At 45.8% G+C, this 1,153,433-nt stretch overlaps 2 protein-coding genes and 1 long non-coding RNA gene across 11 annotated transcripts; 1 reads left to right on the top strand and 2 right to left on the bottom strand.

Moving 5' to 3' along the window:
• The first annotated feature begins 245,210 nt into the window (after nt 1-245,210).
• EIF2AK2 (eukaryotic translation initiation factor 2 alpha kinase 2) lies at nt 245,211-825,241 on the top strand. Of its 4 annotated transcripts, XR_013596181.1 has the most exons (17): nt 245,228-245,280; nt 257,068-257,205; nt 301,287-301,425; nt 341,791-341,939; nt 457,966-458,095; nt 469,064-469,206; nt 533,403-533,532; nt 563,533-563,588; nt 604,026-604,103; nt 621,507-621,629; nt 634,598-634,723; nt 653,423-653,615; nt 752,573-752,704; nt 754,720-754,821; nt 816,725-816,787; nt 816,883-818,594; nt 818,657-820,742. XR_013596181.1 is itself a non-coding variant. In XM_078648546.1 (16 exons), the coding sequence occupies exons 2-16, from the start codon at nt 257,084-257,086 to the stop codon at nt 816,991-816,993; spliced, it is 1,797 nt and encodes a 598-aa protein (XP_078504672.1). In that variant the 5' UTR covers nt 245,211-245,280; nt 257,068-257,083; the 3' UTR covers nt 816,994-825,241. The 4 variants fall into 4 exon arrangements, 3 of the variants coding, with proteins under 3 accessions (XP_078504672.1, XP_078504673.1, XP_078504674.1); XM_078648546.1 differs by having other exon boundaries at nt 245,211-245,280; nt 816,883-825,241; XM_078648547.1 differs by having other exon boundaries at nt 245,265-245,328; nt 816,883-825,241.
• LOC144761589 (uncharacterized) lies at nt 588,688-590,553 on the bottom strand. The gene is made up of 3 exons (XR_013595799.1): nt 590,491-590,553; nt 590,213-590,392; nt 588,688-588,910 (listed from the first exon to the last, which is right to left on the bottom strand). It is a non-coding gene; the product is annotated as an uncharacterized LOC144761589 (long non-coding RNA).
• Nucleotides 825,242-854,841: 29,600 nt separating the features above from the next.
• CEP43 (centrosomal protein 43) lies at nt 854,842-1,148,700 on the bottom strand. 6 transcript variants are annotated; one of them, XM_078648540.1, is made up of 18 exons: nt 1,148,499-1,148,700; nt 1,143,760-1,143,918; nt 1,088,334-1,088,387; nt 1,085,972-1,086,026; nt 1,059,997-1,060,085; nt 1,054,036-1,054,170; nt 1,044,860-1,044,886; nt 1,042,640-1,042,696; nt 1,042,242-1,042,312; nt 960,845-960,906; nt 942,955-943,016; nt 935,172-935,273; nt 891,771-891,985; nt 872,973-873,085; nt 870,775-870,843; nt 867,746-867,785; nt 858,603-858,699; nt 854,842-855,354 (listed from the first exon to the last, which is right to left on the bottom strand). In XM_078648540.1, exons 2-18 carry the CDS (start codon nt 1,143,841-1,143,843, stop codon nt 855,280-855,282), a joined length of 1,407 nt encoding a protein of 468 aa, XP_078504666.1. In that variant the 5' UTR covers nt 1,143,844-1,143,918; nt 1,148,499-1,148,700; the 3' UTR covers nt 854,842-855,279. The 6 variants fall into 6 exon arrangements, with proteins under 6 accessions (XP_078504666.1, XP_078504665.1, XP_078504667.1 ...); XM_078648539.1 differs by having other exon boundaries at nt 1,148,491-1,148,696; XM_078648541.1 differs by lacking the exon at nt 1,044,860-1,044,886 and having other exon boundaries at nt 1,148,491-1,148,698.
• Between the last annotated feature and the right edge of the window lie 4,733 nt (nt 1,148,701-1,153,433).

The following is a 1,153,433-nucleotide window of genomic DNA, read 5'->3' as shown; positions in this document are numbered from 1 at the left end:
AGTTATTCATCCAGTTATGGATTCCTATGAGGCAGTTGGTCAGATTTTCTGGATGGTCAATCAACTGGGACAAAGAGACGACTAGTTGGGTGTCGTCAGCGTAACTCACCATTTTAATGTTAAATGGTGTTACCACGTCCTCGAGGGGGGCCATATAGACATTAAAAAGCGTCGGGCTCAGGGAGGAGCCCTGGGGGACGCCGCTAGTGAGTGGGAGGGTGGATGAGTGATGATTATCGTCCCACACTTGGAAAGTGCGCCCTGTAAGAAAGGATTCGATCCATTTGATTGCTGTCCCGGTAAGTCCTGCATCCGCCAGTCTATGCAGAAGGACACGGTGGTTGACCGTGTCAAAGGCTGCACTTAGATCCAGGAGGATCACTGCCACTGATCCTCCTGAATCCAGTAAGCCCCTTGCCTCCTCGATGACTGCGAGGAGTGCAGTATCCGTTCCATGGCCCGGGCGAAATCCGGTTTGGGATTGTCGAAGCAAGTTGTTGGTTTCAAGGAACTGGGATAATTGGATGTTTACCAGTTTCTCAGTGACTTTGCTGATGCCAGGGAGTAGAGATATTGGTCTGTAGTTAGACAGGTCCGATGGATCTAGCTGAGGTTTTTTTAAGAGTGCTTTAACCACAGCACTCTTCCAGCTATCGGGGACAGTTCCGTGGGCGAACGAGCAGTTGATGAGATCCGTAATAGTAGGTACGATTACTGAGGCAACGGTCTTGAGGAACCTAATTGGTGCTGGGTCCAGGGGTGACCCACTTTTCATTTTTGTTAGGGTTCGCTCAACCTCTAGGGGGGTGACTGGTCGGAATGTCGGAAGCGTGGGGCGTCGGTTACTTTCAGTCTGGTCGGGGAGTGTACGGCTTTCCGTGAGGCTGGGGGAACTGGGGGGTGGGAGGGAGGCCAGGATGCGGGTGATTTTATCGTTGAAGAAGTTCGCTAGCTCGTTACTTCTGTCAACTTTAGGAGTATTGGAGGGGGAAGTGATGGGGACCTTGATCAGCTCCTTAACGATTAAAAAGGATTCTCGGGCTGAGTTAGATGCTTCTTGTATCCGCGTATCATAATATGAGGCTTTGGCTGATTTAATGGCCTCTTTGTAGAGTTTGACCGTAGACTGGTAGGCTTCTTTGTTGGCATGTTGCCAGTTTTTTCTCCAGAGCTGTTTTTTGCAGTTTTTGCGATGTATTCTGAGATCCGCGGAATACCATGGTGCTGAGCCAGGTTTACCGTTTTTGTCTTCCCTGTTTCTGAGTGGGAGTACTAAGTCTAGGGAGGAGGTGATCCAGTCCCTGAATCTTCTGTCTGCCGTGGACGGGTCTTCTGCGTGAGCAGGGATGTTTTTTTCAAGGGTCTTAGCCCATTCTTCCGTGGGGAGTCTGGACCAGGTCCTGTCCTTACTATAGGTGGGGGGTATTCGGTTTTTCCTGAAGGTTCTAGGTAGTTGGAAGGGGACAAGGAAGTGGTCTGTCCAAGGGAGGGGAAGGGCCTCCTTCGCTAGCATCGAGGGAGAGCTGGTAAACACGGGGTCCAATAGATGGCCCTTGATGTGGGTGGCTCCGGAGTTTAATAGGCGGATGTCAAAAGCCGCTAGATCTTGGATCAGATCATTGGCTACCGAGTCTGCCAGGTCTTCTAGATGGATGTTCAGGTCCCCAACTATCATAAAGTTTGATAGGGAGTGGGCCTGGGTTGTGACTAAGTCTAGAAGAGAGCAGGCGAAGGGGCCTGGGGGGCCAGGGGGGCGGTAAACAAGAAGTCCTGTTAGAGAAGTGGTTGGGTTGAGTTTAACGGTAAAATGCAGACTTTCTGCGTCGGTAATCTGTGCGTCGTGGATTTTGCAGTGGAGGTGTTCTTGATGGATGATAGCTATACCGCCACCTCTGCCTAGAGGGCGGGGTAGGGATTGAATACAGTAGCCCCGTGGTGTTGCTAGTACCATGTCTGATTGCGATTGTGGGCCGAGCCACGTTTCCGTGAGGAAGAGTATATCAATTTCATGATCTTCTATGATGTGGGTAATCTGTGTCGCATGTTTCGGAAGTGAACGACAGTTAAGAGAGGCAAGGTTAAGGGTGGCGGGATTGATAGGTTTAGTGGGGAGCGTGAGCTGGTCTAGCTTGCATAGGGAGGGCGGCACATTTGTAGTATTTGTAGAGGGCGTGGCCTCGCAGTGGGCGTGGCTACACCTTTGCCGCGCTGGCGGTGAGGGCGTTTTTCGAGTCAATCTGGGGGGTCTAGCTGGCGCTTAGAGGCAGCGCTTCACGCAGGTGAGCTCGAAGTCGTTTTTGTGAATAAAATCAGCAAGTGACAATTTTTAAAAACAGTGCGTGGGTAAATTAGCAAAACCTCCGGCTTTCCGCCTCAGAGGGAGTTCAGGTCAATGAAAATCGTTGCGCTTTCCAGCGTTTTATACTCGGTTCCTTGGTGGGCGTGGCCTCGCAGTGGGCGTGGCTACACCTTTGCCGCGCTGGCGGTGAGGGCGTTTTTCGAGTCAATCTGGGGGGTCTAGCTGGCGCTTAGAGGCAGCGCTTCACGCAGGTGAGCTCGAAGTAGTTTTTGTGAATAAAATCAGCAAGTGACAATTTTTAAAAACAGTGCGTGGGTAAATTAGCAAAACCTCCGGCTTTCCGCCTCAGAGGGAGTTCAGGTCAATGAAAATCGTTGCGCTTTCCAGCGTTTTATACTCGGTTCCTTGGTGGGCGTGGCCTCGCAGTGGGCGTGGCTACACCTTTGCCGCGCTGGCGGTGAGGGCTTTTTTCGAGTCAATCTGGGGGGTCTAGCTGGCGCTTAGAGGCAGCGCTTCACGCAGGTGAGCTCGAAGTAGTTTTTGTGAATAAAATCAGCAAGTGACAATTTTTAAAAACAGTGCGTGGGTAAATTAGCAAAACATCCGGCTTTCCGCCTCAGAGGGAGTTCAGGTCAATGAAAATCGTTGCGCTTTCCAGCGTTTTATACTCGGTTCCTTGGTGGGCGTGGCCTCGCAGTGGGCGTGGCTACACCTTTGCCGCGCTGGCGGTGAGGGCGTTTTTCGAGTCAATCTGGGGGGTCTAGCTGGCGCTTAGAGGCAGCGCTTCACGCAGGTGAGCTCGAAGTAGTTTTTGTGAATAAAATCAGCAAGTGACAATTTTTAAAAACAGTGCGTGGGTAAATTAGCAAAACCTCCGGCTTTCCGCCTCAGAGGGAGTTCAGGTCAATGAAAATCGTTGCGCTTTCCAGCGTTTTATACTCGGTTCCTTGGTGGGCGTGGCCTCGCAGTGGGCGTGGCTACACCTTTGCCGCGCTGGCGGTGAGGGCGTTTTTCGAGTCAATCTGGGGGGTCTAGCTGGCGCTTAGAGGCAGCGCTTCACGCAGGTGAGCTCGAAGTAGTTTTTGTGAATAAAATCAGCAAGTGACAATTTTTAAAAACAGTGCGTGGGTAAATTAGCAAAACCTCCGGCTTTCCGCCTCAGAGGGAGTTCAGGTCAATGAAAATCGTTGCGCTTTCCAGCGTTTTATACTCGGTTCCTTGGTGGGCGTGGCCTCGCAGTGGGCGTGGCTACACCTTTGCCGCGCTGGCGGTGAGGGCGTTTTTCGAGTCAATCTGGGGGGTCTAGCTGGCGCTTAGAGGCAGCGCTTCACGCAGGTGAGCTCGAAGTAGTTTTTGTGAATAAAATCAGCAAGTGACAATTTTTAAAAACAGTGCGTGGGTAAATTAGCAAAACCACCTATTTCCAGGAAGCTTCTCATCCAGGGACTAGTGCTGTCCCGCCTGGACTACAGCAACCTGGTCTATCTGGGAGCCCCCGAGTCCACCATCACGAAACTCCAGCGGACACAGAACGCGGCAGCACGCATGCTCACTAACATTCCTTCCAGAACGTCCGCCAAGCCAGCCCTCAAAGCCCTGCACTGGCTCCCTGTGCGCCAAAGGGTGCATTTCAAAGCAATGTGTATAACACACAAGCTTTACAACGGATCTGGTCCAGCGATTCTTAGTAAAATGATTACTCCTTACACAGCAACCAGATCCCTACGATCTCAGAATGAGAACCTAGTCAGCACCCCCAGATTCAAAAGAACCCGTACAGGAGGTCGACAATTCTCCGTTCAAGCGGCTAAGGGCTGGAACGCACTCCCTCGCTCCCTCAGACTATAACCCAACCACCTGGCTTTTCGTAAAAAACTAAAGACCCATCTGTTCCCTAAATAATTCCCTTCTGTCGCTTTCCCCCCCCTCTCTTCCCCTCTACAGGATTTTAAGTCACATAGCGCGGGGATGCCCTTGGGTCACCAGGCGCTTTAGAAATCGCTAAACAAAAAAAAACAAAAAAAAAACAACCAAAGTTACTGCTTGCTCCCAGACTTCCGTATCCCTACAGATAGTATGTGGGCACGTTTTAGTGACTCTAGAGCCCATCATAAGGAGATGCTGCAATTGGATGCCATCATTCTAACTGCCTAGTAAGTCTGTCTCAACCACGCGCTCCCCCATGCACCACTGAGCAGTGTATTGCAGTAGACCAGCAATATTGTATAACCGTAGGTCTGGCAGTCCCAGACCGCCCACGTGGATATCCAATTTTCTTATATCCAGTTTGGCTTTGCTCCATTTTCTAGCCCAGACCAGGGAGGTCAGGAGACTGTTTAGTGTAACGAATGTTGACATCTGAATTTTGCAAAAGGAATTCTGGAGCACGTAGAGGCAGTGAGGCACCATTTTCGATCCAGCTACTCTCCCCATAACCAACATTGGTAGCTTGTTCCTGAACGCTATTGATGCCCGTAGTCCATCTAGGACTTTCCCCATGTTCAGATCATACTGGTCCTCCGGATGGTGGGTAATCTGCAGTCCAAGATATTGGAAGAGATCACACTTCCAGTCCATACCGACCACAGGAAGACCTTGCACTGTACACCGTGCCAGTGCAGCAAGCAGGAACAGTCTGGTTTTCTGGCAGTTAATACGGAGTCAACATCACCCGAGCTACCGGGATCACCTCCTCCAGCTCTCGCAGATAGAGAAGAGCATTGTCAGTATACAGAGAGACCATGTGGATACAACCGTCCACCTCTATACCCCACAGTGCCATATCCCTTCGCAATCTTATTGCCAAAGGCTTCATGGCCAGGGCGAAAAGTAACGGGGACAATGGACAATGTACCCCTGCCAATTTCAATAGTGTCCGACACATATCTCCCAGTCTGCACCCTAGCCATCAGCTCATGGTACAGCAGCTTGACCCATGCTATATACTCGCTTCCAAACCCCATTCTCCGCAGCACTTCGCAGAGGTAATCCCACTGAAGGGTATCGGAAGCTTTTTCAATATCTAGTGCGACTACTGCCACCCTGATATCTGTTTACACTACCGAGTGGAGAACATGTGATAATCTACGCAAGTTCATATGTGTCCCCCTCCCGGGCATGAACCCACATTGGTCCTCATGCACCAAGTAGTTCACCACTCTTCACAGTCAAAGAGCCAGAACCTTGACCAATAGCTCAGCGCCCACCCCCAACATTGATAAAGGCCTTTATGCTGAGGGGTCTTCGGGGTCTCTGACGGGCTTGGGGAGCATAACAATTTGTGCCTCACGCATAGAGCGGTGTAGGACTCCGGCTTGTTTAGCCTCCCGCAACACCTCCAGTAGGTGTGGAAGAATCACATCGGCATACGCCTGATAAAATTCATTTGTAAGATCATCAGGGCCATGCGCTTTACTTCAGTCGATTCCACTCAAGGTGACCCGAAGGTCCTCAAGTTGCAACACCGCCTCCAACTCCTCCTGTTGGTCATCTGAGAGCCACGGTAGCGGAAACCCCAAAGAAAGTCACACCTGTCGGTAGCATCTAGGCCTGTTCTCCCGCGGTATGTGTCCACCAGGGGACTAGATAAAACCTCATTTACACCGATCTGTGTGTTCACAGAGCCTCCCACGGGGCGATGTAATGTAAGAATCAGTGGGGGGGCGCTCACGCTTTAATAACCACGCGAGCATTATACCGGACCTATCCCTTTCCTTATGCCATAGCTGCCGATATTCCCTGCGGGTCAAACAATCCAATCTATCCCAAGTCTCACCCACTGCTAGCTGCGCTTTCAAGAGGGCATCTCAAGGCTGCCCCCCCCCGTGCACCTCTCATGTTGTAATCAGGCCAGCGCATCTTCCGCTCTTCTTAGCTCCACCTCTAATCGCTTTCTTGTGCCCCCACTCTGGACAGGCAGTCCCCTCCAGTGACCACTTTGAACGCGTCCCACTCATTACTCCCAGAACTGTTGGTAGACCAGTTCTCATTAAAGTAATCTGTTACAGTTTTCCCAAGTTTATCTTTGAATATCCGGTCCTTTAACACCTGGGCCTGCAGCCTCCACACTGGGACACTCTGCCTAACTCCTACAGGCCCCCACTCCAGCACTACTGGGGCATGATCCGATAGAAAAAATCCACTGGTTACTGTTCTTTTCTTTAACACCCGCCGTATGAAAAGTATTCTAATGTTGTTAACTATAGCTTTAAGAGATATCACATATAGCATGTTTAAGTTGAAGTGGAATGCTGAACACTAAGGTCCAGATTTACAAACAGTTCTTGCAATTGTGATGGTGTCTGTCTGACATTGCATGAGTGTTTCTGAAACTGTTTATGTGTATGTAACTGTGACAAAGCCTCTGACCGCATTACTAATTAATGTCTTGCATTTATGTTCTTCCTTCCATCATATTGTAAAGCACTCTGATATCCTTCGGGATCTTGTTCGCGCTATATAAAACATTATAAATAAATAAATAAATAAATCGAGTCTACTATAAACCTCACGGGCCAGGGAATAACATGTATATTGTCTCTCCGTGAGGTGCGTCTCACACCATATATCTACACACTGAAGCCTGTCCATCCGTCCTTTCAGGGCTTCTGTCATGTTCGGCTTAGTATGATGTCAAACAAAAGGAGAGGCAGGGAGAGTAGAGTGACACTCTTATTCCCCGGTAATAGCCAATAAACAAAAAAAGAGTGTCCAATGGTTGTTTTCGACCACAAAAAGGAGCAAGTAAAAGGCTTCACTTAAGACGTTAAAGAAAGCCCTCACTCAGCACCTAGTGATAACATGCTTCATCATCGGGCCCCACCAAAGAGACCGAGTGTCTCTTTGGTGTGCTGCAACGCCAGATTTACTGCGGAGCGGGTTGGTGAGTTCAGGCAGTGTTGTGCAAAGAAAAGAAACTAGTGAGTGGTGGATGGTTAAAAAATAGTCCGTAGTGTATCAAAATTGACTTTATTTTAATGATCACTAAGGACAGGATTATAAAAACCTATGTGTTGGAAATGTGTCCACAATTAGTTGAGTGGTAGTTTCCTAAATATCAGTCGACATGTTTCAGCCACGAAACGGTGTGATTTTACCTGGCATTCATCAGGACTCTGAGTGTGCTAAACCCTGGTGGAATGGACGCGCCAAGGCCCACCCTTACCTAGGGACGTGAAAGTGAATATTGATAAAAAGGTAATTGGCACACCGCCCTCGACGCTCGGCACCCGCTGTGTACCGAAGGAGTCCGGTCGAGAGTAGATGCAGGTACACAGCGGGTGCCGAGCGTCGAGGGCGGTGTGCCAATTACGTTCCCACCCCCTCCTGTGACCCATGGTGTGAATCCTTAACACCACGAAAGTGCAGAAATCCTTAAGCTGGAAGCGTCCTAAACCAGGAGTAATTAGGAAGACAATCTTTTCTTCCTAATTTTTTTGCACTTTACACCTTTTTATCAATTTTCACTTTCACGTCCCTAGGTAAGGGTGGGCTTTAGCGCGAAACATGTTGACTGATATTTAGGAAAATACCACTCAACTAATTGTGGACAAATTTCCAACACATAAGTTTTTATAATCCTGTACTTAGTGATCATTAAAATAAAGTCAATTTTGATACACTACGGACTGTTTTTTAACCATCCACCACTCACTAGTTTCTTTTCTTTGCACAACACTGCCTGAACTCACCAACCCGCTCCGCAGTAAATCTGGCGTTGCAGCACACCAAAGAGACACTCGGTCTCTTTGGTGGGGCCCGATGATGAAGCATGTCATCACTAGGTGGTGAGTGAGGGCTTTCTTTAACGTCTTAAGTGAAGCCGTTTACTTGCTCCTTTTTGTGGTCGAAAACAACCATTGGACACTCTTTTTTTGTTTATCGGCCTAGTATGATAACAGGGCGGATTTCTGTCTAGTGTCCCGTCTAGCATGCAATTAAAGTCACCCACCCAGATCATGGGGATCCCCATGAATGGTAGTAGCCGATCCTCTAGCTCACCAAAAAAGTAAGCATCATCTAAATTAGGAGCATAAGCATTCACCAAACACAGCTCCACACCGTCCATATCCCCATGCACTATTGCATATCTTCCCATGGCATCCGCTTCATAACTACGAAGCTTAAACAATACCTGAGGTGCCAGCCAGATAGCTACCCCCTGGAAAAAGTGGATGCAAACAGTTGTCCCCTCCATTTCCTATGAAGTTTCTGTATTTCCGTGTCCAACAGATGAGTCTCCTGAAGCATAGCCACTTGTGTACCCTGCCGGGGTAGATATGTTTGTAACCTTAATGCTTTATGTACGAGTTCAGCCCTCTCACATTCCACGTAACGATTCTATAGGATCCCATAGCTATAGCTAATACCCAGCTGTGTAAGCCACCTGCCTGCCACCGCTGCCGCTGCCAAACACCCTCCCCCTTAAAACCACAACAAATACCCACCCCCTGGTCAGACACTGTTTTAAACTATAGTGCATCCCCTTGCAGCCCCCGAACACACCAACCCACCCCAACCATGCAACCCTGTACCCCTAGCACAATCCCCCGTAATACAAAAATGAATAACATCAATAGCATAAATGCACACACACTCGACTCAGACACCAAAACACATGTACCACCATACCCATCATCCATAAACATATCAATCATCTCTACTATCAAGCGAAGAAGACCGCGCCCCGCCTGGACCACTAGGGTCTGTCAGCCGGGTCGCCCGAGCTCAGTCAACAATCACTCCCACACATACCACTGTCACTCAGAACCAAACCTCTCACACACACTTCCCCAATCACACAATAGTTCCTCTTGAATATAGAGAAGCGAGAATGAGCAAAAGGAGATCAAAAGAACAATGAAAAAACAGAGATAGAAGAGAAGCAAATGAGAGGAAGAAGCAAAAGATAGGAAAGGGCAGAAGACGAGCCCCACCTGCACCACGAATTTGTACCATCCAGCCACCCCACACCAGGATAAGGAGAGTGATCCCCTCCTGTGATAGGAGGAGAGAAACGCAAGGGGAAAGAAGGGTCCCCCAAGAGTCATCTCCACACACTCTCAAGAAGGTGAGAATACAGATTTATGTCCTAACGATACCTACATCTGGGGTCCTTCACTCGTAGTGATGTCCATAGTAAGAACGTTCATGCAGGACCTGTTTGTTGCGGGGTACCCGCAACAACCTTGCCCATACTTGAGTCCGAACCTGTAGCCATCACAACTTCCACCAATGCTCTGGCTGCATCTCGTTCAGCCCGCTGAGACACCAAATCTATCCAGGGGATTTCCTGCCTTTCTCTCCCTCATTCGGCCCACTGCACCACCACTCTCTGCATTGATCTGGAGCTGTTTCAGATTTTTCCCATATGACCTTCAGGACGCAACAAGGATCTTGCCACCACTCACCCACCCCCAGCACCCTTCCCTCTCTATGCACCTCCAGCCAATCCAAAGACTCCTCCGGCGTTGTAAAAAATGTGCACGTTAATTATGGAGGACTTTCAATTTTGCTGGATAGAGAAGCATATACTGGAGGTTCATGGCTCACAATTTCTGCTTTACCCCAAGAAAGGATGCCCTCTGCTATTGAACCATGCGGGTGTAATCCGGGAAGATGCGTATCTTCTGATTCTCAAACGTAGGATCCCCCTCTCGATATGCTGCCCTAAAGGTACAGTCTCTATCCCTGTAGTTTAAGATCCGAGCGATGAGGGTCCTGGGTGGGGTCCCTGGTGGCGGGGGTGGGGGATGGGCAGCGAGCGCCCAATGCGCAGGTTTAATAATGAAGATGGAGGAACGATCAGTAGTGGGTAGGGCCTCCTTAATCCACTTTTCAAGGAAGAGTTCCGGCTCCTTCCCTTCAGCTTTCTCTGAAAACCTACGAAACGTAGATTACATCTGCAGGACCTTCCTTCTGCATCCTCCGCTCGGCGCTCCAAGGACAGCATTTTTGTGACACCTCGGCAAAAGACACCATCAGGGCAGAGAACTTGTCTCGCAACTCACTGACCGTCTGCTTCGTGGCCAATGAGCGTTCTGCAACAGTGCGGAGATCTGCCCTCAACAGCCCCACATCCTGGGAGACTGCAGCTATCTTCACCTGCACTCTTGCGCTAGAGGATTCAATTGCAGCCAGTGGGCTCAGGCAGCCCTGCATCTCCACCTGTCGATGTCCCCGGAACCACAGTAGTCTTTAGGGGCACACTCGGAGCCGTAAACTGGTCCATCTTCGTTTGCTGAGCGGCTCTCAGCAGGCAATCGTTACCCATCGCTGGGCACCTCGCCCGGTGTGTTCACCGACCTGCAACCCCCTCACCTCTCATCAGCACACTATTTGTAGCCCGTGCCTCTTGCCGAGCACTCAGCAGATCAACTCTGAACTGTTCAGGGTGTGAGTGCATGCACCCAGCACCCACCTGTGGGTCTCAGCGAACACAGGCGTCAGGTGCCCCAATGTAGGTCGTAGCTTAAAGTCCATAAATGACTGCACCCGCAACACCCATACCCTCTGCCAGCTCTCTCCTGCACCACATACTGGGCCAGCAATCCAGCCCCCTCTCGTGGCAGAGCAAGCAATATTGAATGTGTCCGCCGCTGTTTACCTCCCCACAGGGAACCACCTTCCGCTGAGATAATGGCCAAATTATGCAACTCTTCAGGCCCAAGGGAGGTCCTCTTGCCTGGGCATTGAAGCGATTCCGTGTGTAAAACGGGGGAGGGGCAGGGCCAGGCAGCAGCCACACCCGCCTGTGGCACTAACAACCCCAAATGGGCCCCGAATATCCTCCAATGCACTGAGAGTGAGTTAGGAGCAGGCCTGCCTCGATCCTTGTGCCACAATCACAGCCACCTCGACTGCACCTCTGCGTGCCCTAGGCAATGGGAGCCTGATCAGAACGACCATCAGCCCACCGGCCTCAATCGTCTCACGTGTGGGCCACTCCAGGGATCGGGAAGGGCAAGGCCAGCCAACCAGGCCAAACAGACACCAGGAACCCCCGCGACCCCACCGAGGCACGCCGCTCCCAGGGCAAAGCCCCACTCCAGGGTAATAGGCAGCCGGGGCCAGCCGACACCACAGCAGTACAGCACCCCTGCCCTGAGTCTGCACTATTCTCTCTGTTGTGTGACTGGGTTCCTACAGCGATCACCATGTCTAGATGTGGAAAGCAAGGAGGAAAGGCCTGTGCTAAGGCCAAGACACGCTCTTCCGGAGCCGGGCTCCAGTTCCCTGTGGGTCGTGTGCACAGGCTGCTCCGGAAGGTATGCTACGCTGAGAGAGTCAGTGCCAGTGCCCCAGTTTATCTGGCTGCAGTCCTGGAGTACCTGACCGCTGAGATCCTGGAGCTGCCTGGTAACCCGGCCTGGGACAACAAGGAGACCTGCATCATCCCCAGACACCTCCAGCTGGCCATCCGCAACGACGAGGAGCTGAACAAGCTGCTGAGTAAGACCACTGACTCATTGTCAGTGAAATTGCTCTCCCACCCTCACAGCTCCACCATTAAGTGAGGCCTGCCCCGAGCCCTTCCACTCTCGAGTGGTGGTGTTTCAAGGCCCTCTTCCACCCGCAGGTTTACCTGTGCCTCATCCCTGGTAGTCCAGTGGACCTCTGTCTCCTTTCTCTCGCTCCACTTTCCTCTCTGTTTACACTCCTTTTCACCCGCTTTTTCTCTTTTCTCTTTTCTCTGCACTTTTCTGCTTCCTGCACTTTTCTACTGTTCTGCCCATTTCCACTCCCTTTCCTTTATTCCTCCTTTTCCTTTATTCTCTCCTTTCGCTCGCTCCACTCTCCTCTCTGTTTTCACTCATTTTCACCCTCTTTTTCTCTTTTCTCTGCCCTTTTCTGCTGTTCTGCTAGTTTCCACTCGCTTTTCGTCTATTCCTCCTTTCCCGCCCGTTATTTTCCCCACCGCAGCCCCTCCCCCCAGCACGACCGGCCCAATCCAGCTCCCCTCCACTCTCCCATCTCCCAGCTGTCCAGCCCTCCCCAACCCCTACTTAATGGCGGCAGCTGCGGCAAGGAGGTGCGCAGTGGGCACGCCACTGGCACTCCAAAGGCAAGCCCATCTGTGCCCGTCTGCAACCCGACTGCGACCAGTGTCAGGAATCCTGGCAACCCACCCCGCCAACGATACGACCCAGCGGCACTCCAGGCACTCAACCCAGGCCGCAACAACTGCAAGCTAGTGTCACCAGTCGACACCCATGGACCCTTCAGCTGTCACCGCTGCCTGCACACATACAGTTCTGCCAAGAACATGGACCAAGCAAAATCTGGGACCTCCTCGACAGCACCACACGGGATGTAGCGTTCCTCCCTGAAACATGGACCAATACCGGCTCTGGACCAGACATCGCAATCGCCATTCCCCAAGGATACAAGACCTCCAGGAAAGACCGCCGACCCGCTCTGGAGGAGGAATCGCCATTGTCCACAAATCCATCCTTCACCTGAGCACACTCCCCGAAGAGCCCACAGACCTGATGGAACACCTTCACTTTAAAATATTGGCCAGCCCCATCACCACCCTCAGAGGAACCCTCATCTACCACCTCCCTGGGCCCCACGGACCTTTCGCCAACTCCATCACAGAAATCATCTCCCCGCAGGCCATGCATCCACCAACTACACCCTGCTGGGAGACCTCGACAACCAACTGGACCCCAACACCACATCCCTGCTGGACAACCTCCACAACATTGGACTCCGCCAGATCGTGACCGAACCCACGCACTCAGCAGGACACACCCTCGAACCCCTCTTCACAATAGGAAACTCCATCACCTTCAGTCACACCACCAAACTCCCATGGACTGACCATCGATGCGTCCACTTCACCTTCAGAACACCACCATCCACGGACACCAGCACCTGCTCCTACGAAGAAATTGGACCAGAATCACCAACGACCAGCTCACCTCCTCACTCAGCAAATCCACTCCAACCATCGCAGAATACGACCACAACAATGCCGCCCGAACCCTGCACAGATGGATCTCCGACAGCGCCAACACCATAGCCCCCCTCAACAAAAACAACAACACCCTCGCAAGAAAGCCAGATGGTTTACCACAGAACTTCGCGAGTCCAGACACACTTGGCGCCGCCACGAAAAGGCCTGGAGGAACACCAAATCCACAGAAGGCCACAACAAATTCAGAGTCGCCACCAACGCCCACCACCAACTCATCAGAAAAACGAGAAAAAAGCGATTGAAGACAGAATCTCCACATACGCACACAACAGCAAAGAACTCTTCAACATCATCAAGGAGTTCGCCCATCCCACCAGCGAGTCAACTGACATCCCTCCCTCACAAGACCTTGTGACAAACTCAGCACCTTTTTGCACCACAAAATCAAGAGCATCTGCGACAACTTCGACGAAGACAACCAACACACTGAACCCTCACCAACCACCCCCGACACTCTGAAGCCAGCGATTGACAACTGGACAGCCCTCACCACCGAAGACACACTGAAGACAATGAAGTCAATCCACTCTGGGGCCCCATCGACCCCTGCCCCCGGCACATCTTCTACAGAGCCGCCGACACCATCACACCCATGCTCCGCCACACTCAACCACTCCCTGGTGACTTCCTTTTTCCCCGATGACTAGAAACACGGTCAACCCCCTCCTGAAGAAATCCTCAGCGGACCCTACCGACCTTAAAAACTGTAGCCCATCTCCCTGCTGACGTTCATTGATAAAGCCGTCAACAGCCAACTCGCCACATTCATCGAAGAGCACAACATCCTTGACTCCTCCCAATCCGGCTTCAGAAAAAAACACAGTATGGAAACTGCCCTCATTGCAGCAACAGATGACATCCGCACCCTACTGGACAAAGGAGAAACAGTAGCCCTCATCCTCCTCGACCTCTCAGCGGTGTTGACACAATCTCTCACCGCACCTAATACGCAGACTTCACGATGCAGGGAACCAGGACAAGGTCCTCCACTGGATCCGCTCCTTCATCTCTGGCAGAACGCAGCAGATCAGACTCCCCCCTCTTCTCTCGGACCCTATATCAACAAACTGCGGAGTCCCCCAGGGGTCCTCCCTCAGCCCTACACTCTTCAACGTTCACATGGCGCCACTCGCCCCCATCGTCAGAACCTACAAACTCAACATTGTATCATACGCAAACGACACCCAACTCATCCTCTCCCTGTACAACGAACTCAACACCGCCAGACACAACTTTCGAGAAGGCATGGAAGCCGTCGCCAAATGGATGAAAAACAGCTGCCTACAACGAAACACCAACAAAACAGAAGTAGTCATCATGAGCCCGAACCCTGATGCCTGGAATGACACCTGGTGGCCCCGCCCTCCAAGCCCACCACCCCCACGAACCACGCACGCAACCTGGGAATCATCCTGGACTCCGAGCTCAAAATGGACTGCCAGGTTAACTCTGTCTCCTCCTCCTGCTTCCACACCCTCCGCCTCCCACGTAAGACCTTCAAATGGATCCCCCTCAAACACAGAAAGACCGTCACTCACGCCCTGGTCACCAGCAAACTCGACTAAGGCGACGCACTCTAAGCTGGAATAAACAAAAACCTCACCGCAAGCTGCAGAACATCCAGAACTCAGCCGCAAAACTGGTCCTCAACCTGCCAAGACACTGCCACATCTCTCAGCACCTGTGCACACTCCACTGAATCCCGATTAAGGCTAGAGTCACCTATAAGATGCTTACCCACGCACACAAGGTCCTCCACAAAACTGGTTCAGGAGGACCTGAACAGTCGACTCAAATTCCACGCACCTAAAAGGACCCTACGATCAGCCCAGCTCTCTTACGTCGTGATCCCCCACACCAGAAAAAAGAGATCGGGAGGCTGACCCTTCTCCTTCCTGGCGTCCAGAGCCTGGAATGCCCTTCCCCTCCACCTCAGACAGACCAAACCTCTCCCCATCTTCGCAAGAAACCCAAAACCTGGGTCTTCGACAGACCCCCTCCTTGATGGACTGGAACCAGCACCCACCCCAGCGCCTTTAGATCCTTACGGGTGAGTGATCGCACTTAACAAAGCCATGATTGATTGAATGAAGGCGTGGGACTTCTTGATCATGCCGCAATCTTCTAGTGCGATAGGGAGCGCGGACGTCACGCTCCACTCCAAAATGCACTGCAGTTATAGGATACTTGATCCAAACTCATATTAATCCATTTGTCCATCTTAAATGTTAATCCGTGCTTTAATCAAAAAATGTTTTGTCTAGTTTTTCACTTTTTCTTGCGCTCATTATCCACATATGCAACCAATTGCGTTTTTTGGAAACTTTACGTATCAACATGCGCCAATCCAGGCTTCTTTGTAAATACGAATCCGACACAACAAGTAGTTCCAAGCAGCTGCTTTATTCATAACCCAATGCATTTCGGGCAATTTTTTGCCCTTCATCTGGGGTAGCTGAAAATTACAAAGAAGTCCATTAATATTAATAACCTCCCCTCAATTTGAATTAATACATGTAGCATGGCTCGACTACAACAACTTGTTTACAAATGCATTGTATTATTTAAGTTACCAAGTTCACAACCTTCGCTGACTTAGGTTACTTATTTTGCGTAAAGAAACACAATTAAAACCAGGATGAATTTAAATGCCAATGTAACATGCTAAGCTCTGTTATTTGGTTGTATATTCATGCTTGCACAAAATATAATACCAGGTATTTCACGAAGAGTATTAAACTCTCACTACTTTTTAATGTTAACATATTTATATGCTCAATAAATGCCAAATGCTTTCTTCATCATAACGCACTTAATATTTATCTACCCCACTCTTATCAATGCGCCGAGCGTACCTGCTCTCGTGTTCTTATCCTCCCGAGGCAGGAATGAATCCAAGCTTCAAAAACGAGCTCTCCCACTGGCAACTTAGCCGTTAGCTTAATGAATGCTCCACCCTACACGTGCTACCAATAAAAAGTGTGTTTAACACACCCTATGCTTCTTATGAACTACTAATCCCAACATGCATTACTACCTCTCAGTTACAGTATATGTATTCAAGTCATAAGTCCATCTTCTGAACTCCATGTGTTAGTCCTTTCAAGCGACCTCTTTATTCCACACTGCCAGGAACTTGCTGTCAATTTGTATGTGGCTTTTGCTCGCGGTCAGTTCTTTAGAAATTTCTGCATTTTAATCCTCGGGTGCAAAACCAACATATGGCGATATATTTATAAACAATGAATGAAGTGGTATGCACACCATGTTTTTTTCTTTCTATTCAATTGCATCGAAAGAAAAAAACATGGTGTGCATACCACTTCATTCATTGCAATCTTCTAGTGGCCACTCCTCAGGCCTACCTCAGTCTTCAAAGCGCCTCACTGGGCGACCACCCCTCCGGGGTCAAAGGCAGCCCGGGGCCAGCCGACACTGCAACAGTTCAGCGCCCCCGCCTCGAGTCTGAAGGCGGGGGGGCTGCTCGACCAGGCCTCAATCTTCACACCGTTTCTACCTCGGGCTTCAAAGCGTCTCACGGGGCGCCGGCCTCCAGTCTCAGGGCCGCCGAGGCTCAGTGGGTAGGAGACTTCTGTTGCTCCCGCCGGGAGAGCCGTACCCCGTGGGTTACTCGTCCACACCGAGATCAGGCACCAGCTGGATCAGCTCACATGGCTCCCGTAACCCGCAAAGCAGGTCACGGCTGCACTCGCCGCGTCTATCCAGCCTCCGCGGATATCTGCAGTGAGGACGGTCCACCACGATCCAGACCGGGAACCCAGTGTCCGTATTCCCCTCCACAGCCAAAAGGTGCACTTGTTTGGCACATGGCTCTGGACTGGCAGGATCTCTTCAGGCAATTAGTGTGGGCGGGTGCGGAGCTCCTGTAGGCAGTGTCCTCTCCCGTCGCCATCTAGGCCATGCCCCCAAACACTTTTTTATCTTAAAACATCAACTCATTTTGCAGAAGTCTAACTTATTCTGTGTAGAATACATTTTTTAAATAATGACTTGCATATATCCAGTGCTTTCTGCTTCAGGCTGGAACCTTGTAGCACTGTAAATACACAAGTCACTATTACTCACATGTGCAGTTGTCACAATACCCTACTGCAAGTTCATAACATAAACAATGTATTTCTATCTGTTTAGCTTAATCAGTATTTATTTTTCATTTAAGGTTTCTCCATTATTTTACATGCAATTACCTGAAAGTGAAAAACAAAACACTTGGCTAAAAGGAACAAAAGTTTCTTGTTTTTCCTCTTTCAGTTACCTGCATATAAAATAATACATAAACCTTAAACGAAAAATAATTGAAAGTTGGGCTACTCAGATGGAAATACTTTCTTTAGCATCATGAGAATGTATATTTTTTTAACCATTTCTAAGACTGCATGTAAATGAAGACAGCCTGGCGCTTCCAGGCACTCTTCCTTTACAAGTACTTTAAAAGTACTCTCGTCATATCAAGGACAATGATCTTCTTGACAATCTTCAGTCCGGCTTTATCCAAAACTGCAGCACTGAAACTGCCCTGCTGCAAGTGATCGATGACGCGCTGCGAATACTAGACTCGGGGGGGGTCTTGTCTTCTAATTCTCCTTGACCTGTCGGCAGCCTTTGACACTGTCAATCACAACACTCTCCTCAACACTCTTCAACAGAGAATGGGCATGGAGGGCACTGTGCTTAAATGGTTTGCTTCTTTCCTTTCTGATAGATCCCAAATGATCAAAATAGCGGACAGTCTTTCATCTCCTCTGGCGGTGGGTCAAGGTGTTCCCCAAGGCTCTATTCTTGTACCCACATTGTTCAATCTCTATTTGGAACCTCTGGGAAATCTCCTAAGTAAATCTGGGGTCAACTATCCTCTCTACGCAGACGACACTCAAATCTACCTCAAGGTTGTCTCCACTCACGATCTCTCCGTCCTAAGCTTTACCCTCGACTCCATTCAAAATTGGATGTCAACACATCAACTGATTCTGAATCCCTCCAAAACTGAATTCCTCCTCCTCTCCTCCTCTCTTTTTCCTCCCCCGATTCAATCTTGGATGGACCAGATGAATCTGCTGAACAACAAACCCATCATTGTCGACAGCGCAAAATCCCTCTGTGTCATACTCGACACAAAACTCAATCTACTCTCCCACATTAATTCAATTGCAAAGTCTGCCTGATACCAACTGCACCTTCTATGGGGGATTCGTCGCTTCTTCCCGGAGCATGACATTAAAACCCTGGCCCAATCGCTGGTCCTCTCCAGACTGGACTACTGCAATTCTCTTCTGACTGGCCTCCCCAAGTCCCACCTATCCCCCCTTAAGTCTGTTCTCCATTCAGAAGCTCGTTTCATTTATGGGGCCAAAAGAAGCGACCACATCACTCCCATGTTATCCACCCTCCGCTGGCTTCCCATCGAGGCTAGAGCTATCTACAAGACTGCCTGCATCACCCACAAAGCCTTGCACTCCTCCTCTCCGCGCTACCTGGCGAATAAACTGAAACTCTCTGGAGGCTCTAGACCATCACGAAATGCGGAAAATCTACTGCTGGAGCCTCCCATTTTCAAGAAGGAAAGATCGATGGCCCAATCCTTTTCAGGCAGCGCAGTGAGAATCTGGAACTCACTTCCGCCTCAGCTCCGGACCACCACCTCCTCCCAGGCCTTCAAAACTGACCTCAAAGTTCTCCTCCTTCAAAGACACTTCCAAATGTAATCCATGCCCTCTCTATTATCTGATGGAAGCCCTTTAATAATTGAAAAATCTACTTTGCATGACTAAGGAAGTGTCTTCCCAGTGTGTTCTTGTGGTTTGAGAGTCTGCCATTTATTGCAGTATTATCCTTCTACCTGTGTTTGGGACTCATGTATAACATGCACCCGTCACTTTCTCTTGTAACACACTGTCTTCTACCTCTTAAATTTGTTTGTTTTCGATACCTGCACAAGTGCCACCAGTGCCTACGTAACGTTTGTTCTTGTGCTTGAGTGTCCTCCATATATTACAGTATTATACCTCTATGTTTATTTTGTACGCTTTTGTAACCTGCACACGTCACTTTTTCCTCCTGTAATGCACCGTTTGCTACCTCTTGTATTTTGTTGGCTCACGATTGTCACTTTTGTAATGCACCGTTTGCTACCTCTTGTATTTTGTTGGCTCACGATTGTCATTTTTGTGTCATTAAATGTAACGTTTGCTTTTGTATTTTGCTCACTTGTAATGTTCTCATGTATCAGTTCTGTTCCTATTGTGAAGCGCTCTGACACCTTCGGGTAAAGTCCGCGCTATATAAAAACGCATAAATAAATAAATAAATACTTGTTGAGCCGTTTGCGCCTACCTGGGAATGCAGCCACGGCTCCCAAGGGGGGGGGCACAGTTTGAAGATCTCTGCTTTAATGTTTGTCATAATTCCCTTTTTATCAACTGCTGTAACAGCTCTTCTTCTGACGATTACTTGGTACAGCGTGTCATGGCTTTGAGGCTTCCCTTGCTACCAAATATTTGCCGTTCTTGGCCCTGTGGCCATGCCTGAGCTGCAAGTGCCATGTTCACCCTGCACTAACCATTTCTTACCCCTTTGTTTGCCCTCAAGTGCCCCTGATGCGAGGTATCCCAAGTACCTTGTTCAGGCAATTATCCTTCCACTTCCTCGTGTAAAGATATTTATTGTTAAAGCTTTGTGACACCCTATACCCTTGTCTCACTATGGCTGTGACATCTGCGTTATCCGTATTGGGTGGGTGTGAACAGTTTTTGGGGTGACAATGTTGGAGACCGCTTGTCCCAGTCCCCTTTAGGCCTTCCTCTTGGCTACGCCCATCCTCTGATTGGGGCATTAAAAAAACAACTTGTTCAGTCACTTGCTGACCTCCAAGTTTTGGCGTGTTTTCGCCGCGCTGATGCGGATGTGCCCTTTGTTCGCCGCCCATGGGGGCAAGGGTGGTTAGCCACCATCCATCCATGGTTGGCTGCGCCAGAACATGTTGTTAAAAAAGGATGTGTGCTTCAGACGTTATAAGGGTAGCAGTCTGTACAAAGTCATATAGGGTCTTAAAACTGTGGCTGTGGTGTATGCTTTGCAAAAAAAAGTTATATCAGAATGTTATTTACTCAAACTACCTGCACAGCTTGAAGGCACAAGTAAACTCTTGTTTTATATTGCAGTGTTGCAAACCAAGGTTAATTCTATGCACTTGCACTTGCAGATTGGTGCTACCGAGCTGATAAGAATCTTATTTCTACACATTTGTAGGTTTTTTTTGTGACCTAGAAGAGGTCCTTGTGGTTATGCTAATAAGATGATTATCAGCTTATATCAGCAACGATCACATTTAATCTACCTATTATGCATATATAGGTGAATTCTAAACCACTAGTCCCTTACAGTAAATAAAAAGTGCTGACTATTAAATAAAGCTAGCAGCACCCACGGAAATGTTCAGGAAGACAGTGTCACTAGCAAGGGTGTTAAATACAGGTGCAATGAATACAGGAACTTGAATTATAATGAAAACTTGCAAAATAAACAGGTGTAGGTTTTATCGTGAAATATTTATGAGCGCTGAACATGTTTATTGTTAGCACAGCAAAATGTAATGCCACATGAATGAAGAGGAGTGACACATTTGCTAAGAGTGGGATATTTTGTTGATATGTTTCCTGGCATGGACCATTTGGCTGTATTGTGTGCTTTTTGTAGGAATGACCATTTTGTGACTAGTTCAAATTATGAAATTGGTTATATATTGATGCAGTTTGTGATTCGCATTTAGGAAATCACTATTTGCGATTTCCAAATTTGCTATCTCCAAAAGAAATCACACTTAGGAACGCTGAATATGCCTTTCATACGTACCAAAATGCTATTTTGCATTTCCTAATGGCCTGAAAAAGCAAATCGCACCATTAGAAAATGAAAAATGTGTATATACATATGGGCCTCAGTTTTGAAGGCCTTTTATATTGATCTCAACATCATCAGGACTGCACCAACTTATACAAGTCATGAGTTGTTCATACGGGAGTACTGACTCGCCCATCTCAAGTCAGAAACACACAACTACTTTAGGGAAAGCATATGAAGGAACCACCCCCAGCTGTGGAGGCGTCTCACGGGCCCTTCTGCCGTTCCTTCCTTTCTCATCAATTATGGACGCCAAGACCATTGTGCTGTTGAATGGCTGCAGTTTATTCACATCATAAGCTGGTACATAAGTTATCACAATGGCATTGATCATTAGCATGCTCAGCTCTTGCTTATCTTGCATTTCAATGTAGCACACTGTGTTCATAACTGGTTATATAGTGTACATGTCATCTTTATTGCATATGAATAACCCTAACTTGCAGAACCATGCAATGCATAATCTTTAAAGTCATAATGTCCCGTTAATGCAGAGGTCTTCAAACCTTTTTGCTCTGAGCCCTACCCCCCCCCCCCCCCCCCCCCCCACCAAGAGTGGGAGGGGAAGTGGTGAGGTCCAGGACAATGCTTAGAAGACCATTTCAGGGGTATTTTTCTATAGTTTTTAATCCATGCTATATGTGAGATTTATAAAAGTACAAATATATGAAACCAAAACAGAAATTGACCATAATTGGGGTGTTGTGAGCCTTAGTCCCAATGGAACTGCACCTACTGCACTAGAAAGCCCAGCAAAAGAGAAGCCCCAAAAACTCCTCACCATCCTCAAGGCATCTCTCTGAGGAAGCTGCCTCTTTTATTTGTAATCTAAAAAAATATCCCCAGACCCCATATAGCAGCACTTCCTCTGGGCTATCGTTTCAGTAATCTTTATTTCGGCAATTCTGCCATAAAAGATACAATAAAATTAATACAAAAACCCATCATACCAGCAGCCCCCTGAAAACAGTAAAATAAATGTAAATGTATTGCGACTTATATAGCGCACGTATCACCCGAAGGCATCAAGGCGCTTGCTTAGGGAACCCGTCCTGGTATTCCCCTGTGAGATACCCCGACAGGGTATCCACAAGGTGAAAGCCAGGCATCCCGCCGCGAGGGGCCGTAGTGGAGATTAAGCAAGCTATTGCCCAGAGTCGCAGAGTGTGACCCCGTGAGTCAAGTAGGCACCGGAGCAAGAATTGTCGAGTCCGTGGAATTTTTGAGCCCGAGTCCCGCCGAGGCGGGGAATCGAACCCTGGTCCACGGCTGATCTCAGCTTCCGGGTCTGCCACCTTTAACCACTGAGCCACGCTTCTCCACATACAATACAAGATGGATTACATAAAAGAAGCAGTGCATAATCATGCTCATAGTAAATGTAGCAATATACAACCAGTCAATGCGAAATTAAGCTAAAGAATGTTGGCAACATGATAAAAATAGCTCTTGCATACAATTGCATAATTTACAAAACAAATGGGACACAAGCAGGCAAGAAATCAGGGTGTCCTAGCGATTAGGCGTAGTCTCGTGTGCCAGGCTGCCTCTAAAAACTTCGCCATTACACACACAGTTACCTTAGACAAGTCGGTTTTAAGGATTAGAAAAGCCTCGGAGCATCTGCGAAACCCTCGGATTCTTACATAGGGGGACTACCCAGAATCTTCTAGCAGCAGAGTAGGCGGGACAAAAGAAGACTAGATGGAGTTCGTCTTCGAGCCTACAATTGCAGCCCGGGCAATTCTCCGGGTTCGATTGTTTCCATTTGCTGGTAAATGCTCTTAACGGCAGAGTACTATAACGCCATTGGAGGAACAGCTTCCGGGCCAGATTTGGGAAAATATCATCCAAAACTGGCTCGAACTTGTAAGAATCCTTTACCACAAGAAATTTATCTGACAATGAATCTGGGCGAGTACCCTGGATGTGGGATGCCAGATTGCATGCATAGAACGTAGCCACAAGATGTTTGCGGGGCATGCTCTGGCAGGCAATTAAAGGATCGTTCCACAGGGACGGAAGGCCCAACCGATCAAATTCAGTTTTAATGTATTTGAACCACGGGATGTTTTCTGCATCCGGTAGTGCAAGAATTCCCTGGAGTTCCTGCCTATAGTTAGCTAGCTCCGGGGTTGTCCATAGCCTTCTCCAGAATGTTAGAGGTTTCACACCCACCACTTGGTCCAGGGGTTTTAGGCCCAGATCCAGCCTAAGTGGCAGGAGTGGAGTGCTTGTCGGTAGTTTTAATAGCTGCCTAAGAAATTTATTTTCTAGGGTGACTAGATCTTTTTTGCAAGCATATCCCCAAATTTCACTACCATGGAGAATCGCTCCTCTAGCCTGGAGTCTATAGATCTCCAGTGGCGGGGCTAACGGCCTAATGGTTGATAAGTTGGAATTTGCCAGCCTAATGATACCCCCGGATAATTGAGCCAATCTAAGATGTGACTTGGCCTGATGATCACCCCAATCGAATTTATCATTAATAGTCACACCCAAGTATTCAAAAGTGTAGACTCGTTCTAGTTGGTTGGCACCAATGAGTGGATTAGGGCGTGTCTTTTTGGGTGGGTTAAAAATCATATACTTTGTTTTTGAGGCATTTATTTCAAGTCCATGTTCTTGACAAAATGCCTCAAACCCTACCAAAACTCGTTGAATCCCCATAGGGGATTTTGAGAGCAATAAGGTGTCATCCGCGAACATAATCGCGGGCACCCTAGTACCACCCAGCCACGGAGCATCTGTGTTGTCAATGTTATTTAAAAAATTGATTACCCCATTGACAAAGAGGCAAAACAGAGTCGGCGCCAGGACGCAGCCCTGCCTTACCCCTCTGTCAACGGGGAATCTGTTTGAGGCTATCCAAAGATCTCACTACTTTCCTCTTTCTCCTGATAGTTACTCTGAGACCCGAGGGGTCTGAACAATCAGAAGTCTCAGTCTGAACATGACTCTGCTGACCTCCTCCCTGTCACCCACTGGACTCACCTTGAAGGGCATGTGAATGCAAGCAGAGTTTTAAGTGGACGGGATCTATGGGGACCCACATGCCCCATGCGTTTTTTCATTTTACAAAAGCAGCTCCCATACTTCTCATTAAAAAACAACCATCAATGAATAGTTGTGGCCCATGAAGTGCCTCTGTGTTAAAGTGAAGAGAGGGTGGGGTTGAGGTGGGGAGGGTTTATCCTGTGCTATGAAGCTCAGTAATGGACACAGAGCTAAGGACAAATCAGGCATTCTCACCTGGAAACAGCGGTTACAAAGCAGTTGTTACCACGCGTGGCTTTACATCGCAAGTTGTTTGTATGACTTGCGCTAGTTGGCGTGCAACACCAGGAATTGTGTTGGATTTTAAATCCAACACATTCCCTGCTGATGCGCTAACTGGAGTAGGAATAGTAATTTATACTATTCCTAAGTCCAGCGCGCCATCTAGTGCAAGTCGTAGAAACAATTTGCGATGTAAAGCCACGCGTGGTAACAACACGGTCATTGTAACGACCGCATTGTTACCTACCACATGGTAATACCATACGTTGTCACGTCACACATTCATTCTCACCAGGGTGTCTGCTACCTGAAAGAATGTAAATGTGTGCAGTAGACCCAGATCATGGTGACACCCAGATCATGGTCTCTTTGTCGCAATCTGTCGAGACCACAGCCCTAATTTTTAGAAATTGCATGGAAGCAGTGGTAGGTTGGATGGCCTCGAACTTCCTCAAGTTAAACGGGGAAAAGACTGAGATCCTTGTCTTTGGTGGAAACAAGGAGGTTTGGTCAGCCGACTGGTGGCCACAGACACTGGGAACATGCCCCCAGCCTTCTCCCGTCGCCCGTAACCTGGGAGTCATATTTGACACCTCACTTGCTTTCGATAAGCAAGTTAACAGAACGGTCTCTACCTGCTGCGGGGTTCTAAGGGTGTTAAGAAAACTTACCCACTACCTCTCTCCTGACGCCCGGAAACTGGTTTCTGTTGCCCTCCTATCCTCGCGCCTGGACTACTGCAATGCTTTATACCTTGGCATGAGCAACAAACTAATCGATTGCCTGCAAGTCGTCCAGAACGCTGCAGCGAGGTTTGTCGTCAATGCCCCCAGACGCTCTTCAGGAACCTTGATCAGGAAAAATCTTCACTGGCTCCCCGTGTATGCCAGGATAAAATTTAAAATCCTGACCATTACCCACCGGGCTCTTCATGGTGCTGGTGCTGAGGGCATCAGGTCCCTAGTGTCAACCTACGTCCCTGGTTGGGCCTTGCGCTCTGCCAGCCAGAATTTGCTGACCGTCCCTCGAGTTGCTAAAGCGAGATGGGGAGGCAAGGCTTTCTCCTCCCTGGCTCCCAGACTTTGGAACGAGCTCCCCTTGGAACTCAGGGACCAGGAATCTCTTGTCCTCTTTCGAAAGGGCCTTAAAACTCTGCTCTTTACTGAAGCCTACTCCTAGGCTTCTATACCCTATACTTCTATATATGTACCTGGCTATTTTCCATCATTTGCGCCTTGACGCCTTCGGGCAAAGTTGCGCACTACAAATCCCCATTCAATCAATCAATCAATCAGTAGGTTAATAACCAAATCTAAAGGCTGCTTTGAACCCAGTTTAGGCTATAATTGATGGAATCACCTGAGGCTACATGGGGACAATGAGTTATTGTTTTTGATGCTTAATGTCAGTGTGTTATAGAAAGTGTTCTTTTAATAGACAAATGTGTGCACTAGGTATTTACATATTACTAAAATATATCTTTAAAGCACTTACTTTATCTTAAACCATCAAATCATTTTGCAGAAGTCTAGTTTATACAATGTGTAATACATTTTTTAAATAATGACTTGCATATTCACAGTGCTTTCTGCTCCGGGCTAGGACCTTGTAGCACTATAACTACACAAGTCACTATTGCGCTCATCTGCAGTTGTCACATTACCCAAATGAAGTTTCATAACATAAACAATGTATTTCTATTAGAGTGGCTTAAACTGCATTTATTTTTCATTGAAGGCTTCTCCATTATTTTACATGCAATTACCTGAAAGTGAAAAACACAACACTTGAAGAATATTTTGTTCTTTTTTGCCACCACTTGGCTAAAAGGAACAAAATATTTTGTAAGTGTTTTTTTTCCTCTTTCAGTTACGTACATATAAAATAATAACGAAACCTTAAACGAAAAATAATTGAAAGTTGGACTAATCAGATGTGTTAGACCTGGCATCCTTGGCGTGGTTTCCGCTGACTTTCTAATCTCTACCTCCTATGTTTTTGACTCTATGCTGGATTACATTTTTGCTGGTTTAGATGCTTTGGTCACTTTGCCACTGCTGATCAGTGCCAAAGTGCAAGTACTCCTAGTAGGGCCTGTACAGATTTAAGGGACATGCTGCAGTAGTGGATTACTGCCAAATTCGTTTTTCACTGTAGCAAGGCTACCTTGCCCATAGGACAGAATGAGGGGGGGGGGCATGGTTGCCTGCCTATCTTCCCCCAGGAACAAGATAGAAAATCCAAACCTGGTTTCTCTGGATTCAGAAATCCATAATACATCTGTTAGCATGGGTGTTTTTTAAATGTTGTGTCTGAAAATAGCACTTTTAGAAAGTGGCTAATTCCTTGTCCAGTCTGCCTGTGGGCCTGCCTGGGTGTGCGAGTTAGAGGGAGTGTGACAGGGTCTGGGAAAGCTCCAGCAGTGGGATGATAGCTGGCTGCCCCTGAAGGTTAGGGGGAGGAGTTGTGCTGGGCTGTGCCCTGCCTTTACGATACCGGCTCCTCTGTCTGCTGGATGACGGATGTCGCTGCCTCCCTGCTTCAAAGAGAAAGATTCCCCAGGACCGAGAGACTCCTGCCGCCAGAGCCTGGACAAGGGCGACCCGTGCTTAAATCACACAAACCTCAAAGGCATCAAAGACAATTTTCTGTATAAAGGAAAGACCTGTGTACATTAGACTCAGACTACTTCCGACTGAAGAGGAGCGTCCCTGCTGAAGAGGACACCGTAAGAAGACCCCAGGAACAGTGCTGCCATTGCTGTGTGTCTGGAAGCTGACCTGCTGTCTTGTCTTTTCCTGCCTAAGAGGGGCCGTTGGGACTGTGCTGTGTGCTTTGTCCCCCTCCTGCTGAGAAGAACTCTCCAAGGGCTAGAAGAAGAGCTAGCCTCCTGGCCCCAGAGTCCAGGGACAAAGAAACTCTGCCGTGGTCATCGCCTTTCCCCCCCTCCTGGCTGTGTGCAGGGGTATGCCGTGTTGGTGACTTGCATTTGCCGAGAGAGAGGGTGCTGCGGGAGCTCGCGGGCTCATATCCTCTCTCCCCAAGCTCAAACTTCAGAAAGCATCGCCAGAGCCCCGGAGGCCGCCCTCCTGCCACTAATCAGGAGCGCCGTGGGCCCCTGACTCTGCCCGAGAAAACCCAGCACCCCCCGGTGCCCCCAGCACCGAGATCTGCGAGGCACCGGGAGCCGAGAAGAAGAGGAGAGGCTCGCCCAAATCGCCGCGCTGGGATTGGACGGCGGGCTCTGACCTCACCGCTGGGATTCCCTGGAGCCGCGCTGCGGTTGGCTGGCGGCCCGCCGCGTCATCAGAAAGCCGCGCTGCGGTTGGCTGGCGGCCCGCCGCGTCATCCGAGAGCCGCGCTGGGATTGGCCCAGCGCGTCTGGCCCGAGCTGCGTGTCACCTGAAAGCCGGGAGCCGACCTGCCTGCTGTTCCCCCCCAGGTAACGCTCGAGTGTGGGCTTTGGACGAGCGCGTGTCCACCTGGGAGGAGAGGGGTACGAGTAGTGCGTGGATGGCTGGCGCCGGCCGGCACTGAAGGAATCGATCGCCGAGCCCTCCTGGGAAGCCCGTACCAGCATCAGGGTGAAGTGCGGTACCGGGCTAGGAGGAAGTCATTGTTTGGACCATCACCAGGGTATTCGTCACGAGGTACATTTCATGGGGGCATTGTATGCCTACGCACCCCCGTGCCCAGGGTCCCCATGAAGAGCGGGGCAGTCCTTTTCATCCAAAGACTGCTCGGGGTGCATTCTGAGTTGCCCAATCTTTTGCAACAGACTCATTTTACGTCTCAAGAACACTTTCCATAAGAAGAATACTCTTGTTTCAAGAAGCCTATTTTATGGTGGTTTATGTCCGTTTTAAGTCTGCCTAACAATATATAAAAATATTATTTTTTATATCAGACCTGTGTGGTGTCCGTTTGTGGTCTCCATTAAGAATTACTGAAGGTGTTGGTGCAAATACTTTACACATTGCCCTGGAGATAAGCCTGTCTGCTCTGCCAAGCTACCAAGGGGGTGAGCAGGGATTATCTTTTGACGTACATCCACCTTGCCTTGACTAGAGGAGAGGGTCCCTAGTTGGTCAGAGGCCATGGCCCTACCAAGTATGGACCCCCAATTCTAACATTGGTGGTGTAGCGGTGGGATGAGGACGTGTGTTTGCGCCTGACCTACAGTGATTGGTGAGCACCACTAGTTTAGTGCAGACCTACATAACCACATACCGAATCATTGGCTCCTGGTTCTATTTTTGAATCCCCGTGAAGCACCATGTCACCGCCCAGTGAAAAGGCGCCAAGTGAGAAGGAAACCAGTACAAAGGGAGAAGTTGATTTTGACATTGGAGATCTGTATTCCTATCACAAGGATGCTCTCAGGAAGTACTGCAGAGACTTTGGGTGCTCCATTAAAAGCGGCTCTAGAAAGGACGAGCTGCAGGAAGCCTTAAGGGTCTGGTGGGAGGCCAAAGAGGCTGCGGGGACAGGTGAGGAAGAGACGGAGAATCCACAAAGGAATGGCTTTGGATCAAATGATCTACCACCGAACAGATCAACCGCAAAGGCGGGCAGCAACCATTCCAGCAGGGGTCTCTCCCCGGAGGAAATTCAAGAGAACCAGAGAGCGCGGGAACATGAGCTAGAAGTCCTGAGGCCCAAGGCTTAGATGGAAGAAAGGAAGTTACTTCTGGCCCATGAGGTGAGCATGAGAGAACTAGAACTAAAAGCTAAGCAGTGGGAGTCCGGTTCGAATGGTGGCAGCGCACAGCCAGTGCATGGGCATAGGGTATACCTCCCCAAGGATATAGTCCAGAATTTTCAGAGGGGGGAGGATATCCATGCGTGGTTCACAGCCTATGAGATTGCTCTTAAGATGAGTAAGGTGCCTATGGAGGATTGGGGGCGGGCTTGTGGAAACATTTTGAGGCTTCTGGGAGGGATGTCCTCTCACCCTTAGAATTAGCAGGCAAAATTACCTACCCCCATATGAAGGAGGCCCTATGCCTCAGGTATGGGCTTACCCCAGAGCAGTATAGACAGAAGTTTAGGAACTTTAAAAAGTTAGAGTCCAGTACATGGGTGGAGTGTGTGAACCTGTATACGCGTGCATTGGAAGGTTGGATAAAGGGCAGCAAGGCAACTGATTATGAGGGGTTGTTCCATTTAATTAGTTGGGAGCACTTGAGCAGTCTATGTGTTCCAGAGCTGCGCCAGCATCTTTTGGATAGTAAGTTAACTGATCCCAGGGAGCTTGCTAAGGAGGCGGACTGCTGGACCAGCACCAGGGTCCACAAGGGGATCGTGGGTACCACAGCCAAAGTTGGACAGGGTCCCCAGCAGAAGAGTGGGGGGGACACAGGTAACAAGAAGGAGTTCCCTAAAGGGCTCCAAAACAGTTCAGCTGGAAAGGAGTCCCCGGCCCCCCAGTCTCAGGCACCACCACCCCCTAAGGGTGGGCGTACCTTTCAAGGTCCCATTAGGTGTTACCACTGCAATGGGAATGGTCACATTGCCCTTAGGTGCCCCAAGAAGTCCCGAGCACCCCCTGTTGCTCCCAAACCGGGTTTGGTGAGTGTAACCTTGGGGGATGAGTTAGTACCTAGTGGGGAGGAGGAGCTGGCAGTGATGACCCTGGTCTCTTTAGGAGACCAAGAGATGGTCCAGGAAACCTACCTGCCTGAAAACACTAAAAAGTACAGGCAGTGGGTGACTATCAACGGGAGGAGGGTGGAGACTCTCAGAGATACGGGAGCCAGTGTGACATCTGTCAGGTGTCAGTGGGTCTCTGAGGAGCAGGTTATCCCAGATGTATTACACCCGGTAGTGTCAGCTGACAACTCTGTGCGCCGCTGCAAAGTGGCGCAAGTTCCCTTTGAGTGGGGGGGTCTCAGGTCCCTTGAGAGTTGTTGTGAGGCCTTCCATGCCGGTAGACTGTCTGCTAGGCAATGACCTGGAGAGTTCCCCCTGGAGGGAGGTGGAACGCCAGGTGCATCTGGAGATGTTGGGTTGGCCTGAGTGGGCCTGTGCGACCACTCGGTCCATGGCCGCCAGCGAGGGTGGCAAAGCAGACTTGGAGCCTGAAACAGTGGCCCAGGTACCTGCCCAGAGGAGGAAGGGCAGGGGGCGTGGGAAACCAGCCCCGGCCGTTCCCACGGCCCAGGAGGAAGCAGACCCGGAGGGGGATGCCCTGGTACCTACAGGGGAACAGGTAGCCGAACTGGGAGACTTGCCTGAGCTGACCCATTGGCAGCAAGAAGGGGGTCCCTCCAGGGAGGAGTTCTGCAAGGCGCAGAAAGAGTGCCCTTCTCTTATTGGTATGCGGCAACAGGCTGCAGACCAGGCAGCAGGTGGAGAGTCCAAACACCGTCTCATTTACTGGGAAGATGGGTTGTTGTATAGTGAGCCTAAGGTCATTGAGCCCGGTGCAGCCCGTGTGCTGGTGGTGCCCGAGCGCTTCAGGACCTTCTTACTGGGTCTGGCTCATGCCGTGCCTCTCGCAGGACATCTGGGGCAAGACAAGACCTTTCAACGGCTTGTCACCCACTTTTACTGGCCCCAGATGAAGAAGCACGTGGGAACTTTTTGTAGGACTTGTCAGACTTGCCAGGCCAGTGGCAAGAGTGGAGGAAGGTGCAAGGCACCCCTCCAACCCTTTCCCGTGGTTAGCACCCCTTTTGAGCGGGTGGGCATAGACATTGTGGGGCCTCTGGAACCCAAGACAGCCCTAGGCAACAGGTTCATCCTGGTCTTGGTGGACCATGCCACCCGGTACCCGGAAGCTGTCCCTCTCCGGACAATCACAGCCCCTGTGGTGGGCCGTGCATTGATGGGGATCTTCTCCCGTGTGGGATTTCCCAGGGAGGTGGTATCCGACAGGGGGACCAACTTCATCTCTAAGTACATGAAGTCGTTGTGGGAGGAGTGTGGGGTGACTTATAAGTTCACCACTCCTTACCACCCTCAAGGGAATGGTCTGGTGGAGAGATTCAACCGGACCCTCAAAGGCATGATAATGGGCCCTTACGGAGCCCATGAGGCGGAAGTGGGACGTCGTCCTACCCTGCCTGTTGTTTGCCTACAGAGAGGTGCCCCAGAAGTCTTTAGGGTTCAGCCCCTTCGAGCTTCTGTACGGTCACCCTGTGAGAGGACCTCTGAGTCTGGTGAAGGAGGGTTGGGAGAAATCCCATAGTAAGACCCCTCAGGATGTGTTCAGCTATGTGCTGGCCTTCCGCAACCAGACTCAACGCTTCAGGAAACTCGCTCAGGCGAACCTAGAAGCCAGCCAGGAAGAAATGGAAAGATGGTATGACCAGAATGCCACTCTGGTCGAATTTCAACCCGGGCAGAAGGTGTGGGTGATGGCACTAGTGGAGCCTTGTGCGCTCCAAGATAAGTGGACTGGGCCGTATGAGGTGGTGGAGCACAAGAGCGATGTAACCTACCTGGTTAACTTTCAGTCTCCCAGGAACCCTTTGAGGGTCCTGCATGTGAACCGCCTCAAACCACACTTTGAGAGATCGGATGTCACAATGCTCCTTGCTACAGATGATGGGATGGAGGAGGAGAATGATCCTCTTCCTGACCTCCTGGCAGCCAAGGAACAAGATGGGTCAGTGGATGGAGTGGTTCTCTCCCCCACCCTGACCCCAGAACAGCAGAGAGACTGTCGCCATGTGTTGGGTCAGTTTGCATCCCTGTTTTCCCTGACCCCAGGAGTCACCAATTGGTGCATCCATGATGTGGACACTGGAGATAGCCCCCCTGTGAAACAGAAATTTTACAGGGTCGCTGACAAAGTCAGGGTCAGCATCAAGGAAGAGGTTTCCAAGATGTTGGCGCTAGGGGTGATTGAGCCATCCAGCAGCCCGTGGGCTAGTGCGATGGTCTTAGTACCAAAGGCTGCTGCGCCCGGTGCCACCCCGGAACTCAGGTTTTGTGTGGACTACCGCGGGCTCAATGCGGTCACCAAGACTGACGCACACCCCATCCCCCGAGCTGATGAGCTTGTGGATCGGCTGGGGGCTGCCAAGTATCTCGGGTACATTTGATTTGACTTCGGGGTACTGGCAGATTGCCCTAACTGAGGGGGCAAAGGAGAGGTCAGCGTTTTCAACCTCAGAGGGGCACTTCCAGTTCAGAGTCATGCCCTTTGGTTTGAAAAACGCCCCTGCCACCTTCCAGCGACTGGTCAACCGGCTATTGTCCGGAGCAATTCAGCGCCGCATACCTTGATGACATTGCTGTGTTCAGCTCCCTGTGGGAGGAGCACCTGCAACACCTCTGGGAAGTGTTGAAAGCTCTGCAGAATGCAGGCCTCACTATCAAGGCCAGTAAGTGCCAGATAGGGCAGGGATCTGTGGTGTACTTGGGACACCAGGTGGGGAGCGGCCAAGTGGCGCCCCTACAGGCAAAGATTGATACCATTCTGGATTGGGAGCCCCCCAAGACCCAGACAGAGGTGAGAGCCTTCTTGGGACTCACCGGGTATTACAGGAGGTTTGTCAAAGGGTATGGCACCATTGTGGCCCCCTTGACAGGACTGACTTCCAACAAACAGCCCAAAAAGGTGATCTGGACTGATGCCTGTCAGACAGCATTTGAAACCCTGAAAGCTGCCATGTGCACCGCACCCGTGCTCAGGGCACCTGATTTCTCCAAGGAATTTGTAGTGCAGACAGACGCTTCAGAGCATGGGGTGGGAGCCGTGCTCTCCCAACTGAATGATGAGGGCGGGGACCAACCTGTAGTCTTCATTAGTAGGAGGCTACTCCCCCGGGAACAGAAGTGGAGTGCAATTGAAAGGGAAGCTTTTGCCGTGGTCTGGGCACTGAAGAAGCTAAGGCCCTATCTATTTGGGTCTCACTTCCGGGTTCAGACAGACCACAGGCCCCTCAGATGGTTAATGCAGATGAGGGGAGAAAACCCAAAACTGTTGAGGTGGTCAATCTCCCTACAGGGAATGGACTTTACGGTGGAACACCGCCCTGGCATAGAACACGCCAATGCTGACGGTCTGTCTAGATTTTTCCGCCTTAGTGATGAGAACTCCCAAGGGGTTGGGTAGTTCCCCTCACTTTCAGCTGGAGGGGACACGTGTTAGACCTGGCATCCTTGGCGTGGTTTCCCCTGACTTTCTAATCTCTACCTCCTATGTTTTTGACTCTATGCTGGATTACATTTTTGCTGGTTTAGACGCTTTGGTCACTTTGCCACTGCTGATCAGTGCCAAAGTGCAAGTACTCCTAGTAGGGCCTGTACAGATGTAAGGGACATGCTGCAGTAGTGGATTACTGCCAAATTCGTTTTTCACTGTAGCAAGGCTACCTTGCCCATAGGACAGAATGAGGGGGGGGTGGGGGCCCATGGTTGCCTGCCTATCTTCCCCCTGGAACAAGATAGAAAATCCAAACCTGGTTTCTCTGGATTCAGAAATCCATAATACATCTGTTAGCATGGGTGTTTTTAGGTTTCGACTGCAAAAAGCTGCGCAAGCAGCTTTTGCGCAGGAGAAATCTTATGAGAACTGTAGTGTGGCTTTGGGTCGGCCCTCGTCATTCATTGGCTGGCTCCATAAATGGAGCCTAGCCATTGGACGAGGGGCCTGTCCGTCAATGCCGGACCAGATTCGGAGGCGTTCCCGAGATTCTTTGGCTTTTGCCGACGTCACGCGACGTCAGCCGGGAACGCCCCCGAATCTGGTCCGGCATTGCCGGCACCTGATTTTCGAGTATTTTATCCGCTGGCAGGTGCCCACCCTGCCAGGGACCTTGCCGCTGTTGTGGTACCCCGAGCGAGTGCCCACCTCGCTTAATATTTAGATTTAAGGCCGGTGCCCACCCGGCATTGCTCCGTGTATTCACCGCCGCGGCCCCGAGTGAGAGGAGGAAGCAGCGCCCGCCTTCAAGCCCGGGCCGCGCTGGGATTGGCCCAGCCGGTCGAGCCCCCTTCCGCGTCATCGCAGGAGGAGGAGGAGAGAGCCGGAAGGAGGAAGCAGCCTGCATCGACCGTCCCGAGGCTCCCGAGCACAGGAGGAGCCCCGGGGAAAGAGAACGTCCCTCTGCGGCCCCGGAGAGTCCCGAGGAGCGGGAGCTCTCCTCCATCAGCCGCCGGACCCGGTGAGTGCCTGCAAGGGGAGAGGGGCGTCGGGACACATTGTCGGTGTCGGGGAGAGAGCGAGCAGCGAGAAGGCGGCAGGTGAGCAGACACCTAAGCCTGGATGCAGGCAGCAGGCACGAGGCTCTGGCTGATGAGAGGGGCGGAGAGCGGCAGCGGGAAGCCTGTCTCCATGGGACCGTGATCCCCCGGCATAACAAAACACGGTGAGAGGATGGGGCAGCGCCGGGGAGGGTGATTGTGGCTCACCAGTCCCCGCCACCCGCCAGTGAACCCTGGCGCTGTCATGGGTGATGGAACCAGCTGCCGGGGGTCTGAGCTCTGAGCCACGACAGATCCTATCTGGGTCTGCGCCCGAGGCTGCAGGCGCCTCCTAGAGTCTGTGTGCCATCGGGGCAGGTGCAGAACATTGGCGCCTCCTGGCAGTGGATACATGATGGGGGTATTCTCTGGGCACCGTCGGGGGGTAACAGAAGCAGCAAGTAGGACAGATTGACACTCGATGGCATGTGTGCCCATCACAGTCCAGAGGCAGACACCCATTCTTCACTGTGTACAGCCTCTAAATCCACCCCCCCCCATAGCTTCCATGCACCCCTCTGCACACGCCACCCTGCTGCTCCTCAGCACTGCTCACCACCTCACAGTCCTGCGTGCACCATGCTGCATCGCTGCACGCCCCCTCTTCCGCACACCTACCCTGAGCCCCTGTCTTTTGGTGCTACCCAGCACTGCGCAGCTCCATTCGTCAACTGAGACCCCCGCATATCCGCAGAAACCCCCTCAACAAACCCTTCTCTCGTACCTGAGCCTCGCACACGCGCACCCCCCCCCCATCATTTTCTCAACCCACACACTCTCACCCTGACAGGCTCCTCAGCCCTCACATCGCACCCTGCCTGGTCCCTCTTCGTCTGTATCCAAAACCCTGCACCCTCGCGCATGCACGCAGGTGAGGAATGGGTCAGCCTGTCTGTACTGTAATGACACCCAGGAACAAAGCCCTGGCAGGGAGCGGTGGAGGAAGGGGGGCAGGGGTGAATGGAGGTAGGGGGGGGGGGAGTAAAGAAACGCGGCACCTGCTGTTTATTTAAATCAGTCCTGGAGATTATGGTCGGCAAGGCATCACTGCATTGCTGCACTGGGGGCGTGGAGAGGTTTTGAACAACGGCGGTCGCCTGGCATCTTCGAACTTCTTTCTAACGTCATGAATTGTTTAAAGCTAGCTTTTGGTTTCAGGCTGCATTTTTTATTACCCAGCACAATGTCTCTTCTCTGTTTCGCTGTTCACCCGCGCTCCTGCCCCAGATATGTCCCACACGCCTTACACTGCTGCGGGGACCGGGAGCCGCCGTGTGATTAATAACTGTGATGAATTGTGTTTCTCTGGGCGCGCGTGCTCTTCAATGTGTGAGGACGGGAGGGGCTGCGGGTCTCTGGTGGCTCTTATGTCCCCGCTGCTTCTGTGTTATTGTGGGGGATTATGATAGCTGTAATAGGCTGTACTTTTGAAATTGAAAAAATGCGCACATTTCAAGTGAGCAAATCGAGTAATTCTCTGCATTGCTCTGAATGCGCCTCGTCAGTGGTCAGGGCTAGTAAGCGCTATATACATGCAATTACAATACAATACAATACAATGAGAATGATTTTTAAGGCAGTGCAGCGACGCGCATGGGTCGGTTATTTTTCCGTTTTTGAGTTTGTGTATAAGCCGGGTCGGGTTTGTTTTGCTCCTGCCTCTGTCTGCCCCCACACGTTGTCCCTGCTCAGAGCTCAGTCCTCTGCGCGCTCACTCTGCACGCAGAGGGATGGATGGATGGCCAGGAGGAGGTAGGCACGTCCCAGACGGATTATTAGTATTCACGGCTCCCGTCGCGGCAGTCCCGCGAGATCTGCAAGTAGGCCGCGATTTCAGCTTGTGGCTGGAGTGGATGAAAGAGGATGGGTGTTATTATGAGCCATCCCTGCCTCCGCTTCCACAGCAGAACTCGCTCACCCCGAGAGTGAATTAGAAGGAAAGAGAAAAACAAGCATTTACAATGCAACGGTTTCGCCTTTGGAAAAGTTAGAGCGATTGGCAATGTAAAGGACAATGCCATTTATTTATCTGTTTTCAAAACCAACACAAATACAAATGTTGTCATTTACAATGCCAATAGCTCAAACTTTTCCAAAGGCGAAACCGTTGCATTGTAAATGCTTGTTTAAATGTTGTGTCTGAAAATAGCACTTTTAGAAAGTGGCTAATTCCTTGTCCAGTCTGCCTGTGGACCTGCCTGGGTGTGCGAGTTAGAGGGAGTGTGACAGGGTCTGGGAAAGCTCCAGCAGTGGGATGATAGCTGGCTGCCCCTGAAGGTTAGGGGGAGGAGTGGTGCTGGGCTGTGCCCTGCCTTTACGATACCGGCTCCCCTGTCTGCTGGATGACGGATGTCGATGCCTCCCTGCTTCAAAGAGAAAGATTCCCCAGGACCGAGAGACTCCTGCCGCCAAAGCCTGGACAAGGGCGACCCGTGCTTAAATCACACAAACCTCAAAGGCATCAAAGACAATTTTCTGTATAAAGGAAAGACCTGTGTACATTAGACTCAGACTACTTCCGACTGAAGAGGAGCGTCCCTGCTGAAGAGGACACCGTAAGAAGACCCCAGGAACAGTGCTGCCATTGCTGTGTGTCTGGAAACTGACCTGCTGTCTTGTCTTGTCCTGCCTAAGAGGGGCCCTTGGGACTGTGCTGTGTGCTTTGTCCCCCTCCTGCTGAGAAGAACTCTCCAAGGGCTAGAAGTAGAGCTAGCCTCCTGGCCCCAGAGTCCAGGGACAAAGAAACTCTGCCGTGGTCATCGCCTTTCCCCCCCCTCCTGGCTGTGTGCGGGGGAATGCCGTGTTGGTGACTTGCATTCGCCGAGAGAGAGGGTGCTGCGGGAGCTCGCGGGCTCGTATCCTCTCTTCCCAAGCTCAAACTTCAGAAAGCATCACCAGAGCCCCGGAGGCCGCCCTCCTGCCACTAAACAGGAGCGCCGTGGGCCCCTGACTCTGCCCGAGAAAACCCGGGGCCCCCGGCACCGAGATCTGCGAGGCACCGGGAGCCGAGAAGAAGAGGGGAGGCTCGCCCAAATCGCCGCGCTGGGATTGGACGGCGGGCTCTGACCTCACCGCTGGGATTCCCTACAGCCGCGCTGCGGTTGGCTGGCGGCCCGCCGCGTCATCAGAAAGCCGCGCTGCGGTTGGCTGGCGGCCCGCCGCGTCATCCGAGAGCCGCGCTGGGATTGGCCCAAGCGCGTCTGGCCGAGCTGCGTGTCACCAGGAAGCCGGGAGCCGACCTGCCTGCTGTTCCCCCCCAGGTAACGCTCGAGTGTGGGCTTTGGACGAGTGCGTGTCCACCTGGGAGGAAAGGGGTACGAGTAGTGCGTGGATGGCTGGCCCCGGCCAGCACTGAAGGAATTGATCACCGAGCCCTCCTGGGAAGCCCGTACCGGCATCAGGGTGAAGTGCGGTACCGGGCTAAGAGGAAGTCATTGTTTGGACCATCACCAGGGTAATCGTCACGAGGTACATTTCATGGGGGCATTGTATGCCTACGCACCCCCGTGCCCAGGGTCCCCATGAAGAGCGGGGCAGTCCTTTTCATCCGAAGACTGCTCGGGGTGCATTCTGAGTTGCCCAATCTTTTGCAACAGACTCATTTTACGTCTCAAGAACACTTTCCATAAGAAGAATACTCTTGTTTCAAGAAGCCTATTTTATGGTGGTTTATGTCCGTTTTAAGTCTGCCTAACAATATATAAAAATATTATTTTTTATATCAGACCTGTGTGGTGTCCGTTTGTGGTCTCCATTAAGAATTACTGAAGGTGTTGGTGCAAATACTTTACACATTGCCCTGGAGATAAGCCTGTCTGCTCTGCCAAGCTACCAAGGGGGTGAGCAGGGATTATCTTTTGACGTACATCCACCTTGCCTTGACTAGAGGACAGGGTCCCTAGTTGGTCAGAGGCCATGGCCCTACCAAGTATGGACCCCCAATTCTAACAAGATGGAAATACATTCTTTAGCATCATGAGAATGTACTTTTTTTAACCCTTATAAAGACTGCTTGCAAATGAAGACATCCTGGAAACGTGCCTCGTTGTGCTTCCAGGCCCTCTTCATTTACAAGTACTTTGTGAGCCATTTGCACCCCCTGGGAATGCAGCCACAATCCCCCAGGTGGGCGTGCACCACAGTTTGAAGATGTCTGCTTTAATGGTTGACATAATTCACTTTTTATCTCCTTCTGCCGATTACTTGGTAAATGCCTTGGCTGCAAGTGCAATGTCCATCCTGCACTGACCAATGCTTACCCCTTTGTTTGCCCTCAGGTGCCTCTGATGTGAGGTATCTCAAGGACCTTGTTCAGGCAATTCTTCTTCCACATTCCTTGTGTAAAGATATTTATTGTTAAAACATGTGACTCCCTATACCCTTGTCTCACTGTGGCTGTGACACCTGCGTTATCCGTATTGGGTGGGTGGGAACAGTTTTTGGGGCAACAATGTTGAGGACCACTTGTCCCAGTCCCCTTTTGGCCCTGCCCTTCGCCACGCCCCCTCCTCTGATTGGAGCATTTAAAAAACAACTTGTTCGGTCACTTGTGACCCTCCAGTTTTGGCGTGTTTTCGCCGCCCTGTTGCTGCTGTGCCCTTTGTTTGCCGCCCATGGGGGCAAGGGTGGTTAGCCACCATCCCTCCATGGTCTGCTGCTCCAGGACATGTTAAAAATGAATGTGCGCTTCAGAAGTTATAATGGGAGCAGTCTGTACAAAGTCATTTAGGGTCCTAAAACTGTGCTGCGTTTTATGCTTTGCAATAAAAAGTTATATACAAATGTTACTTTTACTCAGACTACCTGCACAGCTTGATGGCACAAGTATAATCTTGTTTTATATTGCAGTGTTGCAAACCAAGGTTAATCCTATGCAGTTGCTCTTTCAGATTGGTGCTACCGAGCTGATAAGAATCTTGGGCCTTATTTATGAAGGCCTTGCGCCGCCGGTGCGTCACTTTTAAAATGGGAAAAAGTAACGCACCGGTAGTGCAAGGCCTTCATAAATACGGCCCCTTATTTCTACAAATATGTAGGTTTTTTTTTTGACCTAGAAGAGGTCCTTGTGGTTATGCTAATAAGATGATTATCCGCTTATATCAGCAACGTTCACATTTAATCTACCTATTATGCATATATAAGTTAATTCTAAACCACTAGTCCCTTACAGTAAATAAAAAGTGCCGACTATTAAATAAAGTTAGCAGCACCCACGGAAATATTCAGGAAGACAGTGTCACTAGCAAGGGTGTTAAATACAGGTGCGGTGAATGCAGGAACTTGAATTATAATGAAAACTTCCAAAATAATTCTAGGTTTTATCGTGAAAAGTTTATGAGCACTGAACATGTTTATCGTTATCACAGCAAAATGTAATGCCGCATGTGTGAAGAGGAGTGACACATTTGCTAAGAGTGGGATATTTTGTTGATATGTTTCCTAGCATGGACCATATGGCTGTATTGTGTTTTTGTAGGAATGTGTTTTTCTGTAAAGATAAATCATGCAATTGGTATAAGTGTGATGGTTGGTGAAAGGCAGTAGTGCACTTTCTAGGGGCTTGTGAGTTTAATGTTATTTACTGTTCTTACTCTTAAGTAATTAGTATAAGTCTCTGCAACGTCTTTGCTCTCTTCCACGCTTTGCTGCAAATCCCACTTCTTGAAAATAACAATTTAGAGTCCCTGTAATGTAAATCAGAGAGTTGATATATCAATTAAGGAGATCTGTGTATATACCGAAGATCGCGGACTCCATTCTTTCCGAGATGTTTCAATCTCAATCTCTGTGTACTCTGAAGGCCACAAATTGTAGGACCAGTAAAATATCTCAGTGATACAGAGTGCATGCTATAGAATAGATCTTAGTAGACTTTTCAGAACCACAACCCCAAAAACTTTGATGACCCACCTAGCTTTAACAGACATGAGGCGGGGCAAATTTTTGAGTTACGCTCTAATAGCAATTTTGTTGTAAATGTCACGACCTTGACAGTGCCCGTTGATATATCTTTAGGAAACTTTGGCCAATAACATTAATCTGCCCATACAAGTGGTAGATGGTGAACTGCTATGAAGCTGGATACTGTTCACACTCGGGTGCTGACTGTTGCATCTGTTCACCAAAATCACATGGCTTCTGAAAAATCTTGTTGTTGGTACCAGTGATTGTAGCGAATTTCCCAAAACCCTTGGAAGCAGAGTACGATGTAAGGCCTCATATCCATTTCTGTGTTAAAACAAGGCCCAGTGGTACATTTTGAAATATATACATATATTATATCATAGTGCTTTGAGTTTGTGAGTAAAGCTGATTTAAACTCGCTACCATGAGTGACCACTGTTTCACGGTCGAAGGTCGTATGTCGACCCATTCTTGAAGCAGAGTGGGATTTAGCAGGGGATGTTTTACAAGTTAGTCGGCACTGGATTCAACACGCCCTCTGGGTCAGGAGTTACGCGGCTGCCATCAAAAGGGGTAATGTGCATGCAATGTACACCACTATCCCCCCTTTCCAGTGAGTTTTACATTGTGGCATTGGGGAGAGAGGAAGCAGTATTCACTACATGTAGGTACACCACCATTGCTAGATCACCAGAAGGTAATTCAATGGCACGTATGAACTTACAGCCCAAAAGCCGACGCGAGTTGGGGCATTAATATGTGCACAAGCGCTAGTTACTGACCTAACGCTAGCAGATGGGACTGCTAAGCGTTATTCAGCGGCTGTATTTGAGACTCAGTGTGTGGTAAAAAAGAAGGGAAACTAACAGGTAGATGCATCAAGCATTTTTGCGAGCGCAAACGGTGCAAATCGCAAAATTCGTCCGTTTGCGCCCGCAAAAATGGCATTTGAGATGCATCAAGGGTTCATGCACTCGCAATTTAAGAATTCGCAAATAATTGCGAGTTCTCAAATTGCGATTGCATTTAAGGAATCGCAATTTGCGATTCCTTAAATGCAATGCATGATCCATTCCAAGATTGCGAATTCGCAATCTGGGGCCGCTATTTATCACGAAGTCTAACTTCGTGGTAAATAGCAAAAACTTAGAAATATGCACTTTAGTGCATTTTTCTATGTTTTATGTTACACACACACATGTCCTTGGGACATGTGTGTGCGCAACACCAGTGAACATTACCATTTCAGGGGTGCAACAGAGTGTCCTTTGGACACCCTGTCACCCTTGAAATTGCTTCCTTATTTGCGTTTCGCTAATTGCGAATCGCAAATAAGGAATGACTCCCCATTCATTCCTATGGGCCTTTAGGAAGGAATGATTGTATATTTAAGAACCTCCAGCCAAAGTACCTCCAGCTCTAATTTCTCTCTCATATATATATGTATATATATATATGAGAGAGAAATTAAAGTGAGAAATAGATAGCTAGATAGCTAGATAGATAGATAGATAGATAGATAGATAGATAGATAGATAGATAGATAGATAGATAGATAGATAGATAGATAGATAGATAGATAGATAGATAGATAACTGAAAAAAACATTACAGTGAAATAGTTAGGTATGGTAATATTATCTTAGTTTTGATTAAAAAAACTTCAAATAATCTTCAAAGGAGAAGGTTGTGCTCTTTGGCTTAAGAATTATCTTTTGTTCTGAAGCTACCTTTTCACTTTTGGAGAACTGCAATGGCTTAAGAAGATGATAATGTGCTGTTGCAAGAAGAGGAAGCAGATTCGAAGAAATCAAAGGAATCCCTTGCATGGGATCTTTTTTTCCATTGCCACCTGGAGGGAAAGAGGTGAATCTAAAACTTTTTCCCGGCAAACTATTCAATAAAGGTATTTTCCATGGGGGTGTGAAACGAAACTAGTTTGCTACCACAGGAATAAGAAAACATCTGCAGACAATTCATTATTCCACCGTGTTGGCACATACAGAAAGAAGACATCCGAAGGAGTAAAAAGAAGTAAAAGGTGGAACATTGGAAGTGGCTGTGAGACCTTCAATGTCTTCTTCTTTTTTTTTAAAGGCATCTGCCAGCAAGTGTGTATGTATTAATGCCTGTAGCTCCCTCATGGAGCATGGCTTAGTTTGATGCCCAGAGCCAGCAGTGTCCGTCCCAGGCTTACAAGTAACGTTAAAGTCACCACCAAGTATAATAGAGTCTACTGGTATGGCAGTGACAAGGGTTGAGATGTTGGCAAAGAAGCCACGAGCATCCACATTAGGAGCGTAAACATTCACAAAGAGCAATCGCTGTGCGCCCATGGATCCTGCCACCAAGAGACAGCGGCCCTCCGGGTCCTCAACCACACTCTGAACAGCAAACAGTAGTGTTTTACGAATCAATATGCAGACTCCCTAGTAATAGGTGCTATACCCTGTGAAGAATCTATTGCAGCCGCAAACCTATTGCTCGAGTTAGGGGGAGCGTCATGGGTCTCCTGCAACAGTGCAACATGTATGTATGCAAGCACTTGTCGACCCTTACGCGGGGTTTAGAGCCCTCTGACATTCCATGTCATGCACCACAATTCAAATCCTCCAGGCCGCACCCTTGCACCTGTCACTCCAGGCATACTCCTATGTGTCTCAATGTAACAATATGCATGTGGTTGGATAGCCAAATGTCAATAGTGTCCATGGCCTGTGTACAAACAAAGAAGGTTAACCAGAACTCCTTCCCACCCACCCCCCACCAAATCGGATACCCACCCACCCTGTACCCTGTGAATCCCAAGACATGTTAATACAACAGAACAGGCAAACCAAAGAAAGAAACCCTGCACAAAGTGCGAGTCGTGGGAGATCTCCCAGGGGGTCAGCAACGCCCCGAGCAAGCAGCGAATCACTATAACAATGCATCATCAATTATAAGTAGCTGCATGCATGCAAAAATATTATAACATGCGTGTCTCTGATGAAAAACAGGTGCAAGCAAGAGGAAAAAGCATTGTAACGGTCAAGTCGTTGGAGGTGGCTGAGTCCCCACCAGATTCAATAGCACCTCAAGGAAGCAGGAAGCACTCAGCCGGTTACCTCATTCCCATAGTACATACTTGAATCAATTTTCCAGGTGAGGTGGGCCTGTCTAATTTATGGTGTTTCTAGTGTTCTCTAGCCTCCACCGGTGTGTCGAAAATAAAGGTGCCGGATATAACATAGCATATCGGATGTTTTCATTTCTCAGTGTTCGCTTGAGATCCTGATATTTTCGGCTGGCCTCCTGCACCATAGGTGTAAAGTCTGGGTAACATGAGAGAGTCATTCCCTAAAACTGCAGAACCCCCATTTCCCAGGCCTTCCTGAGCGCAACACCTCTGTCATGATAATTTAACAGCCACACAATGACAAGACGGGGAGGCGCACCAGGAGCCGCTCTGGGGCCAGGGATCGGTGAGCACACTCCACCGCAAATGTAGATGAGAAACTGTTCCTGCCAAGGAGATCTGCCAAAACCCGTTCCACAAATGCTTCCATGGGCCCAGTATTGGTGGACTCTGCAATGCGCAAATTATTGCGATGCGATCATGCTTCGAGATCCTCCGCCTTCTCTGCCGTAGTTTTTAGAAGGTGTTCCACGAACTCAAGGCGTTTGTTCAGTGCGACGTGCGCGTCCTCGGTGTTGGAGATACGCTTCTCTGTCGCGTCAGGCCTCATGGTGTTCCAGACAACCGTGCATGCCATCCATCCATGCGCCCAGCTCATCAAATCGTGCATCTATGGCCTTACACCCAGCATGCAATTCAGCCAAAATGGCAGCAGTTCCCTCCACCATAGTGCCACCAGCTACTGAATGATCTGCGCGCTCAGGAAGATCCTCCCGTGGCATGTGGTCCCCACCATCCATCCTAGGAGTCTTAGAAGCCTCGAAGGTGAGCTGCCTCTTCTTGGGATCACTCCGAGCCATGTTGTTCTATCAGCGATAATGGCAAGGTAGCCAGCCAGCTATCAAGTCCGAGTAACGCAGTGCAGCATAGAGGACAGGGAAGAAGGAAGGGCACTGCAAGTCTTTTATGCCTGAGAGCGGAGCACTGGGCGCAACTGCATCCCTCACGCTGTCAGAAAGAGAGCACGGCACACCCCAGGCAAAGGTGCTTATCCTAACAATGTTCAGAGGCACAGGGGTTCATATCGGAGCAATGGCTCTCCTACAGTCTCCATACACAGTTGGCGTCGCCTCCAATATGCAATGTGCCTCGACACTCTCAGCCCCCTGCTTTGATCCAGGGTGCTATTTCAATCAGTATAAGGGAAGGAGGGCCCACACATGGCAGCACAGAGCTCACCTCATCACCTGCCATGAAATCTGAAGGGTGCAGAACCTCCTCAGCCACGTTGACGCAGGCCGCAGATCCCTGGCTCAATTGATGTCCGCAGCCACTCCAGTCGACTGCAGCTCCGCCCTTAGGCTCACCCTCGGCCCCTAACGTTGCGGGCCCCCCAGAAGCCCTGTCAGGCCGCAGCCACGAGAAAGCCATTGCGGGTGCTTCGGGGGCTCTTTCACCATGTCTGCAGCCATCTCCGCATGCCCGTCAGCCTCCGCTCCTCACTGCGGTGGTTTAGGGCTGCGCATTACCCACTGGTGTACCGGCATGCAGCTTTTCCAGTGCAGCTGCCTGGAAGCTTCATGGTCAAGCCACCATCTTGGTGCTCAACAAGGCCAATCCCCTCTTCAATGTCTTCTTTTTCATCAGAGCCTCCACCACCACCTGCTGTATCTGTCCCTCCAATATAATCTTCTAATTCTTCTGCTCCCTCAGAACCTCCACCAACACTCATTGCCCCTCCACCAGTACCTGCACCTGGTACTATGGTACCAATACATCTTTTGAGGCAGAATTGAGAAATAATGGAGAAATATAGTAGTACAGCGACATCTACCCCCATTGTTGTGGGGGAGAGAAATATGAGCATCCATCATGAGCTTGTTATGGCTCCCCAGTGCCCTCCCCAACAGCCTTAGTGTTTTTCCCATTTGTTGTACTCCTGATTCCTGTTTAAACTATTGAAATGGTTGGCCATGTTGACCTAGTTGAAAAAAAAGTTCCAGAATTTGTTTTTGTTTTAAAGAAGGAAAAAAAAGTTCTTTTCAGAACTAACCAAATATCTCAAAAGATAAAGAGCTTCTACCAATATTAACCATATTTTTTTCAGGTATCAGACATACTAAATTGCAAATAATATAGAGATAAATGGTAAGTGTAAAGTAAGTTGCCTTATGGTCGCTTCATAGTAGATGGTAAGCTAATAATAGATTACAACAATGATATCTGATTGTATTTAATAAACACACCACAAATGAAATCGATCGTTGTTTTCCTTTTTATGTATTTTCAGACAAAACTGACATCTCTGTTACACAACTATGCCACCATTTTAGCTTATTCAAGCTTCCAGATGATCATTTGGTAGTAGTCATCATGAACGTTTAATTTTTTAAGGACTCTACCATGTTCTTGGCATGTATCAGTTTTTCATTTTAAGTATTCTAGTTTGTTATCATGCTCCACAGGTAGAAAGAGTAGGCAGTGTGAGGTAATTCCTTTGATGTTATGTGCTGCTAAGCCAGTAGGTACCCGTAACTACAAAAAATAAATGAGAGCTCGAAACCTTATACACATAAGCAGTAATTACTTTAATAACAAAGCATTTCCCTGAGCCTGCTTGTCCTCTTACATATTGTAATGTAGGTTCACGAGTAGTCCATCTCATGTTGAAGTCCATCATCTACAGATTCTTTTATGTATTTTTTGATTTCTAGTTGTTCCCTATTCAATTGATTCAATCTAAATTATGGACATCCTTTTTGACTTGGTCCATTGCATTTAGAACCCTTTCCATGGCAACCACAGCTTCAGTATTCATAATTAGTTGTCCAATTTGGTCAGCAGTCCTGGAAGTAGAGGTATTATCAGTAGATGGAGTATTGTGTTGAATGTATGCATTAATATTGCTTTCCTCTTCTATTTCTCAATGGATCATTTATTAATATGTCTGAAATATTCAGGTAATGCAATGTTATTTTTACATATATTAAATGCATCTCCATAGCATTGAAAGGGACCTATAAGTTCTTCTTTGCGTATGGTTTGAATCAGTGGTTCTTAGCCTGTGGTCTGGTGACCCCTGGGGTCCATGGTAGCTAAGAAAATTAAATGATAAAGAGTATATTAATAAAGAAGCAAAATGTAAAATTAAAACATGTAATAGGTTCTGCAAATATAAAGAATTATGAAATTGGAGGCTAAATATTAAGTTGGTATCCTCGGATAGATTTGTGGGAGCAGCGCAAATGCATCAAATAGAATTAGTATGGAGGCCACAATTGAATTTAGAAAAGCTCCAACCTTCCAGTTTTTTTACATATTGTATTGCCTTTTGTATTCATCAGTACATTTGCAATTTCAAAAATACATTTACACAGTTCAGTTCCTCTGTCTCCTTGTCATATTGCATATCTTTTATCTTCTACATAACACCCTCATGACCTTCCTGGGCATAAGATAATTAGTTTTAGAGTCGCTGTTCAATCTATATTTGTATACGCCTTTCCCTGTCTCCCAACCTGTCCTCAACATCCCCCCTCCCTCCCCTGTGCTGCTGTTCCCATGGGTATCATGCTACGTCTTTCTGTGGTGCACCATGATCATGTTTCCTATGCCTCCCTAGCATGGGGGTTCTCTCCGTCGAGCTTGGGGAATCTTTCCATTATGTACTCCTCCCCTCTAGCTTGTGCTCCATTCCCACATCCTGCTCCCGTCTCTCAGGGCTCCCCTGTCTGGATGCTCCCCCTGAGGCAACAGATTCCACTTCTTGATCAGAATTTTTGATTGTCTTGCATTAGTACCTCCCAAGCTAGTGCCCTCTCATTCCTGCCTACAACTCTTCTAACATTCCTGAGCAGTATCCTGCCTTTGCTGCTTGCCCATTTCTCCAGTAAGCCTTCCCATTAAACATAACAGTTTGATTTGTTTATGTTTGTTTATAAATTAAATAAACTATTGAGTAATTTGTGTATTTTTTAAATGAATCTATGCTTCCATATTTTTGGTGCATTGTTTTGCAGTTAAAATCCTCTAAAATGCTTAGCCAGGGTTCCCTCCTTCCAATAATGACTCAGTGGGGGGTCTATGGATTACAATGATGGTTTTGAGGGGGTCTCCGGATTCCAGTAATCCCAGGAACAAGCCCTGTGCTTGCTCCTGGACTGCCCACGCTCTTTCCTGGTGGTGCACTTTGTGCCTTTCCTGACCTGTTACTTCACTTCCCTAACATAGACGCCTCCCTAGTGATCACACTGTTGCATTTTGGGGCTGTTTAAATACAGTGTACCTGATTACCACCTGCTTTGAGTCAGAGGTAATTAGCAACTCTTGAATATCGAATTTGTGGAAATTCGGTATTACCGAATTTTTCTACATCTCTTTTCTCGTTTTTACCGTTTCTTATTTACCGATTCGGTATTTGGGGTTCGGTAACTCCGAATCGGTAAATTAGGTCTCGGTAATAAGGAATCGGTATTTACTGATTCCTTATTAACGATTCCTTTCCTACATTGAGGATTGCTAAATACCGGTCTGTAACGCTAATATCTACAGATTTTCGGTATTACCGACTAGTATTTAGCTACCTACATCTGGCCCCAAGTTGTTGGTATGATGTAGTTTCCCATTAGTCAGCCATCTAATTCTTTGTATATTTGTTTGTCTGCCTCTGTGTTCCTTATCCTTGTATTTGAGTGTATGTGCAGGATGGTTAGGGTTGGCTTTGTTAGGCAAAGTTTACATTTTTGGGCCAGACAGCATGCTAAGAAAGAAGGTGTTGAAAATTAATTTGGTTAGGAAGGCAGTGAACTGACATGGATTGGAAAAAGAGGTTTAAAATGGAGTTAGTTACTCCTCCACTTTACTCTGTTAGGAAATGTTACCATCCATACTTTATGGTGATCCACTGTTTTGGCAATTTTATAGTACACTTAACTGAGTTTAGATTAGAAATTGAGATGAAGGAGACATTTTCCATCTTAATGTCTATGTTTCTGAACACATATTTTGTGTTCTCAAATATTTGTCAGAGACAAAAGTGGAAGTGATCTACTGTAAAGGCTGCCAAATTTGAAAAGACGCAAAGACTTGCGAATAAGGCAGTGTCAGCATTCATTCGCAATCATAAAATGTCTTCTATTTTTCATCTAAATATCAAATGGGGCACTGCAGTACTGTACCTTCCTGATGGTGTAAATTTTTCTACTCATCAAAACTGTATGTTCATTTCAAGCCTAAAAATGCAGCTTGACAAACATATATAAACGTGTTTCTATTTTGTTTTGAAAAGCAAAGGCTCTTTTAAGAGCCACCCTATATTATGTCTAATTTTATTTTGTCACATATGAGTTGTTTTTCGTTTCAATAAGTACCGCAGTACTTTCTAGATAATTTAGAAGTACAACAACACATCATAAACTTTTTAGAAAATATGTAAATCAATTAAAATACTTATTCCTAACTCTACATACTTTGCAAAATTGCATAATTTCTTCCAATACATTACAAAAAGAGTACTAAGTTATATTTCACCTTAAAACACAGAACAAAGACAAAGTGTGGTCTAAACAATATAGCTGCCTTTTTATTTTGCAAGGGCTTTAATGAACCAATAATTTTGTGCTGTGTCATCGTCATGTAATGTGATACGCCGCAAACGTAGTGTTGTATACTGCGGCCAAATGTACCACTATGTTTTTGCCCCTTATTACTTAAAAACAGCTGATAAAATTCAGATCAAAACGTAAAATGACCCTTTCCACGCCATAATCTATATTCCTGCCAACTTTCATGTTTATCCATTCAGCCATTTTGCCACTACATCTCTTTATAAAGTCTATAGAAAATGCATTGGTGAAAAAAGTGTTCTGGACCCCCCCTTTTTTATTTGCACTCCCTTAACTAATCAGCATGAAACTTTGCATCATCAGCCAATTTAGACAAAAGAATAGGTCTGCAAAGTTTTGTGGAGATTCACCAAACAGTGACAAAGATATTAGCAAGCAAACATCTGAGGAATTACTGTCTCTCAGAACCCACAACTAATAACATTTAGAACAAAAAAGTAAAAGGACCCTTTTCACACTACAATCTATATTCCTGCCAACTTTCATGTATATCCATTCAGCCATTTTGCCACTACATCTCTTTATAAAGTCTATAGAAAATGCATTGGTGGAAAAAAGTGTTTTGGAACGCCCCACCCATTTTTAGGTGCACTCCCTTAACTAATCACCATGAAACTTTGCATCATCAGCCAATTTAGACAACAGAATAGGTCTGCAACATTTTGTGGAAATTCATCAAACGGTGACAAAGATATTAGAAATCAAAAATCTGAGCGATTCCTGTCTCTCAGAACCCTAACTATAACTACAGAGTGGCTAAAGCCATTCTCTAATAACATTTTATATACCACAAACACTGCCCAAGAGAAATGGAGCGCTTTACCTGAGCACTACATTACACAACAAAAGGTCAGGTTCATTTTATTTTTAGCACAGGAGACTAATGGGCCCACGCATCAAAATTCGGAAAAAAAAGTCCTTATTAGCGATAAATAAGGAATCGCAAATAAGGATTCGTTTTTCACGATGCATCAACAGATTCGGTATTTTTTACCGATTCGGTAAAAATTGTTAAATAATACCGAAAGCACGATAGCGAGAGCGCAAAATAAAGAATAGGAAATACCGAATTAACAAATACCGAATCGGTATTAGCGATTTCGGTATTAGCGAAATCGCAAAAAACAGGTCACTTTGGAAGCAGGTTGATGACATCACAACCAGGAAGTCATCCAGCCCATGCTTCATTCAGTGCCCTGACGAGCTCAGAGGAGGGGGCAGAGAACAGGAGCTGAGATACTCAACCTCAGCTCTCACAAACTAGCAATCCAAGATGGACAAGGATGCACCCCAAACCTCAGACACGCCCAGAAAGAAGAAGAGAAAGGTCTCTGACAGGGAACTGGAACTTTTGATTGAGGGGGTGAGCAGCAAGCATGACAAGCTGTTTGGACAGCTGTCACTCAAGGTGCCTGAGGCAGAGAAGCCCAGGATTTGGCTGCGCATCAAGGAGTGGGTGAATGTGGTCGGAGTCATGCACCGCAGCATAGACGATCTAAAGAAGAGGTGGTATGACCTCAGAAAAAGGGCGAAGGAGAGAATCGCCGAAAGGGTGAAGGATGCAGCTGCCACAGGAGAGGGGACATCCAGAGTCACTCCCAACACAGCCCTGGAGGACCTTGTCAAGGGTACCATTGTGCCTGAGGCAGTAGTGGGAGTCACCCAACTGGACACTTCCGGCGCAGTGACCGGAGAACAAGGTAAAATGCATGCCTGTGCTGATACGCTGCATGTTGTATACCCATGCCCATCCCCCCAGACCAATCACAGTGTACAGGTAGAAGTGCCTAACACATATACCCTCACAGACGTGTTGCATCATGGGAGTTGTAGTCATATCATCCAAGTGTGCATGTATGATCCCCATTGTGCAAGTAATGAGACCAGCAGCACGGGGCTAATAGTCTCTCCAAATATTTCATTTATGAAGTAGAATGTATGCAAAATGATTAACAGATACAGTTTGAAATAAAAATAACAATGCACTGTTTCACACACAGATGCATCACCCGTGGACTCTGATGACAGCGAACCCCTCATTATATCAGAAACACCGGCAGGGACAGATGGAGAGACTCCGCAGGGACGTCAATCCACACCATCACTACCAACATCAACACCATCACCACCACCACCAAGACGCAGGGCAAATGTCCACTCCCTGCAGGTGATGGAGACGGAACAGAGGCCAGCACCCACAAATGTTTCCGGCCAGTCACATGTCCCTCCGCCAGCTCCAACACCAGCACGTGTCTAAGCGAGACTGCAGCGCAGGCCCCTGGGAAGACTTGCTGAGGGATCTGAAGAGCCTACACACGGCTACGGTGGGGTAGAGTCCCAGATGCTGCATGTTCAGCGCCTGCAGGGGAGACACATGGGAGCAATGAACATGAACATAGCAAAATTGGCTAACAACATGTGCACAATAACAGACATTGTGAGTCAAATGGCCACAGCCGTAGGCAGTGGGGAATAGAGACATCAAACAGTGCCTACAGGAGCTAACACGTGCCGTCCTAGCAGGGCAACACAGCGAGCGCAGGAGGCATCGCCAGAACTTGCTACATTCTAATGCATCTATTCGGGCCATCACCAAGCTCTGCAACAGCACAGCTGTACTGTCACGCAGATCTGTGTCACTGCAGGTCGACCTGGGTCATTACTGTGGTGATGTGGCCAAGGCCTTGGGCCAAGTGACCACTGCATTAGAACATCTGCAGTCTGGGACATTTAGTGCCAGCAATTTGGGAGTGGAGGAGGGGAGTGAAGCTGAATCAAGCATCAGCAGCGTCTCTGTGCCGGAGACCAGTGATAGGAGGAGTAGTTTGCGCAGCTCTACAGCCACCGACACACATCGTGGTGATGTAGAGGAATCAACCGACAGGAGGCTGGGGGAAAGTGGAAGGCGCAAATAACCATGTACTACAGGCTATTTGGCCATGGTGATGTAACCATGGGCCACCTACATTTCGTCAAGATTCTCCCGTGATGCCAACGGATATGTATCGCTCCCAAAGTTTTGAGTCTGCGTCATGTTGACGTATTATTCATATTCACTTGACAAGTGCTCATGTGTATTAAACATTTTGTGCACCAGAAAATATAGTGATGGCTCATTCTTACCTGTCTCTGAAGTGATGTTGTGTGATGTATGTACGCCTCCTTTGACCTTCTGCTGTGTTTTGCACGTGTGCCTGTCGGTGTTGTGGGGGGGGGGTTGCTCAGCACAAACGTTGTCATCTCAGTTCACCTCTATTGGTATCCCCCTTCTTGTGGCAATGTTGAGCAGCATGGCACACACTGCTATATTCCGGCAGCAGGTTACAGGGTTATACTGCAATGCACCTCCCGTCTTGTGTAGGATCCGGAAGCGACTCTTGAGGATACCAAAGGTTCGCTCTACCACATTCCTGGTACTGATATGTGCTGCGTTGTAGCGCTGCTCCTGAGGTGTTGCAGGGTTGAGGTAGGGAGTAAGGAGATATTCACGAAAGGAGTATGCGCTGTCACCTGCAGGGTGGGGAGCAAAGGGTTAGCTTCATGAATACAATTACATATGTGATGATGGAGTTAATGATTAGGCATAATTATGTACCTAGTAGGTGTCCCTCTCCAAATTCACCGTTGAGCAGACGCCTGTGGATGCCACTCTGTCTGAATATGTAGGCGTCGTGTGTGCTGCCGGGAAATTGCGCTACAATGTCCGTAATGATGTGCTTGGCATTGCACACGACCTGCACGTTTATGGAGTGGTAGGACTTCCGGTTACGGAATATGTATTCGTTGGCTGAGGGGGGACGGATGGGGACATGCGTGCAGTCAACGCATCCTTTGACATGGAAATTGTGCCACCTGGTAGAAGTCCAGTTTGTTCCAGTTCAACTGCTGTGGGGTTGTGGGGAAGGTGATGTGGGTATGTATCATTGTCAGCATGGCATCTAGGAATTTGCTGAAGAAGCGTGAAAGTGCGCTTTGCGATACGCCTCCGGCAGCCGCTACAACCCTGGACGTGGGCAGGGATGGCATTGCTCCTACGGGTCTGGTGCTGCAGTAGTGGTTCCAGGTCAGCAATGAGGCGCATGATCATGGCATGATTCAGTCTGTACTTGTCATAGATTAGGTCCTCATTCTGGCCCAGCAATGTGATGCGCACCCTGAATACCCTCCCCTGGATCCTCCTCCTGCACTGGGCTGCTGCATTGATTCTCATCCTTCTAGCAAGCACGTAGAGGGCAGCCATTTTGGATGACATACAGGGTCTCCAGTGGCATATTTGAAGGGTTTCTGATTGTATCCACCTGTAGGATTTTTTTTGATTTTTTTTCCTTTCACCAACTTTACCTCCTGGTTGAGATTCCCCTTATTTTGCTCATGCTAAGTAGCGATTTGGGGGATTTTCAGTATTTGTGATTTTTGATGCATTCCATTGAGAATTTTTTATTGCAATTCGGTATTATTTCCTGGGGCTGATGCTTTTCTCTGTATTAACAAATCACCATATTGCGATTCGGTAATTTAGCGCATGGGTTTATTTGCAATTCTTTATTTTTTTCGGTATTGGGGTTGATGCATTCGGATTTCAGGGTTTGTGTTCGGTAACTGCCTGTTTTACCGATTTGCTATTTTACCGGGGGCAATTTTTGTTGATGCATGTGCCAGTAAGTGATTTGCCTAGAGCTAACACTGTAACTCGAGCCCTGTTCTCTAGATTCAAAGTCGGCATCTCTGTTGATTAGGCCACTGTGAGAAATTGTGTTGTTGGTTGGCTAGGCGGTAAGCCCTGGTCAAGCAACAGCTGCAGGGCTTTCCAGGGTGAACCAAAAAAAGTCACTAAATTCCCAGGGAAGCTTGACAGAAAAAAGCAGTCATGCTTAATTTAGAGGCAATGTGTAAAGTACTTATGCAGCACACAAACAGTTATAAAGTGAAAACGCAATCCAATTTAGAGAAATAGTGTACATTGTAATTAATTATTTGAATCCAAAATGGCAAAAAATCCAATCAATAGATTTTTGTGTGAAATCTAGCACATGAAATATCAAAGCACCAAATGCATACATCTAGATGTGCGAGACCAGGTCAAAGTCAAAAGTTAAAGTTGTCCGCGATGGAGTGCAGTTCGGATACAAGAAGTGGATTGAACCCGGTCAGCACTTACCCTCGTACTTAGAAAAGTTATTGAAGAAAAATGTCTGAGGAGGTAGAAGTTCAGAGGGCAAGGCTGAGTTAGTGTCTGAAAAGGGAATGCCCTCATTGGAAGGCCATGGAGGGAAGCTGCAGTGAAGATTTTTACCTTCGAACTTAGTCATCGCAAAGGAAAATAAAACTCTCCAGTGGGATGAGGCAGAGTGTTTTAGCCTAAGACAGTTCCACAAGGTCAGATACCCCTTTGGCAACGGACCGCAGAAAAGGATTTACTGCTGTGATTTTGATGCTGTCCTATATTTACAAGGGTTGCGTAAATATGGGGCAGTGCCAAAATTAAGAACAGGAAAAAACTTGTCTTAAACAGGCACAAGGAGAATTTTGTTTTATTTATCCTTGTTTTTGCTGTTTCCATGTGTGCTGCATTGTGTAGCACACATAGAAACAGCAAAAGGCCTTTGGTTGTTTATGTGCAGGAAGGTGTACCTTACTGTACATACAATCAATAAAAAAGGACATTTTGCAACTTCTATGTGTGCTGCATTAAACAGCACACATAGAAGTTTCAAAACACCATTTAAGATTGTTTACGTGTAGGAAGTGACACCTTCCTGCACATAAACAACCCATCAACTCAGACACCTTTGCACTATGGTGCAAGGGTGCCTGCATTGGTGCTAGACTGATCAATGAACTGCCTGCACAGGAGTAAACGCAGGGCTGCACCATATTGTTGAGAATATGGTGCAGCCCTGCGTTTCAGAAGTGGCGGAGCATGGCGTTAAGCCAAGGAGGCTAACACCACACTCCACCACCACCACCATGTCTCTAGTAAATATGCTCCTATATCCCTCTATTGCAAAGATCTTCAATCTGTGTGGCGCACCCCCAGGGGGTCACAACACCATCTCAGGCGGGGGCGCGCACTCCACACTAAGATCTTACCTTTGTTGGTCTTTTACTGTCCCGAGGCGTTGCAAGTCTTCAACCATTTCAAATATGATTTTTTTTATTGCTGAGCTCCGGTAACAGAGCGTTGGAGGGGGGATAGAGGGGAAATAGATAGGGCACGACTTGCGCTTTTGTCATGTAAAGAACTAACAGTTAACCTTCCCAGGAGGGAGTTAATTGGTAGAGCTGAAATGCTTCAGCTGCAGTGGGAGGCAGTGTTTCCTCTGCTAAAACCGAAAGCAAACGAACAGACACTCCTGTTCCTTCACGTTAGATTTCATAACAGAGGAGAGTCCTTACCTCCCACTGCAGCTGAAATGACTGCCTGTTCCTTTCTTTCAGTTTTAGCAAAGGAGTCATCCTGCTTCCCACTGCAGCTGAAGCATTTCAGCTCTACGAGTTTAACCCCGTCCTGGGAGCGTTAGCTCTTAGCAGAAATGAGACAAAGTTTCTTTCAAATTTACACAGGCAGGTGCCGCAACACCCACAGGGCTTCAAGTTACCAAAAGATAAATGCCAGCATCCATGTGTTTTTTAAACAGCCTGAAAGTTGCTTGTCTTGACACTACATATGCTTATAAATAAACAAGTATGTATACATTTGTAATGTGACTTTTCTGTCTTTGTTCCATTTTATTATCAGTCATGGACCATTCAGGCTTCCCTAGACCTCAATTAAAAGTGCTACTATTTACATTTGCTGTTCAAAGCATGCACAGACGAGTGCTGACAATACAGCTTTAGGTGACTGTTTATTTTTTTACTGCATGGGACATCAAAATAATGAGCTGGCAACCCTAATCATAAAACTGGAAGTTTGTTGCAAGATCAGCCTATTTATTTCCTCCACCCTGATCCCTTGTTAATGCCATAATAGCAATATTTTACCATATCTTAAACCCTACACTGCCATCAATAACCTGCTGTTATAACACTTCGTGTCTGGGAATGCACCATGCCTTCAGACAACTCGCTCCTCATTCTCGCCCTTCACTTTCATGCTCACCCTGCAGTCACAGCGATCACAATGCACTCACACTGATCACCATGCGCTCACACTGATCACCCACTCACCCTGAAATCACAGTGATCACTCTACACTCACAATGCACTTGTGCTGTTTACCCTGTACCTCACCCTGCAGTCACACGAACACACTACTCACCCTGCACTCATGCAACACTTCACTCACATGTCCCCCTTACTGCTAAATGTGCAAATTCACTCAAATAAGACCATCACTAACCATACATTAATTTGTCCCACTCTGCACTTACATCCGCACCCACATTCATATTGTCATCTCACTCACTCTGCAGTCACTCCTCTTACCCTACTCTCCAACTGTTGCATGGATCACCCTACACTCATATGGGTACTCCTGCCACCCACACAGCACAGAGGTTAAATGTGCCTGCTACAAAGAACGTGTACTTTGCAGATCAAAGAACTGAGTGTGAGTAAACTATGAGTAGCGCTATAAAAGCATTCCAAGAATAAAAAAGGCCCGTTCTGGTGGACGTTTGTTCTCCTATAACGCCCCTAAACTGTGGAACACCCTCCCCCTCGCCTTACGGAGAGAACACAACCTCCTGGCCTTCCGGAGACTATTTAAAACATGGCTCTTCCCCTAAACCCCCCAGCCTCTCTCTTCCTTCCCTTCCCTCTGGACTCCGGTCATGTCAGCGCTGGGACGCCCTAGGGTAGCTACGCGCTCTACAAATCCCAACTCAAACTCAAAAATGAAATGTTTGCCAGAAAAGTGCTATAGAGAGATGGGGTGCATTGTTGGTGAGTGGTAGTGAGGAAATTCATGGAGAAGGAGGAAATGGTATAGGGGGCACCAAAACAGACCATTGCACTGTGTGCGACCAGTGCTAGGGCCAGCCCTGGATGGGAGTATTAGCCACCCCGAAGTTCGGGCCTAGTTGTGCCCCTATACATAAGTATGGGCATGTTGTGCCCCATCAAGGTTTTCGTCCTAAATTACAAAAGGATATATTTACATGCACTGCAATCCAGCCTTTCAGGGGGCTCCTTGATAGAGGCAGCTCTGCTTTTACCCTGATGGCCTGGAATAATTCCTAAACAGATTCTTGTAAATACTGTTTTGTTTCATTTCTTTTTAATAGTGATTCATGTGAGAGAGTCCATTACTATATGAAGAGAATTTTTTTTGTTTCATGCAACAACCATAAAAAAGTTTATTTTAGATCAAAACGGGCCCTCACATATGAGAAATAGGAGGATATCCCAGATATTATTCGCTGTGAAATTAGTGGGCTGCTGCTTTGTTAAAACAGTGAAAACACACATCAATATCTCCAAATATTAGCTGTAAACACTTTTAGAATTTCAACCATAGCGCCTGTGCACCGTTAGTAGCCTGGCTAAAGAGGGTATGGCAGAGCTGAAAGTAAATCATTTAATCTCAAAGCTGTTCTGAACAGGGGCCCTCAAAATAGTATTGGCCCAGGGCACCCAAACTCCTTAACATGTCCCTGCCACCACAAAGTCTGCCAGGCAACATTGCTCTGAAGTAAAATAGGCAACATCATTAATTTATTATCGGTTCTATTTGTTTTAAAACATAAGCCTGATGTGTCCTAAACCCCCACTGCTTCAGGCAAGCAACTTATCATACCACTAAAGAATTCTCAATTAGGTGTTCTTTCAGCGCCCTCTCTGTGGATTTTCACCTTTCTCTTTGAATCCATAACTGGTTGGTGGGCAATTATCTCATTATAATGCTGGCTAAAACATTTGTTAATGGTTTCTAGAGAAGAATTGTTTTTCATGTACCAACTCTGAGCTAGGGAGTGCTCAAAAAATATGATAACACTGTCTCCCTTACAGTCACTGTTTTGGCTGAAAATGTCTGCAGAATATTCAGCTTTGAGAGAAACTGCTATCAAAACTCTCTTGCCTTTCAGCTCGTCCTATTTATGTAAGATTGGGTTCTCAGCACTTGCAGTATTAAAGACTAAGTACCGTTCTAGACTGGATGTGGAGCACAAGCGGTACCTATTTATGCGGTACTTTGCCCCTATGCATAATTATACAGCGGCAAGACAAACCAACAGATCAACCAACGCATTAATCAACATCTCCCCAGGATCAAAAAGAAGGTTGTTACTGTGCCAATGGTGCAACACTTCATGGATAACTCACATAGTGAAAGAGATTTCAAGTGGACAGTATTCTCAGGTCTAGACACAACAAAACATCTGATAGACATTGATACCGCTTTGTTACAAAAAGAAGCTTATCTAATTCTAAAGTTTAATAGCGCAGCAACTGGATTGAATGGGATGACAGAACTTTCAAGAGCATACCTCGAACCACATGCCCCACAATGCACTGTTTCAGTCCTGACAACAATGGGACCTGAGTGACAATGTGATTGGTTAAAATTGACTTTCCCATGTTCCCTAGGGAAAAATACCGGAAGTCTTCTCACTGGGATTGTCCCACATGACAGTGAAGTTGCGGTCCACATCGGATATAGGTTACCGATGTGTTGAGATTCAAAGACAGTAAGTGTGCCTCAGGTCACATTCAAGCATGCTCACAATTTTGTTGGCAATTTTGTTGGCAAGTTTGTGGCTTATGTAACATGTCCCCCATTCGTTTGTAAGGAGACAATCACTGCAGTGATAGATGCCCGCTCCTGAGTGACTTGAGACGGTTTGGAAGGTACATTTTTTACCTTTCCCGTTTATTTGCCCAATGTTTATGTATTGAAACATACTGAAATAGACACAACCATGAATTGGTTGTTCCATTTTAATGTTTTGTAGAAATCTTCACTGGCATTAAACACGAGGCGCCCTGCAGCAATTCCCTTTGAGGGTCATTTTGGTTACTACGTAAATACAAGTTAGAGCAGCAGCTCTGTTCGAAAATCAGGTACACAATATTTAAGTAAGCGTACCTAATGAGAGAGGATACATTTTCTTGATGCAGAGTTTGCATCATTCATTTTTGTTTTTTAGAAATTGCTGACCATTAACATGAAGCCCTGAGAGAGTCAACACGGAGGATTGGAATAAGTTTGTTGTAGTATGTAAGGGAATTGTATTGAATAGTATGCCCCACAGACACAATCTAAGTATCTCCCCGTGTTTGGCACATTTTTGGCCCAAAAAGCAAGATAGCGATAAGATTGCTCTAGTTTCCAATGTTATGACGCAAACAACAAATGTTTTTGTACATAAATGTTTTTGTATATAAGTATTGCATATGTTGTCTATTGTAATATTTCATAAGTATTTTTCATGTTTTGTATGTTAATTTGAAAAATGCTTGTCTCTCCACTTCTCATGCAACTAAATTCTTTTTGGTAAATATAACAAGACTAACTGAAAAAAAAGGAATGGTCTAATAAAAATTCCATTCAAACAGATAAGGCAGTGGTCTGTTTGTTGCTCTAAAGTAATAGGAGCATAAGGCCTAACGGAGTTAGGTCCCCCCCTTTTTGTGTCTTCAACTTTCTAAAAGTGGCATTTTAAAAATTGAAATGAAAAATCCAATGCTACCATTAAAGAGGGTTTAATATTATAATTTCTTAGGTACCAAACAAGTTATATCTACCTTCTCCGAATTTAAAAATACACGTATTAAATTTAATAAGGAATCCCCTATGTTAATCTATTGGAGGGGTAGGCCTACCGTAAGTTTGACTTATATGTAATAAAAGGAGAGTTCAAGGCTTCGCAAGGGGGTTAAATGACAAGTTGACATAGCACTTTAAAACTGCATTCAGGCAGCAGTGGCATACTCGGGACAAGATTTAGGGCCAATAAGTGCTGCTGGCCAACTGGTAGCATTTAATTTACAGGTCCCGGGTATTTGGTATGCCACTATACAAGGGACTTATAAGTAAATGAAATATGCCAATTAGGTATATACCAATCGAATTTTGTTTAGGGGAGTGAACACAAGTATTTTAGCACTGGTTAGCAGTGGTAAAGTAGACAGAGTCCTAAGGCCAATAAAAACAAACTCAGCAAAAAGTGGAAGAAAAAAGGCAAAATGTTTGGGGTGACCCTGCAGAGAGGGCCAGGTTCCACTGCCACATCCATATTTCTCAATTTATGTGTGAAAGCTATGCTAAGTGGGATGATTGTGTATGACTACATATAATGATCACATTCTCTGTTGAAATGGTGTTATGAAGTAGAAAAATACAGCAGCAAAAAATACTTAAAGGTTCACCCAGTTTCTTGCTCAGGAATACTTGCAAGGGTTTGTTTTAAAACTAGATCCAGTGGTGCTGGAACCGTTTTCAGAGTGGGGGTACATACATCAATTTTACATCACTGAAATTATAGAAACTGTGAAAAAACCTAACTTGACACAAAGTGTAGCAAATGTATTCAGCAGGAGATTGGTAAGGTTGTAGTACAGTGCTACGGGTGCTTTTTGGAGCACGCTGTTGCAAATATATTACTAAATCATTGTGTGATACCGTACTGTCATTTACAGACAGTACGCTTTCATTGAAATGGCCACTAAATTTCTACAGACAAACCCTTTTACTGCTAAAACTAGGTAGCACAGCAATGACAATGTCTGAACATTGGGTTTCGGTGAATATTGATCATTTGCTCATCACCAAGTAAAAGTGTTTTGATTTATTTCGATACTATTAAAATATTTATTTCCATCACATTTTACAAACATTTTGCAAAGTTTTACAAAAACAGAATTACAAAAAAAGTGCTTCATTTTTGCTTTCTTTAGGCATTTGCACTTTAAAAACTCGCACTTTAAAAGTCTGTTTATTATTGTGACACGTGCAGATATTATTAGGGAATGTTAACTTTTTTAATTGTCTGAGGCACCGGGTAAAGTTAAAAGGGCATAGTGTGGGTGAGGAATTAGGACATGGAGTGGCGCCATTTTCTGCACAAAGTACTGTAGTGTCAAGGGCAGGGAGGAGGAGTCTTGCCACTCCCATATTTTGATGACTGCAGCCAGTGACAGCCCAGGAGCCAGTTAGGACTTAGCTGGACACTCCAGAATTGTATATATGGCATCGGATTTACAAGGTATAAAGGAGGGACTCAAGCATTTGCACACTTTTCCTCTTGGACGTCAAAGGCCCAATCTCCTTTCTATACTGCAAATGCTGGCTACAATATTTGAATGACAAGGCTTGGAGTGTGGCACACTTGACATTCAATCTGGGTAAATTTAAGGCCACCTTGATTAATCTTACAGAAAGATTATCATATAATTCATTTAAAAACTCTCCCTTTGCAGTAACAGAAAGAAAAGTATACATCAATCCCCAGGGTAAAAGAATAAGCGTGAATTTGCCAGAAGACATAGCCTAACATTTTATCTCTGTCTTTGTAGCACATCAAATGTGACAAGATAAATAAAAAAAGTAAAGGCATATATTTTGTGACCAACCAGAAATCGGCTGGCGACTCACCATTGGGAGAGAGAACCACATGTTGGAAAATGCTGCTATGAAGAACTATAGGCAAATTGTAGTTCATAGACTCCTAAGACTGCTTACTAGGTCAATGTACCTACTGCACAAATGTACATTCATTACATAAACTAGCACTAGACATTCATAACCTGTTAGTAGATAGTAGGTTAGATGCCTTATCGTTATCAGAAACCTGGAAGAGGGAGGACCCCTGCCTCGATTTACAATTAGCACTCCCTGACAAATACACATTTGTTCACGCAGGCAGGATGGGCAAAAGAGGGGGAGGCATAATCATTGTGTACAGGAAACTTTTTAAATGCCATATGTTTCTGATGGATGAGCTTAAGGGGCTGAAGGTCTCCGCTTTAGCAGATCACTTTGCACCAAATGTTCCTTCTCCAGCATTTTAGAATATCACCACACAGGGTTCATAGGAGATTTTATCTCATCACTAGATCAGGCCATTGCCCCTAAACAAATTAGGCACTAGGCAACTTTAACCTGCATTTGGTAAATGTGGGAGATCCATTGTCCGAACGCTGTATGGAGTCACTAGCGACACATAACTTAGGACATCCTGATATGGGCCCTAAGCACAGGCCAGGTCATGCCAGAGACAGAATCATGTCTAATATTCCATTCCAGTGGGAGAGTCCTGACCAGGTGGTATGGTCTGATCATCTCCTAATCCCTTTTTCATGGCCTCTCCTGGTACCTAAGGAAAGCAAAGTAAACCCCCAAGATTTAAGGAAAAAAACATGAAATAAAGTATCAATCCCTGACCTTCAGGGAATCCTGAGCTCATCTAAATTAGGGCTCTCTGGCATAGTCGCACTGGCTAATAGGGCTATTAATAAATGGCTCATGGAGGCAGCTGATACAATGGTTTCCATCATGAATTCTCGAAAGGGCGCTCAGGATCATTCCACATGCTGGTTTTCCCAGGAGCTTGCCTTTGAGAGAACAGCATGTCTTAAACTAGAGAAAGCTTGGCCATGCCACGACAAAGAAGTTGACAAGGAGCGTTTCAAACAGGCCCTCAATTTATACCACAAAATTATAAAGTGAACTTGCAGCGCTTTCTATTCCCAATGCATAAAGGAGGCCAACAATAATGGGAAAGAGATTTTTTACATTGTAACGAATTTTATGGATCCAAAGGCGATGTCCCTGCCTTTTGAGACCAATCAAGACCTCTATACAAGACTTCACAGCTTTTTGGATGAGAAGCACCTCAACCTAGTGAACCTCAACAGATTGGACCCTTGTTAGAAGGTGGCTCTGACACTCTGGGCCACCCAAATGTTTTGCTTTTTGAGCACCGATTTGTTGAGCTCCTACTGTGCGAGAGCCTCAGAAGCTGGGACTCACCCACAGGGAACTCATGATGAAAGAGACTGCGTGTGGATTTTAATGGTGTCCCTCTAGCTTGACTAAGCGACACAAAAGGGGATGATGGACGGAGCGTTTGAACAAATCAAACACGCACCCCCAGTCAACTGATCTGGGTTTAATCCATCACCATTCTTTAGTTCACTCAGCTCATGGGAACAGTCCAGCCCGAACTGCCAAGCCATGCCTTCCCTGGACCGGAAACAAGCTTCCGAGGACCGGTTTCGTGTCGCTTTGTTCGCCCTAAGTGTGGCAGGGTATGCTCAGACGTGAGTCCCTTGTTCGCTTGGCCACTGGATTCAAGATAGCCTGGCTGATGAGGATTATGAATCCGAAACCGGTCCCAGGATGCTTGTTTCCGGTCCAGGGAAGACATGGCTTGGCAGTTCGGGCTGGACTGTTCCCATGAGGCACAGGGTCAGACTAATTTGCATATAGCCATGTCTGAACTGGGGTGGCAGAGTGGGCTAAAGAACGGTGATGGATCAAACCCAGATCTTTTGACTGGGTGTGAGTGTTTGATTGGTTCTGATGCTCCGTCCATCACCACCCCCTTTTGTACCCCTCTAGCTTGACTAGGCCACTGCGCAGCAGATGGAGTAAGGGGCACTGGGCTGGTTACATGCAGACACATGGGTACATTCGTGTGCACATGTGTAGGGGCTGCACAGCGGAGATTCCTGGCGTGCGCTGCCAAGGAGCAGGTGCAGATAGACTGGTGTGGCAGGACTTATGCAGAATTGGGTGGTGACATGGAATAGGAGTTATACACTGGGAAGGAACATGCCAGGGAAAGTCTGTGTATTTTACTGTTTTCACTTCATTATTCTCCTATGGGGATGTGGAGCCCATGGGCTAGTGACACTTTCCTAAGGCCTACAAATTCCAGACACGCACCAAAGTCAACTATAACCTATGTGAGAAGAAGTATTCTGCTGAGTCCAAAGTCCTATTTGTACTGCTTTTGGGTCTTCCAGAAATGTCATATTTCTCTGAGTCAGCCCATAACCAGGGCCTGGCTGGGGGCTGACCCCAGGAGGCTGGATTGATCACCTTTCTTCCAAGAGCAAAGGCCTCCTCTTCACAGAGAAGATGGGTGGAGCTACAGGCTCATCCATCAGCAGCTGTCACTGGGTGCCAGGCACCAGGCTGCACAAGGGAGAAGGCAGTGTGGGGAAGGGGATTTCAGAGACCATGTGGCAGGAGACCCTGGACGACGCCATCTTGAACCAACCCAGAGGCCTGGGCAGGAAGGAGGGAGCAGGAGCAGAGAAGTGATGTGTAGTTGTGTGATAGGGCAAACAGAGACTTCCTGCCAGCCCCCTCCCCAAATTTTAAAAAGTATTTGCACAGGAAGAGAAGCTCTCTCTGGTGTGTGATATGCTGAGGCAGAGGGTGCGAGAGCCTGGCACAATGGGAAGTTGGAAGGATGAACCCCCTAACTGTCCCAGGAGAAGAGACCAGGACCAGTGCGCAGAAGCAGGGGCCTATGCGCAGGGAGAAGGGAGGCGCAGGAGGGGAGCCAGGCGCAAGGCTGGTGCAGGGAGCCGGTGAAGACAGCTCCCTGCTGAATCCCCGAAGGCAAACGAGAGAGCTCCCAGTGGAGGGGGAGCTGCTACAAGGAGCAAGAAGAGGCCAAAAGCAGGAAGATCGGACCCCTAGAGGCTGAGATATGCCCCCTAGAAGGTAGGCGATCTTTGACCTGTGGCCAACTGATGGGCTGCCCCCCATAGAAGTGAAGTTAGGGTGCCCCGACGCGTACCCCTTGAAGGTGCCCCTGCGGGGTGCCAAGAGCCCACCCTGGCCCCGCCAAACATGAAGCCGGTGAGCGCCGTCGCGCTCCCCATGAAGATGTGAGGGAGGGGCCAGGGATCCCGACTTCGGGCCCCGTGTCAGGAGGAGGAGGTGTAGAGCACCGTTGCGCCCCCCGAAGAGGTCTCTAGGGGCCCGGGGCCCCATCCCCATGCCCGAAGCCAAGCCTGTGTGCGCGGGGTGCCAGGAGCCCACCCTAGCCTCCGAGGAAGAGCAGAGGTCGGGGAGTGCCATTTCACCCCTCAAAAAGGATTGCCTGGGGGCCCGGGACCCCATCTCTGGGCCCCTAATCGATGGCGGAGGCTGGGGGGAGTGTGGCTGCAGCGTGACGACTTCCGAGTGAGGGGAGCGCCATTGTGCTCACCTCGCAGATGTCCAGGGGCCCGGGACCCCATCTCCAGGCCCCGTGGAGAAGGAGGAGGCTGGAGGAGTGCAGCTGCACTCCACCGAAGACAGGAGGGCCTTCGGGAGTCGACACTTCTCTGCCCCCTGGAGTGGGCAGACCAGAACTGCTGTGCCGGCTCCCGCAGCAGCACGCGAGGGTGCTGGCCGGGCGGGGAGTCAGGGGGGGCAGCCGGGGTGGGCTCTACGGGCTGCCCTCCAACATGGAGAGCCTGTGGGGGTCCTGGATGGGACCAGGACCCCGTATACCAAAGGAGGGGCCCGGGTAGGACTGGGCCCCAGAAAATCGGCTAGAGCGGCCGGTGGTGGGCTCCCCGAGCCGCAAGGAAGCACCCACCTGGGGGTCCGGGTGGGACCAGGCCCCCCACCGAGGACCTGAGCTCATCCGTGATGTGGAGCGACAGGAAGGAGGGGCAGCGCGGCTCTCCTCGGAGCAGCGGGGGAGCCGCTGCTCTAATATTCACAAGCATCCATAATGACTTGCAGGCCCGGACCGGCCTGCAAGGGAAAACAGCGTTTTCTCGGTTGGTGGTGGCCCCAGGAGGACGGGGTCACCACGAGGTGTGTGCAAGGGTACCGGGGGAGATGCAGGAGAACACAGCCTCCCCCGGCTCGAAGAAAAGGAGTCCCTCCCTAAGTCTCATGGGGACTTGAAAATAATAACCCCTCAAGGGCACAGCCTGCATTTTAACATCTCCTGGGTTGGAACTTTTGTTCTACAGCTGGGGTGTTTTGGGAAGTGGACCAAATGAAGAAGAACTGAGCTGGGGATGTCTGGAGAAGGGCATTCCCTGGAGGTGAAGAGGTGTAATGTAATTGCACCACAAATACATTTAACCAGGGTATTTCATTTAGGGGACTGAAAGTCACATGTGTAATGTGAAGAACCTCTGTATGGTGATGTCGTAAGCAAAGTAGGGTTATGTTGCCAGACATTCCTGCTAGGGTGCCTGGCTGTATATGCTTAATCCTCTGATTTCATTGGTGATGCCCTTAGTGCTATAATTGCAAAGCATTCTAATGTCCAACAAATGTGATGAGTACTGTCCTTATAAAGTGATGCTTAAACATGTATTCTTGCTGCTGCACTTAGGTGAAGAACCCAGACTGTTAGCCCTTAAGACATAGGGGTGTATACTTCATGGTCAGTAGGAAATGCTCAGTCAGGGTTATGTGTCACCAGGGCAGGTGTACCTATTTTAAAGGCTTGTTGAGGTAACTGGGTGGGTCGCCGCTGAGATGATGCGACTGCGCAGGGCCCTCGCTCCAGGTTAGGTTAAACTAACTGCATTTGGGGGCAAAATATTTTGAATACATGGGAGTGGTGGTACTAGACCCCACCTCCCTGCGGGAAAGGGTGGAGATGTTATGCAATGTCACAAAATAATTCCAACAGCTTTTGTATATTTGAAAATTGGTGCATAGTATTGAGTAGTATGTATGTTTAATAAATGTACTCTTACCTTTATAAAGCAAAGTACAGACTGGACAATCAATTATTGAGTGTTACTGCTGCGCACCTGTAATGGCGGTTACTAGCCCACACCACCTCCCTTGAGTAAGCCTCAGACTGCTCTGCAACGCTACCCTCTGAGAGTCAGGCACTACAATTGGGTGTTTGGTTCCCAGTTTAGGACAAATGTAGTCATGTTATTTGTGCAGGCCTCACAGATACTGCCTCGTTTTCCAACAACCCTGATACAATACTTAGCGATATACCAGGGCCAACAGCTAAAACGATTTTGACGCAATTCCAACCACTTATGATAGAAGAACTGAAGGCCCAAATCACAAACTGTAGATCTGGGTCCCTCTATGACCCATTTACCCCACATATTTTAGAAACTAATTGCTGATGCTATTGCCCCTTTTTACCATGGGCAAGTCTCAGTTTCTTTGCAAACTGGGGTAGTACCAGACTCATGGAAGAGGGCGAATGTAATTTCCCTGCTCAAGAAGGACGATGGCAATCCTAAAGTACCAGAGAACTTTAGACCAGTTTTACTATTACTCGCAGCCGTCAGGACTCTTGAAAAGATGGTGAACTGTTAGCACACAGCTTTTCTAGTGAAAGTCAACCTCTTGCACCCTTCTCACTCTGGGTTCAGAGCATGACATAGCACAGAGACAGCACAACTGGAGATCTCTGGTTCCATCAAAGCAGGTCTGGATTCAGGACTCAATGTAGTCTTGGTGCTATTAGACGTGTCTGCAGCGTTTGACACTGTGGATCACGGAATCTTGTTACACAGGTTGGAGTCCTCGGGGGTAACTGAATCAGCTTTGAGCTAGCTGGACTCCTTTTTGGAAAATAGAGATCAGGTAGTATAGATGAAGCCTTTCTCCTACAGAGTAAAAGCTTTAAAATGAGGGGTTCCTCATGGCTCCTCCCTGAACCACACTCTTTTTAATGTTTATAAGAACCCCACTAGCATGTTTTGTTGAGTCTTTCGACATCAAGGTCATATTGTATGCTGATGATACACAGTTATTGCTCACATACAAAGAAGACTCAGTTAGGGTTAAACAAATGTTTTAATTCTGCATGAAGGCTCTACTGGGCTAGCTGAGGACGGACCAGCTACAATGCGACCCGAATATGACACTTTACAGCGCAGGCGTTACAACGCGTGTCATTACAATGCATTTTTTACATCACAAAATCCATTACAATGCATGTTGTTACAACGCATGTCATTACAACGCATTATCCATTACAACACAATTACTATTCTAACTCCGCTGGGGCGTTACTTTGGGGAATGCGTTGTAATGGATTATCCAATGTAATGACATGCGTTGTAATGAATTTCACGGTGTAAAACATTCGTTGTAATGACACGCATGGTAACGTGTGCGTTGTAAATGATGTTTCCCATGAGCAGCATTATGATTATTCTGAGCGGCCTGTTTGGCTGCTCAGGCAATGCCTGGGAGGCTGGGCATGTTCTTCAGTGGGTTGTGCAACACAGCACCATGGAGAACATGGTAAGTGCGCATGAATTTTTGGCCGGCCCAAAAGGGCCGGCCAAACCGTTATGTGCACTTAGAGGACTGCAAAGTGCAAACAACTCCTCACTCTGCTCTGGTGTTACAGAGCACAGCTCAGCCCCAACTCAGAGTGCCGTATAGAAAAATAAAATGATAATAATGTCCTGTTATGATCATATTATTTTTATTTTATGCACTGCTAAAATAGCAGTGGGGAGACGCTCATTTGCCTTAGGGGAGGAGCCGCCACTGCCTGCCAGGGAGGACAGGAGCCTGGCCCAGTAGCAACTCTCCCTCCCGTTGGAAGGGGCAAGAACACTAGGCATTCTGTTTGACACACAACTTTCTTTTAAAGTCCAGATTGCGGCGGTAGTGAATCCCACATTTGGATCCTAAGAATGCTCTAGTGGAGTGGATGTACGTTTTTAAGTACACTTTAGTTCATGATGTTATGAGTGCTGATTTTGCAAAGCGTCCCCACTATTGTTAAAATGTAATTACAGTATAATTACAGTAGATACAGAAACTAAAACACAAGAGTTTTTGCCTAGAAGGACAGAATGTGGAACAAGCGGTTTCATTTACAAACGGGGAAAATCAGGGAAGAGCACCATAGTGAAAATGGTACTTCACTTTGTTGCTGTCATAATCGTATCCAACATTACATTATCCAGTTGGATTTTGCAAAGTGAACCGGATGCTAAATGATAAATAATCCTTGCAAGAGAGTGGGCACACGGATGCTGCGCTGCTAAGGCACATTTTGCTTGCCAGCTACTACACAGATCTCAATGTACCTCACAGGTGACAGTTGTATTTTGCAGCAGGGTCCACAGAGGCATTCATCCTTCAGAAGGCAATACAGTAGGTACCATTATGTTGAGCAATTATAAAGTTCCTGGAGTACCACATATTACGGTGCAGACGGTGACCCACAAAGGAACGCACTGTCCCTGCCAAGCAGTGTACAATGGACACAACAATGTGTGGTTTCCGGAGCTGGACAGGTTGCTGACCTGTGCCGGAACATCCATAACCAGAGCCCAGGCCGGGAGAAAGTCGGAGAAGGGAAGGCCCTGTTCAGCACAAATGCTGCTTGTTTGTTCACTACTCCAAGAAAGGGAGAAGAGAAGCCGGAAACATAGGACAATAAAAAACTATTAAAAAAAATGCACCAGCGTTCACTGCATCAGTGTTTTTTTTTAAGGAAAAATAAACAAGCAATGCTGGGTAGGGAAGGAGAGTAGTGAGGCGTGACGACAGAGGACGCAACAATAAGACAGGAGAAACACCATGATCGACTGGTGTTGATCGATCTCCACGCCATCCACAGGCTGCTTTGCAGCTTTGGCTTCTGCTGTCTTGTGTCCGTTCTCGGTGGTCTGCGGGGTTTGTGCTCCAAATCAGACATGGTGTTTGGGAAGCGGACAGCTAAATATGAAATGTTTAAGTGCTGTAGTCCCTTTTGCCGCAAAGCATACGAAATATCAATTATGGATGAGAAAGAGATATGACAAGACATTCAGTAAAGCTCAACTGAGCCGAAAGTGAGATGGCCCATATGCGAAAAGAAGATTTGGCAAAATAAATGCAAAAGTTAACTATAGTCTATAGTTAACTTTTGCATTTAAAACAATAAAACAGAATCATTTGCCAGGTGCTTTGTTGTTAAAGTAAAAATTACAAATGGTCAATACTTTGTGCTGAATGTGAGGCACTGGGATGTCCACTGCAGATGACTACCTGTGGACCGTGTGAGGCAGATGGTAGTTCCAGGAGGCCTGCGGGGAGTGTTGCAGGGATTCGGCGAAGTCACAGCTCTATGCTTGTGACCACAGAACCTTATTAGGCAGGGACTGAATCATCCTACCACCTGAGTACCCATGAGCCCGGGACCAACTAGCTATAGTGTCTCTCTTGCCTGCCTACTCACTCACAGAGGAACAAGTGATTAGACACCCCAGAACACAACACTCCCGACCCTCTCTGGTACCGCAGTGACAGGACACACCCTTTCGCTCACAGTGAGTAATACATAAATCATAAAGGGAGCTGTCATGGTATAAGACAGGGTAAACTAACCCCCTACCCTTCTACAGAAGCAAAGTGATTACATATCAAAAGATCTCTGGGTGTTAGCAGCGGCCCCGTACATTAGCATGCACAGATGAAAGTGCTACATCTTAGGGGTAGTCGCGATGTAGTCTGTGTAAAATCTCTCTCCAAGAGTGTATTTGCATGTCGGTGCACACCTATATGGCAAAGAGTATGTGTTCCCAAACAACAGCTCCATTTGTGTGTTTTGTCTAGATGCTAGAGCCTGACCAAAACAGAATAACAAGGGGCATTGTTGTTTGACTTTGTCTATGGTGTTCAGACTAAATCCCAGGAAAGAACAGAACGCAAATACAACAGTAGTTTCTGTGTAAAAGTACAGCGTTGTACGAAGCAAAGTACGTGTGCATAGTATTGTGTGCAAAGCAGAGTAAAGACTGCAGCGTGCTCATGCTAATATAGGGAAAAGGACAATGGGCCTGCAAAGGACATATGACAGAAGCATGGTTGTACCACAGAAGAACTGCTTCTGTGTTTGGGCTGGGATGCTGGGGGAGGCCTGATAACGCGATGACAGAAAGAAATTAATTAAAACAGCAGCGGGTGGAAAGCAATTAATAAAAACAGGGACAGGCTTGGCAAACTCGGCGTGGGGAATGTGAGGGAGTGCAAGGAATAGTACGAAAACAATAATTACAAGTGCCAGTACTTTGTCGTGGCAATACATTGGTGAAAGTTAGAGCTATTCACGTTGTAAATGGCAGTATTCTTTCTTTTACACCAGCCCAGGAGGCACTCGGAAGTGTCACTGAAGCATCTTTCACAACACAGGAGTTAAAAAGCAGTATATTTGACTAGCCAAGACTGTCAACAGTTTAAAAGCCTGCGTTTAATTTTGTCAAATGTAAAACAGGCTCCAAGTTGTGTTGCTCTCCCAAGAATTGGGAAAGAAGGCAGACCACTGGGTCAAAATGAGGGTAACAAAAACAGTCACTGAGGGTGACCAAAAGAAAGGGGTTACAAAACCTCCCCAGGGGAAAGGGAGTGAGAACCCCAAAGATAAAAAAGCCTGAGTCTTCAAAAGGGCCCCCAAAACCTGAACAGGGGGGGGGGGGGTGGGTGCCAAAACTCTTCCCAGTCCAGTAATAGATACAAATGGAAGAAATGTGATCCCCTAAAGGCCTGGTGCTTCAACTGTAATAATTGGGACACTTAACAGGAGATGGTGCTTGTCCTAACAAGAAGCCCCCTAGTCCTCCTACAGCTACTACTTGTGTAGTCAGTCTCCAGATGGGATCAACAGTGTGCCCAGAGCAAATCAAGGTTCACACTGAAGCAGTTCTTGTCACTGAGGGTGACGTTGAGTTTGCCACTTTAGCTGTGTGGCCTCCCAATGACAGATACCAAGCACAATTCCACAGGAGCCAACGATGGTCCCAACGCCCCTCCACCTCAACGGCCACCCGAAATTGCTTTCAGGGTCGCTGCTAAAGCGGGGGAAAAGGGGAAGTGGAAAAGAAAGAGAAACAGCCTTCGTGATGCAAACTAGAGTCCGCTCTGGTTTCAGGGCCAATTGATTTGACATGTTCTAGAACTGCATCTGTAAGGGAAGACAAAACTCATGAACATACATTTCCTTCCTGGTTCTAACTCTTATAACCAAAACGCTCTGATAATTACCCTCTGGACCCTGGGCTATTGCTCCTCTCTCGTATTGGTATTAGTTGTTGTGAACTTGCTTTCATTCATCATCTGCAACACATAAGGTCTAATTATAACTACATTTAAACTGTACCTAACTGTTGCATTTGGTTAATACTACACCGCATTTACCTTTCTGTCTGACAACTCAATGTTCATTTACTTTGCAGTCAGTAATTCGGCATATAATGCTCACTTGACATTTCATTTATTTAATTTCATTAGTAAATTCCAATTGTTATCTCTCTTCTTCTTCTAGATTTCACTAACGTTTCTTGCAGTCAAATAAGCTAATGGGTTAAATTGCGCAGTACTTAATGTTTCAAAAATAAACTTCCCCAATATGGCTTACTGCTAGTCATGAACTCTTTAGAGCAGTTGATATAGACGCTGGAAGTTGAGTCACAAAGGGAGAAGCCCAACGCATTACCTCAATTCTTCATGTTTCGGTACGGCAGCAATCTCACTGTCGTCAATTCTCCCTCGTAGCGCATACGTTTTGTCTGAGACATTTGAACTCTAACTCTAACCCTAAACCAAGACGCTACTTACTTCGCTAAAATTTGTTTCCTCACAAAATTTACCATGTGCAGTGGGGAAACGCTCTGTCTTCTACAGAATTTCAGTTGAAGTGCGCAGTTCTTTCTTGGAACATGCGCATTGGCTCTCTCCCAGTCGCGCGTTCAAAAACACTAGACCGCGAACCTGGGTTTGAACGCGTTTCGCCAATGGCGGCCATTTTTCTGTGAGAGTCTTTTAATGTTCTGATACACTGCTTTACAATGAGTTTTGTGACTTAGTGTCTTTTTCTCCATCGTGGGTACCTAGTTATGCTTCTCAAATGTTGGCTCTTTTTCTTAGTCATACCCATTAATCAAGTTACAGCTACTATAGTCTTGACACCCAACCTAGAGAAGTATTTGCAATACCCCTGGATCACTGGAACTAGAATAGAGGCCCTGAGGGATACCGGTGCCAGTGTCACTACGAAGAGAGATACACTGGTTTCCCTAGAGCTATTTCAATGACAACAACCCTGTACCCAGGACGTTTTCTTATCACACAGTTACTTCTATTTACTGCTTTTAAATTTCACTGGGAAAGCACAAAGTCAACATCCAGTGCCACAACCCCTATACATAGAAATGGGTGTGTTATCAGTGTTATGTCCAACTTTCAATTAAAAGTAAGGAATCTCCAGATGAATTCAACGTGACAGTCACACAGAGCAATAAAAATAATAATGATGTCTGCAGCCTTGGAGCAGTACTTTCACCCACACTCAATCTCCTGTGAAAAAATGTGTGAAGAAGAGAATGACACCTCACGGGCGCAACACCCTCGGGGTGGATGGCAGATGTTACCAAATTATAACTCCTTTCTCATCATTGGTAGTCATTCCATTCATAACGGAAAAGAAAGTGTCCAAAGGAAACAAGCATTGGAAATGCAATAGGTCTCGCAGCATTAGAGTTAGTGCTTTTAGAATTGTTTATGGGTTTTTTGTTGTAAATCTTTAGCATTTTTATTTCTTGTAGCCAATGCTAAAGAATTACAAATCAAAAAAGCCATAAACAATTGTAAAAGCTTTAACTAAAAATCCTCTGAGACCTATTGCACTGTGTGAGGGTGAGGTGTTGAGGGTGAGTGAGGGTGAGGGTGAGTGAGGGGTTGAGGGTGAGTGAGGGGTTGAGGGTGAGTGAGAGTGAGTGAGGGTGAGGTGAGTGAGGGTGATTGTGAGTTAGGGTGAGGTGTTGAGGGTGGGTGAGGAATGGTTTCCCTTGACGTAAAGTAAGGATTAACCGCGCTTCTCAAGAAGCCCCTATCTACGCAGAAGACCAACATAGTTTGCGCTCTTGTATATTTTACTTTGTTAGCCTCTGCCTCTTTGCATGTAGATTTGGAAATAAGACAGGTGGTGGACGGTACTGAATGTCTGCTTCACAAGTTAAAAGGACAAGGCAAGATGGTGATGCTGAAAAAAACTGGAGGACGAAGTATCCACTATGGAGGGAAACATTAACTTTTCTCCCCGATCGTGCACTACTAATGATACATAAGAGGACTTCATGAGTGACATTAAAAACAAATCTTGTTCAGTGGAGTGCAGGTTGTTCTAATTTTACATGCAATATTGCTGTGACCAGCGAAACGTGTTGCAATCCTGAAACATCTACAGTGGTGGTTAAACCTGTGTGCGTCTGTGCTAGGGAAAGTTTGGGGGAGGGGGCGAAGGAAGTTGGGAGTGGTGGGTGATGAAAGACAAGCAGAAGTGCGACCTGCCAAGAGGAACGGGTAGGAGAAAGTGTAGAAAATGCAAAGTAAGCACCGTAAGGGTGGGCACATTTCACAGATCGCATGCATGAGTAGCTGCTTTCTGTATTTGACCCTCCTAAATGCAGTTACTTTCGACACGACACGTCTGATGATGCTTTTTATTCTGTATGGAAAAAATAAAAATGTTATTTTCTATACCTGTGGCACCCTTAATCTGAGGCCTGCCAGTCTGTCAAATTCCAAGCTGCGCCTGTGCTAAAGGGGACTTTGCTTAATGGCGTACGTTATCCAGTTTCACAGATCAGCCAGAATGGGGCCTTATTTAGAGGACTCAAACCTCAAAAAGGTAAAAAGCGGGTGCATTTAGGGGACTCAACAGATGTTTTCCTGCAGATCTGCGAAGGTGTGCTGGAAGATGAGGTGTTTTAAATAAACCCAAGAACTTAAAAGTTAAACTTAATAGTTTATGGTCATGGTCTTGAAATGTAACCAAGTATTGATAGGGAGCCAATGCAGTTTCTTTAATGAGGAATGAAGTATGAGGCCCTCGGTGGGTTAAGCTGCCCGAGTTGTTGTGTTCTGTAGTATTTATGCTTTAGTTTGGTTCTAGTGGCTTGCTCGGGATATGAAGGAAAGCTTTGAGAAATGCTTGTGGTACTGGAAACATTCTTAATGGATATAAGCCTATTAGGTGAAACTCAGTCGGAAGCATTTACCTGAATGTTTCAAAATTTTGAGGTTTGTCTAGATGTTCTCGGGAGGTGCGTTAGAAACGCATGATTTCATCTGTTTTCCACTGGAATGGTTGCAATTTCTAGAAGATGGAAAGAAAGCAAAGCAGCGTAGTGGCATGCCTCTCACTCCTGATTTAGGCTGGCATTCATTGCACAGAAGGAAGACGTTATTGTTGTTAGATTAGAGGTTGCAATACATTCATGTCTGCATATAATGACCGTGAAACTCCTCATATCCGGTCACGCGTGAATTGCTCAGAGTTCTAGAGCAAAATGGAACACAAAATAACTTCCTTTTTAATTTCATGGTGCAGCTGCAGGGAATACAAATGCTTTTTTAATCCATATTAGAACAAATGCATTTTAGTATCAGAAAAAGTTAAACTTTGTAAAATCAGGTCCAAACAGTATAAATACGATCGCATAGGGATTAAATATATCCTCAAAATAATGCGACACGGCGGGAAGGGGAGGGGGCGGAGCGGGTCAAATAAACAAACAAGCCGGAGGGAAGAGAGGGGAGGGGGAGGAGAAATGCGACACGGCGGGAAGGGGAGGGGGCGGAGCGGGGAGAGCGAGAGCGGCATGTGGGTGTGAAGGAGCCTAGATGTTCTCGGGAGGTGCGTTAGAAACGCATGATTTAGGCTGGCATTCATTGCACAGAAGGAAGACGTTATTGTTGTTAGATTAGAGGTTGCAATACATTCATGTCTGCATATAATGACCGTGAAACTCCTCCTCCTATATTTTACGCAATAGATATAAATAAACAACTGGTTTTAACATGACAGTTATCACCTATTCATTTAGAAGGATCAACCTACTGTATGTTTACATAATCAAACTCAATATACAAGGCATATCAAGAAAAAAAAAATTGGGATAAACACAGAGGAGGTGGTAACAGAATGGGTGGTGGAGGGAGAGCCACAGAGAGCTAAAGAAGAGAGCGAGGTATAGAGGAGGGTACAGAGATATAGAAAAGAGCTGAGTGAGGAGGTAAACGAGTGTGGGTGAGGGGGGACCCAAGGATAGACGCAAATAAAGGCAAAAATTGAGGAGGGAATGGTACAAAATGTGGAGGAGTGAGAGGGGAAGGTCCAACGGGAGATGAAGGAAGTGGGGGCGGTAAGTGGTCGGGAGGAGTGAGTTAAGAGACAATGGAAACATTATTGAAAGGGGAGGAATGGTAAAAACTGAGGAGAGAAAAAAAGTGAGAGGAGCAAAGAAACAGAGATAACAAAAGACAGGTGCATGTAAAGAAATCAGGAGGGAGCTAAATTGGTTAAGGGGGCAGATGGGAGGAAGAGAAAAGGGGAAGAATGAAAATAAAATGGGAGAGAAAAAATTCGGCTGAATCTACCCCTGAATGCGAGTGTCCAAAAGAGGAGGGAGCCGACGCCTAGACTTGAACCGGTTTCCCAGTTCCAAAGTCGGCAGCTTTTGCCGTTATGCCACATTCTGACTCAAGTAATAGGGCCTGAACACAAACACGAACATTATTGATCAAAATATTCTCTGAAAAGTTGAGTTCTGTTATTTACAGCTCTGCGCTATGTCCGGGTTTAAGAACACGGGAGCTGGAAGACAATTGCCTGTTTCAGACCGACGCCCGTAAGCATCTTCGTTCATGGAGGGGTCGCGAGCTGAGTGGCGGGAGACTAAAGTGCGAGGACGATGACGGCATCTAAAGAGAGGAGGAGCGCCATGTGGGTCGGCGAGGGAGGATGAATGAGCTAAAAATAAAATGCTGTGGGGTTTGAGCGGCACATGACCCGGCCCTGGCATTTCTCCACACACCTGCCCACAGAAGCATTCTGGCCTTTCTAATGTTATTTCTCTGTAATACTGACCAGTTCCTCGCTCGTCAAGTTGCCAGAGCGCAGGGTTCTCAAGCCCTGCCGCCATGTGGCTCTATCCATTTCGGCTCATGAGATGGGGTTGTTAGACCACTCTAACACTATAGTAATTTAAGGCAAACAGACCCTGGAAAATGAAGAATACGAGGCTATTAAAAGAAGCACTGGTAAAGAGAACAGGTCTTGTTTTTATGTGCTAACACATACAGCAGTAGCGCTTTCAAGTGAGGCACACAGCAGGGAGTCCGCAGGAGCGGACAAACGGGGCTGTAGCTGAAGTTTAATTGTAAGGTAGGAGCGGAGGGCTACCACTAAATATCATTAGGCGATAGGCGAGAGATAAATAATGAGGCCGAGCTAAGACGTGATTAACAAAGTCTCAAACTACTGGCGGAAGAAGGCTCGTGGAAGCAATCCGATGGAGGCAAGGGGCAAAAGTAAATAAAAATAAAAAATAGGAAAAGTTGAGTCAGTGCCCTGGCACAGCTCTGCGTCTCCGAGTGTTCATGTGTTTTTGCAGTTTTATATAGCATGAACTCGACGCGATGGTATAGGAGCGCTTTTTACACGAGCACAAGTTGCATTACACAAGAACACATTTTTGTTAGCAACGGAGATTAAGTGATTTGCCCAGAATCACAACAGGATGTTGAGCCGACGCCTAGACTCGAACCCTGTTTCCCAGTTCCAAAGTCGGCAGCTTTTGCCGTTATGCCACATTCTGACTCAAGTAATAGGGCCTGAAGACAAACACGAACATTATTGATCAAAATATTCTCTGAAAAGTTGAGTTCTGTTATTTACAGCTCTGCGCTATGTCCGGGTTTAAGAACACGGGAGCTGGAAGACAATTGCCTGTTTCAGACCGACGCCCGTAAACATCTTCGTTCATAGAGGGGGCGCGAGCTGAGTGGCGGGAGACTGAAGTGCGAGGAGGATGACGGCATCTAAAGAGAGGAGGAGCGCCATGCATGTGGGTCAGCCAGGGAGGATGAATGAGATAACAAGAATGTGGCGTAATGCCCAGAGCTGCAAGCGAAAAGCTAGAAAGCCAGGTACAAGTTAGAATGTCAGCTCACTATACTGTGACTGTGGGAGAATTAGTTAATGTTCCTGCGGCTTTAAGAAGGCAATGTGTTCTTGTACTATGCAACTAGCTCTCATGTAAAAGTGGTGCCGAAGGGTGTGAAGGATGGGGGTGGGCGGGGAGCGTAGGGGTGGCTCGGGGCCGAAGTAATGACAAAGGGTGTGAAGGATGGGGGTGGGCGGGGAGCGTAGGGACGGCTCAGAGGCCTGAGGCAGAGCGCACCATATGGAGAGGGAGGGGGGTGGCAGTGGGAGGGTGATTGATGGGCGGGGCAGTGCTGGGGAAGCCTTTGATGTGGCCTGGCGGCCGTGGAAGCCGGGCCTTTGAAGTGAAGCTAAGCTTCACTTCAAAGGTGTCGGAGGAATGCGGGAGGCTGTGCACGCGCTTTTAAGCTCAATGCGCATGCGCATTGAGCTTAAAAGTCACGGGCACTGCAAGGAATCGCCACGATTCCTTGCAAGTTAGATAAAGAGTCGATGAGCCCCTATAGTCTCGCTTGCTCGATGCGCATGCGCATCGACAGGCGAGACCTAAAAACCAACGCATGTGAAGGATGTGGTGCAAAAAAAAAAGGAATAGAGATATTCACTCCTTGTCGTGACACAGAAAAGATTAAAATCAACAGACACACCACACATACACCTTTATTCTTTCATTTTAGGTGCGATCTGATGAATTAAAAAGGACTGGTAGCTTAGTTCCGCATACCAATACCTACAGCCAACATGTTTCACTGCCTTCGCAACTTCTGGCAGATTCATCAGGGTTTACCATATGGTCACTGCACCAATGTAGGACACCTTAACTCTGGGACTGTGAAATTGAAAACACCTTATCATTAAAAATTCAGTAACCCATAATGAATATCGTCTCCAGTCTCAATCAATTCGTATGCAAAAGTCAACTAAAGGTGATTTATTACCCTCATCTAGCCACGTCTTCTCATACCGGCTTGATGGGGTAGACAACGAAGCAGAACTCTATATATTATTAGAGCGCTTTTCCCGGCGGTCGTTTTCCTTGATCTGTTAATACAATGCCATTTTAATTTATGAACGTAGCGAAATAATGCGTGAAGAAAACGGTTTCTCCACTCCCATAAACCCATGTGGGACCCACTGGAATGTGCATTAGGCATGTAGCGATGTTCACAGTGCCCCTGCTTGGTTACACATACATACTAATGGACCACTCACAATTAAAAATGATGATATACATGTCACTTCTTGAAGTCATAATGCAACTGTTGCACCCTTGGGACGTGAACCGTACCAACTTCGATGGTGGTCGGTTTTCGCAAATGGGTCTATGCCTCACAAACCTACCCATAGCGTGCTGGTCAACAACAGGCCCATTATGCCCTAGAACGCCCATTAAGAACACACAGCGCTCCCCTCCTCACCGTACGGGGGTTCACAGCAGTCAGTCTCTCGTCCCAGGAACAACGGCCACATTCGCGTCTTCCGGTTTTTAATGAAACCCAGCGAGAGCTAATCGCGGGCACGTGATCAAGACGACTCACGTGACCGCTACTCCGACTTCCAACACCATATTGGATTGGGATGCTAGCGTTGACAGTTAACTCTGTCTTCCCCGATTATACTGCCAGCAAGTGGATGACATAGCCGATTTTTGGCCTAAACGTGTGGCCAGTGATACAGTTTCTACACAAATAGTCAGTATTATTCAATTTCAGTAATAAAAACACAGAAACACCCTCTTCCTGGACGTTATAAAGATTTATTTTCCTTTCAGTATTAATCAATATCAATGATGCACACAGGGAAACACCCTCTTCCCAGACATAATGAAAATACAAAAATGAAAATGAAAATACAGGTCCTAGGCAAATGACCAAACGGGTCCCATAGTCCGGTGGTTTCCTTGAATGACCGAGAAAAAATTCTCTCTTCTTCCACACAGCTTGTAGCACATCGCCCAATAATGAGACCTGCACCAACATGCTGCATGGGGGACACTCAATGGGGGATACAGAAAGAGCAAGGCTTAGAAGAATCCTGCATTTTTTTGAGGATACTAATGTTTCCAATATATTGCTCAAGGGCTGAATTAATGGTATTATGTCACTCTATTCCATTCTATAATTTCGTTCAAACCCCATACATCGCTCTTTTCCCTGAAAATCCAACGGGCTTCTTTGGATAACAACACCCCTTCTATGTTGTTGGGATTGCCCTTCATTCTTTCAAGGACAGTCCACGTAAAGCTGTGTCTCTCTTTTGAGCAGTGTTGAACAAGTTTGGTAGTCAGTTTCCCTGCTCTGATGGTACTTAGATGTTCCTGTACTCTAATTTTTATTTTACGTGAAGTTAAACCGATGTATTGGAGTCCACATTCGCACAATAGTCGGTACACCACATTTGTAGTGTTACCGTTGCTAAAGTGTTTTAGATGCCGTTCTTTCCCTGATGCCAAAGTCACACTGTTACATTTCTTTGTAAGCGGGCACACCGAGCATGAACCACACGGATAATGCCCATCAGGGATGGTCGTATTTTCTCTATTGTTCCCTATGGGCTCACGGGTGTGGACCAACTTGTCCTTCAAATTGCTCGCTCTCTTAAAAGCGACCTGGGTGGGGGCATTACAAAATCCTTGCTGGACAAAAGAGGCCAATATTTACGTATTGATTGCCGGATTTTAGTCGTAAGGGGGTCGTACGTCATAACTACGGGTATGCAGTCCTGTTTTTCCGTTACATGTTTTTCCAGGAGAACACTTCGAGGGGTGTTCAGAGCTCTTTTCTTAGCATGTTTAACTACCTTACGTGGATAGTTCTGGTGTTCCAACTTGGTGGACAGTTCCTGGGATTGTTCCACAACGGCCTCGGTGGAGGAACAGTTCTTCCTGTACCGGAGAAACTGACCAACCGGGAGATTATCTCGAAGGGCTCTGGGATGGTAAGAATTGTACAAAAGGAGAGAGTTCCTATCAGTCAATTTTTGATGAACCCGTGTACTAAGGCCATGATCCTTGGCCTCGATGACAAGATCTAGATAGACAGCAGTGTTGTGGCTGTAAGTCCAGGTGAAATTGAGACTCGAGTCCTGCACATTAAGCCAGTTGAGGAACTCGAGGAGAGAATCCTCAGTTCCTGGCCAAATTACGAGCACTTTGTCAATATATCTCTCCCAGAGGCGTAAATTCCTCTGGAAGGGATTGGTGGAAGGGTAGACGACGTGCTCCTCAAATTGGCCCACGTAAATGCAAGCCAGACTGGGGACCATAGTTGCCCCCATGGATGTCCCCGAGGTCTGTAAATACAGCTGATTTTATAGCTGAAATAGTTTCTTGTAAGTGCGAGTTCCACGCACTCCATCACAAAAGTTTGCGATGTGTCATAAAACCACTCTAATTCACCTAGGGCGCGCCCTGCTGCCACCAGTGTCGCGTCCTGGGGAATACAAGTGTACAAAGATTCGATGTCAACAGTGACAAGGAACTCGTTGGCAGGGTCAAAGGACAGACTTTCCACGATGTTAAGTACCTCAGTCGTGTCCTTCAAGAAAGATTTTTGGTTAACAACCGACTCACGCAGGAAAAAATCTGCATACTGTGGGAGCGGTTCAAGGACTGATTGAATTCCAGACACTATAGGCCTGCCAGGCGGAGGCCTGGCAGGCTTGTGTATCTTGGGCAAGATGTAGAAAGCCGGAGTCCTGGGGTTGTTGTTCACCAGGAACTCCGCTTCCTTGGCCAAAATCCATTTCCTTTCCCTAGCTCTTCCAACCATTTCAGGAGGTCTTCAGCAGGGTCACGGCTGAGGGGTCTGTAATTGGTGCGCACACTCAAATGGCGCTGCACCTCTGCGTCGTAATCCATGGTGTTGAGCATGACAACCGCCCCGCCTTTGTCTGCTGACTTAATAGTAAGCAATGAATTCTCTTGAAGTCCCTTAATCGCGTCCCAATCATCTTTGGTCATGTTAGTGAATTTACAGGCACCTTGCGATTTTTCAAATTTCTCAATATCCTCTAAAACCTTTTTTTCAAACACTGCTACATCAGGGCTAACTGATGAGGTAGGGGGACAAAATGTCGATGGACGTTTGAGATTAGTGCCGAAAAACCGGTCATTCTCTAGTTCTTTATTAGCAAAGAATTTCTTCAGTTTTATTTTGCGCACCGTCTCATGAAATTCCACCCTGCATTTGAAGGAATCATGGTTCGGAGTGGGTACAAACCCCAGACCTCTATTGAGAACGTTCTCTTCATTCATTCATGACTTCAAGAAGTGACATGTATATCATCATTTTTAATTGTGAGTGGTCCATTAGTATGTGTGTGTAACCAAGCAGGGGCACTGTGAACATCGCTACATGCCTAATGCACATGCCAGTGGGTCCCACATGGGTTTATGTGAGTGGAGAAACGGATTTCTTTACCCATTATTTCGCTACGTTCATAAATTAAAATGGAGTTGTATTTACAGATCGAGGAAAACGACTGCCGGGAAAAGCGCTCTAATAATATATAGAGGTCTGCTTCGTTGCCTACCCCATCAAGCCGGTATCAGAAGACGTGGCTAGATGAGGGTAATGAATCACCTTTAGTTGACTTTTGCATACTAATTGATTGAGACTGGAGACGATATTCATTATGGGTTACTGAATTTTTAATGATGATGTGTTTTCAATTTGACAGTCCCAGAGTTAAGGTGTCCTACATTGGTGCAGTGACCATATGGTGAGCCCTGACGAATCTGCCAGAAGTTGCGAAGGTAGTGAAACATGTTGGCTGTAGGTATTGGTATGCGGAACTAAGCTACCAGTCCTTTTTAATTCATCAGATCGCACCTAAAATTAAAGAATAAAGGTGTATGTGTGGTGTGTCTGTTGATGTTAATCGTTTCTGTGTCACGACAAGGAGTGAATATCTCTATTCCTTTTTTTTGCACCACATCCTTCACATGAGTTGTTTTTTTTCCTTTGGACACTTTCTTTTCCGTTATGAATGAAATGACTACCAATGATGAGAAAGGAGTTATAATTTGGTAACATCTGCCATCCACCCCGAGGGTGTTGCGCCCGTGAGGTGTCATTCTCTTCTTCACACAGTTTTTCACAGGAGATTGAGTGTGGGTGAATGTACTGGTCCAAGGCTGCAGACATCATTATTATTGTTATTGCTCTGTGTGACTGTCACGTTGAATTCCATCTGGAGATTCCTTACTTTTAGTTGAAAGTTGGACATAACACTGATAACACACCATTTCTATGTGTAGGGGTTGTGGCACTGGATGTTGACTTTGTGCTTTACCAGTATAATTTAAAAGCAGTAAATAGAAGTAACTGTGTGATAAGAAAACGTCCTGGGTACAGGGTTGTTGTTATTGAAACGTGTTGAGTGGGGGGCTACCCTGTCCCTATTTTTTCCCCCTAGGCTCCTGTGTGGATTAGTTCCCTAGAGCTATACCTGATTGGGAAAGCATACCCAGTCACCAACGCTGACAGTGTTACTATTAACCATGCCATGGCTATGGTGACATTGGATTGTGGAGGGGGAGGGGTTACTGGCCTGAAACAGGTAGTGGTCTCTCCAAAGCTTCCAGCTGCCTGTCTGCTTGGTAATGACCTGGAAACCTCAGCATGGGCTGAGGTAGAATTAAAAAACACTGCAGCAATTCTGGACATTCCTGAGTTTGTGTGTGTCAAGACTAGAGCACAGAGCCGAAAGCAGAGTGAAAATGAATTGTTGGAGCCTGAAATAATGTCCCAACTTTCCAAGTGGAAAGGTAAGGAACTGGGAAATCAGCTTCTGAACAGCAAAATAATCAGGGCCCCTTTCCTTAGGGAGAGGACTTGGAAGCCCCAGAGAGAACTGAGCCTATGGTACTTGACCCTTACCAGGTTGAGCTCTTAGGCCCAGGGGGACCCACTAGGGAAAAGCTGTGCCTTGGACAGAAGACCGGTCCAACTCTCTAGAGTCTGAGGGAGCAAGCTGCTGCACGGGAAAAGGGAGACGTCAGTGGTACCCACAGAGTCTATTGGGAAGAGGGACTGGTGCACACTGACGCCAGAGACACCAACCCTGGAGCCACTAGGAGAGTGGTAGTGCCTCAGAAGTACAGGAAGTTCTTACTAACTTTAGCTCATGACATCCCCTAGCTGGACATCTGGGCCAAATCAGAACTTTGGAAAGGCTAGTTAGCCACTTTTACCGGCCCCAGATATCTCAGAAGGTAAAGGAGTTTGTCAACTACTGTGTCAACTGTTAAGCCAGTGGCAAAACAGATGGACACTTGGGGCCCCATTAGGATAGCGGGCGGAAAACCACCCCGCCCGCCATGGATGCGGGAAACAACCGCCCGCCATGGAGGCGGTGCAACCGGCAGACAAATTAGGATCGACCGCCACTAGAGACCGACCGCGGCGGTAGCGGTGAAAATGAAACCGCCCGACGTGTGCGGTGATGACAAAACTCCGACCGCGGCGGTCGGAAAAGCAGCTGGAAATACAACACCGCCCACAGGGAAAGCGGAGACACCGCACAGGAAATTACGATATCCCCGAGGGTGGCGCGGGCGGACCGGCAGGCACCGACCGCCGCGGTCGAAGGCAGGATTGCATGGGAGAAATGACGGACAAGCACCAGCAAAGTCACCGCAGCGGACGAACACGAAATCCATCGCGGTCGATGTCAAAGCACCGCAGCGATGCAAAATACTGCATAAACAAAGTAGCCCAGCCACAAATACATACAACACACACACACAGATACAGAAATGGCAAAGAAATACACAATACTACATAACCACACCCACTACACACCTGACAACCACTATCCAATTGGACACACCCACACAGCTGAGTACAAATCCACACCCTCCACTCACCACAATCCTTTGCATCTTCCCAGAACAGAAGGCCACACACCACATCTGAGAGAGGCAAAATCGCACACAACACCCACCACCACCATCAACACCACCATCACACCATCACAATCAAACCCCCAGCACAGAACACACCTCATCACCACACCCTTGCACCCACACACCCCTGCACCCACAAACACCTCAACACCCCCACACCATGACCTCACAAAAAATGCCCAAATTCACAGAGAGTGAGTTGACAGTCATGGTCAACGAGATTGTGAGAGTAGAACCACAACTATTTGGGAACCTAGTCCAACAGACACCATTAGCCACCAGGACACAAATGTGGGAAAGGATTGTCCAAAGGGTGAATGCAGTTGGGGCCACCCCAAGATCCAAGAAGGAGATCATGAAGCGGTGGCATGATCTCAAGAGGGTTGTCAAGGAGAAGAGGAGCAAGAACTGGACTCTGGCAAACGTGACTGGCAGTGGCCCTCCCGTCCCACTGAAGACATTCACACCATGGGAGGAGAAGGTGCTTGCTATCCTGCTACCTGAGAGTTACACAGGAGTAGCCGGGGGAGCGGAGGCTGGTAAGTACAGACAACCACATTGACTTTTACCTCCTTGCAATACCCAACCACCAATACACTGTCCATCCCTAAACAAGATGTAGCCAGCCATTCTGCTGAGGAGGCCTGTATGGGGCCGGAATGTCAGTACAACAACTCCCACCATAGCCCCTGTCCCACAGCCCAGCATCATGGAGGCCTGCCCCACCCAGGAGCAAGTGTCAGCCATTGCACTGTGTAACAAACAAACTTACAGGTAGGTAGCCATCTGCACTTGGAGGGTGTTTGTGGGGGTGAGGCCTGTACCACTACTCCCAGCATGCCCCCTGTCCCACAGCCCAGCAGCATGGAGGCTACCCCCACCCAGGAGCAAGTGTCAGCCATTGCACAGTTTAACAAACAAACTTACAGGTAGGTAGCCATCTTCACTTGGAGGGTGTTTGTGGGGGTGAGGCCTGTACCACTACTCCCAGCATGCCCCCTGTCCCACAGCCCAGCAGCATGGAGGCTACCCCCACCCAGGAGCAAGTGTCAGCCATTGCACAGTTTAACAAACAAACTTACAGGTAGGTAGCCATCTTCACTTGGAGGGTGTTTGTGGGGGTGAGGCCTGTACCACTACTCCCAGCATGCCCCCTGTCCCACAGCCCAGCAGCATGGAGGCTACCCCCACCCAGGAGCAAGTGTCAGCCATTGCACAGTTTAACAAACAAACTTACAGGTAGGTAGCCATCTTCACTTGGAGGGTGTTTGTGGGGGTGAGGCCTGTACCACTACTCCCAGCATGCCCCCTGTCCCACAGCCCAGCAGCATGGAGGCTACCCCCACCCAGGAGCAAGTGTCAGCCATTGCACAGTTTAACAAACAAACTTACAGGTAGGTAGCCATCTTCACTTGGAGGGTGTTTGTGGGGGTGAGGCCTGTACCACTACTCCCAGCATGCCCCCTGTCCCACAGCCCAGCAGCATGGAGGCTACCCCCACCCAGGAGCAAGTGTCAGCCATTGCACAGTTTAACAAACAAACTTACAGGTAGGTAGCCATCTTCACTTGGAGGGTGTTTGTGGGGGTGAGGCCTGTACCACTACTCCCAGCATGCCCCCTGTCCCACAGCCCAGCAGCATGGAGGCCTCCCCCACCCAGGAGCAAGTGTCAGCCATTGCACTGTGTAACAAACAAACTTACAGGTAGGTAGCCATCTGCACTTGGAGGGTGTTTGTGGGGGTGAGGCCTGTACCACTACTCCCAGCATGCCCCCTGTCCCACAGCCCAGCAGCATGGAGGCTACCCCCACCCAGGAGCAAGTGTCAGCCATTGCACAGTTTAACAAACAAACTTACAGGTAGGTAGCCATCTTCACTTGGAGGGTGTTTGTGGGGGTGAGGCCTGTACCACTACTCCCAGCATGCCCCCTGTCCCACAGCCCAGCAGCATGGAGGCTACCCCCACCCAGGAGCAAGTGTCAGCCATTGCACAGTTTAACAAACAAACTTACAGGTAGGTAGCCATCTTCACTTGGAGGGTGTTTGTGGGGGTGAGGCCTGTACCACTACTCCCAGCATGCCCCCTGTCCCACAGCCCAGCATCATGGAGGCTACCCCCACCCAGGAGCAAGTGTCAGCCATTGCACAGTTTAACAAACAAACTTACAGGTTGGTAGCCATCTGCACTTGGAGGGTGTTTGTGGGTGCGAGGGAGGGAGGGAGGCCTGTCTCACTACTCCCAGCATGCCCCCTTGTCCCACAGCCCAGCAGCATGGAGGCCTCCCCCACCCAGGAGCAAGTGTCAGCCATTATACCCTGCACGCTCACCTTACAGGTATGTAACTACCGTTTATCTTCATGAAGTGTGTGTGTATTAATCTATTTACTATTGTACAAAATGCATAGACAATCAACCTTTAGGACACCATGATCTAACTATCCACTATGTAATGTAACACGATGTTGCCATGATTTGTACAACTGATGACAGCACAATGCACTAGTGTACAGACAGCTGATGATACACAGATGACACAAACACTGACCACTCCCCATCTACTCCACAGGTGATGAAGAACTCACTGCTGGGGACAACACCAACGACCCGCAGAGCCAGTCTCCACCTCCGGCACATGGACTCACAGATGCAGACTCCCAGGACAGTATGGACGATGAGCTCCAGGCCGGCCCATCCGGTGTTCCACACACCCAGAGGTCCCAGGCCCCCATCCTCCCCACCACCACCTCTGCTGCAACGACAACGCAGCAGACCCCTGCTGTCACAGCCTCTGCCTCCACCGCAACCACCACCGCAGCCACTGCCACCAACACCACCACAACCACCAGTACCACCTGCAGCACCCTCCCTGTCCCTAGGGATGACCAGCCCACACCAACAACTGTGGAGGGCAGGGAGCCAGTGCGTGGCGCACCAGTGGCGAGGGAAGAGGTTCGTGGCAGCAGAGCAGGTGGGAGGGCCAGGGCCAACACCAGACCTCGGGCGGAGTGGACACCATCCCTGGACCACTTCACCAGAGTTGTGGATGCCTATCAAGAGGTCCAGGGACAAAGTGGCCGGTCGGACGAATTTTTCAGGGAGCTCATCCTGCTGATGAGGTCCATCAATAACCACATGGGACAGATGGTGGACCTCATGGGCCAGCAAGTGGCGTTGCAGAGGGACAGGCCTGTGTCCCAACCATCACCGCCATCCCCTCCTGTTGTGCAGCAGGATGACAGTCCACCATCCTCCCCTGCGCCAACAGAGAGGGGCGAGTCCTCTGACGCCGCTGGCCATTCAGCAGGCCCCCCACCGCCAAAAAGATCTAGGGGGCGTCCAAAGAAGAGCCTGGGAGTCTCTGGAAGCCAAGCACCTGCCACACGCCAGTCACGGAGCCAGCCTTGAAGACAACCCTCTCCCCAACTGCATTGACTCTTTTGGACTATCTTTCCCCACATTGCCTTGGCAATGGCACCTGTCTGTTGGACTGGGTCACCACATTCATGTGGTGTCTACTCTTGCATCTCAGCGACCATGACTGTCAACTCACTGCTCATTCCCCACCTTCCTGTAAATATTCACGCACAATTCACATGTCCACCCCGTAAATAAAATACCTTACAATCCAGATTTTGTGTAGTGAATTCTTTAGTGCATAATTTACAATGATGATTATGTCCATGATATGTAAACATGATGTACAGTATGCAGGGCAGGAACACGCTGGAGAACCTAGGGAGACACAACAGAACTACAGTCACTGGTCTCATCGTGGCAACACACACAGATCACTGATCCACAAATATCCTAATTATCACAGGTACCCTACACAGTGTCTATCTGAAATGCTGTAATGCCGTCCATAATACATCTCCGGACGTAACGTCCATTCCAACAATCCCATACATAGGTGACAGAACATGTGGCTATTGGGAACATCTGCGCATAACCATTCACAACATAAGCTAAGACACTAGACTATGTAGACGTTGTAACTCGTCACACACCTTCAAGTGAAGTAGCGTTGGATTAGCTGCTGCCGTTGGTCAACTCCTTCCTCCTCTCCACTCTCCTCATCACTGGATTCAGGTCCCTGAGCAGGTTGTGGCCTTGGTTCCTCACCGTCATCCAGGAGCAGGGGGACCCCCTTGTGGATGGCCAGGTTGTGTAGCATACAGCATGCCACAACGATCTTGCACACCTTCCCAGGCGAGTATGCAAGTGCGCCTCCAGTCCTGTCAAGGCACCGGAACCTTGCCTTCAGCAGCCCAAAAGTACGTTCAATTACCCGTCGTGTCCTGCCATGGGCCTCATTGTAGCGGATCTCTGCAGGTGTCTGGGGATTACGGAGTGGGCTCAACAGCCATGGCCTACTGGGATAAGCCGAGTCCCCTGTGGAAAAAAAAATACACATTGCAATGTTGTACGGCCACAGTAAAGGCAGTGACACACAGCACGCGATAGCAGTTGTGTAACTCACCCACAATCCAGGCACGTTCGGGATGCAGATTCTCCATCATCCGTGGCACCATGCTGTTCCTCATGATGAAAGAGTCATGTGCCGAACCGGGATACTTAGCACACACATGTGAAATTGTCATGTCTGCAAGGCACACCACCTGCACATTCATGGAGTGGTAGTGTTTCCGGTTTCGAAAAATGTGCTCCGTCGCCTGCGGTGCCACCAGAGCCACATGGGTGCAATCTATCGCACCGACTACATGTGGGATGTGCCCAAGTGGATAGAAGTCCCCCTTAACGGCAGCCAATTCACGTCCCCGGGGGAAATGGATGTAGCGATTCCGATAGATCATCATGGCCTCGAGTACATCCCTCAACACCATGCTGAACATGGGCTGCGACATTCCCCCAGCGTTAGCCACGGTCTCCTGGAAGGAACCAGTCGCAAAGAAGTGTAGTGCTGCCATTACCTTGTGGGCGGGTGTGAATGCCGTAGGATAGTGACGGCGAGGCTGCAGGTGGGGCTCCAATAGATCACACAAGATCTTCAATGTCGGTCTGTCCAACCGGAATTTCCTGATGATTGCCTCATTCTCCATGTCCTCAAGCACAATCACCTGACGTAGGAGATTTGGCCTCCTCCTAGTTTAGGATTAAAAACAATAGGTCAATGACAAGCATCATGAGATGGCCATAGCACAAAACATCAATAATGTAATGGGTAAAAAACAATGGCCAGAAAGCTGCATGGCACATCTGGTTACATGGCTGCCCAATAGCTACACACAGAGGGCAGGCCTCTCCAGTGACAATACCCAAGTGACAATAATGTGGATACAATGATTAAACGAGTGACATGCGCAGACATGGAGCTACAAGAGCCACAAATCTAATGTGACTTAACATGTCTGTCATACCCATCTGCCGTACCTGCCAGACCTCAATGCATCATGTACATTGTGGAAGCATTCATCAACACAATGATCACAATAGCAGGGACACTTCTGGTTGTGTGCATGATCAGTTCTGAATGCACAAGTCAGGTACGATACAATGCAGTGCCACCAGCCTGGTCAAGGTCTGCACTGACCAACAACACATTAAACCTCACTACATCTATGTAGAGCACCTGACGTCTGACAATTATCAGCACCCATCAAAAGCCTTACTAAAATGGCACAAACACATGCTAAAGTGGCTCAGACTGAACGTGCGTCCTCCTGTGGATGCAATGGCTCTGTGGCATCGTGTGTACAATGATGTGCCCTACACCATGTAGCTGCATGGCACTTATACATTGTCCATGATTGACATACACAGCAATGTGTACGAAAATGCCAGAACCTAGCGCCAGTCCCTGGCGGTGTGACCCCAGCACCACCATCTACCCAGCCAAGGAAGCCATTGGCACATGGACTGGTGTCCATGCCGCTGGCTAGGCTCCGCCGCATCAGTCGCGGTACCTACCGCCGGTCCCCGGCGGTGTGACCCCAGCACCACCATCTACCCAGCCAAGGTACCCATTGGCACATGGACTGGTGTCCATGCCGCTGGCTAGGCTCCGCCGCATCAGTCGCGGTACCTACCGCCGGTCCCCGGCGGTGTGACCCCAGCACCACCATCTACCCAGCCATGGTACCCATTGGCACATGGACTGGTGTCCATGCCGCTGGCTAGGCTCCGCCGCATCAGTCGCGGTACCTACCGCCGGTCCCCGGCGGTGTGACCCCAGCACCACCATCTACCCAGCCATGGTACCCATTGGCACATGGACTGGTGTCCATGCCGCTGGCTAGGCTCCGCCGCATCAGTCGCGGTACCTACCGCCGGTCCCCGGCGGTGTGACCCCAGCACCACCATCTACCCAGCCATGGTACCCATTGGCACATGGACTGGTGTCCATGCCGCTGGCTAGGCTCCGCCGCATCAGTCGCGGTACCTACCGCCGGTCCCCGGCGGTGTGACCCCAGCACCACCATCTACCCAGCCATGGTACCCATTGGCACATGGACTGGTGTCCATGCCGCTGGCTAGGCTCCGCCGCATCAGTCGCGGTACCTACCGCCGGTCCCCGGCGGAGCGTCACCGCCATGGTGCATTGCATACAGCCAATGGCATGGGTGTTCAATGTGGCATGATGCAGATTTGAATAATGCGGAAGCGGCGCGCCGCCGCCGCGGAGCCGGTCATTGGATGCTTTTGAATGATGCACCATCGCGGTAGCGCACCCCGGACACCCGCGGTGCGTCACCGCCATGGTGCATTGCATACAGCCAATGGCATGGGTGTTCAATGTGGCATGATGCAGATTTAAATAATGCGGAAGCGGCACGCCGCCGCCGCGGAGCCGGTCATTGGATGCTTTTGAATGATGCACCATCGCGGTAGCGCACCCCGGACACCCGCGGTGCGTCACCGCCATGGTGCATTGCATACAGCCAATGGCATGGGTGTTCAATGTGGCATGATGCAGATTTGAATAATGCGGAAGCGGCGCGCCGCCGCCGCGGAGCCGGTCATTGGATGCTTTTGAATGATGCACCATCGCGGTAGCGCACCCCGGACACCCGCGGTGCGTCACCGCCATGGTGCATTGCATACAGCCAATGGCATGGGTGTTCAATGTGGCATGATGCAGATTTGAATAATGCGGAAGCGGCGCGCCGCCGCCGCGGAGCCGGTCATTGGATGCTTTTGAATAAGGCTGACCCAGACAACCAATTGTAGCACCTTATCAGCTTCCTAACGACCCCATGGGCCTATAAATCTGTGGGAGTGAGCCACACATTCCCACTGCTCACAGAGCCTGCTGCCTGGGACCCTCTCCTGCTGCTGCCTGGGACCCTCTCCTGCTGCACACAGAGCCTGCTGCCTGGGACCCTCTCCTGCTGCTGCCTGGGACCCTCTCCTGCTGCACACAGAGCCTGCTGCCTGGGACCCTCTCCTGCTGCTGCCTGGGACCCTCTCCTGCTGCTGTCTGGGACCCTCTCCTGCTGCTGCCTGGGACCCTCTCCTGCTGCTGCCTGGGACCCTCTCCTGCTGCTGCCTGGGACCCTCTCCTGCTGCTCACAGAGCCTGCTGCCTGGGACACCTCACAACTCACTTCCGCCACAGGTCTGCCATATCCACAGGGATGTCAAGAACAGATAAGATCCGTGCCAGTCCATTCACGAGTGAGGAGCTGGATGTCCTTGTGAACGAGGTGCTGGCACAGTACCCACGGCTGTTTGGTGGCCCCAATGTCGTGGTAAGTCACCATGTAGGGAGCAGTAGGGCAGGGTGGTGTCAGACGTGTATTCATGATGCAGCTGTATGTTATTTTGGATGTGTGGTGCTGACAAACACTGACAGACAAGATGTTTGCAGGTGGTGGGAGTGTGTGTTTTGCATTATGACTCTGTCCTAGGCCAATACTTGTATGTGTGAGTGGGATGTGCTACTTTTTGGGGCAGACATGACCAACGGTTGTTTGCCTTGTAGCTGGTTGGACAGTGTCCGCTTGTGATGTAATTTCAGGGTGCCCCTGTAGTCATAGTCAGTGTGCCCCACAGAGTAGGTTCAGTGGCTGCCCTTCCAAAGTTTGTCCATCAGCCAACTTACATGCTACAGTTGCTGCACACTGATTAGTGGATATGCCACATCAATGCCCTGTACAATTTATGATTTACACAGTGCTGTCGATGCATTTGTGTTGAATCATCATTCTTCAGTGTGATAATCATGGAGACTACGAAGCTCAATGTGTGCATGCATTCACTAATGTTTATGCCATGCAGAGTGGCCTTGTGAGGGTACCCCCAGTTCTGGAGGGAGGGGGGTCACTGTGCGTCCAGATTCAGTGTCTGGCTGCTGTACTGATAGATGCTGACATATGACAATGTGTAAATGTTCATTAGTCCTTCTTTACTCTCATACCTGCAGCTCAAAGTACACCAACGTAAGGCTGTCTGGAGGGCCATAGCAGCAAAGGTGCGAGCCCTGGGGGTATCAAACAGACGACACACACACTGTCACAAGAGGTGGGACGACATCAGCCGGCTGGCTAAGCAAGTGGCAGAGATGAAGTTGGGGATGGTACCACGCACAGGGCGTGTGGCACGCCGCACCATGACTCCGCTGATGGCACGCATACTGGCAGTGACCTATCCAGACCTGGATGCACGTCTGAAGGGGCTTCAGCAGCAAGACAGCGATGGTGAGTATCCGGGGAGGGAGAGTTTGTCTGGGAGTGGATGCATGTGTAGAGTCCCTGTGTCTGCGGTGACACATGTGATGTGCGTGTGCTGCCATGCTGTGATATGTGATGTGAGTGGCAACTGTGATGTGTGTCTGTATGAGGCATTGGCCCACCATGGCCTTACTCTGCAGCTCCTGGCTGCAGTTTTCAGTCCTTGACATATATTTTGTTGTCCACATGGTCACTCTTCTTTGTGATGGTGGGTGTAGTCCCTATTATGCTGTACAGCTGTGTCCACTTAATGAGTGTTACACCATGTCAGTCTACTTTGCATGCACCTGCATGGTAGTGGCCCACACATCTGACAACAATGTGAACCCACATTGGCACATGGTGATTGTAATGGCCTATTTGACAATGTGGCATGTGTAGACAAAACAGGTGTGTGTATTCCCCTCTGGATCCCTTTAGGGTCTGGAAGTGGTGATGTTAGTTGTGGCTACATCATGTCCGTGGGGCAGGTCCATGTGGGCTAGGGGAACACCATCCATGGGCAGGGTGTAGTGCTGTGTGTCATCGACATTGGTCCACTCCTGCCTGTTTGTCCGCATGACAGGCACAGTTGTGGTGTAACTGGTGTGTAGCAGCACAATGATTTGAGGGTGTGGTGGTTACCATGTAGCTCTAGGCCTCTCATGTGCTGCATTGCTCTGATATCGTGTGACCAGACTATGACACTTATACAACCATGTTTCTGTCACTAATGCAGATTCGGAAGACACCACGGCGGAACATGATCCTGAAAGTGGTGGGGAGACCAGCACGACAGCGGCAGCAGAGCAGGGTGAGACGGAGCAAAGTGACACTGACCACACCAGCGCTACTGAGGGTGACAGGAGTATGCATGAGGAATCTGTGGCTGAGACACAGAGTACCACTTCATCTGATGGCAGGGGGGATGAGTCCCTGTTAGCAGCCACAGGGGATGGGGACTCTGCTGCTGCATCTGACTACCAACGGCCACTGCCCAGCCTCCCATCCACTTCCTCTGGGGCTGGCCGTATCCGTGTCACTAAGAGGGGACGTGTGACATTCACACATGGCACCGCAGCACCTGCACCTGTCCCCCCTGCTGCCCTCAGTGCAGAGTGCGTAGAGCTCCTGCGGCAACTTTGCGTGGGCCAGACCGCCCTGCTGAATGCCTTCAGTGCCCACGATTACAAAATAGGGCAGGTTCTGGCATTCATGGAGGGCATACACTCTGACGTGGGTGGCCTACATCGTACACTCCTGTCATTGTCAGGTACAGTGACGTCAGCCCTCCAACATGCCCCCTTTGCAGCTCAGGTGCCTGTGACGTCCACCCAGTCAGTGGCTACATCAGATGACTGTGAGCACTTGGGACATACATCAAGTAAACGTTACAACACTAGGAGCACAGCTCAGACCCAAAGCAAACAATCCCGTCCACAGACTCCATCCCCAAAGAAGGGCAGGGACCCCCCAATATGCACAGACAAGGTGAAGTCACAGAAGAGCAAGGCCAGAAGAACATTGTGTCAGACATCAGGCTCACATGCTGCTGAGCCATCACCAGATATTGACTCTGCTATGCCCACAGAGGATGTGTGGGATGTCATGACTACACCTGGGGTGAACACAGGGACACACCCACCTACCACATCAACCCCAGAACAAAGTACATCGAGGCAGGTGGAGGGAAGCCCTGTTGTGACCAGCCCAGTCATTGTGGCAAAGAAGGGCAGTGTAGTGGCCATCCCTGGCAAGAAGGGACAGGAGGGCAGTGTAGTGGCCATCCCTGGCAAGAAGGGACAGGAGGGCAGTGTAGTGGCCATCCCTGGCAAGAAGGGACAGGAGGGCAGTGTAGTGGCCATCCCTGGCAAGAAGGGACAGGAGGGCAGTGTAGTGGCCATCCCTGGCAAGAAGGGACAGGAGGGCAGTGTAGTGGCCATCCCTGGGGTAAGTGGGAAGGTGGTCACTGTGGGGGGTACACCTTCCAGAGAGGCTAAAGTGGTCCGGAGGCGTAGCCAGCACAAGCGTACTGCAGGATCAAGCACTTCTCCAGAGGGAGTGGCAGTCTCTGCCCCTGAAGTGGAACAGTTGCGGGGTGTGCAGGTGGTGTCAACGCCACTTCCCATCAACCCCATGACAGGGAAGCAAATTCATATTCCAAAGAAGTGGAAGGGCACCCCTCCAACCTCTCCCACCCACACTGTGTCAAGGGCGTGCATGACTCCACCTCCACGTGCCACGGTGCCACCTGGTCCGCACAGCCCTCCACCTTGCAGGCCCTCTGTTATAGCCACACCACATGTCCCTCTGTCACACCAGTCAAGTCGACCTGCAGTCCCTGACACACAGCCAGGTTCCACTCCACATGACAGCCAGGAGTGAGTTGTCAACACCCTCAGACGCCTGTGCCACACATAGGTGTGCTACAGTACACCATTGTTAGCGATGTGGGTGTGTTCCTGGGCCTGTTGCTCTGATGTGCTGTACCCTGCCAAGGACACTGGGCCTGTTGCTCTGATGTGCTCTCCCCTGCCAAGGACACTGGGCCTGTTGCTCTGATGTGCTCTCCCCTGCCAGGGACTCTGGGCCTGTTGCTCTGATGTGCTCTCCCCTGCCAAGGACTCTGGGCCTGTTGCTCTGATGTGCTCTCCCCTGCCAAGGACTCTGGGCCTGTTGCTCTGATGTGCTCTCCCCTGCCAAGGACTCTGGGCCTGTTGCTCTGATGTACCCTGCCCTGCCAAGGACACTGGGCCTGTTGCTCTGATGTGCTCTCCCCTGCCAAGGACTCTGGGCCTGTTGCTCTGATGTGCTCTCCCCTGCCAAGGACTCTGGGCCTGTTGCTCTGATGTGCTGTACCCTGCCCTGCCAAGGACACTGGGCCTGTTGCTCTGATGTGCTCTCCCCTGCCAGGGACTCTGGGCCTGTTGCTCTGATGTGCTCTCCCCTGCCAAGGACTCTGGGCCTGTTGCTCTGATGTGCTCTCCCCTGCCAAGGACTCTGGGCCTGTTGCTCTGATGTGCTCTCCCCTGCCAAGGACTCTGGGCCTGTTGCTCTGATGTACCCTGCCCTGCCAAGGACACTGGGCCTGTTGCTCTGATGTGCTCTCCCCTGCCAAGGACTCTGGGCCTGTTGCTCTGATGTGCTCTCCCCTGCCAAGGACTCTGGGCCTGTTGCTCTGATGTGCTGTACCCTGCCCTGCCAAGGACACTGGGCCTGTTGCTCTGATGTGCTCTCCCCTGCCAGGGACTCTGGGCCTGTTGCTCTGATGTGCTCTCCCCTGCCAAGGACTCTGGGCCTGTTGCTCTGATGTGCTCTCCCCTGCCAAGGACTCTGGGCCTGTTGCTCTGATGTGCTCTCCCCTGCCAAGGACTCTGGGCCTGTTGCTCTGATGTGCTCTCCCCTGCCAAGGACTCTGGGCCTGTTGCTCTGATGTACCCTGCCCTGCCAAGGACACTGGGCCTGTTGCTCTGATGTACCCTGCCCTGCCAAGGACTCTGGGCCTGTTGCTCTGATGTGCTCTCCCCTGCCAAGGACTCTGGGCCTGTTGCTCTGATGTGCTCTCCCCTGCCAAGGACTCTGGGCCTGTTGCTCTGATGTGCTCTCCCCTGCCAAGGACTCTGGGCCTGTTGCTCTGATGTGCTCTCCCCTGCCAAGGACACTGGGCCTGTTGCTCTGATGTGCTCTCCCCTGCCAAGGACTCTGGGCCTGTTGCTCTGATGTGCTGTACCCTGCCCTGCCAAGGACTTTGCACTTCCCGATTGTGATTCACCAGTGCATAGTCTATGGCATTTGCACATGATTTTGAGAGTTGCTGTTGTCTACTTATGTTGTGTAGCTACATCTGTGCAATATGTGAATAGATACAGTACATTATGGTGTGTTTTCTCTCTCTCCTTACTGATTAAAGTCATTTTCTTGTTTGACTGAGTTCCATGGTCTATTTTGTACATCACCATTGCAAGGTTCTATGTGGCCATATGATTTTTAGACAGGGGGACAGGTTCTTCAGTCCATTGTGGCCCTGCTGATGTTGTACTCTGTGATGGTTATTTGGCAGGCCATGCAGTTTTCGTGTGGGTGAATTGCTATTGCTGCATACACTGTTCACAGGTCACCTTGGGGGACACTGGCAGCACAGGGTGTGCAGCTGTGCTGTGGTGTAGTAGATGTTTATGATGTGATGAGGTGTGTGTTTCCCTTTCTGTGTGCCCTGGCGTGTATGTGTATGGTCGTCTTGTGTTGGCCCTTGGTCCTGGTGGCATGGCTTACATGGCATGTGTGTGGCAGAGGTGTGCAGTGTGAAGGGTGTTAGTTTGTAGTGTATGTATGTGTGCCCCTGTATGGTGTGAGACACACATGTGTCAGGCAGGAGTTGTATGCCTGTTGTATGTTTTGTCTTGCCCTGTGTGGATGTTTGTATACAATTGTGTGGGCTGTGGGGAGTGCACTGGTGTTGTGTGTCCGTTGTCAGGCAATCCTGCTGTGCCTTTGTCCCTGGTTGTGTGTCGCAGTGTGTGTGTATTGTGCTTGTTGTTACAGTGCTTGTTGATGTGCAAGGGGGTGCACGGGATTGGCACCTGGCCTGTGACTACTTCGGGTGGTGTGCAGTGTTGGTCGGGGTGGTGTGTCGCTGTGATGTTTGGAATGTGTCCATGCCTTGGTGTTGCCCTGCCTTCTGCATTGTGCGCATGTGTTGACCGCGGCGGTGACGTGTCCGTGACCGTGACGTTGCTGCAGGTTGGCCGACGTTGTGTGTTCCGGATGCCGTGGGGTGCCTTGTTCTGAGGTGGGTGATGTGTGGGTGCCCATGTGGATGTGTTGTGCCCCCCAGCAGGATGCCAGTGTGGTGCTTGGGACCTGTGTCGGCATGTGTGTTGTGTGGTGTATATGTGTAGTGACGTACCTGCGGCGGCGTCCGCGGCGGCCCATCTGGCGATAGTGTTGCAGCAGGTACATGACCGGATGCATGTGGAGGGCTGGGTCCATGGGGTTCATGTCGGATCTCGGCGTGCGTGCTCCGCTGTAGACTTTCCGCCTGCTAGAGCTGTGCGGTGTCTCCGGTGCGGTGCGTCAGCTTGTTTGGCCCATCCTAATTTGTCGAGCGGGGCGGACGTCATCGACCGCGGCGGAGGGTCTCGATTGGCTGCAGCCGCCGCGGTGGCGGGCGCACCTTGATGGCGGAGCGAGGCGCTCCGCGGCGGACAGGAAATGACCTGTGTTTACATATCCTAATGTGGCGGACGTGATTTCCACTGCTAGCGGGCGGAAAAAGCTGTTTTTCCGCCCCGCCATCGTTTCGGTAGTGCCACCGCCCGACATCCTAATGGACCCCCAAAGGTCCCTTGAATTCCACTACCAGAGGTCGGGTCCCCTTTGAAAGGGTAGGTGTGGAAATAGTGGGTCGACTTGAACCACCGATAGCATCGGGAAACACATTCACTCTGGTGGTAGTGGATCATGCCACCAGGTATCCTAAAGCAATACCCCTTAGGTTAGGACTACTACAGCCCCTGCAGGAGCCAAGGCCCTCATTGGTGTCTCCACCCAGATAGGGTTTCCTAAGGAGGTGGTTTCAGACAGAAGGTCAATCTTCATGTCTGCTTACCTAAAACATATGTGGAAAGAGTGTGGAGTGCAGTACTAGTTTACTACACCCTATCACCCACAAACCAGTAATCTTGTTGAGAGGTTTAATAAGACATTAAAAGACATGATTATGGGGCTCCCTGAAAAGGTCAAGAGGAGATGGGATGTCCTCTAACCTTGCTTGCTTTTCGCCTACATAGAGGTGCCTCAGAAGGGAGTAGGGTTTTCCCCCTTTGAACTTCTGTTTGGCCATCCTGTTCGGGGACCATTCTGTCTTGAAAGAGAGGGTTGGGAGAAGCCTCTCCAGGAACCCAAACAAGACATTGTGGACTATGTACTAGGCCTAACGTCTAGAATGGCAGAGTACATAGAAAAAGCTTCCAAAAATCTTGAGGCCAGGCAGGAGCTCCAGAAGCACTGGTATGACCAAAAGGCTGCACTGGTGGAGTTCCAAAAAGGGCACAAGGTGTGTGTTTTGGAGCCTTTGGCACCAAGGCCTCTCCAGGACAAATTAAGTGGCACTTAGAAAAGAAAATTGAGGTCACCTACTTGGTTGACCTAAGCACAAGCAGGACACCCAAAAGGGTGATCCATGTGAACCGCCTTAAGTTTTTCTATGACAGGGATGACATCACCATGCTGATCATGATTGATGAGGATCCTCTCCCTGACTTCCTCTCTTACACCCCCAAAGATGGGTCAGTGATTGGAGTTGTCTACTTAGACACCCTTTCTGCCCAACAGCAGGCTGATTGCAAGCAAGTCTTGCAACAGTATGCTAAGCTCTTTTGCTTGACCCCTGGTCAGAGAAGCGGGTGTACCCATGATGAGAACACTGGGTACCTGTCACGAACAAAATCTATAGTCTGATCAAGTCAAAGAAATCATCAGAGCTGAAGTCAGCAAGATGCTGGAGCTAGGCGTTATTGAGCCCCTGGGCCAGCCCCGTGGTTCTAGCCCCCAAACCTCATCCACAGGGTGGAAAGAGAGAAATGAGGTTCTGTGTGGACTATAGAGGGCTCAACTCTATCACCAAGACAGATGCTCGCCCTATCCCAAGAGCTGATGAATTGTAGATAAATTGGGTGCAGCCAAATGTCAAAGTACCTTTGACTTAACTGCAGGGTACTGACAGATTGGCATGGCACCAGGAGTAAAAGAAAAGACAGCATTCTCCACACCTGATGGGCATTATTAGTTCACTGTTATGCTTTTGGTTTAAAGAATGCCCCTGCCACGTTCCAAAGGTTGGTGAATGAAGTCCTTGCCGGATTAGAGTCCTTTAGTGCAGCATATCTAGATGATATTGCTCTCTTTAGCTCCACCTGGCAGGATCACCTGATTCACCTGGAGAAGGTTTTAAAAGCCCTGCAAACTGCATGCCGAACTATCAAGGCATCCAAATGCCAGATTGGGCAGGGAACAGTGGTATACTTGTGCCACCTTGTTGGTGGAAGCCAAGTGCAATCCTTACCTCCCACGATTCAGGCCATCCTAGACTGGGTAGCACCAACAACCCTGACCCAAGTCAGGGCATTCCTTGGCTTGACTGGAGGTTTGTGAAGGGATATGGGCCCATTGTGACTCCCCTCACAGAACATACCTCCAAGAAGATGCCCAAAAAGATAAACTGGACAGTTAGCTGTCAAAAGGTTTTTGACACCCTGAAAGAGGCAATGTGCTCAGCAACAATTCTGAAAGCTCCAGACTGTACCAAGTTGTTCACAGTGCAGACTGATGCCTCTGAGCTAGGGATAGGGCAGTCCTATCCCAGACCAATGATGAAGGCCAAGACCAACCTGTTGCTTTTATAAGCAGGAGGATTCTTCCCAGGGAGCAGCGTTGGAGTTCCATTGAGAGGGAGGCCTTTGCTGTGGTTTGGTCCCTGAAGAAGCTGAGACTATACTTGTTTGGTACTCACTTCCTAGTTCAAACTGACCACCGACCTCTCAAATGGCGAATGCAAATGAAAGGTGGAAATGCTAAACTTTTGAGGTGGTCCATCTCCCTAAAGGGAATGGACTTTATAGTGGAACACAGACCTGGGACTGCTCATCCTAATGTAGATGCACTTTTCAGGTTCTTCCACTTAGACAATGAAAACTCACTAGGGAAAAGTTAGTCGCATCCTCTTTTGTTTGGGGGGTGTAAGAAAGTGCCCTCTTTTTGCATTGTTGCCCCCACTTTTTGCCAAACTGCTGATGTACTTTGATTGAGTGTGCCCTGAGTTCCTGCCAAACAGGTACCCAGGGCCTATGTTATTTCACTAAACTGCATTAAAAACAAAACTTAAAAGACACTCTTTGGCCACACGTCACTCCCTTGTAAATGGTGCCCCAGGTACCAAGGGCACTGTGGTCAGGGAAGGCCTCTAAGGGCTGAAGCACTTTTGTGCCACCCTTAGATGTCCTGTAACTTTACACACACATACACACTCTGTCTTTGCAGGCTGCATGTTTTGGTGCAGAACAAAGTAAAGAGTCGGTTTGGCACACATCCCTTTGTGCCATGCCTAAAACCCACTGCCCTGGCATAGGTCAGCCACCCCTCTTGCTGGGTTCACTATACCAGTGGTGAGGGTACAGGTGCATGAGCCATGTACCCCTACAGTGTCTAGGCCAATTTATAGACATTGTAAGTGCAATAATGCCATTAAGAGTATACGGTGCTGGGAGTTTGTAATTACGAACTCCACAGCATCATGATTACTTTACTAAAAACTGGGAAGTTTGATATCAAACTTCTCAGCACATCAAACACACACACTGATTCCTGTGTGGGATTTAATGAAAAATCACAGAGGGCATCTTAGAGATGCTCCCTGAAAGAACAACCTAACACTAGTGTCTTGGCTCAGTGGCTGCTCGACAGCTGCCACCACTAGACATGTTTCTGGACCCCTGGGTTGAGAGCCTGCTGCTCTCTGGGGTCTGAAACGATGCACATCCTGGGATGAGGTGCCACGCCTCCTCCCCCAGTATGGGCAAGGTCCACGAAGGGGAAGCTACAAGGGCTTGCCGCCTTTATAAGCTTGTTCAATGAATTTGCTGCGCACAGGCTGAGTATGTACAAGGATGTTGCAAAATTGTAGTGGGCCTCAGAGGTCTCACTCTCTGAACCTCGGAGTGTAATTCAAAAATCCTCTGTCATGCGTCTCCTAGACATAGAAGACGGCCCTCTGGGCTCAACTTCGATCGCTCTGCGTGCAATTATTTATTCAAACAGAAGTTAAATTTAAAAAAATGATCAGTCTTTGTTCAAGATGTGAGCTTCAAGATTTATTTGCATCATGCATTTAAGCAGTAAATCCAATGGGTTAAGTTTACTCTTCCTTAGTAAACAAAACAATCATTATGAATAGCATTCCCAATGCATTTTGTGCACTCGCGTGCCCTTCTTCAGGGGAAAACCTATAAGAAAATATAACTAAATGAGGGTCCACACCCACGACAAATGGGTTCATAAAATATAAGTAAACAATCAAAGTGTTGCTTCAACCTGAAGCGTAAGTTTAGCATGAAAAGACAAATTCACGAGAATTGTAAATGGAACATTGTGCTAATGTTCAGCATGCGTTGTAAAGCACTATTGTGATTGCGGTGAGGTAACCATAGCGGCGTTTGGAGGTGAGCTGCGGTGTTAAAAAAATCATGCAAGTGATCAATGATTGGTGCATCCCGTGGTTGAGAATATAGGTTCGTGGTGCGGGTGAACCGCACGGTTTGAAAACGATTGCGGTACTTTAGTGAAAGAAGGTAATCCATAGAGTTAAAGAATGACAATAATAAAAGACGCATGGTTAAAAACGATTTCAGTGCATAGGTGTGATGGAAGCGACATGTGTTTTTGAAATGGCTATTTGCGACAAACGCATAGGTGCAGTTTTTACAAAAGCGGTAGTGAGCATGGTAATCACATACTAGGCGCGAGTGATTAAAAGTTTAAACTAAATTTCGTGAGAATATTACGAGCCTTACCTACTATTCGATGTATCATGCGCTGGAGAGTAATTGTTCATGGTCGCGGTATGTGCGTGTGAATAAAGTATCGCAAACGCGTGGCGTGCGTGATCAAAATAAACAATGGACTTAGTATCTTCGGCGCTATGATCCGCGCCATCTTTAAATGGTGCATTTAACATCTAAAAGGCATGAAGCATTGACAATTATGTTTCTGGTTCAAGTGAACAGTCAAAACTCCAAAAATGCTTGTGTTTGGATAATTTGTATATAAAACCCTGGGAGGGCTATCTATTGCGTGTGGTCACCATCTTTATGATCTTGTTAAATGGGAGTAACAAAAGGATTTAATGTCCTCTTCTCAGGACAGCGCCTTCTTTGAATGGTACATACAAACCTGAGTTATAGACAAATGTGTCGGGTTGGAAATTAAACAAACGTGTATAAGTATAAGTGGTGTAAATAATATAAATGTCCACCTCCCGAAGGACTGTCAATAAAATTTCATCTCAAGATCATGATCATGATGGGTTGCATTGGTCGAGTGCAAAAATGTGTATGTTAAATGAAATCTGTGATGTTATGTCATGTGTGTAAATGGGATAGCCCTTAATAGAAATGATGTGCCAACATATGAATTATCGATATCAAATCTATAATCAGTGTGGGTGTATAAATGGCAAAGGAGTTAAATAAAGTGCTGTACAACGTATTGAGGTCATTCAAGTTCACAGGTAGCAAGCCAATTCCAGACGGTCGTTGAGTTCGTTGGGTTTCATTGAATCCAGTAAATAAATCCAATTGTTCTCTCTCTGCAGCAAGGTTCTGTTGTTGTCTCTTCCGGCTGATTTCTCAATGACTTCGAGGATTGTGAATTTCAATTGTGATATGTTATGGTGCCGTTCATTAAAATGCAGTGCTACTGTTGATTTCAAATTGTTTGTTCTGATGTTACTTTTATGTTCGGATATGCGTATCTTTATTTTCCTGATGGTTTTGCCAACGTACACAAGACTGCATGGGCATTTCAAGAGATAAATGACATTGGCTATGTCACATATTGCTGTGACCCTTAATTTTATTGGGGTACCTCGCATGGGATGTGTGATCGTATTGCCTTTGATGATATTGTAAAAAACACAGTTGATGGACAGAATGTAGAACAATGTCATTCATTCACCCCAGTACAAGGATCTGGGCCTAAATCCATCGTTTTTTTGCACTCCACACCACCCTGGGTTAGACACTGGCTATATGCAAATCAGCTCTGACCCTGTGCCTCATGGGAACAGTCCAGTCCGAACTACCAAGCCAAGTCTTTCCCAGACCGGAATCAAGCATCCAAGGACCGGTTTCTGGCTATCAGCCTTCATCAGCCTGGATAGCTTGACTCCAGTGGTGTGGAGAGCCTGGGACTCACGTCTGAGCATACGCAGCCCACTCGGGGTGAAAATTGCAAAAAACACAGTTGATGGACAGAATGTAGAACAATGTCATACATTCACCCCAGTACAAGGATCTGGGCCTAAATCCATCGTTTTTTTGCACTCCACACCACCCTGGGTTAGACACTGGCTATATGCAAATCAGCTCTGACCCTGTGCCTCATGGGAACAGTCCAGTCCGAACTACCAAGCCAAGTCTTTCCCAGACCGGAATCACCCCGAGTGGGCTGGGTATGCTCAGACGTGAGTCCCAGGCTCTCCACACCACTGGAGTCAAGCTATCCAGGCTGATGAAGGCTGATAGCCAGAAACCGGTCCTTGGATGCTTGATTCCGGTCTGGGAAAGACATGGCTTGGTAGTTCGGACTGGACTGTTCCCATGAGGCACAGGGTCAGAGCTGATTTGCATATAGCCAGTGTCTAACCCAGGGTGGTGTGGAGTGCAAAAAAACGATGGATTTAGGCCCAGATCCTTGTACTGGGGTGAATGTATGACATTGTTCTACATTCTGTCCATCAACTGTGTTTTTTGCAATTTTCACCCCGAGTGGGCTGGGTATGCTCAGACGTGAGTCCCAGGCTCTCCACACCACTGGAGTCAAGCTATCCAGGCTGATGAAGGCTGATAGCCAGAAACCGGTCCTTGGATGCTTGATTCCGGTCTGGGAAAGACATGGCTTGGTAGTTCGGACTGGACTGTTCCCATGAGGCACAGGGTCAGAGCTGATTTGCATATAGCCAGTGTCTAACCCAGGGTGGTGTGGAGTGCAAAAATGATGGATTTAGGCCCAGATCCTTGTACTGGGGTGAATGTATGACATTGTTCTACATTCTGTCCATCAACTGTGTTTTTTGCAATTTTCACCCCGAGTGGGCTGGGTATGCTCAGACGTGAGTCCCAGGCTCTCCACACCACTGGAGTCAAGCTATCCAGGCTGATGAAGGCTGATAGCCAGAAACCGGTCCTTGGATGCTTGATTCCGGTCTGGGAAAGACATGGCTTGGTAGTTCGGACTGGACTGTTCCCATGAGGCACAGGGTCAGAGCTGATTTGCATATAGCCAGTGTCTAACCCAGGGTGGTGTGGAGTGCAAAAAAACGATGGATTTAGGCCCAGATCCTTGTACTGGGGTGAATGTATGACATTGTTGTACATTCTGTCCATCAACTGTGTTTTTTGCAATTTTCACCCCGAGTGGGCTGGGTATGCTCAGACGTGAGTCCCAGGCTCTCCACACCACTGGAGTCAAACTATCCAGGCTGATGAAGGCTGATAGCCAGAAACCGGTCCTTGGATGCTTGATTCCGGTCTGGGAAAGACATGGCTTGGTAGTTCGGACTGGACTGTTCCCATGAGGCACAGGGTCAGAGCTGATTTGCATATAGCCAGTGTCTAACCCAGGGTGGTGTGGAGTGCAAAAAAACGATGGATTTAGGCCCAGATCCTTGTACTGGGGTGAATGTATGACATTGTTCTACATTCTGTCCATCAACTGTGTTTTTTGCAATTTTCACCCCGAGTGGGCTGGGTATGCTCAGACGTGAGTCCCAGGCTCTCCACACCACTGGAGTCAAGCTATCCAGGCTGATGAAGGCTGATAGCCAGAAACCGGTCCTTGGATGCTTGATTCCGGTCTGGGAAAGACATGGCTTGGTAGTTCGGACTGGACTGTTCCCATGAGGCACAGGGTCAGAGCTGATTTGCATATAGCCAGTGTTTAACCCAGGGTGGTGTGGAGTGCAAAAAAACGATGGATTTAGGCCCAGATCCTTGTACTGGGGTGAATGTATGACATTGTTCTACATTCTGTCCATCAACTGTGTTTTTTGCAATTTTCACCCCGAGTGGGCTGGGTATGCTCAGACGTGAGTCCCAGGCTCTCCACACCACTGGAGTCAAGCTATCCAGGCTGATGAAGGCTGATAGCCAGAAACCGGTCCTTGGATGCTTGATTCCGGTCTGGGAAAGACATGGCTTGGTAGTTCGGACTGGACTGTTCCCATGAGGCACAGGGTCAGAGCTGATTTGCATATAGCCAGTGTCTAACCCAGGGTGGTGTGGAGTGCAAAAAAACGATGGATTTAGGCCCAGATCCTTGTACTGGGGTGAATGTATGACATTGTTCTACATTCTGTCCATCAACTGTGTTTTTTGCAATTTTCACCCCGAGTGGGCTGGGTATGCTCAGACGTGAGTCCCAGGCTCTCCACACCACTGGAGTCAAGCTATCCAGGCTGATGAAGGCTGATAGCCGGAAACCGGTCCTTGGATGCTTGATTCCGGTCTGGGAAAGACATGGCTTGGTAGTTCGGACTGGACTGTTCCCATGAGGCACAGGGTCAGAGCTGATTTGCATATAGCCAGTGTCTAACCCAGGGTGGTGTGGAGTGCAAAAAAATGATGGATTTAGGCCCAGATCCTTGTACTGGGGTGAATGTATGACATTGTTCTACATTCTGTCCATCAACTGTGTTGTTTGCAATTTTCACCCCGAGTGGGCTGGGTATGCTCAGACGTGAGTCCCAGGCTCTCCACACCACTGGAGTCAAGCTATCCAGGCTGATGAAGGCTGATAGCCAGAAACCGGTCCTTGGATGCTTGATTCCGGTCTGGGAAAGACATGGCTTGGTAGTTCGGACTGGACTGTTCCCATGAGGCACTGGGTCAGAGCTGATTTGCATATAGCCAGTGTCTAACCCAGGGTGGTGTGGAGTGCAAAAAAACGATGGATTTAGGCCCAGATCCTTGTACTGGGGTGAATGTATGACATTGTTCTACATTCTGTCCATCAACTGTGTTTTTTGCAATTTTCACCCCGAGTGGGCTGGGTATGCTCAGACGTGAGTCCCAGGCTCTCCACACCACTGGAGTCAAGCTATCCAGGCTGATGAAGGCTGATAGCCAGAAACCGGTCCTTGGATGCTTGATTCCGGTCTGGGAAAGACATGGCTTGGTAGTTCGGACTGGACTGTTCCCATGAGGCACAGGGTCAGAGCTGATTTGCATATAGCCAGTGTCTAACCCAGGGTGGTGTGGAGTGCAAAAAAACGATGGATTTAGGCCCAGATCCTTGTACTGGGGTGAATGTATGACATTGTTCTACATTCTGTCCATCAACTGTGTTTTTTGCAATTTTGATGATATTGTGGCAATTGCTGCAGTTATGGCAAGGGGTTGTCCCTTTATGAACATCCTTATCAGTGTTTGTGGAAGGCTTTAGAAGTTCCTGAATGTTTTTACTCCTTGTATATCCAAAAATTGGTGTGTTGGTGAAAATTCCTTTGAAATCTGGTTCCCCTGCTAATAAAGTCCAATGTGATCTGATGTTTCGTTTGTATTGTTGGCTCGATGTGGAGCCTTTATACGCTTCCCCAGCCCTTTGCTGCTTCCAGCAACTGGTTCCCACCAGTTCTGACCCCTACTTTGGGTGGGAGAATCAGCGGGAAAGCCAAGTGAAGAAGGGAGGTGTACCCACCTTCACCCACCGAGGGGGATATCAGGTGAAGTACAACTCTCAGTCCCTGTCATCTTGCAGATGGGGGGACCCAGCCAACTAGAGAGAGCATATGCCCCCTCCCACTGGAGGGTGGCATAATAGGGGGTATACCCACCCCAAGGAAGACCCATTGGTTCCAACCTTTACCTACCTGTAATGTCCCTAAATCTAGTATTCTGGGTCACCCCTGAACCTTGCCTCCAGAGACAAGAACTGACCAAGAAGAAAAGAAGGACTGAATAAGCTGTGCTGAAGCTAAGAAGAGGAGGACGCCCAATGATTTGGCCCCAGCCTGTCCCCACCTCGAACATTCTCCAGGAAAATCACAATGTATCCTGCAGTTAGCTGCCTCAAGAACCCAAAGGACCTGCCCTGCCTTCCAAGCCAAAGACGTCGTCTCCCGTGAGCACCAAATTCACTCACCCATAGACTCAAGCCCCAGCCAAAACCACGAGTCTGCACCACTCTGCACCAGATGCCCACGCCCAAGTTTGAGTGGTCCAACACCACAAGGAAGTCTCCCCAACAATTCGGACCTGATGGTGAGCTCTGACATGCCCTGAATTTCCAAGCGAACCCTGCAGCCCCTTTCTGGAGGATTCCCCTACCGGAGCTGGTAAGAAAAACCTGATGCCTAAATATACCCCTGCACCCGATGCCCCGCTGCCTTGGGTGGCCCAATTGACTGTGTCACATTATCCACAGGCATCCCAACTTACCTCTCCAACCGTTAGTCACCTCCAGAAGATCTTCCTCCCTGGGCCTGCAACCAGAGATTCTCCATTGAAAACAACAAGGCACCCAACTCCAAAACAGCACCCTGCACCCAGCTGCCCCTGCGCCGCTGCGGGTTTAATTTCGGTGCTAACTCGGAACCCCAGTTGCCCTGAGCCTAACACCAGGAGCTTTGCTCCCACAACCTTGTGGCCTGCTCGTGAGCAGCCCCCAACCGGATGCCCCCTATCCCCCATTGGATAACATTGGGCCTCAGCACTCTGCAACCCGCCGCCCTAGTGCCGCTGCAGGTGTTTCAAGAGTGCATCCTTGACCCTGAGGGAACCCTGGTTCTAACCCAGAATACCAACTCCCACAAATAACTACTAACCTGTAAACCAATAACTCAATTTCCTTCCATAGAATTGCATTGACTGCTTTTCTTGAAAATTGTTGTGGAGTTGGTTTTGTATGAGAACTTGAACTGCAAATATCTAAAAACTGCTTTACATACCTTTTCTCTAAGAAATGTCCCAGTGTGATATCTAGGCATATCACATGGAGTAGGAAAAGTAATCCATAAAGTAATCTGCAAAGTAATCAAAAGTAATCTAACAGTAATTTCAACTGTATTCAAAGTATTAACAAACCTGTAAAGAAGTAATTTTTATTCAGCTTGCTAGTATTGTTCAACTTGCCTTGAAAAGTACCATTTACACTTACCTGTGCCAGGCTTGCTTCATTTTAGAAAATAAATATAACTAAATAATATTTTTATACAAAGAAATTTGTCTGAGTTCAGTCTTTGAGTGTGACACCATTTTCTGTCCGAGTGTGTACAACATATGCTTAACACGACCCTCTGATAAAACCTCCCTGCTCGCCCCCACACTACCACAAATAGAGAGTAAGATGCTATCTACTTTTTGCCTCTGCCTTCCTTTGGGTTTCCACTGGACTCTGTGCACACTATACCTCATTTTGGTATAGTATATACAGAACCAGCTTTCTACACCAAGTCAGTTGCTCCTTCCACAGTTCTTTCTTTTCCCAGCTCTGCAGTCCTTCTTTTAGGGTGGCAGGATCTGATTTTGTGGTGCCATGGGCTCCCCTAAATACTAGATTTAGAGGTGTTAGGGGAGTGTAGGGTAGTGGCCAATGGGCTACTTACCCCTGGGGTCACTATGCCGCATCTGGGACCACTTCCTGTGGGAAGTGGGCATAACCCTGTCCAAGAGTTCCTACGTTTTCCATCACAAGACAGACTTTTGATTTCATATTCACTCCAGGTAGCCCACCTTAGGGGTGGAACTAGACTGAAGATGAACATGTCTCTCTGGCAATATTTCCCGACAGTCTAGGCGCCATATGGGCCCAGGAAAGGGGGGTTCAGCATCCTCTCCTGTGAGGGAAGTCAGATTGGCATACCAAAGGCAGAGGACTCTTTGAAGCTTCCTGCCTTGGAATACTAATTCGTAGGTCATCCTGTGGGAGGGGGTGTAAACACCCTCTGCCTGAGCAGGCTTTGCTCCTGACCTCCAGACAGGAAAGCCCTCGAACCCAGGGGTCAGAAATTCATCTGTGGTGGCAGACTGGCTAGGACCAGTCAATCAGCACACTAGATAGTTGGTAGGTTTTCAGGGGGTACCTCTAAGGTGCTGTTTGGGTGCATGTATTAATAGATTCTACACTGGAATCAGCGTGGGGTTATTAATACAAGATGTTTGATACCAAACATCTCTAGTATCAGTGAAGCCATCATATAGCTGGGGAACCCTTTTTTGACTAGTGTCCAGCACATGCACTTAAAATGGCTTCCCTGGTCACTTGTACTGGCAGTAATTGAACTGCCCAGCACAAGATCATATCTGTTCATTTGCCTTACAAATATTACTTGCAGTTTTAGGGGCTATGGCACACAGGTGTGTGACATGTTGTGTTTTCACTTTTTAGAGCACCTTGTTACACAGCCTGCAGTGTCAGGCTGTATGAGTTTGGTGCTGGGTCCCTTAGAGTGGCACAAGATATGCTGCAGCTCTTAGGGACCCTCTTTAGTACCTATGTCCTAGGTATCAGAGGTACCACTTATTGGGGACTTTCAGAGGTGCTAAAGGCCTGGGTACTTGGGGGTCTTATGACCAGATGTCTTGTTTTGGGGAAGGAACACTGGCAGTGGAGACCTGTTTAGCAGGAACTCAGTGCACTTCAATCAAAGTCGCATCAAATACCGGGCAAAAAAGTGGGGGGCTTAGTGCAACAAAAGAACAATTTCCTAAACCCAGTCTTCAATTAAATCCCATTCTTGCTCACCAACTGTGTTACACACAGTTTCCAAAAAACTGTAGCCTCAGTTTTTTGCCTGCTCTAGAATGTTTCCCTGAATAAAAGCATACACAACATTTGCACAGACAGTCTAGCTGACTGTATACTTACTGGGCACTACACTTATACCTTTAGTCTAGTTCATCATACTGCTGTGTGATGATGGAAACACACTTAATTGAAATATTCAGGCCATAACAGCCCAATTCAGCACTGACACTTCTATATTTATGTAACTGGACATGTACCACCCTATATATAGCATATTAATTTAGAAGTGGTTATTGAAATGCCTATTACATGTTACTTCCCACCCATGTTTTGTTGCAAAGGGTAGTGTTTGCCATTTTTTCTGACTGTTGGTGCATATGCCCCCGTCTTGGTACTTCTCAACAAAAGCATCTTGCTTACTCCACGTAATTGCCATATTGTTGAACTATTTTGATGTCACCTAACATGATAAAGTGTCTGTGTCTTAAATAGATTAATTTCCACTTGGATGCTTTGGGTATATTCTGACATGTATTAACGTGTTTTAAAAGCCCCATGGTATACAGTACTGACTTTTCAGCCTATAACACATTGCAAGATGGAGCATGTAGGCCCCTACTTCGAATGGGTTCATCAAAACTGCTCTGCAGTCTTACAACACAAAATAAGTCTATAAAACCAGACCTGGGTGAAGACGTTCTTCGTGACATGGTGCCACTAGGACACTAGGTCAGATGTGAAATGATTTCTCATAGGGAGGTTGTCCTCTTTTTTGGATCACTGACATATTATCGACAGACATAATATTGACTACCAAAAATATCGGAGACAAAATATCGAGTTTCTATCTACAAACAGGTAAGTACTAAAATATCGAGGCAAAAATATCGTTTAAAAAAATATAGTTTGTAAAAATATCGAATTACTTAAAAACAATGTTAAATTAAAACAATATTAAAAAGTAATATCTAAAATACACTTAAAAATACTTAAATGACATTAAATTTATTAAATAATTAATTAAAGTTATAAAAAAAATACAATCATATTTATTAAAACATATATATATGGTAATAAAATATAAATAAAAAAAGATGCAATATTATTACCATAGAATAGCGGAAGTGTAAAAATTACTATTCCCACTCCACAGAGTACAACAGTAGGGAAAGCGTTGGATAGCGTAGGGGTAAAAATTACTATTCCCACTCCAAAGAGTGCAACAGTAGGGAAAGCGTTGGATAGCGTGGGGGTAAAAATTACTATTCCCACTCCAATGAGTGCAACAGTAGGGAAAGCGTTGGATAGCGTAGGGGTAAAAATTACTATTCCCACTCCAGAGAGTGCAACAGTAGGGAAAGCATTGGATAGCGTAGGGGTAAAAATTACTATTCCCACTCAATAGAGTGCAACAGTAGGGAAAGCGTTGGATAGCGTAGGGGTAAAAATTACTATTCCCACTCCAGAGAGTGCAACAGTAGGAAAAGCGTTGGATAGCGTAGGGGTAAAAATTACTATTCCCACTCCAGAGAGTAGAACAGTAGGGAAAGCATTGGATAGCGTAGGGGTAAAAATTACTATTCCCACTCCAAAGAGTGCAACAGTAGGGAAAGCGTTGGATAGCGTAGGGGTAAAAATTACTATTCCCACTCCAGAGAGTGCAACAGTAGGGAAAGCGTTGGATAGCGTAGGGGTAAAAATTACTATTCCCACTCCAGAGAGTGCAACAGTAGGGAAAACGTTGGATAGCATAGGGGTAAAAATGACTATTCCCACTCCAGAGAGTGCAACAGTAGGGAAAGCGTTGGATAGCGTAGGGGGAAAAATTACTATTCCCACTCCAGTGAGTGCAACAGTAGGGAAAGTAAATACTTCATATATTATTTTTAAAAAATAGATATATTAATATCTATAAAAAATTAATTAAACGTAATTACCAATTTAATATAATATAATAATTAATCAATTAAAAATGCAAATTAAAATAAAGTATTACAATTAGTTACCTATTAATACAAATTAATTACAAATTAACAATTATTTAATTAGAAATTAAAAATTAATTGATAATTAATTCAAAATAAATACCAATAAATAAATTTACATATTTAATTAATTATAATTAAATTGCTTCTCACCCTATTCCCCTATAAACCACCAACCCGCTACAGAAAATAAATTAGTAAAATTAACATAATTATCAAGTAATCAATTAAATAAAATGAATTGGCAATTAAAATTTAATTAATTACCAAATAAAAATTAATTAACAATTAATTAAAAATAAATACCAATAAATAAGTTTACATATTTAATTAATTATAATTAAATTACTTCCCACCCTATTCCCCTATAAACCCACAACCCGCTACAGAAAATAAATTAGTAAAATTAACATAATTATCAATTAATCAATTAAATAAAATTAATTGGCAATTACAATTTAATTAATTACCAAATAAAAATTAATTAACAATTAATTCAAAATAAATACCAATAAATTAATTTACATATTTAATTAATTATAATTAAATTACTTCCCACCCTATTCCCCTATAATCCCACAACCTGCTACAGAATTAAATTACGCAAAAATTAAATAACATAAAATGCATTAATTAAAATAAATTATAACATGAATACACACTTTTCACACATATAATAACATAACAAACACTATAAAAAAATTCGATATTATTAAAAATTCGATAATTTTAATAACCTATATTATATACTTCGATATTTTGACTTTCTATATTTTTAAAATTCGATATTACATTACTTACCTTAAAAACGATATTTTTGATGACTATATTCTGTCCATTCGATATTTTGTCCATTCTATATTTTGAAGTCGATATTTTGTACATTCGATATTTTCTACTCGATATTTTGTCTGTTTACCCTCTTTTTTACATGTTACCTTCTCTTGCAATGATAGGGCGGTTAAGTACCCAATCATTGCTGTGGAAGTGCATTCATCCATTTTATGAATATGGCTTTCACCTTTTGCAATGGCAGTGTGTCTGTTTTATGAGAGTGAATCTTTTAAAACTGGACCCCAAGCTGTACTTGTTCTGAGGGCAGGTAGTGAGTGAGAGAAGTATGAAAACAGATGCCCATGTGTTACCAGTTTATGAGGGAAGCTTGTACCTGTAATACCATGTCATACTTTTTATGGCAGCTTAAGAAAACTATTTTATGTTATTCTGAGCATTTGTAAGGCACACTGTTTGCTAAAAGCCTCAAGTCACCACTTTATTCATGCACTTTATTTTTTAATACAAAGTACACACTTTTCTAGTAGAATTTAAATGTGAAACAGCAGTTTAAAGGCTAATATTGAAAGATGTGCCCTTAATATAATGCCTGAGAGCCGCATTTCACGTGTTAAAGCTGGTAATTGTTCTTACTGCATCCCGTGAACAGAGTAGAAGAATAAAAGATCGTGTGATTTGTCAACAGTCAATGCGCGCTTGGTTTGACATTCTGGTTTCCTCTGCCCACCACAAAGCTATTTCACACGCTAACAGAGATAATGTGTCATGTCAAAGTTTTATACCACAGTGGTTTGGATTGCAACCCTGTGGTAAAAAGGTGTGTGAGTAATGCACAACAGCCCTAGCAGATTTAACTTTGCCTTGCTCAGATTGAACGCTGGACTAATTCATACAAAGAATCATGCGGCAATTAGTGCAGTTAGCAACTAGGCCTAGTCTGCATGAATAAATCGTTGTTAACTGGTCCAAGTTACAATTATGCAAGCTGTAAAGATGTATTCCCCCGACCACCTGTGCAGCTATGACATCCCTGCCATCCGCCATTAGCCCCTACAGTTCTCCTGCCTTGTTTGCTTTTTGTCAAGAGTTTTGAGGCCACTAACCCTGAAGAGCTGTAAATCTGCTGCTCCTCAGGGACAGACCTTCCACCTGTTTTCCTCCCTGTACCAGTCTCAAGAGAAGTAACCATCCTCGACTTCCAGTGCACATCTATTTCCAGTGACAGCATGAGTGCTTCTGGAGTGCAGCAGATGTACCCACGGATGATGTCTAAAGTCCTCCCTTTTTAAAGTAAGTTCAGTGGCCTGGGCCAATAGAACCCCTTCTGGTTCGTTTGACTTCAAAACTGGAAATGTTTGTGAACAACATGTACAAAGGGTTTCCAATACTATTTGCAAACTTTGGAATATGCGTGCACGAAAGATGATTTGTGATCATTAGCAGTGTTCCTGTAATTAGCATTACCGTTAGGTGATCGAAAACATCTTTATATTTTTACGAACAACTTTTGAAATATGTAAAATGGCCGCTGGTCTCCAAAAAACAGGACAGTCCATTTCCCTCGTCTTCCTTTACTGCTCCTTTCTCCTCTTGACCTGCCTGAGGGTAATACACAAAGCTTCGCATCAGAACCATCTCCTGAAGGATTTTCATGGCAAGTTGTTGTAAACTCTGCATTCAGGTAAAGAGCAAAGGATGCCCTTCCCAGAACCCCTCCAGAACTGTGCCTAAGTCTGGTTGGTTGAATCTTTGAACTGCAAGGAAACATTGAACCTAGCTGTCAGGGGGCTGCTGCCTGGCTTCCTGTTTTTGAGCTTATAAATTGGAGCTGCCGTCCAGCTCCTGGAACCCATTCTTCAACTGCTCTGCATATACCGTGCATCAAAATGTTGAGATGGGTGCTGGCAGTTGTCTCAAAGAACAAGCGGGAAAACGCCAGTGGCGTAGCTAGCTCTTTGGCCCCACATGGCGGTCCCTGCTTTTGCCGTCTCGTGACGTTCTCATTGAAGAGCAGGGGTGCAGGGGTAGAGGGGTGCTGGAGATTGCCACCATGAGCCTGCAGGTAAGAGAGGGGAAGCGGGACACGAGTCAGGGGTACACGCGGGTGGACAGTGTCCACCCACTTTTTCCACAGGGTGAACACCGTCCACCCTGCCATAATTTGGGCCCATCTGAATAATGAGCTGAACTTGTCACGGTGAAATTTCCAAACACCAGGACACTTTCAGCTGCGCCTGCACGTTGTTGTCTGCTTTCCATCTGCAACAAGCAACAAAGTACAGGCGGGGACGGGGCTTTCTTATTTAAGACTCCTTCTGGACCCGTAACAAAGGCTGAATTTGAGGGGTCATCAGGCCTCCTTTTGTTCGAGCATCTTGGCTGGGAGCAGTCAAGAGCCTCACACCTGATGCAAATGAAGCGGAGGAGAAACAAAGGCTCAAACCTTGTTAGCACTTCACACATTCTTAAGAGAGACAGCTTTTCACTTTGTTCATTCCCTGTTTAGGAGATATGTATGTACTGTAAGAATGTCAGATATGTTGGTCTTTCCCAGTATTTACAGGAAGTAAATTGCATTTATGTAGAGCTTACTTGTCCTGAGGAGGCGTTGAAATAATTTAAGTACCACTATTTTTTCTTGTATAGCCCTACTCATTCCAATGCAGAGTGTCAGAGCGCTTTACATCAACATGTGCATATTACATGTACAATAAATTATATGTTTGTGAATGAATGTACAGAATGTGTTACATAAAACTGGAGGATTGCAAGGTGTAGAAGTCACATATCATCTTCCATACCTCACTGTGCTATTATCCTCGTAATACACTCAAACGTACACATGATAGACCTGCTGAACATATATGTGAGGGCTTTAGAGCTGATGTCACTTCTTGTGATGCCGCTTCCTGTAAAGTCGTGGCTTGTGAAGCCACTTTCTATGATGTCAGTTCCTGTGATGCCATGTGTTTTGTAATGCGCTGTGATGACGAGTGCCGTGATGTCATGTGCCATGATGTTGTGCGCTGTGATGTTGCGTGCTGTGATGTCACTTGCATACTGCCTAACTAGGTTAGTCCCCCTACTTCTTTTTTTAGGACTTGCGATCTGGGGGTGCCACAGCCCCCAAAACGTGTGCCTCCTGGAGCAGAGTGCCCCTAACCCACCCCCCCCCCCCCACCCCCCGGACAACCCTGCTGAAGCTCTGATGGTCCGCGCTTCTTCTGTTGCTGACAAAGATTGCGAGAAAGCTCCTTCTACCCCAAGAATGGATGAATGTTGCATTCAGATATTAATGTTATAAGTGCACATAATCTCAGTGGTGACTTTAGTCTGAGTTCTTCCCTGGAATGCCTTGTATTGTTTTTGTTTTCCACTGATCATACCTTCGTGTCCAAAGTGTTTAAGTAACCTCGTGTGCATCAATTTGACTTGTTGGGTGTACAATTCATTGACCCTGTGGGGCAGAGCTCCGTTAACCCTACGTCATTATAAAGGTTAATCCTCGCTCATTTTAAAGTCGCCAATCTGGAGTCACTAGGATCCATGGATCGCATGATATCCACATTTTAGGAACTGGAATGCCCTTCCCCTACACCGGGAGTTACATGAATCTGTCCAAGCGTGCTGAGGGCAGACGTGCTTATCATTCTGTTGCAGAGTCACTGTGTCACTGTTGCATTTTGCATTGTTTGCTACTCTGTTTCTTTATTTCAGCCAGTTTTCTATGGTCATAATCTTTAGGATCGCGACTGCTAAGGTCTGCGAAACTGTAACAAAGTAACCAGGTTTTGGCAGATGATTTTGATGTTCTATTTTACAGTACAGTGTATGCAATCACCATCTAATCGTATATCTACATTGTGTTTTGTGATTCTCTTTTTCTGAAGCTGCCTGGCTTTTGCAAATCAGCCAATGATCATTTGCTCTTCGCCAGCATATAGTGTTTATGTCCAGAGGCACTGGTTGATCAGTGAATTGCCTCTGCATTACCTGTTTATTATATACTTTGATCTTATCTGTTTTGTGCTCTTTGGCCTTCATTTTAACTTCGGTTATGAATATTAAAGTGTTCAAAAACCCACAGCTCTGGTTGGATGTCTATACCCTGTCATAACAATGTTGTAGTCAACCTCAGACCCCTCCTTTGAGGTAAGCCTTGACTGCTCGCCCGCGTTTATCTGTAGATTCAAAGAGACTTTGGGGAGAAAGAGCTTTGCTTTGAGGAGCAAGTACCCAGTGTCCTTTTAGTAAGAGCATTAAGTTCGTTATTGTAGATAGTGCTTCCCAAGACCAGCAAAGAGTGAGGAAAAGCATGAAATTAGAATTATATATTGACTTATTTTTTTTTACAGAGATACAATGGATATTTGCCTGAAAAGAACATACTGGCTTATCTTGAAATGTTCCGAAAAAAGAACACTGTAAATAAAAAATATACCAGCAAAAAAAAACAGAAAGAAAACAGTGAATTCCGCACATTAACACTACCAAAAACATTTACATGTCAGTTCCTTTTTTAGGCACCATACTCCCAGGAGTGGCCCGTGCAGGTAAGAGCAGTGGGACAGGGTGGTGGAGGGGACTCGACGGACGAAAACGAGTAAAATTAGTTATTTAATTTTCCCTCGTCGTCGTCTGTCGAGTCTCTCCCTACCCCATCCCACCACTCTTACCTGTACGGGCCGCTCCAGCATACTCCTCTGTTTTTAACAACACACCACATTTCACCTAGATGTGGGCAGTAAACTCTGCTCCTCTGTTGGAGTTTGTGGAGTTTTGCCCACTCCGCTCTCTGCTTGGAGCAAGGAGTTTCAGAAAAACTCTGCTAACCGTCGCATGGCAGAGTTTTTTCTTGCACGTGAAATGTAGAGAATAATTGCTGGACTTCTGGCAACTTACTTCCTAATTTCACCTTCAAGATTCCTTATGCATTTAACATCACCACATTTGAGACTGCCAAACTCTCAATGAAGCCCTTACTCTTTTAAGGTGAAGCACACTGGAGGAATAATAAACAGTATAATGGTGATGTGCACCATTTCTCTTTAACACTAGACATGCTACATTCACCTACAAGATATATATCCTTTTACAGTTGAAGGTGGCATAGGTATCACCTCTCTTAGTCTACTGAAGTAAAAGTGCAGGTTGAGGCGGTCATGGTTGTCTCCTGCAGACAACACAACAACAACCATTCATTGCTTGTTGCTGTGTTTGTTTTTGTTCTCAGTAATGTGTGCTCTTATGCTTGGAAGGTCGGTTTAGAGGCCTACTCTCTGTATGGAGTCCTTCATGAGAGGAATATAGTGGTTTTCTCATCCAGATCGTGTCATTCACCTGGTGGTGAGAAATGGAATGACTGTCTAGTCTATGTGGTGTGCTCTGCTTCTTGAGGTGATTAATAGAGTAACTGTAATCACCCTTTGGTCTCAGATTAATGCAATCTCATATGTTGAAATGTGCTGATCTTGTACTGAGGATTAGTGAAGTAACTGTTTTGGGATGGGAGTGAGTCACAAAACCCTTTTGAGAACAATTGAGTGGATTCTTATCTACAGATCTGGGATTGTTGCTCTCTGCTGGGCAGGGGGGCTTACGTGGTTGTCACCCTTTGGGGAGACAGGAGATGATGTTTTGTTAAAGGGGGTGAATTCAGCGGGTGCCATCTCTCATTGGCTGCAGTGGTCAATTTCTGTGATGGATTGAGTTATTTTCCAATGCCAGGATTAATCATGTACAGCAAGGACTGAAAAGGTTATCTCCTCTTTTCGTTTTCTATTGTGAATGAATTCAGAGGTTGTCATCTCTCATCGATTCGGTGGTCATCTACTAGAGCAGATGAAAGTATTTTTTAATGTCAGCATGTAGTATTTTTCTAGTTGTTTCCTAACCAAAATGAGCATTATTTAATGTAATATTGTAATGCAATGTTTTCCTATGGAACAGCCAGACTTGCTACAGTGAAAATAGCTTTTGGGGCTTTTTACCTGTACGGACATGTTTTACATTACATGCCTACATGCCTGAATTTTAAATACCATGCACACTACCTTAGGGGCAATAAGGCCTATGTAGCAGTGACTTATACATGTTTAAAATTAAGGTTATGACATGTCAATTGGGTTATTTTGACAAGTTGAGTGTGCAGTTTAAAATCGCAACAGTTGGGCTACAAATGATAGGCCTGCAGCCATGATTGCACTGGACTGGATGAACAAGGGGTGTTTAGTACACTTGTGACATTTGATATAAAGGTCCTAGCTACCCTTAGTACCATATATTAAGGACATTCTGGTAAAGCTCACATAGCCAATCAGATGGCTCTGTTTTGGTAATTTTCAGTACAGTGTGATTCCCACTTGACCAACTGTCCAGATATACCTAACTTTCTAACTAACCTCTTTATGACCAACCCAAGCACCTCTTTAAATGAAAATTACTCTAAAACAGCCGAACGGTTTTACACCAAATCACAAAAATCACACTTCCGGAGTACAGTTCTATTTTTTTGCCAAATTTGATATAAATCCAATCACTCTTTTCTGTATTGGAGATTCTATGAGAATTAACATAGGAAATCAAGGTTTTGGGACCCCCGTTTTTTCTTCGGTCCTGCTTCATGGATCATGCAAATCTTTCCAGAAAGGAGCAATGGTAGGATAAACTGTTTGGAAAGTTTTGTCCCCAAAGTAATTAGCAAAATAATTCCAATCACTTTTTTCTGTAATGGAGAATCTATGAGAATTAACATAGGAAATCAAGGTTTTGGGATCCCCGTTTTTTCTTGGGTACTGCTTCATGGATCATGCAAAACTTTCCAGAAAGGAGCAATGGTAGGATAAACTGTTTGGAAAGTTTTGTCACCAAAGTAATTAGCAAAATAAAAAATGGTCTTCATATGGAAGCCTAATTATAACTTTGCTGTGGCGACTGTCACAGCACAATGACAATGAGCAGACCCAAGATTTCTGGTGCAAAATTGGAGTGCCTTTATTACGCCCAGCATGTCTGCCATAACGCGTTTCGCTTCCCTATGAAACTTGATCACATGACATGTTGCGAGTGATCAGGATGGCCATTTAAAGTGCTAGTACAGAAAAAATGTCCGCTTTCAGTGCAAAAAAGGCATAGACATAAAGGACATACTACAAGCATAAATAGTTGACATGCAGTACAGAGATTCATCATTAAAAAATCAACAGGGCATATAAATATAAAAAGATATTAAAATCCAAGGTTTCTTAAAACAATCACACATTTGATTGAATTTCTAAAAGAAAAACCTCAGAGAATAAATAAATAAATATAGCCCTGTAAACAATGATTTATAAAAAAATTCCAGCACAGTAATCACTATTGTCTTTATAGCTGATGATTGCAAAAGTAAATGCCTTTTAAAACCAATAGAGCCCAAGTAGGCCAATAAAGTGCACTGCCATTTAACTTCATCCTAAATTTTTAAATATGGCCAATCCTTTAAAGATTGTGTATATAAAAAACCTAAAATCCAACAAAATCAACAGGAGAGAAAGGGCGCGAGTAATCACTCCTATACCCCAACCAAGTATATCATAAACAACTAAGGAGTGACTCAGTGAACACATAAATACTCAGTGAAACAGAAAATAAGTGTAAGGGTGCCGGGTTTATCAAAAGGCCCCAATCCGGTTCAGGTAACTGCAAGATTATGCAAAACAATAATCTTATCAACCAGGAGGTTGCAACCCAGTAGACGTGGGGTATTCACACCCAACTGGGAAGGGCAAGTAAACCTCTGTGTTAAAAGGACCCTCACTCACCACTAGTTGGTGACATGCTTCATCATTGGGTCCCCGCTCGGGTGGCCGAATGCCCCCCCAGCGTGCTACAACGCCTGATTTACAGCGGAGCGGGTTGGTGGTGAGTGTAACAGTGGTATAACTCAAAAAAGTGCAAAATATGTGTGTGCAGAATTAAAAAATACGGTTGAAACCCAACCAAAATATTTAATGTGGGCCAACCTGTATTAAGGTTAAAAACGTGAAAGGCGGACACCAATAGGTTCTAAATTATGAGACCTGTGTCCTTAATTGGTATATAAGGTCAACATGTTTCTGCTGCTAAAACGCAGGATCGCACAGCATTCGTCAGGACCACAGAAATAATTGCTCTCCGGTGGTATGTGCGCGCTTAGGCACACCCTCCCGTGAGGCAATGAGTGTGAAAAAACGAAAAAAATATTTACATTAGGTGCAATTACTCACGGATATTGCCCGTGCCGGCTTGCTGTGAGACACAGCAGCCAAGGATACAAACAGCTGTGGGTTTTGCTGTACAGTTTTGTAGCCAAGTTATTGTTTTCTACATATATTTCTACATCAAGGAAGCAAATGGATGTTGCATGGATAGTGGATGTAAACTTTAAATGTAGGCTGTTGTTATTAAGCTCATCCACAAATGCCCTGGCACTACCTTCTGAACCCCTCCAGACGAAGAACAAATCATCTATATATCTTAGATACAGGATTATATTGTGTTTCACAGTTTCTCTATGTTACCCAATGAGGACCTGCTCCTCCCACAGCCCCATGTGCAAACATGCGTAGCTGGGGGAGAAGCAGGCCCCATTCGCAACTCCCCTGATCTGTTGGTATGCTTGGTTATTGAAGAGAAAGAAATTCTGCTCTAGACACATCTGTACCATAGTCTGCTCAGGATGTGCTCAACCGCTTTTAATCCATCACAGTGCCTTATTGATGTATAAAGGGCAGATACATCCAAAGTCATTAAAAACATGTCAGGGCCCCATGTCACACGATCAATTTTGCGTACAAAATCAGAAGTGTCCTGCACGTGACTGTAATCCTTTGACCCAGTCTTGTGAAAAAAAAAGTCAATGTATCTAGATGTATTTTCCATTGAACTATTGATGGCCGAGATAATTGGTCTGCCCGGGGGTTTCCTCTATGTTCTTGTGCACATTTGGTATCAGATAAAAAGTGGAGATGACAGGGTGTTCTTTTCTCAAGAAACGATATTAAACCCCCACTTCTCCAAGCCTGGAGTTTCGAATAGTGATCCATCCATGCAGCTTTTATAGTCTGGATGTTACTCTTCCTATAACAAGATACATCCCCCAATTGTAACTCAGCTTCCTCCAGATACAATTGGCGAGGCCACAGGACAATGTTCCCACCTTTGTCTGCTTGTCTGACTATAATGTTGCCGTCAGATTCCAACTTGCCAATTAGCTGATTGTAGCACCTATGTTTCAGGCACGTTATAGTTAGAAATTGGCATGTAAAAAACCTTAGAAATTCACTGAAAAAACAGGGGCGTTATGGTTAGTTGGACATTTCACTCATACAAAACCAGTGAAATTCCCCCGTTATAGTTAGTTCAGCTAACTATAACTTGCGCGCCCGCAATGCACTGCTGATGATGTCACATATTACATCACTCATGACATGGTCAGTGACATCACTCATGACATCACTGATGACATCTCAAATGACATCACTGATGACATCATCCAGTGAATGTGCTTTTCTGAAAATTAAATATGTTTTATATGTGTACATCTCACGGTCGATGGAAGAATAAATGGGTATATAAGTGTCTAAATGGATGATTTTTTTGTAAAATTGATTGTATAACTGACTGATTAAGTGTATCTTAGTGATTACATGGGTTAGTGAGTAATGTTTAAATATGTAAATATCTGTATCAGTCTCTCACTTCGCGTCACCTCAGGCCCGGTCCCCTCCCTTCACTACTGTGTAAACACGCCCTTTGGCCGTTTTAAGTTGGGAGATTAAGTCCCTTGAATCCTGAGGGTCACTAGGGTCCAACTAGCCCACTAGGTACCTCCAGTAAGCGCCACAGAGCTGCGTTGCAGAGAGGTGTAAAAAGGGGCATGGCTTGGACCACCTCTCTGCAACGCAGCGCAGTGGCACTTACTGGAAGCACCTGGTGGGATAGTTAGCCCCCAGGGGCCCTCAGGATTGAAGGGGAATTATTTCCCCAACTTAAAACGTGCCACAGGGCGTGTTTGCACACATCACCTCAGGCCCGGTCCCCTCCCTTCACCACTGTGTAAACAAGTCCTGTGGCCGGTTTAAGTTGGGAGATTAAGTCCCCCTGAATCCTGAGGGTCCCTAGGGTCAAACTAGCCCACTAGGTACCTCCAGTAAGCACCGTTGTAGAGAGGTGTAAAAAGGGACACGACCTGGACCACTTCTCTACAACGCAGGGCAGTGGTGCTTACTGGAAGCACCTGGTGGGCTAGTTGGCCCACAGGGGCCCTCAGGATTGAAGACAAATTATTTCCCCAACTTAAAATGCACCACAGGGCGTGTTTGCACACGTCACCTCCGGCCCGGTCCCCTCCCTTTACCACTGTGTAAATACGCCCTTTGGCCGTTTTAAGCTGGGAGATTAAGTCCCCTTGAATCCTGAGGGTCCCTAGGGTCTAACTAGCCCACTAGGTGTCTCCAGTAAGTGCCACAGAGCTGCGTTGCAGAGAGGTGTAAAAAGGGGCATGGCTTGGACCACCTCTCTGCAACGCAGCGCAGTGGCACTTACTGGAAGCACCTGGTGGGCTACTTAGCCCCCAGGGGCCCTCAGGATTGAAGGGGAATTATTTCCCCAACTTAAAACGCGCCACAGGGCGTGTTTGCACACGTCACCTCAGGCCCGATCCCCTCCCTTCACCACTGTGTAAACACGCCCTGTGGTCGTTTTAAGTTGGGAGATTAAGTCCCCCTGAATCCTGAGGGTCCCTAGGGTCAAACTAGCCCACTAGGTACCTCCAGTAAGCGCCATTGCAGAGAGGTGTAAAAAGGGACACGACTTGGACCACCTCTCTACAACGCAGCACAGTGGTGCTTACTGGAAGCACCGGGTGGGCTAGTTGGCCCCCAGGGGCTCTCAGGATTGAAGAGGAATTATTTCCCCAACTTAAAACGCGCCACAGGGTGTGTTTGCACACGTCACCTCAGGCCCGGTCCCCTCCCTTCACCACTGTGTAAACACACCCTTTGGCCATTTTAAGTTGGGAGATTAAGTCCCCTTGAATCCTGAGGGTCCCCAGGGTCCAACTAGCCCACTAGGTACCTCCAGTAAGCGCCACAGAGCTGTGTTGCAGAGAGGTGTAAAAAGAGTTGTGGCCTCTGAACACCTCTCTGCAACGCAGCTCCCTCGCGCACAGTGGAGGTACCTGGTGTGCTAGTTGGCCCTCAGGGACCCTCAGTATTGAAGGGGAATTAATTCCCCAACTTACAACTCGCCGGGGGCGTGGTTGCACAATGGTGGAGGGCAACGCAGCCCCCCTCCAAATAAATAAAAAAATAAATAAATGGCCATGCCCAGGGGGATGGGGTCCCCTGGGTCGATTATGGCCTCAGGAGGGGGGCGTGGCCTCTGAACACCTCTCAGCAACACAGCTCCCTGGCGCATATTTGGTTGGCCCCAGGGCCCTCCAGTGTTCAAGGGGAATTAGTTCCCCATCTGCTAACGTGCCTGGAGGCGCGTTTGCAGAGTGCTGCAGGGAGGGGGCGTGGCCTCCGACGTGATGCCGGTCTTTTATTTATTTCATTTTGTTAAGAAGGGGGGCTGTGTGGCCTCCCTTCTTTTCCTATTTTATTGGCACTGGGGACCCTAGGGCCTGACCCCTATTTTATGTATTTATTTATTTTAATTCGAAGGGGGCCATGTGGCCCCCCTCCCGAGGCCGTAATTGATCCCGGGGACCCTATCACCTGGGGCCTGCATTTTTCTTTTTTTCATTTTGTTTTTAGGAGAGGGGGCCACATGGCCTCCCTCCCGGGCCACTTCTAGCGCTGGGGACCCCATCCCCAGGGCTGGCCCTCTCCGTTGGGAACCTTGGAGGGGTCCCCAATCCCCCCACGGTCCCACCGGCTCCCTGCCTCCTGCGGGAGCCGGCATTGCTTTTCCAGATGGGGAGCTGCTAAGATGCAGCTCACCGTGTGCAAAAGCAATCGGCTTTGGTTTTTGGAAGAGAGAGCAGAGTTTGCTATGGCAGGGCGGGAGCCGCAAGGCTCCTTCCCTGCCATAGCAAACAGCAGTGTCCCGGGGTGGGCATCCCGGAACACTTCAGGAGATGGCCCTGGGGGGTGGCTGTCCCCAGGGCCATCGAGGGCTCCAGAAGAGGGGCCGCGCGGCCCCCCTCCCAACATTTGCAAAGCCCCAGGGGGTGGTGGTCCCCCGGGCTTGGGGGTCTATCACGGAACCCCCAATTTTAATAATTAGAGCCCCGGGGAGGTGGCAGTCCCCGAGGCATGTGAGGAGTTCAAGCCCCCCCACACAGGTAGTTAATTTTTTTTTAATCAAGCCCCGGGGATAGCGGTCCTCTGGGCTGTGGGGGGCCATTTGCCCCTGCCAATATTTTATATAAGCCCCGGGGGTGGCGTCCCCGGGGCTTGGGGGGCCTTTGAGCCCCCACCCATTTACTATAGAAGCCCCGGGGGTGGCAGTCCCCAGGGCTGCGGGGGGCCATCAGACCCCCTGCAAATACTTTTGAAAAGCCCGGGGTGGCGGTCCACGGGGCTGGGGGGCCCCTTTGGGCCCCCATTACAATCTAAACATTGCCCCCGGGACTTGTCCCACCCAGGGGCTAATTAATAACGAAGCATGGGAGCCCGTGCTTTGTTGTTTTCATTTTCACTGCCGCATCCACGGATCCTCCGCGCATCCCACTTTTTTTTTTAATGCTTTTTTGGGACCTAGGGGTCCTTGTGGGACTCCCTAAGCAGGCCTAGGGGGTCAGGGTGTTTCTACCTTGCCCCCTTTTCTTTTTCTTCGTGTTTGTTTTACTGATTTCTTGTGCCTCGGTTCTACCGAGGCACAAGATGACTGCCAACACTTCCTGGTTTGGAGCGTTGACAGCCAATTAGCATGAGGCTCGTGAGCGGGAGGGTGCGCTGATCCTGCGTGTCTCTACATAGCGATATTATTTTAATTTTGATTTTCTCAGCAACTACGGAATGGTTTTACACCATTTAACAAAAAGAGTTCTTTCTGAACCAAGGGCTATCTTTCTGCCAAATTTGGTGTAATTCCATTCAGCAGTTCAGGCTGTAGCCGTGTCTAAAGATTCCTATAGAAAATAACATGGAGAAAAAATGTTTTGTGACCCCCTATTTTCTCGGCCCCTGCGTGCTGAATCACACCGAAACTTTCAGGATAGGAGCGGACCAGAGCGCCCCACGAGTTTTGAAAATGTAGCAAAGATTCGTCAATCGGCATCAAAGTTATTGGGAATAGAATGTTGCGATTTTCCTATGGTAACTAGGTCCTAACTATAACTACTTACTGGCGACCGCCAGTAGGTAATATATATACCATATAGTAATTCAGCCCCCCTCCAAAACAATAAAAACAAAAAGGTCATGCCCTCGGGGGGATGGGGTCCCCGGGGCCCAAAAATTAGGAAAGATGGGGGCCACACAGCCCCCCTTCTTAATTTTTTTTGTTTTTTAAACCGGCTTCGCGTGGGAGGCCCCCCCTCCTTGCAGCACTCTGCAAACGCGCCCCCTGGCACATTTGCAGATGGGGAACTAATTTCATTGAATACTGGAGGTCCCTGGGGGCCAACTAGCCCACCAGGAACCTCCAGTTTGCGCCAGGAAGTTGCGATGCAGACAGGTGTTCTAAGGCCACGCCCCTTTTTACACCTCTCTGCAACACAGCTCTGTGGTGCATAATGGAGGTAACTGATGGGCTAGTTGCACCCCAGGGACCCTCAGGATTTGAGGGGAGTTAATCCCCCAACTTAAAACGCGCACGGGGCGTGTTTGCACAGTGGTGAAGGGAGGGGGCGGGGCCTGAGTTGACATGTGTGCAAACACACCCTGTGGCACGGTTTAAGTTTGGAAATTAATTCCTCTTCAATCCTGAGGGTCCCTGGAGGCCAACTAGCCCACCGTTGCAGAGTGTTGTAAAAAGGGGTATGGCCCCTGAACACCTCTCTGCAGCGCAGCTCTCTGGCGCATATTGGAGGTGCCTGGTGGGCTAGTTGGCCCGCAGGGACCCTCAGGATTGAAGAGGAATACATTCCCCAACTTAAAACGCGCCACAGGGTGTGTTTGCACACATGTCACCTCAGGCCCCGCCCCTTTCTTCACCATTGTGCAAAAGCACCCCCTGGTGAGTTGTAACTCGGGGAATTAATTCCTCTTCAAAAGTGAGGGCCCCTGAGGACCAGCTAGCCTACCAGGTACCTCCAGTATGCGACATCGAGCTGTGTTGCAGAGAGGTGTTCAGAGGCCATGCCCCTTTTTACACCTCTCTGCCACGCAGCTCTGTGGTGCTTACTAGAGATACCTAGTGGGCTAGGTTGACCCTAGGGACCCTCAGGATTAAAGGGGACTTAATCTCCCAACTTAAAACGGACACAGGGCGCGTTTACACAGGGGCGAAGGGAGGGCACGGGCCTGAGGTGACATGTGCAAACAGACCCTGTGGCGTGTTTTAAGTTGGGAAAATAATTCCCCTTCAATCCTGAGGGCCCCTGGTAGATAACTAGCCCACCAGGTGCTTCTAGTAAGCGACACTGTGCTGCGTTGCAGAGAAGTGGTCCAGGCCGTACCCCTTTTTACACCTCTCTGCAACGCAGAGTCTGTGGCGCTTACTGGAGGTACCTAGTGGGCTAGTTGGACCCTAGGAACCCTCAAGATTCAAGGGGACTTAATCTCCCGAATTAAAATGGCTACAGGGCGCGTTCATACAGTGGTGAAGGGAGGGGAGGGGGCCTGAGGTGACGTGTGCAAAAACGCCTTGTGGCTCATTTTAAGTTGGGGAAATAATTCCCCTTCAATCCTGAGGGCCCCTGGGGGCCAACTAGACCACCAGGTTCTTCCATAAGGCGCCACTGTGCTGCGTTGCAGAGAGTTGGTCCAGGCCGTGCCTCTATTTACACCTCTCTGCAACGCAGCTCTGTGGCGCTAACTGGAGATACCTGGTGGGCTAGTTGTACCCAAGGGACATTCAGGATTCAAGGGGACTTTATCCACCAAATTAAACGGCCACAGGGCGTGTTTGCGCATGTCAGCTCAGCCCCTCCTCTCTTCACCAGTGTGCAAACGTGCCCTGTGGCGCGTTTTAAGAGGTAGTTTTAATCCCCCTGCCCTATTATGTACTAGGGTCTGACAGAGAAGGGGCATCGTAATCACATGGGTACCCCAATGCATAGTGTTCCCTGGTGTATGTAGGTGTTTTAACTGTATTCTAAGTGTCTTTTAGCAAAGCACTGGCTCTAGGACTGGTTAGTCAGAGTCAGTTACCACCAGTACCCATCTGAAAAAGTTGAGGGTACAGGATGATTTTGCAACAAGGCCTCTTTCTGCTCCTCTGTTTGTTCTTTCTGTACGTCTTCCTTCTTCATGCACTTTTCTTCGTCTTTGAGGACTTCTGTTGCTTCTTTCTACATTTCTTTTTCTTCTTTCTGTGTTTTTTTCTTCTTTCTTCCCATGTCCTACCTCTGTAGGCATAGTTAGAAACTTTCATTTAAAGCACCTTAGAAATTTAACTAAAAAAACATAGGTTTCAGGCACGTTATAGTTAGGAATTAGCATTTAAAAAACCTTAGAAATTCACAGAAAAAACATAGGTTTCAGGGGTGTTATAGTTAGTTGGACATTTCGCTCGTACAAAACCATTTAAATTCCCCCGTTATAGTTAGTTCAGCTAACTATAACTCGGGTGCCCGCAATGCACTGCTGCTGACGTCACATATTACATCACTCATGACATGGTCAGTGACACTACTCATGACATCACTGATGACAGCTCAAATGACATCACTGATGACATCACTCATGACATCATTCAGTGATATATATATAAAACCGCAACAAAAAAAATCACCATACTACATAAATAATTGAGATGAAGTTAAGTAAAGTTAAAGTATTCAGGGCTCGCCAGGTGCAACACCTATGTACATCTATATATGAATTGACTGAAATATTAATAAAATGAACCTTTAGAGAGAAAAATTAAGATGAGTTCACATTGGAAACACTCAGTCCTCGCCCGAGAGCAGCACATGCCCGGTTACTCACCGGTAATATACATTACTCCGAGTCCTGGTCTCCCCGTCCCATTCCTGACAAGTGAGCAGCTAGTCTGCTCTACAGAAACCCCTACCTAGCTGAGCTGTTTGCACTTCCCCCTAGGATGACGTCACCATCACGTGACTATAAAGGGGGAAGTGCACCAAAGAAACATCCTGAGAATACCAAAGAAACCATAATGAAAAACAGACAATCACCCAAAGAAAACCCAAACCAGGGAGGGAGGGAAGGGCTCAGGAATGGGACGGGGAGACCAGGACTCAGAGTAATGTATATTACCGGTGCGTAACCGGGCATTACCTCCTCATCCTGTCTCCCCATCCCATTCCTGACAAGTGAGCCCATACCCAAACACACGGTGATTGCAAGAAAAAAACAGACCAGAAAGTTCGAGAAAAACAGGTCCATTTCGATCAACATAAACAGTACATACTACAAAACATGTACCGCAGACAGGACACTAGCCCCAAAGGCAGCAGAGGCCGCCATCCCCAACTGAAGACGATAATGTGTAACAAAAGTATGGGGAGAAGCCCACGTGGCAGCATTGCAAATGTCCCTCAATGAGGCCCCCCTGAACATGGCCCAGGAGGACGACACGCTCCGAGTCGACCGACCCTGAACAGAAGAAGGCAGAGGACAGTGGGCAGAATCGTAAGCAAAAACCACAGCGCCCCGGACCCAACGAGACAAGGTGGAGAAGAAGGGCGAAGCCCCAGACCCGAGAGGCCATAGGTGACGAACAAGGAATCAACCTTATGGAAATCAGCCGTACGCTCCAAGTAGATGCGGAGAGCCCTCAGCACATCCAACGAATGGAGGAGCACCTCCTCAGGAGAGGCAGGAGCCGGAAAAAACACAGGGAGAACAATATCCTCCTGACAGTGAAAAGAAGACACCACCTTAGGAAGAAAGAACTGACTCGGACGGAGAATGACCTTGTCAGCGCAAAAGTGCAAGAAGGGGGGAGAAGCCATCAGTGCCCCAATCTCACCAACCCTCCGCCCAGAAGTAATGGCCACCAGGAAAATAACCTTAGCAGAAAGGAACTTCAGGGCCACGGACTCCAAAGGCTCGAAAGGAGGACCCGTCAAAGCCCGCAGAATCAAGGGAAGATCCCAAGGAGGCACAGGAGAACAAGAGACAGGACGTTGAAGCAAGAAACTCCCCAGAAGGCGAGCCACCAACGGGGAGACAGAGGAAACAGAGGAACCCCGAAAAGCAAGAATGGCAGCCCATTGCGCCCACAGGGAAGAAACCGCAGGCCCCAAGACAAAACCATCCCGCAAGAAGTCCAACACCCTCACGGCCTAACAGGAGGCAGAAGAGAGACCCCTCCCAAGACACCAAGTGTAGAAACTCTTCCAGTGACGGGCATACGACTTCAAGGTGGAAGGACGCCGGGAGAGCTGGAGACATTGGGCAACCTCCACCGAGCAACCCAGACCCAGCAAACTCAACCTCTCAAGTGCCAAACCCCCAGCCGGAGGCGTCGCAGGGAGGCAAGCTTGAGAAGAGGAGCCTGCAGGGGGGAGGGAGACAGGGGAAACCTCCAATGAGGGCAAACAGAAAAGGTCAGCAGAAGGGGGAACCAAGACTGCCGAGACCACTCCAGAACCACCAGGAGAACCTCCGCCCGATCCAACCGAATCTTCCGGAGGACCCGCGGAATTAAGGCAAATGGAGGGAAGGCAAATAGCAGACCCTCCGACCATGGAATCGAGAAAGCATCGGTGGCCCATGCCAACGGAGAGGGAACGATGCTGCAAAACAGAGGAAGAAGGGCGGAATCCTCCGAGGCAAAAAGATCCAGCCAAGGAAGGCGGAACCTGAGGACAATCAGATCGAACAGATCCGGGGACAGACAGAGGGACACCGAGGAGAGGAACACCCTGCTCAAAGAATCCGCAGGCCCATTCTCCTTCCCCGGAAGATAGACCGCTGTCAGAGACAAGAGAGTCGACTCGGCCCAAAGGCCGATCTTCCAGGACAGGAGAAACAGAGCACTACACATGCCCCCCTGGTGATTCACATAAGAACGAACCACCTGATTGTCGGTCTGCACAGAGACGGCCCGACCCCAAAGGAGAGGAGCGAACCAAAGAAGAGCCATCCAAACCGCCCTCAACTCCTTCTAGTTCGAGGACTGGAGGGATTAGCAACAGTTTTTTTAGTGCAAAAAACAAGGACCCCCTGATTTGGAATATGGAAGTTCCAGAGAACAGGGACAAATACTTTGTATAAACAGAAAATTAAAATAGGACAGCTGGCTGGGAAAACTCATAAAATACAGAAATTCATAAACATTATGTATAATCAAAATAAAATAGAAACAGATCTACTTCGTTTACTCAATATTTAATTTTTTAAAATAAAAAAGAGGAGGGGAAAATAAAAGCATACATATTTGCACAAAAAAGATAACATCACAATAATTAAAATGAAAAAATTAACTGTTTATCAAAAAAAGACAGCTAGGTAAAGGTAGGGAAATGTGAACAAATTGTATTTGTCTCTGGTTTTTAACATACGAATGTTATGCTTTTTGCATCTTTAGGTGATGTATTGATAAAGGAGGGAATGTATATATGTTTTTTCTAATAATTAAAATTAATGTGAAAGAATATTTTGGAATAAAATGAACTGTTTGTAAAATATTTCTTTTTTATACATATGTTACAGTACAAACTTGTGGCTCCTGAAGAAGGCGTTTGTGGAAACGCCGAAACGCGCGTCGAAAAGATTACGTTGTGCCACCCATTGTGATATTGCTGATTTTAATTACTGAAGTAGGGACAACTTTGGTTGTCACCAACTGAGAATATGTGTAACTATATTATTTGAGATAGGAATTTTTAAGAGAAGTGTTTAAGAACTGTGTCCTTTTTTCATTTTAATTATTGTGATGTTATCTTTTTTGTGCAAATATGTATGCTTTTATTTTCCCCTCCTCTTTTTTATTTAAAAAAATTAAATATTGAGTAAACGAAGTAGATCTGTTTCTATTTTATTTTGATTATACATAATGTTTATGAATTTCTGTATTTTATGAATTTTCCCAGCCAGCTGTCCTATTTTAATTTTCTGTTTATACAAGGGATTAGCAACTGTACCACCGACCTTGAGCCTTGGAGGCACCCAGAACGGCACCCCAACCCAAAGCACTGGCATCCGTGGACAACACGACCACAGACGGAGGAGGAAGGAGATCGAATCCCTGGGACAGAGACAGAGGGGACAACCACCACTGGAGATCCGCCCGAATCCCTGGAGTGACAGGGATGAGAGTCTCGTAGTCCAAGGAGGCAGGATCCCAGTGCGACAGGACATGATGTAACAGGGGGTACAGATGCAGCCTGGCCCAAGGAAGGAGATGCAAAGTGGACGCCATCTCCCCCTGACTCCACAACCAGAGTCTGGCAGACACCTGGGACTGGGACAGAAGCCAGGAAAGGTGACGATACAAAGTCAACTGGCGCTCCTGAGAGAAAAACACCATGCCCAGGTCCATGCGGAAGAGAGCCCCCAGGAATTTCAGGGACTGGGAGGGCACCAGGGAGGACTTCCAGTGGTTGATAAGGAACCCAAAGGAACCCATCAGAAGACACACCTGTTCCACATCCGACAGAGCCTGCAAAAAAGAAGGAGAGACAATCAACCAGTCATCCAGAAATGGAAACACCAGCAGCCCCCTGGAATGAAGAATACCCACCAGAGGGGCCAAGAGCTTGGTGAACACCCTGGGCGCCGATGACAGGCCGAAAGGGAGCACCCGGAACTGATAGTGAAGGGCCCCCACAGCAAAACGGAGAAACCGCTGGTCCTCCGGATGGACAGGAATGTGCAGATACGCATCCATCAGATCCAGGGATGCCAGGAAGCCTCCCGGAAGGACCAGAGGCAGGATGGACTGGAGAGTCACCATCTTGAATGGACGATGGAGGAAGAAGCGATTGACCCGCTTTAGATCCAAAACAGGACGAAGATCCGAAGTGTCTTTCTTGGAGACCAGAAAGAGAATTGAATAGCAACCCTGGCCCCTCTCCCGCAGAGGAACCGCCACAATAGCCCTCTTCTCCAACAGGAGCTGCACACCTGCCAACAAAGCATCTCTTCGCAGAGGAAGACGGGGCAGGGGAGTCTGAACAAAACCCGGAGGAGGAGGAGAGGAAAAGTCGATCCGGCAACCTTCCGAAACAGTCTGAACTGCCCAGGCATCCAGAACCGACAACCACTGGGCGCGGAAGGACTGGAGGCGACCACCAACTGGCAAAGGCAGACAGTCATTGAGAAGAGGAGGAAGTGGGGGTGGCAACACCAGCAGCGGCCCGGGGCTTGGCACTTCTGGGGTCCCCCAGCCACGACCCCTGCCACGAAAGGGCTGAGAAGCGCCACGAGCAGGAGGCCCAAAAGCACGACGGTAACCAAACCCACGACCCCGAGAAGGAGGGCGGACCGGAGCCACCAGCTTGCGGTTCTCAGCAGACTGCTTGACCAAACCCTCCAGCTGAGGACCGAAAACCTTGGAACCTTCAAAGGGCAACTTAAGGAGGACTGACTTCTGGGAAGAGTCCGCCTTCCAGGAACGCATCCAAATATGACGACGGGCAGCAATGGAAGCACCCGAAGCAGCCGCCGCCGCCCTCAAATTGTCGAAGGAAAGATCCGACAGGTAACGCACCTGTAACTCCATCAAAGACAAAAGAGGCGTGGCATCCTCGCCGTCGTGCAGCAGAACTGACAGGGACTGGAAATCCTTAAGGAGCTACTGAACCATATAGTTAGAATATGCAGTCGCCCGGACAGAAAAATTAGAAGCAGTATAGGAACGCTTCACCGCCCCTCCAACACGATTATCCACAGCGTCCCCAGGAAGGGCGTCCTCAGAGACGACCAAACCCTGAGAGGAAAGGCCAGCCATCAAATTGTCAACCTTCACAGCCCGAGGGAACTCAGCAGCAAAACCCTCAACAGGGTAACGCCTGGACAGGAAACGAGGAAAAGTAGACTTGTCCACCTCCTTCCATTCGTGAGACAGCACATTGCGCACCGCCCCGTGCAAAGGAAAAGAGTCAGGAGCAGGCTGGACATACTGCGTAAAGAAGTCATCGTCCAAAACAGCATCCGCAGGAGGAGAGAAGCCCAAATTGGACCGCACATGGGTGAACAGTTCAGCGAGCTCAGCACCCTGAACAAAGCGACCACGGACACCCTCATCTTCATCAGGACCAACGTCATCCTCAGGAGCAGCCTGCGGATCCAAAGAAACACGAGGCAACTTGGGAGGAGGCCCAGCCGCGTCCCTAGCCAGGAAAGCAGCAGCCACAGCCTCATTTATAATCAGGCGCAGGGCATCCAGAGGGGCTGCAGAAGAAGAAGCCTTAGAAGCCATGGCAGAAACAAAAGACAGTGAGCACAGCACCCAAGTCCAAAAAACACAAAAAACGGGCACAAACAAGGACAAAAAAACAGCCATGAAGGACCCCATATATAGGCCCGAGGACCCGAGCACCCGAGCACCCGGGGATGTTGGGAAATGTGGGCCGGCATAAAAAGCCCAGCCAGCTGCCAAAATTGCCCCCAAAAGACACAAGAACACAAGCGCGCCCCATCACATACTTCACAAAGTCCCTGCCCGCTAATGCAGGGCGAAGCAGGACCGGAGACCACCCAGGAACGGCCGCTGGAGCAGGCCAACACACCCGGTGAGTGAAAAATGAGCGGAGACGGCCGCTAACGCGAACCGCGTAGAAAAGCAAATGCCACAACACAGAGGCAGTGCGGGGGAAATGACAGCAGTAAACAAAGGCGGCCGCTAAAGCAGGCCGCCGTAGAAACAGCAAAACAGAACAACAGGGTAACTTACCCATATCCAGGTAACCCCGAACAGCACAGCCAGGCAAACCGGAACGTAGATAGCAGAAAAAAAAGAACAGGATGTTTCTTTGGTGCACTTCCCCCTTTATAGTCACGTGATGGTGACGTCATCCTAGGGGGAAGTGCAAACAGCTCAGCTAGGTAGGGGTTTCTGTAGAGCAGACTAGCTGCTCACTTGTCAGGAATGGGACGGGGAGACAGGACGAGGAGGTAATGAGTGATGACGAAGAGTGTGGTTGGGTTGCGGAAGGGTACCGTGCTATATAGCAGTGGCGTTGACACCCTTCCCCACCCTCCCCTGCAGAATGTGATGAGGAGCCCAGACTTTCCAAAAGGTCATAGATATTGGTATTGGGCTCGGTGGGGGCCCCTTACGCCCATAAAAATTCCACCCACTGTAGATCCTTCTCACTACTAACAGCGAGAGCTACTGAAAGTCACGAAAGACTTATAAAGTGTGGTTGAATTAAACGTGCAAAGTTCTGCACAACACTGCCATCAGGTGGCTACCAGAGAAATACATATATTTGCTAATGGGTGTTTGAAATAAACTTGAACACGTTCAGGTTTTTCGTTACGTTTTACTTGTTACTCGTTTCTTTTCTGGTGAAACTTTATGGGATCTTTTTCACCGAAGTACTAACTCAACAAGCAAGATAATGTCTTGAAAAAACATAAGCTTGTTTCACCCTGTACCGGTTAGAAAAGACTCACGAGTGTCACTGAGTTTTTTTGTTGTAGTTTTAGTACGAACTCGACCCGAATTCATGGTAGTTCCCCAAAAATCTAAGCGAACATTAAGGCAGGACCGATTAATACAGTAAAATATTTAGGTATGCAGTAAATGACATCCATAATAGATCTTTTCCAAATACTAAGAATTATCACAAAGACCAGTGTGACGACTATGTGGTACACGCCCAAAGATAAGTCAGGTCTGGCACGAGTAAGTAAGAAAAGCATACAGCACTTACTCGGTACTAGCCGGAAAAAACGCCTTTTTTATTTGTTTCCGAGTGCCGGCCCAAGGGGTGTCTGTGAGTCACAGACATGCACGTCGAGCCGGGTGACTCACTTCACCCCTCCCTACCTTGGAATGTAAAAGAAAAAAAAACTGTACACAGTATAACAGCAATTCAATGTAATAACATGGCTTCTCAACAAACGTAGTGCCTCGGCAGGGCCCGACTTACATCGGAATGGCCAGGATAGCAGCACCCTGGGCGGAAAGAACAATTTGTGTTTGTTTTGGGGCAGGAGGGTCGCTGCCAAGTGACGTCAGTAGGTGTGAGGAAGATGGAAGGAGGGCAGTGGGTTGATGGGTTGCTAAAAATTACGCTGATGTACAAGTGCTGATTACAAAGTCTTTAACTGGCCTGATTGAGACCAAGTGTGATGGACTAGCTGCTGTTTACATAAATTAAGCCAGGTAGCTCCCTGCTGGGAATATTGATGCCCCGTCCCTAGGTCCAGCTCGCCCCTGCCCAAGGTCAGCCCTGCCTCCCAGTCTCTGTCCATCACATCTCCTGAAAGCATGTGTGAACCTGCATCAAACTGGGGAGTGGAGGCAACTTCTCAAGGGCCATCCCAACAACAAGTGGCCTCAAACAAGTGCGTGTGTTGGCACTGATATTATTCAATTTATTTCTCGCAGACCTAGGTTCCCCACACTATCCTCCATCACCTCGCACGCCCCCAAACTAGAGCCAATACAGTGGTCTAACCTTTTGTATGCCGACGACCTGGTGCTACTGAGCAGAGGGTTGGGATGCAGCTCCTGCTGGGAGCGACTGGAGCCTACTCCCTGTCGACCCGGCTTAATATAAACAGCAAATAAACAAAAATTATGACCTTTGCCCTGAGGTCGTTAAAGGGGAGGGCCAGCTGGTGCCCTGATGGGCGCAGGAACGAAGAAACAACATGCTACAAGTACCTCGGCCTCTTTTTTAACAACAACGGCTCATTTAAGTCAGATAAGAAGGGAAACACAAAGAAAGGGATTGCTCTAGCAGCAGGCCTCTTGCCCATATTTAGTCATTTGAACTGACACTCTGACAGCCCCATACTTGAAAAGGCCAGAGCAAAAGTGGTCCCTATCCCTGGCCTATGGCAGCAAGGTCCTTCGAGGCAGAGACACACTGGTCTTGGACACCACAGTAGTCAGCATATATGGCAAATCTTTTAGCTACCCTTAACATACCTCACCAGCCCAGATCAGGCTGGAGTTCGGGCTGACAAACCAGTTCTACACCAGATGTTCAGCCTTTGTCACCCTCTATCTCAAACTCAAAAATTCTGAGGAAAACTCCATCAGCCATCATGTTTGGGAGGAGATTACTGACAAATCACGCTCACCAGCCTGAGAATACCTCGACAAAACGAGCAACCTGCTAGTATTGGCAGAACTATGGACTGCAGCAGTGAGCCACAATCAATTTAAAAGAACAGTCTCAAAATCTGCTAAAATAACTACCTCGCTAGAAGATAGGGCATCCCTAGAAAAAGGCTCTCACCCCTGGGTCATACTGAATAGTTACAAGACCGTGAGACCTCAGCAATACCTGGGCAAAGTTTTAAATCCCAGGATGAAAAGGAATAACCTGAACTACCGCCTGGGAATTTTACTGTCCCAATATCACAACAGGGAGGACAGAAGGAGACACGACCTGCCGGCTTTGTGGCCTCGCTACAGAAAATGTATCCCACACCATCTGCCTCTGCAAGTCTACCCTAGACATACGGCGAAAGTGGCTGTGCCCGCTATGGACACCATTGCGCCGCTACAGGCACGCCATACTGATCTGCCTTAATTCCTCAGATCAGAGATTAATCTCCTGAACTGTAATGTATATTAATGGTGTAGAAAGGGCCCTGAAAAAGGCAGTTGGCACATAATCACCTTTGCACACAAATCAACTCACGCCCTCAGCTACTCGATCCCTAGCCTTACCCCTAAAGAAAACAGACTCTTTTAAAATGTGAGGCAACACCAGCAAACATTACTTACATACTACAACCTGTTTGATCAGGCATGCAAATAGTTTGTCTTGCACTAACACCTTTGACTATCGATTTTTATTTATGGTTTTTGATACTCTTGACTTTTACCTGATATTTATTGCACATTGAAAAGGGAACATGACAGTATCGCTTTTTTCTTTTTTCAACTAGATTCTTGCACATTGTAATGATTTTGATTAATCTAACAATAAACATTGATTTGATTTGCAGCCTCTGGGTCAGTTATGGACTTGGTGTGAGGTTATACATTTGGCTTTGCAGTTGCTCAATGCAGGGACACTGGACTAGCACCACTTGTTTCTACTGTATCTGTGGCTGATTTGTGAGGTCATATCTGTTCCAGGTATGTCCCACTAGTCCCACTCCGTGTCTACTGGGCCTTCACTATAGTGTGATGGTGAGACTGAGGGTCTCATTTATGAGAAGTGACGCATCGCTGTGTGAAAGCAGTGATGCGTCACTTCTCAGTGCGCCCTCCTTGTCTGAGAATGTCTGAGTAGGGTGTTGTACTACATCTAATCCCTCTACTGAAATATGTTTTTTTTTTAATGAGTTGTTTAACAGTCCTTTCCCCTGACTTTAATTTCAAGTTTTCAAAATAATAAATCCTTCCTTAAGTTCAAATACATATTTTTAAAAGGAACTTTTCTTTGAATAGTACAGTTTGCTTTAATCTGTGAATGGCCAAATCTGATCTACACTGAGAAGTGTATGACGCATCATGTTGTAAGGAGTTACAGATACGTCAGTATTTCGGAAGAATCTGTAGGTACAAAAGTGACGCATTGCTGGAGTATGTCACAAAAATTATGCAACTCCAGCAATGTGTCCTTCCACATGGGGCAAGCGCCATGTGAAAGGGCCAGCATCATTCTTACGCCTGCTGTGAAGCTGGCGTAAGATTTTGATGCATTTGCACCCTAGAAGTGGCACAGTGAAATCTTGTAGATTTCACTGCATCACTTCTACAAGGCTTACATATGTGGGAATGCCCACCCTGCAAACATTATACCTGACACAGTTATAATGTAGCGCAGGGAATTACAAAGTGACGCATCTGCTTAGATGCGTCATTTTGTAAATAGGGCGCACCAGGCATGTTTTAAGCCGCCGATGCATCACAAAAAGTGACGCAACGGAAGCGCCAAACTGCCACAAGGCCTCATAAACAAAGCCCTGAGTGTCCGGCAGCACCAGTGTCAATGGGTGGGATCCACCTAAACATGGATGCATTGCATGTAATCACCACTCAGCCTTTCTCTCCGAACAGTGATCATGATCCATTTTACTTATATCACAGTCCAGGGCTCTTTCTCATATGGGTACGAAATTTCCACCCTAGATGTCAGTCTCTCACCAGGACTTGACCAACCTCCTGCAATCATACAGGCAGAGCTCTCATTCCCTTGGCTTGTTCATTGGTGTATCTCCTCTTTTGTTGTAAAGCCTCCGCGTACAGAGACCAAAGTTGCCATTGCAGTGTGGGGTGTTGCAATATACTTTCAAGAAGCGATGCATAGTCCACTCTGAGTCCTCACTTCACTACATTCTTATCTGCAGAGAGTTATTTAAGGTGAACATAAATCACTCCAATTTGCATTCGCTTGAGGCCAATGGCGTGGGATTTTATGGTGGCGCACTTCCAGCTGAACAAGATGGTTTTGAAACTTAGCCCCTTGGAATGGGGGAAACATTGTCTAGGTCTGGACTCTCCATCTCGTTTGTGAGGGGACATGACCAGCATCTTTCTACATCTTCTTCAACCATCTAGTCCATCCCAGCAAACCTAAGGTTTTCTCTTAGTCTGTTTTTTTTGTTTTAGGCACACCCTGGTGCCACTGGTAGGCTGGAGATATGAACCTCTCTTGCATAGCTTCCAGGACCACTATTAGATTGTCTTGCAAGACTGACCCTTCCGGGGTGGTGATCATTTTTAACAAGACCCTCCATAGCTAGGTGAAGGTGTTTTTACAGGAGGTGTCCAAAGGCCTAACATTAGTCAGAAAAGTCTTCCAGGACCCATTGTGCTTTGCGTGCATAGCCTTTTGAAGACATTCATCCTCTGCAGTTCTGGTTGCCAGTTCTTACACTGTACTGGCCCTGGGACAGGCACCATGTATCACAGTTCGAACATATGTCCCTGTTGTGCCTTCGTGCCACGCCCCTCCCCATTTCCACCTCCTAGTTAACTGGGTGGCGGTAGTGGTTGTCTGCAGGGTTGTCAGTTCTGTGCTGGTTAAGAGCAGTGAATTTGTATTGTAATTGCAGCACCCATTATTCAATTCTTGGCAGTGAGTGTTGTGGGATTCCTGGAAATAAGTTAAACAAAGGTTTGTGATTGGTTATTACCTTGAATTCCATCCAGTAGGAAGCTGGCTTTTTATATACTATACAAAACCAAAGGGGATGATGGACGGAGTGTTGAACATTGCAAGCACTCACCTCCAGTCAACTGATCTGGGTTTAATTCATCATCATTCTTTAGCTCACTCCGCCACCCTAGTTCAGACATGGCCATATGCAAATCAGTCTGACCCTGTGCCTCATGGGTACAGTCCAGCCCGAACTGCCAAGCCATGTCTTCCCTGGACTGGAAACAAACCTCCTGGAACTGGTTTCTGACTAATCAGCCGTCATCAGCCAGGCTAGCTGGAATCCAGTGGCAAAGTGAGCAAGGGACCTACGTCTGGGCATACCCTGCCAACTTAGGGCGAACAAAACAAACCAAAGGGGATGATGGACGGAGTGTTGAACATTACAAGCAGTCACCCCCAGTCAACTAATCTGGGTTTAATCCATCATCATTCTTTAGCTCACTCAGCCACCCCAGTTCAGACATGGCCATATGCAAATCAGTCTGACCCTGTGCCTCATGGGAACAGTCCAACCCGAACTGCCAAGCCATGTCTTCCCAGGACCGGAAACAAGCATTCTGAGACCGGTTTCTGACTAATGAGCCATCAACAGCCAGGCTAGCTTGAAGCCAGTGGCAAAGTGAGCCAGGGACCCAAGTCTTTGCATACCCTGCCAACTTAGGGCAAACAATACAAAACCAACGGGGATGATTGACGCAGTGTTGAACATTGCAAGCACTCACCCCCAGTCAACTGATCTGGGTTTAATCCATCATCATTCTTTAGCTCACTCCACCACCCCAGTTCAGACATGGCCATATGCAAATTAGTCTGACCCTGTGCCTCATGGGAACAGTCCAGCCCGAACTGCCAAGCCATGTCTTCCCTGGACCGGAAACAAGCATCCTGGCACTGGTTTCTGGCTTATCAGCCGTCATCAGCCAGGCTAGCTTGAATCCAGAGGCAAAGTGAGGAAGGGTCCCATGTCTTGGCATACCCTTCCCATGAGGCACAGGGTCAGACTGATTGCATATGGCCATATCTGAACTGGGGTGGCGGAGTGAGCTAAAGAATAATGATGGATTAAACCCAGATCAGTTGACTGGGGGTGAGTTCTTACAATGTTCAACACTCCGTCCATCATCCCCGTTGGTTTTGTTTTGTTTTCCCTAAGTTGGCAGGGTATGCAAAGACTTGGGTCCCTGGCTCACTTTGCCACTGGATTCACGCTAGCCTGGCTGATGATGGCTGATTAGCCAGAAACCGGTCCCAGGATGCTTGTTTCCGGTCCAGGGAAGACATGGCTTGGCAGTTCAGGCTGGACTGTTTCCATGAGGCACAGGGTCAGACTGATTTGCATATGGCCATGTCTGAACTGGGGTGGCGGATTGAGCTAAAGAATGATGATGAATTAAACCCAGATCAGTTGACTGGGGGTGAGTGCTTGCAATGTTCACTAATATAAGGACTAAAAACCTCAAGTCATCAGTATCAAACCACTTCATGGAAATGAACCACAACATTTCTCAACTCAAGTTCATGGTGTTAGAAGTGGTTCAAAAACGTGAGGGAAGAGACAACAGCAGACACCTACTCCGTAGAGAGAACTATTGGATTTATAAACTCAATGCCTCTAAACCACATGGACTCAATGATCGCATTGAGTTCTCATGTTACCTATAAAGCGTGTTTATACTAGATGTGATCTTTAACAGCCCGTAACAGGGCCACATTAGTTCTGTATTGCCTCCTGATCGTATTTATGTTAATGTTTACATATTTGCTTTTTGTATATGCTTACGCTTAAGACCAGTCTTTTCACATCTTTTCCACGTATCTCTCACCATCTTTCCGTTTCTTTACTTTTAGCACTATCTCGTTTTCTCAATGTAACCCACCTTCTTAGTTCAGCGCTATCACAGTCCGCTTTTTAGCCCGTTGATTTAGTTCGACCACATGATACACCCACATGACCTAGCCTTTTCGTTAGGACCGATCGGATTTAAACATGGCTGCCATAAAACTCCGCGAAACTCCACCACACAGCAGAGCGGAGTTACCTATACTTTTTTGAAGCCAAATGAAGATCGTGTTACCGCATTCACACTCCATCGTGAGTACATGTTTAAGCTTGTATCATTGTTCGATAGACATTGACTTTATAGCCTTTCTAGTCAATGACCCCACTTCACCCTTTCTATCACCCGCCTTCTCTCATTTCAGACTCAGCGTTTTTAAGCCAGTAATCGCCTACACCAGTAAGTTGCGATCTCATATTTTAGAGCGTTACACCCTCATGCACTGCATGTCTTTTAGCACTATTTATGTTTTCTTTCACTAAACACCGTCACATTTGGGAATTAGCAGTTTTTATATGATTGCACGGTATTGTTTGCTTGTGTATTTTTGTTGCATATACTATGACGTACACCAATAGTAATATTGTATCTATGTCGTTCTTTGTAGATATGCTCCCAGATGAAGGGCGGTTGCCCGAAATGCATTGGAGCTATAAACATTTGTGTATGGATAAATGAATGAACAATTGTATGAAAACGAATACAATTACAAACAGAAAATTGTGAACATGAATGAATAAATATTGAATTTCACAATCATCGACCTAGAGTCAAGAACATTTATTAAGAATCAATTGAGGAATCAATTCCTTTATGAGTGCCCCCAGGGATGCAGTCAATTTCCAATTGAACGCACTTCATGTACTTTAACCATACTCGTCTATCGGGAGGGAGACGACACCTAGGGAGCACCTACCAAACTTAATAGTCTTCATCAACCTTTTGACAAAACAGCAGTGCACTGGTCCATTGACTTGAGAGTGCTTGCAATGTTCGACACTCCGTCCATCATCCCCTTTGGTTTTGCTTTGCTCGCCCTAGGTTGGCAGGGTATGCCCAGGCGTGGGTCCCTTGCTCACTTTGCCACTGGATTCAAGCTACCCTGGCTAATGACAGCTGATTAGCCAGAAACCGGTCCCAGGATGCTTGTTTCCGGTCCTGGGAAGACATGGCTTGGCAGTTCGGGTTGGACTGTTCCCATGAGGCACAGGGTCAGACTGATTTGCATATGGCCATGTCTGAACTGGGGTGGCGGAGTGATCTAAAGAATGATGATGGGTTAAACCCAGATCAGTTGACTGGGGGTGAGTGCTTGCAATGTTCAACACTCCGTCGATTAACCCCTTTGGTTTTGCTTTGTTCGCCCTAAGTTTGCAGGGTATGCCCAGACGTTTGTCCCTTGCTCACTTTGCCACTGGATTCAAGCTAGCCTGGCTGATGATGGCTAATTAGCCAGAAACCGGTCCCAGGATGCTTGTTTCCGGTCCAGGGAAGACATGGCTTGGCAGTTCGACTTGACTGTTCCCATGAGGCACAGGGTCAGACTGATTTGCATATGGCCATGCCTGAACTGGGGTGGCTGAGTGAGCTAAAAAATGATGATGGATTAAACCCATATCAGTTGACTGGTGGTGAGTGCTTGCAATGTTCAACAGTCCGTCCATCATCCCTTTTGGTTTTGCTTTGTTCGCCCTAAGTTGTCAGGGTATGCCCAGTCATGGGTCCCTTGCTCAGTTTGCTACTGAATTCAAGCTAGCCTGGCTGATGACGGCTGGTTAGCCAGAAACCGGTCCCAGGATGCTTGTTTCCGGTCCAGGGAAGACATGGCTTGGAAGTTCGGGCTGGACTTTTCCCATGAGGCACAGGGTCAGACTGATTTGCATATGGCCATGTCTGAACTGGGTGGCAGAGTGAGCTAAAGAATGATGATGGATTAAACCCAGATCAGTTGACTGGGGGTGAGTGCTTGCAATGTTCAACACTTAGTCCGTCATCCCCTTTGGTTTTTCTTTATATACTAAACCAAAATGAGGTATAGTGTGCAAAGAGTCAAGTGGATCCCAAGAGGCCATCATCATCATAAGTCTTTATTTCGATTATCAAATCATAAAAGACAAAAGTATCAAAGAGAGATTAAGAAATTTCTTTTTTGATAAAAACCATCATAACAATCATCATTTTAAAAAGATATTAAACAGTATAATAAAGACTTTATAAATGTAATACCTCATAATACAATTTCCATATTAAAATACAGGCATTACCGAGGCTAAAATAGATAACACTAATGCTCTCTTTTGTGGTAGTTTGGTGAGCAGTTTCAGGTAAGTATTTTTGGCAACAGAAATACTTTTCAATATCAAAGTTGGACCCTTAGTGCAGTTTTCAGACTTTGTAATGCTAACCTAAGGGAGGAAGAAAACATTCAGCATACAGATATGAAACATCAACTTACAAAACCAATATTCAGTAGTTAAGATCAGTATTGGGCAAGGTTCAGTTCAGCACCAACAGTGCACCACCAGCGGCACAGGGACCCTAGATGCAAGATGCCAATACGGTGTCGGGCGCCCAATACAATTTGAAGTGTGGAGAGGTGTGGTGCAGTTGCAAGAGCTGCTAACTCAGGAGCGAGGGCTCATGGTTCGATCCCCGATGCCTGCCTCAGCTCAGCTCAGGATCATGTGACTCTGGGCAGTAGCTTACTTAATTTTCCCAACGGCCCCCAGCGCCTTGAAACCTCAAGGGGCAATATGTTTGTGCTTTACAAATAGGAAATATTATCACTATAATGAAGAATGGGTCAACCACACAGATGCTGCTTGCAGGCAAGTAACAGTGGCTTAGGGGACCAGTGTCCGGGGTTTGAAACAAGCACAGGGCAGGGTCCAAGGCAGCACCAACAATACACCACCAGCGGCACAGGAGTGGCCTGGTGAAAGGTAACCACACAGCATCGGGGACCCAATTTTAAACAACAGAGAAAGGCCAAATCGGAAAAGGGCTACAGGCTCAGGCCAGGAGGCCCGTCGAAGGAAACCAACAGCTGGAGAGGTAAGTTGCAAAGCTTGGGGATGTAGGGACACTTTTGTCCTCTTTACCAACGCCCAGGGCGAATTGGTTCAGGGGTGCTTTTGGTGTTTGAAACGGCTTACTGGAGCAGGTGACGGTTGAGGGTGTCTCCGTGCAGAGGCTGCAGGAGACGTTGAGGAGCCTGGGAAAGGTCAGATCATGGTGGACTCGGGCTCTGGAGCGTTGGGAAACCTCGCTGGGACCGGTGGGTCACTTGGACTTGGGCCAGAGGCTTAGGGTTCGGAGGTGGAATCGAGGGTCAGGTTTCGATGTTCTTCAGGTCACAGAGTCTTTGCTTGAAGATTGTTGCTTTCGAACAGGTCTGGTATTCCCAGGAGATTTTGATCTTTATTGAAGACAGGCAGTCCTCCCAGGTTTTTGGTGGTGGCTGGGCTGCAGAAATAGTCGTCTTTGGCGCAGGATTGTCATGGGCTGCAGACAGGCAGGTGGGGCTGGGGCCAAGTGAGCCATTCTCTGCAGCCTCCCCTGCTGCTACAGCCCTGTGATGTATGGCTCTTCTTATGTCATCAGGTCCGAAGTTCAGGGTCTGGGGATGCCACCTAAATACTAGATTCAGGGTTGTTACAATGGAGTGACAGGTAGGGGTCAATGGGCACGGTACCTGGGGTGTCTACACTCTCTAGTATGCCCACCTCTTGGGGGAGGGAGACACAGCCCTAACCCTGTTTGGATACCTCCCACCACCTTCAAGATGGTGGCAACTGAAAAGTGTATTTCACCTCGACTCCAGCACCTGAGGGGTGGAGTTGGCAAAAAGATGCACACCTCCTATTCTTTCTAATCTTTCCTGCCGGTCTTCCCGCCAAAATGGGGGTGAGGACAGGAGGAGGGGGCCTGCTCCTTCTAACAGGAGAGACTGGGGTCACGTTACAAAGGAGGCAAGCCCTTTGAAGCTCCCAGCCACAAATGGCTCTTTTTGACAGGGAGGAGATGTGAAGTTCTCCAGCCGAGACAGACATTTTTCTCAAGCTTTGAGCGCAAAGGCGCTCACCCCATGAGGTCAGAACACTGTCTGTTGGTAGCAGGCTCGCTTAGGTCAGTCGGTGACCACACTAAGGGTTGGTAGGTTTCAGGGGAACCATGTAAGGTGTCCTCAGTGTGCAATTTGTAATACATCTGATACTGGAATCAGTGGAGGTTTAATATGCTGCGATGTTTGGTACCAAACATCTCCTACTTCAGTGAAGCCATCTAGGAGCTGGGGTACTCGTAATGATGAGCGTCCAGCATATGTACTTACTATGGCTTCCCTGGTCACTTACAATATCCAGTAATTGACAGGGATATTGCAGGGGCATATCTGCTCAACAGATATGCCCTCACAGGAGATATAGTGCACCCTGCCTTAGGGCTAAAGCCTGCTAGAGGGTGGTTATACCTATATCCAATATAGGGCCAGATGTAGGTAATCCAACTTACAGATTCTAAAATACCGAATTTTACCGATTCGGTATTTTAGAATCGGTAAATGCTATGTAGGAAAAAATGAGGTAAGTATTACCGAATCTGTACGATTTTGTATTTACCGAATCGGTATTTACCGATTCGGTAATAGGGGGAACACATTCAAGGGTGGCAGGGTGTCACATTGTCACCCTGTTGCACCCCTGATTCGTGCATGTGTGCACATGTGGCAGACATACATGTCCTAAGGACATGTATGTCTGCCACATGGCACTTTTGGAAAGCACAAATTTGCTTTTTCAAAGGTTTTCGATATTTACCACCAACGGTAAATACCGAATTCTTAACTATGCAATACACTCATTTGAGTGCTCCCTACATTACGGATTCGGTAATTTACCGATTCGGTATTTTAAGGAATCGGTAATTTACCGATTCCTTAAAATACCGATTCGGTAAATTACCGAATCCGTAAATTGGCCACCTACATCTCAAAAGCCTAATACCGGTCGGTAATGGCCGAAATTAGGTAATTTCGGCCGTTACCGACCGGTATTAGGCTACCTACACCTGTCCCATAGTGTCTTGTGGGCATGGCACACAGGGATGTGTGCCATGTCGACTCTTCAGTTCTGTCTGCACCAAGGCACGCAGTCTGCAATGGCAGAGTGCAGGGCTTTGGTGAGGGGGCCCTAGGGTGGCACAATTTGTGCTGATACCCTCGTAGACCCTCTTCAGTGCCAGTGCCCTAGGTAACAGGGGTACCATTTACTAAGAACTTACAAGGGGTATAGAAGTGGTGCCAATTGGGAAACAAAAGGTAAAGTTTAGAGGAAGAACACTGATGCAGGGAATTTGGTAAACAGGGACCCAGTACATTCCAGTCCAAGTTGCATCAAAAGCCAGGCCAAAAGTCTGGGGGGTACTGATACAAAAACCCAGTTTCCTACACATGCCATAGATGTTCAAGTTAATGTGCAGACACCCCCATTTTATCACCAATGCTTCCCTTTCAATTTGGGAGTATCTCAACTCAGTTTCAGATGGGGCTTTGCTTGCAAATTCAATTGGTGCTCAAATTCCTGGTTTTGTCTCTTGTGCCAGGACAACCCAACCTCCAGTCCTATCACACTGGCATTCACTATTAGCTCAGTTGCTTTACAAGGGTTGAAGTACGTCATTGAGATGTAATGGAGGACAGTGTCTAAGTTTCCAGAGTGCCTCCTCGTGTATCTTGGTCCACTCATTTGCATGTTCAGTTTAGCTCTTAGGCGGTCTGTTAAAGGAAAGGTGACAGTAATTGGTCATGTCTACACAGCTTCTTAATTCACTAGCTATGGGGAGGCCCTGAGCATTGCAGATGTCTTCAGATTTGTTGGGGCCAGAGCTTCCTTTCTTAGGAAAAAGAAGTGAATGAAGTCTTTGAAGAAATTACACTTGTCTAGGTGCAGAGAAAAACCCTGGTTGACCTGACTTCTTAGTGTGGCCCCTAACCTCTGATAGTATTTTTCAATTTTATTTTTTGTACATCAGAATATTGTCACTTATTTTTAAAACTCTTTTCAGGCTGGAGACTGCTGAATTGATGGCAATACTTTGCTGGCTGACGGGACCCCAGTCTTTTGAGTCTTATGTACCTTCTCAGTCCCACATAATTAGGGAAAGCTCTAATGTAACCAGATCCAATTGCAGCTGGTGATAACCAGTATTAAGATCCAGCTTCGAAATTCATTGTGCCCCGATGAGGTCAGAAACAATGTAATCTAATGCAGTTTCTTACAGTTCCCGGTTGTTTGGGTTTCGTGGCTACCACTATGGGAGAGTCCCAAGGCATTGGTTCAGACACTTTTTCTATCACATTCTATTTTTCCAGTTTCTCTAACTCCTTTTTCGGCAGTGGTCTAAGGTGAAAAGGAGTCCTCCGGTGCTTCAGTGCAGTGGGCATTACCATTTTATATATGTGAAGTGTGATTATAACATCTTCATAGCTCCCCAGTAATTGAAATAGGTGGGAAAAATCCAACGAGATATCTACCAGCTGACAGTACCTCATTTGTCGTGCCAAATATATTAGATGTAGATATCTCACCATGCTACAGCTGGCCAGAGTGTGCATGTCTTCCAGTGTAGCCTAGAACGTTTGTATGTAAGGAGTGTCTTCTGTATTGTTCTTGGGCTAGGGATACACTTGCTGGAGGCATTGGTTTGTTGCTCCCGATGACATGTTTTTTTGGTTTTGATTGGTTTCAGTGATGGCTGTGGTGTGAATGATTCAAACTGGTCCTAATCCATCACATTAATGAATGCCCTTGATTTAAAACAGGCTTTAATAGGTTGGCTGTCTAAAAGTATCATACACATTGGTGGTGGCTGCCTTTGTCTTCTATGGGAGTTTGTGTATGAAATGAGGAAAACTTCCTCGTCCTCAACTTTGAAGTTACTCCTTGCTTTTGACATTGTTGTAGCCACTGACCACCTATATGATTTCATGAAGCACTCTTTCTCTTGGACACTCTTTTCCCTCTTCCTCCACTGTGGCACACTTTGTCAAAATGATTGAGTTTATTACATTTTGAGCATGCATTCCCTCTAACTGGGCCCATTGTTGGGTGATGAGGATCCAGGATGTAGTTGTTGCAGTGCCTCAAACTTAATTTACCATTGTCAGTATTTCATTTGATTGGTTCCTGCACCAATAGGAACTGTCCAGTCGGAACAGTCAGGCCTGGTTCACTCTGAACTGAAACACAAGCAGGACCAAGGCTCATTTACATATGGCTGGTTCCTTACTGATGTGGCATGATGGGCAAAACATAACAGACTGGAAAACAGCCCTGAGAAATTACCAGTGTCTGAGATTAATTCAATTTGTCCGCCCATCACTTTTTTCTATTCCACTTTTTTAGGGGGCTTTCATAGTAGAAAATATTGAGGGACTATGGGCCTGATTTTGTGTTTGCTGGGCAGGAATTTACTCCATCAGGGTGACAGAGCAAAATGCTTAGTCGCCCTGAGGGAGAATCTACCCACCACATTTTGAGATGTCTGCCAACCCAACAGGCATCTCTTGCATGTACAGGAACTGCCATGACAGTGGTCTGTGTAAATGAATTGAAAGGTGGACACACGGCTACGTCAACATGATAGAGCTGGGAATCAACTTTCAGCTTTTTGTTTTCTCAAAAAGAAAATTTCAAAGTAGGAAAACAATGAACCCCCCCACCCCCCACACCACCACCCCCACCTCACCATGAGAGATTTCTCCCATATGGTGGCAGTGATTTATCAGTTTTTGCTACCTGGTCTTCTTCCAGGTTTTACCTGGCGGTGACAGACAGTGAAAACTGCCCATGTGTTCACTCATCTAAATAGTTCAGGAAAACACATTGACAACCCCCTGATGGCTCTTACCCTGTCGGGCTATCAGAGGTATTTGTAGGTGGCAGAAACGCAGTAGTCTTCATCATCTGCATACTGAAGTTCCATCTGACTCTAAATGAGGCAGGCGGAACTTCGCTTTGTCGGAGAGGGTACTCTGTCGCTGTTGTGAAAGAATACCGCCAGAGTGTAAATCAGGACCTTTGTTACCATTTGTGCCAAGAAGACCAATCACCATAATCCGATTGAGCTGCTGTAACCTCCTACTACTCTCAATAGTCTATGGGCTCGTATTTCAGTGGATTTTATTGTAGACCTTCCCTTTTCTTCACTAAGATATTGGTGGTGATTGACTATTTTTCTAGGTTGACTCACTTGATTCTCTTGCAAAAGCTGCTTCTGCTCCAGAACAACTCTGTGTCACAAGTCAACAAGGTATCATCCACAAACATTCAAGATGTGTTATTGAAAACAACTACATTGAGTTGGTTGGGCACCACCCCCAAACATTGCCAAAAGCTTTTCACATGATCTCTGTATTATAAATATCTGCACTCTTTCGGACTATCGACAGTGACCACAGAAAAGAAGTACTTGCCTCAGGCAAAGGTTCATTACAAGAAATACACAAAGAAACACCATATTCCTTTTTCATCTTATGATGTGGGGAAAAGGGTGTGGTTATCCACATGTGATTTATCCCTCCCAGGGGGTCATCTTAAATTTATGCTCCGCTCACTTTACGGGGCCAATTCCCATTATTCAGAAGGTGAGTGGGGTGACAGTAAAGTTGCATTTTGTTATCTTAAGTTTGGTTCATCCTGTGCTTCATGTATTAATTGTGACAAGTTCAGTAGACAGGCAACCCTTGCCCCTGTACTTGTTGATGGGACTTCTGAGTTTGAGGCAGATGCTATTATTCATTCCCTTTGGCATTGGGGTTTCCTTCAATGCTTGATGGCCTGGGGTGTCTGAACGATCCTAGGTGCCATAGTCTTTTGTGAATGACAATCATCGAGTGTCCTTTTTATTCTTACTGGTTTCCTACTAAATCAGGGATGGAGGGCACCTTTAGAGGGTGTGGGTTATGTCATGAATTAGGCTATGATATAGAGTACAAGGAGACAGGAGTGGGGATTTCGGCTAGACAATGCTATAACTCACCTGTGGGGTTAGGGCTGAGGTGTCAAAGATCGATTCTGGATAGGTGGAATCCATAGGGGAATTGGATGATTGGGAAATAGAGACTGAGCAGTGGGACACGGGAAACATCCTTTACAACGCAACTTTTACCACGCAGTGCTATTACAACGCAGGTTTTACAACGAAAACCATTACAACGCATTGCGCTGGGGGGCCCTCTAGGATAGGGAATAGATTTAATTTACTATCCAACACCTTTCCTAGTGTCCACGGGGACTGGAGTTGGAAGAGTAAATTAAACTATTCACTATCCAGCACTCCAAAGCGCTATGCGTTGTAATGGTATGCGTTGTAAAAACTGCGTTGTAACAGCATGCGTGGTAAAAGCATCCGTTGTAATGTCATACATCCATGGGACACAGCAGCATTTGCAAGTACTTCTAGTATGCTGAGATATTCTTCCAGGTCAAGCAAGGTAGAGCTAGCACAAAATGAAGCACCTGGCCACATGCGTTCTGCTGAGACTCTTTATATTGTTTGTAGTTTTCACCCAGACATCCTTGCTCACATTTGCTTTGTTTTTCACTCAGTTCCCAAAGCATTGATTCATCATTGGTATGTGGTATTAATTTGCCATTTGTGCATGCCCTATTTATCTATCATAGGGACAAAGATACTGGGTATCAAGTATGAACAATCTCTGGGGCAAAGAACGCAACCACTTTCAAATAATGATGCAGTCATCTTGCTTTTGTATTCACAAAGTCAGATATTATATCCTCACAGTCCATATTATTGCCAAGATGCTGTTTAACGTTTACAGGTACTGTTGTGTTAAGCATCGTTTGCCTGCTGTGTTTTGGAAGTAGATTTTCACCCTCTTTAAGCTGGAGAGAAGTTGTTCCTCAGAACAATTTGTGGCATTATTGCATGTTACAAGGTCCATTACTACGTCCAGGTTTGGGTAGATATATTGGAGATCATGTTTTCACAAAAGAATGTTCAGAACACTAGCGGAAATGTTACCAGATATGCCTAGCCATGTTCTTAACATTTGTTCTAAGGTGCTTTTGTGGTTGTATGACACTATATTGAGAAAAACAATACCAACATATACAAGTATTACCAAAACATATTGAAAAACAATGTTGAGACCCTATACTTAAGCAGTTAAGACACAAATATCGATGACAAAAATTGTGTGGAAGAAAATATCTAAGATAGAACAATATCTTAAACAAAAATAAAAAAAATACCAATCTATCGCCTCTATATTAAAACCAGTGCTTAATTTGTAAAAAAAGAAGGGCCAGAGCCCTTGTCAGGAAGCCACTGTAGCTTGCACCCCCTATTGCTCCCACTAGCTCTGCCAATGACAGTACTATCACTATTAGTCATCACACTCATACAAGTGTGACAATTTAGACCTGGTATACCTTGCATATGCCACCCAAGCTATTCTTATAGCTTTGGGTGGGCGGTATTAGTCCTTTTAAATGTGTATTTAATTAATAAACAACAGTTTTTGTGCTCCTCAAAGAAATAGGACTAACAGCGCCACCATGTGGCAGGCTGTCATAGGAGCCGGGTTTGACATTAAAGTGCCTGGGCCATCATGCACCAGAAACCACCGGCTCAAATGATGCACTGATTAAAACTAAAGAAACATAACAGCAATCGCAAAAAAACAAAATATCAAAACACAGACAAATCAACATAATTCAAATCAAAAAAGTGAAAATTCATTCAATATGTATACACATACAAAAGTAATTCATAAGATAAATTAACATACTTTAAATATCTAACCATATAATATAATTAGCGTTTACCACAAAAGGTGCAAACACAAAATGTAACCTAGTCTCCAACTAACCTATCAAATTAAACTTTAAAAAAGTTAACAAAAAGAAACACTTTTCCAATTAAAAAACAGGATAAAAAGGCTGTACGATGTACAACAAAACACGTCCTCAAGAACAATTACAGCAGGATAGCGTTACTTTGCTGAGGTGAACACCTACAAAAGAAGATCTTAACACTTTAATGAACCACTAATTACTACAAACAATGCAAACAAAGTACGTCCGACAATAAATGAAAACTAACAAAAGTAATAAATAACAATAATTATATTAAAATAAGAAATAATTAAAATGCTAAACAGAAAGGAAAAGAAAGACATAGACACCAAATTACTCAAAATACAAAAAAGCCACCAAAAAAGTAAACATTGTAACCAAAATAGGACACTTAAATCAAAATAAAAATAGCACTGTAACATATTTAAGTACAACAAACAAACGTCAAACAACATTTTACATTCAAAAATTAAACTGCCACAACTAGCAAATCTGTGCCTCCCAACAAACTTCAACAAAAGAAAAGTGTGCCAAAGCAACAACAAAAAGGCCTACAAAGAGAAAATCTAAAACTAAAACAAAGTGAAGGCAACATCCAGAACGTAGCTTAAAAAGAGCACCCACAATGTAAAAATGTGAAAATAAACACAATACTGTGTATTTTTTTTAATTAATATATATCTTCTATAGTCTAAAACCCACAGACAAAATGTCAGAAACACCAAAATACATCAAATCCCAATAAAGGAAGCTGTTATTAAATTATAGATGACATTCCCATAGTAAGGAGACTTTCACATTAGAAAACACACTGGAAATTCGCCAAATATTATCCAGGCACTTCCTATGGCAGGCCTACCACTAAAAAGGAAATAGTTGAAAGCATTAGGGAGCATAACCGTCCCACTAATGTTACTGAAATTGTGGTCAGAAGTGTTTTACTGGGCTTGATAGAGGGCTGTACGAACCCACGAGAGAAACAATACTTAAAAATGTTATACCAAATGTTCCTGAACAAGCAACAGGCCAACTCCTTGCATGCCAAGTCTGACATGATTCATTGCCAGAACATGAAGGGCAGCCAAGGAAGCACCAGTAACACCTATAAATATGAAGATATGCACATACACCAAAACTTGCTAACCACAATTAAAAAAGAGACCTAGTTACAATATGATAACCTCAGTAATGATAAAGGAATTATAAATTATGCTACCAATTTACCATTTTTAATACAATGTAATATGTGATTGATAAATGGTACTTATAAGGAGTGGCTTCCGCCATTCATCCAAAGATACACATTATATAGTCAATATCAAAATACAATCATCACGTTACCTAACAAACAAAGTGCAAGTTACAGTGAGCTATTAGTACATGTAAAACAACACACTAAAAACTATAACCCCCAAAAAATCATCATAGATTTTGTACAGGCAATGATTTTGACCAGTCTTGAAATCTACCCACATACTGCTGATTAGGGATGCTTCTATCACTTTAACCAGAGCACACAGAGACACCCACAAAAATCCTCCCTGAAAAAAGAACATGCACCTAGCTTAGAATTTGCACACAAAATAATAAGTGATGAGCTTTATCAAATTTCCCTGTAACAGAAGTCACTAAACATTATGATATGCTAATTGAATCCCCATATTACCAACAACATGAAATTAAACTAGCTTCTTTAATGGATTATGTTAGGGATACTTGGGTTTGTCGCCTATACCAAACAGGCCACAAACCCCAACCCAAGTATGACATTGCATGTGGAATGTCTATACCAGCAAAATGTCCCAAGAAACAACGAGAAATAACGCAGAGGAAGGGTGACAAAATTCCTTCAAAGGAACACTTGGAAAAAGCCACCCTACAATCTACCAGTTTCTCGAAATATTAAAAAAAAGAACAAAGCTACCAGGAGCTAAGAGTGAAACAGTCCCCAACCCAACTCAAATCAAAAATCTTCAAATAAACTAAACAAATGCACAAACACCTAGCATTCAACGTAAGATTTTTTGAAAACTCAGGCCTACTCCATCTATAGTCGGTAGCAAGAACCATACTGTAAAAAAATAACTCAACACCATTTAACCTCCCTAAAACATGATCAATGTTTATTTATTAATATATAACTATTATTAAGCACATTTTAAATATCAATCTGAATAAAAGAAATATTCAAAAGACAAGAATTCAGATGGGTAAATAAAATATACTATAACAAATATTTAAAAATATATAAATATACAACACAAAATCACCAATATTTTTTAAAATAAACAAATAATTTTCTGTCACATATGCAATTATGCTAACACCATAAACATCAAATATATGGACATTAAATAAACAAACAGAACATCAAAAAATTAAGATTGCCCTCCCAATAACATGAATAAATAAAATAGGATACTTATGATTTTGTTGCTGGAGTCCTGGCCAGTGAAATGATGATCCAAAAAACATACAATGCCAAAAAACAATAAAAAAGCCCAAGAAATGGAAACATAAGCCAAAGAAAAGTAGAACATCCACAGTAATTCTGGGAGTCTATTCACAACCCCCAAAATTAGAAAAAAGACATAAACATTCCAGGAAAACCAAAAATTCAAGGAAAAAGTCAAAAACAATATTCCTGGTTAAAAAAGAACCAACTCTTTTCTTGGGGGGGGGGGAATTATAAATGCACAAAGACTGGTGCCAATAAATAAAAACGTGTAAAATAAAATACATATACACCCATCCAAAACATTTAGAACCCACTTAGAAAACAAAACACAGTAAAAAGGCAATACAAAAAATGTTAAACATATGAGACACTTATGAAATACTAATAAACATTATATTTCACATGAAGGCCTACAGCAAATAACTAATGCTGACTACTCTAATAAACAATACATTAAAGCAAAATCCAATAACAATGACTAGCCTGAGGGCCTGATTTAGATTTCAGTGGACGTGTTACTCCGTCACAACGGTGACAGATATCCTGTCTGCCGAAATATAAATCCCATAGGATATTATGGGATTTATATTTTGGCGGATGGATATCCGTCACCATTGTAATGGAGTAACCTGTCTGCCGAAATCTAAATCAGGGCCTGATTATTATGCCAGGGAACCGCCGTTCCCTGGCAGTGGTGCAGCGATCACACCCTCAGTAATAAACCCAGATCAGTTGACTGGGGGTGAGTGTTTCATTTGCTCAAGCGCTCCGTCCATCATCCCCTTTTGTATCGCTTTGTTGTGGCAGGGTATGCTCAGACGTGAGTCCCTTGCTCACTTGGCCACTGGATTCAAGATAGCCTGGCTGATGAGGATTATGAATCCGAAACCTGTCCCGGGATGCTTGTTTCCGGTCCATGGAAGACATGGCTTTGCAGTTCGGGCTGGACTGTTCCCATGATGTACAGTGTCAGACTGATTTGCATATAGCCATGTCTGAAATGGGGTGGCTGAGTGGGCTAAAGAATGGTGATGGATTAAACCCAGATCAGTTGACTGGGGGTGAGTGTTTGATTTGCTCAAGCGCTCCGTCCATCATCCCCTTTTGTATCGCTTTGAAATCTAAATCAGTGCCTGATTATTATGCCAGGGAACCGCCGTTCCCTGGCAGTGGTGCAGCAATCACGCCCTCAGTAATATGCTGGTGGTGCCACTGTAATTACCAAAAAAGGGTTTGGCTGCCACGCAGCAAGGCCACGCCACAATAACAATGAACAAATAGAGCCACCAATACTGCCACTTTCTTTAGTGTTTCAAGATGGGAAAAAAAATTAAACCAGTCCCTCTTAACCACGCTTTCAGTTTGAATTAATCTATTTTATTTTTTCAATTTTCAATTTTTTTTCAGAAATGGAACTCTTTACAAAATCTCAATAATCATCACAAACTATATACATCTCCCTGCGAAAAAATCTCACCCTTTAGTGTTCCGTTTTCAACAGTCTTTTATCAGCACTCTCCCTATCATACTCACATGTAGTGTCACATTCATACTTGTGTTAGATTTGTTGCCACATTCATACATACATCCTTCCTTCATTCACTCCAAACCCACCCTGGGGTGCCTAAACAAAACCTTTTTCAATGCAGATACAAAAAAATTCCCAAAACAAACATAGAATAATACATTTCAAAATAGGCCATCCATGATTCGTAGAATACTACAAATCTTGAAAAGATGATTTGCCTTGATTGGCCTAAAATATCGTGGTCGACGCGTTTCGAATCCCTTTGTTAATGGGATTCTCCTCAGGACCAAGTGTCTCTGAAAAAACATGATAAACAGTAAGCAATTTTGCGGATTCGTGTATTGTTGACCTGCAAAATCCGCGGATCTGCGGATTTGCGGATTTTTTTATTTTTTTTGCGGATTGCGCTCGTGAAAGTCAAGAATGCAAAGGCCTCTATCCAGCATCACAGCTGATTTTCGACGGTAGATTTGGGAAGAAAGCACACCTGCCCAGCCTCGACAATGCTCACGATTGTTTTTGGGCTGATGAATGCGTCACTGAATTTGAGCTTCAACTGTCCATCATAGTGGGTAAATGGCGGGAAGACAGTTCACACTGCAAGTGTGTGGGCGGGGCCAAACGGGCGGGGATTCCATGCGAGCACACATGCCTCTGGTGTGTATAAAAGGTCAGAGACCGATCAGAGCAGCGGATGAAGAGAAAGAAGCTCCTGGTCACAGGAACAGCCAGGGGATTGCGCTCATGAAAGTCAAGGATGCAAAGGCCTCTATCCAGCATCACAGCTGATTTTCGACAGTAGATTTGGGAAGAAAGCACACCTGCCCAGCCTCGACAATGCTCACGATTGTTTTTGGGCTGATGAATGCGTCACTGAATTTGAGCTTCAACTAGGGCACATGCTTTATTGATATCTGTAAGTGCTTCCTCGAGCACGGAGAGAAAATTCCATAGAAATATATATAATGTTCAATGATATATCGAAAAACATCTAATTTGGGGATACTAACATTAGTCATAGTCTGACATCCTCAACCAGATTGCCTTACACCTCAAAGTAAAATAGAAGAATAAAATCAGCAGTCATTACTAAAAACATTGGTAAATGTATGCGGGGCAGAGTCACAGTCACTTCATTATTCGACGTCATATAGTAAAGCTTCTAAATGTGAATACGATTTCCTCCTATTAATGGCAGCTAAAATGAAACAGATTCCATAACATAAACCAACATTATCGAGCTTGCAAATAGAATTAAAGGCACCCTGGTAATGGATACATTTTTCAGGTATAAACAACGGTTTTAAAGATTATTTTCTTACATCCCTATAAAACTTGCAAAAAATAATAAGCACAATGTTGACTGGAAAGAATTACAGTAGCTTGGTCATATAGAAACAGGAAAATCCTTTTTATGTAGAATTTCGTCAGTGCCCACCCCAACTTCTACTTATATTGTACGTAATGAATTGTCTGTCCCTTTTCTAGAAGACAGCATCCAGATAAGTCAGATTACACTTTGGCACAGTATATATAATGCAAAATAGGCACTTCCTGTTGAGGTTTAATTTTTGTGACAGGGCCATCGTGCCAGAATGAACCCTGCCCTTCATATCCTGTAACTATTTTAGGATGGCGCCGGCAAGCTACCAGCGCCATCCTGAAATAGTTACTAAGTTAGCTTCAACAGGAAGCACTAATAGATAAAATAAAGCAGGTGCTCGAGCACCAGCTTTATTTTATCTATTTGTGCTTCCTGTTGAAGCTAACTTAGTAACTATTTTAGGATGGCGCTGGCAGTTTGCCGGCGCCATCCTAAAATAGTTACAACTTCTTCAAGCTTGAAGGCTTGAACCTTTGCCCCCCGGATCCGCCGCTCGCGGATTTGCGGATATTTGGTAAATTCGCGGGAGTTCACGGATCGCGAATTTACCGAAAATCCGCAAAATCCGCGAGCGGAACGGATTTTGTGCTCATGCTTAATAAACAGTTTCTTACTGTGTAAGTAATAGTTTATTAGCATAGTTAATTAAAACCATTGCAATTCATCCTTAAAAACACTAAGATGCACACAATACATTTTTCATCAGTTGAATAAAATTACTTTCACTTAAAATATGTCGTCTAAATTTAAAAATCCTAACAAAAGTTCGTGAAAATTTTATATATGTAGTAAGAGTAAAAATAGTATTCATGTTGTTCTAAATGTCCTCTGTAGGTTAGGCGAGGTAACGAATTCCAGTGTTCTCTTTAATTCCGTCATCCTTAGTGTCAATCTTTATAGGTTGCCAGTAAGGGATTCTGCTTTGATTAGTAACCTCTAAAAACATGACGGAGGGTCAATTTTCTGCATCTTTGTTTCTACCTTCATCAAGTACTTCACCAGACTGCAGTTCAACTGTGGGTCGTTGGGTGCAAAGTAGGCAAGAACTGCCTGTCTTCGCGAGCGTATTCCACGCTGGATAAAATGATGTTTCAACAACTGTTTCCGTTCCACCAACAACTTCTCACAGGAGCACAGCAGATGTTCCATATCTTCCGGCGCCATACCACATAAATGACAGAGGGTACCCCCATTGACCCTCAGCCACTTTGGGAGATGGCGTGTGCAAGGTAACGTGCCCAGTCTGTATTTAAGGAACTTCAGTTTTGTATAACGTGAGTACCCGAGGTCAAGATAACTCTGCTGGCCTTGCTTAGAATAGGAGTGCAGGATAATCCACCCATGTGACCTCTTTGCAACACACGCTTTGTCTTCAATCCATGAGAGGTGTTTTATTGTTTTCTTTACTAATCTTTTAATCATACTATGATTAGTAGGGGTGTTCCACAGCTCCTGTAACCCCAGATTCGCTTTTCAAATATCTGGCGTCTGGCGATGCTGGATTCAGTTCTAATTCTGCCCATAAGTAGCTATTTAGGGTTCCTTTGTTTGCCTTCCGGACTTTATCCCAAGTAATTACGTATGCGTCTTGCCAGAGACTGTTTCTGTCCTCCAAATTCCAGCCTAAGTTGGGCAGGAGAGGTTTGTTTTGGCAAACTGAATATGGTTCTATATGCCGCTGCCACAGTTCTGTCTAGAGTCGCTGCATCCCTTCCTCTCTGTACTTCACTCCCATAAGTGATCGTGGGCAGCAGTTTAGCTCTTATAACTTGTGCCAGGGGCAGAGGAGATGGACGAACAAGTTTGCTATTTAGTTTTTTTAGAGAAATCGATATCGCAATGCCTTTTCCTCTAATGCTTCCTTTCTGAATTGAAAACAGGCAGCTGTTTTCAATTTTGACTCCCAGGTACTTATACACTATTGTGTCTTCGATGCGGTTTTTGTTCCAAAACCAGCCATAGTTCGTTTTCCCTTTTTTGTTAATTGACATAGTTTGTGTCTTCTGCAGATTTATCGTCAGTTGGTTACCATCTGAGTACAACCGAGTTGCATCCACAAGGTTTTGCAGTCCTATTTTTGTTTGACTGATTAACACTATGTCGTCCGCATATAGTAATGATGGTAGTATTTGGCCTTCTAATTTCGGTGCATGGGAATTGCAATTGTTTAGAATCGGGGGTAAATCTCCTAAGAACAAGTTAAAAAGGGTTGGAGCCAAAACGCATCCCTGTTTTAGGCCCTTGTTGGTTGGGATGCGTCTGGACAAAAGAGATCCATCACCCAGCTTCACCTGTATCCATGTGTCACTATGCAGGTTAATCAGTAGGTCGAGCAAGGGCCTCGGGATCCCCCATTTATTCAATTTGGACCACAGGAGATTCCGGTTAATATGGTCGAAGGCTGCCTTATAATCGATAAAGCACAGGTGAATTGGCATTTTGTTGGTTTTGGCTTTATCAATTAACAAGCCCATTGTCAGAATGTTCGTTGTTGTCCCAACAGTTTTGGCAAAGCCTGTTTGATTTGCAGGGATTAAGGAATTTTCTGTAGCCCAGGCCTGCAGTTCTTCCAAGAGGATCCCGGCAAAGTACTTGGCCTCGTTGTCCATGAAGGCAATCAGTCTGTAGCTACTTGGTCATGATTTATCCCCTGATTTGTATATGGGGGAAATAATCGAGCCCTTCCAGGAGGCAGGTAATATGTTAAACTGCATTATTTCCTTGAATAGTGGCTCTAGTGCTCCAGCCCAGTCCCTTTCGCTCCGTTTATAAAGAATGGGCGGAATGCCGTTCGGGCCTGGCGCCCCTTCCCTTCTTCCCTTTTTAATTTGGTGCACGATTATATTTTGTAGGTTTGAGTCTCCTGTATTCGTGATTGTATTGCCACCTTCTTGTGTATAAAGAGTTTCACGTGCTGTTGTTGATTTGTTATCCTCATTTCCTATCCCAAAGTCGGAGGCCCTTAGTTGTGTGAAGTGATCTTTGAGATACATTGCCCATGCTGCTTCACTAATGTTGGAGGATACTCCATCATGTACAGGATTTAGAAAGGAATTGATTGATTTCCAAAATTTTGCCCCATCGTTATTTTTTATGTCAGTATGTAGTTATGCCCATAAGCTGTCCTCCATTTCTTTGTTAGCTTCCCACTTTGTTTTTTTCAAGGAAGCCTTCAGTGTCCTTAAGCGGTCATGTTTCACCGTGTCTCTTGGGGAGTACCTAAGTTGGCGCATTATTTGGTAGATACATTTCGCTGTGTGTTTAATCTTTACTTGGTATTCCTTTGTAAACTGGGTCATATTTTTTCCAGTCCGTCCTGTTCGAAGTTTCGGGGTTGTGGAATAACCTGCCATTTTTGTTGTAAAACACTCCCATTTCTCGACTTCATTTGCTCCGATTCTTCCCTCAAAATGTAGTTTTGCCATATCATGCAAGCTTTCCTCATTAGCTGCAAAAAATGTTACCCTTTTATAATTGACGGTATAAACTGAGTCAATAGGGAGCAGAGACTGCTCAAATTTAGGCATGTAGATGTTCAATGTGATTTCCTGGGGGCAATGATCACTGTCGGTCTTTTCCCCTATTTGGAAAGAGGAGGCGTAGTGAAAGAGAGATAGTGACATAAACGTATAATCCAAGATTTTGCTAAACCTTGATGAATGAAAAGTGCATGCTGGTGGTGTGTCTCCAGAGAGTCTTCCATTTAGTACTCTGATGTTATGGGACTCAAGGTTCTCTAATGCCTGCTTATCTAATTTAGTGTATTTAGTTGTTTCTGAGATTGCTTGATGTGGTATATTCCAGGCTATATTTTGGAGGTGATTCTCGTTGTCTGTTGTGTTCCCCATCAAATTAAGATTAAAATCGCCAGTGAGCACGACGTCCGTAGTCAATGTTTTAATTAAGATTTCCTCTAGGAAGTTAGCTATTTCTTTTATTACCTTGGCTTTCCTTTTTGGATGAACGTAAGCGTTGATTAAGATTAAATTTGCGCAGTAAGAAGATTTAGTATCAGTAAGTTGGGAGTGGGCGGTCCAAGTTCCTTGATCTCGTGGACACATGTCGCCGAAACGTAAGTCACAAGGCCCCCTTGAAGATGACCATATTTTGCAGCTCTCAACGCGCTTGTAAAGAAACGTAGAAAGCCAAGCAGATGCGGAGTTTCTTCTTGCCAGGTCTCTTGAAAGGTCATAATATCAAACGATCTTATATAGCAGACAAATTCTTGATTGTTTATTTTGGAAGCAAGGCCATTGACATTCCATGAGCATATTCTGTAGTTGTTTTGTCCGCTTGGTGTGCGGGGGTTCGTTGTTGGTCATTTTGCTTGATTATTAATTGTTCTGGCGATCCATCTTAGGTCAAGTGGACCTGTTGTTGCGCCATCTAAGGCGTGTTCTGATCTTCTGTAGTTCTTGGTCCGGTGTTCCCTATTGCGCCTCGGAGTACTGACATTCCAGATCTATTACCGCAGTTCTGCGCTCCTACTCTTCCTGAAGGGATTAGAAGATCGGGGTATCTTGGTTTTGTAAAGGGGGCAGTTGAGATTCCCCAGTTCTAAAGGTTTGGCTCTCGGCCAGTATGTACTGTGTAACTGAAGCAGTGGCTCATGTTGCCTTTGTTTTTCCACCTTCGAGCCTAATTCTGCAATAAATTCGATGGAAACTAGGTCCAGAGTAGTCACGCTTGCTAGAGAAGGAATATGAGTTAACAGCCGTAGGATGTTCCCTCTATTCAGTATGTCATGCCTTCCTTTAGAAATGTAGTCAGGGATAAACCGTACAATATTTGCTGTTGTATCTCTATTGTCTTCCGACTTCCTGTTCTTTTTGTATTTGGAGTTTCCTCCATGTCCTAATCCCTGTTCTTGCACTTCTCTCGTTAGTGCTTGGTGTATGGAAGGTTCCACCCTGGTGTTCCCTTCAAGGTGTGAATTCTGTTGTCCTTCTATGTTTGTTATTTGGTTCCCGTCCCTTTGTCCGAGGATGGATGGTTCGGATCCCCCACCACTTGTACGTTCCTTAGTGTCCGTACTTGGAGTTGCCCTTATATGCGTAGATATAGCTGTTTGTCTACTTAGTGCCGGTGTGTTGTCATCAAACTCTTCCATGACTCTCCCCATTGTTTTGGTTAGAGAGTGCAGGGCGCTTTCACTCCCATTCCACTGTTTTCATTAGGATTCCTTGTAGAGTTGATGATTATGCCGACTCACTCACTTTGAGCTGAATATTGTTGTTTTGTTCTTTTTTCCAGGCTTGGTGGAGACGGTCTATTAGTTATTTCTTGGTGAGGATCTTCTCTTCCTTCTGTGTCGTCGGTGTCTTTAGAGATCCTTCCTTCTTCATCGTCAATATTGATGTTGTTAGGTCCACTTTGATTGGACTGGGGCGTTGGCCCAAAGAGGTGGCTGAATCCCGCTCTATCTAGAATTATTTTTTGATTTCTGCCTTCACGTTTGTTTGCCCGCCTGTGAGAAGTTGGCCTGGTATATGATGTCCACAGTTCTGTGGGCACCTTGTATCAGTCCAAACAATCCCTTATGGTGGTGGTTGTAAGTCAACCTTAAAGACAAGCTATCCTAGAGGTAGCATGGACTAAGCAGCCTAAAGGCTTAACTCAAGAGGACATGTGAAGCCAGCTGTTTTACCATATGCAATCCTGTAATATCAAATGAAAGGACACCACACAAGTTATATATTATCAAAATATATGTATTTATTCTTAGAATAATCCCCACTACTCTTTATGAGCAATGAAGCACAAGCGTTTAAATAAAAGCACAGTATAACATACACAAGTTGCACAATTATGGATGAGGCCGGTGGCCACTCAAACCATATATCAAAAAAGTGGTATAACAATCACTAATCGATCGGGGGTAAGGCCTAGGGCCTTGTGAATCACTGGGACTACACTGGACTAACAGCAGTTAGGACGGGAGTAGCCCGTGGGATTCGGGTGCAGTGCAGAAAGCACACGCATGCACCAATGTTAAGTCAATGGTGCGTAAAAGTTATTGAGTTTTAAGAGTCTTCCGACTGGACTAGAAGGACAAAACTTTAGACTTAGACACTAGAGGTGTGAACCACTACAGGAGCACTGGTGTTCAAGAGTTACCTCACCCACAGGAAGCGGGTGCACCGGTGCAAAGATGTGTCGGGTTTCGTCACGAAGATCTAGGGTGCCTGGAGATGAAGATGCTGCAGGCGTCCAGAAGAGAAGTGTCCGGTGCGATCCAAGGGTGGATCGAAGTTGTAGAGTACCTGAAAGCAGAGGGGACAGAGTCTGGGTCACTAGCCAGTGACCAGGAAGGAACCAGGAAGGAACCAGGCAATGTCGGGCGCAATCAGGTCGATGTCGTGTAGCTTCTCTCCGCTGTCACGTGGTCTCTGGGGCACCGAGGATGTCCTGGAGTAAATCACGAGCTGTCCCACAAAGGTTCTCGCTGTCAGCGGTTTTGACTTCAAGATCGGAGTCAACAGGCCTTGGCAAAGGCAACCCACGCAGGATACGAAGATGGCTTAATACTCGGACCAGCAAGGTCTGAGTGGGTGCTCCTTTTCAGGGGAGCGAGGGCCAGTCTGGAGCAACCAGACTAGCAGAGCAAATTCTTAGGTTCGTCGGTTCTGGGGCCACTAGCCAGCAGGCAGGCGACCGGACCAACACGTCGAGCAGGAAAATGCAAAAGGGTCCTACGCAGCACTCGTCGAGTGTGGAGGGGTGAGCTTCGGTGCAAAAGCTGCTCGGGCTGGAGCTTCTCAAACTCCAATGCACAGCTTTGAGGGAGCCTCGGATGCTGCACGGTCAGCGCTTCGTAGTTCCTCCAAGATGGCCGCTCCCACGCTTCAGGTCGCCTCCACGGGTCTCAGCTCTGCATAGACTGTGGATCAGGCTGTTAGAAGGCAGGCACGCTGTGTCTTGTCGATCTCTGTCGCTCGAGTTCCGGCGGGAACTGCAACAAAGCAAACGTCGAGGTGCTGGATGGTGCCTGTTTGCACAGGGTGGTCACTCCTTGACCACAAGGGAGATTCTTCAGTCTTCTACGTCGAGTAGGATGTCGAAGGGTCCAGAGTTTCGTTTCATAAGTTTCAGTCAGGATAATCTGATGTGCATTGGCACTGCTCCCACCTATATTCCAATTCTGGGGGCTGGATTACCTGCTAGGTCCCTCCTATGGGTGGGACCTGGGAAGGGGGTGGTTACACCCCTTTCCCTTTGTCCAGTTTGCCGCCAGGACTGGGGCTGGATGGCCCCAGAACCGGTTTGACTGGAATCTGCCCAGGGACACCTTGTGCGCCCCAGGCAATGTCTAGTTTCTTTCAACCCTCCCTGCTACAATCCACTATCTCCTGTCTGGGGTAGTGTGACACCTCCCTGTGACAGGAAACCCTTTGTCCAGGCATCCTCTGCCAAGTTTCGGTCAGCAGCAGGAGGCCAGACATGTGTCTGTGGCAGCAGCATCCATTTTGTGATGCTGGGGCTCTGGTTAGGATTAACCGCGTTTTCAGTAAAGTAACATGTCTTCTCCCTCTAGAAGGGTGGAATGCTACCCCCGTAGCCAGAACTGGCGAGGGGGTAGTATTCCAAAATGTATGACACCAAACACGACATGTTTTGATAAAGCCAAACCAAAGTTAGCAATAACCGCGAGGATTATAATGCACTTAAGAGTATATGGTATGGCAGTATCACTGGAACAGCTGCACGGAAATGGTTCCGACCTCTGCAGACAGGCTCAGCTCATGCTAGAGCACCATCTCACATACAACCAAGCACTCTGCCTCCAGGATTGTTAAGGCCTGCCATAGGAGTGACATATAGGTACATATGTGTCCAGATATAGGTTTAGATATAGGTATACTATATCTAAGCAAGGGGTGATTACACCACCTTGCCCCAGCTGAGGGATCAGCCAGTTGTGGCGATTTAAGTACCAGCCAGGGGTGGCAAAAGATATGCTGCAGCCCCTGGTAGGCCTTGGATGCACCTATGCCCTGGGTACCTATAGTGCACTGTACAGGGGCTGATAAGGTGTCCAGTACCAAATTGGTTATGTACCTATAGTACATGGAGTCCATTTAAAGAGAGAGCACATAGCCTGGGGCCCTGATTAGCAGGATCCCAGGCCAACTAAGTCGAAAACCAGCTAAACACAAGGCAAAAAATCTGGGGTAACCATAGTCAGGTATCCACCTTCCTACACCGCCTTTGCTTTGCGTTTAAATGGTTGTCAACCCTCTCATTTAGTGGATCTACAGACTGTTTGTCGTTCGCTATTAAGGTCTCATTGGCCACTCTTTTCTGGTTCTTGTGGATCTGATTCTCCGGTACCTATGTGTGGACATTATCAGTGGTTGCGGGGGGTGCTGTAATTTTTATTTTGTCTGTTTTGTTCGTAGTACGGGTTTCTGGAGGGTCCTTATCTATTTCCCCAGGTATTTGTCCATTACACCGGTGACTCTCTTTTTCTTGCGATGGTGGTTTTATTAAAGTGCATAGATCACTCAGCATTGATGGAAGTGTGGCCAGTTTATCGATTATCGGGCCGCATCCACAACCCAGGCCCTTGTTTTGAGCCTGATCATGTTTGTTTTGTAGTAATGTATTTAGTGTTCCCAGTTTCCCATCAATCGCGACCACAAAGACCGCCAGTGTGTCTAAGAGCGTCAATTGAGTGTCCATCTTATCTGACTGGTAGTGGAGTGCTTCTACCAATAGTTGGACTGTTTTTAGCAGGCACTGCCATGCTGTATCCTGGGTAGCGTTTTTTTGTATTTCCTCCTTACTAACAGGATTTGATGTTTCATCTCGAGTTTCAATTGTTTTTCCTCCCCCGTGTGAGTCCTGTTCATGTTCACATATTTTGGCATTTATTTCGAAGTTGAGCCTGCTCCTACTTTTATCATCATTGTAAGCAGCCCTAATATCTTCCCAGTCCTCCATTCCGGGGTCTGTGATGATTTCCGTCCCTTCTGTTTTCCCAGTTAGGTTTAGTCCCTCCATTCCAAGGTATGAGGCCATTTCTGTTTCTTCTAGTTTCCCAGCCAGGTTTGGTTCCAGGATCCTATCTTTGGTTCCTCCCCCCTGTAGATGACTCTAATAGGGAATTTAATGTTGCGTCAGTTAGAATTGGGTTGCTTGTTTTTTCCTGTATTTCCCCATTCCTTTCTTGGTTGGGGTTAGTACACATCAGCAGAGATTTTTCCAGCGACCTTATTTGGCTGTGCGTTTTTAGTGTCATTGCTATTGCACAGTTACCTAATCTGTTTTTGTTTTTACTTGATCCATTAACACTGATCAGATCCAAGCTGATTTCAAGGTTATCCTGTTTTCTTTTTTGTGAGTCGTCAGCCCTTTTGTTAGTTTCATGTTGCCTTTGAATTTGGACGATTTCGACTTCACCTATTTGTGTATTATCTATATTTTCAAAAGTCATCCTTGTTTGGTTGGATTGCGGGGTTGAAGTTGTTTGTAGAGAGCTTTTGACTGCTCTGTTGTTGGCTCTTTTTTGGTCTGGACTTTCCCCTTTGTCAGTTGAAGTCCGCTCTTTTGTGGTCGATGACGATTGTTTTATTTGAAAAGGTTGAAGAGGTGATTGAAGCCCTTGCACCTCTTTTGTGTTTGAAAGTAGGGCGTCCCCCACATTTTTTAAGAAGCTAAATTTCGTAAAGATTTTCGGTTGGTATGAAAACTGCCTCATTATTGATTTATTGCTAGATTCCAGTTTTGATAGTTGCCCACTCATTTCAGATACAGAGGAGTTTCTATCTGCTAGTTTTTCTATTTCAATGAGAGTACTATTTTTCATGTTTGCCTGTCCGGCTTCTTCTGAAGTTTCATCCCTTGCGTCCTCCAACATGTTAGTTTTTCGTTTACGTTTTTTTGACTCTCGTTTAGCTGTTACATTGCCACGAATACGGCCTGACCTCATGGTGCCCTTTTTCTTTAGATCCTGACTTTCTGTCCCCCACAGTCAGTAAGATAACAGCTTGATGGTTTGTGACACAATCAGTTCCAGTTAGTTGGGAGGTTCACCCCTTTTTTGCAATTATTGACTCACTCTTCCCTGCTGATTATCAAGTCCTCCCCCGGATTTTCAGTAACAGTGAAACTCAGAACCCCTTTCCCCGCTCCGCAGCTGGACAGTTGCAGAATATAATACTATTATCTGCTCGGTTCCCTGTAACATGTGCCTTGCAGGGGTGCGACTTTTTTCCCCTCCTCACCACCACACAGTCACAACAACCACTCTCGTCGGCTTACCTCCAAGCCTGTCTGCTCTGCAGAGAGCCCGTCCAACCCGCCACTACGTGGTGGAGATATGGCGGCGATCGGCTTGAGCAGCAGCCGTCAGGAAGCAGATAGCTCTGATAGCGGTGCAGGGAGGTAGAGGTAGACCGTCAAAGGTCGCAGGTCGGAGGTCGCAGGTCGCAACAAGGTTCAAGCTGCTGCGGCCGCGAGGCAATTGAAAAAAACAAATCTGGCCTTGAGACAATCAGAAAACGGCTCTGGCCGCTATTCGCAGTTCACAGTTGAAATTGCCCCTGCCATGGAGCTCCGGCTATAAACAAAGCGAGGAAGAATCAGCTTTGACCGCACGTGGAGTCAACGGAGGCAAAATCTGGCCAAAACAGGGAAGGTGAGGCCGCTCGAGGATCAAGCAACTGGAGGCTGGCTGGCTGGCTGAAGGAGGCTCCTGGAGCAGAGTATAGGGTTCAGTTCTGCTATGCGGGAGTTTCTCCTTCTCCTTCTTGAGTGTTTGAGTAATTACCCCCCCCCCCACAGCACCAAAGTCTGCTTTACTATGCGACCGTTCCTCTTCTTTGGCCCATAAACCTCCCCAACAACACCAGAGACCGATTGCTCACCTCTGTGGGGGTCAAATGGAGCTTGGTTCTGCTGTCTGCCTCTTTTTCTGCCTCTTTTCTGTTGCTCCCCGGCGCTTCCAGCCGCTCACAGCGACTGGTATTTGCTCTGTTGTGTGATCCCTCTGCTGCTCACTGGCTCCCCAGGCTCCGTGTTGGTCTCGTGGCTCCTGCTGCCTCTGGGGGGGTCTTTCCGTGGGTTCTGCCTGCTGTTGATGCCGCTGCCGGGCCACCAGAACACTCCCGCGGCTCCTGCCGCTGCTGGGTCCCCGCCACCACCTGGCTGTTCCCGGGTTACCACGATGCTCCCGCGGCTCCCGCCGCTACCGGGCCGTTCCTGAATTTTGTCCGCCGCTACGGAGGTCTCTTGTGGTTAGGTGCAGCTGCAGACTGTGCCGCTGCTGGGGAGACCTCAAGACCTCAGTGGCCACTGGCGGCCCTGCCCTGCGCTCACGCTCAGCAACCCCCGGGGTGCGGGGAGAGCAGGGAGCAGGGAGCAGGGAACGGGCAAAAACTGGCAAGACACCAGCCAGAATACCACGCGTTAGAACTCCGGCAGAAGCAAAGCAAAGCAAGCCCGGCCGTGAGCTCGGCTGCTGCGGCCTCAAGCGTCCCACTGCTCACTGCTTACTGCTTACTCGCTCACCCTCGGCACTCAGGAAAAAAAATACTGTGAGTCTTTTCTACTTAACACTTCAATTTCTGTCATGGCTGTCATTTCTGTCATGGCCTGCAGCTAGAGGCCTCTTACCTTGTCAAACCCTTATGACAGAACCTCATGGGCTTTTCTCTTATCCTGTCTGTAAACAAAAAAATAAATAAATTGTCACAGTCCCCGTCTTTAATCTATCATAACATGCACTACTGGTCTGTCATTCAATTGTTGCTTACTTGAAAACATGCAGGTGTGAAGCGCCTGAATGTGGGCGACCTTCCCTGTTCTGTATGTTGTTGCCAGTATGCTAGTTTTCTGAAAAGCAAGGTTTAACTCTATCAATATCCGAGTTATAAAATTAAAGGTAGAAGTAGAGAATAGTTGTAGCTTCGTCTTCGTACCTGTTTAAATCTGAATTGTCTTCTGTACGGACTTCTCTCTATGTGAAGTGAACCGGGTCTCTGAAAGTAAAAGGACCAGTTTTAAAAAAAAGTTTGTATTCTGGTGGTACTTTCTTCATTGGATACAAAACCCTCTATAGCGTCTTTGCAGCCATTGGATTAGCTCTAATGGGCAATAACGCTTTTGTGAAGGTTTTATGGCCGACATTTTAAAACAAGCATCTTTATTAGTATGGTTACCGTGCTGTGTGTCAACGGCGGTCCTAAAACAAAGCTCTCTGTATGGGGATGCATGCAGGGGGGCACAGCATGTGCCCATCTGTGTGAATGCACCCCAGTTCCTGCACTGTATGGACGTTACAGTCCAGGCCATGCAGGAATTTTGTTTGCATTCCCATTGCAGTGCCCATTTTCAGAGGCACCGCTGTGAAAGCGTAAAAAAATCCTACAAGACATTGGGGAATATCGAAGTCTGGCAGGCGGAGGGCACATGGGTTTGGTGGCCCACTTCTGCACCATGAAACTCATAATCAGGCACTAAATGATAAAGAAAGACTATAAATTCAAGAAAATAGGAGAAAAAGTTTCAGTCCCCCCTACAGCATGCAGCTCTTCTTCCTGGCAGAATGTCTTCAGTCCAGAAGTGTTCAGATCTTGGGGTGTCAGAGGTCTAATACTTATACACCCTTCTGCCTTTGAAGTAGGCAAAGTGCAAAGTAAAATCTTTGTAGACCCTGCTTTTTCCTGGCCTGGCTCCAGATACACTACAGGGGGCTGAAGACAGCTTTGTGTGAGGACATGGACAGCGATATTTAGGTGTCAGTGACAACTCCTCCTGACAGCTCCTCCCACCACTCTAGCTCAGGAAAGCATATCAGCCTGGTGATTGCCCATCAGGATATGCAAGGCACACCTCAGCTTCCTTTGTGTGACTGTATAGAGTAAATGCACCAAAATCCAACTGTCAGCCAACCCAGACGTGGATTTTACAGCAAGGCAATGACACAGAATGGTTAAGCGAGAAAACGCCCACTTTCTAAAAGTGGCATTTTCAAACACACATTTTAAAAACCAACTTTACTAAAAGATGTATTTTTAAATTGTAAATTCACAGGCCCAAAACTCAAAATTTCTATCAACTGTCAATGGAAAATTACACTTAAAAGGTATTTCAAGGTAATCCCTATGTCACCCGATGGGAGAGATAGTCATTGTGGTAGTGAAAAACAAAATTAGCAGTATTTCACTATTAGGACATGTAAAAACACAACAGCACGTCCCACCTTTCAAATACACTGCTACTTGCCCATGGGGCTGCCGTGGGGCTACGTTGGGGGTGACTTACACATAGTGTAAGGGAAGGCTTGGGTCAGGGCCGGCTTTAGCGCTGGTGGCGCCCGGTACAACAATGTTTGTAGGCGCCCTCCTCCGTGGTGGCGGTGGTGACCACCTCCACCACAGATTAGCTCATCCCCACCTTTTAACAGTGCCTCTCAACTTTCCATAACCACTCTCATTCAAATGCACTTAATTAGTTATACAGCGTCACTCATACCATTGTAGGGTGTCATAGCACTTTGCCTCACACACACATTACACAGAGACAATCAATCATATGTGTTTAAATCAGCAGATAGGAAATGTTACATAAGCCAGAGGACAAAAGGTGTAAGAGTGACATGTCATCGATACTGGTAGGCAATATAGTTTAGGAGTGCTTGGTCTAGAAAAGCACAAACTCAGAATTGAAAACGGAACCCCATAATTGAGGGGTTCTCTTTAATAATAAGAATCTATTTCTATGCTCTAATCTATACTTTGAAGTGTGCATGCAGTTCTTTGATGAGAGTTAATATTTCACTGTTTCATATTATGATTTTAAATTAGAAACTGCAAGTAACAAAAGGATGTCTCTTGGAAAAGCAGTTACCCACTGCCCTATTTACATTATATGTACTTTGTGATCTGTATGAGTCACGTTCATTGCAGGAGGAATATTAACCCTCTGTGCTATTTTATAATCAGTCAAAACCTCAACTGGACAAAACTCCATCTCTCTTTTGGGAGATCATTAATCCTCGGAATTATCTTGACATTTTTACTGTTGCCTGTAAACTGCTGGAGGCAAGGAATGCAGCACAAGGTGCTTTTAAAACCAAAATAAACTTACAATCTCTGCGCCACCTGAAGTAAGCATCCGGTGCGGTGGCACCGGTCGCACTGCCCTAGAGACGGCCCTGGTTGAGGCATGGCAAGTGGGTGCATTTGCCAGTTCGAAATGGCAATTTAAAACTGCACTCACAGACACTGCAATGGCAGGTCTGAGACTTGTTTGCAGGGTTACTTATGTGGGTGGCACAATCAGTGCTGCAGGCCCATTAGTAGCATTTAATTTACAGGCCCTGGTCACACCTGATGCACTTTACGGGGGAATTACTGGTAAATCAAATATGCCAATTATGGATAAACCAATCACCAATACAATTTACACAGGGAGCACTTGCACTTTAGCACTGGTTAGCAGAGGTAAAGTGCCACAAGTCCTAAAAGCAGCAAAAACAAAATACAGCCCACTGTCAAAAACAGGAGGTCAGAAGCAAAAAGTCAGAGGAAATCAGGCCAAAAGATGCCTGGTCTAACAGAGGCATTTTCTGCAGCACATATAGAAAGAGGAAAATAACCAGGACAAATAAAGATATTTTTTGCCTCACCTGGGGAGACGTCGCATTTTGACGCATTGCCAGGTCTACCACTAATGGTGAATCTGGGAATGTGCCAAAATCATTGGGTGGATGCTTGGGAACACCCACACTCCATCAATGGAACACCTCCCTGCATCAGAGTAATACAAGTTAGCGGGTTGCACTGCCTTGCGTTACATTAGATTTATCAAGCCATGGAGGGCCATGCAAGGTGGGCTTGCGTGGTTTGGTAAATCTCACTTAAATAAAAGGTCTTTGCACAAAGAGGTAAACCTGTCTGTGAGTAAGACGTAAAAAGAAGGGACATCTGTGTGTATTTTGCAGAACTCATTGCCTTGGATGGCCTTTCTGGTCAGCTGTTGCATTGGTTCTTGTCCTTCCTGCAGCACAGGACCCAAAGAGTTAAAGCAAACCACTCACTCTCCCAGCCATCCCCAGTCAGCAAGGGGGTTCCCCAAGGGTCCTCCTTATCTCCCATTCTCTTCAATTTGTTCCTGGAACCATTAGCTAATGTTCTAAAATCCTTGGACATTCGCTTCCATATGTATGCAGACAACACCCAACTCTATCTGAAAATCTCCTCCCCGGATGACATCAGTTCACTCAACTCCACCCTACTGACTACACAAAACTGTTTAACTGAGAACCACCTCCTGCTAAACACCTCCAAAACAGAATTCCTCCTAATTTCTTCCCCAAAACATACTCTTAAAATCGACCTCTGGATGTACCAACTTACCGCCTTCAACTGCTCCCCCCACATAATATCGACTCAGCTAAATCTCTAGGAATCACCCTGGACAAGCATCTGAATATGAAGACTCACATTAGCAACATGTGCAAGCGAGCCAACCACCTTCTGAGAACACTTAGAAATCTCAAACCTTTCCTACCTCAAGCAGATTTCAAGCAAGTGGTCCAAGCGCTTGTTTTGCCGAGACTTGACTGTGGCAGTGCTACGCTATGTGGCCTCCCCAAATACACTTTGGCCCCCTTAAAGGCTTCACTGAATGCGGCGGCCATATTGATTATGGGCACCAAGCGAAATGCACACATCTCCCCGGTTTTAAAATCTCTAAACTGGCTGCCATATGAAGCTAGAATTCAACTGAAGATTGCCTGCCTATAGCACAAAGCCATCCACTTCACAACCCCCATCTACCTTGCACAAAAGCTAAAACTATCCAGAGGGGGTACTGTCAAGGAGTGCTAATTCCCTCCTCTTGAAATCACAGATCTTCCGCAAAAAGAGAACATGCCAACGAGCCTTCTCTGGCTCTTCTCCTAAAATTTGGAACTCTCTTTCACCGGAAATTTGGAGGATCTCTTCCAAGGCTGCTTTCAAACTGGAAGCAAAAAGATTCCTCATGAATAAGTTCTTACCTTAACATAAGGGACAATTGTTAGCCCTAATCGCATCGGACATTCTATAGTATCGGTAATTAATCCTGTATATGATTATTGTTTGTTGTGGCTATTATTCCTGTACATGATTATTGTATTTACTCCCCTTATGTCATTATGCTCCATCGTATAGCCAATTCTTCGTTCACCCAGGTGTATAAATGATATGTTAGGTGGTTACTATTTGATTCAATGCCTATTAGATTCCCCATTTGACTCATGTTTTGATTATTGTTTTGGTATTGGTTATTATTCCTGTATATGAGTATTGTATCTACTCCCCTAATGTCATTATGCTCCATCGTCTAGCCCATTCCTCGTTCACCGTTCACTCGTTCACCCAGGTTTATAAATGATCTGTTATGTGTGCACTATTTGAATCAATGGCTATTAGATTCCCCATGTTAGACTCATGTTTTGATTTGTTACCTTCCTTTCCCTCAAATTGTAAAGTGCTCTGATAACCTTCGGGATCAAGTTCGCGCTATATAAAACTTTATAAATAAATAAAATACAAATACATTTTAGTGTTGTGTTAACTTGACCTAATTGTCATCCGGTTATCAGTTGCCTTGTCCAGACAATTATATGGTTGTGTTTATTTGACGTATTTGTTTTTTGGTTACATGCATATCAAAGAAACTGAGAAAAGAACTGTTTTGCATACTTGTATAATTTTCAACTTCATTTTAGCCACGTACCATCAACGTGTTCGACATGGTTCATATTAGGGTGAGTTTTTTTTTATTCCACTAATTTTGGTGTAGAAATAATTAAAGGAATGCTTGTAGACTGAATAAATAACTGCCTCAGGCTGCATCCCTTGTGAATCTGAATAGCAATAATTTGCAGATATGAAAGATGGCACTGATGCGATTAGCACACTCCACTTGCCAACCGGCTGACTTCTTGCTGCGACTGAGGTGCACAACCCTCTCTACAAAGGGATGGGAAAGTCAAATGGATGCCAACAAAGTTTGACATGTCTCCAAAATTGAACAAGCCACCGGTATCTTTGTTTGTCAATGAAAGTCACTGAAAAAGGGGATTCATCAACCAATGCCTGAATATATCATTGTTTTCATTCATCTCAAGTCTAGAAAGTTTACAAACAACCTTAACATCTGCGGATATCACCCCCAAGAAAACAACTACTGCTAAATTCCTAAATTACCTTGTTGATAGAAACGGTTTAAGGCATGGGCAAAGTGGGCTCTGGCCCAGGGCCCAAGCCTTGTATGGGCCCCCCCTGTTAGATTCAGCTCTTTGTCCACTCAGTGCTGCCCTGAGGACCTTGAATGATTCTTAAAGACAGATTGTTTTAAATACCACTTTCTTTTACCTTTTCGATACGTCCGATGTCACGGTGGGCATGTGCGTTGGACATCCAGGGGCCGTCCGATCCGCGCACGCGTCGGATTTGGCCGCACCCCGGCGGAATAACTGCCACCACAAAAAGGTTAAGCTTGCTTGTTGATGCAGCATACCTAAGGTGAAGAGTGTACGCCCTAGGTGTAGTTAAATCTCCTGGATTTTATCTTTATAAACGTAAGAATTAAAAAACGTTAATCTCTTGGGCGTTGTGGACGCGACCTCAATTTGCGAAGTGCTCAAAACTGGGCATTATGGTCGTGGAGGTCACGTGGAAACACCCAGCACAGGAGCAACAGTTGTAGTGTTCTGCTCCAGGGCCCCCTTTAACCTGTCACAACCCACATGTCTCGGAACAGGAGGCTCTTCCCCTATGGCCCAGAGGGGTATGAGGGTCGTGCAAATTATGCAAATGTGTAGTTGGTGTGATTATTCTATTTGAAGGATTGAAATTCAGGAAATAGTTACTTGGATTTCCTGGGAGCACAGAGGGGACAGAAAACAGCCCCATCTCCAAACTCTCAAGGAATTGTGCCTAAAGAAATGTATTGCTGAAAAACTGAGAAAATCAGATTTTCAGTGCCAGCTCTCTTGCTCTGCCAAGTGCCAGTTGGTAACAGTGGGGTGTGATTGATTGACGCTTCAACTAGACACCAGGGATTTTTGTAGAGGGAGCAGTCCATTAGCCAAGGTTTTGTGCTCTCTCACACCACCAATATTTTTTGTCTTTCTACATCCCCGGTTGGCGTTTTAGGATATTTACCCCCAATATGTCCCAGCTGAGACAGAAAGCCCACACAATACCATGGAAATTCTTTTTTCCAAAAAGGGCTAGGAGAAGCCCACCTTGCTTCGGGCTATGGCCCGACCCTAAAAGGGGGCATTAAAATCATTGCGCCTCCATTGGGGCAGATTGGGTGGTCTGCCCCAGTGTGCATTCCGAGGACACAGAAAGCCTGCTGGACACCAGTGATAGATTTCCCCCCAAAAAATCTGGGTGGATGCGGCCCACCTGGGCTAGGGCCATGCTCCCACCCCACAAGGAGCCAATACAGTCTTTCTGCCACCGGGGAGGCAGCTTAAAAATCCCCCCCATCACTGGGGAGCAGAAAGTCAACTAGACACAAGCGATTTTACATTTGGGCAAAACAAAGGGGTGCAGGTGTCCCAACCAGGCATTGGGCCATACCACCAGCACAGAAGGGGCATACCAGTCTTTCTGCCCCCCCCCCCAGTTGCCCCAATTTGCCCCATGGAGGAGTAAGGCAGAAATCCCACTGGATGCCAGGAGTACTTTTTTTATAAAATAAGGTTGTGTGGTCTGGCCTGCCCTGACATCAGGTCCCATCCCTAAAGCCTCAACAGCCTTTCTGCTCACCTGAGGACTAAAGAATTTATGTTCCTATAACAAACAAGAGGACATTTTAATTATTTATATCGACCCACTTGCCATGCTGAATAGCCAAACTATTTGTGGTTGCCCGCCACCCGGAGAACCCTACCAAACCCATACATTTCTGAAAACTAGACACTAAGGTTAGTCCTCAGCGTTCCCACACTTTTCCCGATAAAACCCACGTGTGTGGCTCGGCCTAGCACATGCAAGACAAAGGCCACAAAACGCATCATAGAGATATGGGAAATAGGGATAGCAGCTGGATTTCGGCCCAGGTTCAGCGGCCACCTATGGAAACCTATCGTACTCAGACATTTTGCAAAGTTGCCACCTGAGGGAGTCCATTGCCTTGCATGGCTCCCACAACATTTTCTGACCCACAATGCCCTATAAACATAAAACGTTGCCTAAAATCATGCATTTTCCTTGGTTGGTGGCTGAGTCAGACACAATATCCACAGCTACTCGCCGAGCAAAAAAGCATTGGTTTTGCCTGGAAAAATGTAATCTGTCCATGTGGTCTGTGGGGCCACTCCTACCGTGAGTGCTACACCCACCCACAATCATGGGTCAACATTTTTATTGAAAGAGTATGAGAATGCTGAGCGGTAGGACATTTGTGGATTTCTGCAGGTTCCAGAACTTTACCTCATACAAATGTGAGGAAAATGTCTGTTTTAAGCCAAAGTGGTTTGCAAGGGCTTTCGGGTAAGAAAACATTATGAGACCACACAACTCACACCACCCTGGACACTCCCTGGCGTCTAGTTTTAAAAAATGTCAAAGATTGATGTTTGCAAGGGCTTCAGTGTAAAAAAATAAACTCATAACCACTAAACAGGTTACATCATCCTAGACTTCCACTGGAGCCTAGTTTTCAGAAATATGGGTTTATTAGGTTTCCCAGAATGGCGGATGAGCTAGGGCCCAAATTCCACCCCTATTCACATTGAAAAAAAAAGCCTTGATTTTGCTGGGTGAAACATGATGTCTCTAGGGTGTGTTTTGGGGACTTATGTTTTACAGGATGTAGACAAAGCCACTCAAGTGGGGTAAGATGTTTTTGGGAGAGTTGTGAGAATACAGAATAGTAAAGTATTTGCTATTACCAATTGGATTATCTGCATTTGTGGCTCCCAAATGTAAGTCAGTGTGTAAAAGAGGAGACGTTTTGCAAAATACCCTCTGAATCACGATATTTAGGATAACCACAAATTCATTGGTACAAATACCCACTGTTCCTAAGCTCAATATCTTGTGTAAATTTCATAAATACTGCCCCTTCATACCTTTTGGACCTGACCCTTTTGCAGGGTTAGCCCCAAACTTTTTACCTTCTTCCTCCTATTTTTTCTGGTATGTTTTTATTGTATTGGTTTTAGTACTCTGTGCCCTTTACCACTGCTAATCAGAGCTAAAGTGTATACGGTCTCTGTATAAATTGTATTAGTGATAGGTTTATCCATGATTGGCATATTTGCTTTACTAGTAAATCCCTAGTAAAGTGCACCAGGTGTGCCCAGGGCCTTTAAATCAAATGCTACCAGTGGGCCTGCAGCACTGATTGTGCCAACCACATGAGTAGCCCTTCAATCATGTCTCACTGTGATGGAGCAAGAATTCGCACGTAAAGCGGCTTGCTTGTACTCATGAACCTCGAATAACCATAATGAACTAAATCAACTTGTTTGTCTTACTAACTTCCCTTTTATTCTGATATTTTGGGTATCCGAGTGATGCTTGCCTATGTGTTATTAACCTTAACAAAGCTTGCCTCTAAAAATGGCCGCTGCTTGGCGGGATTTTCTTCTGCGCATGCGTCGGTCACAATCACATGACGTGACCTACTCGCAGTTCTGGTGGGAACTTTTCGCGCTTGCGCACTTGACTTAAGATGGCCGCGGAGGGGCGTGGTTTCAGCGCCGACCGGGATGGCTGCGTGAGCGAGTTGCTCCGCGCCATGTCCCGTCTTTCCTCCTGCTGAACGTCGCCCCGGGTCGCCTGGCGGCTGGAATCGTGGTCCGGAGGGGCCGATGACCTACTGAGGAGCGTTTGACTCCGGTCGGGACCCTGGCTGGTGAGCGCGGGCGGACCTGGTGCTCGGCTCGACCTGGCGAGCACACAAAGCAAAGATGGCGGCGCCGACTGTGTCAGAGCTCCGGGAGCGGAGCGGTGTGGGGCACCGGAGCAGCTGCAGGCTCCTGCGGGGCACTCGTGCGGCGGCAAGCAGAGCGGTGGGCCATAGGAGCGGGCCCCGCGTTGCGGAGGAGGCCGGCGGGGATTTACCGGCGAGTGTGACGCCCCTCCCCCACCCGATCCTAGGACGGCAGGAGAGCGGAGCCTGCAATTGCGCTGTGCCGGCAGAGGCACTGCTGGACTGGGAGGCCGCCCACCCACTGGCTGGCCCGCAGTAGGGGCCGACGGGACACAGAGGTGTGCAGTGAGCTGGTGGGGCACTGGGGGGGCGGCCGCCCAAGGCGCCTGGACATCCCGGGACACGGGCAGACTAGGAGGTGGCCGTCGGCCCGGTCCATGGCGGGGGACCCGCCCGGTGGAAGGCATGGATACGCCGGGCTGACAGCGTGGTGCTGAGCCCCACAGCGCATGGTGCATCACGGGGGCCAGTGTTGCCGGGGGCATTGAGTTCGGCTTGCCCAGGGACTCGTCTGATTCACTGGCCGCCTCTTCAGTGGAATTTGCTCCCCCTAGCCCTGGTGGGCCCTGCGGGCGTTTTATGAGTGACTGTGGGGCAGCGAGGAGTGCACTTCCGGACTGGATATTGTCGGATGATTGTGCATGGGGTACGGCTGGCGCCGCGAGCTCCCGCTTGTCCGGAGGATTGGTGAGCCGCACTAGTTGGGGTGCTCCGCTGGGCGTTTCTGGTGGGCCTAGCCTTTGTCCGAAGGGGCTGCTCGAGTAGCTGAATACCTGCGCACAAGATGGCCACGCAGGGTAATGGCGACGCCGAGCCATCTGGAAGGGGAGGCCGGAGGCCGGAGGACGTGACTGGCGGTTTCCCAACGGAGTCCTCAACACAAGAACAGAGGCTCAACCTCCGCCTTGATGCAATCTTAGCCGCGATCACTGCTACGAAGGATGAGCTGCACCAGGATATTGCGCAGGTGGCGTCCGGGCTCGGCTTGCTGAGGGCGGACCACGCCAAGCTCTCTGACCGGGTGAAATCCAATGAACAAATGCTCCAGGAGCTGAAACCGGCGGTGGTCACGGCGGAGCATAAATTTGATGACGTTGTCCATCGACTGGCGACTTTGGAGCGTCGGGTGGAGGACGCGGAAGGACGCAACCGCCGGAACAACGTGAGGGTGGTGGGGCTTCCGGAGAAAATTGAGAAGGGTGATGCAGTGGCCTACCTGGAGGACTGGTTCCGCACAGTGGTGGCGCCGGAGGGCCTATCCCCCTTCTTCTCCCTGGAAAGAGCGCATAGGGTGCCCGCGAAGCCTCCCCTGGAGGGCCGACCGCCCCGACCGATGGTGGCCAGACTGCTGCACTACAAGGATCGGGATCTGCTGATCCAAAAGGCGAGAGATCGTGGGCCCTTCCAAGTAGACAACAGCAAGGTGACAATATTTCCGGACTATACGCAGGAGGTGCAGCGGAACAGGGCTTCCTTTCTCTTTCCTCTTCAGTGGCCCTGCTGACTACTAGCCGCCACTCGCTCTCTGATAGCCTGCCTAAAGTCACCTACTTACCGTGGGCTGTCCGCTTAACGGCGACCCCCGGCGACTGTGGGCGCCATTTTGGGCTGGGCAGCTGGCCTGGAACATCTGAGCCACTCCCCCCTGATCACATCACTATTTAGGTCCCGCCCTGCCCTCGCTCCTTTGATAGCTATTAGCCCGGTGGCAGCGGGTTAACGCGCATCTGCTGGAGCGCGAGCATTTTATTTTTAACTTCTTGATCACCTTGCTGATTACGAGCATTTTACCATACCTTCACCCACCCCCTGCCCTGCTGATCGCGAGCAGCGGTAATTGTCTCTTTTATTCTCTTCAGTGGCCCTGCTGACTACTAGCCGCCACTCGCTCTCTGATAGCCTGCCTAAAGTCACCTACTTACCGTGGGCTGTCCGCTTAACGGCGACCCCCGGCGACTGTGGGCGCCATTTTGGGTTGGGCAGCTGGCCTGGAACATCTGAGCCACTCCCCCCTGATCACATCACTATTTAGATGGCCCCCTTTCGTCAGCGCAGCGGACGAGCGCAGCGGGCGCGACGTAGGCGCGCCGGAGTCCGCGGCTGGCCGGGGCCCGGGCCTGGTCACCCTGCCCAATCTCCCTTCAGGTACTCCTCGGCAACACTTCACTCTCTCTGGCACCCCCGTTTTCCGCCAACCCCCGCACTGGAACGCATTGGCTCACTTGGCCTACGCAACCCCAACCCGGTTACCCCGCGTCCTGACACTCCCTTCCCTCTGCCTCATCCCTCCCGTCTCACCCCCACCAGGCCGCCCTCCAGGCCTGCTAACACTCCCCTACGCACCCCCGACAATCCCAAACCCGGTACATCTGCGATCCTTCTTAATACCAGGTCTGCGGTGGGGCACCAACTTGAGCTTTTCCATCTGCTCGACTCACGACAGCCCGACCTGCTTTTCCTCACGGAAACATGGTTTAGGGACGATTCGCTTCCCAGCCTGTTGTCCATATTACCTCCCACTTACTCGGCCATTAGGAGGGACCGCCTAGGGGGGAAGACCGGGGGCGGTGTGGCCCTAATCACCCGCACGGACTTCCTCTTTCAAACCCTACCTTCCCCTGTGATTCCGGCTGTGGACTGTTTAGTAGTCCGCTCCATTTCTTTCGGGGTACCCCTTACCTGTGTACTTCTTTACCGCCCGCCTAAGCCCACCCCTGAGTTTTTACCAGCTATTGAGGATCTTTTGGCCACGCTTGTGGTGAATAACTCCGCGATATTACTACTTGGAGATCTGAATTATTGGCCGAATGACCAAGCTGAAGATACTAGATCCAAGGAGTTTACGGCTCTGCTCACCAGCCTAAACTTCCTTCCTCAGCTCCGCACGGCTACCCATGTTAAAGGTCACCAACTTGACCAAATTTGGTCCCTTAACATTCCCATGGATTTTCCAACTATCGCCCCGTGCTCTTGGTCCGACCATTCGCTCATTTCCTTTACGGCCGACCTCGGACGGCCGCCCAAACCCCCTCTGCCCAAAAACATCTGGGCCAGAAAGTGGGACAAGGCGGTCCTCCCCGCAGTTTGCTCTGCCCTTGCGGCAACTAGTCCAGAGCTCACCGACCTCTCCCTCCCCACCCAGCTCTCTGCCGTTAACAACTGGCTGCTTAAGGCGTGTAACTCTACCGTCCCCCTTAAGAGAGTGACCATTAAACGCGCTCACGCGGCTAATCGTTGGTTTACCCCTGCCTTAAGGGATAAAAAGCTTGCCACCCGCAGAGCCGAACGTGCCTGGCGCCGTTCCTATTGCCCCCTGCTTAAAACCTACTTCTGTCAGTCTATGAAAGAGTACAAACATGACATCCTAAAAGCTAAGATGGAGTACTTTTCAGGGAAGATCCTGACAGCAGATAACCAGCCAAAGGAGATCTTTGCCACTGTTCACGAGCTCGCTGCTTCTGACAGGGCGACCCCCAAAATCCCTCCATCTCAAACTCTATGCAATTCCCTCAATTCTTATTTTTTTGAGAAGATTGCCCTTATCAAGGCCAACATCCTCCCTTCACTTTTGGTTCCACCCCCTGCCCTTCCCACCCTTCCCACCCCCTCACTCACCGAGTTTCCTCTCCTCACCCGAGATTCTTTGCTCCCCCTCCTGGCCCGGATTAAATCGGGATCACCCCATGATATAGGCCCTGCATTTGCTCTTAAAGAGCTCTTCTCCAATTGTTACTCTCCTCCTCTTACCCTCATCAACCACTCCCTTAGCATTGGCACTGTCCCCTCCGCCCACAAGTCGGCAGTTGTCATCCCCATTTTGAAAAAGGCAGGGGCGGATCCATCTTTGCCCTCCAACTACCGCCCCATCTCCCTCTTCCCTTACCTTGCGAAGGTCTCAGAGGCTCACGTCACCAGGTCTCTCAGTTCCTTCGTAGAATCCACGGGCGCCCTCTCCACCCGACAGGCGGGCTTCCGCCCGCTGCATTCAACCGAGAAGGTTGTGGTGTCGGTGATGGATCAATTAAGGGAGGGGATTGACACTGGCCGACCACAGGCCCTAGTCCTGTTAGATCTGTCCGCCGCGTTCGACACGGTGGACCATGACATCTTGTTAACCCGTGTCCAAGCGGCAGGCATTGGGGGCACGGCCTTTGCCTGGCTTCGCTCCTTTCTGACCGATAGGGAGCAGGCCGTCCAACTCGCTAATTTCACGGCCCCCTCTCGGAAGGTAACCTGTGGAGTTCCACAAGGCTCCACCCTATCCCCTTTACTATTTAATTTATACATCTCACCCCTCATTTTTTCTTTACAGCAGATGGAGGTCTCGGTGTTCAACTACGCCGATGACCTCCAACTTATTTTCAACCTTTCATCCTCCCCTTCTTCGTCTTCCAACTTCCAGAAGGTCATGCGTTTCATCCAAGGGTGGATGAACTGCAACCACCTCAAATTAAACCCGGACAAGACCGAGCTGGTCTTGACGGGGGGTGGTTGCAGTCCTTGGTCCCCCTCCTTCTGGCCCCCTTCCCTCGGCCCCCCCCCTCCCAGCCCTCAAAGTCAAAACTTTGGGTATCTTCATTAACCCACAGCTTACCCTCCACACTCAGATCAGTTCTGTGGTGTCTGCCTGCTTCTTTTCCCTCCGGACTATACGGAAGGTTTTACTTTTTTTTCTGCTGCCGCACTCAAACTCATTCTCATGGCCATGGTGCTGTCGCGCCTTGACTATGGGAATGTTATTCTCAACGGTGCCCCGGCTTACCTCATCCACCGGCTCCAACTGATTCAAAATCAGGCGGCTCGCCTGATTTTTGGTCTCCCCAGGTCTAATCACACGACCCCCTTGCTTCAGTCTCTCCACTGGCTCCCTGTGAGGGAGAGGGCGCTCTTTAAGCTGGGCTGCATTACCTACCAGGCCAGATCTGGGACCGCCCCCACCTTCTTGTGCGAAGCCATCTCTCCATACCTTCCGTCTAGAGAACTTCGCTCCACTCACCTGGCCCTTCTGTCAGTTCCTCGTTTCAGGAAACAGAAGGCCGGGGGGGCCAGATTTGCTGTGCTGGCTCCATCCTTTTGGAATTCACTTCCACCTGCCCTCAGGATGTCTCCCTCCTATCTGGAGTTTCGCAAGCAATTGAAGACCCTCTTGTTCTCCAGATCTGTTGCAGCTTAGCTCGCTTCCCACTGACCCTCGGCTATCTAGCGCCATGAAACCGGTTTCGGTATAAGAGCGCTTTATAAATATTTTAAAATTCAAAAAATTCAAATTCAAATTCTGTCGGTGAAAAAAGAGCTGAGAGAGGAGGGGATTCAATACTCCTTGCTTTTTCCGGCCAAGCTGCGGATCATCGTTGACGACAAGACTCAATTTTTCCAAACACCCGATGAAGCTTGGTCCTGGCTAGAACTGTATCGAGCAGGTACGGATCGGGCACACAGGCCAACCAGGGATCGAGAACAACCGATCAGGGTCAGGAAGTCGCAGCGCATCCGCTCCCGGAATAGGCGTCAACGGGCCGAGCGAGAGGCGCAAATGATGGCCGATAGATGGAGTGCGTTGGAGGCCACGGCGAGCATAACGGGCTCGCAGCAAGAGGACGCCTCCAGGGGTTCGGCTTCGGAGAGTGAAGGTGTGAAGACTGGCGATGAGGACTCGGAGGTGGGGGGAGCGCAGGGGCCGGAGGTTACTCCACAAACGTCAGATGGTATCTTTAATGGGTGAGGCTTGTGGCAGCTGAACTTTTTGTATGGCCTGGATGCTCCTGACTTCTATTGGACTGCCAGGTATGGGGCTGCATCGGCAGTACGGGGCTATGGGCGCGGGGTGGTTGCTCTGTCGTCCTGGTTCGGGGCTCCATAGTCCCCATCAGACCCTTAAGGTCTTCTGTGGTGTCGACCACAGATTAGTGTGATGTGTGGGGTGTTTGAGGTTTGGAACGGGGTTGAAGCTGGGTTTCTAGGCCCTGTCCTGGGGAGGGGGAGGGTGGGAGTTGCGGGGTATGTTTTGAAGGGGTTGTACAATTGCTGCGATGCGGGTCACATTTATTGGCATGCGCCACTGTTGGGATTGATGCTCTATGGGGACGTTACCTAATTTGAAATGTATCACATGGAATGTCCGGGGTATTCGTACTATGGTTAAGCGCCACAAGGTACATGCCTACTTGGTGAGGCGGGGCGTTCAGATAGCAATGCTTCAAGAAACTCACTTGACACAGCAGGAATGTGGGGCATTACAGAGGAGGTGGCGGGGTCAGGTGTTTGGCACGACTTACTCAGCATTTGCCAGGGGGGTGTTAATATGGATCAGAGCGGGCACGCCATTCCAAGTCACGAGTCAGAAGATAGATCCGGAGGGTCGTTATGTAGTGGTGGAGGGACGGCTGTGTGGAAGGGAAGTAGTGCTGTGTAACATCTATGCCCCCAACGCTGAGCAGGCCCACTTCTTTGAGAGCTTGTCGCGCTCACTGGCGTACTACTTGGCAGGCCCTATCCTCCTGGCGGGGGATTTTAACTCCATTTCGGATGTGCTGTTGGACAGGTCACACCCGCCTTTGGTGGACTCCCCAGTGCGCAGGCTTGCGACCCATAGACGGGACTGGCAGGAGTGTAAAAACCTGAGGCGGGTCGGGGACAATCGATATTTGCCCGGCGGTATTGCCTCTGTGACCCTCTAGTTATTTAATCAATGAAGAGGCAGGCGCTGGAGACTGGAAAGCAGGAAACAAGGTTTTTTTATTCTCTCCGGAGGAGAACACAACGAAACGGACAGAAGGTATCGTTCTGAGGTGCTCTAGATACATTTCTGAGGCCTGGCCTCTTATACCCTGGTTTATGACTTTATTGTAAATTACACATTCATGTTAAAGCTTTGATGTATGGAAAAGACATTCCCGGAAATCCCCTTTGGGCCCGTTCCCACACATATTTACAGTTGAAGTCCCCACCCTAGTCACAACAGGTGATGAGTATCACGCAGCTGGATATTCCGCCGATTCACGGAATGTGGGGGGTTTTGATCGGATCTCATGGGGTGGGGGCTTTGATCAACCCGGGGATCCTTTGATGGGGGAAGCTTTCTATTGTACGGGGAGGGGCAAGGAATGGTATCGGCAGAGCTGGGTGTCGGCCTGGGAACGGGGAAGACAAAACGGGCACACAGGGAAAAAGGGGGTTTGCATCTAAGGGCCGGAGATCATGAAAGGGAAGCAGGGAGGTGTCGCGCTGGGAACAGGATGAGGGCCTGGGGCAGAGCAGCGCCGAAGAGGGGTTTATGACTCAAGGCAGGTGCAAGCAGGGGGTGGTCAGCGTGCAGGCTTAGTGAAGGCGAAGGGCTAATGTCAGGGGCCAGCAGCATGCAAAAGGGTTCGCTCTGATCGGGGCATCTTAAAAAAATGGCGGGCGCGCACGAAAAAAAGTGTGGCATCAGGGGAAGAGGCAAGATGGCGCAGATAATGTTCACCAAAACGTACTAATTTTCAACAGTCCTCCCTTTAACATATTCAAGACATCTTGCTGGTTCATTTTCTACTCGGTTCTATTGTGGTGGGCATGAGAAAGAAACCGGTAGGAACCCTAGAGGAAAAGAGTTGTAAACAATACATTTTAACATTTCTAGTTTTTAGGAGGTGGGCCTATTTGATAAACTTTGATCAATTTGTTTAGCAGGAAAGTCATAGGAATGCAATACAAAAACGATTCTGTAGCGAGAGCAGCAAGCATATTTCATACTGGCAGGTTATTACATATATATCAGGTTCGGATTGGAGCATGATCAATATAATGGCGGCTGGGAGAGAAATGAGGTCGAGCAGAAACGGCGATCGGGGATGTCAAATGTTCGAAGTTTAACAAGTTCTCATCATTCTTTGTTGCCTTTCGTTGGCGCTGTTGAGCACCGGCGGTGGAGCTACAAGTCCAGCTCTGTTCTAAGTTCTGCGTTGCAGGGCACGACCCTTTCCTCGCGTTTCTGGTCGGAAAGGTCCTTTTCGCCCTGTGTCCTTTGAGGTGTTTGTCAGAAAGTTCAGATGGAAGAAGAGCGTACAAAACAGTCCATAGGGTAGGTCAGAGGAAAAGGGGGATGGAGCAAGGCCAAATTAGGAACAAACTAGGGGAACGAGAGACTTCAAATAGGCGGGCGTGTGACCGAATTCAGAGAGCGGGGACTTGTCGACAGACACTGGACATCGAGCAGGGGCATCAGGTCGACCCTTTCTTCTCATGTTGTCGAAAACAGTGCCTCGTCCTGCAGCTCTTTTCTGTCGTGGTCTCGCCTTGGCTAATGTCGCAGGTGTTCCTTAGTCTGTAGTCAGGCCTCGTGCTCCCACATCCGGTCCTTCTCTCCTCCAACAGCAGTACCCTTAAACAAGTTTGAAAAGACAGTCTTTAGAGAATTTGCAGATGAAGATAATCAAAAAGTCTATTTCTCTCCCAGCTCCAGGCAAAGAATGAAAAATGCCCGTTATATTAGTGTTCACAACTGGCATATGAATGACCGGTGACGGGCCTGTTGGATTTACTATGACTTTCCTTTACAATTATTTATTACAGTCACGACAGTTCATCTGATAGTGACCCACCTTCGTGAGACGAACCTGGCAAAGATATGCCGTTCTCTAGAGTTTTACATTTACAAAGGGTACTGTGAGTCGTCAACATAGTACTACACAGGTATTTTGCTGAGAGACGAACATGGCTAAACATTTCCCTTCTATCGATGCATCCTGCCTTTCAACTACTACGGGGTTCATTTCGATGATTTCTTTACCTTAGACTAGTCTGTTAACTTTGTAAAACATCACTCTGGATCCTACGTAACCTTTTACAGCCCGATTACTTAATTAGGAAGGACAGGGGTTTTATGGGGAACAACCAGGGACATAGGAAACTTGTGGTGAGGGCATAAATCGACCCATCTCTCACAACCGGAAATGAGGGGTAGTTTCATAATTCCAGTTTTTTTTTTTGGCGGCTGATACGGGGGGTAACAGGGGTGATCATTTTTCTGGTTTGGGTATTGCGACAATTCGGGGAGGGGAGGGTCGCGTATTCTGAGGTCCTTGTTTTATACCATAGGAGCCGTCGACATGTAGTTCCCTTATTTCGGGCCAGATTAGGGAACCTCTGTCGTCTTACCTGTCCTTTCCCTTACTGCCCAACCTCGGTTCATTGACTTCTAGCGGAAAAGGAGAGGTAATGACGCGGCCTCAGGGTGATTGTATTAAAGACAAGTTTTTGTGCAAATACTGACGGTATTTGAAGCCAATTAGGTGGTGTGCTAGGGGTGGCAATCTGCCAATTTCGGGGCTAATCACTCGGAAGAGTGGGAGTGCAAAAATAGAGGGAGAGAGGGAGAGAGAGAGAGAGAGAGAGAGAGAGAGAGAGAGAGAGAGAGAGAGAGAGAGAGAGAGAGTGCAACGGCAGGCTAAATAGTATACGTGCGACAGAGAGGGTGGCGGTGTATTCAAGAAAGGCTATTTAGTGCATTACACAGTAAAGGGCATTCACGGGTCTGCGTTAGGATCTTGTAATCATGCAGTTTGAGCATTAGACAGGGTAGAGGGGACGTGCCTTTGAGAAAAAGGAAAGAAGAAAGGAGGTACCATTTTGTCGCACTTCTCGCATTCTCGGTCCTTCGACCAGTTGGGTCGACGCCTCAGTCACACACACACATTCCCTCACAGTTTCGCATCATACGTGACATGGGTTCATTCGTCCGGTCTGGTTTAAGGGTGATCACTTTTTATCAGGTTGTGCTAATTTTTCGGGTTTGTTCGATACGCGAGTAGTTTGCAGGCGCGCTTAGACACCACCTTGCGGTGCTAGTCCGCTTCGTGTATTAGACATGGCAAGGCTTCAGATCTTCGCCACACCTTGGCTGTAATCTCTGATGTAACCTGCAGAGGGAGGAAAAAGGGGTGGGGGAGACAGCATTCGCGCATATTCAAACACATGGATTCATAAGACCTTTACTTACCTCTTACTCGTCTTTCCTCCTCGGGGCAGGGTCCCCGGGGATATGGTTTCTGGAGTCGGGGGGGGTAGTGTGTCCATATAGGTCGTGTGCGGGGAAACGTAAAAAGGAAACCAGAGGTGCTTAGTGCGAGGTATCTAGTCAAAGGATGTATCTCACTATCGGGATCCTTAAAACCTCTTTCAACGCTGTGGCGTTCTAAGGTTCTTCGGTTCTTGGGTCAGCTCCGTTCCCTGATACTTCGGAACGTTGTACTTTATCACATTTACATTATTTCATTTCACCCTCCTTTTACATTCCCTCATTTACACCGTTCGTTTTACCCATCCTTGGAAGTCAAGGTCTTCCTCTACGCGAGGGTTCATGAGTCAGTCGCGTACTTTGAAGGCGGAGTGTCGTGTTGTCGATCCGATCCGTCCTCCAGGGCTGGGCAACCATCTTCTTTTAACCTTAAAGAGAGAGCAGAGTAGGGTGCATAGAAAAGAACTTTCCCACCGACCCCACATTTTTAAAATAAAGCATGCAATACCCGTCCATAGTTTCAAAAACTTTATTTTGCAAAAATCATTTCAGCATGAGGATTATGAGGGTGTGGTCGTATTTGGCCGGTCGTGGCAATGGCTAAAGTGCGTACAGTGGGGGGTGTCGTTTGCAGCAATAAAAACATCGGAAAGTTTTACTCATTCATTTGTAAGAGACTAAAACGTCTATTAATTGGCTGGGGGTTCGGGGGCATTTATTTTCATAATTTAGAAGCATAATCATAATAGTGGTAATCAGATTTCCTATATGCATACCGTACGTGAGCGTCGTAAATGAGGTTTACATCAGTTATAAAAATATAATACATTGTACATTTGTAATCAACATTTGTAACGGGGATCCTTTCATACTGTTCGTCGAGAGAGTTCTCCTTGTCTTTTCTAGCCAAGTGTACAAAGGATCATATAAAATCTTAGAACATCAAGTTTATATTAGTGCGAAGGAACACCACGAGGTGTTCGTAAGTTCCGATTGATACCAGCGCCATTTTGGGCGGGGCCGGCTCAGTCCGGAAGCAGCATCAGGGGGAAATGTTTCCCATTACTGGCAGTTTGGACCAGAGTCCTTTTCGGCAGTTCTAGAATTCATGCTAACAGAAGGAGTGGCAATGTCATGTTTGTTTCGTTGGCGATCAAGGCAGCCGTCCCTTACCGGAAGCCTGCAAAGGCCGAAGGTTCCGCCGGGGACCTTTGTAGGATCTTCAAGGCTGCGGAGATGCTGTCGGAGATGGGGGCTCGTGCTCCAAGGGGCAAATGTTCGAGTTATATTGCTGGTCAAAGTTACTCTAGTGGCCGGGGCCCGCCTTCCAGCGGACCCAGACGCCATTTTGAGGCCCTACAGGGGCCACTCTCGTCGAGTTTGCAAGAGTGGGAGAGATCCTTCGGAGTGAACGGAAGAGGTCCCTGTTGTGTGAAAGCGGGACGTTCAGCTGGGGTGCAGCTGTGATGCCCCCACCTCGGGGGGGGGCGAGGGAGACTCGTTCGCATCGTCTCCTTCTCCCGGTGCACTCCATGCCGCTCCTTTTCATCGCCCCGCATGAAGGTCTCTCCACATCCGGCGTTCCCCAAGTCCTGTGCTCAGTGCTGTGGGAGCATGGCCACCTGTGGCGCGCATTCGGCGCGGCACGAGTATCAGTGCAGTCATTGCAGGTTCGGTGTTCCGAAAATATGGTCACCATTGCACGTTCGGTGCTGCGCAAGTACTGGGGTGCCACCATGGTGTGTTCGGTGCTGTGGAAGTATTGGCACCATCGCCTGACTGGGGGTGTTCGGCGTCGGGCCGGGGGCTGGGAGACCTCCTATCGGTGGAGGTGGGAGAGGCTCGTCCGCGTCGCCTCTCCCTCCCAGCCCAACTTGGACAAATTGTTGTGGAGGTACGTGCAGGACATCCCGCCGTCCAGAGCTGCTGCGGCTGTTACGGAAGAGAAAAGGAAAAAAAGGTGCCTCGTTCTCCTCTGGACATGTGGCGGGACTACTTAAGTCTATCCAGGCCCGTTGCGGCTGGCTGAGGAGACATGTGGCGGGACTACCTACAACTGCCCCGGCTGCTGGCTCCTGCCTCTCCTCCGGCTCCCCCATACGTTAAGATTTCCTGACCAAGAGTTGGCGGCCGGGCCCGCCTTATATGGGTTGCCGTTGGTTGGGCGTAGCCGTAACCCTGCCCTACTTTGGAAGGTTCCAGAATGAGGGGGGGGGGGGCGAATGTTCTGTTTGACTTTCATTTTCTACAGTTTACCGTTATTATTCCTTGTTTGTTGTGTTAAATTAAAAGTTCAAGTTCATTAATGGTCTACGGATTTTGTTTTACCATTTCTTTCTTTTCAGGTTGTTTTTATGCTAAGTTTCTGCTAACAGAGGTTGAGTAACACGGAAACACGTGTAGAGGGATGACGCAGATTTGTACATTACATACACAAAAACTCAGACGGGGGGGGACAGTACAAGTACGACATACAAAGACCCAAGACGAATATAAAACAGTTATTGGTCATAATTATCTCTTTCCGTCTGTGAATTTGAAACGAGGCTGGGTTCCCGTCTTGACGTTGCCCGACCTAGGAGAACTTGAGCATGCCGCTGAAATTGTCCTGGCGAAATCTGTGCCATCGGGCATAATCAAACGTGGTGGTTCTGTCTGGTCTGTCTATGTAAGTCGGGTTCTTCTTTGTCTCGCGCTTCTTCTTGTACTGCCGGTCTGTCGTTCCTGTCGGCCCTTTGCCTTTACTCACGCTCAGTAGAGTCGGGCATTGGGCTTTCCAGTGTCCGACATACCTACAAAAAGCGCATTGGGCTGGCCCTAAGTCTGGTCGTCTTTTGCATAGTGTCGGGGGATAAGTTGTGGGTAGCGATGTCCTGGGGTTGTCCTGTCGGTATATTTCTCTATTTGGTTTGTCCTCGTCTTTTCTCTGTCGTTGCATAGCCTCTCTGCGCCACATACCGAGACTGTCGAGCATAATTGGCGTTGTCTTATTATTTCGAAGGGCTATTTCTAACGTTTCTATTTTATCAAGGTCAAAGGATCCTGCCAGTGGCCACTGTTTGTCTTGACTATCTTCGGTATACCTGTGCCACAATTTATTATAGGCTATGGTGACTAATCCATAGTTTATGAACATGTCCTTATTAGGGGTGCCTTCTAGTGGAGCTATATGGTCCACCTCTAATACTCGGTCCGGGCTAAACAGGCTATTAATCAGTGGGGAGAAGACAGACATGACGGCTCGTAACGAGGGACTAAAAAGTCAGCACTGCCTATCTTATCACTAGGTGCAAAGACCGGACAGAATATTTCTATTCAACGTTGTTTGCAGGCAGTGAATACCTCATGGATCAAAAATAATAAAAAAGACCAATAAATAACAATGGGGAGAATGAGTAGGTCCGCAAAGATCTGCGTTACCTACCCTTTTCACTATCTGCAAAAAGGGTGGTCTCTTCCCTGTTTGCAGACAGGGAATCTCCAGGAAACAATAGTTTTGCGAACAACAGTTCAGTTTCAAGTAATTATTGAGTGGGGGAGAAAAAATAAGCACGGCTGCTGCCCTACCTATCCTCCACTGCTTGCAAAGAGAGAGCCCGTTGTTTCTCCGTTTGTAGACAGTGAATCTCCAAATAAATAAAAAGAGCAATACTAGTATTTTTAAACAATCAAGCAATCAAGCAATTATTTCGCAACTTGTCGTGATTACACGACCTTACCCGGACCATGTGGACAGTTTCTTGTCTTCCGAATCCAGCGCCCGATCGTCCTCTTTTTCTCGTATTTCTCACGGCACTCCTGATGGTCCCCAGTCAGGACCGTAGATCACTCGAGAGAGGTCTGTTCGGAACTAGTGAAGTTCGGATGATCGGCTGCCAGACGAGGGTCTATTGGGCAAGAGCTCTCCCGATCGTTGCAGTCGTTCACTCTGTCGTCGGGACCTCTCCCACTGGATCCACAAGTCGCTGATGGGCCCCACGCTTGGGACGCCAATTGTAAAAACCTGAGGCGGGTCGGAGACAATCGATATTTGCCCGGCGGTATTGCCTCTGTGACCCTCTAGTTATTTAATCAATGAAGAGGCAGGCGCTGGAGACTGGAAAGCAGGAAACAAGGTTTTTTTATTCTCTCCGGAGGAGAACACAACGAAACTGACAGAAGGTATCGTTCTGAGGTGCTCTAGATACATTTCTGAGGCCTGGCCTCTTATACCCTGGTTTATGACTTTATTGTAAATTACACATTCATGTTAAAGCTTTGATGTATGGAAAAGACATTCCCGGAAATCCCCTTTGGGCCCGTTCCCACACATATTTACAGTTGAAGTCCCCACCCTAGTCACAACAGGTGATGAGTATCACGCAGCTGGATATTCCGCCGATTCACGGAATGTGGGGGGTTTTGATCGGATCTCATGGGGTGGGGGCTTTGATCAACCCGGGGATCCTTTGATGGGGGAAGCTTTCTATTGTACGGGGAGGGGCAAGGAATGGTATCGGCAGAGCTGGGTGTCGGCCTGGGAACGGGGAAGACAAAACGGGCACACAGGGAAAAAGGGGGTTTGCATCTAAGGGCCGGAGATCATGAAAGGGAAGCAGGGAGGTGTCGCGCTGGGAACAGGATGAGGGCCTGGGGCAGAGCAGCGCCGAAGAGGGGTTTATGACTCAAGGCAGGTGCAAGCAGGGGGTGGTCAGCGTGCAGGCTTAGTGAAGGCGAAGGGCTAATGTCAGGGGCCAGCAGCATGCAAAAGGGTTCGCTCTGATCGGGGCATCTTAAAAAAATGGCGGGCGCGCACGAAAAAAAGTGTGGCATCAGGGGAAGAGGCAAGATGGCGCAGATAATGTTCACCAAAACGTACTAATTTTCAACAGGAGAGGTGGGGCTTGGTGGATGTATGGAGGGCGCAGCACCCCGAAACTCGGGATTACTCCTATTTCTCAGCGCTGCATGATCTGCATGTTCGATTGGATTCGGTGCTGTGTTGTGAGTCTCTGGCGAAGGTGGTGAGGCACACTGAGTACTTGTCTAGAACCATCTCGGACCATAACCCACTGCTGATTTCGGTGCAATGGCAGTTGGCGAGATCGGCGGTCCCCACATGGAGACTTCGCCCGGAGACGCTGGATGACCCAGTGTTCTGCGACACGGTCCGACAAAGCATTGACGACTACTTCGCGATCAATGCTGGGTCGACGGCGACCAGAGCGAATGAATGGGACGCGATGAAAGTGGTGGTGAGGGGGATATGCATGGGCCGGTTTCTGACTGTGAGAGGAACCGTGCTGACTGACCGTGCGAAAGCGGAGGAAGTGCTGAGAGGGGTGGAACAGCAGCGTCCAGAGAAGCCGGAGCTGCAGGACAGCCTGCTGCGTGCTAAGGAGGCGGTGGCGACTGAGACGGAGAGATTGCGGTGCTATGACTATAAGTTGTATGCGGTGAAAGTGCATGAGGAACGTGATAAAGTGGGCACGCTCCTTGCGAAGCTGGCTGATCCGAGCCCTAGGGGTTGTCCGGTTCTGAGTGTGCGACAGGAGGATGGGGTGGTGGTTTGCTCGCAGTCAGCGGTCCTGGAGCGCTTTCAATCCTACTACACGGGTCTGTATACCAGCCACCTCGAAGTGGAAGCCACGGACATTGGCGATTATTTAGATCAGATCCCTTTACCGGTATTGGATGAGGAGGAGGCCCGGGATCTGGGGGGCCCTGTCACCCTGGCCGAAATCAGAGGGGCGATTAGCCATATGGCGCGGAACAAGACCCCTGGGGTGGATGGGTTGCCGATCGAGTTCTACGCCAAATTTATGGAAGTGCTGGCGCCCAGGCTGCAGGCTGTGTATGCGGAGGCGAAACAACTGGGGCGGTTGCCTGACTCTATGACGGAGGCGCTGGTTGTGCCCCTGCTGAAACCGGGCAGGGATGCTTTAGATGTCGCTTCTTTTCGTCCGTTGTCTATGCTGACTGTGGATTATAAGATTTTGAGCCGAATCCTGGCCACCCGGCTCCTGCCACTGATGACCTCTTTGGTGCATAGGGATCAGGCGGGATTCATCCCCTCCAGGAGCACCTCGATGAACATCCGTCGGCTGATTGGGGTCATTGATAGTGCTGCCTTGGCGGATCCAGGCCCGGTAGTGCGGACGGTTGATATTGAAAAGGCGTTTGATAGTTTGGAATGGGATTTTTTAGATGGTGTGCTGTTGAAGTTCGGGGTTGGGGAGGGGTTCCGAGGCTGGACAAGAGTGCTCTATTCATCGGCTAAGGCGCGGGTGCGGCTAGGGACATTGGTCTCCTCGGTTTATCCGGTCTGTAGGGGCACGAGGCAAGGCTGCTCGCTATCCCCTCTGCTCTTTGCTCTAGCGATGGAACCCTTAGCGGCACAGGCGAGAACGGGAGTTGTTTTCGACGGGATTGCGCAGGGACTTGACTCGCATTATATATCGTTATACGCTGACGACTTGTTACTGTACCTGGCGGACGCTGGAAGGGCTCTAGAAGGCGCGGTGGATATGCTGGGCAGGTTTGGGAGGCTTTCATGCCTCAGGGTGAACTGGACTAAGACTTGTGTGTTTCCGCTGCGGAAGACCACGCTCTGCCCGCAGCTCACGAGGCCGGTAGTGTGGGAACCCTCTTGTTTTCTTTACTTAGGGGTGCGCATCTACCATGACACGGCGGACCTCCTTGAGGGGAATGTGGGGCGCTGTATTAGGGCGCTGAGAGGCAGTATGGACTTCTGGGCCTCTCTCCCGCTGTCTGTACTGGGCCGAGTGGCACTGTTGAAAATGGTGGCACTCCCGAGACTTCTCTATTATTTTAGAACGCTGCCGGTGTGGATCCCGCAGGGTGTCTTTTGGGAGCTGAAGACGTTGGTGACTGGCTTTCTCTGGGGCCACGGTCGCAGACGGTGGCATTTACCACCCTGCTGAGACCCAAGTGTGAGGGAGGGATGGCCGTCCCCGACTACGAGTTATACTATCTGGCAGCGCAGCTCCAGGTCCTGACGCAGAACGTGGCCAGAGAATTCAGGGGGCCCGAGGATGGCCGGGGGGTCGGCGTTCAGAGGTATGTCTTGTCGTCTATCGTGATGCAACAGAGACTGGCCAGTAGGGAAGTCACGATGGAGGAATGGACAATCAGATTGTGTTGGAACAGGTACATGAAGAGGGCTGGGAAGCGCCGGCCGTACGCCCCGGAGATTCCGTTGGGAATGCTCACTGCCTTACCGCACGGGGTGATTGGTCCCAATTGTTAGAGTGGGAGGACCTGGGCTTGCAGATGGTAGGCGACCTCTATGTGGATGGGACGCTGGCCCCGTTCCAGACCTTGCAGGAGCAATTCGGCCTGCCGAGTGGTACCTTCTTGCTGCATGCGGCGGTTGTCGCGGCTCTGCAGAAGCACTGGGGGGGCGGATTGGCTGAACCGGAGGTGACGGCGGTGTGCCAATATGTGGTGATGGCTGCGGGCACCGTCAAGGCGGTGACCTGCCTACACAATAGGATGCTAAACGAAGGTCTGGCTCCGTTGGTCGAGTTGAAATCGCGCTGGGAGGCCAGCATCGGTAGGCCAATCCCGGACTCTGTTTGGGGTCAGGTGCTACACAGGGCCTGGAAAGAGACAAGGAATGCAAGATTCCAACAGGTGCATTATTTTGTGCTCCATAGGGCATATTTGACCCCGGAGAGGTTACGTCGTCACTTCCAAGTGCTTGATGCCATGTGCCCGCAATGTTTGGAACCTGAGGCAGATCTTGACCACATGCTGTGGGGTTGCCCGAGGTTGGGGGACTACTGGTCCGAGGTGGGGGACCTCTTGAATGCTGTCACAGATCGGGAGGTGGACTTTGATATGGCCACGTGCCTGCTTCTCTGGTTCCCGCACACCAAAAAGACAAAGGTAACGAGTAAATTCATTGGGTTGGGACTGATACTGGCGCAGCGAGAAATCACTTGGCATTGGAAGTCTAAAGAGGGGCCGTCTGTACGGCGGTGGAGGAATGAATTGGTGAAGTGGTCGAGCTGTGAGAGTGTGTCACGAATGCGTCAGGCGACTAGAACGGGTAATGAAAAGAGCTTGGACCTAGCACGGTCATGGGAGTTGGTGGTGCAGGCATTAAGGGACCACCTAACTGAAGGCGACGACACTGATCAGTTATGAACAGGGATTCCGTGTGACTACTTGTTTGTTACAACTTCCTGATAGTTGTCAACCTAGAGCAGGAGGGGAATGGTGATGCCCGCATTAGCAGCAGTTGAGGGGGAGGGTTCAGAGTAGGAGTTGTAGGAGGGGGTGGTTTGCCGGCCAGCGGCGACCTCCCGGAACCGGATGGCCCAGGAAGGTAGTCGTGTTGATTTCGTGATATGACATTGGAGTGGCCTAGGATTGGATGGAGGGGGTGGGTTGGTTGTTCTGGGATAAAAGCAGAAACGAAGTGCTACACTTGACCTGTGTCCCGAATAGGGCATGCACCGAGGTACCTTCGGTGAACTGACTCATTGACGCGCCGCCCAGCCTCCGGGATGTGGGCTAATCTGCTGTGTATTGTGTTGCTATTGTGCTGTATGATGGGTACCGCTGGTGTATGGGTTGGCTTGTTGGTTGTGTTTATTCCTGATTCTGCAATAAAAATATATAAAAAAAAAAAAAAAATTGACTTAAGATGGCCGCTTTGTGTTCTCACATGCCGAAGTTTGTCTTGCCGCTTTCTGCTTCCTGTTTGTATCGCATTAATAATAATGCTATAGTTAACATAAAGTAAGGGGAGTCATATAGGGATTCCTGGTATACAGTGTAATCATTTATTTTCTATGTCCTAAATTGTTTTCACTTACGTTACATGTATTGAAAATCCGTGAGCATGCGGAATGAAAATACTCCATATTGAACAGCCTTTCTGTGCATGACAGTCTTCTGCCGGTGGCATTGAAACCCTGCCAAGCCAAGGTCCCAGCCAAGATGTGCCTGGGAAGATGCACCTTCGCCTAGCAGAAAAAGCTGAACTGTTTTAAATGTATCATAATTCATAGATGCACTATTGTAACGTTAAGATTTATGTCATGGGAACCCCAAATTCAATAGGCGGTCCCAGAGTATGTTAATTAAGTCTTGTAGAAGTGAAATGTGGTTGGTGTGTTGACCTGGCCTACTTGTGGACCAATCGAAATTGGGGATTCTTACACTTGCAACATTTGGGGGGTGGTACACTGACCCAAAAACAGTATAACTAGCCTGGGTTCAGCTAGAAAAATTGTCCCACCTGTCTGAATAGCTGACCTGTCACTGACCCAACGCACTCAATAGGTGATTGATACAGACTGCTGCGGAGCACTCTGTCCGTAATTTCCAGAGAACCAAGCGGGGTTTTGAACCTTAAGTGCTGGCGGAGCACTTTGCTGGGGAATTCAATAACCCAATCGGGGTTCTGACTGATAGCTGCAGAGAGGGTGGAGCGCAGGCGTTGCTTCCGAACTGCGGGTGCCGGTCTTACCTTGGTGGTCCTGTCCTGATCCTAATCTGATTTCCCTGTCCTGTCCTGGGGTGTCCGTTCTGCACCTGCTGGCCTAGTGGCGACTGTCTTTCCTTGGGGTTTCCTCCCGTCCTTAACTGACCCGTGGCCAGGGTTGGTCTTCACACCATACTAGGTAAATATAGAGCTGAGAAATCTATTCTGCATCTTCTATATTTTTCTTTCTTTGCTTTAATAAAATCATACCCTTGCATATTTGATTTCCATGCTTTTTGCACCACTAAATGAACAGGTCATACATTATCGCTGTTATTCTAGCATGTTCCATTTCTTACCCATCCTTTAAGTACATTCCTGTTTTCAGTCCATGATACATAGTTGGTCCCTTTTCTTTTCCCTCCTTTAGCAAATGATAATAATCTGCATTGGAATATTAGTGTGTGTATGCCACTTCTACCCTGCCTAATAGTCACATGTTATCTTTCGAGTCGCCATAGACTGATAAAATTCTCGTATTATGTCCACCTTTTGAAGGATATATATTCTAGTATGTTCCTTATTTTTACCGTCCTTTAGCTGCTCCATGCCTAGTCTAAACCTGAAAATTCTTACTAGCATGTTCCCTCATAAATGGTTGGTCTCATATACTTCCTTTATGGATACGTGCTCTTTGTAATCTTGGTTATTGATTGCTTACTTACTGTAAACCTTATGCTTTCGGAATCTGATGAAGTTTAGATAAAGGTTTTAAAACTTCCTGTGTCTCTGGTTATTATCTGAGGCAAATATAGACAAAGTACGGTTGGTATCTGCCTTTCTTTTACAGCTAGCTCCCTGATCCATTGTGGTCATAGGTACCCGTAACGGTGGATTGGTAAGTCGGGTACACTGGAAATAAAATAGGAAGGAACAAGGATTGCTGGTAGTAGAGTGCAAGGTCGCCCGATTTATGAATAGAGTAAATTGAATTTTTATGGGCCCGATACGTATATGATAAAATAATAGTCGGGTGACCTGCGCGCTCTATCAACTGCACTGTCTGTGTGAGCAGTTTTAAACTGCCATGTCAACCTAGCAAGTGCAACAGCTTGCCAGACCCAAACCTTCCCTTTTACTACATGTAAGGCACCTCTAAGGTACTCCCAAGCTAGCTCCATGGGTAGGGTGCAATGCAGTAAAAAAGGCAGGACGCATACTGGGGTTTTTTACATATCCTAATAGTGAAATAATGTTAATTTCGGTTTTCGCTATTGCAAGGCCTATCTCTCCCAAAGGTTATCATTGGAGCTGCTTGTAATATCTTACAAGTGTATCCTCCAATTGGCAACAGAGTTTGGGATTTCTGAGCTCACTATTTAAAAATACATGGTTGGTTAAGTTGGTTTTTAAATTGCGTGTTTGATAAAGGCACTTTTAGAAAGTGGCCCTTTTCTTGCTTTACCATTCTGTGTCTCTGTCTGTCTGTAGAATCCATGTCTGGGTTAGGATGACAGTTGGGCTGTTTGTGCATTCAATCTAGATAGTCACACAAAGGGAGCTGGGGTGTGCCTTGCATATCCTGATGGCCCATCACCAGGCTGATGGGCCTTACTGTGATAGAGTGGTAGGAGGAGTTGTCACTGACACCTGAATAGTGCTGTGCCTGTCCTCACACAAAGCCGGTTCCACCCCCCTGTAGGGTGCCTGGAGCCGGGTCATGGAAAGGCAGGTTCTTGTGCACTACAAAGATTTTCCTTTGAAGTTCGCCTAATTCAAAGGCAGAAAGGGGGATAAGTATTTGACCTCTGACACCCCAAAATCAGAACTCTTGTGGAATAAAGGACATTCTGCCAGGAAGAAGTGATTAATGCTGTAGGAGGGACTGGCACTCCTGTTGCTTTCTGGTGCTGGCCTGCTGCTTGCTGCTTCTGTCTTGGGAGTGAAAGGACTGGACTTTGCTTTCTAAATTCTGCTGCCAAGGTTCTCCAAGGGCTTGTGCATGCTTGCCTCCTGTTAAAAAGTCTTAGGGCCATCAAAGATTTCACTTACCAGTGCCGGTGCTCTTCTGCTGAGGGCTCTGAGTTACCAAGTGGTGCCATATCCAGTCTTTGGGCCCTTGGAAGTGAATCTGGTGAGATAATCCATGCATCGACTCTCAGCTGAAGAACCGATGCATCGCCTGCTTCGCGACTGACAGATCACTGCATCGTGAGTATTGAGGGTGAACAGACATAATATCGAAGGAAAAATATAGAATGGACATAATAGCGAGTGAAAAATATAGAATGGACATAATATCGAATGGACAGAATATAGTGGTTAAAAATATCGAATTGAAGGTAAGTATTATCGATTTTTAAAATATAGAAAGTCAAAATATCGAAGTAAGGAATATCGATTTTTAAAATATAGAAAGTCAAAATATCAAAGTAAGTAATATTGATTTTTAAAATATAGAAAGTCAAAATATCGAAGTATATAATATAGGTATTTAAATATATCGAATTTTTAATAATATCTAATTTTTTAAAGTGTTTTTTGTATTTAATTTTTGCGTAATTTAATTCTGTAGCGGGTTGTTGATTTATAGGGGAATAGGGTGGGAAGTAATTTAATTGTAATTAATTAAAAATGTTAATTTATTTATTGGTATTTATTTTGAATTAATTGTTAATTCATTTTTAATTGGTAATTAATTAATGTTTAATTGGTAATTCATTTTTAATTGGTAATGTATTTTTATTAATTAATTAATTAATTGACAATTATGTTTATTTTATTAATTTAATTTCCGTAGTGGGTTGTGGGTTTATAGGGGAATAGGGTGGGAAGTAATTTAATTGTAATTAATTAAGTATGTTTAATTTTTAATTGGTATTAATTTTGAATTAATTGTTAATTATTTTTTAATTGGTAATTTATTAGTTTTTAATTGGTAGATGTTTATTAATTGATTAATTGATAATTATGATAATTTAATTAATTTATTTTTTGTAGCGGGTTGTGGGTTTATAGGGGAATGGGGGGAAGTAATTTAATTGTAATTAAGTAAATCATTTTTATTTATTAATTGGTATTTATTTATAATGTATTAATTAATTGGTAATCAATTTTTATTAATCGGTAATTAATTTTATTGATTAATATTCATTTGTAATTGATTAATTATTATATAATATTAAATTGCTAATTAATTTTAATTTATATTTTCTTGTTATTGAAATTTAATTAATTTTTATTAATATATTAAATCTTTACTTTCCCTACTGTTGCACTCACTGGAGTGGGAATAGTAATTTTTACCCTCCCGCTATCCAATGCTTTCCCTACTGTTGCACTCTCTGGAGTGGGACTTGTAATTTTTACCCCCCCACGCACTATCCAACGCTTTCCCTACTGTTGCATTCACTGGAGTTGGAATAGTAAATGTTACCCCTACGCTATCCAACGCTTTCCCTAATGTTGCACTCTTTGGAGTGGGAATTGTAATTTTTACCCCTACGCTATCCAACGCTTTCCCTACTGTTGCACTCTCTGGAGTGGGAATAGTCATTTTTACCCCTACGCTATCCAACACTTTCCCTACTGTTGCACTCTCTGGAGTGGGAATAGTAATCTTTACCCCTACGCTATCTGACACTTTCCCTACTGTTGCACTCTCTGGAGTGGGAATAGTAATTTTTACCCTCCCGCTATCCAACGCTTTCCCTACCTTTGCACTGTCTGGAGTGGGAATAGTAATTTTTACCCCTACGCTATCCAATGCTTTCCTTACTGTTGCACTCTCTGGAGAGGGAATAGTATTTTTTACCCCTACGCTATCCAACGCTTTCCCTACTGTTGCACTCACTGGAGTGGTAATAGTAAATTTTACCCTTTCCGCTATCCTACGGTAAAAATATTGTACGTGTTTTATTAATATTACGTTTATATATATATATGTATTAACAAATCAATTTGTATGTTTTTTTTAACTTACATTAATTATTTATTAATTTTAAGGTTATTTAAGTATATATGTTTAAGTTAATTATATTTATTATTTCATTAATTTTTAATTAATTTAAAGCATTTAAAAAAAATCGATATTTTGACTAACTATATTTTTTACATCGATATTTTTGATTCGATATTTTTGTACTTACCTGTTTGGAGATAGGAGTTCGATATTTTTGTATTCTATATTTTTACCTCGATATTCATGTAGTTCTATATTTTTGACATCGATATTGCTTCAGTAATCCAGTCTTGAGTACTGTCACCGACGTCCGTGGCACCCCGCTCCGACTCCGACGCCGTGCCTGCTTGGCCGCATTGACACAACGTGTCTGGATTTTCGATGCATCGTCCCTCTAAGCTGTCATTTCATCTATGCTGGGTCACAGTAAGGAACCGAGGCTGCGTATCCGGCGATCGATGCATCACCTCCCCTGCCTTGCAGTAAGGAATCAACACATCACCTCCCCTGGCAGTAAGGAACCGATGCATCAGCCCCCACTTGGAGTAAGGAACCGATGCATCGCTTTGCTTTTCTGGCACCTTACCTCCTCTGCGCCTATTTTGTCTTTGAATTTTGATGCATCTGAGGTATTTTGTTTTAAAAGAAACGCATCTATAGATTTCTATGGACTGAACTTATTTAACCTTTTAAAAGTTATATCTTTACATCTGTAAGTTGTGTTTTTATCATTTTGGTCTAGTTTAATTCAGATATAAATTGGCTATTTTTCTCAACTGGTGTGGTGTCCTTTTGTAGTGTTTTCACTGTATTACTTGGTGTGTATGTAGAAATGCTTTACACATTGCCTCTTAGATAAGCCTGACTGCTCGTGCCAAGCTACCAAGGGGGTGAGCAGGGGTTATCTTAACTGGGTGACTCCGTTACCCTGACTAGAGTGAGGATCCCTTCTTGGACAGGGTGCAAACTACTGCCAACTACAGACCCCATTTCTAACAATACACAATACTCCTGTGTCAATCATTATATTTTACGATATGAATTACTGTACATTTGGTACACAATTAAATAATCGTTGTGAGGTGCAGCTCAGTTGTTGGATCTGGGTGTGGCGTATTTTTGGAGAACATACAAATCATACATACCCCCAGGAGTACAAGTGTCTATCGAACATAATGCTATATTGTATTTGTTAATCAACATTGTGACAAAAAAATCACAGATGTAAACTTTGTGGCACATGTCTCTTTTTTCCTTCGTATTTTCATTACGTTGTTTATTTCAACACTCTGGGCCTGATTACGATATCGGTCGGAGTTGCCTCCAACCGACATCGCTGCGGATTGGGTACCCACCGACCTCAGGTTGGTGGTTCCGACAGCATTATTTGGATGCGACCGCAAACTCCCATTTCTCAATTGGAGCATGTGCGGCGGGCGGACACCCCCCAAAGAACAAGCTCCCATTGAGAAATAGGTGTTTGTGAACATCCCTGCACCGTGTGGCAGGCACCACCTGGTGCAGGGATGTTCAGGGGGCACCTGTACGGATGCCGATGTCCAGGGGGGAAGGAGGCCGTGCTAAGGGCCCCCAATTTCGCTTTCTGACAGCCTTTCCATGTCAGAAATGCCGACATGGAAATGCTGTCGGAAACCAACATCATAATCCCAACAGCGGAAACGCTTTCCTTAAGGGATTATGAGGTCTTTCTGACCTCATGGAGCCTGTTGACTGCTTCCTCCCCTGCACGCATCGTAATGCGTCGGTCAGAACGCAGTAGTACTTGCGGATTGGACAGCAACGGGCAAGCCATCAGTTGCTGTCTGAACCACATCGTAATCGGCCCTCTGTTCTTTGGGCAAACCTTGAGGGATCTAAGCAAATTATGCCTTGCTGAATTCAAAATTATGTCAACTTTGCAGAAATGTATAGCTTTCTGGGATCACCCATGGGTTTAACACCTGTTTCCACCATAAACTGCAAGCAGGTTAAACTACTATAGGAAAATTTAAGTACCCTTCACAAAAATGCAAAAGCCATGGTATTTTTTTAAATACAACTCTACGTGTTCCTGAAAGTTGAAAAGGAAATGTGATCCTAGCATACAAAACCTTTTATTGATGCTATTTTTAGATAAAGCATACGCTTTCTTGTGCAGCACTTTTTTCCCCCAAAAACTCAAATGTAACTATATTTTGGCTATTGTCCAGGTTTCCTCCAGGGTAATCAACAAACCCAGGGTATCTTTAGAATTAGAAAAATCAAAGTGGGGGAGAATGGACCACTTGTAACTGAGTTTCCAGGGTTTAATTTCTTCCGTATTAAAAAACCCTTATACACGCACGTAGTTCGAGGGCGGTAAATCTTGATTCTCCGTCAGTTACAATGCGTTAATGCATCATCATCGGGTCTTTGTTTGTTGTGTCCAGATATAACAATTTGGACTCATCTTTTTTGGATTAAATAAATTTACTTTGAGATGAGCAGGAATTTTTAACACACACCACTAATGAGCACTCATAGACACCATATCTGGACACCATATCTGGACACTACTACTTATCCAGTGGTTACCTCTGGCTAGAGATAAGCATACAACAAACAAATACCCGATGATGATGCATTAACGCATTGTAACTGGCAGAGAATCAAGATATACCGCCCTCGAACTACGTGTGTGTATGAGGGTTTTTTAATACGGAAGAAAATAAACCCTGGAAACGTAGTTGCAAGTGGTCCATTCTCCCCCACTTTCTAATATTGAGCAAGGAAGCTGAATAGACTTCTTATCTTCCTCCTCCCTCCCTGTTGATTTTGAAAAAACCTTTTAGAATTCCCAGGATGTTGGAAAGAAGTATGCAATTTTAGTGTGGATAACTTTTGTGGAAAAACGTTATGATGGGGAGGCATGAGCTATTCCTGATTTGACTATGGCTCTGTCACACTCACTGGTCCATGAAAACGGGCGTGCCTCAATTTGAGCTGTTGATCGTGATACTGTCAGTTTGTTTACGAACACTAAACAAGCACTGGCAAAGCCAACAGTTGTCTTTCAATACATTGTTTGACCTTTAAGCTACTACAGTCCTTTCATATACACTTTACTTTAAACCCTTTAGATTTTCCTAACCTACATCCTTTATTTATATTCTTATCATGACATTTTCAATATAGACTTCTTTCAGTTCAGTTGTCTACTGATTTGTATGGCTAACTTGCTGCCTTTTCATAAACTGCTTAGAACATGATTATGTTCATCTCTTTTCTAACCGTTGTGCACCTTGCAACCATTCTCTACTCTAGTTAATCTGATGCTAAGGTCCTGATTCTGATTGGTGCAAAAAAGGGCGGGGTACTTATCACAACTGGTAAATACCATTACGATAGAGTGAGGTATTAAACGGATTGGATAAATACCTACTATTCTGAGTATTGAACTTGGAAATGAGGCATAGCATGCAGAATCAGTATTTAACGCACTGAATTCTGCAAGTTTTGTCTTTTTACCAGGCTTTCCCCAATAAATACAGGGGGTGGGTAATTTTCACACTACTCAGAATTGCTATCCCTGTGGAAACGTCTATTTGCACAGAGATTGTAATTTAACCCTCAGGTTGTAATTAGGGTTTTAATGAGATTCTTTAATGCCAGAGTTTCAACCTATATTTAGGCACTTTTGTTTCACTCCTGACTTTATAGTCCTTTGATATCCTCTCATTGGCAATTCCACTTATTGTGATTCATTGTTCCAGTCCTGCTTCTTCCACTCTGATTTTGCACTGCCCTGAAACCCATTTTAGGTGGAGTTTGCACTCTATAAGTCAGTATATAAATCTATATATAACCAGCATTATTATATAGTTCTCAAGCTTTAATCATTTGCAGGCATGGGAATTAATTGGCATTTTTTTTCATAAGCCAATTTTTATTGAGTTTGGCAGAAAAAACATAAAGCGTACAGTGCAGATGATGTGTGACAGCCTTAGAGTAAAAATTGCATACATACTTAACATGCAATACTTTGTAACCCACAATACCCTCACCATTTTCTCAAAATCTTTTTGTGTTTGTGGAGGTATCCTCTTGCAGTGTAGATGGGCTTTTCTAGTTATACACACCAGTCTATTGGCCTGCACCATGCCATCACCGCGGACAGGTTCACTGAGTTCCACATCCGTGCTATGTCTCATTTGGCAATCAGTGTCCCCAGGCCCACTAGAAAACGATCACTCCTGCTCCCCCCAGGTTCTCCATTAGGTCAGGGAGACCTTTATGGGAAGATAAGTAAATGGGCAATTGCCACACTCGGAATAAGGGGCAAAAAATAGAGGCCCAATAGCTCCTATTCATGGGATAATTCCAGACCACATGGAAGAAACCACAGTGAGAGCATGCAGGTGATGAGCGCCGGCCCACCCTCCAAAGTCTCAGTGGTGTCAGATACATTGTATGTAGGAAGTTCAATTGGATCAGAGAAGACCTGGAGGAAATTGCCAGTTCTCTTGGTGTCATAAGAGCTTCTCTTCATTCACTGTCCTCTAAAGTGCCTATCCATGATTCCCGTGAGCTCTCGAAGGACGGAATAGGTCCCTTGAAATAATGAATAGAAATCCATAAACACAAGAGATTACGCCCTTTCTTGGCCCCTGAATGGCTGTACTCGGATGCCTCACTAATATATGAGAGGTGGGAAGGCAGGACATGGCGAAGGTGTAAGAACTATTAGACTTGGGACCAATGAAGGGTGAAATCCATCTGCAGGGCTTCAGAGGACCACATATGTTCCCCCTGATACACGCCCCCTAATCTGGAAATGTCTATAAGATCCCATTTCCCAAACCCAACCAAGTCAGCTGCTTGGCCGAACCAGTTATCTCTCCAGAGGGGAATCTAAAGCATAATTCTGCTCCTCCCAGCCAGTTCAACACAACGGCAATCTCCACACCAAGACACCACTCTAGTGAGGTTGGGGGTGGTGCGAGGCATGGGTGTTCCATATAACCAACAAAGGTATCTCAACCCATGGGTGCCAATTTCACCCTGTTGGCTGGATATTCCCAGCCTCTGTTAAGCCAGGCATACAGGATGAGAGGCCTACTAGTATAGTTGTAAGTCTGCCACTGCCAGGACCCCATAAAAGGTTGAATGCACACATTACCTTAAGATAATGCACCTTTCCTGCTCAGTCCAAAGGAAGGAGCGCACCCTGGTCTGTATCCCTGTGAACCACTGTTTGCGAAGCAGGTGTGGGAAAGTTTGTAGAACATATATAAAACATTTGGTAGAACCAGCATGGTGAAGAGAACTACCCTCCCCAGTATGTTGAGTGGCAAGAGGTTCCAGCTCCCTAGAGCTTTCTGCATCTTGCTGACCAGTGACATCAAGCTAAGGGATCAGGAGAGTGTCGGGAGCAGGGAGATAGGTATGCCTAGATAAATGTAGCTGAACCTGTGGACTGGCACTTGGGTCTGTTCTGCTGTCTCCACTGTAGCCCCGCTCAAGGAAACCAGGAGGGATGTGTACCAGTTAACGAGCAGGCTAGAGGCCCGCCGATATTTTTCTAACATGTGGAGCAGTCTTGACCCCGAAGTTTTCAGGTCAGAAACAAAAAGCAAGACATCGTCCGTGTATCAGGCATACAGTCTTTTAGTCCATATTCCCACTGGAACCCCTGAACCGCATCACACCTATATCTCCAACAGCTCCATCGCTAAGGTGAAGAGGTAAGGGGATAACAGGCACCCTTGTCTGATGCCATGCTGTATCGAAAGGCCCGTGAAAGAACCCCATTGACCCAAACTTGTGCCGTAGGACTGGCGTATAATCTCCTTATATAAAACATAAAGTGGGGCCCAAAGCCCAGGCATCACAGTGTGTCCCCCAATAAGTTCCAGTCAAGGGAATCAAAAGCTTTTTCAAAGTCAATGAGGAAGAAATCACAAGGCCCTGTGAGCTGATGTTGGCGTGCCACGAACATGTGTACCTCACAAATGCACATTGGGGCATAAAACCAAATTGGTCTAAAATTGGATGATAGGATGTGTAGTCCTTGGGAGTTCACCCGCCTTGTGTAGAACCACTGTTGTTGCCACGCTAAGTTCTTCTTGGAAATGGCCTCTTGCTATGGCTTCATTGTACAGTGTACAAGTGGTGAAATAATGACCTATGAAATTTCTGGTAGTATTCAACCAGGAATCCGGCGGGATCTGGTGTCTTGCCGTGGTTCATGTCTGAGAGAGACTTGTCTATCTCCTCAAGAGTAATAGGTTGTTACAGGTTGGCCCTGTCCGATGATGGCAGGGTGGGAAGCCGCAAGTATGCTATCAATGGTGTAGAGAAATTTTGTGAGGACCTCACACGTTTAGCATATAAGTCTTTATAATACTTGGCGAACGTGGATGCAATCCCCCTGGGTCTCAGCGGTCCTCCCCCGCTCTAGGTCCATAGTGCCGGGAATCACCCTCTTGACTACACTGTGCGTTGCCAGCCAGTATAGGAGTGTTCTGGATTTGTCTCCCACCCATAAACTTTGCAATGGGATGCATTCCAACAGATCTGTACCTCATCGAGACACATTTGCCTCAGTGATGTCTGGTCAATCTCTACCTCGCTTGACTCAGTTTCTTCTTTCCCCAACCGTTCCTTCATGCGAGCAATATGGACCTCTGACCCCTCTATCTGGTGCTGCTTTCGCTTGTTCCTAGCTTTAAAGTGAGATTGCAAAATAACCTGCATATATGTTTTGCCAGCTACCGTCAGGGTCCCAAGTAACTCCACGGAACAATTGTTCAGTGCGAAGAATGCCTCCAACTTTTATGAGTAAGTCTGTTACCTAGTTATTCATCTGTCGCGATGCATTGAGCCACCAGATGGGGATCTTGTCAGGCCATGTACCCCCAATATGGACCATCACTGGGGAATGGTCCAGATTGGGTAAAGGATGCACATCTCGTGATATAGAGCAGATCAGTGGTGGCCATGAAGAGAAGGTCAATACGAGACCTTATTTTGTGCGCAGCTGATGTGTGGGTAAGCACCAATGAGTCAGGATTGTAGACCTACCAAACATCACAAAGTCCTCTACTATGACACGTGTACCCTGTAGATTGGACACAATGTGGGTGACCACTAAGGGCAAACGCTTGTAGATTAAGCTGGCAACTCCCTGGGAGCCCCTGAAGTATTTAGCATAGTATACCTCTCATAGCCATACCTGGCCTAGATGGGACACCGGATACCGAAGAGATATGTCTCCAGCTGAAGTAAGCCATCTGGTGAATGGCATTTCCCAAATCCCAGAACTGCGCTGTGCTTAACGCAATCATTCATGCCATTGACATTCCATATTATATTAAATGCCATCATGACATGAGGCTCGTAGGGTGTTGAGTGTAGCCCCCTCTCACCAGGGTTTCTCCGGGGTGAATCCCATCTGGTAAACAATCCGCTCCATCTGCACATGGGGATAAAATATGGAGCTATCAGAACTCCCACCTGCGCTGTTGTTTGTGGCCAATGGGGCCCAAACCATCCCAAAATAACCACCATTCTCCCCTCCTGTCATCTCTCTGGAGACGGAGAGTTGTGGCTTTGGGGCCGCTTCTCTCTTACTTCTAGGCCACCTCAGGGATATCGAAAAAAAGAGATTTGGAGTAGTGGATGACCTTGAACCTGGCCGGAAATAGAAGCATATATTTTATGTTCAGTGCTCTCAGTTTTTGCTTGAATGCCTCAAATGATTCATGCTCCCATTAAACTTTCCAAGAATAATCCGGAAGAATGAGGATCTTGGAGGATTGGAATCGTACTATATTCTTCTCCCTGGCCCCATTGAAGATAGTGTCTCCTTCCCTATAGTTTACAATTTTAGCAATCATGGGGTGGGGGTTCGCCTGGAGGAAACTTTGCTGCCCTTTGCTGCCCTCTCAATGATAAAGCAAATTGATAATTGTTCTTCAGGATCCATGACGAGATCCATGGCTCCAGAAATTTCTCTGGAGGTGCCTCCTCTGCGCCATCCACAAAGCAGTGACTGAGTCTTCCAGATCCGAGATCCGCCCATCCGCTCCTGTTACTCTTTCGACAATGTTGCATAAGTCCTGTCTCAGGAGAGCGACATACACCCGACTTCTCCAATTTTAGTTTCCAATGTTGTACGGGATACTTGCATTGCTTGCATGATTTCTGAGGTGTCGTGAATCCCAGGTCTTACTGCATAGGTGCTGTTGTCGTTAATAGATTTGGCAGTGGTGGGTAGGGGAGTTATGAATTTTTCTATTTTTGTTTGTGCCTGGGTCGTGCAGGAGCCCCTGTGCCCCATGATACTTCCCCTTGTCTTCTCTGCGTATATTGTTGGTGGTCCTCAGGGGCTGTAACAGCTCCATGCTGCCAGGTTAGGCAGTATGCCAACTGACAGAGTACACCAGTCACACAGTAGGCGAGATGAGGGCCACCGTCCTGCGTGCACAAGGACTCGTCCGTGGACTTGGCAGCACAAGCAGTTGAGCTCCCCTGTGGGCACAACAGAAACATCACAGTGAAGAGCCACGTCCCCCTTAGTCCGGCACTCCCGTGCCTCATAGGGAAGTTGTCGGCATGATGTAATACGTGCATGGGATCAAGTCCCCAGGATCCACATATGCCAGACAGCCCACGAGTGCCAGGGAAGACCCCCAGTCACGTTAGTCCGGTTCCTCCACCACATTATGGGGTCAGCCAGCACCACATGCCCACCCCAGGACTTTAGGGGCTCACAGTATTCCAGGCCAGGGCAAAACCGCCTGTGGTCTCAGCAGTACATGCAGTCAGGCCCTCTTTGCTGTCTGCCCTGAACCTTCGCGTATAGGGGCACATCTCCCTCAGTCCGGCAACCCACCGACTCAACGGGGGACAGGCAGCATGATGCAGAAAGCGCCTGTGGCATGTGTCCCCAGGATTTACAGACGCTGGGTAGTGCCCTGGTAGCACTGCACCCGTTAGGGTGAGGATGGGCCTAGGGAGTGGCGCTCAGGCACCGTAGATCAGGGGCCCCACCACCTCTTGGGTTAGCCCAGGTCACACGCTCACCTCAGGACCTGCAGGGCTCCCATCAATCCAGGAGGAGCAATTGAACAGTAAATTCCCCTCTGCAACCGGGGATGTATGTACAGGCGACGTTCTCTGCAATGCTGCTGTGCTCTTGCGCCGGTTTGTATGCCCGCATCGGGCAAGAGGAACAAAAACCAGGCTTATTGAGGGTAAAATGCTGCTTTATTTGGACAGGTATGGCGATTCACATTTACAAAATATTAACAAAGCCTCACTAATACAATATCATCTCCTAACACCCCCCACCCTTAAGCCTACCCAACAATAAACAATTCTCAAAACATTCTTCTAACATACCATCCTTATCATCCCCTTTCTTTCATCCACTGCCTTCATCCTGCCTCAGTCATCGCTCCCCTGTGTTCTCTCTGCTCGAACCTACTCTGTAATGACCCCAACCCTTCCTGACTGTCTCTAGCTCCTTATTTCTACGACCAGAAAAATCCTGCCTGGCGTTTTTTCTGTCCCCCCAAAAAAAGCCTAATATAGACCCCATTGCCTAAAACATACCCCCCCCCCCTTTTATTTTGATAGCCCATTGAGGAGGGGGATGTCTGTTGAGGGGAATAAAGGTTAACATATAAAAATCTATTTCTTTTAGATCTGTCACCAAAACAGCTAGCTCCACATTTTGCTTGAGCTAGAGAGCAACAAAAAACAGACTGTCGCCATAACAGTCTCCGTTTAACATCAGGTTTTTATAGCTAATGTAAATGCTAACTTCTGTTTAATGTTAAGTAAATAGAGTTCATTACCTATGAAGGAAAGGTGAACGCCATCTTGCCTAAAAAACTGAAAATCTTCTTTGTTTATATCATTATGTTCCAACCAACTTATACTATTAATGTAGCAAAAATGATGCATAACTTTCCGTCTCGCCCTCTCAACTGCTGTAAAGTTTTCAGCACCCCACCAGATTTTTCGTGGAACTAGAGCTGTCAATAACAATGTTGTCCTGTCCCAAGATATAGCAATAAATTCGAAATATATTTTCATCTCTTTAATTAAACCCAAACCTGATAACTGCACTAAGTAATTTTTTCCTAAATGTAACAGTAAAACATCAGGACATTTCCTGACAGATAACATATCATTCAATCATGGTAATAGTTGCCCCCATTTCATACCCCCCTTTCCCCACCAATCAATTTTTATTTTGTCACAGTGACAACACAAATTTCTCCCAAAATGCCCTTTTTCTGCTTGCTTCACTGCCCATTTTATAAGAGTGTCCAATTATTCAAATGGAAACGTAATCCATTGTAGGACCTTACATGTGACCTGAAAAAGAAACAAGAAATTAACACAAATATAAAAGCTAAAAATCCTCAATGTTCCTAATGTAACGTAAACAACAAGCAGATGGCCATCGACCTAAACTCTTCACTTATTTAATAGAATAACCCAACCTCGATTCTTCAGATGCAGCACCTATCCGGAAAGAATGCGTACCAAAGCAAACAGGATCTTTCCCAATAAAACGCAAACCTTTTCTCATCACTCCCAGCACTTGTGAAGCTATAAGCCGCAAGCCATCTTGGTGCCTACAAACAAAATCAATATTTGCTCCACCTGCAGCTTTGAAGTCTTGCCAATCATTTTCGTTCCCTTGCCTGCTTGAACCGTTTTAGAATGCTCCAAAAGTATTGATTCCGTAGAAGCTTACACATTTTTAACTTTTAGCCGCCATCTTGACCTCTACCTAACAATTCTAAAAGCTTCACAAAATAACCAACATATGCATAACTTAAATAATATTTGCTCAAAAAGCGAAAAACATATTACCTGGAGGCTCTTGATTATGCGAAGTAACATTGTCAAGGACACTGGGTCTCTAATAAACTGACCTCTTTTCTTTTCCTTTGCCCAACCTTGCAATAGACGCCTTCCCATCTCACCTGCCAATGGCTCATAACCCCAGAAAAACTTTCCATAACAACTCAGCCCAACCAATTTCCCAGCAGTTGTAGAGGCTGAAGTGTTACTTTCAATGTTGGCCATATGGAGCATAGTGCATCATCTCTGCGCATCCTTAAACCTTCTAAACTCTGGGACCTATATAATGCACCTGACTCTAAAAATTCTACCCATGCTCTTCTATCGGCTGTCATGGTACTCATTGCTAGTGGTTTTTCAACTAACTGAAGCATTCTCATTCTGCTAGTTTGCATACATCTTGTGAAACATGTGTTTTTCGCAGATCCACTTCGGGCGCCAAACCATAGAATTTCTGCCACTGCGAACAACATAATGCGTCTGTAATTTTGCTATATGCACCTGGGACATGTTTGGCTTTAAAAATAATATTAAACATCAAACAACCTAGCATAAATCTCTGTGAAAGCTTTAGTAGATGTTTATCTTTCACCTTTTGACCATTGACCAAATCCACACCAGTCTTGTTGTCAGATGTTAAAAATGACTGTCTTGTTTGCCAATTTAGGACCCCACAAAGCCAGTGCTACTAAGAGCAAAAAGAATTAAAAAAAGGCTATACTTCATCGTTCACTTATTCACTTTCTTGGACACCGCTCTGCACACCACCAGCCCTCCCACAATAGGCCAAAACCATTAGCTCCTGCTGAGTCTGAAAACATTTGTATCATCCATACAAAATCCAAATCAAGAGACACATTGTCACTCAAGTCAAGTCAATTGAGCTTTATTTCGATTTAGAGTATAAATCATAAAAAGCGAACAATCATATAACAATACATTTCATTTACAATAAATTCAATATGTACAAATAAAAACCGTCATACCAAGTCTTCCACGTACAGAACTCAGTTAAAAAATAATACAGTTATAACATGCTAAGAAAACGAGACTGTACGTGAGAGTTCTCGCTTTTAAGTTTTAAAACTTAATTGATACTTTTAAAAGTTCGCCGAAAGTTCAATAAATGACTCATTATTAAAAAGTGAGAGGTAAATAACAAATGTTTAGCTTAAGAACGCTCTATGTCTGACCGTGCATTTCAGAAAGTTAGCGAGAAAATAAGTAATCCTTTCACCATCCAACTGCTGCAGGAATAAAAAAGCTAGGCGGCATTGTCTGAGTCCAGTCTGTTTTAGTAGTGGAATCAACCACATTTTCCTGAAATCGTGGATAAATTTGCAGAAGAGGATGGTATGCATGGCCGATTGAGGGGAAATGTCGTCACATGGACACAGCGGAAGGTCTTTAGCCCAATTATTTCTTGTAGGGAATGTGACCAATCGGTGGAACAAGTTCAACCTAAACCGTACCAGGAGATACCTCTCATAACCTGAAATGTTTAGTGTAAGGTATGGTTGAATGGAGGTGGTCATTTGTATTTGTAGTGAACGTATTACTGAAGGTTTTGTTATCTCTATTGTTAGTCTCAATTCCTCTAAATGGGATAAACATTTCATTTTTAGTTCCTTTCTTGAGACTTCAGACATTAAAGAGGGATCGTAATAGTACCTTACCCACCCTAGATCTTGCAAAAACTTTTTTATATAGCACAGCCATCTGGAGTTGTGAGCCTTATCCAATGCTAAGCAGTCTGTTAGAATAGACTGGGTAAGAGTTGCTTTCTCGTTCCTCCAGATTCTGTGCCATAATAATATTGGTTCAGCTTTTGCTAAATCAGTAACATGTGGCAGACCCAACTCTATGTGGCACGCCATAGTACCCGTGCTTCTCGGGACCGCCAAAAGGTATCTCAGGAAGGAGTTTTCCACTTTCTGAATCTCGTCTATCGGTGCAAACCCCCACAGGCCGGCACCGTAGAGAGCCACTGATAGACATTTGGCTTGGTAAATCTTTATAAGTTCACAAGGAGGTCTTTTCCCTAGCTTTCTGGAAAAGTTTGCTAGAGCTGCTGTAGTTCTTAGGAAAAGTAATTTTCTAGTTTCTACAGCTGTGTTCCAAGCTAGTTTGTTGTCTATCGCTACGCCCAAATAGGAATAGCTTTGGGTGGTCTCTAATTTTTGCCCGTATAATCGAATGTCCCTCATTTTTCGTTTGTGTCCTGTGCCTGCCCTCATGACAAAACTTTTACTTGTGTTAATTTTCATATCGAGCCCAGCCATAAAAGCTGAGTATCTGTCCACAGTCTTTTGCAATTCCAGGGGGGTACGCGCTAAGATGACAGCGTCATCCGCGTAAAGGAGCGCTGGTATAGACCGGCCATTCACCATAGGAAGGTCTTGGGCTCCCCTATTCATTGCAACCTCCAGACCATTGGTGTAGAGAGTGAAGAGGAGGGGAGCCAAGACACATCCTTGCCTAACTCCCTTTTCCACGGAAAACTCCCTTGTTAGTTCCCCCTGCACCCCATAGCGCACTCTAGCTGTGGCGTTAGAATAGAGTTCCCTTAGAATCTTAAGCAAGTTTTGTGGAATACCCATGTCCCTTAGTAGAATCCAGAGTTTCGAGTGGGAGACGCAGTCGAACGGGGACGAGAGGTCCTCATAGACCATGTACATGTCGCCCCTTTTGACATGAATATATTTATCTATTAATAGGGTCAAATTCAGTGCCTGCTCTATGGTCCCCAGCCCCTGGCGAAAGCCATACTGTAGGTCTGAAATAATCCTGCCATCGTCCACCCACACCTGTAATTGTTCGAGTATTAGTCATCCTGCCACCTTTCCCAACGAATCCAGGAGTGAGATAGGACGATAGCAGGTTACCGACCCCCTATCTCCCTTTTTAAAAATGGGCACTAATATTGATTTTGACCAAGAAGGCAGGAGGCCTACGGAGCATGTTGCATTGAGCACTCTAGTTAAAAGTGGGGTCCAGATGTCCATGTGTGCTTTAAAAAGATCAATTGGCACACCATCCGGACCCGGTGCTTTACCATTTTTACTTGTACGTAGGGCCAATTCAACTTCTTGCATTGAAAAATAAAGATCAATCGGGAACGGATTTCCAGGTCTATCAGTGTGCGTGGTATCCTCAATAGGATGGTCAAGATACTCGGAATCAGTTGGATTGATCGTGAATATCTTTGAAAAATGCTGGACCCACTCCTTTTCGTCTATTACCACGTCTATTTTAGGGTGATCTATATTATTTGCTAGGAAGGGGGACTTAATCACTTGCCAGAAGGCAGCTGAGTTTTTCATAGCACAACTTTCGTGGAGTTGTTCCCAAAGGAGGGACTTTAGCTCTTTTTTCCTATTGTTTAGGGCTAAGTTATATTTATTCCTAAGGGCTCTAATTTCTAGTGGGTTTCTCACCTCTTTCCTTAGAGCATTTTTTAGGGCTTGATATGTGGTTGTACATTTGTGGTTAAACCAACCCTTTTTTTGCTTTGATTTGTGTTTGAGTTCTCACCATAAAGCTTCATTTATAGTTTTAATTATCCTTTCAAAATTAAAGATTATTTCCTCGTCTGTGGTATCAAAGTCAAGGCATTTCAATATATGAGGAAAGGCCCCTGTGACCACTTTTGATGTTATTTCTTGTGGGTCTACTTTCCCCCATTTCGGGGCATAGCCATTTAATCTATTCACTTGTCACTCCATTGAATGCTCTCAAAAACATTAACCAAACATCAATATCTGCCCTCATTGCAGCTGAAATTTGTATCTTACAATGTGGCTAACTGGCTTGAGACATAGCGAAACCTAGACACCTAAAAATGGTTCTTCCAGCTTTCACCACACGACAAGCAAAATTCAAATGTCATAGCATCGAATTAGTTTCAAGCATAACCAAAGAGGCAATTTGGCTTGCTTAAGTAGTTTAACAATTTTTTGTACTTTACCACTTGGCAGTCTTGCTTCCATCTTGACAGTATCTAGCTCAATGCCCAGAAAGATTAAACATGTTTTGATACCCTCAGTTTTAGCAGGAGCCAGAGGTACTCCAAACTCTTGCGCCATAGTCTCACATTGAATAGGTGCCCTTTTACATTCTTGGGTACCAGCTGCACCTATAAAAAAAGAATTGTCTCAGTAATATGTGACATTACCGTGACCTGACCAGAATGAAAAACACCATTGCAAAAATTTACTAAATGCCTCAAAAAGCTTGCATGACGTGGCACATTCCCATAGGAAGTACCTTATCCACATTATACTGATTGTCAAAATGAATACCCAACAATGGAAAATCTAGAGGATGGACTGGAAATAATCTAAATGCTGATTTAATATCACATTTTGCCAATTGCGCTTTTGGGCCTATTTTTCTGCTCAAACCAATAGCTACATCCATTGACACAATTTGCAGTGCAGTATTAATCTTTGCTATGAAATTGTTTACCCACCATCCTTGAGGCCAAAAAAGATGATGAATCATCCACAATTCACCCTCTGCCTTTTTAGGTATTACTCCTAGAGGGGATATCATCAGGTTAGGTAAAGGTCACCAAGCAAAAGGACCAGCCATTCTTCCTTCGGAAACTTCTTTGCTCAATTTTTGTTTAACCAATTGAGGATGTTCTTTTGTTGACTTTAGATTTTCTGCAAACCTACAAACTCTTAGACCTTGGTAACCTGATCTAAAACCTTTTTTAAATCCCCACTCCAGTCAATACGCTTCCTCCCTGTTAGGGTACATTTTCAGCCAAAAACATAACATTTCTATATCAATTGGAGTAGAAGCCCTTGTAACCAGGCTGAAAGGTTCCACCTCTCCCTCTGCCTTTGCTGTTACCTTCCCAATTTGTTTGGTCTCCAAAACACTGCAAAAAGGCATGTTATCCTCTACATTTTGAACATTCATGCTTGTATCTGCATGAGTTCCTAGGACAATATCCCCTAATAAAATTCCAGCATGCACCCGAATCAGGGTTTTGAGCTCTATTCCAAAATCCCACCGAGTGGGTTTGGCAAGAAAAGGCCGGTGAGGTACTGCTAAGCCACTTGCTGTATGCATAGTGGGAGGCGGTCTTTAAGGGTACATCCATTGGACCCATAATTCGTTGTCCACCTCCCCCCAAGGTTTCTTTGGAATCAGAACTAAACGAGCCCGAAATGCTTTGTCATAATGCAACCAATTAAAACCCCCAAACTCCATGTGCGCTTTACGAATATTGTCAATGTATTTGAATTGTTTCACGCCCGTTCTGGAAACCTTTTGCAATAGAAACTAGCAAATATTAAAAAGGCAGACATCCATGTATCAATTGTTGTGGGCACATTTGTTCTTTTCACCAGTTCCCAGGCTTCTTCCCTGGACCCTTCTTTCAATTTTATTTCTCCATGAAGCAATTTGTATGCGTCAATAAATTCACCCCTACCAATTTGTATCTTTAGTTGACTTACTTAAATGTGCCTCCAATGGCATGGAAAGCCCCATATAAGGTAAACGTTTTAAACCTTACCTTTTACTCTTATCTTCCTTTTCATTACCTTTCTTGTCCTTCCCTCCCTCTGACATGGTTATCTCTTCCTTGACTCCCTTTTCTTCACCATCTTTTCGTGTCTTATTCTCTTTACTTTCCTTAATTGTTTCTAAATCTTCTGAAGTGGATTTTGTACCCACATTTTTATCCAATGACATATGTTCCGCCATCCTCATTTTCTTGCAACCTGATTTACCAGCATCCCAATTCTTCCAACCTTGACTCTCTCCTGATCTCAATGTGTTGGATACATCTGGAAAAGTCTGCCTTTTGAGTTCCCCTGCTTGATATCTTTTACCGCCTTTATGTCTGTTCATCAAGTTCCCCATTGGGTCTTTTTTCTGTAAAACATGACTTTTGGAAAAATAATGAGAGACCCCCGCCTCCTCCTCCATACCACAAACCCCTCTTCATATTCATCTAATATCTCCCTTTCTTCCACGTCTTCGAGCTCTTCTGCATAATCTAATGCACCATCCTAATGCACCTCCCCTCTTCCTGCACTCACAACCGGGCACTTTCCATCTTCCACACCTCCATCAAAACATTTCCAATCAATTATTTGGTTAATGCTGCAATTTATTCTTTTCCCTCGATGTCAGGATTGTTGTTGGAAACTCATCCTTCTCTTCGGGCCAGTGACACCAGGACGCCTCTGACCCGGCCGGCAAATTTTTAGTGAAGTAGTGTGGCTCACTGGTTAGAGGCGGCAGACCCGAGAGCAGAGGACGGCCCGGGACCAGGGTTCGATTCCCGGCGCGGCAGGTTTCTGGACCAGGGTCAGCGGACTCGATAATTCTCTCGCCTCGGTGCCCACTCTGATCAGCGTTCACACTCGGCAACTCTGGGCATTAGCTTGCCTCATCTTCACTAACGGCCCCACCAGACTGCCGGGGATGCCTGGTCTCACCCTGGAGATACCCATTAAGGGACCATCTCTCAGGGAAGCCAGGAAGGGTTTCGCAGCGGTTGAAGCGCCTTGGGACCCTACAGGTAAGTAGTGCGCTATATAAATGCCTATACATTTACATTTACATTTACTGTATCTGGTTTTACCATGCAGAATTTTCCCTACGTTGTTCCACAAGTCGCCAAAACTTGCAGACACTGTATTTCTGCTTTCTCCTTTATTTACTATTTCTTGTTTTAATTCTGCCTCACCAGACAGGAACCCAAATCCATTTCCCAACTTGTGATATCTTTATATTCCTTTTGTTGCTAACTGCGTCTTTCTTGATTATTTCTTTATGATTATCTACACCTGTATTATCCCGAGTAACTAATATATTTTGTACATTAGTTCTTTTTATTTGTTCTGAATCTCTTTCTCCCCCTCTCATTACTGCTTTCAAACCAGGTGACTGTAACATATCTACAATGTTTTCACCATGTATACCACATATTACTGGTGTGAACGATCTCTCCATCACCGGTAGCCAAGTAACATTTCCAATATTTTTACATGTAGTTTTGAATATTGGTATATTTAGCTTAGCATAGCCACCCTGCGGTGTAACAACTGACTGTATTTCCCTCGGGGGTGAAAATGAAAAGGTGTGTCCTCCTAATGCTTCCCCTTTAACTAGGGAAGCCTCCTGAGCCTGCCTCTCACTAACCGCGTGTTTGGCTCTGAGAGTAAGTGTACCCGCATGTCCTCTCCCTCACTTCACAGATGAGGCCAGCAGAAGCGTCGACGAGGTAAGCCCAGCTTCTCCTCCTGACGCATTGTCTAATTCTGTGCTTTACCCCAGACCATGTGTTTTAAACATTTTAGGGTAAATCTCTGATAGTGAGCAGGCCAATACGACTGCTTCTACGCCACAAGCAGCTACCCGCTTCTTTCGCTCCATATGCCCAAAGTTTAAGTGTTTGCCGGGCTGGCAATCTCTCAGCCCTGAGGCCTGTTAGGTCATCAGCTCGGCAAAGACCTAACATCAAGGCCCAGTCTCCACCCCCTGATGGCATGGAGGTAAAGTTATCCCTGGGCGTTTTTGATACCAACGAGATATTGCTAAGCTCCCACGCCAATCAGGGAGTGGAGAGCATTGTCACCACACCCTTTCCCAACTCATTACATGGTGTAGGGTGGGAACCCACCACCCTGTGACTAGTTGGAAACAGATATGGCAGCCGGAAAGCCAAGAAATGGCGTCCACACAGATTCGACTTATATTAAGGCTCAAAATCCTGGACGACATTTTAGTACACAGCGTTTGTGTCTGTGTTGAGCCAGCCACATGATATACCGCAGTGCTGGCTGCCAGTCCTAATGGCTGCTTGTGCACAGCACTGCATGTTAGAACTCATGGACATCATGTGTTTTGTGTTCTCCAGCCCAGGTAAGAATAAAATAAAATTGACAGCTGTCGGGCCCTGGCCAAGGTCATTTAATAGTTTTAATTGGGCCATCGTTTAGTCCACATGAACCAACGCCAGGATACATCTTGATCTTGGCAAGGCCTGTACGGGGAAGGTGGGGACGTTCCCCAGGCCTGCCGGGAGCATCAGCATATTGCTTTAGGAGGACTATGAATGTATGGTAGTTAGTAGGTACAGCGTGAGGCGCAGCACCACGCTGTTCAAGGCAGGGCCGCCCTTAACAAACAGTTAACACATTTAAAACATGTCTAAGAATAACCATTGCCATGGATACTTAGCCTTACGTACAGGCAGAGACATTTTGATTTGTTTGCCTATAAAGTTGGAAGAAAGGGTTCACTGTCAACAGCCCTTTTAGTGCTGTCTTCCATCTGCATAGGAATAATTATTTGAAAAGCTGTGTTGTCAGCATTGTGTTGCAACAGTCCTCTTTGTCAGTATTGCAATGTTGTGCTTCTGCTGTAATGGAGGCCAATCATGATGACTTTGCAGCATTCACCTACTGCCTTTCTTCTATGTGTATCTCTAGCCAGTGCTGCCGGTAAATTAGCTCCAAGGCCCCCTCCATGTTTGCCGCTGCCTTCCAGTGCCCCTTATGAATCTCATTGCTTCACCTTCCTGATCCTGGCTATACCGGTGAGTATCATTACAGTCCATGCAGCTAAGTGAATAGCAGGCTGCACTGCACACTTGCTCAAGGTGCACTTTCACTGAGACAATAAAAGTGCATCTTCAAGAGTGCTAACAAGATAACTTACGGTTTCTTCAGACATTATTTACTTTCAGTAATTTTTAGACTTGTTTATAATCTTGTGTGTCATTTACAATAGAAGAACATGGCATATACACACACTGCATATTTCTTCGCAGAGGAGTGTTTAATGTATTCCTCGCTTTTACATTGTATTCAGGTTCTTAGGAGGTAGCATCAAGCCTTTTAAATGCCATATTTGTCTATAATGTATCCCTGCCATCGATTTAGTGAGTCTGAATTTCAAATGAAAATACATTTTAATTTGTTAAAGCAACCGCGTCATTCCTGAAGCTGTGCAGTGGGTAATGAGGGGCACAGGGTGGTGGTTCCGTCTACTGAGATAGGTTTGCAAATATGGGATTGGATACACCTTGAAACGCATCAGGTCACCACATATAAGTAAAATAACATGTTCCATCGTGTGCGCACACTCGAGAGGTGGCTGCTAGATGTGGCTCTTTAGGACACTTTTGTCAAGGGAACAAAAACCTTAGGACTGCTGACTGTCGGAACTCATTGATCAGCTATGGGTGGTGTCTGCGCCTCACTTCAGTTTCTTGTCTGGGCCATGTTCAAGGGGGCCTCCTTGAGGGACATTTGTACTGCTGCCACTTGGGCTGCTCCCCTTATGTTTGTTTCCCATTATCGGCTTCAGTTGGGGATGGCGGCCTCTGCTGCCTTTGGGGCTCATGTCCTATCTGCAGTACATGGTTTGTAATGTGTACTGTTTTCTGTTGATTAAAATGGACCTGTTTTTTCTCGCACTTTTTGGTCTGTTTTTTTCTTACAATCACCGTGTGCTTGGGTATGGGCTCTCTGATAAGGAATGGGACGGGGAGACAGGATGAGGAGGTAATGCCCGGTTACTCACTGGTAATATCCATTACTCCGAGTCCTGGTCTCCCTGTCCCATTCCTGAGCCCTTCCCTCCCTCCCTGTCTTGGGTTTCTTTGGGTGATTGTCTGTTTTCGTTCTGGGTTTTCTTCGGTATTCTCAGGATGTTGAAGTGATGCACTTCCCCCTTTATGGTCGCCTGGGAGTGACGCCATATTGGGGGAGGTGCGAAAAAGCTCAGCTAGGTTGTAGATTTCTGTGGAGCAGACTAGCTGCTCACTGATAAGGAATGGGACGGGGAGACCAGGACTCGGAGTAATGGATATTACCGGTGAGTAACCAGGCATGTTTTTGCGTCTTCCTTTTTTTATCTCCCTGCCTTTCTCTCACATTTATTCCTTCTCAAGTTGCCCTTGGCTCCCTCTTTCTGACTCTGTCTCTCTATCACTTTATTAGCACCCTCTACTATTCCTTTCTGGTCTTCCCGTCCTCTGCCACACAACTCCTTCTCTTCCATCCCTATTTCTTTCAGTCTCCCCATCTCCCTCTCTCTCTCTCTCTCTTACTCGTCTGTCTGTCCCCTCTGACTCAAGTTCTCCTTTTCTCTTCCTCCTTTTCTCCACTTTTCTTCCCTTGAGCTTCCGTTCTCCCCATCTCTTTCCCCTGTCTGTTGCCTTCTCTCCCTCCTAGTGCTCGTTCACTAAGAGTGAATTCAAATACCTTAAAAGTTCCCATCTAATGCATGTGGATCTGGGAAGCATGGCTTGAACTGCAAGAAGTCTGACTTATCAGAAATTTTCCTCCCGGCAACCACTGCCAGACCCTGCCAGGGTCCTCTCCTGTCAGAAAGGGGATGAGAAATTATTGTTAGCACCTATAGGGCCCTCTCCTGCCAGAGATAGAGCAAAGATAGGATAGTGCCAGAGTTGTTTTTGGACAGTGGAGCTGGGGCAGTGTCTGTAGACTTACAGGCAGGCCTGGAAGTATGGAAGGACGGTGGAGCTGGGCAGTGACGGTAGACTTACTGGCAGGTCTGGGAGTATTAAAGGGTGCACTGGCAGTCATCAATGGTTGTTAGTTGCATAAGATAAATATAGAAAAACTATGGCTTAGTTGCATATAGTATTGGAAATGTTTCAGTATCGAAATGTTGAGAATGTGAAAGAACTATAACGAGACTCTTTGAAGTTACAGCATAGGCAGTGAACGGTGGTACTGCTTTATTTTCACAATGAGGACAAAAATGGAGAGCGCCATTGGGAACCGTCTCAGCACGTCTTTTCAGAACTGTCAGTGCTGAGCATCTACAGGCCCCGGACCACTTAAAGCCCTGGGTGTAACAAGGAAACTGGACCAATCACAGTTTTCCCACTGATCAAACTGTGTATTCCTCGGCAATTACTTCACTTCGCTGTGTTATCTTTTCCTTAATTATTTTCTTTTCACCCATGAACACCGGCAGTAGTGGTTGCATTACAGCGCTCAGTTCACCCATTGATTCACAAAGTAACCATTACTTCTTCTCTGACCATGTGTGGTCTTTCCACAGCTTATATTAATTTGCAGCCTGCTGACTGCTTTGGTTTGTACCCTTCTGGGACTCTCTACAGTCACCTGTCTCTTCGGGGCCTCTTCAATAAAACCAAATATTGCATTCTCCCGATTTTTCGACCAGAGTTTCTCACCCGCCTTAGCTTCTTACTATTCAACAGGGGACCTCTGAGCACCTTCAGTCCCCTTCTTTCCTTCTGATGATTACTAGCACAATTGGCATGGGTTGAAAGACCACTGACTACATTTTCATGTAAATTATCAGTCTGTCACACATGAGTAATCTTTCTTTAGAGGACCAAGCACTTTAAAGTAATGTTGAGATGCAGCCAATAGATAACCTTTTGTATAATGCTTGTTTGCATTGTGTATGTGATAACGCATACAGACTACGGACCGCAAATGATTTGTAAACATTAACAAGTATGTTGCACTACTAACTTGAATTCTAGTACCAAATTTTAGATGTTTCCAAGGGAACCATTGCTTTTTTCATGTACATCATTACCAAGATTCCATTTTGGGTCATTTGGGAAGACCTATATTCTCTGCATGTTTTCTCTTTCATCTTTATGTTAGATCTGCCAGCCTTAGAGTGGTCTTCCCCCAATATTTTGTCTTACTCCTACATTTTTGATGAACTCCTTTTTGCTGACCTTAGGACTCTGTGCTCTTTACAGCTGCTAACCAGTGCTAAGTTCCATGTGCCTGCTCCTCTAAACATGGAAAACATTGGCTTACATCGAATTGGTATATTTAATGTACTTGTAAGTTCCTAGTAAAGTGGTACCACATGTACCCAGGACCTGTAGATTAAATGCTACTAGAAGGCCTGCAGCACTTATTGTGCCTCCCACTTACGTGGCCCTTTAAACATGTCTCATGACTGCCACTGCATCCTGTGTGTGCAATTTTAAACTGCCATTTCGACCTGGCAAAGTAAAGATTTTGCCAGGCCTAAACTTTCCTTTTTAGGTCTCGCGCCTAGCGTTGCAGTGCACAGCACGCAAGACCTCTTGAAAGGGTTTTAGAAAGCTAACCACGCGCTTGTGCATGTGGTTTTGCTTTAACCTGCTGTTATTGGCTTTTGCTTGCTTTTTTAAAAATAAATACAGCACGTAATTGGGCAAAGGCGGGACAATGTCCCGCTTTGCTCCGCCCTTTTCCATCCGTGTCTAGAATGCGCATCAGCGCACGTCACAGACGACAGGCTCCCTCGGCGGCGCCCCCTCCTACGTGGTGCACGCGCATCACTGGTTTTGCACGCCTCCGTGCTGCAGTATGTAAACACTTGATGTAAGGTTTATTAGTTAGGGTTTTCAGAGCTTCAGGGTGACACGTGTAAACAGATTTCTGAACAAAAGGTTGTAAGCGAGAGGCGTGCAGCTGCACGAGCTTGGGTTCTGTAGCCGCATGGAGCCAGCGGTGCGGGAGAATACTGCCTCTCACTGTTGCCAATCTTCTTCTGAAGAGGGATGTGCATGTGTCACCGTAGGGAGTGCTTTGCGGCTATTGTCAAATATGGCATCTCAGCGCTATACAATCTCAGAACCCTATCAACACAAGCACAGCGCTATAACACACAAAGCCGCAGCTGCTTTGCATAGGGTGGCCGCGTTACTCCTCACTGCTCCACTCCAGTGTAGCCCCGATGTGGGATTGGTTTTGATGTAGCGCCAGGCCTCCCGGAGTGGGAGCTGCGCAGACAGGTGCCATCCCTTAAGTGATGGAAAGGGAAGTAAGGCTGATTTTAAAAAGCCCCGCTATTGTTAGTTGAACTTGAAGGCTGAGTTAATTGGTGGTAATTGGTAAAGGGGTATTTGCTGTCTGTCTGACTAAAAGCAGCGCTTTGCCTGAGGTTTAAGCTGTGAATGCCACATACGTCGCTTCTCAAGAGGAGCATAGGAAGGTACTATATTTTTATTTATCTCTACTTGAAATTTCATGTCCGGCATTTCGCAAAGACTTTCTGCACACAGAATTAATTTAGAACTATTAACTTGGCTTGTATTTGGAAGCACGCCTTTACTCATTGGGGCATTTACCAATTTACCAATTGTTACCCGATTTAAGGACATGCATTTTATTGACTTTGGAAGGATGAAAGGCTAGGTTTTGGGATTCGAACCTGTGGCCATAAGGTCAGCATACATTCCTCAGTAGTTTATAGACAAAACAGTAGATCTCACGACAGACTAAAAACCCTGAAGGGTCAGTAGGGCTGCTACAGAGTCAGTATTATGTGACAGACTCCATACCAGCCTTTCTTGCCTCTCAGGTTTGTTTAATTCCGTTATAGTTTAATGATAGTAGTCCATGGCATCCTGCATGGCTACTTCCATTGCTGTTCGCTCCTATGCACCCCTTTTCATGCAGAGAGTCCGTCTGCTCGTCCGTTCTATTCTCTTTTCTCCTGCAGACCTTTTAATGGTCACCAAGGTCCTTATAATTTCCGACCGCCACCTCCCCCACCCCCATAACGAGTGGTGGCAGCATTTGCAGAGAGGCCATGGTTTGAATGGGCCTTCAGAGTGCTGAAGTTTATCTCTTTGCGTGTTGCGTGCTCTGTGGACGAGTGTGGCCTGGGGCACTGTGAGTAGTTGGCAATCCTTTCACCAATACCAACAAGCATTTGCAATGCAATAGGTCTCGCATTATTAAAGTTTGAGCTATTGGCATTGCTAAATAATGAAACACCTATAGCTCAAACTTTAATAATGCGAGACCTATTGCATTGCAAATGCTTGTTAATATATATCAGTCACTCCTAAAGAAGGACCTATATGCACCCACAGGGCAGGGTGCCGTGTATTTAAACAGTTAGACATGTATTTTTAACTCTTACATGTCTTGGTAGTAAAACATTCTTACATTCATTTATCACTACTGCAAGGTCTACTTCTCCCATAAGATAACTTGGGGTTACCTTATTTCATTTATTAAGTGATACATTTCAATTGGGAGCAGATGGGAATTTCGAGTTTGGTGTCAATGGAATTATATGTAAAACCCTCTTTAATGGTATAGTGAGATTTTAAGTTAGAAAATCCCACTTTTAGAAATCTGGCATTTTTTTGTCCCAACCATTTGGTGCCTGCAGCCTGTCTATTGGGTCACATAACTTGGTGTAATCGGTAGTTGGTCTTTGTGTATTGCTCCCAGTGAGACAAACGGGGATAGGTGTTGGCAGAATGGGCCATCTCTGACTTGATGAGGGGGAGGAGCTGTCACTTTTCCCACTTGTACATCACAAAGTCTCTGACACTAGCCTTTTGTGACCCCAGGCAAGCTGTGGCCAGGACAGGATACTCCAAACACCTCTGGGAGTGGAAACATCCAGAAACAACTTCTACTTCAAAGTTACTTCAAAGTTAGTACCAGGTATAAATATTGGACCCTCCCACCCAACTCTTCAGTACACAGCTGCACCCGTGCAAGACTCAGAAGAGATGCTGTGCTGCTATGCAAGAAGGACTGCTATCCTGCTGAGTGAAAAGGACTGGACCTGCATCTTGAACTCAGGACCACCAGAGTTACTACAAGGGCTAGTTGCCTGGCCTTTCGATCAGAGCCTCAGGGACAGAAAAGAATCCAACCACCTTAAACCCAGCACCTGGACTCAGCCAATGGTGCCACCTCAAGCCTGGACCCTTTAAAATAGGCCTGAAGATACTATGCTAGCCCAGCTGTGCTCCTGGTTGCTAATTGAGTAGGATTACACCCCCCTCAACCAGTAACCCAATTTCCTAAATTTATATTTTCAATCACCTTTAAATACATATATTCAGTATAGTCGTTGTGCAAATAAACTCATGTATATAGAGGTGTCTGAACCACAACATAAACCGGGACAACCAAGCCCAGGGTTTGGCTTGAATTCAAGAGCCTCTACACAAGCAGAGACATGAAAATCATGTAAACATATGATAACATCTCTTCAAAATTCAAAGAAAGGCTGTTTAAATACCATGTGGGTGCCTTGCATTATATTGCTGCATTAAGTACCATTTATTATCAGTGATAGTTTTTAAACATGAACTTAGAAACATTCATGACCCCACCAACAATGGTAGCCCACCAATCTCCACCGTGGCAACAACGCCATTAATGAACCAAGAAGCAAGTCAGTTGTCCTGTACACTAGGTATGTGCCCTTGGTTTTTATTATAGACAGTGCAACATTATAGTCTATTAAATCAAACCCAAGAAATTTTTCTAAAGCAGATACTCAAACTCATGTAGTTCAAGGTGCCCTCAAAAGTGACAAGAAAAAGGAGGCACTGTGAAATAAAATAATTGCATAGTGTAAGGCACCTGGATTTTTCGCTTTTTCATCATCTGGTTTTTGATCTTTTTACTGTGGGTGAGCCTCACTACTCGTGACTCACCCACGGTACACGGACTGCATATGTTTACTGCCAGTGTCTGCCGTCTAAGATAAGGGAGCTGCGATGCAGAAAGGTTAAGGGACTATTGGCTGGTTACAGGTGAACATGTGTACACATATGTGAGGTTTGCTCGTGTGAGACTCCTGTCATGCACAGCCCCTTAACTGTGCACAGATAGTCTGGCGCAGAGGTGACTGCACGACTGATTATAGATCTGGGGTAGGCCTCATAATGTTAATGTACACTCATAGGGAATGTACGTCTGGTGTACTATCTTGTCTGCAGTAAACTCCATTATACACCAAGGGGATGACTGTTTTAAAGTGCAATATTGCTTCCCTTTGGTCTACAGAGACCAGTGACATATCGAAATGGAGTGGAACCTGTATGCCAAACTCACATCTGAGATTTCCCAGACAATATCTGTACAACTTATGGGTCATCCAGAATTGTCATATTTCGCAGGCTCAGCTCAGGAACAGCGCTCAGGCCTTTTGTCATCTTGCTCTGTCACATTAATTTAATTTCTCGCCAGCAGCAGAAACAATGGCATCCCCACACAAAGGGAGCCATTAACAGAGTTTCACTTAGTTACTGAGGAGGACATCTGTAGCCAACACAGGCAGGGACTCGCCTTTGAAGATTTGGTGGGAAAGGCCCTGGCAGTGATGTCAGCAAGGGGCAGAGCTGTGGCCCCTAGAGGAGATATGACCAGTGACACCTGAGTGACAGCATTTTAAATTGTCCTAGCATGCTGTGCAGGAGGGATGGAATGGGGGAGAGGTTATGTGGCACCCCAGAATGGCCGAGGTGCCTAGCTTCCAGACCTGTCTGCCCTCACTTAAAAGGTCTTCCATAAGGGGCGAGCTCTCTCAGTTGTGTTTTTTTATGCAGACACTGGGACTGGAAGGGGCAGCCATGGACCACTGGAAGGAGGAACCCCCTGACATACATCAGGAGTAGGGATTCTGACAACAGTTGACCCAGGACCAGTGGGGCTCTCCCAAGGAACAGGGACACTGGTCCCTTTACACTCTTAAAGGGATAGTAGGTTGAAGGACTGGACTTCTGCGCCAAGGAGGAGAGAACCCCCAGAGGAGAAAAAGGCTGGTGTAGAAAGCCAGAGGAACCAACTCCCTGGAAAGTTCATCACGTTAGAGATCCGGAGGACTAAGAAAGTTCTTCTGGTGGCTAGGACTTACCACCAGGAGCAAAATGAGCCCAAAAGTGAACAAAAGAGCAAAACGGGGCCCAAGATGTGAGCAGGGGAAGGATTTGATATTTGACCACCCCAACATGATCACAGAGCTCTTGAAGCTCTGCTGCCCAGCTGCTCAAAGCCCCCAGGGTGGGCCAGGACCTGGGGTTGCCACAAGGAGTAATTGCCTTCTTCATACCCTAGGAGGGCGCATGCAGGAACCCCAACCCCTGGGCTAGGTTTCATCCACAGGGGCCCGCGATCTCCAACTCCAGGCCCCCACACCATCAGCAAGCTACAGGGGTGTTATTGTGTCCCTGAGAGGTAAAGGGAAGGGCCTGGGAATCCTAGGGTTGGGCTCCCTGGGCTGCCCCCAACAAGTCAATGCCTGAAAGATGCCTGGGTGGGACCAGGCACCTAAAAGATTTTTTTTAAATAAAAAAGACAAAGATATGGGGAAAGGCGCATGAGGCTTTGTGGCAAGACAAAAGATAGCGGCAGGCCCCCTCATCAAAATTCACCGGCTCCACAAAGGAGCACCCATAATGCCCTGCAGGCCTTTTTGGCAGCCCAGAAAGTGAAATGGGGTGGCCCCAGGGTGGCAGTGGCAAAACCAATGATTGCAAGAGAGCAGGAGGGGCTGCAGGAGGGCAGGAGCTCCCCCAATGGAAAAGCCACAAAGTAGTGACCCTGGGTTGAGAGGGCCAAGAAGAAGAGGACCACACTAAGTTTTGTTGATGTTTGCAAAAACTTCCCAGGCTGGAATAGGTGCTCTGCAGCTAGGAGTACAGTGCGGTTTAGGGGCTGAGTTTATGGCTGCAGGGTATGTGGCCTAAAGGATGTCAAGGAAGATAGACACATGCTGCAAGTTCAAAAACTATTCATGTCAAACTGTAATTCACAATAGTTTAAAATGCTGTATTGAAAAGTGTTTTGCTTGATTGATTGGCAATGCTTTATTCAAAAGTAATATTCACCATGGTTTTAAGCAATGTTTCCTTAGAGGCTGCAGTGTTTCATTACTAATGATGCAAGCACCTGTTTGTAATGCATGATTATTCATAAGTTCAGAGGGATAATGGCTACTGGAGTAGGTGATGGAATGAAGTCTTACCTTAACATGTGATTCCAGCTTTGAAACGTGACAACATTGACCTAATGCAAACCGCCACACCCATAAATGGCTATGTGCTGTATTGTACATGAAGTGGGTGTACTATGGATGTTGGGGTCATGACCTCTTTAGGGTTCAAATGACATTTTTGCAAAAGTTGTTTCACCAGCCTTATGTATATTTGTAAATTACTGCATAGTATTCAGTAGTATGTATGTAATAAATGTCTTTTTACTTTTCTAAAGAAAAAGCCCAGACTGGACAATTATTTTTTATGAGTTATTATTGTGTCCCAGCAAATGGTGATAACTAGCCCACACCACCTTCCTTGAGTAGGCCTTGGACTGTGCTGCTCTGCTACCCTGCGAAAGTCAAGCTATGCAATCAGGTGTTTAGTTCCTAGTGAAGGGTGAATGTGGACCCATTACTTGAGCGTTCTACGAAACTAATGGCCTATTTCCTCAAACTTAGGATCACATCATTGTTCATGCAAGGATGCCTGCATTTATATTAGGTTTTTTGGTTTCACAGTGTGCAATTCAGTCACCAGATGGGTATCCCAATCTCTGTGCAAGAGGTTATAATGAGCCTTGCAGATAAAATCCACAAGGCCAGGCTCCGTTCAGCTCATTTTAGACTTGAGGGTTCCAGAAGATATGGAGCTGAGCCGGTTGAAGACACCTCAATTTAAGTTTAAGGGACCAAGAAAATCTGAAGCTGAACTGGTTCGAGTCTTCAGTGACTCACTCAACTCTACTTGCATATGATTTAATAGAATGTAAAGACTGGAGTGGGACATACAACACTGGGAGAATCTGGCCGAGTCCCTAGCCAGCAGGGACTCTCGCAGATTCTGGAGAATTATTAACCATGGCTGCGCAGATCTCCCATCTGCAATTGAACCAAACATTGCAGCCAATGTTTGGCAAGATCACTACCAGGGGCTTTACGCCCCCGAGGCAGAGGAGCTACAATCACCTGAAGCTAGTATTACCAACACACACAGATCACTCCCCTTCACCTTGAAAGACGTTGAAGTGGCCATAGCGGGCTTGTCATCTGGTAAAGCCCCGGGATTAGATGGGATCCCCGGCGATCTTTTCAGGCAGGAACCTGTGATCTGGGCTCCATATTTCATGCAGTTGTAGAGGGGATGAGGTTACCAGATACTTGGCTGGGAGCAGAGGTGGTACCGATATATAAAAAGGGCTCGCCTCTGCTCCCCGCCAACTATCGTCCGATTAGCCTCATTGACGTCAGTCAAAAGCTATTCGGAAGGCTGATCCTGGATAGACTCCAAAGTTGGATGGAAGAGACTGAGATCCTGAGCCCTCTTCAAGCAGGTTTTAGGAAGGGTGTCTCTACAGTGGACCAAATTCTGAGACTAAATATTCTATTCTGGAAAACTGCATATGTAGAAGGGGGGTCACTGTATGCAGTTTTTGTGGACCTCCGTGCCGCCTTCGACCTGGTCCCTCGGGCCAGGTTGTGGGCGGTATTGGAGGACATGGGCGTCCCTGGAGACATCCTACAGATTCTCGTTAGGCTTCACACTAACAACTACGCCCGGGTAAGGTATGGAAAGGGAGGCAGGCTGACAGATAGGTTCCCTGTCCAACGTGGGGTAAGGCAGGGGTGTGTGTTGGCGCCGACCCTGTTTTGCTTGTTTACAAACGGGGTGATAGAACACCTCCGCAAAATCGCCAACATTGATGCGCCACTATTGAACAGCAGTAGGGTGCCCGCGATCATGTTTGCGGATGACACCCTGCTGCTGTCAAAAACGCCAATGGGGCTCCAAAGGATCCTGGATGGATTTTTGGACTTCTGCAACAAAAGGGGCCTAGAAATAAACCCAACAAAAACAAAATTCATGATCCTAAGCCGCAAACATAAAAACTGTCCAAATCCACGTCTCGGGCATGCACCTCTGGAGAGAGTTAACGAGATTGAGTATTTGGGCGTAACACTTAATCACAACTTTGCCGCACAAAACAAAAGCAACCACTAAACTAATCCAGAGGGCGGGTGCAATTAATAGAATCGCGAAAAAATCCCCCTTTCGCCCATTGGCACCTGCAATACAAATTTACAAGGCCCAAGCACGGGGTGGTATCATTTATGGGGCTGAACTATGGGGCCACACTCCGCTTCACTCCATCCAAGTTGCTGAGAATAACTTTATTAGGCAGCTGACGTGTCTCCCTTTAAGCACCCCACTAATTCCGCTGAGAATGGACTTAGCACTGTGCCCTATTAGCGAAGAAGTGAGTCTCAAACCTTTGACCTATTGGAGGCGCCTCTGGAGTAGCCAAGATTTGAGCCATTACAGAAGCGAATTGCAAGAGCTTCTTAGAACGATATCCGTATCCAAAATTCAATGGCTCAAGTATATAAGAGACATGTGCATGACCCTTGGAGTCCCAGAGCTATGGAATGACCCACAAGCAACATCGTTAAGGCTTCCCAGGAAAGCACTTTCCCAACTTTTTTATGGTTTCATGCTCCAGAGATCTATTACCTCAATTCGGGAGGGCTCCTTAACTGACATATTCATCAAAACAAAAGACATCTACAATTTTGAATATGTCCTTGATGCAATGTCTCCTGTATATGTTAGAAAAATTTATTTACAATGGAGATACGGCTCTCTTCCTTTGAGGTCGCTCACTAAAAATTGGGACGACAAGCAGGCCTCACCCAACTGCCCCGCATGCAACCATAAATTAGAAAACAACGTGCATGTAGTTTTATTTTGCAAAGCCTATCGCAACATTAGGAGCTTCTGGCTCATGCCATATTTAAGGAATTTGGGCTTTCGAACTTATGCCCCAGCTTACAGAGTCCTTAAAACTGATCTTTCATCTCCCACAGTATTTGCAATGGCGAAGTTCCTGACAGCTATGTGGAGAGTACGCGCAAGAATCATAAGAGACTCCACTGTGTCTTGACTAATTCCTCCCTATACGCTTTTAAGAACTTAACTGTAAAAATTGGAAATGATTGTATTTTAAAAGATGCACTTTTAAAAAAAATTGAGATTCACTCCATGGATTTTAAACTGATTAATCCCTTTTTACAGTTTTAAATATTGTAATGTTGTTTATTTGTACATCTTTTATGATCATACAGATCGAAATAAAGATTGTTGATGATGATGAATAGAATGTGATATTGCTTTATCCAGCCCTGCCAAGTGGCACAAATCTTGGGTTATAATTTTTTTTTAAATCGTTTCACCGGAGATGCATCACACAAATCAGCTGAGTTCAGCTTGCATCAAGTGTAGTCTTTAAGATTTTCAAATGTTTCATTTGTCAAAAAGAATGTGTGATGTTCCCTAGCTGCATTCGGCTAATTATCAGGCAGGCTTCTTTAGCTGGTGAATGTCCCTACTTTACAGTAACATGATTTGACAGACTCCTCCAGCTGTGAGTCATTTATGGAAAGTGCAATGCTGTCTGACCTCTGAGAAGCATCTTCCTGCTACAGTACTAACACAATAGTAGTGCTCATTGGAGGGGCAGACCATGCTTAGTATCTCTGGCTGCAATTCGTCGGCGTGCAGAGTAAACATCTATTCAGTTGTGTGCATTCGATTCACAGTCTGCTGTTTTCAAGATAGAACGTAGCAGGTTTGCCTCCGTGATTTGTGCTATTGCAGAGAGCAGCAATTTTCAGCAACATGTTAAATTGCATAGTACTTAGGGGCATATTTAAGGGAAAGTCATGTAGCACAGCACATCACCTTGTTGCATGACAGGGAAAGGGCAGGAACGTGCCATATTTAAAAGAATATGGCACATTCCTGCATTTGTCCCTGTGCTGGTGCTGTTATGTCTGCCTAGCGCCAACATGCAGGGGTGCCTGTGTTGCATGCAGGATTTTTTTGTGCAAGAAGGGGTACCTTCCTGCACAAAACCAATCGTGAGAGGCATATTCCTCTTTCTGTGTGTGCTGCAGAATGCAGCTCACATAAAAAGACAAATTAACAAGAATAAAGATATTGCTCCTCATTACGCCTCCCCGGGGAAAGTGTATCTTTTTGGTGCATTCCCAGGTCTACCACTGTTGGTAAATCTAGGGATGCGTCAAAAACTATGGGCGTTGTGTGGGAACACCCACGCAACGCCTGTGGAACACTTTCCCAGGCCTTGAGTTACTCCAGATTGCGTTACTTCAGATTGATGAAGCCACTCAGACCTTTCCTCGAGTTTCCGGATTACCGTATGTATGAATACATTCAACCTAAAGAGATTGATCTGCCTTGAAAAAGCCCTGGCCTGCTGGCCTTTGGGCGAAACACGTGTTGGCTGTTCCCTAGTTTTTTATACTTTTCTTTGAAATAAAAAGACCACTGCAAACAAAAATGTAATCCTCTGTTGTTTGTATTACGTCCAATACAAGATTGGGGGATTCATTCACCCAATAAATTACAGGAACAAGAAACAAAGCACGGAACCAATCACTAACATTAATACCTTGGAACAGGTGGTATCTGGGTGAAACCACCATTTTGGTTTGTGTCACAATCCAAATTGGGTCCTGACCAATCTTGGTAACACCCACCAGCCAAAACGACTACCCACGGATTACTCCAGGCCCGCCAACCTCCCTCCAACCATCCATTTTATCTTGGAAAAACTGTGATTGAATTGGAAGAACCAACTTTCAATAAATAAACACATTTCCAACACATTGTAATGGACTTTCTTCTTTTTCAATTTGCCCACTACTTGTAAAGTTGTCAGCAAAGCATTGGAGTGGTAATTTACGTGGCTCGTAGTTAGCTTGGCAGCAATCCTGAATCACAAGTCTTCCTCCCGTGAGAGTTTATTATGACACCACAAATGTATTCAGACAACTTTGTTAGAAACTGTAAATCAGTTAGAGACTTTGCATGAACACTTCAATCATGCGCCATGGTTTCACAGTACTTTCCAAACTATTGTATAAAAAATGGCTACTATAATATGTGAAATCTACCTGATTAATTCCTTCATCTACTTACGGTAAAGTGTTTGCCAAGGTGTCACCAGCGGAAGTGAAATGTCACACATCAGCACACTGAAATGAAAGAAATGTCACACATAAGCAAACTGAAAACCTGGCAGCTTTGTTCATCTATAGCATTTACAGAGGTTATGTGGGAGTCACAGCAACTGGCTTGCCTCTGAATTCGCCCTCAGGGAGGTCGATCTGTCAAGGTTTTTAAATAAGACTCAAATTAGGGTAACCAGGCGTCCCGGGTTTCCCCAGAGTCCCAGTTTTCAAAGGACGTTTCCGGTGTCCCGACCCTCTCCTTAATTTTAAATACATTTCCCGTTTTTTGGGACAAAGGTCAAGTCATCCAGAAAGGAGAATTGAAAGGCATGCTCTTAAGTAAATTGTTTCTTTCAGGTAGCGCAGGAGGAGGTAGGCTGCATGCATGCTGCTGCAAATGGGGAGACAGTGTGGATGGAGGGCACAGGAGCTCAGGGTAGAGGTTGTGACATTGCGGGTGCCCGCAGCACATACAGTGGCCCCTGTAAGAGGGCGGCCCTCTTTGTGCCGCATTAGGCACATCCTCATGCACCAGTCGCTGGGACCCCTTCCCATGGGAGTCCCTCCTATTTCCACAGCCCTTGCAGCATCATTTCCGGCGTGCCGTGTGCTGGGGGCAGGTATTAATACTTGCCCCCACCTATTGCCCATTCTCAGGTCAGATCCCGTCTTGAAAATTTCAAGGTGATTTGTCAAGTGGGGGCTGAGAAAAAAGGGGGGGTCCCAAATGCGTTTTCTCAATGTTAATTTCCATAGGACACTTTAGACAAAACTACAGCCTGAACTGCTGAACGGAATTACACCAAATGTGGCAAAAACTGTAGCTTTTGATTCAGAAAGAGTGCTTTTTAAAAAAAACGTATTTTTTAAGTATTCATGTTTAAAACAATTATATATCTGGTGACCGAGGAGGATTCCCGAACCCTCCCAAGCACGAGCTTGATTCTGATTGGCTGCCTACACTTCAAACAAAAAATTGTTTGCAGCCATCTTGTGACTCAGTAGAACCTGTGTTTTTTTTAGGTCTCGCGTGGGTTCTGCGCACATGCGCAGTCGAGCTCGCGAGATTTTATGTTTTAGAGTGTACTTCACTACTGAGTGTTAAGCCCCGCCCCTCTTCTCCATTGGCTGGACCTCTAAACAGTGGCCAGCCATTGGAGAAGAGGTCCTAGTGACGTTCTCCTTTCTCGCTAAGCCCCGTCCTTTTCAGACGGGCCTCCTTGACTTACTGCTGGGGTAAAAGGTTTCTTATCTTCTTTATGAGTCCAGATGGCCCCATAAATACGATAAAGAACCTTTTATGCCAGCAAGAAGTCAGGTGCGGGTGCCACGGCTGCTGTTGTGTGTGCCTGTGTCTGCCCCCAACCCATGGGTGAGACTCAGCTCCGTGTGCGATGGAGACAGGGGAGTGGGGGACTATAGGAGTAATACTGACACGTGGGTTGAATGGGGAACAGTCAGAAAGGTAGTGAATTTGTTTAGCAGCCCCGTTCTCTACATTTCTCATCTCGTCTTGCTTCAGGTTTATGATTTCCTTCTGTTGTCACGCAACGGCATGCAAGCTCAGATTAAATAGCGTCAGTGCCAGAGTTTGACAGAAGGTTTGCATGACACAAAGGGACACTTGCTAATCTGATCCTGGGTACTTAGGTGCTGGCATTTCACTGCTGGAAGAACAGCTGTAGAGTAAAATTAAGATGACATTTGTAAATCGCGCCCACGGCTGATTTTTTATTCTACTGTACTTTCCTTTTATATGTTATTGTCACCTGGGGAGTTAAAAGGCAGAAGTTCATACTGTATTTCATTGGGCGCCGCAGCTTTTGATTTAGAAATTGATTCTAAAGTTAGATAATTTGGGGTGGTAATGAAGAATGGTATTCTGCTCCATAGGGCTCTATGCATGTGCTGGGGTCAGAGTGCAGTGCATGCTGTTTTTGGCCCCAACTGACTGCAGGCTCATTCGGGTTGATCTGTGAACGGACTTGTGCGCCTGTCCCTTCAAATCGACCCGAGCGTACAGATGAGAGTAAAGCTGATGTGTTTTAGATCCGATTCTTTAGATCGCTTCCTGTTGATGATAGGACAGGGGGAGGAGCGAAGGGGGTCATACGGGTTCGCAGCATACCTGTCCGTTTTGAGATTTCTCTCTGGAATTTATGCTGTATTTGGCCCCAACTGACTGCAGGCTCATTCGGTTTGATCTGTGATTGGACTTGTGCGCCTGTCCCTTCGAGTCGACCCGAGCGTACAGATGTGAGTAAAGCTAATGTGTTTTAGATCCGTTTTTTTAGATCGCCTCCTGTTGCTGATAGGACAGGGGGAGGAGGAGGGGGGGCGAAGGGGGTCATACGGGTTTGCAGCATACCTGTACGTTTTGAGATTTCTCCCTGCCAGGCACTACTGGCTGTGACATCACAGAGCAATTCGCTGCTGGCTTTAGTTTTTCTGCCTGGGTGAGGGAAGGAAGGGGGGGCTGCCTATTCCTATTCTGCTGACCATCGTAAAGGGCGAGGTGTTTTACAGCAGATTTGCGTTCCGAATTTAATACTTATAGGAAATGTATGATCCAAATGTAGAAGCATGTATTGACAATCATGACTCTCCTATTTGTTGGATTAAATACAATAACAACAGACTGCAAATACACAATTCAACCCCAGAATAAAAGAGTGCATAGGCTACCTCAGGTGAACAAGGTTTCCTTTTCTTATTAGCGTCTGTCTTCACTGTGGGTGAAGTTGGTCAAATGTTGGTCATGTTATCAGAATTGCAGTGTTGCATTAATCTACAAGCAACTTTGTTTTTTTATTGCTTTGAATATGTACGTACCTTGCTTTTGACTGCACAAATTTGACTTTTGCATCTGCACCCATCCTCTAGGGACTGTGAAAGTCCCCCGGCACGCCCTTCTGGTGACAGAAAATGACTTTGCAAAGTAGAGAAACATGCAAAAGTTGAACATGCCCTTTGCCCAGCCAGACAAGTCCTTAAGATGTTGTCATGTGTTTCCTGCTGCATGATCATTAGAATGCTTGGTGGGGTGTTAGTTCAACGCCTGTGTGTGCTTGGCAGTGTTGCTTGATACAAAAGGTACTGTCATTACGCTGTCATGTTTCCAGATGCCAATAAATACAGTAAGTAGTTCCACGTTTCTGTCCATATTTATCCACGTCGTATGTGACACCATCAATCAATGATGGCCTTTCAGCAAATAGTGCACTGCATTCTACAACGTGTGGTAGGAGCACAGGCATGTATGCCGCAGCATGAAAAGTGTGTAAAAAAGCAAGGGCTGGCTCATCGTGCCTGGCTTGATGAGGTCACTTGGTATCAATTCTACTTGTATCTAAAGAAGAGACTTACCTGGTCTTGAGAATCAGTACACTGCAGTATTTCTGTATTCAGCTCATCCCATGAGTGAGTCAGCAGTGAGGTAGCCGAGTGAAAGCCTTGTCTTATGGTTAGAAAATGGTTCATCCTGCATTGGCAAAGATGGAGCTCTTGTTTATCATTACATTGGAGAACTAAGTGTGCTACTTGTTTATTTCTCTGTAACCACAGCTGGAGACCGAGGCATTGCTGGTATGTGCAGGCAAACACCATCCAACATGGCAATGTGCATGTGAGGGCTTCATGTGGAATAAGATTAAACACACCCTTCAGCAATGAGTTTGAGTGCTACTGTGAGCAAACTACAAGATGACATTTCATTCTGAACCCAGACAACCAAACCATGACCATGCGCAAGCCCCCCAAATGGGTTTCATTTGACAGACACACTCATATTAGTAAAATGTAGCCTTTGCATGAGAGGAGAGGAGGGGCGGAGCCCTGTGAGAAGTGGGGTTTTCTGCTAAGCTGCTCTTGGGATGCCTTTACCTGTTGCAGTTTCTTTCTTTTGCCTTGGTGACAGCTTCCTGTATGCTCTGACAATATTCGGCATGTTTATTCCAAGTTTATTTATACCCCAATGAAGACTACCGCTCCCAGAATGCACTCTGTTCATTAAGCATCATGTATTTTCAGTGACATGGAGTTACCTACAAGCAACATCTATCGGCTTCATAGATTTTCAGATATAGGTCATGACCAATCTATGGTGAAAGGTTCTTCATTCCCTTTTAAGCCGAGAACTCATTTACCAAAAAAAGTGTCCTCCCCCCGCACACCTCTTTGTGACATAATCTGCTAAAATGCTTTAAAATGTTTTCAGTGTGTGACAGGAAGGGCGGGCCTGGGAGTAGTGGGGCTCTTTTTAGGTCTCTGGCGGCCTCGTGACGCAGGGTGTTTACCTCAGCACCCAGTGATGGACTCCAGGGCGCACGTAAGCAAATGAGCTGTCAGCGCCTCCACGGTGCCCCGGATGCTTCTTCACAAGTAATTTTTAAACTACATTGGCTCTTGGAATTACGCTCTGGGGCTCTGTGTATGTGTGTGCCTGTGTGTGTGTGGCTGTGTGTGTGTGTGGCTCTGTGTGTGGCTCTGTGTGTGTGTGGGGCTCTGTGTGTGTGTGTGTGGCTCTGTGTGTGTGTGTGTGGCTGTGTTTGTGTGTGTGGCTCTGTGTGTGTGTGCAAATGCAATAGGTCTCGTATTTGCGAGAGATTAAGCTATTGGCATTGTAAATGACAATGCCATTTATTTATCTGTTTTCAAAACCAACACATGAATAAAAATGTTGTCATTTACAATGCCAATAGTTCAAACTTTTGCAAAGGCGAGACCGTTGCATTGTAAATGCTTGTTTAGTGAATTTTCAAGGTTTTTTAAATGCTAATTTCTAACTATAACGTCCCTGAAACCTGTGTTTTTTTGTGAATTTCAAAGGTTTTTTTAAATGCTAATTACCAACTAAAACATCCCTGAAACCTGTGTTTTTTTCTGTGAATTGCCAAGGTTTCTTACACGCTAATTTCGAACTATAACATCCCTGAAACCTATGTTTTTTTGTGAAAAAAAAATACAAACATATATAACGTGTGTACACGTTTACAAGGCTACACAAAAACGGGAGAGGCCACACATAAACGGAAGGCGAAAGGCTTTGAGTTCTACTTTTGTGTCTGGTCTAGTCCGGTTTTTCCTTCTCAAAAATCTGGTCACTCTAACAGTTAGAGGTCTTCACATTTTTTGATGCCGAGACCCCCTTGTAAAACATTTTTTGGCGTAAGGACCCCCTTCCGACAAAAGATTCTAGAAACTGGTACTCCTCATCATCAACAACTATCGACAACCATAAATTCGCCTGTTAGACCTCATCACATCCATCCATCATTCATCCACCCACACTTCCACACATCCATCCATCCTTCATCCATCCACCCTTTCATCCTTCCATCCATCCTTCATCCATCCATCCTTCTATCCATCCTTTACCTATCCACCCGTCTATCCATCCACCCATCATTCATCCACCCACCTTTTCATACATCCATCCATCATTCATCCATGCAACCTTTTTTCCATCCATCCACCCTTTCATCCTTCCATCCATACATCCATCCTTTCATCCATACATCCATCCTTCATCCACCCTTTCATCCATCCATCCACCCATCATTCATCCCCCAACTTTTCACACAGCCATCCATGCATCCATCATTCATCCATGCAATCTTTTATCCATCCATACATCCACACTTTCATCCTTCCAGCCTTCCATCCATCCTTCATCCATCCACCCTTTCATCCATCCATTCACCCATCATTCATCCACCCACCTTTTTACAAATCCATCCATCATTCATCCATGCAACCTTTTATCCATCCATACATCCATCCCTCATCCATCTACCTTTTCATCCTTCCATCCATCCTCCATCCACCTTTTCAAACATCCATGCATCCTTCATCCATCCATCCACCCTTTCATCTTTACATCCATCCACTCATCATTCATGCACTCACCTTTTCACACATCCATCCTTCCTTCCATCCCTCCATCCACCCACCCTTTCATCCATCCTTCATCCACCCTTTCATCCATCCACCCACCCATCATTCATCCCCCAACCTTTTCACACATTCAGCCATCCTTCATCCATCCACCCTTTCATCTTTACATCCACCCACATTTTCACACATCCATCCATCCTTACATCCATCCATCCTTCATCCTTCCTTCCCTCCATACATCCATCCACCCACCCTTTCATCCTTCCATCCATCCATCCTTCATATCCATCCACCCTTTCATCCATATCCACCCATCATTCATCCACCCACCTTTTCTGTGCTTCTCTCATGGGGCGGGGAGTCAGTACCTCTCTGCCTCTTCTTCCTTCTTCTTCCTCTCTCATGGGAGGGCCTCTCTGTGCCTCCCTGCTGGGGGGTGGGCGGGGCGGAAGACAGGCTGTATAAACATCTCACTGTGAAGAACAGACTCTCAGGCACATTTCACCTGCACAGGCGCCAGGTATGAGGGCTCGTGGGACTTGAACCAATGATTGTAATGTCCTTCTGCTGTTTACTGTGTGTTTGTAAAGCGCTCTGATACCTACGGGTTAAGCTAGCGCTATATAAAACGTTAAAAATAAAAATAAACCCCACATCTAAGTCCATTGAACTCAAAGGGCTACAACCTCCTCCCCCAGCTCCTGTATGTGAGCCCGGCTGAAACAGCTTCAGGGACACACAACAAAAGCACACCCGAGTACTTCACAGGTCTTCAAATGACCTTTACTTGTTAATGAGGCTTTTATGTTTTTCACCCCTCGGTGTGAATCAGGCCTCCGCCGTGAGCACCCTCATTTAGCCCGAGGCCAGGAACTGTACTATGACAGAATCCGCGACCCCCTTCCCAGGATACTCCACGACCCCCCTGGGGGTCGCGCCCCACAGATTGAAGACCTCTGCTTAACTCAAATGGAATGCAATAACTTCCTGCGTGTAAGTGAAAAACGTCCTCGTTAAATGTAGTATACTTGTAAAGCGCACAACGGGGCCTCCCGGCGCTGTATAACTCTGGGGAACCCGTCCTGGCTTTCCCTGTGGGATGGTTCCTTGCTGGGAGTCCCCAAGGTGGAGCCAGGCATCCCCGGAATTGGTGGGGCCGTTGTGGAGATTAGGCAAGCTAATGCCCAGAGTCGCCGAGTGGAACCCCTGATTAGAGTAAGCACCGAAGCGAGAATTATCAAGTCCGCTGACCAAGGCACGACCCTGCCGCGTCGGGAATTGAACCCTGGTCCCGGGCTGACTTCTGCTCTCAGGCCTGCCACCTCTAACCAGTGAGCCACACTACTCCATGTAAGGAATTACATTTTTGGGAAAGTTCGACCAGCCTTCGTCATATTTTTTTATATGACGCTTGCTGCACAGTCTACATGCCAACGATTTTGATAAGTTAGGGTGGTGCACTGGCTCTTCGCTTCCCAAACCAGACCTTTATTATCTGGCTTGCCCGTCTCTCTAGCAGAAAGCAATGATGTGAAAGACTGCAAACGTTTTCTCCGACCAGAGCTGCAGTTCCTTCTGTCCCATTAGTCCCATTAGGAGATATGACACGAGTTGAAGTCCCTGTAGGCGCGCGCGAAAAAGGTAAAACCGTGTTCTTTCTCTTGCGGGACGGTGCTGGAATTTTCTTTCTGACCTAGTGCACTATTTACGGATCTTTAAATAAGAAATCATTTTAAAATTAAAAAAAGCCCCTCGTAATACAACCTTTAGCGCACCAATCACACTAGCCTCGCTTCCCCATTGGCTCCTCTTCCGGTTCAGTTTCAGTTTTGTTTCGTCTTTAGTTTCCTAAGAATCGAAACTAAGGAAGGCGCTGAAGTCGTAAGACGGATAGACCGTAGGTAAGCACTAAGCTGGGTTCTGCCGAGGGTCCTCAGATGGTGTGATAGGTAAATGTTGATGTTGCTCGGCATCTGTGGGTCTGTGTGTTTTCTGGGGTGCTCTTTCCGACCCGTTTGGGGGTTTCCTTGCGTGCAGATCGCGCCCGCGCCGCTAAGCTGACTGCCTGCCTTTCCCTGTGTGTGTTCCATGGTTCAGAGCTCTTCTGTCACAGGCTGTGCTTTGAAATTGACGCGCTGTCATTGAACGTAATACGCAGTGCTTAAGGTTCTGTTGCACTTTTATTCATCTCAGCAGTGTTCATGTGTAATTAATTGTATTCACATTTAAATAGGAACGTTAAGGTACGAAAAAAAGAGGCGTCAAAAAATATTATAAACTGTGAAATATATAGGAAATCATAGCGAAGGTTCCAGGATTTCATTTGGCTTAAGTGTGAAGTTTCCAGGGTTTAAACGTGCTTATGTTTGAGTGACACTTTATTGCGAGTAGAACAGTAATTTCAGATATTGTCCCGTTTTATTTGTGCGACGCAGGGGTCTAGAAATTATCTTGAAACAGTTGCACTGAATTCAAAAGGTATTTTCGTGCAATGCTGCCGTGCAGTGAGGTGAGGCGAGGCGTTGTGGCAGCAGTTCAGTTTATGGAAAGTGGCCTAGACTAAAATACTAGGACTCTCGGTTGTGCATGATCGACCAGTTGCCAGGTAAGCCTTGGGGTTACTACCACTTCCCTAAGCAAGTTTACTCCTTGTCTTCATTTTTTGTTAAATGTGGGGAAAACTATAAAAAAAAGGTTTATTTGAGTGCTTTTCTGTGCTGTCAAGATGGCTGGCAGACAGGGGAGTTAAATACAAAATGGGACAAGGTTTCCAGCTGCAGATGTGATTGTGTTGTAGTATTACAGTGCCAATGTTTCTGTATGACCGCATTTGATATGACTGATGTAGTATATATTTCTTCTATTAGTGCTACAATTCATCTGGCATCCAAGTGCATGTGTTTTGTTATTGGGTAATCAAATACTACATTTGTTTTTACTTCATTTGTTGTAAATATTTGGAGATTAATTTTTCTTTGCTCAATATGACGGGTGAGCTCAAACGACTGCCATGATATAAGGATAAAAAAGCAGGGTGGGTAGGGGGAGGGACACAAAGTATACCAGTATAACAACAAATGTATTTCAGACATAGGTTTACACAATTGCATAATCAAAAAAGGCTACACAAAAAAGCATCAGAACATATTTTCATTAATCACATACAACTGATTTAAAGACGGAGAGCCCTGCTTGGGCCCTATGATCAAAAATAAGGTGATGGATGAAATGCTTTAATTAATCTCATGCATTGATAACTGCTCGGGCCGCATCACAATCCATCGTTTTCCCCCATCATGCCACCTCAGTTTGGACCCAGCCATTTTCAATGCAGTCTTGACCCTCCTCCAGTGGGAAATGTCCAGCCCGAACTACCAGGCCAGGTTATCGCCGAACTGGAATACAAGCAACCCTGGACCAGTTATTCTCTTATTAGGGCTCATCAGCTAGGTATGGCTTGGTTCCAGTGGTACAGTGAGCACGAGAGCCACATCTGGGCATACCCATTCATGCCAGGTACTAGTTTTATCAGGAAAAATCTGGGAACATTACAATGTGGGACTTTTACCATTTGCTATTAGTTCTGGAGTTTGCTGTCACAGAAAAGTGAAAAATATATGTTTATTTATTGTTACTTTGCTATTTGCAGGGCATTCTGGTTAATCAAACGTGCTGAGATTCAGACAAGTGACATCTCTTTGGTTTCCCATAGTTCTCTTCATTTTATAAATGTCTGGGTTCGTTAGGATTCCTTGGGTGCTGACTGACCCTGGGCCCAAATACTTCAGATATCCTATATGGAAGCTACCCCATCAAAACACTCTGTGGTGTCTAGTGTGAGGAACCCTTCCCAAACCCCTTGTACACCTATGTATATCTGGTACTCCCACACTCCGTAAACTAGGCGGAATGCAGATCTCGACTATCTGTGTGAGAAAGACTAAAGGGAATTACGATGTTATGAGAAAAACTATTTCAATAAACATGACGTTTGTCAGATTTTCAGCATTGTCCCAACCAGCCTATCAGGCAGATGGAGGTCAGGCACTCTCCGATACAAATCTTAGGTTGTGAAGATGTGAAAATATATGGTTATGATAAATTTGCATACTGCCCACTGGTGATATCTGCGACAGAAGACAGGATCCTAAGCCAAATGTTTTGTTTTCAGTTTCTTCCCAAATTTCCCAAATGCATTGCACCCAGTTTATTGCCATTGTGCACGCAATGTCATAGAACACCCCAAACCCGTTTATGTCTGGTACACCCACATTGAGACCCTTCAGGAGCAAAGTTGGGTGGCAAGCCTTGTCAGGGATATATGTTCCTGCACATGGGAAGCCGGCCAAATTTACTGTTTTGGGGAAAAACAAATATCATGGTCAACATGATTTCCCAGTATGTCATACCAATGTGCAGATAATAAAAATAGATGATATGATTATGTTACCATGGAGTCCGGGGGGTCACACCAGCAACCAACAAACTTGTGCCCAAAGCCTGCATTTCACTTTTATTTTATTTCCAAATACAATGCACCACGTTTATGACCTGTGGTCACCCATAGCTCTTAGAAAACCCATACATGTCCATTACCCCCATGCTCAGAAGATCCATAGGAACAACGTTTGGGGTCAGCCCTTGGCAGGGATATGTTACTGGGTGAGGGTTACTGTCTGGAATTACCAGGTATTGGGGAAAAAACAAAACATCTAAAAAATCTTTGGGTCAGCCAGCGAAAGAAACTTTGGGATGTGTAAATGTTAACAAATATGTGCTTGTGGTGTGTTTCTATTTAGTCCAGAGGAGATATTTGTGTACAAATGACAGGCGCCCAGGCACGAAACCGGTATTACGCTTTCAGCTGCTTTCCAAATTTCCAGAAAGCACTACTGTCTATGGGCTTCTTGAATCCATAGAAAACCCATACATCTCTGGTGACCCTGACCGGAGATTCAGAGGTACAAAGCTGGGGTGAAACCTTGGCAGGGATATGTTCCTACATGAATGAAACTGGAAGGAATTACCAGATTTTAGAACAAATGCAAACAATTGACACATGTCATGTTCAGAGCAAGGTCCCAGTCATCCGATCAGGGTTAAGGACAGTCTGGTACTTAGTGTAGATGTTAAAAATATATGGTTGTTATATATTTCCATACAGTCCTGTGTTTGTATACCCTACACATGCATTTCACTTTAACTTGCTTTCCAAATTTCTCAAATACTGTCCACCAAACCTATAGCAAAACCATATATGCCTGCCACCCTACACACATAGGAGATTCAGAAGAACACAAATAGAGTGATGGGTCATGCATTAGCTGGGATATATTCCTGCAATAGAAAGAATGGAGGGAAATGCCATGTTTTGGGGGGGGGGAAGTTACAACAAATCTGCTAAACCTCATGTTCGGCATATTTTACTGGGCAGCCAATCAGAGCAAAGAAGGTCTTGCACCTAGGTACAGAAATTGGTTTGTATTTAGCTGTTAAAAGTATATGGTTGTAACATGTTTCTGTAAAGCCAGCATGATACCTTTGACCAAAAAATGAACCCTAACCTGGCTTATTGCTTTACAATTTTGCCACATGCCCTGTGTGCAGTTTTTTCGACTGTGGTCTTTCTGAAACCACAGAAAAGACATACATGTCTAGTAGCCCCATGTTTAAGAGACCCAGAGAAACACAAACTGAGGGTAAGTCTTCACAGGAATATGTTCCTGTACAAAGGATAGTGGAGGGAGCTATATCACAACAAACAGAGGAGAGAGGGTCATAGGGAAACACATTTTAAAGACCGCTACCTGGTTCACATCCCCAACTACAATATAATCAACACAAAGAACACAGGGAGTCTAAACGCCACTTAATCTGGCTTCGCTGTCATTCACTCTAATGAATCAGTGGGTGCCCGAGTCACCTTAGAACAGCCTAAATCAGGGAACACATTAGTGTATGGCAACAAAATGAACAAAAAACTCCAATACATACAGAACTGGTCGACAAGATCCAGGCCACGGAGTAATGGATTACCATCAAACAGACTTGGTGATCAGTCATATCATCTGGCCATCCAACTTGTGAAATGGCAAGTCCCTTGATCATCGAGACCGAATGCCACACAAATCAACCAATGGTGCTGGATCTAGTCCACAACTATCTGTGAACCGCCTTCTGATGGCTAATCATTGATGGCTATGATAGTGATAAACACACAGTGCAACGAAAAAATGTGTAGTGAGTTAAAATAGGATGATGTGTCCTAAGAACTACTACTTTATTCAATGTCAGGGCACATCCCCTAATTAAAAACCAGAACAGTGCAAACAACAGTATGACCAAATATCTGTCGGAAATGGGCCAACATGTTTCTGCCTACCAGGTAATAAATCCCTCGGCTTTAATCAGGGCTTCTGCTCTCAAAAATGTTGCTACTGCCTTAATAGTGATGTAAATTAGATCTGATAGTGCTCAATATCAAATAATATGTGATATAAAAACGGTTGGAAACGGTACAACCTGTACCAACCGTATCACCCTAATCCTCCATGTCAATGGATATGAATAGAAATCTACAAAATAAATGTATGTATATTAGTGTGATAAAATGTTCACAAGTTCCCAGACACAAGTGCTCTCATAATAGCATAACTTTATAATTACATAATTTTTCTCACCCAGTATGACAGGGGACTGGACCTCACCTGGACCATGCTCGGGTATACGAGGCCCCGCTCTATGGATCAAAAGATGCAGACAGACAAAGGGGACATTATCCATCTACTCCCCGAGCAGATTTCAATAATATCTTTAAACCTATCTGTCGATTAAGTCATCCACATCCATTCCTAGATACAGTGAAGGGAACAGCCTCTCTATCTCATAATGTCTGAGCGATATTAAATAAATTGGAGAAGAAACATACCAAATTCCAGTCTTATTTGAACTAGTGAAGTATATTTTGGTAAGGTAAAAATAATTCTTAATGCTCTTGTTACTGTAATATCCAGCGTGCTGGCATCCATACCCTTCGTGCACTCACTCCTGTAGGTGATAGTTGGGATGAGCTTTGCCTGTATCACCTGGTTCAGTGGAGTGAAGCTTGGTCTGATGATTTTGTTCTTGAGATTTATTAGTACTACAACCTTTGGAATACCTCCTCTTTTTAATGCCTCCTTATGAGCTTCAAACATATCTTTGCTGTCTTTTCTGACCCCCAGATATTTTTATTCATTAACTGTTTCTAGCTGTTGTCCTGCCAAATGTCAGTGATTTTTTTTGGAGTGACCTTTTATCGGTTTAACTACATGACTTTGGATTTATATTCAACCCTTTTTCAGGAGAATAACTTTGAGTGGTGTCCAGTAAGCGTTGGAAGCCGACCGGAGTCCGGCTGATGAGCACAAGGTTATCAGTGTATATTCAATCGCTATTGTCCCCCAGGAGGTGCAAGTTCCAATCAGCCACTACATTCCGCTGGCCTGGAATGTATTCTGACATAACTGATATTAGATGTTGCAGGCAGAAATGTCATAAGTCCATGGCTACTCCTACCAACAGCCGGGGATTTCATTCCTCCTCGCTTGTTGATATACTGCACTGCTAAAATGTTGTCCATCCTCAAGAAGGTTCAGCAATTTGTCTTCTGGGATGGGAGCCTTTTGATGGGAAGGAGCCCACCAGAAGCTCCAAACAATTTATATGGAGGTTCAATTCCATCAGGAGCCACTGCCCTCACCCTTGGAGATCAGTCCACACCTTGCGGGCCAGCCTCAATTGCTGGTATCTAATTTTATTACTACCTCCGTCAGACTGTCAAATATGGTCCTGCATTCCATGCCTCCACGTGTTAGAGCAGAAAGACAGTTTGGTCTTCGCATCTGCCGGCAATGCTACCTGATGCTTATGAGACAGACCCTTCCGAAGGTGTTAAATTTTCACTCTTTGGAGGGGCCTGTATTGTAAAGGGCTGCTAAATTTAACCTGAATGTACAACGCCAGGAGTCTCCCAATCCTAGCAAATGACCTCAGAGATATAATCTGGCTGCTCAAAGCTGATTTCAATTCCATCTTGATCACTCTCACCTTCTGAAGTGGCAACCACAGTTTTTTACTCACTGAGTCTACTTGGAAGACCAGGAGTTCGATGCATTGACACAGAGTGAGGACCTATTTCTGGAGGTTTTTCACAAAGCCCAGGTCCTGAAGTAAGTGTACTCTCCAATAGAGGTGAAGGATTACTGTTTGTTGATTGTGTGCCAGGATGATCGATTGTCCAAATAGACAATCAATCATACCCCTCTAGTTCTCGGGGCTTCTACTACCGGTATCATAATCTTGGTGAAGCATCATGAAGCCAATGACAGTCAAGGGTGGAAGGGGCAAAGATTGAGATTGTCAAATATGTGTCCCTCAAGTTTAGATGGAACATCCAATCTTACTTCTGCAGAAGATCCCTTAGGATATAGGTCTTCAAACTGTGGGGCGCTCCCCTCTAGGGGGGGGGGCCGGGGCGCAGTATCCCTTCAGGGGGGGCACGCACTTCAACCCACCACTTCACCTTCGTGAGCCGTGTGCCTCAGCCCGGGCTTCTGCAGCTCCAGCTTCTGGGGGCTTGGCTGAGAGTTTCTGGAGTCACTGGTCAGAGGCCAGAGGCGCAACAGTTGGGGGGGGGGGGGGTAATTCTTCCAGCAATAGGAAGAGTAGACATTCAGGGGCTCTAAGAAGGGGTGAAAAAAAACAAAGCCTCGTTAATGCGAAATGGTCTTTTAAAGACCTGTGAAGTACTTGGGTGCGGCTAAATTCAATTGAACAGATGTAAATTGCAATTTACGACTGCGTTAAATTATTACAGTAACTCGATCCTGGTGTATTTGGAAGCAAGTGCTTCATGGTGAAGTAGGTTGCGGTTGATATTTGTGTAGATGGAATTGTAGTAAGGTCGAAACTTGGTTATCTTATATTTCGGAGTCTATTTTTCGTGAATAATGCTTTTGCAGTTTATGTTTCCGCATGCTACGAAGACCACTCCTCTCTGATTAGGCCATGCAGCAATCTAGGTTCTGGCCCACCTTTGAATCATGACTTTAAATCCCAGTCACAAAGGTAGAGCAGAATTTAATAACACGGAGTAAAACTTTGCTTTTATACTTTTAACAGTATGTCTCAAGATGAGATGCACCATGACTGATAAGGATGGGAGCAGACCAGAATAATTAGCACAGGTAGATGTTGGGTACAGAATTTATTGAAATGGAGACTTTTAAATTATTTGCTTAGCTTGAAAAGATGGCTTTCTGTCAGACCTTGGATCAGTCTTACTATAGGACTCTGTTCTTCACAAAGTGTGTGATAACAGTACATGCATGTGCCTTAGCAGGGTACAGCAAGATCTAAACAGCCTTTGCAAAATTTGTATAAACGCAGCTGTATTTTTATGCAACTTGAGTTATTGAGTGCATATTATCTAATTTCGGTTTTTCCTACGCTTACACTGATCTGGCAATTTACAATGTTAGCATACTTGTTTTGAGCAGAAAATGTCTAGCGAGAAGTGTGTAGCTGCATGTCTGCTGCGTCCGCATGTTCTGTGTTGGTAATGTTCACCATGTGGATTTAAAATCTATATGGAAAATACATTAATCAGGTTTCTCGGATGACTTCTGTACCTAATTACATACCTCCGGGCATATTTATGAAATTAGTGGTGCAGGGCAACGCAGAAAGCCACCTTGCTGCGCTGCCCTGCGTCACTGGGAAAGTGCAGGAATGTGCCGTATTTATCCAGCATGGTGCATTTTTATCCTTTTCTGTGGCGGTGGTGCCAATTTGTCAGCCTAGCGCCAACACAGGTACCCGGCCCTAGCTGCTGTTGGAACTTGCAGGGAGGGCAGAGATTGAAATGGGACCGCCCAGAGGGAAGACTGCCCACTGGAGCTCTCCTCGAGCCATGTGACGTCTAAAACCGGAAGCATGGCAACACCTGGCCGTACTCCACATAATCAATTTTTCAATTGTGTCAGAAAGCATGTTATTTGGAACTTCTTTTTCTGATATCTTGTTTAGGGGCAAGGATGTCAGAGCTGAGCTGATGACTGTAGAGCTGGGAAACCAGGTTCAATGCTTGATGTCTGCTCAACATCCTGTGATTCTTGGCAAATCACTTAATTTCCCTTTGCTTACAAAAAATGAATGTGTGCTTGTGTAATGTAAAAGATGCTCTTGTAAAGCGCACCAATACCTTTGGGTCATGTTTGCACTATATAAAACTGCAAAAAATATATTACAAAATGTTGTGAGCACGCCTGTTTCAAGGAACTGCTCAAGACTGGAAGTGGAGCTCAACCTAAGTATGGCAGAAGCAAGAATCCATCCATACATTGTCTCTATGGGAAAAACATGCACTCCCACACCTGTGTTTTGGGAGTGTTTTTTCTAATCTATCCTAAATTTTGTGTTTTATGTGAAAATAAAGCACCAATGTAATTCTTTGTGCTAATTTTTTTCTCGGAGACTATTCATTTGAACTTTAGAATAAGCACATGACCTACCAAAACCTCAGTTTACTAAACACTCTACCTTTATTTAATATTATTTGCCCTATACAACCTCGGCTCTGCAGGAGGGAAAGGCCATCAATGATTCAGAGTGCCAGCTTCCAGAACTTTTTTGTCAGGTGGTGGTGGCGGTGGGGGGGCTCGGTGTGTAAAAAGGTTTAGATGGGGTGGCTCGGCTGACAAAAGTTTGAAGACCTCTGCCTTAGGAGATGGATACCCTCCATCTTTAAATCTCTGTACAAGATCAATGCATTAAACTCTTTCAAACACAAGACCAATCTGGAGACCCTGTCTTTTTTTTTGCACCAGAAAAATTGTACAGCTAAAACCCCTAAGGTTGGAAATTGTTGGACACATTGCTTCCTTTTACAGACATTCTTGAAGTTTGCAGTTTATGAAGGGTGCTCTTGAACAGTGGCGGCTACCGGTTATAAATATGATGGGGTACGATAGTGCCAAACTCACCATAAAGGACGCACTTCTCCCCTGCATGGTGTTTCTCCCCCATGTCCACGTGCAGGGATGGAAGGACTTTTTTCCTGGTCAGTGAAAAGCGCATCCAAACAATCCTGGAGCTGCTGTATGGTTTCCTTTACTCATAACAAATTACTGTGTTTTAAAAAAAAAACTTTGAAATTCACATTGGAAACCACAGTTAAAAGTTTATTTATGGTTTGCAATTATAACTCCTAAAATTCCTCAGTCATAGTTCGCTCCATAATCGATAATTCACACAGCAGTCCTATAAACTGTAGCTCACACAACATTTACAATACCTATGACCTCACAAAATCTATGCCATTAAAAAAAAAGAAAATACTAACATGTAGCCAAACAAAGAAATCCTACTGTATCTATAATAGTTTCATTGACAATGTTGTTTTAAAAAAAGATTTTGTTCGTATTTAGTGTATATAAATAAAATATTTACTAAAAGAGTACAGTGATTAGCGAGAGCAAAATACCAGAGACGGTCTGCACCTTACAGAGCACCATAATACACAGGATCTATGCATCATACACCAATATTAAAATGTTCCCACATACAGCCCCAAATGTTGGCATGTTTATTCAACCATCTGCTTGCTCTGTAGACTAATTCCACCAACTGGTCGGGGCGTATTTGTCTCTCTGTCAACCATTCCTGAAAGGGCAGGGTGGTGGCAGATCGAAAATTTATAGCGCTATCTCCTTTGGAAGGTAGAAAACAGGTACCCCATATGTATTACTCCTCATCCTCCATGATTTCCAGCAGTGTGAATTTAGGGGGCAATTCCACCCACCAGACTGATGTGGAAGACAGTGTATCTCAACGCTTAATCTAATATCTTTGGATTCTTGGGCACTTGCAGATAGCGTGGAAGAAACCTCCAGTCTGCATTTAAGGCAAGTTGGGGCGCCTGCTCATCTTTCAAAGACCACACAGGTCTGTAATTCACCCTGTGGAAGAGCATGCATTGAATTAAGTATAGAGTAGTAGAGTTGCCCAGTTCACAATAAGCCATCATAGCCTTATGGCATTTGTCCTCTACTAATGGGGCCAAGAACTTTTGCTACAGTAGTTGCAGTTCTGAAACTGTGGTTGCAATAAATACTCCTTTACGATATACCTGATATTTTGAGCTGACTCTGAATTGACCCAGCACAAAATTTAAAGGAGGGTGTACAGCCAAATTTAGTTAGTATGACTCAAGTATGTATTTGGAAATACTTAAATTGATTCATGCAGAACAAACTCATTCACTTAAAGACAGAAAGGACTTCATATGATCATGTCCATGAACATCACCTTAATTATGATATATTTATGAAATCCTACTGTTTGAAGTCAGGAAGTCTGGTCGTATGTGGTAGCCATGTCACACTCCATAGAACAGTCTTCTGAGTCAACCTGTGATCCAAACCCACCCAATTGAGTTCTCTACACCAGGAGTCCAAGAAAACCCTAGCTGCAGGAGGAAGAGTTGAGGGTATATGTCGGAATTCACAACTTTAGTTGGCTCTAAACAGATAGCTGGGTCCTCAGCCGGTCCAAAGAGTCATTGATTGCGATAAACTGCCTAATAATATATTTTTATATCCACCATTGCCAGTGCTGCATCATAAACCAACTGAACACATTTAATGAATGCTACAAGAAGGACAACATGCACTCCTATAAAGGAACAGCAGTATTCATGCACCTTTTAACAAATTTACCGGACACCTGAAAGGGATAATTTCAAAGGGCATCCTGCAGTCAGGGAAAGGAGAACATGTTAAATAGGCCACTTAACCTAGTATAGAGGTTGGAAGGGAGTCGAATTCTACAGACCCTTATCCAGTGACGCTAGCAAAAGCACCACGTTGAGCTCCCAGCACTTATTAGGATTCTTTATGATATAGAATCCTCAGTTATATAAACATTTCTTAAGCTTGCATAATTGGGCATGACAGTTCACTGCCAGGTCCCTGTATGTTTTGGGATTTGTCAAAGTTGGTCATAAGAACCAAGGCATTTCAAAATAAATATTGTTTTTTAATTAGTCTCTGGCCAGTCCATTGCGGGTATCGCACATATGCATATGGTTATCTGCTTAAGGCGAGACATGGTCATCCGTTCTAGGTCATTGATAATGTTTACAGAAATAACATTTGTCATGTCACCCATGAGTTCCTTTAAGTAATTTGGGATGTGATCTTCCTCATTGTGGGTATGGTTATAAATGCTGCATTTGGTTTTTGAGTTATGATCTGCTTGGCTGTTGTGCACTTTAAGGATTGGAAAACTAATCCTAATTGGGAGATTGTAGGATTTTTGGGGGCTTTAAGTGCTAGCCATATCATTGACTGTGGGTTTATGAGTGAAAATCTCTCTCTTTCCCCCTCTCTCTTCCACCCCCCACACACCATATTTGGGTGGTAATAATGAAGCATTCATTTGGCATTGTGTCTCAGCTTATCATTATGTTCTGCTTCTAATTATATTTTGCATACTTTTAAGTAAACCTTGTATCCTTTGGAACAGATTTCTCATTTTTATATGTCAAGTGGTTCTTCGTTACAGCAAGAAATAACAACACACACCATTATTTAAACTGCTAGATACTCATGAGCTTACATATGACAATGATAATATTTCTTTTGTAGATCGTGTGAGGACAATATGGCTAATAATCCTGCTCCGACCCAGAACTACCATGAACAGCTCATTGCAAAGTGTCAGAAGGATAACTTAGAATGGGATTTTGTAGAGGGCACTCCAACTGGACCTGCTCATGACCGAACGTAAGTCTTTTGTAAAAAGTGTCTGCAAAATCACATCATAGGTTTGTTTTACTGTTATACACTAAATCATTTCAACTAGAAATCTCTCTCTCTCTCTCTCTCTCGCTCTCTCTGTATATGTATATGCGTATATATATATATATAAATATATATGTCGTTTGCATCACTCCAAAAAGCAATCAGAGGCAAGAGGGGGTTAACAGCACGGAGACACGTTTATTTGGAACCAAAACAGTGGCGGCGAATGCCTTCTTCAGCGCCTTGCACTGCGTGGAGTTCTGTTGCCTGTCGACCCAATCCTGCTGCTGTAGATGTGCATGCATGCCCTAGATGCTCCTCCCCAAATCATAAAGGAATGTACTTCAGCACACCTGTTGCTCGTTGCACGAATATCCCAACTACAACTCCCAGAGTTCACTATGACTGTGTCTCCAGGTCGGCGGCATGGGGAGCAAAGAAAAGACGTTGGTGCGGGCCTGCTATTGATCCGCAGGTAGGTGTTACAGGGGTCCCCAAGATAGGTTCCAAACGTCCGCGGCCGCCACACTGAGTCCCCTCAGACTGCTGCTACCAAATGTGAATCAGGACCGCAGTACATTAGGGGCCGTCATTACAACAATAAAACCCCTACCGGAGGTAAAATACCTCAGTTCTCCAGCCCTTGTTTTTCACAGATGGTGGTCTCCGGACTTCTCGGTACCCCGAGTCATAAACGCCGTCACCGACGTGGTGCCAGATTGTAGTCCGGGTCACTTGTGCAGCAGGGCCCTCTGTTCTGCGCCCCTGGCTGGCGCACCAATATATGTCCTTTGCATCACTCCAAAAAGCAATCAGAGGCCAGAGGAGGTTAACAGCATGGAGACATGTTTATTTGGAACCAAAACAGTGGCGGCGAATGCATTTCGGCCTTTTCTTCAGCGCCCTGCACTGCGTGGAGTTCTGTTGCCTGTCGACCCAATCCTGCTGCTGTAGATGTGCATGCATGCCCTAGATGCTCCTCCCCAAATCACAAAGGAATGTACTTCAGCACACCTGTTGCTCGTTGCACGAATATCCCAACTACAACTCCCAGAGTTCACTATGACTGTGTCTCCAGGTCGGCGGCATGGGGAGCAAAGAAAACACGTTGGTGCGGGCCTGCTATTAATCCGCAGGTAGGTGGTACAGGGGTCCCCAAGATAGGTTCCACATGTCCGCGGCCGCCACACTAAGTCCCCTCAGACTGCTGCTACCAAATATGAAGCAGGATCGCAGTACATTAGGGGCCGTCAGTACAACAATAAAACCCCTACCGGAAGTAAAATACCTCAGTTCTCCAGCCCTTGTTTTTCACTGATGGTGGTCTCCGGACTTCACGGTACCCCGAGTCATAAACGCCGTCACCGACGTGGTGCCAGATTGTAGTCCTGGTCACTTGTGCAGCAGAGCCCTCTGTTCTGCGCCCCTGGCTGGCGCAGCAATATATGTCGTTTGCATCACTCCAAAAAGCAGTCAGAGGCCAGAGGGGGTTAACAGCACGGAGACACGTTTATTTGGAACCAAAACAGTGGCGGCGAATGCATTTCGACCTTAAGCCTTCTTCAGCGCCCTGCACTGCGTGGAGTTCTGTTGCCTGTCGACCCAATCCGGCTGCTGTAAATATATATATATATATATATATACACACATATGTCCTGCAATCTTCGCTCCTCCACACAGCGAAAGAATTCACAGCACCACAGCACCATAAAGAGCAGATATTCTTTAAAGTATTTATTTAAAACACCATACATAGTGCAATCAAAAACATTTATGGACGGTGTGTATATATATATATATATATATATATATATATATATATAAGTAATCACCTCCTCTCGAAGAAAGGAGCAGGAGCCTCAGTGGGGATTAAAAGCGGCAGCACCTTTATTTCAAACATTGGCGTATGCATTTCGGCCGGTATGGCCTCATCAGCGCCTGCGGTAGTAAATGCGGAAGTCCTGGCGTTCTGCAGCCTGATAATGCACCCTGCCTCACTATGATAGGTGCGATGTCACAGCTCCGGGGCACAAAACTACATTTCTCTCCACCCCCACACACCAGCTACCTGACATTGCCGAGACTGTGCATGCTGGGATTTGGAGTCCGGAAAACTCAAAACGGACTGTCATTCGCTGTGCTGACCGCATGGGGGAGGGAACTCAGTGCCTACAGACATTTAAACACAGGAGGTTTTCATTGGGATATGGTTTGTTAAGGAGGAAGGCGCTGAAGAAGGCGTTTAAGCCGAAATGCATTCGCCAACACCGGGACCTCTGAAATAAACGGCTGCTTGTTCCCCACTCCCCGTGTGGCCTCTCATCTTTTCTTTTGGGAAAGTGTGTAAGTCTTGTATACTGCGCAGCCAGACGCGCAGAAGAGATGGCCTTGCAGCTACAAGTGACTCCGGGATTCACTGGCACCACGCTGCTCGCAGCTTCAAGACAATCGAGGAATCGATAACCCCGGGAGTCCGCCAAGATCAGTAAGGAGGAAACTGACTGAGATAATTCATCTCGACGGGGCAAACTGTCTCGCATTTGACCACCCCAGTTTCATTTCTGACCTGAGAGGAGGGGCGCTGCAGTCAAGCGGGGACACAGGACCGGCACCGCGATGTTCGTCGTCCTTCAACCACCCCGCCCTCCTGCCGGGGCACAAAACTACATTTCTCTCCACCCCCCCCCACACCAGCTACCTGACATTGCCGAGATATATATGTATATATATATATATATATATATATATATATATATCAAAAAGGACAGCAGAAGTTCCCTTTCCCCTATGATTTTCAAGCAACCAATGGGAGTGTAATAGGTAAATTTAAAATCTTTGCTGAGATGTTCACGGTATTTTTGCTGGTAAAGAGAAAGGCGAAAGCTGAAATGCGTTTACTGGCAATAAATCATGAAAATGTAATCCCGTGAGTGTTCCGTGTTTTGTCCTGTTGGATGCCAGAAATACGATATAGTAGTTTTGCCGTCACATAATGGAGGCACCCGCCCTGAGTGCAGGCGAACTTGAAGATAGATGAGCACGAATAAAGGCTAGTACAGGCCTCCTGCTCGAACATTTGAGGTCTATTATTGTACTATGTGGTTCCCCTAAATACAATATGAGATGTATTGTTACATATATTATATGTGATTACTATGCCTAGCGTCTTTCCATTATGGTTACAGATAAGGAAAACACTGCGCCTTGTTTCTAAGGGCAGTGGTGCACTTTATTCACTGTTTTCACTTAAAAAATCGTCAAAGTTAATGGACGCATCATGTGACCAAGGTCTTTAAATGAGTGAAACGCGTTATGGAAGGCACTTGCCTGAGACATTTATGCCGCAATAAATTTGTTGTAAATAGAAGTCCTTGAGCCAGGAGTATACATAGGTTATCTTTATTCAAGTTGAGTTGCAGGTCAAGTTCTTAAGATGTAAATATCAAAACCCCACCAGGAGTGACCTCCCTGTCACTCAGCCTGCCTGGTACCAACTGCCAAGCCCCCAACATTCCACGATGTCACCAAGCATTCTAGCAGTGACATCATGTGAGCCACAGGGAAATCCCATCCAGAGAAAAGAGACATAGATTAAATATAACACATCTCCTTTCTTTAGGGAAATAAGAAAAGGTGAAATTAGAGTAAATAACATCAACATCAGTGTACACATCAACATCAAAGTACACTATACATTCTGAAGATAAATACACTATACATTCTGAAGATAAAGCATTTACATTACATCAGATAATTAGTCCCATCCCCCTTCCTACGGAAACACAACCGAATGCAGACTAATTTATTTATTTATTTATTTATTTTGAAAGTTTTATACAGCGCGAACAAGATCTTTGCAGATATCAGAGCGCTTTACAAGTAAAAATATATAGTAAAAATACAAAGTAAAAATACAAAGTAATAAAGCGTATATACAAAGTAATATATGAGGTAGTTAGGTACAAGGTGCTAGTTACATAGGTAGGTCAAAGGACGTGAGGTAGGTCACAGGTGTGGTAGTGTCGATACACTGTGTATAGACAAACAATTGCGTCAATAGTATATAGTGCAATAACAAGGAGCATATATTTGCTTAAGCGTGTTTAGAATATTTAGAGTTTAAAGGTGGGCAAAGTTGAGGTGGGTGTGTGCAGGATGTATAGTCCCACAGGTGCGACAGTAGAAGGGAAGTAAGGATCGTTGAGGTGGAGAGGGTAAAGTGTGCAAAGTCAACCAGGTGCGTCAACAATATAACAATATACATAATCAACCAGGTGCATCAAACATTATAACAAAATACAAAGAGTGAGCGTATACAATTAAGTGATTCGATAATACGGGTGGTACAATAGGCCAAGGTCGGGCAGGACTTACAGAGCAGATTCATGAGTGATACGGAATAATAGGTCATGTGTATTTTGCCATGAGGATCGCTTTAATTTCTTTCTTAAAGATTGTGTTGGAGGAGATGAGCCTTGTTTCAGGAGGGAGTGAGTTCCAGATCCTGGGTGCCATTCCTGAAAAGGAGCGTTTATAAGTTTTTTCCTTCCGAAATCTTCGAGGTTTCAGCAAAAGATTGTTTGTGCTTCTAGTAGTTCGGGAGCCACCCGAAATTGTCAGCTTTTGAGTGAGGTAGGCGGGTGAACCCCGTGAACCATTACTGGGACACACATAGTCCACAATCATACATGTAACAGGGTACACATCACCCTGTGAACTAAAATTGGAGCACTCTTCGCTCCGTAACAGGGTACACATCACCCTGTGAACTATTACTGGGACAACCATAGCCCATAACCAAACATTTAACAGGGTACATGACCCCGTGAACTATTATTGGGACGCACATAGCCCCACAACCAAACCTTTAACAGAGTACACTTCACCCTGTGAACCAAAATTGGAGCATTTAGCTTCCACACCACACTACAGAAGGGCACTCCCCACCCTATTAACTAAATGGGGGCACACAGCTCCCATTACTTCAGATATCATCACCCCAAAACTTTTGAATATTAAACATCCTCAACTCTACTGAGCAACATGCAACATAAATGAGTGACCTAAAACACCCTGTCAGTCATCTCATGTACCTAAAAACAGTGAGTCAACTTAAAACACGGCTGTTATTATCTTGCAGACCCCCCCCAAAAAATCGAAAATCTCTGGCTAAATAAATCCATGAATAACTCCTGCATGGTGAAATCCCATGCACAGCCGCAAACTGGTGAGGAAACCACCAGCACTCTCACGTCCCACAAGAAACTATGAACAAACATGGGAAAAACATTAAAGCCAAAACAATTTCAAATAGATTAAGTAATGTCATTGCGGCATTTCCAGATTACAAGCTTTCATTCTCATCGACTTTCTTTTAAGCACCGGAGCTCAATGCCTGCTCCCGAGTAATATATCCCCATTATTACGAAGAGCTCACTGCGACAGAGAAATTGCGGATGCACAGTACTTTCTAGTCTGGCGTCCCTTAATAACAAATAACAGTTCCATACTTCCAAACGTATTGCTGCACTGCTCCGTAGAATGATGTAAAACAATAGTATATTTGGCCGAGCGCTATATACCATGACCAAGTGAGGTAGTGCAGCCTAAAATTGCGACACGTATCACACGGCGCACCGGGTGGCTCTCAGTACGTTTGTGCTGAAAAGGCAGACTCAGCAGCTTACAGCCTCGGACTGATCCCAACGTCATAGAGGCTACTGTCAATGGTGTATGAACAGCAATGCACATTGAAAAGTGTTGTATTCTCTCTACTTATATTTTGTAGTATCGCTTTAAGACATACATTCTATATTCTTGATGTCATATTCCACTGTACTTTGTCTAGATTCTTCCTGGTCAGTTAGCTCCCTGGCTTTCTGATGGGAACACCAGTTATTCTCTGTAGAACATAATAAATATCCATTAATTCATTATCTGCCTCTCCACTTCATTTACAACACATGGCGACGATGAGCAGAGGGAGCTGAACAACTACAGAGGGAGAGAGACTCCACTGGTGAGAGAAGAACCACGCAAACTCACTTGGGTAAATTTCCAACTGGAAGAAGCAGTTGCAGTTACCAAGAAGAGAAAATGTCAAGCTGAGAGAAACTGTTCTCAAGAGAAGAAAATTTTAAATCGAAAGACACGAAAAAGATACTTCAAGTGAAGTGAAACAGTGAACAAAGAACGGTAATCCTATGTGACATCCCACCTTATATTTGACTGAAACTAAAAGAACAATAACCAAAGAAAAGAGAGGAAACCCAACCCTTCAAGATAACAATAGAAATTTGCGTCCTTCTCAAACAACTGGTGAGTTTGAGGAACTTTCCGTTTTTGCCTACTTGTACTTCACATTTAAATGGAGTTGTGACTGTATTGCTTTAAAATTGGAAAGACGTAAATCTGTGCGAAAGGAACTGAGATTGTTACCAAGTACAAGGCGAACCACGGCAGTGAGTGTAGGCATCTTTCAAAATTGACCTACAGCTCGAGCGGAAAGACGGAGACATTCAAACAAAGCCTAGCGTCTTTTGAAATTTCGCACGAGCAGGGAAACACGAGCCTACTCACTGTTAGAACTCTCCTGGCGACATCGTCCGAACGGAGCCATCAATATTACTTGTCAGCGTCACGCAGGAAGAAGAAGCGAACGGCAAACATGTGTAGGAAACAACGTCATCATTCCAGGCGGAAGTGATGTAACGACGCTACGTGGTGGCCATTTCGAGTCAGTTCCAAGTTAATAGGCAACCAATTTTACCGGAGCAACGCGTTTTTGGGAATGTACTGCGAGTTCAGTTAAAAAGCAACGTTTCAAACAGAACGGAATGACTGAAGTAGTAAACAGTGCCAAGTTCGGAATGAAGTAACTAGTGCCATTTACAGAAGTAAGCAACTTGTTCGTATTTACCTTGTGAGTAAAACATTGCGTTGTCCACTCGAAATATTCTACCGATGCATAGTGAACAGTGCTTGATGCATTACTTTATAGAAAAGTACCTAATCTGAAGAAGTGTCTGCATTATAGAACAAGTGTTCGCATTAAAGAACATAGACTGCGAGTGTGTAAACAAGAGCAGCGTCCGCCTTATATTAAAGGAAATAGACTGCGAGTGTGTAAACTAGAAGAGGATTATCCTTGTTAAAAAAAAAAAAAAAAAAAAGGGAGAAAGAAAGAAAAAACTATTAAAATGGAGAATCTTAATGTCATTATGCCGCCTATGTTCCTACAAACAACTGGAGATCCACCCATTGAGTGGAATGAATGGATAGACATTTTTGAAAACTACATAGAGGCACTTGATGGGAAGGATTTCAGTGCTACAAGAAAAAAAGCTCTTTTATTAAGTGCACTAGGGAAAGAGGGACAGCGCTCTTTCAAATATTTACCAGTAGGACTAAACCAAGATGGTAGAACAATAACCAACGTTTACACTGAGGCAAAGGCGCGAATGAAAAAACAATATTCAAAGGAAGTAAACATCGTTATGGCAAGACACAAATTCTACACTCAACCACAAAGAGCAGAAGAATCAGTAGATCAATTTGTGACCAGATTACGTGAACTGTCTATTAAATGTAATTTCGGCGAAATAAGAGATGAAATGATAAGGGACCAGTTAATAGTACAATGTAGGAATAAAAAAATGCAGGAAAAATTGTGGGCAGCAAAAAACCCTACCCTGCAAACGGCTATTGACATAGCAAAAGTAGTTGAAGAATCGAATGCATGTATGAAAGAGATGGAAAAAAAGGATAGTGTGAAGGAGAGCGGACAAGGGAATGGTGTTTCTTGTGTTGAACAGGATGAAGTTGCTGCTGTGAATAGGAGAAGTGTAGACTCGGGAGAGAAGGGTCCTAAGAGATTTAACAATGGGTTTTCAAGTAGCGAGAGGAATAGATTCCAGGGAAGAATGTGCAGTAGGTGTGGGAGTACTTTTCATACCTCTGATTACAAGAGATGCTTTGCCCTAGACAAAGTGTGTAGAAAGTGTGGGAGGAAAGGTCATTTCTTTAAAATGTGTAAAGGAGTGAATGGCGAAAAAGTAGCAGTTGTGGAGAAGAGAGAGATAGGGAGAGGTGACGTTGGTGTTGAGGGAGTCAATAAAATACTGTGCTTGGGTGAAGATGGTATGAGTGAAGGAGAACCAGGCAGAAGACAAAGGCCCAAAGCTCAATTTCTTATTGACCAAAAGGAAGTCCAGTTAATGGTTGACCCAGGGTCGTTTTGGACTATCATCCCAAAAGATATGTATATGGAAAATTGGAAAGATGTGCAATTGCTTGCAAGTGATATTAGCCCATGTGGATATCAGGGAGAGAGTATAGAACTGATTGGTTATATGATATGTGAAATATCATTTAAGGACCGTTCTGCAAAAGGGAAAGTTTATGTAGCCAAGTCGGGTCCTGCGATTTTGGGTTGGGGACAACAGTACGACCTCAGCATTGTCATTAACCCTAGGGCTGAACAGCAAGTGATGGTAGTTGATAGCATAACCACCGAGTCAATAGTTGAAGGAATGACTGGTTTGTTTGAGAAGCACATTGGAGAATTGAAAGGTTACGTGCATAAGATCGTACTGCGTGATGATGCTGTACCTATGCAACACAGGGTCAGAAAGGTTCCATTTATTGCACGTGAAGAGGTGAAGAGGATGTTGAATGAAATGTTAGACCAAGGGGTGATAGAACAGATCGAAACGTCACCCTGGATTTCTCCCGTGGTTATCACAACCAAATCCGATGGGAAATTCCGCTTCTGTGTGGACCTACGCACCTTGAACCAAAACATCGTTGTGGACAACTTCCCGTTACCAAATATCAATGAGTTAGTTTTATCACTAAAGGGTGGAAAGTATTTCTCTAAGCTGGATCTCCGCAGCGCTTATCACCAAATTAAATTGCACCAAGACTCTAAGACATTGACAGCTTTTATAACAACTGAGGGAATATATCAATTCACACGTATGCCTTTTGGACTCGCCTCTGCAGCTGGAGTATTTCAACGAATGATGGGGGCTGTATTAAAGGGAGTGAACAATGTAGTATATTTTCAGGACGATGTTTTGATATTTGGGAAGACTGTAGAAGAACACAATTTAATTTTGAAAACTGTTTTGGAAAGGATGGAACAGGCTGGGTTGACTCTAAAGAAAGAGAAATGTAAATTTGCGGTAGAGGAAGTCGAATACCTTGGATATACTCTGTTAATGGGGTTAAACCCAAGAGAGATTTGTTAGAATCCATTAGAAATGCACCAGCTCCGTCTGATAAAGACCAGTTGAGGTATTTTCTTGGTCTCATCGAGTACTAAGCAAAGTTCGTAAGAAATTTTGCAAGAAAAACTGAAAAGATTAAGGTGCTATTGAGGAAAGGATGCAAGTTTGTGTGGGATGTTGAACAAGAAGATTGCTTCCAAAAGATCAAAACAGAAATTTGTGAAGCTAGTATCTTAACACCGTTTGATACCAACCGTAAGTCAGTGCTGACAGTGGATGCAAGTGCTGTGGGGGTTGGTGCAGTGTTAGCTCAAGAGCATGAGTCTGGACTCAAGACTGTGGCTTTTGCGTCAAGAACGCTCACAACGGCGGAGAGGAATTACTCTATAATCGAGCGGGAAGCTCTAGCTGCAGCATGGGGTTGTGAATATTACAGAATGTATCTATGGGGGTTCAAGTTTACGTTATTGACAGATCACAAACCCCTGGTCAAAATTCTGGATGCAAGTGCTGTGGGGGTTGGTGCAGTGTTAGCTCAAGAGCATGAGTCTGGACTCAAGACTGTGGCTTTTGCGTCAAGAACGCTCACAACGGCGGAGAGGAATTACTCTATAATCGAGCGGGAAGCTCTAGCTGCAGCATGGGGTTGTGAATATTACAGAATGTATCTATGGGGGTTCAAGTTTACGTTATTGACAGATCACAAACCCCTGGTCAAAATTCTATCACCTGGTGGGGCTGGCAAGGGATCAGCGAGGTTAGCTAGGCTGGCTGCGAGAATTCAGGAGTATTTGTATACTATTGAGTATATTCCGGGTTGGAGGAACAGCCAAGCTGATGGTCTTTCTAGACTTCCACTACCTTGGGAGACGGTAGACAAGTTGGGGGTGGAATCACTCAATTCAGAAGGGTCTGTAGCTGCTGTGGATGAGGTGGTGGATATGTGTACTGGGGCAGTAAGCAAAAGTTGGTGGAATACTTCCATGGCTAAGGACGAGGTGTTGAGAGAGGTGAAAGACCTAATTGTGAAGGGTCCAAGGAGGGAGAGTTGCTTATCCCCCGCTCTTCGTCCATATCTCAAAGTTTTGGATCATCTGTCAGTCTTAGACAAGGAAGGTCTTATTATTCTGAAGGAGGATAAGTTTATTCCCCCGCAGGAGGTGAGGTTTACTTTGTTCAAGTTAGCTCACGAGGGTCATCTAGGACAGTCTCTCACCAAGAGGAGAGTGAGGGAGAATTTTTGGTGGCCCGGTATGGACTTAGAGGTTTCTCAGTGGGTAGAGAGATGTACAGATTGTGTAGAGAGTGAGAAGAAACTTAAAGTCGGTAGTCAGACCGGATGTGGTACAATAGAAGACCCAGGATGCCCCTGGCACACTATATGTCTTGATTTCCTTGGCCCTTTTCACCAATTGAGTCAAGATATGAGGTTTGGTTTGGTAGTTGTTGATGTTTCTTCGAAGTGGTTAGTAGTTAGGTTTATGAAAGAGATCACTACGAGCAGCACTATTACCATGTTGAGAGACATTTTCAGAGAAGAAGGTTTTCCCACGAGGATTATCGCTGATAATGGGACGCAATTGACTTCTTTAGAGATGGCTAATTTCTTGGAAAAATGTGGTATTGCACATTCAAGGACCTCACTTTACAACCCGCAAGGGAATGGTATAGTTGAGAGGGCGAATCGGATGGTTAAAGGAGCGATCCAAATGGCCATCTCATCCAAGACAGATGTGAGAGAATTGGTTAATGACCTAGTTTGGGCCTATAGAACTACTGAGAATGGTGTAACTAGGAAGATTCCCTTCAGTATAATGAGAGGGCGTTCAGCTGGTACCAAACTCGTCGCTGCATGGATGAAAGAGTATTTGGGTACTGGTATCTTAGTGGAGCGTGAAAAAGAGAATGAACCAGCCAGTAAGAGTAATTTTGCAGTGAATGATTGGGTGAAAGTAAAACCTGGACGAGTTGGTGTTGGGTTGACGAAGTTCAGGGGTCCGTTTAAAGTCAAGTCCGTTCATAAAAGATTTGTGACTTTATTTAATGGAGAAAGTTGGAATTTGAGACGAGTGGCACTGTATAAGAAGGCTAAACGTGAGGTTGATTTGCCTCCGTCTAGCCATAGGTTGGAATCAAACAATGATATTGGTACTAGTAAAGGTCAGAGAGAAAGGAGACCCCCGAGTTATTTACAAGATTTTGTTTGTGAGTGATTATTATTCGTGTAGTGGAAAGCATGAGCTTATTATATAGTTTTTTTTTTTTTTATGCGAAGGGAAGAGGATATGTTGTATTCTCTCTACTTATATTTTGTAGTATCGCTTTAAGACATACATTCTATATTCTTGATGTCATATTCCACTGTACTTTGTCTAGATTCTTCCTGGTCAGTTAGCTCCCTGGCTTTCTGATGGGAACACCAGTTATTCTCTGTAGAACATAATAAATATCCATTAATTCATTATCTGCCTCTCCACTTCATTTACAACAAAAAGCTAACGTGAGTAGCGCGTGCTCACTTTGAATTTTAAAATGTCATACATCCGTTTAGGATTGTTATTCACCAGCTCCTCCGATGTCGCAACATGACCGTCCCAAATGAAATATTACTCCGTAGCGCCAAACTGCCGCTCGGTTGCACTGTGCACAGCTGACTCTCCGTGGCACTAAACAGTACAGCATCGTAAATAAAATGCTTTCATTGTAAAACCGCTGCAGTGCCAAACTGCGGCTGGAACACGCCATCACCTGCTCGCACCGTGTGCTACTCTCTCTCTCTGTAGCGAAGTATAATACAGTAGATCGGTGTCTGCTGGTCTTGCCGGTACACGTAGTTGCTGTTAATTCAACTCACAAGCGTAATCACTTCCTTAGCATCGGCCAGCACTGTCCACTTTAGTCAGCAGAACGACTCTCAACAGGGCAATGGGAAAACAACGATCTTCACTGTACACTGATGACTCGCTGTACTTACTGCTTAAATGGTTAAATTCCTTTGCTTGCAGGCTGTCAATATGGCAAATGACACTGGTGGGGTTAGGCAAGGCGTTTCCGTTCGTGTAAAATGCTTAGTTTCAGAAGTATGTTTTTAATCACAGTCTCTCCTCAATGCTGTGGGTTCTTTTCTGTTGTTCCAGTTACTCTTGTCCCTGTAGGTTCTTTATTTCTTACTCCTTTTCTCGGCATGCTGTAGATTTTTCCCAGGTTGTCCAAACGTCGCCAAAAATGTTGTAAATAGAAGTCCTTGAGCCAGGAGTATAAATAGGTTATCTTTATTCAAGTTGAGTTGTAGGTCAAGTTCTTAAGATGTAAATATGAAAACCCCACCAGGAGTGACCTCCCTGTCACTCAGCCTGCCTGGTACCAACTGCCAGTTGAGACACAGGCCAAGCCCCCAACATTCCACGATGCCACCAAGCATTCTAGCAGTGACATCATGTGAGCCATAGGGAAATCCCATCCAGAGAAAAGAGACATAGATTAAATATAACAAAATTGTCTTTCCTGCTTAGAATCTATCGATTGTGTGGAGGTCGTTTATTATTTGCCTGGAAGCAAGAGGTCCGTGCCTGCAAGCTGCTAGCTGCTGTTCCCGGACGGGGACGGGCAGGAATTATATATGTATATATGTGTATATATGTGTGTATATATATATATATATATATATATATATGTATATGTGTATATATACGTCCTGCAATCTTCGCTCCTCCACACAGCGAAAGAATTCACAGCACCATAAAGAGCGGATATTCTTTAAAGTATTTATTTAAAACACCATACATAGTGCAATCAAAAACATTTATGGACGGTGTATATATATATATATATATATCAAAAAGGACAGCAGAAGTTCCCTTTCCCCTATGATTTTCAAGCAACAAATCGGAGTGTAATAGGTAAATTAAAAATCTTTGCTAAGATGTTCAAGGTATTTTTGCTGGTAATGAGAAAGGCGAAAGCTGAAATGCGTTTACTGGCAATAAATCATGAAAATGTAATCCCGTGAGTGTTCCGTGTTTTGTCCTGTTGGATGCCAGAAATACGATATAGTAGTTTTCCCGTCACATAACGGAGGCACCCGCCCTGAGTGCAGGCGAACTTGAAGATAGTTGAGCACGAATAAAGGCTAGTACAGGCCTCCTGCTCGAACATTCCTATGTTTGTTTCACTGTTTCTCCCTTTTTTCATTTAGAACATTCCACACTTAGTGCTACAAATGGCCATCTGCATTAGCCAGTTGTCAATAGCCTTCTCCTTCATTATAGGCCTTAATAACTGTCATATCCCTCGCACAGTTGAGCAGCTATGTCATTTTTCTTATTACAATTAACTAGATATGTCACAATGCAACTGTAATATAGGAAATTAAAGCCAGGCTTTTATACAGCAATTGCTATCTCCCAGGTATTTATATGTAAAGACTGATAGCTAAATGGTACATGTTTCTTATGCTAAATGTTTTCACATTATTTAGTACATGAAAAATGGTGTTTGCCTTAATTCTGTCTCTACAATGTGATACACTACGGTTTTCCTAATGTTCAGAGTATGGAATGCCCTTCCAACTGCTCTTGTTGGGTTTTGAAATAAGTAAAGTAAATGACTAGTCTGATTAGTGTAGAAGTTACAACGAAGTGAAGGATGGAATGCTTGAATTAATCTCATCAATTGGCGATCGCTTGATGCTGGAATGTAGACTATGGGTTTTAACCCACTATGCCACTCTAGACCGAGACCAGCTAAATTCAAATCAGCCTTGGTCCTGTTCCAATGGGAATAGACCTGCCTTACAAATCCTTTCACCAAACGTTAACTAGCACAGTAGGGTGTTATATTGAAGAGACAAACATATTAAGACTAAACGGTTTTTCATGGCTCCATCCAATCTAAAGGGAAGGGGAGGATTAAAGCAATACCAAGTGTAACTATTATCAGCCAGATTGTAGAAACAATTCAGTTCTGCTACTTTTTAGCGGGTAAGACTCAGAGTAGGAGACACAAAGCTCATTCTTGAAGAAAGTATGCATTTGTATATTTGCCAATAAATGACACATGCACTGAAACTATGTGTTTTTTAATTCATAAAGTCACAAACTATTATTGTGTAGAAGTTCTTGCAGAAAATAGGCCCACAAGTAAGGCATACAGCATTAAAACATTTGCTTGCAACTACCAAAATGTTTACAGCCTCAACCATAAACATGAAAGTACCAGCCACCTGGTGAAGGAGGGTAGTGATAAACAAATATATGTATATGTCCATATAAAACAATTCTTTTCTTATGTACACCGCACAGGACTAATCTAAATATGATGTTCACTTACTGATCTTGAGCATTATTGGCTCACGAACAGTATCATCAGGGGCATAGTGGCTCCAAATATGTTCAACACTAAAAAGTAAAACTTTATTTTATTAAAAGAAAATATCAAACTATTCCGCTGGATATGTATGGCAAGTAAATCTAGAAGAGTGTTATGCTCAAAACTATTGGTTCGAGGCATATGGGCTGCAGATGGTAGATTTATGAATAGATCGCCATCTGGTGTTGGGCTCGGATGATTGCACTTGTTTTTCTCTTGGAGAAGTCTTTTGTAGTCACGAAGTTGGTGACTCCTCCCTTGGGTGATAGTGCGCATGGGCATCGGCTCCATCCTTAGATTGTTTTTTTCCGCCATCGGGTTCGGATGAGGATCGAAGCACTCCGGATCGACTTTGAGAAAAAAGTTATATTTCGGCACGTATTCCCTTTCCAATTCGACGGTATTGTTTATCGAGCGCGAGTTAATTCCCATTTCGACGTGCTTCGACGTCAACACCAAGGATTTTCAACTCTACGTCAACGAGACCGGGAGGCCTATCTCGACATAGTCCAGCCTGGAGTCCATGGAAAGGACTCCATTTAAAAAAATGTCCAACGTGTGGTGCTAAATTCCCACACAAGGACCTACACGAGGTGTGCAACCTCTGTTTATCACCTGACCACGAATCCAGGGACTGTGAAGCCTGTGCGGCTTTCTCCTCCAAGTCGACGATTAGAAACCGTCGAGCCCGAAGACACGAGGTGTCGAGGATGGAGTCAGATGCAATCCCAGAACTGTTCGAGGTCCAACACCCCGAAGAGGAAGAAGATGAGGACGGGTCGGGGTCAGAAGCGGACGAGTCTGATGTCGAAGAAGTCGACGTTCATCAAACAGTGAGTGACGACGTCCCTTTGCCAAAAAACCGACCCCGATTGGTGTCGACCCCGCCTTCGAGCTCGGTCAGACAACCGAAAAAAGTTTCCGACGCCCCGCCTTCGGGCTCGCCAACGAAACCGAAACATTCGGCCTCCCACTATGTCGGATCCGAGAAACGGTCGACATCGACATCGACACCGAAGCTCCATACTAAAGAGAGCTTGCAGTCGAAACATTCCATGTCGAAACTGAAACATGCTTCGACGTCGAAGACTCCCTCGACACCGAAAAAATCGGACTAGAGCAAACTCTCAGTGCCGAAAACACATAACACCGAGACATAGAAGCAAAAGCACCTTTCGGACCCAAAGACTTCGGTACCGATACAGGAGCAACAAACAGATCCAAAACAAAAGACTTTGTTCATTGATCCACAAACTGGCAAGGTGGTGACGAAACTACCTAAAAAGAGGAAGACTCAACCGTTGGAGGAGAAAGCTCCTCCTCCTAACAAGAGAACAATGGGGACAAATACAACTCCTCCCCTTTCTCCACAGCCTATGGACACACCCTCTTCTCCTCTTCCTCATACTCTGCCAGCTATCCCTCGACCTTCTACACCACGCCCATCTACACCTCAAACAGATGTAGAAGGTGACACAGTGGATGGGGACCTTCCTAGGGAGGATAACAATACTATCCCAGAAGACACAGACCCATGGGAAGATTATGACGTAGTGTCAGATAATGATAATGACCCTGACCTGTATCCCTCAAAACCCCCTCCCCCTGATAATTCGGGTTTTGCACAATTAATTAATAGGGCAGCAAAATACCACAAGGTAGATTTACATACGGAACCTCAGATAGAAGATTTCCTTTTAGAAACACTACCTGCTGCACAAAAATCTTCAGGGACCCTACCAACGCTTAAAGGTCTCCTCAATCACACATCAGACATATTTAAAGATCCTGTGAGGGCTAGAGTGTTAAACCCAAGAATTGACAAAAAGTATAAGGCATCCCCAAAAGACCCAGTATTTATTAAGGGGCAAATACCTCTGGACTCGCTAGTAGTCTCAAACGCTCGTAAGAGGGCAAACTCACTAACAGCAGGAGAAGCTCCACCTCCTGACAAGGAGTCCAAGTTAATAGATGCCTCTGGCAAAAGAGTAGCATCCCAAGCAGCAAACAGCTGGCGCATAGCAAATACTCAAGCGCTACTTGCACGTTATGATAGAGCTCATTATGATGAGTTAGAAAAACTCATTACACATCTCCCTAAGGACCATCAAAAAAGGGCAGATCTGCTGATACAAGAAGGGAAGATAATAACCAACACTTCCATTAAGTGCGCCTTAGACGCAGCAGACACTGCGGCAAGATCTCTAAACACCAGTATCATGTTAAGAAGACATGCATGGCTCAGAGTCTCAGGATTCAAACAGGAGGTACAAACTTCTTTATTGAACCAGCCTTTTGATGGGAAAACAATCTTCGGCTCAGGTACAGATGAGGCGTTCAAAAAATGAAAAAGGACACAGAAACGGCTAAGTCAATGGGAGCATTACAACAGCCATCTCAGAGGGTTCCTTTCGTAGGTCCACTTATAGAGGCGGATCAAAGAATACAGGCACAAGCCAGCAATCAACCTCTATTACACCAACATAACCTAGAGGTAATTCCAGAGGCAGTTACAGAGGTAACGACAACAAGGGTAGAGGTCGCAGAAACAACAACAACCGCAACTCTCCTACCCCAAAACAGTGACTTCATACAGCTCACCCCAGACCATGCAACACCGGTCGGGGGACGCCTATAACAGTTCCTACCTGTCTGGGAAAACATCACATCAGACAGGTGGGTGAGACAAATTATCCAACATGGTTATTGCCTAGAACTCACAAATACCCCACCAAACATCCCCCCCCAGACAGCGCCCAATGAGTCAGGATCATCTGACATTATTAAAACAGGAGGTACTATCACTGCTACAAAAGCATGCAATAGAAAAGGTTCCATAACATCAACAGGGAACAGGAGTATACTCTCTATACTTCCTAATTCCCAAAAAAGACAGATCTCTAAGGCCAATACTGGACCTCAGACCTCTCAATGCATACATGAATTCGGAACATTTCCACATGGTCACGCTCCAACAGGTACTTCCTTTACTGAAGAAAGGGGACTTTCTTTCTACACTGGATCTAAAAGACGCCTACTTTCATATCCCAATTCACAAAGCCCACAGAAAATACCTCCGGTTTGTAGTAGAAGGACAACAAGAACAGTTCAAAGTCCTTCCGTTTGGAGTCACAACAGCACCAAGTGTGTTCACAAAATGCCTAGCATTGGTTGCAGCACACCTAAGAAGACAGCAAATACATGTCTTCCCTTACTTGGAAGACTGGCTAATAAAGGCCAAGTCACAAAAGGAATGTCTTCAAAACACACAAAAGACAATTCAACTGCTGCACCAGCTAGGGTTTACGGTGAACTACACAAAGTCCCACCTGCAACCAGACAAGGTTCAACAATATCTAGGGGCTACTATAAATACAGAAAAAGCCAGAGTATACCCCAATCCCGTCAGGATTCAGACAATGCTCACATTAATTCAAAGATTTAAACCGCAACACTCATTAACAGCTCGAGTGTTTATGCAGTTATTAGGGATGATGTCCTCTTGCATACTGTTAATCCCATATGGCAGACTACAAATGCGTCCGTTTCAGGAATGTCTAGCAACACAGTGGAATCCGGCTCAAGGTCAGAATACAGATCTGGTGTTGGTAGACGACCGCACGCATCGCTCTCTGAAGTGGTGGAATACAACAAACATTTCCAAAGGGCGGTCGTTCCTAGAACCAATTCCACAAGTGGTGTTAACAGCGGATGCATTGCTCACCGGATGGGGAGCTCATATGGACAGATACACAGTGCAAGGGAGATGGAGTGTACAGCAAAAACAACTGCACATAAATCATCTAGAACTATTGGCAGTGTTCCTAGCATTAAAAGCTTTTCAAATGCATATTCTCAACAAAGCAGTCCTGGTCAGAACAGACAACATGACAGCAATGTATTATATTCACAAACAGTGGGGGACACACTCTCTCCAACTATCCAGACTAGCACATGAAATTTGGAGATGGGCCATGTGAGAAGTTGGCCTGATATGCAGTTCTCACTATTCTAGTGATCACTATGTATCAGTCCAAACAACCCTTATTGATGATTGGTTGTAAGTCAACCGTATAGACCAGCTATCCTAGTAGCATGGATACGAGCAGTCTAAGGCTAAGACTCTAGAGGGCATGTTAAGCCAGCTGTTTTACCATCACATTACCCCTTGAACACCACGTGAAAGGACACCACACAAGTTGTTATGAAAATAAACAGATATTTATTTATAACAAGACTACCCTGAACTCTTTAGGAGTCAGGGAGCTAAGCACACAACAAAACTCTTACGAAAATACTTTAAGTCGCACAATTTACACAAATGCCCTAGGGGCACGAAAAACCATATACACAGTAAGTGGGATGCGAACTTGCTAGCAGGTAAGTAGTACTTTTCTAGACTCAGGAATCGCTAGGCCTACAATTCTAAACACTGGGATTAGATGCAGGAGGCCTGTGGACGTCGTGTGCAGAGTGGGAACTCTCACGCGTAAGGCGGGAAAAAGTCTATGGAGGCTAGCAGTTGCAAAGTTACTGTTCTCGGGCGAACCCGATTAGGTGGGTCGAAAACGGGGGTGGATCCGAACACTTAGGGTGTTGGACTATGCTGGAGCACCGGAGTACTCAGGTTACCTAGCCCAGGGGCTGCGGCTGCATAGGGTTGAAGTTGCGTCGGAAACCCTCGTTGAAGATCCAGGAGCCTGAAGAAAGAAGTTGCTGGCAGGCGGCCAGTGAAGAAGTTCGTGATGATCCAAGCCTGGATCAGGGAAGAAGAAACCTGTAAGCAGAGGGGACCAAGTTCTGAATCACTAGCCAGTGATTTGAGTGGGCACCAGGATGGCACCGGACGAAGTCACCTCAGCCAGGTGAGTGGGCGCTGCTGGGCTCTGCAGTCTCTCGGACCAGGAGGCGTTGTCGGCGACCAGGATGGAGGTGCGAGCTGTCCCACGAAGGTTCTTGCTGTCGACGTCGCTGGACCCAGGATTGGGCAACAAGTCTTGGCAAATGCTAGGCCCACGCGGTGGACCTAAAATGGCGTCTTGAGTGGACCAGGAGGGTCCAGGGTGCTCCTCTTTTGGAGGGGAGCAAGGGCTAGTCTGGAGCAACCAGACCAGCAGTGTTTGTCGTCGTGGAGCGTCGTGAGGGGGCCACTAGCCAACGGGCAAGCGACCTGGACAACGCGGTTGGCAGCAAAGAGCAGAAGGGCCCCACGCAGATCTCGTGGATGCAGGGGGGCTGAACTTCGGTGCTGGAGCTGCTCAGGGTCGGGGCTTCTCTTACCCCAAAGCACTCGGTCGAGGGTCACTCGGTGGTCGTGCTAGACAAGTGTCGTGCAGTTCTGAAGATGGCCGGTGCCTCGAGGTCTCGTCACACCCACCGATCACAGCTGGGCTGATGATGTAGGTTGAGGTCAGAGGTGCCAGGGAAGCCGGTTCTCGTCGTGCTGGAGCAGTCTTGATCCGAAGGAGAGACTGGCAACAAACCGCGATGCTTGGTAGGTGCCTGCTGCTGCAGGGTGACTACTCCTTAGTCACAAGGGAGAATCTTGGGAAGAAGTCTTGAGTTCCTTTCGTGGAAAGTAGTTTTAGGATTCAAAGATGATCTGATTTGGAAGGGGGCCAGTTCCTACCTTTATCCTGCAAAAAGGGGCTGGCACGCGACTAAGTCCTGCCCTATGGGTGGGACTAGGAGGGGGGTGGTTACACCCCTCTCCTTTGGCGGGCTTTCCCCAGATCAGGGGCTGGAGTGCCCCTGGAACTGGTTCCAGCCGGCCTATGCACAGTGAGCACCGGGGTGCCACTTGCAGTCACCTTCCTCTAAAGCCCTGCCTACCTAGGATACACAAAATCCTGTCTGGGACGGTGCTGGCACCGCCCCTGGCAGGAAACCCTTTGTCCTTGCCTCCTGGGCTGGGAGGACTCCCAGCAGCAGGAGGGCAGACTTGTGTCTCGGTGGCAGCATCCATTTTGTGGAGCTAAGGCTCTGTCTAACTTTAACCGGGGTTACAGGTTACATACATGTCGTGTCCCTCTAGAAGGGTGGAATGCTAACCCCGTCACCAGAATTGGCGAGGGGTTAGTATTCCAATTCGTATGACACCTTACTTGACATGTTTTGATAAAGCGATACCAGAGTTGGCATATAACCGCGAGGATTATAATGCACTTAAGAGTATATGGTATGCGATATCATGGAAACGGCTAAGGGATGGATCCCGAAAGCCGCAGACAGGCTCAGCTCATGCCAGAGCACTATCTCACACGATTCCAAGCACTCTGCCTTCAGGATTGTCAAGGCCTGCCATAGGAGTGACTGATAGGAGATCTGTGTGTCCATTTTAGGGTTAGATATAGGTATACTATATCTAAAGCAAGGGGTGATTACACCACCTTGCCCCAGCTGTCAAGCAGCCAGTTGTGTCAGTTTTGGATGGCCAGCCAGGGGTGGCATAATACATGCTTCAGCCCCTGGTAGGCCCTGGGTACACCTATGCCCTGGGCACCTAAGGTACTCTGTACAGGGACTGATAAGGTGACTCAGCATCCAATTAGATATGTACCTAAGGTACATGGAATCCATTTTACAGAGAGAGCAGTAGGCCTGGGGTCCTGAATAGCAGGGCCCCAGGTCAACTAAGTCAGAAAACCAGCAAAACACCAGGCAAAAAGTTGGGGGCAACCATAGTCAGGGATCTACCTTCCTACAGGCCATTCCTCAAAACATCTATCTGTTAGCCGAACACCTACCAGGAGTTCAAAATCAGATAGCAGACATCTTAAGCAGAGAGTCAGAACAAATACACGAATGGGAACTGCACAACCAAATACTGCAGCCATTCTTCCAAAGATGGGGACAACCGGAGATAGATCTCTTTGCCACCCATCAGAAAGCAAAATGCCAAAGCTTCGCATCCAGGTACCCACACCACCTGTCACAGGGCAATGCATTATGGATAAATTGGTCCAACAAATTTGCATACGCTTTTCCCCCTCTCCCACTAATTCCATTAGTGGTTCGAAAACTGCAACAGCATTCAATGACCATGATACTAGTAGCACCCACGTGGGCACGGCAGCCGTGGTTCACCACGCTCCTACAACTCTCACAGGCGCCACACCAAAAATTAAGAATCTCACCCATGCACCTTACACAGAACCATGGAGAAATAATGCATCCAGATCCCAAACAACTGAACCTAGCGATCTGGCTCCTGAGGTCTTTGAATTTGGATACTTAAATTTACCTCCAAACTGTATGGAAATTATTAAGCAAGCAAGATGTCCCACCACCAGAGCCTGCTATGCAGCAAAGTGGAAAAGGTTTGCTGTATACTGTAACAGTAACAACGTCAACCCTCTGGACGCATCTACACAAAATATTATTTGCTACTTACTACACTTACAGCAATGTAACCTTGCTTACACCTCCATTAGAGTACATCTTGCAGCTATAGCAGCGTACCTGCAAAACAGGCAACATCTATCCCTGTTTAGGGTACCCGCAATTAAGGCTTTCATGGAAGGCCTCAAAAGAGTTATTCCACCAAGACTACCACCTTCCCCAGTCTGGAACCTCAACATAGTACTCACCAGACTAATGGGTCCACTTTTTGAACCTATGCATAGGTGTGAAATACAATTTCTTACATGGAAGGTGGCTTTCCTTATAGCCATTATCTCCCTCAGAAGAGTGAGTGAGTTACAGGCATTAACAATACAAGAAACATTTCTACAATTACACCAGAATAAAGTGGTTCTTAGAACAAACCCAAAGTTCTTGCCTAAAGTAATTTCAGCATTCCACATCAATCAACCAGTAGAACTACCAGTTTTCTTTCCAAAGCCACAAACGGTAGCAGAGAGGGCCCTACATACACTAGATGTCAAAAGGGCAATATTATATTACATAGAAAGAACACAAACTTTCAGGAAAACCAAACAACTATTTGTAGCGTTTTCCCCAACACACAAAGGCAACCCTATCCTGGGCTCCCTATGCGCATGCGCATGATGCGCGATAGGCGCCACCGTACTCTCGGCGCCTGGGGGAACTAGCGTTCAGCCTTCTTATAGACGGACACCACCGGGACACACTACCAGTTGCTCCGCACCCTGACCAGGTGCCGCGAGCATGAGGGGTAGGTGTCTCCGCCGTCCCAGCGTCTGCACAGAGGTAAGCTCTCTCTCTCCCTCTGCCCTCATGACCTGAGGCTCACCTCAAACGCTGGCAGCACTTCAGCCCAGGCGGTTGCGGGGGTGGCCCTCTGCCCCGTCCGGGCTTCCCGTCCATTTGCCACATTGCGGCCGGCGGTTCAGAGGAGGTGGGGAGCGCCCTCCTGTCCCCGGTCCTACTCACGCTCCTGAGGCTGCACTCTGGGGGTTGTTTCTTGCGCGGTGCCCTGCTGCACTTCGGCGCTGTCAAGACTTGCGCTCACGGCTTGTGAGCATACAGTGTGGCATGCTGGGTGTGCGAGCTGTGCCCCGCGCTGGGAGCTCCTTTGAGATGCAGACGCCCCACCCGGACAGAGGCTCCGTTTCCCTGCCTACCCGATGACTGCTCCCGTGGTATTGGGCCTATTAACCCTGGAGGGCCACTGAGTGTTCACCCCTGTGCCCTCCACGTGGCCTTGCTCTGGCTTGAGCCCGGTCCCTCCCCATTCCCCCATTGGGGGAGCCTCTACTACCAGGCACTAGTCCACTACCCTGTATCCTGCTATACATGATTCATTCCTTCCCTTCCATACCCTGTAGGTACACCCACCAGACAGCGCTGGCCTCACGGGAGCATACTGCGAGGCCCCTGTTACTCTCCCTTAGGGTAAGAACCTTCCTTTTCTTCTCCCAGGTATGGGTGCTGCATGGACAGATTCGGCTAGACACTTTAGATGAGTGTTTTCACTGCACTCCGGTTTCTCCAATGAGGGATAATAGTCGCACCATACCCAGACCGATTATGAAGAAAAATTTTCATCCACCCTGTGCTCGGTATGAATGTTTTCCCTGCACACACCCCCCTCACACCCCCTACAGTGTGGAGAGCATTGCCTACAAGTCACCCTACATTATTTCAATGTATAGTCACAATTTCGAGATATGACTTGACTAGCTTTGTTTTAATCCTTTTTTTCCTCCTACCTCTAGGTCGCCTAACTAGAGCAGGACCCTCTGGCCCTCTTTGTACCCGACCCAGTGAGGTTGTATTTGTTTTTTACTTTGTGAATGAGCATTGTATCACGTTTTTTTACGTGTAGTACCCTATTTTGGTCCTGACGAATCGCTGGTTGGCGAGAAACATGTTGACCACACCAGGGGGTTGAGTTAGTTTTCTGTACCCATACACAGTCTCTAGCTCCCCTCTCACCCCTTTTAATCAGGGAATCAGCCACGTCAATAAAACCCATTGTGGACTGTTTACCCTGTTTTAATATACACTCACTCTGCACCGACTACACTTCCTCTCTTTTTCACTCACACACACCATCGGCAAGGAACAAAAGAACTCCGCCAAAAGGGTGCCTTCCGGCACTCCGTCAGACATTGCAGCGCCGGTCTGACGAGGAGCAGTGAGCCGATGATGAAACTGGACATCCTACAGTCAGGTTGTGTTTCACACCTAACGCTCTGGGTGTGTGAGGCTCTCTAGTTCCGACAAAGGAACCTCCCTCGTTCCTTGACTCTGCACGTCTTATTCCCTCTCCACACTGTAATACTCTCTTCCCTGGGGAACTTTGTATCCTTCTGTGTGCTCTAGTCTTGGACATGTACACTGGACCCCATTAAATATCGTCCGATCTCGGTTCCTCTTGTTGTTCAAAATGTTTGCGTGGGTCCACCCCACGGAACCACTCAGGCTACCTCCAGCCACAATTTGCTGTGAGGCCCAACGGGTACCTAGAATTACTGCGTGCATTCTGGTGTACCCCTCTATCCCTTCAAGCCTACCCCACACTCCTCTCGACTTGATTCCCCTGGTTGACCGTCCCATAATGGAGGATGTCCCAGGCATCAGCTTCGATGAGGAAGCTATAGCCGAAGCCTTGAGATTAGCACCCTCGCTCCTTGGAGCTTCAGAGGCAGCCGCTACAGGCGCTTCCAATGATGACTGGACAACACTCACTATCCTGAAAAAGGAATGGCTCAGAATAACCATACACGGAGTAATTATGACTGAGTAACTGAGAGTTAATATCGCCCCTCAGGGTCTCATAGTTAACATCTTCCCCAGACTTTTCCTTGAGGACACCCAGTTCAAGGGGGATTGGTGCCAGGTTTCCTGGAAATGTACAAAAGATCTCCTATTCTTAATTGTCAAGACAGCTGAAAGACTGGCTGATGCTCTGCTGGATAAAATCACAGCAATAGAGACGACAATGAAGGCAGCTGTCAATAAAAATTCTAAGACAGGCTTCACCTCCAAGCTTGTAGAAATCAACCAGGAGATTGCTGATAATCAAGAATATCTCCTAAAACAGAAACTGGCCAAACTTCGAAAAGAACAGGCCAAACTTCAAAAAGATGTGGCTAAGTTTGAAAAAGAAAAAGTGTATCCTTACCTCAAGGAAGGATATTCTAACAAAAAATCCGGGTACTCTTCAGACGAGAACTCTGGTACTGACAGCCGCAGAGGGTCGTCAAGTAGTGACTCGAGTGGAAGCACTACACCCAATAACAACCGCCAGCAACGTCGCCCAAACTGGAACCGAGGCTATCATCAAGGACCCATGTTCCAAGGACCACCCCAAATGCTGCCCCCGTGGCAATACCCTTTCTACCCGCAGGGGCCCCCACAATTCTACCCACTGAACCCCCCTTTTCACGACAGAGGTTGGGGCAGAGGAAAAGGGCGCAAGCGGGGCGGTGTAAGAGGGGTGCAGTGGCAAGACCAGCCATCGACATCTGCCCGATGGAAACCAGGAGTGTAACCAGGGGAAGGAGAGCCTAATAGTTAACCTCTCTAAGAGAGTACTCAATTCTACGGAAATGGGTGTTCGAGGCATGTGGGCTGCTAAATTCATATCTTAGCATCAGATCGCCGCCTAGTGTTGGGCTCGGATGATTGCACATTGTTGTCCTGGAAGAGTCTTCGAAGTATCCTGAGATAGGTGGCTCCTCCCCTGGACTACAGTGCGCATGGGCATCGGCTCCATCCCCAGATTGTTTTTTTCCGCCATTGGGTTCGGATGTGGTCTCGACGTCTTACTGTCGGAACCAAGTAAAACTAACTTTTAGCGGCCAAAAGGCCTCGATTTTCTTGCGTCGGTATTGTCTGCGCACGGTCTCGAGTCTTCCGTCTCTCGGAGCCGGAATAAGCGGAGTTTTCTTCGCTCTCGGAACTTTGAGGCCTTCTCATCGCGACACGACTGCAAGCCTTTTCGGACATGGAGCGGAGCCCGTTTAAATACTGCCCGCTCTGTGGGTCCAAGTACCCACACATCGATCTACACCCCGTGTGTAACAAATGCCTTTCGCCTGACCACGACGACGGAAAGTGCAAGGCCTGTGCACAGTTCCGATCGAAGAAGACTCTCAAGCTTCGGCGCGCGGTGCGCATGGAAGCTAAACAAGCGGCACCGGATCCGGAGAACATCTTCGGCGACCAAGACGAAGAGGACCAGGGTCATCATCTCCAAATCTCCCCACCCGGGACGGAGGTCGAGGCGGATCCGGGAGACGACGACGGAGTCGCGGGTCCAGGCCTTGAATACGTCGACGAGGTAGGAGACGACGATGAGATTTATGGGGCCGCGGCGGATAGCTCAGCGGACGAGCTCTGCCCCGAAGGTTACGAGGATACCGACCGGGACACGGGATCGCCTGTCGGCCTTACCCAAGACCCGTTGCCGCAAGCCACAGCCCCGCCTTCGGGCCCGGCCACGGACTTACTTGCTGGGCAGACTGTTTCGAAACCGAAACCGAAACCATCGGGATCGACAACACCTAAAATGGCCGACCCGAAATCGAAACTGAAAGTTAAGGACTCGAGTGTCCCTAAGATGGCTGCCGTGCCGGTGAAACCGACGGCGCCTGCTACCCCATCGACTCCGTCGACCTCCGGTCCGCAGAAGTCGAGGAAGTCCGTCGATTCCGCTGCTGCGAAATCGAAACCGACGCCAGAGGAGGGGTCCTCCAAGAAAGATGGTCGGCACGGGACAGCGGCTCCGACGCCGTCAAAACCCGCCAAAGTCGGCTCCAAGGAGGCTACGCAGGCACACGGAAAGAAGTCTGTGTCCCGAACGCAGGAATCGGAGGCGGTACAGACGGGATCCGCGCCCAAGACGCACAAGGCCCACAAGGACGTCGGATCCGAGGGGAAAATCAGACCATCCTCGTCGGCGCCGACACAAACTGTGAGTGTGCCGTCCCCCATTGCTGACTCACTGAAGAGGATCAGGGAAAAGGCCTTTGCCCCGTCGGCTCCGATACCATCAACGCAGCCGCGAAAAGACACTCCAGAGAAGCCGTCTGGGAAACTTCTCTTTATTTTGCCGCCAAAGGAGGCGCCCAAGGCATTTTCAACCAAATCGGCACCGAAACAGGTGGTTTCTTCACCGACTGGCCCACTTCCACGTCAGGTGCTCGAATCCGAGTCATCGACGCTGACACAGGCAAACTGACACTCTACAAGAGGAAAATAACTTCGGAGCCAGTGGACCCCTATGTCATTCCACTAAAGAAGAAAAGGGTGCCCCTTGACGCCTCAGGCCTCACGGAACCAATCCAGCCTCCTCCGAGACGGAGCCCTACTCCCTCCCCAGACCACTCTGAGGGTGAGGGGTATGATGAGGACGACCAGTACAATTTCCCAATCAATGAACCTGATGTGCAACCGGATTCATTTGATGACACTGGTGACCAGAACACCCAAGGTGCGGGGCAGGACCCGCAGCCTTTTAATGCACGGGCATCCCCGACTGAGGATTCAGCAGGTTTTCATGCCCTACTCGAAAGGGCGGCAGCCAATCACGATGTGGACATGCATGCCGACCCTGTGGAGGAAGACTTCCTTTTCGACACTTTTTCGGTCTCTGAAAGGACAGTAAAGACACTGCCTATGCTTAAAGGAGTCCTCAAGCATGCTGGGGACATATTTAAGGAGCCTACGAGAGCGAGGGTGGTCAACCCTCGCATTGAAAAAAAGTACAGACCTGCACCTGCGGACCCCGCATACATTCGGGGACAATTGCCATTGGACTCTCTTGTGGTCGCCAATGCCAGGAAACGTGCCAACTCCCAGACTACGGGTGAAGCTCCTCCCCCGGATAAGGAATCCAAAGTGCTAGAGGCAGGGGGCAAAAGAGTAGCTGCACAGGCATCAAACTTCTGGCGCATTGCCAATACACAGGCGCTCTTGGCGCGTTATGATAGGGCGCACTATGACACCCTAGAACAGATCGTACAACACCTGCCTCCACAGTTCCAAGAGGGCACAAAAATGCTTATCGAGGAAGGGAAGCTAATCTCAAACGCAGCCATCAAGTGTGCACTTGATGCTGCGGACACAGCTGCTAGGGCTATCAACACTAGCGTTATGCTGAGACGACAAGCGTGGCTCCGCATCTCAGGGTTTAAACCGGATATTCAGACGACAATTCTTAATCAGCCAGTCAATCCTGATAGTCTGTTTGGTCCGGATGTTGACACCACCCTAGAGAAAATAAAGAAAGACACAGACACTGCTAAGTCTATGGGGGCCCTACAGTCACAGCAGTTTCGTGGCGGCAATTTTCGTCGCTCAGGTGCACGTGGAGTCACCAGAGGACAATTGGGTCAACAATCCCAGTTCACAAAAGGTGGGACACAATCCTCGTTCACTAAACAGAACAAGGGAGGTTACAGGAATAACAGCAACAGAGGTCGCGGCAGAGGAAACAACAGCTCCCGCACCTCTACTCCCAACAAACAGTGACTCTCTGTCACTGCCCCCGACCACCTAACACCTGTCGGGGGGAGACTGCAGCGGTTCCTGCCCGTCTGGAGAAACATCACCACAGACAGGTGGGTGCGACAACTAATCCAGTATGGTTATTGCCTAGAGTTAAAGTCCACTCCACCCAACATCCCGCCAAGGCAACGGCCTATGTCCGCAGAGCACTTGCTCTTATTGCAGCAGGAGGTAGTGGTGATGCTGCAAAAGGGAGCAATCGAGCTCGTGCCGGTGGGGGAGGAAGGCACAGGGGTATATTCCCTGTACTTCCTTATTCCAAAGAAGGACGGTTCTCTCAGGCCCATTCTCGATCTACGTCCCCTCAACCTGTACATACTATCGGAACATTTCCACATGCTTACACTGCAACAGATTCTTCCCTTGCTAAACCAAGGAGACTTCTTAGCAACCTTAGACCTCAAGGATGCTTATTTCCACATTCCACTACACCCGTCACACAGGAAATACCTCAGGTTCACTATTCAAGGCAGGCACTACCAGTTCAAAGTCCTACCCTTCGGAGTCACAACAGCCCCGAGGGTGTTCACAAAGTGTCTGGCGACAGTAGCGGCGCACCTCAGGAGGCAGAACATCCATGTCTACCCCTACCTAGACGACTGGCTCGTGCAAGCCAAGTCAGAGCACCAGTGCGCTGCAGACATGTCGACTACAATTCACCTTCTTTACGATCTGGGTTTCTCCCTGAACTACCCAAAATCGCATCTTCAGCCGGCGCATGTCCGGCAGTTTCTAGGCGCGACGATCAATACCCTGACGGCCATGGCTCAGCCAAACCAGGTCAGGATAGACAGCATGCAGGCTCTGATCCAAAAGTTCAGGCCGCAACACTCGCTTCCAGCGAGAGTGTTCATGCAGTTGATAGGCATGATGGCCTCCTGCATCTTCATAGTCCCTCACGCACGGCTACACATGCGCCCGCTCCAGGAGTGCTTAGCGAATCAGTGGACACAGGCTCGTGGGCAATTGACAGACCTAGTGTTGGTTACCAGTCGGGCATACGACTCTCTGCATTGGTGGACTCCACACAACCTTTGCAAGGGCCGACTGTTCCAAGAGCCTGTGCCGCAGATTATCCTGACAACGGACGCGTCTCTCCAGGGTTGGGGAGCTCATGTGCTCACTTACACAGTGCAGGGACTATGGACGACGCAGCAACAAAAGATGCACATCAACTATCTGGAACTGATGGCAATCTTCATGGCGCTCAAGTCCTTCATTGTACATCTGTGCAACAAAGTCGTGCTAGTCCGGACGGACAACATGACCGCGATGTACTACATTCAAAAGCAGGGAGGCACCCACTCGCCACAGCTGTCTCATCTGGCTCAGAGCATGTGGAAGTGGGCCATTCAGAGGAACATTTTCCTCATGGCAGAACACCTCCCAGGAAAGGACAATCAGATGGCGGATCTGCTCAGCAGATACAGCCATCAAATGCACGAGTGGGAGATACACCCGTCTGTTCTCCACCCGTACTTCCAGCAGTGGGGTCATCCGGAGATAGACCTGTTTGCCACAGCAGAGAACGCAAAATGCCAACTCTTTGCCGCCAGGTTCCCTCACCCACTGTCGCAGGGGAATGCGATATGGATGAACTGGTCAGGCAAATTTGCGTACGCTTTTCCGCCAGCCCCTCTAATACCGCTGGTCGCAAGAAAGCTAAGGCAGCACGAGATGACTCTCATCCTGGTTGCTCCAACGTGGGCGCGCCAAGCTTGGTACACCACGTTCCTCGAACTCTCAGTGGTGCCGCATCAAAGGCTGCGCCTCACGCCCAGTCTTTTGACGCAGAACCATGGAGACATTCAGCATCCAGATCCACAACAGCTCAACCTGGCGATCTGGCTCCTGAAGTCCTAGAGTTTGGATACCTTAACCTACCTCCGGAGTGCATGCACATCATCAAGGAGGCGAGGAAACCAACTACTAGAGCATGCTATGCTGCAAAGTGGAAGCGTTTTGTCATTTACTGTACGGCCAATGACATCGACCCGCTAGATGCATCTATCCCCAACATCATCTGCTATCTGTTGCATCTTTACAAGTGCAATCTAGCGTACACTTCCATTCGGATACATCTATCCGCCATAGCGGCTTATCTCCAGAACAGGCAGCACCTCTCTGTCTTCAGGGTGCCTGCCATTAAAGCCTTCCTTGAAGGTCTGAAACGAGTCATTCCCCCAAGGACACCGCCAGCTCCGGTGTGGAACCTCAATGTCGTTCTCACCAGACTGATGGGACCGCCATTTGAGCCCCTGCACTCGTGTGAACTCCAGTTCCTTACGTGGAAAGTAGCTTTCCTTGTGGCTATTACGTCTCTGAGGCGTGTCAGTGAGCTGCAGGCGCTCACAATCCAAGAGCCATTCATTCAAATCCATTCAAATAGGGTAGTGCTACGCACTAACCCCAAATTCCTTCCGAAGGTGGTGTCACAGTTTCATCTAAACCAAACTATTGACTTACCAGCATTCTTTCAAAACCCGCTAACGGTGGCGGAAAGAATGCTCCATACCTTAGATGTACGGAGGGCGTTGATGTACTACATAGACAGAACACAACCCTTTAGAAAGACAAAACAACTCTTTGTTGCCTTCGCACCCCAACACAAAGGCAACCCAATTTCCAAAGCAGGGATAGCCAGGTGGATTGTTAAGTGCATCCAGATATGTTATCAAAAAGCCAAGCGCACTTTAACAATACCCCCCAGAGCGCACTCCACACGCAAACTGGGGGCATCCATGGCTTTCCTAGGGAACATTCCTTTAGAGGATATTTGCAGAGCAGCCACGTGGGTCACACCACATACCTTCACAAAACACTACTGTGTTGATGTGCATTCCAAGCAGCAAGCAGCTGTAGGACAGGCTGTTCTCAAGACACTTTTTCAGGTTTCTGCAGCTGGCACGGGCAACCGCCGCTGATGGAGGGACTGCTATGTATTCTATGCTAAGATATGAATTTAGCAGCCCACATGCCTCGAACTGAATATGCTACTTACCAGTATGCATCTGTTCTTGGCATGTAGGGCTGCTAACATTCATATCGCCCGCCCTCCTCCCCGGTGCCTGTCGCAGCTGCCGATATACTATTGTATTTATTCATTAGCATGGACATCTTTTACACTTTTCACTCCATCTTCTGCCACAATGGCGAAAAACAATCTGGGGATGGAGCCGATGCCCATGCGCACTGTAGTCCAGGGGAGGAGCCACCTATCTCAGGATACTTCGAAGACTCTTCCAGGACAACAATGTGCAATCATCCGAGCCCAACACTAGGCGGCGATCTGATGCTAAGATATGAATGTTAGCAGCCCTACATGCCAAGGACAGATGCATACTGGTAAGTAGCATATTCAATCCTTGAGAAGGGTCTGGGTTTCGTTCCTACCCCCACCCCAGACAACTTCACGGAAATGTGTGAGATTAAACAGCTTTTCCGCAAAGTATGCCTCAGGGCCTTCTTCCAAGATCAACCAGCAACTGACAAGACTGACACATGGCTACGTAACCCCTCCACGTTCACCCCAACGGATGGGATGGTCACACCCGAGGTACTTACATTTGAGAGGACAGTAATGAGGTCCCTGGAGAATAAACCACAGACCAGTAGTTTTAACAACCTGAGTAGAGCTGAAAGACAGGCAGTCTCAGCTTTGGGCAGCGACACCTCCATTGTCATTAAACAAGCCGACAAAGGGGGAGCCACGGTTATACAAGATGCCATTGACTATGACACAGAGTGTAAGCACCAACTTGCCAACACCACCCACTACAGACCCCTACCGGCAGATCCGACCAGTAGGTTGACCACAGACATCTCTAGTCTGATCATTGAAGGCGAGACCAATGGCTGGATCTCGAAACACGAAGCGGAGTTCCTCCTGACGACGGACCCAGTGGTCCCTTACTTCTACACCTTGCCTAAGATTCACAAGGGTACCAGTCCAGTCCCAGGGAGACCTATTGTCTCTGGCATTGGCTCACTATTGGAGCCACTGTCTAAGTTCTGTGACGTATTCCTCCAGCCCATTGTGAAGAAAATACCCTCCTTTTTGCAGGACACAAGGGATGTCCTACGCCTTATTGACTCAATCGAAGGTAGAGAAGAAGTGGACCTCCTCCTCACGCTTGATGTGGAAGCATTATATACGAATATTCCCCAAGCAGCCACACTAGAAGCAGTGGAATCTGCCTTAATGCAGGAGGATTGGTCCTCACCTACATCAATACCGTTCATCATGGCCTGCGCGAGCATCGCCCTGACAGAAAACTTTTTTCAATACGGGTCACAGATGTGCCATCAGATCAGGGGTACTTCAATGGGTTCAACCTTTGCTCCTAGTATTGCCTGTATCTATATGGCAGCCTTCGAGAACCAATTTATCTACCCAGAATCCAACCCCTTCAGACAACATCTTACATTATGGCGTCGCTACATAGACGACATCCTGATACTATGGAAAGGTGACCGCGATAGCTGCACCCAATTCTGCACATGGATCAACCAACAGAATCCATACCTTAAATTTACAGGCTTCATCTCTGAGACAGCCCTCCCCTTTCTTGACCTCACGATACGGCTGGGCCCAGCCGGTCTGAGCACTACCCTCTTCCGGAAAAGTACGGACAGAAACAGTCTTCTCTTGTTCAATAGCCATCACCCGAGAGCACTGCGCGAGAATCTACCATTTGGCCAATTCCTGAGGGTACGTAGAAACTGCTCTTCTAGGGATGACTATAGGCAAGAAGCTAATACCCTCCAACATAAACTGATGGATAGAGGGTACCCCACTAAACTGATAGGTGACTCCAGCAAGAGAGCACTCAACAACCATAGGGAGGCCCTCCTTGAAGTACACCAGAAAGAGCGTGATGACCTGATTACTTGTGTCACCAGTTTTACCAGAAACTCCAACTTTATTAGAAAAACTGTGAACAAACACTGGGGCATCCTAAACTCAGGAGGCGCCGAGCTACCCAAACCGAGGTTCGCTTTTAAACGACTCCCTGATACATACATGCCCTAAGAAACAATACAGCGGTGGGCAGCAGACATATGGCACCTCCCCCCCGTTGTTGGACACTACCCTTGTGGCGGCTGTGCGGTATGTCCCCAGTCCAGACAATGCAAAGAAATCAAACTCACTGATTCCTTCACGTGGAAACTCGACAGACACACCAACTGTCTCAGTACTAAATGTATCTACCTCTTGATTTGTCCTTGTGACAAATTCTATGTAGGTATGACCATGAGACAGGTGAAGTTCAGAATAACGGAGCACAAAAGCAACATACGGTGCTCCAGGACCCACACGAGATTGTATGAACACTACCAACTTCACAATCATCCTGCAGACAGCATCCAGTGGTTAGTGCTTGAGTCCCAACCAGCCATGTCCAGGCAGGCACTGTTTAGGCTGGAACAGAGATGGGTGCACCGCCTTCAGCTTGACACAGTAGGGCTTAACGATGCAGTCCCCTGGGCCACCGTCTGTAGATGACCTCGTAGCTAGCCCCTGTACCCATTCAGCTTATTCACTACATACACCGGAGCTTTGGCCCCGGCCATTGCATCACAGATGGTCTATGTCCTACCCTTGATGATTCCCTAACGAGTTATCTCTACACGATGTCCCTTCAAGTACCTGACTGACCCGCTTTGTCTCTACCACGAGCACAATATCCCAGTGTCCATCATGGAGTGTACTCTATTCCTGAGATCTGATGACTGGTCAAACCCCCCCCCCCCCCCCTGCCCCCAGCAGTCGCTCGGCCCCGCCTCACGATAGGTTACCTTTATTAAGATCCAACACCCGCATAATATCCAGCTTGAGCAGCAACCCAGCGCCACTCTAACCCCCAGCAGACTGTACATCCGACCTCTGCCAGCACCAGCGACCTCTCCAACATGGCCGCCACGTTTGCCATCATTGCCTATCAACAGCTCCAGATCCTGGGCTCCCTGTGCGCATGCGCATGATGCGCGATAGGCGCCACCGTACTCTCGGCGCCTGGGGGAACTAGCGTTCAGCCTTCTTATAGACGGACACCACCGGGACACACTACCAGTTGCTCCGCACCCTGACCAGGTGCCGCGAGCGTGAGGGGTAGGTGTCTCCGCCGTCCCTGCGTCTGCACAAAGGTAAGCTCTCTCTCTCCCTCTGCCCTCATGACCTGAGGCTCGCCTCAAACGCTGGCAGCACTTCAGCCCAGGCGGTTGCGGGGGTGGCCCTCTGCCCCGTCCGGGCTTCCCGTCCATTTGCCACATTGCGGCCGGCGGTTCAGAGGAGGTGGGGAGCGCCCTCCTGTCCCCGGTCCTACTCACGCTCCTGAGGCTGCACTCTGGGGGTTGTTTCTTGCGCGGTGCCCCGCTGCACTTCGGCGCTGTCAAGACTTGCGCTCACGGCTTGTGAGCATACAGTGTGGCATGCTGGGTGTGCGAGCTGTGCCCCGCGCTGGGAGCTCCTTTGAGATGCAGACGCCCCACCCGGACAGAGGCTCCGTTTCCCTGCCTACCCGATGACTGCTCCCGTGGTATTGGGCCTATTAACCCTGGAGGGCCACTGAGTGTTCACCCCTGTGCCCTCCACGTGGCCTTGCTCTGGCTTGAGCCCGGTCCCTCCCCATTCCCCCATTGGGGGAGCCTCGACTACCAGGCACTAGTCCACTACCCTGTATCCTGCTATACATAATTCATTTCTTCCCTTCCATACCCTGTAGGTACACCCACCAGACAGCGCTGGCCTCACGGGAGCATACTGCGAGGCCCGTGTCACTCTCCCTTAGGGTAAGAACCTTCCTTTTCTTCTCCCAGGTATGGGTGCTGCATGGACAGATTCGGCTAGACACTTTAGATGAGTGTTTTCACTGCACTCCGGTTTCTCCAATGAGGGATAATAGTCGCACCATACCCAGACCGATTTTGAAGAAACATTTTCATCCACCCTGTGCTCGGTATGAATGTTTTCCCTGCACACACCCCCCTCACACCCCCTACAGTGTGGAGAGCATTGACTACAAGTCACCCTACATTATTTCAATGTATAGTCACAATTTCGAGATATGACTTGACTTGCTATGTTTTAATCCTTGTTTTCCTCCTACCTCTAGGTCGCCTAACTAGAGCAGGACCCCCTGGCCCTCTTTGTACCCGACCCAGTGAGGTTGTATTTGCTTTTTACTTTGTGAATGAGCATTGTATCACCTTTTTTTACGTGTAGTACCCTGTTCGAGGCATGTGGGCTGCTAAATTCATATCTTAGCATTAGATCGCCGCCTAGTGTTGGGCTCGGATGATTGCACATTGTTGTCCTGGAAGAGTCTTCGAAGTATCCTGAGATAGGTGGCTCCTCCCCTGGACTACAGTGCGCATGGGCATCGGCTCCATCCCCAGATTGTTTTTTTCCGCCATTGGGTTCGGATGTGGTTTCGACGTCTTACTGTCGGAACCAAGTAAAACTATCTTTTACCGGCCAAAAGGCCTCGATTTTCTTGCGTCGGTATTGTCTGCGCTCGGTCTCGAGTCTTCCGTCTCTTGAAGCCGGAATAAGCGGAGTTTTCTTCGCTTTCTAAACTTTGAGGCCTTCTCATCGCGACACGACAGCAAGCCTTTACGGACATGGAGCGGAGCCCGTTCAAGTACTGCCCGCTCTGTGGGTCTAAGTACCCACACATCGATCTACACCCTGTGTGTAACAAGTGCCTTTCACCGGACCACGACGACGGCAAGTGCAAGGCCTGTGCACAGTTCCGCTCCAAGAAAACTCTCAAGCTTCGGCGCGCGGTGCGCTTGGAAGCTAGGCAAGCGGCCCCGGATCCGGAGAACATCTTCGGCGACCCGGAAGAAGAAGTCCAGGGTCACCTTCTACAAATCTCCCCCTCACAGTCGGAGGTCGAGGCGGATCCGGGTGACGACGACGGAGTCGCGGGTCCGGTCCTCGAGTACGTCGAAGAGGTAGGAGACGACGATGAAATTTATGGGGCCGCGGCGGACAGCTCTGCGGACGAGCTCTGCCCCGAAAGTTTCGAGGACGACCGGGACACGGGATCGCCTGTCGGCCTTACCCTGGACCCGTTGCCGCAAGCCACAGCCCCGCCTTCAGGCCCGGCTTCGGACTCACTTGCTGGGCACGATGTTTCGAAACCGAAACTGAAACCGTCGGGGTCGTCAACACCTAAAATGGCCGACCCGAAATCGAAACTGAAACCAAAGGACTCGAGTGTTCCTAAGATGGCTGCCGTGCCTGTGAAGAAGTCGGTGCCCGTCACCCCGTCGGCTCCGTCGACCTCCGGTCCGCAGAAGCCGAGGAAGTCGGTCGATTCCGACGCTCCGAAATCGAAGCCGACGCCCGATGAAGGGGCCCCCAAGAACGATAGTCGGCTCGGATCAACGGCTCCGGCGCCGTACAAGCCCGCCAAGGTCGGCTCCAAAGAGGCTACGCCCAAGAAGTCTGCGCCCCGGCCTCAAGATTCGGAGGACCCGAAGAAGGTTTCCGCGCCCAAACCGCACAAGGCCCGCGAGGGCGTCGGATCCGAGGGACCGCTCAAAGCATCCTTGTCGGCGACAAAACCAACTGGCAGTGTACCGTCCCCTATTGCGGAGTCACTGCAGAGAATCAGGGAGAAGGCCCTTGCTCCATCGGCTCCGATGCCATCACCGCAGCCGCAAAAGGACGCTCCGGCTAAGCCTTCGGGGAAACTCCTTTTTCTCTTGCCACCTAAGGAGGCGCCGAAAGCGTTTTCGACGAAATCGGCTCCGAAGCAGGTTTCCTCACTGCCAGACCCTCTTCCACGTCGTGTACTCGAATCGGTGGACGATTCAGAGCATTTCATCGATGCTGCCACCGGCAAGCTGACCCTCTATAAACGGAAGATCACTTCGGAGCCGGTGGACCCCTACGTCATCCCGTTGAAGAAGAAGAGGGTGCCCCTTGACGCCGTAGGCCTCACGGAGCCGATTCAGCCTCCTCCAAGACGGTGCCCTACTCCCTCCCCAGAACACTCTGTGGGTGAGGAAGATGATGAGGATGAACAGTACAATTTCCCCATCGATGACCCTGATGTACAACCAGATTCATACGACGACTCTGGTGACCAAAACACCCAGGGGGCGGGCCAAGACCCGCAGACCTTTAATGCACGTGCATCCCCGACTGAGGACTCAGCAGGATTTCATGCACTAATTGAACGGGCGGCGGCCAATCATGATGTGGACATGCATGCCGACCCGGTTGAGGAAGACTTCCTTTTTGACACCTTTGCCATATCTGAGAGGACAGTAAAAACACTTCCTATGCTGAAAGGTGTTCTCAAACATGCTGGAGACATTTTTAAGGAGCCTACGAGGGCTAGAGTGGTCAACCCTCGCATTGAAAAGAAGTACAGGCCTGCTCCTGCGGACCCCGTCTACATCCGGGGACAGTTGCCACTGGACTCTCTTGTGGTTGCCAATGCCAGGAAACGTGCCAACTCCCAGACAACGGGTGAAGCTCCTCCCCCGGACAAGGAGTCCAAAGTGCTTGAGGCAGGAGGCAAAAGAGTGGCTGCACAGGCGGCAAACTTTTGGCGCATCGCAAATACACAGGCGCTCCTGGCGCGTTATGATAGGGCGCACTACGACACCCTAGAACAAATTATACAACACCTGCCCCCACAGTTCCAAGAAGGCACCAAGATGCTTATTGAGGAAGGGAAACTAATATCAAACGCAGCCATCAAGTGTGCACTTGACGCTGCGGACACAGCTGCTAGGGCTATCAACACTAGCGTTATGCTGAGAAGACAAGCCTGGCTCCGCATCTCAGGGTTCAAGCAGGATATTCAGACGACAATCCTGAATCAGCCGGTCAATCCTGATAGTCTGTTTGGTCCGGATGTTGACACCACCTTAGAGAAGATAAAGAAGGACACGGAAACTGCTAAATCTATGGGGGCTCTGCAGTCCCAACAGTTTCGTGGCGGCAATTTTCGTCGCTCAGGTGCACGTGGAGTCACCAGAGGACAGATGGGTCAACAATCCCAGTTCTCCAAAGGTGGGGCGCAAGCCTCGTTCACTAAGCAGACCAAGGGAGGTTATAGGAACAACAGCAACAGAGGTCGCGGCAGAGGAAACAACAGCTCCCGCACCTCTACTCCGAGCAAACAGTGACTCTCTGTCACTGCCCCCCGACCACCTAACACCTGTCGGGGGGAGACTGCAGCAGTTCCTGCCCGTCTGGAGAAACATCACCACAGACAGGTGGGTGCGACAATTAGTTCAGTATGGTTATTGCCTAGAGTTGAAGTCCACTCCACCCAACATCCCACCAAGGCAAAGGCCTATGTCCGCAGAGCACTTGCACTTATTGCAGCAGGAAGTAGTGGCGATGCTGCAAAAAGGCGCAATCGAGCTCGTGCCGGTGGGGGAAGAAGGCACAGGGGTATATTCCCTGTACTTCCTTATTCCAAAGAAGGACGGTTCTCTCAGGCCCATTCTCGATCTACGTCCCCTCAACCTGTACATACTATCGGAACATTTCCACATGCTTACACTGCAGCAGATTCTTCCCTTGCTAAACCAGGGAGACTTCTTAGCAACCTTAGATCTCAAGGATGCTTATTTCCATATTCCACTACACCCGTCACACAGGAAATATCTCAGGTTCACTATTCAAGGCAGGCACTACCAGTTCAAAGTCCTACCCTTCGGAGTCACAACAGCCCCGAGGGTGTTCACCAAGTGTCTAGCGACAGTGGCGGCGCACCTCAGGAGGCAGAATATCCATGTCTACCCCTACCTAGACGACTGGCTCGTACAAGCCAAGTCGGAGCAACAGTGCGCCGCAGACATGTCGACTACAATTCGCCTGCTTCACGATCTGGGTTTCTCCCTGAACTACCCAAAATCGCATCTCCAGCCGGCACATGTCCGGCAGTTCCTGGGTGCTACGATCAACACCCTGACAGCCATGGCTCAGCCAAACCAAGTCAGAATCGACAGCATTCAGTCGCTGATCCAACGATTCAGACCACAACACTCCCTGCCAGCGAGAGTGTTCATGCAGTTGATAGGCATGATGGCCTCCTGCATCTTCATAGTCCCTCACGCACGGTTGCATATGCGCCCGCTCCAGGAGTGCTTAGCGAATCAGTGGACACAGGCTCGTGGGCAATTGACAGACCTAGTGTTGGTTACCAGTCGGGCATACGACTCTCTGCATTGGTGGACTCCACACAACCTTTGCAAGGGCCGACTGTTCCAAGAGCCTGTGCCGCAGATTATCCTGACAACGGACGCATCTCTCCAGGGATGGGGAGCTCATGTGCTCACTTACACAGTGCAGGGACTATGGACGACGCAGCAACAGAAGATGCACATCAACTATCTGGAACTGATGGCAATCTTCATGGCGCTCAAGTCCTTCATTGTACATCTGAGCAACAAGGTCGTGCTAGTCCGGACGGACAACATGACCGCGATGTACTACATTCAAAAGCAGGGAGGCACCCACTCGCCACAGCTGTCTCATCTGGCTCAGAGCATGTGGAAGTGGGCCATTCAGAGGAACATCTTCCTCATGGCAGAACACCTCCCGGGCAAGGACAATCAGATGGCGGATCTGCTCAGCAGATACAGCCATCAGATGCACGAGTGGGAGATACACCCTTCTGTTCTCCACCCGTTCTTCCAAAAGTGGGGTCATCCGGAGATAGACCTGTTCGCAACAAAGGAGAACGCAAAATGCCGACTCTTTGCCGCCAGGTTCCCTCACCCACAGTCGCAGGGGAATGCGATATGGATGAACTGGTCAGGCAAATTTGCATACGCTTTTCCGCCAGCCCCTCTAATACCGCTGGTCGCACGAAAGCTAAGGCAGCACTCCATGTCTCTCGTCCTGGTTGCTCCAACGTGGGCGCGCCAAGCTTGGTACACCACGTTCCTCGAACTCTCGGTGGTGCCGCATCAAAGACTGCGCCTCACACCCAGTCTTTTGACGCAGAACCATGGAGACATTCAGCATCCAGATCCACGACAGCTCAACCTGGCGATCTGGCTCCTGAAGTCCTAGAGTTTGGATACCTTAACCTACCTCCAGAATGCATGAGTATCATCAAGGAGGCGAGGAAACCTACTACTAGAGCATGCTATGCTGCTAAGTGGAAGCGTTTTGTCATCTACTGTACGTCCAATGACATCAACCCGCTAGATGCATCTATTCCCAACATCATCTGTTATCTGTTACATCTCTACAAGTGCAATCTGGCGTACACTTCCATTAGGATACATCTCTCAGCCATAGCGGCTTATCTTCAGAACAGGCAGCACCTCTCTGTCTTCAGGGTGCCCGCCATTAAAGCCTTCCTTGAAGGTCTGAAGAGAGTCATTCCCCCAAGAACTCCACCAGCTCCGGTGTGGAACCTCAACGTCGTTCTCACCAGACTGATGGGGCCACCATTTGAGCCACTGCACTCGTGTGAGCTCCAATTCCTTACGTGGAAAGTGGCCTTTCTGATAGCTATTACGTCTCTGAGGCGTGTCAGTGAGCTGCAAGCGCTCACCATACAAGAGCCGTTCATTCAAATTCACCCAAATAGGGTGGTGCTACGCACTAACCCTAAATTCCTTCCTAAGGTGGTGTCACAGTTTCATCTTAATCAAACTATTGACTTGCCAGCATTCTTTCAAAACCCGCAAACGGTGGCGGAAAGAATGCTCCATACCTTAGATGTACGGAGGGCGTTGATGTACTACATAGACAGAACACAACCCTTTAGAAAGACAAAACAACTCTTTGTTGCCTTCGCACCACAACACAAAGGCAACCCAATTTCTAAAGCAGGGATAGCCAGGTGGATTGTTAAGTGCATCCAGATATGTTATCAGAAAGCCAAGCGCACTTTAACAATACCCCCCAGAGCGCACTCCACACGCAAACTGGGGGCATCCATGGCTTTCCTAGGGAACATTCCTTTAGAGGATATTTGCAGAGCAGCCACGTGGGTCACACCACATACCTTCACAAAACACTACTGTGTTGATGTGCATTCCAAGCAGCAAGCAGCTGTAGGACAGGCTGTTCTCAAGACACTTTTTCAGGTTTCTGCAGCTGGCACGGGCAACCGCCGCTGATGGAGGGACTGCTATGTATTCTATGCTAAGATATGAATTTAGCAGCCCACATGCCTCGAACTGAATATGCTACTTACCAGTATGCATCTGTTCTTGGCATGTAGGGCTGCTAACATTCATATCGCCCGCCCTCCTCCCCGGTGCCTGTCGCAGCTGCAGATATACTATTGTATTTATTCATTAGCATGGACATCCTTTACACTTTCACTCCATCTCCTGCCACAATGGCGAAAAACAATCTGGGGATGGAGCCGATGCCCATGCACACTGTAGTCCAGGGGAGGAGCCACCTATCTCAGGATACTTCGAAGACTCTTCCAGGACAACAATGTGCAATCATCCGAGCCCAACACTAGGCGGCGATCTAATGCTAAGATATGAATGTTAGCAGCCCTACATGCCAAGAACAGATGCATACTGGTAAGTAGCATATTCAATTTTGGTCCTGACGAATCGCTGGTTAGCGAGAAACATGTTGACCACACCAGGGGGTTGAGTTAGTTTTCTGTACCCATACACAGTCTCTAGCTCCCCTCTCACCCCTTTTAATCAGGGAATCAGCCACGTCAATAAAACCCATTGTGGACTGTTTACCCTGTTTTAATATACACTCACTCTGCACCGACTACACTTCCTCTCTTTTTCACTCACACACACCATCGGCAAGGAACAAAAGAACTCCGCCAAAAGGGTGCCTTCCGGCACTCCGTCAGACATTGCAGCGCCGGTCTGATGAGGAGCAGTGAGCCGATGATGAAACTGGACATCCTACAGTCAGGGTGTGTTTCACACCTAACGCTCTGGGTGTGTGAGGCTCTCTAGTTCCGACAAAGGAACCTCCCTCGTTCCTTGACTCTGCACGTCTTATTCCCTCTCCACACTGTAATACTCTCTTCCCTGGGGAACTTTGTATCCTTCTGTGTGAACCCTATCTCTAAAGCAGGGATTGCCAGGCGGATCGTAAAATGTATGCAAATATGTTACATAAAAGCAAAAAGAACACTAACTGTTCCCCCTAGAGCTCATTCCACACGCAAACTAGGGGCATCTATGGCATTCTTAGGGAACATTCCCCTAGATGACATATGCAAAGCAGCAACTTGGTCTACACCGCATACCTTCACAAAACACTACTGTGTTGACGTGCAGGCAACACAACAAGCAAGGGTGGGCCAGGCTGTATTAAAAGCTTTATTTCAAACTGTTGCAACAGACACAGGTGACCACCGCTAGGGAGAAAACTGCTGTGTAATCTATTCATAAATGTACCATCTGCAGCCCATATGCCTCGAACGGAAAATGCTACTTACCAGTATGCATCTGTTCTTGGCATAGAGGGCTGCAGAGTGGTACATGCCCTCCCTGTTGTTCCAACATTATCTTATTTAGATACACTTACATTAGCATCTCTTTCTGTATTCTATCATATTACTCCATCTAACCCTACCATAGCAAAACAATCTAAGGATAGAGCCGATGCCCATGCGCACTATCACCGAAGGGAGGAGTCACCAACCACGTGACTACAAAAGACTTCTCCAAGAGAAAAACAAGTGCAATCATCCAAGCCCAACACCAGATGGCGATCTGTACCACTCTGCAGCGCTCTATGCCAAGAACAGATGCATACTGGTAAGTAGCATATTCCTTACTGATAAATAACTACTGTCTTTCTCATCCTCTTGTAAACACTTCTCATGACCCACAGCTGTAGTGAAATTCTCTCATTCCCAAGGACTGTCTTAAAACTGATACTGTCAGAGAATGTGTTTCAGCCAATGTTTTGCCTTGACATTTCCTTGACACTTTGAGATGCTGGAAATTGCTTTGAGTGAAAACGTTGCTGCCTGATTAATGTATGCCCATTATCAGTAGGCACTCTATATATTTTTTTCCCTGTGGTATATCGAGAGATGTATCTCTTTCATAAATGCAAACTTCCTTTTATTGAGGTGCTGGCTTTGACTGATGCCGGAACAGTGCTCCTTTCGCCTCCATCTTCTGGGAGTGGCCAATATCATCTGATTGAAGTGTCATAGTAGTTGCACGGTGCTTTGCTTTATTTCCACGTTTGAAAATACTTCAGGTGATAAAAAGATGCCAGTGTAAACAAGTAGCTCCCATAGTTTAAGTCACAATTGGCTAACTATTTATGAAAGTTGCCTTTTGGTCCCAATAGTAAACCAATCGGAACTCTCCATTTAAAAATAAATAAATCAGATTATGCTTCGATATTAAAATCTTTTAAGTCAGTGCAACTGCTCCTCATTTTGTTTTTCTATATTGGAATGGTGAAGAAAAAATTAAATATAATGTAGTTTAAAAATAACTTTATTGCATGTCTCTAAAATGTTCTTATTTGTACTGTGATTTCTGTGTATTTAATTTAATTATATTATTCTTAATTTCCAGATTTCCATGCTGGTACATAGTAAATGGCGATAAATTTCCTGAAGCCTATGGCAAGAACAAAAAAGAGGCAAAAAAGCTTGCAGCCAAAAATACTTTTGAATTATTGATGGCTCGCAGTTCTAACGCACCTCAGAACTTGGTGAGTTATTATGATAACCTTTGAAAGTGATATCTTTAATTTTTGATCATCTCAATACTAAAATGTTTATAATCTAATGATTTCCTTTTAAAAAAAAACTTTTTAAAAATAACTTTTTTATATAATATTTTTATTGTATTTTCATTTACATAAAACATACTCAAGGATACATACATTAATGCCGGCTGTTGGGGTCTTCTGCTTATTTTGGCACATGCCAATACAAGAATTGAGAAAGTTGTTAGTGTCTTTTCGGTTTTAACTTGCATGACTCTCTTGGTAAGACCTGTCCATATATACTTTGCATTGGGCTTGGCGGTCTTTGTTCCGTGCTTGTTCTTACACAAATAACCTAACATAGAAACATATAACATTTAGTTGTTGTTGCTGGTTGGTGATCGGCTTTTGGTACCGTCGTTTATTTTGGGTGCAGGTGCGCTTGTGGGTGCTGTCTATGGTGGTTTGAAAGGGTCTAGGGCGATGTCTAGTGCGGACCACATCTCTCTGTTTGGTTTCCTCCCTTGAGTGTGTTTTAGAACAGTGTTGTCTGCTCCTCTCAAGAATGTTATCCATTTTAGCCACCCCTTAAATGTGGCCTTGGAGGTGTTTTTCCAATTGGCTAGTACTATCTTCGCGGCGCTCGTTATGAGAAAGTCTAAGAGGTCTCTGTCTTGTTGTGTACTGATGTCAGTATTCATGTGTGCTCATTTCTGTTAAGGCCACTCCTAATTGTGTCAAAGAAAATAATTGCCTTAAGTTCTTCACGGTTTCATGAGGATTGGGCCTCCCTATTGTAAACTCTGCTTCTAGTTAATGATAGGAGAATCACAATTTTACTTGTTCAAAACGATTTTATATTCAAATGTATTGAACTGCATGACCGTGCCAAAATGATACTGTTCCCCGAATTTTTATTCCTTACTTTTGAATTTTTATTCCTTACTTTTGAATTTTTATTCCTTACTTTTCAATTTCTAAATGCTAATTCAAACCTGTAAATTCCTTACTGCCATTATATAATCCTTATTGCAAATTTAATTGTTCCAATGCATGCTACTTGTCGCACAGCATGCCCCTTGCATGCCTATTTGCACCTTCACAAACGAACTAAACACCACTCCAAGATGGCGACACCATATCCCAGCAAAACCACACACGAGTCCTTCCTTTATTTAGACTCCCCCGGCACTGGCGGCCATTTTGGCTTCCCTATTTAGGAGCTCCGTGTGAAATCCAGCTTGTCTTTACAAGCCATCGTGCCATTGACACGTACAGCACGTCGTTGCTGTTTCCAGCCCTCCTTCTCAAAATTGAGGTAAGAACAGACCCCTTGTGTGCTTGATCACCATGAGGAATCAGCATTTCCCATTGCAGACGGCTTATTCCTTTCTTACATTTCTTACAGCAGGCTCTACTTGGAGACCATAAGTCCTGATCCCCTGGAGCTCCCAACTTCCTGGATAATACGGGAGATGTAACCCCCTCCACCCGAAGTTTATTTACCCCCCTGCCGAACTAGGTATGTGGCTTCTACTAACACCACCCATAGCTTGCCTCACTCCCATTTACTAGCACGCTATCTAACCCGGGTCCTTTCTTCCCACCATAGGGTCTGGGTCTAAAAAGCGGCATTTATCCGGCAGCGACGGCGCCGTTTCCCTTGGCTGCAACAAGTGCCCACATTTAATTTTGGTAAGATTCTGAAATGTTCAGCTCACTCCCTCGACCCTGCGAGCCCCTACCCTGGCTCCTACATAGTCACTCGTCCGAGTTACCATTCAACTTCCAATTCCTTAAATCACGCCCAAACGCTGAGTTATCAACACGTCGCATTGCTTCAAAGCTTATTGAGTTAAACGGTAGAAGCACCTTTACTCTACAGCCTCGGGCAATTCCAAATATTGATGAACGCCCCAAAATCGCTTCGATCACTTAAACCACCATCGCGGCAATATGTGTGGACCATAAGCACGATAAACAGTATGCCTTGCACCCCAGCAACAGCAGGTTGTTTCAGGTTTGAGTCAAGACACTTTTTACCACACACGTGTCCTTCCGGCTGAAATTGTATTCGGCATGCCTATTTCACTCAAGTCACTAATTGTTTCGCTGCCTAGCTGTTTTCCTAAATGCTATATTCATTTTCGTAACTGTCTCTCACAGACCACTGTAATTTTCCCTCCCTGTTCTTTACCCCAACAGGCCATTATTACTTTTCCCAGGCAAATGTATTGGTTTGGTCCTGATGATGGTCCCGAAAATGAATGAGCAATGGGATCGAAACGTCGACACTTGTAAATAGCACCACAGTTTTCCATTGTGCCTAACTTTTGTGGTTTCTATTTCTGGTTAAACTCGCTGCATAGTATAATACATGCGAGTGACCACAGCTCAAAGTTTTTGCCTGTATTTATGTTTATTTGTTTTGTTTGATCAATCTTTATTGTTCTCCACACTTCTTTCCCAATATAGGGTACAGGCGTGTGCCCTATCATAGAAACCGCTGTTTCAGAAATTGTTGACTATATTCTTAACTATTGTTGAATAAAACTCCATGTCCGGCTGGACAGTGGATTTATATAGTAACCCATTGTGGCCTATATTGTATTTTCGTTTTTCATTCTTCAGTCTGCTAAGGACCATTGTTCCTCTTATTAGAATTGTTACCTGTGGTCCCTAGCCAATTATCGGGTCCCCTTGTCTTTTCTAAAAAAAAAATCATTATTTCCCTCCAGCCTGTTTTTCTTTAGTTTTTGCGTTGTTTTACTGTCTCCGCTTGCCATCTCGAAGTGTTTCGGGGGTACAGAATACGGTGGTTGTTGTAAGTCCTTTGTCGTTGATTTCGATTGGCTGTGTTAACTTTTGGTAATTGTAGCGCTATTTGTATCCCTTTTGGTGTATCTGGAGGTTTCGTGTTGTTCTTTCCGCTATCTTTGGTTTTGCTTTGGGTTTGCAATGTTGCTTTTCGGTAGTATTACTGATTAGTGTCGTAGTGGAGCTTCCTATGATTGCTAGGGTGTATTGCCGCTTGCCAGTAGTTCTTCCGTTGCTACTTTTTGCCTACTTACAGCTCTGGTTGGTTGCTGTATGTCTGTTGCGCAATACCCTCATGGCCTTTTGCTTGCAGCTTCGTCGAAATTGTCATACCTTAATTATGTAGTCACTTTAAGCGACTTTGTTTATTGTTGCGTACACCTTTTCTGGTGGTTCTTTGTGGCTTATTGCTGGTTGGTCGCCTTAGCTGCCTGGCCCGCTGTGACCTATAGTTCTGCGGTATGATTTATCAGCACTGTTTGGCGGTAGCGTCAGTTATTATTATATGGCCTCTCCTTCTGTGTGCCTCGTTTCCAGCTTTAGCGCAGCGGTTGTTGTTGTCAAGCGCTGTTACGCCTAGCTCCCTCAGCTCTTTTCTGCTGCTTTCTACTTGAGCGTTGCTTTGCCCTTTTATGGGTTTCGTTTTGTCTTACAGCCGAGTGGCCACGTCTGCTGTATCACGCACCGCTACCAAGATGACTGCGTGTTATGTGGGATTCGTTTCTGGCCTTAGTGCTGTTGTTGTGCTTCTGCTGCGCAATAGAGCCTTCTCTTTGGATAGTTTTGTTCTGCTCTCTGCTATCTTTCGCTTTTGTTCGCTCGCCGTTGCTGTCCTCTGCGCATGCGCTACCCGTTCTGTGCCTGTGATGTTCCCCTTAAGGCGGTCACGCTTGTTGTGAGTTTCGCTTTTAAACCAAAATGGCCGTGCCCATGGTGAGGGCTCTTGATACCTCAAAACTCACTTTAATTCTGTTATGCTACTAATTTTGCCCTTGTAAAAATTATTCTGTTGCTCAGTCATTAAGTTATATTCAATTCTATGTATTTTCTTAGAGTGATTGTGAACAATGCACCTGAATACCACAAAGCTTAATGTAGAGACTCTGAGCTGGTTGGATAGACTCTGTAATAAGAAATTTAGTTATATGGAAAGATGCTCATCATGCATCTATGAGGAACAACTGAAGGGATCTGAAACTCATAGAGAATAATATTATGTTCCTGGATAATGACGCTCAAATAGTACATGAATAAACAAAACTAGATGAAATGAGATAAACAACACATTATTATATGTAGTTTTATTTAGATACAGAACAATAGTAGTAGCAAGTAGCTTATTGTATAAAAAATATATCAATTACTATAAAATAGACATTAAAATAAATCAAATCATTTAAAGTGAGCATATTATATATAAAGAGATAAACAATCTATATGGGCTGATTAAGACATGATGGTATAAGTCACACAGAAACATCTAAAATTGTAGCCTTTTGTAGAAAGGTGTATCAACATCTAAAAATGTTATAAGCTTCCCAATAAAATAACGATTCTTTGAAGAAAAACAGTACTTAGTTACTACCTTAACTGACCTTATGTTTGCCATATTGAATGATATCCGCACATACATTTTTCTTAGGATCAGTTACAAATTGTGGTCAATGGTTTCATTTTTATAGCTGCAAAACTTACGTCTTTTTGAGGCTAGGCATTGCACATTTCAAGATCCTTCAAATTTGCCTAGTGGAGTACACATTAGTCTGCGTTTTAGATACATGATTAGATACTTGATTTTACATGCAGCCTGTAGATTGGAATGTAGATATCCCGATTTTATGTTAAATAAGTATCAGTTATACATTCCAGAAGTTTATAGTTCTTCAGCATAGATAGCTTATTCATACCATTGTTGAACTTCGAAGTTTTTGTTATGACCTCCTTCCACTCCATGCAGATCATATTCATCAACATTCGCGCTTAGTTCTTCGATAAATAATCTTTTTAAGAAATTTCCATTGGCTCTGCCACAATCACATAAAAAGTTTAGCATTGTTTTTTTTTAAAGTTATCAATGTTCTAGGCGTAGTATGCAAATTGGAGTGACGGAATGTAAATTTACTTAGGATCTTATTTCTCTCATGTAGCTCTTATCCAGCTCATTGACCGTTTTTCATTTTAAGAGCTAAAGAGGCATATAGGTACAGAACACATGCACAAAAAAGCCACATCTTTAGCATATCAGAAATTCATTAACAATCACCCTGACCCCACGCAATCACTCCAGGGGCAAATGGCAGACAAAGGTGGGGGAACTGGACGAGATGGATTGGCAAGAGGCGTTAGCATCCCCGAGGGAGGTGGCAATCTCTTCAAAACTACGCCTAATCCAATTTAAAGTGCTACATGGGCTTTACGACACTAGGGTTACGCTATATAAAATGGGAAGGTCAGATAGACAGCTCTGCCTACGACAGTGTGGGGCAACAGGCACATTTTACCACACGCTGTGGGAATGTCCCTAAATAGTGGTATATTGGGAGGCAGTAATGGCCACAATAACGACAGTAAGCATGGCCCCGGTACCACCAAAGCCTAGGAGATGTCTATTAAATATATGGGAGGCCATAGATCTTAACAGTGCAGCGCAAACTTGGGCGACACTAGGTATGACTATAGCTAAGAGGAACGTCGCAAAACAATGGGGGGCACGGAGTACTATCACGGTAAGGGACTGGAGTAAAGGTATGAATATGGCGATGGTTACCGAAAGAGCGGTGTACATCATACATAGAGGGTGCCCCAAAAAATGGGTACGGGTATGGGGAAAATGGAAAGCTTATCGAAGAAACATATGTATAATGCCGACTGATGATTCATCAATGGAGAGCAGTGATTGAAACGTGCACTATAGACTGAACCTAAATGTAAATAGTTTTATATTATACTGTATAAACTATTATGTAACAGAGGAAGGAACTACAACGATTGATTGTAAATGGTCTCAAGGCTTGCTAAAGCCAATAATGTACTGTACAAAACAAAAAATAAAAAAAAGTTTAAAAAAATAAAAATAAAGATTCGTATAGGTGGGATGGAATGAGCTTCAAATTTATTAGGATAATTGAATTTCTAATAATGTGACCTCTATAAATATTTGAGAATATCTTTATAAACTTTGTGATTATACATAATTTCGATTTCTTAGCTGAAGTATGGTCATCCATGATATATTTATGTTGCTGGTTAATCCCAAGTGATTCTATTTATTTACTTGATCTATTTCTTTTCCGTCGATTGCCCAAGCCGCCTTTTTGAAAAGTTTACCAGAGTACATCACTTTTGTTTTCCCTAGATTAACCATTAGACTATTTACAATATTTTATTCATGTAATATGAAAAGTTGGGTTTGCAGGTCAGTTGGAGTTAATTAAAAGATGACTCAATCATCCATGTAGACTAGATGAGTATTGCTTTGCGTGCTTAATTTTGGTAGTAGGTGTGCTACATAATCGAAACAAAATAGTGGATCTGAAATGTGAAGGGAAAAAAGAAAGGGCACCAAAGTGCAACCTTGCTTGAAACCATTTAATGCAGACATCGTTTGAAAGACAGACTTGTTGTTAGTCAATTTTTATTTTCAGCTTATTTTGTCACGCAGGGTGATTAGAAAATGTAATAACATACTGTTGTTTACCCATTTTAGTTGTTTGTCCCACAGACTGCCTTGATTGACTTTATCAAACTGTACTGTAGTCGATGGAACAGAAATGCAGAGTAAACCTTTCCTTTGTTACTTTGTTAACTAACGATTTGAGGGTAATGCTATTGTTGTTAGTAGCACAACCTATTCAGAACCTATTGAATTGACTGAACTGGAGTAAGTTGCATTAGATGGGCCATGAATATAATTAGTAGAGTAAAAAAATTCCCAAATATCCTGCCATTGCAGTCAAGAATGGTTTGGATGGATTATTGCACCTTTCCATGAAGATAAGATGTCCACTTGTGTAAATAGTTGACATAGTAATAGTCTCCAAAAGGTGAGATCTGATTTTACTACATCAATGGGTATAACATTTAGACCTGCTACATGTGAAGTTCTACAATTTTTGATCAGTCATTTTTTTTAAATAATATATCTAATGAAGTATTAGAATAGTCAGAAGATGATCAATATGTGCATTCAAAATCAAATGAAATAATAATATTTTGTTCTATGTACCTCAGTTCCCTGCCCAGTCAGAGCCCAACATAATTGCCCCAATTAGTTGACCCCAAGCTGCTTCCTGATGTCTCATGTTTTTTGTTTGTTGATCACCTATAGTTGTCTTCTTTGACAAGAAGGTCTTGTTTTTATGAGTGCGGATTTTTTAGATAGTGTTGCACCAACTTTCTGTGTGGTATTTTTAATGAAATGACTGAATGACTAGTATGATTGCGGTGAGAAGTAAGTCTATTGAATTTAGTGGAAAATTATTTATAATCTAGGTTAGCAGTATATCAAAATCATAGAACCAATCAGAAAATTGATTTAAGTGATATTGATCATGATTAAAATATAATGTTACTTGCTGAGGATTGTAATGTCTAACCTTGCTGAAAATGATCTCAAATTTCTTACAGTTATGAAATTTGAACAATCACATCTCTTGAACATTGGTAGACTGGGTAACTATACCCTGGATATTGGATGGGGATTTAAATAGTGTATTAGATACATACCTTGATCACTCCCATTCACCATTGCCCTCCTCGCACGCAATATGTGATGGGGCATGGTGCCTAATCCTATCCCTACCTGGAAACTCCTGCCATCATGGTTGGAAGATCCAGCTTTTAAGGAAGAAATAGGGGAGCATATCATCCACTACTTTCATGATCATGATAATACTGCCTCATCCCCATTGATACAATGGGAGACCTCTAAGGTAGAATATTGAATTGGTGGAAAGCTCGCTTTTGGTGCTGCAGCACACAGCAATGCAGACTCTGAAGCAAACCGACACTCGCAATGAGGTCGGACAAACATTCAGCAGACTGCTTGAGCAGCTACACTGTTTGGACCATGCAACCTACAGAGACAAATCCCACACAGAGGGTGAAGGGCTGGTTGACTCCTGGCATGGATACTAAAACCAACCCAACCCGCAAACGCTCATCTCAGCTATCATGATCAAAGATGGGAGATGAGTGGGAACACAAAATGAGATTAACCAAGTCTGCTCCATGTTATACTCAACATCACAGTGCAGTAATAATGCCTCAGTTGTGGCATTTTTAGGTCTCGGCCTGCTTGCGCAGTCTCGCCGGCGAGATCTTATGTTTTTCAGAGTGGGGCTTGAACCCGCCCCTCTGCTCCATTGGCTGGCCTCCTAAATGCTGGCCAGCTATTGGAGAAGACTGGCGTCTTTCCATTTAAGCCCCATCTTTTTGGGATTCGGGGGTGTATTTTTTAGGTTCTTTCTCTCCTCTTCCCATTGGCTGGAATTTTACATTCCAGCCAATGGGAAGAGGAGAGAAAGAAAAACACGCCCCCGAATCCGAAAATGACGGGGCGTTTCTCCGAGGCATTTCTGCTTGACCTCAGAGAAACATGGTGGTGTGGAGCGCTCCTCTCTTGCCTTCCGGATCTGGCACCTTGTTTGTCACGTCGTACGCCCGTCCGTGCCCCGTGAGGATCTCCGGTGAGTTGTCGGTTCTTTCAGTCTACTCGGCGCTTGGCTAGTCTACTCTGCGCTTGGCTGGTCTTCGTGCCGAGAATGGAAGGCAGGTCGGAGGGCTGAGCCCCCCTGGGGCCAGGGCTGACTCACGCTCCTCACGGTGAGTGCGGCTCTGGCCTTATTGAATGAGTTATAGCCAACTGATGTTGTGGATTATGATACTGACAGTCATATGAAAGGCTGCCCATATCGCAAGTAGATTATTTCTACTCTAGTCACCTCAAGACACCACGTCAAAGGACGGTGAAAGCAATGACGTGGTCAGTTACCAGCTTATTTTGATGTTGGCCCGTGCCTGCCTGCTAGTGAGAGTCTGTGTTGTGTGCCCTTTCTGTATTTGCTTTTCTGTCTGTGCGCATGCGTTTTGTTTCTATATGTGTGTGTCGGTATCCCTCCGTGTGCATTGTTTTTGTCTATGTGTGTTTGACTTTGTGTGCGTGCGTGGCTGTATGTGTCAGTGATTCTGTTTGTGCTTGAGTATGTTTCTGAGTCTCTGTGCATATGTGTGGTTTCCGTCTACAACGTGGGGGGGGTGAGGTGTCACGCACGCAACCTCGACGGGGTCTGAAGGCTGGCATTGTGATGACGAGAGAAGGTGACATCAGACTACAGCAAGCATGTCAACGTGTTGGCTGAGCAAACTCTTCAAGGCGTCATAGTCTCCGGATCTAAAATGGGAAAAGAAGGCCGGGAAGGTTAGACGTCTCAGTCTGAAGTTAGGCCTTTGTTGGTACGGGCAAAATGGTTATTATTAGAAGTCCTAAGAAGGCGGGAACAAGTGCGTCTCTGCAGAATTCAGAGTAGGCAACAGTTGACCATAATGTACCTGTTAACCCTCATCTTCACAAATAGGCTTCCTATTGGTTGAAATCCAAACCTCCCAGAAATGGTCACATATGTGATTTAATTAAACAATGCAGCTGCATGGCATTCATGCGGTGTCCTGTGAAGTGCCACACTTTGGAGGTTTTGATTTGTGTTTACTAATATACACGCGTGTACACGTGAGTGTTTAGATATATGGCTATTTCACTCAAAAAACAAGCGGTTTCCAAAAGTTAACAGTCCTTCAACAGTTACGCTACATTCATTAATCCTCTGCCTATCAATGTGAATAAGGCCTATGTATTTGTTTATGTTGGTGTCTACACATATATACTGACTGAGGCAGCGATGGGTGGGGTGTAGTTATATTCTGCCCTGTAGTGCCAGTGTCAAGGCTTGCTTCAAACATAGTGTTTTAAGAAATAAAAAAAACAAAAAAGGCTTTGCTACCTTATGGCAGATTCATGACGTCATTGAAATGTCCATTGAAGGCATTTCCTTGGCTGTTGCTGCACATGCGCTCGTCAAGGGGGGGGTTGAGACTGGCTCCCTGCCTATGAGAGAGCAGCTAGCGGGTCTGTGTGACGTGACTTGGCTGCTCTCGTCATTGCTCGTGCTTCCTAAACTTCTCACTCTCTTGCGTGCGCACACATGGGAATAGACTGTTTCACAAGTCAGGGCATCACATTTGTTCTATCAATCCATTTAGTATAGACTGATACGCAATTTTTGTGCCTGTTTATTGGTTCTGTGTATGAAAAGGACGGGGCTTATTTATCTCTCCCCTGGGATCTCACAGTACGAAGGAATCCACTGCAAACATCCACAGTAGTTCAAGGCAAGAAACGTCCAGAATATACGGGCAAACAACAATAAATTGCGACAAACTCCTCATAGAAATATGGTGTGAAATGAATCCCACGATACTAGATTATGATAAAATCCACCAGCAATAGTTTAGGAAGAAATCCCTGCAGAATCAATTGGTAATGTAATTTCATCAGGAATATGTCAAGATTGCCACCGCAGATTGATTTACTGTGACGAGAAGGCACACCGGACTTTTTAATTCAAGGACGGCATATGGAAACCGGCTGTCAGGCACTCGAACTGATTGTCGCTGAATTAGGGAGACATTCAGGTAGGCACCGGGAGGGGTCATCACACGAACGGCATGACATCGTATCCGAGCGCGCTTTACATGAGCACCGGTTGCATTACAGACAGATACGTTCAATTTTAGGCACAGGGGAGATTAAGTGTTTTGCCCCGAATCACAGGATGAATAAACCTCTTTCCTGCCAGACTAGAACCTGGTTCCCCAGCTTTAATGTTGGCCACTCTCGCCGTTAAGCCACATCCTTTGCAGAATGTTAAAACGTGAACATATGGCCGGTATTTTTCTCGGGGTAAGACGGCATCTCCACGTAACGACAGTTAGTAGTAAACAGCCAGGCCTCAGCCAATGTTCCCTTCAGTCGAATACAGTCCAACTTCTTGTGGCGACTTTCTGGTTCTAGTGGGTAAGACTCCCTTTTAAAACAACTAGGGACCTTTTGGGTAATCTTCGAAAATATTAAAACGATGAGAGTGGGTTGTCTTTTTACTACTACTTTTATCCAGGTTACTTTTAGCTCTTATATCTCCTCCCTGGCATGTGAGCTCGTGCCAGGGAGGATGTGAAGAGAGACAGTAACTTGAACGCCAGTCATTGACCCTAACAAATACAGATCTTGTAACATTGAAAGAGTACTAAAGTACTCCTGGTTGTTGGCGTAGTGTGACGCTAATACCAATTCGTAGCCTAACAAGACACTGATTTACAGGTGGCTCTGGGTCGGTATTTCCTGTGTTCCCACTCCAAGGACACTCACTGCAACTAAACATAGCTTCAGTCTGCTCAATCGTCATGTGCAAGGAGTCTGCAAAACGGCTGCCAGCTTCCAGAGGGAACCTCGGGTCTCCTGTTGTCACCAGGCGATGGGAGTCTTCGGTGATTGGAGGGAGAGGCGTGTGCTGGATGGACCCTGGTGGGAACAATCCTGAGCCTTGCACCGCCTCATTACCGCGTTGTCTGCTTTCATAATTGCATTGTTACTCGAGATTGCTTTTCTAGTTGTAGGTCTACAATGCAACAGTAAAAGAAAACACTGCTTTTCGTCTAAAGCTCCTGCAAGTAAGTGGAAAAAAGCATGCAACATACGGATCGTTACAGCCACTGAACTATGCCAGTACGTTTAAATAAGTTATTTTGTTAAGCAGCGTAGATATTATGTTTTTTTCTAATGTGACCACTTCAGACCAAAGTTTGAGCAGGCAAAGTTCTCTACAATTGTGACACTGTATTCTTGACCAGGACTGCGAGGACCAGGACTGCGAGGACCAGCAGTCTCTGTGCTCACCAGCTGCTGCCTCTTCCCTCGGCGTTCCCGCCCCCCTGCCTGGACATTCATTTACCTATCGCGGCCCCCGCTCCGCGGGTGCCGCTCACAGAGGGTTGCTGGCCTGAAGGGACGACGTGGGACCTGCGCGCTTTGCTAGCGCTTGTAAATCCGAGTGGGGCTACTTCAGGGGAAAGACTGCTGCACACGCCGAGGGACTGCGAGGACCAGCAGTCTCTGTGCTCACCAGCTGCTGCCTCTTCCCTTGGCGTTCCCGCCCCCCTGCCTGGACATTCATTTACCTATCGCGGCCCCCGCTCCGCGGGTGCCGCTCACAGAGGGTTGCTGGCCTGAAGGGACGACGTGGGACCTGCGCGCTTTGCTAGCGCTTGTAAATCCGAGTGGGGCTACTTCAGGGGAAAGACTGCTGCACACGCCGAGGGACTGCGAGGACCAGCAGTCTCTGTGCTCACCAGCTGCTGCCTCTTCCCTCGGCGTTCCCGCCCCCCTGCCTGGACATTCATTTACCTATCGCGGCCCCCGCTCCGCGGGTGCCGCTCACAGAGGGTTGCTGGCCTGAAGGGACGACGTGGGACCTGCGCGCTTTGCTAGCGCTTGTAAATCCGAGTGGGGCTACTTCAGGGGAAAGACTGCTGCACATGCCGAGGGACTGCGAGGACCAGCAGTCTCTGTGCTCACCAGCTGCTGCCTCTTCCCTCGGCGTTCCCGCCCCCCTGCCTGGACATTCATTTACCTATCGCGGCCCCCGCTCCGCGGGTGCCGCTCACAGAGGGTTGCTGGCCTGAAGGGACGACGTGGGACCTGCGCGCTTTGCTAGCGCTTGTAAATCCGAGTGGGGCTACTTCAGGGGAAAGACTGCTGCACACGCCGAGGGACTGCGAGGACCAGCAGTCTCTGTGCTCACCAGCTGCTGCCTCTTCCCTCGGCGTTCCCGCCCCTCTGCCTGGAGTGTTTTAAACCTAGCTCCCAATCCCGCGACGCGGGACATAGCCCGGGGCTAAGCCCGGGCAAAGGGCGGGCCCTCCACGGCCCTCAAAGGCCGGAAAAGGACGGGACGGGCCACCCCCCTTGGTTTGCCACATTCTTGGTATACTAAAAAATAGGTAAAGACCCCCTGTAAGTATTTTGTGTTCCTATTAGTGGACTCTTTTACATATTAAGGCCCTACATTCCTATACCATCATGACCACCAAGGTGGACCATTTTACCTACGAAGACAGCAGTGGGCAAACGTGCTCCCTGTTAGATGAGCTGAACCTCATTTGCAAAACCACATATGCCTCATTAGAAACTCCTCTTTTGCCCAAAAATGTGAGTTTACTCTCACACAAGGCTACACCTCTAGACTCATCCATATTTGTTAATAAATCCTGCAGTCCGAATCCACAAAGCAATGAGTCCCCTCAGATCCCATCCACAATAAGGAAAAATATCGATGTCATTAAAGGTGGTAATAATCCTAAAACTCTAAAACTGTGTCCATCCACTGTAAACTCCCCAATGATTTCTCCGCTGGTGGAGTTTTCAGAAGCCATAGCACCCTCTTCCCAACTGCAAATTATCCCCATTATCGAACAACTGCTTAGTTCCATGATAGCACCCTTACTAGAAAAAATGAACTTGTTAGGGGAACGCCTTTCCGTGATAGAGAAAGCCATTTCCTTAAACCCGTTGGCTGGCAAACACAGTGTTACACCCAACCGCCCTAAGACTTCTCCTATACATCTAGGCTCAATACCATCTGTGCTAGATAAAAGGCATCAAACAAAACCCACTGGCCCTACTGCCTCAGGGCAACAAACACCTAAATTCCCCACTAAACTTTCCCCCCCACAGCTGACCACACCGAGAGTAGGTCATAATAAAATTAATTCTATTCATTTACCTCCGGAAGCGGCCCCATACGTGTGCATTCTTGCGGGTGTACCTTCTCTCCCACCGGGAAAAATTGAGAGACAATATGATTTAGTCAATAAAACTAAATTCTGGCTCTCAAAAAACAGACCATTGCCTCCTAGTCTATATGGAGTAATTAGGAGTGTTAGAAGGGTTGGTTGGCTGGGCTCTCTTCCCAAAGACACTGCGGGGGACCTGGTACTCGTGAGATTTAGGGACCGAAACATAGTACCTTATTTGAAAACTTGCCCGCCTCGAGTAAGAGATGGCCCAATATCAATATGGGACCTACATGACTTTTACCCCATAATCCCGGGCTTTCCCCTCTGAATATTTGGACATATAACAAAGGCTATTCATGAACTCTTGTGTTTAAACCACGAACTCCTTTGATACTGCTATAACCTTGTAGTGGAAAATAACTTTTTATGTCAGGGACCCTTCCTTACTGTTCTCTAGTCATTTAAAATGTTTTTATATGGATTGTAAATTGTATTTATCATGAACTTTTATGGTTTTGTTTTTCAAAAGCCGAATAAAGTATATTTGATTTGATTTGATTTGACCAGGAATGGAGAAATATTGGAGAATCTGACGTTGCTAACAGCACCTTTCACCGAGTGGACTGCCTTTAGTGCCTTACCGTCATATCGAAATGCTGAGTGTGGCCGACGTGCACATTTGTATGTGAAATATCAGCCAAAACCAGCCTGATTAATCAATGATTAATCAGACTGCAAGGGCGTCATTTACTCCTGACGAAAAGCTTACTCCGAATCATGTTAGTGGTACGTGGACAATCTTTTCCCAGACCATTACTCTCTTCTGCTTCTCCTTCCATACAAGCTTCCAGAGAAGTGTATTCACTGTGCTGGTATAAATAACCTTTCTACACTGGGTTGGTCTCTTATTTCATCATAAACTGTTGAAGATCGTAGCTGTAGTCGTGACCATAAAATGCGAACAGGATTCCGAAGCATTTAAAGCAGTTCATCTGCCAAGTCCGGTTCTTTGGTTTCGTTTTCGTCCTGAGAGGGTAGCTTGGGCAAAGCATGCCCGGTGAATTGCATTTTCTTGAATTACTGCAGTGTCTTCCCCCAGCTCTATAGATGCTTTCATTAACCATTCGCAATTCTTAAAATGTTAACCTTCTGACCAATACATTTTTTATTGTACTTGAGTAAGACACAAATAGTGGGTGCCTTAAATTCGTGAAAAAACAGCTTTTTAAAACGGGAACAGAGACGCTTTTGTGTGCCGACAATATGACTGACAACGTGATGTGCAAAAAGAAATAATACGCTTGAAGAAAATTGCTTGAATTAAAATATGGAGGGTTCATCGGTTTTACGGTCCGGGCATTCCCCACTGGCCCTATTCACCACAGTAACAACACGGGACTGGGGTTTTCATAGGCCGGTGTACAGCACAAAAAATGTACAGCGCCAGACTTCATCCTCGGCTTTCTCATGGGAAAGTGGAAAGCAAACTCAACTGGTGGGTGCGCCCATGCACTGGGAAGTTGGAGAGATCCCCTCAGGATCTCCGTTCATTGCGATTTCTCTTGGTTTTGATTCAGGCGACCTCTGCTTTACATCGTCATGAACGTATAGAGGTGAAAAACAACCACAAATTGTTGCCAATTTTTAAATTTGCTTAGTGTGGCATTGCTGTGCCTGCAGACAGCTGTGTTGCTCTGTGTGTGGCTCCGTGTGTGTGTGTGTGGCTCTGTGTGTGTGTGTGTGTGTGTGTGTGTGTGTGTGTGTGTGTGTGTGGCTCTCTGTGTGTGGCTCTGTGTGTGTGTCTGTGTGGCTCTCTGTGTGTGTGGCTCTCGGTGTGTGTTTATGTGCAAATTCAATAGGTCTCGCATTTGCAAGAGATTGAGCTATTGGCATTGTGTAAATGACTGCCATAGATTTATCTGTTTTCAAAACCAACACATACATAAAAAGTTTGTCATTTACAATGCCAATAACTCTAACTTTTGTAAAGGCGAGATCGTTGCATTGTAAATGCTTGTTACAAGATGTGGCTTTCCTGCAGGCATCACGGGCACCGGCCACAACATTGGCCACCCCAGTCACAGAACAGGAGATAAAAATAGCAATCCGAGCACTAGTACAAGGCAAATGCCCAGCACGGAAGGCCTCCCCAATGAACTCTATGACACGTATAGGACCCTATTGTTCCCATGGCTACCAAAGTTATATCGCAATGTGGCAGAGAAGGGTGAATTGCCGACATCGCTGAATGTGGCTGTAGTTAACTGTTCTCTTAAGCCTGGCTGGGATACGCAATCATTGCCCTCATACAGACCAATTTCTATAATAAACTCAAAATACAAAATTCATAGTAAACTGCTGTCAGATAGACTTTTGCCCTTCCTAACGGGCCTGATACACAAAGATCAGAACGCCCTAATCTCTTGCAATAGCATCTCGTTCTATATGCTATAGTTCTATCTGATATTTAAAGCTACGCATATGATGTGGCCGCAAGCAGAGTGTCTATCCCTGGATTTTAAAAAGGCTTTTGATACCCTTGACTGAACATACTTCATGGAGGTTCTAAAGCGCTACAGTATGCTATTATGACCCATTAAATTTGGCTCCTCTGTTCAGCACCTCCTAAAACGGGCGGCTATATTTCAGAACGGTACGCAGTAAAGTGGGGTAAAATACAGGGATGCCCGCAGTTCCCATTGATGTTTCCAATGGCCATTGAACCTTTGCCCATTAAGTTATGAGAACAGAGCCGTGCCTGGTCAATACCGCTGGGACAAACAATAGAAATTATCCCACTCTACCCAGACAATGTACTGCTTTATGTCCATAATCTTACGCTTGACCTGACCCCAGTCCAAAAAACCCTACAAGACTTCGGGGTGACCTCTGGGCTATGACAAAACAATGCCAAATTGTACTTATTTCCCTTAGGACACACCTCACCTACTACATTGGCAGTCCTTGGGAATAGGGAAATCCAGTGGGCTACACACATGTTTCGATACCTTAGCTTTAATATGTATCATATTCATTACGACTTGCTAGGGGGTAACTTGGGCCGGGTGGTGCCCACTCTACCTCAGGTCGCATAGCAGTGGCAAAAATGGTAATGCTTTCGAGCCTCTTATATTACTTAGTCATCTTACCAGTGCCCATACCTACATCCTACTTTAAGTGATTCAATAATGGGGTCCAGGGAAGATGTAGAGTTAGCTTTGCTAAACAGAGACGTACAACAGATCGAGGTTGTATGTGAGCTCCAGATTCTAAGGGCTAATACTATGCAGCACAACTCCAATGGCTGGCTCACTGGCTGGCAGGACACATCCAGAGAGAGACCCAACTAATGCTGCCCAACTTACAAGGGGTTGACCTGAATAGATTTCTATTCTTATCCGCTTAACTCCCATGACCTCCACCTACTACTGAAGACAGCAATTACAATACTGAAACTTAGCACCCGATATACCAATACAGCAGTGCGGTATGCCCCCTCTGTCCCATAATTGGAATTTCCCCCTACTGGCAGGTCGCTCACAGATAAGGATTTGGAACAGTGGATCGAGGTAGGGGTAACTACTCTGGGAGACCTATATGATGGAGAAACTGTCCCACCTTTCCAAATACTAGTCAACACTAAGGGACTACGGGGTGGGAGATTTGTTATTATATGGCAGATTGACACACATGCTTCACCAATGGTGGCAAGGTGAACTGGGGAAGCCTGTTACTCATGCACTGACTCAGGTTTTTTAAACAGTGGGGCACAGATGCAGTTCATTACGTTGTATATGGTAATTAGGTTTAATTACAATTGTTACTGACAGCCTAGGTGTAAGTCTCTAGTATATAATGGGGCAGGTAGGTTTAGTGGCCCAGTAGAATTAATGCATTTAAGTTTTCACTACTGTGCTGCCTGCTGTCATTTTAAAGGCAGCCTTCATTTCCAGGCTGCCTTTACATTAAAATTATAGGAAAATACTACTTTGGAATTAAAGGTACTTCCAAAGTCTCAAACTACCGTAATAAATATAAGTCACCCATAGGGTCTCCCCTAGGTGCCCCAGGGGTACAGTGCCTTGTAACTATAAGCAGGGATATTATAAAATATCTTTTATATGCCCTGGTGGGGAAAAGACTGCCTATTTCGTTTTCCCCATTGTAGCACCAACTCCATAGGCTAACATGGGAATACTTTATTAAAGTGTAAATGCTGGAAGAAGGGAGCTAAAAATATACTTCAAGGTATCAAAATGATACTTAGGATTTATTGTAACCATCATAGAAAGGAAGTTACAGAACTTTCTTTTCTGTAAGCCGAAATCCATCCTTCTAGCAACCCTGCTCTGATTGGTCAGCATTTGCGAGGCTGAGGCAAGCTGTCTTAATAAAGTGTGAAGTGGCCTGACTAGAGACAGAGGATTTCCTGTGGGAGGAGAACTGCATGCTGCAGAGCAAAAGGCAGGATCTGGGTGGAGTAGCCAAACTGTTCTGCAAAGAGGGTATAACAGTTTAGGACAGCACAGGCTCGCCCCAACATCCTGCACCCCCAGCCAGACGGGAACTCTTGTAATTAGATTAGCAGAGGAGTTGGAAGGAGAGTGTTAGAGAAAGGTAGCTACACCAGTGGATGGCTTAGCCAGATCTAAACCTCCAAGAGAAAGTTTCTCCATTTATATTTTGGAAGAATGGTGCTTTCTGGGTCAAGAATATTCCATACTTTGGAGGAAATGGTCATGCCTAATGGTGGCACCCTGCACCTCAATGATCAGGGGTGCTCCCCTGCTTGTCGCCCAGGAACACTGGTTGAAAATGAAAAAGCTGCCTAGCAACTCAAGAACCCTGCCGGAAACAACATGGAAAAGAAGGACTGCTCTTTTGGAACCCTCATTTGCACGCAAAGGATTGCACTCTGAAAGACTGCACCTGCTGTACAATCTGGAACTACAGCCTTAAAAACTTTGCCTGGCTGACACCGGATTAAGGAGTGGACTCCCTGAAAGCAACAGGTTAACAGAGCTCCACCTGCACAATCTCCACCAAGAAGGACCCTTCTAGAGTGCGGATTGGACTTTTAAGGAGCTGGCCAGTTACATTCTGGGAAACCTAGTCCCAACATCCCAAGGACCATCTCAGAGCTTGTAGACCCTTGAATTTGTGTTGCGGATACTTTGGAATCCCAAATGGACCTTCTAGAGGAAGATCCGCAAGTTTGGTAAAAATATTTGGTAAAAAGCTCCATAAGATGACCGATCCATCGACAAGAGTCAAGCCGCCAACGTCGAACCGCGACACGGCCTGAATTTCAGGTTCATCACGCAGAAAGCTCCGGAGCTCACGACTTCCAGGATTTCACCAAGGCCTCGCGTTGAACCAACCTGCAGTTGTGAACTCGAACCCAGGCCTAACAAGGAGCTCCAGAAAAGTTTCTTAGTGCAAAGGTAACATTTTGACTGAGGATCCCTGTTTAGTGTATCCGACCAAGGCTCCATTGCGGTCGGCCTCAAACTTTGACTTTGTCCCGGACAAGCGCGACCAGATGTAACAAAGTAGTACTATAAGTTTTTAGGCACTAGAAAGTGTTTTCTTTAAAAATTAATATTTTGAGTTCCCTACATTCGATGTTGTCATTTTGGTGTCTGTTAGTTCATAAAAATATAACCTATTTTGACTAAATTTTTGTTGGATTTTTATTGTGTATTGTGTCTTACTTATTTAATGTATTGGTGTTTGTAAATGCTTTACACACCTGTCTCCTAAGTAAAGCCTGCCTGCTCATTGACAGTTACCTAGGTTAGGCAAAGGAATAATGTTTTGAGACAGTTGTTGTATTTTGTGCCCGTGTTGCTTGTTGTGCGCCACTGTTGTTCAGCTCGCTCCTCAGAACTTTATGCCTACTTGTTTCATTTTAATTCTTGCTTTTGTGCCCGTGCCCGCTTGTAGCCTGTTATTGCCTGTTGTGCCCCTATGTTGCTGTATTTTTTTATTTGTCTACACTGCTGCTCTATTCTTTTAATTGACCCCACTGTTCGGTGCTGTGCCCATTCCCGCACCACTGCTGCCCCCTAGATCCCTCCCCCTTGACCGCCCCCGCTCCTGGCTCCCAGCTGCCCGTCCCTCCCCTACTTAATGGCAGCCGCTGCGAGGGAGCGCGATCAAGTCCTCTGATCCTTGGTCTGGGACCGCTCACTCCCCCGCAGCTCCGCTCTGGTGTACTCTGCCGCTGATCAACTCTACCCCTCCCAGGCAGGGTTCGAGACCGCCCTGACTGCGCCTGTCCCCGCTGTGGGTGTTCCTCATTAGCCACAGCTCGCTCCTCAGAACTCCGTGCCCGCTTGTTTAATTTCCATTGTTGTATTTTGTGCCCGTGTTGCCTGTTGTGCACCACTGTTGCTCAGCTCGCTCCTCAGAACTCCGTGCCTGCTTGTTTCATTTTAATTCTTGCTTTTGTGCCTGTACCTGCTAGTTGCCCGTTATTGCCTGTTGTGCCCCACTGTTGCTGTATTGTTTTATTTGTCCACACTGCTGCTCTATTCTTTTCATTGACCCCACTGTTCTGTGCTGTGCCCGTTCCCGCTCCACCGCTGCCCCCTGGACCCCTCCCCCTTGACCGCCCCTGCTCCCGCCTCCCAGCTGCTCGTCCCTCCCCTACTTAATGGTGGCGGCGGCGTGGTTGCGCCGCTGGTGCGCCGAAGGCGCGCCTAAGGCAAGCCCGTCTGTGCCCATCCGCGACCCAACCGCGAACAGCGCCAGGAACCCTGGATTTATGACCTTCTACCGCTATGACTCCGCCTCCCTCCACGCACTCAACGCCAGAAGACTCAGAGACTGCCAACAGGCCTCACCGAACACGACCCACTGCCAGTTTACGTGCTTCCACTGCCGTCAGACCTACACCACCCCCCTGACACCTGCACCGCGCGACAGCCTGAGGTGCATTCTCCTCAAAGTGCGCTCCGTACACAAACAAGCCATGGAGATCTGGAACCTCCTGGACTCTCTCTCGTCTGACATCACCTTCTTCTCGGAGATCTGTACCTGCGCATCTTCCGCCCCGACTTCAACACCGCCATCCCAGACAGATACAAGATCCAGCGGAAGGACTGCCCCAACCACCCAGGAGGGGGCCTCGCCATCGCCCACAAGAGCACCCTCTGCCTCACCTCCTCCAGCGACACTTCCCCTCCACCAAACACCTGCACTTCCAGATCAGTCCCAAAGCCATACTCCGAGGAACCCTCGTCTACAGACCCCCAGCCCCCAGACACCCTTTGCCACCACCATCACCAACTTCATCGCACCCCACGCCATCACCTCAATGAACTACATACTGATTGGAGACCTGAACTTCCACCTAGACAACCCCAGCGACCCCAACTCCACCATCCTTTGCTACAACCTCGCCAACATCGTAGTCGAACAACTCGTCACTACACCGACCCACAGACCAGGACACACCCTTGATCCGATTTTCACGGTAAGAAACAGCGTGCACTTCAGCCACACTACGCAACCACCATGGACCAACCACCACTGCATACACTTCACCGTTGACAAACCCAAGACACCCAAATCAGCCCCACGCCCACCACGAAGGAACTGGAGCAAGGTCACCGATGAGCAACTTAACTCCACCCTCATCCGAGACAACCTCACCTGGTCAACCGACGCAAACATCGCCGCCAGAGGACTCCACACTTGGATCTCCAAATGTGTAGACAAGCTCGCCCTGCTACGCAACCCCAACAAACAACACTCCAGGAAAGCCGCTGGTTCACCACTGATCTCCAAGAAGCCAGGCGCACCTGCAGACGCCTAAAGAAGAACTAGAGAAACACCAAAACTACTGAAAACTACTCCACCTACAAGGACACCGTGACAAACTATACAACCAAATCAGAACCACCAAGAGAAATTTCATCCACAACAAAATTCTCACCAACTCCACCAACTCCAAGGAACTCTTCAGTGTCATTTAGGAATTCCCCAACCCACGCAGTGAAGCCACAGATATCGCCTCGTCCCAAGACCTCTGTGACAAGCTCGGAACCTACTTCCACCACAAGATCCAAAACCTCTACGACAACTTAATCGACCATCCACTAGATGCCACAGCCGGCCCTCGGCCCTCCAAAGACACCAACCAGCCAACCATCGCCAACTGGACACCGATCACGACTGAAGACACCACCTCAGCCATGAAAAGCATCCACTCTGGGGCCCCCACCGACCCCTGCCCTTCTCACATCTACCACAGAGCAGCGGCCGCCATCGCACCCGAATTACAACGCACCATCAACACCACCTTCACAACAGGCACCTTCCTGGACGACTGCAAGCCCGCAGAAGTCAGGCCCCTGCTCAAGAAGCCTACAGCTAACCCACGGACCTCATGAACTACCGGCCCATCTCGCTCCTCCCCTTCGCATCCAAAGTTGCAGAGAAAACCGTCAACAGGGAACTGACACTATTCATCGAAGAGAACGCCATCCTCGACCCATCCCAATCCGGATTCAGAAGCAACCACAGCACAGAGACCACCCTACTCGCTGCCACAGACGACATCCGCACCCTCCTGGACAAAGGCAACTTTGCATCCTACTTGACCTCTCAGCGGCCTTCGACACCGCCTCCCACTGCACACTAGTCACCAGACTACACGAAGCCGGCATCCAAAGAGCAGCCCTGGACTGGATCCGATCATTCCTCACCGGAAGAAGCCAAAGGATCAGAATTCCTCCCTTCCTCTCCGATCTTGTGAAAATCACCTGCGGAGTACCACAGGGGTCACCACTGAGCCCGACCCTCTTCAGCAGCTACATGGCCCCCCTTTCAGCCGTCGTCCGACAACATGGCCTCAACATGTTATCCTACACGGTCAACACCGAGCTCATCCTCTCCCTCACCAATGACCCCACCACTGCCAAACTCAACTTCCAGAAAGGAATGTAAGACGTTGCAGCCTGGATGACCAACAGCTGCCTGAAGCTCAATGCCGAGAAGACAAAAGTACTCATCCTGGGAACAACCCCTTCAGCATGGGATAACACCTGGTGGCCGACTGCCCTCTGAAACCCACCCAACCCCTCAGACCACGCCAAAAACCTCGGCCTTGTACTCGACTCATCGCTCACTATGAAAAGACAGGTCAACGCAGTCACCTCCATCTGCTTCAACACCCTCCGCATCCTTCGCAAGACCTTCAAATGGATCTCCCCTGAGTCAAGGAAGACAGTCACCCAAGCACTCCTCACCAGCAGACTAGACTATGGAAACACACTCTACGCCGGCATAAACAAGTCCCGCCTTCACGACTACAGACAATATAGAACGCAGCCGCCAGATTCGTCCTCAACATTCCCCGGCACGCACACGTCAGCCAACACCTACGAAGACTCCACTGGCTCCATGTAGAGAAAAGAGTCACCTTCAAAATCCTCACCCACGCCTACAAATGTTTACACAACAATAGACCCAAATACCTCAACGACAGAATCAACTTCTACGTACCCAAAAGAATTCTCCGATCCTCCAACCTCCCACTGGCCAAAACCCCAAACATCCACAGAGCAAGAGCAGGCGGAAGATCCTTCTCTCACATCACAGCTAAGACATGGAACGAGCTACCGGTACACATCAGACGCGCCCCTTCCCTGAACATCTTCAAGAAGACCCTCAAGACCCGGCTCTTCCGGTTAACAGACCTGCGGACATACCCCCCACCTCCCAACCCCCCCCCCCCAGTGCCTTGTAAAAGCAACCCAGCCATGAATGTAATGCCTTATATACATCTTATGTAGCAAGAGACCAACACTCTGTGGGGCGGGAGCGACTAGCGAGGGAAGGGGATGTGTCCTTTTTGGTTCATATTAAATATAATTATGTTTAATCCTTGTGAAGTTTTGTTTTCTAGCAATATGTGGAAGGCAAGCATCTACTGTGTAAAGCACAACCCGAAATGTAAAACCCAATAAAATGGTTTGGAAAAAACGTGTGAAATAATTAATCAGGGTATGATTGAATATACTTTTAAATTTTGGTGTAGCAAGCATTGTTTTTGTAGTTGGTTGTTCGGTAACCTTCAGTTCTTTGGGCAGTAAAGTACCCCAATAAAAAAAATAGATTGAACTGATGATTGCTGATGGTAGCCTTCTTATTCGATGTGCATGACATATGAGGAGAAACGATTTTACAGACCATATCGCGGAATCCTCTGGTAACAAATCCTTTAAATAGGGGAGCTAGAAATGTTCGGTAAAGTCACCCATAATGATCGCCGTACACTTAACATATTGTTCCAAGATGTTCTCTAGCTCATCAAAGAAAAGGGTAAAGTTTAGACTTGTGTTTAATTAACATTGGCGGAAAGTTAATGTTCACTAACAAAAGATGATTTTGATTCTTAGTCCCAAGAACGGTTATCTGCATATAATTTGATACAATTTGATTTTGAGTAGATAGATATTAGTACTTTTAATCATAGGTTATTGTGTATTTAAGTTGGTAATCTGCCACTTGGATGGCTCATAGAACTTTTGGTAGCCAGGATTTAATGTGAAACACAAATGTTAGAGATCGAATAGTCCAACTATCCAATTTTGTTAAAGGAAGAGCACATGCTGGTTATTTAAGAAGGTAACTACAATTTCACTGCTGGAGTTGATGTATCATTCAATGCCTGTGATATTCTGTTGATAAATCCAGAGTTCATTCTGTTGTGAAGTATTTTTCTTTAGCCTGATGTTAGGAATAAAGTGGTACAAAAGAGGGTGGTGATGGACGGAGCATCTGAACCAATCAAACACTCACACCCAATCAACAGATCTGGGTTCAATCCATCACCGTCTATAGCCCACTATGCCACCCCAGTTCAGACATGGCCATATGCAAATCAGTCTGACCCTGTGCCTCATGGGAGCAGTCCAGCCCGAACTGCCAAGCCATGCCTTCCCTGGACCGGAAACAAGCTTCCTAGGACCGGTTGATATGCCAGAAACCGGTTCTCGGAAGGGCGTGCATCCCCTAAGCATTGTATATCCTCCAGTTTCTTGAATTAGATTTACAGTTGAGGGTGTATAGGGGGTGCTACAAAGTGGCTTATAGCCCCCCTACTCCCTAGGCCTCCTATTATCCAATAGCCAGCACTGTAGATGCAGAATCTCTTGTGTCCGGACATTCTCTTTTGTCTTCCTACTATGTAGCCCCTTTGGTGGTTTTGCACCTGTCCCTTCTATGGTGGTACAGATTTATTGTTTAAAATTAGCTGCACCCCCAAAGTTTCAACTTTGATTACAGTGCATTGTTGTATTAAAGAGTTTCTTCCCTTACTCGAGGTGTATACATTTTCACTGAACAGCGGATTCCCGATTGTGTTTTTACTGCTTTTGAATTAGCATGGGTGGACGGTTCACCAGTCAGTCATCTGTCTTGACTCCTGTGTCATAAATTTTCACATTCCATCTTCTCCTGAAATCTTTCAACAATGGCAGCATACCTCTTTGCTCCAACACTTGTTAAGTCTGAGGCAGGAGAATTTAGCCTGTTGTATCTGGATGAACGTTGTCAAACTCAAAATCAGTGTGATAGGGGGAAACGCACAATGGCATTCTTTTGGGCGATTCTATAAGAAAATATCTGTGACCTCAATATCTATCTATGTCTAGCTTCCAGCTTTAAAGCAGTGAAAGCTTCTTGATCTTTTGAGAGTAAAAGAGCTCAATCTTGTAGGGTCCCATTGTCCCATAATGCTCTGAAAAAACCTCCTCTTATACAGCTGGTAGTCATTGACATATGAAATAAAGGAAGAGTTCCTATCACCCACAATGGCGGTGTTGCCTGGAAGTTACTCCTCTGAAACAGCAATCTTGTGAGCCAGGCAGTAGTTCCAAAAGTCCTTGGCCAGTGGTTTCCGCTGCTTGACACCAACACTTAATTGTCAGCATCGGCTCTAGTCAGATGCTCTGACTTAATTCCTCCCAGTCGGTTGATTAGTTGATTATGTCAAAGCCTATATCACTGAATAAACGTGACCCCAAAATAATACAGGCAACAATAACACTGGTTACAGCAAGCACAATGAATTAGAGAAGCTAGATGATAGGAAGATAATATAGACGGTCTATATGGAAGGCGATCTGGAATGACAAGTGAAGACATTGGTCTATCTAAATACACACTCACTGAAGATGAAAGAAAGATACTGTGCAAAGGCCTCTCCTTTGTACCGACCTCCTATCCAAATAAATTCAACATACAAACTGAACTCACCAGGTTCTTCAGGAAACTAAGGCTGAAATTCTTTTTCAAAAACAAACCAACTCCAGCCATGACTGCCTTCACCAATCTGCGACCACCGTCTACTTTTATGCCTTCAATGGCTTCAGTTGCCCATGAGATACTAACTTATGAAAGTGTGGCCATGAGAGATGTCTTCAAAACCATCAATAAAAAACAATACGTGAAACAGAACATCAGTGGCGGTGAGAGGAGCGCCCTCCAATCGTTGAAAAACAACAAATCTGTGGTAATTAAGCCGGCGGACAAGGGGGGCTCTATAGTCATACTGGATGTGGACGACTACAAAACTGAGATCCAATCCCAACTCACTGACGGGGTCAGCTATAGACCGGTGGCAAGGGACCCTACCAGAGAAGTACGCAAAGACATTGTGACTATTACAACACAAGCATTAGAAATGGGATTCCTTTCCAAGAAAGAGTTCGAGTACCTCAATGTGAATCACCCTAGGACTCCTACTATATACGTACTACCTAAGGTACACAAGAACCTTAACAAGCCACCTGGACGACCCATCATATCAGGATGTGGCTCACTGATTGAACCACTTTGCAAGTACGTTGATGTTTTCTTAAAGCCCCTAGCGGAAGCCACCCCGACTTATTTAAGAGACACCATGCAAGTCATCAACCTCTTCGACCATAAATCATTCAGCAAACAGAACCAGATTCTTGTGACCATGGACATCGTCTCGCTGTATACCAGCATTCCGCAGAGACCGGCTCTGGATTGCATGAGGAGAATACTTAATAGACGGGAACAACCTACACCAGTCCCCACGGAGTTCCTGATCGAATTGCTTGAAATTGCAATGACTAAGAACTTTTTCATTTTCCAAAACACCTATTACATACAGAGTAAAGGAGTAGCCATGGGCGCTGCCTTTGCACCGGACCTAGCTATCCTCTATATGTCTGAATTTGAGCAAGACTGCATCCTTTCACCAGACAACCCACACAGGGAGATGATAACAACCTGGCATCGTTACATCGACGATGTTATAATGATATGGACTGGTGATGAAGACATCCTCCGAACTTTCTTATTCTGGCTGAATAACCAATCTTTAGACATCAAATTCACGATGCATATGGATAAAGAGTCGATTGACTTCCTCGATATAAGCATCAAGGAGAAAGATGGATACTTATACACCACTCTCTTCCGTAAACCATCAGAGAGAAATTCTCTCCTACGCTACTCCAGCCACCACACGAGGGGATTAAGAGACAACCTACCCTTTGGGCAGTTTTTGCGCCTTCGAAGGAATTGCTCACAAAAAGAAGACTTCTTTAAGGAATCAGATGAACTCATCAACCGTCTGATTGACAGAGGCTATCCTAAACGCCTAGTGAAGCGATCCCGCAAGAGAGCCTGGTTCCAGGATCGATCAACCCTACTTGAAACCAAGAAACGAGCATCGTCAGTTGAACGCATGATATGCGTAACAACATTCTGCACCCAGAGTAACACTATAAGAAAAAGTGTCAACAAACATTGGGGCCTAGTGGCAGACATCCTTGAGGTGCCGGAACCTCCTATGCACGCCTTCAAAAAAGCGAGAAACGTCAGAGACATGGTGGTACGATCTTTGCTTGAAACTCCACAGGCACCCACGATACAGAGCCTATGGAAGTTACCGGAAATTGTTGGACACTTCAAATGCACCTCCTGCAAAGCATGCCCTATGTGCTGGGAGACCAAACAAATCCAATACAACAACTTCACTATCAATCTCAAGTCGCTGACCAATTGCAACACCAGTGGAGTGATCTACGCAATTTTGTGCCCCTGTGACCTCATGTATATAGGTCAAACTATACAAAAGGTCAAAAACCGTATTTTTCAGCACTGCAGCAGAATCCGTTGCTCCACAACCGGGGCTCCCCTTGTGGAACATTTCAAAGAAAAGAATCATACACCTGAATCTCTACGCTGGCTAGTGATAGAGAAAGTCTGCCTGGGACCACGGGGAGGCAACTTGACCTCCATCCTTAACACCAGAGAATGCAAGTGGATGCAAAAATTTCAAACCATAAGGAGAGGACTGAATGAACTCGACGCGAATTTTTCCCAGATGGCCAGTTTGTGTCCAGAATGAACACTGTGTGCCATCATAGACTCTGAATTCCCTCACACAGCCATCTTTTCCATATAAACTGCCCTCCAGTACACTAGCTGAATAGTGGTTACTTATGCTAATTTACTTAAATCCCATCACAATATAGTTTACGGCTTTCTAAATTGCTCTAGGTCTTTTGCTACAATCTCGCACACGCAAGGAGTCACACCATTACCTGTATATTCATGAATGATCGCATGGTTCTGGTGTGAAGGCTACGCTCAATCCACCACCGCCCTCTTAACGTACCACAACTATCCATACATGAATGTGTTCTGATTCTGGACATTTGTTATTTTATAAGGTACATTGTTTGAAGTTGCACTTTTTAACGTACCTCTGAACCATAATGATGTTCCATATGTTATTGTTCAAGACTTGCTTTGTTTAAATCTCGATATGGTACGAGGCTCACGGCAATAATCGTTTGTATACAAGTGTTTTATAATACATTACAATTTATGTGTGCAACTATGATTGTTCGATTAATCCTAATTTGTGTCTAAGCCATTATTTGAAACAACACGGGGCTATATTGAGGCTGTCTACTTTGACAACCGATATAGGTTTTTACAGACCCCCCCTTGCAGTCGTCATTCCAAACTCAGTCTAGAGTAGACGCTCCCTTGATTTTTAGAATGGTTCCGCCCTACCTTCGCGCTGATTGGCCGTCTGAGACGAGCCCTTTTTCGCCTTACCGGCATCCAGCGGCTGCACCGCGAGTCTTCACTCGGATGCAACGCGCAGCTGGAACGGGAATCTACCCAGTGCGGTCCCGTCCTAAGGTAAGATGCTAACCCCTCCTGCCTGACCATAAAACTCAATAACTAATCCTTCTCGCAGACTTTGATTGCCAATCTATGCCCTTGCCCGGCATGCTTCAATGCGCTACCTTTCTTTTCCAACAGCTAAGGAGCACTTGAGATCCCCGCGAATGAGGGACATGCCCACAGCGTTTTCCGGTACTATGTCAAGTAGTACAACGTAAAAGTAAGTCCCGGTCTGTTCGACCACTCACCCTCTGGCAGTTTGTTACTAACTAGCACCCTGACGTCGATTTTTAATTTATTATTTTTTCAGATAAACTTTGGGAGCTGTACCATGGCCCCGCTTTAGACGGCACAGACGTCGACCGTCTATTGATGTAGGTAAATACCACATCCCCGGTCTCTTAAACCCCTTTGTTAACCAACGCACAATCACTGATACATACTAAATTAAGTGTTTACCTTGTCCCCTAGGCTCTCCCCCCCCTTTCCTGATGAAGACCCCAACATGAGGCTGAAAGCAACCCTTTAGCGTAATCCAGGGGTCGAAACGTAGAACTACGCTTTGCTTACTTCACACCATAGGACTGAAAAAAGAGATTGTGTCTCGCCCTCTATGTGTGATGATTACGTGGAACCTTTGCTAATTGATTTTAGTGTAAAGGCTTCTTAATTGCGAAATGATGCCACAAAAATGTCACCACACCTTTACCGTGTCCCACTCACTTCACTCACCCCTTCCCTTCTCACTGAGAGCACTGTTTTGAATTTTCGAATGTAATGAATTTACAATTACATGTCTACTATGTCGTTATAATGAACCTTTGGCTGCAATTTGATTGAAACTTTGCTTAAAATAAATGCCAATATATTTTGAATTGAATTGTCTAAATTAATGAAGAACATACTCTTAAGTTAAATTACAACGAAGTTGTTGATTGTGTGAACATTGAAATTAAATAATTGGCTTTCTATAAGCCCAATTGAAATTCTTCAACTCTGACCAACCCCATTTTTTGCAATCCCAAAATAATACAGGCAACAATAACACTGGTTACAGCAAGCACAATGAATTAGAGAAGCTAGATGATAGGAAGATAATATAGACGGTCTATATGGAAGGCGATCTGGAATGACAAGTGAAGACATTGGTTAATGATGAGCTGATGATTAGCAGAATTATTGTGTTATATATGCAACAGAACAATACCTGTATCTTCACCTGTTGGGGTGATGGGTGCTACAAAAGATTACACCCATGCTCAATATTCTGACTATTTGTGTGTGACTGTAAGTGCTGACATTCCTCCCCATCTATCTACTCCTTATGAGGAGCCTAAGCAGAGAAGCAGGTTGACCTCCTGGCATTTAACCCAACTGATTATGCGATAGGAGTACTGGTGATGTCCTCGTTTTGGATTCCATGTGTGTGTTCTTCTGCCTACACCTTTAAACAGCTTAACTTGTTGAGACATTCCTGTGGACCTTTAAATTTAGCAAGAACCTAATTGCGTTCAAAGACATTCCACTTGAGAACATTCTAAAATACTGAACTATCTGTGCAGTGTTTGATTTTTGGAATGTTCTGGAGCCTGTGCATTACTTATGCTTTGGAACATTCTGTATATCGCAGAATTTGCAGTGTTATGCTTTGGAACATTTTGAATGCAGAAACAGTGCCATGTTTTTGTTTTGGACATTCTTATGTTTTGGATCATTGTGGACATCTAAACTGTTCAGTGATTATTCTTAAATACTATTAGGAACCATTGTGTGTTAAACAACTCCAACTCAACATTTATACACTGAGTGACACGCTCTACATATTATGCAATCCTTTTCTATGTGTGATGCTTTCCTTTTTGGTTGTATTTATTAGACACTGAGTATTTTTTTTGTTATTATTAAAAAACAAAGAAGGGCAAATTAGAATTTTACTCTAGTCCCTGGTTATGACATTTGCCAGAGCACCCTCTAGGGCAGAGATAGTATGGTACTTGAATTTGTTAATGTAAGCTGTACAAAATTCACTACCAGAGGTGGTGTGTTTGTCCATAGCTCACACACCTTTTTCAGCGCTGACTGATCCACTGCGACGTTGTCCATCTTGAATTTGTCACATCATCTCTAGCCTGTCCCTCTTTAGAGGCTTAATGGGTAACAATCCAACCAACAGTGTCAGGTAATTTATGGCTCTCTGACCTCCTGCTTGTGACCATTTTCCGCAGGTAGACAGATCACCACATCTGACTTCCAATTCTGGTTCAAGATGTTTAATTTTTTTTACCATGTCTAGAAAGAACCCAAAGGTTTTTCTGTCTTTCAAGGCTGACAAATGTTTTAGAAAGAACTATATTTCCCGTCCGACTTTGATGATCAAATGGATAGAATTTATGTTAGGGAGACCCTCACGAAGGTGTGACATTTACAGTCTGTACAAGACCCTGTTATGTAACAAGCCTGGAAATGTAACCAGAAATGGAAAGGTGATGCGGCACTAAGTCCTAGCTAATTGTATCAAAAAGACTCAGTCTTGCATTTCTCTTCAAATCTATCTTAGGAGCCTTTATTTTGCTGGTAGGTACTGGGAGAGTTGCTGTTATTGAATGTGCCCTGATCCCCAAGATTACTGAGTGTTTTTTGGAGATTAAGTTCAGATTGGGCCCACTGATTATGAAGTCAAGATCCTGTAAGAGAGCATCAACTGCAATTTGTATAGGGGCAAGTTGCACCTAGGGATATTGTGATATCCAATTCATTTTTTCCTAGTAAATTTTAATTCTGGAGCCTTATGGTTTTTGACACTCCACCACTAGTTTTGTTACCTGGGTTTACCCTCAAGTGACTTGATGACCAAAATGTAATACAACTAACTCATAAATTTGGTTCAACCACTGGGATTACAATTATCTGCAATGGGCTATGAAGAGAGGGATTGCCAAAAGGGCATTTTGAGCTCCCATTCCCTTGGCAGACAATATCCCTCAGTAGATCAATTGTCTACATATCCAATGGTCTGAAAAAGAGCCATGTATTGACCTCCTTCAAATTTGCTACACACTCGAAACCATTGTCTTTGCTTTTAACTAGGAAGAAACTGACAAAGTCTACAAATGATAATATTCTGAGGGTCTATTGTGAGAAGTTGGCCTGGTATATGCCGTCCACTATTTAAAGTGGGCACCTTGCACCAGTCCAAATGACCCTTATGATGTATGAGGCTTTAGAAAGCTATCCTAGTGGTAGCTGTGGAGAGCAGCCTTCATGCTTAGTCTTGAAGGAATGTAAAGCAGCTTGTTGTTTTACCAGAATATCACCTTTAGTATTAACCAAATGAAAGGAGATCCACACACTAGTTATAAAAATATGTATTTATTTATATAACACTCTTAAGTATCTTCTACACAATGATACAACACAAAGCACACAATACTTTAGAAAAGAAACAGTTGTAAGTAGCACAATATACAGTGGGCTCCAGGGAGAGGCCAAACCATATACTAAAATAGTGGTATAAGAACCAGGACTGGAGTCGGGACAGTGTCTAGAACACATAGAATCGCTGGGACCTCAAGGAACTAATCAACGTGAGTAAACAGGGACCCCACGGAGGAAAGGTGCAGTGTGCTAACACGACCGCGGGCTCCGTACAATTCTATGGGGAAGTCGCAGTAACAATTTTAAAGTTTAAGGACCCTTCTCGGTGGACTTGGAGGAAACCCTTTGGAACTTAGGAGGGCTTGGATGTGTTCAGTTTGGTTTTCTTTGAAGAAGTCTTTTGAGTCACAAGGTAGAGTGACACCTCATGCTGGTAATGTGCATGGTCATCAACTCCATTGTTAGACTGTTTTCATTCCGCTGTCGGGTTCGGATGTGTGCTCCGGTTCAACACCATTGGTGTGCTCATTTTCTGTTCTACACTGGATCCTTTCCTCCATTGGTATTGTTAACAATAATGTTTTCTCTTTCCTTCTCGGGGACGTTTACGGCTTTACTCGAGTTGTGTTCTGGTCAGCTGCGGCCCCTCTTAGGCCTCGCCCTTTGAACCTACTTCCATCTACTGATCTTTCTGCCTTGCTTTGGCATTGATGGAATGGATGCCATTTCGCTACTGTCCTCGCTGCTATGCAAAGTGCCCTCGGACTGACCTTCATCAGGTCTATAAAGAGATTGCTTGTGGTGCCTGTTGCTTTTTCTGCTCCAAAAAGACCCTACGCGACTTTAAGGCTTGTCGTCTCCAGATGTTGCATAGGTGGTAAATTGCCACCCCGGATCTTTTCGGTGCCGAAATCAGCCTCAGAGGAGGAAGTTTACTCCTCTGACAGGAGCTCTGGTTCCGATCGAAAGATTGAAGATCTGCTACCAGCTCAGTAGGCCATGAGTACTGTACCCCCTCTTCCCCTCGACACCACTCACAAGTTGAGCAGCCCCATTCCAAGGGCCATCTGGCCACTCTGAAATGCCAGAAACAGCCCACCGAGCCACCACTGCCTTTGGGCCACGATCAGCATTGGCCACCACATTCGGACATAACATTAATCGCAAGCTTAGCGCCAAAGAAACCACAGAGGCTGGCTGGTTCTGCATCAACTGCTCCGTCACCAATTTGCCCTTTGCGCCCACACCTTTGGTGTCAAAATCGGAGTCAAAGGTGCCCTCTGAGCCGACACCCTCAGCGTCAAACAGCAAATCCAATGTCAGCCCTGGCGACGTTAAACTGATCCTCCATAAACTCAGAGAGTAGATCGAATTTGGACACAGACATCTAGATATCTATCCCCAAACATGCCAGACCCTTGCTGCCCTTTGGGGTCTGCTGCTGAACCAACCAAGCACCAGCTGTACCCTTTGAAGAAACCCTGGAAATGCTAGCACCACCCAAGCAGTGTACAAAGGCTGACAAGGCAACTAACCCTTTCCCTTAGACACACACCCATCACCTCAGCCGTCTCCAGAGCGCTTACCTTTCCCTTGTGCTTCCCCTGGGTCCCCCCTTTCTTTTAGACTTCAAGGGTCACCTCATTCTGACAGGACAGGGCATTGGGGGAGACCTTTCACACTCCTCTGCAGGGCGATTACTGGGACTCCTATGATGCAGGATCAAATGCGGACACAGATCCCGACTTGCACCCTGCCTGCCCTTTCAGATGTGTCTACATCCTACCTTGACCCATTGGTAGGGCCACCACCTTTCATAAGGTAGATCTCCACACTGAGCCTCTAGAAGTGGATTTTCTTTTTGAGACCCTCTTCTCCATCTGTCACTGCATCCAATAACTCCCTGTGCTCTAGGGCATACTCTGATATTTTTCAAGACACTGTCCATGCTAGGATCATTACACCCAGGGGGAAAAGAAAATACAAAGCTTCCCCCTACTGACCCCTTTTACATTCATGGACAGCTCCCACTCGACTCCCTGGTTTTCACTATAGCCTGTACGAGGGCCAACATTCAGGATACTGGTGATCACTCTCCTCCAGATAAGGAGAATAAATGTATGAAGGCTGCAGGGAAAATAGTGTCTGAGCAGTTGGCCAACCATTGGCGGATTGCTAATTCTATTGGTCTGCTCTCTAGATATGACCGCGACCACTGGGGCGTGATGGAGGAGCTCCTGCAAAGTCTCCCAGATTAGCACTGGAAACGGGGTTATGAGGTCATCTCTGAGGGGAAACAGATCTCTGACACCACTGTCTGCTGCACATTAGATGCCGCTGACTCTGCCTCCAGAGGATTGAACTCCAGTGGCTGGCTGCTTAGCCATTCCTGGCTCCATATTTCCAGCTTCAAGCCAGAGATCCAACAGAACCTGCTTCACATACCATTTGATGGTCCGAATCTATTCTGTCCGCAGGTAGATCAAACACTGGCAGCACTTCAAGCACTTGCTTCTCATGGCTCCTTTTGTCACATGCCGTGCCAAGGAGGCTAAAAGACCACCTCCCCGATGCCTCCACATCCTACCGCTGTCCACAGGCCCAGCAGCTCTCTCCCAGAGGCTACTTAATTGGATCCTATAAGGCAACATCAAAAGGCAAAGGGTAAAGGTGGTTCCCCCAAAGGAGCTGCCACCACCACCAAACCCTGAGTTGCCTCTTCTCCCCCCCCAATTACACAACACCTGTTTGGCGCTTTCAGTTGGTCTTTCCCAGATGGCTGAACGTCACCTCCGACCAGTGGATGTTAAATATTATCCTACATGGTTATTGCCTTGAGCTCACTAACACGCCTCCCACCATTCCACCTCACAAACACAAACTCTCCCTGGAACAACAGAGGCTACTCTGGAAAGAGGTCCAAGCACTACTTCTCTAAAGGTCTATTGAACCTGCCCCCATCATCACCAGGGCATAGGAGTATACTCTTGGACTTCCTAATTCCCAAAAAAGACAGTTCCCTCAGACCCATTATGGACCTCTGGCCCCTGAACGTATACATCCTCTCAGAGCACTTTCATATGGTTACTCGTCAAGATGTTAACCCACTTCTGTAACAAGACAACTTCATGACTGCTCTCGACCTGAAGGATGCCTATTTCCACATACCACTACAACTGACGCATCAGGGATATCTCAAGTTTGTGGTCAGCATGAAGCACCAATTCAAAGTGCTCCCTGTTTGGGTCAGCACTGCACCCCATGTGTTCACCAAATGTCTTGATGTGGTGGCCGCTCAACAGAGCAGACAGGTCGTTCATGTCATCTCCTACCTGGATGACTGGCTGGGCAAGAGTTCCACCTGCCAGCAATGCTGCAAACACACACAGATTATGATAAACCTCCTACACTACTTAGGGCTTACAGTCAACACCACCATATCCCACCTCCAGCCCCAGATCCAACCCTTCCTAGGGGCAATTCTCAGCTTGGAGTTTGGGATCGTATATCCAAAGCCTGGCAAGATCTGGTGCTGTCAAGCACTGAGCCCTCTTTTCCAACCAGATTGTCAGGTCTCAGTCAAGACCATCATGCGCCTCCTTGGCAGGCTGGCCTCCTGCATTGCCATAGTACCCCATACCAAGTTACACATGGGTCTGGTGCAGAAATGTCTAGTGCAACAGTGGTTTCAAGTGGAGGGTTATTGTGTTCATTGACTGTCACGCTTCTTGTTTTCTGCTGTAGTGGAATACCAACAACCTGTTCAAGGGTGGCCTTTCCTCTACCCCGTTCCGCTGAAGACTGTTACAAGATGTGGTGCACACTTGCAGGATCTGTATGTTCAAAACCAATGGGAGTCCAGACATAAGGGCTTCCACATCAACTACTTGGACCTCCTAGCCATTCACTTAGTGCTGAGTGCTTTTCTATCTCACCTGACGGGCAAGGTTGTTCTCGTTTGGAAGGCCAATATGATAGCCATGTATTATCTTCAGAAACAGGGTGGCACCCGGTCTCCCCACCTCTTTAGCCCAGAGCATTTGGCGCTAGGCTCTTCATCACAAAATCCATCTGCTAGCAGAGTACTTTCCGTGAATGGGAACAATTTGCCGACATACTCCGCAGGATGCTGCAACAAGTCCTCCTCCAGTACTTTCGGCAATGGGCTTGCCAGAAAAAGACCTCTTTGCCACAGCAGAAAATGCCAGATCATACCCACAATCCAGCAGCAGTGCACTATGAATGATTGGGCAGGGATATTTAACTACACTTTTCTACCTCTCCCACTACTTCCATTTGTGGTTTTGAGGCTTCAGCAAATGTCAAACCCTCATCTCAGTGGATCCCACATGGGCCCGCCAGCCCTTGTTCACGTTCTGCTAAAATTCTCACTGGTTGCGCCCAAAAGGCTCCCCATCAGGCTGGACCTTCTCACTCAGACCCATGGAGAAATCAGACACCGAATCCCCAGGTCTCTCAACTTTGTGATTTGACTCCTGAGCTCCAAGAGTTTGCATACCTTAATCTTCCACCGGAATGCATGAGCATTCTCTCGGAAGCATGCAGACCTGTTTCCTGTGCCTGCTATGCGGCCAAGTGGAAGAGGTTTGTATTCTACTGTCACTCAAAACAGATCGACCCTTTAACAACCACAGTGCAGGACAGTGTCTGCTATTTGCTTCACTGCATTTTTGCACACTGGCATTCACCTCTATTCCGCTACACCCGGCCACTGTGGCCACCCATCTCCAGAACAGACATTTTTCTCTCTATTCCGCACAATTCCGCACAAGTTTTCTCGTGTCAGGTGAGCCCTGCCCCCCCCACATACACACATACCCGTCGTGCAGGCACCAACAGCAGCATGTCAGTGATGTGCGTGCAGAGCCCCAGAAGCAGTAAGAAAACCCTAGTGACAGGAGTGCACTGCATAAGAGACATCCTCCGTTACCAGTTCACAGCACCAGCACATCAGTGACAGGAGAGCACTGCAATATAAGCAGCACCCAGCTTACAGGCGTGCACGGGACACTGCACTAAAAATAATCCCCCCTCCCCCAGTGTCAGTCGTGATCTTCACTAGAGACAAGCCTCGAGCACGGGCATGCACTGCACGATAAAAGATCATCATTGACAATCGGGCACTATATCCAAGATAATCCACCCGCCCCCAGTGGTTGTCCTGCACAGCACCAGAGACAGCACCTCACTGTACCACAGCCAAATCAACTCTTGCCCCCAAGTGACTGAAGTGCACTGCACTATAGATACCCCCACAGTCATAGGATGCACTCTACCATACAAGTCTCCCCGTGTCAGGCGAGCCCTGCATCAGCGACAACAGAAGCAAAAGGGCAGTGACAGACGTTCAGAGCCCCCCGTGGTTGTCGTGCACTCACCATACACAGAACCTCAGTGAATGCACTGCACAGCGCCAAGAAGCCCTTTTACATTACAATTGCCCTTTTTTTTTTTTTAAAGACCCTTCACCCGAATCTCCACTAATTTTAGGGTATTCTGACCCCACCCTGGAAAGGAATTTATCCCTGAAATTACTTGACAAATAAAGTGTGAGTGGCGGTATGAAAGCTGGTGTTTGTGTTCCGTGGCTGTCTTGTCTTGCAGAGGGCCTGCGCGCTTCCGCTTGACATAGCAGGGGCGAGGGCAGTGTGGCTTTGTGGCTAGGAGGACATGGGGCAGTGCAGTTCATTTGAAACTCGTTTACTGTGTGACCGAGCGCCCCCTGCAGTTGTATGGAGCATAACGGCGAGGGGAGGGTAGAATGTGGTGAGACACGGGACTGATGCAGGTAGGATATTCGTACCGGTTACAAGCAAATCGCAATGAGCTATAAATTTGAGTGTTCTGTGGTCTAGGGGGGACCTTCCTGGAGATGGGGCACAAAGCATGAAGTACCCTGAGTCTCTGCTTAAGACGTGGGGTGCTACATCCGTCAGGGAACAATCTGGCTGAAACCAGACATTTTCAAGCACGCTGTTCTGCAAACAGTTCGCATCTCTGCTCTGTTTTTTTTTTTGTACTCTTTTAACGTCTGTGTGGATTTGGTGTGTTTGAGGTGGGGGCGGTACTCTGGGGAATAAAAAGGTGAATTTTGCAATCCGGCTATAGCATTGCAAAGGTGTCGCAGCGCTGCGGTGTAATCGCAAATAGGGCATCTGCTGTTTGCCCGCGTGAGCTTTGTGTGCTGGGAACTCCCAGGCTGGGGTCCTTTCACAAGAAGGATGAGAGAAGCTCCGTGTTTAATGCTCAGTGTTGCTTGAGGGAAGGGCACATTTTTCAGGCTATACTATGTCCCATGCCAAACTGTATCTCCTACTCTTAAGGGGCCCGCATTGGGAGATTTTACGGGGCGGGCTTCTGCTTTCCCTTTGTACGCGGGCCAGTTGTGGGGAGGCAGCGGTCCTGAATACACAGAGTCGGGGAAATGGTATTGTGTTGTCTTGAGTGGAAAGGGCAATTTGAGAGAAACGTCAATTTGACAGACCTCAGCCAGTCTGCGACGTCGGTGTCTTTTAAGCACGAGCTTCCTTGGCTGTGGGGTTCTCACCTATCGCGCGATCTGTGGTGCGCTGCCCCCTTCCAGGGAACGGCGCTGGGCAGGAAGCAGTCGGTGGTGCCCCTTCCCGTGTGTGGCAGCCATTTGAAGCCTCGTGCAGTGCCAGAGGCTGGCATGGAATAACTCACCGTCAGTACACTGGGCTGGGGGGAGGTTTGCATTTTCAGAGAGCCATTACACCGCCCCCCTCTCGAGCTGGACTTGAGGTGACAAAGTGCACAGACCATTGTGAGTGCACACCTAAATTCCCTTTCCTGTGGTATTTAACTGGATGTGCCCAAGAGCAGCCTGGCATATGCGCCGCGCTGGGAGTCACCTTCTGAGAGGCAGACGGCGGCCAGCAGCAGGCTCAGCAGGGCCAGGGCTCGCGCGTCCATGGTGGTCGTAGGTGCACGGTGTGATCTCTAGCAGGGTAGCTGTGCTCTGAGTGAGGAGCCGTGCAGGGCTCTGAAGACCTTCCTCCGGGGGAGGGGCCGCCTGATTTATCACCGCTGCCATGTTATTACATCCGTCCTCTATTACAGCCTGCTGCGGGGAGGCCGCTGCTCTGCACCGTCTGCCAGGGATTGGGGGAGCGGGCAGGGCAGCTCGCAGTAGTTCGCAGCGCTGCAAGGCACACAGCTCTAGGCACACACTTTGAAAGTGAACAGCGTGTGTGGCACCCGATCGTTGGAGACAGACATTCTATACACAGCCCTGGAAGACACACAGCTCTGCTAACCCTGCTCTAGGCACACTGCCCTTGGAGATACACAGACGCGGAAAACACAGAGCTGTGGAGTCTGGCAGAAACCCAACTCTCGGAGGATGAACCAGCTCTTTTCATACTTCTCTGGGAGGTAGGTAACCGCACGTTGGAAGGTGCTGCCACTGGGAACCTCCCGTCCACCAGAACACACGCTTCTAGGCACACATGCCTTAGAGGTACACACAGCTTTGGGAGGCGTACGGTCCATAGATTTCCAAAGCGATGGAAAGCGCAGCTGGTAGACGCACAGCTCTAAGAGGCGGACATCGGTTAAAAAAAAATGGCGGCCGCAACTCCGAAAATTTTCGGTTTTGGGGGCGTGTTTGGCCGTCCCCAAAAGGGGCGGGGCTTAAAAGTGGAAAGAACAGCACCAACACGCCCCCAAATCCGAAAGAGACGGAGCTTCTTTCGAGGGACGCCTCTCTCCTCCAATGGTTGGCCTCTGTTTAGGAAGCCAGCCAATGAAGGAGAGACGAGGAGAGAGGCGGGTTTAAAGCACCCACTGAAAGACATTAATTTTCCGACTTCCGGCTGGCAAGCCAGCCGTCGGTCCGAGACCTAAAAAAGGAATAAGACACAAAAAGGATCACCACTGTACAGTTCTTACTTTGATGTTGATATGGACTTTATGCTAAATAACATGCCAGGACATTTACTTAGCATTAGCCTGCACGTAAGTTTCAAATGTTCCTTTTTTATGGTTTTGATAAGTAGCGTTGTTGCTGAAAATATTGATTAAACCTAACCTTTCTCCACATTTTGCTATATCATCCTCATGCAAACTATTTTTTTCCCTCTGTTCTGTACTCAGATTGTTAATGACTCTTCTAAATCATCAAACCCAGACTTGGAAAATGGAGACATTAATTACATTAGCAAACTGAATGAATATTGCCTTCGTGAGGGAATTGTGCATCAGTTTAAAGAGATTAAACAGGACGGTCCCTCACACCTTCCAACGTAAGTAATATGTACTTTTAGGCTGTTTAACTCGATTGATTGTTTTGACTGTCTTTTCAACTGTCTGAAGCTCTTTTTTCTTATGAGTAGACTTGTGTTGCAGTGTCGGTGAGGAATGTTTTGGTTTCGTAGTTAGGACAGGAGGTGACTTTACAACTGCTTTGATATTAAGTTGACAAATAGAATAGCATTTGTGCATATTTCTTAGGAATATTTATAATGCTATCCTCGGGTACGTTTTTACACATTTTTAGACAGTTTGGCAAGGGTTGCCTCTTTAAAAATTACTCCTTGCAAAGACTTAATTCCATACACATTTTTTTAATTAAGGTTTTTAAGTGATGCATCTGCCCATGTATTAGGGAATAACATTAACGGAAAGTTGTTTTTTAAGCAGCTGTTTCACAAAGAAATCAGTAATTTTGCGGATTAGTAGATGAAGCTACAATTTTCATAAAGTCACTTAGTCCATCACGAAAACCTCCAGGCCACACCATGTAAATCTGTAGTTATGCACTTGAATGAGCAGAAGGGAATGCAAAGAACACAACTGAAGCTTAAAGAATAATTTAGGATTTTATTAAAACTATGTGGTGTTATGGGCTCAGTTTAGTATGGTGGACTGTTTTATATCTGATTGATCAAATAATAGCAGGAGATAATGCAATCACAGCTAAAGCGACTAGGTCAAAGAGAGAATACTTCAGGGCAAAATAAAATCTCCCAGACAAAAATAAATCAACCAGTGTGCCATGTATTATGCCCGAGTGTGCCTGGAAATGAAGATGCTTGACAGCACCTCTGCTGCTGCTGTGCCTTATGAGAAACACTTAACTTTTTTTTTTCAGGCGCTTGTTATTCCAAATAGATATAATGTGCTCACTACTTCTCAGAATACTTTTCATCCAGTGCTATGTTTTTTACATCTTTTTCTTGCTTCCTACAGACAGAATACTTCTTAGCAGACTTCATTTTTGAGTGCTCTATTTGTGCAATTTCTGGTGTCAAAATGTACAGCTTTATATATTTGTATGCATGAATCAAATGCCAGAACGCTTTGTTGTAACGCCGTTCTGATTCCATACCTGTAGTCGGCTCGCCTCAAGTCCTTCACTTCACTTTGGATAAAGTCAAACCACCATCTACAATAAAAGAAAAATTCTCTTTATTTGTCAAAATTCCATTTATGTTTTTTTTTTTTTACAGTTCTGGTTTATTGTTGTAAGTTTTAGAACGACAAAACACAAAGAAAATAAAGATAACAATACACCGCCTTGGAACGACTTAGTCCATTAGAGACAATGATCCATCACTCCACACCCACCTGTGAGCCCTCCCCTACCAATCCAGCAAATACAGTTGAGACAGGTTGATCAGCAAACAGAGAATCAACACTTGTCATGGCAATAGTCGTACCGGGTTTGCCTCTGTGCTCATTCCATTTTACCCATATTTTTGGGGACATCCCCATCCCATCAGACACCACCTTTTCTGCAATAATGCACCAGTCCATATCGTTTTCCCAGTCTCTTAATTGTGGTGGTTGTTCTGCTCCCCATAGACGTGCAATGTTGTGTTTGGACACCATCATTCCTAGTGTTATCCAGATTTGCTACATGCAGGGTAGGTCCGACGCCATGTGCTTTTAAGTCTCACCTATAGGGAACATTAGCTAGCTGACATGCGTTGATGGCATCACTTACCACAATCGTGCACAACCCACAAAACACAACATACACTTACATTGGCTTCTATTGTTTAGCTTACGTTTGCCATTGGACAACAGGTCTGTCCATCGGCACTGGGAACAGCCCATGTCATTTCACAGATGTGAACACTTCTGAAAAGTAGTTTGCACAGAATGGCTTTCATTTCTTTCTTTCTTTCTTTTTATTTTTGTATTAGCATTTCTTTTTAGGAGGGCTTCACCTCCTGTCTTACTCTCGCTCATGCAGCTTCCCATCCTGAGTATCAACCACCTTCCTGCTGTGTTCTATTGCTGCTTAGACGTCACATTTAAAAAAAAATCTCAAGGGCCAGATAGCCCAAAAGTACTGTTAGCTTCACTTTCAAACATTGCTGTGCACTTAATTTTTAGTTTATGGTTCCAAAATAACTGTCAGCCATGTAGGAACAGTAATGTAAAAAAGGCCCAAATGGCCCTCTGTACATCATAACACATCTGCACACCATCTTGAAATTGTTTACAAGATGACTGCCACATGTGCTCATGTGTGCCTGGACATAAAAAATTGTAAATTGATACTTGTATAGCGCACTACTCACCCGCAAGGGTCTCCAGGCACTTGTATGAATACCGCTGTGGAACCCATCCTGGCTTTCCCTGTGAGGTGTCCACTCCTGGGCACCCCCAAGGTGGAGACCAGGCATCCTTAGCGTTGTGGGGGCCGTTGTGGAGATTAAGCAAGCTATTGCCCAGAGTTGCAGGGTGGGACTCCATGATTGGAATAGGCACCGAGGCAAGGATAATCAGGTCCGTGGAATTTTGAGCCCAAGACCCGCCGAGGCGGGGAATTGAACCCTGGTCCCGGGCTAGACCTCTGCATCAGGGTCTGCCGCTCTAACCATTGAGCCACACTTCTCCGTTACGATGCATGTGCACCCTTGCGCCATGAAACATCAGAAAGATGTGATGCACCAAGGTAAACAAGCGTTGACATAGCCACCTTTCTTCTATAGGTGCAAATTATTAACTTTGCCAATGCTTGTTAAATTTGAATTCCCCTGATGGGTCATGATAAGAATTCTTAGGAGTTTGTATATCATATTGCCATCAGCATTACTTATGATAGTGTTTGTACTCCTGAGAAGAAGGGATTGACATGTAACAGTTATGTTGACCAACAGGTGATTAGCTCTCTCCAAAGCTATACAGCTTCCTCACCAATCTTCTCCTTTTATATAAATCTACTGAGCAAGAATCAATCATATAGGGAGATGACAATCCAATAGGTATTCTGAAAAAGATAATGAATTGAGAGGTTAAAACCATATAAAGAGAAGCTGTCATGTCTTGTACTACTTGAGACAAGCAATAGCTCATATTTTGGGACTGTTTGGCAAATAGGGTTAAGAGGTGGAATTACATGCAATCTTGATTCTTTCAGAAATAAAGAATCACATTCCTAGTTTAGAAAGACCGTTTTCAAGAGAGAGAGCCTGGACACGAGAGACTCTTTCGATAGAAAGAATACCTGTGTGGCCAGCTTGACAGAGAGTTTTTAGGGCTCGCCGGCTGATGCTCATTCGCATAGCTGGCGAAGCGCTATAGTGGCTTATCCAGAGCTTAACCATCTCGGCGATTTGTTGCAGTGCCCGAGAAAAAAAGCTCAGTGCGCAAGCGCATTGGCAAAAAGCCCATGCACATCAAAGCCACCAGCACATCAAAGCCTCCCTCCCACAGGCATCTCAGCTTCCCCCAGCCGGCATTTCTCCTCCCCTAATTATTCACTGCACGGCCTGCGGCAACATCAAAGGCTGCTGCTGCCTTGACTCGCATTTCTCCTCCCTCCTCCGCTTTCACTGCCCAGGCCGGCCGTACTTTCAATTTACACGGCCGCCAGGCCCGTACTTTCACTTTACACGGCCGCCAGGCCGTGTCTCGCGTTTATTTTAACATGGCAGCTTTTATGTTTGTATAGTCAGAAATGTTTTTGTCATTTATTTCCATCAAAACCTAAACAAGAATACTGAACTTAAAAGTTGCCTTTAATTGGTGCATTAGCTAGTATCTAGTCTCTCTGAAATCATATAATTGCAGGAAAGACCTCTAGTAACGAACTCTGTTGTTAGATACCAGGACACCGAGGCACCCACCACACAGCTCCACCGATGCACCCACCACACAGCTCCACCGATGCACCCACCACACAGCTCCACTGATGCACCCACCACACAGCTCCACCGAGGCACCCACCACACAGCTCCACCGATGCACCCACCACACAGCTCCACCGATGCACCCACCACACAGCTCCACCGATGCACCCACCACACAGTTCCACCGACACAGCTCCACCGAGGCACCCACCACACAGCTCCACGAGGCACCCACCACACAGCTCCACCGATGCACCCACCACACAGCTCCACCTATGCACCCACCACACAGCTCCACCGATGCACCCACCACACAGCTCCACCGATGCACCCACCACACAGCTCCACCGAGGCACCCACCACACAGCTCCACCGATGCACCCACCACACAGCTCCACCGATGCACCCACCACACAGCTCCACCGATGCAGCCACCACACAGCTCCACCGACACAGCTCCACCGATGCACCCACCACACAGCTCCACCGATGCACCCACCACACAGCTCCACCAATGCACCCACCACACAGCTTCACCGATGCACCCACCACACAACTCCACCTACACAGCTCCACCAATGGACCCACCACACAGCTCCACCGAGGCACCCACCACACAGCTCCACCGATGCACCCACCACAAAGCTCCACCTACCACACAGCTCCACCAAAGCACCCACCACACAGTTCCACCGATGCACCCACCACACAGCTCCACTGACACAGCTCCACCGATGCACCCACCACACAGCTCCACCGATGCACCCACCACACAGCTTCACCGAGGCACACAGTATACAGCTCCACCAAGGCACCCACCACACAGCTCCACCGATGCAGCCACCACACAGCTACACCGACACAGCTCCACTGATGCACCCACCACACAGCTCCACCTACAGAGCTCCACCGATGCACCCACCACACAGCTCCACCTATTCACCCACCACACAGCTCCACCGATGCACCCACCACACAGCTCCACCGATGCACCCACCACACAGCTCCACCGATACACCCACCACACAGCTCCACCGAGGCACCCACCACACAGCTCCACCGATGCACCCACCACACAGCTCCACCGATGCACCCACCACACAGCTCCACCGACACAGCTCCACCGATGCACCCACCACACAGCTCCACCGAGGCACCCACCACACAGCTCCACCGATGCACCCACCACACAGCTCCACCGATGCACCCACCACACAGCTCCACCGATGCACCCACCACACAGCTCCACCTATGCACCCACCACACAGCTCCACCGATGCACCCACCACACAGCTCCACCGATGCACCCACCACACAGCTCCACCGGCACAACTCCACCGATGCACCCACCACACAGCTCCACGACACAGCTCCACCGATGCACCCACCACACAGCTCCACCGATGCACCTACCACACAGCTCCACTGCGGCACCCACCATACAGCTCCACCGAGGCACCCACCATACAGCTCCACCGATGCACCCACCACACAGCTCCACCGAGGCACCCACCACACAGCTCCAGCGATGCACCCACCACACAGCTCCACCGATGCACCCACCACACAGCTCCACCGAGGCACCCACCACACAGCTCCACGAGGCACCCACCACACAGCTCCTCGGATGCACCCACCACACAGCTCCTCGGATGCACCCACCACACAGCTCCACAGATGTACCCACCACGCAGCTCCACCGATGCACCCACCACACAGCTCCACAGATGCACCCACCACACAGCTCCACAGATGCACCCACCACCCAGCTCCACCGATGCACCCACCACCCAGCTCCACAGATGCACCCACCACCCAGCTCCCCCGATGCACCCACCACACAGCTCCACCGACACAGCTCCACCGATGTACCCACCACCCAGCTCCACTGATGCAACCACCACACAGCTCCACCGACACAGCTCCACCAATGCACCCACCACAGAGCTCCACAGATGCCCCCACAACACAGCTCCACCGAGGCACCCACCACACAGCTCCACCGAGGCACCCACCACACAGCTCCACTGAGGCACCTACCACACAGCTCCACCTATGCACCCACCACACAGCTCAACAGATGCACCCACCACACAGCTCCACCTACACAGCTCCACCGATGCACCCACCACACAGCTCCACCGATGCACCCATCACACAGCTCCACCGATGCACACAGCTCCACCGACACAGCTCCACCGATGCACCCACCACACAGCTCCACCGATGCACCCACTACACAGCTCCACCAATGCACTCACCACACAGCTGCACCGATGCTCCAACTAAGCTCCACCAATGCACCCACCACACAGCTCCACCAATGCACCCACTAAGCTCAACCGATGCACCCACCACACAGCTTTACCGATGCACCCACCACAGAGCTCCACCGAGGCACCCACCACACAGCTCCACTGATGCACCTACCACACAGCTCCACCAAGGCACCCACCACACAGCTTCCCCAATGCTCCAACTAAGCTCCACCAATGCACCCACCACACAGCTCCACCAATGCACTCACTAAGCTCCACCGATGCACCCACCACACAGCTTCACCGATGCACCCACCACAGAGCTCCACCGAGGCACCCACCACACAGCTCCACCGATGCACCCACCACACAGCTCCACCAATGCACCCACCACACAGCTCCACCAACGCACCCACCACACAGCTCCACCTACACAGCTCCACCGAGGCACCCACCACACAGCTCCACCGAACGATCCACCACACAGCTCCACCGAGGCACCCACCATACAGCTCCACCGAGTCACCCACCACACAGCTCCGCCGATGCACCCACCACACAGCTCCACCGACACAGCTCCACCGATGCACCCACCACCCAGCTCCACCGATGCACCCAGCTCCACCGACACAGCTCGACCGATGCACCCACCACACAGCTCCACCGATGCACCCACCACACAGCTCCACCGAGGCACCCACCATACAGCTCCACCAAGTCACCCACTACACAGCTCCACCGATGCACCCACCACACAGCTCCACCGAGGCACCCACCACACAGCTCCACCGAGGCACCCGCCACACAGCTCGACAGATGCACCCACCACACAGCTCCACAGATGCACCCACCACGCAGCTCCACCGATGCACCCACCACACAGCTCCACCGATGCACCCACCACCCGGCTTCACCGATGCACCCACCACACAGCTCCACAGATGCACCCACCACCCAGCTCCACCGATGCACCCTTTCAATTTACACGGCCGCCAGGGTCGTACTTTCACTTTACACGGCCGCCAGGCCGTGTCTCGTGTTTATTTTAACATGGCAGCTTTTATGTTTGTATAGTCAGAAATGTTTTTGTCATTTATTTCCATCAAAACCTAAACAAGAATACTGAACTTAAAAGTTGCCTTTAATTGGTGCATTAGCTAGTATCTAGTCTCTCTGAAATCATATAATTGCAGGAAAGACCTCTAGTAACAACCTCTGTTGTTAGATACCAGGACACCGAGTCACCCACCACACAGCCAGGGGCGCAACTAGATCTTAATTTCGGGGGGGGCTAACATGGCAAATGAAGGGGCGAGGCTAATGTTAATCAATGGGGCGGAGCTAAAATGACAGATAATCAGGATCGGTTAATGGTCAGGTCAAGCTGAGAAAAAATATAGTGAATTCTGCATATGAAACTGGACAAAAATTAGAGCACACATTTTTGTTAATTTGATGCATTTATATGCTATTGTCTTATGAAAAAGGAACAGAATGTACTGAATTAAAAGGCCAATTTAATATATTTTACTACAAAGTACTTTAGGAACACAATATAACCAATTTTCACAATGCCATTTCAAGGCGACGACCCTTTTTCGCCAGTTCATTAACAATTGCTTCTATAGGAGGACAATGTGCTCGTGAAATCCATAGACAGGTGTGTGGGAATGCCTTAGCTCCATGGAACGACTTCCCAACGCAAGGTAACTCACGGCAGCTCAATGCTCTGCCTCTCATCACTCTGGAGTTTCTAAACCACGGAAAACCACACAAAGTGGCCTTTGTGTGGATTAGGTAAATCCCAATTAAATGGGTAAAATGATGGCAGCGTAAAAGAAAATCAGAATGGATGGATACAAGGGTGAAAGTATAGTAAATGTAAATGTGAGAGGATGGATGCGTTGGTGAAGGGATGGTAGAGTAAATAAATATCTGAGAGGATAGCAGCTTCAGCATCGCACACATGTATGACATTACAACACATGCCATCACAATGCATGCCTTTACAATGGTTGTAACAACTCAAGTGCTGTTACAACACGTTACCATTACAATGCAAACTTTTATCATGCATATGCCTTTACAACAAAGGCATATGCGTGGTAAAAGTTTCGTTTTAAAATATAACTATTTTACAGGTAAGTATAAACGCTATATATATATATATATATAGGTTTATATATCCCTGTAAATGGCTTATTTTTTTTTAGCAAAGTGTGTATATATATATATATATATATACACACCCACCCACATTTCCTTAAAACCCTACAACCCTTCAACCCATACCAACCCTAAAATTGCCCCCCTGGCACCCCAAAGCCCATACCCATCCTGAACCCTCAAATTAACCCAAAACCCATACCCACACTGAACCCCAAAATTACTCCCGGCACCCAAAAACCCATTACCAGCCTGAACTCTGAAATTAACCCCCTGGCACCCCAAAACCCATATCCGCACTGAACTCTAAAATCACCCCTGGCACCCCAAAACCCATACCCACCCTGAACCCTAAAATTACCCCTGGCACCCCAAACCCCATACCTGCACTGATCCCTAAAATTACACCCTTGCCCCCCAAAACCCACTCCCACCCTGATCCTTAAAATGACCCCCGGCACCCCATAACCCATACCCAACCGGAACCATAAATTTCCCCCTGGCACCCCATAACCCATACCCAACCGGAACCATAAATTCCCCCCTGGCACCCCATAACCCATACCCACCCTGAACCATAAATTCCCCCCTGGCACCCCATAACACATACACACCCTGAACCCTAAAATAGCCCCCTCTCATCCCAAAACCCACACCTGCCCTGAACCCAAAAATTCCCCCTGGCACACCAAACACATACCCACGCTGAACACTAAAATTAACCCTGTGGCACCCCAAAACCCACACCAACCTGAACCTTAAAATTACCCCAGGCACCCCAAAACCCATACCCATGCTGAACCATAATTTCCCCTCTGGCACCCCATAACCCATACCCACCCTGAACCATAAATTCCCCCTGGCACCCCCATAACCCATACCCACCCCCTGAACCTTAAAATTACCCCTGGCACCGCAAAACCCATACCCAAGCTGAACCATAATTTCCCCTCTGGCACCCCATAACCCATACGCACCCTGAACCATAAATTCCCCCTGACACCCTCATAACCCATACCCACCCTGAACCCTAAAATTGCCCCTGGCACCGCAAAACCCATACCCAAGCTGAACCATAATTTCCCCTCTGGCACCCCATAACCCATACCCACCCTGAACCATAAATTCCCCCTGGCACCCTCATAACCCATACCCACCCTGAACCCTAAAATTGCCCCCTGACACCGCAAAACCCACACCCACCCTGAACCCTAAAGTTACCCACTAGCACCCCAAAAAATTAACACTACATTTGCATATTCAGAGGGGACTGTCCTTTTTGACGTTTCCATCTATGTAAGTCAAGAACAACATTCACAGTAACCTAGATATGCAGGCAGTAGGTAATGCTGTGCTGAAAAATGCATTAAAGTTACTGGAACTTACATAAAAAACTGATGCCTGCTCTTCTGATACTATACTGTGGAGTCTGGCTGATCACCAGCACTGGTCCTGGCATCCAGCCCCTCCCGAAGCACTCACAGAGTAGATAGGTGTGGGTCAAAAGTTTCCTGGTTTCTCCTTGCCAGGGCCTCCTCTGCTTCTTTGTGGGTGCCCTTGGATGCACAAATAGAAAGATCCATGGCCCTGTTCACCATTCATCTATTGAGCAGTGCAGTGAGTTCGAGGTCCCCTCTCATTTCCACCTTTCATCTCTTCAGGTCTGTGCCAGTTCCTCATGCATGACGTAGAGCTGTCAGCTGTGAAGAGCCAAGGCAGTGGCCTAATAATGTCCTGACCTCTCTTTAAAAATGGGTTCAAGCAACATATCCCTATATCCTACCACCTTGTCTAGCCATTGCGAAAGCTTCAATTTGAACACCTCTTGTTTTGTCCAAACAGGCCACTATACAGGTTGATCTCGTTGAGTGTTCCAAGTAAGATTCTTAAAATCCAGGATAAGCAAGTGTGATATACATAGTTACAACATACATTTGCTGATATCACCATCTCAAAATAGTGTATCATTGTCTTTGCAAGAAGCCACTGTTACTAAATACCTTTGTTGAAATGACAGATGAATAAAGATGCTGGACTACCCTCACAATCAGATGGCGCTGGGACCATGACAAGCGCAGCAGGCATGCGTGCCTACCCTAAATAGGTGTCGACCAGGATAAGACCAAAGGAAAGCAGTGCACAGACAGCAGGGGCAAAGGGATGGCAGTGCAGGTGACGCTTTTCCATTGTAAATTAATTCCTGCTGGCGTCAAACCCCAGGGTTTGCTGTCTGTGCACTTGTATGGAATACACATCCATACAAGTGCACAGACAGAAAACCCTGGGCTATGATGCCAGCAGGAATTCCTTTACAAAGGAAAAGTGTCACCTGCACTGGCCATGCCTTCCTCCCTGCTGTGCACTTCACACCCCATGCTCACAATACATCAAGTGCTTAGGTGAAATCCCTGCCTTCAGGCAAGGATTTCACCTCAGTGCCACTCTAAAGGAAAACAAGAGGTGGGGGCAGGGGGTTCACTCGCTGAAACTGTTTAGAGGCTGTCTGTCTGTCTGGCTCGGGCTGCTGGGCCTCAGAAAGCATAAAAAAATTCCCATCCTCGGATCGGATGCGCAGCCTTCTTGCACCATTTCAGTGCGTGTCATCTTAGCCCGGGCAGAGAAGGCGACGGGGGGGGGGCTGAAGCCCGGTGAGCCCAATGGGTGTTGCGCGCCTGCACACAGCTCCACCGATGCACCCACCACACAGCTCCACCGATGCACCCACCACACAGCACCACCGAGGCATGCACCACACAGCTCCACCGATGCACCCACCACACAGCTCCACCGATGTACCCACCACACAGCTCCACCGATGCACCCACCACACAGCTCCACCGACACAGCGCCACCGAGGCACCCACCACACAGCTCCACCGAGGCACCCACCACACTGCTCCACCGATGCACCCACCACACTGCTCCACCTATGCACCCACCACACAGCTCCACCGATGCACCCACCACACAGCTCCACCGATGCACCCACCACACAGCTCCACCGAGGCACCCACCACACAGCTCCACCGATGCACCCACCACACAGCTCCACCGATGCACCCACCACACAGCTCCACCGATGCAGCCACCACACAGCTCCACCGACACAGCTCCACCGATGCACCCACCACACAGCTCCACCGATGCACCCACCACACAGCTCCACCAATGCACCCACCACACAGCTTCACCGATGCACCCACCACACAACTCCACCTACACAGCTCCACCAATGCACTCACTACACAGCTCCACCGAAGCACCCACCATACAGCTCCACCGATGCACCCACCACACAGCTCCACCGATGCACCCACCACACAGCTCCACCTACCACACAGCTCCACCGATGCACCCACCACACAGCTCCACCGATGCACCCACCACACAGCTCCACTGACACAGCTCCACCGATGCACCCACCACACAGCTCCACCGATGCACCCACCACACAGCTCCACCGAGGCACACACCATACAGCTCCACCAAGGCACCCACCACACAGCTCCACCGATGCAGCCACCACACAGCTCCACCGACACAGCTCCACCGATGCACCCACCACACAGCTCCACTGATGCACCCACCACATAGCTCCACCTACACAGCTCCACCGATGCACCCACCACACAGCTCCACCTATGCACCCACCACACAGCTCCACCGATGCACCCACCACACAGCTCCACCGATGCACCCACCACACAGCTCCACCGAGGCACCCTCCACACAGCTCCACCGATGCACCCACCACACAGCTCCACCGATGCACCCACCACACAGCTCCACCGACACCGCTCCACTGATGCACCCACCACACAGCTCCACCGAGGCACCCACCACACAGCTCCACCGATGCACCCACCACACAGCTCCACCTATGTACCCACCACACAGCTCCACCGACACAACTCCACCGATGCACCCACCACACAGCTCCACCGATGCACCCACCACACAGCTCCACTGAGCCCCCCACCATACAGCTCCACCAAGGCACCCACCACACAGCTCCACCGATGCAGCCACCACACAGCTCCACCGACACAGCTGCACCGATGCACCCACCACACAGCTCCACCGATGCACCTACCACACAGCTCCACTGCGGCACCCACCATACAGCTCCACCGAGTCACCCAGCATACAGCTCCACCGATGCACCCACCACACAGCTCCACCGATGCACCCACCACACAGCTCCACCAAGGCACCCACCATACAGTTCCAGCGATGTACCCACCACACAGCTCCACCGATGCACCCACCACACTGCTTCACCGGGAACCCACCACACAGCTCCACGGGGCACCCACCACACAGCTCCACGGATGCACCCACCACACAGCTCCACAGATGCACCCACCACACAGCTCCACAGATGCACCCACCACCCAGCTCCACCGATGCACCCACCACACAGCTCCACCTACACAGCTCCACCGATGCACCCACCACATAGCTCCACCGAGGCACCCACCATACAGTTCCACCGAGTCACCCACCATACAGTTCCACCGAGTCACCCACCACACAGCTCCACCGAGTCACCCACCACACAGCTCCACCGATGCACCCACCACACAGCTCCACCGACACAGCTCCACCGATGCACCCACCACCCAGCTCCACCGATGCACCCAGCTCCACCGACACAGCTCCACCGATGCACCCACCACACAGCTCCACCGAGGCACCCACCATACAGCTCCACCAACGCACCCACCACACAGCTCCACCGATGCACCCACCACACAGCTCCACCGAGGCACCCACCACACAACTCCACAGATGCACCCACCACACAGCTCCACCGATGCACCCACCACACAGCTCCACCGAGGCACCCACCACACAACTCCACAGATGCACCCACCACACAGCTCCACAGATGCACCCACCACACAGCTCCACAGATGCACCCACCACACAGCTCCACTGATGCACCCACCACACAGCTCAACAGATGCACCCACCACACAGCTCCACTGAGGCACCCACCACACAGCTCCACCGAGGCACACACCACACAGCTCCACAGATGCACCCACCACACAGCTCCACAGATGCACCCATTACACAGCTCTACAGATGCACCCACCACACAGCTCCACCGATGCACCTACCACACAGCTCCACCGATGCACCCACCACACAGCTCTGCCGATGCGCCCACCACACAGCTCCGCCGAGGCACCCACCACACAGCTCCACCCACACAGCTCCACTGATGCACCCACCACCCAGCTCCACCGATGCACCCACCACCCAGCTCCACCGATGCACCCACCACACAGCTCCACCCACACAGCTCCACTGATGCACCCACCACCCAGCTCCACTGATGCACCCACCACACAGCTCCACCCACACAGCTCCACTGATGCACCCACCACCCAGCTCCACCGATGCACCCACCACACTGCTCCACCTACACAGCTCCACCGATGCACCCTCCACCCAGCTCCACCGATGCACCCACCACACAGCTCCACCGACACAGCTCCACCGATGCACCCACCACACAGCTCCACTGATGCACCCACCACACAGCTCCACCGATGCACGCACCACACAGCTCTACCAATGCTCCAACTAAGCTCCACCAATGCACCCACCACACAGCTCCACCAATGCACCCACTATGCTCCACCGATGCACCCACCACACAGCTCACCGATGCACCCACCACAGAGCTCCACCGAGGCACCCACCACACAGCTCCACCGATGCACCCACCACACAGCTCCACCAATGCACCCATCACACAGCTCCACCGATGCACCCACCACACAGCTCCACCTACACAGCTCTACCGATGCACCCACCACACAGCTCCACTGATGCACCTACCACACAGCTCCACCAATGCACCCATCACACAGCTCCACCGATGCACCCACCACACAGCTCCACCTACACAGCTCTACCGATGCACCCACCACACAGCTCCACCGATGCACCCACCACACAGCTCCACCAATGCACCCATCACACAGCTCCACCGATGCACCCACCACAAAGCTCCACCGACGCAGCTCCACCGATGCACCCACCACCCAGCTCCACCGATGCACCCACCACACAGCTCCACCAACACAGCTCCACTGATGCACCCACCACACAGCTCTACCGATGCACCCACCACACAGATCCACTGATACACCCACCACACAGCTCCACCGATGCACGCACCACACAGCTCCACCGATTGTGGAAAAGTAAATTTTGCCATGTTCTGTGTCCCTACGAGTCCTCCATCTTATGTTATGTGTGCATGATTAAATATGCATATGTATTCCCCATGTTTGATTAAAGACGCAATTACAGTTGTGTCCATCACTAGTATGCCAGTTTCCAGTTCTCGTGAAAGCTACGAGTATCAGGCCTATGTAAAGTTACGTTGCCACGTTTCTCAGTGTGCACGTTATTTCATTGTAAAGTCCCTGTTTCTAGGCCTCAAAAGGGCCCGGACACCAGATTCGGCTCCTGTCTCCTGAGCCTCGCTGAGGAGCGATACAGCCCCCACCTGTATCCTCGACCCTTCACTTACTTCCTGCCTCACAGTGCCCGGCTCAGCCTGGCTCTGCCTACGAGTCTGCCAAGAGTATGTTATGATTCTAGTTATCAGTCCAGCCCTCCTTCTCTGCATTCCTAAGCTACTGAATCGCATCAATAGTTTCCGTCATTGTCTAGCCTTTACGTCTCCATGTAAGAGAAATACTGCATTTAATGGTCATTTAATATTCTTCATCACGCACTACATGTAGAATAATGCATGCTCCAGTCTTAGAGTCCGTTAGCCTCTCCCCTCCTGACTCTTAGTTTATATCAACATGTTCTCTAAACATCAGATACTAGACACTGTTTAGGTACATGTCGCCCTGACTCTCCAGACTTCAGTCTCTGCTCCTAGCACAGAGTTCATAGCCCCCAGCTTCTCCTAGTAACACGTCATTGTCAGTTTACGCGCACTATTAGGTTAGAGGTCCCGGCTCCTTAGGTAGCCCCCTCCATGTTTCCGCCCCATTTATGACATATTCTGTTACGTTTACATCACATGTCTATGTATACGCCCCTGTTACACCCATTTTCACCCTTATCTTTCGCGACTGCTATTGACCACACCCACTGCTCCGCCTATCATATGTACTGTAATGCAACTGTTTTACTATATATGCTTGTGTATTGTTATTAAATGTTACGCCAGTCCTTTCCCCAGAGCGTGCCGATTCTGATCCTGCCCCCGGCAGCGCTGCCATCCTGTTCCCGTGCAGGTTGTCCTATTCCTGTCCTTTATGCTGTATTAAACCTGCAAACTCCTACTACTACTACCTCGAATCTTGACTCTTATTTATTGAGCTATCTGTTGTTCATTTATCCATTCAAAAATAGAGGTATTATTTATTTATCTACCACATAATGGCGCCCGAACAGGGACTTGCCCTTTCCCCACGCGCCGGTGAAGCCACACCGGCCCCCTGACCCTCTGCAGCCGTGACGGAACCATACCGTGCACGTGCAGATATTTCTGCTTCAAGTATCCCTCAGGCCCACGGAGGAGACGGAGGTGGCGGTCCAGCATCCAGACGAGGCGGTGGAGGAACGCGGCGAGTCCCGACCAGAGCCCAAGCCGAGAGTCCAAGGTCCGAGGTATCCGGAGGCCCACCCGTAACAGAAGTCCGAAGTTCGTCCGTCCGGCATCGAAGCAGTCCAGTCCAGTCCGAGGCCTTCCGTTCTTGCTGCCCGGTGAGTACCATTGCTGGGGTAGTATCTAGACAGGGTCAATCTAATTGACTCTGGTCCGTGGGTTGGTGGTACACAGACCCAAAACGAAGTGTCCACTTCGGTGGATGCGGGTCCTGACGTGTCTCTTTATGAGACCGGTAAGTTTCGTACTGTTTCAGCAGTGCATCTAGTTTCTGTTCTAGTCAGTTCTGTTCTCGAGAAAATTCATGTATTCTGTTTTCAGTATTCCAGGTAGTATTCTGTTCGAACTGTTATTTTAAATATTCTTCATGTATTTTAATGTCGTGGTATGAATGTGGAGTAATTATCGTGTTCATTGTGTATTGTATTGTGTCTAGATTACAGTTCAGTCATGCCCTTATTCTCGAAATTACGTCAGTTAAAAACTAGAAAAGGTCTGCTAGAAGCAGCAGTTCCTGTCCCGCCTAGGGACAGTCCAGGTCATTTTATGTATCAGAAGCATGGCATAAGTGCCATATTATATCTAGATTTATGGGTAGAGTATACCAAAGAGTTAGAGGAAAAGTATAGATGGCCCGTATCAGGTACGTGGGATGCCGAGTGCATCATGAGAGTAGAAGAAGCATTATGGAAAAAGAAAGCCAGACAGTCACAGAAAGATGCCATCGAGTTATGGCGCAAAGAATCTCATAAAAGAACCGAAAAAGAAATCAGAAAGTCAGAACTAAGTAGAGAATCCTTGGAACGAGCCCAGGAAAGGGAACTAATCGAGATAGGTGAACGAGTTAAAACAGAACAGTCAGACAGACAGAGGCATGCCCTCATCAAGGGTATGTATCCTCTTCTTGCCGAGGGCTTGCCAAAAGCAACCCCGGAGGCATCCAGTAATTTTCCGCCACCACTAGTTCCGACTAAGCTACGTCACAAACCGACCGCAGCTGATATTTTCATCTCGTCCTATTTGGACGACACAGTCCCGGAATATGCAAATCCTGTTCCGCCAGTCCCTGTAAATCAGGCAATTCCTGCTCCCCCAGACACCGGGGCACCTTTTGCAGTACCTGCTACGGTACCCCCGGTCCAGCCTACATTACAATTTCCCGCCGCGCTGGTACGAAGAGTATCAGTCGACGATTCCAGTTTAGGGGCCGCAGGAGGAGGTCCTCCTGGTACCCCGCCACCGCACCAACGTAGAACGTTGGCCGAGTTACATGAATGTGCGTTACAGCGTACGCCCAAATTTAAGTCCGTTGCAGAAATCCGACGAGCTCTCACTGAATGCCGCTATGATCCAGTTGCAGGTGATGATAGTACAGTAATATATTCCATCCGTGTAAGACGGGTGACCGGGTATTTAGACACCCTACCAGATATGAAAGGAGATCTAGACAGAATATATCGTTTCATCCGTACAGGGGATGATCCAGAAAGTATTGGCGAAGCCATGTCTCAAAGGAAAGCTGAGATCCAGCTCATGATATTAAAGTTTCTGATTAATTGTCTAATAAGAGAACAAGATTACCCGACTAAAGATCCGGCCGAAATGAAAATCCTGACAAGGTGGAGTGATAATATAGCCGAGGGTAAACACAAGACTATCAGTAGTATAGAGAGTATGTACAAGAAAATTCGTAAGGAAATACTAAAGTTACACGAACAACGTAAAGCAGCACAAGTAAGCGAGAAAGAAAATGACTCTACTGAAGAGGTAGAGGACGAGAATCCCACTAGAATAGCGTATGTAGGAAAATCTAGATTTCCAGATCGCCATTTGCGCCTAGAACACAAGTCAGTTTTACATCATCCAGCACCAGAACAAGGTTCTCTAGAACAAGTATTTCAAGCTACCGATCACATTCTGAAATCACGAATCGGTTACAGTGAATTAAGTACTATGCATGAACAAGAACTAGCCCGATCAGCAGTCTGATGGATTACTGATTCTACCTATTTTCCAGATGAAATAGTGGCACAAATGTTCCTGAAATTGCCCCCAGCCGAGCAGCGACTGGTGGGTATGTATATGATCCAGCACCTCATTACATTGTATGAGGGTCAACATTCTGATCCAGGTCCGTTACACGATGTCCTGAACGAGTTACTCCAGTATAGATGGAAAGGTTTAGGTACCGATTTAATTAGTGTCATTCTAGAACAGCGCCACAAATATAGTATGTTTTTGAACCCGCATTTTGTTCATGTCTCACCTCCAGAAAGTAAACCGTTTTACATAGACAGACAGAATCCGTTACGAGAAGTACACCCAGTTAGGACAACAGATGGTGAAATGCAATGAGTGTTTGTTTACACTCCGATTACAAAGATGGAACTCTTAGAGATGAAAAAGTTAATTCCCTGTCATGACAAAGATCCAGCAGGGTTCCACCGAGAATTAAAAGACATGCTCCGTATTGGAGAATACACGTATCCAGATATTATTAAAATGTTAAAAGTCCTGTTGCCCGCAGGGGTATATGAAAAACTCAAGGAAAAAGATTGGGAGGTGGGAGAGAAAAAGATCGATTGGGCAGTCCTAGAAGCTGAAGATAAGATACGAGTACCAGGTACCGGTCTAGGAGAGAAATGTAAAGAATTACCAGAACTGTTAATACAAGTTTTGCCAAGATTATTAGCCACGAAAAAGGAAGACTGGGATGCAATCTCAGCCTGTAAACAGAAACAAGACGAAGACACTAGTGATTTTTATTCTAGATTCGAGAAATGTTTTAGTATAAACAGTGGCCTCAAGACAAGTAGCGAGTCATACCCTCATCTTTTTGTTACTAAATTAGTCGAGAATTCAAGTCCACAAGTTAAGAATCGAGTTTTGAAAGTCGAAAGTACCTGGCAAGCTAATACCCCGTCCCAGATGTTACAGATGCTCCAATACCACCAGAATAGAATCAGAGAAGAACAAGATCATGAAAGAAAACGTATGAAAGACACGAAAATGAAAGTACTAGTTGCACAATCTATTCCTCAAGACAGTCAGAAGAGGGGTACGAATCAAGCCAGTCATCCTGCAGTTCCCGTTAAAGGGACATGCAATTATTGTAAACAGCCAGGTCATTTTATAAACGAGTGTGCAGTTCTGAAACACAATATAGCTACTGGTAAGACTAAAGAAAGACCACGTCCGCCTAGACAAGAACAAGTTTCACAGACTTCTCAGCCACAGAATGCACAACAGACAGTTCCAGCACCGCAGCCTATTGCTGCAACACAGCATGTTACACAGCAGATGTACCAGTATGCACAGTCCGAGTATCCAGAGTATCAGCCATATTCATGAAACAGCCTAGAGAGGGAGGTAGGCTTGCCTCTCATCGAGATACCTGTAGATCAAGAGGGTCCCTATGTTCATAGTCAAGTATTAGGGAAAGACAGAAAGTTTTTGATTGATACAGGGGCAAGTAGGACCACCATCAGTCACGCCGAAGTTCCAGGGGCTCCGCTCTCAGGCTCAAGAAATGTTTCCCTTGGATTTTCAGGAAAGCCTATTGTAAATGAGATATCTCAGCCAGTTACTCTAGAAGTAGGTCCATTGTCCCGCACTACTGATCTGTTACTTACGAAGTCATGTCCAGAAAATCTGTTAGGCATTAAGACACTGAAAGAATTAGGTGCAGTCATATGCTGCTCCCCCGAGGGAATACGATTGTTCCTACGTGACTTCAAGGGTCACTATGTATTACGAGGTTTTGATCCGAGATTGTCTAATGTTCCGCAGCATCTATGGGCACAAGGTCCAACTGATGTTGGCTATATGCAAATCACACCCCATCGTGTGACTCTCAAGCCAGGTGTAGTGTTACCACGAATCAGGCAGTACAGATTGCCACCTGAGGCTGTAGCAGCCTTATCCAAAATTATTGACGAGCTCATCGCTCAAGGAGTAGTTGTAGAAACTGACTCCAATGTATGTAATTCTCCGATCATTCCAGTCATGAAACGTACTGATCCAAATGCACCTCCAGTATATCGATTAGTGATTGATTTCCGAGAGCTTAATAAATGTATTATTCCCCAGTACCCAGTTGTCCCAGATATCTCTTCCCTATTGACAGCCATTGATTCTGAAGCCTCATTTTTTACAGTCATAGACCTCAAGAACGCATTTTTTAGTGTCCCCATTCATCCAGACAGCCAGTTTCTTTTCGGATTTTGTTTAAATGGAAGGAGCTATATGTTCACACGAGCTCCTCAAGGTTTCACAGAAAGTCCTAGTATTTACAGTCAAGCACTTAAGAGACAACTAGACCATATTCACATGCCAACTGACACTGCCCTGCTCCAGTATGTCGATGATCTACTGATCACAGCCCGTTCTGAACGTGCTTGCGAGCGAGCATCCCTTACAGTCTTGTATTTCCTTGCCGAGATGGGGCACAAGGTGTCCCCTTCTAAGCTTCAATTCTGTGTCCAGCAAGTGATCTATTTAGGCCACTTACTGTCCAAGTGGGGTAGGCAGTTGACACCCGACCGTATCCAGTTAATAGCGAGTCTTCCTCAGCCCAAGACCCAGAAGGAGGTACGTGCTTTTATTGGCCTCACTTCTTACTGCAGACAATGGATTCCTCAGTATGCATTTCTAGCTAAACCACTGATACAGTTAACGACACAGGAGGCAGCCGTATCGACTGTCCTCCCTTGGACATCTGAACATACATTTAGTTTTAATGAGTTAAAGAAAGCTCTATGCCAAGCTCCAGTTCTAGCAACACCGAACTACAGTAAGCCTTTTACACTTTTTGTCACTGAACGCGAAGGTACAGCATTATCTGTTCTCACACAAGATCAAGCAGGACAATACAAGCCCTGTGCTTATTTTTCGAGCACATTAGATCCTGTAGCCCAGGCTCTGCCTGCGTGCCTCAAGTCAGTTGCAGCCACAGCACTAGCTATCAGACAAAGTGATTCCATAGTATTAGGACATTCCTTGACAGTACAAGTCCCACACTCCGTGGAAGTTCTTTTAAACCGAACACAGACTCAGCACTTGACAATTGCACGTTTAACAGGTTATGAATTGACACTGTTCCAGCCACACATAGAAATCAGACGCTGCAACGTTTTAAATCCTGCTACACTGTTACCGTCAGTAAATTCAAATCCTGCCACACACGACTGTGTGGAAGTAGTTAATATTATGACTAAGCCAAGACAAGATCTGACAGATATTCCATTACCAGATCCAGACCTGACACTTTATGTGGATGGTTCATGTATGAGAACAAGTACAGGAGAACTAGTAGCCGCGTATGCAGTGACTACTGACACTGAAGTTATTGAAACACATCGTATTGACACCCTGTCTGCTCAAGCAGCAGAGCTAGTTGCTCTGACTCAAGCCTGCATACACGCCAAGAACCTGAAAGTTAATGTTTACACAGATTCACGTTACGCATTTGGAGTCGTACACGACTTCGGAGTGCTCTGGCAGGAGAGAGGTTTCATGACTTCTCATGGAACCAAGATTCAGCATGGTCTCCTTATTCAAGCTCTGTTAGATGCCATACACTTACCGACATCCATTGCTATCATGAAATGCAAAGCACATACGAAAGTTACTGACATTATTTCCCAAGGTAATGATCTAGCAGATCGCACAGCCAAGCTTACAGCACAGACACCAGACATTCCAGTTAACAAGACACCGACATACACTCCAGATCTGACTACCTGTATGACAGTTAAGGACCCTACTCAAGATGTCATAGATATCCAGTTACATGCTACTCCCGAGGAAATCAAGAAATGGTCCGAACAAGGAGGGGTCCAGACAGATCAGGGATGGGTAACGAAGGGTAAAGCCACATGGTTTCTCCCCGATTCTATGGTTCAAGTCATTATCAATACCGCACATAGTCCAGCACATTTAGGAGAAAAAGCTATGTTAGATAGTATCCAGAACATTTGGTTCAACAAGCATTTACGAGCTGCAGCCAAGCAGAAAGTCCGTACCTGTATGATATGTTGTCAGTTTAATCCAGGTAAAAGTGTTCCGGTGGAACAAGGTGGATTCCAGCCCCCTGACCACCCTTTTGAAGTCCTCCAGATGGATTATATTCAGATGGAGCGATGTCGAGGTTTCAAGTATGTTCTCGTAGTTGTATGCGCTTTGTCCAGGTGGACAGAGGCATATCCAGTACCAGATTACACAGCCGCGACCACTGCCAAGCAGTTGGTTCGTGAATTCTTCCCCCGCTACGGACTCCCTAGAGTCGTATATTCTGACAACGGCCAGCCATTCTCATCCGAGTTGATGAAACATGTTTCCCTTTTGTTAGGGTACCAGTGGAAGTTCCATTGTGTACGCCATCCAGAAGCAGCCGGTCTCGTAGAGAGACATAATCAGACCCTGAAAATCCGAATCGCAAAAGTATGTAAAGAGAAAGGTGTGGACTGGCTAGTAGCTCTGCCAGTTGCCTTATTTTATATGCGCATTGTCGCACATTCCAGATCAGGTCTGTCCCCTTATGAGGTCGTATTCGGCCGCCCCCCTAACATGTGGGGTACACCTAGACCCCGAAGTATTACCGATGTTTCAAGTAATATGCTGACAGATTACCTAGCTTCCTTGATGTCTGCCCTCAACTCTTGTCGTTCACAGGTTGCTGCCGCATTTCCAGACAATACCGAGGTGGCACCGCATGAAATCGTTCCCGGATCCATGGTTTTGGTCAGGAACTTTGATCGTTCAAGTCCGCTGGAGCCTCGCTGGAAGGAACCCCGACAGGTCCTCCTGGCCACCCGTACTGCCGTCAAGCTGGAAGGCAGGAAGGGCTGGGTCCATTTGTCACATGTGAAAAGATTTTTGGGATTGAAACCTGTTTCAAAGAACATTTCCGAGGATCTTAAAGACTGCCAAAGTACTATTCTTAAGGACTGTCCCGCAAAAGACATTGCTACGAACCCTTCCCTGTTAGAGAAAACTCCGCAACAGGAGTATAAGCTTAAACTAAGGTCTAGTAAAATAAGTCAGCCAGTTTGATTGTCTAAGTCCTCCCCTAGGTGAAACGGTTAGACCGGTTTCTGACATGTATATAATAGACCCCCACAGAGAGAGAGTTAGTGAGAACTCTAGAAGTTGCACTATTATTTTATGTTTTCTGCTATATTTCAGCATTATGATTTCCTGCACCAGTTATGCATTTTATTTGTGTTTTTCAGTTTCTCATGTAAATAAGTCTGCTAATGTTACAGTAGAGCACACGTTTAGTGATCTGCCTCCTCATGAACTTTCTTATCGTCTTGCTATGCGTAATAACTCTTTTATCCGCATGTTACATTATTCACACCAGACCAGCAATGCCACTAATTGTTGGGTGTGTGGTCGACTCCCCCCTTTCCAGACACCGAAGGGAGTTCTGCCACTCTTTCCTTATCCATTTTCACATAATGGTTCGTGTGGAGCATGGTCCACGTTAACGTCATCCTCAACAGATATGTCTTTTCTGAACAGTACATGTTTCCCAGACAAGCAAGGTCTTCCCCACAGAACAGGGTTAGATCTAGAGAATGAAGTTTATAATCTAGGTAATTATTCTTCGAATTTCATGGTCCTGAATGTTCAGTCTGATTCTACTCCAGACTTACCTGCTATTTCAGTACTACCAGTCAAAGGTGAATTATGTGTCCGAAATAATGGTTCCGTACATGTAGGCCATAGTGATTGTACTACTATTGTCAAGTATAGTGACAGTGGGAAATCTATTTTCAAAGCTTCACGTCATTCTTATTTTGTTTGTGGTCAGACCGCATATGTTCGTCTACCCCTCGATTGGGAGGGAACCTGTTACATTGCCTTCCTACTGCCACCAGTTTTCCTAGCCCCACCTGACTATCATAGGAATTCCCTCCTAGTACATACTAGACACAAGAGAAATTTCCCGATTGTCGATTATACTGAAACTGCTCTAGAACAATACATAGATATCAATAAAGGTGTCTTCCCCTACTTAGGTACTGTTGTAAATAGTAAACTGATACGTAGATTAACCAGAACACTTGAAGCAGTAGTGATTGAGACTACTTCTGCTCTAGGTAACTTAACCGAAGAGCAATCCTTTATGAGAATTGTCGTGCTCCAGAATCGTCTCGTCCTTGACGTCATACTGGCCGATAGGGGCGGGGCATGTAGAGTCATCGGATCTAGTTGCTGCATTTTCATTCCTAATAACGCGCCGTCTGTTTATTCAGCTATTACCAGACTCCATAAAATTGCCCATATGTTACACCAAGATCCAGGCACCTGGACATGGTCCGGTTGGTTTTGGAATATAATTTCCGCCTGGGGATGGAAAGTATTGTCATTTCTGGGTATTGCAGTAGCGATCATATTCAGTTGCTGCCTCTGTTTACAATGTGGCCCTGCGATTTGCGGCATTTGTGCTACATCTTGTATTCCTAGTCCCAAGTCCCGTCCTAAATCCAGTTCCAAGAAAACTCGAGACGAGCAAATGATACTGTATGAAATGATAGATGGTATCATGAATATTGATGTTTCCTGATGGAAACGTAGTGACAAGGAGGGAATGTGGAAAAGTAAATTTTGCCATGTTCTGTGTCCCTACGAGTCCTCCATCTTATGTTATGTGTGCATGATTAAATATGCATATGTATTCCCCATGTTTGATTAAAGACGCAATTACAGTTGTGTCCATCACTAGTATGCCAGTTTCCAGTTCTCGTGAAAGCTACGAGTATCAGGCCTATGTAAAGTTACGTTGCCACGTTTCTCAGTGTGCACGTTATTTCATTGTAAAGTCCCTGTTTCTAGGCCTCAAAAGGGCCCGGACACCAGATTCGGCTCCTGTCTCCTGAGCCTCGCTGAGGAGCGATACAGCCCCCACCTGTATCCTCGACCCTTCACTTACTTCCTGCCTCACAGTGCCCGGCTCAGCCTGGCTCTGCCTACGAGTCTGCCAAGAGTATGTTATGATTCTAGTTATCAGTCCAGCCCTCCTTCTCTGCATTCCTAAGCTACTGAATCGCATCAATAGTTTCCGTCATTGTCTAGCCTTTACGTCTCCATGTAAGAGAAATACTGCATTTAATGGTCATTTAATATTCTTCATCACGCACTACATGTAGAATAATGCATGCTCCAGTCTTAGAGTCCGTTAGCCTCTCCCCTCCTGACTCTTAGTTTATATCAACATGTTCTCTAAACATCAGATACTAGACACTGTTTAGGTACATGTCGCCCTGACTCTCCAGACTTCAGTCTCTGCTCCTAGCACAGAGTTCATAGCCCCCAGCTTCTCCTAGTAACACGTCATTGTCAGTTTACGCGCACTATTAGGTTAGAGGTCCCGGCTCCTTAGGTAGCCCCCTCCATGTTTCCGCCCCATTTATGACATATTCTGTTACGTTTACATCACATGTCTATGTATACGCCCCTGTTACACCCATTTTCACCCTTATCTTTCGCGACTGCTATTGACCACACCCACTGCTCCGCCTATCATATGTACTGTAATGCAACTGTTTTACTATATATGCTTGTGTATTGTTATTAAATGTTACGCCAGTCCTTTCCCCAGAGCGTGCCGATTCTGATCCTGCCCCCGGCAGCGCTGCCATCCTGTTCCCGTGCAGGTCGTCCTATTCCTGTCCTTTATGCTGTATTAAACCTGCAAACTCCTACTACCTCGAATCTTGACTCTTATTTATTGAGCTATCTGTTATTCATTTATCCATTCAAAAATAGAGGTATTATTTATTTATCTACCACATAATGGCGCCCGAACAGGGACTTGCCCTTTCCCCACGCGCCGGTGAAGCCACGCCGGCCCCCTGACCCTCTGCAGCCGTGACGGAACCATACCGTGCACGTGCAGATATTTCTGCTTCAAGTATCCCTCAGGCCCACGGAGGAGACGGAGGTGGCGGTCCAGCATCCAGACGAGGCGGTGGAGGAACGCGGCGAGTCCCGACCAGAGCCCAAGCCGAGAGTCCAAGGTCCGAGGTATCCGGAGGCCCACCCGTAACAGAAGTCCGAAGTTCGTCCGTCCGGCGTCGAAGCAGTCCAGTCCAGTCCGAGGCCTTCCGTTCTTGCTGCCCGGTGAGTACCATTGCTGGGGTAGTATCTAGACAGGGTCAATCTAATTGACTCCAACTAAGCTCCACCAATGCACCCGCCACACAGCTCCACCAATGCACCCACTAAGCTCCACCGATGCACCCACCACACAGCTTCACCGATGCACCCACCACAGAGCTCCACCGAGGCACCCACCACACAGCTCCACCAATGCACCCACCACACTGCTCCACCAATGCACCCATCACACAGCTCCACTGATGCACCCACCACACAGCTCCACCTACACAGCTCCACCGATGCACCCACCACATAGCTCCACTGATTCACCCACCACACAGCTCCACCGAGGCACCCACCACACAGCTCCACCGATGCACCCACCACACAGCACCACCGAGGCACCCACCACACAGCTCCACCGATACACCTACCACACAGCTCCTCCGATGCACCCACCACACAGCTCCACCGATGCACCCACCACACAGCTCCACCGAGACAGCTCCACTGAGTCACCCACCACACAGCTCTACCGAGGCACCCACCACACAGCTCCACCGATGCACCCACCACACTGCTCCACCTATGCACCCACCACACAGCTCCACCGATGCACCCACCACACAGCTCCACCGATGCACCCACCACACAGCTCCACCGATGCACCCACCACACAGCTCCACCGAGGCACCCACCACATAGCTCCACCGATGCACCCACCACACAGCTCCACCGATGCACCCACCACACAGCTCCACCGATGCAGCCACCACACAGCTCCACCGACACAGCTCCACCGATGCACCCACCACACAGCTCCACCGAGGCACCCACCACACAGCTCCACCGATGCACCCACCACACATCTCCACCGATGCACCCACCACACAGCTCCACCTACCACACAGCTCCACCGATGCACCCACCACACAGCTCCACCGATGCACCCACCACACAGCTCCACTGACACAGCTCCACCGATGCACCCACCACACAGCTCCACCGATGCACCCACCACACAGCTCCACCGAGGCACACACCATACAGCATCACCAAGGCACCCACCACACAGCTCCACCGATGCAGCCACCTCACAGCTCCACCGACACAGCTCCACCGATGCACCCACCACACAGCTCCACTGATGCACCCACCACACAGCTCCACCTACACAGCTCCACCGATGCACCCACCACACAGCTTCACCTATGCACCCACCACACAGCTCCACCGATGCACCCACCACACAGCTCCACCGATGCACCCACCACACAGCTCCACCGATGCACCCACCACACAGCTCCACCGATGCACCCACCACACAGCTCCACCGACACAGCTCCACCGATGCACCCTCCACACAGTTCCACCGAGGCACCCACCACACAGCTCCACCGATGCACCCACCACACAGCTCCACCTATGCACCCACCACACAGCTCCACCGATGCACCCACCACACAGCTCCACCGATGCACCCACCACACAGCTCCACCGACACAACTCCACCGATGCACCCACCACACAGCTCCACCGATGCACCCACCACACAGCTCCACCGAGGCCCCCACCATACAGCTCCACCAAGGCACCCACCACACAGCTCCACCGATGCAGCCACCACACAGCTCCACCGACACAGCTCCATCGATGCACCCACCACACAGCTCCACCGATGCACCTACCACACAGCTCCACTGCGGCACCCACCATACAGCTCCACCGAGGCACCCACCATACAGCTCCACCGATGCACCCACCACACAGCTCCACCGATGCACCCACCACACAGCTCCACCGAGGCACCCACAATACAGCTCCAGCGATGTACCCACCACACAGCTCCACCGATGCACCCACCACACTGCTCCACCGAGGCACCCACCACACAGCTCCACGAGGCACCCACCACACAGCTCCACGGATGCACCCACCACACAGCTCCACGGATGCACCCACCACACAGCTCCACGGATGCACCCACCACACAGCTCCACAGATGCACCCACCACACAGCTCCACAGATGCACCCACCACCCAGCTCCAACGATGCACCCACCACACACCTCCACCTACACAGCTCCACCGATGCACCCACCACACAGCTCCACCGAGGCACCCACCATACAGTTCCACCGAGTCACCCACCACACAGCTCCACCGATGCACCCACCACACAGCTCCACCGATGCACCCACCACCCAGCTCCACCGATGCACCCAGCTCCACCGACACAGCTCCACCGATGCACCCACCACACAGCTCCACCGATGCACCCACCACACAGCTCCACCGAGGCACCCACCACACAGCTCCACCGAGGCACCCACCACACAGCTCCACCGATGCACCCACCACACAGCTCCACCGATGCACCCACCACACAGCTCCACCGAGGCACCCACCACACAGCTCCACTGATGCACCCACCACACAGCTCCGCCGAGGCACCCACCACACAGCTCCGCCGAGGCACCCACCACAAAGCTCCGCCGAGGCACCCACCACACAGCTCCACCGATGCACCCACCACACAGCTCCACCGATGCTCCAACTAAGCTCCACCAATGCACCCACCACACAGCTCCACCAATGCACCCACTAAGCTCCACCGGTGCACCCACCACACAGCTCCACTGAGGCACCCACAACAGCGCTCCACCGAGGCACCCACTACACAGCTCCACTGAGGCACCCACTACACAGCTCCACCGAGGCACCCACCTCTCGGCTCCACCGATGCACCCACCACACAGCTCCACCGATGCACCCACCACACAGCTCCACCTACAAGGCTCCACCGATGCACCCACCACACAGCTCCACCGATGCACCCACCACACAGCCCCACTGATGCACCCACCACACAGCTCCACCGAGGACCCCAACACACAGCTCCAACGATGTACCCACCACACAGCTCCACCGATGCAGCCACCACACAGCTCCACCGACACAGCTCCACCAATGCACCAATCCACCCAGCTCAACCGATGCACCCACCACACAGCTCCACCGACACAGCTCCACCGATGCACCCACCACACAGCTCCACCGATGCACCCACCACACAGCTCCACCGAGGCACCCACCATACAGCTCCACCGAGGCACCCACCACACAGCTCCACCGATGCACCCACCACACAGCTCCACTGAGGCACCCACCACACAGCTCCACTGAGGCACCCACCCCACAGCTCCACCGAGGCACCCACCACACAGCTCCACAGATGCACCAGCCACACAGCTCCACAGATGCACCCATTACACAGCTCCACAGATGCACCCAACACACAGCTCCACCGATGCAGCCACCTCACAGCTCCGCCGATGCACCCACCACACAGCTCTGCCGATGCGCCCACCACACAGCTCCGCCGAGGCACCCACCACACAGCTCCACCCACACAGCTCCACTGATGCACCCACCACCCAGCTCCACTGATGCACCCACCACACAGCTCCACCCACACAGCTCCACTGATGCACCCACCACCCAGCTCAACCGATGCACCCACCACACAGCTCCACCCACACAGCTCCACTGATGCACCCACCACCCAGCTCCACCGATGCACCCACCACACAGCTCCACCTACACAGCTCCTCCGATGCACCCACCACCCAGCTCCACGATGCACCCACCACACAGCTCCACCGACACAGCTCCACCGATGCACCCACCACACAGCTCCACTGATGCACCCACCACACAGCTCCACCGATGCACGCACCACACAGCTCCACCGATGCTCCAACTAAGCTCCACCAATGCACCCACCACACAGCTCCACCAATTCACCCACTATGCTCCACCGATGCACCCACCACACAGCTTCACCGATGCACCCACCACAGAGCTCCACCGAGGCACCCACCACACAGCTCCACCGATGCACCCACCACACAGCTCCACCAATGCACCCATCACACAGCTCTACCGATGCACCCACCACCCAGCTCTACCGATGCACCCACCACCCAGCTCCACCGATGCACCCACCACACAGCTCCACTGATGCACCCACCACACAGCTCCACCAGCACAGCTCCACCGATGCACCCACCACATAGCTCCACCAATGCACCCACCACACAGCTCCACCAACACAGCTCCACCGATGCACCCACCACACAGCTCCACCGATGCACCCACCACACAGCTCCACTGATGCACCCACCACACAGCTCCACCGATGCACGCACCACACAGCTCCACCGATGCTCCAACTAAGCTCCACCGATGCACCCACCACACAGCTTCACCGATGCACCCACCCCAGAGCTCCACCGAGGCACCCACCGCACAGCTCCACCAATGCACCCACCACACTGCTCCACCAATGCACCCATCACACAGCTCCACTGATGCACCCACCACACAGCTCCACCTACACAGCTCCACCGATGCACCCACCACATAGCTCCACTGATGCACCCACCACACAGCTCCACCGAGGCACCCACCACACAGCTCCAACGAGGCACCCACCACACAGCTCCACCGATGCACCCACCACACAGCTCCACCGATGCACCCACCACACAGCTCCACCGAGGCACCCACCACACAGCTCCACTGAGGCACCCACCACACAGCTCCACCGATGCACCCACCACACAGCTCCACTGAGGCACCCACCACACAGCTCCACAGATGAACCCACCACACAGCTCCACAGATGCACCCATTACACAGCTCCACAGATGCACCCACCACACAGCTCCACCGATGCACCCACCCCACAGCTCCGCCAAGGCACCCACCACACAGCTCCACCCACACAGCTCCACTGATGCACCCACCACCCAGCTCCACCGATGCACCCACCACACAGCTCCACCCACACAGCTCCACTGATGCACCTACAACCCAGCTCCACCAATGCACCCGCCACACAGCTCCACCCACACAGCTCCACCGATGCACCCACCACACAGCTCCACCGATGCACCCACCACACAGCTCCACCGAGGCACCCACCACACAGCTCCACTGAGGCACCCACCACACAGCTCCACCGATGCACCCACCACACAGCTCCACTGAGGCACCCACCACACAGCTCCACAGATGAACCCACCACACAGCTCCACAGATGCACCCATTAAACAGCTCCACAGATGCACCCACCACACAGCTCCACCGATGCACCCACCCCACAGCTCCGCCGAGGCACCCACCACACAGCTCCACCCACACAGCTCCACTGATGCACCCACCACCCAGCTTCACCGATGCACCCACCACACAGCTCCACCCACACAGCTCCACTGATGCACCCACAACCCAGCTCCACCAATGCACCCGCCACACAGCTCCACCCACACAGCTCCACTGATGCACCCACCACCCAGCTCCACCGATTCACCCACCACACAGCTCCACCGACACAGCTCCACCGATGCACCCACCACACAGCTCCACCGATGCACCCACCACACAGCTCCACCGAGACAGCTCCACTGAGTCACCCACCACACAGCTCTACCGAGGCACCCACCACACAGCTCCACCGATGCACCCACCACACTGCTCCACCTATGCACCCACCACACAGCTCCACCGATGCACCCACCACACAGCTCCACCGATGCACCCACCACACAGCTCCACCGATGCACCCACCACACAGCTCCACCGAGGCACCCACCACATAGCTCCACCGATGCACCCACCACACAGCTCCACCGATGCACCCACCACACAGCTCCACCGATGCAGCCACCACACAGCTCCACCGACACAGCTCCACCGATGCACCCACCACACAGCTCCACCGAGGCACCCACCACACAGCTCCACCGATGCACCCACCACACATCTCCACCGATGCACCCACCACACAGCTCCACCTACCACACAGCTCCACCGATGCACCCACCACACAGCTCCACCGATGCACCCACCACACAGCTCCACTGACACAGCTCCACCGATGCACCCACCACACAGCTCCACCGATGCACCCACCACACAGCTCCACCGAGGCACACACCATACAGCATCACCAAGGCACCCACCACACAGCTCCACCGATGCAGCCACCTCACAGCTCCACCGACACAGCTCCACCGATGCACCCACCACACAGCTCCACTGATGCACCCACCACACAGCTCCACCTACACAGCTCCACCGATGCACCCACCACACAGCTTCACCTATGCACCCACCACACAGCTCCACCGATGCACCCACCACACAGCTCCACCGATGCACCCACCACACAGCTCCACCGATGCACCCACCACACAGCTCCACCGATGCACCCACCACACAGCTCCACCGACACAGCTCCACCGATGCACCCTCCACACAGTTCCACCGAGGCACCCACCACACAGCTCCACCGATGCACCCACCACACAGCTCCACCTATGCACCCACCACACAGCTCCACCGATGCACCCACCACACAGCTCCACCGATGCACCCACCACACAGCTCCACCGACACAACTCCACCGATGCACCCACCACACAGCTCCACCGATGCACCCACCACACAGCTCCACCGAGGCCCCCACCATACAGCTCCACCAAGGCACCCACCACACAGCTCCACCGATGCAGCCACCACACAGCTCCACCGACACAGCTCCATCGATGCACCCACCACACAGCTCCATCGATGCACCCACCACACAGCTCCACCGATGCACCTACCACACAGCTCCACTGCGGCACCCACCATACAGCTCCACCGAGGCACCCACCATACAGCTCCACCGATGCACCCACCACACAGCTCCACCGAGGCACCCACAATACAGCTCCAGCGATGTACCCACCACACAGCTCCACCGATGCACCCACCACACTGCTCCACCGAGGCACCCACCACACAGCTCCACGAGGCACCCACCACACAGCTCCACGGATGCACCCACCACACAGCTCCACGGATGCACCCACCACACAGCTCCACGGATGCACCCACCACACAGCTCCACAGATGCACCCACCACACAGCTCCACAGATGCACCCACCACCCAGCTCCAACGATGCACCCACCACACACCTCCACCTACACAGCTCCACCGATGCACCCACCACACAGCTCCACCGAGGCACCCACCATACAGTTCCACCGAGTCACCCACCACACAGCTCCACCGATGCACCCACCACACAGCTCCACCGATGCACCCACCACCCAGCTCCACCGATGCACCCAGCTCCACCGACACAGCTCCACCGATGCACCCACCACACAGCTCCACCGATGCACCCACCACACAGCTCCACCGAGGCACCCACCACACAGCTCCACCGAGGCACCCACCACACAGCTCCACCGATGCACCCACCACACAGCTCCACCGATGCACCCACCACACAGCTCCACCGAGGCACCCACCACACAGCTCCACTGATGCACCCACCACACAGCTCCGCCGAGGCACCCACCACACAGCTCCGCCGAGGCACCCACCACAAAGCTCCGCCGAGGCACCCACCACACAGCTCCACCGATGCACCCACCACACAGCTCCACCGATGCTCCAACTAAGCTCCACCAATGCACCCACCACACAGCTCCACCAATGCACCCACTAAGCTCCACCGGTGCACCCACCACACAGCTCCACTGAGGCACCCACAACAGCGCTCCACCGAGGCACCCACTACACAGCTCCACCGAGGCACCCACTACACAGCTCCACCGAGGCACCCACCTCTCGGCTCCACCGATGCACCCACCACACAGCTCCACCGATGCACCCACCACACAGCTCCACCTACAAGGCTCCACCGATGCACCCACCACACAGCTCCACCGATGCACCCACCACACAGCTCCACTGATGCACCCACCACACAGCTCCACCGAGGACCCCAACACACAGCTCCAACGATGTACCCACCACACAGCTCCACCGATGCAGCCACCACACAGCTCCACCGACACAGCTCCACCAATGCACCAATCCACCCAGCTCAACCGATGCACCCACCACACAGCTCCACCGACACAGCTCCACCGATGCACCCACCACACAGCTCCACCGATGCACCCACCACACAGCTCCACCGAGGCACCCACCATACAGCTCCACCGAGGCACCCACCACACAGCTCCACCGATGCACCCACCACACAGCTCCACTGAGGCACCCACCACACAGCTCCACTGAGGCACCCACCCCACAGCTCCACCGAGGCACCCACCACACAGCTCCACAGATGCACCAGCCACACAGCTCCACAGATGCACCCATTACACAGCTCCACAGATGCACCCAACACACAGCTCCACCGATGCAGCCACCTCACAGCTCCGCCGATGCACCCACCACACAGCTCTGCCGATGCGCCCACCACACAGCTCCGCCGAGGCACCCACCACACAGCTCCACCCACACAGCTCCACTGATGCACCCACCACCCAGCTCCACTGATGCACCCACCACACAGCTCCACCCACACAGCTCCACTGATGCACCCACCACCCAGCTCAACCGATGCACCCACCACACAGCTCCACCCACACAGCTCCACTGATGCACCCACCACCCAGCTCCACCGATGCACCCACCACACAGCTCCACCTACACAGCTCCTCCGATGCACCCACCACCCAGCTCCACGATGCACCCACCACACAGCTCCACCGACACAGCTCCACCGATGCACCCACCACACAGCTCCACTGATGCACCCACCACACAGCTCCACCGATGCACGCACCACACAGCTCCACCGATGCTCCAACTAAGCTCCACCAATGCACCCACCACACAGCTCCACCAATTCACCCACTATGCTCCACCGATGCACCCACCACACAGCTTCACCGATGCACCCACCACAGAGCTCCACCGAGGCACCCACCACACAGCTCCACCGATGCACCCACCACACAGCTCCACCAATGCACCCATCACACAGCTCCACCGATGCACCCACCACACAGCTCCACCTCCACAGCTCTACCGATGCACCCACCACCCAGCTCCACCGATGCACCCACCACACAGCTCCACTGATGCACCCACCACACAGCTCCACCAGCACAGCTCCACCGATGCACCCACCACATAGCTCCACCAATGCACCCACCACACAGCTCCACCAACACAGCTCCACCGATGCACCCACCACACAGCTCCACCGATGCACCCACCACACAGCTCCACTGATGCACCCACCACACAGCTCCACCGATGCACGCACCACACAGCTCCACCGATGCTCCAACTAAGCTCCACCGATGCACCCACCACACAGCTTCACCGATGCACCCACCCCAGAGCTCCACCGAGGCACCCACCGCACAGCTCCACCAATGCACCCACCACACTGCTCCACCAATGCACCCATCACACAGCTCCACTGATGCACCCACCACACAGCTCCACCTACACAGCTCCACCGATGCACCCACCACATAGCTCCACTGATGCACCCACCACACAGCTCCACCGAGGCACCCACCACACAGCTCCAACGAGGCACCCACCACACAGCTCCACCGATGCACCCACCACACAGCTCCACCGATGCACCCACCACACAGCTCCACCGAGGCACCCACCACACAGCTCCACTGAGGCACCCACCACACAGCTCCACCGATGCACCCACCACACAGCTCCACTGAGGCACCCACCACACAGCTCCACAGATGAACCCACCACACAGCTCCACAGATGCACCCATTACACAGCTCCACAGATGCACCCACCACACAGCTCCACCGATGCACCCACCCCACAGCTCCGCCAAGGCACCCACCACACAGCTCCACCCACACAGCTCCACTGATGCACCCACCACCCAGCTCCACCGATGCACCCACCACACAGCTCCACCCACACAGCTCCACTGATGCACCTACAACCCAGCTCCACCAATGCACCCGCCACACAGCTCCACCCACACAGCTCCACCGATGCACCCACCACACAGCTCCACCGATGCACCCACCACACAGCTCCACCGAGGCACCCACCACACAGCTCCACTGAGGCACCCACCACACAGCTCCACCGATGCACCCACCACACAGCTCCACTGAGGCACCCACCACACAGCTCCACAGATGAACCCACCACACAGCTCCACAGATGCACCCATTAAACAGCTCCACAGATGCACCCACCACACAGCTCCACCGATGCACCCACCCCACAGCTCCGCCGAGGCACCCACCACACAGCTCCACCCACACAGCTCCACTGATGCACCCACCACCCAGCTTCACCGATGCACCCACCACACAGCTCCACCCACACAGCTCCACTGATGCACCCACAACCCAGCTCCACCAATGCACCCGCCACACAGCTCCACCCACACAGCTCCACTGATGCACCCACCACCCAGCTCCACCGATTCACCCACCACACAGCTCCACCGACACAGCTCCACCGATGCACCCACCACACAGCTCCACCGATGCACCCACCACACAGCTCCACCGATGCACCCACCACACAGCTCCGCCGATGCACTGTGTTAGAAGGTGGTACTGACACTATGGGCCTGCCCGGATTTTTCGCTTTTTGAGCACCTAATTGTTGAGCTTTTACTGTGGGGGAGCCTCATAATCTGGGACTCACCCACAGTGAACTCATAATGAAGAAGACTGCATGGAGATTTTACTGGTGTCGGCCTGGCTTGACCAGGCCGCTGCGCAGCAGCTGGAGTATGGGACACCGTGCTGGTTACATGCAGACACAGGTGTACATGCGTGTGCACACGTGTAGGGGCTGCGCAGGGCAGATTCCTAGCGTGCGCAGTCCAGGAGCAGCTACAGAGGGAATGGCGTGACCAGCTTATGCAGAATTAGGTGGTGACATGGAATAGGCTTTATATCCTGGGAGGGAACATGCCAGGGAAAGTCAGTGTGTTTTACTGTGTTTTTACTTCATTATTTCCCTATGGGGATGTGGGGCAAATGGCTAAAATGACTTCCACAAAGCCTACAGATTCCAGACACGCACGAATGTCCAGTGTAGCAGATGTGAAAATGAGTATTCTGCAAAGTCCAAAGTCATATTTGTACTGCTTTTGGGTCGTCCAGAAATGTCATATTTCTCTGAGTCCCTGGCTGGGGTCTGGCCATGGCAGGTTAGATTAATGACCTTTCTTCCCAGAGCAAGATCTTCCCTCCAAGGAGAAAAGATAGGTGGAGCTAAAGCCAATCCATCAACTGCTGTCGCTGGGTGCCAGGCACCAGTTTGCACCCAGGAGAGAAGGCAGTGAAGGGGGGGGAAGGAGTTGGGTTTCAGAGGCCATGTGGCCAGAGACACTGGAGGACTCCATTTTGAACAAACCCAGAGGCTGGACAAGAAGGAGGGGGCAGGGGCAGGGAAGTGATGTGTCGCTGTTTGATAGGACCCACAGAGACTTTCTGCCAGCCCCCAACTCAACTTTTAAAAAGTACTTGCACAGGAAGAGAAGCTCTCTCTGGGGTGTGGTCTGCTGAGGTGAAAGGTGCTGGAGCCTGGCAATGGGCAGTTGGAAGGAGAGACCCCCTGACTGTCTCCTAGGCCCCTAACAGCACCTGAAGAAGCGCCCAGGACCGGTGCGCAGAAGCAGGGGCCTCTGCGCAGGGAGAAGAGAGGCGCAGGAGGAGAGCCAGGCGAAAGGCTGGCGAAGGGAGCCAGTGCAGACCGCTCCCTGCAGAGTGCACCCTCTTGGAGACCCGGAGAGTGAAGGAGAGTGCTCCCAGTGGCTGGGGGCGCCGCCAGGAGCAAGAAGATGCGAAAATGGGGCAGATCGGACCTCCAGGGGCTGAGATATGGCCCCCAGAAGGTGAGCGACCTTGGACCTGTGGCCCCCTGGTGGTGAAGTGCGTGAGGCTCTGCCGCTGGTCCAGGAAAGGCCCCCGGGGTGGGTCAGGTCCCGGGGACTGCCCTCCAACGTGGAGAGCCTGCGGGGGTCCCGGGTGGGACCGGGGCCCCGAACAAGGAAGGAGGAGCCAGGGGCCCGAGTGGGACCAGGCCCCCGACCAAAGTGCGGAGCGGCCGGTTGTGGGCTCCCTGCGCCGCATACCCTTACCCGGGAGTCCAGGTGGGACCGGGCCCCCCACCGAAGCCCCAGAAAGCAGCAGGAGCTTGAAGCGCCGCATGATGCCTTGCAAGGCCTGAGGAATAAATTGTTTTTGGCGTTTTGGTGGCCCCCAGAGAGGAGTCACCCTTGAGTGTGAAAAGGTGCTGGGGGGAGCTGCTGGAGCAGCGCAGTCTCTCCCCCAGCACAAAGCTAAGCCCCACCCTAAGTTTCTTGAGGATTTAAAAAGAATAACCCCTCAACTCTCAGAGAAGATTGAATCATCTCCTAGGCTGTAACTTTTGTTCTACAGCTGGGGGTTCATTGAGAAGTGCATCAAAGATTGAAGGGCTGAGTTGGAGATGTCTCAAGAAGGGCATCCCCTGGAGGTGAACTGGCGTAATTGCACTGAAATGCATTTATTAATGGTTATTTCTTTTAGAGGGACTGATGTTCAATGTGAAGTACTGGTGTAAGGTGATGTCACAAGCAAAGTGGATTTAAGTGGCTAGACACTCCTGCTAGGGTGTCTGACGGTATTTACAACTTAATCCTGTGATCATCTGTGATGCCTTTAGGGGCTGTAATTGCAATGCATTTTTAATGATATCCAAATGTGCTGAGTACTGTCATTCTAAAGTGTGCGCAAACATGTAGTCTTGCTGCTGCGCTTAGGTGAAGACCCCAGACTGTTAGCCCTTAAGATGTAGAGGTGTATACTTTAGGGTCAGTAGGAGATGCTTGGTCAGGGTCATGTGTCACCAAGGCAGGTGTATCCCTGTTTAATGCTTGTTGAAGTAATGGGAGGGGGACACCATTGGGATGGTGCCAGTGCGCAGGGCCCTCGCTCCAGGATAGGTTCAACTAATTGCATTGGGGGCAAGATGATGTGCATACATGGGAGTGGTGGTACTAGACCCCACCCCCCCTGCTGGAGGGGTGGAGATGTTATGCAATGTCACAAAGTAATTCCAACAGCTTATGTATATTTGTAAATTGGTGTATAGTATTGAGTGATGTGTGTGTTTAATAAATGTACTCTTACTTTTATAAAGCAAAGTACAGACTGGACAATCAATTATTGAGTGTTATTTTTGCGCACCTGCAAATGGCGATTACTAGCCCACACCACCTCCCTTGAGTAAGCCTCAGACTGCTCTGCAACGCTACCCTCTGAGAGTCAGGCGCTGCCCTAGGGTGTTTGGTTCCCAGTGAAGGACAAATGTGTCATGTTATTTGTGCAGGCCTCACAGATGCTGCCTCGTTTTCCAACACACCCACCACACAGCTCCACCGATGCACCCACCACACAGCTCCGCCGATGCACCCACCACACAGCTCTGCCGATGCGCCCACCACACAGCTCCGCCGAGGCACCCACCACACAGCTCCACCCACACAGCTCCACTGATGCACCCACCACCCAGCTCCACCGATGCACCCACCACGCAGCTCCACCCACACAGCTCCACTGATGCACCCACCACCCAGCTCCACCGATGCACCCACCACACAGCTCCACCCACACAGCTCCACTGATGCACCCACCACCCAGCTCCACCGATGCACCCACCACACAGCTCCACCTACACAGCTCCACCGATGCACCCACCACCCAGCTCCACCGATGCACCCACCACACAGCCCCACCACACAGCTCCACTGATGCACCCACCACACAGCTCCACCGATGCTCCAACTAAGCTCCACCAATGCACCCACCACACAGCTCCACCAATGCACCCACTATGCTCCACCGATGCACCCACCACACAGCTCCACCGAGGCACCCACCACAGAGCTCCACCGAGGCACCCACCACACAGCTCCACCGATGCACCCACCACACAGCTCCACCAATGCACCCATCACACAGCTCCACCGATGCACCCACCACACAGCTCCACCTACACAGCTCTACCGATGCACCCACCATACAGCTCCACTGATGCACCCACCACACAGCTCCAACGATGCACCCACCACACAGCTCCACCGATGCAGCCACCACACAGCTCCACCGACACTGCTCCACCGATGCACCCACCACACAGCTCCACCGATGCACCCACCACACAGCTCCACCAATGCACCCACCACACAGCTTCACCGATGCACCCACCACACAACTCCACCTACACAGCTCCACCAATGCACCCACCACACAGCTCCACCGATGCACCCACCACACAGCTCCACCGATGCACCCACCACACAGCTCCACCGATGCACCCACCACAAAGCTCCACCGACGCAGCTCCACCGATGCACCCACCACCCAGCTCCACCGATGCACCCACCACACAGCTCCACCAACACAGCTCCACCGATGCACCCACCACACAGCTCTACCGATGCACCCACCACACAGCTCTACCGATGCACCCACCACACAGCTCCACTGATACACCCACCACACAGCTCCACCGATGCACGCACCACTCAGCTCCACCGATGCTCCAACTAAGCTCCACCAATGCACCCGCCACACAGCTCCACCAATGCACCCACTAAGCTCCACCGATGCACCCACCACACAGCTTCACCGATGCACCCACCACAGAGCTCCACCGAGGCACCCACCACACAGCTCCACCAATGCACCCACCAAACTGCTCCACCAATGCACCCATCACACAGCTCCACTGATGCACCCACCACACAGCTCCACCTACACAGCTCCACCGATGCACCCACCACATAGCTCCACTGATTCACCCACCACACAGCTCCACCGAGGCACCCACCACACAGCTCCAACGAGGCACCCACCACACAGCTCCACCGATGCACCCACCACACAGCTCCACCGATGCACCCACCACACAGCTCCACCGAGGCACCCACCACACAGCTCCACTGAGGCACCCACCACACAGCTCCACCGATGCACCCACCACACAGCTCCACTGAGGCACCCACCACACAGCTCCACCGAGGCACCCACCACACAGCTCCACAGATGCACCCACCACACAGCTCCACAGATGCACCCATTACACAGCTCCACAGATGCACCCATTACACAGCTCCACAGATGCACCCACCACCCAGCTCCACCGATGCACCCACCACACAGCTCCACTGACACAGCTCCACCGATGCACCCACCACCCATCTCCACTGATGCAACCACCACACAGCTCCACCGACACAGCTCCACCGATGCACCCACCACAGAGCTCCACAGATGCCCCCACCACACAGCTCCACCGAGGAACCCACCACACAGCTCCACCGAGGCACCCACCACCCAGCTCCGCCGAGGCACCCACCACACAGCTCCGCCGAGGCACCCACCACACAGCTCCGCCGAGGCACCCACCACACAGCTCCACCGATGCACCCACCACACAGCTCCACCGATGCTCCAACTAAGCTCCACCAATGCACCCACCACACAGCTCCACCAATGCACCCACTAAGCTCCACCGGTGCACCCACCACACAGCTCCACCGAGGCACCCACAGCAGCGCTCCACCGAGGCACCCACTACACAGCTCCACTGAGGCACCCACTACACAGCTCCACCGAGGCCCCCACCACTCGGCTCCACCGATGCACCCACCACACAGCTCCACCGATGCACCCACCACACAGCTCCACCTACAAGGCTCCACCGATGCACCCACCACACAGCTCCACCGATGCACCCACCACACAGCTCCACTGATGCACCCACCACACAGCTCCACCGAGGACCCCAACACACAGCTCCAACGATGTACCCACCACACAGCTCCACCGATGCAGCCACCACACAGCTCCACCGACACAGCTCCACCAATGCACTAATCCACCCGCTCCACCGATGCACCCACCACACAGCTCCACCGACACAGCTCCACCGATGCACCCACCACACAGCTCCACCGATGCACCCACCACACAGCTCCACCGAGGCACCCACCATAGAGCTCCACCGAGGCACCCACCACACAGCTCCACCGATGCACCCACCACACAGCTCCACTGAGGCACCCACCACACAGCTCCACTGAGGCACCCACCACACAGCTCCACCGAGGCACCCACCACACAGCTCCACCGAGGCACCCACCACACAGCTCCACAGATGCACCCATTACACAGCTCCACAGATGCACCCACCACACAGCTCCACCGATGCAGCCACCTCACAGCTCCGCCGATGCGCCCACCACACAGCTCTGCCGATGCGCCCACCACACAGCTCCGCCGAGGCACCCACCACACAGCTCCACCCACACAGCTCCACTGATGCACCCACCACCCAGCTCCACTGATGCACCCACCACACAGCTCCACCCACACAGCTCCACTGATGCACCCACCACCCAGCTCCACCGATGCACCCACCACACAGCTCCACCCACACAGCTCCACTGATGCACCCACCACCCAGCTCCACCGATGCACCCACCACACAGCTCCACCTACACAGCTCCACCGATGCACCCACCACCCAGCTCCACCGATGCACCCACCACACAGCTCCACCGACACAGCTCCACTGATGCACCCACCACACAGCTCCACTGATGCACCCACCACACAGCTCCACCGATGCACGCACCACACAGCTCCACCGATGCTCCAACTAAGCTCCACCAATGCACCCACCACACAGCTCCACCAATTCACCCACTATGCTCCACCGATGCACCCACCACACAGCTTCACCGATGCACCCACCACAGAGCTCCACCGAGGCACCCACTACACAGCTCCACCGATGCACCCACCACACAGCTCCACCAATGCACCCATCACACAGCTCCACCGATGCACCCACCACACAGCTCCACCTACACAGCTCTACCGATGCACCCACCACACAGCTCCACTGATGCACCCACCACACAGCTCCACCGATGCACCCACCACACAGCTCCACCGATGCAGCCACCACAAAGCTCCACCGACGCAGCTCCACCGATGCACCCACCACCCAGCTCCACCGATGCACCCACCACACAGCTCCACCAACACAGCTCCACCGATGCACCCACCACACAGCTCCACCGATGCACCCACCACACAGCTCCACTGATGCACCCACCACACAGCTCCACTGATGCACCCACCACACAGCTCCACCGATGCTCCAACTAAGCTCCACCGATGCACCCACCACACAGCTTCACCGATGCACCCACCACAGAGCTCCACCGAGGCACCCACCACACAGCTCCACCAATGCACCCACCACACTGCTCAACCAATGCACCCATCACACAGCTCCACTGATGCACCCACCACACAGCTCCACCTACACAGCTCCACCGATGCACCCACCACATAGCTCCACTGATGCACCCACCACACAGCTCCACCGAGGCACCCACCACACAACTCCAACGAGGCACCCACCACACAGCTCCACCGATGCACCCACCACACAGCTCCACCGATGCACCCACCACACAGCTCCACCGATGCACCCACCACACAGCTCCACCGAGGCACCCACCACACAGCTCCACTGAGGCACCCACCACACAGCTCCACCGATGCACCCACCACACAGCTCCACTGAGGCACCCACCACACAGCTCCACAGATGAACCCACCACACAGCTCCACAGATGCACCCATTACACAGCTCCACAGATGCACCCACCACACAGCTCCACCGATGCACCCACCCCACAGATGCACCCACCACACAGCTCCCCCGATGCGCCCACCAGACAGCTCCGCCGAGGCACCCACCACACAGCTCCACCCACACAGCTCCACTGATGCACCCACCACCCAACTCCACCGATGCACCCACCACACAGCTCCACCCACACAGCTCCACTGATGCACCCACAACCCAGCTCCACCAATGCACCCGCCACACAGCTCCACCCACACAGCTCCACTGATGCACCCACCACCCAGCTCCACCGATTCACCCACCACACAGCTCCACCGACACAGCTCCACTGATGCACCCACCACACAGCTCCACCGATGCACCCACCACACAGCTCCACCGATGCACCCACCACACAGCTCCGCCGATGCACTGTGTTAGAAGGTGGTTCTGACACTATGGGCCGCCCGGATTTTTCGCTTTTTGAGCACCTAATTGTTGAGCTTTTACTGTGGGGGAGCCTCATAATCTGGGACTCACCCACAGTGAACTCATAATGAAGAAGACTGCATGGAGATTTTACTGGTGTCGGCCTGGCTTGACCAGGCCGCTGCGCAGCAGCTGGAGTATGGGACACCGTGCTGGTTACATGCAGACACAGGTGTACATGCGTGTGCACACGTGTAGGGGCTGCGCAGGGCAGATTCCTAGCGTGCGCAGTCCAGGAGCAGCTACAGAGGGAATGGCGTGACCAGCTTATGCAGAATTGGGTGGTGACATGGAATAGGCTTTATATCCTGGGAGGGAACATGCCAGGGAAAGTCAGTGTGTTTTACTGTGTTTTTACTTCATTATTTCCCTATGGGGATGTGGGGCAAATGGCTAAAATGACTTCCACAAAGCCTACAGATTCCAGACACGCACGAATGACCAGTGTAGCAGATGTGAAAATGAGTATTCTGCAAAGTCCAAAGTCGTATTTGTACTGCTTTTGGGTCGGCAAGAAATGTCATATTTCTCTGAGTCCCTGGCTGGGGTCTGGCCATGGCAGGTTAGATTAATGACCTTTCTTCCCAGAGCAAGATCTTCCCTCCAAGGAGAAAAGATAGGTGGAGCTAAAGCCAATCCATCAACTGCTGTCACTGGGTGCCAGGCACCAGTTTGCACCCAGGAGAGAAGGCAGTGAAGGGGGGGAAGGAGTTGGGTTTCAGAGGCCATGTGGCCAGAGACACTGGAGGACTCCATTTTGAACAAACCCAGAGGCTGGACAAGAAGGAGGGGGCAGGGGCAGGGAAGTGATGTGTCGCTGTTTGATAGGACCCACAGAGACTTTCTGCCAGCCCCCAACTCAACTTTTAAAAAGTACTTGCACAGGAAGAGAAGCTCTCTCTGGGGTGTGGTCTGCTGAGGTGAAAGGTGCTGGAGCCTGGCAATGGGCAGTTGGAAGGAGAGACCCCCTGACTGTCACCCAGGCCCCTAACAGCACCTGAAGAAGCGCCCAGGACCGGTGCGCAGAAGCAGGGGCCTCTGCGCAGGGAGAAGAGAGGCGCAGGAGGAGAGCCAGGCGAAAGGCTGGCGAAGGGAGCCAGTGCAGACCGCTCCCTGCAGAGTGCACCCTCTTGGAGACCCGGAGAGTGAAGGAGAGTGCTCCCAGTGGCTGGGGGCGCCGCCAGGAGCAAGAAGATGCGAAAATGGGGCAGATCGGACCTCCAGGGGCTGAGATATGGCCCCCAGAAGGTGAGCCACCTTGGACCTGTGGCCCCCTGGCGGTGAAGTGCGTGAGGCTCTGCCGCTGGTCCAGGAAAGGCCCCCGGGGTGGGTCAGGTCCCGGGGACTGCCCTCCAACGTGGAGAGCCTGCGGGGGTCCCGGGTGGGACCGGGGCCCCGAACAAGGAAGGAGGAGCCAGGGGCCCGAGTGGGACCAGGCCCCCGACCAAAGTGCAGAGCGGCCGGTTGTGGTCTCCCTGCGCCGCATACCCTTACCCGGGGGTCCAGGTGGGACCGGGCCCCCCACCGAGGCCCCAGAAAGCAGCAGGAGCTTGAAGCGCCGCATGATGCCTTGCAAGGCCTGAGGAATGGATTGTTTTTGGCGTTTTGGTGGCCCCCAGAGAGGAGTCACCCTTGAGTGTGAAAAGGTGCTGGGGGGAGCTGCTGGAGCAGCGCAGTCTCTCCCCCAGCACAAAGCTAAGCCCCACCCTAAGTTTCTTGAGGATTTAAAAAGAATAACCCCTCAACTCTCAGAGAAGATTGAATCATCTCCTAGGCTGTAACTTTTGTTCTACAGCTGGGGGTTCATTGAGAAGTGCATCAAAGATTGAAGGGCTGAGTTGGAGATGTCTCGAGAAGGGCATCCCCTGGAGGTGAACTGGCGTAATTGCACTGAAATGCATTTATTAATGGTTATTTCTTTTAGAGGGACTGATGTTCAATGTGAAGTACTGGTGTAAGGTGATGTCACAAGCAAAGTGGATTTAAGTGGCTAGACACTCCTGCTAGGGTGTCTGACGGTATTTACAACTTAATCCTGTGATCATCTGTGATGCCTTTAGGGGCTGTAATTGCAATGCATTTTTAATGATATCCAAATGTGCTGAGTACTGTCATTCTAAAGTGTGCGTAAACATGTAGTCTTGCTGCTGCGCTTAGGTGAAGACCCCAGACTGTTAGCCCTTAAGATGTAGAGGTGTATACTTTAGGGTCAGTAGGAGATGCTTGGTCAGGGTCATGTGTCACCAAGGCAGGTGTATCCCTGTTTAATGCTTGTTGAAGTAATGGGAGGGGGACGCCATTGGGATGGTGCCAGTGCGCAGGGCCCTCGCTCCAGGATAGGTTCAACTAATTGCATTGGGGGCAAGATGATGTGCATACATGGGAGTGGTGGTACTAGACCCCACCCCCCCCTGCTGGAGGGGTGGAGATGTTATGCAATGTCACAAAGTAATTCCAACAGCTTATGTATATTTGTAAATTGGTGTATAGTATTGAGTGATATGTGTGTTTAATAAATGTACTCTTACTTTTATAAAGCAAAGTACAGACTGGACAATCAATTATTGAGTATTATTTTTGCGCACCTGCAAATGGCGATTACTAGCCCACACCACCTCCCTTGAGTAAGCCTCAGACTGCTCTGCAACGCTACCCTCTGAGAGTCAGGCGCTGCCCTAGGGTGTTTGGTTCCCAGTGAAGGACAAATGTGTCATGTTATTTGTGCAGGCCTCACAGATGCTGCCTCGTTTTCCAACACACCCACCACACAGCTCCACCGATGCACCCACCACACAGCTCCGCCGATGCACCCACCACACAGCTCTGCCGATGCGCCCACCACACAGCTCCGCCGAGGCACCCACCACACAGCTCCACCCACACAGCTCCACTGATGCACCCACCACCCAGCTCCACCGATGCACCCACCACGCAGCTCCACCCACACAGCTCCACTGATGCACCCACCACCCAGCTCCACCGATGCACCCACCACACAGCTCCACCCACACAGCTCCACTGATGCACCCACCACCCAGCTCCACCGATGCACCCACCACACAGCTCCACCTACACAGCTCCACCGATGCACCCACCACCCAGCTCCACCGATGCACCCACCACACAGCCCCACCACACAGCTCCACTGATGCACCCACCACACAGCTCCACCGATGCACGCACCACACAGCTCCACCGATGCTCCAACTAAGCTCCACCAATGCACCCACCACACAGCTCCACCAATGCACCCACTATGCTCCACCGATGCACCCACCACAGAGCTCCACCGAGGCACCCACCACAGAGCTCCACCGAGGCACCCACCACACAGCTCCACCGATGCACCCACCACACAGCTCCACCAATGCACCCATCACACAGCTCCACCGATGCACCCACCACACAGCTCCACCTACACAGCTCTACCGATGCACCCACCATACAGCTCCACTGATGCACCCACCACACAGCTCCACCGATGCACCCACCACACAGCTCCACCGATGCAGCCACCACACAGCTCCACCGACACAGCTCCACCGATGCACCCACCACACAGCTCCACCGATGCACCCACCACACAGCTCCACCAATGCACCCACCACACAGCTTCACCGATGCACCCACCACACAATTCCACCTACACAGCTCCACCAATGCACTCACCACACAGCTCCACCGAGGCACTCACCACACAGCTCCACCGATGCACCCACCACACAGCTCCACCGATGCACCCACCACACAGCTCCACCTACCACACAGCTCCACCGATGCACCCACCACACAGCTCCACCGATGCACCCACCACACAGCTCCACTGACACAGCTCCACCGATGCACCCACCACACAGCTCCACCGATGCACCCACCACACAGCTCCACCGAGGCACACACCATACAGCTTCACCAAGGCACCCACCACACAGCTCCACCGATGCAGCCACCACACAGCTCCACCGACACAGCTCCACCGATGCACCCACCACACAGCTCCACTGATGCACCCACCACAGAGCTCCACCTACACAGCTCCACCGATGCACCCACCACACAGCTCCACCGAGGCACCCACCACACAGCTCCACAGATGCACCCACCACACAGCTCCACAGATGCACCCACCACACAGCTCCACCGATGCACCTACCACACAGCTCCACCTATGCACCCACCACACAGCTCCACCGATGCACCCACCACACAGCTCCACCGATGCACCCACCACACAGCTCCACCGAGGCACCCACCACACAGCTCCACCGATGCACCCACCACACAGCTCCACCGATGCACCCACCACACAGCTCCACCGACACAGCTCCACTGATGCACCCACCACACAGCTCCACCGAGGCACCCACCACACAGCTCCACCGATGCACCCACCACACAGCTCCACCTATGCACCCACCACACAGCTCCACCGATGCACCCACCACACAGCTCCACCGATGCACCCACCACACAGCTGCACCGACACAACTCCACCGATGCACCCACCACACAGCTCCACCGATGCACCCACCACACAGCTCCACCGAGGCCCCCACCATACAGCTCCACCAAGGCACCCACCACACAGCTCCACCGATGCAGCCACCCCACAGCTCCACCGACACAGCTCCACCGATGCACCCACCACACAGCTTCACTGATGCACCTACCACACAGCTCCACCGCGGCACCCACCATACAGCTCCACCGATGCACCCACCACACAGCTCCACCGATGCACCCACCACACAGCTCCACCGAGGCACCCACCATACAGCTCCAGCGATGTACCCACCACACAGCTCCACCGATGCACCCACCACACAGCTCCACCGGGCACCCACCACACAGCTCCACGGGGCACCCACCACACAGCTCCACGGATGCACCCACCACACAGCTCCACAGATGCACCCACCACACAGCTCCACAGATGCACCCAGCACCACCGATGCACCCACCACACAGCTCCACCTACACAGCTCCACCGATGCACCCACCACACAGCTCCACCGAGGCACCCACCACACAGCTCCACCGAGGCACCCACCATACAGTTCCACCGAGTCACCCACCACACAGCTCCACCGATGCACCCACCACACAGCTCCACCGACACAGCTCCACCGATGCACCCACCACCCAGCTCCACCGATGCACCCAGCTCCACCGACACAGCTCCACCGATGCACTCACCACACAGCTCCACCGATGCACCCACCACACAGCTCCACCGAGGCACCCACCATACAGCTCCACCAAGGCACCCACCACACAGCTCCACCGAATCACCCACTACACAGCTCCACCGAGGCACCCACCACACAACTCCACAGATGCACCCACCACACAGCTCCACAGATGCACCCACCACACAGCTCCACAGATGCACCCACCACACAGCTCCACTGATGCACCCACCACACAGCTCCACAGATGCACCACCACACAGCTCCACTGAGGCACCCACCACACAGCTCCACCGAGGCACCCACCACACAGCTCCACCGAGGCACCCACCACACAGCTCCACCGAGGCACCCACCACACAGCTCCACAGATGCACCCACCACACAGCTCCACAGATGCACCCACCACACAGCTCCACCGATGCACCTACCACACAGCTCCACCGATGCACCCACCACACAGCTCTGCCGATGCGCCCACCACACAGCTCCGCCGAGGCACCCACCACACAACTCCACCCACACAGCTCCACTGATGCACCCACCACCCAGCTCCACCGATGCACCCACCACCCAGCTCCACCGATGCACCCACCACACAGCTCCACCCACACAGCTCCACTGATGCACCCACCACCCAGCTCCACCGATGCACCCACCACACAGCTCCACCCACACAGCTCCACTGATGCACCCACCACCCAGCTCCACCGATGCACCCACCACACAGCTCCACCTACACAGCTCCACCGATGCACCCTCCACCCAGCTCCACCGATGCACCCACCACACAGCTCCACCGACACAGCTCCACCGATGCACCCACCACACAGCTCCACTGATGCACCCACCACACAGCTCCACCGATGCACGCACCACACAGCTCTACCGATGCTCCAACTAAGCTCCACCAATGCACCCACCACACAGCTCCACCAATGCACCCACTATGCTCCACCGATGCACCCACCACACAGCTCACCGATGCACCCACCACAGAGCTCCACCGAGGCACCCACCACACAGCTCCACCGATGCACCCACCACACAGCTCCACCAATGCACCCATCACACAGCTCCACCGATGCACCCACCACACAGCTCCACCTACACAGCTCTACCGATGCACCCACCACACAGCTCCACTGATGCACCAACCACGCAGCTCCACCGATGCACCCACCACACAGCTCCACCGATGCAGCCACCACAAAGCTCCACCGACGCAGCTCCACCGATGCACCCACCACCCAGCTCCACCGATGCACCCACCACACAGCTCCACCAACACAGCTCCACCGATGCACCCACCACACAGCTCCACCGATGCACCCACCACACAGCTCCACTGATACACCCACCACACAGCTCCACCGATGCACGCACCACACAGCTCCACCGATGCTCCAACTAAGCTCCACCAATGCACCCACCACACAGCTCCACCAATGCACCCACTAAGCTCCACCGATGCACCCACCACACAGCTTCACCGATGCACCCACCACAGAGCTCCACCGATGCACCCACCACACAGCTCCACCAATGCACCCACCACACTGCTCCACCAATGCACCCATCACACAGCTCCACTGATGCACCCACCACACAGCTCCACCTACACAGCTCCACTGATGCACCCACCACACAGCTCCACCGAGGCACCCACCACACAGCTCCAACGAGGCACCCACCACACAGCTCCACCGATGCACCCACCACACAGCTACACCGATGCACCCACCACACAGCTCCACCGAGGCACCCACCACACAGCTCCACTGAGGCACCCACCACACAGCTCCACCGATGCACCCACCACACAGCTCCACTGAGGCACCCACCACACAGCTCCACCGAGGCACCCACCACACAGCTCCACCGAGGCACCTACCACACAGCTCCACAGATGCACCCACCACACAGCTCGACATATGCACCCATTACACAGCTCCACAGATGCACCCACCACCCAGCTCCACCGATGCACCCACCACACAGCTCCACCGACACAGCTCCATCGATGCACCCACCACCCAGCTCCACTGATGCAACCACCACACAGCTCCACCGACACAGCTCCACCGATGCACCCACCACAGAGCTCCACAGATGCCCCCACCACACAGCTCCACCGAGGAACCCACCACACAGCTCCACCGAGGCACCCACCACACAGCTCCACCGAGGCACCCACCACACAGCTCCACCGAGGCACCTACCACACAGCTCCACCTATGCACCCACCACACAGCTCAACAGATGCACCCACCACACAGCTCCACCTACACTGCTCCACCGATGCACCCACCACACAGCTCCACCGATGCACCCACCACCCAGCTCCACCGATGCACACAGCTCCACCGACACAGCTCCACCGATGCACCCACCACACAGCTCCACCGATGCACCCACCACACAGCTCCACCAATGCACTCACCACACAGCTCCACCAATGCACTCACCACACAGCTCCACCGATGCTCCAACTAAGCTCCACCAATGCACCCACCACACAGCTCCACCAATGCACCCACTAAGCTCCACCGATTCACCCACCACACAGCTTTACCGAGGCACCCACCACAGAGCTCCACCGAGGCACCCACCACACAGCTCCACTGATGCACCTACCACACAGCTCCACCAATGCACCCACCACACAGCTGCACCAATGCACTCACTAAGCTCCACCGATGCACCCACCACACAGCTTCACCGATGCACCCACCACAGAGCTCCACCGAGGCACCCACCACACAGCTCCACCGATGCACCCACCACACAGCTCCACAGATGCACCCACCACACAGCTCCACCAATGCACCCACCACACAGCTCCACCAACGCACTCACTAAGCTCCACCAATGCACCCACCACACAGCTTCACCGATGCACCCACCACACAGCTTCACCAATGCACCCACCACAGAGCTCCACCGAGGCACCCACCACACAGCTCCACCGATGCACCCACCACACAGCTCCACCAACGCACCCACCACACAGCTCCAGCTACACAGCTCCACCGATGCACCCACCACACAGCTCCACCGAGGCACCCACCACACAGCTCCACCGAACGATCCACCACACAGCTCCACCGAGGCACCCACCATACAGCTCCACCGAGTCACCCACCACACAGCTCCGCCGATGCACCCACCACACAGCTCCACCGACACAGCTCCACCGATGTACCCAGCTCCACCGATGCACCCAGCTCCACCGACACAGCTCCACCGACGCACCCACCACACAGCTCCACCGATGCACCCACCACACAGCTCCACCGATGCACCCACCACACAGCTCCACCGAGGCACCCACCACACAGCTCCACCGAGGCACCCACCATACAGCTCCACCGAGTCACCCACCACACAGCTCCACCAATGCAACCACCACACAGCTCCACCGAGGCACCCACCACACAGCTCCACAGATGCACCCACCATGCAGCTCCACAGATGCACCCACCACGCAGCTCCACCGATGCACCCACCACACAGCTCCACCGATGCACCCACCACCCAGCTCCACCGATGCACCCACCACACAGCTCCACAGATGCACCCACCACCACCGATGCACCCTTTCAATTTATACGGCCGCCAGGCCCGTACTTTCACTTTACACGGCCGCCAGGCCGTGTCTCGCGTTTATTTTAACATGGCAGCTTTTATGTTTGTATAGTCAGAAATGTTTTTGTCATTTATTTCCATCAAAACCTAAACAAGAATACTGAACTTAAAAGTTGCCTTTAATTGGTGCATTAGCTAGTATTTAGTCTCTCTGAAATCATATAATTGCAGGAAAGACCTCTAGTAACGAACTCTGTTAAATACCAGGACACCGAGGCACCCACCACACAGCTCCACCGATGCACCCACCACACAGCTCCACCGATGCACCCACCACACAGCACCACCGAGGCACCCACCACACAGCTCCACCGATGCACCCACCACACAGCTCCTCCGATGCACCCACCACACAGCTCCTCCGATGCACCCACCACACAGCTCCCCCGATGCGCCCACCACACAGCTCCGCCGAGGCACCCACCACACAGCTCCACCCACACAGCTCCACTGATGCACCCACCACCCAGCTCCACTGATGCACCCACCACACAGCTCCACCCACACAGCTCCACTGATGCACCCACCACCCAGCTCCACCAATGCACCCGCCACACAGCTCCACCCACACAGCTCCACTGATGCACCCACCACCCAGCTCCACCGATTCACCCACCACACAGCTCCACCGATGCACCCACCACACAGCTCCACTGATGCACCCACCACACAGCTCCACCGATGCACCCACCACACAGCTCCGCCGATGCACTGTGTTAGAAGGTGGTTCTGACACTATGGGCCGCCCGGATTTTTCGCTTTTTGAGCACCTAATTGTTGAGCTTTTACTGTGGGGGAGCCTCATAATCTGGGACTCACCCACAGTGAACTCATAATGAAGAAGACTGCATGGAGATTTTACTGGTGTCCGCCTGGCTTGACCAGGCCGCTGCGCAGCAGCTGGAGTATGGGACACCGTGCTGGTTACACGCAGACACAGGTGTACATGCGTGTGCACACGTGTAGGGGCTGCGCAGGGGAGATTCCTAGCGTGCGCAGTCCAGGAGCAGCTACAGAGGGAATGGCGTGACCAGCCTATGCAGAATTGGGTGGTGACATGGAATAGGCTTTATATCCTGGGAGGGAACATGAAGTCCAAAGTCATATTTGTACTGCTTTTGGGTCGTCCAGAAATGTCATATTTCTCTGAGTCCCTGGCTGGGGTCTGGCCATGGCAGGTTAGATTAATGACCTTTCTTCCCAGAGCAAGATCTTCCCTCCAAGGAGAAAAGATAGGTGGAGCTAAAGCCAATTCATCAACTGCTGTCGCTGGGTGCCAGGCACCAGTTTGCACCCAGGAGAGAAGGCAGTGAAGGGGGGGAAGGAGTTGGGTTTCAGAGGCCATGTGGCCAGAGACACTGGAGGACTCCATTTTGAACAAACCCAGAGGTTGGACAAGAAGGAGGGGGCAGGGAAGTGATGTGTCGCTGTTTGATAGGACCCACAGAGACTTTCTGCCAGCCCCCTACTCAACTTTTAAAAAGTACTTGCACAGGAAGAGAAGCTCTCTCTGGGGTGTGGTCTGCTGAGGTGGAAGGTGCTGGAGCCTGGCAATGGGCAGTTGGAAGGAGAGACCCCCTGACTGTCACCCAGGCCCCTAACAGCACCAGAAGAAGCGCCCAGGACCGGTGCGCAGAAGCAGGGGCCTCTGCGCAGGGAGAAGAGAGGCGCAGGAGGAGAGCCAGGCGAAAGGCTGGCGAAGGGAGCCAGTGCAGACCGCTCCCTGCAGAGTGCACCCTCTTGGAGACCCGGAGAGTGAAGGAGAGTGCTCCCAGTGGCTGGGGGCACCACCAGGAGCAAGAAGATGCAAAAATGGGGCAGATCGGACCTCCAGGGGCTGAGATATGGCCCCCAGAAGGTGAGCGACCTTGGACCTGTGGCCCCCTGGCGGTGAAGCGCGTGAGGCTCTGCCGCTGGTCCAGGAAAGGCCCCCGGGGTGGGTCAGGTCCCGGGGACTGCCCTCCAACGTGGAGAGCCTGCGGGGGTCCCGGGTGGGACCGGGGCCCCGAACAAGGAAGGAGGAGCCAGGGGCCCGAGTGGGACCGGGCCCCCGACCAAAGTGCGGAGCGGCCGGTTGTGGGCTCCCTGCGCCGCATACCCTTACCCGGGGGTCCAGGTGGGACCGGGCCCCCCACCGAGGCCCCAGAAAGCAGCAGGAGCTTGAAGCGCCGCATGATGCCTTGCAAGGCCTGAGGAATGGATTGTTTTTGGCGTTTTGGTGGCCCCCAGAGAGGAGTCACCCTTGAGTGTGAAAAGGTGCTGGGGGGAGCTGCTGGAGCAGCGCAGTCTCTCCCCCAGCACAAAGCTAAGCCCCACCCTAAGTTTCTTGAGGATTTAAAAAGAATAACCCCTCAACTCTCAGCGAAGATTGAATCATCTCCTAGGCTGGAACTTTTGTTCTACAGCTGGGGGTTCATTGAGAAGTGCATCAAAGATTGAAGGGCTGAGTTGGAGATGTCTCGAGAAGGACATCCCCTGGAGGTGAACTGGCGTAATTGCACTGAAATGCATTTATTAATGGTTATTTCTTTTAGAGGGACTGATGTTCAATGTGAAGTACTGGTGTAAGGTGATGTCACAAGCAAAGTGGATTTAAGTGGCTAGACACTCCTGCTAGGGTGTCTGACGGTATTTACAACTTAATCCTGTGATCATCTGTGATGCCTTTAGGGGCTGTAATTGCAATGCATTTTTAATGATATCCAAATGTGCTGAGTACTGTCATTCTAAAGTGTGCGTAAACATGTAGTCTTGCTGCTGCGCTTAGGTGAAGACCCCAGACTGTTAGCCCTTAAGATGTAGAGGTGTATACTTTAGGGTCAGTAGGAGATGCTTGGTCAGGGTCAGCTTTCCCTTAGCAACCGGGGAGAGAGACCTTATTACTTGTCCACCCTTAGGGGAACTTTGTACAACCTTGTTTCATGTGTCACCAAGGCAGGTGTATCCCTGTTTAATGCTTGTTGAAGTAATGGGAGGGGGACGCCATTGGGATGGTGCCAGTGCGCAGGGCCCTCGCTCCAGGATAGGTTCAACTAATTGCATTGGGGGCAAGATGATGTGCATACATGGGAGTGGTGGTACTAGACCCCACCCCCCCCTGCTGGAGGGGTGGAGATGTTATGCAATGTCACAAAGTAATTCCAACAGCTTATGTATATTTGTAAATTGGTGTATAGTATTGAGTGATGTGTGTGTTTAATAAATGTACTCTTACTTTTATAAAGCAAAGTACAGACTGGACAATCAATTATTGAGTGTTATTTTTGTGCACCTGCAAATGGCGATTACTAGCCCACACCACCTCCCTTGAGTAAGCCTCAGACTGCTCTGCAACGCTACCCTCTGAGAGTCAGGCGCTGCCCTAGGGTGTTTGGTTCCCAGTGAAGGACAAATGTGTCATGTTATTTGTGCAGGCCTCACAGATGCTGCCTCGTTTTCCAACATTGGTGTCTAGCGGCGGGAAACATAGTATCCCATTCTGGTGTGCAATTATAGCATTTTATAAGTCCAGTTTAGCCACACATTACCTATGCAGTAATGAGTAAATGGAAGAGCGTAAGGCTCTGAGAAGGGTTCAAAGTTTTGGTTATGTGAACTAAAGGTATGGGAAAGGAAAGCCACGCGCCCATATGTGTCATGTGAAGATACTATGGTTTAAATGTAAACTGTATTGATATGACCGCACTATGTTGATTATCATGTGCTAGCGGGATGGTGCTTTCCAGGAAATGATTACAAACAAATGTTCTAAACCATATTGTACACCTTTGAACCCTAACACTTCACGCACTACACCTGCCTGAGGAGGGTGTCTCCTCAAGAGATAGGGACAGCAACTGATATCTACATCACAGAGGGGGGTGTAGGGGTGGATGGACCTTTATGGGGGTCAAGAGAAAAGGGGGTCCTGGGAGGTTCCCGCACTTTTTAAGGGCAGGGAGGGTTTCCACAGAAGGGGCCCCAGATATCCTTCCCCCGCTGAAAGTTTATTGCTATTGGCGCAGGCCTAAACCACTTGAAGGGTGGGGCAGGAGGTTTCTTCACCCCGGGTAGTAACACCCCAAGAGTTCCCATAGTGGGGGACCCCAACAAACTTTTCCCACGGTGGGAGGAGGGTGTGGTAGAGTTGTGTCCAGCAGGTCCCCCAGGTTAACTGGTGGGGAGGTGAACAACCCAGGGGTGGCCCCTGGTAGTGGGTGGCCCCAATGGAGGGTCGTTCTTGGGTGATGGTGTGTAGTGGTAGCCCCTAGGTGGGCTAGGTAACTGACCCAGTGAAGATCTGAGTGGGGGGGATGTGCTCCCTGGTTTTCAGTTGAAGGGTTAGTGGTGGACAGTGACCAGTCCGGTAGTTCCTGTGGGACTTGAACCCCAGACCAGGAGCTGGTAGAGGGAACCTGAAGTGGGGGCTGGGGCGATGCCTAGCCGGTAACCAGTCAGGTAGGTCCTGTGGGACTTGGACCCAAGGACCAGGGGCATGGGGATGTTCCCCTAGCTCGAGGCAGGAGGTGGACTTCTGCAAGGTAGTACCACCCTGAACACAGGTGGGGCCTATCTTCAGTGAAGGGACCCTGTGTTTCGCGAAGTGGTGGTGCAGGCCTAGCCGGGATCTTTAGTGTCCCTGGCTGAGAGTGGTAGTACTACCCTGAAGGCAGGTGGGGCCTATCTTAAGTGAAGGGACCCTGCTCTTCAGAAGGGGTGGTGCAGGCCATCCAGGGACCATGTAGGTCCCTGGACGGTCTCCCAAGGCGCTGGTGGGAGATCGGGGAGAGCCATGAGAAGTGGGTCTGGGTCTAGCTGACTCGGGGCCCACAGGCTCTCTAAGAGTACTCCGGGAGGAGAGCGCGCCTCTCGGAGGGAAGGGTGCAGAGGCCCTGTTCTCGCAGCGGAGAACAAGAAAGGGGTCTAGGTTCCCAGGGTAGTTTCCGTGTGGAGCTACTGACGGGGGGAATGAGCTGTAGGGGGTCTGACAAGGCATCCTCAGTGTTCTCCCTAGCACTGCCAGTGGGGTAGTGAGACCGGTCTGAGGTCCTATTTTTGGAGTCAGTCTAGTGGTCAGAGGAGCTTTTCTGTGTGGGAGAAGCATGAGTGGCTGTGCTTTCTTTAGGGAAGACAGTCATCCCGAAAGGGTGGTGGCAGCAAATTGACCTCAGCTGCAGGCTGAGGATGAGGGTCCAGAGAGGTGGCATCTTTAGGGTGCAAGGACCAAAACTGAGAGAGGGTACTGGTTGGAACAAACTCTGGAAGGGAGACCAGCTAGTGACCCGGGGATGGGGGTAGACCTATCCCGGGAGACCGCATCAGTGCTGAGGCACTGTACCCTTGTCCAGAGAACGGGTAGGCACAGGGTTGCATGCCCACGGGCAAAGGTGGGCCTAATTAGGCTGAGTCCATATAGACCATGAGTGACCTGGAGGTATCTAACCTAGAGCCGGGAAGGTTCTTAGGGTAGTCTGGGATCCCTGTCATGGGTGGAGATTTCATGGAGGGGAGAAGCAGGTGGTCTGAGTGGATAACTGGTGAGTAAGGGGGATCTGGTCAGAACCCCTTATAACTAGTTATCGCTGACTACGGGAAGTGTACCCATGTAGAATGGCTGCTTCTTCCCTGTAGGAATCAGCTGGGCGCGGCGTGTGTTAGAAGGTGGTTCTGACACTATGGGCCGCCCGGATTTTTCGCTTTTTGAGCACCTAATTGTTGAGCTTTTACTGTGGGGGAGCCTCATAATCTGGGACTCACCCACAGTGAAATCATAATGAAGAAGACTGCATGGAGATTTTATGGTGTCCGCCTGGCTTGACCAGGCCGCTGCGCAGCAGCTGGAGTTTGGGACACCGTGCTGGTTACATGCAGACGCAGGTGTACATGCGTGTGCACACGTGTAGGGGCTGCGCAGGGGAGATTCCTAGCGTGCGCAGTCCAGGAGCAGCTACAGAGGGAATGGCGTGACCAGTTTATGCAGAATTGGGTGGTGACATGGAATAGGCTTTATATCCTGGGAGGGAACATGCCAGGGAAAGTCAGTGTGTTTTACTGTGTTTTTACTTCATTATTTCCCTATGGGGATGTGGGGCCCATGGCTAAAATGACTTCCACAAAGCCTACAGATTCCAGACACGCACGAATGTCCAGTGTAGCAGATGTGAAAATTAGTATTCTGCAAAGTCCAAAGTCATATTTGTACTGCTTTTGGGTCGTCCAGAAATGTCATATTTCTCTGAGTCCCTGGCTGGGGTCTGGCCATGGCAGGTTAGAATAATTACCTTTCTTCCCAGAGCAAGATCTTCCCTCCAAGGAGAAAAGATAGGTGGAGCTAAAGCCAATCCATCAACTGCTGTCGCTGGGTGCCAGGCACCAGTTTGCACCCAGGAGAGAAGGCAGTGAAGGGGGGGAAGGAGTTGGGTTTCAGAGGCCATGTGGCCAGAGACACTGGAGGACTCCATTTTGAACAAACCCAGAGGCTGGACAAGAAGGAGGGGGCAGGGGCAGGGGCAGGGAAGTGATGTGTCGCTGTTTGATAGGACCCACAGAGACTTTCTGCCAGCCCCCTACTCAACTTTTAAAAAGTACTTGCACAGGAAGAGAAGCTCTCTCTGGGGTGTGGTCTGCTGAGGTGGAAGGTGCTGGAGCCTGGCAATGGGCAGTTGGAAGGAGAGACTCCCTGACTGTCACCCAGGCCCCTAACAGCACCAGAAGAAGCGCCCAGGACTGGTGCGCAGAAGCAGGGGCCTCTGCGCAGGGAGAAGAGAGGCGCAGGAGGAGAGCCAGGCGAAAGGCTGGCGAAGGGAGCCAGTGCAGACCGCTCCCTGCAGAGTGCACCCTCTTGGAGACCCGGAGAGTGAAGGAGAGTGCTCCCAGTGGCTGGGGGCGCCGCCAGGAGCAAGAAGATGCGAAAATGGGGCAGATCGGACCTCCAGGGGCTGAGATATGGCCCCCAGAAGGTGAGCGACCTTGGACCTGTGGCCCCCTGGCGGTGAAGCGCGTGAGGCTCTGCCGCTGGTCCAGGAAAGGCCCCCGGGGTGGGTCAGGTCCCGGGGACTGCCCTCCAACGTGGAGAGCCTGCGGGGGTTCCGAGTGGGACCGGGCCCCCGACCAAAGTGCGGAGCGGCCGGTTGTGGGCTCCCTGCGCCGCATACCCTTACCCGGGGGTCCAGGTGGGACCGGGCCCCCCACCGAGGCCCCAGAAAGCAGCAGGAGCTTGAAGCGCCGCATGATGCCTTGCAAGGCCTGAGGAATGGATTGTTTTTGGCGTTTTGGTGGCCCCCAGAGAGGAGTCACCCTTGAGTGTGAAAAGGTGCTGGGGGAGCTGCTGGAGCAGCGTAGTCTCTCCCCCAGCACAAAGCTAAGCCCCACCCTAAGTTTCTTGAGGATTTAAAAAGAATAACCCCTCAACTCTCAGCAAAGATTGAATCATCTCCTAGGCTGGAACTTTTGTTCTACTGCTGGGGGTTCATTGAGAAGTGCATCAAAGATTGAAGGGCTGAGTTGGAGATGTCTCGAGAAGGGCATCCCCTGGAGGTGAACTGGCGTAATTGCACTGAAATGCATTTATTAATGGTTATTTCTTTTAGAGGGACTGATGTTCAATGTGAAGTACTGGTGTAAGGTGATGTCACAAGCAAAGTGGATTTAAGTGGCTAGACACTCCTGCTAGGGTGTCTGACGGTATTTACAACTTAATCCTGTGATCATCTGTGATGCCTTTAGGGGCTGTAATTGCAATGCATTTTTAATGATATCCAAATGTGCTGAGTACTGTCATTCTAAAGTGTGCGTAAACATGTAGTCTTGCTGCTGCGCTTAGGTGAAGACCCCAGACTGTTAGCCCTTAAGATGTAGAGGTGTATACTTTAGGGTCAGTAGGAGATGCTTGGTCAGGGTCATGTGTCACCAAGGCAGGTGTATCCCTGTTTAATGCTTGTTGAAGTAATGGGAGGGGGACGCCATTGGGATGGTGCCAGTGCGCAGGGCCCTCGCTCCAGGATAGGTTCAACTAATTGCATTGGGGGCAAGATGATGTGCATACATGGGAGTGGTGGTACTAGACCCCACCCCCCCTGCTGGAGGGGTGGAGATGTTATGCAATGTCACAAAGTAATTCCAACAGCTTATGTATATTTGTAAATTGGTGTATAGTATTGAGTGATGTGTGTGTTTAATAAATGTACTCTTACTTTTATAAAGCAAAGTACAGACTGGACAATCAATTATTGAGTGTTATTTTTGTGCACCTGCAAATGGCGATTACTAGCCCACACCACCTCCCTTGAGTAAGCCTCAGACTGCTCTGCAACGCTACCCTCTGAGAGTCAGGCGCTGCCCTAGGGTGTTTGGTTCCCAGTGAAGGACAAATGTGTCATGTTATTTGTGCAGGCCTCACCGATGCTGCCTCGTTTTCCAACATTGGTGTCTAGCGGCGGGAAACATAGTATCCCATTCTGGTGTGCAATTATAGCATTTGATAAGTTCAGTTTAGCCACACATTACCTATGCAGTAATGAGTAAATGGAAGAGCGTAAGGCTCTGAGAAGGGTTCAAAGTTTTGGTTATGTGAACTAAAGGTATGGGAAAGGAAAGCCACGCGCCCATATGTGTCATGTGAAGATACTATGGTTTAAATGTAAACTGTATTGATATGACCGCACTATGTTGATTATCATGTGCTAGCGGGATGGTGCTTTCTAGGAAATGATTACAAACAAATGTTCTAAACCATATTGTACACCTTTGAACCCTAACACTTCACGCACTACACCTGCCTGAGGAGGGTGTCTCCTCAAGAGATAGGGACAGCAACTGATATCTACATCACAGAGGGGGGTGTAGGGGTGGATGGACCTTTATGGGGGTCAAGAGAAAAGGGGGTCCTGGGAGGTTCCCGCACTTTTTAAGGGCAGGGAGGGTTTCCACAGAAGGGGCCCCAGATATCCTTCCCCCGCTGAAAGTTTATTGCTATTGGCGCAGGCCTAAACCACTTGAAGGGTGGGGCAGGAGGTTTCTTCACCCCGGGTAGTAACACCCCAAGAGTTCCCATAGTGGGGGACCCCAGCAAACTTTTCCCACGGTGGGAGGAGGGTGTGGTAGAGTTGTGTCCAGCAGGTCCCCCAGGTTAACTGGTGGGGAGGTGAGCAACCCAGGGGTGGCCCCTGGTAGTGGGGGGCTCCAATGGAGGGTCGTTCTTGGGTGATGGTGTGTAGTGGTAGCCCCTAGGTGGGCTAGGTAACTGACCCAGTGAAGATCTGAGTGGGGGGGATGTGCTCCCTAGTTTTCAGTTGAAGGGTTAGTGGTGGACAGTGACCAGTCCGGTAGTTCCTGTGGGACTTGAACCCCAGACCAGGAGCTGGTAGAGGGAACCTGAAGTGGGGGCTGGGGCGATGCCTAGCCGGTAACCAGTCAGGTAGGTCCTGTGGGACTTGGACCCAAGGACCAGGGGCATGGGGATGTTCCCCTAGCTCGAGGCAGGAGGTGGACTTCTGCAAGGTAGTACCACCCTGAACACAGGTGGGGCCTATCTTCAGTGAAGGGACCCTGTGCTTCGCGAAATGGTGGTGCAGGCCTAGCCGGGATCTTTAGTGTCCCTGGCTGAGAGTGGTAGTACTACCCTGAAGGCAGGTGGGGCCTATCCTAAGTGAAGGGACCCTGCTCTTCAGAAGGGGTGGTGCAGGCCATCCAGGGACCATGTAGGTCCCTGGACGGTCTCCCAAGGCGCTGGCGGGAGATCGGGGAGAGCCATGAGAAGTGGGTCTGGGTCTAGCTGACTCGGGGCCCACAGGCTCTCTAAGAGTACTCCGGGAGGAGAGCGCGCCTCTCGGAGGGAAGGGTGCAGAGGCCCTGTTCTCGCAGCGGAGAACAAGAAAGGGGTCTAGGTTCCCAGGGTAGTTTCCGTGTGGAGCTACTGACGGGGGGAATGAGCTGTAGGGGGTCTGACAAGGCACCCTCAGTGTTCTCCCTAGCACTGCCAGTGGGGTAGTGAGACCGGTCTGAGGTCCTATTTTTGGAGTCAGTCTAGTGGTCAGAGGAGCTTTTCTGTGTGGGAGAAGCATGAGTGGCTGTGCTTTCTTTAGGGAAGACAGTCATCCCGAAAGGGTGGTGGCAGCAAATTGACCTCAGCTGCAGGCTGAGGATGAGGGTCCAGAGAGGTGGCATCTTTAGGGTGCAAGGACCAAAACTGAGAGAGGGTACTGGTTGGAACAAACTCTGGAAGGGAGACCAGCTAGTGACCCGGGGATGGGGGTAGACCTATCCCGGGAGACCGCATCAGTGCTGAGGCACTGTACCCTTGTCCAGAGAACGGGTAGGCACAGGGTTGCATGCCCACGGGCAAAGGTGGGCCTAATTAGGCTGAGTCCATATAGACCATGAGTGACCTGGAGGTATCTAACCTAGAGCCGGGAAGGTTCTTAGGGTAGTCTGGGATCCCTGTCATGGGTGGAGATTTCATGGAGGGGAGAAGCAGGTGGTCTGAGTGGATAACTGGTGAGTAAGGGGGATCTGGTCAGAACCCCTTATAACTAGTTATCGCTGACTACGGGAAGTGTACCCATGTAGAATGGCTGCTTCTTCCCTGTAGGAATCAGCTGGGCGCGGCGTGTGTTAGAAGGTGGTTCTGACACTATGGGCCGCCCGGATTTTTCGCTTTTTGAGCACCTAATTGTTGAGCTTTTACTGTGGGGGAGCCTCATAATCTGGGACTCACCCACAGTGAACTCATAATGAAGAAGACTGCATGGAGATTTTACTGGTGTCCGCCTGGCTTGACCAGGCCGCTGCGCAGCAGCTGGAGTTTGGGACACCGTGCTGGTTACATGCAGACGCAGGTGTACATGCGTGTGCACACGTGTAGGGTCTGCGCAGGGGAGATTCCTAGCGTGCGCAGTCCAGGAGCAGCTACAGAGGGAATGGCGTGACCAGCTTATGCAGAATTGGGTGGTGACATGGAATAGGCTTTATATCCTGGGAGGGAACATGCCAGGGAAAGTCAGTGTGTTTTACTGTGTTTTTACTTCATTATTTCCCTATGGGGATGTGGGGCCCATGGCTAAAATGACTTCCACAAAGCCTACAGATTCCAGACACGCACGAATGTCCAGTGTAGCAGATGTGAAAATGAGTATTCTGCAAAGTCCAAAGTCATATTTGTACTGCTTTTGGGTCGTCCAGAAATGTCATATTTCTCTGAGTCCCTGGCTGGGGTCTGGCCATGGCAGGTTAGAATAATGACCTTTCTTCCCAGAGCAAGATCTTCCCTCCAAGGAGAAAAGATAGGTGGAGCTAAAGCCAATCCATCAACTGCTGTCGCTGGGTGCCAGGCACCAGTTTGCACCCAGGAGAGAAGGCAGTGAAGGGGGGGAAGGAGTTGGGTTTCAGAGGCCATGTGGCCAGAGACACTGGAGGACTCCATTTTGAACAAACCCAGAGGCTGGACAAGAAGGAGGGGGCAGGGGCAGGGAAGTGATGTGTCGCTGTTTGATAGGACCCACAGAGACTTTCTGCCAGCCCCCTACTCAACTTTTAAAAAGTACTTGCACAGGAAGAGAAGCTCTCTCTGGGGTGTGGTCTGCTGAGGTGGAAGGTGCTGGAGCCTGGCAATGGGCAGTTGGAAGGAGAGACTCCCTGACTGTCACCCAGGCCCCTAACAGCACCAGAAGAAGCGCCCAGGACTGGTGCGCAGAAGCAGGGGCCTCTGCGCAGGGAGAAGAGAGGCGCAGGAGGAGAGCCAGGCGAAAGGCTGGCGAAGGGAGCCAGTGCAGACCGCTCCCTGCAGAGTGCACCCTCTTGGAGACCCGGAGAGTGAAGGAGAGTGCTCCCAGTGGCTGGGGGCGCCGCCAGGAGCAAGAAGATGCGAAAATGGGGCAGATCGGACCTCCAGGGGCTGAGATATGGCCCCCAGAAGGTGAGCGACCTTGGACCTGTGGCCCCCTGGCGGTGAAGCGCGTGAGGCTCTGCCACTGGTCCAGGAAAGGCCCCCGGGGTCGGTCAGGTCCCCGGGACTGTCCTCCAACTTGGAGAGCCTGCGGGGGTTCCGGGTGGGACCGGGGCCCCGAACAAGGAAGGAGGAGCCAGGGGCCCGAGTGGGACCGGGCCCCCGACCAAAGTGCGGAGCGGCCGGTTGTGGGCTCCCTGCGCCGCATACCCTTACCCGGGGGTCCAGGTGGGACCGGACCCCCCACCGAGGCCCCAGAAAGCAGCAGGAGCTTGAAGCGCCGCATGATGCCTTGCAAGGCCTGAGGAATGGATTGTTTTTGGCGTTTTGGTGGCCCCCAGAGAGGAGTCACCCTTGAGTGTGAAAAGGTGCTGGGGGAGCTGCTGGAGCAGCGTAGTCTCTCCCCCAGCACAAAGCTAAGCCCCACCCTAAGTTTCTTGAGGATTTAAAAAGAATAACCCCTCAATTCTCAGCGAAGATTGAATCATCTCCTAGGCTGGAACTTTTGTTCTACTGCTGGGGGTTCATTGAGAAGTGCATCAAAGATTGAAGGGCTGAGTTGGAGATGTCTCGAGAAGGGCATCCCCTGGAGGTGAACTGGCGTAATTGCACTGAAATGCATTTATTAATGGTTATTTCTTTTAGAGGGACTGATGTTCAATGTGAAGTACTGGTGTAAGGTGATGTCTCAAGCAAAGTGGATTTAAGTGGCTAGACACTCCTGCTAGGGTGTCTGACGGTATTTACAACTTAATCCTGTGATCATCTGTGATGCATTTAGGGGCTGTAATTGCAATGCATTTTTAATGATATCCAAATGTGCTGAGTACTGTCATTCTAAAGTGTGCGTAAACATGTAGTCTTGCTGCTGCGCTTAGGTGAAGACCCCAGACTGTTAGCCCTTAAGATGTAGAGGTGTATTCTTTAGGGTCAGTAGGCGATGCTTGGTCAGGGTCATGTGTCACCAAGGCAGGTGTATCCCTGTTTAATGCTTGTTGAAGTAATGGGAGGGGGACGCCATTGGGATGGTGCCAGTGCGCAGGGCCCTCGCTCCAGGATAGGTTCAACTAATTGCATTGGGGGCAAGATGATGTGCATACATGGGAGTGGTGGTATTAGACCCCACCCCCCTGCTGGAGGGGTGGAGATGTTATGCAATGTCACAAAGTAATTCCAACAGCTTATGTATATTTGTAAATTGGTGTATAGTATTGAGTGATGTGTGTGTTTAATAAATGTACTCTTACTTTTATAAAGCAAAGTACAGACTGGACAATCAATTATTGAGTGTTATTTTTGCGCACCTGCAAATGGCGATTACTAGCCCACACCACCTCCCTTGAGTAAGCCTCAGACTGCTCTGCAACGCTACCCTCTGAGAGTCAGGCGCTGCCCTAGGGTGTTTGGTTCCCAGTGAAGGACAAATGTGTCATGTTATTTGTGCAGGCCTCACAGATGCTGCCTCGTTTTCCAACACACCCACCACACAGCTCCACCGATGCACCCACCACACAGCTCCACCGATGCACCCACCACACAGCTCCACTGATGCACCCACCACACAGCTCCACCGATGCACGCACCACACAGCTCCACCGATGCTCCAACTAAGCTCCACCAATGCACCCACCACACAGCTTCACCGATGCACCCACCACAGAGCTCCACCGAGGCACCCACCACACAGCTCCACCAATGCACCCACCACACTGCTCCACCAATGCACCCATCACACAGCTCCACTGATGCACCCACCACACAGCTCCACCTACACAGCTCCACCGATGCACCCACCACATAGCTCCACTGATGCACCCACCACACAGCTCCACCGAGGCACCCACCACACAGCTCCAACGAGGCACCCACCACACAGCTCCACCGATGCACCCACCCCACAGCTCCACCGATGCACCCACCACACAGCTCCACCGAGGCACCCACCACACAGCTCCACTGAGGCACCCACCACACAGCTCCACCGATGCACCCACCACACAGCTCCACTGAGGCACCCACCACACAGCTCCACCGAGGCACCCACCACACAGCTCCACAGATGCACCCACCACACAGCTGCACAGATGCACCCACCACACAGCTCCACAAATGCACCCATTACACAGCTCCACAGATGCACCCACCACACAGCTCCACCGATGCACCCACCCCACAGATGCACCCACCACACAGCTCCCCCGATGCGCCCACCACACAGCCCCGCCGAGGCACCCACCACACAGCTCCACCCACACAGCTCCACTGATGCACCCACCACCCAGCTCCACCGATGCACCCACCACACAGATCCACCCACACAGCTCCACTGATGCACCCACCACCCAGCTCCACCAATGCACCCGCCACACAGCTCCACCCACACAGCTCCACTGATGCACCCAGCACCCAGCTCCACCGATTCACCCACCACACAGCTCCACTGACACAGCTCCACCAATGCACCCACCACACAGCTCCACTGATGCACCCACCACACAGCTCCACCGATGCACGCACCACACAGCTCCACCGATGCTCCAACTAAGCTCCACCAATGCACCCACCACACAGCTCCACCAATGCACCCACTAAGCTCTACCGATGCACCCACCCCACAGCTTCACCGATGCACCCACCACAGAGCTCCACCGAGGCACCCACCACACAACTCCACCGATGCACCCACCACACAGCTCCACCAATGCACCCATCACACAGCTCCACTGATGCACCCACCACACAGGTCCACCTATTTATTTATTTATTTATTTATTTATTTTGAAAGTTTTATATAGCGCGGACAAGATCTTCGCAGATATCAGAGCGCTTTACAAAGAATAGTACATGAGGGAGTATAGTCAGACAGATAAATCAATAGGTCAAAACAGTACAACTAGGTGGCTACAAAGCCAATCCTGTGAGTAATAAAACAGCTAATACAAATAATCAAAATAAACAAATCGCCTACACAGCTCCACTGATGCACCCACCACACAGCTCCACCGATGCACCCACCACACAGCTCCACCGATGCAGCCACCACACAGCTCCACCGACACAGCTCCACCGATGCACCCACCACCCAGCTCCACCGATGCACCCACCACACAGCTCCACCGACACAGCTCCACTGATGCACCCACCACACAGCTCCACTGATGCACCCACCACACAGCTCCACCGATGCACGCACCACACAGCTCCGCCGATGCTCCAACTAAGCTCTACCAATGCACCCACCACACAGCTCCACCAATGCAGCCACTAAGCTCTACCGATGCACCCACCGCACAGCTTCACCGATGCACCCACCACAGAGCTCCACCGAGGCACCCACCACACAACTCCACCGATGCACCCACCACACAGCTCCACCAATGCACCCATCACACAGCTCCACCGATGCACTCACCACACATCTCCACCTACACAGCTCCACCGATGCACCCACCACACAGCTCCACTGATGCACCCACCACACAGCTCCACTGATGCACCCACCACACAGCTCCACCGATGCACCCACCACACAGCTCCACCGACACAGCTCCACCGATGCACCCACCACCCAGCTCCACAGATGCACCCACCACACAGCTCCACCGACACAGCTCCACCGATGCACCCACCACACAGCTCCACTGATGCACCCACCACACAGCTCCACTGATGCACGCACCACACAGCTCCACCGATGCTCCAACTAAGCTCCACCAATGCACCTACCACACAGCTCCACCAATGCACCCACTAAGCCGATGCACCCACTAAGCTCCACCGATGCACCCACCACACAGCTTCACCGATGCACCCACCACAGAGCTCCACCGAGGCACCCACCACAGAGCTCCACCGAGGCACCCACCACACAGCTCCACCGATGCACCCACCACACAGCTCCACCAATGCACCCATCACACAGCTCCACCGATGCACCCACCACACAGCTCCACCTACACAGCTCCACCAATGCACCCACCACACAGCTCCACTGATGCACCCACCACACAGCTCCACCGAGGCACCCACCACACAGTTCCACGATGCACCCACCACACAGCTCCACCGATGCACCCACCACACAGCTCCACCGATGCACCCACCGCACAGCTCCACCGATGCACCCACCGCACAGCTCCACCGATGCACCCACCACACAGCTCCACCGATGCAGCCACCACACAGCTCCACCGACACAGCTCCACCGATGCACCCACCACACAGCTCCGCCGACACAGCTCCACCGATGCACCCACCACACAGCTCCACCGATGCACCCACCACACAGCTCCACCGAGGCATCCACCACACATCTCCACCAAGGCACCCACCACACAGCTCCACCGATGCACCCACCACACAGCTCCACAGATGCACCCACCACACAGCTCCACCGAAGCACCCACCACACAGCTCCACCGATGCACCCACCACACAGCTCCGCTGATGCACCCACCTCACAGCTCCGCCGAGGCACCCACCACACAGCTCCACCGGTGCACCCACCACACAGCTCCACCGATGCTCCAACTAAGCTCCACCAATGCACCCACCACACAGCTCCACCAATGCACCCACTAAGCTCCACCGATGCACACACCACTCAGCGCAACCACAGCATCACTCAGCGCAACCACAGCGCCACTCAGCGCAACCACAGCATCACTCAGCGCAACCACAGCATCACTCAGCGCAACCACAGCATCACTCAGCGCAACCACAGCATCACTGGTTCAAATATGTTCTTTCAATGTTTCAAGCTGTTTTCAAGCTTTCACGCTTTATTACAAATCACAAAAAGATGTTAATAGTTCACTTCTGTTCTTGGATTTTCGTCACAATAAAAAACACTGAACATAATCTTCACAAAAGTTATTTACAAAAGTTTAAGCTATTGCCATTACAAATTAAATAAATATTTAAGTATTAATTATTTAAAAAAATTAAAAGCCATTGTTATTTGTAATATCAATACATCTAAGTCACGTAAATACAAAACATGTTGCATTAGAAATGCTATAGGTGTCACATTTGCGAAAGTTATAACTATTGGCATTGTAAATGACAAAGCAATTAATTTAACTATTTTAAAAAATAACATAAATTTAAAAAAAATCATTTATAAGACCAATAGCTCAAACTTTCCTAATGCGAGCCCTATTGCATTTCCGATGCTTGTTTAAACAAGCGATTCAAGTGACATAGAACCAAATGTTCGAGGCATGTGGGCTGCTAAATTCATATCTGTAGCATAGATCGCTGCCTAGTGTTGGGTCCGGATGATTGCACATTGTTGTCCTGGAAGAGTCTTCGAAGTATCACGAGATAGGTGGCTCCTCCCCTGGACTACAGTGCGCATGGGCATCGACTCCATCCCCAGATTGTTTTTTTCCGCTATTGGGTTCGGATGTGATTTCGACGTCTCCTGTTCGGAATCGTAAAAAGGCCTTATTGGCACCGTCGGTATTGTTCGCGTTCGGTCCCGTCTATCTTCCGGCTCGTAGAGTCGGATATCCGGGGGGTCGTGAGACTCTTCGGTGATCGGGGCCTAGTCGACGCAGCAAGACTTCGACGGCATGGAGCGGAGTCCATTCAAGAAATGTCCCGTGTGTGGATCCAAGTACCCACACATCGACGTCCATCCTGTGTGCAACAAGTGCCTGTCGCCGGACCACGACGAGGCCAACTGTATGGCCTGTTCCAGATTTCGATCGAAAAAGACGATCAAGGGTCGGCGTGTGGCGTGCCTCGAGGCCCAGCGATCGGCTCCAGCACCGGTGGACATCTTTGACGACCCCGCGGAAGACGAGCAAGTGCGTCACATGCAGATTTCCCCTACCCCGGTGGAAGTCGAGTCCGAAGACGGAGCTGACGACCACAGTCCCGACATTGAAGAAATAGTCGAGAAGGTAGGGGACGACGACAAAGCATATGGGGCCATGGAAGATAGCTCGGAGGAAGAGCTATGCCCCGTTCGTACTATTACGAAGGCTCAGGTCACGGGATCGCCACGCGGCCTTACCCACGACCTTACACCTCGATGCACGGCCCCGCCTTCCGGCTCGGCTACGGACACCTCCGCGGAGCCGCCATTACTGAAATCGAAACCGAAACCGAAACCCTCGGTACCGGTGAAAACAAAGATGGCCGACACGCCATCGAAACCGAAGACGTCCGCTCCGGTGCCGACGCCGTCGTCTTCGGGGACCCCCAAACAGGCGCAGGCTGCCGACCAAGCTAAGGTGCCGAAGGTGGTTAAAGAACCAAGCTCCAAGAAGCCCATCGGGTCGGAGTCTACCAAGGGAGACAAGCCGACGCCCAAGAAGACTGCCGAGCCTGCATCGGGAAAGTCTGTCGCGCCGAAGACCAAGGGGCCCGTTGACGCGAAGTCGGTGAAGGCCGCAGAGCCGAGGTCTGGGGCCGTGACCCCTACAGGAAAACCGATCGATCCGAAGCCATCGGCATCGACGTCTACGGTAGGGGACAGTGATCGAAGCGCACCAGTCACGAGTGCTCCTCGACCGGACAAACCCAAGTCAGCCACGCTCGGGTCTTCCCCAGGGGGCGGACCACGGACATCAGTCGGATCGACGAAACCGTCCGCTTCCTTTACAAAGTAGGTCTCGGACTCCCTCAAGCGCCTTAAGGACAAGGCTTCGGCATCGGAACCGAAGACTCCTTCCGCACCGAAGCTGACAGGCGCACCGAAGACCACATCGGCACCGCTCGTCTACACGTTGCCGCCTAAGGTGGCGCCGAAGGCCTTTGCACCGCGGTCGGTGCCCAAGGACACCGTGTCGACGTCCACTCCACCGGCTGGGACCGTGGGTCCTCGACAACCTTTGGTTGAAGAACGGTCGGAGCATTTCATCGATGCCGACACCGGCAAACTCACGCTATACAAAAGGAAGATTACTTCACAACCTTTGCAGTCCTTTACCATTCCTCTGAAACGTAAAAAGCCTGCAGAAGACACCCCAGTTCTGGTGGAGCGGATTCTTCCTCAGCATAGGCGGAGTGCAACACCTTCACCCACATACTCAGATGGGGATGGAGGGGACCAAGATGAGGAGTACAACTTCCCTGCTCATACAGAGCCTGATGAGCAGCATGACTCATGGATGGATACTGGTGATCAAGGGGACCAGCAGACGGTCCAGGATCCACAGGTCTATAACGTAAAGCCGTCCCCCACTGAGGACTCTGCGGCATTTAATGCCTTAATCGAAAGGGCAGCTACAAACCATAAGGTGGAGATGCATGCTGACCCCGTGGAAGTGGACTTCCTTTTTGACACTTTCTCTACTGCTGAAAAAACTATCAAGACTCTCCCAATGTTGAAAGGGGTCCTTAAGCATGCGGCAGACATTTTCAAGGAACCCACAAGATCCCGGGTAGTAAACCCACGCATTGAGAAGAAATACAGACCGGCACCTGGCGACCCCACTTACATACGTTGCCAGTTGCCTTTGGACTCTTTGGTGGTCTCTAATGCCCGCAAGAGGGCAAACTCCCAAACGACGGGTGAAGCTCCTCCCCCAGACAAAGAGTCAAAAGTGCTGGAGGCATCTGGGAAGCGGGTAGCGGCTCAGGCGGCCAACATATGGCGCATCTCAAACACGCAAGCTCTGTTGGCCAGATACGATAGGGCGCACTACGACACCCTAGAGCAGCTGTTACAACACCTCCCAGACCAGTTTAAAGAGGGAGCTGAAATGCTTATTCAGGAGGGGAAGCTCATCTCCAACGCTGCTATAAAGTGTGCGCTAGATGTTGCGGACACAGCAGCGAGAGCGATCAACACTAGTGTGATGCTGAGACGTCAGGCATGGCTCCGCATCTCGGGATTCAAGCCGGAGATACAAACTACTATCCTAAACCAACCCGTTAATCCAGACAGGTTGTTTGGCCCAGAGGTGGACACCACCCTAGAGAAAATCAAAAAAGATACCAAGACTGCCAAGTCCATGGGAGCTCTGCAGTCACACCAATTTAGAGCGAACACTTTTCGTCGCTCAGGCAATCGAGGTGTTAACAGAGGGCACATGTCGCAGCAGACGCCATTCAATAAAAGTGGTGCGCAATCCTCCTACAGCAAGCAGGGCAGAGGTGGATACAGAGGAAACAGTGCCAAGGGTATAGGCAGAGGCAACAACAGTTCCCGTTCCTCTGCCGCCAAAAAACAGTGACTCCCTTTCACTGCCCCCCGACCATCCAACACCTGTCGGGGGGAGACTCCAACAGTTCCTGCCCGTCTGGAAGTCCATCACCACAGACAGGTGGGTCAGGAAACTTATCCAGTTCGGCTATTGTTTAGAACTGACATCCACCCCACCACCCATGCCCCCAAAACACCGTCCTATGTCAGCAGAGCACTTGCACTTATTGCAGCAGGAGGTTCTAGTGATGCTGCAAAAAGGCGCAATAGAGCTCGTGCCGGTGGAGGAGGAAGGCACAGGGGTTTATTCCCTGTACTTCTTAATCCCAAAAAAGGACGGCTCGCTTAGACCGATTCTAGACCTACGCCCCTTAAACCAGTACATTCTTTCAGAACACTTCCACATGTTAACACTGCAGCAGGTTCTTCCCTTGTTACAACAGGGAGACTTCCTCGCAACCTTAGACCTCAAAGATGCTTACTTTCACATACCACTCCACCCCTCCCACAGAAAGTACCTCAGGTTCACCATCCAAAACAGGCATTACCAGTTCAAGGTTCTCCCCTTCGGAGTGACCACTGCTCCCAGAGTGTTCACAAAATGTCTGGCGACAGTGGCGGCACACCTTCGGAGACGGAGTATACATGTCTACCCTTATCTAGACGACTGGCTCGTGCAGGCAAAGTCAGCCCAGCAGTGCGCCGCAGACATGTCCCACACCATTCACCTCCTTCACAGTCTAGGATTTACGCTGAACTACCCGAAGTCACACCTTCAGCCAGCCCATGTGCGGCAGTATTTAGGCGCGACGATCAATACTCTGGCTGCCACAGCTCAGCCAAACCCAGCGAGGATCAACAACATCCAGGCGCTGATCCAAATGTTCAGACCACAACACTCACTCCCAGCGAGAGTTTTCATGCAGTTGATAGGCATGATGGCCTCCTGCATCTTCATAGTCCCGCACGCGAGACTCCATATGCGTCCGCTCCAAGAATGCTTAGCGCATCAGTGGACTCAGGCTCAGGGACATCTAAACGACCTAGTGTTGGTGACGGGTCGGGCATACAGCTCTCTACATTGGTGGAATCCACACAACCTTTGCAAGGGCCGACCGTTCCAGGAGCCTGTGCCACAGATTACACTAACAACGGACGCGTCTCTCCTGGTATGGGGGGCTCATGTGCTCCACTATACGGTGCAGGGACTATGGACGACGCAACAAAGGGAGATGCACATCAACTACTTGGAGCTGATGGCAATCTTCATGGCACTCAAGTCCTTCAAAGTACATCTGTGCAACAAAGTCGTGTTGATCCGAACGGACAACATGACAGCCATGTACTACATTCAAAAGCAGGGAGGTACGCACTCTCCACAGTTGTCTCATCTGGCTCAGAGCATGTGGAAGTGGGCCATTCAGAGGAACATCTTCCTCATGGCGGAACACCTCCCGGGCACGGACAATCAGATGGCGGATCTGCTCAGCAGGTACAGCCACCAGATGCACGAGTGGGAGTTACATCCATCAGTACTCCGCCCGTACTTCCAGCAGTGGGGTCATCCAGAGATAGACCTGTTTGCCACGGAGGAAAACGCAAAATGCCAAAGCTTTGCCGCCAGGTTCCCTCACCCACTATCGCAGGGCAATGCGATACGGATGAACTGGTCAGGCAGATTTGCGTACGCTTTTCCCCCAGCGCCTCTCATTCCGCTGGTGGCAAGAAAGCTCAAGCAACACTCGCTGGCGCTCATCCTAGTTGCTCCAACGTGGGCGCGACAACCGTGGTACACCACGTTCCTCGAACTCTCCGTGGTACCGCATCAAAGACTGCACCTCACGCCCCAGCTCTTGACTCAGAACCGTGGCGACATTCAGCACCCGGATCCGCAGCAGCTCAATCTGGCGATCTGGCTCCTGAGGTCTTAGAGTTTGGCTACCTTGATTTGCCGTATGTAACAACAACAAAAGAGTGTTCCTGTTCTGGTTCAGGTGGAAAAAGGGCACAGAGCACAAGGAAACAACAAAGCCCAATAGGTTTGTTAGGAAAGCCCTCACTCACCGACCTGGTCGGTGACTTGCTTCATCATCGGGCCCCACCGGGTGTGACCGAATGTCACCCCGGTGTGCTTCGACGCCAGAGTTACTGCGGAGCTGGTTTTCGTGATGGGAGGGCTATGTGGAAAATTACGTGAATAGTGTCAAGTGGTGAGATTAAAATTGCCTTGTATGTGTCAAAAATTTAATTTTAATCAAAGACCATCAAGGGCAAGGTTAAAAAATGTGTAGGTGAGTAGAGCCAACTAATTGGATGGTCTTACTCCCTCTAGCATTAAGTGAATATGTGAATGGTCGACATGGACATGTTTCAGCCGGTGTGGTATCATTAACCTGGCATTCGTCAGGACCTATGGTGTTAAACCTCGGCGGTATGGGCACTCTAAGGCCCACCCTACCAGAGGGCTTGAAAGTTAAAAGATCTGTGAAGTGCACAAAAACACAGAGGCGGGCTTCACCACCCGAAGGTAGGACGCACACACCTCCAGCCTCTAAAATTTAGAGACTAAAAATAAAAAGGCACCTGTGAAGGTAAGAAAACACAGACAACACAAGACAAAAGAAACATAATTAGAATATTTTGTCAATTGATTTAGCCAGATTCAGTCTATTTCTAGTGCTCATAGTGCCAGGGTGCACCACTCATGCAGAATAGCAGAGGTGCGTGGCTCTGCCGTTGGCTGAGGCTACACGATAAGTCATATTGTTAATATGGTGGCACTGTCAAAGTAGATTGCCAATTTTGCAAAATCTAACTGTGTAAGTGCACAGGGGAGGGTATTGATACGTGAAATGAGGGCGAAATGGCAGTGAAAATAAACACGCAACATTCTGTCACTCATCGATCAATGGGCCAAATGGCCAGTGGCCAGTCAGCAATGAAGCAGTCAAGAAGTGGCGAGAAAGAGGGAGGGTCTCACTTCACCAGGGATGAAAATCCACCCCATAGACCGCGGGAGGGAGGGGACGGCGCATTTGGCACATCCTGCAAAGCAAAACAGAGGGAAGAAAAAGGGACACCAAAGCCTGGTCAAGCAGCAGTTAACACTACTTAGCTCTGAATGGTTTCTCAGCCGGACTCGTACTCACGCCCACGGCGTCCGTCTCCTGCAGATAAGCCTACACGCCCTCAGGACCGGGTCTCGTCGATCCGGTTGGGAAGGGTGAAGGCGGTTATATGCGTTGCCGGTGAGGAAAAAGGCGCGACACCACTTCCGGGAGTTTCAGCCTTCCTACCACGCATGCGTTGAGGATGTACTCCAGGGCTAGACTGCTAGCCTGGTCCGGGCAGGCTACTCACTTCCGGGAATTACGCGCGGATTGAGGCGCATGCGCAGACATGATTTCCTTCGGAATTCGGGATAGTGACACTACTCGTAATGCGCATGCGCAGACGAGGTGAGACTTGAACACGGATGGAAACACAAGAGCGCAATTTGGTGTGCGCGTGAGGGGTATAATCAGAGTCAGTGAAAAGTATAACTGGCTCATGAGTTCAGGATGGGTATTATCAAGACCAGTGGAGTGGTAAAAACTGATCTAGGAAAGTTAAGAAAGTTAAAGTAACACCGTAGCAGACAAAGGGAGTTGGTGGGAACAGATACAGATCTTGGGATAACAGATATTCATTTCAGTCATTTATTTGAGAACAGAACCCCAAGGAATGTCATCATTAAGGCCATTAGTATGGGTGCCAAGGCGATACACCCAACGCTGTTCCTTTTCAAACAGTCTCTCAGATATATTGGGGCCCCCAACGATTTGTTCAATCACAGTCCATTTCAGGTCGTTGGTGGTGTGATTGGTCTGGAGGAAATGGTCACTCATTCTTGTCGTGGCTTTTTTGCACCTGATATTACTTCTGTGCTCACATATCCGTAGCCTTATTTTACGGGTTGTCATACCCACGTAACGGAGTGAGCATGGGCAGGTGACGAGGTACACGACATTGACAGAGTTACAGTTAGTGTGGGCTTTCTGCCACCAGGTTTTACCGGGTTCCAGAGTCAAGGATTTTGTCGGGGTAGTTAGGTGACAGACAGAGCAGTTTGAACAAGGGAAGTGGCCCGTCACTTTAGGAAGGTTCCAAGTGTCAGTTATACTCCTCATCGGGGTTGCAGGTAGTATTTTAGGTCTGGTGTGGACCAGAGCATCCTTGAGACTGTGCCCTTTCTTAAAGGAAAACAGTGGTTTTTGCCAGTCCTTCTTGATGCTGGTGACGATTTTCCAGTTCTTGTTTATTGATTTTTTCAACTGGTTGGATAGTGCACCGTACGTGGTGACACACGTGAGGGGGACTTCTGTTGTTGTTATTTTCGAAGTCGGTTCCAGAAGTGCTTCCCGTGGTTGATTCCGTGCACGTTTGAAGCCTTTGTTTAGTAGGTGGTTGGGGTAGCCTCTTTGTGCCAGTTTAGCTGTTAGATCAGTTGATTGGGTTTTGAAATCAACTAAGTTGCTGCAGTTCCGGCGAATCCGTAAATATTGACCATACGGGAGATTCTCCCTTAACGGGCGAGGATGAAAGCTAGAGAACTGCAACAGGTTATTCTTAGCTGTAGCTTTGTAATGAGTCTTAGTAGTTAAGGTTGTTCCACTCTTAGTGATAACCACATCAAGAAACACCACCTCCGTAGTGCTCACGGTGTGGGTGAATTTCAGGTATCTGTTAAGAGTATTAAGCCAGTTCAGGAACTCCGTTAGCCTTTCCATGCTGCCCTTCCAGATGAGCAGCACGTCATCAATATACCTTTTCCAGTATGTGATATTTCTGCTGAACGGGTTGTTAATAGACAGTATGTTTTTAGCCTCGAAGTCTGCGACATACAACCCCGCTATGCTGGGGGCAAATGTACTGCCCATCGAGGTCCCCGAGCATTGTAGGAAGAGACGCCCTTGGTATGCGAAGAAATTTTCTTTCAGTGCGATGGTGGCGCATTCAGTTATGAAGTCTCTGGGGGTGTTATATTCCCAAGTGGTAGAGTGCAGGGCGGCCTTTAGTACCGTTATAGTCTCATCTTGCGGGATACTGGTATATAGGCTCTCAATGTCTAAGGTGGCCAAGATGATGGTATCTGGCTCAAAAGAGATTGATTGCAGTTGGTGTAGCAGGCTTTTCGTGTCCTTGAGGTATGTCGGTGTGTTTTGCACAATTGGTTTCAAGAACTGGTCACAAAAGGTTGACAGGGGTTCTAAAATGGACCCGATTCCCGACACAATTGGGCGTCCAGGTGGGGGCAATTTATTTTTATGAGTCTTCGGGAGTGTGTAGAAGTATGGAATAATTTTATTACTCCTCGAAAGAAAGTCTGCTTCATTTTTAGATATATGACCCCTGGATTCGGCCTCCTGGACCAGATCGGTGATACGATTCTGGAGTTCAGGGGAGGGATCTGTGGTAAGTGGTAGGTAATTGTTGGTGTCACTCAGTAATTCTTCACATACCCTCTCATAATCCCTAATATTTTGGATTACGATGCCGCCACCTTTATCGGCTGGTTTGATGGTAATAGCGTTGTTGTTTTTTAGTTTATCAAGTGCCCGGTACTCCTCGGCGCTGAAGTTGCCAAAGTGGTGCGGTTCAGGGCATGCTTCCAAATCCAAGAACACTGCTTGTTCGAAAGCTGTAATAGCAGCTGGTACAGTGTGCGGAGGGGGTACAAACGTCGATTTTGGTCTCAGGCCAGTATCTCCCTTACGCATTTCTGCATCAGGATCCTCTTTACCTTCAAAAAAGGCCTTCAGTTTTAGTTTGCGGAAAAAATCCGTGAGTTCACAATGTAATTTAAATTTATCAGGACGAGCCGTAGGCACAAACCCCAGTCCTTTCTCTAATACTCGTTGTTCCGTGGGTGTGAGTTCCAAATCCGACAAGTTGGTGATTAGACTTGTTGGTTGCTGGCCCCTGGTTGTGGTGTCTGGCTCCTCGTGCGGTTCCCGACAGCTTCGTCTGTTTGCCAGGAGACTTGGTTGGGGGTTCTCTTGTTCCTCCCTCTGCCTCTGCGGCCCCGTTCTAAAAAAGGCTGCTGGTATTGGTTTTGGGGGGGAGGAGGAGGAGGGTGATGCCATCCTGGGTTCCAACCCATCATAGGGAATTGTGGGTGTGGAAAGGGGAATGGTGGCGGCCCGTATCCGGCATGTGGTGCCATTGCCCAACTTGGTGCTTGGTTGTGGTTCTGGAATCTTTGATTGCCTCTGTGGCCTCTATTGCCTCGTCTCCCTCCTCGTTTGTATGAGCCTGTGCTTGACCCACTACTATTGGAGGAATTATCATCTGTTGCATCTGATTCATTCAAGCCCTTTGTAGGTGCTGTATAATCAGGGTCAGCGTAAGGGTAAGTTTTGTTGAATTCAAATTTCTTAAGGTCTTTCTGAAATTTGGTTAGTTTAGACTGCAATAGGTTTTCTTTATATTCATTCATTTCACGATTGATCTCATCTAGTTTCTTTTTGTAGCCGGTCACAGTTGTGACCGGCTACAAAAAGAACTAAACTAACCAAATTTCAGAAAGACCTTAAGAAATTTGAATTCAACAAAACTTACCCTTACGCTGACCCTGATTATACAGCACCTACAAAGGGCTTGAATGAATCAGATGCAACAGATGATAATTCCTCCAATAGTAGTGGGTCAAGCACAGGCTCATACAAACGAGGAGGGAGACGAGGCAATAGAGGCCACAGAGGCAATCAAAGATTCCAGAACCACAACCAAGCACCAAGTTGGGCAATGGCACCACATGCCGGATACGGGCCGCCACCATTCCCCTTTCCACACCCACAATTCCCTATGATGGGTTGGAACCCAGGATGGCATCACCCTCCTCCTCCTCCCCCCCAAAACCAATACCAGCAGCCTTTTTTAGAACGGGGCCGCAGAGGCAGAGGGAGGAACAAGAGAACCCCCAACCAAGTCTCCTGGCAAACAGACGAAGCTGTCGGGAACCGCACGAGGAGCCAGACACCACAACCAGGGGCCAGCAACCAACAAGTCTAATCACCAACTTGTCGGATTTGGAACTCACACCCACGGAACAACGAGTATTAGAGAAAGGACTGGGGTTTGTGCCTACGGCTCGTCCTGATAAATTTAAATTACATTGTGAACTCACGGATTTTTTCCGCAAACTAAAACTGAAGGCCTTTTTTGAAGGTAAAGAGGATCCTGATGCAGAAATGCGTAAGGGAGATACTGGCCTGAGACCAAAATCGACGTTTGTACCCCCTCCGCACACTGTACCAGCTGCTATTACAGCTTTCGAACAAGCAGTGTTCTTGGATTTGGAAGCATGCCCTGAACCGCACCACTTTGGCAACTTCAGCGCCGAGGAGTACCGGGCACTTGATAAACTAAAAAACAACAACGCTATTACCATCAAACCAGCCGATAAAGGTGGCGGCATCGTAATCCAAAATATTAGGGATTATGAGAGGGTATGTGAAGAATTACTGAGTGACACCAACAATTACCTACCACTTACCACAGATCCCTCCCCTGAACTCCAGAATCGTATCACCGATCTGGTCCAGGAGGCCGAATCCAGGGGTCATATATCTAAAAATGAAGCAGACTTTCTTTCGAGGAGTAATAAAATTATTCCATACTTCTACACACTCCCGAAGACTCATAAAAATAAATTGCCCCCACCTGGACGCCCAATTGTGTCGGGAATCGGGTCCATTTTAGAACCCCTGTCAACCTTTTGTGACCAGTTCTTGAAACCAATTGTGCAAAACACACCGACATACCTCAAGGACACGAAAAGCCTGCTACACCAACTGCAATCAATCTCTTTTGAGCCAGATACCATCATCTTGGCCACCTTAGACATTGAGAGCCTATATACCAGTATCCCGCAAGATGAGACTATAACGGTACTAAAGGCCGCCCTGCACTCTACCACTTGGGAATATAACACCCCCAGAGACTTCATAACTGAATGCGCCACCATCGCACTGAAAGAAAATTTCTTCGCATACCAAGGGCGTCTCTTCCTACAATGCTCGGGGACCTCGATGGGCAGTACATTTGCCCCCAGCATAGCGGGGTTGTATGTCGCAGACTTCGAGGCTAAAAACATACTGTCTATTAACAACCCGTTCAGCAGAAATATCACATACTGGAAAAGGTATATTGATGACGTGCTGCTCATCTGGAAGGGCAGCATGGAAAGGCTAACGGAGTTCCTGAACTGGCTTAATACTCTTAACAGATACCTGAAATTCACCCACACCGTGAGCACTACGGAGGTGGTGTTTCTTGATGTGGTTATCACTAAGAGTGGAACAACCTTAACTACTAAGACTCATTACAAAGCTACAGCTAAGAATAACCTGTTGCAGTTCTCTAGCTTTCATCCTCGCCCGTTAAGGGAGAATCTCCCGTATGGTCAATATTTACGGATTCGCCGGAACTGCAGCAACTTAGTTGATTTCAAAACCCAATCAACTGATCTAACAGCTAAACTGGCACAAAGAGGCTACCCCAACCACCTACTAAACAAAGGCTTCAAACGTGCACGGAATCAACCACGGGAAGCACTTCTGGAACCGACTTCGAAAATAACAACAACAGAAGTCCCCCTCACGTGTGTCACCACGTACGGTGCACTATCCAACCAGTTGAAAAAATCAATAAACAAGAACTGGAAAATCGTCACCAGCATCAAGAAGGACTGGCAAAAACCACTGTTTTCCTTTAAGAAAGGGCACAGTCTCAAGGATGCTCTGGTCCACACCAGACCTAAAATACTACCTGCAACCCCGATGAGGAGTATAACTGACACTTGGAACCTTCCTAAAGTGACGGGCCACTTCCCTTGTTCAAACTGCTCTGTCTGTCACCTAACTACCCCGACAAAATCCTTGACTCTGGAACCCGGTAAAACCTGGTGGCAGAAAGCCCACACTAACTGTAACTCTGTCAATGTCGTGTACCTCGTCACCTGCCCATGCTCACTCCGTTACGTGGGTATGACAACCCGTAAAATAAGGCTACGGATATGTGAGCACAGAAGTAATATCAGGTGCAAAAAAGCCACGACAAGAATGAGTGACCATTTCCTCCAGACCAATCACACCACCAACGACCTGAAATGGACTGTGATTGAACAAATCGTTGGGGGCCCCAATATATCTGAGAGACTGTTTGAAAAGGAACAGCGTTGGGTGTATCGCCTTGGCACCCATACTAATGGCCTTAATGATGACATTCCTTGGGGTTCTGTTCTCAAATAAATGACTGAAATGAATATCTGTTATCCCAAGATCTGTATCTGTTCCCACCAACTCCCTTTGTCTGCTACGGTGTTACTTTAACTTTCTTAACTTTCCTAGATCAGTTTTTACCACTCCACTGGTCTTGATAATACCCATCCTGAACTCATGAGCCAGTTATACTTTTCACTGACTCTGATTATACCCCTCACGCGCACACCAAATTGCGCTCTTGTGTTTCCATCCGTGTTCAAGTCTCACCTCGTCTGCGCATGCGCATTACGAGTAGTGTCACTATCCCGAATTCCGAAGGAAATCATGTCTGCGCATGCGCCTCAATCCGCGCGTAATTCCCGGAAGTGAGTAGCCTGCCCGGACCAGGCTAGCAGTCTAGCCCTGGAGTACATCCTCAACGCATGCGTGGTAGGAAGGCTGAAACTCCCGGAAGTGGTGTCGCGCCTTTTTCCTCACCGGCAACGCATATAACCGCCTTCACCCTTCCCAACCGGATCGACGAGACCCGGTCCTGAGGGCGTGTAGGCTTATCTGCAGGAGACGGACGCCGTGGGCGTGAGTACGAGTCCGGCTGAGAAACCATTCAGAGCTAAGTAGTGTTAACTGCTGCTTGACCAGGCTTTGGTGTCCCTTTTTCTTCCCTCTGTTTTGCTTTGCAGGATGTGCCAAATGCGCCGTCCCCTCCCTCCCGCGGTCTATGGGGTGGATTTTCATCCCTGGTGAAGTGAGACCCTCCCTCTTTCTCGCCACTTCTTGACTGCTTCATTGCTGACTGGCCACTGGCCATTTGGCCCATTGATCGATGAGTGACAGAATGTTGCGTGTTTATTTTCACTGCCATTTCGCCCTCATTTCACGTATCAATACCCTCCCCTGTGCACTTACACAGTTAGATTTTGCAAAATTGGCAATCTACTTTGACAGTGCCACCATATTAACAATATGACTTATCGTGTAGCCTCAGCCAACGGCAGAGCCACGCACCTCTGCTATTCTGCATGAGTGGTGCACCCTGGCACTATGAGCACTAGAAATAGACTGAATCTGGCTAAATCAATTGACAAAATATTCTAATTATGTTTCTTTTGTCTTGTGTTGTCTGTGTTTTCTTACCTTCACAGGTGCCTTTTTATTTTTAGTCTCTAAATTTTAGAGGCTGGAGGTGTGTGCGTCCTACCTTCGGGTGGTGAAGCCCGCCTCTGTGTTTTTGTGCACTTCACAGATCTTTTAACTTTCAAGCCCTCTGGTAGGGTGGGCCTTAGAGTGCCCATACCGCCGAGGTTTAACACCATAGGTCCTGACGAATGCCAGGTTAATGATACCACACCGGCTGAAACATGTCCATGTCGACCATTCACATATTCACTTAATGCTAGAGGGAGTAAGACCATCCAATTAGTTGGCTCTACTCACCTACACATTTTTTAACCTTGCCCTTGATGGTCTTTGATTAAAATTAAATTTTTGACACATACAAGGCAATTTTAATCTCACCACTTGACACTATTCACGTAATTTTCCACATAGCCCTCCCATCACGAAAACCAGCTCCGCAGTAACTCTGGCGTCGAAGCACACCGGGGTGACATTCGGTCACACCCGGTGGGGCCCGATGATGAAGCAAGTCACCGACCAGGTCGGTGAGTGAGGGCTTTCCTAACAAACCTATTGGGCTTTGTTGTTTCCTTGTGCTCTGTGCCCTTTTTCCACCTGAACCAGAACAGGAACACTCTTTTGTTGTTGTTACATATTATAATTTGGGGACTAAGAGTGTTCACGACTCTCCCTCTCTCTCTTATTGTTTGTAAATACCTTGATTTGCCCCCTGAATGCATGGACATCATCCGGGAGGCAAGGAAGCCCACTACCAGAGCTTGCTATGCAGCAAAATGGAAGCGGTTTGTCATCTACTGTACCGAGCACGCTATCAACCCGCTCGATGCCTCCATTCCTAATATCATCTGCTATCTGTTGCATCTTTACAAATGCAATCTAGCATACGCTTCCATTAGGATACACTTATCTGCCATAGCGGCTTATCTCCAAAACAGGCAGCATCTCTCTGTCTTCAGGGTGCCTGCCATTAAAGCATTCCTGGAAGGGCTGAAGCGGGTCATCCCTCCCAGGCCCCCGCCAGCTCCTGTGTGGAACCTCAATGTGGTGCTCACCAGATTGATGGGTCCCCCATTTGAACCTCTGCATTCATGTGAGCTTCAGTTCCTCACATGGAAAGTGGCTTTCCTCATTGCCATAACGTCTCTAAGACGTGTTAGTGAGCTACAGGCGCTCACCATCCAAGAGCCATTTATACAAATTCATTCAAACAGGGTGGTGCTGCGCACTAACCCCAAATTTCTCCCTAAAGTGGTGTCGCAGTTTCATGTCAATCAAACTATCGAACTGCCCGCATTCTTTCCCAACCCAGAAACGGTAGCAGAAAGGATGCTCCATACGCTTGATGTCAAAAGAGCACTTATGTACTACATTGACAGAACACAACCTTTTAGAAAGACACAGCAACTCTTTGTTGCCTTCGCAGCCCAGCACAAAGGCAACCCCATTTCCAAAGCAGGAATAGCCAGGTGGATCGTGAAGTGTATTCAGATCTGCTATCAGAAGGCTAAGCGCACTTTAACGGTCCCCCCCAGGGCACACTCCACACGCAAGTTGGGGGCCTCCATGGCATTCCTGGGTAACATTCCTTTGGAAGACATTTGTAGGGCAGCCACATGGTCTACACCACATACCTTTACCAAACATTACTGTGTAGATGTGCATTCCAAACAGCAGGCAGCTGTAGGACAGGCTGTTCTTAAAACACTTTTTCAGACTTCTGCAGCTGGCACGGGCGGCCACCGTTAATGGAGGGACTGCTATGTATTCTATGCTACAGATATGAATTTAGCAGCCCACATGCCTCGAACTGAATATGCTACTTACCAGTATGCATCTGTTCTTGGCATGTAGGGCTGCTAACATTCATATCGCCCGCCCTCCTCCCCGGCGCCCGTAGCGGCTGCAGACTTTTCTTACATTTTATCTCTAGCATGGCCATCATTTTCACTGTTAAACTCCATCTTTGCCACAATGGCTAAAAACAATCTGGGGATGGAGTCGATGCCCATGCGCACTGTAGTCCAGGGGAGGAGCCACCTATCTCGTGATACTTCGAAGACTCTTCCAGGACAACAATGTGCAATCATCCGGACCCAACACTAGGCGGCGATCTATGCTACAGATATGAATGTTAGCAGCCCTACATGCCAAGAACAGATGCATACTGGTAAGTAGCATATTCATTACTCACTATGTTGAACAGTATCTTGGGTGAGGAGTGCATGAGAGATAAATTGCTGTCTCAAACCTACAGACCCAATAATCCTTTTCGATTGGCAAAATTCTAGAAGAGGGTAAGTAAAGGAAATAGCTGCCTGGTCCAGCCCCGGCTTGAAGGGAGACTTTTCCTTTGTCTGCAGCAAAAGAAGGACTGGTGAATTGATCTAGTATCAGGGAAACCTATTTCACATGGTAAAATGTATCCCTTGACTGTAAAAGAGGACAAAGTTCTTAGGTCGTATTTAAAGAACAATTTGTTACAAAGGCTACATTCAGCACTTCATGTCACTGATCTTCTTTGTGACAAAAGCGAGCGATGAATATCAATTAGGCATCGACTACAGAGAGCTGAATGCAACTACCACGAGGAACTGGGAAATGACATCACCTTGTTCTCCTACATGTACTTCTGGATCAAGTCAAATTTGCTAATATATTCTTCAAATTAGATCTCAGAGGAGGATATAACTTATTAAGTATTTGTGAGGGGGCGAAGGAAAAATACCTGAATTGGCATTTGAATATTTGGTTAGGTTGCTTGTTCTCTGTAATAGCCCTGTAGCTTTCCAGCATTTTGAAGTAATATATTTAGAGACATTGTGGATGTATATACAGTGGTATATTTGGATGGCATACTTATTTACTCCTTGACCCTGTAAGAACCTTCGGAGTCAAGTACGAGAAGTGCTCTCACGACTAAAGAAGCATTCCCTGTACGACAAGCCTACCGACTGCTTCTTTATTGTCCCAACCACCTATTTCCTTAGCTTGGATGATGCTTTCCCCTTTGCCATTGAGGCAGTATTATAACCGAGAGATCCTTTGAATAGTGAAATTTATCCTGTGGCATTTCATTCCCCACATTCACTGACACAGAGAACTACGCTATTTAGGACAATGAAGTCCTGGCGATGAAGGAGGCCTTTTCACATTGAAAGCATCATTTGGAGAGAGTTCAATACAAGATTACAGTTTGGACATTCACAAAATCTTCTTGTACCTCATGACTATGAAATGTGCTAGTTCTCATCATGCCAGGTGGACTGTGTTTTTTTCCGGCTTCGACTATGTCATAACTTACAGACGTGGAAATCGTCAGTAAAAAGCTGATGCACCATCCCAACAAAAAGATATGAAACTAGAGACTAAATAGGCAAACCCAAATAATACTTGCTCCTTCTGACACTCCGCTTATGGCATCAGACAATTCTTTATAAAAGTACAGATAGAACATATGACGTAGCTTGAACAAGAACCAGAGAAAAGATCCTGAAAGGTCTGTTGTATAAAAATTACTCTATATCTACTCAGCAAAGTCTTTAGGCTAAATGTCTCAGGTGATACCATGGCTTTCCGCAGTAGGCCACCCAGGCCAGCAACAAATGATAGAACTCATTTCAAGAGTTTTTGGTGGCTGGCATAAGGGCTATTGTCAGGGTCTATGTAAACAGAGGTTCTATTTGTGCAGAAGCCAAAGTGTCACACAGACCTGCACCTGGAGTTCTGCAGCCACTACCCACACTCTGATATCTGTGGAATATGATATCCATCACAAAGCCTATACAACTATGTTGGTAGTCATAGACTACTTCACTAAGAAGGGTATTTCATTCCATTGAAAAAATTCCCCTTTGTCGTGGAACTGCTGAAGTGTTCATCGTTCCCCTCTTTTTTTTTTGCATGATCTACCTGAAGTAATTATCACAGACAGATGAGCATAGTTACATCACTTTTCAGGCAGAATTAATGAAATGAATATGTACCAAGAACTTTAGATCTCTGAGTTACCTACCACAATCTGATGATCAGGTGGAATCGTTAAACCAATCATTTGACCAATACGTACACAATTGTTTCAGACAGGCCATCCTAGTGCATGGTACCAATGGTTTGCATTAACTGAATTAGCATACAACAATTCCTTACATTCATCTTTGGGGAGCTCACCATTTTACTGTTCAACCATTAAACACAGGACCCCTTAGTGTCCCCGAAAGAGTGTTTGGGTTTTGGGGTAAGGTACTACCATGATTCAGGCAAGATAACAGACCTGCTGAATGTCCTGGAAAATGGACATGATGGCAGATGAGAAGCGGACACTAGACTGTTATTGACTCTCTTGCACTCACTGTCTGAGTTGGGGTCATATCCGGGTCATGGAAGGTAGATCCCTATGTTCGAGGCATGTGGGCTGCTAAATTCATATCTGTTGCATTAGATCGCCGCCTAGTGTTGGGTCCGGATGATCGCACATTGTTGTCCTGGAAGAGTCTTCGAAGTATCCTGAGATAGGTGGCTCCTCCCCTGGACTACAGTGCGCATGGGCATCGGCTCCATCCCCAGATTGTTTTTTTCCGCCATTGGGTTCGGATGCGGTCTCGACGTCTCTCTGTCGGAACCGAGAAAACAAGCTTTTTTACGGCCAAAAGGCCTTAGATTCATTGCGTCGGTATTGTTTGCTTACGGTCTCGAGTTCTTCCGTCTCTTTGAGTCGGAATCTACGGAGTCGTATCACTCTTAGGACATCGAGGCCTTCTCATCGCAACCCGACCGCAACTTTTTGCCATGGAGCGGAGCCCGTTTAAGTACTGTCCCGTCTGTGGGTCAAAATACCCACATATCGATGTGCACCCGGTCTGTAACAAGTGCCTCTCGCCGGACCACAACGAGGACAACTGCATGGCCTGCTCCAGATTCAGGTCAAAAAAGACACTCAAACTTCGGCGCGCGGTGCGCCTTGAGGCCAGACAAGCGGCCCCGGATCCAGAGAACATCTTCGGCGACCAAGAAGAGGAGGGCCAGAGCCATCATCTTCAAATCTCACCGCCCGCGACGGACATCGAGGCGGATCCGGAAGACGACGACGGAGTCGTGGGTCAAGGCCTTGAATACGTCGACGAGGTAGGGGACGTCAAAGAAGTTTATGGGGCCGCGGAAGATAGCTCAGGGGATGAGCTATGCCCCGAAGGTTACACGGATCAGGCTCGGGTCACGGGATCGCCAGTCGGCCTTACCCAAGACCCCGCACCGCAAGCCACGGCCCCGCCCTCAGGCCCGGCCACAGACATACTTGCTGCGAAGCCCGTATCGAAACCGAAACTGAAACAAGCGGTATCGACTACGCCTAAAATGGCCGACCCGAAACCGAAACCGAAACTTACAGATTCGAGCGTTCCTAAGATGGCGGCCGCTCCACCAAAAACAGCAAAACCTGCTGCCTCATCGACTCCGTCGACCTCCGGTCCACAGAAGTCGAAGAAAACTGTCGATTCGACGGTGTCGAAATCGTCGGCGGAGGAGGTTTCCTCTAAGAAGGGAGATCGGCACGGGTCGACAAGTGCGACGCCGTCTAAGCCCGCCAAAGCCAGCGACAAGACTCCGGTGCCGACTGGGACATCGTTAGTCGGACGCGTGGTGGAAACGGAGCCTGCAAAATCACACGGATCGAAAGCTGGAAGCTCAACACATCGGTCCAAAGACTCTGTGTCCACGGCTGCAGCATCCACGTCTAAGACTCAAAAGGGCCAACAAGACGTCGGATCCGAGGGCAGGGTGAAGGCCTCCTCGTCGGCGCCAAGTGCCGCTGTGAGTGACGCGTCCCCCATCGTCTCTTCACTACAGAGGATTCGGGAGAAGGCCTCTGCAACGCCGGCTCCGACGCCGTCGCACCAGAAGCCGATGGACTTGCCGGCAAAGCCTGCAGGCAAACTTCTCTTCCTTCTGCCGCCGAAAGAGGCACCAAAGGCCTTTACCACAAAATCGGCACCAAAGACGTCGGAATCATCAACGTCTGGAGCACTTTCAGGTCGACTACTCGACTCAGAAGAAGACTCTGAGCGTTTTATCGACGCAGACACGGGCAAATTGACCCTTTACAAACGAAAGATCACTTCACAGCCAGTGGACTCTTATGTCATCCCACTAAAGAAGAAACGGCTTGCTCAGGACGCTTCAGCCCTGATGGAACCTATACAGCCTCCTCCTAGAAGGAGCCCAACACCTTCCCCTGAACACTCTGAGGGTGAGGGATATGGAGAAGATGACCAATACACTTTCCCCATCAATGACCCTGATGCACAGCAGGATTCCTATGACGACATAGGTGACCAAGACACCCAGAATGTGGGGCAGGACCCACAGCCTTTCATTGCACGTGCATCCCCAACAGAAGATTCTGCCGGTTTTCACGCACTCATTGAACGGGCAGCTGCTAATCATGATGTGGACATGCATGCTGACCCAGTTGAAGAAGACTTTCTATTTGACACTTTTTCAGTCTCTGAAAGGACAGTAAAGACACTGCCTATGCTCAAAGGGGTCCTTAAACATGCTGCGGACATCTTTAAAGAACCAACCAGGGCGAGGGTGGTCAATCCTCGCATCGAGAAGAAGTACAGACCAGCGCCTGCAGACCCGGCATACATTCGGGGACAGTTGCCACTTGACTCCCTTGTGGTCGCAAATGCCCGCAAACGGGCGAACTCCCAAACGACGGGTGAAGCTCCTCCCCCAGACAAGGAGTCAAAAGTGCTGGAGGCAGGGGGCAAAAGGGTAGCTGCGCAGGCTGCCAATTTCTGGCGTATTGCAAATACACAAGCACTATTGGCACGTTATGATAGGGCGCATTACGACACCCTTGAGCAAGTGTTACAACACCTGCCTCCGCAGTTTCAAGAGCCTACCAAACTGCTTATAGAAGAGGGCAAACTAATCTCCAATGCAGCCATAAAGTGTGCACTTGATGCCGCAGACACAGCGGCTAGGGCTATTAACACTAGCGTCATGCTGAGACGACAAGCGTGGCTCCGCATATCGGGGTTTAAACCGGACATTCAGACAACCATACTCAATCAGCCCGTCAAACCTGATAGACTGTTTGGTCCTGATGTGGACACCACCCTCGAAAAGATTAAGAAAGACAACGAAACAGCTAAGTCTATGGGGGCCCTACAATCACAACAGTTCCGGGGCAACACTTTTCGTCGCTCAGGTGCACGTGGAGTCACCAGAGGACAGATGGGTCAACAGTCGCAGTTCTCTAGAGGTGGAGCACAGTCCTCGTACCCCAAGCAGAACAAAGGGGGTAATCGAGGAAACAACACCAGAGGACGTGGCAGAGGAAACAACAATTCCCGTTCCTCTGCCCCAAACAAACAGTGACTCTCTGTCACTGCCCCCCGACCATTTAACACCTGTCGGGGGGAGACTCCAGCAGTTCCTGCCAGTCTGGACAAACATCACCACAGACAGGTGGGTACGAAAACTTGTCCAGTACGGTTATTGTCTAGAGTTAAAGTCCACTCCACCCAACATTCCACAAAGGCAACGGCCTATGTCCGCAGAGCATTTGCACTTATTGCAGCAAGAAGTAGTGGTGATGCTGCAAAAAGGCGCAATCGAGCTCGTGCCAGTGGAGGAGGAAGGCACAGGGGTGTATTCCCTGTACTTCCTTATTCCAAAGAAGGACGGATGTCTCAGACCCATTCTGGATCTGCGTCCCCTCAACCTGTATATACTGTCAGAACATTTCCATATGCTAACACTGCAACAGATTCTTCCCTTGTTAAACCAAGGGGACTTCTTAGCAACCTTGGACCTCAAGGATGCTTATTTCCACATTCCACTACACCCGTCCCACAGAAAATACCTCAGGTTCACTATCCAAGGCAAGCATTATCAGTTCAAGGTCCTGCCCTTCGGAGTGACCACAGCTCCAAGGGTGTTTACCAAGTGTCTGGCGACAGTAGCGGCGCACCTCAGGAGGCAGAACATCCATCTCTACCCCTACCTAGACGACTGGCTCGTCCAAGCCAAGTCGGAACAACAGTGCGCCGCGGACATGTCGTCTACCATTCACCTCCTTCACGACCTGGGCTTCTCCCTGAACTACCCAAAGTCGCATCTTCAGCCGGCACATGTCCGGCAGTTTCTAGGTGCAACGATCAATACCCTGACGGCCGTGGCTCAGCCAAACCAAGTCAGGATAGACAGCGTGCAGTCTCTAATCCAAAAGTTCAGACCACAGCACTCGCTCCCAGCGAGAGTGTTCATGCAGTTGATTGGCATGATGGCCTCCTGCATCTTCATAGTCCCTCACGCACGTTTACATATGCGTCCGCTCCAGGAGTGCTTAGCAAATCAGTGGACACAGGCTCAGGGACAATTAACAGACCTAGTGTTGGTTACCAGTCGGGCATACGACTCTCTGCATTGGTGGAATCCACACAACATTTGCAAGGGCCGACTGTTCCAGGAGCCAGTGCCACAGATTATCCTGACAACAGACGCGTCTCTCCAGGGATGGGGAGCTCATCTGCTCACTTACACAGTGCAGGGACTATGGACGACGCAGCAACAAAAGATGCACATCAACTATCTAGAACTGATGGCAATCTTCATGGCGCTCAAGTCCTTCAATGTACATCTGTGCAACAAGGTAGTGTTAGTCCGGACGGACAACATGACCGCGATGTACTATATTCAAAAGCAGGGGGGCACCCACTCGCCACAGCTGTCTCATCTGGCTCAGAGCATGTGGAAGTGGGCCATTCAGAGGAACATTTTCCTCATGGCAGAACACCTCCCGGGCAAGGACAATCAGATGGCGGATCTGCTCAGCAGATACAGCCATCAAATGCACGAGTGGGAGTTACACCCATCAGTACTCCGCCCGTACTTCCAGCAGTGGGGTCAGCCGGAGATAGACCTGTTTGCCACAAACGAAAACGCAAAATGCCAACACTTTGCCGCCAGGTTCCCTCACCCACAGTCGCAGGGGAATGCGATATGGATGAACTGGTCAGGCAGATTTGCGTACGCTTTTCCGCCAGCCCCTCTGATACCGCTGGTGGCAAGAAAACTAAGGCAGCACTCGATGACACTCATCCTAGTTGCTCCAACGTGGGCGCGCCAGGCATGGTACACCACGTTTCTAGAACTCTCGGTGGTGCCGCATCAAAGGCTGCGCCTCACGCCCAGACTTTTGACGCAGAACCATGGAGACATTCAGCATCCAGATCCGCAACAGCTCAACCTGGCGATCTGGCTCCTGAAGTCCTAGAGTTTGGATACCTTCACCTACCTCCAGAATGCATGGACATCATCAAGGAGGCGAGAAAGCCTACTACCAGAGCATGCTATGCTGCAAAATGGAAGCGTTTTGTCATTTACTGTACGGCTAATAACATCGACCCGCTAGATGCATCTATCCCTAACATCATTTGCTATCTGTTACATCTTTACAAATGCAATCTAGCGTACACTTCCATTCGGATACATCTATCCGCCATAGCAGCTTATCTTCAGAACAGGCAGCATCTCTCTGTCTTCAGAGTGCCTGCCATTAAGGCTTTTCTTGAAGGTCTGAAACGAGTCATTCCCCCAAGGACACCGCCAGCTCCGGTGTGGAACCTCAATGTGGTCCTCACCAGACTGATGGGACCACCTTTTGAGCCATTACACTTGTGTGAACTCCAGTTCCTAACGTGGAAAGTAGCTTTCCTAATAGCTATTACGTCACTGAGGCGTGTTAGTGAGCTGCAAGCGCTCACAATACAAGAGCCATTCCTTCAGATTCATCCAAATAGGGTGGTACTGCGTACTAACCCCAAATTCCTTCCGAAGGTGGTGTCACAGTTTCATCTCAACCAAACTATTGACTTGCCTGCATTCTTCCAAAACCCACAAACGGTGGCGGAAAGAATGCTTCATACTTTGGATGTCAGGAGGGCATTGATGTACTATATTGACAGGACACAACACTTTAGGAAAACTAAACAACTTTTTGTTGCCTTCTCGCCACAGCACAAAGGCAACCCTATTTCCAAAGCAGGAATAGCCAGGTGGATTGTTAAGTGCATCCAAATCTGTTATCAGAAGGCTAAACGTACCTTGACAATACCCCCAAGGGCGCACTCCACACGCAAATTGGGGGCATCTATGGCTTTCCTGGGGAACATTCCTATAGAAGACATTTGTAGAGCAGCCACGTGGGCTACACCACATACCTTTACAAAACACTACTGTGTTGATGTGCATTCCAAGCAGCAAGCAGCTGTAGGACAGGCTGTTCTCAAAACACTTTTTCAAGTTTCTGCAGCTGGCACGGGCAACCGCCGCTAATGGAGGGACTGCTATATATTCTATGCAACAGATATGAATTTAGCAGCCCACATGCCTCGAACTGAATATGCTACTTACCAGTATGCATCTGTTCTTGGCATGTAGGGCTGCTAACATTCATATCGCCCACCCTCCTCCCCGGTGCCTGTCGCAGCTGCAGACATACTCTTGCATTCAATCATTAGGATGGACATCCTTTACACTTTACACTCCATCTCTGCCACAATGGCGCAAAACAATCTGGGGATGGAGCCGATGCCCATGCGCACTGTAGTCCAGGGGAGGAGCCACCTATCTCAGGATTCTTCGAAGACTCTTCCAGGACAACAATGTGCGATCATCCGGACCCAACACTAGGCGGCGATCTAATGCAACAGATATGAATGTTAGCAGCCCTACATGCCAAGAACAGATGCATACTGGTAAGTAGCATATTCATTGGTCCTCATAGGAACTCATTCCTGTGCCTGCCAACGCGTTGCACTGCCTTTGCTGATTCTCTCTTAGTTTGCTCATTTTTGGTGTTGCTTGACTGTTTGTTATTTTTCCCTTTATAGTTCTTGTTATATTTCCTTTACAGTTCCTTTAGTCATATCCTCTCCTTGTATTATTGGTTGTGCTGTCTCTTGTCTCATTTCTTGAGTAGTCATACCTATGTGTTCAGCAGTGTCCAGAGCTGGATTCCTGGTTGGCTCTCAGTTCGTCTTTGCACCATCCACAGCTGGAACTGGTATACCTTTGTCCCATTTATTATTTATTCTTATCAAACAGTTGGTATGTTATACTTACCGTATGCCTTGTGTTGGAAAGTGGGTTATTGGTAGGGGCAAATGTAGGTCTGCCACTGGCAATAAGGCCACTAGCACATGATAGGACTCAGCATAGGTCTTAAAAAAATATTCCTATGCTGAACCCTTTGTAACGTGGCTACGAGCAGATAGGCTTAACTTCAAAGACAGGTATGTAAAGCATTTAAAAACACCATTTCACTAAATAATTAAGACACAACACAAAATAAAAATCCCACACCAATTTATAAAAATAGGTAATATTTTTATCTATTAAATGACACCAAAATAAAAAAAAATCCACTGTAGGGAACAAGAGATAAGAATTTTTAAAGATTAGTCACTTTCTAGTGCTTAGAAACTAACAGTGCCCCTTTTAGTCATTTCATTTTCTCTGTCAGGGACACACCTTTATAAATGGTTCTGAATACTTTTTTAACCACTGTGGTGGGCCACCTCCTTCAGCAAGCGGGGTCCAGTTAGAATACCTTCCTGGAGTTCTGCTTGCGGGTCCCAAAGTATCCAACACCCAATCCAAGGTTCTGGAATCTCCAAGAGGACCATTGAAAGTGTGAAACTTCAATTCCGCAATCCACTTGAACAAAACCCTTACAAATCCACTGGTACTCCAGGCTTTGAATTCTTTGTGGGGCTGTCCAGGTGAGCTCTGTTAACCTGTAGCTTGCAGGGAGTACACTGAGTCCTTTTGCAGCAAGGTAATCCACAGGGCTGCAGTTTCACTTGGTTCAGTCTTCAGAGGTCAGGCCTTAGAGTTCCTTGCACAGCGAAATCTTTTCAGCAGGGCACTTCTTGCTCCAGTAAGTTTCAAGCAGCAGATCTGAAGGGCTCTGCCCCTCTCAGATACTTATTCAAAATTCTCTGGGTCAAGCACCAGGTCACTTCTGACCAATGAGAGCAGGGCAACTCCTCATAGTTATGACCACATCCTGTAGAGTGTGGCATTATTTTATCCCTGAGTGCATCATTCTTCCAAATCCATAATGGCTGATTTTCCAGCAAGGAGGTAAGAGCTGGCTAAACACACCCCCTGGGATGGCTTATTTCCATGGACTCACCCCCTACCATCTGCACATACCTTCCTTAAGCCTAGCCCTGACTCTGGGTCAAGAGTGTCGGAGTGAGACTGAAACCCAGGCTTCCCGTCTGCCTTTGAAGAGCATAGTTTACGACTCCACCTCCTGGCATGGCATTCTTAGAGACCAGCACACTGCCCTCCCAACAGCCTGGCTAATCCACTTAACTCTGACCAATCAGGGCAGACCACTGAAAGGCTGAATTTGGACTTACAAACAAGAAAGTCTTGTAACTTCTTAAATGTACACTTAAGGAGGAATTCAACAATATAATAATGTTGGATTTACTACTACCATTCTGGGAAGTCTTTGAATGGTCCAGCTTGTCCTCTCCTATCAATATTTATTAATCAATAACTTCCTACCATGTTAACCTATGGGCCATGGGGTTTGCAATGGGGAAAATGACTTGGGCCACTTTTCTAGCACCAGGGCTTATAAAACGATATTTTATAAGTGTTTCCCTAATTTCTACAGGACCCACACTCCCTGTGCAACTAGGGGAGACTTCAGAGGTTCTGAATCTGCAGAAATATTGCAGATCTTCCATACCCAGTTCTTCTAACATCAAAGTCGAATTTGAGCAGCTCTTTAATACAATGTGGGGTGTTAAATGTAAAATATCACTTTACCCAGGCCTATAAAAACTCATTTTATAAGGGCGCTCCTTATAGATAACTGACCCCCCACCACTGGGATACCTTGGGGTGACCCTGGGGGTCCCTAATATGCAAAAACATGGTAGGTTGTTCATTTTTAAGGGCCCCTACCCCCAAAGTCGAGTTTGGGCACAATTTAAGGTTTAAAAGCTGTCCTGGCAACCAGTGCTGCTTTTAAACTGACCTCAGGCTTCAGCACTGCACACATGCTGGTGCAGAACATCTTCTGGCCTCTAAACTGCCATGCCCCAGGATACAGGAGACTTCTAGGTAATTTCAATCCCCTGCCCTATTACATACTAGGGGCTTATGGGGTAGGTCATGACAATTACAGGGGGTACCCCACCATGTCATAGTGTACTCTAGTGTATGTTGGGTGTCTTAACTGTATTCTAATGTGTTCCTTTTAGCTTGGCACTGGCCCTAGGCCTGGTTAAACAGAGCTCAGGGTCAGTCCGAGTCAGTTACCACCAGTTCCAGTCAGCAAATATTTGGGGGGTGTCCAGAGCATAGGATGACTTTGCAACAGAGCCCCCCTCCCCCCAAACGAAAGGTGATGGGTTACTAACCTAAACCCTGGTAGTCCTCATTGGCTAAGTGAAAAAACCTGGAAAGTCCATCTGCATTGGCATGGGCAACCCCAGGTCTGTGTTTCACTGTAAAGTCCATTCCCTGTAGGGAAATGGACCACCTTAACAGCTTGGGATTCTTCCCTCTCATCTGCATGAGCCATCTGAGAGGCCTGTGGTCAGTTTGAACACGAAAGTGTGTTCCTAACAAATATGGTCTCAAATTTTTCAGTTACCACACCACAGCAAAAGCCTCTCTCTCGTGGCACTCCACCTCTGCTCTCTGGGAAGAAGCCTCATGCTAATAAAGGCAACTAGCTGATCAAGGCCCCCTTTATTTAGGTGTGACAAAACTGCCCCAATCCCTTGCTCTGAAGCATCAGTCTGAACTACAAATTCCTTTGTGTAGTCAGGGGCCAGTAACACTGGTGCTGAACACATAGCAGCTTTCAGAGTGTCAAAAGCCTTCTGACACTCTGGGGTCCAAATCACCTTTTTGGGCATCTTTTTAGAATTCAGTTCTGTTAGGGGCCCCACAATGGTCCCATAATTTTGAACACACCTTCTATAGTACCCTGTCAGTCCAATGAATGCCCTGACCTGAGTCTGGGTAACCGGAGCTGTCCAATCCAAAATAATTTGGATTTTAGCTTAGAGAGGCTGTGCATGGCCCCACCTACCAGGTGTCCCAGGAACACCACAGAACTCTGCCCTATGTGGCACTTGCTTGCCTTAATAGTCAGGCCTGCCTGCTGAATGGCCTGAAGCACTTCCTTTAGGTGGTTTAAGTGATGCCCCCAGGTAGAACTGTATACAGCTATATCATCCAGGTAAGCTGCACTGAACTGTTCCAACCCAGACAAGAACCTGTTCACCAACCTTTGGAAGGTGGCAGGTGCATTCTTTAACCCAAATGGCATTACCTTGAACTGATAATGGCCCTCTGGTGTGGAGAATGCTGACCTCTCATTTTCTCCATCAGTGAGGGCAATCTACCAGTAACATGAAGTCAAATCAAAAGTACTCAGGTACTTAGCAGCCCCTAACCTATCAATGAGCTCATCAGCTCTAGGTATAGGGTGAGCATCAGTCTTTATGACTGCATTCAAACCTCTGTAGTCCACACAGAACCTTAACTCCTTGGGTCCCCCCTGAGGATTAGGTTTAGGTACCAGCACTACTGGACTGGCAGACTCTCAGACGGTTCAATTACCCCCAGCTCCAGGATCTTAGCAACCTCAGCTTTAATGCTGGCCCTGACGTGGTCAGACGACCTGTACAGTTTGTTTTTGACAGGTCGCCTGTCACCAGTGTCAATGTGGTGCACACACCACTCAGTGATGCCTGGGGTCAAAGAGAACAGGCCAGCAAACTGTTCCAGCACCTGCTTACAGTCTCTGTGCTCCTGTTCGGTCAATTTGGGAGAGAGCACAACTCCCTCCACTGACCCATCTTGCATATTAGTGGAGAGGAGGTCAGGCACAGGCTCAGTTTCCTCCTCCACACCCTCATCAGTGACCAGTAACATGGTCATGTCTGCCCTGTCATGGTGGGGTTTCAATCTATTCACATGCAGGACCCTGTGAGGGTTCCTGGGGGTGCCAAGGTCAACCAAATAGGTAACCTCACCCTTCTTTTCTAAGATTGGATAGGGCCCACTCCACTTGTCATGGTGGGCCCTGGGAGCCACAGGCTCCAACACCCACACCAACTGTCCTGGAGTATACTCGGGCATAGTAGCCTTTTGATCATACCAGTGCTTCATGAGCTCCTGGCTGGCCTCCAGTTTCCTGTCCGCCTTGTACATGCACTCCGCCATTCTAGATCTCAGGCCTAGCACGTAATCAAGCACATTGTCCTTCGCTTCTTTAAGAGGCTTCCCTAAAGACTCTCTTAGCAGGCTCAATGGCCCCCCTCACAGGGTGTCCAAACACCAGCTCAAAAGGACTGACACCAACCACTTTCTGTGGCACCTCCCTGTAGGCAAACAGTAAGCATGGGAGGAGAACATCCCATCTCCTCCTGAGTTTCGCTGACAACCCATTTATCATGCCCTTCAGGGTTTTGTTGAATCTCTCAACAAGACCATTTCCTTGTGGGTGATAGGGGTGGTGAACGTGTAGTTGACACCACACTCTTCCCACATAGCAGTCAGATAGCTGGACAGGAAGTTCGTGCCCCTATCTGACACCACCTCTTTTGGAAAACCCACTCTGGTGAACACACCAAGCAGTGCTCTAGCCACCGCAGAAGCATCAATGGTTCTAAGAGGTATGGTTTCAGGGTATCTAGTAGCATGGTCAACTACCACTAAGATATACCTATTCCCTGATGCAATAGGTGGGTCCAGGGGACCAACAATGCCCGTCCCCACCCTTTCAAAAGGAACCCCAACCACTGGCAGTGGTATTAGGGGAGCCTTTGTCTGGCCCCCCTGCCTTGCCACTGTCCTGACGGGTGACACATGAGCTGCAAAACTCCTTTACCTTTTCAGACATAAGGGGCCAGTAGCAAAGGTTCACCAACCGGTTCCATGTCTTTGTCTGTCCCAAATGTCCTACCAAGGGGATATCGTGACTCAAAGTCAGGATGAACTCTCTGTACTTCTGGGGCACCACCAACCTCCTGGTGGCCCCTTTCCTTGAGGTTTCTGTCCTCCGTATAAAGCAGTCCATCTTCCCAGTAGAGTGTGTGAAACCCACTGTCATCCCCCTCCTCTTGCTTAGAAGCAATCCGCCTCAAGCTCTCAAGGGTGGGACAGTCACGCTGTCCCTGACTGAACTCCTCTCGGGAGGGTCCACCTGCTCCTGTCAGTTCTGCCAAATCTGACAGCTCTTGCAGGGATGGAGTCCCTCCCTCAGAGGCCAGATCCTCCCCTTCTGGGTTAGATTCTGCCTGCACCTCTGGAGTTCCCTGGGCTGGCTCGACAGGCCCAGTGCCCTTGTCCTTGGGTGCTTGGCCCCTTGTTCCAGGGTCCAAGTGTCCAGCCCCTCCCTTCTGGCTAGTCTGTGACCTAGTCACAGCACATACCCACTCAGGGAGCTCCACTATTTTTATATGGAGTCCTCTCGCCACCTCTGACCATGCAGAGGCTTCAAGATCATTGCCCAGTAAACACTGGACTGGGAGCACCCTTGACACCTCTACCTTCATAGGGCCTGTCACACCTCCCCATTCCAAATCCACCACAGCCATGGGATGGAGTTTGGTAGTGCTGTCTGCATATGTCACTGGGTGAAACTCACCAGGTAACACCCTCTCCGGAGGCACCAGTTCATCCAGGACCATAGTTACACTAGCCCCAGTGTCTCTAAAAGCCTCAACCTCAGCCCCATTCACTCTAGGCCTCTGCCTGTACTCTTCCATGTTTGGAGGTAAGGCAGCAAGGGTGCCAGTACTCACCCCACCCAGGGACACTAAGGTTGCTTCCACCACCTGCCTGTTCTGTACACCACCCTCCACCCCTGCACTGACCATGGCAATCCCTGTGGATGGCCCCTTAGGGGGGAGCTTCTTGGTGCAGACAGCATCTCCCTGCTTATGCCCTGGCTGGTTACAGTCAAATCACTTTCCCACCTTTGAGCGATCAAAGACACTACCAGGCTATTCCTGAAACCCCCTCCCTTTGAATTTGGGTTGGCTAGGGGCCCCCCTCCTTGTGCAGGTTTTTGTGGGTCTTTGGAGGACTCCTTAGGTTTTTGACCTTCATTTCCCTGGGCTTTCCCATGGGGAGGGACCTGTCCTCCTTTCTTCTGGTCACCCCCCTGGTGCTGAATGGAAACCCGGGTTCTCACCCACTCATCAGCTGATTCCCCCAGCTCTCTGGGATCTGTCAGCTTAGAGTCCACTAGATACTGGTGTAACTTCTCTTCTGCACAATGAGTCAGAATGTGTTCTTTCAAAAACAAATTATACAGTCCCTCATATGTGTCAACGTTGTTACCAACAATCCAGCCTTCCAGCCTTCCAGTGCCATTACTGAAACGTCCACAAAGTCTACCCAAGACTTTGAACTCAATTTCTGGGTGCCTCTAAACTTCACCCTGTACTGTTCTGGAGTCAGACCAAATCTCTTGACTAAGCATGCCTTCATCTGCTTGTATGATTCTGCATCCTCTCCTTTCAGGGTCAGGAGCCTATCCCTCCCAGCTACTGGAATCAACTCCCACAGGAGTGCACCCCAATACCTAGAGTGGACCCTAGTCATTTTAAGAGCCCTCTCAAAAGCTGCTAGCCACTTGTCAATGTCATCCCCCTCAGTATACTTGGGTACTATGCCCTTGGGAAGATTAGGTTCAAATCTACCACCCCTGGACATCTCAGCATCTTCTTCACTTTCGCTGCCACCATTCCTTTTCTCCTCCTTCCTCTCCCATCTTCTCTTAGCCAATTCGAATTTCTCTTTCTCCAAGGCTCTAATTGAGCCTGAAGCTGTCTCTCTGCAAGGGACAGTAGTTGTACCTGAGTAAGGGACCCTTCCCCACTGCCACCACCACCTTGATTCCCCTGGCTAACACTAGTCACAATGGGAAAGGTCTCATCCTCACCCCTCTCTTGGGTGAGCTTGGGGGGAACATCTTCCCACCCCCTTGGGTTCTCCTCCGCTGCCCTGGCCCAGGCCTTTAGGGACTCAAGCAACCCTGCCTTCCACATCTTCTTGGCAGGACGCAGCCCCCTAAGCTTACACTGTTCCCTAAGATCCACCATCTTAAACTGGGACAGTTTAGCTAGGTCCAGCTCCTTGGTTCCCTAGTTTTGGGTCACAAAAAACTAGGCACAATAGACTTAGAACAATTTGGAAAAATCAAAACATTGGATTAAAAACAGTTTAGTCCAAATTCCAAAAATCAAACTCAAATGTTTTGTACTAACGCAATTTAGAGGATTTTTACAATCTTAAATTATTCACTGAAAGGTGTACTTTTTAAACACAAGTCCTCATGCCAACCGCTGAGCACCAAATGTTGGAAAGTGGGTTATTGATAGGGGCAAATGTAGGTCTGCCACTGGCAATAAGGCCACTAGCACATGATAGGACTCAGCATAGGTCTTAGAAAATTATTCCTATGCTCAACCCTTGGTAACGTGGCTGCGAGCAGACATGCTTAACTTCGAAGACAGGTATGTAAAGCATTTAAAAACAAAATTTCTGTAAATAATTAAGACACAACACAAAATAAAAGTCCCACACCAATTTATAAAAATAGGTAATATTTGTATCTTTTAAATGACACCAAAACGAAAAAAAAAAACACAGTAGGGAACCAGAGATATGAATTTTTAAAGATTAGTCACTTTCTAGTGCTTAGAAACCAACAGTGCCCCTTTTAGTAATTTCGTTTTCTCTGTCAGGGACACACCTTTATAAATGGTTCTGAAGAATTTCTCACCACTGTGGTGGGCCGCCTTCTTCAGCAAGCGGGGTCCAGTTAGAATACCTTCCTGGAGTTCTGCTTGCGGGTCCCAAAGTATCCAACATGCAATCCAAGGTTCTGGAATCTCCAAGAGGGTCCTTGTGTTGTAGTTCTATCTAGGACCCTAATTTGATATTCCTGATTTATGCCCTTGTGTGGTTATAATAAATAATATCCTTATAAAGGCATAAGAATCATATCCATATTTAGTCATAGCCCATGCTGTCCAAATTAAGCAAGGCTACTTCCCCAGGCTCCTAGAAAGTACAACGAGTTCTGTAAACAAACCAAACCTCCAGCAACCTGGGAATTCCCCATTGCTTCTGTTTTGATTTCATCCTATAACTCCTGTGAGCACTCTAAGAACGGCCAGTTCTTAGTGACATCTTCATTGACGTCTTATGTCCAACCTTACGTCAAACCCGGCACCTTTCAGGTATAAATATACCAACGTTGCCTTAAGCAAACACACGGTGGTGGTTTTGGAGCAGAGCGGCTATCTACTTGCCCAAGAGCCCAGCTGATGCGAGAGCCCACGGACGCCGCCCCTCCTCTTTGACGCACTGAGAGAGACGCTGTCTTTTCTCCTGCCGAGAAATCCAGCTCCGGTGTTTCCAGATACCCTCGCGGGTTACTGGGATATCGAGTCCTGAGAGAGAGATACCAGACCTCCTGCTTTCTAATACCCAGGTACGGAGCTGACTAAACCCTTTAAGAGAATTCTTGATTCAGATTCCTTGGCAAAACCAACTTAACTTAAACTGCTACTTACTTACTCCTTCCCACGTATTAGGCTTAGGTCAGGTACACCCGGGTAGGCGTATTTAGAAGCACCAGTTGAGTACGTTAGTCAATGTATATTTGTATGTATATATTTTATCTCTTTTAAAGAAACATATGGCTAAGAAACCATATCAATGCTTTTACAGTATTATTTTATAATACTCCTTTTACTGTACGCACTTTACTTTATGCTAAGTATTGCAATTGTGGCAATTCATTTCTCTTGCATGAGAAAGAAGACTGCTCAATAAATAACACCTTTTATTGAAAACGCCCGTCTCTCTTTTCTCTGCACTCTGGTGAAACTAAGTATGCACACTTGACTGAGTGAAATAGCTCTCTATTGTTTTCACACGACTCTAGAGATACACTCTTATTCTGAGGGAGCAAAGTTGTCATGTTTTATGGTTGTCCGAAGCTAATCCCTTCTTGTCTATCCAGGGAGGTTAAACTCCTCCTCGGTTATTCAAGAAAGTTTCTAGTGACCTCTGAGCTAGCTGGCAAACCTTAAGTCTAAAATAGTCAGTAGAGACCTAGTCGACCTCAGTCCTACGTCTACACCGCTGTTTATATTATTCCAATGCGCAGAGCCTATTGGGAATATAGGAACTACACTACACTTGAAAGTGTGAAATTTTAATTCCGCAATCCACTTGAACAAAACCCTTACAAATCAACTGGTACTCCAGGCTTTGCATTCTTTGTGGGGCTGCCCAGGTGAGCTCTGTTAACCTGTAGCTTGCAGGGAGTACACTGAGTCCTTTTGCAGCAAGGTAATCCACAGGGCTGCAGTTTCACTTGGTTCAGTCTTCAGAGATCAGGCCTTAGAGTTCCTTGCACAGCAAAATCTTTTCAGCAGGGCACTTCTTGCTCCAGTAAGTTACAAGCAGCAGATCTGGAGGGCTCTGCCCCTCTCAGCTTCTTATTCAAAATTCTCTGGGTCAAGCACCAGGTCACTTCTGACCAATGAGAGCAGGGCAACTCTTCATAGTTATGACCACATTCTGTAGAGTGTGGCATTATTTTGTCCCAGAGAGCATCATTCTTCCAAATCCATAATGACTGATTTTCCAGCAAGGAGGTAAGAGCTGGCTAAACACACCCCCTGGGTTGGCTTATTTCCATGGACTCTCCCCCTACCATCTGCACATACCTTCCTTAAGCCTAGCCCTGACTCTGGGTCAAGAGTGTCAGAGTGAGACTGAAACCCAGGCCTCCCCTCTGCCTCTGAAGAACATAGTTTACAATGCCGCCTCCTGGCCTGGCATTCCTATAGACAAGCACACTGCCCTCCCAACAGCCTGGCTAATCCACTTAACTCTGACCAATCAGGGCAGACCACTGAAAGGCGGAATTTGAACATACAAAAAAGAAAGTCTTATAACTTCTTGTATGTACACTTTAGGAGAAATTCAACAATATAATAATATTGTTGGATTTACTACTACTATTCTGAGAAGTCTTTGAATGGTCCAGCTTGTCCTCTCCTATCAATATTTATTAATCAATATCTTCCTACCATCTTAACCTATGGGCCATGTGGTTTGCAATGGGGAAAATGACTTGGGCCACTTTTCTAGTACCAGGGCTTATAAAACCATTTTTTATAAGTATTTCCCGAATTTCTACAGGACCCCCTACCCCCTGTGCAACTAGGGGAGACTTCAGGGGTTCTGAATCTGCAGAAATATTGCAGATCTTCCATACCCAGTTCTTCTAACATCAAAGTCGAATTTGAGCAGCTCTTTAATACAATGTGGGGAGTGAAATGTAAATTTCACTTTATCCAGGCATATAAAAACTCATGTTATAAGGGCGCACCTTATGGATAACTGACCCCCCAACCCTGGGATACCTTGGGGTGACCCTGGGGGTCCCTAATATGCAGAAACATGGTAGGTGTTTCTTTTTTAAGGGTCCCTACCGCCAAAGCCGAGTTTGGGCACAGTTTAAGGTTTAAAAACTGTCCTGGCAACCAGTGCTGCTTTTAAACTGACCTCAGGCTTCAGCACTGCACACATGCTGGTGCAGAAAATCTGCTGGCCTCTAAACTGCCATACCCCAGGATACTGAAGACTTCTAGGTAATTTCAATCCCCTGCCCTATTACATACTAGGGGCTTATGGGGTAGGTCATGCCAATTACAGGGGGTACCCCACCATACCATAGTGTACCCTAGTGTATGTTGGGTGTCTTAACTGTATTCTAATGTGTTCCTTTTAGCTTGGCACTGGCCCTAGCCCTGGTGAAACAGAGCCCAGGGTCAGTCAGAGTCAGTTCCCACCAGTTCCCGTCAGCAAAAAGTTGGGGGGTGCCCAGGGTACAGGATGACTTTGCAACACCTTGTATCTTCCAGCTGGACAGATTTCCTTCCTGCTGTTACTCCCAGACAGAATTGTCCTGTCCCCTGGAACAGAGGAAATCTTGGAGAACTGACTCCAGTCCAGACTTTATCTCCTTCACTCCCTAACATATTTCCTGCATGGTTTCTGTGTTTGGTGATACATTCCTGCTTGTTTACCAACAAAGATTTTAAGGGACAGCAGGTACTTTCAGGGAAACATGACATCTCATTGGTGTGACCTCCATACATGCTTTTTAAGCAGCATACATGGTTTGTTAGGGCTCTACTGCTGGTGAAGTGCATGTGTCTGATGCCAGCATTATCAAAAATCTGACATTGTGAGGAACAATGTGGGTGGAATAGGTATTGTAGAAAATATCTTAAAGGGAAAGTTAACTTAAATTTTAAATATAGATCAAATCGGTTTTCAAATATCCTCATGAGCTACTGTGTGTCAAAACCTAGTATGATGCGTTTTCCCTTCTGTGATCGTTATTGATCTTACTGACAGCTTACAAGCCAGCCTACACATCCCTCTGCTTAAATATTACACCAATCTTAAATCATACACAGAAATATGTTTGGTATTTCTTTGTAATTGGGTCAGTCAGCTACCATACTGCCAACATTATACCAACAACTTTATTGTGTTGTACTACAGAAATAGAAAAAGAATACATTTTGTGTATACTTAATGTAGAGTTGGGTGTTTACAATTTGTGTTTGCCTTTAACATTCTTGCTCCAAACTATATGATATTTTCAGAACAAATATTCCATAATACTATAGCATAAACAATGCAAAATATTTATGACAATACTTATCATATATTCAAAAATAGTTCTACAGCCTAATTGTTAGTCATTGCCAATAAAGATAACTTTGGTAATCATCATACAGAGTGCTTATTTCATCTTTAGTTAATAGACAAGAAAAAGTTGCAAATTGTAAAAAGTAAAAAGGAGATTAAATACATGGTCTGCAAAGGGTAAAAGAGAGAGGCAGCAATAGCAAATATAAGATTGGTATCAACAGCGCATACAACAAAGACATGGTATATGTAAACATATATAACCAGAAATAATTGCCTCCTTGTCTTAAGTAAAATTTAGATTTTCTCTGGGAATGATTGAAAAAACGAACTTTAGTTTCACGTGCCATTCCCTAATTTCAGGATGCAGGGAAGGTAAAAATACATCCACGTCAATGGACATGCGCAGAATCCATAGAATAGGCTCAGTAGTGATGCCAGTGCAGGGAAAAATGGGTAGCTTCAACACACGGAATACTGATAGTCTATCTTGAGAGCTCTATTTTTTTTTAATGCCCAGATCCTTTCTTTGGTGTTTTTTAGGTCAGGCCTGGGCAGGGCATGCGCTGTGAGGCATGCTGTATTTGAGTATGTACTTGAAGCCACGCCCATTCTCCGCCCATGTTTGTCATTGGCTTGTGTCATTGTCCTTCGTAAATGCTGGCTTCTCATTCGTTAATAGGCTTGTTTGTCCCTCCTTAGTACCGCCTTGTCTTAATTTGTAACCTCTGATGAGGACTGGGCCTCTTACTTCTGTTGTTACACAGGATGCTTTATTTTGTCTGTAAGCACTATTTTCTTTAATGAGTTTTGTCCTATTTCAGACACTACATGCTTTCCTGCAACATTCAGCGCGCCATGCGCCCTTTCACTTTCCAAGCAGCCTGGGACAATGGTGGACCTTCTTTGCAATGCAGTCGGTCTCGCATTAACAAGAGTTTGAGCTATTGACATTTAAAATGACAATGCCTTTAATTTATTTTTTAAGTTTCAAAACAGATAAATAAAAGGCATTGTCATTTGCAATGTCGATATTTTTAAACTCTTGCAAATGCGAGACCTATTGCACTGCAAATGCTTGTCATTTACATGCAAGTTAGAGAGTGGATCCTTCTGTCTTTCCGAGGCCGGGGCACTGCATCAACTATGTGAAACCGCTAGGAATCACTTCTTGACAATGTAAGAATTTCTTAAAACCTCTTTTATTGGAAATTTCATGTTTCTATATATTGTAACTAAATCTGAAAGGAAGTTCTAACTTGAATATTGCTTTTTAACTAGAGAGTAACAACCGTAAAATGCAGCTAGCCCCGTTTTATTTGAGGGCACAAGAACGCTGTCTAATCACAAGGGTTGCATGATTCTTTCTGCACGATACATCATAGTTATGGTTTTATACAGGGAGCTCAGTGGGCCGAAGTAGAAACATATATAGTTTTGAAAGTGTACAAAAAGTATACTTCATATAGAGTTGTAAAGCACAAAATATTGTGTTTATACTTGAATGAGTAAATCATTGTAGTTGGCCATCGTCAACCCCTATTTTGGCTTTCAAGTTACAATTATATTTCTACAGGTGGAAGCAATTAACTGATTTGATCGGAAAAGCCAGTACCTCTATTATCATTTTTCTTTTACATTAGTTCAGTGTTCACTTTCACATGCATTAACAAGAGACAGACTTCCCACCATATACACTTGTGTTAAGTTAGATCAATAACAGTGTAAAGGCAGTTAGTAGTTTATGTATTTATGCATAGTTAGTAGCATACAATTTTCATTTATCATAAAAGAAAAAAAGAAAAAAATATTTTTAAAAGTTATACATCAGGCAACATTTCATTACAGTCTAGCACCTAAAGACACTGCTATAAAAGCATATATAAAATATGTACAGATTACATATAAAAACAAAGATATCTTTCCAACAATTCTGTGTACAGAGAGGTATTTTGTATCCCTAAAGTGCATATGTGCTGTACAATAATTAAAATGCAATACTGTATAATTATGACATGGGATTATAGCAAATCAAAATATGGAAGAGTAAACGTTAAATATTTTATTCAGTTTCACGTACAAAACCAATCCTCAGCTGTATCTAATAATAATAGTTTTTTTCCAGCCATATTTAAAAATGTTGTATATCGACAGTTGATCATTGGGTCAGTGGATCTTAGACATGAAATGTCAGTTTGCCTACAGGTGTGGATTCCCTGCTTCTTAAAAAAAGATTCCAACAAATGTCTTATTTTTTTATCAGTCTGTGGCATACACACACAATGTGAACAATGTTCTCCATCCCTTTATTTACACAGTCTACTGAGTGTTCTTGTAGATGTTGTATTCCATTCATGTTCTTCCCCTGGAGTTTTGCCGAAACAGAAATATATCAAATAGATTTTCAGTTTTCTTGACCAGCGGTTTCTAAGTATGTTTGTATTTTAAGAAGTTTGTATTCATTAATAACCGACCAGGCCTGGGCTCTGCTCGCAAATGTCTCCTTATCCTTTACAACACTGTAAAGGCAGCGATATTAGAGCTTCTGATGAAGCGTACAGTTCCCGTATGAGGCTTATATCAAACAGCTAAAACATGGTGACAAGAGAAAGAGAGGAACAGTTGCAATTCTCCAACAAACTTTATTTAATTGAATTCTACCACAGGCACCCCTGCCTCTAATTAAAGTTCCCTGGGTGTCCTCCATGTAATTTTAAAATTTCTCTTCTGAAGCTCCCCTTTATTAAAATCATACCTCTAGAAAAATATCTCCATGTAAGCTCCGATTTTTAGAAACTGCTCACACAATAACGTCTATTGGCTTGATGAGGAACAGGCCCAATGAAGAAGCATATCTCTTCAGTGGCTTAGGGTCTTGCGTCCTATGGGTAAGCATATCCTTTTAGATTAAGGCGGACCAGCCTTCTCTATCATCTGCACATTCGTGCACCACATTTATTTCAGATCATTTTCCCTTCTGATTTATCTTTGTAATTGTTTATCTGGCCTACTAAACATGACCTTCAGATTAACTCAGTTTCTGGCACATGCAACATAAGCATAACATTTTTGTAAAGTGCACGTTCATCCCAAAGGGTATCTTGGCACTGAATAACAGATGTTTATTGTTACCCAACTCAATGGTACTCATTTTATCAACCTCAGAAGGATGAAAGGCTGAGAGGATCCGCCAGGATTTGAACCTGTGACCATGAGGTCAAACACAGGCCCCTACAGTGGATGCATTAGTCCACAAGACTCAACGTGCTATTGACCCTTACTGGCAGAGCTCAGCCATGACTGTTGCTAAAAGCACATCTTAGCCCAAGCTCTATGCACTTCTGTCCCACAGTTCCACACCTCTAGGCCTCAAGCCTTAAATGGATTGTCATGTCACAGTGAAGCTCAAAATCCCAGCTAAGATAATTAAACTTTCAAGAATGCTTATTGGTGGTGTTTGTCAGAGATGCAAACCTGGGCAAAGAGAACTGATTTTTTTCCACTGGATGACTTCTTTAAACCCAAACACGAAAGGAAAGAAGACTTTATAGACATACCTATCAGAGGTGTAGCATGAGAAAAGAGATACTGAAATAACTTCTTTTGCAAAACAGAGACCCCGAAACAGCTACCAAACTGTTGGCCTTCCACATTCTCACTGTCAAGCACTTACTCCAATTATAGAATTACTCGAGTTTTAATATATGTGGGATGTGAGGTTGGTTGGATTCGGGATTTAAATACAGGCGGAGCTATTTGCAGGAAGAGCTTTACAAGACGGAGTTTTAAGCAATCAAGGTGTTAGTGTATATAGTTTTGCAGAATGCATGGTTTCTTCCAAAATGTGTTTTTAAGTAGAACTATAAAAACGGGGCCCAACAATGCTTTCCCCTGTAAAGTTACTCAAAACAAGAGGTCTCGGTGAGTCTCCAAGGTCTTTATGCACTAAACCGGACATGGACAATTGCAACATGAAACAAGCATTGGCAAAGTCAATAGATCTAACCTGAATTTTCAGTTAAGAGTAATACCTGTTCACTTTCAGCGCTTTTCAGTGGCATCCTGACAAAAGAATGATATTGATTGCCATGCAACAAGAACACCAGCAACAGCCTGGCAGCAAAAAGAAAAGGAGCTGCCAAGGGTGCTGAAAGGTAGCAATGGCCTGGTGGCTGGCTGAATGGGCAGGTGTCCAATGTCAAGATGAAAGGTAGCCAGCCATTGCACTAAAAATCAAAAGCAGAATAACATGGAACCTTTAGGCTTGCTAAAGGTGTGAGCAGGAAAAGAAGAACGGTCAAGTGTCATGTGATCATAATGTGAAGTGGTGCAATAAAAAAAGTAAAAAACATTCATGGAGATCTGACTGATGTTTCTGAGCTTTTTCTGATGACATGTGCATGTCACATATACATTGAACCTACATGTATGATAAACATGCCTACACATACTTTATTGTGTGTATGTGAAATGATTAGGGTCTAGGAAACAAATGTAATTTTAAATTGTGATAATAGCAAATATACTGTGCAAGATTGCCACATTCTGTTATAAACCAGTCGGTTTTAGTTGTCTTAACTAAAATAAGCAAAAAGAAGCCCAGAGAAAATCTTCCTTTTTGCAGTTTAGGAAGTTGTGTGCAATACGCAACATCGCAAGACCATCCAGCCAGCACCAACCTGATTTGGAAACAAGCATACTTTGATACAATTAGCTGCCTTTCCAGTATGTCTTTAACTAAGGCAGCGAGGAGCTGCAATCTCAGCCCCCTTCTCCTTTCCATGAAGAATCATTGAGGAGAAAGGTATAAAGGGATCTAACTGTTATGAAGGGGCTGTTGTTTGGGGAGAATATAAATCTCACCAAAAAAAGGACGAGGAAATTCAAATCAGCCTCACTTCTTCATGGGAAACCCTCACACTCCAAATAGTGTCATGCTTCATCGTAGGGCGTACTACAACACTGGCGCAGACTAAAGCTCAGAGTGGAGCAAAAAAAACATTATTATTCTAAGGGCAAAAGTAACCCTACAAAAAATGAGATCGTCCAACACATATAGTCTAAGCCCCTATCCCCATTCTAGCATAGAGGAAGGAGGGGGTTAAGTTGGGTAGTTATCACCAGATTTTTCCCAGAGAGAAAAAAAGTGAAGATGCTCCAGCCACTGAATAGGTCCAACATTTTAAACCTATTCCAAGAAATTTCAGACTTTGTCGAAATAAGCACAAAATATATTAAACATATAGGTTTAATCAATAATCCAAATGGAAGAGAGGTGACTAGTATCTCTCTTTTTTTCTCCTTTTGTAAGGAATAGGATTTTAAAAGTATCGGATGTGTTAAATGGAATCAGCCTTGAGATAAAATATAATTTCAAATCGGCCAACAAGATATTTTTAGAGAACCATTTAGGGAAAATATCAGGCCAAGTATCTCTTTGTGAACGTAATTTTGATCCCAGACAAAAGAATGAATGGCAAGATAGATAATAGCACTGAACAACACAACTTTGCAATGTAATAAGTGATGACATTAAAAATGACTGAATGGTGTCAACAAGCAAATATCCAACTTTCAACCAGTATGACATTTTATCTCAATAAAATGATTGTCTGCAACCTTCTCCATGGAATGCGTTAGCATAATATGGGGTGTGATTCAGCAACATTTAATCAGTGAGGTGGAATGGCCATAGTTTTAAATGAATAATTAAGGTAAATGTTATGTTAGAAAATGTTGAATCAAATTCTAATGCTCCTGGAAACCTGGCTGCAGGAAATACCCATGGAAGAAAGATTAGCTGCTTTCTATGAGAACAGTTGTTAGATTGGTGATGAAAGACTACTCATACTAGTTCCAACAAAAACTATAAAAAGTATAATAATGTTCAAAGTAAACACAAAATGTGTCCAGATAATTGTAATTCATGTAAATTCAGTGTTAAATGAAACTGATTTCGGTAAATATTTATATGCATACGAATAAGACATCTATAATAGTGACAATAATGGAAGTAATTTGTTTAGAAATCGAATGGTTAAAGTGAAAATATTGAGAATCATTTGTAGTAATAGTGGGAGATTTCAATTTGAAGCTGTTTCCTACAACAACAGATGAAATCTTTGGGGATATATTAAGTTAATTTAAATCTCCAAAGGCGAATTTCCATGTATGCTTTTGCTCAGGGGTGGGAGAAAATATATGTGATGGTTAGAAGTAAAGGAGCTTATCTGTCTTGATGATGGTCTTACTATGTTAGATCTCCAGCTAATAAAACCTTCCGCCATGGAAATCATCTCAGGCCTATTGATTTTATCGCGTAAGTACTATAAGCTGGTAAATACTGTCTGGAGTAATAACTAGGTGGTGTACCTCTCTCTAACACTATGGGCCTGATTTTGATGGCGGTCAGACCGCACACCAATAGGACTTCAGTGGCGGGTCGACTGCCAAAAGCGCTCTTGCCCAATGCAGGAGGTCAGACTCACAGCAGGTTGAGTACAGATTGCCGACTCCGACAGCATCAGTGATCCCATTGGGGCGGCAGGCTGCATCGCAATACTGAATGGAGGCGGTGCTGAGTCAGGCACCACCTTAGGGATTACGATATCCCTTTCCAACAGCCTTTTCATATCTTAAAGACCGTTGTGAAAAGGCTTGTGGAAACGGATTTTGGGGGCCCCAGACAGGGCCCCCTTCCATCGTTGGCCACATGTAGTGCCCCAAGATTCTCCCATGCACCATGAGCCATGCACTACAGGGTGCATGGCATATGGTGCATGGATGTGCAGGAAGTTATCTTACATGCCGGCATGTGCTGCCACCCCTTTCCTGGGCTGCAGCACAAGCCGGCATGTAAAGGAGCACTTTGCAACCAGCAGCCGGGTGGTCGCATCGTAAATGGGCGGTTGGACCGCTGCCTGCTTGTCAGGTGGTTTTCTGTGATTTCGGGTGATTCGGGTGATGGTCCGTCTGTTGGTTATCATAATCGGGGCGTAACTGAGAAAGCGTACATCCCTGATAAAGTTCTCCCAGTAGAGCCTGTATATTCAAGAAGGCGGATTCATGTGTGGACAGCACTCACATTCAAATGCTTCATGCTAATTCATCTGATAACTGCATGGAAGACAAGTTCTATAAAATTCTGAGCAAGCATTGCTAGTACAAATACACAGAAACCAAGGTTGTTAAATGTCTCCCAAGTTATAGGTCCAAATAATTATAGTGGCACAAACATAGCGAAGCATTTAAAGTGCAAATTTGTTTGGTTCCAATTGCCCAGAGTTAAAAAGAATAATCTGTAAAATGATAACCTATAAAAAAGGCTTATATCCAGGTCGATCAACTCTGAAATTAAAAAACTAAAAGCACAGATAAGTAGAAAGAAGACAGGCTATTTTAACACTCAATGGCAAGAAATGAATATAGTAATTGAAAAACAGTTCTGGAGATTGGTGAATAGCGCATAAGAGTTAAAGACATCCTCATTATTAATATAACGTCTTTGTATAAATGGGAATGTCGTCTCCAAAGCCCCTTTGGAATTCCAGCTCTAAAATTCTCACGTGTTAAACGTGATTGATAATAAAACTGGTAAATCCTTCGCAGTGAGTAATGTAATAACATCCATGCTCTAATCCCCCCCCCCCCCCCCATGTTGCTGGACCTTATAATCTCAAAGCTCTAGTGGTCCACATTAATATGCAACGGTGGGCCACATTTCTTGCCCTCCTCTTCAATTGGATATCAAATATAGGTGAAAGGAAGGGTGCAAAGGTGTGCAGTAGTAAAACAAATATTTAAAAAAGGGTATGAAACCCTACCAAAAAACTATAATACATTTGACCAATGTTGGTTTAAATGTTTTTGCAAAGATTTGTTTAACAACCTACAAAAATGGAGTATAAGGGAAAAGGTTTGTGGTTTCTGAGAAGGCCATTTGAGGGTGGAACACATTCACCCTGTGGGCGATAGTTCACAAGTCACTTGAGGCTACTCAAAGAATTGACACGTGTTTTGTTGACTTCTGAACTACCTTGTAGACAGAGTAGGAAACTGATGACATTGGAAATACCATTTGGCTTGCTCTCATTAATTCAAGGGCTGTATATAATAATCTAGGTACAGGCTGTACATGCCACTTTAGGGTGACTTCTAGAAAAGTAAATTGGCACAAAATGGCCTGTTCGAGGGCTGTGTTATTGTACCAACTTTGTCTAGGCTCTACTTAGCCGATCTTCCCTCTGTACCGATAATTGATTCTCCTTGATTATTCAGCGGTAGGTTTACAGGGGAAAATGTATACTCTTGCACAATATTACAAAATAAGTTGTATAAATATACATTTTGAGAAAGCAGAGATGCTATTTGGTAAAAAACAACCAAAATATAAATGATTTCTCGCTAAGGAAAGAATAGAGGAGGTTAAAAGCTAGAAGTATCTACGCTTGTTGTTTACAGACAGCTTACATTGGACTGGTCATTTCCAATTGTTAAAAGTAAGAACTACATTATGGCCGTGAGCTCTACTAAGATTCATTTAGAAATATTCTGGGCACTCTTTGTCCCTTCTTCTGACTGAATTTTCTCTAAACATTCCACCAATGGTGTAATATGGAACAGAATTTTGTATATCTTAATAAAAAGAAATCCTCTTGGGAACAACTAGAATGTGCTATGCTTACAGTACTACATTTACCAAAAGGGGCTATGATTCAGGTGTGAATTTTGTTTGACCTCATGGATAGAGCTTGCAAGAATTCCCCTTTTAGTCTTCTTTAACTAATTGTCACTGTAAGAAAAATGTAAATGAAGTATCTTATCTTTGGTGGCTGGAAGCACCAGAGACTCAGAGACAGTGGATGGTTTCTTTAATTAAAAATATATTTTAGTGCAAAGGAGGAGTTATTTAATATCATGGAAACCATTCGGCTGCCACTGTAAAGCTGAAATGTGACGTTAAATGTTTGTGAATTAAAGTTTCAATTGTCTTGACAGTAGGAACACTGGGAGGTGAAGAAGGTTTTCCATATTTACATAAACTAATGGATCACAATTTCAGTCGCATAGTTTTACATTTTAGAGTAGCATGTAACCACCGTTTCTCAATTCCAGACTGTTATCAAGAATAAAAGGAAATCATAAAAAATGCTATTGCTTCCTTAATACTAAATGCACTTTATTAAATATTTTAATGGACTGTTTTTTAAATTTTGGAGATTCACAAACATATTCTTAAACCTGTCTTTTTAAAATGCTGCACTTTGACACAAAAGTTGGCAATTGAATTGTTAATTAATATGAGATTCTCAGATGTGACAGTAGCTCTCGGATGATTTATGAATGCAATTAGAATGATGAATTGATTGGATTTGTTAACTGGGAGTGTATTTGTTCTGTTTATATGTGTTTTAACATATTTGTGTAATTGGTTTGATTTTATGGAGATAATTGTCTTAATAAATGTATTTGATTAATGTATTCATTCATTCATAGGCTGCTAAATGATACATGAAACAGCCAATAGTATGGGGTGAGTTTGAGAGACAAATACTCTTATGGGACAGAGCCAAAGCCCAATCTGTGTTTTTATTAACGAATATAGAATTAAAGGTCTGGCAGACAGCTAGAGCTGTCTTTAGCTAGGTGTAAAAAAAGCACAGCTTTTAGGGAAGAGATTTTTTTTCTCATGAGAGCAAACAGTTTCTAAGTGACGTACGGACTGTAACAAAAATGATGGACTGCATGGTAGATGAATTCAAACTGAAGTAATGAAACACATTTAATAAACAACAGATAAATTAACAGCGCTACTATTTTTGTAGATTTGTTTGCTGTGCAGTAGTTGGAGACAAAAAATATAAGGAAGCTGAAGGAAAAAATAAAAAGGCTGCAAAACAGAAGGCTGCCCAATTGGCGCTTGAGGAAATGGGTATAACACCTTTCACTATACAGGTAATTTGTCTGCTGTGTTTGTTTGGCTTTCTCAGTAATCCTTTAGTGTTCTTGTAAAGCACACTGTGTAAGAAATTGGGTTGTTCGTTGGCTGGGGTGTGGGCCTGGTAATGCAACGGTCGGTAAAGAACGTTTACAACGAAACTTTTAGTTCGCATGGAATCACAACGCGGCGTTACAACGACCCCGTTGTTATTCCGCATACCATTACTCCGCCTTCCCTACTGTCCGCACAGACTGGAGTTGGAATAGTAAATTATACTTTTCCAACATCCAGTGCCCCCCTTCCGCAAGTCGTTGTTCCGACCTGCGGAGTAATGGTATGCAGAATCACAACGCGGTTGTTGTAATGACCGCGTTGTGATTCCCTGCGGACTAAAAGAATGCGGGATAAGGAGTCATATTCGCAATGGTCACAATCACTTGCTGGGTTAACCAGAAAAAGTCGCTAAGTTAACCTGTGCCTTACCCTGGGTAGCTTGGCACAAAAAGCAGTCAGGCTTAACTTAGAGACAATGTGTAAAGTATTTAAACAGCTCTCAAACAGAAGTAAAGTGAAGACACAGCACACAAAAATGCCAAACCAATTTAGAAAAACAGAGTACATTTTAATAAATTGACACCAACATGACAAAAATCCAAATCACTAGAACCAGAGTTATCAATTTTTTAATTTTTAGGAAAAACGAGTGCCTAAAAGAGTGCCAACAGCGGATATCTAGTAGCACAAGACCAGGTCAAAGTCGAAAGTTATGGCTGTCCACGATGGATACCAGAAGTAGATTGGGCCCGGAAGACAGTTCCATGAGGTCGAATACCCCTTCAGGGAAAACCCGCTGAAAATGATTTGCTGCTGCAGAAAAGAATGTAGCAGGAGAAGCCGCAAAGTCAGTCTGAATTGCGATGTACCTCTGGCAATCAGGGGCAAAGTCAGTCTGAATTGCGATGTACCTCTGGCAATCAGGGGTCAAAATGTGTCTCAGTTTTCGTTTTTGGTCATCTGGGCACCTTTAGCACCACAAACAAGTGCCCAGAACTGGTGGGACGGCTCTTGGGGGATCAGTACTCGGTCAGGCTGGGTCCAGGTGCAGGTTCAAGATGGTGGGAGCCTTTTTTGTCCCTGTGGCTTTAAACAGGAGACACTAATATCGTCTATAAATATACAAAAATATTGATTCGTTTTTAAATATAAATAGAGTTTGAAGTAGCAAATGTTAAATATTTTAATACATAAATTGAGTAGAATGTAAATTAAATAAGTTCCACTAATATTTAGTGGTATATATCAATACATATTTCGAGAAACACACACTCACACATATGTAAGTTTCTTTTTGCAGTTGTGGTTGTCTCCAGCACGGTTGATCCGTTTGATACTTTGCTCTCCATAGGAAATTGTAGTCCCGCAAAATTTACAAAGTATTTTATAATCTCCAAACTGGGGTTGGATATTTGGGACCATCTCCCTTGTCTCTGGATCCGATGGAGTGGGTTGTTTTCTTTTGGAGGTGCTGGGAGAAGATTGGGGAGGGTTTCTTGTCAGTTCTCTGACCTCTGCCGCAGCATAGTTGTTTGGGTGCTTGCGTTGCATATGGCGAAGCATTGTATTGTTGCCAAATAAATACTTTTTTGCAGGGTTCCCCCTGGAAAGTACAGTGCCACAGATGAGACATGTCACTTTTGGAGCGTTGACTTTCTTTTGTCCCCTTGGGATTTTAAAAAACTCCCACACAAAGTGCTCCTTGGGTTTATAGGGGGTATTATCTTCAGGCAGGAACTGCCTCTCCTCCTCCTCCTCCTCCTCTTCTTCTTCACCACCACTGTGGTGTTTTTGGGTCTCGCTGGCAATGCATCCTGCAAGGATGCATGTGTCCAGCTGGAGACGTATAGCGATCAGTCTGGGGGGAAGGAGGACAAGAGGGTGTACGAGCTTTTTAGGTCTCGCCTGTCGATGCGCATGCGCATCGAGCTTGCGAGACTATTGCGGCTTAACCACTCTTTAACTAACTTGCAAGGAATCGTGGCGATTCCTTGCAGTGCCCGTGACTTTTAAGCTCAATGCGCATGTGCATTGAGCTTAAAAGCGCGTGCACATCAGTTCCCTCAGCCGCACTCCAGGCCCCTGCTGTTTTCACACCCTCTCCCCGCTCCGCCCCCTCCCCTGCCCGCCGTGTCGCAGATCACAGAATCTTGTTTATTTACTTTGAAGCGCACGACCGCTAGGCCGTGCCTCCCCAACTCTCCTCCCCCCTCCTCCTCCTACTCTCCTCCCCTGCCTGCCGTGTCGCACCTCTCCCCGCTCCGCCCCTCCCCTGCCCGCCGTGTCGCAGATCACAGAAGCTTGTCCTGTCATGTTTTTCGAGTCGGAAGTGAAACAGAGGCAATAGGATTTATAGATTTCCACAAGAAGACGGGAAGTAAGTCCTGCGCCTGGGAAGCTTGCAATGTATTTTTCAAGTGCTCGCTTGCATAGCAAATGTCTTCTTTACTCGAACGTTTTTTAGCCATTGTCTAACATTAAATCACCTATTTATTCTGTAATGGTTTGTGAATACGCGTGTAAGTGAATAACAGATGGCTTGTTTCCTTTTGTAACGTATCGTTTGTTACCTCTGTTTTTTTTCCCGTGGCCGCCTCAGTTTCATTTTTTCCGTGCTATCTCACAAGCGCGGCCGCTCACTTTTATTTTCTTCCCGCAGGATTGGTCTGTGCATATAAAAGTAGGGCTGGTGCTGCTTTGAGCCAAGTGGCACAGGAGGTGGGGTGAGCAATCCCAGTTAAAGTCAGCATGCCAACCTAGTACCAGCACAGCTAATGTCAAGGCACTCAAGAAGATAAGGGCCCGCTTCCCAGCGTCATGCAGTGTCCATGGGTACAGCAGCACAAGCAGCCCCAACAGCACCTACGTCAGGCCCCTCGGGCAGTTTGTACTAGAGGGTAGAAGCACAGCGCGTCCGAATGCTCCACACTTGGCTCCCACCACCCTTATCGCACCACCCCGCAGCTTCATGGGGGCTGGCAGGGGTGTCACGGCACCACAGGGCATCACAGTCCATGGCCCACTAGATCACCACTCTGCAGTTTGCAGCCGGGAATCGGCTCCACCTCCTCACCCCCCAGCACCGGATGTCAGCAGCTTAGCGCCAGCAGCCTTGCCTCTCGGGCCGTAGCCTAACTCCCAGCCATTGTAGATGGGGCCCCCAGACCTGCCACAATGCTGTTCGCAGTGGTGCCTTCTCCTTCAGGCACAGCAGGGCAGTCAGGAAGCACGGGAAGGGACTCTGCGGGCACACAGCAGGGCTCATCATAGAATAATCACCGGATAAACGGGGCAAATAGCATAGCTCACTTAGAGCACTCCCGCCATGATGGCTGCTCAAGCCACGACCCCCAACCTCCCTCATATTAAATTGTATTCATGTGTAGTGTTATTTAACCTACAGGATTTGGGGATTATGCACTATGGTTTTCCTTACATGAGGTTATTGTATTCATGTGTACTGTTCTTTGATACACAGGATTGTGTTATTATGTGCTACTGTTTTCCTATGTGGTGTTTTTCCTTGCAAGGTTTTTCCCCAAAATCTGATTTAACGCCTCAGAGGCCGGATGAGCTGAGGGCTCAGACAGTTTTCAGGACTCTGTTGGTTTCGTGGATGTTGTTAATCTCCTGAGTTTTATTTTTGACATTTTGCTACGATGGAGGTGCTCCAATTCACAATTTCTTTCCATGAATTCATCCTGTACCACAAGAGAGAACAAGCACTGCCGTTGCCAATAGGTCTCACAGTAGGAAAGTTGGAGCTATTGCAAATAACAATGCCTTTTATTTTTGTTTTCTTTTTAAAAAATTAAAGGGCTTTGTCATTTACAAAACCAATAGCTCCAACTTTCCTACTGCGAGACCTATTGGCAACGCCAGTGCTTGTTCTCTCCTGGATTCGTGTGCGCGGACGCGCACCCACACTCACGCATGCGCACATCACAGACACACGCATGCGCACATCACAGACACACGCATGCGCACATCACAGACACACGCATACACAGCCACACGCACCCCCCCCGTCGCCGCACCTACACACACACCAGCGCACCTACACACACACCAGCGCACCTACACACACACCAGCGCACCTACACACACGCACGCACACATACAAAGACCCCCCCCCTGCCGCCGCCACCACCCCACTCACGCATGCGCACATCACAGACACACGCATACACAGCCACACGCACCCCCCCCCTCGCCGCACCTACACACACACCAGCGCACCTACACACACACACGCACGCACACATACAAAGACCCACCTCCCCCCGCCACCCCACTCACCGGCAGGATTTCTCTTCTCTGGGGCGGCGGTAGTGGGGCTCTCCCGATCCCTGGGAGCCCCGCCCGACAGCACCTCTGTTCACCCGGTCCCCCATCTCGGGACCGGGACTCAAGGTGGGGCGGCCCCGGGGCTCTCCCTAGCTCACGGGAGCCCCGGGCCGCGGGAGGACTCGGCCTCTTTGCTCCATCCCGGCGGGCAGCCAATCACAGCCCAGCAGCAGGCGGGACTTCCTGCTCGCTTCTGGCCCGGCCCACGTCTTCTGTCCCGTTGCCTGGCTTCCTGCCTCAGGGGTCCGCCAATGGCAGCGCGGCCCCGAGCAGGGAGGCGTGCACAGCGTTTTTTTGTTTCTCTTTTTAAGTTTTCTTTTATTAATTCACGAGTCACGCCTCACCGCCCCCCTTGGTTAATCGAAAACGTCTGTGCTTTTTTTTTAAGCGCCCGGTGTCCGAGCTACAGACTGAAGTTTGCTTGGAATTGGGCTCAGAATACAACTGTGCAAAAAGCAACGGGTTGGGCTTTTCCTCTGAATCGAGCGCAATTAAAAACGATGAAGTCGGAAGCGACTTCATCACTATCGCCTCTCATGCTTTTATTCCTCCAGGCTCCACATATCACAACCGGGCGCCGATGATGACGTCGGCTGTCAATCACAGCAAGAGTTTAAGGCGTAGGGCAATTTGTACGGCGCACCAGAGGCTCGCGCCAACGAAACAGCTTTGAAACGGCCTTTAAACCGACATGCATTAACGTGCAAAATGTCACGTGAAGGTATTTCCTATGTGGCGCTTCAATATAAAACATCTGTGATTTGCCCAAAATGACACATGAAGACCTGAACAGACGCTTTGCTGAAGCAGTTCAGTATTATTTCTCACAAAACACCCCACCTCCCGCCCCTATTTTCACCCATTTAAAGTTGACATTGGCTTGTTTACATTTGACGCACAACTTTCATCAGTCGATCTTGTTAAGGCCTTTGTGATTGTTCATCACCTCGCCCGTCTGTAGCTTTTGTGCATTTTCCCTTATGCATGCACACGCCCACCCTCCTGTTCTGTTTTTTCAAAGGGCTGGAACATTGACTTCACAGTGAGAACAAAGATGACACTTCCGCTTCCGGCTCACCTGTTAGCACAGGTTTTCCTCGCATTTTAGCTGGTACTTAAAAAAAAGACAACAAAACGCAAAAAGATGATGCATCAATGAGTAACTGCGCTCATCTCTGTCATTTATGTCAGGGTCGGGTCCTGTGAATTGAGCCAGGAATGTTTTTAATAAAAATAAATCTGTGTTGCTATGACAGAAAACACCATGTCTGCCGAGTTATTGGCTGGCGTCATTTTCAGGAGAGGAAACATACGCTTCAGGCGTTTATAGCTTTTGCCAAAAAATCCCTTTTCAAAGCCGAGTAGTTGTTGACTTTTCTAGAACGTGCACCGACCATTAATTCCTTTGGCCAAGTCCAGCAGACAGGCTGTCTGTGCTGCAGTGCAGACCCGAGGGAAGGCTGCCCGCCACTGTTGATCTTCATGTGAAATTTACTTCTGAAGTCTGACGTTTAATGATAAAATGACTACTTATGCTAACAGAATTATATGGACATTTAAGGTGAGGTCATAGCGTGCCTGGATGAAGATGGTTATTCATCGCAGGTTTCATTAACCCTTGTACTGCTTGTCACTCCATCACGTTGGTCTGTGGCCTTTTTGACTATCACTAACTGGCTAGAAGAGATTAAATGGTTCATGATTGTCAAGAATCATCTTAAACATCATCATGATGGGAGCTTCATTAAAGACAATTAAGTGACTCAGGGCTAATAATGGCTGGTATGAATAAATAACGTTACAACGCAAACCGTTACAACGCACGCCTTTACAACGTGGGTTTTACATCGCAGCTACCTTTACAACGCATGCCATTACAACGCATTTCTAGATACTACCTTTAGAACGCATTCCATTACAACACATACCATTACAACACATACCTTTACAACTCATAATACTTTTAGGGTAACAGTTGGGTAAGTTTTGTATAGTGTAGGGGTAAAAATTATTATTCCCACTCCAGTGAGTGCAACAGTAGGGTAAGTGTTTGATAATGTAGGGGTAAAAGTGACTATTCCGATAGTGTAGGGGTAAAAATTACTATTCCCATGTACCCCCAAACCCATACCCACCCTAAAACAAAAAGAAATCGCCATTACTTACCTTATAATGCATTGTAAAGGCATGCGTTGTAATGGTATGCGTTGTAATGGCATGCGTTGTAATGGCATGCAATGTAAATGCAGTCGCATTGTAACAGCCACATTCTCCCTTTTTAGGTCGAGCTGGTAAACTGCATCCGAAGGATGCAGGTGTCCAGCTGGAGACCTAATGTTGCCTGTCTCGGGGGAAGGAAGGACAAGAGAAAGGGTTCCTGAAAGTGTGTAAACATCAGGGTGAGGCTGGACTACGATTATAACAAGGTTGCTGCAAGTCACAAGTGCAGGCGACTTAAATATAACGATCGTATAGGTCAAGAGGGAGCCCACTTAGCTAAAAAACCGAACGATAGACGGTTTCACAAATAAGAAACACAGAGTACCTGCGGGGGGGCTTACCTGTCCGTCGGTACGCAGCAATTTGTAGAGCCTGAAGCCGGAGGGACCGGGACTTTTTCAAGCCTCCTTTTGAGATATTATTTCTATATATCAATAAAATTTGATACTTTTGTACAAGCCATATTTTATATGTTCCTTTTTATACAACAAAACTTAACTACTGCATAAATAAAAAGACATTGCCATTTACAATACTAAAAGCTCAAACTTTCCTAATGCGAGACCTATTGCATTGCAAATGCTTGTTTTTACTACAAACAGGTCTGCAAACAGGTCTTCCTCAGTCAAAGTACAAAGTGAGAATGAGGAAAAAAGGCGGGGGCTTTTATCATTTGGAAAAAAAAACTGTTCTGAACCAATGAAAAGTGTTATTTTCAGGTCACATGACCCGACACGCTTACGCTACGCGCCCGGGGGCGCTTACGTAGCGCGATTGTATGCGCTCGGGCGCTTCCAGGTGCGCTTACGCCGTGAGTCATAAGACTCATCACGCGGCTACACGATACGTCACGATGATGTTTTCGTTCGCGGCAATAGCTCTAACGGGACGCTCACCGGTACGCGCACCGGGGCGCGCCGCAAGACTGCGCTTACCGGTGAGCGCACCGATACACGCACCGGGAGCGCTCCAGGGCAAAAAAAAAATAAACATGAACAATATACATAAAAAAATAGTATTACATAAATATACAATATAGGATTCATTATAAACAATATTATATTTCATAGCTATAGAAATTTGCTATTAAAAAACCTTTGAAATTCACTGAAAAAAACATAGGTTTGAGGCCCTATATATAATTAGGAATTAGCATTTACAAAACCTATGAAATTCACTGAAAAAAACCACCATAGGTTTCACACCAGTTATAGTTAGGAATTAGCATTTAAAAAACCTATTCAATTCACTGAAAAAACCATAGGTTTGACACCAGTTAAAGTTAGCTGGAAATTTTACTTACATAAAACCATTGAAATTCCCACGTTATAGTTAGTTGGACTCACTATAACTTGCGCGCGTGCAATGCACTGCTGATGACGTCACATATTACATTATCAAAGAAGCAAGGCGTCCCACTACTAGAGCATGTTACGCAGCTAAATGGAAAAGATTTGTTATTTATTGTAATAATAATCAATCAATCCATTTGATGCCTTCATCCTAAATTTAATCTGTTACTTGCTACACCTTCAGAGATGTAACCTAGCATACTCATCCATAAGGCTACACCTCGCTGCTATAGCAGCATATCTTCAAGATAGACAACACTTGTCCCTATTCAGAATCCCACCTATCAAAGCTTTTATGGAAGGACTTAGAAGAATTATCCCTCCAAAGCATCCACCTTCTCCAGTCTGGAACTTAAACATAGTACTTACCAGACTCATGGGACCTCCCTTTGAACCACTTCATTCATGTGAACTACAATTCTTAACATGGAAGGTGGCATTTTTGATTGCTGTTACTTCCCTCAGGCGAGTGAGTGAGCTACAGGCACTAACCATTCAGGAACCTTTCATGCAAATTCACCACAATAAAGTAGCGCTGCGTACAAACCCTAAATTTATGGAAAAGTTATATCCACTTTTCACATCAATCAGTCCATAGAATTGCCAGTTTTCTTTCAAAACCCGCAATCTGTAGCTGAAAGATCCCTACACACACTAGACGTTAGAAGAGCTCTCTTGTATTACGTTGACAGAACAAAATCATTCAGGAAGACAAAGCAACTATTTGTCGCTTTTTCACCACAACATAAGGGCAATCCCATTTCCAAAGCAGGAATAGCCAGATGGATAGTTAAATGCATTCAAATATACTATCAAAAAGCAAAGCGCACTTTAACAGTTCCCCCTAAAGCACACTCAACGCGTAAAATGGGAGCATCCATGGCTTTCCTAGGAAATATCCCCTTAGAAGACATATGTAGGGCAGCTACATGGTCTACCATACACACTTTCACAAAACACTACTGTGTTGACGTGCAAGCCAAACAACAAGCTGCTGTAGGCCAGGCTGTCCTTAAAACTCGATTTCAAACTACTGCAGCTGATACAGGCGACCACCACTAGAGGAGAAATTGCTATACAGTCTATGCTAAGATCTGAATTCAGCAGCCCACATGCCTCGAACGGTAAATGCTACTTACCAGTATGCATCTGTTCTTGGAATGTAGGGCTGCTGACATTCATATCGCTCCCCATACTCCCACGTGCCTTTCACAGCTGCATGGTTATCTTCTTTACATTCATTTACATGGTCATCTCTTACTTTACTGTACTCCATCTTTGCCACAATGGCGAAAAACAATCTGAAGATTAAGAAGATGCCCATGCTCACTGTAGTCCAGGGGAGGAGTCACCTATCTCTTGATACTTCGAAGACTCTTCCAAGATAACAAGGTGCAAACATCCGGACCCAACACTAGGCGGCGATCTATGCTAAGATATGAATGTCAGCAGCCCTACATGCCAAGAACAGATGCATACTGGTAAGTAGCATTTGCCTTACCATGTAAGCATCTGTTCATGGCATGTTGTGCTGTAGATTCACATGCCACTCGGGTCTGTGCTAGCATGAGGCCAGTTTTGAAAATGAAAAAGTGAATCAGTGTCTCACAAGAAGCCCCAAAGGAGAGCAATCCTTTCAGGATGAATGCTGATATTGATCAATTAGGCTGAAACATGTCGACCGTCTTTGATATCTAAGCAGTTTGAATCTATACTTCTTTTTAACCCTGCCAGTGCGAGCAAGTGAATAAAGAGTTTTTTGCCCCCACTAGGTAGTTTTAATCTCACTTTTTCAATCTCACTCACTTTTTGTGCTGCGTCCTTACGACACCTGTAACGCGAATATGGGATTTTAGCATCCTCAACAATATATTATAATCTCAAAAAACATCCCAGACCCAGTGCCTCACAGTGAGGGAGTTGTAGCCCTCAGTGGGACTAGGTTTTCCCACTGGGAGGCGAAGCCCATATGATGAAGCATGCCACCTATGGTGGGTGAGGGCATTCGTTGTGCAAGGGATTGCTCCGTTTTGGGGCTTCTTGTGAGACACTGATTCACTCTTTAATTTTCAACACTAGCCTCATGCTAGCACAGACCCGAGTAGTTTTTGTGTTATGACTAGAGTGAAAGGGGATATTCTTCTTGCAGGTCTTTAAAACTATCTCGCTTGGACCCCCCTCCTTACGTTTCTTGTCTTATGGTAGATTCACATGCACCCACCTTCCTCCCCCCACGCCTGTGACTGTTGCAGTCATCTTTAAGACCTCTTCTTCCGCTTAGGCACAGACATCTTTCCATACATTCTATACATCGCTGCGCTTCACATGTCGCCTCACTTGCCATGCGTGAAAACAATCTAACAATGAAATCGGTGACCATGCACATTAGTAGTAAGCGGAGTCAATTTACCTTGTGACTCAAAAGACTTCTTAGAAGAAAAACAACTTTCACTCGTCCGATCCCAACATTAGATGACAGTAGTATGCACAGCATGTGAATCCACAGCACTGCATGCCTCAAACAGATGTTTACAGATTAAGTAACATTTTCCTTATCACAGTCACTGGTATATCATATTTAAAAATTGACAGTATATAATATTTCAAAATTGACCAGAGAACTTGGAAGTTGTGAAATCTTCATGACTGGTGGATTTTTATTGTTTATGAGTAACGCAATAGTATAGTCACTGTTTTATTCTGCATATTAACTATTGCTTCGGAATGGACAACTTGTTTTTTTTCTACTTATTGAATAGAAAAATTAAGCACAAAAAAGGATCACCACTGTACAGTTCCTGCTTTGATTTTGATATTGATGTTATGCTAAATAACTTGCCAGGATATTTAGCAAGCATTAGCCTACACTTTATTTTCAAAATGTATTTTCTAATGACTTTCATAAGTAGCGCTGTTAGCGAAATTATTGACTAAATCTAACTTTTTTTGTGTCACATTTTGGTATGCTATTCTCATGAAAACGAATTTTTCCCTATGTTCTGTACTCAGAGTGACTCATCTAAATCATCAAACCCAGACTTGGAAAATGGAGACACTAATTACATTAAAAGACTGAACGAATACTGCCAGCGTGAGAGAACTGCGTATCTCTTTAAAGAGATTAAACAGGATGGTCCCTCACACCTTCCAACGTAAGTAATATGTACTTTTAGGTTTTTTAACTCGATTGATTGTTTTGATTTTCTTTTCAACTGACTGATGATCCTTTTTCTTGTGAGTAGAGTTGTGTTGCAGTGTACATGATGAATGTTTTGGTTTTGTAGTTAGGACATGTAGTGTTTTTAAAACTGCTTTGATACTATGGGCCTGATTATGATGCGGGGCAGCGAGACACAAAGCACCACATACACATACATTAGCTGCTATTGTTCAGCTGGCTTTTGCCATTGGACAACAGGTCTGTCCATCGGCACTGGATACAGCCCATGTCATTTCACAGATGTGAACACTTCGGAAATGTAGTTTGCACACAATGGCTTTAATTTCTTTCTTTTTCTTTTTGTATTATAATTTCTTATTAGCAGGGCTTCACCTCCTCTCCTGCACTTTGTCCTAGAACTTCCTATCCTGATGTTGCTTCCTAAACCGTAACTGTTAAAAAACAATTTAAAAAAAAATCTTCATGGGCCAGATCGCTCCAACGTGCTGCCAGGCCGCTCGCTTTGCTTTCAAACACTCTTGTGCACTTTATTTTTCTTTCTATTTTGTGGTTACAAAATAACTGTCAGCAGTGTCGGAACGGTAATGTATAAAAAGGCCCAAATGGCCGTAAGTACATCATAACACATCTACTCACCATCTTGAAATAGTTTACAAGATGGCTGTCACATGTGCTCATGAGTGTGTGGACATTACAATGCATGCTCACCCTTGTGCCACGACACACCAGAAAGATGCGGTGCTCCAGTGGAAACAAGCATTGACGAAGCCAATAGGTTGCACCACTTGCCTTCTATAGATGCACATTTTTAACTTTGCTAATGTTTGTTAAATTAGAATTCCCTGGATGAGTCGTTATGTGAACTCCTAGGACTTTGTATATCAAATTACCACCAGCATCACTTATGATTGTGTTTGTACCCGAGAAGAAGGAAATGACATGGAACGGTAATGTTGACCAACAGGGTATTGGCTCTCTCCAATCGTATCCATCTCCCTCACCACTCTTCTTACTTTATTGAAGATCTGCAAGCAAGAATCAATCACATGGGGGACAAGACAGTCTAATAAGGTTTTCTGAAAGAGATGGCTGTCACCGCTCGTATACTACATGAGATATGAAATAGCACATATTTTGAGACTGTTTGGCAAATAAGGGTAAGAGGTGGAATAACATACAATCTTAGTTCTCTCAGAAAATCACATGGTTAGTGCAGAAAGACCGTTTTCAAGAGAGAGAGCCTGGACATAGGAGACTTTTTCCATAGAAACAATTGCTAATTTTATGGCCACCCTGAGAGAGAGTTATTTAGGCAAGCGATTCTAGTGACATAGAACCAAATTTACTATGTTGAACTGTGTCTTGGTTGAGGAGTTCATGAGAGATAAATTACTCTTTCCAACCTACAGACCAATTAATCCTTGTCGATGGGGACAAAGCCTGGAAGAGGGTAGTTAAAGGAAATAGCTGTCTGGTCCAGCGCTGGCCCAAGCAAGCTCAGTAAGTCCCACCACTAGGCACCACAAACCCTGACCTCATAAGGGAACAGAGTATGAATGTGGCCATGTTAGGAGGAGGGGAATTAGGAAGAGGAAAGGCAGGAAAGGATACCAGGAACGCTATAAGAGACAAATAAATCTAAAGTTCACTACACTCCTTATCAATCTTGTTTATCTGTCTTGTGCAATACCTTTTCTAGTGCTGCTCCTTCATAGGCCTTCCAGTTTTGAGAGGAGATGGTTGGAAATCAGGATTACAATGTCTGACATTTTGGGGGAGGATAAAACCCACAACCATATGGGAATGGATGTCTGATATGGACTGGTGTCAAAGAGAAGAGCATGTGGTGTATCTGGGAAGGGGAAGCCCAAAAAGTGAGATATAGTTTGGGGGGCTTGGAGGGAGTTTAGAGGGTTTTGAGGATCAGACAAGAACAGGGTTGTCAAGAGCTTATTAGGTTGCATGTGATCTTCTCATTCCAGTTGATTGCACAGGAGGTGACTATGCTATTGTAACATATTGAGAAATGTTATATTTACTGATGCCTTCAAATTGTCACTCTATTTTGTATTGAAATGTAAAAAGTATTCACTAACCGTTTATTCTCTCAAAGATTAGTCACTCAGTTAACACATTCTCTGTCTATCTAAGGGTCTCCAACCTATTCTGTGATGAGAGCTATGTTCGAGGCATATGAGCTGCAGATTGCACACTATGCATAGATTGCCACCTAGTGTTGGGCCCGGATGTTTGCAGTTTGTTTTGTTGTAGAAAAGTCTTTGGAAGTCACAGGATAGGTGACTCCTCCTTTGGATGATACTGCGCATGGGCATCGGAACCATCCCAGATTGTTTTTTTCCGCCACCGGGCTCGGATGAGTCTCCAGCGCTCCGTGTTGGAACCGTTTCCTTCGGCGCGCGATCCTCACCAACTGTTTAAAAAACTCAGTTTTGAACGCTCTCCAGTCGGCACCATTCTTCAACACCGAAGATCTCCATTCCGGTAATCGTCAACGCTGGGAATCGTCGACGGCCTTCGGGCCTAACTAGGACTCGACTCCAGCTCATGGAAAAGACGCCATTTAAAAACTGTCCTCAATGTGGGTCGAAGTTTCCCCACACCGACCTTCATGAGGTGTGTAACCTCTGCCTCTCCCCAGAGCACGAGGCCAAAGACTGTTCCGCTTGTGCCTCTTTCCGCTCCAAAAAGACTATCCGGGACCGAAGAGCTAGGAGAACAATGGCTCAAAGATTTTCAGCTCCGATTCAGGACGACATCTTCGAAGAAGGCGTCAACGTTCCTGAACAACAAGACATCGACAGCGGTTCCGAGGAGGAAGAACATTCGGAAGTCGAGGACATCACTCCAGCGCAGCGGGTCATAAGTAAGACCGTCGATTCCGACCCTTCCTCGACATACCCAAAGAAGGCCACGCTCACACCCTCGCCCTCGGGCTCGGTTGCACACCGACAATCTGCTTCTAATGCCCCAGCTTCGGGCCCGGCTAAGAAGCCAACTAAGCCTTCAGGCGACTCGGCTCGAGTCGACCTTCGCGCGGTGCCGGCGCAAATTTACCGGCACTGAAAAAGACAACGGCACCAGCCACGTCAATGGCTAAACCACCGGGACCCAAAACTCCGTCGGAACCAAGCAAACCCGCTTCCGATGCAAAAACGACACCGGAACCGGAAAAACCAACGGATCCGAAAAAATCCTCAGAGCCGAAAAAAACCTCGGACCCGACAAAAGCCTCGGAGCCGAAAAAATCTTCGGAGCCGAAAAAGTGTCCAGTTAAAGACACTGCCAAAAAGCCAAAAGACACGGCTTCAGGGGCGAAACCTTCTTCAACAGCAAAACATCGGGCTGAAGAGGACTTATTTTATCCAGACCCTGGGCAAAAGACTCTGGCTAAAGATCCCATTACTGGACAATTAATTTTAGCCCCAAAGAAGAGACCACTGGATAAACCAGCTCCAGCTCCTCACTCTAAAAGGAAGGACATGGCTACCTCTCCTCTAAGACTTCCTTCTCCTTCTCTTCCACCTGCCCCATCACACCACCACATTCCCCAGCATCCTCTATTATACCAGATAGAGATGATAGCTCTGATGATATGGGGGGTAACGTGCCTGACCCAGCCACTCCTACAGGCTCACCTGACCCATGGGATGATTATAACGCCCCAGACGTCACAAATGTCCCTCAAGATGACATATACCCCTCAAGGCCTTCCCCACCAGAAGACACTATAGGGTTTAATGATTTAATACACAGGGCGGCTCAATATCATGGGGTAGATATGCACACAGATCCGGTAGATGAAGACTTCTTAATGGACACTTTTGACAATGCACAATATCCGGAGCGGACCGTGCACGGCTAGGTTTCCGGCGAGATCCTGTCTTGTGGGAAAACTCCCAGACGGGCCCCGGTTCCAGCTCCATGGAATATTTTCCTTGTTTACCACAAGTTTGCACTGATTCAAGAACTATCAACATGGTAAAACCGTGAGTTCCCATCTTTTAGAATTGACCATAGGTCAGGGTACACCTTAGCGCGCGTATACCGCCATGGTCCCACATTTCACGTAGGTCCTGATGAATGCTTAGCAGACATTGCTATTGATAAGCAGAAACATGTTCATGTCGACCATTTCTTTTACTTTATCGGATCTCCTAACCCCATTGTCTAGTTAGTATTGGTCCGTCACCTGTTTTTACTAGTACCCAAATCACCTAGAAATAAAGTTTTGAAGGGAGTATTTGGCTACTTTTTAACTTGCACTAATTCACTTGCACAACTTCACAACCCGCTCCGCTGCAATCGCAGGCGTCGCAGCACACCGGAACGGCATTCGGCTGATCCGGTGGGGACCCAATGATGAAGCATGTCACCAACCAGGTTGGTGAGTGAGGGTCCTTTTAATAACTTCTGAGTGTTTCTTTCATTGTGTATTTTGCTTATGTAGTCACTCTTTCGTTGCTATTGTAATGCACAAAGGTCCTCATCCATCTTACCTATGCTTAAAGGAGTAATTAAGCACGCTCCTGAAGTCTTCAAGGACCCAGTCAGAACTAGGGTCATTAACCCTCAGGTAGATAAAAAATATACGGCTGCCCCTTCAGACCCAGCATACATTAAAGGCCCAGTACCACTAGACTCACTTGTAGTTTCCAATGCACGCAAGAGAGCAAACTCACAGACTTCAGGTGAAGCTCCCCCACCAGATAAGGAGTCCAAACTGCTTGACGCATCAGGGAAAAGAACTGCGTCTCAAGCAGCAACCATGTGGCGTATTGCCAATACACAAGCACTGCTAGCCAGATACGACAGGGCACATTATGACGAACTAGAGTCATTAATGACACACCTCCCTGACAAATACAAGGATAGAGCGAATGAGCTTATCCAGGAAGGCAAAAATATTACAAACACCTCCATTAGGTGTGCACTTGATGCAGCAGACACTGCCTCTAGGGCAGTTAACACCAGTGTATTGCTGCGTAGACATGCCTGGCTACGCATATCAGGATTCAAACCTGAGGTACAGAGTGCCATTTTAAATCAACCATTCGATGAGCAACACTTATTTGGCCCTAATGTGGATGTATCCCTTGAAAAAATGAAGAAGGATACAGACACCGCAAAATCTATGGGAGCCCTGCAATCGCAGGCTCCCAAACGTTCCTGTCAGCATGGGAAAACATAACATCAGACAGGTGGGTGCTGCAGATAATTCAATCAGGTTACTGTCTCGAACGAACATCCACACCCCCAAGTATACCACCCAAGCAGCGTCCAATGTCACAAGACCACTTGACATTGCTAAGACAAGAAGTAATATCTCTCCTGCAGAAGAATGCAATAGAGATAGTGCTAAAGCATCAGAAAAACAGGGGAGTATACTCCCTATACTTTCTAATACCAAAAAAGGACGGATCCCTAAAACCTATCCTAGATCTCAGGCCTCTAAATATTTACATACAGTCAGACCACTTTCATATGATCACACTCCAACAAGTTCTGACACTCCTAGTACAAAACGACTTCCTTGTCACTCTAGATCTCAAGGACGCGTACTTCCATATTCCCATTCACACAGCGCACAGAAAATATCTCAGATTTGTGCTCGACGGGCAACACTACCAGTTCAAAGTGCTCCCATTCGGAGTCACAACAGCACCAAGAGTGTTTACCAAATGCCTAGCAGTAGTAGTGGCACACCTAAGAAGACAACATATTCATGGCTTCCCGTATCTGGACGACTGGCTCATAAAAGCCAGCTCATACAACCAATGCGTACAACACACTCACGCTACTATTCAACTGCTTCATGACTTGGGATTCACAGTAAATCATACCAAGTCTCATCTACAACCTTCGCACATACAACAGTATCTCGGCGCTACAATAAACACCCAACTAGCACTAGCTTATCCCTCTCCTGCCAGGATAACAAGTGTACAAACTCTCCTAACAAAATTCAAACCGCAATACTCGCTACCAGCTCGAGTGTTCATGCAGCTCATAGGTATGATGGCATCTGGCATATTTATAGTACCTCACACAAGATTGCAAATGCGTCCTCTTCAAGAGTGCCTAGCATGCCAACGGAACCAGGCTCAAGGTCAACTGACAGACCTAGTGTTGATAGACGGTCGGACTCATCGTTCTCTGCAATGGTGGAACACCAAAAACCTTTCCAAAGGGCGACCGTTTCTAGAGCCAGTTCATCAAATAGTCTTGACAGCGGACGCATCGCTCTCCGGCTGGGGAGCTCATCTGCTGCATCACACCATGCAAGGCAGGTGGACACCGCAACAAAAGCTACTCCTCATCAATCACTTAGAGTTGCTGGCTGTGTTTCTAGCCCTAAAAGCTTTTCAAACTCAAGTTTTGGGGTAAAGCGGTCTTAGTACGCACAGACAATATGACAGCTATGTACTACATAAACCAGCAAGGAGGAACGCACTCTCTGCAGCTCTCTCTGGTAGCTCAGCAGATATGGAGATGGGCTATGCCACTAAAAATCTTCCTGTTAGCCCAACATGTCCCAGGAGTACAGAACACTATGGCAGATCTGCTAAGTCGACAAACACGGCAGATCTGCTAAGTTGACAAACACAGCAGATCCATGAGTGGGAACTTCATCCACAAGTTCTAAATCCGTTCTTTCAAATGTGGGGACAACCTCAAATAGACCTTTTTGCCACCCACGAAAACGCAAAATGCCCAAACTTTGCCGCCAGATACCCACACCCATTGTCCAGAGGCAATGAGATATGGATGAACTGGTCAAAACTATTTGCATACGCTTTTCCTCCTCTCCCACTACTTCCGTTAGTGGTACGCAAACTACAGCAACATTCCCTGACGCTCATCGTAATCGCTCCAACTTGGGCCAGACAACCATGGTACACCACGCTATTACAAATGTCTGTAGTACCACACCAAAAACTAAACCTATCTCCACACCTATTAACGCAGAACCATGGAGAGATCAGACACCCGGACCCAGCTCAGCTCAGCCTAGCGATCTGGCTCCTGACGTCATAGAGTTTGGTTACCTCAACCTTCCCCCAGATGTATGAACGTTATCAAAGAAGCTAGACAACCCACTACCAGAGCATGTTATGCTGCTAAGTGGAAAAGGTTTGTCATTTACTGCCAAGACAACCAAATTAATCCTTTAGATGTGTCTATTCAACACATCATCGGATACTTATTATACCTTCAAAAGTGTAACTTAGCCTACACGTCTATCAGGTTACACCTTGCAGCCATTGCGGCATACTTGCAAAATAGACAACATTTATCTTTTTTTAGTGTACCAGCTATTAAAGCTTTCATGGAAGGACTCAAAAGAATAATTCCTCCCAGAACGCCACCTGCACCAGTGTGGAATTTAAATGTGGTCCTCACAAGGTTAATGGGACCTCCCTTTGAACCATTACACAAATGTGAATTGCAATTCCTAACCTGGAAAGTAGCTTTCCTAATAGCAATTACTTCTCTCAGAAGGGTTAGTGAACTACAAGCATTTACCATTCAAGAACCCTTTCTGCAAATGCATCACAACAAGGTAGTTCTTCGTACTAATCCAAAGTTCCTTCCTAAAGCCATTTCACCATTCCCTCTAAATCAATCTGTTGAGCTGCCCGTATTTTTTTCGCAGCCTCAAACAGTCGCAGAAAGAGCTCTACACACTTTAGATGTCAAGAGAGCATTACTGTACTACATTGAAAGGACACAAGCTTTTCGTAAGACAAAATAACTGTTTGTGTCTTTCTCACCACCACATAAAGGCAATCCCATATCAAAATCAGGGATCGCTAGGTGGATTGTTAAATGTACCAGTCAGAGAGAAATCCCTGGGGAAACACTATCGTAGAGATTCACTACCTTTTCACACACTGTCAGTCTATGCATTCATACCTTCCTGCTTCTGCAGGCCAGTCACTCACGGTATCAGTAAATAGTTAATTTCCACACTAAAATTGAACGTTATCCAGTATTAGGGGTGTCTTTCATAGATTCACATGCCTGAATCATTCCCCGTCGTCGAGACGGGAGCCTCCGGTATATAGAAAAGTAATGTCCTATAGACATACATAAAGAAAAATAGGCCTAAGGACCTCTCCTTAGTAGCCTATCCTCGTCCTTATGCAAAAAGAACCAAACTCTTAGAGCCAGCCAATCAGCTATCACCTCCCTCTAGAACCTTCCCTGCTGGAGCCTCAGTCTCTCAGATTTTCTACCGCACGTTGTGCTAGGGAGTCTCCAGCCTGAGCTCTCCTCAGGATATCTTCTAAACCTACTTTTTTCACTTGGAAAAAGGATTACCTTCTCAAATTCTTCAACTGGGATACTTCAGACTCTTCTCTTGCAGTAAGTGCTGTCTTGCCTTACCATTTTTAAGGAATGTCTGGATCCCAGAAGAAAGCCCTTTTCAGGGCCTGCTCTTCATGTGGGAAGAAAAGGCTCCATGTGGAGGACAAGCACGACCTGTGCTTATACTGCCTTTATCCGGACCACGTCCCCAAGGACTGTAAAATCTGTCGCTCTTTCCCTAATAAGACCTTGAGGGATAGAGAAGGTCGACTTCTCATTTGGCTGGACAGGCTTAAACAGAGGGATAATGTGGAGTCCTCAGAGGGCAGCTTCTCCATGGCTTCGGACGTCTCCCTCAAGAGGCCAAGGGGGGACCCCCCTGGCCCCTCAGACACTCCTCCTATGAAGATGCAAAAGAAATCTTCAGAGGCAAAATCTACCACTTCCTCAGTGTCTGACACAGGCTCTCACGCCTTTAAGAAGCCTGCGCACTCATCCACCAAGCCTACGCCATCTTCAACGCAAAAGAGAGCTGTGACGCCACTCGCCGTCTCCACAACGACGACGACGGTGTCGACGACGACGGCGTCGTCAGTCCTCGCATCGACGACGACCACTCCATCATCGTCGTCGGCAGGTAGGCCCATCCCATCTGTCATACTGCCAAAACCGTCGTCGACTAAAACACCGTCGACGACGAAATTGGGGCCGTCGACGACGACCCCGTCGACGAAGAGCTCATCGACGTCTAAATCGGGGCCGTCGACAATGACACCGTCGACGAGGAACCCATCGTCGACGACGACACCGTCGACGAGGAACCCATCGACGACAAAGCCAGGGACGTCGACGGCGAGAAGCCCGCCGTCGACGGAAGACTCGTCGCCGAGACCGTCGACGAAGAAGACGTCGACGAGGAATGAATCGTCGACGAGAAACGAATCGTCGACGAGTGCGACGTCGACGAGGACGTCGTCGACGACCGCGTCGTCGACGAAAACATCGACGACAACGAAAATCTCGTCGCTTGAGCCACCGACGACGGAGGACATGCCGTCGACGACGAAAACGTCGACGGGAGGGTCGTCTACGACCAGGGACAACGCGGAACCATGGCAGAAGTCCAAGCTAGTGGAACCGTCGTCATGGACGCTACCTCCGCCGACACCACCGCGCAAATTGCCAAAGAAGCTGATCACGCCTGAAACGACATCCCCAAGCAAAGTACAAAGCCACTTACCTTCTGACTTTCTCCAGAGTGAAGAATCGGAAGAGGAAATGACGACTCAGGCTATGTCCATCTCAGACCTCCACGTGAAATGCCAAAGCACTGATGAGGAACAGGAGGAGCTTACCTACCAGGCACACTCTTTCCAAGCGCAGGTGCGGACGGAAGTGACCCCAATGGTGTGTCTTCCTGCGTCCATCGTGGATGACCTTAAACATCTCATCCAGGACTACAAGCAGCGTTTCCCGGAGGCACAGGCTGCTGAGGATAGGGGCCCGACGCCGGCTACATCTGCTCCACCGGCAGCCCCACGACAGACGCGACCACCTCCGCAGGCCTCCCATGAGGCAGTCTCACCTCAAGTAGTGGAATCCTCAGATGAGGAAGCTGAGGAGATGGAAGAAGGCGAAGTCCCTGAGGATCGCACGGATCAGGACGAAGACGACGAGTATGTCGCACCCTCCCCAGCTTCACCCCAACCACGCCAGTCGGATTCTCCGCCAGTGGACATTGGCGGGTTCCATAAGTTAGTGGAACGGGCAGCAAAGCGTTTCCACATGGAATTGGAAACAACGGAAACAGAATGTTTCTTATATGATTTTAAAGAACAAACAAAAAAGATCACTAAATCAATTCCGATTATAGAATTTCTCTGGGACCAGAGAAAGAAACTGATGGCTACGCCGGCCTCCATACCTGCGGTAATCCCACGCCTGGACAAGAAATACAAAGCTCCCACCAAGGCGGCAGTTTGTTTCAATGGGCACCCGAAACCTGATTCAGTGGTGACCCAGGCAGCTCAGAAGAATTCCCGCAACCCTTCCTCTCCCTTGTCCGCACCACCGGACAAAGAGGGAAGAAAGTTGGATACCATCGGGAAACGGTTCACCACTACGTCAGCCATGACTATCAAAGTCGCCAACTCTATAGCCCTGTTGGGACGTTATAATCGCCAACTGTGGGAGGACATAGTCCCTTATTTGGCGGAGCTACCAGATACAATGCAGGAAGAGGTCAAAGCACTGCTCTCAGAAGGACAAGCCTCGGCAGCGGAAATCATAGACTGTGCCATAGATGGAGCCATGACTGGCTTTCGCCAATTAGCTGGAGCAGCAGTCCTGCGGCGCCAGGGCTGGCTTAAGGCTACTTCATTTAGACAAGAAGTTCAAACAAAGGTGCTAGACATGCCCTTCGACGGCGAACATCTTTTCGGAGCCACAATTGATGAAGCGCTCCAGAACATCAAAAAAGACACCAATACGGCTAGAGCACTGGGTACGCTGCAGGCTAGAAACCAGTCCTTTCGAGGGAACAGGTCCAGAGGTCAACCCTCCTACAGGGGGTCCTTCCAGAATAGATCCTCCTATTCATACCAAAATAAATCGCAGTATCCGCAGAAGCAACAGCAGAGTCGCCAAACTTCGTATGGAAGATCAAACTTCCGTGGAAAGAACCAGAGGAGGGGCGCTGGCGGACGCCAGTGACCGATTACTCCAGCCAGTCCCGCCACAATCTCCCTCATTCAAAATTGGAGGAAAGTTGACCCATTTCCTACACAATTGGCACCTCATAACCACGGATCGGTGGGTACTACAACTAATAAGATTCGGCCATTCCCTGGAATTCATCACCATCCCACCTCCAACACCGCCACGCAAGCTGCCACACAAACATCTGCGGCCTTTGCTCCTGGAAATATCTGCGATGTTGAAGAAGGGAGCGATCGAGATGGTCCCATCGTCTCACAAAGGACAGGGATTCTACTCCCGCTTCTTTCTTATTCGCAAGAAGGGGAAAAAGTGGAGGCCCATATTGGATCTCAGAGCCCTCAACTCTTTCCTAAAGAGTCAGTCGTTCAGGATGGTGACGATCCAAGAAATACTAGGCATCCTCGAAAGAGGAGACTTCATGACATCCCTGGATCTCCAGGATGCCTACTACCACATCCCAATACTCAAAGGGCACAGAAAATTCCTAAGGTTCGAGGTGGCAGGACGCCACTACCAATTCAAAGTGCTGCCGTTCTGCCTCAAATCCGCGCCGCGGATTTTCACGAAGTGCCTTTCTCCTGTGGCAGCCTTCCTACGTCAAAGGGGTCACCAGGTCTTCCCTTACCTCGACGACTGGCTGGTAAAAGCTCCCTCAGCGACAGGCGCTACCTCATCCTCCAACGCCTGCACCAATCTCTTTCTGCACTTATGATTAACTCTCAATCTCGAGAAATCCTGCATGACCCCGACCAGAAGCATCTCCTTCCTGGGGGCAACCTTAAACACGGAATGCGTAAAAGCATTTCCTTCGAAGGAACGGAAACATAAGATCGTCTCTCTGGCCACGGCTGTGGCTACGAGAAAGACCGTGAGAGTTCGAACTTTGAAATCACTACTAGGCATGATGTCGTCCTGCATCCTCCTCATCCCGCACTGCCGCCTCAGGATGCGCCCATTGCAAGAAGCCCTCACATACCAATGGACTCAAAGTACAGGCTCTTTCGACGACACAGTGAGAATAACACCACGAATGTCCAAGACCCTGCAATGGTGGATGAACCACAGGAATCTGTCGACAGGCCTACCCTTCCTCCTTCCAGCAGCACCTTTGGTGATCACCACGGATGCATCCCTGGAAGGTTGGGGAGCGGTCCTCCAGGACCTCCAAGTCAGCGGCAAATGGACGGAGCAGGAGAAGAAATTCCACATAAACCTTCTAGAACTGCGAGCGGTCTTCCTGGCACTGAAGGCCTTTTTACCACGTATCCAGAACTCCCAGGTGCTCGTCAGGACGGACAACACCACGACGATGCACTACCTGAACAAGCAGGGAGGGACGCGTTCGCTCACTCTGTCACGCGAATCGCAAGAAATCTGGAACTGGCTAGTGCTCCAAAGGATCACGCTCAAAGCGGAATATGTCCCGGGCAAGGACAATACCATTGCAGACGCACTCAGCAGACGGACGTCTCTCACTCACGAATGGGAGCTCAACCAAGGTACACTGGATCAGGTATTCTCAGAATGGGGAATCCCAAGGATCGACCTCTTTGCCACCAGGGAGAACGCCAAATGCCCAAACTACGCAAGTTGGCGTCCCCAACAAAGTTCACTCAGAAATGCCCTTTCCATCAGTTGGTTCGGCGTCTTTGCGTACGCTTTTCCCCCCTTCCCGATGATTCCCAGAGTCTTCAGGAAGATGAAGGCAGAGCCTTGTACCCTGATCCTAATTGCCCCGTTCTGGCCGAGGCAGCACTGGTTCTCGGACCTTCATCGCCTCTCCATCAGGACTCCGATTCGTCTGAAACAGCACCCGAACCTGCTGACTATGTCCAACGGACAGATCCAACACCCGAACCTACCATCGCTCAGATTATCAGCCTGGCTCCTGAGCACAGAGAATTCTGTCATCTAGACATCCCACAGGAATGCAGGGAGGTCCTAGCGAAAGCACGAGCGGACAGTACCAACAGAACGTACTCCCTCAAGTGGAAGCGGTTTTGCTTATGGTGCGTGGAACACAAATTGTCACCTCTCCAGATTACCCCTGTACAGATATTGCCATACCTTCTGCACTTGGCGGAGTCAGGGTTGGCGCATGCATCTATAAAGGTTCATTTGGCTTCGATTTCACGCTACACTAGATCCTCGAAGGCCCCTTCGCTTTGGTCCAGCAGGCTTATTAAACAGTTCCTCAAAGGCTTGTATAGATCGTATCCAAGACCTCGAAGGATCCCACCTACATCGCATCTAAACTTGGTACTCACCCAGCTTATGAGCCATCCTTTTGAGCCCATTCATCGAGCACCCATCAAGTACATCTCATGGAAGGTAGCTCTTCTGCTCGCTCTAACATCTGCCAGGAGAGTCAGCGAGTTACAAGCTCTATCCATTCAGGAACCATTTATACAATTTAAACAGGACAGAGTGGTGCTGAGGATGAATCCCAAATTCATACCAAAAGTGCCTTCAGACTTTCACCTTAATGAACCGGTGGTTCTACGTTCCTTCTTTGCAAACCCTACCACTGCAGCAGAGAGGACGTTACACTCCTTAGACCTCAAAAGGTGTATAAAGTTTTACTTGGACAAGACAAAAGACTTCAGGAAGTCGTCACAACTTTTTGTGGCCTACAGTAGACCAAGGCTTGGTCTCCCTCTCACGAAACAGAGTATCTCAAGGTGGATCTCTTCGGCGATAGCATTCTGCCATGAAAAGGCCGGCCGGCCGTTGAATGCCACGGTGCACGCACACTCCACAAGAGCAATGTCCACATCAGCAGCGCTGTTCGCTGGAGTGCCGATTCTGGACATATGCAGAGCAGCGACGTGGAAGTCACGGCATACCTTCGCCAGACACTATTGCCTGGATGTTGAGCTTCTGCAGGACGCAGCAGTGGGTCAGGCGGTGCTTCGACATCTATTCCAGTGAGGTGAGCCTTCCTACATCCCGCCATCCTGGTATGCACATCTCTTCTCTTTGGTTATGTTGATGTATACTAATGCTTACAGTCGCATGTTTCTGAGTGTATTATCTAACTGCTTATAAGGCATCATTGCATCAGACATGTGCATAATGTATTGCTAACAACTCTGATTCAGGCATGTGAATCTATGAAAGACACCCCTAATACTGGATAAGAAATGCGTTACTTACCTGTAACAGCAGTTATCCAGTATTGGTGTCTTTCATAGATTCACATGCAACCCTCCCGCCTCCCCTGGAAGGACTCACGTTCTCTCTACCTGCTTTACGCCTACCTAGCTTGGTGCGTACGAAAATCTGAGAGACTGAGGCTCCAGCAGGGAAGGTTCTAGAGGGAGGTGATAGCTGATTGGCTGGCTCTAAGAGTTTGGTCCTTTTTGCATAAGGACGAGGATAGGCTACTAAGGAGAGGTCCTTAGGCCTATTTTTCTTTATGTATGTCTATAGGACATTACTTTTCTATATACCGGAGGCTCCCGTCTCGACGACGGGGAATGATTCAGGCATGTGAATCTATGAAAGACACCAATACTGGATAACTGCTGTTACAGGTAAGTAACGCATTTCTTCACAATCTTTTTAATAAAAATTAGAGTTTACACAATAATGACTTAACATTTCAAAGAAAAATCTTTGAGTATATACCATAAAACACAAATAATCATAAAAATTCATTAAACATTTTCATTGTAGACATTTAGACAAGTACAAATTCCATTATCTACCTTAGTACATGTGAAGCAAAGACAATAAAACAAATATAACAATCAGAGATATAACACAAGAAAAAACCCTATATCACGTGGCCTTTGAATTTCCTTGCCACAATAATAACTAGATCCAATGGTCCTCTCTATGTATGACCAGGGTATAGTCAATAGTATCATATATATATGAATATCTACTGCCCCCCAGACCTTGCTTGGATTCTGCAAAAAAACGTAAGTGCGTCGACGCGTTTCGGTGCTGTTGACATATGATATTGTTTGACGTGAACAACGGTCCTGAGCTTAATTAGAAATATGAGCAATTTTTAGATATAGAACACAATAGGGACTATATATTTGACCTGTCCAGCCGGACCAGGATTTTTATTTTGTTACAATCAAAGACAATGAAAGAAATACAAAAAGTGATTAATTGTGGTAGGGCACAATCCTGTACCCAAGCAGTAAGACAGACAGAAAATAGAAAAAAGACTTGGAGCAGAAAAATTCGCAGGCAAAGAAAAGAGCAAACTGGACACTTTTAAATCAGTGTAACCAGTGTTCTCCAGAGTGGAGCATGCAAATTGGTACACAATGGTTACATGTATGCCCACTTAAAGAAGTCGACGTTTCGATCCTATTGCTCAATTAAATAAGGATCATCATCAGGACTGTAAAAACAATTGAATTGCCTGAGGAAATTATTACGCCTGTTTGTGGGAGGAACAGGGAAGAAAAAGAAAAATAAAGTTTTACAATATAGTTTCTAAAAATCAAGAACTGAGAAGTCAGCATTTCGAAGAACATGCACACAATTACAGTCCTCGGAACCGCAGTGAACTCTTCATGTGCACATGTGAGTTAACGCGAGAGGTTTTCCAAATATCAAACCTATGAAATCTGCTTTTAGAAAATTATGCACATATTTACAGTCTTCGGAATCGCAGTGAACTCTTCAAGTGTGCCGGTGAGCTAGGGTCGTGAGAGGTGTTTTACGTGGGGCGTCTGCCGCGTGAATGTGTTACTGGACTGGCCCCGAGTTATGTCCTTAGTGCCGTTTACGCACATAAGGCAACCATGCATACATAGCTGTGAGCGATATCAAAAGTAAAGGACCTCGATGTGAGGGCATGCGAGCTGGGGGCAGATAGAATACATCATGTATTGTGAGGCTTACCTCGAGTTGGGCTGTTAACCGTAATGAAATTAGTGCCTGGACCTTGTGAGGTCGCTGGGGCTGGAGTTTAGGGCTTACGCTGTGAAGGGAAATCGGGGTCAGATCACTTAATAGCGATGTCGGGAATTACATGCATTAAATCACGGTGGCGCCAGTGAGGTAGAACCTACCAGGGGGTTTGACCGGTAAGCCATGGGTTGGGGAACACCGATCGCTTGATAGCGAGAGCCTTCCAAGAAGTTGGCGGTCTTCGTAGGTTGGAAGATACGCTATTAAAAGGAAGGGGTGGAGGTTAGAGGGAGTGAATTGGGAGGAAGGAAATTTCCGTGGGGCCACATTCAGACATGGTATAACTTACCAATGTGTTTGAACAATGTCAATAGTCACGGCAGTGAGGAGGCGGGGTGGCGACGATGCGGTCTTGCCAGCCGGTGAACCTAGTGAGAGGGGCGCGGCTCTCTGGATAATTCCCGGGGAAGGTGGTCATGTGACCACGGAAAGCGGTCTCGTATCTCTGGGAGTGGGTGGAAGAGGTGACCGTGGGGGCCATCTTGGAGTGGTGAATGGTGATGGTGACTAGATCTTAAAAACAGCAATTGTGCATTAAAATACGGCGCAGGTGACGTGCAACTATTAGTGACCTTCAATAAACAACTTAAGGTTCACATAATGGGCCTATCATACATTCACATATTTGGAAAAAATATGGTAGTGATCGGTAATTAATTTCCAATGTCTTCCCAGAGGGTGAAGCCAGGTCAATTTCATATTCCGAAATGTTCATTCAGGTGCAATCAAGTTCAACTGAGGGTGGCAGATTAGAGCAAGGTGGTCCAGTCCTCACTCCTGTTCAGGCCGGTCCTTATGGTGTCAAATTGGATTATGCTTTTTAATTCCTCCCGATTCAGGATTTGGGCCAGGTTGCCACCCCTTTGTGGCAATTTGACAACTTTTAAAATTGTCCAACGGATGTCATCCTCGGTGTGATTCTTTTCAGTGAAATGTTCAACCAATGGTGCATTGGGAGTCCTGCACCTAATGTGGCTCCTATGTTGGCAGATTCTAGTTTTTGCTTTCTGAGTCGTCTGACCTACATACATTTTGGGGCAAGGGCACAATATTGTGTAGATAACATTGTTGGTATTACAATTGGAAAAAGATTTCAATTCGACAGTGACATCATTGTGACTGAAATTGCGTGTCTCAATTGCATATCCACATACATTACATCCCCCACACTTTTTATGACCCAATAGTGGTGGCAGATTCCAGTTGGTCTCAATGGTAGATCTAGGTGTGGGAGCTGGAAGGGCTGCTCTTACCAAGTGGTCCTTAAGATTTTTACTCTTACGGAAAGCAAAAAGGGGTCTTTCTAGGTTAATGGAACCAGCATTAATTATGGGCCAATGTTTGAGGATAGATTTCCTGATTTTGTGTGACACTGGTGAGAAAGTAGTGACACAGGCTAACCTCTCTGTTTTGTCACGTACTTTGGGTGTCAACAAAGCGTCTCTCGGGCAGTACCACGCCCTTTTGGATGCCGATTTTACTAGCCTCCTAGGGTAGCCACGGTTTTTGAGTTTGTCAGATAGAATTTTGGCCTCCCTGAAGTAATCTGTTTTGCAAGAACAGTTCCGCCTTATCCGCAAGAATTGAGAATAAGGCAAAGAGTCTTTTAGCGCCCTAGGATGATTGCTGTCATAGCTCAAGAGCGTGTTACGCTCTGTGGGCTTTCTGAAAAGGCGCGTAAGGAGTTCACCTTCATTATGGTAAACTGTGAGGTCTAGGAACGCTATTTCTGCTTTGTCATGAGCAAGTGTAAATTTCAGGTCTGCGCAGTTATTATTAAGCCAGTGTAAGAACTGGTTTAGTGCGTTGGTGTCATGGTTCCATATTAGGAAAGTATCGTCAATATACCGACGCCACAGACCAATCCCTGAGTAGAAGGGGTTACCTTCTGACAGAATAACACTAGTCTCGAGTTCATCCATGAAAAGAATGGCTAGGTTGGGGGCAAAAATAGCCCCCATGGAGGTCCCCTTGATCTGTTGATAATAGACATTATCAAAGATGAAGAAGTTCCTGGTTAGGCATAGCTCGAGTAATTGTAGAATGAAAAGAGTGGGTATTTTGTGTGGGCGTGGCCGAGAGTCTAGTCTTTTTTGGATGACTAGTAGAGCCGCTGTCTGGGGGATGTTGGAATACAACAACTCTACGTCCATCGTGCATAGTGTATTAATCGATGGGTCATAGGGGCAATGCTCAACTAAGTTTATCATAGACATAGTGTCTCTTACATAGCATGAGGTGCCTGGCACAAACTCTTTGATGAAGAAATCCACAAATGCGCCCAGTGGTTCAAGGACTGAGCCACAGGCGGAGACAATTGGTCTACCAGGGGGATTGTCGATGTTTTTATGCACTTTAGGGAGAGTGTAAATAACCGGTAGACGTGGGGTTTTTACATTGAGGAAATTAAACTCCTTCTTGCTCAAATAGCCTTCGGCGCAGGCATCAGACGTGAGTCTGAGTATGATCTCCTGAATGTCTTTAGTAGGGTTCCCTGGTAGCCTTTGGTAATGGTCTAAGTTTGCTAGTTGGCGCAGGATTTCTTCTTTGTAGGAAGCAATGTCCTGAAGAACAATCCCTCCTCCCTTATCTGCACTTTTTATTATTAGGGAAGGCTCATTTTTAAGGGTACTTATGGCATCCTTCTCTTGGCGGGAGATATTGTAGGGTATGAAAAGTTTTTTCTTTTCCAAGCTCTGGAGATCCTTTTGTACTAACCTTTCAAAGGTGACAATTTCAGAGGGGATCATGCCAGCAGTTGGCAAAAAGGTCGAGGGTGGACGGAAAGGTGTACTGGAGTTGGAGGTAGGAGACGGGTGTAATTGGAAAAAAGCTTTCAGGCGGATTAGCCTGAAGAATCTCAATAACTCAGTCTGGAGTTCCATGAAGTTGGGTCGAATTGTGGGGACAAAGGATAAGCCTTTTTTGAGGAGTTCCAATTCGGGGTTCAGCAAATTATGTTTAGAGAGATTGAAAATGGGAATCATTTCTAGTGTGGGGTCTGGGGAGACAGCGACTGCAATGTCTTGGATCTCAATGGGGACTACCATTGGTAAAAGTTGTTCCGTGTTTTGCGCTCCCCGGGAGGGTTGACCCATCTTTGTGGTTTCTTTACCCTGCCTCTCTGTGGGGTGTTTTGTTGGCCTCTGCCTAAAAAATGGGGCTGGGCTCCTCCACCACGTCTCGAGTTACTGCCACCTTCGTCTGGATCTGAGTTATCGGAGGACTCTGCTGATGTGTCTGAGAAGCCAACTAGGTTCTGGCGCTTGTTATAGCCGCCCCAAGGTCTACTGTTTTGGGGATTAGAATATACCCTATTAGTGTAGAAATCTTTCTTGAGATACGAGACCGCTTTCCGTGGTCACATGACCACCTTTCCCGGGAATTATCCAGAGAGCCGCGCCCCTCTCACTAGGTTCACCGGCTGGCAAGACCGCATCGTCGCCACCCCGCCTCCTCACTGCCGTGACTATTGACATTGTTCAAACACATTGGTAAGTTATACCATGTCTGAATGTGGCCCCACGGAAATTTCCTTCCTCCCAATTCACTCCCTCTAACCTCCACCTCTTCCTTTTAATAGCGTATCTTCCAACCTACGAAGACCGCCAAGTTCTTGGAAGGCTCTCGCTATCAAGCGATCGGTGTTCCCCAACCCATGGCTTACCGGTCAAACCCCCTGGTAGGTTCTACCTCACTGGCGCCACCGTGATTTAATGCATGTAATTCCCGACATCGCTATTAAGTGATCTGACCCCGATTTCCCTTCACAGCGGAAGCCCTAAACTCCAGCCCCAGCGACCTCACAAGGTCCAGGCACTAATTTCATTACGGTTAACAGCCCAACTCGAGGTAAGCCTCACAATACATGATGTATTCTATCTGCCCCCAGCTCGCATGCCCTCACATCGAGGTCCTTTACTTTTGATATCGCTCACAGCTATGTATGCATGGTTGCCTTATGGGCGTAAACGGCACTAAGGACATAACAACTCGGGGCCAGTCCAGTAACACATTCACGCGGCAGACGCCCCACGTAAAACACCTCTCGCGCCCCTAGCTCACCGGCACACTTGAAGAGTTCACTGCGATTCCGAAGACTGTAAATATGTGCATCATTTTCTAAAAGCAGATTTCATAGGTTTGATATTTGGAAAACCTCTCGCGTTTTTAACTCACATGTGCACATGAAGAGTTCAATGCGGTTCCGAGGACTGTAATTGTGAGCATGTTTTTCGAAATGCTGACTTCTCAGTTCTTGATTTTTAGAAACTATATTGTAAAACTTTATTTTTCTTTTTCTTCCCTGTTCCTCCCACAAACAGGCGTAATAATTTCCTCAGGCAATTCAATTGTTTTTACAGTCCTGATGATGATCCTTATTTAATTGAGCAATAGGATCGAAACGTCGACTTCTTTAAGTGGGCATACATGTAACCATTGTGTACCAATTTGCATGCTCCACTCTGGAGAACACTGCTTACACTGATTTAAAAGTGTCCATTTTGCTCTTTTCTTTGCCTGCGAATTTTTCTGCTCCAAGTCTTGTTTCTATTTTCTGTCTGTCTTACTGCTTGGGTACAGGATTGTGCCCTACCACAATTAATCACTTTTTGTATTTCCTTCATTGTCTTTGATTGTAACAAAATAAAAATCCTGGTCCGGCTGGACAGGTCAAATATATAGTCCCTATTGTGTTCTATATCTAAAAATTGCTCATATTTCTAATTAAGCTCAGGACCGTTGTTCACGTCAAATAATCTATACCCATGGTCCTCTGCAACTTTCTGGGTCCCCCTTGTTTTCATAAAAGACATCTTTGGGGTCACCGGCATCAAAGAAAATTGCTTAACACCCTCCCTGTAGATATGGGGAGAGAGGCAAAGTGTCACTACTGTACAATAATGCGTGATACAGTTATTTTTACCACCAAACTTCTCACAGTACATTCCTATGACACTCAAGTTTCAGAAAACTTATATTCAAGTCGGTAGCACCATTTGTGTTTGTCTACCACATCCATTATCTAGTCACAGTAATTAGATATATTCTTATGACATTCTAGATTCGGGGGACTTATATTCAAATTAATCACAATACTTCTGTGTGTATCTAACATCTATTTCCGGTAATGAACAGATGTCATTGGTCATTATATCCCAGTAACTTTATATGGTAAGGGGACCTTATTCCCCCGAGCTCATGATGAAAAGTTAATATTTGTCGCACAGTATAGACTACTTTGCATAGGAAGAAAATTCAAACATATTTTGATTATTTCATACCTGCGTTGCTTTTTAGTGTGGAAAATAGGCCATATATATCAGCTTATTTATACATAATATTGGGTCCTATGTGGTATACTACCACATCAGGCATACTCTTACCTATTGGGTGTTGGCAAACAGACACCCACTGATGTTTCTTTGGGTTATCCCCTCGATTCGTTACTTCTATTCAAGGTGGAGTTCTTTCTAATATAATAACATGAAAGTATGAGGCCATGTAGTTACCTATGTATACTGTATCCTATTTCCACCCTCTACTAATATTCGGAGTGTTTCGGATAATTACCTTATTACTAGAGTAAATCATAAGTGTTGGGGGCCTTTCCACTTATCTGTGGTTGTTTTGAGGCGCTTCCACTCTTCTTGTTGGTTTCTCTATGTAGCTGTTAGAATGAAGAGTTAACTCTATTAAGTATTGACAGATGGGGAAACTATGTACCCCCTTCCCTTACACAAGGTTGCTGGGTCTCACTGTCTTTCTACTTTAAATCGTCCTACTTTCTCTTACCTTAAAAGAATTAAAATGATTTTCAATGGATGGGCATACGTTAGCTTGGTTCCGTGAGTCACCTTGATATGTTCTGTTAGGGAAACAAAGTGTACATGAGTATATGTCTTCCTCCTTATCTAGGGGTCATATACTCTTCTATTTCTATTCTCATCTCCTGTTTTGTATCCCATTTAAGTGTAGAGATCACTAGTCCGTATATTAAACAAGGGGCCAAACCCCCTCTTTTTTCTCTTGTAGGTGGCATCTTTAGTCTTGGTACCCAACCTTTGTTCCTGTTAATGGCCTTATATATGTGGCCTACTTATGATTATTCGGGTTCGGTCACCATCAGTTGGAGCATATCTCCTTGTGTCTGAGTGGGCCACTTCCCCCTCCCATTTGTATTTCTCAACCCGAGTTTGTTTTTCAGGGATGCCTCTATCTAGACCTGAAGCCTTTACTGTTTCTATCTATACGGGTGCCTCTCACCCTCTCTATGCCGGTTGATTCATAAACCTTTACCTCGTATGTTTAGTAACATCATATATGACCTACTTATGATTATTTGGGTTCGGTCACCATCAGTTGGAGCCTATCTCCCCGTGTCTGAAAGGGCCACTTCCCCCTCCCATTTGCATTCCTCAACCCAAATTAGTTTTAACAGGAATGCCTTGATCTAAATCCGAAGCCTTTTCTATTCCTATCTCCACGAGCGCTGGGGTGCCTCTCACCCTCTCTATGCCGGTATATCCATTACCCTTACCTCGTAGGTTTCGTAACCGCGCTTCTGCCTCGTCCTTGTCCTGTTCTATTTTGTCGGGACGCGCGCGCAGTATTTATGTCCGTGTTGATTACCCTAATTGTTTCCAGGAGATGTCTGCGCATGCGCAGTTTCTTACCTCTCCTTTCCTTGTTTAGGCGCCATCTTTGAGTGGTGTTGTTTTCGGTAGACGCTACGTCTCAAGTATTATATATTCGAGAGCCTGAGTTTTTATTTGGTTAATGTGTGTTATTCAATTTTTTAATACATAAACCCTCCCGTACAGATGATCTACTTAAGGTTAAAGCTGTACGGGGGCCAATCCTGATTTTACTTCGTATTATGCACAATGACAATATTCAGTAGATATGTTAAATGTAGGTTACTCGTTTTTGGTATCTAACGTGTGGCATAACATTTTTTTGGGACATTTTGTGATTAATCTAATTTGGTAACATGTACATATATATTTCTCCGCGTGCCTTTGTCCGTGGTTATTACAGAAGACCCTTGCCTAATACTATCCTACTCCTTATCTGAACAGTGGGGCACATGCAATTATTTTATGGGATTTTATTCTTCCTCACTCTAGTATATATCAGTGAGATGTTATCATAATCCTACTTTCTTATTATGTTTGGGATATTATCATCGACATATTTTATATCATTGTATACATGATGTTTATCAGTGCATTCCTGCGGTTAATACATTTCTACTCTGGTTCATATCAGGGTTTCCCATTCCTCTCTAGAGTTCAATCCACTTCTGATGGTATTGAACTTAATCATGAACCACTGCTCTTGTTGTTTTCTCCTTTTCCTACTGTCGCCACCTCTGGTTTGCTCTCTAATTCTTTCAAGGATGACCTATCTTAGATCTTTCTCAGTATGTCCCTGTTTTCTCCAGTGGTCCACTAGTGGCGCATTTTCCTTGTTGTTTTTTATTGCCGATTTGTGTTCGCCTATTCTCAGCCTGAGTTCCCTGCCCGTCTCACCTATGTACCCCTGGTTACATGGGCACATAATCATGTAAATCACATTTTTGGTTCTGCAGTTATTCAAGGTAGTAATTTCTTGTGTTGCTCCATTATGTTCTACCCTCTTTGTGACTATGCATAGATCGCATATACAGCAGTTGCCACATTTGTGGTTCCCTACCGCTTTTGTTCCAGTCAAGGTAGTTTGTCGTTCTAGTATATCATCCCTGTACGTATGTACAAGACTCGATCTTAAATTTTTGTTTTTTCTGTATGCATAAAGGGGACGTTGTAATGGGGTCTCGGTTCCTTCATTCAAAATTTTCCAATTATGATTTATTATGTTCTTTACTTGGTTAGCCACTGCTGAGTACTGGCTTACCATCACTATTTTGTCTTTGGTTTGGTTCCTTTTTGTCCTTTTTATTCAGCAAGCAATCCCTGTCATAGTAGCGGGCTCTCTTAAGGGAATGGGTGATCAATTTTTTTGGGTAACCTCTCTCTTGAAATTTCTGTTTCATTTCTCCAGCATGTCTGTAAAAGTCATCCAATGTCGTACAATTTCTCCTCAGACGGAGAAATTCCCCAAAGGGTATCGAATCCTTTTGGCTCCTAGGGTGGTAACTTCTGTAGTGCAGTACCGTATTGCGGTCTGACTCCTTTTTGTATAGTTCCACCTTTAGTTGCATGTCCTCATTTACTATACTAATATCTAAGAAGTTTACTCTGTTTCTACTGTATGCTTCTGTAAATCTTAAGTTCGTGTCGCCTAGGTTCAGCCATAAGATAAAATCTTCAAGAAGCTCTGTTGTGCCTGTCCAAATAAAAAAGATATAATCTATGAAGCGTGTCCAACTTCGGATGTTCTCATAGTATGGGCTGACCTCATTGTAGATGTGTTTACTTTCGAATACGCTCACATAGATACAGGCCAGGCTCGGCGCACATGTTGCGCCCATGCTGGTCCCTTTGCGTTGGATGTAAAGGTCCTTTTTAAAAAGGAAAATGTTGTTAAGGAGCACCATTGAGACACATTGTACTATGAACTCCTTATTTCCTCCTACAATTTCATTCTCTTCCAGTAGAGTCTTGATCACCTCAATAGTGTCATGTTGGGGTATGTTGGTATAAAGTGACTCTACGCCTAGGGTCACCATGATTTCATTTGCTCCATCGAATTCCATTCCTTCTACTTTTGCTATCATATCAGAGGTAGCCCTGATATAGGATTTTTGCTTTTCCACTAGGGGTTTCAAAAACCTATCCGCGTATTTACTCAGTGGTTCTAGCAGAGAGTCAATCGACGCCACTATAGGTCTAAGTGGGGGGTTGTCTAGGCTTTTGTGGACTTTTGGAAGTCCATAAAATGCTGGAGTCTTTGGGTTCGTATTGTTGAGGAACTTCCATTCCTCTTCAGTAATGTCCCCATTGGTCCGTGCTTGCTGCAACAGTATAGCCACATCTCTCTTAAGGGTATCCAGTCTACTCTGGGGCACTCTTGTATAGTGTGATTCATTGGAGAGAAGAGTCAACACTCTTTGATCGTAATCTGTGGTGTCTAGGACTACCACCCCTCCACCCTTGTCCGTGGGTTTGATTGTTATTTGCGTGTCTTTTGAGAGGGAGTCTATAGCGTCTCTCTGAGCCTTAGTGATGTTATGTTCCTGGAAATGTTTTTTGTTCAGCAGAATTCCAATCTCTAATTTCACCATAGTTTCGAAAATCTCAAGATTTTTTTCTACCATCCCTAAACTCGGGGTAAATGTAGATTTTATTCTTAGGCCGGAGTCTAGTGGGACTTCCCTCACTGGTCTATTCTCGAAGAAACGGCGTAGACGTATTTTTCGAAAAAATGCTCTCAGGTCTTTTTCTAATTGAAATTTGTTAATGCCTGCCGTGGGCACAAAGTTAAAGCCCATCCCTAAAACTTGCTGTTCAATACTTGTCAAGGTTCTATGGGATAGGTTTATGATGGGGGTTTTCTCTATCGCCAGTATACTTTGTTTCTGGTCCGTTTGTACTCTTGAGGGGCCTGGTTGTGTTAGTATTCCTGGTCCTCCTCTCTTGGGGCTGGTCTCCTCGTGTACTGACCCCTCCCTCTCCCTCGAAAGCCTCCCCGAGCTCTCTGGGGGCGCTGGTCTAAAAAAGCTTTTTCATATGCTCTATTGGGGCATGTGTACTCTTCATCCTCTCTGTTCTGTACATCTTCTTCCCCACTGCTTTCGGATGTTCCTGAGAAGTTCAAATGTCTTGGTCTTCTTGTCTGAAACCTCCATTTCTATTCTGCTCTTGCCTCTCTGTGTAATAGTCTTTTTTAAGGAAGGGGTACACCACTTCCTGAGTGAATTTATTTATATCCTCCCTCAGTTTCTGTGTTTTGCGATTGGTCAAGTATTCACAGTATCCGTTCATGTCTTGGTTAATCTCTTCTATTTTCTTTTTCGCCTCTTCGACCACATTACTTTCTAAGAGACTCTTCTCTAGTTCTTCCATCTCTTGTAATTCTATCAAGATGGTACTCTGTGCTGTCTCAATTATTAAGAGCATTAGGTCATCAGTTGGTCAATCTTAAAAAGAAAATTGTTAGAACCGAACTGCATGCGGAGTTTATGATGCAATATGTCAGGGCTGGAACGATACCCATTGGGCTCCAGATACACAATGAACCAGGGCTCTTTATTGACAATCCAAAATTCCTGGAAACCTGGACATTCATATGTAACAGATGCAGCAGAGACCTAATGCTCTTAATAATTGAGACAGCACAGAGTACCATCTTGATAGAATTACAAGAGATGGAAGAACTAGAGAAGAGTCTCTTAGAAAGTAATGTGGTCGAAGAGGCGAAAAAGAAAATAGAAGAGATTAACCAAGACATGAACGGATACTGTGAATACTTGACCAATCGCAAAACACAGAAACTGAGGAAGGATATAAATAAATTCACTCAGGAGGTGGTGTACCCCTTCCTTAAAAAAGACTATTACACAGAGAGGCAAGAGCAGAATAGAAATGGAGGCCCTAAAGTCAGGTTTCAGACAAGAAGACTAAGACATTTGAACTTCTCAGGAACATCCGAAAGCAGTGGGGAAGAAGAGGTACAGAACAGAGAGGATGAAGAGTACACAGGCCCCAAAAGAGCATATGAAAAAGCTTTTTTAGACCAGCGCCCCCAGAGAGCTCGGGGAGGCTTTCGAGGGAGAGGGAGAGGTCAGTACACGAGGAGACCAGCCCCAAGAGAGGAGGACCAGGAATACCAACAGAACCAGGCCCCTCAAGAGTACAAACGGACCAGAAACAAAGTATACTGGCGATAGAGAAAACCCCCATCATAAACCTATCCCATAGAACCTTGACAAGTATTGAACAGCAAGTTTTAGGGATGGGCTTTAACTTTGTGCCCACGGCAGGCATTAACAAATTTCAATTAGAAAAAGACCTGAGAGCATTTTTTCGAAAAATACGTCTACGTCGTTTCTTCGAGAATAGACCAGTGAGGGAAGTCCCACTAGACTCCGGCCTAAGAATAAAATCTACATTTACTCCGAGTTTAGGGATGGTAGAAAAAAATCTTGAGATTTTCGAAACTAGGGTGAAATTAGAGATTGGAATTCTGCTGAACAAAAAACATTTCCAGGAACATAACATCACTAAGGCTCAGAGAGACGCTATAGACTCCCTCTCAAAAGACACGCAAATAACAATCAAACCCGTGGACAAGGGTGGAGGGGTGGTAGTCCTAGACACCACAGATTACGATCAAAGAGTGTTGACTCTTCTCTCCAATGAATCACACTATACAAGAGTGCCCCAGAGTAGACTTGATACCCTTAAGAGAGATGTGGCTATACTGTTGCAGCAAGCACGGACCAATGGGGACATTACTGAAGAGGAATGGAAGTTCCTCAACAATACGAACCCAAAGACTCCAGCATTTTATGGACTTCCAAAAGTCCACAAAAGCCTAGACAACCCCCCACTTAGACCTATAGTGGCGTCGATTGACTCTCTGCTAGAACCACTGAGTAAATACACGGATAGGTTTTTGAAACCCCTAGTGGAAAAGCAAAAATCCTATATCAGGGATACCTCTGATATGATAGCAAAAGTAGAAGGAATGGAATTCGATGGAGCAAATGAAATCATGGTGACCCTAGACGTAGAGTCACTTTATACCAACATACCCCAACATGACACTATTGAGGTGATCAAGACTCTACTGGAAGAGAATGAAATTGTAGGAGGAAATAAGGAGTTCATAGTACAATGTGTCTCAATGGTGCTCCTTAACAACATTTTCCTTTTTAAAAAGGACCTTTACATCCAACGCAAAGGGACCAGCATGGGCGCAACATGTGCGCCGAGCCTGGCCTGTATCTATGTGAGCGTATTCGAAAGTAAACACATCTACAATGATGTCAGCCCATACTATGAGAACATCCGAAGTTGGACACGCTTCATAGATGATATCTTTTTTATTTGGACAGGCACAACAGAGCTTCTTGAAGATTTTATCTTATGGCTGAACCTAGGCGACACGAACTTAAGATTTACAGCAGCATACAGTAGAAACAGAGTAAACTTCTTAGATATTAGTATAGTAAATGAGGACATGCAACTAAAGGTGGAACTATACAAAAAGGAGTCAGACCGCAATACGGTACTGCACTACAGAAGTTACCACCCTAGGAGCCAAAAGGATTCGATACCCTTTGGGGAATTTCTCCGTCTGAGGAGAAATTGTACGACATTGGATGACTTTTACAGACATGCTGGAGAAATGAAACAGAAATTTCAAGAGAGAGGTTACCCAAAAAAATTGATCACCCATTCCCTTAAGAGAGCCCGCTACTATGACAGGGATTGCTTGCTGAATAAAAAGGACAAAAAGGAAACCAAAGACAAAATAGTGATGGTAAGCCAGTACTCAGCAGTGGCTAACCAAGTAAAGAACATAATAAATCATAATTGGAAAATTTTGAATGAAGGAGCCGAGACCCCATTACAACGTCCCCTTTATGCATACAGAAAAAACAAAAATTAAAGATCGAGTCTTGTACATACGTACAGGGATGATATACTAGAACGACAAACTGCCTTGACTGGAACAAAAGCGGTAGGGAACCACAAATGTGGCAACTGCTGTATATGCGATCTATGCATAGTCACAAAGAGGGTAGAACATAATGGAGCAACACAAGAAATTACTACCTTGAATAACTGCAGAACCAAAAATGTGATTTACATGATTATGTGCCCATGTAACCAGGGGTACAAAGGTGAGACGGGCAGGGAACTCAGGCTGAGAATAGGCGAACACAAATCGGCAATAAAAAACAACAAGGAAAATGCGCCACTAGTGGACCACTGGAGAAAACAGGGACATACTGAGAAAGATCTAAGATGGGTCATCCTTGAAAGAATTAGAGAGCAAACCAGAGGTGGCGACAGTAGGAAAAGGAGAAAACAACAAGAGCAGTGGTTCATGATTAAGTTCAATACCATCAGAAGTGGATTGAACTCTAGAGAGGAATGGGAATCCCTGATATGAACCAGAGTAGAAATGTATTAACCGCAGGAATGCACTGATAAACATCATGTATACAATGATATAAAATATGTCGATGATAATATCCCAAACATAATAAGAAAGTAGGATTATGATAACATCTCACCGATATATACTAGAGTGAGGAAGAATAAAATCCCATAAAATAATTGCATGTGCCCCACTGTTCAGATAAGGAGTAGGATAGTATTAGGCAAGGGTCTTCTGTAATAACAACCACGGACAAAGGCACGCGGAGAAATATATATGTACGTGTTACCAAATTAGATTAATCACAAAATGTCCCAAAAAAATGTTATGCCACACGTTAGATATCAAAAACGAGTAACCTACATTTAACATATCTACTGAATATTGTCATTGTGCATAATACGAAGTAAAATCAGGATTGGCCCCCGTACAGCTTTAACCTTAAGTAGATCATCTGTACGGGAGGGTTTATGTATTAAAAAATTGAATAACATACATTAACCAAATAAAAACTCAGGCTCTCGAATATATAATACTTGAGACGTAGCGTCTACCGAAAACAACACCACTCAAAGATGGCGCCTAAACAAGGAAAGGAGAGGTAAGAAACTGCGCATGCGCAGACATCTCCTGGAAACAATTAGGGTAATCAACACGGACATAAATACTGCGCGCGCGTCCCGACAAAATAGAACAGGCGAGGACGAGGCAGAAGCGCGGTTACGAAACATACGAGGTAAGGGTAATGGATATACCGGCATAGAGAGGGTGAGAGGCACCCCAGCGCTCGTGGAGATAGGAATAGCAAAGGCTTCGGATTTAGATCAAGGCAGTCCTGTTAAAACTAATTTGGGTTGAGAAATGCAAATGGGAGGGGGAAGTGGCCCTTTCAGACACGGGGAGATAGGCTCCAACTGATGGTGACCGAACCCAAATAATCATAAGTAGGTCATATATGATGTTATTAAACATACGAGGTAAAGGTTTATGAATCAACCGGCATAGAGAGGGTGAGAGGCACGCGTATAGATAGGAACATTAAAGGCTTCAGGTCTAGATAGAGGCATCCCTGAAAAACAAACTCGGGTTGAGAAATACAAATGGGAGGGGGAAGTGGCCCTCTCAGACACAGGGAGATAGGCTCCAACTGATGGTGACCGAACCCGAATAATCATAAGTAGGCCACATATATAAGGCCATTAACAGGAACAAAGGTTGGGTACCAAGACTAAAGATGCCACCTACAAGAGAAAAAAGAGGGGGTTTGGCCCCTTGTTTAATATACGGACTAGTGATCTCTACACTTAAATGGGATACAAAACAGGAGATGAGAATAGAAATAGAAGAGTATATGACCCCTAGATAAGGAGGTAGACATATACTCATGTACACTTTGTTTCCCTAACAGAACATATCAAGGTGACTCACAGAACCAAGCTAACGTATGCCCATCCATTGAAAATCATTTTAATTCTTTTAAGGTAAGAGAAAGTAGGACGATTTAAAGTAGAAAGACAGTGAGACCCAGCAACCTTGTGTAAGGGAAGGGGGTACATAGTTTCCCCATCTGTCAATACTTAATAGAGTTAACTCTTCATTCTAACAGCTACATAGAGAAACCAACAAGAAGAGTGGAAGCGCCTCAAAACAACCACAGATAAGTGGAAAGGCCCCCAACACTTATGATTTACTCTAGTAATAAGGTAATTATCCGAAACACTCCGAATATTAGTAGAGGGTGGAAATAGGATACAGTATACATAGGTAACTACATGGCCTCATACTTTCATGTTATTATATTAGAAAGAACTCCACCTTGAATAGAAGTAACGAATCGAGGGGATAACCCAAAGAAACATCAGTGGGTGTCTGTTTGCCAACACCCAATAGGTAAGAGTATGCCTGATGTGGTAGTATACCACATAGGACCCAATATTATGTATAAATAAGCTGATATATATGGCCTATTTTCCACACTAAAAAGCAACGCAGGTATGAAATAATCAAAATATGTTTGAATTTTCTTCCTATGCAAAGTAGTCTATACTGTGCGACAAATATTAACTTTTCATCATGAGCTCGGGGGAATAAGGTCCCCTTACCATATAAAGTTACTGGGATATAATGACCAATGACATCTGTTCATTACCGGAAATAGATGTTAGATACACACAGAAGTATTGTGATTAATTTGAATATAAGTCCCCCGAATCTAGAATGTCATAAGAATATATCTAATTACTGTGACTAGATAATGGATGTGGGAGACAAACACAAATGGTACTACCGACTTGAATATAAGTTTTCTGAAACTCGAGTGTCATAGGAATGTACTGTGAGAAGTTTGGTGGTAAAAATAACTGTATCACGCATTATTGTACAGTAGTGACACCTTGCCTCTCTCCCCATATTTACAGGGAGGGTGTTAAGCAATTTTCTTTGATGCCGGTGACCCCAAAGAAACGGCAGTCCTGAAGAAGGTGCTACAATATCATATGTCAACAGCACCGAAACGCGTCGACGCACTTACGTTTTTTTGCAGAATCCAAGCAAGGTCTGGAGGGCAGTAGATATTCATATATATATGATACTATTGACTATACCCTGGTGATACATAGAGAGGACCATTGGATCTAGTTATTATTGTGGCAAGGAAATTCAAAGGCCACGGGATATAGGGGTTTTTCTTGTGTTATATCTCTGATTGTTATATTTGTTTTATTGTCTTTGCTTCACATGTACTAAGGTAGATAATGGAATTTGTACTTGTCTAAATGTCTACAATGAAAATGTTTAATGAATTTTTATGATTATTTGTGTTTTATGGTATATATTCAAAGATTTTTCTTTGAAATTTTAAGTCATTATTGTGTAAACTCTAATTTTTATTAAAAAGATTGTGAACGTTCAATTTTAGTGTGGAAATTAACTATTTACTGATACCGTGAGTGACTGGCCTGCAGAAGCAGGAATGTATGAATGCATAGACTGACAGTGTGTGAAAAGGTAGTGAATCTCTACGATAGTGTTTACCCAGGGATTTTTCTCTGACTGGTGTCACTGTACCCTGTTCCCTGGTGATAGTGGGGTACTCTCTCTCTTGATATCTGGATTGTTAAATGTATACAAATATGTTATCAAAAAGCCAAGCGTACATTAACAATCCCACCAAAAGCCCTCTCTACCAGAAAGATAGGGGCTTCAATGGCATTCTTAGGGAACATTCCCCTAGATGATATATGCAAAGCAGCTACATGGTCTACACCGCACACATTCACAAAACATTACTGTGTAGATGTGCAAACTAAACAACAAGCTACTGTGGGCCAGGCTGTACTCAAAACACTGTTTCAAACCACTGCAACAGATACTGGTGGTCGCCGCTAGGTGTGGGAACTGCTATGTAATCTATGCATAGTGTGCAATCTGCAGCTCATATGCCTCGAACGGAAAATGCTACTTACCAGTATGCATCTGTTCTTGGCATGTAGCGCTGCAGAGTTGCACACGCCCACCCGCCTCCCCGGCTACCTTTATCTGTTCCAGTATTATCTTACTTAGATACATACCACATGGACATCACTATCTCTTATACAGCTCCATCACTTCCCTAATGGCGAAAAAAATTCTGGGGATGGAGCCGATGCCCATGCGCAGTATCATCCAAAGGAGGAGTCACCTATCCCGTGACTTCCAAAGACTTTTCTACAACAAAACAAACTGCAAACATCCGGGCCCAACACTAGGTGGCAATCTATGCATAGGGTGCACTCTGCAGCTCTACATGCCAAGAACAGATGCATACTGGTAAGAAGCATTTTCCTTATGTTAAAATAAATCCATCCCGAGCTACTAATATTATTAGTGTTGTAATAGCGACCACATCAGGAAAGATTACCTTAGTAGTACACAATGCAAGATTATCAGCAGTGATCACCCTCAGTGCATAAGGAAAGGGTCTCAGCAGTAAAGTGAAATATACTTTGTCAATTTGGAATGCCTTTATGTGGATAATACTTAATAGTTACAACGAACAAGTAGTCCCTAGTTGGCCTAAAAATAAGGCAAAGAGGGGAATTCCTCAGTTAGATTAACATTGGGGTGGGGGGAAAAGAGGGGGAAGCCAATCGGCCAGGAGATGCCATCACCACATGAAAAATAAATCACAAAATATGAGGGAAACTTTTAAAGACACACTTCAAAACACAAGGTGTATGTATTTGCACAAATTTTTTATACACAGTATACAAATATTGATATAAAATGTCAGTTTAAAAAAACATAAAAATGTACAATAAAATGTACATGGGTACCAAGCAATAATTTAAAAACACAAGAACACAAGATTGTCGACGCAGCGTTTCGGTTTCTAGGATTTGACCTTCATCAGGACAGGGTTTCTTGAAAAGGAGAAGATAAGATCCTCTCTGTTGGGTTCTGTGATTGTGTTGTGACATCCAATGTTGTGGTGGCACGTTCTTTTGGATGATATAGTGATTCTTAAAAATTAGTATTCATGGTGTATCCGTTAATCTTCACACCGATAAAATGGTTCGAATACGAACTCTATGGAGGCTACCTTCTTCAATTGGTGAGTCTCTATGAGGGTCCTGTACTCTTAAATCAATTTGGTATTCTTGGTGTACGTTTAAATCTTAAACCACCGCTGTGGTTGATGAAATGGGTCTCTTTAGAGGTTACTTTAGTCAATTAGTAGCTCTCTGTGGGAGTCCTCGGGCGTCCTTATGTCATTCGTAAGCAAGGTAGGGGAGAGCAGGTAGCCACCGTTTATTCAATGTTCACAGGTCATCTCCAGGTAAATCTAATTTTAATCTGTTCCTTGGAATCGTAGTCCAACTACTGTTGTACCGTCGCAGGGAATAACTTGCTGCGGGGGACTGTGTAATCTCCACGCTGGGTACGGGGTATCACCAGGCTCATGAATGTAGTTCGGCCTCCCTGCTACCTCGCGTCTCTCTGGTCGGCCTCCCTGCTACCTCGCGTCTCTCTGGTCTCACGAGAGACGCGAGGTAGCAGGGAGGCCGAACTACATTCATGAGCCTGGTGATACCCCGTACCCAGCGTGGAGATTACACAGTCCCCCGCAGCAAGTTATTCCCTGCGACGGTACAACAGTAGTTGGACTACGATTCCAAGGAACAGATTAAAATTAGATTTACCTGGAGATGACCTGTGAACATTGAATAAACGGTGGCTACCTGCTCTCCCCTACCTTGCTTACGAATGACATAAGGACGCCCGAGGACTCCCACAGAGAGCTACTAATTGACTAAAGTAACCTCTAAAGAGACCCATTTCATCAACCACAGCGGTGGTTTAAGATTTAAACGTACACCAAGAATACCAAATTGATTTAAGAGTACAGGACCCTCATAGAGACTCACCAATTGAAGAAGGTAGCCTCCATAGAGTTCGTATTCTAACCATTTTATCGGTGTGAAGATTAACGGATACACCATGAATACTAATTTTTAAGAATCACTATATCATCCAAAAGAACGTGCCACCACAACATTGGATGTCACAACACAATCACAGAACCCAACAGAGAGGATCTTATCTTCTCCTTTTCAAGAAACCCTGTCCTGATGAAGGTCAAAGCTAGAAACCGAAACGCTGTGTCGACAATCTTGTGTTCTTGTGTTTTTAAATTATTGCTTGGTACCCATGTACATTTTATTGTACATTTTTATGTTTTTTTAAACTGACATTTTATATCAATATTTGTATACTGTGTATTAAAAATTTGTGCAAATACATACACCTTGTGTTTTGAAGTGTGTCTTTAAAAGTTTCCCTCATATTTTGTGATTTATTTTTCATGTGGTGATGGCATCTCCTGGCCGATTGGCTTCCCCCTCCCTTCCCCCCACCCCAATGTTAATCTAACTGAGGAATTCCCCTCTTTGCCTTATTTTTAGGCCAACTAGGGACTACTTGTTCGTTGTAACTATTGTGTCTCTCCTCGTCCCCTAACGGATTGTGAGGAGACCTCCCTTTTCATTTTCTTGATAATACTTAATAGCCATTGCTGCACAGATCCCTGGCACCAAGGTAGTAAAAGTAGTAATAACTGCCCCCAACACTGCATGGTTTGTCAATGAAATATCAGCTTTAAATTCAGCCATTTTTCCCAGACATCAGCTTATGAGTTCTGAATTTACACGCATTTTCGTCTTGAATATACATTTTTCAGTTGTATTATACATATGTGTGAGAAAGTGCCATCTTTCTTGCCTTAATATGCCCCCACTTTTTTCTGAACTGCTGATGTGCTTTGACTGAGTGTGCCCTGGGTCCCTGCCAACCAGGTAACCAGGGCCTGTGTTCCTTCCCTAAAAACTAAGCTGAAACAAAATCCCCAATTGGCATCTCTGGCCACCTGTCAGCCCCTAGTAAATGGTACCCTAGGTACCCAGGGCATGGTGACCCGAGAAGACCTCTGAGGGCTGCAGCACTGATTGTGCCACCCTCAGGGGCTCTGTACCCTGGCACCCACACACTGCCTCTGCAGGCTGAGTGCCTAGGTACAGAACTAAAATAAGAGTCGACATGGCACACATCCCTGTGTGCCATGCCCACAGAACCCACTGCCCTGGCATACTTCAGTCACCCCTCTAGCTGGGTGCCCTATGCCAGAGGTGAGAGCACAGGTGCATGAGCCCTGTGCCCCTACAGTACCCAGGGCCATTCCTGGGCACTCTAAGTGCAGTGATGCCATTTAAGAGTATATGGTGCTGGTAAGTTGTCATTACCAAACTTCTCAGCACATTAAACCCGCACTGATCCCAGTGTGGGATTTAATGTAAAATGCACAAGAGGGCATCTTAGAGATTGGGACTCCCATCAGCAGAGGCTCTGCTGCAACACCCCACCTGGTGCTCACCAGGAAGCTCCGGACCAGCCCACTCTGCACCAGCCGAGCCTGGACCGGGCCAACCCGAACCAAGACCACGAGGACGTTCCCCCGGTGACTGGGACCCGAAGGCCAGTGCCCAAAGACACTCCTCGATGAACCATGCGACTCCTGCAGACTCAGAACCAGGGGCCACCCAAACCGCGACCAGCCGAGGGTAAGCTTTTCCGACCCCCAAAGACACCCCTACACCCGGCGCCCCGCGGCCCCCTGTGCCTCCCTTTGGGGTACCTACCTGTGCTCCTACATCCCTACTTACCTCTCAAAGTGCTGGTCGCCCCTGGAGAGTCACCGTCCCCGAGCCTGCAGCCTTTGTTCCCTTTTCAAGATCCTCATTGGAAAACATTGAGCGCCAGATGGCTCAAAAGCACCCTGCACCCAGCCGCCCGAGTGCTGCTGGCTGTGACCTCTTTGCCCTATCCTACTTCCCCCCTTGCCCAGAGCAAGTGACCAGGAGCCCAGCTCCCAGAGCCGCGTGGCCTGCTAGCCAGCGGCCACCAACCGAAGGCCCCCTTTCCCTCATTGGATAACATTGGCCCTACCTACCTCTGCACCTGGCCGCCCCTGTGCCGCTGGGACTGAACTAACTGTACTCACCTGACCCTGGGGGGACCCCCGAGCCTACGCCCAGAACCCTAACTTCACCAACCAAGTACTCACCTGGAAGCCGGTAATTCACTTACCTGCCATTGGATAACATTGACCCATTTAGACTCGAAAATGTTCTGTGTGAAGTTTTGAAAACTGAAAATATTCCTATAAAATCAGCCAAAGCCCGAATTCGAAAATACTCACCTGTGATCAGGAGAGAAGACAGTACTGTACCTTTCAGCTCAGTACTGAACCGCAAAAGTAATCCCTAGCGGGTTTACTAGTAACCTGTATTTTCTCCATAGGAACCCATTGTCTGCTTTTCTATGAAATTTCTTGTGTCTACTTTTGAAAACCGCAAATATTCTTTAAAAATCGTAGGAAATAATGAAACTCAATTACCTACCTGTTCTGAGCTAAGCCCCCATTGCTGGCCCTAGGAGACTAGAGGTGCTGGGTTACAAAAGTAACTTAATCGTACTTTACCTGTAACCTGAATTTCCTCCCATTGGATAACATTGTCAGAATCACCTTGAAAGGTTTCGAAGTGTGAACTTTTAAAACAGCTTTATATTCAGGAAAATTCATCACAGTAACTAAAACGTTTTTGCTAATCTGGTTTCAGCTTAGACCCCAGGACTGAATCTAAGATCTAGTCCTGGAACTACCAAAGTAATCCATAAAGTAAACAACTGTACTTTCCTATGAAAAACCCGTTGAGCTCAATGCTAGAGTGTGTTTCAGAACGGTATTGCTTATTAGCTATCCTGTAATTATTGTGTGTACAAACTATTTGCTCCTCTGCAAGTATTTACATGAGAGTACTCGTACATCGAAAGTATATTTTTATAACTGTTGGTTCTAAAAATAAAACAACAACTATATCTGAGGATATGATGACAATTGGCCTGGAGTTCAGTTCTTGAGTGTGAGTGTGTGTGAAACCTTTTGCTGACTGAGTGTGTACAACAAATGCTTTACACTGCCTTGCTGCTCGACCAAGCTACCACTTTGGAGAGTAAGGTCAGTTCTGACTTTAACCTCTGTCATACCTTTGGGGTTTGTGGACTCTATACCGGCTGTACTGCCTTATTGTCCAGTATATATAGAGCCACTTTCTCACAATATGTTAATTCAGCTAAGGAAAAGCTTCTCATTTAGTATGTTGGGCTGTACACAGAAGAGCTAATCACAGGGGGCTGGAGAGCTACCAGTAGCTGACGAGCTACTCGTTGGAGAAGCTATCTTCCTCATATCTGTATGTTCGAGGCATATGGGCTGCAGATGGTACATTTATGAATAGATCGCCATCTGGTGTTGGGCTCGGATGATTGCACTTTGTTTTTCTTCTGGAGAAGTCTTTGTCGTCATAGGTGACTCCTCCTCTCGGTGTTAGTGCGCATGGGCATCGGCTCCATCCTTAGATTGTTTTTTTCCGCCATCGGGTTCGGATGAGGATCGAAGCGCTCCGGACCGACTTCAACAAAGAAGGTTATAACCGGCGCGTATTCCTTTCCAAATCGACGGTATCGTTATCGAACGCGACTTCACCCCATACCGACGCGATTCGAAGGACGACGACTACGAGAAACTCGACGTAGTCCAGCCCGGGGTCCATGGAAAGGACTCCATTCAAAAAATGTCCAACGTGTGGTGCTAAGTTCCCACACAAGGACCTACACGAAGTGTGCAACCTCTGCTTGTCCCCTGAACACGAATCCAGGGACTGTGAGGCCTGTGCAGCGTTCTCGTCAAAGTCGACGATTAGAAACCGTCGAGCCCGAAGACACGAGGTATCGAGAATGCAGTCACAAGCAATCCCGGAGCTGTTCGAGGACCAGCACCCAGAAGAGGAGGAAGAAGAGGCCGACGAGGCGGGGTCAGAAGCGGACGAGTCCGACGTCGAGGAAATCGACGTCCAACAAACCGTGAGTGACGACGTCCCTTTACCGAAAAACAGACCCCGCACGGTGTCGACCCCGCCCTCGAGCCCGGTCAGACAACCGAAAAAAGTTTCCAACGCCCCGCCTTCGAGCCCGGCAACGAAACAGAAACCGAAACACTCGGTCCCCCATCATAGTGGTTCCGGTTCCGATAAACCGACCACATCGACACCGAAGCACCAGGTCAAGGAAAGCTCGAAGTCGAAGCAGTCCATGTCGACACCGAAGCACGCTTCGGCGCCGAAAACACCCTCGACACCGGGGACATCTTCGATACCGAAGAAGTCGGATCCGAACAAAACTTCGGCACCGAAAATACAAATGGACATTTCAAAGAAAAAACACCTTTCGGAACCGAAAACTGCGGTACCGACACAGGAACACGGAACGGATCCTAAACAAAAGACTTTGTTTATTGACCCAAAGACTGGCAAGGTAGTCACAGAACTACCTAAAAAGAGGAAACATGAACATTTGGACGACAAGGCTCATCCAAAGAAGAGAACAATGGGGACGAATACAACTCCTCCCCCTTCTCCCAAACCTCACACACCATCTTCGCCTCTTCCTCACAATGGGCCAGATATTCCTCCCACACGTCCATCTACACCTACAACAGATGGAGAGAGTGACACAGGGGAGGGGGGACACCCTGGGGATGATGAGGACACAATCCCAGAGGAGGCAGACCCATGGGAGGAGTATAATGTGGGATCAGGTAATGATACCGACCTTGAGTCATATCCCTCAAAACCTTCACCTCCTGATGACAATACTGGGTTTGCACAACTCATTACTAGAGCAGCAACATTTCATAAGGTAGACCTACATACAGAACCTCTAGTACAGGACTTCTTATTAGAGACACTACCTACTGCACAAAAAACATCAGGAACACTACCAATGCTAAAAGGCCTTCTCAGTCATACATCAGAGATATTCAAAGACCCAGTGAGGGCTAGGGTATTGAACCCAAGAATTGATAAAAAATATAGGGCAGCTCCAAAAGACCCAATATACATTAAGGGACAAATTCCTCTAGACTCACTAGTGGTCACAAACGCTCGCAAGAGAGCAAACTCTTTATCTACAGGAGAAGCGCCACCTCCTGACAAGGAGTCTAAACTAATAGATGCCTCTGGCAAGAGAGTAGCATCTCAAGCTGCAAACAGTTGGCGCATAGCTAATACGCAAGCACTACTTGCAAGGTATGACAGAGCGCATTATGATGAGTTAGAAACACTCATCAAACATCTCCCTAAAGAACATCAAAAGAGAGCTGATCAACTTATACAAGAAGGGAAGTTAATTACTAACACTTCAATAAAGTGCGCCCTAGACGCGGCAGAAACTGCGGCAAGGTCGACAAATACAAGCATCATGTTAAGGAGACATGCATGGCTCAGAGTGTCAGGATTCAAACAAGAGGTACAAACCTCGTTACTTAACCAACCTTTTGATGGGAAAACACTTTTTGGCACAGGGACAGATGAGGCCCTAGAAAAAATGAAAAAGGATACAGAAACGGCTAAATCAATGGGAGCATTGCAACAGCCGACACAAAGAGGTTCCTTTCGTAGATCCACCTATAGAGGAGGATCCAAAAGTACAGGTACAAACCAACAGCAAACCTCTTTTACACCTACATCACCCAGAGGTAATTCTAGAGGTGGATACAGGGGTAACAACAACAAGGGTAGAGGTCGCGGAAACAACAACAACCGCAACTCTCCAACCCCAAAACAGTGACTTCATAGAGCTTCCCCCAGACCATATAACACCGGTAGGGGGACGCCTATCACAGTTCCTACCTGTCTGGGAAAACATCACATCAGACAAGTGGGTAAGACAAATTATCCAACATGGTTATTGCCTAGAACTCACAGCTACCCCACCAAACATCCCCCCCAAACAGCGTCCAATGAAACAAGATCACCTGACACTGTTAAAACAGGAAGTAATATCACTGCTAGAAAAGCATGCCATAGAGAAGGTTCCACAGCACCAACAGGGAACAGGAGTATACTCCCTATACTTCCTAATCCCCAAAAAGGACGGGTCTCTAAGGCCAATACTGGACCTAAGACCTCTCAACGCATACATAAATTCGGAACATTTCCACATGGTCACGCTCCAACAAGTACTTCCTTTACTGAAGAAAGGGGAATTTCTTTCTACACTGGATCTAAAAGACGCTTACTTTCATATCCCTATTCACAAAGCCCACAGGAAATACCTCAGGTTTGTGGTAGAAGGACAACATTATCAGTTCAAAGTCCTCCCATTTGGTGTCACGACGGCACCAAGGGTGTTCACAAAATGCCTGGCAGTGGTAGCAGCTCACCTAAGAAGACAACAAATTCATGTCTTCCCATACTTGGACGACTGGCTAATAAAAGCCAGGTCGCAAGAGGAGTGTCTGCAACACACACAAAAGACAATTCAGCTACTACACCAGCTAGGGTTCACGGTGAACTACACAAAGTCACACCTACAACCAAACAAAGTTCAACAATATCTGGGGGCTACCATAGACACAGAAAAAGCCAAAGTGTACCCCAACCCAATCAGAGTCCAAGCAATGCTTACAATCATTCAGAGATTTCAGCCACAACACTCACTAACAGCAAGAGTGTTCATGCAGCTATTAGGCATGATGTCATCCTGCATACTGCTAATACCATATGCAAAACTACAAATGCGTCCGCTACAAGAATGTTTAGCGACACAGTGGAATCAGGCTCAAGGACAGATTACGGATCTGGTGTTGGTAGACGACCGCACACACCGTTCTCTGAAGTGGTGGAACAGAACAAACATTACCAAGGGGCGGTCGTTCCTAGAGCCAATTCCACAGGTGACAATAACAGCAGACGCATCGCTCACCGGATGGGGAGCACATATGGACAAATACACAGTACAAGGAAGGTGGAGTGTGCAGGAAAGAACACTGCACATCAACTATCTAGAACTACTGGCAGTGTTTCTAGCATTGAAAGCCTTTCAGATACATGTTATCCACAAAGCAGTCCTGATCAGAACAGACAACATGACAGCAATGTATTATATTCAAAAACAGGGGGGGACGCACTCGCTCCAATTATCCAGACTAGCACAGGAAATTTGGAGATGGGCCATTCCTCAAAACATCTATCTGTTAGCCGAACACCTACCAGGAGTTCAAAACCAGATAGCAGACATCTTAAGCAGACAGTCGGAACAAATACACGAATGGGAACTGCACCAACAAATACTGCAGCCATTCTTCCAAAGATGGGGACAACCAGAGATAGACCTATTTGCCACTCATCAGAACGCAAAATGCCAAAGCTTCGCGTCCAGGTACCCACATCACCTGTCGCAGGGCAATGCGTTATGGATAAATTGGTCCAACAAATTTGCATACGCTTTTCCCCCTCTCCCACTAATCCCATTAGTGGTCAGGAAACTGCAACAACATTCAATGACCATGATACTAGTAGCACCCACGTGGGCAAGACAGCCGTGGTTCACCACGCTCCTGCAACTCTCACAAGTGCCACATCAAAAGCTACGAATTCTACCCATGCACCTTACACAGAACCATGGAGAAATAATGCACCCAGATCCAACTCAATTGAACTTAGCGATCTGGCTCCTGAAATCCTAGAATTTGGGTACTTAGATCTCCCCCCAAATTGCATGGAAATAATTAAACAAGCGAGACGTCCAACCACCAGAGCATGCTATGCAGCTAAGTGGAAGAGGTTTGCTATACACTGTACTAATAACAATATCAACCCTCTAGACGTATCAACAAGGGAGATTATTTGCTACTTGTTACACTTACAGCAATGTAATCTAGCGTACACATCTATCAGAGTACATCTAGCAGCTATAGCAGCATACCTACAAAACAGGCAGCGAATATCACTGTTCAGAGTACCAGCGATAAAAGCATTCATGGAAGGTCTTAAAAGAGTCATTCCACCAAGATTACCACCTTCCCCAGTCTGGAACCTCAACGTAGTACTCACCAGACTAATGGGGCCACCCTTCGAACCTATGCATAGGTGCGAAATACAATTCCTTACATGGAAGGTGGCATTCCTTATAGCCATTACCTCACTCAGAAGAGTAAGCGAGTTACAGGCATTAACAATACAAGAACCATTCCTACAGATACACCAGAATAAAGTGGTTCTTAGAACAAACCCAAAGTTCTTGCCTAAAGTAATTTCAGCATTCCACATCAATCAGCCAGTGGAATTACCAGTCTTCTTTCCAAAGCCACAGACGGTGGCAGAAAGGGCTCTACATACACTAGATGTTAAAAGAGCCATTTTGTACTACATAGAAAGAACACAAGACTTCAGGAAAACTAAACAACTATTTGTAGCATTTTCCCCAACACATAAGGGCAATCCTATCTCTAAAGCAGGCATCGCAAGATGGATTGTAAGATGTATACAAATATGTTACATTAAAGCAAAGAGAACATTAACTGTTCCTCCTAGAGCTCATTCCACAAGAAAACTAGGAGCATCTATGGCATTCTTAGGGAACATTCCCCTAGATGACATATGTAGAGCAGCAACTTGGTCTACACCACATACATTCACAAAGCACTACTGTGTTGATGTACAGGCTGCACAACAAGCCAGAGTGGGCCAAGCTGTATTAAAAACTCTATTTCAGACAGTTGCGACAGACACTGGTGACCACCGCTAGGGAGGTAACTGCTGTACAATCTATTCATAAATGTACCATCTGCAGCCCATATGCCTCGAACGGAATATGCTACTTACCAGTATGCATCTGTTCTTGGCATAGAGGGCTGCAGAGTGGTACATGCCCTCCCTGCCTCCCCGGAAACCTGTGTCTGTCCCAACATTATCTTATTTAGATACATTTACATGGGCATATCTTTATGTACTACACTACACTACTCCATCTAACCCTACTATGGCAAAACAATCTAAGGATGGAGCCGATGCCCATGCGCACTAACACCGAGAGGAGGAGTCACCTATGACGACAAAGACTTCTCCAGAAGAAAAACAAAGTGCAATCATCCGAGCCCAACACCAGATGGCGATCTATTCATAAATGTACCACTCTGCAGCCCTCTATGCCAAGAACAGATGCATACTGGTAAGTAGCATATTCCTTACATTTATATATCAAAACGAGTTCCAGACCATCTTTAATACAACACCAATTGCCTCACTCTGCAGTTACAGCTGTCTTTATCAAAAGAATGTGTATAACTTCTTAGGCACCTGGAGCTCTCTAAAGTAATTCACTCCTCTAGCTGCATTTTGCAATCTCTACACAGATTAGTAAATGAATCCCCTCGTCATCAATGTGAAAGGGTTCTTGGAAATATTGTTTTTTTTATCCGTCTATTCAGTTCCATAATCAAACACACAGCCGAGTTAGCAGTTCACATTTCATAGCAAGTCCAAAATAAAAAGAAACATTACATCTGTTCTCTGGTAATACTTTCTCTAAGTTAGTATCAAGTTGTAATCAGTAAAGAAAATCTTTCACGTGGGGTTTAAAAAGGTTCTTCTTTTGCTCAGTATTCTCAAAAGAAGATTTACTATAATTTCTTTCTAATGTAGTAGTTCGAAGAAAAGCAGAGACAAAGTGCTTCTTCCAGTGTGTGTAGTTGTCTCCAATCTTACCATGCCACAGCTTTGATGCTCCAGTAGAGGAGAGGGCTGCACCCTCTCTCACACAGATGATCCAAAATAGTGAGCCTAAATTGCAAGACATGGCTCCCTTTCGCACCAGGAGGTGACCCAATATGGCTGTCATACTAAGATGTTCTCACTTTCTCTCTCACTTTCAATGTCTGCGATACGTCCCGTCTTGTTCATGAGCACAGATATTAAGGGACAGCAGGGGATTTCGGTGGGTCTGCTACAGCATACCCTGACAGTTTACCAGGCCTCTTAATAGACTTATATGAGAGTCCTGTTCACATCATGTCCCAAGCTATTAGTAAGATCCACGAAGAGCATAAAGTGGCTTGGCCAGGTGCAAGCTTTTTGCTTAATTGATTGAAGCAATTAACATGTCGTTCAAGTAATGATACGCCACTCTTGTTGCGTAATGATAGGCCACTTTTGTTGCGTAACGATAACCCCCAGCGAGTGCCTCTGTGGTAACTGAAGGGGCAAATGGTAATGTCACAGTGAGTCATAATACATATGTCACTCAAAATGTGGCCCTAACCCCTCGGGACAAATTTTGAGGAGACCCCCATTAGTTTCAAATTATTCGGGTCTGGTGTCAGTTGCATTTTTTAGCAAAATCGTAATGGTTTAGTGATGATTCTGACAAGATTACTTTTGTACTCTCATAACTTACTAAAGATGCTTTTTATGTGGGCGACGCCATTTGTTTTCAATCAGAGTCTTATAGTATCCGCCTGGACTCAGATTAAGGCTCAGTTATTTATTATTTTTGGAACAAGACATAAACCCATTTGGCTCACAGTGGCTTGCTAATTCTCAAACAAGGCAGCCAGGACCGAATTAGTTAAATCAGCCATTTTCAACATCTGTCTCTTGTGGCTGCTTAGATGTTAGGTGTACCCAGCCCCTAAGTATATCGATTTAAAGTGCATCAGTAACATCAAGAGCTTGCTCCAGCATATTCAGGGATCCTAGGACATTAAGGTGATCTAAGTAATAAAAAATAATACAAACAATTTTTTTTTTATATTTCTTTTTATTAACACAAGGCGTTTCAATAAGTGCTCGGTACAGAGAGAAACATTTCCACACATCATTTCATCATAATAATAATACTTTGGAGGATACGAGCAGAAAGGAGGGGGGGATCGTAATTCTTACACATGTGGGTCACGGAGATGCAAATATATCCGGCATTGAGTCAACTGGAGGCACACAAATCTCCCCCTATATCGATTCCACAGTCCCCAAACATTCGTCCATTTGCGAGGTCGGCCCCTTGCCAAATAAACAGTTTTCTCCCGGAACATGCACCAGTCCATACTTTCTTTCCATTCCTCAAGCGTGGGTGATTTGTGGGACCCCCACTGCTGTGCTATATTTCGTTTTGCTATCATAGCCCCCAGAGTGACCCACCTAGTCGGTGCTGTGTTTAGGTCTGTAGGTTCCCAAATATTAAGGAGGCATCTCCTTGCCTCTGGTGACATTGTTACCCCCAGTACCTCCCGCATAACATCATGTATCGCACTCCAATAATCCACCACATAATGACATTCCCAGAGGATATAGAGGAACGTGCCTATCTGCCCACAACCTCGCCTGCACAAACCGTCTTCAGACAGCCCCATCCGGATCAAGCTTGGGCCAGTAACATACACCCTATGTAATATTTTCAACTGGACTAGTCGCAGCCGTGCCGGGATCGCAACCTCTCTAGGGGAGGACACAGCTGATTGTCAGTCCTCGTCGTCTAGCTCAATACCGTCCCTCATCCATTTATCTCTCAACTCTAACAGGAGATCTGCTCTATGATTGATCAACTTCCTATAAATGAGGGAAATAGTTTTCTCTGGCAAATGACCATCTAAAATTCTATCTTCCAATGGTGAGGCCTCAGGTATATCCATCTCCACCGGTAACGCGGTTTGCAGTGCATGTTGGACCTGTGCATAGCGGAAATATTCCATCCCATTCAACTCAAACTCGGTTTGTAATTCGGCAAATGATTTAATCCTGTCCTTGACCCAGATATCACCAATCCTAGCTATCCCTATTAAATTCCACTTATCTAAACCTTTCATGTTCCAGAGTTTACCCAGGCATTCCGAATCAAATAATGGAGTGGCCAGCGTGAGGCGGCCTTTCCATCCCAAAGAATTGGTGGCGTCTTGCCATATCTTGACTGCCACATTGGTGGGCCCCGTCAAACTTTTCCTCGCCGTCTTGGCATACAAAGCTCTATTGTAATTACCACCTGGGAGTTGCCGTCTATCCAATGCGTATCCCGGGTCTGAAACAGGCTCATAGGTAACCAGGTTTATAGCCGCCAATTGAGAAGCCCAATAATATCGCTTAATATCCGGAAGGGCGATACCACTGTCATACCATGGTAACGTCAATTTAGCCAAAGCGACACATGGTCTACCGTCCCATAATAGTCTACGTTGCATCCCCTCCACCTCACGAAAATAACTAGCTGGAACTATATCTAATGTATTCTGAAGGGCGTAAAGGAAGCGAGGTAGGGACATTATCTTAAAGAGTGTTGCCCTTCCCAACAAGGAGAGAGGCAACTTACTCCAGTTGTCTACGTCGGTCTTTAATCTAACCAATGGGGGAAGAAGAGTTCGAGGCATGTGGGCTGCTGAATTCATATCTATTGCATAGATTGCCGCCTAGTGTTGGGTCCGGATGATTGCACATTGTTGTCCTGGAAGAGTCTTCGAAGTATCACGAGATAGGTGGCTCCTCCCCTGGACTACAGTGCGCATGGGCATCGACTCCATCCCCAGATTGTTTTTTTCCGCCATTGGGTTCGGATGCATATTTGATCACTCAAGTTCGGAATCAATAGAAACTTTTCTTTTTGGCCCTAAGGCCTTTCCTATATCATCGGTATTGTCTTGCGATCGGTGCCCAGTTCTGTTCCAGCTCAGTTCCCGAGTCGGACATCCAGAGGAGTCGCGTGGCTCTTCGGCGCTCAAGGCCCGATCGACGCTAGAGGCCTTATTCGACGAAACATCATGGAACGTAGCCCGTTCAAAAGGTGCCCCGTGTGCAACTCGAAGTATCCTCACATCGACGTCCACCCGGTGTGCAACAAGTGCATGTCGCCGGATCACGATGAAGCCAACTGCATGGCTTATTCTCGTTTCCGCTCCAAGAAGACGATTCGACTTCGGCACGCAGCGCGCCAGGAGGCCCAGCAGACGGCACCTGACCCGGTGAACATTTTCGATACCGAGGAAGAAGAAGCAGACGAGCAGGAAGATCAAGAGCCGATGTCCAATCCAGCAGCAGAGATCGACTCCAACTACGACGCTGATGTAGAAATGCTCGAAACTGAAGAAGTCGTCGACGAGGTAGGAGACGACGATGGGGCCTATGGGGACATGGAAGATAGCTCAAGCGAGGAGCTATGCCCAGTTGAAACGATTCATACGGCTCAGGTCGAGGGATCGCCACATGGCCTTACCCAAGATCTTACACTGGGTTCTACAGTCTCGCCTATGGGCCGGGCTACGGACGCTTCTAACGAGCCACAAATGATGAAATCGAAACCGAAAGAGAAAGCTTCGGTGTCTACACAACCGAAAGGGCTAGAGGCGCCATCGAAACCGAAAGTGCGTGTTGCCTTGGTCGGCTCGAAGTCTTCTGACCTATCGGCGCCGACAAAACCTAAAAAGATTATTGACCCGGTGAGGTCGCTCAAGGGTGTCGAGCCGAAGACTGGGACACCGAAAGCACTTGTCAAGGTCGTCGACCCGAAGAAATCAGCGCCGAAGGCCGTCGACACGGGCAAAGGACTCTGAGCTACAAAAGTTGTCGATCCTGCGCGTCGGCCAGACAAGGCCAAGAGCAATACAATCCTCGAGTCAGCACCTGGTGGTGGCTCAAAGGAACCTGTCGAGTCGACGCAGCCGTCTGCCTCCTTCTCGAAGCAGGTGTCGGAATCGTTGAAACGCATTAAGGACAAAGCTTCCGCTGTCGATCCGAAGGATACTTCCACGCCGAAGCCTGCCACCAAACCTCAAAAGTCGCCGGCGCCCATTCAGTTTACGCTGCCACCAAAAGTGGTGCCGAAGGCCTTCGCGCCAAAGACGGTCGTCGAGGCGTTCATGAAGGTGTCCACGGGGCCAAAGCCTACACCTGCGGTTGTGGGCACAAAGCATCGACAACCCCTGCTTGAGGAGCAGTCGGAACATTTCATCGACGCCAACACGGGTAAACTTTCTATTTACAAACGAAAGATCGTCCCGGCACAGCCTATGGAGTCCTACACAATTCCATTGAAGAAGAAGAAGGATTCCACGGCTTCACCCGTTCTTGTAGAACTGATAGCTCCACGTGGACAGGACACTGCTCCTACCTCGCCCACTTACTCAGATGTGGAGGTTGGGGAAGGTGACTATGAGGAGTACAACTACCCTGCCGACACTGATCCTGAGGATCAACATGACACATGGGCAGATGCTGCTGACCCAGGGGATCCACAAACTGCCCCAGACACTCAAGTGTATAACGTGAAAACATCGCCTACTGAGGACTCAGCGGCATTTAACGCGCTTATTGAAAGGGCAGCCAAAAATCATGATGTCCAGCTCCATGCTGACCCTATTGAGGTGGATTGTTTGTGTTTGACACCTTTTCCACCTCTGAGAGGACCGTAAAGACTCTGCCAATGCTAAAGGGTGTCTTAAAACATGCTGGAGACATTTTTAAAGAACCCACAAGGGCCAGGGTTATAAACCCCAGAATTGAGAAGATGTACAAGCCGGCGCCGGGGGACCCTACCTACATCAAGGGCCAGTTGCCGTTGGACTCTCTAGTTGTTTCCAATGCCCGGAAGAGGGCAAACTCACAAACTACTGGGGATGCTCCTCCCCCTGACAAGGAATCTAAAGTGCTAGAAGCATCAGGGAAAAGGGTGGCAGCTCAAGCAGCCAATATCTGGCGCATTTCAAACACTCAGGCACTCTTAGCCAGATATGACAGGGCACATTACGATACACTTGAGACCCTGTTACAACACTTGCCAGATGAATATAAAGAGGCAGCAGAGATGCTAATACAAGAAGGGAAACTCATCTCAAATGCTTCTATTAAGTGTGCACTGGACGCAGCAGACACCGCAGCCAGGGCCATTAACACCAGTGTAATGTTACGGCGACAGGCCTGGCTCAGAATCTCCGGGTTCAAGCCGGAGATACAAACCACCATCCTGAATCAGCCTGTAAACCCTGATCACTTATTTGGACCTGAGGCGGACACCACCCTGGAAAAAATCAAAAAGGACACTGAGACTGGCAAAGTCTATGGGGGCTCTCCAGTCGCAGCAGTTCAGGGGTGGTTCTTTTCGTCGCTCAGGCAATAGAGATGTTTCCAGAGGCCAGCAGTCCCAGCAAACACAGTACAATAAGGGTGGCGCGCAAACCACGTACAACAAACAAAGTAGAGGTGGCTATCGCGGAAACAGCGCCAAACGCAGAGGTCGTGGAAACAACAGCTCCCGATCCTCCGCCGCAAACAAACAGTGACGCCTTGTCACTGCCCCCGACCATACAACACCGGTCGGGGGGAGACTCCAACAGTTCCTGCCAGTCTGGAAATCCATCACCACAGACAGGTGGGTCAGAAAGCTTATCCAGTACGATTATTGTCTGGCGTTAACATCCACTCCACCCAACATACCCCCAAAACACCGTCCTATGTCCACAGAGCATTTGCACTTATTGCAGCAGGAGGTACTCGTCATGCTGCAAAAAGGGGCAATCGAGCTCGTGCAGGTGGAAGAAAGAGGCACAGGAGTGTACTCCCTGTACTTCTTAATCCCGAAAAAGGACGGGTCCCTCAGACCCATACTGGACCTCAGACCCCTAAACCAGTACATTCTATCAGAACACTTTCACATGCTAACACTGCAGCAGGTTCTTCCATTGCTCAATCAGGGGGATTTCCTTGCCACAATAGATCTAAAGGATGCATATTTTCACATTCCGCTACATCCGTCACACAGAAAATACCTCAGATTCACCATTCAGAATCAGCATTACCAATTCAAAGTCCTCCCTTTCGGAGTGACTACAGCGCCCAGGGTGTTCACAAAGTGCCTGGCGACAGTGGCTGCATACCTCAGGAGACAAAACGTTCACGTCGACCCCTATCTGGACGACTGGCTTGTCCAAGCAAAGTCGGCCCAGCAGTGCGCCGCCAACATGTCCCACACCAATCACCTTCTTCACGATCTGGGATTCTCACTAAATTACCCAAAATCACACCTTCAGCCCGCCCATATACGGCAGTATCTGGGCGCGCCAATAAACACTCTGGCAGCCAATGCACAGCCAAGTTCAGTGAGGATCAACAGCATTCAATTGCTGATACAGAAATTTAGACCACAACACTCACTTCCAGCACGAGTGTTCATGCAGCTGATAGGCATGATGGCCTCCTGCATCTTCATAGTCCCGCATGCGAGACTACATATGCGTCCGCTTCACGAGTGCTTAGCACATCAGTGGACTCGGGCTCACGGACAGTTGAGAGGCCTAGTGTTGGTAACCGGTCGTGCATACAACTCTCTGCATTGGTGGAATCCACACAACCTTTGCAAGGGACGACCGTTCCAGGAGCCTGTGCCAAAATCATCCTAACAACCGACGCATCTCTCCAAGGATCGGGAGCTCATGTACTCCACTATACGGTGCAGGTACTATGGACAACGCAGCAAAAGAAGATGCACATCAACCTCCTAGAGCTGATGGCAATCTTCATGGCAGTGAAGGCATTCAAAGTACATCTGTGCAACAAGGTCGTGTTGATCCGGACGGACAACATGACGGCCATGTACTACATTCAGAAGCAGGGAGGTACACACTCTCCACAGTTGTCTCATCTGGCTCAGAGCATGTGGAAGTGGGCCATTCAAAGGAACATCTTCCTCATGGCGGAACACCTCCCAGGCAAGGACAATCAGATGGCGGACCTGCTCAGCAGGCACAGCCACCAAATGCATGAGTGGGAGCTACATCCATCAGTACTCCACCCGTACTTCCAGCAGTGGGGTCATCCAGAGATAGACCTGTTCGCCACAAGGGAAAACGCCAAATGCCAAAGCTTTGCGGCCAGGTTCCCGCACCCACAGTCGCAGGGCAATGCGATATGGATGAACTGGTCAGGCAAATTTGGGTACGCTTTTCCCCCAGCACCTCTAATACCGCTGGTGGCACGCAAGCTGAAGCAACACTCAATGACGCTCATCCTGGGTGCTCCAACATGGGCATGCCAACCATGGTACACCACGTTTCTAGAACTTTCCGTGGTACCGCATCAAAGGCTGCACCTCACACCCAGACTTTTGACGCAGAGCCATGGCGACATTCAGCACCCAGATCCTCAACAGCTCAACCTGGCGATCTGGCTCCTGAGGTCTTAGAGTTTGGCTACCTCAACTTGCCTCCCGACTGCAAGGATATCATACGAGAGGCAAGAAAGCCCACCACCAGAGCATGCTATTCGGCAAAATGGAAGCGGTTTGTCATTTATTGCGTAGACCACAAAATAGACCCGCTTGATGCGTCTACGCACAACATCATTTGTTATCTGTTACATCTTTACAAATGCAATCTAGCATATGCTTCCATTCGGATACATTTATCCGCCATAGCGGCTTATCTCCAAAACAGGCAGCATCTCTCACTTTTCAGAGTGCCTGCCATTAAAGCCTTTCTGGAAGGACTCAAACGAGTCATTCCTCCCAGGACCCCACCAGCTCCTGAATGGAACCTTAATGTGGTCCTCACCCGACTGATGGGTCCACATTTGAGCCTCTACATTCATGCGAGATTCAGTTCTTAACATGGAAAGTGGCTTTCCTGATAGCGATTACATCACTGCGACGTGTTAGTGAACTCCAGGCACTAACTATCCAAGAGCCATTCATACAAATTCACTCCAACCGGGTGGTGCTGCGCACTAACCCTAAATTTCTTCCAAAGGTGGTTTCACAGTTCCATATCAATCAGACTATTGAACTGCCTGTGTTCTTCCAAAATCCTGATACGGTGGCGGAGAGAATGCTCCACACTCTTGATGTCAAAAGAGCTTTAATGTATTACATTGATAGGACCAAAGATTTTAGGCAGACGAAACAACTCTTTGTTGCCTTTTCAGCACAACACAAAGGCAACCCCATTTCCAAAGCAGGTATAGCCAGGTGGATCGTTAAGTGTATTCAGATTTGCTATCAAAAAGCAAAGCGCACTTTAACAATCCCCCCAAGGGCACACTCCACCCGCAAGTTGGGGGCCTCCATGGCTTTCCTTGGAAATATTCCTTTAGAAGACATTTGTAGAGCAGCCACATGGTCTACACCACACACATTTACAAAACACTACTGTGTAGATGTGCACTCCAAACAGCAGGCGGCTGTAGGGCAGGCTGTTCTAAAAACACTTTTTCAAACTGCTGCAGCTGGCACAGGCGGCCGCCGCTAATGGAGGAACTGCTATGTATTCTATGCAATAGATATGAATTCAGCAGCCCACATGCCTCGAACCGAATATGCTACTTACCAGTATGCATCTGTTCTTGGCATGTAGGGCTGCTGATATTCATATCGCCCGCCCTCCTCCCCGGCGCCTGTAGCGGCTGCAGCACTTGCAATTACTCTTAGCATGGTCATCACTCACGGTGTTACACTCCATCTTTGCCACAATGGCTAAAAACAATCTGGGGATGGAGTCGATGCCCATGCGCACTGTAGTCCAGGGGAGGAGCCACCTATCTCGTGATACTTCGAAGACTCTTCCAGGACAACAATGTGCAATCATCCGGACCCAACACTAGGTGGCAATCTATGCAATAGATATGAATGTCAGCAGCCCTACATGCCAAGAACAGATGCATACTGGTAAGTAGCATATTCGTTCCTCTCATATCGAATTTTGGGATCCAGCGAGATAAAGATCCCCAGATATTTAAACCCATCTGTGGCAATTTGAATCGGGCAATTTCGTGGGGGAATTGGGGTATCTCCACTCAGAACATACAAATAGGATTTCCCCCAATTTATAGTGAGTCCCGAATTCCTACTGTAGTAGGCCAAAACATCACAGACAACGATTAAGGACTTTCTGGGTGATGTTAAATAGAGTAAAATGTCATCCGCATATAAAGAGATCCGGTCCTCTATCTCAGGGGACCATCGTATACCTCGAATGGAAGGTTCCCAGCGGATCCAGGCTGCCAAAGGTTCAAGTGCCAGTGAGAACAAAAGGGGGGAGAGTGGACACCCCTGTCGGGTGCCTCTTCCCAAACAAAATGCTGCAGAAACTCGATTATTAACTACCACCTGTGCAAGAGGCTTAGTATATAACAGTCTTACCCAACAAATAAACTTCCGTCCAAATCCAAACTTAGCCACCCATAAATAAGGCCATTCTATCGTGTCATAGGTCATCGTCGCGTCCAGCGATGCTATAATAGCTTGCTCTCCCAGGGTATGAGCCCTGGCTAAAACTCCGTGTAACCTATGAAGGTTCAACGCCGTATTTCTATGGGGGATAAAACCAGATTGATCAGCGTGTATCAGGCCACCAATAACCTTGACAAGCCTATTAGCTAATAACTTTGCAAGAATCTTGGGCTCTGCGTTTAATAGTGAAATAGGCCTATAAGAGGCACACTCGGTTTTTGGTTTCCCTTCCTTATGAATAACAACTATAGATCCCACTCTCTGATCATAAGGCAACATCCCTGTATCTCGATCCGCTACAAACATATCTTTAAGATAGGGTGCAATTCTATCGGGTCTGAGTTTATACAACTCAATCGGGAGTCAATTAGGGCCTAGCGCCTTACCCGAATTCAAGGAGCGCACTGCCAGGGCCACTTAATCCGCAGTGAGACCGTTGTCCATAAATTCACGATCTTCCTTAGTCAGACTCGGGAGTTGGATATCTCGCAATAGCATGTGGGAGTCCTCCTCAGGTCGCCCCGCTACTGATGTGTAGATTGTACGAAAATAGTCTGCAAAATTGTCCACTATACCCTGGGGGTCTGTTATTTTTGTGCCCTCCGTCGTCTCCAGTTCCAGAACTACCCGATCAGCCCTGTCTTTTTTATCTAGCCAAGCAATAAGTTTCCCAGCCTTATCTCCGACACCGTATATCCGGCTTTGCTGCTCTCTACTTAGGGCTCTGGCACTGTCAGTGACTAACGCTTTATACTCAAGTTGCTTGAGATGCAGGACATGTAATTTGGCCCGGGTTACCTCATGTTCCAAGTCCGTCTCGATCCTAGCAATTTCAGATTCTATGTTCACCACTTCTTCAATGCGATCCTTCTTTGCCCTTGCAATCAGTGACAAAGCCTGACCCCTTATGACCACCTTAAAAGCCTCCCACAGCGAAAGAGGAGACGACACTGACCCCTCATTCTCCTGAAAATAATGCTCTAACGCATTTAGCAAGTCCTTACGGGTTTTAGGAGTACGTATATACCAGGGATTGATGGGAGCTATCCTGCCGCTCAAGTCCAAATTGAAGTCAAACCTGACCCAGAGTGGCGAATGATCTGATATGCCTCTGGCTAGGTGTGTAGCCTCAGTGATGCAGTATGCCTGAGCCGCCGGCACCTAACACTAATCTATACGTGAAAGACTACCATGTGCACCAGAATGAAAGGTGAACTGTTGTTGGTCCGGATGAAATAATCTCCAACTATCAATCAAACCCAGCGCGTCCATAAACTCTGTAAGCCATCTTTGCACTCGCCCTGCATCCCTAGGGGGATGTCTATCTATAGTACCTGAGACAACAGCATTAAAGTCACCTCCCAAAATCAGAAGACCCCTCGGGAAGTCCAGCAGGGTTTTCCCTAAATCTACAAACGTGGTTGTCTGCATACCTGGGGGGACGTATACTGACATCATGGATAGGGTATGTCCCTCCCAACGGCCCGATATTCCTACATATCTACCCCTGTTATCCTCAGTCACAGAGTCAATCACCATCGGAAGCGTTTTCTTAACCAGAATCCCCACTCCTCTGGACCCTGAAGTGAAACCCGCATGTGCAACCAATCTATAGCCCTTTCTGTGCATAGCCCTACATGAGTTACCCTCTAAATGCGTCTCCTGAAGCAGGACTACATCCGGGGCGTGACGTCCCAGATACTGAAGAACCACACTACGCTTGATTTTGTCCCCTAGCCCATTAATATTCCAGCTTAACACCTTCAGACCCCTACCCCCATCATGAAACATGAATTGAGTCAGTTTTCTCTCCAGTTCCTGCATCATGAACCTGCTACAATTCTGAATGACGCCTTGGGATGTAATACTCACAACGAACAAAACAAAAAGACAACACATAAATCCACCCCCTCCTCCCCGGCGCCTGTAGCAGCTGTAGCACTCAGAATTATTATGTAGCATGGACATCACTCACTGTATTACACTCCATCTCTGCCACAATGGCGAAAAACAATCTGAAGATGGAGAGGATGCCCATGCGCACTGTAGTCCAGAGGAGGAGCCACCTATCTCGTGATACTTCGAAGACTCTTCCAGGACAACAATGTGCAATCATCCGGACCCAACACTAGGCTGCGATCTATGCACAGATATGAATGTCAGCAGCCCTACATGCCAAGAACAGATGCATACTGGTAAGTAGCATATTCGTTCCACATCTCGAGAAGCCGAGAAGTGCTTCAGTTTACTTGGGCGCCACTTGAGAGGCAACGGGCGGGGAAGAAGCCGCTTGGTTGCCACTTGAGAGGCGACAGGTGGGGAAGAAGGTGATATAATGATATCACGCAATGGTGTAAGGTAGTGATGAAGGCACAGCTCTGTGTTTTTGTGGCGGTAGCGGTGCTCAGTGCGGAATACGGTAGCACAGGAACCTGAGGTCAGTTAACTCTAGTTGTTATATCTGGTATACTGAGAATTTGCTCCCACTTTTCTGGACTCTGGGCCCATGGAGTTGTTCCTGGCATCTATTTGACTGTGCTTATAATTTAAGATCGGCCTGAATGAGCATTAGGAGTTATAGAAAGTGGGCTGTCCGCTTCCTAGGGAGTTAGCTTGTCTTTGGGGCAGAAGATGTAAAAGCTGAAGGCAGTCTCAGCTTGTGGCATTTTCTCATATACCTCGACGTACATAGTCCCCAATATTATGACCTGCTTCTGAATTAATGGAAACATAAGAATATTTTTGAATGTCAGGAAATAAAAAGCATCTCTCAATCTCGAAAAGGGAATATCAAGAAAGTTACATTTCTGAGCAATGGAGGTCAAAAGTAAATTCCCCCCGTTGTCTTCACTCAAAGAAAATTAGTGTTGGTGGAAAGAATATATCTCCTAAAGTGCTTACACCGCAATGTAACGAAAGGGTTATAGATCAAGATCTCATTTAAGGGACAGAGTTTAATCACATAAAGATGACATCATCCCCGTTAGCATAGTCCATTCTGAACTTTGTAAATAAACATTTTAAAACTCACGCTCATCATACAGTTAGTGCGTCACTAAGAAAGATAGCGTGGAAATGGCAAATAATGAAGAAATTGAAAAGGAACTAATTGAACAAAAGGAAGTAACAGTTTTTTCAAATGAATCTTCAGTTTTATCACCTAATCAAAAGAATTTAATCAGGGCAAAGTCATGTTATGAGAAAATGCTATATCAGCACAAAGCTCATGTAATGCCACTGCTCAGTATTTTTACTTGAGTCAGAGGTTAAAATCCTTTGACCACGTAGTTGATTGGGTGAAGGATCATTATTGCTCTACATCTTAAGCTTAAATGGAAATTGGCCTCTTTTCCACTTCATCCTGCTCACCATTCTTTTGGTGCAGGGAGCACTAAAAACACTTATTGTTGTAAACAACAATCATCAGAACCAATCTTGTCATGGTAAGGATATATCCTTGGATTTACGAAAAGTGAAAAGTTGTTTACCAACTTCTGTGGCGGTCAACCTGGGAGAAATGAGATGAATGGAGGTCAAGAAGTTATGAGCAACTTAGGAAGTCAGCAAATAGGGGATGCCAGTGCTATACGGTCACTAAAACAGGAAATTTGGAAGAAACACGGAAAAGATTCTAGCTGAGGCATCAGAGTCAAAATCTGTCTATATTTGAAGGGTAAGTGGGGCCCCTCTATGATTGATTTGAAATATTTGAAGGAAACCAGTGATTGTGAGGCGAAGATATATAATCAAATCAAATACTTTCATCATATAAGTTCCAAAATCAAGCAAAAAACGAGAAACCTTACAAAAATATATAGGTAAAACAAATTGAGCATTATGAAAAGTAAAATCAAAGATCTAATAATAAAGCAATGAACCCCAAAAAATGAGAACTCTTTCACCGTCTAGCAAGTTAAACTAAGTGATGATGACAGTAAGTATGTTCTGAAATTTAAAAAAGGGGAAATTTAAAGCAGCGATATTATCACAACGGACCCTATATACTCGAACCTCACGGAAATTAACATAGGACATGTAGTGCATAAGGCAAGCCGTAAAAAAGACGTGGATATCTATTTTGCTATTTACCAGAAAGGCAAACAAGTGAGGATGCTTCAGCCACTAAATAGCTCTAAAATTTTAAACCTATTCAAACCAATACCTGACATTGCAAAAATAAGCGCAAAAGATCTTGAATATATAGGTTTTTATCAAAATGGTAGATGAATGAAATCTATCTTTTTTCTCTTTTTGTAAAGAACTGGATTTGAAAAGTATCAGATGTATTAAATGGAATCAGCCTTGAAATAAACAGGTTCTCAAAGTGCTAGTAAAAATTAAGACCAGCCTCAACAAGACATCGTTTTTGAAGAACCATGCACGGAAAATATCAAGTCAAGTATCTTTTTTTGGACATCATTTTGATCCCAGACAAAAGACTGAATGGCAAGATAGACAATAGCTTTATTCTGAACAATTCAACTTAGCATTGTAAGAAGTGATTACATTAATAATATTTTGGATTAGGGTCACCATGTGAGTGTCTGACGTTCAACCAGTATAATATTTAAACTGAAGAAAATGTTTATCTGCAACCATCTCCATGAATCTTTTAGCATAGTATGAGGATGCTCCTGCAACATTAAACTTGTGACCTTGAATGTCCATAGGTCTAAATGAATAATTAAGGAAAATTATATGCTAGAAATGGGAACTCAGTATCAAATTATAATGCTCCTGCAAATCTTTCTGCGGGAGATGCCCACCGTAGAAGGTTTTGCTGCTTTCTGTGTGAACAGTTGTTAGACTGGTGATAAAAGACATCTGGGGCCATATGTAGGTAAATCAAGATTACCGAATCCTTAATACCGAATTTTACCGAATTGGTATTAAGGATTCGGTAAACGCGATGTACATAAAAAATCGGTAAACATTACCGATTCGTTAAAATTCGGTAATAAATACCGAATGTGAACGAATCGGTAAAAAAATAATATACCGAAATACAAATACCCAATCGGAGTTACAGAATACATTACCGAATCGGTAAATACCGATTCGGTAATTCAAAAATTCGTAATTCGTTGAATCAGCCAATCCTGTAACATCCAATTACCTCCCAAACTGGAAGTGGCCACACCCAGCTGCACAGGACCTGGAGCTCACTGTGAGGCAGGCAGGCAGGCAGGTGAGCTGAGGAGCCAGCAGCAACAGAGCCTCACAGCTACAAGCAAGTAGAACCAAACAAGAGAACAAGCATTGGAAATGGCAAGCCAAGACAGGGAGAAGGAGGGAAGTGACAGGAAAAGAAAACTGAAGTTCAGTGACAAGGAGCTGGAGGTACTGATACAGGATGTCAGCCAAGACCATCACAAGCTGTTTGGAGCCCAGTCCCACCAAGTGCCAGAGTCACAGAAGAGGCAAATCTGGAGTGGCATTCGTGACAAAATCAATGCGATAGGTGTGACCCAGCGCACCATAGAGGACATCCGGAAGAGGTGGTATGACCTCAGGAAGACAGCAAAACTGAGGATGGCAGAGAGACAGAAGCAGGCCAACAAAACAGGTGGTGGAAAGAATCGAGCCCTAGCACCAACACCACTGAAACAGATGGTGGAGTCCACCATCCAGCCGGAGAGTGTGAGTGGCGTGGGAGACGCAGACAGCTCCGCCAGAGCAGCAAGAAAACAAGGTAAGAAGCATGCCCAGCATGCTGTGCTACCCCCTCCCCAACCCATATCCCCATAGTGGCATTGAGGCTCCCACTCCACTCCATGTCTTACTGATTGCCTGCAATGCATGATGGGTGTTGTAGTCAGAGGGAACTTATGTACAGGACAGTCAGGCTAGCAAACACAATAGCATGGTAAAGTAATTGGCTACGTCCGGACAATCACTGTGCTCTGTAGGCATGATGTTTAATGTAATTCCATTGCAGACCGAGCAGTGAGTACATCTACATTTGTGTCATTACAGGCGAGTCATCTCGCAGTGCAGCAGAGGGCAGCAGAGCTAAGTCAGCCAGGCCAGAGGGGAGGCAACATGAGGATGACAGCATGCCTGCAGGGACCACAAGCACCGCGTCATCACAGCTATCAAATCCTCCACCACAGCCATCACCACAGCGCCAGGGAAGGCCACAATCACCTCTCACCCAGTCCCCACTGCGACGATCACCAACCCCACCACCACAGTCAGGCAGGAGGCATGCCGTGGCCAACCTCCAGCAGATAGAGGAGTCGTCAGAGGAGGGCACAGTGGGCGAACAAAGTCCAATACATGAGAGATCCAACAGGGAGAGGGCTGGTACTCCATCCGAGGGCGCCCACATTTCACCCCGATGCCGCAGGGCAAGGCCAGACAGTCCAGAGGCATCCGAGCAGGGTGACAGTGTGTTTGCTGGACTGAAAGGCAACATGCTGAAGGTCCAGCGCCTGCAATGGAGGGAGATGAAGTCAATGCACAGGGAGGTGGCACACATCAACAAGCATATGCACAGGATGGAGAAGGGCATCAGTGCTATGGGAGAAAACTTGTGTGTGGGAATGGAGAGAGTAGCCACTACCTCTGTGGACAACCTCTGCAGCCAGCTTGAGCAGGACCGTCTTGGCAGGCGCAGGGAGAGGCAGAGGCTCCAGGCCTATACCAAGTCGGTAAACCGGCTGGCCACTGCAACATCACTGATGTGTCGCAGGTCCATCGCCATGCAGGAGGAGATGGCGCATTGCAGCAGGGATGTGGCCAGGGGGATGGTGTCTATGACCTCAGTTTTAGAGCTCATGCAGAATGCTAAGGTGGCCACAATGGAAGGGGGGGGGACAGTGAGGAGGCTACCAGCCGTGGTAGCAATACGCCCTCACCCACCGAGTGCAGGAGGCGCAGTGAACGCCACGGGGCAGCACAGGAACAGTCCAACACACCAGACAGTGTTGCTGTGGAACGTGCACGTGCAGTGCGTGGACGCAGGAAGTAGAGACCTATGCCTGATGCCATATATGAGATGGGTGATGTAACCCATGTCCGATTGGACATTGATCACAATACTGGAGGTGTGCTTAATAAACACCTTAACATGTAACTGTTACTGGCTCTGTGTCGTTACTCACTCAAAAATAGTTTGACGTAATCTCTGCCCGTCTCTGTCTCCCATCATGTTCATTTGCAACACCAGCTGCGCAGGGCTCTGGCTGAGGGTTGTCATCGTCATCGTTCTCTGAGTCAGTTAGTTCCACTGCTGTTCCTTTTTTTGTGGCCAGATTGTGTAGCATTGCACATGTAGCAATTATCTTGCAACATTTGATGTGGCTGTACAGACGTGCACCTCCAGTTTTGTGGAGGCAACGGAATCTGCTTTTGAGCAATCCAAATGTGCGCTCCACCACGTTGCGTGTGCTCCTATGTGCCACATTGTATCGCCTCTCCCTTGGGGTGTTTGGGTTGAGATATGGTGTGAGTAGATAAGGCCGGAGGGCATATGCGCTGTCACCTATGTACAGAAGAAAGTGCCATTAATTTGTGTGACCAACAGCTTGAGCCAGGGTGTACATCAGGGTGTGTCACATTGACTTACCTAGTAGGTATCCGTCGCCAAATTCACCAGCAAGCAGACGTGTATGGATGCCACTGTTCTGGAAGATGTACGAGTCGTGGCTACTCCCGGGGAATTTGGCCACGATGTTAGTTATAATGTACTTGGCATTACATATCACCTGCACATTGATGGAGTGGGTGGATTTGCGGTTTCTGTAGATGTATTCACTTGCTGCAGATGGGTATATGGGTCCCATCGATGCAGCCAATTACGTGTGGGAACTGCGCAAGTTGGTAGAACTCCAGCTTGGTCCTCTGCAGCTCCGCCTGTGTACTGGGGAAGGAAATGTAATGTTCCATTCTGTCCATCATGGCATCCAGGAAGGTGTTGAAGAAACGGGATAGACAGCTCTGTGACACACCACCCACTGCGGCTATCACACCCTGGAAACTTCCTGATGCAAGGATGTGCAGGCAACAGAGTACCTGGACATAGGTGGGGATTGTGTGGGCCCTTGGTGTCTGATGCTCCAGATAGGGTTTTAGGTCCCGTATTAGGTCAAGGATGGTGTCTGGGTGCAGTCTGTACCTTTCATGGATTTCAGGTTCAGTCAATTGGAACAATGTGATGCGTAGTCTGTACACCCGCTCTTCCCGTCTCCAGATCCTCACTCCTGCTGCTCTCAAGCGTAGCCGCCTTGCAATGAGGTAGAGGCCCGCCATTGTGTTCACACTGTTGCATTTTGGGGCTGTATTTATGCACTGCACCTGATTACCACCTGCTCTGGAAAAGTGGTAAATACCGAGTCGTTATTACCGAATTTGGTCATATTCGGTAATAACGAGGTTTGCTACATCGCATTTTTGGTGTTTTTACCGAATTGTTATTTCCGATTCGGTATTCATTGTTCCGGTATTTTCCGATCGGTAATTATTTACCGATTCGTTATTACCGATGCCATTCGGTAATACGTACATCTCAAATGACTAAATACCGGTCGGTAACGCCGAAAACGACCCGTTTCCGGTTTTACCGACCGGTATTTGGCCACCTACATATGGCCCCTGGTGCTTTACTTGTACTAGTTTCAACACAAATGATAAAGGATGTCACAATGTTGAAAGTAAACACAAAAGGTGTCCAGATAATTGTAATTCATTAAATTATAGTGTTTAACCAAACTCTGATAGTGGTGACTATTTATATGCATAAAAATAAGACGTCTACAATGTTAACAAAAATGGAAAAAATTGGATTAGAACTTGAATGATTGAAGTTAGAATATTGAGCATCATTTGTAGAAATGATGTGTGATTTCAATATGAAGCTGTTGCCTACAACACCAGATGAAGTCTTAGAGGATATATTACATTCATTTAAATTTCCAGAGATGAATTTCCACATTTGCTTTTGCTCAAGGGTGGAATAAACTATATGTTGATGGTTAGAAGAAAAGGAACTTGTCTTAATAGGTGTACTCTCTTAGATTCTCCAGCTAATAAAACCTTCTGCTATGAAAATCACATCTGCCTTATTGACTATATTTGGTTTTAACTTGCCAGTTTCTTCGACTCAGAGAACATAAGCTGTTAAGTACTGTGGGAGAGATCAATACGTAGTATCCATCTGTCTAACACTAAGTGAGAAAGAGTACATCCTTGATAGAGTTCTGCCAGTAGAGCTTGTATATTCAAGAAGATTGATTCAAGTGTGGACCTCTCTCACATTAACATGCTTTATGATTATCCATCTGATAATTGCTTGGAAAACGAGTTCAATAAAATTTGGAGCAAACTTCAGTAGTACCAATACACAATGAACAAGGTTGTTACGTGCCTCCGGGTTATAGGCCCACAAAATGATGGTGCGGAAACATGAAGGTTAGTTAGCATTGAAAGTGCAAATTGGTTTGGTTCCAGTTATCAAGAGTTAAAAAGGAAAATCAGTAGAATGCAAAACTGAAAAAAGGCTTATATCCGGGACCATCAACACTGAAACAAAAAAAACTAATAAGGAGTTACAAAGCATAGAAAGAAGATAGCCTATTTTGACACTGAATGGAAGAAACTGAATATAGTAATTAAAACAGGAGACCAAAAACCGTTCTGGAGATTAGTGAATAGCGTATAAGAGTTAAAGACATCCTCATTATTAAATAAAATTCCTGGGTATAAATTGGAATGCCATCTCCAAAACCTTTTAAGAATACAGCTATACAATTCTCACCAGTTACACATATGAATGATCAGGAACCCGGTAAATCATTCACAGTAAGTAATGTAAGAAATAACATCCAGTCTCTAAATATCTCCTGTGCTGTAGGACCTTATAATCTCACAGTTCTGGTGGGCCACAATAATATGGAAAGGTGGGCAAAATGTATTTCCTTTCTCTTCAGTTACATTTCAAAGATAAGTGGAATTCCAAAGTTGTGGAGATTCTCAGATATGACAGGAGTACTTGGACAATTTATGAATGCCATTGGAAAGATGAATACATTGAATGTGTTAATCTGGGATGTATTTGTTCTTTTCTAAATAGTTTTACCATATTTGTTTAATTGGTTTGTTTTTTTGGAGATGTTTGTGTTAATACATGTATTTGATTAATTTATTCAGTCATTCATAGGATGCTAATTTATTCATTCATTCATAGGAGACTAAATGGTATATGTGACAGCCAATAGCATGAGGTTAATTAGAAAGACAAATAGTCCTTTGGGGCAGAGCCAAAGGTCAATCTATGTGTATATTATGGAATTGCGAATGAAAGGTCTGATAGACAGCTAGAGCTGAGATTCTCTTTCTCACGAGAGCAAACTAGATTTCTATGCCTTTGTGAGGAATACTCTGTGTTGTAAGGACAGGAACAAAAATGATGCACTACATGATAAATGAATGCAAACTTTAGTAATGAAAAGCATTTAATAAACCGATAAATTAACCGCATTACTACTTTTGTAGGTTTGTTTGCTGTGCAGTAGTTGGAGGCAAAGAGTATAAGGAAGCTGAAGGAAAAAATAAAAAAATTGCAAAACAGAAGGCTGCTCAATTGGCTCTTGAGGAAATCGGCATAACAAGTTGTAATATACAGGTAATATGCTTGCTATGTTTGTTTGACTTTCCCAGTAATCCATTGGTGTTATTGGTAAACACAATGGGCCCGATTATGATGTCAAACGGCCAGTCACTGATGGCCTGTTGGTGGCGGTCCATATGACATCTGGTGCCGCCGTCCAACTACCGCAATATGATGCGTGGTAGTCGGAGGTAACGCGCGGAGGCACTGACGCTTAAGAGCCTGTCGGACTGTTGGTCAAAACAAAATACCCTACAATAGGGTGCAGTGCCTGCTTAGGCACTGCCGCAGGGAATACGATTGTCCATTCCGACTGCCTTTTCATGGCGATCCGAAAGGCAGCCGGAATAGGACTTTTGAGGCACCAAGCAAGGTCCTCTCCCCGTGGGCTCCTGCTATAGGCCCATGTCCCCAAACATCCATGCCCCATGTGCCAGGCACCACATGGTGACAGGCACACGGGGCATGGATGTTTGAAAACATCAGTTTTTCCATTGTGGCCTGTGTTGCTTTTTCGGGCCACAGCACAAGCCACAATGGAAAAAGTTATGATTCTGTCCGCCTACACGGAGGTCGCATCATAATTTGGGGGGGGTCCTCCGATTGCTTGTCTGTCGGTCCCATTTCCGCTACAATGTTGATCGAATGCTCTTCCGACTGCCATTATAAAGAGACCGAATGTGTGAGAAATTGGGTTGTTGGTTGACTGTGGTGTGAGTCCTGGTCAAGCAGCAACCACAATCCCTTGCAGGGTGAACCACAAAAAGTCCTTAAGTTAGCCTGTGGTTAACCATTGGTAGTTTGACATACAAAATATTCCCGGCTTAACTTAGAGTTGATGTGTAAGAACAGAAATAAAGTGAAGACACAACACAAGTAAAATCCCAAACCAATTTAGAAAACTCCGTCAATTTTAATAAATTGACAGCAAAGTAACGAAAATCCAATAGCACTGGAGTTATGAATTTAAATTTTTTTTTAGTAAAGATTAGCCCCTAAGAGATCAAAGTGCCAACCATGAATTTCCGATGGGTCAAAGTTGAATGTTATGGCCGACCACGATGGAGCGCGGTTTGGATCGCGGCAGTAGATTGGCCCTGGTCAGAGCTTACCTTTGGACGTGGAGAAATTCTGAGAAAGAGTGTCTGAGAAGGTAAAGTTCAGCAGGGAAAGGCTGAAGGAGGCGTCCCAGGAGGGAATGTTCTCCTCGAATGGCTTTGGGGCGACGCGGCGGTGAAGATTTCTACGTTCAGGCTTAGTCATCCAAATGAAAGTAGATAATCTCCAGCTGGACGAGGCAGAGAGCTGTAGCCGAAGATAGTTCCAGGAGGTCAGATTACCCTTTGGCACAGGGCCGACCAAAAGGATTTGCTACTGCTATTTGATATTGCTACTGTGGAGGACAATGTCGCAGGAGAAGCCGCAAAGTCAATCTCACCAGCGATGCACCTCGGGCGAATAGGCGAGCAGGTTGCTCCCTGTTTCCTCCTGGTTCTCAGAGCACATTCTCAGTCCTCAGTTTTGGTTTTTGGCCATCTGGGCACCTCTAGAACCACAACCAAGGGTCCAGAACTGGTGTGACACCTCTTAGGAGTGCAGGACTCAATTTGGTTCGGTCCGGGGGCGTGTTCAAGATGGTGGAAGCCTTTTATGTTCCTTTTATATCCCTGTGGCTCGGAACAGGAGGCCAGCAAACTAGCCCTTGGAGTCACTTCTGGTAGTCCTGGGTGCAGATGAAGATGCAGGACTCAGCAGCAGAGCTGGACCCTGTGGGTCCAAGGCAGGCTTCAGGTCAGCAAAGCAGTCCTTCCAGGAGCAGCAGCAGTCGGGCAGAGAGCAGAGAAGGTCACAGCAGCAGGCAGTCCTCTGAGAGTCCTTCCATAGGTCCAGTTATGAACCGAAGAGTGGGTCTGAAGGTCCTAATCTTAGGTTGAGCCTAGCGGCAGCGTGCATGCATTGCTCCTCTGCAAGACTGCTGTGGTAGAGCATGGGAGAGAATCAGGGCCCATTCTCCGCCCATATTTTTCATTGGCTTGTGTCATTGTCTTTCGTAAATGCTGTCTTCGGATTCATTAATAGGCTTGGTAGTACCTCATTAATACGGCCTTGTCTTCATTTGTAACCTCCCATGGTTACTGGCCCCTTTACTTCGGTTGTTACACCGGACCTGCTATTTAGTCTCTAAGCACTATTTACTTTGTTGAGTTTCTCTTACTGCAGGCCGGACATGCGCTGCTTCAGCTGAAACTGCTTGTGTTTTTTTAAGCAGCACGGCCTCCCCCTAACACGGGCGCCCCTTTCAATCACATTAACCCGGCATTATCTTGTATCCGGCATTAGCTCTTTTCCGTTTCAACCCCAAGTAAAATGGATTTAGAAATGATTCGCAATTCATGTGAATTCCAGGTAGCACATAATCGTGTGCTTATGGGCTGAAGCTGACAACAGCACATCTGTGTTACATGTCATCTGCACTAAGCCACCGAACGGTTGTTTTCAAAAGCCTATTTTATTAACAACAACAACATCACCTATATCACCGCCACCACCACCACCAATACCGCCACCACCACCACCATCAATACCACCACCTTCACCAATTCCACCAATGCCACCACCACCACCAATACCACCACCACCACCACCACCACCACCAATCCCACCAACACCACCACCAACATCAATACCACCACCACCAATACCACCACCACCAATCCAGTACCACCACCACCAATCCAGTACCACCACCACCAATACCACTGCCAATACCTGTACCACCACCACCAATACCACCACCACCAATACTAATACTGCCACCAATACCAGCACCAATACCACCACCAATGCCACCACCATTGTGAATACCAATACCACCACCACCATCCGTACCACCACTAATACCACCAATACCACTACTAATACGACCAGCACCACCACCAATATCACCACCACCTCCAATACCGCCACCACCACCTCCAATACCACCACCACCACCACTACCCCCACCACCAATACCACCACCAATATCACCACCACCTCCAATACCACCACCACCACCAATACAAATACCACTACCTCCACCAGTACCACCAATACCACACCACCAATACTAAAACCATCATCACCACCATCACCAATACCATCATCACCACCACCACCACCACCACCACCACCACCACCAGTACCACCACTGCCAATACCAATACCACCACCAATACCACCACTACCAATATCACCACCACTACAACCAATACCAATACAGACACCAATACCACCACCACCAATACTGCCACCACCACCAATACCACCTATACAGTACCTCCAATACCATCACCATCAATACCACCACCTCAGCGCTTCTCGCTCACTAGTAATAGCCTGAGTGCAGCAGAGACCATCCCTCCCTCCCTTCATGCCTGCCATAAAGTATAGCCCGCAGGGCACCAGGAGTTGTAGCCATGGCCCTACTACAGCTGTAGTGCTTTTAATTAGGCCAACAATAGCAATGACATTACGCAATGCCGCACTTCACACTCAAATCACAGAGAGGGCAGGAAATGGCCCCCTCCCGCTCTTCCTCCTGAGCCGTGACTGTGTAATCACAGAGCGAAAGGTGTTGGAGCGCTTTGTTAATGTTTATAGCTTGGCTCATATGTAACTCTCACTTCACACTTTGTGTCTGTGTAATTTACAACACTAACACATCTTCTTCACTGCACTATTTATCACTACTTTAAAGACGTTGCAGGCCGATCTCTCCCTCTGATATTTACAATCTAACAAGCGGTCGAGAAGGCCCTTTATTGAAATGAGATAGGTGTCACATTTGCAATAGTTTAAGCTGTTAGTATTGTAAATGACAATGCCTTTTATGTATGTTTTAAAACCCAAAATAGAAATAAAAGGCATTGTCATTTACAATGCCAATAGCTCAAACTTGCGTGAAAGCGAGCTCTATTGCATTGCAAATGCTTCAAGCTGGCTGCAGTGAAAAAGAAGGGTAGTTAGGCCCTTTGTGTGAAGGCAGAGCACAGGTTATTCAGTTGCAAGTGGGCCTGTGCTTTTCTCCACCCCCACTTCTGCCAGCAGATGGCCCATTGAGGCATACCTAATCCCTCTAGTATGTGACTGTCTGAGGGGAAGCCACAAAGGCTAAACAGTCAACTACACCCAGGCATGTGACCCAAGATGTACAAAAGGGGGTGGTGATGGACGGAGCATCTGAACCAATCAAACACTCACACCCAGTCAACAGATCTGGGTTTAATCCATCACCGTTCTTTAGCCCACTCTGCCACCCCAGTTCAGACATGGCCATATGCAAATCAGCCTGACACTGTGCCTCATGGGAACAGTCCAGCCCGAACTGCCAAGCCATGTCTTCCCTGGACCGGAAACAAGCATCCTAGGACCGGATTCTGGCATTTCAGCCATCATCAGCCAGGCTTGCTTGAATCCAGTGGCAAAGTGAGCAAGGGACTCACGTCTGAGCATACCCTGCCAACTTATGGCGAACAAAGCGGTACAAAAGGGGGTGGTGATGGACGGAGCATCTGAACCAATCAAACAATCACACCCAGTCAACAGATCTGGGTTTAATCCATCCCCGTTCTTTAGCCCACTCTGCCACCCCAGTTCAGACAGTTTGGGCTGGACTGTTCCCATGTGGCACAGGGTCAAGACTGATTTGCACATGTCTGGGTTCAAACTGGAATGGCATGGTGAGCAAAAAAACGATGGATTTAGGCCCAGATCTCTGTACTGGGGTGAATGTATAACATTGTTCTGCATTCTGTCCATCAACTGTTGTTTTTGCATTTGTCACCCTGAGTGGGACGGGTATGCTCAGACGTGAGTCCCGTGCTCTCCATGCCACTGGAATCAAGCTATCCTGGCTGAAGAGGGGTCTAACCCCGAAACCGGTCCTAGAATGCTTGTTTCCAGTCCAGGGAGGACCTGGCTTGGCAGTTCGGGCTGGTCTGTTCCCATGTGGCACAGGGTCAAGACTGATTTGCATATGTCTGGGTTCAAACTGGAATGGCATGGTGAGCAAAAAAACGATGGATTTAGGCCCAGATCTCTGTACTGGGGTGAATGTATGACATTGTTATGCATTCTGTTCATCAACTGTTTTTGCATTTGTCACCCCAAGATAGGCTGCAGGCACAGGCTAGCGCTATGAGACCTTAGGGTGATATATGCGCTCAACAAATACCAATTCATAACATAACAAATGGCTAGGGGAAAGAAAATGACAACTTTCTTAAAGTGGCATTTTAAAAATTGTAATTTTCTGGTATAGTTTAGAATTTTTAATTCCAATTTCATTAGCACTGAGGTAAACTGCTAAGATGCAAACTGATTAGTGAAAAGTGAGTAAGGAGTCCGAAGATTATATAAATGACAGTGCCTTCTGTCTCTCTCTTGCTATCACTGACACTATATTGTGGTAAACAATATTGTTGACAAAAATATTGTGTCAATCAATCAATAAAGCTGTATTCAGTAAATAAAATCACCATAAAAGAATACAGATCCAAAATGATAAAATTAATTTCATGAATAACAATAAAAACAGACAATAAAATTACTAATAGAGACAAGAAACACATAAAACAATTAATCAAGTTTCGTGTTCCGAGAGGCCCAGGCAGCTCATAAAAAGGATAAAACGGTAAAAAAATACATGCTTGGGGGATAGCATCTGTAAACACAACAAGGTGGACCTGACTTGTTTAACCCCTTCAGCGCTGTGCACATATTCGCCCTGTGCGGGCGATTTAAATAGTGGGCGGGATTCAGATGGCCCCCGGTCATCCTTCGCACACGCCCACCATAATGCATGATGGCCGGGGGCAATGATTTTAGCCAACTGAAGTATGAGCAAAACAAAATGGAGCAAATCCTGCGGAGACACATAGTCGCAGCCGCAGGGTGCCCTTTCCTCAGGCCGAACCCACCAACGCTGGGAAGCCAAAAAATGATGCGATTGATTAAACCTGAACCTGACCAGTAGAAACCTGTCATGCTGTAAGTGCAGGTATGGGTCCATCCCCTGTACAGTTTTAAGAAGCATATGGTCCCTAACTGCTGGCTTCTGGAGTTCTAAACTTTTTCTCTCCAGACCGTAGCATTCCAGGAACAATCTTTTGACACTCCCCAATTCGTTGGGCGGAGAGAACAGTTGGATTCATAAAAATGATCAGGCCTACCTAGGAAGAAAAAGGATGCCTTAACATGAACAAACCATGGTTTACTAGTTACCTGTTCCAGAGACAGACTGTCCTCAAGATTCAACCGACTTAACTTCAACTCCTCCCTGCTCCTAGTCCTTGGACGGAATGACACGTGGGTGGGGGTTGCATGGGTGATCGTGCGGTGGGGGGGTTAAATAAATTAAAAAAAATAAACTTACTGTTAGAAATGGGGGTCACTAGTTGGCAATGGTATACACCTTTATCCAAATAGGGACCCTTGCTTTTAGTCAGGGAGAAGGGGCTACACGCCTAAAATAACCCCTACTCACCTATTTGGTAGCTTGATAAGAGCAGACAGGCTTATCTCGGAGGCAGTGTGTAAAGCATTTGTGAACACATACAGTAATACAGAGAAAACACTACAAATGGACACCACACCAGTTTAGAAAAATAAGTAATCTTCATTAGACTTAACACAAGACCAAACGACAATAATCCACAATACTGTAATCAAAATAAGTCTTTAAAATGGTAGAAATAGCTTAGTTCACTTTAGATTGTAAATGCGACACTTCACTCTCAGAGTACCTGGCATGTGTAACGCAAAACAAAAAAAAGTGTCGCAGGGAAGTTGATGCGCCGTTCCTTACACTCAGGGGAGAGGATGCGTTTGTTCCTTACTGCTGCGCAGGGGAGTTGAGACTCGCTTCCTTACTGTGTGGGGAGTTGACGCGCCAGTTTCGTACTGCGATCCGATGCCGCTCCGGTGCGATGTGACAAAAATGGAATCTTGGTTAACGTGCGACAAAGTAGATGCGATGCGTGCACGTCCGATGGCCACGCGGGGACTCGATGAGCTTCTGAGCCGCGACCGGCCCTGCGACACACTTCTCCGGTGATGCGACAACGACCTCTGCGGCGGCTGCACGCTTCTCTGGTGATGCGACGCGCTTCGGTGATGGGATGGTGACAGTGGCAGCAGCGGCACACTTCCTCTGAGATGCGACTACAACTGCTGCGGCGATGACATTTTTTTGCTTTGTTGAGTCGCGCTTCTAGCTCCCAGCGACATGCAGTCTTTTAGAAGGCCCAGCTCAACAGCAGGCACTTCAATTCCCAGCAAGAGAATTCAGGGGGGAGCTGGTGGTGAAGTCTTGTATCCCTGAGACTTCAGGCAGGAGGCAAGCACAGTTTAAGACCTTAGAGATTCTTCTTCAAGATGATGAAAGCACACTCAGTCCTTTTTCTCCTTTCTTTGGCAATGAAGCAACCACTGCAGGCCAACCCCCATACAGCACACAGCACAGGGATAGTCTCCTCCTTCAGTTTCTCTGGTTCTTCTCCTCAACAAAGGTTTGGCTTGATTCCCAGAAGTGATCTAAAGTTCTGGGGTCTGGTCTGGTCTGATACACGTAGGGTAGTAGTATTTGGTCTGGCCAGATTTTAGGCATGCACTATGGATCAAATGTTTTAAATGTATTACATGAGTTGTCCTTTTGTACTTCCTTTTTAAACTATATGTTCGCGGCATATGAGCTTTAGATCATATGCTATGCATAGATCGCCATCTAGTTTTGGGTCTGGATGTTTGCATTTTGTTTTTCTTCGAATAAGTCTTTCCAGTCACGAGGTAGGTGACTCCTCCTTTCGATGATAGTGCGCATGGGCATCAACTCCATTGTTAGATTAGGTATAGCAACTGAACCACTTGCAGCGCACCTGCGTCAACACCATACACAGCGAAGCATTGGATTTACATCGCGCGGCCTACTCGTATCCATGTACGCCGACGATATCACCATATACATGATGGATCCGGCAGAAAACTTTGACCCGCTGACAGAGAGAGGTGGTACGTTACAGTGGGCTCACTGGTATAAACATAAATTGGTCGAAATCGACGATGCTGCCATTAACGGACGGTACAAATAAATGTCACACTGAATTCCCAATAGACTAGGTTGCAACCGAAGTCAAATACCTAGGAATTAAAATAAGCCGCTCTTCACCTAGATAGGCTGAAACGGGATGTCACGTTCTGGTCTGGCTTGCCGCTGACGCTCTTGGGCAGGGCGGCGCTTTATAAGATGATGGCGCTACCGCGCTTCCTATACGTCCTTGAAAATACACCCTATCCTGTGGTACCGCGGTTTTTTCAGAGAGTGGCTGCTTTAGTTTCAAACCTTCTATGGGGGAATCTCCCTGCGCGTGTGGCGCAATCTAAGCTGCACAGAGATTGGTATGACGGGGGTATTGCGCTGCCGAACCTTAAGCTCTACTACTGGGCGGCACACTTGAAGTCGATAAACTCCTGGATTCATGCCCCTCAGGCCGAACCGGCTTTCCAGTCGGATAGGGCTCAACTGGGCACAGACACTTTGCTGGGTCCCTTGTATGATCGCCGCAGGGTGCGGGCCTTGGTGGGCCCCACCAAATTGACTGTTCAGTTGTGGCACACGGCGACGGCGGCACTGGGCTGGAAGGGGAAGATCACTGGGATGACTCCGTTGTGGGATTCCCGGGCCCTGGGGAATATGAGGAATACGAAGGGTTTTACACACTGGGATACGATAGGTATTTCCACGGTCGGAGATTTGTGGGAAAGGAATGCTGTGATACCCTTTGTCCGGCTGAAGGCACTGTATGGTTTGAGTGACAGGGAGCTTTACAGGTACGTTCAAATACAACACGCACTGCTCGCGGCCCTGCCCCCTGACACGCCTCTGCCGGAGTCCTCGCCCTTGGAAGATCGCCTCCTTACTGAATACATGTTGGAGAAGGCGACATCCCTCACGTACCGCAAACTGATTAATAATTTCCCGGATCCGACACTCCAATTAAAGGGGAAGTGGGAAGGGGATGTAGGTGACATGGATGAACATGAATGGTTCGAAGCACTTGGGTCCCCTAGGGAGGTGGGCATCTCGGCGCGTATGCGCTTAGTGCAGTTTAAGATCTTACACAGAGTTTATTACACGAGGACCATGCTACACCGCATACACCGGGCACCCCATCCGTATTGCCTTCGTGGGTGTGGGGAGGAAGGCACGTTTTTTCATACCATGTGGGAGTGTCCCAGGATACAGGACTATTGGAAGCAAATACTCCGTACGATTTCACAGACACTGAACCAGTCCCTGTTGCCCGACCCGCGGAGGTGCCTCCTTAACATATGGGAACCTACTGACCTCACCAGGTATGAACAACTCTGGGTCACGGTGGGGTTGATGGTGGCAAAGAGAGACATAGCGCAGCGATGGGGTGTGGCAGATCTCCCGTCCAAGTCCCAATGGTGTCTGCATATGGATACGGTGATGGTGACCGAGAGGGCGGTGTACTCCAGCCGAGCCTGCCCCGGGAAATGGAACAAAGTGTGGTTGCAATGGAATGGGTACAGGGGAGATATTTGTGATCCCTTATTGGAGGATGACCAGGAGGACTCGGATGGGGAGGGGGAGGGGGAGTGAGTCTGGGTGTCATGGTGGAGCGGGGGTTCGAATGAGGCCGCTAAGCGCATCCTGCTTTTAGACCGCTGGAAGTGTGACGAGGGGGGATGTATGCATGAAGTGAGCGGGGGCGCTGGACCGCTGGGACATGGGATGGGAATGGGCCTCTCCCGAGAGGCACTTATGATTCAGATTGGTTTAACCCACGACTGACCGTACTATCATTCCTAATGTTGAAGTTTTGGAGTTTGTTGTTTTTAAAAAAAAAGATAAAATACCATCAAAACCATCTCGAATGTTCACAACGCTATCACAAATGCACTTTTACTTTGGAAAATGCTTTATTGGACGATTACAGGAACTGTTGATTTTTGGGACACCATACGAAGCTATGTTTTGTCTGATGAGCGCGGTTTAGCGGCCGGCCCGCAGGGTTGTAGGCGTTACGCTGTGTACTATGTAAAGTGCAATAAAGGTTTTGTTAAAAAAAAAATAAAAAAAAAAATAAGCCGCTTTATACAGGATATTTGGCTGTCGAATTTCGGGGTGGCAATGGATTGGCTTGAGAGCAAAGTGAAGAAATGGAAGACACTGCCGTTGTCACTTACGGGCCGCATAGCCATCACAAAAATGGTGGTGGTCCCCAAATTTCTTTATTTATTTATGAACATACCCTTACTCCTAACTATGGCGTTTTTTCGCCGCCTTAGGTCAGCTGTAATCGAACTGGTCTGGGCGGGCAGACAACCTAGAGTGGCCTGGAATCTTCTTACACTTCCATTCCACCAGGGAGGACTGGCAGCCCCGGACTTTGAGCTGTATGCATATAGTGCGCAGGCCCAATACCTGCATTACTGGCAACACCCGATCCCTTACCAACCTCACGTGGCAATAGAGACTGACGTGGCAGCACCCTGCCCCCTAAAGGCAGCGGTGTACAAGAAGTACAAACGGTCACAAGAGGACATCGATACTGTGGAGGTGGTGCGATGAGCGTGGGCGGGTATCGCAAAAAGAGCGGGTGTAAATGAACTATATGCCCCGAGCATGCCATTGGAGGGTAACCTTCTGCTGTGGCCCCTGACAGACGCGGCGGTAGTACGAAGAGCGCAAGATTGTGGTCTGAAAGTAGCAGGCGACCTGTACCCGGATGACATTTTCATTACACTACACTACAAAATAACCGACGGCCTCAGAGCTACTACTCTACTATCAACTGAGGGCGGCGTGCAAACACAGATACCCTGTGTTCCCGGAGGCCCCACCATCGCTGGCGGCTCTGGAGGACATACTCTCGAATAACTCCTCGCATAAGTTGATAACACGCATCTATAGGGCTACACAGAATGCAACACCTGTACCACACACTGACTCACGGTTGCAATGGGAGGCAGAAGCAGGCATAAGTATTACAGAAAAACAATGGACATTTTGCTGCACACAACTTGAACACCTCTCACCCAATTACAGATTGCGACTCATACATTTCAACTACTTACACAGAACGTACCGTACCCCCAAACAGCTATTTAAGATGGGTCTGCAGGCGGATACATCTTGCTGGAGATGTGGCGAGAAGGAGGCTACGTTCTATCATCTGGCTTGGGTGTGTGGACTAATACACAGGTATTGGGAGATGGTCTTCCGTAACCTAGGGCAGATAGTGGAAATACCGATAGACCCAGACCTGTTGGTGGCACTCCTGGGATTTGTAATGCAGGTGCCAAGTGCATCCCGAAGGCTGGTAGCCCTACTGTTGTTGCTGGCCAAGCGGCAAATAGCGATTCACTGGAAGCAAAGGGCTCCGCCGAAAATATCAAATTGGGTTAAATCTGCAATATACTGTAAGGACCAATTGACTGCCTACTGTGACATGATGCCGCTGCGCTCAAGACCGGCGGACATATGGCAACCGTTGGTGGCCTGGCTGGCTGGGGCGGAGGGGAATGATAGTGACTGAGGTGTTCGGAAAGTGTTAGACTGAGGGATGTGTGTGTGAGAACCATAGTGCGCGACCTGCCATACGGAAAAGCTGACAAATGTAGATATATCATGCGGAGTACTGCTCGCTGTTTTACGACACTCGATTACAGTTGTTTAAGTTGGTTGCTAAGTTATGTAAAAATGATAAGTACTTGCACAAGTGTACATCATGTATCCGTATAAACGAAGAAATGCTACGTAAATAAGCTACCTGCCTCCCGGTTGTTGGCTAAATAGCAGAGTACACATTGATGAGAATAATAAAGGTTTTGAAAAACAACAACAACAAAAAAACTCCATTGTTAGATTGTATTTTTCTGCCATCGGGTTCGTTTCTTCGGGCCCCCTTTGACGCGCAATCCACTACCCTCTACGGTATTGTTTATCGATCACGTTTCCCATTCTCCACATATTGTTTACACTCGAAAACCTTAGATCAGAAGATTCATGGAAGGCCGTTGGCCCTACCCGCGCCAGGGTCGGTAGCAGTCGATGGAACGGACTCCTTCAAGTTCTGTCGAGGGTGTCGCGCTAAGTTTCTGTGCACCGACTTGAACTATGTGTGCAACCTTTGCCTATCACCGGAACACGACGAGAAGGACTGCGACGCGTGTCGGTTATTTGGATCAAAGAAGACGCTCCATGACCATCGGGCTTGCGTCACCAAATGTACCAGCAAAGTGGCTCCGAGTCAGATCTCCTCATAGTCTAAACACAAAGAATCACAAGCGCAGGAAGCTGAAATGTAGGAGGAACACATCTCTGTATCTGAAGCTGACTCCAATGCCGCAGACCTCACACCAGGACAACGGATCGTGAGTAAAGAGACTGCCTTCCCCTACCATCTCCTCCATAAAAAGTCTCCGGTCCCTCCTCTGCCTTAGGGCCAAGGTCGGCACCGAGAAAAGGTTTCGAGCGCCCCTCCTTCCAGTTTGGCCCCGAAACATAAACAACAGCCGGTTCGGGTTCTACTTGTTCCCATGCCTGTGCCGACCCGAAACCTTCGGCGTTGAAATCCAGACACCTTCTGGTTTCCGTGCCACCGGTGTATATGGCTAAATCTTTGGAGCTGAAAACTTCAGAGCCGAGACTTTTGACACCAAAACCGGCATCTAAAGAAAGTACTTCAACTAAAGAGCCTCTGACCGAATTTCCACCTTCGTATCCGAAACAGAAGGTGTAGGAAGGTAGATCCCTGACTATGGTTGCCCCCAACTTTTTGCCTGGTGTTTTGCTGGTTTTCTGACTTAGTTGACCTGGGGCCCTGCTAATCAGGACCCCAGGCCTACTGCTCTCTCTGTAAAATGGATTCCATGTACCTTAGGTACATATCTAAATTGGATACTGAGTCACCTTATCAGTCCCTGTACAGTGTACCTTAGGTACCCAGGGCATAGGTGTACCCAGGGCCTACCAGGGGCTGCAGCATGTATTATGCCACCCCTGGCTGGCCATCCAAATCTGACACAACTGGCTGCTTGACAGCTGGGGCAAGGTGGTGTAATCACCCTTTGCTTTAGATATAGTATACCTATATCTAACCCTAAAAATGGACACACAGATCTCCTATCAGTCACTCCTATGGCAGGCCTTAACAATCCTGAAGGCAGAGTGCTTGGAATCGTGTGAGATGGTGCTCTGGCATGAGCTGAGCCTGTCTACGGCTTTCGGGATCCATCCCTTAGCCGTTTCCATGATATCGCATACCATATACTCTTAAGTGCATTATAATCCTCGCGGTTATATGCCAACTCTGGTATCGCTTTATCAAAACATGTCGAGTAAGGTGTCATACGAATTGGAATACTAACCCCTCGCCAATTCTGGCGACGGGGTTAGCATTCCACCCTTCTAGAGGGACACGACATGTATGTAACCCCTAACCCCGGTTAAAGTCAGACAGAGCCTTAGCATCCACAAAATGGATGCTGCCACCGAGACACAAGTCTGCCCTCCTGCTGCTGGGAGTCCTCCCAGAGCAGGAGATAAGGACAAAGGGTTTCCTGCCAGGGGCGGTGCCAGCACCGTCCCAGACAGGATTTTGTGTATTGTAGGTAGGCAGGGCTTCAGAGGAAGGTGACTGCACGTGGCACCCCGGTGCTCACTGTGCATAGGCTGGCTTGAACCAGTTCCAGGGACACTCCAGACCCTGTGCTGGGGAAAAGCCCGCCAAGGAAGTGGGTGTAACCACCCCCCTCCTGGTCCCACCCCTAGGGCAGGACTTAGTCGCGTGCCAGCCCCCTTTTCCCAGATAAAGGTAGGAGCAGGCCCCCTTCCAAATTAGATCATCTTTGAATCCTGAAACTACTTTCTACGAAAGGAACTCAAGACTTCTTCCTAAGATTTCTCCCTTGTGACTAAGGAGTAGTCACCCTGCATCCGCAGGCACCACCTTAAGAACACTGCGGTCTGCTGCAAGTCCTTCCTCCGGAATCCGACTGCCCAGCTCGACGAGAACCGGCTTCCCTGGCACCTCTGACCTCTACCCACCTCTACAGCCCAGCTGAGAACCGTGGGTGCGACGAGACCTCGAGGGACCGGCCATCTGCAAGACTGCACGACTTCTGCACAGCAAGCCCGCCGAGTAATTTCCTGGTGAGTGCTTTGGGGTCCGAGAAGCCCCGACCCTGAGCAGCTCCAGCACCGAAGTGCAGCCTCCCAGCATCTCCACGATCTGCGTGGGGCCCTTCTGCTTTTTGCTGCTCACCGCGTTGTTTGGCTACTAGCCCGCTGGCTTGTGGCCTTCTGAACGACGCCCGACGACATCACTGCTGCTGGTCTGGTTGCTCCAGACTGGCCCTTGCTCCCTTCCCGAAGAGGAGCACCCAGGACCCTCCTGGTCCACTCAAGACGCCATTTTGAGTCCACCGCGTGGGCTTGAATTAGCCAAGGCTTGTTGCCCAATCCTGGGTAACTTCGACGCCGACAGCTTCATCCATCGTGGGACAGCTCGCCTCTCCATCCTGGTCGCCGACAACGCCTCCTGGTCCGTGAGATCTGCAGAGCCAGCGTCGCCCACTCACCTAGTCGAGGTGACTACCATCCGGTGCCCTCCTGGTGCCCACTGACTACTGGCTAATAGTCACGAACTTGGTCCCCTCTGCTTTCAGGTGTCATCCATCTTCCAGATCCAGGCTTGGATCAACTCGAACTATCTTCACTGGTCGCCTGCCAGCATCTTTCTTCCAGGCTCCTGGTCCGGCAACGAGGATTCCCGACGTCTTTTGAGACCTATGCAGCTGCAGCCCCTGGGCTAGGTAACTTCGGCATTTCGGTGCCCCAGCATAGCCTCACTATCCAAGGGTCAGGATCCACTGTCGTTTTCTCCCTACCAGGTCGGGTTCGCCCGTGAACACTAACTTTAGCGTTACTAGCTTCCATAGACTTTGTCCCGCATCCCGCGTGAGAGTGCACACTCTGCACCCGAGTCCCCTAGGTCTCCTAGAAGTAATCTAACGATTCCCTAGTCAAGTCCTAGCGATTCCAAAGCCTATTAGTACTGTACTTACCTGCTAGTAATTTTGCATTCCACTCTTAAAGTATATGGTTTTTCGTGCCCCTCGGGCATTTGTGTATACCGTGCTAACTTAAGTATTTTCGTAAGAGTTTTGTTGTGTGCTTAGCACCCTGTCCTCATAAAGAGTACAGGGTTGTTGTGATTCTAATAAATACACTGTTTATTTTCATAACACTTGTGTGGTGTCCTTTCACTGGGTGTTCAAGGGGTAATGTGATGGTAAAACAGCTGGCTTAACACGCCCTCTAGAGTCTTAGCCTTAGACTGCTCGTATCCATGCCACTAGGATAGCTGGTCTATAAGGTTGACTTACAACCAATCATCAATAAGGGTTGTTTGGACTGATATATAGTGATCACTAGAATAGTGAACACTGCACATCAGGCCAACTTCTCACAGAAGGAGATTGTGATTAATCCAGAAACTAGACAGATTCATGCCAAACTTCCTGAAAAGAGGAAAATGGGCTTACAAGAAGACTACCACATTGCTCTAAAAAGGTAAAATGTGGTTACTAACCCGTCTCCACCATACATTTCACCTTCTTCAACCATTGATCCAAATGTATTCATTACACCTACACATTCTCCTCCATCCATCCTTTGCCTGACCCACAGGATACAGGGGATGGGGATATAGATGACTACACAGCACAGGATACTGACCCATGGGATAATTATAAAGCTGACCCTCAACCAGAAAATTACCTGACCTATATCCATCCAGACCTTCTCCTCCAGATGATGACATTGGATATATTGAGCTTGTTAGAGCTGCACAATATCATGGAGTAGAGCTGCATAAAGAGTCTTTAGAAGAGGATTTTTTGTTGGACACACTAAGTTCATTTCAAAGGGTAGTGTCTTGCAACACCCGGTTGAAGTTGCTGCACTATAATTTCTTGCACCGGGTAAACATGACTCCTGCGAGGCTTCATCATATAGATGCCTCCCGATCGCTTGAGTGCCCTAGATGTCATGGCATATATGCGGGTTTCATGCATCTGGGGAGGGATTGCCCAGAAGTTCACCAATACTGGATTGATGTAGTAGTGCGAATTCAAGGACAGGTGGGAATTGCACTGGAGGCAACGCCTAGGCCCTGCCTCATGGAATTAGTGCTGCGATGCAAAAAAAGAAAAATGGTAAATAAGCTGGTACAACTCGCACTGGTGTTGGCTAAACGGAGAGTAGCCATCTGTTGGATGGGTGAGAGATCTCCCTCTTTTGTGAACTGGCTAAGGGATGTAGCCGAGTGGTCTTTGGCTGAGGAGTTGCATATTAAGGCATGTCGAAGGGACAAAAAGCTAGATGAGCACATAACAAGTTGGAGAGAATTGAGCAGAGAACTGTTGTCATCAGTGGAATCATGCCATGAGCAGTCTAGTGGGTCTGATGGGGAAAATAGTGTGTGAGGTGCCTAAGTCAGCCCTGAGGTTATTTGTATTATGTCACTGAATGCGCTGCTATGCTACCGGAAGTGTAAAAGTACAATGACCTGTAATGGGCGCCTGGGACTCTCATGCGTGAACTAAAGAATGTGTTGATGAGAACTGTCTCAAAGGATTCTGTAAATGACTGCTCAAGTTTGTTTGTTCCATTGTTGGAAAATTACAAATAAAGTATTTAAAAATAAAAATAACAAATAAAGTTAATCTCAAAGGGCTACACAAACATTACCAATGTTAAAGGGTATGCTTAAACATACTGATGACATCTTTAAAGACCCTGTGAGAGCTAGAATCATCACACCCAGGGTAGAGAAGAAGTACAAATCTACACCTAATTACCCTGTATAAATCAAAGGCCAGTTACCCTTGGACACTCTGGTAGTTTCCAACGCTCGTAAAAGAGCTTATTCGCAAACAACAGAGGAAGCTCCTCCTCCTGATAAATTATTTGACGCTTCGGTCAAAAGGGTTGCGTCACAAGCGGCTAATCATTTGAGCATTGCCAATGCTCAAGCACTACTTATGGCAAGGTATGATAGAGCTCATTATAATGAGCTTGGAAAGCTCATTGAATTTCTTCCTGATGAGCATAAGTCTAGAGCTAGTGACCTTATTCAAGAGGGTAAATTAATAACTAATACCTCTTTCAGGTGTGCTCTAGATGAAGGCAGATACAGCAGCTCAGGCAGTAAACACTAGTGTAGTGCTCCGTAGACATGCTTGGTTAATATTTCAGGTTTCAAGCCTGAGGTACAAGCCTCTATTCTTAATCAACCCTTTGACAAGGAACACCTCTTTGGTCCAGCTGTCAATACATCACTAGAAAAGATGAAAAAGGATACTGAGGTTGCTAAGTCCATGGGGGCCTTACAATTACCTTCCAACAGAGAATCCTTTTGTCGCTCATTTTACAGGGGCGGCTCCAAAAATGTATCTACAGACAATCCCTCCTCCTCCAACAAGGGTAACAATCAGTTGCCCTCGTCAAATCGCTATTTTAGAGGTGGATATAGAGGAAACAATGGCAAGGGAAGAGGCAGAGGTAATGCAACACGCACTGCCCCTGCAAACACCAAACAGTGACTTCCTTTCCATACCCCCGACAATTCCACTCCAGTCGGGGAACCTCTTTCCCAATTTCTACCCATTTGGAATACGATTACATCAGACAAATGGTTTCTACAAATTATCCAATCTGGTTATTGCCTGGAGGTTACAAGCACTCCACCGAACATTCCTCCGAGGTCACACCTAATGTCACAAGAACATCTCACCCTTCGGGCTAGATGTAGGTAATTCCCATTTACAGACTCTTAAATACCGAATTTTACCGATTCGGTATTTAAGAGTCTGTAAATGGGAAGGGGGCAGATTTAGGTAATTTTAAAATCTGAATTAGCGAATCTGTAAAATTCGGTATTTACCGATTCTGTAAATACAGAATCGGTATTTCCCATTGATTCCTATGGGCTTTGAAGCCCATAGGAATCAATGGCAAATACCGATTCTCTATTTACAGAATCGGTAAATACCGAATCCTGCAAGAGTGCAGGGGGTGTCACTTTGACACCCTCTAGCACCCCAAGTACAGACTTGTGTGACATGTGGCACACATACATGCCCTAAGGGCATGTCTGTGTGTCACATTGCACAGGTGTGCATGCACATGTGCATGCACACCTGAATTCGGTATTTTACCACACAATAGGATTGTGTGGTAAAATACCGACTCTTAAGGGCCTGTGGCACTGTAAAGTGTGCCACCTACATTTGTAATTACAGAATCGGTATATTTACCGATTCTGTAATTTTCAGCCCCCTACATCTGAAAACCCTAATACCGGTCGGAAACGGCCGAAATCGGCCGTTTCCGACCGGTATTAGGGCTCCTACATCTGGCCCTTAGTGTTCGTAGACGGCCGCACCCATTGCTCTCTGTAGTGGTAGAACACACAAAACCTTTTAAAAGGGCGGCTTTTCAGCGACCCGGTTCCAAAGATAGTACTGACAGCAGACACATCACTGACAGGTGGGGAGCGCATCTCCAAACCCACACAATTCACGGATTTAGAGCTTGCAGCAGAAACAGCTTCATATAAATCATCTAGAGCTGCTAGCGAGTTTTCTGGCGCTGATTTCTAGTTCAACTAGTACGCAAGACTGTCCTAATTCGTGCAGATAACATGGCAGCCATGTACTACATACAAAAACAGGGAGGGAAACACTGTCTCCAGCTGTAGCAGCTAGCACAGACGAATTGGAAATGGACCATACATCACAAAATATATCTCCTAGCAGAACACCTTCCAGGAGTAGACAATCAGAGGGCAGATTTGCTCAGTTGTCATACACAGCAAATCCATGAATGGGAAATACACCCTCAAGTTCTCCTCCCATTCTTCCAAATGTGGGGATTCCCACACAAAGACCTGTTCGCCACACATCTAAACGCAAAATGCCCAAACTTCGCGTCCAGGTGTCCACACCAATTGAAGCTGAAGCTGAAAGTATTTGTAAAGCGCTCTGTGACCAAGCGGTTTCCTGGCGCTGGAAGGGTAATAGCGTCAGAAGGGGAGGCAGCCAGGGAATTAGAGGTTGGTAAAAGCTTGGCCATACAGATGGGTTTTAAGCACCTTACGAAATTGCAGGTGAGCAGTGATGAACCTAATTGTGGGGGGGGAGACTGTTCCAGAAACGGGGGGCAAGAATGGAAAATCTAGTGCCGCTAGTTCTGGATTTTCGAAAACGAGGAATGCAGAGGAGGGCCTGGCTGGAGGAGCGAAGGTTGCGGCAAGGGTGATAATGAGTGATCAAGGAGTTAATGAAAGCGGGGGCAGTGCGGTCTCGGGCCTTGAAAACTAGGCATCCCATCTTAAAGAGAGATTTCTGTAGGATGGGAAGCCAGTGAAGAGATTTGAGGAGGGGAGTGGTATGGTGAGACCTGGGAAGCCGATGGATGAGGCGGGCAGCCTGGTTCTGGATGGTCTTAAGGCGCCGAAGCTCGTAGGCAGGGATGCCCACGTAAAGGCAATTCCCATAGTCTAACCGTGAAAGAATCATGGCCAGGACAATTATTTTAAGAGCATCAGCAGAAAAAAAACGGGAGATCTTGCGGATAATCCTAAGGGAGAGAAAACAGGATGAAACCGCAGAGCTGACCTGGGGACGCATGGAGAGGTCCTGACTGATTTTGATGCCCAGGGTCCTGACTGACCCAGAGGGAGCCGGAGGAGGGCCGAAGGTGGGAGGCCAGAAGGCAGATGTCCATGGACTATTGGCACCACCCGTCAGGACCAGCTCCGTTTTGTCAGGGTTGAGCTTGAGAGAATTTTGGTTCATCCAGTCGGAGATGAAAATAAGAACAGATTGGAATTTGAAGAGAGAGTCAGGAGCAGGGGTGAGGTCAAAAACAAGTTGAAGGTCGTCGGCGTAGTTATACACAGAGACCTCCATCTTGAGTAAAGAAATGAGGAGGAGGTAGATATAAAGATTAAAGAGAAGGGGGGACAGGGACGAGCCCTGGGGAACCCCACAAGACACAGAACGGGGGGGAGCGGAGAAACCGGAAAGACGAACGGCCTGGGTTCTGCCCTGGAGGAAAGAGGAGAGCCAGGAAAGGGCGGTGCCCTGGATGCTCGTTGCCCTGACACGGCCGAGAAGGATGGAGTGGTCGGCCGTGTCAAAGGCAGCGGAGAGGTCCAGAAGCACCAGCGCCTGGGGGGAATTGGAATCCGCCTTGCTCTTCAACTTGTCGAGAACAGAGACGACCACAGATTCGGTCGAATGAGCTGAGCGAAAGCCAGCTTGGTGAGAGGCTAGGAGATGATTTTCCTCTATGTAGGTCGACAGGCACGAGGTGATATGGTCTTCCAGAATCTTACTTAGGTAAGGGAGCAGCGAAATGGGTCTAAAATTAGCGGGGAGGGTGGGGTCAGAACCTGGTTTCTTTAAAATAGGAATAACTGTGGCTGATTTAAACAGAGAGGGAACTTTGCCTTGGGAAATAGATGCATTGAGAAGGGATAGAGGAGGGTCGGGGCAGCCAGAGAACAGCTTCCGTAGAATACGGGCCGGGCCACAGTCAGCAGGAGAGCCTGACTTGACCTTCCCAAGGAGGGCAAGGAAGGATTCCTGCGAAATAAGAGGAAAATGGTGAAGAGAGGACAGCAAGGGAGGAAGGGGAGCAGTAGGGAGAGGAGAAGATGGAGGGGGGATGTTCCGTTTGATGTTAACAATCTTCTCGAGAAAAAAGTCATTAAGGGAAAGGCAGAGAGATTGGGAAGGGGTAGGGTTGTGATTGACTCTGTCTGATGCGGCCAGATTATGGACAATGGAGAAAATCTCCTTAGATTTATTAGCTGCTGACAGGATTTTCCCCGAGAAATATTCCAATTTTGCTGAGAGGATTGCTCTCTTATAGTTTTTAAGGAGAGACCTGTAACGGTCCATCAGGAGGGGGCAATAGTTGCGCCTCCACTGGCGCTCTGACTGGCGAAGGGCCAGTTTGAGTGCTTTAAGGTCACTGGAAAACCATTTATTGGCTTCGTGGGGGCGGCAGGCTTTGACCATCCTGAGAGGAGCGACCAGGTCACAGGAAGAGGACAGCCATAAATTGAGCGCATCGACTTGAGAATCAAACGAAAGGTCAGAAAACTTGGGGAGAGAAGTTGCCAGGGAGGAGTGGAGGATGTTAAAATCCACTTGATTCCAATTCCGTGCTAAGATGTTTTTGGGAAGAGGGGGCCTGTCGACAGCTGAAAGGTCTATAGAGAAGGAGATGATGGAATGGTCCGACCAGGAGCTGGGGAGAACAGTAGTGGGAGAGATGGTTCGACCAGAAGACCATATTTGATCAAGAGTATGGCCGTGGGCGTGGGTCGGGGCATGAATGTGGGATGTAAAATTAAAACAACGGAGAGTGTTGGTAAAATCTTTGGAAGTCTGATCTTCCCTGGGGTCACCAGGCCAATAGTTGAAGTCGCCCAGTAGGAGAACAGCCAAATTATTAATTGCAAGGGTAGCCAGTAAATCTTGAAGGGCGGGCACAAAGTGGGGCATAGTTTGGGGGGGTCGGTATAGAAGGACAATAGTAAGGGGAACTGACAGGTTTGTTGAACGGGCAACTAGGAAGTCCACATTGGGTATGGGAGGGAGGGCCAAGGGTTGGAATTGGAGGTGAGACCGAATAATCATGGCCACACCTCCACCGGTGTTCCCGTCAGGGCGGTCTGCCCGAAGGGCATAATAGGACGCGGGCAATGCGGATAAAAACGTCGGGCGCGGAAGCAGCAGAAAACCAAGTTTCCGTCAGGAACAGAAAATCAGGGGAATCAGTGTCAAGGAGATTGAACAGTTCTAGTTGGTGTTTACCAGCTGAACGAGTGTTAAGCAGGTAGGAGGGGGCCCAGGAGGGAGAGGGGGAGGGGGGAATGGGAGGACAGACCAAGCCAGGGACGTGCTTGGGTTTAAGAGGTAAGGTAGTGGCAAGGGCGGGGGAGGGAGTCAGAATGCCAAGGGCTGCTATATCTTCCAGCGTGGAAGGACTAATGTGCCAATTGCCCTGAAGGGCAAGAAGCTGTGCAGAGGTGTACATAAAGAAAGGTGCAGAGTCAGTGGCCTCTGGTCCCGGTCGCTCGCGGACGGGCGCAGACGGGTTCGCCTTTGGCGCGCCGCTGGCGCGCCCGCTGCGCCCGTCCGCTGCGCTTCCGGGTAGAAGGTGCCATTTTATAGTGATCGGGGGGGGGAGGGCCGAGCAAGTAATCTGCTCGCCCTCTCACTCACCCAAGATGGCGGCGAATTTACACTGAGCAGCGTCAAATCGGCTGCTGTAGCCCCCGCTGCGAGCGCAGGACTGATCCGAGGGTAAGGGGTGCTCAGGGGGTGATTTCTAATGAAGTGTCACACAAAAATACAATTTTTACAATTGTCCAAAGGCAATGCACTATGGATGGATTGGTCAGGGATACTTGCTTATGCTTTTCTGCCTCTCCCACTCATTCCATTAATGGTTCAGAAACTCAAAAAAGTGTCTCTGACACTAATCCTAATTGCTCCCACATGGGCAAGTCAACCTAGGTTCACACCCCAGTTGGAACTCTCAGTAGTTCCTCACCAAAAACTACGTCTTACACCCTATCTCCTCACACAGAGCCATGAAGACATAAGACATCCAGGCCCCAGTCAACTCAATCTGGCGATCTGGCTCCTGAAATCTTAGAGATTGGCTATCTTAATCTACCGCCAGACTGCTTGAATATTATCAAAGCGGCTAGACGTCCTACCACAAGAGCTTGCTATGCAGCGAAGTGGAAGTGGTTTGTGATATACTGTACTAACAACCACATCAACCTGCTTGATGCTCCTGTACAAAACATTATATGTTATTTGTTACATCTACAACATTCCAATTTAGCGTACATGTCCATACAAATCATCTGGCTGCAATAGATGTATATCTCCAAGATTAGACAACATCTATCTCTTTGTAGAGTACCTGTTATCAAAGCCTTTATGAAGGGACTCATAAGAGTCATTCTCTTGAGACGTCCACCTGCTCCAGTGTGGAATCTCAACATTGTTCTTACCTGACTAATGGGTCCAGCCTTTGAGCCATTGCACAAATGAGAACTACCATTTCTCACATGGAAAGTTGCTTTCCTTGATGCTATTACATGACTCATAAGAGTGGGTCAGCTTCAGACATTAACTATAGAAGAACCCTTTTTACAAATGCACCAAAATAAAGTGGTTCTTTGGACTTATCCCAAATTCCTTCCTAAAGTAATTTCTGCTTTTCATATCAATCAATCTATTGAGTTACTGGTGGTCTTCCCTCACTAGATTTAATGGCAGACCGTGACCGACACACATTAGATGTGAAGAGAGCATTGCTTTATTACATAGAAAGGACAAAACCGTTCTGTTATACAAATCATCTTTTTGTCGCTTTTGCTCCACCACACAAAGGCAATTCCATATCAAAATCAGGTATTGCAAGGTGGATAGTCAAGTGCATTCAAATATGCTATGCAAAAGCAAAATGAATGTTAACAGTTCCCCCTAGAGCACACTCTACATGCAAACTGGGAGTTTCTATGGCATTCCTAGGAAAAATACCCATAGATGACATACACTGTTTTAAACCACTGTAACAGATACAGGTTAGCCACCGCTTTGGGAGATAAGTGCTATATAGTCTATGAATAGCATATGATTTACAGCTAACATGCCTCAAACGGAAAATGCTATTTACCCAGTATGCATCTGTTCTTGGTATATAAAGCTGTAGGGTCATATGCGCCCACCTGCCTCCCCGGTTACCTATACCTGTTGCAGTAACATCTTAATTAGATACATGCATTCATGGACATCTACTTTTACTACTCTTACTAACTCCATTATCACCCACTGCGGGAAAAACCATCTAACAATGGAGTTGATGCCCATGCGTACTATCACAGAGTCACTTACCTCGTGACTGGAAAGACTTCTATGAAGAAAAACAAAGTGCAAACATCCAGACCCAACACTAGATGGCGATCTATGCACAGCACATGACTCTACAGCTCTATATGCCAAGAACAGATGCATACTGGGTAGATACTTTGACTGGGTGTGAGTGTTTGATTGGTTCAGATGCTCCGTCCATTACCACCCACTTTTGTACCGCTTTTGGCCGCCATAAGTGTGGCAGGGTATGCTCAGACGTGAGTCCCTTGCTCACTTTGCCACTGAATTCAAGCAAGCCGGGCTGAAGACGGCTGTAATGCCAGAAACCGGTCCTCGGAAGCTTGTTTCCGGTCCAGGAAAGGCATGGCTTGGCAGTTCGGGCTGGACTGTTCCCATGAGGCACAGGGTCAGACTGATTTGCATATAGCCATGTCTGAACTGGGGTGGCAGAGTGGGCTAAAGAACGGTGATGGATTAAACCCAGATCTTTTGACTGGGTGTGAGTGTTTGATTGGTTCAGATGCTCCGTCCATTACCACCCCCTTTTGTACTGCATACTGGGTAAGTAGCATTTTCCTTATGAGAATTCCTTGTCTACTCTTGAATAATGAGCTTTACTTCCAAATTGTTTTACCTAGTGTTATGCAATCTATCTGTAAATTGATTTCTATTTTTATGCTGTTTTTAGTCTAGGCTGTATCTTGCACTTTATAATATCTTTGTGATCAGAAATAAAGTTATTTAATTACCATAAACAGCCGCCATGGGGCAAACAACAATATTTACGAATGTAGTAGCTTTTGAGTCCAGCTTTCTCATGGACAATGTTCGTGAAACCACTGCTTGCTGCGGGCAAGGGAAGTCATTGCCCCCAATTCTCCCCGTGTAACAATAAGAGACTATAACTAGTACTGTACACTTGTTCTCAACAGTTCAAGTCTACCGACGTTTCAAGTACCACTATCCTCATTTGAGTCTTCACTCGTCTGCGTAACAGGTACGCGTCTGTTAAGGAAGTGCTCCTCATTCCTGTGCTCGGCATTCCTTTCCATTATCTAAGCAACAAGAGCAAACTCAAATGTCCACATGAACATGGGTGTCAATTGTAAAACTTGGAACAAGTATTCACATGGAACTCATTTTCAAAACCTCAATATAATAGTGCAGGAATTTCTGTATAGACTTAATCTAGTCGAGAACAGTTAGGTTTTTTATAGATAAAGGTCTGTCTACAGTTAATCTTTAAGGCAAAACCACCAGTATTTCATAGTTGAATTCGATTCTGCTGAATCAAAATTTATTTCTATAGAAATGGCAAATTCGTGATACAAAAATCCAAGTCAGGTGAGGTAAGATATAAGAATTGTTTATGGGAAATTAAACCGTGGGGGATGAGTAATTGGACAGAAGAACTTTGGTCCTTACCGGTACCTGGGAGAAAAGCCTTACAGATGCTTGTTATGAAGGCGGGGGCTTTTAGTTCAACCTTACGTGGTATTCCCTGTTTAGAAGAGGAGGGGGTATTAGAATAAGGTGTTTTAATATACTGTCAGGTGAATGATGTTGGATATAAAAAGGTTCATATTGTATGGTAGTAAGATACAGCCAAACTGGGTGGTTTACCGATAACAGACTAACCTAGGTGGGAAATTGACTGTGCTCAGGTCTTCTGAGCGGAAAGATAAAGAAGCTGCAGTGAAGCCATGTTGTGTCCTCGAGGCCAGGCATGCCGAAGGGTGTGTCGGTAGGCGTGGCAAGACTGTGAACGGGAAACGGGAGGACCTGTATTGTTCACTCAGCACAATTAAATTAAACAGATCACTAATGTATTATTATCAATATGATACAATACAACTGAGGGAGACTAAAGTGTTAAAAAGGAAATTAGAAATAGAAAAGGCAGATTGAAGAAACGGATCGCTGGGGATCGAACCCTGTGTTTTGAAGGGAATCAAGTGCTGAATGGCTAGTACTAACTCATATCAAGGATGAGGTTGTGGAAAAAAGGGTGTCAAAAACGTGCCAGTGGGAATCGCACTAAGACCAGGTTTGGTTCTCATTCATGTGCCAGGGATTGGTGGAGCCATACTCCCAATGCTCGTATTGTTGGTGTGAAACAGTCATTAAACCAGGAGGAAGGAACATTAAGAAATTGAAGGGGTTTCTGTTGGGAATCAGGCCCTGCGTATTGCATAGTCTAAAAGGATTGGGATACAGATTCGCAGCCCCTTTGAAATTCTGGATCGTCCTCCATGGAAAAGTGCTGATCTTCACGGATCCAGATGCTTTTATATATTACAAAAGTTCTTGGACTCTTCCGTCCTGGCTGTACTAAACATTTAGGGGCAGATTTACAAGCCCCTTTCACCACCTTTGCGTCATTTTTAACATGGGAAAAGTGACGCAAAAGTGGTGCAAGGGGCTTGTAAATCTGCCCCTTAATGCCCACCTGGTTTGATAATGTCCTCGGACTCTCCTATCTCAAAGACTATTCTTACATTGAGCTGCCAAGATCCCACTGGGAGAGGTCACAGTTCCTCACCGACACTTCCTGGTCCGTCAAAATGACTCCCTAGCCTGATGAGCTAACGTCAAACTACACTGACCTACCCCACAGGGTGGCATCTAGCCCCCACTGCTGACGCTATCCTGCCCTAAGTTGACGTTATCAAGTACAAACGTCCTGTTTTATACCTGTGGGCCAACCCGTCTATCCTGTTTGGAACTGCACTAATACACCTGTACCTCGTTACACCACACCAGTTACGTAAGATCTGCATGCTTGTCTAACAGCATGAATGCCATACTTCCTGCTTTCTGAAATGTTTGATGATATCAGTATAATGTTTGATGCTTCCTGTTTAAACTGTTGAGGTTTTTGACCGAAAGATGGTTGCCCTATGTCTGTATTGGCAATTAACGGGCACACCCCTTATGACCACTGAACAGCTGTCAGGAGGGACGTATGACTATAGAGTCCCCACCACATTACCCACACCGACCTTTACCAATTATTTTGCAATTTCGGTCTTACACTGCAAGTCCATCCCAATTCAGAGTGCTCCCCACCACTTCCTCACGCTCATCTATACCCTCAGCATATCACAGGGCTTTACAATGTTTCTTCAGTAGCCAAGGGTACTACCTTTTGCTAGCACACTCTGGTAAACCCTACTCTCTCTTTGGTGATAGTGCTCAGACACCTGTTTACCACACACTGTTGGAGTCCCAAGAGACCCTTGCCATGACCTATTACGCACAACACCAGAGCACATTAATACTCCCTTGACTCCCTATAGTGTGACCCTTTCTCTCCGATTGTTGCCAACCAGCTATCCTGCAGGGCTGGGTAGGTACCCGGCAGGGTTTGGGACAGGCCAGCTTGTGGCTCAGTGTGTCCTTCGTAGAATAAGGGTGGGGGAATGTGTCCTGCTACGCATTCTAACAGATGAGTGGAGGATGGGTAGGGGTTGTTGCTGTTGATTTTGTTACAGTTTTACTTGTAAGTTTTATTGCTCTGGCTCTTCTTCTCCCCGCTCTCAATCGCCTTTACGCTAGCCTTTCCGGCTCTCCCCAGCCCTTCGGCTCTCTCCATTGGCTACCAGGTTGGTGCTTCTACATGCACTATCCCCATACGCACAATACTCTATCCCAGGGTACCAGCATTAAATTCAACCGTACCCCACCCTTACCCCTTAGTTCCACCCTCACAATACGCAATATTTCAAAACTCACTCTGGAACACTCCAGGCAAATAATGGTGGACACGGGTGCGCCACTCCTACTTCTTGATAAACACCCAGAACATCGACCACGTGGTTTGTCCCTTACCTCTCTGTGGTTCAGCAGCACAATTAAACTTGATGGGGAGATGCTATTCTGGGATACATAGGCTACACAAGGTATAAACACTATAAATGTTTTGAGTTAATTTCAGGGTTTTTTGTAATAAAAGACATTTTCCTCTAAGCTATTGTCCCATCCCTCCTCTTTTTCTGACTCATCTCAAACCTTTCTGACTGCTATGAACCCCCAAATGTCCTTTGCAAACTTTCCCTCCTTTTTTTTAACCATGTCACCCAACTAACAGACATACACAACCTCTACTTACAAAATACTTATTACTTCCTCTTTCAAATCCACTCCCATCAGTCCAATTAAATTCTACTGAACACACAAAAAATCCAGAACACAAATCTAACCCAACTGATGCACAGCGCAAAACAAATAAATAAATATATTAATCTTCCAACTATCAACCTCTAAACCAAGGCTCCAGAATAGCCTGCTACGCACCGCAGATTGCTTCAATGCATCATCAGGTGTAGTAAGCACTGTATAAAAATAATGTACAATTAAAATTGCGTTAGACTTAGCCATTGTCTCAAGGCCTTAACTTCCCATCTAGTGTGCCCCCGATAACAGGGCCACAGCATTTCTGCTTTGAATTTTAATAATAATAATAATAATACTGTAATTTATTAAGCACGACAGCTACCCCCAACACAGGGGTGTCCCGGCGCTAAAGGCACTAGGTAAATGCGGCCACAGAGGGAGAGTGCATTTACTCAGGTCTACAGTGCAGCTGTCTTGAAAAGACATGTCTTTTAAGTCTTTTTTTAAAACAGGATTCTGACTTGGTGCTCCGCAGAAATGCTGGGAGGGTGTTCCACAGTGCTGCGGTTTTGACCGTGAATGCTCTTCCTCCCAGCCGCGCTCTCTCAAAGCGCGGAGTCGCAGCAAATTGAGGGAGTTAGAGCGCAACACCCGGTTTTGTTTGTAGGGACGAAGTCTTTCTTTCAGGTACGTCTGGCAGTTGCAATTCAGAGCCTGATAGGCCAACGTCAAGGCCTTAAACATGATTCTTTTCGCCACTGGAAGCCAATGAAGCTTGTGCAAATGCGGAGAGATATGTTGTCGGAACGGAATCTTGCAGACCAGTCTGACCGCCGCATTTTGAATCATTTGAAGGTGATTAATTGCATATCTGGGGAGGCCGAGGTACAACACGTTGGCATAATCTAACCTTGAAGTGACTGTAGCATGAAGCACTGTTTTACGGCAGTCTTCCGGCAGAACGTGCAAGATTCTCCGTCGATTTTTTAACTTACAAAAACAAGTCGCAGAGACTTGTTGAATGTGAGCTAAAAAGGTCAGAATTGCTTCCCATTTCACTCCAAGGTTTCGAATCGAGGTGGCAGGAGATGGCGGAGAACCCATTTCTGCTGGCCACCACAGTTCTGACTTGGGCACATTTCCATGCCCAAAAAACAGCCCCTCTGTTTTATCCGCATTTAACTTTAGTTTATTGGAATTCATCCATATGGCTATATCGCGTAGATCAACCCTGTTTGTGTAATCAAAATAACTTTTCACCAGCCGTTCTTGAGCCCCAAGAAACTAATTTCCCAGTTGCATGTAGACCAATGTATATTTTCCATTTACATGAATAATCATACGTATGGGCAGAAAACCCTAGAAACAGCTCTAGGTCATAATGGATATTGGGGATAGTCTCACGAAGTTTTGCCTTAAACTTTTGATATGTAATTAAAGCAATTCTTGGGATATGCAGTTTGTTGGCTCTCTTTCGCGGTTTAATAACGCATTTCTGTGTTTGAGAAAAACCTGATGGTGAATGTGACTAAACAGTGTAACACAGGTGACATCTCCATTAAAGTAAAGTGGTATGGATTTTTGGTAGATGCTGAGGAGGACGGCTTCACTGATTGTATATAATCGGAGAATAAAATAGCAAAATGTTAGGCCTATAATGCGAGAAAATGGAAATTATATAAATTGTTAAATTCATATGATGAATCTGTGCTCCCATAATATGCAGAGGGATGTATTATCCATTCCATACCAAGAGCATACACAATCCAAACACTACTCGAGCTGGTCCATGGTCACAATGATTTTACAAATATTTGTACGTGTCTATGTTCTAAACTTTGAATTTATTCATTATAGGGCAGCCCAAAACTAGAGGACAGTTTGAAGAATGACCAAACGAAAAGTAGAGCAAAGTAAGCCATTTGTTTTCTTATTCACGGTTTTTATTTGAATTGTGTTTGTGTGCTTTTGAAAAGGAACAATATCAGGCACCTGGAAAGTACACAAAGGTAATGGTTGTGCAAATTTATGTAGAATAAAATCTTTCCATAAGTGGGACTCTAGCCCACATCTTGAACATGATAATGTTTTAATCTAGTATCTTTGGGGCCGATTACGATGGCGGACGGACAAAGTCCGCCCGCCATCGCTGCTGGAAAAGGGACCGCCCGCCATAAGTGCAGCGGTCCCCCAAAACGAATTAGGATGCGCCTGCCACACTGGCGGGCGCATCCTGTATATTTACATTGTGGGGGGTGGCAGCACCCACCACAAAAAGTTAAAATACATGTTTTGCATTTGCATGTACAACGTGGCAGGCACAGTGCGGTGCCTGCTACCTTGTACATGCATATGCAGGGGGGTACCATAGGTACCCACCACGTGCAGCACCCCACCCTCCCACCCCCCTGGGGGCCCACAACAGGCCCCCGAAGGCATTTTCCACCTGTATTTTTGCAGCGGGAACTCCGCCACAAAAGACAGGTATCATAATGCCCACGGCGGTGCCTGCACAGCAGTGCCGCCATAGCCCCATTGTACCTGGTCCCGCAAGGCGGGCGGAAAAGGCCCGACTTGCGGGACCACTGCGGACGGTCTTTCCGTCCGCCGAGGTACCTTTCCCCCTCCCACCGCCATCCTAATTTGGCAATGGGAATTTTAAGGGTGATGGTGGGAAGTCCGCCCCCGCCGGGCCGGTGGGGGCAGACTTCCCACCATCATTATCGGCCCCTTAGACTGCTAGCCTACATTACCTCATGGAGAATTTGTCTACCCTAGACTTATATATAGGAAATCCGATAAAGACAACACTGTACACCTGTAGAGTAAACGTAGTAATCGACCCTTCTGAAAGAAGTCTGCTTACAGCTGGATGGAGTAGAGCAGAGAAAGGAAGGGGAAGAAAACAACATAATGAAGGAATGTTAACTAGACCCTGGTGAGCAGCACTGTGCATATGAAGAGAGACCGTGAGACATCTGGAACCACCACCACTGCACTAGACACTATACACTGATACCCCAGTATTATATATTGATGGGGGGAATTTGGTCCAAGTAAAGGAAACTGGCATAACAGGCAACAAACTCATAAATACACGTTGACAATGCGAGGCGCTCCAACTTAGCTCCAAGTTTACCACCCCCTTCCCCTGTTATTAAACAGGCAGCACGCCTTGGTTCATCAGACGCTCCGGGCTCTTAGTGCTGCCCTCTAAAAGCAATGTTTTATGTAAATTATCTAGAAAGACAGGGCACTAAACAATGACGCTGAATGTATCTACTGCATGTGATCTAAGGACTATATATGCAACTTATGTAATGACGATTGCTGCTGTTACTGTTGCACTAAAACAAAACCAATAAAAAGAGATTAAAAAAAATAATGAAGGAAAGTTAACTAGTTGATGAAGCAGTCGGAGGAATGGAGAGTCAGAACCGGGAGCAGGAGAAAAAGAGCAACACTGATCTGCTGCAGTGAGAGAGGAATACAAAGATTGTGGAAAAAGGTGTGGGGAAACAGTGGATGACTTGGAGTGGTGAGAGAGAGAAATTTGGGGAGCAAGAGAAAACGTGCTCAAGCAAAATGACGGAGAGAGAGGAAAGAGCAGGATATGCACTCCCCTGGTGTGCTAAATCACAAAACCGTTGAAAGTACAGAAAAGAAAATATTGATGGTATAGGTTTGATGCATTTATACTAGAATAACCTAAAAAGTGACACATGGTGTGTGATTTAGTTTCCCACAGTGGAGTCTCTATATTTTGATATATACATAATTTTCTGATAATATCTACAAACTTATAATAACACACTCTATGAACTGAACACAATGGGCCATATGTTCGAACACATTTTCCTATAGACACAGAATGGGTAAAACCCTTTGATACATCTGGCCCTATGGGCCTTATTTCGATGTCAGTCAGAAGCTTTTAGACCGCCATAGAAGGTTTACATTCTGACCGCCAAATTAAAATGTCGGCGGTCGGAGTGTAAACCAGTCAGGGAATCCGACTCTGTTCAGATGAGCCAGTCGTAAACTTCTTATAATCCCTTAAGGACAGTGTTTTCACCATCGGGATTATGATGACAGTTTCCGACAGCCTTTCCATGTTGGCCTTTCTGACATGCAAAGACTGTTGGAAAGCGTCTTTGGGGACCCCTAGCAGGACCCCCTTGCCCACTGACCAGCCAGTTGTGGCACTGTGCCCCCCTAAAAATGGTGCCTGCCACACAGTGCAGGGATTTACTCTAACTACCATTTCTCTATGGGAGCTTTTGCTGCGGGCGGTTCCCACCCACTGCACAAGCTCGCATAGAGCATGGGAGTTTGCGATGGTGTGCGGAACCGCCGACCGAGACTGTGTCGGTCATAGGCAACTCCGACTGACATCGTAATGAGGCCCTAAGTGTAGTTTCCAGCAAGTTAATATCGATGTGACCTCAGTAAATTGCTGACAGCATGAAACCCCATTTCCTGTTATGCCTTCAGAAACAAAGAGGAAAGGCCTCTATCTGCAATTGATCATCATATTTTTAGACAATAAAGAACTTAGAGTGTGGGCTGGCTACTTAAGTGAATGAATACAAAAAGATACACTTGCATAGAATAAAAAGAAAAATATTTTTGTGTTTTTTTAAATAAAATATTACTAATTTACTTTACAGAGTGATTTAGTGTGACAAGCGTTGAGAATTACACAGTGCTGAGCATATTGGAAACCTGGTGAGATAACCATATAGATGCAATTTGTAGATGTATATGTGGTCTATAGACATTATCTGTACTCTTTGCACAACACAATAGTAGGTGTGGTCGGTTTTGAACTTAAGGCTTGTTCTCTTGTTTTTGTTTGGTCCACTGTTGGATTTCTAGGTCACTTTCACGGGTTCATGTTGGTGTCTTCACGTGGTGGCTGTCCTTCCGTTCCTTTTTTGCAGCTTCGTGCTTCATGTGTTGCGACCTACATAGCGGTTGCGGGAGATGAAGCAAGAATAAAAGCATGATATATTTTTATCCAACAATTGATGGTGGTTGTGTTGCAGACTGATTTTTATAGGATGTAATGAGGTGATGGTAATGCAAAAAATATCGACAATATAGAAAAATGGACTGTAATTTATTCTTTTATATATGACTTACAGCCTTGTTAACTGTAGATGTTGTTTAACTTGTGCCTGGATGTGTACCAATTTGTGATGATGCTCTTGTAGTGCTGGAACTTTCGGCTCGACACGTTTCTTGTGCTCAACAGGCTTTTTTGGTTGACTGTCCTTTTCCGAGTCGATGGTCTTCTTTGGATCGACTGGTGTCTTCGGAGCACTTATTTTCGGGTCGATAGCCTTGTCCGGCCGTGCTACGGGCTTCGGTACGGCACCCTTCTTGTCGTCGACCTTTGCCGGGTCGACGGTTTTCGGTACAGTGGGTTTGTTCGGGTCGGTGACCTTTTTTGGTTCGGCGCCCTTTGGCTGTGTGTCCTTGTTCAGATCGACAACCCTTTTGGGGCGACGCTTTTTGGCTGAGCGGCCTTTTTGTGGTCGACAGTCTTCTTTGGATCGACGCTTTTGGGCTGAACGGCCTTTTTCGGTTCGACGCCCTTCGGGTCGACGACCTTCTTTGGCTCTGAAACCTTCTTAGGGACGATGGTTCTTGGCCCTGGGGTCTCTGAAGGTTTTAGTTTTGGTTTCGATTTCGGAGCCGAGCCGGATGGCGGGGCTGGCGAGGCTGGCAAAACTTTTTTCGGATCTTGGCTAAGGCCTTTTGGCGCTGCCTCGACCGGAGCCTTTGGTAACGGGGTAATTGGTGTCGGGGGCTGTGTACTCACGATTTGCCCCGGCGGGATCTCGTCATCGGAGTCCGAGTAGTCCTCGACGGTGACGATCTCTAGGTCCGAATCTGGAGCTTCCGGTAATTCTAGGTCATCATCGAAGATGTTGTCCGGTTCCGGTGCCTGTCGCTGCATCTCTTGCCTAGCGGCCCGTCGGATCCGTATGGTTTTCTTCGACCGAAACTGGGCGCAGGCTGGTAGGTTTCTTCCCTATGGTCTGGGGAAAGGCACTTGTTGCATACTGAGTGTTTGTCAGTATGTGGGAACTTGGAGTGGCATTGTGGGCACCTTTTAAACAGGCTTCTTTCCATCGACGGCAGTCTCACGTGGCGTCGAAAAGGCCCAACGGCCCGCGTCGACGACCGAGTTGAGATGGAAAGCTTGATCGAGTAGAGAGGTACCGAACGAAAACAATACCGTCGAAGTCGAAGAACTTTTGGCCTTTAGAAAAGTTTTGTTTCGATTCCGAAGTTGGAGTTTTGGAGTAACATCCGATGGCGGAAAAAAACAATCTGAGGATGGAGAAGATGCCCATGCGCACTGTAGTCCAGGGGAGGAGTCACCTATCTCGTGATACTTCGAAGACTCTTCCAAGACAACAAAGTGCAATCATCCGGACCCAACACTAGGCGGCGATCTATGCACAGATATGAATGTCAGCAGCCCTACATGCCAAGAACAGATGCATACTGGTAAGTAGCATATTCCTTTCGTGGTATCAGGAGGCACAGATGCATTTTGAATGAAATGAAATGATTACGCATTTGTATAACGCACGACTACCCGTAGGAATCTCGGCGCTTGTACGAATACCGCCGAGGAACCCTTCCTGGCCTTTCCCTGTGAGGAGCCCACTCCTGGGCACCCCCAAGGTGAAGTCAGGCATCCTCAGCGTTGTTGGGGCCGTTGTAGAGATTAAGCAAGCTATTGTCCAGAGGTGCAGAGTGGACACATGATTAGACTAGGCACCGAAGCGAGCATTATCAGGTCCGAGGAAATTGAGCCCGAAACCCGCCGAGGCGGGAATTGAACCCTGGTCCCGGCCAGACTACTGCATCAGGGTCTGCCGCTCTAACCATTGAGCCACACTTCTCTACAGTTGTAATGCTTGTTTTACAAGTGTAAGGAAGTCTAGGGAATCGCATAAAACAACAACTTTATGCTCGGGAATGTTGGAATTAGACGGGCTTGTTTGTTTATCAGCGTTGGGATAATCTAATCGTGATGAGGTGTCTGCCTTTTGTTGCTCTTTTCTGGCTCTGTAAGTGATTATGAAATCGTATTTGTTAAAGAACAATAGTCACCGTAGTTGTTGAGGTGTTGATGCCTGAACATTCTGATAAAACTGGAGGTTGCGGTGGTCAGAATAAATAGTGACCGTGTGACGGGCTCCTAGTAAATAGTGTTGCCACTCCTGACTAGCCAATTTTATGGCCATCAACTTGCGTTCCGCAACTGTATAGTTTTGTTCAGCAGCCAGGAGTTTTTGGGAGAAATTACCGAAACCCAGGAATCGATGTATGTCTTTTATAAAACCTGGGACATTCCAGCGTATTATGGCCTGCACTGTGGAAGTATCCATGGCAATACCTTCCGGTGAAATCACATAGCCTAGGAATTCGATTTTAATGGCATGAAAAACACATTTATCTAATTTGGCAAATAAATGGTATTCACGCATTCTATGCAAAATGGCCCAGACGAGGCCAATATATTCCTCAGTAGAAGACGAATAGATGAGGATATCATCGATATTCTCAATGTTAAGGCCCTGTTGGACACAGAGTAACAAGGAAAGCGCCAAAAAGAATCTGCCATAAACCTAACTCAAACAAGGCGCGCACGAAGATACTATTGTTTCGATTCATTACTTTCTCCAGTCCAATCTATCTTCTGCTGCACCCAAAAAACGAAAATGCAATTTGAAGACATTGCCCAGATAACTACTAAACAAGCTGAACTCCTAGCATTTTCACCAGAGTCAGCGCAAGAAATCTATGGACTCATTCAGGAGACCAGAGCATTCAGCCCTAATGTTTCAACTACAGCTCAACTAATAAGACCGTTTGAATTCCTAAGAAAGAAAGAAATCAACCAAAGACTGCATGCCACAACTCTTATACATTATCACAAAAATAAAAGGATACCTAGGGGACTAAGAATTGCCCTAAAACCAATGCTGTGTAAAAATAGTAAATCATTTGTAGAAAAATGGTACCAAATTCTCAACAACTGTTCTCTAGATCTAATCCTGTTAATAATACAAGAACTTTCAAAGGTATTAAAAGAAATTAAGTCTGATCTAGAAGGTATGAAAAAGGAACTGGATACATTTCCAGATTTACAAGCAACTCTACAGGATGTAAACGCAAAATTGGACAAATATGCCAAAGAAGTCAATGACCGCAAAGTTAGAAAATACAAACGGCAATTGACTACAAATATGACGAAGTGTACACCTGGGCTGAGATCTATAACCAAAGGAAATGGCAACAACCTAAAACTAAATCGTCAACCACTTCATCACAGGAAAGCGTAGCTTCAGAATCTGATATAGCGCATTCCAGACAACCACTAGAAAAACCACAACAACCCAGCACATCTAAGAAACAGTCTTTTTTAGATATAAGTCCGGCTGCCAACGCACCACCAATCATCGCAACAGGAGAGGCAGAAGAAACAGAAGAAGAAATAGCAAGGAGAACCAGGAGCCAGAAAACAACAAAAATGAACTAGTGATCAATATCTCCTCGAAAGTATTGACAAAAGCACAAACAGCAGTGCTCAATAAAGGAACTTCTTTTGTCCCTACATACCAAACTAACTTACCAGAAACTGCACTATTCAAATTTTTCAGGACACTCAAACTTAAATACTTTTTCAAAGACACGTCGACCACCACAGTTGCCAACACCAAAACTTTCAAACCAGAAAGTACTTTTTGTGCACCCTACTCGCACAAAACCATTGAAGCATTTGAAAGATCAGTGATCTCAGACGTACAAAAAATCAATTTCACAAATCCAAAAAGAACAAACCTCACCAAAGCAGAATGGAGTACTCTTAAAAATCTATCCAATGATAAAGATCTAACGTTTCAAAGAGCTGACAAAGGAGGGGCTCTTATAATAATGGACACTACCTTCTACGAACATAGCGCCATTGAACATGTGAATGATCAAGACACATACCTACTCCTGGATTCAGATCCGACTGAAGAGTATCAAAAGACATTGACATCAATTCTTGAGCAAGCATTACATATGAAATAGATCGATGAGAAAATTTACAAATTCCTTGAACCAAAATATCCACGGAGACCCAAACTTTATATGTTGCCCAAGATACATAAAAACGCATTGAGGGAGGAGGAGCTACGCGGGCATCCAAGATGGTCGCGTGAGCAGAGAGCTCCCGAGACCCGTGCCACCCTTCTGCAAAATCCATAACATATCCTTATTCTGAATATGGGCTTCTGAAGATGAACTCTTGCTGACCTCAACATCCTTCTCTAAATTGAATTTGGACGTCGGGAGCTGTTTTTACATTGACTTCAACTTTTTCGGCCTGCCCCGGACGGGGCCGGGGGACTCTGCTGCTTCACAGGCCGGGGAGTAGTTGAACAACAACGGCCGGAGGAATTCCCCCCAGTAGGCCTCATCCTCACTTTCGGTTTAGTTTTCTACTTCGAGCTCCGAGTGATCGGTACTCTCCCAGATCCATTCCGGATCCGGCGCGGTTTTGCCCTGCTGTCGAGCTCTGTCCCTCCTGAGGGTTTTGGCCTCCTGCTCTATTGACACTTCTCCAGTTTTGGCCTATTTCTTGTCTTCCTTGGCCCCATCAAGATCGGCCATTTTTACCAGGTCTAGAGGGCCCCTTCGGGGCACAGTTTCCAATATGGCCACCAAACCAGAAGTCGAGAAGCGCAAGACAAAGACGCCGGTCCGCGGGGGACATACCCAGACTAACGTCCTGGACCGATACACCCAACCGATGGTGTCCCCCGGTGGTACCGGCCGTACTCCTGATGACCCCAGGGCGGACTCGACCGCGCCTACAGACGTCTCTCTCCGAGAAGTCATGAGTGCCATCACGGGTATGCAGGCCTCTATGGGACAGCAATATAAGGCTCTTGCATCCAAAATCGACACTGTGGCCGTGGATGTCCGCCAAAACTAATGAGAGGGTGAAGGCGTTGGATTTGAAGACCTCCAGCCTGATCACTGATGTTGCGGACGCACAGACTGAGATCGGCAACCTGAGATCATCGCACGACTTGATGGCCCGTCAGCTTGAAGAGCATGAAAATAGGGCCAGGCGCAATAACGTGCGCATCATTGGTGTGCCGGAAAACCCTGAGAACTCTGCTGTCGACCTCCTCGTAGAGGGACCTGGTCCTGAATCATCTAGCTCCCGCCGGACTCGGCAAATTCTTTGCGGTCGAGCGTGCATACCGTTTTCCGAGCGGGAAGGTGAAGTTGGGTAGCCCCCGAGACCAATTGTTGCCAGGCTTTTTCATTTTCGAGATAGAGACGCTATTCTCCAAGCCTCCCGGGAGCATGGCCCCTTGAAGTTCGATAATACCACCGTGAACTTTTATCCGGACTTTACTCCTCAGGTCCAGCGACAGAGACTGGGGTTTCAGGGGGTGAAGAAGCGATTGCGAGACCTGGGCCTCAAGTACGCTATGTTGTTTCCGGCCCGGCTGCGAATCGAATATGAGGAACGGTCCTTCTTCTTTGACCGTCCAGACAGTGTCAGTGACTGGCTTGATTCCTTGCCGAAAAGGGGTGAGCGATCTGAGCACCCCGGTGGCGCCGAGAGGGGCACGCCAGATCAAGAGTGACATTATGGCTCCCGACGTCTACTTTTTCTAATAGATTGTTAGCTGAGTTTTGCTATTTGTTCCTTTAATATTGTTTTTTGATGGGTCCGAGGGTGGCGGGGGTGTAAGGGACTCTTCCTCCTCCGGGGTTCTTCGTGTAGATTAGTTTCATGATTGGGCGACAGGCACACTGCAAGTTGGGGTGGTTTCTAGTTCGAATGCAGGGGTGCAGGGTGGGGGGTGTTTTAACTGGTTCTTGTTGGGGGAGGGGGGGAGGGAGTGTTTGTATATTTGTTTCCTTCACAAGGCATTGTATTGTGTGCTTAGCTCCTTCACCTGCGGGGCTTCATGAGGGCGGGGCTCTGGTCCTTTCTCGGGACGGGGGGAAGTGAGTTGAGATTGCTGTCCTGGAATGTCAATGGTTGGGGAGACAGAATAAAACGAGGGGTTGTACTGCAGTTCCTTCGACGCCACTCCCCTGATATTGTTCTACTGCAAGAAACGCATTTAATTGGCAACGCTTGCCAGGCGTTGAATAGACGTGGATATCGACTAGTTGCACATGCTGGTTTCCCCTCTGGCTCCAGAGGGGTGGGCATTCTGATCAGATCCTCTCTCCCCCTCGAAATTGACGAGATAATGCTCAATGACAGGGGTCGATATGCTGCGCTCTCCGGGAGATGGGGGGTTAAGACGCTTTCCGTAGTCACAGTTTATGTCCCTCCGGGCCTACAGGCCACCACCTTTGCTGACCTCGGGCAGCTTCTACTGGGGATACCTGAAGGTTTTCTGATTCTTGGCGGGGATTTTAACTTTGTGGTTTCCGGCACTTTTGATCGTTCCCCCCCCCCCCCCCCCCCCCTCCGGGACTTACCTAGATCTCAAATGTGGCTTAGTGAGCTGATTGAAACCTTTGGGCTAACGGATGGTTGGAGACTCTTGCATCCCACACAGTTGCACTATACGTTCCACTCCGGGGCCCATGGTAGCCTTTCCAGACTAGATTATTTCCTCATGCCTGCAGCACAGTCGCCCTCCATCAGGGAGATCCGTCACCTTCCTAGGGGCATCTCTGATCATTCCCCCCTGTGGTTCATTGTTGAGGCTGGAGTGGGTAGCGAAGGTAGAGTGGCTCCCATAAATCCGTGGTACTTTCGGAATCCTAAGACCCGCTCCAAGCTGGTAAAGGCTATTGCCTGTTACTTTAATGAAAATGTGGGGTCTGTTTCTTCTTCCATCTCATTGTGGGAGGCTTTCAAGACTGTTGTTCGTGGGCATTCAGTGTCATTGATCGCTGCTGCCAAAAAGGCTAAATACGAAGAACTTGTACGCCTCGAATCTGAAATTGCTGTGCTTGAGAGAGATCTTGATGGTAATGTTACCCGTGCTACACTGCATTCCCTCAGTTTGAAGCAGGCCGATTATAGAGCCCTTGTGACTGACGCTGCGAAAGTCATGAATAGAGAGCAGCAAGGTAGAATATATGATGTGGGTGATAAAGCGGGTTACCTGATTGCATGGTTGGACAAGAAAGAGAGAATGAATCGGGTCGTGCCTGTGATTGAGAGGTCGACTGGTGAACGTGTTTCTGACCCGGCTGGTATTGTTGGGTGTTTTGTGGATCATTTTCAGATGGTGTATGCCTCGGTCAGCGAAAGGGATGAACATGACTCTCGGCTGTTGTTGCGAGATATTGCCTTGCCCTGCCTCTCTGATGAGGATAGGGCCTTAATGGATGTGCCTATCACGGTGGACGAGGTCGCAGTTTCCATCCGTGCCCTCCGGTCCGGTAAGGCCATGGGCCCCAATGGTTTGCCCATTGAGCTCTATAAGCTACGGCCTGACAAAACGGCGCCTCACTTAAGGGACATGTTCCTTGAGGCTCTTGATTCTGGTGTCCTCCCCGTCGATCAGCGTCTGGCTACCATCGTTGTAATTCACAAGGAGGGTAAACCACGTGATCGTTGTGCTTCGTATAGGCCCATTTCATTACTCAATGCCAAACCCAAAATACTTGCTAAATTGTTAGCCACTCGATTGATTAAGGTGATTGGTGACTTGATTCATCCGGATCAATCTGGTTTTATTCCGCACCGGAACACCGCCCTTAATCTTCGGAGGCTCCATGGAGTTCTCGCGAGAGCTGGGACTCTGACTCAGCCGGCCATTTTGGCTTCCCTTGATGCCACTATGGCTTTTGATACCATAGAATGGCAGTATCTTTAGGCTTCTCTCGCTAAGTTTGGGTTCGGTCCGACATTCATTGCTTGGGTGAAGCTTCTATATGAAAGGCCGCTGGCCCAGGTGGTTGTTAACGGGAGGGTTTCCAGCACTTTCACGCTCGGGCGAGGTACTCGGCAGGGCTGCCCATTGTCCCCGTTGCTTTTTGCCCTTGCTTTGGAACCGCTAGCTGAGTGGCTTCGCTGGGAGCCCTCGCTGAAAGGCATTCGGTGGACTCCCGACTTTGAGGACCGAATCTCGCTATATGCGGATGATATCCTCCTTTACCTCACGTCCCCTCGGAAGTCCCTTAATGTGCTTTTTGATGTTCTGACCTCCTTCGGGAAGAACTTGGGTCTTGTCATCAATTGGACCAAGTCCTGTGTCTATGTTTTGGGCGGAGAGCTCCCTCCGTTGCCCCGTAGATTCCCGATTCAGTTGGCTACGTCCGGCTTTAAGTATTTGGGTATTTATGTTTCCTTGGATCCTGCGTTCGATACGACCGTAACCTTCGAGCCCCTCTTCAGCGGCTCAAGCTTGACGTTGTACGATGGCGCCGGCTGCCTCTGTCACCCTTGGGACGTGCGGCTCTTTTCAAGATGATGTCGCTCCCCAGATTTTTATACGCACTCCAGAACTCCTTTGATCCTATTCCCCCTGGCTACTTCCGTGAAGTGGAGGTCCTTCAGAGACGGCTGATTTGGGATGGGCGTGCGCGCATTGCTCTTTCCAAACTCACTCTCCCATGGTATGATGGCGGCATTGCCCTCCCGGACTTCAGACGCTATTATTGGGCATCCCAGCTAAGTGCGGTCAATCATGCAACTTATGCCCCCGGTCCATCGCCAGCCTTTGCTATGGATAAGTATCTTTTGCCCGGTGGGAATTTCAACAGAGCACTATACTCTAAGGGACCCTACTAGACTCTGGCTGGACCCACTGAAATTACTGTGCGAGTGTGGCGTGATGCGAATGCTGCTCTAGGATGGTGTGATAGATTGTCTCGTGCAACTCCGTTGTATGATTCAGATGGTTTGGGCAATTTGTGGAGGACGAAAGGTTTTGATAAATGGGACATGATAGGTATAAGCAGGGTTGACGATCTTTGGTCAAAAGGGAATGTTAAGACTTTTGAGGCGCTTAAGATTGAATATGAATTAAGCAGACCACTCTTACCCAGTCCAAAGATCAGGGCTTGATCCATCACCGTTATTTAGCTCACTGCCCCATCCCAGCTCAGAACCTGGCTATATGCAAATTAGTCTGTCCCTGGCCCAGTGCATCATGGGAACAGGGCAGACCAAACTACCAAGCCAATTCTTCACCAGAAAGGAGACAAGCTTCCGGGGACCGGTTTCTGGCATTACAGCCGTCGTCGGCCCGGCTTGCTTGAATCCTGATGGAGCAGTGAGCAAGGGACTCATGTCTGAGTATACCCTGCCACACCTATAGTGGCCAAAAACGATTCAGAAAAGGGGGTGGTGATGAACAGAGTGTCTGAATTAAGCAGACCACTCTTACCCAGTCCAAAGATCAGGGCTTGATCCATCACCGTTATTTAGCTCACTGCCCCATCCCAGCTCAGAACCTGGCTATATGCAAATTAGTCTGTCCCTGGCCCAGTGCATCATGGGAACAGGGCAGACCAAACTACCAAGCCAATTCTTCACCAGAAAGGAGACCAGCTTCCGGGGACCGGTTTCTGGCATTACAGCCGTCGTCGGCCCGGCTTGCTTGAATCCTGATGGAGCAGTGAGCAAGGGACTCATGTCTGAGTATACCCTGCCACACCTATAGTGCCCAAAAACGATTCAGAAAAGGGGGTGCTGATGAACAGAGTGTCTGAATTAAGCAGACCACTCTTACCCAGTCCAAAGATCAGGGCTTGATCCATCACCGTTATTTAGCTCACTGCCCCATCCCAGCTCAGAACCTGGCTATATGCAAATTAGTCTGTCCCTGGCCCAGTGCATCATGGGAACAGGGCAGACCAGAAACTCTGTCCATCACCACCCCTTGTTGTTAAATATTTTGTCCACCCTAAGCGTGGAAGGGTATACTCAGATGTGAGTCCCTTGCTCATTGCACCATCAGGATTCAAGCAAGCCGAGCCGACGACGCCTGAAATGGCAGAAACCGGTCCCCGGAAGCTTGTTTCCTTCCCAGTGTAAGAATTGGCTTGGTAGTTTGGTTTGCCCTGTTCCCATCATGCACTGGGACAGGAACAGACTAATTTGCATATAGCCAGGTTCTGAACTGGGATGATGCAGTGAGCTAAAAAACGGTGTTGGATCTAGCCCTGATCTCTTGACTGGGTGAGAGTATTCTGCTTAATTCAGAAACTCTGTCCATCACCACCCCTTGTTGTTAAATATTTTGTCCACCCTAAGCGTGGAAGGGTATACTCAGATGTGAGTCCCTTGCTCATTGCACCATCAGGATTCAAGCAAGCCGAGCCGACGACGCCTGAAATGGCAGAAACCGGTCCCCGTAAGCTTGTTTCCTTCCCAGTGTAAGAATTGGCTTGGTAGTTTGGTTTGCCCTGTTCCCATCATGCACTGGGACAGGAACAGACTAATTTGCATATAGCCAGGTTCTGAACTGGGATGATGCAGTGAGCTAAAAAACGGTGTTGGATCTAGCCCTGATCTCTTGACTGGGTGAGAGTATTCTGCTTAATTCAGAAACTCTGTCCATCACCACCCCTTGTTGTTAAATATAAGATTGAATATGAGCTTGACGACAAGGAATTCTTTCGATATGTTCAGGTACGGCACGCCTTGTTGTCTGTCTTCCCCAAGGGGACGGAGATTCCTGAGTCCTCGCCTCTCGAGGACCGTATCCTTGACGGCTACGTACCTGATAGCACAATTTCACTGATTTATAAAAAGCTCATTAACAACAGAATTGACTTGCTTGTGCGCCTCAGGGCCCTATGGACTGCTGATGGGTTGGAGTTGGACGATGAGGACTGGCAAATGGCCGTGTCCTCTCCCAAGGAGGTGGCCATCCCTGCCCGCCTTCGATTCGTCCAGCTCAAGATCCTTCATCGCGTGTATGTTACTCGTCCGCGTCTGGTACGAATGGGGTACTCTGTGGATGGTCTGTGTAAACGTGGGTGCGGTGCGAGTGGTACCTTCCTCCATATACTGTGGGAATGTCCTGAGGTGGCTGCGTTTTGGTCCCGAGTACATGCTACCATGGAAAGGGTCACGGGGGTTTCACTCCTGCCTGAAGCCAGACGATGTCTCCTTAATGTATGGTAGCCGAATGATTATAACACGGCGCAGATCTGCTGGGCGACCCTTGGTAACATGATTGCGAAAAGGGACATTGCGCAGTTATGGGGTTCCCACAGACCGCCCACACTATCGGCTTGGAAGGAAAACATGGACTGGTGCATGTTCAGAGAAAAGACGGTGTACTTGTCACGGGGCAGACCCAAGAAGTGGAACAGAATTTGGTCTCAATGGAACGCTTATCGTGGGAATGTGTGTACTCCCCCTCAAGACTTTACCCTTAACATCCCCTTGTCTCCCTAGATGACATTCCTGGTCCTCACATTTTAACTGAATATACTGCGCAGTCTCCTCGCTGCCCCCCCCAACCCGTAATGATGTTTGATATATTGTATGCATATGTCGTGGAATTACTCCCCGCCAACCCTTGTTTCCCGAAAGTGATTATCTGCCTTGTGAAGTTTATTATGTTTCTTTTTTTTTTTTTTTGATTTTCAATAAAAAACGTTATAAAAAAAAATATTTAAAAAAAACGCGTTGAAACCACCTTTCAGACCCTTTGTGTCAGCTTGTGGGTCTATATCTGAAAGTATAGGTAAATATGTTGACTACTATTTGCAGCCCATCGTACAAAAAAGTCCAACTTGCATAAAAGACACCACGTCTTTTCTCAATTTACTCAGAGCCATACAATTAGAAAGCGACACAGAATACTGGCTATGTACAGTGGACGTAGTATCCCTCTATACTTCAATTCCACATAACGAAGGCCTAGACGCCTTAGAATGGAACTTGTTAAAAGACGACGAATGTGAAGCAAACAAGATATTCCTAATTGAATTGATGCACTTTTCACTTTTTCATAGCTACTTTGAATGGAAAAGTAATTATTACAATCAATGCAACGGTACCTCAATGGGTTTCGGGGGAGCCCCCTCGTACGCTAATCTGTTTATGTCCAAATTCGAGTTCGACAACATTTTAAACAATATTGACTGGACCTCCAGTCTGGTCACTTTCAAAAGGTATATCGATGATATATTCTTGATCTGGAGAGGTACAAAAGATCAACTCACCAAGAACTTAACTGTGTTAAATCAAGTGAACCCTCGAATCAAATTCACTTATACCATACATGAGGATACTATATCTTTTCTGGATGTAAACGTTACTATAGTCAACAAACAAATCCAAACGAAAGTACACAAAAAACCCACTGATCGTAATTCAAGTCTTCTATTTCAGAGTTTTCACCCTGACTCGCTCAAAAAGCATCTACCAACTTCGCAATTTATCCGTCTTAAAAGAATCACTTCAGAAGACAACATCCTCAAAGACTCATTAAAGGAGCAACAAGAACAATATTTAGCCAGAGGATATCCTAAAGAGATCCTAGAAGAATCTTTGAAAAGAGTAGCTAAATTGCCTAGAGAAAGTTTATTGACACCTTCTAATCAAGTCACAGAATCAAAAACAGTGTGTGTACTGAAATTTTCAAGTGTATCACATAAGATCAAAAAAGCTATTAATCGACACTGGTCCTTAATCAAAGCAGAACCAGATTTACAGAATCTATTCAGTGAACAAGTGACTTTTGCTTTCAGAAGATCTTAAAATATGAAAGAAGTTCTTTCTGCTCCTAAAAAATTCAAAATGCAATATAAAGGAATGGGGAAATGCTTTAATTGCATACACTGCAATAATGTTATAACTGGCAACAAATTCATGCACCCTACCAAAGGACATAAGATCGATTTGCATTATACAGGAACATGTGATTCAAAAAATGTCATTTACGCCATCAAATGTCCGTGTGGCAAGACATACGTTGGCCAAACGGAACGAAAAATCAAAGTAAGATGACAGAACATAAGAGTAATATACGCACTATGAATAACAAATCCACTTTAGCAATGCACTGGCTAGAAGCCAATCACCAAATTTCTCAACTTAGATTCACTATACTTGAGATACTCCCACAACGCTGCAACATGGATCCAGTAAAACAACGCTTACAAGCAGAATTCTTCTGGATTAAAAATTTACAATCACTTCAGCCGACGGGGATGAATGACAGAATTGAACTGGCATGTTTTCTATGAATATGAACGATCTCACAGCTTAGGGGCAGTGGCATTTCCCCCCCCCCCTACAGTATCCTCCAACCTAGAACTTTTCGATTTACAGACAGTATGTTAATCCTAATCCGTTATACATACCATCACGCTGACTCTCACTGCAATGATTTTTCTATTATCGTTACTACTGATTTTTCTATTATCGTTACTACTGATTTTTTGAATGTTTGTAATTGCTGTTTTTGTCATATTGCATATCGTATCTCCTAACATGTAACATCACACTTATTAGAGATTCTTGATACATCGTAGCATCTTAAGAAGAGTGTACTCTTTAACCAATCCCGTGTTTCATGTTACTGCATTTTATTTTATTTTATTTTATTACTTTATTTCCAACGCTTCCGAACCTGCATCTGGTGCACGTAACTTTTTTCCGTTCTATTTCCTATACCACGCGCAACCAGAGCACCAACACACACGTGACCGGAACCCGTAACCAATAGCAGCACACATCCTTAGTTTCCATGGCCACGGCCCGGCACCCAAGTTTACACATATAGCAATACACTGTCAGGCCCCCGATGGTCCCCGTATCGCTCGGTCTTCAAGCTCTACCACTATTTTTACCATTTTTTAGGGCTCGGGGCGGAGCGCCGAGATCCTATTAGTACAGAAAGAAAAAAAAGTGTGTTAAGGGCTCGGGAAAGACACATTCCTTATTTTTTTAATTATCTGAATGGTCATTGGTCTTCGCGGTGATGTATTTTTAGTAGTCTTGATGCTATTGGGCAGTTGTAATTTTCGGGCGCCATTTTGGGCATATTTCGTGCGGTTACGTGCTCGAAAGTGCATTCATCTTAATTAGGAGCGGTCAGGGTGGCCGTGTAATGCATTCCAGATGGTGTGCGCGCGTTCACCATCTAGCAGTGTGTTTGTCGGGCGCGCGTGCTCCTCACGTGCACACAGGCATAGACGCCGTGTGCGGCTCCTTCCTGCCGGCCCGGGGAGCTGCTCTGCCGCTCTCTGGCTCACTCCCCGTCTCCCCGCCTGATTTAGACATCACCGGCTCGGGCTCAATTACCAGTCCAGGACCCGGGCAGCGCGCTGCCTGGCTCCCTTCTCTTCCGTTACGGGAACCCCGCTTTTATTGTAATATCGGCACTTTTTGTATCTCATTTTCATGACTATATTTGTGATTATAAGAATCTGCCGCCAGCCGGATCCATCTAGGAAACAAAGCTATTCCGTTTGGAGAAACAGCCCCGGGAAGCGGCAAAGAAGGGCGGCCACGGCCGGGCTGTCAGTGCGCCCTGCACACACTGCCCGGAAAGCTCGGGCCAGTGACTTCACAGGCCCTGCACAGTCCCATCCCCACGGCGCCCCCATTCATGCCCACGCCCCTTCCAGCAGTACGAGAAGGAGCCCCCGTCTCCCCACGAACACAAAGTGACATGACGCCTCCAACATCGCAATGTTCCTTCAAACAACCAAAACAAATGTCTCTGCTGGCAGATTTTATCGCCCCGAGAAAGGCACTCTTTTCCTCCGAAAATAAATATATCATACCCAATAAAAAAGTGTCACTCCAGTCCCAAGCACAAACAGATCGTTCATCTCCCGGCCACTCAATCCCCAAGTTTGGAAATAAGCGACTAGGGCATAATAGGAAATTAAGTGTGTGTGTGTGTTGGGGATGGGGGCAAGGAAAGCACTCGCAGGATTTCGAGGAGCATGGCACATGCACCTATAAACCCGCACAAAAAGTTACGGTCTTAACATTTTAAACATAAATATATTGTCTACTGAGTAAAAACCAGCGAGAAACTGCACATTCAAACCTGTGCCCGCCCTGCTAAGGTTTCAGCTGACCGAACCTGATAAATGAGCGAGAAATGACCTAGTTTGAAGTTTAAGTGTGGGTTGAGTATATTTCTTGTACTTCTCCATTTTGCACCTGTCTCGGGGTAAAGACGGACCCCGCGCATTTTTTTTTAAATCTCTCATGCCTGGCTGGCCTTTCCATCTTTAGCATTTATGACTTTTAGTAACTGTATGCACCTTTTGGTATGCGCTGGGGATCTCTCAGGGGAATTTCATACGAGGCTCTTTACACAATCAGTCTTACAGATTGTACGGCTCTAGGAGGATAAAAGCCTGAGTCAGCCCTGCAAGGGCTGCACTTGTGACTCCAGGCTGTTGAGGGCGTCCACAGCCGTAGCTTAAAATAACCGATCCTTCACCCAGGCACAATCCTCCTCAAATGTCTATTTTTTAAGACCAGAAGAACACATTTCCGTCTTGCAATTATTAGCGCTGCTAACAGAATCTTGTACTTAAGACTGCGTGGGCGATTCTTCATGGCTGGACATTTGTGGTGTTTGTTTTCTTGCAGTTTTATGATTCTCCGTGATGACCTCTTGTTCTGCCTCGCTGGTACCGCAGCCGGCTCGTAGTGAGTGCAGAGTGAGTGTGCAGAGTAGTGAGTAGTGAGTGCAGAGTGAGTGTGCAGAGTAGTGAGTAGTGAGTAGTGAGTGCAGAGTAGTGAGTGCAGAGTAGTGAGTGCAGAGTAGTGAGTGCAGAGTAGTGAGTAGTGAGTGCAGAGTAGTGAGTAGTGAGTGCAGAGTAGTGAGTGCAGAGTAGTGAGTGCAGAGTAGTGAGTGCAGAGTAGTGAGTGCAAATTAGTGAGTGCAGAGATGTGAGTGCAGAGTAGTGAGTAGTGAGTAGAGTAGTGAGTAGAGTAGTAGAGTAGTGAGTAGTGAGTAGAGTAGTTAGTAGTGAGTGCAGAGTAGTGAGTAGTGAGTGCAGAGTAGTGAGTAGTGAGTGCAGAGTAGTGAGTGCAGAGTAGTGAGTGCAAAGTAGTGAGTGCAAAGTAGTGAGTGCAGAGATGTGAGTGCAGAGTAGTGAGTTGAGTAGAGTAGAGTAGTGAGTAGTGAGTGCAGAGATGTGAGTGCAGAGTAGTGAGTAGAGTAGTGAGTAGTGAGTAGAGTAGTGAGTAGAGTAGTGAGTAGAGTAGTAGAGTAGTGAGTAGTGAGTAGAGTAGTGAGTAGTGAGTAGAGTAGTGAGTAGTGAGTGCAGAGTAGTGAGTAGTGAGTAGGGTAGTGAGTAGTGAGTAGAGTAGTGAGTAGTGAGTGCAGAGTAGTGACTAGAGTAGTGAGTTGTGAGTGCAGAGTAGTGAGTAGTGAGTAGAGTAGTGAGTAGTGAGTAGAGTAGTGAGTAGAGTAGTGAGTAGTGAGTGCAAAGTAGTGAGTAGTGAGTAGAGTAGTGAGTAGTGTAGTGAGTAGTGAATAGAGTAGTGAGGTGAGTAGTGAGTGCAGAGTAGTGAGTAGTGAGTAGAGTAGTGAGGTGAGTAGAGTAGAGTAGTGAGTAAAGTAGTGAGTGCAGAGTAGTGAGAAGAGAGTAGTGAGTAGTGTAGTGAGGTGAGTAGTGAGTAGTGAGTGCAGAGTAGTGAGTAGTGAGTAGAGTAGTGAGTAGAGTAGTGAGTAGTGAGTAGAGTAGTGAGGTGAGTAGAGTAGAGTAGTGAGTAAAGTAGTGAGTGCAGAGTAGTGAGTAGTGAGTAGAAAGTAGTGAGTAGAAAGTAGTGAGTAGAGTAGTGAGTGGAGAGTAGTGAGTAGTGAGTAGTGAGTGCAGAGTAGTGAGTAGTGAGTAGACTAGTGAGTAGAGTAGTCAGTAGAGTAGTGAGTTGAGTAGTGAGTTGAGTAGTGAGTAGAGTAGTCAGTAGAGTAGTGAGTAGAGTAGTGAGTAGAGTAGTGAGTAGAGTAGTGAGTGCAGAGTAGTGACTAGAGTAGTGAGTAGAGTAGTGAGTAGTGAGTGCAGAGTAGTGAGTAGTGAGTAGAGTAGTGAGTAGAGTAGAGTAGTGAGTAGTACATCACAGGCAGCAGCAGTGCAAGCTTCTTACACTCACAAGGAGACCACAGGCAGCAGAGGTACAAGCTTCTCACACTCGCAAGAAGGACATCACAAGCAGCAGTGGTGCAAGCTTCCCTTACACACTGACAGCAGGTACTGTGCCAAGGCAGCAGCAGCAACAGAGCAAGAGTCCCTTACAAAGAACAGGAACAGCACAGAGATGCACAATGCAATCTTCTCATACTCACAGGCAGCAGCGGTGCAAGCTTCTCACACTCACAAGAAGGACATCACAGGCAGCAGCTGTGCAAGCTTCTTACACTCACAAGGAGACCACAGGCAGCTGAGGTGCAAGCTTCTCCCACTCACAAGAAGGACATCACAAGCAGCAGCGGTGCAAGCTTCTCACACTCACAAGAACGACATCACAGGCAGCAGCAGTGCAAGCTTCTTACACTCACAAGGAGACCACAGGCAGCAGAGGTGCAAGCTTCTCACACTCGCAAGAACGACATCACAAGCAGCAGTGGTGCAAGCTTCACTTACGCACTCACAGCAGGTACTGTGCCAAGGCAGCAGCAGCAACAGAGCAAGAGTCCCTTACAAAGAACAGGCACAGCACAGAGATGCACAATGCAATCTTCTCATACTCACAGGCAGCAGCGGTGCAAGCTTCTCACACTCACACGAAGGACATCACAGGCAGCAGCTGTGCAAGCTTCTTACACTCACAAGGAGACCACAGGCAGCTGAGGTGCAAGCTTCTCCCACTCACAAGGACATCACAAGCAGCAGCGGTGCAAGCGTCTCACACTCACAAGAACGACATCACAGGCAGCAGCAGTGCAATCTTCTTACACTCACAAGGAGACCACAGGCAGCAGAGGTGCAAGCTTCTCACACTCACAAGAAGGACATCACAGGCAGTAACGGTGCAATATTCTTACACTCACAAGGAGACCACAGGCAGCAGAGGTGCAAGCTTCTCACACTCACAAGAAGGACATCACAGGCAGTAACAGTGCAATATTCTCACACTCACAAGGAGATCACTGGCAGTACACACCACATGAACACACTCCATAACACATAGCAACAATACATTGGCATTTACAATGCCATTAGCTCAAACTCAAATAAATCCGAGCCCGATTGCATTTCTAATGCTTGTTCCATTTTTCCCTTTGTCATTTTATTTTAAATCAATTTCGGCTTTCCAACATCTCAAGCCGCATCACGCATCACGTGACTATACACAATATACAAGTAGCCTCATGATAGGCTGCATGTTCATTCCTCCGACCCGGAACCCGGAAAAGAATCGAGAGACCACGCTGCCTCTAGTAAGTTTGCTCCTCGCTCGGTAGAACATTCGCTCAGCTTTAGCGTTGTCACATTTATCCAGAATTTGTTTCTTCGTTATTTTCATTGTAGTTCCCCTTTGTTTACCGCGAAGTCTCTCTGCATGCACCACGGAAGTCCCAGCTTCTCACATTAAACTGATACCACGGTATCTCCCCTTGGTTCCAAAGCATTGATGGAGTACGTCTCCAGCCTTCAGTTTCAGTGTATAGTTTTCAGTATATTAGTTTCACGGAGTAACGTTTTAGAGCAATTCTTTAGAACAATTCAATAGGCCATGCATATGTTGCTGCCACGTACGTCATTCCATCTAGCAATAATTCCATTGTTTTGAGATTTATTGAGCTTACATGTATACACTTGTTTGTTGCTGAATGTTAAGGTCGTGTATGTTTTCTTTAATCTCTTGACAGGCCCCTGATGAAGGGTTTTTCAAACCCGAAATGCATTGGGCATAATATAAAATGGATGTTCATGATTAAAATGAATTTTCTGCAACGCAAACGAATTGCAACTAAAAATTTGACCCTAATAAAAGAACAAATGTAATCAACAAATTTTTGACTCATGGATTCATGATTATATGGTTCAACATGGTTTTATAAAAAGCATCAAATATTTCACCAGCACGAGCGAGTGAAGAAACATCTTTGTTTCAAGTTAAAGGAGCGCTTCCTTTGTGATCCACTCATCACACATGCAACATTCTCGATATCATCGATGTAACAGATGAGAAACACATCCAAAAAGTCTTGCAGCACCTCATTTATAAACAAAATGAAATGCTGCAGGAGCATTGCAAAGAGCGAAAGGCATCACAGTGTATTGAAACAGACCAAATGTGGTCCTAAAGGCGGTCTTCCACTCGTCCCCGGCTTTTACTCTAATCAAGTGATACGCTCCTCGTAAGTCTAATTTAGTAATAATGTTTGACTTTTGCACTTGATCTAATAAGACTGGTATGAGAGGAAGGGGGTACATATTCTTGACTGTGACCTTGTTAAGTGCGCAGTAGTCTATACAAGCGCACAATTCTTTGTTCTTTTTGGGCACGAAGAACAGTGGAGAGCTCACTGGAGATGTGGAATCTCGTATGAAACCTTTTAACATTAGGTCATCGAGATATTCTTTTAAGTACATGGTTTCGGGCTCAGAAAGGGCATAAACCCGACTGCTCGGTAGAGTGGCCCCTGAAAATCAAATCGATTCGACAGTCGTAGGACCGGTGGGGGTGGTAGTTGAGTAGCCTGAATTTCAGAAAATACATCCTGGAAATCATCATACTGAATAGGTATAGAGAGCACGTCAGTAGGTTTAACCTCGGGTTCTGGTGTGTCTAGCGTCGAGGCACAGTGTAATGGTACTATTGGCTGTTGTCTGTTAGTGTAACATTTGTGCCAACAATGTTCTGTAACCAAAGTTACTGTGCTTTTTACCCAATCAATTTTGGGATTATGCAGTTGAAGCCAAGGGATGCCCAGACTAGCTCCAAACACAGGAGTGTCTATCAAATCAAACTGGATTTGCTCCGAATGGCATCCGCACAGGTCATAGTCAAAGGTGCTGTCTGATGGAGAATTAAGCGAGAGGACAGCTCAGATCCATCGACTGCTCTCACTGGTTCAGGAATATCTTTTTTAATGGTGGGAATGTTTAAAGTGTTGGCTAGCCTGATATCTAAAACATTTCCATGTAGCATTCAGATATCCATTCACTCATCAATACACTCATGCACACAGTCAACCGCCCATGTAGCTGTTTCCACATGCACTCTTGAACTCATACACCTAGTGAATCAACTGCTCACACATCTATGCACAGAGTCACACACCTCCCAGCCACCCCCACACACACTCAATCTCCCATACAAATACTTGAGCAACCAATCAATAACACATATAGCCTCTCGTATAGCTAATGATCAACACATGCAGCAGTTTACACCACAACAGACATACTGATGCACACATTCAGACAGTTTAGTCACTAACCCATGCATTTAGTACGACACATTTATTCACTCACTCATACAGTCAGTCACGCACCTACTAAATCCTTCATCCAGACACTTATACATCCACTCATTCTTCAATATGTAAAACATATTTAAACTTTACAGAAACACACAGTCACTGGATGATGTCATCAGTGATGTCATCAGTGATGTCATTTGAGATGTCATCAGTTATGTCATCAGTGATGTCACTGACCATGTCATGAATGATGTAATATGTGACATCATCAGCAGTGGATTGCGGGTGCGCGATATATAGTTAGTGCAACTAACTATATATGGAATTTCATTAGTTTTATGTCAATAAAATGTCCAGCTAACTATATATGGTCTCTAACCTATGGTTTTTTCAGTGAATATATATATATATATATATATATATCTCCTAATGAAGAAATGATCATTCTAAAAGGAAACATAAATGGATCCATTAATTGTTGTGCAATAGGAGTAATGACTACGGTGCTTCACAAACACTTTGAAAATGGTACCTTTTCTTTTGCACCAGTTGCACCCAATGTTCTCAAACAAGTATTCATAAATGACTTCTCAGAGTTCAGTACAAAGTATTTAGAAAGGTCTTTTGAGGGTTAAAATATCAAAGTTCGAAATCCTTGAAGAATTCCAAATGTCATTGTAAATCCAATCTCTCAATAATCGTGTTTAAACACACATGCAATACCAAAAGACACTTGGTTGTAGGCAAGTGATACATCTCTAGTCCAAACGATGCCCCTGGAACAGTTTTGTTAAATAAACACCCCATGCAATGCAGACGTGATATTTCTAAAGCTTATGCGCTGCTTTTTGTCACTTTCATGCATAATGTGAATACACAGTGAACAAACAAACATTGGCAATGCAGTGAACACTGGTATCTTGGATCACATAGACAGCGAAACATGATTGCATAAGAACTGAGACATGATTAATAATAAGGCACTTATGCATATATTGAATCATGATTGGTAAACAGACCAGAAGGGTGTTGACAGATAATACATGCGTGATGGGAGTTCCTAACAGTGTACACATATATAAAATAACTTGTTTCTGCATACATAGCGTCAGTTGTGCATAGAGAGGATGGAGGCCCCTTGCCCCTCAGGGCTTAGGCATCCAAAGATGTGCTCTGGACAGTCGGGGAAAAATAGAAGAGATAGTGTCTGTGTACTTTTAAACTAATTTTGCAACCACAGATGAATGAGCTTGTGCACAGAGGCTCACTTACCGTGATACAATGGTGCTACATTTACTTACTTCCCTAGTCTGTGAGCGTTATGTCCAAATACTTTTTGTAGTTTCACTTTTCTACAAATGAGATTGTATGTGTTTATTTGTTTACGACATCTACTTCCATGCTATCATATAAATCTATTTGTTCGAAAGTCTAGTTACGATTTACGCTCAGAAGCGATCTGTGAGCGGCTTACTGGAACGAAATGTACACAATGCTTGCTACAATGTGAAGGTAAACACCCAGGCTATCTGTATAACAAAACACCAGCTATATATTCAACTGCACCATTCCCAAAATAAGAGAACTTAAACCATAACACAAACAATCATAATGATATCAAAAATAGTGTATTTTAATAAAAACAGAGATACATTTTTACAGTGTAAATATACAATTTTGATTAATTGTTGATAAAAAGTGATATATTTTTTATATTTAAGAAAACACAAATTAAAAAACATTAGACGGGCAATGATACATGTCCTATCTATTGTTGCTGTGGCTGTTGTATATGAGTCAACGCGTTTCGACACGTCGTGGTGTCTTCCTCAGGACAATTATAGTTTCAGCCAATTTATCTATAAAGAACAAAATGATATTAGTTCTTATTTTTTTCCTTTTCCGAACAGTGTCACAGTTTACAGTTTCATTTTGTTCATTCACAATAGGTGATAGCGAACCCCAGAACAATAATTCATTTCATTTCTGTTATTTGATTCACTTCATTTAACATGGGAATATCTAGTGCAGTTCGTTATTTTTTCTAGAGTCTTACTTAATACATAGCAAAGTGTACAAGAGATACATTATTACAGGAGGTATCCTAAGGTGAACAGGCCTAGACAATTACAATTTTGATATGATCTATTTTGTCTACAGTATGCGTTTGTTTCACTGTTAACATTCTTTAAAAATCCTGTTCAAGTTTCATTCAATAACCTCAATTTTTTACCCTTCTATCAAGAAAACGCGGGAGAAACCCAGAAAGAAAGTTTGAGCAGCAAGATAAATGAAAAAAGAGAATTTACAGCTGCAGATATAAAGCTTCAGGCATCTTTTTCAAAGAGATTCAAATATTGGCTTTAACGCCACCAACAGCTCTTATCCTATCCTATAGTACTCCACGTAACTGATACTACATTTCTATTCTCGCCATTACTCTGTTGCAGTTGGATTGGTGTATACCTATTCATATTTTCCCAAAATGTTAGGCTTCCCATGTCTTTACCTGACATAGACCTCTGTTTAGACGGTTCATCTGTGGATTTCTTCAGTTAAAAAACAGCGTAAGTGAGGCACCGTTATTTTCTTTCCCTAAAATCGGCATGTGAAACCTGCAGAGGACATAATTTTGTGTTCCTTAATATTCACTCTGTTCATTCCATTGGCACGATAGAGAGCGGCATCTAAATATACTCATTCTCTCTTTATATCAGATTGCATACCTCAATGTTAAGGATCCACTGCTCCCATCTCACTTAGCCTGCATTTACACTTTCAGAGGGTTTCTTCAAGTAAAAAAATGCCTCTTGGCTGTAGATGAAACCATAAGAACTAAGCGTTATAATGACACACAGATCTTTTATTTTGGGTACAATTAAAAGTGCTTGTAATAGTATTTTTCTCACCACGTCAAAAAAGGGGGGTTTTCCAAATATGAAGAGCAGCTCACCATAGGGCAGTAACTGGTTGATTTTCAAACTAACCCACGTGGTGTCTATAGTAGATTACTGCTCCCCCCATCTAATTACAGCGTCAGCATGGAACTGTTGGGCAAAAAATAAATAAAATGCAAATCTTGTTTAACTATTTTGACCTAGCTTTTAAAACACGCTACTGTCGGTGCCCCGTGGGACAAGGGAAAAAACCTGTGTTTATACCTCAATGAATCTATTTTTAGACGAATGACAGCCGCTCCGATTTCTAAATGTTTCAGACAGCGCTGCCGTCAGACGGGTTTCTCCGTTTTTCCCTTCCGACCGCGGAGACCAGCAGTTTGTTTTGTTGAGCGCTCGCTTCTAGCAGGGCTCTAAGCTTTTGGCAGAGTACCTGGGAAGTAACTGGGAAATTAAACATAGTTCTGTCAGTATGCGGGCTATTCTAAAACTATTGCATTTAGCAAATAGAGGCCAGGAACACCCTTTCGTTTCAGGCTTACCTTTTTGGCGCTCTTTCTTCCTCATGCAGTGGTCCAATCAACGGGCGGCTTGTAACGGCGGCAAACGAAGGGATTCATACACTGTAATCCAATTGGTCTTAATACTCTACCTCTATGACCTCATTTCCCTAAAGCTCCTCCCCTATTTAAAGCTATAGTTTCCTTTTCGCCTATGTTGTTTGTTTGTTGTGGGATAAAAATGAAAAAATACAGCGTCTCCCAGCGTACTCCGGTGAATGCACTTTTCCTCCCTGTGAATCGGTTTGTGCCTTATCTACTTAGGTTGAAATCCCTAATACCTTCATACTAGAGAAGTTTAGGGGTTTTGATGGTCAATTAAGCATTTTATTAAGATGGAGTTAACTATACATTTTAATACATTGATCCATGCGATTATCTAGGGATCTGCTCTTACATTTGGTAATCTCATCATATTATAGCGTTTACCCACGGGCATTCTAAGTTCAGGCCATGTTCGTATGTGTTAAGGGTAAAAATCCAGTATAGTTCTCGCTTTTTCCTAATCTTTTCCCCTCCTTTGTCATTTGGCAACTGTATTTTTTCTAGAATTCGCCATTTTATTTCTTCTGGAGAATGTCCGAAGTCCAAAAAATGGCTAACTAGAGGTGCTGTCACTTTTTTCGTTTTTATTGCTGACCTGTGCTCGGTCAGCCTAATTTTTATTGCTCTTCCTGTCTCGCCAACATATCCTAGCTGACAAGGACATGTAATAAGATATACCACATTTTGTGTATTACATGTCCATAGGTCTTTCGCTTTTATTTCAACCTCATTCCGGGTCATTGTCTCTCCGAGATGGATGTTCTTACATGACTTGCATGAGCCACAACTCGATGTGCCTTTTATTGGGTTATTATTTGTAAAAGACCTTTGCACAAATGGTGGATTTTCAGGACTTTTACTAAATCTGGAGCGGACAATTTGATCCTTCAGGTTTTTATTGCGCCTGTGCGCATACATAGGTTTGGACATTTTTTGTTGAGCGTTGTTCAGGTTCAGTAGGTGCCAATTAGAATTAATAATTTGCCTAATGGTCCCATCTAAAGTAGAATGTTTAGTTATACAAACCAGGTTCGGTGCATTTTTCGTTCTTGGTGAATTTAGGAGTGCATCCCTATCATAAAACCTAGCTCTCTTGTAAGCCTCTCTAACTAGGCGACGGGGGTAGCCTCTTTGGATGAATTTAATTTTCATATTCTCTGATTGTAAGTCGTAGTCTCTTAGATCGGTGCAGTTGCGCCGTACCCTGAGAAATTGGGAAAATGGAATACTGTCTTTTTGACATTTCGGGTGAAAACTTTTAAAGTGTAACATAGTATTCCTAGCGGTAGGTTTGGTGTATAAGTCAACCTTTAGGGTGCCTTCATCATTCTTGATAAAAATATCAAGAAACTCTACCCTATCCTTGTTAGTGTGGGCAGTGAACCTCAAGTTCACATCTGCTTCGTTCAGCCACAGGAGGAATTCCTCGAGAGTCTGTTCCCCATTGGTCCACACAAAGAAGATGTCATCTATGTAGCGGTACCAATGGGAAACAGACTCGAAGAAGGGGGCCATTTCATTAAAAATGTTTTTTGTTTCAAAAGCAATCATGTATATATTGGCTATTGATGGAGCCATAGATGCTCCCATGCTGACTCCCTTTGTTTGTAAGAACAATTGCTCACCGAATTCAAAACAGTTCTCTTTCAGCACTAGAGTAAGACATTCCCTTATAAAATTACTACAACAAGGGATCTGATGTTCTTCAATAAACCATAATGTTGTCTCTATGGCTCCGATTTGAGGTATGTTGCTGTATAATGACTCGATGTCAAGAGTCACTAAAATATCTCTCTGAGGGTTAAATTGGAGATTCTCAACTTTTTTTATTATGTCACCTGTGTCCTTAATATAGGAGGGTGATAAAGAGATATATGGGCGCAATATATTGTCCAGATATTTAGAGATGGCTTCCAAAGGGGTCCCTATCGTTGAAACTATTGGACGATATGGAGGGTCTTCTTGGTTTTTGTGGACCTTGGGTAGTCCGTATATGCATGATACTTTCCTATCGGATTTATTTAAAAATTCAAATTCTTTTTTGTTTATAATTCCTGTGTCTAAGGCTTTAGTTGTTATTTTATTGATTGTTTTCACTATCCTATTTGTAGGGTTCAACTTGATCTTTTTATAAAATATCGGATCATTGAGCATCTCTAACATTTTATTCTCATATCTTGCAGTGTCAATCAGGACTATTCCCCCACCTTTATCGCTACTTTTAACAGTGACAGTTTTGTTATTTTTGAATCTATTTATTGAATCATGTTCGTCCTTTGTGATGTTATAGATTGGTTTAGGGACAAATTTCAAGGTTTGGTCTAATTTATTTAGCACCGCTTTCTCAAAGATAGCGATCTCTGGACCTACCTGCTCTAAGGTAGGTGTAAAGGTGGATGGTAGGGCCACTATATTGGGGGATATGTTGTCTAATGTTAGAGGGTCATTTTCTGTGAAGTATCTTTTTAACCTGATTTTTCGAAAAAAGGCATGAATATCTTGATACAATTCGAAGATGTTAACTTGAGCATGGGGGACAAAGGATAATCCTTTCGATAGAATTGAGAGGTCAGAGGGTGCTAAGTTAAAGGAGGAAAGATTAAATATCGGGATTACATCCCGTTCCTCCAATATTGCTTGCTCCTCGTTTCCAGGTACTGTTGAGGTTCCTGGGCATATTGGTGATTTTGATAATTCCCTCTCGTTGGATTCTGGAATCTTACTCTTCTCCGTCCCCCTCTCCCCCCTCTGTTCCCTAAAAAAGGGCGACGATTGCCTCTCTGATTGTTTCTTGGGTCAAAGGATCTATCATCATGGAACCCCATTCCCCCTTCTTCCTCTGATTCTGGATCTGAGGAATCAGAGAAGGTATTAATTCTTTGTTGGGTATCATATCTGGGTGCCCCGTGTTGATAATCTGATTTAAAAAAACCTTCCACAAGATACGGATAGGTCCGTTCTATGGTATAGAACCTTTTATCCTTAGCAAACTTTTCTTCCTTTCTTTTTCTGAGATAGTCTGAAAATGAGGCTATATCCTGTTTTATGATGTCAAATTGTTTATTCGCATCCTCAACTGTTGTTGATTTTTTAAGCTTTTCTTCGAGTTCTTCTATCTCTTTTCTTATGTCTATGGCTAGATCTTTTGCTGTAGATATTATCAGGATCATTAGATCTCTGGAGCAGCGAGTAGCAATCATGCTCCATTTGGTGAGAAAGGTCTTGATATCGACGAAGAGACCAGGAATATTCCTGACTCTCAATCCTAAGGGAATTATGCCATGCTTGAGGTAATTCAGCATAAATTCCCCATGGGCTTCTATCCTTATGAGTTTCTTTTGTAGATCTATCAACTTATTAGTGTCACTGTTGTTAAGAGAGTTACTCGAGGAACCATTACCAAACGAAGCACTAGTGCCCACTAAAGTGGCAAAGTCCTCGTCTGAGAACCCAAAGGTCTGAAATTGGGCCATTAATTATATGGAATGCTTAATCAACAATCTATAATTGAGAAGTGACAGGAAGAGAGGAGAAAATTAGAAGATGAAATAAAGGAAAGGCAAGGATCCCACAAAGATGTATCCAATAAGATAGAAGGGTAAAAACCCCAGGTAGCCTCCAGAATTACAAGACTCGAAAAGCAAAAAAGCCCCACACGGATTAACCGTGGGTATAATATTTTGTGAAGTAACAAGGGCCCCCTGGTAAGGATGAGAATCCTGGGTCAGGGAAAACATACAATGTGAAGGTAAACACCCAGGCTATCTGTATAACAAAACACCAGCTATATATTCAACTGCACCATTCCCAAAATAAGAGAACTTAAACCATAACACAAACAATCATAATGATATCAAAAATAGTGTATTTTAATAAAAACAGAGATAAATTTTTACAGTGTAAATATACAATTTTGATTAATTGTTGATAAAAAGTGATATATTTTTTATATTTAAGAAAACACAAATTAAAAAACATTAGACGGGCAATGATACATGTCCTATCTATTGTTGCTGTGGCTGTTGTATATGAGTCAACGCGTTTCGACACGTCGTGGTGTCTTCCTCAGGACAATTATAGTTTCAGCCAATTTATCTATAAAGAACAAAATGATATTAGTTCTTATTTTTTTCCTTTTCCGAACAGTGTCACAGTTTACAGTTTCATTTTGTTCATTCACAATAGGTGATAGCGAACCCCAGAACAATAATTCATTTCATTTCTGTTATTTGATTCACTTCATTTAACATGGGAATATCTAGTGCAGTTCGTTATTTTTTCTAGAGTCTTACTTAATACATAGCAAAGTGTACAAGAGATACATTATTACAGGAGGTATCCTAAGGTGAACAGGCCTAGACAATTACAATTTTGATATGATCTATTTTGTCTACAGTATGCGTTTGTTTCACTGTTAACATTCTTTAAAAATCCTGTTCAAGTTTCATTCAATAACCTCAATTTTTTACCCTTCTATCAAGAAAACGCGGGAGAAACCCAGAAAGAAAGTTTGAGCAGCAAGATAAATGAAAAAAGAGAATTTACAGCTGCAGATATAAAGCTTCAGGCATCTTTTTCAAAGAGATTCAAATATTGGCTTTAACGCCACCAACAGCTCTTATCCTAACCTATAGTACTCCACGTAATGCTTGCTACTCCTGTCCTTCCGTAAATTCCCTTTCCAAATCTGCAAAGTATCCCGCGAAGACTTGTGCTTCCGCTTTGTAAAACCTCTAAATATTATAGACGGGGGGCGTGGCCAAGCTGGCGAGCGGTTAGGACGTGCTTTGCTTCGCCTCCCCACTCCAGAGCGCCCAACTCTGCCCAAAGTGTGTTTTGACCCCTTCTACAGCTTAGAGACGAAGGAAGATTATACCCCCAGCCCCGCTGTAGCTTTTCATCAGTGTGTAATGTGGCTGGGGGCCGAAAGGATCGCTTAACTTCCAGGCGACGGGCCGCGACGTGGCATTGTAAAATGGCAGCCGGACCTAGCCAGTATCTCGACAGTACATGCGGAGAGATAGGGGCATTGTAGGTGGTTCTCAAAAAACGCTCTCTGCGGAATAACATATGGGTCCAGGGAGTCCCGTCAGATGCAGAAGGAACGGACATGGTCCAATACCTGCAGGCCCTGTTTCGAGAGATACTCGGGGAATCAGCAGACTTGGGGATCCGCATTGATAGAGCCCACAGAGTTGGTCTTCGACGGAGGGCCCCGTGCCGCCACCGGATATCCTTGCCTTCTTGCCGGACTACCCTCGAAGGAGCGCATTCTCCAGGAGGCCAGAGCGAAACAACCGATCCAATACCAGGGCCACAACATTGCACTGTATCAAGATTTGGCAGCCATCACCCTCCAAAAAAGGCGTGACTTTTGAGGAGTGACCTCCCACCTACGAGACAAAGGAGTGGCATATTCCTGGGGCACCCATTCCGAATAATATTTTAATGGTAAGGCAGGCTACACCAGATCGACCGCTGCAGTAGGCCCGTAAGCTACTGGGCCTGCCACTTCCAAGACCCGACAACAACACTAGCCAACTTCCACCCTGAGAGCGATGGCAGAGAGTTGGTATGAGACTACTCTCCGGAGCTCCCCCGGGGCCCGAAGCCATGGCGCAGGAACGAAAGGCAGCATTGGAGTCGGAGCTCAAGAAAACAGTGTCAAATGATAGCTCCTGATTGAAGCGGGGACTGATACCATACGAAGTGCGGTAGGATGCTGGGGCTTGGGGGCAGGGGGACGGGAGATTTCCTCTTTTGAGCAACGGGATGTCCCTGTTCACTTTTTCTTCCAGAGATGAGTGATCAAGCCCAGCGGGCTCTGGACATTGGGGGGGGGGGGGACTGGGGAAGTTCAGTTGGGGTTAGGGTGGGGGAGGAGGGGAACTGGTGTGCTAACTGAGAGTCCACGCAAGCGTAGGCGGCAAAGGTGGCTGGCTGAGGGCGCGGGGAGGGGGTGCACAGTTTTACAGCGAGCGCTGGCCCAATCGCGGAAACAGCTGGGAGCGACCACCTATACTCCATGACAGACTCACACACGGTCTGAATAGCCCTAACAAGCGGAAATCCATATTGGCATATCTCGAGCACTCAGGGGTGGATGTATGTCTCCTACAGGAGACTCATCTTCTGTCCAAGGATTGGCCTAGGCTGCGGTCCAGAGCATTCCCTCATCAGTTTGTCTCTTCCACTCAGGACAAAAAGGCAGGGGTGGCCATATCGGTGGCTAAACGCTTCTCCGGGAAAGTGGGCGATAAAGTAGCGGTAGTCGGAGGCCGGCTTTTAGCATACAAGCTGTTGGGGGGGGGTTCGCCCTTGGTAGTGGGGTCTCTTTATGTACCCAACACTGGACAAGAGAAGTTCCTCAAAGTGGCCCTGTCCAATGTCTTGGGGGCTCAGAAGAGATGGGTAATTGTATGAGGTGACCTTAACTTAGTTATGGATACGTCTCCAGGGACTTACTATGGGCAGCTTTAATGAGGGTTGGTATTGGGGAAGGATTTATTAGGGCAATACAGGCGCTTTATCAATCCCCTACAGCTCGCCTTAGAATTAATGGAGGGTATACTTCGGCAGTGCAGAATAAACGGGGCACTGGACAAGGGTGCCCATGCTCGCCCCTACTATTTGCGGTATATATGGATCCGTTGATTCGTAAGCTGGAAGCGAATGAGCAGATTCTACCTATTAGGACCCAGGGCCAGGTTTTTAAAACTTTGGCCTATGCAGACGATGTGGCAATAGTTACTCCATCTCCCTGTAGTGCTATACTGGAGGTAGAAAGCGAGGCGGCTATATTTGGCCGGGTGTCAGGTTATGCACTAAATTGCCCCAAGACACAGATTGTTAAGAACGCTCAGGTGGTTTGCAATGACCCACGGGTGACGAAGTCCGCTGTTTATTTGGGGATTACCGTTACGGGTGACCTGGACAAGATCGTGGAACAAAATATTGACCCTATAGTGGCTAAAAGTAAGAAAGATTTAGATAAGATTCACAACCTCCATCTCTCGTTGGTAGGGCGCGCTAACGTTGTAAAGATGATTATCTTGCCTACATTTCTCTACTTATTTAGGACAATTCCATTGATCTTTGAAGGCAAATGGTTTGCGGCAATTGAGCATTTTATCAATAGATTTATCTGGGCACAAGGCAAGACCGGGAGAGCCCTTCGTTTTTTTTCTCTTCCTAGGGACAGGGGAGGATGGGCGGTCCCCGACTTGAAGTTATACTATTGGGCAGCAGCCTTCCAATATATGTCTGGGTTGATGGGGGGTGATGCCGGAGACCCGCAGGCTGAAATAGGCCCAACAAACATGTATGCAATACTTATTGGTGAGAATGCAGAAAACTGTTTTTTGAAATATTTTGACCCCAGTTATTTTAAAAGAACTAGGTTTAAGACACTTATGGCAGCATATAATATCTGGACTGCATTCTGTAAAAAACTGGGGTTGGGTAGGTTTAATGCCTACACCAGGTTAGATAAGAATCCTTCCCTCCCAGCAGAGATATTTGCAGATTCTGTTATGGTTGATTGGGGGCGACGGGGGATACATAAGGTGGGTGATTTAATGGGTGCCGGTGGAGTTCTTCAGTTTGCGGATATTCAGGAGAGGTATGGTGTGTGTAGTAATCATTTTTTTAAGTTTCTACAAGTCAGTAGCTATTTAATAAATAAACAGGGAGGCTCTGCTGGATTTGGGAAAAACAGTATTTTGGATATAATAGAGGGTGGTGCAGAGTGCTCCATTAGAAGGTACTATTTAGAGCTGTCTATACTTAAAAGTGATGATCTGGAAAAATATGGAAGAAAATGGGTTGACAAGCTCCAGGTGGATCAGAACTGTTTTCAGGATTCATTAGCTATGGGGCGAACCATACTCTGTTCGGCATCATTACAGGCTCAGAACTATAAAACAATCTACTCGCTATATCATACACCAGGCAGGATAGCTCAGTGGGGGGGATCACAGGAACTAACTGTTTTCAGTGTAATAGTAATGAAGCTGATATTAAACATGTTTTTGCTTAATGCCCTCACTTACAACTGCTGCACAGAGCTATTGCATCCTTTTTGGGTCAAACTTTAGGAATAAATGTTGCCCTTACGCCAGCATGGATTATCCTTGGGGTAGGAGGGGACAGCGAACAAGGTAGATTGCATTATTTCCTCTTCATGGCCATGGCAGTTTTAAGAATGTGTGTGGCATCGCATGGCTGGACAAGGTTGCCCCAACTTTCCATCAATGGTTGGCTAGATTACTCTTGGTCTATAATCTGGAGAAAGGGATTTATGATAAGAAAGGCAGGAAAGGTAGGAAGCTTGGGAAACGCATATGGGAACCTATTACGAGGTGGAGGGAGAATGTTTGAAAATGAATTTTCCTGGAAATATTGTTTTTCTTTCTGTATTATTTTTTCTTTTTGTTTTTTTGTGTTCTTGTATATCATGATTTATGATTGTTTTTATGTTTTTTTTGTGCCTGTACACCTCAAATAAGTGACTGTGCTATATGTAAAACAATTTGATTTATTGTTTGGAAACAGCAAAACTTAATAAAAATAATAAAAATGAAAAAAAAGGATACGTCAGCGGACAGGTCTAGCCACAGGTATGCCCAGACAGGAGCAATCTCTGCGGAGAGTCGGTAGTGGCTACAGAACCAGGGGCTCATAGATATATGGAGGGCAGCTCATCCCCACGCCACCCAATTTTCCTACTACTCCCACGCACGCCACACTTATGCCTGTCTAGATCATTTGCTGGGTACGGCGGAAGTAAGCGCATTGGTAAGGGATGTCAATGTAACGTCGGCGACCTTATCCGGCCACGACACGGTACAAGCGGCCCTGTGGGTACCACAGTCACGAAGGACGGGAGGGGGCTGGAGATTGAGAGAGTGCATGTTACACAAACCAGCCGTGCAGGAACAGATCCTCAAATGCATCACAGACTACCTCGACACAAACGACTTCCCAGATGTTTCTAGGTCCACCATGTGGGGCGCTCTTAAAGCGGTGGTAAGGAGAGAACTTATTGCGATCTCCTCAGCCGAGAACAGAGAGCGTAGGGCTAAACGTGAACAGCTCAAAGCCCAAGTTTTGAAACTAGAGAGGGTGCACAGCAGGACTGGGGCACCCAGGGTCTGGCATCAGCTGAAAGCGGCCCGGGCCCAGTCAGCGGGACTTGACCTCGACTTGGCCGAGTATGCAGCTCTCCGGCTTAAGCACTCCTACTACATAGGAGGTAACAGCATGCTTGCGAGCAAACTGTGAGCCCGCACCTTATACTCCAAAGTACACTCTCTCAAGTTGACCTTGGGGACTTTGGTCGAAAGCGGTGAGTAGTTAGCTCGGGTCTTTCAATCATTTTATGCTGAGCTGTATCGCAGGGAGACCCCTTCACCCGCCCATGTCGACGCCTATCTCGAGGGGTCCCACATAACCGCCCTAGCTCCAACCCACGCCGACACGGTAGATGCGCCCATGCGTATAGAGGAGGTCCTAGTGGCGATCTCGCGTCTCAAACCTCTGAAGTCACCGGGACCGGTCGGTTTCTCGGACGGGTTTTATGAAACATTCTGCACTGTGCTGGCCCCGGTATTGACAAAACTTTTTAACTCCTTCACGGATCTGGGGACGATTCCCTCGGACATGCTAGCGGCTTCTATAGTCATACTGCCGAAATCGGGTAAAAGATAAATCCCTGTGCGGGTCCTACTGACCGGTGTCGCTGCTTAATGTGGATCTTAAGTTGTTCACGGCATACTGGCAGCTAGACTGGGGCCCCTTATGTCGGGCATCATAGAACCCGACCAGTCCGGTTTTATTCAAAACCGGCAAAGCTGAGATAATACCAAACGCTCCTCGATAAGGCTCACCGTTGGGATATGGATGCCCTCCTGTTATCGGTGGATGCCGACAAGGCATTCGACCCGGTAGACTGAGACTTTTTTGATAAAACCTTGATCCATTTTGTGCTAGGGGAGAGGTTTCTGGCCTGGGTGACGAGTTGCTACAACAAGCCTACAGCGAGTATAAGAGTAAATGGGGTTACATCCAGACCATTCGAGATACAACAAGGAACCCGGCAGGGGTGCCCGATGTCGCCCCTTCTTTTTGCCCCCTATGTTGAGCCGCTTGCCCAGATCAGAGAGAATCCCGACCTACTGGGCATTCCGTTTGGGGGGGAGACACACAATAAGCCTCTATACAGACAACATTATCGCCTCCCTTGAGGCCCCAGCGCGATCGGTCCCGGCGTTTTTACGGGAGCTAGAGGCCTTTGGCCGGGTTTCGGGTTAACGTCAGGAAATCATTGATCCTATGGCTGAACCACACAGGACACCCACTCGCCTCGGGCAGGAACACGTATGCTGGTATACAGGTAAAGACATCGATCCCCTATTTAGGCATTGAATTGGCCCTGCCTGTGTCCCAAACAGTCACGCTCAACTATACTAGGCTAGCCTCTCAAATCGCTCAGGACCTACACCAGTGAAAACTTCACCAGTTATCCCTCCTGGGAAGAGTGGCAGCAATCAAGATGTCCATCCTATCTAAAACACTCTACCTCTTCCAGACAATCCATATTTGGCCACCACCCGGCACTATCCAGAAACTGCAACAAGTAATCCAGCACTTTGTATGGGCGGGAGTTAGGCCTTGGTTGCAGAAAGAACTGGGCTACTTACGGCCGGAAGAAGGGGGATTGGGGATACCGAATATCCTAGAATATTTCAGGGCAGCACAGCTCCGATATCTAGTGGAGTGGAGCAGATCTGAATCTGAAAAGAGATGGCTGATCCAAGACAGGGCGCTGGCCAAACTATCTCTTTGGAAGGTCCCATTCCTTAAGCGTGAAGATCGGCCTCCCAATCTTAGGGGCTCTCATCACGCACTCATTGCTTAAGGTCTGGGACGGGGTCGCCATTAAGAAGGGGTTGTCCTCCTTCCCTTCGCTCAGGACTCCCATTCTCGACAACAAGGACCTTTCTCTGGGGCCTGACGAAAGGGCGTTTCCAAAATTGAGGGAGGCGGAATGCAAGGCAGCAGGGCACTTCTTCGATCTGGAGGGAATCCTTTCTTTCCATGACATACGCGCGGAATATGGCCTCCCAGAGACCGAACTGTTTCACTATCTGCAACTAAGGCATTGGTTACTCAATAGAGAGGTGCTACCAAAGGTCTCTCGGAAGTTGACGAAATTTGAAAAATGGCTTTATACGAAGAACACGGATAGGAAAATGATCTCTGAATAATATGAGGTGCTATTCCCTCAAGCCCCAAAAGAACCCACGGCCGGCCAGAGGAGATGGGTGGGAGAATTGGGGAGAGACCTCACAGCAATGGAATGAACAGATATCTACTACCGGGTGAACAGCCTTTACGACGCGGCTGTTACACCTCCGTGCCGTTACAACGCGGTCTTTTCAACGCAAGTCGTTACCACGACTTGCACTGGAGGGCGCTGCAGGACAAGGAATTTTTTAATTTACTATCCAACACCTTCCCTACTGTACGTAGGCTGGTGTTGGAATAGTAAATTAAAAAATTCCTAAGTCCGCACCCCCTCCAACGCAAGTCGTGATAACGACTTGCGTTGAAAAAACCGCGTTGTAATGGCACGCGTTGTAAAAGTACGCGTCGTAATGCCGTACATCCCTACTACCGTGCTACCCACACCGCACGTAATACAGCTAGCAGAGAGATGGCAGTTATGGTTGCTATGTACTGGTTCTTGACTCGGGTCCGTCTTCACAGGGGGAACCCTGATCGCAGCCCAACTTGTTGGCCTGGGCGCGTAGCGGACGGCACGTTAGTACACTTATTGTGGGAATGCGCAGAATTGGCGAGCTATTGGTCAGCGATCCTCGCCGATGTGGATCGCCAATTTGACACGTAGATCCCTAGATTCCCAGTGTATGTGGTTTTGGGCCTACCTAACCCACTGACTTATCCACTAAGGTCCCGAAAAGGGAAACAAATGGGGCTAGCATTGGGGGCGGTTCTCCAAAACATCTTATCGCACTGGGGAACACGGGTAAAGCCGATATATTTAGGGTGGCTACACAGGCTATGGTACATTCTAGGTATGGAATGCATACAGGCCTCACTCACCAATTCCATGACAAGTTTTAACGAAACCTGGCAACCGCTGCTCTCATTTTGTCAACTGAAATGAACGAAGTCACATGCCCTAGATACCTGCGCCTTCTCCGTCTCACGGGCTCTGCATCACCAGCCTAGCTAGACTGCAGTACATTTATGCTTGCGTCGCTATTAGTAGATCGATCAGTCGCTCCCAAGCACACCAGTTCGAGGGAGGGGGAGGGTTTGTTCTTTCAATTATCTTTTTTAACGGCATTGCTGTCTAAGGATTGGGGCGAGACTCCAGACAGCATAGAGACATTAAGGACATTTTAGTAAGCCCACTCGGGACCATACTGGGGGCACCCGCTTATTGCACGAAAAGGCTCCGTATAGCGAACAGCATGGTGCAGACTGCTGGAATTGTATGTTATCTTATTGCTGAATTACAATAAAAACAAAGTTATACCTAAATAATATAGACACTCGGAAGTCATTTAGTCTTGTACATGAGACTTTAACATCATTGGGTTCTAGGTATTGTCACACCTGAAGTTGGTATTTATAAAGATCTAGTACCATTGGAGCACTTCATAGTGTTTGAAATCCAAGTCTAAAAATAAATTGGAGCCTACTCACTTCCATGTTGTTGAATAGATCCTGCGAGCGTCTTACACTAATAATCGGTCCCCCTTACTTGTTCTTCATTAGCTGCTCTGCTTTCTCAGCATAGTAATATTAAAAGCGTGTGACACACAGTATAAGCAATGTGCATATCAAGCTGTGGCGTATTCTTCAGTTGATTACCCATTTAGGAGCAATTTAATATATGTATACAGAGCTTTGGACTATACAATTTCCTGCTGAAAGGCAATATTTCTCTCCATGTGTTCCCATACCTGGCGTGTCACGCAGTTTGGTGCTTACTGTTTCTCCATGTTAAAGAACAATAAATGTTTCAGCACCCAGGCTAATGTGCTGCATAGCTAAATACATATAAGGTTCCAAAGGCGAGACCAATTGCATTGCAAATGCTTGTTTTTAGTCTTGGTCTTGGTCTGTGTGTAAAAGTGGTTTTACACCCAATATTGGGCCAGACCACTGTATTGTATCCATTTTACCATGTGTTATGGGATTATGTACTGCATTTGTTCTAGCACTTTTTTGTGCTCATGTTTTTCTTATTTTGACCCGGCCCACATCCTTTGAGCTTAAAGAACCTACTAGCATGTGAATATCAGTTGTTTTTATTGTTGATCGAATGTATTTGTAAGATTATTATTCGTTTTTTATTATTAATGGTTTGTATTGCCTAATTGGCATGAGAACAAGCTAATAGAATATACTTTCTATCCATTTTATTTTTTTGTTTCCAGAAAAGAAATTTCGTTGGCGCCCAATTTTTCAGTGAAGCCAGTGGACAAGCCGAACAAACAAGAGCTGGACTCTGTAGAGTATGTCCAATATTTTAATAAATTCTATGTTTCATTTTAGTTGTTCATAGAGACTGGACAAGGATTTCCTACATGATTTGGAACTGCAGCTGTCAAACTGGAAGTTCTACGATTCTAATCAAAACAAAGTTGCTCAGATTCAATAATAAAAATGGCTGTGGAGGAAGGTCCCGCAATGCACCGTCACATGCCTATTTGAGTGTTCAAAATGTAATAGTGAATTTAGTGCATTCTTAATTTAGGGGAGAGCCCACTTTCCCAAAGATTTAAGTAAATTTATATGTAGGAATGCATTCACCCCAGTTTTGAAAAGCTTTTTTATACAGCAATTGTAATAATGGCCTGATTGTTTCGTTTCCCGAGGTTCATACAGTATAGCAAAGGGATCACTGAACTTTTCTGTAATAAAAGCTACTTATGTTCAGTGAAAACGATCACTAGCCACTAATATTATTTGATTTGTAATAATAATGTCAACATCAGACAAGATTACAGTAGTCACACTATATGCAAGATTGCCAGCAGTGGTCACCTCAGTGCAGGGTTTCCAGCAGTGTTCAGTTCTATGCATCAAGCACTAGCAGGATTGCAGGAAGCAATTTAAAAAAAACTTTGTCAATTTGGAATGCCATTACCTGGGTAATACATAGAAGCCATACTGGCATCACCTCTGGCACCTAGGAAACATTGGTAATATATCTCCCCCATTGTCACACGATGTTTCACTTAAATATCTGCTTTGAATATATTGCTCTTTAAATTGGTCTGAAAATACACACATTTTTGTGTCAGATGATGCACACGCTTGAAATTTGGTATACATTTATTAATTCAGCCAAGCAAAAGCTTCAAATTCACTAGCCTGGAATAAACACAGAGAGCTACTCGTTGGAGAAGCCTTGTTAAATATATATTAATAATAGTAAAGTGATTCCACTCCAGTGTTGTGTTTTAAGTATTTAAGTGGTGAGGGGAACCGGGACCCCTGGGGCTCCCAAATAAAAGCAGGGCACTTATAAAAACAAGCATTGGTTAAGCTAGTAGGTCTCACTTATGCAAGAGCTATTGGCTTCACCAATGTATTTTAGCCATGTTGTACACCGGCGTGGCTGTTCTTCAGCATGGCTCGTGGTGTAGAGGAGAGTGGTGTGGAGTTAAATGGAGTGGCGTAGAGTGGAATTCTGTAGCGTGGACTAGAGTGTCATTGATGGAGTTGTGTGGTGTAAAGTGGAGTAAATCGACATGAAGTGGGGTAGAGTAGGGTACAGTCTAGTAGACTGTCATAGAGCGGAGTGGCGAGTGTTGTAGGGTGGAGTAAAGTGGCGTAGAGTTGCATAGAATTTAGTGGCATATCGTGGAGTACAGTGGTGTGGCAGGGTTGAATAGTGTGGAGTGGAATAGAGTGTCATGGAGTGTCGTAGTGCTCAGAGTGGTGTGGAGTGGCGTAGAGGAGAGTATAGTATTGTGGAGTAGAGTGTTGTGTGGCATAGAGTGTAGTAGAGTGACAGAGTGAAGCAGCATGGAGTAGAGTGTCATAGAGCAGAGTAGAGTGGTGTATAATGAAGTAGCGTACAGTGGAGTAAAGTATTGTGGAGTAGAATGACGTGGAGTGGCGTAGAATGTCATATAGAGGAGTAGAGTGGAGTGTCGTAGAGTGGAGTAAAGTGTTGAGTGAAATAGAGTGGAGTAGCATAGAGTGGCATAGAGTGGAGTAGAATAAAGTGGATTATAGTTTTATAGAGTGGAGTGGAATAGGGGTGGATTGATATAGAGTGGAGTAGAGCGTCATGGAGTGGAGTACAGTGGAGTACGGTGGAGTAAAGTGTTAAGAGTGGAGTTGCGTAGAGTGAAGGGGAGTAGAATGACGTAGAATAGGGTGGCGTAGATTGGAGTAGAGTCTCATCGTCTGACATAGAGGTGATTAGAGTTGCATAGAGGGAAGTGATGTGGAGAAAAGTGGAAGGGCATGCAGAGTCAGCGCTTCGTTACTTCCTGGTTGGGCGTGGCTCCGATCAGAGGCTCCTCCTGGGCCAAACAGAACGAGGCTCAGGGGCGGTACCTCACATTTGGTTCGTTTAATGTTTAATGTTAAGACCATTTTCGGTCCCTTTCCAAGCCCTTTCGTTAAGGACTCGGCTCCATTCTGAGCCCCGTCCACTGAGCGGTTGCTTTGACAACCATCAATAACGATACTCACATGACAGAACGTCAGACGAAACGTCAGCGGGTACCGCCCCTGAGCCTCGTTCTGTTTGGCCCACGAGGAGCCTCTGATCGGAGCCACGCCCAACCAGGAAGTAACGAAGCGTTTACTTCACAGCGTTTGCTGCCGCATCGGAACACTCCACGGGGCATTCACGAGTGAGAACCAAGTAGGTTTGTATGCAAGACGAGCAGAAGCCGCAAGTAAGTGTTCTGTGACCAGATGCATGTCACGCATCCCTGACCCATATGCTTTTAAGATAGGCGACATTTTAACTGTATGTGCGCTTCTTATCTTTCGCAACTTACAGGTGACGGATACTTGCCGTCTTGGATTACTCGATGCCCATGAAGCGCTATTGTACCGCTTCAAGTGTAAGCAATGTTGTATTTCTATGTACTATAGCCTTTCACAATAGCGACCCGCTTTTTTTAGGCACAATCCCACAATCACCGATCTTTTCCAGTAGTGCCTGGGCGTGCTTTGTGACGCCGCACGACTAGTGGCGATCGCTCTCCCACACCTCCCTCCCCCTTTCACTGGTTTCAACAACTAGCATACGAACCAGTTTCGTTTAGCACAACTACCAGCATACGAACCAGTTTCGTTTAGCACATCCACGCTCCGGTAATTACCGCCTGAGCACTGCTGTCTTGCATTATAGACAGACCACGGGTACGACCTGATCATGAGGTGTTACACCACCACTTTAGTCCTGGTGAACCCACCCAGTACTTTATCTATTAAGTGTGTACCCTTGTCTTGTCTTCCCCAGTACGTAATCCCAAACCCTTTGTTTTTTTCTTGCAGGTTTTTTCCTGAACCAGGATTAAACACACTTTTACATTAGACCACAATTTGTGGTCTATATTTGAACGAGGGCAGGGCGCGCCTTAGCGTGTGCGTACCACCCCGCTCAAAATACACGGTCCTGACGAAAACCTAATAATTTTTAACATGGTTGAAACATGTAGACCTATTGTTAACTAATTCACATAGCACACTACGCTATTTTTAGTTTTATCACACTTCTCGAGACACCAAAGCCTTCCTAATTAGGCACTGGTGCCACATAATTTTTAACAGGGATCAAGCACTCAAGAATAAAATCTTGATGTGAGTAGTCTTGGCCCTTTTTAATACACATATCACTATTACCTTTTGCACATATAAAAAAACAAGAAACCCGCTCCACTGTAACCAGGTGTCGTAGCACACCCTGTGGGCATTCGGCCTATGGGGTGGGACCCCGATGATGAAGCATGTCACCAACCAGGTTGGTGAGTGAGGGGTCTTCTTAGAAGGACTACTACTGTCCGGTTAAGGGTTGGGGAATTTATTGCTAACCTGAGCCTTAAGCTCCAGATACAGAAGAAAATTCCTTCTTTGTATTTTTTGCTTCCAGGGGGTACTCCTCCATTGTTGGCAAAAACATGTCCTACCTTCCACATACACTGCACCCTGCCCATAGGGGTACCTTGGGCCTACCTTAGGGGTGACTGACATAAGAATAGGGAAGATTTGGGCCCGGCAAGTGCGTACACTTGCCAAGTCGACATGGCAGTCCCAGACTGCACACAGGCTCTGCAATGGCAGGTCAGAGTTACATTTACAGGCTGTTTGTGTGGGTGGCACAATCCAGTGCTGCCGCCCACTGACAGCATTTGATTTACAGGCCCTGGCACACTTAGTGCCCTTTACTAGGGACTGACACGTAAATCAAAATATGTCAATCATGGAAACACCAATCCATAACATAATTTTCAACAGGAGCACTTGCACTGTAACAATGATCAGCAGTGAGAAAGTGCGCAGACACTAAACCAGCAAAAACATAGTCAAAACCGGGTCGTCAGAAAGTAAAAAGTCAGAGGAAACACGCCAAAAGATGGCAAGTCTAACAACGGGCTGCAAAATGTTAAAAGAAAGACATAGAGACAGGTTGATTACATTTTTTAAAAATACTTTTTAAGAAACATTTTTACAACAATCACTTTTATTAAACATTATTAAACATTGTAATGTGGGAGTTAGTGAAATATACATTTGATTAAAGTTATTTGTGAATTGTGGACAAAGAAGAGAAATCTGCTTCATATATGTTGATATGCTCAATCCTTGATAAAGCCAATGGTCCCACTATTTATATTTTGATGTTATGACCCTTTGACGAAGTCAGCAAGTTTGCCTGACTGCAATCAGGCCTGCGACCAACTACATTATACCCCACCGGCAGAGGCCATGCACTATGGGAAAAAATATATAGGAGGCCCCCTTGCTATAAAAGGTCTGGGACCAGGGGAAATATGTAAAATAAACTAGTGTCCCTAACACAAACAGTCTTACAACCTGTATGGTACAACCAATTTGGAACAAGAAGTCACAAGTTCCATAGTAGCAACCTGCCTGTCACACAACCACACACACGGGAGGTGAACTATGCTAGTGTTAACAATGTTAATAATATTAAAACAGAAAGGCTTTATACAATAGGACAAGAACTAGGTTCAAACATTTGTTGTAAACAAAGTATACACATGATTTATTTCAGTTCATACAGTTATAAAAACAATTGACATCTTATTTGTACATTAAAATCATGAATCACATAGGCAATGGTTAATGAATAATACACAAAGAAATTATTTTAAAAAGATTACTCAAAAACAGATAAAATTGTTCCAGAGAACAAGTGTCGACGCGGCGTTCGGTTTTTGAGGATGTTTACACCTTCTTTAGGACAGATTCTACATAGAGAAACACAGAATTACCAAACAATAATCCTAGTTATACAACAAAAACCTTAGTTCTGTCTTAGTTACTATTAGTTACTTTATTTTGTGATGTACATTATGCATCGAAAAGACCTTTATTCAAAGTCAACACTGCATTTGTTCACTCCTAATCTCCCTATGCAGGCTGTGTCAAAAGAAATAGATTATCAATTGGTTGCTGAACCCCAGAACTGGCAGGTAGTTAAACTAACTACTACTATCGAGAGTAAGCACTAGTACACACTCAAGTACCTTACCTCAGCTATTAACACCATGGATTCCCTCAGGGTTAAAAAATGATTCCGGATCTTGATGTAGAGACACAATCACAATCGCTATGAGAAGTGAATTTCTAAATTGTCGTCCCAGCCTGGCTGTACCACAATACAAGACTATGACAAACATGCTCAAGCTCTTAAACAGAAATTTATTGATAGAGGATACCCGTAACGTATTGTGCGCCACGCGTACAAACGGGCTAAGTATTTTAATACAGACAATTTACTTACTAACAAAAAGAAAATGGTCCCAGAATCGCAGCCAATAATCTTCATTACTACCTACAATCAGGTCAACAATAAGATAAAAAATATTGTTAATAGAAATTTACATCTAGTCACCAACTAACAACAGGAGAAACTACCCAAGCCTATGTTCTCTTTTAGGAGTAATCGTACCATTAGAAAAAGGTTGGTACATACGTACAGAGACAGTAAAATCATCATTCAGCCTTGCATAAATAATGCACCTTTACCAACTGGCACTTTTCCATGCAGTGGCTGTACAAACTGTAAAAATATTATTAAAGGGAGTACCATTACCAACAACCACATTGAGATTAGTATTAAAAGCTTCATGAACTGCCGTACAAAAAATGTAATTTATTTAATAAAGTGCCCAAGCCAACTCATTTATGTGGGTGAGACTTCCAGAGAGGTTCGTATCCGTATGAATGAACATAGATCAGCGATTAGAAACAACAAGAAAGGTGCGCCACTGACTGACCACTGGAAGGCAGCAGACAACACACTTGATGATTTTAAATGGTGCTGCCTTGAGACAGTAGTTATCAACACAAGAGGTGGTGACATTAACCAAAAAAAGGAAAAAACAAGAGCAATTCTATATGTCTAGACTCAACAGTGTTAGAATGGGATTAAACAGTAGAGAAGACTGGGAACGCATAATAGAGTAGTAAGAAGTTGGAAGATATTTCTCAATCATGTATACCCATACTATTAGTTGTTAGGAAAACCCTGGATGTCATCATAGATAGTAACCCTTATAATGAATTGGGCAGAATTCTGGTTATTAACAAAACAGTAGTGGTTAAATTTAGTATTAACGATATAGCGATCCCTGTAACCTTCCCGAAACATGTACACATAAGTTTTGTACTATACTCAAAGAAACGCAAGGAATAACATTTAAGAAGAAGGGCCCCCGATAAGCATTGACACATAACTAATAACGCCACAATACAGTTACATGTATGAGGATTAAAACTGCTAGCCCTCATTTTATACAGATACAAAAGTTGGGCAAAACCGTAGGCAAACGTTTAGTAAATATCCTTCATGCAAGTTGGTACAAAGGAGTTTATTGTAGTGTCCCTCATGTGGTTTTCGCTATAATGCTCCACACTAGCGAGTCTCTAAACAACAATAAGTCTGATAGAATCGACTAAAACTTTGAGATCGATAAATATAATTTTGCTCCTTGACAATTTCATCCTAAACGTGAGCGATAGAGAGAAATAAACATCTATAGTCTGACAAAATCGACTAAACTTTGACAACGATAAACATAAAGTTGTGCCTTGATAATTTCATTAAAAAAAACATGAGTGATATTGATCGCGTAGAAAGCCCTGTATCACGAGGGGCCTTACAACCAATAGCTTGCCTGTTTAGGCCTATCCAACCAGTAACAAACTCTTATTTAAAGCGGTCAACACCGAGTCTACCCCGATTAGATATATGGATATACGGATATCGGAGATGCTGTACCATGAGGAGCAGGGAGGCCGAAATAATTTTTATCGGTAAGGTGGATGGGGTAGCTTATTTATTATGTCCCGCTTACTCTTTTTGTAAATACACCGGGAGCTAGATAGGCACGCCCCCCCGCTTGTAACTAGAGCCTAACTGAATTTAGCGTAGCCGTACACTTCTTGAAAGAGATTAACATAAACGTTTGTACTGTGCATCTTATCACATTTTTGACTTAAATATCTAAACCGGCCATAATGCAAAATTAACGGGGGTCCGATAAATATGCCCCGTATATAACGCGATCGCCGTTTACTCGCTCTGTTTACTCCTATTAGTTGTTAACACATCGGGAGCTGGATAGCACGCCCCGTTAGTAAACTAGAGCCCAAATGCATCTAATGTAACCGTATGTTTCTTAAAAGAGATCATCAGAAACGTTTGAACCGGCCATAATGCAAAATCAACGGGGGTCCGGTAAACATGCCTTGAATATAACGCGATCCTCGTAACTGCAATTTAGCCTAAAGCACGCTAAATAGTTAGTATACGTATGTTTTCTTCAAGTTCTTTTAAGAGCACAAGTTATATGATATATGTATATAAATGATTCTTTGCAAGTACCGCCTAAAAATAGATTCAAATACCAACCCGCAACTATAGCACAAGTTAGATGGTAAAATAAATACCTAGGCTGACGTAAAAACAAATATCTAGGTTGATATATTGATAAATAGTATATTTTATTTACTTAGGCATATATAACAGAGACACTAACTCTCTCAACAGATTGATGCCATTATTGCTTATAAAACGGGAGATCAACCCCGAGACTTGTATGCCAACAGGTGAAGTGGATTAAGTCTACGGCTGCAGCGATTTTTAGGTTTCCACTCCTAACTGGCGAGTCCTGCTTCATAAACCCAGTACTATAGGAAAGGACACAAAACGTCGAGATACTGATCATACAATCTCATTTTTCCCTACTAGAATGATCGTGGAAGAACCAAATTTAAATCGGTGGCTCCACTGGACAGGGCAACAATTGAATTAATTTTAATAAGGTAAAGTCGTTTTTACTGTTGTAGACACGTTTCTATATATAGTAAAGAGTACCTAAACATAATTAATTAGTCTTAATATGTCATCCTTGTAGACATTGTATATGAACACATACCCATAACGATTAATGCTTGGGACGTCATGATATTTGTGTCTCTACATCAAGATACAGAATCATTTTTTAACCCTGAGGGAATCCATGGTGTTAATAGCTGAGGTAAGGTACTTGAGTGTGTACTATTGCTTTACTCTCGATAGTAGTAGCTAGTTTAACTACCTGCCAGTTCTGGGGTTCAGCAACCAATTGATAATCTATTTCTTTTGACATAGCCTGCATAGGGAGATTAGGAGTGAACAAATGCAGTGTTGATTTTGAATAAAGGTCTTTTTGATGCATAATGTACATCACAAAACAAAGTAACCAATAGTAACTAAGACAGAACTAAGATTTTTGTTGTATAACTACGATTATTGTTTGGTAATTCTGTGTTTCTCTATGTAGAATCTGTCCTGAAGAAGGTGTATACATCCTCAAAAACCGAAACGCCGCTTCAACACTTGTTCTCTGGAACAATTTTATTTGTTTTTGTGTAATCTTTTTAAAATAATTTCTTTGTGTATTATTCATTAACCATTGCCTATGTGATTCCTGATTTTAATGTACAAATAAGAAGTCAATTGTTTTTATAACTGTATGAACTGAAATAAATCATGTGTATACTTTGTTTTACAACACATTTTTGAATCTAATTCTTGTCCTATTGTATAAAGCCTTTCTGTTTTAATATTATTAACATTATTAACACTAGCATAGTTCACCTCCCGTGTGTGTGGTTGTGTGACAGGCAGGTTGCCACTATAGAACTTGTGACTTCTTGTTCCAAATTGGTTGTACCATACAGGTTGTAAGCCTGTTTGTGTTAGGGACACTAGTTTATTTTACATGCACTATGGGAGACACAGCATTTGCAGAGGGTTGGGCACAGGCCCTGCACCCTTCCGTACACAATGGATTTAACCCAAATCTCTTGACTGGGGTGAAGGTTTGATTCCTTCAACTTTCCATCCATCATTTGTTGCCACAGCATGTTTCACCCTAAGTGGGATGGGTATACCCAGACATGGGTCCCTTGCTTGCTGTGCCACTGGTTTAAAGGTTCCCTGGCTGATGAGGGGTGTTACCCCGAAACCGGTCCCAGGAAGCTTGTTTCCAGTCCAGAGAGGACCTGACTTGGCAGTTCCGGCTTGACTGTTCCCATGAGGCACAGGGTCAAGACTGATTTCCATATGGCTGGGTCAAAACTGGGGTGACGTAGTGAGCAAATGAACAATGAATTTAACCCAGAATTTTTGACTGGGGGTGAATGTTTGATTCATTCAGCATTCTGTCCCATCATTTTCTGCTGCAGCACTTTTTGGCCTAATTGGGATGGGTATGCCCAAACGTGGGTCCCTTGCTCGCTGTGCCACTGTATTCAAGCTAGCCTGGCCGATGAGGGGTGTTACCCTGAAACCGGTCCCAGGATGCTTGTTTCTAGTCCAGGGAGGACCCAGCTAGGCAGTTCGGGCTAGACTGTTCCCATGAGGAACATGGTCTAGACTGATTTACATATGGCAGGGTCCAAACTGGGGTGGTGTAGTGAGCTAAAGAACAATTAATTTGACCCAGATCTCTTGTCTGGGGGTGAATATTTGATTCATTCAGCATTCTGTCCATCATTTGTTGCCGCAGCACTGCCTCACAGCCAGCAGAGCCAAAGGCCATGTGCAGGGGAGCTGTGGGTACCAGTTAGGGGTGGCCAGGCCCTGTGCCAAATTGCATGCTGTGCATGGCCAAAGGCCTCCCGCAGTGGTGGGTAGGGCACTTGAAGGAGTTGAGAGCAAGCCCTGGCCGCAGTCCATGCCCTGCCCCCAATTCGACGCCGCCCAATGTGATGGACATTCTATGTAACAAAAAAAAGTAGAAATTCACTGAAAAAAAAACAAAGGGTAAAGGGGCATTATATTTAGGTGAAAATATCAGTTAAAAGATCCTGTGTTGAACTAACAAAACCACTACAATGTACCAGTTATAATTATCTAAAGCAACTGTAATGTGTGCACCAAACTGACCTAAATATATTATATACATACTTGCTGGAAAAAACACAGGCTAATTATAGTTGAGCAAACCCAAAATTGAAAAAAGCCCAGAAATTACCAGTTATAGTGTTTGAGGAACCACAACTAACCTTTAACTGTTTTTTTCAGTACATTTCATGTGTCTTATGATGTGCCCTATACACCTGCCATGTCCCGTTTCTGCACAGTGCATGGCCTTAAGCCCGGCCCTACACCCAACCCCCAGGAGCTATGCGCGGCGGAGGTTGGTTGTAGGGCATGCCTGACTTACATTAGGCTTCATTTGCTAACTGTCTGTCACATTTCATGTAGTCATCAAACAGCGCCAGGTTATTAGCAATGAAACTTTTATTGCTCCTCATTTATCTCTTCCACCTCCAGTGGATCTGCACGAATTAAAAAATACAAAGAGTAATCTCAAAAGAATAAAAACAAATGTTATGCTTATTCGTCAAAAGGGTGCAAAAGGCATAAGTAATTAAACAAATAGCTTTATATCTGGCAATCTATATACGTGTTAAACCTCCCGAGCCGTCCAAGCACCCTTTTTCAAAAACTGATACCTCTAAAAGTGCCCAACAGATTTACACCAAACCAATAACAGCATGCTTTTTGTGAACATTTCTACATTTATGCTAAGTTTGACGTAAATCAGTTTAGCACTTTTTGCTACAGGCAAGAGCAAAATTTCCTTTGAGAGCTACAATGGGAAGCACACTTTTGTTCAAGTTCAAGTTCAAATGATCTTTATTCGGATTTTAGTACATCCATAAAAGTACATACAGAATGAAAATACAATTAAAAAGGTTAAAAGCATGTATAAAAGATTAATAACTGATTATACAGTTGGGCCTAAGCAGCATATATATCGTAAAGTGCGATGTACAAGTATAAAGTGCAGAATACATGATGGAAGTAGGGATAATAATCTACTGGGGTTCTTAATCACAAAGTTCAGTTTATGTACTCCCGAAGTGATCGTTTATATCTAGGCACATATACAATTAAATCTGTAGTCAATTTGCAACTGAGTGGTAAAGTGCAAAGTGCAAAGAATGTATCAAATAACATAATACTATTGACCATTATCCATGTTCCATGCTTGCCCTCGATCTCACACAAGCTTTTATAAAGCAGCTTACAGTATATATAACTTCATCTATATGCAGCATTTGAAAACATTTTAATGCGAGATTATAATCTCTGAGGTTATATTTGCGAAGAATCGGCATTAAATATTTACAGGTATACAATTTGTAATGGCCACAGAAGAAGAGATAGTGCAACAAACTTTGTTTTCCGCCATGAGGGCAGGGACAATCCAACTCTTCAAGTCTTTTGTTATAGCCAAGAGGGAAGCTGAACAAATTAACTATGCTTCCATCCCGAAACCTAAATAAAAGGCTCCGATTCCACTTTCCTAATGGTGTTGACAAGTATCTGTAATAATTATTCAGATTATCACTGCCTGAGTCAATAATGCGCAGATATCTAATAACAACAGGTTTAATAGATTCTGATCTCATACGTTCCTCTTTTTTATGAGTCAAGCAATGCCCGTTTAATACTGTTCTTATGAGCGGGTACAATAGAGTTGGGGGAACTGAATAAAGAGCCTTGGCCCACGCTCTGCAGGCTATTCTTGACTGCATCTAACCAGGGTATGTGATGGAATCTATCACTTAACAAACAGTCAGATATTATACTGCGCGTTAGGGATGCCGCAGGATTTAACCATATTTTAATCCAGAAAAGAGCAGGCCTGGACCTAATAAAATCAGCAATATATGGCAGCCTCAGTTCATTGTGACAGATAAATGTGGGGGCACAGAGAACTCCCCCCAGCACCCTCCTACAGAATCTGTTTTCCTCCAACTGGAGAGCCGTGCTGTTACAATAACCCCACACTTCTGCTCCGTATGTCCCGGTTGGCTGGCATTGGGTACGATAAATGTTGAGCAGGGGTGTGACAACATCAGCCAGTTTTGGTTGTCGGAGAGATAAAATTGAATTGATTGACTTACCAATTTTATTTCTCGCATAGGCAGCATGTGGCTGCCATGAGCCTGAGTTGGAGAACAACAACCCTAAGTAGGGGAAAGTGTTAGTGCATTTTAAGATATTGTTGCCAGACTTGATTGAAGTAATATTATACTTTTTTGGTCCGCAGTTCATGATAAAAGATTTTTTTAAATTGGTATTTAAACCAAGGTCGGACATAAAGGCAACAAACCCAGAGATTAAAATGCGTAAGGCATTCGGGGTATGCCCCATTAATACTGCGTCGTCCGCGTAAAGTAAGGTAGTAATTGGGGAGCCATTTATAATTGGGACATCCTTAGTAATCTTACTCAAAGTGCTACTCAACCCATTGATATATAAAATAAAAAGCAGTGGGGCGAGTACGCAGCCCTGTCTAACTCCTCTGCTAATAAAAACATCATTGGACAGATCGCCATCATTATTAATTCGTACTCTCGCTTTTAAGTCCCGATGTAAATCAGAAAGAAAATACACCAGTGAGTCATCCAAACCATAGTCAAGCAAAAGTGACCACAAGCTAGAGCGATTAACAAAATCAAACGCGGAACTCAGATCCATGAAGCCTAAATAAAGAGGGGATTTTTTAACAATAATGTATTTGGCCATGATTAAATTTAAGTTTAGACATTGTTCGACAGTGCCTACTTGGCTTCTAAATCCCAATTGACTACAGTGAAGAACATTGTTGTCCTCAGCCCAATTCCTTATCCGTTTAAAGATTACCCTTCCAAGGACCTTTAACGTGTTATCGATCAGTGAGATCGGACGGTAGCATGCGGGGTCCGACCTGTCACCTTTTTTAAATATCGGTACGATGACGCTGTTCGACCAGGATTCGGGAATTGAGCTATCACACAGATTATTAAATAGGTTGCATAATAGAGGGGCCCAAAAGTTGATTTCTGATTTAATCTGGTCAATAGAAAGACCGTCCGGGCCGGGAGCTTTGTTGCTAGCGCTGTCGGTTATAGCATCCTCGACCTCCATTATTGTGAAGGTCAGAGGTTCGGCGCTATTGGGTAAGTGAACAGTATCTAGAAGAGTATCTGATATAGCGTAAATTTGGGAGAAATGTTCTACCCACGCCTCGCCCGTTATGTTACAGTTAATTGGGTTGATGCTAGAGCCAAATGATCTTAAGGACTTAACCTCTCTCCAAAAACCTGTGGTATCCTTTAGTGTGGCAGTACGCGTGAGAGATTCCCAGTGATTGATCACTAAAGCCTCAGATCTAGTGTATAGGGCAATTTTATATTTTGATCTTAATTCTCACACGAGTATGGCATCCCTTGGGTTAGTTTTTAAAGCAGCCCTCAGGTCCCTATTGGCCTTAGAGCAGGACAAATCAAACCAGCGGGGATCATGAGCTGTATTCTGCCTAAACGGTTTGGAGGATTCTCTTTTAATGGCCCCACATAGGTTACCAAAAGCATCAACCACATCACTACCAGGACTCATATATGACAGGCAAGTCTCTACTGTCTCAGGGTGTTTTTTAATTACTCTTGCTAGAATGTCTTTATTGTCCACCCCTTTCCATACTAGTCTTAATCTATCGGTGGATAATGCCAGAGTTTGTGGTCCAGTCCCTAACTTTGCTGCAGCCTTCATGGTCTGTGGAATATGTAGATATATTCTAAGCGGATAGTGGTCGCTATAAGCGGAACAAATGACTTCTGCTTTTAGAGTTATATCACTTAATGTTGGGCATGTAAATATATAGTCTATCGTAGAAGCACAGCCATGACCTATAAAAGTAGGTGTTGTTGTTTTATTTACGCTAGAACCTGCAGTTTCCATTACATTTACTAGGTCGCGGGATGCTAGATGGTTTTTCAGCTCCTCGCCGTTTTTGCATAGTGGGCTGTTGCGATACATATGGGCATTAAAATCCCCTCCGATGCAAATGCCATCAAAAGACCCATACTTATGCCCTTCCATAATATCGTCAATAAAAGTAAACAATGAAATAAAATTATTATTTGGACGAATTACAAAATCATTATTATAAAAATTAATAATACACAATTTCATTCTGTTAATGTATGTCATAGCCATAAAACAATTACCCGGTGTAGGGATCAATTTGATTTGCACCCCAGATTTTATTTTGGACCAGATGGATAGGCCCCCACTGGGCCGACCCATATGAGAGGGGGAAGCCTTTAGGTTATAACAGCAAAATCCCTCCATTGTTGGTGCAGTTAAACACCAAGTTTCTTGTAGCATCAATATGTCACAGTTGTTGTCGACCCAATTTAACCATTCTTTAATTTTCAACTTGGATTTTAGTCCTGCTATATTCCAGCTGACAAGAGATAGTTCAGAATCCAAGGACGGTTGTCTATGAATCAGAGATTTTTGACTCATAACAGACCGAGGCAAAGGTTGTGGGGCAACCTGGGGTTCTGGAATTGGTGACAAAGGTGATGCAGCAGGGTTAGTCAGAGAGGGTCAATCTTGCATATCCAGGTCCGACAAAGGTGCAAATCTATTAAACATCTTAAATTGGAATGGGGCAGGTTGAAATTGCATAGGCGGTTGCTGAAAATACATGGGTAATGATTGAAAATGCGTTGATGAGGGTTGAAATCCCATAAAAGGAGGCCGAGATTGTATTGCCATTTGTCTGTAGAAATAACTCAAAGGTAACATAGTTGCAACAGTGGAAATGGCAGAACAGTTACCATTCCTGTTAAGGAGGTTTCTCACAGTCCCTGGATTATGAAAATTAAGGACTATGCAGTCGCCTTCCTTATCTTTGGTCAGGGGCCCGACCCACGACACCCTGCGGACCGATAGAATCTCTCTTGAGATCTCATATCCGACACCTTTATGCTTGGTCAGCCAGTCTATGCATTTATTTCGCAATTGCACCCATGATTCCCCCTGATCCTTCCTCAATGGCGGTACACCTGCAAGGACCAAAACGAAAGGGCAAGCATCCGGAGGCAGATGTAAAGCAGGCCCTTGGTGTTTGAAAGATTTGCTTGTCCCTTGTCGGCCAGTTCCCTCATTATTATTAGCAACAGTGGGTCTTGCTGCTATTGTAGGTTGAGTAGAACCATTGTTGAGGTTGGATTCAACGTTGTTGCTAATAATGGGGGTGGTAATTTTTCTAGGGGCAGGTGTAGGGGTAGGTTTAGTGGGTAAATTGGATTTTGTCAAGTTCGACCCTCCATTAGTGGATCGGGGTTGAGTTGTAGATGGTGCAATAGGCGAGGGTAATGTTCCAGAGTTACTCATAGCCCCGCCCAAAATGGTGGTAGTTTCCAGTTTCTTTAATGACAATGTATTATTTACAGATTCCAATTCTTTTAAAAGACGGTCGGCTCTGATTTGATCCAGAATGACAGACCCCTTCCTTTTTGTTTCACCATTTTTAACCAGGTTGTCTAATCTGTCAAGTCTTTTAAAAACATTATTAAACTGGTTGATCATTTGCTTTTCTAGCCGATTAAAAACAGTGTCCACTATAGTTTCGATGAGGTTCACATTTTGTCTTGAGAGATTATAATTATCTCCCATTAATGTAGTTTGGGTCCATACAGTATTGGAGTTCCCACTCGGATGAATGGTAGATGCGGCAGCGATGCTGTCCGTGTCCGATAAATCTTTATCCTCCGTAATAACAACAATTTGTGCCCCCGATGATTTTTGTTTATTCCACAAGCTTTGTGGTGTGGGCTGATTCTTATGGTTTAAAGGTTGTGTCCTTTTATTAGCACCTTGCTTAGTAATGCCTCTTTTACGTTTTCCCCCTCCCTGTTTGTTGCTGCTAGGTTCCATACTATCCAGGGTAATGACATCAACCTGGGAAGCTATTGTGATAGTAGGAACGGTATCAGTCAGCAAAGATACAGGAGATGTTGATGTCTGTACCTGGTTTGGGATAACAACAGCTGGTGCTGAAGATGCGGGGTCTGGTGCTATATATGTGACAGTATTTTCGTCGTCCAAAACGATGGGCACATTAACAGCAGGATGAGATGGCTTAACCACAATGACTGCAGGGGTTATGTGTATATTCCCATTTGTACTGCTTGTTAAGCTCGATTGATTGTTGGTGGTGAATGAACCCATAGAGAACCTCCTCTCAGTCTCTACAATTTCATTAAAAGCTGTTTCTATCAGTGTCTCAAAGGACGTGATAAGGGAGACGGAGGTATCAACACCCTGGGTAAAAGCATCAGTGTTAATGCCGGTAGCCGTACAATTGGCCATTTAGTTATCCTGATGTAATGCTCACCTCAAGAGGGAAATGTTAGGGGGGTGGCCCGCCCGACCACTGCAGCCCACTGACGGCCACAGACGGCCCGCCCTCTGCCCGGGCTCCGCCCGGCGCCGTCCGCGCGCGTCCGCGACGCGGAGGTAGCTCCGTGATTTTAAGCACCTCCTGGTGCACGGGACAGGAAGTGGTGGTGTCCGGCCGCTAGGGACGCTGGGAACCGTAGTTCCTCCCCTCGGCAGCCGAGATGGTGAATGGCACCGTCAACAGGGATCACAGACGGCGTCAGCAGCCCAGCACCCAGCAGCAGCAGCAGCCTCCCAAAGGTGAGTGCGTTTCTGTGCAGCACTCGGTCGGTTTTACAACAGTCCCCGCTCCACCGAGGGAGCTCTGTGATTTTAAGCACCTCCTGGTGCACGGGACAGGAAGTGGTGGTGTCCGGCCGCTAGGGATGCTGGGAACCGTAGTTCCTCCCCTCGGCAGCCGAGATGGTGAATGGCGCCGTCAACAGGGATCACAGACGGCGTCAGCAGCCCAGCGCCCAGCAGCAGCCTCCCAAAGGTGAGTGCGTTTCTGTGCAGCACTCGGTCGGTTTTACAACACTTTTGTTGTTTCCATCCCTCTTAAATTGTTTTCCCCTATGTGGAACTACAGGAAGGTTGGCATGCCCATCCTTAGCTGCCTACTGCTAAGCGAGTCCCACATTTTGTGCAGATTCTTCCACAGTTCTCAAAGTTACAGGTCAATCAAACAATTTAGTTTTGGTTCAGATACACTTTCCATTGAGAAGGCAGAATGGCGACTGCCACTGTGTAGTATATACCTATAGATATATGTATGCCTGTCTTAGCTGAGAAGAGTAGGACTGTCCTTTAATTTTTAAATAAACTGCTGTGATCTTTGTACTAATGATATTGTGCATGTAACTGAATATTATGGGGACCTAAACTGTAAATAATACATACATTACAATTTCTCTAGATTTAAAAAAAAGTTTCAGGAGATATCAGACCTTGGCAAAGGTGGATATGGATGTGTTTTCAAAGCAAAACACAAAGTTGACTGCAAGTACTATGCTGTGAAGAAAGTAAAACGGCACAGTGGGTAAGTCTCAATTATAAAGAATATTTTGTCTGGTTTGTTTAGTGGTAATTATTTGTACAGTACTTCTGCAAAACATGGTAATGTGCATAGGACAAAATGCTGTAGAATGAGGGAAAACATTTGGGTGCAGAAAAACGGATTATCATTGTTATTCATTCAATAATCTTTATTTCGGTCAATTGTAACCATAAAAGATACATTAAAAATAAAAAAATTTACAATATAAATTAATCCTGATTGGGACTCGACAAGGGAAGGGGCTAAAGTTGATAACAATTTATATGATCGGTTCCAATTACGCCATAAAACTTATCTATTGTCATAAATACATTTAAAAAAACATTTAAAAGCTAGGCATCCTATATTACAATAAAATTGCTACAATAAAAAAAAAAAAAATCAGAAAGGGACGAGACAGCAACCGCGATATTCTTAACCCATTTGGAAAATGCAGATACAATAATCTAAGTTTAACATTAGATGTAAGAATATGAAAAGATTTCCTCTAAAGCTTTAATGCTACTTTCTTCCTTATTAAATAAACATTCAAAAGGAACCTGCTTACGCAAAAGACGACCAGTTGTGACGTGTCAGTCTTTAGTATGCGTGTGGCCTCACTACACCTTCTGACACCCAAATTCCTGCAGAGATTCTTAATCCCTCGATCTCTGGCTAGTTTGTTTGCGGGACAAGAGAAGAGTATATGTACATCGTTTTCTCTAACCTCTTCTGTACAAAGCGAACACACATCACTTCTGTTATCCGCCTCTGTCCGGCCCCATCTAGATATATTTGCATTTGTTTGTAAAATCCCATATCGAAACTACAAAAATAGGGATTTCACCAACGAGGGGCCTACCTCGTCCAAGAAAGGTTCAAATTGGGCAACATCTTTAAAGGCTTTAAATTGTAAGGTTAAGGACCCAATAGATGTACTGTGCAACGTATTGTTTGCCATGTGGGTCCAATAAATAGACTTTATATGTTGCTTACAGAGTGCCGTCAGCTGTAATGGGTCATCCCAATAATGGGGAGCTAAGCCTAACTTCTTTGTCCATAGTATAATATGCTTTAGCCAGGGAATATCCTTACTTCGGTCTATCTTTATGATCTCCTCTAAGCCTTCTCTATAATGGGACAGCTCAGGGGTCGACCAAATCCTAATCCAGAATAGTAATGGTCTCAATGCTGCATGATGGTATATGCGTTTTATATTGAGATCCAGACATACTGGGATTAAGGGCGTTCGGTTTGGGATTGTTAACAATTTCCGAAAGAATTTGTTTTCTTCCCGTTCAAAGTTCTTTTTACAGTATGGCCCCCAAATCTCTGCCCCGTAGAGTGCAGCTGATTGAGCTTTATCCTAAAGACTTCCAAAGCAGGAGAAACTGCCTTAGATGTACTGGCCCCATGTTTTTTCAATATTGGTAATGAGTTTGGAAGCAACATAACTCTGCTCTTTTCTAATTGCCCTTTCCAGGACAACTTACTATCCAATGTAATTCCTAAGTAGTTAAAGCTTTCTACATATTCCAAGTTTTGGCTATTTAAAACTAAATTCTTCTTGAAAGATTTGTGCTGGTTTATCGACATGTATCTGGTTTTGCTTGAATTGATTTCAAGGCCCTTCGTTATGCAGTAGGTGTTAAAAGAATCCACTAGGCATTGCAGTCCCATAGGAGTTTGCAAAATCAAGATTGTGTCATCAGCAAAAAGTAATGCTGAAATGGCTTCACCCCCAAGTTGTGGGGAATCATGTACACACATCCTTGTCTTACATCCATTCTCACTGGTATTGCCTTAGATAATTCCCCCCTAGGTCCCCATCTGACTCTTGCATAGTTCCATACGTGTAACCTAACCAATTGTGCAAGAATTTCTTCTGGCACCCCAATATGTTTTAAGGAGTCCCACAAAAGGGCCCGGGGTACCAGATCGAAAGCTGCCCTTAGATCAACAAAGGCAATATATAAACTGCCCTTCCTTAGAGTAATATATTTCCAACAAATATAAGTGAATCTGAACACTTGGTCGATAGTGCTTGTTTTAGTTCTAAACCCTGCTTGATATTTTGATAAAATTTCTGCCTCGTCTATCCATTCTAGTAATCTATTTAAAATATGCCTGGCAAAAACTTTCTGTGATATATCGATTAAACTTATTGGGCGATAATTTGCCGGATCATAACAGTTACCCTTTTTAAATATAGTCACAATCTCTGCCCCCTTCCATGTATCAGGGATTGGCGTACCTGCAGCGATTGAATTGCATAAAAAATGTATATATGGGCCCCAAACTTCCAAGTCATGCTTCAGTAAGTCCCCTGGTATTTTGTCGGGTCCAGGGGCTTTCCCTGATTTAATAGCCTGTATTAATTATATAGTTTCTTCTAAACTAAAGTGCATATCGACTGCCTTTACTGCAATTCCCAATTCTTTTTCTATTACCTGGGGTTCCTCAGTGATGTCAGAGTACAAACGAGATAAGTGTCCTACCCAGGTATTTTCATCTAGAAAAAGATCTTTAGCAGTCCTTCCTATGTTATTTCCCCTCGCTATTAGACTCCAGAAGGCAGCCTGGTCTTTGGACTTTGCTGCAATAATTAAATCAGTCCAGATATCATCATCCCAGGCTTTTTTAGCTTCTACAAGTGTATTTTTACCTTCTTGCCCTTATTTCTGTTGCATTCTTGCCATTAATTGCTTGAATTAAAGAAATCTTAGCTAATCTACAATCTTTGTTATACCAGGGGTTCCCTACCTCTCTTTGATTACTCCTTCCTCCATTATTCTCTTTATAAATGTTACTTAAAAACGGGTGAGTGCATCCACCAGTTTAATATGCATGTCCAATACATGACATTCCCCTATTGAGGCATTTTGGAGTGGAATAACAATATCCACAAAAGTATTGTAGATATTTGTCATTACTGCATCTTTAGCTAGAATATAAGGCCATTTCAGGGCTCGTCTATTATTGTATGTTACAAGCTCACAGGCGGCTGAATCACTTCCTTCAATTCCAGCTATAAGTGACTTGAAAAGCTGGGATTCTAATTTCAATTGTAAAGGATGGTGATCACTCTCCGTTCTAGGATCAATTTTAAAATCAATGGCACAATGCCATAGGTTTATTGAAACCAAGATAAAATCTATCTGACTTCGCGAACTACCTCTACAGAATGTAAATGCAGTAGGTCTATCTGACGGCAGGCGCCCGTTACATGCCCTCAAATCATGTTCTACAGTGAGCTTTAAGATTTGTATCGCAGCAACAGTACACTTTACCTCCCTACTATTATCTATAGACGGGATATTATTCGCCATGTCTTGTTCTGCGAACAAATCATCCAGACCCAATATCGGTTCGAACTTGCAGTTTAGATCGCCACCAACAATTACCCGTGGGGTAGGCCCTATTGAATCTAAAAAAGAATCAAGTTGCTCAATTACCAACGACTCATTATTCAGGGTGCTTGGTTTATTATAGATATTGATTAAATATAGGTCCATGTTATCTCTCGTGGTAATTTTTACGCCTAGCAAGTCCTGGGACCGGATATACAATGGAGTAATTTCAATTTCAAGGGTAATCCCTATCCAGATAACCAACACCCCTGATGGTCTCCCTCTAACGGAGGGGCTAGCATTCACACTAAATGTTTTAAAATCCACTCTGTGAGGGGTGTCCAATGACTAGGTCTCCTGTAGAAAGATTATGTCACGCTGGTCTACATAGTTGCTCCATATCATATCCAATAGGTTCTTATTGAGGCCTGCAATGTTCAAGGAGGTAAGCTTTATCTCCTGATTCCTGCTTTTACTCATTATATCGGAGTCTTCCAAGCTTACTAATGCATTTTTGCCATCCATGTGTCCTGTGTATATTTCAGGACTAGATGTTTGCGTGGGCGCGATAACCACTGCCCCCCCTGCGATTATAGCATTTACACCCTGTAGAATTGGTGTTATCTGAACATTTTGGGCATTATATGCCACCTTGCAGCAATTTACAATAGGGGTTGCATGATTATTTGTGCCGTTCAGTCAGTCTAGATCATCCAAAGTTGAAAGACCATCAAATCTATTAGATAATGGAATCATTGTAATTCACTGTTCTCTTGTTTGTTAAACACACAATGTTGAGTTAAAACCACTTCCCAAAACTACCTGATGGCATAGTATCAGTAATGTCTTTTGCAGTATTACTTCTTCGGTGTTCCTTCAAATTCCATAATGAAGGCAGTGGTGCTTGCATATTAGGGCTTGATGTCTCCATCCATCTATAGGCAAATCAAAAAGGACTTTTCATTAGGTTGTCTTCTTCTGTTGACGTCTATTAACTTTATAAAGTGTTTTCCCAAATGTAGCAAATGGAGTTGTTAGCATACGACGGATTCTCTCATTGAAAACCTGAAAAGTACCTGCTTATGTACATACCTGAATTTTTAGGATCAACCAATGATCTCCCATGTTCCAAATTGCTAGGTTGTTTGACTGATGGCCAACTCAATGTCTATAGACATAACTTAACGTGTATCACATAACGTGTATTTGTAAAGTGCACGTTGCCCCAGTATTGGAACTTTCATAGATTCCCATGCTTTTGTATCATTCCCCGTCGTCGGAATGGGAGTCTCGGTAATAAAAATACCATAGTAGTAGGTACAAAAGAGAAAGGAAAGGCCTAGGCCTCATTCCCTTTTGTAACATATCAGCCTCTTTTTGTAGAGACCAAATTCTAGGCGTCAGCCAATCAGAAGAGCCTCACCCCTGGAACCTTCCTGAAGAAACCTCAGAGCCTCAGATTTTCTACCGCACGTTGTGCTAGGGAGTCTCCATTGAGCTCTGCTCTATTTCCAACACTTTCAAGTAGATTTCTACAGTTTTCTTCAGGATTTCTTCAGTTTTACTTCAGGAATCTCTCCTTTTCTTCAGTATGTCTGAAGTTGAGAAAAAGAAAGCCCTTTTCAAGCCCTGTTCCACCTGTGGAAAGAAAAGGCTGTTTGTGGAGGACAAACACAAGGATTGCATTTACTGCCTTTATCCGGATCACAAGGCAGAGGACTGCAAAATTTGCCGCACTCTCTCCACCAAGACCTTGAGAGATCGTGCTGGAAGACTACTTACATGGCTACAGAGGCAGAAGGAGAGGAAACATGGAGTTTCCAGTGATGAGGATGAATCGTCTTCATTTGCTTCCTCAAAAAGGTCAGTGAAAAGGGGTAGAGGTTCCCCATCTTCCTCTGTTGGGCGCCCCTCAAAGGCTTCTAAAAAGACCCACAGAGAGTCTGATAGCCGGGGTTCAGGAAGTTCCCCCCACCGCAGTGGGAAGGATAAGGCAGAACTGCTTTCGCCTCATAAGGGTGAGAAGACAGACCCAGCCTTCAAAAAACCCTCCTCACATTCTTCAGAGAGGAGTTCTAAGTCCTCTACGACGAAGACATCGTCGACGGTGGGTCCGTCGACGAAGAAATTGAAGCCCAAAATCCAATTGGTCCCGTCGACGGGCTCGTCGGCGGGAGAGTCGTCGACGAAAGCTTCGTCGTCGAAGAAGGTATCGTCGACGGCAGTGTCGACGGGAGATGGGCGACGACATCGTCGACGAAGACGTCATCGACGGCTTCATTAACATCGTCGACGAGGAAGCCATCATCGTCGACGGCAGTGACGACGACGACTGCGTCAACGACGGTATCGACGATGGTGGTGTCGTCGACGAATGTATCAACGACGACAACAATATCTACAACGTCGGCGGGCTCGTCGACGGTGGTGTCGACGACGACATCTGTAATTCCAATATCGTCGACGAGGATATCTCGGGCGTCGACGGAACCAACGACGATTCTAGCTATGGAGAGACGAGTGACGGTTTCTTTAACGAGAATCACTCCTGAGATGACATCCCCGAGAAGGGTGACCCCTTTACCGCCAACTTTGTTGTTGGACCAGGGAGAATCTGAGGAAGACGGACAGGATGCTTATGACTATGCTAATAGCCCGTCTCAGCTACTAATCAAAAGTCAAGAGACCGATTCAGAAGGGGCATATGACCAAGAGGAAAGAGAATATCATCAAATGGCCCACTCTAAGAGCTATGTGCCACAAGACATGACTTCGGTTCCTACATCTTTCCTGCATGACCTCCACATGATGTTGCAGGACTATAAGTCAAGAGCTGAAAGACCGACACCACGTAGGTCTGCTCCTTCGACACCAGTGAGGAACCCCTCATCTGTAGTCACTCCGGTACGTCCGATACAGACGCCACCTCAACCTCAGCGGCCGGTTCCTCAGGCTCCGTCAGAGCCAGCTGATGACCCGGATGGGGATGGTAATGCTGATGAATCATCCAATGATGACCAAGAGTCAGATCATGATGGGGATGAATATGATGACTACATCATCCCGGACCAAGCTTCGCCACATCAAGACTTGGTAGATTCACCTCCTGTTGACATCGGCAGTTTTCACCAGCTGATGGAACGTGCAGCTGGGAGATTTAAACTGGTAATGCCCGCTCAAACCACGGACTGTTTCTTATATGATTTCAAAGAAACGCTCCGCAAGACAACAAGGTCGATTCCAATTGTGGATCATTTGTGGGAGGAAGGTTTGAAAGCTATGAACAACCCAGCGACGGTGGTCCCTGTGCTACCGCGTCTGGATAAGAAGTATAAAGCACCAGATGATGGACCTGCAGCTCTAACGGGCCATCCAAAACCTGACTCTGTCACCTCACAGGCAGCACTGAGGAAGTCGCGGAACCCCTCTGCTCCCTTAACGGCCCCTCCTGACAAGGATGGACGACGACTGGATAAAACGGGCAAGCGTTTTTAATCGATGGCTAGCCTGCTAATACGGGCCGCCAACGCTTTGGCGATATTAGGACGATATGATCGCCAATTATGGTGTGATGTAGCTCCATATATGGAACAGCTTCCACCGGAGTCAGTGGCGGAAGCAAAGAAAACTTTACAAGAGGGCGAGGCGGTCTCTATGGAAATTATAGACTGTGCCATGGACATTGCCACGACGTCCTTTTGGGCGTTGGCTGGAGCGGCAGTGTTAAGATGCCAAGGGTGGCTGAAGGCGACTTGGTTTAGACCGCAAATTCAGAACAAGGTCCTTGATCTGCCCTTTGATGGCGAGGCCCTATTCGGGAAATTGATAGATGATACTCTTCAAGAGATCAAAAAGGACACTGAAACAGCCAGGTCGCTAGGTACCCTCCAGTATCGCAAATCTCCCTTCAGAGGTTCGAGAGGCAGAGGAGGTGGTTATAGAGGTGCATACCAACAACAGCAGCAACGCTATTCTTCAAACACTTCAGGATACCAGCAAAACCTCCAGTCATACCAGCAAAGACAGGGCCAATCTTCGGGTTACTCGAGGCCTTACAACAAAGGCAAGCAGGCTGCCCGTGGACTGGACGCGTCCAAGCGCCAATAGCGGCCTCCTGGCTCTGCCTACTGTTCCCTCCTCCAAGAGATCATCAGTTGGAGGCAGGGTATCAAAATTCCTTCAAAATTGGTCCAAAATAACATCGGACCGTTGGGTGATCAACATCATAAGGCGAGGACATACTTTGGAATTTTTGGAAGTCCCTCCACCCAGGCCCCCGGCAGCCATTCCATCAAAGTATCTGCGTCTCCTAAGGCTCGAAGTACAACACATGCTCCGCAAAGGGGCGATAGAGCCGGTCCCCTTCAAACAACAGGGCCAAGGTTTCTATTCCAGGTTCTTTTGGTGAGAAAGACGCTGGAAAAATGGCACCCCATCTTAGACCTCAGGGAGCTAGATACCTATCTCGTCTCCCTATCCTTCCGGATGGTATCTTTACAGGACATATTGAAGATGATCAGCCCGGGGGATTTCATGGCCACGCTCGATCTGGAGGAAGCGTACTTCCATGTCCCTATTCACCCAGCACACAGAAGGTTCCTACGCTTCACAGTAGCCAAGAGCCATTTTCAGTTCAGGGTCCTGCCGTTCGGTCTTCGCTCTGCCCCAAGGATTTTCACGAAGGTGCTGGCACCGGTGGCGGCATTTCTGCGAAAGAACCACTTCAAGGTCTTCCCTTATCTGGACGATTGGTTACTGAAGGCCCCGTCCAGAAGGTTAGCGCAGGACGCTGTGCAGGCTTGAACCAATCTGTTCCAGAATCTGGGGCTCACTTTGAACAGAGAAAAATCCACGCTGATGCCCTCAAGAAGAGCACGGTTCCTAGGAGCAGTGTTAGATTCAAGGCTCTCGAGGGCGTTTCCTACTCAAGAGAGGATAGAGAAGCTGCAACGGTTGGCACGAAACCTTCGGGGGAAAAAGGTGTCTTTCTGTACGCAGCTACAAGTCGCTGCTAGGGGTGATGTCCTCATGTATTCCCCTAATTCCACACTGCAGACTGCGGATGCGTCCCCTGCAGGAGCAACTGGACCTCCAATGGAAACAAGTGCACGGATCATTCGAGGACAAGGTGGTTGTCACTCGGGAGATGAAAGAGGCAGTGATTTGGTGGTCACATCAAGACAATTTGTGCCAAGGTCTATCCTTCGCAAGCGTACCATCGCCTCAAATTCTAACGACGGATGCGTCATTGGAGGGATGGGGAGCAGTGATGCAGGATCTGCAGGTCAGCGGCCATTGGTCTCCTCGCGAGTAAAAACTGCATATCAATCTGTTGGAGCTGAGAGCGATCAGGCTAGCTCTTCAAGCTTTTCTTCCGCGACTCCAGGGTTCACAAGTGCTCATCAGGACGGACAACACCACAGCTATGCATTATGTGAACAAAAAAGGAGGGACGAGATCACTCCTCTTGTCGCGAGAAGCTCAGCAGATATGGGAATGGTCAATTCTTCAGAGAATTTCACTAAAGGCGGAGCACTTACCTGGAGTGCTGAACGAAGGCGCCGACAGACTGAGCAGGTTATCCTCGGTCAGTCACGAGTGGGAACTAAAACAGCAGGTTCTGGATCTACTATTTCAGACATGGGGCACACCGGAGGTGGACCTATTTGCAACGCCAACCAACAAAAAATGCCGGTCATACGCCAGCAGGTTCCACCATCAAGGCTCATTGGGCAATGCCCTGTCGATAGCCTGGACGGGGAGGTTTCTTTATGCGTTTCCTCCAATTCCCCTGATTCCACGCCTCATCATGAAGATGAAGATGGAACCATGCAAAATACTCCTAATAGCCCCAGCATGGCCGAGACAATTTTGGTACACAGAACTACATCTGCTGTCGCTAGTTCCTCCATTCCTGCTGGAGGAGGTTCCGGATCTTCTGTCAATGTCCGGAGGACAGGTTTGGCATCCAGACCCAAAATCATTACACCTGACTGCATGGCTCCTGACCAGCGAGAATTCATGAATGTCCCTCTTTCCAAGGAGATAAAGGACATCCTTTCCCAGGCAAGAGCACCTTCAACAAACAAGACATACAGATTGAAATGGAAAAGGTTTTGTATTTGGTGTAAGAAGGAAAAGGTTGATCCTTTTACTTCAAAACCTCATCAACTCCTGCCTTATCTACTCTCGCTAGCAAAGTCTAATCTGACCCATTCTACGATCAAGGTCCATTTGGCGGCAATTTTAAGATGCAGGAGATCTGACTCTGGTCCTTCATTATGGTCTTCAAGAATTGTCAAGCAATTCCTCAAAGGCCTGTTCAGGGTCTATCCACTAGTGAGACCTCCTCCTCCAACTTGGCATTTAAACTTGGTCCTGGCCCAACTGATGAAGGAACCATTTGAGCCGATTCACCGCTCAGACTTGAAATACTTGTCATGGAAATTGGCTCTACTCTTAGCCCTGACATCGGCTAGGCGAGTGGGGGAGTTGCAGACCCTTACTATCCAAGAGCCGTTTTTACAGTTCAAAAGGAACACGGTCATCTTGCGGACGAACCCAAGATTCATTCCTAAAGTTCCTACAGACTTTCACTTAAATGAACCAGTAATTTTAAAGACATTTTTTCCAAACCCAGTCACTCCAGCGGAGAAGACGTTGCACACTCTGGATTTACAAAGATGTCTAAAATTCTACTTAGACCGTACCAAGGCATTTAGAAAGACTTCGCAATTGTTCATTGCCTTTGGTGGTCCAAGCAAAGGTCTCCCTCTGTCCAAACAGGGGATCTCAAGATGGATTTCGAGTGCTATTCTACATTGCCACAACATAGCAGGAAAACCTCTGGGGGGCAGGATCCGTGCTCACTCAACGAGATCAGTGGCATCCTCAACAGCCCTCTTTGCGGGGGTACATATAAAGGACATTTGCAGGGCTGCTACCTGGAGCAGTGTGCACACTTTCACTAAGCATTACTGCTTAGAGTCATCGCAGCAGGATGATGCGGCGGTGGGTCAGGCTGTCCTGAGGAACCTCTTCAAGTGATTGGTGAGCTTTCCTTTCTATCCCACCTTCCATTGGTAACACATTTTGTGATTTCATTTTTTGATGTTATAAGGTACTTATTTACAAAATGTGTTTATGATGCTTTACTGCTTGCTATTCTGATACAAAAGCATGGGAATCTATGAAAGTTCCAATACTGGGGCAAGAAAACAATTTACTTACCTGTAACTTTGGTTCCCCAGTATTGGTAACTTTCATAGATTCCCATGCGCCCACCCACCTCCCCGGGGAAAGCTCGGCCTTCAGCAAGTAGGGTGTCTAGCACACAACGGCTACGAAAATCTGAGGCTCTGAGGTTCCTTCAGGAAGGTTCCAGGGGTGAGGCTCTTCTGATTGGCTGACGCCTAGAATTTGGTCTCTTTTACAAAAAGAGGCTGATATGTTACTAAAGGGAATGAGGCCTATGCCTTTCCTTTCTCTTTTGTACCTACTACTATGGTATTTTTATTACCGAGACTCCCATTCCGACGACGGGGAATGATACAAAAGCATGGGGATCTATGAAAGTTACCAATACTGGGGAACCAAAGTTACAGGTAAGTAACTTGTTTTCTTCACCCAGAAGGGCATCTTGGCACTGAATAACATATGATTATTGTTACCCAATTTATTAGTACTCATTTTATCGACCCCGGAAGGATGAAAGGCTGAGTGGACCTGTTGAGATTTGAACTGGTGACCATGAGGTCAAACACAGGCCCCTACAGTGGATGCATTAATCCACTCAGCCACCAGACCCGGCAAGTGTATGTTTGCAAACTGATACTACTTAATAGCAAATTCATGTTCCTTCTGAAGACGTAAAATTCACAGTCTAACACCTTGTCCTCAATCAGTCAATCAGGATTTATAAAGTGCGGCTAAACACACAATAGGTTATCCAGGTACTTGTAGGTCCCAAAGGCTTATGCGAACAGCCTGGTCTTGAGTGTCATTCGGGATTCTGAAAGTGAAGTGAAGGTCCGAAGTTGCATGGGGAGGCTGTTCCAGGTCTTTGCTTTGATGTGGGAGAAGGAGCGTCCTCCACTTCTTCAGTAGATGCGGAGAGTATGGGCAAGCGAAAGAGAGGCAGAGCGTAGTCTTTTTGATGGTTGGTGGAGGTTTAGGTGTTGGTTAATGTAGGTGGGTCCTTAGTTGTGTAGAGCCTTGTGTGCATGGGTCAGCATCCTGAATTGGCACTCCTCTGTATGGGGAGCCAGTGAAGTTGCCTGAGGTGGGGTGTGATGTGGGTTCGTTGGGATGACCAAGGATGAGTCTGGCTGTGGCGTGCCGTATGGTCTGAAGTCTCTGTAAGAAACGTGCAGTGATTTCTATGTAGAGGGCGTTGCTGTAGTCCTGTCAGCTGGCGATGAGGGCCTGTGTCACTGTGCGTCTCATGTGTTGGGGTAGACATTTAAAGATCTTACTTAGCTTGTGCGGAGTGAGGGAGCAGGCAGCGGTGACGGCATTGATCTGTGATTTCATAGTGAGCTCGTTGTCAATGATGATGTTCTCTCCCCATTAATAAAAGCATCACAATTGTGAATGTTCACTCAAATATATAACAGCTCCAATAAAATTTAAATGAATTCTGCCGACTGCCTCATCTCTGGCACCACAAAGGCTCAAAAAACAAACTCAGAACTGCTGGTGGTACTAGAGAAGCCAAAAACTAAAGCAGTGAATAACTTGGAACACTTCAAAGCAAAACAGTTAAGGCACTGATTTTAGTTTTTTCCTTCTTGGCTTTGCCTTCTGACCTCATATTGATAACTAACCTGCTTCCATTTCATCTATCATCTTCTCTTTAAATAACCTCGTCACTCACATCACCATTTACTTCTCACGCATATGAATTGCTCATGTGTACTATGTTCGCACTATATAAAAAAACTTCAGTACATTTGTGTAAACTACTGTGTTTACCTGATCCAAAGCCGCCTTCTCAAAAGATGCTAGAGTTCAAAAGAAAGAGATAACCCATATTTCCCTACAATATGTAAAACTCATATCTTATAATCTCCTAGCTGACATTGAGGCAACTCAGTTACATTTCATTTGATTCCAATTTTTGCTTACTCAAGTTTTCATTGACTGTGGTGTTTTTCAGTAGCACATTTGTGAAATGCTTAGATCACTGCCTGACTTTGTTTGGGAATTACAATATTGTTTGGGAAGTATTGGTGAACAACAGAGTCTCTTCTAACTACAAAGGCTTGTCAGTTATATCACCACACAATCTTTCTGGATCTGTACTGGGTTCCAATTATTTAGGCATCATTTGAGGGACCAAAATTATTGTGGAAAATTAATGATTTTTGCAGTGCAGTAAATTATTCTGAAATAAGGTTAATATATCCTGTTATTCTCATAAAAGCTGCTTTGTTAGCGATTCATCACTGTAAAACAGGAAGACATTTTCCTAAATCAATATTTTCACTCAATGCCCAAATGTTGATGCATCCACCCATCCTGTATGTATGTGTAACAGCCAAAACAGTGACAATCGAATACTATATGTAGGTATCAATTCATATGTGTATAATTGTATAATTTATTCTTATGTTTCATTAGGAAAGCAGTGTCGGAAGTAATAACTCTAGCAGATCTTAATCACCCAAATGTTGTTCGCTATTACACCTCCTGGCAAGAAAAGGCATATTTTTATCCTGATTTGAGTGATACGGCCACTAACTCAAGGCAAGTATTATCCATTACTATCAAAAGGTTTTTATTTTCCTTAAAGTGTTTTGTAATTCGATTAAAATGATTCAAGTTGCTGCAAGACTCTTCAGTACGCCCCTACGAGCTGAGCCTCCTCAGTGCCAGGCAATGGAAATGAAAAGCATGTCATTATTTCGAGGCACTCCTCTGGTTTGCCATCATGGGTTCATACAATGGGGATTTTTTCCCTGGGAATACAACAGATACAGTCATTTTTAGGTCTCGCACATGGCGACGCAGTCGCCAGCGAGAGCTATTGTTACCGTCTTGCCTACCAAGTGATACAGACCGGGGCACGCGCCGATTGGAGTCTGTGTACGCGCCCGTGAACACGCGCACGTGCACACCTCCCTTCCGTCATCACAAGATCCACTTTCGTTTTTGTAATGCGCATGCGCGCTCCAAGCGCAGCACGCTCTGTCTTGTTAAAAGGTATGACTAGGGTGACAGTGCAGAATCAGACGACCAGGCGGGTAGCCAGGCTACATAATAACAAGCATAGTGAGGATGTTTCGCATTTGGTAACTCCACCGGCCCGAAATAATACATATGAGGAGGATGCTCTAAGTAGTGTTATGAGCCAATTAATGTATGCTTAAACTGGTTAAAGGAGCGTTTGAGCCATAAACGCCTGTCAGTGACAGCGAGGACAACTGTGATAACAAGGAGGGCAGACTCCTCCCTGAACAGCCCGACAGTACAGTGGGTAGCGAGTGATGCGTACTGAGATACATAGAAAAATCCTCTGGCTAACCAACACCCAATGTGACAAACGTGAAAATAAGCTGCGCAATGATGCCCGAGATGACCATTTCCCCAGCAGTGACGAGCCGCAGTAGGGTATTGTGCTCTGCATGGGCCATGGCCACTGATGGGTTCTCTCACCCTCCACAAGAGTATGGAGCTGGGAATAGGAGCCGCAAAAACGCACTCCTTGCTGCTACCGCTGTGACCATTACAACACAATGCCCTCACTGACATCACAGTCTACCCATTGCACGAGTCATGACTCACCTTCCAGTGCCTCCATGGCTCCAGCCGTTCGAGCCTCCCTCCGCCCGCTGCTGTGGTAACTGAAAGTCTCAGCCTGTTGTCAGGAGGCTCCGCCCCCAGCGTCCACTGTCGTCTATGCCCATTGGCTGTGTAGCACGTTAAAGGAAGGAACGCGTGCTCGCACTTCGCCCATTTAGACAGGGAACGAGCCGGAGCTGCCAAGGATCTTAGAGCGGTTCTGTCGGGTAACAAAACAACTAATTCGCAAATTCTGTCTACATGCAATGCAGAAAACCACCCTCTGACAAGGATTCACAATAGGTTCTTTCAATCAATGAAAAGAAAGCCTGTATCAAACCGAATTTATCTTTGTTTTTCAAAGTTCATTCAAAACAACACATATCTGACTGTCAATATCTTATTAAAAGTGCAAAAAAGTGACAATAGTGAATAGTGATCACGTGACACATACAATATATACAAAAATCTATTTCAATATGAACAATCTATACAAATATATACAAATTTGACTTTCATAAAGGCCATCAGCTAATATACATTTACAGAATCCTAATTTAATTCTTGTCAATTTATCGGGATTCTGAAATATTGGGGCCAGTCAGGAAATGTCGACGTTTCGACCCTTAGGGCGCCTAGGTGATTGAGGTCGCGGCGGATCTCAAGACAGGTGTACAGGGCACGACAGTCCTGGGGTTCAAGTGTGAATAAGTCACCTGGACCGGGTTGGCGTGAAAATCCTTAGATCAGTGAATGAGGGACAGGATTTCACTACGATTCACCGCTAATCTTCCATCGCAGTCGATGGAAGATTAGCGGTGAATCGTAGTGAAATCCTCATTCTCCCACCCTACCGCTTATTCTCCCACCCTACCGCTCATTCTCACACTCTACAGCTCATTCTCCAACCTCACTGCTTATTCACACTCTCTACTGCTCATTCTCCCACCCTACCGCTCATTCTCCAACCCTACAGCTCATTCTCCAACCTCACTGCTTATTCCCACTCTCTACTGCTCATTCTCCCACCCTACCGCTCATTCTCCAACCTGACTGCTTATTCACCCACTCTACTGCTCATTCATGCTGCTCCCGTGTCCTGCATGAGCAGTCCTGCAGATCGTCCCAGAAGTTGTTACACACCTCGATGATTCCCACGGTAATAGAAATGATCGGACGATAACTCCAGCACATTCGATGCATAGGACTATGAAAAAGTATTGTTTCTGTCTCTGTTTCTGCATCGCTCTTAATTTTTAACAATTTACCCTTCTGAGATCGGTTGCCCAAAATGGCTGGGGTCATAAAACTACAACAACAATTCGCCTCCATTTTTACCAGACCCTCACAAAGCTAAGAACTCAGCCTGGGCACTGTGACCCTCAAAACAGACATAGGACTCCTCACTCCCCAGTCAACAAGCTAGAAACTGGACTTCCTCTGTCAGCCCTGGCTCAGAAAGTGAAACTGGTCTCAAAACATAACAACAAAAAAAGGACTACAATATTTCTCTCTACCTGCTCCAACTTGGCGGCCATCTTAGACTAGTCAATCTTCTTTACCTTTCCATGCCTAAGGAAGCGGCCATTTTAGACTAGTCACTTTCTCCACTCCTTCATGACCACTTATTAGCCTTACCACCCTCACCTTACTCGCACCTACCATAGCCCCTAACTACACCTACCTACACAACCTCCGTCACCTACATACACCTCTACGCCCAACATGGAACCCATAGGCAAGCACACATATAAAATTAATTACCCCCCCCGAGCTCTCCAAAAAAAACGCCAAACGTTTTAAACACAACTTCCTGAAGTCCCACCCTGAAACCCCCTTTGTAGACACCTACTTCTCACTAAACAATGGAGCCAAGAACACCAATATCATCTTATACACTATACGTAGAGCACAATGGAGAAAAGCGTTCCTCACCTTACTTACTATCTCCGCCACCAGGAAATCCGCCCATGGCTTAACACTGTCCACCACACCTTCCCAACTCTTCCCAGCTAGAGCAACCATCACTATCTATAACAACGGCATTATCTTAATTCAATCCACAGACAGGAACCATGACCTATTCGACAACTTGTTCCCCACTTTCAAAAAATATATCTCCAACCCTCAGACTCCAATCCATCTGGCCCCCAATCCTAACAACCTTGACTCCACAGCGCCTCCTACCACTAACGCACATCTCCCCCTCCTCCCATTACTCTATTCCATCACCCACCCGCTACAGTCACCACACATCCCTCTATCACAGTCTTAGATCTTTCCTCTTCCCACATCCTCCCCACCCCCACCCCATCTACCCCCCACCAGAACCCTGCCCTCCCACTTCCTACTAGACTCTCAGAACACCCTACCTCCTTCAACTGCACTCCCCCTCCCCACAATAGGTCCTCCTCCCATCCCATCTCCCCCCCATTCCGAGTCCCCACTACCTCACTGCACCCCAGCCGCCCCTAGCCCTCTCCCAGCCAGCAACTTCTCCCCCCCCCATTCTCAGTCCCCACTACCTCACTGGCACCCTAGTCTCCCCTAGCCCTCACTCATCCCTCAACTTCTCCCCCCCACTCCCATTCCCGACTACCTCACCTGCACCCCCGCAACCCCCAGCCTACACTCACTCCTCAACATCCCTCCCCTCCTAACTCAACCACACCCCTCACACCCAACGTACCTACCCTTCTGAACACTAACCCACTCACTAATACCACCAACCCCTGCAGTAGCACCACATCCCCTCCCCCACACTCCTGTAACATAGACACCTATACACTTTCAGTACCCAGTCCCAACTCCACTCCCAATCCCACGCTAGACATGATTATGTCCACCCTCCTCCAAGTCAAAGAAGATCGCCACAACCTCAAAGAGTTACTCTTCAAAGAACCCAGACACCCCCTACCCACCACCACTTCCCCCCTAACAAATCCCCCACCCATCCTACTCATCCTATCACACAAAACTTCCGACACTGGACCTCATTGCCCGCTCGCAATCCCATCTACCGCTCCCGACGCACCGTCAATCCACTTTCGGACCACGACATATGCACCCTCCTCCGCTCATATGACCCAGTTCCCCAAAACAACCTAGCCGCCACACACCTTTCCATCCCCACGATTCACCCTAACGCCCTTAGGCACCCCAATCAAAACAACAGAGGCTCCGTCCCAAATAACCTAAAAAAAGTCCCCCTCACTCTAGAACCCTCTACCACCCCCTGCACCCCAAGGCTCGAATGCATACTTCTCAACTGCAGGTCGGCCCCTAGACACTCCTCCGACATCGCTGATCTCATCAAAACGCTGGACCTTGATCTAACCATTCTGACTGAAACTTGGTCATCTGAATCTTCTACACCTATCATGGATATTCTAGTTCCCCCCCAACTACCACATCATTAGGCTTGACAGGTCTAGCAAGACAGGCGGTGGAATCGCATGTATTTTTAGGAGCAACCTCTCAGTTACTAGAGCCACCTCCCCCTCTCTCACCTCCTGTGAATACATCTGCCTAGATGTCATCAGCGAGAGCAAACCTGTATGCTCTCTACACGTCATCTACCACCCACCTGGGGACAACCTCATCTTCACCCAACAACTCATGGACACAATCTCATCCAATTCCGGTCGGCAACACACTCAAATTTTCCTTGGTGACTTCAATCTCCACTGGAACGATCACAATGACGCGGTGGTAAATAGCCTCAAAAATTACCTCAACGCTCTTGACCTCACCCAAATCTGCAACAGCCCGACCCACGATAAAGGCTCTATCCTCGACCTTATCATCTCTAAAGAGAACTCTACCCAACTTGGATCGATCCAACCCTGTGACTGGTCAGACCACCACATTATCACATTCTTCATCAATGAAAAAGTTAAATTTAACACGGTTCAACCCATCAAATCCAAGGTCTGGAAAAGGGACCTGAAGAAACTCAATCCAAACTCTTTACCTTCCCACAGCTGCAATCTCCTCCTTCCCCCTACCGGTGCCCTGGACGTTCAATCTTTGACCGACCACTACCTCAACTCTATGACTTCTATAATCATGAGGCCGCCCCCTTGCAACTGAAAAGAGTCTCCACTAAGAAAACCAACCCATGGTACGATGGTAGACTCAACGAAGATAGACGGGCCATGCGAATGGCAGAGTGCACCTGGAGATCAGCCCCTTCGGCACTGCACCTTAAAACTCTGAAGGAAAAGAGAAACGCCTACTTCAGGAATATCAAGCGCACAAAATCAGATTTCTTCAGCCTCCAGCTCGACCAAGCAAAAAACCGACCAAGAAAACAGTTTGAACTAATCAATACACAATCCAAGGAACAACCCCAACTATCGCATAGCACAATAGGCGATATTCCATCCTGTGAAGACTTCTCTGCTTTCTTCAATCTAAAGACTGATAACATAAGGAAAGATCTCCTCAATGACGTAAACCTTTACTCCAACCCCCACAGCATAACACCCACTTGTTGGACTTTGGCCCTTAGGGCAGGTTCACCCCTAGACTTTTTGCTTGAAATGGTGACCTGGAGATGGTGATTTTTGGATTCTGCGCACTTTCACTGTGTCCCAGTGGAAAGTGCGTGCGCACTCTGAGTGCATGTGCTGAGCTAGGCCTGCCCGCCCATAGGAATGCATGGGGAATGTATGTGTCCCTGGTAGTTCCTGATGCGTGGGGTGTACAGGCTTGAGTCTGGTATGTGTGAACTCGTGTGAGTGAATGCTGCGCAACGGTGTATGCAGCATGTATGTGTCTAGTAGCGAAGCGCCATTTCTAGACATGGCTGTACGTGTGCTGTGAGGGTGCTGGCGTGTGATTGGCTGGAGCTGGCTGGCATGCCAGGCTCCAGGAAGTCTGGATGGGTCTGCCCGGTGGTGAGTGGGAGATTAGCATGAGTGATGTGTGGGAGGAGTGTACCTGTGTCCTGGATGGGCTGGGTTTTCCCCACACAATGCTGGCTCCGCCCCCCTGTGGTGTGTCTAATGACCCAAGCCCTGCCAGTGAATAGAGAGGGTGGTTGAGGTAAACAGAGTACTCAAGAACCAGCTGCGACTGGTTCCGCCCCCACTCTGCACCTTCAGACAAAGGAATGCACTGTATAAAAATGGGGCTGTGTCCCCACAGATGTTGTTCTTTTCCAGGATCCTGAGGGGGCTGTTGCTGCTGCTGGGCCAGAGGACCGCCACTTGGGCTGTCTCCCTGCCTGGAGACCCAGTGTGCTGGCTCTGGGCCCAGCCTTGTCCCCCCTGCCTGCCCAAGGACTGCTGGGAATCTGCCCTGCTTGCTGAGGGCCCCTGGGAGCGCTTTATTTTACTTATAGCGCTTAAGAGCGCTTTATTTGGCTTGTAGCGCTTGGGAGCGCTGTGCCTTCACCCCAGCGCTGAGAGCGCTTTATTTTGAATTATAGCGCTTGGAGCGCTGTGATTATCTGCCTAGCGCTTGGGAGCGCGCCAATTGCTGTGCAGGTGCCCACCCTGCTCGTGGTGGCCTAGCGAGTGCCTACCTCGCTTTATATTTGCTTTGGCGGCGCGGGTGCCACCCCGCTCCTTGCCGCTTTGTTGTGCCCGTGATTTATTGGATTCACGAGGGAGCCCACTCCTCGGATCCTGGGGAGCCGCCTGCCTGCCTAAAAAGCAAGCCGCCGCGCTGCCCGCGGCGACCCGGAAGCACTGGGCCGGCTGACCAATCGCAGCGCGGCCCAGGAAAGGCAACCCGGAAGTCCCGCCCCTCGCAGCAGAGAAGCTGCCGGCCGGGTCCCCGAGGCTCCACGAGTGGAGAGGAGAGCCCCGGAGCCCAGCGAGGAGCAGGAGAAGAGTGAAGAGAGCCCCCGAGGAGCGGGAGCTCTCGTGGAACAGCCGCCCGCCGCACGAGACAGCCGGTGAGTGCCTGGAAAGGGAGAGGGGCGTCGGGACACATTGTCGGTGTCCGCCCCTCCCCCGTAGCGCGACCTCGCGCTCGCGAATGTTGGGAGCCAAAGAGGCTCTTGGGGGCATTTCCCTTCAAATCCAGGGGCCGCATTGTCTGTCGAGCCCGGAGAGGCTTGTGGGGCACCTGGTGATTCGGAGTCCCTAGAGAGGGGACTCCATCGACGGCCATAGTGGTTGAGAGCCAGAGAGGCTCTGGGGTGCCACAGTAATTTCTCTAGAGCCCAGCGAGGCTCCTACATTGGCCCCCCCCATTTGCTCTTGAGCCCTGAGAGGCTCCCCCGCCCAGATGTCGTGTCACGAGCCCTGAGAGGCTCAGGGGCATAATTGTGGTTCAGAGCCTAGTGAAGCTCTTGAGAGACAGTCAGTTGGGCAGAGCCTGCGAGGCTCCAGAGTTGGCCCATTATTGATGATTCAGCTGCCCAGCACTTTGTGGGCAGCTGCCACGTTTAGGCCCTGACATTTGGACACAGGGACAGTCACAGGTGGTGACTTACGTGGGTTTGGCGCAATTGTACTTTCTGCACCTCTGAATGTGTTTTTATGCGTCATGTGCCTTACACCTCTGAATGTATTGTGATGCATCATGTGTTTTCCTCTTTACACCTCTGAATGAATGTTATGCATTGCATCATGTGTTTTCCTCTTACACCCCTACAGGTATTGTAATACATAGGTGGTTGTTTTCTCCCTAGTACAGGTGGTGCTAGTGAGATCCTGGTTACCAGTGATTACTGGTTGTGTGCTATTTTGTGCTATATTCTATGTACTAAGTGCTATTTCTGAAAGTGCTACTTCTGATTCCTGACAGTGGTCCAGGTGGCCCTGTCTTGTACATATCCCCTTGTAAATTCTGCCCGTGCCTCTGGCACATTGTAAAGTGTGTGTTTTATCTAATGTGTTTTGGTGTAATACAAAGGCTATTTTTATATAACCTTGTGTGGAGTTTCCTTTGTGGTGGGCCTTTGGTTGTTGTTGCTGGGGTGCGTGCGCAAATACTTAGCCTACATCGCCTCCAAGTTTAGCCTTGCTGCTCGCGCCACGTTACCTAGAGGGTGAGTAGGGGTTATCTTGGCGTGTAACTCCCTTGCCCTGACTTGGGTGTGGTGGTCTCTGACTGACTTTGGCGAAAGCCCTGGCCAGCCGGGGATCCCACTTCCAACATTGGCGGCAAGCGGTGGGATAAGGATTTGTGTTTGCCTTGTACCTTAGTAGCGGCTGGCTGCACCACAAAACTCTGCATTTTAGATGACCACATTTTAAGGGGATTGTTTTTTTTTTGGAAGTTTCATATTTTCTTCTCCTGAAGGTAGCATTGTGCAATTGTGTCCAGTGCATTTGTTCCCCTGCCCCGCGCCCAGAGTCTGGTACCTGTGTCACTTGTGGTCAGGTTGAGAAGTCAGGGGTGGTAGAAACTGCCTTACTAGTCCGAGGGGGGGGTTGTGTGTGGATGAATGGTGTGTGGCACTAGGCAAGTGAGTGTGAGTTCTCTGGGGTAGAGAGCTTGCTGAATACCTTGTGAATTGTGTACTCCTGTGTTAGCTCAGACCCTAGGTTCCCTGTGTGATCTCTTCACTAGAACGTCCGCCAGAATGGTGCCTGCTTTTGATGTCTGTGATCTGTTTAGATACAGTATGGGAGAGTTGGTAAGGTTCTGTGAAGAGAGAGACATAGGGGTGGATGAGTTAGACACTCAGTCCGAACTTAGGAGCAGCCTGATCCTATGGCAAAAGTGTCAGTGGGACCTTGAGCGCAGTGAGGAAAGGGCCCGGGCTTCACACCAGGAGGGTGGTGGGTCTGTGGGGAGCCCTGAAGATTCAGAAGAGGAGGAAGAAAATGATAGCACAGGGACGCCAGCAGATAGTGAGGACCCCATAGATAGGGAGTCCCTTGCTGGGTCCAGCGTAGGAGGCAGCGCCTCATCCCTTTCCCTGTCCCCAGAGGAGCTGGAAGATAGGAGGAGAGAAAGGGAGCACCAGCTGGCTTTAGAGAGGCTCAGGTTGGAGCATGCCCAGGCTATGGCACAGCTGGGCATTAGAAAGCAACAGCTAGAGACCGAGAGGGTCTTAGCGCAGGAAAGGATAGAGGAGGCTGAGAGGGCCTCCACCAGAGGCGAAGTAGCTCTGGAGGGTAGACTATCCCCTGCGCGCAGTGTTGAGTTTCTGGATCCCCCAGGGAGGGTTGGGTCCAGTGGTGGCAGCTATTTAGATTCCAGTGTAGGAAATCCCAGTCCCAGTTCCCCCAGTCTGGTACCTGTTTCCCAAGAGGAGGAGTATAGGTTGAAATTCAGGGGCAGTAGGAAGCTGCCTCACCAGTCGTGGGAGAAGTTTGAGGATGAATGTTGTGGAGCACTGTGGGCTTGGGTAGAGGTTCACACTGACTCTGATTTTGAAGTCTTGTTTGATCTTATAGTCAAAGAGCAGGTGCTCAGTGGTTGTTCGCCAGAGTTGCGCCAACACCTGTTGCAAGTTGGATTTACTGATACAGAGTTACTGGCAAGGGAAGCCGACCGCTGGGAAAGGGCCAGAGGTTCTCTAGAGTCATTGGTGAGTGACTCCAAAAGTAGTGGTTCAGGGATCTTCCAGCCCAGCGTGGTGGAGGAGGCTCAGTGTAGCCCAGCTAGGTCCCAGGATAGCGAGGAGGGTGTAGGGGCTCACTGCCTGGCTCAGTGGAGCAGGAGTGAGGGGGAGACCAAGGTTCCCCAGACGCCCGAAGCCCTGCCTCAGGACTTGGATGGTTTCTTGAGGGAACACCAGGTTGGGGACCTAGGCTGTCCTGTTAGTCCACTTGAGGAGGATCTCCTAGTGAGTAGAGGACCTGGAGTGTCTGTAACCAGAGCTCCTGTGGTTCTAGAGTCTGGCAGTACCGCTCCGGTAGGGAGGGTACAGGAGTCCAGAGTGAGGAGTGATTGGGGGAGTTCCCCAGTGGAAGGACCAGTGGGTCAGGGACTACCCAGTTGGGCTAGGTTCCCGTGTAGTGACCATGGTGACACCACTTCTGGTCTGGGGGATCGTCACGCACTGTCAGGTGGACAGAGGGCGGGAGATCTGCGCCAGACAGACAGTCACGCAACAGATGTGACATTTGTTAGCCTCAGGGGGATTGCGAGTGAATCCCCAGAAGTCCTGGAGTGCCAGGCAATTGTTCCACCGAAGGTTCTAGACCAGAGGTTGGGAGGCCAGGTTCAGGATCAGCCTGACCTGAAGGGTAGGACGACTGTAACCAGTGTCCTGACCGGTTCTTCTTCCAGAGGAACTTCTCCAGGTGGGAGAGGGCAGACCTCTGGAAGGGGGTGCAGAGGGTGGGAGAGCCCACCTCTGACCCCGGTGCAACCTGAGTGGATAAGTCCTGGGTTGGAATGGCGTTCTAGGGGTACCCCTCGCAGAGGGAGGAGGAACCCTAGGAGAAGAGGTAGGGGGAGGAGAGCCTTCCCCGAGACTCCTGGTCTGCCTGAGGTTGTAGGCCCTCGGCTGGAGTACCAGTGGCAGTCTAGTCCTGTCTTGCAGACAGGAAGAGTGGAAAATGGCTCCTATGTGCCAGGGGTTACTACCCCCCGCTCTGCGAATTGGCATGGACCCGTGGCACCTGGGTGGCCCAGGGCCTGGTCCTGGCCGCGGACAACTTGGGAGTACCAGTGGGGTAGCCCAGTTGGTCCAGACAGTGTGTTGAGAAGGAATCCCATGGGTTCACCGTGGCATAGAACAGGAGGGTGTCCCTGCAGTTGCGGGCCCGCGTCCGTGTTCTATCGCCCCAAGCAGGGAAGTCCATCACGGTGGTGATTGGTCTCCCCTGCGTTTTGGCTGGAAGGGGGTTATGTTGGACTTTGGCCCTTAGGGCAGGTTCACCCCTAGACTTTTTGCTTGAAATGGTGACCTGGAGATGGTGATTTTTGGATTCTGCGCACTTTCACTGTGTCCCAGTGGAAAGTGCGTGCGCACTCTGAGTGCATGTGCTGAGCTAGGCCTGCCCGCCCATAGGAATGCATGGGGAATGTATGTGTCCCTGGTAGTTCCTGATGCGTGGGGTGTACAGGCTTGAGTCTGGTATGTGTGAACTCGTGTGAGTGAATGCTGCGCAACGGTGTATGCAGCATGTATGTGTCTAGTAGCGAAGCGCCATTTCTAGACATGGCTGTACGTGTGCTGTGAGGGTGCTGGCGTGTGATTGGCTGGAGCTGGCTGGCATGCCAGGCTCCAGGAAGTCTGGATGGGTCTGCCCGGTGGTGAGTGGGAGATTAGCATGAGTGATGTGTGGGAGGAGTGTACCTGTGTCCTGGATGGGCTGGGTTTTCCCCACACAATGCTGGCTCCGCCCCCCTGTGGTGTGTCTAATGACCCAAGCCCTGCCAGTGAATAGAGAGGGTGGTTGAGGTAAACAGAGTACTCAAGAACCAGCTGCGACTGGTTCCGCCCCCACTCTGCACCTTCAGACAAAGGAATGCACTGTATAAAAATGGGGCTGTGTCCCCACAGATGTTGTTCTTTTCCAGGATCCTGAGGGGGCTGTTGCTGCTGCTGGGCCAGAGGACCGCCACTTGGGCTGTCTCCCTGCCTGGAGACCCAGTGTGCTGGCTCTGGGCCCAGCCTTGTCCCCCCTGCCTGCCCAAGGACTGCTGGGAATCTGCCCTGCTTGCTGAGGGCCCCTGGGAGCGCTTTATTTTACTTATAGCGCTTAAGAGCGCTTTATTTGGCTTGTAGCGCTTGGGAGCGCTGTGCCTTCACCCCAGCGCTGAGAGCGCTTTATTTTGAATTATAGCGCTTGGAGCGCTGTGATTATCTGCCTAGCGCTTGGGAGCGCGCCAATTGCTGTGCAGGTGCCCACCCTGCTCGTGGTGGCCTAGCGAGTGCCTACCTCGCTTTATATTTGCTTTGGCGGCGCGGGTGCCACCCCGCTCCTTGCCGCTTTGTTGTGCCCGTGATTTATTGGATTCACGAGGGAGCCCACTCCTCGGATCCTGGGGAGCCGCCTGCCTGCCTAAAAAGCAAGCCGCCGCGCTGCCCGCGGCGACCCGGAAGCACTGGGCCGGCTGACCAATCGCAGCGCGGCCCAGGAAAGGCAACCCGGAAGTCCCGCCCCTCGCAGCAGAGAAGCTGCCGGCCGGGTCCCCGAGGCTCCACGAGTGGAGAGGAGAGCCCCGGAGCCCAGCGAGGAGCAGGAGAAGAGTGAAGAGAGCCCCCGAGGAGCGGGAGCTCTCGTGGAACAGCCGCCCGCCGCACGAGACAGCCGGTGAGTGCCTGGAAAGGGAGAGGGGCGTCGGGACACATTGTCGGTGTCCGCCCCTCCCCCGTAGCGCGACCTCGCGCTCGCGAATGTTGGGAGCCAAAGAGGCTCTTGGGGGCATTTCCCTTCAAATCCAGGGGCCGCATTGTCTGTCGAGCCCGGAGAGGCTTGTGGGGCACCTGGTGATTCGGAGTCCCTAGAGAGGGGACTCCATCGACGGCCATAGTGGTTGAGAGCCAGAGAGGCTCTGGGGTGCCACAGTAATTTCTCTAGAGCCCAGCGAGGCTCCTACATTGGCCCCCCCCATTTGCTCTTGAGCCCTGAGAGGCTCCCCCGCCCAGATGTCGTGTCACGAGCCCTGAGAGGCTCAGGGGCATAATTGTGGTTCAGAGCCTAGTGAAGCTCTTGAGAGACAGTCAGTTGGGCAGAGCCTGCGAGGCTCCAGAGTTGGCCCATTATTGATGATTCAGCTGCCCAGCACTTTGTGGGCAGCTGCCACGTTTAGGCCCTGACATTTGGACACAGGGACAGTCACAGGTGGTGACTTACGTGGGTTTGGCGCAATTGTACTTTCTGCACCTCTGAATGTGTTTTTATGCGTCATGTGCCTTACACCTCTGAATGTATTGTGATGCATCATGTGTTTTCCTCTTTACACCTCTGAATGAATGTTATGCATTGCATCATGTGTTTTCCTCTTACACCCCTACAGGTATTGTAATACATAGGTGGTTGTTTTCTCCCTAGTACAGGTGGTGCTAGTGAGATCCTGGTTACCAGTGATTACTGGTTGTGTGCTATTTTGTGCTATATTCTATGTACTAAGTGCTATTTCTGAAAGTGCTACTTCTGATTCCTGACAGTGGTCCAGGTGGCCCTGTCTTGTACATATCCCCTTGTAAATTCTGCCCGTGCCTCTGGCACATTGTAAAGTGTGTGTTTTATCTAATGTGTTTTGGTGTAATACAAAGGCTATTTTTATATAACCTTGTGTGGAGTTTCCTTTGTGGTGGGCCTTTGGTTGTTGTTGCTGGGGTGCGTGCGCAAATACTTAGCCTACATCGCCTCCAAGTTTAGCCTTGCTGCTCGCGCCACGTTACCTAGAGGGTGAGTAGGGGTTATCTTGGCGTGTAACTCCCTTGCCCTGACTTGGGTGTGGTGGTCTCTGACTGACTTTGGCGAAAGCCCTGGCCAGCCGGGGATCCCACTTCCAACACCACTGAACCAAAGAACAATGCTGCATGGTCATCCTTTGACACCTACTCGGAAGAAACAATTAACAAACTGCTCACCACATTGAAACTTTCCAATCACCTCACAGACCCCCTTCCTGCTAACGCTGTAAAGGACTTCATCCCACTACTCCTCCCACTATGGACCAATATTATTAACAGCTCACTTCAACAAGGACGCATCCCCGACTCCCTCAAAGTTGGACCAGTCACACCTATACTCAAGATACCAACAGCTGACCCTACTGACCCAAACAATTAACGTCCTATTACCAACATTCCCACCCTTGCCAAACTAACGAAACACATTGATCGGTTTGACCTCCTCAACCTTCATCAATCAGGCTTCCGAGCAGGGCACAGTACTGAAACTGCTATTACACACATAATTGATGACGCCCTCCAAATCCTAGATCAAAACGATACCTGCCTCCTCATCCTTCTTGATCTGTCCTCAGCATTAGACACAGTCAAACACGAGAACTTACTCGAGTTGTTAAACACCAGAATGGGTCTATCTGGGACTGTTCTCAAGTGGTTCACTTCCTTTCTACATAACCGGTCTCAGAAATTCAAGAGCAACAACTTGATGTCCCCACCAGTGCCTGTAACATTAGGCGTCCCACAAGGATCTTTCCTATCTCAAACATTGTTCAACCTGGTCATGGAACCTCTCACCACCTTGTTACAAGCATCTAATGTACACTTTCACATGTACGCAGACGACACCCAACTATACCTTAAATTACAATCCCCCAATGACATCAAACTACTGAACTCAACGCTCAGAAACACACAATCATGGCTTGCCGATAATCACCTCAAACTCAATGCTCTGAAAACTGAGTTCCTTCTGATCTCACCTCCCGCGAAAAGCTCCACCTCTCAAACCTGGCTTAAGCACCTAACTACACTCAATGTCCAACCTACCATCGTGGACTCAGCGAAATCTTTAGGCATAACACTTGACGCCAATCTCAACATGCAACGGCATATCAGCAAGGCAACTAAGGGAGCTAATTTCCAAATCAATACCTTGAGGAAACTTAAACCCTTCCTCCCAGCCAAGGACTTCCAAATTGCAGTACAAGCCCTAGTCATGCCGCGCTTAGACTACGGTAGCGTCGCCCTCTGCGGACTCCCTCTATCTACAACTGCCCCCCCCTGAGAGCCTCTTTGAACGCTGCAGAGAGACTTATCACTGGATCAAAAAAACACTTGCATATTTCCCCTGACCTAAAATCCTTGAACTGGCTGCCTTTTGAGGACAGAATACATCTGAAAATTGCATGCATGACTCAAAGAGCTATACACCACAGCTCACCTGGCTACCTCACTCAGAAGCTGACAGTTTCTGGTGGCTCAAGAACCACTAGAAGTACAAAGAATCTTCTTCTGAAACCTCGTAGATTCCGGAAGGAAAAAACATATAAGCGTTCCTTCTCAGGAATGGCACCCAGGATCTGGAATTCACTCCCTCCAGAAACCAGACTTATCACCTCCACTCCATTCTTTAAGAAAGAAGTGAAAGCTATCCTCATGGCTAAATTCACGTGAACTTGTACCTTACTTTGGAACTATTTGAGACTCCTCACTATTTGTAATATTCGTTTTTCAGACTGTCTATTTGTATTATTGGTTTAACTGATTGTTTATGCTCCCTCTTGTATCTACCCTATTTTGCTACTCATTTACTACCTTCAACTATCCTTCGCTCAAAAGCTTGTTAATTGCTCTCTTGTTTCTCCTACCCCTTGTTGTAAAGCGCTCTGATATCTGCAAAGATCTTGTTCGCGCTATATAAAACTCTCAAAATAAAAATAAATAAAATAAATAAATAAAAATAAATTCTCCCACCCTACCGCCCATTCTCCTCCTTGACTGCTTATTCACCCACTCTACCGCTCATTCTCCCACCCTACCTCTCATACTCCCACCCTACCGCTCATTCTCCCACCCTCCCTCTCATTCTCCCACGTTACAGCTCATTCTCACACCCTACCGCTCATTCTCACACCCTACGGCTCATTCTCCGACCCTAGCGTTTAAAAAAATAATAATTTGGGCACGTTAATATTAAGTGATTTTACTGAAGCACGGAACGTTGAACCGATGCTGAGACTGGAACCTAGGTGTCCCGACTTCTAAAGTCAGCAACTCTGGCAAAAAGACTCCGCTTTCATTCTCGTATGGCTTGTTCCCCTTATCACTGTCAGTGTTCTTATGGCGGTGTAAACCGCTATGCAAACCAGCATTTAAAATGCAATAGGTCTCGCCTTTCATTAAGTGAAAGATATTTGCTTTGCGAATGGTATTCCATAGCAAAGCAAATGGCTTTAACTTAATCAAAGGCGAGACCTATTGCATTTTCAATGCTTGTTCCATTTACTGTGACAACACAAATGTTTGAATAATTGTTTTAATTTGCTAATTTTGTCCTATATTCAGTTGGTAAGAAAGCAATTTCTCTTGCGACAGAACCAGCATTACTTCATATCTTTGTAGCATTGGCTCGCCCACCTAATAATATTTGGGTATCCTGAGGGAGTGGGCTCTCACTGAAGTGCACCGTAGGCAGTGCAGGCTGCCCGTAGTGGGGGCTTGTCCACATAAGGGAGCTTGGGTGCCTGGAATATGTGGGCTGTATACTGAGTGTCAAATGGTCATGGTAAGGGCCTCCCACCTAATGGGGCTTGAATCTGTTACGGGAGTGGGCTCTACGCACAGTCTGCATACTGAGCACCAAGCCTGCATATTAGGGGCTTGCCCACATAAATCTGCTTGCGTGTCTGGAGGGAGTGGGCACTATACACAGTCTTCACACAGAGGGCAGATTGTGTGTTATAGTGGCTTGCCTACCTAATAGGACTAAGGTCTCTGGAGGGAGGGGCCTCTATGCACAGTCTGCTCACTCAGCACTGACTGTTCATAGTAGGGGCTTGCTCATGTAATGGGGCTTCATAGTGTATTGGTAATCCACACTGTAAAGAGCTTTGTACAGCCTGAAGGTTGTGATTTTTTTTCTTGGGGGGGGGGGGGGGGAGATTTCAGACCCGCAGAACTGTTACCGCATTCGCCTCTTTTAAGAAAAATGTACATTGAAAAGAAACATGCACTACGTATCTAAATCCTGTGTTAAATTTCACAGCGCTGCTTCAGACAGTCCCGAACTAGAGTAAAAGGGACATCTATACGGTACCTCCGTAAATGAGTTTATCTGACCTCCATGACCCCTGGCATTCTTCTCCTCAGTAACATACAAAATAGAGGAAAGACACTGGAGTAGCATTTCCATATTACGAAAATGTATAGATCTCTGAGACTGATAGAAAAATGCTTAACTATTAGTAAGAAAGAGAACTATAAAAAAATAGACTTTTGCATTATCTCAAGATTTGATGGTGTTTTCTTTCATTCAACACTGTTTTAACATTGCTTTGAAGACTCAATACAAAATTATTTAAGGTTTTGGGCTGATGTATGCCAGAAGAAAGCCCAAGAAGGATCTTTCCAAGTTCAGTGAAAAATTACTGAACTTAAGGTTCTGATGGAGAAGGCATGGATTGATGTTAACTTATTGGTTTGAGAGTCAAGCGTTTGTGCTTCCTCTTCCTTAAAGACTAGTGACTTTGGTACTCAGCTGTCTTTCTATCCCACCTTGGGGACACTTACACTAACCCAGTCTAGGATTTATCTTTGCATTCCGGTGCATGAAGTTTGATTTTTGAGTGATGTAGACAAGACCATAGGTATCAGAAAGCAAAGAAAGTACCTGGACTGGGAGGGCAACTCATGCCTGCTAAGCTTGAGAGCTCTGACAGTACCATGTTCTCTTGTGGCACTGAGGCGCAATTACCCCATTTGTGTGACCATTATTTTGTCTCTGCCCTCCACTTTGGTGCTGAGGTGGCAGCCCACAGTCCCCAACTACTTCAACCACTCTGCCTTCTCCTTTGGTTTTGAAATATCTGACCTGCCGCGGGATATGCACTCACTCGCTCCAAAGGCTTAGTGAGTTGCAGGCAGTTTAAAAATAGATGGAATCCTTTCTACAATTATACAAAAATGACTTTTAACTAAGCCAAATTTTACCCCGAAGATACGCTTGGACTTTCACATCCAATGAACCATCGTTTTTCCTGGCTCCTTTTGCTGTAGCCCATATATCCCGTCATTCTCTTACCATTCTCACATACCTCAAACTGTACATCGAGAAAATTGAGGTGCTTGAGAAAAACAGTTTTTCGTATCTTTTGTGGCACCCTGCCAAGGATGTGCCCTTTCCACAGATATTTGCAAGGTGGAAAACAGCAGCCATAATTTTTCTGCCATGCAAAACTTACTTAGCCCCTTCAGGGCTCTTACAGCACTCCCAGTGAGAGGCACCACTGCAACAGGGGCTCTGTATGCTATGGTGCCTCTTGAGGACATAGGCAAGGCAGCTACTCAGAAGAACTGCCACACCTTCATAAAGCACTACGGTTTGGAGATTGGAGCTACACAAGAGGAAGTGAGCAATAAGGTGAACGTTATCGGTTTCTCACCAACCATAGAATGTGCATGCATGTGTGTGTTCATCTCCTGTGTGCTATTCTGATTCAAGCATATGACTCTATGAAAGATCAAATACAGTAGAAGAAACTAGTTAACTACTTGTGAATACAATTCTTTAGTGTTGGTATGGTTCATAGATTAACATGCGACCTTTCCTCCTTCTCTTTCAGGGGCTCACTATGTACATATCTTTCAAACTTGTGCAAACAAAATTTGATGTATGGTAGCTTCTGTTATTCAGTAGTGTAGTTTAGTTACTTTTCAATTCCTTTGTTAAAGTTTTTGGCTTTTTAAATGAGATGATTGGGTGACTAGCCACATTTGTGTATGCCTTTCAGGCAGTTCACTAAAGTTATTATTGTTGAAAGGTTACTGTTGTACTCATAGCTCTACAACAGGAAATGTTTCAAACATGTGAATCCATGATGAAACATACCAATGCTGGACAACTGTAGTGGCCGGTAAGTAACGTATTTATTATCAATGACCTGCTTAGGGTCAGAACTGCATGTGAATCATTCTGATTCTGAATGAGGAAGAGAATGGAGCATTAACAAGCATTTACAAAAACACTTCTTTTTAACATATATTGTTAAAATATTTCTTTGGGAGTTTATTCAATATAAGGGGCAGACCTTTTGTGAAAGATGTTTAATAACAACTTTTGTACTTTATGTTTTTGAATAATTTTTTTACTTTTTATCCAGTGATAATTGTGGGATATTATGTGAAGCGCTTTTCATCCAAATGGAACTTTGTGAAAAGGGAACTTTAAAAAATTGGATTGATGAAAGAAGGGGAAAGGACTGTGACAAGTCAGAATCATTGGTAATATTTCAGCAAATCGTCGAGGGAGTGAAATATGTTCATTCAAAAGGCTTAATTCACAGAGATCTCAAGGTAAAAATATAAATGAATGTAAATATTTATGTATATCGGGATAAAAACCCTCAGAACCGTTATTGCCCCTTACCTCAACCATGGCCATTTTATTGAGTATGATAAATTATTCAACATGCATTACTCTTTCTCTAGCAATTTAGGTGCTGTTGCCTGGTCAATATAATGATCAGGTCCATATAGAGGTAAGTAAAAGCAATGGTTCAAGGTAACCTGGGTGTAAATTGCTGTCAGTCTCTGTCTCTCGGTTTCTGTCTGTCTATCTCGGACTCTCTCTGTCTCTTATATATATATATATATATATATATATATATATATATATATATATATATATATATATATATATATATATATATATATTATATATATATATATTCACTGAAAAAACCATAGGTTTCAGGCCTTATATAGTTAGGAATTAGCATTTGAAAAACCTTTGAAATTCACTCAAAAAACTATAAGTTTTACGGGAGTTTTATAGTTAGCTGGACATTTCACTCATACTAAACCATTGAAATTGCTCCTATAAAGTTGTACTAACTATATTTCGCGCACCCGCAATCCACTGATGATGATGTCACATATTACATCATTCATGACATGGTCAGTGACATCACTGATGACATCTCTAATGACATCACTGATGACATCACTGATGACATCATCCAGTGAATGTGGTTTGCTTCGTTATTTAAATATGCATTATATATATAGCAATTTGCATTGAAGAATGAGTGGATATATAAAAAAAAATATTTGGATGGACTATTTAGTAGCAGTGTAATTGACTGTTTACTTGACCAATTTATAGTGTCTCACTAAATATAGTGGATTGTGAGTAAACTGTGTGAATATCTGTATCACTTAGTCAGTTGTTGTGTAAACTGGTTCTCCAGTTGGTTACTAGCTATGTGAAAGTCTATATTAGTTCTTAATTAGTTAACTGAGTATTTGTATGGGAGAATGAATGTGTGTGGTTCGGTGGGGGTGTGTGACTGCCCAAAGATGTGTGAATAGTTGATTCAGTAAATATATGAAGTTAAAACTACATGTTCTAACAGTTGTTTGGGTGAGTGAATATCTTTATGGGTGTGGTGATGAGCAAATATATTTCTCAAAGGTACATGTCCAACAAACTAGAAAAATAAAAGGCAGTGTATGTGTCAGTTGTTGTATATAAATAAGTATTCATAAGACTCAATGAATGTGTAAGTCACTATATGGATGACTGTATACTTGTAATACTGATTTTATAATACACTAAGTATGACCTACATCTAAATAAATAGATGAAGTGGTGTTCGAATAAGTGTGTAGCTTAGTAAGTATGTAAGTATGATCCATTGTTTGCATAAGTGAGTAGGATAACTTCATATGTGAATAGGTTGTGTGCTGGTGTGTAATGTCGATATACGTGTAAAAGTATTTTTGATAGTGTTCTATTGTTCATTGACAGCATGTATGATTGAATCTACAGGTAAGTGATTAGATGTGTGTATAGATCTAGGAATCACTGAGTGGGTTTTTAGATACTTGTATTGCTGTGTCAATGGATTCAAATATGATACCCTTTATTTTACAAAGAGTGATGAAAGATTTTACTAGTGTATGAAAAGACGTATGTGATTGTCACGTGGATGATGTCATCAGTGATGTCATCAGTGATGTCATTTGAGATGTAATCAGCGATGGCACTGACCATGTCATGAATGATGTATATGTGACATCATCATCAGTGGATTGCGGGTGCGTGAAATATAGTTAGTACAACTAACTATATAGGAGCAGTTTCAATGGTTTTGTATGAGTGAAATGTCCAGCTAACTAGAACACCCGTAAAACTTATAGTTTTTGGAGTGAAATTCAAAGGTTTTTCAAATGCTAATTCCTAACTATATAAGGCCTGAAACCTATGGTTTTATCAGTGAATTTCAAAGGTTTTTATATGCTAATTCCTAACTATATAAGGCCTGAAACCTATGGTTTTTTTCAGTGAATTTGCAAGGTTTTTTAAATGCTAATTCCTAACTATATAAGGTCTAAAACCTATGGTTTTTTCAGTGAATTTGCAAGGTTTTTTAAATGCTAATTCCTAACTATATCAGCCGTGAAACCTATGTTTTTTTAAAATAATTTTCAAAGGTTTTCTAAATGCTAATTCTATTAGCGGATAACGTTTAAATATGTTAGTATCCTTGTGGGACCACCTGAGCAGACGTAGGGGGTGAGGGTGTTTCTACCCTGCCCCCTTTTTGCATTCTACACGTTTGTTTTTCTGCTTCTTTTGTGCCTCGGTCTACCGAGCACAAGATGGCTGCCCAAACTTCCTGGTTTTGAGTGTTCACAGCCAATCAATGCAGCACATGCTCGGAAAGGTCTGCGCGCACTCCTGATTGGCTGGCAGTCGTCTGTCAACATTCCAAACTTTCCAAACCAAGAAGTGTTGGCCACCATATTGTTTCTCAGGAGAACTTAGACACAAGAGAGCCCAAAACAAAACTTGAAAATGGGGCATGGGCGTTTACAGGTATGCGTACCCTGAGCGTACCACATGGGAAAACAGTGAAAAAGGAGGTCCCAAAACGTGTTTTTCAACATGCAATTTTCCATAGGACATCTAGCCCTTCTAAGGGGGTCCCAGAATCACCATCAGGGCAAGAAACAAAATCGCGGGGGGGTTTCTGGCCCTTGGGATTCTTCTGGGACCACCAGCGAAGGGCTAGATTTCCTATGGAAAATTGCATGTTGCAAAACACGTTTTGGGACCCCCTTTTTCACTGTTTTCCCCTGTGGTACGCTCAGGGTACGCGTACCTGTAAATGCCCATGTACGCGCACCCTGAGCTTACTCCGCGAAATAAAAAAATATATATATATATTTTTTTTTTTGCCCTTCGTGGTCCTTCTAGGCCCCCCTCAGAAAACCTAGGGGTCAGGGGATGTCTACCCTGCTCCCTTTTAATCATTTCCCCCTTTCTTTTTACACCTCTTGTGTCTCGATTCTACCGAGACACAAGATGGCGGACTCTCCGGACTGTTTAGAATGTTGACAGACATCCGAGAGCCAATCAGCTTTCCGCTCGTGCACTCCCGTAGCGCACCGGGTGCGCTCCCCGGTACGCGTACCGGTGAGCGCTCGGAGCGCGCCTATAGATATATGTGTTTTTGAAGTTAATTTTCGAAAAAACCACTGGAGCAATTTTCACCAAATATAGAAAAGGCACTTCTGCGTACCAGTCCCTACAATTTTGCAAAGTTTGGTGTAATTCCATTCAACGGTTCGGGCTGTAGCCTTGTCTATTTGTCCAATGGAATTAACATGGGGAAAACACGTTTTGGGACCCCCCTTTTTTCTCGGCCCCCACTTCACGAATCCCCCCGAAACTTTAAGGGAAGGAGCAGAGCGGAGCTGGCCTAAATTTTGGAAAATTACACGCAAATTCCTCAACCGGCGCCAAAGTTATTCCCAATAGAATGTTGCGGATTTCCTATGGTAGCTAGGTCCTAACTATATGTTCGAGGCATGTGGGCTGCTAAATTCATATCTGATGCATAGATCGCCGCCTAGTGTTGGGTCCGGATGATTGCACATTGTTGTCCTGGAAGAGTCTTCGAAGTATCACGAGATAGGTGGCTCCTCCCCTGGACTACAGTGCGCATGGGCATCGGCTCCATCCCCAGATTGTTTTTTTCCGCCATTGGGTTCGGATGTGATTTCGACGGCTCCCTGTCGGAATCGAAAAACCTTCCTTCTCAAGGCCAAAAGGCCTTCGGTATTCGCGTCGGTATTGTATGCGAACGGTCCCGAGCATTGTCTGACTCTTCCGGTCAGATTTCAGCGGACTGGTTTACCCTTCGCGCATCGAGGCCCTGTACTCGCAGCAAGACCCTGACGGCTTCATCATGGAACGGAGCCCGTTCAAGCGCTGCCCCGTGTGTGGGTCCAAATACCCACACATCGACGTTCATCCAGTTTGTAATAGATGTCTTTCGCCGGACCACGACGAAGACAACTGCATGGCCTGCTCCAAATTCAGGTCAAAGAAGACGCTCAAGCATCGGCGCGCGGCGCGACTTGAGGCCTTCCACGCAGCCCCGGCACCCGACGACATATTCGACGACCCCGCAGAAGAAGGCCACGGCCATCAACTTCAGATCTCACCACCATCGACGGAGGTCGAGGCGGATCCAGAGGAATATATCGAAGGACAGAGCCAAGACCTTGAATACGTCGAGGAGGTAGGGGACGACGAAGAAGTCTATGGGGCCGCGGAAGATAGCTCAGAGGACGAGCTATGCCCCGAAAGTTACTCGACTCAGGCTCCGGTCACGGGATCGCCACTCGGCCTTACCCTCGACCCTGCACCGATATCCCCAGCCCCGCCTTCGGGCCCGGCTACGGATACACTGGAGGAGCCACCGTTGCGCGTATCGAAACCGAAACCGCAACTATTGCTGTCGACGGCGCCTAAAATGGCCGACATCACGCCGAAAACGAAACCGAAACCTTCGGTCTCCACGGCTCCAAAAATGGCCGCCGACTCAGCAAAAGCGAAACCGAAACTTACGGCTTCCACGACATCTAAAATGGCCGACGTCCCGTCCAAGCCAGCAAAGCCGACTCCGTCTTCAACTCCGTCAGCTTCGAGCCACACGAAGTCCAAGAAGACTGTCGACACATCGGCGCCACAAACGGTGGCTAAGGACAAGTCCTCAAAGAAGGTCGTCCATCCCGCCTCGGCGCCTAAGGCCCAAGATCCGACGACCGGAGCCGCTACTCATCGGCACAAGGATGCCGGGTCGGCATCGCCGGCGTCGGCGCCTACACCGACCGCAAAGCAGCGTCCCGTGGGAGGCCAAGAATCATCGGTGGCCACTTCTGCTACGCCGTAGTCCTCCGAAGCAGACAAACATGAAGCATCGGTTACCAAACCCTCGGCTTCTTTTACAAAACAGGTCACCGACTCCCTCAAGAGAATTCGGGAGAAGGCACAGACGTCAACGTCTACCGCATCATCGGATCCGACACCGGTGAACATACCGGCGAAGTCGTCCTCCAAGCTTCTCTACGTCCTGCCACCAAAGGTGGCGCCCAAAGCGTTTGTGGCCAAGACGGTGTCGAAGAACACCGACACGTCGGAATATTCGACGCCCAGTCCCAATTTGCAGCGGCCAAAGGCGTCAGGGGACAATTTAGAGCATTACATCGATGCCAACACAGGGAAATTGACACTTTATAAAAGAAAGATCACTTCCCAACCTTTAGAAGCATTTGTTATTCCACTGAAAAAGAAAAAACAAGCACAGGACATACCTCCACTTGTTGAACCTCTTCAGCCTCCACCAAGGAGGAGTCCAACACCTTCCCCCCACCACTCAGGGGGTGAGGATGAAGAACAGGATGACCAATATAATTTCCCTACTGACACTGACCCTGATGTACACCAGGACCCATATGATGACGCTGGGGACCAGGACAGCCATCAAGTAGTACATGACCCTCAGGTTTTTGGAACACGTACATCACCTACTGAGGACTCAGCGGCATTCACTGCTTTAATAGAACGGGCAGCTGCAACTCATAATGTGGACATGCACTCTGACCCGGTGGAGGAAGATTTCCTGTTTGACACTTTCTCTGTCTCCGAAAGAACAGTCAAAACACTCCCCATGCTGAAAGGGGTCCTTAAACATGCACCAGAGATCTTTAAGGAACCAACAAGAGCAAGAGTGGTAGACCCACGTATTGAGAAAAAATACAGGCCAGCACCTGGAGACCCTGCTTATATTCGGGGACAGTTGCCTTTGGACTCATTGGTGGTCGCGAACGCCCGCAAACGGGCCAACTCCCAAACAACGGGTGAAGCTCCTCCCCCGGACAAGGAGTCGAAAGTGCTTGAGGCTTCTGGCAAGCGGGTGGCTGCGCAGGCTGCCAATGTATGGCGTATAGCAAATACACAAGCACTACTGGCGCGTTACGATAGGGCGCATTACGACACCCTAGAACAGCTCCTTCAACATCTACCTGATGAGTATAAAGAAGCAGGCGAAATGCTCATTCAAGAGGGGAAGCTTATATCAAATGCTGCCATTAAGTGTGCACTTGATGTCGCGGACACAGCGGCTAGGGGTATTAACACTAGCGTCATGCTAAGGCGCCAAGCCTGGCTTCGTATATCTGGGTTTAAGCAGGACATCCAGACTACAATCCTCAACCAGCCAGTCAATCCTGACAGACTGTTTGGCCCTGATGTAGACACCACACTTGAAAAGATTAAGAAAGACAACGAGACTGCTAAGTCCATGGGGGCTCTCCAATCACAACAGTTCAGAGGCAACACTTTTCGTCGCTCAGGTGCGCGTAGTGGTACCAGAGGACACTTGGGACAACAGACACAATTCGCAAAAGGTGGTGCGCAATCCTCGTACCCCAAGCAAGGTAGAGGGGGTTACCGAGGTAACAATGCCAAGGGCAGAGGCAGAGGAAACAACAACTCACGTTCCTCTGCCACCACCAAACAGTGACTCCCTGTCGCTGCTCCCCGACCATCCAACACCTGTCGGGGGAAGACTACAGCAGTTCCTGCCAGTCTAGTCGTCCATCACCACAGACTGGTGGGTGAGAAAACTAATCCAGTACGGTTATTGCTTGGAGTTAACATCCACTCCTCCCAACATCCCCCCAAGACAACGTCCTATGTCGGCAGAGCACTTGCACTTATTGCAGCAGGAAGTGCTAGTAATGCTGCAAAAAGGAGCAATCGAACTCGTGCCAGTGGAGGAGGAAGGAACAGGGGTCTACTCCCTGTACTTCCTCATCCCAAAGAAGGACGGATCGCTCAGACCCATTCTAGATCTGCGCCCCCTCAACATGTACATACTGTCAGAACATTTTCACATGCTGACACTGCAACAAATCCTTCCCCTTCTAAACCAAGGGGATTTCCTGGCAACCTTGGACCTCAAGGATGCTTACTTCCACATCCCACTCCACCCATCCCACAGAAAATACCTCAGGTTCACCATTCTCAACAAGCACTATCAGTTCAAAGTCCTACCCTTCGGGGTGACTACTGCCCCCAGAGTGTTTACGAAGTGTCTAGCGACAGTGGCGGCGCACCTCAGGAGACAAAACATACATGTCTATCCGTACCTCGACGACTGGCTCGTTCAGGCAAAGTCGGAAAGGCAGTGCGCCTCACACATGTCCCACACTATTCACCTCCTTCACAGCCTGGGGTTCTCGCTAAACTACCCAGTCGCACCTTCAGCCAGCCCATGTGCAGCAGTACCTGGGCGCGACCATAAACACCCTGACTGCTATAGCTCAACCAAACACAGTCAGAATCAACAACATTCAGTCGCTGATCCAGAGGTTCAGACCGCAACCCTCCCTGCCAGCGAGAGTGTTCATTCAGTTGATACGCATGATGGCCTCCTGCATCTTCATAGTCCCGCACGCAAGGTTGCACATGCGTCCCCTCCAAGAATGCTTGGCAAATCAATGGACACAGGCTCAAGGACAACTGAAAGACCTAGTGTTGGTGACCGGTCGGGCGTACAACTCTCTGCATTGGTGGAATCCACACAACCTTTGCAAGGAACGACCGTTCCAGGAGCCGGCGCCACAGATTGTGCTAACAACGGACGCATCTCGCCAAGGGTGGGGAGCGCATGTGCCACACTACACAGTGCAGGGACTATGGTCAACCCATCAACAAAGGTTGCACATCAACTACCTGGAATTGATGGCAATCTTCATGGCGCTCAAGTCCTTCAAAGTGCATTTGTGCAACAAGGTCGTGTTGATCCGGACGGACAACATGACAGCCATGTACTACATCCAAAAGCAGGGCGGTACTCACTCACCACAGCTGTCTCATCTGGCTCAGAGCATGTGGAAGTGGGCCATTCAGAGGAACATCTTCCTCATGGCAGAACACCTCCCGGGCAAGGACAATCAGATGGCGGATCTGCTCAGCAGATACAGCCATCAAATGCACGAGTGGGAGATTCATCCATCAGTACTCCACCCGTACTTTCAGCAGTGGGGTCATCCAGAGATAGACCTGTTTGCCACAAGGGAAAACGCAAAATGCCAAAGCTTTGCCGCCAGGTTCCCTCACCCAGAATCGCAAGGGAATGCGATATGGATGAACTGGTCAGGCAAATTTGCGTACGCTTTTCCCCCAGCGCCTCTCATTCCGCTGGTGGCAAGAAAGCTAAAGCAACACTCGATGACTCTCATCCTGGTTGCTCCAACATGGGCACGCCAACCATGGTACACCACGTTTCTAGAACTTTCCGTGGTACCGCATCAAAAGCTGCATCTCACACCCAGGCTCTTGACGCAGAACCATGGCGACATTCAGCATCCAGATCCGCAACAGCTCAATCTGGCGATCTGGCTCCTGAGGTCTTAGAATTTGGCTACCTCAACCTGCCTCCGGAATGCATGGACATTATCCGAGAGGCAAGAAAGCCCACAACCAGAGCTTGCTATGCAGCAAAATGGAAGAGGTTTGTCATTTACTGTACTAACAACAATATCAACCCGCTAGATGCATCCATCCCTAACATCATTTGCTATTTGTTACATCTTTACAAATGCAATCTAGCGTACGCTTCCATTCGGATACATCTATCCGCCATAGCGGCTTATCTCCAGAATAGGCAGCACCTCTCTGTTTTCAGGGTGCCTGCCATTAAAGCCTTCCTGGAGGGACTGAAGCGAGTCATTCCTCCAAGAACTCCACCAGCTCCAGTGTGGAACCTCAATGTAGTCCTCACTAGGCTGATGGGCCCACCTTTCGAGCCACTGCACTCCTGCGAAATTCAATTTCTGACGTGGAAAGTGGCTTTTCTCATTGCTATCACGTCGCTCAGACGTGTTAGCGAGCTGCAAGCGCTCACAATCCAAGAGCCCTTCATCCAAATACATTCTAACAGGGTAGTGCTCCGCACTAACCCCAAATTCCTTCCCAAGGTGGTGTCACAGTTTCATATCAACCAAACTATTGACCTGCCTGCATTCTTTCAAAACCCACAAACCGTGGCGGAAAGAATGCTTCATACACTAGACGTTAGGAGGGCGTTGATGTACTACATTGACAGGACTCAACACTTTCGAAAAACACAACAACTTTTTGTTGCCTTCTCACCACAGCACAAAGGCAACCCCATCTCCAAAGCAGGGATAGCCAGATGGATAGTTAAGTGCATTCAAATCTGTTACCAAAAAGCTAAGCGCACTTTATCAATACCCCCAAAGGCGCACTCCACACGCAAATTGGGGGCATCCATGGCGTTCCTAGGGAACATTCCCTTAGAAGACATTTGTAGAGCAGCCACTTGGGCTACACCACACACGTTCACCAAACATTACTGTGTGGATGTGCATTCCAAACAGCAAGCAGCTGTAGGACAGGCTGTTCTCAAAACACTTTTTCAAGCTTCTGCAGCTGGCACGGGCAACCGCCGTTAATGGAGGGACTGCTATGTATTCTATGCATCAGATATGAATTTAGCAGCCCACATGCCTCGAACTGAATATGCTACTTACCAGTATGCATCTGTTCTTGGCATGTAGGGCTGCTAACATTCATATCGCCCGCCCTCCTCCCCGGTGCCCGTAGCGGCTGCAGACACTCTCTTGCATTTATCATTAGCATGGACATCATTTACACTATTTAACTCCATCACTGCCACAATGGCTAAAAACAATCTGGGGATGGAGCCGATGCCCATGCGCACTGTAGTCCAGGGGAGGAGCCACCTATCTCGTGATACTTCGAAGACTCTTCCAGGACAACAATGTGCAATCATCCGGACCCAACACTAGGCGGCGATCTATGCATCAGATATGAATGTTAGCAGCCCTACATGCCAAGAACAGATGCATACTGGTAAGTAGCATATTCAATACCTACTGGCTATCGCCAGTAGGTAATATATAAATATATATATAAATATATATATATAAATATATATATATATATATATATATATATATATATATATATATATATATATTTATTTATTTATTTATTAAAATCATTTATAAAGCGCGAACGAAGGCCCTGGGGCATCTCGGCGCTGAGGTCTCTGCAGTGTTTAACCAGCAAGGGGAACTAAGTTTTATTGATTAAAAAGCCAGGTCTTAAGTTGTTTACGAAAAGACCATAGGGAGGTACTCGTTTTAATTGCGTGTGGAAGAGTATTCCAGAGTTTCGGTGCAGCTACAAGGAATCTTCTGTCACCCCACGCGACCGATTTGGTGCGTGGTACCAGTAGTTGATGTGAGCTGGCTGAACGTAACGTTCTAGCGGGACGGTAAGGAATGAGGTTATGAATAAAGAAAGCAGGTCCAACATTATGTAAAGCTTTATATACTAAGCAGAGGGAGTTGAATTCAATCCTCTTTCTCACCGGCAACCAGTGCAGCTGTCTTATAGTTGCTGACACTGATTGGTATTTTGGAATGCGCCCGAGAAGCCTGGCGGCAGCATTCTGAATGATTTGCATTTTATGTAGCACTTTCTCTTGAGCACCCAGAAACAAAGCGTTACAATAGTCTAAAGTAGATATATATAGATATATACATATTACCTATTGGCGGTCGCCAGTAGGTAGTTATACTTAGGACCTAGTTTGCATAGGAAATCCGCAACATTCTATTGGGAATAACTTTGGCGCCGGTTGATGAATCTTTGCAAATTTCTCAAAGAAGATGGCCTGCTCCGCTCCGCTCCGCTCCTTCCCTGAAAGTTTTGTGGGGATTCGTCAAGTGGGGGCTGTGAAAAAATGGGGGTGTACAAACGTGTCTTCACCATGTTATTTTCCATAGGACGATTAGACACGGCTACAGCCCGAACGGCTGAACGGAATTACAAGAAATTTGGCAAAATGGTAGAGTCTGATTCGCAGATCACGCTTTTGCTCAAATGGTGTAAATCCATCCAGCAGTTCCTGATAAATTCAAAAGAAAAAAAATATATATATCTATAAGCGCTCACCGTGCACGCACCCGTGCGCGCACCGTGCGCGAACCCGGTGTGCGCGAGCGGAATTCTGATTTGCTGTTAGACGTCTGTCAACATTCCAATCGGTGGAAACCAGGAAGTGTTGACCGCCATTTTGTCACTCCGAGGCAGAAGGGAGCGCAAAACAAAAGTGGAGAACGTGAAATGGGGGCAGGGTAGAGACTCCCTGACCCCCTAGGCCTTCTCAGGGGGTCCCTGAAGGACCCCGAAGGGCAAAAAATTATTATTATTTTTTTTTTTTAAATCGCGAGGTGCGCGCACGTTGCACGCACCCTCGTGGCAGAGGTGAGTCAAAAACAAAAGTGGAGAATGTGAAAAGGGGGCAGGGTAGAGACTCCCTGACCCCCTAGGCCTTCTCAGGGAGTCTCTGAAGGACCTCATTAAAAAAAAAAAATCACGAGTTGCGCGCACCCTCGAGGCAGAAGTGAGTCAAAAATAAAAGTGGAAAACGTGAATAGTGGGCAGGGTAGAGACTCCCTGACCCCCAAGGCCTTCTCAGGGGGTCCCTAAAGGACCCCGAAGGGCAAAAAGAAAACATTAAAAAAAAAAAATCGCGAGGTGCGCGCATGTTGCACGCACCTTCGAGGCAGAAGTGAGTGAAAAACAAAAGTGGAGAACGTGAAAAGGGGGCAGGGTAGAGACTCCCTAACCCCCTAGGCCTTCTCTGGGGGTCCCTGAAGAAACCTGAAGGGTAAAAAAACCATTAAAAAAAAAATCGTGAGGTGCGCGCACATTGCGCGCACGTCAAAAAAGAAAATACAGTTAAATAACGAGTTTGAGTGTTTAGAGCCGTTGTGTTCATTAAGTGTTTTTTGTACCTACAAGTAAGTACCGATGCAGAGTCTAAAGTTCAAGAGGAAAACTCTGTTCCCCTCATCTGTGAAATGTACACCGTCTCCTCTATAAATGCCTTGCATGTTGTAATGCAAGTTGTTGTGGTATATAGAACCCATACCATAGTCTCTGAGGAAAGCAGAAACAGACTTATTCACATGTTTCCTTACTTTCTCAATCTGTGGACAATATTGGTTGGACCAGTTCCATTTTTGCCTTTGGCATATATTAGAATATACAAAGGCAGTTTGTGGAAAAAGAGACATCAATTGCCCATAGGTGTCCTTTAAAAGAATTTCCAGACCTTCCCCAGTCAAAGTGCCTAGGTCATTGCCACCACAGTGCACAATTATGAGGTCATGGTGTGGGAGATGCAAAAAGGATTTTACCAATGGCATCAATTGGTGACATCTTAATCCTCTCTGGCCAATCTACATAATATCCACATTTGGTAAATCAAGGTTGAGGAAGTATCTATTTGCTGCATACCTTTCACTCCAGAAAATATAGATGTGCCCTACAATCCACACTCTAAGCATCTTGAAGGGAGATCTGGTTGTACTCAGATGGACTCTGGAAATGAAATGGCAGTTTGAAAAGTAGGAGTTTAGAAAAAAATGTGGATGAGATTCAGTGCACTTGAAAAAAAAGAAATGAATGGTATTTTCTGAAAATTCAACATTGAAAACTAGGGTGCATGCTACTGTTTTTTTTAAGGAGAAATGCTGATGGTTGAGAAAAAGTAATTGAAAGGAACATTGCACAGGATACGCTGCTGTATTGAAAAGTCAAAGACCCTTGCTGGTTTGGTTTGCAGATGAACTTTTCACCTGTGTGTTCAGTAAGGTGTTCTATGGAGTGTTACCATGGTAACAGGCAGAGAGAGCAGCGGGGGAAGGTTGAATATTATGTGAGATTGAAAGTGTTTCAATGTAGAACCAATTAAAATATTAGTTTGGTTTTGAATTTGTGTGGGAAGGTATTTGATTGGTTATCTGCAGGAATATGTGTGTACAATGAGAGGGAAGCTATGCCATTGTATGGTTGCAGTGACTGATACACAGTTCAGAGATTCTGCTTAAGAAAATCTTGTGTGTGATTGACACTGTTCTAAAATTACAAAAGCATTTTTAAAGGTGAGTTGTTAATTTGTAAGGGGATCTATGTTGTGCACTTTAAGTTAATAAGAAAAATGTGTTCTAATGTGGAAGCAGGAGTTTATTTGCTTAGAGTCTAATTCTGAATTTGTCTGCTTTGGGAAAAACATTGTGAAAGGAGCATTTGGTATGTTAATGTGTTTGAGGAGATCTTTTTTTTTGCAGCACAGTGCTGTTGTTAAACATGTAGAGTGTGTACATGAAGTGGTGTAACCACTTACACACTTGTATATCAGGATTAGAACTTATTTCTGTGAAATGTGGCAGAATAATTTGCTTAGTTGATGTGTTTAGAAATATGGGAATACATGTACTCATGAAGTGAGTCTGGCTTTAGGACATGTACTGGTAGAAAATCCTATGCAGCATGTGTGTCAGGGCTCCCAATTTTATTTTTATTTATTTTCAAAGTTTTATATAGCGCGAACAAGATCTTCACAGATATCGGAGCGCTTTACATAGAGGGGTACATGAGGGAACATAGTCAAACAATAAATCAATAGATCACATAGTACAAATAGGTGGCTGCAAGCCATCACGTGAGTAATAAAACAACTCATACAAATAAGTAAATGATTCAAGCATGCTAAACAGATCGGTGCAAGGTGTTGACAGAGTTCGAGATGATAAATCAAGTGTATTTAGCCATGAGGATAGCTTTTACTTCCTTTTTGAAGAGTGTAGTGGAAGAGATAAGCCTGGTTTCGGGAGGGAGTGAATTCCAAATCCTAGGCGCCAATCCTGAGAAGGAGCGCTTGTAAGTTTTTTCCTTCCGGAATCTTCGAGGTTTCAACAGAAGATTGTTTGTTCCTCTCGTGTTTCTAGTTCCCCCAGAGATTGTCAGTTTCTGAGCGAGGTAGCCGGGTGAGTTTAGGTGTACCGCCTTGTGTGTCATGCAGGCGATTTTCAGCTGTATTCTGGCTTCAAAAGGCAGCCAGTTCAGGGATTTCAAGTCAGGGGTAATGTGGGAGTGCTTTTTTGACCCAGTGATGAGTCTCGCTGCAGCATTCAGCGAAGCTCTTAGTGGTGCGGTAGTAGTTAGGGGGAGTCCGCAGAGGGCGGTGCTGCCGTATTCAATACGTGGGATGACTAGCGATTGTACTGCTGTTTGGAAGTCTTTGGCTGGGAGGTAGGGTTTAAGTTTCCTCAAAATATTGATCTGGAAGTTCGCTCCCTTTGTTGCCTTGCTGATATGTTGCTGCATGTTGAGGTTGGTGTCAAGTGTTATGCCTAAAGATTTTGCTGAATCCACTATGGTCGGTTGGACATTGAGTGCTGTTAGGTGCTTAAGCCATGTTTGTGTGGTAGATATTTTTGTGGGAGGTGCGATCAGAAGGAACTCAGTCTTCATAGCGTTTAGTTTGAGGTGGTTATCAGCCAGCCAAGATTGGGTGCTCCTGATCGTTGAGTTCAGACGTAAGATGTCTTTGGGGGGATTGCAGCTTGAGATATAGCTGAGTGTCATCGGCGTACATGTGAAAGTTTACGTTGGATGCTTGTAGCAAGGAGGTGAGAGGTTCCATGACTAGGTTGAACAAAGTTGGGGATAGGGAAGATCCTTGGGGGGACGCCTAGCGTTACAGGTATTGGCGAGGACATCAGGTTGTTGCTCTTGAATTTCTGCGTCCTGTTGTGAAGAAAGGAAGTGAACCACTTGAGAACAGTTCCAGATAAACCCATTCTTGTATTTAGTAGTTCTAGTAGATTCTCATGTTTAACGGTGTCGAATGCTGAAGAGAGATCTAGAAGGATGAGGAGGCAGGTGTCGTTTTGGTCTAGCATTTGAAGTGCGTCGTCGATTATGTGAGTCATAGCAGTCTCTGTGCTGTGTCCAGCTCGGAAGCCTGACTGGTGGGCGTTGAGGAGATGGAATTGCTCAATGTGTTTAGTCAATTGTAGTTGTGCGCATTTTTCCAATAGTTTGGCGAGAGTAGGAATATTGGTGATGGGACGATAGTTGTTAAGATCAGAGGGGTCGGCTGTAGGTTTCTTTAGTAGAGGTGTGACCTGTCCAATTTTGAGAGAGTCAGGTATGCTTCCTTGTTGGAGAGCGCTGTTGATAATTTTAGTCCAGAGAGGGAGAAGCAAAGGGGTAAAGTCTTTTACTGCGGAGGCAGGGAGGGGGTCCGTGAGGTGATTGGATGGTTTCAGGGTGCTGAGCAGTTTGCCAATTTCTTCTTCCGAGTATGTGCCGAAGGTTGACCATGTGGCATTGTTTTTTGGTTCAGTGGGTGCTAGGCGTTGGGGTTTGGAGTAGAGGCTTGCGTCAATGAGGAGATCGCTTTTTATTTTGTCAGTTTTTTGGATGAAGAAAGCAGCGAAGTCTTCACAGGAGGGTGCTTCACACCTCGTGTTGAGCGGTTGGGGTTGTTCCTTGGATTGTGTTTTGATCAGCTCAAACAGTTTTCTCGGGCGGTTTTTTGCTTGGTCGAGTTGGAGGCTGAAGAAGTCTGATTTTGAGCGTTTTATTTTCCTGAAGTAGGTGTTTCTCTTTTTCTTCAGTTCTTTTAGGTGCATTGCAGAGGGGGCTGATCTCCAGGTACGCTCTGCCATACGCATGTCTCGTCTATCCTCATTGAGACTCCCGTCGTACCATGGTTTGGAGATTTTAGTAGAGACTCTTTTCAGCTCCATAGGTGCAGCCTCATTAATTATAGATGTCATAGCGCTGAGATAGTGGTCAGTCAGAGTTTGGACGTCTGTAGCGCTTGTCGGTGGCAGTAGTAGGTTGCAACTGTTGGGGGGCAAAGAGCCTGGGTTGAGCTTTTTCAAGTCTCTTTTCCAGACTTTGGGCTTGGAGAGTTGGGCCGGGTTAACTTTGACGTTTTCATTGATAAAAAATGTGACAATATGATGATCTGACCAGTCACAGGGTTGGATGGACTCGAGTTGGATAGAGTCCTCTTTGGAGATAATCAGGTCGAGGGTAGAACCTTTCTTGTGGGTTGGGCCGTTGCATATTTGGGTGAGGTTAAGGGCATTAAGGACATTTTTAAGACTATTTACCACTGCGTCGTTGTGATCGTTCCAGTGGAGGTTGAAGTCACCAAGGTATATTTGGGTGAGTTGCCGTCCGGAATTGGTTGAGATCAACTCCATTATTTCTTGGGTAAAAGTGAGGTTGTCCCTGGGTGGGTGGTAAATGCTGTGAAGTGCGCATATCGGTTTGCCCTCACTCATAATGTCAAGGCAGATGTATTCCCAGGATGTTGGGGATGGTAGGGAGGTGGAGTTGACTTTCTGAACAGAGAGGTTGTTCCTGTAGATGCATGCGATACCACCACCTATTTTGCCTGTTCTGTCGAGCCTGATAATGTGGTAGTCGGGAGGAACCAATATGTCCATTATAGGTGTCGAGGATTCAGTTAGCCATGTTTCTGTCAAGATGATTAGGTCCAGGTCCCGCGATAGGAGGAGGTCAGCAATGGCGGCGGAATGTTTCTTGGCTGATCTGCAGTTGAGAAGAATGCATTTGAGACGGGGTGTGTTGAGGGCGGTAGATGGTTCTAGAGAGAGAGGGACTTTTCTCAGGTTATTGGGGATGGAGGATCTGCTGTTTAGTGTGGGCGGCCTAAGGGGATTTGAGTGTATCGTGGGAATGTTGAGGTGTGGGGTGGTTGTGTTATTTTGGGGGGCTGGGTCATAGGAGCGGAGAAGGGTGAGTGTGTCGCGGTCAGAAGAAGAGTTGTGCGCGCGACGCGGGCGGTTGTGGCGATTACGACCTGGGATTGAGGTCAGATTGGGGGATAGCTGAGTGAGAGAGTTAGACGGAAGGGTGGGGGACAGGTTGGATGGGGCGGTGTAGTTGCGTGGGGCGTTGCAAGGGTGATGCGGGGGCCGAGGGCAGCTGCTGCGCCTTTGAGCAGGGATTGACGCCCGGTATGGGGCGTGTTGAGTGAGGGGGTCAGCCGGCGGAGTAGGGGGCAAGTTGGGAGGGAATGTTGGGGTGGGTGAGGTGTATAGGGTTTGTAGAGAGTAGTTCTTTGATGGTGTGTATGTCTTCTTTTATCTGTGTGAGGGTGGCCATGATGTAGTCCATCGTGGGGGGGGTGGTAGGGGTGGTGGTGCCAGTCAGCGGTGATTGGCTGACAAGGGAGTTGGTGTGCAGCTGGGGGGGAGGGCTGGTGTTCGAGCAGGTCTGCGTTGAGTTGGTGTGCGGGATGGAGTTAGGGAGGGGAGAGCTTTTGGGTAGGAGGTGTGTGGATGAGGTAGGGAGGACGTTGGTGGTGAGAGTGAGGGTGTTGGTGGTGAGACGGGGGGGTCAAGGTGTGGTCTAGGAGACTGATAGCCGTGGTGGGGGTGCAGGGAGGATAGTGGGGGCTGAGAGTGGGAGGGGAAGCGTCATTGGAGATGATCGTGTTGAGGGGGGTGGGGGTTAAATTCGGAGAGGAGGTATGTTCTGCGTAGTTGGTTAGAGGGTAATGGGGACTGAGAATGGGGGGGATAAAGGGGGGGATTTGTCGGAGTGCGTGTTATTCTGGTACTGGACTAGGTTAGGTGTGTTAAGGGTGGGAGCTGTGCTGTTAGCCGTGAGCGGGGTGTTATTGCTCGCTGTAGGTGAGATAGGAGTGTTGAGGGTATGTGTGGAGGTCCGCGAATTGGTAGAAGGGGCGGGGGTGTGAGTGGTGTATGGGGGGGGCGATCTGTGTCTATGCTTGAGAGCTGAGTTGGGATAGTGGGAATGTGGGTGGGGGATGGGTGGTCTGGGGTGGTAGGTGTGCCCCTGCTTGAGGAGTATGCAGCTGTGGGGTTATGGTTGGTGGGACTGGAGGAGATATGAGTGTTGGTCCGTGAATTGGAGAGGTGTTCTTTGAAGGTGTCGAACAGGTTGTCTAGCAGTTCCAGGTTCATGTCCGTAGCTTGTGCTAGGACAGTCCTGTTGTTGTAAATAGTGATGGTGGCACTGCCTGGAAAGACTAGGGATGGTGTGATGGAGAGAGTTAGGCTATGAGCTGATTTTCTGGTGGAGGAGACGGAGAGAAGGAAGAGGAACGCCTTTCTCCATTGAGCTCTGCGTGTGGTGTAGAAGATGATGTCAGTGTTCAGGGATCCATTGACCGGTGAGAAGTAGTTGTCAACAAAGGGAGTTTCAGGGTGTGACCTAATGAAGTTGTGTTTAAAGCGTTTGGCGGATTTTTTGGTGAGTGATGGTGGGTAGTTGATTTTGTATGTGTGTTTGCCGATAGGATCCATGTTGCGGTGATGGATTAGATGGGTATGGGGGGGAATGCGCTAATGCACTATAGTGGTACACATGTGCAGAAAAACAAATGTCTACAGTAGGTTACACAGTAGTAAGTTATAGATTACAAAGTGGCACTAGTGATCAACCAGCATCCCAGGATATAAGAGTGTGCAATAGAGCAAATACATACGGTAAATTACAAAGTACACGGTGTAAGTATAATACTGAAAGTATATAAGGGCAGGATAGGAGTGTAGGTACAATACTGATAGTATATAAGGGCAGGATATACCTGCAAACCGCAATTTACATGAGTCAAAAATCATAAATCAATGTGTCATCAATTAGTAGACAAAGTACAAGGTGTAAGTGTAGGTATAGTACTAATAGTATATAAGGGCAGGGTACAAATGCAAGCAGCAATTTACATGAGTCAAAGAATCATACATCAAAGTGACATTAATTAGCAGCCAAGAAATATGAGGTAGCAGTCTGTGCAGTACCAACGTTCAAAATACAGGTAGTAGTGACACTAGAGAGAAATCAAAATGTATGCGGTAGCAATCTTTGCGTTACAACTGTACAAAATATAAGTAGGTATACGTGACCCTAGAGAGCAGCCAGACGTATATGAGGTAGCAATCGGTGCGTTACAGGAGAGGAGAGTGAGAATGTATGCAGGTTGCAGAGCTGTATAGAGTAGTGCGGAATACAGAGGAGGTATGCGATATATGAGATAGCAATCGGTGCATAACAGGAGAGGAAAGCTGTAAGAGCAGAACACAGATGAAGACAGTAGAGTACACGAGTCAAGAGTCAGAAATCAAAAATGGCATTAGTTAGAGACCAAGGTATCTGAGGTAGTAGTCTGTGCATTGCCAGTGTTCAACATCCAGGTAGAAATATAATACTGTACTGAAAAGGTATATGAGGTAGCAATCTGTGCGTTACAGTTGTTCAAAATACTGGTAGAGGTGTAATAATCCAATACTAGTCAGACAGACAATCATAAGTGAGGTAGTAATCTGCGCACTACAGATGTTCAAAGTATGGGTAGAAATATAATATTGCAATAATCAGCAGGCATTCTTTCCCAAGAGGGTGTAGATACATCACTGCGCAAGGTGCTCTGTATTTGGGATTAGTCTCAAATGACAAAGTACTTAGTCTGTGTTCCGATAGTGATGAAAATGACTAGTCCAGCATGGCCGCCCACAAGGGAGACTGGTCTAAAATGGCCGCCAAATAGGTGAGATGTAGACAGTAGTCCTCTGTTTGTTGCTGTTACATAGATAGCAGGGAGGAGCAGTTTCCCCTTACAGTCATGCCGGCAGAGGGCCTAGAGATGTTAGTCCTCTGTCTGCTGCTATTACTTTGAGCTTAGGGGAGGAATTTCTCTTTCTATTCGAGCAAGCCATGCACAGTCTAGCTGGGAGGAATTCTTATCTCTGTGAGGGGGAGTTAGGCTGAGGAGCCTCGTGGATATCAGAGGTAAGGGGGGGGGAGATTTATTCCTACAGTTTTATGGCCCCAGCCATTTTGAACAAAGGAGGTAATTTTTGAAAGTGAGCAGGCGGGTGGGAGGGTGCGAAGGGAGAAGTAAATACCTTAAGACTCTGTGTGCCTGTTGAGTTGAGTTTGCCAGCAGAATCTTGCCAGTAGACTTTGCAGAAGCAGTGATTTTGTCCGATGTTGGCTAGGTCCCTTCCTCTTCGTAGCTATATGTGCATTGTATGAGCACAGACCGGGCCAGTATTACCCCTCGATGCCAGACAACTGATTACCGGTCTTCTGTCACCCCTTTAGCTCTTTCCGGTCTCAGTGCAGCGGCCAGCGTCTTTCACCGTGGAGCGGGCGGGAGGGAGGGAGGGGGGGGGCCTTTTGGGACCCTCCGATGCCGTTGGGGCTCCTCTGCTGCGGCGCAGCCGGTCTTATTAGCTCTCCGTAGCCTTTTTCAATCTCTGCTGTTGTAGCGCGGGGGGGCGGCGTCCGTTCGTCAGGCACCCGGAACTTCAGCCGCCACTGCGACGCGCCGGGGGTGCACTTCTCAACCGCCGTGAATCCTCTCTGCCCCCCACCATGCCTCTGAAGCTCCTTTGCAGCTCACCGGCGCCCCGGTCCACGTCTCGGTCTGCTGCCCCGTCCCTTTGCAGTCACAGCGGTCAGCGTCCTCCCCCGTGGTGCGGGCGGGAGGGGGGCCTTTTAGATGCCGCTGGGGCTCCTCTGCTGTGGCGCGGCCGGTCTTTTTTGCACTCCGCAGCCTCCGTGATTCACTGTTCCACTGCTGTGGAGCGAGCGGGCGACGTCCCGGGGGGGGGGGGTCTTTCTCAGCCCTCCGATGCTTTTGAGCGGGCAGGTGATGCAGTCTCAGCAGTTATCCGGAGCTTCAGCCGCCCCTGCGGCACGACTGATATGCCTTCTGTGCCGACGTGAATCCAGTGCTGGTCTTATGGCAGGATGTTCCGCGGTGTAGGTTCAGCAGGCTCCCGGGGCTCCAGCGATGGTGGTGTCTGCGTTTTCAGGCTCCAGCTACCGCTAATCCAGTCAGTGAGCAATCCGGTTACTTGTGCTGCTTTTTTGGCTTTCGTTCCGTCGTGCTGGTGGGTGCTAACAGGGATAATGCCCGTTAAGGGATCCCAAGCACCGGGAGCTCTTCACAGGAGCTCCTACCAGGCGGCCATCTTGACCATTCCCATATAGTCTCCATGCTGTGTAATACAGATCCTGGGTGTGCTGTAAAAATGCCATAGCAACTCTCTCTGTAGCATGTAGTAATCATTTCAGTGAATTTTCATTTCTACATTCTCAGTCCCACCTTGACCCCCTACACTGCCTGAACACCACTGCACTGTCCTAAACCCTGAAACACCATCCCTAGCAAAACCTGCTAAACTCTTTCAAGACTACTGCACTGCTCTAAACCCTGAAACAGCCCTCCCAGCAAGACCCCCTTCCACTGTAGTAATCATTTTACTGAATTGCAAGGGATACTGTCATGTGTCTAAGATCACAGTGTGGGTCAGAATTCAGTGCAGAAAAATGATGTGGCAGAATACTGTGCTTAGTTGATGTGTTTAGAAATATGGGAATACATGTACTCATGAAGTGAGTCTGGCTTTAGGACATGTACTGGTAGAAAGTCCTATGCAGCATGTGTGTCAGGCCTCTCAATTCCCAAATAGTCTCCATGCTGTGTAATACAGATTCTGGGTGTGCTTTAGAAATGCCATAGCAACTCTCTCTGTAGCATGTAGTAATCATTTCAGTGAAGTTTCATTTCTACATTCTCAGTCCCACCTTGACCCCCTACACTGCCTGAACACCACTGCACAGCCCTAAACCCTGAAACACCATCCCTAGCAAAACCTGCTAAACTCTTTCAAGACTACTGCACTGCTCTAAACCCTTAAACAGCACTCCCAGCAAGACCCCCCTCCACTGTAGTAATCATGTTACTGAATTGCAAGGGATACTGTCATGTGTAAGATCACAGTGTGAATCCGAATTTATTTCAGAAAAATGTGGCAGAATAATGTGCTTAGTTGATGTGTTTTAAAATATGGGAATACATGTACTCATGAAGTGAGTCTGGCTTTAGGACATGTACTGGTAGAAAGTCCTATGCAGCATGTGTATCAGGCCTCTCAATTCCCAAATAGTCTCCATGCTGTGTAATACAGAACCTGGGTGTGCTGTAGAAATGCCATAGCAACTCTCTCTGTAGTATGTAGTAATCATTTCAGTGACTTTTCATTTCTACATTCTCAGTCCCTCCTTGACCCCCTACACTGCCTGAACACCACTGCACTGTCCTAAACCCTGAAACACCATCCCTAGCAAAACCTGCTAAACTCTTTCAAGACTACTGCACTGATCTAAACCCTGAAACAGCACTCCCAGCAAGACCCCCCTCCACTGTAGTAATCATTTTACTGAACTGCAAGGGATACTGTTGTGTCTAAGATCACAATGTGAGTCAGAATTCATATCAGAAATATGTGGCCGAATAATTTGCTTAGTTGATGTGTTTAAAAATATGGGAATACATGTACTCATGAAGTGAGTCTGGCTTTAGGACATGTACTGGTAGAAAGTCCTATGCAGCATGTGTGTCAGGCCTCTCAATTCCCAAATAGTCTCCATGCTGTGTAATACAGATCCTGGGTGTGCTGTAGTTATGCCATAGCAACTCACTCTGTAGCATGTAGTAATCATTTCAGTGAATTTTCATTTCTACATTCTCAGTCCAACCTTGACCCCCTACACTGCCTGAACACCATGCACTGCTCTAAACCCTCAAACAACACTCCCAGCAAGCCCCCCTTCCACTGTAGTAATCATGTTACTGAACTGCAAGGGATACTGTCATGTGTGTAAGATAACAGTGTGAGTCAGAATTCAGTTCAGAAAAATATGGCAGAATATTTTGCTTAGTTGATGTTTAAAAATATGGGAATATATGTACTCATGAAGTGAGTCAGGCTTTAGGACATGTAGTGGTAGAAAGTCCTATGCAGCATGTGTGTCAGGCCTCTCAATTCTCAAGTAGTCTCCATGCTGTGTAATAAAGATCCTGGGTGTGCTGTAGAAATGCCATAGCAACTCTCTCTGTAACATGTAGTAATCATTTCAGTGAATTTTCATTTCTACATCAATTCCACCTTGAAACCCTACACTGCCTGAACACCATTACACTGTAGTAAACTCTGAAACACTAACCCTAGGAAAACCTGCTAAACTCTTTCAACACTACTGCACTGCTCTAAACCCTGAAACACCATTCTCAGCGAATGCCCCTATAATGTTCAAACACCACTGCACTGCCGTAAACCCTGAAACAGCACTCCCTGTATGATCTCCTACACTGCCCGAACACTGCTGCTGTGCCATAAAATTACTTATGGAGTGAACCAGACTTTACAACATATAGTGCTTCTGATTGCTATGTCGTATAAATGTAAATGTAAATGTCAAGGTATTTGTAGAGCGCACTGCCACCAAGCGGTTTCCTGGCGCTATTACTCATACCGCTGTGGAACCCTTCCTGGCTTTCCCTGTGAAGTGTCCACTCCTGGGCACCCCCAGGGTGAGGCCAGGCATCCTAGCGCTGTTGGGGCCGGTGTGGAGGTTAAGCAAGCTATTGCCCAGAGTTACAGCGTGGGGCCCATGATTGGAATAGGCACCGAGGCGAGAATTGTCAGGTCTGAGGAAATTGAGCCCAAGACCCGCCGAGGCGGGAATTGAACCGTGGTCCCAGGCCAGAACTCTGCATCAGAGTCTGCCTCTCTAACCATTGAGCCACACTCCTCCATGTGCTAGTAGTGGTCTATAATTGTAAAAAAAAATTAACACGTTTTTTTTTCTTCACAATAGATTTTAATTATCTGCAGAAAGAAAAAATAAAATGCTTCAAAGAGTGAGAGAAGAAAAAGATATAAACAGGCTTATTTTTCCAAGAAAAAAGAAGCACAAGATTTATCTAAACAGCAATGTGTGGAAACAAAGAAGAAAGCTCCTGGTAAGATAACAAAGGATTTTATACGGAAAATAACACAAAGTAAAAAAAGTGTGGAGAGTCTGAAAAAAAATGAAATATCTGTAACTACGAAGAAAAACCAGACAAAAAAGAAAAATGATGGAAAAGTCTGTGTTAAAGAAATTGTGTATAGTAAAAGACTAAAAAATTAATTTGTTAAAATTCACAAGCAAATGTTATTAAAAATATAAAGAATTGTAAAAGGAAAACAGCTTTTTATAAGAAAAAAATAAATTTGAAAGTATTGTTGAGAAGGCTTTTGAATTAAAAAAAATTGTTTATTTTAGTAATCAATAGAATTCGAACACTAGATAAGCCAATCAATGTTATGAAGGCCAAAAGTAAGTGGAAAAGACTAATTAATAGAACTAATTTTTGTAATGTTTTTTCTGGAGAATGGAAACATAGTTCAAGTTGTGACCCGTTTTTTAATGAAGAGAGTTACTTTCAGAGTAATGATTTGTTGCATACAGTTGACACCAGTGGTCGAGCTTATGAGGTGTTAGCTGATGAAGTTTTAGGAAGACGTCCTAAGGCTCCAGTGTACACTTGGAATTGTAGTAGTATTTGTAGTGTACAACAGGATTCAATTGATTCTTTTCGCAATTTCTTACGTAAGTATATTAAGAAAAGTGTTAAACAAAAGATTAAGATGTTGCAAGAATTAGACCATTGCAGAGTGAGAGAAAAAACGGGGTTGCAAAGTCATTCTCTGGCTTGTCTTTCTATAAAAGTATGTCAGAGTGTTTTTCACCATTTCAGGATGTTAGTAGTGCATCATACTCAAGTGAGGAAATTAGTGAGAAGGTTGTATTATGCAAAAAGTCCTGCACTTAAGCTAAAACATTTAAACAGTGCTCCTTTGCGTGGATCTGTGTTAGATGTAATCAACATTTGTGAAGAAATTGAGGTTAGTTACTTTGGACCTGAAGAAGACAGTGCAGAAACAGATACATTAATAGAAGGAAATGAGGAAGAAAATGTACAGAATTGTAGTACAGAAAATTTTGAGCAAGAAATTACAAGGTTTAAGGTCATTTCAGGTGAAAAGCCAAACTTTTCTTGTATTTGTTATAGACGAATTCATTATAAAAATCAGACCAGGTTAGTTGATCTATATTTAAAAAGTGAAAAGGAGAATAATAATGAGTGGAAGGAATTTGCAACTTATTTGTTGGCAGATAATTGTTTTGATTTGGGTTCTGATCAACGTATTTGTAAATATTGTTATAATAAATTAGATGAGAATAAGATGCCTGCTAGAGCTGTACATAATAATCTTGAGTTGGTAAATATTCCTTCTGAACTGATGGATTTAAATACTTATGAGTCTATTCTTATTCAATGTGTGCATCCATTTCAGGCTATTGTTCGTATGGAGCCTAAAACAGGGAAATTGCCTCCTTCAGATTTACAGAGAGGATTAAAGGGAAGAGTTGTATATTTGCCTCTAGATTTAAAGAAAAATATTGAAACAATTGGTGTAGAAAATGTGGAAGAGGAACCTCTTGTTATTCTAGGTAATGGCGTTCCTACCAAGTGTAAGAAAATCTGGCAAGAATTAGTGGATGTTAGGAAAGTGAAAAAGGCAACGTTGTATTTGGTAAAAAATAATCAATACTATAAAAATGTATATGTAGGAGAAGAGGAAACAACTGTAGAAGAGGAGAGTGATTTGCCAACTGGACAAATTGAAAAAGTGGATGTGTCCAGAACTGAAGACATTTATGAACATTATAGTGTGCATCCACTTCACTCTAAAGAAGTGATGGAAAATACTATTGAGTTATTTCAAATGAAAGAAACAAAGGGAAGTCCCATTAGTGTATGGGAAGAAAGCTTGGAAGCTCGTTGCTTCCCTCAGTTATTTCCAACAGGCAAAGGTGGACGATATGATGAATGACCTGTGCAGATTCCTGCATCTAAATACCGGACTTAAAGATTATATGCAGAAGATCCAAGGTTTCGCCAATGTATTCCATATTTGTTTCATCTTCTGTTTGAGAGTGACTTGTCTGGACTTTCTTATGCAGTGAACCATATACTAAAAAGTGGAGTACATTTGCAAAATGTTTCGGCAAAGGACTTTATGGATAAAGTCCAACAGAAAGATACTATTTTGGAATCTCAGCTAATTAATCTCATGGCATGTCAGCGTGGTACTAATGAGTATTGGTACCGTTGTCATGGGGAATTGAAATGTATGCTAAGAAACTTAGGAACTCCTACATGGTTCCTTATTCTAAGCTGTGCAGAGTATGCTTGGGAAGATTTACTTCAATTTCTTCAAGAGGCAAATGCTAACATATAAAATATAGAATTCAAGACACATGGAGAACTGTGCTCTTTGGATCCAGTTAATGTATGCAGGTATTTCAATCATAGATTTGAAGCTATGATGTCTTTTATCACAAACAAAAAAGTCCTCCTCTTGGAGAGGTTCTGGATTTCCTTTGGAGAAAGGAGTATCAAGCAAGAGGTGCTCCTCACATACATATGCTGCTATGGATCAAAGATGCCCCCAAATTTGGAACAGATTCAGATGACACAGTGATGAGTTTTAATGAACAATATTCTACATGTGCTGTACCCAAAAGTACAGTAGAAAAGAATTTAAGACATCAAGTCTTACGGTTTCAAACCCATCGTTGTGAAAAATACTGTCGTCGAAAGATCTAAAGATAAGTTCTACACAAAATGTCGATTTGCATTTCCACGTCCAATATTATCAAAAGGAAGAGTGAACAATTTTATGTCATCTTAGTGACATACTGCCACAAGAAAATCACCGAAAAATACCTACAACTTAAGAAGGAATGAAGAGTCAAAATACATAAATGACTATAACCCAGTCATTTTGTCCATGTGGAATGCTAACCTGGATATGCAATGTGTTGCAGACAACTCCATTGCTGTGGCTCGATATATGTACCGTCATACATTACTAAATCTGACAAGACGGAACTGAAGGAAATGTGGGAAGAAATTTCTCATGAAAAGTGCCTAAGTAAGAAATTGTACAGCTTTAGTTTAAAGATGTTGTCTCATCGAGAAATCGGAGCATATGAATGTTCAGATCGCTTATCATCTGCAAGTCTATACTCCAAATCTAGAACAATCATTTGGGTGAGTTTAGGTCTTGCAAGAACACGAAACCGAGTTTTAAAACCTGTACAAGAAATTGAGTATTTAGCAGAGAGAGAACCACACAGTACAGATATTTTGAAGACAAATATGTTGGATACATACTATCCAAATAGAAGTAATCATCTTGAGAACGTTTGTCTCTATGAAGTACTGCAAAGCTATACTTTTAAGAGGAATTTTACAGAAGATATCAATAAAGGAGTATATGCTGTGATTGGATGTGAAGGATGTTTAGTGAAACAAAGAAAAAGACATTTGATTAATCACCGAAAACTGAGTTGCGAAACTCCTGACAAAATAAATTTAACTATTTAGCTCTTTTGCAACTCTTTAAGCCATGACGTAAAGAACTGGAACTACTTGGAGATTTTGACAGTTATGAATATTCATTCAACGCAACTAAAAATACTATAGAATGTACTGCTTTTACTAATTATCTGAAAATATTGAACGACGAAATACAGCAAGAAGCTACAATTGCAGCAGAGATTGCTAGAGACAGTTCTCAAGACAGTCAAAGTTCTGCTTCGTTGAGTCAGGATCCACTAGGAGAACCAATTATGAAGCAGCAACTGCCATGGATGAGGTGGAAACAGCAATGCAACAAGCTCAAGAGGATGTAATAAACTTAGAAGAATTGGAAAAACAACTAAATGTTGAGCAAAAACAAATATATGATCAAGTGACAGACCAGATTGAGCATGGTTTATATCATGAGAAAAAAGAGTGCTCATGTATGTCATTTAAACCTGTCCGACTGTACGTGAGTGGAGAAGCAGGAACTGGAAACAGTTTTCTAATTAAAGGAATTGCAACTTATCTACAGAAAAGAACTGAGTCGTCACTCTCTTGTGTTGTTACTGCTCCAACTGAGTTGGCAGCACATAACATTAAAGGGATTACTTTACATTGTTTATTGATGCTGCCAGTGGAGCATGAAAATAAATTAGAATACCACAAGCTATCTGGAGAAGCTTGTTGTGAAGTTTCTAGAGTCTTGAAAAAAATGAAACTTCTCATTATTGATGAGGTACGCATGGTATCAAATTTAATGCTTGCCTTTGTGCATTTAAGAATGCAACAAATCCTTAAAACAGAGTATGATGTGTTATTTGGAGGCAAACACGTCATAGTTTTTGGAGATCTACTACAACTAACTCCTGTGAAAGGACAACCAGTATTTAAAACAGTTACACATGAAGACACCAGAAAGTGCCTGGGAAGCATTGGAAATGTTAATATTTGGTCATATTTCGAATATTCAGAACTCATTACAAATATGCGTCAGCAAAGGACACTGATTATAAAAGTATTCTTGAAGATATAAGAATTGCAAAAGTGAGTGAACATGGCAAAGAAGCTTTACAGGCACGATTACTTACAAATTTGTTTCCAAACGAAAATATTCTCCCAGAGAATATACATAAAAAAAATACAGAATAGAAATCCGTGATATGCTTGATGCCAACTCTGCAAGAATGTTCAATATTCAATGAAAAAATGCTAAAGTTAGAAAATCAAGAAATTATAAAACTGGAAGCCATTGATAGACTAGAGCATTAAGGAGCTACTATTATTTTGTCAGAAAAGTTGAAGTCAAAATTGGATTCTTTAGATAAATCAATATCTAAAACTGCTGGTTTATAAAGGAATCTATATGCATGTATAAATTGTCAGATAATTTTACGACGTAATTTACATGTGGAAAGAGGTTTAGTAAATGGAGCAATGGGTAATGTTGTTGATTTTGTGAATTACCCAAATAGAGATGACATTGAATTTTTGAAAATCTAATTTGATGAAATTGAAGAAGTACAACAATTGAGTCGTTGTTCAGCTCGATTTTTGCTTGTAAAAGATTTATATGTCCGCCGAAAACAGTTTCCTGTTTGTTTAGCATATGCAGTGACTATTCATAAATCTCAAGGGTTAAGTGTAGATTCTGCTTTGGTGAATATTGGAAGTACTGTGTTTAAAGAGGGTATGGCATATGTTGCTTTATCTCGAGTCAGAACTTTATCTGGATTATACCTGATTGATTTTGATGACACAAAGATTAGTGGAGATTTAAATTGTATAAAAGAGTATAATAGGTTAAGAAGAGAACATGCTCCCAATTTACCTCAATATCCAGTATTTGTGGTAAGTCTAAAAAGAAGATATGAGAAAAATTGTAGCGAGGTTGCAGAGAAAAGAAAAAAACGAGCAAAAATATAAAGGATTCTATTGAAGAGGTTGTTGGTTTTCAGTTTGAAAACAGTTCTGATGTCAACTGCTATGCTAATGTAGTGGTTAATGTTGTTTTTTTTCTTGAAACTTTACTACAACAAATTGTTGAAAATCGGGACAGAAGATTGTGTTTGTTGAATTCTGTGTTTGAGAAATGTAGTAGTGATAAAACTAAAATAGAAAGTGTTTCTGATATTCAAAATGTTTTAGACATATGTTCTGATTTAAATCAATTTTCACGGAATATTCAGCAAGATTGTCAGGAATTTCTCATGTATATGCTTGTTGTATTGCAAGATGAAGGTGTAGATATTGAAAATCTTTTTGGCCTTTCTCATCAATGGCAACATGATTGTGATAATTGTTCGTTTTCAAGTAGTACTAAAATAGACACTGAAAGATTTATATATTTGACTTTACGAGACTGCAAATCAGTGTCTTTTAATAATCTAGTTAGAGAAGCAAATCAAAACATGGTCTGTACCCAATGTAACTCACAAATGTTATCTACATTATTTATACAAAGATATGGACAGTATGTAATTTTAATGCTGCAACGATGCAGACCTGATGGAAGAAAATTGACAACTTTAATAAAAATATTTGTGGCTTCTCAACTATCAATATCAGGAAAAACGTTTGTAACTGTACCAATTATTTTCTATGATGGTCCTTCTACAACATCAGGACATTACACAGCGTATTTAAAACGTACAAAAGGCTGGACTCATTGTAATGATACTCAATTGATTTTTACACAACGTTTGCCTTATGACTTACCAAATTCTTACCTAGTGTTTTTAGAACCCAAATTTTAGGGAAAATAATTGGAATGGGAAAATTACTGCTGTTAAGAAAGGGTAGTCTGGTGTTGAAAAGTACTTTGTGAGTGAGGGTGATCAGGTTAAAAAAAATTCTTGTAGTTGACATAGAGGTAGTGTACGTGTATCAGATAGTGGGTGATGTGGCTATCACAGGAGATGTTGATCATCAGTGAGGCAGAGGTGTTTTAGATTTGTTGTAGTTGTTCGAGATGTTGGTGACATTTTGTATTCCCTTGTAGAGGTTTCTTTTAATGGTATACAGCTCTTTTGTAAGATAAAGGATGAGCAGAGTGTCATCGGCATACCAGATGATGTTGAGATTCTGATAGCATGCTTGTTGTTTAAGGTTCTATGTGCATGATAAATAGCATTGGGTGGAAGTATAATAATTGTTAGATGGTACAAAAGATGTTGGTGCTTTTGATTCAGAAGGTTGGGAAACGGACGCTTAAGAATACTATTAAGTATCTTCCAAACTAAGGATTTCACACATACTATTTGGCCATGAGGAATGGTATTTGAAACAAAAAATGACTATTTCGGGTAAATGTTGTTAGCATATGTTTGTATATAACTTTATTTAGAGTGTACAAAAAAGAAGTAATAATGTTTTGTTACTTTGTGATTGTTGGAGATATCCCATATTTACTTAAGAAATTGCTGTTCGAAAAAAACATTTAGGATATGTTTTTTTCTAATTTTTACATTATTAATGAAAATGTTGAATTGTTTTTTAAAGACAATCTTATTGATTGTCTTTTTTTTTTGCCCGCTGTTATATGATGAGTACTATTGAACTCACTGTTTTCAGTGAAATTCAATATATTCTGAGAACAGCAAAATAAAATAGATAACATATTGTACACATTATTTTGTATTGTGAAATATATATTATAACTCAATTTCTTCTTCTCTTCCACAGATATATTTATAAAAAATATATTAACTTTTCATTACTAAGTATAACAAACAAAAAATACTTCCTCATCACTCTTATTTCTCTCTCTTTTCCACTTTCTTCACTCTGTCCCTTAGTCTCCTTCCTTTACTCATATTATTCCCCTCCCCTCACTCTCCTTACTGTAATGTAATGTAATGTAATGTAAGCACACATTTTTATAGCGCAACTATCGCTCCGAGGAGCATCTTGGCGCTCCACACCCAACCCTGATGAAAATGAGTTGGTAGACAGAAGGCAATAACACACTGTACAATTATTACACCAATGCTCTACAGGCTATATCTGAGAGCGAGAAGATCCATGTTTTCAGAGATTTTCTGAAGTCAGTCTCCTTGACTATACAACGGAGCTGTGCTGGCAATTTGTTCCAGGCTTTTGATCCTAGCACAAAGAGAGACTTCCCTCCCTTAGTGGCTAATCTAAATTTGGGGACAACTAAGAGGTTTTGATTGGCAGACCTCAAACAGCGTGTTGGCATATAGCGTTGAAATCCCCTCAGAAGATATCTAGGGCCTTGAGACTGAAAGGCTCTAAAGGCGATCACAAGAATCTTAAAAAGTACCCGTTTATGGATGGGCAACCAATGTAAAGTTTTTAGTGCAGCCGAAGCAGATGATCTTTTCGGCCAGCGTAAAACCAGACGGGCTGCCGCATGTTGAACCATCTGCAGTCTATGCAGCACCGCTTTATTGGTGCCTGCATAAAGACTGTTGCAGTAGTCCAATCTAGATGTTATAAGGGCCACTGCAACAGTCTTCCTGGCCGCCAGGGGCAGCAAATCAAAAAACTTCTTCAGTGATCTGATAATCTGAAAGCACGAGCCCGCTACAGCTACTGCCTGCGGTTTAAAAGAAAGTTGGGCATCAAATTTGACTCCAAGATTTCGTGCAGAAACAATAGTGTTAGGGGGAGCTTCAGCACCCTCAGGCCACCATTGTGAGGGGGAAAACATATTTAGAGGGCCAAAGGATATTATTTCCGTCTTCCCCGAGTTACATTTGAGGTGATTGTTAGTCATCCACTCAAACGTAGCCCGGAGACAGTTCCTCAGGTTTTCTTCTGCCCCCGGCAACTCCCTATCCAGCACTAGAATCAGCTGAGTGTCGTCAGCGTACGCTATGACTTCAATCTGGTAAGACACAATCAACTCTAACAAGGGGACCATATAAAGATTGAATAAGACAGGACTCAAACTGGCGCCCTGTGGAACCCCTGAGTTGATGGTCTTTTCCTCAGATTTATAGTCACCTAGTACTATTACCTGACGACGCAGAGATAGGAAATTAGTAAGCCATGCCAGCACCGTACCACCTACACCTGCATTCTTCAAACGGTCGGTCAAGATTGAGTGGGCGACCGTATCGAAGGCCGCCGATAGATCGAGTAAAATCAAGACGGCCTTCTTCCCCTGGTCCAATGCCATACGTAATGTCTCGGCCGAGAACAAAAGAACGGACTCAGTCGAGTGCTTGGACCGAAACCCTGATTGGTTAGAGTGGAGAATATTATTTTCCTCTAGGAAATTTGTCAACTGATGATTGACAAATTTCTCTGTCAGTTTAAAAACTGCCGGGAGTAGGGAAATTGGTCGCAGGTTAGACAGGGTGGTTGGGTCTGACAGGGCTTTTTTTTGCAATGGCATAACCGCTGCACATTTCCAATCATCTGGAATAACAGCAGTAGCCAGCGAGGAGTTAATGATACTGTTAATCATTGGGTTTAAATCCGCAACCAAGGTTCGAAGAACTATGGGCGGGCATGGATCAAATGGAGAACCAGATTTTATAGCCAAGATGGCTTGGTATGAGTCCTCCAGGGAAACCTGTGCAAAAGATTCCAAACAAGAAGTCCTGGATGTCAAGGCGTCTTTCCTCATTTTGTCCGAATCAACTGGAATGGGGAAGCTCGGTGGAAAATCCCTGACAATCCCTTACTCCCCTTCATTCACCTTTATACTCTTTCTCTCACCATCAGTACCCTTCCCTCACCATCACTTACCTTCTCCTGCTCCCTCTTTCCTCTCTGTGACCCTCACTTCTCTTTAAACATGTCACTCAGCAACTCTTTGACACCTCTCACAAAAAGAGGTACTATATGACTTTTTTTGTTGCATTGGCACAGCATTTTACTTTAACATAATTTTGTGGACATACTCCTTCCAGCCTCCTAAGGTATTTCAAAACATCTTCTCTCAAGTATCACTCAAATTTACATCCTCCATAACCATTAATTGGTTGATTGCTCTGGGATTTTTTATTATATTGTGGTCAAAATGATACATCCACCCTAAAATTGTTTGCATCCTGTAGTGCATTTTCCCCATCCATGTATCCCAAAATATCAGTGGGTTCCCCTTGATATCCTCCATGATTGATATCCTTAGCCGACAATGTCAAGTTACTCCATTGCACCTCGAACATTTTCATGGGAATGGTGGTATACATTGATTGCTAATCCACCATGAGCTCCACCTCTTTCTCACACATTCTCTTCCACAGTGCCTTCACTCACAACTAGTATTCTATCTCTATAATCACTGTTCCTTGCCTCCATCTATCACCTCCTTAGGAGAAGGGTTATTTGCTGCCCATACAATGAGCTAGTTACGAATTAACTCATCTGTCATAGCGCTAAAACGTCATTTAATCGAAAGCTCTCTGAGTCATGTTACAATTCGTCTATTGATTCATGTTCTTCCTGAGGGTGAGTAAACTTATAATGTACCAGGACCAAATTGAGTTATTTTGCTAACCTTAAGTATAATTGAACCTGTAGAGGTTTGACAAAGGCTTTATCACTACCCTTCTTTTGCTCTATCCCTCACTCTTTTCTCTCTCCCCCCTCACTCTCTTTCCTTCACACCATCCTTCACTCACTTTCACTCACTCCCCTTCTCTCATTCCCTCACTTCCTTTTGCTCACTCCCCTTCCTTTATTCCCTCACTCACTCCCCTTTCCTCCATCCGTCTCTAAGTCTCTTCCTCTGTCTCAGTCACTATAACTGCCTCACTCCCTCACAGTCCCTCACTCTCCCCCTCTTTCTCTCTCTCACGGTCTCCCTCTCTCTCCACCAGTCTTCCTTTTCTTTCCTCTTTCCATAAATTCTTCTCTCTCACTCACTACTTCTTCCTCTATCTTAATATGCTTCTTTTTCCCTCACTGTCACTGCCCTTCACTCAATCTCACTCCTCTTCTCCTACTTCATATTCTCTCTGTGCATCACTCCCATTCCCTTTCACCTGCTTCCATTCCCTCACTCCCCGTCATTCTCCTTCCCTCACTCCATCTATCGGTCCCCTTCCCTTACTCCCCTTTCCTCATTCACTTTTGCTAACTCCCATTCCTTTAGTCCCCCACTCTCCTTCACTCCATTTCTCTCTCCCTCCGTCTCACTCAGTCTAACCGCCTCACTCCCTCTCAGTCACTCACTCTCCCTCTCTTTTTCTCTCACTCTCCCTCTCTTTTTCTCTCCCTCTCTCTCTCTCCCTCACCCTTCCTGTCTTTCACTTACTGTTTCCTTCACTCCTACTTTATCCCTCAGTCCCCTTTCCTCTCTCTTAATCTCCTTCCTTCTCACTCATTCCCCTTTCGTCACCCTCATACCCCTTCTCTCACTGTTACTGCCTTTCACTCACCCTCAGTATTTTTCCCTCTCACCTTCCCTCACTCCCCTTCCTTCACTCCTCTTTCCTCACTCCATCTCACTTACTCCCCTTCGTTTATTCCTTCCCTCACTTTTTTCATCCATTTTTCTCTCCCTGTCTCCCTCTGTCTCACTCACTCTAACTGCCTCACTCCTTCTCAGTTCCTTGCTCTCCCTCTCTCACTCTGTCCCTCTCTCTCCCTTACCCTTAAACTCCTTTCTTCTCTCTTTCTATCACTCCTCCTCTCTTCCTCACTCACTTTCCCTCTCTCTTAATTTTCTTCCTTCTCCCTCATTCATCTTCCCTCACACTCCTTCCCTAAGTGTCACTGCCCTTCACTCACCGTCACTCCCTTAACCCCTCTGCACTTCATCCTATCTTTATTTCTCACCCCTTCACTTTCCCGCTCCCTTCACCTCACTCCCCCTCGATCTCCTTCTCTCACTCCATTCCTTACTCCCCTTCTGTTACTCCCCTTTTCTAACTCTCTCCATTCCCTCACTTCACATCTCTCTCCCTCACTCTCCATCTCTCACTTTCCCTTACCCCCTTTTCTCATCCTGATACCCCTTCCCTCACCGTCACTCCACTTCTGTTACCTTCACTCCCTTTACCCTGCTCTACTTCTCCCTCTCCATCGCTTACTTCACTTCCCTGTCTCCGTCCCCTGCTCCCCTTTTCTCTCTCCCCCTCCCTCACTTTCCTTTCTTTACTGCCCTTCCCTTACTCTTTCACTCCCCTTACCTTACTCCCCTACTCTTAGTCCCCTTGTTTCAGTCACTCTTTGACTCCCCTTTCCTCACTCACCATACTACCTTTTCCTCACTCATTTCCTCAGTTCCTTCCTCCCCTTCACTCAGTCATTTAAGTCATTCATTTATACACTACACATTCATTCAAAAAAAGTATGACACAGTATATAAGAGATATAGCTCTTCTTTGACAAGTGAAGTTAGTTCTTACAAGAACTGTTTTTTTTTAACAATTTTATATATGTTTTAGTTTTTTTGTAACAAAAAAGAAAACCGGTAAACAAAAACTGCTCAACGGAACAGGAACAAAAATAATAAAAGAAAAAAAATTAACGACGGGGGCATCTGTGCTGCTTGATCTTTGCCTCAATTAAGTCTATGCTTTATTCGCCATTGCATAGTATTTCGTTGCAGTAGTTGCAGCGTGTATGTACATTAGCAAAATCCGGCTGAATATCTAAAGCTCTTGTAGAAGGTGATGCTCCCGCAGAAGAGGTGCTGGGGACAGCAGCTGGAAGATTGGCTGCAAGGGCTTGAGTTGATGCCCGAGCAAAGTTATTTGGATGCACATTTTTAACATGGCGAATCATTGTGTGAATACTAAAAGAATAATGCTTCTTAGGATCACCTCTTGATAGTACACTTCCACAGATTTTGCATGTTACTTTGGGGGCATTTACTTTTTTTTGCCCTTCTGGATATGAAAAGAATTTCCAAATAAAAGAGTCTTTGGTCTTTTTCACCTTAGGTTCCTCGAGTACAAAGTCCACATCACTATCTGAAGAATCCTGTGGCTGCTGCAGTTCTGCCATGTTGAATTCTTCATGAAAAGACTAAAGATCCTTCTCCAAAGAAAGTAAAACCGATTATGAGGGAAGTGGGTGGGGTTTTTGAAGATTTGGAAAAGAAACTACTATAAACCAATCAAAAGTGTTGTTTTCAAGTCACATGACTGTTTTCAAGTCACATGACTTTACGTGCGCGCACGGACGTTGCGCGACCGTCGCATATGAATGACGTTTTACCCGAATTTCGTAAATGCTTTTAAAAACGTGAAAAGGAGGCAGGGTAGAGACTCCCTGACCCCCTAGGCCTTTTCAGGGGGTCCCTGAAGGACCGCAAAGGGCAAAAAAAAAACATTTAAAAAAAGAAATTGCGAGGTGCGCGCACGTTGCACGCACCCTTGAGACAGAAGTGAGTGAAAAACAAAAGTGGAGAACGTGAAAAGGGGGCAGGGTAGAGACTCCTTGACCCCCTAGGCCTTCTCATGGGGTCCCTGAAGAACCTCGAAGGGCAAAAAAAACATTTAAAAAAATCGCGAGGTGCGTGCACGTTGCACGCACCCTCGAGGTAGAAGTGAGTCAAAAACACAAGTGTAGAACATGAAAAGGGTGCAGGGTAGAGACTCCCTGACCCCCTAGGCCTTCTCAGGGGGTCCCGAAGGGCAAAAAAAAATTTTTTTTAATAAAAAATTGCGAGGTGCGAAAACCGTGCGCGCATGCGTTCAAACACCGTGCACGCACCTTAAAAAACACCCACAAAATAAAAATAAGGCCAGTATTATTAAAAAAATCAAAAATTAGTACATAATACATGAATCAAAATTACAATTTTAATATTGTTAAAAATATAGAACATTTGTATAATAACACAAAAAAGACAATAATTGATAAATTTCAAAATTAGCATTTAAAAAACCTTTGAAATTCACTGAAAGAACCATAGGTTTCACACACGTTATAGTTAGGAATTAGCATTTAAAAAACCTTGCGAATTCACTGAAAAAACCATAGGTTTCAAACACGTTATAGTTAGGAATTACCATTTAAAAAAACCTTGCAAATTCATTGAAAAAACCATAGACTTCACACATGTTATAGTTAGCTGGACATTTCACTCATACAAAACCATTGAAATTCCCCTGTTATAGTTAGTTCAGCTAACTATAACACGCGCCCCCGCAATGCACTGCTGATGTCGTCACATATTACATCACTCATGACATGGTCAGTGACATCACTGATGACCTCTCAAATGACATCACTGATGACACCATCCTTGTGAAAGAGTGGCAGACCTCCTCTCAGCGTAATATAACTTTTGATACACACATTCAAAAATAGAAACAAAAATTTTCCAAAAAATGGAGATACCAATACCAGTTACAACAACCTATTCAGTAATTCCACCAGCTATATACACATCCACTCATTCACCAACAGTTCTATATAGTCACTCTTACATGTACTCACTCATCATATGTACTGATACACCTATACATCCTGTTACACACTGACAGTCATCCATAGAGTTACTCACACACATACTCACACATGCAAATAAACTATCAAACATCCATTTATTTGCATATACAGCTATACATACACTACCACACTTACTTCTACGGAAACCTACACATACTAACTCTCTTAAACAATCACTTAGAAACAAATACTTATTTAAACAGGAACTCTTCCAATCTCTCACTTATACTCACTGATATACATTAATACTCACATATACTAGATTAAAACATATGTAATTACTCATAAAGATACTATTGAGACAGTCATCCACTCAGTAACACACCCATACACACACTCATCCACCCATACAGTCCTGCACACATGCTGTCTTCAAAACACATACAAACAGTGAGTCAGTCATTCATGCATCTATGCACGAAGTAATACCCCTCCACCAAACGATATGGACACTCGTACTGATACTCAAAAAACCAACTAATAACCCATATACACACTCATGTAGCTACTCATCAACCCATGAAGCCACTTATACACAAAGTGAGACACTGATACATATATTTAAATATTTAAACATTACTCGCTAATATATGGATTCACTAAGATACACTAATAAGTCACTTAACCAATCAATTTTTCAAAACAAAAATCCATTTAGACACCTATTTACCCATTTATTCTTCCATCGACCTTTAGATATACATATATAAAACATATTTATTTTTAAGAAAGACACACATTCACTGGATGGTGTCATCAGTGATGTCATCAGTGATGTCATTTGAGATGTCATCAGTGATGTCATGAGTGATGTCACTGATCATGTCATGAGTGAAGTAATATGTGACGTCATCAGCAGTGCATTGCGGGCGCGTGAGTTATAGTTAGCTGAACTAACTATAACGGGTGAATTTCAATGGTTTTGCATGAGTGAAAAGTCCAGCTAACTACAACATGTGTGAAACCTATGTTTTTTTTCAATGAATTTGCAAGGTTTTTTAAATGCTAATTCCTAACTATAACGTGTGTGAAACCTATGGTATTTTCAGTGAATATATATATATATATATATTCACTGAAAAAACCATAGGTTATAGACCATATATAGTTAGGAATTAGCATTTTAAAAACCTTATTTTACTCACACAAAACCATTGAAATTCCATATATAGTTAGTTGCACTAACTATATATTGCGCACCCGCAATCCACTGCTGATCATGTCACATATTACATCATTCATGACATGGTCAGTGACATCACTGATGACATCACTGATGACATCTCAAATGACATCACTGATGACATCACTGATGACATCATCCAGTGACTGTGTGTTTCTGTAAAGTTTAAATATGTTTTAGATATTGAAGAATGAGTAGATGTATAACTGTCTGGACGAAGGATTTAGTAGGTGCATGACTGAATGTATGAGTGAGTGATTAAATGTGTCTCACTGAGTGCATGGGTTAGTGACTAAACTGTCTTAATTTGTGCATCATTATGTCTGTTGTTCTGTAAACTACTGCATGTGTTGATCAGTAGCTATATGATTAACTATATGGGTTATTGATTGATTGTCCAAGTATTTGTATGGGAGACTGAGTGTGTGTGTGGCTGGCTGGGAGGTGTGTGACTCTGTGCAGATCAATGTGTACTTGTATCAATGATTGTATAAGAAAGTAAGTATGTGTTACTATATGTTTGAAAATGTAAGGTGCTCTATGTTTAACTGTATAGACAAGAAAATGGAAGTGTGATTGATTCTTTACAGGACTGACTAGGTGTGTGAGTAACTCCATGGATGAGTGGCAGAGTGTGAGTGTCTGTATAGGTGTATGAGTGCATATGATAGTGTTGTAAAGATGAGTGATTGTATGTATGAATGATTGTATGGGTGAATGAGTGAATGTGTGTGTAGACGTAGGAATCAGTGAGTACGTATGTAGTAACTAGTATTGGTGTGTCAATGGTTTCAAAAATTATACTCTGTATTTAACACTGGGTGAAACAGAGGTTATATTAAAATGTGAGGAGATGCATTGTATTGTCACATGAATGATATCATCAGTGATGTGGTCATTGATGTCAAATGAGATGTCATCAGTGATGTCATCAGTGATGTCATTTGAGATGTCATCAGTGATGTCATCAGTGATGTCACTGACCATGTCATGAATGATGTAATATGTGACATGATCAGCAGTGGATTGCGGGTGCGCAATATATAGTTAGTGCAACTAACTATATATGGAATTTCAATGGTTTTGTGTGAGTAAAATAAGGTTTTTTAAATGCTAATTCCTAACTATATATGGTCTATAACCTATGGTTTTTTCAGTGAATTTTCAAGGTTTTGTAAATGCTAATTCCTAACTATATATGGTCTATAACCTATGGTTTTTTAAGTGAATTTCAATGGTTTTTTAATAGCAAATATCATAAGCTGTCGAATGTCAAGTACGTGGTAAGTGAAAACATTTTCGTGTTTATGCACACTGATCTGCTTTGAATGGTGCCCCCCCCCCTCATTTCTATTAGGAGTACTCTCTCTTTGCAGATAGTGAAAGGTAGTTAACGCAGGCCTTTGCCCCCGTTGTAATCCGTCGTGCCTGCTTCTCTCTCCATTTGATTGATTGTTATCCAAGTATTTACTGTTTTAGAATTAGTTCTCTTTGGTTCATTCTCTATTTACAAACAAACACAGAGTCGCAATACTCTGTTTAGTCTTTGCAGATAACGAAAAATCGTGTAAAAAAAAAAGAAAAGGAATCGAGCAAAATCAGTAGGCCACTAATGGGATCTCTTTTTGACCTCGCTAAAATAGAAACATTAGGAACAACCCCTCATGACAAATACAAAACTAGTGAGATGAACTGAACTCCACACAATGATGGCTGCAAAACAGCTCGGCTCCGCCACCCACCCCGCCCAAAATAACGATAAAGAGCGGCTGCCATGATTGGTTGCGGAATGGCCACAACGGAGCTACGAAATGGTGCTGCTCTCATGCTAACCCCAGCTTCGGTCTGAAACATCCAGAAACACTGTAGACTACCAATTCGATCAGTTCCGGTAGCGCCCCAATGTAACCCGGTAGAGAAGAACTAGCCCTCCCCTCTTTGACTGATGGTTCTTGTTGCCTGTCCCTTCTGTTGTCATTTAACAGAACTATTTAGCCTGCTGAAAGGGGTTGTGTTTCGACCGCTGGTTGGTGGAGACATTTTGACTATATTCTGGACCTGCGTTGTCGCGTAATGCGTCATATGACGCGCCGCGTTAGCGCATCCGGAAGTCATCCGGGGCGCGCAGCGCGTAACGTAAGCATAACAAGTCATGTGACTTGTTAATAAAACTTTTCATTGGTTCATTTTACTTTTCTTATTCTAATGATGAAAGCCTTGGTCATATCACCTAAAAATTACGCTTTTAATTACTTCCGAACATTATTTTCTCTTAAATATATGTTATAATGTTCCAGGCTAATGTACTTTCCCGGAAATTTTACAACTGTCCTGCAAGTAAAATATATTCTTTTTTCGAGAAAAAGAGCGTTTCTTCGTCCCATGACGGAGCCGTTGAGCAAAAGAGGGTCGACCTGCTGTCTTAGTCGCCGATACGCCTGAATATGAGATTCTTATCGATCACTTTATGTTGCAGGAATAGAAAACACAACAGCCCTTGACCATTTATCTTTACTGCGTTCCTTCGTATTATACCTTTTACCCTTCATGTAATTGGTCTGCTTTATTTCACTTGCCTTTTACTGATTCTAAAACAGTGACTATTATTAAAAACTTAAACCAATGTATACACTACTACCATGTTTTCTTTTAAAAACCTTTATTGTGAAAATTTCATTATACAAATACGAGCCTATAACCACGTGGGCCTGCCACGGAGCAAACTGTAATCGTATATGATGAATAGACATTTACACTGTAGAGGAACGTAACGGGCGGGCCATTAGGTTGCAAAAACTAAGGTGTCTAACAGCTACGGAATCGGTGGACGTACATTTTATAATTAAAATACGACAGGGCCAGTTACAATAAAATTATCTAGATATACATTTGCGGGCAAGTACCATGGGTGACGTTAATTCGAATTTTCAACAGTACAGTAATCAATAACACATCAGAACTTAATATCAATAGGGATGTCGAAATATTCAATCAATTCTCGTCCCCGCCTGCCATGTGCTTCAAAACTGCATACGTATCTCGTGATATCAAGGTTGTGCAACCAGTACACAACAAGGAGTTACGAGTCCCATTTATTCCGGCGCCATTTTGGGCGAGGACGGGCAGGTCCAGGATATAGTCAAAATGTCTCTACCAACCATCGACTATGATGATGTTCATATGCTGTATTTATTAGAGTAACACTCATCTGCCCACATGAAATTAATTTACCACAATCTAAACATGTCATTTTAATCTTTCCAAAGTTCTTCTAAATATTTGGGACCGTTTCCCTTGCCTCTGAAGCTCTCAGTGCCACTTCTTTAATGAATGTACTAGCAGGTCAGGGGTTCTCCTCCAAATCTCTCTTTTATGCAGCACTATAATTAATTGGTGCCACCTCTCCATATGACGATGCATGGTATAGTTACCACAACTATATATTTTTTCGGTTCCTCTGGAGAGTTCATCGTGGCAGATGAAGCGTGTAACATACCGGGCATTTACCTTTTTTTGCATGTACAGGAAAGGAAAAAAAAATCGAGCGTTCGAGTTCTTAGGTGTCCCAGGGCCATTTTAGTGGACCAGGCCCAAATCCAAAGAACAGCTATCTCACAGGCTAATGGGGCGACCCACGCCGAGTTTCAGCATTGTAGGATGACCACACAAGTACAGCAACTTGCTAGACATCACCTCGGTGCCATCCGGATCTCGGCGCCCCACTGCAGATGAAGTGCCTCTCAACTATGAAACCACCACGGTGACATCCGGATCTTGGCGCGTTGTGCTGCCTTCGGCCTATTCGCACATCGGTCCGCTACTGACGCCATCTCACAGGCTAATGGGGTGACCCACGCCGAGTTTCAGCATTGTAGGATGACCACACCAACTTGCTAGACATCACCTCGGTGCCATCCGAATCTTGGCATCTCAACGCCTAGTGGTATCTTCCATACAGAAAATATTGTTACGCTCCCTTTGGCCCCATTCGCACATCAGTCCGCAACTTAGACATCACCTCGATGCCATCCGGATCTTGGCATCTCAGCGCCTTGTGGTGTCAGTCAGAAAATATTGTTGCGCTGCCTTTGGCCCCATTCGCACATCAGTCCGCTACTGACACCATCTCACAGGCCAATAGGGCGCCCCAAGCCGACTTTTACCATTGTACGATGGCCACACCAGTGGCACAACTTGCTAGACATCACCTCGGTGCCATCCGAATCTTGGCATCTCAACGCCTAGTGGTATCTTCCATACAGAAAATTTTGTTACGCTACCTTTGGCCCCATTCGCACATCGGTCCGCAACTTAGACATCACCTCGGTGCCATCCGGATCTTGGCATCTCAGCGCCTTGTGGTGTATTCTCTTCAGAAAATTTTGTTGAGCTGCCTTTGGCCCCATTCGCACATCGGTCCGCAACTTACACATCACCTCGGTGCCATCCGGATCTTGGCATCTCAGCGCCTTGTGGTGTCTTCTACTCCGAAAATATAGTAGAAAATATTGTTGCGCTGCCTTTGGCCCCATTCACACATCAGTCCGCTACTGACACCATCTCACAGGCCAACAGGGCGCCCCACGCCGACTTTTACCATTGTACGATGGCCACACCAGTGCCACAACTTGCTAGACACCACCTCGGTGCCATCCGGATCTTGGCATCTCAGCGCCTTGTGGTGTCTTCTACTCCGGAAATATAGTAGAAAATATTGTTGCGCTGCCTTCGGCCCCATTCACACATCGGTCCGCTACTGACGCCATCTCACAGGCCAACGGGGCGCCCCACGCCGACTTTCAGCATTGTAGGATGGCCACACCAGTGCGGCAACTTACTAGACACCACCTCGGTGCCATCCGGATCTTGGCGCGTTGTGCTGCCTTCGGCCTATTCGCACATCGGTCCGCTACTGACGCAAACTCACAGGCCAACGGGGCGCCCCACGCCGACTTTCAGCATTGTTGGATGGCCACACCAGTGCGGCAACTTACTAGACACCACCTCGGTGCCATCCGGATCTTGGCGCGTTGTGCTGCCTTCGGCCTATTCGCACATCGGTCCGCTACTGACGCAAACTCACAGGCCAACGGGGCGCCCCACGCCGACTTTCAGCATTGTAGGATGGCCACACCAGTGCTGCAACTTGCTGGACACCACCTCGGTGCCATCCGGATCTTGGCGCGTTGTGTTGCCTTCGGCCTATTCGCACATCGGTCCGCTACTGACGCCGCCTCACGTGCCAACGTATTTTCTCCGCATTTTATACCCTATGCCGCATAACAGGTCATGTGACTTGTTTATAAAACTTTTCATTGGTTCATTTTACTTTTGGTTTCCTAATGATGGAAGGCATGATCATGTGACCTAAAAACAACACTTTTCATAGGATGAAAACTTTTTTTTTTTTCCCAAACGATGAAAGCCCCACCTTGTTTCTGGATGTTTCAGACTGAAACTGGCGTCAGCATGAGAGCACCACCATCTCGTAGCTCCGTCGTGGTCATTCCGCGAGCAATCATGGCAGCCGCTCCCCACCAGAAGCCTGCAGGAGTCGGAGCCCCCAAAACTTTTGATGAATTCTCAAGGCGGAGGGGACGCTTTCGAGAATGGGGTCCAAGACCTAGCAGACAAGCGTCCGATTTCCAAGGTGTCCCAGGGCCATTTCAGTGGACCAGGCCCAAAAAGGAAACAGCCTGCCGCCATTTTGAGAGTCCTGTGACAGCCGCCTATCGCTGCACCGCAAGAGTGGGCGCAACTCAGCTGAATTGCGGCTTTTGACACAGTGGACCAAAAACGGACGGAATGGCAACTGAAACGGTAAAGGGGCGCCCCACTACAACAGATGACACTCCACCTGGAGAGGCCCGTTCACGCCGCCTCCCCCGGGGCGCTCCACGCCGTTATTCGGAGCAGCATTGTAGGATACCAAAACCAGTGCGGCAACTTACTGGACATCACCTTGGTGCCATCGTTCTGCTGCCTTGGAACTATTCGCGCAACAGTTTGCTACTGATGACCCACCCCCCGCGACGCCCCATGCCGTTATTTGCTGGGTGGCAACTTACTAGACATCACTTTCGTGTCATCTAGATTTCGGCGCGTTCTGCTGCCTTGGAACTATTCGCACAACAGTTTGCTACTGATGACCCACCCCCCGCGACGCCCCACGCTGGAAATCTGGACGTTGTGCTGCGTTGGGACTATTCGCACAGCCGACCGCTACTTCGTTGTTTTTCCCTAAAAATGTTTATATGTTATTACTATTTTTGTTTTCTTGTATATATTTATAAATTATTAAAGTTTTATAATCTTACTACTTTGTCGGAGTGCTATATATTTTTAATGTGACACATAATTGTAAAAACTTTGATGTACAAACAGTCATCCCTGGAATCTTCCGCTTCAGGCTCGGTCCCCTCCCCAATCACAATACAGGATGGTTTTCAGATAATAGCAACGCTTCTGCTGTGACGGATCTCATCGAGTGTGGGCCTTGATCTACTATAACTCCTTTGAAGAGGGGTGATTCTTTACAGCTGTGGCCATAAACTACATCTGCAGGGCTAGCTGATAGCCTAGGACCGGCCTGGACAATCGGACACAGAGGAAAAGGAGTGTCAGAGGGTGCGGTAGTGAATAGGGCGAAAGGGAGGTGTCGGGCGGGCACAGGGTGTGATTCTCAGGGAACAGCAGCGCAGATGGGGGAGGTTTATTACCCATGCATAAGACAGAGAGCGGGGGTGACCACTGCCTGGGGGAGATGCTTGCGAGGGTGGAGAGCCATGCTAAGGATCGACAGCGTGCACAGAGTGGGTCTGGTCAAGGCATCTAAAATGGCTGCCGTGCACGACAAAAGTGTGGCATTTGAAAAAAGACAAGATGGCGCAGACAATGTTTTTCAACACTTCCTGATTTCCTTCGAATCGAACGTTAACAGACGTTGGGGCATATTACCAAAGTTAAGCGATATTTATCCCTAACGATGCTTAGCAACGATTTTTTTACCGTCAGAAATTATCGCAGATAAACCTTGCTATTATCAAGGTTTATCGGAAATACGATAAAAAACGACCGCAATGCATTAATATCGCTGAAAACTCAGCGATATTCATGCATTACCGAGCTAATGCTCTTAGCCATGTTATCCACCTCCCATTGGATAACATGGCTAAGAACTGCTCAGGGCAGGTGGTAGCTTTTGGAGATATTCGCCCTTATCTCGAATATTTCCAAAAGTTGATAATAGGAGATAGCGATGTTAGCGACTGTTTCCAGTCGCTAACATCTTGGCATGCCCACTTTGCATGTCATTAGTGATAAATATCACTCACATGCAAAGTGGGGCCCAAGATGGTCGCTATCTTCTACTAGCCGTCTGTAACACAGCAGGGTCACCTCGAAGTAATGAATATAAAGGAATTGTAACTAGTAAAATGTTAAACACTACCTCTTCATCTCCACAGAACGTTGAAACAGAGGTAGACACGCAATCCACACACTGGCCCTTTAATTCAGAATGGACGTCGGAGTGGGAGGAGTCTCTACAGGACACGGAAACCTCATATGCCGGAATGGACGAATCAAGGGTGTGCTTGTTCACCCAGAGCGAGGAAGGAGACGAGGAGGAAGGCGGAAGCGGAGCGGAGCTACGGAAGGACGTGTATCCCGAGGACGAGCGGAGAGACGAGAGAGAAGCAAGAAGAGGAGCGGTGCGTCGGAAGACCGGGTCCGAGGGAAGACAGCCAGAGGACCGAACGGAGGACGGCAAGGAGGGAACGCCAGGAGGCCAACGACAACACGAGTCGCCCAGCCATACACCCGGGGGAGGTGTATGGCTTAACCAGGTGCGTGACAAGCTACGGGGTTGGGTCACTCGTAAAACCATAGCGTCGGACTAAACCCGGGTCCCCATTCTCCCTGGTGGTCCTACCCCCTACCCTGAGCACAAGAACCCTCACCTCGGCATTTAGAAATAGAATATCTCACGTGTGTTTGGTCCCTCACTCCCCTCCCTGTGAGCCACAAAACAGAACAGACACTGATGCACCGTTCTCTTGCCTTTTGTTTTCCCGGTCACGGCCAGTGAAGAACACCACGGAAGTAGACGGAGACCTTCCTCGGCGGGGCCCCGACCGAGGACGAAGGGTCGACTCCTCAGTTTCCGGCATCAGGAAAGCAGCAAGGAGCCGTTCTCCAAGACCGGCCCGAACCAATAGACAGAAAAGCTCAGATACACTATATACTAAAATAAAGCCCAGAACTACTAAAATTAGCGTATTGCCCATTATTCCCGTAACCGCTACAGTGGTGGAGAATGCGGACCTAGGCGCCATCTGCGGAGTCAAGATGGAGACAGTCGTAGATCAGTTAGTAAAGGGGCAAGGACGACTTGAGTGGGTGTTAGAGCAACATCTGGTATCCGCACAAGCCGACAGAGAAATATTAAAGAAGGCCATTGAAGAGAAACAGCCCTGGGTGGACCCTGTATCGAGGAGTGGAACACCGGAAAGAACCGTGACCCATGGGACGCCGACTGTGTCTCTACAAAAGTATAGACAGGGAGAGGATCCCGACGCCTTTTTGTTAAATTTTGAGAGGGCGGCAAGGGCCTGTGGCTGGCCCGTCGCAAAATGGCCATTCTTTTTGGCACCTCTCTTAGGCGGAGAAGCCCAGGCTGCTTACCAAGTAGCGAATCCAAGAGGAGACAACACCTATGTTGAAATCAAGAAAATAATCCTTGATCATTTGGGGTTAGATCCAGAGGCATATCGCCTGAAGTTCAGAAAAGAGAGAGGATCTGTAGGGGAAAATCCCAAGACTTTATTTGTGAGATTAAAAATGGCGGCTGACAAATGGCTGACACCTACCACCAGCACGAAGGAAGAAATACTCGACCGAATATACCTGGAACAATTTCTTGAGGCACTTCCCTATGCGACGCAAAAGTGGCTTCGACAACATAACAATTTAACAACCACTGAGGCAGTGGAGATGGCCTCATCATTTACACGGGCTCAACCTAGGAATTTTCCGTGTGAGTTAGAAAGGAAGGGAGCTGTACGAATTGAGAAACCGGTGGCGCGAGGGAGAGATACCATCCGCCCCCGTACATGGAGGAGTGAAAACACGACAAATACTGGGCCGCAATGTTTCGATTGTGGCCAATGGGGACACATTGCCCGGATGTGTCCCAAGAGAAAGAATGAGGAGGAACCAATGGAGGTCGGGTACCTCCCCAGAGCTGTACTATTTTCCGCAGAGATGGGAGGCTCTTTTAGAGTAAGTGTGAAAGTCAATGGTCATGTATTGTCAGCTTTATTAGATTCAGGCTGCCGACAGTCGGTCATCCAAACTCCCTATGTCAGAACAGGACAATACATTTCACAAGGGTTAGTGAACATCAAATGTGTTCATGGGGACATTCGGCCATACCCTATTGCTGACATTGTAATTGAACAGACTGGGGAACAACCGCAAACTGTGAGAGTAGGAGTAATGTCCAACCTACCCGAAGACCTCATAATTGGGACCGATAATCCTAGCTTCCTGAACATGTTCAAGGATAAACTCGACACAGTATGTCATACAGGGAAGGAGGGTATAACCCTAATTGATCCTCCCCCTAGACGCAGCCTCCAAGTTAGGTGCTTAACTAGTAACGCGACACCCCCCACTAAAGGTTCAGCGAAAGCAGCCGGTTATGATCTATGCAGTGCATATGAATATTTGGTCCCTGCAAAAGGGAAGTCTCTTATCAAAACTGACCTGCAAATTGCAGTTCCCCCCGGATGCTATGGTAGAATTGCTCCGCGATCAGGGCTAGCGGCAAAGCATTTTATTGACGTAGGGGCTGGGGTCATTGACGAGGATTATAGAGGGAACGTTGGAATCCTCCTGTTTAATTTTGGTACCGAACCCTTCCAAATACAAAAAGGTGATAGAGTGGCACAACTGATTTGTGAGTGTATAGCTGAGACTAGGCTGGAAATGCTCCACCAGCTGGAAGATACAGAAAGGGGCTCTGGGGGTTTTGGCTCTTCGGGCATTCGTCCACAGCCAGTGGCCTCGCTCTTAACACAGGACCCTTGGGTTATGGATAGAGGATTTAAATTTGCGCAGATCAGTGATCCCACCCTGTTCAACGCGTGGGAACAGGCGCATCAAAGGGCGGTGGACTCAAAAATTTTTTTTCCCGGGTTTATTATCGATAATGACCTATTGTACAGAATAGGTGGCGAGGGACAGCCTGCCCAACTATTGGTACCTGCCTCTTTCAGGGAGCAGGTTCTTTTCTTTGCTCACAGCCATCTCGTCGCCGGTCACTCCGGCACCGAGAAAACTACGCAGAATATCCTCAGACAATTTTTTTGGCCCGGTATTTACAGGGATACCGAATCCTACTGCAGGTCCTGTGAGATTTGCCAAAAGATGAATATGGTTAGACCACAGGCAGTCCCTTTACAGCCATTGCCGGTCATTGGCAAACCTTTTGAGAGGATCGGCATGGACCTCATCGGACCACTGCCTAAAACTAAAAAGGGGTTCCAACACATCTTGGTTGTGGTTGACTATGCCACGCGGTTCCCCGAGGCTTTTCCATTGTCTGTGGCCAATTCCAGACAGATCGGTGACAAGATGATTGAGTTGTTTAGTAGGGTCGGTTTTCCGAAGGAGATTTTGACTGACCAAGGCACGCCATTTGTGTCTAAATTGATGAAAGAAATTTGTGAGACGTTGAACGTCCACCAGATCCGTACCTCGGTTTACCACCCACAGACGGACGGATTGGTGGAGCGCTACAATCGGACCCTGAAATCCACACTGCGTAAAATGATGGAGGTTAGTGGGGAAGATTGGGATAGGATGTTACCGTTAGCACTATACGCCATCAGGGCTCAGAGACAGAGTAGTCTGGGGGTGTCGGCCTTCGAATTACTTTATGGTCGGCAACCTCGCTCACTGCTAGAAATGACCAGGGATGCCTGGATTAATGAACAGGGGGAGGAAGCAAAGGCTACTCTTGAGTACGCCAGAGACCTGAAAGCCAAATTGGGTAAACTAAGGGAATTGGCGTTGGACCATCTAGAGCTTAATCAGCAGAGACAGCGGACTAATTACGATAAAGGGAAGAAATGGAGACACCTTGTTGTTGGGGACTGGGCTTTAGTTCTCCTACCATCTTCGTCCCATAAATTCAAGGCTGAGTGGATGGGTCCCTTTAAAGTGGTAGGGGTCATTGGGAGTACTAGTTATAGATTACAGGTGACACCACGGAAACAGCAATCCTATCATATTAATTTGCTAAAGAAGTGGTTGGGTCCTCCTCCTACGACCGTCCATATGGCTACTACTCCTGGATTGGAAGGCTCTACTATTGACATGCTTGTTCATAATGACGAACTTAAGGCCCAACAACAAGTAGAGCTGAGGGGGACTTTAGAACTTTACGGGGATGTCTTTTCCAACAAACCTGGAAAGACCTCCCTGGCGGAACATTGTATCCACACTCCACCCAACAAAAAGGTTAGGATTAAACCTTACAGAATCCCCGAGGCCAGACGAAATGCGATTAAAGCTGAAGTTGACGAAATGCTGAGATTGGGGGTAATTCGCACATCAAAAAGTGATTGGTCGAGTCCCATTGTGATGGTCCCTAAACCTGATGGCAGTAGAAGGTTCTGCATGGACTTTAGGGCTCTTAATGAAATTTCACTCTTCGACGCCTATCCCATCCCAAGAGTGGACGAGTTAATTGAGCGACTAGGACAGGCCAAATACATCTCCACCCTAGACTTAACGAAAGGGTATTGGCAGGTGCCTCTGAGACCCGAAGACATCCCAAAAACGGCTTTTTCAACAGCAGAGGGTCATTTTGAATTCACGGTCCTTCCATTTGGACTTCATGGGGCGCCGGCTACATTTCAGCGCCTAATGAATAATGTCCTCGCAGGGTTGTCAGATTTTACATCGGCTTACCTGGATGACATTGTGATCTACAGTCCAGATTGGCAGTCTCACCTCCAACACCTATCTGTGGTTCTGCAAGCACTTAGAAAAGCTGGCCTCACTGTCAATGCTAAGAAATGCAAACTAGCTTTTAACAAAGTTAAATACCTTGGTTATGTCTTGGGGCATGGCCTGATCGAACCACAAATTGAGAAGGTCAGGGCCATTGCGGACACTCCATTCCCATCCACAAGACGGGAGTTGCGTTCATTTCTGGGACTAGTAGGTTACTATAGACGCTTTATCCCACGGTTTGCGGACATTGCGGCCCCTCTCACTGACGCCCTGAAAAACGCTGGGCGAGCGTCTTCACCGGTATGTCCCACAGTACCGATGCAGGAGGCATTTAGAGTTCTGAAGTCCGTGATCACTTCTACGCCTGTTTTGGTTTCCCCTGATTTCACCCGACCATTCTCATTACACACTGATGCTTCGGACTACGGGATTGGTGCAGTGCTCTCCCAAACTGGTCAGGATGGCCTCGATCACCCAATTTTATATGTCAGCCGGAAGTTGTTCCCTAGGGAATTGAAATATGCTACGGTCGAGAAAGAATGCTTGGCCATTAAATGGGCCATTGAAAAACTAGCGTATTACCTAGAAGGCCGCCGTTTTGAACTATTCACTGATCACGCTCCCTTGCTCTGGATGGCACGCAATAAAGCAAATAATGCGAGAGTGTTGAGATGGTTCCTCTCACTGCAACCATACTCCTTTTCTATACATCACCGCAAGGGCTGTGAGAATGTCGGGGCGGACTTCCTATCACGTCATCCACTCCCCGATCGTGAGTGTCCGGAGGGGGAGGTGTGTAACACAGCAGGGTCACCTCGAAGTAATGAATATAAAGGAATTGTAACTAGTAAAATGTTAAACACTACCTCTTCATCTCCACAGAACGTTGAAACAGAGGTAGACACGCAATCCACACACTGGCCCTTTAATTCAGAATGGACGTCGGAGTGGGAGGAGTCTCTACAGGACACGGAAACCTCATATGCCGGAATGGACGAATCAAGGGTGTGCTTGTTCACCCAGAGCGAGGAAGGAGACGAGGAGGAAGGCGGAAGCGGAGCGGAGCTACGGAAGGACGTGTATCCCGAGGACGAGCGGAGAGACGAGAGAGAAGCAAGAAGAGGAGCGGTGCGTCGGAAGACCGGGTCCGAGGGAAGACAGCCAGAGGACCGAACGGAGGACGGCAAGGAGGGAACGCCAGGAGGCCAACGACAACACGAGTCGCCCAGCCATACACCCGGGGGAGGTGTATGGCTTAACCAGGTGCGTGACAAGCTACGGGGTTGGGTCACTCGTAAAACCATAGCGTCGGACTAAACCCGGGTCCCCATTCTCCCTGGTGGTCCTACCCCCTACCCTGAGCACAAGAACCCTCACCTCGGCATTTAGAAATAGAATATCTCACGTGTGTTTGGTCCCTCACTCCCCTCCCTGTGAGCCACAAAACAGAACAGACACTGATGCACCGTTCTCTTGCCTTTTGTTTTCCCGGTCACGGCCAGTGAAGAACACCACGGAAGTAGACGGAGACCTTCCTCGGCGGGGCCCCGACCGAGGACGAAGGGTCGACTCCTCAGTTTCCGGCATCAGGAAAGCAGCAAGGAGCCGTTCTCCAAGACCGGCCCGAACCAATAGACAGAAAAGCTCAGATACACTATATACTAAAATAAAGCCCAGAACTACTAAAATTAGCGTATTGCCCATTATTCCCGTAACCGCTACACCGTCGCTAACTGGTGTTAGCAACAGCTAGGTAATACACATATAATTTTATCTCCGCGAAGCGGAGCGCTGTTACAGATATATATCTTGTTTCTGAACGTTAATTTCTCAAAATGCACTGAAGCACATATATTGAGACCTAGCAAAGGCACATCGGGCTACCAGTCCCTACAATTTTGCCAAGTTTCGTGCAAATCCATTCAGCTGTTCGATCCTACCGAGAGACAAGATGGCGGCCGCTACGGACTGTTTGGAATGTTTACAGACACCGGAGAGCCAATCAGCTTCGCTTCGCAAAGCTCCGTAACGCGAAAAGTACGCGAAGCGGTGCGCTGTTACAGATATATACCTTTTTTTGAACGTTAATTTCTCAAAATCCACTGGAGCACATATATTGAGATCTAGCAAAGGCACATCGGGCTACCAGTCCCTACAATTTTGCCAAGTTTCGTGCAAATCCATTCAGCTGTTCGATTATTATTATGTTTATTTTTTTTTGCCCCGCGGGGCCCTTTTAAAACCTCCACATCAAACCTAGGGGGTGAGCGACAATGTACTATGCCCCCTTATGGTCATTTGCCCCTTCGCTTTGGCCTCCTCTTGTCTCTCGATCCTACCGAGAGACAAGATGGCGGCCGCTACGGACTGTTTGGAATGTTGACAGACGCCGGAGAACCAATCAGCTTCGCTTCACAAAGCTCCGTTGCGCGAAAAGTACGCGTAGTGGAGCGCTGCCCAGTCCGCTGCTACAGATATATATCTTTTTTTGAACATTAATTTCTCAAAATCCACTGAAGCACATATATTGAGACCTACAAAAGGCACATCGGGCTACCAGTCCCTACAATTTTGCCAACTTTCGTGCAAATCCATTCAGCCGTTCGGGCTAAAAGTGAGGCCAACCGCCCTATGGAAATTAACATGGGAAAAACGCGTTTTGGGACCCCCCTTTTTTCTCGGCCCCCCCTTGACGAACCCCCCCAAAATTTTCAGGGGCTGCTCAGAAACAAAATGTGCCATTTTCCTGAAAATTTCAGCCAATTCCGTCCACAAACGCCAAAGTTATTAGACATAGAATTTTCAAAAAACCCATAGAGAAAAAATCCTAACTATATATACCTACTGGCGACCGCCAGTAGGTAATATATATATATATATATATATATATATATATATATTTGTACCAGAAGTCATGTGCAGAAGTCGTGGCTGCACATATAAACAGTTTGTGGGGTACAATAAAACAATCTGACATTCTTAGAAAAGCATCCTAGTCATAAACAACAAGTACAACCATCTGATAGGAAGAACACAGATGGCTCTTGACCTGGGGGAGAGCTAGTTTGGGCCAGTGTGTATGTGTTCAGTTGCTCAGTGTGGGGAGCGCATGATCACCCCTTGCAGTGTACATCTCATATCCTGATTGGCTGAGTGTTCCTAACTTTGGCATCTAACTTTTTGAAATTTTGGGAACATGCGCCTTTGGCCAAAACTTGTTTTATTGGGGTCAAACTCCTCAGTCCTGTTTGTGGTGTAACTGCCAATCTGTGGGGTCAATCAGGGTTTTCCCTGGGGGCATGTTTTAACTGTAACCCCACCTATGACATTTCGATCGGTAGACTTGGGTTTGGGTCGCAGGGCATGCCTGCCACTTATCTCTGACTCAGAGTTGATGGAGAGGTCATCTTGGGTAAAGTGTTACCCTAATTCAATTCAAACAAACCCTGTCCCTAGACGATAAAAATGGGTATCCGTTTTCAACAATAGAGAGGCTACATGTCAATTTCTACTATTGTGCCACCAAACTTTGCAAGTTTAATCTTCAGGTGTGATACCATGTCTCGTCCTATTCTAAAACCTAGTGAGTTTCCTAGTGAACTTTCAAGAGGACAGTCAACACGAACACAAAATGATGTCTGAATTCACAATTTTCACAGTACATTGACAATCAAATGTGTGGAGAACAAAATGACTCCTCACGCTCGCACCACCCTCGAGGCCACTAGCAGGTACTCACCATATTACACCCCTTTTATCAACATAGGTAGTCATTTTGTTCAGAAAATAAAAGTGTCCCAAATGAAAGAAAAACAAATATGTGAGGTGCATAGGAGTAATTAATATTCACTCCTTTTGTGACAATTAGTGATTAAAATCAACAGGCACACCCAGCACACAACTTTTATTCTGGATTATACTTAATCACCAAACTAATTGATAATAACCAACTTCTGCTCCAGAAACTGATCCAGCGGTAATTTCACAGTAATTTCTCAATGCAAAACCTCATGTTCGAGGCATGTGGGCTGCTGAATTCATATCTTAACATAGATCGCCGCCTAGTGTTGGGTCTGGATGTTTGCACCGTGTTGTCCTGGAAGAGTCTTCGAAGTATCACGAGATAAGTGACTCCTCCCCTGGACTACAGTGCACGTGGGCATTTTCTCCATCATCAGATTGTTTTTTTCCACCATTGGGTTTGGATGCTACTCCTCTACTCCAACTTCGGAACCGAAACTTAACAACTTTCTAAGGCCAAAAGGCCTTCTACCTCGATGGTATTGTTCTCGTTCGGTACTCCTTGACTCGATCAAACTTTCCATCTCAAACTGGTCGTCGACGCGGGCCGTTGGGCCTTTTCGACGCCATGTGGGCCTGCTGTCGATGGAAAGGAACCCGTTTAAAAGGTGCCCACAATGTCACTCCAAATTCCCACATACTGATAAACATACAGTATGCGGCAGGCACCGGAACCGGAGAACATCTTTGATGATGAACACGACCTCCCAGAAGCGGCGGACTCGGATCTAGAAATCGTCACCGTTGAGGACAAGTCAGACTCCGATGACCAGATCACACCGGGGCAAACAGTGAGTACCCAGCCCCCAACCCTGCTTATACCGAAAGACAAGGCTCCGGTCGAAGCATTGCCTAAAGTCCTTAGCCAAGATCGACAAACTCCTTCAGAGACCCCGCCTTCCGGCTCAGCTCCGAAGCCCAAACCCAGGCCTTCTGATAGCCCAGGAACGAGCGACACTTTCCCAAAAAGGTCGTCCAACCGAAGAAGGTTGTCGAACCAAAAAAGGTCGTCCAACCGAAAAAGGTTGTTGAGCCGAAAGCTATCGAGCCAAAGAAGAGCCTCGAACCACAGATCCCCAAAAACAAGATCACACTAAAAAGCCAGTCGAGCCGAAAAAAGCTGTCGACTCGACCAAGAACATCGAGCCGAAAAAGGTCGTCGAGCACAAAAAACACGCCCAAACACCCAAACGTATCGAACCGAAGACTCCGGTCGATCCAAAAAAGGTCATCGAACCAAAGAAGGTCGCCGAACCAAAAAGGGCTGTAAAACCGAAAAAAGACATCGAGGGAAACAGAGTCGTCAAACCGAAAAAGGTCGCTGACCCGAAAACAGCAGTCGAGTCGAAAAAAGCTCCACAGCCAAAGGCCCTCGAGCCAAAGACTCACAAACAAGTGATTAAGCCAAAAACATCGGCGCCAAAGCCACGGACAGTTGAGGAAGAACTCTTCCATCCTGATCCAGTGACTGAGGAACAACCTAAACTGTATATAGACCCTGAAACAGGACACGTTACAGTTTACCATTGGAAAAAGAGACCATTGGACACGGACACTCCTTCCCCTGTTCCTCCAAAGAGAAAAGACTTCAGAACATCTCCCTCAAGGCCTTTTACTCCTCCTCCTTTCTTTCCTAACATGCCCTTTGTGCCTTACTCTCCTACACATTCAGGCTATGATGAGGGTGACAACATGGGGGAAGATCCTCAGGATAGTTTTGGACAACCAGAGGATCATGATGCACAGTATGACACATGGGATGACCAGAATAATTCATATGAACCACAACCCATCCCTGACACCTCCCCATACCCTACGAAGCTGTCACCTACTGACGACACCATTGTTTTTAACCAATTACTAGATAGGGCAGCAAAATACCATGGTGTAGACATGCACACTGACCCAATCGAAGATTTTCTATTCAACACTTTTCCTACTTCAGAAATAAGTGTGAGGACACTTCCTATGTTAAAAGGGGTACTAAAACACGTGCCAGACATATTCAAAGACCCAGCCAGAGCACGTGTACTCAATCCCAGAATTGAGAAAAAATATAAATCAGCCCCTAGAGACCCTACTTATATTAAGTCCCAGTTGCCTTTAGACGCACTAGTTGTAGCAAACTCTCGAAAGAGAGCTAATTCACAAACAACAGGAGATGCTCCCCCTCCTGACAAAGAGTCTAAGATATTAGAAGCCTCAGGCAAAAGAGTGGCCTCACAGGCTGCAAATTCCGGGAGGATTGCAAACACACAAGCTCTATTAACACGCTACGATAGAGCACATTACGACCAACTTGAAGGTTTACTGCAACACCTGCCAGAACCTTTTAAAGCTAAAGCTAACGACCTCATACAGGAAGGCAAATTTATAACTAATGCTTCCATTAAATGTGCGCTTGCCGCAGCTGATACATCAGCCAGGTCCATTAATACTAGCGTATTACTACGCAGGCATGCGTGGCTACGCATCTCTGGTTTTAAGAACGAGGTGCAATCCACCATCCTCAACCAACCAGTTAACCAAGATTTCCTCTTTGGCCCTGCGGTAGATACCATCTTGGACAAAAAGAAAAAAGACACTGAAACTGCTAAGTTTATGGGCGCACTTCAGTTTCAACAACCTAGAAGTTCCTTTCGTCGCTCCTCCTTCAGAGGCCCAGGGAGAGGCAACACATCACAAACTTCCTCAACATTCAAAAGTAACACCCAGAGCTCCTTTAATAAAGGCTCAAACAGAGGGGGTTATAGAGGCAACAATAACAAAGGCAGGGGACGTGGCGGCAATAACACCAGAGCCTCCACCGCCACCAAACAGTTACTTGATCATACTCCCTCCAGACCACTCAACACCGGTCGGAGGGAGAGTACAACAATTCCTACCAGTCATTACCACAGACAGGTGGGTGAGACAAATTATCCAGTATGGTTACTGCCTGGAACTCACTTCTACTCCACCCAACATACCACCCAAACACCATCCTATGTCCAAAGAACACATCACGCTGTTACAACAAGAGGTCAAATCCATGTTACAAAAGGAAGCCATAGAGCCAGTCCCTTTTCAACACCAAGGAACATGAGTATACTCTCTATACTTCCTAATTCCCAAAAAAGATGGATCCCTCAGACCAATACTAGACCTCAGACTTCTAAACCAATACATACTCTCAGAGCATTTCCATATGATTACTCTACAACAAGTACTCCCGTTACTCCAGCAAGGCGACTTCCTTGCTACATTAGACCTCAAAGATGCATATTTTCACATACCTATACATCCAGCTCACAGAAAATATCTCAGGTTCACAATAGAAGGTCAGCATCATCAGTTCAAAGTTCTCCCCTTCAGGGTAACTACAGCCCCAAGGGTTTTCACAAAATGTCTAGCAGTAGTAGCAGCACACCTCCGAAGGCAACACATCCACGTGTTTCCATACCTAGACGATTGGCTCATAAAGGCCAACTCGTACGCGCAGTGTGCAAGCCATACGTCTCAGACAATCCAGCTGCTGCACAGTCTGGGCATATCCAAATCCAGCCAGGATAGCCAACATGCAGACTCTCATTCAAAAGTTTCAGCCACAACACTCTCTGCCAGCTCGAGTGTTCATGCAGCTCATAGGCATGATGGCCTCCTGCATATCATATTCATTGTCCCTCATACCCAACTTCAAATGCGTCCATTGCAAGAATGCCTAGCACGGCAGTGGAACCAAGCTCAAGGACAACTAAAAGACCTAGTGTTGGTAGACAGTCGCGCTTACAACTCTCTGCAGTGGTGGAACCCACAAAACCTTTCCAAGAGGTGACTGTTCCAAGAGCCGGTTCCACAAGTAGTATTAACAGCGGACGCATCACTGACAGGTTGGGGAGCCCACCTACTTCAATACACAGTCCAAGGTCTCTGGACAATCAAACAGAAGACACTGCATATCAACCACTTAGAGTTGCTAGCAGTATTTCTGGCACTAAAAGCATTCCAGAAATACTTGTACAACAAGGCTGTGTTAATCCGGACGGACAACCTGACAGCCATGTACTACATCCAGAAACAAGGAGGGACACACTCTCCACAGCTGTCTCACCTAGCACAGAGCATATGGAGGTGGGCAATTCCCAAAAACATTTTTCTCCTCGCCGAACACCTGCCAGGGAAAGACAATCAAATAGCAGATCTGTTAAGCAGACACAGCCAACAGCTACACAAATGGGAGATTCACCTTCAAGTTCTCCAACCATTCTTCCAAGAATGGGGGCATCCAGAGATAGATCTGTTTGCCACAAAAGAAAACTCAAAATGCCAGTACTTTGCCAGGTTCCCACACCCGTTGTCACAAGGCAATGCGATATGGATGAACTGGTCAGGCAGATTTGCGTACCCTTTTCCACCAGCCCCACTAATTCCGCTGGTGGCACGCAAACTGCGCCAACAGTCACTCACAATGATCCTATTTGCTCCCACATGGGCAAGACAGCCATGGTACAGAACGCTCCTGGAAGTTCCCCATCAAAGACTGCGCCTCTCGCCACATCTTTTAACTCAGAACCATGGAGAAATCGGGCACCCAGATCCCAATCAGATGAACTTAGCGATCTGGCTCCTGAAGTCTTAGAGTTCAGATATCTTAACTTGCCTCCAGATTGCATGAACATTATCAAGGAGGCAAGGCGCCCAACTACTAGAGCATGCTATGCAGCTAAATGGAAAAGATTTGTAATTTATTGCCTGTTCAGAGTACCACCGATCAAAGCTTTTATGGAAGGGCTTAACAGGATAATCCCTCCAAAGCACCCACCTTCACCAGTCTGGAACTTAAACATAGTACTTACCAGACTTATGGGACCTCCCTCCGAACCACTCCATTCATGTGAATTAGAATTCTTAACATGGAAGGTGGCATTCTTAGTTGCCATTACCTCCCTCAGGCGAGTGAGTGAGCTACAGGCACTAACCATTCAAGAACCTTTCATGCAAATACATAGCAATAAGGTAGTACTTCGCACTAACCCCAAGTTCATGCCAAAGGTTATATCCACTTTCCATATCAATCAGTCAATAGAATTGCCAGTTTTCTTCCAAAACCCGCAGTCAGTGGCTGAAAGAGCCCTATACACACTAGATGTTAGAAGAGCTCTGCTATATTATGTTGACAGGACTAAATCATTCAGGAAAACAAAGCAACTGTTTGTTGCTTTTTCTCCACAACATAAAGGTAATCCCATTTCAAAATCAGGAATAGTCAGATGGATAGTTAAATGCATTCAGATATGCTATCAAAAAGCTAAGCGCACTCTAACAGTTCCCCCAAAAGCCCACTCTACACGTAAAATGGGGGCATCCATGGCTTTCCTAGGAAATATTCCCCTAGAAGACATATGTAGGGCAGCTACATGGTCTACCATACACACTTTCACTAAACACTACTGTGTCGATGCACAAACAAAGCAGCAAGCTGCTGTAGGCCAGGCTGTCCTTCAAACTCTTTTTCAAACTGCTGCAGCTGGAGCAGGTGACCACCGCTAGAGGAAATACTGCTATACAGTCTATGCTAAGATATGAATTCAGCAGCCCACATGCCTCGAACGGAAACTGCTACTTATCTGTTCTTGGCATGTAGGGCTGCTGACATTCATATCGCCCACCCTCCTCCCCGGTGCCTGTCACAGCTGCAGTAATCTCTCTACATACACTTACATGTTCATTCTTACTTTTCTATACTCCATCTTTGCCACAATGGCGAAAAACAATCTGATGATGGAGAGAATGCCCATGCGCACTGTCGTCCAGGGGACGAGTCTCCTATCTCGTGATACTTCGAAGACTCTTCCAGGACAACAAGGTGCAAACATCCGTACCCAACACTAGGCGGCGATCTATGCTAAGATATGAATGTCAGCGGCCCTACTTGCCAAGAACAGATGCATACTAGTAAGTAGCATTTTCCTTACCTCTATTTTACCACTGAAAAGGTGTTGGGCCCTGGACACCGTGTATTACCTTCAGGAGACTTTACATCCTGGGAAGTAGTCGAGCAAATAGTAATGACCTCCTTTCAGCTAATGAACCTCCAGTTAAAAAGAAAAGAGGTGGTCCTACGAAGAAGAGAAAGGCTAGGACTTGTAAAGCTACTAGTAATAGTCGATCTACCGTGGATATTGTGGTTAGTATGATAGTACCAATTTATTTAGATGAAAAATGTGCTAGACTTCAAACTACTTTGTAAGCTCCTTTTAGGCCTTTATCAGATCATTTGGAAAGAATTGAATCTAGGTTGGCTGAACTGTTTCCACATCAAACCCTTGTTAACCCCCATGCAGAACCTTTAGTTGATTCTCACAGTGTCAAGGGTAATATGTCTGGTGTACAATCTGGCTCTCAGTTGAAGGATTCTGTTAATACTATGCCTTCAGTTCCAACTCCGCAGTAGTTGTGTGTTCCCTCAAATTTTTAAATCCCTTCTTCCGCCCTAAATCCTTTACCCAACCCACCTGCTCCTGCTATTCCATTGCGCTCCACTAGTATCGATTGTGCTGCATCTTCCCAACAGGATTCATATGATAGGCAAGTTTTACAGGGTTCTCAGGTGAGATTGAATCTGCCCCCCTCAGCCTACCCATATGTTTTAATCTTGTCTAATGTCTCAAAACTCAAGGTATATCAGGAAGAGACTACTGGTCAGTTGATTCACAAGGTGCTGCACTGGTTATGTAAACGTATGAGATTTAATCTTTTGTTTGCCAGTGATTTACTTATGGCTAGGAGGGTGGACTGGATTGGATTATCCCCTACAGCACTACCTGGAGATTGTGTTGTTATGAATTTTAGAGACCCTAACATTGTGAATGATCTTTTAGCTTGTCCAAATTTTTCTTATTCTGATCAGTCCCAGAAAGTTCCACTTCCACTGGGTTATTTTAATAAGCCTTCTCCTACTTTACATCCGTATGTTTCTAATCTGGTCCAGGTCCCTTGGCTGGAAACGTTGCATGCTGTATCTGATTCTGCTAGGTGGCCTCTTTCCAACCAATTTGCTGTTTTCGAGGTACAATAGGGTGTGATTGACTTTCCGTTTACACTAGAGTTAAGACCTTGGATAGCAGGGTCGGTTAAACATATTGCCCTGAGAAGGTTACTACTACGATGATATATATTCTAGTTTCAATATGGCTGTTTCTGTCACTTTATCTAATTGTAATTCTTTGAAATCTAAGAATATCACAAATAAATCTTAATTCCAAGGAACATTTCTCTGACTTTTTGTATGTATACATAATACACTTACCGAGAATGACTGGACGACCCTGATTGAGCAGTATGATTTTGTCATTATGCAAGAGACTTGGTCCACACTCCAGCTTGCATTTAGTGGTTATTCCTGCTATTCTGTTTCTGCAATTCCCTCTATATCTGGGCATCCTAAAAGCAGCTTTTCGATCTGAGTTAATCTAGAGATCAAAATAAGGGTAGTTCCCTTGGATTTTAATTGCCCTTAGATACAAGCACCACTGTTGACTGTTGCTCATTGCTTTAATCTGATTATGATTATTTTTTATTATGTCTCGGACCGAAGGCTGGCTTGCCAGCCGGAAGTCAGAGATTTTATGATCTTCAGTAGGGCAGTTTAACCCGCCTCTCTGCTCTGTCTCTCCTCCATTGGCTGGCTTCCTAAACGGAGGCCAGCCATTGGAGGAGAGAAGCGTCCCTCGAAAGAGACTCCGTCTCTTTCGGATTCGGGGGCGTGTTCGTGCTGTTCTTTCTACTTTTTAGCCATGCCCCTATTTAGAACAGCACGAACATGCCCCCGAATCCGAAAATGTTCGGAGCTTTGCGCCGCCATTTCTGCCCGACCGCCTGACGCGACAGACCGTTTACCTGCCCCTGCTCTCTCCCTTCGTTGTTTAATCCTCGCTCTCTCTGCCTCCCTCCCTCCCCACTCAAGTGGTGACGCGCCCACACTGCCTGCTTTGTCCCTGCTCCGGCTCAGTGTGCTTGGCTCCCGAGGGAGGGGGGGGGGGGCTCTTCGCCCCGGAGCTGGTATGTGCTCGTGGAGACCCGCGCTGAGCGCCAGCGGCTGTAATCAGGGATCACGCGTCATGGAGGCACACTTTCTCTTTTCTCCATGGGCACAAGTGCCGGAATATGCCTCTGATTAGTCGGGAGGATTTTGTCGCCTAATTGCGTGTGTGTTTTTACTTGTCAGGGAGGAGGAAGAGTGATGTGCACGGAGCAGGTCGCGGCAGGCAGACTCCCGGCCCGCAGGCCTCGTTGCGGGAGTACATGTTAAATGGCTTAATTACAGGCAGCAGCTTTAAATCACACCACACTGCCTGCTCTTTCCCTGCTCCGGCTCACTGTGCTAGGCTTGGGGTTTGGGCCTCTCCCTGCTCTGTCGGGATCTCCTCTCCGAGCTGGAAGCCCCGTGCAGCAGGCGGAGGCAGTCCGAGCCTTGCCCCCTCCTCGCCCTAGAGAGCCAGGCACTGGCTGCAGGGGGTGCCGGCCGAGAGTGCAGGAGGGGCCCTTGCCAACCCGCGCTATCTTGAACACCCAAGTATCCATCAGGGAACTCCCAAAGCTTTTCAGGTACGAGTTGAATCCTAACCCTGGCCAGCCCCCTTCACCACCTACTTCCGCCTTCTTTACCCACTGTAGTAATTCTCTCATCACCACATTATCTTCAATTACGCACCCACACTGCCTGCTCTGTTCCTGCTCGGCTCACGGCTGGACTTTATCTCATATAAATTTGGAATGAACACTTATTTGCCTCAGATTGTATGTGCATGGAATCGCTGTATGGTGTGTAATCGTGGAAGGCTCTGGACCTTGTTTGACTTTGTTGTACTGCGCTGCATTTCATCAAGGTGTGAAATGGGGGCATCTCTTGTGCTCGAGGATTACCGGCTGTGAATGAGACAACACGCAGGTTACAAATGTTTTTTACTTTGTCCTATTTTCAAGGTCACACGTAGAAATGTTCCTAAAGAATTTAATGTGGTGTCTTTGCTGAGGTACCAGTTTGCATGTGCACAGACACGTAAAGCGTCCAACCTCTGTGGGCGCCCACATCCCCTTTTGAATCCCAGACTGCAATGCGCGCCATCAATCATATACCACCACGGGGTCTCCCTGCCCCTGAAAGAAGGATGCGGAGTGACCTTTACGAGAAATACAGAACCCCAAAGGAGAAAGGAGACGAAGAGGACTTTCCTTTAACTGACAACACTAAGTTATCTGGGTGCGTCATCGTCCCTTTTTTTTTCCATTTTGCTTCTCGTGAGATGATAAAGTGCACCACGCAAAAATGACAGACTGCTGGCGTCAGAGGGAAGGTGCGTCCACACATGTTGCTACAAGCCCAGCCAAAAACGGTGCTAAGAAACGTAAGTGCTGCTGATGATTTAAGGCGTTGTTTAGTCCATTCGACCAGCCACAAGATGGTCTATTTTATTACATTATTGAAAGCCGTCCATACCGCCACGGCTCCTACGCAAACACCAGTTTGCACGGGGGTCAGAAGTATACGTGTTACTACTGCATCCCTTTCCCTAGATACATTTCAGCAACTTTACCAAGAGAGGAGAATTCCATTAAATTCAGAGAAATCGGGATTCTGGTGCGAAAAGCATGTATTCTTCGTGCCTTTTCCCAGTTTTCAGTGGAAAATCTCAGAATTCGAGATAATTATGGCACATAGAAAGTTCGGAACTCCGGGTATCTGTTTTCACGTGATATAAAATTGACATCAACCTCATCCTGGTCACTCGTAATTAGGACCTAACTGCCCTTCTTTCGAGCTAGCTTTATTGATGCCCTATATTGTATCTGATTTACTTGATCCACTAGCTAGTATTTTAGACGGCTGTGAGAGCTGTGAGGGCTGTGAGAGCTGTGTGGGCTGTGTGGGCTGTGAGAGCTGTGTGGGCTGTGAGAGCTGTGTGGGCTGTGAGGGCTGTGTGGGCTGTGAGGGCTGTGTGGGCTGTGAGGGCTGTGTGGGCTGTGAGAGCTGTGTGGGCTGTGAGAGCTGTGTGGGCTGTGAGAGCTGTGAGAGCTGTGTGGGCTGTGAAAGCTGTGTGGGCTGTGAGAGCTGTGTGGGCTGTTTGGGCATTGAGAGCTGTGTGGGCATTGAGAGCTGTGTGGGCATTGAGAGCTGTGTGGGCATTGAGAGCTGTGTGGGCTGTGAGAGCTGTGTGGGCTGTGAGAGCTGTGTGGGCTGTGAGGGCTGTGTGAGCTGTGTGGGCTGTGAGAGCTGTGAGAGCTGTGTGGGCTGTGTGGGCTGTGAGAGCTGTGTGGGCTGTGAGAACTGTGAGAGCTGTGTCGGTTGTGAGCTGTGTGGGCTGTGAGGGTTGTGAGGGCTGTGAGGGCTGTGAGGGCTGTGTGGGCTGTGTGGGCTGTGGAGGCTGTGGGAGCTGTGTGGGCTGTGTGGGCTGTGAGAGCTGTGTGGGCTGTGAGAGCTGTGTGGGCTGTGAGAGCTGGAATGTAAATAACAATACCATTTATTTATAATAAAAAAAGAAATGTCATGAGCAATGCCAATAGCTCTACCTTTAATAATGCCGAGACCATTGCATTGTAAATGCTTGTTATAATTATTTCATGTAAAGATAAAGGGCCCCCTGCTACTAATGGGAAGTTCCTCTAGGAAGGGAAATAATACATAGGGTAAATTCCTAGGGCAACTTCTGAAAGAATATCACAATAGGCAAATACAATTCTAAAACAAGGAGAACTAGAGACAAATTTATATTAAAAGGTAAAAAAAAAATATTTATTGATAATAATATAATCAATATTTCCTCATTAAAACTAGAACAAACCACATCCATCTCATCATTTGTACTCTGCAGTCATAATGTACACATATACAGTTATGACTAACTCCTGAGAATTCATAAGTCAAAGCATTATGTACATTTTCTGATGTATTTTATATTTCCATCATAGTGATTATTTAGACGTTTTCCATAGATGAGCCTTGTATGTGGGCTTTTAATACAAAGGTATGTATATGTGTCGTGAAGTGGCTGCAGCTTCCGGGTAGTTTCTACACGCGTTTCGGCATAGGAATGCCTTCTTCAGGAAAAGCCACCTCAGATACAGGTACTGTCTGTGAATATAAACAGACCACAAATGTATACCATCGCTCCTACCTAGTCTTGATATTTATTTTATCTTAACATACAAGGAATATGATTGAAAGCCTCTGTATTTGAATAGCCATCACCTCTAAAAAATAGTTCAAGTAGATGAACAGAAAAAGAAGACGAACAATGGGCAATGACCCACATTAACAGTTAAATGTAGCATGTGAGCAACTATGTGGTTAATAAGTGCCACAGAATAACTGCTGACCCAATTCTGCGAGCCCAAAACAGCGAAAAACCACCAAACAACACATTACACACCATACTGGAACGATGTGCAAATGTTTAATGAGAAGATTAATTATATACCCCAACTTACCATATTCAAACTGCTTGGAGATTCTTGCAGGGTATCTAAACGGTGTATTGTGAGCCGCATTGCACGCGTGTTAAAGGATGCAACACACGCTGAGAAGAAAGTCCGGATAATACAGATCAAGTGCCGCAGTCACATGTGATTTAAAATCGGGCGGGAGGAAGTTACGTGACAAGTCACAGGCTTCCCACTCTGACCTAGGGCTGTGTTAAAATCCTTTGGAGACATTGGCGGCCATGATTAAAAGGTCTATTGCTCAGAAGGATAAGTTACTTGCCTGTAATCCTGGTTCTCATCCAGGGGTATACTCATCAAAGTCATAAGCACTGAATAACCCCTGCCCATGTGCGGGACCCCGGCGCATATACAAAAATACATATATATGTATGTTTAGAACCCCAAGTACAAAGTACTTCCAAAAAAAACATACATATATACATGTATACACATTCAGATATGCAGCCTATAATATGTTCAATAGAGTTAACAGCCAAAATTACATGGATTTCTACTGTGAGAAAATAATATCACATGTATATAAAGTAACATAGAACATATACTGCAGTAGTGTTCAACAGCAACCCTTTATTTTCATAAAGAAAAACAGGTAATTGCATCCAATTTGGTCTTAGGCTGCATAGATGAATAATTATCCACGTATAACAAAAAACTAGCACCTTGCCTTTAAGGCTCCAGAGAACCTGGACACAATGCCTTAAAGACTGCCTAGAACCCCCTGCTCCCATCATGCACCACAGGTGACAGTTAGGTCAGTTCTTTTTGTACGGCGTACTAACATGTAGCAACCAGGATATCAGATGCAAATAACACATTATCATACTGTTGATGCTCATCCAGGGAGGCGGGAGGGTTGCTTATGACTTTGATGAGTATACCCCTGGAAATTAACGAGGATTACAGGTAAGTAACTTATCCTACTCATCAATAGTCATAAGCACTGAATAGAATAGCAAGCTCATACCCACTTCCTCGCGGATGAGCAGACAGTTACAATAATTTTAAAACATAGCATATAACAAGTAATTATCCAAACAGATTTTTGAGTGAGACTTGCCCGAATTGGGCATCCGCCTGTGTATCAAAAGTCCAAATAGTAACAGCTTTACAAATCTCTGCCGTAGGAATGTTGCTAAAGAGAGCTATGGTAGAAGCCTTTCCCCTGGTGGAATGGGCTTTAGGCTTACCAGGGAGGACTCTATTGGCCAATTGATAGGACAAGGATATACAGGACACTATCCACCTAGAGATAGATCTCTTCGAAGCGGCATAACCAGTATGTATGGCCCCTTAGTTTATAAACAAACGGTCCGTTTTTCTCAAGCTTTTTGTTTTGTCTAAGTAAAATTTCAAAACCCTCTTAAGATCTAACGAGTGGAGGGACCTTTCCGGAGGGTTTGAAGGATTCGGAAAGAAAGTAGGGAGAGTGATTGTCTGGTTAATATGGAAATCCGAGACTACTTTGGGTAGAAAACTCGGATGCGTTCTTAAAACCACTCTGTTTGCATGAAAAACGATATAGGGCTCTTTACAGCATAATGCTTGGATTTCACTTACTCTGCGAGCAGAGGTGATAGCCACTAAAAAAGCAGCTTTCCATGTGAAATGTTGTAAATAAGCTCTATGAATAGGCTCAAAATGAGCACTAATCAGTTTTGTTAACACAATGTTGAGCTCCCAAGGTGGCGATGGAGCTCTAACTGGAGGGTAAACCTTTTTTAATCCCTTGAGAAAGTCCTTGTCCACAGGGATTTTGAAGAAGGAAATTTGATTAGGTGATTTTCTATACGCTGTAATAGCTGCAAGATGCACATTAATAGATGAAAATTTCAAATCAGATTTGGCCAAATACAGTAAATATGGTAAAAGCACCTGTTCCTGACCCCAGACGGGATCATGTCCATTGTTCGTACACCATAAGTAAAACCTTTTCCACTTAAAAGCATAGGATTGTCTTGTGGAAGGCCTCTTAGCCTTTTTAAGAATGTTCATCTCAAAATCCTCCACCGGATCTATGTGACTGGTCCTCGCCTGATTAGTATGGGATATTCCTTTGACGGGATGTGTAGGCGTGGATGCGGCATGATGGGCACTTTTCTCCATATAATATGGGAGTGCCCGGCGGTGGTGCGTTTCCGGAATCGTGTGCATGCGGTTATGGAAGATGTCACGGGTGTTGAGTTGTTGCCTGAAGCTAGGAGATGCCTGTTGAATGTTTGGGAGCCGACTGACTATGATGTGGCACAGACCCAGTGGGTGACCCTCGGGAATATGATCGCCAAGAGAGATATTGCGCAATTGTGGGGATCTCCGAGGCCGCCCACTGTTCTAGCATGGAAGGAAAACATGGACTGGTGTACGTTTAGAGAGAAGACAGTGTACACGGCACGTGGCAGGCCCCGAAAATGGGGGAAAGTCTGGGGTCAGTGGAACTCCTATCGGGGTGATATATGTACCCCTCCCAGCACACACATCTCGACGTCTCCGCCTTCCCCCTGAACCGACATTCCTACTGGTGCTTTAGCTAACATGCCTCCTGACTCGCAATTCCCCTTGTTCCCCCCATCCTGTACCACTGATTGTATCAAAGTTGTATGTTTTCTTCCTCGCAGGACGCTTCACCATTTGTATTGTCTATGCTGCCTTGTTTATTTTTGTTCATGTTTAAACTCTAATAAAAAGATTTAAAAAAAAGAATGTTCATACATTCTGGAGGTAAGTCTAGATGTTGGTATTGAAGAACTTCAGGAGCCTTGCTGTCAACCGCAGGGATGATAGATTGGGGTGGAGTACCTTCCCTTCATTCTTGGATAGTAGATCTGGCAGGCATGGTAACCTCCTATGTGGGACTTCTGATAGCTGAAGGAGATCCGGACACCACCACTGACGCGGCCATTCTAGAGAGGAGAGGAGAGCCATTCTAGAGAGGAGTTGGCCTAACGGCTAGGGCGCTCAACCTCGGACCTGGGGATCTGGGTTCGAGTCTCGGTAACGACGCCAAAACCTCCTGTGATTCTGGGCAAATCACTTAATCTCCCCGTGCCTAAAATGAAAGTAACTGGAAAAACGTAAAATGTAACGTAATTGGAAAAATATGTAAAGCGCTCTGATACCTGATTCGGTTCGGGTCTAGTTCGCGCTATATAAAACTCTGCAAAAAAAAAAAAAAAAAGAGCTATTAAAATCATTCTGTAATTGGTCCTGTAAAACTTGTTGATCACTGTGGGAATCAACGGAATTGGTGGAAGGCGTACAGTTATGTCTGATACCAGTTTATCAAAAGGGCATTGCCCCGAGATCCCGGTTGGGGAAACTTGGATGCGAAGACGGGGCATTTTGCATTTATCACGTCTGCAAACAGGTCGATGTCTGGCGTTCCCCATTCTTGGAAGATGCTTTGAATGACTTTGTAGTTGAGAGACCAGTCGTGCGCTTCGACGTATTCTCTGCTCAGGGCATCCGCTTGGACGTTGAGAGTCCCTGGAAGATGCATTGCCAGAATGTTCAAGTCTCTTGCAAGGAGCCACTTCCAGATGCTTTGTGACTCTAGAGAAAGTGGCCTTGAACGGGTACCTCCCTGTTTGTTTAAGTAATGCATGGTGATCATGTTGTCCGTTTGAATCAGAAGGTACTGAGATTGAAGTGACAGGTATAATGACTTGAGAGCTAGGTGCACCGCTCTCAACTCCAAGAGATTGATATGGTAAGTTGTTCCGTCTCCGACCACAGGCCTTGAACTTGAAGACCCTCCATGTGAGCACCTCATCCCTGGAGTGAAGCATCCGTGACTGTTGTTTGCACAGGAGGGTCCAGGTGAAAGGGAACTCCTTTCAAGAGATTGGATCTCTTCATCCACCATTTGATGGAATCTTTGGCCGATTGAGAGAGAAGCAGCTGATCCTCCCAGCGCCCTGACACTTGCATCCATTGGTCTTCCAGGGATTTGCTGCAAAGGATGCATGTTCAGCCTGGCATTTGGAATGATGAAGATGCATGAAGCCATCGATCCCAGCAGTGATGACACCTGCCTGACAGTGGGATGCTGTGTGAGAAGAAGGTTGCAGCATTTCTCCTGAATTGAGAACAACATCTCCTCAGAAGGACACACGCTTGCTTCTGCGGTATCCAGTTAGGCACCCAGATAATGGATCTTCTGAGATGGATTGAAGATTGATTTCTTGTAGTTTACATGAAGGCCCAATCTGTTTAGCAACTGAAGACAGTATGGGAGATGACTCTGAAGCAGAACAGGTGACGAGCTCTTCAGAAGCCAGTCGTCCAGGTAGGGGTATATGAATATCCTTAGTTTGAGAAGAAAAGCTGCCACCACCACCATGCACTTGGAAAACGTTCAGGGGGCTGATTTGAGCCCGAACGGGTGAACTTTGAACTGAAAATGCTGAGCAGATACTCGGAATCGTAGAAATTTGCCATGTTTTATGGACACTAGAATATGAAAGTATGCGTCCTGTAGGTCTATTACACACATCCAATCTCCCAGATGAAGCTGAGGGAATATTTGATGTAAAGCCAACATTCAAAATTTCTCTTTGCAAATGTACTTGTTCAGCAGCCTTAAGTCAAGTTTTGAGCTGTATTCTCTGGTGGGACCTCTTTTCTGAACCAGAAAATAGCGTGAATAAATCCCCTGATCTGGTTGTGGAATAGGGACCCTTTCTATGGCATGTTTTCGTAGGAGCACTCTTACTTCTGCTTGTAATAAGTGGTGTCTTTGAAGAGGCTTTTGCTGTGGAGGAACTGATGGTGGTGAGGATTTGAACGCGAGCAGACAGCCATTCTGCACAATATTCAAAACCCACTTGTCCTTTGTCAACTTCTCCCACTCCTCCAGGTGTAACATAATACTTCGTCCCACCGGAGTGGTCAACGGGCATGGAGGAAGCCATCCCTCATTGTTTTGCTGATGGTTTAGGAACGTTAGGCTGCTGCTTTGTAGATCCTCTCCCTTTACCAGGTCGTCTCTATTGATAATTGGTCCTGGATTGACCTTGGCCCTGATTTTGTGTGTTCCAATGAGGGGTTTGAACCCTCTGTTGAGAGGAACGTCTATGATAAGGATGGAATCTACCCATAAACTCTTTTCTAAGCCAACAGCTTTCAGAGTGTCCAAATCGCACTTCATCTTGGACATTCCGTCGTCCGCATGTGTGCCGAACAGAGAGGATCCGTTAAATGGGAGGTTTGTGATCATTCTTTGTGCATCAGGTTTTAGCCCCGTAAGGCAAAGCCATGCCGATCTCCTTGAGCAGATGCCATGCGAGTATCCGTGGGCTGCCAAGTAAGATGCATCTGCAGCTGCACCTATAACCTGGTTAGCTACCAGTCCGCCTTCTTGTAATATTTCTTGGAAGTCTTGTTGATCTTCCTTCGGGAGTTTGCTTGAAAATCTTGCCAAGGAATCCCAGAGGGACCTATCGTACCGACCCAGCAAGGCGGAAGCACTAGCCACCTTCATTATTTAGACTGAAGTATTGCACATTTGTATACCCAGAGAATCAATATTCTTACTGTCCTTCTATGGTGGTGCAGTATAAGATATTGTCGAATGTGCCTTCCTGGCTGCAACCACAATCACTGAGTCTGGAGGTGGGACTGCACGAAGGAAAAACGGATCCTTGTTTGGGGGCTTATATTTCTTCCTGGTGGGAACTGAACCCACAGTGGCGGGAGTACGGAAGGTCTGCATTGCAGGTTCCAACAGACCTGGAACCACAGAAAGCAGAGGCTTTGCAGAATACTTGTGATGCAAAGTTTCAAAGATCACTGATGTAGAAACTGGTGGATTATACATATTGATATTGAGCTTGTTGGCACCCCTACAACGGACATCATTAAAAGTTCCAAGATCGTCTATCGGGGACACCCTAGATGGGGGTGTAGTGGGCAGAGTGGGAGAGTAATCTCTAATTGAAGATCTCGTTGACGTGGTTGTTGTTGGCGATCTACGTCTTCTCTTAGGAGTAGGAGAGCGGCGAGAACTTGAACGCCCTCTTGACCTTGAACGCCTTTTCACAGGTGATCGAGACCTTCTTGGGGACCTTCTTGAGGCTCTGGGTGGTGATAGAAATTTGGAGAATCATGCTCCAGGAACTCTTGGTGACACTTTCCAGTGCCGAATACTCTCCAGCCAGCATGGCGATAAGTTAGTAGGAGACTTCTGTCTTGGAGCCGGAGATCTCTCAGGGGTGACTTGTATAATGTGAAGTCCAGGAGAAGACGACACTTCTCTCGACGTCGACCGCTGTGTCCTCGATGTCGATTTTGCTTTTTCTGGTACATCCTTAGAAGTGGCAACAATCCTCCCCCTCAACGTCAATCCAGTTGACGCCACCAACGATGTCGAACGCTGTGGAGACACACTGGAAGAGTCGTGTCTCTGTGATGATGCTCTCGACGTCGGTCACTTCGACGCCGATGGTGACCGTCGTCTCGACGGTGAACGTCGATGGGTGTATGGTATCTTCAACTTCGATTTCCTTGTTGCCGATCGTGCCCTCGACGTCGACCGTCTGGGGGTCAGAGAGGGGTTTCTCATCATCGAACTTCTCGATGCCAACCTTCGAGAAGGAGGTGGAGATCTCGCATCGATCGGGGTCTTGTTGTTGATTGATGTTTCAACGTCGACTTAGACCTGACGTCAACTTACTTTTAGTCCATGATGGTTCTTGTCTCCTCAACGGCGATCTGTCCCTCGACGTCCTAGAGTGCGAGCTTTTCTGACGCCTATTTCGGCGCTGACGGCGAGCACTCTGGAATCTGCTTTCTTCTGGAAACAGGTGAAGGAGATCGGTTCTTCTTATGTTGTCCATGAGAGGAGGGCTTCTTGGAGTGAGACTCAAGACCACTTATGTATGGTTCTTCCTCTCTCCATCGATGCATGCAGTCTGATCTTTTCTCTGTCACGCAGAGTTCTTTTAGAAAATTGTTGGCAGTAGTAACACTTCTGTGGATTGTGGGAGGAAGGTAAACACACATCACACACAGAGTGAAGGTCGGACTTTGTAATCTTCCTCCCACAGGAAGGACAGTTGTTAAACAAAGCTGGCATTTCTGACATAAAAAGATAGTAAAAATGTCAGAAAGTAGTTAAAAACTAATGCCAGCTAAGAAAAATGTTGAGTGAAGTTGTAGAAAATCTATTTCTGACTGAAAAAGTCAAAAAAAGACCGAGCTCAAGCTCCAGGACCCTCACAGAAGGAGCCGGAAAAAAAACTGACCTAACTGTCTCCTGTGGTGCATGATGGGAGCAGGGGGCTTCTGGAGGTCTTGAAGGCACGGTGTCCAGGTTCCCTGGAGCCTTAAAGGCAAGGTGCTAGTTTTTTGTTATACAGGGATAATTATTCATCTATGCAGCCTAAGAACAAATTGCCTGCAATTACCTATTTTTCTTTATGAACATAAAGGGTTGCTGTTGAACACTACTGCAGTATATGTTCTACGGTACTTTATTTACATGTGATATTATTTTCTCACAGTAGTAATCCATGTCATTTTGTCTGTTCAATCTATTGGACATATTATAGGCTGCATATCTGTATGTGTATATATGTATATATGTATGTTTTTTTGGAAGTACTATGTACTTGGGGTTCTAAACATACATATATATGTATTTTTGTATATGCTCCGGGGTCCCGCACATGGGCGGGGATTATTCAGTGCTTATGACTATTGATGAGTATCTCCTGAAAGAGAAATAGGCCTGATTAAACGACCGTAGGCACTTAATTAAAGCAACTTAAAATAATTTGCGAACCGGCAATGAGCCCCATAATTGTACGATGATCTCATGACTTCCTCCCGATCGATTTTTAAATCGCATGCGACCATGGCGCTTGATCTGTATTATCCAGACTTTCTTCTCTGAGCGTGTCGCATCCTTCAACACGCATGCAAAACGCTTGCAATACACCGTTTTGAAACCCTGCAAGAATCTCCAAGCAGTTTGAATATGGTAAGTTAGGGAATATAATTCATCTTCTCATTAAACATTTGCATATCGATCTGATATGGTGTGTAATGTGTTGTTTGGCGGTTTTTTGCTGATTGGGGCTCCAGAATTGCGTCAGCATTTGTTCTGTGGCAATGATTAACCACATAGTTGCTCTAATGCCACGTGTAACTGTTTATGTGGGTCATTGCCCATTGTTCATCTACCAATTTGGGTTTCCTTAAAAATACCGAGCTGTCGCTTAGCGTGAAGCTTTTATTTTATAATTCAGCCCTCCTTGCACTGAATTTAGTGTCTGCGGCTTCGAAATGTCATGTATTCTTGAAATAATAAGCTTACACTGGTGTATATACATGACAGAAAGAACCTGGGTAGGCATTAGACCCCTCAACATCTTCATGAAGGTATGAGCTGCTGGGTATTGCTGATTTTTAAAGCTGGAATAACTTGGATTAGTTAGCAGTGGGATAAGTACCTGGACAATGGTTGTCTGTTTCCCTATTTCATGCAGGAATCTCTCAAGTGACGAGTTACTTAGCCTGAAAAATATATATATATACGGAATCATCCTCCAAGTGGATTGTAATGATTAAAATGGTAAATATGCATTTGCATGTTTTAACACATCCAAAGCTTGGCACTATATCCATATTGGAAATCTGACGTTTTCTTTCATTATACCTGTAAAACACAGTGTTGCTTCCTTTGGAAGTAACACATCTTTTCATCCCTTTTTAGGTCTCCGGCCTAGCGTCACACTGCGTAAGCAGTGTGGGCGGAGCCCGAGATTTAATGTTTTGCTACAGTGGGGCTTGAACCCGCCCCTCTTCTCCATTGGCTGGCCTCGTAAATGCTGGCCAGCCATTGGAGGAGAGGGGCGTCACTGAGTTCAGGCCATGTCTTTTTCGGATTCGGGGGCGTGTTTTTTGCAGTTTTTAACTCTGTGACGTCTTCCGTCACTCAACTGCTAAAACCACGCCCCCGAATCTGACAAAATACGATGCTTTCTCCGAGGCATTTCTGCCTCGCCTCAGAGAAAGATGGTGGTTCCCTGCTTGTGCGCGTATGTTCCTTAGCCCAGATGGTGGTTCCCTAACCCTTGTTTTGTTAGCCGTTTCCATGTTCCGTGAGACCACAGTGCATCCAAACTTCATAATTAGTAATCCGTGTATAGCCACTTTCGCGATGTGTCATTACCAGCTGACATATGGCATTCCCATCTACTGATTTTCGATTCTTCTTTACCCTGTGCATTTGGCCGCCCCCCCCCCCCCTACTATCCCTGATCAAGCCTTGCAGTTGAAGATCGAGTGCCATTAGACCTGTCTATTTTTGGGAGGCGCATGAGTGGCTGCGCTTTATGCAGACACGCCGATCTTAGGCATAGCCCTCGGTCACTTCTTTCCACATTAGACACGAGTAATTTTCAGCCATGCCCACAATTTGCAGAACAGGCTCAGTAACCTGGAGTGATTGCTTCCTCAGCAGCAGTGACTGGGTCACCGCTACCACGTGTAACGTCATCGCTACCACGTGTAACTATTCCAGTGTAAACATTTTCAGGTCTTTTAATGTATGTTTATAACTAATGCGCTCTATTACGTGAGTGTTTAAGGGTTGCATTATTCTTCGGGTGCAATGGGCGCCGCAACTTAACGCATTTCTTTTTTTGTTTGATCTTTATTCTTAAATTATAAACATAACCTCCAAGTTCTGAAGTGTTAGTTGGGCGTAGGTAGCTATTGGCTTCCAGTGCCAGGATTTGTATTGCACTGTAAAGTGTGACCGTCTCACTTTTCTAGAGGGAGTCCCATACTTTACTTACTTTGTTGTTCTGAAAGATTTGTCATTTTTATTTTCTGCACTCCTAACGTAAACCCTGCAATATCTACTTATCACATTATACAAAAGGGTCATGCATAGTGTAGAGAAGCGTGGATCTCTTTCCTTGAAATCCCCATTGCCCCATCATGTTCTTTTGCTGGAACGCCGGCTGTATCATTGCCCAGTAACTTTTAAAGAGGACCCAGTGCATTCGGTTTGTGGACCTATTAAAGACACTCCACGTAAAGGATTGAAACATTATTGTAATTATGTGTAATTGCTGCCTTTTATTTTCTTTGAACTTGTTCCTTTTGAATGTTAAGGTTTCAACGTATTACATTTTTTTTTTCTTGTCAAGGATTAGTCATTTTTAGGTCTCGCAGACCCAGTGTTGCAGCGCTTTCGTTGCTCACTCTCCTGTCTCCTTTTGCAGATTAGAGTGCAGAGTGCAGATTAGAGTGCAGATTGCAGAGTGCAGATTGCAGATTAGGGTGCAGATTGCAGATTAGAGTGCAGAGTGCAGAGAGCAGATTGCATATTAGAGTGCAGAGTGCAGAATACAGATTGCAGATTAGAGTGCAGATTAGAGTGCAGAGTAGAGTGCAGAGTAGAGTGCAGAGTGCAGATTAGAGTGCAGAGTGCAGATTGTAGAGTGCAGATTAGAGTGCATAGTGCAGATTAGAGTGCAGAGTGCAGATTAGAGTGCAGAGTGCAGATTAGAGTGCAGAGTGCAGATTGCAGATTGGAGTGCAGATTGCAGATTAGAGTGCAGATTGCAGATTAGAGTGCAGTTTGCAGATTAGAGTGCAGATTGCAGATTAGAGTGCATATTAGAGTGCAGATTGCATATTAGAGTGCAGATTGCAGATTAGAGTGCATATTAGAGTGCAGATTGCAGATTAGAGTGCATATTAGAGTGCAGATTGCAGATTAGAGTGCAGATTGCAGATTAGTTTGCAGATTCGAGTGCAGAGTGCAGATTAGAGTGCAGATTGCAAGAGTGCAGAGTGCAGATTAGAGTGCAGAGTGCAGATTAGAGTGCAGAGTGCAGATTAGATTGCAGATTGCAGATTAGATTGCAGATTAGAGTGCAGATTAGAGTGCAGATTAGAGTGCATAGTGCAGATTGCGGATTAGAGTGCAGAGTGCAGATTAGAGTGCAGAGTGCAGATTAGAGTGCAGATTGCAGATTAGAGTGCAGAGTGCAGATTGGAGTGCAGATTACAGATTGGAGTGCAGGTTGCAGATTAGAGTGCATATTGCAGATTAGAGTGCAGATTAGAGTGCAGATTGCAAGAGTGCAGATTAGAGTGCAGATTGCAAGAGTGCAGATTGCAGATTAGAGTGCAGACTGCAGATTGCAGATTAGATTGCAGATTAGAGGGCAGAGTGCAGATTGCAGAATAGAGTGCAGATTGTAGATTGCAGATTAGAGTGCAGATTGTAGATTACAGATTAGAGTGCAGATTGCAGATTGCAGAATAGAGTGCAGCGTGCAGATTGCATATTAGAGTGCAGATTGCATATTAGAGTGCAGATTGCAAGAGTGCAGATTAGAGCGCAGATTGCAAGAGTGGAGAGTGCAGATTAGAGTGCAGATTGCAGATTAGAGTGCAGCGTGCAGATTAGAGTGCAGCGTGCAGATTAGAGTGCAGATTGCAGATTAGAGTGCAGCGTGCAGAGTGCAGCGTGCAGAGTGCAGCGTGCAGATTGCAGAGTGCAGATTGCAGATTAGAGTGCAGATTGCAGATTAGAGTGCAGATTGCAGATTAGAGTGCAGCGTGCAGATTGAAGTGCAGATTGCAGATTAGAGTGCAGAGTGCAGATTGCAGATTAGAGTACAGAGTGCAGATTAGAGTGCAGATTGCAGATTAGAGTGCAGATTGTAGATTAGAGTGCAGCGTGCAGATTAGAGTGCAGATTAGAGTGCAGATTGCAGATTAGAGTGCAGATTAGAGTGCAGATAAGAGTGCAGATTGCAGAGTAGAGTGCAGATTAGAGTGCAAATTGCAGATTAGAGTGCAGATTAGAGTGCAGATGAGTGCAGATTGCAAGAGTGCAGAGTGCAGAGTGCAGATTGCAGATTAGAGTGCAGAGTGCAGATTGCAAATTAGAGTGCAGCCTGCAGATTGCAGATTAGAGTGCAGCGTGCAGATTAGAGTGCAGATTAGAGTGCAGATTGGAGTGCAGATTGCAGATTAGAGTGCAGCGTGCAGAGTGCAGCGTGCAGATTGCAGAGTGCAGATTGCAGATTAGAGTGCAGATTGCAGATTAGAGTGCAGATTAGAGTGCAGATTGCAGATTAGAGTGCAGAGTGCAGATTAGAGTGCAGAGTGCAGATTAGAGTGCAGATTGCAGATTAGAGTGCAGCGTGCAGATTGCCGATTAGAGTGCAGATTGCAGATTAGAGTGCAGATTGCAGATTAGAGTGCAGCGTGCAGATTGCCGATTAGAGTGCAGCGTGCAGATTAGAGTGCAGATTGCAGATTAGAGTGCAGATTGCAGATTAGAGTGCAGATTAGAGTGCAGATTGCAGATTAGAGTGCAGCGTGCAGATTGCAGATTAGAGTGCAGATTGCAGATTAGAGTGCAGATTAGAGTGCAGATTAGAGTGCAGATTGCAGATTAGAGTGCAAATTGCAGATTGGAGTGCAAATTAGAGTGCAGATTAGAGTGCAGATTAGAGTGCAGATTAGAGTGCAGATTGCAGAGTAGAGTGCAGATTAGAGTGCAGATTGCAGATTAGAGTGCAGATTAGAGTGCAGATTAGAGTGCAAATTAGAGTGCAGATTAGAGTGCAGATTAGAGTGCAGATTAGAGTGCAGATTAGAGTGCAGATTAGAGTGCAGATTGCAAGAGTGCAGATTGCAGATTGCAGATTAGAGTGCAGATTGCAGATTAGAGTGCAGATTGTAGATTAGAGTGCAGCGTGCAGATTGCAGATTAGAGTGCAGCGTGCAGATTAGAGTGCAGATTGCAGATTAGAGTGCAGATTAGAGTGCAGATTGCAGAGTAGAGTGCAGATTAGAGTGCAGATTGCAGATTAGAGTGCAGATTGCAGATTGGAGTGCAAATTAGAGTGCAGATTAGAGTGCAGATTGCAGAGTAGAGTGCAGATTAGAGAGATTGCAAGAGTGGAGAGTGCATATTAGAGTGCAGATTGCAGATTAGAGTGCAGATTGCAGCGTGCAGATTGCAGAGTGCAGATTAGAGTACAGAGTGCAGATTAGAGTGCAGAGTGCAGAGTGCAGATTGCAAGAGTGCAGAGTGCAGATTGCAGATTAGAGTGCAGAGTGCAGATTAGAGTGCAGAGTGCAGATTGGATTGCAGATTGGAGTGCAGATTGCAGATTAGAGTGGATTGCAGATTAGAGTGCAGATTGCAGATTAGAGTGCAGATTGCAGATTAGAGTGCAGATTGCAGATTAGAGTGCATATTAGAGTGCAGATTGCAGATTAGAGTGCAGATTGCAGATTAGACTGCATATTAGAGTGCAGATTGCAGATTAGAGATTAGATTGCAGATTAGAGTGCAGATTAGAGTGCAGATTGCAAGAGTGCAGATTGCAGAGTGTAGATTGCAGATTAGAGTGCAGATTGCAGATTAGAGTGCAGAGTGCAGATTAGAGTGCAGAGTGCAGATTAGATTGCAGATTGCAGATTAGATTGCAGATTGGAGTGCAGAGTGCAGATTAGAGTGCATAGTGCAGATTGCGGATTAGAGTGCAGATTAGAGTGCAGATTAGAGTGCAGAGTGCAGATTAGAGTGCAGATTGCAGATTAGAGTGCAGATTTGAGTGCAGATTGCAGATTGGAGTGCAGATTGCAGATTGGAGTGCAGATTGCAGATTAGAGTGCAGATTAGAGTGCAGAGTGCAGATTGCAAGAGTGCAGATTGCAAGAGTGCAGATTGCAAGAGTGCAGATTGCAGATTAGAGTGCAGACTGCAGATTGCAGATTAGAGTGCAGACTGCAGATTGCAGATTAGAGTGCAGATTGCAGATTAGAGGGCAGAGTGCAGATTGCAGAATAGAGTGCAGATTGTAGATTGCAGATTAGAGTGCAGATTGTAGATTACAGATTAGAGTGCAGATTGCAGATTGCAGAATAGAGTGCAGCGTGCAGATTGCATATTAGAGTGCAGATTGCAAGAGTGCAGATTGCAGATTAGAGTGCAGATTGCAGATTAGAGTGCAGATTGCAGATTAGAGTGCAGATTGCAGATTAGAGTGCAGCGTGCAGATTAGAGTGCAGCGTGCAGATTAGAGTGCAGAGTAGAGTGCAGATTGCAGATTAGAGTGCATATTAGAGTGCAGATTGCAAGAGTGCAGCGTGCAGATTGCAGAGTGCAGATTGCAGATTAGAGTGCAGATTGCAGATTAGAGTGCAGATTGCAGCGTGCAGATTGCAGATTAGAGTGCAGATTGCAGATTAGAGTGCAGATTGCATATTAGAGTGCAGATTGCAAGAGTGCAGAGTGCAGATTAGAGTGCAGATTGCAAGAGTGGAGAGTGCAGATTAGAGTGCAGATTAGAGTGCAGATTGCAGATTAGAGTGCAGCGTGCAGATTAGAGTGCAGATTGCAGATTAGAGTGCAGCGTGCAGAATGCAGAGTGCAGATTGCAGATTAGAGTGCAGCGTGCAGATTGCAGATTAGAGTGCAGAGTGCAGATTAGAGTACAGAGTGCAGATTAGAGTGCAGATTGCAGATGTTGGACAGGCCACATGAAGGGCTCGCTCCCTCCCCGCAGGACAGGGCCCGGGCCGCCGTCAGCACCATTGCCCGGCCCAGCCGCCATCTTGGACACGGCACCACGCGGCCGCGCGGCCTCAGCCCGACCCCAACCCTGGGCCTGGCCAGGCCCCGACAGCCCGGCACCACCCTCCACCCAGGAGGTGAACGGACCACTTGGCAGGTCAATGGGAGTAAGAAGTGTCGATGGCTCTCCCCCGCCAGGTGCCGAGCACCCCCAGCCTCCTCGGGCGCTGGCTCCACCCCCCTGCTGGGTGTCTGGACTCCCTCATCCCAGACCTCCCGACCTCCAAGAGCGAGGGTCCGGACATCAAAGGGCGCCAGACCTATAACTGAGGCCGCCCCAGGACAGGAAGGCAGTTGTATCCTGGAGTCGAGAGACACCGCGACAAACTCATCCTTGACGGACTGCTGGCGCTGCCACAGCCCTGCCTTGTGAACTATTGTCCTGCCTGCTGGCGCTGCCGCGGCCCTCTGCAACCTTCATCCTCGTGGGACCTGCTGGCGCTGCCGCGGCCCTCTGCAACCTTCATCCTCGTGGGACCTGCTGGCGCTGCCGCGGCCCTCTGCAACCTTCATCCTCGTGGGACCTGCTGGCGCTGCCGCGGCCCGTTGTAACCTTCATCCTCGTGGGACCTGCTGGCGCTGCCGCGGCCCGTTGCAACCTGCATTCTCGTGGGACCTGCTGGCGCTGCCGCGGCCCGTTGTAACCTTCATCCTCGTTGGGACCTGCTGGCGCTGCCGCGGCCCGTTGCCACCTACGACCTCTTCGGGACCTGCCGGCGCTGCCGCGGTCTGACCCATCCGAACACCGAGCTCGAGGATTGTGAGCTATCACCGTTACACCTCAGTACCCGTGGGTACCAAGACTGTCCCGCTACCCCCTTCCCTTACTAGAGACTAGAATTGAGAGGATCATCGTGTCCTGATCGCCTTGTATCGTACCACTCTACTACCAGAAGTGCCTATAAAAGGTGTTACCCTGATCTTTGTGTGGTGTCCATCTGTGGGGGGGAAGTTACCTGTCTGTGCGATCACTGTGCTCGGCCGACCCTCCAGGTCTCCGTCTAACATTGGTAGCTTGCGGCGCGATCCAAACCAACGCGTACCGTACAGACAGTAACTCACCCTACGACTAAAACCACAATGACGACCAAAGAGAGCGGATCGGCGGAGAAGTTCCAGATGGAAAAGCTGGAAGAATACAACCACCGAGAGCTCAAACAATTTTGCATGGACTTAGGCATTGCTACCACCGGGCTAAGCACAAAAGAAGACTTCAAAAACGCCCTAGAGGCCTGGACAGAGACAAATACCGCAACCCCCCGGGACCCCGCAGCCCCGGAAGTCAACACCACCCGGACGGAAGAACGGAGAACAGGCCCTTCCCGTGAAGAGATCCAAGAGCGGGAAAAAAATAGATTACATGAGTTAGACTTGGCACGACTCAGATTAGACGGAGAATTGAAACTGGCGGAACAAAAAATAAACTTAGAACACTTACGGCTCAGAGAAGAGCGAGAGGAAAAACAGAGACAGAGAGACCTCGAAGAAAAAAGACTGGCATACGAGCACGAGTGCAAACTAGCGGAGATAGAAATACGCAAACTGAACAAAAACCTAGGGGTGCCCGAGCAACCGCACTCCCCGGGTCCTACCGAGCAGAAGGTCCACATCCCCAAGGATGTGGTCCGAGAATATCACCGGAACGACGACATACAGCAGTGGTTCAAGGCCTATGAGATTGCCATGACCGCCCACCGGGTCGCTCGAAGTGACTGGGGAGCCGGTCTATGGGGGAGATTCGTCAACGAGGGTCGTGATGCCCTGCTGCAGCTTCCGGACCATCAAATGACGTCCTATGACCACATGAAGGCCGCCCTCCTCAGTCGATATGGGCTTACACCCGAAATGTATCGCCAGAGGTTCCGCAACTGCACCCGGATCCCAGGTACGACGTGGTTGGAATACGTGAACTATTTCAGCCGAGCCTTCGAGGGGTGGATCAAGGGTAACAACGTAACCACTTACGAACAACTCTTCAATCTCATTGTGTGGGAGCACCTCTCCAACAACTGCTTCGTCGAGCTCAGGCAGCACCTCCTCGACAGTAAATTGACTGAACCCCGGCAGCTCGCCACCGAGGCTGACCGGTGGGAGAGCACCCGAGTGGCCCGGAGTGGGCCGAATGAGCAGAACAGAACCAACCAAGGTCATCATCGTCCCCGAGGAGGAGGAGGAGGAGGAGGCCCGGGCCGGGGCCGAGACGCCGTCCCGGCCGCGCCCACTAACGCCACCCCGGCCCCAGCAGGCCGGGGAAACCCCCCGATGCGCCCGGGGTTCCGAGCTAACGTGACGTGTCATCGATGCCAGCGAGTCGGCCACTATGCCAGTGACCCGACCTGCCCGAAGAACCAGGTCCCCGGGCCCCGCCAGATGGCGGCCGCCGCCCTGGGAGAAGAACAAGTCTCCGAAGACACGGAGACCTATGAGTCGGAGCAGTTCGAGTGGGAACCCGCCGCCATGACCCTGGCATGCCTGGGAGGAAGAGACATGGTCCCGCGGACTCCCCTGCCCGCCAACACTCGGAAGTACAGCCAATGGGTGAGCATCAATGGGCGCAAGGCCGAGGCCCTGCGTGACACCGGGGCCAGTGTGACGGCCATCCGTTGTCACCTGGTGACCCCAGAACAAATCCTACCAAACGTACTTTGCCCCGTCCGATCGGCAGATAACTCGGAGAGCCTGTGTCGGATGGCCTGCGTCCCCTTCGAATAGGGAGGAGTGTCCGGCATGCTGAAAGTAACTGTCCGCGACGATGCCCCCGTGGACTGCCTCCTGGGGAACGATCTCGAGAGCTCCCCTTGGGCCGCTGTGGAGAGAAGAGAGCATCTGGGGATGTTGGGTCTCCCGGGCTGGGCGTGCGTAACCACCCGGTCCATGGCCACCCGCACCATCCCTAGACCAGAAGAACCAGAATGGGCAGCACCTCCGCCCTCGATCACTCCAGAAGAAGACTTCCTCCAGACCGACCACCCGGACCCCACCACAGAGGGGTCCACACAGCCCCCCGAGCTTCCCGACCTGGCTCAGTGGCGTCAAGAAGGGGGGCCCACCCAGGAACAATTCCGGCAGGAGCAAAAGACCTGCCCCTCCCTCGAGGGATTGCGACAGCAAGCGCTCGCCCAGAGCCAAGGAGACACCACCGGGGCCCACTGGGTTTATTGGGACAATGATCTCTTGTACAGCGAGCAGAAAATCGCAGAACTGGGGGCCGGACGAGTGCTGGTGGTGCCCCTCCACTTCAGAGACTTCCTGTTGAACCTAGCCCATGATGTCCCTCTGGCCGGGCACCTGGGCCAAGACAAGACCTACCACCACCTGGTGACTCACTTTTTTTGGCCCAAAATGAGAAATGACGTCTCCAACCATTGCCGGTCCTGCCCGACCTGCCAGGCCAGCGGGAAGAGCGGCCGCAAACTCAAGGCACCCCTACAACCATTCCCCGTGGTGACCACCCCGTTCGAAAAGGTGGGAATAGACATTGTGGGGCCCCTGGACCCCCGAACAGCACAGGGGCATCGCTTCATCCTGGTCCTGGTGGACCACGCCACCCGCTATCCTGAGGCGGTCCCCCTTCGTACTATAACAGCCCCAGTAGTGGGTCGAGCCTTGATGGGGATCTTCTCTCGAGTGGGCTTCCCCCGGGAAGTCGTCAGCGACAGGGGTACGAACTTTATTTCAAAGTATATGAAATCCCTCTGGCAGCAGTGCGGAGTCACTTACCGCTTCACCACCCCCTATCACCCCCAGGGGAACGGACTGGTCGAGCGGTTCAACCGCACCCTCAAGGGAATGATCATGGGGCTGGAAGAACCCCTACGCCGCCAGTGGGACGTGCTACTACCGTGCCTCCTCTTCGCCTACCGAGAAGTCCCCCAGAAGTCCCTCGGCTTCAGCCCCTTCGAACTCCTGTACGGACACCCCGTTCGCGGGCCTCTCAGCCTAGTGAAGGAGGAATGGGAAATGGCCCCCCTAAAGACCCCTCCGGACGTCTACAAATACCTCCTGACCCTCCGAAATCAGACCCGGAAATTCAGGGAGATCGCTAAAGCCAATCTGGAGGCCAGTCAAGAGGACATGAAGAAGTGGTACGACCAACATGCCTCCTCCATCGAGTTTGAACCGGGTCAGCAGGTATGGGTGATGTCCCCCATCGAACCGTGTGCCTTGCAAGACAAATGGACGGGGCCCTTCAAGGTGATCGAGCGCAGGAGTCCCGTCACCTATCTCATCGACCTGGAGTCCCCCCGGAACCCCCTCCGGGTCCTCCACGCCAACAGGCTCAAACCCCACTTCATGCGCTCAGAGCTCAGCCTGCTGATGGCGACCGACAGTGGCACAGAAGGAGACTCCGAGCCCCTCCCTGACCTACTGAGGACTCGGGAAAGAGATGGCTCGGTGGACGGGGTCCGACTCTCCGAGGCCCTGACCCCAGAGCAGCGTCAAGATTGCCGGGCCCTCCTGCTGCCGTTCGCAAACCTGTTCTCCCTCGCACCCGGAGTCACCTCCTGGTGCCTGCACGACGTGGACACGGGGGACAGTCCTCCTGTCCGACACCGGGCGTACCGAGTACCGGATCGGGTACGTACATGCATCCAAGAAGAAGTCTCCAAGATGCTCGCCCTCGGGGTCATCGAGCCTTCGGACAGTCCCTGGGCCAGCCCGGTCGTCCTGGTCCCCAAGGCCGCGGCACCGGGCACCACGCCGGAGCTCCGATTCTGCATCGACTATCGGGGGCTGAACGCGGTCACCCGAACCGACGCTCACCCTATCCCCCGAGCAGATGAACTAGTCGACCGCATGGGGGCAGCCCGCTACCTAAGCATCTTTGACCTGACAGCGGGCTACTGGCAGATCGGCCTCACCCCCAGGGCCCAAGAACGTTCCGCTTTCTCCACCCCGGATGGGCACTACCATTTCAGAGTGATGCCCTTCGGCATGAAGAACGCTCCAGCCACCTTTCAAAGACTGGTGAACCAGGTATTGGCGGGCCTCGAAGAATTCAGCGCCGCCTACCTGGACGACATCGCGGTATACAGCCGCCACTGGGCAGACCACCTCCACCACCTCAGAGCGGTCCTGCAGGCCCTCCAACAGGCCGGCCTCACCATAAAGGCCAGCAAGTGCCAAATCGGCCAGGGGTCCGTGACCTACCTCGGACACCAAGTGGGGAGCGGTCTGGTGGCCCCCCTCCAACTCAAGGTAGCTGCCATCCAGTCCTGGCAACCCCCCGAAACACAAACAGAGGTCCGAGCCTGCCTGGGGCTCACCGGATACTACCGGCGGTTTGTGAAGGACTATGGCAGCATTGTGGGGCCCCTCACGGAACTCACGTCTAAGAACAACCCAAAACGAGTCAACTGGACTCCCGACTGTCACGCGGCCTTCGAGACGCTGAAGGCCGCCATGTGCACCGCTCCGGTGCTCCAGGCCCCCGACTACAGCCGCGAGTTCATCGTGCAGACCGATGCCTCCGACCATGGTATTGGGGCCGTCCTCTCCCAACTGAACCCCGAAGGAGTGGACCAACCCGTGGCCTTCATCAGCAGACGCCTACTGCCCCGAGAACAGCGCTGGAGCACCATTGAGCGAGAGGCCTTCGCAGTGGTATGGGCCCTCAAGAAGCTCCGGCCGTACCTCTTCGGAACCCATTTCCGGGTACAGACAGATCATCGGCCCCTGCAATGGCTCATGCAGATGCGGGGGGAGAACCCCAAACTATTGCGATGGTCCATCTCCCTGCAGGGGATGGACTTCACTGTGGAGCATCGCCCTGGCCAAGACCACGCCAACGCGGATGGCCTGTCCCGCTTTTTCCGCCTCGACGAGGAAAGTCCCCAAGAAGATGGGTGACTCTCCCCGCCTTCAGCTGGGGGGGACGCATGTTGGACAGGCCACATGAAGGGCTCGCTCCCTCCCCGCAGGACAGGGCCCGGGCCGCCGTCAGCACCATTGCCCGGCCCAGCCGCCATCTTGGACACGGCACCACGCGGCCGCGCGGCCTCAGCCCGACCCCAACCCTGGGCCTGGCCAGGCCCCGACAGCCCGGCACCACCCTCCACCCAGGAGGTGAACGGACCACTTGGCAGGTCAATGGGAGTAAGAAGTGTCGATGGCTCTCCCCCGCCAGGTGCCGAGCACCCCCAGCCTCCTCGGGCGCTGGCTCCACCCCCCTGCTGGGTGTCTGGACTCCCTCATCCCAGACCTCCCGACCTCCAAGAGCGAGGGTCCGGACATCAAAGGGCGCCAGACCTATAACTGAGGCCGCCCCAGGACAGGAAGGCAGTTGTATCCTGGAGTCGAGAGACACCGCGACGAACTCATCCTTGACGGACTGCTGGCGCTGCCACAGCCCTGCCTTGTGAACTATTGTCCTGCCTGCTGGCGCTGCCGCGGCCCTCTGCAACCTTCATCCTCGTGGGACCTGCTGGCGCTGCCGCGGCCCTCTGCAACCTTCATCCTCGTGGGACCTGCTGGCGCTGCCGCGGCCCTCTGCAACCTTCATCCTCGTGGGACCTGCTGGCGCTGCCGCGGCCCGTTGTAACCTTCATCCTCGTGGGACCTGCTGGCGCTGCCGCGGCCCGTTGCAACCTGCATTCTCGTGGGACCTGCTGGCGCTGCCGCGGCCCGTTGTAACCTTCATCCTCGTTGGGACCTGCTGGCGCTGCCGCGGCCCGTTGCCACCTACGACCTCTTCGGGACCTGCCGGCGCTGCCGCGGTCTGACCCATCCGAACACCGAGCTCGAGGATTGTGATCTATCACCGTTACACCTCAGTACCCGTGGGTACCAAGACTCTCCCGCTACCCCCTTCCCTTACTAGAGACTAGAATTGAGAGGATCATCGTGTCCTGATCGCCTTGTATCGTACCACTCTACTACCAGAAGTGCCTATAAAAGGTGTTACCCTGATCTTTGTGTGGTGTCCATCTGTGGGGGGGAAGTTACCTGTCTGTGCGATCACTGTGCTCGGCCGACCCTCCAGGTCTCCGTCTAACAGCAGATTAGAGTGCAGATTAGAGTGCAGATTGCAGAGTAGAGTGCAGATTGCAGATTAGAGTGCAAATTGCAGATTAGAGTGCAGATTGCAAGAGTGCAGAGTGCAGATTAGAGTGCAGATTGCAGATTAGAGTGCAAATTGCAGATTAGAGTGCAGATTAGAGTGCAGATTGCAAGAGTGCAGAGTGCAGATTAGAGTGCAGATTGCAGATTAGAGTGCAGATTGCAGATTAGAGTGCAGATTGCAGCGTGCAGAGTGCAGAGTGCAGATTAGAGTGCAGCGTGCAGAGTGCCGATTAGAGTGCAGCGTGCAGAGTGCAGATTGCAGATTAGAGTGCAGATTGCAGATTAGAGTGCAGCGTGCAGATTGCAGATTAGAGTGCAGATTGCAGATTAGAGTGCAGATTAGAGTGCAGATTGCAGATTAGAGTGCAGATTAGAGTGCAGATTGCAAGAGTGCAGATTAGAGTGCAGATTGCAAGAGTGCAGAAGGCAGATTAGAGTGCAGATTGCAGAGTGCAGATTAGAGGGCAGAGTGCAGATTGCAGAATAGAGTGCAGATTGTAGATTGCAGATTAGAGGGCAGATTGTAGATTACAGATTAGAGTGCAGATTGCAGATTGCAGAATAGAGTGCAGCGTGCAGATTGCATATTAGAGTGCAGATTGCATATTAGAGTGCAGATTGCAAGAGTGCAGAGTGCAGATTAGAGTGCAGATTGCAAGAGTGGAGAGTGCAGATTAGAGTGCAGATTGCAGATTAGAGTGCAGATTGCAGCGTGCAGATTAGAGTACAGAGTGCAGATTAGAGTGCAGCGTGCAGAGTGCAGATTGCAAGATTGCAAGAGTGCAGAGTGCAGAGTGCAGATTAGAGTGCAGCCTGCAGATTGCAGATTAGAGTGCAGCGTGCAGAGTGCCGATTAGAGTGCAGCGTGCAGAGTGCCGATTAGAGTGCAGCGTGCAGAGTGCAGATTGCAGATTGGAGTGCAGATTGCAGATTAGAGTGGATTGCAGATTAGAGTGCAGATTGCAGATTAGAGTGCAGATTGCAGATTAGAGTGCAGATTGCAGATTAGAGTGCATATTAGAGTGCAGATTGCAGATTAGAGTGCAGATTGCAGATTAGACTGCATATTAGAGTGCAGATTGCAGATTAGAGTCCATATTAGAGTGCAGATTGCAGATTAGAGTCCATATTAGAGTGCAGATTGCAGATTAGAGTGCAGATTGCAGATTAGATTGCAGATTCGAGTGCAGAGTGCAGATTAGAGTGCAGATTGCAGAGTGTAGATTGCAGATTAGAGTGCAGATTGCATATTAGAGTGCAGCGTGCAGATTAGAGTGCAGAGTGCAGATTAGATTGCAGATTGGAGTGCAGAGTGCAGATTAGAGTGCAGATTAGAGTGCAGATTAGAGTGCATAGTGCAGATTGCGGATTAGAGTGCAGAGTGCAGATTGCGGATTAGAGTGCAGATTGCGGATTAGAGTGCAGAGTGCAGATTAGAGTGCAGAGTGCAGATTAGAGTGCAGATTGCAGATTAGAGTGCAGATTGGAGTGCAGATTGCAGATTGGAGTGCAGATTGCAGATTGGAGTGCAGATTGCAGATTAGAGTGCAGATTGCAGATTAGAGTGCAGAGTGCAGATTAGAGTGCAGAGTGCAGATTGCAAGAGTGCAGATTGCAAGAGTGCAGATTGCAGATTAGAGTGCAGATTGCAGAGTGCAGATTGCAGATTAGAGTGCAGACTGCAGATTGCAGATTAGAGTGCAGATTGCAGATTAGAGGGCAGAGTGCAGATTGCAGAATAGAGTGCAGATTGCAGATTGCAGATTAGAGTGCAGATTGCAGATTAGAGTGCAGATTGCATATTAGAGTGCAGATTGCAAGAGTGCAGAGTGCAGATTAGAGTGCAGATTGCTAGAGTGCAGATTGCAGATTGCAGATTAGAGTGCAGATTACAGATTAGAGTACAGAGTGCAGATTAGAGTGCAGATTGCAGATTAGAGTGCAGATTGTAGATTAGAGTGCAGCGTGCAGATTGCAGATTAGAGTGCAGATTGCAGATTAGAGTGCAGCGTGCAGAGTGCAGATTGCAAGAGTGCAGATTGCAGATTAGAGTGCAGATTGCAGATTAGAGTGCAGCCTGCAGATTGCAGATTAGAGTGCAGCGTGCAGAGTGCAGAGTGCAGATTGCAGATTAGAGTGCAGATTGCAGATTAGAGTGCAGATTGCAGATTAGAGTGCAGATTGCAGATTAGAGTGCAGATTGCAGATTAGAGTGCAGATTAGAGTGCAGATTGCAAGAGTGCAGATTGCAGAGTGCAGATTGCAGATTAGAGTGCAGATTGCAGATTAGAGTGCAGATTGCAGATTAGCGTGCAGCGTGCAGATTGCAGATTAGAGTGCAGATTAGAGTGCAGCGTGCAGATTAGAGTGCAGATTGCAGATTAGAGTGCAGATTGCAGATTAGAGTGCAGATTAGAGTGCAGATTGCAGATTAGAGTGCAGATTGCAGATTAGAGTGCAGATTGCAGATTAGAGTGCAGATTGTAGATTAGTGTGCAGATTGCAGATTAGAGTGCAGATTGCAGATTAGAGTGCAGATTAGAGTGCAGATTGCAGAGTAGAGTGCAGATTAGAGTGCAGATTGCAGATTAGAGTGCAAATTGCAGATTGGAGTGCAGATTGGAGTGCAGATTGGAGTGCAGATTAGAGTGCAGATTAGAGTGCAGATTAGAGTGCAGATTAGAGTGCAGATTAGAGTGCAGATTAGAGTGCAGATTAGAGTGCAGATTAGAGTGCAGATTGCAAGAGTGCAGATTGCAAGAGTGCAGATTGCAAGAGTGCAGATTAGAGTGCAGAGTGCAGATTAGAGTGCAGATTGCAGATTAGAGTGCAGATTGCAGATTAGAGTGCAGATTGCAGATTAGAGTGCAGATTTGAGTGCAGATTGCAATTACAGTGCAGCGAGCAGATTAGAGTGCAGATTGCAGATTAGAGTGCAGCGTGCAGATTGCATATTGCAGATTAGAGTGCAGATTGCAGATTAGATTGCAGATTAGAGTGCAGATTGCAGATTAGAGATGTAGAGGCGCAAGCAATCTATAAAGAAGCCTTATTGAAAGTAAAGTCCTCTATTTAAAAGGACAATTAGGAGTGCTTGATCACTGCAGCCTCTCTTAAACATTCTAGGGAATTATGGAGAGTGGCTAATGATTTTAAGACTCAGAAAATATCATCTTCCATAATGAGTAGGTATAGTGCAGGAGACCGAAGGGATGAGCATTTTAGTAATATTGCAATATTTCTGACTTCAGTGCTGTGAATTTATCCCATATAGTTTTATAGCTGTGGTAAACTTAATTAATTTTTGTGTAGATGAAGTGATCATTGCTCTCAATCAGAGTTCTTCCTCAAAAGTCCTTGGACCTGATGGTATGCCCATTGACATTTTTAAATGCAGGGTTGACTTCTGGGCTGTCCTCCTTACAAACATATTTATTAATCCGGATTTACATGACCATCCCTCGGCCTGATCAAGCTCAATTATTATCTTGTTTTTAAAAACAAAGGTAGTCTAACTGGCCTTAAATGATATAAGCCCATCTCTCTCATTGATTCCACCATCAAAATAATGGGTAGGATCATTTTAACGGATTAAGAGAGTGGTGTCCTATACATCACCGGGTCCATACCTGTTCAGAGAAGGTTTAGGTACGATGGAACAGTACATAAACCTCCACTTGTTAGTGGGTAATATACCATAGCTATAGGGAACTCACCTTACCTTGCTGTTATGGACCGGTCTTCTGTCTTTGACAAGGTCAGTCGGACCAAGTTATGGGCTGTTGTGCTGGAGCTGGGTCAGTTTTAGTTCTAATGGAGAGCTCTCTGAAACTTTCGGTTTATACCATGGTGTGAGGCAAAACTGTGTCTTAGCTCCATTTCTATGTATTATCTATGTTAACAAGCTTAGCGTTTTTAGAGTGCATAGTGCAGATTGCGGATTAGAGTGCAGAGTGCAGATTAGAGTGCAGAGTGCAGATTAGAGTGCAGATTGCAGATTAGAGTGCAGATTGCAGATTAGATTGCAGATTGCAGATTAGATTACAGATTAGATTGCAGATTAGAGTGCATATTGCAGATTAGAGTGCAGCGTGCAGATTAGAGTGCAGCGTGCAGATTAGAGTACAGCGTGCAGATTAGAGTACAGCGTGCAGATTGCAGATTAGAGTGCAGATTGCAGCGTGCAGATTGCAGAGTGCAGATTGCAGATTAGAGTGCAGATTGCAGATTAGAGTGCAGATTGCAGATTAGAGTGCAGATTGCAGATTTGAGTTCAGATTGCAGATTAGAGTGCAGATTGCAATTACAGTGCAGAGTGCAGATTAGAGTGCAGATTGCAGCGTGCAGATTGCAGACTGCAGATTGCAGATTAGAGTGCAGATTGCAGATTAGAGTGCAGATTGCAGATTAGAGTGCAGATTGCAGATTTGAGTGCAGATTGCAGATTAGAGTGCAGATTGCAGATTTGAGTGCAGATTGCAGATTAGAGTGCAGATTGCAATTACAGTGCAGCGAGCAGATTAGAGTGCAGATTGCAGATTAGAGTGCAGCGTGCAGATTGCATATTGCAGATTAGAGTGCAGATTGCAGATTAGAGTGCAGATTGCAGATTAGAGATGTAGAGGCCCAAGCAATCTATAAAGAAGCCTTATTGAAAGTAAAGTCCTCTATTTAAAAGGACAATTAGGAGTGCTTGATCACTGCAGCCTCTCAAACATTCTAGGGAATTATGGAGAGTGGCTAATGATTTTAAGACTAAGAAAATATCATCTTCCATAATGAGTAGGTATAGTGCAGGAGACCGAAGGGATGAGCATTTTAAAAATATTGCAATATTTCTGACTTCAGTGCTGTGAATTTATCCCATATAGTTTTATAGCTGTGGTAAACTTAATTAATTTTTGTGTAGATGAAGTGATCATTGCTCTCAATCAGAGTTCTTCCTCAAAAGTCCTTGGACCTGATGGTATGCCCATTGACATTTTTAAATGCAGGGTTGACTTCTGGGCTGTCCTCCTTACAAACATATTTATTAATCCGGATTTACATGACCATCCCTCGGCCTGATCAAGCTCAATTATTATCTTGTTTTTAAAAACAAAGGTAGTCTAACTGGCCTTAAATGTTATAAGCCCATCTCTCTCATTGATTCCACCATCAAAATAATGGGTAGGATCATTTTAACGGATTAAGAGAGTGGTGTCCTATACATCACCGGGTCCATACCTGTTCAGAGAAGGTTTAGGTACGATGGAACAGTACATAAACCTCCACTTGTTAGTGGGTAATATACCATAGCTATAGGGAACTCACCTTACCTTGCTGTTATGGACCGGTCTTCTGTCTTTGACAAGGTCAGTCGGACCAAGTTATGGGCTGTTGTGCTGGAGCTGGGTCAGTTTTAGTTCTAATGGAGAGCTCTCTGAAACTTTCGGTTTATACCATGGTGTGAGGCAAAACTGTGTCTTAGCTCCATTTCTATGTATTATCTATGTTAACAAGCTTAGCGTTTTTTTGTGTAGCGTAACCCAAGAAGTTCCCCATGCTTATTCTGTTCCCATACCTGAACCTTTATGTGCTGATGATGCTGTGCTTCTTGCCCATACTCCAAATGCTTTATGTTGCCTGGTTTGCGCTTATTTTCTGAATTTATGACAGATTTTGACATGCGATCCTAAACATTCCATGTTGCGAACCCTTTGTGTAAATGAAAATAGCTTAGAGAGTGTGCACAGAATTCCATACTTCGGCCTTGTTTTTAATTCTAAGGGATTCTGGGCAGAAAATGACAGGTATAGGAATGCAAAGTTCGAACAAGTTCTTGGCTCGCTCTTTAATGTGGCGGTCAAGCCGATTTCCTCTCTCTTCGAAATATACACTAAGCAATGTGTTCCTACTGCCTGTAATGGCAGTAGTGTTTGGGGCTTGGAGATTGTCATGCGTTACATGCAGAAGAGAACCGCTTTTGAAGATGTTTCCTCTCACTTCCCCAATCGTCCCCTCACTATTTCTGTCATGAGGAACTGGCCTTGCCCTATCTTTAAGATTCTATTATCATGTGACCTTTTCTTTTACGGCGTTCTGTGTGGAGCAATCCCAGGGTCTCTTTTAATCATAATATAATCAATGACGGTGTTTGTTGTGGTCGGATTAGAGTTTTCACTGGCTTTCATCTGTGAAGCAAAGCTTTATGGATTCAGGAAAATTTACCCTATTTGACAATTCTATGTTAATAAGTAAAAATCATAAACACTCTGTGAAGCGTTTATTCATGGACATAAGTTGCGTCGAAAGAGAAAATATGGAAATGAACAAGACATTGGTCCAAAACTATATTTAAGAATAAATCTAGGCCCTGAACCGTATCTGTTTTACATGCACAACAATTGGGTGAGAACTATATTGCTGAGATTTAGAGCTGGTACCATTTGCTAAATGCTGTTTCCTCAGGGAAAACTTGAAGGGACTAAATGCACCTGTGATAACAATTCATCTCAATCTTTACTGAACTTTACTCTATGTTGTAAGTTTTATAAATATTTTAGAATTTTTTATTTATTGCTTCTTTTTAGGGGTTGCAATTTTAAGCAATGCAGAGTTGCTCTTCACTTCTACAATTACTTCCTAGCACTGATGTATGTTTTAGATTGGGTCATTTTGTCAAATCAGCAGTATTTTGTTTATAATAGGGAGGCAAATTTTGAATTTGTATGTTATTTGTTGGACATGGCCCTTTCTGTGAGGTTATCCCTAAACCTTTTGACTTCCTCCGCCTATATTTCTGACGTTCTTTTTGCTGGTTTTAGAACTCTGGGCCCTTTATCACTGTTAATCAGTGCTAAAGTGCATGTGCTCCATCCTCTAAACAAGGTATGGTTTGTTAACACCTGTTTGTCCTATTTGATTTAATTGTAAAATGGTATCCCATATACCCAGGACATATAAATGAAATGCTACAAGTGGACTTGCAGCACTGCTTATGCTACCCACAGAAGTTGCCTCTCAAACCGGTCTCAGGCCTGCCACCAACAGGGCTGTGAGCGCAGTTTACTGCCACTTTGACTTGACATTTTAAACTACTTGCCAAACCTTAAACTCTCCTTTTTCTACACATAGGTCACGCCTTAGGTAGGCCATAAGTAGCACTATGGGCAGGGTGCTGAGTAAGTAAAAGGTAGGACATGTGCTTTTATGTGTGTCATCTCCTTCTAGTAACAAACAGCCTACTCCACTAATAGGCTAGCATTGGGAATACCTTTATATACTTTTAATTGGTAATTCCTGATCAGAAAGGAGTGGCCTTGTAATGTTTGGTGTATGTTTAGAATAGTGATGATAAATCCTACTCCCTGGGTTAGTTGGATTTTGCATTACTATTTTAGAAATGCCGCTTTTAGAAAGTGGGCATTTCACTGTGCTCATGACTTTGTACTTTACCGCCTGACTCAATACTCATCTGGATGGGTGACAGCTACTCTTGGTGCATACTTTCCAGACAGCCACAATACAGGAACGGCTGGGTGTGACAGGGGATACATCTGCATTCATCTACATACTGATAGTGTTCCTGTGTTGGGAGAGGTGGTTCACACTTACATTTAAATAGGTTGTGTCCTACACTCACACAAAGGGTTTTACCCCCTATTGATCGTCTTGGGGCAGGGCTGACTGAAAGTAATTGTTGCGCGCTTCTAATGGTTCCTATGAGGATATCCCTTGATCAAAGACATTTTATAGTATAAGTACAGGAGCTCTGACCACATGTTGTTAGACACTGAATGGACTTGTATCCAGACACTGCTGGCTCTACAAAATGCACATTGACAGAGGACTTCTGTGCTGCCAGGAGGAACCGCCATTGGTCTTTCTTGCCTTGTTGTGCTGTCCTACTGCCTGCTGGGCTGCTGGAGGGACTGCCACTCTGCAATTGGACATATGTGCTGGCATGCTGATTGCTGCTTCCTTATGCTTCCTTAAGTGTTGGCATGCTCCCAGTTTTGCAATCTCAGGGCCTTCAAAGATTACACTTACACACCGCTGCTGTGGGAATTTGTTGCCTGTGAGTCCAGCAGCAGTGTGTCCTAAACTGGAAGCCTGGTTGACTGCGCCTCGCAGTGCAACCAGTGTGTGGAGTAGTTCTCTTGCTTCAAAGATTTGCGTGGGCTGAGTGCTTTATACAATCCCCAGAGCAGGAGAGTCTCTCGCTCCACGAAGGCAGCGCTCCCCCTGAAGAGGTTGTACAACATAAGGACTGGGGTGGCGACATGCCCCTTCCTCCCTGTTGTAGGTGCGCTCGTGGAAGGCTTTCTCGGCGAGAGCAGTGCTTCATTCTTGAATAATAAATTGACTGTAACAAGCGCATCCCTCGAGCCGGTGCGCTAGCTACACCAGTGCCGCGGGAAGTACACCTTGCGAAGGAGCCTGGGGGCCTCTTGTGTTAGAGGTGCGCCCTGTTCAACCCACTCAGTGCAAGAAGGGAGATCAGGTACCTGTTGGTCATTCTCAGTCCAGGCCAGCTCTGACCGATATACACCACGTGCTGGGTGGTCGACTTGCCGAAGAGTGATGAGCCCCGCCTACTCCTCGGAGGGGAGGGGGAGGGGCTGACACAGCATCACCTGCTTCTTGACTTGGTGTCTTTTGAAATTAGGTACTGTACCTCAAGGGACCAAGCAAGGTTTCTCGCGTGCTCCTGAAGTTTAGCGCCACAGCACAAAGGAGCAATTAATTGTCCCTGACATGCGCTGGCACTGGTCCCAGTGTTTTTTAGGCTGATAATGTGGATATTTCATATAAGAGTGCCTGAAACCTTTCCATTTTGCTTATTTCACCCATGCTAACACTGCTAGTTCTAGGTACTGTTTGAATTGACAAAGTACTTCTGTGAGACTGCACAGAGATTACCATATAACGTTTACTAGGTGTGAAGATGCTCCCATGCCCTATGTTTTGTTTGTGAATGCAATCATTGCAATAGGACTCATAGGAAAATTACAGTATAAAGTGTACTAGGAGTGCAGGTGCTCCATGTTTTATGGATGCCGCAAATGTTCTACTTCACACTTGCATACCTTGAAAACTACTTGGGTGTTACTTGCTTTCAGAACTTTATCATGTACCTGGGAAAGTATTTAGGGGTTGCATACATGAAAAGTGATATTAGCGTCTTTCCAAAAGTATACCTATGTTCTTTGTCGTTTGCAACATAGAAGCCTTTCTTTTATTGAGCTACTCATGCGCTTTACAAGTATACACATTACATTACATTACATTTGTGTCGTTGTGGTCCTAATGTGGTTATATTACAGTAAGATATTTTTCATACCCCTGTGTGGAGTCGCTTTTGTGGTGTATTCATTGTGTTGCCGTTTACGTGTGTTGCACAAATGCTATACACTTTGCCGCTGATGATAAGCCTGGCTGCTCTGTGGCATGCTACCATAGGGTGAGCACAGGTTATCTTTGGTGTGTAACTGACTTATCCTTTACTAGAGTGGTGAGTTCTGCCTGGCTTAGGTGCATACCCTGGTCATCTAGAAACCCCATTTCTAAGATTATTGTATAGATTTTTATGTATTTTGTTTTGAATGCTTGTTGCCTGTTATCTTTGATTGTCCCTGACATTTGATTAAAGAAAGGAAATGATTAATCAAATGATAGTCCGAGGTGGGGCTGGAGAACATATACAAGTGTTTGGGTCACATTTTGGCTGTAGTAACGTGAAGTATTTGAATGTTTCTTCACTTCAGATTCTCAGCCTACTGTAACAGCTGGGCAATCTGAACAAATATAATGATATGAAATGAAAACATACTTTGACCCTTATTTGTGGGAGAGAGTGAGAGAAACATGGTGTTGTAGAGTCCTAGACAGGCTCAGGCTAGCTCCCTACAATATTGCATGGACATTAACTGAATAACAAGAGGATAGGCTCACAAGAATTGGCTCTAGTAGGTCAAGTAGTTGTAAGGGATGATGAAATCGCTGACGTGCTGCATATTAGGTAGTCGTACCATGTCACATCCTAAGCAGAAATGTGTTGACCTCCTCCTCCAAGGACACGTTGATCAGTTTACTAGGAATACTGATTAAAGGCGAAAAATACCTGATAGCCTTCAAAACGAAACTAATCACACCAGTATATTGGCATCATACAAGTGGTCACCTGCTAATGGAGCAAAATGTTATATATTGCAGTTCCAACATCATATGTGGGGCTTGTAGGTGGTGGATAAGGTGACATGCATTGAATGCTTATGAACATAAATTTACTAAACAGTGGTAACGACCAGTTTAATAGTTTCTCCATAGAGGATAGTTCTTACATGCTCTCAAAATTATGAGCATTACACAAATTACCTAATTGTGTGGGCCAACCATTTCTATCTCTGTAGCTGATATTTTGAAAGAAGTGGCAGGAAATAGGACGCCACATGCACGATTATGATGGGACAATTCAAAAGCATTTAGTTTTTATAAAATGCCACACAACTCTGGAGGGTGGAAGTGGTTAAGCCAAGGGAGGTGGAATGAGTTTCTAACATAACATAAGTTCGAATTGTGGATAATGTGCTGAAGACGTCTGTGTTGAAGGCACCTAAGAAATAAGATGTAATATGATAATATTTGAACACAAACCATAAAATAATTTGATTATAATTAACTAATCTGGTCAGGCTGTGTGGTCATTAAACTTTACCGGCCTTCTGTAAACACATTTGAACTCAACAGTTTTGCCAGAATTAAACTGCAAAATCCTTTGTTGCCAATTATTTAAAATATACAGTCTGTTTTAGTTCCGTTCAGGCGTATTTCTCTCTCGCCTCATGCTGTTTGATGTATCAATTTGCCCCCTTTCAGGTACTTGTGTTGTAAAAGAATGGGGGACTGTTTTACATTCTAAAGGTGCTCTGAATCATCACACGTTGCATTCTATATCTCATAGATCTCACAGATGATTTGCATACACAAAGCAATAGATTTTTGCTGTTTGTTTATTGCAGTCGCAATATTTTACTATGTACTGAAAATAAAGCCATACCTATTGACCTTGCCAATGCTTGTTTCACTTGTCAGTCCCAAGCATCAATTTAATTTTCTAGCTCTCCTATGTCGCAGAATACATTTCAATGTTGTAACACACTATGCAATTAAAAATGTATATTAATTTCAATTAATTCTATTAATCTCAAAATCTTTTTCTGAATGTCTGTTTTAGCCTTCGAACATATTTTTATCTGAGGAAATGAACATTAAAATAGGTGATTTTGGCCTTGTAACCACAATTAGCATTGAACGGGATAGGACCAAAGGCGTTGGAACAACAATTTACATGAGCCCTGAACAAAAGGTACTTTTTTCACTTGTTCTCGTTAAAATGTTGGGTGCATTTGACATTAAAAAGTGTTAAGCATTAATGTTGCATTTTTTAATACAGTTACAGCATTCTAATATGGATGGCTTTGAAAACTTTGTTCTATTATTTAAACACACAAATCTTTTGTCCAGAGTCTAGTCAGGTTTGTATTTTAAAATAAGGAAATATACGTAGAAAATACATTTAGCTGATATCTTGCGCTGTATTTGATTTAAAGTTGTACGGGAGGCATAGAGGGATTTATAGTGTAAAATCCTGCACTGTAGTTAATGGTTAACATTCAGCTAAATTGAAAATACAACTTTATATTAGAATATTACATTTCTGTAAAACGTTCTTGTACATTGGAATCCTTTGACATTAATAGGGGACTGCTCTTACATATTTCCACTAATCTGGGAACATTTAAAATCTTATACCTGCAGAATGACATGCTATTGTAGTCTACAAAACTAGACAGGTCAATTGTATCTCACTGTCTTGACTAATTGCCATTGAGTGTGAAATAATAAGTCAGCCATTAGAAATGAGAGCAATTGAGAAAGCCATCAGGACGTTCACTTTGGCAAAATCATGTAATGAGGACTGACTTGGAACAAATTATGCAAAACAATTATGCATAGAACCAGGTGCTCCATTGTTGTAGCTTGCCAACCTAGTGTTCTACAGTAGTCTATGTTCTGCCTTTCTTCAAGAAAGGCAATCTGATAGTCTTTTTAAAAGCAATTAAGTGTCCACTTCAGTACAGTGAATATCGACTGATTAATTTGCTTAATTTAGATGATCAAATACTTTTGTATATGTGATCATTAACACAGTACAATGTTATAAAGGGAATCTACTATTCAGATCATGGTGGGTTCATTCTGTGAAGTAAGCTAGTTCCTAACATGTTTTGCAATAGAGACAATACCCCAAGCTCAATATACAATGAATCCTCCCAGGGATTTTGTTGTTTAATGCCAAGAAAGCTTTTTACCTAGTGTACTAGGGGATTTGTGGGTAGTGGTGAAGAGGGTGGCAGTGTTCCCAATTCATTGGTTCTCTTCAGACTGGCCAGCAGATGTTGTAATTAATACATTTTGTAATTTCTCTTCAGGTTAGCATTTGAAGAGGAATGAGGCAGTGGGTTGAGTTATGGCCAGTAGCCCTCAACCCCATCCATACACCACTGTGCTCTCTCTAATGAGAAAGTGTACAGGAATACCTATTAGTCTGAGATATTATAAGGTTACAAATAAGCCTCTCTGGCAACCTAGCAAAAGATATAGCTGATGATACAGTGTTGTGTCTAGCTGCAGAGCAAGAAACTCAAATACAAAGTTAAGTACTGAATGTATGTGAAGGTTAAATGCTGAGTCAGAACATTGACTTAAGCCGTTGTTGCACAGGATTGGGAGAAGCTGAAGTTGTGCAAATAAATTCAGTTACTCCTATGGTCTGTCAGTTTCCCATTCTCAGCATGTTGTGTACTATGAAACACAGTGGTGGGACCATAAACTGTATCAAAAGCTGTTTAATCATAGCTGTGCATGGCAGAGAATCACAAGTACACTTGCATCACCTGGTGAGTCATCTCATGCTTTGCAAATTATTGCATGGACCTTGTTCCCCCTAGGATCTTTTTTATTTTTTTCCCCTGTCTCCTCAATTTCCTTCACTTCAGCTGTGTTAAGCTTCAAGATTCTGGCTTTAATCCAGGCTTGCCCTGCCTCTGAAGATGTGCAGCAGCTGAGCCCCGACTCTTGCATTCACTGCATGCATGTTCTCTATAGTTTCCATCAGAACCGCCTGCCTTACTTGAAGACTAAAGGTGCATTGATCCTGCAGGAGCCCTTGTAGTTGTAATCATGGTGATTTTACCATGTAGTATAGATCAAATAACATACATAGGAAATGTGATGTATTGATTGATATTTCCACATTTATACACACATTCTTTCAAAGAGACACTGTCTTATTAACAACTGTTCTTTATCGCTTTTCAGAACCATTCAAGCAAATATGGAACAGAGGTTGATATTTTTGCATTAGGATTAATATTTTTTGAACTACTACGGCCATATTCAACTGATACTGAAAAATATATGGTGAGTAGTTTCTTGTACTAACTGCCTGTGCACTGTACCTCTAAATGTCACAGAAAAATGAACATTGTTTAAAAGCAGGAAAGCAGATATTCTGAGAACAGAGTACAGCTTGGTAGGTTTGTTTCAGACCTTAATTAAGAAATACAAAACAAAAAGCACTGGTAAAACTCGAAGGTATTTCAGATGGTAGTGTAATATGCTGTAGTGGTATAGGCCACAGATATTCTCTGCCAAAACGTTAATTATATGCCACATTGTTGTTATCTTTTTGTACGATCTCTGATCCTTTTCTCGGAATTAGCTTTGCAATTATAGCCACATACATAAATTGATATTTAGAAAGTTGAATGAAACATTTTCAGATGGCTACGTTTTACCCTTGACATATGGTACAGAAAGAATATTTTCTGCTTCTTCCTAAACTCTTTTTTGTTCTTACTGTGGTTTTCTTAAATTAGTTTTTCCTGTGATGGACAGAAAATATGACTCTCCTCACCTTTAAATCTGAATTAATTTGCTGACATATAAATGGGTTTAATTAGGAAATATTTTCTCTATTTACCTGCCCCATTCGGTCTGATGTCAGCTAACATGACTATGAAGTCTGGTTAAGGGTTGATGCTGGTCCTCCGGTATATAAAGGTTTATGTTTTTTCATGCCTCAGATTTAATTTCATTGTAGGGACCTTCTCTAGATGCCCTGTGGGTGTGTAGTGACAGACAGTGACAGCAAGGTCATAGCCTTCATTGGACTGTCGAGATTGTAAGTCTCTTTCAACAAAGTAAGGCCTATAGGTGGTATTGGCAAATAGGTAGTGTGCTTTAATATATCAGATATTGATTCAAGTTGTTGGGAGCTTATGCTGTCGTCAGACTTCGAGCATGCACCTGAATCCCATATGGTACTCGAAGCCTGGTAGAAAGAAAAAGAGAGTAAGTCAGTGGAAAACAAGTGTTCAAGCAGAAGGGCAAGTACAGTGTTCAAAGTTAACAAATAAATATTCATTGTACGCCAACTATCTTCTGAGACAGTTATGCTTGCACTGCTAAAAAATGTGTACAGTCTATAAATGACACCATAGCATATTCAAATGTTCATGAATTATATTAAGTAATAAATACACTATAGAAAAATAGGAAATCATGCCCATGAATGTAAAAATAAGCATTGTATGAATTATGGCAATAGCAGCTGACCTCCTTAAGGACAATACAAGTGTCATCACAGCCAGTATTACTACACATGTAGAGCAGTACCACATGGTAGGTTGCTTGCAAGTAGAAAGGTTTGAAGCAGGGTATCCAGGATGTCTTAAGAGGGAAGAGTAATCTCAGGATAGGACAAGAAACTTGTGTTTGTGTCTTCATTTCTTCATACCAAGCAATTGATGAAGATGGTTCATCTAGGTCTCAGCTTCTGTTATAGCTTTATTGATTATGATGGTTCAGTTAATTCTGTAACCAGAAGTCCCATCATCTGTTGATGAGTATGAAAGGTGCTGGGAGGGAGGGGTTCATGCATGTGAGTAGCAAATTTCATAGTATTATCGAGGGTAGCAAAAGAATTTGGGGAGAGACCCTCTGGTAATCCGTTAATAGTTCAATTTGATAAGAACATGCTTGCTGATATGGGATGTGGCTGTTTATGGTCAATGATTACTGATTTTGCTCATGTTAAGCATTTGGAACCAAATGGGTTTTGATGAGGAGCTGATCAATGACTCCAGGATCATGCTGTGGGTGATGGAAAAGCCTAAGCTGCTTCCTGAAGAGGAATGCGTCAAGATGTTAGTCTTTATGGAGATGAAGGAAGATATGCACTATAGGGAGGTAGATCATTTCAGTTTTCGAAGAATTATCATTAGGGCATACCAAACTGTCATTAGGAAGTGATCAATTTTCTATTTGAGGAGAAGGTGTAGCTGGGATATTAAATGCCAAGGAATGAGTGCACTCATGAAGAATGGTGATGTAGAATGGAACGTATACAAGGCCCATGATGAACCCTAACAAGACAGCGAAAGGCAGGGGTTTCTGTTTCAGCTAGAGGCACACCATGCAGCTGAGAATGAAAGTGTATAGTGATAGGTGACCTTTTGCCTTTCTGATGATGTCTAGAAATGCAAGAGTCACAAAAAGGTTGAGTGATCCACTGTGCCAAACGTTGTTTAGTGGTTAAGTTGGATGACTCTGTAGGAGAAGTGGTAATAGCTTGCAGAGGGAAGGGTGTTGGGAGATATATGACCCAGCTGTTTCAGCAGAGTGAATTAGTTATTGAGTTTGTTCAGCACGGGATATTTAAGAGACATTGGAGACATGTTGGTAGTTGGATAGGGAGTGACGTTCAGCTGTGGGCATTTTCAGCAATAATATTAGACGCAATTTAAAACCCTAGATGATAGGTAAAGCTTTTTGATAAGTCTACTGTTAAAAAGGTTATTGAATGTGATTCATGATAGAGCAGGAGTTCTGAGTGGAGGATTCATTAGAGAGTTTTTGATATGAGGTCATTTATGCAGTAGATGATTGAGGGAGGTGACGAGGTACTGTAAGTTATTGATTTGGATTCGTCTTGCATGTTACTATAAATAAAGTTTTTTGTATAAACCTAAGAGCTCGTGGGTTCAGTACGTATGCCATCTTCTTAGATTTGGTTGTGTTGTGGCGATTCAAATGGATGTGAGAATGAGGATGGGGAGAGTGGATAGCAAATGGTAAATGGTGTTTAGTGAGTGAGTAAGCGGGATAGAGACAATGATACAGCCTGGTAGTTTACTATCAGAAAAGGTGCTTAGCATGTCTACTTTGAAGGGAACAGCTTGAAGTTTGACCAAACAGGGTCGACAGTCGAAGATGATCATGGGTGGGGTGTGGAAATGATCAGCAGAGTCGAGAATATTATCAATATCTTCAAAGAAACTACCAGTGAATCCTGATAGCCTACACATAACGATGTCTTGTTAATTAAATAGTGCTGCGAAGGTTACATCTGTGTTTTTAATGGACTGGAGCATGTCTCATGGGGTGAATTAGGTGATTTGAAATGAGACTGATGGATAAGGATCCCAACTCTATGTATCCTGGTTGTGTAGATGAATGTTGATGTAGTCCTGTCCTTCGGGAGGGAACTGTGATGCCCAACAGTAAGTTGTGTTGGTGAATTTTTACGGCCAGATCTGGTGGTACAAAAGCTGCATGGGATTAAGAAGCTGCTGGGACAGGTGTGCTGGAATGCCATTGTGGGTTTTAAGTTGGGTGTTATCTAGGAATATCATTGGAATACCATTGTCAGGGTATTTAGGAGCATTTACTAAAAAGAGGGGGGTACCTTGTATGTATGACATAGGGTGTTGTAGATGTCACTCAAAATGATCAACACTTTAGGTGCATTATGTAGGGTGCTGTGGCCACCAACTGCTTAAATAATTGATCCAATAGGGAGGGGGGGCAGATGCAGAGAAAGGGTGGCTCTTTAGTGTTTACATTGCAGGCTAACAATTTCCGAACATAGTTTTTTAGAAATATACATTTTCTGGTTCATCTGTCTCTGATTGACCTTGTTCCTCCTAACTTGCTGTTGAATTTGTTCTTCTTCTTTTATTTTTGCAAGAGATTTTTCCAAAGGTGACATTTCTCTTAAGCTCAGCCATTAAAAACATGCGAGAAAAAGTGGTTGCATGTTTGTATAAAAAGTATGACCTAACCTTCTGTTTCTTTGGAAATAAACAAGGAGCTCTAATCAAAGTTAAGAATATCCTATCTGTCTGATTCTGCCCAGGATACAGAACATCTCTGTGGGAGGGCACCTCCCTTCATCGTGCTAGACTGTCCAAGAGATTGTAGCAAAAAATTGCTTGTGAGATTTTTTTTTGTGCCAATTTCCTCCTATTAATGTATCATTGGGGGGGGGGGGGGGGGGCAGGGTGGAGCAACATATTTATTTCCAGGACCTTTTTTGTGTACAGTGAAAATGTATGTGTACAGTTACAAGAGGTCTGGTTCCTCCATGGGTACAAAGTAGCAATATTTGATTACTAATATCAACTCTAAGGCTGTTGCTTAACAAAGCAAATACATGTATTTCCTTATTCCTGTCAAGTTGGCAGACTTCCCTGATCTTGATTGGCTGCCCAGTATACTCGGCTGAATAGGTGCTTCCATTCTTTATAGAACGTAATTTCAAAAAACATTGGAAAAGCTAATAGGACTCGCCTTTCCGAGATATATTGGCTTTATCGATGATTTTTTTTTGCCATTTTCTGCAGCCAGCAAAAAAGAGTAACCATGAAGCCAATGAATGGTAAGCAATTGGCGGGATCCAAGCCCCCTTTAAGTTAACAAAAGTCTTGCAAGTGTCCGGCATGCGCTGTCTCAGGCGAGACCTAACAAGCAACATTTCATTTTCATTTCATAAAATCTTTATTTCGGCTATTTGCCATAAAAGAGTGCAGTGCAGTAAAACAATATACATGGATGATAATTCAATTAATTAATACAATCACAATGAATATTTAATACAAGGAAGATGCTACAGGTCTTTGGTACAATCCAGGCATGCTAAGGGAATCTCAAAGGTATTCCACAACAGAGGCTGGAGTAACAGGATAGACACAGAGATACAAAAAGTGAGAAAAGTACCCATCAGCCCACTCAATAGTGGAGGCTCGTCATTTGGGATTTTCAAATGTAGAAAGTTGGTGTCCAACAAACACTGCCTCCAGTTATTACTGAGGCTAGTTTAGGACCCAAAGGTTGAACCTTCAACCTGAGCAAATGACAGCACAAGTGGCTGAAAAGGGCTTAGTTGCAGTGCTCAAAGAAATAAGAAAAAGTGAGAAAAAAGGAAGATAATCCAAGTGATTCTAAAAATGCCTATCTTGACGTCAACAAGAAAACTTTATTGGGTGTGCCCGTCAAGATGGTATAGTTAAAAACAGAGTGACAATAGCAAGAAAGATGGTTTGCTATTTACCCAAGATGTTGTCTGGTCAACATGTTTCAGCCTATCAAGGCTTTCGTCAGGACCTATGTATCACTACTGCAACACTTACTTGATAACGTGTAAGAAAAGAAAAATAATATTTTCATGGGTGGTGTGTCCCCTCCTGTTAAAGGAAAAAAGAAAGAAGAAAATATACAAGAAAGTAAAATGCACAACGTAACTTAAGTCCCTTATAGTGACAGTCACGCATGTATAAATTATTTACAATATTTTCAGTATATTCACTTACCCAACTCTGTGGGATCAGGAGCCTCACCTCACCTGGCGACAGCTCAGGCTAAAGGAGGCCACGCACTGAAAGAAACGTATTCAAAGTGAAGATGTAGTTTATTTTAGTTCATCATAAATGCAGCTATTTCCCAGATTACATGGAACGGCAGACTGAGGCAGTTGTTAGCTACAACCTTGTGGTGGTTTAAAAATATGCACACCAACCACTCCACCTAGATGTACCTTATATCTATTTAGATGACATAGACCCTCCGTGGCGGTGTGTATAACTGGTATTTATTCAGAATCCAGCCTGGTTTCTTTATAGGTGACACACATAGTTATAGATCAAACTCCTGTGTTATCTGATGTAAAGACCAAAGTCTCCAGCAAACAATAATTTTAAACACCACAAGCAAAAGGTTTGCCTCCAGACATCCTATCAAGGATAGAGAGTTTGCTAGAAAATCCTGGCAAGTATGAGGAGAGAGCACTCTTACATGACTGACTCCTTAATTAGACAGGTTCTATATTAGCGTTAACATAGTCCATAAAACCGTCTACAAAACCCCTAAAAGAGAGGGGAGCGAGAGAGAGAAAAAGCAATTAAGTCCATAGCACCCCTGTTTGGTCACCTACCTCTCCGTCGTTACCTCTGGCTTGAACTGAGCCGAGGGGGAGGTAGTGTGTCAAACTCACCTGAGGGAAAATAAAGGAACATAGCGGACCAGAGAGAGACACACTTCTTGTCTCCTCTCCTATTGGCTAGTTCACACACACTAAATAGACCAATCATACTCGGTCTTTACATCAGCCGGCTCTTAGCGACATAGCGGACCAGAGAGAGACACTTCTTGTCTCCTCTCCTATTGGCTCGTTCGCGCACACAAAATAGACCAATCATACTCGGTCTTTACATCCGCCAACTCGTGATGCACAAAACCTTCTCCTCGTCATAGCGGACCATATTGAGAGCTACAAACCAAGAGAGTCCATTGGTTCACATTTACCACAGGAAATGAAAAGTCAATGCATCAACATTTCCCGTCGGTGAAAACCGCAACAGCCAGGACGCTCCCCAACCACAGCCCTCGGCGGACCTGATTGGACCTAATCGCCCAACCGGAAATGTTGAAACTACTCAGAAAGGTTGACCCTATTCTGCTTACTTAGCGGACTGCCTCATCATAGAATATGGCATCCTGATTGGTTCTTGTTCGTCAAAGCGAAAAAATGCACATGCCGCAAAAAGAACTTCAAAGGCACAGCATTAATGGCCGCCCGGCATATATCAAAACACAACCAGCTATACAAAGACTTAGTGTTCACTAAACAACACACAGTTACGGTGTGTGGCAGCGTATATTTAAGTGTCCAAGGCCAGTGGATCATCACATAATCCTACACTCGCCTAATGTCAATGCTTGCCTCCATGTCACACGTGTGACGTGGCACGTTTGTATACAGGTACTGACAGTAATATTAAAGAAAGCGCCACAGTCTACGGAATTGGCTGAATGAGGACAGTTAGGCCGCAGTTAGCAATGTCTATGCGGACCTGTCTTACAAAAAGGACTCCATCCAGTGACACAATATTAGCGGAGAAACAGTCAAGAGTGATGCTCATATAACTGTATACTCCCAGTGGTCATCCGAATCTGAGTCCAAACAGCCCTCAATCGCTCATGGTAGAGCCATAGGAAACAAACTTCTACACTGCATAAGGGCAACACCAAATTTCAGGAAACTTATAGAACCCCATATTCTCTATGATACATAGTCGATGGTACTACAGCTGTAGCCACGGGACATCGTCGTTCAATCCTTCTGAATCGCACATCAATTTATGGACCCATCTCTGCTCCTTTCTTAATAGAAATTGGGACACATCTGTGACATGCTGGGGTATGTAAGGTTGTTCTAACACTACCCATTGGAGTTCATCCGGTTGGTGTCTCGCAGCAAGAAAGTGTGAGGTCAGACGCGTTGCCTGTTTGTTGCGCCTGATCGTACTCTTATGCTCTTGTATCCGTAGCTTGATCTTTCTCGTAGTCATACCTATGTATCTTAAATTGCACGGGCAGGTGATTAAGTAGATCACTCCCTCGCTATTGCAATTTGTATGACGTTTGAGTGCCCACGGTTTATCAGTGCCAATGTCAACATGGAGAGTTTTCTTCGTTTGTGGACAGACTGAGCAGTTCCCACAAGGGTAATGCCCTTGGACCGGTGGGAGATCCCACAACGTAGCTGTCGGTATCTCTGGCGTCATTCGTGGTCTCGTATGTACCAATTCATCTTTGAGGTTGCTACCTCTTTTGAATGCAAACAGAGGCAATGGTATATTCTCTCCGGTGCTGTTCAAAATGCGCCATCTACGTCGTATTATTTTCTGGATCCTCGATGACGAAGAGTTGAAGGTAGTTACACACGCCAATCTGTCTAGAGGAGGTTTCTTGACCGGAGGTGCTAGGAGTGCCTCACGGTGATTGTTTTCTGCCCGTTTCTTGGATTTCTTAATCAAAGTACCTGGATATTTTCGTGCGACCAATTTTGTCGACAGATTCTTGGCTTCAGATTGAAAGTCCGCTTTGTCTGAACAGTTCCTGCGGACCCTCAGGAACTGCCCAAAGGGGAGGTTCTCACGAAGAGACCGAGGATGATGGCTATCGAACCTCAAAAGTGTGTTTTTCCTGTGTTGAAAAAACCAATAAAATACATTTAAAACTAAAAGTGAGTTGCGGGCCATTGGTTTTTGATACAACGTGCTGGCTAAATGGCCATCTTTGGGGAAGATCCACAGATCCAGGAAAGCAAGCGCTGTTTTGCTATAGTCCAAGGTAAACCTCAAATAAGGATTCTGGCTATTGAGCCAATCTTTGAAACCCAGTAGCGATTGTTCATCTCCTCGCCACACCAGTAAGATGTCGTCTATGTACCTTCTCCACACCATCAATTGGTGGTGGCAAGGACACATTCGGTTTCAAACTGGTGAACATAAAGATTCGCCAGACTCGGCGCAAATTTGCTCCCCATTGAGGTTCCCGATACCTGTAGGTACAGGTCTTTTTCAAAAGCAAAGAAATTCTCAGTCATAGCTAACTTTGCCAGTTCCATTATAAAAGGGATCGGTGTTATGGTATCTGGTGCTGCATCCTCCAGAAGTCGTCGTACTGTATCCAGGGTGTCTAGTTGGGGTATACACGTATACAAAGATTCCACATCTAGAGATACCAAGATGTCTTTGTCTGTATCAAACTGTACTTCGGGTAGTAAGCGCAGTACATCTTTTGTGTCCTGTAGGTATGATGGCATTTTCTTCACCAATGGACTCAGAAACACGTCCACAAAGGAAGACAAGGGTTCAAGAAGGGAACCTATACCCGAGATGATTGGACGTCCCAATGGGGGTCTTGTAGGTTTGTGTATTTTAGGTAAGGTATAAAATGCCGGAATAACGGGAAACTTAGTCATTAGAAAAGCGGATTCGTGTGCCGTAATCCAGCCTTCACTGCTTGCTTCTTCCACTAGGCATTTGATCTCGTTTGTAAGCCTCAAAGTTGGATTCTCATCCAAAGGGGCATAGAAAACAGTGTTACTTAGTTGTCTTAGGCATTCAGTCCTGTACGAGGTGGCGTCCTGCACCACTATGGCACCCCCTTTGTCGGCTGGCTTTATAACGATATTAGTATCTTTTGACAAAGTCGTCAAAGCTTGCCTCTCTGTCTTAGACAGGTTCTGATAATAGTGATCTTTAGAGAAGTTAAGTGATTTCAAATCGTGTATGACTGCTGCTTCAAAGGCACCCACTCTGGATGGCACTTGTTGTAGTAAGGGCATGAAGGTGGATTTGTCCCTCAAGCCTGTGTTCCTATCTACAGGTGGGTCTTCCGACTCTTTATCTTTAAAGAGATGATGAAGCCTAACAGTTCTAAAAAATCTCTCAATTTCTCCACGAATCTGAAAGGAATCTCCATTATTCGTTGGCACATACCCAAGGCCTTTATTGAGTAGTTTGCATTCATTCGTAGTGAGTGTCCGAGTGCTCAGGTTCACCACAAGGTCCTCTTCTGCAACTGTGCGTACTGTGTCTGACCTCATTTGCCGCGATGTGTCGGGTCCTCCAGTTCGTCTGCCCACTGAACTTGATTGCGGCCTCTCCGCCTGCCCCGATTCCAGCCTCGACCCTGTCCTAAAAAAGCCTGAACAACAGGTTCTTCTTACGCTACCTCTTCAGATTCTGAATCTTCTGACACTGATAAGGGTAACACCAGTCAATGGAGAAGCAAGGGCCGACAGGCTCGAGCCAATCGTAGGTATAGTGGGCGAGGGAATATGTACCAGCAAGGACCATGGTGGCCACCAGCCCCGTGGGGTTATCCCCAATTCCCCCCTCCAATGTCACACTATCCAATGCAGCCCCAGTACTTTGACAGCCAGGCTTTTTTAGGACACTCACTACGAATGAATGCAAACTACTCAATAAAGGCCTTGGGTATGTACCAACGAATAATGGAGATTCCTTTCAGATTCGTGGAGAAATTGAGAGATTTTTTAGAACTGTTAGGCTTCATCATCTCTTTAAAGATAAAGAGTCGGAAGACCCACCTGTAGATAGGAACACAGGCTTGAGGGACAAATCCACCTTCATGCCCTTACTACAACAAGTGCCATCCAGAGTGGGTGCCTTTGAAGCAGCAGTCATACACGATTTGAAATCACTTAACTTCTCTAAAGATCACTATTATCAGAACCTGTCTAAGACAGAGAGGCAAGCTTTGACGACTTTGTCAAAAGATACTAATATCGTTATAAAGCCAGCCGACAAAGGGGGTGCCATAGTGGTGCAGGACGCCACCTCGTACAGGACTGAATGCCTAAGACAACTAAGTAACACTGTTTTCTATGCCCCTTTGGATGAGAATCCAACTTTGAGGCTTACAAACGAGATCAAATGCCTAGTGGAAGAAGCAAGCAGTGAAGGCTGGATTACGGCACACGAATCCGCTTTTCTAATGACTAAGTTTCCCGTTATTCCGGCATTTTATACCTTACCTAAAATACACAAACCTACAAGACCCCCATTGGGACGTCCAATCATCTCGGGTATAGGTTCCCTTCTTGAACCCTTGCCTTCCTTTGTGGACGTGTTTCTGAGTCCATTGGTGAAGAAAATGCCATCATACCTACAGGACACAAAAGATGTACTGCGCTTACTACCCGAAGTACAGTTTGATACAGACAAAGACATCTTGGTATCTCTAGATGTGGAATCTTTGTATACGTGTATACCCCAACTAGACACCCTGGATACAGTACGACGACTTCTGGAGGATGCAGCACCAGATACCATAACACCGATCCCTTTTATAATGGAACTGGCAAAGTTAGCTATGACTGAGAATTTCTTTGCTTTTGAAAAAGACCTGTACCTACAGGTATCGGGAACCTCAATGGGGAGCAAATTTGCGCCGAGTCTGGCGAATCTTTATGTTCACCAGTTTGAAACCGAATGTGTCCTTGCCACCACCAATCCACACCATCAGCAATTGATGGTGTGGAGAAGGTACATAGACGACATCTTACTGGTGTGGCGAGGAGATGAACAATCGCTACTGGGTTTCAAAGATTGGCTCAATAGCCAGAATCCTTATTTGAGGTTTACCTTGGACTATAGCAAAACAGCGCTTGCTTTCCTGGATCTGTGGATCTTCCCCAAAGATGGCCATTTAGCCAGCACGTTGTATCAAAAACCAATGGCCCGCAACTCACTTTTGAGGTTCGATAGCCATCATCCTCGGTCTCTTCGTGAGAACCTCCCCTTTGGGCAGTTCCTGAGGGTCCGCAGGAACTGTTCAGACAAAGCGGACTTTCAATCTGAAGCCAAGAATCTGTCGACAAAATTGGTCGCACGAAAATATCCAGGTACTTTGATTAAGAAATCCAAGAAACGGGCAGAAAACAATCACCGTGAGGCACTCCTAGCACCTCCGGTCAAGAAACCTCCTCTAGACAGATTGGCGTGTGTAACTACCTTCAACTCTTCGTCATCGAGGATCCAGAAAATAATTCGACGTAGATGGCGCATTTTGAACAGCACCGGAGAGAATATACCATTGCCTCTGTTTGCATTCAAAAGAGGTAGCAACCTCAAAGATGAATTGGTACATACGAGACCACGAATGACGCCAGAGATACCGACAGCTACGTTGTGGGATCTCCCACCGGTCCAAGGGCATTACCCTTGTGGGAACTGCTCAGTCTGTCCACAAACGAAGAAAACTCTCCATGTTGACATTGGCACTGATAAACCGTGGGCACTCAAACGTCATACAAATTGCAATAGCGAGGGAGTGATCTACTTAATCACCTGCCCGTGCAATTTAAGATACATAGGTATGACTACGAGAAAGATCAAGCTACGGATACAAGAGCATAAGAGTACGATCAGGCGCAACAAACAGGCAACGCGTCTGACCTCACACTTTCTTGCTGCGAGACACCAACCGGATGAACTCCAATGGGTAGTGTTAGAACAACCTTACATACCCCAGCATGTCACAGATGTGTCCCAATTTCTATTAAGAAAGGAGCAGAGATGGGTCCATAAATTGATGTGCGATTCAGAAGGATTGAACGACGATGTCCCGTGGCTACAGCTGTAGTACCATCGACTATGTATCATAGAGAATATGGGGTTCTATAAGTTTCCTGAAATTTGGTGTTGCCCTTATGCAGTGTAGAAGTTTGTTTCCTATGGCTCTACCATGAGCGATTGAGGGCTGTTTGGACTCAGATTCGGATGACCACTGGGAGTATACAGTTATATGAGCATCACTCTTGACTGTTTCTCCGCTAATATTGTGTCACTGGATGGAGTCCTTTTTGTAAGACAGGTCCGCATAGACATTGCTAACTGCGGCCTGACTGTCCTCATTCAGCCAATTCCGTAGACTGTGGCGCTTTCTTTAATATTACTGTCAGTACCTGTATACAAACGTGCCACGTCACGCGTGTGACATGGAGGCAAGCATTGACATTAGGCGAGTGTAGGATTATGTGATGATCCACTGGCCTTGGACACTTAAATATACGCTGCCACACACCGTAACTGTGTGTTGTTTAGTGAACACTAAGTCTTTGTATAGCTGGTTGTGTTTTGATATATGCCGGGCGGCCATTAATGCTGTGCCTTTGAAGTTCTTTTTGCGGCATGTGCATTTTTTCGCTTTGACGAACAAGAACCAATCAGGATGCCATATTCTATGATGAGGCAGTCCGCTAAGTAAGCAGAATAGGGTCAACCTTTCTGAGTAGTTTCAACATTTCCGGTTGGGCGATTAGGTCCAATCAGGTCCGCCGAGGGCTGTGGTTGGGGAGCGTCCTGGCTGTTGCGGTTTTCACCGACGGGAAATGTTGATGCATTGACTTTTCATTTCCTGTGGTAAATGTGAACCAATGGACTCTCTTGGTTTGTAGCTCTCAATATGGTCCGCTATGACGAGGAGAAGGTTTTGTGCATCACGAGCCGGCGGATGTAAAGACCGAGTATGATTGGTCTATTTTGTGTGCACGAACGAGCCAATAGGAGAGGAGACAAGAAGTGTCTCTCTCTGGTCCGCTATGTCGCTAAGAGCCGGCTGATGTAAAGACCGAGTATGATTGGTCTATTTAGTGTGTGTGAACTAGCCAATAGGAGAGGAGACAAGAAGTGTGTCTCTCTCTGGTCCGCTATGTTCCTTTATTTTTCCTCAGGTGAGTTTGACACACTACCTCCCCCTCGGCTCAGTTCAAGCCAGAGGTAACGACGGAGAGGTAGGTGACCAAACAGGGGTGCTATGGACTTAATTGCTTTTTCTCTCTCTCTCTCCCCTCTCTTTTAGGGGTTTTGTAGACGGTTTTATGGACTATGTTAACGCTAATATAGAACCTGTCTAATTAAGGAGTCAGTCATGTAAGAGTGCTCTCTCCTCATACTTGCCAGGATTTTCTAGCAAACTCTCTATCCTTGATAGGATGTCTGGAGGCAAACCTTTTGCTTGTGGTGTTTAAAATTATTGTTTGCTGGAGACTTTGGTCTTTACATCAGATAACACAGGAGTTTGATCTATAACTATGTGTGTCACCTATAAAGAAACCAGGCTGGATTCTGAATAAATACCAGTTATACACACCGCCACGGAGGGTCTATGTCATCTAAATAGATATAAGGTACATCTAGGTGGAGTGGTTGGTGTGCATATTTTTAAACCACCACAAGGTTGTAGTTAACAACTGCCTCAGTCTGCCGTTCCATGTAATCTGGGAAATAGCTGCATTTATGATGAACTAAAATAAACTACATCTTCACTTTGAATACGTTTCTTTCAGTGCGTGGCCTCCTTTAGCCTGAGCTGTCGCCAGGTGAGGTGAGGCTCCTGATCCCACAGAGTTGGGTAAGTGAATATACTGAAAATATTGTAAATAATTTATACATGCGTGACTGTCACTATAAGGGACTTAAGTTACGTTGTGCATTTTACTTTCTTGTATATTTTCTTCTTTCTTTTTTCCTTTAACAGGAGGGGACACACCATCCATGAAAATATTATTTTTCTTTTCTTACACGTTATCAAGTAAGTGTTGCAGTAGTGATACATAGGTCCTGACGAAAGCCTTGATAGGCTGAAACATGTTGACCAGACAACATCTTGGGTAAATAGCAAACCATCTTTCTTGCTATTGTCACTCTGTTTTTAACTATACCATCTTGACGGGCACACCCAATAAAGTTTTCTTGTTGACGTCAAGATAGGCATTTTTAGAATCACTTGGATTATCTTCCTTTTTTCTCACTTTTTCTTATTTCTTTGAGCACTGCAACTAAGCCCTTTTCAGCCACTTGTGCTGTCATTTGCTCAGGTTGAAGGTTCAACCTTTGGGTCCTAAACTAGCCTCAGTAATAACTGGAGGCAGTGTTTGTTGGACACCAACTTTCTACATTTGAAAATCCCAAATGACGAGCCTCCACTATTGAGTGGGCTGATGGGTACTTTTCTCACTTTTTGTATCTCTGTGTCTATCCTGTTACTCCAGCCTCTGTTGTGGAATACCTTTGAGATTCCCTTAGCATGCCTGGATTGTACCAAAGACCTGTAGCATCTTCCTTGTATTAAATATGTATAGTTGGGGGACAAGGTGCTGGTAGGTCTATAATAATAACTCCCCTTGGGCCCTACTCTACTCTGTAGCTTTGTGTAATCACAATGAATAGTCAGAATCATACGCACTAATATGGTACATGTTTTCAATAGACAGACCTTGTCGACAGATAAATCAATGTTGTTCATTAGCAATCATAAGCCTGCGCTTGTGCCACATGGCTGCCAAAAACTTGGAAACAGCAAATATAATGTGCCTAGTCGTATCAGTTTTTAAAACTCTAAAAGCATGCATACACTGTACAAAACCCAGATTTTTACATAAAGGTACGAGCCAGTACCTCCTGGATTTACTGTAAGCTGGACAAAAGAAGAGAACATGGAGATCATGTTCTATGTCACAGCTACACCCAGGACAGTTCTTGTCTGTATAAACTGACCATTTACTGGTGAAGGCTCTTAAGGGTAGAGTACAGTATCTCCATTGTAGATAGAGTTTCCTGGCTGTAATTGGATAGATATCATCCATGAAGTCCTCAAATAGGTATGAAGCTTTAAAAAAGAGTTAGTTAGGGTGCCGGCATAGGGGTCAGACAATGCAGCAGAAAGTTTATTGTCCACGAAAATCCTGGTGATGGATTTGCGCGAGACCTCTTTACAACTCCTCTCCGGATCATACCATAAGGCAGGCAGTCCCAATCTTACATATTCCTGCTTTATGAACATGGGCCAGGGGATTTTAGCAGCGCTAGAATGAGTTAGTATTTCCTTGAGTTCTAGCCTATAGTTGAGCAGCTCTGGCGTTATCCAGAGCCTGCGCCAGAACCTAAGGGGTTTAAGCGCTAGTTCGTCTTCAATATGTCTCAACCCCAGATCAAGCCTTAGAGGAAGTAACGGGGTACTTTGTGGGAGTGCGAGGAGCTGTCTAATACATTTGTTTTCTGTTTTAGCAATTTTGGGCCTACAAGAATATCCTCACAACTCCCCACCATACAGGATTGCGCCCCTCGCCTGAGTTTTATAAATTTCCAAAGGGGGGCTAACGGGTTTGATTGTCGATTAATTGGAAAGCTTGAGTATACCCCCGCGAGCTGGGCCAGTTTCATTTGTGACTTTATCTGCTGGGGCCCCCATAACAGATTTTCATTTATGGTTACCCCCAGATATTCGAAAGTCGTTACCCTTTCTAATCTGACAAGGCCTAGACTGGGATTCGGGCGGGAAGTTGGAGGTTGGTTGAAGACCATACATTTCGTTTTATCAGCATTTATCTCCAAGCCACGACCTCTACACAAGTCCGCAAAGCCATCCAATATGCGCTGTATCCCCATGGGAGACTTAGAGAGCAGCAGGGTGTCATCTGCGAACATAATCGCCGGCACCCTGCTGCCTGCCAACCTTGGCGCATCATTATGAAGGACACCATCTAGATGGGCGATTACCCCGTTGACGTAGAGGCAGAACAGAGTGGGTGCTAATACGCACCCCTGCCATACCCCCCTGCCAACAGGGAACCTAGATGACAGCGCCCCATTCTTCCCGCATCTAACCTGAGTGAAATTCTCCTCATGTAGCCTCATCAGAATGGTTAGGAGTTGGGGCGGGGGTACCCATTTCTTGGAGCACAGTCCACAGTTTCCCCCGGGGCACTAGGTCAAAAGCGGAGCCGACTTCCACAAACACCATGTAGAGGCTGCCACCCTCTATCTTCACCGTTTTCCAGAATAGTAATATTAGGCAAAAGGTTTGATCCATGGTGGAGGTGTTCCTCCTAAACCCCGCTTGATATGGGCTGAGGATAGCGTGCTCCTCAATCGAGTCCTGTAGGCGGTCTAAGATGAGCCGCGCAACATTTTTTGCTGGAGATCAATGAGGCTGATGGGCCTGTAGTTGACTGAGAGCAGAGGAGAGCCCTTCTTAAGTATTGGGACGATCTCTGCTCCCAGCCAAGTACAGGGAACCGCCATGCCCCTCAGGACTGCGTTAAAAAGTATTTGGCGGTAGGGGGCCCAAATCCTAGGCTGATGTCTGAAGAGGTCTCCCGGGAGTTTGTAAAGACCCGGGGCTTTTCCCACAGCAAGTTTACCTATTGCATTACACGTGGAGTGGTGTGGCTCACTGGTTAGAGGCGGCAGACCCGGAAGCAGAGAACGGCTTGGGACCAGGGTTCAATTCCCGACGCGGCAGGGTCATGGACCAGGGTCAGCGGACTCGACAATTCTCGCCTCGGTGCCTACTCTAACCAGGGATCACACTCGGCAACTCTGGGCATTAAGCTTGCCTCATCTCTACAACGGCCCCCCACAGACGCCGGGGATGCCTGGTTTCACCTTGGAGATACCCAGAAGGGACCATCTCACAGGGAAAGCCAGGACGGGTTCCCCAGCGGTCTTCAGCGCCGGGACGCTCACGGGCAGCTGTGCGCTTTACAAGTCCAACACATTTACATTTACATTTACATACTTCCTCTATAGTAAACTCTAGCTCATCATACTGGGAAGTGAGAACTGGGAGTGCCGGGATACTTTCTGCACCTTGTTCTACAGAATATAGGGCCCGAATGTGGTCTTCCCAAATTTTAGCGTCTATATTTGGTTCAATAGCCGATTTTGGTTCTCCACAACCTGTATTGACTATTGACCAAAATCTCCGTGCATCCCTTGAATTAAGGGCGACGGTTAGGCTAGTCCACTTTTCTTGATCCCACTCTTGCTTTGCTTGTTTCATTACTTCTTTGTACTGGTGTCTCATAGCTCGAATTTGGAGTTTATTGCTAGAGAGCTTCAGGGCCTGAACTAGCTCGGACTTAGCCGTTCTGCATGCAGCATTATAGCAGGACGATGCAGGAGCCCTTTTTCTCCTTTTAGCCACCTGAGGATTAAAAACCTCAGCTAGATTGGATACTAGATCCGTGTGAAGAGCCTGCATTTTATCATTAAAATCAGAAGGTAGGGGTTGTGTGTTTAAAACATCCACCTCCTCAAACAGAGGAACAATTAAGTTATAAATATTGCAGAGTTCTTCTGGGTTCGCCACTAATTTTTCCCATCTGACCCTACGTCTGTCATTTGATAGTATAGTCCTGTCTCGTGAGGCCTCTAAATTTACCATGCCGTTCTCTCCTAGGCCAGGAAAGACCATCTCGAGACTTAGAGCGTTGTGATCGCTCTCAGCTCTACTGTTTACCTTAAAGTCAATGACCTTGGGCCACAGCCGTGTCTCAACCATAATATAATCGAGGCGTGACTCCTGTCCTATTTTATTGAATGTACATCTAGCTGGCGTGTCTGAAGGCGTGTGGCCATTGCAGGCCCTGTTTGAGGGATTTAGAGTTAGGGCCGTGATCTGAATTGCTAAAGGGGACCATGTCTTTAGGGATGGGGACTGGCTCGGAGGTATAGCCCAGGGATCATCCTCCGCCATAAACGCGCCTTCATTCATCCCCAATAGAGGCTCGAAATGGCAATTCAAGTCACCCCCCACCAGGAGATGGATATCACTAGTGAGGGTGTGCAGGAAATGCGACAACTCATCAATGGTGCTTGACTCACTGGCTATGCTTACAGGTCATGAATAAACGTTCACAAGAGCAAGCTTAAACGCATTTGGCCACTCCAGAACTACACACTGGACATCGTCTGAGTGGGTAGTCAGGGTCTCAGCGGTGCAGCCCAGGTGCGAGCCGACCCAGGTGGTGAGACCTCCTGTCGGTCGCCCCTTCCCCCTCCCCCCCCCCCCCAACGGGCAGGTATGTGGAATGCGGCATAACCTACGCAAAATTGCTCATCGCGAGCCCAGGTATCTTGGAAGAGACAAATGTCGCTCTGGTCCACAAAGGATCCCCACTCTGGGCAGGCCGTTTTATTGGGTAAGCCTGCAACATTCCAGGAAAATATGGTCACAAAGCTCGGTTTAGTACCATTCGCACTAATGTCACCACTCACCCTTGGGCCACCTTCACTCGAACATGTCAGGAGGGGATCCCATATGCGACCGGGTGGGTGATCACTATTGCCTGTGATAGTTCCTAAATTAAACAGGAAAGGACATGGCACGGGTTAGTTGGCTACTTGCTAGCTCCGTAGCTCCCTCATGCTGTACATTACTCATATTTGGAGAGGTCCCATTGGTGCCATACTGGCTTTGCTGCAGTCAATCCACTATTTCCAAGCAACTGTATCTATTTTGAGTTCGTATGTTACTGGATACATATGGTTGCATAAACCGCCCCCTATCAACCCTACCCACTCCTCGCGGCTCTACTAGGGTCCAATCATGTTCCTTGTCTGGTATGTGGGGTGGAGGGTAGAAGTATGATAAGGGGAGGGGTTGGATAGTTGATCCATGATTGTGGTGCCTCCAATAGCAAATATGCGCCACAGTCCGTGGGTCCTTGAAATTGACCAGCACGCAATCGCTCTTTATGGTTTTTGGCCTATGTCCCACCCAAGACAACCTACGCACCATCAGAATTTCGCTAGTGATGTGGCCGGGGAGCGGTCTATTTTTGTTGAGCCAGTCAGAGACTTTGTTTTTAGAGACATAAAGGATTCCCTACTAGCATTATTTAATTCAGGAACCCCTGTCAAGACTACCAGATACGGGCTGGATTCCGGGGGCAGATCAATTATGATTTCCCCGGAAGAGCCCCTGTCGAGTAAGTCCTGACCGTCCTCCTTTGGCTTTGCAACATTAGCCCCCATTGTTGTGTTAGTATAGGAGGCCACAGGCGCAACTAGCTTGGTGATAGGTAGATTGAGAGGAGGTGGTGCTAATGATGTACAGATTTTTGAGGTGCAATCCCCCCCTGTACAATGTTCAATTGTGTATCACCCAAAGACCACACATTAGACTTTATACAGTCCACAGTCTCCAATGTTGCTTTTTCGATCTTGGACAGCTGCTGCTCAATCTGCGCGAGTCTGTCTTCGAATGGCTGGAGAGAAGACCTTAGTAAGGTGCCCATTTTTACAAGGAAAGGTTCCTCCATTGCGTCTATTGCGCCAGTGATGTTAACCGCACCTGGAATGTTTGCGGTCGGGGTAATGAGCCATTTTTGTCCATGGTTCCGGAACCTCTGGGCCCTGGCGCTTAAGAGTTGTGTCACTATTACTGGTGCGCTTGGCAAGTTTGGGCTTCCTGCCGCCAACGGCCGCAGCAGCCCCTCGCTTCCTCTTAGGTATTGCCCCCTCGCGTCACCCCCTCAGCTTTCGGGTGTTTGGTCTTTCGGGGGAACTGTCCGCTATTGATACTGCGGTAGTCTCTGTTACTGCTGATGGTTCGAACTCATCAGCTAGAGTATTACGGCCCTGGTCCTGAGAAATAACTGAACTGTGTACAATCGCAGGAACTTCAGTAATAGTTTGTCGCAATATGGGCTCTGGTGTACAAGCATTTGCGAAGTGACCCAGAGAGGATCTTTTCGCTAGGGCAAGATCTTGAGAGAGGCGGCTCTCCATTAGAATTATCTCATGATCAATGACTGAGTTGGCTCTGATGATAAAATAATCCAGCGTCCCGGTTATATATCCACTTGAAGTCGCTGCCCTGCTCCTACTTTCACGTGCTGACATTTTACTAGCACAAATTGTGATTCTTGCAGGTACTTACGATGGGTCGCGGTGGTGACAATATGTGACAGGCCGGATGAAGGAGGGGTGGCCCGGTCCTGTCTCCTCCGGGCTACAACGGGCTTAAACGGGCCCGCCTTTGGCCCGGGCTTTGCCCGCGCGCGTCCCACGGGGTGGGAGATCGGCGTGATCTTAATACGCTGAGTAGGAGGTAGGCGGGAAGAGGACCCAGCTGTGGCAGATTTTCGGGCTGCTGGTCCTCGCAGTCCCGGTTGATATCCTCAGTGTGCAGGCAAAAAACGGCAAAGTCCCACTGCTGCGAGCGGCTCCCGCAGAGCGGGGGCCACGAGCAGTTTTCAGGAAGCAGGAGGAGGGCGGGAAGAGGACCCAGCTGTGGCAGATTTTAGGGCTGCTGGTCCTCGCAGTCCCGGTAGATATCCTCAGTGTGCAGGCAAGCGCATGCACTGTCTCAGGCGAGACCTAATGAGTGACAGCTTATATGCTGTCTCAGGTGAGACCTAAAAATGTTTCGGTTTTTTTTGCCTGTTTTACAGGTGAATGTTAATATACAGGTATGTTCTCGTGTGTCCAGACTGTAGGGGTACAAAATATGGATAGCTTTGAATAGAGATCTGGAAACTACACGTGCTCAGACAACATTATTGTTTTGCAGGTATGTCAGTAAAATTGAGTGGGTAATTCTCAATTAAAAAGAAAGATTAGACCTTGTGACCCATTATGTACTTCTCCCCAAGCTGCTGTTTTCACCAATGGTCTTACTTCTCCCTATTTCACTTTCGGTAGAGGTGTTTGTCAAGGGTGTTCTCTTTCACCTTTTCTTTTTAATCTAGCAGTAGAACCTTTTATTTCTAAAATCAGACAAAGTCCAACTTTACATGTTTTAATGTAACGACCAACAGATTAAATTAGCAGTTTACGCCAATGACATTCTGTTACTTATTTTACAACCACATTTGTCAGCTTTTTTAACTGAAGTAGCTTCTTATTCTCTTGTTTCTGTTTATAAATTAAATCATGATAAGTGTGAAATTCTACCCCTTAATAAATGTACATTTAAACAAGATTTGTTGGTTAGCAATTTCTCATGGAATTTGCCTTAAATTAAATACCCAGGGTTATGGTTTTCGCAATCTATTAAAACCTCCATTTCAATAAGTCTAGACAACTGTATAAGTAAATTACCAACTTTAATCAACGGTTGGCACCGTTTACATTTCTCCTGGTGGGGCCGTCCTGATACCATAAAGATGATGTTAGTATGCATAGTTTTATACACAATATCTAGTATCCCATTATATATTCCCTCCAAGTCTTTTAAACAAATATTTCCATACTTTCCTCTTTTTTATGAAATACAAAAAAAACCTTTTATGTCCTTATTGAAACTGATATGTCAAAAATGGGATGGTGGCGTAAATGATCCCAATTTCCATAAGTATCATACAACATTTTTATTAAAACATTCTATTTATTGGATTTTAGAATCTTTGGAATATTTTCTCCTTGGGAAGACCTGGAAAAGATTTCTCTAATTCCTTTTACCTTTCGTGCATATTTGACATTCTCCAGAAACCTTAGAGTATCTCTACTCCTATCTCTAAACACCCTTGTAAACTGTTAGAACCTATATTGTCATGTACAGTTTTGAATATTAACTCTTTCCTTAACTCCACAATCTCGCCTAACACTCTATTGTGACATAAATCTAACCCTATTTATTGGAAAACATGGAGAAAAAAGGTATAATATGGGGTAAACAATTATGTGTTAATAATTATGATATTTCCTCAAGCATCACAAATTTTTAATCTTCCAGCTTCCTTTCAAAATACATTTTAGATATTACAAACTATTATATCTGATGCATATATAATCAGCTTCAGTCTCAAGTTCAACAATCTCCACTCCTAGATTGGATAATCTTCTAATTACAGCTCCAAAAGTATCTACTATTTATAATATTTTACTACAAACTCCTATTGATAGACGTAAGACAGATACTGAATTAGCCTCGGAAGGAGATTTGGGAGTAACTTAGCCTATCTCCAGATGGAGGAAAATATGGGCAAAATTGTGAAAACATTCTTATGCAGCTGACACTACACGAATAGTCTCTTCTTACCTCCTTCTATTCTGTATCATAAGTACCCCAGATCTTCCCGATACCTGTTGGTCTTGTCTCTCATAACATCCAGACATAAAACACCAGTTTTTCACTTGTCCTCTAGTTCATAGTTTCTGGACACAAATATGGAATCAAATCAATTCTATTTTCAATTCAACTGTAAATTTTTCTGTTATTATTATTTTCTTGAGTAGTTTATCTGATGGCTGAGAAGATGTTTTGCTGCGGATACAAAGCTTAGATCTATTACTGGCAGTTGCCTTCAGCAAATAGTAAAGAAGTGGAAGGCCTTCACCCTATTATCTTTTCAAGCTTGGTGGTATGTGGTTTGTTAAAATCATAGATTGGATATGGTGTATATTTACACTGTTTCACTCATCCCGAAGCACACTGTTTTATGGTCCCTAATCACAAATGTTCTAGGTAAACATGCAAAACCCTCTTTTGAATGTCAACCTAATGTAGAAGTTCTTCAGACTCCCTGACTTCCTATTTTCTTACAGATGATTTATTCTTATCTATAAATTGCTTTTAATGCTTTAAAATGTCTTGTTTCTTTATCTGATTCTTTCACTATAAACCCTGTATGCTTTTCTTATCACATCATCCTTATTGTTTGTTTCGCCACTTCTTCTTTCCCTTTAATTGTATTTCCTATACTGGTTTGAATGCATTATCATGAGGTATTTTGTTTAAACCTGTGACCCACGAGTTACAACAAAATGCAGGATTTAGCACTTAACTCGCTGAGGCCTCTTGCCCATAATGGTGATAGGTTTTTATATTTGTCTGTTTATGTTTGAAATTGAGTGGTGTGTGTGTATAATTCTGTTTGCCGACCTCTCTATGTAGGTCTTGGATGTTTGCACAATAAGAAAACAAGTTACTTACCTGTAACTTTGGTTCCCCAGTATTGGTAACTTTCATAGATTCCCATGCTTTTGTATCATTCCCCGTCGTCGGAATGGGAGTCTCGGTAATAACAAAATACCATAGTATTAGGTACAAAAGAGAGAGGAAAGGCCTAGGCCTCATTCCCTTTTGTAGCATATCAGCCTCTTTTTGTAAAAGAGACCAAATATTAGGCATCAGCCAATCAGAAGAGCCTCACCCCTGGAACCTTCCTGAAGGAATCTCAGAGCCTCAGATTTTCGTAGCCGTTGTGTGCTAGACACCCTACTTGCTGAAGGCTGAGCTTTCCCCGGGGAGGTGGGTGGGCGCATGGGAATCTATGAAAGTTACCAATACTGGGGAACCAAAGTTACAGGTAAGTAACTTGTTTTCTTGCCCCAGTATTGGAACTTTCATAGATTCCCATGCTTTTGTATCAGAATAGCAAGCAGTAAAGCATCATAAACACATTTTGTAAATAAGTACTGTATATCATCACAAATGAAATCACAAAATGTGTTACCACTGGAAGGTGGGATAGAAAGGAAAGCTCACCAATCACTTGAAGAGGTTCCTCAGGACAGCCTGGCCCACTGCTGCATCATCCTGCTGCAATGACTCTAAGCAGTAATGCTTCGTGAAAGTGTGCACGCTGCTCCAGGTAGCAGCCCTGCAAATGTCTTTTACAGGCACCCCCGCAAAGAGGGCCGTTGAGGATGCCACTGATCTCGTTGAGTGAGCACGTATCCTGCCCACCAGAGGTTTTCCTGCTATGTTGTGGCAATGCAGAATAGCACTTGAAATCCATCTGGAGATCCCCTGTTTGGACAGAGGGAGACCTTTGCTTGGACCACCAAAGGCGTTGAACAATTGCGAAGTCTTTCTAAATTCCTTGGTACGGTCCAAGTAGAATTTAAGACATCGTTGTAAATCCAGAGTGTGCAATGACTTTTCCGCTGGAGTGACTGGGTTAGGAAAAAATGTCTTTAGAATTACTGGTTCGTTCAAGTGAAAGTCTGTAGGAACTTTAGGAATGAATCTTGGGTTCGTCCGCAAGATGACCGTGTTCTTCTTGAACTGTAAAAACAGCTCCTGGATAGTAAGGGCCTGCAACTCTCCCACTCGCCTAGCCGATGTCAGGGCTAAGAGTAGGGCCAATTTCCATGACAAATATTTCAGGTCTGAGCGGTGAATTGGCTCAAATGATTCCTTCATCAGTTGAGCCAGGACCAAGTTCAATTGCCAAGTTGGAGGAGGAGGTCTCACTGGTGGATAGACCCTGAACAGGCCTTTGAGGAATTGCTTGACAATTCTTGAAGACCACAATGAAGGACCAGAGTCAGCTCTCCTGAATCTGGAAATTGCCGCCAAATGGACCTTGATCGTAGAATGGGTCAGATTAGACTTTGCTAGCGAGAGTAGGTAAGGCAATATCTGATGAGGTTTTGACGTAAAAGGATCAACCTTTTCCTTCTTACACCAAATACAAAACCTTTTCCATTTTAATCTGTATGTCTTGTTTGTTGAAGGTGCTCTTGCCTGGGAAAGGATGTCCTTGATCTCCTTGGAAAGAGGGACCTTCATGAATTCTCGCTGGTCAGGAGCCATGCAGTCAGGTGTAATGATCTTGGGTCTGAATGCCAAACCTGTCCTTCGGACATGGTCAGAAGATCCGGAACCTCCTCCAGCCGCAATGGAGGGACTAGCGACAGCAGATGTAGTTCTGTGTACCAAAATTGTCGCGGCCATGCTGGAGCTATCAGGATTATTTTGCATGGTTCCGTTTTCATCTTCCTGATGAGGCGTGGAATCAGGGGAATTGGCGGAAACGCATAGAGAAACCTCCCTGTCCAGGCTAACGACAGGGCATTGCCCAATGAGCCTTGATGGTGGAACCTGCTGGCGTATGACCAGCATTTCTTGTTGGTTGGCGTTGCAAAAAGGTCCACCTCCGGTGTGCCCCATGTCTGAAATAGTAGATCCAGAACCTGCTGTTTTAGTTCCCACTCGTGACTGACTGAGGATAACCTGCTCAGTCTGTCGGCGCCTTCGTTCAGCACTCCTGGTAAGTGCTCCGCCGTTAGTGAAATTCTCTGAAGAATTGACCATTCCCATATCTGTTGAGCTTCCCGCGACAAGAGGAGTGATCTCGTTCCTCCCTCCTTGTTCACATAATGCATAGCTGTGGTGTTGTCCGTTCTGATGAGCACTTGTGAACCCTGGAGTCGCGGAAGAAAAGCTTGAAGAGCTAGCCTGATCGCTCTCAGCTCCAACAGATTGATATGCAGTTTTTGCTCGCGAGGAGACCAATGACCGCTTACCTGCAGATCCTGCATCACTGCTCCCCATCCCTCCAATGACGCATCCGTCGTTAGTATTTGAGGCGATGGTACGCTTGCGAAGGATAGACCTTGGCACAAATTGTCGAGATGTGACCACCAAATCACTGCCTCCTTCATCTCCCGAGTGACAACCACCTTGTCCTCGAACGATCTGTGCACTTGTTTCCATTGGAGGTCCAGTGGTTCCTGCAGGGGACGCAACCGAAGTCTGCAGTGCGGAATTAGGGGGATACATGATGACATCACCCCTAGCAGCGACTTGTAACTGCGTACAGAAAGACACCTTTTTACCCGAAGGTTTCGTGCCAAATGTTGCAGTTTCTCTATCCTCTCTTGAGTAGGAAACGCCCTCGAGAGCTTTGAATCCAACACTGCTCCTAGGAACCGTGCTCTTCTCGAGGACATCAGCGCGGATTTTTCTCTGTTCAAAGTGAGCCCCAGATTCTGGAACAGATTGGTGCAAGCCTGCACAGCGTCCTGCGCTAACCTTCTGGACGGGGCCTTCAGTAACCAGTCGTCCAGATAAGGGAAGACCTGGAAGTGGCTTCTTCGCAGAAATGCCGCCACCGGTGCCAGCACCTTCGTGAAAATCCTTGGGGCAGAGCTAAGTCCGAACGGCAGAACCCTGAACTGAAAATGGCTCTTGGCTACTGTGAAGCGTAGGAACCTTCTGTGTGCTGGGTGAATCGGGACATGGAAGTACGCGTCCTCCAGATCGAGCGTGGCCATGAAATCCCCCGGGCTGATCATTTTCAATATATCCTGTAGGGATACCATCCGGAAGGATAGGGAGACGAGATAGGTATTTAGCTCCCTAATGCCATTTCTCCAGCGTCTTTCTCACCAGGAAGAACCTGGAATAGAAACCTTGGCCCTGTTGTTTGGAGGGGACCGGCTCTATCGCCCCTTTGCGGAGCATGTGTTGTACTTCGAGCCTTAGGAGACGCAGATGTTTTGATGGAACGGCTGCCGGGGGCCTGGGTGGAGGGACTTCCATAAATTCCAAAGTATGTCCTCGCCTTATGATGTTGATCACCCAACGGTCCGATGTTATTTTGGACCAATTTTGAAGGAATTTTGACACCCTGCCTCCAACTGGTGATTTCTTGGAGGAGGGAACAGTAGGCAGAGCCAGGAGGCCGCTATTGGCGCTTGGACGTGTCCCGTCCACGGGCAGCCTGCTTGCCCTTATTATAAAGCCTCGAATAACCCGAAGATTGGCCTTGCCTTTGCTGGTATGACTGGCGATTTTGCTGGTATCCTGAGCTGTTCGAAGAATAGCGTTGTTGATGTTGTTGGTATGAACCTCTATAACCACCTCCTCTGCCTCTCGAACCTCTGAAGGGAGATTTGCGATACTGGAGGGTACCTAGAGACCTGGCTGTTTCTGTGTCTTTTTTGATCTCTTGAAGAGTATCATCTATTAATTTCCCGAATAGAGCTTCACCATCGAAGGGCAGATCAAGGACCTTGTTCTGAATTTCCGGTCTAAACCAAGTCGCCTTCAGCCACCCTTGGCGTCTTAACACTGCCGCTCCTGCTAACGCCCGAAAGGACGTTGTCGCGATGTCCATGGCACCGTCTATAATTTCCATGGAGACCGCCTCACCCTCCTGTAAAGTCTTCTTCGCTTCCGCCAGTGACTCCGGTGGAAGGAGTTCCAGATATGGGGCGACATCGCACCATAATTGGCGATCATATCGTCCTAATATCGCCAAAGCATTGGAGGCACGTATTAGTAGGCTAGCCATCGATGAAAACCGTTTGCCCGTGTTATCAAGTCGTCGCCCATCCTTATCAGGAGGGGCCGTTAATGGAGCAGAGGGGTTCCGCGACTTCCTCTGTGCTGCCTGTGAGATGACAGAGTCAGGTTTTGGATGGCCCGTTAGCGCTGCCGGTCCATCATCTGGTGCTTTATACTTTTTATCCAGACGCGGTAGCACAGGGACCACCGTTGCTGGGTTTTTCATGGCTTTCAAACCTTCATCCCACAAATGATCCACAATCGGAATCGATCTTGTTGTTTTGCGGTGTGTTTCTTTAAAGTCATACAAGAAACATTCCGTGGTTTCCGTGGGCATTGCCAGCTTAAATCTTCCCGCTGCACGTTTCCATCAGCTGGTGAAAACTGCCGATGTCAGCAGGAGGCGAATCTACCAAGTCCTGATGAGGTGAAGCTTGGTCTGGGATGATGTAGTCATCATATTCATCCCTATCATGATCTGAGTCTTGGTTACCATCAGATGATTCATCATCATCATCATCATCCCATCATCATCATCGGCTGGCTCTGACGGAGCCTGAGGTGTCGGCCGCTGAGGCTGAGGTGGCGTCCGTGTCGGAAGTACCAAAGGGACTACAGATGAGGGGTTTCTGACTGGTGTCGAAGGGGCAGACCTATAGTCCTGCAGCATCTTGTGGAGGTCATGCAGGAATGTTGTAGGTACCGAAACCATCTCCTGTGGCACATAGCCCCTAGAGTGGGCCACTTGATGATATTCTCCTTCTCCTTGGTCATATGCCCCATCCGAATCTGTCTCTTGACTCTTAATCAGTAGCTGAGACGGGCTACTGGCATAGTCATAAGCATCCTGTCCGTCTTCCTCAGATCCTTCCTGGTCCAACAACAAAGTTGGCGGTAAAGTGGTCACCTTTCCCGGGGATGTCATTTCCGGAGTGATCCTCGTTAAAGAAATCGTCACTCGTCTTTCCGTAGCCAGTATCGTCGATGGTTCCGTCGACGCCGGAGATATTCTCGTCGACGATATTGGAATCACAGATGTCGTCGTCGACACCACCGTCGACGAGCCCGCCGACGTTGTAGATATTGTTGTCGTCGTCCATGCACTCGTCGACGACACCACCGTCGTCTATACCGTCGACGACGCCGTCGTCGTCACTGCCGTCTACGATGATGGTTTCTTCGTCGACGATGTTAATGAAGCCGTCGACGACGTCGTCGTCGTACCTCTCGTCAACGCTGCCGTCGGCGCTACCTTCATAGACGACGATGGCGAAGCTTTCGTCGACGATTCTCCCGCTGACGAGCCCGTCGACGGGACCAATTGAATTTTGGGTTTAGTTTTCTTCGTCGACGGACCCACCGTCGACGATGTCTTCATCGTAGAGAACTTAGAACTCCTCTCTGAAGAATGTGAGGAGGGTTTCTTGAAGGCTGGGTCTGTCTTCTCACCCTTAGGAGGCGAAACCAGTTCTGCCTTATCCTTCCCACTGCGGTGGGGGGAGCTTACTGAACCCCGGCTATCAGACTCTCTGGGGGTCTTTTTAGAAGCCTTTGAGGGGCGCTCAACAGAGGAAGATGGGGAACCTCTACCCCTTTTCACTGACCTTTTTGAGGAAGTAAATGAAGACGATTCCTCCTCATCACTGGAAACTCCATGTTTCCTCTCCTTTTGCCTCTGTAGCCATGTAAGCAGTCTTCCAGCACGGGCTCTCAAGGTCTTGGTGGAGAGAGTGCGGCAAATTTTGCAGTCTTCTGCCTTGTGATCCGGATAAAGGCAGTAAATGCAGTCCTAGTGTTTGTCCTCCACAAACAGCCTATTCTTCCCACAGGTGGAACAGGGCTTGAAAAGAGCTTTCTTTTTCTCAACTTCAGACATCCTGATGAAAAGGAGAGATTTCTGAAGTAGAACTGAAGAAATCCTGAAGAAAAAACTGCAGAAATCTACTTGAAAGAGTTGAAAATAGAGCAGAGCTCAATGGAGACTCCCTAGCACAACGTGCGGTCGAAAATCTGAGGCTCTGAGATTCCTTCAGGAAGGTTCCAGGGGTGAGGCTCTTCTGATTGGCTGATGCCTAATAGTTGGTCTCTTTTACAAAAAGAGGCTGATATGCTACAAAAGGGAATGAGGCCTAGGCCTTTCCTCTCTCTTTTGTACCTAATACTATGGTATTTTGTTATTACCGAGACTCCCATTCCGACGACGGGGAATGATACAAAAGCATGGGAATCTATGAAAGTTCCAATACTGGGGCAAGTATTGTTATGTCTGGGTTAGTATGTGTGTGATTGTGCACACACCAATTAATGGGTAGAGAATTGATTTGCTTGATGGTAAGCAGTATGGTTGCATCTGATATTAGGCAAGATGGGTTTGCATCACAGGTCATTTAATATGAACAGATAATTATCAGCTGATTTAAAAGTAAAATGATTCAAGGGTACGGATAGGTCAGAGGCGCCATGCTTTACATGCTGCATATTGGGACAGGGAATGCATCTTATTAACTATTTTATCATTAACCATCCCATTGCATCAAGCACTCCTTTATCGTACAAAGAGCCCATCAAGCTCACATCTCATGCCTTTTTTGTTTTAAGGAAGAATTTGAGTCAAGGGAAGGATAAATAGGAACATGTAGCAAAAGAGGTTGTACAAAGTTCCCCTGGAATTAAGCCTGTAATAGAGTCTCTCTCTCAGAAGAAGTAGTGGAGGAAAAGGGAGTTTGGGAAGTCAGCAAGTCCCTTGTCGGAACTAAGAAGCCTCACACAACTAATGGGCTGGATGACATGTCTCATTCAGCCTTTTGTGATGTTGTTTGCATCATCGGCTTCCTGCTCCTACGTCAAGCCGGCGCTGCAATGCCTGACGGGTAACAACGCGTGTTACTCTTTTACGGAGATCTTTTGTTCCTTGCCGTGATTTTCTAGCGTATGAGGTACATAGAAAAGTAAAGTAGTGAGCAAAATGTGAGTTTAAAAAAAGTTGGATAGTCCACTCAGTAACCTTTATTCGTGTGGCTAGCCACTTTGTTAAAAAGTGCAAAGAGGGGTATTGAGGACCAAATTAACCATTAGTATGGCCTCATTTCAACCCTCAGACATGGTCAACATGTTTCATGCCCTAAAGGCAATTCTTCAGGACCAGATAGTGCTCATAAACTCATTGGGTGCCCAAAGGTGAGCTCAGGAGTATGCTTTGTACAACCTGGTCGGTCTATGACTGGAGCAAGCTAAAAGTACTGCCACACCGTCAGACCATTGCAAAGCCCTGTATCAATCCGCGCGGCTGGTTCAGGTGGGGCGTGCGCTAACGATAGCTCCCTTAGCGACGAGACGTCGGCGCCGTTAGTAACCTACCCCCACACACTCCGGCGTGTAAAGACAGTAAAAAAAGGAGAAATAGGAACCAATACTCCAATTACCACTGTCCCTAAGTGGGGGTAAATGTACTTCCCTCAGTTGGTTAATGTGAAAATATGGTCATGAGTCTTCATTCTCTTGCTAATAAGACTCTGCGACATCTTCCCCCTAAGTGTGGGAAACATTGTCACCGTGGTGAGCCTCAGTTACTAAAAGCAAGAAAGCACTAAGGGATGGCTCTAATCAGTAAGGCTGAGCCTAAATAATTATAAAACTAACAGGATTGCCAGTACTGATATGGGTGAATTGGAGTAAACAAATAGACGTCCTAAACTAGAAGAGAAATTCCAGAAAGGGAATTGCTAATTAATAGCTTTTTATTTTAGCAAATTATCACATGAATATTTCAAACAAATTCTTCAATTTATCATACAAAAAAGAAATTCTTATAAGAAAACACATGGGACATTAGACTATAATCAATCATTCAAATTTCACGCATATCACAGCCAAACATTACACACTCAAAATTTTTAAAGAACAAACACACAGCATATAATACAATATTTACATTTCAATACATAGAAAGAAGAAAGAAGAAGCCACGGTCAGCAAAGATTTTCCAATTAAGTGAAAAAAGTAATTAATTTTTGCCAAGTACATTCCTGTAAAACAAAGTAATCAAAACGTATTGGAATTATTAATCAAAGGTAATGTACAACGTTGGGCTGCAGGAGGGATTCATTAGATAACCAGCAGCTCTCGCAGACCAGTGTGTGGCAGGGCCTACGCGTTTCGAATCCCACCAAGTTATTGGGGATTCTCTTCAGGGCCTAATGAAGTATCTGGAAAAGAATGAAACAAAGGGAAAAACAGTTGAGAGACAAGAATTGGACAACTAATACATTAAAATGCAGGACCTAACATCAGGGGTTTATTTGCTGAGCGACTCTAGAGTACCCTCAACGGCTTACCAATTAGCGTGGATCAAGAGCGTGGGGTGGAAACCGTCGGATTATTAGAACACGTCAGTATGAGTCTGGAAGAGAACAACGTGATAGTAAGAAGTACTCTCCTTTTTGCAATTAAACACACTAGCTCAGCGTATCCATAGAGATGACTAATCATGTTCCCACTTTTACTCACCTTGTGCATGTAGTATAAGGTCTTTGTTCAAGTAATGTCCATTGAATAGTGATTAAAAACTGCCGGATGGAGAACATGGACCTGTTGGAAATATAAACAACTCTCTTGAAACTGCAGAAGCAGAGTTTTTTTGACATAGGTGAAGAGATCAAAGTGAATTCTCACCCCTATGTTTAACGGATATCGTTTCAGGGTCAGATGAGGTTAGCGATTGTAGCGCGGTCGGTTCTCTGGTCTATGAAAAAAATGACAGATCGGAATGAATATGAAGGTTTCCTAAAGAATACCTTATCTTGTGATTGTAGGAAACAAGTTTCTTACCGGTTGTAAAGCCTTGTAAACCTTCAGAGGCTAAAGAGGGTGAGGACAGGAGTGGGACGACTTCATGCTGAAATCGAAGAAGTCAAACTTGAGTTGAAAACCATGAAATATGTTGCGTGAATTGATGTTACACAAATATGAAAGGAATTACCTAGATTGATGAAGCCCACTGGTGGTTAGAGCCCAAGGTCGAAAAAATGTTAGTTTGGGGTCCCTGAAAGAAAGATGAAAAACGGGATCAACAATCGGAGCCTGCGGAGCCTAAAAGAGGCTAGAATAGATTAAAGCGGCCGGGGCTTACCGCAAATGATGCCGAAAATGACACCGAGTCCGAATTGATTTAAGAAGAAGTTGTCATCTACCACGGGCACTGTAATAGAGGCAGTGTATATATCAATTACCAGAGTAAAGCAGGAGGAACGCTGGGGAAGCGGGACGGGGAATACACGTACTAGGAAGTTCAACAACCGCGCGGTTCAATGGCGTTCCAGCCGGCGCTATACCTTAGCGCATGCGTCCTAAAACCGGGACGAGGGAGTACACCATTTTAAAGGGCATGCTATGTAAGGGGCGTGATTTAGTCAATTGTCGCATTAGGACGGGGGTGGAGGGAACCACAAGGGAAGGCGGCGAACCTTGCTTCAAGCAGTGTCACGTTTTTTTAGAAAAAGAACGAAACCGGCGCACCGCGAAAGATTACACGGGGACTGGGATTCCAAGTCTGTGGAAGGGGACTCCGTGCCTGAGTCAATCATTCAAATAAAAATCCAGCACGAGTCTGGAAAAATCATACGTGGATAGCACTAAACAAGTACCAAAGGATTAGACCGCGAAAATGGCAAAAAATCTAAAAAGGGGGGGGGGAACATGATTGGAACTGCATAGTACTTGGACCCATAGGATCAGGGGTGTTAACCACAAGGAGGCTCTGGGAACCGAATGGAGACAGATGGACTTATTGGCACTTATGGCGGGGGAGGGTTCAATACTTAAACGGTATGGGAGCTAGATTGGCACAGTTATAGTCAGGAATAAAGCATACCATGTTAGAGTTTAAAGATTTCACTGAGTTTGTTCAGGCCTGATGTTGCCGTATCGAATTTAACAATAAGGAAAGCCTCCCTTTTGGACAGTTTTAGATTCCAGTCACCGCCTCGAGGATCTTTTTCAACTCTGGATATCACTGTCCACCTCAGGTCATCTATTTGATGTTGCATGCGTGTCCAATGGTGAACCAATGGGGCATTTTCCACTTTTCTTTTTAATCTCGATTTGTGCTGGGAAATGCGTTGGCGGACCTCTTGGTTTGTCTTTCCTATGTATAGGTGTTGACAAGGGCACTTTATGCCATATACTACAAACTTTGTTTTGCAGTTACTAAAGGCATCGTGCTTCCATGCGATTCCATTATGCTGAAATAGGGACCCTTCAAGTGTGGATTCACAGCAGAGACAGGTACCACATTTGTGGTGTCCTGTCACAGGGGGCATTCCCATCATTTGGCGTAGTGTTGGCTGTATGGGGGCTGGCATAGCCGCTCGTACTATGTGGTTGGCTATGCTACTTTCCTTCTTAAAGGCAAAGAGGGGGCGTTCTTTTAGACTGGTATCCAAGTTCTTTACTAGATGCCAATTTTGTCCAATAACTCGTTTAAGCTTGTTGGCATTGGGGCAAAAAGTGGTGACACACACTTGTCGTTTAAAATCAGACTTTTTTTTCCGTTCTAAAAGTGTCTCTCTGGGGGTCCACTGGGCTCTCCTCATGCAGTTTTTTACCAGTTTTTTGGGGTACCTTCTATCGCAAAGTTTAGATACCAGGTTCTCGGCATGGTGATGGTAATCCTCTTTATACGTGCAATTTCTGCGAACACGCAGGAACTGCCCGTAGGGGAGGATTTCCTTGAGACTTCTAGGGTGATTGCTATCAAACATTAGAGATTTGTTTCGATCGGTGGGTTTTATGAATAAAGTGGTCGCCAGTTTGCCTGCTTTAGGGAACACCTCTACATAAAGAAATGCAATTTTGGTGGTTGACTGTGCAAGGCTGAATTTTATATCCAATGTCCTGGAGTTTAGCCATTGGTGGAACAAGGACAAGTTGTCACTACCTCCTTTCCACACCATGAACACATCATCGATAAATCGAAGCCAGGTCCCGATATGTTGGTTGAATTGGTTGTTGTTGTGTATGTAGGTGTTCTCATACATAGACATAAAGAGTACCGCTAGCTCCGACGTAAATGGGCAGCCCATGGCTACCCCTTTGACTTGATAGTAAAACACCTTGTTGAAGCAAAAATAGTTCTTCTTTAATGCAAAAGAAGCGAGATCTACAAGGAATTTAGTTGGTACTCGCGTGGGCCGGGGTCTGGAATCTAAAAAGAAAGTCAGTACTGCCACTGCTTCATCTTGAGGAATCTGAGTGTACAGGGACGTCACGTCTAAGGTGACCAGGGTGTCCTTATTTTCACAGTAGTTAATTGTCTCTAATTTATTGATGAAATCTGTAGTGTCCTGTAAATAGGATACTACCTGGCTCATGAATTCTTTGAGGAAACAGTCTACGTACTTGGCAATTGGCTCAAGCAAAGAACCACATCCTGCCACGATGGGTCTGCCTGGCGGTGTTCTTGGCTCTTATGAATTTTGGGAAGTACGTAGAACATAGGTGTTTTAGGGTGTTTCATTTGTAAGTATTCCAGTTCTTTCGGACCAACAAACCCTTGCTCAAAACCTTCTTGTATTAAGGCGAAAAGTTCATTCTGGAGCTCGGAAGTTGGATCTTTTCCTATCTTTCGATAGCAACTCGGATCATCTAGTTGTTTCATCACTTCAGCAGTGTAGTCATTAGCATCCCATACCACTATTGCACCGCCTTTATCGGCCTGCTTAATTATGATGAGGTATAATTTTTTAGGTTGTTGAGAGCAGTCATTTGATTTTTTGTAGTATTGAATTTAACACATTTTCTTTCCTGTTCCATAGCTGAGATGGCAGACAGAACACTTTTTTCAAAGGTTATTAGTTCTTTCGGAATCTTGTTAGCTGGCGGAGAAAAGGTAGATCTATTTCTTAGACCAGTAACCTCAACAGAGTTATGGGTCATGCTTTCACTGAAGAACAGGGTGAGTCTCAACTTTCTGCAGAATTCAATAAACTCGGATTTCATCTTGACGAAATCTGTCCTTTTGGACGGGACAAAAGACAACCCCTTCGCCAGGATACTTTCCTCTTCCTGTGTGAGGACTTTTTTAGAGAGGTTAAAGATGGGTGATGCTCCTAGTTTTTGTAGTGCTGTCGTCGTGTTTTAATTTCCCAGGGGGTTGTGTATCTCACCCTGCCCCTGGGGCGTGTTTGGCCTCTCGATAAAAAAGAAGAGCTAGGTGATTGATTCTGTTGTTGTTGATTGGAATTCCAGTTACGGTTCCTATTGGGGCGATTATATTTGCCACTTGTGTCACTTTCTGTCCCCGAAGAAGACGTGTCTGAGAACAAAATAAACTGTTTTCTCGATCTCCCTTGGTTATCTTGGAGAAAACGTCTTGATTCTGCTTTTGAGTAAAAGTAAGCCTGTAAATATGGATATATATTATCCAATGAGAAACTTTTTCTATCTTTTTCAAATTGGTTAGTCTTCTGTGTAATGGTGTAGTCTTTAAATTCTTGTATCTCTTTTGCCACCTTATCTAACAACGATTTTGCATCAGCTATAGTGGGATTAGTGCTAATTTCAGCTTCTAATTTAGCAATTTCAGCTAGTTCTTCTTTAGAAATTCTAACGGCTGTCTCGACTGTTAGGACCATAAGGTCCCTACTACATTTGGTTTCAATTAGTGAAAAATCTTTTTTAAAAATTGGGTCCTCAGTAAAAATTACTGGGATGTTTTTAATTTGTAACCCACCTGGGATGGTTCCTTCTCTGAGGTGTTGCAGCAAAAAATGACCATGAAGGTCTGTCCTAATCTGCTTCTTTTTTAAACGAATCAATTTATCGGATTCATTGGAAGATGTCGCCGTCTCACTCAAGGAAACCGAAGAGAAGACGGGCGGGTCACTCAGCAAATCCCTGATGTAGTCCTCGGTATAAGCAAACGTGTCCTTTTCTGCCATTACTTAGAAGACAAAGAAAAAAAGAACAAATTGGTGGAAAGATTAGAAAACACGTGAATAAAGTAAAAAATTAGATAAGACCAGGAAAGGAACAATGAAATGAATGCACACCTAACCGATGAAAGGCAAAGTAATTTAACCTTAGCTCCAAATCAATGGAGCAACAAGAAATATCCTCGCGAGCAGGCGCCCACTATGTCAGCAAGAAACTACTAAGGAATGGCTCACTACTAAGGGATGGCTCTAATCAGTAAGGCTGAGCCTAAATAATTATAAAACGAACAGGATTGCCAGTACTGATATGGGTGAATTGGAGTAAACAAATAGACTTCCTAAACTAGAAGAGAAATTCCAGACAGCGAATTGCTAATTAATAGCTTTTTATTTTAGCAAATTATCACATGAATATTTCAAACAAATTCTTCAATTTATCATACAAAAAAGTAATTCTTATAAGAAAGAACACATGGGACATTAGACTATAATCAATCATTCAAAATTTCACGCATATCACAGCCAAACATTACACACTCAAAATTTTTAAAGAACAAACACACAGCATATAATACAATATTTACATTTCAATACATAGAAAGAAGAAGCCACGGTCTGCAAAGATTTTCCAATGAAGTGAAAAAATTAATTAATTTTTGCCAAGTACATTCCTGTAAAACAAAGTATTCAAAACTTATTGGAATTATTAATCAAAGGTAATGTACAACGTTGGGCTGCAGGAGGGATTCATTAGATAACCAGCAGCTCTCGCAGACCAGTGTGTGGCAGGGCCTACGCGTTTCGAATCCCACCAAGTTATTGGGGATTCTCTTCAGGGCCTAATGAAGTATCTGGAAAAGAATGAAACAAAGGGAAAAACAGTTGAGAGACAAGAATTGGACAACTAATACATTAAAATGCAGGACCTAACATCAGGGGTTTATTTGCTGAGCGACTCTAGAGTACCCTCAACGGCTTACCAATTAGCGTGGATCAAGAGCGTGGGGTGGAAACCGTCGGATTATTAGAACACGTCAGTATGAGTCTGGAAGAGAACAACGTGATAGTAAGAAGTACTCTCCTTTTTGCAATTAAACACACTAGCTCAGCGTATCCATAGAGATGACTAATCATGTTCCCACTTTTACTCACCTTGTGCATGTAGTATAAGGTCTTTGTTCAAGTAATGTCCATTGAATAGTGATTAAAAACTGCCGGATGGAGAACATGGACCTGTTGGAAATATAAACAACTCTCTTGAAACTGCAGAAGCAGAGTTTTTTTGACATAGGTGAAGAGATCAAAGTGAATTCTAACCCCTATGTTTAACGGATATCGTTTCAGGGTCAGATGAGGTTAGCGATTGTAGCGCGGTCGGTTCTCTGGTCTATGAAAAAAATGACAGATCGGAATGAATATGAAGGTTTCCTAAAGAATACCTTATCTTGTGATTGTAGGAAACAAGTTTCTTACCGGTTGTAAAGCCTTGTAAACCTTCAGAGGCTAAAGAGGGTGAGGACAGGAGTGGGACGACTTCATGCTGAAATCGAAGAAGTCAAACTTGGGTTGAAAACCATGAAATATGTTGCGTGAATTGATGTTACACAAATATGAAAGGAATTACCTAGATTGATGAAGCCCACTGGTGGTTAGAGCCCAAGGTCGAAAAAATGTTAGTTTGGGGTCCCTGAAAGAAAGATGAAAAACGGGATCAACAATCAGAGCCTAAAAGAGGCTAGAATAGATTAAAGCGGCCGGGGCTTACCGCAAATGATGCCGAAAATGACACCGAGTCCGAATTGATTTAAGAAGAAGTTGTCATCTACCACGGGCACTGTAATAGAGGCAGTGTATATATCAATTACCAGAGTAAAGCAGGAGGAACGCTGGAATTTCTCTTCTAGTTTAGGACGTCTATTTGTTTACTCCAATTCACCCATATCAGTACTGGCAATCCTGTCAGTTACTAAAAGAGCGTGATGCACCAAAATCATAAAAAATAAAAATTCCTAATAGCAAATCAGAAACTTCAAAATCTTATCAATCAGTAAAGTTTAAAAAGTCGGGGGAATATTTCTACCTAAAAGTCAGACTGACCTGTTTCAGCCCACTACCAAGAGTATTTAAGGTTTGGGGCTTTCATCAGGACCACTGTTCCACTATACAGGTCTTGAGGGGACTATGGAGAAAGTCCCTATGGCCAGTTGGTCAATCGTGATGTGTGTGTATGTATAGTGGTAAATACAGTTAAAACAAAACTAAACCTCAAGTGAGAACTAGTATTTAGAGAGGAACTCTACCTTTGATGTAATGACCTGCATTGGTAAAAGAGCACTCAAGCATTGACTTAAATGCAGCACAGCCATCTAACTATTCTTTTCTTTTCCCTAAACAGGGTGTAGGCCATAGTGGTGGTATGGCACATCTGATATGGAAATATCATGCAGTGTGTGGGAGTATATTGCATCTCCAAACTCATCACTGCTGTTTATCTCCATGTAAAGACTCCCTGGCAATGAAAAAGTCTTGGGGATAACTTTATAAACTCAGTAGTTGATCTTGATCCCAAGGTTCACATTCTAGATTCATTTAATATGTAGGCTGAATATTGAAGATAATTAGTGTCCTTTTTAATCCTCCTCGATGCACTAGTCTTTAAGCTACAGATCATCTTTCCAACACATGACTTGAGTTAAACTGACGCCTGATTTTTAGCCCTGTACTTGCTATGTGTTGAGACGATAAGGGTATAGCCAAGCTCTTTTACCTAACTTTATCAACTTCAGGAGTCATCTACCCTGACATAAATTGTCTGTTTAAGAAGTATCCTAATGTCAAACCAGAAGACTCTGAGGTCACAATATTAAGGTATTACTAGAATCCCAGAAGAATGCCCCTCGTTCTCTCAGGTTAAGCATTTGTATGTTTCTGTAACACCTTCCAGCCTCCCATTGCAGAAGAGCTAGTGGCACTTAAAGCATTCAGAGCCAATAAAAAAGCAAGACCAGGGCACTGAAGAGATAATTACAAACGTGATCACTATAAAACCAAACTTAGGGCTGCTCAAGCTAAATGGCAGCAACATATTTTTTTCCAGCATAAGCTTAAAAGAAGAAAGTAGTGATTTCAGAGCATCTTAATCTTAATGGAAACTGGCACCAATCAGGTAGTATTGTAAGTCTTCAAGACACATTTTGTTGAGAGCTAGCTCAGCTGGTAAAGTGAAACTGGCCATACTAACCATAAACATTACTCATGACACATGCCCACATTTATGGTGAAGAACAGTATATACACTCTCTATAGCCAGCACTTAAATTATAGAGATTTCAAGAAACCAATGACAAATACTTCAAACCACCCAAGAATATTCTTTCTGACTAATAGCCATTTCTTCCATCCAAAAAAAGCCTAACATTTGAAGCTTAGCTACACTCGCCTCACACTTGGCTATCTGCTTGTCTTAGAAACTACTAATAATTCATACACAAAAAATTAAAAAAAAATACTTTCTACTCCTTTACCATTTTAAGAAGGAAGGTCACAAAATGATCATTCTTAAAACCACGGGATACCCTCTCTCTCTTACAGATCATCACTTCCATAAACTCTTACAGTAACAGTCTTATTCGGGGAAACATTATAAAGCATGCCCTCTAAGCTTTAGCCCTCTGCACCCCCTTCTGAGAATCTGCATGTACTCCTTTGGAAAAACTACATTTCTATTCAACCTAAAACTGACTACAAACTCTTCATGCTTAGGAACAAAACCATAACCTGGCAAACTTCCAAAACTTAAGGCCAGTTTCCAAACTTTCTTCCCTTGTAAAAGCCATTGAAAAAGATTTTTTCTGTACAACTTTTGAATATCACTACCAAATACAACCTACTTGACTCTTTTCAATCTGAATTTCACCCCAAATGCAACACAGAAAGAGTAATCCTTCAAATTCTTAAAATATACTGAATGAAGAACATTTCTGTCTCCAGTTAGTACACCATCAACCTTAGGATCATATTAAATATCCTTTTATCCAGAATGAGGATTGAGAGTCAAGTGCTGTAATGGTTCCATCTAGATCTAGGGCTCAGTTTGTAAAATTAATCTCTTCTGCTTTCCTTCTCTTCTAATTAAATGTGGTGTTCCCTCAGGCTCAATTCTCTACACTGCTCTAATTTAACTTCTCAATGGAGCTACAAAGCCTAATGTTGCACAGTTTTTGCCAGTATCCAGATGTTACAAAACTATGCCTCAAAGTCTCCAATCACACTAGCATTCTATACCTAAAAACCCTACAAGAAAATACCATAATTTTGTTGGCCTAATGCTACTTAAAATTAAATCCTATAAAATCTGAATTCTTTCTCATGCACTCCAAGGATGCTTTGTGTACTGTTTAAGAATGGCATGGAGTTTTTGCAGAGGTTGGTACTGCTCCCCTATTAGTTACATAATTGACCAGGAATATAGTATGACACATCATATCTGCAAAATTCACAAAACTAGATCCACCCATCTCCTTTTTCTAAGGAACCTTAACTCTTCTGTTCATTTCACAATTTTCACACCAGCTGTTGAAGCAGTGGTTCTTTTTCATCTATATAAAGTTAACACACTACTATGCTGGCCCCCTCCCTTCCGCCCCTCCCTATCTTGTTTTAGTATTTTGTATGTGGTGGGTAGGGTATTGGCAATATCTGGGGGATTGTTTTCATTCAACCAGGTTTCAGTTATGAAAACCAGGTCAGGCTTCTTCTCATTTAGGATATCCCAAATATCAAGAGAGTGTTTGGGTACTGACCTGGCATTAAAGTATAGGCATCTAACTTTAGACTGGTCCTCTGTCTCACATAGAGAGAGAGGACCAGTCGCCCTGTTCCTGTTGGACCTGTGGGCAGCGTTCAACACAGTCTCGCACAACCTTTTACTGGAAACCCTTCATAAAAAAGGTGTCCATGCCAAAGCTCCTCAGTGGCTTAGCTCCTACCTGAGCCATAGAACACAAATGGTAAAAATGGGCCAGTATTCATCTAAACCAAAACTGTCAGCTGCGGTGTCCCACAGGGAGCCTCCCTGAGTCCTATGCTTTTTAATGCCTATGTGTCATCTTTGGCAATGATCAGCAGGAAATGGGAATTTGTTATCTGCTCCTATGCGGATGACACACAGCTGATGATATCCATTGAAGAAAGGCATGAGGACACCAGGGTAAAACTAAATAACTGCCTATCGGAGATGGCAACCTGGATGTCTGAACACTGCTTGAAGCTAAACGCAGGAAAATCTGAAATCCTGCTCTTCGGAGGAGCCAATTTGATCTGGAATGCCACGTGGTGGCCTCAATCCCTAGGAGATGCTCCAGCAGCCAAATCATGCACAAAAAATGTGGGTGTATTTATCGACAATACTCTGTACATGCAGGATCATGTGCGGGTCCTATGTGGCAGAGGATTTGCGACTCTGAAGCTCTTAACAAGGCTTTTCTCCTGGATCCCCACTAGAATGCAGGAAAACAATCACACAGGCCTTACTCATCAGCAAATTGGATTATGGCAATGCAATGTTCGTAGGCATGGAAGAGTACCTTTTCTCATGCCTACAAGTGGTACAGAACGCGGCGGCTAAGCTAGTGTGCAATAAAAGCAAATTTAGCTCAGCATCTACATGCATGAGACAGCTACACTGGCTACCCATGCGCCAAAGAGCAAGATTTAAGCAGCTTAGTCATGCACACAAGGTCCTGTACCGCCATGACACTGGAATTCTTCAGAACAAAATCAAATACTACATCCCCACAAGATGTAAACACAACAAGAAATGGTCCAGCACACTTTAGCGAAACAGTGACAAAACTGCATGTACACAAATTAATTATTCAAAAGGCTGAATCAGTGATCTTGTGGAAGTTCATTCTTTATTGATTCTTCATAAAAAATGCTGTAGCCATTGCCAACGCTTTTCGTCCTTCACGGACTTCTTCAGGGCGAAATAAATCTGTAATATAGAAGTAATTATACGTCGATTCCAGTGTTTTTCTTTTTTTAGGGAAAAGTCTTAGAGCATACGTCTCAACAAGTATTTTATATCCTCCTTGCCGTTGTATTTTCACAAGTGTTTTGGTGTGGGCCTGCTTTCACGTTGATAATAAACTTCAAAAAGTAATTCCTTTAGTAGGTAATTCTTCCTCCGATATCGGCCGGCTCCATGGCGTGGCGTCCTCCGTAATGGCAAGATGTTTTAAGGTCACGTCATCAAGCGTTGGCCAGGCCTAAACGCATAAAGAAAGTGAGAGCAGAGGCCGATCGTACTCATATCTGGCTGCTAAGCACTGGAACGAACTACCTCAAGCACTGCATCTTACTGTGGACTATCTAACATTTAGGAAAACTTAGCTGTTTCACAAGGTTTAAGTGCCGACAGTCTATATGCACCCAGGATTACCTCAACCATGCGTTTCCTGCTACCCAGCGCTGTGATATCCAACAGGATGAATGTCGCGCTCTGTAAATAAATAAATGCAATTTGCTCAAATCAGCCATAGCACTTCTGAAAGCTATACTTCGTAAAGCTGGTAGCATTGTTAAAGACACTAAGAGTATAATAAAGCCCCAGTGGCAACCGCTAAAAGGTAGAATGCACTTCTGTATGGCTTGGTTCTATAAAATCGTATATCTTGGCACCCAGTTAATTGTATATCAAACTACAATAGATCGGAATGGATATAGTATATATAAAGATACTAGTAATGTTATATCCTTTTCATGAAAAAGGAGAGGGTAACAATCACCTGCGCACTTTGGGCTCCAACTAGAAAAATTCCCTCTTCATTATAGCTTCTAAAAAGAAAGCAAGGACACCTCCAAATAAATCATCATGAAATGAGTGTGCTAGTTGGCTTTCCTGTCACGATTATATATTACCAGGCCGACGTAGGTTACATGGAATGCCTCTTGCTTCCAGAAATGTCTCATAAGGCCCTCTGGGTAGGATACAAAGCCATCCATTGGCTCTGTCAAGCACAATGAAGGTCCAGATTTAATTGGGATTCCGTGTCAAGATCCAAGATGTACCCGCTTCTCACTGTATCTCATTTGTGTACAAATAAAACAAAGATAATCGGTGAAAGATGGGAGGTGCTTACACCTGTGGGACTCTGAAACATGAAATAAAATTGCCTGGCGGCAATTCCAAAGGTCATGCAGTTTAAAAACAATCCTATTCATAAAACATGTACCAAAGAACTGTTGCATGGACCTTGCATGCACTTGGATACCAGAAAGGTTAAGGTAAAATATAAGTAAGTGATGTTAGTACACGCAGTTTCAAGGCACATGCCGCCGGGAAGTTAAGATTAGCACAGGAGGGGGCCACAAGGCAGCACCAAAGCTACACCACCAGTGGCACAGGAGCAGTCGGGTGCAGTGTGCAAAATCACCATCTGGCAACCCACTGCATTTCAATGAAGGTTGTCGGTCGCACAAAGAGGCTGCAGGCTCGGACTAGGAGGGTGGTTGAAGGTGACCACCAGATGGACAGGTAATTTGGAGGTCTGGGGCAGGTCAAGGCACCGTCGGTTGAGCTCCCCATGGTGGGAGGGCTGAGGATGCAGGGTTCCTTTTTGGTATCAGATCGGGGTTGGAGCCGGTCCGGTTCAGGGGGACCCTTCTTATTGAGGTTGCAGACAACTTCATGAGGTCCAGGAGCGCTCAGCCACCGATGGAGATGAGGTCAAGATTGCTGGAGCGACTTCACAGGACAGGTGAGCCACTCGAACTCGGTCAGTGGTCGTCGGGTGCAGAGTGGGCACTGGTCGCAGATCCACCTGGATCCGGAATCCTTGAAAATGGAGTTTTTCTGGACAGGGCCGCTGTCCATTGGGAGATCTGGTCTTTATTGAAGAGTGCAATCTTCTTCATGTTCTTGGAAGTTGCAGGCTCAAGATGCAGGAAACAGACCTGTTGGGCTGGGGACAAGGCAGTAGGTATATTCTTGCTTTGCTGTGCTAGAGATCGCGGGTCACCCGACCAATAATTTCGCCACTTCTGGCTTCGGGCCCATATACTTTACTTTATCATATACATTGATCAGATGACCACACAATCTACTACCAATAATTGTGAGTTCCTTTTCGATTTATTTTCAGTGTACCCAACTTACCATCCACCGTTATGGGTACCTATGACCACGATGGGTCAGGGATCTAGCTGTAAAAGGAAAGGCAGCAAAATACACCATTCAAAATATGACTTTACTTTTTATAAAATGACCACGGACAACTGGAAGTTTTGAAAAGTTTATCTTAAATTCAAATAAGGGCAGTCATACAGCTTTATCAATAGAATACTAGTGCGACAGGGAACCCGCTAAGTGAGAGGAAAACTAAGATAAGGGGCAAGGTGAACACGCTATAAATCTGAGTTACTTTAGTCAATTTTACGAGAGAAAAACCAAGACCATATCAGGAAGTTGCAAACTGCAATACAGAAAATGATTTCTAAAAGGTAGGGTAACATAGGAACACGCTATGAAATCAAATGCAAATGACTTTATGAAATGCAATGGTTGCAGGAGAAAGCATGGAAAATTATCACGTGCAAAGGTATGTCTTTATTGAAGCAAAGACAGAAAAAATAGAAAGGTGCAGTTTTAAGAATTTCAGAGCAATATTTACCTAGACTGGTGTGAAAACCAACCCTGGCCACGGGTCAGTTAAGGACAGGAAAACCCTCAAGGAAGGATAACCCTCAGTAGGACAGCAGGTGCAGAATGGACACCCCAGGACAGGACAGGAAACCCAGATTCGGATCAGGACAGGACCACCAGGATCCGACCAGCACCCGCAGTTCGGAAGCAACGCCTGCGCTCCACCCTCTCTGCAGCTATCAGTCAGGACCCCGATTGGGTCAGCGAATTCCCAGAAAAAGTGCTCCGCCAGCACTTAAGGTTCAGTAAAACCTTCAGAGTCTATGGTCAGATTTCGGACAGAGAGCTCCACAGCACCTCTGTATCAAGTCACCTATTGAGTGCGTTGGGTCAGTGACAGGTCAGCTATTCAGACAAGTCGGACGATTTCTCTAGCTAAACCTAGGCTAGTTATACTGTTTTGGGACAGGGTACCACCCCCCAAATGTTGCAAAGTGTCAGAATCCCCAATTTGGATTGGTCCTAAGGTAGGCTTTGGTTAACACACCAATCAGAACAGACTATTCTAAGGCCTAATTTGCATCCTAAGGTGCCGCCTAGCAAGATTTGGGGTTCCCACGAGAAGTCGCACGGAATACAATGCAAAAGAATACAATGTGTTACAATATAATACAATATAGATGCTTCTGGCTGGGTGAAGGTGCATGTTCTCATGCAGGCTCTGCCAACAACCTTCTTTGGCTTGGTTTCAATGCCATCTTCACCATCGATTGATTCTGCGCAGAAGTACCCTCCAAGATGGACTCCCAAGCCCCCATCACCCCTCAGTGCCGAGGATACATGAAAAGTACGCGAAAACAAATTAGTACATAAAAATAAAAGAATGTACTTCATGTCATGATGTCGTACTTTAGCTTCATCATTATAAAAATATACTATGCATTATTGGTAAGTGCAACAAACAATTTCACAAGAGCAGCAGCACAAAGCTTTACCACGTTATAGCCATCTTATTGCTTATTACGCATGCGCACCCTTTCCCTCCAAAACTATCTCTACACGAAGTCACGTGAGTGTGACTGACGCATGCGCAGAAGAGGAAAGTCAAGCAGCGGCCATTTTAAAAACACGGATTAATCGTATTAGTAAAACACATAGGCAAGCTTCTCTATCATACATATATATCGGAAATAAAAGATATTAGTAAAACATACAATTCGTTACGAGGTTACAACGGTTTCGAGGTTCATGAATCGAGCAAGTCGCGATGCGAAATCTTGCTCTATCAATCCCCTCTTTGATGATATTTACTATCATCACAAAAAATGGAACCAGATGCCAACTTTCTTTCACACCTTGTACATTTCTATCTCTTCCAACAAGCGATTCAGCTTCTCTTTCTCAGTTTTGGTAGGGTGAGAATTTTTCACCTTTTTATAAATCTGATTATTCATTTCTTCCAATTCAAGCTCATCCGCACTTCGTTTCACTCCTCTCGCATTCACTTGGTATTTCTTTCAGTGTTTGCGACATTTGCAACCGACGAATATGAGAAGACCTATCACTCCAATTGGCATCAGTACCTTTAACAATAAGCTTTTACCTATACTAGCCAACCAATGACCTATATTGGAGAGACCATCAACCAGTCTCTTCCAGGCACTGTCAACCTCGAGTGGTTTGAGTTCCTTTTCCAAATTAGTAATGTTTTTCACATATCTTTTGAGCTGTACGCTTTTGTCCGGAATGTAAGTGCAACAATGTTGCGCCTTCAACATCCGGCAGACTCCGCCCTCTTTTGCTAATAAGGTGTCAAGAGCAAGTCTGTTCTGCAAAACCATTGATCTGATCGCAACCATTTCGGTATTGACCAGCAGAAATCCATGAGCTGTGTCAGTAGACAGCACATCCACTATTGTGGACAATTTGCAAATTCTGTGATGTTCAGAACCACTCCCACTCCAGGTATCAGTGCACTAAAAATACTACCCATTATTTCCCCTACGCTTTCTCTTTTGCTACGCACTAAGCCATTAGTATTTTCACTGCTTCCAGCAATTTCATTCACATGGTATATTCTCGGGAAAACAATGCCAAAATAGCAGCTTCCATACCAGTGATCCGGCAATTTGAAATAAGTCTTGTCTCCACATATATAATAAATTCCAGGAAACACAGGCTCTGACCCATTTTTGAATCCCCAACCTCCAATTACCTTGTAATTATGTTCACATTGACTGGAACCAATGGAAACGTTATTATAATAACTAGTCTTCTCGCGATGAAGACAGAGTTTCCCTTTCTTCTCGAAATCCAGCAACAAAGCAGGCCCTGCCCCGCCATTTGAGGTGCTTTCCATGTTTTCAGCCCATTTAGGTGTTTTCTGCCTTTTGTCATTTGCCTTCCTTTGGAAACTCTCCCTTCTCTTCTCTGCCATGTTCAAAAATATCTTTTCTTGTTCATGTAATGTACAGGTCAAGTTATCTCTGTGTGCTTCAGCTATGTCTATATTTCCTATAGTCAGAAAATAGTCTCCCATATATCGTATTACGTCACTTTTGGTATGTACAGGATTCAGATTTCCACGAATGGGAAGTTCAGAAAAGATCACGTCATTATTAGAATAATAGTACTGTAACGGTCCCCTTTTGTAAAATAAGCTTGCTAAAATACTACAGGAGATTCCATAGGTCAGAGGTAGGTGATGATATGTCACGCCTTCAGCCACAGAAGTAGGTAGCTTCATGCAGACATAGCAATCTTCTATTTCCATAGTTTCTACATAATGCACTAACAAATTTGCGAAAACATTTAAATGTGTCTTGTTTCTAACTCCGTGGTAATGTAGTCCTTCCTCATCTGATGCTTCTAAGTCTCGTTTTTGTCTGTCTGTCGTTTTGTCTGTCTGAGTGCTTTCTCACGTCTTTCTACACTTCGTGTTGTCAGTTCTTCAGTGTCGGTAATCTGAGTAGGGTCAATATTAGTATTTTTGCTAACCATAAAGGGAATGAAAACTGTTAATCCTATCCAAATTAATATTACTATAACTATACTACATATACACACTTTGCAGCATGTTTTGCAACAACTACGGCTAGGTCTACCACTCACGTTTGTATCCGACATTTTGGCTCAGAAGGAAATTTTAACCCCTCTTTGCAGCTCTTTCCAGGTATTTTTATTGCTGAGCAATTTCACGGAGGTTCTTCCTCTTCCTCTGCAGAGTAATCAGTAATCCGTTCTCTGTCGCTTTCGTCAGTAATATCAAGATCCTCAAAGTTTTCCAAGATTAAGTAGGTCCACTCCGGATCCTTGTATTTTTCGTTTTGTCGTTTTATTCTTTCACTCCTTCTCTTGGAGTTATCTTCAGGTATTTCTGCAATTCGGGGACTTTTTCTTATGTCTGCAAGTTTCTCTTGGACTGTTTTTATTCTTAATCTTAGTCTCTTAATATACCTTGGCTCAATGTGCTTCTTTTTCTTGAGTCTTTTAGCTGGCACTGTTATTTGGCTTTCTTCTAATGTCCTTTTATTTTCACTTGTTTGTGGCACTTCAATTTCTGTCTTCTCCCTTTCTGTCTGACTAGTCCCAGGTCTTGTATCTATTTCTTCAGCCTGGTTACTAAGCTGGCCTTGTTCAGGTGTATTTTGTGTTTCGCATTCAACTGTCTCTGTTTCTATGTCCTGAACATGTTCTCCTAGTTCTGTCTGATCCTGCTCGAGCGCTTCGATCCCTTGATTTTCTTCTGCTCGAACTATTACACTATGTCTAGTCTGTCCCTTTTCGACATCAGGAGTCTGTGGAGGAGTATCGATCACTTGTTCTGTCCCTGTCTGACCTTCTTCTTCGTCCTCAGTTTTGATGTGAATCTCAATGATCTGAGGGTCTTCGCCTGTGCCTTGCTCGACCTCTCTATTCCACTCTCTATCTTCTCTTATTCGCTCTCTGTTTCTCAGTGGATCTCCAGTAAGATCGATTATGGGTATCCAATCCTCTGGCCAAATCCTCTGCAGCTCGTCATCAGCTACTTTCGGACCAACATCTGTGGGATCCTCAGCAGTACTGGTGCTTGGCCATACGTCATCGGCTACCTCTGGACCAACGCCTACAGGACCCTCAACGGGACTGGTGCTCGGCCGTCTGATATCAGCTACTTCAGGACCAACGTCTGTAGACCCCTCAGCGGGACGACCTTCAGCTCCAGGCTCCTCGTCTGGTATTACCTTCTGGGTATGGCTGGCATGGATCCACTTGGGAACGCCTGCACACTTCACTGCTGTCGTCGTTACCAGGATTACTTGGCGCTTTTTCCCCCACCTTTGCGCAAGGCAACTTGAACGAGTATGCTTCTTTATCTTAACCCAGTAACCAGGAACCAATTTGTGAACTGGAGTTGTCGGGTTGGCGACGGCGTCTGCCCCAATCTGGCGAGAGATAGAACGCACTTGGTCACCCAGTTGCTTGCAGTATTCAAGTACCAAATCATCAGAAATGCTTAACAGTTTGTATCCTGGTACCCATGCTTGTCTCATCACTCTTCCCATCAATATTTCATGGGGGCTCAGGCCTGTTCTTCGATCTGGAATGCTTCTGAGTCCCATCAGAACAAGAGGCAAGGCTTTTATCCAGTTCAAGCCGGTAGAATCACATATTTTTGCCAATCTATTTTTTATAGTGCCATTTATTTGTTCTACCACTCCAGAAGCCTCTGGATGATATGCACAGTGCAGCTTTTGTGTGATGCCAAATGCTGTACAAAGCTGGGCCAAAATTTCATTCTGAAAATGAGTACCTCTATCTGAGTCAATAAAGACTGGAACCCCGAATCTAGGTATCAACTCTTTTAGTAGGAGCTTAGCTACTGTTATGGCGTCATTCTGTGTGGCAGGGTAAGCTTCCACCCATTTTGAGAATAAGCAGACAATGACAAGGACATATCTTTTTCCCTCACATCGTGGCATGGTAATGAAATCAATTTGTATTCTCACAAAGGGACCCCCTGATCTCCCAATTTTCATCAGTTCAACTTCTGCTTTCTTGCCAGCGTTGAACTGCTGACATGTCAAGCACCTCTGGCAAAGGGACTCTGCTACCTTCCTGAACTTCTTGTTGTACCAAGTCTGTTGAAATACCAGAACCATGGCGTCCTTCCCAATGTGTGATCCCTCATGTATCAATCGAGCCATTGGGGCAAGCAGGTGTTTTGGTAACACAGGCATACCATTTGGGCCCACCATGACACCATCCTCACGTCTCGGTTTACAACCTTGTTCTTTCCATTTCTCTTTCTCTTCCCAGGGCGTCACATGCTGCCATTCTCTCACTTCATCCCAAGTAGGCACTTCTTCAAACATTCTAAGTTGGCAGCTGTTTCCAACCCCACCCCGATTGGGATTTATTCTCAGTCGATCCATAGCACATTGTTTTGCCACCCGATCAGCGAAATCATTTCCCAATGATACAGGGTCAAGGCCCTTCTTATGAGCAACACATTTGACCACTGCCAATTCTTTTGGTAATTGGATTGCCTCTAAAAGGTCTTGGACAACTTTTCCATTCCGAATGGGGGTACCTGAGGAAGTCAGGAATTCTCTTTGTAGCCATAATTGGCCAAAGTCATGCACAACCCCGTAACAGTACTGACTATCAGTATACACTGTTACTTTTTTGTCTTTTCCCAATTTGCAAGCTCTTATCAGGGCGATCAATTCGGCTACTTGTGCAGACTTTACTCCAAATAGATAAGATGCTTCTTCAATTTTGCTTAACGTGACCACAGCGTAGGCAGCACTTAGGCCTCCTAGTTCATGTCTTAGGCAGGAACCATCCACGAACCATTCCACATCATGCACAGGCAAAGGAGTTTCTTTAATGTCTGGGCGAGGTTTGGTACTGAACTCTGTCAGGTTAATGCAGTCATGCTCATTATCTCCCTTCTCTTCCATTACCATTGAGTCAGGGAGTAGAGTGGCAGGGTTTAAAATGTTACATCGGGTAATAACGATATTTGCAGCACCCATGAGAATCCTCTCATATTTAGTCAGCCGACTAGGGGTGAGATACTGAGTTTTTGTACGAGTCAATAGGATCACAACTGCATGTGGAACATATACAGTTACAGGATGTCCCATAATGATAGACTCACTTTGTTCTAAACTGGTGCAAGTTGCAGCTACTGCTTTCAGACATCCAGGTAATCCAGCAGCCACTGGATCCAAAGTGGCAGAAAAATATGCCACAGGCCTTCTGGTCAACCCATGCTCCTGAGTCAGGACTGACAATGCACAATTGTCACGAGTGTCACAGAATAAGCCAAACTCCTTGGAGTAGTCAGGCATTCCCAGAGCAGGAGCTGTACATAGGCAATTTCGCAATTGTGTGAAAGCTGTTAAGCTTTCGTCATTCCATTCAACTGGGTCCTTTGCTCCTTTCTTTGTCATTTGTATCAAAGGCTTTGCAAGAACTGCAAATCCCACAATCCATTGCCTGCAATAACCTACAACTCCGAGGAACATTCTGATTTCTTTCTGAATACGGGGTAACTGCATATTTTGAATTATTCTGACTCTCTCTGAGGTGACTTTTCTGATACCTTTTTCTATCTGGTGTCCCAGATATTTCACTGATTTCGAACAGAAATGTAATTTTTCAGGTGCCACTTTATGTCCCTTTTCACTCAGGTGATTCAGTAGGGCAATGGTGTCAACCACGCAATCCCTATGGCTTTTAGACGCCACCAATAGGTCGTCAATGTACTGTACCAGAACAGATTTTCCAGGTAAGACTAAAGTTTCAAGGCATTTTTTCAAGATCTGATTAAAGATAGAGGGGCTTTCTGTGTACCCCTGGGGGACCCTGTTCCAGACATACACGTTACTGTTGAAAGCAAATGAGAAAAGAAATTTGCTATCTGGATGCAATGGGATCGAAAAGAAAGCATGACATAGGTCTATCACAGTGAACCATTCAGCATCCCAGGGAATCTGATACAGGATGACTGCTGGGTTTGGGACAATGGGACAGCAAGGAACCACAATTTTGTTTACCTTTCTCAGGTCCTGCACTACTCTGTACTTGCCATTAGGCTTTTTGATGCCCATAATGGGTGAATTACACGGGCTACTCATTACTTCCTGTATGATGTTTGCTTCTAGCAATTTTTGTACTTCAATGGCAACACCTGCTCTCACTTCGGCACTCATTTTGTAAGGCTTAGTGTTAGGGTAAACTGCATTTTCTTTCATTGTTATTTGTATGGGATCCACGTTTTTCATCAACCCTACATCCTTTCCAGTAAAGTACCACACTTCTGACTTCACTGTCTGCTGGAGTTCTTCAGGTAAGTCCTGTATAGTCATTCGTTTTATTTCTGAGTCAGGTCTAATTAACATTAGCTTGTAGATACCGTCCTCATCTGGTGTTTGAATTTCGACGCCCTTTGGTGTGCAAAAGATGGTACAATTCATTTTGCACAGCAAATCACGTCCCAGTAAATTTACCGGACTGGTATCACAGACAACAAATCTGTGCATTTGTTTAAAGTTTCCAATTGAGATCTCCATGGGTTCGGTAACAGGTGTACTAATTAATTGATTAGATACTCCTACTACTTGGATTGCTTCTCCCGAGAGGGGTAGGTTTGGAACGTCCACTGTTCTCACAGTAGAACGGGTAGCGCCAGTGTCCAATAGAAAGGTGACATCATTTCCATCAACCTTTCCTTCAATGTATGGCCCTGACTGGTCTACCGGCAAAGAGGCGCCAAGTACGCACTCCTCGTCCTCCCCTCTCAGGCCCCGTCAGTATTGGTCATCACGGAAAAAGGTGTCGTTCAACAAATACTGCGAAGTTGCTGTATTTCTATCCTCATTGCCTCCCCAGACTTCTACATCATCACCCTGTGGTGACTTCCCTTTAAATATAGGCTTTGGCGCTCGAGGCACTTGAATCGTTTTTACCTGTTGCTGGGTCTTCCTTTGCTTTTCATTCTGCGTCTGTGGAATTAAATCAGGTGTTTGGGCATTATCAACTTGTAAATACGGACACTTGTCTCGCCAATGTCCAATTTCTTCGCACTGATGGCAGGGAAATTTCTTTTTGGCTTCCTCTCTACTCATTTTAGGTCGGGGCTTTCCTCCATTCCCTCCCCCAGGACCTTGATTCTGAGCAACTTTATTTAATTTACTCAGCTGCTTTTCCTGTTGTTCTGCGAGCTTTACTTGAGCCCACATCACTTTCTCCTTCAGGGCCTTTTTCTTTTCTGCCATTTCATCCTCACAGTACTTGGCGTACCGTAGGACCTCATCTATCTTTTTAGTATGCCAACAGATTTTATTATCCTTTATCCACTGACAAATTTCGGGTCTTAAACCGTTTACAAACCTGTAAATGAAATGGGTCATGTCCTTCATCTCGATGTTATCTATACCACTGTATGTTTTAAATACCTGCAACAGTCTTTCATAAAAGGAATGCACAGTCTCGTCCCTTTCCTGCGTGGTTCTATCTATCTTGGTCCAATCAGTTTCCTTTGCAGGTACTTTTATTTTCAAATGTTGAATTACCTGTTCATACTTCCTCATCACTTCCTTTGATGGTTCCCCTGTTTTGTCATCTCTCGAGTATTCCTCACTAGGTCAGGCAATGGCTATTTTACACTCAGTCCACAGATCTACAGGGACCACTATGTCGAAGAACCCATCCAGGTCTTTCCATAGGCATTTCTGCACTTTCACGAATCTCTCTACCTGCCGGTACCAGTCGACTGGTTTTTCTCGTAATTTTGGGAAGTCATTTGTGAAGGACACAATATCCTGACGAGACCATGGGACATGTACATATTTTCCCCCTGGTACTTCACGCATAGGGCATAACTGTTCTGGCTTTTCAGCTTCTCTTAGAGCGAATTCGGGAGTTACCTGCCTAGACCTGGCCTCATCTTTCTTTCTAGCCCATCTGGCTTTCCATTTTTCCACGTCTCCCCATTTCTGCATTACTGTCAATAGTTCCTTGACCTGTGCCTTTTTCCCTGACACATTCAGGTTTTCCAAATCTTTGTCTGAAAATTCTGCTCGGTAGGGTTTCTGCAAGGGTTTCGATTTTGAAATGTCTATTCCCATACTAGCAGCAGTATCGGTCAATTTTTCATGAAGTACTCGGACATTGCGGGTAAGACTTTTGCACATAAACAACAGCTCTTCTTCAGAGTAGGTATTTAATCTGTCTAATCCCACGTTTCCTGCCATTAATTCTTCTATCTCTATTCTCAGTTTGTAGAGGTCTAAAGGTTTCGTTTGCGAAGTTTGTTTCTCTAATTCTTGACTCCATCTTTCAATTTCTTCAGGTGTGACCAAAGTGACACTTCTAGTACCTGAAGTCGATTCCATTTGAATCTCCCTCGCATTGAAAGGATTATGTCTTTTCTGCATTCTCTTCCCTGTATTTCTAATGGGCAGATCCAGCAGTGAGACTTCAGATTCACATTCGCTCGTCTGTTCATCTACAATTAAGGGTTCTGGTCTGGGTTGTGCTATTACGGGAGTAATAACTGGAGGTTTTGGACTTTCATGCCGATCCCCGTACAATGAAACTACTGGTCCGATTGTTACGGGGATTGTCAATGCCTCAGGACTGGTATTTAACTGGGTCATTTTCTGAACGATCTCAGCTCTCTGTTTTGCTAGAACCTCCCGCTCCTTTTCTTCCAGTAATCTCTCTATAGATTGGTCATGTAACACCTGCGGGGTTAGTGTGGGAGCATAACTCGGGGCAGTGGGATGAGTCTCACTAGGTCCTTCACCATAATTTGGTCTTGGGAATAAACTTCCTGTACCTAGGGATCTTCTTTCTTCCTCATACTGTGACTGTAATAATGGCATTCCTGAACTTGAGAGTCTCATCTCGCCTCCGTAGGGAGGTCGAGAACAAAAATCTCCTTCACGGGAATATCCTGTCTCCCCACTAGCTGACATTCTGGGGTAAATGTTTCTTGTATCCACTGGTCCTAGACTCTCGGTATAGGGAGGAATGTGGTAACCCCCTCCTACACTTACGGACCTAACTTCTTCCTGAGGAGGAAGTCTTCGGGAAATATCTCCTGTACTGGAAGGTTGATGTCCTTCATTATAAGGAGGCGGACTTCTTGTACATAGGTCATCTAACAATTCATCATCCGACTCTCCGATGGGTACCCAATGTTTAGATTTTTCCAACCGTTTCTGTCCCCCAGAAGGATCATCTGCTGGCATCATGGGAAACAATCCCTCCACTATCATATTCTGCCTCCACTGTTTCATCTTTTTAGCTCGTGCTTCCTGTTTCAATTTTGGATAAAATTTAGTTAACCATTTGTCCATCCGTGGCTTATCCCTTTCGAAAGCCTCGATTTCCCATTCCTCTAGCGCTTCATACTGCGTTAATCTAGGTCTGGGATGCAAATCATTCATTCGGGTTCTCAAATTAAATAGAATTCTGCTGTTAAATGTTCCATCTAACGGAAAAGCCAATACACCGTCATCTTTCGTGTATTTCACCCAATTCTCCAACCATACACATGTGTTGTACCCTTTATCGAACATCATGAAAGATGCGGGAGTGTTGGGTTGTGGTATGACAACACCTTCTCTAGTTTTAATCGGCTTGTCCTTTTTGAAAAAATTCTTTACTTTGTTTACAAGAGACACCTTTCTCTTATTTCCGTACATAATGTCGTTTTTAACTCCTTTCCACTGATCGTTCTCTAATCCCATATAACGTGGATCAGGTCTGGTATGCGGTCTATACGAATGCCATATACGATTTTACGAGTGATTTTGTTTACAAAATCACTTCCAATCCGAGTGCGTCTTTTATTTTCGTGCGACCAATGAAATGCACGAGTTCAAATAATCTCGACCAATGGGTGCGCGGCCCTTTCGCGAGACAGTTCCCACGCTCCGGCGCTCGCCCCTCCTTTACAATTTTCAGCTCCGCTACCAACCCGCTGTGTCTACCAATCCCAGCGCGGCACGGAGTGACGTCAGAGCAGCTTCGCGACTGACTCCCTCCTTCACAAAGTAACGGAAACTTTCTTTCTTTCTAAAAGTGCTTGGTTATTTTACAACGAATACACATTCGCCACCGTGCTCAAGTGTCTAGACAGGAAAGAATTTGTTTCGCTGCAAGTAAACTACTTCCATTTACTTTTCACTCACTACGGGTAGATCTCCTCTGCCTACCCTTCACACTAGCATTGGAGAACCTGTTACTCCCCTAGACTCATCCACTTCTCCGGGATATATCTGAGACTAAGGTTTCCCCAGCGAACCCCTTTGCTTTCACGCAAGCTCCGATGAACCCGCTACTCTTCCGATGTGACCCTGACTAGGTTACGCCACAATGGGAATTTTGCCAATGAACCTCGTTACTAACATTTATTCAATCATATATTCAGAAAAAAAACCCTAGTTAGTGCTTCCAGTTCTGCCTAACCTGCACCAACCTTCCTTAGAGCAGGCGACCTCAACGCGAATGGATTCTATTCACCACTCGCTATTCAATTCCCCGGGGACTTCCGACACAACAAATAAAGCTTAACTTACAACTGTGTTAATACATATATCAGTACAATAATAGGAAAAAAACAATTTAAAACATTTCATAACTTTTTTAAAGCAAACACTTCAAGTGAGTGATCAGATCACCCGAATTGCCTACTCTTGTTAGCAGCATCCGACTTAACTAGACTAACTAGTCCTACCTATCCTTTAACTAGTCCCTAACCATAACTCTGCTACCAGAAAATTACTGCTAGAGATCGCGGGTCACCCGACCAATAATTTCGCCACTTCTGGCTTCGGGCCCATATACTTTACTTTATCATATACATTGATCAGATGACCACACAATCTACTACCAATAATTGTGAGTTCCTTTTCGATTTATTTTCAGTGTACCCAACTTACCATCCACCGTTATGGGTACCTATGACCACGATGGGTCAGGGAGCTAGCTGTAAAAGGAAAGGCAGCAAAATACACCATTCAAAATATGACTTTACTTTTTATAAAATGACCCCGGACAACTGGAAGTTTTGAAAAGTTTATCTTAAATTCAAATAAGGGCAGTCATACAGCTTTATCAATAGAATACTAGTGCGACAGGGAACCCGCTAAGTGAGAGGAAAACTAAGATAAGGGGCAAGGTAAACACGCTATAAATCTGAGTTACTTTAGTCAATTTTACGAGAGAAAAACCAAGACCATATCAGGAAGTTGCAAACTGCAATACAGAAAATGATTTCTAAAAGGTAGGGTAACATAGGAACACGCTATGAAATCAAATGCAAATGACTTTATGAAATGCAATGGTTGCAGGAGAAAGCATGGAAAATTATCACGTGCAAAGGTATGTCTTTATTGAAGCAAAGACAGAAAAAATAGAAAGGTGCAGTTTTAAGAATTTCAGAGCAATATTTACCTAGACTGGTGTGAAAACCAACCCTGGCCACGGGTCAGTTAAGGACAGGAAAACCCTCAAGGAAGGATAACCCTCAGTAGGACAGCAGGTGCAGAATGGACACCCCAGGACAGGACAGGAAACCCAGATTCGGATCAGGACAGGACCACCAGGATACGACCAGCACCCGCAGTTCGGAAGCAACGCCTGCGCTCCACCCTCTCTGCAGCTATCAGTCAGGACCCTGATTGGGTCAGCGAATTCCCAGAAAAAGTGCTCCGCCAGCACTTAAGGTTCAGTAAAACCTTCAGAGTCTATGGTCAGATTTCGGACAGAGAGCTCCGCAGCACCTCTGTATCAAGTCACCTATTGAGTGCGTTGGGTCAGTGACAGGTCAGCTATTCAGACAAGTCGGACGATTTCTCTAGCTAAACCTAGGCTAGTTATACTGTTTTGGGACAGGGTACCACCCCCCAAATGTTGCAAAGTGTCAGAATCCCCAATTTGGATTGGTCCTAAGGTAGGCTTTGGTTAACACACCAATCAGAACAGACTATTCTAAGGCCTAATTTGCATCCTAAGGTGCCGCCTAGCAAGATTTGGGGTTCCCACGAGAAGTCGCACGGAATACAATGCAAAAGAATACAATGTGTTACAATATAATACAATCTAGATGCTTCTGGCTGGGTGAAGGTGCATGTTCTCATGCAGGCTCTGCCAACAACCTTCTTTGGCTTGGTTTCAATGCCATCTTCACCATCGATTGATTCTGCGCAGAAGTACCCTCCAAGATGGACTCCCAAGCCCCCATCACCCCTCAGTGCCGAGGATACATGAAAAGTAAGCGAAAACAAATTAGTACATAAAAATAAATGAATGTACTTCATGTCATGATGTCGTACTTTAGCTTCATCATTATAAAAATATACTATGCATTATTGGTAAGTGCAACAAACAATTTCACAAGAGCAGCAGCACAAAGCTTTACCACGTTATAGCCATCTTATTGCTTATTACGCATGCGCACCCTTTCCCTCCAAAACTATCTCTACACGAAGTCACGTGAGTGTGACTGACGCATGCGCAGAAGAGGAAAGTCAAGCAGCGGCCATTTTAAAAACACGGATTAATCGTATTAGTAAAACACATAGGCAAGCTTCTCTATCATACATATATATCGGAAATAAAAGATATTAGTAAAACATACAATTCGTTACGAGGTTACAACGGTTTCGAGGTTCATGAATCGAGCAAGTCGCGATGCGAAATCTTGCTCTATCAGCTGCACAGCGTCATCTTCGTCTGTCTTCTTTTTAGGCTGCAGGAATTTGAGGTTCAAGGTTCAGGGGTGCCTCTGAATACCAAATTTAGAGGTGTTACTGGCCGATGGTAGCCAATGGGCAACTTGCCTTTAGGGTGACTACATCCTTAAAATGGCCCCTACTTTTGGGGAGGGGGCATCCCCCTATTCTAATTGGGTCAAATCCTTCCATTCAAGATGGAGGATTTCCTAAGAAGGGGGTCACCTCGGTCCAAGGCACCTTAGGGGTGGTCCTGGCAGAGAGTGGACACACCTCTCCTGAGTAATAATTTTCCCGCTGATCTTGCCATCAAAAATGGGGCTTGGTCAAGGGGGGGGTTGTAACAAAAAAGTGGGGAACCCAATCTACCCTTGGAGGCTTGGGCATGACAACTAATAATGGGTAACTGCGCCTACAACGGATTTTGTTCAGGCAATAAATCAAAACATTCAAAACCGTTACTTAATTGTAAAGCCCCAACTGGCGGCTAACAATAGAATAATCTAGACATTAATTAAATAATTTTAGGAAGAGTAATCGATAATCAATTAACACACAGGTATGAATTTCTCAAAGCATAAACAAATTGAATGTGAACAAAATGAAAAAAGGGGTACAGCCAGTAAATTATATCAAAACACCATGATAGAGGCTGGAAAGTGATGTACAGAAATAATAATGCCTTAAAATCATAAATGTAAACATCTATTCCAAAATAACATTGAATACAAAGAAAAAGTCCAGAGAAAATAACTAACAGTTCTTTGGGGCAATATGTCCGTTAGACCATCTTCAGGACGAAGAGTTGAGAATAATGCATGTCCCTTAAATCTGGTCAAACACAAATCTTTGAACCAGGTAAATCACGACTGTTGAAGTGGGGATTCCAGGTCACAGACACCGGAGAAGTTATTTAGTAGATTCCTCTACACTATTGAGAAAATCTCACATGTGCAGTAAATAGAATTTGCGTGATCAATGCTGCTTGCTTCCGACTAAGATGTCGATTATGATGGCGGACGGACCTGCGTCCGTCCGCCACCCCCGAGGTGGAGGGACCGTCCGCAGGGGCAGCGGCGTTCCCTCCATACCAATTAGGATGTGACTGCCACCCTGGCGGTCACATCCCATATCTTTAACATTGCGGCGGGTGCTGCTTCAAGCAGCACCCACCGCAAGGTTAAAAAGTGCATGCTTTGCATTTGCATGCACAATGCCGCTTTGTGCATGCAAATGCAGGGGGGTACCATAGGTACCCCCCATGTGCACCCCCACGACCCTTCACCCTGGGGGCCCGCAAGGGTCCCCCAGAAGCAAAGGTCCACATGCTTTTCCACGGCAGAAAAGCCGCCGCGGAAAAGCATGTTTACACACACAGCCTAATTTGGCTGACGGTGTCTTGCAGACACCGCCACCAAATTGCGGTCAACACCCCGCGGATCCGCAGCGGACGGACCTGCCATCCGCCGCTGTTCCCACCGCCATCCTAATCTGGCGGTGGGTGTTTTCTCGGAACGTGGCGGTGAATCCGCATCCTCCGGGCCGGCGGTGGCTTCCACCGGCCCGAAGGATGCGGATTCACCGCAATCATAATCGACCCCTAAGTTAGCATTGAAGTCTGGTTTCCACACGCGTACATGCCTTTTTAGTGACTATTGCTTCTCCCCTCATAGCATCAGATTTATTTTGAACTTTGCATGGGGAGACCTCACAAATCGCAAGGTGGCAAGAAATCTCTTTCTCCTTTTAAATCAATGGCCCACTCTAGTCTCTACCATTACACCTTCCTCAGAATCAGAACTCATGGAGGGTGTTTCAGAACATGGGAGGGAGTGCTTGCCTTCTAAGTTCTCTGGAGCTATCTCAGAGATGTCAACTTATTCTATGTCTGTCGAGCGGCCTAAAAAAGATCTTGATTCTCCTCCTAAATAACACCCCCCTTTGACTCTGGTGGATGTTAAGGAAGAAATTTGAATCCTGAAATCATTTATAGTTGACACTAATTCCTCCGTGCAACAAACTGAGGACAAATAGTCCTCCCACGATCAAAGGATGAGTATGCTTGAACAACTGGTCAGCAATAGTGAGGATTCTACCCCTGATGTGACTCAAATGGTAAAAAACATTGATCAGCTTAAACGACTGACAGAAAACTTGGAAAAATAGGAACAGAAGGAACAACCTCACACTCTTTGATGTCCCAGAAGGTTTAGAGGGCTCCAACATGATTACATTCTTGCAAATAGCAATCTCTACAATTGTGAACTTACCTGATACGCCTTCTTTAACTATCCAACGGACTCATCATCTTGGTCCCAGATCTTCCATCTCCTCAAATTCACGTACATTATCCTATATCTCCAATTCACAGAGCTTATGCAAGTCCTCTCAGCAGAAAACAAAGTTGTTAATCTTCAGTGGTCTGGCAATAAGGTTTTCTTCACACAGGATGTTTTCCCTGCCACAGAAGCATGATGGAAGCAATTACTGGCTTTATGTCCTCAATTGAGATTAAAAGCCTTATTCCGAGAAATTCATAATCAATAGGCTTTTAATACTAAAGGCCTTATTTACAGTTTGGTGGATGTGATACTCCATCACAAATGTAGTGGATGGGCTGTCCACTGTATTACAAGTGCATTATAGCCTATGGTACTTGTAATATTTCCGAACGGTAAAGTCACCACGTTTTGACAAAGTGTCCTATCAGCTAAACAAAAAATAAGGCCCTAAATCTCCATATGCAAACACCAATAGAGATTTTGCTCATGGGCTTCCAAGATCAGCATTACAGAAAAAAATCTATATATCTGGCATTAAATCAGTGTCAACCCACCCCTGGGCATCAGGGTACTTGTCTGCATCACCATTTGAAGGTACCAATGTTGGAAAACTATTGTTGTACGTCTATAACTTGTTCTTGCCCAACACTTACTTTTGTAGAAATAAATACTTTTTGAATATGCAGTAAGGGACAGTCAGCAACTTGCCTAAATATATCTGCCTGATTATTCACTTGTTTTTTTCTACCTGTATGATGTTTGTTTTTAATTGTATTACTTAACTCATCAGAGATCATGGATTGCCTTAAATGTGATAGTCTTTTAGATGCAAATATGATCAGAATGTACAGGTGTGGAGCAATCTAACTCTGAATAACAGCAGAATTTCCGTGAATTTACCATGATGGACTAAAAAATGATATATTTTAGCTCAGTTATTGGTAAATAGTTTGTAGGGCTGAAAGGCCACTGGTATTTACCTTTGTCTGTAGTTCAGTGGGCTAATGCACTTCCTGCAGAGATCATTACAAAACTAGAAATTTACAGTTTTAACTCGTTAATTTGGCTTGGCCTTACTGGAGTTGGGTAAAAGTAACATCGGAATAAACATGAAAATATAGTTAGGTTGTAATTTGCGCAATACATATGGGTCAGCATTGGTGCGATTATTTTACTCTGCAACATTTGATCCCACTTCCTGGACTAGTCTATGAGACAGTTTTGGTTGGAAAGTTACACAATCTTAAAAATGTTTTTTATTTTCAGGATTGGGACCGTGTACGAAATGGAGAATTCAGTGATGATTTTAAAGCAAAGTATCCAAAGGAGGTAACTGGTTTTGGGACTGTTTATCAAAATTCGAATGCTTGTATACCATGTCATGATTTCTACAATAAATGTATACTGCACCTTTCTTTTCACAGGTGAAATTACTCCAGAGAATGCTTTCAGAAACGCCAACGAGGAGACCGTTAGCACAAGATATACTATCAAGCTTGACAGAAAGGGAGCCGACATCTGTAAAAACATGCTAATTGCTTCCACAAATCGGTGCTAGCTAAAGTAGTTTTAAAAATCTTTCAAAAAAATTGAAAATATATAAATTACCGAGGCCTTGGTACATGTCATAAGCAGTTTTACATCTGCATTGCATAACTTTGCATTTTTAAATGATGTCAGTGAATAACATGGGTACTGAACTAAAATCTCAATTATTCGTTGATAGCTGATCATTTTCTATTTTGCTTCGATCAGTGCATCTTTACATAGATTACGTATAGACCTCTACCCTACCACTGGGTATGCAAGGGAGCAGGATGACAAGTTCCCTGATTTCTCATGTATTTTGTCCATGCAGTGTGCTGTTGAGCCTTTCGGTCAGTTTCGAAGATTGAGTTCTCAAGGAGGAGAAATATGGAAGCCTGGAGTGAGCGTAGACGTGACAGCAGCTCGTCAAGACTTCTCATGTTATTGATGAAGCCTGCAGTAGGCTAATATTGAGGAGTGGTTGAGTGGTTTGAAAGGAAGAGTGTGTAGTTGTTAGGTTTTCAGTTGTGGGCAGAATGTGAGGAGCTGCTGAGCAGGTCCATAATGGTGTACAAGGCTCCAGCCCGCGCCTCATAGGAGCTGGTCAGAAGGGCACTGGTCACTGTATTACAGTAAATGCTCATGGGTGCAACGGGTGTTTGCACCATCCTTTTAGGCCCCTAGGGCACTCTGCTATCTGACAAAGGACTGTGTATGCTTGTGCAGTCTCTTCAATAATATAACTTGCATGGGGAGCACATTTTCCGCTGGCAGGATCACATTGGGTCGGTTCCTCATTTGCTTTTGTGCTCTGCTTGATTACAGAAATAATCGCAGAGGCACAGAAGCTGTAGAGAGGCACTCTGAGGCCCAGATGTAGAAACGCTTTGATCTGGGTTTGAGTTACTTTCTAGCACAAACCAGATGTAAGGTGTTTGTGTGCTTTACAATCCAGCGCAAATCTCAATTTGCACTAGATAGTAACCCCATGTAACGCAAAGTTGTGCAATGTGTTGACTTGCGTTACTTTTTTTCAAAGGGGCATTCCTCGAATGGTGTATGGGCATTCTCATGCATTATTCTCTAAACGTTCTTGATAGAGTCTCAATGATTGTGACTGACATGTTTTTTTTACTAAACAGCTGCTGTATGCCCTTACCTAGCCTCCCAAAAATAGATTAACAGTATGCTGCTGGATTACAACACAGGCTCCTTTTGGCATCACCAAGGTAGATTACACTAGTCTTCAGCCAAAGCACCCCCTCTAAAGACAGGATTCCCTTACAGTAGAGCCAATGAAATGAACAGTTTTCGCCTCTCTGCCTCTACATCATTTTCTGTGATAACCCCTCACAGAATTTAGCAAAAAGCTAAAAGTACATGTCAAACACCTTGCATTTAATTACTCCTAATAAATCATTTTTGGTCTCAAACCATGTTTCCTTGTTAATGGCCAGATTACACTCCTCTCCTCTACGCCAGTCTCCCCGACTTCCCCCCGAAATTTGGCAGACTGATGTTTTGTTTTTCAAACAACCACAACATAAATAGATCGCGGTTCCTTTTTCTCAATACACTCTGAGAATATGAATACGAAACAAATAGGCATGTTTTCTGGAGACTGGCAGATCGCGGTGTCATGCCAAAATTGGTAACTCCGCTCTCTGCCAGTTTCAAAACACAGGGATGTGTCGTATTTACAAGAAAGCTGCCCACCCCTGTGTTTCTGCGGGTGGTAAAAAAAAGCTGCCTAGCACCAGTGCAGGTACCCTTGGCTATGTTGCAAAGGTGCCTGCGATGCAGGAAGGATTGTTAATGTGCAGGAAGGGACACCTCCCTCTGCACATAAACAATCTTTACAGGTGATTTGCTGTTTCTATGTGTGCTGCAGAATGCAGCATACATAGAAAGAGCGAAATCAGAGATGAAATTAAACATTTCTCCTGGTATCACGTGCTTAAGACCAGGCATTTATTCCCTGGCGATATTTTTGGTGCTGCCCCATACCTTGTAAATATGAGGCACTGTCAAAAAGCTGTGGGTGTTGCAGCGGAACGCCCACTGCAACACCCATTGCACGCACCTTTCATGCTAAGTGCTGTGTGAATAGGAGCATTTTTTACAAGGCGCCGCCATGAAAATAAGGTGAAGGACTTAATGCCACGGCACCAGATGGCTGTTCGATGTGGCAAGTGAGGTGATGAGTGGGTTCTTGACCTTGACAAAAGTGTGACTACAGTATCCACCCCCTCCCCCCGAACAGACCATGGAGCACCTAGCTAAATGGCTCTAGGTTATCACTACCTATGACGTCAGTTGAGAGGTAGGTCCTCCTTTTTACATCTAAGCCTATCCAACACTTACTAATTGCAGTGTAGGGGGCATAGGCACAGCCCTGACAAATGCCTTAGACCCACGGCTGAATAGAGGCAGGAACATGTTGGCATAAGTTTTGTACAGTGACGCATACAGGCCATTATACCCGAGTATGCCTCCCATGATAATCTTTTAACTAATCAGGGATACCACCAAATTAAAGGATACTTTAGTGGTTTATCCCATGTTTTTTAAATTCATGAACTGGACCTAAATCATTGCCCTGAAGAAGAAATATCTAAGACCTCCCTCAGAAAAGCCCCATTCTTAGGTTCAGCCCGCCCTGGTAGTAGTATCTCACCAGGGTGGAATGAGGTGGCAAATGATGAAGCATAAAAAGTATTTTTCTGAGGGTAACACGCCAATTTTTGTGTTTGAAGGACTTAATGCCACCAAAACGTTGGCAAAAGTGTATTTCTGGTGGCATTTACTCCTTGTACATATGCCCCAATATGTTGAAAGAAAATTTGAGGCAACACAGTAGGTTGTTCAGGGAGACAATAATCTCTGTTTCCGTACTGAAGTTCTTTTCTACATTGAAGCAAAATAAAAAAGAAAATCAGCACGCGAGTTTGAGAGATTTTATTTCCAACGGACATTGAAAAATTTACTATGGTGATTTTTTGTGAATTGTAATCGAAGCTGGGCCCACACACAACTATTCTCTGTTATATGATGTATTTTTTCATATTTATTTCCAAATAAGTTTGACTAAACATTATGAATATCTAGATCTGCATTCGTTTATACATTCTATTTTTCTGCATTAGGTGCAGGTCCATCTATTTATATTTGTAAATGTGTTATTTTGGACCCAGTTCTTACAGTGCAAGTTGTTCCTCCATTGGCAGTGCCTACCTTCTTTTAGACCCCCAACAAATCCAAACACTATGTCAACACTTTCCTCAACAATGTAGAAATGATGATGGATTCATGTAGGGATACAAATGTAGGAATCAAATTTATCTGGGGCTGAGATTTGGTGTATGTGTTTATTCATATGTTTCCATTGCTACAGAAGGGTCCTGTGTAAGAATAACTGGAAATGTGCTCATTTCAGATTTTATCCTTCCTGTTTATCCTGTCACCATTATGGGCCGGATTATGATTTCCACTGCATTTGTATGATTCCAGGTGTGGTAGAACCTGGAAATCTTTAATTCTTTCCTGAATGAAAACAGGAATTTTCCTTCCGAACAGAATTAAGACCCACCGATAATCAGGTCTAACTAAATTGACATGTTTCTTCCTTAGCAATATTACCACGTTGAGAACTTGACCATGGATAAACGTAGCACGATGAGCAAATGATTAAGTGTCTTTAAGTGTTGCACTATAATTAAAATAATGTTTTGTACATTAAAGCATAAACTTAAAGTTACCAAATTGTAATTGAAATGTACTTTCTGTTCTAATGAAAGGAAGAAGTGATGGCATTTGCTTATTACATAAACAAGATCATTTTCATAGCACTTTAAATGTAAGAAAAGGTTTTGCACTACTCCTGCTATTACTTAATCATCATCATCACCATCATCAATACTTACTTAATAGAATACACCAACATTATAAAGGCGACATAACAAGGTCTTAAGATCCAAATGTGGATCTGAAAATAATATAAGCTGTAGTGCACATTTGCAGAGTGTGCATCACTTGTGACATCTGTAGTCTCCTGCTTAACCACTTGCATGTATGCATGTGCTGGTATTTGTAGAGTGTGATCCCAGCTAATGTATTTCAAATCGGCAAGATATTGGTTGCCTTTAAAAGTATTGATGCCTCATTCACCACTCAGTCAGTTATTTTTTAAAGGGTTCTCCACCACAATAGGTTCACTGGTTTAATAGCATGCTTACTGCTTCTCAACTCTCATGTCAGGTCTTAGTCAAATGAAGGGGGCAACAGGTAATGGCCTTACATTAGAATCATAATACTAGTGAGAGGAAATATTGACAATGGTTTTGGGCAATATTCCTTTTTAAGGTTCTTCCTGTCAAATAAACGGCAAAAATGGCTGACTTGAAGTACACAACTGTACCAATACACAAATAACGCACAAATGCAGCATTACACCCAAGATGTTGCCTACAGTGTCTTGAAGAAGTTTTCTTGAGCTGAAGTCCCCGTAATTATCTTCCTGCTAGGAACTTCAAAGATGCCTTTTTCTGTTACAGCGCGTAGCCTAGACATACTTAAAAGCATATTTGTTTCTAAAGTATGTGTGCTCCCAACTTGACCTTTGCAGTGAGCATGATGTATTCAGTAAAACAACTCTTCTGCAGTAATCAAACTGCAAGCATCTATTTCCAAAGTCTTTTATCAAATAGGCCTTCCTTGTAATGGTAACTTGCTTAACCACACCGAAGGATGCAGAACTGAATGACTACGTTCCTCAGTCTCTTAGTGTCCTGATCCATTATGCTTCCTTTCTTTTCCACGCTGAAGCCACCAGCCTTCTGAAACCACCAGCTGCTGAGTGCATATTTCTGCTTCACTAGGCCCAAATGTTTTGTACCTTAACTTTAAATTTGGAAATACTACAATTTTGCTATATTTCGAAGTGAATAGTGCTGCATTGATAACTCTTCGCAACAACTCTTCTCAACTGTAGCTTTCAAATTGTAGACTGATGCCATCCTTTCGATGGAATGGAAAAACTTAAGATATGATCCACAATCCATTCCATAATGTCTAGCTCGTCTGTGTCATTACAGCGATTGATCCATATGCCAGTCTGTCTTCCCCTACCCTAAGAGTAAGGTTTCACCCAAACAGCTCAGTTGGCTGCCTCTGAAAAATAATTATTTAACGTGCAATGTTTCCACATACCGCTCAATAACTGCTCTCTCCAATTCTGGTGTATCAGTAATTTCTTTTGTGGTGGCTTATACCTTTGAGTGTCATTTTATTCCTAAATATAGCACTGCAATCTCAAGCAGATCGCTTGCAAACAACAAGATCAATTTTAGGTATTCTGTCATGTCCATTAATAAAATAAGCATTTGACTACATGAAGTTTCACAATACACTGAAGTGTATCCTCCCTGATCCCATCAATGAAAATGAAGGTCTCCTTTATTTGTCTGGTCCAGGCTCTATCATGACTATGGTCCACTTCCATTTCTTTGGATATCCTATAAAGATCTCCATCCCAACCTGACGTTTATCTTGCTTTACTTGTGTTCCACCGCAAATCCAATTAGAGTTCTGCGTATGCATTTTCCTATAAGAAAAAAACTCATTATCCGGAACTGCGCTCAGTTTACCATGTATCATTTCGGACACCCTCCACAAGAAGGGTATTCCTTTTTAATCCTACTCCCGTCTGAGGTATGTATTCATTTTCTCATCTGTTGACTGCATTGGAATGCAGAAACAAGTTGGGCCAGATTCTCTATGGAAAAAGCTCTTGCTAAGAATAACAGCCAAAAGGCAGCAGAAAGAATGGAAAAGATATGGACTAATTTTGTATAACTCTTTTTTAGGAAATAAGATGAATGGCTAGGGTCTTTTGTACTTCGCAGATTGAATGCTTTTGGTTTATTACTACTGATTTCTTATATATTGTATATATTCTGCTATTCTGTATTAGTATTCTTTTATGTTAGGCTGATGTGATATCATGTGTAGGAATATGATGTTTTACTTTGCATAATCGGTATATTGAACTTCTCCCTGAAATCACTCCAAAATTTGTATTGATATAATGCTGTTTTTTCTGGTATGACATGCTTGCCAAAAAAAAAAAAATGCAGAAACAAGTTGGGCCAGATTCATAAAAGTAATCTGAGACAAAATCCTAAATTTACAACTTTTTGTATTCACAAAAGGCATTTAGTAGTAGTAAAGTTAGGATTTTTAACTTTACTACTGCTAAACTGAGAAAAATCCTAACTTAACGACTTTCGGTATTCACAAAAGGCATTTAGTAGTAGTAAAGTTAGGAATCTCAACGTTACTACTACTAAATGCATTCTGTATTCAAGGTCCATCTTCTGCATTAGTAATTCCTAAATTAAGTTTTAATATTTGCATCCTACATTTCTGGTGGTTCTCTACCACATTTATCATGAACAATCTGGCACAAATTTCTCTTAGCAACCTTCACCTCTTAATAGAGCCACAACATTGTCATTTCTTGGTAAATGTTTTCAAGGCAAACCTGTTTTTTAACTTATTCTCTTTGTGGCCATTTAGGGAATTTTCTCTTTGTTAATGAAACTCCTTGATTTATGTTCATTTACCACATTAAATATCTTAAACCTTAATAATACACTTTCATTTATATTTCACAGAGACTGACTATATGCACTGGTTAAGGGTTGTCAGCTCTTGGGCCTGTGTTCCCTCAAGCTACTTCTGAAGACTTCAGCAGCTAGTCTTTCTGTGTAGTCTTTATTAGTGAAAACCTCTCATTACAAAATTTCAAATAGGACTATAAACCTAGTTGCTGCCTTCTGTCCAAGAGGTGCAGTTGCTTGGGTAGAGACCTATGTGATGCTGTCTAGTCATCCCGATCTAGTAACCCAACACCTTTAGTTGCACTTTCTGTCCTTAACTTCTAAATTGTAAAATATTATTTTGTTAATTAATTCTACTGGGGATGTAATTATGCTCATCGAAAATAGGAATCAGTTTTTCTGTTTCCCTAGGATTGTGAATAGTGTAAGCCTACATATCTTGCAGAGCTTAGCCCAATATCGAGGATTATTTGCTATTATTTCACGAAACACAGGTCAGCAAGGTAAGTTGCTGCGGTGTGTTGTGTGAATGAGGGAAAGCTGAACAGCACCATATGTAACAAAGATATTGTACTGTTCAGCCATCTCCCAGTATTAGTGCCTTTGTAGATGCCAAGCGCCAACACAGGCAACCTTGCACCATGGTGCTAGGGTGTCTGCGTTACAGGTAGTAAAGTCTGTAGGTAGGACTGTTATTGTGCCGAAAGGGATACTTTAAAGCACAAAAACAATTCCTAGAGGCACATTTTCCTCTTTCTATGTGTGATGCAGAATGTATTACGCATGGAAAGAGGAAGCAACGAGGGGAAAAAAAGATATTTCTTTTCTTTACCCCTCTCTGTGGTAGGAGCAGGTTGCCTTCACTAGTGACTAAGCAGAAGGAACCCTTGAGGTGACACGTAATCTGTTGCATATGTCTCCTTAAAGTCTTCTTCATTCTCAATTTAGTACTCAAAGAAAACATTTCACTACAAACGTGTGACATTTTTTAAGTGTAATCTAAAAGACAAATGATCAGTAGGTACATTTTCTTTTAAAGTGTTGGCAGCTGATGGTGACCTTAAACACTAATATCCTCACTCTGAGTAGGGTGATAAATGTCAACTCAGATGCAAACCGTGTTTGCTCCCCATTCCACATTCTAGGTTGTAATTTCACACAGACCCATGATATTTCCCTGTGTGCCATTTGCAGCAGAAGAAGGGAAAGCTTATGTTACCTAACTGAAAACGGGGGTTATTCTATAATTGTGGTAACAGAATTTCTCTCGGTGGTTTCCTTTACCTGAATTAGTTGCCCACTTGGAATTTAGGCTTAAGGAACGTATATATCAAATCAACATTGTTAACTTTTTGACTGTCAGACTTAATTTTTGAGTTAATGCCTTGATGTCAAAATATTTAATATGTTCAATGATTAAATCTTTGTAAATGGATAACACCTTATAAATGGAAAAAGTAAATGCTAACATTAAAGTGTCTTGTATAAATTACCTCTTGTATTGCCTCGAAAAATGTATACAATATATATTTAAAAAGGGCTCCATTATGTTGTATGTAAGTACCTTTGCAACTGTACTTTTACAAACTATTATTACTTTGCAGCATTTGCACAAATAAAGTTTTACTTTGAATTATTACGTTACCAATTTATTTGAAAAATCTCAGAGGAAATGTTAACTTGCTTACTAGTGCTCTGTGACTGTCTGAGGCTTGTATATCAAAACAGTTAACATTTTAGTATAACACATGCAGAAATTAAGGGGCATATTTACAAGACCCTATATCCACAGGAACGTCACCTTTAGTGACCGTGTTACCGCTTGCAAAGTTCAGGAAGTAGCTTACAGTTGCACCGCCGTGTATTTAATCGAAATCGTAGTCAAAGGGGCATAAACAAAGTGGAAGGACCACATATTGCATACATAGAGCCGAAAAAGGAACAACAGGCGGCATATTGGAACAGAATGGCGCGTGTACCTGAACTAATGTATGTAATTATGCAAGCCATTAGTGTCCACAGTCAATACTTACGGAAACGAAACTCAATTACTTAAAGTCCAAAATATCACCTTCAAGGATACACAAAGGATGTAAGACGACCAGCTGTTTCATAAGATAAGCCCCGACGAGCGCCATCTTGGAACAGAGTAGAGTCAATAAATTTAAATGACACAATCAATCTTTAAAAACATTTTTTTTAAAGAAAGTGATATATCAACATACAAAAACCATCTCGGGTTTTGTAATTGCATGACATTGCAAATAAAATCAATGTCTCAGCTGAACAGTGCGAAAAAATGGGGTCACAAAACTTTGAGACACACCATACTGGCATTACTGGTCCATAGATGTTGCGCCCATAACCAATTAAAAGAACACTTCTGTCCACTTGGTGAAATTGAAGGTGTAAAAAGCTATCAGTTCAACATATTAAACATCGGGGAAACACATCACAGGCATTTCCAAAGATTGAAAAAAGAGAGGAAACAAAGGCATTTTCATTCGAAGAGGCCTAGTTACAGCAAACTATTGCAATACATGTCCCAATCAATACCATGATAGCAATGAAATCAAAAAATCACATTCATTGGTATTACCAAAGCATCAGCATTGTCCATACTGGTGGACCAACTTTGTCACTCGTTGAAGAAATACATATATTGCATGCAAAACAGTCAGGGGTTATGTTTTCAAGCAACAATGTATAGCCTACTGGTGTGGTCATGAACAGTTGTCAATACACGTTTGATGTTGAAAGATATTAGTCATATCAGCCACATACTACCATGAACAATTGTCAGTATACATCTCCTGTTAGAAAATATCATTTATATCAGACACATACAACAGAATGACACTCCTCCATAGAGTTGAGGCCCAGATTTATACTGTCGCACACGAGTATCCAGCGGAATTCAGTTTTGTTTAAGATGTTTGCAATGCTCCCACCCCTAGCAGGGGTGTGCCCCACTTCAATCACCTGCCAGCGCATATCACTGGGAGCGTGATTGTGCTCCAAATAATGGGACACCAGAGGGGCATTCTCAGTTTGGCACCGAATCCGACTTTTATGTTGCCCATGCCTTGTTTTAATCTTTTGGGTTGTTTGACCTACATAAATCCGGTCACATGGGCACGAAATCGCATATACAACGTTCGGTGTATTGCAGTTTGAGAAATCTCGTAAATCATGGTTAATGTTTCCATGGGTGAACTGTTTGGTGTTCATACTAGTTCCACACATAAGCCAACCGCCACATTTATAGTGTCCGACCAACTTGTGTAGGCCCCACAAAGATGTCAAATTGGGGCTCTCTGTCCGAGGTAATGCATCTCTTCCCAAATGGTCTCAGAGATTTTTTCCTCTTTTGTAAGAAAATAGGGGCTGTTCCTGCGTGATTCCGGTAGGTACAACCAAAGGCCAATGTTTTCTAATGATACCAGAGATTTGGTTACTCCTGGTTCCGAAAGTTGCCACATACAGAATCCGATAAGAGTGCTTTTTAGTTTTGGGTGTTAACAAAAATTCCCAATGGTTGTACCATGCTCTTTTCATGGATCTTTTAATTAATTTACATTGGATAGCCACGTTGTTGGAGTTTTTTTGCCAGAACTTCTGCCTCATAGAAATAATCTTCCTTAAAAAACAGTTTCTACGTATATGTAGAAACTGCCCAAATGGCAGACCGTCCCTAAGCCTCTTGGATGATTGCTAGAATACTCCAACAGGGTATTCCGGGCTGTTGGTTTAGTAAACAGTCTTCTTGACAGCTTACAATCATGTGATCTAGGAAGTCTACCTGACTATTGCTGGAATTAGAAGTAAACTTCAGGTCAGGGGACTGTTTTTATCATATGTAATAAAGAATAATTGTTTATATATTATTTCCTTGTATTAGGGGCTTCTTCCTTTTCCCACTGCTTTCTTTTTAACTTTTCTATTCACAACTGTTTATAATTTGGACATTTGTGTGTTAAATTGTATGTTCGATACAATTATTTCTCCTGACCATTTATTAGGTGTATATACTGACTGTCCCTGGTTCAGGTTTGTTGGACTGCCCCTGTGGTTTGTAATGAATGCCTTGTGAATAAGGCACCCTTTCCCGCCAAATTTAGTGTGAAAGGGGTGGGCAATGGGTGTTGTGGAGGGCGTTCCACCGAAACACCCATTGATTGTGACGCTGCCCCATATTTACAAGGGTGGCGTAAATATGGGGCAGCGCAAAATTTAAGATCTGGTCTTAGCAAAAACAAGGAGATAAAGCATTGCTTCTTGTTTCGCCAGGGTGTTTCTATGTGTACTGAATTGTGCACACCATCAATATTTTTACCATACAACAGTGACAAAAGCAGTTCAATGAGTGAAAACACAATCAGATTTAACATGCAAGTGTATCATTCTATGGAACATGTAGCATAACTAAAATAAATATCTTTGTTTAATTCATTGAATAGTGTCTTCGAAAAAGTTGCCCGTCTTTTTCTGTAGTTCTTTTTTACTACTGGTTAGCTTCATTCTCACTTTTATTTGCTGGCACCTGGGTGGTCCAGCGTCCTTCTGTGTGTCCTGCTGCTTTCGCTTTCTTTTTAAAAAAAATATGTAATTGCAGCATGTGTTTAAAGGCCATGTCCACCGTTCCGTGTCATTATTTCTCCATTATTTTTGCCCTTCTCATCTTTGTTTACTTCTGTCCTTTCTTGCCCGTTTTTTGCTTGCACCTGCACGTCTCCAATTGTTGCTGCTTGCTCCTTTCCCCCTCCCGTTGTTGTTGCTAGCCTATTTTCCTTGTCCTCCCATTGGTGTTCTTTGCCCCCTCTCTCCGCTCCGGTCATTGTTGCTTGCCTACACTTCTGTCAGAGATGCTTGCCCCCCCCTGCACTCACAAAAAAAATAATAATATGACGTGTCCAGCACTGGCCACACTCTTTCTTCTAGTTTTTAGCCATGATGTACAGCAAACTCATTGCTGTACAACATAGCTAAGAAAACATTCACAAAGCGAATAGATATTGCATAGGCAAGACCTATTGGCGTTGCCAATGCGTGTTTTCTTATATAGCGTGTAAGCCTACACTGCAGTGTTTTGTTGAAACCCGTACTAGTAGCTACATGGTCAGGGACAGGCTATACAACATCAAGGGCCATGTTACAGTAAGTGCTCTGGGGGCAAAACGGCGTTTGTGCCCGCTTTGTGCGCCCCCGGGCACTTTGGTATTACGGAAGGGGGAGCAAGCGCTTGTGTGTCCTCTTCAGTAATACCAATAGCACTGGCGCTCTTAAAACACCAGTGCTACCTTCAGGGGGTGTTCCCTCATTTGCATGGGGGCGTGCCCTATGTAAATGAGGGAATTTTGTTGCCTCTGCACCCAAGCCGCATTACCGACGTGGGCGCAGAGGCAAAGAAGCTCTCAGGAGGTGCACTGTGAGTGCGCCCCCAGAGAGCAGCTCTCTGGAGGGAGGAAAGCCTGACATCCCCTTGCAGGCAAGTGCAGTCACTGACTGCACCTGCCTCCAAGGGGATCTCTAATTCCCTGTAAAAGTGCAGTTGGGTGCCGTCTGCACTGAGAAAACACGGAGCGGCTGCAAGCAGCAGCTCATTCATTGTAATAGGGTGTACTTTGATTGTTTGCAGCAGGGGCACCTTTTAATAGGTGCGCCCGGCACAAACAAACAATGAAAATGCATAATACGGTCCCTTTGCTTTAGAAGTAGGCCCAATACCAGCAATCATCCCTTTCGTCATGTGAAAGGGTTGGTAGCCTATTAACTGTGTCTGATGATTACTTCTTGTTGCAGATTCTTCACCTTATACATATCCCAGATGCCTTAGTGGATCCTGAAAGCTTCTCCAAATAATAGCAATCGAGCATAGCCTAGAAGTACCAACTGACTAATATCATGATTTTTACTGCTCCTGGACATGGTGATATTAGGCTATAAATGGAGCTACCTGATGCACAGTTATCAATTCCTGTTTTCCCTACCTGGCATTGGTCTAAAGTTCCTCTGCAGTTATCAATTTTCTCCAATACATTTTCCCCGCCACCTGCAGGCCTTGGTCAATTGTCACCTCTTAAGGTGTCGTGGCTAATAACTTACAAAATACATCACAATCAGATGTCTCTTTATGACCCCCACAACATCTGAATGTGGGGTCTGGTGTTGGGTCACTACTCTTTGCTGTGCCACCTTTTTGCATTGCTGCACCCCAAAGCCATAAGGGATCAGGAGTCCAAGGTATTCTTGTCCCAAGTCCGTAATGATACTTTTAGATGGTCTCTTTCACATTCTGCAGATAAACTGTAAGATAAAGCGATCTTCCAAAGGTTCCTCAACTTCTTCCTCCAGGAAAAGCTATTGGGATTGGTTAAAGAGTTAGCGGTGCCATTACCTGAAGCCAGACTTCTCTTCTTCCTCCTAGGAGACAGTTCCACTTTTAATGAAACTCAGGATGGAGTTTCCAGCTCCTTCGGTCAACCCCTTGCAGGTGGAAGTCTTTTGACAAACCCTTTTTGATCACTTCAGTATGGCACCTTTGACAACTCCAATGCCAATGCCTCTCCACTCCACACCACCTCAGGGTCCAGTCTTGGCACCTTCTCCTCGTGTGCCTTTTCCATCTGTGCTAGAGTGCAGGCCCATAAGACACTTGTGCCGTCTTTGGCCCAGGTGAAACTTTTGGTAGGCCAGCTCAATCTCACAAAAGTTCCAGCATTTTGCCTTATGTTATTACACCAAATTACAGAGATGAGACCAATATGCCTGGTCAGGAAAGTAAAGACCGTTCAAACAAAAATCTTCTTGTGGAGTACAGGAACAACGTAAACTACAAAAACACAAGTGGCTGTTATTTACGGCTCTTGTGTTTGAGCGCTAAAGATGTGGGGATGCATTTTATATTAAATATGGCAATAAAGGCTGGGTTTCCATTTTGTGTAATTTTGCAGAATTTTCAAAAAATTCATGTAATAACACAAAAGAAAATAAATCTTGCAACTTTTGCACAACCTTCATTTCTGCCAGAAAAAAGGTCCAGACATGCATTGAAGAAAAGTTAAATTTTCTGACTGAAATATTACAGCCATTTTATAAAACTTCGACACCTCTTGTGTCTTTCATTGAAGCCCTTCTTGAACCCTTTTTTGCTGCTTGAAAAAAAAAATTCAGCCCCGTAATCCATTGAAAGATTGAATGCCGACAGAAGTCTGCCTCGACTGATCCGAAATTCCTGTTGGACCACTATTCATTGAAAAGCCTGGTAGTTCATGCACCCTCTGTAGAACTGAACCCCAGTGCTCTTCCCAATGCCCCACTTGATCCAGAGTCCAAGTATTTGGATACCACGGGATGGAAGGTGTTTGTGTCAGGAAGCCTCATTCTGCACTCTGGTAATGCCAGCTGCCTCTGAGGCAGATAAGTCTGTGTTTTTGGCAGATGGTTAAAAGAACTAGCATTAGCATGCAGAGCATATGGAATGATAGTTTTCACAATTGGTATGAGATGGCCTCGATGCATCAAAACTGACCAATTAATGCAGCCTAGATTCAGCGGATGCCATGGCTTTCTCTAGGTTCATGGCCATGATCATGCAAAGGTATCCTTATGTACATGTACAGTATTCTTTTGTAGCTTCTTGGTTCGTAGACCCGCAGCTCTACCCTGGGGCTAGCTTCTCCGGAGAGACAATCCAGTCAGCAGAATCTCCTTTTTGTGGCTTCTCAAGAACTGAGCCTCTAGAGACCACAGTCTGAACTGGTGCAAAAACTGCAGCAGTTCTTCACTGATTATGTGAAAAATTATGACTGTTAGAACTGGCTATTTCTGGTAGGCTAAGGCTGACGCCAAAGCCAGGCAGAACCCACCATTCTAGTCAGGGCAAGGGAGTCACACGCCAAGATAACCCCTGCTCTCACCCCCTTGGTAGCTTGGCACGAGCAGTGAGGCTAAACTCGGAGGCAATGTGTAAAGCATTTGCGCCAGCACACAACAGCAACAACATACTAGGCACACCACAACAGGAACTCCACACAAGGTTATATAAAAATAACTTCTGTATTGTCAAAATCACATCAGATAGAAATCACACATGTACATTGTGCCAACTGGCACGGGCAATATTCACAAGGGATTATTTACAAGACAGGGCCACATGGGCCACTGTCAGGATCCATACTTTTAGAAATAGAAATACTGTCAGAAATTAGAATATAGGATATAAAATCACTGTAGCACAAATTAGCAAGTATAGCACACAACCAGTAACTACTGGTAACAGGTAAGTACCACCTACACAACCCTAACCACTTTAGGAGAATGTCACGCAGGGGACCAGGACCTCACTAGGACCACCTGTGCTAGAAAGAACAACCACCTAAGAATAAAATACATTTAGGGGTGTAAGCAAGAACACATTACACATGATGCATAAAAACATTCAGAGGTGCAACATAGGAAGAACACATGATGCATAAAAACACATTCAGCGGTGTAATAACAAGACACATGATGCATCAAAAACATTCAGAGGTGCCAGAACAAGGAAGACATGATGCATAAAAACACATTCAGAGGTGCCAGAACACAACTCAATAGCGCAAAAACGCATGATGCCTAAAACATTCAGAGGTGCAAGGAAAAACCACACAATTGCGCAAAACCTTACATAAGCCACCACCTGTGGCAGTCCCTAGGCCAACTGGCCTTGTTGGGGCTAGGACGCCCTGTAGTCCAAAAGTCAGGGGCCTAAACGGTGCAGGTGACCACTACTTGCTGGGCACCTGTGGACAATCCCAAGCGCCTAAACGGTGCAGCTGCCCACTAATTGCTGGGCAGCTGGGATGCAAAACTGCAACAGGGCCTTCACTGGCCCGCAAGACAAACTGTGCCGCAGGGGTTGGAGCCACACAGGCTCGGACATCAACAGAGGGACGTTGGAGCCATCTGGCTCTGTAACTGTGCCACATTGAACAAATACTGTGGCCAAATGCTGGAGCCACACAGGCTCTGGAACACTTAGGCAAATGATACAGCCACACCGGGCTTCTGTAAATGCCTACAGCACGTGTGAGCCCTCTGGCTCTCCAAATAACTGGGGGCCTCTAAATCAAATTAGCCCCAAAGTTAGAGTCCCTCTCTGGGGGACTAAAAATACACAAATGCCCTTAATAGCGGTGGAGTCCCGCTCGGGGGACTCAGGACAATGGCCCCAAATCAGGAGCACTACTTAGCAGGAGGGGGCTGGCACCGGCAATGTGCCCCGACGCCCCCTCTAACAATACTGGCCCACGGAAGCCTCTCGGGCTCTGTAAACATGGTGGGGCGGCCCACTGCCATCCGGGGCCGCCCTGACTCAGTGCCTCAAACCGGCACCAACAGCAGCGTCACGGAGCCCCCCCAGCCCTTCCTACTCACCGGGCTGTCCTACGGCGGGGCTGCTCTTCTCTGTGGCTGACTCCAGTCGGGGTTGCGGGGATTGGCGCTGGTCTCCCTCTCCTCACGGGAAACCAGCCAGGTGCGGCCCGCACGGGACGGCTTCTTCCCTTGGTGCGGGGCTCTCCCAACCTCACGGGAGCCCCGCGCCATCTCTGCCGCACTGCTCCTCCTGCCGGCTTCGTCTCTCCCGGGGCTATCTCCGGTCTCCCGGACGGCATCCCAATCAGTGCGCGGCGGCCGGCGGGACTTCCTTTTTCAAACCGGAAGTCCGCCCAGAGTCAGGCGCGATGCCGCCTGACTTCCTGTTTGCGGCCCGGCCGCGGCGGTGATTCTCAGGGGCAAACCGAGGGGTGGGCACCCTCGAGATTAAAATAAAATAGAGAAGCGAGGTGGGCACTCGCATAGGGCGCCATAATCTGGGTGGCACCCGTCAAGAAGATAAGAGTGCACACGAAGCACTCGGGCAGACAAAGGGCACGAGCGCTTCCCCCACGGGATAACCACAGAGCTCTGCCAGAAATCAGGATAAAAAGCGCCCATGAGGCGCTGGAGAGCCCAGAAATCACCAAAACGCCCCAGAAAGGACCCCCACAGCAAGGAGGGTCCCAGCAGCTGCAGGACATTACAGGACAAGGCTTCTAGGGCAAGTGAAGTCCCCCAGCCATCCTCATGCCAGGCAAAAAGGGCCCCCAGGAAGAAGTCCTCCAGCAGTCCATCAGGTATCCAGGGGCTGGGCAGGGCCCAGGGATTCCCCTGAGCCCAAGCAGCAGCACGCCCCTGGCAGATTCGAGTCAGAAACAAGAACATTTTGTAAGGGGACACAGCCCCTTTTTATACCATAAAAATCTTTGTCTAGCAGGGTGCAGGCAGGTTGAGAACCAGCTACAACTGGTTATAGGGAACTCCTTTGAGTGTGAGAGGCAGAGGCGACAGCCGCCCAGCAGGAGGTGGAGCCAGCATTGTGGCAGGCAGGCACAGCCCTATTCTCTCCCAGGTGCTATCTCCTCCCACCACTCTAGTTGCAGATTCAGTCATTCAACCAAGGGCTGACTCAGACAACCTCCTGGGGGCTCCCCAGCCCCTGTCACCCTCAAACCAGACAGTCAATCCACAAGCAGGCCCAGGCACTCCTGGAGCCTGGCGCCAGCCAATCACGTGCCAGCAGACTCACTACACACGCACACCCATGTCTAGAAGTGGCACTTCCACACTAGACACATTCATGCCACATACACCATTACGCAGCATTCAATCTCACAAGTTTGCACATACCAAACTCGACCCTGCACTCCCCACACATCAGGAACTACCATGGTCACACATATTCCCCATGCATTCCTATGGGAGGGCAGGTCACTCGCCACACATACACAGAGAGCTCACGCACTTTACACTGTACCACAGTGAAAAAGTACGCAGAGGCCTAAAATCACCAGCACCAGGTCACAGAAACAGGCTAGGAAAAAGCAAAAAGTTGGCCCTTTTGGCGGGGTGAACCTGCCAAAAGGGCCAGGTCCAACTATGACACAAAAGCAGACATCAACAGCAGCAGTTACATATTCTAAACAGCTGCCAGTATGTTGGCTATGCTATAAAAATGATTTGGTGAGTCATCTTCCAGTTGGTGGATGGTTTCTGTCTGTCTGGACTATTGGAGGATATGATTACCACATATTAATGGTTGATTTAATTAATTTGCAAGGGGTATGGTCTCCACTTTTTGATAACTCCTCTGAACCGTTCTTCCTCAAATCAGACTTGCTTGTCAGAACACGACTCAAGCTTGGAAGTGGGATTTCATGCTCTGCACCAGAACGTGCTGTATAAGTGGTTTATCTAGCAAAGAGGGGAACATGGCCCTATTCCCATTAATTCCTGGTTCCCAAAAGCATGGGGGCCTGATGTCCTTTTTACTCAGGTAGGACTATTTCAGGATGCTGTCCCTTAGCCAAATTCTTTTGGTCCTCAAGTGACAAGGCTGGATGGTGTCCATTGACCTACAGGATACCTACTTTCAAATGCTACTTTTGCTTACTCCCAAGCATTTTTGCCTTCTCTGTGGGATCCAAACACTCCAAGTACTGCCTTTTGGCCTCACAACCATTCTGTAGGTTTTCACCAAGGTTTTGTCAGTTGTGGCCGATATCCTTAGCAGGTCGGGTATCCACATATTTCCATACTGACAATAGGCTGATGAAGGTAGCCTAAACCTCTTTTCACACTACTTGATCTTCACTCTGGAATGCCTTTGTCTGTTGGTGTTCTCTCTGAATCATCAGATGAGCCATCTCATTCCAACACAGTAACTTTCCATTGGATCAATAAGAAACACTGTCTGAATGGAGGCCTTTCCTGGTGACTTCTAGATATTCAGGTTTTGCCAGCTGCAACACACCTAATAGGAGCATTGAAGATCCAGATTGAAGACTTGAGCAGGTCATTATCGAAGGACGCAAAATGGGAGTTTCAGCCTGACATGAAAGCAGTGGTCTTTTTTTAATGTTTTATGGAGCACCTATGCATCAACCTATTTGCTTCTTTTCTCAAATGGAAGCATCTCTTGTTTCTGCTCTGCACTTTCTGTAGTAAGGCTCAAAAAGAGATGGATCTCGGATAATCATTATTTCCCTGGATTGGGAAAAGGAGGATTTTGTATGCTGAACTCTTGGAATCAGTGTTAGGCCCACTCTTTTCAAACTGGACAGGGCAGATCTGCTGCATTTGTAGCAGGGTAGTTACAACCCTCATCCAAAACCTCAAATGCTCAGGCTCCATACATGGAGACTGAGCAGTATCAACTGACTTCTTTTGAGCTTCCATCTGAAGTGACCGATACAGAGGGTTTTATTTTTTATATAGCACGAACTTGACCCGAAGGTATCGGGTATCAGAGCGATCTACAGGAGCACCAGTTGCGTTACATGAGGGAGGAAGGAAGGGTTTGATTTTCCTTAAGGTGTTGAGTTGGTGATTGGCTTCTCTGGTTAAGTGTTTTGATGTCCTCCAGAGTAGAGATTTTCAATTACAATCGAGTATTGTCTGTGTACATGTGGTAATGTATGTTTGAATGATTCAGAATTTCGGTGAGAGGTTCCATGAACAGGTTGAAGAGCATGGGTGGAAGGACTGAACCTTGAGGCACTCCTATTGAGACTTGGGCACTGTTAGAAAGGGAATGGCAGATTTTGATTCTTTGAGTTCTATTGTGTAGGTATGAAGAAAACCAATTTAGGACTGGGCCTGCTAATGGCTAGAGGATCATTGAAATGATTTGAGGGTTTTAATGAAGAAATAGTATTATTTATCTCAAAGTTGCCTGGGAGTTTGAAGCTATCATGCAGAGCTTGGTTTTTTGGAGAGCAATACTATGAATCAGAGAGAGGGGATATCAACAGGGGTGAGGGAGAGGTAGTCGACTGGGACACCCAATGTGTATCTGTTGTGATGTGTAGTAATTCAATTTCGATCTTTCTTGTCTTTTCCAGGAAGTGTGCATAGAACTCCTCGCTATTTGGGGTTAAGTCATTAAGTGCAGACTGTTGGTCAATTGAGTGTTTGGCTTGCTGTTTTCTTGGCCTGTTTATGGCAAGGTCGAGCTGTGATCTAAAGTGATCGATCTTGGCACTACAGATATGTTTGTTGTACGTGCTTTTTTGTTATCCGCAGGTGCTTGAAGTTTGTAACAGAAGGAGAGTTTCTCCGGTATCTCTCCTCTATCTTAAGCTTGCGTCTTTACTCACTATAGGAGCAATTACACCAGGGTTTGGATATTTTGCTGGGAATTCTTCTTAGTTGCTTTGGAGCAATTGAGTCAAAAATATTAATCATGGAATGAATGTAGCGATTGTTGACGTCCTCGAAATTTGTCAGGTTAAGGGGCGGGAGAAGTAGTTTCTTGGTGATGCCAGTTAGCTCATTCAAATTGATGTTCCTGAAGTCTCTTGACCATTGTTTGGCCTTATGAGGTTGACTTTGCCTGAGCCCCACCCTTTCCAAGATGCTGAATGAAATTAGGTTCTGATCCGACTAGCCACATTGTAAGATAGCATCTAATCGAATAACGTTTTCCGCAATGATTAACTCTAGGGTGGATCCCTTGATGTGGGTAGGATCACTGCAGGATTGGGTGAGGTTTAGATCAGAGAGGAAGGCCTTTAAAGTGCACAGTAAGGGATCATTTGCCTAGTTCCAGTGAAGTTTGAAGTCACCCAGGAAGATACGAATCGGGTTTTTGCCAGACTAGGAGGATATGGTCTCCATTATTTGTTCTACAAAAAGAAGATTATCACCAGCGGGCTGATAGATGGTGTGTGGCGGTATACAAACTTAGTTGTTTTTGTTTAAGAGTTCGATGCCCATGTTCTCAATAGAGAACATTGGATCAGTTTTAGTGTGTTTTAGGTGAGAAGTGATCAAAAGATGCAGGCTAAGCCCCCTCCAACTTTGAAAGGCCTATTTAGGCTAATGATGCCATACGCGGGGGGAACTAAGATGTCTAAAATTTGTGAAGAGGAGTCATTAAGCCAGATTTCCGTTAAGATTAGTAGTCCAGGTCTGAGAGCGAATGACGTTGGCGATATCAGCAGCATGTCTTACCGCAGACCTACAGTTAAGAATCATCAATTTGATGTGGGATTTAGTTACTAGTGCTTCAAGGTGAAAGGTAGTGATAGCAAGTAAACTGACCATGTTCAAGGTTCTGTGATTGACACTAGCCTCTCTGAACAGGTTGGAGGGAATAGTTTGGATATTAAATGTTTCAAGTGAAGAACTGTTCTGCGCTGCGTTGTAAGATAATAGAAGGGAGTGCATATCATCCTCTGACAGATGTTCAATATTCCTATGTGGTCTGGAGCGGTGATTAGGAAGAGGCCGAGTTTTCCAATGTAAATGTAACTTGATTTCTATTGACAAGTTTTTACTCAGGTGATGGTTGGCTGTGGTGGGGTGGGTAGATTGATTGATTAGTCATGGAGGATATGAAGAGGTTCCAGCACTTCTCCATCTTTATGGAGTGGAGTGCTAGGTTCTGAAGAACAAGTTACTTACCTTCTGTAACCATATATCTGTAAGAGACATATATATCATAGATTCCTTACCTTGCAATTACCCCCAGGCGACAGACTGGTTCTGGAGAAATGTTTTCGTATCAGTACCCTTGCGCGTCGGTGGGTGGTGTCGGTTGACTCCGTGTTTGTCGTCGGTGTCGGGATCGCTGGGATGACATTTCTGTCTCTACTTAGACGCCGCCCCTGACCACGGATGTCAGTTCTTTACACAACATTCCACGCCAGAGCCTTACAAGACACTGACCACTGGTGCACAAAACTCGGGCCTTGAAAGGGAGTGACTAACCCTAAAAGTCAGTCCCCAGAATGGGGAGGATGGGTGGGGTGGTAAGAAATCCATAACTGATATATGTCTCTAACAGATATATCGTTACCTGAGGTAAGTAACTGGTTAATCTGAAAGAGACTATTAGTTATAGATTCCTTACCTTAGAATAGATACCCCAGCAATGCAAACCCAGGAGGTGGGTATGCGAACCAAGTTCACACCAGAAAGTCCTGGAGAACTGAACAGCCAAATAAGCTATCTTTCTTGCCTGGAGCATGCAGGCAATCGTGTTTAGTGAACGTGTGCAAAGATGCCCACGTGGCTGCCTGGCAGATTTCACTAAGGGGAACTCCACGTCCTAAAGCAGTTTTGGCTGCCGTCACCCTGGTGGAATGGGCGCGCAGTCCCACTGGAGGCTCCTTTTTCGCAAAGGAATAACAGATCTTAATATAAAGGACAACCAATCTAGAGATGGTCCATTTTTCCATGGCACAACCTTTTTTGGGGCCCACATAGCCGAAAAGAGTTGATCGTCCACCCGGAATTGTTTTGTGCGATCCAAATCGAAGGATAACACACGTTTTGGATCCAGACGATGGAGTCTCTCCTCCTCGGAAGGATGCGGGGCAGGAAGAAGGTGGGAAAAGTGATGGTCTGTCCTATGTGGAAAGAGGTAACCACTTTGGGAAGAAAAGAAGGTCTAGTTCTAAAGACAACCTTGTCCGGATGAACAGCAAGGAAAGGAGGTTTAGAAGAAAGAGCTTGAAGTTCACTCACCCTGCGAGCAGAGGTGATGGCAACCAGATAAGCAGTCTTTAGAGTCAAGAGTCTGAGAGGACAATTATGTAGCGGCTCAAAAGGAGCACACATAAGGTAAGTTAAGACCAGCTTCAAGTCCCACTGGGGCATTACAAAAGGAATAGGAGGAAAGAGGTGAGTAATGCCCTTAAGAAATCTATTTACAATAGGGAACTTGAAAAGAGAAGGCTAATAAGGAAGGCAAAGGATGGCCGAAAGATAGCTTTTGAGGTACCCAGAGCAGAGCCCTGCTGGGCCAAAGAAAGAATGAAGAGAACCTCTGAAAGAGGGGCAGAAAAGAGATCAACAGCCTTTGCTGTGCACCATGCCACAAATGTGTAGAGGTGTATACGGTTTTAGTGGAGGGACGCCTGGCTGCCAAGATTACATTACAGACTCTGGGAGGAAGGTTAACTTGCTGCTCAATCTCCACGCAAGGAGGTGGAGGCTGGACAGTGTCGGGTGGAGGACCGTCCCCTTCTGCTGCAACAAAAGATCCTCCAGAAGAGGCAGTCTGATCATAGGATCGATTGCCATGTTCAAGAGCTCAGGATACTAGACTCTTCGTGCCCAATCCGGCACCACAAGAATGACTCTTGCCCTGTCATGCTTGATCTTCTTCAGCACTCTGGGCAGAAGTGGTATAGGCGGAAAGGAGCATAGAAGACCGCAATTCCACTCGTGATGAAAAGCGTTGCCGTGCGAGTGTCACCTTGGAAATCAATGCGCAGAACTGCCGACATTGCACGTTCTCTTCAGTGGCAAACAGATCTAATCAAGGCTCTCCCCACTGCTGAAAGAGACCTTGCACCACCTCTGAGTGAAGACACTATTCGTGATCCATCATGCACCTGCGGGTGAGTTTGTCTGCCCTGGCGTTCAGGGAACATGCCAGGTGTTGAAACACCAGGGACATGTCCTGATGTACCAGCCATGTCCACAGACAATGAGACTCCTGACATAGGGTCCACAACCCCAGCCCATCCTGTTTGTTGTATTACCACATGGCAGTGGTGTTATCAGTGGACAGGGGGAAGGAATGCTTTAGGTGCAAGACGAATCGCCCGGAGCTCCAGAAGGTTGATGTGGAGCCCGGACTCCGCCGGAGACCAGAGGCCTCTGATCTCTGCCTTTCCCATGTGTCCACCGCATCCCAAAAGTGACGCATCTGTCACTACTGTGAAGTCTGGTTGGGGAAGGGACCAATTGACCCAATCCTGGTTCGTGAGCCACCACTGCAATTGGTGTGCAGTGCCCTCCGAGTTCTGGGCGCAATCAGAAAGATTCCCCTGATGCTGTGCCCACTGGAACTTTAGGTCCCACTGCAGAGCCCGCATCTGCCACCTGGCATGATACACCAGCAAGATGCAGGAGGCCACGAGGCCCAGCAGTCTCAGAGTCATTCTCACCTTAACCTGGGATAGAGGCTGAAACATCGGAATCATAGCCCGAATAGCCCAGACTCGCTACTCGGGAGGATAAGCCCGAAACTGCGCTGTATCCAGAATCTCTCCAATGAAATGGAGCTTTTGAGTGGGAATCAGGTGTGACTTCGGCACGTTGACAGTGAACCCCAGCAAGTGCAGGAGGTCTACCGTAGTCTAAAGGTTGAAGACGACAGCCTGGGGCCAACTCGCCTTCAACAGCCAGTCGTCGAGATAGGGGAAGAGTGGAACCCCGGATATGAACAGATGAGCTGCCACCACCGCCATCACTTTCGTGAACACCCGAGGGGCACTGGTAAGGCCAAAGGGGAGCACGGTATACTGAAAATGCTCGTGGCCTACCATGGGTAACGCCTGTGGGCTGGCAGGACGGGGATGTGGAAATAGGCATCCTGCTAGTCCAACGCTACCATCTAGTCTCCAAGGTTGAAAGCAGACAGAACCTGAGCCAATGTCAACATTTTGAAGTACTTCTGCCGGAGGAAGCGGTTGACGTCCTTGAGGTCCAAGATAGGATGCAGGCCTTTGACCTTCTTGGGTACCAGGAAGTAGTAGGAGGAGCAACCATAACCTACTTCTGGCAGAGGGAAGCGTTCGATAGCCCCCTTGGACAAAAGGGCTGTAACTTCCTGACATAGAAGAGCCAAGTGATCCTCCGACATGTGATGGAGTGTAGGTGGCATGGAAGAAGGGACAGTCTCGAAGGGGAGGGAGTAGCCCCTACGGACGATCTGGAAAACCCACCTGTGCGACGTGATGTTTTGCCAGTGGGGGAGGTGATGGCTGATCCTGCCGCCCACTGGCAACTGGTGGCCCTGAAAGGTCAGACGAGGAAGGTTTGGAGCCTGCTGCAGAGAGGGCACTGGTGGACTGGCCCGCCCGCTGGCCCCCAGACCCATGGCACTAGGTCCCACGTCCCCAGCCGCGCAGAGGCTGGGCAGCTTACGCAGGCCTGTGGCCCTTAGAGGAAGGTGGTGGGGCACCCCTTCCATAGCCAGGAAAGGGGCGAAAAGCAGACTGTACGGGCAGGAGGTGGTAGCGAGGCCCAAGGATCTGGCTGTAACCCTAGAATACTTGAAGCGCTCAAGCGTGTTGTTCGCCTCATCACCAAACAAGTGATGGCCATCAAAGGCATGTCCAAAAGGGTCAATTGGACACTGCCTGAGAAGCCAATGGATCACACTCAGGCGTAGCATCTCAGGGCTACTGACTTTGAAATCATCCTGCCTAGCGAGTCGGCAGTGTCAAGCCCACATCGAATGGCGAACTTTGCTGCATCTCTCCCGTCTGTGACTGCACAGGAGAATACGGTCTGGGCCTCCTCCGGGCACTGTGGCAGCACCTGTGCAACCATGTCCCACATAGAGTGGGTGTAACGGCCCAAGAGACACAGTGTTCACCGACTACAGTCCTAATCTGGCGAAAGAAAACATGTTCTTCCCAAGATGTACCAACTTCTTGGATTCTCTATTTGGGGAGCAGTAGGGAACGCGGCCTGGGATGTTGAGGCTTCGACAATCAAGCTCTCAGGAGTAGGGTGTTGGGAGAGGAAAGTGGGGTCGTCTGGAGCCAGGCAGTGGCGTCAGGCAATCATCCTATCCACAGGAGCCCCTGTGCTCGGCTTGGACCAAGTACCCAGAAGGATGTCTGAAAGGGCCTCATTTAACGGCAGCAGGGGCTCTGAAGAGGCTGCTGCCGGTTGAAGCACCTCAGTCAGTTTGGCCCTGACAGCCATCGTAGGAAGCTCGAGGCCCAAGGCCTCAGATGCCCTTTGCAACAACCACAGCATAGGAGGCTCCCTCCTCCTTAGCCACGGTAAGGGGAGAAAGCATACCAAGGTCTGGGGATGTATCCAGACCACTGGCCGCACCCAGTTCCTCTCTTCAGTCCGGCTCATCAATCTGTTCTGCCAGAGGGTCAACAGACCCCTCCCAGTCCTTCTCACCCTCTTCTGGCTACCACACAGGATGATAAGGAACGCCAGTACTGGTCGGAGCCGGTATCGGAGTCCATTAGCGCCGGTACCGCCGCCGTCGGTCGACGCCGGTCCAGCCCAGCGTCCAAGTCGAGAGTGACGCCAGGATCGACGCTGGCTGGGGACACAACTGACGGCGGAGGTGTCGTCAATGGAATCAGCGCCGGAGGAGGTGTCTCAAGGTCAACAGGTGCCGATCCAGGGCTGGATCCCTGGGGGCCCTGTGTTGCCGGGCCAAAGCCGCCGGCATCTCAAGACTAGAACCCCCAGCTGAGCCTGTGGGGCCCGAAGGCGTGCCTGCAGAGTCCGGCTGCCCAAATGTGGATTGGAAGGCTTCGTAAGAGGTACCTCCCGGGAAGGGAGAGAAGCTCAGAGCGGACCCAACACACTCCGTGGACGGAGCCGAAGTACAACAACCTTCCGCATCGCGTTGGATGACGGACGGGGAGAAGGCGAATAGAGACGGTGCTTCTTCGCCTTCTTTTTGTTCTATGACTTACCAGAAAACTTCGATGAGGAATGATAGTGTTGACTCCGCGACTGGTCCCGCAACCTCCCTTTCGACTAGGACCTCGAACTGCGCGGAGCTGACTGCCGGGCCTCGAGAAGCTTTCGGGACCGCTCCCGCAGTGACTTCGGGTTCATGGTCTGACAGTCAGAGCACAACTTCAGGTCGTGGTCACGCTCCAGACACCAGATGCACACGATATATGGGTCCGTAACCAACATCTACTAGTAACAGGAGTCACAAGGTTTGAAGCCGATCCGTCGATGTGACACCCCTCTGTGCACCAGTATTCAAACGACTCAGAAAAAGAAGTGAACAAAAGTAAAAAAAACCCTAGTAAAAAAATGACTAAGGGTACTGCTCTCTCCGGATCTGCCTTGGCTGGCGTGGAAAAAGAAAGAACTGACGTCAACGCGCATGTGCGGTGTTCTCGGTAGATACCGCAACGTGGTCCCGGCGATCATGATGACGAATGCGGAGTCAACCGACGCCACCTACTGACGCGCATGGGTACTGATATGAAAAAATTTCTCCCGATCCAGTCTGACTAATCGAAGGTAAGGAATCTATAACTAAGAGTCTCTTTCAGATGCTCCTTTCTTGTTAGTTGTAGCTCATTCTTGAGGTCTGTCAACTTATTCTCAATCGGGGAAGGGTATAAGGTGTGGGTGGCTGTGCTGGCGATAGCTAGAGATTGACATCTCTCTATGGAGGGCGTTGTGACCGACTGAGTGGATACCTTGTAGTAGGGGAGGTCGATCAATGGGGAGATGCTGGAAGGTTGGGTGCTAGTGTTCGAAGTGCTAGTGGTGACCGATTGGGTATGGGAGAAGTGAGGAGTCAGGTTGCCCTCATCTCTGGGTGTCTTTTGCAGAGGGTCCTTAGAAACCAGAGTGTTGGTGAGCATAATGGTGGGTAGGGATTTCCTTGGGGTGAGGGTAAAGTAGGGGAAAAGATGAGAGCTGAACTAATAATATCCACATTGTTATTGCTGTACGTTTTTGGGGTGTAAGTTTTGAGTGTCAAGTGACAAATGTGGAGCGGTGAGGGAAAATCGCTAACGTGTGGACTAGTGTAGTCTATCATTGCGGACCAAGGTTTTGTTCCTACCAAAATGGGCTCATTGATAGTGGAAAGAGAGTGGTTGTGTTGGATCCTAGTAGGTGTGATTGGAATGGGGGAGGAGGTAGAGACGGTAGATACAGCTGGAGAGTTCAACCAGGAAGAAGGACTCTGATTAGTCTGAGTTGCCTGTACATTGTTAGCTACAGTGTTTCTAATCTTCATGGATATTTTGTCAAATTGTTCCAGATTTGTGTCCGAAACTTGTATAAGGATATTTCCGTTGTTGTATAAGGACACAGCAAGTTCAGCATTGAAGTCTGGTGAGAGCATATTGATTATTCTGGAGGCGTGTGGTTCTTTATTGGTTTGGAACGAAACATGGCAGTAAAGACTCTTCTCCATTGGGCTATTTGGTTAGTGAAGACGATAGGGTTGCATGTATGTATATTTACCTTAGTGAATGGACCTGTCCTTTATGCAGAATTTTTATATGAACTAAGGATGTCATTAAAGTCCTCCTTTTTTTGTATTAGGGTCACTACTGCCTATAGGCGTGGGTTTCCCTTTTCAACATCGATAGTTTTTTACATTGCTTTAATATTGGATGAAGAGCCACTTTTCTTTTGAGGTGGTGGAGTGTCTTTATTTTCAATCTCTCTCTTATTATGATCACCCTTCAGGTTGAAGAAATGGTGCAATGGTTTGTCCAGATTCGTGTTTTTACCTTCAACCGAGAGGGATTCTTTTTCTATTTGCTTTCCTGACTGACAATTATTTTACTTTCAGCACTGAGTAAGCTTCCTTCCCTGCTAAGATGATCCCGCTGCCCTTGAAAGGACTTTACTTTGTGACATTGTAGGACTGGGCTTTTTCAACACTGACTGAGTGTATTTATTGTCTACCGGGGTTGAATGTTGATCCAGAGATTTCAGATGGTCTCCTAATAAACAATCTCTAAACCACTGTGTTAAAAGTATCCCAAGAAAAACATATTTGCTTTTGATCTGGATTGCGGTCGTGGTAAAAATAAAATTCCTCTCCGTGAGGTTGCAGTTCGTTTTGGTCAAATTCCTATCTTAAATGACATAATTGTTGGTAACGAGCAACCGCATGTCTATCCTCAGACTTCAGAAATTATTTTTCATATGGTTCCTCGATCATCATTCCTTTCTCACTTGGCAGTCTTCCTGATGCAGAGATTTATCTTCTGCTGCTATAGTATGCAGAATAATGCATCATAGTATGTGAATCTATAAGAGATGCACACTGCAAAACCCCCAATATCTTTCACCAACAAAGTAATTCACTAGATTGATTTCTAGGAGGTTAATGTATGTAATAAGTAGAGAGAACTGAAAGTTCATACCCAAGGTTTATTCTAGAGGACTAATGTGGTAAAGCCTGGAAGCCATGGGTCAAACTTATCTTTATTTTAGTTCATCTTAATACAATAGCAACAAGCACTGGCAAAGCCAAGAGGTCTCACCTTTTGGACATATTGGCTTTGCCAATGCTGTGCTTCACCAGCCAAAAGAAAAGGAATAAAATGATGTGATGAATCTGCAGCAGTTTTCTGACTGGCCTACAAAACAAAAAGTAGATATAGAAAAAAGAAGAAAATAAGACTACGGGTGGTAAACAGCAGAGAAGCAGATGAGGATGAGACCCCAGGAGTGGGCAAGAGTGTAAAATAAAAATAAAGCAGGGTGGAAGAAGTGAAAAAAAACTTGGGAAGGAGAGCAAAATGGGTGGGGGAAACGTACACACACGAGCAGAGAGAAACAAATAAGGCAGCGAATGAGCAGAAGGTAATGGAGAAAGCAACACAGGGCACAAGAGTCTGTTACTGGGAAGGAGGGAAAGAATCACAAGATGGAGACAGCTCGTGGAGTGCTTAACCAAAAAGAAAAAAGTAGCACCATAAAAGTTAACAGGATACAAATGGGCCAGTGTGAACATTCATTAAGCCAGCTTGAGTAATTAAGAGCAATGTGGGGCAGAAACCCTACTGCAGGAGCACAGAAACTAGGAATGACCAGCTGCTGGCTACTGCTGTTCGCAACCTGTAGCACTCAGTGCTATTTTCTTAGCGCAGAATGCTTCATCGGGCCCATTCTGGACGCGGGGATGCATTTTGCACTAAGAAAATAGTGCTAAATGCTGGAATACACTTCTCACATAATTACGCCTAATTCTGTAGTAATTACAAGTAATTACGCTAGAGAGAATTATGCCAGTTACGCTCACCCTTAGATACAAGTCAACTAATCAAACGGATGGCAAAGAGGCTATGCTTCAGGGGAGAAACAAACACAAGAAGAGGAAGACAAGCCATCGTATAAGAAGTAAGCAAATGAGTGACAATAAAGCCAGCCAATAATAAGCAATAGGCGAGTTGTAAGCGGTTGTATGACGTTACAATGCATTCCGTTGCAACACATACCTTTACAACGCATGTGTTACAACATGAATGCCATTATCACACATAACCTTTACCACAAATATACCTTTACCATGCATACCTTTACAACAAATTTCGTTGTAAAACCATGCAATGCAAAGGCATATTCATGGTAAAGGTTATCTCAGACCCCTGCCCCAAGTCCTATAACTGCTCCCTAGCACCCTCCCCCCTCCAGATCTTTTAGGTTTAAAGTATTTTATTAGAGTTTCTGCAACAAGAAAAACAATAATACATACAAAGGAATACAGACATCATGAAAGTATACTGCAAAGACTCTCCCCAAGAACCCCATCAGTATCCGGAGAGGACTAGCCAGGCGAGGGTAGAGCCCCAATAAGAGCGTGAGCGCCATGATGCACTTGTTCCAAAACTAGAACACCCCCCCCAACTCCCACCCCTCCCCATCCCAACTCCCCCCCACCCCCCTGTGCCTGAGCGAATGTCCAGCAACACCCTCACTTCCAGAAAGGAACCCCGTGCCCTCCCCTCCTCCCCCCCCCACCCATTAGGAAATCGGGGTGGTCAGCCGCAGCAGTCGGAGATAACGTGGACAGGTGATCTCTTTGAATTCTGATTGCAATAGGACACCAAAAGGCTGCCACAGGTCATCAAATCTGTCTACCTCCCCCGCCACCGTGAGGGACATCTTCTCCATCCCTAGAACATGCCACAACCTGTGTAACCAGCCCGTGGTTGTGGGAAGCGCGGTGGTACGCCAATATATAAGGATGTTCTGGATCGCCGACCCCAGAGCGATCGCTATCTGTCTGCCCCTCCTAGAGCGCAGTGGGTACATCAGGCCATTGGGTAACCCTAGCAAAACATAGGCAGGAAGGCGCGGCAATTCTATGTCAAAGCACTGATCTATATCATCCAGGACCTCCCGCCAATACGGACCCAGCAACGGACAATCCCATAAAATGTGCGAGAGTGTTCCCGTCTGCCCACATTCGCGCCAGCAGGTGTCCTGTATGTGGTGGTTCATGTCGTGCAGCCTCTGAGGCGTATAGTACCAGTACGTAGATATCTTCGTAAAAGTCTCCGTGAGCCCAGTGTGGTAGGCCGAGTGCCGAGCTCGATACGAAATGTCGTCCCATTCCTTGTGACTCAGCGTCCTCCCCAGCTCCCGCTCCCAGCGCGCCCTCCCGGGGCTATAAAAGTGATGGGGGGGGGGCTGTAGTAGCCGGTAAAGATCCGAGATAAGCTTGGCGTCGGAGGAGCGCGTCGCAAGCCACAGCTCGTATGGGGTAAGTTTCCGATCAGCCAGATCTCGCACCTGCGGCTGTAACGCCCAGTGGCGAACCTGCAGGTATCGCATACGCTCCGTCTCGGGTAAGCGGTATTCCCTGCACAAGTCAGTGAACGACACAGCACCCTCCGGGCCATAAATATGAACCAAAGCACAGCACCTGGCCGTCTGCCAGAGCGAAAAAGCTCCAGGCTCTGTTCCGGGCCGGAAGTCAGGATTCCCCGCCAAGGGAGTAAGCGGCGACGGGAAGGTGGTAAGTTCATGTCGAGTGCACACGGCATCCCAAACGCGGAGCGTGGCCTGCGTGACAAAGGACGCATACAGATTGGGGGGCCTGTGACTCCTGCGAAGGAAAGGTATCTCCTGCAGAGTCCTGCCCGCCACCGCCTGATCCTGAAACAGCCAGTGTCTGTCCGACTCCCATTTACTCCATTCAACCAAGTAGCGCAACTGCGCCGCCTGGAAGTACTTGTGTAAGTCCGGGATGCCGAGGCCCCCGGACTCGGGTGCCAGTGTGGAGAGGGCTCTACGGAGTCTAGGTTTACGACCCTGCCAAACAAATCGAGCGATATCAGCCTGAGTCTGTCGTATCCATCCCTTCGGAGGCTGTAAAGGCAAAGCTCGGAACAGATACAGCACCTGCGGCAAGAGAGTCATTTTCACTGCAGCAATGCGTCCCAACAGTGATAGCGTACCTTTGCTCCACCGGAGCAACTCTTCCTTCAGTTTGGTCCCTAAGGCCGCATAGTTAGCCGTAACCATGGCAGGCAGGGATGGTGCCAGCAGTACCCCCAGGTATGGGATCAGATCTCTAGACCATTGCAAGGGGAAGCGGTTCTGCAGCTCCAACCTGGTAGCCGAGGCGAGCGAGATGTCAAGGGCCGCCGATTTCTTTATATTCATTTTGAACCCCGCCACAGCCGCAAAAGCGTCCAACTCTGCGAGGCAGGCAGGGAGCGCCTCCTTCGGGTTGTCGAGCATAAAGATCACGTCATCCGCATAGAGGCTGATCGTGTGGATGTAGCCGCCCATCTTGACACCCGTCACTTCTGGGTTACTTCTAATCCTCTGGGCAAAAGGCTCCATGTACAGAGCAAAGAGCAGTGGGGACAGGGGGCACCCCTGCCTAGTACCCCGTTCAATCGCGAATTGGCCCGAATTGCAACCATTGACCCTCACCGTCGCAGTGGGAAACTTGTAACAGTTAAGTATTAGGGTGCGAAACTTCTCGCCCAACCCCAGCTTACAGAGAACCTTCTCGAGGTAGGGCCAATGCACCCGATCGAACGCCTTTTCGGCGTCCACCGAAAGCAGCATATGCTCCCCGGGGATCCGAGAGGTCTTCTCCAGAACGTGGACCACCCGTTTGGTGTTGTCCACTGTCTGCCGGCCCGGGACAAACCCGGCCTGATCCGGATCCACCAACCCCGGCAGATGAGGCGCCAAACGTGCGGCCAGGATCCCGGTGTAAAGCTTAAGGTCTACATTGAGCAGCGAGATCGGTCTATAGGATGCACATTCGGTGCGGGGCTTTCCCGGTTTGGGAATAACCGACACCGTCGCCCTCAGTAGATCCGGGGGGATGGCCCCAGACTCCGCGAAGGAGTTAAAGAGTCGTGTCAGCAGCGGGGCCAGTTCCAGGCAGAATGTTTTGTAGAAGAGTGGAGTATAACCGTCGGGCCCTGGGGCTTTCCCATGCTTGAGTCGGGAGATAGCCCCAATCACTTCTTCCGGGCGGATATCCCGGTCCAGGTACTCAGCCTGTTCCGGTGTGAGTACCGGGAGGTCGACCGATGTGAGGTAATCAGCCTCTGCCGAGGCCGATGGGGGCTCGCCAGCGTAGAGGTCCGCATAGTATCGGCGGAAGCCTTCCGCTATCTGGTCGTCCTCCGTGACCAACCCGCCTCCGGGGACGGACAGGCCCTCGACCTTCTGGCGTTGGTGTCGCACCCGCAGTTTATTCGCTAGCAACCGGCCGCAACGGTCACCGCCAGTATAGTATGCGTGCTTCAGGCGCAGCGCCGCATATTCCGCCCTGTCCATGTCCAGCGCAGCGAGAAGCTTCCGCGCCGCCTTGAGCCGCTTCCAGACTCTGGGGGCCCCTGTCCTTTGGTGTACCTGTTCTAGCTCTCGAACCGTACCTGTAAGTTCGTCCCTCTTCCGCTGTCTATCCCTGTTCTCCGCCGAGGAGATGGAAATGAACTCTCCCCGCAGCACCGCCTTCAGGGCTGACCACTGCGTCGCCCGGGTGGTATCGTCGTTCTCGTTGTGCTCCCGGAACCCAGCAATTGCGGCCCGGATCCGCGACAGTACCTCCCGTCGGTGTAACAGAGTGTCCCGGAGGCGCCAGACCCCGCGTCTCGGGGATATCGGCGGCAACTGGAAGCATCCCGACACCGGAGCATGGTCCGACAACGTGAGGACCCCTATGTCAGATGCTGTCGCAAGTGCGGCCAACGGCCCCGTCACCAGGAGGTAGTCCAGCCTGGCGTAAGTCCTATGTGCGTGGGAGTAATAGGAATAGGCCCTCGAGGCGGGATGTAATTGTCTCCAAAGATCGTGCATGTCAAGGTCTCCTAAGTGTGAGGCACTAAGCTGTGAAATTTCCCCAGTCTGTGGATGGCGCTGCGCGGATCTGTCTAAAGATGAATTGAAGACCATATTCAGGTCACCACCAATGAGTATATGCCTATCTGGGGTAGTCGCAATATCGGCTAGAGCAGACTGCAGAAACAAGTCCTGGCGATCATTAGTACTATACACAGAACCCACCGTGAAAGGGAAACCCCCTAACCTAAATCTGTATGCCAGGAGCCTCCCCTTCTGCTCCGCCACCTTGTGCAGTACCTCCCCCCTGAACTTCCCAGACACCAAGATAGCAACCCCTGCCGTTTTAGTAGTCCCAGAGGAAAAAAGCTGAACCGGGAACTTCGGGGACCGCAACCTGGGACAGTCCCGGGCCAGGAGATGCGTTTCTTGTAAAAGGCAGATATCCGCCTGGGTGCTCTCAAGAAGGGATAGTATCGCCCTGCGCTTGACCGGGTTATTCAAACCCTTCACATTAAGGGTAACGATCTTCAGGGCCATGAGTAAACAAAGGAGAAAGAGCTGCAATGGGGCCCGGAGACACGGGAAACACCCCGCCAGGTGGGGAGGCGGAGCGGGGCAGGCGCAGGAGCGAGCCACGGTGAAATAACCAAAGGGGAGGCGACATGTGAACCTGAAGTAGCAGGGGCCCAGGGCGAACACAACAGAAGGCCAGCACCACCCCTCCCCCCCTCTCCCAGCGCAGGAAGAACACAGCAACAACAGCACCCCGAAACCAGAGAGCCCGCCCAGCACATCATCAGAATCCCCTCCCGAACAGATACCTCCCCACTCAAGAAAGGCAACATGAGGGCACAAAAAGCACAGCAGAAGGCAAATGAGGCACATCCCAAACCCCGAACCCTCCCCCCCCCCAACACCCCAAACAACCCTCAAACTCCCCAACTCCCCATCTCTCCATCTCTCTTCCACCCCCTCACACAGAACCCTCCCTACTCTCCCCAACATCAACCTTAATGGTTTGAAAAACCCCATTGTCCCAGTCCAGCCCCTAACGGGCAAGTCTGTGGTAAAGTGTCCGAGTGGACGTCCAGCCACCATCCATGCCCCCCCAGAACCCCCCACCCCCCCGGAACCCTCAAACCTGCAGTGCCAGTAAAGCCAAGATGATCTCCCCCAAGACGATGCTCAAGCCGTCAAGGCCACGTCATTGGACGACGTGGAGCCGGATACCTCCCGAATGGCGCTGTCCATTTCCGCTCTGACCGTAGGAGAGTCCGGTCGAGAAGACTGAGGCGTGGTCCGGCGCCGTCGGACCGTCTGCCAGCCCCCTCTAGAATTGCGGCGGCGTGGCGTCGGGACATCTTCCTCAGTAGCGGTGATTCCTAGCACCCCACACGTGTCCTGAAGGGATCTCAGTTGGTGCAGTGTCCCGTTCCAGCGGAAAATAAGCCTGAAGGGGTGGCCCCAGGAGTATTGCGTGTCATGCTCTCGTAGAAAGTCCGTGGCAATTTTGAAGGACTTGCGTTTCTGCAACGTAATCGTGGACAGATCATGAAACAACGCAATCTGGTGACCCCTGAAGCTCAACGGTTGTTTCTGACGTGCTTCGCGGAGGATACGCTCCTTCAGAGGGAAATCCGGGAGAAAGGCCAATATATCTGGGGGTGGTGCCGAGGCCCTACGCGGGAGGCCCACTCTATGCGCCCTGTCAATCCTCACCGGAAAGTCAGCCGCTTCGCCCAGGACATCCCGGAACAGGTCTCGTAGGTAGGCCGTGACGTCCTCCCCCTCCTCTTTGGACGGAACGCCCCTGACCCTGATGTTGTTGCGCCTAGACCGATTCTCAAGGTCCTCGGCGTGGGCCTGGAGGTCGATCTGCTGGTCCCGAAGCCGCAGCACTTCCTGTTGTAGGTTCGTGATCTCCTCGTCCCTGGATTGATTAGCGTCCTCCATGGTGGCGACCCGCTCACCAAGCGAATCAACTTCCCTTCTCACTTCTCGGACCTCGCCCGCCACCTCCTGCTTCAGGGTCTGAAAATCCTCCCTGAGTGTGCTAAACAGCGACTCCAGAAAAGACCTGGTGACCGGGGGCTCACCCCCCTCTGCCCCACGAGATCCGGACGAGGGGCTCGGCGTCGGCTGGGATCTGTCCTGTCTCGGGGCTCCCCTGCCCAACATCTCGGGTAAGGTACGCTCACCTTTCTTGCCTCCCCTGTTACCTGACATCGCAGAGGCGGCGGTGCGTCGCAGGGAGAGGGCCCGCGAACCACGTGGGCTCCCGCAGCAAGTCGGTCCAGTGCAGATCCGGGGCTCCTAGGCAGCGCCCCAAAGCTCCCCGACAGTCTGGATGAGAGATGAGCACGACCAGCACTCCACTGCAACACTCTCTTAGGGCGTCCCTGCTTCCCAGGAGCGGGTCACCACCCTGTCTCCAGGCTCCCGGCCGTGTCGCTGCTCCACCGCAGCCTTCCAGGTAGGCACCGCCGCCCTATGAGACCCTGCGCCGGGCAAGCCACACTCCGTCCAGCACCCTCCGGCCAATCAAGCTCCTGCAGGGCCCCAGGCACAGCACGCGGGCCCAGCAAGCCCACTGGGGGACGAGGGTCGGTAGTACAAGCCCGAGGGGCACAGGCCCGGCGGTGGGCAGGGTCACCGAAGTGCGTTGGCGCCCTCCGCCCGAGCCCCGCGTGTGGGCCCCCCAATGCAGCCACCAGATCAGTCTCACCGGTCACAGGCAGGCATAGGCGTCCCACCGGGGTCCACGCCGGGCCACTCCAGAGCCGGGGCCCGCAAAGGAAGTCCACCTGCGTCTCCGGCCCGCTAGGCCTCCAGGCTCCGCAAATCCCCGGGTCCGCGCAGCGCTCCTCCCCGACTCCTCTCACCACCAGGGGCGGATGGCGCCGCACCGCCAAGGGCCAAGGCCGCCGGTTCTTCACGCCAGGGAGCACCGGCGCCGCCGGGGGGGGACTCGACCGCGCCTCCGCTGGTCAGCAGGCCCGGGAACGCTCCACCTCACCGGGGTGCCGCGGGTCAGCCGCTCTCCCTCCGTCCGGCCTTGTTCAGGCCGCGATGTCCGCCCGCCTCAGGGGCCCGCTCTGCGCGGCGTCGTTCTCCGCGTCTGTGCCTCCGGGTGCTCCCAAACCGCTCACACCTGGCTCCCGGCCGCTTCTGCTCCCCCCTCCGCTAGATCTGGGGGAGATCAGCGGTGCAGGATGGATCAAGGGCTCCGGGGACTCAGGAGCTCACGGAAGGAGCGACCGGTCAGCCCGCCATCTTGGCCACGCCCCCCCTCCAGATCTTTTAATAAAAAATACCCCTCCCACCCCGGCCCACAATCCTTCAAAAAAAATACAAATATGGAGCCTTGGGCGATTCCACCACCCACAAATCCTTTTAAGAAATACTCCTCTCCTGCCCTGAACTCTAAAAACGGACCTCTGAGCGACGCATCCCCCACAAACCTTAAATTTAATTTTATTTAAAAACTTAAATCCCCTTACCTCTCCACGATGTCTCCTCTCCAACCTCTTCTGAGGCGCGGTGCACGTCATAAAGAGGAAGCGGAAGGGTCTTTCCGTTTCCTCCAACGACACAATAACCATGTTTTACCAATAAATCTTTTGTGTCTGTGCAGGCGACATTCCGGTCGCATTTAACATGCGCAGTTGCAGAAACAGAGCTCCCAGCAACAGATGGAGGACTTTTCAATGCGCATATGAAGAGCTCCCCCTTCTATAATAGCGGTGTAATCCGGGACCACCATCCATTGGTTAAAGTCACAGGTGCTTATCTTCCATCACAAATGCATTTGACATCGCGGTCATCCAAACAAGAGCTTTCTAGGACTTCTGTGTTTTCTACCTGAATAGAACTGATTTTTACCTTTAACACACAGGCCTTCATTACGTATCTCGTTGTAAAGGCATGCATGAAAAGGCTATGCGTGGTAACTGTGTTTACCGGTCACACACATACCTTTACCATACATACCTTTACAACTAAATTCGTTGTAAAGGTATGCGTGGTAAAGGCTATGCGTGGTAACCACGCATGCGTTGTAATGCATGCGTGGTTAAGGGTATGTGTGGAAACAGCTGCGTTGTAGTGGCTGTTTCCCGTTGTAAGCCCACTGCAAGTTAATTGGTAAGCAACAAAAGTCCTTTTCAACCACGCAGCTTACACTATCTGATAGGTAAGACCAAAATACAACTGGAAATATATCTGCCGACAAAATGCACAATGTTACTTTCATTATTTTTTACATGGACAGGTGTATTTCCAAATGAACAGGCTACACTACTGAGCTGTCTACCTAAAGAAGTACAAATAGTTTTTAAAACTCAAAAAATGTGCATTGTACTTAACTTTGTTGCAGTTATGCGCATAATATCATTTTGAAAGAAGCTCTTGGTGTTTACAATATAATTTATTTTTAAAAAAATCTTTGCATCACCATAACATACCTCTAATGTGCAGCCTAGCATGCACCCAATAAACAGTCTCAATCCGTCTATCCAGGAAGGTGGCAAACTAATATAGAGATAACGAAGGAACACAACCACCTGTCGGATCAATGTGAAAACCCCTTGTGACAAGGGAACAGCCATGTTTCCTGCATGCGCTCAACTACGTGGCAGATTTATGTACCGTTTTTCATTAAAGTAAAGGTAAGTACTGTTGTTGAAGTTCATTCAGTAGTTGCTGCAAACAGAATTCTACTCCTAGATAGGGTTGTTGGTGACTAAAGGCACACATGAGTTCACATTCTAGCAGACTGATTGTCTAAGCAGAACTTCTCACAAAAGTCCATAGAATAGTCCAACTTCAAGTCCCTCCAGTGGTTATCTACGCCACATCCTCCAAATAATCTGCTCGGACGCTAACATGAGAGATGGAGTGATCCTGTGTGATGTCATCAAGCTGCAAATTAAAAAGGATCCAAACATTAGTGTTTGAAGCAAGCACATTACATACATACATTAGATGTGTGCGTTTGACGCAAGTGACAACCTCAAGGAATACTTTAAGTTACAATAAAGGGAATTGCTGCCACCACGAAAGAAAAAAGTAACAAAAGGTAGTTTTGATAAAAGAAAATGGGTAAGATTACGTATTTTTAGATAGGACATTTGAATCAATAGCCTTTTTTGAGGAGGAAGCTCCTGATTTCTCCCTGCGGAGGTAGTTTATAAATAATTGCTTCCATTTGTCAGACTACTTCCTACTTTTGTACACTGTCACCACTGTTAACTCCTGTGAAAGACATATTTACACAAGAAAAAAAAAAGATGATCGGGTTTCCTTTAAAGCCCTCCAATGAAACTGGCTGATGGTCTACAAATTATTCTGCATTATTCTGTATGGAAAGGGACAACCCTCACTAAACCTTTGCATAGCTGACTTCACGTCTTGTTTCTTAATTACTACATGGGGGAAGATGTGGACAATGGGAAGATGTGTAAAGGAATCAGCCTCCTGGAAAAATGAGAGGCAGTGCCTTGACCGAACAATCACTTGGATGGAAAGGTTTCTTGCCTGTAACCCTAGTGCTCTTCCAGGGGAATCATCATCAGTCATAGGCACTGATTTGTCCCACCAACAAGCAGGATTGTGCAGGACTTTGCAAAACATATACATATTTTATTTGAGATGTATATATATGCGCTTTTTTGAAGAGACCAAAAACTAATATATACATAAACAATTGACTTTCCAGTCTAAAGAGGTTTAGAAATGGCCACATTTCATTTAATTTTGCCTTTTAAAATCTCCAAATTTAAGGAAACAGTCGCTATACTTAGCATGACTTGAAATATAACTGACACACCTCTTTTGAAAAAAAAACATTTAAGGGAATGCAGGGCAATGCTAACAGGGATGCTGGACAAGCAAAGCAGAATACTGGCACTGTCCCTTTAAGAGACTTACTCTTCCTCCAGTGTCATATCATGCCCAAAGCGGAGACATTATCTCAGTAAAAATTAACTGAAGTAACTAAGTCCCAGGCAAAAGACGTGAAGGAAAAGTTACTTCATTGTATTACGAGTTCTGCATCGTAGATATCCTCACTGAAGCCATAAACACAGAATATTCCCATGCATCTGCAGGGATCCTGGAACACTTTAAAATTACATAGTCAAAAAAACTCATTGTTAGTTGGAGGTAACACCTCAATTTCCAAGGAGTAAAGTTACCTCCAGTAGGGAATGACAGGCCTGCTTTTTACTGAAATTTGTGTGCACAGAAAGGGATCTAATCAACGTAATGGGACCACATTACAGCATCTGACACTAAGACAACACTGAATTTGAATATAAAGACTTCCAATGAGCACCTGCAGAGGAAGAAAATGGAAGTAAACAACAAGAGCCTGTCAGCCCAAGAGTTCACACGGTGTAAGAAAAAATACACTGTTTCTTTAAGGAGTCAGCAGCTTCCCTTACCAGCATGCACTGTATTAGCAATTGGCCTCACAGCCTCAGTTCTTTTTGAATGGTGGTAAAGAGGTTAACAAATGAAAACATATATAGCAAATGTATTGGCAACTAAAGAGGAGAGAGGGTTGTTTATAATACTCTGATTTGTATAGCGCGGCTAACCACCCGTGAGGATATCCAGGTGCTGTCCATAGGTAATGGAAGATTAAGTGATTTGCCCAGAATCACAGGATGTTGAACTGATACAGAGACTCAAACCAGGATCTCTAGCTCCAAAGTCTGCAGCTCTGGCAGATACACCTATGTGCGCCGTTTATGACTTCAGTGAGGATACAAACGATGCAGCTCAAGGAATGTAAGTTACTGTTACTTCTGCATCTTAGGATCCTCACTGATAGTCATAAACAAAGAATACAATAGCAAGCATATCTCTAACTCTGCATGTCAATACCAAGCTATATGAAAGAGAAATTATTTTAGGCTGCAAACTAAACCGGCGTGAAGCAACTAAGAATTATTCGAATTACATTTTTTCTTTTAGAGTTGCCAGGCCTAACAAAGAATCTGATCTTAATTCGTCATCTAAACAGTAATGTTTAGCAAAAGTGCGAATCTATTTCCATATAGCTACTTTACAAAATTCTGTAATTGGGACATTTTTAATCCAGGCAACAGATTTAGCCTTACTACGTGTAGAACAGGCTCTACGTTACCGGATTGTTAGCTAATTCATAGCAAGAGGTAATGCAGGAAACTTTCCATCTAGCTATAATTTGTTTGGATGAAGCCACACCAGTTCTTACAGGGCCATTGTTTATGAACAACTGATTTGTTTTGCGGATTTCTTTTGATCTATCCAAATAGAAATTAAAGAACTCTCCGAACATCTAAAGAGTGAAGAGCTCTCTTTGCTGGTGAAGAAGGGTCATTGGAAAATATTGGGAGTGAAATTGTTTGATTAATGAGAAAATTTTGCACAACTTTAGGCAAAAAGAAGGATTGGTTGTTAATACTTCTCTAATCCTGTGAAAAATAGTAAATGGTTCCACAGAAGATCGAGCCTACAGCTCACTAATTCTTCTTGCTGAAGAAATAACTTTTCAAAAAACCGTCAAGCACCTCTCCAAACAATCATTCTCATTCACGAGTCATATAATCGCCCAAGAAACTGATCGACTGCACGCACACTCACAGCGACACAGTCCCACTTCAGTCCACATTAAACTTAGAACAGCATTTACCATGTCCATATCTACATCGTTTCACAGATGTCCTTGTAGGTGTTTTAAGAAAGAGGATACATTCATTTTTTGTTTATTTGATACATAAAATGGGGAGCACAATACATTTTCAAAGTAAGATTGTAATGCACTGGTTTCAACTCGTTCACTATTGCACTGTGAAATCTCTTCGTTAGGCTATTTTCAATACATATTGGAAAATGTGGTTATTTAGAAGAGTCCTTCCAGTACTAAGGTATCAAATCTGTGACATGGATACCATTTCAGGTATGTGTGTGATATCATTATCAACACTACAATTTAAAACAGTACCAAAAGGTACATCAAGTGTTAAAGACTCATGAAATGTTAGAAATGGTCAAGCCAAAAGTGTTGGCATATTTGTACTACATACATCTTTCCAAGCGCTAGACTAGCATCCTTCAGCTATGTCATCCCCAAATACAGAGAAAATAAAGAAAACACACTTCAAACCAAAAATGTATCTTACGTTATCACTGGCATTGAAGTCTTCAATTTCAACTGATAAGTCTTCCTCTATTTCTTCTCCTATGCTAAATTCACTTTTGTCAGATCGATGACTGGTACTAAAATGGAGAAGAAAATTACCCATTTTGTTAATTCATGAATCTTTTTCTACCATTTGTATAATCATGATTATTTTTCTTGATCCTAGGTGCAACCAATTTTATTCTGTCCATCCAAAAATATGATAAAAAAATGGCAAAACATTGTTTACAACGTGGGGATATTGCGATGCCATTACATCGCATTTTTACAACGCAAGTCGTTACAACGACTTGCGCTGGATGGCGCTCTAGGACAAGGAATAGTATAATTGACTATCCAACACCTTCCCTACTGTACGTAGACTGGAGTTGAAATAGTAAATTATACTACTCCTAAGTCCAGTGCCCTCCAACGCAAGTCGTAACGACTTGCGTTGTAAATACCGTGATGTAATGTACCGCGATGTAAATGTATGCGTTGTAACTTCATACATCCAAAAATGTAGATGGCTAGTAACTGGAGCTACTGTCCACATCATACATTTTTTTCAAGAGGAAAATCAATAACCTACAAGCAATAAACATTAGTAAGGTTTTTGGAAGACTTAGTTCTACAAATATGTACACATATGAGCGAACATATCCTTACATGATCGAAAATGTAGGTGCAACTTCACTTTCTTCAGACTATTCCCCTACACCTTAAAGGGCTATTAATTCAGATGGCCAGCAAAAAACTATTTAAGTGAGAAGATATTGAAAAGTGGCCTTTCAAGAGGTCATAGCATTGCTGTTTCAATTTATACATTATTGGGTGTAAAATATCAAAAGCAGAGGTACTTGTCTCAGGAACACACCCTGAAACTAACATTTCACCCAGGATGTTAACTCTGCATGAAATCAGACATGTCGAAGTTACAAGTGGGCCAGTGCCTGAAATAATCTATTGCGTAAACTGTGGACCCAATCATTCCATGTTCCGATACCCCGGACCAGAGAGATGTGCTGCAGGATGGGGCTGAGGGCAGCAGCTTCGACCCACTGCAGCACTCTGGTGCACCATACATTGTTCTCTTGCAAAGTCAAGTCTGGCTAACTTGTATTGAGAGACTAAGTAATAAAACAGGCATTTTCCAAGAAAGAGCTTTTGTGTGGTCTTCCAAGAAGCGTCGAATGAATAGCCAGCTGTTCAAAGCTCTCCTAAAAAAACTAGCCTATTCAGTTCTTTTTCCTTCAGGCACCATCAGCTAACACGTTTCTTCAAGGGCATCACAATACCCATGTATCACAGCAATACCCTTAAGCACCTAGCGCAAGTGCAAGCCAAGACACTGAATCAAACAGCTATGTTTTATGTCACTTCAGTATTCAAAGCAGCCAGCTAAGCTTTACTTCCTCAAATATTTTCCCAGTATGATCTTACCTCCTTCTCAATTCCTATGACTTCCATAATAGTTACTCTTTTTCTTGCCTTTGTCGCATTTTCTTTCCTCAATTCCTGTTAATCTTGCATTTTGCTTTCGCCATCACAGGCACTTGCTACTTCCACATTTGTCTATTTAATCCTAACTATGCCCTAGGTTGCTCTTGTTTCTTTCCATATCACTAATTAATGTCACAGATTTCCTGTACTTACCACTTTTTGGCTTGTACAAATCCTGTACCACCAGAAACTCACCGACAAGCAGTATCTCCCTTTTCTAACTCTTCTTCTTTGCTACCCCTACCACCACACCCTTCCGACATTCCTTCTTTGTATGCTATTACTGCTGTTTAAGCTATTTCAACTTCTTACAGAATTATCTACACCTTTTTTACTGTCTGTGCCTATAGCAAGGTGGCATTTTATGAAGTTTGTACTATTGTTTAATGTTTTGTAAGTTGTAGATAACTGGGTTATACCCATAAAGTCAAAGGGACCTGGGTGAGTAATCGTTATGGACATAGGGGTCCCAGACTTGAGGAAAGAAATTAGTATAGAATATACGAGTATTTAAGAGAATAGATAGAGACAAAAATTCAAATAAGTACAGTGTTTTTATTTTCACCGCACTTGTATTACCATTATATGGTTAGACGATATGTATCAAAAAGAAACATTTGCATTTTCATTACTCAATGTGCCCACATAGTAAGGGGTGAAGTTGTGCCGGGTAAAGTTAGAGATAGTTGTGATTCACTATTCAATAATTCATAACATAGAAAACATACATTTAAATTCATGTATATGTTCAGATAGTACTAGATGGTCCCCATAAAAAAGGCCACACATGCTATGCACAAATCAAAACATTATATTTGACAATCAAACTCCTAAACGGCTATATATATATCGTGCTGATTGTAGGAGTTGATAAAGTAGATAGCAGTCTACGTTTCGACCCTTGGGATTGTAGGATAATTGATCCTTACAGCACGGGTCTTCATCAGGACGTGCAGGGGAAAGGGGGAGCTGATTTCCTAGGTTTGAGAAAGGAAAGTAAGAGCTAATTAGTCATGCCGGTCTCAGAAGAGTCCCGATGATCCGTAGCGGAGAAACCGCTCGTTATATAACCTTAAAAACACTGAAAGACACTGAGGACTATACACATAGGAAGAGCCACATACTGTGCTCGAAACGTTAAGTTGTGTCACGTTTACCTGCCGCAATAGCGGGTCGGGAGATGTCAGATGCGGCCGAGTGAGGTCCGTGGACAATCTGAGTGAACGAGAGGGTATAGTGAGGGTCGATTCATTACGTATAGGATGATCATTCCATTACATGATTGGGAATGGGGTGACTGGTATTAATAGCGATGTGGTTACCTGTTATTCAGGAGAGACTATTGAATTTGGTCAATCAGCTGACCGTGTCTGCAGAAATGGGGAAAGTTGAAGTCAATACTTGGAGACAAGAGGGGGATCGATGGTCATAGGCATACTTCGCACAGGGCGCTTATATGGCTTACCCGATTAATCGAGATTCCGGAGCTTGTAGGAGGCTCGAGGCGGAGGCTCATCGCGTCTCCTGTAACCAGGAAGTAAGGCGGGAGGGAGGTGTAATAGCCTTAATGGCTCGGTGTTAGAGAGTGAGAAAAGACTAATCTGCGGCGGTTGCTAAGCAACCTCCAGCGTCATCTGAAAGCCTTATTAGCTTGATGTTGAAAAATTAGAAAAGACTATTCTATGGCGGTTGCTACGAAACCTCCAGCGTCACCTAGAAAAAATGGGGAGGGGTGGGAATTGTTACATAAGCGATGGATCTAGAAATATTATTGTTCGTGTACCTGCCATCAAGGTAGTTTGAAGTACAACACTGAATAGGTGCACGCTGTGAATTCCAACGGGGTAATGATAAAGGCTTATTAATTGAAGACCGTGATCATATCTACAGGGTTGTGGATGGTCATAGATTTCCCAATTGCGTGAACCTACCCACATGGTGGTTTAGACGCACAACATTAAGCAATAACTGTTTTCAACACATGCACAACATATTGCCTGATTGGCGTGAACCTACCACACGGTGGTTAAACGCACAACATTGTAAGAGAATGAGACAGGTCTCACAGAGTGATAGAGTAAGATTCAGATTATAGCGAGTTGGGAAAAACTGCTTTCGGATTCATTCAGGCCATTTCGTACGGAGTCAAAAATTGGATCCATTTAATTTCCCTGACATTAAGAATAGGTTCTATATTGCCACCCCTGGGACCAAGTTTGACCTGTTCTAGTACAATCCACTTTAGGCTTTCAGGTGAGTGATTTTTCTTGTTGCAATGTTCCACAAGGGGAGCTCCTTGGACCTTGCACCTGACACGGCTGCAGTGTTGTAAAAATCGCATTTTTGCACGTTGCTGTGTCTGTCCGACATAGATTAAGTCACACGGACAGGTTATACAGTACACCACGTTGGTGGTGTTACAGTTTGTGTGTGATTTTAGTGTTACACGTTGTTGCTTGTGAACAAATTCATTAGTTTGGATCGTCGATGGGCAGGCCTTACAAGTGCCACATCGGAAATGGCCCACAATGGGTGGAAGATTCCACATCAAGGTGATGGTTGGTCCATAGTTTTTGTCGAGAAATGAGCACACTACGTGGTCTCGGATGTTCTTTGCCTTCTTGAAGGAATGTAGAGGTAAGTTATTGATGTCAAGGTCATCTGAAATCAAGTTCCAGTATTTGTTAATGGCTTTTTTTATCGCATTGCTCTGGGTTGAAAAAGTTGTCACACAAATCAGGCGCTGTTCGTTGCTGCGTGTTTGCTCATTGGGTTGCAACAAGACTTCTCGGGGATTGAACCAAGCTCTCTTCCTGGCTCTCTTGGTCAGGCGTTTTGGATAGCCACGTTCTATTAGTCGTTCCATAAGGATCCCAGATTGCTCCATGTAGTCCTCTTTCTTACTACAATTGCGACGGATTCGCAAAAATTGACCAAAGGGCAAGTTGTCCCTAAGGCCTCTCGGGTGGTGACTGGAGTATAGAAGTAATGAGTTCCTCTCTGCCGGCTTCCTGAACAAAGTCGTGTGTAGTGTCTCATCTTCAGCAATGATAGCGAGGTACAAAAAATTGATGGCTTTTTTGTCAAAATGAATAGTGAATTGGATATCCGGTGACCTCCCATTTAGCCAGGTAAAAAAATCAGTGATTTCGTTTTCAGTTCCTGCCCAGATTAGGAGGATATCGTCGATATACCTCATCCACATGTGTATATTGGATCTGAATGGATTTAAATCATTTAGTATGAACGTATCTTCATACGCGGACATAAAGATTATGGCCAGGTCTGGGGCAAAGGCCGCCGCCATCGCCACCCCTTTAGTCTGAAGGTAGAAACAATTCTGAAACAGGAAAAAATTTCGCATCATAGCAATTTTGAGAAGTAGAATGATGAATGACGTAGGGACCCGAACGGGTGCCTCACGCTTGTCCAGCGCAAGTGTAGCCACCACCAAAGCATCCTCTTGGGGTTTACTCGTATAGAGTGACACGATATCGCATGTTGCCAATAGTTCTTGTTGTGAATCGAAAGGACGTCCGTCTATCATATTGATAGTGTGTGTTGTGTCACGCAGGTATGTGTCAGTTTCTTCAGCCAACGGTTTGAGAAAGAAGTCTACGTACCTACATAGAGGTTCCAATATTGAGCCGCAACCTGATACAATTGGTCGTCCTGGGGGCTTTTGTAGATCCTTGTGCACTTTCGGTAAAGTGTAAATCGTTGGAATCCGTGTTTTTTTTTGGTTTAAATATTGGAACTCCTGCTCAGATAGGAAACCTTGTTCAATACCATCTTTTGTGACTCTTAGGATCTCCGCAGTTAAGTCCTTGGATGGGTCACCCGCCAACTTTTTGTAGCTGATTCCATCGCCTAACTGCCTCATGATCTCTTTTTTGTAGTTGTCCACATCCTGGACGACAATGGCGCCACCTTTATCGGCAGGTTTCACTACCACTTCCTTGTTGTCTCTCAGGGATGTTAGGGCGAGTTTCTCCGCTCTGCTAATGTTATACTTGACAAATTTCCTTTCATCCAAGATTTTTTTGACGTCACGCAGGACTAGGCTTTCATATGCCAGGATGCGCTGGGTCATGGCATAAGTGGGGGGGACAAAGGTCGATGGTATTCTTAGACCTGTAGTTGATGAGTGCTGTTGGAAAGATTTATCCTTGAAAAAATACCTGAGTCTTATTTTTCTGAAGAAATTATTTAGTTCAGCTACAGTGGTGAAGGCATTGGGTATAGCTGTAGGTACAAAAGATAAGCCACGGCTAAGTACTTTGATTTCATCTTCCTTCAGAGTATACTTAGAGATATTTATCACAGGGGAGGTCATTGGTCTTACCATCTGTAATTCTTTCTGCGGGTTGATCTCTCCCCGTGCTCCTCCTGGGGGAAGTTCACCTGTTTCGTGCCTCTTCCTCTCCCGGAGTCCCACTCTTCTCTCACATTCTGTTGGCCCCTGCCGGTGCCTCTGTTCCAATTGATGCCTCTGCCACGAGGAGGTCTCCATCCACCCTGTCCTAAAAAATGAATAGGTTGATACGTTGGACCGTAGGCTTCTTGGTATCCGTAAGCCCCACTGGGGCCGGCTTGATCAGAATCCTCCCCGGAACTGTACTATGAATCAGAAAAAGTCGTGAAATTGCGTCTCCCCCTGAAAGTGCCACGTCCCCGGTTGGTAAATCTCCCTTGGGTGTCTTGACGGTAATATTCTTCCTGTAGGTAGAGGTACGTTTTTTTCTTATCATAAAGTCTCAAATATCGCGCCAGTTTCTCCAATGTCTTTTTTATGGTAGTCGTTTCGAAATCCTGGAGTGTCGCAACGAGTTTAGTCAAGGCTTCTTTGGAGTTAGTGAGAGTGGAATCACCGGTTATTTCAGCCTTCAATTCTGCTATCTGTTTCGTTAGGATTGCAACTTGTTCGTTTGCCGTTTCGATTCCTAGTACCATCCAATGTCGCGAACAATTGTTCGCGACAAAACTGAAACCCTCCCGAAACTTCGGGACGTCAACAAAAATTGCGGGTTCGACTTTAACCTGTAGACCAACAGGAATGATGTTAGATTGCAAGCATTGCGCTAAAAAGTGTCCATGTAATTTAGTTCTGATCAGTTTCTTCTCCAGGCGCTCTAATTTATTAATTTTATCATGGAGTGTAAAATAAATAGCCGGTATATTGGGAGAGAGAAAGTTATTAGCTGGGTCTTGAAGAAGTTGCCTGATATAATCCTCAGTGTAAGTAAGAGTATCTTTGTCAACCATTTTATATTGGTTGGGAAAACAAATTGTTTCAAAGGTCTATTTAAAAAGGATAGAAAAGGGAAGGAAAAAACCTCGCAGACAGCGTCTGCTCGAAGTATGTTGTAGATAACTGGGTTATACCCATAAAGTCAAAGGGACCTGGGTGAGTAATCGTTATGGACATAGGGGTCCCAGACTTGAGGAAAGAAATTAGTATAGAATATACGAGTATTTAAGAGAATAGATAGAGACAAAAATTCAAATAAGTACAGTGTTTTTATTTTCACCGCACTTGTATTACCATTATATGGTTAGACGATATGTATCAAAAAGAAACATTTGCATTTTCATTACTCAATGTGCCCACATAGGAAAGGGGGGAAGGTGTGCAGGGTAAAGTTAGAGATAGTTGTGATTCACTATTCAATAATTCATAACATAGAAAACATACATTTAAATTCATGTATATGTTCAGTTAGTACTAGATGGTCCCCATAAAAAAGGCCACACATGCTATGCACAAATCAAAACATTATATTTGACAATCAAACTCCTAAACGGCTATATATATCGTGCTGATTGTAGGAGTTGAAAAAGTGGATAGTCTACGTTACGACCCTTGGGATTGTAGGATAATTGATCCTTACAGCGCGGGTCTTCATCAGGACGTGCGGGGGAAAGGGGGGGCTGATTTCCTAGGTTTGAGAAAGGAAAGTAAGAGCTAATTAGTCATGCCGGTCTCAGAAGAGTCCCGATGATCTGTAGCGGAGAAACCGCTCGTTATATAACATTAAAAACACTGAAAGACACTGAGGACTATACACATAGGAAGAGCCATATACTGTGCTCGAAACGTTAAGTTGTGTCACGTTTACCTGCCGCAATAGCGGGTCGGGAGATGTCAGATGCGGCCGAGTGAGGTCCGTGGACAATCTGAGTGAACGAGAGGAGAGACTATTGAATTTGGTCAATCAGCTGTCCTCCCGCCTTACTTCCTGGTTACAGGAGACGCGATGAGCCGCCGCCTCGAGCCCTCCTACAAGCTCCGGAATCTCGATTAATCTGGTAAGCCATATAAGCGCCCTGTGTGAAGTATGCCTATGACCATCGATCCCCCTCTTGTCTCCAAGTATTGACTGGCCCTTCAACTTTCCCCATTTCTGCAGATACGGACAGCTGATTGACCAAATTCAATAGTCTCTCCTGAATAACAGGTAACCACATCGCTATTAATACCAGTCACCCCATTCCCAATCATGTAATGGAATGATCATCCTATACGTAATGAATCGACCCTCACTATACCCTCTCGTTCACTCAGATTGTCCACGGACCTCACTCAGCCGCATCTGACATCTCCCGACCCGCTATTGCAGCAGGTAAACGTGACACAACTTAACGTTTCGAGCACAGTATGTGGCTCTTCCTATGTGTATAGTCCTCAGTGTCTTTCAGTGTTTTTAATGTTATATAACGAGCGGTTTCTCCGCTACGGATCATCGGGACTCTTCTGAGACCGGCATGACTAATTAGCTCTTACTTTCCTTTCTCAAACCTAGGAAAACAGCCCCCCCTTTCCCCCGCACGTCCTGATGAAGACCCGCGCTGTAAGGATCAATTATCCTACAATCCCAAGGGTCGAAACGTAGACTGCTATCTACTTTATCAACTCCTACAATCAGCACAATATATATAGCCGTTTAGGAGTTTGGTTGTCAAATATAATGTTTTGATTTGTGCATAGCATGTGTGGCCTTTTTTATGGGGACCATCTAGTACTAACTGAACATATACATGAATTTAAATGTATGTTTTCTATGTTATGAATTATTTAATAGTGAATCACAACTATCTCTAACTTTACCCTGCACACCTTCCCCCCTTTCCTATGTGGGCACATTGAGTAATGAAAATGAAAATGTTTCTTTTTGGTACATATCGTCTAACCATATAATGGTAATACAAGTGCGGTGAAAATAAAAACACTGTACTTATTTGAATTTTTGTCTCTATCTATTCCCTTAAATACTCGTATATTCTATACCAATTTCTTTCCTCAAGTCTGGGACCCCTATGTCCATAACGATAATGTTTTGTAAGGGCATCCAGCGTTCGTAACTATATATTGTTTGTAAAGAGGTACTATTGTTCAGTGAATTATGGGCCTATCTTATGATACAAACAAATATAAATTACTGAGTGCTCATTATCAAGGACTTTAGGGTACACATACTAACACCTCCTAAGTGCAACAGCAGAGAAGTCAGTACAAGTCAATTAATAAAAGGGTAAAACTAACTACAAGGGAAAAACAATGGTAAAACCAAAACTACTCCATTACAACCAACTTAATGACCAAATTGCCTGATCCAGGGTCTTACATCAAATGTTTCTTACCTATTGAAATCATCCATATAATCCTCTTCCTCTCCACTTCCTAAAGATAAAAGAATATTGGCAACAAATCAATTACTCAAAATAGAACAAATTAATTTTACATTCATTTCAAATGCATATAAATATATTTGTTAATGGTAGTCCATACTTCTTGAATGCACTGGAATAAATTATCGCAATCAATGTTAATTCGTCCTATACTAGAGATAGAGAAAATATCTACAATTTACAAAAGTGGGCCTGACTAATCTTTTGGCTGCTGAGTAACAATGGCTGCTGGCATAGGCTGGATACAGGGTCATAAACAAGCAGGACTTGGAGGTCCATATGTTTTACTGTATTATGGAAAAGTGAGCTTTCAACAGAGTCACTGCATCCCACTTAAGATCTAGAATTAAAATGCCTACGGAGATCCTGGTAAGTTCATTGGGTTTTGTACAAAATGAAACAAACATTCTCTAATCACTTCTGTAGAGGTAGCTCAACATTCTTGTGCTACTCTGCAAACAGTCCAGCACCACAAAATGGTCCAGAGAAGCGCCCGTGGTAATGTATGTATGCATTTTTTTTAGCAAGAAAAACTCAGCCTCTGTATATGTGCCAATGTGTGCTGCTTATTCATTAAGTAAGGAGCAAGTATTTAGAAGCACCTTCAGGAACGCATTTAAAATCATCATTAGAATGATGAGACCACACTACCTGCCTAAATCTTAGGCTTTGGATACAGAGAGAACCTCCGTACATTCTTCGTAAGCTTCTATACTTCTTTTCAGCCTGCCTAAAAGTTCCTAGCTGAATTATAAATCTCTGCCGAATCACTCTCTGCTTCTCAAGATAGCCAAAGCTATTGTGGACATTTCGGAAGGTAATTGAATAATTTATTGTAGTGACTTTCTGGACAAGGGACCTTCTGCTTTTGTCAGGAACTTTGTATCAATAAAGATCTCTGCGCCAATTACTGCTGTGGCATTCGAGAAGGACTTGCTCAGAAGTTTATTTGATAGCAGTTGTCATAACAAAGATGATTGCTTTCTTGATGCAGGTAGCCCAGGTGACAAGGCTGATGTCAACGTATCCTTGTACCAACAACTCCTTATAATGTAGAAGTGAACCTGCAAGGAATACTGCACCAGTTACAGGGCCTAGATGCAAGGTTCAGAGAAAGAGGCTTTCACTATGTGGTTTAATTTTTGACCTGAAACATATCCAACAAGATTTGCATTTTGCACACATTTACTTATCTTTTGTCTCTTTTATAAGCATGGTCGTGATGCTAGTTTACTCAAATTCAGGCCCATTAGCTTCTAGAGCTACATCTCTTCCTACTTTGAAGAAGACCTACGTGGATGTGAATCTCAATTTTAAAAAAGCACCCTTGGCAAACTAAGAATATTACCCTTAGAACTCCAAATGTGTTCTTTGTACCATATTTGTAAATACCACCATTACGATAGAGACCGCAAATGTGATATGTATGACGTTTTTTAAAGTCTCATTAATCTTGGTAGATTTTTGCAGTGCTTAAGTAGTAATTTGCGATGTGTTCAAACACCGCCTAAAATAGTTAATCTTAAGCATCATGCATGACTGTGGCTTCAAAGCTACAAAAATGATATTGGTGCTTCTCAAAGCTGAAAAGTTTATACTAAAAAGAGCAATTACTAAAAAATCAAGTCACATTATCTTTATTATCTAAAAGGTGAGATGCCGAACTTTGGACTGGCTAGCATGATGTGTAATTTTGCACTCTAAAATGACAGTCATGGTGAAGCTCAAAGTTGAACTAGCCACCGAAGTCATAAAAAAGGCCAGGTGACCGAAGGAGCTGCATACGAAATACTGCTGCTTTGGACAGCGCGGAGTATTCACAGACCAAGCAGAGAGACAAAACAGGTCATATGAAAACATCCCAGAGTGACCTTATCACCCAGAATCCAAAACGGCGCAGGTCTTTCCCTGTGTGGAAATCTACCACACCCCTAAGGTGCACCCAGCACAATGAGGCATTCCTCCTTGAAAACCAGCTCTACCACAGGGTTTCCCCTCTAGCGGAGAGGTTCGCCTGTCTGACTACACAAAGGATTGGGCAGTCAAAGTGGTAATTGGCCTTTGCTTCACTGAGGCGGTAGCCTCTTTGACGCGGGGGCATCTATGACCACCACAGGATAGCCATCCTGTTGGAGGAGGTCACATCTTCACTCACCAGCAATTATCTTTGTTCCTGTTCATGGGAGTGCTTCACATATTGACTAGGGTGACATTCATATTAAAAGTTACCTTAAATTCGATCTCAGCAATGAATCAGGTTTATTGGAACAACTACTTAGATGCCTTGGAGTAATATCTTTGGTGGTACCAAAAGGAAGTTGGCACGTAGCACTCTGGCTAGTGAAACTCCATGGCTACCAGACGAGCTACAGTGAAAACGGAAATATCATGTTTTTACTGTTGGGAAATGTTAAACACAAAAGGAACATGCCTTTCAAAACAACATTAAGCATCCTACTTGGTAGGTGTAACCAGGCCTTCCCTAGGGGTGACGTGGCAAAATTTGGCAGTTTTAAAGCTGCTCAACTAGACTGCAGTGGCATGCCTAATCAAATTTTTACCTAGTCTCTGCAGTGGTAGCACAATTAAGAGCTGCAGTTCTCTAGTGACATTTGACTTACAAGACCTGGGTACCTCTTGTACCATATAGGAGGGACTTAGTGGTAAGTTAAATAAGTCCATTGGGTATTAGCCAAGTGTTCATATACTTTGAGGGTTAGACCATATGAACTGCAGCCCAATGCATCTCAGAGTCTAAAAACCAGCAGCATAAATCCAAACCGTAGGGCAGGGGTGATCATACAAAAAGAGGCCATTTCCTACAAGCACCTACATATTTAAGAGTAAAATTAAATTTATTATACTTAACTGTCCAGGCTACTATTTTGCAACTCTTATATTTTTGGGAGAATCCCTGAAACTCGTATGTCCATGGGCAGTATATTTAAATGTTTTCCTTCTGCATATGACAAAGCACTTGCCTAATTCTAGAGATCCAACTTTACTAGTCATTGCTCGCAGGTCCCTCGGAGATATGCGTTTGCTTGCTTCTGTAAGAAAATAAAAAGACAGACAAAAACATGATGGCACAGAACATACTACAAAGTACTTTAAAACATGTATACATTAATAAGTGGCTGACCGAAACAGTTTGAAGATAAAAGTATGGATACAGACTCAATTTAATGGAGAGATGAAGGTAAATATTGGTTACATTTAACTAGGATAGGACTTCTGCCTGGTGGTGGAGATAACCTGTAGTTACCCCATCGACCACCACAAAAACAAACACACATAGTTCTATTTATCTCACCTTTAAACTGGTGGTAAACAATAACTAACAAACGACGACATTATAAGTTACCGAGAAAATGCAGAGATATGTTCTTACTAATGTATTGTGGCTATTTTGTGTGAAATTGCCTGGTGGTCTCAAATTCAGGCAGTGAATTCCTCTTGTAAAACATTCAACCTTCAAGCACCATTAACAATAAAGAGATGCTGAATAACTTAAATGTATGAAATACATAGATAGTTTTATAGTTTTTATCCATTACAAAGCATAATGTTGAAAGATGTTAATAAACCCAATGTTAATACATTAAATTCAGTATTCGTGATCAAACTGATACAATCATACACAAACGTGGGTTTCAGTCTCTCTTTTTCTTATTTAATATTACACAAGATATTCTTTGGTGAGAGATATTTTCTAAGGCACCACTCATTGAGTTATAGAACCAAACAAAGGGTCACTGTTCCTATATGGACACTCTTGTTGTCCACAGAAAGAGAGAGAGAGGAGACTAGGTCTAAAACTCATAGGATAGAGGCAGTCACAGATCGTGTCTCTTGTTGCCCTCACACAGCCCAAGGGATGTCATGCTTCATCACTGGGCGTTGCTCCTCGTCCGGCCGGCGCTGCAATGCCCTACAGGTCCCCCACAAGGGTCGCTTTGTCGGAGATCTTTTAGTGACGCCATATGAGGAGAGAGGGTGTGAGATTTTCAGTAAGAAGGAGGGTTCGTGAGAGAGAGTGAGTGAGTGAATGACTAAAACCGGCTAGGGGATGGATACTGAAAAAGGCTTTTTTAATGTGTGGGTCCCCCGTCAGGTGGTTTGTTACTGGCTAGGCAATAATGTGCCTCAATAACTCGTCGGTCGACATGTTTTGCGCGGTAAACAGCGCTCATGACAAAAAAAAATTCAACCATGGAATCACAACGCAGTCGTTACAACGACCGCGTCCGCATACCATTACTCGGAACAACGACTTGCGGAGGGGGGGGGGGGGGTTGGATTTAAAATCCAACACCTTCCCTAGTGTCCACACAGACTGGAATTGGAATAATAAATTATACTATTCCAACATCCTGCGCCCCCCCCCTGGCAAGTCGTTGTTCCGACTTGCAGAGTAATGGTATGCGGAATCACAACACGGTCGTTGTAACAACCGCGTTGTGAATCCATGCGGGGAAAAAGACTGCGGGGCAAAGAGATATATTCGTTTTGCGCCCTTCAGTGGTTATAATGATCCCTGGCGCTTCCTCAGGACCAATTAAGTTGATTGTAAAAAGTTGCAGAAAAGTTGTAAATGGCTACTTAGTGTTCTCACCATTCAGAGCTGCCCATGGGCTCACCATGACTGTGTAATCAGTCGGCTCCTCCACTTGGATAGTTGCAGGTGGCTCACAATGCTGAGCTGTGAGCAAAACAATTTCTGTGTGTTGGGGGATTGACAGTTGCAGTTTTTTGGTTCTGTAGGTGATGCAGGTGTCATTGGTGACCCCCCTCAAATAGTCACAGTGGATCAACAAATAACTGCAGCCCAAATAATCGGTGAGACCAACTCAATGGATCTTGATACCGGGTCGCTTGTCCAGACTGTTAAGAGTCTGATTTTTGGGGACCGGAGGGAGAAGTAGGACATTAAAGATGCCTCCCAGAGTCAATGTCCCAGACTCTCCAAGTTGAAGAACAAGTTACAACTATTTGACCTGCACAATATAGCTGGAAGCACTGTAGTTTCCCTTAGACATAGTGAAAACAAACGAACCCTTATGGTTGTGATACATTAAAACCAGCAGATGATGTGTGCAAGGAATGCCAGGGTATTTATTAGTCCAATGCTAATATGTGAACACTGTTACTGTGTACTGGTTATGAAACACCTACTTACTGTCAGGTTGCTTCATCAAGGGTGCACCAGTCAGAGAGCTCAGTCCACCTTTCAAAGGTGGCGCATCAGTAAGATCTGTAAACCCTCCTGTTGGCTTGCTGGAATCTTTTCTCCTGGAGAAACACATGGAAACGTTAATACTTAGCAGCCGGGTTTGGAGGCTTGAAGAAAAGGCTCTAATGCTGCCCTCTACATGACTGGAGAGCTACAAAGGCATTTCTAGAGGAGACTGCTGGTGGCAAAGTGTCAAACAAGAACTTAAATAAGGCACTTCAAAATTTGCCACAGCAAAACATCCATGACACACAAGCCAGTTTCTCACCTCTTCAGAGTGATCTGCCTGCCAGCTCTTTCACTCAACTGATTAGTTTCTTGATCGCTTTGTTTGTCAGAAGTCCTTTTCATTAGACAATACATCATAAAAGCAGCCGTGAGAAAAGGTAACAACATCAGTATGTCTACATTCTGAATAAGTGGGAAGCATAACGCAAATAGTGATTTTTTACATCAAACATTTTAAGCTGGAACTGAAGCAATCTTAGCAAATAATTAATCTGCCAGCCGATAAAATGTATTTTCAAAGTGCTTACATTAAGATCACAATATACACTTATAAAGCACCTTGTGATACAAAGTGAAGTGTGCTGCAAAGAAGAGTAAGTCAAGGTGCTAATCTTCAGCTGCACTCTGAGGCTTGGTAATATTTCAAGTGATAAATAATTTGCTATATTGGAATATTTATAAGAAATCATTCAGGAAACCTAGCTTGGTGATACTACAAGAGGTGATTATCTTGCTTGTTTAGAATATCCTCGAGAAATAAGTCCCATTTGAAGATTGAGAAGGGAACCTGATGAACAAGTTACTTACCTTCGGTAACGCTTTTTCTGGTAGATACAATATCTGCCTGTGGATTCCTCACCTTGTGAATATCCCCCTGCGTCAGCAACATTCGGAAATTCTTTTTGTAGCTTCGCGCCGACGTGGAGCCGGACGTCATAGAGGCACGGCATCGCTCACGACTCCGCTGACGTCACCGACGCCTACAATAGGCCCACGCCGGCGTGATGACATCAGTTCCGCCCTTTTTTCCGTGCCTTCGAGGCACACGGACGGACCAATGACAGTAGACATATACACAGTATACGCAGTACAAATATCAAGGTAACACACACAGTGTGAAGCAAATGCAATACAACATTTGACAATAGGGGGAGGAGCCAAGCTCGCGTCCGAGATGGCCGCGTTTTAGCTCGGCTCCGTTCGCTTTCCTGTTTGGAACGTCTATCCTGTGTTTTATCCTGCCCCGGGAAGTATTCTTTGATAGACTATGGAACTACGACATTTCACAGGCACTTACCGTTTGATCCGTTTGTTCCTGGGTGCCGCGGATCCTGAGCTTGCCCTTGTCTGCTTCGGGGCCTCCGGAGCGAGCGGGCCTGACACTCCTTGGCGGCGCCCGGGCGGGACGGAGCGCTGTGGCCGGCCCTTGGTGGCGGTGTGAGTTCGGTCGGAGAGGCCGATGTGCAATTAGACCGGTTACGGCTATCCGGGCCTGATCCGGCGGTCCTGCGGCCTGGTGTTGGGGCGCTGCCTTCCATGGACGGAGTTGACCGTGTATGTGGCTCGTCTCCCCTTTGTTCTCCGGTCCGGCCATTTTGAGTCCCTCCGCCCGGACTCGGAGAACGGAGCCGGTAGCGTGTGGGGAGCCGGCGACCCGCCTTCTTCTGGTGGCCCCCCTTCCTGCTCTGGTGGTGCCTCTGCTGGTGGTCGGCTGTATCCTGTTTGCCCCGCTGGTGTCCGGATGGGAGTCGGTGTTTGCCGCGGCCCCGCCGGGCTTCTAAGATGGCGGCCGACCCCCTGTCTCTCGGCCCGGCCGAGACTGGCGACGCTGGTCCGCCGCATGGCACGTTTGCTGAATACCGTAAAGGTGAGCCTACGCTTGGCGACATCCTCGCCGCCTTGCGCTCCTGGAGTGCTCCCATGGCCGCACCTATCATTGACCTGGAGGAGGATCGTTTTGCCGGGCCTGCTGGGCCCCCCCCGGTGTGTGCGGCTTCATCTCTGTTGTGTGCTGCTGGAACTTTCCTGGAGGTCGTGGGCCCGGCGGCTGCCGTTGGTGTGGGTGTACGGATGTCCGCTGCCCTCCTTCATCCTGTGCTCCCCCCTGTGCAGGGGGTCCGCCGGCCGGGTCCCGTCCGGACCGGCCTTGTTGGATCTCCCTTTCCTTTTTTGCCTCGAATGGCCGAACGAAGATCCTGTGATTGCTCCGCCGGATCGGCTTCCCTCATATTGTCGTCGGAACTGTGCCTGCATTGCCTGAGGTGGTTGCCGTCCTTTCCTGTTCATCCGGGTCGCAATCGATATGACTTGTGTGGATTGCCGATCGGACTCCCTGTTATTCACCTCCTGTTCCACATGATCTGGTTCCTTGTGCGTTGGACGACTACAGCTTGGGATAAACAAGGACAGGGTTGAGATGAACTTGCCTCGGTGGACTGTTATCTTGCGGTATGGTCGGATGATCCGTTTGTAACTGTATGACTATGTTCGATTCTCCTTCATGTTCCTGGAGCTTATCCTTGTGCTTATTATCTTCCCGTGGGCTCTGAGTATTTTCGGACGGGAGGGTGGGAGCTGATGGGGTTTTGATTATATGGCTCCTCTCCCGTTGTTACTTCCCTGTTTTCCCTTCTTCTTTTTGTCTTTGTGGTTCTTTCTTACTTTTATCTCTTCTATATTTCGGGTTCTGATTAGGGCGACAGGCACGCTGCCGGGGGGTAGGCCATAGCCTTCTGCAGGGGTGCAGGGTGGGATTTGCGGGGTGGGGGGGGGGTCTGTCATATTGTGTTTTCCCCTTTTTTGGTTCTATGGCTCTTATGTATCCCCTTTTTTCGAGACGCGGTGTCGGCATGTGGCCCCCTGGGGTGTTTTTGCTAGCATGGGCCTTCTGGTATTCCTGCCGTCACGGTTTACTACGCATTTATTCCTCTTGTTACCACTGGTTCCATGTGCTGATCTATTCTTGAATGCTTCGTTAGCCATGGGGCGCGTGCAGTGATGCTGCGTTCTTACTTCTCCCCCCCCTTTTTTCCTATGTCCTTTCCCCCCTTTTCCTTTTTTTTTTTTTTCTCCCCTCTCCCCCCTTTTTCTTTCCTCCCTCGGGTTGTTGTGGCAGAGGGCTCTTTGTATTGCAAGCCTAATTTTAGTTTTGTGTATTATTGTGTGTTTTCGTAGTGGTGGGAAGGCGCTGGGCAGCGGTTGCAATTGCTTCTTACTGTGGGACTCACGTTCTGCCTTTGCCAAAATGTACCTGTTCTTTTTTAATTTTCCTGTGTTCGATACTTCTGCTTGTTCGCGGCCCACCACGGCCCTCTGGACTTTACGGATTGCCCTTATTCTGAGACACCCTTTCTTCTATTATAAAATCAACCTTCTCTCATCCTGTACGTGGTGGTTGCTCGGTGGCTTATTGCCTTTGCTTCTCGTATGGATTGCTGTGATGTCCTGTGGGAGCTTCTGTACTACCTGATATGTTTCTTTTATTGTGGTGGCCGGCCCGATGGGTTGTAGGCCCGTATCTGTGAGCGCTTTCTGTACAATAAAGGTTTTAATAAAAAAAAAAAAAAAAAAACATTTGACAATAAAATAAATACATAATAGAAACACTGGCATAGAAGAGTGGACAACGGGGAGGCGGGTGGGTCAGTGAGGAATCCACAGGCAGATATTGTATCTACCAGAAAAAGCGTTACCGAAGGTAAGTAACTTCTGATAGATACATCTGCCGTGTGGATTCCTCACCTTGTGAATAAAGTCCCACAGCAGTCCCCACTCCCAGAGGAGGGTGTCCACTCTTCTAGACCAGGAAATCCTGGAGGACAGAGCGTGCAAAGTGACCGTCCCTCCTCACTTCGGAATCCAAGCAGTAATGCTTCGCGAAAGTGTGGAGGGAAGACCAAGTTGCCGCTCTACAAATATCCTCTACAGGAACACCTCTAGCCAAAGCAGAGGTTGACGACTTAGCTCTTGTAGAATGAGCCCTTATACCCTCTGGAGGTTCCTTACCGGCCAAAGAGTAGCAGATCTTTATACAGAGGACGATCCATCTTGATAAGGTTCTTTTATGGACCGCTCTTCCTTTCTTGCAGCCAGCAAAGCCAATGAAGAGCTGGTCATCCAACCGACAGTCTTTAGTCCTGTCCAAGTAAAAAGACACCGCCCTCTTGGGGTCCAGACGGTGCAACCTCTCCTCCTCCTTGGAAGGGTGTGGGGGAGGCTAAAGGGTAGGGAGGGTAATGGATTGACCAAGGTGGAAAGGAGTCACCACCTCAGGCAGAAAAGCAGCCCTGGTCCTAAGAACCATTCGATCAGCATGAATGGTCAAGAAAGGGGGCTTGGAACTAAGAGCTTAAAGCTCACTTACCCTCCTTGCCGAGGTTATTGCAACGAGGAAAACTGTCTTAAGAGTCAAAAGCCTCATAGGACATTTGTGAAGAGGCTCAAAGGGAGCACCCATCAAAAAGGTCAAAACAAGATTTAAGTCCCACTGAGGCACAATAAAAGGAGTAGGAGGGAACTTATTTGTGAGGCCCTTCAAAAACCTTAAAACCACAGGAGATTTAAAAAGAGATGGCTGGTCAGGCAAACAAAGAAATGCAGACAGCGCTGAAAGATAGCCCTCCACTGTGGCAACAGCAAGCCCCTGTTGCGCCAGAGAAAGAGCAAACTGAAGAACATCAGACAAATGGGCTCTCAAAGGGTCAATAGATTTTTCCACACACCACGTGACAAATTTCGACCATCTATATGAATAAAAGGACTTAGTGGAGTCACGCCTGGCTAACAAGATGACATCCACAACGTCAGGCGGGAGGGAAAAGGAATTCAGGTTGCCCCGTTCAATCTCCAGGCATGAAGGTGTAAGGTTTGGAGGTGGGGGTGTAGAACCTGCCCCTCCATCTGAGAGAGGAGATCTGCCCTGTGAGGGAGATGGAGCGGCGGGTGAGAGGAGAGGTGGAGAAGGTCTGAGTACCCCACCCTTCTTGGCCAATCCGGGGCGATCAATATAACTTGGGCCCGGTCTTGGTGAATTTTCCTCAGAACCCGAGGAATCAAAGGTATGGGAGGAAACGCGTAAAGGAGTTGCGAGTTCCAACTCAACTGAAACGCGTCCCCCAAAACTCCTTGCATCGGATACTGGACACTGCAGAATGACAGGCAGTGAGCATTCTTGCGAGTGGCGAACAGGTCCACCCGAGGAGTCCCCCACATCTGAAAGATGTCGTGAACAACCTCCGGGTGAAGCCTCCACTCGTGGTCGGCAGAGAACTGCCGACTGAGACTGTCTGCACGAACGTTCTGAACTCCGGCCAGATGATTTGCCATCAGACAAATCTGATGGTCCTAAACCCAGGACCAGAGACGCAGAGCCTCTCTGCAGAGACACTGCGACCCCACTCCTCCCTGCTTGTTGATGTACCACATCGCAGTCGTGTTGTCCGTCAGGACTTGAACCGACTGACCGCGAAGGGAAGGGAGGAAGGCCTTCAGCGCCAGACGTATCGCCCGCAACTCTAGAAGGTTGATGTGAAACAACCTTTCCTCTGGAGACCAAAGACCTTTGACCTCCAGATCCCCCAGATGAGCACCCCACCCTAGAGTGGATGCATCCGTTATTACTGTGGCCACCGATGGAGGAAGTTGAAAAGGCTTTCCTTGTGACAGATTGCCTTCCACGCTCCACCAAAACAGATCCGCTGCAGCTGCTCTGGAGATCCTCACTGACTCCCTGAGATCTCCGTTGTGCTGATACCACTGGAGTGCCCTCATGTGCCAGCGTGCATGATTGACCAACAGAATGCAAGAAGCCATCAGACCGAGCAGGCGAAGAACCTTCAGGACTGGAACGACCGCTCCATTGTAGAACAAAGGTTTCATTTCCTGTATGTCGCGAATCCTTTGAGGAGGAGGGAATGCACGACACACAGTAGTGTCCAGTACCACACCTATGAACAGGTTGCGCTGTGAGGGCACCAGGTGAGACTTGGGTACATTTATCGAAAAACCCAACCTGTGCAACAACTGAGTTGTCTCCTGCAGGTGATTGGGCACCTTCTCCGGCGACTCCGCTTTGATCAGCCAGTCGTCCAGATACGGGAATACAGGAATCCCCGACCTCCTGAGATGAGCTGCCACCACTGCCATCACCTTGGTGAAGACTCGAGGCACAGTAGTAAGACCAAACGGAAGAACTGCAAACTGGTAGTGGTGCGACCCAACCGTAAAACGGAGATACTTTCTGTGCGACTTCAAGATGGGAATATGAAAATATGCATCCTGCAAGTCGATCGACACCATCCAGTCTTCTTCCAGCAGCGCTTGAAGAACCTGTGCAAGAGTGAGCATCTTGAACTTTTCCTGTTTCAGGTAAAGGTTCAAGATCCTGAGATCCAGAATTGGCCAAAGCCTGCCATCCTTTTTGGGGATCAGGAAATACCGGGAGTAGCATCCCTGACCCCTTTCCTGCTCTGGAACCACCTCTATCGCACCTTTTCGAAACAGCGCCAGGACTTCTTCCTGCAAGAGAAGCAGGTGGTCCTCCGAACAATAACCCTGGCAAGGAGGGTAATTTGGGGGAAATTCCCGAAAGGGAAGAGCATACCCATTCTCTACAAGATTGAGAACCCAAAGATCCGATGTTATTAATTCCTAATCTTGTAAAAAATGGGTAAGCCGTCCCCCCACTGGGCCCACATGATCCAGAATGGCGGATCTAGGGCTGCTTTGCTGCGGTGGTTGGGGGCTGGGATGGGGAAGAGGAGGAAGAGGAGGAAGCGTTACGGCCCGAGCTCTGGCCCTTTGCTTGCCTCTATAAGATCTATATAATGTGTTTTGCTGCTGCTGTGGCTGCTGCTGGGTTGACTTATAGGTCCGAAAAGAAGATCTGCCAAACCCTCTTGAACGTCTTCCAAAAGTGCCCCTGGATTGGAGACCCAACGACTTCGCTGTCGCTCTGCTGTCTTTAAAGCGTTCCAAAGCAGTGTCTGCTTTTTTTCCAAACAATCCAGACCCATCAAATGGAAGATCCATTAATGCCGCCTGGACATCTGTGGAAAATTCACTAGACTTCAGCCACGCAGCTCTTCTTGTCGCTATGGAAGAGCCCATGACCCTCGCCACAGAATCTGCTGTATCCAATCCACTCTGAATAACCTGCCTTGCTGCAGCTTGAGTATCAGAGATTACCTCTTGGAAGTCTTTTCTATCATTCTCAGGTATCTTGGGTACCAACTGTTTCATAGTGTCCATAAGAGCGTGGATATAACGCCTCATCAAACAGGTTGCGTTTGTGGACTTCAAAGCCATACTGGCAGAGGAGAAAACTTTCTTAGTAGTCTGATCCTGTTTTCTCGACTCCTTTTCTGCTGGGACCTGTGGAAATGCACCTGTAGATCTTTTGGAACAGGCCGCTTGCACCACCAAATTCTCCGGTAGAGGATGAGAGGTTAAAAATTCCGGGTCTTCAGGAGCCGCTCTATACCTCCTAGCTACAGCCCTAGATACAGCAGGAACTGATACAGGATTTTTCCAAATCTACAAAATTGGATCCTTTAAGGCATCGTTAAAAGGTAACAACGGTTCAGTTACTGATGAGGGAGAGTGAAGAACCTCTGTGAGCAGATTAGATTTAAATTCTGCAGTTGGTAGAGCAAAATTCAATAAATTTGCAGCCTTTTTTATCACTACATGATAAGGTGTCACGTCCCTTGAAGGCTCATCAGAAACTGAAACAAGGTCCCATTCAGGTGACAGTTCTAGGCCACTAGCTACAGACAGGTCCTCAAAAGGATCTTCAGACTCTTGAAGTTCACCTTCTTCTAGATACTCCTCTCGATATCTTTCCTCCTCCATCAATCTCTGGGCTTCACGCCTTGATCTTAGCTTCACATTGGAAGCCGTTGGATCCGTCATCGACTTCGATGGAGTCGGAGCCGGCGTCGAACTCGATGTCGGACGAGGAAGAGATCCACAACGTCGTTCAGGGTTCGGCATCAAAGTTGATGGAACTGGCGTCGATGGAATCTGAGTCATCGATCTCGGCGTCGATGGCTTCGGAGTCGAAGGCCTCGCCGGAGTCGGATAATGCCAATGCGGCGCTGGAGCCGGCATAAAGGGCGCAGGTGCATAGGATTGAGGAACACCCAGACCATATGCCAACTGACCCATAGGACCAGTAGGAGCCCCAGAGGGGTGCATAGCCCTTGAATAAATCCCGAACATCGCATTCAGGAAATGCGTGGGATCCTGACCTGGAGCCGGGAAGGTAGGTTATGAACCCCCAGGCTGATCTTGAGGGCGTGGAGTCGAAACGACGTCGACCTCCTCTTCGGGCTGGTGCACCGGAGTCGTACGACCTTCGGGCATCTGAGCCTCTCCCTCTCCAACCACCTCCTCCTCACCTTCATCCTCCCGACCTGAAGGATGGGATGGGTCCGGAGATGGAACAGCTTTCTGTTTCTGCGAACTCGGTGAACCCGCATGCGACGCCTCAACTTCGGCATCCTGTTCTTCCGAAGCCGACGATACTATCACCTTCTCAACCAGTTTCACCTGCGACTTCGGCTTGGAACCCGATTCCTTCCTTGATCGAGGTCGGGATTCATGGGTTCTCTTTTTATGCTTTCTCTTTGAAGATCTTGAAGCATGGGCCGAAGACGAATCCGATCTCGAACGAGACCTTGACTTCGAACGTCGAGTTCGCGATCTTGATTTCTTCTTCTCTTTTCCTTCTTTAAACTTGGCAACAAGAAGTTTTGCCTCCCTTTCCCTTAGGGCTTTTGGTGTCATCTTCCTGCAGGATTGGCATTCTTCGACGTCGTGGTCGGAGCTCAGACACCACAAACAGCATTCATGTGGGTCTGTGATGGACATTATTTTGTTACATTCTCCGCAGGCCTTAAATCCGGTCTTTTTCGAGGTCATGTCGAAAGAGAGAAGACAAAGAGACTAGAAAGACTAGTAAGTAACAAAGTTACAGCAAAGGCTACAGACGATCCCAGAAAACCGTTAGCGTCGACGACGCGGAATAAAGGGAACTGATGTCATCACGCCGGCGTGGGCCTATTGTAGGCGTCGGTGACGTCAGCGGAGTCGCGAGCGATGCCGTGCCTCTATGACGTCCGGGTCCACGTCGGCGCGAAGCTACAAAAAGAATTTCCGAATGTTGCCGACGCAGGGGGATATTCACAAGGTGAGGAATCCAACGGCAGATGTATCTATCAGAATAAGAATCACTGGAACACTGAGATTGTGGACAGACAGCCCTTTGTATGTGCATGTTCAGCCTCTTCTTAGATTAGATAAGTCTGAAACCTGAGGAACCGCACAAATAATCAGGTTAAAGGCACTAGACGCCAATACAAAATCAACCATGATGTTTGACAAAGACCAGTTGTTGAGAGGTTTTCACTCCAAACCTCAGGGAAGAGTGCTGGCACTTAACTTGAGTACCCCTGCCTCCCACTGAGATAAAAGCTTCTCCCTTCAAGGGAGGTGCTGCAGCAGTTAACATTTGTTTCAGAAGGTATGGGTACCACTGTCTCTTTGACCAGAGAGCAGCAATCAATCTAATTGCGCATAAAGTGACTTTATCTTTCTGGTCACCATGGTGGAGACTGGAGTAGGAGGAGGGGTCAGTGGGATGAGCAAGGCCAAGAAAGGTTTGGAAGGAGAGTCTTTGCTACAGTGCACAAGCTTAATACTGTGTGAAAACTTGTTGTTTGGAGTTGGCCCCAGACATCTATCCGAAATATTTAGACTCTATGAGCCAGGTCGCTCTTTGCGCTCTAAAAATCAAGCCTTACTTCAAGTACCCAGGATTAACAAGCATTGGAAATGCAATAGGTCTCGGATTTATTTGAGTTAGAGCTAATGGCATTGTCAATGGCAATGTCTTTTAGCCATGTGTTATGGAGTGTATGCATGTGGTGTGTAGTGGAATTATGTGGGTTGGATTGGAATTGTAGCAATGGTGACATGCTGCGCTTTAGATTAATATGTTTAAAAGTAAAGTGCACCATACTGCGATTGCTACAATAGTTTATTGTGGATGCGTTAACAATTGATGTGTGCACTGATGGCTGGTGGTGTGTGTGCCTGTAGAAATTGTTCACTGATGGCTGGTGGTGTGTGTGCTTGGTGGAAGCGTGCACTGCCGGCTGGAGGTGTGTGTGTGCCTGGTGGAAGCGTGCACTGACGGCTGTTGGTGTGTGTGCCTGGTAAAAGCGTGCACAGACGGCTGGTGGTGTGTGTGCCTGGGGAAAGCGTGCACTGACGGCTGGTGGTGAGTGCGCCTGGTGAAAGCAAGCACTGACGGCTGGTGGTGTTTGTGCCCGGTGAAAGCGTGCACTGATGGCTGGTGGTGTTTGTGCCTGGTGAAAGCGTGCACTGACGGCTGGTGGTGTGTGTGTGTGTGGTTGCGTGTGTGGTGGTGAGTGTGTGGTGGTGAGAGAGTGGTGTGTGTGTGTGTGGTGTGTGTGTGTGGTTGCGTGTGTGGTGGTGAGTGTGTGGTGGTGAGTGTGTGGTGGTGAGAGAGTGGTGTGTGTGTGTGTGGTGTGTGTGTGGTGTGTGTGTGGTGTGTATGTGGTGTGTATGTGGTGTGTGTGTGGTGTGTGTGTGTGTATGTGGTGGGTGTGTGATGTGTGTGTGGTCTTATGTATGTGTGTGTGGTGGACTTAGTTCAAGTGTTCGTACCCTGCACACTCACACACTGCCCCTACACACTCACACACTGCTCACCCTGCACACTCACACACTGTTCACCCTGCACACTCACACACTGTTCACCCTGCACACTCACACACTGTTCACCCTGCACACTCACACACTGCAGTCACTGTCACTCTGCAGTCCCTGTCACTCTGCAGTCACTCTGCAGTCACTCTGCAGTCAGTCACTCTGCAGTCACACTCACTCTGCAGTCACTCTGCAGTCACACTCACTCTGCAGTCACACTCACTCTGCAGTCACTCTGCAGTCACACTCACTCTGCAGTCACTCTGCAGTCGCACTCACTCTGCACTCACTCTACACTCACTCTGCACTCACTCTGCACTCGCACTCACTCTGCACTCACTCTGCACCTGCACTCACTCTGCACCTGCACTCACTCTGCACCTGCACTCACTCTGCACCTGCACTCTGCACTCACTCTGCACTCTGCACTCACTATGCACTCTGCACTCACTCACTCTGCACTCACACTCACTCTCACTCTGCACTCACACTCACTCTGCACACTGTTCACCCTGCACTCTCACACACTGTTCACCCTGCACACACACACTGCAGTCACTGTCACTCTGCAGTCACTCTGCAGTCACTGTCACTCTGAAGTCACTGTCACTCTGCAGTCACTGTCACTCTGAAGTCACTCTGCAGTCACTGTCACTCTGCAGTCACTCTGCAGTCACTCTGCACTCTGCACTCACTCTGCACTCTGCACTCATTCTGCACTCTGCACTCACACTCACTCTGCACACTGTTCACCCTGCACTCACACACTGTTCACCCTGCACACACACACTGCGGTCACTGTCACTCTGCAGTCACTGTCACTCTGCAGTCACTCTGCAGTCACTGTCACTCTGCAGTCACTCTGCAGTCACTGTCACTCTGCAGTCACTCTGCAGTCACTGTCACTCTGCAGTCACTCTGCAGTCACTGTCACTCTGCAGTCACTCTGCAGTCACTGTCACTCTGCAGTCACTCTGCAGTCACTGTCACTCTGCAGTCACTCTGCAGTCACTCTGCAGTCACTGTCACTCTGCAGTCACTCTGCAGTCACTGTCACTCTGCAGTCACTCTGCAGTCACTGTCACTCTGCAGTCACTGTCACTCTGCAGTCACTCTGCAGTGACACTCACTCTGCAATCACTCTGCAGTCACACTCACTCTGCAGTCACTCTGCAGTCGCACTCACTCTGCACTCACTCTGCACTCACTCTGCACCTGCACTCACTCTGCACTCACTCTGCCCCTGCACTCACTCTGCACTCACTCTGCACTCACTCTGCACTCACTCTGCATTCTGCACTCACTCTGCATTCTGCACTCACTCTGCACTCACTCTGCACTCACTCTGCACTCTGCACTCACTCTGCACTCTGCACTCACACTCTGCACTCACACTCTGCACTCACACTCTGCACTCACACTCTGCACTCACACTCTGCACTCACACTCTGCACTCACACTCTGCACTCACACTCTGCACTCACACTCTGCACTCACACTCTGCACTCACACTCTGCACTCACACTCTGCACTCACACTCTGCAGTGTGTGGGTGTCTCCCTGAAAAAGATGGGGAGCCACAGGGAAGAGATAGTGTGTGCTTGTGAGAGCCAAGGGTCCGACGGGTCTGTACAGAGGGCACTGCCAGAACTAAGTATGTCCCAGTACTGTAATACCTGACGCTGCGGCGGGTCAGGATTGGTGTGCATCGGAAGAGCAGAGTGTGCGTCAGTCGTGTAACAGCAGAGGCTGCCAAGGTCTGGGTCGAGGTACTTTGGCACAGTGTGGTGGTGCTGTAACAGATGCTGTGCTAGTCCCGACTGAGATACGTTGGCTGAAGTGAGTGCGCCCTGTATTGCACAGCAGGGGGGGCGGCAGCTCTGCATTAAGACACATTGGCAGAGCTGCGGCGTTCCGGGACTGCTGGAGCCCAGGGTGCGGTCGGTCTGGATTGAGGTGGGTAGGATGCGCTTCAGTACAAAAATAGCAGAGGGTCAACAGTTCAGGACTGAGGTACACTGACCGAGTTGTGTGCGCCCCGGACCTAAAAACAGGAGAAAATGGCGCTGTGCACCCCTGTACTGAAAGAGCAGTGTGCATGGCATGTGAGAATTGAGGTACACTGCCGGAGCTATGCTCGCTCCGCAACTGAAATAGCAGAGGATGCGGCAGGTCGGGATTGAGGTGCACTGACAGAGCTGTGCACGCCTGGTACTGAAATAGCAGAGGATGCGGCAGGTCGAGATTGAGGTGCACTGACAGAGCTGTGCACGCCTGGTACTGAAATAGCAGAGGATGCGGCAGGTCGGGATTGAGGTACACTGCCGCAGCTAAGCTCGCTCCGGAACTGAAATAGCAGACGATGTGGCAGGTCGGGATTGAGGTGCACCGACAGCTGTGGTGTGCGCGCCTAGTAATGAAAGAGCAGAGGGAGTGGCTTCCCTGGAATCAGAATTGAGGCCCAATGCCTGAGCTATGGCGCCCCTGTACAATGATAAGGATGCGGGGGGTCAGGATAGAAGCCCACGGAAAAGCAGTCGGAGTTCTCGGTACCTGACACAGCGACGCTTCTTTACACGCAGGGTTAAGGTGCATCTCCGGCGCGCTGGCAATAAGCTCGTGCTCACTCACATGCCTGGTCCGCACAATAGAGTTATCCGAGTGCTCACATCCTGTTAAACTGCTCCCATGTACTTCATAACAACTCGGCATGTACCTCCGATGAAAAACTGAACGCGCGTAGAATCCCCGAACAAACAAGCTTCACAACGCCGGACCACAGATCGCGAAAGCGATCCAATTGTAAAAAAAAACAAGAACAAGGAAGCTGCGCGCTGAGCGCTGCAGAATTGTGAACGCGCCCGGCCATCTGGATTCACTAACGGAGGCACCCTGACAGCTCCTAATTATAATTTATGTACTTCTTTGCGCGAGCACGAACGAAATATGCCCAAAATGGCGGAACAAAACTACATTTACCCTATCACTTCAAGCCTATTAAAACGAAAACACAAGGAAGACGAATCACTGGCCAGATGACAGAAAACGCTAAGGAATGTGTGGAATTCCTCTCGCCAAGGCCCTAGGAGATACTTCTTTTTTTTCTTCTAACATTAGGATCTCGAAACTCCTCCCCCACTTACAGTGGGGAGGAGTCCGAGCCCTAAAAAGGAGAGACAGGGAGGTCGAGCCCTATCCTATAAGGGCCCCATCCTTTGGAACTCCCTGCCCCTCACCCTTAGGCTAAATCCCAGTTTGACTGCATTTAGAAAATGCCTAAAGACTCATTTTTTTCTGACTCTGTAATCTTTTTAGCATTTATGTCTGTGTATCCTTGTTTAGCTCAGCTTAGGGTAAGAACACAAGCGCGGAGATACCCCTTCGGGGGTCGAATTCCCATGCGCTATACAAGCAACTAAATAAATAAATAATTAAACACAACTCTAAAATGCCTCCTTAAACGAATGCAAGAGCGCAAATTCTGTTCTTGCTCGAGATGAGCTGCAGGAAACAACCTGTTGTGACAGACAGTAGAGTAGCATAGGCTCACATCTCAGCTGCCTGCCTCTTTCGTTGACAATGCATGATACCTCGTTATGCAACGACATTTAGCCAGAGAGGGAGAAGACAGGTAACACTACTCATCATCTTCAAGGTTCAAGATGCTTGATTGGTAATGCACCTGCTGTGAACTCGAACATTTGCTGACAGAAAATTCTACCAAATGTGTACCCCAAACTATGATGGAAGCACATGCCACTACACTAACTTCGAGTGAGGGCAATCTGAAAGATTCTCCTAACAGGAGATTTTCCATAGCCGTTCTCTACAGGAGGTACTCTCTTAATAGGAAGTCGTTCAAGCAGGTAAAGACAAGGAATCCGATGGAGCAAGTATACTGCTAATACAGCTTTGACCTTGCTAAAGACAAATAATTTTTTTAAAAAAGATGCAAAGTCAAAGGGAAGGACTGTAGACTGGAAAAGCACTTTTCAACTTCAAAGCACAGAAAATGCTACATTTGTACATAGAACTAAAATTCTTGGCAGTTCAAGGGCACCATCTTGCTCTCCAGGGCTTGGGGTATCTATTTCAGATTGATCAACTGGATCACGAATAATGTCCTTACTTTTTTAGGAGCTATCTAGAACAGGGCAATAGATGCAGTCCCTCGTTACAAGTAAATGCACCACCTACCATGAGCCTTTATCAGCACACATTCTATGGTACCCTCATAAGAAAAGCCTTTAAAAGGGATTGCCTTGTATGACAGATTTGCATCCTCAGTTAACCAAGGTTCCAAGACTTGTCATAAGCATTTAAACCCACTTATTTTAGCGATAGTGGTAAGTTCTACTCTGACCTTTCTAAATCACCTGGAAAGTCTTTGGGCTCAACAGATAGCACAATGATTGTAATGGTCGTTCGATTGTTAATTCCTGCATGATTCTCATGCTGCAGGGAAGTTGGCTGGGTGAGTTTCCACTTTTTTTTTGTGTCATAATTTGAAAGGATTTCATTGTTAAGCTACTGCTGAAAAATCTTTAGGAAATGATCATGCGGGTGCTGCAATTGTGATAAAGCAAAATAAACAAACATTAATAAATACATTTAAGAAACTACGTGTTTCAAAGGATTAGGAAAATGGAAAATCCTATTGCAACAGGCAATTATCGCCTATTGCCATACAAAACTGGCATACAAAAGAGCAAATAAGCGTATCCAAGCAATGTAGGCTTTATTTCCCTTTTGGATTCTCCTCAGATGTGTATAAGACTTCTGCTGAAGTGTCTTGAGGAATATGGGGAGGAACAAACACTTACCCAGATGACTGCCCTGTGGGGTACTACATGGATGTTGATGGAGAAAAGAAAGGTTTATGTGTATTCCATTGACTTCCTGTGGCATTGATTGGGGCAGAGCAGTGTTGTATGCGTGGTCTGGGCAGTTATTTTTATATTTGGGCTTGCACATCTCTACATTTACTATGGTAGAAATAAATAATAAGGGAGCAGATACAAACAATGATCAGGAACGGCTGTACGCAGATCTGTATACATGTCCCATTTGTGCTAGTACTATTTTTGTCTGATTTAGTGAAGGGCACTCTGGAGCAAGGGGCTTTTTTTACCACAGTGAAAAATCAACATTTTAGTTTATGCATAGGATCATGTGCTGCTAGACCAGATTGTGATAGGACAACAGAAAAAAACAATTGCCGTAATCACTCACTGACATCAATAGCTTAGTAGCTTAACCATCAATATGGTTAAAACTCAAGTCACAATTTAGGAATAACCAAATCATGTTTCACTGGTCTATGGCAGGGCAGGGGGCTTTATAGGTTCACAGTGGTCAAGCAGTACAATTACTGAGTGTTACTAACAGGTAATTGTTCTAATTGTATACCTCATTGGGAAGGGACTGCAAAATCACCCCTCCATCTATGAGCAGTGCGAGGTGATTTAATCTTCTGTATGGAGGCTATTTTATAACTGTAAAGATTGTAAGCAAAAAATTAGGCTAATTGCTTCTTATGTTTACATAGCTCTTTTTTCATATCCCTTCCCCGACTTTGGAACTTCAAGACAGTGTTCCATATGTTAACCATCTCACTGAACAGCGGAAAAAGGGGGGGCACCAAAAGTATCACACTTCCGTAACGGCCTATGGCTACAGCTCCCTCATACCAATCTATGGCAAGACTGGCTGTTGATTACCACTGATTCTTATACCAGTAGCACATTTAATTTTACCTGTGCACTGAAATGGGGAGGGGACAGGAAGTGCTTTGTTTCCTCTGTAAACTTCAAAGCTTGCCAACGCCTACATTCCTATTTTGGCCCAAAGGCATGTCAAATACAAGTTACAGTGTTCAGTTGTGCATGTAATTGAAGGATATCGGGTGTAATGTGAACGGTATCAACTACGTGTCAGCTCAAGATTGTACTTCCCTCTAGGTTGTCTCTGCATGACCGCTGACATGAGAAACTGCCTGCTTCTTGTTCACCGATTCCTTGCCTTCAAACTTTGATGCTGGAGGAATATACCATTGTCCGTTCCGAACCAACTTTTGCTCTCCACTGTAGCTAAACTGCTTCTTCCTTCCTTGGTTGTACTAGGTGTTGCCTGGTAACCAAAGTCCTTGTTAGAGCATATACAGTGTCATATCAGGGAAATATGCATAATGCCAGGACCAAAGGATACCCGCTGCTTCCCTGAGAATCAATCCTGCACACTCCTGCACTACAGAAGACTTGCAAGAGTCTTAAACAATTAAAAACAGATTGTACAATCACTGTCTAGGAATTTTCTTCTATTCCTCAAAGCCAGAAAAAATTAACAGCTGCCATAATCATCCCAGTAGTAATAGTAGAAAAGGCTGTGTAGTATCCCAGAAAAAATGTCTTATAATGAACAAGGTATTGTTTGATGCAGTCCACCTTTAAAGGTCAGGAGCAGAAGGAATTAACTTAAATTAGAAACAGCTGATGGAAAAGGAGGAATTTAAGATGCTGACTCAAAGGATGAGAGTGTAATTATGAAAGATGAGAAGGAGTCGGAAATAGATTTTTCAAAAAGTGCAAAAAAGCATTATAGTCATTCGAGGTGGTTATAAGGACTGAGGACTGAACAACATCGAGATCAAGTAATGCATTAGCAGAGATTGCATGAGTGGGAAGAAAAGGACAATTTAAACTAATTATACGGTAGGCACAACTAAAGAAATGCGACAGGTGAAGAGAAGCAGAGAAGGAAAGGGCTCTAAAAACCCAAGCAGAGACATAAAAACATATTGGAAACAGAGCAATGGGAAAAGGATGAGAAAGAGTGACCAGTGAGGTAGGAAGAGATCAGAAAACATCAGGACCCAAGGATGTGAAACAATATAGTCTACGACAACATTCACACATCAAAGGGGACAGAAGATAAGCTTTATCATGAGCCAAATAGTGAGAACGTGCTGAAATGTGATAAGAAGGCATAACAAAAGATCAACAGTAAACATTACATGTCCACTTCATCCAGATGATAGACACGGCACTACAGCATACACATTAGCTTCTGGTGGGAGGCTCCAATTAAAAGACTTTTGGATAATATTTCAAAATACTAGGTATTGTCTAAATTGTAGTTTCACAATTGTACTTAATCTCTGTTACACTCTGGATATTGTCAAGCAAAAAACTCCTAACATTAATTCTACACTGCTTAGAGATTAGTGTATGATAACAAATGCTGATGGAGACCTGTATGCAGGTCTCGATATCACATTAAACAGCAATTGTCAAAGTATCTGATCATTTTGCAACAGAGAGTTCAGGGCCACTCCCATGGTCGTAGTTAACAATAGAGTTCAATACAAGCCAAAGCATATGCAGCTGTTAGTGCTAGTCTCATGCAGATCAAAGGGAAAGAATTTAAGAGCCTTTCAGGTGAGAAATGATTTTTAACACTTAACTTCTGTATTCAGCAATACAGCTATATACAGTTTTACAATTTTTGAAACACTGCATTTACTAGTAGCATCTACTTCCCAATAACCTTATTCGCAAAAGGGGGTAGTTAAACCCTCTTGGGACCAAACAGCAACAACTTGGGAATATTAGCAGAGAAAGAATTAAATGAAAAGTATCTGTTCTGAGGAATCCATTTACAAACAAACATACTACTATTTGTGTTCTTGTTTCCTGTTCCAACAAAGAATGCTAAATTCTCTGAGTCATTATTCAGTTCAATTGGACATGTCCACTACTTAGTATTTAGGACACAATCTGAAAGGATGCACATGTACAGTACGTCTAACACAAGGTTTAATACCAGTTTCAGAGCAACTGCACCACAAATTATTTAATCTGGTAGGCTTCATTCAAAAACCAGACGGTTTTTTAATTTAAACGGCAAAAATCCTTAAAATGTACTTGCTCAAAAAGTATTAGTGGAGAAATGATGTAAAGTGGAGAAAAGTTTTTAACAGCATCAAACACACATCAAACTTACCAGCCGTAGCTTTTATCTGGTGTAGGTATTGGATCATCAAAAAAGGAGTCGCCCTCATTGTCTTCATCATCTAAACCCAGTTCACTTCTCTCACTGGCTTGGGGCGGGTTGTTCAATTTGGTGTCAGGCTTCGTCTCACTCGCTGAAGAGATGCTACTGCTTTTGCTCTTAGACTCTCTCACAGAGTTGGTGTTTTTGCTGCTGTTATCTGGGGTCTTTAAAAAGATATAAGCATGTTTTAACCTTTGCAAATCATTTGTCCAGTGAAACAGGGACAGCTATTTCTTGACTGAAAATGTATTATCTTACCAAATTGATAACACAGGTATTTTAAATGAAACATCTTGTCTCCTTACTAGTAGGTTTAATTTGAAAGGTTTGACTGTTAATACACACCAATTTCCCAGAACAAGAAATTACTTTACCCCGTTTAAAGCAAAAGAGTGACTTTCTATTCAACTAATGCAAGTATTCCAACAAACAACTCTCAAGCAATGTAAATATGAATGAAAAATGGTACACAAGAGAATCTGGGTGGCATTCAAAGTTGATGACAGTTTTTAACAAGGAGGAGTTGGACTCCGCAAGCTGTTTATTGTATAGCATGAACAATTCCAAAGTCCGTGATTTCTCCATTCAATCTTATAGCAGTGCATTGAAAATAACAATTAAAAATAATCTGCTTTGAAAGTTATGCTTAATGTTCAGAGGTTTGTGCCAAATATTTCAATGAAAAATATATATGTTTTGATTTGCTGGTCAACAGCCATTATTAACATTTACACCATATCCGTAATATCAGCAAAACCATTATAGGCAGCGGGTATGCGTAATGTACGGATAAAGACTAACACATCACACACATGCTTCAATGTCTAACGCATACCAATCTAGGAGAAAGTGGAGGAAATTAAAGCAGTCTATCAAACTATATGTAGCAAACAACCCTTCCACATTCATTCTACTTTTAATTGATTGGAGCTGAATTATTTGGGTACTTTGGCATACTTTGCATGAAGTACTGTGCATCACATACTCTTTGTTAATCTCGCCATCACGTGCCCATGAATCAGAACTCTCCAGAACCTAATCGATCTGTTGTGTTTTCTTTTTATCTTTGTTTGCTCGTGCAGCTCTCCCTCTACTTGGAGTTTGTTGGCCTTTATGATTGATTGCTGGCACCCTCTTCTGTCACAGACCAGAGGATTTACAGTTGTTGGCTGAATGGTGTAGATTTGCCCTGTTTGCACTGAAATCCTCTGCCAAAGAACGGTTTTCCGAAGAGGCAAAAATCTGTAGAGCTCGATTAAAGTCCCAGAGTTCTTGCTGTGGTTCCATTCTAATGGCAGTCTGATGTATTTTGTACATCTACCAAAAAGCTTGTGGAGCATTGGCAGGCATGCCTTCTCAAGGTAATCTGAACTAATGGGCCTGGCATCACAGTGTGTGGTGTACAGGACCATTCTGATAATAGCAGGGAGTCACCCTGTCCATCTCAGAATAGTTCTGCAAAGTGGCCCCTTCAGTGTTCCAGTAGATTAGGGACTACCAATGCTGCCTTGTCGCATATGAAAAGACAAGCTCTATTCAGGGAGCATAACACGAGGTTCCTTGCAGAAAAGGGTTTCTTCTCTCACACCTTAATATTTCTTAAATTCTCTGTTGGCAGGGTGAGTAGGGAAAGCTCCAGGAATCAATTTAGTTGTGAAGGAGGTTTGAACTGCAAAATCTATGGCGGTGGATGCAGAGACAAGGAGGCAGTGTCTCTGGGGGATGGTCTGTAGCATTGAGCTATCAGTCGGCTGACAGGTGGACATGATTCTGCTTCGGACCATGGGTTTTTTAATTGAATCAATAAAGCCATAGTTGAAAGTCAAAAAAGGCTCCTCAGTGGGGGCAGTTGACTGCAAGACGTCCATGTTGGGTTGAAACTCCACTGAAGGATAAAGAAGTTCTGAACTTCACCTTCTTTCTGAATCACTACATAAAAGCCCATCATTCTTGCAGGAGCAGGTCCAAGGGCTAGGTCAATATCAATAACCCAGCAATACTGGCCTACTGGTGTTTCGAAAAGCCAGTAAATCTGAACCACCTGAAGAAGGCATAGGGTTAATGTTACCTGTGCAGCCATGGCAGTCGGGGCTTTGCTGGTCTGAATCGGATACAAAAAGATCATGGATAGTGTCCCACTATTGTAACTGTGCTCCAGCTTCTTCCTCTGGTACTCTTCATCTTCAAGGCCCCCTTGTCTTCTCTGGATGTTCCCGAGCTAGAGAAGAATTGGAGGATGATCAAATGGGGGTCACTGAAGGAGGTGTTACCATTGGCACAGGTAGCATTGGAGTCAGTGTCATCATAGGTGGCACTGTAGGTGGTGCCATAAATGGAGAGGATGCTAGCGTCGGACTTTGGTGTTGTGATATGTGTTAGAGCAAGTGGCTCCTGCTACGGGCCTGTCAAAGAACCAGGGCCAGGCCACACCAGGGGAGAGGTGGGCTTGGGGCAGTCATGGCTTTGCCGGCGGGTCACCCCATGGAATACCAAAAAGACTCATGGGGCCAACAGGTACACCAGAAGGGACTGCTGCTCTCCTGCATATACCTAGTATGGCTTGGAGAAAAGAACCCTGTTCAGCACCTGGTGCCGGGTTCTCTGGTTACACCAGGGTCAGAATCAGCTTTGGTGCTCGAGGCAGCAGAGATGATGGCACACTGCTGTTGGGGAAAATGTCACGGACAAAACTTGGGACAGCTCGTCTAATTTCATCTCCGGAGAGGAGGGGGTAGCCGGAAGGGGGAATTTACCTGATGATTTGAATCTTCTGGGCAAAGAAGAGTATTTCTTCTTTTCCCGGTGCCTTTTCTTTTGCCCGAAGATTTTTTAATTTTATTTATTGTACAGAGTTTTATATAGCACGAACTTGACAGAAATCGGGTATCAGAGCGCTCTACATAGCACCAGTTACATTACATGAGGACACATTCATTATTTGTTAGGCACGGGGAGATTAAGTGATTTGCCCAGAATCACAGAATGTTTCATGTTCCAGATGAGAGGGGAGTGTTGAATGTGACGTTAACCTGGACCTCATTCTGGCTTTAGACATCCATACCTGAACATTTACGAAGCATAGCATCATCTCTAGAATGAGCGATGAAAAGCTTGCCCTCCAGCTCTTTGATAGATTTGATAGATTTGGAGTTGATCCTGGGGCAGAGATCACATGAAAGGAGAAGGACTGTTTGTGGTGCCTTGACTTATGGCAGGGGGTAAAATCAGACTTACTAGGAGGGGGGGGGGGGGACACATTTCCCTAGCAATACACCAAAATCAATTTGGAAAGTAGAATCTCAGAGTTGAGGAAAGAATCTCAGGAACGGTAAAAAAGCATGATTTGCATCAGGGCGCTGGGGTGGGCACTGTATGGCTCCAGTGACGTCACCACAACTGTGTTATGGAATTGGGTCAGAGTCAGCACCCCTTATCAGCACCAGAGAGTTATGTCAGAAGTTTCCAGATCCAGACAGTCACCTGGCTAATTCAAAGTTGAGAAAACTGCAGGTATTCATCAGTAGCCCAGATCTAGCAGGAGGCTTAAGTGAATAACCCATTTTTCAAACATGCTCTGAAGAAAGAGGTGATGAGTGCAGGATCCTGTGAAAGGTCATGTGTAATACCAGTATGTGAAGGCCAGTTGGATGTGGCGAAGAGGCGGATGACTTTCTTCTAAGATGTCATTGTTGATATGACAGGTGAGGTCACCACTGAGTTTTATTTATTTATTTGAAAGGTTTCATAAAGTGCGAACATGGCCCGTCAGGGTATCAGAGTGCTGTACACAAAGCATGCAAGATGAACGGGAAGAACAAGTTACTTATCTTCGGTAACGCATTATCTGGTAGAGACTATCTAGCTGCAGATTCCTTACCTTGTAATTTCCCAGGCGTCAAGCTGGATCCGGAAACTTTTGCTGAGCAATACCCCTTGCACGCGCCGTTGGATGACTCCGTTCGGCTCCGCGTGATGTTATCGGCAGCATCGGTTATGACGTTGCAGTATCTACATAGGCGCCACCTAGGTGAGCGGATGTCAGTACTTTTCATTTTCTACACACCGAAGCGCAGATCCATGAACTAACTGATGCAGTCATGTGCAAAACAAGGGCCCTAAAAGGAGAAGTAACCCTCGTCCTACAATATTAGTCTGCAAAGCGGGAAAGCATGGGTGGGGCTGTAAAGAATCTGCAGCTAGATAGAGTCTCTACCAGATAATGCAATACCAAAGCTAAGTAACTTGTTCATCTGATAGAGACTTCTAGCTGCAGATTCCTTACCTTTGAATCAGATACCAAAGCCATACCATCCCAGCGGTGGGCTGCGGACAAATAACAAGCTAGAAAGGCCTGCTGGACCGAGCAGGCAAAGTGCCTGTCTCTGCGGACCTGAGCATTCAGGCAGTAGTGTTTTGCAAACGTTTGCAATGATGCCCACGTTGCCGCCTGGCAGATGTCTTGGACTAGGACACCCGAGCCAAGGACGTAGTCGCAGCCTTTACAGTGATGGAATGGGCCCTTAATCCCTCAGGGGGCTGCTTCTTTGCCAGGGCATAGCAGATAATGCAGAGAACGACCCAGCAGGTAATGGTCCTTTTCGGTACTGCCCTCCTCTTTGCTCCCAAGTACCCCACAGAGAGTGGTCTTTCACCCGGAACTCTTTTATGTGGTCAATGAGGAATGAAAACGCTCTTTTTTAGTCCAGTCCGTGGGGACGCTCCTCTTCCTTCGAGGGGTGTGGGGTAGCAAAGAAGGTGAGCAAATTGATGGATTACCCAGATGGAATGGGGTCACAACTTTTGGCAAAAAGGAAGCCCGAGTGCAAAGCACCACTTTGTCCGGAAAGGACATTAGATAGGGAGGCAAGCAAAATAACGCCTGCAACTCACTCATCCTTTGGGCCGATGTAATCACCATTTAGAAGGCTGTTTTGATGGTCAGCAGCAGAAGGGGACAATAGTGCAGAGGCTCAAATGGAGCACACATCAGGTAGGTGAGAACCAAATTAAGGTCCCACTGTGGCATAATAAAAGGCGTGGATGGAAACAAGTGAGCCAGCCCTTTTAGAAATCTATGTATAATAGGAGACTTGAAGAGAGAAGGTTGGTCTGGCAGCCGCAAAAAAAGAGGACAGAGCAGAGAGATGCTTGTCTTCAGGGGCTCTGGACACCAGACACTCCTTGCCCAGTCTGGAGCCTCAAGAATGACTTGGGGCCTGTCACTCCTGATCTTCAGAACCCTTGGCAGAAGTGGTATGGAGGGTAAGGTCAGGCTTGCTGCCTGAGCCCCACTCGGGACGAAAGGCGTTGCAGAGTGATAACCGTCTTGGAAACTCCAGTGAGCAGTATTGCTGACACTAAGAAATCTCCTAGGAGGTGAACAATTCTAACCAAGGTTCTCCCCACTATTGAAAGAGTTCTTGCGCCACATCCGACTGGAGACGCCATTTGTGATCCACTAGGCATCGACGGCTAAGTTTGTCCACCCTGGCGTTCAAAGAACCCACCAGGTATAGAACCATCTGGTCCAGAGACGCCGGAACACTCGATAAACGGTCCATGACTCAACCACCCCCTTCTTGGGCATTACCAAATAGCAGTGGTGTTGTCCATGAACTGCTGCACTATTTTCCCCTTGACCGAGGGAAGAAAGGCTTTCAATGCTAATCGAAGCGCTCGAAGTTCCAACAGATTTATGTGGGGCCCTGACTCCACCAGAGACAAGGGTCCCCTGATGAACAAATTACTTACCTTCAGTAACGATGCATCTGTGAGAGACATATATTAGTTATAGATTCCTTACCTTAGAATTACCCACAGGCGTTAGACTGGATCTGGAGATGTTTTTCTCAATAGTGCCGCTGCGCGTCGGTTGACTCTGCCATCGGTGTTGTGGTCACCGGGATGACGTCACAGTGCCTACTTAGACGCCGACCCTGCACCCGGACATCATTTCTGACACGACTTTCAACGCCAGAGCCATGAAAGACACAGACCAGTGGTGCGCCACAATAGGGCCCTGCAAGGGAGTCCCTATCTCTAGAAGTCAGTTCGCAGAGCGGGGAGGATAGGTGGGGCGGTAAGGAATCTATAACTAAATTATGTCTCTTACAGATACATCGTTACCGAAGGTAAATAACTTGTTCATCTGAAAGAGACTATTAGTTATAGATTCCTTACCTTAGAATAGATACCCTAGCAATACCAACCTCCGAGGAGGGACTGCAAACCAAGTTCACAACAGAAAGTCCTGGAGGACAGAACGGACAAAGTAGCCTTCCTTCCGGACTGGACTATCCAGGTGGTAATGTCTGGTGAATCTATGCATAGAAGCCCACGTAGCCTCCTGGCAGATATCAATGAGTGGGACAAAGCAGTATTTGCTGCCGTAGCTCTAGTGGAATGAGCTTGCAGCCCCATTAGAGGTTCCTTTTTAGCTGAAGCATAACAAATCTTTATACAAAAAACAGCCCATCGAGAGATGGTATGCTTTTCAACACCCCAACCTTTCTTGGCACCCACATAGCCAACGAAGAGTTGATCGTCCACTTGGAAATACTTTGTCCAGTCCAGGTAGAAAGACAACGCACGTTTCGGGTCTAGACAGTGGAGTGTCTCCTCCTCCTTGGAAGAGTGGGTAGGCGGGAAAAAGTTGGGCAGAGTAATAGTCTGTTCGATGTGAAAAGGAGTGACAACTTTAGGTAGGAACGTGGGTCTCGTTCGAAGCACCACTTTGTCCGGATGCACCAAGAGGAAAGGGGGCTTAGAAGAAAGAGCCTGAGGCTCACTCATTCTGCGAGCAGAGGTGATGGCAACCAGAAATGAAGTCTTCAGAGTGAGAAGCCGAAGAGGACAGTTGTGAAGAGGCCCGAAGGGATGGCGCATAAGGTAACATAAAACAAGGTTCAAGTCCCATTGAGGCCTTATGAAAGGAGATTGAGGAAAGAGATGAAAAATGCCTTTGAAGAACCTACTTACAATCAGGGACTTGGTAGCCGAAGAAAAGCAGAAATGGCTGCCAGGTAGCCTTTAAGAGTGTCCAGAGCAGAGCCCTGCTGAGCCAAAGAGAAAAGGAACAAAAGAACCCCAGAAAGAGGATCCACAGCCTTTGCTGTGCACCATGCCACAAAACTTGTTCCATCAACAGACTTATATCCTCTGAGTGGAGTGACGCCTTGCTGCCAAGATAACATTACAGACTTCGGGAGGAAAGTCAAAAGCTGTCCGGTGTCACCGCTCAATCTCCACACAAGGAGTTGGAGGCTGGGAAGTTTTGGGTGGAGCACCGTCCCTTGCTGCTGCAAAAGAAGATCCTCCCGAAGGGGCAGTCTGATCGGAGGATTGATAGCCATGCTCAGGAGCTCGGGTACCAGACTCTTCATGCCCAGTCTGATGCCACAAGAATGACTTGGACCCGGTCGCGCCTGGTCTTCTTCAGCACTTGGGGCAGAAGTGGTACATGCAGAAAGGCGTACAGGAGGCCGCAACTCCACTGGCAACGGAAAGCATTGCAGAGTGAGTGCCGCCTCCAATGTGTAAAACTGCTGTCATTGCGCGTTTTCTTCGGTGGCGAACAGATCTAACCAAGGTTCTCCCCTAGACCTTACACCACCTCTGAGTGAAAACACCATTTGTGATCCATCAGGCACTGATGGCTGAGTTCGTCCGCCCTGGTGTGCAGAGAACCTGCCAGATGTTAAACCACCATGGTCATGCCCTTATGATCAAGCCATGTACAAAGGCGAATTGCCCCTTGAAAAACGGTCCACAGCCCCACCAGCCCTGTTTGTTGCAGTACCACATGGCGATGGTGTTGTCGTGAACACCTGCATTGCCTTCCCCTTGTGGGAGGGAAGGAATGCCTTCTGAGCCAAGTGAATTGCCTGGCGCTCCAACAGATTGATATGGAGCTCGGACTCAGCCGGAGACCAGACTCCTCTGATATCTGCCACTCCCAGGTGGCCACCCCATCCCAGAAGTGATGCATCCGTCACAACCGTAAGATCTGGTTGACGAAGAGAGAGGGATCTATCCCTTCCCCAATCCTGGTTCGTTAGCCACCACTGCAGTTGTTGTGCAGTTCCCTCAGAGATCTGGACGTAGTTGGAAAGATTCCCCTGATGCTGTGCCCACTGGACCTTCAGGTCCCACTGCAGAGCCTGAATATGCCAACTCGCATGGTCCACCAGCAGGATGCAGGAGGCCATGAGGACCAGCATCCTCTGGGTCGTTCTCACCGAAATACGGGATAGACACTGAAACATCGGTATCATAGCCCGAATATCCCGGACCCGCTACTCAGGAGGATAGGCCCGAAACTGCACTGTATCCAGAACAGCTCCGATGAAAGGGAGCAACTGAGAGAGTGTCAGATTTGACTTCAGCACGTTGCTAGTGAACCCCAGCGAATGCAGTAGGTCCGCCAAAGTCTGAAGACGACCGCCTGGGGCGAGCCCACTTTTAACAGCCAGTCGTCAAGATAGGGAAAGACTGGAACCCCTGATCTGCATAGATGAGCTGCGACCTGCGCCATCACTTTCGTGAACACCTGAGGGGCACTGGTAAGGCCGAAGGGGGGCACAGTGAACTGAAAATGCTTGTGGCCTTCCGAAAACCGTAGGCAATGTCTGTGGCATGGCAGGACAGGGATGTGAAAACAGGCGTCCTGCAAGTCCAATGCCACCATCCAGTCTGCAGAGTAGAGGGCAGATAGAACCTGAGCCAAGGTTAGCATTTTGTACTTCTCCTTCCGGAGGAAGCGCTCGAGGGTCCTGAGGTCCAGCATACGACGCAGGCTTTTGTACTTCTTGGGCACCAGAAAGTAGAGGGAATAGCAACCACGACCTACTTCTGGCGCAAGGATCCTCTCAACAGGTCCCTTGGCCAAGAGAGCTGAGACTTATTGGTGGAGTAGTGCCAAATGAGCCTCCGACATGTGATCGAAAGACAGTGGCATGGAGGAAGGAGAAGTCTCGAAGGAGAGGGAGTAACCCCTTCGGACTACCTGCAAAACCCACCTGTCTGACATGATAGGCTGCTGGGGGGTAGGGAGGGGAGGGTGGACTGTGCTGCCCGCTGGTTCACTGACCCGCTTTGGTGGGCCCCACGTCTCCAGAGGCTGGGCAGCTTGCGTGGACCGGTGGCTGGACTGGGGCAGACATGGTGGGGTGCCCTTCCATAGCCACGAAAGGGGCAAATGGTGGACTGTGGTGGACGGGAGGACTCAGCGAGGCCTAAGGATCTGGCCATAGCCCTAGAAACCTTGAAGCGCTCAAGCGCAGAGTCTGCCTTGTCACCAAAAAGGCAATGGCCATTAAGGGTATGTCCAGCAAGGTCGCTCGAATATCCCCTGAAAAATCAGACGTCCTCAACCAGGCGTAGCGCCAAAGGGCTACCGACGTGGCAATCACTCTGCCCAGTAAGTTGGTGGTATCCAGTTCACATTAGGCCTGGGCGATGACCTCATCTCCGTTCACCGTGTTTGCAGAGTTTTCTGTACTCCGCGGAGCTCGCGGAGTACAGAAAACTCCGCTCTGCATTGTGCAGTGTAGTTTTTTGCCCACTCGCAAACGGTAAGTTCTCGAGAGCGAGCTGCCACTCGTGTAGAATTTCTACCCGAGCATCAGTAAGACCAACCCGAATGGCAGATCACACTGCACTCTGCCACATGCGGAATTCCAAGGAGTTTTTTATCACTTCGGGGCGTTCCGCATAGCAAAACTCCGCGAGCTACGCCCAGGTCTGCTTCACATCTGATCATGAATTTGGCGGCATCCCTCCCATACGCCACTGCCTGGGAGAGAACAGCCCGGGCCTCCTCCGGGCACTGAGGCAGCACCTGCGCAGCCGAATCCCAGACTGTATGGATGTAACAGCCCAAGAGGCAAGCTGGAGGAAGAGAGCGTGCGCTTTAAAAGATGATCCAGCTTATTGGATTACCGGTCCGGGTTGCAGAAGGGAATGCACCCTTGGAAGAAGAAGCTTGGACCACCAAGCTCTCAGGGGAAGGGTGTTTGGTGAGGAAAATGGAATCGCCCGCAGCCGGGCGGTGGTAGCAGGCAATCGATGTACCACAGGAGAACCTGTGCTGGGTTTGGACTAAGTGCCCAGAAGGATGTCCGTGAGGGCTTCAATGAAGGGCAGGAGGGGTTCAATGGAAGTTTCCACCTGTAGAAGCACCTCTTTCAGGAGGTTAGTACTGTAGGGATCTCCAAGCCCAGGGCCTCTGCTGTCCTATGCACCACCACCGCATATTATTCTCCCTCCTCCATAGTCATGGTAGGGGGAGAAAGCATGCCAAGGTCTGGGGAGGTGTTCAGACCACAGGCACCACCCAATTCCTCTCTCCAGTCCGATTCGTCCAGCTGGTCTTTCAAAGGGTCCAGCGACCCCTCCCAGTCCTCATTTCCACCCTCAAGGTATAGAGAACACATGGGATGAACAAGGGAAGAAAAGTACCCTCTGACGTCGGATTCAACGTCGGTCCGGCTCCATCTCGGGGAGGAGGTTGAGGAGGGCGTCGGCGCCAGGAAAGGTCGAGTAAGGTCAACCGGAGTCGATCCAGATCCAGGCCTGGAATCAACAGACTCCGGGGGGCCCGAAGGCACGCAAGCAGAGTTTGGTTGCTCAAAAATATGGTGGAAGGCTTTGTAGAACGTACGAAGCTGGGCTGGGGACGCTCCGTCTCCAGGAAAAGGAGGGAGGTGTGGAGTCGCCCCTGAAACAGGCACCAGAGACGGAGCCTTAGAGTGGAGACACTCCGGGACCCGCGTCATGGCAGCCAACTGATGGTGAGAAGGCATAGAGCCACAGTGCTTCTTCATCTTCTTCTTGAGCTTTGACTACTTCGTCTAAGTAGGCACCGCGACGTCATCCCTGCGACCACAATGATGGCCACGGAGTCGACTGAAGCCACTACTGACACGCAGGGGCACTGCTGAGAAAAAAAATTGCTGGATCCAGTCTGACACCTGAGGTAATTCTAAGGTAAGAAATCTATAACTAATAGTCTCTTTTAGACCTCCACCTCTCCCAGATGACCGCCCCATTCCAGAAGTGACGCATCTGTCACCACTGTGAACTCTGGTTGGGGAAGGGAGAGGGGTCTGCCATTGACCCAATCGCAGTTCGTCAATCACCACTGTAGACCTCTAGCAGTTCCTTACAAGATCTGGACCATGTCGGTGAGATTTCCTCAATGCTGTGCCCACTGGAACTTCATTTCCCACTGCAGAGTCCCCATACGCCACCTGGCATGCTTTACCAACAGGATGCAAGGGGCCTTTAGGCCCAACAGCTTCAGAGTCTCACCAAAATCCAGGATTGAGGCCGAAACATCGGAATCCTAACCAGAATATCCCAGACTGGCTGTTCGGAAGCATATGTCCGAAATTGCAGTGTCCAGAACTGCTCCGATAATAGAGAGCGTCTGAGAAAGAGTCAGGTGTGTCTTCAGCACATTTATAGAGATCCCAGAGAATGCAGGTATGCCGTAGTCTGAAGGTGGGAGACGACTGCCTGGGGCAAGGGCGCCTTCAACAGCCAGTCATCAAGAAAGAGGAAGACTAACACCTCTAACCTGCGCAGATGAGCTGAGACCACAGACACCACCTTGGTGAATACCCAAGGGGCACTAGTAAGTCCCAAGGGGAGCATGGTAAACAAAGTGCTTGCAGCCTACATTGCACCGCAAGTAATGCCTCTGGCCAAGCAGGATGGGGATGTGAAAATATGCATCCTGCAGGTCCAACCCTACTATCCAGTCTTCTTGATCTAAGGCAGACAAAACCTGAGCTAGAGTGAGCATCTTGAACTTCTCTTTCTTGAGGAAGAGATTGATGTCCCGAAGATCTAAAGTTGACGGCAACCCTTTGTTCTTCTTTGGAATCAGAAAGTAGCTGGAATACCAACCACTGTCTACTTCTGAAACTGAGACTCCATCTATAGCTCCTTTGACCAACAGAGCGGTAGCTTCCTGCTGGAGCAATTTTAGATGATCCTCCGTCAGCCGTTCCTGATTTGGCAGAACAGGAGGAGGAAAAGAAAGGAAAGGCAGAGATCAGCCCTCCTGGATGATCTGCAAGACCCACTTGTCCGATGTTATGAATCTCCAGTGGAGGAGATGGTAACAAATACTCCTGCCAACTTGGGTAGTGTGGTAATGCAGACTCAGAGTAGGAGTGCTTGGATGCTGCGGCTGCTTGCTGCAAGGTGGCCGATGAATTCTGGCCTCTATTCCTGGATTGGAATGCACCACGTCCACATCCTCGCACAGCTTGGGCAGTCTGTGCTGGAGAGTGGCTGGGATAGGGCTGACGCAGCTGGAAACCCCTTCCGTTGCCAAGAAAGGAAGACTGGCCAAGAGGAGTAGAGGAGAGGCCCAAGGATCTGGCCGCAGCTTGAGAGTCTTTGAACCTGACTAGGGCTGACTCTGCCTTTTCCCTAAAAAGACTGGTTCCATCACTGGGAATGTCCATCAGATTGGCCTGAACATCGCCCGAGAAGCCAGCTGTCCTAGGCCAGGTGTGGTGCTTTAAGGCCACTGTCGTTAACACTGATCTGCCAAGCAAATCTGATGTATCTAGGCCATTAGGTGAATTTTGCTGTATCTCTCCCATCCTTGACTGCTTGGGAGAGCACAACCCGGGCCTCCCCTGGGAATTGTGGCAGCACTTGAGCGACCGTCTCCCAAAGGCAGAGGGAGAAACGGGCCAATAAGCATGCAGTCGTCACCAACCGCAATGCCAGGCTGACGGAAGAAAACAATTTCTTCCCAAATGCATCCAATCTCTTGGATTCCCTGTCTGGAGGGGAAGATGGGAATGCAACCTGGGAAGTAGAGGCCTGCGCCACCAAACTCCCTGGGTGGAGTGTTGGCTGAGGAACTTCGGATCACCCGGTGCTGGGCGAAGGCGGCATGCAACTGTCCTATTCACAGGGGCCCCTGTCCGCGTTCATAGACTGATGTCTGTAAGTGCCTAATTAGAGGGCAAAAGGGGTTTGGAAGTGGAAGCCCCAGGTTGAAGCACTTCGTTCAGGAGATTAGTCCTGACCTGCACTGAGGGTAGTTCTAGTCTAAGGATCTCAGCTGCCCTTTTTACCACCATGGCATAGGATGCCCCCTCCTGTGTAGCCACTGTTGGGTGTCCAGTCCAATGGTTTCTGCAAGTTTCCCATACCAGTCCAACTGCTCCTCAGAGTAATCATGGTGTTCCAGAAGGTCCACAGACCCCTCCCTTTCCTCTCCTGAGCCTAGCACATACTGAAAGTTCTCAGGCGACAACAAAGAACCCCTGGGTTCAATCGACATTGGAATCGGCGTTGAACGACGTCATTCTGTGTCACTGTTGAGGAGGATAGGGCTGGCACCGCCAATGGGCACTGACGGCACTGTAGGCACCAGTTTCAGGTCAGACGCCGGAGGAGGTCGCGTTGGCATGACTGGCCTCAGCTAGGATCTGGGATTGGATCCATGAGGGCGTCGTGGCCGGAGCAGACAATGTCAAACCCGATGGGACCTTTTCCAACCCCGTCAGGCCCGAGGGCTCACCAGGGGGTTGGCCTGCTCAAATACGTGGCGTATGACCTCAAAGGGTGGCCAGCGCAACGTCAGCCCAGGCTCTAGCTCCACGGAACCGTGCCTAGAGCGACTGTGCTCCTTACCTCTCTCGTCAAAGGACGACAGCCGAGGTGAAGATGAAGTCCACTTGGACTTCATCTTCTTCTTATGCCTCTTCCCAGAGTGTACCGTGGATCTCAAGTGGGACGAAGAGGACTTAGGGCTCTGGGAACAGTCCTCCTCTTCCTTGATTGGGACCGGGACCTCCGTGGAGTCTCGCTCGACAATGTTGAATGCCAAGCCGCAAAAAGCTTCATCTCCAGCTCCCTCAAGGCCTTCAGAGCAATAGCTCGGCAGTCCGAGCAGGACTTTGAGTCGTTGTGCGCTCGAAACACCAGAGACAGACGAGGCGGAGGTCGATAGCTGACATCAAGCCGCAGCAGGCCCTGCACGGCTTGAAACCGGTCTTCCTCGAAGATATCCCTCGCACACGAAGTTGGAAATTTTTTCCACATTCAACAAAAGTCGTGCAAAAACATGTAAAAACAAGACTGCACGTCGTACCGGCTGATCTCACTGATAAATGCGGAAGCGAAAACACTGGCAAAAACACTGGAGATGCAGCCGAATCTTACAACACTGGAATACCTACCATAAAAAAGACGCCGTCATTCTCTCTTTAGATGCCTGCATGGCGTTCGATCTTGTCAAATGGCCCTCTCTTTTTGCAGTCCTTCAGCTAATGGTTTTTGGCCCCAAGTTCTGTGCATGGGTCCAATTGTTATATACTAAACCCCTGGCACAAGTAGTAGGGAACGCCCGAATATCGGATGAATTCCCACTGGGGAGAGGTACAAGGCAGGGCTGCCCTCTGTCATTGCTCCTATTTGCATTGATATAAGAACCGCTGGCGGTGTGGATAAGGCAAGGCCTGGTTATTCGAGGATTGAGGTGGACCATGGGGTGGGAAGACCGTATTTCACTCTATGCGGACGACATGCTGCTATATTTGCCGTCCCTGGCGTGATCCATTATTAGCATGTTAAGACATCTGCGCCTCCTACGGGAAAGTCTCCGGATAGACTATAAACTGGGCAAAATCGCTTTTATACATATTGCATGGCCCCCCACCACTGCTCCTGCAGGGCTGTGACCAATAGCGACAAGAGGGTTCAGATATCTCGGCCTGTATATCACGACTCAGTCCACACACTTCATTGAAGAAAACCTCATGGGGCCACTCAAGAGATTCCGGCAAGATGGGAAACACTGGAGATCGTTACCATTGACATTGCTCGGGAGGGCCGCCCTTTTAAAAATGAGGCATTGCCCAGATTTCTGAATGCCCTGCATAACACCCCATTCCCGGCCCCCCCCACATATTTCAAAGCGATTGATGCTGAGGTCGCCACTCTTCTCTGGGACGGAAAGCCCGCTCGCACAGCAATGCACAAATTAGTGCAGAGCTGGTACGACCGGAGCCCCACTCTCCCCAATATCAAACTGTACTATTGGGCCTCGCAGCTCATGGTCATTAACCAGTGGCTACACGCCTCTCAGGACGAAATTGCCTTCCGCTTGGACAGGTATGCCCTTCCAGCTGATCACATTATGAGCGCCCTATACAACACCCCACGTGGATCCTCACTAGCGCGCCAGGCAGCCCACACTGTCCAGATATGGCACAGTACGCAACGAGCGCTGGGATGGGAGGGAGTTTTAAACCATGCTAGACACCCGGCGGCTAGGCAACTTGCGTCACACTAAGTAATTCAAACAGTGGGACCTCATAGGTATCTCTAAGATAGGAGACCAGAGGAAGAAAGGGGCAGTCGAAGCTTTTGCTCAGCTAAAGGATACATACGGTATGACACCAACCGAAACATTCCGATACATGCAGATCAGGCACGCACTTATGGGCGCTATCCCACCAGGAACACTGCTACCAGAGGCCTCCCCTTTGGAGGACAGACTCCTTACTGATTGTATGTGTAAAAAGGCAATCTCTCAGACCTATCGAAAATTAATCAACAATCAAACAGATCCCACACTGACTCGGAGGGACCGGTGGCAAATAGATATCGGAGACTTAGACGACACTGACTGGCAGGAGGCACTCGCGTCACAGCGAGAGGTAGCGATCTCCTCCAAACTCAAATTAGTGCAGCTAAAAATCCTTCACCGCATATACTACATGTGCACTACACTGCACCGACTAGGGAGGTTGCCCACTCCCCTCTGTTTGCAGCAGTATGGCCTTCTGGGCCAGTTCTATCATACCCTCTGGAAGTGTCCACAGATAGCACCCTCTTGGGCATCAATCATGAGCATGATCTCGCGGGTGGGTGGAGCCATCGTCCTGCCAGAACCAAAAAGGTGTCTTCTTAATATATGGGAGTCCACCGACCTAAACCTAAGGATGCAGGATTGGGCGGCCCTAGGACTGATGATTGCAAAATGTAATATAGCCCAGCATTGAGGAACAGGATTGATTCCCACTTACCGAAAATGGGGATGTGATATGGACAGTGCACTGGTGGCGGAACGAGCAGTTTATATGCACAGAGGTTGTCCACAGAAATGGTCAAGGATATAGTGTAAATGGAACAAATTCCAAGGCAAATATGCGATCCAACGCAGGACGATTCGATACCTGATGTCAGTGACTAAATGGACATATTACACGGATGTGTTATGCTCGAAACTACTGCTCCATGATGTACTGCAACGGATTAGACCTCTTTCGGATTGTATTGATGACAGTTGTGCCTTTCTCAACTTGCAATGTATGCAGATTATGCCTCCCGGTGTACCATCGTTATTTTTCATGCCTGTTGTACATATTGCAACGATAAAAGATCAATAAAAATGTTTTAAAAAATTGTCAAAAAGCGACAGAGGGGTAGCTCTTCCTGGATCAGCGCTTAACTGGCACGGAAAGAAAAGAACTGACGTCCACGCACCTGGGTGGTGCCTATATAGGTACTGTGACGTCATAACAGACGCTACCAATGCAGACATGCAGAGTCGAATGGAGCCACCTGACAGCGCGCGCAATGAGTATTGCTCAGCAAATTTTTCCAGATCCAGCCTGACGCCTGGGAAATTCAAACGTAAGGAATCTGCAGCAAGAAGTCTCTATTAAATAAGGTAGTATATTAAACATGTAGGTAGTAAGGTAAGTTGAAACACTAGAAAAGAAAACACATGTAATAGAAGGTATAAAGCAGTATAAAATGCACCGCTGAAAGTTAAAAACAATTCTAAAGATAAGAAGTAAAACGTAGCTTGGGTGGCTTTAGGTCCATCATTACAGGTAGCTATGTAGAAGCAACCCTTTGACTTCTTTTTTCCATTGTGGCAATCGAGGGGTTAGATCCGATTTCGGGAGAAGAGGGTTCCAAATTATTGGAGCAAGACCGGAGAAAGGATCAGTTATAAGTTCTCTTCTTATTGAATTTTTGTCGTTTCAGCAATTAATTATTAGATCTTCTTAGGGCTCGATTCAAGGCAGAGAGTTACACATTTTTTGCCAGGTAAACTAGAGTGTTATAGTGAATTGCTTTGTGTGTCAAGCAGGCTATCTTAAACGAATCCTTGCTTCAAAAAAGAAACCACTTGAGTTGAATTAAGTGTGGTGTGATGTGCTCACATTTTCCTGAAACCATGATGAGTCTGGCAGCAGGGTCATATTGGATGACAGACTTGTCCTCTGTGAGATTCACATTTGTGACTCGCAGAAAACACCATTATCGGCCCTCAGCACTTACCTTGGCTGAATTTTGGTGAGCTATGGTTGAATTGTGCAGCTAGCCACAACTGGTGAATTTCAGGGCTTTTCATGGTTTGAACCATAACTTTAAGGCCCTGCATTCTATTTATATATCTATCTATGTATCTATCTATCTATCTATCTATAAACATATATCCCACAGAGTTGAACCTGTTAGTTATGAAAACTTCATTTATTCTATCAATACAAACCCATCTTAAACTATAAAAATATTAGAAATTCTAAAGTTACAGTTCTAACTTTCATGTACACACCACCAGTTAAAATTTAAATGTATAATTTAAGAACCACCTGCAATTTACTATAAGGAGTGCACCTCTTTACACGGTGTTTTATGAAATAGTGTAATACAATGCATTTTTTATATATAAAAAAATTAAGTAGCACTGTACTCCATGACATTTTGTTTTTAAATATATAGAACATATATGATGTTCCCCTACCTATTAAAAGTTTAATTAAGTGTTAATAGGTAGGGGAAATGATAATACAACCTGAGTTGGGTAACAATAAACATCTGTTAATCAGCGCCAGGACACCTACGGGTAATCGTGCGCTTTACAAATATCTATGATATGATATGATACTTACCTGTATCTAAGCCCCTTACTACACTGGTGTCAAAAAGCATTCTGGGATCCCCCAGTTTTCTTTGCAGCCCCTTGACAAATCTCAGCAAACCTTTGCATTATTCGCCAATGTGGAACAAGCACTGGCAAAGCCAAAAGTTTTAGCCTATACAAAAGTTATTGGCTTGGTCAATCTGTTTTTACATGATGCCCAGAAGTTGAGCTTCTGGGCAACATGGCTTGAAGTAAAAACAAATAATAATAATAATGCTGTCTGCATCATAGCATTTTTGGTTTTTACTTTAAGCCATGTTACACAGAAGCTCAACTGCTGTGCAACATGTTGAAAAAAATGGACAAACCCTACAGATTTTGCATAGGCAGAACGTGTTGGCTTTATCAACGCTTGTTGTCGGTTGTGCTTTCAAAGGGGCCAATCACTCAAGGTGTTTCATGCATAGCAGTGATTTGTTCTTTACAGCAGGGGGGTAATTAATCTACATCTGAGCAAAAGCTTAACAAGGTAACTATTGTTTCCAGATGAAACAAGGTACTGACTATCAGTGTTTAGGTCTCGCTAGAGTCAGCGCGCATGCGCTGTCTTGCGAGAAAGTTTGTAGCTGCTTTGAAAAGTGCTACCCAGGTTGGCCACCAGCTTGCTAGAACGCGCACAGGCGCGCGCGACGTGCACAGCACTTTTTCACGTCGCTCGGGCACCACTCATGTTACCACTCGCGTTTTTTTTTTATTATTTCAATTCGCGGCCGAGCGGCGTTACTTTTACAGCCGCGCGGCCAATGCTTGTTAAGTCTGTGGAAGAGCTTTCTTTTTGCAGCAGGAGAGACCGGTATTAGTTTGGCAATCCCCAAGCTTCCAGTAGTGGTTGTGCACTAGCACCATGGGTGTGTACTATCTCCCCAGATTCGTCCGTTATTCTTGAAACATGCTGGCTTACATCTAGAGAACATAGACAATGCAAATCTTTGCAGTTGAATACATGTACTACTGTTAGCACATAATGCAGTTCTGCTTACACTGACTGAGCGCCCAATGCACAAACTTAAACGTCGTTGCAGAATACTTTAAAGAACAGCAGCTTATTTTGAACATATATGTAGGAAGGTGGATACCGGACTATGGTTACCCCAGATTTTTTGCCTAGTGTTTAGCTGGTTTTCGACTTAGTTGGCCTGGGATCCTGCTAATCAGGGCCCCAGGCTATCTGCTCTCTCTTTAAAATGGACTCCATGTACCCTAGGTGCATAACTAAATTGGATTGGGTCACCTTATCAGCCCCTGTACAGTGCACTATAGGTGCCCAGGGCATAGGTGCATCCAAGGCTACCAGGGGCTGCAGCATATCTTTTGCCACCCCTGGCTGGTCACTTAAATTGACACAACTGGCTGATCACTCAGCTGGGGCAAGGTGGTGTACTCACCCCTAGCTTAGATATAGTATACCTATGTCTAAACCTATATCTGGACACATGCACCTATAAGTCACTCCTATGGTAGGCCTTAACAATCCTGGAGGCAGAGTGCTTGGTTTTATGTGAGATGGTGCTCTAGCATGAGCTGAGCCTGTCTGCAGTGTTCGAAACCATTTCCTTACTGCTGTTCCAGGATATTGCCATACCATATACTCTTAAGTGCATTATAATCCTAGCGGTTATTGCTAACTTTGGTTTGGCTTTATCAAAACATGTCGTGTAAGGTGTCATACACTTTGGAATACTACCCCCTCACCAGTTCTGGCGACGGGGGTAGCATTCCACCCTTCTAGAGGGACACGACATGTTACTTTACTTAAACGTGGTTAATTCTACACAGAGCCTCAGCATCACAAAATGGATGCTGCTGCCCCGACACAAGTCTGGCCTCCTGCTGCTGACCAAAACCTGGCAGGGGAGGCTTGGACAAAGAGTTTCCTGTCACAGGGAGGTGTTACACCACCCCAGACAGGAGATAGTGGATTGGAGCAGGGAGGGTTGAATGAAACTAGACACTGCCTGGGGCACACAAGGTGTCCCATGCAAAATCCAGTCAAACCGGTTCTGGGGCACTCCAGCCCCAGCTCTGGCACGAAACTGGACAAAGGGAAAGGGGTGTAACCACCCCCTTCCCTGGTCCCACCCATAGGAGGGACCTAGCAGGCAAACCAGCCCCTTGATTTGGAATAAAGGTAGGAGCAGTGCCCATGAGCAGTAGATTTATCCTGACTGAAACTTTGATACAGAACTCTGGACCCTTCGACATCCCACTCGACGTGGAAGACTGAAGAATCTCCCTTGTGGTCAAGGAGCAACCACCCTGTGCAAACAGGCACCATCCAGCGCCCAACGGTTTGCTTTGTTGCAGTTCCCGTTGGAACTCGAGCGACAGAGATCGACAAGACCAGCTCCCCTCGACTTCTAACAGCCCGATCCACAGTCCCAGCGAATCTGAGACCCGTGGAGGCGACGTGAAGCGTGGAACCAGCCATCTTGGAAAAACTACGAAGTGCTGACCGTGCAGCTCCCGAGGCTCCCTCGAACCTGTGCATTGGGGTTTGAGAAGCCCCAGCCCCGAGCAGCTTTTTCACCGAAGATCAGCCCTCTACACTCACTGAGTGCTGCGTGGGGCCCTTTTGCATTTTCCTGCTCGACGCGTTGGTCCGGTCTCTTGCCCGTTGGCTAGTGGCCCCAATATCGACGATGCTTTGAATTTACACTGCTGGTCTAGTTGCTCCAGACTGGCCCTCGCTCCCCTGAAAAGGAGCAATCTATCTGACCTTGCTGGTCCGAACAAGAAGCGATCTTGCAATCCTGCGTGGGTTGCACTTGCCAAGGCTTGTTAACTCCGATCCGGAAACCGACACCGCCGACAGCGAGAGCCTTCATGGGACAGCTCGTGATTCACTCCAGGTCATCCTCGGTGCCCCAGAGTCCACGTGGCAGTGGAGACAAGCTTCGCGACAAGCACCTGATTGCGCTCGACATTGCCTGGTTCCTTCCTGGTCACTGGCTAGTGACCCAGACTGTCCCCTCTGCTTTCAGGTACTCTACATCTTCGATCCACTCTTGGATCCAATCGGACTCTTATTTACTGGCCGCCTGCAGCATCTTCATCTCCAGGCTCCATAGATCTACACGACGAAACCCGACACACTTTGGCACCTATGCACCCGCTACCTGTGGGTGAGGTAACGATCTAACACTGGTGCTCCTGTAGTGGTTTACACCTCTAGTGTCTAAGTTTAAAGTGTGGTAATTCTATTCCAGTCGGAAGACTCTTAAAACTGTAACTCGATAACTTTTACGCACCATTGACTTTGCATTGGTGCATGCGTGTGCTTTTAGCGCTGCACCCGATTCCCGCGGGCTACTCCCGTCGTAACTGCTGTTAGTCCAGTGTAGTCCCAGCGATTCCCAAGGCGCCAGGCCTTACCACTGTTCGTAAAGTGATATTTATACAACTTTTTTGATATATGGTTTGAGTGGCCACTGGCCCTATCCATAATTGTGCAACTTTCATATGTTTAACGGTGCATTTGTTTAAACGCTTGTGCTTCTATACTCATAAAGAGTACAGAGGATTATTCCAGTAATAAATACATATATTTTTATAATATATAACTTGTGTGGTGTCCTTTCATTTGATATTACAGGAATGCATATGGTAAAACAGATGGCTTCAAATGCCCTCTTGAGTTAAGCCTTTAGGCTGCTTAGTCCATGCTACCATTAGGATAGCTTGTCTTTTAAGGTTGACTTACAACCACCACCATAAGGGATTGTTTGGACTGATACAAGGTGCCCCCAGAATTGGAGACATCATACATCAGGCCAACTTCTCACAATAGCAAAAACACGCCATGACAATGAAACCCAAAGCAGACTTAAGCTTGTTTTACGTTAACAATGAATCACTAGATCGAGTGAGAAAATCTGATTATCTGAGCACACGCTTTGATAAGCTGGTGTACAATCAATACAGAGAAAAGGTTGCGGATACTGGGAGGCAATCTGCAGTCATTACATGCAACAACAAAAAAAAAAAGACGCCATCAATCTGAGCTTCCTAAGCTTCTGTTTGGTATATAGATGCCTCGGATTTACTTACAATAGAGTACAGATATTTAAGAATGTTGCTCTCATTGGGACCTGAAGCACCCGATAGCTCTTTATTTGTAATTAGGTACTCTACCAATTGCAGATACAATTGCACTTGGTCCTGTTTTTTACGGAATTCGACGATGTAAGCACGAGCATGCTGACATACCTGCACTCGTTGCGGGAGGTAATCACACCTAACAAATAAACTGTAGTGGTGGAAACCTGTGCGGAATGTTTTAAGTTCCTTGAATTTGAAACCAAAAAAGATATCAGATACTCTGCTCCTGTGCAGACGTTGAAGCAAAAAGCACACCACACGAATAACTAAGAACACGAACAGCAAGGCTATAGCCACTGAAAGAAAAAGACAAGAAAGACTGGTGCAGAAATAATATCCCCAAAGCAGCATTTATTGTATCCACTGAATTCTTCCGATCCGGCATATTACCATTATCCATCTTACCATGGGCTAATGCACACATTTATGGCATGTTCAGAAAGGTACACAGACAACTAACAAACAAGCTGATTGCAGTTAAATAAAATTAAAACAATCTTAATTCTCTAAACCAATTTTGATCTGAGACAGCAACATTACATCAGAATTGTAAGGAGGTGTATCCCATTAAAACATGTGCACATCATAAGTTAAACAAGCAGTGGCATAGCCAATAGGTCTCGCCTTTGGGACCTTATAAGTGTTTAGCCATGCAACTGTTGATGTTGCACCAAGCATATTGTGCTGCATAAGTAAATACTTATAAGGTCCCAAAAGCGAGACCTATTGGCTTTGACAATGCTGGTTTTATTTTTTATTAACAGTTGTCCGAACTTGTAAGTAGAACAAAAAAGCAATCTAAAACTCACTGCAAGTCTCCCATGCTACGCATCGAGAATTTTAAACAGAGATGTATGGGGCCTGATCGCTATTCCTGACGGCAGTGATGCACTGAAGACATAAGGAACTAGACAGCCCCCTTTGTCATATTGCTTAAGCAATAATAAAACATAAATCAACCTGATGAACAAGGGAGAGCTTGTAGAGACTTCCATTTTTCAAATGTTATTCCTAGTAAAAAAAATAATTGGGGGGTAGTTTTACATAGCGCGAATTAGACCCGAGACATCGGGTATCAGAGCGCTTTACATAGCATCAGTTTCGTTACAGAAGGATACATGAATTTTTTTATTAGGCACGGAGAGATTAAGTGATTTGCCCAGAATCACAGGATGATGAGCGTTGTTGCCGAGACTCGAAACCTGTTCGCCAGCTTCGAGGGCGACCGCTGTAGCAATAAGGCTACATCCCCTCCCCTAAATATGAGAAAACATCTAAGTAATTAATTGTTTTATGCGAGACTGCAGACACATGCACTCTCAGTGCATGTGCAAAAGTAAATAAAAAAATAAAATAAAAAAATGACTACCTGCTGACTAGTGAACGGACACTATATGAGTTAAAGCTCATCTGCCATTACGTTAGAGACCCTTAAAGGTCAGGAAATGCAATTTTCCTGACTTTTTACCTATTTGATGAATCTGCACCCTATGTGGCACAGGACTGGATCTCATGTTCAAATTTGGTATGGTCTGTCAATAGGGTTCACAATCTATTGGGGGAAGGACCCTTAAAGGGGGTATAGGAATCCTGCATGTAAATCTTTAATCTTTATTAGAGCAAAAAATGTACACCAAACTTTGCATGACAATAGAAGTTTTCCTGATTTGGTGTGAATCAATTCAGTAGTTTTTGTATTATTAAAGAAATAAAAGATCTAACTCAGCAAAGTGATGTATAATACTAGCATTACATCTGTGAAAAGGTTTGTGAAGTTTGGTTGGGGGCAGCTTCTAGAACTGCCAACTAATAAGGCAATTTTGTGACAAGCGGTTCATTTAACTGGTCAAGACTTTTAATGCCAGTCTGCAATTATGCAGTTTTAAAATGGAATTATGGTTCATGAACAATGAATTGCAGAAACATTTGGAGACCTCTGGCCAGAACAAGCGTCACACCAGTTTCTGGGTGGAGGCACACCCCACATGGGAAGACAATACCATCATCCAACCATAATCTAATCACAATAAACTAAGATTCATGAACCACAAGTGCCAGTTCACAGACCATCGGTTGTTAATGTTCACAATCAATTACCATTAAAAAAACCTTAGTTTCTGATTCAAAAGTTGTCATGGTCAACTGTCTTTAAATGAACAAAAATTACAAATACAAATACAAACCTGCAAAGATTCAGTGAAAAAATACTGTAAGAGATTTTATGGTTTGAACAAAAACTTAATACACTGATATGGGACAGATAAGGTTATAAGCATCACTGGAAATGTAACAGTCAAGGTAAAAGTTGAATGGAAATAAAGAACAAGTTACTTACCCTAGGTAACGCCGTATCTGGTAAAAACTCCGTTTAGCAGCAGATTTCTCATCTTAGAATTACCAAATGTGTCAGACTGGATCCTAAAATATATCGTAGGGCAGCACACCTGTGCGTCGGTAAGTGGCGCTGATCAACTCCGTATGGCAAAGGCCATGCTGGATGTGATGTGCGCAGTGCCTATATAGGTGCCACCCCAGCGCGCTGACCTCAGTTTCTTTTCATGACTTTCTACACAAGGAGCGAGGAGCCACGATAAACACTGATCACTGGTATGGAAAACTAGGGCCCCGAAAGGTGACCAGGCCGGTCTCTAGAAATTTGTAAGCAGAGCAGGAATGAAGGGTGTGTGGGTAAGGTTTCTGTGGCTAGATAAAATCGCTATCAAATAAGGTGTTACCGAAGGTAAGTGACTTCTAGCTGCAGATTTCTTGCCTTAGAATTCATAACCAAGCAATACCTTCCCGGAGTTAATTTTGCGCAACAAATTCAAACCACAAAGTCCTGCAGGAGCGAACGGGCAAAGTGCCCACCACTTCTGCCCAGACAGTCCAGGCTGCAGTGTTTTACGTGAACGTGTGCAGGTGTCCAGGACCGGAACTCAGCGTGCTAATGCAGCAGTGACTGCCTGCATTACGGCACACTGACGGGACAGGCGGGGGTGGGGAGGTTGGGGACAAAGAAAAAAACATATACAAATAAATCCATTTACCTGCCTCTCGCCGTATCGCCAACTCTGTGGTCTTCTGCTGCTGCACTGCACAGGCTCCCCTGAGGCCAATCCTGATGCTGCTCATGTTTGAAAGCAGCGGCAGGATTGGAATGAGCGCCACAAATTTGCGCTCCCAGGGAGAATGGAAGCCTGTGCTTTGCTGTCTCCAACCCGGCAACGCAGCTCAGTTCGCATGTGTGTTTGGCGGGCCGGAGATGGCCGGCTAAACACACATGCACATTGACAACAGTGCTGCGCACCATTTTCCCTCCAGACTTACAGCTCGTCATTGTCTGCCCCTCTCCCAAGACTCGTTACTGCTGAAAAATGAAACAATTATAAACCTGTGTTATTATCTTATTAGATTTGAGGCTGCTGGCAGGGGGAGGGGGACGGGGAGCGCCGCTCCGCCGCAGTCATGCAGTGGTTGGAGCCTGACTCGGGTGGAAAGAGCACGCAAACTCTCAGGAGGTTGCTTCTTGGCCAATTCACATCAGATCTTAATTCAGAGCACGATCCATCAGGACACGGTACGCTTCTGCACAGCCTTTCCTTTCTTCGCTCTGACATACCACGAAGAGTTAGTCATCCACCCGGAATTTATTTTGTATGGTTAAGGTAAAACAACAACGTTCTTTTCAGGTCCAGTTGGTGAAGCTGCTTCTCTTCTTTTAATAACCCTTTAGGGTACCCAGGACAGAGCCCCGCTGGGCAAGGGAAAGAATAAAGAGAAACCCCTGTTGTTTTACAACTTGGTGTGGATGGCACTGTGCTAATCCTATGCTTAAAGACTTTGCTGTAGAAATAGCAAAATACTTTGTCCCTTTCTAGCTCGGCATGGATGGCACTGTGCTAGTCTTTTGCTTAAAAGCTTTGCTGTAAAAACAGACACTTGAGAAGAGCAAATTCAGAGTGTCGCAGGTTTTGTAGGATGCTCTATACAGGAGCTGCTCCTCACATACATTTGGAAACTACCCATAGTTCTCGGTTTCTTTTTTTCATAACTTGTGCAACAGTCCAAGCCTCGAAGGATATTGTTTTGACTGGTACTGGGTACTCCCTTGTGTCTGGACAGAGTTGAACCTCTCTAGAGAGCTATAGTGATGATGAGCACTTGTCAGGGGTTGCTATTGTTCATTCAAGGTTGCTTGGATGGTATTTCACCTGTCCAAAGCTGTAATACTGTGCCTGGAGTGGTAAAAGGCTTTTGTCGTTTTACAGCTTGGCACGCATGCACTTTGCTAATCCTATTCTTAAAAGCTTTCCCGCACAAACAGATATTTGAGGTGAGCATATTCAGAGTGTCGCTAATATTGTAGGGTGCTCTAAACAGGAGCTGCTTTGCAACTAAATTTGGCCACTACCCAGAGTTCTCAGCTTCTTTTTTGCACATATATTACCTACTGGCGCTCGTTAGTAGGTAGTTTTAGTTAGGACCTAGTTCCCATAGGAAAAGCATTTTTAGACTTGCTTATAACTTTGGCGGTGTTTGACGGATCTTAGCGAAATATTCCTAAAAAAGTGCACACGCTAGGTCTAGTTCTTAATGGAAAGTTTCAGAGTGATCCGTCAAGTGGGGGGCCGAGAAAAGGGGGGTGGGGGGGAAGAGATCTTAAAATGTGCGTTTACCATGCAACTTCCCATAGGGGTTTTGAACACGTCTACAGCCCGAACTACTGGACTGAATAACACCAAATTTGGCAGGGTGGTAGCTCTTAGTGCAAATCAGTTCAGTAGTTTCGGAGTTAATAAAGGAAAAACAAAATTGTATCTCTAGGGACGCAAACCCTCCGCGGATCTCCCGCGGTGGATTTGCAAAGTCATGCGCCACCAGCAACACTGTGAATGGCTGACTACAACCTGACCACCGGGAGGTTGTAGCCACCATTTTAAGAATCGTTGAACGGTCCTGGGGACTTAAACTTTTTCTGGAAAATTATTAAAGGGGTCAGGGTAGAGGTACCATGTCCCCATGGGCATGCTAGAAGAGTGTGAGGGATTAAGTTATATCTGGGATGGTTCCACTTCATCTGTGGATGTTCCTGTGAGACTAAACTCAGACCCCCAGTGGAAATCTGTGATAGAGTGGTGAATTTAGACGCACTTTAAATGAAGAAAAAAAACCAACACTTTCTGGCTCACTCAGACACCCAGCTGGTACTCTCACACCCATTTACAGATCTGCGCAGGCAGTCACGCACCCACTGACTCACTTACAGACCAATGTAGGCATGCACACACCCACTCACAGAGCCATACTGGCATTCTCAGACCCATCCAAAGATCCACAAAGGCACTCACACACCCAGTCACAGATCTACGCAGGCATTAACACACCCACTCACAGACCCATGCAGGCAATCAGACTCACTTAGGCACTCACACAATCACAGACCCACACATGCACTCTCATATCCACTAACAGAACCACACAGGCACTCACACACCCACTCAAAACATCCATGCAGGCACTGATAAACCTACTCACACACCCACACAGATACTCACAGACCCACTCACAGATCGATGCAGGTACTCACACCCACTCACAGGCCCATGCATCCACTTACACATCTATTTACAGAACCACAGAAGCACTCTCACACCACTCACAGACCCACAGGGGCAGTCACACATCCACTCACAATTCTATGCTGGCACTTTCATACCCACCCAAGAGTGATACACAGGTAGTAAAACATTCACTCACTGACCCACACAGCCACTCATAGACCCACACAAGCACTCACAGAATCACACAGGCAGTCACAGAGCCACTGTGAGAGCCACACGGGCACTCATACATTAACTCACATATTCATGCAGGCACTAACAAATCCACTCAGAGGCCCACTCACATACCTATGCAGGCAATCATATACCCACTCAAAGATCCATGCAGCCACTTAAAACACCCACTTACAGACTTTCACAAGCACTTGCACACTCGCTCTCTCACAGACCCACTCACAGATCCACAGAGGCACTCACACACCCACAGAGGCACCCACACACACACCCACAAAGGCTCTCACACCCACACACAGTCATACATCCACTCACAAATCTGTACAAACTAATCCTAAATGTGTGCTTTTGGTTTAAAAAGAAGATAAAACAGTTTTATTGACATGTTTCTTTAAATAGAATTAGTTTGAATACTTCTGTGTCTGCAAATGTTGGGGAACATCAAGACAGTGTGTGGGAAAGTGCCATTAATTTACCAAAGGTATCCTTCATTAGGATTTCCAGCCCAACCCCAGCAATTGTGCCTAGGTAATTTCCACTACAGTGCACAAACTTGAGGTCTGGATGTTGGCAATTTACAATGCTGTCAACCAAAGGTAGTAACTGATACCACTTTAATCCTTTCTGGCCAAGCCAAGTAACGTATACATTAGGTGAACCCATGTCCCTGTCAATGCCACTCTTTCTAGCAATCGCTCTGGCCCAAAACACAAAACTAAAGCCCAAAATCCACATTCTAGCCATTTTGGAGGTAAACTGGAGTAGCACACAAGAGAAAACTGCAGTTGAATGAGACAGTTTCCCAAAAAAAGGCAGTTAAAATGGAGGACAGTTCCTGAATGAAAAAAGAACACATTAGTTTGGATGCTGTTAATTATAGGCAGCTAACAGTAGGTACTGATCTTGAGAAAAAAGAAATGACTTCGGTCACGAAAATTAAAAAAAAATCTTATGCTGTTTGGGATTCCCTTAATATTCCAAACAGTCAACTACACCTGCTACAGTTCAATTTGAAGGTAGCATGGTGTTCACAGAAAGGGTTGTGGACTTTTGACCTATTGCTAGCAGTCAGTGTTCTAAATATGGCTACTATGGAAACTGAGCCAAAAGTGCTGGGGGCGGGGAACAAAAAAGAATAGATTGTAAATCTGAGCAGCAGAGTGGTATGGAAATATTGTTAATTAGGGACTGTTTGGGTTTTAAATTAGTAGTTTTTACAAAGTAAGCTATAATTACGATGCTTAAACAGTATCTTGTTCAGTGGTTTTATGGGTTCCTGTGTGGATTCACGAATCCGCCGTGATGCTACAGGGGTGGGGGACGGCTGTGGGGGGGCGGGAGGGGGCGGTCGTGCTGAGCAACTACAGCAGATTTGTGAATTTGCGGATAGTCACTACCAAACTGATGTTCCTAATAGGAGCCTTGCAAAGGGTTAAAAAAACTCTACCCATTCAGAAGTGGTATAACAAAAGTAAAATATGAAAGGAAGGTTCTGATTTGATTACAACATCAGTAGCACTTAAAGCAGAGTGTGAATGGTTGCCATTAATGGTTCCATTATACTTAGAGTTGTATACCATTCCTGTACTTCAGACTTCAGCTTTTCACTGACGAAAGATTCTAGCTGATACTGAGATAAAAATTGGAGAATGGCAAAGACATTTCACGGATATGTTATTGGGGAGTATTTAAAAAAAGTAAATGTATATAAAAAGTTATGAATGTATATAAGGTGAAAAAATATTATATGCTTTACATTAAGTACATTTCAGATTTGTACCTTTTAAAACATATATAAGGTATATTTATTCAAAATAAATCTACAGTTTAAAAAAATATTAGTAAATTAAAAGTAGAATGGATTGCAGTATTCTTAGTACTAAAAATAAACCCTTGAAATTAAGTTGAAACGTTACAGGGACATTATAGTTAGGCTCAGATTATAAACACACAAAACCATAGAAATTCAGCAGTTCTAGTTACCTAAGCTAACTATAACTTATGCCCCCAAAATGCACCGCCTATGACCTCACACATTACATCACTCATGATATGGTCAGTTATATCACTGATGCCATCTCAAATGACCAAGTCAAAAAACGTTATTTGATTTATAAAAATCATAAAAGCGTAGTTCATAACAATTCCTACATTGTACATAAAAAATACATTGATAGATAAGCAGTTTCAGTGACATCCTGAGGACAACAGTTAGACATGTTTTTTCTCAATAGAAAAAGCTCAACTTTTTAGAGCTCACAATAGCTTAAAAAATTCAAGAAGCTTAAATAATTATTAAAACTTGATAATAGAATTCATGTTAACAGATCGTTCAATTTCAAGAGAGAATATTAAATAGTGCTCAAAATTATGGAAAAGGGACAAACATTCAATTGAAAGTGTGATGTGCATTATTGCAAAAGGTTACACTACAATTTCATTTATGATACAGACATTGCAATGATGGAACAGCAATATCCTCATAGCTGACAACAAGTTGTTTAATCTCAAGAGGGACAGTAATAATTCTGGTTTAAAATTTGAAATGAGGATGAACAGTTGAAAAAAAATGAAGAGTTTGTTAATGCAAAGATTACAACAATAAAAAATCAGTTACCTCAATGTTATAGGAATTACGCATGGCCATAATGCTTCCTAATAAAAAGAGACCTTTGTAGAAGTTAAAAGCAGCATAACATATTTCAGGAGATTTAAGGAAAAGCAAAAAACTAAAGCCTTGTTGATATGAGCAAGGGCTATGTGATCCCAGGAGAGGCAGAATGAAAGTTGTTCTACGAGTTTTATAAAGTGCACATCACTCATGCAACCAATTACACATCCACTCACACAACCACTCCTACACCCACTCACACACCCATACAACTCACACACACACACATCTACTCATCCATAGCGCTACTCACACATTCACCCATACAGCTACTCACACATTCACCCATACAGCTACTCACATACCCACGTATTCACCTATACAGCCACTAACATACCCCCACATCCACTCACATACCCACTCACTCTCGATACACAGTCACACACATGATATAGGTTAGAAATAGTATCACTTATTAGTAGTACACAAATTTTACTTTTGTAGTGCCTTAGTACATATGTTTCACACTCAAACTTCTATAAAACAGTCACAATCACTGGATGATGTCATAAGTGATGTCATGATTATGTCATTAGTGATGTAATATGTGAGGTCATAAGTGGTGCAATGCCGAGGCTTATAGTTAGCTCAGGTAGCTAGAAGGGCTGAAGTTCTATGGGTCTGTGTGTGTATGATCTGAGCCTAACTATGAAGTCCCTGTAATCTTTGCTTTTTTCAGTGAAATATATATATATATATATATATATATATATATATATATATATATATAATGTTTGGAGTTACGTTTTTTTAAGTGCTAACGAACCCATCCCAAGTAATGCTGCATATGATTAAGCCTCGTGGAGGTGAAACGCGTCATGCAAAACGGTCTCCTGTAAAGAGATTAAACAGCACGGTTGGAGTGGCCTGTCTCGAGTTACTTACTGTAGCTTGTGTTTGGTGGTATCTTTTTTTATTTTTGTATTGTGGTGATTGTCAAGAAAAACAAAAGCATCATTTACGTCCGTGCACAAGCAGGTATAAGGCGAAAAACAATATTCAGGTCAGATTATAAAACACAGCCATTCAGTCCACACCCCTGAGGTCGGACGGCATATTGATGAAGCATATCAATATTTAAAACAAATCAAAGCCTGCATTGAACACAGAAAGGGTAGTTGCACCACTTTTTGTTTTTTATCAGAAACAAAACATTAAATACATAAATCCAACAGAGAGAGTCAAATAGTATATAATCCGTCCCAAGTGTCCAGCTCGGACTATTGTTGTTTCCGTCGCCTTAGGCGCTTATTGATATAAAAACAAAATCAGGGGACTATCACAAGTGTCATAAAAACGTAAACAGACCGCAGTTGAATCAAGCCTGTTACCCTTTATCGTACACGTCTATCCCCGGGTCTCTCACGGGGCAGTGCCAGTTCGATTGTAGGAGAATCACACAGTTCGCCACGGTAGGCATTCCAATGTCCCCATTTCTTGTCCCACATTTTGGGCAACCTCTTATTTTATACACAGTCTTCTCAGCAATCATGCAATGGTCCATTGCGGTCATCCAGCCCACCACCATAGGTCTGTCCGGGGATCCCCACTTCATTGCTATGGAGCGTTTGGCGAGCAGAAAACCCAGCGCTGCCCACTGTAACTCCTGGACACTCAAATCATTGCCCCCCCAGATGTTGAGGACACATTCCCTAGGCGACGGGGAGAGTGGTTTACCCAAGGATCTGCTCATTTTACTAAGTGTAGCCTTCCAGAAATGCTGTATCACTGGGCATTCCCATAAGATGTGATAAAAGGTGCCAGGGAGTTCACAACCACGTAGGGACAGTGTGTCTGGGCGTCGTCCAATTTTAGCTAGGGTAAGGGCGGACATGTACGCTCTGTGCAACACCTTTAGTTAGATCAACCTAAACCTGTGACAGATAGCTGACTCCCTTGGGGACATCAATCCCAACCGCCATTCTTCCTCATCTAAAGGACCCAGGTCTACCTCCCATTTAGTCCGCAGTGATAGGAAGGGGTCGGGGAGATTATTGCAGAGCTTACGGTAGGTAAGGGAGATGGCCTTCTCAGGAAGAGGTTCTGACAGCAACCTGTCCTCCAAAGGGGAGGTATCCGGTATGGAGGTGAGGTCTGGGAGAGCGGTCTGGATGGAGTGTGTGATTTGCAGGTATCTGAAGAACTCAGTGGGTGCAAGGGCATATTTAGCTTGGAGGTCACTAAAGGTCAGCAATTTACCCTTATGGACGAGGTCCCCCACCTCGGAAATCCCAATCATGTCCCACCTGTCGAAGCCCTGGAGGAAGCAGCGGGAACCCAGGCTTTGAGTAGACCACAGAGGCGAGGCCTTAGTAAGCCTGTCAGCCCATCCCAGTCTTCTATTGGCTCTGTGCCAAATTTCCACTGTATGCGCCACAGGTCCTACATATCTAGTTCTGGTTGGTTTACTGTAGAGTGCCCCCAAATAGCCCTCTCGCCTGGTCTGACTTCTGTCTAATAGGAAGGCCGGGTTCAGAGGCGAACCGTGTACCCAGTGGGTGACCGCCACAAGCTGTGACGCCCAATAATAAAGGCGGAGGTTGGGCAGGGCGATGCCCCCATCGTACCATCCCTGAAACAACTTGCAGAGGGCTATCCGAGCGGCACCCCCATCCCACAGTAGCAGTCGGAGCTCGTTTTCCACCGTCTTGAAATATGAGTCCTGGATTGGGAAGGGGCAGTTCTGTAGGACATACAGGAAGCGCGGAAGCGCCAACATTTTAAATAGTGCCGTCCGGCCCGGGAGAGAGAGCGGGAGTGACCGCCAATGAGTGACGTCGCAGCGAAGTCTACGCAATGGGCCCTGCAGATTACGGTCATAGAACTTTTTGAAGTCGGTGTAATATAGACACCGAGGTATTAAAAGTCCTCCGTGGCCCTTGTGATAGAGAACCCTCAAGGCAGGCAAGGCGGTGGACCATGCAACATATACAGCACTGATTTAGCCCAGTTTATGGCGTATCCAGAATATTTCCCAAAGTTGGTAAGAACGTGAAACAGGCTATTAATGGAGGACTGTGGGGACGACACATATATCAGGATGTCGTCCGCATAGAGAGAGATCTTGTCCATAGTCTCGTCGTTCCAATGTAGGCCTCTGATAGAGACATCTGTGCGGACCCAGTGAGCCAGAGGCTGTAGGGTGAGGGCGAACAACAGGGGTGACAGGGGGCAGCCCTGCCTGGTACCTCGATGAAGAGGAAACCTCCGGGATGTGTGGTTATTAACCCGGACCTGGCCCAGGAGGTCCGTATACAAAAGACGCACCCAACTAATGAATTGGGGTCCAAAGCCAAAGCGGTGGAGGACTTCGAACAGATATGGCCATTCGATCGAATCAAACGCCATCGCAGCGTCAAGGGATAAGATGGAAGCGTCTTGTAAGATGGGCTGGCGGCTCATCACGTTGTGCACTCTACGGAGGTTCAGCGCCGTGTTGCGGCCTGGAAGAAAGCCAGATTGATCGTCGTGTATAAGGGAAGGGAGTACTAGGAGAAGGTGAGTAGCCAGTAGTTTAGCCAGGACCTTGGCCCCTGCGCTGATCAGGGAAATCGGCCGATAAGAGCTACAGGCAGTGGGAGGCTTGGCGGGTTTGAGAATGACCGCGATTTAAGCCAGTCTTTGGTCAAGTGGGAGGACCCCAAGCTCCAGGCTCTCCGCAAACATATTCAGGAGATGGGGAATGATGTCAGGGACCATTCCTTTCAGGAATTCAACAGGGACTCCGTCGGGGCCCATGGCCTTGCCGGAGTTAACAGCGAACAATGCAGTAGTGAGCTCTTCCGTCGAGATGTCGGCGTCTAGGGCAAGCCGATCCGAATCCGAAATGGTGGGGAGGTGCATTTCCTCCAAAAATTTGGCCGGATTCAGCGGACGGTTTAGTAACCGTTTTAAACAAATACTTTGGGTTTAATTGTCATTTTTTTTTAATTATGAAGGGTATACTGATGTATTCTTGAATGTAATTATTGTGTACTGTTTTTAAATTGTGCAATATATACATAAATCTTTTTCTAAAGTTGAAAATAAAATATGTTTTTTTAGAATCTACTGACTTGTTAGTTATTTTTCACTTCTAATATATGGGCTAGAAGAAAAACAACCATATTATTTTTGGTTGTGTCAAATCATTTCACCAAGGGATCCCTTTCTTTTTACTATGTATTAGTACCCTATTCCCCTGGGTTGCACAGGGTCTCTCTCAATTTTATACCCAGCGGACGAATAGCCATCGCCAGCTGTATAAACCCTTTCCAGATGGTCGGCAAATGCCTCCGCAATATCCTGCGGGTCCACCACCACGAATCCATCTGGTCTAGTTATAGACGACACCCACCTAGATCCCTGGTCGCGACGCTCCAACCATGCGAGCATCTTGCCTGCACAATCTCCAAACTCATAGACCCGATGGCGTGTATGGAGCAACCGCGCCTGTGCCCTTTCCTGTGCCAGCGCTCTATAGACCAGTTGTTGGGCACGGAGACGAGCAGCAGTGGTATCAGATGGTGCAGCGTTATGGTATGCCTCAAGGCTGATTAGATCAGTTTCCGCCTGCGTGATCTGTTCGGTATGCTTACGCAGATAACCCGCCTTGAGAGCTAGTGCCTCACCTTTCACCACTGCCAAGTACGCCTCCCAGAGCGTGACCGCCGAGTCCACTGAGCCAACATTTTCAGCAAAGTAAACTTCAGTGCGCTCCTGCAACGCCCCTCTGATGTCTGGGATCTGCAATAGCCAGGGATTAATAACAATGGGACCCCGCACAATCTGACGATTATAAGTTAGGTCCACCGTGAGTGGCGAGTGGTCGGATATACCACGAGGGAGACCCCTCGGGCGGACAAAGCAACCGACGTCCGCGATAGGGCCAAAAAAAATAATCAATTCTGGACATACTATTGTGTGCATTAGAATAGTGCGTGAAATATGGTGTATCTGGAAAGTGGAGGCGCAAGATGTCCTTTAGTCCCAAAGCATGGGCAAAGTCAGCAAGATCTGAGCTCTGACGGTGCGATTCCCTCCTGGGCCGGCGGTCCAGGTCGTCACACATAGTGGTGTTAAAATCCCCCCCCAATTATGAGCGTACTCGGGGAGAGGCTTAACAATTGAACTCCCAGTTCCTTAAGGGAATCTCGTACTAACGTTGGCGGAAGGTACGCAGAGATAATGTTCAAGGGACGCCCCTCCCAGGTGGCCTCCACCAACGCAAATCGACCTAGGGGGTCAGCCCAGCTCTGTGAGTGAGTGAGTGCAAGGGTCTTCCTAACCAAAATCCCGGTACCTCGGGATCCAGAGGTCAACCCCGCGTGGACCAATAATTTATATCCCCCTCTCTGGAGCGCCTGACAAGTGTTGCCGACCAAGTGTGTTTCTTACAACAGGACAATATCAGGGGAATGGCGCCTAAGAAACTGGAGAACTACACTTCTTTTGATTTTGTGACCTAAACCATGGACGTTCCAGGAGAGGATAGTAAGGGTTCTAGAAAGTAGCTGTGTCATGACGGTGTGAGTGGAGGGTTAAATAGGGGGAGCGTCCGGGAAGGAACCTCCCGTGTCGGCTAGGACCTGGGACACCTCGGAGCATGGGACTGAATAGATCATGTGTTCCCCGGAAACTGGGTAGCAGCCAGAGCACCCGGCTCTTCAATATGGGACCATGGACGGACAAAAGAGCATGACTAAAGACAACTCTGCTGAGGACACAAGGATAAATAAGAGTGACTACGTGACCAAAGGAAACTCTGCTGAGGGCAAAATCGAACAACAACATAGCAATAAAACATTGCCAACCCCCCCCCCCAACCCGCTCCCCTCCCCCCACCCTGCTTCCCTGCCCGCGGATTCAGAACTATCCACACCCCAACTAGGCAGAGCGCCTGTCGCCCTCCCACTCATGATTGGGGTACTAGGTGAGCCGCCAGCGCCACTTGCCCGACTCAAAGAGCCAATGCAAATAGAACACACATGTAAGACTACAACGTAAGTTCTGGGCAACATTCACATAATAGAAAAGTTACTTGTCAGTCAGCTGGTGTGGCCCGATCGTGGCCTAAGGAAACAGGACTCAGGAACGTAGATCAGTGCAAAATGGAAGCCAGTTGCCCCGGACAGCAGCCAGTAGCCGTCAGGGACCCGCACAGCAAAGACCACAGCCTCTTCAGATATTTCCCGCCGTAGCAGAGAGATGTCACTCCACTTCGTCAGTAGTTCCGGTGAATAGTTCTTGGCTTTCTGGCAAGTGTTCCTCTCGTGAGAGCTCATCTGGTGTAGTTCGGTTCCGCGGAGATCCTCCGACCCTACGCCAACCCTCTAGCCAGTCCCACACCTCCTCTGGCGAGAGGAAGAACCATGTTTTTCCATCCATCTCGACGCGTAGTTTCGCAGGGAAAAGCATGGAGTATTTGACGCCCTTGTCGCGCAGCGCCCTTTTGACCTCCAGAAAGCTGCGACGCCTCGCCTGCACTTTTACCGTGAAATCTGGAAACATGGAGATGCAAGTGTTTTCTAGAAGAAGAGGCGGTCCGGACCTGGCCGCTTGAAGTATAGCGTCTCGATCTCGAAAGTTGAAGACCCTCGCGATGATGGGGCAGGGGGGGGGGGGCCTCCGGGCTTAGGTCTACCCCCCCCCCCCGGGACCCTATGCGCCCTTTCAATGGAGAAGGAGCTCGAGAGCTGTTTCGGTTTAAGGTGTGTCGTGACCAGGGTCTCCACAAACAGGTCCGCTGAGGGCTCCTCCATTCGCTCCGGAACCCCCAGGATACGGATGTTGTTCCTTCTCGCCCTCCCTTCGTAGTCGTCCAGTTGTTCACTCATCTGCTTCTGCTGCTTCTGAAGCTGGGCGACTTGCTGCTGAAGCGTAGATGTGTCGTCGATTAAGGCCGCTGTCTTGACCTTCACATCTTTAACTTTAGTGTCCATTTTGCGCAAGTCCGCACGCAAGAGAGTCACCTCAATATTCACAGAGTCGATTCGGGTCTCGAGAGAGGAGCGGACTCCAGCGATAGCCTCCATTACATCCTCCAGGGTGAGCGTCTTTGCTCCCTGCGATGGGGACGCGAGCTTCGGGTCTCCGGGGGGGGGGGGGAGCCTCCTTGTTATCTCCTCTAGTGCCCCACGACTTCTTGGTGATCTGTCTCTGATTAGAGGGCCTTGACCCTTTGCCGGACGCCATCCCCACTGCCTGGTGGCCTCCTGGAGCGAACGGGATGGAGCGGAGCCGGATAGAAGATGGAGATCAGTATCTGCCCTCACCGTTGGATATTGCCAGTAGCACACGCTGCACCACCTCCGGCACCCCCCGTCGCGGCACCAGCAAGGCTTACCCCGTAGACGTCCAGCGGCACAAGCGGGATCAGTGTCTGAAATCTGGTCGTGGAGCGTGAGACACCTCAGGAAGGTCCACGGGGCCCAAAGGGCGGCTCCGAGTGGGTTCGAGCTCACCTATTTTGAAGAGCAACTGTGCGCGGCTGGTCGCCGCGACGCAGCACGGCTCCGGTAGGTTCAGGAAGGGGGGCCACCACCCAGGCACAGAATGGAAAGGTCAGTTGCAGGGGCACCGGAGGGCACGGAGCCAGGAGTGCAACCGCTGTGATAATGTAGGGCCAGACGATGGGATAGCCGCGAGGTCCACAGTAAATAAATGACCAACCAGCCCCAAGTAGGCTCCTACGCGATCCAGATCCCCGATGGGATTTCCAACGTTGGAGAGTCCTCCCAGCAAGGCCCAGTGCAAGGTCAGTAAAACCAATTAGCCGCCAGGTCTGCTCGGGGCACCCCCCCTTCAGTGTTGAGTCAGGATTAACTTGCAAGCATTAGGCGGGGGGGCCGCAAGGCTCCGTGAGGCGGAAGGAGAGTGCACCGGAGCTCCAAAGAGAGTAGGCCTCAAAGCCGGGGCGTCGCGTGAATGGCGCCCCGGCACGCAGGTGACCTCTGCAGTTCACCTCCAAATCGGGCCAGGGACGGCTTCAGAGACACTCAGGGGGGCCCGTTTCACCCCGGTAGGATGGAAAGCAGTTCCGACTGGCGGCGGCAAGGCAAGACGGGTCCCGAACTCGGCCCAGGTCCAGCTACCCTCAGCCAGAGCCGGTCAGGAGGCCGGTCGGAGCTATTATACGGCCGCCATCTTGCGGGCCCCGGGGGACTTCACCGTGTCGGGCTCTATCTGCCGCTGTGGAGCATCGATGGGGCCAGCACCTCTTCCAGGCATGCACAGTTTGTTCCTAACGGGGTTCTCCCCAGTGGAAGAGGAGTCCCCGGTCTAAGAGCGGATTAATGAGGCGGATCGTCGGGCAAGGGCCGGGAGTCGCGCTAGCAAGCGACCATTCCCTTCGGCTGCTGGCCACGCCCCCTGTTTGGTGGTATTTGTAAGGTGTCTGACACACCTTGGATTGGCCCCGACCCGCCTGGTTGAGGCGCTTCGTTTTGTCAGGATCTTTTGCCCATGGATAGTATCCAATTTTGAAGCGCCCACCGGCTGTGAAGCAGTGAGAATCTACGACAGAAAGATGGAAGGGCCCCGTTGAGAGGCCCGCCTCGACTGGAGAGACGAACACGGACACAGCCAGGGTCTGCGAAGGGGATCTTCCCCATGCACGTCGTGCTGAGAAATGCTTTCTTGGAAGACACGGTTGAAGGAAAACAACCAGGATGGTAGCGGAATTGACTTTGAAAGATGCTGCTACCGGATAATACAAGCCACAAATGGAATTTTTCCTGAATGAAAGGCAACTTGTATACAGGTTTGGCGGCTGATTCAAAGGTGTAATTTTGCCAAGAACTACATTGAAGGATTAACCTGACATTAGGTGAACAGTAAGGGTGGATTCTGGGTACTGTGGTCCGAGTTACACAGTTAAAGACATTTTCAAGGAATTGTCCTGAGGTAATTGGAGTGTACTTAGTGACACTGTGAAGTGAAAAACGAACTATGAATATATTTGAAAACCCACTGTCACTTTAAATTCAAACTGATGGGTACTAGTCCCTCTTGTTTGGAGTTACATTTTTTAAGTGCTAACAAACCCATCCCAAGTAATGCTGCATATGATTAAGCCTCGTGGAGGTGAAACGCGTCATGCAAAACTGTCTCCATTAAAGAGATTAAACAGCACGGTTGGAGTGGCCTGTCTCGAGTTACTTACTGTAGCTTGTGTTTGGTGATATATATATATATATATATATATGTATATATGTATATATATATATATTTATATTTTAGCTGGAGAATTCACAATAAACAATGTTAAAACAATTCTAATTAGGCAGAAGATGAAACATATCTCTGCTGTACTTGTATTCTGAGTAAAAACATACTCAATTACTTCAAACATATTGGTGCTTTATTCACAGGCTTTTAAATTGCACTGGCCAGAATGTTAGCAGCACTCCCATTTGAAATCCTGCACCGGATTAAGTATGTCTAGCAAGCATGGCATTCAATATAAGTAATGTTAGATGATTACATTAGGGCATAAATGAATATCTACCTGTCTGGTGCCCCATTATTTTCTTGATGCTACCCTTGAAACAGGAAATGGTTGTTAGATGACTAAAGAAAGCAGGATAATCAAATGAGAAAAACCCCAGAAATCCCCACCATGGGAAAACACTAAGGTGTGTTTATGAGGTGCTACCCAAACAGGGATCATAATAGGCATTTACAAAGGTTCATACCTTTTAATAAAAATTGTTTCTAGGAAGGTCCAATGTGCAATCTAAGCACCCTATGCAGCACACGTGAAATAATCAAATTCAGCTCAATCGCCTCTTTCTATTTAACAAGATCTGCTTCTCTACGACATTTAGGAAATATTCTGCTCTATGGTTCCAGTTGGTCGTTCCATTTTCAATTACTAAATATCAACAGGCTTAGCAACACCGTTTTTGACAGATGTGACTTAACAACTCAGAATGGACAGGTAGAGTCAAGCAATTTCAAAGGGGGTGGCGCTCAATACAACTTTTCACTGTCTATTCTGCAATGTTGGGGTACGGCAGACCCACAACACTATTTAAACAATTACATTATTATGTAAAATTAATCTAATAGTCATTAGTAGAAGACAACATATCCAATGATCCATCCTGCACATTTGTCAATTATATTACCAATATTACATGCTCACATGTAACATGGCGCCTGTTACTGAGAGTTTCAGGCATTGCATTCGAAAGACGACCTTTGGACCACTAGTGACAAACTCAAATTAGATTTATTTAATTGATTGCAGTATGTTAAGGAACTGACATTACTATATCACATCACAATTTTATGTGTGCAAAGCAAGTCTCCAGCAAAAAATAAAACTAACAAAAAAGATCTAATAATTTTCTTTCAATCTACCAAAGAAAATGTAATTTAATATATATATTTGGATAATGATCCCTGTAAGTGCAGAGTATGGAATGCCAAACATCTAAATGTTGTGTATTTTGCTTTTTTTAATAAAGGCTGTAGATGTCACACACACTTTGGTGTTCTCCCATAGTTGCCTGTCATAATTTTGTTCATGTTAGATGCCCACTGATGCCCATTAGGAAGTCCAAAAGCTCCAGCTCAGCCTTTCTGTTCCCATGCAGGTTACCTGTTCACCAGCCTTCTTACTGCTCCCTGCATGTTTATGAAGTCCTTTATACCTTGGTATCTGAGCACGAGAACAGAAATAACAAGAATGTTTACCACAAAACAGAAAAGCTAACTAGACTGGGAACACCATTTGTAAAGGAAAAGGGAAACGGGGAAGAATGTATGTCCATCTTGCTTGGGTTTCAGAAAAGAAGCATGGCCACATCTGCTTTCAGATGACCAAATAAACAGTGGTTCGCACTTGTTATCAAGGTTATTACAAAGTTGCCCATCTTCCAACATTTAACCCTGTGGAGACTGGAACTGGGTCTGGAAATTAACATGTTTTCTTAGTTTAGGCAGCCAGTCCAGTTTACCAGCTGCATTAAAAATACATTGTTGCTTGCTTTTCATCAATAAACTGCTTTTGGGACCATTTGGGCTTACATTTGATGTATGAACCAAATTCACAGCTCTGAATAGGATAGAGTTGTATATGTACATGTTTTGGGAAAGTGTTAACGATAACAGAGTGGAGTACAGCTACAGTATACTTAGGGTACTGCTCCAAGGAACTTTATAATCAACATTTTTATATAAACAGGTTGGAGAAGTAGTTCACATGGTTACTATTTAATCTTAAAGCATAGAATTGATCCACAACTATTGCTAAGGGTAAAAGTGTTCTGAAACTTAGCTGAAATCTATACAACCCATATCAAATAGGTTTACCTGAATGGGGACATAGTCACCATATGCTGTGGACTCACTGCACTTGTCAATAGTTTCCATTATGTGGTAGTTTTCATCATAACTTTAACCACATAATTAACAAAGTCAACTTTGTAAAAACAAAAAATTACAAAGAAAAGACACACCAACCAGAGAACTGATACGTTGTTTACATACTCTCCGAAAGCAGTTTCAGAGGCACCATGAGACAGTAAATAATATTCTGAGAGACATTCTTACAAATTACATCCACACTTCACTGTAATGGCATTTGAAATCACACAAAAAAGGCAGGATATGATTGCCAGTAGCTTTCAGTCACCAACAGTAAGAGAGCATCATATTCCTTGTAAAAACACCGAATACGGCCTGCTGCCAGGGAACGGTTGAAGGTGAAATGTCACTTTCCCATAAGAGCGAATGGCCTTTGCACCAGTCGTGGCTCAAAGGTTCAAAATTATATAAAAAAAATGTAGCTGTCTCAACAACTTTCAGTTCCATATTAATGTGCCAAGTCAATATCCCCTGACCAGTACAAACCAATTACTAAATAAGTAAATGAACAAATACATAGGAGTTGTATTGTCTTCCTGCAACAGGCAAAGGACCTACATACACCAAACACAATCTAGTTAGAAACAATGCCCAGATTCCATTTGGAGGAGGCACTGAGCCAATAGTCAGGAAACAATTCAACAGATCCTCTATATTTACCATTGCCCTACATAATGAACAGCGGAGGTTGCTAAAGTGATCTTTTCCTAGATTAATCATCCTTCATTGTCACACTACGGTTGCATAAAGAAGGCCGCACTGTGGTTCTAGATACTTGGGTGCATATATTTAGCCAAACAAAAAGCAGTTACTGGTTGTTGGATGTCTCCTGAATATGGCTTAAGAAATGCCCTAATAGAAGCCTCCACCATCAAGTATTACTCAATGGGCATCCACCATAAAGGATTACTCAAATACAGCTCTAAATGACTGTGTAATCAGAAGAAGAGGGAATTTTCAAAGAACTGGACCCGCCATTAAAAGTAGTAAGCCACTATCACTATGTCGAACAAAATGCCCAATGCATAGAGGTACTGGACGGGGAAGACCACATAAGGGGATGAATTCACAACTTCGATAATTTATACAAGCACAAAATAGCATCCCTTTACGCAAGATATTAATAGCTTCCTCCACAGACAAATAACAGAGGGAGAAGTTAGAAATGTGACACCTCCCTGCAGGAAACGAGTAACACATTTGTTTTTATATCTACAAGTATTCATTCAAACCCTTTTAAGACATTCCGGTGATGCCATTTAAAGACAAATCTTAATAATGTTGCCCATATGAGGGATAGTAGTCAGCCTTCTCTTTCCAGAACATAAGTTAAATATCGACAATCTCTTGGCTCTGCCAATCTATGTTCTAATGTGGCTGAAATCTTTCTGATGAAGAAACATGGCCAAAGTGTTTGTTTGCAAACAATACCTGCAAAGAACGATCACCAACGGGCTTACCTTGCTTGTTCCAGAGTGTGTGGTAGGTGCACTCTGTATGCTTGGCTTCCCATCAGTAAACCTCCAGGGGGATGGTGCTATGTCAGCTGTGTCCTGGGTGACCTAATCGCCAAAACAGTGGGCAAAAGCAGAAGCTTGACACCTTTTTTTCATTGATAAAATAAACACACATCCATAGTATATTTTAAACATTCTCAAAGTCATTGCTTGATTTACCATTACACTGAGATTTGGCACCAATATCCCTAAGCAACTGAGGAACCAAGCAGGCAAAGTTAAAAATTTCAGTCATGGAATAACCTTATAACCAGCGGGTACTTAGTTAAGCTGCAACTCTGTACCAATGGATTAAAATGATATTTCCTTGCAGTCAAGGGAGACTAACATCCTACATTAACTACTTGTGTGTGCAATCAATATGTGGAACATATCAAACTTTGGTTTTAAAAGGTTATCACTAAGATGTGAGAGGGTAATTTTAGAGTGATTTGCAGCTGGCATTTTCCATATGCACCATCTGGCACTTGCGCATCTCTCATCAGTGCAGCGGTAAAATACTTGGCCCTAGTAGAATGAGCCTTCATACCCTCAGGAGGATCCTTGTGCGCCAAGGCATAGCACATTTTGATTCACAAGATGATCCACCTTACTCAAGTCATCTTGTGTTCTGCCTTGTCTTTCATTTTGCCCACCAAGCCTATGAATATGTGGTGAGCCAATTCAAACTACTTTATTCTATTCACATAGAAGCTTACCACCCTCTGGGGGTCTAGTCTATAGAACCTTTTTCTTCCGACATGGGATGTGGAAGAAATTCAGTGGGGTAATGGTTTGCTCAAGGTAAAATGTAGTAACTAACTTTTTCACTTTTGACAGGAAGGTACCCTGTATCTGAGAAACAGATTGTCAAGATAGAAAGAATCGAACGGAGGTTTCATGCAAAATGCATGCATAACACTCGCATGTCTCGCTTATATGATGGTGATGAGAAAACATGTTTAAAAGTAAGCAGCTGCAAAGGGCTACCCTGCAACGGTTCGAAAAAAGAATCCATCAAAAACATAAGAACAAGATTAGGGACCCACTGAGGCATTTTAAATGGTGATGTGGAAAACTTGTTTATGAGACCTATCAGAAACTGCATAACTACAAGTGATTTGTAGAATGGTTGGTCAGAAAGACAGAGAAAGGCTGATAAAGTCAACAGGTAGCTCATAACTGTGCCAACTGTGTACATTTGTTGAGCTAAAGACAAGACGAAGAGCAGGATTTCAGACAGGTGGACCTGGAGAGCATCTACAGATGTGTCTGCAATCCACGTAAACCTATTCAATCTCCCTGAATACACAACCATTTTGGCAGAATGTCTGCAGGCACATAAGATGACTTCCACCACTTCAGAAGGTAAAGGAAAAGAATTCAGGTTATGAAGCTCAGTCACAAGGCATGAAGGTGGTGCCCCAGAAATAGCAAGAGGAGCTCTAGGTGACTGGGTGGTGGTACGGGGGTCAAAGGTCTGTATGCCACACTCTTCATGCTACTCTGGGGCTATTAGTATGACTTGGGCACTGTTGAGGAGAATCTTCCTTAAGACCAGAGGAATTAAGGGTATGGAAGTAAACGCATGGTGAAGTGGAAAGTTCCACCTCAAATAAAACGTGTCCGCCAAAGCTCCCTGCAGTGGACACTGGAGGGCATAGAATTTCAGGAAGTGAGCGTTTCTCATCAGTGGCAAAGAGGTCCACAGCTGGAGAGGCCCAGAGGCTAAACAGATATTGGACCACTAGCAGTTGCCACTTGTGATCAGCAGGGTAATACCAACTGGGATTGTCTGCTCGAACATGAAGGACACCAGCTAGGTGGTTAGCTACACCTCAGATCCAATGGTCATGAGCCTAGCACCAGAGTCACAGAGGTTCTTAGCATAGAAGATGCGACCCTACTCACCCCAGCTTGTTGATGTACCATATTGTGGACATATTGTCCATCAAGGTCTGGATAGGCTGGCTGCGAGGGAAGAGAGGAAGTCATTGTGGAGACCAGTGGCCTCTGTTCTCCAACTCCCCAACCCTAGAGTGGATTCATCTGTGATAACTAAAACCACTGCTTGTGGGGGTTGGAAGCCCCCCTACACTCCAAAGACAGATTGCTTTCTATACTCCACCACTTCAATGCTCTGCACAGTCCTTGCACATCATAACCAAGCTCTGAAGAACATCGCTGTATTGGAATCACTGCCTGCGGAGGAACCACTACAGGAACCTCATATGCCAGCGTGCATGAGTGACCAACAGAACGAAGAAAGCTAGCCGACGGAGGAGTTATAAGACCAGCAGAAATGGCATGTGCGCTCCATTCTGAAACATCAGACTCATAATATGAAAGTCCTGAACACTCTGTGGAGGAGTAAAGGCTCGACTTGATGTGGTGTCTAGTACTGTCCCTAAGGTCAAGATGTGCTGAGAGACAACTAAATGGGATTTGGGCATGTTGATCGAAAAACCAGAATCGAAAAGCAACGTGGCAGTCATTAGTAGGTGATATGACACCATCTCTCGAGAGTTTGCCTTGATGAGCCAGTCATTAAGGTAAGGGAATTCTTGGACTTCCGCTCGTCTGAGATGGGCCACGATCACCTCAGTCGGCTTTATGAAGTATCGAAGTGCGCAAGTCAGACCTAACAGTAGGACAGCAAACTGGCAGTGTTTGAACCGCACCATAAAGCGAAGGTACTTCTTGTGTGGCTGTAGAATAGGAAAATGATAAAAGGCACCCTGCAGGTCGACAGATACACTCCAGTTTTCTGCTTCCAGCTTAAGCAGAACCTAAGCTAGGGGCAGCATTTTTAACTTCTCCTTTTCTGAGGAACCAGTTCAGAATCCAGAGGTCGAGGATTGAGTGAGGCTGATGTCCTTTTTGGTTGCCCCCTCACCGTGTTTGTGCTCCAGTACCAATTCTGCTGCACCTTTTAGGAGATACATCTTTACCCCTGTTGCAAAGCTCATAGGTGCTCTAGAAGAAGGTAATGCTGGGATGGGAGAAAGGTAGAAGCACCTATGAAAGAGTAGGACATATCCCCTTTCCACAATTTACAAGACCCATAGGTCTGAAGTAATAGCCCTCCACGATTATAGAAAGGAGACCCCCGTCCTCCTATTGACTCCTTGTGTTCCGACAAGAAGGAACTAGGGCTGCATCCCTGCAGCAGATAATGAGGAGAAGGAAGAGGAGAGATGGAGTGAAAAGGCACGTTTTCTTTCTTTGGCCTGGCCTCTATACTGCCTGTGCAGTGGGCTTGCCATTGCTACTGCTGTGGACGGCCCCTAAAAGCACGAGAGAACCCACAATATTTCTTGACCTGCCAGTCGTTCCTCTGTTGCATCTTAAGGTCAAAGGACTTTTCTGTCGCCTTACTCTGCTTGAGCCACTCTTAGAGCACAGTCAGCTTCCGCTCCAAAAGGATAGGAGCTGTCGAACGGCAGGTTGATTGGTGTTGTTTAGACAGCCTGAGAGAATGCAGAATTTATCGGTAATGCATGGCGACACAAATATATGGAGGTCCCAACAGCCCTAGCGACAGAGTCTTATGTGTACCTGTTTTGCTGCAGCCTGGCCATTCCCGATAAGCTCTAAAAAGTGGGACTGAAATAGTCCGGAAGGTTAGCCAAAACTGTTTGTGCCATGCTCCAAAGCATGTGCACGTATCAACTAAGGAGACAGGTGGCATTGAGCAGACAGAGGGTCATACTGCTCGCTAAAGGGTCGTTTATGTGTACTGCTCCATCTTTTTAGATTCACTATCAAATGAAGTAGGGGAGGCTCCTGGTGATAGTTTGGAGGAACAAGAAGCTTAAACAACCAGGCTTTCCAGCAATGTATGAGAGGGAAGATGGGTCTCCAGGCCCCCCCTTGTACTGCCCTTCAATTGCTTTGTGGACTGTGGTAAAAGTGGTAGGCTTTCACGGATGGCAAGGATAGGTTCCACGAAGGCTTCATTAAAGGGGAGAAAAGTCAGGTATGAAGGAACCGCAGGCACCAGATTCCTTGTAGTATCTTCTACTTTTTCCAGTTTCCATGTGGACTGCTAAGAAGAAGTATGGGGTTTTGGTGACTTACTATTGGTATGATGCCATTCTAATTCGTGTTGCCATTACTTTGTATGCTTCTTCTGGTACTCTGGAGGGGACTCAGACGTACTGGACGTTGCCTTGAAATTGCACAGTCCTCTTCACTCATCTCTTACTATGGCCAAAAATATCTGGTCCTCCCTCTCCTCAATGACCTTGGGTTGCATACTCCAAAAAGCGCTGCAGCCATTGAAGTCAAGGATGGACTCCAATAACCACAAACACATTTTGTGTTGATCTGCTATGGCATCTGTCTCTCACTTTTGACAGGGCTTGAAACCTGAATGGTTCAGGGGTGACATCTTCCAAAAAACCAAACTGCAACTAAAAAATAGATTTTAAGTCAACAACGTTGCCAATCTTCTGTAGAGATTCGAACTCCAGATTTACATCAATGGTGTGGAAAAAACCTTGCTGAAGGGAGCGCGTTATGGCTCCAGTGACGTTGCAGGTAAGGTTGCCCTCTTTTACAGAGAAAAATACCAGCTATCTTACCAACTATCTGTTCATGTTTTAAGATTCTGCAAAGGCAAGAGCATGATTCTTCAGTAAATCTTCAATGTTCACAAGCCGCATCTGTCTTTCTGTAGGGGTCATTAGGGGGGCAGTAATTCATATTTTAAAGGTTTTTTTAATAACATTTACAGTTTAAAGTATGTACTGATAAGGGAAAAGATACCAGCTTTGGGTGATTTATTGTACCGCAAGAACATTAAAATATTGGTCATGCCGGTCTAAAATGGGCCAGGTGGCAACCCCATTCATAAGGATGCCGCTTCTGGTGCTACATACCAGCGTCTAGAGCTATTGGAAGGGATTCTAGATTCAGTTTGACACCCCTCATATTCAAAAGGTATCTGCAGGAATTTGCAGGTAAAAATGGCAATAAAAAATTTCATTTTCTCTAGCAACGCTTTTTAGAAATGTAAATGTAAAATCTAATACGATCACTGGGATAAATGACAAAGCAACATTAATGATTAACTCCAAGCTACGCTTCCTTGTCACAGTACTGGATCCTTCTACTCTAAAAAAAACAAAAAAAAAAACACTCTTCAGCCCATGCACCTGAACAATGCAGTTTTTTTGTGTTACCAATATTTACTTTTTCTCATTGTGGGCGTGTACTGCGGCCGGCATTTCCTCCCTGGCATGATCAGACTGGTGGAGTCATCACCGTGTATTGCAGGTGTAAGTGAACTTCTGTTTCAGTTTGTGCTATGGGGTTCTCCTCTACTCGGTTTACTGATAACTGGTGCAGGCAGGTTCAGCACTCTGGCAACTTACTGACTCCATTTATGGAGGGGACATCAGCACAAGTTTTGACACAGTTTGTGGAAGCACTAGGCCTTTTTTTTATTAAGTGGCATAACCAGGCTCTCTTTAAGGAATCTGGACAGGACCTGTAAAATAGTTGATAAAATTAATATATATTTGAATAAAGATAATTTAACTTAAACAATAATAAGAGATTTATTACTAGAACAGGTCACTTGAGAAATTATCTGGAGTAGAAACATAATGCCCTTGGCAGAACACAGGAGGAACAAACTATGACACATATGAGGAACCAGCCTCTGAAATTAAACTCTTGTGGGTCTAATGATTTTTTTTAAAATATCAAAAGGAGGGAGAGGATTAGAGAACTAGTCCTTATCCCCAAAGATAACATATATCATCAAGAGAAACTAGTCTGAGTGTACGTGATAACGAAAAACTACGATTTTGGTAATAAATAGAAAAAAAAGTTTTTTCTTTTTATGAAGCCCTCACCCACCAACCTAGTTGGTGGCATGCTACATCATCGGGCCCACCTAGTGACACCGACTGATTTACAGCGGAGCAGGTATCTTTACTGAGTGTGCAGTGAGGTGATGTGACTGTATAGTTTTTAACTTCACTTTCTCATCACCGCACTGCACACTCAGTAAAGATACCTGCTCCGCTGTAAATCAGGCATTGTAGCACACCAGGGACACTCGGTGTAACCAGGTGGACCCGATGATGAAGCATGCCACCAACTAGGTTGGTGAGTGAGGGCTTCATAAAAAGACAAAAAGGTTTTTTAATTTTATTACAAAAATCATACAGTTTTTCGTTATCACGTACACTCAGACTAGTTCCTCTTGATGATATATATGGGTCTAATGATTTACCATTTTTGATTTCAAGTATACATCTCTACTGGCGGTCAGCTACTAACACTAAGGTGCAGGAGAAAAGTCAGGGGGCCCAAGACAATACTTCTGATTTTCAGTGCCCTATCAATGGCAGATATTGTCAAAGTCATGTGACCAATGCTTTAGAAAAGCGTGGAACAGCCTTTACTGAAGGGCAAAGATTGTTGAATAATCAAGCAATTAAGACATTTCTGCTTCTGTAACATAAGATATGCTCCTCCGGATGAGTAAGTGCCTGAAGTTCAACGTCAACAACGTTTTATACATATTCATGGGTAATCATAAAAGCACAATTAATTAAATCATTTACCCAGGACCCTAATTAAAAAAATAGATTCTATCTAATGAAGATTTAAAAAAGCAGTGATCTGCGAAAACGTACAGCAGACTTTAAAAAACATCTAACAGATTTACTGGCAATGGGATTAGATAACATTCTGAACAACAACAAAAAAGTGCTGGTTTACATTTTTTTTAAATCCATATTTTTAAACAATGTGTAGCAAGTACCGATGTGTAAAAAGATTTATAAAATCCTGTGGAAGTAGACAAGATGCATTTGTGTCTGTACAGAAAGTTAATCAAACCGGCATACATGTTTGCTTGGAGAATCATGTTGGCTCAAAGGAAAGCTAAGATAACTCCGAATGTTTCCCAGGTAAAATGTAGTTAATAATGATCTTTGCCAGGGACTACTGACAAAAATGAAATAGGGTTCTACTACCAGGGTGGCTTGTATGATGGCATAGTCACGAAGCATTGATTTCTTTATTTCTTCTGTCTCTCTGCTTATGGTGGTCAAAGCCTTATAGAGATTTGTGACCCTCGATGTTTAACCCTTTGATGATTTGATGGGGCAATGTATAATTCAGGCCTACCAAGGATGTCAGTGATCTACTTAATATGCGTAAGCCACATAATGTTATGCCCTTGAACTAGTCTGAGGCAATCCTCTATTATGTCCCTGTTAAGAGTGGCTTGTTACACCAGATTGACAACCATAGGTGCAGTTAGCTCTACAAAATTGTCAAATAGGCTCTTTAGGATGGCAGTGGTTTGGGACATTGACATATCATCATCAGCATCAGCATATAGTAAGGTGGGAATGGGGATATTATTCCCTTTAGGCATGTCCTTTCTAAAAATTCCACTAAGTCTTGATCCAGGCCATCTGAAGCAGTAAGACCCATAGCTTAGTCTGGTTAAACTGGTGGTGCTGTGGAGATCAGGAAAGGCAAGGTATAATGACCCCTTCCTATCACGAATGGATAGGATAGACACAGATAACTAACTCTGATCTCTGTATTTGGGTACAGTTGCAATTGAGTCACTGCTACTGAAGTGCTGATACACAGTAAAAGAAAATTTGATTAAGTAACATATATCAAAACAGCAAGCTTGAGACAAAACTTTCCATAAGCACACACTTAATTTAAATCCCTCCTTCTACCCAAAGGATACAATTAATCTACTTACAACACTCCTACAATGAAGAAACAAGCGCCTGTACATCCCAATAAATTCCTGGAAGTCTATTCCTGAAGAAAGGAGAAATAGTCAACGATTATGAAATAGATACACTAAAGCCATGCCATGTTCGGAAAATTAATTATCGTCCAAGGTATAGACAATGTATCAACATTACCAGCCTACCTAACTAATCTGGATGTTAAACTCAACTGAACTGAATGGTCACTGACCAGGTCATGAATGATATATGTGACGTCATCAGCAGTGCATTGCGGGGGCGCGAGTTATAGTTAGGTGAACTAACTATAATGGGGTACTTGCTATGGTTTTGTACAAGTGAAATGTCCAACTAACTAAAACGTCCCTGAAACCTATGTTTTTTTTCAGTGAATTTCTAAAGTTTTTTAAATGCTAATTTCTAACTATAACGTCCCTAAAACCTATGTTTTTTTCAGTGAATTTCAAAGGTTTTTAAAATGCCAATTTCTAACTATAACGTCCCTATGGTCACACTAGGGTCCGTGCTCAGAACCGCGCACCCTTCGTGTTCACACTGGGGGCCGCGCTGAGAGCCGCGACTCCAGTAAAAAAAAAAAATAAATCGCCGAGTTTCACTAATTTACATTTGCCTCGGCCCCCCCGCCCCCGAGGCATATCCATACGTTTAAAAAAAGAAGGAAAAAAAAGCAGAAATGGGAGGAGGGCCGCATGGCGCCCCCCTCTTTGAGGCCTCTATTTGCCCTGGGGACACCATCCCCCCATCTTTTTTTTATTTATTTGGGGCGGTGGCCGCTTGACCACCCCTCCCGGGCCACTTCAAGCCCCAGGGACCTCATCCCCCAGGGATGGCCCTATCCGTTGGAGACCCTAATTCCCCCACGGTCCCGCTGGCTCCCGCGTCCTGCGTGAGCCAGCATTGCTTTTCCACATGGGGAGCTGCTAACATGCAGCTACCCGTATGGAAAAGCAATATGCTTTGAATTTTGGAAAAAAGAGCAGGTTTCCCTACTCTCGCTTCCAAAATCAAAAGCAAGTTTGCTATGGTAGGGCGGAGCTCCCACCCTACCACAGCAAACAGCAATGTCCCGGGGTGGGCACACCGGGGCACTGCAGGAGACGGCCCTAGGGAGGTGGCGGTCCCCAGGGCCACCACGGGCTCCAGGATGGGAGCTGCGCGGCCCCCCTCCCAATATGATTGAAGCCCGGGGAGGTGGCGGTGCTCAGGGCTACGGGGGGCCCTGTTAATATGTTTTTGCGATTCCCCCGGGACCTGGCCCACCCGGGGGCCTCAATTAAATGAAGCGTGGGAGGCTGTAGTTCGGGCTGTAGTTCGGGCTGTAGCCTTGGCAAAAATTTCCTATGGAAATTAACATGGAGAAAACACTTTTTGGACCCCCTTTTTTCTCAGCCCCCACTTGAGAAATCACCCCAAACTTTCAGGATAGGAGCTGACCTGGATAGACCTTTTTTTTGAAGAATTTCGCAAAGATTAGTCAAAAGTGCCAAAGTTATTGGCAAAACAAAAAGCGCCTTTTCAATAGAAATGAGGTCCTAACTATAAGGATTAGTTACTTAACTGTAATCCTAGTTCTCTTCCAGGGGTATCCTCATCAAAGTCATCAGCATTAGAATATTCCCGCCCATGCGCGGGACCCCGGAAACAATATATAATATGTGCCCCACATATATATACACATATATACATATATAAATATATATATATATATATATATATATATATATATATATATATATATATATATTCACTGAAAAAACCATAGGTTATAGACCATATATAGTTAGGGCTTAGCATTTAAAAAACCTTATTTTACTCACACAAAACCATTGAAATTCCATATATAGTTAGTTGCACTAACTATATATCGCGCACCAGCAATCCACTGCTGATGATGTCACATCTTACATCATTCATGACATGGTCAGTGACATCACTGATGACATCACTGATGACATCTCAAATGACATCACTGATGACATCACTGATGACATCTCAAATGACATCACTGATGACATCATGACACACCAATACCAGTTACTACATACGCACTCACTGATTCCTACGTCTGCACACACATTCACTCATTCACCCATACAATCACTCATACATACAGTCACTCATTATTACAACACTATCATATGCACTCATACACCTATGCAGACACTCACACACTGCCACTCATCCATGGAGTTACTCACACACCTAGTCAGTCCTGTAAAGAATCAATCACACTTCCATTTCCTCATCTATACAGTTAAACACAGAACACCATACTTCAGTGACATCACTGATGACATCACTGATGACATCTCAAATGACATCACTGATGACATCTCAAATGACATCACTGATGACATCATGACACACCAATACCAGTTACTACATACGCACTCACTGATTCCTACGTCTACACACACATTCACTTATTCACCCATACAATCACTCATACATACAGTCACTCATTATTACAACACTATCATATGCACTCATACACCTAGTCAGTCCTGTGAAGAATCAATCACACTTCGATTTCCTCATCTATACAGTTAAACACAGAACACCATACTTTTCACACATATACTAACACATACTTACTCTCTTATACAATCACTGATACAAGTACACATTGATATGCACAGAGTCACACACCTCCCAGCCAGCCACACACACACTCAGTCTTCCATACATCCACTCATTCTTCAATATGTAAAACATATTTAAACTTTACAAAAACACACAGACACTAGATGATGTCATCAGTGATGTCATTTGAGATGTCATCAGTGATGTCATTTGAGATGTCATCAGTGATGTCATCAGTGATGTCACTGACCATGTCATGAATGATGTAATATGTGACATCATCAGCAGTGGATTGCGGGTGCGCGATATATAGTTAGTGCAACTAACTATATATGGAATTTCAATGGTTTTGTGTGAGTAAAATAAGGTTTTTTAAATGCTAAGCCCTAACTATATATGGTCTATAACCTATGGTTTTTTCAGTGAATTTTCAAGGTTTTTTAAATGCTAATTCCTAACTATATATGGTCTCTAACCTATGGTTTTTTCAGTGAATTTCAATGGTTTTTTAATAGCAAATATCATAAGCTGTCGAATGTCAAGTACGTGGTAAGTAAAAACATTTTCGTGTTTATGCACACTGATCTGCTTTGAATGCTGCCCCCCCCCCTCCCCCTCATTTCTATTAGGAGTACTCTCTCTTTGCAGATAGTGAAGGGTAGTTAACGCAGGCCTTTGCCCCCGTTGTAATCCGTCGTGCCTGCTTCTCTCTCCATTTGATTGATTGTTATCCAAGCATTTACTGTTTTAGAATTGGTTCTCTTTGGTTCATTCTCTATTTACAAACAAGCACAGAGTCGCAATACTCTGTTTAGTCTTTGCAGATAGCGAAAAATCGTGTAAAAAAACAAAAGGAATCGAGCAAAATCAGTAGGCCACTAATGGGATCTCTTTTTGACCTCGCTAAAATAGAAACATTAGGAACAACCCCTCATGACAAACACGAAACTATTGAGATGAACTGAACTCCACACCATGATGGCTGCAATACAGCTCGGCTCCGCCACCCACCCCGCCCAAAATAACGATAAACTCTATGCAAATATTACAAATATATACAACACACCAGCAAAGTAACAGGGTAAAACATTTTATTAAACAACTATTTACATAACTATTTTATACTTTTTGTTGCCCGATCCGGCTAGCTCAATCGATCGAGCATGAAACTCATGCACTCTGATGGTTCAAAGTTTTGAGGAGTGCTTGTAACACTGTCTGAAGCCTATTTGCACTTGCTTCAGCTTCACTATTGTCAAAGTAAAGTGGGGACTGTTTGAGGACGTGACTGCATTTGTGAACAATGTAATGCGGTGCCACCCTGAACCGCTTCACGGAGGCCCCCGAGGGACGGTGTGATGGCGCGGACTCGGAGGGGGCGCTTGACTCCGGCTCCCTCCCCAAGACGTGTTCTCCTGGTGTAGCCTGAGATCGCCCCCGACATAGGTGGCCGGCTCCCGGGATCAAGCGGAACTTTTTGCCTTTTGGTAACTCTTCCATTCTTGACCTTGTCCCACAATCCGTTTCACCTAAAGACACGCTGTAGTGGGGCGCCCCTTTACCATTTCAGTTGCCATTCCGCCCGCTTTTGCTACACTGTGCCTCTTCCGCTATTCAGCTGTTTACCGCCCGCTCTTTCGACTACAGCGTCTCGCTCACCATGTAGTTGAGTTGCTCCCGCTCTTGCGGTGCAGCGATAGCCGGCTGCCACAGTACTCTCAAAATGGCGGCCGGCTCTTCAGATTTGGGCGTGGTCCACTAAAATTGCCCTGCGACACCTTGGAACTCGGACGCTTGTCTGCTAGAGATTGGGCTCCATTCTCGAAAGCGTCCCCTCCGCCTTGAAGATTCTACAAAAGTCTTGGGGGCCCCCGACTCCCGCAGGCTTCTGGTGGGGAGCGGCTAGCATTATTGCTCGTCGAATGGCCACGACGGAGCTACGAAATGGTGGTGCTCTCATGCTAACGCCAGCTTCAGTCTGAAACATCCAGAAACACTGTAGACTACCTATTCGATCAGTTCCGGTAGCGCCCCAACGTGACCCGGTAGAGAAGAACTAGCCCTCCCCTCTTTGACTGATGGTTCTTGTTGCCTGTCCCTTCTGTTGTCATTTAACAGAACTATTTAGCCTGCTGAAAGGGGTTGTGTTCCGACCGCTGGTTGGTGGAGACATTTTGACTATATTCTAGACCTGCGTTGTCGCGTAATGCGTCATATGACGCGCCGCGTTAGCGCATCCGGAAGTGATCCGGGGCGCGACGCGCAGCGCGTAACTTAAGCATAACAGGTCATATGACTTGTTAATAAAACTTTTCATTGGTTCATTTTACTTTTCTTATTCTAATGATGCTTTCGAACATTATTTTTTCTTAAATATATGTTATAATGTTCCAGGCTAATGTACTTTCCCGGAAAATTTACAACTGTCCTGCAAGTAAAATATATTCCTTTTTCGAGAAAAAGGGCGTTTCTTCGTCCCATGACGGAGCCGTTGAGCAAAAGAGGGTCGGCCTGCTGTCTTAGTCGCCGATACGCCTGAATATCAGATTCTTATCGATCACTTTATGTTGCAGGAGTAGAAAACACAACAGCCCTTGACCATTTATCTTTACTGCGTTCCTGCGTATTATACCTTTTACCCTTCATGTAATTGGACTGCTTTATTTCACTTGCCTTTTACTGATTCGAAAACAGTGACTATTATTAAAAACTTTACCAATGTATATACTACTACCATGTTTTCTTTTAAAAACCTTTATTGTGAAAATGTCATTATACAAATACGGGCCTATAACCACGTGGGCCGGCCACGGAGCAAACTGTAATCGTATATGATGAGTAGACATTTACACTGTAGAGGAACGTAACGGGCGGGCCATTAGGTTGCAAGAACTAAAGTGTCTAACAGTTGCGGAATCGGTGGACGTACATTTTATAATTAAAATACGACAGGGCCACTTACAATAAAATTATCTAGATATACATTTGCGGGCAAGTACCATGGGTGACGTTAATTCGAACTTTCAATAGTACAGTAATCAATAACACATCAGAACTTAATATCAATAGGGATATCGAAATATTCAATCTATTCTCGTCCCCGCCCGCCATGTGCTTCAAAACTGCATACGTATCTCGTGATATCAAGGTTGTGCAACCAGTACACAACAAGGAGTTACGAGTCCCATTTATTCCGGCGCCATTTTGGGCGAGGACGGGCAGGTCCAGGATATAGTCAAAATGTCTCTACCAACCATCGACTATGATGATGTTCATATGCTGTATTTATTAGAGTAACACATCTGTCCACATGAAATTAATTTGCCACAATCTAAACATGTCATTTTAATCTTTCCAAAGTTCTTCTAAATATTTGGGACCGTTTCCCTTGCCTCTGATGCTGTCAGTGCCACTTCTTTGATGAATGTACTGGCAGGTCGGGGGTTCTCCTCCAAATCTCTCTTTTATGCAGCACTATAATTAATCGGTGCCACCTCTCCATATGACGATGCATGGTATAGTTACCATAACTATATTTTTTTTCGGTTCCTCTGGAGAGTACATCGTGGCAGATGAAGCGTGTAACGTACCGGGCATTTACCTTTTTTTGCATGTAGAGGAAAGGAAAAAAAATTCGAGCGTCCGAGTTCTATGGTGTCCCAGGGCCATTTTAGTGGACCAGGCCCAAATCCAAAGAACAGGCCGCCATTTTGAGAGTCCTCTTGCAGCCGCCTATCGCTGTAGCATCAAGAGCGGCCGAAACTCAGCTGAATGGCAACTGAAACGGTAAAGGGGCGCCCCACTACAGCAGACGAGCCTCCACCTAGGAAGGCCCGAAAACATTGTTGTGCTGCCTTCGACCTATTCGCCGCAAGTGCGCACGCAACTCAGCTGCATAGCTTGCTAGACACCACCTCGGTGCTAACCGAATCTCAGCGCCTTGTGGTGTCTTCTATTCCAAAAATATTGTTGCGCTGCCTTTGGCCCCATTCGCACATCGGTCCGCTACTGACGCCATCTCACAGGCCAACGGGGCGCCCCACGCCGACTTTCAGCATTGTAGGATGGCCACACCAGTGCACCTTACTAGACACCACCTCGGTGCCATCCGGATCTTGGCATCTCAGCGCCTTGTGGTGTCTTCTATTCAGAAAATATTGTTGCGCTGCCTTTGGCCCCATTCGCACATCGGTCCGCTACTGCCGCCATCTCACAGGCCAACGGGGCGCCCCACGCCGACTTTCAGCATTGTAGGATGGCCACACCAGTGCGACAACTTGCTGGACACCACCTCGGTGCCATCCGGATCTTGGCATCTCAGCGCCTTGTGGTGTCTTCTATTCAGAAAATATTGTTGCGCTGCCTTTGGCCCCATTCGCACATCGGTCCGCTACTGCCGCCATCTCACAGGCCAACGGGGCGCCCCACGCCGACTTTCAGCATTGTAGGATGGCCACACCAGTGCGACAACTTGCTGGACACCACCTCGGTGCCATCCGGATCTTGGCGCATTGTGCTGCCTTCGGCCTATTCGCACATCGGTCCGCTACTGACGCCGCCTCACGTGCCAACGGATTTTCTACGCTTTTTATACCCTATGCCGCATAACAGGTCATGTGACTTGTTTATAAAACTTTTCATTGGTTCATTTTACTTTTGGTTTCCTAATGATGGAAGGCTTGATCATATGACCTAAAAATAACACTTTTCATTGGATGAAAACTATTTTTTTTTCCCAAACGATGAAAGCCCCACTTTGTTTCTGGATGTTTCAGACTGAAGCTGGCGTCAGCATGAAAGCACCACCATCTCGTGGCTCCGTCGTGGTCATTCCGCGAGCAATCATGGCAGCCGCTCCCCACCGGAAGCCTACAGGAGTCGGGGGCCCCCAAGACTTTTGTAGAATCCTCAAGGCGGAGGGGACGCTTTCGAGAATGGGGTCCAAGACCTAGCAGACAAGCGTCCGATTTCCAAGGTGTCCCAGGGCCATTTCAGTGGACCAGGCCCAAAAAGGAAAGAGCCTGCCGCCATTTTGAGAGTCCTGTGACAGCCGCCTATCGCTGCACCGCAAGAGTGGGCGCAACTCAGCTGAATTGCGGATTTTGACACAGTGGACCAAAAGCGGACGGAATGGCAACTGAATTGGTAAAGGGGCGCCCCACTACAGCAGACGAGGCTCCACCTGGGGAGGCCCGTTCACGCCGCCTCCCCCCCCCCCCCCCCGGGGCGCCCCACGCCGTTATTCGGAGGGCGGCAACTCAGCTGAATTGCGGATTTTGACACAGTGGACCAAAAGCGGACGGAATGGCAACTGAAACGGTAAAGGGGCGCCCCACTACAGCAGACGAGGCTCCACCTGGGGAGGCCCGTTCACGCCGCCTCCCCCCCCCCCCCCCGGGGCGCCCCACGCCGTTATTCGGAGGGCGGCAACTTACTGGACATCACCTTGGTGCCATCGTTCTGCTGCCTTGGAACTATTCGCACAACAGACCGCTACTGATGACCCACCCCCTGCGACGCCCCACGCCGGATACCGAAATCAGTGCGGCACCCAGGCAACATCACCTGGGTGCCGTCCAGAAATCTGGACGTTGTGCTGCCTTGGGACTATTCGCACAACCGACCGCTACTTCCTTCTTTTTCCCTAAAAATGTTTAAATGTTTTTACTGTTTTTGTTTTGTTGTATATATTTATAAGTTATTAAAGTTTTATAATCCTACTACTTTGTTGGAGTGCTATATATTTTTAATGTGACACATAATTGTAAAAACTTTGATGTACAAAGAGTCATCCCTGGAATCTTCCGCTTCAGGCTCGGTCCCCTCCCCAATCACAATACAGGATGGTTTTCAGATAGTAGGAACGCGTGTGGTGTGACGGATCTCATCGGGTGTGGGCCTTGATCTACTATAACTCCTTTGAAGAGGGGTAATTCTTTACAGCTGGGGCCATAAACTACATCTGCAGGGCTAGCTGATAGCCTGGGACCGGCCTGGACAATCGGACACAGAGGAAGAGGAGTGTCAGAGGGTGCGGTAGTGAATAGGGCGAAAAGGAGGTGTCGAGCGGGCACAGGGTGTGATTCTCAGGGAAGAGCAGCGCAGATGGGGGGAGGTTTATTGCCCATGCATAAGACAGAGAGCGGGGGTGACCAGTGCCTGGGGGAGATGCTTGCGAGGGTGGGGAGCCATGCTAAGGATCGACAGCGTGCAGAGAGTGGGTCTGGTCAAGTCATCTAAAATGGCTGCCGTGCACGACAAAAGTGTGGCATTTGAAAAAAGGCAAGATGGCGCAGACAATGTTTTTCAACACTTCCTGATTTCCTTCGAATCGAACGTTAACAGACGTTGGGGCATATTACCAAAGTTAAGCGATATTTACCCTAACGATGCTTAGCAACGAATTTTTTACCGCTAAGCATCGTCAGAAATTATCGCAGATAAACCTTGCTATTATCAAGGTTTATCGCAAATTCGATAAAAAACGGCCGCAATGCATTAATAACGCTGAAAAGTCAGCGATATTCATGCATTACCGAGCTAATGCTCTTAGCCATGTTATCCACCTCCCATTGGATAACATGGCTAAGAACTGCTCAGGGCAGGTGTTACTTTTTGGAGATATTCGCGCTTAGCGCGAATATCTCCAAAAGTTGGTAATAGGAGATAGCGATGTTAGCGACTGTTTCCAGTCGCTCACATCTTGGCATGCCCACTTTGCATGTCATTAGTGATAAATATCACTGACATGCAAAGTGGGGCCCAAGATAGTCGCTATCTCCTACTAGCGGTCGCTAACTGGTGTTAGCGACAGCTAGGTAATACGGAGATAATTTTATCTCCGCTTTCTTGGCTTTTAAAGCCAAAAAAGCGGAGATAAACCCCCTTGATAATATGCCCCGTTATCTCTCCCACACTACCGGTCCCCCTGGGCTTAAACGCCGAGATGGTAGGGACTGCATCCCGTGAAGATAGGCCGAGACGTCACTCAGCAGAAAAAAAAGTAAAAAAATGTCTATAAACATACAATAAGTTAAAAGTCAATCATTCTTCATTCCTTGTAGTACGCTCCCCAGTCCGCTTCCCGTTACGCTAACCGGGCGCACCCCACCAAAAAAACGCGCCCCGCGCAGCCCTTTTAAAGCCTCCACATCAAACCTATGGGGTCAGGGAGGATCTACTATGCCCCCTTATGGTCATTTGCCCCTTCGCTTTGGCCTCCTCTTGTCTCTCGATCCTACCGAGAGACATGATGGCGGCCGCTACGGACTGTTTGGAATGTTTACAGACGCCGGAGAACCAATCAGCTTCGCTTCACAAACTCCGTAACGCGAAAAGTACGCGAACTGGAGCGCTGCCCGTTCCGCTGTTACAGATATATATCTTTTTTTGAACTTTAATTTCTCAAAATCCACTGGAGCACATATATTGAGACCTAGCAAAGGCACATCGGGCTACCAGTCCCTACAATTTTGCCAAGTTTCGTGCAAATCCATTCAGCCGTTCGATTATCATTATTTATTTATTTTTTTTGCCCCGCGGGGCCCTTTTAAAACCTCCACATCAAACCTAGGGGGTCAGGGAGGATCTACTATGCCCCCTTATGGTCATTTTCCCCTTCGCTTTGGCCTCCTCTTGTCTCTCGATCCTACCGAGAGACAAGATGGCGGCCGCTACGGACTGTTTGGAATGTTTACAGACGCCGGAGAACCAATCAGCTTCGCTTCACAAAGCTCCATAACGCGAAAAGTACGCGAACTGGAGCGCTGCCCGGTCCGGTCCGCTGTTACAGATATATATCTTTTTTTGAACGTTAATTTCTCAAAATCCACTGGAGCACATATATTGAGACCTAGCAAAGGCACATCGGGCTACCAGTCCCTACAATTTTGCCAAGTTTCGTGCAAATCCATTCAGCCGTTCGGGCTAAAAGTGAGGCCAACCGCCCTATGGAAAACTCAATGTTAAAAACTCGTTTTGGGACCCCCCTTTTTTCTCGGCCCCCCCTTGACGAAACCCCCCCCAAATTTTCAGGGGCTGCTCAGAAACAAAATGTTCCATTTTCCTGAAGATTTCAGCCAATTCCGTCCACAAACGCCAAAGTTATTAGACATAGAATTTTCAAAAATCCCATAGAGAAAAAATCCTAACTATATATACCTACTGGCGACCGCCAGTAGGTAATATATAAGCAATTGCAGCCAAATAAACAGTAGAGCTGAATTATGCTGTAAAGAATTTCCACCTTACATGAACATCTGCATTAGAAACATGAGAAACAACACCAAAGATAGTTTAGAAACTGTTTTAATGATAGAAAACAGCAGAAATTCTTATAAATCACTGAAAGCATAGAAAGCTCCCAGGCTGCATTGCAAACATACAGTCTAAAAAGACTGAAAAGCTAACCTGTAGCTGCATGCAACAAAAAACTGACACCGTGCCTTTAAGGCACTCATGACCCCCAGTATCCCATCATGCCTCAGGGGTGACAGTTGGGGTAGTTGTTCTTTTCGGAGACTGAAAAACCAAGTAACAAATAGGTTAACAATACCTCCTCATTAACGAATGGCCTTTGCCCGGGGAGGCGGGAGGGTTGCTTATGACTTTGATGAGGATACCCCTGGAAGAGAACTAGGATTACAGGTAAGTAACTAATCCTTCTCTTCCACGGGATCCTCATCAATAGTCATAAGCATTAGAATAGAATAGCGAGCCTCACCTCATCCCTGCGGGCAAAGGAATAACAAGACAGTAATCTCATCAACAAACCTGAGCAGGCCATAAGCTACCCAAACAGATTCCTCAAGGAGGCTTGTCCTACTTGAGTATCGGCCCTGAAATCAGATCCTAGGCAATAATGCCTCGTAAAGGTATGAACAGATTTCCAGGTTGCAGCCTTGCATATCTCTGACATGGGAACGTCATGCAAGAAAGCTACTGTAGCTGCTTTTCCTCTAATAGAATGCGCTTTGGGTAACACCAATAAAGGCCTGCCTGCAAGCTGATAGGCCAATTTAATGCAGGAGACAATCCATTTGGAGATGGATCTCTTGCCCGCTGGAAAGCCTGTTCTCATTGAACCATAGTTCACAAACAGCTGATCCGTCTTCCTGATCCCCTTGGTCTTTTCCAAATAGAACTTGAGCACTCTCTTAAGATCCAAGAGTGCAGTGACCGCTCGGCTGGGGTCGTAGGATTTGGAAAAAACGAAGGGAGGGAAGTGGACTGATTTATATGAAAATCAGAAACCACCTTAGGCAAGAAGGATGGATGAGCCCTCAGGACTACTCTATTGCGGTGGAAAATAGTATATGGTTCCTTTGTACAGAGCGCTTGCATCTCACTTACTCTGCGCGCTGACGTAATCGCCACTAAAAAGGCTGCTTTCCAAGAGAGATGTTGCAAAGAGGCCTTGTGGATGGGTTCAAAAGGAGGTGACATTAACCTGGATAGAACCAGGTTCAATTCCCAAGGAGGAGAAGGATTTCGCACAGGGGAATAGACTTTTTTCAACCCCTGGAGGAAGTCCTTGACCACCGGAACCTGAAAGAAAGAGATCTGGTTAGGTGATTTTCTGTACGCTACTATGGCTGACAGATGCACTCTAAAGGAAGCATATTTCAACCCAGAAGTTGCCAAGGAAAGGAGATATGGAAGGAGGACTTCCTCCTGCCCTTTAATAGGATCCAGGTGACAAACCCTACACCATATGTAAAACCTCTTCCACTTGAACGCATATAACGCTCTCGTGGAAGGCCTCTTAGCTTCTTTTAAAATGTGCATACATTCAGGAGGCAGGTTCAGATGCCCATATTGCAGGACTTCAGGAGCCATGCTGTCAGGTTCAGTGATGGGAGGTTGGGATGTAGTATCCTCCCGTTCATCTTGCTCAACAGGTCCGGTCTGCAAGGAAGTCGTCTGTGTGGACACACAGACAGATGCAGATGGTCCGGGTACCACCACTGCCGTGGCCAATCCGGAGCTATCAAGATCATCTCCATGTCCGACCTGAGGAGCTTGGACACCACCTTCGGAATCAGGGCCAGGGGAGGGAATGCGTAAGCAAATGCTCCTGACCAATCCATCAGGAGAGCATTCCCCTGCGTCCCTGGCCGATGGAATCTGGACGCGAAGGCGTGGCATTTTGCGTTTTCGTTGTCTGCAAACAAGTCTATGGTTGGACGACCCCAACAACGAAAAAGTTCTTCTACCACTTCGTCGTTTAGCACCCAGTCTGGCTGATCTTCGAAGTGCCTGCTGAGTGCATCTGCCTTGGTGTTTAATTCGCCTGGAAGGTGTACTGCCACTACTGATAGGCCCCGAGCCAGAAGCCAGTGCCAGATCGCCTGAGCCTCCAGGGAGATAGGGCGAGATTGTGTGCCTCCTTGTTTGTTCAGATAGAACATGGTGGTGGTATTGTCCGTCTGAACCAGGACTGAGTCGGTGTTTATAGCTGGAAGAAAAGCATTGAGAGCTAGATGAACTGCCCGAAGCTCCAGCATGTTGATGTGGTAGGTTTGGTGCTGAGTTGACCACCGAACTTGAATTTGAAGGCACCCCATGTGTGCCCCCCAGCCCTCTAGAGATGCGTCCGTGACCACGGACAGTGTTGGAAGAGGTTGGTGAAACGGTACTCCCATTCTGCGGGCGAGTCCACCATAGGATGGGACTCTTCGCTGCCTGGGACAAATTGATTAGATCCTCCCAATTCCCTGTCGCTTGGTCCCACTGGTCCTCTAGAGCCTGCTGCGGAGGCCGCATTCTCAGTCTGGCGTTTGGAATCAGAAAATTGCAGGACGCCATGGAGCCCAGCAGGGAAGCAATCTGTCTGACTGTTGGATGTCGAGACTGGAGGAGAGATCTGCACTTCTGTTTCATAGATGATAGTCTCTCCTCCGAAGGAAACGCTTTTCCCAAACTTGTGTCCAGAACTGCGCCCAGGTAGTGGATGCTCTGGGTCGGTTGTTGGACAGACTTTTCCATGTTCACATGGAGGCCTAGTTTGTGTAACTGTCTTAGGAACAGTTGAAAATCGCTGAGTACCTGTCGGGGAGAGGGGCCTTTCAAGAGCCAGTCGTCCAGGTATGGATGGACGAAGAGCCACTTCTTGTGTAGATAAGCCGCAACCACTGCCATGCATTTGGTGAAGACTCGTGGTGCTGACTTGAGCCCGAAGGGCAGCACTTTGTACTGGTAGTGCTTGCTTCCTACCACAAATCGCAGGTATTTCCGATGGCGAGGGGCGATTGGAATATGAAAGTACGCATCTTGCAAATCCACCGAACACATCCAATCCCCGACTTGGAGATGTGGACATATTTGGTGAAGAGCCAACATGAGGAACTTTTCTTTGACCACCACCTTGTTTAGAAGGTGAAGGTCCAAGATGGGTCGGAACTTGTCCTCCTGATCTTTTTTGGGGACAAGAAAGTATCTGGAGTAGACTCCTTTTCCCCTTTGAGAGGGAGGCACTTCCTCGATGGCTCTCTTTTGAAGAAGAGTCTTGACCTCTCTTCGGAGAAGATTTAGTTGGTACGGGCGAGACTTTTTTGGAGGTATGGGCTTTGGGATCGCACGGAAACGTACTGCATATCCATTGCGCAGTATATTCAGCACCCAACGATCTTTTGTGATGCTGACCCACTCTGCCAGATGTTGCGAAGCACTTCCTCCCACTGGAGTGGGCAACGGCGCCAGAGGAAGCCACTGCTCAAGCTCTTCCTCCTCTCGTCGTAGAAGAGGACTGCTGATGACCTCCTCTACCCCTGTTGGATTTGCCTCCTCGAAATTGGGTTTTTCCCTGGTTTTTGTTCTGGGACCACTGAGGGGTTTGAACCCTCTGTTGAGCCCCTCTGCCCCTGTTGGATTTGAAGCGTCGTTTGAATTCCTTCTTCTTCTCCAAACCTACCGCTTTTACCGTGTCCAGTTCTGTCTTCATCCTGGTCATCTCCTCATCCGCGTGTTCCCCGAAGAGAGAGGACCCAGAGAAAGGAAGATTCAAGATGCGTTGTTGAGCATCAGGTTTCAGGCCTGTTAAGCGTAACCAAGAAGACCTTCACCTCTTCACTAGGAAGCAATAGGAGGGACACAGCGGGGGCATCAAGAAGACTCTTTATTGCAGGAAATGTGGCATGACGCGTTTCGACAGAAATTGCCTTCATCAAATGCCTTCACATCGGTTTTTGGCTCCAAACGCTGCTTTTAAACAATTGTGCCATTAACCCATTGGTTGCGGTTCAGCTGGGCCGACTTCGGATTGGAGCATTATTGAAGCCCACATTGGTGAACTTCAAATCCCAGCAAGCACCATGACGGCCTGCCAGGTAAGTGTCTCATTTCGCTCCCAATGTTCTCATAGTGAGTGCTGGATATTAAAGAGTAGAAGCATTGCCTGTGCGCATGTAGATGCAAATCCGATGTCACTGCAAAATTCATCCTCCTTTGCCCCCAGATGTCCAGCCGCATAAGCCCAAGTCTAGCTGAGCCGGAGATAGTAATACCGTGATTCCATCTCTTCGTGAAGTCACGAACTGCACTTTCACAGCAGCCCTTAGCAATCCCTGTATGCGGCGGTCACAGAGAAATCCAACACCTTGGGAGTCACCTTTCTTTCTTGCCCTTGAATCTCCGGAAACTCGTAGGACGGGTCATCTCAGCGCGCCAGGGGCTAGCATGCAAACATATCCAAAATTCGGCCTCTTCCCTAGGAAGCAATCGAGGGACACAGCGGTAAGTGTCTCATTTCGGTCCCAATATTCTCACAGTGAGTGCTGGATATTAAAGAATAGAAGCATTGCCTGTGTGCATGTAGATGAAAATCCGATGTCACTGCAAAATTCATCCTCCTTTGCCCCCAGAAGTCCAGCTGCATAAGCACAAGTCTAGCTGAGCCGCATAAGCCCAAGTCGAGCTGAGCTGGAGATAGTAATACGTGATTCCATCTCTTCGTGAAGTCACAAACTGCACTTTCACAGCAGCCTTTAGCAATTATTTATTTGTTAAATTGTTGTTACAAGTATCTTGGAATTAAAAAAAATTGCGAAAAATGTGTTTGTTAACATACACATGTATCTAATCGTGAAAATAACTATTCACACATTTTATAAAAAATGGAAACAATGTGATACTTGAACTTGTGTATCTTGCACATCTCCCTTAACGGGCCAAGATGGCAAATCTTTTCAGTCTTTTTTATTAGGTCGAAGCCTACCAGACAGCACAGCTGTCTGGTTTGCTAAAGACATCTAGGGGACATTCTCTTGGAATGTATTCCACAAGTTGCTTACCATGGTTTGTAACTCACATTTGCTTTCTTTCTGTTTGCTGGCTATATTTGTTTTAGGCAGTCCAGCACTTATCTGTCCCACCCGTGGAGCATCCCTTATTTACTCCTTCTGTAAACAGGCCTTTAAATCTAGTTCTTATCTTGTCACATTTGCATGTGCATTCAAAGACAGAGGTCAAATGATAGGCTCTGTCTTCTGAAGAAGCTCGGGGTTTACTTTTCTTACTCTGACTTGGAAGGGAAATTTATGTGACAGTCTTGCTGCGAAAGAAAGGCTTTTTTTTTTAGCACACAACAAAATTGAAATGTCAGTAAATAAACTGTGAAGATATTTCAGAATATGTCACAATTAGGAAATCACAAATGAAGCACGTTTTTCGTAATTGTGAAGAGTGGTGAAAACATATAATACAACCAAAACAAATCAATACACTAGGTGATGACATTTCTACACATTGGTTGTGCACTGTATATGTTTATCAGCAAATCTGTAGGTCTGTGCAAATGTAGTGGTCATTTCAATTGAAAATGTGTTTTCGGTAATGGCAGTGCACTATCAGACCATGCAAACTCCATTTTATGTAACTCCACTCTACGCCATTCCATGCCACGGCACTCTACTCTGCACCAATCCACTCTGCTTTGCTCCACACCTCTGTACTGTACTGGGCACTACTCTACTTTATCCACTAAACTCTACACCACTCTGCTCTGCACTCTATGCCACTCACTTCTCGCCTCTGTGCTCTACTGGGCACCAATCTACTTTATGCCAATGCATTCTGTGCCACTCTGCTCTATGCCACTCTACTCTGCAACACTGCACGCTACGTCATTGGAATCTATGCCAAAGGCATTCTACTCTATGCCAATCTACTCAGCACCACTGTACCCTACGCCAATCCACGCTTGTTCACTCTATTCTGAAACAATTTACTCTATGACACTCCACTGCAATCTAAGCTACTGCAAACAATGTTTCGCTAATCCACATCACTGCAGTCTAAAACACTAAGCCACTGCACTCTACCCTGAACCACTCCACGCCGGGTCACTTTACTCTGAAACAAGCCACTGCCCTCTATGCCACTCTATTAGTCTGTGACGCTGCAATCTACTCTACTTGACTGCGCTCTTTGCCACTCTATAACACTCTGTTATACTCTGCACCACTCTACACTATGCCACTGCACTCTACGACACTCTACTCTGCAACACTGCACTCTCCATCACTGAACTCTACGCTGCACCACTGCACTATACACCACTCTAATGCACTGTACAACATGCAATCTACAGCACTACAATCTATGCCACTTCTCTCTGCATCACTCCATTCTCCTCTGCAGCAACCAACTCTACGTCACTGCACTCTACTCTACGCCTCTGCACTAAATGCCACTGCAGTCTACGCCACTCTAGTTTCCTCTACACCACTGCATTCTACAACTCTATGATACACATCACTCTATGACACAACCAACTCTATGACACTCTCCTCTATGCCACAAACGTTTAGCCATGCTGAACAGCAGCCACGCAGTGTACAACATGGCTAAAACACATTTGCAAAGCCAATAGCTTTTGCATAGGTGAGACCTATTGGTTTTGCCAATGCCTGTTTAATATACTGATCCATGAGAGGGGGTGGAGGGACGGGGACAGTTATTGCGTGGAGACAAGAAAGAAAGTAGGTGCCTCAATACCAGCGCAAGCAGCGTACAGGCACTCATTAAATTGACCTGTGCATGTTCTATGCTAAACAGGAAGAAAAAAAGTGACACACAGCATGCACTTGCGACGAGGAGGCAGCATAGGAGAATGACAGTGAAGGCAATAAATCGTAAGCAACGAGCGGGCTCCAAGCCCTTTATTGTAAACCATACCCCTAGCAAGTGCAGCGCATGAGCTGTGCACCCAAGACTTATAAAGTGGTGTGGGACTATGGTATGTACCTGGAATTACATGTTTTGCATGTTACGATAGTGTACATTTGGTACACTTACCATTGTTGAAATCTTTATCTGCTGCCTTGAATTCATCATTGACGTATCTCTCAAGCATATTCCTGGAAAGGAAAACAAGACAATTACTCTTTTTCCAATCTAACCAAACAGTTGTTAAGAATCATTCTAAAAATTCATAAGCTTGGAATACTTTTCCACTAACAGGCAGGAGCCTCAAGCATTTGGTAGCAACATAAAATAACTCATTGAGGAGCTGAGCAGACTTATGGCAATTTTGTGTTCTCAAGCAACAGATCTTCCTAAAATAATATGTAAAAAACAGGCAACCGAATATTTGGGGAGGATACACTTGATGAAGTCCCACTAATTTACCTATATGGTGCCTTTCTACGCTAAGTACTACTGAGCTAACATGTAAAATCTAGGAACATACCTCTCCAATGATGGCAGAGGAAACGTTGAAACCCAATTTGAACAGTGCTAGGGCATTATCAGATATGAGACTATACTTCACTGAAATCAGTCACATTTTGGAAGGCAAGCATTTAGCAGTGTAAAATTCAATTTCAATATCTACTGAGGAATTCATAAATGGATTCTTCAAATTTTCACTCCTTTTTCATGTAAGTAAGTGGTAGTGAGAATTTGCTAAATTTCCCACGATCAATTTGTTCTCACTATTCTAAAACAACCTTATTCCCCCAATATACTGGGTAACTATCTGAATTGGGAGAAATTCATCCTGGGGAGATTCAGTGCAGAGTATTAAGAAGCACTCTCAAATGTTACATAGACATAGGACAGATTTTAATCTTGGGTTAGCAATGCATTGTAAATGCTAATATTATCATGCTCTCAAGATAATTAACGAACATGCTTTACAGAAAAAACAAACTATCACCAGATGGAAGGCTCACTTGGATCTTCATGTCAAGCAGAGAGCTAAAACGTAGGCCCTATTTCCGTTACACAAAACGTTTTTCACAAATGTGAGCAAGGCTTTAGTTACAATTCTGAAAGGCTCGTAAAATTGTGTGGCATAAATAACCATTTTTTTTTCGGGTGCACAGAATAGTAGTGATGAACTTGTATCAATTATTTTTAACAAAAGTTGTCGATTCAGTATTTTTTGGGTTAACTATTTTAGATGTATAATTTAAAATTGTGGAGGAGAAGATTACACTTTCAGAAGGGAAAATGATATGAAGATATTAGAGACAAGATCACAGCAAGGAAAATGCTAAAGTAATAACCATTCCTATAGCTAGAACATTTAATTTGACAAATGAAAGGCTCTCAATCTGCACAGTGCAAATAACATATGCAAAATGCAAAGATACTTAGAATAATCAATCAAATAAATCGTAGTGATAAAGTGCAGGGCCCTTTTAGGAGATTTCTGCTTGAATTCAAGGGGTACAGTAGTGGCTGTGTATGGCTTGTATAACAAGACCACCATCATTCTTTTATATGATTCAAGACGTTCTATAGCTTTGCCTAGCATTGGAAACTGTGGAAATAAATCTGCCTTTTGAAAATGTTGTTGAATCTAGTTTATACATAGATATCACCAGGGAAACAACACTGCCTGCATGTTAAATGCTAGCTTCCCCTAAAAGTGGGTTTAAGCATTGGTCTGAATGGAAACACTTGTAGAATGATGTGTGAACAAATGTCCCTCAAACCCTTATATTGATGCATTCCCCTAGATGGGATTAGTTTTCGAATAGACTATTAGAATTAGCCGGTTTCTAGACAACACTTCAATGCAGGGGTGATCAGCCTACGTTCTGTCCTCTACTTATAGACCATAGGAAGCAAAATGCTGCTCTGATAATGTTTATGCCAACCTATCAAGATGAGGATGAAAATAACATCTAACAAGTGTAACTAGTTGTAGTATTCTCATGTTATGCTGTAATGTTCCCTTTCACCTTGTCTCTAGCTGCTCAGCCAGTGTGAGTGTTCCATGTAGAATGTTGGCGTGAGTGACATGAGTGGAATGTTTGGATGCGTGGTGTGCGAGTGTTGTCAGTTGGAAGGTGTGCTGAGCAGCTAGCTGGCTGCTCCCGGTGGGGTTTGCTGTAAATTCTACTTATGGACTTAATAAACTACATTAAACTCAACTCAGCTACGTCTACTATGTCTCCTGAACACGTGGGGTCAGCCCACTACACTAGTGCACTGCAGATGTAAACCAGTTGGTATAAGAAAAGCTAGTATGTTCACAACCAAAAACGAGATTAAAAAGCTAATTTAGGACGACAAGCTACTAAGACTATATTGTCCCAATGAAACAACATGAAGAACTTGTCAGCGGAAGACATCTCCTTTCCACCGAGGGGACTTCAAAGGAAACTCTATACACTGTATTTAAAGATCCTCTCTCAGTATAGATGTCAATTACATTTAACTCAAAAGCTGCCGGATTGTGTATGAAAGGGTTGAATGACATTACAACAAATGCCTTTCCCACACAATGCCTTACCATGTAAGGTAAGTATATATCAGGTAAGTGAAACCATAAAAAATAGGTATAAATAAATGTGTGTGTGTGTGTATAGATGTTTATATATATATATATATATATATATATATATATATATATATATATATATATACACAACATGAAGGTCTGAGTATGTTGTTTACAAACTGAAGTGTACCTGTAACCTTGAGTACATAGGGAGTACTAAACTCCCTGTGCATAAACGCATTCTGCAGCACCTAAGGGCTATTGTGCACTCTGACGCCAACTACCCGGTGGCGAGACACTTCAAGGCGGATCACAATAACCAGCTGAAGGACTAGGAATACACTGTCCTTTGCTCTGTTCCACAGCCCGGCCGGGGTGGAAACAGGGACAAGTTATTAAGACAGAAAGAATCTCACTTTATCTTGTCTCTTGACACTAGAGCCCCTAATGGATTACATTTGACGGAGGACCTTCATAATTTTTTGTGATCTATATTTTCCTGATCACATGGCATACAATCTGTATAGAATCTTTTAAATCGAATCGAAGGCCTTGTGTCTGGACAAAGCTATACCTCTCTGAAGAGCTCTAATTAGAGCGAAACACTGTGTCAGGGGTTGCTTTTATTCATTCCAGGTTGGCTTGAGTTGGTATTTTACCAATTCAAAGCTGTAATATTGTGCCTGGAGTGATAAATGGCTTTTGTTATTTGACAGCTCGGCAAGGACTGCACTGTACTAGTCCTATGCTTAAAGACTTTGCTGTTTAAATGGCGAAAGACTTTGTCATTTTCTATTCGGCATGGATAGCACTGTCTAATCCTATGCTTAAAAACTTTGATAGAACAACAGACATTTGAGGTGAGCAGATCTAGAGTGTCGCTAGTGTTGAGAGTGCTCTAACAGGAGCTGCTTTCCACCTAAACTGAGACCTACCCAGAGTTCTCTCCTTCTTTTTTGCATAATTTATGCGTCACTCTATGCCTGAAAGGGTTTTGTTTTGACTTAATACTGGGTGCTCCCTTGTGTCTGGACAAAGCTATACCTCTCTGAAGAGCTCTAATTAGAGCGAAACACTGTCAGGGGTTGCTTTTATTCATTCCAGGTTGGCTTGAGTTGGTATTTTACCAATTCAAAGCTGTAATATTGTGCCTGGAGTGATAAATGGCTTTTGTTATTTGACAGCTCGGCAAGGACTGCACTGTACTAGTCCTATGCTTAAAGACTTTGCTGTTTAAATGGCGAAAGACTTTGTCATTTTCTATCTCGGCATGGATAGCACTGTCTAATCCTATGCTTAAAAACTTTGATAGAACAACAGACATTTGAGGTGAGCAGATCTAGAGTGTCGCTGGTGTTGAGAGTGCTCTAACAGGAGCTGCTTTCCACCTAAACTGAGACCTACCCAGAGTTCTCTCCTTCTTTTTTGCATAATTTATGCGTCACTCTATGCCTGAAAGGGTTTTGTTTTGACTTAATACTGGGTGCTCCCTTGTGTCTGGACAAAGCTATACCTCTCTGAAGAGCTCTAATTAGAGTGAAACACTGTGTCAGGGGTTGCTTTTATTCATTCCAGGTTGGCTTGAGTTGGTATTTTACCAATTCAAAGCTGTAATATTGTGCCTGGAGTGATAAATGGCTTTTGTTATTTGACAGCTCGGCAAGGACTGCACTGTACTAGTCCTATGCTTAAAGACTTTGCTGTTTAAATGGCGAAAGACTTTGTCATTTTCTATCTCGGCATGGATAGCACTGTCTAATCCTATGCTTAAAAACTTTGATAGAACAACAGACATTTGAGGTGAGCAGATCTAGAGTGTCGCTGGTGTTGAGAGTGCTCTAACAGGAGCTGCTTTCCACCTAAACTGAGACCTACCCAGAGTTCTCTCCTTCTTTTTTGCATATATATATATATATATATATATATATATATATATATATATATATATATATATATACACAACATGAAGGTCTGAGTATGTTGTTTACAAACTGAAGTGTACCTGTAACCTTGAGTACATAGGGAGTACTAAACTCCCTGTGCATAAACGCATTCTGCAGCACCTAAGGGCTATTGTGCACTCTGACGCCAACTACCCGGTGGCGAGACACTTCAAGGCGGATCACAATAACCAGCTGAAGGACTAGGAATACACTGTCCTTTGCTCTGTTCCACAGCCCGGCCGGGGTGGAAACAGGGACAAGTTATTAAGACAGAAAGAATCTCACTTTATCTTGTCTCTTGACACTAGAGCCCCTAATGGATTACATTTGACGGAGGACCTTCATAATTTTTTGTGATCTATATTTTCCTGATCACATGGCATACAATCTGTATAGAATCTTTTAAATCGAATCGAAGGCCTTACACTTAGAATCATGAGGAACACACCTGATTGCTATAGGTTCTGTCAATACCCATAAGTGACTCACTGTGCTGCCTCTTCTGGGACTTTTTTAGTATTAAATCTTTTTTTTGAAAAAGGCAGCTCAAATACAAGCAGAGAAACATTGCTGATCATGAACGCACCAAACAATGGAAGAGGCATTGAAAACCCAAGACAGCTATAAGTAAACGGTACCCAAGCCCCGCAATGCTCTCTCTTTTCCAAAGCAATTATAAAGTCAAGTCGGCTGGATCTAATTTGATAGCCTAGTGTTATTTAAACAGTTCAATGGGAGTTCTCTATACAGTTGCCTCATAAGCTGAAAATAAGCACATTCTGATTATAAAATTATAAGAAAATTTTGAATCATGAAAATTTTGGTTTATATAGCACGTTTGCACTTTTTGAAATTTTATATCATGTCGCTTCCTAGTAATTATTTATGAGGGACTATTTGAACACCTTGGTCATATGATTCTTTTAACCACATGGATTTGTCTATTGGAAATTGATAATACATCGAGAAGAATACAGCAATTACTATTTTAGAAGGCATTGTATATATTTGTCTGTATAGAAAGCTGCCAGTTAGATAATGAATATTTTTACATGGATTTTCACTTTTTATGCTTAAAATGACTATGAAATATTTACATTCTGACACTTGTCTGAATTACTGTCTATTTATACATTCCTAGCTAAAATCCGATATGTGGTTTCTTTTGATTGGCCTTTGTTTGAAAATTCTAAAGTCCCTGGATTTAAAAAAACACTATGTTGTGATTTTGAAGCGTTTTTGTGGAACTAGTCTGTTTATTTCATTTTTTCACGGTATGGGTGTGCTTTACTTCTATGTTTACTATTTATTTGCAATACACTCTGGGGCACATCATGTGACCAAGCTCCTTCGTGGAGCGAAACGCGTCATGGATGGGCATTTTTCCCTTTATTTTCATTAAATAAATCATTCACTCTGTTCTTCACCTGAAAATTGGATTTGGTGTCCTGCTTACTGCGAGTGTGAAGGCGAGTTTGAGGTCCCCACCTGGTTTCCCTTCGCTGAGTACTGGCGAAACAGGAATATATATATATATATATATATATATATATATATATATATATATATATATATATATATATATATATATATATATATATATATATATTACCTACTGGCGGTCGCCAGTAGGTATATATAGTTAGGATTTTTTCTCTATGGGTTTTTTGAAAATTCTATGTCTAATAACTTTGGCGTTTGTGGACGGAATCGGCTGAAATTTTCAGGAAAATGGCACATTTTGTTTCTGAGCAGCCCTTGAAAATTTGGGGGGGGTTCGTCCAGTGGGGGCCGAGAAAAAAGGGGGGTCCCAAAACGTGTTTTTAACATTGAGTTTTCCATAGGGCGGTTGGCCTCACTTTTAGCCCGAACGGCTGAATGGATTTGCACGAAACTTGGCAAAATTGTAGGGACTGGTAGCCCGATGTGCCTTTTGTAGGTCTCAATATATGTGCTCCAGTGGATTTTGAGAAATTAACGTTTAAAAAAAGATATATATCTGTAACAGCGGACCGGTTAGCGCTCTGGTTCGCGGACTTTTCGCGCAACGGAGCTTTGTGAAGCGAAGCTGATTGGTTCTCCGGCGTCTGTCAACATTCCAAACAGTCCGTAGCGGCCGCCATCTTGTCTCTCGGTAGGATCGAGAGACAAGAGGAGGTCAAAACAAAGGGGGAAATAACTATAAGGGGGCATAGTAGATCCTCGCTGACCCCCTAGGTTTGATGTGGAGGTTTTAAAAGGGCCCCGCGGGGCAAAAAAAAACAAAATAATAATAATCGAACGGCTGAATGGATTTGCACGAAACTTGGCAAAATATTAGGGACTGGTAGCCCGATGTGCCTTTGCTAGGTCTCAATATATGTGCTCCAGTGGATTTTGAGAAATTAACGTTGAAAAAAAGATATATATCTGTAACAGCGCTCCGCTTCGCGTACTTTTCGCGTTACGGAGCTTTGCGAAGCTGATTGGTTCTCCGGCGTCTGTCAACATTCCAAACAGTCCGTAGCGGCCGCCATCTTGTCCCTCGGTAGGATTGAGAGACAAGAGGAGGCCAAAGCGAAGGGGGAAATGACCATAAGGGGGCATAGTAGATCCTTCCTGACCTCTTAGGTTTGATGTACCATTTTGCCAAGTTTGGTGTAATTCCGTTCAGCCATTCAGGCTGTAGACGTATGTAAATGTCCTATGGAAAATTGCATGGGGAAAACACATTTGAAAGTGTTGAAATTTAGAACCAATTAAAATGTTACTTTGGTTTTGTATTTGTGTGTGATGAAAGTTAATTGGTTATGTATATATGTCAAATGAGAGGAAACCACAGCCATTTTGTGATACTACTGTCTGAGGTACATTTGTGAGGAATTTTTGGTGGTGAATTTCTGGTGTTTGATTTACACAGTACTAACACTTCTGCTACTTTTAAAAAGGTGAGTTGTTAATTTGTAAGGGGAACTATGTTGTACACTTGAAGATAATTTGAAAAATGTTTTCTGTTATTTATTTGCAGTCCTTCTGTTATACTAAATACTTGATGAAGTTAGTTTTATATTATGTATTACTAAAAACGATAAATGAAAGTGATTATTTTTTTCTGCAATTTACAGCAAGCAATTTCAAAATAAAATGGCTCACAATGAAGAGACCGTGGCAATTTCTTTTGAATTGTCCACTACATTGATTGAAATTGAGAGCACCAATAATGAAATATTGTCACAAGGAGGACATGACTTGTATGATTCCATTAGATTGATTGAAATGGACAGCACCAAGAATGAAATATTGTCACAAGGAGATGACTTGAATGATTCCACTACATTGATTGAAATTGAGAGCACCAATAATGAAATATTGTCACAAGGAGGAGATGGCTTGTATGATTCCATTAGATTGATTGAAATGGACAGCACCAAGAATGAAATATTGTCACAAGGAGGAGATGACTTGAATGATTCCACTACATTGATTGAAATTGAGAGCACCAATAATGAAATATTGTCACGAGGAGATGACTTGAATGATTCCACTACATTGATTGAAATGGACAGCACCAATAATGAAATATTGTCAGAAGGAGGAGATGACTTGAATGATTTTTTTGATCAATCTCTTGATGGCGAATTTATCGAGTGTTTGGAGACCATAGAGTTACAAGAATCATCATTGCAGACTTTTAATGAGGAGATTCCAGATGAGATGATTGAAGAGGAAATTACTGATGAGGACATGTTACTAGTTGTTTCAAATTTAGAAAATTCTGAAGAATAAATTTATATTTAGAAATCAAAAATTGTTTGAGACATTATTTATTTTTATTTTTAATTTATGAGGTTGTAGCGAAGTGATTGTAGTATAAAATGAGACTTATAGTATAGAGTGCAACATTTTTATGTTACATGGTAAGTTTACTCATATTTACTTCCCTTCTGCCACTATATTATCTCCAATGTGTATTTGACATGTCTTCTTCATCTCCGGCCTCCTTTCTCTCACTGTGTGTCTCCGATGCATCTTATCGCTGGTATTTTGTGTAATTACAGAAGAGAGTAAAATAAAATAGTTCGGAACGTGAAAAGGGGGCAAAGTAGAGTACTCCTCACCCCCTAGGCCTTTTTAGGCGGTCCCAAAAGGATCAGTTTCTGCTTTCCTGAGAGATTATGGTATGAGTTCCATATACCACAATAACTTGCATTACAACATGCAAGATATCTATCTCCTATTACCAACTTTTGGAGATATTCGCGCTAAGCGCGAATATCTCCAAAAAGTAACACCTGCCCTGAGCAGTTCTTAGCCATGTTATCCAATGGGAGGTGGATAACATGGCTAAGAGTATTAGCTCGGTAATGCATGAATATCGCTGAGTTTTTAGCGATATTCATGCATTGCGGCCGTTTATTATCGCATTTGCGATAAACCTTGATAATAGTAAGGTTTATCTTCGATAATTTCTGACGATGCTTAGTGGTAAAAAATTGGTTGGTAAGCATCGTTAGCGATAAATATCGCTTAACTTTGGTAATATGCCCCAACGTCTGTTAACGTTCGATTCGAAGGAAATGAGGAAGTGTTGAAAAACATTGTCTGCGCCATCTTGCCTTTTTTGAAATGCCACACTTTTGTCGTGCACGGCAGCCATTTTAGATGTCTTGACCAGACCCACTCTCTGCACGCTGTCGATTCGTAGCATGGCTCCTCACCCTCGTAAGCATCTCCCCCAGGCACTGGTCACCACCGCTCTCTGTCTTATGCATGGGCAATAAACCTTCCCCCATCTGCGCTGCTCTTCCCTGAGAATCACACTCTGTGCCCGCCCGACACCTCCCTTTCGCCCTATTCACTACCGCACCCTCTGACACTCCTCTTCCTCTGTGTCCGAATGTCCAGGCCGGTCCTAGGCTATCAGCTAGCCCTGCAGATGTAGTTTATGGCCCCAGCTGTAAAGAATCACCCCTCTTCAAAGGAGTTATAGTAGATCAAGGCCCACACCCGATGTGATCCGTCACAGCACACGCGTTCCTACTATCTGAAAACCATCCTGTATTGTGATTGGGGAGGGGACCGAGCCTGAAGCGGAAGATTCCAGGAATGACTCTTTGTACATCAAAGTTTTTACAATTATGTGTCACATTAAAAATATATAGCACTCCAACAAAGTAGTAGGAATATAAAACTTTAATAACATATAAATATATACAACAAAACAAAAACAGTAAAAACATTTAAACAACGAAGAGACCGTGGCAATTTCTTTTTAATTATCCAATAGATTTATTGAAATTGACAGCACCAATAATGAAATATTCTTGTCAGTAGCGGTCTGTTGTGCGAATAGTTCCAAGGCAGCAGAACGCGCTGAAATCTAGATGGCACGAAAGTGATGTCTAGTAAGTTGCCGCCCAGCAAATAACGGCGTGGGGCGCCGCGGGGGTGAGTGAGTCCAGTAGGCACCACAGCTATTCTTACCGGCATTGCAGAATTACTGCTGGGGACAATGCCTGTGCTGTAGCAGGGTCACAGCAGAAACAAAAAGGATTCTGTTGAAGATGTTGTTGGTTTTCAATTTGAAAACAGTTCTGGTGTCAACTGCTATGCTAATGTAGTGGTTAATGTTTTGTTTTCTCTAGAAAATGTAAAAGAGGGGGAGGCAGTCCAAAGTTCCGTTAAAAGGGCAAAGGAAAGGATCGGTGGTTTGAACTATCAGTCAAAAAGGGGAGGGGGTGCAATAATTTTTCCTACCGGGTCACACTGTGCTTTCACCGGAAGTAAGGTCTGCAGGATTGTAGTAATTCAAAGTGAGGCTGGCGCCAGCATGGGAGCGCCGACGTCCCGCGGATACAGTTTCGTCACTCCACGGGCGATCATGGCAGTCATTCCCCATCGGGGGTCGGAGACTCCCGCGGCTCCTCTAGAATCTTCAAGGTCGTGGAGGACTACGGTGGTGGAGTCAACCAGTGACCGGGCCATTTCTTTATGTTGGGCCCGCTCTTGCCAGGTCGACCGCCATTTTGAGAGTTCGGCAGCTACCGGCGATCGCGGGGTCACATGAGCGGACGGGCTCCACCCTGCCGGGCGAGACGTTGCAGCATGGCCACAGTGGAAGAACCGTTATCTAGGTCGTTCCGAAACTGTGCAGCACTGTAGTTGTTAGGATGCCACCGCCTGGAGCGCTGAGGGTGCAGCTGGGAAGCCTCCACCTGGGGAGGCGGGAGAGGCCTGTTCGCACCGTCTCTCCCTCCCAGTGCACCCCACGGCGTCTCGCTTGAGATTTGTTATGGCCGGACCAGGCGATGAGGACGAGGGGGGGGTCGGAGGCATGTGCAAGACATCCCCCTCCAGTGTTGTCGCAGCCATTATAAAAGAAAGAAGTGTCCCGTCCGTCTTCGGGCCGGGCTTCCGGTGGATGTCGGCCGGACGCCCCTGGCTCTGGCCCCATGAACGGGTTTCTTGGTTTATCGGCTGCAGCCGGATCCCGTCGGCCTCGGCCCCCCGACCGTTGGTGGTCGGACCGGAAGAGCATGTGGCGGGACTACCTGCAACTCTCAAGGGCCACCGCGGCCGGACTGGGAGAGAGAGGGGAGGGTCGAGGAGACATTCCCCCCCCCTGCAACTGTTCAGCGTTGTAAAGGCAATCCCCTGGCCGGGTCCCGCTGGTCTCGGCCTCTCCTCCGGCTACACCCTACGTTAGGATCTCCTGGCCGAGGCGTGGCAGCAGGACCTGCCTTATATGGGCTGCTCCCGGCTGGGCGTAGCCGGAACCCTGCCCCACCTTGGAAGTTTCCAGAGTGGGGGTGGATGTTCTACTGACTTGCATTTTCCCTAGTCTATCGATTTTTTTGGCGTGGCAGGCGGTGGGACAGCGAGGGGTGATTTGGTTTCTCTTACTGTTTTTCTGGTCTCTCACCACTGGCATATTTTAACGTTTTCTTGTTTCTAGGACATTAATAGGTTTTATCATTACGTTATGTTATCGTTTCTTTGTTCGTTGTTTAATAAAAGTTCATGTTCATCAGTGGCCTACTGATTTTCGTTTTCCTATTTTTTTCTTTCCAGGTTGTTTCATGGTAAAGTTTCTGTTAACAGGATACAGTGATCACTTCGTTATTATTGCATATGTCCTTTTCACTAGGGGTGCTCTCTGGTCGGGCCAGATGACGTATCTCTAGTAAATGGTCCGGGTGAAAAAGGTGCATCAATCAGTGGGGAGTAGATAGGCATGATAGATTACAACGGGGGAGAACGGTACGCATTACGTACCCTTTCACTACTTGCAAAGATTTTCCTACGTTTATTTGCAAACAGGGAATACCTCCAAAAAGAACTAATTCCCAAACAGTCAATGTTCGGACAATCAATCAATCAATGAGGAATGAAATAGGTACGACGTGTTAAAGGCTTGCGTTACCTACCCTTCACTATCTGCAAAGGGAGATAGAATATTCCTATTCTTCCTCGTTTGCAGGTAGAGAAGATCGTTAAGAGAATTAACTTCGAACAATTCAATGCTCGATTGAAACAATCAACAAGGGGTACTGTGAACACAAATGAACGCCGCTTATATACATACGCATTGCTATTTTCAACAGGTTGTTCCTAATGTTTCTATTTTAGCGAGGTCAAAAGAGATCCCATTAGTGGCCTACTGATTTTGCTCGATTCCTTTTGTTTTTTTACACGATTTTTCGCTATCTGCAAAGACTAAACAGAGTATTGCGACTCTGTGCTTGTTTGTAAATAGAGAATGAACCAAAGAGAACAATCAATCAAATGGAGAGAGAAGCAGGCACGACGGATTACAAAGGGGGAAAGGGCTGCGTTAACTACCCTTCACTATCTGCAAAGAGAGAGTACTCCTAATAGAAATGAGGGGTGGGGGGCAGCAATCAAAGCAGATCAGTGTGCATAAACACGAAAAAAAAAATTCTTACCACGTACTTGACATTCGACAGCTTATGATATTTGCTATTAAAAAACCATTGAAATTCACTGAAAAAACCATAGGTTATAGACCATATATAGTTAGGAATTAGCATTTACAAAACCTTGAAAATTCACTGAAAAAACCATAGGTTATAGACCATATATAGTTAGGAATTAGCATTTAAAAAACCTTATTTTACTCACACAAAACCATTGAAATTCCATATATAGTTAGTTGCACTAACTATATATCGCGCACCCGCAATCCACTGCTGATCATGTCACATATTACATCATTCATGACATGGTCAGTGACATCACTGATGACATCACTGATGACATCTCAAATGACATCACTGATGACATCACTGATGACAACATCCAGTGACTGTATGTTTCTGTAAAGTTAAAATATGTCTTACATATTGAAGAATGAGTGGATGTATAAGTGTCTGGATGAAGGATTTAGTAGGTGCGTGACTGACTGTATGAGTGAGTGATTAAATGTGTCTCACTGAATGCATGGGTTAGTGACTAAACTGTCTTAATTTGTGCATCATTATGTCTGTTGTTCTGTAAACTGCTGCATGTGTTGATCATTAGCTATACGAGAGGCTATATGTGTTATTAATTGGTTGCCCAAGTATTTCTATGGGAGATTGAGTTTGTGTGGGGGTGGCTGGAAGGTGTGTGACTCTATGCATAGATGTGTGAGCAGTTTATTCACTAGGTGTATGAGTTCAAGAGTGCATGTGGAAACAGCTACATGGGCAGTTGACTGTGTGCATGAGTGTATTGATGAGTGAATGGATATCTCAATGCTACATGTCATAGTAAGTACATATGTAAAACACAGTACATGTGAGAGTTGGCATATATAAATAACTGTGCATGAGAGCCACTGAATGAGTGAGTGGTTGTATCGATCATTGGGAACTTGTATCAGGGATTGTATAAGAGAGTAAATATGTGTTAGTATATGTTTCAATAAGTAAGGTGAGTTTAACTGTATAGTTGAAGAAATGGAGGTGAGATTGTTTCTTTGCATGACTGACTGGGTGTGTGAGTAACTCCATGGATGAGTGGCAGTGTGTGAGTGTCTGTATACACTGAGTGTATCTAAGGTTATATTAGAGTCTGAAGAGGTTTATCGTATTAGCACAAGAATGATGTCAAATGAGATGTCATCAGTGATGTCATCAGTGATGTCATTTGAGATGTCATCAGTGATGTCATCAGTGATGTCACTGACCATGTCATGAATGATGTAATATGTGACATGATCAGCAGTGGATTGCGGGTGCGCGATATATAGTTAGTGCAACTAACTATATATGGAATTTCAATGGTTTTGTGTGAGTAAAATAAGGTTTTTTAAATGCTAATTCCTAACTATATATGGTCTATAACCTATGGTTTTTTCAGTGAATATATATATATATATATATATATATATATATATATATATATATATATATTCACTGAAAAAACCATAGGTTATAGACCATATATAGTTAGGAATTAGCATTTACAAAACCTTGAAAATTCACTGAAAAAACCATAGGTTATACACCATATATAGTTAGGAATTAGCATTTAAAAAACCTTATTTTACTCACACAAAACCAATGAAATTCCATATATAGTTAGTTGTACTAACTATATATCACGCACCCGCAATCCACTGCTGATGATGTCACATATTACATCATTCATGACATGGTCAGTGACATCACTGATGACATCTCAAATGACATCACTGATGACATCACTGATGACAACATCCAGTGACTGTATTTTTCTGTAAAGTTAAAATATGTCTTACATATTTAAGAATGAGTGGATGTATAAGTGTCTGGATGAAGGATTTAGTAGGTGCATGACTGACTGTATGAGTGAGTGGTTAAATGTGTCTCACTGAGTGCATGGGTTAGTGACTAAACTGTCTTAATTTGTGCATCATTATGTCTGTTGTTCTGTAAACTGCTGCATGTGTTGATCAGTAGCTATATGAGTAACTATATGGGTTATTGATTGGTTGCCCAAGCATTTGTATGGGAGACTGAGTGTGTGTGTGGGTGGCTGGGAGGTGTATGACTCTGTGCATAGATGTATGGGTTCAAAAGTGCATGTGGAAACAGCTGTATGGGCGGTTGACTGTGTGCATGACTGTATTGGTGAGTGAATAGATATCTCAGTGCTACATGTCAAAGTAAGTACATATGTAAAATACAGTACATGTGAGAGTTGACATATATAAATAACTGTGCATAAGAGCCAGTGAATGTGTGAGTGGCTGTATGGATCATTGTGCTCTTGTATCCAGGATTGTATAAGTGAGTAAATATGTTTTAGTATATGTTTGAATAAGTAAGGTGTGTATAACTGTATAGTTGTGAAAATGGAGCTGTGATTGATTCTTTGCATGACTGACTAGGTGTGTCAGTAACTCCATGGATGAGTGACAGTCTGTGAGTGTCTGTTTACACTGAGTGTATCTAAGGTTATATTAGAGTCTGAAGAGGTTCATCGTATTATCACATGAATGATGTCATCAGTGATGTGATCAGTAATGTCAAATGAGATTTTATCAGTGATGTCATCAGTGATGTCATTTGAGATGTCATCAGTGATGTCATCAGTGATGTCATTTGAGATGTCATCAGTGATGTCATCAGTGATGTCACTGACCATGTCATGAATGATGTAATATGTGACATCATCAGCAGTGGATTGCGGGTGCGTGATATATAGTTAGTACAACTAACTATATATGGAATTTCATTGGTTTTGTGTGAGTAAAATAAGGTTTTTTAAATGCTAATTCCTAACTATATATGGTGTATAACCTATGGTTTTTTCAGTGAATTTTCAAGGTTTTGTAAATGCTAATTCCTAACTATATATGGTCTATAACCTATGGTTTTTTCAGTGAATTTCATTGGTTTTTTAACAGCTAATATCAAAACCTTTACAATGTATTCTTCTTTAAATAGAAAAATATTTTTTACATGTTTTTAATACAATTTTTTTTTTATTATTTTTTTTGTTTCCCTCCCGGTACGCGAACCGGTTAGCTTCCCGTTAGCTCAATCCGGAGGCGCGACCCGGTCCGCGAACCGGTAAACGTTCCGTTTGCGCACCTCTCGCGTTAGAAAACAACATCGTGACGCGTCGCGTCAGCATGACGTTTCGCGTTCTCGCGTAATACGTCATATTACGTGCTACGTTAGCGTACCCGGAAGCGCACCGGTACGCGAACCGGAAGCGATCCGCGGCGCGGCGCCGACCGCGTAACGTAAACACAGCAGGTCATGTGACTCGGTAATAACACTTTTCATTGGTTCATTTCACTTTTGGTTTCCTAATGATGTAATACTAGGTCATGTGATCTAAAATGAACACTTTTCATTGGTTTACAACTTTTGCTTTTCCCAAATGATGAAAATCCCTCCTTCTTTCCTCACTCTGACTTTCATCTTGGTGAGAGAAAGACACTTTATTTACACTTTGACATGGCTTCAGTAGTAGCTTCAGCTGGTTCTAACCCACCACCTCCACCAAATCCAAGAAAGAGAGGACCACCTGCTGAAGTAATTTTGCAAGAAGAGGAAGAACAGGAAGAGGAGGAAGAGGAGGAAGAGCCAAGGTTTTTGCCAGAGGAGCCCAGGAGGTACAATCGAAAGGAGAATTACATTTGGCAATTCTATAGAATTCCTGAGGGGCAAAAAAAAGTGAATGCACGCTACGTGTTTTGCCGTATATGCGGTGATAGATTGTCAAGGGGAACTGAAAAAAAATACAGTTACGGCAATCACACTATGCATCGGCATATGAGTAGGTGGCACCCAAATAATTATAGTGCTGCCCAGCTACGTGATGAGCAACAAAATCCCCTCCCAATGGCAAGAAGATCGGTTGTTCCAGAGGTGTCGGGACCAGAGGCGAGGGAGATGATCCCAAACATCCAAATGTTGTTTGGGCACGTCAAGCAAGTGTGCGTGCACTGTGGCGATTTCATCTGCTACAGGGAAAGTAGCATCATTTTGATTATGAGAGCTATTCAAAATCATGTTAATGTTTGTCCGAGACGCCCCAAAGAATAAATTCTTTTTTTTTTGTTGCTCCTGTTGAGCCCTTTACAATGGATCGTTTTTGTTTCCCCCCCCCCAAAAAAACCAAAAAAAATTTAAAAACGTTCAGAAAATACAAAAAAAGTAAAAAAATGTTCAAGAAATACTAAAAAAAATATAAAACAACAAAAACATAAAAAAAAAGTTCTTTTCAGAACTACCTCCCCATTATAAAAAAATTGGTAGAATATTTGGAACTCTGCCAACCTCTATTTCTCTTAGTTCGCTCCCCGGAGCGCTACCCGGTACGCGTACCGGAAGCTAACCAAAAAAAATATTTTTTAAAAAAAAGAACAGTAAGTATAAGGTAAGCAAACAGACAGTTATGTGAAAAGAAAGACAGCTCTAGGGAGTAAACAAGAGATACTGTTACCTACAATCCACTGCTGATGATGTCACATATTACATCATTCATGACATGGTCAGTAACATCAACAGCAGTGGATTGCGGGTAACAGTATCCTTAGTTTACTCCCTATAGCTGTCTTTCTTTTAACATAACTGTCAGTTTCCTTCCCTTATAGTTACTGTTCTTTTTTTTAAAACATTTTTTTGATCAGTCATAAACAGTGACATTAATAGAAACAGAGAGAATGAACAAGAGTGAAGAACTATGGTCCTCCTCAGCCACCCTCAGAAAACCAAGGGGGTCAAGATACATCTACCGTGCCCCCTTCTACCCATTCTGAACATTATTTGCCCTCCATCTTGTATCTTGATTCGACCGAAACACAAAATGGTGGACTCCCGTAACGCTGCTGGTTTGCGAACCGGGCCACTTCCCGGGAAGCGGTCCAAAAAAAAAGGTGGGAAAGTAATTCACAGACACTAAGAGTAATAGAGACGGAGTGAGTGAACAAGACTGAGGAACTATGAGAACAGAGGGACTGAGAAAAAGAGTGGAAGGATTGAGTAAGTAGGTAATAGAGAAAGGAATGAGGAAAGTAGCAAAGGCAGGAAACTGAGGGTTAAAGAAGTGAAGCAGTGGATCTAATAGTAGGTGAATGTGATAGAAATGTAACGAAAAGAGTACAACTATTTACCTTATAATTGCCGTTAAATTAATCACTTTTTATTTTTATACTTTCAATCTGTGAAAGAGAGAACCAACATTTGAAAAATATTAAAACATGTATTTAAAAATTACAAAAGACAAGGGAAAAGATTGAAGGACAAATAGTTTTTCAACAACTTTGACACTGACAGAAGCTTCTGCTTCTCCAGGTCCCCTACACAGTCCTAAAGATATACATTTTAAACTAACAGTATCTTGATGCAGATGAAGTGAGGCCTATCTTAAAACATGGTGCATCTTTTGCATTGCTCTTGTTTCAGAAAAGTGTCGCTACAGGATGCCAATAACATGTCTCCTATCCAGAGATTTGTTTGAGGTGAGGCCTACTCAGAGTTCAAGATGAGATTTACACTTGTTGAAGTGTACAGAGGAGATAATATCTGTGAAACTCTACCAATGAAGTGAGTCATGTCCACTGCACTCTTCAACAAAGTAGAAACCTCCTATGTTTCCCTGGACAGACCTAAACTTGATCTGCACAATGTGATTCATAATGATAGGAAACACAGGTGATGTAATTAAAATATGTGCAATTTATTTTGCTCATTTCACAATCACATCACTTGTGTTTCCTTTGCTTAGGTATCTCATTGTGCAGATGTAGTCCAGCATATGAAAGAATACGTAGAAGTGCAGCACTGCATGCAACAACTTTCACACTTACAGAAGCCTCACCTTCTCCATGCGTCCTACACAGTTCTACATATACATCATAAATGCAAACAGTACCGAATTAATTATACATGTTAAATGGTTTATTTTTGCTGTTCTCAGAATGTATCAAAATTCACTAAAAACAGTGACTTGAAGGTATTCATCATGTAACAGCGGGGAAAAAAAAACACAATCAAAATGATTGTGTTTAAAAAACCCATACAACATCAGAAATCAAAATTCAGAACTCCTTAAAGTTAACTTACTTTCCATGACGTCCAAGGATGTCCTATGAACAGCTTACACTCTTTTGTGCTGTTATTACTTTCAGCCCGCCACTTTCTGAAAGAAAACCTCCATCGTTTTTAAAAACACGTTACATGGAATAAATGACTTCTTGCTCTCTACCACTATTTTCCACAAGGCCAAATCTAGTCAGAGCCATTTATAACTCTTGGATTTCTTGTAAGCCAATCCCATCATTTGGCATTTCCGCAACTTTCAGAATTAAAATGTTGAAGATCATTTTCACAATCCTGGAATAGTAATATCTTCCCCTTCTTGCTCAGTCATGTTCTACATTTCCTATGACACTGATACTGCTTAATATGAAGCAGACTTACACTACCTCTATGACTACAACAATTATTTAATTCTCTACATCACTTTTAATCACAAAGCAATGTAAAACAGTAGACAGCATTGCAGACTTACATTCCCTCTACTCCATGTTTTGATTGGCTGCTTCAATTAGCTTATAAAAAGAAATAGTTTTTCTGAACTCATTCAAAGTGCACATATATCTCCATGATGTCCAGTCCTATGATTAGAAGTTATGTCTCTGAACTACACTTATCCTCAAGGCCAAATTGTGTAGGAGCCATTAGAACTTCTTGAAATTCCACAGAGCACATCCCGAGATTATTTCCCTAAAATTTTGGTTTTAAAAAACACCAGGTAAGAGTTTTTAAGGTCATACGGCAATTTTTTTTTGAAAATTAAAACAGAATCATTGCAGAATGACCAGCCATTTCTAGACTTTAAATAAGCTGTGTAATGTCCTGATGATATTGAAGGGCCGTCATGATATATAATTGCTGTAGTTACAAAAGTCCTTCCTGATATTGACAACTGCGAAGCTACAACATTTTTTATTAAAGTTGTCAATTTTGTTCCATCAGGCCTACATCGTTGGAACATTAAAATGACGTACTGGCCATATGTTCGTATAAATAATGTGGACATCATTTCAGATTTACATTGGCTACACTCCATGTTGTGATTAGCAGCTTTTACTAGCTTATTAAAGGAGACTGATTTACTGTCTGGCAAAGTTAAATATATAAATCTTTCTGAGTCTACACTAGTAGTACTTGATATCATACAGTTCTCGCAGTCATGCTGCCATTGATAAGAAAGCCCAAACAGCTGATCTACATCTACACCTTCAGCATGTAATACATCAAGCATATACATTAAAAACTCCTGACAATCTTGCTGAATATTTTGAGAGAATTGTGTTTGGCCTGAACATCTGTCTAACAGATTTCGAATTTCAGACACACTTTCTATGTTTCTTCTATCAGTGGTACATGTCTCTAACACAGAATTTAACAAACCGCAAAATCTTTGATCAGAATTGACCACAATCTCTTCTTTTACATTTTTTAGAGAAAACAAAACATTAATTACTACATTAGCATAGCAGTTGACACCAGAACTGTTTTCAAACTGAAAACCAACAACATCTTCAACAGAATCCTTTTTGTTTCTGCTTGTAATTTTAGGTTCATTCACTTTTTGTCTTTTTGCTATAACCTCCCCAGTATTGTTCTCATTTCTTCGTTTCCGGCCTACCAGACGTTTCTCAAACAAAGGAAACTGAGGCAAATGTGGCGCATACTCTCTTCTTAACCTATTGTATTCCTTAACACAATCTAGATCTGCACAAATGTTTGTGACATCACACTCAATCAAGTACAATCCCGATAAAGTTCTAACTCGTGACAATGCCACATATGCCATACCCTCCTTGAACACAGAACTGCCAATATTCACCAATGCACTGTCTACACTTAAACCTTGCGATTTATGGATTGTCACCGCATATGCCAAGCAAACAGGAAACTGCTTACGGCGAACATATAAGTCTTTTACAAGCAAAAATCTAGCAGAACAACGAGCAATTAGCTGTACTTCCTCAATGCCATCAAATTTAATTTTTAAAAATTCAATTCCATCTCTATTTCTGTATTTCACAAAATCAACAACATTACCCATTGATCCATTTACCAGACCTCTTTCAACATGTAAATTCCTTCTTAAAATTATACGGCAGTTCAAGCACACATTCAGAGTCTTTTCAAAACCTGCAGTTTTAGATATACTCTTCTCTAATGAATCCAATTTTGTTTTCAGATTCTCAGACAAAATAATTGTTGATCCCATATGCTCTACTCTATCAATAGCTTCCAGTTTCACAATCTCTTGCTTTTCTAAATGCAACATTTTGTTGTTAAATTTGGCACATTCTGCAAGAGTTGGCATCAAACATATTCCAGATTTCTTTTCAGTAATTTTCTGAAAAATATTCTCAGGCACAACATCTTGTTCTGGATATAAATTTGACAGTAATCGTGCATGTAAAGCTTCTTTCCCATGCTCGGTCACTTTTCCAATTCTAACATCTTGTAGAATAGTCTTGTAAACTTCATCCTTCGCCTGACGCATATTTTCATGCAGTTCAGCATAATTGAAGTTTAACCATATATTGACGTTGCCAATGCTGCCTAGGCACTTCCTGGTATCTTCATGCGTGAGCATTTTGAACACAGGTTGCCCTTTCACTGGTGTCAGCTGCAAAAGATCTCCGAAAACAATGATGTGTTTGCCACCAAATAACACATCATACTCTGTTTTGAGAACTTCTTGCATCCTCAAATGCACAAAGGCAAGCATGACATTGGAAACCATGCTTACTTCGTCAATGATAAGAAGTTTCATTTTCCTCAAGATTCTTGAAACTTCAAAACAAGCATCTCCAGATAGCTTGTGATATTCTAATTTGTTGTCATGCTCCACTGGCAGCATCAGTAAACGATGTAAAGTAATCCCTTTAATATTATGTGCTGCCAGTCCAGTTGGAGCAGTGACAACACAAGACAGCGATGACTCTGTCCTTTCCTGCAAATAGCATGAAATTGCTTTAATGAGGAAACTTTTTCCAGTTCCCGCTTCTCCACTCACGTACAGTCGGACAGGCTTCAACGACGTACATGAGCACTCTTTCTTATCATGACTTAATCCATGATCAATTTGCATGGTAACTTCGTCATATATTTTCCTCTGCTCAACGTTGAGTTGCCTTTCCAACTCTTCTAAGTTAACCGCATCCTCTTGAGCATGTGCCATGGCTCTTTCCACTTCATTCATAGCAGTGGCAGCTTCATTTTCGATAAGAGGTCCTCCTAGTGGATCCTGACTCAATGAAGCAGAACTCTGACTGTCCTGAGAACTGTCTCTGGCAATCTCGGCTGCAATCGTTGCTTCCTGCTCAATTTCCGCATTCAACATTTCTACATATTTGGGAAAAGCAGGACATTCTATGGTCTCCTTGGCGGCATTGAAAGAGTCTTCGTAACAGAGGAAATCTCCAAGCAGTTCCTCTTCTGCACGCCAAGGCTTGAAAAGTTGCAAAAGTGCTAAATAGAAAAACTCCTTTTTTTCAGGAGATTCGCCACTCAATTTTCGATGGTTTACCAAGTGGCATTTTCTTTGCTTGACCAGACATCCCTCACTTCCTATTACAGCATACACTCCTTTCTCAGTATCTTCTTTGATGTTCCTCTTGAATATGTAATTTTGCAGAACCTCATACAGACAAACATTCTCGAGGTGACTGCTTCGATTTGGATAATATGTATCCAACATGTTTGTCTTCAAAATGTCGGTACTGTTTGGCTCCTTTTCCGCCAAATACTCAATTTCCCGCACAGGTTTGAGAACTCGACTTGCTGAAGACAACCGGTCAGAACATTCGTACGCTCCGATTTCTCGATGCGACAACATCTTCAGACTGAAACTGTACAACTTCTTGCTGAGGCTCTTTTCATGGGAAATGTCCTCCCACATATCCTTCAATTCTGTCTTCTCTTTTTTGGTGATGTAAGACGTCACATACCGAGCCACAGCCATACAGTTATCAGCCACAAACTGTATATCCATGTTAGCATTCCACATGGACAAAATCACCGGGTTGTAGTCGTTGATGTACTTGGACTCTTCGTTCCTCTTCAAATTGTATGTTTTTTTAGGTGATTTCTTCATCACATTATGTCGCAGCGAAGACATCAAACTGTTTACTCTTCCTTTAGAAATCACCGGTCGTGGAAAGCCGAAACGACATTTGGTGTAGAACTTGTCTTTGTTTCGGAATTTACGACGGCAGTACTTTCCACATCGATGGCTTTGGAAACGCAGAACTTTTTCTCTTAGGCTTTTCTTCTCCTTTGCGTTTGGAACAGCACACGTACAATACTGTTGGATGAAACTCATCACTGAGTCTTCTGGATCCGTTCCAAATTTAGGTGCATCCTTGATCCACAGCAACATATGTATATGAGGAGCACCTCTTGCTTGGTACTCCTTTCTCCAGAAGAAATCCAACACCTCTCCAAGAGGTGGATTCTTCTTATTCATGATGAAAGACATCATAGCTTCAAATCTATGATTGAAGTACCTACATACATTGACTGGATCCAAAGAGCACAGTTCTCCGGGTGTCTTGAATTCGATGTTATCTACGTTAGCATTTGCCTCTCGTAGAAATTGAAGTAAGTCTTCCCAGCCATACTCGGCACAACTCAGAGTGAGGAACCATGTGGGAGTACCTAAGTTCCTCAGCATACATTTTAAATCACCATGACGACGGTACCAGTACTCATTAGTACCACGCTGACACGCCATGAGATTAATCAGGTGAGAATCCAAAATACTATCTTGGACATTGACTTTATCCATAAAATCACTTGCCGAGATGTTTTGCATGTGTATACCACTTTTCAAGATGTGGTTCACTGCATATGACAGTCCAGACAGATCGCTTTCAAACAGGAGATGAAACAAATAAGGAATGCATTGTCGAAACCTAGCATCTCCTGCATACAATCGCAAAGTCCGGTATTCAGAAGCAGGAATTTGATGAGGTCGCTCATCATATCTTCCTCCCTGACCTGTTGGAAAAAGCTGTGGGAAACACCAAGCTTCCAAACTTTCCTCCCAAACACTAATGGGACTCCCTTTGGCTTGTTTCATTTGAAACAACTCAATAGCATTCCCCATGACTTCCTTGGAATGCAAAGGATGAACACTATAATGTTCATATATTTCTTCACTAGTAGAGGGTTCTACTTTCTCAATTTGACCAGCACACAAATCGCTATCCTCTTCCTCACTTACTTCCTCTTCTGCAACATATACATTCTTATAGTATTTATTATTTTTTTTCAAATACAATGTTGCCTTTTTAACTTTCCTAACATCTACTAAATCTTGCCATATTTTCTTATTCTTTGTCGGAACCCCATTAACTAAGATAACCAGAGGTTCCTCTTCCACTTTTTCTACTCCAATTGTGTTAATGTTTTTCTTGAAATCTAGAGGCAAATAAACAACTCTTCCCTTTAATCCTCTCTGTAAATCTGATGGAGGCAATTTCCCTGTCTTTGGCTCCATTCTTACAATAGCCTGAAAGGGATGGATACTTTGAATCAAAATAGATTCATAAGTATTTAAGTCCTTCAATTCAGAAGGAATCTCAACCAATTCCAGATTATTATGAACTGCTCTAGCAGGCATCTGGTTTTGTTTTAATTTGTTACAACAATAAGTACACACACGTTGATCCAATCCCAAATCAAAACAATTTTCTACCATCAAGTATGTTGCAAAATCCTTCCATTCACTATTATTTTCCCTTTCACTTTTTGCATATAAATCCACTAACTTAGTCTGATTCTTATAATAAGTGCGTCTACAACACACACAAGTGAAATTAGGCCTCTCACTTGATTTCACGTCAAACGTCGCAATTTCCCTCTGGAAATTATCTGTACTGGAAACCTGTACACTATCTTCCACATGACCCTCTACTTCTTGCTCAATTTCAACATTCTCCTCTTTACTTCCAAAGTAAAAAAACTCAATTTCTTCACATCTATTCTTCACATCTATTTCAGAACCATGCAAAAGAGCAGCGCATAATTGTTTCAGCATAATTGCTGGACTCTTAGCATAATACAACATTCTAACTAATTTCCTCACTTTGTTATGATGCACTGCTAGCATCCTGAAATGATGAAAAACACTCTGGCATACTCTCCTGGAAAGACAAGCCAGTGAATGACCATGCAAACCTGTCACTTCTCTTACTCTGCAAGGATCTAATTCTTGCAACAACATCATTTTCTGCTTCAAACTTTTTTTGTTAAATGACCGTACAAAATCACAAAGCAAATTGATGGAATCCTGTCGCACACTGCAAATACTACTACACTTCCAGGTGTACACAGGACCCTTAGCACGTCTTCCTAAAACCTCATTACCTAACAACTCTTCTGCCTCTGTTGTCACAAGTTTTTCTTTTTCAACTGGACAACCATCTTTCACTTCATAAGCACGACCACTGGTGTCAACTGCATGCACCAAATCATTATCCTGGAAATAACTCTCCTCATTAAAAAATGCCTCACAGCTTGAACTATGCATCCATTCTCCAGAAAAAACTTCACAAAAATTACTACGATTAACTATTCTCTTCCATCTACTATTTCTTTTGAAATCAAAAATTGCCTTGTTTAGCTTCCTAATTCTATTGATTATCAAAATAAATAACTTACGTTTAATTTCAAATGCCTGATCAATAACTTTCTCAACTTTTTTTTTTCTCTTATAAAAAACTAGTTTCTGTTGACCTTTCTTAATATTTTTTAACAAATTGCCAATTATCCTGTTGCGGAACATTCGTTTACGAATCTCCCTAAACTGTTGTTTCCTTCTACTATCATGCACAGATTTATCTCTTGCTCTAGCAGTAACATTTTTCATTGTCCTTTTCTTTCCATTTGATTTCCTTCTCGTTTCATGGACTGAAACATTTTCTGTAGTAATATTTTTTTTATTACAAATATTTCTTATGAAATATTTAGAGCTCTTACCCGGTGCTTTCTTCGTGGCTTGAGAAATCTTTTTGTTAGAGGACTGCTGCGTTTTTTTTTTCACCTGCTGTCTTTGACGTTTTGCAGCCTTCATCTGTCTTTGTATTGTAGGCATGGTGAAATCTTGAAATGATCTGCAGTTGAATCTGTGGAAAAATATAATAAAAAATGTTAATAAACATTATTACCAAACAGTAAATCAGTAACAGTGATCAAAAACTTAACACACTACTTGACATTTTAATTTGAAGATTTTTTAGTCATTGGCAATTTTACAATACAGAAATACCAGAAAAGAAATGACATTTATATTTATGTTACCTATGCTATTTTATATGTGAATCTGATCTAATTTTATGAGCATATTTTAATATTTTATTGAAGACACTACACATAACCTGTTTTTGAAGGTGTCTTTATTTTTAAATTAAACGGTTTACCTTTTTACTTTTTATTGATTATACATTTTAAAAATAAATGTTTATATTTCCAAAGGCTCAAGCAGGTCAGCTTCCCATCCTATATCATATAATTCGGACAAATCTGCATCCTCATCACGCTCTTCTTCATCCTCAGGATTTAAATCATCCAAAGGATCAACATCCACTGATGTTTCAATTACAAGTTCAATGATGAGGTCAAAATCAACTGATTGCAGATTGTCGCTCATGTTGAGGTTGTCTTTATCTTTAAAGAAAGATAACAACAATGAGATGTTGCAGAGTAAGAAACAAATCTCAGAGATTATAATAGTAAAATTGTTTAACAAGATTAACATTTTGCAGCTATTATTTAGCCATGTCCAGCAATGCTGAGCAGGTGAAGCCTATGTCTAATTTTTAACTGAACAGGACTCATCTCTTCTTAACCTTGGATAAGCCTCACCGACTCTGTGTCCCCTGCACATACTTAAATGTTAAAGGGCAGATTTATATTAAATGGCACATCCCCAGGCATGCACCAGTTAATGTGCACCACTGCTTTACCACCCATGGTGTGCCGCATTTACAATCAGATAGGAGAAAGCTGCGTCAAAACCCTGCGCCTGCTTCAAGCTGGCATAGGTCTTGACGCAGCATTGTGGAGATGGGGCACCCCTGAGCCTTGCTGGAGCTGCATCGCACTTGCGATACAACTCCAGCAATGCGCCACCTTTACGGCACAGATGCGTCACGCATCTGTGCCGTTTTTGCCCCATGCTGCGCCGCATTGTAAATGCAGCACAACATGGGTGGCGGAACAGCGGCGCAGGATGACTGTCACATCCCTGGTGATGCGCCAGTCATCATAAATCTATCCCTAAGCTTCTTATCTTGTTACAGATGAACTGCCATATGTATCATCAAAATATTTTACATTTTCTAAATAGCGAATTTTAAGGAATAAATAGCGATTCTTTACCATTCCTAATTTGCGATGAGCAAATTGCTAATTGCAAGTTACCCATTCATTTCCATGGCCTAGGAGGCTCATATGAATGAAGGTTTAATTTGCGATTAGCAATTTGCTCATCACAAATTAGGAATTTTTCCAAGGGTGCAGGGGTGTCTCAAGAACACCCTGCTGCACCCCTGAAAAACAAATTTGGGGGCATATGGCACACATACATGCCCTAAGGGGCATGTGTTGGCGTCATATGGCACCTTTTGTTTTTTTGAAAAAAAGCTTTTTGAAAAGAATTCACAAATTACCACCAATTTACCACAATAGTTTCCAAATCCTTAATGTCATTTTTTACATAGTTTTTGTTTGATACATTGCATTTAAGTAGTCACAAAATTTGCAAATCCTTCAGTGCAATTGCAAAAATAAGGAATAGCAAATTTTGCTACTCCTTATTTTGCATCAAACTTGTTTGATACATACCATTTGTCTAATTAACATTCGCAAAGGCCGAAATTCATAGAATTTTGATCTTTGCAAATGCTAATTAGCTTGATACATATGGCCCCAAGTGAGGCCTGTCTTGCGACATGGTGCATCTTTTGCATCACTGCTGCTTGGGTTTTATGTGGTACGTTTTTTTTACACCATGACATATCTGCCTAAATGCATCAATTTGTAATGTTGTCGCCTCATAGCAAATCTTTTGCACCACCGCTGCATCATAAAAGTGACGCACAGTATATGCTCCCACCTGTGCATTGCGAATTTAGATTTTGACTGTTTCAGTCACATAGCCATGTTGAAAGTGACCCAAAAAAATTGCAAACGTTTTAAAATAACACATTCATGTGTCTTAAGGACATTTTAAGTCATTTCCCCATGGACAATGTTTTCTAAGTGGCGCAAAAGAGGTATACACCTATCATAAATCTGTCCCTAGCATTTTAAATGATTAATACAGGATAACAATAAGATGTAGCCTATCCAGAGGTTTGTTTAAAGTGAGGCCTACTCAGGATTGCAGATTAAAGTTACGCTTGATGAAGAATACAGAGGAGATAATACATGTAAAGCTCTACCAATGAAGTAAGTGATGTCTACTTCATTGCGCCAGTCACCATAAATGAATCCATAAGCTTCTTATCTTGTTAGACATCAACCGCCATATGTATCATATAACTATTTTGCATTTCCAAAAAAGCAAATTTTAAGGAATAATTAGCGATTCTTTACCATTCCTAATTTGCGATGAGAAAATTGCTAATTGCTATTTTACCCATTCATTTCCATGGGCTAGGAGGCTCATATAAATGAAGGTGCAATTTGCGATTAACAATTCGCTCATCACAAATTAGGAATTTATTCCAAAGGTGCAGGGGTGTCTCAAGAACACCCTGCTGCAACCCTAAAAAAGAAATTTGGGGGCATATGGCGCACATAAATTTTAACAACATTCCTTTACCTCAACAACGATTTTCAAATCATAACTTCAAAACACTACACATGGGAAAATTACTTAAATTGTCCTTAAGACACATAAAAGCGTTTTTTGATTGGCTTTCGAGCATGGTTGGGTCACTTTTAACATGGCTATGTAACACAAACATTCAAAATCTAAATTTTCCATGCACATGTGGAAGCATATTTACAAGCAATTTGCGCCACAGAGAAAGGTCTTACATTAAAATGAGAAAAATAACATCAGGGACAGTCAATTGCCTTATAAAGAAGCATACACCATTATGTCCTTGTCATGAATTTAAAAACAATTCCTTTTCCCCAAAAACGATTTTCAAATCATAATTTCTAAACACTGCACATGGGAAAATGACTTAAAATGTCATTAAAACACATGAAAGCATTTTTTGATTGGCTTTCCAGCATGGTTGGGTCACTTTTAACATGGCTATGTAACACAAACATTCAAAATCAAAATTTTCCATACACATGTGAGAGCATATTTACAAGCAATTTGCGCCACATAAATCATAATTTTCTCCTTAAAGCACACTATTCTCTATCTAAATTAAAGAAATATTTTCTCACCTTAGCAAATACTTTGAGTTTGAAAACAGTCTAAGAAACACACCAATTTGTCTTCAGCAGAGCAAAAGGTATGCACTCCAGAGTCTGCAGCTATCAAAAGCACAGAAATGCTGTAATTCTTCACACATATTTCTCATGTCACCCAATCAAAACTCTTCCCTCACTTTTTTTCAAATGAAAACCCTTCCCCCTCTGCCCTTTCTGCCTATTTTCCATAGCAACCACCTCTTGGAAAAACTCTGGTGTTTGCAAGTTCACACAACAATGTTGCAATTGAACTCTGAACTCTCATTGCACCTGCATATCCAGTGCATTCTTTCATTTAATGATTTTTTATTGACCACTCAAAATACATCTTTCAAAGAACACATCTGTGCACCCTAACTTTCTGTTTTCATCAATCAAAATCCACCAATCACTGTTACTGCTTCATGAACACAGAAACTCCACAGTTTTTTTTTCATTTTACACTCTCATTTTTTCAACTGCCATTTCATTGCCACACTTCATCTGACTGCAGGAGAACCTTCTCTCACCATGTTTTGTGTCTGGATTGTTGGTCATAGTTATATTCACTGGGCTCAAAGGTACGTTGAAAGCAGGAATTTACCTAACCTCAATTTACAAGATGTGGAAATTAAGTGGTTTGGCCACAGAGGATTAAAATGTCACCAATTGATACCATTGGTGAAAACCTTTATGCATTTGCCAAAACCTGACCTGTTAATTGTGCACTGTGGAGGTAATGACTTGGGCACTTTGACTGGTGTAGGTCTGGAAATGCTTTTAAAGGACACCTTTGAGCAATTAATGGCACTTTTTCCTCAGACTGCCTTGGTATATTCAAATATATGCCAAAGACAGAAATGGAGGTGGTCAAACCAATTTTGTCCACAAATTGAGAAGTCGAGGAAGCATGTAAACAAATCTGTTTCAGCTTACATGAGAGACCATGGAATGGGCTCCCTGTACAACAATAACTTGCGTTACTACATGCAAGATATCTACAGAGGAGATGGAGTTCACTTCTCAGATGAGGGCAACAGAGTTTTCACTCTGAATTTAAGAATGTGCATTGGTACCTACTTATAAGTACCTAAATGTACCATAAACCCAAAAGCTCTTCTCAGAGCTACCCTACATCTAATCACTCATAATTATTATTTTACTCTAACTTTTTTCACTAATTTTCAACAAAGTACGCTCCCTGGGGCGCTACCCGGTACGCGTACCGGGAGCTAACCTCGCGAATTTTTTTTTTAAAAATGGTTTTTTTTCGCACATATAAACCTCCTCAGCCACCCTCAGAAAACCTAGGGGGTCAAGATAACTCTACCGTGCCCCCTTCTACCCATTCCGAACATTATTTGCCCTCCATCTTGTATCTTAATTCGACCGAAACACAAAATGGTGGACTCCCGGAACGCTTAAGGTCCGCGAACCGAGGCGCTCAACGGTTCGCGTACCGGGTCGCTCCCTGGGAAGATAAAGGAAATAAAAATAATCAAAAAATCCAACAATCAATTAACATACAGCATTTGAAAAGAATATCATTCATTTTTCATTGTAGTACGCTCCCCAGAACGCTTCCCGGTTCGCGGACCGGGCGCTAACCACGAAAAAAAACAAAAAAAAAATTTATTTTTTTTTGCCCCGCGGGGCCCCTTTAAAACCTCCACATTAAACATAGGGGGTCAGCGAGGATCTACTATGCCCCCTTATAGTTATTTCCCCCTTTGTTTTGGCCTCCTCTTGTCTCTCGATCCTACCGAGAGACAAGATGGCGGCCGCTCCGGACTGTTTAGAATGTTGACAGACACCGGAGAGCCAATCAGCTTCGCTACGCGAAGTTCCGGTACGCTTAAGGTCCGCGAACCGGGGCGCTGCCCGGTCCGCGCTTACAGATATATATCTTTTTTTGAACGTTAATTTCTCAAAATCCACTGCAGCACATATATTGAGACCTACAAAAGGCACATCGGGCTACCAGTCCCTACAATTTAGCCAAGTTTCGTGCAAATCCATTCAGCCGTTCGGGCTAAAAGTGAGGCTAACCGCCCTATGGAAAACTTAATGTTAAAAACACGTTTTCGGACCCCCCTTTTTTCTCGGCCCCCCCTGGACAAACCCCCCCCAAATTTTCAGGGGCTGCTCAGAAACAAAATGTTCCATTTTCCAGAAAATTTCAGCCAATTCCGTCCACAAACGCCAAAGTTATTAGACATAGAATTTTCAAAAATCCCATAGAGAAAAAATCCTAACTATATATACCTACTGGCGACCGCCAGTAGGTAATATATATATATATATATATACATATATATATATATATATATACATATATATATATACATATATATATATATATATATATATATATATATATATATATATATATATATATATATATATATATATATATATATAATATCCGGTCCGCTCCTATCCTGAAAGTGTGCAAAAAAAAAAGAATCTCATTTGTGAGGCCCTGCGTCAGTTTTGCACTGCTGATGTGTCATTTTTTGTGATGCATCGGCGGCATAAAACATGTACCTTTTTGCGCCATATTTAAAAAATTATGCATGTAGGTAGATGCGTTACTTTTTAAACCTCTGCGCCACATTATACTCAAAAATGTAAAAGCCATTCATTTTCCTCAAAATCTTTTTTGACATCACATTTAGGAAACACAGCACAGGTCCTATGTACAAGCATAGGCTTCATGAAGCCTAGTCCACTGCACTCTTAGACACAAGCCTCACCACCTACGCTCCCCAGGAAAGCCCAAACAAGTACCTTTTTGCCCCATTTTTAAAAATTTAACGCATGTAGGTAGATGCGTCACTTTTTAAACCTCTGCGCCACATTATATTCAAAAATGTAAAAACCATTCATTTTCTCCAAAATCGTTTTTGACATCACATTTAGGAAACACAGCACAGATCCTATTTACAACCATCTGCCTCACAGCAGGGATAAGACTGAGGCAAAATCTTGCACCTGCCTCACAACAGGAATAAGACTGAGGTAAACGCTTTCACATGGAGCTTCACAATTTTACAAAATACAATTCTATATAACTATATAACTCAATACTTTCTCGGGAAGCATAGGTGGTGAAGCCTGTGTATAAGAGTGCAGTGGACTTAGACATAGGTCTCATCTTCTTTGTACTTGTGGACAGAGCTGTCTTCCACTATACTCTTCAATACCGGCCTCACCTTTTGTGCACCCCTGGAGAATCCTCACCTGATCTGTAACCCTGTATAGATTGTTTGCTTTTTGTCATTGCTTTGTTGTGTGATAATAGTGGTCTATAATGTGCTATTTTTTTATTTAACACAGATTGAAATACACATTTGAAGAGTAAGCAAACATGCCTACTAGGGAAAGGAAAAGAAAAGGATGTAACCGCCAAAAATCAAAAACAGCAATGGAATTACAGCACTCTTCCACAACAAATACTTCAAAAAACAGGATCCAAGCTCCTGGTAAGACAACTAAGTCTTTCTTACATAACATATGTACTTTTTAAAAAAAAATGGACAGCATGTAGAAAAAGAGAATGACAGAGTAAATTTGAAAAGGAAGGCGAGAACCTCAAAGAATCCTACAACTGGAGCAGGAGAGAATAATATGTATAGGAATAGAAGGCAGAATCAGTTTAGAGACATTCGTAAACGAATGTTTCGCAATAGGGTGGTTTTAAATTTGTTAAAAAACATTAGGAAAGGTAAACAGAGAGCTGCTTTTTATAAGAAAAAGAAAAGTGTAGAGAAGATTGTTGATCAGGCTTTTGAAGTTAAGAGAAAATTATTTATTTTAATAATCAATAAAATTAGGACACTTAACAAGACAATTGATGTTTTCAAATCAAACAGTAGATGGAAAAGAGTAATTAATCGGACTAATTTTTGTAAAGTTTTTTCGGGAGAATGGATGCACAGTTCAAGTTGTGAGCCATTTTTTAATGAGGAGAGTTACTTCCAGGATAATGATTTAGTGCATGCAGTTGACACCAGTGGTCGAGCGTATGAAGTGAAAGACGGTTGTCCGATTGAAAAAGAGAAACTTGTGCCTAGAGAACTAGAAGAGGTGTTAACTGATGAAGTTTTAGGGAGACGTACTAAGGGTCCAGTGTACACTTGGAAGTGTAGTAGTATTTGTAGTGTGCGACAGGAATCAATTGATTTGTTTTGTAATTTCTTACGTACATATAGTAAGAAAAGTATAAAGCAGAAAGTGAAGTTGTTGCAAGACTTAGATCCTTGCAGAGTGAGAGGAATCACAGGTTTGCAAGGCCATTCACTGGCTTGTCTTTCTAGAAAAGTCTGTCAGAGTGTTTTTCATCATTTTAGGATGTTAGCAGTGCATCATACCAAAATGAGGAAATTAGTGAGAATGTTGTATTAAGCAAAAAGTCCCGCACTTAAGCTTAAACAATTAAACAGTGCTCTTTTGCATGGAACTGAATTAGATGTGAAGAAGATTTGTGAAGAAATTGAGATTTGTTATTTTCGTGAAAAAGAGGACAGTGTAGAAATTGAGACAGCAATTCAAGGTAATGTGGAAGACAATGTACAGATTTTAAATAGAGAAAAGTTTGAGAAGGAAATTACCAGGTTTAAGGTGAAATCAAGTGAAAGGCCGAATTTTACTTGTGTGTGTTGTCGACGGACTCATTATAAGATTCAGACTAGGTTAGTTGATTTATATGCAAAAAGTGAAAAGATGGATAATTATGAGTGGAAAGATTTAGCAACTTATTTGTGGGTGGAGAATTGTTTTGATTTGAGTTCTGATCAGCGTATTTGTAAATATTGTTATGATAAATTAAATCAAAACAGAATGCCTGCTAGAGCTGTTCATAATAATATGGAGTTGGTAGACATTCCCCGTGAATTGATGGATTTAAATACATACGAGTGTATTTTGATTCAATGTGTCCATCCTTTTCAGGCAATTGTTCGCATGGAGCCTAAGATAGGGAAATTGCCTACTACAGATTTGCAGAGAGGATTAAAGGGAAGAGTTGTTTATTTGCCCCTAGATTTGAAAAAAAATATTGATACAATTGGTATAGAAAAAGTAGAAGAGGAACCTTTAGTTATTCTAGTTAATGGGGTTCCAACAAAGAGTAAAAAAATCTGGCAAGATTTAGTGGATGTTAGGAAAGTCAACAAGCACTGGCGTTGCCAATAGGTTTCGCATTTGGAAAGTTGGAGCTATTGGTTTTGTAAATGACATTTTATATTTATATATCGTTATTGGCATTGTCAATAACAATATATAAATATAAAATGTCATTTACAAAACCAATAGCTCCAACTTTCCAAATGCGAAACCTATTGGCAACGCCAGTGATTGTTCTTTTGTGTGAAGAACTCCATTAGAGTTCTTCACATTTGCTGATATTTAATTGTGTGGCCACTGCCAGTCGTTTGCTACAATATTCCCAGCAGAGCTGATAAGATAGCACAGCGAGTTGAGGTGCTTGCTCCAGAGATCTCTGCACAACTTTTAAGTAACAGGACTGACTCCTGGCAAGGGAAGTCCTCCTTGAAAGATTGGCTGTTTTTTTCCTGCGAGGAGCTGGAGAAACGTTATCAGGGAAAGTCACCGTCTTCACATGGAGCTGCCAGATTCACGTTGGACTGAAAATGAAATGATGCAACATTCGAGAAAGGAAATACAAGGCAAGACCAGCAAGTGTTTGTTTTCCGCAGGCAAAGACAAAATACTTGTGCAACCCAATTGTACTATTATTTTGGGGTGGGGGGGAATAGTAATTGTGACAAGAGCCATCTGTGAATTTGATCACACCCCTCAGATATCCCACTTCAGAAGGGGCCCTACTTTCAGACTGATGTTTGGCAATTTTGTTTTCCCTTCTTCGTAACAATATATTTTAAAAGTATTGGAAAGTACAGTTTTTGTTATTGGAGAACAGGCAGCACGTTTAATACCACTATCACCTAAGTCCAAACTCCCAACTCGAGAAACGGCTGTTAGAATTACCTAGAGTAAAATGCACTCATGTTGTCAAACTAAGGAAGACGAAAGCCCGAGTTGGCACTGAAAGAATTCAAATATATGATATTTATGACAAAAACAGAGGGGGAGAAGGGAGGGGGGAGTGCAGAGGAGAGGAGCATGATTCACAGCCATTGAAAACAAACAAAACTGACCGGAGGGAAGCCGGATAGGGGCGGGAGAGCCTGGTGGGGGGGGGGGGGGGCGGGAATGCGAGCGAGGAGAGAGAAGTGTGACCCGAGCCATCTGTGAATTTGATCACACCCCTCAGATATCCCACTTCAGAAGGGGCCCTACTTTCAGACTGATGTTTGGCAATTTTGTTTTCCCTTCTTCGTAACAATATATTTTAAAAGTATTGGAAAGTACAGTTTTTGTTATTGGAGAACAGGCAGCACCGTTTAATACCACTACCACCTAAGTCCAAACTCCCAACTCGAGAAACGGCTGTTAGAATTACCTAGAGTAAAATGCACTCATGTTGTCAAACTAAGGAAGACGAAAGCCCGAGTTGGCACTGAAAGAATTCAAATATATGATATTTATGACAAAAACAGAGGGGGAGAAGGGAGGGGGGAGTGCAGAGGAGAGGAGCATGATTCACAGCCATTGAAAACAAACAAAACTGACCGGAGGGAAGCCGGATGGGGGCGGGAGAGCCTGTTGGGGGGGGGGGGCGGGAATGCGAGCGAGGAGAGAGAAGTGTGACCCGAGCCATCTGTGAATTTGATCACACCCCTCAGATATCCCACTTCAGAAGGGGCCCTACTTTCAGACTGATGTTTGGCAATTTTGTTTTCCCTTCTTCGTAACAATATATTTTAAAAGTATTGGAAAGTACAGTTTTTGTTATTGGAGAACAGGCAGCACGTTTAATACCACTACCACCTAAGTCCAAACTCCCAACTCGAGAAACGGCTGTTAGAATTACCTAGAGTAAAATGCACTCATGTTGTCAAACTAAGGAAGACGAAAGCCCGAGTTGGCACTGAAAGAATTCAAATATATGATATTTATGACAAAAACAGAGGGGGAGAAGGGAGGGGGGAGTGCAGAGGAGAGGAGCATGATTCACAGCCATTGAAAACAAACAAAACTGACCGGAGGGAAGCCGGATGGGGGCGGGAGAGCCTGGTGGGGGGGGGCGGGAATGCGAGCGAGGAGAGAGAAGTGTGACCCGAGCCATCTGTGAGAATTACCTAGAGTAAAATGCACTCATGTTGTCAAACTAAGGAAGACGAAAGCCCGAGTTGGCACTGAAAGAATTCAAATATATGATATTTATGACAAAAACAGAGGGGGAGAAGGGAGGGGGGAGTGCAGAGGAGAGGAGCATGATGCACAGCCATTGAAAACAAACAAAACTGACCGGAGGGAAGCCGGATGGGGGCGGGAGAGCCTGGTGGGGGGGGGGGGGCGGGAATGCGAGCGAGGAGAGAGAAGTGTGACCCGAGCCATCTGTGAGAATTACCTAGAGTAAAATGCACTCATGTTGTCAAACTAAGGAAGACGAAAGCCTGAGTTGGCACTGAAAGAATTCAAATATATGATATTTATGACAAAAACAGAGGGGGAGAAGGGAGGGGGGAGTGCAGAGGAGAGGAGCATGATTCACAGCCATTGAAAACAAACAAAACTGACCGGAGGGAAGGCGGATGGGGGCGGGAGAGTCTGGTGGGGGGGGGGGGGCGGGAATGCGAGCGAGGAGAGAGAAGTGTGGCCGGCGGATAGGGAGATGCGCGTGCTTGTGTGGTCACGTGACCCGCTTTTGTGGCCACGTGACCTCACATGCACTGGGAAGAAACGCCAGTGGTTTGAGGAGTCGGATCAAGCCCTTGAATTTTCGCCTATTACATTCGCAAGCGAATGATAATAGGCGAAACCTAAAAGGCAACGTTGTATTTAGTCAAAAACAATGAGTACTACAAAGATATATGTGTTGCAGCAGAGGAAACAGCTGCAGATGAAGACAGTGATTGTTCAGCTGGCCAAATTGAAAAAGTTGATGTGTCTACAAGTGAAGAAATATATGAACATTATACTGTTCATCCTTTGCATTCCAAAGAAGTAATGGGGAATGCAATTGAATTGTTTCAAATGAAAACAGCAAAAGGAAGTCCCATTAGTGTATGGGAAGAAAGTTTGGAAGCTCGTTGTTTTCCACAGCTATTTCCAACAGGTCGAGGTGGACGATATGACGATCGACCACTTCAAATTCCTGCATCTGAATATCGAACTGTAAGGTTATATGCTGAAGATGCAAGGTTTCGTCAATGCATTCCCTATTTGTTTCATCTACTGTATGAAAGTGACTTGTCTGGGCTTTCTTATGCAGTAAACCATATTCTGAAAAGTGGAGCACATCTGCAAAATGTTTCGGTGAGGGACTTTATGGAGAAAGTGAATCTGCAAGATAATATTTTAGAATCTCATCTAATCAATCTCATGGCATGTCAGCGTGGTACAAATGAGTATTGGTACCGTCGCCATGGGGAATTGAAATGTATGGCAATAAACTTAGGAACTCCTACATGGTTCCTCACTCTTAGCTGTGCCGAGTATGCATGGGAGGACTTACTTCAATTTCTACGAGAGGCCAATGCTAATTTACAAAATATAGAATTGAAAACACCTGGAGAACTGTGTTCTTTGGATCCAGTGAATGTATGCAGATATTTCAATCCTAGATTTGAAGCTATGATGTCTTTTATTACCAACAAAAAAAATCCTCCCCTTGGAGAGGTTTTGGATTTCTTTTGGAGAAAGGAGTATCAAGCGAGAGGTGCTCCTCACATACATATGTTATTATGGATTAAAGATGCACCCAAATTTGGAACAGATTCAGATTAGACAGTGATGAGCTTCATTGAAAAGTATTCAACATGTGCTGTTCCGAAAACTACCGAAGAAAACAATTTAAGGCAACAAGTTTTACGCTTTCAATCCCATCGTTGTGGAAAGTACTGTCGTCGAAAATTCAGAAACAAGGACAAGTTCTACACAAAATGTCGTTTCGCTTTTCCACGACCAGTGATTTCTAAAGGAAGAGTAAATAATTTAATGTCTTCTCTGCGACATACTGTGACGAGAAAATCACCACAAAATACATACAATTTAAAAAGAAACGAAGAGTCCAAGTACATCAATGACTACAACCCAGTGATTTTGTCCATGTGGAATGCTAACATGGATATTCAATTTGTTGCTGACAACTCTATTGCTGTAGCTCGATATGTGACGTCTTACATCACAAAAAAAGAAAAGACAGAACTGAAGGAAATGTGGGAGGACATTTCACATGAAAAGAGCCTAAGCAAGAAATTGTACAGTTACAGTCTGAAGATGTTGTCGCATCGAGAAATTGGAGCATATGAATGTTCTGATCGATTGTCGTCAGCAAGTCTCTATGCCAAATCTAGAACCATCATTTGGGTGAGTCTAGGTCTTGCTGCAACACGAATTCGAGTTTTGAAATCTGTACAAGAGATAGAGTATTTGGCGGAGAAAGAACCAGAAAGTACAGATATTTTGAAGACAAACATGTTGGATTCATACTATCCAAATAGAAGTCCTCACCTTGAGAAAGTTTGTCTCTATGAAGTTCTGCAAAGATATATTTATAAGAGGAACATCAGAGAAGATATCAATAATGGAATATATGGAATCATTGGATGTGAAGGATGTCTAGTGAAACAGAAAAAGGTCATTTGATTAATCATCGAAAATTGAGTTGTGAAAATCCAGACAAAAGAGAATTTTACTATTTGGCTCTTTTGCAACTCTTTAAACCATGGCGAGAAGAAGAGGAACTACTTGGAGATTTTCTCTGTTATGAAGACTCTTTTAATGCTACGAAGGATACAATAGAATGTCCTTTTTTTCCAAATTATCTGCAAAGGTTGAATGAAGAAATAGAGCAAGAATCAACAATTGCTGCAGAGATTGCGAGAGATAGTTCTCAAGGCAGTCAGAGTTCTGCTTCATTGAGTCAGGATCCACTAGGAGGACCAATTATCCAAAATGAAGCAGCCACTGCCATGGATGAAGTGGAAAGAGCTATGGAGCAAGCTCAAGAGGATGTAATTAATTTAGAAGATTTGGTGAAACAATTAAACCTTGAGCAGAAACTGATATATGACGAAGTCATAGAACAGGTTGAACATGGATTGAGTCACGAGAAGAAAGAGTGCTCATGTACATCATTTAAGCCTGTCCAACTGTATGTGAGTGGAGAAGCGGGAACTGGAAAACGTTTTCTGATTAAAGCAATTGCATCTTATCTGCAGAAAAGGACTGACTCACCGCTGTCTTGTGTTGTTACCGCTCCAACTGGGCTGGCAGCACATAATATTAAAGGGATTACTTTACATCGTTTACTGATGCTGCCAGTGGAGCATGATAACAAATTGCAATATCACAAGCTATCTGGAGATGCGTGTTCCGAAGTTTCGAGAGTCCTGAAGAAAATGAAACTTCTTATCATTGATGAAGTAAGCATGGTGTCAAATATAATGCTTGCTTTTGTGCATTTGAGAATTCAAGAAATTCTTAGAACAGACTATGATGTTTTATTTGGAGGAAAACATATTATTGTTTTTGGAGATCTTCTGCAGTTGACTCCAGTGAAAGGACACCTGTGTTCAAAATGCTCACACATGAAGATACCAGGAAGTGCCTAGGAAGCATTGGAAACGTTAATATATGGTTAAACTTCAAATATGCTGAACTGCTTCAAAATATGCGGCAGGCAAAGGATGAAGATTATAAAAATATTTTACAAGATGTAAGAGTAGGAAAAATAAGTCAGCAAGGGAAAGAAGCTTTACATGGACGGTTAATTTCTAATTTGTACCCAAATGAAAACATTCTTCCAGAGAATATTTTTAAGAAAATTAATGAGAAGAAATCTGCCATATGTTTGATGCCTACTCTGAAAGAATGTTCCATGTTCAACAACAAAATGCTGAAGTTAGAAAATGAAGAGATAGTGAAACTGGAAGCTATAGATAAAATAGAGCATATGGGAGCAACAATTATTTTGTCAGAAAATTTGAAATCAAAATTGGATTCATTAGAGAAGACTATATCTAAAACTGCTGGTTTTGAAAAGACTCTCAATGTGTGTTTAAATTGTCGTATCATTTTGAGAAGGAATTTAAATGTTGAAAGAGGTCTGGTAAATGGAGCAATGGGTCATGTTGTTGGTTTTGTGAATTACAAAAATAGAGATGGAATTGAAATTTTAAAAATTAAATTTGATGGCATTGATGAAATAGAACAAATTTGTCGTTGTTCAGCTAGATTTTTGCTCATGAAAGACTTATATGTTCGCCGAAAACAGTTTCCTATTTGTTTGGCATATGCGGTGACAATTCATAAGTCTCAAGGTTTAAGTGTAGATAGCGCTTTGGTGAACATTGGAAGTTCTGTGTTTAAAGAGGGTATGGCATATGTGGCATTATCACGAGTCAGAACTTTAACAGGATTGTACTTGATTGAGTGTGATGAAACAAAGATTAGTGCAGATCTACATTGTGTTAAAGAATACAATAGGTTAAGAAGAGAGTATGCTCCACATTTGCCTCAATATCCTCTGATTGAAAAACGTGTGGTAGGCCGAAAAAGAAGAAATGAGAGTAATTGCAGTGAGGTAGTAGCAAAAAGACAAAAAGTAGATGAAACTGTAATTGTAAGCAGAAGGAAAAAGGTTTCTGTTGAGGATGTTGTTGGATTTCAGTTTGAAAACAGTTCTGGTGTCAACTGCTATGCTAATGTAGTAGTTAATGTTGGTTTTTTTCTTCAAAATTTACAAAAACAGATTGTCGAAAATCGAGAACAAACATGGTGCTGTTTATTGAATTCTGTGTTAGAGAAATGTAGTAGTGATAGAGCAAAAATAGAAAGTGTTTCAGAAATTAGGAATCTTGTAGACATATGTTCAGGTCAAAATCAATTTTCACAGAATATTCAGCAGGATTGTCAGGAATTTTTAATGTATATGTTTGATGTATTGCAAGATGAAGGAGTAGATATAAAAAATCTTTTTAGCCTTTCTTATCAATGGCAACATGACTGTGATAACTGTGCTTCATCAAGTACTACTAGAATAGACTCTGAAAGATTTATATATTGGACTTTACCAGACTGCAAATCAGTGCCTTTTAATAATCTAGTTAAAGCAGCGGATCACAATATGGTGTGTACCCAATGTAAGTCTGCAATGCTGTCCACATTATTTCTACAAAATTATGGTCACTATGGCATTTTAATGTTCCAACGATGTAGACCTGATGGAACTAAATTGACAACTTCTATTAAAAATGTCGTGGCTTCTCAGTTATCGATATCAGGAAGAACCTTTGCAACTGTAGCTATTATTTTTCATGACGGTCCTTCTACAACATCAGGGCATTACACATGCTATTTAAAAACTTCTAAAGGTTGGACCCAATGTAACGACACTCATTTGACTTCCAAACAACGTTTGCCTTATGGCTTTATAAATTCATACCTAGTGTTTTTACAGCCAAAATTTAGGTAAAGGTATTTGGCCTATGAAGACGGGAGGAGTACTGATATATACTCATACATCTGACACTATTTGGCCAAATGGAAAGGTGCAGGAATGAGTAAAGAGTCATGACTGAAAAAAAGGAGTATATGAAAATATTGAAAATATTTCAGATGTTCTTGGAGTTTTTCTTCTAGAAAGTCGATGAAATGGATTTTTTACTGAACAGCAAAGTACTTTGCAACGAGAAAAGGACCTCCATGATATGCTATTTGGCCTCAAGGAAAAGTAAGTCAATCAAACATTAGTGTACATTTGTCATTTGTTAGTATCAAAGTTTTTTTTTAAAACACAATCTTTTAGATTGTGTTTTTTTTCCCCGCTGTCATATGATGAGTAATTTGAACTCACTGTTTTAAGTGAAATTCAATATATTCTGAGAACAGCAAAAATAAACTATGTAACATGTTGTACAAGTTATTCTATACTTTGGATTGTGTAAATTAAATTGTATTCCCATTCTCTGACACTCACTTTCCTTTTTCCATCCTCTTTCAGCTCTTTTAACTCACTTATAATGTCTTTCTCTCGCTCTCTGTAACCCCCGTTCCCTTACTCCACTTCTTTGACAACCCCTCATTTTCATTTCAACTGTCTGCATGACCTCTCTCCCTTGCATAACTTTTCAGCTTTCAGTCTCTCTGCTTTACTTCCCTTTTCCGTATTTTCCTCCTTTGCTCTTTTAGTAATTCCTGTTTACTCACTCAGCACTATTATCGCACTCTATCACTATAAATCACCCAATCTCCCTCCCTTATCTTTGTTTGCTCCTTACTTTTGACCTTTTCTATCTATTTTTCGTTCACTACTTCTATGTCCTCAGTGCCTCACTCTCCTTGTGTTATGTTCACTTGTGTTTATCTACCTTCTATCATTTCTTTTACAACAACTTCACTGCTCCTCTCTCATCGTTCTTCATCCCATTTCTTTTACTCTGGTTCCATTACTATCTCTCATTTCCTATCTTTCACACTGTTATGATTTTTAACCTCTTCTTTTGTATCTTTTAATTTAAAATACATATTTTACTAATTATAACTAATTTTTTCTGCTCTCTTTCACAGATATAAAGTGTACTAAAAAAATGTAATTAAAGTTACATTTATTATATGGTAAGTGTGACTAAAAAAATGTAGTTTGTCATCACCCTTTGCTTTAAGCTCACTAATATTTTCTCAACCAACCTCACTCCTGTTTCTTTAATCTGCTTCCCTCACTTATTCTTATTCTCCATGTTTACTCCAATTTCCCTATTTCCCCTCTCATATTCAACTTCTTTCAGTCCCTATTCTTTACTTCACTTACCCTCTGTTCTCTTCCTTTGCTTCTTCACTCATTCTGTTTTTCTTAATTATTTACCTTACTCCTACACACACACCTCATCCCCGTCCCAACACATACACACACCTCTGACATACACCACACACACACACATCACACACACACACCTCATACACAGAAAAAAATCCCCCCACACACACACTTCACATACACACACACATTCCATTCAGGTACTGTTACCTTTATTTTCTCTGTCCTTTGTGTTTGTCACTCCCCATCTCTTATCCTAATTCAATTTTTCACTGTCTTTCACCCCTCTTTACATATACTAACTGGTCTTTTCTTACCCTCCCTCACCGTTATTCATTTATCCCAGTTACGCCACTGATGAAGCAAGATTTCGCACATTACGCGACTTGCTAAAGTCAAGAACCTCGACTCATTTATAACTCTGTAATCCAATTGTACGTCTTACTAATTTCCTTTATTTTTACTATATACATGTATCTTAGCGACGCTTGCTTATGTGTTTTACTAACTTCGTAACCCTTGTCCTTTAAACGGCCGTTGCTTGGGAATTTACTACTGCGCATGCGTTAGTCACACTCACGTGACGTGACGTAGTCGCAGTTGTGGTGGGAAAATGCGCGCATGCGTATTTGCCATTAATATGGCTGTCTTGAATACTCACATGGTGAAGCTTGCGCAGATGCTCTCGTGTTATTGTTTGTTGCACTAACTGTTAATTGCATAGTATATTTTTATAGTAAGAAATATAAAGTACCAACTCATGATATGTAGTACATTCATTTATTTCTATGTTTTAATTTGTTTACGCTTACATTTCATGTACCGCGATAAATGGGGGGTCTGAATGAGCCGAGAACCATCTTGAAGGTCCCTTCTGCGCATGTCCATTGTGTGCAGAAGTGTGGCTCAGGGGTTAGAGGCAGCAGACCCGGAAGCAGAGATCGGTCCTGGACCAGGGTTCAATTCCCCGCCTCGGCGGGGTCTTGGGCTAAAAAATTCCACGGACTCGATCATTCTCGCCCCGGTGCCACCTCGACTCATGGGTTCACACTCTGCGACTCTGGGCAATAGCTTGCTTAATCTCCACAACGGCCCCTCGCGGCGGGATGCCTGACTTTCACCTTGTGGATACCCTGCTATCTCACAGGGGAATACCAGGAAGGGTTCCCTAAGCAAGCGCCGGGAAACCCACTGCGGGTAGCTGTGCGCTATATAAGCTCAACTACATTTACATTTACATTTACATGTCGCGCAGCCAGGGAGAAGTTAGCCTTGAACAGTGGAACGCAGACACAGTCAAGATGCTCCTGTGAAAGTGACCTGCGACCCAGCAGGACGGAGTTGTCTGTACCCGAATTGAAACATTTGTTAATATTCCATTGTATTCCACTGGCTTGTCTCATGAGAACCCCAAATTCACTAGGCGGATCCTTAGAATGCAAATATGAGCTTGTAGAAGTAAATTCTGATTGGTGTGCTGACCTATCCTACTTGGGGACCAATCGAAATTTGGGATTCTGACACTTTGCAACATTGGGGGGTGGTACACTGACCCGAAAACAGTATATCTAGCCTAGGTTCAGCTAGAGAAATTGTCCGACTTGTCTGAATAGCTGACCTGTCACTGACCCAACGCACTCAATAGGTGACTGAATACAGAGCGCTGCGGAGCACTCTGTCCGAATTTGACCTTAGACTTTAAAGGTTTTACTAAACCTTAAGTGCTGGCGGAGCACTTTGCTGGGGAGTTCGCTAACCCAATCGGGGTTCTGACTGATAGCTGCAGAGAGGGTGGAGCGCAGGCGTTGCTTCCAAACTGCGGCTGCTGGTCGTGCCTTGGTGGTCCTGTCTTGATCCTAATCTGGTTTTCCTGTCCTGTCCTGGGGTGTCCAATCTGCACCTGCTGTCCCATAGATGACTGTCGTTCCTTGGGGTATTTTCTGTCCTTGACTGATCCGTGGCCAGGGTTGGTCTGCACACCTTTCTAGGTAAATATAGTGCGAAAACTCTAAACTGCATCTTCTATATTTCTGTCATTGCTTTAATAAAGACATTTCTTTGCATATGTTAATTTTCCATGCTTTCCGCAACCTATTTATAAAGTCATACAGCATATTTTCCTTAGCATGTTCCTATGTTTCCCTACCTTTTAGAACATTTTCTCTCCATACTGTTTATGAAACATTACTGTGGTATATAAATTTCTCCTGAAAGCTGAATTTGCATTAAGATACTAGAACTATAGCATGTTCCACTTTTTCCCCCTCCTATAGATGTATAGGATTTCCAATCTTACTTTTGAAGTATTTTCCAAACAGTAAACTCTAGTTTGTGATCCATTCCCGAAATCTATTTAGCATATTACATTGTTATAAATTTCTTGGAGACTCATAAATGGTTGCCCTGACATTGTTCCTCTACGGTTATGTTCTTTTTATTATCTTGATTATTGATTGCCTTTTGACTGTAAACCTTCTAATTTCCGAACCTGATTTCTAGATAAACTTTTAAAACTTCCCAGTTGTCTGTGATCATTTAATGTGGAATAGAAATAAGTTGGGTTTTGTATTTTGCCTGCCTTTCTTTTACAGCTAGCTCCCTGATCCATTGTGGATCTTAGGTACCTGCAACGGTGGATTGGTAAGTCAGGTACGATAAGAAATAAATAGGTAGGACCCAGGGTTACTGGTAGAAGAATCGGTAGGTCATCTGATTAATGTATAGGTTGAACTGAAATTTATGGGCCCGAAAACCTATATGGTGAAATTATTGGTTGGGTGTCCTACGATCTCTATCAGTACTTTTCTGGTAGCAGAGGTGATGGTTAGGGACTAGTTAAAGTTAGGTAGGACTAGTTAAGCTAGATCGGTTGGATGCTGCTAAGTTTTTTGATAACATTTTATTGCTGCTAAAAATAAACGTTTTCGTGGATTGATCACCCACGTGAAATGTTTTTCTTTGAAAAATTATGAAATGTTTTAAATTGTTTTTTTCTATTATTGTACTGATATATGTATTAACACATTTGTAAGTTAAGCGTTATATGTTTTGTTGGGAATCCCCGGGGAATTGAATAGCGAGTGGTGAAGAGAATCCACTCGCTGTGAGGTCACTGGCTTTAGGAAAGTTGGTGCAGGTTAGGTAGAACTGGAAGCACTAACTAGGGTTTTCTGAATGCATGTTTGAATAAATGTTAGCTACGAGATCATTGGCAAAACTTCTAGCGTGATACAACCTATTAAGGGTCACATCGGAAGGAGTAGCAGGTTCGTCGGAGCTTGGGTGATAGCAAAGGGGTTCGCGGGTGAAACTTTTAGACTTAGTAAATATCCCAGAAAGTGGATGAGTCTGAGGAAGTAACAGGTTCCCTAATGCTTGAGTGAAGGGTAGGCGGAAGAGATCTATCCGTAGCGTATGAAAAGTAAATGGAAGTAGTTTACTTGCAGTGCAACAAATCTTTCCTGTCTAGACACTTGAGTACAGTGGCGAATGTGTATTCGTTGTTAAATAACCAAGCACAAGCACTTTAGAGAGAAATTAAGTTTCCGTTACCTTGTAAAGGAGGGAGTCAGTCGCGGAGCTGCTCTGACGTCACTCTGTGCCGCGCTGGGATTGGTAGACGCAGCGGGTGGGTAGCGGAGCTGGAATTGTAAAGGAGGGGTGAGTGCCGAAGCGTGAGAACCTGTCTCGCGAAAGGCCGCGCACCCATTGGTCGAGATTATTTGAATTCGTGCATTTCATTGGTCGCACGAAAAATAAAAGAGGCACTTGGATTGGAAGTGGTTTGTAAACAAAGTCGCTCGCAGAAATCGTATGTGGCACTCGTATAGACCGCATACTAGACCTGATCCACGATATTTAGGGTTTGAGAACGATCAGTGGAAAGGGCATAAGACCGACATTATGTACGGAAATAAGAGAAAATTATCCCTTGTAAATAAAGTGAAAAATTATTTCAAAAAGGACAAACCGATTAAAACCAGAGAAGGTGTTGTCATTCCGCCACCTAATACTCCCGCATCTTTTATGATGTTTGATAAAGGGTACCACTCGTGTGTATGGTTAGAAAATTGGGCGGAATACACTAAGGATGACGGAATTTTGGCTTTTCCAATTAGAGGGTACATTCAATGGCAGAATTATATTTAATTTGAGAACCCGAATGAATGATTTACATTCCAGACCTAGACTAACGCAGTACGAAGCACTAGAGGAATGGGAAAATCGAGGCTTTTGAAAGGGACAAGCCCCGAATGGATAAAGGGCTTACAAAATGTTATCCGAAATTGAAGCAAGAGACCCGAGACAAAAAGATGAAGCAGTGGAGACAGAATATGATTGTAGAGGGACCGTTTCCAATGATGCCAGCGGGTGGTCCTCCTGGGGGGGAAAAGAAAACAGAGAAATGTAAACACTGGGTGCCCATTGGAGAATCGGATGATGAATTGTTAGAGGACATGTTTATGAGAAGTCCACCTCCTTATAATGAAGGACACCGACCTTCTAGTGAAGGGGATAATTCTCGAAGACCTCCGCCCCAGGAAGAGGCCAGATCCGCAAGTGTAGGAGGGAGTTGTCATATACCGCCCTATACCGAGATTTTAGGACCCATAGATGCAAGAGATATTTATCCTAGAATACCCGCTGGTGGAGAAACGAGATATACACGCGAAAGAGACTTTTTCCCCAGATCTCCCTACGAAGGTGAGGCAAGACCATCCAGTTCAGGAACGCCGTTCCTAAACCCTCTATATGAGGAAGAACCCAGATCCCTAGGCACAGGTACTTTGCACCCAAGACCTAGTTATGGTGAAGGACCCAGAGAGACACATCCCACTGCCCCGAGTTGTGCTCCAACTTTAACCCCACAAGTGCTACATGACAATTCAGTCGAAAGGATATTGGAGGACAGAGAAAGAGAGGCACTAGCTAAGCAAAGAGCTGAAATCATTCAGAAAATCTCCCAGTTAAATGCAAGTCCTGAGTCCTTAACAATCCCGGTTACTATTGGACCAGTGGTTCCATTGTATGGGGACCGACAGGGAAGTCCAAGAACTCCAGTTATTACCCCAGTTGTAGCCCAACCGAGATCAGAGCCATTAATTGTAGATGACTTAACAAGTGAGTGTGAGTCTGAAGTTTCGCGAATAGATCTGCCCATTAGGGAAACAGGAAAAAGGATGCAGAAAAGACATAATCCTTTCAATACGAGGGAGATTCAAATGGAATCAGCTTCAGGTACTAAGAGCGTCACGGTAGTAACTCCTGAAGAAATTGAGAGATGGAGTCGAGAATTAGAAAAACAAACTCTTCAGTCAAAACCTCTAGATCTCTATAAACTGAGAGTAGAAATAGAAGAACTTATGGCAGGAAATGTAGGATTAGACAGACTAAATACCTACTCGGAAGAAGAGCTGTTGTTTATCTGCAAGAGCCTTACTCGAAATGCCAGAGTACTCCATGAAAAACTAACTGACACTGCAGCTAGTATGGGAATAGATATCTCAAAATCAAAACCTTTGCAAAAACCGTACAGAGCAGATTTCTCAGACAAGGATCTGGAAAACCTGAACATGTCAGGGAAAAAGGCACAGGTCAAAGAATTATTGACAGTATTACAGAAATGGGGAGATGTGGACAGATGGAAAGCCAGGTGGGCTAAAAAGAAAGATGAGGCTAGATCCAAACAGGTGACTCCTCAGTTCGTTCTAAAAGAAGCTGATAAACCAGAACAGTTATGCCCTATGCGTGAAGTACCAGGTGGAAAATACGTGCATGTTCCATGGTCCAGACAGGATATTGTGTCCTTTACGAATGATTTTCCAAAATTAAGAGAGAAGCCTGTGGACTGGTACCGGCAAGTGGAAAGGTTTGTAAAGGTACAGAAATGCCTGTGGAAAGATTTGGATGGATTCTTTGATATTGTGGTTCCTGTAGATCTATGGACCGAGTGTAAGATTGCCATAGGTTGGCCTAGTGAGGAATACACGAGGGATCCTAACACAGGAGCACCCTCTGATGAAGTAATGAAAAAATATGATCAGGTGATTCTACACCTAAAGCAAAAGGTGCCTGCGAAGGAAACTGATTGGACAAAGATAGATAGAACCACGCAGGAAAGGGATGAGACTGTGCACTCCTTTTATGAAAGACTGTTACAGGTGTTTAAAACGTACAGCGGTATAGATAACATCGAAATGAAGGACATGACCCACTTCATTTACAGGTTTGTAAACGGTTTAAGACCCGAAATTTGCCAGTGGATCAAAGATAATAAAATATGTTGGCAGTCTAAGAAAATAGATGAGGTCCTACGGTATGCAAAGTACTGCGAGGACGAGATGGCAGATAAGAAAAAGGCACTCAAGGAGAAGGTCATGTGGGCACAAGTGAAGTTAGCAGAGCAACAGGAAAAGCAATTGAATAAGACGAGTGTCCATATTTACAGCATGATAATACCCAAAACCCTGATTTAACTCCACAGACGCAGAATGAAAAACCAAGAAAGACTCAGCATCAGGTAAAGGCAAGTCAATTGCCCCGAGCGCCAAAGCCAAATTATAAGGGAAAATCACCACAGGGTGATGACATAGAGATCTGGGGAGGCGATGAAAATAGAAATGCATCAACTTCGCAGTTTTTGTTGAGTGATACCTTTTTCTGTGACGATCAATACTGACGGGGCCTGAGAGGGGAGGACAAGGAGTGTGTTCTTGGCGCCTCCTTGCCGGTAGACCAGTCAGGGCCATACATTGAAGGAAAGGTTGATGGAAATGATGTCACCTTTCTGTTGGACACTGGCGCTACCCGTTCTACTGTGAAAACAGCGGACGTTCCAAACCTACCCCTCTCGGGAGAAGCAATCCAAGTAGTGGGTGTGTCTAATCAATTGATTAGTACCCCAGTTACCGAGCCCATGGAGATCACAATAGGGAATTTTAAAGAAATGCATAGGTTTGTAGTGTGTGATACCAGTCCAGTAAACTTACTGGGACGTGATTTGTTGTGCAAAATGAACTGCACCATCTTTTGCACACCAAAAGGCGTCGAAATTCAAACCCCAGACGAGGATGGCATCTATAAATTAATGTTAATAAGACCTGACTCAGAAATTAAACGAATGACTGTACAAGACTTACCCGAAGAACTTCAAAAGACAGTGAAATCAGAAGTATGGGACTTTACTGGAAAGGATGTAGGATTGATGGCAAATGTAGACCCCATACAAATAGCCATGAAAGAAAATGCAGTTTACCCCAATACCAAGCCATATAAAATGAGTGCCGAAGTAAGAGCAGGAGTTGCGATTGAAATACAAAAATTGCTAGAAGCAGACATCATACAAGAAGTAATGAGTAGTCCGTGTAACTCACCCATAATTGGAATCAAGAAACCTAGTGGCAAGTACAGAGTAGTGCAGGACCTGAGAAAGGTAAACAAAATTGTGGTACCTTGCTGTCCCATTGTCCCGAACCCAGCAGTGATTTTGTATCAGATTCCCTGGGATGCTGAGTGGTTCACTGTAATAGACCTATGTCATGCATTCTTTTCAATCCCATTGCATCCAGACAGCAAATTTCTTTTCTCATTTGCTTTCGAGAGTCACGTGTATGTTTGGAATCGAGTCCCCCAGGGGTACACAGAGAGCCCCTCTATCTTTAATCAGATCCTGAAAAAGTGCCTCGAATCCTTAGTCTTACCTGGAAAGTCTGTTTTGGTGCAATATATAGACGACCTGTTGGTGGCGTCTAAAAGTCATAGAGATTGTGTGATTGACACCATTGCCTTGCTGAATCACCTAGGTGAAAAGGGACATAAAGTGGCCCCTGAAAAATTGCAATTCTGTTCAAAGTCAGTAAAATATCTGGGGCACCAGATCGAAAAAGGCATCAGAAAAGTCACTTCAGAGAGAGTCAGAATATTTCAAAAGATGCAGTTACCCCGTACTCAGAAAGAGATCAGAATGTTCCTTGGGGTTGTAGGTTACTGCAGGCAATGGATTGTGGGATTCGCAGTCTTGGCAAAGCCTTTGATAAAAATGACAAAGAAAGGAGCAAAGGACCCAGTTGAATGGGATGATGAGAGCTTAACAGCATTCACTAAATTACGAGACTGCCTGTGTACAGCCCCTGCTTTAGGGATGCCTGACTATTCTAAGGAGTTTGCACTGTTCTGTGACACACGTGACAACTGTGCATTGTCAGTTTTAACTCAAGAGCATGGTTTGACTAGAGGTCCAGTGGCATATTTCTCTGCCACTTTGGATCCAGTAGCCGCTGGATTACCCTGATGTCTGAAAGCAGTAGCTGCAACCTGCACGAGTTTAGAACAGAGTGAATCCATTGTAATGGGACATCCTGTAACTGTGTATGTTCCACATGCAGTTGTGATTTTGTTGACCCGAACGAAAACTCAGTATCTCACCCCTTGTCGGCTGACTAAATACGAGAGGATTCTCGTGGGTGCTGCAAATGTAGTCATTACTAGGTGTAATATCCTGAATCCAGCCACCTTACTCCCTGACTCAATGGTTGTAGAAGACGGGGGGGAGAACGAGCATGATTGCATTGACCTGACAGAATTCAGTACTAAACCACGCCCAGACATTAAAGAAACTCCTTTGCCTGTTAACGATGAAGAGCTGTATGTAGATGGCTCATGTATACGACACGAACTGGTGGGCCTAAGTGCTGCCTATGCTGTAGTCACTTTAAACAGCATTAAAGAAGCATCCTGTTTATATGGAATAAAGTCTGCACAAGTAGCCGAATTGGTTGGATTGATAAGAGTTTGCAAAATTGGGAAAAACCAAAAAATAACAGTATATACTGATAGTCAGTACTGTTATGGGGTTGTGCATGACTTTGGCCAGTTGTGACTACAAAGGGAATTTTTAACTTCATCAGGTACACCCATTAGAAATGGGAAAGTTGTACAAGATTTACTGGAGGCCATACAGTTACCGAAAGAATTGGCAGTGGTCAAATGTGCTGCTCATAAAAAGGGCCTTGACCATGTATCATTGGGAAATAATTTTGCTGATGAAGTGGCCAGACACTGTGCAATAAATCGCATGTCTGTAAATGTTAAACTGGGAGGACCTGGAAACAGCTGCCAACTTATGGTGTTTGAAGAGGTGCCTACATGGGATGAGGTGAGAGATTGGCAGCATGCTGTGCCATCGGAAGAGAAAGAGAAGTGGAGGAAACTTGGTTGTCGACCAAGAAGTGAGGATGGTGTCATTGTGGGCCCAAATGGTATCCCTGTGTTGCCTAGGCATCTGCTTGCTTCTATGGCCAGACTGATACATGGAGATTCACACACTGGTAGGGATGCCATGGTTCTGGTTTTCCAACAAACATGGTACAATCCAAAGTTCAGGAAAGTGGCAGAATCACTCTGCCAAAGGTGCTTGACATGTCAGCAGTTCAACGCTGGCAAAAGAACAGTAGTTGAACTGGGGAAAATTGGAAAATCAGGGGGTCCCTTTGTGAGAATACAGATTGACTTCATCACCATGCCTCGTTGTGAGGGAAAAAGATGTGTCCTTGTCATTGTCTGCCTGTTTTCAAAATGGGTGGAAGCCTACCCTGCCAAACAGAGTGACGCCATAACAGTAGCCAAATTGTTACTAAAGGAATTGATACCTAGGTTCGGGGTTCCAGTCACTATTGAATCAGATAGAGGCGGACATTTTCAGAATGAGGTAATCGATCAGCTCTGCAAAGCATTCGGAATCACACAAAAGCTGCACTGTGCATATCGTCCAGAGGCTGCTGGAGTAGTAGAGCAAATAAATGGCACTATAAAATCGAGATTAGCAAAGATGTGTAATTCTACTGGCATGAACTGGATAAATGCCTTGCCTCTTGTTCTGATGGGACTCAGGAGCATTCCAGACCGAAAAACAGGCCTGAGCCCCCATGAAATCCTAATGGGAAGAGTGATGAGACAAGCATGGGTACCAGGATACAAACTGTTAAGCATTTCTGATGATTTGGTACTTGAGTACTGCAAGCAACTAGGTGACCAAGTGCGTTCTATCTCTCGCCAGATTGGAGAAGACGCCGTCGCCAATCCAACGACTCCAGTCCACAAATTGGTCCCTGGCGATTGGGTCAGAATAAAGAAACATACTCGTTCGAGTTGCCTTGCACCGAGGTGGGGAGAAAAACGCCAAATAATACTGGTGACCACGACTGCGGTGAAGTGTGCAGGCGTGCCCAAGTGGATCCATGCCAGCCATACCCAGAAGGTGATTCTAGACGAGAAAAAAGGCGCTGAAGGTTGTCCAGCTGAGGGGTCTGCAGACGTTGGTCCTGAAGTAGCTGATGACGAACAACCGAGCACCAGCCAAAATGATTGGATACCAATAATCGACCTGACAGAAGACCCAATCAGAACAAGAGAGCGAACCCAAGAAGATAGAGAGTGGAACAGAGAGGAAAAGATAGGCACAGGCGAAGACCCTCAGATCATTGAGATTCACGTCAAATCTGAGGAAGAAGAGGAAGGTCAGACAGGGACAGAACAGGTGATTGACACACCTCCACAAACTCCTGAAACTGAAAAGGGACAGACTATAACTAGTACAAAAGTTCGAGCAGAAGAAAATCAAGAGATCGAAGTGCTTGAACAGGATCAGATAGAAATAGAAGAACGTGTTCAGGACTCAGAAATAGAGACATTCGAAAGCCAAACCAAAAATTCCCCTGAACCAGGCCAGCTTAGTAACCAGGCAGAAGAAATAGAGACAAGACCTGGAACTAGTCAGACAGGAAGGGAAGAATCAGAAGTGCCACAAACAAAAGAAAATAAAAGAGTATTAGAAGAAAGCCAAATCGCAGTGCCAGCTAAAAGACTCAAGAAAAAGAAAAATATTGAACCAGGATATATTAAGAAACTGAGACTGAGAATAAAAACAGTAGAAGAAAAACTTGCAGAAAGAAGGAAAAGTCCCCGTATTACCGAACAAGCTGGAGAAAGCTCCAAAAGACGGAGTGATTGAATAAAAAGACTGAATGAAAAATATCAAGATCCTGAATGGACATATCTAGTGTTAGAGGAATTCGAAGACCTTGATATTACTGACGAAAGTGACGAAGAACAGACAGCTGATTATTCTGCCGAGGAAGACGAACCAACCTGAAGTTGTGCAGGGTAAGCTACCTGTGCAGAGTTACAAAGAGGGGTTGAGAAATCTTCTTCTGAACGAAAATGTCTGATTCAAACATGAATGGAAGGCCTAGACGCAGTTGTTGCAAAACATGCTGCAGAGTATGTATATGTAGCATAGCTATAGTGATAATAATTTGGATAGGACTAACAGTTTTTATTCCTTATATGGTGAGCAAAAATACTAATATTGACCCTACTCAGACTGTGACCACTGACACTGAAGAACTGACAACACGAAGTGTAGAAAGACGTGAAAAAGCACTCAGACAAACCAAACGAGACTTAGGAGCATCAGATGAGGAAGGACTACATTATCATGGAGTTAAAAACCAGACACAGTTAAATGTTTTCGCTAATCTTTTAGTGCACTATGTAGAAACTATGGAAATAGAAGATTGCTATGTCTGCATGAAGCTACCTACTTCTGTAGCTGAAGGCGTGACTTACCATCACCTACCCTTGACCTATGGAATTTCCTGTAGTATTTTAGCAAGCTTATTTTACAAAAGAGGACCGTTACAGTATTACTATTCTAACTCAGACGTGATATTTTCTGAACTTCCCATACGAGGAAATGTGAATCCTGTACATACTAAAAGTGACGTTACACGTTATATGGGAGAATACTTTCTGACTATAGGTACTATAGACTTAAATGAAGCACACAGAGATAACTTGACCTGTTCATTACATGAACAAGAAAAAATATTTTTAAACATGGCAGAGAAAAGAAGGGAGAGTTTCCAAATAAAGGCAAATGACAAGAGACAGAAAACTCCTAAATGGGCTGAAAACATGGAAAGCACCTTAAATGGTGGGAGTGGTCCTGCTTTGTTGCTGGATTTCGAAAGGAAAGGGAAACTCTGTCTTCATCGCGAAAAGACTAGTTATTATAATAACATTTTCATTGGTTCCAGTCAATGTGAACACAATTACAAGGTAATTGGAGGTTGGGGTTTCAAAAATGGGTCAGAACCTGTGTTTCCCAGAATTTATTATATATGTGGAAACAAGGCCTATTTCAGATTGCCGGATCACTGGTATGGAAGCTGCTACTTTGGCATTGTTTTCCCGAAAATATACCATGTGAAAGAAATTGCTGGAAGCAATGAAAACACTAATGGCTTAGTGCGTAGTAAAAGAGAAAGCGTAGGTGAAATAATGGGTAGTATTTTTAGTGCACTGATACCTGGAGTGGGAGTGGTTCTGAATACACACAGAATTTGCAAATTATCCACAATAGTGGATGTGTTGTCTACTGACACAGCTCATGGATTCCTGCTGGTCAATACCGAAATGGTTGCGATCAGATCAATGGTTTTGCAGAACAGACTTGCGCTTGACACTTTATTAGCAAAAGAGGGCGGAGTCTGCCGGATGCTGAAGGCGCAACATTGTTGCACTTACATACCGGACAAAAGTGTACAGATCAAAAGATATGTGAAAAACATTACTAATTTGGAAAAGGAACTCAAACCACTGGAGGTTGACAGTGCCTGGAAGAGACTTGTAGATGGTCTCTCCAATGTAGGTCATTGGTTTGCTAATTTAGGTAGAAGTTTATTGTTCAAAGTACTGATGCCAATTGGAGTGATAGGTTTCATAATCTTTCTCATATTTGTCTGCTGCAAATGTCGCAAACACACAAAGAAATACGCTGTGAATAAGAGAGGTGTGAAACGGAGTGTGGATGAACTGGAATTGGAAGACTTAAATAATCAAATTTACAAAAGGGTGAAAAATTCTCACCCTAGTAAAGATGTGAAAGAGAAATTGAATAGGATGTTGGAAGAAATCGAACTGCACAAAGTGTGAGGAAAAGTTGGCATCTGGTTCCATTAATTTGTGATGATAGTAAATATCATCAAAGAGGGGATTGATGAAGCAAGATTTCGCACATTACGCGACTTGCTGAAGTCAAGAACCTCGACTCATTTATAACTCTGTAATCCAATTGTACATCTTACTAATTTCCTTTATTTTTACTATATACATGTAACTTAGCGACGCTTGCTTATGTGTTTTACTAACTTTGTAACCCTTGTCCTTAAAATGGCCGTTGCTTGGGAATTTACTACTGCGCATGCGTTAGTCACACTCACGTGACGTGACGTAGTCGCAGTTGTGGTGGGAAAATGTGCGCATGCGTATTTGCCATTAATATGGCTGTCTTGAATACTCACATGGTGAAGCTTGCGCAGATGCTCTCGTGTTATTGTTTGTTGCACTAACTGTTAATTGCATAGTATATTTTTATAGTAAGAAATATAAAGTACCGACTCATGATATGTAGTACATTCATTTATTTCTATGTTTTAATTTGTTTTCGCTTACTTTTCATGTACCGCGATAAATGGGGGGTCTGTATGAGCCGAGAACCATCTTGAAGGTCCCTTCTGCGCATGTCGCGCAGCCAGGGAGAAGTTAGCCTTGAACAGTGGAACTCAGCCAGCTGGCAGACACAGTCAAGATGCTCCTGTGAAAGTGACCTGCGACCCAGCAGGACGGAGTTGTCTGTACCCGAATTGAAACATTTGTTAATATTCCATTGTATTCCACTGGCTTGTCTCATGAGAACCCCAAATTCACTAGGCGGATCCTTAGAATGCAAATATGAGCTTGTAGAAGTAAATTCTGATTGGTGTGCTGACCTATCCTACTTGGGGACCAATCGAAATTTGGGATTCTGACACTTTGCAACATTGGGGGGTGGTACACTGACCCGAAAACAGTATATCTAGCCTAGGTTCAGCTAGAGAAATTGTCCGACGTGTCTGAATAGCTGACCTGTCACTGACCCAACGCACTCAATAGGTGACTGAATACAGAGCGCTGCAGAGCACTCTGTCCGAATTTGACCTTAGACTTTAAAGGTTTTACTAAACCCTAAGTGCTGGCGGAGCACTTTGCTGGGGAGTTCGCTAACCCAATCGGGGTTCTGACTGATAGCTGCAGAGAGGGTGGAGCGCAGGCGTTGCTTCCAAACTGCGGGTGCTGGTCGTGCCTTGGTGGTCCTGTCCTGATCCTAATCTGGTTTTCCTGTCCTGTCCTGGGGTGTCCAATCTGCACCTGCTGTCCCATAGATGACTGTCGTTCCTTGGGGTATTTTCTGTCCTTGACTGATCCGTGGCCAGGGTTGGTCTGCACACCTTTCTAGGTAAATATAGTGCGAAAACTCTAAACTGCATCTTCTATATTTCTGTCTTTGCTTAAATAAAGACATTTCTTTGCATATGTTAATTTTCCATGCTTTCCGCAACCTATTTATAAAGTCATACAGCATATTTTCCTTAGCATGTTCCTATGTTTCCCTACCTTTTAGAACATTTTCTCTCCATACTGTTTATGAAACATTACTGTGGTATATAAATTTCTCCTGAAAGCTGAATTTGCATTACGATACTATAACTATAGCATGTTCCACTTTTTCCCCCTCCTATAGATGTATAGGATTTCCAATCTTACTTTTGAAGTATTTTCCAAACAGTAAACTCTAGTTTGTGATCCATTCCCGAAATCTATTTAGCATATTACATTGTTATAAATTTCTTGGAGACTCATAAATGGTTGCCCTGACATTGTTCCTCTACGGTTATGTTCTTTTTATTATCTTGATTATTGATTGCCTTTTGACTGTAAACCTTCTAATTTCCGAACCTGATTTCTATATAAACTTTTAAAACGTCCCAGTTGTCTGTGATCATTTAATGTGGAATAGAAATAAGTTGGGTTTTGTATTTTGCCTGCCTTTCTTTTACAGCTAGCTCCCTGATCCATTGTGGATCTTAGGTACCTGCAACGGTGGATTGGTAAGTCAGGTACGATAAGAAATAAATAGGTAGGACCCAGGGTTACTGGTAGAAGAATCGGTAGGTCATCTGATTAATGTATAGGTTGAACTGAAATTTATGGGCCCGAAAACCTATATGGTGAAATTATTGGTTGGGTGACCTACGATCTCTATCCCCACTACCGTTCATTCTCAATTTTTTTCTGTCCTATCGTTTTCTTTCAACACCCACTCACATTCTCCCACTATCTCTAGTTTAGTGTTCTTCCTCTCTCTTCCCTTCTTTCGCTCCTTTAGTGATTTTACTTTTCTCATTTTCACCCTATTACACATTGTCTGTTTTTAACTATGTAGTAAACAATCCCTCTGTGTTTCTCCCTTTAGCTCTCTTTCTCTTAACATTACTCTCTTTGTGTACTTCCCTCATGCTAACTTCTTCATTAATTTTTTTTTCTTTTTTTTTTTTGGTGCGCTCCCCGGTGCACGTACCGGTACGCGTACCCTGCAGAAAAAAGATTGACACAGATTCTTTAAAAATATAGGTTTATTTTTATAAAGTAAAGGTAGTTCTAAAAAGAACTGGTTTTTTTCCTTCTTTTTGTTGTTTTATTTTTTTTATGTTTTTTTGAACATTTTGTACTTTTTTGGCTTTTCTGAACACTTATTTTTTTTTGTATTTTTTATGGGGAGAAACAAAAAACAGGGAATTGTAATTGGCTCAACTGGAGCATGAAAAAAAATCAGGAAAAATTAGTTTTTTTTTGGACACTTATGGTTATCACCAGAAACCATAATAAGTTCAATGCTTTGCTCACCATAAGCAAGTAACTTGTTACAATATTTGCATAAAATTTTGCAATCATTAAACTTTGGTTGGATAGTAGCCAATGTGTCTCTTACCCCCGAACCCGATGGAGTGGGTTGTTTTGATGTTGAGCCTCGAGCCGATGATGGGGGTAGTTTACTGCAGAGGTCCCTTAACTCTGCATTAGAGTAGTTGTTTGGATGTCAACGCATCATGTGGCGAATCATCGTATGATTCCCGATGGAATACTTTTTGTTAGGGTTCCCCCTGGATAGCTGATCACCACAAATTAAGCAAGTCACCTTTGCTGCGTTGACTTTTTTAAAACCCCTTGGGAGTTTGTAGAACTGCCATACAAAGTGCTCTTTGGGTTTGTAGGGCTGTTTATCTTCTGGCAGGAACTCCCTTGTCTGTGCCTCCTCTTCCTCATCCTCCTCCTCTTCCTGTTCACCACCAATATAATCTTCTGGTGGTCTTTTAGATGGTGGTGGTGGGCCAGATGCTCCAGCTGCTGATACTACTGTAGCCATTTTCTGAGATAGAACTCGAAACAGGTCTTCCTCAGTCAAAGGACAAAGTCACAGTAAGGAAAAAAGGAGGGGGCTTTCATCATTTGGAAAACAAAAGTGTTCTGGACCAATGAAAAGTGTTATTTTCAAGTCACATGATCCAAGCTTTCATCATTTGGAAACCAAAAGTGATCTGCACCAATGAAAAGTGTTATTTTCAGATCACATGACCCGATGCGCTTAGGCTACGCGCCCCGGGGCGTGCCCCGGGGCGCGTCGCGTAAGCGCGTCATGACGTTGCGCGATCGTATGCGATCGCGTGATTCCGGGTGCGCTTACGCACTGCTTCATATGACGCATCACGCGACTACGCGAAACGTCATGATGTTGTTTTCGTTCGCGGGAATAGCGCTCTCGGGACGCTCCCCGGTACGCGCCCCGGGGCACGCCGTAACATTGCGCTTACCCGTGCGTTCACCGGTACGCGCCCTGGGAGCGCTCCGGGGCGCGTACCAGGGCAAACAAAAAAATATATATATATATATTTACACTATTTAAAATTTGTTATAAAAATTATTACTTTCTTACCTATAGATATTTGCTATTAAAAAACCTATGAAATTCACTGAAAAAAACATAGGTTTCACCCCAGTTATAGTTAGGAATTAGCATTTAAAAAACCTATTAAATTCACCGAAAAAAACATAAGTTTCACACCAGTTATAGTTAGCTGGAAATTTTACTGGCATAAAACCATTGAAATTCCCACGTTATAGTTAGTTGGACTCACTATAACTTGCGCGTGCAATGCACTCCTGATGACGTCACATATTACATCACTCATGACATGGTCAGTGACATCACTCATGACATCACTGATAACACCATCCTTGTGACAGAGTGACAGACCTCCTTTCACTGTAATGCAACCCTTGAAACACATATTCAAAAATAGAAACTAACATTTTCAAAAAAATGGAGATACCCATACTAGTTACAACAATCAATTCAATAATTCCACCATCTATATATACATCCACTCATTCACCAACAGTTCTATATAGTCACTCATACATATACTCACTCATCATATGTAGTGATACACCTATACATCCTGCTACACACTGACAGGCATCCAAAAGTTACTCACACACATACTCACACATGCAAATAAACTATTGAACATCCATTCATTAGCATATACAGCTATACACACACTACCACTTTACTTCTAAGGAAACTTACACATACTTACTCTCTTAAACAATCACTTATAGAAACACATACTAATTTAAACAGGAACTCTTAGAATCCCTCACTCTCACATATACTCACTTATATACATCAATATTCACATATACTAGATTAAAACATATGTAGTTACTGATAAAGACACTAGTGAGACAGTCATTCACTCACTAACACACACATATACACACTCATCCACCCATACAGTCCTGCACATATGCTGTCTTCAAAACACATACAAAGAGAGAGTCAGTCATTCATGCATCTATGTGCTAAGTAACACCCCCACCAAACATATAGACACTCATATTGATATTAAAAAAAATCTAATAACCCATATACCTACACATGTAGCTACTCACCAACCCATGCAGCCACTTATATACAAAGTGAAACATTAATACATATATTTAAATATTTAAACATTACTCACTAATATTTATTTTTCAGAAAGACACACATTCACTGGATGGTGTCATCAGTGATGTCATGAGTGATGTCACTGACCATGTCATGAGTGATGTAATATGTGACGTCATCAGCAGTGCATTGCACGCGCAAGTTATACTGAGAATGGTTTTATGCGAGTAAAATTTCCAGCTAACTATAACTGGTGTAAAACGTAAGGTTTTTTCAGTGAATTTAATAGGTTTTTTAAATGCTAATTCCTAACTATAACTGGGGTGAAACCTATGGTTTTTTCAGTGAAAATTATATATATATATATATATATATATATATATATATATATATATATATATATATATATATATAACTAACATGCAGGTCTGAGTATGTTGTTTACAAACTGAAGTGTACCTGCAACCTTGAGTACATAGGGAGTACTAAACTCCCTGTGCATAAACGAATTCTGCAGCACCTAAGGGCTATTGTGAACTCTGACGCCAACTGCCCGGTGGCGAGACACTTCAAGGCGGTTCACAATAACCAGCTGAAGGACTAGGAATACACTGTCCTTTGCTCTGTTCCACAGCCCGGCCGGGGTGGAAACAGGGACAAGTTATTAAGACAGAAAGAATCTCACTTTATCTTGTCTCTTGACACTAGAGCCCCTAATGGATTAAATTTGACGGAGGACCTTCATAATTTTTTGTGATCTATATTTTCCTGATCACATGGCATACAATCTGTATAGAATCTTTTAAATCGAATCGAAAGCCTTACACTTAGAATCATGAGGAACACATCTGATTGCTATAGGTTCTGTCATTACCCATAAGTGACTCACTGTGCTGCCTCTTCTGGGACTTTTTTAGTATTAAATCTTTTTATTGAAAAAGGCAGCTCAAATACAAGCAGAGAAACATTGCTGATCATGAACGCACCAAACAATGGAAGAGGCACTGAAAACCCAAGACAGCTATAAGTAAACGGTACCCAAGCCCCGCAATGCTCTCTCTTTTCCAAAGCAATTATAAAGTCAAGTCGGCTGGAACTAATTTGATAGCCTAGTGTTATTTAAACAGTAACAATGGGAGTTCTCTATACAGTTGCCTCATAAGCTGAAAATAAGCACATTCTGATTATAAAATTATAAGAAAATTTTGAATCATGAAAATTTTGGTTTATATAGCACGTTTGCACTTTTTGAAATTTTATATCATGTCGCTTCCTAGTAATTATTTATGAGGGACTATTTGAACACCTTGGTCACATGATTCTTTTAACCACATGGATTTGTCTATTGGAAATTGATAATACATCGAGAAGAATACAGCAATTACTATTTTAGAAGTCATTGTATATATTTGTCTGTATAGAAAGCTGCCAGTTAGATAATGAATATTTTTACATGGATTTTCGCTTTTTATGCTTAAAATGACTATGAAATATTTACATTCTGACACTTGTCTGAATTACTGTCTATTTATACATTCCTAGCTAAAATCCGATATGTGGTTTCTTTTGATTGGCCTTTGTTTGAAAATTCTAAAGTCCCTGGATTTAAAAAAACACTATGTTGTGATTTTGAAGCGTTTTTGTGGAACTAGTCTGTTTATTTCATTTTTTCACGGTATGGGTGTGCTTTACTTCTATGTTTACTATTTATTTGCAATGCACTCTGGGGCACATCATGTGACCAAGCTCCTTCGTGGAGTGAAACGCGTCATGGATGGGCATTTTTCCCTTTATTTTCATTAAATAAATCATTCACTCTGTTCTTCACCTGAAAATTGGATTTGGTGTCCTGCTTACTGCGAGTGTGAAGGCGAGTTTGAGGTCCCCACCTGGTTTCCCTTCGCTGAGTGCTGGCGAAACAGGAATATATATATATATGTATATATATATCAATTCAAAGAATGCTTAGCAGCCGCCAAGCTCCGCTTCCCTCGAGCCTCTGACCGAGGGCGGTTCGTGTGTAGGTAGCGAGCCTTCACATAAATTCAGTTCCTGACTGCTCCATTCAGGTCAGTAAACACACGAACTCCTCTGCTGAAGAAATGCTTTTTTAATGCAGATTTAACGCAACGAACAACTCTACGCGTTTCAGGAGCTCACCTCCCTTGCTCACGAGTAAAAGTGTTTGTGTTCACAAAAGGTATTTAAAGTAACATGTGACTTGTTAAAAAATAATCATAGAAAGCAGACTGACGCTGCAACATAAACAGTGATTCGTTACTAATGTGGCAAATAACCATACTGCTATTATTTCAGCCACTTACTTTCCCTTGCATAATTTGTGCGATACATATGAGTTTTAAATAACATCATCATGTGAAAAATTGTGATTTAATACAATTATAAGCGAAATGAAATAATGTAAGAATCGAAATACAGATTCTATTTTTTGTGGCTGGTTACTTGCCAGTTCCTTGATATATTCTATAACATTCTACCTCGAGTGCAGGAAGGATTGAGACAGCTAGCTGATCAAACTAAATATAGCAGAAGCAACCGCATGGAATATGAGGCATCAGTTAGGTTATTCCACACGCTGCTCCAAGAGTGGAAAGGGAAGGGACTTATTGAAATAGAAGAATACAGGTTCCTTGAATGTAAATCCCCTAGGATCCCGGCGTTGTATCTTCTACCGAAGATTCACAAGGACCGAAACCACCCCCCGGGAAGACCTATAGTCTCTTCAATTGGAAGTTGCCTTGAACATGCTTCACAATATGTAGATTCCTTTCTGCAATGCTGGGTACAGACTCTACCATCTTATATAAAAGATTCCGGAGCTTTTTTGAGGTTCATTGAGTCATTGAAATGGGAAAAAAACTACTCATTACTCTCACTTGATGTAGTGGGGTTATACACCTGCATTCCCCACTCACAGGGTCTGACAGCTTGTAAACATTTCCTCAGTAGGAGATCGGTCTCTTACCTCCATCACACACAAATGCTTCTCAAAATAATGGAACTGTGCCTAACACAAAACTACTTCCTCTTTGACTCTAAGATCTACAGGCAGGTCCTCGGAACATCTATGGGGACTTGCTTTGCGCCCAGCTTTGCCTGCCTTTTTATGGGGTACTGGGAAGAGGAGGTAGTTTATAGGTCATCGATGTATAAAGAAAAAGTCATCAAATGGGTTAGATACATCGATGACGTCTTTGTGGTCTGGTCAGGTTCTGAGATGGAAGCTATGACGTTTGTGGAGGAGTTAAATCACAATGAATTCAATCTGAGCTTTACGAGCCAGTGGGCAGAAAAGAGCTTGGATTTCCTAGACCTGAGGTTAAGTGTGGAAAACAATAGATTAGAAAGTGTTCTGTACAGAAAAGAGACCGCGGGCAATAGCTTGCTACATGCCCGCAGTTGTCATCAGAGCTCATTAATACAAAGCATACCAATAGGGGAACTCCTAAGAGCTAAAAGAAACTGCAGCACTTCTGAAAGTTTCAGGAAAGAAGAAAAGAATATGGTTGAGAGATTTGAGGCCAGAGGGTACACAAAGAAAATCATTGACAGAGCAAAAAAGATTGTGGAAGAAAGAAGCAGAGACTCTTTGATGATAGAAAAAAGAAAAGAAGTTGAGGACAGTGAAAATATGAAAACGCGCTTCATAACCACATACAGCAGCCAAGCGTTTATGATCAAACGCAGTCTAAGAAGATTCTGGCCTGTACAGCAGACAGACACTGATATTACAGAGTTTGTGGAGACCCAGCCCCAAATAACATTCAAAAAATCCAAATCATTGAGTGATGAGCTGTGCAGCGCCATTTTACCTGGTAAGGACAAACCGAGAGGAATACATGGATTTTTCCTGTGTAGAAGCTGCAAAGCATGTAAACACAGTAAGAACTGTAAAGAAGTAAGGCTCTCACCAGCGATGGAACCATTTGTGATACAAGAGTATACATCGTGCAATACGGAGTTCGCGGTATATGCTTTGTTTTGCCCGTGTGATACGGTCTAAATAGGCAGTACGAAACATAAAGCTAAAATTAGGATTTTAGAACACTTAAGGGCCATAAAAAACTATGACAAGGCCTATCCAATGGCCAGGCATTTTCAGACGGAACATAATCAGAACCCCAATTTATTGAGATTCTGTGTTTTGGACTGTATTAAACACTATGAAAGAGGAGGGAATAAAATTCAAAAACTCCGGAGATTGGAATCCAGATTGATTATTAAATATCAGACAGTGGCACCAATTGGTCATAACTGCGATGAGGAACTGGAAACCCATCTTGGTTAATAGTTATAATCTGAGTTTAACCGTAGAGCTTTGTCTTTCGTGAGGGCAGCCAGTGCCAGTCAGGATGCCTGGGTCAGGATTCCATCTAAGCCAACGGAAGTATAATCGTGTCTAATATCATTGTCCACTAAACAAGATGCTTTCTATGCAATGGTTAACCAGGGAGGTGTTCAGATCTGAGATAAAGTATAGTTGGGACCCAGATCTAATGTATTATTAACTGAAAAGATGAAAAAAACTTTCATATTTGTAAATATAATGCATACACAGCTCAAGTACCATTTTAATCTTTTTAGGACAAGAAGGCTAGCGTTACATAAATAATGTGTGTATTCGTAACTGACGAAAAAGTTAATTTGTAGTTTGAATATATTATTTTGTTTATAGATACTGATGGTGGATGGATGAAGAAGAAAAAGATGGATTCACAGAAGCCAAGCTATAAGACAATGGAAATAGAGACTCTCATAGTATACTGAATTACATGTAAATTAACAACTAGAAGGCAACACTATAGTGCATACAGCCCACTGGGGCAAAAGTACTTTTTTAAAGGTAATTGGATTTATATCCAATAGATATTGCCGAGATGTCTTGAAATACATGAAGAGAATTAGAAATGCATTAATTTCTGAAGATGAACGAAAGTACCCTCAGATTAGCTTGGTCATAGTGCCTTACTATCTGGCATATATTGTGTATGGAACTTATGAGTTTATAGTCCAAAGGTGTAAAAAAGTGATGAATATAGCCCACTGGGGCAAAATAACTCTAGGTAGAATGTTATAGAATATATCAAGGAACTGGCAAGTAACCAGCCACAAAAAATAGAATCTGTATTTCGATTCTTACATTATTTCATTTCGCTTATAATTGTATTAAATCACAATTTTTCACATGATGATGTTATTTAAAACTCATATGTATCGCACAAATTATGCAAGGGAAAGTAAGTGGCTGAAATAATAGCAGTATGGTTATTTGCCACATTAGTATCGAATCACTGTTTATGTTGCAGCGTCAGTCTGCTTTCTATGATTATTTTTTAACAAGTCACATGTTACTTTAAATACCTTTTGTGAACACAAACACTTTTACTCGTGAGCAAGGGAGGTGAGCTCCAGAAACGCGTAGAGTTGTTCGTTGCGTTAAATCTGCATTAAAAAAGCATTTCTTCAGCAGAGGAGTTCGTGTATTTACTGACCTGAATAGAGCAGTCAGGAACTGAATTTATGTATATATATATATATATATATATATATATATATATATATATATATATATATATATATATATATATATATATATATATATATATATATATATATATATATATATATATATATATATATATATATATATATATGTAGATATACATATACATATATACCTCTCTGAAGAGCTCTAATTAGAGCGAAACACTGTGTCAGGGGTTGCTTTTATTCATTTCAGGTTGGCTTGAGTTGGTATTTTACCAATTCGAAGCTGTAATATTGTGCCTGGAGTGATCAATGGCTTTTGTTATTTGACAGCTCGGCAAGGACTGCACTGTACTAGTCCTATGCTTAAAGACTTTGCTGTTTAAATGGCGAAAGACGTTGTCATTTTCTATCTCGGCATGGATAGCACTGTCTAATCCTATGCTTAAAAACTTTGATAGAAAAACAGACATTTGAGGTTAGCAGATCTAGAGTGTCGCTGGTGTTGAGAGTGCTCTAATAGGAGCTGCTTTCCACCTAAACTGAGACCTACCCAGAGTTCTCTCCTTCTTTTTTGCATAATTTATACGTCACTCTATGCCTGAAAGGGTTTTGTTTTGACTTAATACTGGGTGCTCCCTTGTGTCCGGACAAAGCTATACCTCTCCGAAGAGCTCTAATTAGAGCGAAACACTGTGTCAGGGGTTGCTTTTATTCATTTCAGGTTGGCTTGAGTTGGTATTTTACCAATTCGAAGCTGTAATATTGTGCCTGGAGTGATAAATGGCTTTTGTTATTTGACAGCTCGGCAAGGACTGCACTGTACTAGTCCTATGCTTAAAGACTTTGCTGTTTAAATGGCGAAAGACTTTGTCATTTTCTATCTCGGCATGGATAGCACTGTCTAATCCTATGCTTAAAAACTTTGATAGAAAAACAGACATTTGAGGTGAGCAGATCTAGAGTGTCGCTGGTGTTGAGAGTGCTCTAATAGGAGCTGCTTTCCACCTAAACTGAGACCTACCCAGAGTTCTCTCCTTCTTTTTTGCATATATATATATATATATATATATATATATTACCTACTGGCGGTCGCCAGTAGGTATATATAGTTAGGATTTTTTCTCTATGGGATTTTTGAAAATTCTATGTCTAATAACTTTGGCGTTTGTGGACGGAATTGGCTGAAATTTCAGGAAAATGGCACATTTTGTTTCTGAGCAGCCCCTGAAAATTGGGGGGGGGGGTTCGTCCAGGGGGGGTCGAGAAAAAAGGGGGTCCCAAAACGTGTTTTTAACATTGAGTTTTCCATAGGGCGGTTGGCCTCACTTTTAGCCCGAACGGCTGAATGGATTTGCACGAAACTTGGCAAAATTGTAGGGACTGGTAGCCCGATGTGCCTTTTGTAGGTCTCAATATATGTGCTACAGTGGATTTTGAGAAATTAACGTTTAAAAAAAAATATATATCTGTAACAGCGGACCGGGCAGCGCTCCAGTACGCGTACTTTTCGCGCAACGGAGCTTTGTGAAGCGAAGCTGATTGGTTCTCCGGCGTCTGTAAACATTCCAAACAGTCCGTAGCGGCCGCCATCTTGTCTCTCGGTAGGATCGAGAGACAAGAGGAGGCCAAAGCGAAGGGGCAAATGACCATAAGGGGGCATAGTAGATCCTCGCTGACCCCCTAGGTTTGATGTGGAGGTTTTAAAAGGGCCCCGCGGGGCAAAAAAAAAAAATTATAATAATAATCGAACGGCTGAATGGATTTGCACGAAACTTGGTAAAATATTAGGGACTGGTAGCCCGATGTGCCTTTGCTAGATCTCAATATATGTGCTCCAGTGGATTTTGAGAAATTAACGTTCAAAAAAAGATATATATCTGTAACAGCGCTCCGCTTCGCGTAACGGAGGTTTGCGAAGCTGATTGCAATGTTTACAGACGCCGGAGAACCAAACAGTCCGTAGCGGCCGCCATCTTGTCTCTCGGTAGGATCGAGAGACAAGAGGAGGCCAAAGCGAAGGGGCAAATGACCATAAGGGGGCATAGTAGATCCTCCTTGACCTCTTAGGTTTGATGTGGAGGTTTTAAAAGGGCCCCGCGAGGCAAAAAATAAATAAATAATAATAATCGAACGGCTGAATGGATTTGCACGAAACTTGGCAAAATTGTAGGGACTGGTAGTCCGATGTGCCTTTGCTAGGTCTCAATATATGTGCTCCAGTGGATTTTGAGAAATTAACGTTAAAAAAAAGATATATATCTGTAACAGCGCTCCGCTTCGCGGAGATAAAATTATATCTGTATTACCTAGCTGTTGCTAACACCAGTTAGCGACGGCTAGTAGGAGATAGCGACCATCTTGGGCCCCACTTTGCATGCGAGTGATATTTATCACTAATGACATGCAAAGTGGGCATGCCAAGATGTTAGCGACTGGAAACAGTCGCTAACATCGCTATCTCCTATTATCAACTTTTGGAAATATTCGCGATAAGCGCGAATATCTCCAAAAGCTAGCACCTGCCCTGAGCAGTTCTAAGGCATGTTATCCAATGGGAGGTGGATAACATGGCTAAGAGCATTAGCTCGGTAATGCATGAATATCGCTGAGTTTTCAGCGATATTAATGCATTGCGGTCGTTTTTTATCGTATTTGCGATAAACCTTGATAATAGCAAGGTTTATCTGCGATAATTTCTGACGATGCTTAGCGGTAAAAAAATCGTTGCTAAGCATCGTTAGGGATAAATATCGCTTAACTTTGGTAATATGCCCCAACGTCTGTTAACGTTCGATTCGAAGGAAATCAGGAAGTGTTGAAAAACATTGTCTGCGCCATCTTGCCTTTTTTCAAATGCCACACTTTTGTCGTGCACGGCAGTCATTTTAGATGCCTTGACCAGACCCACTCTGTGCACGCTGTCGATCCTTAGCATGACTCCCCACCCTCGCAAGCATCTCCCCCAGGCAGTGGTCACCCCCGCTCTCTGTCTTATGCATGGGTAATAAACCACCCCCCATCTGCGCTGCTCTTCCCTGAGAATCACACCCTGTGCCCGCCCGACACCTCCCTTTCGCCCTATTCACTACCGCACCCTCTGACACTCCTTTTCCTCTGTGTCCGATTGTCCAGGCCGGTCCTAGGGTATCAGCTAGCCCTGCAGATGTAGTTTATGGCCCCAGCTGTAAAGAATCACCCCTCTTCAAAGGAGTTATAGTAGATCAAGGCCCACACTCGATGAGATCCGTCACAGCAGACGCGTTCCTATTATCTGAAAACCATCCTGTATTGTGATTGGGGAGGGGACCGAGCCTGAAGCGGAAGATTCCAGGGATGACTCTTTGTACATCAAAGTTTTTACAATTATGTGTCACATTAAAAATATATAGCACTCCAACAAAGTAGTAAGATTATAAAACTTTAATAACTTATAAATATATACAAGAAAACAAAAACAGTAATAACATATAAACATTTTTAGGGAAAAACAACGAAGTAGCGGTCGGCTGTGCGAATAGTCCCAACGCAGCACAACGTCCAGATTTCTGGCGTGGGGGGTCGCGGGGGGTGGGTCATCAGTAGAAAACTGTTGTGCGAATAGTTCCAAGGCAGCAGAACGATGGCACCAAGGTGATGTCCAGTAAGTTGCCGCACTGGTTTTGGTATCCTACAATGCTGCTCCGAATAACGGCGTGGGGCGCCCCGGGGGAGGCGGCGTGAACGGGCCTCTCCAGGTGGAGTGTCATCTGTTGTACTGGGGCGCCCCTTTACCGTTTCAGTTGCCATTCCGTCCGTTTTTGGTCCACTGTGTCAAAAGCCGCAATTCAGCTGAGTTGCGCCCACTCTTGCGGTGCAGCGATAGGCGGCTGTCACAGGACTCTCAAAATGGCGGCAGGCTCTTTCCTTTTTGGGCCTGGTACACTGAAATGGCCCTGGGACACCTTGGAAATCGGACGCTTGTCTGCTAGGTCTTGGACCCCATTCTCGAAAGCGTCCCCTCCGCCTTGAGGATTTATCAAAAGTTTTGGGGGCCCCCGACTCCTGTAGGCTTCTGGTGGGGAGCGGTTGCCATAATTGCTCGCGGAATGACCACGACGGAGCTACGAGATGGTGGTGCTCTCATGCTGAAGCCAGCTTCAGTCTGAAACATCCAGAAACAAGGTGGGGCTTTCATCGTTTGGGAAAAAAAAAAAGTTTTCATCCAATGAAAAGTGTTGTTTTTAGGTCATATGATCAAGCCTTCCATCATTAGGAAACCAAAAGTAAAATGAACCAATGAAAAGTTTTATAAACAAGTCACATGACCTGTTATGCGGCATAGGGTATAAAATGCGGAGAAAATACGTTGGCACGTGAGGCGGCGTCAGTAGCAGACCGATGTGCGAATAGGCCGAAGGCAATACAACGCGCCAAGATCCGGATGGCACCGAGGTGGTGTCCAGCAAGTTGCAGCACTGGTGTGGCCATCCTACAATGCTGAAAGTCGGCGTGGGGCGCCCCGTTGGCCTGTGAGTTTGCGTCAGTAGCGGACCGATGTGCGAATAGGCCGAAGGCAGCACAACGCGCCAAGATCCGGATGGCACCGAGGTGGTGTCTAGTAAGTTGCCGCACTGGTGTGGCCATCCTACAATGTTGAAAGTCGGCGTGGGGCGCCCCGTTGGCCTGTGAGATGGCGGCAGTAGCGGACCGATGTGCGAATGGGGCCAAAGGCAGCGCAACAATATTTTCGGAATAGAAGACATCACAAGGCGCTGAGATGCCAAGATCCGGATGGCACCGAGGTGGTGTCTAGCAAGTTGTGGCACTGGTGTGGCCATCCTACAATGGTAAAAGTCGGCGTGGGGCGCCCTGTTGGCCTGTGAGATGGTGTCAGTAGCGGACTGATGTGCGAATGGGGCCAAAGGCAGCGCAACAATATTTTCTGACTGACACCACAAGGCGCTGAGATGCCAAGATCCGGATGGCACCGAGGTGATGTCTAAGTTGCGGACCGATGTGCGAATGGGGTCAAAGGCAGCGCAACAATATTTTCTGTATGGAAGATACCACTAGGCGTTGAGATGCCAAGATCCGGATGGCACCGAGGTGATGTCTAGCAAGTTGCTGTACTGGTGTGGCCATCCTACAATGGTAAAAGTCGGCGTGGGGCGCCCTGTTGGCTTGTGAGATGGTGTCAGTTGCAGACCGATGTGCGAATGGGGCCAAAGGCAGCGCAACAATATTTTCTGTATGGAAGATACCACTAGGCGTTGAGATGCCAAGATCCGGATGGCACCGAGGTGATGTCTAGCAAGTTGCTGTACTGGTGTGGTCATCCTACAATGCTGAAACTCGGCGTGGGGCGCCCTATTAGCCTGTGAGATGGCGTCAGTAGCGGACCGATGTGTGAATGGGGCAAAGGTAGCGCAAGAATATTTTCTGAATAGAAGACACCACAAGGCGCTGAGATGCCAAAATCCGGATGGCACCGAGGTGGTGTCTAGTAAGGTGCACTGGTGTGGTCATCCTACAATGCTGAAACTCGGCGTGGGGCGCCCCATTAGTCTGTGAGATGGCGTCAGTAGCGGACCGATGTGCGAATAGGCCGAAGGCAGCACAACGCGCCAAGATCCGGATGTCACCGTGGTGGTTTCATAGTTGAGAGGCACTTCATCTGCAGTGGGGCGCCGAGATCCGGATGGCACCGAGGTGATGTCTAGCAAGTTGCTGTACTGGTGTGGTCATCCTACAATGCTGAAACTCGGCGTGGGGCGCCCCATTAGCCTGTGAGATGGCGTCAGTAGCGGACCGATGTGCGAATAGGCCGAAGGCAGCACAACGCGCCAAGATCCGGATGTCACCGTGGTGGTTTCATAGTTGAGAGGCACTTCATCTGCAGTGGGGCGCCGAGATCCGGATGGCACCGAGGTGATGTCTAGCAAGTTGCTGTACTGGTGTGGTCATCCTACAATGCTGAAACTCGGCGTGGGGCGCCCCATTAGCCTGTGAGATGGCGTCAGTAGCGGACCGATGTGCGAATGGGGCCAAAGGCAGCGCAACAATATTTTCTGAAGAGAAGACACCAAAAGGCGCTGAGATTCCAAGATCCGGATGGCACCGAGGTGGTGTCTAGCAAGCTATGCAGTTGAGTTGTGTGCGCACTTGCGGCGAATAGGTCGAAGGCAGCATAACAATGTTTTCTGAATAGAAGACACCACAAGGCGTTGAGATTCGGTTACCACCGAGGTGATGTCTAGCAAGTTGCCGCACTGGTGTGGCCATCCTACAATACTGCTCCGAATAACGGCGTGGGGTTGTGGTAAATAAATAAATAATACCTCTATTTTTGAATAAATAAATGAATAACAGATAGCTCAATAAATAAGAGTCAAGATTCGAGGTAGTAGGAGTTTTGCAGGTTTAATACAGCATAAGGACAGGAACAGGACAACCTGCACAGGAATAGGATGGCAGCGCTGCCGGGGGCAGGATCGGAATCGGCGTAATCGGCGTGCTCTATTTTAATAACAATACACGATCATATATACTAAAACAGTTGCATTACAATACATACGATAGGCGGAGCAGTGGGTGTGGTCAATAGCAGTCGCGAAAGATAAAGGTGAAAGTAGGTGTAACAGGGCGTATACATAGACACGTGATGCAAACGTAACAGAATATGTCATAAATGGGGCGGAAACATGGAGGGGGCTACCTAAGGAGCCGGGACCTCTGACCTGATGGTGCGCGCAAACTGGCAATGACGTGTTACTAGGAGAAGCTGGGGGCTACGAACTCTGTGCTAGGAGCAGAGACTGAAGTCTGGAGAGTCAGGGCGACATGTACCTAAACAGTATCTAGTATCTGATGTTTAGAGAACATGTTGATAGAATCCAAAAGTTATCGGGGTAAAGGCGAACAGACTCTAAGACTAGAGCATGCATTATTCTACATGTAGTGCGTGATGAAGAATATTAAATGACCATTAAATGCAGTATTTCTCTTACATGGAGACGTAAAGGCTAGACAATGACGGAAACTATTGATGCAGTTCAGTAGCTTAGGAATGCAGAGAAGGAGGGCTGAACTGATAACTGGAATCATAACATACTCTTGGCAGACTCAGAGGCAGAGCTAGGCTGAGCCGGGCACTGCGAGGCAGGAAGTAAGTGAAGGGTCGAGGATACAGGTGGGGGCTGTATCGCTCCTCAGCGAGGCTTCAGGAGACAGGAGCTGAATCTGGTGTCCGGGCCCTTTTGAGGCCTAGAAACGGGGACTTTACAATGGAATAACGTGCACACTGAGAAACGTGGCAACGTAGCTTTACATAGGCCTGATATTCGTAGTATTCACGAGAACTGGAAACTGACATACTAGAGGTGGACACAACTGTAATTGCGTCTTTAATCAAACATGGGGAATACATATGCATATTAATCATGCACAGATAACATATGATGGAGGACGCGTAGGGACACAGAACATGGCAAAATTTACTTTTCCACAGGGTGCCCGAAGGGGGGGGGGGGGGGGAGGCGGCGTGAACGGGCCTTCCTAGGTGGAGGCTCGTCTGCTGTAGTGGGGCGCCCCTTTACCGTTTCAGTTGCCATTCAGCTGAGTTTCGGCTGCTCTTGATGCTACAGCGACAGGCGGCTGCAACAGGACTCTCAAAATGGCGGCCTGTTCTTTGGATTTGGGCCTGGTCCACTAAAATGGCCCTGGGACACCTTAGAACTCGGACGCTCGATTTTTTTTTCCTTTCCTGTACATGCAAAAAAAGGTAAATGCCCGGTACGTTACACGCTTCATCTGCCACGATGAACTCTCCAGAGGAACCGAAAAAAAATATAGTTATGGTAACTATACCATGCATCGTCATATGGAGAGGTGGCACCAATTAATTATAGTGCTGCATAAAAGAGAAATTTGGAGGAGAACCCCTGACCTGCTAGTACATTCATCAAAGAAGTGGCACTGACCGCATCAGAGGCAAGGGAAACGGTCCCAAATATTTAGAAGAACTTTGGAAAGATTAAAATGACATGTTTAGATTGTGGCAAATTAATTTCATGTGGACAGATGAGTGTTACTCTAATAAATACAGCATATGAACATCATCATAGTCGATGGTTGGTAGAGACATTTTGACTATATCCTGGACCTGCCCGTCCTCGCCCAAAATGGCGCCGGAATAAATGGGACTCGTAACTCCTTGTTGTGTACTGGTTGCAGAACCTTGAAATCACGAGATACGTATGCAGTTTTGAAGCACATGGCGGGCGGGGACGAGAATTGATTGAATATTTCGACATCCCTATTGATATTAAGTTCTGATGTGTTATTGATTACTGTACTATTGAAAGTTCGAATTAACGTCACCCATGGTACTTGCCCGCAAATGTATATCTAGATAATTTTATTGTAACTGGCCCTGTCGTATTTTAATTATAAAATGTACGTCCACCGATTCCGTAACTGTTAGACACCTTAGTTCTTGCAACCTAATGGCCCGCCCGTTACGTTCCTCTACAGTGTAAATGTCTACTCATCATATACGATTACAGATTGCTCCGTGGCCGGCCCACGTGGTTATAGGCTCGTATTTGTATAATGAAATTTTCACAATAAAGGTTTTTAAAAGAAAACATGGTAGTAGTATATACATTGGTAAAGTTTTTAATAATAGTCACTGTTTTAGAATCATTAAAAGGCAAGTGAAATAAAGCAGACCAATTACATGAAGGGTAAAAGGTATAATACGAAGGAACGCAGTAAAGATAAATGGTCAAGGGCTGTTGTGTTTTCTATTCCTGCAACATAAAGTGATCGATAAGAATCTCATATTCAGGCGTATCGGCGACTAAGACAGCAGGTCGACCCTCTTTTGCTCAACGGCTCCGTCATGGGACGAAGAAACGCTCTTTTTCTCGAAAAAAGAATATATTTTACTTGCAGGACAGTTGTAAATTTTCCGGGAAAGTACATTAGCCTGGAACATTATAACATATATTTAAGAAAAAATAATGTTCGGAAGTAATAAAAAGCGTAATTTTTAGGTCATATGACCAAGCCTTTCATCATTAGAATAAGAAAAGTAAAATGAACCAATGAAAAGTTTTATTAACAAGTCACATGACTTGTTATGCTTACGTTACGCGCTGCGCGCCCCGGATGACTTCCGGATGCGCTAACGCGGCGCGTCATATGACGCATTACGCGACAACGCAGGTCCAGAATATAGTCAAAATGTCTCCACCAACCAGCGGTTGGAACACAACCCCTTTCAGCAGGCTAAATAGTTCTGTTAAATGACAACAGAAGGGACAGGCAACAAGAACCATCAGTCAAAGAGGGGAGGGCTAGTTCTTCTCTACCGGGTTACATTGGGGCGCTACCGGAACTGATCGAATTGGTAGTCTACAGTGTTTCTGGATATTCAGACTGAAGCTGGGGTTAGCATGAGAGCAGTACCATTTCGTAGCTCCGCCGTGGCCATTCCGCCACCAATCATGGCAGCCGCTCTTTATCGTTATTTTGGGCGGGGTGGGTGGCGGAGCCGAGCTGTTTTGCAGCCATCATTGTGTGGAGTTCAGTTCATTTCACTAGTTTTGTATTTGTCATGAGGGGTTGTTCCTAATGTTTCTATTTTAGCGAGGTCAAAAAGAGATCCCGTTAGTGGCCTACTGATTTTGCTCGATTCCTTTTCTTTTTTTTTTACACGATTTTTCGTTATCTGCAAAGACTAAACAGAGTATTGCGGCTCTGTGTTTGTTTGTAAATAGAGAATGAACCAAAGAGAACCAATTCTAAAACAGTAAATACTTGGATAACAATCAATCAAATGGAGAGAGAAGCAGGCACGACGTATTACAACGGGGGCAAAGGCCTGCGTTAACTACCCTTCACTATGTGCAAAGAGAGAGTACTCCTAATAGAAATGAGGGGGGGGGCACCATTCAAAGCAGATCAGTGTGCATAAACACGAAAATGTTTTCACTTACCACGTACTTGACATTCGACAGCTTATGATATTTGCTATTAAAAAACCATTGAAATTCACTGAAAAAACCATAGGTTATAGACCATATATAGTTAGGAATTAGCATTTACAAAACCTTGAAAATTCACTGAAAAAACCATAGGTTATAGACCATATATAGTTAGGAATTAGCATTTAAAAAACCTTATTTTACTCACACAAAACCATTGAAATTCCATATATAGTTAGTTGCACTAACTATATATCGCGCACCTGCAATCCACTGCTGATGATGTCACATATTACATCATTCATGACATGGTCAGTGACATCACTGATGACATCACTGATGACATCTCAAATGACATCACTGATGACATCACTGATGACATCACTGATGACATCTCATTTGACATCAATGACCACATCACTGATGATATCATTGATGTGACAATACAATGCATCTCCTCACATTTTAATATAACCTCTGTTTCACCCAGTGTTAAATACAGAGTATAATTTTTGAAACCATTGACACACCAATACTAGTTACTACATATGTACTCACTGATTCCTACGTCTACACACACATTCACTCATTCACCCATACAATCATTCATACATACAATCACTCATCTTTACAACACTATCATATGCACTCATACACCTATACAGACACTCACACTCTGCCACTCATCCATGGAGTTACTCACACACCTAGTCAGTCCTGTAAAGAATCAATCACACTTCCATTTTCTTGTCTATACAGTTAAACATAGAGCACCTTACATTTTCAAACATATACTAACACATACTTACTTTCTTATACAATCATTGATACAAGTACACATTGATCTGCACAGAGTCACACACCTCCCAGCCAGCCACACACACACTCAGTCTCCCATACAAATACTTGGACAATCAATCAATAACCCATATAGTTAATCATATAGCTACTGATCAACACATGCAGCAGTTTACAGAACAACAGACATAATGATGCACAAATTAAGACAGTTTAGTCACTATCCCATGCACTCAGTGAGACACATTTAATCACTCACTCATACATTCAGTCATGCACCTACTAAATCCTTCGTCCAGACAGTTATACATCTACTCATTCTTCAATATGTAAAACATATTTAAACTTTACAGAAACACACAGTCACTGGATGATGTCATCAGTGATGTCATTTGAGATGTCATCAGTGATGTCATCAGTGATGTCACTGACCATGTCATGAATGATGTAATATGTGACATCATCAGCAGTGGATTGCAGGTGCGCGATATATAGTTAGTGCAACTAACTATATATGGAATTTCAATGGTTTTGTGTGAGTAAAATAAGGTTTTTTAAATGCTAATTCCTAACTATATATGGTCTATAACCTATGGTTTTTTCAGTGAATTTTCAAGGTTTTGTAAATGCTAATTCCTAACTATATATGGTCTATAACCTATGGTTTTTTCAGTGAATATATATATATATATATATATATATATATATATATATATATATATATATATATATATATATATATATATAATATCCGGTCCGCTCCTATCCTGAAAGTTTGGGGGTGATCCGTCAAGCGGGGGCCGAGAAAAAAGGGGGTCCCAAAACACGTTTTCCCCATGCAATTTCCCATAGGACCTTTAGACGCAGCTACAGCCCGAACTGCTGAACGGAATTACACCATATTTGACAAAGAGGTAGTCCTTGGTTCAGACTTGTGCCTTTTGCTTATTTGGTGTAAATCCGTTCAGTAGTTCCGGCGAAAATGACAGTTAAAGTCATTTATATATCGATGGGCTTGGAGGGTCCGCGTACCCTAAGCACAGTCTGCATGCACCCTGCCGTGCACAAGCTGCTTTTTAAGTGGCTGTCAACACTCCAAATCAGGCAGTGTTGGCAGCCATCTTGTGCCTCGGTAGAACCGAGGCACAAGAAACCAAAGAAAAACATTGCAAAACGCGAAAAGGGGGCAGGGTAGACACACCCTGACCCCCTAGGCCTGCTCAGGGGGTCCCACAAGGACCCCAGGGCCAAAACCATATATATATATATATATTTATTTTTTTTAATCGCGGGCTGCGTGTAGGATCCGCACATCCTAGCGATATAAAAAATAAATAAGTAAAGAAACGCGGTCTCCCGCGCAAAATGTTTTAATTTGCCCCTGGGGGGGGCCAAATCCCGGGGGCATTATTTAAAAAAAAAAAAGTGTGGGGGGGTCCCAATCCCCCCACACTACCCCGGGGAACGCCCCCCCCCGGTTCTTCAAAATGGGTGGGGGGGCTCTCAGGCCCCCCCAGCCCCGGGGACCGCCACCCACTGGGGCTTTAAAATGTTAGCTGGGGGGCTCTGAGGCCCCCCAGCCCCGGGGTCTGCCACTCCCGGGGGCTCGATTTTAATGTATGTGGGGGGGATCACGCCCCCCCCGCAGCCCGGGGACCGCCACCGCCCGGGGCTACTTTGAAATGGGTGGGAGGGGCTCTCAGGCCCCCCCAGCCCCGGGGACTGCCACCCCCGGGGCTCGGATTTAATGTATGCAGGGGGGCTCACGGGGCCCCCCGCAGCCCCAGGGATCGCCACCCCACGGGGCCTCTAAGAAATGGGTGGGGGGCTCTCAAGCCCCACCAGCCCTGGGGACCGCCACCCCTCGGGGCTTAAAAACATTTGCAAAGGGGGTAGCAATACTGTGGAGGGAGGTATTCACTAGACTTGCTCGAATAACCCAGAGGGCAATTGCCCCTTCCCCTTACTTGCTTTATTGAGTTATGTCCATGGTGTACCTAAATGCATGCGCAGGATCATACGACAGCACCAGTGAGGAAAAATGCAAAATTCCAGCAGCACCAAGGCAAGAAATGGAGGTGAGCACTGTTGCAACACTCTGATTTAATTTGCCCGCACTTTTGACTTCAAATAACTGTGGCAGAAACCAGGTGTGAATGTAAACACACTACTTACCAATATAATCTATAAAACAGAGACGGACTGCCAGCATGTTTGAAAGGGGTAAGTGTGCCACCCGGCGCAGCGGACGCCCTGCGGGGGGAGGAGGGGGACCTGCTTTGCCCCCGAGTGCTGTGTGTCGATTTCATCGCCGCCAGCCCGGGAAGTTGAGCGCGCTCTGTGTGCTGCCTCTCTGCTTCTATGCGGCCCGAGCCGGAAGGAAAAGCCAAGCTGGAAGAGGAGAAGCTCCGGAGCGTTGCCCTAGTAACCAGGAGGCTCACTGTGTAGATAACACACCATGACATATACACGGCCTAACAAATGAGCCACTGTGCGAAATATTAATGATGTTTTCAGCGAGTTGAAGTGCACTGAGAAGGGACAGACAGATACCACAATAGCTTACAACGCAGCATGCGCTCTCGCCACCAGAACAGCTCGAGGACAGTACCTGGGCGTGTCGCAGCCTCCAGTAAGTGAGGCTCTCCTCTCCAAACAGCGCATCAAGCTCCTGGAGTTTTCCTGGCACCTTGGGCTCGTGGCGGGCTAAGCCCCGTGGCATGCTCAGGGTCCAGGAGGCAGGGCTCTTGTAAGGAGTGCTCGGTTCCTGGCCACTGTGAGATACTCTGTCCCACAGAAGGGGCCGGCACGAACAGGGTATTGTCTCTTGAGAGCAGCTCTGTCCTACAGCGTGCTCTGACAGGGTTAGCTTCTGTCCATTGTGAGTAGCTCTTTCACTCGAGACGCTCTGGCAGGACTAGCGCCTTCAAAGCTAAATACGAAAAAAATCCCAGGAGCTGCGCCTGTCCACCAAGATGCACCGTGAATGGATGTGCTGGTGGTGCCACCGAAGGTGCAGGAAGAAAAGGACAACTGTTGCAATATTCATGGTGACCCCATCCGCGATGCCCGGGAGGGGTCGAGGGTGTTTGAGTCTCTCCAGCAAACATAAGTTGTCTTCTCTCCCAAGCTCGTGGGAAAAAATAGCAACAACTGCTGAGCAGGGAGAGCTCTGATTTTAAACAAATGGTGCAATCAGAGCCACCCATTGTGAAGCGGCGGGGACACTTGGTGCTTTGTTTAACGCCGTGATATCTGAACCTCCTGCCTGGGAGCCATGGGGAGCCCCGCCACCAGCCCAGCAGGCAGCGCACACAGCGCCTCTGTCTCCCGTGACTTGGAGGAGGAGGGCGACTACAGGTACATTAAAAGGGAGTCCAGGCACCTTGGCAGAGGTAGAGGTGGGAAACGCCCCTCATACAGTGAGACAACTCCAAAAAATGAAAGCGTTTGCTAAGTGTATCCCACAAGGGCAGGGTTCCCCCCTGCAGAGAGAGACGCTGGCTTGGGAAGTTCCAAGAAACTACGGAAATTACACTTAAAGAAAGTTCGCACCTCACACTTCCCGACAGATACAATCCATATGAAACAAAAAAATGCAGACGCTCGGCAAATACAAAGGATGACCCCAAAACCCGTCACTAACAACTTGGCCTGACTTACGTGTGTGGTAAAAGATTTCTTATTTTCTTTATGGGGCGAAACAGATGGCCCCATAAAGAAGATAAGAAAGCTTTTACCACACACAGAAGTCAAGGAAGCAAATCCGAAAGGGACGGGGCTAAAAGATAAAGAAGAACGTCACTAGGACCTCTTCTCCAATGGCTGGCCACCGTTTAGGAGGCCAGCCAATGGAGAAGAGGGGCAGGGCTTAACCCTCGCTAGCGAAGTACACTCTAAAACATAACATTTTGCGAGCTCGACTGCGCATGTGCGCAGTACGCCACGCGAGACCTAAAAAGGAGGTTGCTTCGGATTGGCCTTGACCTGGTCTTTACATCTGTAGTTCATTGGCTCCTTCAAATCTGGTGTAGGTACATTAAATCTGATCAACATATTGATATACTTATTTAAAAAAATGTAGTATGGGAGAAACAAGGCTGTTCCTAATTTATAAGTGATATCTTTAACAAAATGCCGGAAATTGTTTAAAAAAAATCAAATTAAATTAGGTAGGTCTCTAGATCTATACCAATAGTGGTACAGAATAGAAAAACACTTAACGGATGTATTCAGAGGCTACTACAATAGATAATAGATGCTGACCATAGAATCACCATTCTCTCCATCATGATGCCATAACCTACTCACTGCAGCAGATATTTTACAAGGTGAGTTTGGGGACCAGTTTCCTTCAAAATAAGAAATGAGTTTGGGAGAGGTGTTTGAGCACTTTACGTCAACATGCACCTATGAGCAATTCAAACTTATATTTGTAAGTAAAAAGAAATGTGTCATGGTCATGCGTTAACATCCTTAGGAAAGCATTATAAAATATTAATTGGTTTACCGATGGAAATGAGGAAAAAGATCCACGAAGAGTATCCTTAATTCATCTTTACTAATCTCACCACTCTTATCCTAGGAGAAAAAATGTAACAATTTAACATAATTACAAATAGTTTCCTTTTACGAATCAACCCCTTAATCCCCAGTATTTCCTCACAAACATACATGTTCACAAAATATCAGTGTTGTAAGGTATAACAAGACAAACGGGAAGCATTCAAATATTTCAAGCAGTAGGAAGCATTCTGCTTGGCCTTTCTTTGATTTGCCGCTTTGTCAAAGAGAGAACGGGTGAGAAGTGAAATGGGAAGGCATCATCCGGGTTGAGAAAAGGGAAAGGTTTTGTGAAACATATAAAGCAGTTAAAAGGTAACTTGTTTATGTCACAGAGAAACCCACCTTATCATAAAATTCAAACTTTTTCTTTGCTTCAGTTATTTGTTTAGGAGATAACTCCTAGAATAAAATCAGATTGACAATGTAAGAAATGGTAAACACAGTTTCATTCATTTAAGCTTCGTTGAGCACACACGTTTCACAGGAATAGTGTAGGGGCTCTGGTGAAAGAACAAGTGTAATTGTCTCCGACCAGAAAATCAACTAATCTACAAATCTTGATAGGTTTGTCATGAGTATCACAGTATTAGAAGATTCCAGGGACCAAGGAGTCAATGATGAGAAAATCATGCAAGCACTTGGTTTGTCAAAGAGTATGTTTAAACAAACACTGATAAAGCCAATAGGTACCATTTTTAAAGTGATTATCTTTTATGCACAGTGTGTGATCTGATCATGTGGTTAGATGAGTTTTATGTGTTATCAGATGGGGGCCATGGTACTGTTGTGGTTTGGTACTATATAAATGAGGTGTAGGGATGAAAACTGTTCTGCTGTGGTAGAGATGATGGTGAAATGGGATGGTATTGTGGTACATTTAGAGGGCATGAGGTGAGGTGCACTGCTTGGTGTGATAGGGAGATGGTGGATTGGGTGTCAGAACAGTGGTTGTGGTTGCTCACTACAATAGAGGGAAACTGTAAAGCAATGACATATTGACTAGCATAGTTGAGGGGAATGTAGTAATTACTAAAGGGTCGATGCTCTGGAGATTAGAGTTGATGTTTGGAAGTTCTGATAGTGTTGGTTTCGCAGTGTATTAGCGTGGGTAGTAATGAAGTGGTATTTTGTTGATGGGGTGCTAACAGTGCAGTATTTTCAAGGTTGTTACTGTTGTGCTGTGAGCTTGTCTTGCTATAACACTGGGCAGTAGTGAGTTGGTTCGAGGGGACCATAGTGTGAGGCTGATAGTGCTGTGGTTGGCAAGAATAGTGCAGTGGTGGAAGAGCTTAGTCCGGTGGAATCCATGGTAGTCTAGTAGTGGTAATACGGTGTTGTATGGGAAGGCAGAGCAATAATCCTGGGGCAGAGCAGTGCTGTACATGGAGGCAAGAGTGCTGTAGGTGGAGGCAGAATCATGCTGTAGGAAGAGGAAGGGCACGGCAGAGGAACTGTGGACAAAGAAATGGTGTGGTGGTAGCCTACTGATGGGGGTAGGGGAGTGTTGGAGTAGTATGGAGCTGAGAGGTAGTAGGGCTGTATTATGTGAAAGTGTCTGGGCAGTCCTTGGGTGGTGTGCAGAGTTGTGGGTGGTGATTGGGGTAGGGGGAGCTAGTGCGGCTGGAAATGGTGGGAATGTGGGGATGGGATTAACAGAAACAGCTGATAATTAAAGGGGGCAGAGAGTGGTGATGGAATCATAGAAAAATGGACTTTGACACTTGGAGTGGTAATGAGGTACAGGAATGATGCATAGCTGTGCAGTACAGTGGTGTTTGGGTGGTGGTGCAGTAGTGGGCCAACCATGCAGTGTAGCGGAGATACAGCAGTGATGTAAGGGAAGAGGTATGCTGGTGAAGATCAGTGTTGGTTTAAAGCGAGAGGGAGGCAGAATGTTGCAAAAAGCTAATAGTGCATTTGCTTGACTTGGTTGTGTAAAGGTGTGAGGCAAAGAACTGATTGCCATTTAATTCAGGAATAGGATAGTGAAGTACGTAGCTTGGAATGAGGGATTGGTTACTCAGTGAAAGAATAGTGTTTTGAAATGACAATTCAGTAGTGGGGTGGTTGTGCAGAGGTAAGTGTGACAGTGCAGCAGGCAACACAGTATTCTGTGGTGAGTTTGACAGTTCAAGGTGAACATCCTCCCTCCCCACTGTCCTAGCCATAATGGTTTTCAGATGCATGGCATGATTAAAAAAATGCTAATAATCCTTAAGCATGACCCCAATACTATCAACGAAGAGTGCTGTAGAAATATCCATTCACGCTCATTGCTAAAATCAGAAAGTCCTGGAGATAAATCGATGAAAAATGTTATAGGATTTGCTGCACAGCAGATCAATTTTAAGTTCTTTTAGGAAGATTATTTTGAGAAAGCAGAAGTTACCTCAACCAGAACAAAGATGAAAAGAATAATACTGCAATTTAAAGTGAATTGCTAAGTTTTTCCCAGCGTTCTCATTCAAAAAAAGGCTTTGCCCAAAAAATATGATCATAAATGTTAATTATGCAATTTACAATTTAAAAAAGTGGGAGAGAGAGAGAAAGTAGTCCCAGTACCTTAGGAATAGAAGTAGGCTGATCACTCTATAGCAGGAAGAAACCAGGAGAAAAAGAAACCATTCAAATTACTTAAGTATATGACACATCACACTATATTAATATGTTCCCTATTAAAACTTATGTTTTGGAGAAAATAAAAAAAAACTATAGTAATAGGAGAAGTTACAGTCAAAATATACAAAGACATGTAGTGTCAAAATATACAAAGACGTGTATTAATTTTAGGAGCTTTGGACTCCCTCACCTACACTCAAAATCACGGTAATAACATATGCAAATCCTTAAATAGGTAGAGTTAGCAAGTGCAGAACCAATCATCATTCCAGAAATTAAGGGTTCATGAGTAAAGCCTCGTTTAAATCTTAATGCAGGAAGTACCTAATTAAGTGTATGGAGGCCATCCTCCCACACATTTAAAGCAGGTCCTTTGGCAGCAAAATGGAAAGGAGAAGGCTGCCAGGCATTTGACATTGGCCTCCATCACATGGAAGACTGAGCAAAGTAAACAAGTGTTAATATGAGAGTCGTTTGTTACAAGGGCACTAGTTTGATACATTTTACTATGCGATGAGTAACCATACACAAGGCTCTCCATTCTTAGCTTGGTAAACTCCATGATGTGGGAGACCACACTAAATGGAAGCATATTCTATGGCCAGTGGCAAATAGCATAAAAGAACAACATATATTAAAAGGACTGAATATATGCAAATCACAGGATGTCCAGAGCTCATTAAAGCAAGACACTCTTACATGCTATTGTATATGCTCATGTAAGGTGTAAGAAAGAGGTGTGATAAGATGACTCAATGCTGCTCTCTTCTTTCTCATTAGTGAGATTATTTCCACATAGCTTGGTAAAAAGAAGCAGTCAAGTACAATACCTCGCTTATAATCAACAGGAAAACTTATTGCTTCACACACTGGGGATCACAGTCATGGCAAAAAATCTCACCGTTGCATATAATAGATGTAACTGTTTTTCCGGGCCATATTCAATATAGTCGCATGCAGCAACAAGAGGGTGATGGCATTCCAAAAGCTGCTTCCCTGTTACTAGGCGTCTCATCCGCTAATAGTAAGACAGGTAATGAAACTTATAACTACGGTATCTTACATTGTGCAAGTCCAGGACCTCCAATGGCACATGTGCCTTGAGAAACAATGGTCACGTGCAACTGGACAACGTGAAGGTTTAGTGCTGGTTCAGCTTAGCACTATCTGTAGCTAAACTGTAATGGCTGAACAATAAAAACTCATTGGATGGCATTCTATTCCTCAACCTCCATCCACCAGTGATCACCAAGACCAACCTCACGGGGTCTGGAGCAGCTGTGGTAACTTGATACTGCTCAGCTGCGCCACCCCAACCTCACAGCAGTTAAACGGACTACTTGGCATAGGAGTTCTTAGACTTTGGTTACCAACAGATCCAAAGGTGTATGTGTAAATTGTTAAAGAAAATAGGAGACTCATTACAAGGGCATTTTATGCAGATAAATGGAAACTACTTAACTTTGTGCACTTACAAAAGGCAAATATGGCCTATTTTTCTTTAAGGGTACAACTAGCCACTGTAGTGTCTTATGTGCAAAACAGGGAACACCAGTCTATCTTTAAAACACCTGTCATTATGAAAAGCCTTTAAAGGGTTATCCGACCATTATTTCTGCTCTAGTGACTTGCTCACTCTCTAGAAGCGCTTAGAGACCGGTTGTTGATTTGCGCTATATAAAAATAATATAACATAACATAACCAAGAACAATACCAGTCTCTTCACAGGATCTGAACATGGTCTTCATCTGACTTAAGCTGCTGCCCTCTTATCCACTACAGTTACTTTCCTGGAAAGTAGCCTTTCTCATTGTGAATTTGAATTTGAATTTAAAAGCACTTGTAAAGCGCACATACACCTAGCGGTTTCTTGGTGCTGACGGACTTATAGAACCCGGGTGAGAGCTGTGAGGGGCTAGGCTGAGAAGGCTTGCAGAAAGAGATGGGTTTTTAGGGCCTTTCGGAAATCAGGGTAGAGCGGGATGGATCGGATGGTGGGGGGGAAGGGAGTTCCAAAAGGTGAGACCAAGAACCGCAAATTTCACCCCCCCCCCATCCTCTTTTTCCTAAAGCGAGGGACTAGGAGAAGGGACTGGGAGGAGGAGCGAAGCTCTCTTGCCGGGATGTAGCTGGAAATTGCCGAGTTTATAAAGGCTGGAGCAGTTCCAGCTCGGGCCTGGAACGCAGTACAGCCAAGTTTGAAAAGGGCCCGCTCCCTGATGGGCAACCAATGCAAGTTCTTTAAAACAGGGGTAACGTGATGAAGTTTGGGGAGACCATGGATGAGTCGGGCCGCTTGGTTCTGAACCAGCTGTAGGCGTCGAAGGGCATAAGCCGGAACGCCATTGTACAGGATATTACCGTAGTCCAGCCGGGATAATACCATTGCCATCATAATGAGTTTGAGGGCAGAAGGGGAAAAGAATCTGGAGATTTTCCTGATAGTACGGAGAGTGAAGAAGCAAGAAGACACCACCATACTGATCTGGGAGTGCAGGGTAAGATTTTGGTTTAACGTGATCCCGTGTGTTTTAACTGAGTAAGAAGGTGAAGGGGGGGGACCAAGAGAAGGGTGCCAGAACATAGGGGTCCAGGGACTGGATGCACCGCCCGTCAAAACCAGTTCGGTTTTATCCGGGTTGAGTTTGAGGTGGTTAAAGTTCATCCAGTCCCTGATAAAAATCATAGATAGATTCAGAAGAATGCAAAAGGTCAAAAATCAACTGGAGGTCATCTGCGTAATTAAAAACAGTGACCTCCAGTTGTTGTAGAGCAGAGATAAGAGGGAAGATATAAAGATTGAATAGAAGAGGAGAGAGGGAAGAACCTTGGGGGACACCACACTGCCCCTTACGAGGGGGAGCAGAGAACCCTTCTAGATGGACAACCTGGGTGCGGTTCCTCAGGAAGGAGGTAAGCCAAGCCAGGGGGGACCCACTAATGCCCGCTGCCCTGACACGGGTGAGAAGGATGGAATGGTCAACCGTGTCAAAGGCAGCGGACAAATCCAGAAGGACCAGGGCCTGGGAGCGGCCCGTATCCATTCCCTCCCTGAGGCTGTCTAAGACAGAGACCACAACCCTCTCGGTGGAGTGGCGGGGGCGAAATCCAGCCTGACAGGAGGCCAAGTAACCACTGTCCTCCACAAAGGAACTGAGGACAGAGGCGACATGACACTCCAAGATTTTTCCCAGGTAGGGGAGAAGGGAGATGGGGCGGTAGTTGGTGAGGGAAGCAGGGTCGGCACCGGGTTTTTTCAATAAAGGGATGATTATGGCCGTCTTGTGAAGGTCAGGGACTATACCATTCCCGAGGGAATCGTTCAGGAATGCCAGGGGGGGAATGGGGCAGGCCTGGAAGATTTCTCTCAAGATAGGCGCTGGGCATACATCGGAGGGAGAACCTGATTTAACTCGCGCTGCCAGAGAGGATAGCGTTTCTCTGTCAGTGGAGGGATGTGGTCTAGATGAAACCTGTTAGGGGGGGGGGGGCATGTTGGCCTTGATAGTTGCGATTTTCTCCAAAAAAAAGTCGTTTAGGGAATCACAAAGGGCTTGGGAAGGGGAAGGTTTTAGGGAGGTCCTGTCTGACAAGGCCAACTCATGAACGGTAGAGAAAATTTCTCTAGATTGGTTTCCGGATGAAAGTATTTTATCAGAGAAATAGTTGGTCTTGGCTAAAAGAATTGCACTTTTATATGCGTTAAGCATGGACGAATAGTGCGCTTTTAGGATTGGGCAATAGGCGCGCCTCCATGCGCGTTCTGAATGGCGAGCGGCCAACTTTTTTTCCTTAAGTTAATCGGTGAACCATCTGTTAACATTATGGGCACGTTTCACCGCAACACGTTTCAGGGGAGCCACCTGGTTGCAAGGCCCAGATAACCAGACATTAATAGCGGTGACCTGGGAGGAAGGGGAAAGTTCCTCCAAGGCCGGGCAAGAGCTTTGAAGGGTAAGGCAGAGGGCAGGAATGTCAACTTTGTTCCAATTGCAGGCCCAGACGTTCCTGGGAAGGGTAGGACGCCTGGGCCGGTGGAGGTCTAAGGTGAACGAAATCAAAAAGTGGTCTGACCACAGGCAGGGTGTGAGGGTAGGGGGGGGGGGGGGGGGAGACCGGGATATTCAATGACCAAATTTGGTCTAAGACGTGGCCCTTGATGTGGGTGGGAGCGGACACATGGGAGGAAAAATTTAAGCTAAGAAGGGAGTCTGTGAAGTCCCTAGATGCTGCGTCTTCCGCAGGGTCAGATGGCCAGAAATTAAAATCGCCAAGAACTAACACAGAGGAATTGTTAACTGTTAGTGTGGCAAGTAGTTCCAAGAACTCGGTCAGAAAATAGGGGGTACAATTAGGTGGGCGGTAAACAAGGACACAGGTGATGGGGGTGTGAAAAGAAGCAGATCGCATCACTAAACACTCAGCTCCCTTGATGACCGGAGAGGAGAGAATTTGAAAATGAAGGTCCGACCGGACGATCACTTCCTTCCAGAGGGTTAATGGACTGCAAGCTCTAACAGTTGACGAGCCATTTATCCTAGTGCACAAGGATTGGGTTGTTCCTTGAGCACACCCTTGGTTTCTGCCTGAGGTTACCTTTCCATGATTTACCATCTTCTTACCTAAACTACTACTGGTTGCAGTATGGGCCTTTTGTACTTTGAAAATTAAAGAGCTCTTATGTTATTGCAATGATCTTACCAAATCCATTATGAAAAAACAAACCGCTCTTTATTACTTTCTTAGCCAACCTCACCTGGGAAAATCATTTTCAAAAGCAGGCATTGCCAGGTGGGTTGTCAAATGCATTCAAATTTGCTATGCCAAAGACAAATGAACACTACACCCTGTGCTTACAGTACACTCATCTTGCAAAAAGGGAGCTACTATGGATTCCTAGGCTACAATCTGTTTGAAGACATCGGGAAACCCGTGATGCTGTCTACTATCCAAATATTTACTAAGCATTACACAGCATTACTGTGTGGACACCCATTCCAAACGAGAAGTCAGACAAACTGTACTTAAAACTTGGTTACAAACATGTTCTGTTGCAGATCATAAACCACTGCTTTACAGAAATTAGTACTCTTTTTTTCAGTTTACATATAGCATGGGATCTACAGCAGCACATGCTACAAACAGAAAAATGTACTTGTCTGTAACCATCAGTCTTGCAGCTTGTAATGGTATATCTTTACAAACACCTTCCCAGCTTACCAGCTATGCGCTTACAATAAGACATCCGACAATCACTGTCTTACTGAATTTTTATCTACCAGTATACATAGGCATTGCAGCTTTGATATATACACCTAATTAGTCTTACATACTGCTGAAAAAAACAATCCAGGGTGGGGTCTGTCGTGGTGTAATTTGGGTTCCAGGGGCTTCAGTAGTTTCAAAAAGCAACTCGAAACTGAAGCCTCTTCTTAAAAGAAAAACAACGCTATTGTTCACACCCATCACTATATAAGCAGGAGTGTGCACAGCAAGCAATCTACAACAGCAGATTTTACAAACATAAAAATACTCACACGGACTTCAAGAAATATTTATATAAAGTGTTCCTATCCACTAAAAATATATTTGTATTTATTGACATACATTTGAACTGACAGGATTGAAGCTACATTAAAACCATGGTTCACAGGATCTGAATAAGATAAAATAATTTTGGGCTTGCAAGATGGAGATGGCTATGTGACAAGACGATCCCCTACTCCAGCAGTCTATGCCAAAAGTCTAAAAGGGAAAATCACCAAGCTCTTAAGTTACCCATTTTCTTGCAGGAGTGGCTAACCCATTCCAGGTGTTTTCTTGGACTTAAGAGACTAAAGTGGATTATAAATACCAGCATATAATGAACAACATTACTTGGGTTAGCTACTTAGGCATGGAACTGGATAACTTGAAAGCTCTACTACCAGTGGTAAATGTATACTTTGCATCAGATGGACTAATCTATTGGTTAATGAATTAAGCAAGTTATTGTAATCTTACCAATACAAACACCCAAAGTAATTTTTCTAAAACATTTGGCATTTTATTCTCAGAATATATAAGTTTGTCATAATAATTGTTTAGGCACCCCAATTTTTTTACAGACTTTTTTTCACTGAAGGAAAAAACGTTTGTTAGGATATAGCTCGCTAAGGGAGTGCTGGAGAACCAGTACAATAGAGTTGGTAATGTTAGCGGCATTAAATATAACAGAATATTGCACGACCTGTTGGTTAATGTAGAAGAGGTGGCCACTGATGAATATGCCTCTTTTTTTTGCATGCTTTTTCCCCGCAGGGAATTACAATGAGGTTGTTACAACGACCGTGTTGTAACAACGCATACCATTACCCCGCAAGTCGTATCAACAACTTGCTCTAGTGGGGGCGCTGGATGTTGGAATAGTATAATTTACTATTCCAACTCCATTATGTGCAACAGTAGGGAAGATGTTGGATTTTAAATCCAACACCTTCTGCCACCTCAGCAAGTCGTTGTTCTAACTTGCGGAGTAATGGTATGCATTGTTACAATGCATTTGTTGGAACAACCGCGTTGTAATTCCCTGCGGGGAAAAGGATTTGTGGTAAACAATGAAAGAACTTTAAGAGACTAACTGCTTTGTATCAGTGGTGGTAAACAATGTTTACCACCACTGATACAAAGCAGTTAGTCTCTTAAAGTTCTTTCAGTTTCTGTTAAGGAAGTGCAACACAAACACTTGTAGTCGAACTTTGTTTATTACTTACTAAACCAGAGATCTCTAACCTTTTCTGTAGTGAGAGCTACTTCTGATCAGGGAAAATCCTAGTGCGCTACTGAAGGATTATCAACTCACGCACCGTTACCAGACACACCCACGCCAAGCTTTATTGACTTTATGCATAATGTACATGGAGCCAGATACTATGGTTTGAACATAATCATTTGACTATGGGCATTATAACAGGGCTGCTATGTGTGTTAGTGAGAGATGTATGAACATGTGGGCATATGTATAGGTGACAGAGCCTGTGAGATATGTACTTTGTGCACAGACCCTACCTTTCACCATATGTGGCATCGGTACATGGGGACCAGCTGTTCCGCACTACCGGTAGGAGCGCCTCGCGTGGGGGGTAGGTCTTTCCACCCTTGCTGTTCACCGATCCAGGTATTCTACCTCCTCGAACAGACTGCGGGGCCCTTCAGGGTTGTTTTTTAGGGTTCCCCCTTAGAGTAGGACCTGTTGGCTTGCTCCCTGATTGACCCAGTGAGGTTGTATCTTTTACTTCTAATTTTCATTAATACTTTCACTGTGTAGTACATAACTATCGAGGTCCTGGAGAATTGCCAGACAGGCATGAAACATGTCGACCTTTTAGAGGGTTGAGTCAGTCCACTGTCATTTAAACAGTTCCTTTCTCCCCTCCCACCCTTTTAATAAGGGAGTCAGCCACCCGAATAAAAGTCCCTTGTGGACTGACTCACCTCCTTTTAAACCTCACTTTCCCCTCACGACTACACTACCACCAGACCCCTCACACGCACTCAAACTATTGGCTGGAACAAAAGATCTCCAACAAAGAGCGCCTACGGCGCCCGTCAGACATTGCAGCGCCAGTCTGACGAGGAGCAGGAGACCAATGATGAAGCATGACACCTAGATATCTGGGTGTGTGAGGTCCCCTAGTTCCAACAAGGGAACATCCAGTTCCCTGACTTTGTTTTTGTCTCCACATTCCCATACCTCCTTCTTGTCTCCGGGGAACTTAGTATCCTTTTTTGCCTATAAATCGGTACATGTATAACACAAACATACAGTCATTATTTTTAATTTAAAGAGCAAAAAAATATTATGCAAAAATGTTCATAATACGGTGAAAGATTTCTGCACTTCAACATTTTTCCACTTAAAACAATGGCTGTATTTTTCAGTTACAAATTTGGCACAATGTATCAGCCACTGGGAGCACGATGCCTACTGTGTATGAAGGCAACACTTTTAAACAGGAGCACATTAAACTGAAGAGTTAACTTAATGTTTATATGGATTCCAAAAAACTCACGTTCACTAACAGCAGGATTTTGCTCCAAGTGGCATGTAGATATGGTGCCATATTCATACAAAAATATACAGACATTTGTTTAAATGGGAAGAATATCAAGTGGAGAAACATACTTCATAAAACAATAACACGTAATTCTTCATAGAAATATTCTTCTTCACTTGAAATTTCTCCCATTTAAATAAAAAAAACTTTTCAATTATGGATATTGCACAGTGTCTACTAACCACTGGGATCTAGAGTCCTATTTAAATGGGAGGAATTTAAAAAAAGAGTTTACGTATGCATTAAGGTAACTGATCATTTAAATTTTCTCCCACTAAAAAGCATTAAGAAACATCATTTAGTTCGTACGCTCCAATACTGAGTTGACAAGGACTTATATTTAAGAGCTAAATACCTCAGTGCTTCAGTTCTTCACCTCTGTGTCCTGGCCTGGATCACAAATTTGACTGAACACTGCTAGATATTAGGCCCTGCTATCTGCAGCCTGATGATAATAATGTAAAATAAATACAGCCTTCCCTTAACTTTAAAAAAGAAAACGCGAGCCTGTGATTATTTAAAAATGAACTCAAGGATGTGAGTTAATCTGAAAGTGTCTGAAGGCTACTGGTAGCTTGCGATCGACTGGCTGGAGACACCCTTCCTAAACAATAGCGCTGTACTGTAGACCGATCAGAATTTACAGACTGACAGCAGAAGCCTGTCTCAGTGGGACTTATGCTATATACAGATGTTGCATTTATGAATAAAACAACACTGCAGACTTAATGACTGCTAAATGCAAAACATACTCAACATGAGTGCCTGGTAAAAAAAATACATTTATATACAACATTGCTCTCTGTTGATATTTTATGAAATTTTTTTTTCTTTTTTAAAACTACTTACAAAGTTAAAGAGCTATGGGCAGTAGCATTTTAATTTATTTGCTATTGTTAGATAAATGTTCAAAAGTGTTAAAAACAAATGTGAAACATACAGTTAATGCAGCAATAATGAAAATGTTAAACTCGACATGTGTAAGCCTGTGACGTGCCAAGTGGTACTGTAACCAATCCTACTTCAACTCTGGATCCTTTGTCCTTCTGGCAACATCGCTTCACCAATTCCAAGAGCAAAGGAGCACCTTTAGTAGCTTCCCCTTCTGCAATTCCTAAATCTCGGGCTAAGTTTTGACGATCTTGTGTGCCGTTCAACTAAAGAAAGAAAGAAATTGTACAATTGAGAAAAACTGACGCTGAACATGTTGAAGCATGATGAATCTGCAAACATTCCACAGCCTGAAAACGTATAAACCTTGTGTGTTAAATTAGCAGTAACAGGAAAGATAACACCCACTTCCTTTACTGGGTGCAGGCAATACAAAAAAGCAGCACAGAGGTATGTATTAACCTATTTATTGTACATCCAAGAGTCCTGTGACCAAAAAGCCCAGCTCTGAAGTTGCGTACTTTCCAAACCCTCTTCTATTTACTCCACAGATGGAGGCAAACCATACAACAGAATAGGTCGGACTAGTTAATGTCATCTTGATTTGGATCTAAATTTACAAAAGTAGTCAACCAATAGATACATACACACACACACACACACACACACACACGCACACATGTATATGCATACATAAGCTCATGGAACAGAAACTACACAACAGTGCTATATACTCACTTAACTACCCACACAAAGAAAACACACTTTTCACACTTAATTGCAATGAATCCTAACACATTTGAAGACAATGTGTTGATTCAGCAGACTAGCTAGAAACAAATTCGGCAAGATTGAAAAATTTGAGACAGGGGCTCAAAAAAAGGATACTTAGCAGCACAAAGCAAAGGTATTTATGAGTATAGAAGTTAGTACTATAGGAGTTCTCGAACATACTCTCACATGACTTTGTGAATTGGCTTCAAAGTGTTCAACTCCCCGTTAAACAAAGTGCAAATATGGTACAGTAGATTCCATTTGTACTAACTATATATGAATAGGTCCTGAATATTCCCATTTTAGATCATTTGGCGCCAATTAACAAAAGTATGTAAGAGAGTGTGTAAAAATGTACTAAAGTTTACATACTCTTATGTGCCTTAGTGAATCAGCTCGATTAATGTCCAGCTCTGGGCATCACCCAATCTGTGATTAGTAGAGACTTCACTAGGATTTGAATAGATGTGGTAGATTTCAGGTACTAAGGACCCGATTTAAATTATGGTGGGAGGCCTATTTCTCCATCAGGGAGACTTAGTAGATTTCTCTGTTGCCCTGATGGAGGTGTCGCTTGCCAAACTAAGAAATAACAATTTGTCTAAAGCTTTGGCAGAAACTGCCATCATGGCTGTTCCTGGCAACACTTTTTAACGTTTGGTGCATGGCTCCGCCAACATGATGGAGCCATGGAGAGCGAGGTCTAGCAACATCGCCAATAGGACGTACGCCCAAGAGCTCCCGGCAGCCCTAAGACAAAATCCTTCTATATCTTGATTCCTGGCCATGAGTTCCACACAAAACCCCTTGTAGGTACCCCCACATGCCTGCTATGGGGCGACTGGGGAACCATTGAGCCCCATTTCCAGCAAATACATTACGTTGCCTGAGGCGTGGATGGGGCCTAGTAGAAAGCAGAGTCTGCAACACCATTGGCGGAGCAGCTGAGAGAGCAGGCGTCTGTACTCCATGACCCCACGTCGTTGCGGCCAGCACCATGATCGACGGGGACCTCTTGGGGACGATCTGTTGGAGGATTATGGTGGAGAGTGGCATAGACCCCACAAGTCGTCCGCCGCCCTTGGGCCTTGTGGGTGGCAGCCGCAGAATCGCTGGCTGAGCCCCGGAGGTTGGAGGAGTGTGAGGGAACTCCACAAGGACTGCAAGCTGAGTGTAATGTGAGCGGTTCACTCTGCGAGACCCATCGATAAGGTCACCTGGCCTTTCCAATCGTGCATCTCGTTGGGCCAGGGGTATCAGCTTACTCTTGGGTCGTGTGCGGCCAAGATGAGCCGGTTGACATCGCTATGGGGGTGGCAGCTAACAGAGTCATGTCCCAGCGTGAGGCGGCGTGGCCCCACAAGGCCCTGAGCATTAGAAAAAGACGCTTCAAATGCCCTGAACCCACAAGAAGCCACAGTTCCTAGAGCCCTAGCCCCTGTGGTGAGTTGCACGCAAAGTATTCACTGCCCCAGACCATTGTATTGCCGCAGGGAGGCCCGCCACCTTGAGCTACAACCATGGGCAGGGCCCTGTGCTCCAACTGACTTACGCAGAGGTAGTGGATGGGGGAAGGAGTAATACAGCGACCCCGCCCCCCCTTGCTGCAAATATTGGCAAGGAGACATACCAGTAAGCTGATGGACTTCTCTCTGCCACTGCAAGTGAGATCAGCAAGTTACTGTTTGCATGTCATTGAGCCTGACAAGATGACTCCCAACTACGCCTGCATTCAGTTGAGTTAATAGAGAACAACCAGAAGGCATTGGGCAACTGTAGTGACAGAGGGAGCCCCCCCCTATGTTTGCAGTACTGAGCTAAGAAATCTCCCTTCTATAAGTCAGCTGAAGAAAGTGTCTTAATACCCATTGACTAACATAAAATCATGGGCAAAGATAGAGTACCACACTCGCATTCCACCAATACCATTATGCAATATGCTACCCGCGGCAAATGCCACAGAGACTCACAAGGCAGGGAGTTTGCTGTAGAGAGCCAGCCAGATGGGAGTACAGATCAGTCACAAGCTGAACTTGTGGCAGCTATCCATCGCTCCCTCACAGTGCTAGAAAGATAGAGGCTATATCCAAAAATGTAAACCTTCTGCGAATGGACCCGAGAAAGGTAGCAGACAAAGTTGAGACCGCTGAGACAAACATTACAGAGCTACAGGGAGAAATCACAGCCCTAAAACTGCAAATGACCCAGATGACAACTGCAACCGCAGAATTGAAGCGTCGCATAGGGGATGTGCAAGGTCGCTCCCGTCGGAGTAACATCTGTGTGCTGGGATTTCCAGAGAAAGTAGAGGGCACAACAGGGGAACAATTCCCAGAAAACAGGGTGCACAGAACTAAAACCACCAGCACTATGCCAATATTTTGTCGTGTAGAGTGCTCGTAGAGCCCTAGTTCTGCCACTGTCATCAGGTGCTCCTCTCAGGGCCTTCAGTGGCAAAATTCGCAATTTCAGGGATAGAAACTGTATTTTACCTGCAGCTCAGGAACAACATGTCCCGCAGTTTGGTAACAGCTGCATAGCTATCTATCCAGACTACACAAAGCAGGTGCATGAGATGTGCAAATCCTTCCACACCACTAAACAAAAACTGAGAGCACTACATCTGCAATATATGTTGCTATATCTGGCGCAGCGAAAGGTACTGTTCCAAGGAAAGGTAAATTTTTGGGATAACCCAGTGGAAGTCTGGAAGTGGTTGGACATGGGAGATGCAACAACAGCTCCACAACCAGGGACCTAGACGCAAATGGACTTGGGGTTCTCATTCCATAGGAGGAACACAACGTGTTTGCCGCTCTCCCCAAAGAACTCCAATACAGAGCCACTAGGCCCACACAGAGTAATGATAAATGATGATGGAACTATGCAACTTCAGCACACAGCGAAACACTCACCAGTAGCAAACATGGCCGCTGGATCCTGGAACATTAGAAGAATCAGTAATCACTCAGCTAGATTGTGAGCCAGACACCATGGCTGAGAGAGCCCGTAAGTTGAAGAGTTGTGAGAACTTTGCTATTTGCTTAATTGACTCCTGGGAGCGGGGATAACATTCTCAGAGACATGGGATGTCAATCTGCACGGGAGACTCTGGTATGTATCTTAGTCCAAACAATATGGAGGGGGGCAGTAAAACTGGCGAGCATTGCCTCAGCAAAAACATTGAACCAATAATATTGTACCATAATTGGAGTGTGGGGTAAAGGTACAATTGGAATTGCGGGCCAGGAGTTCGTAGATAGACTAAAAGGGACCGTCCCAGTTAGACGTATTGGGATGCTGTGCATGGAAAGAGGGGGGCTGTAAACAACTGGGGGGGGCTGTACCCAGAGGAGACCTTCATTTCATTCAAAAATCCCAAAAAAGAGTTTGGATTAGGCCAGGGGCAATTCTTACAACATGCGGGTCTAGCACAAACAGCTAAGCACAACTGGCGAAGCTATCCAGCAGCCCTACAACCTTCTCGTACCCATGAGCTACTACTGGCCCACCATAGATCGCCTGAACATGCACATTTACAGAGATATGCGGTCAGATAAGGTAGAAGCCTCACAATGGGCCCATTTAGAAGGAATTGTGACCTTGGGAGGTACAGACTGGCAAATGGTATGTGAACTGACATGAACAGTCTCTAGTAATGCCCGCTTCAGGCTGATATATTAGAATTCTTTGCAAAGAACCTACTTAACACCTAAAGATCTCCATCACATAGCTGAATCCAGACCAGAAACATGTTCATTGTAATACTAGGGGGGAGGAATTTTTTTTTTTACTTGGTCTGGTCCGGCGACAAAGTGTACAGCACTTAGCAACTAGAAGTGGAAGAAATGGTATGTGCCAACCAGCTACTCATATTGTTGACACCTCAATGTTGACGATGATGAATGATACTGAGTACTTTGCCTTACTCGAAAATGTCAATGTGATTCCTATACCACAACCATGGCTTCTACCTGTAATGTTTGATCATCGGTAATGGACTATTTGATGTAACTGTAAACCACACTAACATTGTTCCGATTCAAGCGCATGCCCACAAGGTTGCACTTCTGTTAATAGCCGATGAATACATTTTAATACAAATTAAAAAAAATCAAAAAACTATGGTACCCATTTATTTTCACCATCAATTGTGAATATTTTTTTCCCCACATCTTTAAGTCAGCAGAGATTTTTGCAATTCTTCATTCCTAAGGTTAACTGAAGGCTTTTTTCTTTGATGGAATATTGGTACCAATATGGACATTAAGTGATGCAGACTGCCCTAGATGCCAGACGGCAGATGCGGACATATTACATATGTTGTGGGCATGCCCACACTTGGGTGGGTTTATGCTCATAGTTGGACAACTAGTGAGAGACCCAACTGGCACCTCTGGATGAGACGGCAGAGAGCTGTCTGCTAGGACTACGTTGTCGCCCGAAATCACATAAAGTACAATACCGTTTTGCGGATATGGCTGTCCTTATAGCGAAACGCACCATCACAATGAGATGAAAATCAGCCTCCCCCCCTACGCTAGACACTTTGCACAAAGAGATGGTCCGATGGGGTGGAGTAGAGTGCTATCATCAGGAAAGAGGAAATCCGAGGGGGTGTGTATAACACCCATCTCCTTGGATTAGTATCAGATGCAAGAGTCACTCAAGGCTATTGACCTCTTTACGCCCTCCGATACACCAAACAAGCCGCCCCTCCCCCCTGCCAAGTCGTAGTACAGTCACTCCACGCAGACCCGCATCCGATTAGGTCGCCCAGCTCGAATGCCGTCCTTAAAGCATAATGACCCCTATAGGATATTTCTACAAACGAAAGGCATAACCCGGGTCTGAATTACAAGATCTAGGGGTGATCCAGCTGGGTGGGTGAGCAGTTATGGGAGGTTATGTTCCATATTTTAATCATTTGAAAGTCTATAATTGTAACAGCTAATGTCAATGATAGATCTTGTAATGCAAATGTACGACAAGGGATGCTGCGGATATACCTGGGTTATATCAACTGACAAGACACTGGTGAAACTGTCTATACGCCATGTCCGAAACAGTGTAACAATGTACCATTGGCTATGGTACTGTATTACTGCAACATACTATGTAAAATCAATAAATTAGGTTTAAAAAAAAAGTGATGCAACAGACAATGTTTGCTGATCAGATAACATGGCTTTCTTTTTTCCTGCAAAAAAAAAAAACCCTCTAGCAAGGCCTGTACATATGACAAGAAAAAATAGTAAGCAATGTAAACGAATATCAAGCAATGCAAAAGTAATAAAATAATACTTTTCAAAACGTACCGTGTTTGTTTCAGGCTGAAACACAGCAAGTGTGAAATCAAGATTAAAGAACTGAAGGTATTCTGTGACCAGACTGGAAACTAGGCGCCCTGCAAAATAAAAATGCCATCCACATTAACCTTTCAAATGAATGATCCCTCTTTTCCACAATGCAATGGTTCAGGCACTCTAATCTGAACGGCTTATTGTTTATGTACTCGTGAGTTATTATGACAGAATGGCAAAATATTTTTGATGAGACCCTAAGGAGCAATTTGCTGTGCACATTACAGGAATGGCTAGTTCAATTGTATTTCCTTGATTTCACTCACATTTTGCTCAGGTATTAAAGATAACACGCTTTGGGAAAGTAAAGCAGTCTGGATTGAGTGTGCTAACTAACAAGTTACTTACCTTCGGCAATGCCTTTTCTGGTGGATAGTTTCTACCTGTGGATTTCTCACCTTTTGAACATTCAAATGCGTCAGCATTCCACTGAAACCTTTCTTTACAACTCTCCCACGTCAACAAAGACATCATAATGCCAAAGCTTTGCACGCGACTCCGCTTGACGGCATCTGAACCATAAGAAGCCCTTGTCGGCGTGCTGACATCAGCTTCCACCCATTTGTTTTTCGTGCCTTCAAGGGGAACGGGTGAAAACAATAATACCCATGTATGTGGAAGCACATGGTAGGTCTCATATAAAGGACCTAATTATAGATGCACACACACACACATATATATATATATATATATATATATATATATATATATTGCAAGCGATCAGAGCGACGCAGACGCCACCAAGAAAAGTGGCGCGATCAAGAAGAGAACCAGAGGAAAATGGTCGAACAAGAGACGGGGCAATCAACAGGGAGCCCCTCAGTAGTGAATCTGACCGACATACAATTAAGTCCAAAAGAGACTAAAATTCTTGGCCTAGGGCTCTCCTATTGTCCGCCACAAACCTTTAATTATGCCAGCACACGTATGGATGCATACAGGTTTGTGAGAAAACTCAAACTTACCAAGTTCTATCGTTTACGTCCCAAAAGTATTAAAGACACTGTGCCAATACCCCTGAGCCCGAACATACTAACAGTTGAAGATGCTCCTTCATTTGAAGAAATCTGGGATTTACAGATTGAACAAACTGCACAGAACACAACAATTCCATGTATAGCGCCAGGAAATGTGTCCATCAATAAGGCAATCACACCATTCAAGCCTAAATCCACCTTCAATCCGATTTTCACACATGATAATTTGGATATTTATCAGGAGTTATTGGTGGAAGATCTCAAAAAGCTATACATAACGACGAACAAAAAAAGCCAAGCCATTGCACGACAAAATCAGAATTACAATCTACTGATAAAAAAGTTGAGAACAAATGAAAACTTAGTCGTAAAACAAGCCGACAAGGGAGGCAACATTGTGCTGTGGGCACGTGATAAATATATAGCGGAAGCAGAGAAACAATTAGGGGACACTGCCTGTTATCGAAAGACCAACATTGCATCTATCAAAACAGCTTGGAATGAGCTCAACGCTAAACTCATGGGTTGGCGCAGTTGTGGTTTGATTTCTATGGATGAATTCAAATTTATCAAAAAGGAGTTCCCTGTAATTCCGGTTTTCTACCTGTTGCCGAAGATCCATAAAGATCCACTATCTCCACCAGGGAGACCGATAATATCGGCAATTAATAGCGCAACAGAGAACCTATCAAGATACATAGACTTTTTCTTACAAGAATGGGTCAAAGGATTGAACTCGTACATACGAGATACAACTGACTTCTTGTGTAAAATATCGAAACAGATGTGGTCTGAAGACTACCTACTTATGACATTGGATATTTGTTCCCTGTATACGTCTATAAGGCATATAGATGGACTGAAGGCAACACAATTCTTTTTGGATAAACGTCCCATACACAATGTGCAGCATAACAAAATGCTTATGGGAATGCTTAATATATGTCTGCAACAGAACTTTTTTACGTTTGGAGGTCAAGCCTATCAGCAATTGAGAGGGGTAGCCATGGGGTCTTGCTTCTCCCCCAGCTTTGCGTGCTTGCACATGGGGCTGTGGGAGGAGCAGACCCTGATGGGCCAGCACAGAACGACAATGGAACAACATGCTATTTTGTACCTCAGATACATTGATGATTTATTTTTTATCTGGAGGGGTTCAAAGGAAAGTGCCATTGAATTTGTAGATGGGCTGAATGTGAATAATTTGAATCTGCAATTTACCTCAACGATTAGTGAACTTTCTGTTAATTTTCTGGATGTAGAAATCTATATTAAGAACAATAAAATAGAAACGAAGTTGCACAGGAAATCTACCGCTGGCAATACGGTATTACATGCCTCCAGCAACCATCCTTACCACCTAATTCGCAGCATCCCCTATGGGGAGATGCTGCGAATAAAACGGATCTGCAGCACTGAGGAAGAATGCAACATTGCTCAACTCCAGTGCAGGAAGCGTTTTTTGGAAAGAGGCTACAGCCTTAAAATGTTAGACGAAGCAATGATTAAAACAATGAAATTTAAAAGGGAACAACTAATAGAATCCTGTATAATTCCTACTACTGTTATTGAGACTACGGTCTCACCTCCAGAGAAAATACAGTGTAGGGCCATTGTCACTTATAGTCAGCAACATGCTGAGATTCGCAGGATCTTTTCAAGGAACTGGAATCTCGTACAAGGAGATCAGACAATAGGTGATCTAATTTGCAACAAACCAGAGATCACATTTAGAAAATCATCTTCCTTAAGTAATGCCATTGTAAGCAATACCCTAGAACTCCCAAAAAAGTGGTGGGAACGAATTACAGGTTTTAAAAAATGTCAAGTCTGCAAGGCCTGTAAACATGCTATTAATAAAACCCACTACATAAGTCCTTTCCATGAGAAACCAATAGCCATTAAACAGAAGTTAGGATGCAAGACAGAATATGTGGTATACGTTTTAGTATGCCCATGTGATCTCCTGTACATAGGCAGTACACGCCTTCCAGCACACAAACGCATCCTGCAACATTTAAGGGCAATCTCTGGAAAGGATCCATCCTATCCTGTGGCAAGACACTTCGAGAAATGTCACCAGAGCAACCCAGAATTATTAAAATATTATCTGGTTGACTCTGTCTTGCCATTGAGAAGGGGAGGGGATAGAGACAGTAAGCTGCGCCTGCTAGAAACCCGATACATTCTTGAGTGCAACAGTAAGCAGCCTGGTGGGCTAAATAGCACGGAGGATCTGTACACTTGTTTATGAACTGTTATACTATTTTATGATGGCTTTTCACTGATGTTTGAACGTTTTGTATAATACTCTAAAATCTTAATATGTTTGGCAGCCTGAATAGTTCAAAAATTTTTAACAATTTCACATTTCACAGTATATATGCACATTTACTTGAAATGGAACTTTTATAAACAACCCTTAGGGAAGTAACTAATTGTATTACATACGTCACGATATTGGATGGCTCCTACTGATTAACTTGAAAACCCACTGGGGTAATATTTGTTATATACCAGTATAAATCACATTATCCCCAAAGTAATTTTGATACCAATGTATGAACTGAATTATGTGAGATGTAAATAATAGGTGATCTGTTTATATATTTATTGTACATTATGTAAATATATGAATTTAGAGTACTCCTATATATTTTTGTATACAAATGTAATTTGAGGTATTTTCTCTTTTTTATATATATTTTTATATATGTATATATATATATTTTCTAAAGGTATTGAATTTTAGGAATATTTCGGTTCTACAATACTTTGAATCAGATCTTTCTGTTCGTATATTTTTTTACAAAAAATCACTGAAATGATCTATTTTGATTCTTGTGTAGACTTCAACTATTGTGGTATGATGATTTCGTTTTTACTTGGGGATGTGACTTTGGAACTCAAAAGGGCACCATGCCCGACATAGTAACAATGTGATGTATATCCCTTTAAGATTTGAATGGGATCGTTGACTAACCATGTGATCAACTTAGTTATTTAAGTTACTCCCTTTTTTCTTACCGTGACATGTGATCAAGCCTCGGCTGAGGTGAAACGCGTCATGGCGACTGGTGGGCTGTTAATTCTTCATGATTAAAACTCACTGACAGAAGAGCACGGAGTTTGTGGCTTTATTCAATATCCGTCGACTACTGGGCTTGGTGTGGCTATACTGTGCCCTGTTGTTCCGGACTCAACGCAATATATATATATATATATATATATATATATATATATATATATATATATATATATATATGTAAAAAATATAAATATATATGTGTACACACATACACCCATGAATATAAACAAAATAAACCATATACAAGTTTCCTTTTTTTGTGGCATATGCAGACAAACAACGGGGAGGTAGGTGGGTCAGTGAGGAATCTACAGGTAGATACTGTATCCACCGGAGAAAATATGAGTTAAGGAAGGTAAGTAACTTGTTCTTCTGATGGATACATCTACCTGTGGATTCCTAAAATTTTGAATAGAATCCCCAAGCAGTCCATCACTCGGAGGTAGGTGCCTGTCTGCATATACCAAAAACTCCTGCAAAACTGAGCGGGCAAAGTGACAGTCCCTCCTCACCTCAGAGTCTAAACAATAGTTTTTACAAAAAAGTGGAGGGAGGCCCAAGTTGCCGATTTGCAAATGTCAACCACAGGGGCATCTTTAGCCAATCTGGAAGAAGAAACCTTAGCTGTAGCAGAATAAGATTTAATACCTTCAGGTGGTTCCTTGTTAGCCATGGCATAGCAGATCTTGATGCACAGGATAATGCACCTGGACAATGTCCTCTTAGGCACTGCTTTTTTTTCCCTCTTACCTCAAACGGAGCACCCATAAGGTAGGCAAGTAGGGGTCTAGAACATGTCTCTGCCAATGCGAGAGGAGGACTGGCCTGTGAGGGATATGGAGTGGTGGGCGCAGAGAGAGGTGAAGAAGTTATGCATACCATACCCTTCAAGGCCAATCCGTGGCTACTAATACGACTTGGGCCCGGTCCTGGCAAATCTTCCTCAGAATGGGCAGAATCAAGGGTTTTGGGGGGGAAACAGCTGGGCACACCAGTCCAATTGAAACGTGCCCCCCAAGTGTTCCCTGCAATGGATACTTAAGGCTGCAGAACAACAGGCAGTGTTCTTTCTCTTAAGTGGCAAACCGGTCTATCTGAGGGATCCCCCATTTCTCGAAAATGTATTGTACCCCTTCCGGATGGAGACGCCACTCGTGATCAGCAGAACAATGTCAACTGAGACTGTCCGCATGCACATTCATGAGTCCAGCCAAATGATTTGCCAAGAAGCAAACCTGATGATCCTAAACCCAGGACCAGATTCACAGTCTCTCTGCTGAGAGGATATGATCCTACTCCTCCCTGTTTGGTTATGTACCACATTATGGTAATATTGTCTGTCAAAACTTGAACTGACCGACAGCAAAGGGAAGGGAGGAAGGCCTTGAGAGCCAGATGGATCACCAGCAATTCCAGAAGATGGATATGCAACAATCTTTCCTCTGGAGACCAAAGACCTTTGATCTCCAGATCCACCAGATGAGCTACTCACACAAAGACATGTGCGAGTTAACTTATAACATCATAGTAACTCTTCTATTTTTGTATCATGTGATGGCTATTATGCACTTTAAAAGGGTGGCCAGCCCTCGTGACGTTGTCATGTGAACAAGGCTACGTTTTAGCCGAAACGCGTCGTGGCGGACTGGTGCTGGGTTTTAAAACAATAAAATAACTTTGCACCGCATTTTGGGTCTCGTTGGTTCCTGTTCGTTTGTGTGGCAGACTGCAGCGCTTGTGGACGAAGGAGCTTGACATACCTCGTATTTGGCATCCGGGACTGCTTCCCCGGACTTTACGAGACCCCTCCACGTTCTGGGCAACGGTGGCAAGAAGCAACGTTCTTTTGGGACTTTAACTAAAGCTCCGTGTAGGAGACGTCGCCAACGCCCCAGGGAAAGCGGAATTGACTGCGGCGGCGGGTCAGAGGAAAACCGGAAGGAGTTCGGGATTCTGGGTCGGCGGAAGCGGATTGAGAACCTCTGGACTCCCCGTGTGTGTACCTGGGACGCTGTGCGGACAGACCGCGAGATACCCTGTGTGGAGTAGCAGGATCGGCTCGGCGGCATTTCAACCGGTAGGAGCATCGACTGCTGTGTGCACTTTTATATTTTACCCACTACTACGCACCATGTCGGCGGACACGTTAAGGGGGCGTGTTGAGGCGTCCAGGGGCATGTTTACGGATTCCCCGGCTGGGGGGTCCGGGTCTAACACTAATCCCATTGTAGTTGCGGTTAGCGGCACGAGAAATGAGGCAAAAGAACTGTTCAAACGTTTGGAGAAGTGCAGTAAGAGAGAATTATCCAAGTGGTGGGAATTCACCTCCTTGACCGGCTATTTGGACGTGGGGCGAGTACCGCGTGGCTTGCGCATTATGCTAGCTCCGTCTTATGAACAGCCTGACCCACTTATGCTACAAGCTTGGGCGCTCTGCAACCTAGAAAATTCCAAACGATTGATGGCCATATTAGTTCAGTTCGCTGAGAGCGATAGATTGAAGCTCTTAGACGAGATTAACTTGATTGAAGCTGATATACTCAAATTGCCTCCTACTACGGAAATTGACAAGTATAGAACGGACATGAATGCACGACTAGCACGTGAGGAGGACATTATTAAGAAGAGAAAAGCCTTCAAGTTCATACGAGATAGACTTGACTATGAAAATAGCCAAATGTTTACTTTTGCAAGAAAGTACGACAGCATCAAACAAAGTAAAAATTTATCGGCCGTTGCTGCTACAAGTTTAACTGATACCACTGTACTGCCACAACAGGTAGAACTGTCCTCAATTTCGGGGGATAGCTCACAACCCGAAAGTGAGTCGGACTCGGAAATAAGGCGACAACAACGGTCGGGGTTTCGAAAATTTACCCCAGGGCAGGAGTTGGAGTTGGTCCAGCGGGATCGCAAATTAACTTTGCGCTCAGCAAATCAACCTACCGCAGGCAGCAAGCCAACCGGAAACGCTCAGAGAGGCGCAAAAGCAACAAACGCCGCAAGCGTAAAGGGAACCCCAAGGAGACAGCGTACTCGCTGGCAGCGCAACAAAGCACAGCCAGCATCGTCACAGGATTGAACGCCAACACAGTAGTTGATGAGAATGGACACTCTGTCATCAACTTGACTGACATCGATCTAACCCCCAAAGAAACCAGCATTCTGGCGTTAGGCTTAACGTACAGTCCAAGGGGAGACTTTGATTATACGACCACGAAGATCGATGTGTTTAAATTCGTGCGCAAACTCAAGTTGAGGAAATACCATAATGCACACAAAATAACAGAGTGGGGCAAATAGCAGTGATCAACCTGTAGACCTTAGCCTTGGTACTCCTGTAATTAGGAATGTTGAAACATCTACGGGATCAGCTCTAACGCAAGAACTCTTTGAGCTTCAAGAGGAGGAATCCTCCTCAGGATCTTACAACTCAATGACACTTGGGGGTGAACCTGCCACTGCCTTATGTACAACACCCTTTAAACCGAAGTCGAAATTTTGTCCACTCATGATAAAAGATAATGTGGATATATTTCATGACAAAGTGGCACTACAACTAAAGGAGCTACAGATTAAGAATGCCCACAGAAAGAAACGCTTCAACTACAGGGACAGTGAATATCATCAATTAATCAAAAAGCTGAGTGCAAACAAAAATGTGGTGATACGTCAATCAGACAAAGGGGGCAACGTGGTCTTATGGCCACGTAAGATGTACCTAGAAGAAGCCCTGAAACAACTGAATGACAGGGACTGTTATAAACGTATTACGCCACAGGATGCTCTACAGGCGAGGAATACAATATATTCAACATTGATAGCCTGGAGGAGCAAGGGCCTCCTCACTATGGATGAACTTAAATTCTTGAGGAATGATTTTCCGGTCACACCAGTCATCTATTTCATTCCGAAAGTTCACAAGTGCTATCAACAACCTCCAGGTAGGCCCATAATTTCGGCTTGCAATAGCCTGTTGGAGAACATGAGCAAATACATTGATTTCTTTTTGCAAGATTTTGTGAGAAACCTGCCATCTTTTATTTTGGACACTAGTGACTTATTAAGGAAACTAGCAAAGTTCCAATGGAATACGAACTATATATTGGTATCTATGGATGTCACCTCTTTGTATACCAGTATATTTCATCAAGATGGTATGAGAGCAGTACAGCATTTTCTTGGGAAAAGACCAACCTGTTTCCAAGATCATTCTAAAATGCTGATAGACATGATTGCAATCTGCTTAAAGAACAATGTGTTTTTGTTTGCCAAACAGCTTTTTCTTCAGACCAGGGGAGTGGCCATGGGGCCTGCTTCTCTCCCAGTTACGCCTGTTTGCACATGGGGTACTGGGAGGAGCAGGTCCTGTGGCAAGAACATTTGGCCATTATGACCACCAAGGTCAAACTGTGGTCAAGGTATATTGATGATTTGATTTTTATTTGGGAGGGCACTGAGACGGAGGTGATTGATTTCATTGAGAAACTGAATGATAATGATCTTAACATCCGTTTTACCAGCAATATCAGTGCAACCTCTATAGTGTTCCTTGATGTTGAGATTTACGTCCAGGCAGGCAGCCTTCAAACTAGATTGCATCGAAAGCCCACTGCGGGTAACACACTGCTGCATGCTGGGAGTCATCATCCGGCACACCTGATACGGAGCATACCCTATGGGGAGATGCTCCGTGTCAGGAGGATCTGCAGCAGTGAGGAAGAGTGCCGGCTGGCACAACTCCACTGTAAATCTCGTTTCCTTCTTAGAGGCTACAAATCAGAGGCCATTGATGTGGCAATTCTTAAGGCTAACAGAACGGACAGATTGTCACTCCTGGGCTCAGGAGGGACTAATTCAAAAGCACAGGTTAAGGACTCACAAGGGGTAACAAGGATGATTATGGGTTATAGTAACCAGCATAATAGCATCTACAAAATCATCAAGGAGAATTGGTCCTTACTGTCAGAGGATCCTATTTTGGGTCCAGTGATTCCAAAATTCCCCAGTATAGCATACCGCAAAGCTAGGTCAATGAAGGATAGCTTGGTGTCTAGCAGTCCTGAGGTGGTGATGGGAACTTGGCTTAACGAGAGTAAGGGCTTTTTGAGGTGTTCGAGTTGTAAGGCTTGTAAGAATGGCGTTAGTAAAACTGAAGTGAAAACACCTTTGTCGCCATTCCCAATCAAGATTAAACACAAGCTCAACTGCAAGACAGAGTTTGCAGTTTATGTTTTGGAGTGCCCTTGTGGGCTAAGATACGTGGGCAGTACGAGGCCTCAGGTCCACAAGCGCATTCTCCAACATTTACGAGCAATTTGTAACGTTGACACCTCATATCCAGTTGCCCGGCACTTTGATAAGTGCCATGGCAAAGATGCTTCCCTCTTGTCTTATTTTGTGATAGATTGTGTTCCTCCCCAGAGGAGAGGAGGTGATAGAGAGTCCCTGTTGCGTAAATTAGAAACGCGCTACATTATTCTTCTAGGTACCAAGGTACCACAGGGCCTGAACACTGGGGAGGACTGCCACACCTATCTATAATGAATCCTGTCCACTGTTATATGTAACTTAGGATTACATTGCCTTTCTGTAGCTGTATTTGACCTAAAACTTTATCATGTACCCTAGACGCCTCTCCATATCATTATGTAACTGATTTTAATCACATTGTATGGATTATCACTAATTTTCACTTTATGGTAGCACTTTTTTTCAGCCATCTGTATATATATCAATTTAGATATATTTTGCACAAACTTTGCTATTTGCACATTAGTCAACTGTACTGCATACGCTACATATGGATTTAGTTGCCAATATGGTCAACTATATATAAACCTAGGAGTGAGTTCCACCATCAGGACATGGTTTTAAATGTTAATATTTATGTTTTTAACTTTTATATGTCCTTTTGAGCTTTTATCAATTATTGAGTAACCATTGTGATTTGATGTGTATATATGAAATTTTGGTAATAGGGACTCCATAGGTATTATCAATGTGTGGTGGTAGGTTGTATTTTGCAACCAGTTGTACAGATATCAATTGACATTATTTTGTTATGTGCAATAGTGTGCAAATCAACAGCATTTATGCTGCAATTTTGAAAGACATGTGCGAGTTAACTTATAACATCATAGTAACTCTTCTATTTTTGTATCATGTGATGGCTATTATGCACTTTAAAAGGGTGGCCAGCCCTCGTGACGTTGTCATGTGACCAAGGCTACGTTTTAGCCGAAACGCGTCGTGGCGGACTGGTGCTGGGTTTTAAAACAATAAAATAACTTTGCACCGCATTTTGGGTCTCGTTGGTTCCTGTTCGTTTGTGTGGCAGACTGCAGCGCTTGTGGACGAAGGAGCTTGACATACCTCATATATATATATATATATATATATATATATATATATATATATATATATATATATATATATATATATGTAAAAAATATAAATATATATGTGTACACACATACACCCATGAATATAAACAAAATAAACCATATACAAGTTTCCTTTTTTTGTGGCATATGCAGACAAACAACGGGGAGGTAGGTGGGTCAGTGAGGAATCTACAGGTAGATACTGTATCCACCGGAGAAAATATGTGTTAAGGAAGGTAAGTAACTTGTTCTTCTGATGGATACATCTACCTGTGGATTCCTCAAATTTTGAATAGAATCCTCAAGCAGTCCATCACTCGGAGGTAGGTGCCTGTCTGCATATACCAAAAACTCCTGCAAAACTGAGCGGGCAAAGTGACAGTCCCTCCTCACCTCAGAGTCTAAACAATAGTTTTTACAAAAAAGTGGAGGGAGGCCCAAGTTGCCGATTTGCAAATGTCAACCACAGGGGCATCTTTAGCCAATCTGGAAGAAGAAACCTTAGCTGTAGCAGAATAAGATTTAATACCTTCAGGTGGTTCCTTGTTAGCCATGGCATAGCAGATCTTGATGCACAGGATAATGCACCTGGACAATGTCCTCTTAGGCACTGCTTTTTTTTCCCTCTTACCTCAAACGGAGCACCCATAAGGTAGGCAAGTAGGGGTCTAGAACATGTCTCTGCCAATGCGAGAGGAGGACTGGCCTGTGAGGGATATGGAGTGGTGGGCGCAGAGAGAGGTGAAGAAGTTATGCATACCATACCCTTCAAGGCCAATCCATGGCTACTAATACGACTTGGGCCCGGTCCTGGCAAATCTTCCTCAGAATGGGCAGAATCAAGGGTTTTGGGGGGGAAACAGCTGGGCACACCAGTCCAATTGAAACGTGCCCCCCAAGTGTTCCCTGCAATGGATACTTATGGCTGCAGAACAACAGGCAGTGTTCTTTCTCTTAAGTGGCAAACCGGTCTATCTGAGGGATCCCCCATTTCTCGAAAATGTATTGTACCCCTTCCGGATGGAGACGCCACTCGTGATCAGCAGAACAATGTCAACTGAGACTGTCCGCATGCACATTCATGAGTCCAGCCAAATGATTTGCCAAGAAGCAAACCTGATGATCCTAAACCCAGGACCAGATTCACAGTCTCTCTGCTGAGAGGATATGATCCTACTCCTCCCTGTTTGGTTATGTACCACATTATGGTAATATTGTCTGTCAAAACTTGAACTGACCGACAGCAAAGGGAAGGGAAGAAGGCCTTGAGAGCCAGATGGATCACCAGCAATTCCAGAAGATGGATATGCAACAATCTTTCCTCTGGAGACCAGAGACCTTTGATCTCCAGATCCACCAGATGAGCTACTCACACTAGCATGGAGGCATCCGTTATCACTGTGGCCACCGGAGGAGGAAGGAACAGCTTCCCTTGAGACAGGTTGCCTGACACACTCCACCACTGTAGATCCGCTGCAGCGTCTTCGGAGATTCTAACTAACGCCTCAAGATCTCCGTGGTATTGAAAGCACTGCCTGCAGAAGCACCACTAAAGAGCCCTTATATGCCAGAGTGCATGGTTGACAAACAGAATGAGGGAAAGCTAACAGATTGAGCAGGTGCAAGACATACAGGACTGGAACAAACGCTCCATTCCGAAACAGTAGAATCATAGCCTGAATGTCAAGAATCCTCTGGGGAAGCTGGGAGGCTCGTAGTGTCCAGTACTCCCCCCCTGTGAACAGTGTGCGCTGAGAAGGGTCTAGGTGAGATTTGGGTACGTTGATAGTAAATACCAGATTGAACAACAACTGTGTTGTCAACTGCAAATGATGCAACGCCACCTCTGGAGGCTTTATTCAGCCCATCATCCAAGTAAGGGAGTACTGGGATCACCCATTTTGAGACGCACTGCGACCACTGCCATCAACTTCTTGAAGACGTGAGGTGCAGAAGTAAGCCCAAACTGAAGGACAGTGATAAAAAGGTGGGAAACCCAATATACCCTTGGAGGCTTGGGCAGATAAGCTTATAATAGGTAAAAGTGCCTTCAAGGGATTTTATTAGCTTATCTTAGGTGAATGTTGTACCAAGATATTCACTTGTCCTTTAAGCCCCAATTAGTAGCTAATCAATGAACAATCAATAAATCAATGAGGATATTCGAAACAAATATTCAACAACAAAACATTTACAGACACTGGTATGTCTTCTTTTCAAAAGGTACACAATTTTTTTTATGTAAACAGAATTAAAAAAGGATACATTAGAATACAACAAAACACCATGTTAGAGGATGTATAGATCAACCTACAAATCATATAAGTGTAAACATCTATTCCAAATAAAAATGGAGAAGGAAATAAATCTGAAAAGACAAAACAATTCCTAAGGAGCAACAAATGCTAAGAAAATATATGCATCAGTCTACGTTTCAGTCTGTTGTGGCAGATTTGTCCGTCAGACCTTCTTCAGTGCGTGAAGTTGATTGTTAAAAAAGCCCCTTCACGGGGGAGTAGCCGAGGCGTTAAGATGGCGGTCGCACTCCAAGAGTGCTCCTGACCCCCTACGTCATCCACCTCACATCCGCCCCTTTGCAGCTGCCATCGGACCCTCTAAGCTGCTCACAGAGGTTCCTTGTCCTGCCTGCATCGCTTTGATCCCTGTTGCTGGTAGATTTGGGCTCCCGCCGCCTGGATCCGACCTCCCTCCTCCCGGGGCCTAGAAACTGCAAAATGGCAGCCTCCACTGAGCTTCACCCGTGGCCCTAATGCCTCTGCCCCGGCGCTCCCCCGCCTGGGTCCCCCCTTGCTGCTGTGGAGTGACGTAGGTGCCTGACTGGAGTCCGCTTGTCTTTCCCTCTGTCTGAGACACCCTGAAGCTGCATCTCCGTGTAGGCACCTACCGGCCGCGCTTGGGGGATCGCTTCGCAGCTTGAGGTGACCCGGGAGAGCTGAGGAGCGAGCTTGGCCTGGCCGTCCAGAGGACTCCCTCCTGGCCCTGCGGAGAGCTGTGCATCAGCCTGGTGTCCCCAGTGAGGCTCTGCCCTGGTTCTACGGGGCTGCACCCGTCTGGTGAGTGAGGCCCTGCAAACCCGTCAACCATTATCGGGTGGCTGTGCAGGAGGTCGGACGTCTGCTCCTTCTCCCCCTACTGCATTTGTGTCCCCAACTCCGTGCCCAGAAGACCCATCTGCTCTGTTTTGGGGCAGAAGGTTGTTCTTGCCCTCTGGACGCCGCATCTGCCAGTCCTGAGGGGGTGAGGTAGTGGGTGGGCGGGTGTTTCGGCCCTTGGCGCGGACTTCCATCGCTGGGGGCCGCAATTGCCACGCAACTTGCTGTCGCATCACTATTGTTGCTCTGTTGCCACTCTTGGCCCGGTCTGGGTCCCCCTGCTCTTCATGGACCGAGGCAGTGTGGCGGATCCGCCCTGGCTCCCGGGGATCGCTGGCCTCTGAGGACGGTGGGAGGCCCCCCGTGACCTTCGCCTACGCCAGTGAGGTGGGGGGTGAGGATCGGCAGCTGTGTCGGGTGCCGGTGCTGGGGGACGCAGTCGCCGCTCCTGCCCCCCACACCCCCTCCCTTCCTCTGTGACTTATCCCCACTCCCCCCTTCGGCCTGCACCGGCCTGTTGTTCCTGGGGGGCCCAGCCCAGGATCTTCTCACCGCCACTTGCTTGAGGAGAGGGGAATCGCTGGACACTGTCCACCCTCCTGCGCGGTCCGCCCTCAGGCACCTCCGGCGATTATCACCGGACCCCTGCACTGGATTGGGACTTGCCCAACTGCGTTGTGAAATACCGGACCGGCTCCCTGGGACCCCCTCATCATTAACTCACTGTGGCCTATCTTGAGACTGGGAGGTGGTGCCATCCTGTGTCGACCGTCGCATCGGACGGAGGTGGGAGAGAGGTTCGTGACTCGTGCTGGTCGACCCCTGAGGCTCGCGGGGACCTGGGGGTTTGGTCTGGACGCCCAGGCCCGAGTATTGACGGTCTAGGTGCCGGCTCCTTCCCCCTTTGGGACCGTTGACTGCCTCTTTCGCCCATTCAGTGTGCTGGGCCCCTCCCCCCCCCCCCACTCACTCTAGGGAGTGATGGGCAAGTACCATGCCCCGAAGACAACTGCCCCACAGACCCAAACGAAAATGGACCAATACACCACCAATGACTGAGATCCTGGAGGTGGGGGCGTCGAATAACCCTGCCCCCGCGGGGGGAGATCTTTCCACTATCCTCCAAGCTAATGGTGTGTCACAGGTCTCGGTGGAGAACAAGATTAGCGAGGTAAGGGTGGACATGGCCCTCATTCGTCAGGACCTGCGCAACGCCACAGCCCAGATCTCGGAGACGGAATCGCGCATCTCCACAGCCGAAGATGATAAAAGCCAACTCAAGATCCAAGTGGCCCGCCTCCAAACTCAGACCTCGGTACTCCACCGTTGGGCCGAAGACGCCAAAAATAGGTCAAGGAGGCACAACCTGCGCCTCATAGGATTTTCCGAGGGGGCTGAACAGGGTCGAACGGACACAAATGTGGAGCCCTGGGTGAGATCCTGGATGCACAAGAAGTCTCTCTCCCCATGGTTTGCGGACGAGTGTGCCCATCGCTTCCTGGCTCCATGGCCTCCGCCGGGGGCTTCACCCCGGCCCATAATCTTGAGGGTCCTCAACTTCCGAGACAGGGACGCTATGCTTAGAACGGCGAGGACACAAGGCCCAGTGCTTTATCAAAATAATAAGATCATGCTTTTCCCGGACTATACCAAGGAGGTAAAGGCCAATGACCGACTTATGACTATGTCAAACAGAAGCTCCGTAACCTGAGTCTTCACTATGGGCTCCTCTTTCCAGCCCGACTCAGAGTTGTATTTCAAGAAAAGATATCCCCCAGGCGGCCTAGACTTGGCTCAAGGAGGAGCGCCCTCTCCAGACCTGTCCTGCCTCCCCCCTGCTCGACGGGAGCCTACGTAACCTCATCCGACCCTTCCCAATCCACAGCGACGTCATAAGGGTTCCCACAAGAAGGGTGACCCGTGTGGCGGGGCCTCCAGATCACCGAATGCAGTGTCCCAATTGCTCATTACCTCTGAAATACCTCGGCTGACTGGGACCTACACACTGACTGGTTCCTTGATTGATCTAAGCCGGATCCCAGACCCCTCTGAGACACTGCGCCCTGCCATATCTGACTCCGACTTCTCAAGGAGCCCCGCACTTCGAGGATCTGGGGAGGATAATGGAGTCTGACACCTGGGACCCACCGGCTTAGAGTCCATAATTCTGTTATTTAATTGTTCTACAGCTGTTAAAGTTATAATATCCATCTACATGGAGGGGTCCATCTCTGCCACGCTCATGCTACGCTAACCGTTTTAGCTTAGCACTCAGACTTATTTGCATTTCTGTTTTGTTGTTTTCCTTTTCAGGGCTACAGATGCTTCAATTTCAGAAGTGTATCGTGGGGGGTATTGGGTGGCAGGTGGGGGTTGGGAAGACCGTTGTCTCCCGATTGTTTATTGTTTTTGGCCACCTTCGGGCCAATGCTTTTTGTTTTTCATGGCAGCTTTCTATGCACACACGCCACCAATGACAGAATGAGACCTATCAGACCACACAAGCTCTATCCCGCGCCCTGGCTATGGGATGTTAACTCCCTTGGGACCTGGGTCTACCCGCACTGTTCCACACACACACCACCCACTCTGATGACGGCCACCCTTAATAGACCCCTCCACATTTTGTCGTGGAACGTCAGTGGCCTACTAGACCGTATAAAGCGAACCGCGGTTCTTCGTAGAGCCCAACGACAGGTGCCCGACATCTTCTTTCTACAGGAAACACACTTTCTGGGAACTCATTGTACCTTCCTCGTCCGTTATGGGTTTGGCATTCGGTTTCACACGGGGCTCCCGGGGAGTGGCCATATTGATTTGCAGATGTCTCCCCTTTACTTTGATACCGGCAGAGACTGACGCACAGGGCCGCAACGTGGCCTTGACTGGCAGCATCGAGGGTCATCTTCCTAATCTCTTTTGTGTATACATTACCCTGCCACAATGCCGTCTGCCGATCGACGCCTTACGCTAGTAGTCTCAACCTTCTCTCAGGGTCTGACGGTCGACGGGGGTAACTTCAAAACTGTTATGCAACCTCCTCGCGACACGACAGGTGCTCCCTCTGCGTCCCGTCTTGCCTCTGCTAAGCGTCTTTCTGATTGGTCCTCCGCCCTAGGTCTCTGTGGCACTTGGAGGGTGTGTAACCCCCGCAGAAAACAATATACTCACACGTCGGCGGCCCACTGTACTCACTCCCGTATTGACCTGCTCCTGTTGCCGGCCATCGACTGTCAGCTGGTGTCCGGGTTAGTATTTTGCCCTGAGGTATCTCAGACCACTCCCCTGTCTCCCTCCGTCTCGGGAGTTCCCCCGGTGGAGTCCGTTCGACTTGGCGGATGAACGCTTCGTTTCTGCAAGATGCGGAATTCGACGAAACCCTCAGGCAGGAACTGAAGCAATACTTGTTGATCAATAAAGAATCAGTCCCCTCGCCGGGTACATTGTGGGAGGCCGCCAAGGCCACTATACGAGGTGTGACTAGAGGCTTGATCCACGCGAAGCGCATGGCTCAGACGGCCCGCCTTGTGGAGTTTGAGGCCTGCGCTGCACAAGTGGAAACAGCCCAGGCTTCTGCCAAAAGCGCGGACTCCACCCGACAGCTCGCAATGCTCCTTGAGGAGATCTGTCAGATCTCTCTGGAATCCGCCAAAATGCTATGACGCTCCTCAGTGGCACGCGTATACGGTTGGGGTGACAAAAATGGCAAATTACTCCATAACCTAGTCTCGTACCCCAAAGCCAATCGCATAATCCTCGAGGTCTGCGATGATCACCCGCAGACTCCCTGGGTGCATTGTTGTCAGAGACAAGGACCCAACAGCCTCGTCTTCCCCAGGCGGTCTCGGAGACTCTGGACCTCTCCCTTACCCCGGAGGAGATACACAGGGCCATTTCACTCTTGCATTTCGGTAAGACGCCAGGGCTGGATGGCTATCCTCAAGAATACTAGACGACCTACTGCGAATTGTTGGTTCCGCACTTAGTGGATCTGTTCCAACATGTGGTGGACACGGGGTCCTTTCCTCCAGAGTCTGACGTGGCAACTATTGTGGTTCTTATGAAGAAACAACCGCCTTCCCTTGCCTGTGTGGACTATCGCCCCATTTCCCTGATCAATACAGAGGTGAAAATCTTTGCCACTGCCTTGGCCCAACGTCTCCGCCCCCTCTTGCATGACTTGGTCCACCCAGACCAATGTGGATTCATGCCTGCCCAGGGTACCTGGCATTGCATACGCTGTTTCCACCTTGCCCTCGCACACCGCCATCATCTCACTCCGTACTTGGCCCTGCTTTTCATTGATTTTGAAAAAGCATTTGATTCTTTTGACTGGAGCTATCTGGAGGACGTGCTGGAGATGCTTGGTTTCAGCCTTCTATTTCGGAACTTCATCCGTGTTTTATACTCTTGTCCTAAAGCGAGGGTCCTAATTAATGGCATACTCTCTGAGGCATTACCCATCCAGAGGGGCACTCGCCAAGGCTGTCCGCTCTCGCCGCTTTTATTTGCGCTACTTATGGAGCCCCTGGCGCCAAGATTCCCGCATCCAGGGTTTGGCGTGGGACCGTTATCAGGTCGATAAGGTCGCCCTTTACGCCGACAACATCCTCCTATTCCTGGGGTACCCCGAGAACTCCAGCCCACCGTGTTTGGATGCCCTTTCCGCCTTTGAACGGGTCTCTGGCCTTCGACTCAACCCGCCGAAGTCCACTCTGGTTCCCCTCCACCCTTCCAGTGCCTGCTTCGATTCGCAAAAGACCATTCTTCTGGGTAGGCAGCCCTTCAAATATCAGGGGGTCTGAGTCGCCCTGCTTCCAGATTTTGAACGGGCCCTCAATATTACGCCCCTGGCTACCAGGGCCAAGGCGGACCTCAAGCGATGGCATTCCCTTCCTCTTAATCCCCTTGGCAGAAGTGCCCTTTTTAAAATGATGGTTCTCCCCCGTTTTTTATATATTCTACAAAATAGAACCTTTCACCTCCCGGGGAGCTGGTTCCGTGAGATCAATGGTTTCCTTACCTGGTTTTCATGGAGGGGTGGGAGACCGCAAATGTCCCTGGCACACTGCCGCATACCTCCTTATGACGGGGGCATGGTTGTGACCAATATTTACCTTTCCTATCTGGCCACAAGACTCATCGTGGTTCATGACTGGTTCGCAGGTGGCTGATCCGATCCGCCGTACCAGGTTGAGCACCGATTGATGGACTTTTCACAGCTCCAAGCCTACTTGTATGGGGCCCCCATACCACAAGTCCTCCCCCCCCCCCCATCACAAGGACGGTCCTACTGGCTTGGCACACTGCCTTGCGCCACACGAAATAGGATGGGAAACTTACCCAACAGACACCCCTGTGGCATGAATCTTGGCTGCGGGAGGCCTCGACTCTCCGGGACTTCTGTCGGTGGGACCACATTGGGCTCTTGCTTCTTTGGGACGTCTGGGTTGGGACCACATCAGAACCTTTGCAGACTTGCAGCAGCGCTTCTCCTTCCATTCCTCCCAATTTTACAAATACCTACAGCTTAGGGATGCCCTCAGGGTGCACATTCCGTCGCCCACCTTCCTCCCTGAATTTAGTCCCCTCGAGACCCAAGTGATGATGGGGAACCTAGGTAGAGGAGGGGTGTCGAGGATTTATCGCTCCCTCGTGAACAATGGCCCGCAACCCTAGATTCACTGCGTGCCCGCTGGGAGGGTTGATTGGGCCCCTTAGAGGATGTGGACTGGAGAGACACTCTTATGGCCCGCAAGACCTTGACGACCTCCTCCAAATTGTGTCTAATCCAACTCTACTATTTACACATGGCATTCCTAACCCCTGCGCGTCTATATAGAGCCCGACTGCGGCCCTCCCCAACCTGTACACGATGCAATCAAGCCCCAGCTGACTTTTATCACATGATCTGGCAATGCCCTGTCCTTGCATCATCTGGGCAGGTGTGGAACTGGAACTTACGCCGACCCTGGGGTGGACGGTTCCCCACGACCCATTACATCTGATTCTAGGTGTGTTTGATGGCCTGGATGGCTCTCGGGCTGTCAAGCACTTCCCTTGGGACTGCAGTGGCAGTGGCGAAACGTGACATCGCGCAACTCTGGTCGCAGGCCAAGTCCCCAACTATACGGAAGTGGAGACGGGTGTGGACTGGTGCGGAACTCAAGAGGAACCCCTCTTTGAAGCCCGGGGCTGCCCTGAACTATTCGGAAAGATTTGCGGTAAGTGGTTCAATCTACTGTCCTGAGGGATGTGTGTGTTTTATGAATCGTGATAACTTTGTGCCAGACTCTAACCTGAAGAATGACTTATAGGTGTCTGTCATCTTCCTTGCTGTTTGATTTTGCTGCCAATGTAAATTTGTGGTTTGTTTTAAAATCAATAAACTTGATTATCAAAAAAAAAAGGCCCTTCATGCTAGTTCAATATTTAATTTGAACCAGACGACTCAAAGTTTAAAACACCGAAAGGGACTTACAAAGGGGCTCCTATAGGTATATTAACTATGTCAAAAGAGCAATCATCTCTATCCTTTTCAAATGTTGAAAAAAGGCGCCAAACAGTGCACACGGTTAGCTATATCGGAAGGGCAATTGTCTCTATCTGAGTTATTCAATTGAAAGGCACCACCTTGTGGAATCAAGTAGGTGACAGATGTATCGTAGTCTCACACGTGTCACGCCATCACCGACCAAATGGCCAATAGTGTGCACTTTTTGCCACCTTTTTTCAACATTTGAAAAAGAATAGAGATGATTGCTCTTTTGATAGAGTTAAATATCTATAGGAGTGTAAAAGCCAAATTGAATTACCTGGTGGGCAGCAGCCTGGCTGCCATTCAGCAACTACGAGAAATGTCCTTGAAGATCACCAGGCAATTTCGGAACCATCTCCTTGGCCGACTCCTTCAATGCATTGATATAATGTCCCAACAGACATATTGCATTGGTAGACTTCAGAACTATGCTACCAGAGGAGAATAACTTCTTTGCTGATTGCTCCATCCATTTAGGCTCCCTATCAGCAGGAGTTGTAGGAAAAGCATCCAGGTGTCAACTTTGAACAGCAGGACACTTGCACCACCAAACTCTCAGAAGTAGGATGCATAGACAAAAACAATAGGTCACCTGGAGCAGGCTTGTACCGTCTTGCAATTGATCTGGAGACTACAGCCATTGACTTGGGCTTCTGCCAAATCTCAAGAAAAGGCTCAGAGAGGGCCTCAATAAAAGTTAACAAAGGTTCAGATGAGGACATGGAAGAATGAAGCACCTCCGTCAACAAGTTTGATTTCAGATATGTAGACGGCAAAGGCAAATCTAGCATCACTGCTGCTTTTCTAATCACAGAATGATAGGATGTGACCTCCAGAGGAGCAATGACGTTTGGGGACAATAAATCCAGGCGAAGTATCAAGCCCACTCACTACTTCCAAGTCTTCAATACAGGATCGAAGGAAACTATCTCCACCTCCTCCAGATACTGGTTTCCTTCCAACAAGTACTATTGCTCCTCCAAAAGTCTCTGGCCCATCTCCGAGTCCACAATTTCAACACCGGTACTGGTGGAGGCGGCGCCGGCTCAGATGGATGAGCAACTGAAGCAGGTTAACATGGAGCTGGCCCAGATCCATCCAACACCGGAGAGGGCTCATTCAGCACTGGGGATTCCTGCTGAACCACTTATACTGCTGACTGCGTCGCCCTTCTCTCAGTGGAAACTTGCGGGGTCCGCCCTGCCAAATGCATGGAAGAGGCCATCCCATGCTCTAACCCCAGTCAGGAGATCTCAGGCCCACCCGTGGAGCTCAGGGCCTCCCTCAAACCCCCCCCCCTCCCATTGCCAGGGCTATTGTTATGCCACTGTTGAAAGCAATAACCCTATGTCACAACTGCACTGTCAAACCCCAGGCGTAAAAGTGACATTCAGTGTCCAAATATAAATGTAACATTATTTTTATATTATTCAGAGGTAGTGATACAATTTCACAATATTTATCAAACACCTGTCACGCCTGAAGTGCAGAAAGCAAATGCTGCAACATCTTTTAAATATGTAAAGCTGGCTATTTTCTAACATTAAATGTTTTATTTCCCGTTTGACAAATGTAATGAGCAGCTCGATAATAAGAAATATGTACTGAAAGAGTAATGGCAGGAGGAGCATTAAACAGAAATAGTGCCCTAGGAGTTGTCTTTCCCTTGGAAAGTGCATGAGCTGGGGTAACCTCACATGGCACAAAAGAAAACAAAGTTTTCATTTATTAAGTGACTAACAAAGGGTCTTGAACCCGGTGCCTTCATAAAAAAGGCAATACGTTCAAGACTATTTGTAGGAAAGTGGGTTTCTGTTGCAGTACCCCCCTCCCCCCACCCCCACTTTTTGCCAGACTACTGATGCACTTTTACTTGGTGTGCCCTGGGTCCCTGCCAATCAGGTTTCCAGGGCCTGTTTTCTTTCCCCAAAACTAAACCCAATTGGCATCTCTGGCCACAAGTCAGCCCCTGGTACTACAGGTACCCAGGGCCCTGTGACCAGAGAAGGCCTCTAAGGGCTGCAGCACTTCTTGTGCCACCCTTAGAGGTCCTGTACCACTACACTCACACACTGCCTTTGCAGGCTGCGTGTTTTGGTGCAGAACAAAGTAAAGAGTCGACATGGCACACATCCATGTGTGCCATGCCTACAACCCACTGCCCTGGCATAGATCAGTCAACCCTCTAGTTGGGTGCACTATACCAGTGGTGAGGGTACAGGTGCATGAGCCCTCTACCCCTACAGTGTCTAAGTCCATTCTTAGACATTGTAAGTGCAGTGCTTCCAGTAAGAGTCTATGGTGCTGGGAGTTTGTCATTACGAACTCCACAGCACCATAATGGCTACACTGAAAACTGGGAAGTTCGAATCAAACTTCTCAGCACATTAAACCCACACCGATGCCAGTGTGGGATTTAATGAAAAATGCACACTGCGGCATCGCAGATGCCCCCTGAAAACGAAACCCATCTCTAATGTCTCGACTGAGTGGCTGCTTAGGCTGCCATCAACAGACATGTTTCTGGACCCCTTGGTCGAGAGCCTGCTGCTCTCGGGGGCCTGAAACAATGCACATCCTGGGACGAGGTGCCAAGTCTCCTCCCACAAGATGGGCAGGGTTCAGGAAGGGGAAGCTTCAAAGGCATGCCGCCTTTGTGAGCTTCCCCAGACCACTTGCTGATTTCAGGAACTGGTCCCCACTGGTTCTGCACCCCAATCATGGGTGGGAGAACCGGTGCGAAAAACAAGTGAGGGAGACAGGTGTGCCCACCTCTGCCAACTCCACCCCACAGGTGGGGGAGGCAAGGTGAAGCACAACTCAGAGTCCCCACCATCTTGAGGATGGGGGGACCCAACCAACCAGGGACAGGCTTGTGCCCCCTCCCACTGGAGGGTGGCACAATAGGGGATGTACCCATCCCAGGGAAGGGACCCATTGGTCCCTGCCATTTACCTACTTGTAACGCCCCTAAATCTACTACTTAGGGGGCACCCTGAGCCTTGCTTCTCTAATCCAGAAACGACATGAAGAAAAGAAGAAGAAGGACCGAACAGCCGTGTAGACAGCTAACAAGAGGAAGACGCCCACTGACTTGGCCCCAGCCCTACAGGCCTGTCTCCCCTCGAACCTGCTCCTGCGAAATCCCGGTGTGTCCTGCAGCCAGAAACCTCAAAAACCCCAGAGGATCTGCCTGCCTTCCCTTCCAAAGACTGCTTCTCCCATGAACACCGGATTTGGTCAACAGCAACCTCTGGCAGCCGCCGGAGACCGCGAATCCAGCCCACTCTGCACCAGCCGAACCCGGCCCGAGATAGAGTGAAAACAACACCACAAGAGGTCACCCCGATGATCCTGACCTGAGATCCAGCAACCCCTGACCTGCCTCAAGCCTCCAGCCGACGCCTGCAGTCTCAATCCAGAAGGCCCCCTGCCCGTGACCAGGAGCTGGTAAGAAGACTCGACCCCAAAGGCACCACTGCACCCGACGCCCCACGGCCTTGTGTGCCCAAACCAACGGTGCCTAGCTAACCCTTCACTTCCCAACTTACCTCTCGAAGTGGTAGCCGCACCCAGAAGTCCTTCGTCTCCCTGCCTGTAGTGCTTTTGCAAACCAGAGGTTCGCCATTAAAAACAACAGGGCGCCTGACGTCGAAGCAGCACTCTGCATCCGGCTACCCGGGTGCCGCTGAGGGTGCACCTTTTGTGCTACTTTGTTTCCACACTTGCCCTGACCTAAACCCTAGGAGCTTTGCTCCCACAACCCAGTGGGCTGCTCGCCAGCAGCCACCAACCGGTAAAACAACAGTATATTTTTTATACAAAAACAATTGGCCTAGATTTCAGTTCTTGAGTGTGTGAATTCATTTGCTGACTGAGTGTGTACATCAAATGCTTAACACTGTCCTCTGATACTGCCTTACTGCTCGACCACTCTACCACACAAACAGGGAGTAAGGTTCCATCTAACTTTAACCTCTGCCCACCTCTGGGGTCACCAGGACTCTATACACACTATACCTCATTTTGGTATAGTATATAAAGAGCCAGTTTCCCACACTATTGTTTGCTAATGACAAACGAAGTGCATCAAAGGGTTACAATAGATATGTCCAACTGATTTAGTAACAGTGATTGGCTTGATGATAAAAACATGCAAGTCCTGCTGATGTTGTGCTTTCTAAATATTCTTTTAGCTTACTACAATGTTTTACAATACATTTAGCTCCATTCACATAAAGTATAAAATCTTACTCTTGCATTCAATTTCAATTCTGTGAACTGGCTCTATGATTTCACTATATACTGCGAGCATCTTTCACATCTAGTATTATGCACCTAGACTGAGTGAGCAAAGTTAGCGGTAGGAGCTGCAAACTGATATGAGTAAGCATCTTAAGAAACAGCTCACATTACCAAATATCTTTCTGAGTTTGTAGCAATTAACATTTCTTTGAGTTCACAACCGCTTCACTCAGACAGAGGATATTTTCTAAAGGAAATTGAAATTTTAGTTTCAAATCTTCCTTGTAAAGTTTCAAGTGATCTTCACAACGGTCTTCTTATTCATAATCCTCAGACATGCAATTACCCCACTCCTTGGATAGGCTAGATTCTAGATTTTAGTATTAGAACTAGCGCTCGTACTGTGCAAAGCAGCAGCCTTGCTGCTAAGGTAAACCACCATCAGCATAATGCAAGTGAATGACCATAATCCTGTACTGCAGGCTGGTGATCCACTGGCAGTATATTAGGGTGCTACTAGTGGAGTAGTGTGGCTCACTGGTTAGAGGCGGCAGGCCCGAGAGCAGAAGTCGGCCCGGGACCGGGGTTCAATTCCCGACGCGGCAGGGTCGTAGACCTTGGTCAGCGGACTCGATAATTCTCGCTTCGATGCTCACTCTAATCAGGGGTTCCACTCGGCAACTCTGGGCATTAGCTTGCCTAATCTCCACAACGGCCCCACCAATTCTGGGGATGCCTGGCTCCACCTTGGGGACTCCCAGCAAGGTACCATCCCACAGGGAAAGCCAGGACGGGTTCCCCAGAATTATACAGCGCCAGGAGACCTATGGACGGGTAGCAGTGCGCTTTACAAGCTCAAAAACATTTACATTTACATTTACTACGTCAGCATAAGAACAAAACTTCAATAGCATGTAAACATGTGAAGTAGTTAAAACATGAAACTAGGAACACAATGTCTTAAACATTAAAAAGAACGGACAATACAATCTAAAGGAATACAAAATTAAGGCAACATTTAAAATAGGGAGCTGGAAAGAACTTAACAGATCAAAAATATTTGCTGATGCAATCCACAAATTTGTATTAACATGAAAGCGTGAATGTAATTTGAGATATGAAATGTAGTACTGTTGGTCATAACGCTGTGACTGAATATCAGCAAAGCAGAGCCATTGAGCCCAATTATTGCACATTATCTGTGCATCACGCTAATTGGTCTGAAACATTACTTCTATACTTGCTTTGTACAGGACCTTTTTATTTGTAATCTACTCATTTACTGGATTACTGGTTTATTAGGAATTTGATGTTACTATGAACCGGATATGACGGAAGGAAAACACCCACTTGCGGCTACAAATTTCATACACATTGTATCCGGTGCTTTCTTTCTATACATGGAGTAGCTTGCTGTGATTTTATTTTTTACATATTCTAGCTACTTTATGGCAAAGAAACAAGAATATCTTACTAACCCAAAGTCAAAAGTATACCTGTTGTCAACTACTCTAATGTTTGAAGTTAACTTTTTTAGCTCACAGCTGGTAACAAAGCCTCTCCTAAAAACGTGCAGACCTTACCATCTTTTGTATTTAAAAACTTCTTCAAGCTTTCGTTCACAAGAGGAGTTTTATTCTGTTGGAAAATTAAAAAAACGTTGTACATTAGAAAAAGAGACAATTACGGCCAGAGAGCACACAGTGTGGAAACGATAGTCTCAAGCAGACATGTAATACCAATGTAAATGGACTCTTCCTATAAATGTCTATTTCAACTTGGACTGTAATTGTATACATCACTAAGGAAAATTACCTAGTTTCATACACCAATATCTAGTGCAAACAAGCTGATGGAACAACTTTAACCAAAACATGCTAGTGAAATGTCACTCTTTTAGGCATTATCATTGCTTGATTTATCACCTACTCCGTCGATTCTACTGATGTCATTCGAAAGGGACCTCAGTTTCACCAATACCAACTAATGGCGTTTTTTTAACACAAAAACTGTAAACAAAAAAGGGTGCATACCATCTTCAAATTAGATGGCATAATGAATAAATAATGAGGGTATCAAGGATGGAAACAGACAAATGTTTGAAAAGACAAGTCTGGGGCCTACTCTAAATATTTTGATTATTGCCTCTTACATTGATCATCGTGCTATTCTGAAGCACTAGATTTACAACAACAACAAAAAAAATCTAGGCATCAGCTCTTCCACTACCTAAATAAAATTGCCCTAAAACGCCATTAGAATGTACAAATCACTGATCATTAAATTCTATGGAGACGAGCGGGCCTGTGGCTGCAAAGATGGGATACATGAAATAGGAGTATTAGCAGAATTGGCTTATGGTTGCGGTTAAAGTTTCTAAATTTATAACGAATTGGAGGTGAAAAGGCGCCTACACCTTTCTTTTGCCTGGCCTTCCTATCAACCCAAAAAAAAAACAGAACAAGAGAGAAACACACACAAAGGGAGAGGAAGAAAGAGACCAACAGACACCTTAGGTACAGAGGTGATTAAGACAGTAGAACACAAAGACAGAAAGATGAGGAAAGGTGAGACAGTCAAGGGAATTAAATGGGCCAAATGCACATCAAAGGCCCAAAGCCAATAGAAGCAGAAGCATAAAGGATCATTAGTTTAGCGAGACAGATATCAAAGCCACAAGTTTACAAGAGAAAAACTATTGGAAAACGGATATGCAGTGAGGTTCGGGGAGAGGAACATAAGTCATGTAAATAAGGAAGAGACAAATTGAACACTCAGGGTGCGGAATTTTAACTAAAACCTACTTGCCATAGGGCCAGATATTTCAGAAATCTACTTACCTGTGTAAAAAAATAAAATCTAATTGTTCCATCTGGTTCCATATAATGGTATGGCAAATGGTAGCAGTTTTCCCATAATATTAGAGTACTGATAACTCCAGCGTTTATGTCATGTGTTGGGTTGCAGCAAGCCTCTGATTATGCCACCTCTCTGATTATAACGGACTCTGAATAGGCCAAGATTCTACTTATTTCAAATATTTGGAGGTCCTGTGTATGCAGAAGCCTCGTTTATTTATGGGTTCTGTTTATGGGGGCTGTCCGATAATGGGAGGACTCTAAATACGACAGCCCTATCATGATTCTAGCGTGCTCATTTTAGCCCAGTTCTGAATATATCCGTGTTCTTTTTACGTCAAAAATGTGAGACTAAACCAAGTACTATATCAGTGACAGGACATTTGTGTTTTACAAGCATATGAAGTTCTTAACTTCCACTTTTTTATCATATGTCTGGAGGAAAATTGCTGACAGACAAAATACAGTGCAGAACAAAATGCTCAAATAATTAAACAAAACACGATTCTTTCTTCTATTTCCTCACCATACCTTTTCTTTCTTAAAACCCCTCTAGCCCCCAATTACTGTGAAGCAGTTTAAGAGATGCTTAAGTGCCATATAATAATATAAAAGAACATTTATTCCCTTTTTAATACTCTTATTCCTGTGCCTCCGTATTGCTCACTCCCTCTCCTTCTATCCTTTTCCTTCCATGACAAATCCTTCCCCAACAGAAGCCTTAGTAAGCACTATGCAAGCAAGAAACATAACATACAAATCAATATATCAACATAAGATCCTACTGTGTGCAGCTTCACTACTTAATAAAGGCCCGGTACACCCCATTCAACAAGCAGAAGACTGCATTTTTGGGGCATAGAAATGATGCATGGGAGTGGGTGAGACGAGAACACCAGCTGATTAACAGCTGTCACTTCATCTCACGATTTGAGGAATACAAAAGCTACCAAATAGTGACTAAAACACAACAAAAAACACATTATCCAGTAGCCATTCTAGGTTTGAGGAGCATCAATAAATAAAAAGAAGCTTTCTCCATAGTCCTGTGGTGATAGGTCAAAGACTTGCAATGTGAACTGCTTACCTCTACCTTTTCCTGTTCTTCCAAAGCCAAAAAAACAGCAGCACGCAGCTCCGCCTAATTAAAAAAAAAAAAAGTAGACAGAATGAATTAAGTGGGAAAATGATCCCCAAGAAACACAGACATACTGCTGTCAGTAGATGAACTATGATCGCTTTTATGGCACACCATACTTAACAGGAGTTGTGAAATAAAGGTGAAAGTCATTTTCCGGGGTGAAATGTTTATATTCTCCTTTAACTCGCCTACAATTTCCCCACAGGTATGTGCATGCCTATGGAGGTAGAAGCAGCTGAAACCTTTAATAATATTTGCCACCAAATTTCTCAACAACTTTGTGCAAACTACACGTCTCTTGTGTTCTGATGTCCTACAATCAGTGCTGCTCTGGGTCCTCCACACACCTTTTCTTAGGGGACTAGGCAGGAATTAGAGTGTTCTTCGCAACAATGGAGAGAGAGAGGGATAATAATAATGACAGGCACTATGTGAGGTGGGAACTCCTGGTCCCCCAATTAATATGAAAAAACAATAGAGGAGTAACCCCTCGTGGGTAGAGAGAAATAACTCTCTAACAATGGGCACAAGTGCTCTGGTCAGCACATTTTGCCCCAACCTGTTGCTGGATAATACAGGAATTAGAGTGTGCCTGGGTAACTGCTCTGGTACAGTAACAGACATCCCTTCCTACTACCAAACATTTGAGATCAAATCAGGATGCATGAATCACATAGTTGTACACTATGTTTAAATTCTGGTTGCCATATGTATGGTCTCACAGCTGACACTTTCCAAAAATTTCAAGTCTAACACATGGATATCAACGCATAGACCTTAAGAATGTTGTATTACATTATTTTTCAGAAATGTCTTTAGATGTGCTTTTTTGATTTAGAGGGTTCTAGTTGCTAAACACCTACCTCCCAATGTCAAATTTGCCTAGAATTTGAACGCCTGTTTCAACAATAATGTAAAAAGCCAAATTACACGGATAAGTGCAACAATCCTCCTGCCACAATTTCCCTATAAGATACTGGGACTGAGTAAACAATTTTACTTAACATGTCCTTTGGGACACACCTGCCTGCACAAAATCTGTCTATTCAATTTGAGGCCTGATAAAGACTGAGGCACTGTGTTGCTGTAGTTCTTTAGGTCGAAGACAGATTTTCTCCATTTCAACTGTGGCAAAGCATGTAGTATTGATGGAGCAAGATTTCGCATATTACGCGACTTGCTTGAATTCAAGAACCTCAAATAACTTTAATCATGTAATCCAACCTGTCCGTCTTACTAATTTCCCTTTATTTTGATATTTGGGGTGTCCTAGTGACGCTTGCCTATGTGTTTACTAACTCAATAACCCTTGTTCCTAAAAATGGCCGCTGCTTGGCGGGTTTTCTTCTGCGCATGCGTTAGTCACACTCACGTGACGTGACGCACTTGCAGTTTTGGTGAGAGTCTTTGCGCTTGCGCACTTGCTTCTAAAATGGCTGTCTGTGTACTCACATGGTGAAGCTTGCGCGGATGGTTTTATGTTGTTGTCTGTTTGCACTAATCATTCACGCAATAGTATATTATACAGTAAGGGGTATAGAGTAGATGTTCATGGTATACAGTGAATTCATTTATATTCTATGTTTTAATTTGTTTTCGCTTATTTTTCATGTACCGCGATATTGGGGGTCTGAGGGAGACGCGAACCATCTTGAAAGTCCCTACTGCGCATGTCGCCATGGCAGAGAGAAGGCAACCTTGAGCAGTGGAACTCAGCCAGCTGGCAGCCACAGTCAAGAAGCACCTGAGAACACGACCTGCGACCCAGCAGGATGGAGTTGACTGTACCGAAATTATAACATTTGTTATTTTTCCATTGTATTCCGAAGATTGTCTCATGAGAACCCCAAAATCACTACCCGGTCCCAGAGCATGCAAATTTAGGCTTGTAGAATTCGAAGATGATTGGTGTGTTGACCTATCCTACCTGGGGACCAATCGAAATTGGGGATTCTGACACTTGCAACATTTGGGGGGTGGTACACTGACCCGAAAACAGTATAACTAGCCTAGTCTGAGCTAGAGATTTTGTCCGACTTGTCTGAATAGCTGACCTGTCACTGACCCAACGCTCTCAATAGGTGACTGATACAGAGGGCTGCGGAGCACTCTGTCCGAAATATACCATAGACTCAAGAGGTTTTACTAAACCTTAAGTGCTGGCAGAGCATTTTGCTGGGGAGTTCGCAAACCTAATCGGGGTTCTGACTGATAGCTGCAGAGAGGGTGGAGCGCAGGCGTTGCTTCCGAACTGCGGGTGCTGGTCGTGCCTTGGTGGTCCTGTCCTGATCCTAATCTGGTTTTCCTGGGGTGTCCATTCTGCACCTGCTGTCCCATTGATGACTGTCCTTCCTTGGGGGTTTTCCTGTCCTTGACTGATCCGTGGCCAGGGTTGGTCTTCAAACCTTTCTAGGTAAATATATAGTGCCGAAACTCTATACTGCACTTTCTATTTTCTGTCTTTTGCTTTAATAAAGACATACTCTTGCACATAATTGACTTTCCATGCTTTCGCAAAGCTACTGAATGAAAGCTAATACGTTATTGCTGTTTTCTAGCATGTTCCTATGTTACCCTTCCCTTTAGTACAATTCTTCATACCGTTTATGAAATATAGATGTGGTTTATAATTTTCTCTTCTCAAATTGATCGAAGTAAGGTTTCTAGAAATATAGCGTGTTCCCTCTTCTTTCCCTTCCTATAGATATATAGGATCTCTTAAACGTTATAGTATTTTCCCAGTAGTGAAATTCTAGAGTTGTGTCTAAAGAAAATTTTCCTCAGTTATAATCATTCTTCTTTGAAAACTCCATTCCTGATTTTACTGCTAAGCATGTTCCCTGTTCTTACCTTCCTATAGATTCATAAATGGTTGCCTTAATTTTCTTCCTTTATGGTTACGTACTGTTTGTTATTTTGATTGTTGACTGCCTTTTGGTAGTAAATTGTATGCTCTCCGAATCTGAATTCTAGATAAACTTTTAAAACTTTCCAGTAGTTTGTGGTCATTTAATGAAAGTATAAGAGTATATGTTGGTATTTTTGGTTGTCTGCCTTTCTTTCACAGCTAGCTCCCTGATCAATTGTGGTCATAGGTACCCGTAAAGGTGGATTGGTAAGTCGGGTACATGAGTAATAAATAGGAAAGGACTCAGGGTTACTGGTAGTAGAGTGTATGGTCACCCGATTAATGTATGAGATAAATTGAACTTAGTATATGGGCCTGGTACGTGTATGGTGAAATTATTGACCGGGTGACCTGCGATCTCTATCAGTAATTTTCTGGTAGCAGAGCTATGGTTAGGGACTAGTTAAAGTTAGGTAGGACTAGTTAAGATAGATCAGTAGGTCGGATGCTGCTAAAAATTTTATTGCTGCTAAAACAAGAAAATTATTGCTGCTAAAAAGGAAAACAATTTTTTGTGACTTGATCAATCACGTGAAATGTTTTGATTTGGAAATTATGAAATGTTTTAAATTGCTTTTCTTATTGTTATATTGATTCATGTATTAACCTACTTGTTAGTAATTGTTTAGTGTTTGTCTGGAATCCCCGGGGAATTGAATAGCGGGTGGAAAGGGAATCCACGCCGTGGTGAGGTCAGTGGCTCGAGGAAAGTTAGTGCAGGTTAGGCAGAACTGGAAGCACTAATTAGGGTTTTCTGAACATATGATTGAATAAATGATAAGCAACGAGTTCGCTGGCAAAACTTCTATTGTGATATAACCTAGTAAGGGTCACATCGGAAAGAGTAGCAGGTTCGTCGAAGCTTGAGTGACAGCAAAGGGGTTCGCTAGTGAAACTTTAGACTTAGTATATATCCTGAAAAGAAGTGGATGAGTCAAAGAAGTAGCAGGTTCCCTAATGCTTGAGTGAAGGGTAGGCGGAAGAGATCTATCCGTAGTGTGTGAAAAGTAGACAGAAGAGGATTACTTGCAGTAAAACGTATCTTTCTTTCTAGACACTCGAGTACAGTGGCGAATGTGTAATCGTTGTTTAATAACAAAAGCACTTGCACTTTAAGAGAGAAAATTAAGTTTCCGTTACCTTGTGAGGGAGGGAGTCAGTTGCAGAGCTGCTCTGACGTCACTCTGTGCCGCGCTGGGATTGGTCGAAACAGCGGGTGTGTAGCGGAGCTGAAATTGTAAAGGAGGGGTGAGTGCCGAAGCGTGAGAACCTGTCTCGCGAAAGGCCGCGCACCCATTGGTCGAGATTATTTGAACCCGTGCATTCTACTGGTTGCACGAAAATAAAAGGCGCATTTGGATTGGGAGTGATTTGTAAATAAAGTCGCTCGCAGAAGTCGTATGTGGCACACGTATAGACCGAATACTAGACCTGATCCACGACATTTAGGGTTTGAAAACGATCAGTGGCGGCATAACACTAGCATTATGTACGGAAATAAGAGAAAATTGTCCCTTGTAAATAAAGTGAAGAATTATTTCAAAAAGGACAAACCTATAAAAACTAGAGAAGGTGTTGTCATTCCGCCACCTAATACTCCCGCAGCTTTCATGATGTTTGATAAAGGGTACCACTCATGTGTATGGTTGGAAAATTGGGCGGAATACACCAAAGACGACGGAATTTTGGCTTTTCCGTTAGAAGGTACATTTAATGGTAGAATTCTATTTAATTTGAGAACCCGAATGAATGACTTACATCCCAGACCTAGATTAACGCAGTACGAAGCATTAGAGGAATGGGCGATCGAGGCTTTTGAGAGAGACAAGCCCCGAATGGACAAAGGGTTAACAAAATTTTATCCGAAGTTGAAACAAGAGACCCGTGATAAAAAGATGAAACAGTGGAGGCAAAATATGATTGTGGAAGGACTGTTTCCAATGATGCCAATGGGTGGTCCTTCGGGAGAGAAAAAGACAGAAAAATGCAAACATTGGGTGCCCCTTGGGGAGTCGGATGATAAATTATTAGATGACATGTTTATGAAAAGTCCGCCTCCTTATAATGAAGGACCCAGGTCCTCTAGTGTAGGGGATACCTCCCAACGTCCCCCGTGTCAGGAAGGGAGTGGATCTGGAAACCCAAGAGATAGCTGTCAAATACCTTCCTATAGTGAGGGCTTAGGACTTATGGGTGCCAGAGACACCTGTCCAAGACCTCCATTTAGTGGAGAATCAAGATATTCAGGCGAAAGAGACTTTGGGTCAAGACCTCCTTATGAGGAAGGACCGAGAGCTTTAAACACAGGAAGCTGTTTCCCAAAACCTAATTATGGTGAAGGACCTAGTATGACGCATCCAACAGCCCCAACATTGACTCCGCAAATAGTACCTGAAATAAGCTTGGAAAGAATGCTGCAGGAAAAAGAGCGAGAGGCTCTAGCCAAACAGAGAACCAAAATAATTCAGAAACTCTCCCAGTTAAATACAAGCCCCGAAGCCTTGACTATTCCCGTAACTATTGGACCAGTTGTTCCGTTATACGGGGATAGACAAGGGAGTCCACAAGCCCCAATTATTACCCCGAATATAGTACAGCCCCTAAGAGAGCCCTAAATTGTAGATGATCAGACAAGTGAATGTGAGTCTGAGGTTTCATTAATGGATTTGCCCATCAGGGATGCAGGGAAAAGAATGCAGAAAAGACATAATCCTTTCAATACAAGAGAGATTCAAATGGAATCGACTTCGGGTACTAAGAGTGTCACGTTAGTGACTCCTGAAGAGATTTAACGATGGAGTCGAGAATTAGAAAGACAGACTCCTCAGTCGAAACCTTTAGACATCTACAAACTGAGAATAGAAATGGAAGAACTGATGGCAGGAAATGTAGGTTTAGACAGATTAAATACCTATTCTGAAGAAGAGCTGCTGTTTATCGGCAAGAGTCTTACCCGGAATACCAGAGTGCTCCATGAGAAATTAACAGACACTGCAGCTAGTATGGGAATAGATATTTCCAAATCAAAGCCATTACAAAAACCCTATAGAGCTGATTTTTCAGACAAAGATCTGGAAAATATGAATGTGTCAGGGAAGAAGGCGCAGGTCAAAGAATTATTGACTGTGTTGCAAAAATGGGGAGACGTAGAAAAGTGGAAAGCCAGGTGGGCAAAGAAAAAGGATGAGGCTAGATCTAAACAGACGTCTTCTGAGTTTGCTTTAAGGGAAGCAGACAAGCCAGAACAGTTATACCCCATACGAGAAGTGCCAGGTGGAAAATATGTGCACGTTCCATGGTCCCGACAGGATATTGTGTCCTTTACAAATGACTTTCCAAAATTGCGAGAGAAGCCTGTGGAATGGTACAGGTAAGTGGAAAGGTTTGTAAAGGTGCAAAAATGCCTATGGAAAGACCTGGATGGGTTTTTCGACATAGTGGTGCCTGTGGATTTATGGACCGAATGTAAAATTGCCGTTGATTGGCCTAATAAAGAATACACGAGGGACCCTGTTACAGGAGCTCCCTCTGATGAGGTGATGAGAAAATACGACCAGGTCATGTTACAACTAAAGAAAAAGGTGCCTGCAAAGGAAACTGATTGGACCAAGATAGATAGAACCACGCAGGAAAGGGATGAGACTGTGCACTCCTTCTATGAAAGACTGTTACAGGTGTTTAAAACGTACAGCGGTATAGATAACATCGAGATGAAGGATATGACCCACTTCATTTACAGGTTTGTAAACGGTTTAAGACCTGAAATTTTTCAGTGGATCAAAGACAATAAAATCTGTTGGCAGTCTAAGAAAATAGATGAAGTCTTGCGATACGCAAAGTATTGCAAGGACGAGATGGCAGACAAGCGAAAGGCTCTGAAGGAGAAGGTCATGTGGGCATAAGTAAAACTAGCGGAACAGCAGGAAAAACAATTAGGTAAAATGAATACAAATTCCCAAAATCAAGGTTCTGGGGGAAGAGGGAAGCCCAGAGTGAAAATGAGTCGAGAGGAAGCCAAAAAGACATTTCCCTGTCACCAGTGCGGAGAAATCGGGCACTGGAGAGACGAATGTCCATATTTACAGAATGGTAACCTCCAAAACACTGATTTAAATCCACAGACGCAGAATGAAAGACCAAGAAAGACCCAGCAACAGGTAAAGGCGAGTCAGTTGCCCCGTGCAACTAAACCGAATTATAAGGGAAAAACACCGCAGGGTGATGACATAGAGATCCGGGGAGGAAACGAGGATAGAAATGCAGCAACTTCGCAATTTCTGTTGAATGACACTTTTCTCTGTGATGAACCTTACTGACGGGGCCTGAGAGGGGAGGACGAGGAGTGCGTGCTTGGTGCCTCCTTGCCGGTAGACCAGTCTGGGCCATACATTGAAGGAAAGGTTGAAGGCAATTATGTCACCTTTCTGTTGGACACTGGGGCTACCCGTTCTACTGTGAGAACAGCAGACGTTCCAAACCTACCCCTCTCAGGAGAAGCAATCCAAGTAGTGGGTGTATCTAATCAATTGATTAGTACCCCAGTTACTGAGCCCATGGAGATCTTAAAGAATTTTAAAGAAATGCATAGATTTGTAGTTTGTGACACCAGTCCAGTAAACTTACTGGGACGTGATTTGTTGTGTAAAATGAACTGTACCATCTTTTGCACAGCAAAAGGCGTCGAAATTCAAACCCCAGACGAAGATGGAATATATAACTTAATGTTAATCAGACCCGACTCAGAAATTAAACAGTTGACTATACAAGACTTACCCGAAGAACTCCAAAAGACAGTGAAACCAGAAGTATGGGACTTTACTGGAAAGGATGTAGGTCTAATGGCAAATGTAGACCCCATCAAAATAGCCATGAAAGAAAACACAGTTTACCCCAATACCAAGCCATACAAAATGAGTGCAGAAGTTAGAGCAGGAGTTGCCATTGAAATAAAAAGACTATTGGAAGCAAACATCATACAAGAAGTGATGAGTAGCCCGTGTAACTCACCCATAATTGGAATTAAGAAACCTAGTGGCAAGTACAGGGTAGTGCAGGACCTGAGAAAGGTAAACAAAATTGTCGTTCCTTGCTGTCCTATTGTTCCAAACCCAGCAGTGATTCTGTATCAGATCCCCTGGGATGCTGAGTGGTTCACTGTGATTGACTTGTGTCACGCTTTCTTTTCGATCCCATTGCATCCAGACAGCAAATTTCTTTTCTCATTTGCTTTCGACAGTCACGTGTTCGTTTGGAATCGCGTCCCTCGAAGGGTATACAGAAAGCCCCTCGATCTTTAATCAGATTCTGAAAAAGTGTCTTGAATCTTTAACTTTACCTGGACACTCAGTTTTGGTGCAATATATAGACGACCTCTTGGTGGCGTCTAAGAGTCAGAAAGACTGTGTTGTTGACACCATTGCCCTACTGAACCATCTCGGTGAAGGAGGACATAAAGTATCACCTGACAAACTGCAGTTCTGTACCAAATCAGTGAAATATCTGGGGCACCAGATAGAAAAAGGCATCAGGAAGGTTACATCAGAAAGAGTCAGAATAATTCGAAACATGCAGTTACCCCGTACTCAGAAAGAAGTCAGAATGTTTCTTGGAGTTGTAGGTTACTGTAGGCAGTGGATTGTGGGATTTTCAGTCCTAGCCAAACCTCTGATCAAAATGACAAAGAAAGGCGCAAAGGACCCAGTGGAGTGGGATGAGGAGAGCCTGACAGCATTCACGAAATTACGGGAATGTCTGTGTACAGCCCCTGCTCTAGGCATGCCTGACTATTCTAAGGAATTTTCATTGTTTTGTGACACCCGAGACAATTGTGCGTTGTCAGTCCTAACCCAAGCCCATGGATTGACTAGACGTCCAGTGGCATACTTTTCTGCCACTTTGGATCCAATGGCTGCTGGATTACCTGGATGTCTGAAAGCTGTAGCTGCAACTTGCACAAGTCTTGAGCAAAGCGAGTCCATTGTTATGGGACATCCTGTAACTGTGTATGTTCCACATGCAGTTGTAATCCTACTGACCAGAACAAAGACCCAGTATCTCACACCTAGTCGGCTGACTAAGTATGAGAGGATTCTTGTAGGTGCTGCAAATGTAGTCATTACTCGGTGTAACATATTGAATCCAGCAACCTTGTTGCCTGAGTCGCTGATTGCAGAAGCAAAGGGAGAGGTCGAGCATGATTGCATTGACCTAACAGAGTTCAGTACTAAACCACGCCCAGACATCAAGGAAGTACCCCTGCCAGTAGAAGATAGCGAGTTGTTTGTGGATGGCTCATGTCTGAGACACAAACTTGTAGGCCCGAGTGCTGCTTATGCTGTACTCACGGTAAAAGGCACTGTAGAAGCATCCTGTTTATTTGGAGTGAAGTCTGCACAAGTAGCCGAATTGATTGCATTGACAAGGGCCTGTAAAATTGGGAAGAACAAAAGAATAATTATTATTATTATTAAATTGTATAAAGCGCGTAGTCACTCGTAAGTATCCCAGCGCTAAGATCCATACAACTGCGGGACAGAGGGGGCAAAAGGGAAAGGTAAGAATTTACGGAAAGAGATGGGTTTTCAGCCGCTTCCTGAATCGGAGATAGTCTGGTTCTGTTCTCAGGTCGCGGGGAAGTGCGTTCCAAAGGCGTGCAGTGTGGACCGAGAAACGCCTTCCACCCTTGCGTGCCTTCTTGAATCTGGGGATGATGATGAGATGTTCCTGATTGGATCGGAGGGATCTTGGGGCTTTGTATGGTCTAATGAATTTTCTTAGAATGGGGGGACCTTTGTTTTGAAGCAGTCTGTGGGCCAGGCAGAGGGCTTTGAACTTCACTCGCTCTCTTACTGGGAGCCAGTGAAGAAGCTTCAAGGCTGGTTTGGCCGAAGCTCTGACAGGAGTATTGGTGAGGATCCGGGCAGCGGAATTTTGGATCCTTTGTAGCTTGTTCAGGGTTGCCTCAGGGGCGCCTAGGTAGATGGAATTACTGTAATCCAGCCTTGATAATATGAGGCCTTGGATTAACAGTTTTTGAGAGGTGGGAGGAAGTAGAGGCAAGATCTTTCTAATCGACTTGAGGAGACCAAAGCACGTCCCGGCTACTTTATTGGCTTGTGTCGCGAACGACAGGTCTTTTTCAAGCCACATACCCAGGCTTTTGATCTCAGATTTTGGGTCTGGAGGCGAACCCAGACAAGGGGGCCAGATGTTCTGTGAAAGGGACAGCCCCTTCTGACCAAGGAGGAGAATGTCAGTCTTAGAACCGTTACGTTTTAAAGATGAGCTGTTCATCCATCCTTGTATCTGCGTCAGACAGTTGCATAGGTCCGCAGGTTCTTGACATGGGTGAGCTAAGGACACCACTAATTGTGTGTCGTCAGCATAGCTGACGATACTCACTCCGAACGGGTTGACAACCTCCTCCAATGGGGACATGTAGATATTAAATAATGTAGGGCTCAGGGAGGAGCCCTGAGGCACGCCACATTGGAGGGGTGTTTCGGAGGAACGGGTGTCATTCTCCCAGATCTGAAAAGAGCGTTGGCCCAGAAAGGACGAGAGCCAAGTCAGTGCGGTTCCTTCCACACCGACAGTCCTAAGTCGGTGAATAAGGAGCTGGTGGTTGACGGTGTCGAAGGCCGCACTGAGGTCCAGGAGGATCACTGCCACTGATCCTCCCGCGTCCAAAAGTACTCTGGCCTCCTCCACCGCTGCAAGAAGGGCGATGTCGGTCCCTTGCCCTGGGCGAAATCCCGTCTGCGAGCTTTTAAGTCGATTATTGATTTCCAAAAATTGTGAAAGTTTTTTATTCACAAGCTTTTCGGCAATCTTACTGGTTCCAGGGAGAAGGGAGATAGGCCTGTAATTGGCCAGGTCCGAAGAGTCCAGGGATGGTTTTTTTAATAGAGCCTTGACGACTGCGGCCTTCCAGCTGGAGGGGGCGACTCCCTGTTGCAATGAGGTGTTGATCAGATGGGTAAGGGGGGGGAACGATGGTGGATGCTACTTTCTTGAGGATACGTAGTGGAGCGGGGTCCCTGGGAGATCCGCTTTTGATGGTATTTAGCGTGCTTTCGACCTCTTCAACAGTCACAGGTCCCCAAGAGGTTAGACGGGGGGAAGTAGGAATATTATTGATCTCATCTTCCTCCCTCGAGTTTGTAGTTGGAATGGAGTCAAGGATTTTCTGGATCTTCTCCTTAAAGAAGTTAGCTAGTTTAATAACAGTATATACTGACAGTCAATACTGTTTTGGGGTTGTGCATGACTTCGGCCAATTGTGGCTGCAAAGAGAATTCCTGACTTCTTCAGGTACTCCTATCAGAAATGGAAAAGTTGTACAAGAATTACTGGACGCAATCCAATTACCAAAAGAATTGGCAGTGGTAAAATGCGCTGCTCACAAATCTGGCACTGATCATGTGACAGTGGGAAATAGATATGCTGATGAAGTGGCCCAACATTGTGCCAGACATCGAATGTCTGTTAATATTAAGTTGGGGGGATATGGAAACAGATGCCAACTTATGGTGTTTGAGGATGTGCCTACATGGGAAGAATTGAGAGACTGGCAGCATGCTGCGCCAGAAAAGGAAAAGGAAAAATGGAGAAAGCTTGGTTGTCGACAGGGAAGTGAAGATGGTATCATTGTGGGCCCGGATGGTATGCCTGTGTTGCCTAGATGCCTGCTTGCTTCTATGGCCAGACTGATACATGGAAATACACATGTTGGTAGGGATGCCATGGTTCGTGTTCAGGAAGGTAGCAGAGTCACTCTGCCAGAGGTGTTTGACATGCCAGCAGCATAACGCTGGGAAGAGAACAGTAGTCGAATTGGGAAAAATTGGAAAATCGGGAGGTCCCTTTGTAAGGGTACAGGTAGACTTCATCACGCTGCCCCTTTGTAAAGGAATGAGATACGTCCTTGTTATTGTCTGCCTGTTTTCAAAATGGGTGGAAGCCTACCCAGCCAAAAAGAATGACGCATTGACTGTAGCCAAGTTATTACTACGAGAGCTGATACCTAGGTACGGGGTTCCAGTCACCATTGAATCAGATAGAGGGGGCATTTCCAGAATGAGGTAATCGATCAGCTCTGTAAAGCATTCAAGATTACACAAAAGCTGCACTGTGCATATCGTCCAGAGGCTTCTGGAGTAGTGGAACAAATAAATGGCACCATCAAATCAAGATTAGGAAAGATGTGTGGATCAACTGGTATGAACTGGATAGACGCTTTGCCTCTTGTTCTGATGGGAATCCGAAGTATTCCAGACCAGAAAACAGGCCTGAGCCCCCATGAAATCCTGATGGGAAGAGTGATGAGACAGGCATGGGTACCAGGATACAAACTGTTAAGCATTTCTGATGATTTGGTACTTGAATACTGCAAGCAACTAGGTGACCAAGTGCGTTCTATCTCTCGCCAGATTGGGGAGGACGCCGTCGCCAATCCAACAACTCCAGTCCATAAATTGGTTCCAGGCGACTGGGTTGTAATCAAGAAGCATACTCGTTCAGATTGCCTTGCCTTGCACCGAAGTGGGGACAACAACGCCAAGTGATACTGGTGACCACGACAGCGGTGAAGTGTGCTGGCGTCCCGAAGTGGGTCCATGCCAGCCATACCAAGAAGGTAATAAGAGACGAGAAGAAGACTGGCGCTGAAGGTTGCCCAGCTGAGGAGTCTCCAGACGTAGGTTCCGAAGTAGCTGATGAAGAACAACCGAGCACCAGTCAAGATGAGTGGATACCCTTAATCGACCTGACCGATGACCCAATCAGAACAAGAAGTCAAACCTACGCAGACAGAGAGTGGAATAGTGAGGACGAGACAGGAATAGGAGAAGACAATCAGATTATCGAAATCCATGTCAAATCTGAAGGAGAAGAAGAGCAGATAGGGACAGAACAGGTGATCGACACACCTCCACAAACCCCTGATATTGAAAAGGGACAGACAGAAATTAGGGCGAAAGTTCAAGCGGAAGAAAATCAAAGGTTCGAAGTGCTTAAACAGGACCAGATAGAATTAGAAGAACGTGTTCAGGACACAGAAATAGAAACGCCCAAAAGCCAAATCCAGTACACACCTGAACAAGGCCAGCTTAGGGACCAGGCAGAAAAACTGAAGAAAGACCTGGGACTAGTCAGCCAGGAAGGGAAGAAGCAGAAGAAGAAGTGCCACAAACAAACGAAAATAAGAGAGCATTGGAAGAAAGCCAAACTACAGTGCCAACTAAAAGACTCAAGAAAAAGAAACATATCGAACCAAGATATATTAAGAGACTGAGACTGAGACTAAAAACCGTAGAAGAAAAACTTGAGGAAAAAAAAGAAGAAGTTCTCGTATAGCAGAACAGTCTGGAAAAAGCTCCAAAAGAAGAAGTGACCGAATAAAAAGACTAAACGAAAAATATCAGGATCCTGAATGGACTTTTTGGATATTGGAGGAATTTGAGGATCTTGATATAACTGACGAAAGTGACGAAGAACAGACAGTTGATCAATCTGCTGAAGAAGACGAACCAACCTGAAGTTGCTCAGTGTAAGCTACCTGTGCAAAGTTACAAAGAGGGGTTGAGAACTTCTTCTGAGCAGAAATGTCTGATTCAAATGTGAATGGAAGGCCTAGACGTAATTGTTGTAAGACATGCTGCAAAGTATGTATATGTAGTGTAGCAATAGTGTTAATATTATGGATAGGACTAACAGTTTTTATTCCTTATATGGTGAGCAAAAATACTAATATTGACCCTACACAGACTGTGACAAAAGACACTGAAGAACTGACAACACGAAGTGTAGAGAGACATGAGAAAACACTTAGCCTTAGACAAACAAGACCAGACTTAGAAGCATCAGATGAGGAAGGACTACACTATCACGGAATCAAGAACCAGACTCATCTAAATGTGTGATGTATTTACTATGGGTACTGTGTCGATCCCCCTATTTCTGACCCTTGTCTGGTTGATAATTAACTAGCAGCCATTCAACTGCACAAAAACCCGTTATCTGATTAGCCATACAACGGCACAGAAGCCCGTTATCTGATTAGGTCATAGAGCATGCCATCTCATTAGGCAAGCACTATTTCTCCAGCCCCCTAATAGGCATACGGAGTTCTCAAAACAAATCAAACCTACAGCGACCTGGGAAATCCCCGCAGCCATTGTTTTGATTTAGCCGAGAACTTCAGTAAAGAATGTGCGAACGACCAGTTCTTATGACATCCTTATTGACGTATTTATGTCCATCCTTACGTCAATCTCGGCACCTTTCAGGTATAAATAATACCGACATTGCCTTAAGCAAACACACAAGGTGGTGACAAGATTGGAGCAGCGAGACTTGCCGAGGAGCCCAGCTGACAGCGAAGCCCACAGACGCTGCCCCTCCTTTCTGACGCGCTGAGAAAGAGACGCTGCCTTTTCTCCTGCCGAGAAATCCAGCTCCGGCGCTTCCAGCCGCCCTTGCAGGCAGCTGGGATATCAAGCCCTGAGATAGAGATACCAACCCTCCAGCCTTCTAAATCCCAGGTACTGAACTGAATAACCCCTTGCAGAGAATTCTTGAAGCAGACCCTTGGCAAAGCAAACTTAACCTAAACTGCTACTTATCTACTCCCGCCCACGTATTAGGCTTAGGTCAGGTACATTGGGGTAGGCGTAGTTAGAAGCACCAGTTGAGTACGATTAGTCAATGTATATATGTATGTATCTATTTTATCCATTTTAAGTATCATATGGCTAAGAAACCATATCAATGCTTTTACAGTATTATTTTATAATTCTGTTTTTACTGTATGCACTCTACTTAACAATAAGTATTGCAATAATAGCGATTCATTTCTCTTGTATGAGAAAAGAGACTGATCAATAAATAACATCTTTTATTGAACACGCCCGTCTCTTCCTTTTCTCTACAATCTGGTGAAACTAAGAATGCACTGAACTGACTGAGTAAAATAAGTTGTCTTTTGTTTTCACACGACTCTAGAGATACACTCTTGATTAGGGGAGAGCAAAGTTGTCATGTTCTATGGTTGTCAGAAACTAAATCCCTTCTTGTCTATCCAGGGAGGTTAAACTCCTCCTTGTCTATTCGAGAAAGTTTCTAGTGAACTCTGAGCTAGCTGGCAAACACTAAACTTTAAGTCTAATATCGTCAGTAGAAGACCTAGTTAACCTCTGTCCTACGTCTATACTATTGAAGATATTATTCCAATGCGCAGAGCCTATTGGGATAATAGGAACTACACTACATGGCGCCCAACGGTTTGGATAGGCGATAAATCTAACGTAAGACATTAGAGTAACTCAGTCGTGCTTTTTCGCACAGACCCCTTTTTCCCCATAATACTCCAAAGACGTCTGGAGTGGGTGAAAGGTTATATCCGCCAAACTTCGTAGGAGGAGACTCTTATGTATGGTTCTTGGTTTATTCAACGTTGAAGGATACAATGTTCCAAAATATTGTGCATCTAATCTTTGTTTCCATAGAAACCTGATCTGCAAATAAACAAAATAACCTTCTTGACAGTAAAATGTCAGACAATGAAGTAGAAAGAGAGACAGCTAGAATAGCAGCTCAACTCCTAGCGGATGACAATAGTCTCCTACAGCAAGACCCGGATGCAATACTCATCCCGGTCAACATAAGAAAATCTATAACTTTAAAACTTATAGAAAATGGACTGACACCGAGAGGTGGTACAGTCATATTCGTAATTGAGGCACACGAATATCGGCAGACAGAGGTATTCTATTCATGGATAAACTTTCCAGCAGCAAACGCTGTAACAAAGGACTTCCACTATTACAAAATAGAGGAACCTCCTAATGAGTACACTCCTTTCGAGGAGGTGGAAATACCACTCAAATACCAAGAGCACCTGCTCTGGTTTAATGGCGCCCTAAAACATAATAATCACATCACCAGGCTCGGTCCACTAGGTAGACCAGGAGCAACGTGGCCGGTCCTAGCCGGATACACACCACATCCAGACATTGAAGAAATGCCTGCACCAGATCTTTTAGCACAGCTAAAACAATTAATTAAAATACATAGACAATTAGTCCAATATGTAATGCGGACTTCAACAGTCCAACCATCGATTAAAATTCCACAGCTGATCCCTCATCAGGGGAACACAAATAAAATTACACCACAGAACATACAGTCCTGTCTAGGTAAAGTACCCGCAAAACGGGAACAAATTCCATTCTGGTTAGCACAAAAAAATCACTCAAATAGAGGCAGTGTTCCCTGATACCACCTCTGTTGAGAAACACAGAATTCTGACTATCTGTCTTCCAATGGGAATCGCACCACATGTGGAGGACTGTGACACTTGGGGTACAGTCTTTGCTTCCATTTACACAAAAACACATGGTGTCCCATCCATGTCAGTAATACCAGATGTGCTAAAACAAATTCAAGATGAATACGGTCCAGAACCTGCTTTAACTCTTGGTATGAAACTACTAAAAGACTTCAAGCAGGTCTCGGCAATATTATTAGCCAATATAAAGGGAGAAGCAGCAAATGTGGCGATCCGCCAGAGGTTGAAAGAGACAAATATAGCAGATCAACCATTTGAAATTGCCAGAATCATAGAAAAATTCTACGAAGAACTAGGAAGAGATAGTTTGGGTGGAATACCTGTAAAACCCCAAACTTATTGAAAGTCCTGAAAAGGTATTTATTAAAAATAACCTAAACACTTCAAAGAAGATCTGGGATGGAAATAAACAATCCACTCCCAAAGAAAAAAGATTCCAGTCCAGAGGAAGGTCTCCTCGGCGGAGAGAAAGATCTCCGGACCAAGGACGCAAGTCTCCCCAAAGGGAGCCCTCTGTGAAAAAATACAACCTTAGAAATAGGGATAATATAAAAAAAACCTGATAGATATCAAGATATTGATACACGTCCCCCTCAATCTTTTCAGACTTCCTCGCAGAAATCGGAAAGAAGAGGACGATCAGAACACAGGGAAGAGCACGTCAAGTCCAAAGACAAGGAACCTGCTCATCAAAATAAAAAATTACAGTTTCCAAAAAAGAAGGTAGCCAGTATTAAAGTAATCAACCATGCCGAGAATACTGAGGACACAGCTGAAAAACGGAGAATGGGCTCAGACAATGCTAGACAGCGCAGCAGAAGTGAGCATAGCTCGCAAGATCCTTATGAATCATCTGGAGACAGTGGACACGAATGAATACATTCAGGTGGAAACTGCAGATACCAGAGTTAGCAAACCTCATAAAATATATGAAATAACATTGCGTATAGAGGGGGATAAGACTAGGAAAATAAGGGGTCTCTTTTGGGATAATCTCTCCAAGGGCTATGACATCCTTCTAGCTGAAAGAGACTGGCCACCAGAGTTTGTCAGGGAGTGCCCTCATGGCGAAGAAATAATTATGCCTGCCTTCTCAAATCATATTCCAATTCATAAAAAATATACACTTGCAAGAAAGTGGGCAGTAGCCCAAGCTCCTGCATTATATAAAAACCATGTGGGATGGGATGAGGACTCTCCTCCTCACAAAATCCAGTTAAAATCACAACCTACTGCACAGAGGCAGCACCCAATTAAGCAAGAAGCTAAAAAACGGGTAAAAGAGATCCTAGATCAACTTGAATACCAGGGGGTGATTGAAACTTGCACCTCACAAATGAATAATCCTTTGTTTCCTGTCTCCAAACCAGATAATTCATATCGTCTAGTTTTGGACTACAGACACCTTAACTCATGTTGCAAAACCTTTGCAGTACAAAACTCGCATAGTGCTGCACTAATGAATAACATAGTGCGCAAAAAAATACAAAACAACATTAGACATCTCTAATGGATTCTTTTGTCAAAATATAGCACCAGAGAGCAGATATTTGACCGCGTTCTCAATAATGGCGCGCAAAAAAATTTCTGTCGTTTGCCCCAGGGGTTCAAGAACAGCCCAGGATTATTCTCAGCAAGAGTAACAGAGTTACTACAAATATATGATGATGAGGCATTATCTTATGTCGATGACATCTATCTAACAGATGATGACTTGGATACTCACTTGAAGAGAGTGAACACCATAATACTTGGGTTCGCAGCAGAGGGTTACAAATTCAACTTTAAAAAGTCAAGAATTGCCCATCTAACTGTCCTGTTTTTAGGATATGAACTATCAAGTGAAGGCAAAAGCCTGGCTGACAATTTCCTAGAGAAATGTGCTGTAATCCAAGCACCTAGAACACTAAGAAACTTACAATCAATTCTAGGTTTCCTAAATTTCGGAAGAACTTACATTATAAATTATGCAGAGAGAGTTAAACCTCTCTATGATCTTATAAAACCAGATTTTAAAAGAATCAATTGGACTCAAAAACACACAGACATTTTGAGATCTTTACAAACAGATATGTTAGTTAAAACAAAATTACAAACACGTGATAACACACGCAACCTTGTGATTCGAGTCATCCCAGGAAGATGCGGATTCATGTACCTAACCTCTAATGAGGGAGAGAAGGTACCAATTGCATACAAATCACACTTGTACACAGAAGCTGAAAAAAGGTTCAGCATTAAGAAAAACATTGTTCATGCGGTTCAAACAGCTGTGGCAAAAGAAAAATACCAAGCCGACGGTAGACCGGTTACAGTCAGAACAGCAGAATCAGCCTTTGAGGCATTAACAACACCATGTAATTTACCGACAACGGCACTGAATCCAGAATGGATACAATGGGTTAATTCTGTTGCTACAGACAAAGTAAAATACTATTTTGACCCGGAAATGAAAGAATTAAAATAGCTAGAATATGAGAGAGAATACCCTCTGCCAATCGACATTCTGCCTTTACGACAGTACGCCTGTGTAATATATACAGACGGTCATGCTCAACCCTCAGTTTGGGGAGAGCTGGCTTACAACGCCACATGCGAAATTGTAAAAGACGTGTGGCGCTGAGGTAAATTGAGACCTCTATTTACAAAAACACACTCAGTGGAAAATAATTCAGAACAACAAACTGAAATAATAGCGTTAAAAATGGCGCTAGATAATGCCGATCGCGAATTCCCGACACTTATAGTGTGCGATTCGTATTACTGCGTCAAATCATACAATAACGATTTACAGAAATGGATTCAAAACGGTTACAAAGATGACACAGGTGCAACAATAAAGCAAAAAATGCTTTGGGAACAAGTAGTTCTTTTACAGAAAGAACTACCAAAAACTCACGTGATACATTCACTGAGTCATCGGCGTGATGGCGTTCATGTTGCAGGGAATTCATTGGCTGAGACAGCCGCAGCGGAAACAACTAAATCGGCTTCCGTAGCTACAAAGAAGCGTGCAGTAAAATACATTGACGGTGAAACTGTGCTGGCAGTAAAAACGTCATCAAAAGGCGACTGCTCAGCGCTACCGATCAATTACCCACTCAGTTATACATACATAATCGATGCAAACTCAGTCCCTTTTGCTCGAATCCCTGGAGTGGGGGATAGAGTAATTCCAAACACGGACAAGAGAGTCTTGTTAATAGTAGACGCACATATTGGCGAGGGTCTAAGACATCGCACAATTAAAAATTCTCTAGCAGAATTACAAACAACATACTGGTGGCCAGGAATGAGTCTGGACCAACACCTATTCGCGAGGAACTGTCCAAACTGCAACAGAGATCGCAGTGGTGAACGAAACGGTATATTCCCACGGCTTTTCGCTCAATAAGGAATAGGCTACCAACATAAACACACCCAGTATGAATAATGCGTCATATTAACATGTAGAGGCTATTTTCACTTATAATGTAGACCCCAACTTTCGGCTGACGTCGGAACTGTTATACAAAGATTTGCGAGTCTATAATGGCATATACGCTAGAAGCATGTTACGTTCTGACCAAAATCTTTCCTTTAGCTCTAAAACAGCTTATGGGGGGTGCCTGGCCAGAATGAACATTGCATTGCGGGACTCTTCTCACTTCCTTCCTGAGGGAAACTGGATGGTGTAAAGAAAAAACCAAGGCATAAAGCAATCTATAACAGCAAAGGTATTAGGTTCAGGAGCTGGGTGGGTCAAACATTTAATAAGTGTCCAACGTAGTCTTAATAACCTGCCAAGAAATTCTCTGAAAGGACTCAGTCCGTACGAACTATTGTTTGGGACTAGAATGTTGATCCAGGACTTAGATAGTCAGACTTCAGTGGTTAAAGATAAATGCTTTGATATCAAAGATCGTTTGGCTATTTTACAGGACTTAAATGAAACAAGAAAAGACCTGAGCAACATAAAGTTGAAACAGCAGCCAACAACCACTGAAGAAAAACCACCTGTCCCAGCAAGGCCTGTCTGGATTCCAAAAGTCGGGGATCTGGTCAGAGAGAAGATCGCGGTAAAGAAGGAATTTGGGCCTTCTTACAGAAAAGCAGTTCCTGTCTTGTCTATCAACGGGACAAGATCAGTAGTACTACCGCCCCTTGCTGGTAAAAAGGAGAACCGAGTCATATCCATCGACCTGGTTAAACCACAATCATGTGGCCGATAACAAATAGTAGGCCAAGTGGACTCCCAAGAAGTAGCAGAACACCAAAGTTTGCTACATCCACAGAGGTTCAAACTGAAAGACTGATCACATTTGAAAAATCTACAGTGAAACAACAAGGACTATGCAGCAAAGCAATGGAACTTAAACCTCTTAAACCCCAAATCAAAGCTTTTCATCAAGAAACACCGACCTACGATGATGTAACTACAGACTTTTCTAATGAAACAAAGCAAAATCCAAAAGCAAAAAGTAATCCAGAAGCAATTGGAACAATTGACAGAACGGCATCCGGCTACTTCATCAACTTCGATGATTTTTCTGAAGATCCAAGTGAACCGGAAGTACAGCCATCAACAAAAACTTTTAAAGACAAAGCAAAGGAACTTTTTCATCAACTAAAGGGAACCTATCTGATTTCTCCATGGATTGAAATTTGGGTGACATTAGGTGCATTTGTCCTCATACTTTGGCTCATCATGGTACTATGCTTGGGACATTTCATTGAGGGAAAATATGCTAAAATGGACACAGCACGCCAGAAAATCAACTTGGTCCTTAAACCACACACATCTTCACATGTCGAGAAAAGAGAACTTTCTTCAGTGAACTTCACAGCCAATCCTATACCAGGCGGTGTAGCATGGGACAATACTGATTATGAAATCTATGGCCCGGTTGAAATCCTGAAGTATCCACATCAATTTAAGATCTCATTAAGTGACTTTGTAAAACCAAGCACATTTGCTGATGATTGGGACTTTGAAAGTATTAATGATATGATGTCTGACCTAGTAATGTCTGCTAAATTTACAGAACATGATTATTTGCAGGGTTCGTCTAATTATGATCAAATGTTCTGCTACAACCACTATGGTAACCATTATCTCCATAAATCTGCACAACCTAGAAATGTTTTAAATTATAACCAATGGGAACATTGTGCTACTCCTCCAAAGGGTAGTTCTAAAACATTTTATGATAAATATTCATATTTTTCAGGGTTTAACACAAGTAATGCAGAAACATTTTATTTCAAATTGTCGAATAAGACAGGTATGAAGACCATGCTTGCAAACACGAAATTGATATATTCAGATTCATTTTTTGAGCAAATGAATACATTTGGTTTTGATTTCTGGAACAATAACATTGAAGCAAAAACTGTTTGGGGTACAAAAGATTGGCAAGTACAAGGTATAGAATCATTGTTCAGAGCCTGCATGATCCCAGAACAAATTATATTTTTGAATGACACTATTCAACAAACTACCTGTCTTGGCTTAGCCAAAATCAAAGACTTAAACAAACCGTCTATTCCAAAGCCAACAACGAACAGTAATAGCTCTATAGATGTTGAGATAGACGTGAACCATATTTTAAACCAAAACAGAACACATCCTGATTGGAAACAATGGTTGATCTGGCCCACAGACACAAATAACTGTCAAGACAGATTCCTGAACAAAATACAGGGGTTCAAATTGACCAGGCCAGACCCTAGATATTCCCAAAGACAACATCCAGGGATAGTAACTACTTACAGTGTGGGCAAGCTCTGCCTTCAATGGCTACAAACATCCACACTGGCAGAAATTAAGCAACACCTAACTTTACTTCAAGAGGGTGCTGACTTGCGTGATTTCATTATGGGACCACGCAAACAGCGTCAAAAACGTTTCATAGCGGCCTCTATATATGCAGCTTACAATGAGGCTTGGAAAGAAACTCAAATTGAGACAGCAGAAAAACTACGGGAAATTGACCGTATTAATTTGGAAACATCACTTTCTGTTGTGGACAATGGGTTAATGACTCTGTCCTCCAGAATATATTCACTGGACAGTATTGTGTCTTCAGCAATCGATATAATATCGCAAGACTTACTGATGTTACAACACGGTCAGTCCCAATTGCGTTCTATTGTACAACTTGGCTGGACGTTACAAAATCTGCGTTCAGGCTATGTGCCTTGGCGTTTAATCAACACAACGTCACTGTTTAATATCTTTAACCTTACTGATAAACAAATCAGTTTGGCCCAGAAGGGTGCTGACTATACAATTCTGAGCATTGAAAAACTTGAGAGATTACCATTGACAATGTCAGAACGACCTGTCATTGAATGGATAATACATGGGATAATTAATATCCCGATAACAACTTTCCAGTTTCAATACTGCCAAAAATATATACAGGCAGGCCAGTATGAAAGGTTGGGTAAAGGGTACATTAAGTCAACATGGAACTTGCCCTATACACACACGTGTTCGCAATAAAGGCCAGAATGTGTTTCTTAGTGGCAATAATTGTGCAAGGTCACTAAGCGGTACACTTCTGTGTCGGGGTATTAGTTTGCATGGAGCCTGTGAAGGGACTACAAAAACCTTTCATGTCACCAGCTAGGCACACCTGCAACACAAATAGAACCATTCTTTAGGAGACTCTCGAACGGGAGTTACATTCTAATTGTAGATCGCAGATGTTGCAGTCTGCTGCCCGGAAAACCTTATCTCATAACCGTGACTACGAAGGTCATGTGCTGTGAACGAGTATTGTTCCCAAACGATGCTCGAGACAGGGAGGCAAGTTTATGGCCCAGTTTGAAAATTTCTTCTATTCGAATTGATACTTTAAGCAGAATGAAGACTGTGCTCCTACAGACGCCAACCCGGTTAACGTCATCAAAAGAAATGTATGATCTCCAAGTTGCAAGGACAACTGCAGAGATTCATTCACTGTTATCAACCAATTCCCCCATACATTTCGCAGAAATACTGAGCGAAATCTTAATATTTCTGATAGAAGCGGAATCTCGAGTGTATTTAAGACAGTGTTTTCGGGAGCTTTAACCCCATTCAAAGCCATCCTGGGTATTTTTCATGATTTTGTCCATTCCATCTTTGGCGGACTTCCTCTCCTTTTGGGACTAGTGGCAGGCATCCTATTTTTGATCCTGTTACTTCGCTATGGCAAACCACGTCACAGACAAGACACCAGCGACAATGGAAGAAACGATCCTAGCCATACACTACAGGGACCGCATAACTAAAGTCCTTGGAATAGCCCGGCTTAGAGACCTGAACATGACTTGGTTTCTTTCATTTAGACCGATGTGGCAAAGTTGTGTTATGCCTGTATTAAGGTGCTTGCTATGCGGCGAAGAATGCGTGTTGGACACCTGTCTGACACTACAATCGGATGTGCCAATGGACGCAGAGACTTTGTTGGGTCCGGTAACGGCTCATGCATTGTACTGTCCCCAGCGGCTACCAATCCTGATGACGGCATTCGTGGAGACTTCACCACTACGATTGAAGAGTAGTGAAGTACAAGATGAAAGCAGCATCGATCAGGTACGACCTTCTGTCAGCTATGCTGATCGAAACATCAATGAAGGCAATCATGCCCATGAATGCATGTTAATTAATTTTTCCGAGTTAGTGGAACTTTCACAAGAAGCAGTTGACAGTTTTTTCGAAAGTCTCAACAATATGATGTTTTCACCAGAGCAGAAAGAATGACTTTGAGCAAACTAGCACACGGCGTTCCCTACACCCTGACTTTGGCCTTCAACTTTGAAAATAAAGCAATAAGAAATTTTCTCACCAGTTTTTACGGAGAGCGGGACATTTTTTTTTCCTTTCCAAAAATATTTACGATTTTTTGGGACACTTATCTTCTGCTTAAAGTAAAACTATTCTTAGAGAACAAAATTTCTATTTTTAGCTACTCTAGAGACATTAGCTACCCTCTAGCATGTTCACAAGTATTTATGATTTTGTGATGAGATGGTCTCGAATTTTTCTTCTGTATTAAGAGCCATTTCATGTGTAATTTCCGCATTTCGTTCATGCTGATTTCAAAATATGCGTATTAGATTTTGCATTATTATACTGCTTGAAGTGCATATAGTAACTATACTCATCTTTTCGTGTATTTCGCATTTCCAATTTTCAAAATGCATTTGATAGTATTTTGGGGTGGTTCGGTATACACATGCACTACTAGTTTTGTTTACTATGCCTAGATTTGTAAATATGGACATAGATTACGTGGAGTGGGTGTGATGTATTTACTATGGGTACTGTATCGATCCCCCTATTTCTGACCCTTGTCTGGTTAATAATTAACTAGCAGCCATTCAACTGCACAAAAACCCGTTATCTGATTAGCCATACAAGGGCACAGAAGCCCGTTATCTGATTAGGTCATAGCGCATACCATCTCATTAGGCAAGCACTATTTCTCCAGCCCCCTAATAGGCATACGGAGTTCTCAAAACAAATCAAACCTACAGCGACCTGGGAAATCCCCGCAGCCTTTGTTTTGATTTAGCCGAGAACTTCAGTAAAGAATGTGCGAACGACCAGTTCTTATGACATCCTTATTGACGTATTTATGTCCATCCTTACGTCAATCTCGGCACCTTTCAGGTATAAATAATACCGACATTGCCTTAAGCAAACACACGAGGTGGTGACAAGATTGGAGCAGCGAGACTTGCCGAGGAGCCCAACTGACAGCGAAGCCCACAGACGCTGCCCCTCCTTTCTGACGCCCTGAGAAAGAGACGCTGCCTTTTCTCCTGCCGAGAAATCCAGCTCCGGTGCTTCCAGCCGCCCTTGCAGGCAGCTGGGATATCAAGCCCTGAGATAGAGATACCAGCCCTCCAGCCTTCTAAATTCCAGGTACTGAACTGAATAACCTCTTGCAGAGAATTCTTGAAGCAGACCCTTGGCAAAGCAAACTTAACTTAAACTGCTACTTATCTACTCCCGCCCACGTATTAGGCTTAGGTCAGGTACATTGGGGTAGGCGTAGTTAGAAGCACCAGTTGAGTACGATTAGTCAATGTATATATGTATGTATCTATTTTATCCATTTTAAGTATCATATGGCTAAGAAACCATATCAATGCTTTTACAGTATTATTTTATAATTCTGTTTTTACTGTATGCACTCTACTTAACAATAAGTACTGCAATAATAGCGATTCATTTCTCTTGTATGAGAAAAGAGACTGATCAATAAATAACATCTTTTATTGAACACGCCTGTCTCTTCCTTTTCTCTACAATCTGGTGAAACTAAGAATGCACTGAACTGACTGAGTAAAATAAGTTGTCTTTTGTTTTCACACGACTCTAGAGATACACTCTTGATTAGGGGAGAGCAAAGTTGTCATGTTCTATGGTTGTCAGAAACTAAATCCCTTCTTGTCTATCCAGGGAGGTTAAACTCCTCCTTGTCTATTCGAGAAAGTTTCTAGTGAACTCTGAGATAGCTGGCAAACACTAAACTTTAAGTCTAATATCGTCAGTAGAAGACCTAGTTAACCTCTGTCCTACGTCTATACTATTGAAGATATTATTCCAATGCGCAGAGCCTATTGGGATAATAGGAACTACACTACAAATGTATTCGCTAACCTTTTAGTACATTACGTAGAAACTATGGAGATAGAAGACTGTTATGTCTGCATGAAGCTACCTACTTCTGTGACTTATCACCTGCCCTTGACTTATGGAATTTCCTGTAGTATTTTAGCTAGTTTATTTTACAAAAGAGGACCGTTACAGTACTACTACTCAAACTCTGACGTAATATTTTCTGAACTTCCTATACGGGGAAATCTGAATCCTGTACATACTAAAAGTGACGTTACCCGTTATATGGGAGAATACTTTCTGACTATAGGTACCATAGACTTAAATGAAGCACACAAGTATTACTTGACCTGTTCATTACATGAACAAGAAAAAATGTTTCTAAACATGGCAGAGAAAAGAAGGGAGAGTTTCCAAAGAAAGGCAAATGACAAAAGACCGAAAACTCCTAAATGGGCTGAAAACATGGAAAGCACCTCAAATGGTGGGAGTGGTCCTGCTTTGTTGCTGGATTTCGAGAGAAAAGGGAAACTCTGTCTTCACCGTGAAAAGACTAGTTATTATAATAACATTTTCATTGGTTCCAGTCAATGTGAGCACAATTACAAGGTAATTGGAGGTTGGGGTTTCAAAAATGGGTCAGAACCTGTGTTTCCCGGAATTTATTATATATGTGGAAACAAGGCTTATTTCAAATTGCCGGATCACTGGTATGGAAGCTGCTACTTTGGCATTGTCTTCCCGAAAATATACCATGTGAATGAAATTGCTGGAAGCAGTGAAAACACTAATTGCTTAGTGCATAGTAAAAGAGAAAGCGTAGGTGAAATATTGGGTAGTATTTTTAGTGCACTGATACCTGGAGTGGGAGTGGTTCTGAACACACACAGAATTTGCAAATTGTCTACAGTAGTGGATCGGTTAGCTACTGACACTGCTAGTGGATTTCTGATGGTCAATACCGAAACAGACTTGCGCTTGACACCTTATTAGCAAAAGAGGGCGGAGTCTGCCGGATTTTGAAAGCGCAACATTGTTGCACTTACATACCGGACAAAAGTGTACAAATTAAAAAAATATGTGAAGAACATTACAAATTTGGAAAAAGAACTCAAACCACTGGAGGTTGATAGTGCCTGGAAGAGACTTACTGATGGTCTCTCTTCTGTAGGTCATTGGTTTGCTAATTTAGGTAAAGGTTTATTGTTTAAGGTACTGATGCCAATTGGAGTGATAGGTTCCGTCATATTCCTCATATTTGTCTGTTGCAAATGTCGCAAGCACACAAAGAAGTACACTGTAGAGAGGAGAGGTGTGAAACGGAATGTGGATGAACTTGAATTGGAGGAACTGAATAATCAGATTTACAAAAGGGTGAAAAATTCTCACCCTAACAAAGATGTGAAAGAGAAATTGAATCGAATGTTAGAAGAGATTAAAATGCACAAAGTTTGAAAAGTTGGCATCTGATTCCATTAGGTTTGTGATGATAGTAAATATCATCAAAGAGGGGATTGATGGAGCAAGATTTCGCATATTACGCGACTTGCTTGAATTCAAGAACCTCAAATAACTTTAATCATGTAATCCAACCTAGCCGTCTTACTAATTTCCCTTTATTTTGATATTTGGGGTGTCCTAGTGACGCTTGCCTATGTGTTTACTAACTCAATAACCCTTGTTCCTAAAAATGGCCGCTGCTTGGCGGGTTTTCTTCTGCGCATGCGTTAGTCACACTCACGTGACGTGACGCACTTGCAGTTTTGGTGGGAGTATTTGCGCTTGCGCACTTGCTTCTAAAATGGCTGTCTGTGTACTCACATGGTGAAGCTTGCGCGGATGGTTTTATGTTGTTGTCTGTTTGCACTAATCATTCACGCAATAGTATATTATACAGTAAGGGGTATAGAGTAGATGTTCATGGTATACAGTGAATTCATTTATATTCTATGTTTTAATTTGTTTTCGCTTACTTTTCATGTACCGCGATATTGGGGGTCTGAGGGAGACGCGAACCATCTTGAAAGTCCCTACTGCGCATGTCGCCATGGCAGAGAGAAGGCAACCTTGAGCAGTGGAACTCAGCCAGCTGGCAGCCACAGTCAAGATGCTCCTGAGAACACGACCTGCGACCCAGCAGGATGAAGTTGACTGTACCGAAATTGTAACATTTGTTATTTTTCCATTGTATTCCGAAGATTGTCTCATGAGAACCCCAAAATCACTAGGCGGTCCCAGAGCATGCAAATTTAGGCTTGTAGAATTCGAAGATGATTGGTGTGTTGACCTATCCTAGGTGGGGACCAATCGAAATTGGGGATTCTGACACTTGCAACATTTGGGTGGTGGTACACTGACCCGAAAACAGTATAACTAGCCTAGTCTGAGCTAGAGATTTTGTCCGACTTGTCTGAATAGCTGACCTGTCACTGACCCAACGCACTCAATAGGTGACTGATACAGAGGGCTGCGGAGCACTCTGTCCGAAATATACCATAGACTCAAGAGGTTTTACTAAACCTTAAGTGCTGGCAGAGCACTTTGCTGGGGAGTTCGCTAACCCAATCGGGGTTCTGACTGATAGCTGCAAAGAGGGTGGAGCGCAGGCGTTGCTTCCGATCTGCGGGTGCTGGTCGTGCCTTGGTGGTCCTGTCCTGATCCTAATCTGGTTTTCCTGTCCTGTCCTGGGGTGTCCATTCTGCACCTGCTGTCCCATTGATGACTGTCCTTCCTTGGGGTTTTTCCTGTCCTTGACTGATCCGTGGCCAGGGTTGGTCTTCACACCTTTCTAGGTAAATATATAGTGCCGAAACTCTATACTGCACTTTCTATTTTCTGTCTTTTGCTTTTATAAAGACATACTCTTGCACATAATTGACTTTCCATGCTTTCGCAAAGCTACTGAATGAAAGCTAATACGTTATTGCTGTTTTCTAGCATGTTCCTATGTTACCCTTCCTTTTAGTACAATTCTTCATACCGTTTATGAAATATAGATGTGGTTTATAATTTTCTCTTCTCGAATTGATCGAAGTAAGGTTTCTAGAAATATAGCGTGTTCCCTCTTCTTTCCCTTCCTATAGATATATAGGATCTCAAACGTTATAGTATTTTCCCAGTAGTGAAATTCTAGAGTTGTGTCTAAAGAAAATTTTCCTCAGTTATTATCATTGCTTTTTGAAAACTCCATTCCTGATTTTACTGCTTACCATGTTCCCTGTTCTTACCTTCCTATAGAATAATAAATGGTTGCCTTAATTTTCTTCCTTTATGGTTACGTACTGTTTGTTATTTTTATTGTTGACTGCCTTTTGGTAGTAAATTGTATGCTCTCCGAATCTGAATTCTAGATAAACTTTTAAAACGTTCCAGTAGTTTGTGGTCATTCAATGAAAGTATAAGAGTATATGTTGGTATTTTTGGTTGTCTGCCTTTCTTTCACAGCTAGATCCCTGATCCATTGTGGTCATAGGTACCCGTAAAGGTGGATTGGTAAGTCGGGTACACGAGTAATAAATAGGAGAGGACTCCGGGTTACTGGTAGTAGAGTGTATGGTCACCCGATTAATGTATGAGATAAATTGAACTCAGTATATGGGCCTGGTACGTGTATGGTGAAATTATTGACCGGGTGACCTGCGATCTCTATCAGTATGACTCTACTGGGTCTTCTGATCCCAGAGACAAGCCTGTCTGGAGTGAAGCACCTCTCACCTCCACCAACTTGGGAAAACAGTTGGTGCCTTCCTGAGCAAACACACACCTGAATGTCGTGTTGTGCCTGTAGAGGGGGTTGAGAGGACAGTTTAAATAGTCAGCATTGTGAACCGTGTAGAGAAGCTTTTTCTATATTTCGCGAGGCACTGTGATAACCTACTGCAAGAGAGCTACACATAAAAAAACCTCCATGGACAGCATCCTCTAGATGTAGGTTTAAGTCAGACTGAAAAAACTATTTTGTGGCTTCCAATAGCTGGATAGACCCATTCACAGAACCTAGAATATGGGCAAACCTTCTGGTGCTCCTGGCGTTTTCCGATTAAAAGCAGAGCACCGGATTTTTTAAGTCTGAATGAGCAAAGAAATTGCCTGACATTATAGACAATAATTCAGGGTCAACTTGTCCAGTAAATATGTGAATGGGGTATGGGGCAATGGCATTGTTGTGATTCTAATGACAAGGTGGTATGTTTTGTTGTATGTGGCAACTAATGGCACTGTATATGTGTTATGTTCTTGTGTGCTAAAAACTTAATTAAAAACATTACTAAAATAAAAACATTGTTGACAATAAGATTCTCAGCAGTATCCAGAAGGTTAAACATCAGAGTCCTCCACAAAATAAAAACAATTTAAAAAGACTACGGCAGAAAATTATTTAACCAAAATACCACACAAGAATGTTGAGAGAAATCAAGAAAAGATTAATAAAAATAAAAAATAAAAAAACTACATTACCATTAATGCTTACCAGTCTCTCGAGAAGAATCTGTGCCAAAACAACAGTTTTGGGGGAGCACTATTCACCAGACACTCAATGTTACTCAGCTCTAAAAGATTAAGAGCAGAGCTAGATATGCAGTTTGCGCCACTTGTTTGTCGTTAATTTGCACCAAACTGCATTTTTGATCCAGATCCCTTTATCAAGGAGCAACCTTTGCAGTAACTGGCGAAGGTCATGTCTGAGACAGCTCAATTCAAGAAGGAGTTCATTTTGAGAGGTGACAGGGTAGTACTCCCAGAAGGGCTAATGAAAACGATATTGGAAATAAACCATGAAGGACATTTGGGAATAGTAAAATTAAAAAGAAGAGTGAAATCTGCATATTGTTGGCCAGGTGTAGATGCAGAAACATTTGTAAAGGCTTGTCCTATTTGTGCCAATTCTGACAAGGCCCTTTCAGTCATCGTCCCTCTCTAGGCAATACCAAATGACCAAGAATCCATGGGAGGAGTTGAGTGTGGATGTTTTGGGACCCATCTTAGACTTGGGGGGTAGACCATAGTATGTAATTGTTCTTATAGGCTAATACTCCAAATGGCCAGAAGTTGAAGTGTGCGACAATGCGGATGCAAATACAGGGGTACCCTCCTTGGGGAAAATATTTTTGAGGAAGGGGATTCCCACATCTTCGTTAAGTGACAATGGACCACAAATTCTAGGTCAGGACCGGAGGCTCCGATTATGCTTATTCTCTCTTCGCTTTATTCAACACAATTTTTCCAGCAGCGAAGAAAGAGTCAGTGTCTTTAATAGAATTGAAACTTACTGTTACTTATGCTAGGCAAATTTCGATTTCTGCTGACAAGTTGTTGAAATTTTTGTCTAGGTGGTATTAGAGGAAGGTGCACCAAGATATATCATCCAGTGGTAAATGGAGCCGTAGAATGGTCCAATACAGTCATTATGGGATGTGTGCAGCCCACCATTAATGCTGGGCTTGACCGGGAGAAGGAGTTAGGAAGCATGGTGTGGGCCTGCAGAATCACTCCTACAGTAATGACTAACAGTACATTCAGGATTTTAAGAGGTAGAGAGACATTTACCAAGTACAATACTACGTAGATGAAGATGAAGCTATGTAGCAAATGATCCCCCTCTGTGGTGAAAAGTAGTCGGTTAAGAGTGCAAGAAGTGTATAAAGAATATTACAACAAGATGCATGGTGTGAAAGATGTGTACTTGAAGCCAGGTGACTGAGTAAAAGTCAAACTGGGGTTTAGACCCAAGAAAGGTTGTCATGGTCTTTTCAAGTGAAATTAGTTTATTCTAGGTCAGCACTGTTAAATAATTGAAAGATTTGGCATTGTGGGAGAAAGTCTAGACGTAATAAAGTTCTGACTTGGAAAGCTGAGAAGCAAAGGCATGACAGGGGTGTGGAACTTACTGAGGGGATTTGGAATGATGATGAATGTGATCCCAATTGCCCAGGATTGTCCGATGGTGCTGGAACTTACAGAGAGGAAGAGTTATCGAACAACGCGTGCGGACATACTGAGAATGCTGATAATTCATTGCCAGAGTTCGCTCGTTTAAGAGATGAGAAAATGAATGCTAGCAGTGATGTTGGTGGCGTTTCTGCTAAATCAGGAGTTTACACTAGGGTGGGGAGATGGACTGCTTTACCAAAACAGTTTCACGATTTTGTAATGTAATGGGGCGATATCTTGAAAACACTTCTGTACTGTATGTTGCAATCTCTTTAATTTATAGCATGCTAAAAAGGGGATAGTGTATATTGTTGTTTGTCTTATTTGCATCTTGTTACTTGTCTAATTATGATCTCGGTTTGCACATGCTATTTTGGTGTTTTTTCCTTAGTCCTTTTAAGGTCATTAATATATGCTTTTGTGGTTGAATTCTAATGTGAACTGTTAGTAGGGAGGATGTGTGGTATCCAGGCTAGCAGGTTACCACAGATGTTGTTCTAGAATGTTCGAAGGAATGGCAGTTAGCTAGAGGACTGGGGTGGAGGATGTGCCCCAGCGTGCTCTCTAATAAAAGGTATGTCTTACATGTTACCTGCCGGTCTCGTCACTACAGAAGGAGCAGTCCACTGTTCGGCTCCATCAGCTGTGCTTGGCTAGTGCCGAAAACCTGATCTTTCAGCGCGAAACGCTAAACTAATTACCCGAGGAAATCTGGGTTACAGCAGAAAACAAAATATTGTTTGGTTAGCTGGTGAAACAATGTAGGAATGCACTCTGCTCTATCATGAAGGTCATCTGAGTGAAAACCTAAAACAGGACATGTGTCTCAAAATGCGACAGCGTTTTAATTGGCTGTTAGACGTGACAGATTATTATCAAAGCCATTAACGGTCGGTCTTACCTTTTCAGTTTTGCCTCAGGGTATTTACAGTAAATAAGTACGCAAAGGGCAACTCAAGCAGAGACAATGCGACTACAAAACAATTCTTAAAGTGCTATTCACAATGGTTCTAACTTTCTATAAGTTTCTGAAAATCTTCGCGACAACTTCCAGTAAGAACTTATTTGTTTTACTGCACAGGTTTTGCAAAAATCACGACTGAAGGATTGAAATTCAGTATAATACTTTAACCTCGTGTACGATAATCAAATGAACACTGTTCGGTGCTTAAGGTTACACAAATAACAGCTGAAACAAATGTATACATATCCGTTATCGTAGTACTATAATTATATTGGACTTCACTTCAGTCAAGGATAAGAAAACTGACGAAAACATGAATCGTGTCACGAACATCTCAAAGGGCCTACCGACATGAGTAGCAATACCTTGCAGTGTTAAATCCATCTTCAATCAATTCCTAAAACCAAAAAATATGTAACAACTCACGCCTCCCGGAGCCTATGCAGACACAACCTTTAGGACCCGAGGCAAGAGAGGGCCGAAGGTAACCATGGCAGCACCACGTAAACAATGATCCTTGTCGAGGCCTGTGGTGGATGATGGTCGCCATGACAACGGAAACATCGCAAAGGGCGCGGAAATGGTAGAGTGAGCTGCATTGCAGCATGGGGACGAAAGGAAAGCGCGGCACACAAAAGTAACATTTACGTGGATATTGGGAGGACGCTATTTTGTTCACACCTCCTTTATATAATCCCTTATTCCTATTGCCTTACCAAATATCTAGGTATAAGGATTAAACTCCGTGCAGGTAATCCCAGGCACAGAGCAACTGTACTTCTTAAATATGAAAGGGAGATAACCAGCACTTCTCAGGAGCAAACATCATGTATTCTGGGATAGCAAGTAGAGGCACTTTTATACATTTCAAGCACTGATGAAACTAAAAAAATATAGCCACATCTCTGTTGTCTTGAGGTCTGAAACGAAGCCCGGCATAACTCAAGACGTAAATCGATCGACATTATCTGAATCACAAAATTACGGTAGGTGCAACGAACTCTGGCACTTTATACGTTGCCTTATCTGGGCATAATGTATGACTGCGGCAGAAACATGTTGCGATGCTTTTGCAGTTGCTACTTCAGAAACATTACTCTCACTTCTCACTAAGGAAACTCGAACTTAGAACATTAAAGAAATAAATTCCATAAATGGATAAAAGCAACTAGGATAAACAAGGTAGGCCTAACATGAAATTAATAAGAGGGCACGACACAATAACATCCACAGCCATTACATTTGTATTTCAGCCCCTCTCCCTCATCTGCATTTAAACTACTCTGATGAAATGATGATTAATCCAACATATAATTTGGTCAACATTACCTGGACCAACAAATGCTGAACGTCTAACAAAGTCAGACCTTCTGTGTTCCATTACCATGGCACAATACTGAAGAACAGTTCAAGATTTGTTATGCTAACTATACAATGAGCTTTCAAGTAAAGATGAGAACCATCAAAGACAGCAGCTTGGAAAGGTTAACAAGTCATATTTTCCTAGGTCAGCTCTATTTCTAAAGATAGGCCGTGTATCATGCTTTCTCCACAAAAAACAAACTAATTATTGACTTGATGTCTGCAGCATGTTTTGTTGCAGTGCAAGGTGCCAATTCTCACAGTAGCAACGAGGAAAACTAGTTTAAATGTATATTCCACATAACAGTTTGTTTTAGCATCAAGGAGCCATGGAGAAGGTAAAAAGCAGTGCAAGCGAAAGACAAGCATCACTGTCATCCATTAAACCCCTGGTAAAAATATAGTGCAGGGACCTAGACATGATGCACTGATCCACGCCTTGCTACTAAATATTTCTTTCATATTATTGTTTTCATAAAACTGGGTACAAGATCCCATATGGAAACTCGCACCAAAAGAAGTGTCACCCTTTTGCACCTGCATCCCTGTCAACAGTATTTATTGTACTTTTGTTTCCCTGTTGAACATTCCAAGTCCGTTTTGCATGGGCTGTCTTTCCTCAGGCAAACTGTAGGAAAGTGCCCCTTTTTGAAATGGTCAACCCACTTTCTGCCTGGTATCTAATGTGATGTGGCATAAGTGCACTGGGTTCCAGCTATCCAGGTCCCCAGTGCCAGATCTCTTTCCCTAAAACTGTGCAATTGTTCCCCTAATTGACAATACCTTTAGCACCCCTTGTAAGTCCCTAGTAAATGGTACCCCTGGTACCTAGGGTAAGGGGGCTAAAGAGGGTCCCTAAGGGCTGCAGCATGTATTGTGCCACCCTAAGGGACCCCCTCATCACCAACAGGCAAAGTGCTATTGCAGTCTGCAGGCCCCGAAGACGCAAAGTCCAGTTTACAGAGTTGCCGCTCCCCGGCCAACCCGACCCAGCAGCCACCCAGGAAGAGGAGCCTGTGCTCCTTAAGGTCAGATCTGCAACCCCCCACACCCCCCCCACCTCCTAAAAGTGAGAGTACACCAGGACCAACTGGAGCCGCACAGGACCAATACAACCATCTTTCTTCCTTTTGACCACAAATAAAAAAAATAAAAAAAATCGCAGATCTATAATAGCTCGGTACAACACAAAGGCAGAGACGCAATTACCAAGACTTGCTGTTGAAAACATAATGCCTACAAATCACAGGAGATTATTGTACATGTTTTTCTAGTTTCTCAGAGCAATTTTACAAGTTAAAATTATTCTACCAAATAAAAATATGGGCAAAATAAATCCGACTGTTGCCAATAATCAAGAGAATAATTAAGAGAATGGGAAGTACAGGTTCTAGCATCATGACTAAGAGATGTTTGCTACAAAGAAGTCACCAGCGGTGCCGTCAACGCATTCAGTTCGGACAAACCAGAAGTGAAAGGTTGGAAGTCGGTTGCAAAATTAGAGCTATTCACATCGGTAGTAACAACTGCAACCTCCCTTGAAGTAGACGAGAGAGAGGAAAAAGCTAAAACTTGGCCCATATGGATACACCTTCAACTTGTGAGCAGAGGATTGGAGGAAACATTATTAATAGGGGGGAAAACAGCATCATGGGAGCAGGTGACCAAGACCAATTCGGTTTTTGGATAGTTTACACATTACGGCCTTATCAACTGCCAGGAATAAATACGAAGTAAAAGAAAGTAGGAACAGACAAGAGAAAAATATCAACTGATAGAAAGAGTAACAGTAATGGTAATGGGCAAGTTTGGAAAGCAGAAATTCTAACAAAGTATTTTAGAACAACCACTTGACTACTTTTTTTTATCCAAAAGTCTTACTGAGCAAACAAAATAACGTTAATTAATACTCCTGAACTACTCCAAACTAAATCTTTACTTTCTTCCCAAAATAACTAAACATAACATCCACAGAGGGACTTCGAAATTTCATCTAAGCTCTCCTTTTCTTCACCTACCACCTACATCTCGTACTGCTCTTGTCCAACTACAGCAGCCTGTCTGCTAGTAACTGCTGGTTCAACGTCTTCACATGAAATGGCCCCGAACTCAAGAATTATTCATGTTCAGGAGACTGAGGAGAGAGTCCCCTGTTTTGTACAATTGAAGGTTTAATCTGTGCTTAGCTCCCAGTATGTTGCAGTTTAAGCATTTTTGTTCCCTGAGGGGTGGGGGATGAGCTGATTGAATGTGTCAAGGGTGGTCAGGTCTTTGCAGCTTGGCCTCAACAGAGAGATGCTGGTGTTCTCACTGTGAGACAGCCCCCTAAAGAAAGAGCTTTCTTTTTAGGTATGACAAGAGGCAACTATAGCTACCTCTCACTGCTTACAGCATCAAAACACAAGAAAGGGGCGGTTGGTCAGCCCTACCCAGCCACTGCCTGTTGCATCATTCAAATGTTGCTAAACCAACGTTACAGCTACTGTCCTTTCAGCCATATACAGTTATTTAATTCATATATTTAGAAGCGGATTCACAAACGCATGAGTACAGTAAATAGCACTACTGGAGTAATCTTTAATGTACTCTTACATGCCTGAGTCAATCTGACCTGGAACCTCCAACTTCCTATTAGTAAAAGTACAAAGTAGACACAGTCATTTGTATATTTACTAACTGTATAGGAAAATTCACATTTTAGTTATTTTGTGGCCAATTCACAAAGGCAAGTAAGAATATGTAAAGAAGTGTTATTTTACGTACTCCAAACTGCCCTCGTGAAAAGACCCCTAGAAGTAGAAGTATGTACACCGAATGATGCACTTCTCCCATGTCTAATGCATCAGGAACCATGGCCTCCACATTGCTTAGCATCGAAGACAGAAGAAATTCATGTGTTTCCGATATTATTAAATTACACATTTCTTTGTAATTAAAATGTGCATGAGCTGCTTCAATGTTCACTCTCTACTCATAAAAGAGATGCCTAACAGGGCATGATGGGCTATGGTGGGAGCATAGAGTGGCGTATCACCATTGCTCGGCGTCAAAGGTTGGTAGGGGACCAGACAACACTTTTAGGGTCGTGGTGGATACTGCACATTCAAAGCCTAGAAAGACCAGTAGCAGCTGTCCATATCTATGCAGCAGATGTCACTCACAAACAACCAGAACACCGCTGTGGTTGGGGGCCAGTAATGCCACTTGGCTTCCATCCAGCCTGTGGCTGTATGATCTTGCATATCTGTCAGCCTTGACCTTCTGCCTTCTTATCGTCCTCTGACTCCAGCTACAACTGCCACGCATCACCCTCCTATCATCATTGATCAACCAGCTTTATCCACAGGGTGGCCTGATCTGCCTTTACAAAATGGGTCAAGGAGTGCACCGATCACAATTCTGTAATATGGAGGCACCAAACTGGTCCCCAGGCTCACAGCAAACAGCAACAAATTACATCCAAGTCGGTACATAGTGTAGTACTTCTGCTTGCCTATCTTATGTGGTTTAATTAAGCTTGGCACTCTAACAATGCCTTTGCATAAAGCATGCATTTTGGCAGCAAGAAATAATTAAAACAAATAAGGTCACAAGTCACTCTGCCTATTTGTCCATCCTCTCATCCATCTATTCACCCACCCATCTACCCATTATGTTAGCTTTTCTTTCCATTTCCGACAAAGCATGAAACAAAGCGAAGGTGTTTCATGTTTTGTCAAAATGAAATAAAAAAATTAAAAAAATCTACACAGGTCTTAATGCACTCAGGGACCAGCTCATTTTCCGGTTTTTCAAGCAACACAGATGAAGCATTGATGTGGTGGCACTATGGTTGTATTCTCGGTTGTGAGGTTCTGTGTCAGGACCCATCTAGTGCAGCTCTGCATATACTCCACTAGGACAGCGCCTGCATCCATTAAAGTGCAGGGTTGGTGCGGAAGCAGTCATAGGAGCAGTGTTCTTGGACCAGCTCCTTCCATTCCCAGACCAAGTGGACACAGATGAAGCACTAGACTTTCATTTCTGCAGCCCAGCAACTGTCTAAACCAGTTTCCTGCCACGCCTGAGCTCTAGCTTTAAAGGCATTGCTTCAAATGGGCAGGTAAAATGCTGTTCCTTCCTAGATGCTTATATGTGATGCAAAATGTTATGTGCCCAATCCCAATGGCAGCGTTCCACTGGCTAGACCTGATGCTCAATCAATTGATGTGGGGCGGGAAAATGAGCCATGTGAAATTTGAAACTCTGAAACTACCCTTAACAGAGGGCAGACTGGGGCTCCCGAACCTGTTCTTGCACTATGCAGCAACACAGCCGCTAAACACGGTCAGTTGGTTTGATGATGAACCCAACTGGAAAACACGGTCAGCTGGTTTGATGATGAGTCCAACTGGAAAACACGGTCAGTTGGTTTGATGATGAGCCCAACTGGGAAACACGGTCAGTTGGTTTGATAATGAGCCCAACTGGGAATGGACCCTACAGGCGAAGGCGAGTGGTCCAAACTTTAAGAGCTTTGCCTAATGGGTAGGGGAGTCTCTCTGGACTTCCCTGATTTAATAAGACACTTGGCGGAGGTCTGACACATGTTGGTCTGTAAAATAATGAAAAAGGCTCCATTCGCCGAAAGCTTACCTCTGTGTAGTCTGCCCCCGTTCGGTGAAAGATATGTCCTACGCCCAGTGGCTCGAGAGCAGTTGTGAGATTGTGGTAGACCTCTACTACAATAATAGATTTATAACCTTCAAGCAGGCACAGGAACAATTTGGAGGTGGGATGCCGGACAGTTGCTGCAGTATGCAACTCTGGCTTATGTTGTACGCTAGGTGTGGACAGAATTCCACAACAAGCGGCGAGATCGTAGCGTGGTATGGCAACTAATGTATCTGGTGGGATGAAAAGGACCGATTATTTATTTGCACACGGTATTACTGGAGGACAAGGGGGCACGACAGAGAGGGCAGAGGATACATGGGAGAGGCTGTTAATCCAGACAAGCTGATAAAGCAGGTGTGGACTAGGGCTTGTGTGGAAGTGAAGCTGGTATCTCCCAACAGCAGTTCAAAGGAATCCACTTTAACTATTTGCACCAGACATACCAGACACCTAGCAAGCTTACCAGGAATAACCCTAACAGGTCAGTGGTGTAGGGAAGGTGTGGGCTACATACTGCAGATGTACTACTTATGACTTGGACATGCCCTGCTGTGATGAGTTTTTGGGGAACCCTCACAGTCGAACTATTGCGCATTATGACACTCCAACTGGTTGTGCCTACTTGGCATTCTATAGAAATGGAAGTGCTGCAAAATGCCCAAACGTATGGTGGCACTTCGCTTGGTATTAGCTAAATGAAGAATCCCAATACATTGGTAGCACCACAGGCCCCACAGATGCCTGTGTGGTAATATACTAAGTACATGCATTTCTTTAAGATGGAAGGGATTGTACGGGCACTTCTCAGCACTGTTCCAATGCTTTCAATGGGAGAGTCCCATCAATTTCAAACAGCAACTCTGTGACAGTGCGTGCATGCACTTCCATATTTCCATTTCAAACACTACCTGAGGGGCAGTTAAGAATTGGAGGAAGGCCCCAGGTATCTAGGCCTGCCAAAAGCTGCATGTTCTCAGTAGTGTTTCTCCCTCCGTGCATCGACACATATCTGAGCAGGGGCTGATCACATCACAGCGAGTAAAAAGAAGATTTTGGCTAGTGCTCCCATAACAATAGAGGCTAAAGAGGGAGATCGCAATGATGGCTCCCAACTGCTAGTGAGGAGCTGGTGCTGTACAGCCACACTGCAGTCTCCCACTCTTCATGGCCTACGAGTCCTAGAAGAATTTATCATTAAGACTCTTTTAAGATTATAATCTTTTTCTCTGAGCTGCTCTTCATTTATTGTTGCCCGTTGCTGTGTCCACTATTGAGAAGCAAGTTTGCTCACTAAAGATTAAACAAGTATGCCTGAGCTTTGAAATGCTTTGCAATTAGCATAGCTCGCGATTCAGCCAAAGCCTAGGTCATGCCCAAGGAGGCAGAGTAGCCAGTGCCCAAAGGAGTGCATGGAAAGTGCAGCGATAAAGAATTACATTCTAATTCAATGTGTTTGTCCACACAGTAATGATATGATTTAAGGTTTATGGCAACACAAATAAAATAAATTATATTTATAATAATCTGCAACTTATTGACTGACGGGAAACTGAAACATTTTGTAAGTCATATACAACAGTAATATTTTGCTTGATAAAACACAGATCTAAAAATTAGGGAAATACTTGAAGGAAAAATTAATTTCAATGAAAACAGTAATTATGCTGGTACTTTACCATGAAGACCTAATAATGTATCCTAATAAAACCTTAAATCAATTTTGCTATTTACATTTGGTCTGATTGCTTTTTGAGAGGGAATACAAATTCACTTATGTTAACATACCTATTCCTGATCATGATTATATCCATTAGACAAACCAATAAATGTAATTGAACTTTTTGGGGGGAAAGGATGCCTTTCTCATTTTGAACCTTACGATATGTGCATGTTTTGACAATTTAGTTTCTATAGTGCTAAATGTCTACAAGGGCATTTAAAAAAACACTTATTTCAAAGCTGTATCCTTTACCTGAACTTTACATCATAACATGCAAACCTATGGTCAGGTGCGATGTGATGTATTAGAAATAGTCAACATATTACTGAAATCATCACCACCTACACTACGACTCATAATTATAGTAACATTTCTGACAAAAACAGAGCACATTTTGGTGTATGAAACTGAGGGAGAAGCAGCCCTCCAAGGGACACATACAATGTAGGCAGAGACTTTCACAAAAAACATCCATGTCCCACACAAAAGCATGATTTAACTGATTTTTTAAAACTTAATTTATATGGTTTGAGAAGCGTATTCAATCATATTACATAACAGAAGAACAAATACACAGTGAAAGATTCAAAATACTCCAGGTTGTAATAGTACATTGTTGGACCCGGAGTTACCGGTCCTCCTGGGGTAGCCTGGCTTAAGCGGTAAGGCCTAACTCTTAAGCTGTCTGAGGTACTTGCGCCATACTCGCACAGTAATCCAGCGTACGTCCACCCAAAAATGACATTACACTGTAATTATAAAAGTTGGAAAAGTTTTATCTTTCCTTAAGTTAGTTTAGCTGTTGCACGCAATTTATTAAATCATCATCTAGACCGTTTTCCTGTTACATCTGTATTTGTAAACACGTGTTGAAGCATAGGAACACAATTCATGAACGATTCTTCCTTTTTACTTACAGTATCATGAAGTAAATTAGATGTAATCATAAATTCATTACATTACCCATCAGAAAGAGAATAAGTTCTAATAGTAATTCTGCACAGTGGTGCCTTGATAAAGGAATCAATCAGCTGACTGCCTAGTATGCTATCTGCAGGACAAAACAGTACATCATTTTCTTACATTGCATTCATTTTACATTCGTTTAAGATCATAGTTCAGATTTTCAATACATACAGGCTTTGGATTGCTGGAAAGAATTACCCACTTAATGAAGGCAGGTCTTGAATTAAATTAATCACTTGGGGGGCTTATTTCATCAATGAATCCTGGCTTCACATTTATCTCAGCACAGTCTTCTGTTACCCCCGATTGTCTTTCAAGTACTAGACTCAGATTAGCCCAAGTCTTGCTGGTGTGGTACCTGAGTTATTAGTTCTGTCGCACAGTAACTTTCCCCAGTAGCTTGGTTCGGTTAGTTTAACTCCCTGGGCTCTTCTTACACTCTTCCTGTCTGTGCTGAATGGGCCGATTACCTCATGATTCAACAGGGGTCTTTTGATGACTGCCCGGCCTCCCACTTGCCCACTTCCCAGCTTACTTGACACCTGAAGCGGGAACAGAAGGTCCCGGTGCTTTTGGCAGTCGGTGATGTTAAGCCCCCACTTTCGACGCCTTCCTCAGTAAAGAAGGGCCCTTAGCGGCTGGCTCACGGAGAGGAGTTTCCACTAACTCCTACTGGTATGCCCTGCCCTTTGTGTCCCTCCCTACGCATAACAACAAGGAAGTAACCTCCCCTGTCTCTGGCCTCCGGTGTGTCCGTCCCGCCTCCCTGCGCTCTTTCCTGTCAGCGCTGGGCGGGACTTCGCTCGTTCTCGCTCCCGACCTCCTAACGGGGAAATGAGGCGCTTCTCCCTCCCGCGCCGAATCACCTCAGTGGGACAGGAGCTCCGGCGGCTGGCAGCCTCTCCCACACTCGCCAGTCCGGGAACCGGGGCACCAGCGGATCCAGCACCCGGGTAAGACCAACTCCACCACAGGGGCTCCAAGCAGGCCTGTGGCAGCAAGTTCAGGTCCACGCAGGTCAAGCCGGGGTATGTGGCAGACTCGGGACTTGCTCTAGAGGGCAAATTCTGGGGAGATCTATCAGAGCAGTAAGGAGTCTGGAAATCGGAAGACTCCAGGGCAATTCAGCGAGGGCAAAGGGGGTCAATGAAAGTAAATCCAGTCCCCTACAGGAGGACGTTGATCTCACCGCACCTCCTGCCGGCTTGTATGCCCTCTCACCCCAGAACCAGTCCAAGATTTCTCTCACAGGGGCGATAAAGGGGGAGAGATGCGATTTCCCAATTTGAGAACAGCAGGGCTAGGTCAACACACCGGGGGTAACGTCAACAGCGAGGGGTAGCAGACCCGGGGGACAGTCAAACCTCCTACAGTTCACTAACCTCCCTGCCCAGCAGCCTAAACTCCTAACTGGACTCTCTCTCTGAACACACTCTGGCCCACTCAAAATGGCCGCCCTGGTTCTGACCTTATATAGGTTAGCCTCAGGCTACCAGAACCAGCCAGAAGTTTCTAGAGCTTTTCCATTCAACACTATGGACCTAGCTCCTGAGGTAAAAAAATTTGCAGTTGCAAACCACCATTTTGTGATGTTGTATCCACCATTTTATAAGGGCATTTAGGCCTAAAGTATAAAACAAGAGGAATGGGGTCAAGGAGGCACCTAACCCCAGGGACAACACCGAAAAATTCCAGTGGACTTAAAAAATAACAAGAAGTAGAAGGCAAAAAGGGGACTAAATAATAGGAGGGACCACCCAAAGGGCTGTCAGGTCTAACATACATCAATGATAGTAAAACTTCTTTCCATACATTCATTTAAATTCACCCCTTTCAACCAGCATGCATGACAAGGAGTCTGAAGTATAATTCTCTCCTTTTAGGTTGCCACAGAACTGTGCTCCAACAGCATATACCTATAATCGCTATTTTCACTGGCTGGAATCCTATCTGTCTCGGTCTGCACGGTGATCCGGAAAACAGGCAGAGGAGACAGGGCAAGCCTACGAAACAGTTGTGCTCTTGGGATACCCTCCTGCCGGACACCAGTTTTAGTTTATATACTATATAAACTCGTTTATGTTCTCCTATAATATTGGGAGTACTTTCCACACGTGACGAGAGGGGCCAGGATCTAGTTAGACCGGCTCGTGTTTTGTGGCATACCGACCGAAGTACGGTGGGGCCAGAAGTGGTACTGGGAGCGACATCAGTCCTGAAGAAGACCGGGGTGACCTTTTCAGGCACAGTAAGTCGGTCGAAACATGTTGACACTAGCAGTACCTGGAGGGGTGTCTTGAGAAACCTCATCTTCTCTTCTAGACACTACCCATCCTTCTTTTTAATCCTGGTGGGGAAACCTTGGAATAAAGTTTGGGTTGGTATCCTCAAACCAGTTTTAAATCACATCCTTATTAACTGCACTTTTTGTCGCATCACTAGTTCCAGTCACTTGGTGATATGCACTATTTTATCACTTTGTATGTTACGTGTATTAAGTGTTGAGTTTTGTGGTCTTACGTTTTGTTGCGTTTGATTTATTATTTTACCCCCTCCCTTATGCTCCGCCCTGAGTGTGGCTACACCAGGGCGTTTTGTAAGCAGGCCCAATGATGAAGCATGTCACATACTTCGGTATGTGGATGAGGGCAGTTTTTCTAAACAGATGAGTTTTTCTGTTTTGTATTAAGTGTGGTTTTGTGCTCTCCACCCCTCATTGTGTGTTTAAATGAGAATTAATGGGGGTTCGGGGTGGTAGAGTGAATTTCTAGACCCTCTCCCCTTCTACGTGTAAAGTGACGTTACAACGCTTGCCATTGAATCGCATGCCATTGCAATGCCAAGTTTTACATCGACTTTCAGTTGGGGGAGCGCTGGAAGTTGGAATAGATTAATTTTCTATTCCACCTCCATTGTGTGCAACAGTAGGGAAGGTGTTGGAGTTAAATCCAACACGTTCTACCCACTGCTGCACACCTTTTTCGTTGCAACGCCATGCGATGTTGTGGCATGTGTTTTAACAGTTGTGTAGTAAAGGCTGTGTTCACAATCAAAGTGGAAAAGTATTCCACTACTGTTCCACACCATAAAGTAAAAAGCTTTATCTAGTGCTCATGCCTAAATCCACCACCAAGTCAGATAGTTCTGGATACCTTCAAGCAACAGGAATGTCCATGAACATTTGTGGTATTTTCTCCAGATTTCAGCTAGATTGTATTGCTCTGAAGTTATGAGCGAAATAAATGAAGGACAGAAGAGCATTGTGGTATTTTATGATAAGTCTTTCTGAGTGTCCAAGACAGGACTGAAATCCAATCATATATCAATGTGAAGCCTCGTTAATGTCAAGTATGAACTTTTTTAAGTTCACCAGAACGACTCAATGTGACAGACACATACAAAGCCAAAACTTCTTTCCCACCTAGTGTATCTCTTGTCGACAGAAATGCATGCATAATATGTGTTCATGAACTAGACAACAACGATACACCAAAATAAACAATCCAATCACTTAAAGAGTAGAAACCAAAGAGTTCCCTGAGCATCATGCTGCCAGAATGCCACACTCATTTTAAAAAGAGTCTCTAGTAACAATGGTTTCACCACATTTAATCTCTGCAATTGCTCAAGAGGTTACTATAAAAATAACTAAATTGGATACCTTTTAATAGTCATTTTGATTTATTGACAAATGAAGATCATTATGGTGGCTTTCTATAACAAGAACGGAATAGTAAGTATTTTTCTTTCTCTCAGGGAACTTTATTAGTAGTTTTTTGTATCTCCTAGTTTGCCTTTTCCTATTGTTAGACCCCATTCGGAAGGCCATAGGTCTACTGGAGGTAGAGGACATTTGACACTGGTGGCGATCCTATAGTGGCTTTGCAAACTAGGCCAACAACACCCCTTAAGCACTTGACTAACCGGATAGCGAGGATGAGCAGTCAAGAGGCTTCACAGGGAGGTAGCGAGCTCCAAACACAACAGGTAACGACCAGACACAATAATGTATTGTCCATTTCAGTGATGTTCAATGAAGGAAAGTACTTGTCACTTAATACTATACAGTGCAATTAGAAAAAAAAAACTGTGCTTGTGATCTTACACCCTGTGGATTCACCCTCCTGCTAATGGAGTTCCCAAACATCTGTAGTCCTTTGCATCGAGTCAGTAACATGGTGCGGACTAGGCACAGGAGCAGTTCACTCAATCACTCCCAAGGCATATATGCGCCCAAGAGCTCTGTTTGCGTATCCCTCTGTAAGAAATTCATTTAAGAAAAATGTGCTCGTTCCAGAGGCAATTTAGTATCTCGTTTACACATAGTTCTCAAGCCCCTAGTTACCTTTATCTGGAAGTTACACTCCAGGTGGGTGCGGGAGTGATTTCTGAGCTGTTGGGGCTGCTGTGGTGGCCTCGCCTGTGACTTAAAGACTTCGGGGATATCAGTGTGATGGCTTAGCCCAGCAGCTTTCATCTTGAACGATTGCAGCTGTCTAGGCGGGGGTGCAGAAGGGACTCTGTTAGGCCGATCCAGCTTCCAGGACAATTTAGTGGAGTATTTAAGCAGTTGTGACCTCTGGGCCGATCAGGGTGCATACTTCCAAAGTCACCAGCGTCACTCAGCCACAGTAGGCTTCCGACCTTGCGCAAGACTGGATTTTAGTACAAAGCTTGATGCGGTACCCAACTAGAACCATTTAGGGGGCCTGGGGGACCACCTTCCACACATGGGTCGCTCCCTCTGGCTATCTCCCATACTGGGAACATGCTGGGCTTCCTCTTTGCCAGGCAGGCCCTCAGCTCTTCCAACAGAAACTTCACACTTCAGGTGATGTCTGTTTAACTCTGCGGGACTAGCTGTCATGCAGACATCAGCCTTAGTCGCACTGCAGTCTTTCAAATGGTCCACTCCTTTACTTGGCTTTGAAGGGCTTGGAACAAGAAAAATGTAGGATGGTTTTTATCCTACCTTTATGCACATTTTTATGGCCAGGGAAAGTGGATGCACTGCTTAAGGTTTCAGAACAGGCTTAGATTGGTTCACTGTGAAGTGTCATTTCCTGGCTGATCCACGTTTGCAGCCTTTGTGCAAAGTTATGGCTCTTACAGCAGGCAGCATTGTTACTGGCCCCAAGAAGTATTACCCGAGTCAAGGGCACAATGAAGTGTGAGATCCCTGAAGCTGGCTGGCATCAATCTTACTGAAACAGTAATCAGAAACAAGCAAAAAGACAGACCCTGCCTTGAAGATCCCTCACCATGAACCACAGAAACTAGAGATTCCTCCCTACCCATCCTACCATCTACCAAATGGCAGTGCTCTGGAAAACTTAATAAGTAGCCCTCTGCTAGCAAGGGTTTCACTGAATTTCTAAAGGGACCCTACAAATACAGAAAGGCAGTCAATGCATTTCCTCTGTCTTGGAGAAACCTGTATTTATCCTACATCGTATGTCATACTAAACCAAGGCATCCAAAATGGACCCCCATGATTCCAGTACAGACCACCACACAAAGAGTCCTACTACCCTATGTATGTCATGTACACACTGCAAATACACAAACTTGGTATGCACACACACAATGTCAGCACAAGGATCTGAGGTTCGCATAACAGCGAAATGTTACATGAGATGGGTCAGTAGACAACACTCTCCGTTAAAGAGAAAGCGGTCTAGTCACACTAATAATTAACAAAAACATGGTATGCTGCCACCACTTTATGCGATTCACCCAGAGTAAGGATAGCAGTCTTATATCTGCTATGAAGGTAAATGCCTTCCATGTCACAGAACATGTACTGGACCACGCAGTACAGGGACAGACTAAGGCCTCTGTATACATACTAGATTATAGTGACACTACGGCCAAAAAAACTGTTTCGAATACTAGTTTCACGTGCAGTGAGAAAATCATAGCAGGTGTACACCACTGCTCACCATGCAGGGGACATTTCTATCACATATCCTATTCTTCCACATTTGGTTTCTACCTTTATGTTCACTGTGTTACATGGTCTCCCCTAAATCATGTTATGACAACGTTCATAGCATTATCACAGCAAATATCTATTTTTGTTATTCCTGTTGGATTATTATTACAGCTAAACTTTTACCTTTTTTTGTAGATTTTAAGTTGGATCAGGGAAATAATGTAATAAAGTTCCATCTTCTCTGACAATTCAGTCATGTTTTACTCTCTACATCAGGCAATTCACTCCTACAGCAGTTAATACTATTGCTATCATCATGAGTACTGACAAGCACTGCCTTTACTATACTAGCAAAAATGCAAGTTATACATAACAGAGTGGTGGTAGCCACTTTTTAGTCAAAGCTAGGATTCCCAGAGTTAGGAATTCCTCAGAATTGTAGTAGCTAATATCTGTGGGACAGTTTGATGAATCTCCACAAACTTTGCAGACCTATTCTTCCTTCTATTTTGGCAGATGACGCAAAGTTTTGCAGTAGTTGGTCAAGGGGGAGTGCAAAAACTTGTTTTTCCACAAATGCATTTTTTCAAGACTTTTGTATATTCGCATGCGTGAAACCAGCCTAAGGGATTTACTTGAAATTTGGCAAGATTAGACATTCTGTTGCACAGATTATCCTTTTGGGTACTACAGGTAAGTAGGGTATTTTGTTTGTTGTTATGTTATGATGCATTTTAAGTTACCGAGTTGTTTTTTCGTGAAATTGTGCTGTATTTTGCAAGACTATCGTGGTGCATTGCGATGACAACTCATTGAATGATTCGTTAATGCCTACCTTTACAAAAGTTAAAGGCAATCATGTTGTTTTGAGGTCCACTTTGCCTGTGTTCTACGTTTTACACTAAGATGTAGGTAAGTAATAGGTTTGATATTTTTTCTCTACCTATTACCACTTTATTGAAGTGATAATAGGTAGGGACAAATAGTTCTGAGTTTCTATATCAATATTTTTATAATGTACAGACTACCGTGGTACCAAACATACATTTAAAAAAAACTCACTGTAGGACCCTATATTTTACAATTATAGTGCACTACAGTGCGTTTTCCATTTTTTCCATATTTACATCTTCAGTAAAAACTCTATGAAGTATTGCAGCAATATCTAAAAAATTACTGCGCTACTTATAATGTTTTTTAGATAATGTGCAGTTCTCCCTATAACGCTGTAAAAATATAAATACATTTCTCTACCTATTAATACTTAAATAAAGTGATTATATGTAGGGAACAACAATAAAACCTACTAGGTACCTACATCTAATTCCTTTATCCAGATCGCAGACAAAATGTGCTGAAAATGACATGGCTGCCTTTGACACATACTGCCTTATCATGCACATGTATAGCGGTATAAAGTGAACTTACTGAGTTATACTGTGGCACAATATATAATCAGGCTTTGAAAAATTGCAAAAATGTTACTGGACCTGCAGATCTAGTGACTTGAATAATCTGCTCGATCTAACTGCATGGCGCATGACCCATAAACATGTAAATTGTGAGATCCTAGGCAAATTCTTTAATTCATTTAGCACCTCTTTTTTCATTATTACACATGAGAGGACCTTGAAATATGTGTTTAGCTTTAGCATGTCTGCTATACAAAACCCTTATGTTTGATTTAATAGACTAAACATTTGCACAGAGTATACCAAAAATCTAGCCCAGTAAAAGGTACACATAACCCTCCACTTACTTGCCTCTTGGTTCATGGCATGCACTTTTACTGATCAAATTATATAGCATACAAACGATAATGGGGAAACTGTGTTTAACCAAATATTTAGCATTTTCACATCACCAAGTAATGTGCTCTGATTTATTTTGATTCTATTAAAGTATTTGTTTCCATCACACATTAGTCAATTTTAAGTGCTTTCCCAACTACTGAAATATATTTTAAAATATTTCTACAGTTGATTTACAAGGTATTTAAATGCTTTTTTTTAAAGAAACAAAACCGACATCCTAGAGCCTTTCATTTCACACAGCACAACAGACAGTTCCCTTTACTTTTCTTTCTCTGACGGCAAAGTTAGAGGAATTTGTAAACACGTTCTCCAGGATAAAATAAGGAACAATTTGTATGAAGACAGACCGACATCTGACCTCCGTCTCTAAATGCACAGCAAATGTAGAAAGATTGAAAGGCATTTTTATTATTGTTTCCCTTTTTTTTTTTATTTATAAGGACACCTGTTCTTTGTCAGCTGGAGTTTCCAGCCAGACCGAGCTAGTAAAACCTAAAAATAGCTTGTGCTAGCCTGGACAACGTCTGATTCATCATAGAGGGCTGATAAGTATTTTAATAATTATATATTTAAAACTACTTACACTATTCACACATACTACCAAAAATTACCATTTACACCAAATAATATATTTTCCTGCCACATTGCATCTACACCCATTAGCACACTTTGAAGCTACATCAGTTTCAGTTAAAAACACTTCACTGTACACCACTCCACTGTACGCCAAGACATTTTATGGCACTCCAGTATAGGCCAATACACTGTACACCCTTCCACCCTACGCTACTCCACCATATGGCATTATGCTCTATGCTATTTCACTCCATGCCACTACACTGTACGCTATTTTTCTGTACCCCACAGCATTGAGCTACTTCACTGTAAGCCACTCCACTATACGACAATCCACTGTATGCGATAACACTTATCACTCTATTCTGCTACACTCTACGCCAATCCACTCTACCACACTGTAGTGTAGGCTATTGCACTCTACTTCCCTATATACCAGTCCACATCAATACACTCTACGCCAGTAAAACTCAACATTATTCCACTCTATCCCACTATTGTGTACCCGACTTCACTGTATGCCACTACACTCTTCACTATTCCACTGTACACCACTCCACTAACACATTCCAGTGTACACCACTGCACCACACACCACTCCAGTCCAGTCTATGCCACTCCATGCTACTGCACTCCACGCCAATACACTCTACACTATTTCACTGTACACAACTCCACTCTATGCTAACCCACTCCACACCACTATGCGCTATTCTACTCTGCACAACAACTCCAGACTACAGCAATCCAGACTAGGCCACTACACTAAATGCCACTGCATTCTATGACACTGCACTGTACTGTACATCACTCCATTTTATGCCACTCACAATGCCCCCCACCATTTTATGCCACTCCCAATTCCCCCTACCCTACTACACTCTACCCTATTCTACTGTACTACTCTCAATTCTACGCCACTCTACTGTACACTATCCAACTATATTCCATTCCATTCTGTCACTACATTGCAAACCAGTAATACTTAACGTTATTCTACACTACACCACTCCTCTGTATGCTACTGCACATCACTCCACTTTACGCTACTCCACTATACGTTATTCCACTTATGCCACTACAGTCTACCCCTCTCAACACCACTACACTGTATGCTATTCCACTGTACCCCCTCCATGCTTCTGTTTGATAGGCCCCACTGTAGACTATTCCACTCTACTTCACGGTACCTCACTCAAATCTACACCAGTCAACTCTAGAACACTGAACTGTATGCCACTCCACTCTACGCTATTCCACATACGTCAATCCACTCTAACACATTCCACTGTATGCTATTCTGCTGTACACCATTCCACAACATCCGCCATAGGCTACTCCAGTCTACGCCACTCCAATGCACACTATTCTACTGTAGGCCACTTCACTCTACGACAATATACTGTATGGCAGTACACATTACAACGCTCTCCTCCTCTGCACTGTACCACACTCCACTTATTAACACGCCACTAAATAAAAGTAAAATTGACAATTTCAAAAACGTTTTTATAAAAAAATAACAAAAACATTGAAATTCAATTAATAAACAAAGATTAACCCTTAGTATTGGTAGGAAAACTTTATTTTTCTATAAAACCAAACTTATACTATGCAAACATTGGAAATTATTTAGTTACAGACATTCCTTACATTTAAAAAATGTACACCTCACTTTTAAAGTTATATAACTGTATTTATTCTTTAGCTACAAAAGTTAAAGTACAGAAAAATAATTACATTTCTAAGCTTTTATTTATAATTTTCGCATCACCTTCAAATTATTATAACTCTCGCACCTCCATACACAGTGTATTCAACTGGGTAAACTGGGTAGCCGCCCTACATTAACTATAATTCGACACTCTACCATGCACTGTGTTCTTACTAAAGATTCGACTTGTAATTTCACAACTGTTCCTGTAAATACTATTATTTTACGTGGTATAAGTGACATAATATAAAAGGGTGTAAGCAGTGCATGGAGAAGGCACAAGTTATGTGTATGGAGGTGCGCAAGTTTTGCATAAATAATTTTATATCTAACTATCTATATGCCACACAAAGCCTCCAACACAAAACTATCCAAAAAAGCTTTCCAAGAATGCCACAGTTTTATATCGGACCTATATTACGTCAGAAAGGCTAATGACTGTTTCATGGTTACGGCTACTGGAGTTATGCTATTTTGCAGCTAAGGTGTTTTACATCCATTAAGGATTTGCAGCATTTGCTACATAATCCATCAAATGATGCATGATTGGGCGGGTTTCAACAAAAAACATTTTGTTTCTAGCTCAAATGCATCAAAAGTTTTTTTTTTTTTTAAAACAGCGATGCATGTTGCTGCACAGTGGCAGGCCCTTCTCAGAGGTTTACCGGGAGTCTTAGAATCACTCATTGTTGTATTTCCGTGTTAAACTGGTACTGAGATTAAATCTTCGACCAGACAGTGGTAACGTGTAAAAAGAAAAAAGAAAAAATAATGTAGAAATACTTGCTCAAAATGTGGCGCATTATGCCACATAACCTGCCTTTTCTTATTGCATAGTTATGTCCTGCCTGTCGCATCATTCCAGGGGCCCTCAACTGTATGAACTTGAAGTGCTGATGGTCTGCACAGCATCGCCCGAAGTGATTTCGTATTTGTGCGTAGCCAGGGCAGTTAAAGTAAAGATCTATAAATGCTGCTCTTTGTTGTTGTTTATTATATTTTTTATTTGGCATATATAGCCATAAAAATAAAGTACCACAATACATACAATTAAAATATGAATTATACACACTGTAACCATAAAACAGTATAAAACGCAATAAATCCTGATAAAATAAACAAAGGGAACTCTACCAGACCATAGGGAGTACCTAATTCATCATCAACAAGGGGAAGAGATCACTTATACGTTGGGTATACAATTGTACATCCACCATAAATATCAAGAGCCGGGAGTATTCCCAAACATGGGTAAGATCACATTTCTACCCCGCCCATTTTAAATCATATAACCCATTCCTTTAATGACTCCTGTATTGCAATGAAGAATCTCCCCATTGCACATGTCACATTTAAAAATCTCATATTTACCAATAAACTAAGAGCTTGATCCCTACTAATAATTTCATAGGTAATAAAAAGGGGGTTTTAAAAATGTTTTCCGTTCTTCTAAGATCCACAAGCAATCCAACAGAATATGTGGGCCGTTACATTTTACTTGTAATCCACATGTGCACAGACCCTGTTCATTCATCGTAGCGGATTTTGTTTTCCAATCAGTGTTGCATGGATTCAAGCAATCTCTAAATTTCAGGATATTTCTAAGCTGCTCTTTGAAAAGGATACATGCAGATTCTTTCGGAAAAACAGCGATATCAAAGCTCTGGTGAAGCAGCGAACTGTGCATTTAATACTACAAACAAACCGCGTCCCTTTTCAAAGCCTAATAATGTCTCCACTGACATTAGCATAGATGCAAAGCGAGTCAAACAAGAACACAACTTTGCAAGAGAAACCAAATACTAATTTATCCATCAACGTAGAAATACTTCATCAAAAACTGCAGGTCTGTACTCATCCTTGTGGTTTACAAATGAGGGATTTTCTCAAATATCCCACATTTCAGATATCACTGCAACTGTGTCATCCTGCCACTGCACCAAATGTATGATTTTTTTATGCTATTCGTATTTCATACTGCACCCACACTTAACATAAAGTACAAACAGGGATGGTTTTGAAAGAAGGTAAAGACAGGGAACTTGTTGTGCATATAGGCACTTAAGAAGTGAAGCCTATGCAAATTAAAGATACTAAGGAATCCTTTGAGAATTATAAGGGCCACTTGAGAACTTTGCAAGAGTTAACAGGGAAAGGCTGAGGCAATGTACAGGGGACAGCTAAGAGGGGCCATTGCAAGAATCTACAGACAGCTACATCAGAGGATCTTCAAATTTATGGAAAGGACAATATACTCTCCTCCATCTCATCTCCCTCCCGACAGTCTCACTTATCCAGATCTACCTCCCGCTTCATCCAATCTTAATCCTGATAGTGCTTCCTCCTAATTTCTTCATCGGCCTATCAATCCAGCATTGTGAAAATCCTCTGATGTTTTTTCTGACTGCTATCAAATGAGAGAGCCAGTAGAAGCAAGGCACAACTTCTTCAACAGAGTCATTTCTGAATTCCGAAATAACATAATATCAATCCCAAAGGTGACCAAAAAATGACCACGCCTTGGCGAAGCCATTGCTCTCACCTACATAAGTGCTATTGAGTGTAATTTTTTTAACCTATTTTATACAGCAGTCTGGCTGGTTGAAAGATAAGAAAAAGTGATATGACGCAGCCAGGGGTGGTTGCGTCATATCATTTTGTTTTTTCAATGCTGGGGAGGTGGGTCAGCAGGGAATACAGATGGAGGGAGAGCAGTCGGGAGAGAAACACAGTGAAAGGAGAGTGTGGGGAAAAAAGCACTATGATGCGACCAGCACTGACACATCAAAGCACTTTTTGTTTGTTTATTGCAGGGTGAGGGAAGGGAGGCAACACGTACGGAGAAATGGGGCAGACAGCAACACAAAGGAAGGTGGTCAGGAGACAACACAGAGGGAGGGCAAGTCAGGACGACAGGCAATGGACATAGTATTTGAGCTTGGGGAACGCTGACAGAGGGTGGGAATGATGATCTGGGGGCAAGCAGACGGACAGCGGAGTGTCGGCAGGGGATGGCAAGTTTGAAAGGAAGACAGGTCAAAAAAAGACACGCTTTCGTAGAGTGCTTAAAGACAAATAAATAAATTAGCAGTGGAAGGACACAAAATGGTGTCCATGCTCCTAGGGAGGGTCAAACACACAAAGAGAAAGAAAGCCTATGGCAACTGATCATTAAAAAGCAAGATAATGAGAGTGACAATAAAGCCAACCAATGGCAACAATGGGCCGCCTCTAAGCCCACTTTCAAAGAGGCAGTGTATGCGCAGTCTAGGCGAAGCCTAAAAGCAATTTTGGAAAAAGAAGCAATGCAATTAAATTTCCAAAACAACAGCCACTGTATGCATGGTAAAATATTCAAGATAGTAAAAGGTCTTGAGAGAGCAATATCCAACTGCAGAGAGTCTCAATATTCACAGCGTAATTTGTCAAAGAATCAACACCACCATCGCAACACAATAATACAAGAAGTGGATCTCATTCTACTTATCATGAATTCTCGCTCTTATGAAAACCAAGGTGTCGTTCCAGAACAGGTAATAGGTTTTCAAGCCCAAACATTTATCTTTTGGCTTTGGTGCATATTCTTTTTTTTTTATTTTATTGACTTTTAATAACCAGCACAGAACATACAAGTCAAGAGCTCAGCGAGTGAAAATATTGTTAAACCAAGGTATTAAGTCATCTTAAACATGATATGACTGAAGAACACTTGTAACACAATTTCCTCTCTTGACCACCCCCTTCCAACAGCGATGTGCAGTAATCATGCAATTGTCGGTCACAAACCGTCTCCTCCCCCTCTCCCGGCTTCGGTGCCTATTCTTGATCAAGTGTAACAACAAGAGGTTATTATGCAGTGTCCCGAGGGTTCAATGCTCACCTTGATTTTATTCAGGACTCCACTGGTTTCCAGAGTTTGAACAAGCAGGTCCCTCAACTCTGTATCCTCTTCTGCTGCTGACATCCTGCTAGTCAACTGATATAGCAACGAAGTGGGCCACAAAATTGTTCAAGCCACTGAATATTCACTGCAACCAGCCTATCAAAAGAGAAACGTTGAAATCATAAACCAATTCAGTTACATGGTTTAAGAATGATTTGAAAATGCTTTTTGTGTACTTTATTGTACAAATTTGGTATTAGCCTGGAAGATGTGGAAATGAGTGATTTACAAAGGAAAGAAAATGTTACATATAACATTAAGGAGGCAAACTTCCCAAATGCTGGTAATCATACGTTTATGTTGATAGCTTAGAGCAAAGCCTTTTGGTAGCTGAGTGGGAATGCAACAGCAAAATATGATTCTATTACTTAGGCCCTCATTAACCGTGGCCTTTTAATTCGGATGGGGCTGGAAACAGTGGTAACTATCCACCATACAAATTATGAGTTGTGCAGGAACCCCCATGGATCTCTTCACATTCAAAAGGAGAGCAGCTGAAATATCCATGTGTAAGACAGGGGAGAAAAGGGGAATTACTGGGAGCAACAAGAGCTGGAAATACCAAATTACACAGTAAGTCCTCATTTCTAAGTGGATTCCTAGGGTCCAACTCATAATTGGCTATATTTTACCCCAACCCGCAGAGTTTTTGCAAGTTTACTCAGCTAATGTTTTAGGTTCAGTAGTATAATAGACAAATAGTTTGTACTACACTCAAAATATTACTGAGTTAACAATATTAAAACAATAACTGATAAAGTCAAAAGCTCACTTTTTTGCTGAGGATTGATGACAGTTCAAAGTGTCCAAGGATAAAGCGACAGATTTCTAATTTTGTACAAAATTTAGGAAGGCATCAACATACTCAAGAGAAAACGGAAATAATGACCTGGAACCAAAATGGTGGAGAGATAACAAGCGTTCCTGAAATGAGATATTTGTGGATAAAAATAACCAAAGACATAGGGAAATTCACAGCGGTTAATCTCAATAAAGTTGGCAAGGAGATATGATAAACATTAAAAATATGGCAGACCCTTCTACTCTCTATATACGGGCGGATTAACTAGGTTAAAAATGTCTGTCCTTCCCAAACATACTTTTTTGTTTGATAACATCCTATTACACTTTGAGAAAAAGGCTCTCTTGAAACTGCAAGGAAGAATAACATATTTTATATGGACGAAGAGAAATACGCCTTTCTTGGAAGAAATTGCGAAGGAAAGCAGGTGTAGGAGGCCTAGGACTCACTGACTTACAACTTTATTGCTGGGCCTTTCAATTAAAAAAAACAGAATGCTTTTTCTACATCCTGATGAGTCCCTGATAGGAGTTATGTTCAGGGCTATGCTGGCTGGCCTGCCTGAAGAAGGCTTCTCTTACAAATTTGGGACACCACATTTTTATAAAGGTTAGATTGAAATGCTTGCAGGCAGCAACAAGACCCTGGTATGAGGTTAGATCAATTTTGGGAACAGCCTATTACAGTAGGTTGTCCCCCATATGGGATTCCTCAGGCACTCCAGAGTGTTTGCTTGATAGTCTTGCGAAGCCTTTGAAACTGACTGATGTCATCAGATGGGAACAGTTGATGGGAAAAGCTAAATCTGGAGCTTTTGGAATAACAAGATGGATGTTTAAAATCTGCCAAGTAAATGCTTGGCTTAAAAGCCAAAATTGGTCGGAAGCCAACTCTGGACAAATCGAAATAGACCTTCAGGACTCAACGTTAAGGAAGAAAAAAGTGGCACATTGGTACCAGTATCTGCTGATGGCAGAGGAGGACAAGATGAAAGCGCCATACTCTGCGTGGGATGGATGCTTGCCGGAGGCAAAGCTGGCTGAGTTATGGCAAGTATCTTTTTCTACACTTTATTCAGTGGTTAAACCTACTGCACTAAGAAAGAATCATTTCTTTACTCTGCATAGAATTTACTGTACCCCAAAAAAGCTGGCAAAGATAAGGGGAAGTGGAGACACAAAATGTAAGCAGTGGAGAGGTAGACTACATGCACTTGTTTGCCACACACCCATGATTGTAAGAATATTGGTAAGCAATGGGAAAGACTATCTCCGATTCCTTGGGAACTAGTATGGAGGTAAGCACCGCTTTACTAATGTTTGGGATAATACAGCAGGATAAGTATATATTTCATCCACATGCAAAACAGCACTATCTGATCTTTTATTTAATTTTGCTAACAAGAAGGAACATATGTAAGCTTTGGATCCAAGTTCCGGCCCCTAAGTGGCAGGACCAGGAGAGATCTGTGGTTTTCTTTAAAGAACTGGACAGAAGAAGTAACAATGAGAATGGAAAAGGAAGGTTTTGGGATGTGTTAAAGATATGATAAGATATTTCCGTCCAATGATTACACCCTCTCAATTCAGTAAGGCTGGGAGGTTGTGATCACTAGATATAATCCAGTAATTCTGATTGAATTATTGCCTGATATTGAACACAAGGGACGTTCAAAGTCTGGTCGGTGCTTATCTGTGGTGATATGAGGACAAGAACAAAAAACAAGCATTGGAAATGCAATAGGTCTCGCAATAGGAAAGTTAGAGCTATTGGTGTTATAAATATTTTTTTTATTTATGTGTTTTTTTAAATAGCTAAATTAATATATATATTTTTTTTTACTAAGCCAATAGTTTTTACTTTTGTAAATGTGACACCTTTAGCAGTTGTAATGCAACATGTTTTGTATTTACGTGACATATGTATTGATATAAATAAAAGACAGTGATTTTTAAATTTTTTTAAGAGAGAAAAGGAGGGCAGGCAGGGGAAAGGAGGGTGACTGGGAACGAGTGAGAAAAAAAGCAAAGGCAGGGCGGCCGAGGTACGGGTGAGTAGAGTGAAGTGTGAGACGAGGTGGAGACAGTGGGGGGAAGAGTAATAGGGTAGGGAAACAAGCTTTTAAAACGCATGAGGAAGAGAGCTGTTCACAAAAGTGTGCATTGAATACATTGAAACGATACCGTTTACAACTCTGCGTTATTATTATTATTAAACTAGAGGAGCTATGTAAAGTTTGTCATGGAAATTACAAGCATTGGCAAAGCCAATAGAGCGGTCCTTAGCTCTGCCAATGGGTGTTAGCAATACTGTACAGCAGCCACAAAACTGTGCAGCATGGCTATAGCAAAACTAATAACAAGGCAGCGCTGGGAGGGGGGCTGGGCACGAACTGAAGTGCTGTGGGTGATGTTTGTGCAAGCCGGGCAGAAAGGACGGCCGTGGGAGGAGAAGTAATAGAGTGGTGCAGGCGGGGGGTGGGGGCGAAGAGTGGAAGGGGAGGTGGGAGCGAGGAAGATCGAATGGAAAGGGAGAGACTATGAACGGAGTCAGGGAAGAGACAGAGGGAGGGGGAGGAGGGAGAGGGCATAGATTATAGGGGGAGGGTGGGATATAGAACCAGGGAAGGGATGGAAAGAGGTGAGAGAAAAGAGGGGAAGGCAGGGGAAAGGAGGGTGACTGGGAACGAGTGAGAAAACAAGACGGAGGGCATTGCTGTGGGGAGGGGGAGGAGAAATGCGACACGGCGGGCAGGGGAGGGGGCGGAGTGGGGAGAGCGGCGATGAGGGTGTGAAGCAGCAGGGGCCTTTGAAGTGAAGCTAAGCTTCACTTCAAAGGTGTGGGAGGAGTGCGGCTGAGGGAACAGATGGCGATTTGATGATGTGCACGCGCATTTTAGGTCAATGCGCTTGCGCATTGACCTAAAAGCGCACGGGCACAGCACCAAATCGCCCAGTTGAGTAAAGTCTGTTTAAGTCGCTATAGTCTCGCTCTGCTCAATGCGCATGCGCATTGAGAGGCGAGACCTAAAGACATCAACATACTCTATATGGGTGTAAGCTGCGCTTGCATGCCACTGTTTTAGTGCTATTTCTCAATTCTTAATTTTATCAATGAAATAATTGATAAAAAACATAGTTGCGTTATTGTTACGGTGCAGTTTTTTAAGCTTAAGATAGACCCATCGAATGGCATACGTTTTTTAAAGAAATCTGAAGATCAGCATTACCTTAACTTATTCGTGATGCTGACTAGTTTCAGAGACAAAGCACAGCAACAAAAAATAAATAAACAAACTTGATAAACACAATACCCCAAACAAGATACTTCGACTACACCCCATGGACAGCTCTCTACGTCCAGATGCTGCTCTGCACAAGGACAGACACTGTATGCCTGCACACATCACCATAACAAGCACTGGCCTCGCTAATAGGTCTAACTTTAAAGGGTCACTGATTGGTAACGTCAAGCACTACAAGTAAATTGCGTGGGAATAGATATGTATTTGGGTGGAAGCAAAAAACTATAGAATAAAACATATTTAAAAGGATTGTAAAGCAATAGCAGGATCATAGTTATATCTGCAACAGACAACAGTTGAAAATTCTCTGGGATTTACTTTATCTGTGTCCGATGATAAACCCAAAGACTTGAAAGAAAGAGCATGCCACAACTTTCTAAAAACAGATCTTGCGAAGAAGAATGACAAAGCAGTCTGGAAAGATGCCTTGCCTTTTCTAATACTATTCCTCCCACTAGCCCCAAATTCCACCAAACAGGCACCTTTCACAACCACCACTCCATACTCTATTGTCAGGCACTCTTCCACACATTAAGAATGTGAGCATAGATCTCCGGCTGACCGTCTTACTGTGGCTGATGCCGGTGTGCAAACAGTCTCTGTCTCCAGCAGTTGCTCGGGTCCCCGGAAGTGGATAGATCCCCAGCGCAGGACCCACTCACTGACATCAGTTCACCGGTGTCCGCGCTCCTTCCCGCTGGTTCCCGGGCGACCCAAACAAGATGCTCGAGCATGCGCACTGTGCAGCTGTCGAGCCGTTCAAGAAAAGACGCCCAATCTCCCGTAAAAAATCGCCTAAAACAAGCCGAATCCCCAGAACAACGACAAGTGACTACAACGATGTTTAAAGTAAATTGCACGTGGTTGTGCATTACCGGCGCTGAACGTATGGGCCAATGTTTATTTCTTTTATGAAATATATGGTGTGGTCTTAGTAGAAAAGGCTAGAGGTAGCGTAATCTAGGAAACCGTCCAAATCAACTGGACAAGAATCCCGTGTTTCATTAATTCGTAATTCAGATTGTACATTTGCAATTTTTTTTCTCTGTTTGTATCAGTTATGTAACACGTGTAACCCTAAATCCTTATGTATAGCAACTGGTTCTTATGTAAAGCGCTCTGACACCTTCGGGTAATATTCGTGCAATATAAAATCGCATTAAATAAATAAAAAATACTAGAATACAGGTGCGCAACTCCTATTGGGCTCACGGGGCTTCAGCCCCCTGTAGTAGCGGTCTAGTGTTCCGTCCCCGGAACAGGAAGGGGAGTGACAGGAAACGGAAGGCGGCCATTTTAGGTTGTTGGCGCCGACCGCTGTAAGAGTCGGAAGCTCCCGGCGCTCCGGGAATAAAGGTTACCTATCACAAATGTTACTTCGTCTGGGTGCTTATTCACAATTTTACAATGGCGAGGATAGATGGGATATAAATCCACAAGTACACTGCCGACGACGCTACATTACGCATCGGGCGGGAGCAAACAGCCGAGACACACCGGAGCGCGGCAGAGGAGCCGTCAAGAGGCTGACAAAAGAGCGCAAAACACACGCAGGCGTTCCAGAAGGTAAAAGGAGGCACCTGACCCAGAAAACGGGCGGAAACAAATAAATAATAAAAACAATAAAACCCCAGAAATACCTCCTGCATAATCACGACCTGGGGGCAGCACACCTCAGCGCTGGGCAACGCAAAGCACACGCGGAGCAAGCAGGGACACAGCAAGGACCAACCCATCCCCGCCGCTGTGCATAGCGCCCGGCATCCTGGCGGAACAGCAGAGGTCGGCAGAAGCAACAAGCTCGGCGCGCCAGTCAAAAGAAGACAGCCACACAGAGCAAAACAGTCTAACAGGGACAGTGCAAGAGGAAGAGAGCGATGAGGATCGCAGGGTAGAGGACACAGAAAGGCAGCACACGCCTGGGAGTCCACCAGGAAGGGCAAGCCACACAGCGCCAAACAGGAGAAACGCGTCCAAAATGGCGTCCCAGTCTACATCCCTCACTCAACTGGTCCCGTTTCTGACGAAAGGTGGCGAACCGGAAATGAAATGGGAAGACTGGAAGAGGTACTTCCTAAATTATCTAGAGGCGCTAGAGGAAGAAGGTGATACTCCGTTCTCGAGCAAAAGAAAAAAGAAGATTCTGTTGCATAATTTGGGTCCTGAAGGGATCAGAGTATATGACACCATAGTTAAAGGTGGGAGGGTTGCCACGGACACGGACGTGTTCGCTCACGCCATCGCTGACCTAGATGCACACTACAGGCCGGTAGTATGCGTCGCTATCGACAGGTACAATTTCTTTCAGAGGAAGCAGAAGAGCAGCGAGACAGTGGACGAGTATGTCCTGGCTTTACGGAAATTGGCCCTCACGTGCAAATTTGGCACATTGCACGACGAACCAATCAGGGACCAAATAATCATGCACACATCCAGCTCCCACATACAGGAGAAGTTGTGGGTAAATGGAGATGCCCCACTCAAAGAAATTTGGGCGATGGTCAAGAAGGCGGAATTATCACGGCGTTGCGCACAAGCTGCTAAGAAGGAAGCAGGAGAGTCGCAAACAGTCTGCAGGATAATGAGACCGTCGAGAAATGAACGGCCGAGGCAAAAGGACATGCACAAGAATCAGGAAGGTGGAAGATCCAACAGTAACTACAAATACCAGAAAGACAACAGGACTAACAAACGAGGTAGGCCAAGCTGCTACAGGTGTGGTAGCACTACACATCTAGGGAATGACAAAGCGTGCCCCGCGTTCAGGGCGAAATACTCATACTGCAGCATTTTTGGACACTACGAAAAGGTGTGTCGCCGTAAACCAAAAAACGCGATGGTGAGGTACATGGACCAGGAACGTGAAGAGGACGTTAGCGACCAGGAAGGCGCTGAGGACGAGGTGGAGTTCCTATACATAGATGTCCAGGTATTGGAAATGGATGGTTCAGATACAGATAGACCCAGACTGAACATGCACATCGGCGGAGTACCAATGGAGATGATTGCTGACAGCGGGGCACCCATATCCATCATACAAAGACAAGTTTGGGAGGAAAAGTTCACGCCCAAGATCAAAGAGACGCTTCAACCGATGGATTTGAGACCAGTCACATATACAGGACAAAAGATCCCCATGTTGGGGTACTGCCCTCTCCTCTTCGAGTTCAGAGGCCGCCACGCCAGCTGTAAGCTATACATAGCAGAGAAGGGCCCCTCAGTCCTGAGTTGGAAGGACCAAGGAGCACTGGGAATCCAACTCAACCCAGGAGGCATCGAAAAAATCCTACTGATGGACATGGATCAAGAGGAAGATATTGTAGTGTGGCAGAAGGCATACCCCAAGGTATTCAACGGCCAGATTGGCGAGCTAGGAAAATATAACCATCTCATCAAGCTTAAAGAAGGAGCGAAACCGGTAGTGCACAAGGTGAGGAACATCCCGTTCCGCTGTAGGGATGCTGTGCAGACTGAACTAGAAAGGCTAGAAAAAGAAGGAGTGATCAGAGCCATAGAGAGTGCAGAGTGGCTTTCACCCCTGGTGGTGGCCCAGAAGCCAAATGGCAAAGTACGACTCTGTGTTGATCTCAGGGAATTGAATAAAAACATTGTCATCGACAAATTTCCCCTGCCCCGCATTAACGAGATGATGGCGAGGACAAAAGGCGTCAAATGGTTCTCCACAGTGGATTTGTCGTTGGCATACCATCAAGTAAGACTACACCCATCGTGCAGCCATCTAACGTCCTTTATTACACCTTTCGGATGCTACGAATTTGTGAGGATGCCGTTTGGCCTAGCATCGGCAGCGGCGGTCTTCCAGAAACTTATGCACAGATTGCTGAAGGACATAAAAGACGTGTTGTTCTTTCAAGACGACATCTTGGTAATGGGCAGATCGAAACAGGACCACAACGAGAAACTCCACAAAGTGTTGCGGAAGTTGCAGGACAATGGCCTGACTGCTGAGTGGTCAAAGTGCAAGCTGGGAGTGCAATCTGTCACGTACTTAGGTCATGAAGTGAGCGAACAAGGCATTAAACCAAAAAGTCCAGTGAGCCTAAGACAGAAAGGTTTCTATGACAGCCAAATGGATGGTCAAAGATTCCCATCAGTCACCACTCGGAACCGCCCTTCATCATTTGGGTTTCTTCCAGTGCCATCTACCCAAGCAAGTCAATCTCAAACAGGAAAAAATCAAGATATAAATTGACTTCTTCAGTTGAGAAAACCGATAGTATGGTGTGCCACTCCTTCGATTGGATGAGTGGAAAGTGTAGGGCAACTGATGCAGTGCAGTGATAAAGGTGAATAAATAATAATACAAAAAAAACAAAAAGTGTGTTAAAATTTGGATGAGGGAGTACAGAACAAACTTTATTCAGGTGATACTCACTCCACCAAAGTTAAAAGAGTTTTCATAAGGACAGTTTGGAAATATATACTGCCTATAGATGGAACCAGGTCTACATGTTTCAGCAAATAGGGGACAGTTGTGTCCTTGCTTTCTTCAGGACCTTACAATTTAGCTAACTGCTACTGCAAAATAATAATATGTGTAAAAATTAGTGACGAGAAAATATTACAAAGACAAGTGCAAATGTCACCTGGGGCATCTAGGTGACAGGGCCTTGTCTCCTTCTTTACAAGTTGTGTCGTTCACTAGAAGGATCAAAGCAGAATGGATTTTGGTTGTCAAGAATTAGAATCCACACACAGGTAAGTATATCACATTCAAAATGGCCATCGCCCGGTCTTAAAATTATAGACCTTGGGCTGAAGTATAACTCAGTATGTTGACCATCAAACGATCATTTCGTTATACGTTAAGACCTCATTTTCAAGGTGTAACAATTATGTTCCAAATGCAGAAATAGCGTAAATCTTACCATAACTTGCAAGACATAAAAGCCTCACCCCACCTGGCAGCGGCTCAGGGAAAGAGTGAAGCACCGCTCTGGAGGGATAAAGAACGACAACGTCAGAAATTCGTCCCTACAACTAAAACAAACACCTAAGTAGCGTTCAACCCAACAGTGAGGGAGAAAAGAGAAGGAGAAAAGGTAGGGAAAAGAAAAACATATTCCAATTAAAGAGAGATACAGTATACTACCTCTCTCAAATGCTACCCCACTCGTGATCGAAAAAGAGTGCCAAACGGACACTTAAATATTACGAAAAGGTGGGATTTAGTATAGTCATTCGTAAAGTAAAGCAGAGTATGAGGCCATCAGATGCTCACCTATCCGTCGGTACTTCGGCGCCGGCGTCTAAGCCGACTGGGGAGGTACCGACGAGGCGCCGGGCACCAGAATATAAGGAACATGCTGATTGGATAGGCTGGTCACGTGATGACGGTACACCACATCTGATACGTTGTCCCGATACAGGAAGTGTGACTAAACCTGTCGGGTGATTGGTTGAACGGTCTCCATGTTACCAAGTTTGTGTACAAATACAATACGGCAATGTAACATGAAAAAGGGACCTGGGATTGTTTACATC

The sequence above is a fragment of the Lissotriton helveticus genome, chromosome 6 (genome assembly GCF_964261635.1).
Source record: "Lissotriton helveticus chromosome 6, aLisHel1.1, whole genome shotgun sequence".
In the NCBI taxonomy this organism is placed as follows: Eukaryota; Metazoa; Chordata; class Amphibia; order Caudata; family Salamandridae; genus Lissotriton; species Lissotriton helveticus.
This window is presented reverse-complemented; position numbering and strand designations above follow the sequence as displayed.

Excerpts from the sequence above, each read along its gene's own strand:
- EIF2AK2 (XM_078648546.1), top strand. The coding sequence starts at position 257,084 with ATGGCTAATAATCCTGCTCCGACCCAGAACTACCATGAACAGCTCATT. Across the intron at positions 469,207-533,402 it reads GGTCCCTCACACCTTCCAAC|GTTTGTTTGCTGTGCAGTAG; the intron begins GTAAGTAATATG and ends CTACTTTTGTAG. Across the intron at positions 621,630-634,597 it reads AAAGTAAAACGGCACAGTGG|GAAAGCAGTGTCGGAAGTAA; the intron begins GTAAGTCTCAAT and ends ATGTTTCATTAG.
- CEP43 (XM_078648540.1), bottom strand. The coding sequence starts at position 1,143,843 with ATGTCAGCAGCAGAAGAGGATACAGAGTTGAGGGACCTGCTTGTTCAA. Across the intron at positions 1,044,887-1,054,035 it reads ACAAAGGATCCAGAGTTGAA|AGTGATCAGCCTACTTCTAT; the intron begins GTAGGATTGGTT and ends TTCCTGCTATAG. Across the intron at positions 873,086-891,770 it reads CCAGATAAAAGCTACGGCTG|GAGAAAAGATTCCAGCAAGC; the intron begins GTAAGTTTGATG and ends GTGTTTCTCCAG.